The sequence below is a fragment of the Eubalaena glacialis genome, chromosome 17 (assembly GCF_028564815.1).
Source record: "Eubalaena glacialis isolate mEubGla1 chromosome 17, mEubGla1.1.hap2.+ XY, whole genome shotgun sequence".
Classification (NCBI taxonomy): domain Eukaryota; kingdom Metazoa; phylum Chordata; class Mammalia; order Artiodactyla; family Balaenidae; genus Eubalaena; species Eubalaena glacialis.
Genome location: NC_083732.1, coordinates 51,332,155 through 52,430,676, shown reverse-complemented (window position 1 = coordinate 52,430,676; position 1,098,522 = coordinate 51,332,155). Strand labels below are relative to the sequence as shown.

The following is a 1,098,522-nucleotide window of genomic DNA, read 5'->3' as shown; positions in this document are numbered from 1 at the left end:
GGCCAGGAATCAAAAAGCCTGTGTTGGTATCCTGAACTACTTACTAGCTGTGCCCTTATGCAAGTCACTTATTGATTCTGAGTATATTTCTTTAACTATAAATAAGGGAAGTTAAAAGAAATGATGTATTGTGAAATTACCCTGTTAACACCAATCAGTGTTACTACACGTTTGGCTGTATGTGAATACAATAAAGTGAAATAACATTTGTGGGGATAGAGCATATGATCTTGATATCATTAACACTATGCTGAATGAAACTGTAAAGTCAACCTCTAACCTGCTTGTGAAAAATGACTGGTTGGAAAGAAAATTCAACAAACAATTAATTGAGCATTTGCTATGTCCAGTCACTGTTCTAAGTCCTTTACATGAGTTAACTCATTTATTCCTCAAAGCGATTCTATAATGCAGTTATTATCATTCATTTTTTTATATCAGGAAACCAAGAATCAGGTTAAATAATCTAAAATCACACAGATAGCAAGTGTGGGGAGCCCGGATTCTAGCAGAGGTAGTCTGCCACTTGTATGTGACAAAACTCTTTGCAGAACCCTTGTTGATAAATTCAAGATGCATATAATTATCATGTCTTTAATGGAAGATTGTTTTGCCATTTAAGAAAAATCTTTTGGTATACCAGGAAAAAAAATTCTAAGTTAGAACAATTCTGCCTGAATCGAGTAGTTCCTTATCTCATGAGTGGCTTAAACAACTGTCTCATTTGATAAACTAAATGAATTGCATGAATACAATTATCTTGAGAACTCAGTTCCAGAGGAAGGCCACAGCTTCCATCCCAAGGTCTGTGTAATCTAAAGATACAAGGCATGAAGACAAGAATAAGTATTACCACATTCCAGTAATGACTACATTCTTATAGGTTCTGATTATTGAGTGAGAGTAAGTAATAAGAAGAAACTCACCGATCATTTCTTGATGGGACTACTCAGTTCCCAAGAAGATTCCAAAACAAGAGGGATGATTAAATTTGGCACTTTATTCTTCTGTTTCACTTCTTAATGAAGACATTAGGAAAAGAATTAGTATTAATTCTGGGGAAAACCAATAAATTCTCTACCTTCTACTGATTTAGGATAACAATCTCTCTGTCGTTTCCCCCTACTGTGTGCCCCCCTTGCAGCCTTGCTAGCAAGTGGGCAAGAATATTCTTTCTATTTGACTTCTACTTGATTCCAGGAATGACGGATATTTTTTTATTTTGACCCCCTAGTTTGGAAAAAAATGATGATAAACTTGTGATAAGTCATATAAAGTGAAACAACACTTTAAGAGCTATCTGATCATTTTATTATAGCATTTCTATGGGCGAAAATAATAGATTTTAAAATCTATTCCAGCTATTTAAAAGGCTTAATAAGGTCTTACGGAATTCTTAGCAATAATTTAATGGTAGAAGTACCACTGAGAAAACATTTTTGATACTTATGTAGCACTGCGTAAAGCTAAGTTTTTTGATTACCTTTCCTTAATTTACAACACAAAGCAAAACCGCCAAAAATTTATGACTCAAAAAATTACTGAACATTTCTACATTTGATCTCTTATGTTCCCGGTTTGCATTAAGTTACTTATATGGATTTATTTTAAATTGTGTCTCTTAAAAATAGTATAATATATTAAAAGATGGAAATACCCATTATTGTTTCTGTGTGGAGGAGGGTAAATATTTCAAAGCGCACACTAAACATTCCACAAGGGGGCACCAAAGACTCATTTATGGTGATTTTGGCTACCCTTCAAAAAAAGTAAATTTAGCTTTTATATATTTGATATTGATGTGGTGTGACATTGCCAGATAGGGGAATTGTTCCTTGACTTAATTTTTAAAGGGTATATAGAATAAATTTTGGTAATAGTTATTACTAAGAGTTGGTAATTAAAATACGTTAGCTGACTTGCAAGAGTGTACTGTTTTCCGGGGTGACTTTAGCAGAACACCTTGTTGGCGGCTGGGTCTGTAACTTGGCCATCTATGTTCCCTTGCCCAATGGCTCTGCCATGCTGGCTCCTTCATCACAGACTGTGGAGCCAGAGGAGTGGAAGGAGCAGTAGAAACATGGAGGTGAGTGCTGATCATGACTGGTGATGGCATGCTACCAATTTTTTCTCTCTGGAATTCTCATTTCTGCAGAAAGATGGTGCTGGTTCAGGTCCCAATCACATCCTGCCTAGATTCTGCTCAATGCCTCCTAACAGGTCTTTTTGCTTCTACTTTCTCCCCATCTGACTCTGTCCTAAGTGTCCATTGCCAGGTTATTTGTACTAAAACATGGCTCCAATTATGTTGCTTCCTATTAAAGATGTGGCAGAATTTAGGATCTCCTAATGGTCCTAACCTTCTAGCAATCTCTCCCACTGTTCCACTGTACATTTTGTTCCAGCCAAACCAGACTCCTTACTGTTTTCTAAACTTCCCCTGTGTTTTCTCCTGCTTCCTCTCTCTCTTGCCACTGTAAATCCCATCAAATCCAGGTAATCCTTAGTTTCTTTCCATGAATCATTTTCTTTTTTTTTTTTAACATCTTGTATAATTGGTTTACAGTGGTGTGTTAGTTTCTGCTTTCTAACAAAGTGAATCAGCTATACATATACATATATCCCCATATCTCTTAAACCAAACAAATAAGAAACCCACTCATTGTGGGTGGTGGCATTGGTCTGCACCTTGCTTTTTCCTTATCTCTTTTCCTTATCTATCGCTGATACAGAGCTGCCTCATTCTTTTCACTAGCTGCCTGTGGTTGTACCATAATAGAACCCAAACCCCTCCTGATGGACAAACAGGTTGTTACTGAGCTTTTAGTCTTTGTTTTCTTTTTTTTTTTAATTTTTAAATTTAATTTAATTTAATTTTTTATACAGCAGGTTCTTATTAGTCATCCATTTTATACACATCAGTGTATACATGTCAGTCCCAATCGCCCAATTCAGCACACCACCACCCCCACCCCCCACTACTTTCCCCCCTTGGTGTCCATACGTTTGTTCTCTACATCTGTGTCTCAATTTCTGCCCTGCAAACTGGTTCATCTGTACCATTTCTCTAGGTTCCACATACATGCGTTAATATACGATATTTGTTTTTCTCTTTCTGACTTACTTCACTCTGTATGACAGTCTCTAGATCCATCCACGTCTCAACAAATGACCCAATTTCGTTCCTTTTTATGGCTGAGTAATATTCCATTGTATATATGTACCACATCTTCTTTATCCAGTCGTCTGTTGATGGGCATTTAGGTTGCTTCCATGACCTGGCTATTGTAAATAGCGCTGCAATGAACATTGAGGTGTATGTGTCTTTTTGAATTACGGTTTTCTCTGGGTATATGCCCAATAGTGGGATTGCTGGATCATATGGTAATTCTATTTTTAGTTTTTTTGGGTTTTTTTTAAATTAATTAATTAATTAATTTATTTTTGGCTGTGTTGGGTCTTCGTTTCTGTGCGAGGGCTTTCTCTAGTTGCGGCAAGCGGGGGCCAGTCTTCATCACGGTGTGCGGGCCTCTCACTATCGCGGCCTCTCGTTGCGGAGCACAGGCTCCAGACACGCAGGCTCATTAGTTGTGGCTCACGGGCCTAGTTGCTCCACAGCATGTGGGATCTTCCCAGACCAGGGCTCGAACCCGTGTCCCTTGCATTGGCAGGCAGATTCTCAACCACTGCGCCACCAGGGAAGCCCCCTAGTTTTTTAAGGAACCTCCATACTGTTCTCCATAGTGGCTGTATCAATTTACATTCCCACCAACAGTGCAAGAGGGTTCCCTTTTCTCCACACCCTCTCCAGCATTTGTTGTTTGTAGATTTTTTGATGATGCCCATTCTAACTGGTGTGAGGTGATACCTCATTGCAGTTTTGATTTGCATTTCTCTAATAATTAGTGATCTTGAGCAGCTTTGCATGTGCTTCTTGGCCATCTGTATGTCTTCTTTGGAGAAATGTCTATTTAGGTCTTCTGCCCATTTTTGGATTGGTTTGTTTTTTAATATTGAGCTGCATGAGCTATTTATATATTTTGGAGATTAATCCTTTTTCTGTTGATTCGTTTGCAAATATTTTCTCCCATTCTGAGGGTTGTCTTTTCATCTTGTTTATGGTTTCCTTTGCTGTGCAAAATCTTTGAAGTTTCATTAGGTCCCATTTGTTTATCTTTGTTTTTATTTCCATTACTCTAGGAGGTGGGTCAAAAAGGATCTTGGTGTGATTTATGTCATAGAGTGTTCTGCCTATGTTTTCCTCTAAGAGTTTTATAGTGTCTGGCCTTACATTTAGGTCTTTAATCCATTTTGAGTTTATTTTTGTGTATGGTGTTAGGGAGTGTTCTAATTTCATTCTTTTACATGTAGCTGTCCAGTTTTCCCAGCACCACTTATTGAAGAGACTGTCTTTACTCCATTACTGTCTGCCTCCTTTGTGATAGATTAGTTGACCATAGGTGCGTGGGTTTACCTCTGGGCTTTCTATCTTGTTCCATTGATCTATGTTTCTGTTTTTGTGCCAGTACCATATTGTCTTGATTACTGTAGCTTTATAGTGTAGTCTGAAGTCAGGGAGTCTGATTCCTCCTGCTCCGTTTTTTTCCCTCAAGACTGCTTTGGCTATTCGGGGTCTTTTGGGTCTCCATACAAATTTTAAGATTTTTTGTTCTAGTTCTGTAAGAAATGCCATTGGTAATTTGATAGGGATTGCATTGAATCTGTAGATTACTTTGGGTAGTAGAGTCATTTTCACAATATTGATTCTTCCAATCAATATTGGAAGAACATGGTATATCTCTCCATCTGTTGGTATCATCTTTAATTTCTTTCATCAGTGTCTTATAGTTTTGTGCATACACGTCTTTGGTCTCCCTAGGTAGGTTTATTCCTAGGTATTTTATTCTTTTTGTTGCAGTGGTAAATGGGAGTGTTTCCTTAACTTCTCTTTCAGATTTTGCATCATTAGTGTATAGGAATGCAAGAGATTTCTGTGCATTAATTTTGTCTCCTGCAACTTTACCAAGTTCATTGATTAGTTCTAGTAGTTTCCTGGTGGCATCTTTAGGATTCTCTATGTATAGTATCACGTCATCTGCAAACAGTGACAGTTTTACTTCTTCTTTTCCAATTTGTATTCCTTTTATTTCATTTTGTTCTCTGATTGCCGTGGCTAGGACTTCCAAAACTACGTTGAATAATAGTGGTGAGAGTGGACATCCTTGTCTTGTTCCTTATCTTAGAGGAAATGCTTTCAGTTTTCACCATAGAGAACGATGTTTGCTGTGGGTTTGTCATATATGGCCTTTATTATGTTGAGGTAGGTTCCCTCTATGCCCACTTTCTGGAGAGTTTTTATCATAAATGGGTGTTGAATTTTGTCAAAAGCTTTTTCTGCATCTATTGAGATGATCATATGGTTTTTCTTCTTCAATTTGTTAATATGGTGTATCACATTGATTGATTTGCATATATTGAAGAATCCTTGCATCCCTGGTTTAAATCCCACTTAATCATGGTGTATGATCCTTTTAATGTGTTGTTGGATTCTGTTTGCTAGTATTTTGTTGAGGATTTTTGCATCTATATTCATCAGTGATATTGGTCTGTAATTTTCTTTTTTTGTAGTATCTTTGTCTGGTTTTGGTATCAGGGTGATGGTGGCCTCATAGAATGAGTTTGGGAGTGTTCTTTCCTCTGCAATTTTTTGGAAGAGTTTGAGAAGGATGGGTGTTAGCTCTTCTCTAAATGTTTGATAGAATTCACCTATGAAGCCATCTGGTCCTGGACTTTTGTTTGTTGGAAGATTTTTAATCACAGTTTCAACTTCATTCCTTGTGATTGGTCTGTTCATATTTTCTATTTCTTCCTGGTTCAGTCTTGGAAGGTTATACCTTTCTAAGAATCTGTCCATTTCTTCCAGGTTGTCCATTTTATTGGCATAGAGTTGCTTGTAGTAGTCTCTTAGGATGCTTTGTATTTCTGAAGTGTCTGTTGTAACTTCTCCTTTTTCATTTCTAATTTTATTGATTTGAGTCCTCTCCCTCTTTTTCTTGATGAGTCTGGCTAATGGTTTATCAATTTTGTTTATCTTCTCAAAGAACCAGCTTTTAGTTTTATTGATCTTTGCTATTGTTCTCTTTGTTTCTATTTCATTTATTTCTGCTCTGATCTTTATGATTTCTTTCCTTCTGCTAACTTTGGGTTTTGTTTGTTCTTCTTTCTCTAGTTCCTTTAGGTGTAAAGTTAGATTGTTTATCTGAGATTTTTCTTGTTTCTTGAGGTAGGCTTGTATAGCTATAAACTTCCCTCTTAGAACTGCTTTTGCTGCATCCCATAGGTTTTGGATCGTCGTGTTTTCATTCTCATTTGTCTCCAGGTATTTTTTGATTTTCTCTTTGATTTCTTCAGTGATCTCTTGGTTATTTAATAATGTATTATTTAGCCTGCATGTGTTTGTGTTTTTTACGTTTTTTCCCTGTAATTGATTTCTAATCTCATAGCATTGTGGTCAGAAAAGATGCTTGATATGATTTCAATTTTCTTAAATTTACTGAGGCTTGATTTGTGACCCAAGACGTGATCTATCCTGGAGAATGTTCCGTGCACACTTGAGAAGAAAGTGTAATTGGCTGTTTTTGGATGGAATGTCCTATAAATATCAGTTAAATCTATCTGGTCTATTGTGTCATTTAAAGCTTCTGTTTCCTTATTTTCATTTTGGATGATCTGTCCATTGTTGTAAGTGAGGTGTTAAAGTCCCTCACTATTATTGTGTTACTGTCAATTTCCTCTTTTATAGCTGTTAGCAGTTGCCTTATGTATTGAGTTGCTCCTATGTTGGGTGCATATATATTTATAGTTGTTATATCTTCTTCTTGGATTGATCCCTTGATCATTATGTAGTGTCCTTCCTTGTCTCTTGTAACATTCTTTATTTTAAAGTCTATTTTATCTGATATGAGTATTGCTACTCCAGCTTTCTTTTGATTTCCATTTGCATGGAATATCTTTTTCCATCCCCTCACTTTCAGTCTGTATGTGTCCCTAGGTCTGAAGTGGGTCTCTTTTATTAGACAGCCTATATATGGACCTTGTTTTTGTATCCATTCAGCAAGTCTGTGTCTTTTGGTTGGAGCATTTAATCCATTCACGTTTAAGGTAATTATCGATATGTATGTTCCTATGACCATTTTCTTAATTGTTTTGGGTTTGTTTTTGTAGGTCCTTTTCTTCTCTTGTGTTTCCCACTTAGAGAAGTTCCTTTAGCATTTTTTGTAGAGCTGGTTTCATGGTGCTGAATTCTCTTAGCTTTTGCTTTTCTGTAAAGCTTTTGATTTCTCCATTGAATCTGAATGAGATCCTTGCTGGGTAGAGTAATCTTGGTTGTAGGTTCTTCCCTTTCATCACTTTAAGTATATCATGCCACTCCCTTCTGGCTTGTAGAGTTTCTGCTGAGAAATCAGCTGTTAACCTTATGGGAGTTCCCTTGTACATTATTTGTCATTTTTCCTTCGCTGCTTTCAATAATTTTTCTTTGTCTTTAATTTTTTCCAATTTGATTACTATGTGTCTCGGCGTGTTTCTCCTTGGGTTTATCCTGTATGGGACTCGCTGCACTTCCTGGACTTGGGTGGCTATTTCCTTTCCCATGTTAGGGAAGTTTTCGACTATAATCTTTTCAAATATTTTCTCTGGTCCTTTCTGTCTCTCTTCTCCTTCTGGGACCCCTATAATGCGAATGTTGTTGCGTTTAATGTTGTCCCAGAAGTCTCTTAGGGTCTCTTCATTTCTTTTCATTCTTTTTTCTTTATTCTGTTCTGCAGCAGTGAATTCCACCATTCTCTCTTCCAGGTCACTTATCCGTTCTTCTGCCTCAGTTATTCTGCTCTTGATTCCTTCTAGTGTAGTTTTCATTTCAGTTATTGTACTGTTCATCTCTGTTTGTTTGTTCCTTAATTCTTCTAGGTCTTTTTTAAGCATCTCTTTCATCTTCTCGATCTTTGCCTCCATTGTTTTTCCGAGGTCCTGGATCATCTTCACTATCATTATTCTGAATTCTTTTTCTGGAAGGTTGCCTATCTCCACTTCATTTAGTTGTTTTTCTGGGGTTTTATCTTGTTCCTTCTTCTGGTACATAGCCCTCTGCCTTTTCATCCTTTCTATCTTTCTGTGAATGTGGTATTTGTTCCACAGGCTGCAGGATTGTAGTTCTTGCTTCTGCTGTCTGCCCTCTGGTGGATGAGGCTATGTAAGGGGCTTGTGCAAGTTTCCTGATGGGAGGGACTGGTGGTGGGTAGAGCTGACTGTTGCTCTGGTGGGCAGAGCTCAGTAAAACTTTAATCCGCTTGACTGCTGATGGGTGGGGCTGGGTTCCCTGCCTGTTGGTTGTTTGGCCTGAGGCAACCCAACACTGGAGCCTACCTGGGCTCTTTGGTGGGGCTAATGGCAGACTCTGGGAGGGCTTACACCAAGGAGTACTTCCCAGAACTTCTGCTGCCAGTGTCCTTGTCCCCACGGTGAGCCACAGTCACCCCCCGCCTCTGCAGGAGACCCTCCAACACTAGCAGGTTGGTATGGTTCAGTCTCCCCTGGGGTCACTGCTCCTTCCCCTGAGTCCCGATGCACACACTACTTTGTGTGTGCCCTCCAAGAGTGGAGTCTTTGTTTCCCCCAGTCCTGTCAAAGTCCTGCAATCAAATCCCACTAGCCTTCAAAGTCTGATTCTCTAGGAATTCCTCCTCCCGTTGCCAGACCCCCAGGTTGGGAAGCCTGATGTGGGGCTCAGAACCTTCACTCCAGTGGGTGGACTTCTGTGGTATAAGTGTTCTCCAGTCTGTGAGTCACCCACCCAGCAGTTATGGGATTTGATTTTACTGTGATTGCCCCCCTCCTACCGTCTCATTGTGGCTTCTCCTTTGTCTTTGGATGTGGGGTATCTTTTTTGGTGAGTTCCAGTGTCTTCCTGTCGATGATTGTCCAGCAGCTAGTTGTGATTCTGGTATTCTTGCAAGAGGGAGTGAGAGCACGTACTTCTACTCTGCCATCTTGGTTCAGGGCTCCCATGAATCATTTTCTGATCTCTCCAACAAGACAAAATTCTTACCTTCTTTGAATCTAGTGTTTATTCATACCTTTCTTATGGTATTTATGGCATGTTTTATTTGTATTAAATTCTTGTTTTCCACCATTAGCAAGTTCCTTAAGAGCAGAATTGTTTTATTCACCTCTCTGCCTCTTTTAGCAGAATGTCTTGTGCATGATAGATGTTGCAAGTATTAATTGAATTGCTGAATTAATAATGATTATCACATGATATGATAATGAATCATATGATAATGATATATAATATAATAGTTATGATGAATGAGAATTAAGATATGCACGCATGTATGTGTATATACATACACATATGTTAGGTGTTTAAGGGCAGAGGATTTTGGCCTTTAGAGTTGAAATATGCATCACTTTATGATTAAGTGGTATATTACTACATGCAGAAAGTAAACAATACATTCCAATTTTTATGTGCTAGGGTGGCAAAGATATTTAATTTTTGTGTGTGTTGGTATTCAAGAGAGGGAAATATATGTTCAAAATATAGTACTTTAAAAAAATTATTTATTTATTTTTGGCTGCATTGGGTCTTCGTTGCTGCACGCAGGCTTTCTTTACTTTTTATTTTTCATTATTTTTTTTCAGGCTTTCTTTAGTTGCAACGAGTGGGGGCTACTCTTCGTTGTGGTGCGTGGGCTTCTCATTGCAGTGGCTTCTCTTGTTGCGGAGCATGGGCTCTAGGCACACGGGCTTCAGTAGTTGTGGCACGTGGGCTCAGTAGTTGTGGCTCATGGGGCCTAGAGTGCAGGCTCAGTAGTTGTGGCGCATGGGCTTAGTTGCTCCGTGGCATGTGGGATCTCCCCAGACCAGGGCTCGAACCCGTGTCCCCTGCATTGTCAGGTGGGTTCTTTTTTTTTTAAAGTAACACTTTTCTTTTTTTTTTTTAATTAATTAATTTATTTATCTATGGCTGTGTTGGGTCTTCGTTTCTGTGTGAGGGCTTTCTCTAGTTGTGGCAAGCGGGGGCCACTCTTCATCGCAGTGTGCGGGCCTCTCACTATCATGGCCTCTCTTGTTGCGGAGCACAGGCTCCAGACACGCAGGCTCAGTAATCGTGGCTCACGGGCCCAGTTGCTCCGCGGCACGTGGGATCTTCCCAGACCAGGGCTCGAACCCGTGTCCCCTGCATTGGCAGGCAGATTCTCAACCACTGCGCCACCAGGGAAGCCCGTCAGGTGGGTTCTTAACCACTGCGCCACCAGGGAAGCCCTATAGTACTTATTTTAAAGGAAAAAATATTTTATTTCTTTTTTTGCTCCAGCTTTATTGGGATAGAATTGACATATAACATCATGTAAGTTTAAGTTGTACAACAGGTTATTTTGATACACTTATATATTGCAAAATGATTACCACCGTACTCTTAGCTAACATTTCCATCCCATCACATAATTACTATTTCTTTTTTTGTTGGTGAGAACATTTAAGATTTACTCTCTTAGCAACTTTCTTTTTTTTTAAAATTAATTAATTAATGTTTTATTTTTGGCTGTGTTGGGTCTTCGTTGCTGCACACAGGCTTTCTCTAGTTGCGGTGAGCGGGGGCTACTCTTTGTTGCCGTGCGTGGGCTTCTCATTTCGGTGGCTTCTCTTGTTGTGGAGCACGGACTCTCGGCGCATGGGCTTCAGTAGTTGTGGCACGCAGGCTCGGTAGTTGTGGCTCATGAGATCTAGAGCGCAGGCTCAGTAGTTGTGGCGCACGGGCTTAGTTGCTCCGCGGCATGTGGGATCTTCCCGGACCAGGGCTTGAACCCGTGTCCCCTGCATTGGCAGGTGGATTTTTAACCACTGAGCCACCAGGGAAGTCCCTCTTAGCAACTTTCAAGTATATAATACAGTATTATTAGCTATAATCACCATGCTGTACATTAGATCCCCGGAACTTGTTAATCTTAGATTAACTGAATGTAATTTTATTTCTTGAATGTTTTCATGTGTTTTTGTAAATATTAATGACTTGAAGCTTATTTGGGTATCACCTGAGAAGAGCTGAATGATCTTAAATGTTTAAAATAAATATTTTAATAATAATAATGTCATGGGTTAAGAACAAAACAATTATGATCTGGGTGATCTTATTGAAGTACACATCTTGAGTGTGTCTCTCATTTGTTTAAAATCTTAATTGAATTGATGAATTAATAATAATTGGTTACCATATAAGATAAATTTTATCCAAATCTGTTTTCTTTTTCAGCTGATATCAAATAAATTTATCGAAATCTCAGTTTACTCTTTAAGCTGATATGCTAGAGTACTTCGAATATAGTTGTTTGCTTTTGAGAGGGTTAAAACTGAGCCACTGCCCCTTTCATACTCTCTTTGCTCCAGCCCTCTAACCAGTATCCCTCTCCCATGGCAATGCTGCTTTCTCCTTTGGATTGTCATTCTCTCTCTTCCCCTCTGCCTCACTCCTGTTTGCCTTTTAAAACTCTGCTCAGTGGACACCAAGGCTGATCACCTTCCCCCCACTCCCTGGCTGGTTATGTCACTCTCCGGAGACCCTTTGTATCTGTGTTCTCACAGCATTTATCAGAACTTTTATGCTTTCTTTGTTAGCCAGTGAAGTCCTCTGACCTGTGTCTGAGTCCCCAGTACTTAGTCTAGTCCCTAAGCACTGAATAGAAGTTCACTGTTTGCCAAAAGTCTTCCCTGCCACCTCCCCCATGCCTAGCCTGGGTTAGGTATACATGGGGTGCCCTGGGGCGCAGAGAGCGGGAGCTCTGTGTCATTGTTGAAAATGAGGGGTTGTCAAGACTGCTGTCATGAAAGGCCTCTTTTTCCCTTATTCTCTGCTGCCAGGGAAATGTACACTGCTGCCTCTCTCCTTTTGTACTGATACAGAGGATAATCTGCACTCATTTTCAAGTTAATTTGTAAGTGCTTTTGAATTGTTTCATGAGGAGTGTAAATGTGCCAAGGGCAGGGGCTGTTCTTTCTTACCCCTCTCTAGTGCTCTAGAGTCTACTAGTATAATCAGAGACACAGTAAATGTTGACTAAATGGGCTGTGGAATCCTGAGACAGTGACCTCAGTTTAAAATATTTATAGATCTTTATTGTTGGTGGCTAATTTTTAATTTGGCCAGGAAGTGAACGATGTATATTACAGACACTATCTCATTATATTAAGAGCAATGCTATGAGAGTGGTACCATTATTTGCTTTTTCTTCCCCCTTTCAGATAAGGCTTAGAAGAGTTTAAAATTGTGTTCATCCCCACTAGTGAATTTAGGGCTGAGGTTAAAATGATGGCTGTTTGACTCCAGATATTTAGACTTGGCTTTCTGCCTGCTCATACTAACCTGAGGAGTATCCCTCTCCTATGGCAGCAAACCTTTGGTTCTCCTGCTCCCTGATTATTAGAGAATCACTTGCTGTTGGTTTGGCTTCAGGTAAGGAGATAGGAAATTCAAGCTAATGGACATTTTATTTTTCCTGATCACTGATGCCTGACTGGCAGATCAAAAATTAAGATCGTCCAGCAATCCCACTCCTGGGCATATATCCAGAAACGATGAAAGCTCTAGTTTGAAAAGATAATGCACCCCAATGTTCATAGTGGCACTATTTACAATAGCCAAAACATGGAAGCAACCTAAGTATCCATCAACAGATGAATGTATAAAGAATATGTGGTATACACACAGACACAAAGACACACACACACACACACACACACACACACACACACACACACACACAATGGAATATTACTCAGCCATTAAAAAGAATGAAATAATGCCATTTGCAGCAACATGGATGGACCTAGAGATGATCATACTAAGTGAAGTAAGTCAGACAAAGACAAGTATTATATGATATGTGGAATCTAAAAAATAGTACAAATGAACTCATTTATGAAACAGAAACAGACTCACAGACATAGAAAACAAACTTTTGGTTACCAAAGGGGAAGGGGGGGAGGGATAAATTGGGAGTATGGGATGCACACTACCATATATAAAATAGATAAACAACAAGGATTTACTGTATAGCACAGGGAGCTATATTCAGTGTCTTGTAATAAACTATAATGGAAAAGAATAAAAAATATATATATACACATAAATGTATAACTGAATCACTTTGCTGTACACCTGAAACTAATACAATACTGTAAATTAACTATACTTCAATTTTTAAAAATTAAGAGATCTTTTATTTTGACCAATCTACTAATGTTCTTTATAACTTTTTTTAAAAGACTTTTTTAGAGCAGTTTTAGGTTCACAGCAAAATTAAGAGGAAGTTACAGAGATTTCCCATAGACTCCCTGTCCCCACACTTGCATAGCCACCCCATTATCAACATCCCCACCAGAGCGGTACATTTGCCGTAACTGATGAATCTACATATACCATTATAATCACCCAAAGTCCATAGTTTACCTTAGGTAGGGTTCACTCTTGGTGGTGTACATTCTATGGGTTTGGACAAATGTATAATGACTTGTATCCACCATTATAATATCATACAGAGTAGAGCCACTGCTCTAAAATCCTCGGTGCTCTGCCCATTCACCTCTCTCTCCACTAACCTCTGGCAACCACCGATCTTTTTACTGTCTCCATAGTTTTCCCTTTTCCAGAATGTCATGTAGTTGGAATCATACGGTATGTAACCTTTTTCAGGTTGGCTTTTTACTTAGTAATATGCATTTAAGGTACTTCCATGTTTTTTTGTGGCTTGATAGCTCATTTCTTTTTAGTACTGAGTAATATTCCATTGTCTGCATGTACCAGAGTTTATCTGTCTACCGAAGGGCATCTTAGTTGCTTCCAAGTTTTGCCAATTATGAATAAAGCTGCTATAAACATCCATGTGAAGGTTCTTGTGTGGACATAAGTTTTCAACTCCTTCGGGTAAATACCAAGGAGCACAATTGTTGGATCATATGGTAAGAGTATGTTTAGTTTTATAAGAAACCACCAAACTGTCTTCCAAAGTGGCTATAATATTTTGCCATCTCACCAGCAATGTTGTGGTTAGTTCCTGTTGGTCCACATCCTCACCAGCATTTGGTGTTGTCAGTGTTTGGATTTTGACCTTTTGAAAAGGTTTGCAGTGGTATCTTATTGTTGTTTTATTTTATAACTTCCAATAATAAAATCTTTATTTCTTCATTAAATATAATTCACTAATTTAACATGCATTTATGGAGCATTTACTATATCATGGCAGGTTTTGTTCTAGGTGCTGGGCCTGCAGGAGAGACCCACACAGGTCAAAAAATCCCTTAGAGCTCAAATTCATTTTTAAAAAAAAGTAGAGGAGGGGAGAAAAAAAAGGAGGAGAAAAAGAAAAAATAATGTATTCTCTATTTGTAAAAATTACAAAACCCTAGAGCAATATTAGAGTTTTAAAACTTTAGGGAAGCGTTAAAAAATTGAATTATCTCATCAGTTTGTGAAAGAAACAAAGTAATGTAATGGAATATATTGATAATTAGAATAAATCTAAACCAGCATGTCCAGAGGGTAGTTATCTTGAATAAGTTAAGAAATTGCCTAATGAATGTATTAAACTAATTATGTTCCTTCTTCAAAAAATTATGAACTGTTAAGTGAAAAAATTTAAAAAAGAATGCTGTTTTCTAGTTAAGTGTGATACGGAGTGTATGTAGTTGTTATCCAGTATTGATATGTAATTTCACAAAAAGGAAAGAATCAGTGATTATCAAAAAGAAAATGTAAAGAAACAATATATAAATGTTATAACTGCCACAACTGCAGTTATTTTAGGGATTGGAATGGGGGATGGTATTGTATATCATCAGATGTTGAGTTGCCATCCAGCTCCTAGGAAAAACATTCTACTGCATTATCCTGTCATTTTGATTCATTTATTCATGAATAAAAATGATTCATGTAAAAATTAAGGATATAGTTTAGCTATGCGGAAATAAGTGAAAACAACCCAAATGAGAACAAGCAAAGGCTATTTATTCAGAGCCTGTTTTAGCAAAGGAGTCAGCCACCATCATTTGCATGTGGCAGTGGCTCAATGGCAGGCAAGAGAGTGGGAAAGCTGTATAGTGAAAAAAGGGGTGAACTTCAGGTGTGCTCTGTTTGGAGTTTGTTAGCAGGGGAAGCTGGAAGTGGGCTATCTAGAATCCTATGTTACTAGTTAGGGAAGCATATTTGGTTTTCTCTGGTTGGTCCTGAGTTGGAAGTGAGAGCAAAAATGAGAGAAACTGGCAGTTATTGATGAAGTCCTGACCATTTGGGGCTTATTGCTGCAGAAGTTGTGGCTTGGCTTCCCAGGCTGGTTGCTACAGAGGTTATTAAAGTTCTCTTGTCATATATGGTCTTGCCATTGTCCATTTGTACAGTCAGACTTTCTACTAAATATCCCATTACTATCAAAAATTAAAATCACAATGGTAATATGAATTTCATCCCGTTGATGCTTCCTGTTCACATTTAGAAAGGTTTGGAACTAGGCTTAAGTTTGACCCTACCACACCAAACCCAAGGAACGACCAATAAGTTTAAATCACTAAACAGGTAGGATGCCTGAAAAATCTGCTCTTGACTGTCAAGGAGATATATACACATACACTCCGGTCTCTCCAGCAGTACCTGTGAGAATCGTTGGATAAATCCCTGTAGCTTCTCACCCTGAGCAGGCTACAAAGAGTAGCCCTAATGCAAATTAATCCTTGCAATTCAGATCAGCCCTTGTGACTTTTGGTTTAGGATTCATATTTGGAGACCTGATCATTTTTCTTTGTCTACAGCACCTTTACATGATATCACTTCTGTCCTGTTCCGCAGTTTCATCACAGTTTTAGCTATTTTGCAGGGAGACTGTCTGAGATGCTCTCCAAGATTCCCCCCAATTGACTTTAGGTGTACTACAAAGTCTATGTTTTAGTAAGTCTATCCCAAATACATCCTTCAAATTCTCTAATAATATGTCCAGAATCAGAAGAGAATAAACAAAAACTTAATTCCATTTACGTAGATATAGGTCTTATTACAAACTTGTGGTTTTGAACTGCCTAGGTTTTCAACAATGGTATAGACTAGTAGTAAAAAAAAAAAAAGGCCTTTTTGGAAATACTAGCTAGTTTGGGGCGCAGAAGCATAATAAAATGTGTTAAAAGTAAGTAAAGTACAGTCATCAGGGAAATACAAATCAAAACCACAAAGAGATACCACTTCACACCCAGTAGGATGGCTAGAATCAAAAAGACAGATGATAACAAGTGTGAGTGAAGCTGTGGTAAAATCAGAACCCTCATCCACTGCTGGTGGCAATATAAGATGGTACAGCCAATTTGGAAAATAGTCTTGTAGTTCCTTAAAAATTAAACAGGGCTGCCAAACAAACATAGAATTACCACATTACCTAGCAATTCCACTCCTAGGTATATATCCAAGAGAAATGAAAACATGTCCACACAAAAACCTGTACACAAATGCTCATAGCAGCATTATTCATAATAGCTAAAAAGTAGAAACAATCCAAATGACTATCAACTGATGAATGGACAAATTGTGGCATAGCCATACAATTGAATATTATTCAGCAACAAAAAAGAATGAAGAACTGATTCATGCCACAACATGGATGAATCTTAAAAACATTATGCTAAGTGAAAGAAACCAGTCACAAAAGACCAACATGTGGTGTGATTCCATTTATATGAAATGTCCAGAATAGGCAAATATATAGAGACAGAAGGTAGATTAGTGGGTGCATAGGGTTTGGGTGGGGACGGGATAATAGGGGTGACAGCTAAGAGTATGAGCTTTCTTTGAGGTGATGAAAATGTTCCAAAACTGATTGTGGTGATGGTTGCACAACTCTGAATATACTAAAACCCACTTAATCATACAGTTTAAGTAGGTGAATTTTATGATATGTGAATTCCATCTCAATAAAACTGTTACCAAAAAAAAATCATCAAAACATTAGAATAGCTTCTTATCTAAGCATTTGGGTTCAAGTAACTGCCTTTATGATTCTTATGCTGTTTTTTTAAATCTCTAATGAGATTATTTTTAGCAAGAAAAGCTGCCTAGCCTGGTTGTTAGAGAAAAGGCTTTGGATGAGACAGGCCTGGATGAGTTGGTGGTTTCAACACTTTCAGGCTTTGCTTGTCTTTGAGCAAATTTTATAAGTCCAAGTCTCAGTTTCTTAAATTGTTGAGGATAATATCAATCTCCCATGGTTATGGTTATTGTTAGAGGCCCACAGCATGTGCAATAAGTGTTAGCCACACTTAATGTGAAAACAAATTATTGTCTTCTCATCAGTATGGCTACCTAAAACAGGAATTAACATATCTTGTCTGTGAGCAGGGCAGAATGACTGCAATGGAGAGAAGATGTTTCAACAAATATGTACTGAGCAGTGGCACTCAGTAGTGGGTGCTGGGTGGGGGGTTGTTAAAAGAACATGAATCTCCTTCACCCCCAGGAGTTTACTGTCTGGTGAGTGGCACTGAGAGTAGAGGGTATCCCTTTAAGACATGAGTTTGTACTAACTACATAGGAGCAAGAGGAGAGCTCAATGAAAGGAGCTCACGTGAAGGTATTCTGGAGATGACACCCAAGCTGAGTATTGAAGAATGAGAAAATTTAGCCTGATAAAGAAAGGCCAGAAGGGCTTCCCTGGTGACAGAAAAACGGTGCAAGCAAATGCCTGAAAAGCCCGTTTGTCGACTCTCAAATTTATATCTCCCAAATTCCAGGCTTCTATATCAACTGCAAACTCAAAATCTTTGCTTTGCATGGCTAATAGGCTTCTTAACCTCTCTCCTACCTGTGTTCCTCTCACAGCTTTCTCCATCTCCAATGATTGCAACTCCATCCTCCTGGCTGCTCATGGCAAAAACCTTGGAATTATTCTCAACTACTTTCATTCCAACATCCACTTTGTCAGGGAATCATCTTGGCCCTACCTTTAAATATATGCGGGATTTGAGTCCATCTCAAACCTGTTACTCAAACCTGCTACTACCCTGCTCTGAGCCACCCGCTCTTGCCTGCTACGACCTGGCCCATCTGCATTCGCTATACAGCACCCAGAGTGATCATTTTCAAATAAAAGTAAAATCGTGGTACTTCTTTGTTCAAACTCCTATAGTTCGTGTTTCACTCAAAATGAAAGCCAGAGTCCTTATGAGGGCCGACAAAGCCATTGTTGATTTGTTCCCTCACGCATCCCCTTCCTGTTCTCCTCACTAGTCTCCCTTGACTTCATTTGGCCCGCTGATTCTGTTTGGCCAAGGTGGTGGTTTATTGCTTTATTTTTTTGTCTTTGCCTATGTACTGCTGAAGAGGAAATAAATATAACTAAGCAGGTGTTAGGGTTTCTTGCAGTACCAGCACCCCTTGTCTTACTCCTTGTTTGCTTAAGCACTCACACACCTGCAGGCCCTAGGAGGCAAATGTGGAGCCACTGAGGGTTTCAAGTAGGTCACATTTGCATTTGGATAATTTTGCTTTCAGCATAGAGAGTGGACTTAAGGGGAACTCCACTGGAAGCAACGACCGAGGGACAAGTTAGGAAGTTTTTTACAACAGTCCAAATGGCAGCCTGTGCTAGGACTCTGGTTGTTAGTGGGAAAGGAGAGAAGGTTCCAGAAATACTTCAAGGTAGAATTGGCAGGACTTAGTGCTTGAGTGAATATGGTGTTTCTGGCTTGAGTCACTTGGTGGAAGAAGGTATCGCTTACTGAATATGGGATTTATGTAAGAAGATGAAATTTGAAAATAAGAAATGGGGAAAAAATGTGAATTTCCCTTTGGACATTTTGATTTGGAAGCATCCAGGAAGAGCTACCACGGGTAGAAATTGGATTTAGGGTTCTCAGGTTCAGGGGGAGAGGTCTGGGCTGGAACTTTGAGTTAGCCACGACGTTGCTAGAAACGCTCACTTTTTCCTAATTAGAGGTATTGTTTTTCTTTTTTCAAATTTCACTCTTCACTTAAACTCCTCTATCATAACTTTTCCGGGAACATACACTATGGGCAACCTCAGTATATTGTCCCCTCTTCATGATTCCTTCGGTAATTTTAAAATCTTATCTATCTTGAGAATTTGGCTGCCCTAACCGATTGGAGGAAAAGTGTGAGGAAGATCTGGTTCCTAAAGCACGTGACTATTTAACTTTTTATACAGGCATTCATATAACTGAACGCGCTCAAGAGCTGTGTGTGGCGAGTACTCGCCCTCCTTCGGTATCTAGAAAACTCTTCCCTTCCTTCTTCGTCTTCTCAGGACGAGCCAGAGAGGCCTCCATCCCGGCACCCGCTCGGAGCCGGTCTTTTCGTACTGTGGACGGTGTGGGCGGAGCTTGTGCGGGAGCTTGTGCGGGGAGAACAGGCCTGAGCCGCAGTCACCACAGTAATGAGACCCCAGCTAGTTCGGGCTCTAAGGGCGATGCGTCTCCAGGGCTCTAGCGGTGGCAGCGCCGGGGTCTGGGCGTGCGTCGTCCCACAGCCGTTGGCGGCGGCGGCGGCGGCGGCGGCGGCGGCGGCGGCGGCGGCGGCGGCGGCGGCGGCGGCGGCGGCGGCGGCGGCGGCGGCGGCGGGGCCGGCCCCGGGCCCGAAGGGGGACGGGCTGGGGCAGACGGTGTACCTTCCTCGGCCCGGGGGGCCCGAAAGGCGCGTGACTGCTCGCTGCTCGGCGCCCGCATTGTCTCAGTTCCATAGCAACTCGGGCCGGGCGGGGCCACAGCGGCCGGCGCAGTCCGGGGCCGCGCGCCGCTCCGCGTCGGCATCCGTTCCCGGGGCCTGACGGCCCGCACGGGTGCCGGGGGCGCGGGCAGCGGCGGCGGCATGCCCGAGAGGCGGCTCACCGCCGGTAGGTGGGGCGGCCGGGGTCGGTGTCGGGGCCGGGGCGCGCGGGCCGCTGCTCTCGCCCGCGGGGCGGCCGCACTGCGCACCGCCTCTGGGTTTCTTTCTCTGCCCGCGCGTCCCGTAGCACTGGCTCCAGAGTTCTCTCACCGCATTTTGTAAGGAATTTAACCCCTCACCCCTTTCCCAGTGCTTCGTTGGCCCCGTCCTATTTTATCTTGCTTAGTTCTCCGTTTTGCAGCGGGAGTAATGGAGGCCTCCGTCTATTAAGGTTAACGCCGGGGTCACAGTCAATTAGTGACCAAGCTGAATTCCAGAGGCCTTTCCTCCCCACTTCCACCTTGAATTCCAACTTAAAATTCAGTCCATGTGCAGAGAATGAACAGAGGGCCAAGAGTTTTACTGAGCTTGCCCACGTATAAAGCAGGGCTAAGTGCTGTCTCAAATTATTTCATTTACTTTAAAAGGAAATAAGATTTGAGTGAGATAATGTAATATTTTATCTTGTTTCAGAGCCACCAACTATTACAGAAGAAGGATTTGTAAGTACAATTTAGAGGGCTACTTTTTTTTTTCTTGGCTTTTTTTAAAAATAGCAAATCATAGATCATTTATAAAAAAAGCTGTTTCTTTTCTTCTTTTTGCCAAATGAGTATAATAGAGGCTTCCGTTTCATAACAAGGGTGCTGAGTACAAGAATTGCTTATTTTTTAACAGGTACATTTTTAAGAAGGGGCCAACTGATTTTTATGGTGGATGCTATTCATTGTTAAAGTTCTTTTACATAAATGGCCTCATTTAATTTTGCTGAACTTGTTAATGACTCCATGAGAGGTAGACTTCATCTCCATGGTTTTATTGTGATGGGGCTGTGCAGTTCCTGGTTACAGTAAACATTAGTAGGTGGCATTGATTGATAATAAGTGGTCTATTTACGGTTATAATTCCTTTAAAAATGTGCTAAATATGTTCTCAGGTCAGACTTCTGGAGAGTTGAGTAATAATAAGTACTTGGCCAAGTACATTGTAATTGTTGTCATTTAGGTGAGTGCTATATCTAGGGTGGTGGGCTCTGCTGTGGTTTCCACAGTGTATTTAAGGAACTTGCCCAAGGTTATACATTAGCTAGGAGGCTGTAGAGCCTCATTCCTACTAAGGTTTGATTCCAGCAGTTCTAACCACTTCTCTAGATTATTTGCTTATGTCCTACAGCACTTATTTCTCTTGTTGGTCAATTATCTTATTTGCTTTTGACTTTTTATTCAACAAACGTGGGTGCCTCTACATTCACAGTGCAGTGCTGGATGCTGAGGATAAGTCTCCAAAAGTTCACAGTCTAGTAGGGGCTATGAGAATGGAGGCTCTCTGCTAGCTTCATTTGCTAGTACTTTCAACTTTCACCCTTCCAGACCTTTGGTCCACCACTGAGAGAGGGAGACCAAAATAGAGGCACAAAGAGTGTGTCAGAAACTCCAACCATCTTCCTGTTGCCTTGGCATCACTCTGTGTAGTGGCAAATTTCTTTAATCTGCTTCCTGAACTGTTTTTCACATCAGCAGGAGGTAGGTAAGCATTTCTGGAGATAACCCTTTCCCATACAACTCCAGCACAAACTCTCTGACAAGCACCCAGCGACATCACCCTTTGAGCTGTCTGCTAACCTCTCCAGGTCTTTTCCCAACTTATGGGAACTCATAACATCTTGAAGATTCTACTAGCCACTACACTTTCTCTTGGTCTCTTTGTACCACTGTCTCCCAGTTATCCCGTCTCTCATTTTTATGTCCCCCTTTCTGGCTTCTATTTTTTTCCTTACCCATGAAAGTGTTGACCTTCTTCAGGATTCTCTGGGAGGACTCTTCTTCTCCTCCTATGGCTTCAGCTACTCTTATTTCACAGGACTCCCAAATCTACACAGCTCCAGCCCACACACCTCTTATGATGCTAGAACTCTGTATCTATTGGGTTATTGGACACTTACATCATCTGGATGTCCCTGCATCACTTCAATAGTCTAAACTGAATTAATCACCCCACCCCATTCTATCTTTCTTCCTCTTTTTCTTATTTTGGTTAATGGTGCCACTGGCCATTCAGTCACCCACATCAGAACGTTTCTTCCCTTTTCTTCACCTCCCACCTGCGGTCATTTAGCAGGTTCCTTTCATAGCCAGATCTTTTTCTCCATCCTCAGTGCTGTCTTATTCAGGCCCTCATCCCTGAGCATGGACTTTGGCAGTAGTCCTCCCTGATATCACTGCCTCCAATATTCCCTCTGCCAACTTCAATTTTCCTTTGCCTAAGGCTTAAAGAGCAGACTCCTGCGTGTCAGCTATGCTGGATTACTTGCTATGGCTTTGCTCTGCCTTTATATTTTTCCTTCTCCCATCAGTCCTACCTTGGCTATCAGATTGCTGTTAACTCTTTAAAAAATTACCATGTTACTCAATTACTCAGAGCTTTATTAATCCTACTGTTTACTGAATGCTGGCTGCATGTTAATATTTAACCTCAAAACAACTCTATTAAGTGGTTATTAACACTCACATTTCACAGATGGGGAAGTCAGTGTTCACAGAGGCTAACTAACTTGGCTTGGGGCCACACATCTAGTAACTGGCAGAGCCACAATGTCAAAAGCCTCCCTTTAGCATTCAAAATCTTTTCTAGAACGTTTCAGCCTTCTTTAAACCTTACTTTCCAATACTTCCTATGTGATAAAGACAATGTTCATACCATTTTAGGTTTATAAAGTACTTCCACATGCCCTCTGCTCCAGCCAAACTGCCCTGCTTGCTTCCTTGCCTTTGCTGTTGAGTTTTGTCTCAGTTGCCCTTCCCCATCCATTTCACAGTCTTGCACATGCTTCAAGGTTCAGCTCATCTCCTCCGTGAAACCTTTCCAACCTAAAATCATCCAGATTGCCTTTGAGCCCTGTGCAGCTTTCAGTTGTGACCAGTTTGTGACCAGATCCTCAGATTCATTTGCTCACCAAGCATTATCTATAGGTTAATTAATTCATATGTCTTGCACATAATATTTATCTCTGTTTTTCAAAAGTATAAAAGTATTTTTTTCTCATTAATATTTTTAGAAGAAATTGTGTGACAGAGATCTCTGGTTTCCCAAAATCCATTCTACCATTTTCCATAATACATGCCAGACATATTACTCTCCAAAATAATTACAACATTTTCTAGCCTCCCTTGCAGCTAAATGTAACCAAATTCTGCTTACAATGGAATGTAAGCAGAAGTGTTGTGTCATACTTCTGAAAAGCTGATGTTTACAGAGATTAAATAACTCACCCCTGGGTCACACAGCTAGTAACTGGTCAGGCCACAATTAGAACCTGTGTCATTCTAACTGTAATACTCAGATAAATGTAAAGGGAGAGAACATGCCCTTCGTCTTGTTTCCTGCTGGCTGAAGTGAGGATGTGATCCTGGAGCTGAGGCAGCCATCTTGGATTCTGAGATAGAAGTGGCATCTTGAGGATGGCAGAGTCACAAGATCAAAGGAGCCTGGGTTCCTGATATGTTGGGAAGCCAGTATGCCAGTTCTGAACTGCTTATAATTACATGAGAGAAATAAGCTTTTGTGTTATTTAAATAGTGTTATCTTGGTTTTCCATTACTGGCAGCAGAGTCCTCTTCTAATATAAAGTGCTTCCATAGTCATAGGAACTTTTTGCTTATTGCATTTTCTCAACCAGTGATCTAAAAACTACAGTGCTATTAAGTATGTCTGCAAAATATTTTAACCCTACGTCTTCAAATGAGAGAATAACATTTAGAATAAATCATTTGTTGTCAGGGACACATTGCCTTGTATATATTTTAACTTTTTGTTTGTAAATTTTGCAATTTCTTAACAAAATTGTGAACTCCTGGAGGGCTAGTGTTGTGACTCAGTACACCTTAATATTCCCTATAGTTAATAGCACAATTCCCAGAATATGTTATTAGATGATTAATAAATTAGTGTATTTGCTTCACTTATCAATTTTTTGCAAAGCTTCATTTGATATATATTCTATATTTTCTACTTTAGCATTTTTAAGTAGCATTATTTCTACTTTAGTGTCTTTATTAACTTTGGTCTTTGATAATTTTCTCAGGGAAAATATATACAAAAAACTTACATATTCAGTTTTCTCATTAGTTCCTTTGGGGGTATATTTTTAATTATATAAGCAATGTATAAATACATTCCTGTAAATAATTCAAATAATAAAAGTGGTAAAGTGAATGCTTCTCTTCATTACTTCCCTCAATCCCATACTCTTTTTCATATTCCATAAAAATTGAAGTATAAATCTGTCATAGCAAGAATAGTAGAGTTCAGACCGCTTTATGATACATTGAGATTTGATTATGTGTTAGGTATACATTGAGAAAAGTTTAAGTTTTAGAGTGACCCCTAAAATTGTTTTTGACTTTAAAATAGAAAATAAATTAGTATTAAAGACTTAAGTACTTGACTCTTTAAATTCAAAATAATATTTTTTTATTGTGCCTTAAAAATTGAAACTATGCAGATAGATATGTCATGCTTCAAAAATAGTCTTTGTAGAGTAAAAGTTTTGTAGTATAATGATCTATTTTGTTGAAGGATTTCTGATATATAAAACTCACAGCTTCAACTTTAAAAGCAGATGCCATTTAAAAAAGAAAAGAGCTTTTTTAAAAAAGCAGATGCTCTTTATTTATACCATAAAATTGAGACTGTAGTTTCAAGTAGTATTTTCTGTATTTTACTTGTTAAAAATGGTATTTATTTTTAGTTAATCTTTAGTCTGTTTAAATTCATATTCTGTTATTTGTATAGGGTGAATGAATTTATTATAAACACAGAGCATTTCCCAAGCATGAGGATATTCTCATTATTCTAATGTAATATGCAAAAAAATCCATATGTTCCAGTCCTCATGAACAAGACTGTCTAATTATATGAACATTAATGACCAATTGGTATTTGTCTTTTCAGATTGTAAATACGGCTGACTGCACATCAGTTGGTTGAATGAACTGTGAGAGCACACTCGGTTGACACGCTAGGTGGCGTTATGTGGAAGTGGTGGAGGGCAGGGGCAGATGGATGGAGGTACCATCCTGCTTCCCTGCTCACGTTCTTTTAAGAGGGTGCAGAGCGAGGTTCGAGAAGTGTTTCCAACAAGTCATTTGGAAACTGAGACTGGTCCTAGAGGTCCTTTGGAAAGTGTAGGCTGTTTGGAATCCTTCCATCTCTGTGGAGTCCAGTTCTCTGGTTGGAATCAAATTCTCTAATGCTTTTTGGAACTGCAGAAAGTGCATTAGAAGTTCCATCAATATGATAGTCAACAAGTATATTATTAAGCAACAACTTGCACTTCTCATTGTATTAGGCACTACTGGGGACACACACTGTCCGTCACTATTCCCAAAAGTTGTATACCTTCTGATTGGCAAGGTGGCCTTTAATATGAAACAATGAGGACACACATTTTATATTTAAGTGTGAATTTTGAGGTTTGAACCAAAAGCACATTTAGAGAAGCTTTCTATCCGTAGGTAAGGTGTGGCATGGGAGAAAAGGTGGTAAAGAGTGTGAGATACTCTCTTTTAAATTAGGATATCAGATTGTAAGAACTTGTGTACAGGGAGAAAGCCTTAGGGTATTTCACCAAATGAATTGACTGAAGCCAAGTAGGTATAATTAAACAGTGTGATTGGATAAAAAGGGAATTGAGAGCTTCCTTTACCTTCTCCAGGCCTTTGAGAATTTCCTCCAGGAGAGAGCGTGAGAACAGAAACCAAATGGAAAAGTACCGCTGGGTAGATGCCGATTGTAATATGTGATGATAACCCTTGGTATAAAAGGAGATCCATACTTTTGTTCTTCATTGCTTGAGCCACTCTTATTTTCTCCTTCCTTCATAAACTATATTCATAATACAATATACAATTTTGCGATCCCGTGAGGATCTGATAAATGGGCTTTTGGCTCTTAAGTTTCCAAAGTGCCTTGGATCTATGCAAGATATACTTTCAACAAACCACTTTGTGAAGTTTGTTTCCCCTTATGTTCTCTTTTTGTTTTTCTTTTTTGGCAACATCTCTGCTTTTTATTTTATTGATGTTGCTTTATTAGAGTCTTTCTTAGGTTATCAGTCTCTTCTCTTTAGGTTTCATGTCCTCAGTATAATCATTCAAGCATTCACTCAACAAAAGTGTAAGCATCTATTATCTGAAGCATTGGGATTTTTTTTTATTGAAGTATAGTTTATTTACAATGATATGTCAGTTTCAGGAGTACAGCAAATTGATTCAGTTATACATATATATTCTTTTTCAGATTCTTTTAGCATTGGGAATTTTCAAAGTGAGTAAGAAACAGTCTTTTTCCTCCAGAAATTCACAGTCCAGAGAGTGAGATATCTAAACAGACAATTATAGTCTGAAGTATTAAAAGTTATGATAGGGTAAACATATCATAGCGGAAACATCACATTTCTTCTCTTCTTTTGGAGAAGAAAAAAGGATAGATGGGTAAATAAGAGGAGAAAAGACTTTCCAAGTAGAATAATCAGCATGCGCCAAGGTGCAGAACTATTAAAAAAATTGCTATGACTGGAACATGGTAGTATGAGATGAGACTAGACAGCTGGGCAGCAACTAAAGTGCATTCATCATAAGCCATTTTTTGTGTGTTAGAAAAGGATGGGGGATTGGGAGACAGGTGGAACTCTTGTATTGATTGTGGTGTTGTTAGGAAGATTGATCTATACTGTAATGGTGATGAGAGGTAGGAAGATGAGGTTTGGCATGTTATGGGCAGAAGGGTGAAGCAGAGGTCCCAGGGGTCTGACCATTAGTGCATGGAATCACAGGGTAGTCAGAAGATTGTCAGATAACCAGGGACTGATTCTAGATGTGATGATAATGATTTGGGATCTGTCATTTAGTACACAGGAGGCTAAGAAGGCTGTCCCTAGGTGCAGAGAAACATGATACTGTTTCCTTGTACATAAGTCCCCCCATCCCAACATTTTTTTTAATGAAAAAATTTAAACATATAAGAGAGTTAAAAGAACTGTATGGTGAATACCTATATACCCATCACCAAGGTTTCACAGTTATTAGCATTTTGCTACATTTGCTTTTTCATGTTTCTGTCCTTCTGTCCATCACACCATTTGTCCATCAATCCATTTTATTTTTTTATGCATTTCAGAGTATAAGCTGCAGACATTGATATGATACAGATCACCCTAAACATTTCAGCATTTTATATCATAAACTAGTGTTCAATATTAGTTTATGGTTCTTATGTTGAGGTAAAATTTATGCACAGTGAAATGGAAAACTTTTGAGTCCCATTTGACAAATTTTGACAAATGTATACACCTGTGTAATCCAAACCTCCATCAAATATAGAACATTTCCATAATCTTAGAAAGTCCTTTCACGCCTCCTTCCAGTTGATTCTTCCTCCATTCCCCAAAGACCACTGTCCTATTTTTTCACCATTGGATTATAGATTCAAATTCATATAAATGGAATCATACCGTTAGTTTTCTTTGCGTAAAATTACTTTTGCTCAGCATAATGTTTTTGAGATTCTCCATGTTGCATGATTCTGGCGTGTACATAATTTTTTATTGTGGTAAAATATACATAAAATTAAACTTAACATTTTAACCATTTTTAAGTGTATGATTTCAATGGCATTAAGCACATTCACATTGTGCAACCATCACCACTATCCATCTCTAGAACTTTTTCATCATCCCAAACTGAAACTCTGTACCCTTTAAACAATAACTTCCCATTATCCCTCCTCTAGCTTCCAGTTACCATTATTCTACTTTCTGTCTTTATGGATTTGCCTAGTCTAGGTAACTCATATAAGTGGAATAATATAATATTTGTCCTTCTGTGTACAGCTTACGTCATTTAGCCTGACATTTTCAAGGATCATCCATGTCATTGCATGTATCAGAATTTCATTCCTTTTTAAGGCTGAATAATATTCCATTATATATATATACCATATTTTGTTTATCCTTTCACACATCAGTGGACATTTGGGTTATTTCCACCTTTTGGTTGTTGTGAATAATGGTGCTAGGAACACAGGTGTACAGATATCTGTATGAGACCCTGCTTTCAGTATACCCAGAAGTAGATTGCTGGATTATATGGTAATTATATGTTTAACTTTTTGAGGAATGGTGGCTGTACCATTTCACATTCCTGTCAGCAATGCACAAGAGTTCCAATTTCTCCACATTCTCACCAGCACTTGTTATTTTCATTTTTTTAAAAAAAATCGTTAACCATCCTAGTAGATGTGAAGTGATATCTTATTGTGGTTTTGATTTGCATTCTCTTGTTGCTATTGTTGTTGAGTATCTTTTCATGTGCTTATTGACCATTTGTATATCTTCTTTGGAGAAATGTCTATTCAAGTCCTTTTCCCGTTAAAAAATTTGGGGTTTTTTATCTTTTTCTAGTTTAGTTCTTTATATATTCTGGATATTAAACCCTTATCAGCTATATGATTTGCAAATATTTTCTCACATTCTGTAGTTTGTCTTTTTACTTTCCTAGTAGAGTCCTTTGATTCAAAAGTTTTAAATTTTCATGAAGTCCCATTTATTTATTTATTTTTTGCTCATGCTTTAGATGTCATATTTAAGAATCCATTGCCAAATCCAAGGTCATGAAGGTTTATCCTTATGTTTTCTTCTAAATATTTTATAGTTTTAGCCCTTATGTTTAGGTTTTTGATCCATTTTGTGTTAATTTTTGTGTATGGTATAAGGGAAAGGTCCAACTTCATTCTTTGGCATGTGGCTATCCAGTTTTCCTAGCACCATTTGTTGAAAAGAATGTCCTTTCTCCACTGAATTGTCACGGCACCCTTGTTGAAAATTATTTGACCATATATGAGAGGATTTATTTCTGGACTCTTTTCTATTCCAATGGTCTGTATGTCTGTCTTTATGCCAGTACCACTTTATTTTGATAACTGTGGTTTTGTAGTAAGTATTGAAATCAGGATATATGAATCCTTCAGTTTTTGTTCTTTTTCAATATTATTTTGGATGTTTGCAGTCCCTTGAAATTCATTGTGAATTTTAGGATGGGTTTTTCATTTCTGCAAAAAAAAAAAAAAAAAAAGGCATTGGGATTTTGATGGACAGTGCATTAAATCTGTAGATTGCTTTGGGTAGTATTGTCAACTTAGCAATATGGTCTTTCAGTCCATGAACATGGCATGTCTTTCCATTGATTTATATCTTCTCTAATTTCTTTCAGCAATTTTTTAGTTCAGTGTACAAGTCTTTGCCTCCTTGGTTGTTATTCTTTTCTCTGCTACTGAAATGAATTATTTTCTTAATTTCCTTTTTTGATGCACATAACTTTTTTTAAAAAAATTTATTTATTTATTTATTTATTTTTGGCTGCATCAGGTCTTAGTTGCGGCACGTGGGATCATTTCGTTTTGGCACATGGGCTCTTCGTTGTGGCGCACAGGCTCTTCGTTGTGGTGCACGGGGTCTTTGTTGCAGCGCACAGGCCTCTCTCTAGTTGTGGTGCATGGGCTTCTCTCTAGTTGTGGCATGTGGGCTCCAGACTGCTTGGGCTCTGTCGTTGTGGTACGTGGGGCTCTCTAGTTGTGGCGCACGGGCTTAGTTGCCCCTCAGCATGTGGGATCTTAATTCCCTGACCAGGGCTCAAACCCACGTCCCCTGCATTGGAAGGCAGATTCTTAACCACTGGACCACCAGGGCAGTCCCCTGAGGTGCATAACTTTTTAATATTAGGTTTTATGCTTGAGATGACTGTATGTAATTTCTTATCAAGACTTTCAGTGGTGATCTTTTAATATTCTTGTATAGTCTCTCTTGGTGAGAAACTGTATCTCCTAATAGGTATTAACATTTTTTAGACTTTTTTACAACCATTCAAAACTGCAGGAGTTGAAATTAAATTTTAAATTTAACAGTACTCCCTCTTTTCATGACAAATATAATGTTAAAAATTCTTAGGAAAAACAAATTTAGAAGTCAATAAAATGTTTCAGTTATTTCAAAATAATGATGGAACTCTATACTGCAGTATATGCATATATTTTTCAAGTGATTGCCTTGTATCTAGCTGGTATACTACTACAAGCATCCATCAGTTGCCAGCAGACAGAAATATCTGTTGTATGTGAAGGCCAGATTTGGGGCCATCATCCTTCCAGGGTCTCCCCTCCCCCTTTCCTTCAAGCTGTTAGCACCTTTTGGCTGTGAACCGTCTTGTTGGACATCTCAAACAGAAACTTCTCCAGCAGCTTCATAGTGCAGTGGTATGCTCTGCAGCTAGCTAATAAATCCATGTCCAGGGGCTTGAGCAGCTCTTTGGCTATGCTCAGTGTCTGGGTGTGGGATGTGTCTGATAAATCACTGACTCCAGGGAAAGGAGTTGGATCTGAGGAGTCCCAAACAAGTTTGCTCACAACCAGAGGTCACCATCCTGGGAGCACCAGCCATCCCTGACTGTGCCTGGTAGCCTTGAGGTCTGAAGAGGTCCACTTTCACTTGACCCATTGAATTCCATTGTCTGCACACCACCACGTGTCATGGCCATACCGGGTGGGAGGCTCTGGTCTAGTGACTGGCCTGTTTAGAAAGGAGAAAAGAAAGAATTTATATGTACTTTAGGAAGAAGAAGTAAAAATAGGTCCATCCTGATAGGCTTAGACCTTATTTCCAAAATTATACCTATCTCCTGATCGATGATAGCATTCCCAGTCTAAAGTGTGTCAGTTTAAGATTCTGCATTGGAAATTAGATGAATGGCTTTGGCTAATGTGTGAATGGCTTAAAAGGAAGTTGGAAACTTGGATTATTTTTCTAGTTGTGCCATTAGCTAACTGATTACCTTTACTATGTTTTGCTTTCCAACCTCTCTTTCCTCATGCATTTCTCTCTTTACTCTGCATTATTGCCTCTCATGTGTATACTTCTAAATATAGAATTTGAAGTTATTTGAAATACAATTCAAATGCCATTTTCCCCACTTGATTCTTTTCTGATTCCCCTTACCAAATAATATCTTTCCCTCCTTTGGGAGGAAACGTTTTATGTTGTAATTTTCTCATGGCATGTATTGTATTCTTTCTTGGACTATGGTTTTTGTCTGTATTTATCTCATTTCCTCTTCCTTGTTTAGAAGGTCTCTGTATATCTTGCATCTTTTAGAGTTGTGAAGAAGTTGTAGTTTATCTCATTTGAGAGTCCAGCAAAATGATTTTTTAAGCAATAAAAATTCTTACCTATTAGAATTAGCAAGCACATATAAACTATTTTGTTTAACCCTCTGTCAGGAAGAAATTTGAGAAGTTTGGACTAAAAATGGAAAAACTGACTTCACTTTCACAGATGGCACACCTGTAATACATGAAAAAACAGGTTTCAAGAGTGCATTCAATTCTGAAAAAATGTTCCTGCCTTCCATTGCATCATTCTGCAGAGAATCTGTGTTGCAAATTTTGCAGCCAGGTTCATGGAATGATGTAATGGAGGAATTGATTGTAACTCAATTTTCTTCTTGATTGTACCACTAACCATCACCAGTTTATTGGTTATTTGGAAGATATTAAACCTGAATATGGAGACTTAGTTCATTTTACTACAGCCAAGTGACTGGATTGTGGAAATTTATTGAGAGTAACTGAGCTGCTTCTCCAGATCAAGGCCTTAAAAAAAATTTTTTTTAAACTAAAGGGTTTGGAGAATAAAGGGTTTATCAGATTCTCACAGGTTCACAAGACTTTGTTACTGATGTGACAAGATATCAGAACACAGTGAACTAGAAACTGCAGTGGGAAGATATGCTCAATTATTTAGAGAGGTGCAGGACTTCCCATTAACGTGTGACAAGAGGACTGAGCAGATGGCACTTGAAGGCTACACTTATTTCCATTGGGGAACTAACTGCCCTGATATCAGCAGAAACACTTATGTTTAATATTGGTAGAAATTAAGATACAGTTTCAGAAAAGAAATACAGATTTTGATGTATTTGAATAATAAAGTCCATGGTTTTAAGTGCAAACTGAGAATGTGACTGAACACCCAGGGAATGCCCTCTCGTGTGGTGCCTCAGGGGGACCTGAGGGAGCTGAGAGCACATTGCTTACCAAGGGTCAGGGCAGTGCTGCTGGAGTCAGGTGTGTGGGCTGGTACCGCCTGAGAACTCCTGTCCATCTATCCGGAGATGAGTTCAGAAATTGAGAGTAAATGTTTAGAAACCTTACAGTAATTTGTCTGACAGAGTATGGAATTTAATAATAAAAATGTTGGGCTTGTATTATGTATATTTTTATTTCGCTTTCTAATAATTCATTCTTATTGTATTTTACAAAAGTTATCTGTCTGAAATCGATTAGGGAGAAAGCAAAACAAAACAGGTACTTCATCACAGGTGGCTTGGAAAGCATTGATTAGAGTCTCTTAGAAGTGTGAGGCATCTGGAAATGAATATATGAATCTGAGGATTCTGTAGAAATTTCTGGCAATGTGACTGACCAAATTCTAGGTGACATTTAGGTCTATGAGGATTTATGAAATACGCATTTTGTTTTATTGCTAAAAATTAAAAACGAAATGGCTCTTTTAGAAAAACTAACAGGGACTGTACTCCATTACAGTTACTAATTTAAAATACTCAACTTTCCCATCTGTGGATTTTTGATCATGAGCCCAGTAGTGTAAAATTTGGCCACCCTTATTGTAGTACAATGCCTTTACCTAGGAAATTTACCCAGGAAATCCTAAAAATATTTATTGAATTATTTATTAGTTTGCTAAATGAAAATTAAAGTAACTCTGAAAGGTGAAATTCGAAAGATGATTAGACTTTTAGCCTCCACCAAATGTTATCTGCCTTGTTCTGCTGTATTTGACCTTTGCCAATCAGAATTTTTTTGAGCATGTATTACTAAAGTACCACTATGAGGGTAGTATGTTTGTGAGATCCTGAGTTTGATATTGTTGTTGTTTTAATCAGCTGAGATTTTTAGTAAACTAAATCCTTAGTTGTTCTAACCAGTTCATATTTTTACTAAGTTCTTTGATATAAATCCTATAAGTGATTGTTCATAACTCTATTCTGATACTGCAATTACTTAAAGAAATTACCCTGAAAATCTGTTTTCCAAAGTAGATGTTAATATACTATAATATCTTCCTTATACTTTCACACTATACTTCAACAAATTTTTAAAAGTTGGCCCGTATAAGAAGAAAATAATCAGCCATATGGAAATAATAGCATTGTGTCGTATTGTCAACTTTCATGTTAGATTTGTGAAACTGAAATATAATTATGAATAACAAAATAAACACACGTACTATACAACAGGGTATGTGATGATGTGCTTTTGACACAATGGAAACAATTACTAATAAAATAAGGTGTTTTATTTGGAAGAGAGACTTTGTTATTGGCAGTGGCTTTCCAATTTGCGAACTTTAAACGTGACTATGTTGGTGGATGAGATAGTTATGGAAAAAAAATGTATACAATCCTTATTCTTAGAACACATGCATTGTCAAAGTTTCTTCATGCAAAAGTTACGCAGGACCCAGATTACTAAAACTGTCTCATTCTAAGGGGGAGGCAGTGGAATATTTTCTTCACTTAGTTTATCACTTCTTTTAGGCAATTCATGAAATTCTTCATTCTGAATTTCATCTTAACCCCAAACACTGGTTCTGTCTTTATTGACTCTGCCTTTATTTTTATGAAATAAATATATTTAATAAGTCCATGGGAAATTTACTGTGTGTAGTATTTTGTACTTGTTGACGTTTCTTTGAGCATCGTGCTATATTTCTCATGTGCTCTGTTTTCCAGCTAAGTACAGTGGCAAGGCCTTTTAAGAGGATGCTCCATTCTATTTTCTTATTTCTTCCTTCCAGAGATTGTAACACTGTGTTCTATTTATAGTGAGGGTTCACTCTTGACTGACTGAAAATGATTTGAAGATCTACATTATAATCTGTTGGTATCAGAATTAGAGAATAATATTGGCATGTTTTAAGACATTTTAGTGTAAGCATAATATTGTTTCTGTATTTTTGCAGGAAGATTCTTTGGCAACAGATGATTTCCTTGTGGACTACTTTAATGAATTCCTAAGCCTTCCAGTGAGTGTATTATTATGTTCTGTGGAATATATTATCAAAGCAAAATATTGTAAACACTGGATTATCTTGTGAGACAAATTTATCAGGGATAATATTTTTTTAAATACTAATTAAAGCATTTAGATAAAGTTTTGCCTTTTTATGGAGTTAATCATTTGGGTTTGAATCATATTTAGGAATTATTCTTATTGAAGAAGCTGGGTCAGTTATACTACAATAAAAGTAAATAAATAAAAAAAAGAAAAAAAAAGAAACTTGGAATTTTTCGAACAATCAAAAGCATTCTGTACAGAATCGGATACAGTTGTATTTGGGTATCATTTTACACTTTAAACTGAGGTGATGAGGAGATAATATTAAAAAATTTAAGAAACTAAATTTCTTGCCTCTAGGCAATTATTGTCATCCTCTTGGACAGATATTAAAGTGGAATTTGTGTTTAAGGAAACTAGCGTTTTATATCGATAGTAAATAAGATTCGAGACACTGTTGTTGGTGTAACATAGGTAGATGCCAAATAAGAGATTTTTGGTCTTAGACAGCAGTGACTGGTAGAGTAAGTACTGAGGGATTTAGAAAAAGTGAAATGGGGATGCATTAAAAACACTTATACTGTTGTATAGAAATAAAGTTCATCAGGAATGTCAGATGAAAGAAAGTTAGATAAGAAATGGTTTTTATTAATGTTATGGAAACTTTTTTCATTCAAATACTTATTAGGCAAAATTTGAAATATAAAAAGTCACAAATAATTTTAAAGTGACTGGACCCTAAAATGAGTAATCTCTTAAATCCCAACCACTGAAAATGATTTTTGAAGGGAACATATTAGATGTATTTTTTTGCCTAGATTAGCTTTTGTGTATATGTATGTATCTATGCATGCAAGTTTGTTTTGTTTCCTTTTTTCCAAAAAGAATTTGCGATTTCTCCTCCACCTGGCATGCTAGGTGTTTGGAACCATTATGGGGGTCAGGTTGAGACACGAAGCCACGCTCTCGCCTTCCAGCATCAGGCTTGAGCCACATTACAGGACACCCCTGGAGATTCTTTTGTGGTCTGACTCTTCAACTTTCTTTGTCTAATTGTATATTATAAAAAACCCAGCAGAGTCACAAAGTTGTCGGAATTTTGCTCTTCTGGATTATGTAGTCTTTCCTCTAGGCTTTGCATTCTCCATTCTTCCTCCAAAAAAAGTACATTTTTGTGAAGTTTTAAAAAGAAGAATCCTCATATTGGGTCTAATTTCAGTTTCTCAATATTTACATTTCATTGTCTCAAGATTTATGATTATCTTGACTTTTACTTGCTTTAGAAAATAAATCCCCCTGCCTAACTTTCTTTTTAAAAATATTTTTTAATTCTAGAAGAAATATAACAATAGTATAGAAAATTAACTTCAAACGTAAGAAAAACTTGGCTGAAGTCCTGCCATGCCGTTAGAATAGACGTGACCTTTTTTTGTACATTTGCTTCAAGGCTTTAGTTGAATTGACTGAGTGTGGTTTCTGTTGAACTCTGTCTCTGCAATAATGTTTTTCATCCCTCCCCAGCAGTTTCACCCCTTCATATGTCCCATGCAGCCCACCTGGGCCACTTCTCTCTCTTTTCTGTCTCTCCAAATTCTTCTGCTTTTACATTATCTGTCTCTCTGTCTCTCTCTCTTTCTGTCTCTCTCTGTCTCTGTTTCTCTTCCTCTCATTCCTTTGCATTTACATTTGGTACCACACAATCTAATTATTAACTACCCATGCTTCATGCCATAAGATGGGAGGAGGGGAAATGTCACAGGTTTTCAAAAAGAATTTGGGGGCAGGGAGGAGAAGGAATAATGGATTCTCAAACCAAGTTCCTAGCAAGATTCTAGAACAGATTAGTAATGTTTGGTTTATGAGCACTTAGCTAAGAATTAGAAGCTCTTTTTTTTGGATAGTTATGAACTGGCACTTTAGGGAACAATAAATTTAATGTATTAGGACTTCAGTAAATAATAATAATGATAATAAATTGAACCATGTTACTTCCTACTCAGAACTTTGTCTAGTGGCTTCTCATTACACTAAGAATAAAATCGAAAATTCTCTATGACCTGGCTCTTGCCATCTCTTGGTCTTTATTTCCTAAGCCTCTTCCCCTTGTTAATTCTTTTCCAGCCTAACTGGAAAACTTGGCCTTCTTTATGTTTCTCAAACATGAATATGCCAAAGGTACTCAGGGCCTTTCAGCCTGGAGGGCTCTTCCCTGAGATATCTGTATCACTTTCTCTCTGATTTATATCACTTGTGTTCAGGAAGCCTTCCCTCCCAACCTTGTCTAAAACCATACACGAAACACATGCTCCACTTATGCTGCCGTATTTGTCTGCAAAGCCCTATCATGATCTGTGAAATTTGTTCTCAAATATTTGAAAGAGTTCACTAATCACAGCTAGAAGGGGTTGACTCTTAACAGATGACAGATTGAAATCCAAATTCCTTAATATGGACTCTTTGCAACATGGCCTCAGTAGAGCCTTTCTAGTTTTGTCTCTAGCTTCGTACTTCTTATGTCACCCTGTGCGCTCTTTCCTGCTTCCCCCAATCACCCTCCCTCACCTTAACCACACGTGCTCTTCCTGTGCTCATCTCCCAGTGCAGTGGCTAGGAAGGGGGGGCAGGCAGAACTGTTTGCGCTCAGCCCCTCCACTCATTACTCATGTGATCTTAGACACGTTCCTTAATTACCTAATTCTTCGATTCCTTTCTCTACCAAAACAATACAACTATCTTACAAGATTGTTATGAAACGAGGTAACGTACATTAAGTGCCTGGCACAGAATTAGTGCTTCTCTTTCCTTTCCCTTCACTAACTAGCCCATCTTGTCATCCATTCCTGAAACATGAGGAGTGGTCACTCTTTAATTGGATTGATGGATCATTGTCATTCTAGAGAATAGTCTGTCCCATGCAAATCTGTCATTGGCTTTGACGTTTAAAAATTATTTTTTATCGGAGACTTGGATGAAACATTGCAAGTGAACCAGTGTTTTTCCAGCTTAAGGTCACTCAGCTAGTAAGTGACAGGGTCCACTCAGGTCCACATGACTCAAAAACTTGTCTTACTGCACTGTAGTGACTATAGACATGGCAGCAGAGGGATAAACTAATAGTTTGGATAACAGAATCTGGTCTCATTTTTGTCATGGTAGTCTGAAATGGGCTAAAACAAACAAAGCTAATGTGTTTTTAGGGTGCATTAATAGAAATGTAGTTAAGATCAAGAAAAATATTAGTCTGAAGCATAGCAGGTGCTCAGTAAATGGTTTTTTGAATCGGATTGAATTGTCAGACCGCATTTGGAATATTGTGTTGCATTCTTGGTGCTATATGTTAAGAGTTGCTCTGCCAAACCAGACTCAGGAAGACTCAGTTAATGGATGCTCTGGAAACCATGTCAGATGAGTGAGGGTTGAAAGACGAGTCGGTGTTGAACCTGGCTTGGGAATGGGTAGAAGTGTTGTAATGAAGAGCTCTTTCCAAGTATTTGAAGATCCGATTGAGGAAGAAGGGTTAACATATTCTGTGAAGCTAGAGGGCAGAACCAGGGCCAGCATTTATGAGGAAATTGATTTTCACTCACTAGAAGAAAAATGTTTAAAGATTGTTTTCTAACAATAGAATGGCTGCCTTGTGCAGAACTAAACTCCCTGTGATTGAAGATATTCAGGTATAGGTAATCATTTGGGGCAATATTTTATAGGGGATATATGTACTGGGTGGGAGATTAGACTTTTTCAGCCAAAGAAAATTTGATTAATTTCTTCTCCTCTAACCGTGTATTTCTTAATCTCAGGAGTTACACCGTAAATTTCCTGGGGCCAGGATAGGTCCCTTTCTTCTGTGTCTCCCTAAACTTCTTGAGGACGATTTTCTTTTTATTTTTACGTCTTACACGTAAGATCCTTGAAATAAATAAATAAGCCTTCTAATCCGCCTCCGCTTCTCTACCACCTGCACCCTCCAAAAAAAAAGGCCCAACAACCTAAACCCAAGAGTGTAGATACATGTTATCACATTTTCTCTCTAAAAGAGCTCTTAAGTCATCTAGATTTCTGAGATTTCCTTCACATATGTATTGCAATGCCCAAGGTCCCATAACTGGATTGTGGCACAAATGGGCCTAGGAATCAGGCTTTCTGTCTCCTACATCATTTCTTTCCATTACACCATTACACCCTTGGGACACATTGTAAGATCCAGAAATTGATGGCTGGTAGCCTGCCTCCATGTTATTTTTTGATGAGGGGAATCCAGGACAGTTGCTGCTATTATAAATGATTATGGCACTTTCCAAATCCTAGCTTTCATAACTTCATTCCGTTTGTTCTGGTGCCAGGTTCACTTTTAGATATTGTTTTCATTTGGTGTCTGGGAGGTTTTTTTTTTGCTGTCAACTCTTTATGGACAAGTGTTTGCTTATTAAATTTTCTTCTGTGCTATAGTGTGAAAACACTTTTTTTCCCTTTTGGTTTTGCTTTGTGTGTATTATGCTCAGTGACTGTTGTGGGATTGAGTAGATGAGCCCACATACAGATTTAGGTTGGTCCTCTGTGGGTGGTTTAGAATGTTTGTGACATTTATGGTTTGCAGAAGCTGAAGGGGTGGCCTATTCTCTACCCTCCTTGCAAGGATAGGTATGTCATGTGTTTGCCAGACCATGCTTAGCTATGTGCCTTTGGAATTTTACCATAACTTCTCTTTCTGGAATGATTCTCCACACTTTTTTAAAATCTGTAAACTATTATAATTTCTTGCAGCTTTATGAAGGAGTTATATGTTAGATTGTTGGGTAAGGGGAGAGCGAGAGAGAAAGAGAGAGAGAGAGTATGGATTTGGGGAATGGGTGGGATGAAGTGGGGATGAAGGACTTGGGTCTTCCCCTGCCAAGATTTAAATACTCAGAGACTGATTTTTAAAGGTGTTGTTGGAGCCCTAGGTAGTACTGCTTAGTTCAGCATTTGTTCCTATGGGTGTTTTGATAAGCCTTGTAGCTCAAACATAAAGCACTCAAATTACCTAATGTAACTCATTTTATTAACTAATGATATTTTCTCTGCATTTTATGTGGCACATTATTCCTTCCATCCCACTGGTGAATATGTCCAGTAAATAGTTTATGGTTAAGCATCTAAAATGACAATAAAGCTTAGATTAAAAGAAGTTGTTATTGGTAACTGACTTGTTATATTCAAGTTGTCAGATGTTTCTCATTCACTGACTAAGATGCATGTTTAAAATATAGCTTTGGAACTCAATTAGTAGAGACAGAGTTGGAGCAGAGATGAACATGTATTAAATTAACCTAGGCATTAGTTTTTAATTTAAATACTGTTCAGCTAAATAATTTGGCACCCGGTAAGTTTCAGTGGTGCTGGGCTGGCAGTTAAAGCACATCACTAATTATTCACAGGTTTTTTTTTTCCTCCTCTTTTCAAAGAAATGTGGAACCAGCAATTTATTGTGGTAAAAATATTTTCATGCACTTGCTTTTTCTGTGAAAATATTTTTCGCACATGGATGACTGGTACTACAAAGTTAGCTTTCACCACCTTCAGGTCAATTCGTTTTAGAACATTTGGAAAATGATACCCTTGAAATAAGAAAATTAAGTAAGGGAAAGAGCAGTCTGTAACAGCTTGCAGAGGATTGGGTTTGAGGCTCAAACTGAAGATTTTTCCTATCATATGATTAAAAGCTGAGTGTTCTCTAAATCAGCCTACTCAGCTTTCTGAGGGAAAGTCTTCCTCCATCGTTCATTTCTGTCTACCCCACTTTACGTGTCTTTTATTGTCACGTACTAAACTAATTTGAGGAATTTTGTAGATGAGCTTAGAAACGGTAAAAACAAGAGGACATGACGTGTGAGAGAGATTCTTCTTAAGCAGACAACAGGACTTGGGAGAATAAAGCCCAGGGTTCTTTCTCCTATAGACCATAGATGATATAGACCATAGATGGCCAGCCCCTCCATGTATGTGAACACGCATGAAAGTCAGCATGAAGTAGGAAACAGAATGTGGGCTTTGAAGTTTGCTTAACCTGGATTCTGTCTCCCCCCAGCGAAAAACTCTGCAGTGGCTCCCCATCATTCTAAAGCAATGATTCTCAAACTTGAGCATGCATCAGAATCACCTGAGGGCTTGTTCACAGACTACTGGAACCCACCCTCAGAGTTTCTGATTATGGGGTGAGGCCCAAGAATCTGCATTTCTAACAGGTTCCTAGGTGATGCTGATGCAGCTGGTCCAGGGACACCCTCTGAGAGTCGCTGATTTGAGAGAGTAAGTTGAGAGTTATGGCATAAATAGAAAGTCCTTGGTGAACTTGTCCTCTGCCTTTCTCTCCAGGCTTCCATCATGTTATTCTCCCCTCGAATATTAAGCGTCAGCAACGTCAAACTGCTTCCAGGTCCTCTAAAGCGCCCTGTTGTCTGGTGCTCCTTGTCTATTGTTGGTGCATGTATCTCGATACACTTGCTATTTCTTTTGCTGAATTCCCTTCTCTCCCTCATCTGGCTGTTGAGACTGCCTGTTTATTCTTCCAGACTCAGCTTTCTCTATACAACTTCCTTGATTTCCTAAAGATAGTTAACAAATCCTTCTGTGCCATCACTCTAGTTTGTATATACTTCTATTGTAGTTACTGTGGGTTAAAGTGGACTTGCCTTATACACGGGTTATTACTCAAAATGAATTATTCGTGCTCTGCAGAGTGGGCGAGGGTGATTTAAAGAGTGAGGGTGACTGTTTACCAGTCCACAAACACACATAGACCAGTCTGTGAACGTCCTAGAGAGCGTGTGAGATGGAAGATGAGAATCTGCCACTCCCTCAGTGGCTCTTCTCCCTCTTGCCTCTTAGTGTAGTCATCTTCTCATGCTGAAGGGGATTCTCGTGGTAAACATACATATTTTTGTATAACATGAGCTTTAAACACAAGCCCACCACTTTATCTGGTCCCTAAATAAAGAAGTAGTGACACATTTCAATGTCAGAGGAAAAATTGACTGTGATAAACTTCTTGAAAGATAGAACAACACGATACTAAGTGTTTTCAAGGATTTCAAGGGATAGTTTTGACTAAATATGATTTCACCTTATGTGCTGACTGTAGGACCCCTTTCCCTTGTCTCACATCTCAGTTCATGTCTTGGGATGTGAGCCCTGTTGATTTTCAAAATCAGGGGCTCGTCTCTCACGCGCAGGTCTTTAAAGTTGGGATGCCTGATGTGGGGTTCGAACCCTTTGCTACTCATGGAGAAGCTCTGGGTTTCGAGTTGCCTCGCAGGGTCACTGCACCAGGGGTGGGGTTTATGACGAGGTTGTATCCCAGCTTCTCCTACCTGTTTGATGTGGTTTGCATCTTGTTTGCCCAGTGTGTAGTCATCACTCAGCCAGCCTTTTGGCTTCTTTATGAGGAAATTGTTCCATATGTAGCTGTGGACTCAGTGTGTCCATTGGAGGAGGCATATTCAGGATCTTCCTAAGACGCCATCTTACTGTAGGATGAGTCTTTATTAAAAAATATATGTGTGTGTATATATATATATATATACCCACATATACACACACAAACACATAATAGGTATTTATACATATACACATATATTTCTAACTCCAATTTTGTAACATCCTGCCATTTATTAAATTTTAACTATAGTATATCTAGCATATCTAGCAATCTGTTAGTAAAACTTGGAAGAATTGATGCTCTCGCTAGTACACTTACTGATCCAAGGGGAAGGGCTTAATGTCTTCTACTACCTGGCTAAATATATATAAATTAATCCACATGAGTATGCAGTTTGCTGAAGGAATCCTAAAATAAATTAATATTCTGGAAAAGGGACCTGATTCTGAATTTGGAGGGCAAAATGGGAAAAGACACAGCCAATCCACCATATACTTGCTATGGAGATAGAGGCCCCAAACATGTTAGTGATTTACCCAAAGTCACAGAGCTACTTACTGGCAAGCTGGTATTCAAACTCAAGACTCCTGACTGTTGTATATTAACTGACTGACTTTAAATAAAAGTTGGCAGCATTTAGTAATTACTGAGAAAAGCTCAGAAATATTGTCTTTCACTCTCTCTCCTTTTTTTGGTCACAGTGAATGGAACGGTGTTGAAATAGTCTTAAATGAAGAACACATTGTACTTAATTTTCTCCTTTTGGGCAAGGGAGACTTAGCTTTCATGGCTCCTGGGGATGAAAGAGACAACAGGAGTGTTATTTCTTCTTACTTTACTCATTCTTCCCTAGTAATCCACCCCCTTCTAAGAGAATAACATTGCTTCATAGAGACCAGGTGTGTATTTCTTTCCAGTTCCAAAGAAGCACAGAGATAAGAGGTTTATGCAAAAGGAATTTCTGCCATAATATATCCTGACACTTATCTCATGGCTTAAGTACATTTGGAAAAGAAGGATTCAGTGGGTTCCCTTACCTGTAGTCAAGAGATTTCTAAGCTTCTAAAAGGAAAGAGGTAATGATTAAGAATACAAAACTTTGTGTAAGTATATATGCATACATGTAAGTATCAAGTCTTCTTGGAGACAGTGAGTTTCTGGTTTTTAAAATTGTAAGACGTATTTCCACACATTTATTTTGCAGACCTTTTCAGAGGCAATTAGATTTAATGTGGACTATGGAGTTTTTGAAGTAGTTAACAATGCTCCACAACTTCTGGAAAAGCAACTGAAAAAAATTCTCTTAAACCAGCAACCTCGAAATCCCATCTATGATGTTGTAAGAAAAGGAAAGAGTGATGTTAAACCTGTTCAAGTGAATGCCCCTTATGAAGATGAGACCATTAATGTCAACTACAATATCATGGTAAGAAAGTATATTTGAGTTTATATCTTGCTAGATAGATAAAGCATTAAGTGAGATTAACATCAGGTTCCTTGGGCTTCCCTTTCTGAAGTGTAACTGTATCTATTAAATTTTATTGTACTTGCACAAAGTATTTGTTAGTTACTGTATCATCTTATTCATATCAAATGGCCAGTTTAGTCTAGCAGTTTGTTGATATTTGATTATCAATATGAGAAGGTTCATGTAATTTACTTTGAATATTTAGAAAATAAGTTTAATTTGGGGCAGTATAAATATATGTATGCTTTACAGTTTGGATGCATTCTAGAAAGTGTGGGTATACAGGCATACCGTGGAGATATTGCACGTTTGGCTCCAGACCACCACAACAAAGTGAATATCATGATAAAGCAAGTCATACAATTATTTTGGTTTCCCAGTGCATATAAAAATTATGTTTACACTACATTGTAGTCTATTAAGTGTACCATAGCATTGTGTCTTAAAAAACAATGTACATACCTTAATTTAAAAAATAACTTTCTCGCTAAAAAACACTAACCATCATCTGAGCCTTCAGCGAGTCATAGTAGTAACATCAAAGATAACTGATCACAGATCACCATAACAAATGTAATAATAATGAAAATGTTTGAAATATTGCAAGAATTACCAAAATGTGACACAGAGACCTGAAGTGAGCAAATACTGTGGGAAGAATGGTGCTGATAGACTCGCCTGCCACAGGGATGCCACTAACCTTCAGTTTGTAAAAAACACAGTATCCGTGAGGCACAATAAAGGAAAGCACAATAAAACAAGTTATGCCTGTGCAGTGAATTTATTTCATTTGAGTTCTATCCTATCAAGCATTTGGGAATTGAGATTTCTGTCTTTTAATTATTATATTAGTTTCAGGTGTACAACACAGTGTTTTGATATTTTTATACATTGTGAAATGAAAACCACAATAAGTCTAGTTACCATCTGTCACTATACAAAGTTATTACAATATTATTAAGTATGTTCCCTATGCTATACTTTGCATCCCTGAGACTTATTTTATAATTGGAAGTTTGTGCTGCTTAATTCCCTTTACCTATTTTGCCCATTCCCCCGCCCCTAGAGGTGGAATTGCTGGATCATATGGTAGTTCTGGTTTTAATTCTTTGAGGAAACTCCATCCTGTTTTCCATAGTGGTTGTACCAATTTACAGTGCACGAGAGTTCCTTTTTCTCCACATCCTCGCCAACACTTTATTTGTTGTCTTTTTTGATAATAGCTGTTCTGACAGGTGTGGGGTGATATCCAATTGTGGTTTTGATTTGCATTTCCCATCCAGTTAGTGATCTTGAGCATCTTTTCATGTGCCTGTTGGACATCTGTATGTCTTCTCTGGAAAAATGTCTATTAAGGTCCTTAGCCAATTTTTTCAATTGGATTTTTTTTGTTGTTGTTGTTGAGTTGTATGAGTTCTTCATATAATTTGGATATTAATCCATTATCAGATGTATCATTTGCAGATATCTTCTCTCATTCAGTAAGTTGCCTTTTTGCTTTGTTGATGGTTTCTTTTGCTGTGCAAAACTTTTCAGTTTGATGTAGTCCCATTTGTTTACTTTTGCTTTTGCTGCCCTTGCCTGAGGTGACAGATCCAAAAAATATATATATTGCTAAGACCAGTTTCAGAGATCATATTGCCTATGTTTTCTTTTATGAGTTTTATGCTTTCGGGTGTTACATTTAAGTCCTTAATCCATTTTGAGTTTATTTTTGTATATGGTGTAAGAAAGTGGTCTAGTTTCATTCTTTTGCATGTAGTTGTCCAGTTTTCTCAACACCATTTATTGAAGAGACTGTCTTTTCCCCATGGTATAGTCTTGCCTCCTTTGTCATGGATTAATTGACCACATAAGTATGGGTTTATTTCTGGGCTCCCTATTCTGTTCCATTGATCTATATGTTTGTTTTTGTGACAATACCATCCTGTTTGGATTACTGTAGCTTTGTAGTATAGTTTGAAATCAGGGAACGTAATACCTCCTGCTTTGTTCTTTTTTTTTTTTAATTTATTTATTTTATTATTTTATTTTATTTATTTATTTTTTCTGGTTGCATTGGGTGTTCGTTGCTGCGTCCGGGTTTTTCTCTGGTTGTGTCGAGTGGGGGCTACTCTTTGTTGCGGTTTGCGGGCTTTTCATTCTGGTGGCTTCTCTTGTTGCGGAGCATGAGCTCTAGGCACACGGCCTTCAGTAGTTGTGGCACGTGGGCTCAGTAGTTGTGGCTCGCGGGCTCTAGAGCGCAGACTCAGTAGTTGTGGCACACAGGCTTAGTTGTTCCACGGCATGCGGGGTCTTCCCGGACCAGGGATCGAACCCATGTCCCCTGCACTGACAGGCGGATTCTCAACCACTGCACCACCAGGGAAGCCCTGTTCTTCTTTCTTAAGATTGCTTTTGATATTTGGGGTCTTTTGTGGTTTCATACAAATTATAGGATTATTCTAGTTCTGGGGAAAGTGCCATGAGTGTTTTGCTAGGGATTACTTTGAATCTATAGAATGCTTTGGGTAGTATGTACATGTTAACAATATTAATTCTTCCCATCCACAAGCATGGTATATCTTTCCATTTATTTGTTCATCTTTAATTTCTTTCATCAGTATCTTATAGTTTTCAGAGTACAGGTCTTTCACCTCCTTAGTTAAATTTATTCCTATGTATTTTATTCTTTTTGATGCAGTTATAAATGTGATTGTTTACTTAATTTTTCTTTCTGGTAGTTCATTATTAGAGTATAGAAATGCAACATATTTCTGTATATTAATTTTTTACCCTGCAACTTTACTGAATTTATTTGTTCTAATAATTTTTGGCAGAGTCTTTAGGGTCTTCTATATATAGTATCATGTCATCTGCAAACAGTGACCGTTTTACTTCTTTTTTTCCAGTTTGGATGTCTTTTATTTCTTTTTCTTGTCTGGTTGCTGTGGCTAGGAGTTCCAATATTATGTTGAATAAAAGTGGCAAGAGTGGGTATCCTTGTCTTGTTCCTGATCTTAGAGGAAAAATTTCACCATTGAGTATGATGTTAGCTGTGGGTTTGTCATATGGCCTTTATTATGTTAAGGTATGTTTCTTCTGTGCCCACTTTGTTGAGAGTTTTTTTTTTTTTTATCATAAATGGATGTTGAATTTTGTCAAATGCTTTTTCTGCATCTATTGAGATGATCATATGATTTTTATTCATTTGTTAATATGGTATATCACATTTATTTGTTGATATTGAACCATCCTTGCATCCCTGGGATAAATCCCACTTCATCTGATTTATGATTCTTTTAATGTGTTATTGAATTTACCCTCTATGTTTTATTGGGGATTTTTGCATCTTTGTTCATCAGCTATATTGGCCTGTAATTTTCTTTTCCTTTTTTTTTTTTTTTTGTAATGTCTTTGATTTTGGTATCAGGGTAATGCTGGCCTTGTTGGATGAGTTTGGAAGTGTTCCTTCCTCTTCAATTTTTTGGAGTAGTTTGAGAAGGATAGGTGTTAACTCTTTTTAAAATGTTTGGTAGAATTCCCCTGTGAAGCCTTCTGGTGTTGGACTTTTGTTTGTTAGGAGGTGTTTTTTTTTTTATTACTAATTCAATTTCATTATTGGTAATTTGTCTGTTAAGATTTTCTATTTCTTCATGATGGAGTCTTAGAAGATTGTATGTTTTTAGGAATTTATCCATCTCTTCTAGGTTGTCCAGTTTATTGACAAATAATTGTTTGTACTAGTCTCTTATGATTCTTTGTATTTCTGTGATATTTGTTGTAACTTCTCTTTCATTTCTGATTTTATTTATTTGGGATCTCTCATTTCTTGATGAGTCTGGGTAAAGGTTTATCAATTTTGTTTATCTTTTCAAAGAACTAGCTCTTCATTGATCTTTTCTTTTTTTTAAGTCTCTATTTCATGTATTCCTGCTCTGATATTTATTATTTTCTTCCTTGTACTAACTTTGGGCATCATTTTTCTTCTTTTTCTAGTTTCTTTAGCTGTAAAGATACATTGCTTATTTGAGATTTTTCTTATTTCTTGAGGAAGGCCTGTATCACCATGAACTTCCCTCTTAGAACTGCTTTTACTATGTCCCATAGAGTTTGGAAAGCTGTGTTTTCATTTTCATTTGTTTCAGGGTATTTTTTATTTCCTCTTTGATTTCTTCACTGATCCATTGGTGGTTTAGTAGCATGTTATTTGGTCTCTCCATGTTTGTGTCTTTTCCAGTTTTCTTCTTGTACTTGATGTCTAGTTTCATACCATTGTGGTCAGAAAAGATGATTGATGTGATTTCAGTCTTCTTAAATTTATTGAGACTTGTTTTGTGGCTTAACATGTGAGCTATCCTGAGTAATGTTCCATGTGTACTTGAAAAAAAATGTGTATTATGAAATTTTTGGGTGGAATGTTCTGTATCTGTCTATTAGGTGTATCAGGTCTACTGTGTCATTTAAAGCCAATGTTTTCTTACTGATTTTCTGTCTGGATGATCTGTCTGTTGATGTATGTTGGTCACTAAAGTCCCCTACTATTATTGTGTTACTGTCTGTTTCTCCCTTTGTGTGTGTTAATATTTGCTTTATATACTTAGATGCTCCTATGTTGGTGCTTAAATATTTATGAATGTTATATCCTTTTCTTGGATTGACCTTTTTATCATTATGTAATGCCTTCCTTTGTCTTTTGTTGCATTGTTTGTTTTAAAGTCTATTTTAGGCATGCGCAGTCAGTAAGAGGTGGGCGGAGGATGCGGGAGATGTGTGTGGCTGTGTTTCGCCGGCCCAGTAGGGGAACTGCATGCTTGAGGTGACCAGGGACTGAGCATTTCAGATCTGCTTGGTAAACCTGGTGCACCACCATGCTGGCCACAAGACTTGTGTGTCTCCAGTAACTACCTTCCAGGGTTTTCCACCAAGGTTTCACCAAGGCCTCCCCTATTGTGAAGAATTCCATCACAAAGAATCAGTGGCTCTTAACACCCAGCAGGGAATACGCCACCAAGACAAGGATTGGAATTCGGCGTGGGAAAACTAGCCAAGAACTCAAGGAGACAGCTTTGGAACAATCATTGGAAAAAATATTTTAAATTGATCAGATGGAAAGATGGTTTATTGCTGCAGTTGGTCTTGGAGCTTTGGCAATGGGAATGCCATTGTCTAATGAGATTGGAGCTATTGAAAAAGCTGTAATTTGGCCTCAGTATGTGCAGGATAGGATTCATTCCACCTATATGTACTTAGCAGGAAGTATTGGCATAACAGCTTTGTCTGCCCTGGCAGTGAGCAGAACTCCTGCTCTCATGAACTTCATGATGAGAGGCTGTTGGGTGACAACTGGTGCAACCTTTGCACGCATGATTGAAGCTGGAATGCTGGTACGGAGCCCAGGCCCAAAGCGTCTTGCTTGGTTACTACATTCTGGTGTGATGGGTGCAGTGGTGGCTCTTCTGATGATATTAGGGGGGCCTCTTCTTGTCAGATCTGTATGGTACACAGCTGGCATTGTGGGAGGCCTCTCCACCATGGCCATGTGTGTGCCCAATGAGAAGTTTTTGAACATGGCAGCACCCCTGGGTGTGGGCCTGGGTGTTGTCTTTGTGTCCTCACTAGGATCTTTGTTTCTTCCACCTACCACTGTGGCTGGTGCCACTCTGTACTCAGTGGCAATTTATGGTGGATTAGTTCTTTTCAGCACGTTTCTCCTGTATGATACACAGAAAGTAATCAAGCATGCAGAAGTAGTACCAGTGTATGGAGTTAAAAAATATGATCCCATCAGTTCGATGCTGGGAATCTACATGGACATTTTAAACATATTTATGCAAGTTGCCAGTATTCTAGCAACTGGGGGCAACAGAAAGAAGTGAAGTGACTCAGCTTCTGACTTCCTTAATACATCAGATATCTGGCTTGTCTAATAGGGGCAGATATTCTTTAAATAGTTTGTGCAAGCAGCTTTCATGGAAATTTAGAAGATAAGAACTTGTCAACATGTTTCAAGTGTTCCAGTAACGTGATGCTTCAGGTCTGCTTTTTCTTTTGGAGAATAAATTCAGTAGTTCTCTTCCAAATAGCACACACATTTTCAATTCTCATGTTTGAGTAATTCTAAAATGTTCTAATGAATGTGAAAACCAAGTTTTGTGTTGCAGGAATTTAAGTATTTTATCTATTATTAAATTTATTTGGTTAAGTGAAATTTAGCAAACTTGTGTACCTGCATTTTTCATTTGGAATGTGGAATATTAACAAGTAATGTCATAAGCGATGTAGGGGTTTGGTAAAGGGACCAGAGAGAAGTAAAGGGACACCTGCAGTCTTTCTTTGAATACTTAGAACTTAACAGTCGTGTAATTGCGGTGAGCCAGTGAAGGGGTCTGGATGTTTGGAAACAAGTCATGGCTGTACATCTGCTGAACTTGTCAGAAGTGTTGAGCAGAAAACAAAGACATAGGTGATTCTCCAGGCTCTCCTTACAGTATAGATGTGATCATATTTGGCTTTTCATTGTTTGACACTGTTAGGAGAGTCCACAGTGCTAATCATATGGAGAATTCCTGTTATATACATTATGTGTGTGTGTAAGCCTTACTTTTGAATCATCTAGTACAAAATATCCTTAAAACACTCAGGAAAAAATATTCAAAGCATGAAAATTGTTGCATTTTTAAGTATACAAACAACATGTGCATAGTTGCTGAATGTTTTTACAAATTTATTGAAATGTTTAAAAGAATACATGCTTGCCTTTCTCATCTCTTCAGGCTTTAAAGCTTTTATCAGAGAAGGCTGTTTGTGGTGTACACTTGAGATTATGAAAACAGTTTTTCCCCTCAGATTTGGTTTCTTGCATTCCTTCTCAGAGGAATCACTAAAAAAAGGAAGGCAAAGTGAGGCTTCTTTCATGAACTATATCAATCAAAAATGTAATGGAGAAAATGCTTCATTAGAGTTTCCCCTAGGAGAATTTTTCTTCTCTCCTCCACAGACCATTATTTAACTCTCTTGTGCCATTTGTAAATTTTTTGATACGGAAGAGTTAGTTTTGGAAGTTCTTATGAATGAAATATGTGTATGATTATTGAGATAGTTGGTGTTTTGACAAATATTTATTACAGTAATCCATAAATAACTATTCTAACCACTTCAAGTTACATAGGATGCTTATTTCTGAAATAATAAAGGTTCTGGCCAGATTAAAAAAAATAAAGTCTATTTTATCTGATATGAGTATTGTTATCCCAGCTTTCTTTTGGTTTCCATTTGTATGGAATATCTTTTCCATCCTTTAACTTTCCGTCTGTGTGTGTCTTTAGATCTGAAGTGAATCTCTTGTAGGCAGCACATAGATGGGTCTTGTTTTTTAATCCATTCAGCCACCCCATGTCTTTTGATTGGAGCATGTAGTCTATTTACATTTAAAGTCATTATTGATAGGTATGTACTTATTAATTTTTTTCTGGTTCTTTTTGTAGTTCTTCTTTGTTCCTTTCTTCTCTCTTGCTCTCTTCCTTTGTGACTTGATGGCTTTCTTTGGTGTTATGCTTGGGTCCTTTTATCTTTATTTTTTGTGTATTTATCATAGTTTTTTGTTTGTGATTCCCATGAGGTTCATGAATATAACCTATATATACATGGCAGTTTATTTTAAGTTGATAGTTGCTTAAGTTCAAATGCATTCTAAAAGCATCACATCGTTACTACTCCCCCATGTTTTATGTTTTTGACATCATATTTTACACCTTTTTATTTTATTGTAGTTATAGTTGATTTTACTACTTTTGTCTTTTAGGCATCATACTAGCTTTTTAAGTAGCTGATATTGCCTTTACTATATATAATTTTTGCCTTTACCAGTGTAATTTTTTTCTTTCAAGTATTTTCTTATTTCTATTTATGGCCTTTTCTTTTCCACTTAAAGAAGATCCTTTAACATTTCTCGTAAGGGTGGTTTAGAAATGATGAACTCCTTTATCTTTTGCTTCTCTTAGAAACTCTTTATCTCTCCTTTAATTCTGAACGATAATCTTGCCAAGTAGAGCATTCGTGGTTGTAAGTTTTTATTTTTCAGCCCTTTAATATTATTATGCCACTCTCTTCTGTCCTGTAAAGAAGCTTGTAGTCTTATGGAAGTTCCCTTGTATGTGACTAGTTATTTTTCTCTTGCTGCCTTTAAAATTCTTCCTTTATCTTTAATTTTGCCATTTTAATTATAATATGTTTTGGTGTGAATCTCTTTGGGTTCTTCTTCTTTGGGACTCTCTGTGCTTCCTGGTTCTGGATATCTATGTCCTTCTCCAGGTTAGGGAAGATTTCAGCCATTATTTCTTCAAATAAGTTTTTGCCCCTTTCTCTCTCTCTCTCTATTCTGAGACATCTACAAATTTTAGTATGCCTGATGTTGTCTCAGAGGTCCCATAAACTATCCTCATTTTAAAAAAAACACTTTTTTTCTCTTCTGATTGGGTGATATCCACTATTCTGTCTTCCAGATCGCTGCTCTCTTCTTCCATATCATCTATTTTGCTATCAATCCCCTCTAGTGTATTTTTCATTTCAGTTATTGTATACTTCAGCTCTGATTGGTTCTTTCTTATATTTTCTAACTCTGTTGAAGTTCTCACTGTATTTCTCCGTTCTTCTTACAAGTTTAGCGAGCACCTTTATTATTATTACTTTGAACTATTTATCAGGTACCTTTCTTATCTCCATTTCGTTAAGCTTTTTTTTTTTTCCTGGAGTTTTAGCTTGTTCCCTTTTTGGAACATATTCCTCTGTCTCCTCTGTTTGACTTTCTGTATTTTTTTTAAAATTTTATTTAATTTTTTTTTTATACAGCAGTTTCTTACTAGTCATCAGTTTTATACACATCAGTGTATACATGTCAATCCCAATCGCCCAATTCATCACACCACCACCACCACCCCGCCGCTTTCCCCCCTTGGTTTCCATACGTTTGTTCTCTACATCTGTGTCTCAGTTTCTGCCCTGCAACTGGTCCATCTGTACCATTTTTCTAGGTTCCACATATATGTGTTAATATACAATATTTCGTTTTCTCTTTCTGACTTACTTCACTCTATATGACAGTCTCTAGATCCATCCACGTCTCAACAAATGACCCAATTTCGTTCCTTTTTATGGCTGAGTAATATTCCATTGTATATATATACCACATCTTCTTTATCCATTCGTCTGTCGATGGGCATTTAGGTTGCTTCCATGACCTGCCTATTGTAAAGAGTGCTGCAATGAACATTGGGGTACATGTGTATTTTCTGAATTATGGTTTTCTCTGGGTATATGCCCAGTAGTGGGATTGCTGGATCATATGGTAATTCTATTTTTAGTTTTTTAAGGAACCTCCATACTGTTCTCCATAGTGGCTGTATCAATTTACATTCCCAACAACAGTGCAAGACGGTTCCCTTTTCTCCACAGCCTATCCAGCATATGTTGTTTGTAGATTTTCTGAAGATGCCCATTCTAATTGGTGTGAGGTGATACCTCATTGTAGTTTTGATTTGCATTTCTCTAATAATTAGTGATCTTGAGCAGCTTTACATGTGCTTCTTGGCCATCTGTATGTCTTCTTAGGAGAAATGTCTATTTAGGTCTTCTGCCCATTTTTGGATTGGGTTGTTTGTTTTTTTAATATTGAGCTGCATGAGCTGTTTATATATTTTGGAGATTAATCCTTTTTCTGTTGATTCGTTTGCAAATATTTTCTCCCATTCTGAGGGTTATCTTTTCGTCTTGTTTATGGTTTCCTTTGCTGTGCAAAAGCTTTTAAGTTTCATTAGGTCCCATTTGTTTATCTTTGTTTTTATTTCCATTACTTTAGGAGGTGGATCTAAAAAGATCTTGCTGTGATGTATGTCAAAGAGTGTTTTTCCTATGTTTTCCTCTAAGAGTTTTGTAGTGTCTGGTTTTACATTTAGGTCACTAATCCATTTTGAGTTTATTTTTGTGTATGGTGTTAGGGAGTGTTCTAATTTCATTCTTTTACATGTAGCTGTCCAGTTTTCCCAGCACCACTTATTGAAGAGACTGTCTTTTCTCCATTGTATATCCTTGCCTCCTTTGTCATAGACTAGTTGACCATAGGTGCGTGAGTTTATCTGTGGGCTTTCTATCTTGTTCCATTGATCTATGTTTCTGTTTTTGTGCCAGTACCATATTGTCTTGATTACTGTAGCATTGTAGTATAGTCTAAAGTCAGGGACTCTGATTCCTCCAGCTTCGTTTTTTCCCCTCAAGACTGCTTTGGCTATTCGGGGTCTTTTGTGTCTCCATACAAATTTTAAGATATTTTTGTGCTAGTTCTGTAAAAAATGCCATTGGTAATTTGATAGGGATTGCATTGAATCTCTAGATTGCTTTGGGTAGTATAGTCATTTTCACAATATTGACTCTTCCAATCCAAGAACATGGTATATCTCTCCATCTGTTGGTATCATCTTTAATTTCTTTCATCAGTGTCTTATAGTTTCCTGCATACAGTTCTTTTGTCTCCCTAGGTAGGTTTATTCCTAGGTATTTTATTCTTTTTGTTGCAGTGGTAAATGGGAGTGTTTCCTTAATTTCTCTTTCAGATTATTCTTCATTAGTGTAAAGGAATGCAAGAGATTTCTGTGCATTAATTTTGTCTCCTGCAACTTTACCAAATTCATTGATTAGCTCTAGTAGTTTTCTGGTGGCATCTTTAGGATTCTCTATGTATAGTATCACATCATCTGCAAACAGTGACAGTTTTACTGGTTCTTTTCCAATTTGTATTCCTTTTATTTCTTTTTCTTCTCTGATTGCTGTGGCTAGGACTTCCAAAACTATGTTGAATAATAGTGGTGAGAGTGGACATCCTTGTCTCGTTCCTGATCTTAGAGGAAATGCTTTCAGTTTTTCACCATTGAGAACGATGTTTGCTGTGGGTTTGTCATATATGGCCTTTATTATGTTGAGGTAGGTTCCCTCTATGCCCACTTTCTGGAGAGTTTTTATCATAAATGGGTGTTGAATTTTGTCAAGGTTTTTCTGCATCTATTGAGATGATCATATGGTTTTTATTCTTCAATTTGTTAATATGGTGTATCCCATTGATTGATTTGCATATATTGAAGAATGCTTGCATCCCTGGGGTAAATCCCACTTGATCATGGTGTATGATCCTTTTAATGTGCTGTTGGATTCTGTTTGCTAGTATTTTGTTGAGGATTTTTGCATCTACATTCATCAGTGATATTGGTCTGTAATTTTCTTTTTTTGTAGTATCTTTGTCTGGTTTTGGTATCAGGGTGATGGTGGCCTCATAAAATGAGTTTGGGAGTGTTCCTTCCTCTGCAATTTTTTGGAAGAGTTTGAGAAGGATGGGTGTTAGCTCTTCTCTAAATGTTTGATAGAATTCACCTATGAAGCCATCTGGTCCTGGACTTTTGTTTGTTGGAAGATTTTTAATCACAGTTTCAAATTCATTACTTGTGTTTTGTCTGTCCATATTTTGTATTTCTTCCTGGTTCAGTCTTGGAAGGTTATACCTTTCTAAGAATTTGTCCATTTCTTCCAGGTTGTCCATTTTATTGGCATAGAGTTGCTTGTAGTAGTCTCTTAGGATGCTTTGTATTTCTGCAGTGTCTGTTGTAACTTCTCCTTTTTCATTTCTAATTTTATTGATTTGAGTCCTCTCCCTCTTTTTCTTGATGAGTCTGGCTAATGGTTTATCAATTTTGTTTATCTTCTCAAAGAACCAGCTTTTAGTTTTATTAATCTTTGCTATATTGTTTTCTTTGTTTCTATTTCATTTATTTCTGCTGTGATCTTTTTGATTTCTTTCCTTCTGCTAACTTTGGATTTTGTTGTTCTTCCTTCTCTGGTTCCTTTAGATGTAAGGTTAGATTGTTTATTTGAGATTTTTCTTCTTTCTTCAGGTAGGCTTGTATAGCTATAAACTTCCCTCTTAGAACTGCCTTTGCTGCATCCCATAGGTTTTGGATCGTTGTGTTTTCATTGTCACTTGTCTCTAGGTATTTTTTGATTTCCTCTTTGATTTCTTCAGTGATCTCTTGGTTATTTAGTAACGTATTGTTTAGCCTCCATGTGTTTTGTTTTTTACGTTTTTTTCCCTGTAATTCATTTCTAATTTCATAGTGTTGTTTGTGGTCAGAAAAGATGCTTGATATGATTTCAGTTTTCTTAAATTTACTGAAGCTTGATTTGTGAGCCAAGATATGATCTATCCTGGAGAATGTTCCGTGCGCACTTGAGAAGAAAGTGTAATCTCTTTTTGAATGGAATGTCCTATAAATATCAATTAAGTCTATCTGGTCTCTTGTGTCATTTAAAGCTTCTGTTTCCTTATTTATCTTCATTTTGGATGATCTGTCCATTGTTGTAAGTGAGGTGTTAAAGTCCCCCACTATTATTGTGTTACTGTTGATTTCCTCTTTTATAGCTGTTAACAGTTGCCTTATGTATTGAGGTGCTCCTATGTTGGATGCATATATATTTATAATTGTTATATCTTCTTCTTGGATCGATCCCTTGATCATTATGTAGTGTCCTTCCTTGTCTCTTGTAACATTCTTTATTTTAAAGTCTATTTTATCTGATATGAGAATTGCTACTCCAGCTGTCTTTTGATTTCCATTTGCATGGAATATTTTTTTCCATCCCCTCACTTTCAGTCTGTATGTGTCCCTAGGTCTGAAGTGGGTCTCTTGTAGACAGCATATATATGGGTCTTGTTTTTGTATCCATTCAGCAAGCCTGTGTCTTTTGGTTGGAGCACTTAATCCATTCACATTTAAGGTAATTATCGATATGTATGTTCCTATGACCATTTTCTTAATTTTTTGGGGTTTGTTTTTGTAGGTCCTTTTCTTCTCTTGCGTTTCCCACTTAGAGAAGTTCCTTTAGCATTTGTTGTAAAGCTGATTTGATGGTGCTGAATTCTGTTAGCTATTGCTTGTCTGTAAAGCTTTTGATTTCTCCATCCGATCTGAATGAGATCCTTGCCGGGTAGAGTAATCTTGATTGTAGGTTCTTCCCTTTCATCACTTTAAGTATCTCATGCCACTCCCTTCTGGCTTGTAGAGTTTCTGCTGAGAAATCAGCTGTTTACCTTATGGGAGTTCCCTTGTATGTTATTTGTCTTTTTTCCCTCGCTGCTTTCAATAATTTTTCTTTGTTTTTAATTTTTGCCATTTTGATTACTATGTGTCTCGGCGTGTTTCTCCTTGGGTTTATCCTGTATGGGACTCGCTGTGCTTCCTGGACTTGGGTGGCTATTTCCTTTCCCATGTTAGTGAAGTTTTCGACTATAATCTCTTCAAATATTTTCTCTGGTCCTTTCTCTCTCTCTTCTCCTTCTGGGACCCCTATAATGTGAATGTTGTTGCATTTAATGTTGTCCCAGAGGTCTCTTAGGCTGTCTTCATTTCTTTTCATTCTTTTTTCTTTATTCTGTTCCACAGCAGTGAATTCCACCATTCTGTCTTCCAGGTCACTTATCCGTTCTTCTGCCTGTGTTATTCTGCTATTGATTCCTTCTAGTGTAGTTTTCATTTCAGTTATTGTATTGTTCATCTCTGTTTGTTTGTTCTTTAATTCTTCTAGGTCTTTGTTAAACATTTTTTGCATCTTCTCGATCTTTGCCTCCATTCTTATTCCGAGGTCCTGGATCATCTTCATTATCATTATTCTGAATTCTTTTTCTGGAAGGTTGCCTATCTCCACTTCATTCAGTTGTTTTTCTGGAGTTTTATCTTGTTCCTTCATCTGGTACATAGCCCTCTGCCTTTTCATCCTTCTATGTTTCTGTGAATGTGGTTTTTGTTCCACAGGCTGCAGGATTGTAGTTCTTCTTGCTTCTGCTGTCTGCCCTCTGGTGGATGAGGCTATCTAAGAGGCTTGTGCAAGTTTCCTGATGGGGGAGGACTGTTGGTGGGTAGAGCTGGGTGTTGCTCTGGTGGGCAGAGCTCAGTAAAACTTTAATCTGCTTGACTGCTGATGGGTGGGGCTGCATTCCCTGCCTGTTGGTTGTTTGGCCTGAGGCAACCCAACACTGGAACCTACCTGCGCTCTTTGGTGGGGCTAATGGCAGACTCTGGGAGAGCTCACGCCAAGGAGTACTTCCCAGAACTTCTGCTGCCAGTTTCCTTGTCCTCTCGGTGAGCCACAGCCGCCCCCCACCTCTGCAGGAAACCCTCCAACACTAGCAGGTCGGTCTGGTTCAGTCTCCCCTGGGGTCACTGCTCCTTCCCCTGTGTCCCGATGCGCACACTACTTTGTGTGCGCCCTCCAAGAGTGGAGTCTCTGTTTCCCCCAGTCCTGTCGAAGTCCTGTAATCAAATCCCGCTAGCCTTCAAAGTCTGATTCTCTAGGAATTCCTCCTCCTGTTGCCAGACCCCCAGGTTCAGAAGCCTGACGTGAGGCTCAGAACCTTCACTCCAGTGGGTGGACTTCTGTGGGATTAGTGTTCTCCAGTCTGTGTGTCACCCACCCAGCAGTTATGAGATTTGATTTTACTGTGATTGCTCCCTTCCTACCATCTCGTTGTGGCTTCTCCTTTGTCTTTGGACGTGGGGTATCTTTTTTGGTGAGTTCCAGTGTCTTCCTGTCGATGATTGTTCAGCAGTTAGTTGTGATTCTGTGTTCTCGCAAGAGGGAGTGAGTGCACGTCCTTCTACTCCGCCATCTTGGTTCAGTGACTTTCTGTATTTGATTCTGTGTATTAGGCAAAACAGCTACCTCTCCTGATTTTGAAGATGTGGCCTTGTGTAGGAGTATTCCTTGTGTAAAGTGCTTGTGCCAGGCAGCTTTGGAATGCCAGCTGGAGCTGGAGAGGATGTGGACTGGGATGGGGGAGGTCCCCAGGGCATACAGCATCGGGGCTGCCTTGGTAGGATGGTTGGAGTTGGAGTAGACCCATTCCAGGGTTTCCCCAGGCATGCCTTGCCAGGGCTGCTCTGGCAAGATAACTGTAGCTGGAGTGGGTGCAGGTTGAGTATTCCCAGGTTGCACTGCACGGGGTTGAGTTTTCTGATCTTGAAATTACATTGTGTGGCTCTGACTCCCTGGCGTTAAATTCTCTCAGCTTCTGAATTTTGTCTCCCTAGCATGATGTAAAAAGACTTGGGTTCTAATATTGGCTCTTCACCTTACTAGCACTGTGCTTTTATACAAGTCATTTTGATGAGCCTCATTTTCCTCATCTCTCAAATGATGCCTTCAATACCTACTACTTAGGTTTGTTGTGTGAATCAAATGAAAATAATAATGTTTAACAATACTGTTTTCTCTTGATTTAAAATGTCTGATGGACATTTTAAGCTAACATATATCTAATACTTAAAACATAGCTCTTCTCCAGCCTGGAAGGTCTTCAATTCTTCTTTTACTGAATTCAGATATATTTCTGTCTTTCTTGTTTATTTTTATCAAATTAAATGTATTAATAATAACAGTATTTATAAATAATGTTTATAAATACAAAAGTAAAAATAGTAATAACAACTATGTTACAGCATTGTTTTGAATTTAAAACAAGGAAATCTGTTATGGACAGTATAGCACTGTATAAACATTTAGTTAAAAACTTTTTTCCCTAGTTGGGACAGTGATATTTATTGGTTTATTCACTTTCTTCAGTGAACAGAAATTTTTTATTTCATGGAAGTCTTTATAACCTACTTCTTTATTGTTAAAAACTGTTTATTAGGAGCTTCTTATTTTTTTATTGAGGTACAGTTGACATATAACATTATATTAGTTTCAGGTGTACAACATAATGATTCGATATCTGTGTACAAGGAGCTTCTTGAGTTATGTATTTTGACACAGTCTGTCAAAAAGATCTAAAAGGTGATCTTACTCGATATATTTGAGGTAGACTGTGATTCATTAAATGTACATATTGTAAACAATGGGACAACAATTTTAAAATATTTTAAAGAGGTATAAATCATATAATAATAGTGGAGACAAAAAGGAATAAAAAAATACTCAAACCAAAAACAGGCAGAAAATGAGGAAAAAAGAAATAAAGGATATACGGAACAAGCAGAAAACAAGATGGTAGATTTTGAGCAAACCACATCAGTAATTAGCAGCAGCTTAATAATATACATGAATAATTACATTAAATTTAAATGACTTACACACCCCAGTTAAAAGTCAGAGTCAGATGGGTTAAAAAAAAGACCCACCACTATTTTCTGTCTTTAAGAACATCACCTTAAATATAATACAAAATTTTGTTGAAAGTAAAAGAATGGAAAAAGCTATACCATACAATTACTAATTTAAAGAAAGCTGGAGTGACTGTATTAATATCAAAGTAGACTTCAGAACAAGGCATGTTGCTATGGATATAAAGAGACATCACATAGTGATAAAGGGATCAATTCACCAAGAAAGCAGAACAACCCATAATTATGCACCTTACAAAAGAGCTTCAGAATACATGAAATAACAGCTGATAGCACTGAAAAGAGAAATAGACAATCCATAGTTATAGTTAAAGACTTAAACACTGTTCTCCCAGTAATCCAATAAAAAAAAGACAGAAGATCAGTAAGGATATAGGAAATCTGAACAACACTAGGAATCCAGTCAATCTAATTGATGTTTCTAGAATAATTCACCTCACAACTGCAGAGTACACAGTCTTTTTCAAGTACACTTGGAATATTTACCAAAGTAGACCAATTCTGGGCTGTAATACAAATTTCAACAAATTTGAAAGATTTGAAACCATGCAAAATTACTTCTCTGACCATAACAAAATTAAACTATAAGTCAGTAACAGAAAGACACCTGGAAAATCCCCAAATACGTAATTAAACAACAGACTTTTAAATAGCCCATAGCTCAAAGAGTAAGTCCCAAGGGAATTTAGAAATTATGGGGAATTGAATAAAAATTAAAATGCAACATAAAATTTGTGGGATGCAACTAAATAATTCTTTAGAGATAAATTTATAGCATTAAGTGCTTATGTTAGAAAAGACTAAAGATCACAAATCAATGATCTAAGCTTCTACCTTAGGAAACTAGAAATAGAAAATTAAGCCCAAATTAAATAAGTAAATGACATAATCAGTTAAATGGAAAACAGAAAGACAAGAGAGAAAATCAATGAAAATAAAGGTGAGTTCTTTGAAAAAAAATCAGTGAAATTGATAAACTTTTAGCCAGAATGATGAGGAAAAAATATGAGAAGAAATAACTGATCAGTATCACAAATGAAAGAGGGGACAGCAGTATGGATACTACAGACATTCAAAGGAAGATAAGGGAATACAAACAGCTTTATGTCCATAAACTCAGTAATTAAATGAAATAGACATATTCCTTGAAAGATACAAATTACCAGTGCTAACTCAAAAGGATATATGTAATCTGAATAGTTCTAAATCTATTAAAGAAATTGGATTCATAGTTTAAAATCTTCCTACATCATACTTAATGGTGAGAAACTCAAGTTTTCTCACTAAAATCAGGCACAAGGCAAGGATGTCTCCTCCCACCAATCCTTTTCAACATTGTAATGGAAGTCCTTGCTAATGCAGTAAGGCAAGAAAAGGAAATACAAGTTATACAGATTGAGAAGAAAGACATAAAACTGTCTTTGTTCACAGATGACATGATCATCTATGTAGAAAATCTGAAAGAATAAACAAAAAAAACTCCTGGAACTAATAAGCAATTATAGCAACATTGCAGGATACAAGGTTAACATACAAATGACAATTGCTTTCCTATATACTAACAATGAACAAGTGGAATTTTAAAATAAAACCATAATACCATTTATCATAATAATACCATTTACCATAATAATAAACATAATACCACTAGCATCCCCCAAAATGAAATACTTAGGTATAAATCTAACAAAATATGTACAAGATCTATATGAGGAAAACTATAAAACTCTGATGAATGAAATTAAGGAACCAAATAGAGATATTCCATGTTCATGGATTGAAAGACTTGATATTGTCAAGATACCAGTTTTTCCCAACTTGATTTATAGATTCAATGCAATCTCAATTAAAATCCCAGCAAATTTTTTTTTTCCAGCAAATTTTTTAATGGATATTAACAAACTGTTTCTAAATTTTTTGTAGGGAGCCAAAAGAGTTGGAGGACTGATGCTAACCCTACTTCAAGACTTACTGTAAAGTTACACTAACCTATACAGTGTGGTATCAGTGAAAGAAAACACAAATAGATCAATGGAACAGAATAGAGAGCCCCAAAATAGACTCCCATAAATATAGTCAACTGACCTTTGACAAAGGAGCAAAGTTAATACAGTGGGGCAAAACAGTCTTTTTATTTTTAAGTGAAAGCAGGTTTATTTCAAAAAGCACTCCTTTCAACAAATGGTGCAGCAACAACTGGACATCCAATGCAAAAGAAATGAATCTAGACACAGACTTGACGCCCTTCACAGAAATTAACTCAAAGTAGATCATAGTCCTAAATGCAAAACACAAAACTATAAAACTGCTAGATGATAATACAGCAGAAAACCTAGATAACCTTTGGTAAGGTGACTTTTTAGATACAATATCAGAGACATGATCCATGAAAGAAATCATTGTTAAGCTGAATTGCATTAAATTTAAAAATTTCTGCTCTGCATAAGACATTATCAAGAAAATTAAAAAACTAGCCAAAGACTTGAAGAAAATATTAGCAAAAGACACATCTGATAGAGGACTGTTATCCAAACTAACAATAAGAAAACAAACAACCTGATTTTATAATGGGCCAAAGAAGATATAGAAATGGCAAGTAAGTATATAAAAGATGGTCCACATTCTATGTCATCAGGAAAATGCAAATTAAAACAACAGTAAGATACTAGTACACACCTATTAGAATGGCCAAAATCCAGAACACTGAGAACACCAAATGTTAATGAAGATGTGGAGCAACAGGAAATCACATACATTGCTGGTGGAAATGCAAAAGTGGTACAGCCACTTTGGAGCACATTTTGATGGTTTCTTACAAAACTAACATACTCTTAGCATACATTTCAGCAATCATACTCCCTGGTTATTTACCCAAAAGAGTTGAAAATATATGCCCACACAGAAACCTGCATATGGATGTTTATAGTAGCTTTATTCATAATTGTCAAAACTTGGAAGCAACTAAGATGCCCTTCATTAGATGAGTGGATAACTAAACTGTGTACATCCAGACAATGGGATATTATAGAGTGGTAAGAAGAAATGAGCTTTCAATCCACAAAAAATACATGGAGGGACCTTAAATACATATTTCTAAGTGAAAGAAGCCAATTTGAAAAAGGCTACATACTGTATGATTCCAACTATATAATATTCTGGAAAAGGCACATCTATGTAGACAATGAAAAGATTAGTGGTTTTGTATAAAATGGATAACTAATAAGAACCTGCTGTATAAAAAAATAAAATAAAATTCAAAAAAAATACAGAATAAAATCAAGCACGTCAAAATATTAAAAAAAAAAAAAATGATTAGTGATTACTAGGGGTTCCAGGGGCCAGAGATGAATAGGCAGAGCATAGAGGATTTTTAGGGTAGTGAAAATACTCTGTATGATATTACACTGATGGATATATGTCATTATACATGTGTCCAAACCCATAGAATGTACAACACCAAGAGTGAACCCTAAGGTAAACAATGGATTTTGGGTGATTATGATGTGTCAATGTAGGGTCATTCTTGGTAAAAAATGTACCATTCTGTGAGTGATGTTCATAAAGGGGGAGGCTATGCATGTGTAGATGCAGGAGATATATAGGAAATCTTTCTCTTCTCAATTTTGTTGTAAACCTAAAACTGCTCCAAAAAAATAAGTCTTGGGGGAAGATTCCCACGAAGAAAACTCTAGGTCCAGATGACTTCACTGGTGAATTCTGTCAAACCTTTAGAAATGAAGTAATACTAAACTTATGAAAACTCTTCCAAAAAAAACAAAAGAAGAGGGATCAATTTCCAACTCATTTTATGATGCCAGCATTATCCTTATACCAACACTAGATAAAGAAATTTCAAAGAAAAGAAGAGCTTACAAACTAATACCCCTCATGAACATAGACACAAAAAAGTTCAAAAAAAGCAAACTGAATCTAGCAATGCAAAAAATACTAATAATGAAGCATATTTTAGAAGAAAACACAAATGTAAATCTTCATGATTACATGTGTCTTCATGATCAATAGGCATTGATATTTTAGATATCACACCAAAAGCATAAACAATAAAAGAAAAAATAGATAAATAAAAATTTAAAACTTTTATCGTCTAAAGAAAGTGAAAAGACAACCCATGGAATGGGAGAAAATATTTGCCAGTCATATATCTGATAAGGACTGTGTATCTAGACTGTGTAAAGAGCTCTTACAACTCAACAATAAAGAGACAACCCAATTTAAAAATGGACAAAGGATCTGAATAGATATTTCTCCAAAGAAGATGTGAAAATGACCAATACACATATGAAAAGATGCTCAACATCTTCAGTCATAAGAGAAGTGCATTCAACATTGGGAGGTGAGGTGGAGGAGTTGGAATGAATGGAGAGTGATTGCTAATGGGTATGGGTTTTTTGGAGAGGATGATGAAAATGTTCTAAATTTGTGGTGATGGTTTCTGAATATACTAAAATCATTGGCTTATACTTTAAATGGATGAGTTGTGTGAAACGTAAGCTATATCTCAAAGCTGTTATTAAAAAAAAGTGTTCGCACATACACACATCACAATGAACTATTTCTACACACCTATTATGATGTACAAAATAAACAACAAATAAATATTGACAATACAAAATGCTAGCCAGGATGCAGAGCATCTAGAATTCTTACATTGTTGATGCAAATTACATTTTGGAAAACAGTTTGGCAATTCTTCCTAAGTTAAACATATACCATACTACCTATCTATCTTATTTCTATATATTAACCCAAGAGAAATAGACAGTTAATGTTCACATAAAAACCTGTATGTGAATGTCTCTAGTTGTTTTATTATAATCACCAAAAGCTAGAAACAACCCAAATTTCCTTGCTGGGAATGGATAAATAAAATGTGGTTCATCAGTACAGTGGAGTACTACTCAGCAATGAAGAGGAATGGACTAGTGATCCATGGAAGAACATAGATCAATCTCAAATGCATTATGCTAAATGAAAGAAGCCAGAGTCAAAGGCTACATACTATATTGATTCCATTTATATGACATTCTGGGAAAGGCAAAACTATATAGAGAACCTGTCAGTGGTTGCCAGGGCCTGGGGTTAGAGGGAGTCATTGACTGCAAAGTGTCATGAGGAAGTTTGGAGCTGTTGGAACTATTCTACATCTTGACTGTAGTCATGGTTACATGACTGTATGTAATTGTCAAAACTTGTAGCACTGTGTACTAAAAAGGATGGATTTTACTCTATGTCATTTATACCTCAATAAATGACTAGACAGAAAATCTAGTCCATTGGCAGATAGCCATGCTTTATTTAGTTGCTCGTACATCTAAATATAATTTTTATTAATCTAATCCTGGTGACAGTTTAAAGAGCTTGTGTATGGCTAATTGGAAATAGTTCTAGAATGATTTACCGACAGCCAGTTTCCCCTAACCTTTTGGTTATCTGTTTTTCTTTCTTAACATGTTTTTTAGTTTTAAGGATTAAATAATTTTATTTTAGGTAAATTATTTTTGCATTTCTTATAGTATTTATTAATTTATCCTTCTATGGTTGGCAGGGTTGTTTTGTATCTCTTTGGTCTTTATATTTTAGTTACTTAAAAACACCTTGAAAGGATTTTTTAGCAGTTTGACTAAAGACTTTTCTTCAATTTTGATTTTATTTTTTTATACTTTTCACTTAATTTTTAGATCAAATAGATGCAAAACATACAAAAGGGGAAGAGTTATAGGTGAACTGTTCATTAGGTAAATATTATGCAAACTGATTTTGTATGAACTGACTAGTTCCACAGCCTTGTAGAATTCCTCAAGTGTTTATGTCGATTTTTATGTGCGGTCTGGTGTCTTTCTGTGATACATTGAATGCATTGCTCATGAGAATTCAAGACTCCTGTGTGGTTGGTTGTCAGTGTGTAGCATATGTGGAATCCTTCTCACTCAAGATCCAAATGTCCTTCAGATCTCACTGATAAGCAGTGAGACAGTCAACAAGATGCTACTGTTCAGGTGCTAGCTGTTTCCAAAGTTTCTTCTATTCTTTCAGTACCCAGAAGATAGTCTTTGGTGAAGGCAAGTGGGTGTTTTTGGCTAAACAGGAGGAAACCATTGTTTGCTCAGTTTTCCAGTCCTGGGGAGCCTAATGACTTGGTGCCACATGTCAGCATTGCTGAGCACAGGTGCACCCTCAAGAACATTAGCTTCTCAGATGGTGGCAGCACTGCTGTGTGAGCCTGCGATTTCCTCAAAGGAGATAGCAGTGGTCTGCGTTGACTCTGACGTTAATATCACAGCAAAATTTTTGCTTTAGCAGACAGTCAATGGAAGCCACATAGTGCAGACACATTTGCCTCACTGAAATGTGTACTTTATTGGTTGTTTTACTTACTTTAGCATTTGTTTAGTGTCCAAGGTACTGGCATTGATTAGAATTCTGGGGAAAGTGAATATAAGACAAAATAGAAACAATAGTGTATAAATGTCTTAGGATGAATAGCAACTTAGTAACTCTTCTGTAAATTCATATGGCCCTCACAACCTCAAGGTAAAATCTAAACTCCATAACGTTATTTAAAAGACTACTCATAATCAGGGCCCTGCCTACTTCTCCAGCCTTCCTCCCTCCATCTCTCAAATCTTACCCTGTGATCTATTAAACTAAACTTATCTTTATTTCTTTCCTGCTTCCCTCTTCAACCTAGCTAATCATGCTTCCAGTCAATTATAATTTTTAAAAATTTTTATTGGAGTATAGTTGATTAACAATGTTGTGTTAGTTTCAGGTGTACAACAAAGTAATTCAGTTATACATATACAAGTATTCTTTTTCAAATTCTTTTCCCATATAGGTCATTACAGAGTATTGAGTAGAGTTCCCTGTGCTATGCAGTAGGTCCTTATTAGTTATCTATTTTATATATAATAGTAGTGTGTATATGTCAATCCCAATCTCTCAGTTTATCCTTTCCCCCTTCCCCCCATAACCCTAAGACTGTTTCTACGTCTATGACTCTATTTCTGTTTTGTAAATAAGTTCGTTTGTACCATTTTTTTAGATTCCACATATAAGTGATATCATATGATGTTTGTCCTTCTCTGTCTGACTTACTTCACTCAGTATGACAATCTAGGTCCATACATGTGGCTGCAAATGGCATTGTTTCATTCTTTTTTAATGGCTGAGTAATATTCCATTGCATATATGTACCACATCTTCTTTATCTCTTCTTCAGTCAATGGGCATTTAGGTTGCTTCCAGTCCTGGATATTGTAAATGATGCTGCAGTGAACATTGGGATGCATGTATCTTTTTGAATTATGGTCGTCTCAGGGTTTATGCCCAGGAGTGGGATTGCTGGATGGTATGGTAGCTCTAATTTTACTTTGTTAAGGAAACTCCATACTGTTCTCCATAGTAGCTGTACCAATTTTCATTCCCACCAACACTGTAGAAGGGTTCCCTTTTCTCCACACCCTCCCCAGCATTTACTGTTTGTAGATGTTTTGTTGATGGCTATTCTGACCAGTGTGAAGTGATACCTCACTGTAGTTTTGATTTGCATTTCTCTGATAATTAGTGATGTTCAGCATCTTTTCATGTGCTTTTTTGGCCATCTGTATGTCTTCTTTGGAGAAATTTCTATTTACAGGTCCTCCCCATTTTTTGACTGGGATGTTTGTTTTTTGTTATTGAGCTGCGTGAGCTGTTTGTATATTCTGGAGGTGAATGCCGTGTCGGTCACTTAGGTTTGCAAATATTTTCTCCCACTCTGTTGGTTGTCTTTTCATCTCATTTATGGTTTTCTTTGCTGTGCAAATGCTTTTAAGTTTAATTACGTCCATTTGTTTATTTTTGTTTTTATTTTCATTACTCTAGGAGGTGGATCCAAAAAGATATTTCTGCAATTTATGTCAGAGAGTGTTCTATGTTTTCCTCTAAGAGTTTTATAGTATCCAGCCTTACATTTAGGTCTTTAATCCATTTTGAGTTTATTTTTGTGTATGGTGTTAGGGAGTGTTCTAATTTCATTCTTTTACATGTGACTGTCCAGTATTCCCAGCATCACTTATTGAAGAGACTGTCTTTTCTCCCTTGTGTATTCTTGCCTCCTTTGTCATAGATTGGTTGACCATAGGTGTGTGGTTTATCTCTGGACTTTCTATCCTGTTCCATTGATCTATATTTCAGTTTTTGTGCCAGTACCATACTGTTTTGATTACTGTAGCTTTATAGTATAGTCTCAAGTCAGGGAAACTGAGTTCTCCAGCTCCTTTTTTCTTTCTCAAGATTGCTTTGGCTCTTTGGGGTCTTTTGGGTTTCCATACAAATTTAAAAATTTTTTGTTCTAGTTCTGTGAAAAATGCCATTGGTAGTTTGATAGGGATTGCATTGAATCTGTAGATTGCTTTGGGTAGTATAGTCATTTTGATAATATTGATTCTTCCAATCCAAGAACATGGTATATCTCTCCATCTGTTTGTGTCATCTTTGATTTCTTTCATCAGTGTCTTATAGTCTTCTGAGTCTTTTACCTCCTTAGGTAGGTTTATTCCTAGGTATTTTATTCTTTTTGTTGCAGTGGTGAATGGGATTGTTTGCTTAATTTCTCTTTCTGATCTTTCGTTGTTAGTGTACAGGAATGCAAGCGGTTTCTGCACATTAATTTTGTATCCTGAAACTTTACCAAATTCATTGATGAGCTCTAGCTGTTTTCTGGTAGCATCTTTAGGATTTTCTATGTATAGCATCATGTCATCTGCAAACAGTGACGGTTTTACTTCTTTTCGAATTTGGATTCCTTTAATTTCTTTTTCTTCCCTGATTGCCATGGCCAGGACTTCCAAAACTATGTTGAATAAAAGTGGTGAGAGTGGACATCCTTGTCTTGTTTCTGATCTTAGAGGAGATGCTTTCAGTTTTTCACCATTGAGAATGATGTTTGCTGTGGGTTTGTTGTATATGGCCCTTATTATGTTGAGGTAGGTTCTTTCTATGCCCATTTTCTGGAGAGTTTTTGTCATAAATGGGTGTTGAATTTTGTCAAAAGCTTTTTCTGAATCTATTGAGATGCTCATATGGTTTTTATTCTTCAGTTTGTTAATGTGGTATATCACATTGATTGATTTGCATATATTGAAGAATCCTTGCATCCCTGGGATAAATTCCACTTGATCATGGTGTATGATCCTTTTAATGTGTTGTTGGATTTGGTTTGCTAGTATTTTGTTGAGGATTTTTGTGTCAATGTTCATCAGTGATATTGGCGTGTAATCTTCTCTTATTGTTGTATCTTTGTCTGGTTTTGGTATCAGGGTGATGGTGGCCTCATAGATGACCTTGGGAGTGTTCCTTCATCTGCAATTTTTTGGAAGAGTTTCAGAAGGATAGGTGTTAACTCTTCTCTAAATGTTTGATAGAATTACCCTGTGAAGACATCTAGTCCTGGACCTCTGTGTGTTGGAAGTTTTTAAATTACAGTTTCAATTTCAGTACTTGCAATTGGTCTGTTCATATTTTCTATTTCCTCCTGGTTCAGTCTTGGAGGGTTGTACCTTTCTAAGAATTTGTCCATTTCTTCTAGGCTGTCCATTTTATTGACATATAGTTGCTTGTAGTAGACTCTTATGATCCTTTGTATTTCTGTGATGTCAGTTATAGCGTCTCCTTGTTCATTTCTAATTTTATTGATTTGAGCCATCTTCCTTTTTTTTCTTGATGAGTTTGGCTAAAGGTTTATCAATTTGTTTATCTTTTCAAAGAACCAGCTTGTAGTTTCATTGATCTTATCTATTGTTTTCTTTGTCTCTATTTCATTTATTTCTGCTCTGATCTTTATGATTTCTTTCCTTCTGCTAACTTTGGGTTTTGTTTGTTCTCTTTCTCTAGTTGCTTTAGGTGTAAGGTTAGGCTTTTTTTTTTTAGGTTTTTCTTGTTTCTTGAGGTAGGCTTGTATAGCTATACACTTCCCTCTTAGAACTGCTTTTGCTGCATCCCATAGGTTTTGGATCATTGTGTTTTCATTGTCATTTGTCTCTAGGTATTTTTAATTTTTTTGGTGATCCATTGGTTGTTTAGTAACATATTATTTAGTCTCTACATGTTTGTGTTTTTTACAGTTTTTTTTTCCTGTAATTGATTTATCCCATAGTGTTCAGTTTCCATTTGCATGGGATACCTTTTTCTATCCCCTCACTTTCCGTCTGTTTGTGTCCCTAGATCTGAAATGGGTTTCTTGTAGACAGCATGTATATGGGTCTTGTTTTTGTATCCATTCAGCCAGTCTGTATCTTTTGTTTGGAGCATTTACTCCATTTACATTTAAGATAATTATTGATATGTATGTTCCTATTGACATTTTCTTAATTGTTTTGGATTTGTTTTTGTAGGTCTTTTTTCTTCCCTTCCTCTTTTGTTCTCTTCTCTTGTGATTTGATGACTATCTTTGGTATTGTGTTTGGGTTGCCTTTTCTTTTTTGTTTGTGTATCTATTGCAGTTTTGGGGTTTGCTGTTCCCATGAGGTTTTGATACAGCAGTCTGTATAGGTACAAGGTTGTTTTAAGTTGCTGGTCTCTTTCCCACCTAGAGAAGTTCCTTTAGCATTTGTTGTAAAGCTTGTTTGGTGGTGCTGAATTCTCTTAGCTTTTGCTTGTCTGTAAAGCTTTTGTTTTTTTTTTTTTGTTGAATCTGAAAGAGAACCTTGCTGGGTAGAGTATTCTTTGTTGTAGGTTTTTCCCTTTCATCACTTGAAATATATTGTGCCACTCCCTTCTGGCCTGCAGAGTTTCTGGCTTAAAAATCAGCTGATAACCTCATGGAGATTCCCTTGTATGTTATTTGTTGCTTTTTCCTTGTTGCTCTTAATATTTTTTCTTTGTCTTTAATTTTTGTCAGTTTCATTAATATGTGTCTCGGCATTTTCCTCCTTGGGTTCATCCTGTATGGGACTCTCTGCGCTTTCTGGACTTGAGTGTTTCCTTTCTCATGTTAGGGAAACTTTTGGCTATAATATCTTCAAAAATTTCCTCAGGTCCTTTCTCTCTCTCTTCTCCTTCTGGTACCCTATAAAATGAATGTCGGTGCATTTAATGTTGTCCCAGAGGTCTCTGAGACTGTCCTCATTTCTTTTCATTCTTTTTTCATTTCATTTTTTCATTCTTTTTTCTTTATTCTGTTCTGTGGCAGTGATTTCCACCTCGCTGTGTTCCAGCTCACTTATTCATTCATTTGCCTCAGTTACTCTGCTACTGATTCCTTCTAGTGTGCTTTGTCATTTTAGTTATTGTATTGTTCATCTGTTTGTTTGTTCTTTATAAACAAACAGGGCTGGGCTTCTTCCACGAACATTCCCAATCGTGGAGCTCCTTACTCCCGTCCCTTCAGGCTGTCCCTTCACAGCCAACAGCTGTCCCCTCCCTGAGTCCACTCTCCAGGCCCCATGTTCCAGCATGCAGCCCCGCTCCGCCCCAGCAGACACAGGACTCGGTCTGGGGAGCTCAGGGCTGCGGCATGGACCATCTGGACCATCCGTGTAGGTCTTACTCTGTCCTGTCTGCCACAGACTGGTTGCTGCCCTCTCCTCCGAGCCCCTGAAGCTCCCTCTCTGTCCCAGCTGGTCTCCCCACCGGTGAGAGGGCTTCCCTGAGTGCGGGAACCTCTCCTCTCCTTCAGCTCCCCTGCAGGGGTGCAGGTCCCGTCCTGTTTCCTCTTCTTTTTTTCTTTCTTAAGTCCTACCCGGTTGCGTGAGGATTTTTCTTGCCCTTTTAGGTGTCCAAGGTCCTCTGCTAGTGTTCAGCAGGTGCTCTGTGAGAATTGTTCCATTTGTAGATGTATTCTTGATGTACTTGTGGGGAGAGGCGAACTCCACATCCTCCTATTCCTCCATGTTGACTCTGTCCCCCCGCCCCCCCAGTCATGTTCTGTGGGAAACCTTTGCTGGTTTTCGTGCCCATGTGGCCTCCCACAGAATCCTGAACTTCTGGTGCTTACAGCACTCTGTTATTATTGCTTATTGAATTATCTGCAAACTCCTTAAAGGAAAGGCCTTCTCTTTCTTGTTAACCTTGGTATCCTCAATGATCATGCCTGGTGATGTTAAATATTTAACATAATTTCCTAAAATTGGAAGGACAAAGGGCTTGCAGTTACTCTAGCAGTCTTACCAAGTTTTCTGGTTAGTTCTTTTTCTGTTTGTGATTATTTTTAACCCATTTTATGACTGTGAAAATACTGAGACTGAATTTTTTGTCACTCTTTCAGTAAGTTACTTAAGTTTTCTGGATTCAGCTTGTTAATCCATAAAACGTAGATAATAGTTGATATAGGGTTGTTGAGAGAATTGAAGAAGTGCTTGTGACTCAGGGTTCTTACTCTCTCCTGTCCAAATAGAAGGTACAGGCAGGCCTCCCTGTAAGAGCTAGAGGTAATATTGCTCTAGTGATTAGGCCATCATTGTCCTGAATGGTGAATTTCTTTGACACACTTTTTCTTTTTCACTTGTCCTCTAATAGTGTCTCAATCGTGAACAAGGTATTCACTGGGTCAAAAAAGAAAGACTTCCAGCATTTCTGGAAAGTGATTGCTACTTTGAATACAGGTATTGTAATCCCATCAATATACATATTTTTAAATGATTTTTTTCACCAAAAATAATTTTTCTGTACTTTCTTAGTAAAATTGTATACCTTTAAACTCATTTGAGTTTATATTCCACTTGCTATATAGTATAAGATAGAACATTGGTAAAAATCACTTAACTTTTGCAAAGAGATTTTATAGAAACAGTACCTAATAAATGTATTTCAATTCTGCTTCTTTGATCATTATATTTAAAATTTTTTTCTACTTCTGTAAAGGTATTTATGTTCAGGGTGTTAAAAAATGAATATGAGTATCATAAAAAAGACAGAATGTTGTAGTGCAGGGCCATGTTTTTCTTTTATGCTCCCTGACTTCTAAAGTTTAAGTACCTAAACATTCTGAAGTTTTACTAAAATTTGACTTTTGCTTAGAACAACTGTTTTTTTACATAAAAATAAAATAAAGTAAAACAGAATAATTATTAATTAGTAATTCTATGAATAAGCCATTAATTTTAGCAGATCCTAAGAGAATCATCCTGCAGAGTTAGGACGGGAGATTGATTTGAATACATAAAACAAAATTTTAGGTTTTTTTTTTCCTGAATTCTACCATATTTGAAACTTATTTCTAGTTTGTATGATTTCTGAAATGCAGGTTAGCCAGATTGGTTTCACAAGTAAGATGGAGTGAATCAGGCATGAATATCACGTTAGGTGCAGATTTTTCTCCCTGGGTCCTGAAAAAGCCAACCACTCCACCACCTCCTCCTGTTGAAGAAGATGATGCTGTAATTATGAAAAAGTTCTACGTTTCTCTTGGCGAGGTAAAAGTGTGAGTGTTTCTTTGTGTCTTGGCACTTCAGTGAAACTTCTCATTTTAGGGATATGAATTTCATTTGTACCACTTGAATAGGAAAATGATTTCAAATACTTGTAAAGTAGATTGAGCAAATATTCTTTTGGATTTATGCTGACTTATTTGCCCTACACTCTTTCACCTGAAATGTAATTAGAATTATTATCCTCATGTGTACAAAGGAAAAATGCAAAATGGAAGAACATCCCCAATGTCACCTGGGAAGCAAGGGTTTCATTGTTCATTCCAAATTTTGTATTATTTGGAATCTGTAATTTTTGTACAAAACAACAATAAATTGGGCCTTCTCTTCCCTATTGTCAAGATTATTCTTCAGTAATAAAATGCATAACTGTTTAGCTGTTATCAGATAAATTTGCCCTTCACAATTGGAGAATGTTGGGTGGTATGGGTACGTTTGAAGAGCTCTAACCTAGAATCAAATGTCCTTTTGGGGAATCACAGTTTAGTGAAAACTGTTGTTTGATCTTTGCCTTTGCCAGGGCGGAAAAATTTTCCTTCTACCCTTCTAGGTTCTTTGGCTGGTCTATTAAAAAAAAAAAAAAAAATGACATAAGACAGGGTAACAGGAAAAAAACAAATGCAATTTAGTATGTACGGGAGCCCTATAAGAATATAAGACCCAAGAGCAAGTTGGGCAGTTGAGGCATATGTGCCATCCTGAGCTAAGGAATGGGGTAGGGGCCTGGGGCTTCAAAGTGGAGGAGGGTAATTCACAGGACTATAAGAAGACCAGATGTTCGGTAATTAGATGTTTATCTGCCATATAGATAGGTCGGTCATTCAGATAAAAGTTATCTCTGGTACTGGCCGTCTCTGAGCCAGGCCGCCTATGTAAATTCTTTTAGGTAGTTAAAAGAGAGGTAAGTGTTTTTCTTGAGTCTGCTGGGTCGTGATCTCCTTCAGCTCACAATAATCCACAATGCCGTGGCATGTTTTGGGGTCACGTATTCGGCTTCTCTTCAGCCTCTAATTATCAGATCTTCTCTCTGGGAAGACATTTCTAATACACAGTTCTTTACAAAACCAGGAATTGCAAATATGTTACCCATGTGTTGCTATTCTCCTAGTTTGCATTCATGACAGAGATTGCTAATCAATTATGGCATTTTCCTGCTGAGCTAGGACTTGGCTCCAAATTCTTTTTCAACACAGCATTCTAGGCAGGCACTTCCAAGTGATCAAAGATGTCATACAAGAGGAAGACTATTTGCCATCTCTGTTGGAATGGATATCCTTATCCTATCTTATTTGAACATTTTTTTCATGTGTAAGCTCCTATTTAATTTTGTAGTTTGACAGTTCTATCAGCAATATTTGGCAAAAATGTTAAAAAATTATGCCAGTTCCATTATTTCCTCTGAATAATGCTCAGAGATATACTGAAGGCACATTTTTCTTTTCTCTTATATTTATTTTTAGGTATTTATTTTTTATCTTAACCCATATGTTATAATAATGTTAGGGATGTCAAAAAATATACCGATAGTAGGGGTCAATAAACATACCAAGGAAAGAATCAGTCTAGGGGAATAAGTTCTGATTCCTTACAGGTAAATTTAATCAAATATAAGAGAATAAAAATCCAAGCTAGTTTACTTTTACTATTTTCTGTGATGGAAAAAGCTCATTTCTGTCAACTTGAGTAATACTTGAACTATATATTTTTTTAATAGCCTTTAAACTTTGAGGATTCAGGTTTTTTGGGGCCCTTAAATCACTAAACCATGACTATAGATAGGGATTAATCCATATGATAATTGGTAATATTTCTTTGAGTTTTCAGTTATACCATCTAAATGCAAACAATTGACCCATCTTTTAAGAGTACAAAGTAGAATAGTTAACTGCTTTTATGTCTGGCTAACCACTTCTTTCTCCCCTATCTTCTACTCTCTCATCTTTTTTGTGCAGTTGAAATAGCAAGGGCTCTTGTATGTTGGTCTTTCTCTATTCCTTGAAAGTTCCTTAATTATTTTGGTCTCCTCTCAGTGCTTAGGATACTACTTGTAATAGAGTAGTCATTCAATAAATATGTTGAATGAACATGTAATTAGTAATAAATGACTTGGTTTTAGAGGAAGGAAAAGAGGAAACAAAAGGCAATTAGATTCAAAGCTTTTATCTACCAAGGAAACCTTACTTCTAAGAGGGGCAGTGAGTACACCGATGGCACCTGATATTTCTTTCTCTTGCTTTTGGTCTTATTGTGTGGCCTGACTTACCCTGCTAATTCTGCATAATAGTCAGGGAACAATTCTATTCCATTTGAGCCTTGCCTCCTCTGTGAGTGTTCCTTAGGCTAAGGGCCAACCAGGTTGGAGAAAGGAGAAATGAGAGTAATGCTGGACCCTCCCTTTTTTGCTTCTGTTGAACAAGCTGGATTATCCTAGAAGAGTAGGTGAGGACATGACTAAGAGAAGCAGGAAGAAGACTCTTCCCAGGAAATCTGAGATGGAGTTTCTTAGGACTGGGGTTCTAGAAGCTGTGTGTCAGGTTGAGAATTGGGTCAGCTGGCTCAGGAGTACACAAAAGAAAGGAAACATTGAAGGCTCCATCCAGGGGCAGGTGAGTCAGGAATCAGCCTTCAGGAAGCATCCAATCCAAGCAAAGTTGTGAAAACTGAATCTAAGGTAAAGGGGAAGTTGAGCATGGAGAAGTTTCCAGTGCTACTGAGAGTTAAGTTTTTGTCATATTAGGGAGGAGTTGTTAAAAACACTGAGCCAGCCCAGACAGAACTGGGGGCATGAAATAATTGGGAAAGTTGTGAATGGGAGTAGCTGGCAAAAGATGCATCCAAAGACTGATGAGCCGTGGTGACTGCCAAGTTAAAGTTAGATGGTGTGAATTTGTAGTGAATCCAGGAAGTAGGATTGCATGCTTCTGGTGGAAGAGTGAAGAATTTGATGGGTAGTGAGCTCATTTTTTTCCTTTGATCTTCTAATATGAAAATAATCTGAATTGAAATTTCCTTACCATTATTCTCAGCTAATGAGTTTTTCTGTGTACAACATTCTTTTCTTTCACGGCATAATTTTTCCTTTACATATTGCACTATGCAAATGAATATTATCATAATGACTTGTCCAGACTGGAAGAATACTGCTAATCTTATGTTAAACAAATGTGCTCCTTTCTTCCTAGGCCTCCTATACTCAAACAAAAGATTGGTTTGCATTAGCAAAACAAAGTCAGCAAACAGTATCAACCTTTTCATTACCTTCTTGTGTATTCCACAACAAAATTGGATCACCAGTTATTTCATCTGTTTCTGGTAAGCAGAAAAGGACAAGAATGACCTCAGAACTCCTTTTTACATCTTTTGTTGTTATTCTAAACTTACAGTACAACACTTAGTGGGTGGGGAGAAAAAATTATCTCCCCTGCAACACCACTTTCTACTGTTTTTCAAGAGACAACCTGATATAGTGAAAAGAGGATGGGTTTAGAACCCAACTCTGATACTTATTAGTTTGTGACTTCTGCAAATTATTCCACTTCTGGGAGCTTTGCTTTTGTCATCTGTAAGATTAAACTAATGATGCATACATACTGAATGTATAGAAAATGCTTAGTGCTTCGTACCTAATGGACAGTCAATAAATATTTGTCTTGTCATTATTTCCTGTCACAGTTTACAAATTCTTATTATTAAGCCTTTGAAATGAAGTGGGTGCAACCTTTCTCTTCTCCCCAAAGTAAATAGTGATTTATGGAACTTGAGTTTTCCTTCTGTTTTTAAGTTCAGACTGTTTCTCACCTTGAAAAGCAGATAAATTTCTACTGTGGGGAACTTTTGTGGGTGATACAAACTTTTCATAAATAAAGGGAACCTTCCAGAAATGGGAGTAATTAAATATGATATTGCTAGAGGGAAAAAAATCTTGCAGTGTGATTCAGGAGGGGAACTCAGCAATTCACTAACAATTCTTACATAATTCCTTTGAAAAGTATAAGCAACCTCTGGAGGTGATAAGTCTGGATTCTCTAGGATTGAACCCAAATCTAGGTAAAGGGGGAAATCATCTTCCTAATTGGAAATTGCTGAATTTATAGATTTCTTACTATTTTCCCCAAATAGTAAAGTAGAAAATTGGAGAGTGACGTTAGTAAGCAGGAAGAGAAAGGATAGCAGGAAGGCAGTGAGCAGAAATGCCAGGCTTGCACTTTACCTCCAAGTCTGTGGGGTTGAGTGTATACCCAGTATCCTTTCACAGGTTTACAAAAGTCTAATCTCAATTTTGGGGAAGTTTAGTATATTTATTTTCAATTAAAATTGTAATGAAACATTTCCAGTTCATTGAGACTTGAAATCTATTACTGAGAAAACTGAGAGTGGGACACATGGATCAGGGTTTTCCTGAACCACGGCTTTGCAAGGGGTAGATTTGCCATGTGAAATAAAGCACTGATATCAGATATTTCACTGATTTCTGAAAGACAGAAGAATAGGGGCTAGACTATATCTTTAGAAAAAGTGTAAAAGCAATCCATTTGTATTTGTAAGTCTTCACAAGGGCCTTACGCAATTTTGTAATTTTAATGATAGGTTGTAAGTATAGTAGTAATTGAATCTTTCTGATAAAATAGTGAATTTTTTTAATTGCTAGTATGACTCCAGTTCTGGTCTGTTGATCTATCATCTCATCACCTATGGCAGCTAATTTTATTTTACCATACAACATGAAATATTAAAGTACATACAGTTGTTTGATGTACACATTCTAATTCTTTAATAGATTTGGCCTTTGTATGTTGACATTTTCAGCCTGGAATATTACATTTTAAAAGTGTATAATGTCTTTTTGAAGATCCTCTTTATTAAGGATATCAAATATTTAATTCATCTGCCACCAATATCCCCTTTCATGTCCAGGGAAGTCATGGCTAATCCCTGTTGGCAGTTTTTTTCTCTACTGATCCCAAATGTAGCCTTAGACTCCTCATGACACTGGTCCCTGCAGTCACTACCGATGATAAACCCATTTGCCATCCTAGCTCTATAACATCTAGTTAATAATTAAAAGAAAACTTTTACATTCGTATCTGATCTAATAGCCTTTTATGATTTAATACAGAGAGTTTTATCTTTGATGATGGAGTTCACCCCAGGACGAAAAAGGGCCCATCTACAACCACTAGGTTAATTTCCGAATTTGAAGAAGATGGGCCTGTATCTCTACAAGACACTCCTTCTCAAGCTCTTCTGAGGACATACCTTGAAAAGCAACAGGATGTTGATGAAAGCCTGACATTGCATTTCTCAACATGTGAAGAATTTTTAAGATCTTATATAAACTTTATTTTGAGAGTGGCAATTCATCAAATTCTTGGAGCACCACTTAGAGAAAGCCCAGATTATATAAATTTCAGAAATGTAACAGAAGTGGTATTTGATGAGTGTTTGGGGACTACCTCTGGCAAGAATGTTTTGCTGAGTGAAACGCTAAAGGAAAAGTCGGAAGACATGTTAGCACAAGCAGTTTCAAAAACTGAGAGCGTTGGACTAGAAAGCAGGGCTAATTGGTGTATTTCTCACAAAACTTATGACATTGGCAATAGAAAGGAGTTCGAAAGATTTAAGAAATTTATAAAAGGTACATTAGGGGAGAGATATTGGTGGCTCTGGATGGATATTGAGAGGTTAAAAGTTCTTAAGGATCCTGGAAGACATCAAAGGTATTTCTACTTTTTTATTTTTCAACAGTTTTAAAACCAAATTATAGAATATTAGTTTGGGTCATCTAAGCACCGGCAGAAAGCCTGAAATAAATATTTAAATGTAATTTATACTTTTAGAGGAATGAATAATAATAAGATTTATTTTATTATAATAATATTGATTTACGTAAAAGATACCTTATGCCAGCGTAAGGGGCTGGCTGTTCCTAGCAGCCTGCTCAGTTAACAAATTCTATGGTCTTTAGTCAGATGCCACTTAGACATTCATATCTGAATGCGATACCTGCTGGATATGATGTGGGATATCCTCTAGAGAGCCTCTTAAAAGTCTGATGGGGCACAGGTCTTTGGCCACTCCATATGTTTTAGGTCACTGTAAGTCTTAAGAACCTTAAGAGGACCCTGCTTTAGGAAAGTCCTTATCTTGTGTTTTCCTGATCTGCTCTGAACTCTGAAGCAGATCAAGTATAGTAGACTGCAGTTCCCATTAAAGGTTTGACTGAGTAAGTACTAGTGACTGGATTATTCCAGTTATCTCAGTGGCATTCAGATCATAATGCCACTGTTGTTGATCATAATGATCATAACGTCATTGTTGTACACAGTTATAAGAGCAGGGATTACCAAATGGTTGATTATGAAGCATGACCTGATTGATCCCAGGGTAGAAGGACACTACCACTTGCCAAGACATGTTAGGGAAGGGATATGCAAGCAACCTACAGAGATTCTTCAGAGTTAATACTGTATTAGTTCCTATTGTTGCTGTAATAAATTACCACAAACTAAGTGGCTTAAATCAACACGAATTAATTCTCTTACAGTTAAAAGGTTAGAAATCTAAAATGGGTATGCAGGGCTGCATTCCTTCTGAGCACTCTAGGGGAAAATCCATTTCCTTGCCTTTTCCAGCTTCTGAGGCCACCTACTTTCCTGGGCTTATGCCCCCTTCCTCCATCTCCAAAGCCGGCAGCATGACATCTTTTCTCCTCTCTGACCGCTGCTTCTATCCTCACTTCTTTTCTCTATGACTATTACCCTCCTGCCTCCATCTTAGAAGGACTGTTAAGATTACATTAGCACCAACTAGATAAGCCAGGATGATCTCCTCAAAATCCTAATCACATCTGCAGAGTCTCTTCTGTCATGTAAGGTAACATTCTTAGGTTCTGGAGATGAGAATGTGGACATCTTTGTAAGGCCATTGTTTGGCCTACCGAAAATACCCTTCCCATTCCCATATCTGTGAGAAATATTTTTATCTCCCTGTAACTCACTTTTGGTTTTAAGATAGTTCATTACTTGCCTGAAACATTTTGGAAGTGAAAATATTTGGCTAGTTGAATATTGTGTCAATGTGTGTGTATGTTTGTGTATGTGTTTTATTTCAGACATATTGAGAAGATGAAAAAATGCTATCTAGTGAGCAGTGGAGACTGCTACCTTTCTGCAGAAATCTTATCAAAATTTAAACTGCTAGATGGATCTCAGTGGAATGAAGAACACTTAAAAAATATTCAGACTGAGGTTGTAAAACCCTTACTTCTTTATTGGTAAGAAAAAATAATATGAATCAAAGTTATTTGCTTTCACTTTTCTTAAGCTAGTTACAAGTTATACTTTTTTGTCTTAAGGCTGTAACATTTATGGAAATTTTAAATGACAAGATTATTTTATCTTTGGCCTTCTCTAAAGTACCTATCCTTTAGATAATTTTGATATTTGAGGGACTTTAAATCCGTAATAAGACTAGACAGTACTTAAGCTCCGTTTGAACTTTGTGAGCATATCCTTCTATCCCTGACCTTTTTACGCTCAGGACCTCATCAAATTGATGTGTGTGTGCGTGTGTGCATGTGTGCGCATGTGTACATGTAGCTTGAGTTAGATTTGTCTCAATAAACATTCCATGAGCACTTTCTATGGGCCAAGTGTTGTGCTAAGGATACAAGGGTAAAACACAGTCAAGTCTAGTGATCCTAGTCTAGTGGGAGGAACATACATATAAAATGAGTGTAATAAAAGAAAGTGTGGTGAATGCACAGGATACAGAGAAGAGGTAATATTTCACCTGGGACTCAAGGGACTCTAAACAAGAGAAAGAGAATGGACCTAGTGGAGAAAATGTGTGCCTTCTGAGCATCAGTGAGCTGTCCAGTGTGGCTGTGATGGATCTGATCATGTTACTTTTCTGCTTTAAGTCTTTAACTAGTTACCCCAAAGCTTTCAGTGTAAGGTTCAAATTCCTTAAGTTAACAAATAAGATAATCATGATTTTTTTTTTCAGTGATATGTGTTTATTTAATTAGCTCAATCACATCCCCCCTTTTTTTTTTAACATCTTTATTGGAGTATAATTGCTTTACAATGGTATGTTAGTTTCTGCTTTATAACAAAGTGAATCAGTTATGCATATACTTATATCCCCATATCTCTTCCCTCTTGCGTCTCCCTCCCTCCCACCCTCCCTATCCCACCCCTTCAGGTGGTCACAAAACACCGAGCTGATCTCTCTGTGCTATGCGGCTGCTTCTCACTAGGTATCGGTTTTACATTTGGTAGTGTATATATGTCCATGCCACTCTCTCACTTTGTCCCAGCTTACCCTTCCCCCTCCTCATGTCCTCAAGTCCATTCTCTAGTAGATCTGCATCTTTATTCCCGTCTTGCCCTTAGGTTCTTCATGACCTTTTTTTTTTTTAGATTCCATATATATGTGTTAGCATACGGTATTTGTTTTTCTCTTTCTGACTTACTTCACTCTGTATGACAGACTCTAGGTCTATCCACCTCGCTACAGATAACGCAATTTCGTTTCTTTTTATGGCTGAGTAATATTCCATTGTATATATATGTGCCACATCTTCTTTATCCATTCATCTGTCGATGGACACTTAGGTTGCTTCCAAGTCCTGGCTATTGTAAATAGAGCTGCAATGAACATTGTGGTACATGACTCTTTTTGAAGGAATAAACCTACCTAAGGAGACAAAAGACCTGTATGCAGAAAATTATAAGACACTGATGAAAGAAATTAAAGATGATACAAATAGATGGAGAAATATACCATGTTCTTGGATTGGAAGAATCAACATTGTGAAAATGACTATAATACCCAAAGCAATCTACAGATTCAGTGCAATCCCTATCAAACTACCAGTGGCATTTTTCACAGAACTGGAACAAAAAATTTCACAGTTTGTATGGAAACACAAAAGACCCCAAATAGCCATAGCAATCTTGAGAAAGAAAAACGGAACTAGAGGAATCAGGCTCCCTGACTTCAGACTATACTACAAAGCTACAGTAATCAAGACAGTATGGTACTGGCACAAAAACAGAAATATAGATCAATGGAACAGGATAGAAAGCCCAGAGATAAACCCATGCACATATGGTCACCTTATCTTTGATAAAGGAGGCAAGAATATACAATGGAGAAAAGACAGCCTCTTCAATAAGTGGTGCTGGGAAAACTGGACAGCTACATGTAAAAGAATGAAATTAGAACACTCCCTAACACCATACACAAAAATAAACTCAAAATGGATTAAAGACCTAAATGTAAGACCAGACACTATCAAACTCTTAGAGGAAAACATAGGCAGAACACTCTATATGACATAAATCACAGCAAGATCCTTTTTGACCCACCTCCTAGAGAAATGGAAATAAAAATAAACAAATGGGACCTAATGAAACTTAAAAGCTTTTGCACAGCAAAGGAAACCATAAACAAGATGAAAAGGCAACCCTCAGAATGGGAGAAAATATTTACAAATGAAGCAACTGACAAAGAATTAGCCTCCAAAATTTACAAGCAGCTCATGCAGCTCAATATCAAAAAAACAAACAATCCAATCCAAAAATGGGCAGAAGACCTAAATAGATATTTCTCCAAAGAAGATATACAGATTGCCAACAAACAGATGAAAGAATGCTCAATATCATTAATCATTAGAGAAATGCAAAGCAAAACTACAATGAGATATCATCTCACTCTGGTCAGAATGGCCATCATCAAAAGATCTACAAACAATAAATGCTGGAGAGGGTGTGGAGAAAGGGGAACCCTCTTGCACTGTTGGTGGGAATGTAAATTGATACAGCCACTATGGAGAACAGTATGAGGTTCCTTAAAAAACTAAAAATAGAACTACCGTACGACCCAGCAATCCCACTACTGGGCATATACCCTGAGATTATCATGATTTGTCCCTGCCTGTCTCTGGCATTATCTCCCATCTAGGTATTCCAGATTACTTGTAAACTTTTTATTTTTCCATATATAGAGAGAATGTTGTTTTTCTCTTTCTCTATAAACTTCTATTCTTTTTTTTTTTTTTAAACATCTTTATTGAAGTATAATTGCTTTACAATGGTGTGTTAGCTTCTGCTTTATAACAAAGTGAATCAGTTATACATATACATATGTTCCCATATCTCTTCCCTCTTGCATCTCCCTCCCTCCCACCCTCCCTATCCCACCCCTCTAGGTGGTCACAAAGCACCGAGCTGATCTCCCTGTGCTATGCGGCTGCTTCCCACTAGCTATCTATTGTACATTTGGTAGTGTATATATGTCCATGACACTCTCTCACCCTGTCACATCTCACCCCTCCCCCTCCCCATATCCTCAAGTCCATTCTCTAGTAGGTCTGTGTCTTTATTCCCATCTTGCCACTAGGTTCTTCATGACCTTTTTTTTTTCTCCTTAGATTCCATATATATGTGTCAGCATACTGTATTTGTTTTTCTCTTTCTGACTTACTTCACTCTGTATGACAGACTCTAACTCCATCCACCTCATTACAAACACCTCCATTTCATTTCTTTTTATGGCTGAGTAATATTCCATTGTATATATGTGCCACATCTTCTTTATCCATTCATCCGATGATGGACACCTAGGTTGCTTCCATGTCCTGGCTATTGTAAACAGAGCTGCAATGAATATTTTGGTACATGACTCTTTCTGAATTATGGTTTTCTCAGGGTATATGCCCAGTAGTGGGATTGCTGGGTCATATGGTAGTTCTATTTTTAGTTTTTTAAGGAACCTCCATACTGTTCTCCATAGTGGCTGTATCAATTTACATTCCCACCAACAGTGCAAGAGTGTTCCCTTTTCTCCACACCCTCTCCAGCATTTATTGTTTCTAGATTTTTTGATGATGGCCATTCTGACCGGTGTGAGATGATACCTCATTGTAGTTTTGATTTGCATTTCTCTAATGATTAATGATGTTGAGCATTCTTTCATGTGTCTGTTGGCAATCTGTATCTCTTCTTTGGAGAAATGTCTATTTAGGTCTTCTGCCCATTTTTGGATTGGGTTGTTTGTTTTTTTGTTATTGAGCTGCATGAGCTGCTTGTAAATCTTGGAGATTAATCCTTTGTCCGTTGCTTCATTTGCAAATATTTTCTGCCATTCTGAGGGTTGTCTTTTGGTCTTGTTTATGGTTTTCTTTGCTGTGCAAAAGCTTTTAAGTTTCATTAGGTCCCATTTGTTTATTTGTGTTTTTATTTCCATTTCTCTAGGACCTGGGTCAAAAAGGATCTTGCTGTGACTTATGTCATACAGTGTTCTGCCTATGTTTTCCTCTAAGAGTTTGATAGTGTCTGGCCTTACACTTAGGTCTTTAATCCATTTTGAGTTTATTTTTGTGTATGGTGTCAGGGAGTGTTCTAATTTCATACTTTTACATGTACCTGTCCAATTTTCCCAGCACCACTTATTGAAGAGGCTGTCTTTTCTCCACTGTATATGCTTGCCTCCTTTATCAAAGATAAGGTGACCATATGTGCGTGGGCTTATCTCTGGGCTTTCTATCCTGTTCCATTGATCTATATTTCTGTTTTTGTGCCAGTACCAAACTGTCTTGATTACTGTAGCTTTGTAATATAGTCTGAAGTCAGGGAGCCTGATTCCTCCAGCTCCATTTTTCGTTCTCAAGATTGCTTTGGCTATTCGGGGTCTTTTGTGTTTCCATACAAATTGTGAAATTTTTTGTTCTAGTTCTGTGAAAAATGCCAGTGGTAGTTTGATAGGGATTGCATTGAATCTGTAGATTGCTTTGGGTAGCAGAGTCATTTTCACAATGTTTATTCTTCCAATCCAAGAACATGGTATATCTCTCCATCTATTTGTATCATCTTTAATTTCTTTCATCAGTGTCCTATAATTTTCTGCATACAGGTCTTTTGTCTCCTTAGGTAGGTTTATTCCTAGGTATTTTATTCTTTTTGTTGCAATGGTAAACGGGAGTGTTTTCTTAATTTCACTTTCAGATTTTTCATCATTAGTATACAGGAATGCAAGAGATTTCTGTGCATTAATTTTGTATCCTGCTACTTTACCAAATTCATTGATTAGCTCTAGTAGTTTTCTGGTAGCATCTTTTGGATTCTCTATGTATAGTATCATGTCATCTGCAAACAGTGACAGCTTTACTTCTTCTTTTCCGATTTGGATTCCTTTTATTTCTTTTTCGTCTCTGATTGCTGTGGCTAACACTTCCAAAACTATGTTGAATAATAGTGGTGAGAGTGGGCAACCTTGTCTTGTTCCTGATCTTAGTGGAAATGGTTTCAGTTTTTCACCATTGAGGACAATGTTGGCTGTGGGTTTGTCATATACGGCCTTTATTATGTTGAGGAAAGTTCCCTCTATGCCTACTTTCTGCAGGACTTTTATCATAAATGGGTGTTGAATTTTGTCGAAAGCTTTCTCTGCATCTATTGAGATGATCATATGGTTTTTCTCCTTCAATTTGTTAATATGATGTATCACGTTGATTGATTTGCGTATATTGAAGAATCCTTGCATTCCTGGAATAAACCCCACTTGATCATGGTGTATGATCCTTTTAATGTGCTGTTGGATTCTGTTTGCTAGTATTTTGTTGAGGATTTTTGCATCTATGTTCATCAGTGATATTGGCCTGTAGTTTTCTTTCTTTGTGACATCTTTGCCTGGTTTTGGTATCAGGGTGATGGTGGCCTCGTAGAATGAGTTGGGGAGTGTTCCTCCCTCTGCAATATTTTGGAAGAGTTTGAGAAGGATAGGTGTTAGCTCTTCTCTAAATGTTTGATAGAATTCGCCTGTGAAGCCATCTGGTCCTGGGCTTTTGTGTGTTGGAAGATTTTTAATCACAGTTTCAATTTCAGTGCTTGTGATTGGTCTGTTCATATTTTCTATTTCTTCCTGGTTCAGTCTCGGCAGGTTGTGCATTTCTAAGAATCTGTCCATTTCTTCCAGGTTGTCCATTTTATTAGCATAGAGTTGCTTGTAGTAATCTCTTATGATCGTTTGTATTTCTGCAGTGTCAGTGGTTACTTCTCCTTTTTCATTTCTAACTCTATTAATTTGAGTCTTCTCCTTTTTTCTCTTGATGAGTCTGGCTAATGGTTTATCAATTTTGTTTATCTTCTCAAAGAACCAGCTTTTAGTTTCATTGATTTTTGCTATTGTTTCCTTCATTTCTTTTTCATTTATTTCTGATCTGATCTTTATGATTTCTTTCCTTCTGCTAGCTTTGGGGTTTTTTTGTTCTTCTTTCTCTAATTGCTTTAGGTGCAAGGTTAGGTTGTTTATTCGAGATGTTTCCTGTTTCTTGATGTAGGCTTGTATTGCTATAAACTTCCCTCTTAGAACTGCTTTTGCTGCATCCCATAGGTTTTGGATCGTCGTGTCTCCATTGTCATTTGTTTCTAGGTATTTTTTGATTTCCCCTTTGATTTCTTCAGTGATCACTTCGTTATTAAGTAGTGTATTGTGTAGCCTCCATGTGTTTGTATTTTTTACAGATCTTTTCCTGTAATTGATATCTAGTCTCATAGCGTTGTGGTCGGAAAAGATACTTGATACGATTTCAATTTTTTTAAATTTACCAAGGCTTGATTTGTGACCCAAGATATGATCTATCCTGGAGAATGTTCCATGAGCACTTGAGAAAAATGTGTATTCTGTTGTTTTTGGGTGGAATGTCCTATAAATATCAATTAAGTCCATCTTGTTTAATGTATCATTTAAAGCTTGTGTTTCCTTATTTATTTTCATTTTGGATGATCTGTCCATTGGTGAAAGTGGGGTGTTAAAGTCCCCTACTATGATTGTGTTGCTGTCGATTTCCTCTTTTATGGCTGTTAGTATTTGCCTTATGTATTGAGGTGCTCCTATGTTGGGTGCATAAATATTTACAATTGTTATACCTTCCTCTTGGATCGATCCCTTGATCATTATATAGTGTCCGTCTTTGTCTCTTGTAATAGTCTTTATTTTAAAGTCTATTTTGTCTGATATGAGAATTGCTACTCCAGCTTTCTTTTGATTTCCATTTGCATGGAATATCTTTTTCCATCCCCTCACTTTCAGTCTGTATGTGTCTCTAGGTCTGAAGTGGGTCTCTTGTAGACAGCATATATATGGGTCTTGTTTTTGTATCCATTCAGCCAGTCTGTGTCTTTTGGTGGGAGCATTTAATCCATTTACATTTAAGGTAATTATCGATATGTATGTTCCTATTCCCATTTTCTTAAATGTTTTGGGTTTGTTATTGTCGGTGTTTTCCTTCTCTTGTGTTTCTTGCCTAGAGAAGTTCCTTTAGCATTTGTTGTAAAGCTGGTTTGGTGGTGCTGAACTCTCTCAGCTTTTGCTTGTCTGTAAAGGTTTTAATTTCTCCATCAAATCTGAATGAGATCCTTGCTGGGTAGAGTAATCTTGGTTGTAGGTTTTTCTCCTTCATCACTTTAAGTATATCCTGCCACTCCCTTCTGGCTTGCAGAGTTTCTGCTGAAAGATCAGCTGTTAACCTTATGGGGATGCCCTTGTGTGTGATTTGTTGTTTTTCCCTTGCTGCTTTTAATATGTTTTCTTTATATTTAATTTTTGATAGTTTGATTAATATGTGTCTTGGTGTGTTTCTCTTTGGATTTATCCTGTATGGGACTCTCTGTGCTTCCAGGACTTGATTAACTATTTCCTTTCCCATATTAGGGAAGTTTTCAACTATAATCTCTTCAAATATTTTCTCAGTCCCTTTCTTTTTCTCTTCTTCTTCTGGGACCCCTATAATTCGAATGTTGGTGCGCTTAATGTTGTCCCAGAGGTCTCTGAGACTGTCCTCAGTTCTTTTCATTCTTTTTTCTTTATTCTGCTCTGCAGTAGTTATTTCCACCATTTTATCTTCCAGGTCACTTATCCGTTCTTCTGCCTCAGTTATTCTGCTATTGATCCCATCTAGAGTATTTTTAATTTCATTTATTGTGCTTTTCATCGTTGCTTGGTTCCTCTTTAGTTCTTCTACGTCCTTGTTAAATGTTTCTTGCATTTTGTCTATTCTATTTCCAAGATTTTGGATCATCCTTACTATCATTATTCTGAATTCTTTTTCAGGTAGACTGCCTATTTCCTCTTCATTTGTTAGGTCTGGTGTGTTTTGACCCTGCTCCTTCATCTGCTGTGTGTTTTTCTGTCTTCTCATTTTGCTTATCTTACTGTGTTTGGGGTCTCCTTTTCACAGGCTGCAGGTTCGTAGTTCCCGTTGTTTTTGGTATCTGTCCCCAGTGGCTAAGGTTGGTTCAGTGGGTTGTGTAGGTTTCCTGGTGGAGGGAACTAGTGCCTGTGTTCTGGTGGATGAGGCTGGATGTTGTCTTTCTGGTGGGCTCGTCCACGTCTGGTGGTGTGTTTTGGGGTGTCTGTGGCCTTATTATGATTTTAGGCAGCCTCTCTGTTAATGGATGGGGCTGTGTTCCTGTCTTGCTAGTTGTTTGGCATAGGGTGTCCAGCACTGTAGCTTGCTGGTCGTTGAGTGAAGCTGGGTCTTGATGGTGAGATGGAGATCTCTGAGAGATTTTCGCCGTTTGGTATTACGTGGAGCTGGGAGGTCTCTTGTGGACCAGTGTCCTGAAGTTGGCTCTCCCACCTCAGAGGCACAGCCCTGATGCCTGGCTGGAGCACCAAGAGCCTTTCATCCACACGGCTCAGAATAAAAGGGAGAAAAAATGGAAAGAAAGAAAGAAAGAGGATAAAATAAAATAAAATAAAGCAATTATAATAAAAATAAGAAAAAAAAATTATTAAGAATAAATTTATTAAGAAAAAAATTTTTTTTAATTTTTTAAAATAAAAAATATGAAAAAACCTATTAAAAAAATTTTTTTAATTTTTTAAAAATAGAAAATAAGGAAAAAATTATTAAGAAAACATTTATTAGGGAAAAAAATTTTTTTAAGTAAAAAAAAAAAAAAAAAAAAACGGACGGACCTAACCCTAGGACTAACGGTGAGAGCAAAGCTATACAGACAAAATCTCACCCAGAAGCATACACATATACACTCACAAAAAAAGTAAAAGGGGAAAAGTTAATATATCCTGCTCCCAAAGTCCACCTCCTAAATTTGGGATGATTCGTTGTCTATTCAGGTATTCAACAGATGCAGGCACATCAAGTTGTTTGTGGAGCTTTAATCCGCTGCTCCTGAGGCTGCTGGGAGAGATTTCCCTTTCTCTTCTTTGTTCTCACAGCTCCCGGGTTCAGCTTTGGATTTGGACCCGCCTCTGCATGTAGGTCGCCTGAGGGCGTCTGTTCCCCGCCCAGACAGGACGGGGTTAAAGGAGCAGCGGATTCGGGGGCTCTGGCTCACTTGGGCGGGGGGGAGGGAGCGGTACGGAGGAGGCGGGGCGAGCCTGCGGCGGCAGAGGCGTCGTGACGTTGCACCAGCCCGAGGCGCGCCGTGTGTCCTCCCGGGGAAGTTGTCCCCGGATCACGGGAGCCTGGCCGTGGCGGGCTGCACTGGCTCCCGGGAGGGGCGGTGTGGAGAGTGACCTGTGCTCGCACACAGGCTTCTTGGTGGCGGCAGCAGCAGCCTTAGCGTCTCATGCCCGCCTCTGGGGTCCGCGCTGATCGCCGCGGCTCGCGCCCGTCTCTGGAGCTCGTTTAGGCGGCGCTCTGAATCCCCTCTCCTTGCGCGCCGCGAAACAAAGAGGCAAGAAAAAGTCTCTTGCCTCTTCGGCAGCTGCAGTCTTTTTCCCGGACTCCCTCCCAGCTAGCACCGAAGCCCGAGCCCCAGCTCCCAGCCCACGCCCGCCCCGTCGGCTGAGCAGACAAGTCTCTCGGGCTGGTGAGTGCTGGTCGGCACCACTCCTCTGTGCGGGAATCTCTCCACTTTGCCCTCCGCACCCCTGTGGCTGCGCTCTCCTCCGTGGCTCCGAAGCCTCCCCCCTCTGCTACCCGCAGTCTCTGCCCGCGAAGGGGCTTCCTAGTGTGTGGACACCTTTCCTCCTTCGCAGGTCCCGTCCCTATTCTTTTGTCTCTGTTATTTCTTTTTTCTTTTGCCCTACCCAAGTACGTGGGGATTTTCTTGCCTTTTGGGAGGTCTGACGTCTTCTGCCAGCGTTCAGTGGGTGTTCTGTAGGAGCAGTTCCACGTGTAGATGTATTTCTCATGTATCTGTGGGGAGGAAGGTGATCTCCGCGTCTTACTCTTCCGCCATCTTGCCCCTCCCCGCCTATAAACTTCTATTCTTAAATATTTAAGAAATGCAGAAAGGTGTAAATTATACTATAATAGGCACCTGTGTACACACCACCCAACTTAAAAAATCATTACTAATACAGTAGAAGCTTTCCTTTTTTAAATTTAACTTTTTGTTTTGAGATAACTGTAGATTCATATGCAGCTGTAAGAAATAATACAGAGATTCTGTATACCTTTCACCCAGTTTCTTCCAATGGTGACATCTTGCATAACTGCAGTGCAATGTTGCAATGAGGAAATTGATATTGATATAACTCTCCAATCTTTTTTCATATTTTGCCAGCTTTACAAGCATTTATTTCTCTGTGTATAGTTAGTTCTATATAGTTTTATCACATGCATTTGCTGTTACAGTCAAGATACAGTGCAGTTACATTACCACATGCCTCCCTTTGTACTGCTCTCTTATAACCATACCTACCTCTTTCCTTCCCTCTTTCTCATAATTCCTAGAAACTACTAATCTATTATATAAATGAAATAATACAATATGTAATCTTCGGGGATTGGTTTTTTCATTCAGCATAATTCCTTTGATATCCATCCAAGTTGCTTTGTTCTTTTTCATTGCTGAGTAGTATTCTGTTGTACGGATGTTATACATTCATTCACTAATTGAAGAATATTAAGGTTGTTTCCAGTGTTTTGATATTACTAAGAAAGCTGCTATGAACATTGATGTACAGGTTTCTGCATGAACATAAGTCTTCCTTTCTCTGGGATAAATGTCCTAGAGTGAGATTAGTGGGTCATATAGTCTGTTTTTAGTTTCAATAGAAACTGCCAAACTATTTTCCAGGGTTGATGTACCCTTTTACATTCCCACCAGCAGTGTATGAATGATCCAGTTTTTCTGCATCCTTGCAATTGTTTGATGTTGTCACAGTTTTCTATTTTAGCCAGTAGATACTTATTTACTTATTTTTATAAGTGTGTAGTGATATCTCATTGTAGTTTTACTTGGAAACTCTCCCGTTGTTAATGATGCTGAACGTCTTTTATATGCTTATTTGTCATTTGCATATACACTTCAGTGACATATCTGTGTGTTTTGTACATTTTCTGATTGTGTTCTTTCTTATTATTGAGTTTTAGAGTTATTTTTATATTCTACATAGTAGCCATTAGTCAGATATATAGTTTGCAAATATTTTCTTCCAGTCTTTAGCTTGTCTTCTTAAAGACAAGCTTTCTGAAGTCTTCTTAAAAAGGTCTTTCATACCTTCTGGATGGGTGAACATGTAGAGGTGCACCCACATCCCTTGCCCTATGCTTCTCTTCCATCTGGCTGTTTCTGAGTTATATCCTTTTATAGTAAGCCAGTCATCTAGATTAAGCAAACAAGTAAAAATATTGTGGATAATGGGAACCAGAATTCTCATCAATGTGGAAGAGAGTTACAAATATAGAAGAGAACAGAGTGAATCCTGTGGTGATGAACTGGAATTAGAGGTGCAAATGGAAAATGCAGCTTTCACAAACTCATGTTACCATACTAATTATGAAGACTAATTCACTGAAAAAAAACAAGACAAATCAAACAACAGAAGACCATGCAGACAAGAAAGAAAACAACTTGCAAGAGAAAATCTGAAATTAAACATGTGTGGGATTTTCCCTGGGAGGGGGAGGGGAATATATTGGAGGACTCTCTAAATGAAGGGTTCCACATAATTTTTACTACAAATGTTTCATTAGAGTAGAGGCAGTTATCCTCTTGAGCCAAGTTTATTCAACTAATGCAAACTTTCCTATGTCAAATACACCTACTATTAAGAATAAATATAACCGTATCTGAAAAACCAAAAAAAGTGAGTCTTTTATAGAGCAAAATTTTTGAATTCTGATGAGGCCTTCCTTTTGTGGATTATACCTGTGGTGTCAAACCTGAGAACTCTTTGCCTAGTGCTATATTCTGAAGATTTTCTCCTATGTTTTTCCTAAAAACCTTATAATTTTATGTTTTACATTTAAGTCCATGGCCCATTTTGAGTTATTTTTTACATATAGTGTGAGGTTTAGGTCAAGGTTCAGTTTGGGTTTTTTTTTTTCTTGCTTATGGATATCCAGTTGCTCATCCTCATTTATTGAAAAGGCTGCTTTTCTCTTTCCTTCTTTTCTATGTTTTCCATTAACATACAGTGAAAGCAAACTGTATAGATTCATATAACCACCATGACAATCAGTGTACAAACAATTCTATCATCTTAAGAAACTCACACCACCCTTTTGTCATTAGACTCTTCCTCCACTCCCAACCCCTGGCAGCCACTGATCTGTTCTTTGTCACTATAGTTTTGTCTTTTTAGAATGTCATGTAATTATACAGTATTAACTTCTGTTGGTCAGCATAATGCCACTGAAGCATAATGCATCCCAATTGTTGCATGTACCGTAGTTCATACATTTTGTTATTTGGGCTTTCCAGTTGTTCTTTGTTGGTAAGTAGAAATGTGATTGAATTTGTGTGTACTCACTCAGTGTTGGAGAGGGCAAAAGCCCTTCCAGGCTCAATTGCTAACCTCAAACAGGCCTGCTGTGCTTTTCTGGCTCTTTTGGTGCTCTTCCGTTCTCAGGTCCATCAGGCACTTCCTTCTTCTTCTCACCTACACACCAATGTCTTGCAGGTATTATGGCTGATCTTTTGTACCCACCTGCTTGTGTGTTGGGGTTTGTGGGGATACCGTGTCACATTAACATTTTGTTCTAAATGTCGTCCGTGAGTTTTTGGTTTTGCCATCTAGCTGTGCTGTCTGTTTTTATGAAGGGATTCTGAGAGGTAGAAAAACAGTATTGCTGACTTTGCCATTTTCCCAGTATTCTTTCTTAACCTTTTTTCTTGATCTAGCTAAATCCTGTATATTCTTTAAAATTCAAACCTAAACACAAACATTCATGTCACCACCATGTTGCTTGGGAAATAAAGCATTACCGAGACCCCTGAAGTTGCCTTCCTGATCACGCCATCCTTACTCCCACTTGGGGGTAACCAGTATCTTGACTTTTGTGATTATCGCCTTGCTTTTCTTTGTAGTTTTACCAACCATGTATGCAAATAAATCCCTAAGCATGTATTTTTATCTGCCTGTTCTACAACTTTATAAAAATGGAATCATGTTGTATGCCTTCTTTGCGTCTTCTATCAACAATATATTTGTAAGATTTGACTGTAACTGTATTTAAGAGTTTTATTAATTTTCACTGTTGTATATGGTATTCCAGTGCATGAATATACCATAATTTATTTATTGTTTTAAAAAATTTGTGTCATTTTCTCTTTTCACAATTACAAGCAATGCTGTACACATATCCATTTTTCCAAAGTAGTTGTACCAATTTGCATTCCCACCAACAGAATATGAGAGTATCCATTGCTGCAAATCCATGGTAACATTTAATATTGTCAGATTTTTAAATTTTTGCCTATATATTTGGTATGTCATTGGTGTTTTGTGCTTTTTCACTTGCATTTCCCTGATTATTGGTGAGGTTGATAACCTTTTCAATATTGAGTGGTCATTTGGATTTCAACTTTCATGAATTGCCTGTTTATCTTCCTTGCCCATTTTTCTATTGCGAGATACATAGATAGATGGATAGATAAATAGATATAGATAGATATACACACATTCACATACACACACATGTATGTACATATATATACGTGTTTACACACACATATATTGGATGCAGTTCCTTTGGTGGACTGCATGGCAAATACCTTCTCCCGCTCTCTAGAGCTTCAGATTACGAGGTGTACAATCAATATACATGAGAACCTGTATGATGGAAGCGTGAAAAAGAATACAATACCTGTTTAGGATTGACTGTGAAATGTAGTCCACAATATTTGATGAATTCACGTAGTGGCTAATAAAAACTTAATGCAATGAATTAAATAAGAATGCAAGATTAAAATGGGGTCATGTGAATATACTGTAATGATGGGAATTAGAAAATTGATATACCCAGATTTCCTGTCCAGCACATGTATGATTTATTTGATAAGGTTCTTGTAAATATGCCCACTTACTAATTGGCATGAAAATAAGAGGTAATTTTAGATATTTCCAAGTCTGCAAGTAAAGGTTTTGAAATATGGTGTAAAATGACCACCCAGATCTTTACAGGGTGCTTTCTGATCCTAAACTAATTATGGACTTTGGGTTCTCTTCCACTCCTAACCTGTGTTTACATCAGGGAAGTATCTACCATCTTCCTGTTTTTAAAGGGAGGCAATTTTCTACCAGGACCTGAAATATGAAGTGGGAATTAGTCTTTGGGCTGTGGCACCAGGGGGAAAACCTAGTCCAAGAAGTAATTAACAACAGGCCCTGACTGCTGGAGTTAACCCCATAGGCAATATAGAGTTAGCCCACAGACTGAGTATGGGAATATCCATCCAGTTAAGTGGGGCCTTGATATTGTGCCAAATATTCTTTTTCCTAAATTTCTGGCAGTAGTGTAGGTCTTTCATTTATTATCTAAATTGTTATAAAATTAATTCTTACCTTTAAATTTAAGGCTTGAAAATAGATCATATGATTCATAATCCACTTTAGTAGTATACTTAAGCATTATAAAAATGTTTATATATTTTTAAATGTTAATTTCATCCTCTAGTTTTTATTTGGTATTATAGATAAATTGTAAACTGCTTTAAAACAGATCACAGGTGCATTTTATTTTTGTTTTACTAGAAACTGTAAATTATTTTTAAAAATTCCTTCATCGAATAGATATATAGGTTTCTTTTTCTTATCAAGCAGATAATAATTTGAATGCAATTTTATTATTTTTTCTTCGTGTATATTGCCTCTTTATATTGTATAAGTGAATGTGATTTCAGGCAGTTGATATATCATAGAATAACATTGGAGGGAGGAGCTAGGCAGCAGAAAAAGAAGAAATTATTAGAAAAGGGATGTGGCAAGACTGATAATTGTGAGCACAGATATTATACATTTAGTAGCCTTTTGATTTTTGAGGCTTATTGTCTAGTTTAATCTTAAATTTGTTTTTCCTCCAACTAGGGCACCAAGATTCTGTGTTACTCATTCACCCTCAACAAAACATGCTAGTGCTGAACTGAAATTCTGGCACCTTCGTCAAGAGAAACCAAGGAAGGATGTCGACCCTTTTCCACAAATGGCAACCCTCTTGCCATTAAGACCTAAATCTTGCATTCCACAGATACCTGAGATGCAGGTAGGATGTACATCGATACTTTGATCTCTTAAGTTTGTAATGAAATATCCATGCTTGGGTTTTGTACACTAGTACTTAAGTTTCATCATAAACCTTTTGTTGTTGTTGTTGGTTGTTGTTAATGTACATGCTGCAACAATTAGGAAATAAGAAAACCTATGGTTTGTTCTCCACCAATCAGCCAATGTGATCTTTTAAAAATGCATGATCATGTACTCACTTGCTCAAAACTCTCTAGTGGCCTCCTCTCTCACTCAGAATACAAGCCAAAGTCTTTACACAGCTGTTCACACCCCTGCTAACTTCCTGACCTTATTTCCTAGCATTCTTCTCTAGCTTACACCACTCCACACTGGCCTCTTTGCTGTTCTTGGAACACACCAAGCAAAAACCTGGGAGGGTTGCACTTGCTGTTCCCTTCACTTGCAGCACTCTTCCTCCGGATATGTTGCCCCTCACTCACTTTGGTGTCTGCTCAGATATCCCTTAATCAGAGAGGCTATCCTTGACTCTTCCATGTAAGCACACTTGTGTAGGACAGCACAGATACCCTCCCTCACTATCGGAGCCCTCTGCTCTGCTTTATTTTGCTTTATTGTACTTAAGACCATGTGATTTATGTTTATTGTCTTTCAGCTCCTACTAGAATATAAGGGATTTTTCTTTGTTAACTGCTTTTCCTCAGTGCCTAGAACAGTGCCTGGCACTTAATAAATATAAACTGAACAAATGAGTGAAAAGTAACAACAGCAAAATTAGAAATAGCATTTTTTCACAATGGGGAAGAATAAGATAGTACAAAAAATAGGGGGGAAAAGTCCACAAAGAGAAGAAAAGTTAACCAACTTTACAGAGAAGAAGTAAATAATCCTATATGCTTTGGCATAGAGATATAATAAATGTAGCTAACACCTGCATTTCAGAAGTAAGGAGCCTTATTAATCTTTCTAGCTTTAAAGGTGTCACAGAATGTTAAGTGTTATTGGCCATAGTCACACACAAACCCTTCAAAAAAAAGATTACTTTATGATCAGGATATCTTATTTTTAAAAGTCAGGAAGATGTATAATTACAGTTTTTAAAATTCTGCTTCTACAAGTAGTGCTTTAGAGCTGGAAATACCTTACAATTTTTTTGTTAGTGGTTTCTTAATCCTGTATACATACTAGAATCACATAGAGAGCTTTTAAACATACTGGTGCCTGGGTCCCACCTTCAGAGAGTCTGATTTAATTGATATAGACTGGGTGAGAGTCACTGTAAAATCAGGAGGTTGGCTTAGAATTGAAGTTCTCATCCTGCCTGAACATTAGAATCACATTTTAGAACCTACATTTTAATAAGATTCCTAGGTGATGCGTAGGCAAAGTATTGCTACAGGCTGGTGGTTCTCAAGCTTCAGCATGCGTGAGTCACCTGAGTCAGAATAGAGACTTCAGGGCTGCACCTAAAGATCAATATTCAGTTGGTCTGGGATGGGGCCCAAGGATTTGCATATCTAACAAGCTCCCTCCCACGTGATGTTTTTGCTGCTGGTCTGGGGACCACACTTTGAGTTAGTGTCACTGTAGTGAACTAATGGTTTCTTATCCATTGTTTAGACATTTTTCTGACCTCCTTTGCACTTGTGGCCTTTTTATATGCCACTCTACTGATAAATCTGAGCTTCCTTGTTAGCCCATGTGACTTTGTGACCCAGTCACCAAGTTAATACAAATCTTAGAGGTGTGGTGTAGGGAGCACATCATCTGATAACATTTGATTTCTGAGTACCATCACCGTATGTGGTCATCGGTGTTTTCTAGTTGGATAACTAATTCTGATCTCTTTCTGTTTCCCCCGCAGAAAACAGTGTAAGGAATGGAACTCGATTCTATTTTCTTTATTTTTCCTGTTTTAAAAGTTGAGATATCATTTATGTAGAGTAAAATTCACCCTTTTTAGTGTACTGTTCTGTAATTTTTGACAAATATATACATTGTGTAGCTGCCATCACAATCATGATATAGAGCAGCTCCTTAACCCACCCCCCAATTCTACTGTGCCCTTTTGTCAGTTTTTTCTCTATCAGTTTCTTTCTGCCTACTTTTCTTGCTTTCTCCCAAGCCAGAAAGCTCAAAAATTCTAATTTAGGCCATCCTCTCATTTTAAGTATAATACACTTAAAAAATTTTTTTATATTAAGAAGACTTTTTTATTGTGGTAAAAAGCACATAACAAAATTTACTGTCTTAACCATTTTCAGGTGTACACTGAGGTAGTAAGTATATTTGCATTGCTGTGAAACAGATCTTCAGAACTATTTTATCTTGCAAATTTGAAACTATATACCCATTAACCAACCCCTCCTGCATCCCCTGGTAACCACCATTCTACTTCGTGTCTATGAATTTGCCACTTCTGTATGATACACTTTTCATAAGCCCAGTCCCCTGTGGTCCCACTCATTTAGTGAGTATTGGTTAATGTCATGCTTTGTTCCAAATTACTAAAACAGATGTGAGCCCTGATACTTAGAATGTTATAAGTAAAACATACTTAAGTAATTAATTTTGTTTAGAGAATTCTTAAAAAAATATTAGTAGCTGTTAGGCACCTAGAGTGTATATAAGATTTTATTGTTTGTTCTGGATAATAAAGCATCACAAGTAAATTTCTTGCTCTCCAGCAGCACATATTACATTCTAATTGAAGTTGACATATAAGAAAAGTTTGTTTCTTTTTCAAATTATAAAAATAATAAAACTACTGTAAATTTGGAAACTGAAGAGACAAATCACTCTGATCTCACCGACTTCTAGACAACTATTAACCTATTTTCTCTTAGGCTTTTTGTGAATTTTTAATTGTAATATACTTATATTTTTCGATTCTGGTAATTTCTTTTAACATCTTCATCAGTATTTTTCCATAATTTTCATAATCCTTACTTTTAAGTATTATATAATGTTACATTTATATATAATATATATATAAATACATGTATAAGTATATATAATTGTTTCTTTCTCCTCTCTTTGGACATTTAGGTGTTTGTATTTTTTTGATTCGTGTATGTAGCATCTCATGTTCTAGATTTAAATAATTAACTTTTACCATAAAGAACATTTAAGAATGAGAAGAATACCCATGAAAATAAAATGTCCAAAAATGGAAGGAATTAGTTCTGTTAAGATATAAGTCTCTTATGGACCAATGGTGTCCACACATCTTTTCCCGCCCTGCTACCTGCATTCCCTACCCCACCACACACACATACACATACACACACAGAGCACTAAAACTTATTCAGTTACAGAATAAAGTTTTTACAAAGTTCTTCCTCCAGGAAAGAGTCTTTTTTCATAATAATGTAAAGCCTTTGGCCTTGTTTTTTTAATACTCTAAATAGGTATAGGGATTTCAGCCTGCTGGTTGCATGAAAGTCGGAGTTTGAGAAGGAGAATAAAAAATATTCTCCTTCTCAAACATAGCATAGTAAGTGGTATAGTGAGGAAAGAAATCCTCTAATGATCAAAACAATTTTGAGGTATTTTTGGAGAGCTATGCTTTATTCTCTGTCCTTTTTTCCCCATTTTGCCCATTTTTCACTTTGTTCATTATCTTACTGCTTTTTAGAAAGAAGAATCCAGATTATCACAACTTTCTAAATCTCCCAAGAAACCACCTAGAGTAAAAACAGCAATTCAAAAACCTTGGAAGAGTGAGTCTTTGAATCCAGTTTCTTCTAAGGATGATGTGATTAAGAAAGGGTAGGTGCAGCTTTTTGTGTCCCAAGTGCTTTTCTGCAATGGTAAGATTTTTTTTTTTTTTTAAACTTTTTTATTTTTGGCTGCGTTGGGTCTTTGTTGCTGCGCGCGGGCTTTCCTCTAGTTGCGGCGAGCGGGGGCTACTCTTCATTGCGGTGCGCGGGCTTCTCATTGCGGTGGCTCCTCTTGTTGCAGAGCACGGGCTCTAGGCGCGCAGGCTTCAGTAGTTGTGGCGCGCGGGCTCAGTAGTTGTGGCTCCCGGGCTCCAGAGCTCAGGCTCAGTAGTTGTGGCGCACGGGCTTAGTTGCTCCGCGGCATGTGGGATCTTCCCGGATCAGGGCTGGAACTGCAATGGTAAGATTTTTGAAGAATTTAAAAATTAAATAGAAATTGAAAACTAATACTTTTATTTTTTTACATGAGTTCTTATATTTCCGGGATAGATATTAGAGGGTTGTATTTCCCATGCATACTCTAATTAATCGTAGAACGCCTAAGATTGGTAATTTTAAAGAGGTGGTAGTTATGATCTCTAGCTTCTCATGAGCTGTACAATCAAAAGACGTCTCTGAGAAGATTGCCCTTCAATTCTTTTCCCTGCTCAGTAATATTTCTCCAGCTTGAGAACTCAAAATACCCTCAATAATATTGTACTTATTTAATACAGTATATTTTAAAAATTCGTTTAGATTTGCCCACCTGTTTACCCTTTTCATTGTTCTTTATTTCAAACGGAGTTATTTTCCTTCAGCCTGAAGAAATACCCTTTGGTGTTAACTTTGGTGTGGAGTCTGCTGGTGGATAATTATTTGTTTAAGGATTTATTACTTCACTTTTATTCTTCTTTATTGAGATAAAATTTACCTATCATAAAATTCACTATTTTAATCATGTTCAGGTATACAATTCAGTGACTTTTAGTATATTCACAAAGTTGTAAAACCATCACCACTATATAATTCCAAAACAACTTATCACCCAAAAAAGAAGCTCCATCTCATTAACAATCACTCCTCACTCTTCCCTCCCCCAACCCCCGGGAACCACCCATCTGCTCTCTGTACCTTTCCCTTCAAAGGAGAGGAGAGGAAAGGGTTCAGTAACCAGGGCAATGAGGCTACCTTGGACAGGAAATAGGACACTTCTTCCTGAGACAGGATGGAAGGACGTAAGGATGGGTGTAGGTAAATATATTTGTTGATAGATAAATTTGAAATGCTTTCAGCTGCAAATAACAGAAAAGTTGACTAACAATGGCCTAGACAAATGGAATTATTTTTTTCACAGAACAAGAAATCTGAGTGTAGGCAACTGCCAGTATTGGTTCACCAGATCAGGAGTATTGAGGCCTAAGTCTTTGTAATGCTCTTGGCCATTCCTTTATAGTCAGTGGTGTTACAGCTCCTGACATCAGGCTTTCAAATCATAAAGAAGGAGGAGGGGCAATATCCATTAATTCTCTCCCTGTAGTCAGGAAAGCAGGCTTTCATAGAAGCTCCCCAGCAGACTTCATTTTATATCTCAATCATAACTGTGTTACATGACAACCCCTCCCTACCTGGAGTCTTGATAAGTGAATATTCAGCTTTTTTAGTATTTTAGTGATGCTGGTGATAGAATCATGTTGTCAGAAATGGGTGTTGAGTTAGCCAGGCAATTAATAGTGTCTGCTACATGGTGCAGGGGAAACTGAAACATGTTGTACCTACATTTTGTCTGAGAAGAACCTGCAGAGTAATCTGCTGGTGGATTGGAGTGGAGGAAGGCTGGTGAGTTGGAACAGGCGTGTGTTATGGAGCTGGAAAATGAAGTTTGGAATAATTGCAGTGGGCTATGGGAGAGGGAGCTGGATGAGAAAATATAGAAAGATAATGTCGAAAGTTATTGGTCTAACTCCAGAGTCTTCCATCACCTCATCTCAAACTACCACATATAAACCCTTGTGAATCCCACCTGTTGTGAGGATTAAATATGATCATATGAATTATATTTGGCACAATGTTTGGTATGTAGTTTAGCTGTTAGTGTTCTCTTGACCTAAGAAAATTGGTTAACTTGCTGCGTTTTAAACAAGACTTTGCCTACTTACCTTCATACATTGTTCACTCTTCTCCCCATCTGAAGAACCCCTCTAAACACACCCCCCCCACACACACACACACAAAGAATTTATCTTCCACCCATTATTCAGGAAAAAGCTCATTTCTTTAATTACTAATATAGCTCCAAGGGACTTCTCATTCTTACATGCCCATAGTTTTATTATCCGTCCCAGACATTTGGCATCTGTGATATGTTCACGAATTCATTCAACCAGCAGTTATTTTATTGAGAGTTGTCTTTATGTATGACTGTACCTCATTTCCTCAACTGCCTCTTGAGGGCTGGACTTGATGCTGATACTTTTTTTTCTAATTCTCTCACAATGCTTAGGAGCACGCCTAAGATTCGGTGAATGTATACCAAAGGTGCTCAAAATATTTGTTGATCAATTAGTTCTCATCCGTATAATTTAGGTCAAGGCACATGTCAGAAAGCAGCAAAGTTATTCGTTTAACATCTTTTACTGACATTTCTGAATGTCTGAAGCCCCAGCTGGGTAGAAGATATACTTATACAGAAGAACCTGTGGTAAGTATTTTGAGAACTGACTAATTTGATTCCTCATTTAACCTATTCAATGTCCCCTGAATTTAGAGAATTTTTATTGATTTACCATAATGACTTTTTTCTTTACTGAACAAAAAAATTATTTTTTCCTTGCAAAAGGATTTTTATGCAAAAACTTTCTATTTCCTTTTGTAGTACCATGTTGCTGTATACTCTGTTGATTACTGTTTTCAAAAACAGCTATGTTCTCGTTTTGGTATGATCACACCTCAGACACAAAATAAAACCCTCTAGGATTTTTATTAAATTTTTAACATTTTATAAAACATAATATTCGATGTTATGTTTTGGAAATATGTTTAGAACTTTTATAAAGCAGAGTATTTCCAGTGTGTGGTTACCTTGATAATGTGGATTTAATACACCAGTTCTAAATGAAAATTTCACATTCTTTAGCAATTATACTTTAGGTAGAAACCTTCGTAGTTCTAGTATGGGCTGAACATTTACATATAATTTTGGACTATTTATTTTATTCTAAGCAAACAGTTCTCCTTTTCTTCTATTTAGTATTATTTCCTACCCAAATAATGATTTTTTAGCTTTGGAATGCTAATGGTTAAATATCATAAAAACATTAAATTTTTACCTCAGAATTTGTTTAGTAGGGGGATAAAGGGAGAGGCAGAGAGACACTATAACAGAGATAGCAAGAACCTGACTTAAACCCTAAATCGTCCATTCCACAGTTATCTTAAGATTACAAAGAAGAAGTCTGAGTTCCACACAACAAATAGCAAAGAGCTCATGTGAATAGTGGACGCCCTTTCTTATTCTAGAGTTACTCTTGTGCTTGGAGAAATAGCCAACTTTCTGTGTTTCAAAAACGGTGTTAGGCTTGCCAGCACTGTTGGCAGAGAAGCCCATAAATAGCAAAGTTTTATGAGAACTTATACTGCCATTTACACTCTGAAGGCCGTGACCTGTATGGAGTGAGACTGTCCAAAGAGGGACCCCGTAAGGACAGTTAATGAGCATCACTGAGAGGCCTTGAAAATATTTCTTTTTATAACTCTTGTAGCTATTATAGCAGCAGTTCAAGGCTAAAATAACAGTAAATACGTAGGAAAGAGGCCACCAACAGAGATTTGGAAGACTCCTAAAATGGTGTCACGGTGCCTGAAATGTGAAAATAGTTGAGGTTGGGAAGTCAGTTTAATATTAAGTTTGAAATCAGATTGGTTTATAATAGAATGAACTCTGCTGCTATAGTTGGCTCCATAAATGAATCTTGTGCGACAGGCAGATGCAAACATACTGCATTAATTACATATATGGTACAAAAATAAAATAAAATAGTCCAGTGGGGAAATGACAGCTTGGTAGAATTTATGAAACCCTGTTGTTGTACAATGCCATAAAAAAATAACAATGTTTCTGGGTGGATAATGTACTTCTGTTTTGTTATCTAGATTAAAACCATGGCAGATGGTGCCTTGGGAGGATTTCACATGGAAAATTTGTTGCAATCTTTGTATGTAGAAAATAGAGCTGGATTCTTCTTTACTAAATTCTGTGAGAACTCAGGGAACAAGGTAGAAGATAATTATGTTAAATCTAATTTTATACTTTTATTTCATTTAAAATGAGAGATTGAAATAATTTAATGCTCAAGTAGTCATATTTGATGTTAAAATTCCCATCTCCTCTGGTAAGAAATCTCATGCTAAATATTTAGTAAAATTTTAAATATCTTAATTATAATTCTCTTTGGTTCATTTTCCTACTAAAATTACAAAGAAAAGTAAAATACAGATAGACAAGAATTGACTTGCATTATTAACAATAGATTACTTTCATATAACTTTGTTTCAGTGTAACGTATATTAACTTCAGTGCTGATTTCTATCAATCCTTTACTTTTTATTTTTAATAAGTCTAACAATGACAGTTGCAATGAATAGTGACAAACTTATTTCTAGGTTTTTTGTTTGCTTGTTTTTTAGTTGTCACAAACAGTCTTTATTTTGCTCAAATGAAAAGTATTTCACTAGCTCAATTATTAGAGTAGTGTTTGCTTCTGGTATAATACACATTTGCCCATATATATCCAAATACCTTCAGATTTTGGTTTCATGCCAGAGATAGCGTGATTACTTTTTAATTATTAACTAGAACACTTACTATTTTAATGACCAATTATGTGAGAAACATATATGCAAAAATATAATGATCCAGTGACAATACCAATAAATAATTTGTATGTTGCCAGTTTGTGATACAAGATAAAACCACCTTAAATTGAACCTGATTTATAGTAACACCGAGGAGCTAAACAATTATTTTTATTTGAAATTAGAGCTTTGTAGAGCTTTAATAATTGGGTGGTAGTAATTTATGTACTTTTTCCATCTGCAGTTGTGGAAGAACAGTGTGTACTTTTGGTTTGACCTACAAGCTTATCATCAGCTTTTCTACCAAGAAACAATTCACCCTTTTAAAGTATGCAAGCAAGCTCAAGTAAGTAGTAAATAATGTTGGTTCAATGTGAAGCACTAAGTACACAGAAATGAAAAGTTGTGTCCAGCCTCAAACAAGAGAAATCTGGGAGTGTGGGCAAAAAGGCAGCAGGTAAATTGTTGCCATTGAATTACTTTATTTAAATGTCAGCAGAATATTGTTTTATAATCTGATTTGTGGGTTCTCAGTTTTATCTATTTTATTTGGTATGCCTTATTTTCTCTTTGCTGCAGATTAATTGTTTTTCCAACAAAGGACATCTTATCTTTTTTTCTAATTTATGCCTTTTTAGTTTTTTGGTTGTGAGTAATTTAAAAGAGAACCCTGAGAGAGGACTTGTAATGAATCATTGAAGCAATTGGGAGCAGGGGCATTGACCAAAGATGTTCTCTGAGCTTCCTGCAGCAATCAGCTGTTGGAGATACTTAGGCTGTTGGCCTGTCTAAAGATGGGGAAAGAATGTTGACTGATTCCGTGTGGCATAGGCCCTGTGTCATCACCTGACCTTCTGTGCTACATGCTATGCAAGACAGATACTCAGAGTTGGAGGAAAGAACATCTTAAGACCTCTCCAAAGCAAAATAGAGGACGAAGAACAGAGGATTCTCTGCAAAGAGAAAGAGAGAGTAGCCATTTTTTGAGGGGAGAAGGAAAGGGAATAGAATTATGACTCAAGCTAACTTATCTTTTCAGTTTTTATTCTTAGGCTCTCCTAATCTTTCATGGAGAGAGGTCATCAAGCCTAGAAAACTGCTAATCACTTCTATATCTGTTGACCACTTAAGTGGTTCTTATAATCTGAAATAACCCCATTCCAGGGGACCTTTCCTTGAGCAATGCTGAGGAGATTAGCTTCGTCATATTGTTTATTATCGTATTATAATCTTATTCAGGACATCAGAGAGTACTGCCGGGTGTTTGCTGTTACCTCCACCACCCTGACTTTGGCATTAATAACTATGTTTTGTAAATCAGCTGACAGAGCTTTGTACTTTTTACCATGAGAATTAGGGCTTCGGTTCCTACAGAACCCAGATCTGGCTCCATGAAATCATGAAACTGTATCTCTAATTTGCCAGTACCATTTTCTGAGACCACACAGTTGGCTCTTCTGCTTGTTAATCCTTTACCTGTAATTCTCTACTTATCCTTCTTTCCCTAACCTATTGCCTCTGACTGCTAAAGTGCCACCATTATTTTTATTATGTTTTCACCACTACAAGACTTACTCCTCTAAAAATCTTTAGCAGCTCACTCAGTTAAGTAGGTTTTTTTGTTGCTGTTGTAATCACAATACTTCCATACACTTGTAAAAGTGGAAATTCTGTTTGAGCTTGGTAGATGTTAATTCTTTGTAATGGTATTCAACTAGCTATAAATGATTGTGAAACAGGATACACTCACATTTTGGTTATTCTGAGATATTCTGTTTTGGGGTTATCGAGGCCTATAAGCTTTTTATCCTTCCCTAGCTTCTCTTTTGAAGAGTCAAAACAGTATGGGGGGAGGGGAGTGATGGAGACATTGGTTTTAGTTTAACTGGGGGAAGTAAAAGGAGCAAATCATGTTATCTTTTTGACTTGCTTGCTTTTTGCATCCGTGGTTATTTTATTTTTTGGTTAGTGGAGCAATTGTCTAAATTGGTTTAGGTTTTAATTATCCAAGATTTCTGCCTCCAGATATAAGAATTGCTTCTAATACCATGATCCTATAGATTTGTTTCACAATATGAAATGCCATTGGTTTCTTTATAATAGAAATGCTGTATAACTTCCTTCAAGGGTACATGTACAATACAGATCTTTGGATTGATCAAGCCAATGGCAGAATATAATCAGCTGGCACTGTGTTAAAGTTGCCATTAACTTGATTTTTATTTTGTTTTTATACATCTGATGAGCTGCGTGGTAGGAGACCAAGAGTTGATTACAAAAGACCTACATGCTTTTCTGTATGCTGATCGACACATTACATACCTTGAAGTTTTACTGCCTCAAGAAGTATTGCAGAAATATCTGTAGGCAGACTAGATGGGAGGTCAGTGATAGTGATTTAGCATGACTAACTGTGGTCCAAGAGTTTGAACGACAGTCTTGGGCACATCCTGAAGGTTTCATTGCACAGCTTCCAGATAGAATCGTTCAGTTAGAAACCAAATGAAATGGTCTTGGCAAGGAGGAAGAGAAACACCACCAGAGTGCAGAGATACAGTCTTTGATCCTAGCAATAACTTGCCAGTGGACCATCTATCACTGCCAAGATTTGGAACCAAGATTTCTGCCGATAGTCCTACTGTTTTTTTAACATTACATACTTGCTTCAGTGATAGACCATTACAATAGAATGAAGTGGATCTGGGTATCACAGTCTTTTGTAAGTTCTTCCATCTTTGTAGAAATCTTTCAAACTGTATCCCAACAAAAACTACACATTTAGAATTTACCACTCTCCAAAGCATATACATTGAGATTTTTTTAAATTAGTAAATGTATTATACATGCATAAGTATTATACATGTTTACACATATGTATACACAAACATGTTCAAAATAAAAAATCAGTGGGAAGGAGGAAGAGAGAAAAAAAGAGTAAAAATTAGAGCCTAGGAGAAAAATTATGTGGAGAATGTAGGAATTAATGAGTAGAGAGGGTAGATAAGAATGAAATGGAAGTGAGGAATAAGAGGATTACTAGGTAAATCCACAGCACTTTTACCACAGAGTGCTATTTAATATAAAGATATTCTTGCAGCAGTGTGAGATTTTTGCCTTATTGAATTGAACATCAGGGTAACACATTTTTTAATTGACGTATAGTTTATTTACAATGTTTCGGGTGTACAGCAAAGTGATTCAGAATATATATATATTAATTTTGTTTTATACCCAGTAAGTAGTCTTAACTATTTTTTTTATTACCATCAATGCTGTGTAGATTTATTTATTTATTTATTTAACATCTTTATTGGAGTATAACTGCTTTACAATGGTGTGTTAGTTTCTGCTTTATAACAAAGTGAATCAGCTGTACATATCACACACAAATTTCTTGCTTACCATTGGTTTTTGCATCACATTCCTTCCTTTGGGTTTGATTTCTGAAGAATAGCTTTTAGTAGGTTTTTCATTAGGATTTACTAGTGGTAAAAATCAGATTTTTTTTGTCTGAAAATGTGTATTTTATTCTCTCATTGATCATTCAGTTGAATATAGAATTCTAGGTGGACAATTTTCTCTCAGCACTTTGCAGATATTATTCTACTGTCTTCTGGTTTCCATTGCTATTGTTGAAGAGTCTGCTGTTGCTCCCTTGAGGGAGGATGTTTTTTCTCATTCCTTTTACAATCTTCCCTTTGACTTCGGGGTTCTGTATGTCACCTCAATGTGTTTACTACAATTATCTTTCTTGGGTCTAAATTGCTTCTAGAATCTGAGGAGTCATGTCTTTCATCAATTCTGGAAAATTCTCGGCTATTATTTCTTTCAGTCTTTCTACTTCTCTTTTCTGGATTCTCTGGTCAATGTTGGTGCTTTTCAGTCTATCCCATATCTCTCTTAATCTCTCAAGTTTCTCCATCTTGTAATATCTGTGTTATATGTTTTAAAACTGAACAAGATCAATTTGTTTGATCTGTTTTCCAGTTCATATTTTATTTCTTCAGCAGATCTCAATCTGCTGTTTAACACATCCATTGAGTTAAATCATTTAAGGAATTACTTTTTTTTATTATTAGACATTCTACTTGTGTTTTTTAAATCTTCTTGGTGATTTATCTTTTTGTCTTATTTTTCTTCATGTTTTTAGTTCTCCTTTTATGTCTCTAAGCATTTTAAACATATTTTATAATCTGTAGCTGTGTTAGGTATCTATTCCTACATAAGGGTATTATCATAACTTTGTGGCTTAAACAACACACCTTTATGACCTCACAGTTTATACGGATAAGGAGTCTGGGCACAGCTTTGCTGGGTCCTCCACAAGGCTGTAAATCAGGATATTGACCAGGGCTGGTTTCTCATCTGGGTCTCACCTGGAAACAGTCTGCTTCAGTGCTCACATGGTTGTTAGCAGCATTCAGTTCCTTGCAGGCCACCAGAATAAGAACTCATTTTTTGTTAGCTGTCAGCTAGCAGCCACTTCAGCTCTGTGCCATGTGGCCCTCTCCACATGGTAGCTCACAACATGGCAGCTTGCTTCTCCAAAACCAGCAAGGGAGGGAGTTTCTTAGTAAGACTGGCATTACCATCTTATGTAACATAATCATTTACACATAATCACATAAATCTCATCACTGTTGCTGTAGTCTGTTGGTTAGAAGCAAGCCATACGTTATGCCCACACTTAGAGGGAGAGGGTTATGAAAGGGAATGAACACTAGGAGACACTGTTCATGGGTGCCACCCTAGAGTCTGGCTGCTACAATATCCAATAATTCCATGATTTGTAGTTCTTGGGAGAACTAATTCTGCTATTTATTATTTCTGCTGACATGGTGGATTCTTTCCTTGTGTGCTTTGTAATTTTGAATTATGAGCTCTTATAGTGAAGTTTTTATCTGTGGTGCTTCTGCTAGGCACATTTTTAATGCTAATTTGTCATCTTGGGGTTTCCTCATTTGCCAAGTGTAATCTTGAAAAACACACCCAAATGATGGTAAACTCATGATAGTGCATCCTCAGGAGATACTTTTCTTTTACATAGAGTATAAGCCAAGACAAGCAAGCTTCTTTTTTGTTTCCTAGGTTTGGTAGGTGTATATATGTACATTTTTTCCCACTCTATGTTTCACTTTGTGTGTACCCCTTCAAGGACCATGGTGTACATATGGGTCTCAGTGTTACATTTTCACTTTGTAAGGGTCCAAGGCCTTATCTCCTGTACCCTGTGGCTCTTATAACCCACATCCTTGATTCACCCCATGGTAGTGTCATCATCAGCTCATGCTTAGCACCCTGGTTTTCAGTACACTCCTTAATTTTGACCCATGGTAATTTTCCTTACTACCACAGCTATGCATTTAAAAGGATATTAGTTATACTTTATCCAGTACTTCTAGGCAGTTTATAGAGAAAAAGGTTCAAGTAATCTAGCCTGCCAACGTACCAAAAAAGAGTGTCTCTGCAAGAAGCAGTCATGTATTTTCTAATTTAATACCCATAGTAAGAATGGGAGGTATTTTTATCCTATTTTTTATAGATAAAAAAGAATCTAGATCTCTGAAATGTTAACTTTGCCAAGGTTTCATAGCTGGGAACAAACTTAAGCTCAAACTTGAGGTGCAAAACCTACTTCAGTGCTGTACTTTGCCTTCTCTGCTCTACGTATAAAAGTTCATCACGTCTACCTCAGAGGACTTTGTAAAGTCTGCATAAGATAATGTAGGTGGAAATATTTTGTAGTTTAATGTAGGGCACTCTATGAAATAAGTAGGTATTATTATTATTAGAGTCAATACTTAAGGTTCTATCAATTGCCTGGTTAATGGAGAAGGAAGATAGGAAATTGAAGAAAATAGGATAGAAGAACAGCAGCTCCTAAACCAACAGCTATTCATTCAACCAATACTATAACTTATTCTGAGATTAAAAATACCACTTAAATCAAAATATGCTTCATATAATTACAACCTTTTAAGCTATATTTTATAATATTTTGTTACTCACTTCTAAATTAACATTCACAGAGAGCCTGGTATGTGCCAAGTAATGTTCTGTGAATGCAAAGATAATTAGGACAAAGTTCCTGGCTTAAAGAGCTCACTCTCTAGTGGGGGAGAGAGAGAATTATGGAGGTACTTCAGTCACATTTAAAATAAAACCAGATAATAGCATCTTAACTGGAAATTAAATAAGTTCTTCCTTTACTGGCAGATAAAAGTTGGTTATCGTTTTTTTTTTTTAAAATCAACTCTTTTCAAATACCTGTAGAAGGGAGAGATCTATTTCCTTTTTTTTTTTTTTTTTCCATTTTTTGAGCCAAAAACTTTTATCCTTTGGTCTTATTCCTGCTCTGTGAAGCAATACAAAATAAATCTCTGTCTTTTGGGTGACAACTCTTCAAACAAAAATATTATACCGTCCTGTTTTATTCATCTCAACAACTTTAGACTAAATCTCAAATCTTTACATTTGAGATTTAGGTCTTTAAGCTTAGCTAGATGAAATCTTGACATTTGGAAGTCTCATTCCTGACATCTCCACCCAGTAATTTGACAGCTTGTAAATATTCTGACCTAATGCTCTAGTGAGCGACTCCTGTGCCTCTATATCCCTACAAAGAAATCAGTTGATGGGTCCCATGGCAAATAAGTCAGTGTAAGTGATTACCCCTATTTGCCCAGGATCTCTAAGGGTTTACTCTATTTTTTTTTTTGGAATTTTATTTTATTTTATTTTATTTATACAGCAGGTTCTTATTACTTATCTATTTTATACATATTAGTGTATATACGTCAGTCCCAATCTCCCAATTCATCCCACCACCAACTGCCCCCCCCGCCCTGCTTTCCCCGCTTGGTGTCCATACGTTTGTTCTCTACATCAGTGTCTCTATTTCTGCCTTGCAAACGGGTTCATCTGTACCGTTTTTCTAGATTCCACAAATATGTGTTAATATACGATATCTGTTTTTCTCTTTCGGATTTACTTCACTCTGTATGACAGTCTATGTCCATCCATGTCTCTACAAATGACCCAATTTCATTCCTTTTTATGGCTGAGTGATGTTCCATTGTATATATATATATACCACATCTTCTTTATCCATTCGTCTTTCGGTGGGTATTTAGGTTGCTTCCATGACCTGGCTATTGTAAATAGTGCTGCAATGAACATTGTGGTACATGTGTCTTTTTGAATTATGATTTTCTCTGGGTATATGTCCAGTAGTGGGATTGCTGGGTCATATGGTAATTCTATTTTTAGTTTTTTAAGGAACCTCCATACTGTTCTCCATAGTGGCTGTATCAATTTACATTCCCACCAACAGTGCAAGAGGGTTCCCTTTTCTCCACACCCTCTCCAGCATTTGTTGTTTGTAGATTTTCTGATGATGCCCATTCTAACTGGTGTGAGGTGATACCTCATTGTAGTTTTGATTTACATTTCTCTAATAATTAGTGATGTTGAGCAGCTTTTCATGTGCCTCATGGTCATCTGTATGTCTTCTTTGGAGAGATGACTATTTAGGTCTTCTGCCCATTTTTTGACTGTGTTGTTTGCTTTTTAATATTGAGCTGCATGAGCTGTTTATATATATCAGGCATTAATCCTTTGTCTGTTGATTCGTTTGGAAATATTTTCTCCCATTCTGAGGGTTGTCTTTTTGTCTTGTTTAGAGTTTCCTTTGCTGTGCAAAAGCTTTTAAGTTTCATTAGGTCCCATTTGTTTATTTTTGTTTTTATTTCCATTACTCTGGGAGGTGGGTCAAAAAAGATCTTGCTGTGATTTATGTCAAAGAGTGTTTTCCTCTAAGAGTTTTATAGTGTCTGGTCTTACATTTAGGTCTTTAATCCACTTTGAGTTTATTTTTGTGTATGGTGTTGGGGAGTGTTCTAATTTCATTCTTTTACATGTAGCTATCCAGTTTTCCCAGCACCACTTATTGAAGAGACTGTCTTTTCTCCCTTGTATATTCTTGCCTCCTTTGTCATAGATTAGTTGACCATAGGTGCGTGAGTTTATCTCTGGGCTTTCTATCCTGTTCCATTGATCTATGTTTCTGTTTTAGTGCCAGTACCATATTGTCTTGATTACTGTAGCTTTGTAGTATAGTCTGAAGTCAGGGAGTCTGACTCCTCCAGCTCCGTTTTTCTCCCTCAAGATTGCTTTGGCTCTTCGGGGTCATTTGTGTCTCCATACAAATTTTAAGATTTTTTGTTCTAGTTCTATAAAACATGCCATTGGTAATTTCATAGGAATTGCATTGAATCTGTAGATTGCTTTGGGTAGTATAGTCATTTTCACAATATTGATTCTTCCAATCCAAGAACATGGTATATCTCTCCATCTGTTTGTGTCATCTTTGATTTCTTTCATCAGTATCTTATAGTCTTCTGAGTCTTTTACCTCCTTAGTTAGGCTTATTCCTACGTATTTTATTCTTTTTGTTGCAATGGTGGATGGGATTGTTTCCTTAATTTCTCTTTCTGTTAGTGTATAGGAATGCAAGAGATTTCTGTGCATTAATTTTGTATCCTGCAACTTTACCAAATTCATCGATTAGCTCTAGTAGTTTTCTGGTGGCATCTTTAGGATTCTCTATGTGTAGTACCATGTCATCTGCAAACAGTGACAGTTTTACTTCTTCTTTTCCAATTTGTATTCCTTTTATTTCTTTTTCCTTTCTGATTGCTGTGGCTAGGACTTCCACATCCTTGTCTTGTTCCTGATCTTAGAGGAAATGCTTTCAGTTTTTCACCACTGAGAATGGTGTTTGCTGTGGGTTTGTTGTATATGGCCTTTATCATGTTGAGGTAGGTTCCCTCTATGCCCACTTTCTGGAGAGTTTTTATCTTAAATTGGTGTTGAATTTTGTCAAAAGCTTTTTCTGCTTCTATTGAGATGATCATATGGTTTTTATTCTTCAATTTGTTAATATAAGGTATCACATGGATTGCATTGCGTATATTGAAGAATCCTTGGATTCCTGGGATAAACCCCACTTGATCATGGTGTATGATCCTTTTAATGTGTTGTTGGATTCTGTTTGCTAGTATTTTGTTGAGGATTTTTGCATCTACATTCATCAGTGATATTGGTCTGTAATTTTCTTTCTTTGTATTATCTTTGTCTGGTTTTGGTATCAGGGTGATGGTGGCCTCATAGAATGAGTTTGGGAGTGTTCCTTCCTCTGCGATTTTTTGGAGGAGTTTGAGAAGGATGGGTGTTAGCTCTTCTCTAAATGTTTGATAGAATTCACCTATGAAGCCATCTGGTCCAGGACTTTTGTTTGTTGGAAGATTTTTAGTCACAGTTTCAACGTCATTACTTGTGATTGGTCTGTTCATATTTTCTATTTCTTCCTGGTTCAGTCTTGGAAGGTTATACCTTTCTAAGAATCTGTCCATTTCTTCCAGGTTGTCCATTTTATTGGCATACAGTTGCTTGTAGTAGTCTCTTAGGATGCTTTGTATTTCTGCAGTGTCTGTTGTAACTTCTCCTTTTTCATTTCTAATTTTATTGATTTGAGTCCTCTCCCTCTTTTTCTTGATGAGTCTGGCTAATGGTTTATCTATTTTGTTTATCTTCTCAAAGAACCAGCTTTTAGTTTTATTGATCTTTGCTATTGTTTTCTTTGTTTCTATTTCACTTATGTCTGCTCTGATCGTTATGATTTCTTTCCTTCTGCTAACTTTGGGTTTTGTTTGTTCTTCTTTCTCTAGTTCCTTTAGGTGTAAGGTTAGATTGTTTATCTGAGATTTTTCTTGTTTCTTGAGGTAGGCTTGTATAGCTATAAACTTCCCTCTTAGAACTGCTTTTGCTGCATCCCATAGGTTTTGGATCGTCGTGTTTTCACTGTCATTTGTCTCTAGGTATTTCTTGATTTCATCTTTGATTTCTTCAGTGATCTCTTGGTTATTTAGTAACGTATTGTTTAGGCTCCATGTGTTTGTGTTTTTTATGTTTTTTTCCCTGTAATTTATTTCTAATCTCTTAGCGTTATGTTCGGAATAGATGCTTGATATGATTTCAGTTTTCTTAAATTTAGTGAGGCTTGATAGGATTTATTCTTACATTTGCAAAATTTCACAAGAGAGAAAGGAAACTAAAAAACCAAGTCAATTAATGTCATCAGGCCTATACCATCTCTTGGTGTTTTTAGGAAGCTGTAAGTTGTGATATAATAATAATGCAGAATTCATTATTGTATTCATTCAACAATGTTTTATTGCTGTCCTTCTCAACCTCTCTGGCCCCAAATCATTTAAATTTTCCATTAGGTGATCTTAGGCACAGTGTGGATCCAAATGAAGTTCATTCCAAGTTGTGCCCTACCTCAGGGTTCTACAGTAATGTCCATGTATTTGGCCCCTTTGCTCCTGCTCCATTTTCTATTACTGTAGAAACAGGAAATAAACATAACCTGGGTAGCACTTAGACCAACAGTTACAAGCACATTTGCCCTTGCCTAAAAATGTTGCAGATATTTCCACAAACATTTATCAAACATCTAGTACATGAGGCTCTGATCTATGCTGGAAGCACTTTGAGGAACAAAGCACATACAGGTGCTACCACCTAAATACTATCAAAGTTCAAGAATATGCTCTTGGGCTTCCCTGGTGGCGCAGTGGTTGAGAATCTGCCTGCCAATGCAGGGGACACGGGTTCGAGCCCTGGTCTGGGAAGATCCCACATGCCGCGGAGCGACTAGGCCCGTGAGCCACAATTGCTGAGCCTGCGCATCTGGAGCCTGTGCTCCGCAACAAGAGAGGCTGCGATGGTGAAATGCGCACACATCGCGATGAAGAGTGGCCCCCACTTGCCGCAACTAGAGAAAGCCCTCACACAGAAACGAAGACCCAACACAGCCATAAATAAATAAATTAATTAAATTAAATTAAATAAAAAAAAGAATATGCTCTTTTTCTTGCCTCCTTTTCCAGAGAGTCCTAGAAAGATTGAGAAAGAAGAGACCGTGTAGCTCTTTCTCTATGAAATTTGCATTGTCCTGACAATGTTTTCCAATGAAATCTGAGCTAATTTTAGGTAACCAAAACGTTGGGTGTTAACCACGAATTCCTTTGAAAAAGTTTTATGGCATAAGAGGGGCAGTGTTGAAGATTTTTTTGATAATCAGCTTAGTTTTTTCTTGCTTGCTGTCATCCATTACCTTAATTGTTTAGCTCCTCTCTTTACTTGGCATTTACAGGACTTAAATACTTCAGGGTGGTCCTGACATTTTCATTAGTGTGTTATGAGCTAAATGCTCCTTCTCTAGGCTGATGGTGTATTTTCAGGTGCACTAACAGAGATCATTATTTCTTCATACAGCAGTAGTATTAAGAATCAAGCTGTGTTTCTTTTTTTTTTTTTTTTAAACATCTTTATTGAAGTATAATTGCTTTACAATGGTGTGTTAGTTTCTGCTTTATAACAAAGTGAATCAGTTATACATATACATATGTTCCCATATCTCTTCCCTCTTGCATCTCCCTCCCTCCCACCCTCCCCATCCCACCCCTCTAGGTGGTCATAAAGCACCGAGCTGATCTCCCTGTGCTATGCGGCTGCTTCCCACTAGCTATCTATTGTACATTTGGTAGTATATATATGTCCATGACACTCTCTCACCCTGTCACATCTCACCCCCCCCCCTCCCCATATCCTCAAGTCCATTCTCTAGTAGGTCTGTGTCTTTATTCCCGTCTTGCCACTAGGTTCTTCATGGCCTTTTTTTTTTCTTTCCTTAGATTCCATATATATGTGTTAGCATACTGTATTTGTTTTTCTCTTTCTGACTTACTTCACTCTGTATGACAGACTCTATCAAACTCTTAGAGGAAAACATAGGCAGAACACTCTATGACATAAATCACAGCAAGATTCTTTTTGACCCAGCTCCTAGAGAAATGGAAATAAAAACACAAATAAACAAATGGGACCTAATGAAACTTAAAAGCTTTTGCACAGCAAAGGAAACCATAAACAAGACCAAAAGACAACCCTCAAGCTGTGTTTCTTAAAAGATGAATGGGCATGGATGAGGGGTCAGGTTGGGGTGATGATTAAATGTGGAAAATCATGTACCTCTTTATAGCTTAATGGTAAATTTCAGAATCTTCATAATTAGGTTGTTTCTGAGTATCAGGCCTGTTATTATTCAGGCTTTGTTACATTATTTGTTTTTGTTACCAGAGAGATGGTGTCTCAAGTACCAGTCGGGCTTGGACTGTCGAGCACTGTTAATCACTGAGCACGGAATCCACAGGGTTCTTGTCCTGCATCCCATTTTGTGGCACTTGCTGGTGAACTGGACTAAGGAAGAACACATGTAGCAGCCAGCTCTCTGGCTTACAGTTATTCATTCGTTTCCCCTGTTCCTGATGTTCATACCAGCTACCCATGTTCAGTCCTAAGATTTTGAATATTATAGGATTCTGGACCAAAAGAGATCCTTTTTTAATCCTTTTGTTTCCAGAAAAATCAACACCTGAACTTCTCTAAACCATAATTATCATTATACCTGACCTTTATTTAATGTTTACTATCTGTCAGGTTCTATGGACATCACTTTACATGGATAATTTTATTTAATTCTTGACAATTCTAAGAGGTAGATATTGGTGTCCTCTCCATTTTACAGATTAGGAAACTGAGACTTAGAGAAGTTGAGTAATTACCTAAGGCAATACTTTCCATTTAGCAATTAGCGAGCTTGGAATTAGAACCAAGTATTTTGACTGCAGACTCTGTACTCTTAACTTCTAAGTCATTGCTTTCTGATTAATTGTCTCTAGAAAAAAAGGAGTATCTGTTTATCACCTTGTTTAATTTTTCACTTTGGTATCTTAAAATATCTTTATGAACATTGAATATCAAATTTCACCCTTAATAGTTTCCCCCACTGGACTATAAGTTCCAAGAAGACAGTCTGCTTTGTTTACCTCATATATGCAGAACTGGAGCTGGCACATAAAAGGTGGTGTAATATTTTTTGAATGACTGAATGAACTCATTGGCATGCTTATATTCTTAGCAACATATTGTAAGCCTAATTATAGATAATAATTGATTATTTATAAATGACTGCCAGCTGGGTGCTTTTAATTGTTAAAAAAATTTTAAATAAAATAACTTCATGAGCCCCCATATACCGTCACCCAGCTTCAACAATGATCAAAATTCTGTCTTTCCAGACATACTGTGTTTATAGTCCAAGATTGCTCTTAGTAAGGAGCCCTTTACAAGCTTCACTGGAGCAACAGTGAAATCTCCCTGTCTCCTCCCACCTCACTCAAGGAACTTAAAAATAAGGTTGCTTTCTGAAACTTAAACTATGAAATCAGTGTGTAATAATTCAGAATGGATATGAGCAGTTGTCTAGAAACAGAATGGCTTCACAGGCCTCAAGACTTCTAATGAACATGCCAGTACATCTAAAAAAAAGAGTGTTCCGGGCAAGAAGAGGCATTGATCAGCAGCAGCATCCAGAAAGAGAGGTGTTACAGAGGCAGTCCTTGACCATGCCCTTGGAGCGCTATGCTCAGCCAGCTGCTCCTGTGAGCAGCTGGGCAGCCTGATAGATCCGGAAGGAAAGAACATTCATAGGATCATAGTTAACTTCCGTAATTTTGACTCCAAGCAACCTGCTACATTTGAGCTTGCTTTCCAAGGTGCCATGCTGGTGAATGTAAATATCCCATCTGTTTGGTGGTTGATTTTCTCATTGTAAAGTAATTCTTCAACGCCCTGGTTTTAGTATCAGTTTCTTGTGCTTTGTTGGCCTGGGTTAGCTTCTCTGTGAGGCAGGTTTTTTAGGCCCAAAATGTTAATATAGTCATGCTTTTCTTACTGAATTATTCTTTGTTCACTGATTTTCAAGGAATTATTTTTATTAGAGGTTAAATAATTCCATTAGTTTAAATATATATTTTGCTTTTGTCTGTTAAAATGTTTTTTAAATTGAATCCAAAAATTATAAAAATAAAATCCTTGTTTTTTGCTTAGGTTGCCTAAACTGCTTAATAATAACTCTTTTTTTTTTTTTGAATTTTATTCCATCATATACTGAGTCGATTTTGCTTAAAATACCTTAAGCAATGGCCCGAGTCAGTCTTAAGCCTAGTCTGTTTTGTCCCTTCAGTTTGTGGTTTGTTTTTGGCTTTACTTAACATGTTGTTTTCCCTTTTGATTTTTCATTCTGTCCAAAATGATTCAAGTTTGTTTTACTCTTTTATCCTATTGGCATTTTCTTAGGTTCTCTTTTGCACTGAATTCTGCTTAGTAGAGTCTGAGTAATTGCCAGAAATTCTCTGTTTGATTGTCATCACATTATCTTTTTTGTGCAACTCCATCTTGTGTTGATCTCTGCAGTAGTTTGCCTCTCAGTATCAGGATGTTGCAATCTCTAGATCCCATCTTTAAGATTCCTACTTGAAAAACCCCAAGGTCCTTCACATGAAAATCCATTTGTGGAAAGCTCCATCTGTAATTTATTCCCTCTCGGCATAGCTCCTCAGTAAAGTTTTTGAGTTCCTTGTGGGGTATGAGAGGTCGTTAAAAATCATCATTTTTTCCTCCTTTTGCAGAAAAAAACAACAACATTGGATTGCTTGAACTTGCTCATTATTTTTCTTCTTCCTCATATGAACTCAGATAATGATGTTCTATGTCTGCTAGAGCTGTGAAGTTATGAAAACAGACTTCTCTTTTTGCTGAAGTAAATATTTTGTGATTTCTGAAAGTGTCCCATATCAGGGCATTTACATTCCTTTTGTAAACTCCTCTAGGGACTCTTTGCCTTAGCTTTTTGGAGCACAGTTTCATTTCATTTTTTTATATGAACTCCAAGGATGGAATTACTGAGCTCAGTTGAGAAGATCCCACGTTACTTGCTATTTGCCTTCAAGTACAGTAATATGTTTTTGTTGTTGTTGTTACAGCGTAGTGGACATCTGTTCTGTTGTGTTCAAGATTATCTGTGAAGTGATTTTGGTCTCTTTGGGGTCCAGACACTGCATCAAGATCCATTAGTACCAGTTAGTTTTATTTCTCATGATGCTTTAATGTTTCTCCTTCATAGCTTCTCCTTATACTTTCTCATGAGAACAAGTTAACAAGCTTTTCCCAACTAAACTCGTACCTCTTCTGGTTTCCTAATCCGACTGAAGTTAAATTTAACATTTGAAGTTTAACTTTGCCCTTTTCCAAATAAAGACTATTCAGGATGTAAACAAACAATTTTAAAGAAAAACTTACTTGCCCTGCTCCTGTAGTTTGACTTTAATTTAACTATTAAAAAGAACTTTACTGTAGCCGTATTTTTAAAAATGGATGCCAGTTAAACAGTATTGAAGTAAACTGTGTTATAAACTGGCATATTCTGGCCCGAATTAGTTTATTCTGGTATGTGGCTTTGCCTCCAGTGAGTATATGAATTAGTTGGTGTCATTTGCTTTTTTCCTACTTTATTTCTCTTTCTTTGGTAATCATGATAGGAAAAGAGAATTATCTTTGCCTTATACTCAGTGGTATGGTGATAAATGTTTAATAACCACCTCTCTGGGCGGTGGATAAACAGCCCTGATTTGTAGCTTTTGCTGATCTCTGGGTGTAAATACTCTCACCGTGGACGATTACAAGCTGCCAACATGGCGTTACTGAGCACAGAGTTAGGAGGAGAGGCGCAGCAGCCCACCATTATATTTCCACCAGACAGATAGAATAGAGGTAAATAACCTCAAGAGCATGGACAGTCGTAAAACAGTAAAATCATTAGGATGTAATCAGTTATGAGTGTTCATCATCTTTGTTTTTAATATAATTTGCTTAATTGTAAGTTTATATAATTTTTGATAGTGACTGAATTTAACAACCCACTCACCAAGTTCCTGAAAATTCGTGAATTAGCTCTTGTAAGCTGGCTTCAGTTTACAATGGAGGAAGAGATAATGACAAGCGTAAAGGATCACTCTGATCCTCTCAATCTTATATTTCTCTAATGTTATCGCTGGAGATCCTGACCCTCCACCTTCACATTTTTCCTCTACCCTTTAGAGACTGCCAATGAACTCCTCGCTTGTACCTACCAAAGAAAGCATATTATCTTTGCTCCAGAATCTCCAGAGCCTGCACAGTTTGTTTAGTATGAACTGAAAATAAAAGGAGTTTAAGAAAAATCTTTGTATATTTCAGTAGCAAAAGTTGTTTTCGTCTTTTATCTTTCGAGTGTATGGAATAGTGTCATGGGTTTTATGGGATATTTCTTCTTCTCAGGGGCCAGCGAGGTCTTTGTTGATACTACCCTGTCAGTCCATCTGGCAGGACCCTAATGCTACCTCCCAATAAGTAGAAGGAAATAGCAACAGCAGACAGCTTTATATTTCCTCTCCTCTCTTGGTGGGCATGTTGGACAGTTACTAGAAGATGGTGAAAGATACATATCTTTGTGTAGCCTTACATGATTAGAATTACTTCTTTTACTATTGCAGTGGAGTAATGGGTCTAAGAAAAAAGGATTTGCTAAAGACACCAAATGCTGAAGCATGAATGTTTTCTCCTAATCTCTGGAATACTTTAATAAGTTATTTTGAAAATCTTCTTTTTAAATGTCCCCAGTTTTATTAACCTGGTGATATGCTCTGCTAGTTGTCCTGTAATCCGGTAGATCTCCTGTAAGATCTCACAGCATATAGGTTTTTACACATCTCGTACCTAGTTTACTGAGGGACTCATTTTACGTCATACAGTTCTGCAGTTGGCCTGGAGGTGACAGCAGAACATCATGCAATCAGTGTTACCAGGCAATCATAGAAAGATACATACACATGATCATTAAAATAAATACATCAAGACAAATTATGTGAAACTGTTCCATTAACATAACTAACAGCTGAAATGTAACATAGCAGATCAACACATGTGCTACAGCATTTGGTGTTATTCTTGACTTTGCCTTTTAAGGCTACACAGAAATTGTTCTTATTTTCGTTGGAACACAGATGAGTATCAAGCTGCAGCTCATCAAATAGCCCCTACTTATGGAAAAGATGCTTTCCCAAAGACTGTGCTCACCTTTGGCACAGCGAAAGTACTTCGTTGGGTGCTTCTACAGCATGATAATTGGAATCTAACCCCATAGCTGGCATCATTTAGTCTGTGGTACAAAGAGAAACCCAAATAGCACAGAAAGTTTTAGAGGCTATTTCATTATTTTTTTGCTTTTTACACTGTTAAAAACAAGAATAAACTCAATAAACCCCAAATTCTCCTTCCTCAGGTATGTTCATCTAGACTTTATGATGCAGTAAGAAAACATCAATACATTTCAGGGTCTATGAAAATCAATAAAATGTCGGAAAGCCAAGCCTGGAATGCATTATGATATATTTGAAAGGAGATTGGGATCCACTTTCATCCAAGAATATGCTCATCACATACACTTTCAAAGTGATTTTGAAAGCTGTTAAGTGGCAATGCTGAAACCTTGCATGGAAAGTATCTTAGCATTGGAAAAAATATAAATTGCAATGGGAAGTATCATATTTTAATTTGAGCTGTCTCCTGTGTAGTGCAATACAGTTGTTGTGTTCAGGATATTAGCTCTAAGTAATGAAGCATCTGAGATTTCCTTGAAAGGCAAGCAGAAACATTTTTGTATTTTTTCCTATAATTCCAACAAGGTCATGTGTATTAAAAATAATTTAAATTAAATATTGTTTGTCATCTTACTGTCCTTTAGAAGGCAAATGTTTATCAAAATCTCTCTCTCTCTCTGTCTTCATTTCTCCCAGTTTGTTTCTCCATTCCACTTTCCAGTTCCATTCTTCCTCCTGTCTCCAAGGTATCTATCCTACACCTTTTTTTCTTCATAGTCTTGAGAGTTTAGCTAAACAAGAAAATTAACTCCCAGCATTTCAAGACTGTAAGAGATGTTTCAGGGGGAGGCATGGCTTTTTTTTTGCACATCTGATACAGATGCCAAGATAGTGAGTCACAGACACAGGTATAGAGCAGGGCCAGGCAAGCCGCCCATCGTGCATTTCCTGCTTACATAACCTTTGAGTGTCTCCAGGAGAGAGGGGGTTTAGAGAGAGCCATGCTGAGTGCAGTGCCAGGCAGTCTGATCACAGACAGGCTTGTATCCCTTCTCAGAAACTTCCCTGCTGGGTTGTTAAAGAATCATAGGTTAATGTTTAAACTGGAATCATGTCGGCCACAGCTGTTTGTGAGTGAATCTCCACTTTAATGTGAATCTGAGTAGCTGACTAGGATATGAAGGGAGCATTGTCCCCTCCAACATTAGCTACATTGTTATTTAGTCAGTGGCTGAAAAGGAAGAACTGGGTGGCCAATAAGAAAGCAAATGATGCAGGATACTTAAACGATGTTTCTAACCTGTGATTAGACTATCTTACTTAGCTATAATAAAGCATAATCTTTATGTTTCATTATAAAGTCAATTTACATCAACGTACAAATGATTTTCACCATCTTTATATAGATCTTAAATGTGTTGTTTAGCTTTTTAATTTTGTTTCATATATATGATTACATCCCTTATGTTTGTTATATATAGTCAGTTGGTCAGTTATCCACTTAAAGATGATCTCTGGATTATTAGAAACACATATTAGAAAGACATTCTCAGATGTAATGGCAAAATTAAGTTGAATGTACTATAATTTTACTGTGTGGCCTAATTAAGGATTGATAAATCAGTTTTCTCCTCCTTACCCCTGTAACCACCTTTGTCCCCACCCTCCTCGAGAGGGGAGGAAGAGGGAGAGACCAGAGACCAAGCCTCAAAGGAAGCCAATAAACGCGCACAATGTGGGCTTTCAAGACCCTTTCTAATGCTTCCAGTTCTGTGATTTTATAATAAAACTGGTCAAGAGTCAAGAAGGTGAGGGGAGTATATTACTCTTAAGGATTATGCTAGTTATCATAGCGGGGGTTGATACTTGAACAAAGAGAAGTTACTTAGGTGATAACGAACAATGTTCTGATAAACTGGCTTCGAGAAAGCAAAAAAAAAAAAAAGTCGGAGGGCGAACAAATACCTACATTTAGGTACAATCAGAGAGAGGAAATATTTTAAAATTTCTTTTAAGATTTTGATTTAGAACATTTATTCTTAACAGGGAAGTCTGTGAAACTTCAATCCAAGTTCTAAGTAAAATATTCCTGCTTTGGGATTTTTGGCTTTTGATATCAGCTATTCAATTCATATGATTTCAAATTAGACAAATGTGTGTTCCTTAGAAAGGAGTTCCTCTGCCTTTCTTTGCTTTATTTTTAGCTTTAAATATGTGTCGAGCACTTCCAGGAGTCTTGTTTTAGAGAAACTTTCATTTTGTCTAACTGGTGGCAGTTAAAAATAGAGAGACCATATAATTTATCATCTAAACCAGGATTCTTTCGAAAATAAAGGGGGAAATATTAATAATTATGCCAGGATGGTAGGCTTAAACCAGAATGAAGCCACATGGCTACCCTAATTGTAGCTCCTTGAGGTTATGGGATATGCAGTTAAATCATTTGTGGAAAAAAACAGACTCAGAGAAAAAGAGATCAGATTTGTGGTCACCAGAGGTGGGCGGTGTGGGGAGGGAAAAATGGATGAAGGTGGTCAAAAAGTACAAACTTCCAGTTATGAGGTAAATAAGTACGAGGGATGTAATGTACAACACGATGACTATAGTTAGCATTGCTATATGGTATATATGAAAGTTGAGAGTAGATCCTAATAGCTCTCATCACAAGGAAAAAATTCTTTGTCTTTTCTTTTTGTTTCTATATGAGATGACGGATGTTAACTTATTGTGGTAATTATTTCATGATGTATGTAAGTCAAATCATTATGCTGTACACCTTAAACTTTTACAGTGCTATATGTCAATTATATCTCAATAAAACTGGAACAACAACAAAAAAAACTGGAACAAAATAGTCGAACAACAACAAAAAGTGTACATGGAGCCCTGTGGCTTTATAGAGCACAGTAAGAGTGTGAGGTCAGGAAGTAGGGAGTAGCCTGGAAAGGGTCTGATCTAGCTTGGACAGAAGACTGTGTTTTATTATGGTTTTTGTTGGGATGGAACTGCTGCCCCTTATTTCCTCCTCATATTTTTATATTTGTCAGTTTTTTCTTGTTTTATTGTAGAGAGTTAAATTCATAGGACTTGCATTTGAGGAAGAAGGAAAGTGAGGAAGAGTCAAAGACTGTGCGGTGAATCGTATGAAAACTGGAAAAGGAAAAGATAATGTGTTATATTACTGAGTCATTGAGTTGGAGGGTCCATAGGCTATCCATGTAGCTATAATAAGTAGGCAGCTAGAAGCAAAGGTTTTCAGTTCAGGAAGGAAATCAGGTCTAAAGCTGTGTATATTTGTGTTTCTTCCACATATAGTTGATTGTTAAGTCTCTGAGAATGGATGACGTCTTTAATTCATTCGTTCATCCATTCATTCATTCTAAATTTATCATTATGCTAGATGCTAGGGATACAGTAATAAACAAAGTAGACCAAATCTGTCTTCATAGAGTTTATAGTCCAGTGGGAGAAACATACAAATACAGGGTCCTATGGGCACACATAAGAAAGATACCTAAGCCAGACTTCAGGAGTCAAGGAAGACTCAGTCCTTTAGGATGAATAGAAGCCCAGCAAAGGGGAAAAGAGGAGGAGGGTGGAGTATAGAGAGGGCATAGAGCACATACTGTGAAAGTCCTGTGAGAGAGTGCCTGGCATGTGTGAGAAACCGAAAGAGTATGAATTAAGAAGAAAATATAGTTGAACATAGAACTTTAATGAATGCCTTCCTTTAAGAGGAGGATATGGAGGAAGAGGAATCAACAAAGGAGCCTAAGAATGGAAATAGGCAGCGAATCAGGAGAAAGTGTTGAAGGCAGAAGAGAGAGTCAACAGTGTTAAAGCTGCGTAAGGGGACTTCCCTGGTGGTGCAGTGGTTAAGAATCCGCCTGCCAATGTAGGGGACATGAGTTCGAGCCCTGGTCCGGGAAGATCCCACGTGCCGTGGAGCAACTAAGCCCATGCGCCACAACTACCGAGCCTGCGCTCTAGAGCCCGTGAGCCACAACTACTGAGCCCACGTGCCACAACTACTGAAACCCGCACGCTCTAGGGCCCGTGTACCACAACTACTGAGCCCACGTACTGCAACTGCTGAAGCCCCATGCCTAGAGCCCGTGCTCCACAACAAGAGAAGCCACCGCAATGAGAAGCCCGTGCACCTCAACAAAGAGTAGCCCCTGCTCACCACAACTAGAGAAGGCCTGCACGCAGCAACGAAGACCCAACGCAGCCAAGAATTAAAAACAAAACAAAACAAAAAAAGCTGCGTAAGGAATCAAGTAGGATGAAGATTAAGGAGAGAAACCATTGAATTGGCAATTACGTGGTTCTTAGTAATCTGCGACATCAGCTTCTTTGGCATGAGAACCAGATTGCAATAGATTGAGGAATGATAGAAAAGTGAGTATGAAGATTTGTTGGGAAGGGAAAGAGAGAAAGGGTGATAGTTTGTGGACAAAATGGTGACAATTAGAATAGGAGAGATGCTTTGTTAGAACACCTTTGAAGCATTAGAAAGGAGATGAAATCAAAGGAAAGGTGGATTAAGGGTGTAATTGGTGTTGCACGTTTCTGGGGAAATGGAGTCAACAGCATGCATGAATCATTTAGCCTTGGGAAGGAGAATTTTGAAACATCAGAGAAAGAGAAAGATTTAGAAGAAAGCTCTTGAGGGGACAGTTGAGGGCAACCATACCAGTGGTTTCTCCCAGTTGAGTGGAAGATAAAGTCCACTGAATGTGGAGAAGCATAAGGGTACAGTTGGGAGCTCTAAGGAGCATGGCAAAGTTTAGAAATAAGCAAAATCTTGCCAAGTTTTGTGATCACAGCTGAGGTGGGGTTTTTTTTGTTTTTTCTTTTTTCTTTTTTTTTTTTGTCATTGTTGTTTGTTTGTATTTTAAAGAGTATTTATAATTGAACCAACTATCATAGCTTTTATTGGGAGCTTGAGTATAGAATTGGAAAAATGAACGAATGATTAAGGTGACCCAGAATTTGGCCTCAACAAGGTAGCAGATTGAGGTGGGAGGAATTAAGGATGTTTTAAGAGTGTAGTTGACATGATGGGCAGTTTTCAGTCCAAATTGTGTAAGAAAGTAAGACAAAGTAGGTGGTGCATGATTTATTTAGAGGACAGGAAGAAACCGCAGATTGTGCTGAAAGTAAAGCAAAGCTTGGTGAGAGGTACAAAAAGATGAAGAATAATGGTCAGAACGAGAAAGCTGTGCTATTAATATAGTAAATGGTAAAGTGAAGTGAAGGTCATTCTGAAGAAAATCATAAAGCAAAATTCCAGAAGGTATGATGGAGTATATAAATGGCATCTAGGGTCTCATAAGACTGTGGGTAGCAGTAGATTTTAAAAGACATGAGGAGTGAAGGCAAGACTGGGAGTCGAAAGGAAAGGAATAGATTTGGGTGTCCACCAGAAGCTGACAGTCACTTCTATCACTGTTATTCTAGTCACCATTTCAGCTTCTTTTGTACTTTACCCTCTTCACTGTTATGCTTTTAAATCAAAGGAATCACCTTGATGTCTATACAAAGAGTTTGGTATGTGGCACACCAAGTCTTCTTAAACTACAGTTTTGAATGTAGCTGACTCAGTGATAAAACAGTTGCTTTATTTTGCCATTAGAGGATATTCCTGCCCCAATAAAACCTGAATACTGATTTTTTTTTTCTTTTCTTTTCTTTTTTGCTAAATAGGAACTGATTTTAACTTAAGTGATTTGGGGGGTCAAGTTTACTTTCCTTTGGGGTAAATTTGAAATTACTGAAACAAATTCTAGAGACATTTTTTAATGTTGTTAATTTGATCATGTTAGTTTTTAGTTTCTTAAGAAACTAAATAAATAGACATTATTTTAATTAGTGCACTTTTTAAAACTTCCAGTTTAGAAAATGTTTAAGAGTAGATTTTAATCTGATTCAATCTTAGCTTGTTAAACAGGTTAGATTTAGGTCATTCTTCTAAATAACTCCCAAGGTTAGGAAAAATTGCCATGTGTGTCTGGAGCAAATTTCATTTAAAATATTTTAGAATCATTTGGTAAGAGTATGGTTCACTTTGGACTATTAAATCCAGCAGGCTATGTACCTATATTTTAGGGAAGGGACTTTCCAGACTGCAGATTATCTAATTAAATAGAACATCTAGAATGGCTTTTAAATATGCCCCTTCTCCCGTATTTCACAACCCTTAGGAAGAAAGAGAAGTTCTTTGCTGCTGTTCAGGACTCATCTTTCAATAGCTTCAGAAACGCTGGAGTCTGCTCCATCTGCCCATTTCCCCCCTCCTTAACCTCATTAATGTTATCTAAAGACCTTTTCAGTTCTCTTTATCTTCCGAAAAGATTTCAATACATGACTCATGAAATTTCTCCCTACGTTTTCTTTTTTATCACCTTGAAGCTTTTTCAATACCCAGACTAATAATCCTTATAACATATGTGCTAGAGTGTTTCTTAATTTACCCAATTCCAATGTCTTTTATCTCCATTTCTCCTAAGTTAACTATAGGGATGGCCGTATATCAGAATTCATCATAATTTGGAACTACTCCAGCTTAAAATTTTTGAACTCTGAAATTTCCCTTCCAGATCATAATTTCAGATTAGGCCACTATCTTCCATTCATTCATTTAGCAAATATTTATTGAGTGCCTATTATACACTGAACTTTATAGTCCTTCCTTTTAACTATGCTACATGGGCTTCTCCTTTATCTTCACTTCTACTTCTTTGCTACTCTGCCCTGCTTGTTATTGTGTTACTACCCTGACTCTAACCTCATGTGCTTTTCTACCTATAATGGGCCTCATGGTTGGTCATTTCAACTGCACTTTAAATCTGAACCTTCAATTCTGACTTCTTTTTCTTAGGCTCTTTTACGATTTCCTCTGACCTTATTCATTGTTATTATATTTTACAATCAATATGTATTGATATTTCCCTACATATTTATGCTTTATATTGTTCTATATTCCATCCTGCTTTTGTCTAGGGCTTCCCTTTAATTAATTAATTAATTTAGTGTAGGTCTGCTGGTGATGAATTCTGGTTTTGTTTATTGACTTATGACATCTTTATTTCCTTTTTATTTTAGAAGAGTATTTTTTTTACCAGATATAGAATTATAGGTTAGCAGTTATTTTCTTTTGGCCCTTTAAAGACTCAAGGCAAGAGTCTGTATCAGGTCCACCCTTGCTCTTAGAGTGTTTTGAGAGCCTGGGGTTTTTATAGGGGCTTCCCTGCTGGCAGGTGCTGAACTATAATCCTTGTCCTCTCAGCGCTGAGAAACGTCCAAATACTCCAATTATAGGTAATTATAAGGACTTTGGCTATTATTCTGTGTGAGATGGGAAGTCACTGGAGAGTTTGAATGGAGGAGTAATACACAAAAGCATTTCTCTGTTTGCTGTGGTTTAAAAAAAAAGACAAAGAAGAACCTGAGAAGACCAGTTAGGAGGCTATTGCAAAAAAGCAAACAAGAGATGAGGGTGGCCTGTAATTTTTTGTCTGGCTATTAAAATAACTTCCAAACTGCCTCAAATCTTGATCTACTCAAACCATTTCTTCCATATGATGCCACAGTGATTTATTTCTAAAATTCATATCTAAAGATGTCACTCCTCAGAGATTCCCCATTTTATATCTTTAGGTAAAAATTCAGATTCCTTACCAAAGGAAAACAGATCATATCCATGCTCTGGAGCCTTCCTCCCTTTATATCCTCCTTTCTTATTCTACCTCTTTCCTCTAGCCAGTGTTATCTACTTGGAACCTAGACTCTCTCTATAGGTTATAAAACCCCCTTAGGCCTCCATGCCTTGGGCCATGTTTTCCTTCTTCTTGTACTATCCTTCTCATCAACTCCCCTCTCTTGTCTGACTTACTCCAACTCATCTTTAAAGATTCAGATTAAAGACTAAGGAAGAAGCTTATCTTTCTCTTGGAAGAGTTTCTGAACCTTTTCCTTCCCCATTCCAAGACAAAAATGAGTCTTTTCTGTGGATTCAGTACAAATCAATAAACATTTATAACATCTACTCTCTACCAAAACGGTTTTTAGGAGTTGGAGAATCAGAGAGGACTAAGCTGCAGTATTTGCCCTCAAGATCCTTGTTCTAGAAGAGAAGACACATAAATACATGATTGCATTATAGTGTGATAAGTGTAGTAGTAAAAAGCATGATCTTGGGAGGAGGGTATGAGTGAAGGGCTCCTAGAAGAGGAGAAATCCATATCGGTTTTTAAGAATAAATCAGAGTTTATCAGGCAGACAAGGTGCATGGGGTAGGGCATATATACAAGATTGAAGGAACAATGTGTGCAATGGTATAGAATGGCAAAACATCAAGGTTTAGGGAATTACAGAAAAATACGTATCTGAGTGTAAAGTTTAAAAGGTGATTAATGGAGGTGAACTTAAAAAGAAAGGCAATTGTTGAAGATCTTATTTTCAATGCATACCTTTATTGTAATACTTATCATACTTTGTTGTAACCAGTGATTTTCATCTCTATATCACACCAAATGGCTCCTTCAGGGCAGGCATTCATTAATCTTTACATACGTAGCACCTATCCAAGTGTCTAAGATGTAGTGGATACACAGTAAATGCTTATGTTATTAATGTGAACCCTTTAAAACTTTTAAAAGATTATTTTACATAAGACTATTATTCGGTATTTGGTACAAATATCTATCTATCCGTCTACCTATCTATCTTATCGCCTGGGTCGAATCTAGGCATTATCAGTTCCAAAGTCTAAGTATAAAAATAAAATTGAAATAAAATGCTATTAATTAGAGATTCTTTTTTTTTAGATAACTATTTATTTTGATATAGTGATGTAAATAGAACAGAATGAAGAAAAAATTATGACAGAAATCAGATAATCTTTAAAACGGAGGAGTGTGTCGCTTTTGGGAGAAATCACCAATAGTCTTTCTTTTTTTTATTTTTATTTTTAACAGCTTTATTGAGGTTTAATTTATATGCCATAAAATTCATTAATTTTAAGTATGAAACAATAACAAAAACTTCAGTTAAATGTGATGTGCAGGGCATGACATATCCAGTATGTAACATTTTAAAAATTAAATGTTATTAAATTGCTTCTCAGATTTAAATGGCTGTTATTGAGAGACAAGACAAATGAGTAGAATGGAAGAGACATTTATGCAGCTTTGTCTAGGAAGCTAGAAGTTCCATGTACATCTTTCCATCCACTCTTATTTCCTTCTTGTATCTCTTCCACAGCATTGGACACCAGATGGAGACATTTAAGAACTCTGGAACTCAGTTGGGTACGGGAGGTAGTCTGTTGGGTCTCTAGATTGATAGTCAGTTTTCAGCCCTGGTGAATTCTTGCCTCTTTTTCCCAAAAGGGCATTTCAGACCACTTTGGAAAGTAACACAAATGTGTTAGAAATGTCATGAACATAAGGAAAAGAGACGTATAACCTGGAATCAATCATAATAATACATAGTAGTAATCTGAGAAAAAATGGAATACCCAAATCACGTACACTTATACAAGATCCAGTGACTAGTTGACTAATAACCAACAAAGAAATAGGAAAAGAAAATGAAAAGCAAAGGTTTTGAATAAACACATTGCTTTGTCTTAAGTAGTTTTACACATCTTTTCAAGAAAAAAAATCACTTGAGCTTGTTTGCCTTCTCTTAACTTTTTAAAAATGGCTTTGCTGAGGAATCTACTAACCATTATGGTTTCTTCCAATATCCTCTCCTTTCTCCCCCTTCTCCCTTAGCATCTTTTTGCCACATACATTGCTCCTTCAGCCACTCTTGACATTGGACTCCAACAGGAAAAAAAGAAAGAAATTTATATGAAAATACAGCCGCCATTTGAAGACCTTTTCGACACAGCAGAAGAATATATCCTTCTCCTCCTTCTTGAGCCTTGGACAAAGATGGCAAAATCAGACCAAGTTGCTTACAGAAAGGTATTGTGGCACTGATGAATTGTGTGTGAACAATTCAGGTTTACTCCAAAACTGATGATGGGCAACACTGTTAACTCGCAAGAGAGAAAAGCTGGAAAAGATTTCATGTGGGCCAGGGACTCAGAGTTAAGATTTGGGCAGACACAAAATTGGGGCAGGGAAAGTATTTATTAACTTAGTTTTTGCCAGTTTCCCTGTTGTGTCCTAACAAAAGGCTAAAATTGATGTCATTTTTAAGTCTGTCTACAAATATGTCAGCAGAGAAAAATCTGAGTTTTGGTTTCCTGTGAACCAATAAAATATGCCATGATAATATACTGGCTTTGTCACTTCTTGCCATTTCTCAGCAGTGACTTTAATTTTGATTAATGGAAGGAGGCTGTTTATTTTTATTCTGGATGAATTACAGTAAATATTACACCCATGGAAAATATAAACGTTTCATATATACTGTGGAAAGCACATTCTCTGACTTAAAGCACCCTCAGATGTTCATCAGGTCAGACTGCTTGATTTGATAAAAGTGTCAACACATCTTTTTTCTTTCCAAAAGAGGTCATTTTAAGTCTCAGTGCTTGAATATTTTCACTATTCTTATTGATGGGTGGAGGAAATTTCTTTAAATGTTTATTTTGAATCACAAATTAAAACCATTTGTGGGTATTATTAATATTAAGTTAATGCATGTACCCTGTACATGAGGTCATTTCAGGTGGATCCCTGCTGTCTCTGTATTGCTCTTCTTCATTCAGATCTCCTGAACAACTTCTTGGTCATGTCTTCTCCCAGAAAGGATGGGTGAGGTAATTAAGATGAAATTAATACCAAGCACCTTGGATAGAGTCACCTTATTCGATAGTGACCAACACAGCTCTACGGCTCACTAAATTCATTGACCAAACTAATGAATTTTTCAGTCCTGATTTCGTTTTGTCCTGAAAAATTAGCATTTGTATCCTTTCTACTACAAAAATACATATTTTACACTAGGAAAATTGGGATATTATATGAAATTTAAAAAATATTCTCTCCAGGGACTTCCCTGGTGGTCCAGTGGTTAAGACACCGTGCTCCCAATGCAGGGGGCCCAGGTTCCATCCCGTCAGGGAACTAGATCCCGCATGCCGCAATGAAGATCCCACATGTGGCAGCAGATATCCTGCGTGCCGCAACTAAGACCTGATGCAGCCAAATAAATAAATAAATAATTTTTTTTTTTAAGAAAAGAAAAATTCTCTCCAGTCATGATTTTATTATTTTTTAAACTAAGTAAATTTTTTTTGGCCACGCCTCGCAGCTTGCGGGATCTTAGTTACCCAACCAGGGATCGAACTCATGCCCTCCGCAGTGAAAGCGCAGAGTACCAAGCACTGGACAGCTAGGGAAGTCCCCAGTCATGATTTTAAATACAGTATATGGTATAGAGGAAAATGGATATAAGATATGGTCCTAGGATGACAAAACAGATTCAGAATTATAACTGACTTCCCTAAACCAAGAAGTTTTAGCATTAGCAGTGATTCTTATGAAATGCCTGGGACAAATTATACACTCTTTTTAATAAGAGGAAAAATAAATTTCTCTTAATTCTATAAACTTCTTAAGTTCAGCCCAGAGGACTTCTCTAAAAATCCAGCTGACTGGATTATGTAGACTCTTTCCCAAAAAGGATAAACAAGAAGATTTAACCAAAATTAATTATTAAATACAGGAGTTCTCAGTCGGCCAAACTGATTTTTCTCAATAGAGAAATGGAAAATGATCTTTTTCTCCTGACTGTATGAAGCAGTGCAATACACACTCTGAAGGCTAAGTCCTACTGTGAGGTTTACTTTGATGATTGACTCTCCCCTCTCTTGCTATAGCAATAAAACCTTTCCTCACAGACTGATAACAATAGAGTCCAGTCATTTTTTTGTTCTACTGTGGATTATTTGGTCCCTAAAGCTAACAGTGCCTATCTTCATGACTATTATCCTGTTATAAAGAATAGAAGATGGAAAAGTGATCCACCCAACATGTTTGCATTGTCTGCTGGTTCACATGGGGTATCCAGAAAGGAGGAATGATCTTTGGTGGCATTATATCATTACATAGAAATGTATACATTTTTTATCATTTGAAGCCTGACTTTGCTGTAGCTAATGTTTTTTACTATGTGGGTCTTCCTGCTTCTGCCTCCAAACTAACTTACTTTATTGGCAAGTATATTTGTTTTTTAGCCCACTGTTATTCGCAAATGGTGCATTCTTTCCCCACTTTTTCATAATGCACATTCTTTTGATGTTACAAATTTTATTATTGTGTTATTATAGGTGGAGCTGGTGGAGGAAACTCGACAGCTAGATTCCACGTACTTCAGAAAGCTACAGGCTTTGCATAAAGAGACAGTTTCCAAGAAAGCTGAGGTAAGAAACTCTCTACTTAGAAAAACAAAGATTTTAACCTAGGAAGGATTATCACTGCATACATTGGAGGGGAGCGGGGGAGGGAGTAGGGATCATATATTGAGGAAATCATGTATTAATAAAGTAGGGGACAGGCAGTTTCATTTTCTGCTGCTTCTTTGCCCAACATGCTGCATTTGACAGGTATCACATTTTATTGACACATTTAACAACAAAGCCAGAAAAATAAAGCAGATGAAGTAGCATAGGGAGCCAAGATAACACGTTTGCCTTAGCTAAGAGCCTTCAAGCCACATTATATTCTTTTGAATGTTACTGGTTATTTTCTGTATGGCAGCAGCGCTATTTGTTGTCAAGTCACAAAAGAATTAATTTGAGTTTTCCAAACAGAAAAGGAAGTGTTGTGTGACAGCAATAAGCAAAATAATAAAGAAAAAATATGGAAAGACTTTAACAGAGTCAATAAAAAGATCATAGGATTGACTAGGATATTAAAGTGTTATTTTGATTTATAAATTTGCAAATTTGTGATTGGCTAAGTAAACCATGATAGATCCATAAGGCCATAAGATTAAATGTGTGTATCTACATAAAAATGACAGTTTAGATTCATATTTATTGACATGGAAAATGCCCCCGGCATATTATTATATAAAAATGTGGGGAACAAAAACACTGGTATCGTGTAATCCTATTCACCTAAAATTATACATGCATTCCTAGGTGTATACATGTATGCAAAGAGGGCTATCTGGAAAAATGTTCATCAAAATATTAAAAATAGCTCTGAGTGGTAAGGTTTCAGGTGATTTTTAAATTTTCTACTTTGTACCTATCTGAAATCTTCATTCCTTTGCAATAAAGTTTTACACAAACAGTAAAGCTATTTTTTAAATGTAACCTTCATGTTATTGCCTTATAAACACAGAAATTCTTTATTTGAAATTCTATTAATTAATATCTGGAAAGGATACATAAAAATTCGTAAAGTTGTATCTTTAAAATTTTTTAAAATTATAATACTATTCATAATGCTTATACCTATCAAAAATTGATTTTTTAAATACAGGTAGTTTATCTCATGGTCTGATGCTTTTCAAAAACAAATAGAGAGGTGAATTAATTATATAGGGAGTTACATAGGAAGGATTTCTGAAGAATAAGCCTCTCTAGCTCTTTGCCCTGAAGGACTTGTAAACTGTTCGCAAAACATCAGAGGTGTTAAAAATACCTAACAATTAACTGTTATTTGAAGGAGATTACATCTAAAGTATCTTGTACTACTCTATAACATAAAAAACTTTTATAGACAAACTAATGTTTTATGTTCATGATATATCGTTAAGAAAAAGGATCAAGTTACAAAACCAAACATAGTTGTATAGTCCTATTTCCATTTGTAATAAACCACATGTGTGTACAAAAAAGACTAAAAGGATACACATAAAAATGTTTGTGGTGGTTATCTCTGAATGGTAGTACAATGTATGCTTTTTGTTTTCTTTTTATTACAAAAGACATATTACTTCTGTACCAACAAAAATAATAAAATTAATATTTTATGAGCAAGTGTATAGTAAATATTTACTAATGTTCCTGAAAAGAAGGGAATGGAATGGAAAGGAACACAACAGAATTTGATGTGAGTTAGAACCAGATTCTAGATTCTTTACCCAGTTCTACCATTGGACTGATAAATGCCATTGCCTAATAGTTAATTTTTATTTCAGTTTCTCTTTAAATTTGGAAAATAATTGGTTGTATTTAAGAGATTTTTATGAAAAGTATTATTTCACTAGGACACTACTTGTGAAATTGGATCTGGTATTTCACCACTTCCTCATGTCTCTAAACAAACAGAATACTGGAATAATGTTCCTGCAGAATATAGGCATTTTAATTTTAATGATCTGCTTAACAACAAACTGGAGTTTGAACATTTCCATCAGTTTCTTGAGGCTCATTCTTCAAGGTAAGGAACATAACCATTTTAAAATTTATTTCTCTCTTAAAATATTTTTCTAAACTGCTATTTCTTTAAGATACTTGTTTTGATTCAACATATGATAAAAATGGTTTGGTGCTAGATTTTACCCATTTCAGTAAAAATTAATGAAACCTGTATGGATAACTTTTTGTTGGGAATTGCATTTTGATAATAGCAGCCTCCAAAATGTTATTTTAAGTGGTCAACAATATTTGTTGATACTTTTACCATTGGCTAAATTAAAACACCAGTACGTTTTATTTTTGCCTATTCTGATGTTTCTTTCTTTTGCATTTTTCTAAACAGGTGCTCTAATGACTCTTTCTGAGAAGTGTCTCTTTTATATTTCACTAAGCTATTGAAATTACTGTACTATTTTGTGATTTTCATTAGTTAATACATAAATGAAACTATAGTTTTGCATAGAATCTTGGTACCTTATGACACATTTATCTAATATAAATTGAAGTATTAATCATATTTTTTCCAATAATTTTCTCCCAAGTTAACAAAAACTGGTTAGACCTGGGAGCCAAATTTCACATATATAGTTTCCCTTCTTTGTGATGATAATTATTCTAAATTTAGCAGGTTGCCAAATAGACATGCAATAGGTGGAAATTTTTCCATATTTGAAATTGATAATACTAGTTCATCATTAATGGAAGAACTCTGAGACCCTACCAATGTGGTGGTAGATTCTTCTCTGATCCCAGCACTCCTTGTATTCATTCATATATTTAGCCAGGGTAAGACAATATTAATAATAATATTAATAATATTGTACTCATTAGTTCCCTGGTCTAATCGGTTGTGCTAACTATTCAATACAGCACTTTCTAAATTCTGTCAAAACAACAACTTGTTTGGTGTTTAATAGAATTGAAAGAAATAAATAAGAAGGGCTGTACTTTTTCATTTTAGCATGGACCTTATTTGCTGGACAGACATTGAACAGTTCCGAAGAATAACTTACAGAGATCGAAAGCAAAGAGAGGCAAAATCTATGTACATTAAAAACAAGTACCTTAATAAAAAATATTTCTTTGGACCCAACAGTCCAGCTTCTCTATATCAACAGGACCAGGTATCAACATGGAGACATATTTTCTACATTTAAGTATGAAAGCTAGTAATTTATTTCTTTTTGCCAACAATCTGAACGTCTTCTTTTTTTCTTTTGCTTTTATGACTTATATGTTAGACACTTTTGATATCTTTTTTTTTAGGTATTCATAATTATCTACAAATGTCTTTTTTTTTAATAAAGGCTGCCTTCCTTTATTTACTTATTTTTTTCCATAATTTAAAATATTTATTTATTTATTTATTTGGCTGCACCAGGTCTCAGTTGCGGCATGCAGGGTCTTTAGTTGCGGCATGTGGGATCTTTAGTTGAGCCATGCAAACTCCTAGTTGCAGCATGTGGGCTGTAGTTCCCTGACCAGGGGTCGAACCCTGGCCCCCTGCATTGGGAGCATGGAGTTTTAACCACTGGACTACAAGGGAAGTCCCTCTGCAGATGCCTTAAAATTCACTCAAGTATTATATATTATTAAAACTGTGTTATTTTTAAAGTAATTTATGGAATAAAAATAACTTTCATTCATCCACTCACCCATTCATTCAGCAAATATGGGTGCCTGTGATATGCCAGACGCTGTTCTAGGTGCTCAGGATAAGTGGTAAACAAGGAGGACAAAGTCCTTGCACCTTTCAACAGCAGAAAACAGCCATTATCAGCCATTAAGCCCCATCTCTACCTCTTTTCTGTTCTTCTCTTACCTGAAATTACTCCAAACATAACTGATCTTTGAAAAATCCTGTTTGCCATTGTACTGTCTCCCAAAACAATTTTTATTGACCAGGAACATAGATTTTCCATTTTGTTGAGCCAAGATCATATGGCTTTAATCACAACTTACTAATAACTAGACGGTGTCATTATTTACAGCAAAAATGTCAGACTGGGATTCAACGGTGGTTTTGAGTGTTCATGTAATTGATCACATGAGATATGGCTCAATTTTAATGCCTTTGAAATATAAAATTAAGTGTTATAATTTATTTAACCTGAAGTTTGCTAATACTAGAAGTTTGCTAGATCAAATGTGTAGCATTTGATTTCTTTATTTTTGTAGTTTAAAAGGATGTGTACCCTAATGGCATACATTTGTAAAATACAAATCTCAGATTAATTCAGCAAATTAAAGAAAAATTCAGAGCTATTCACAAGTAGGGCATACCAAATTAAAAATCTAGATCTTTGGGGGGAAAATAAACAAAAGTCCTTGGGAGTAAGAGGGAGAAGAAATTCTAGAATTAAGCAACCTTAACAAAAATGTCTTGCCATTAGTTCCCTGAGATACAAATCTGGGATGTATTAGCAAAAGTGGCTGGGAGTATCTCAATAAGCATAAGTATGAAATAAACACATGGAAAGCATTTGTTTTCTATTTGGCTTGTGCTACATTGTGTGAGGTTTCATGGTATCTGATGCTACTGTGTGAACCTTCCATAGTAAAACTTGCTGAGAATTAAAAATTCAGTGGAAAAAGCCACCCATTGCTGTCATAGCAAATGATTGTGCTTACTACAGAGGAGTTTTCCAAATGACCCTTCTTCCTCATCTTTGTCTTTACTTTTATTTTTTTTTTATTTTTTACTTTTTATTAATTTATTTATTTTTTTATTTTTTGGCTGTGTTGGGTCTTCGTTTCTGTGCGAGGGCTTTCTCTAGTTGCGGCAAGCGGGGGCCACTCTTCATCGCGGTGCACGGGCCTCTTACTGTCGCGGCCTCTCTTGTTGCGGAGCACAGACTCCAGACGTGCAGGCTCAGTAGTTGTGGCTCACGGGCCTAGTTGTTCCGCGGCATGTGAGATCTTTCCAGACCAGGGCTCGAACCCGTGTCCCCTGCATTGGCAGGCAGATTCTCAACCACTGCGCCACTAGGGAAGCCGCCTTTTATTTTTATTTACCTATTTTATACTTAAGGATTTCTGCATCGCCTTATGTTTTATATAGACCATGCTAGTTCTAATCCTAGTTATGTGGCCAACTTGCAGTTTGATTAGCAAAGTAGTCTTTTCTCTTATTCTCTTTTCTTCTTATTTTTATATAGAAACCATATTATTGTTAATATTATTTGATTAATATTATTAAAGGATGGCTAAGAGAGTTTCTCTTTTTTATATAAAACAATATTATTATTAGGATTAAGTTAATCTTATTAATCAAAGGAGAGCTAAGACTCCAATGAGGAGTCCAATTTTTTTCTGTGTACAAAAAACTCGCCAATTTTGAGTGGTATATACACAGAAACAGGATGATTTATAGTAGGAATTGGCCATTAGTATTGTTTATTAATTAATTAATTTTTATGGCCATTAGTATCGTGGAAGCCAGTAATTATACAGAAGGAAGATTTTGGCCACAGAGAAATTGTCTTATAAAAGGGCTACCTGTGCAAGTCAGAGACTATTGTCTGTATAACCTGGCCTTTTTCTACTTCCTGCTATCTCTGTTTTCTTCTTTGAAGTTGTTGGAACAGCCCTACATTGCTACCACCACCATCATTCCACCATCTCCAACCCAATGTTTATTGGTAATATGCATATTTATAATGTCTGAGTCAAGGTTGTTTCTTAACTAATTAATGCCTTATTTTTCTCAGACACAAAAGAAAATGCCTTCTCAAACAGGTCCATTTGAGTAGAATCAGAGATTCCTAGAATATTAGACCTAGAAGAGAACTTAGAAAACTAAAAGTCTAATGCCCTTATTTTACAGTCAAAGAAACTGAAGCCATGGAGAAAAAAATGGCATTGCAGTTGTCACACAGGATAGAAATCCCTGTGTTCTTTGAAATATATTATCATAAGCAAAATCATACATCTAAAACAACCATCACATAAACCACAATTCTCTGTTTGATGTTAGGGGAGTTATCTGTCTTTACTATACACAGTAAAGCCAGGAGCTATTTTACAGAAAATGAAAACTCTGGCACCTATCAGGTGCTTAGCAAATAGTCTTGGGGTAAATGAATAAATTAATGACTATTAGCATTTGTTTACCTAAACAGAAGTTTGTTGTCTCTGTTTCATTTTTATTTTCTTAGATAATGCATTTAAGTGGTGGCTGGGGAAAGATTCTCCATGAGCAGCTTGATGCAGCTGTTCTAATTGAAATTCAGAAGCATGTCCTAAATAGGCTAGAAAATGTGTGGTTGCCATTGTTTCTTGCAAGTGAACAGTTTGCAGCACGTCAAAAGGTAAAGGTATGTAAATTAGTATAATCTTGGGATAGCAACTGACAGCACCTCTCAAAGCCTCAAATGTGAAAGCCTGTTGACTCAGCCATTGTACTTCTATGGCATAGTGGTTAAGAGCAGGAAGTCAGACTTCCCAAGTTTTAATCTCAACACTGCCACATATTAATTGTACAACACTAAGTTTTATAACCTTAGTTTTCTCATTTGGAAAAGAAATGGAGTTAATAAGAGTAATAACTTCCTAAGATTGTTATGAAGAGGAAATGAAATGATATATGTGAAGTTTCTTAGCGTGGTGCCTGGTGCACAGCAAATACATACTGTCTATTAATATAGTTATTATTTTTTACATTATTATTATTGAGTCATCATATAAATGGGCAAGGATGTACAAAGGGGAATAGTTAAATGAATTATAAGAATTCCATACTATGGAAAACTATGCAGTTTTTCATATAAAATGAGATTATAAAAATGAGATTTCCACATATACTGATAATTAAAGATGTTATTTATTGAGTTAAACAAGCAGGATGCAGAACAATACATAGAAGATAATCCCGTTATATGTACTTATATCTCTATATCTGTCTATTTATGCATTTCTCTTTCTCCTCTCTGTCTGTCTATGTTTATGAACAAAGATCAAAGAAAAGATCTGCCTCCTGGGAATCGGTATGGGGAGTGTGAAGGATTTTTACTTTGTAAAGTAGGGTTTTTGTTGTTGTTGTTTTGCTTTGTTTAGTTTTTATTTTATAAGAAGCATGTATTGCTTCAATAATTTTAAATGTTATTATCACACCTAAAAACAGGCAAACCTGATCTTTACAAAAAGAACACAAGGAGTAGAGAGCATGTAATTTTGGACTTTAGTGTGCAAAGCACATGCGATTAGTATTGATCAGGAAGAATGTAAAAAAGCTGCCCTCCATATTTAATTTATCAAACACTTTGAATCTTACTTATCTGGAAATATCCTTAGTCTTCTTAGCACCTTAAATTATGGAAAACACAGTACAGCTGGGAACATAGAACTTATAGTATGGGGAAGAAGACCTGACTTGTTTTAGGCAAAAAGTTCCTGGAAGTAAGCTTTGGGACAACTCAGATTTCCTCATTTCCTTTCTTCAGGCTAACTCTAATTGTCTATCCAAAGCGAAGTAAAAAGATATTTGGCTCATTAATATTGTTTACCGTGTTTTCTCACTATGTTTACCACAATAATTTTATTGTAATTTACAGCTCCTTCCTAACTTAGCAATTCTTTGGGTGGCCAACAACAGTCACTGATTCTGGCAACCTTAAGCCGAAGACAAAAGGGAAGGAAGATCAAGAATTTTTAATAAAATGATGCTGGAGCATCTCACGCATTTAGGGGAAGAGTTGACACCCAAGCTTTACAAAGGCCAGAGGCCAGGACAGCCCTGGGAACCCAGCAAGAAGAATTCTCAGATCTTTTCTCCAGGCTGTGGCTACCAAAAGACTCAGCAGCAGTGATTCTAGTCCCTGTCTGTCTGGGTCAGCTCCTGGATCTACCTGCTATAGACAGGGAGGTAGAGTCACATAGCACAGACTTGGCAGGAGTGGTTCCCAAAAAAGGGAAAATATTGTGAATAGGCAATAACCTCAAGAAATATCTACTGTATTACCTCCCTGTGTTGAGTAACTTTTGTACTCTTCTCAAATTAGTTGTGGCTGGAGAATACACAAAAATTTGGGTAGTCCTAATTATCCTTCCAGCTTCAGTTTCTATAGGGCCCAAGTGAAACTGTTGTCTACCTTTGGGGCAATACACTCAGGTACTATTATCTCCATTTTGCAGATGAGGAGACTGCTAAGAGAATTTGAGTGACTTGCCTGGGGACCTGGACAGGGCTTCCATTTCTAAGTCTTATCCTCTTTCTCCTGTTCTTTCTCTTCGTCACACTGACCTTTACCTCATTTTTTAAAGCTGTTAAATCAGTAAATGATTTCAATACTGTAGACATTCTGAATAACTCGGATAAAATCATTGGTTTGCTTCTAGGTACAGATGAAAGACATAGCTGAAGAGCTTTTACTACAGAAGCGTGAAAGGAAAATTGGAGTCTGGAAGGCAAGTAATATTTGTTGTGTTCTTCCTCTTGTAAGTTCCACTGTCAAAGTATTGTTTTTCTTCCTCTTCTTGTACAGAGACCCTCATTGTAGATAATGCTTTCTAAGCCACCAGATGCTGACACTGTTCTTAATTGGCTGATGGAATCGGCAGGAAAGTGTGATTCTACTAGAGCCCTCTTCTTAAAGAGTTCCTTGACCTGCTCAACCCTAGAAGTGTGTGATTGGACTTTAAATGTGTATTTTTAGTTGTTTTGCTTGTGATGAATTTATTGAGACAGGCTGATCATTCCAGCATATGGTAGTTTATTTATTATTGGGAGTGTATTACACAAAAAGAATGAGGAGTATGCAGCAGAATCAGCAACTTAAATTATCTTATATGATCCTCTTTATTTAGAATTACATTTTAACTTTAAAAGAATTAAGATAGCTATCATTTTGGTGATTATTTAAACCACTACAATATGATACCTTCCTAGAAATTGCCTATTTTGCTTCTTAACAAGCATGATAAACACAGTCTTCTTTTTGAGCCTACAAATGTATGTGTATTCGTCCTTCTATAGGTCTTGATAAAATGTCAAACTAGACCCAGGTGACCCCCTACAACCTAACAAAGATAAAAATCTATTCGACTTTTAGAGGAGTGTATGTATCTGTTAGGATGCTTTTTTCCTGTATTTTCCTCTTGAAAGGAAACAAACTGTTCTTATATTTGTCCTTTGCTATGTATTTTTTAAAAATACTAAATAGAATGGGCTTATATGTCATATTATCGTACATTATATATTATGTTATTTTCTGTTTAGTTAAATTATGGGTTTTAGTTAAATTACTAAGTTTTAGTATCTTAAGAAGCAGGTCTTAAAACATTATTTGTTGAGTGGGTTTTAAATAAACATCCCAGTCTAATACATAGTTGTTCCTATTTATAGGGCTATAATTTTAATATGGACCATCTGGTGATGGTCTTAACTTTTTGTCCTTGGAACACCACATGTGCCTCACTAAAATAGTGGTAGACATCTATTCACTTTATCTGGGGTAAAGGCACCACCATTCATCTAGACTGCCTGGAGTTGCCTTCGCTTTTCAGTTTCCAACTCAGATGTCATCCTCAAAGCCCTTCTCTGTAAAGCTCTTACTCCTCCAGGCAGAATTAGTTACTCCTTCCTTTGCATTCCCATAGACTTTTTTACGTAGCTCTCTTAAAACACTTTTATTGTTGGTCACATATGATTTGTTTCAAGAAACTTATTTTATGCATTGTCAGTAATGGATATTTATCATGTGCAATGGATATTTGTCATTGATTGTTACTGTAATTCCTAAGTTCATCTAAAATATTGCCTTTAAAGTGATGCTTCCTTGCATGGTTGTAGGCTAAACTCAGATTTGGGGCACTTCAATAAATTTATCAAATGAAAAAAAATCTATTCAGTAAATTCAATAAAATCTATTATTTTTTTTAATCTGAGAGTCTAAAGGAGGATGAATATGTGATCTAAACTGGTCAAGGTAAAAAAAGTAGACATATACTTCAGAATTGTGAAGATAAAATAAGTAATACCTTTAAGCATTAGTAAAACAACATGGCTTTTTTGTTGTGTAAAGTGAATCCTGGGTCAGAGAAAGTTTATTATTAAAAATATACACTGATAATTATTTCCTCTGGTTATTAATTATTAATAGTAATTTATTATTAAAATAATATAAAGATGTCTCGCCTAAAAACATGATCTTTCGGGAATTCCGTGGCGGTCCAGTGGTTAGGACTCAGCACTTTCACTGCTGTGGCCCAGGTTCGATCCCTGGTTAGGAAACTAAAATCCCACAAGCGGCACAGTGTGACCAAAAAAAAAAAAAAACATGATCTTTCTAGGATAGAATTATAGTGAAGCGCCACAGTAAATTTCCTATTTAAATTAATAAGATTAATTGGTAATTTTTTCTAAAATTTTTGAAAAATATCTTAAATGTTCAACTGTTTTTACTTTTTAAAAGGCAGGAAAGTTATATATTAGTATATAACATATAATATATATAATTATAACATTATGATTACTTTGTTCTGTTTAAGCACAGAACTCATACACCAAAGTGTACACCAAAGTGTAGTTTTTCACCATAGTCCCAAACTGTAATGATTGTTAACATTCTTAATGTAGTCATATGTTCTAAGTCATCCAATCATTTCTTTTTCTCTCCACCTCTTAAGAAACTGATGCCATAAAAATACAAAAGAGAGAAAAGGGAGAACAGAGGGGGAAAGCTGCCAAATTCTATTTATCCATGCCATAAATTTCAACAGACAAAAATAAAGGAGATAGAAGTTGGTAATTTTTAGCCTAATAAATGACTTTATTATTAACTTCTGGAACACAGCTAATTTTCTGTATTCTCTGATTTGGACAGCCTGTGGAGAGTAAGTGGATATCGTCATCTCGTGAAATCATTGCTTTCCGTAAAGCATTATTGAATCCAGTTACCGCAAGGCAGTTTCAACAGTTTGTGGCTCTAAAAGGAGATTTATTGGAAAATGGGGTGCTCTTTTGGCAAGAAGTACAAAAATATAAGGTATTGTATTAGAAGCTGGAGAAAAGCACCTCTTTTTAAGGAGGAGATGCATTAACATATCAGTTTCCTAACTTTTTGGGCAAGATTTATATAACATAGGGCTTCCCTGGTGGCGCAGTGGTTGAGAGTCTGCCTGCCAATGCAGGGGACACGGGCTCGAGCCCTGGTCTGGGAAGATCCCACATGCCGCGGAGCAACTGGGCCCGTGAGCCACAATTGCTGAGCCTGCGCGTCTGGAGCCTGTGCTCCGCAACAAGAGAGGCCGCGACAGTGAGAGGCCCGCGCACCGCGATGAAGAGTGGCCCCCACTTGCCGCAACTAGAGAGGGCCCTCCCACAGAAACGAAGACCCAACACAGCCATAAATAAATAAATAAATAAAAAGAAGAGTGACTGGTCTTGCCCCTCCCTTTAAAAAAAAAAAAAAAAAAGATTTATATAAGATATCCCAACTTCGATGTTTTCATACCAATGTGTAAATATTGAGGTATCTATCGTTCTGTGTTAGATACATTTATTATTATACAGTGAAAAGTAAGAGTTAACCCTGAAATGATAGTATTAGGTTTTTCAAGGTTTCACGTATATTATGATCTAACAAGAATCTTCCTGAAAAGTTTTAACTATATTTTTGCATATTGCTTATCTGTAAATGTACTATACACATTTTTGCTCAAGATATTCATATTCAGTACTTTAACCAAGACCTGTTTACAAGAATTCCTCCTAACCATATTTGCAGCAATAGTAATAAGAGATAGTGGATTCCAGATAAATAAACCAACAGAGATGAGAGAGGCTTTACTATTAGAATGGCCAAATTCTTAACAAAATAAATAAGTGAAAGAACAAGTTATTAGGTGCAAAAGCAGTTTATTGTCAGGTTTAAGTGTTTGATGGAATCATATAGAATCTCTGCATTGAAGAGGAGGAAAGGACTTCCTAGGTTATGTAATCTAGAGTTGAATACAGGAATGTTGTCTAGAAATACCTAAGAGTAGGCATCCCTGCTCCCAGGGTTAGCAGGCTCATTTCCTTGCAAGCAGCCTATTTAATCCCATTATAAAAATAGGGAGTAAAAATAAAGCTGGAATTTAAGAGGATAATGCTTTCAATTGGCCTATAATCTACGTATGTATAATATTATGCAGTACTAATACTCTGCAGCATATTTATTCTATATAGTTAGTAGTTGCTCAATACAATCTTATTTCCAGACTTTCTCCAGCATTCCATGAAACTGTTTTCTACCCTTTTCTGTTATCACCAGTTTTTGTACCTTTGTTAACATAGAAATTTCCTCAGGAAAAAAAAAAAAAAGTATTTTGAGATAAGTTTTTTAAAAATCTATCACAAGATAAGTAATATTAAGATAATTTTTTTGAAAATTAAAAAGGAGGTAGAGTCTGTTTTCCATAACAGGAAATTATTATGAGTGAGCAGAACAGTCTTTAAGCTAAAATGAACATGAGTAAGTCCAACCCTGCTAGGATAAGAGGTAATGAGATAAACTGTGCAAAATAAGCATTTAAGAAAACATAGACTCATACATAGTCAACCCTTAACTTTGTGACTGTTTCTCCTTCAAGGCTTCCCTTGGTCTTCATTTAAGTATCTTTTCTGTGGTATAGAACAGAGGACATACAATACTAGGTAGTTATTAAAAATCATGCTTTAAGGGTGAATTTGTTTATTCAATAAGCATTTACTAAATCACTAATGTGCCAACTATTATGCTAGATTGTAGGAATAAAAAAAATGGATAAACTACACTGCCCTCCTTCAAGGAGGGAATCATCCATGAAAACAAAATATCATGAAATAACATTGATTATGATCCCTGTTCTAACTAGTTATAATTTGGGCACAGAGGGGAAAATGATTCAGGGAGGGTGGTAGCTCAGGGAGATCTCAACAGAAGTGACGATACTTATAGGGAACTCTACTCAATACTCTGTAATGACCTATATGGGAAAAGAATCTGAAAAAGAGTGGTTATGTGTATATGCATAACTGATTCACTTCGCTGTACAGCAGAAACTAACACAACATTGTAAATCAACTATACTCCAACAAAAATTTAATAAAAAAGAAGTGGGACTTCCCTGGTGGCGCAGTGGTTAAGAATCCGCCTGCCAGTGCAGGGGAGACGGGCCTGAGCCCTGGTCCGGGAAGATCCCACATGCCGCGGAGCAACTAAGCCCGTGCACCACAACTACTGAGCCTGCACTCTAGAGCCCGTGAGCCACAACTACTGAGCCCATGTGCCACAACTACTAAAGCCCACGTGCCTAGAGCCCGTGCTCCGCAACAAGAGAAGCCCCTGCTCGCTGCAACTAGAGAAAGCCCACGCGCAGCAACGAAGACCCAAACAGCCAAAAATAAATAAATTAATTAATTAATTAATTAAAAATAAATAAATAAATAAGAAGTGATGATACTTGAATTGGGTCTTGAAGTTTGCCAGGAGGAAAGCATTCCACCTAGCAAGTCTTAGTGTGCTCACTTTTATATGGCTTACTCATATTAAGTGTTTACATCTTTCAGATATTACCTTAATGCTCTTCATGTAATAACGACTTTATTCTTTATAAGAATCCTAGGTCAAAGCTGTTAATTCTCACCATTTTACAGATGAAGAAGCTAAGGCACAGAAAAGTTAAGAAACTTCTGACATCATACAGCTAATTAAGTAGTAGAGCTGGAATTTGAACCAAGACATTCTATTGCTAAAATTTGTGCCCTTAATCACTAAGTTATGCTCCCTCCCAGTGATGACTGTAGTAATATGTAAAGAGATGGCTACAGTGATCTTAGTCAAACATTATTCTGAATTGTGAAAAATTGGAAAGAACCCTGATGTACAACAACAGGACATGGGTTATTTTAATTATGATACATCTATACAGTAGAATACTCTGCAGCCATTAAAAATTATGCTCTAGGAGATTAATCAATGAGAAAAGATAATCATCTTACTGATTTTTTTAAAACCTAGCTACTAGAAAGCGGTGTGATTTAATATAAAGTGTGTGTGTGTGTGTGTCCATCCCCATAGAGAAAAGACCTGAAGGAAATATACATCCAAGAAATACTTTTTCAGCACCTATCAAGGGCCAGGCTAAATCCTGAGGATACAACTGTGATCAAAACAGTCTTTCCTGTCAGGGCTTACAGTGTTAGGGGAGGGACAGACAAGTGATAGATAAGATGATTATAAGAGTGTGATTAGTGTAGTGGTGGGAGAAGCACAGGGTAAAATGGAAGTACCTAGGATGTCCATCTCCTGGACTGGGGGAGACACAGAAAGTTTACTAGAGGACAGTACAGTTGACCCTTGAACAACACAGGTTTGAACTGCAAGGTCCGCTTATACCTGAATTTTTTTCAATAAATTCAGACTACAGTACTTCACAATCCACTGTTGGTTGAATCCAAGGATGTGGAACTACAGATGCAGACAGCCAACTGTAAAGTTATACGTGGATTTCCAACTGCGAGGCAGGGTTGGTGCCCCTAACCCCCACGTTGTTCAAGGGTCAACTATGTGCTTAACACATAGGCCTTAACGATAGGTAAAAGTGAACTCGGCTAAAGGTATAATAGGGCAGGAGAACTAGAAAAAATACCAATCCTGATTCTATCTAAATTCTATCTCTATACTCTCAAAGTTAAAACCGTATAATTTCACAAATTTGTTTTTATTTCATAATCCTTATATTCCATAATAATAAGCCAGGCTTACCAAATATATGATCATTTCCCTAGTAATGGCAAAAAATTTAGTTTTTGGTAACATACCAAACATATGTGTTATAAATAGGCATTTTCAGAGGGAATACTAAATTGAGTAAAAAATGCTGTTATCTCAGTGTAACATTTATATCAAGATTTTTCACATATAACTTAATGCCAGGGGCTTCCCTGGTGGCGCAGTGGTTGAGAATCCGCCTGCCAATGCAGGGGACACGGGTTCGAGCCCTGGTCTGGGAAGATCCCACATGCCGCGGAGCAACTGGGCCCGTGAGCCACAACTACTGAGCCTGCGCGTCTGGAGCCTGTGCTCCGCAACAAGAGAGGCCGCGACAGTGAGAGGCCCGCGCACCGCGATGAAGAATGGCCCCCGCTTGCCACAACTAGAGAAAGCCCTTGCACAGAAACGAAGACCCAACACAGCCAAAAATAAAAATAAATTAAAAAAAAAAAAAAAAAAAAAACAATGCCAAATTTATATATGTAAAGTTTTATATGGCAAGCACTAGAAATTTTCTTTAATATTGTCTGTAAGATAGTTATTACAATGCCTGTCATACAGTAACTACTTAATAAATGTTGGCTTATTTCTGGCCTAGAATTACAAGTTTCCAAATTTGTGTGCTTTCTAGTGATTTAGAGAACAATGTCTTTGATAAAAAATGTCTTAATTCAAGCTAAGCTACCTCTTTATTTTAAAAAGTGATAGCCTTACATCTGTGACATAAAACTGGGTCTTTTTAATGTACAATTACTATTTTTAAATTCTTTAGCTATAAAGATGATAATGTAATAGGTTATCTGAAAAAATATAGATCCTAAGAGATGCATAATAATACACCTGTAACCACCAGCATTCCCGCTTGTGTTGCTAGCCTTTTTGAGCCTAAATCACCTTGCTGTAGAAGCAGTTATGTAGAAAAAGCTTTTGCATCCACCTGTAAGTTGAGTAAGGTGCCTATTCTCAGTGCTCTCCTAGGGCCCTGTTTATACCTTTATCATGCCACTTATTAACTATCTCAGATTGGAAAAACGTTTTTCATGCTTCACTTCCAGTAGATATTTTTCTGAACATCCTTATTGGAGTATAATTGCTTTACAATGGTACGTTAGTTTCTGCTGTATAACAAAGTGAATCAGCTATATGTATACATATATCCCCATATGCCCTCCCTCTTGAGTCTCCCTCCCACCCTCCCTATCCCACACCTCTAGGTGGTCACAAAACACCGAGCTGATCTCGCTGTGCGATGCAGCTTCTTCCCACTAGCCATCCATTTTACATTTGGTCATGTATATATGTCATTGCTACTCTCTCACTTCATCCCAGCTTACCAATCCCCCTCCCCATGTCCTCAAGTCCATTCTCTACGTCTGCGTCTTTATTCCTGTCCTGCCCCTAGGTTTGTCAGAACCACTTTTTTTTTACATTCCATATATATGTGTTAGCATACAGTATTTGTTTTTCTCTTTCTAACTTACTTCACTCTGTATGACAGACTCTAGGTCCATCCGCCTCACTACACATAACTCAATTTCGTTTCTTTTTATGGCTGAGTAATATTCCATTGTATATATGTGTCACATCTTCTTTAACCATTCATCTGTCGATGGACACTTAGGTTGCTTCCATGTCCTGGCTGTTGTAAATAGAGCTGCAGTGAACATTGTGGTACATGACTCTTTTTGAATTATGGTTTTCTCAGGGTATATGCCCAGTAGTGGGATTGCTGTGTCGTATGGTAGTTCTATTTTTAGTTTTTTAAGGAACCTCCATACTGTTCTTCATAGTGGCTGTATCAATTTACATTCCCACCAACAGTGCAAGAGGGTTCCCTGTTCTCCACACCCTCTCCAGCTTTTATTGTTTGTAGATTTTTTGACGATGGCCATTCTGACCGGTGTGAGGTGATACCTCATTGTAGTTTTGATTTGCATTTCTCTAATGATTAGTGATGTTGAACATCCTTTCATGTGTTTGTTGGCAATTTGTATATCTTCTTTGGAGAAATGTCTATTTAGGTCTTCTGCCCATTTTTGGATTGGGTTGTTTGTTTTTTTGATATTGAGCTGCATGAGCTGTTTATATATTTTGGAGACTAATCCTTTGTCAATTGCTTCATTTGCAAATATTTTCTCCCATTCTGAGGGTTGTCTTTTCATCTTGTTCATGGTTTCCTTTGCTGTGCAAAAGCTTTTAAGTTTCATTAGGTCCCACTTGTTTATTTTTGGTTTTATTTCTATTTCTCTAGGAGGTGGGTCAAAAAGGATCTTGGTGTGATTTATGTCATAGAGTGTTCTGCCTATGTTTTCCTCTAAGAGTTTTATAGTGTCTGGCCTTACATTTAGGTCTTCAATCCATTTTGAGTTTATTTTTGTGTATGGTGTTAGGGAGTGTTCTAATATTCTTTTACACTTAGCTGTCCAGTTTTCCCAGTACCACTTACTGAAGAAGCTGTCTTTTCTCCATTGTATATTCTTGCTTCCTTCATCAAAGATAAGGTGACCATATGTGCTTGGGTTTATCTCTGGGCTTTCCATCCTGTTCCATTGATCTATATTTCTGTCTTTGTGCCAGTACCATAGTGTCTTGATTACTGTAGCTTTGTAGTAAAGTCTGAAGTCAAGGAGCCTGATTCCTCCAGCTCCGTTTTTCTTTCTCAAGATTGCTTTGGCTATTCGGGGTCTTTTGTGTTTCCATACAAATTGTGAAATTTTTTGTTCTAGTTCTTTGAAAAATGCCATTGGTAGTTTGATAGGGATTTTTTGGAATCTGTAGATTGCTTTGGGTAGTGTAGTCATTTTCACAATGTTGATTCTTCCAATCCGAGAACATGGTATATCTCTCCATCTGTTTGTATCGTCTTTAATTTCTTTCATCAGTGTCTTATAGTTTTGTGCATGCAGGTCTTTTGTCTCCTTAGGTAGGTTTATTCCAGCTATTTTATTCTTTTTGTTGTAATGGTAATTGGGAGTGTTTCCTTAATTTCTCTTTCAGATTTTTCATCATTAGTGTATAGGAATGCAAGAGATTTCTGTGCATTAATTTTGTATCCTGCTACTTTACCAAATTCATTGAGTAGCTCTAGTAGCTTTCTGGTAGCATCTTTAGGATTCTCTATATATAGTGTCATGTCATCTGCAAACAGTGACAGCTTTACTTCTTCTTTTCTGATTTGGATTCCTTTTATTTCTTTTTCTTCTCTGATTGCTGTGGCTAAAACTTCCAAAACTGTGTTGAATAATAGTGGTGAGAGTGGGCAACCTTGTCTTGTTCCTGATCTTAGAGGAAATGGTTTCAGTTTTTCACCATTGAGAACAATGTTGGCTGTGGGTTTGTCATATATGGCCTTTATTATGTTGAGGTGGGTTCCCTCTATGCCTACTTTCTGGAGAGTTTTTATCATAAATGGGTGTTGAATTTTGTCAAAAGCTTTTTCTGCATCTATTGAGATTGTCATATGGTTTTTATCCTTCAATTTGTTGATATGGTGTATCACATTGATTGATTTGTGTATATTGAAGAATCCTTGCATTCCTGGGATAAACCCCACTTGACCATAGTGTATGATCCTTTTAATGTACTGTTGGGTTCTGTTTGCTGGTATTTTGTTGAGGATTTTTGCATCTATGTTCATCAGTGATATTGGCCTGTAGTTTTCTTTTTTTGTGACATCTTTTGTCTAGTTTTGGTATCAGGGTGATAGGGGCCTCCTAGAATGAGCTTGGGAGTGTTCCTCCCTCTGCTATATTTTGGAAGAGTTTGAGAAGGATAGGTGTTAGCTCTTCTCTAAATGTGTGATAGAATTCGCCTGTGAAGCCATCTGGTCCTGGGCTTTTGTTTGTTGGAAGATTTTTAATCACAGTTTCAATTTCAGTGCTTGTGATTGGTCTGTTCATATTTTCTATTTCTTCCTGGTTCAGTCTCGGAAGGTTGTGCTTTTCTAAGAATTTGTCCATTTCTTCCAGGTTGTCCATTTTATTGGCATAGAGTTGCTTGTAGCAATCTCTCATGATCCTTTGTATTTCTGCAGTGTCAGTGGTTACTTCTCCTTTTTCATTTCTAATTCTATTGATTTGAGTCTTCTCCCTTTTTTCTTAATGAGTCTGGCTAATGGTTTATCAATTTTGTTTATCTTCTCAAAGAACCAGCTTTTAGTTTTATTGATCTTTGCTATTGTTCTCTTCATTTCTTTTTCATTAATTTCTGATCTGATCTTTATGATGCCAGTAGATATTGAGGCTTTAAAGGACAGGTGCTGTGTCTTGGGGCTCAGCTCAGTGTCTGACATGTAGCAGGAACTTAATATGAATTTGTTAAATGAGTCAAAGTAGACACTAAAGCTGCTCCTTTTCCAGGAGAAGAAAGAATCAGGATTAAATGAAACCCGTATTTACGTAAACTATGTGCATCAAAGTCTTAGGTTCCTTTAAAAGGCAGAGATTGACAGAATGGGTGGGAAAAACATGGAACTAGATGCTATCCATGAGACACACATAGAAATGAAGACACAGGCTAGGAGCAAAAAAGAATAAAATTTCTTAGGTTCTTCAAACCCAAGAGAAATAAAAGCTATGATTTTTTAAGATAGTCTTGACATGTCCCAGTAACCTCTTGATCTGAAATTAAAATATATATATATTAACTGACAGACATATTTACACATTCTATAAAGTATTCTGTTAATGCATTAATCATATATTGTTTTATCTTTCCTCCTTGTTTAGGACTTGTGCCATTCTCATTGTGATGAGTCCCTCATCCACAAGAAGATCATGACTATTATCAACTGCTTTATTAATTCCAGTATTCCACCAGCTTTACAAATTGACATTCCATTAGAGCAAGCCCAGAAGATTATTGAACACAGAAAGGAGTTGGGACCATATGTATTTAGAGAGGCACAGGTAAGAAATCAGGGCATGTAGTAAGCATACTTTAAAATAGATTAACAATCTAGATATTCTTTAGAAGTTTTTGCATTAGTCATATTTGGCAAAGCTCTAATCCTCCTAATCCTGGGATTTATTCTGTTTAATTTAAAAAATGTTGCGTATGCCACAGAACATAGAAACTAGTAACTTACTATTTTGTTGATGATAATATACAGCAAATACAATTATTTAAATTCTGTACTTTGACTTTGCATGGTTATCATTTTATTTCTAACTTATAAAACTCCAGCTAATTCCTCCTTCCTTTCCCACCATTCATATTTCCTTTTAAAATATCTGCTACCACAAAAATGTGTAAAATATGTGTGTCCCAAGATTTGTGTATTTTTAAAGGTTGGAATATTCACATAGCTCATAAAATAAGTGAGAGGAGATTTAAGTACCCAACCAACATAAAGTACACAAGCTCATGAAAGGAAAATCATGGCTGTTAACCTGCTCAAGTTACTTCTTTTTAAGACAAATAATAGAGAACAGTGAGTTGCTGAACATAATTTATTTGCATTTTGAAAAGCCTTTTAGTGATGTTCCTGAAAAATGATTAAGAAAAATAAATTATAATAGGGGTAATAGGGAAGGCCATGTCACGATTTAAGTGATATGAAACAGAGATTTAGGGTATGATTGCCCTTGAGCATGGAAAAAGACCATTATTCCTTAATATTCATTTGCAAGCCAGCTGTGTTCTAAGTCCTAAAAGGAACTGAAAGTAGACTCACCATCCAATTATGCATTGAAATAGGTAAAAATAAAGAAGAATGATTGAGGATGTGCTAGAGAGAAATAGAAAAAACATGGTGTCAGAATTGTAGCATCTGTTAATGAAAAGATCACTTAGCCTAGCCTAGGTCTCCTGATAGCCAGGAGACCATCTAGCCTCAAGTCTGATGGTGAATGTCTGGAGCTGCTTACGTAGGTTGGTTCCACCGCACTGTCCAGGGATTACAGCCCGTGAACTTTATTGGAGTCCTCTAGTTTATGCCTCCTACCTGATTTCCCAAATCAAAGTCCCAAACATATCTTAAATATGGACTTTGGAGTATCAGAACACAAGAGAATATTTAGGGGCCTCACCTCACCAAATCTATTGTTTCTGTTTTCTGTAAGGAAGCTCAGAGAATGGCATATCTCCTACCCAGGTATACAAGCCAGAGATCTGGTTGCCATCTTCATGTCTTCCCTATCCTTCATTCCTTACCTTTGGGGATCTTCAGTCACTTATATGTATCCATTTGTCTCCTTCTTATCTCTTATTCTATCTACTTTTCTCCAACTCCATGCCGCTACCTCAGTTCACATCTGCAATGTCTCACATTGATTACCAGAATTCCCTGCCTCTAGGCTCTCTCAAAACCATTTAACTCACTGCAGACAGATCCATCTTTTCAAAATGTATATTTGATCATGTCACTTCTTTGCTTTCAATTTCAATTACTTCCCATTGTCTTCAGAATGAAGACCAAGCTCCTTACTACATATTTCTCTAACCACATGTCTTCCCACTCCCTGCCATCTGTCTCCCAGTCTTACTGAAATATTTGTACTTCCATAAAGAGGGCTTACTTTCTTGCTTCCAGAGCTTTTAACAGTATCATCTTCTCTCTCTTATGCTTCTATGATATCTTGTATTTGTCCCTGTCAGAACACTTATCACACAGAATTGAAAATGGCTATTCTCATGCCTCAATTTCCCATCGGACTGTAAGGTCTTTGAGCGTAGGGAATGTTTCTTATTTGCCTTTGTGGCCTGAGTGCCTGGCATAGAATAGACACTCAGTAACATTTTTGAACATATGAATGAATGATGTGAGAATAGATGGATCATGACAGGAATAGATCAAATTGGACATGAGAGCAAAGTTGAGCAAAAGGGCTGAATAGTAAATATAAAAATTGCCTGTTTTAGTATTGTTTTCACTATAGCAGCGGTCCCCAACCTTTTTGGCACCAGGGACCGGCTTTGTGGAAGACGGTTTTTCCACGGACTGTGGGCGGGAGTGTGGGTGGATGGTTTTGGGATGATTCAAGTGCATTACATTTATTGTGCAATTTATTTCTATTATTATTACATTGTAATATATAATGAAATAATTATACAACTCACTATAATGCAGAATCAGTGGGAGCCCTGAGCTTGTTTTCACTTGCCGCTCACTGATAGGGTTTCGATATGAATCTGCAAGCAATTGATTTATTATGGTCTCTGTGCAGTCAAACCTCTCTGCTAATGATAATCTGTATTTGCAGCCACTCCCCGGTGCTAGCATCACCGCCTAAGCTTCACCTCAGATCATCAGGCATTAGATTCTCATAAAGAGCACGCAACCTAGATCCCTCACATGTGCAGTTCACAGTAAGGTTCACGCTCCTTTGAGAATCTAATGACGCAGCTGATCTGACAGTAGGCGGAGCTCAAGCAGTACTGTGAATGATGGGGAGCGTCTGTAAATACAGATGAAGCTTTGCTGGCTCACCCACCACTCACCTCCTGCTGTGCAGTCCTGTCCGTGGCCTGGGGATTGGGGACCCCTGCAGTATAGCGTCTGCCTGTCCCCCACCTGCATTCCTAATAGCTTGAAAGTTTTCATCACCCAGCCATATTTTCACTGGCCCTTCTCACTCATACTAGAGCATTGCCCATCTGCTGGCAGTGAGCAAAGTAGCTCTGTATTTATTAAAACATTTACTTACCCACAGTTTGGTTATCTTTTAAGGTTTTGGAGGTATAGGACAATTTTCATGAATAACATGTATGTTATTAACCTTAATTGCAACTTCTAGAAATAGAGCAATTTTATGTCTACCTTGAAAAATTGTGTCCTAATAGGGTGACTTTTACTGGAAAGCCTTCTACATGAAAATAAATATATTTGAGAGCTGGGAATGACTTAGGTTTTGGAGGGGTAACTGAGAAGTAGGGTCAATAGTTGGTAAATAGAGGTGGAGGAGGAGTACTTAAGTTTAAAAAGTGCATATAAAAACTACCATGATCGTTTAACTTTGGAGAAGGGGATTACTTAATTAAATGCATGACAGATAAATGTAAATGAAAATTTTTTAAAAGCCTGCACTTCAGCAAATAAAGTATGTTTAGCTTTTGTGTTCACAATCCCAAGAGGCTATAGCATTCAATGACAAGATAGTATTGTAAAGGGAGTAAATAGTTTTACTAATGATACTCATGTACAGAAACGAGGAGTCATGAAATATATCAATTCAGGACGCTGTTGATCACTGCAGCATTTACTTTTTAAAAATTCCACTTTCCCCCTGAAGAGTTGGCTTAGAGCCTAATGGGATAGTTCATTTTTCTCCAGGGCATTAGGTATAGGCCATTCCCAGCAACAAAATGTTGGACTTGATCTGATGTGGCAAGTCCTACCTTCTTGGAAGTAATGTATGCCTCTGGAACTAATGGAAAAACTTGGCATGGGAATTTGAGCAACAATTCTTATCTCTATAAATATCACAATTAATCACTTAATGTAGAGTGTCCTAAGAAAGCATTTGTGCAGGATACCACTCTGCTTTTTAAATGTTACTTTTCTTGCTCTCACATAAAAGAGAGATTATATCATTTAAAAGTTACTCAAGATTTATTCTTAGATCTGCAGCTTTGTTTAAGAGCTTTTCCAGAGGCAAAATGGTATTTCCTTTCTCTAAAAGAAAGGAAAGGGGACCGGAGAGGAGTTCCCCTTGATGAACTGAATATTTGGAATACTTGCATAAAACAGCAGAGTGTATGGCAGATCAACTGGTATATGTTTTCAAAGAAAACATAAATTTCTTATTTTAAAAGACCTAATGGATTCTTTATTAATACAATCAACTGGATAGGGAAACATAAAGCATAAATTGACTTTTAACTGTATTTAAGAGTATGTTTTTTTTAAAAGAAAGACTTCTCATTGGTAGTAAAAAAACATTGATGATAAGCATGTGCTGAACTAAACTATACCAAGATGTCTGGAGACAATAAGTTGGAGGAAACATGCTGTATATTAAAGAATAGAATAGTTAATCCATTATTATGGTGAATTAGAGTTTAAATTGGTACATTTGTATAAAACTGTAATCTGAGACATACTTTGTTTTATATACAGATGACAATTTTTGGAGTTCTGTTTAAATTTTGGCCTCAGTTTTGTGAGTTTAGGAAGAACTTAACTGATGAAAAAATTATGAGTGTTTTGGAGAGAAGACAAGAATATAGTAAGCAGAAAAAAAAATTGGTAGTCACAGAAGACGAAAAATTTGCAAAGGTGAGACAAGAATCATTTTGGGTTTAATCAGACTTTTAAAAGTTATGTGATACATGTAGAAGAATTTGGGCTGAGCAAAAATCCAGAGAAGTTATAGAATACAGATTTTAGTGGTTTTTAAAGCCTTCATTCAGAGGTTTCAGACTTGTTTTTGAATTTTAAAAAATTTATCTCACATGTCTTCTTTTCTATGTACCTCTCTTGGAGAACACTTTATATTGTCTTGTGAATAAGTTTTTGCATCAGTCTTTCTCACTGGACTGAGATCCTCAATTATACCATCTGTCTTATTAAACACTTCTACCACTATCCAGCACATGCTCAATTATAAATTATTGTTTACCAAATAAATATGGGAATGAATGAATGAATGAAAAAATATTATGTACTGGGAGCAGCATTTTCAATATTAAAATTAGAGAATGATATATTGACTGTGAAATTTACAAATATAAGTCATAAATTGTCCAGCCTGCCTATTTGTCTTTTAGTCTGTCCATTCATTTATCAATTCCTCTATCTTTATATTTACCTATTTTCCTTTACTTGAAAAGGGATAACAAGTAATGTATTTCATCTTATTTGTAAGTTTATCCCTATTCTGTTTTTTAAACGAAATTTAAAAGATAATCTAAAGATATAAAAGTAATATAATTATAACACCCATATTTGCACAGGTCAAAATAAACAGTTAACATTTTCCTCATTTGCTTTTCATTTTTCCTTAAGAAGTGAAATACTGCAGAACAGTAAACTCTCTTAACTCCAGCCCTGAGTTCTATTACCCTCCCCATCTCCAAGAGCAACCATTAAGTTTGGGGTATGTTCTCCCAGCTCCTTTTTAAGATAGTGTTTTATATGGGTATATGGATTCATAAACAATCCAGAGGACTATTTTGTATGTATTTTAACTTACGTAATGGTACCATATTTTATTAGTCTTCTCAGGCTACCATAGCAAAATATCAGAGACTGGATGGCTTAAACAACAGAAATTAATTTCCTCATAGTTCTGGAGACTAGAAGTCCCAGATCAAGGTGCCAGCTAATACGATTCTTGGTGAGACCTCTCCTCCTGGCTTGAAAATGGCCACCTTCTTGTTGTGTCCTCACAGTTGGGGAGAAAAAGAGTTCTCTCTCTCTTCCTCTTCTTATAAAGCCACAATTTCTTTGGATTAGGACCCTACCCTTATGACCTCATTTAACCTTAAGAACCTCTTAAAGACCCTATCTCATGATACAGACACAGTGGAAGTTAGGACATCAACATATGAATTTGGGGAGACACAATTCATTCCATAGCACATATTGTGCTTTCTACATCTTGCTTTTTTTTTTTTCAAGAAATTCTTTCATAATTGAGATTTTATTGGTTGTTTTGAGGATCAGTACACAGACATTTCAATTTGTACACAATTCTCAACATACGTACCAAAAACCTAAAAAATCATGTAGTTGTGATTCTTTTCTGAACAGTTATTCCAGTGACTTTCCAGCTTAAAATTTGGGGGCAAATTTTCCTTCGCAGGATATCAAGTACCAATATCTTCAAATATTGATATGCTGTTACATCGTAAGTCCCACTAATTCACAATTTAATATCATATACACTACATACTCAAATTGTCAATCGTTCACAGCACATTAACAGTTACTAGAAGAACTGGACTACCACGACCAAAGTTGTTACAGAGTGCACAAAATTCTGCCCAGGAGAGCCAAGATCAAGGGGTGAGTGGTTTGCTTTAGGAAACAATTCTACCAAAAACAACGTGGGAAAAGAAGTAATTTAAAGTGTTTAAGACATTAAATGCACAACTGACTCCAAACTGCCATTTAGTATGCTTTGTATTATAGGATAGAAAAGCTACTACCCCCCCATCTGTGGAATGTTCAGCTGACACCCAAGACAATCAAAGCCTCCCATATTCAATATCCCACTATTTTCTGGTTGTACCAAAAAATAAACAACCAGCAAATGATTTCACCTCTTAAAAAAAAGCATTTACACTTAAAAAATGGGATGAGGTGGGATTCCTTCCTTTTTAAAAATGTTTCTAGAGCTACTAAAAAACTTGCATTTACAAAACAGTTGATAAAAATATTCCTCTGGATTGTACAAGAAGGGAAACAGGGACCACTGATAGGACCAGGTGTGTGATATTAATCAGACTTGGCTTCTTTCTCCCCTGCTTCATCAGAAGCTGGGCTCTCCTCATTTTTAGTTTCTCCATTTTCTGCAGGTAAGTCTTCTTTAGTCTCTTGGTTAGCCACTTCAGCCTGTTTTCCCTTTGCTCCCCTTTTCCCTTTTGTTTGCACTTTTTTGTCGGAAGATTTATCCTTTCCTGCCGCCTTTTTTGGCTTCGTTTCCACTTTTGCAGGAGCTGGTTTAGCTGACAACCTCGCCGATCTCCTCTTGGGCTCCTCCTTCGCCGCCCCCTCGGCGGAGCTGACCTTCCTCTTGGGCATCGTGGCGGCGGGGCGGGCGCGTGCCGGGTGCCTGCAGGCCGCGGCGCGCCGAGAGCCTTCGCGAAGCTAGGCTGCCTGGCCGCTGCAGCTCCTCCCGCCGCCCGAGCTGCTGGGACCCGCGGCGGGGGCGGTGGGAGAACCGGATGGAACCGGATTGGGAGCCCGCCCCCTCCTCCCCCCCATCTTGCATTTTAAATTCAATTTTGTCTTTTAATTCTACCCACACTGCTTTACTTAGATCTCATTTAATCAGTTTAATTGCTGCATTTCCATCATATGAATAAATATACTATTTTTATTTAACTATTTCTTTTTTTTTTTTTTAAGTTTTGGCTGCATTGGGTCTTCATTGCTGCATACGGCCTTTCTCTAGTTGTGGTGAGTGGGGGCTACTCTTCCTTGCTGTGCGCGGGCTTCTCATTGCGGTGGCTTCTCTTGTTGCCGAGCACGGGCTCTAGGCGCGAGGACTTCAGTAGTTGTGGCTCGCGGGCTCTAGAGCACAGGCTCAGTAGTTGTGGCGCACAGACTTAGTTGCTCCGCGGCATGTGGGATCTTACCGGACCAGGGATCGAACCCGTGTCCCCGGCATTGGCAGGAGGATTCTTAACCACTGCACCACCAGGGAAGTCCCTAACTATTTCTTTATTGTTGGATTTTTTTCAATATTTACCATTACAAACAGCACTGCAGACAACATTCCTGTAAACGTCTTCATATTCACATGTATAAGAGTGTTTTTGGAATGGCTGAGTAAGAGAGTATGAGCGTGTGTCAATCTATATTCCTACTTCTCCCCATTTGGTTTGTTCAGACTTTGAAATTTTTGTCAGTCTGTTGATGACAAGTGGTATGTCATCATGCTGATGCATTTATTTACGTTCACCTAATTATTAGTAAGGTGGAACAACTTTTCACATGTTAACTATTCGGATATTTTGATCAGGATTGTAATGAACCTATAGGTCAGTTTGAGAATTGATGTCATAACAATACTGTGTCTTCTACTCCATGAACCCAGTTTATCTCTGTTTAGTTATTCTTTCATTTCTCTCATCGATGATTTGTCATTTTCAATGACAGGTCTTGAGTATATTTTGTGAAATTTATTCCAAAGTATTTCATGTTCAAAATAATGCTATTGCTATTATATTTTTAAATTTCAAATTCCAAATTATTTTTTAGAAAAATTTTTATTTTGAAATAATTAACGTTCACAGGAAGTTGCAAAGATAGTAGCGAAGTCCCATGTACCCATCACCCAGTTTTCCCCAGTGGCTACACCTTACATTAACTATATACAATAGTAAAATCAGGAAATTGATATTGATACAAGGTGTGTGTATAGTTCTATGCCATTTTGTCACATGTGTAGATTCAAGTAACCAACACTATATTCAAGAGGCACCACAAAGATGTCCCTCATGACTATAAGTCATATCCATCCAATTACCCATTATAATGTCTGTTAGCCATGAATCTGTTCCCCATTTAGAAAATTTTGTCGTTTTGAGAATGTTATATAAATAGAATCATACAATATGTGACTCTTTGAGACTGGCAGTTTTCACTCTACATAAATACCCTTGAGATCCATCCACGTTGTTGTGTATATCCATAGTTCATCCTCTTTAATTGCTGAGTAGTGCTCTGTGGTACATTGTACCACATTTTAACCATTCACTCATTAGAGGACATTTGAGTTGGTTCCTGTTTTGGGCTATTACAATAAAATGCTAATGTAGTCACTCTTGCCTTCTCCTCCTCCTCCTCCTCCTTCTTCTTCTTCTTTTATTTGAGTGCTTTTATTTAGTGATAGCTTTATTGACATTTAATTCACATACCATAAAATTCACACTGTTAAAGTGTACAATTTTGTGGTTTTAGTATATTTACAGAGTTGTGCAACCATCACTACTACTTAATCTTAGAATATTTTCATCACCTCAAAAAGAAACTCTGTACCCATTAGCAGTCACTCCCCTTTACTCCTTCCCTCTCAGCCTCTGGAAGCCACTAATCTACTTTCTATATCTGGACATTTCATGTAAATTAAATCATACAGCATGTGGTCTTTTATGGCTGGCTTCTTTCACTTAGCATGATATTTTCAAGGTTCATCCATTTTGTAGCATGTTTCACTACTTTATTCTTCTTATGGCCGACTAATATTACACTATATGGCTGTACTACAGCTTGCTTATCCATTCATCAGTTAATGTACTTTTTGGCTATTATTAATAATGCTGCTGTGAACATTCTGTACAACCTTAAGTATAGACATGTTTTAATTTTTCTTGGGACCTAGAAATTGAATTGATGGCTCCTTTTGAGGAACTGCCAAACTTCTCCCAAGCTACAGAACCATCTTGCTCTCTTGATTTTCACATGGTATATTTTTCCATTCCTTTACTTTACTGCCTACATCATTATATTTTAATTAAGTTTCCTGTAAACAGCATATAGTTGGGTCGTGGTGGTGGTTGATTTTTGTTTTTAGTCTACTCTACGAATCTCTGTTTATTAATTGGTGTATTTAGTCTGTGTATCTTTAATGTAATTATTGATATGTTAGTTCTTAAGTCTGCCATTTTATTTTTTGTTTTATTTGTTCCCTGTTTCTTTTTTTCTGTTTCCTTTGTCTCGCATTCCTGTGGATTTACTTGAACATTTCTTAGAATTTCATTTTGCTGTATCTCTGTTTGGATGTTTCAGTGGTTGCTTTAGATATCACATTATACATGCATAACTTATCGCAGTCTATTGGTGTTGACATTTTACCAGTTTGAGTCTAGAAACTACCTCCCTTTAAGTCTCTTTCCCCTCACCTGTTTATAATTATCCTAAATATTTCTCAACATATATTGAGAACCACATCAGACAATTGTATAATTTTTGCTTCAACCATCAAACATAAATCAGGAAACTCAAGGTGAAAAGTCTACTGTATTTACCCTTACTTTTGCTCTTGCTATTTTTCTTCCTTTTTGATGTTCCAAGATTTATTATTTTCTTCTTTCTTTTTTCCCTGTAAGTAAGGTATTGTTTCTCACTTACTGCTTTCAAGATTCTTTTCTTTGTCTTTAGTTTTCAGAATTTTGATTATGATGTGTCTTGTGCAGATTTCTTGGGGTTGATTCTGTTTGAGCGTTACTCAAGTTCTTGAGTCTGTATGTTTATATCTTTTGCCAACTTTGGAAGAGGTGAATTTATATTCATATTATATATATGTGTGTATATATGTATATATACACTTTCTTTATGATCGATATTCGTGAACCCTTGGGTACCTTATAACTTCATTTCTGAGAGATTTTTATTTTTTTCAGTCTTTTTTTAAGCTCAGTAAACTGTCATTTTACACTGCCTTTTAAATTTTTTTTATGTTTCTCTTCTGAGTTTCTTTTTTTTTAACATCTTTATTGGAGTATACTTGCTTTACAATGGTGTGTTAATTTCTGCTTTATAACAAAGCGAATCAGCTATACATAAACATATATCCCCATATCTCCTCCCTCTTGTGTCTCCCTCCCACCCTCCCTATCCCACCCCTCTAGGTGGTCACAAAGCACCGAGCTGATCTCCCTGTGCTATGTGGCTGCTTCCCACTAGCTATCTATTTTACATTTGGTAGTGTATATATGTCAATGCCACTCTCTTACTTCATCCCAGCTTACCCTTCCCCCTCCCAGTGTCCTCAAGTCCATTCTCTACTTCTGCATCTTTATTCCTGTCCTGCCCCTAGGTCCTTCAGAACCCTTTTTTTTTTCTTTAATTAGATTCCATATATATGTTTAGCATATGGTATTTGTTTTTCTCTTTCTGACTTACTTCACTCTGTATGACAGACTCTAGGTCCAGCCACCTAACTACAAGTAACTCAATTTCGTTTCTTTTTATGGCTGAGTAATATTCCATTGTATATATGTGCCACATCTTCTTTATCCATTCATCTGTCGATGGACACTTAGGTTGCTTCCATGTCCTGGCTATTGTAAATAGAGCTGCAATGAACACTGTGGTACATGACTCTTTGAATTATGGTTTTCTCAGGGTATATGCCCAGTAGTGGGATTGCTGCGTCGTATGGTAGTTCTATTTTTAGTTTTCTAAGGAACCTCCATACTGTTCTCCATAGTGGCTGTATCAATTTACATTCCCACCAACAGTGCAAGAGGATTCCCTTTTCTCCACACCCTCTCCAGCATTTATTGTTTCTAGATTTTTTGATGATGGCCATTCTGACCCGTGTGAGGTGATACCTCATTGTAGTTTTGATTTGCATTTCTCTAATGATTAGTGATGTTGAACATCCTTTCATGTGTTTGTTGGCAATCTGTATTATCTTCTTTGGAGAAATGTCTATTTAGGTCTTCTGCCCATTTTTGGATTGGGTTGTTTGGTTTTTTTGATATTGAGCTGCATAAGCTGCTTGTAAATTTTGGAGATTAATCCTTTGTCAGTTGCTTCATTTGCAAATATTTTCTCCCATTCTGAGGGTTGTCTTTTCATCCTGTTTATGGTTTCCTTTGCTGTGCAAAAGCTTTTAAGTTTCATTAGGTCCCATTTGTTTATTTTTGGTTTTATTTCCATTTCTCTAGGAGGTGGGTCAAAAAGGATCTTGCTCTGATTTATGTCATAGAATGTACTGCCTATGTTTTCCTCTAAGAGTTTTATAGTGTCTGGCCTTACATTTAGGTCTTTCATCCATTTTGAGTTTATTTTTGTGTGTGGTGTTAGAGAGTGTTCTAATTTCATTCTTTCACATGAAGCTGTCCAGTTTTCCCAGCACCACTTATTGAAGAGGCTGTCTTTTCTCCATTGTATATTCTTGCCTCCTTTATCAAAAATAAGGTGACCATATGTGCATGGGTTTATCTCTGGGCTTTCTATCCTGTTCTGTTGATCTGTATTTCTGTTTTTGTGCCAGTACCATACTGTCTTGATTACTGTAGCTTTGTAGTATAGCCTGAAGTTAGGGATCCTGATTCCTCCAGCTCCATTCTTCTTTCTCAAGATTGCTTTGGGGGCTTCCCTGCTGGCGCGGTGGTTAAGAATCCACCTGCCAATACAGGGGACACGGGTTTGAGCTCTGGTCCGGGAAGATCCCACATGCCACGGAGCAGCTAAGCCTGTGTGCCACAACTACTGAGCCTGCACTCTAGAGCCCACGAGCCACAACTACTGAAGCCCACGAGCCACAACTACTGAAAGCCCACACGCCTAGAGCCTGTGCTCTGCAACAAGAGAAGCCACTGCCATGAGAAGCCCATGCACTGCAACGAAGAGTAGCCACCACTCGCTGCAAGTAGAGAAAGCCTGCGCACAGCAATGAAGACCCAACTCAGCCAAAAATAATAAATATATTAAAAATAAATAAAGTAAAAAAAAAAAGATTGCTTTGGCTATTCGGTGTTCTGAGTTTCTGCATTTATGATTTGGAGTATTTCACATATGAAAATGTTTGTGTAGGGATATTTTATCCACTTTGGGCTCCTATGTTAGAGTTTTCCTGATTCATGATTAGATTTCTTGGAGAGTAGTGTCATCAGCTAAAATATTGGAGTTCTCATTTTCTGTTTTATTCTTGTAATGGTTTTATATGCATATAACCTGCCATTTTCTGCTCATTTTGAAATGTCTTTTATTTTTATCAACCACCAATAATAGGGAGCAGTCAGAACTCTTATACACTGTGGATGGGAGTGTACATTGATAGTCACTTTAGAAAACAATTTGACTTTATCCAGTAAATTAAAAGATGCACTTAGCCTTCAACTTATCAAATCTACTTGAATAATTCATGGACACAAATATCAGGAGATATATCCTAGAATAATTCATGGACACAAATATCAGGAGACATGCGCATGGTTTATAGCACCCATGCTTTCTATAGCAAAAAATCAGAAGCTATTCAAATGTCTATTAACAGGAGATTGGAAAAACAAATTCATGTAGTAGAATACTGTGCTGTGATGGAAAACAAATTAACTATAACCACAATAATAAACATAGATATATAGCAGGAGTATAATGTTGAGTGAAAAAGTTGCAAATGAATAGAACCAGTCAATTCTGCTTATATAAAGTTAAAATTCGTATAAAACTACCAATACAAATGTGGGAAACTATAAATAAGAAAAAGGGGGCTTCCCTGGTGGCACAGTGGTTGAGAATCTTCCTGCCAATGCAGGGGACACGGGTTCGAGCCCTGGTCTGGGAAGATCCCACATACCGCGGAGCAACTAGGCCTGTGAGCCACAGTTACTGAGCCTGCACGTCTGGAGCCTGTGCTCCGCAACAAGAGAGGCCGCGATAATGAGAGGCCCACGCACCACAATGAAGAGTGGCCCCCACTTGCCACAACTAGAGAAAGCCCTCGTACAGAAACAAAGACCCAACACAGCCATAAATAAATAAATAAATAAATAAACAAACCCAAAGTTTAAAGAAAAGAAAAAGGAATGATAAACATACAAAATTCAGTATAGCGGTTACCTTCATGGGTTGGGTGGAGATAGATGATGGGTTTGGAGAGTGACACAAAGGGGAACAGAGGTACTGGTGATACTGCATTTCTTAAGTTTTGGTGGTATTGTTGTTATTCATATCTTATGTGAGTGTTATAAATGTTTTTATAAGTATTTAATATATAATAACATTTTCATATGAATGATGCTACAAAAAATTATCACATTTTCAGAAGCTTATCTTTGGTTGATGTATTCTATCATCTAGAGGTTGAGGGTATTTCCAGTACCCTCAGGGAATGAGAATCAGGGAAGACATAAGAGCGAGAAAATAGGAAGAGGTGTCTGCAAAATCTTGCTTCTACTGAATCAGTTCTTCACAATGTGGCTTCACATATTTTTGTTGATGTATTGTGAGTTATTTAACCATGGAGCCAATATATACACATATATATCCCATGTATGGAAATGAAATGTTATTAAACTTAAATATAATTATTTTTGGATTATTTATTTTAACAATTTCTGCAATTATTTCCCTTCCAGTGGTTTAGGTGATAAATGATAGATCAAATAATACAAAAGCTGATTTCCCCCTCAAACCAACTATGCATCTGGCCCAATCTATGTAATCTGACTAAAAACAGAGTTCACTAAATAAAAATCCTCGCATTTACCTTCTCCAGTCCCTTGAGGCAAGTCCATGTCTGACTGAGCTGCATGAATGTGATCCTAAGTTGGTAGGCTCAGGAAGGAAATATATTTGAAGGGTTGATGTAGGGAGAAAAAATAGAATGTTGTCTAACATGTATGCTTGGAGCTCTTTTCTGATTCCACCTGTGGCACATGAATAACTTCACCAATCAGATGAGTCTCACGTGAGTCTGCTGCATTTTCTACTAATGTGGCCTAAATAGTCTCTCAAAAGAGCCTCCCCTCCTCATCCTTTTCTTCTTTCACCAGACTTTTACTGATCATCTACTACATAGAGTTTTATTGATCATCTATTCATATTGATCCCTACTACATATGCTAGGGATATGAATATAATTTACATATAGTGTAAGGATAGATAGATACACACATACACTTAACTGAAAAGAATATAAACAAAAACTGAAATCCCAGAAAATGAGGAATTAATTATTTGTGGTGGAAAGGTAAAGGATCTCAAAGAAAATGTAAATTTGAGTTAGTCTTAAATAGTAGGATTTTAACAAATGGTTCTAAATATATACTTATTGAATAAAGAATATAGAAGTAAGGAGGATATAAAGATCTCTTACTGTATCCTAAACACTTATGAAGAACTTCACAGCTCTCTAAGTGTCATCCCAGGTATTTTCAGTTTGCTTAGATATATGGTAAACATATTGTCTGAAACAAAAGTTGAAACATACACTGTGATGAGGGTAGAGAAAATCTGCAATTGCTGCTTCTCCAGAAAATCCAGAATGTATGTTTATATCGTCCATATTATACTTCAGTTATGGAAATGCAAATGTCCTTAAGTGATCTTCTGATCTGTCAACTGGTAACTGCTAACAGGGTTAGGTACAAATATTGACATTCGTTTTGTAGGGTGAATAATCCTAAAGAAAACATAGGAATTCTACTTTTGAATATTCTTATTTTACACAATAAACATATTGCCATCACTTATTAGTAACTACAAATTTCGCACATGCACTTATTTTAACACAGAAAGTGTAAGCTAAGGAAGACCAGTAGAGTCGACATTTGTTCCAGGATTTCATTGTCAATGAAGACGTATGAGGAAATGTTGGAAAAAGTGAATATGGGAAACTCATAAATTTTTTTTGTAATGTAAAAATGTATCCTCTGGGCTTCCCTGGTGGCTCAGTGGTTGAGAATCTGCCTGCCAATGCAGGGGACACGGGTTTGAGCCCTGGTCTGGGAGGATCCCACATGCCGCGGAGCAACTAAAGCCCGTGAGCCACAACTACTGAGCCTGCGCGTCTGGAGCCTGTGCTCCGCAACAAGAGAGGCTGCGATAGTGAGAGGCCCGCGCACCGCGATGAACAGTGGCCCCCGCTTGCCGCAACTAGAGAAAGCCCTCGCACAGAATCGAAGACCCAACACAGCCCCAAAAATTAATTAATTAATTAATTTTTAAAAAATGTATCCTCTGAAAAAAATCACTCACTATGAGAAACATTGGATTTCCCTAGGTAACCATGGGCATGACTCATAACCCTCTTAACCTCAAATTCATCTATCAACTAATGGTGATAATATTAATCTCATATGATTTGAGAGGGATTCATTGAAATGATATGAATAAAAGGACATGTAAGGTATTCCACTATACAATTGTAAGGTATCATTTGATCTGAGACAATATAGTATAGTGGTTAGGAGTGCAGTTTCTAGAGTCAGACTGCCTGGTTTTGAATCCTAGCCTTATCATTGATCAGTTCTAATATCTCAGGGAAACCACTTCACTTCCCAAAACCTCATTTTTTTTTTTCAGGAAAATGGAAATAGTAATAGAACTTACATCACAGGGTAGAATTAAATATAGTATGTGAAGAATAATACATGTCATACAGTAAATGTTAGTTATTATCTTTTTAATATTGTAGCAGTAATTGGCCTTCTTTATAATAAAAATACTAATATCAATTATATCCTTCATTTCTCATTCTTATAAAGGAATCAAATGAAACTAGATAATCTGAAGAAAGTTATGACAGGAGAAACAATCTCATGGAAAACTTTCATGTAGTTTAATATCAAGTACTTAAAATGAACGGTGGCAAATTCATTAACAAAGGATCAATAAAAATTTTTAAATTTTAAATGGCAAAAAACAAGGTTAAAAGACAAATTGGGAAAACATAAAGTGGATGATATGTTATAAAAATAAATCATAAATACTCTTAACAAAAAAATAGGGCAAAGGGCATCAACAGGCAATTCTCAAAAGAAATACAAATGATTAAAAGCATTAAAAGGTGTTCAACCTCACTAGTAACCAAAGACATGCAGACTGGCAAAGAAGAAAATATCCAGTGTTGGTTGAGGGTATGAGGAAGAGGCCTGCAAATTCATGCATTATTGGAGAAAGTGTAAAATGGTGCTTTGTTTCTGAAGGGCAGTTTGACAACTTTTATTGTTTAAAATGTTCATTCTTTTTAATCCGGCAGATAGACTTCTAAACATTTATTCTAAAGGAGAGAATTTTTAAAAAGCAGAAAGATGTTTGTATACAGCATTGTTTATAATAGTAAAAATTTTAAATGACTTAAATTTCTAATAGCAGGTATTGGTTAAATCATCTATGGTACATTCCTTTACTAGAATATTATTCACCTGTTGAACTGATAATGTAGTTTATTCTTTAGTCATTCAACAAATATTTGAGTGTATAAGACCATTCAGGGCTTCTCTGGTGGCACAGTGCTTAAGAATCCGCCTGCCAATGCAGGGGACACTGGTTCAAGCCCTGGTCCGGGAAGATCCCACATGCTGCGGAGCAACTAAGCCCGTGTGTCACAACTACTGAGCCTGCGCTCTAGAGCCCGAGAGCCACAACTACTGAGCCCACGTGCCACAACTACTGAGCCCACGTGCCACAACTATTGAAGCTCACGTACCTAGAGCCCGTGCTCTGCAACAAGAGAAGCCACTGCAATGAAAAGCCCGCGCACAGCAAGGAAGAGTAGCCCCCGCTTGCTGCAACTGGAGAAAGCCCGTGCGCAGCAATGAAGACCCAACACAGCCAAAAATAAATAAAATTAAATAAAATTTTTTAAAAAGACCATTCATCCAGTGAAAATGATGATGTAATTTATGCATTCCATCATCCAACAAATATTTAAGTATATACTCTGTGTTCTGCAGTAGGCATACTTGGTGAATGATACAAAGACCCTGCCCTTATATTCCTGTTCTTTCTTTATTCACAGAGAAATGTTTTCATGATATTTTTCATGAAAAAGCAGATTTTAAAAGAGCTTGTATAGTGTGATTCCATTTATATGAAATTTAGGTAATAAAGTATCAATATTCAAGTTATAGATTATATCTAAGCATTTGTCTAGTGAGAAGTTTGGAGGGATGTTCATGAAAATGTTTGTAGTGGTTTTTCTTGGAAGCTAGAATTTGGGGGTGATGATTACATTCTACTTTGTAATTTCTCTCATTTATTTTTTAATATTTTTATATTAGTATGAAAGAAATTAAAGATCATAACAGTAGAATATGTCATATTCATGACATTGACTTGATGAAACCTTGTGGTGTGGTGCTTACCACAAAATATTTTTTCATATAATGTTATGACTTCTGAACTGTAAGTTTATGTTAATATAGTGTTACCCCTTTTTTGGAATAATTTAATTTAATATAATTACAGGATGGAATCAAACAATATCCAAGTACTTCAGGATCTGCTATCAAAACAGCCACTTTAATCAGTGACCCAGGTTTAGGCCTGCAAGCATACGGCCGACAGGTAAGCAGGAAAGATATCACTTCTTCTGTAGAGCATTGGCTAGCAGAATGCAATAACTGAGTCATTTTATAGTAGTAAAGTTGTGTTTGTTTGAAAATGAGGCTAAAATTGTATCACTAAGAGAGATTGGAAGAGAATTTTCTTGAGCCTTCAGAGAACATTAAAATTTCAGCTGATCCTGGACAACATAATCAGGGGAAATGATTTCTTGATACATATGAAGAAGATTTTAGTGGCATAAGTTGAAATAACTATCTTATTGGAAAAGAGATAATGATATAGAATAAGAGAATATATATAGGTTGATATCTTCTTGGGTCAAGAAAAGAAAGAATGTCACATTCTACTTTCAGTTTTTTAAATCTTTAAAGTGGTCGTAAAATTGACTAATACATCATCATCAACTAATACATGTAGAGTTTTGTTTTTTTTGTTTTTTTTTTTTATGGCTGTGTTGGGTCTTCGTTTCTGTGCGAGGGCTTTCTCTAGTTGTGGCAAGCGGGGGCCACTCCTCATCGCAGTGCGCGGGCCTCTCACTATCGCGGCCTCTCTTGTTGCGGAGCACAGGCTCCAGACGCGCAGGCTCAGTAATTGTGGCTCACGGGCCCAGTTGCTCCGTGGCATGTGGGATCTTCCCAGACCAGGGCTCGAACCCGTGTCCCCTGCATTGGCAGGCAGATTCTCAACCACTGCACCACCAGGGAAGCCCACATGTAGAGTTTTTATGTTTATACTTACATGTATAACATACATTAATATCATGTCCCAGAAATTTCATAAGTTTATGTCCATTTTTAAAGACTGGTATTGAAATTGTTTGTATCATAGGATAATACTAGCTTAAGAAACAATCTTTTTGATACTTGAGAATGTCAAATGTGTTCAGCTACCCAGCTAAGATAACCAATAGACTACAAAGCTATTATTAAGAGAAGAGAAATGTCCAATTTTGTGGAGCTGTATATTGAAAAAGACTGTCTAAAAGTGTGTGATACCTAATAATGCCATTTGGAAGTACATTTATTAGCAAACGACTAGCATTAAGTTTCAGAAACACTGTGTAAAAATAAAGGGAGGAGATGTGGAATTAGAGATACTAGGCTTCTAATTTTTACTCTGTCACTTACAAGTCAGTATTACTTTGAAGCCTAAAAAAAAAAATCACTTCTCCTTTGAGCCTGTTTCCTTATCTGTTAAAGAGAAAGAGAGAGAAAGGAATGATGATGATGATGATGATGGTGATATCCTGTCATATATCTCAAGACTTTTGTAAGAAACTAAAAAGCTTTTGGAAACCAAAAGCATTTTATAAATATAAATTATTATTATTATTATTGCTATTAAGGTACACATGTTGAATTACTCTAGTAATTGGTAAAATAATAATACACTATGATTTTGCAAGTGTGGCTGCTCTGTATATGCATCTGTTTCAGGTAGATTTTGCACACTGAAGAATGGTAATTGATCCAAAAGCATAACTACCCTACCCCCAAAAAACTTGGATCTTTCCTAAGCACCTAAATTCATAGTCAAATTGAATGTATAAATGTGACTGAATAGCTGTCAAGAAATCTATAAAACTTTTTCAACATTGATTCACTGAGAAATAGTACACCAAAACACTCACATCCCTGCCCCACCAAACTAGGACCAGGGAGTTTAAAAATTTACATCAAGGGCCTAGATAGCCCCAAGACCACAGCAGCCCCACAGCCAGCTGTAAGACCTAACCCACCAACTGGTAGACCAGCACCATCCTGGGATGCCCTGGGCCATAGCCCCACCAATCAGCAAGCCTACATTAGCTCCAAAACCAGTCTCATGAACCAGTCCTGCCAACTGGTGGACCAAGACCAGGACTTCCCTGACCTTGCAGCCAGCTGTGCCAGGACCTAGCCCCCCTACCAGTGGCTGACAGCCCCTACACAAGGCAGGTCCTGGCAACCAACCAGACGGGGCCAGCCACGCCTACCAGCACACTTGTAGCAGTCAGCCTGCCACAACAGAAGGACCCAGGCAGTCCACAGAGAGAGCATCCCTAAATCATATAGGTCTGGTGACCAGAGAGGAGTGCACTTCTGACCCCATAGTATGTTTCCTACATAAGACCACTTCTCTAATATCAGGAAACATAACCAACCTACAAAATGCATAGAAATAAAACTGAATAGGCAAAATGAGGTGACAAAGAAATATGTTCCAAACAGAGGAATAAGATAAAACTCCAGAAGAAGAACTAGTGGAGATAAGCAATCTACTCAATAAAGAGTTTAAGATAATGATCATGAAGATGCTCAAAGAACTTGGGAAAATAATGGATGAACAGAGTTAGAAGTTTTTAACAGAGTTAGAAAATATAAAGATGAACCAAACAGAGCTGAAGAATGCAATAACTGAAATTAAAAATACTCTAGAAGAAATCAACAAAATGATACAGAGGAACAGATCAGTGAACTGAAAGACAGAATAGTGGAAATCACTGAAGTGGAACAGAAAAAAGAAAAAAAATGTTTTAATGAGGACAGTTTAAGAAACTTCTGGGACAACATCAACCACACTAACATTCACATTATAGGGGTCCCAGAAGGAGAAGAAAGAGAGAGAAAGGGGTGGAGAACTTATTTGAACACATAATAGCTGAAAATTTCCCTAACCTCGGAAAGGAAACAGACATCCAGGTCTGGGAAGCACAGAGAGTCCCAAACAGGATCAAACCAAAGAGGACTGTAACAAGACACATTCTATTTAAAATGGCAAAAATTAGGCCTTTCCCACCTTCTGAGATGGCTTGCGCTCTGTCTGTGGAATGTGTTTCTCCCAAGGCCACTCTCACCTTCTGAGATGGCCCACATTCTGTCTGTGGAGTGTGTTTCTCTCTAAATAAACCCACTTCTTACCTAAAATAAAATAAAATAAAATAAAATGGCAAAAATTAAACATAAAAAGAGACTATTAAAAGCATCAAGGAAAAAGCAACAAGTTATGTACAAGTGAACTCGCATTAGGCTATCAGCTGACTTTTCAGCAGCAACTCTACAGGCCAGATGGGAATGGCATGATATATTTAAAGTGATGAAAGGGAAAACCTACAACCTACCCAACAAGGCTTTCATTCAGATTTGAAGGAGATATCAAAAGTTTTACAGAAAAGCAAAAGTTAAAAGAGTTTAGCACCACGAAACCAACCTTACGAGAAATGTTAAAGGGACTCCTCTACATGCAAAAGAAAAGGCCACAGCTAGAAATGTGAAAATTACAAAAGGAAAAATACCATTGTTAAAGGCAAATATATAGTAAAGGTAGTGTATTAACCACTTATAAAGCTAGTAGGAAAGTTAAAAAATAAAAGTCATAAAATCATCTATAGCCATAATATGTAGTTAAGGGATACAAAAAACAAAATGATGTAAAATATGGAGTCATAACTAGTAAATTTGGAGGGAGCAGTAAAAAATGCAGGGTCGTTAAAATGCATTTGATCTTAAGAGATCAGCAACATAAGATAAACATATATAGAGAGAGATTGCTATATATAAACTTCATGGTAACCACAAACCAAAAATCTATAACAGGTACACACTCAAAGAGAAAAAGGAATACAAACATAACATTAAGGTAGTCATCAAATAAAAAGGGAAGAGAACAAAAGAAGAAGAAAGGAAAGAAAACGAACTACAAAACAACCCCAAAACAAATAATAAAATGGCAATAAAAACATACCAATCAAAAATTACTTTTGATTGGGAGATCAAGATGGCAGAGTAGGAGGATGCTGAACTCAGGTCCCCCATGAACACATCAAAAATACATCTACTTGTGAGAACAAACTAGATTTGCAGAAAGACAGTTCTACAACCAAGGCTGTAAGAAAAGATCTACAGAGTCAGGAAGTGAGCGGAAGCAATCAGGTCAGGACCTGCACCCCTAGAAGGAGACACAGAAGAGGAGGGGGATATCATGGGCTCAGAGATCCTCCCTGGGGAGTAAGGGGTTCAACGTACGTATTGGGAACCCCAGCTCTGAGACCCAACATCAGGAAGACAAGTCCCCTTAGCTGGTTTGAAAACCAGCAGGACTTACTGGAGGGCTGTAAGAAACCTAGACTCCACTCATGCTTGCTTACTCACAAAACAAGGTGGAGGAAGCAGATTGAAACTACCCAGGGCTCTGGCCAGTTTCCCATGGCCATCCCAGCACATGCCCCAGCCTGCACTAGGAACCTGCTCTGGCCCCTCTTTGTTTGGTGCTCTTTCCCTCTAAGGTGAAGGTGCCATTGTCAGGAGGGAGGAGAGTGCACACTTAGAGGGAAAGGAACCAGCTCAGACCTGATCCTCAGTGCTTCTGCTCCAGCAACTTTGGACCCACCCCCACCCCTGATAGGGTGGTGATGGACACTGAGCATAGGAGAGGCCCTTGCTTATACCTGGTGCTGGCTGCAGTCCACAAAGGTGATAGCTGCCACAGCAGCCTGGGGGAAGATGTGACCTGTGCTCACTTCATATCCAGCTCTCCCACCAAACCACTGGGCACATGATGACTGCATAGGGACACTCCCATAAAAGGACACCCCTTCAAGACCAGGATAGGTAAACTGTTTCACCTAATTTCATAGAGATATAAAAAGTTAAAATGAGAAGACAGAGGAATTTGTCTCAAATGAAAGAACAAGAAAAAACTCTGGAAAAAAAATGAAACAGATAAATAATTTACCACATAGAGAGTTTATAGCATTAGTAATAAGAATGTTCACTGAACTTGTGAAAATAATGGAAAACACAGTGAACATTTTAACAAGGGACTAGAAAATGTAAAAAGGGACCAGTCAGAGCTGAAGAATACAATGCCTAAAATTAAAAACACACTAGAAGTGATTAACAGGAGACTATGTGATACAAAAGAATGCATAAGTGACCTGGAAGAGAGAAAAATGAAAATCACCCAATAAGAACAAGAAAAAGAAAACCACAATTTTTAAATGAGGACAGTTTAAGGGACCTCTAAGACAACATCAAGCGTACTAACATTCGCATTATATGGGTCCCAAAACGAGAAGAGAGAAAGGGATTGAAAATGTGTTTCATGAAATTATGGCTCAAAATTTCCCAAACCTGAAGAATGAAATAGATATACAGATATAGGAAAAACAGAGGGTCCCAAACAAGATGAACCCAAAGAGACCCACACCAAGACATCATAATAAAATTGGCAAAAGTTAACGATAAGGAGAAAATTTTAAAGGCAGCAAGAGAAAAAAAAGTCACATACAACCCCATAAGGCAATCAACTAATTTTTCTGCAGGAAGTTTGCTGGCCAAAAGGGAATGACATGATATATTTAAAGTGCTGAAAGGGAAACACCTACAACCTGGGATAATCTGCCCGGAAATTTTATCATTCAGAACTGAAGGAGAGATAAAGAACTTATCAGACAAACAAAAACTGAAAGAGTTTCTCAATACGAAACTGGCCCTAAAAGGAGTGTTTAAGGGTCTTCTCTAAGAGGAAATAAAAGGCTACAACAAGAAGAGTTTATAGAAAAGGAAAAATCCCACTAATAAAGTCAAATATATAGTAATGGCTGTGGATCAACCACCTAAATAACCTAGTATGAAGATTAAAAGACAAAACTTGTAAAATCAACTATAACTAAATAAACAGGGGATAATCATGAAGATGTTAAATATGAAATCAAAAACACAAAACGTGGGGGAGGGGAGTAAAAAATGTAGAGCTTTTAGAATATGTTTGAACTTAAATGACTATCAGTTTAAAACAAATAGATATAGTTTTACATCAACATATATGAACCCCATTAAAACCACAAATCAAAAACCCACAATTGATACACAGAAATTGGAGAGAAAGGAACACAAGCATACCACTAAAGAAAATCATGAAACCACAAGAGAATAAACTAAAAGAAGAAGAAATGAAAAGATAAGAACTACAGAAACAATCAGAAAACAAGTAACAAAATAAGTACATACTTATCAATAATCACTTTAAATGTCAATGGACTAGATACTCCAATGAAAAGTCATAGGGTGGCTGATTGGATTAAAAAAAAATCCAGCTACATGTTGCTTACAAGAGATTCATATCAGAGCTCAAGACACACAGATTGAAAGTGAGGGTATGGAAAAAGAAATTTCATGCAAATGGAAATGACAAATTTCCAGTAGCAATACTCAGACAAAATAAACTTTAAAATAAAGACTATAACAAAAGATAAAGAAGAGCATTATATAATGATAAAAGGATCAATACAAGAAGAGAACAGTATACGCGTTAACATATATGCACCCAATACAGGAGCACCTAAATATATAAAGCAAATATTAACAGACCTAAAGGGAGAAATTGACAATAATATAATAATAGTAGGAGTAGTCTACTTACATCAATGGACGGATCATCCAGAAAGAAAATCAATATGGCATAAGTGGTCTTAAATAACACAATAGACCAGTTGGACTTAATAGATATCTACAGGACATTACATCCTAAAACAGCAGAATACACATTCTTTTTGAGCGCACATGGAACATTCTCAAGGATAGATCACATGTTAGGCCACAAAACAAGTATCAACAAATTTAAGAAGATAGAAATTATATCAAGCATTTTCTCCAACAAATATTATGAAACGAGACTAAACAACAATCTACTAAACAACAATCTACTAAAAAACCAATGGGTCAATGAAGAAATCAAAGAGGAAACTAGAAAATACCTCCAGATAAATGAAAATGGAAATGCAACACTCAAAACTGTATGGGATGCAAAGACACATTAATCAAAACAGCGTGGTATTGGCACAAAAACAGACATATGGATGGATGGAACAGAATAGAGAGCTCAGAAATAAACCCACACACCTATGGTCAATTAATCTTTGACAAAGGAGGCAAGAATACACAATGGGAAGAAGACAGTCTCTTCAGCAGGTGCTGTTGGGAAAGTTGGACAGTCACATGTGAACCAATGAAGTTAGAACACACCGTCACACCATACACAAAAATAAACTCAAAATGGCTTAAAGACTTAAACATAAGACACCATAAATCTAGAAGAGATCATAGGCAAAACATTCTCTGACATAAATCATAGCAATGTTTTCTTAGGTCAGTCTCCCAAGACAATAGAAATAAAAGCGAAAATAAACAAATTGGAGTGAATCAAACTGACAAGCTTTTGTATGGCAAAGGAAACCACAAACAAAAGGAAAAGACAACCTATGGAATGGGAGAAAATATTTGCAAATGATGCAACCAACAAAGGCTTAACTTCTAAAATATACAAACAGCTCATACAACTCAACAACAAAAAAACAAACAACCCAATTGAAAAATGGGCAGAAAACCTAAACAGACATTTCTCCAAAGAAGACATACAGATGGCCAAAAGGCACATGAAAAGATGCTCAACATCTCTAATTATTAGAGAGATGCAAATCAAAACTGCAATGAGGTACCACCTCGCACCAGTCAGAATGGCCATCATTTAAAAACATCTACAAATAACAAATGCTGGAGAGAGTGTGGAGAAAAGGGAACCCTCCTACACTGTTGGTGGGAATGTAAATTGGTACAACCACTATGGAAAACAGTATGGGGTTTCCTCAAAAAACTAAAAATAGAGTTGCCATGTGATCCAGCAATGACACCTCTGGGCATATATGCAGACAATAATTCAAAAAGATACATGCACCTCTATGTTCATAGCAGTACTATTTACAATAGCCAATACCTGGAAACAACCTAAGTGTCCATCAACAGATGAGTAAAGAAGATGTGGTACATATATACAATGTAATACTACTCAGCCATAAAAAAGAATGAAATAATGCTATTTGCAGCAACATGGATAGACCTAGAGATTATGATACTAAGTGAAGTAAGTCAGAAGAAGAAAGACAAATACCATATGATATCACTTATGTGTGGAATCTAAAATATGACACAAATGAACTTATCTACAAAAGAGAAACAGACTCACAGACATAGAGAACAGACTTGTGGTTGCCAAGGAAGGGGGGGTGGGGGAGGAATGGAGTGGAAGTTTGGGGCTAGCAAATGCAAACTAGTATATATAGAATGGATAAGCAATAAGGTCCTACTGTATAGCACAGGGAACTATGTTCAATATCTTGTAATAAGCCATAATGGAAAACAATATTTAAAAGATTGTATGTATGTGTGTATATGTATAATATATATATAACTGAATCACTTTGCTGTACAGCAGAAATTAACACAGCATTGTAAATCAGCTATACTTCAATTTTTTAAAACTATATGGAATGCAGCAAAAGCAATTCTAAGAGGGAAGTTTATAGCCATATAGGCCTTCCTCAAGAAAGAAGAAAAATCTCGAATAAACAACCTAACCTACCATCTAACAGAATTAGATAAAGAAGAACAAATGAAGCCCAAAGTCACAGAAGGAAGGAAATAATAAAGATCAGAGAGGAAATAAATAAGATAGAGACCAAAAAAGTAAATAAAAGATCAATGAGACCAAATGCTGGTTTTTGAAAAGATAAACAAAATTGATAAACCTTTAGCAAGACTCACCAAGAAAAAATGAGAAAGGGCTCGAATCAATAAAATCAGAAATGAAAAAGAAGTTACATTGGCACCATAGAAATACAAAGGAGTATAAGAGATTACTACAAACAATTATATGTCATTAAAATGGACAACCCAGATGAAATGGACAAATTCCTAGAAATGTACAATCTCTCAAGACCGAATCAGAAAGAAATAGGAAATATGAACAGGCCAATTAACAGTAAAGAAGTTGATTCAGTAATCAAAAAGTTCCAGGACCAAATGGGACCTAATGAAACTTAAAAGCTTTTGCACAGCAAAGGAAACCATAAACAAGACCAAAAGACGACCCTCAGAATGGGAGAAAATATTTGCAAATGAAGCAACTGACAAAGGATTAATCTCCAAGATTTACAAGCAGCTCATGCAGCTCAATAACAAAAAAACAAACAACCCAGTCCAAAAATGGGCAGAAGACCTAAATAGACATTTCTCCAAAGAAGATATACAGATTGCCAACAAACACATGAAAGAATGCTCAACATCATTAATCATTAGAGAAATGCAAATCAAAACTACAATGAGATAACATCTCACACCGGTCAGAATGGCCATCATCAAAAAATCTAGAAACAATAAATGCTGGAGAGGGTGTGGAGAAAAGGGAACCCTCTTGCACTGTTGGTGGGAATGTAAATTGATACAGCCACTATGGAGAACAGTATGGAGGTTCCTTAAAAAACTAAAAATAGAACTACCATACGACCCAGCAATCCCACTACTGGGCATATACCCTGAGAAAACCATAATTCAAAAAGAGTCATGTGGGCTTCCCTGGTGGCGCAGTGGTTGAGAATCTGCCTGCCAATGTAGGGGACACGTGTTCGAGCCCTGGTCTGGGAGGATCCCACATGCCGCGGAGCAACTGGGCCCGTGAGCCACAATTACTGAGCCTGCGCGTCTGGAGCCTGTGCTCCGAAACAAGAGAGGCCGCGATAGTGAGAGGCCCGCGCACCGCGATGAAGAGCGGCCCCCACTTGCCACAACTAGAGAAAGCCCTCGCACAGAAACGAAGACCCAACACAGCCATAAATAAATAAAATTAAAAAAAAAAAAAAAGAGTCATGTACCAAAATGTTCATTGCAGCTCTATTTACAATAGCCAGGACATGGAAGCAACCTAAGTGTCCATCATCGGATGAATGGATAAAGAAGATGTGGCACATATATACAATGGAATATTACTCAGCCATAAAAAGAAAGGAAATGGAGTTATTTGTAGGGAGGTGGATGCACCTAGAGTCTGCCATACAGAGTGAAGTAAGTCAGAAAGAGAAAAACAAATACAGTATGCTAACACATATATATGGAATCTAAGGGGAAAAAAAAAGATCATGAAGAACCTAGTGGCAAGATGGGAATAAAGACACAGACCTACTAGAGAATGGACTTGAGGATATGGGGAGGGGGAAGGGTAAGATGTGACAAAGAGAGAGAGTGGCATGGACATATATACACTACCAAACATAAAATAGATAGCTAGTGGGAAGCAACCGCATAGCACAGGGAGATCAGCTCGGTGCTTTGTGACCACCTAGAGGTATGGGATAGGGAGGGCGGGAGGGAGGGAGATGCAAGAGGGAAGAGATATGGGAACATATGTATATGTATAACTGATTCACTTTGTTATAAAGCAGAAAGTAACACACCATTGTAAAGCAATTATACTCCAATAAAGATGTTAAAAAAAAAAAAAGTTCCAGGACCAGATGGTTTCACATTTAAATTCTATCAAACATTTAGAGAACAGTTAACACCTATCCTTCTCAAACTATTTCAAAAAATTGCAGAGGAAGGAATGCTTCCCAACTCAATCTATGAGGCCAGCATCACCCTGATACCAAAACTGGACAAAGATATCACACATGAAAATATTACAGGCCAATATTACTGATGAGCATAGCTGCGAAAATCCTCAACAAAATATTAGGAAACCAAATTCAACAATACATTAAAAGGATCTTACACCATGATCATGTGGCATTTATCCCACTGATACAAGGATGGTTCAGTATTTGCAAATCAATCAATGTGATACACCACATTAACAAACTGAAGAATAAAAATCATATAATCATCTCAATAGATGAAGAAAAAGCTTTTAGCAAAATTCACATTTATGATAAAGATACTCAACAAAGTGGGTATAAAGGAACATATCTCAACCTAATAAGGCTATATATAACAGGTGCACAGCTAACATCATACTCAGTGTTGGAAAGCTAAAAGCATTTCCTCTGAGATCAGGACAAAGACAAATATACCCACTCTGGTCACTTTTATTCAATATAGTATTGGAAGTCCTAGCCACAGCAATTAGGCAAGAAAAAGAAATAAATAGAATCCAAATTGGGAAGGAAGAAGTAAAACTGTCACTGTTTATAGATGGCATGATACTATATGTAGAAAATCCTATAAACACCACCAAATAACTACTAGAACTCATCAGTGAATTCAGTAAAGTTGCAGGATACAAAATTAATCTACAGAAATCTGTTGCATTTCTGCACAATAACAACAAACTACCAGAAAGAGAAATGAAAACCTATTCACAGTCACATTCAAAAGAATAAAATATCTCGGAATAAATCTAACAAAGGAGATAAAAGATCAGTACTCAGAAAACTACAAGGTACCTGTGAAAGTAATTGAAGATGACACAAACAGATGGAAAGATATACTGTGCTCATGGATTGAAAGAATTAATATTGTTAAAATGACCACATACCCAGGCAATCTACAGATTCAGTGCAATGCTTATCAAAATACCAATGGCATTCATCACAGAAATAGAACAAATAATTCTAAAATTTGTGAGAAACACAGAAGACCTCGAATAGCCAAAACACTTTTAAGAAAGAACAAAAACAGGAGATATCACACATCCCTCATTTCAAACTATACTACAAAGCTACAGTTTTCAAAACAGTATGGTACTGGCACAAAATCAGACACATATATTAATGGAACCAAATAAAGAGCCCAGAAATGATTCCACACTGATATGGGCAATTAATCTATAACAAAGGAGGCAAAAATATGTAATGTGGAAAAGACAGCCTCTTCAGCAAATGGTGCTAGGACTTCCCTGGTGGTCCAGTGGGTAAGACTCTGTGCTCCCAATGCAGGGGACCCACGTTCAATCCCTCATTGGGGAACTAGATCCTTCATGCATGGCACAACTAAGAGTTCGCATGCCACAACTAAGAGTTTGCATGCTGCAACTAAGACCCGGTGCAGCCTAAATCAATAAATAAATTAACATTTTTTTTAATGTTGTTGGGAAAACTGAACAGCTACATGCAAAAGAATCAAACTGGACCACTTTCTCACACCATATACATAAATAATCTCAAAATAGATTAAAGGCTTAAATATAAGACCTGAAACCATAAAACTTCTAGAAGAAAACATAAGCAGTACATTCTTTGACATCTTAGTAAAATTTTTGCAGTCAAATGCTCTACCACTGAGCTCTACCCCCTGTCTTAGTAAAATTTTTGGATATGTCTCCTTAGACAAAGGAAACAAAAGCAAAAGTAAACAAATGGCAGTACATCAAACTAAAAGCTTTTCCACAGTGAGGGAAACTATCAACAAAACAAAAAAGTCACCTACTGAATTGGAGAAGATATGTGCAAACAATATATCCAAAGGGTTAATATCCAAACTATACAAAGAACTCATACAACTCTATATTGAAAAAGCAAACAACCCAAGTAAAACACGGGACAGAGGTCCTGAATAGACATTTTTTCAAAGAACACATACAGGTGGCCAACAGGCACATGAAAAGATGCTCAGCATCACTAACCATTGGAAAATGCAAATCTAAGTCACAGTGAGGGACCTTCAAGATGGCAGAGGAGTTAGACGTGGAGATCACCTTCCTTCGCACAAATACATCAAAAATACATTTACATGTGGAACAACTCCTACATAACACCTACTGAAGGCTGGCAGAAGACCGCAGACTTCCCAAAAGGCAAGAAACTCCCCAGGTACCTGGGTAGGGCACAAGAGAAAAGGAAAAACACAGACAAAAGAATAGGGACAGGACCTGCTCCTCTGGGAGGGAGCTGTGAAGGAGGAAAAGTTTCCACACACTAGGAAGCCCCTTCACTGGCAGAGACAGGGGATGGGTGGAGGGAAAGCTTCAGAGCCACGAGAAGAGTGCAACAACAGGGGTGCGGAGGGCAAAGCGGAGAGATTCCCTCACAGAGGATTGGTGCCAATCAGCACTCACCAGCCTGAGAGGCTTGTCTGCTCATTTGCCGGGGCGCGTGGGGGCTGGGAGCTGAGGCTCGGGCTTCAGAGGTCAGACCCCAGAGAGAGGACTGGGGTTCGCTGTGTGAACACTGCCTGAAGGGAGCTAGTGCACCACAGCTAGCCGGGAGAGAGTCCAGGAAAAAGGCTGGAACTGCCTCAGGGGCAAGGGACCATTGTTTCGGAGTGCGTGAAGAGAGGGGATTCAGAGCACTGCCTAAACGAGCTCTAGAGACGGGCACGAGCCACGGCTATCAGCACAGACACGAGAGACAGGCATGAAACACTAAGGCTGCTACTGCAGCCACCAAGAAGCCTGTGTGCAAGCACAGGTCACTATCCACACCACCCCTCCCAGGAACCTGTGGAGCCCGCCACTGCCAGTGTCCCGTGATCCAGGGACAACTTCCCTGGGAGAACACATGGCACGCCTCAGGCTGTTGCAGCATCACACCGGCCTCTGCCACCACAGGCTCGCCCCACATTCCGTACCTTCCCTCCCCCCGGCCTGAGTGAGCCAGAGCCCCCTAATCAGCCACTCCTTTAACCCTGTCCTGTCTGGGTGGGGAATAGACACCCTCAGGCGACCAACACACAGAGCCGGGGCCAACTCCAAAGCTGAACCCCAGGAGCTGTGCGAACAAAGAAGAGAAAGGGAAATCTCTCGCAGCAGCCTCAGGAGCAGCGGATTAAATCTCCACAATCAACTTGATGTACCCTGCATCTGTGGAATACCTGAATGGACAACGAATCATCCCAAAATTGAGGCGGTTGACTTTGGGAGCAACTGTAGACTTGGGGTTTGCTTTCTGCATCTAATTTGTTTCTGGTTTTATGTTTACTTTAGTTTAGTATTTAGAGCTTATTATCATTGGTAGATGTGTTTATTGATTTGGTTGCTCTCTTCCTTTTTTATTTTTATATATATATTTTTTCCTTTTTCTCTTTTTGCAAGTATGTATGTGCATGTTTCTTTGTGTGATTTTGTCTATATAGGTTTGCTTTTACCATTTGTCTTACAGGTCTGTCTGTCTGTCCTTTTTTTTTTTTTTTGGTATAGTTTTTAGTGCTTGTTATCATTGGTGGATTTGTTTTTTGGTTTGGTTGTTCTCTTCCTGCATTTTCTTAATTACTTTTTAATTTTTAATAATTTTTAAAATTTTTTTATTTTAATAACATTATTTTATTTTATTATATTTTTTCCTTTCTTTCTTTCGTTTTTTTTCTCCCTTTACTTCTGAGCCGAGTGGCTGACAGGGTATTTGTTCTCCAGCCAGGTGTCAGGCCTGAGCCTCTGAAGTGGGAGAGCCGAGTTCAGGACATTGGTCCACCAGAGACCTCCCAGCCCCACATAATATCAAACGGCGAAAGCTTTCACAGAGATCTCCATCTCAACGCTAAGACCCAGCTCTACTCAACAACTAGCAAGCTATAGTGCTGGACACCCTATGCCAAACAACTAGCAAGACAGGAACACAACCCCACCCATTAGCAGAGAGGCTGCCTAAAATCATAATGAGTTCACAGACACCCCAAAACACACCACCGGATGCAGTCCTGCCCACAAGAAAGACAAGATCCAGCCTCATCCACCAGAACACAGACACCAGTCCCCTCCACCAGGAAGCCTACAGAGCCCACTGAACCGACCTTACCCCTGGGGGCAGACACCAAAAATAATGGGAACTACGAACCTGCAGCCTGCGAAAAGGAGACACCAAACACAGTAAGTTAAGCAAAATGAAAAGACAAAGAAATACACAGCAGACAAAGGAGCAGGGTAAAAAACCACCAGACCAAACAAATGAAGAGGATATAGGCAGCCCACCTGAAAAAGAATTCAGAGTAATGATAGTAAAGATGATCCAAAATCTTGGAAATAGAGTGGAGAAAATACAAGAAACATTTAACAAAGACCTAGAAGAACTAAAGAGCAAACAAACAATGATGAACAACACAATAAATGAAATTAAAAATTCTCTAGAAGGAATCAATAGCAGAATAACTGAGACAGAAGAATGAATAAATGACCTGGAAGATAAAATAGTGGTAATAACTACCGCAGACAGAATAAAGAAAAAAGAATGAAAAGAATTGAGGACAGCCTCAGAGACCTCTGGGACAACATTAAAGGCACCAACATTCTAATTATAGGGGTCCCAGAAGAAGAAAAAAAAAAGGGACTGAGAAAATATTCGAAGAGATTATAGATGAAAACTTTCCTAATATGGAATAGGAAATAGTCAATCAACTCCAGGAAGCACAAAGAATCCCATACAGGATAAATCCAAGGAGAAACAAGCCAAAACACATATTAATCAAACTATCAAAAATTATATACAAAGAAAAAATATTAAAAGGAGCAAGGAAAAAGCAACAAATAGCATACAAGGGAATCCCCATAAGGTTAACAGCTGATCTTTCAGCAGAAACTCTGCAAGTCGGAAGGGAATGGCAGGACATATTTAAAGTGATGAAGGGGAAAAACCTACAACCAAGGTTACTCTACCCACCAAGAATCTCATTCAGATTTGACAGAAAACCAAAACCTTTACAGACAAGGAAAAGCTAAGAGAATTCAGCACCACCAAACCACCTTTACAACAAATGCTAAAGGAACTTCTCTAGGCAGGAAGCACAAGAAAAGGATAAGACCTACAATAACAAACCCAAAACAATTTAGAAAATGGTAATAGGAACATACATATCGATAACTACCTTAAATGTAAATGGATTAAATGCTCCAACCAAAAGACATAGACTGCCTGAATGGATACAAAAACAAGACCCGTATATATGCTGTCTACAAGAGACCCACCTCAGACCTTGGGACACATACAGACTGAAAGTGAGGGGATGGAGAAAGATATCCCATGCAAATGGAAATCAAAAGAAAGCAGAGTTGCAATACTCATATCAGACAAAATCGACTTTAAAATAAAGATTATTATAAGAGAAAAGAAGGACAAGAAGAAGATATAACAATTGTAAATATTTATGCACCCAACATAGGAGCACCTCAATACATAAGACAAATGCTAACAGCCATAAAAGGGGAAATCGACAGTAACACAATCATAGTAGAGGACTTTAACACCCCACTTTCACCAATGGACAGATCATCCAAAATGAAAATAAATAAGGAAACACAAACTTTAAATGATACATTAAACAAGAGGGGCTTAACTGATATTCATAGGACATTCCATCCAAAAACAACAGAATACACTGTTTTTCCCAAGTGCTCATGGGACATTCTCCAGGATAGATATCTTGGGTCACAAATCAAGCCTTGGTAAATTTAAGAAAATTGAAATCATATCAAGTATCTTTTCCGACCACAAAGCTATGAGACTAGATATCAATTACAGGAAAAAATCTGTAAAAAAATACAAACACATGGAGGCTAAACTATACACTACTAAATAACCAAGAGATCACTGAAGAAATCAAAGAGGAAATCAAAAAATACCTAGAAACAAATGACAATGAAACCACAACGACCCAAAACCTATGGGATGCAGCAAAAGCAGTTCTAAGAGGGAAGTTTATAGCTATACAATCCTACCTTAAGAAACAAGAAACATCTCAAATAAACAACCTAACCTTACACCTAAAGTGATTAGAGAAAGAAGAACAAAACCCCCCAAAGTTTGCAGAAGGAAAGAAATCATAAAGATCGTATCAGAAATAAATGAAAAATGAAGGAAAAAATAGCAAAGATCAATAAAACTAAAAGCTGGTTCTTTGAGAAGATAAACAAAATTGATAAACCATTAGCCAGACTCATCAAGAAAAAAAGGGAGAAGACTCAAATCAATAGAATTAGAAATGAAAAAGGAGAAGTAACAACTGACACTGCAGAAATACAAAGGATCATGAGAGATTACTACAAGCAACTATATGCCAATAAAATGGACAACCTGGAAGAAATGGACAAATTCTTAGAAAAGCACAACCTTCTGAGACTGAACCAGGAAGAAATAGAAAATATAAACAGACCAATCACAAGCACTGAAATTGAAACTGATTTAAAATCTTCCAACAAACAAAAACCCAGGACCAGATGGCTTCACAGGCGAATTCTATCAAACATTTAGAGAAGCGCTAACACCTCTCCTTCTCAAACTCTTTCAAAATATAGCAGAGGGAGGAATACTCTGAAACTCATTCTATTAGGTCACCATCACCCTGATACCAAAACCAGACAAAGATTTCACAAAAAAAGAAAACTACGGGCCAATATCACTGATGAACATAGATGCAAAAATCCTCAACAAAATACTAGCAAAGAGAATCCAACAGCACATTAAAGGGATCATACACCATGATCGAGCGGGGTTTATCCCAGAAATGCAAGGATTCATCAATATACACAAATCAATCAATGTGATACACCATATTAGCAAACTGAAGGATGAAAACCATATGATCATCTCAATAGATGCAGAAAAAGCTTTAGAGAAAATTCAGCACCCATTTATGATAAAAAAACCATCCAGAAAGTAGGCATAGAGGGAACTTACCTCAACATAATAAAGGCCATATATGACAAACCAAGAGCCAGCATCGTTCCCAATGGTGAAAAATTGAAACTATTTCAACTGAGATCAGGAACAAGATAAGGTTGCCCACTCTCGCCACTATTATTCAACATAGTTTTGGAAGTTTTAGCCACAGCAATCAGAGAAGAAAAAGAAATAAAAGGAATACAAATTAGAAAAGAAGAAGTAAAACTGACACTTGTTTGCAGATGACATGATACTATACATAGAGAATCCTAAAGATGCCACCAGAAAACTACTAGAGCTAATCAATGAATTTGGTAAAGTAGCAGGATACAAAGTTAATGCACAGAAATCTCTTGAATTCCTATACACTAATGATGAAAAATCTGAAAGAGAAATTAAGTAAACACTCCCATTTACCATTGCAACAAAAAGAATAAAATACCTAGGAGTAATCCTACGTAAGGAGACAAAGACCTGTATGCAGAAAACTATAAGACACTTTTGAAAGAAATTAAAGATGATAGAAACAGATGGAGAGATATACCATGTTCTTGGATTGGAAGAATCAACATTGTGAAAATGACTACACTACCCAAAGCAATCTACAGATTCCATGAAATCCCTATCAAACTACCAATGGCATTTTTCACAGAACTAGAACAAAAAATTTCACAATTTGTATGGAAACACAAAAGTCCCTGAACAGCCAAAGCAATCTTGAGAAAGAAAAACGCAGCTGGAGGAATCAGGCTCCCTGACTTGAGAGTATACTCCAAAGCTACAGTAATCAGGACAGTACGGTACTGGCACAAAAACAGAAATATAGATTGATGGAACAGGATAGAAAGCCCAGAGATAAACCCACGCACATATGGTCACCTTGTCTTTGATAAACGAGGCAAGAATATACAATGGAGAAAAGACAGCCTCTTCAATAAGTGGTGCTGGGAAAACTGGACAGCTACATGTAAAAGAATGAAATTAGAACACTCCCTAACACCATACACAGAAATAAACTCAAAATGGATGAAAGACCTAAATGTAAGGCCAGACACTATCAAACTCTTAGAGGAAAACATAGGCAGAACACTCTATGACATAAATCACAGTAAGATCCTTTTTGACCCACCTCCTAGAGAAATGGAAATCAAAACAAAAATAAACAAATGGGACCTAATGAAACTTAAAAGCTTTTGCACAGCAAAGGAAACTATAAACAAGATGAAAAGACAACACTCAGAATGGGAGAAAACATTTGCAAACCAAGCAACTGACAAAGGATTAACCTCCAAACTATACAAGCAGCTCATGCAGCTCAATATCAAAAAAACAAACAACCCAATCCAAAAATGGGCAGAAGACCTAAATCAACATTTCTCCAAAGAAGATATACAGATTGCCAACAAACACATGACAGGATGCTCAACATCACTAATCATTAGAGAAATGCAAATCAGAACTACAATGAGATATCACCTCACATCAGGCAGAATGGCCATCATCAAAAAATCTACAAACAATAAATGCTGGAGAAGGTGTGGAGAAAAGGGAACCCTCTTATACTGTTGGTGGGAATGTAAATTGATACGGTCACTATGGAGAACAGTATGGAGGTTCCTTAAAAAACTAAAAATAGAACTGCCATACGACCCAGCAATCCCACTACTGGGCATATACCCTGCGAAAACCATAATCCAGAAAGAGTCATGTACCACAATGTTCATTGCAACACTATTTACAATAGGCAGCACATGGAAACAACCTAAGTGTACATCAACAGATCAATGGATAAAGAAGATGTGGCACATATATACAATGGAATATTGCTCAGCCATAAAAAGAAACGAAATTGAGTTATTTGCAGTGAGTTGGATGGACCGAGAGACTGTCATACAGAGGGAAGTAAGTCAGAATGAGAAATACAAATACCATATGTTAACACATATATATGGATTCTACAAAAAAAAAGAAAAGAAAAAAATGGTTCTGAATAACCTAGGGTCAGGACAGGAATAAAGACGCAGAAATAGAGAATGGACTTGAGGACATGGAGAGGGGGAAGGGTAAGCTGGGACGAAGTGAGAGAGTGGCATGGACATATATACACTACCAAATGTAAAATAGCTAGTGGGAAGCAGCTGCATAGCACAAGGATATTAGCTAGGTGCTTTGTGTCCCCCTAGAGGGGTGGGATAGGGAGGGTGGGAGGGAGACGCAAGTGGGAGGAGATATGGGGATATATGTATACATCTAGCTGATTCACTTTGTTATACAGCAGAAACTAACACACCATTGTAAAGCAATTATACTCCAATAAAGATGTTAAAAAATAAGTAAATAAAAATAAAACAAAACAAGAAACAACAAATAACAAGTTTTGGCAAGGATGTGGAGAAAATGTAACACTTGTACACTGTTGGTGGGAATGTAAATTGGTGTAACCACTATGGAAAACAGTACAGAGAGTCCTCAAAAACTTAAAACTAGAACTACCATAAGATCCAGCAGTTCCACTACTGAGTATTTGTGAAGAAAACAAAAACACTGATTCTAAAAGATACATTCACCCCTATGTTCATTGCAAGACTATTTACAGTAGCCAAGATATGGAAGCAACCTAAGTGCCGATCAATATATGAATGGATAAAGAAGAAGTGGTACACACACACACACACACACACACACACACACACCGGAATATTACTCAGCCATAAAAAAGAATGAAATCCTGCCATTTGTGATAACATGATGGACCTATAGGGTATTATGCTAAGTGAAATAAGTCAGAGATAGACAAATGAACAAACGGAACCAAACAGAAACCGAGTCTTAGACACAGATAACAAACAGGTGCCAGAGGGGAGGGTATTGGTAGGAGGAGAGAAATACGTAAGTGGTAGTGAGAGCTACAAACTTACAGTTACAAAATAAATGAGTCACAGGTATGAAATGTATAGTGTGGGAATATAGTCAATAATTATGTAATATCTTTATTGTGACAGATGACAACTAGACTTATCATGGTGATCATTTTTAACGTATAGAAATATCGAATCACTGTGTTGTGCACCAGGAACTAGCGTGGTGTTGTAGGTCAATTATACTTCCAAAATAAACAAACTCATAGAAAAAGAGATCAGATTTGTGGCTACCAGAGGTGGAGAGTGGAGGGAGGGTGAATTAGATGAATGTAATCTAAAGTACAAATTTTCAGTTATAAGATAAATAAGTACTAAGTAGGTAATGTACAACATGATAAAAATAATGAACACTGCTGTATGTTACAAATGAAAGCTGTTAAGAGAGTAAATCCTAAGACTTCTCATCATAAGGAAAAAATTCTTTTTTCTATTTCTTTAATGTTATGTCTATGTGAGATGATAGGTGTTTTCCAAACCTCTTGTGATCATTTCATGATGTGTGTAAGTCAAATCATTATTGTTGTACACCTTTAACTTAAACAGTGCTATATGTCAATTACATCTCAATAAAACTAGAAGAAAAATTAAATTATTAAAAATTTAGATCAAGGCTATAGAAAAATCCCTTTACTTCATCATAAATATATCTACATATATGTAGATCCATAATAATTTTTGGTACCCAGTTAAAAGTTTAAATCAGTAAGTTCTGTTTGTGAAAATTCATATAAATTTTTGAAATGTGCATGTTACTTTATATGTGTTCTTCTAGAGTAAACGGTTTAAATGAGGGAGCTGATACTATCTTACCTTCAGTTTATTTCCTGGGGCAAATATTTCCAAAATTAATTTTGAAAATTGTTTTTTTAGCCAACCTGGTGCTACTCAAAGTACATAGAAGCCTTAGAACAGGAAAGGATTCTTCTTAAAATTCAAGAAGAACTAGAAACAAAGTTGTTTGCAGGTAATTTTTGCTTTTTGCTTACAGGGTTGCTTTTTATCTTCTATTACAGATTAATATTAACGGACTTTGTTAATGATTACTTCACTGTTTCCCTTATTTCTCTTATTTTTGTGCAGCCACACCATCTTTTACAAATTTCAAGTCTACTGCTTCCGCTATGTCTTTGAAAAAGACCATATCTTCCTACAACATCCAGAGTGAGTTTCATGTGATAGTCTGTCTTCAGTTCTTTCTTCCTTATTGTTAGAACTCTACCTCTCACCTGGCCATCTGGAGAGGGTAGGAAGGGATGAGGACTGATTCCTTCCCAACTGCTCTGACCCCCAAGTTAGGAGAATTTCAGAGTGTGTGTGTGTGTTCCGTCTGTCTCTGTTTTTTCCTCCTCTGCTGAGGAGGAAAGACTATGACATATACCCAACACTACATTATATTTCCAGAGTGACAGCACTCATGGAAGTGTATACGCTGCTGCTGATAGGTACAAGATAAGTCATAGACTGAATTGATCAGTCCCATCCATGTCCCTCTGACTCACACACTAATGCACATGCATACCTGCACAGTGCACACACAAAACACACACACATACACTTACACTGTCCAGTAGCAAATTGATGGCTAGGAGCACCTTGCCTCCCTTCTGAATGGCACAGTCTCCTGAATAGGAAGGCCCCTGGGGAATGATAATTTATTCCTTCTGTCTACTCCTTATCTAGTCTTCTCTTCCACAAAGAACATTTATGGAAGAGTGGGCTCAGTTTCCCAAGGTTTCCCAAGCTGAATTTTTCTAAGTTCCACTTTCCCAAGATGGGAATATAAGAAGGAACTGAAAATAAAGAACTGAAAATCAAGCTGGGGTCCTTCTCTCATACAGATACTGATGTGATTATACAGTTTTGATACTAGCGTTAGAGTTTAACAATGCCCTTACAAAGTAGTGTACTAGTATAATGTAATGTGTGTAACCCATTGACCTAATACTTAAAGAACCCAGTAAAAGCCCCTTTTCTCTTATCTTCCACCTTGTAGCTTAGATTTTTGTTTCTGAAAATCCTTAGTTTTCTGGTTCTTGGGAGGGTTTGACGAGCAGGCCTTTATGCTCTTAGCCTGCTCATCTCTTTTCTCTTCTGATTTATCCTACCCACTGTGCCCTCTGTCAGTTCCCCCACCCCTTAGACCAACCTCACAGTCCCTCCAACATTTAGGGTGTGCTGACACATTTGTTAACTTTTTTGATCCTTCTTACAACTCTGTGTACGTTTCTGTTTTTGTTGGTTGGGATTTAAATTTTCTCTAGCAGCTTATGTTTCAATCATTTCTTCTTCTTCTTCTTTTTTTTTTTTTTTTTTTGTTTTTGCAGGAATTCTTTAAACCAAATTTAACTAACATGGAAGCTCAAGTGAGTTTTTGACGGTCTGCTTTAGAGCAAGCCTATCATCTAAATAAAGTTTATCTTGTTTTACTTCCACAGTTTGAAAACGAAGTCTCTTCTGTACACACGACATACAAGACTATAAAAAAAATTTTAACTTATTTAGGATAAAATGACTTCTATCTAGGTTAGAAGAATCAAAATGTTTTGCTTATCGCCCACGTTAAGGAACTATGTTTTGCTCCTCAAGTCTTTCAACAAATATTCCTTGAGCACTCACTATACGGTTGACCCTTGCACGACACAGGTTTGAACTGCACAGGTCCACTTATACGCAGATATTTTTCAGTAGTAAACATTACATTACTACAAGATCTGTGGTTGGTTGAATCCACAGATGCAGAACTGCACATACAGAGGAACCGTGGATACAGGGGCCTACTGTAAGTTATACACAGATTTTCAACTTTGTGAAGGGTTCAGTACCCCTACCCTCTGTGTTGTTCAAGGGTTAGCTGTACTTGGTTAGCAGATATATTCAGCAAGTGGTTAGGGGACTAATATTCCTAGCAATAAATTGACCCAAAACATAGAGGGAAGAGCCTTCCCCACCTTATCCCTATCCCTATCCCACTCTATAGAAACCGTGTATTAAAGCAGTGGTTCTCAGACTTTAGTGTGCATAAGACTCACCGTAACGTTTGCTAGCAATACCGATTCCTGGGCTCACTCTCTGAGAGTCTGATTCAGTAGTTCTTGAGCAGAACCCAGGAATCTCCCTCTTTAATGGACATCCTAGTTGTCTGTGTGATACGGGCATTCCACAGACCACTCTTTGAGATAAACTGTTAAGGTAGCAAGAGAAGACCTTTAAAAGGCAAAAGCCCTCTTATTAACTGGAGTTACACTTATAGCAGAGAGAACCCAGACATACATCCTCCTATCCTCTTTCCTGGAGGGAAAGGAGAATCTGAAATAAATGATCTGGGAGGATGAACCTTCACCATCTGTTGGCCTCAGGACTCAGAAGCTCCAAGGACTGTGACCTGGCTTAGCAGGTTGGAAGCCTTAGACTTTCACCTTATTATGATCCCAGAAAGTATATTCAAAATAGGAACTACCATTCCTAATTCTCTAAAGAGTTAGACATTGTAAAGGGGGGAAGCATCAGGAGGCACACTTCAAAGATCATTTTTCGTCTAAAGCAGTGGTTTTTTGGACACTTTTTTTAAAGCATTGGAACCCTGTAGTTTCCTCTGCTTCCATACTCCTCTATACCCCATATTGGCCAAGAAGTTTGTATCTCTTTTCCATTCATTGCCCTTGTTTTTTTTTTTTTTAATTCCATTCCTTTTCTGCCTTCTTTTGATTTTAACTGAGCATTTTATGTGATTCCATTTTCTCTCTTAGCGTAGCAATTATACTTCTTTTTAAAATTTTCTTGTTGGTTGCCCTAGAGTTTGCAATATACATTTACAGCTAATAAAAATCCACTTTCAAATAATACTCTGCTGCTTCATGGGTAATGCAAGTACGTTTTAACAGAATTTTCCAGTTTCTCCCTCCTGTCCCTTATCATGTTGCTGTCAATGAATTCACTTATCCATAAGCTATAATCACTGAATGCATTATTGCTGTTATTATTTTGAGCAAACTGTTTTCTCCTAGGTCAATAAAGAATAAGAAAAATAAAAGGTATTATTTTACCTTCATTTATTCCTTCTCTAATGGTCTTTCCTTCTTTGTGTAGATCTGAGTTTCTAACATACCATTTTCCTTCTCTCTGAAGAACTTCTTTTAAAATTTCTTTCAAGGAAGGTCTGTTGCTTGCCTTAGAACATCTTTATTTCTCCTTTACTTTTGAAGGATAATTTCACCAGGTAAAGAATTCTAAGTTAGTGGGTTTTTTTCTTTCAACCCTCCAAATACTTCACTCTCTTCTTGCTTGCATGGTTTCTGAAGAGAAGGCAAATGCAATTCTTTTCTTGTCCCTCGGCTTCTTTCAAGATTTTCTCTTCATCTTTGATTTTCCACAATTCAAATGCGATATGTCTAGGTGTAGATTTTTTAGTGTATGTTCTGCTTGTGATCTCTGAGCTTTCTGGATCAGTAGTTTCATGTCTATCATAAATTTTGGAAAATTCTGTCATTATTACTTCAAATATTTCCTCTGTTCCTTTCTTTTTTTTCTTCCGCTATTTCTATTACATATATGTTGCACCTTTTGTAATTGTCCCATAGTTCTTGGATATTCTATTCTGTCTTTTTCATTGCTTTTTTCCTCTTTGCATTTCAGTTTTGGAATTTTCTACTGACCTCTTTTCAGGCTCACTGATTCTTCCCACAGCTGTATCTAGTCTATTGATGAACCCATCCAAGGCATTCTTCATTTCTCTTTCAGTGTTTTCAATTACTAGCATTTCCTTTTGATTCTCTGTTTGAATTTCCATCTCTCTGCTTACATTACTCAGATGTTCTTACATATTGTTCACTTTTTTATTAGATCTGTTAGCATATTAATCATAGTCATTATAAATTTCTGGTCTGATAATTCCAAAATGTCTGCCATATCTGAGTCTGATTCTGATGCTTACTTTTTGTCTCTTCAGACTGTGTTTTTTTGCCTTTTAGCATGCTTTGTAACATTTTGTTGAAAGTAACATATGATGCATCAGGTAAAAGGAGCTGAGGCATATGGGCACTTAGTGTGAGAGCTTTTATGTTTACCTGGCTAGGAGTTAGGCTGTATTTAATGTTTGCTATAGCTGTGGTGTTAATGGCTGAAATTTCTTCTATGTCCTTATTTTTTATCTCCTCTGTTGTTTTGGGTTTTCCTAGAGATTCCTTCGTAGGGTCTGAGGCTTGCAGTTCTTTTATCTGTAATCCCTGTTATTATACAGGAGCACTATTAATGTGGTAATAGAATGTGAGAGAAAAAGTGTTTTATAGTCCCCTGAGTAGATCTCAGTCCATTAGTGAGCCTGAGTTGGGTATTTCCCTTCTCCCATGTCAGTTAGGCTATGGAAAAACCACAGTCTGTTAGGCTGTGGCAGAATAGTTTCCCTTGAGGGCTGGCCTTGTTAGGAAGACCAGAGAACTCTGGGTGTATTCCAGTATGGTTCCTCCATCCTTCCCCGTACCAGAAGCAGGAGGGGATTTTTCTCTGATCTTTACAATGAGAACCTGGTGGAGCTCCTGGAAGTAAAATTCAAGAATGTGGTGGAGGGGCAGGGAGGAGGGTATGGAAGCTAAGGGCCCCCTTGGATTTCTAACTCTCAAGCTATTCTACACTGAGCCTTGAGAAATTCATCAATTACCATTTAAAGTTTTCCTACTGAGGAGATTGGTTCAAGATGGCGGAGTAGAAGGACGTGCTCTCACTCCCTCTTGCGAGAACACCAGAATCACAACTAACTGCTGAACAATCATCAACAGGAAGACACTGGAACTCACCAAAAAACATACCCCACATGCAAAGACAAAGGAGAAGCCACAATGAGATGTTAGGAGGGGTGCAATCACAATAAAATCAAATCCCATAACTGCTGGGTGGGTGACTTACAAACTGGAGAACACTTATACCACAGAAGTCCACCCACTGAAGTGAAGGTTCTGAGCCCCACCTCAGGCTTCTGAACCTGGGGGTCCAGCAATGGGAGGAGGAATTCCTAGAGAATCAGACTTTGAAGGCTAGTGGGATCTGATTGCAGGACTTCAACAGGACTGGGGGAAACAGAGACTCCACTCTTGGAGGACGCACACAAAGTAGTGTGCACATTGGGATGCAGGGGAAGGAGCAGTGACCCCAGGAGAGACTGAACCAGACCTACCTGCTAGTGTTGGAGGGTCTCCTGCAGAGGCGGGGGGTGGCTGTGCCTCACTGTGATGACAAGGACACTGGCAACAGAAGCTCTGGGAAGTACTCCTTGGCACGAGCCCTCCCAGAGTCCGCCATTAGCCCCACCAAAGAGCCCAGGTAGGCTCGTGGTGGGTCGCCTCAGGCCAAACAACCAACAGGGAGGGAACACATTCCCACCCATCAGCAGACAAGCAGATTAAAGTTTTACTGAGCTCTGCCCACCAGAGCAACAGCCAGCTCTACCCACCACCAGTCCCTCCCATCAGGAAAATTGCATAAGCCCCTTAGATAGCCTCATCCACCAGAGGACAGACAGCAGAAGCAAGAAGAACAACAATCCTGCAGCCTGTGGAACAAAAACCACATTCACAGAAAGATAGACAAGATGAAAAGGCAAAGGGCTATGTACCAGATGAAGGAAAAAGATAAAACCCCAGAAAAACAATGAAATGAAATGGAGATAGGCAACCTTCCAGAAAAAGAATTCAGAATAATGATAGTGAAGATGATCCAGGACCTCGGAAAAACAATGCAGGCAAAGATCGAGAAGATGAAAGAAATGCTTTAAAAAGACCTAGAAGAATTAAGGAACAAACAAACAGAGATGAACAGTACAATAACTGAAATGAAAACTACACTAGAAGGAATCAAGAGTAGAATAACTGAGGCAGAAGAACGGATAAGTGACCTGGAAGAGAGAATGGTGGAATTCACTGCTGCGGAACAGAATAAAGAAAAAAGAATGAAAAGAAATGAAGACAGCCTAAGAGACCTCTGGGACAACATTAAACGCAACAACATTCGCATTATAGGGGTCCCAGAAGGAGAAGAGAGACAGAAAGGACCAGAGAAAATATTTGAAGAGATTATAATTTAAAACTTCCCTAACATGGGAAAGGAAATAGCCACCCAAGTCCAGGAAGTGCAGGGAGTCCCATACAGGATAAACCCAAGGAGAAACACGCTGACACACATAGTAATCAAATTGGTAAAAATTAAAGAAAAAGAAAAATTATTGAAAGCAGCAAGGGAAAAACGACAAATAACATACAAGGGTGGCTTCCCTGGTGGCGCAGTGGTTGAGAATCTGCCTGCTAATGCAGGGGACACGGGTTCGAGCCCTGGTCTGGGAGGATCCCACATGCCGCGGAGCAACTAGGCCCGTGAGCCACAACTATTGAGCCTGCGCGTCTGGAGCCTGTGCTCCGCAACAAGAGAGGCCGTGATACAGAAGAGGCCCGCGCACCGTGATGAAGAGTGGCCCCCGCTTGCCGCAACTGGAGAAAGCCCTCGCACAGAAGCGAAGACCCAACACAGCCAAAAATAAATATAAAAATAAATAAATTTTTTTAAAAAAGATTACTATAAAACATACAAGGGAACTCCCATAAGGTTAACAGCTGATTTCTCAGCAGAAACTCTACAAGCCAGAAGGGAGTGGCATGATATACTTAAAGTGATGAAAGGGAAGAACCTACAACCAAGATTACTGTACCTGGCAAGGATCTCGTTCAGATTCGATGGAGAAATCAAAAGCTTTACAGACAAGCAAAAGCTAAGAGAATTCAGCACCACCAAACCAGCTCTACAACAAATGCTAAAGGAACTTCTCTAAGTGGGAAACACAAGAGAAGAAAAGCACCTAAAAAACCAAACCCAGAACAATTAAGAAAAAGGTCATAGGAACATAGATATCAATAATTACCTTAAACGTGAATGGATAAAATGCTCCAACCAAAAGACAAAGGCTTGCTGAATGGATACAAAAACAAGACCCATATATATGCTGTCTACAAGAGACCCACTTCAGACCTAGGGACACATACAGGCTGAAAGTGAGGGGATGGAAAAAGATATTCCATGCAAATGGAAATCAAAAGAAAGCTGGAGTAGCAATAGTCATATCAGAAAAAATAGACTTTAAAATAAAGAATGTTACAAGAGACAAAGAAGGACACTACATAATGATCAAGGGATCAATCCAAGAAGATATAACAATTATAAATATATATGCACCCAACATAGGAGCACCTCAATACATAAGGCAACTGCTAACAGCTATAAAAGAGGAAATCGACAGTAACACAATAATAGTGGGGGACTTGAACACCTCACTTACACCAATGGACAGATCATCCAAACAGAAAATTGATGAGGAAACATAAGCTTTAAATGACACAAAAAACCAGATAGGTTTAATTGATATTTATAGGACATTCCATCGAAAAACAGCAGATTACACTTTCTTCTTTTTTTTTTAGTTATTTCTGAGATATACATTTTAAAGTAGTAACTAGAATTATGACTTATAACATTATACCAGAACATATAACATTTTTAGAAATTTCATGTAATGTCTGAAACATTTATATTAACATATTTCCATACAAATAACCCAAAGAAAGTTTAGTACTAGTTGTTTTTTTGTTTGTATGTTTTTTTATACTGCCGGTTCTTATTAGTCATCAGTTTTATACACATCAGTGTATACATGTCATTCCCAATCGCCCAATTCAGCACACAACCATCCCCACCCCACCACGGTTTTCCCCCATTGGTGTCCATACGTTTATTCTCTACATCTGTGTCTCAACTTCTGCCCTGCAAACTGGTTCATCTGTACGATTTTTCTAGGTTCCACATACATGTGTTAATATACGATATTTGTTTTTCTCTTTCTGACTTACTTCACTCTGTATGACAGTCTCTAGATCCATCCACGTCTCAACAAATGACTCAATTTCGTTCCTTTTTATGGCTGAGTAATATTTCATTGTATATATGTACCACAACTTCTTTATCCATTCGTCTGTCAATGGGCATTTAGGTTGCTTCCATGACCTGGCTATTGTAAATAGTGCTGCAATGAACATTGGGGTGCATGTGTCCTTTTGAATTACAGTTTTCTCTGGGTATATGCCCAGTAGTGGGATTGCTGGATCATATGGTAATTCTATTTTTAGTTTTTTAAGGAACCTCCATACTGTTCTCCATAGTGACTGTATCAATTTATATTCCCACCAACAGTGCAAGAGGGCTCCCTTATCTCCACACCCTCTCCAGCATTTGTTGTTTGTAGATTTTCTGATGATGCCCATTCTAACTGGTGTGAGGTGATTTCTCGTTGTAGTTTTGATTTGCATTTCTCTAATAATTAGTGATCTTCAGCAGCTTTTCATGTGCTTCTTGGCCATCTCTACGTCTTCTTTGGAGAAATGTCTATTTAGGTCTTCTGCCCATTTTTGGATTGGGTTGTTTGTTTCTTTAATATTGAGCTGCATGAGCTGTTTATATATTTTGGAGATTAATCCTTTGTCCGATGATTCATTTGCAAATATTTTCTCCCATTCTGATGGTTGTCTTTTTGTCTTGTTTATGGTTTCCTTTGCTGTGCAAAAGCTTTCAAGTTTCATTTGGTCCCATTTGTTTATTTTTGTTTTTATTTCCATTACTCTAGGAGATGGATCAAAAAATACATTGCTGTGATTTATGTCAAAGAGTGTTCTTCCTATGTTTTCCTCTAACAGTTTTATAGTGTCTGGTCTTACATTTAGGTCTAATACATTTTGAGTTTATTTTTGTGTATGGTGTTAGGGAGTGTTCTAATTTCATTCGTTTACATGTAGCTGTCCAGTTTTCCCAGCACCACTTACTGAAGAGACTGTCTTTTCTCCATTGTATATCTTGGGCTCCTTTGTCATAGATTAGTTGACCATAGGTGCGTGGGTTTATCTCTGGGCTTTCTATCTTATTCCATTGATCTATGTTTCTGTTTTTGTGCCAGTACCACATTGTCTTGATTACTGTAGCTTTGTAGTATACTCTGAAGTCAGGGAGTCTGATTCCTCCAGCTCCGTTTTTTTCCTTCAAGACTGCTTTGGCTATTCGGGGTCTTTTGTATCTCCATACAAATTTTAAGATGATTTGTTCTCGTTCCGTAAAAAATGCCATTGGCAATTTGATAGGGATTGCATTGAATCTGTAGATTGCTTTCGATAGTATAGTCATTTTCACAATACTGATTCTTCCAATCCAAGAACATGGTATATCTCTCCATCTGTTGGTATCATCTTTAATTTCTTTCATCAGTTTCTTATACTTGTCTGCATACAGGTCTTTTGTCTCCCTACGTAGGTTTATTCCTAGGTATTTTATTCTTTTTGTTGCAATGGTAAATGGGAGTGTTTACTTAATTTCTCTTTCAGATTTTTCATCTTCAGTGTATAGGAATGCAAGAGATTTCTGTGCATTAATTTTGTATCCTGCAACATTACCAAATTCATTGATTAGCTCTAGTAGTTTTCTGGTGGCATTTTTAGGATTCTCCATGTATAGTATCATGTCATCTGCAAACAGTGACAGTTTTACGTCTTCTTTTCCAATTTGTATTCCTTTTATTTCTTTTTCTTCTCTGATTGCTGTGGCTAGGACTTCCAAAACTATGTTGAATAATAGTGGTAAGAGTGGACATCCTTGTCTTGTTCCTGATCTTAGAGGATATGCTTTCAGTTTTTCACCATTGAGAATGATGTTTGCTGTGGGTTTGTCGTATATGGCCTTTATTATGTTGAGGTAGGTTCCCTCTATGCCCACTTTCTGGAGAGTTTTTATCGTAAATCAGTGTTGAATTTTGTCAAAAGCTTTTTCTGCATCTATTGAGATGATCATATAGTTTTTCTTTTTCAATTTGTTAATATGGTGTATCACATTGATTGATTTGCGTATATTGAAGAATCCTTGCATCCCTGGGATAAATCCCACTTGATCATGGTGTATGATCCTTTAAATGTGTTGTTAGATTCTGTTTGCTAGTACTGTGTTGAGGATTTTTGCATCTATATTCACCAGTGATATTGGTCTGTAATTTTCTTTTCCTGTAGTATCTTTGTCTGGTTTTGCTATCAGGGTGATGGTGGCCTCATAGAATGAGTTTGAGAGTCTTCCTTCCTCTGCAATATTATGGACGAGTTTGAGAAGCATGGGTGTTAGCTCTTCTGTAAATGTTTGATAGAATTCACCTGTGAAGCCATCTGGTCCTGGACTTTTGTTTGTTGGAAGATGTTTAATCACAGTTTCACTTTCATTACTTGTGACTGGTCTGTTCATATTTTCTATTTCTTCCTGGTTCAGTCTTGGAAGGTTATACCTTTCTAAGAATTTGTCCATTTCTTCCAGGTTGTCCATTTTATTGGCATACAGTTGCTTGTAGTGGTCTCTTAGGATGCTTTGTATTTCTGCAGTGTCTGTTGTAACTTCTACTTTTTCATTTCTAAGTTTAATGTGAGTTCTCGCCCTCTTTTTCTTGATGAGTCTGGCTAATGGTTTATCAATTTTGTTTGTCTTCTCAAAGAACCAGCTTTTAGTTTTATTGATCTTTGCTATTGTTTTTTTGTTTCTATTTCATTTATTTCTGCTCTGATCTTTATGATTTCTTTTCTTCTGCTAACTTTGGGCTTTGTTTCTTCTTCCTTCTCTAGTTCCTTTAGGTGTAAGGTTAGATTTTTTATTTGAGATTTTCCTTGTTTCTTGTGGTAGGCTTGTATAGTTATAAACTTCCCTCTTAGAACTGCTTTTGCTGCATCCCATAGGTTTTGGTTCGTCGTGTTTTCACTGTCATTTGTCTCTAAGTATTTTTTGATTTCCTCTTTGATTTCTTCAGTGATCTCTTGGTTATTTAGTAATGTATTGTTTAGCCTCCCTGTGTTTGTGTTTTTTACGTTTTTTCCCTTGTAAATCGTTTCTAACCTCATAGCGTTGTGGTCAGAAAAGATGCCTGATATGATTTCAGTTTTCTTAAACTTACTGAGGCTTGATTTGTGAGCCAAGATGTGCTCTATCCTGGAGAATGTTCCTTGCGCACTTGAGAAGAAAATGTAATCTGTTGTTTTTGGATGGAATATCTTATAAGTATCAGTTAAATCTATCTGGTCTATTGTGTCATTTAAAGCTTCTGTTTCCTTATTTATTTTCATTTTGGTTGATCTGTCCATTGGTGTAAGTGAGGTGTTAAAGTCCCCCACTATTATTATGTTACTGTTGATTTCCTCTTTTAAAGCTGTTAGCAGTTGCCTTATGTATTGAGGTGCTCCAATGTTGGGTGCATATATATTTATAATTGTTTTATCTTCTTCTTGGATCGATCCCTTGATCATTATGTAGTGTCCTTCCTTGTCTCTTGTAACATTCTTTATTTTAAAGTCTATTTTATCTGAGATGAGTATTGCTACTCCAGCTTTCTTTTGATTTTCATTTGCATGGAATATCTTTTTCCATCCCCTCACTTTCAGCCTGTATGTGTCCCTAGGTCTGTAGTGGGTCTCTTGTAGACAGCATATATATGGGTCTTGTTTTTGTATCCATTCAGCAAGCCTGTGTCTTTTGGTTGGAGCATTTAATCCATTCACGTTTAAGGTAATTATTGATATGTATGTCCCTATAACCATTTTCTTAATTGTTTTGCTTTTTTTTTTTAGGTGCTTTTCTTCTCTTGTGTTTCCCACTTAGAGAAGTTCCTTTAGCATTTGTTGTAGAGCTGGTTTGGTGGTGCTGAATTCTCTTAGCTTTTGCTTGTCTGTAAAAGTTTAGATTTCTCCATCGAATCTGAATGAGATCCTTGCCGGGTAGAGTAATCTTGGTTGTAGGTTCTTCCCTTTCATCACTTTAAGTATATGCTGCCACTCCCTTCTGGCTTGTAGAGTTTCTCCTGAGAAATCAGCTGTTAACCTTATGGGAGTTCCCTTGTATGTTATTTGTCGTTTTTCCCTCACTGCTTTCAATAATTTTTCTTTGTCTTTAATTTTTGCCAATTTGATTACTATGTGTCTTGGAGTGTTTCTCCTTGGGTTTATCCTGTGTGGGACTCTCTGCACTTCCTGGACTTGGCTGGCTATTTCCTTTCCCATGTTAGGGAAGTTTTTTACTATAATCTCTTCAAATATTTTCTCTGGTCCTTTCTGTCTCTCTTCTCCTTCTGGGACCCGTATAATGCGAATGTTGTTGCGTTTCATGTTGTCCCAGAGGTCTCTTAGGCTGTCTTCATTTCTTTTCATTCTTTTCTCTTTATTCTGTTCCGCAGCAGTGAATTCCACCATTCTGTCTTCTAGGTCACTTATCCGTTCTTCTGCCTGATTTATTCTGCTATTGATGCCTTCTAGTGTATTTTTCATTTCAGTTATTGTATTGTTCATCTCTGTTTGTTTGTTCTTTAATTCTTCTAGGTCTTTGTTAAACATTTCTTGCATCTTCTCAATCTTTGCCTCCATTGTTTTTCCGATGTCATGGATTATCTTCACTATCATTATTCTGAATTCTTTTTCTGGAAGTTTGCCTATCTCCACTTCATTTAGTTGTTTTTCTGGGGGTTTTTCTTGTTCCTTCATCTGGTATGTAGCCCTCTGCCTTTTCATCTTGTCTATCTTTCTGTGAATGTGGTGTTTGTACCACAGGCTGCAGGATGGTAGTTCTTCTTGCCTCTGCTGTCCGATTGCACTTTCTTCTCAAGTGTGTACGGAACATTCTCCAGGATAGATCACATCTTGTGTTACAAATCAAGCACCAGTAAATTTAAGAAAATTGGAATCATATCAAGCATCTTTTCTGACCACAAACAACACTTTGAGATTAGAAATCAATTAGAGGGGAAAAAACGTAAAAAACGTAAAAAACGTAAAAAACACATACACATGGAGGATAAACAATACGTTACTAAATAACCAAGAGATCACTGAAGAAATCAAAGAGGAAATCAAAAAATACCTAGAGCCAAATGACAATGAAAACACGATGATCCAAAACCTATGGGATGCAGCAAAAGCAGTTCTAAGAGGGAAGTTTATAGCTATACAAGCCTAACTCAAGAAACAAGAAAAATCTCAAGTAAACAATCTAACCTTACACCTAAAGGAACTAGAGAAAGAAGAACAAACAAAGCCCAAAGTTAGCAGAAGGAAAGAAATCATAAAGATCAGAGCAGAAATAAATGAAATAGGAACAAAAAAACAATAGCAAAGACCAATAAACCAAAAGCTGATTCCTTGAGAAGACAAACAAAATTGATAAACCATTAGCCAGACTCATCAAGAGAAAGAGGGAGAGGACTCAAGTAGAAGTTACAACAGACACTGCAGAAATACAAAACATCCTAAGAGACCACTACAAGCAACTGTATGCCAATAAAATGGACAACCTGGAAGAAATGGACAAATTCTTAGAAAGGTATAACCTTCCAAGACTGAACCAGGAAGAAATAGAAAATATGAACAGACCAGTCACAAGTAATGAAAGTGAAACTGTGATTAAACATCTTCCAACAAACAAAAGTCCAGGACCAGATGGCTTCACAGGTGAATTCTATCAAACATTTACAGAAGAGCTAACACCCATGCTTCTCAAACTCGTCCATAATATTGCAGAGGAAGGAAGACTCTCAAACTCATTCTATGAGGCCACCATCACCCTGATAGCAAAACCAGACAAAGATACTACAGGAAAAGAAAATTACAGACCAATATCACTGGTGAATATAGATGCAAAAATCCTCAACAAAGTACTAGCAAACAGAATCCAACAACACATTAAAAGGACCATACACCACGATCAAGTGGGATTTATCCCAGGGATGCAAGGTTTCTTCAATATACGTAAATCAATCAATGTGATACACCATATTAACAAATTGAAGAATAAAAACCATATGATCATCTGAATAGATGCAGAAAAAGCTTTTGACAAAATTCAGCACCCGTTTATGATAAAAACTCTCCAGAAAGTGGGCATAGAGGGAACCTACCTCAACATAATAAAGGCCATATACGACAAACCCACAGCAAACATCATTCTCAATGGTGAAAAACTGAAAGCATATCCTCTAAGATCAGGAACAAGACAAGGATGTCCACTCTTACCACTATTATTCAACATAGTTTTGGAAGTCCTAGCCACAGCAATCAGAGAAGAAAAAGAAATAAAAGGAATACAAATTGGAAAAGAAGATGTAAAACTGTCACTGTTTGCAGATGACATGATACTATGCATAGAGAATCCTAAAAATGCCATCAGAAAACTACTAGAGCTAATCAATGAATTTGGTAATGTTGCAGGATACAAAATTAATGCACAGAAATCTCTTGCATTCCTATACACTAATGAAAAATCTGAAAGAGAAATTAAGGAAACACTCCCATTTACCACTGCATCAAAAAGAATAAAATACCTAGGAATGAACCTACCAGGGAGACAAAACCCCTGTATGCAGAAAACTATAAGACACTGATGAAAGAAATTAAAGATGATACCAACAGATGGAGATATATACCATGTTCTTGGATTGGAAGAATCAATATTGTGAAAATGACTATACTACCCAAAGCAATCTACAGATTCAATGCAATCCCTATCAAATTACCAATGGCATTTTTTATGGAACTACAACGAAAAATCTTAAAATTTGTATGGAGGCATAAAAGACCCTGAATAGCCAAAGCAGTCTTGAGGGAAAAAAACGGAGCTGGAGGATTCAGACTCCGTGACTTCAGACTATACTACAAAGCTTCAGTAATCAAGACAATATGGTACTTGCACGAAAACAGAAACATAGATCAATGGAACAAGATAGAAATCCCAGAGGTAAACCCACGTACCTCTGGTCAACTAATGTATGACAAAGGAGGCAAGGATATACAATGGAGTAAAGACAGTCTCTTCAATAAGTGGTGCTAGGAAAACTGGACAGCTACATGTAAAAGAATGAAATTAGAACACTCCCTAACACCATACACAAAAATGAACTCAAAGTGGATTTGAGACCTAAATGTAAGACCAGACACTGTAAAATCTTAGAGGAAAACATAGGAAGAACACTCTGACATAAATCACAGCAAGATATTTTTTGATCCATCTCCTAGAGTAATGGATATAAAAACAAAAATAAACAAATGGGACCTAATGAAACTTAAAAGCTTTTGCACAGCAAAGGAAACCATAAACAAGACGAAAAGATAACCCTCAGAATGGGAGAAAATATTTGCAAACAAATCAACGGACAAAGGATTAATCTCCAAAATATATGAACAGCTCATGCAGCTCAATAGTAGAAAAACAAACAACCCAATCCAAAAATGGGCAGAAGACCTAAATAGACATTTCTTCAAAGAAGACATACAGATGTCTAAGAAGCACATGAGAAGCTGCTCAACATCACTAATTATTAGAGAAATGCGAATCACAACTACAATGAGGTATCACCTCACACCAGTTAGATGGGCTTCATCAGAAAATCTACAAACAACAAATTCTGGAGTGGGGGTGGATTAATGGGAACCCTCTTGCAGTGTTGGTGGGAGTGTAAACTGATACAGCCTCTGTAGAGAACAGTATGGAGGTTCCTTAAAAAACTAAGAATAGAATTACCATATGATCCAGCAATCCCACTACTGGGCATATACCCAGAGAAAGCTATAATTCAAAAAGACACATGCCCTCCAATGTTCATTGCAGCACTATTTACAATAGCCAGGTCATGGAAGCAACCTAAATGCCCATTGACAGACGAATGAATAAAGAACACATGGTACGTATATACAATGGAATATTACTCAGCCTTAAAAAGGAATGAAATTGGGTCATTTGTTGAGACGTGGATGGATCTAGAGACTGTCATACAGAGTGAAGTAAGTCAGAAAGAGAAAAACAAATATCGTATGTTAACGCATATATGTGGAACCTAGAAAAATGGTACAGATGAACCAGTTTGCAGGGCAGAAGTTGAGACACAGATGTAGAGAACAAACGTATGGACACCAAGGGGGGAAAGCTGTGGGCGGGTGGGGGTGGGGGTGTGATGAATTGGGAGATTGGGTTTGACATGTATACACTGATGTGTATAAAATTGATGACTAATAAGGACCTGCTGTATTAAAAAAAAAAAAAGGAGAAGAAGAAAGAAAAAAAAAAAGAAAGAATGGCCAAAAAAATCCCCCAGTTAATAGAAAACATTAATCTACACATCTAAGAAGCTCAAAAACAAATTGGATACAAGATTTGTTTAAAATCCAAAATCATTTACTGTACTAATAAAGGACAAAAACCACATGATCAATAGACAAAAAACATTTGGGATAATCCTACGTCCATTCTAAAAAACTCTCAACAAATTAGGAATAAAAGGGAACTTCTTCAAAGTAATAAAGAACATCTACTAAAGAAATACAGCTAGTATTATACTTAATGGGGAAAGACTAAAATCTTTCCCCCTGTGATTGGAACCATGACAAAAGTTTCCACTCTTTCCACTTCTCTTTATCATTGTGCTAGAGATTCTAGCCAGTACAATCAGGCAAGAAAAAGAAGATACATTCAGATTGGAAAGGAAGAAGTAAAATTGTCTTTATTTGTAGATGGCATCATTCTGTGTGTAGAAAATTCTAAGGAATCCACAAAAACTATAGCTAATACATGAGTTCAGCAAGGTTGCAAAATTCATGATCATTGTACAAAACCAGTTGTATTTCCCTATACTAGCAATAAAGAAACCAAAAGCGATCACAATGAACACATTCTATTCACAATAGCACCAAAACAAATCAAATACTTAAATGTTCCATTTATCAAAGGAAGTGCAAGACTTGTACATTGAAAACTGCAAAACATTGCTAATAAAAATTAAAAGTCTAAATAAATGGAGATGCATTATATTTTCATGGAATGGAACATTCAATATTTCTAAGATGCCAATTTTCCTGAAATTATGAATGGATTCAACAAAATCCCTAACAAAATTCTCCAGACTTTTTTGTAGAAATTGACAAGCTGATTTAAAATTTATATGTAAATACAAAGGATCCATTCCAAATTAAATTTGATAAGAACAAAGTTGGAGGACTTACAGTTTCTAATTTCAAAATGTACTCCAAAGCTACAGAAATCAAGACAGTGTGATAGGACTTCCCTGGTGGCACAGTGGTTAAGAATCTGCCTGCCAATGCAGGGGATACGGGTTTGAGCCCTGGTCCAGGAAGATCCCACATGCCACAGAGCAATTAAGCCCGTGTGCCACAACTACTGAGCCTGCACCCTAGAGCCCACAAGCCACAAATACTGAAGCCCGCGTGCCTAGAGCCTGTGCTCTGCAATGAGAGGCCCCCACAATGAGACGCCCGCGCACCGCAACGAAGAGTAGTCCCCACTCTCCGCAACTAGAGAAAGCCCGCACGCAGCAACGAAGACCCAATGCAGCCAAAAATCAATCAATCAATCAATAAATTTATTTTTTAAAAAGACAGTGTGATATTGGCATCAGGATAGACATACAGATCAATGTGATGGAATTTAGAAACCAGAAATAAATCCATATATTTATCATCAGTTGATTTTCAATGAAGGTGCCAATGCAATTCAGTGAGAAACTATCTCACACCATATGCAAAATCTTCCTCGAAATTGATAATAGACCTGTATTAAGCAATAAAACAGAAACTCTTGAAAGAAGACAGGAGAAATATCTTCATGACCTTGGGTTAGTCAAAAATATCCCCTATATGAAATCAACTACATAATAGATCCATAAAAGAAATAAAAATGGATAAATGGCACTTTATAAAATTTAAAAACTTTTGTGCTTCATAAGATCCCATTAAAAAAAACAAAAACAAAAACAGGGACTTCCCTGGTGGTCCAGTGGTTAAGACTCCATGCTTCCACTGCATGGGGCAAGGGTTCAATCCCTGGTCAGGGAACTAAGACCTGCATGCACTGCAGTGGGGCCAAAAAACAAACAGGTCAAACAAACAAACAAAAATGAAAGACAAACCGAGGACTGGAAAAAAAATTTTCAAATTATATATGTATATATTTGCATGTTATAAATCCTGCCAAAGGATTTATATTTAGAGTACATAAAGAACTCCTAAGATTCAATAATAAGAAGACAACCGGGGACTTCCCTGTCAGTTCAGTGGTTAAGACTCCATGCTTCCACTGAAGGGGCCATGGGTTCTATCCCGGGTCAGGGAACTAAGATCCCACATGCCACGCGGCCAAAAGAAAGGCAACCCAATTTTAAAATGAGCAAAATATTTGAATAAACATTTCACCAAAGAAAAATATATTGATGGCTAATAAGCACATGGAAAGCTGTTTAACATCATTAGTTGTTAGGGAAATACAAATGAAAACCACAATGAGATACCAACTCACACTCAATAGAATGGCTATCATCAAAAATACAGAAAATAGGGGCTTCCCTGGTGGCGCAGTGGTTGAGAATCTGCCTGCCAATGCAGGGGACACGGGTTCGAGCCCTGGTCTGGGAAGATCCCACATGCCGTGGAGCAACTAAGCCCGTGTGCCACAACTACTGAGCCTGCGCGTCTGGAGCCTGTGCTCCGCAACAAGAGAGGCCGCGATAGTGAGAGGCCCACGCACCGCGATGAGGAGTGGCCCCCGCTTGCCGCAACTGGAGGAAGCCCTCGCACAGAAACGAAGACCCAACACAGCCAATAAATAAATAAATGGATAAAATTAAAAAAAAAAAAGAGGAGTCTCTTTAAAAAAAAAAAATACAGAAAATAACAAGTGTTTACAAGGATGTGAGAAACTGGAACCCTATACATTGATGGTGGGAAAGTAACTGGCACTTGGTAGAAATTTGGCAGTTCCTTAAAAAGTTATGGTTACTATACTACTTAGCAATTACACTCCTAGGAAACTACCCAAGAGAAATCAGAACACTTCCACACAAAAATGTGTATGCTAACATTCATAGCAGCATTGTTCATAATAGCCAGAATGTGAATACTGTACAAATATCAATCGACTGGTGAGTGGATAAACAAAATGTTGAACTTGCATACAATGGAATATACTGTCTGTTGTTTTCCTTGAAGTAACAGTCTCACTTTGTACATTTTTGAATAAACATCTGCCAAATACCCAAGTCTGAATAACTATAATTTGTATGCCAGTCCTTTCAAGTGAAAATGGTGTTCCATGAAAAGAGTGGCTAGGTCAGCTGGCAACTCAAACAATTACACAAGTGCTTTTTCTGGAGATAACCATTATACTTTGGTATGTGACAGGCATGCTTTCTGTTTACTTCCCCTTTCATCAATTAGAATATTATAAAGGTGTGTACTCAACAGTCAACATTAATAAAGTTAATAATTTTAGACATTCTTAAGTGAAACTGTTTCTTTTTTCCTTTAAAAGAATACAATCATTCTGGTCCACTGCCTTGATACATATAAAGGGGCCAGCAGTTTTACCCACTATCACATTAGCATCATCAGTGCAAATATCAACACAGTGAAAAAGGCACATAGCATCTTAGTATTATTATGAAAATAGTTTTGACCTCATGGACCTCCTGAAAGAGGAGTCTACATTCCACATTTTGAGAACCACTGAACAAATTACTTCCACTCACAAATAGGTTGTGGCAGTTTCATACCTGTCCCCTCTGCATGGAAATCCCTTCCCTCTTCTACCCACAGAGCTCCTGTCCATTTTTCACAGGCCCAATTCAAACATTCTCTCCTTAAAGCTTTCCCTGACTCTTTTCTCCCCCAGATGAGTTGATCTTTTTCTCTTTTGTCTTGCCATGGTACCTTGCACATATCTTGCTATAGTACTTATCAATTGTGTTGCATTTTTACATGTTTTATTCACATCCTTATTAGATATTCAGTGATTTAATGAGGCTGAAATTTTGTAATTTCCTACCAGAAAATCATGACAATGGCTTTTTCTTCTTACACTTGTGGGCTATTTTCTACTTTCTAAATGTAATAGTGCTGCCATTGCATCACTCTGCACTGTATATGTGGCACAGCCTATTCCTATATAATTGCAGTTATTCATTGGAATTCTACATACTTTTGCTGTAAGCATCTTTGCCATCAACATCTTTGCCACAAGCATTTCACCACAAACATTTTCGCCACATAACTAATTGTCCTTAAGGCAATTTTTCCATAAAGGATAAAATAACTGGTTGACAGTTTGGTGTGGTAGTTTGGTCAATGGTCTCCATTGATGCAGTACTCCCATTTTTATATTACATAAATCTTAGCCCTGGTAATGGTCTATACAATGATGAGTAGATGTGGTGTTCTTAAAATAGTGAATGATAACAACTACATTTATCAACTTAATAGAAAACATGGTGATAAAACCTCCTGGAAGTGTGAAATAAGACAGTGTAAACCCAGATTACCTCTATACTAGAAAATGATGACATTAATTTGAAAATCCTTCAGTGATTTGAAGGCACAGAGTTGAACCCACATTTCTCATAGAGCTTTGGAAGTTCTATCAACAGACATGTGACAATATGCCAAGCACAAATAATAGTGTAGAGGGCTTTCACAACACAATACAAAGCTCAGTTACAAATTTGCATCCTAGGATTTGGAAACTGATACCTCTCTTAATAAAAGAAGAAAATTTAGCAAAAAAGAAAAAGTGTGATGCCCAAAGAGGAGACAAATCAACAAACAAACAAAAAAATGTATAATACTTTGAATGAAAGACTTGGAAGACAAGTGCTGAGGTACAGCTCACAAAGTAAAATCAGTTATTTGAGCAGTATTGCCATGAATCTATACACATTTTAAAGGTATTCAAATATTTTGTATTTCACAATAAAGTCTTTTAAATTTTGTTATTCATTTCTCATGTTTCAATGTGTCCTTTTTAATGTTCCTCTTTTATTTTTCATTATTTTATCTTTCACAGCAAAATTGCCCAGTTAGATATGTGGTGAAAATGTTTGCAGTCAAAATCCTTGAGGCAAAAATGTCTATGGCAAAATGTTTATGATAAAATTCTATGAAGCCATCATCACCCTGCTGCCAAAACAAGACAAAGATACCACCAAGAAAGAAAATTAGAGGCCGATATCTCTGATGAGTATCGCAAAAATTGTCAACAAAATACTAGCAAACTGAATCCAGCAACACATAAAAAAGATCATACACCATGACAAAGTAGAATTCATCCCAAGTTCACAAGGATGGTTCAATATACACAATCAATCAATGTGATATACCACATCAACAAAAGAAAAGACAAAAACCACATGATCATCTCAATAGATGCAGAAAAGGCATCTGACGAAATTCAACATCCATTCATGATTAAAAATTGGTATAGAGAGAACATATCTCAACATAATAAAAGCTATTTATGACAAACCCACAGCCAATATAATACTCAATGGTGAAAAGCTGAAATCCTTCCCACTAAAATTTGGAACAAGACAAGGATGCCCACTCTCACCACTTCTATTCAACATAGTATTGGAAGTCCAAGCCACAGCAATCAGAAAAGAAAAAGAAATATTGTGTTGGCCAAAATGTTCATTTGGGTCTTTATATAAGATGTTATGGAAAAACCCAAGCGAACTTTTTGGCCAACCCAATAAAAGGTACACAAATTGGAAGGGAAGAGGTAAAATGGTCATCATATGTGATGACATGATACTATATATAAAAAACCCTAAAGACTCCACACAAAAACTACTATACCAGGCTTTCCTGGTGGTGCAGTCATTGGGAGTCCACCTGCCAATGCAGGGGACATGGGTTCAAGCCCTGGTCTGGGAGGATCCCACGTGCCGCAGAGCTGCTGGGCCTGTGCACCACAACTACTGAGCCTGCACTCTAGAGCCCACGAACCACAACTACTGAAGCCCGCGTGCCTAGAGTCCATGCTGTGCAGCAGGAGAGGCCACTGCAGTGGGAGGCCCACCCACCGCAATGGGGAGTAGCCCCCACTTTCTGCAACTAGAGAGGGCCTGCGCGCAGCAACAAAGACCCAATGCAGCCAAAAATAAATAACTAAAAAATTTTTTTAAAAAACTACTATACCTGATAAATGAATTCAGCAAGGTAGCAGGATACAAGATTAACGTACAGAAATCAGTTGCGTTTCTTTACACTAACAATGAAATATCAGGGAATGAAAAAAAAATACCTTTTAAAATCAAACCAAAAAAATAAAATAAAATACTTAGGAATAAACCTGACCAATTAGGTGAAAGACTTATAGGCTGGGAACGATAAAACATTAATAAAGGAAATTGAAGATGATTCAAAGAAATGGAAAGATATGCCATGCTCTTGGATTGGAAGAATTAATATTGTTAAAATGGCCATACTACTCAAAGCAATCTACAGATTTAATGCAATCCCTATCAAATTATGCATAACATTTTTCACAGAACTAGAACAAATAATCCTAAAATTAATATGGAACAATAAAAAGAACCCCAGAATTTCCAGTGTTTTGAAGATGGCAGAGCGGTAGGAGGATGTGGAGTTCATCTCTCTCCACGGATGCATCAGGAATACATCTACAGATGCAACAATTCGTACAGAACACTGGCTAAACACTAGCAGAAGACCTTGGACACCAGAAAGGACCAGAGAGATCCCTGCATAACTGGGTAGGATGAAAGAAAGAAAGGAGAAGGAGGAGGAGAGGAAGTGGACAGGACCTGCACCCTGGTGGGGGGGGGGAGGGAACTGAAGCAGGGGAGAGATTCCCACATCCAGGGAAGCCCCCTCACTGATGGGGAAATCGGTTGGGACAGAAGGAAAGCATTTGAGGCTGTCGGAGGAGAGTGAAGTGACCAATCTGTGGCAGACAGGACAGAGTGAAAACGACACAGATGGTCCATACTGCAGGCCTACGTGCCCCATGGGAACGTGGGTGCACCAGTGCACACAGGGGCTGGGAGCTGGAGCATGGGGATTAGAGAGCAAACCTGGGGCGAGGACTGCTGTTGGCTGTGGGAATACGGCCTGAGGGACCGGGAGGGAGGAAATCTGCCACAGGGAATGCCTATGCAGGAAAACCAGACTGCCGTGGGAGCAGGGCACTACTGCTGAGTCACATGCAGGGGGTGGAGCCACCATTGTATCCTCTCTCTCCCCACACGATTGCACCTGCCAGTTGCTAGAAAAAACCCTGCCAGGGCTGGCCCTCATGCACCTGCTGCTGAGCACTAGAAAAGCCTCCCACTAGGGCCATATCTCTTGCACCTGTGGCCGCCGGCTTCCCTGTGCACCTGGAGCTGCTGGGGCTCCCACAATCCAAGCAGCCATGCCACCTCTGCACCCTGTCCTCACCGAGGCAGACCCACGTGCTCCAGGGCAGCCTCAGGAGCAGCCTCCTGTGGGTGGCCCACATGCAGAGGTGGGGATAAAACCACAGCTGACCCCCAGGGGCAGGGTGACTAAGGAAGAGGATTGAAAATCTTCCCATCAGTTGCACAACCTGCAGATTAAATCCCTGCAATCAGCTAGGTAGACCCTGCATCTATGGAATATCTGAATGGACAATGAGTGTTCCCACAAAAGAAAATGGTCTAGCTCTGGCAGCTGTGGACTTTGGGGGCAGCACACGTGGGAGTGGGGCCAGATCAGAGTCTGAGCTGTCCCCACAGGGCCCACAGCAGGTCCAGACACCAGCCTAGAGGCATTGGAGGGCCTCCTGGGGAGGCAGGGGTGAGATGTGGCTCATGATAGGGGCAAGGACACTGACAGCTGAGACCCCAGGAAAACATTATTATTCCTATTATTTTGATTATATTTTGATTCCTTCTGTTGTTGGTTCTTTTTATTTTCATTTTTTGCTGTTGTTTTTTTATTTTTATTTAGTCTTGGGATTTTTTTAACATATTTTTTATCTTTTTATATTTCTATTTTTACTTTGGTTTTCTGTTCTGTGGTTTTTTTCTGTTTTTAATATATTTTTCATTTTTTTATATTTCTATTTTTACTTTGCTCTTCTGATGTTCTGTGTTTTTTTCCTTTTCTTTTATCATTGTTGTCTGTTTTCTTTGCTTTATTCTTCAGTTGGCACTGTGCTTTGGTTTTGTTTTTTGTTTGTGTTTTTGTTAGTTTTGTTTTTAATTGTTTGATTTCATTTTGGGGTTCTTTTGTTTGGTCTCTTGTTTTTTGTTTTCTTTGGTTCTGTTTTTGTTTCTTTTGTGTGTTGTTGTGTGTGTTTGTTTTTGTTCTTGTTTGTTTGATTTTGCTTTTACCATTTGTCTGGGTTTTAGTTTGTCTTTCTTTTTTTTTTTTCTTTAATCTGGTTTATTGCCATGATGAGTGGCTTGTGGGGTCTTGGCTCCCTGACTGGAAGTCGGGCCTGAGCCTCTAGGTGGGAGCACTGAGTCTGGGACGCTGGACTGCCAGAGAATTCCCAGCTCCAGGGAATATTAATCAGTGAGAGCTCTCACGGAGGCCTGTATCCGAATTCAAGACCCAGCTCCACCCAATTACCTGCAGCCCCCAGTGCTATATGCCTCACACCAAACAACAAGGAAGACAGGAACACAAATCCACCCATCAGCAGACAGGCTGCATAAAGTCATACTAAGCTCACAGACACCCCAAAACACACCACCTGACATGGCCCTACCCATAAGAGGGAAAAGACTCAGCTCCACCCACCAGAACACAGGCATGTGGAAGCCTACACAAGCCACTGGACCAACCTCAGCCACTGGGGGCAGAGACCAGAAGCAAGAGGAAGTATGAACCTGCAGCCTGGGGAAAGGAGACCTCAAACACAGTAAGTTAGACAAAATGAGAAGACAGAGAAATATCTTGCAGATTTTAGGAGCAAGGTAAAAACCCACAAGGCCAAATAAATGAAGAGGAAATAGGCAACCTACCTGAAAAAGTATTCAGAGTAATGATAGTAAAGATGATCCAAAATCTTGGAAATAGAATGGAGGCACAGATCAAGAAGATGCAAGAAATGTTTAACAAAGACCTAGAAAAACTAAAGGACAAACAGTCAGTGATGAACAACCCAATAACTGAAATGAAAAATACACTAGAAGGAATGAATAGCAGAATAACTGAGGCAGAAGAACGGATAAGTGAGCTGGAGGATAGAATGGTGGAAATAACTGCCACAGAGCAGAATAAAGAAAAAAGAATGCAAAGGACTGAGGACAGTCTCAGAGACCTCTGGAACAACATTAAGCATACCAACATTCGAATTTTAGGGGTTCCAGAAGCAGAGAAAGAGAAAGGGTCTGAGAAAATATTTGAAGAGATTATAATCGAAAACTTCCCTAACATGGGAAAGGAAATAGTCAATCAAGTCCAGGAAGTGCAGAGAGTTCCATACAGCATAAACCCAAGGAGAAACACACCAAAACACATATTAATCAAGCTAATAAAAATTAAACACAAAATAAAAATATTAAAAGCAGCAATGGAAAAATGACAAATAACATACAAGGGAATCCCCATAAGGTTATTGGCTGATCTTTCAGCAGAAACTCTGCAGGCCAGAAGGGAGTGGCAGGATATATTTAAAGTGATGAAAGGGAAAAACATACAACCAAGTTTACTCTACCCAACAAGGATCTTATTCAGATTCGATGGAGAAATCAAAAGTTTTACAAACAAGCAAAAGTTAAGAGAATTCAGCACCACCAAACCAGCTTTACAACAGATGCTAAAGGAACTTCTCTAGGCAGGAAACACAAGAGAAGGAAAAGACCTACAATAACAAACCCAAAACAGTTAAGAAAATGGTAATAGGAACATACATATCAATAATTACCTTAAGTGTAAATGGATTAAAAGCTCCAACCAAAAGACACAGATAGGCTGAGTGGATAAAAAAACAAGACCCATATATATGCTGTCTACAAGAGACCCGCTTCAGATCTAGGGACACATACAGACTGAAAGTGAGGGGATGGAAAAATATCTTCCATGCAAATGGAAATCAAAAGAAAGCTGGAGTAGCAATACTCATATCAGACAAAATAGACTTTAAAATAAAGACTATTACAAGAGACAAGGAAGGACACTACATAATGATTAAGGGATCAATCCAAGAGGAAGACATAACAATTGTAAATATTTATGTACCCAACATAGGAACACCTCAATACATAAGGCAGATGCTAACAGCCATAAAAGGGGAAATCAACAGCAACACAGTAATAGTGGGCGACTTTAACACCCCACTTGTACCAATGGACAGATCATCCAGACAGAAAAATAATAAGGAAACACAAGCCTAAAATGACACATTAAACCAGGTGGAATTAATAAATATCTTCAGGACATTCCATCCAAATGCAGCAGAATACACTTTCATCTCAAGTGCACAGGGAACATTCTCCAGGATAGATCACATCCTGGGTCACAAATCAAGCCTTGGTAAATCTAAGAAAACTGAAATAGTATCAAGCATCTTTTCTGACCACAACCCTATGAGAATAGATATCAATTACAGGAAAAATTACTGTTAAAAAAAAAAGGAAACAAAACAGAATTTCCAAAGCAATCCTGAAGAAAAAGAACGAGGTAAGAGGCATAACCCTCCCAGACTTCAGACAATGCTACAAAGCTATACTAATCAAAATGGCATGGTATAGAGAGCCCAGAAATAAACCCACACACCTAGGGACAATTAATCTGTGACAAAGGAGGCAAGAATATACAATGGGAAGAAGACAGTCTCTTCAGCAAGTGGTGTTGGGAAAGTTGGACATTCGCATGTAAACCAGTGAAGTTAGAACATACCCTCACACCATACACAAAAATTAACTCAAAATGGTTTAAAGACTTAAACATAAGACAAGACACCATAAAGCTCCCTAGAAGAGATCATAGGCAAAACATTCTCTGATATAAATTGTACCAATGTTTTCTTAGGTCAGTCTCCCAAGGCAATAGAAATAAAAACAAAAATAAACAAATGGGACCTAATCAAACTGACAAGCTTTTGTATGGCAAAGGAAACCATAAACAAAACAAAAAGACAACCTATGGAATGGGAGAAAATATTTGCAAACGATGCAACCAACAAGGGCTTAATTTCCAAAATATACAAACAGCTCCTACAACTCAACAACAACAAAACAAACAACCCAATCAAAAAAATGGGCAGAAGACCTAAATAGACATTTGTCCAAAGAAGAAATACAGATAGCCAATATTCACATGAAAAGGTGCTCAACATTGCTAATTATTAGAGAAATGCAAATCAAAACTACAATGAGGTTGCTTCCATGTCTTAGCTATTGTAAATAGTGCTGCAGTTAACATTGGGGTGCATGTGTCTTTTTGAATTATGGTTTTCTCTGGGTATATGCCCAGTAGTGAGATTGCTGGGTCACATGGTAGTTCTATATTTAGTTTTTTAAGGAACCTCCATAGTTCTCCATAGTGGCTGTATCAATTTACATTCCCACCAGCAGTGTAGGAGGGTTCCCTTTTCTCCACACTGTCTCCAGCATTTATTGTTTGTAGATTCTATGATGTACATCAACAGAGGAATGGATAAAGAAGATGTGGTACATATGTACAATAGAATATTACTCAGCCATAAAAAGGAACGAAATTGGGTCATTTGTAGAGATGTGGATGGACCTAGAGTCTGTCATACAGAGTGAAGTAAGTCAGAAAAACAAATATCATACATTAACACATATATGTGGAATCTGAAAAAATTGGTATAGACGATCTTATTTGCAAAGCAGAAATAGAGACACAGACGTAGAGAACAAACATATGGATACCAAGGGGGAAGGGGGTGGTGGGATGAATTGGGAGATTGGGATTGACATATATACACTACTGATACTGTGTATAAAGTAGATAACGAATGAGAACCTACTGTATAGCACAGGGAATTCTACTCAATGCTCTGTGGTGACCTAAATGGGAAGGAAATCCAAAAAACAGGGGATATATGTATATGTATAGCTGATTCACTTTGCTGTATACAGTAGAAACTAACACAACATTGTAAAGCAACTATACTCCAATAAAAATTTTAGAAGAACAAACAAAAAATCTATAATGAAGTATCACCTCACACTGGTCTGAATGGCCATGATTAAAAAGTCTACAGATAACAAGTGCTGGAGAGGATGTGGAGAAAAGGGAATCCTCCTACACTGTTTGTGGGAATGTAAATTGGTGCAGCCATTATGGAAAACAGTATGGAGGTTCCTCAAAAAGATAAAAATAGAATTACCATATGATCCAGCAATCCCACTCCTGGACAAAAATCCAAACAAAACTAAAATTCAAAAAGATACATGCATCCTATGTGCATAGCAGCACTATTCACAATAGCCAAGACATGGAAACAACCTAAATGTCCATCAACAGATGAATGGATAAAGAAGCTGTGGTATATATATGCAATGGAATACTACTCAGCATAAAAAGAACCCAATAGTGCCATTTGCAGCAACATGGATGGAACTAGAGATGACCATACTAAGTGAAGTAAGTCAGAAAGAGAAAGATAAATACCATATGAAATCACTTATATGTAGAATCTAAAATATGACGCAAATGAAGCTATCTACAAAACAAAAACAGACTTGCAGACATAGAGAACAGATTTGTGGTTGCCAAGGGGAAAGGGGTGGAGGAGGGATGGAGCAGGAGTTTGGGGTTAGCAGATGTAAGCTAATATATATAGAATGAATAAATAACAAGATCCTACTATATAGCACAGAGAACTATATTCAGTATCCTATGATGAACCATAATGGAAAAGAATATTTTAAAAAGGATATATATGTATAATTGAATCACTTTGCTGTATAACAGAAATTAACACAACATTGTAAATCTACTATAGTTCAATTAAAAATAATTAATTAAATATGTATGGTCAAAATACTGAACATGCTTAGTTGGGAGCCATTCTTAATTATTCATATATAGATTCTACAAATAAATATAAACCCACCTATACAGTTTCCATCATAAGAGTACTGAAATTGGCTCCTTCCACTACATGAGGACAAAGCAAGAAGTGAGTTCTTACCAGACACTGAATCTGTCTTGATTTTGGACTTCCCAGCCTCCAGAATTGTGCCTTGCGATACTCTGAGGAGAGAACCTAGCCAGGCCATGCTGTATTTCTGACCTACAGAACTTAGCTCTAAAGAAGTCTCAGAGAAGGAGACCTTCAAGATGGCAGAGGAGTAAGACGTGGCAATCACCTTCCTCCCCACAAATACAGCAGAAATACATCTACATGTGGAACAACCCCTACAGAACACCTACTGAATGCTGGCAGACAACCTCAGACTTCCCCAAAGCTGTGTGGCTGACAGGGTCTTCGTGCTCTGGCCAGGTGTCAGGCCAGTGACTCTGAGGTGGGAGAGCTGAGTTCAGGACATTGGTCCACCAGAGACCTCCCAGCTCCACGTAATATCAAATGGCAAAAGCTATCCCAGAGATCTCCATCTCAACACTAAGACCCAGCTCCACTCAACGAGCAGCAAGCTACAGTGCTAGACACCCTATGCCAAACAACTAGCAAGACAGGAACACAACCCCACCCATTAGCAGAGAGGCTGCCTAACATCATAATAAGGTCACAGACACCCCAAAACACAAAACCAGACGTGGTCCTGCCCAGCAGAAAGACAAGATCCAGTCTCATGCACCAGAACACAGGCACCAGTCCCCTCCACCAGGAAGCCTACACAACCCACTGAACCAACCTTACCCACTGGGGCCAGACACCAAAAACAACAGGAACTATGAACCTGCAGCCTGTGAAAAGGAGACCCCAAACACAGTAAGTAAGCAAAATGAGAAGACAGAGAAACACACAGCAGATGAAAGAGAGAGGTAAAAACCCACCAGACCAAACAAATGAAGAGAAAATAGGCAGTCTACCTGAAAAAGAATTCAGAGTAATGACACTAAAGATGATGCAAAATCTTGGAAATAGCATGGAGAAGATACAAGAAACGTTTAACAAGGACCTAGAAGAACAAAGAGCAAACAAACAATGATGAACGCCACACTAAATGAAATTTAAAATTCTCTAGAAGGAATCAATAGCAGAATAGCTGAGGCAGAAGAACAGATAAGTGACCTGGAAGATAAAATAGTGGAAATAACTACTGCAGAGCAGAATACAGAAAAAAGAATGAAAAGAATTGAGGAGAGTCTCAGAGACCTCTGGGACAACATTAAACGCACCAACATTCGAATTATAGGGGTCCCAGAAGGAGAAGAGAAAAAGAAAGGGACTGAGAAAATATTTGAAGAGATTATAGTAGAAAACTTCCCTAATATGGGAAAGGAAATAGTCAATCAAGTCCAGGAAGCACAGAGAGTCCCATACAGGATAAATCCAAGGAGAAACAAGCAAAGACACATACTAATCAAACTATCAAAAATTAAATACAAAGAAAAAATATTAAAAGCAGCAAGGGAAAAACAACAAGTAACATACAAGGGAATCCCCATAAGGTTAACAGCTGATCTTTCAGCAGAACCTCTGCAAGCCAGAAGGGAGAGGCAGGACATATTTAAAGTGATGAAAGGGAAGAACCTACAACCAAGATTACTCTACCCAGCAAGGATTTCATTCACATTCGACGGAGAAATCAAAACCTTTACAGACAAGCAAAAGCTAAGAGAATTCAGCACCATCAAACCAGCTTTACAGCAAATGCTAAAGGAACTTCTCTAGGCAGGAAACACAAGAGAAGGAAAAGACCTACAATAACAAACCCAAAACAATTAAGAAAATGGTAATAGGAACATACATATCAATAATTACCTTAAATGTAAATGGATTAAAAGCTCCCACCAAAAGACACAGACTGGCTGAATGGATACAAAAACAAGACCCATATATATGCTGTCTACAAGAGACCCACTTCAGACCTAGGGACACATACAGACTGCAAGTGAGGGGATGGAAAAAGATATTCCATGCAAATGGAAATCAAAAGAAAGCTGGAGTAGCAATTCTCGTATCAGAAAAAATAGACTTTAAAATAAAGACTATTACAAGAGACAAAGAAGGACACTACATAATGATCAAAGGCTCAATCCAAGAAGAAGATATAACAATTGTAAATATTTATACACCCAATATAGGAGCACCTCAATACATAGGCAAATGCTAATAGCCATAAAGGGGAAGTCGACAGTAACACCATCATAGTAGGGGACTTTAACACCCCACTTTCACCAATGGACAGATCATCCAAAATGAAAATAAATAAGGAAACACAAGCTTTAAATGACACATTAAACAAGATGGGCTTAACTGATATTTATAGGGTATTCCATCCAAAAATAACAGAATACACTTTCTTCTCAAGTGCTCATGGAACATTCTCCAGGATAGATCATATCTTGGGTCACAAATCAAGCCTTGGTAAATTTAAGAATATTGAAATCATATCAAGTATATTTTCTGAAAGCAATGCTCAATTACAGGAAAAATCTGTAAAAAATACAAACACATGGAGGCTAAACAATACACTACTTAATAACCAAGAGATCACTGAAGAAATCAAAGAGGAAATCAAAAAATACCTAGAAACAAATGACAATGAAAACACGACTACCCAAAATCTATGGGATGCAGCAAAAGCAATTCTAAGAGGGAAGTTAATAGCAACACAATCCTACCTCAAGAAATAAGAAACATCTCAAATAAACAACCTAACTTTACCCCTAAAGCTACTAGAGAAAGAAGAACAAAAAAACCCCAAGTTAGCAGAAGGAAAGAAATCATAAAGGTCAGATCAGAAATAAATGAAAAAAAATTAAGGAAACAATAGCAAAGACCAATAAAGCTAAAAGCTGGTTCTTTGAGAGGATAAACAAAATTGATAAACCATTAGCTAGACTCATCAAGAAAAAAAAAGAAGACTCAAATCAATAGAATTAGAAATGAAAAAGGAGACGTAACCACTGACACTGCAGAAATACAAAAGATCATGAGAGATTACTACAAGCAACTCTATTCCAATAAAATGGACAACCTGGAAGAAATGGACAAATTCTTAGAAAAGCACAACCTTCTGAGAGTGCACCAGGCAGAAATAGAAAATATAAACAGACCAATCACAAGCACTGAAATTGAAACTCTGACTAAAAATCTTCCAACAGGGGCTTCCCTGGTGGCGCAGTGGTTGAGAATCTGCCTGCCAATGCAGGGGACACAGGTTCGAGCCCTGGTCTGGGAAGATCCCACATGCCGCGGAGCAACTGGGCCCGTGAGCCACAACTACTGAGCCTGCGCGTCTGGAGCTTGTGCTCCGCAACAAGAGAGGCCGCGACAGTGAGAGGCCCATGCACCGCGATGAAGAGTGGCCCCCGCTTGCCACAACTAGAGAAAGCACTTGCACAGAAACGAAGACCCAACACAGCCAAAAATAAAAATAAAAAAAAAAAAAGAAAAATCTTCCAACAAACAAAAGCCCAGGACCAGATGGCTCCACAGGCGAATTCCATCAAACATTCAGAGAAGAGCTAACACCTATCCTTCTCAAACTCTTCCAAAATATAGCAGAGGGAGGAACACTCCTCAACTCATTCTACAAGGCCACCATCACCCTGATACCAAAACCAGACAAAGATGTCACAAAAAAGAAAACTACAGGCCAATATCACTGATGAACAAAGATGCAAAAATCCTCAACAAAATACAAGACACAGAATCCAACAGCATATTAAAAAGATCCTACAACATGATCAAGTGGAATTTATCCCAGGAATGCAAGGATTCTTCAATATATGCAAATTAATCAATGTGATACACCATATTAACTAACTGAAGGATAAAAACCATATGATCATCTCAGTAGATGCAGAAAAAGCTTTCAACAAAATTCAACACCCATTTATGATAAAAACCCTGCAGAAAGTAGGCATAGAAGGAACTTACCTCAACATAATAAAGGCCATATATGACAAACCCACAGCCAACATTGTTCTCAATGGTGAAAAACTGAAACCTTTCTCACCGCTATTATTCAACATAGTTTTGGAAGTTTTAGCCACAGCAATCAGAGAAGAAAAAGAAATAAAAGGAATCCAAACTGGAAAAGAAGAAGTCAATCTGTCACTGTTTGCAGGTGACATGTTACTATACATAGAGAATCCTAAAGATGCTACCAGAAAGCTACTAGAGCTAATCAATGAATTTGGTAAAGTAGCAGGATACAAAATTAATGCACAGAAATCTCTTGCATTCCTATACACTAATGATGAAAAATCTGAAAGAGAAATTATGGAAACACTCCTATTTACCATGGCAACAAAAAGAATAAAATACCTAGGAATAAACCTACCTAAGGAGACAAAAGACCTGTATGCAGAAAACTATAAGACACTGATGAAAGAAATTAAATATGATACAAACAGATGGAGAGATATACCATGCTCTCAGATTGGAAGAATCAACATTGTGAAAATGACTACACTACCCAAAGCAATCTACAGATTCCATGAAATCCCTATCAAACTACCAATGGCATTTTTCACAGAACTAGAACAAAAAATTTCACAATTTGTAGGGAAACACAATAGACCCCAAATAGCCAAAGCAATCTTGAGAAAGAAAAATGGAACTGGAGGAATCAGGCTCCTTGACTTCAGACTATATTACAAAGCTACAGTAATCAAGACAGTATGGTACTGGCACAAAAACAGAAATATAGATCAATGGAACAGGACAGAAAGCCCAGAGATAAACCCACACACATATGGTCACCTTATTTTTGATAAAGGAGGCAAGAATATACAATGGAGAAAAGACAGCCTCTTCAATAAGTGGTGCTGGGAAAACTGGACAGCTACATGTAAAAGAATGAATTTAGAACACTCCCTAATACCATACACAAAGATAAACTCAAAATGGATTAAAGACCTAAATGTAAGGCCAGACACTATAAAACTCTTAGAGGAAAACATAGGCAGAACACTCTATGACATAAATCACAGCAAGAACCTTTTTGACCCACCTCCTAGAGAAATGGAAATAAACCCAAAAATAAACAAATGGGACCTAATGAAACTTAAAAGCTTTTGCACAGCAAAGGAAACCATAAACAAGATGAAAAGACAACCCTCAGAATGGGAGAAAATATGTGCAAATGAAGCAAATGACAAAGGATTAATCTCCAAAATTTACAAGCAGCTCATGCAGCTCAGTATGAAAAAAACAAACAACCCAATTCAAAAATGGGCAGAAGACCTAAACAGGCATTTCTCCAAAGAAGATATACAGATTGCCAACAAACACATGAAAGGATGCTCAACATCACTAATCATCAGAGAAATGCAAATCAAAACTACAATGAGGTATCACCTCACACCAGTCAGAATGGCCATCATCAAAATTCTACAAACAATAAATGCTGGAGAGGGTGTGGAGAAAAGGGAACCCTCTTGCACTGTTGGTGGGAATGTAAATTGATACAGCCACTATGCAGAATAATATGGAAGTTCCTTACAAAACTAAAAATAGAACTACCATATTCCCAGCAATCCCACTACTGGGCATATACCCTGAGAAAACCATAATTCAAAGAGTCATGTACCACAATGTTCATTGCAGCTCTATATAGGATAACCAGGACATGGAAGCCATCTAAGTGTCCATCGACAAATAAATGGATAAAGAAGATGTGGCACATATATACAATGGAATATTACTCAGCCATAATAAGAAACGAAATTGAGTCATTTGTAGTGAGGTGGATGGACCTAGAGTCTGTCCTACAGAGTGAAGTAAGTCAGAAAGAGAAAAACAAATACCCTATGCTAACACATATATATGAAATCTAAAAAAAAAAAAAGGTTATGAAGAACCTAGTGGCAGGACAGTAATAATGACGCAGATGTAGAGAATGGACTTGAGGACACGGGGAGGGGAAAGGATAAGCTGGAACGAAGTGAGAGAGTGGCATGGACATATATACACTACCAAATGGAAAATAGATAGCTAGTGGGAAGCAGCCGCGTAGCACAGGGAGATCAGCTCGGTGCTTTGTGACCACCTAGAGGGGTGAGATAGGGAGTGTGGGAGGGAGATGCAAGAGGGAGGAGAGGGAGGAGATATCGGGATATATGTATATACATGTATATGTATAGCTGATTCACTTTGTTATAAAACACACCATTGTAAAGCAACTATACTCCAATAAAGATGTTTTTTTAAAATGTACTGAAATTATGTATATAAAGGAGTTTTTATCAAAAGACCCTTCTTTTTAAGTTAAAGTAATGTTTACGTAGTAAACTTTTCCACTTATCATCAAAAGAAAATAACTTTCATTTCTTTCAAAGAATAATTAATTTGGCTCATATGAAAAACACTTTACAACATATTGATAACACTTACTCCATCTGAGGATTTTAAGTGGATTGTTAAAAAAAAATCATTTTCCTTTTTTTGTGTGTGTGTACTATTCATTTTTAAGGCTGTTAGCAGACAAGAAAAATGCACTTAATCCAATTTTGCTTCTACTTGAAGAATTTTTTTGTCCACTAAGACTATTATGGACATGGTCTTTTTATGCCATATGTGCTTGAAGTTCCCATCTTGCCAGAAATACAGTTTTTTTAAATCCAGAGAATTCTCTCTTCTCAGAAAAATATTGTTGCATGCAGAAAAGCAATCATGTCATTAACTAGAATGTGAAATGAGACAAACGACAGGACAAACAAGGCACAAACACATTGTCATACAGGAAGAATGTGCTAGCGTGTAAGAGCTTATGCATTACTGTTGTTAAGACAAATAATGTGATATATCAACAAAATGTAATATACTATGTAAAAAATTTTATAAGCATGGGGGGTGTATTGTTTGCAGGATGGCTATTCTTGTTGATAATATTCATTATTATATTTCAGCCTAAGGAGAATGACGGTTTTAATTCAGATGTAATTCAGCAAAGACCACCGTGTAATCATTATAGCCATCAACAAACTGATTCATGTGCAGTTGGTCCAAAAGTTACAAAAGCTGTTTCTGAGTTCTTGTTTGTACCCACCATTTTAAGATTACATCAGAATTAAAGCATGCAGGACTTGAACTGACTTCAAAGACTAAACTTAGACTTCTAGCTAGTTTAGCTTTTTTCTTTTATTGGTTCATGTTTTCCATTTGGCTTCCATATCCTGTTTTAGCTTGATGCCCCTTCTAGAATTTCATTTACAAATCTTACAGCCTTAGTTGGTGAAACACACTAATTAATGTTGTGGTAGAGGCTGAGGATTTTAGCAATCTCATGCTTCCTGCTTGGAAAAATATCTGCTGTTTTTCCACCCCATGTCTAGCACCATACTGAACATGGCAAAATGCATCTTAAGTGGAACTCTAAATGCATTTAATCAAAATGCATTTAAGGAGGACTGTTTACACTATCTGCTGCCAATACTATTAATCGTGAAGCTCAAACCTTTCAGTGCAACAGAAATATGAGATCTACTTTCTCCTACTTAGATTTTTTCAAGAAAAAACAATAAAGTAAAAACAGGTTATTTTATGATTTTTTTTTAAGTCCCAAATAATGCTTAAGCCAACAGCATTCCAGCTTTATAAAATGGACAATTCCATGGGCTTTGTAAATCTCTTATGAATGCATTAAGAATGACCAATTTAAGGGACAAATTCCAGTTCCATAGGTCTTTGGCCTGTCTGAGAATCCTGTATAGGCAACCAAGCTCTGATTTGCAGCTTAATGCTTGAAGAAGGTTTTTTGGTGACCATCTTCTCGAAAAATCTTGGTTAGTGCTATGGTATATCCATCATATTTTAGTTGGAATTGAATAAAGTTTAAAATACTTGTGTTAATATGCCTACTATGCTTTTAACAGATCCAGAAGGTGCCATATATTTTTGATTGAGTCTAATTAGGGTCACTTTATCTGCATGCCATCTTGTGACAGTGCCGGTACAAATCCATTCAGTGTTTTTTTGAGCAGCATGTAGGGTCCAGGCTTTTAGTAGGTTTAAAACCTTTGAAGAAATAGTTGGATGGTTTTATAAGCACCACACTTTGTATCTCCTGAAGTTATAGTTAAATTTTTGATTCTTGGTAAAAGACAATGTGACCTTAAAAAAAATAAATAAAAACTTTCAATTTTTGGATTTCTCCAACTCTAGCTAACTGATAAAGAGGAAAAACAAGCGACTCTTGAAACTCTGAATTCAGTGTGCCTGGAATATAACACCCTTGTTTAGTGAGCTGACTTGGCCACGTTAGTTGGTCATCAACCAAGGGAGATGGAAAGGATACTTTGTGAATCTGTGCTGTAGATGTAGCAACCTACACTGCCAAGTTCAAGCTCTGTTTGCCAAGTTACCTTATCCAAATCCTCACGTATTTGAAAGCTTTATGTGTCCCTTGAGACATTTTGATGAATGTGATTCCACCATACTTCCAAGAACCTGGGGATCCAAGATTAAATAATGAAAAGTTAATTTATAATACATTTACCTTGAGCTCTGATGGCAGTGTTTGTGTTAACATAGCCCCTGTGTTCCGTCTAATGTGTGTGTGTGCAAACACAAAGGAACCACAAGGTGGTTCCAAAACAAGATTAAAAATGTATGAGGGAAAAAAAAAACAGTTTAAAAATGTATGTGGCTTGCTTAAGGCTGTTTTCCTAACAATTTAAAACTTTCTCTTCCAAGATGGCATGTTCTGATTTTTTCTAATATTTAACTGAAAGCTTCTTTTGAAATATAGAGAAACCTGGTTCAGAAATGTATTCCTTGACTTCTACTTTTTAACATTTTTTATTTATTTATCTATCTATTTATTTATTGGCTGCGTTGGTTCTTCATTGCGGTGTGTGGGCTCCTCATTGCAGTGGCTTCTCTTGTTGTGGAGCACGGGCTCTAGGCACATGGGCTTCAGTAGTTGCAGCATGCGGGCTCAGTAGTTGCAGCATGCGGGCCCTAGAGCGTGCGGACTTCAGTAGCTGTGGTGCATGGGCTCAGTAGCTGTGGTGCATGGGCTCAGTAGCTGTGGCTCGAGGGCTCTAGAGAGCAGGCTCAGTAGTTGTGGCGCACAGGCTTAGTTGCTCCGTGGCATGTGGGATCATCCTGGACCAGGGATCGAATCCGTGTCCCCTGCATTAGCAGGCAGATTCTTTTTATTTTTTTAACATCTTTATTGGAGTATAATTGCTTTACAATGGTGTGTTAGTTTCTGCTTTAAAACAAAGTGAATCAGCTATTCATAGACATATATCCACATATCTCCTCCCTCTTGCGTCTCCCTCCCACCCTCCCTATCCCATCCCTCTAGGTGGTCACAAAGCACTGAGCTGATCTCCCTGTGCTATGCGGCTGCTTCCCACTAGCTATCTATTTTACGTTTGGTAGTGTATATATGTCCATGCCACTCTCTCACTTCGTCCCAGCTTACCTTTCCCCCTCCCTGTGTCCTCAAGTCCATTCTCTATGTCTGTGTTTTTATTCCTGTCCTAGCAGGCAGATTCTTAACCACTGCACCACCAGGGAAGTCCCGACTTCTACTTTTAAAACATTTACCACAATTCTCAGTATGCCACGTATAGCAATACTCCTACTTTACTAAAGGAGGTAAAAAGAAAGGGCCAAAATGATAAAACCTATTGCTTACATTCTTATTCACGTTCTTGTACAAAGTGAATGACAAAGTTGTGGTCAGCACTAATAATATCTGAATTTCCTTGCTATAGTGATGATGATAGTGATCATGATGATGTTTGCTAACATTTATTAAATGGTTATTAATTACCAGCTTGTTCTACATTCCTTACAAGAACCAGAACCATCAATAAAAGTTATTATTTTACCGATGAGACAACTGGAGCACAAAGAGGTTAGTTTATCCATGGTTACACTGCTAACAGCTTATATCATGAAACCATGATGACTTCCAGCATTAATTCCCTTTTGAGCCTATCCAAGTATCATTATGACACCTAGTCTCAGTGTCAAGGGAGAATTAAAGTCCAAGCCTCACATGAAGCAAATTAGTCTTCTCATTTGATATTAATAATAACGTTGCTTATTTCCTAGAAATGGAATAGATGATTAAGAAGTAAATGCAGATCTCATCCCTCTGTGGCAGATAGGTAGAATAATCTCTCTAGAAGTATTCGATTTTTCTAAAATGTGATGCTTGGCTTTGGTTTTAGACTCTAATACTTGGCCTAAAGATACTGACATTGATACAATATATTTTGATAATACAATGCTTAGATTATACTTTTGTATTTTTGGTCATGTAAGAATTGATTAGCCACTTGAACTCTCAACCAATGAAGTGAGAAAGTCTTTTTTTTTTAATGTGGAAGTTATTTTTTGAATGATCTCTGAGATGTACTTTATGGCATGGCAAGTTAAATGTTCATGTATATGTGTGTGTGCATGGGTATAAGTTTTCATCTAAATACTAATACATATGCTCATGATACTGTTGTTCATGGGTGATAACAATATGGATGCTGTATAGCTTCCTTTTTACTTGTCAAAAATAGTTTTATGGTATTCTTTGATTGGAACATTGGTCAAGCTAGGCCAGGCCATACTATTATAACAAACCCTGAAATCTAAGTGGCTTAAAATAAAAAACTGAATGGTACTTGGGTATGACTTAGGTGGATTCTTGAAGTTTTAGCTCTGTTTTTATGAATTTACAGATCATCCTTTCTGTATCCTCAGTGCAAGTTGAGATTACTAAAGTTACAGGAAGCATGCAGACAGGGATCGCACATGTTTCCTGTCCTGTACAGAACTAAACTGGAAATCACACGGTATAGGTTTGCTTACCTTTAATTTTTTACTGTATAAATATAAGATTGAGCTATAAGAACCTAAGAAATATGTGTGGACTTCTGGCACTGGACATGATGAAGTAACTAGTATCAGACCTCCTCTTCTGCCATAAACAACTATTAATCTTTTGACCTAAAGCAAATAGACTGCCAGTTATTTCTCCAGCAAAAAGAAAGGGGGTGGTTTTCAGCATCAGCAGAGAATTACAATTTAGGGTCTGCAATCATGGCTAGCCATGTGCAAGTCCCCGCACAGTAAGGGAAGGAGAACTCCTTTATAGAGGGGAAAAGGAGGTTGGAAGGGCTATAGTAAACAAAGACCCTATAGCTTTTCATTAGCTGAGTTATTGTCAGGAAGGAAGAGGAGTCTTTCTTCTTCCTGTTGGGCTCTGCTATTATCACAGGGTGTGAGAACTTCCCCTTCAGCCCTCCTGGCTCTATTTAATTGAGGTTTCTGTTTATTAATTTTTTACATTTCCCCCTTTTAATCAAGATCTTTCTCTGAAAGCATCACTGATCAGGAGTCAGGTTTTCAGTTTCAGTGGCTTTTTGTCCCTCAGTGCCAAGAAAGATCTTTCCTGGGTGTAGTGTCTCACGTCAGAGGGAAAGTACACAGACTGGAAACCTATTGAGATCACATTTGAGTAGCAAGAAGAGGTGGGAGGGAGGACTCTCAGGCACTTTTTATCTAAAGTCCTGTTAACAGATCATAGACGCTGGAGATCTGAAGTGTTATGTCATTATCAAAAGTTTGGTGGCAAGCTTCCAAGAGGCCTGGTCAGAAATCTTGGGAAAGCTGTCTCATCAGGTGTCATCTGCTTCAATTCTGGGAAATCTTTACTTTCAGCTCACCAGATTATGTGCAGGTCCAGTCAAGATTTGGTGCTTTCTTTAGGTGTGTCATGTGAATCCAAGAGTCTATTCCCCAAACTTTGGTGGCATCATATGGTAATTCTATGTTTAATTTTTTTTTTGAGGAAATACCATACCGTTTTCCATAGTGACTACAACATTTTATATTCTTACCAACAGGACATAAGAGTTCCAATTTTTCCACATCCTTCCCAACACTGGTTATTTTCTATTTAAAAAATAATAATATCCATCATGATGGGTATGAAATGGTATCTCATTGTGGTTTTGACTTGAATTTCCCAAATGATTAGTGATGTTGAGCATCTAATTGGTCATTTGGACATCTTCTTGGAGAAATGTCTATTCAAGTTCTGTGCCCATTTTTGAATTTGTTTGTTTGTTTTTGTTGTTGTTGAATTGTAGGAGTTCTTCATGTATTCTGAATACTAACAGCTTATCAGACATAGGATTTGCAAATATTTTCTATTATTCTGTAGGTTGCCTTATACTCTGTTGATTGAATCTTTTGATGCCCAAAATTTTAAATTTTGATATAGTCTGCTTTATCTAATTTTTCTTTTGTTGCTTGTGCTTTTGATGTCATATCGAAGAAATCATTGCAAAATCCAATGTCATGAAGTTTCTCTTGTATTTTCTTCTGAGTTTTATAGTTTTAGCTCTTACCTTTAGGTCTTTGATTCAATTTGAGTTAATTTTTGTGTAAGATAAGGAAAGGGTCCAAATTCATTTTTTTTTTTTTTGCATGTTTCCCAACACCATTTGTTGAAAAGACTGTCCTTTCAAAATTGAATGGTCTTGGCACCCTTATGGAAAGTCATTTCACTGTATATGTGAGGGGTTTTGGAGGGGAGTGGTGCTCTAGTCTATTGCATTGGTCTATATGTCTGTCTTTATGCAAGTACCACATATTTTTGTAATTGGGAAGTGTGCGTCCTCCAACTTTGTCCTTCTTTTTCAACTTTGTTTGACTATTTATGGACATACACCACCTTAACCAAGTAGTAAGAGTTAACATTACAAGAAATGAGGACAGCTGACATTGTGCCCCTCCTGAAAGGATGCACTGAGAAGGACATAGCATCACTTCTGTGTTATTCCTGCCAAACGAACAAACAAAAAACCTCTCCTGAAAAATGAGAATATATCAAACAAACTCAAACTGAGTGATATTCTGCAAAACAACGGTCATGTACTTTTCAAAAAAAAAATGTCAAGAGCGGGCATCCCTGGTGGTGCAGTGGTTAAGAATCCGCCTGCCAATGGGCTTCCCTGGTGGCGCAGTGGTTGAGAGTCTGCCTGCCAATGCAGGGGACACGGGTTCGAGCCCTGGTCTGGGAGGATCCCACATGCCACAGAGCAGCTAGGCCTGTGAGCAACAATTGCTGAGCCTGCGCATCTGGAGCCTGTGCTCTGCAACAAGAGAGGCCGCGACAGTGAGAGGCCTGTGCACTGCGATGAAGAGTGGCCCCCCGCTTGCCGCAACTGGAGAAAGCCCTCGCACAGAAACGAAGACCCAACACAGCCATAAATTAATTAATTAATTAATTAATTAAAAAAAAAAAGAATCCACCTGCCAATGCAGGGGACAGGGGTTCGAGCCCTGGTCCGGGAAGATCCCACATGCCGCGGAGCAACTAAGCCCGTGTGCCACAACTACTGAGCCTGCGCTCTAGAGCCCGCAAGCCACAACTACTGAAGCCAGCGCACCTAGAGCCAGTGCTCCACAGCAAGAGATGCCACCACAATGAGAAGCCCGTGCACCACAATAAGAATAGCCCCCACTCACCACAACTAGAGAAAGCCCGTGGGCAGCAATGCAGACTCAATGCAGACAAAAATAAATAAATAAATAGGTAAGTAAGTAAGTAAATAAATAAATAAATAAAAATGTCAAGGGCATGAAAGACAAAGACAGAGGCCATCTTCCAGTTTGAAGGAAATTAAAGGGACATGATAACTAAATGCGATATGTGATCCTGGATTGGATTGTAGACTTGTAAAGAACATTGTCAGGACAATCAGTGAAACTTGAGCAGGATCTGTGGATTAGACGGTAATATTGTTTCAGTGTTAATTCCCTGAACCTGGGTCATTATATCTACAGCTTACTTTCAAATTGTTAAAAACTTATATTATACAAAATTACATATAATATCAAAAGTTATGTATAATATATATACATATACAGAGACAAAGGAACAGAGGGAGATTAGAAAGATAGAATAACTAAGCAAATGTGGCAAAAGGTTAAAAATTAAATGTTACCAGTTAAGAAGAGTACTTGGGAGTTCTTTGTACTATTCTTCCAATTTTCTGTAAGCTTAAAATTAATTCAAAGTAAAATTTTAAAAATAGAAGAATGATGGATAAATATAGATATTTTCAGAAAAACAAAAGCTAAGGAAATTTGTTGGCACTAGACCTGCAGTGCAGGAAATACTTAGGAAGTTCCCAGGGCTGGATAGAAATGATCCCAGATGGGAGCCTGCATCTGCAGGAAAGAAGAAAAGCACTGGAAATGGTAAGATTTCTAAACAACACTTTCAGACTTGTAATTCTATATGGTGGATTAAGCACATGTGTTTAGCTCCTCTTTCTCCAAACTCCTAAAAACTACTGTAAAGGATAAAGTTATAAACCCACAAAAATAAATAGAGGGCATCAGTTGACCAGAGGTTTCAACAAATTTCTTAAGACTGAAGGTGGGGAGCTCTGACCACCACAGCAACAGTCAGCTCTACCCACCACCAGAGCCTCCCATCAAGCCTCTTAGATAGCCTCAACCACCAGAGGACAGACAGCAGAAGCAACAGAAACTATAATCCTGCAGCCTGTGGAACAAAAACCACATTCACAGAAAGATAGACAAGATGAAAAGGCAGAGGGCTATATACCAGATGAAGGAACAAGATAAAACCCCAGAAAAACAACTAAATGAATTGGAGATAGGCAACCTTCCAGAAAAAGAATTCAGAATAATGATAGTGAAGATGATCCATGACATCGGAAAAACAATGGAGGCAAAGATCGAGAAGATGCAAGAACTGTTTAACAAAGACCTAGAAGAAATGAAAAACAAACAAACAGAGATGAACAATACAATAACTGAAATGAAAACTACACTAGAAGGAATCAATAGCAGAATAACAGAGGCAGAAGAACGGATAAGTGACCTGGACGACAGAATGGTGGAATTCACTGCTGCGGAACAGATAAAGAAAAAAGAATGAAAAGAAATGAAGACAGCCTAAGAGACCTCTGGGACAACATTAAACGCAACAACATTCGCATTATAGGGGTCCCAGAAGGAGAAGAGAGAGAGAAAGGACCAGAGAAAATATTTGAAGAGATCATAGTCGAAAACTTCCCTAACATGGGAAAGGAAATAGCCACCCAAGTCCAGGAAGCGCAGAGAGTCCCATACAGGATAAACCCAAGGAGAAACATGCCAAGACACATAGTAATCAAATTGGTAAAAATTAAAGACAAAGAAAAATTATTGAAAGCAGCAAGGGAAAAACGACAAATAACATACAAGGGAACTCCCATAAGGTTAACAGCTGATTTCTCAGGAGAAACTCTACAAGCCAGAAGGGAGTGGCATGATATACTTAAAGCAATGAAAGGGAAGAACCTACAACCAAGATTACTCTACCCGGCATCTAAAAGGATCTCATTTAGATTTGATGGAGAAATCAAAAGCTTTACAGACAAGCAAAAGCTAAGAGAATTCAGCACCACCAAACCAGCTCTACAACAAATGCTAAAGGAACTTCTCTAAGTAGGAAACACAAGAGAAGAAAAGGACCTACAAAAACATACCCAAAACAATTAAGAAAATGGTCATGGGAACGTACATATCGATAATTACCTTAAACGTGAATGGATTAAATGCTCCAACCAAAAGACACAGGCTTGCTGAATGGATACAAAAACAAGACCCATATATATGCTGTCTACAAGAGACCCACTTCAGACCTAGGGACACATACAGACTGAAAGTGAGGGGATGGAAAAAGATATTCCATGCAAATGGAAATCAAAAGAAAGCTGGAGTAGCTATACTCATCTCAGATAAAATAGACTTTAAAATAAAGAATGTTACAAGAAACAAGGAAGGACACTACATAATGTTCAAGGGATCAATCCAAGAAGAAGATATAACAATTATAAATATATATGCACCCAACATAGGAGCACCTCAATACATAAGGCAACTGCTAACAGCTATAAAAGAGGAAATCGACAGTAACACAGTAATAGTGGGGGACTTTAACACCTCACTTACACCAATGGACAGATCATCCAAAATGAAAATAAATAAGGAAACAGAAGCTTAAAATGACACAATAGACCAGATAGATTTAATTGATATTTATAGGACATTCCATCCAAAAACAGCAGTTTACATTTTCATCTCAAGTGCGCACGGAACATTCTGCAGAATAGATCACATCTTGGGTCACAAATCAAGCCTCAGTAAATTTAAGAAAATTGAAATCATATCAAGCATCTTTTCTGAACACAATGCTATGAGATTAGAAATGAATTACAGGGGGAAAAACGTAAAAAACACAAACACATGCAGGCTAAACAATACGTTACTAAATAACCAAGAGATCACTGAAGAAATCAAAGAGGAAGTCAAAAAATACCTGGAGACAAATGACAATGAAAACATGATGATCCAAAACCTATGGGATGCAGCAAAAGCAGTTCTAAGAGGGAAGTTTATAGCTATACAAGCCTACCTAAAGAAACAAGAAAAATCTCAAGTGAACAATCTAACCTTACACCTAAAGGAACTAGAGACAGAAGAACAAACAAAACCCAAAGTTAGAAGAAGGAAAGAAATCATAAAGATCAGAGCGGAAATAAATGAAATAGAAACAAAGAAAACAATAGCAAAGATCAATAAAACTGAAAGCTCGTTCTTTGAGAAGATAAACAAAATTGATAAGCCATTAGCCAGACTCATCAAGAAAAAGAGGGAGAGGACTCAAATCAATAAAATTAGAAATGAAAAAGGAGAAGTTACAACAGACACTGCAGAAATACAAAGCATCCTAAGAGACTACTACAAGCAACTGTATGCCAATAAAATGGACAACCTGGAAGAAATGGAAAAATTCTCAGAAAGGTATAACCTTCCAAGACTGAACCAGGAAGAAGCAGAAAATATGAACAGACCAATCACAAATAATGAAATTGAAACTGTGATTAAAAATCTTCCAACAAACAAAAGTCCAGGACCAGATGGCTTCACAGGTGAATTCTATGAAACATTTAGAGAAGACCTAACACCCATCCTTCTCAAACTCTTACAAAAAATTGCAGAGGAAGGAACACTCGCAAACTCATTCTACGAGGCCACCATCACCCTGATACCAAAACCAGACAAAGATACTACAAAAAAAGAAAATTACAGACCAATATCACTGATGAATATGGATGCAAAAATCCTCAACAAAATACGAGCAAACAGAATCCAACAACACATTAAAAGGATCATACACCACGATCAAGTGGGATTTATCCCAGGGATGCAAGGTTTCTTCAATATACGCAAATCAATCAATGTGATACACCATATTAACAAATTGAAGAATAAAAACCATATGATCATCTCAATAGATGCAGAAAAATCTTTTGACAAAATTCAACACCCATTTATGATAAAAACTCTCCAGAAAGTGGGCATAGAGGGAACCTACCTCAACATAATAAAGGCCATATATGACAAACCCACAGCAAACATCATTTTCAATCATGAAAAACTGAAAGCATTTCCTCTAAGATCAGGAACAAGACAAGGATGTCCACTCTCACCACTATTATTCAACTTAATTTTAGAAGTCCTAGCCATGGCACTCAGAGAAGAAAAAGAAATAAAAGGAATACCAATTGGAAAAGAACCAGTAAAACTGTCACTGTTTGCAGATGACATGATACTATACATAGAGAATCCTAAAGATGCCACCAGAAAACTACTGGAGCTAATCAATGAATTTGGTAAAGTTGCAGGATACAAAATTAATGCACAGAAATCTCTTGCATTCCTATACACTAATGATGAAAAATCTGAAAGAGAAATTAAGGAAACACTCTCATTTACCATTACAACAAAACGTATAAAATACCTAGGAATAAACCTACCTAGGGAGACAAAAGACCTGTATGTAGAAAAGTATAAGACACTGATGAAAGCAATTAAAGATGATACCAACAGATGGAGAGATATACCATTTTCTTGGATTGGAAGAATCAATATTTTGAAAATGACTATACTACCCAAAGCAATCTACAGATTCAATGCAATCCCTATCAGATTACCAATGGCATTTTTTACAGAACTAGAACAAATAGTCTTAAAATTTGTATGGAGACACAAAAGACCCCGAATAGCCAAAGCAGTCTTGAGGGAAAAAAACGGAGCTGGAGGAATCAGACTCCCTGACTTCAGAGTATAATACAAAGCTACAGTAATCAAGACAATATGGTACTGGCCCCAAAACAGAGACATAGATCAATGGAACAAGATAGAAAGCCCAGGGATCAACCCACGCACCTATGGTCAACTAATCTATGACAAAGCAGGCAAGAATATACAATGGAGAAAAGACAGTCTCTTCAATAACTGGTGCCGGGAAAACTGGTCAGCTACATGTAAAAGAATGAAATTAGAACACTCCCTAACACCATACACAAAAATAAACTCAAAATGGATTCGAGACCTAAATGTAAGATCGGACACTATAAAACTCTTAGAGGAAAACATAGGCAGAACATTCTATGCCATAAATCACAGCAAGATCTTTTTTGATCCATCTCCTAGAGTAATGGAAATAAAAACAAAAATAAACAAATGGGACCTAATGAAACTTGAAAGCTTTTGCACAGCAAAGGAAACCATTAACAAGACGAAAAGACAACCCTCAGAATGGGAGAAAATATTTGCAAATGAATCAACGGACAAAGGATTAATCCCCAAAATATATAAACAGCTCATGCATCTCAATATTAAAAAAACAAACAACCCAATCCAAAAATGGGCAGAAGACCTAAATAGACATTTCTCCAAAGAAGACATACAGATGTCCAAGAAGCACATGAGAAGCTGCTCAACATCACTAATTATTAGAGAAATGCAAATCAAAACTACAATGTGGTATCACCCCACACAGTTAGAATGGGCATCATCAGAAAATCTACAAACAATAAATGCTGGAGAGGGTGTGGAGAAAAGGGGACCCTCTTGCACTGTTGGTGGGAATGTAAATTGATACAGCCAGTATGGAGAACAGTATGGAGGTTCCTTAAAAAACTAAAAATAGAATTACCATATGATCCAGCAATCCCACTACTGGGCATATACCCAGAGAAAACCATAATTGAAAAAGACACATGCACCCCAATGTTCATTGCAGCACTATTTACAATAGCCAGGTCATGGAAGCAACCTAAATGCCCATTGACAGACGAATGGATAAAGAAGTTGTGGTACATATATACAATGGAATATTACTCAGCCATAGAAAGGAACGAAATTGGTTCATTTTTTGAGACGTGGATGGATCTAGAGACTGTCATACAGAGTGAAGTAAGTCAGAAAGAGAAAAAGAAATGTCATATATTAACACATATATGTGGAACCTAGAAAAATGGTACAGATGAACCAGTTTGCAGGGCAGAAGTTGAGACACAGGTGTAGAGAACAAACATATGGACACCAAGCAGGGAAAGCGGTGGGGTTGTAGGGGTTGGGGTGTGATGAATTGGGCCATTGGGATTGACATGTATACACTGATGTGTATAAAATTGATGACTAATAAGAACTTGCTATATAAAAAAATAAATTAAATAAAATTCAAAAATTAAAAAAAATTCAAGTCAGACTCAGGGCCTTCAATTAGACATTAATATGATGTCTTGGTCCTCAAGTGATCCTGGCTTATGTTCTGTAGTGATATAAAATTTACACAGAATTTGCTTTTAAAAATTATTAAAAATTATATAAATTATATATTATATATAATTTATAATATATATTATAAAGTTGTTAAGTAAAAATTTTAACAGGTATGAATTTTAGATACTGTGTTCCCATATGCAAGAATTGTCATTTTATTTCTTTATGACGGAACTCAGGTAAGCTCTTGTTCCCTATTTTTTTCTCTGGAACAGAAAGTGTGACTCAATTCAATCATCCCCGATTTAAAATTCAGTCGTTTCAGGGTCCATTCAGAATTCTCCTTAGAATTATGCCCTCCCCTCCTTCCCTTCTCTCTGGAGTGACTTTTATTCTGGCCTCAAGGAGGAGCTGGGTGCCTGGTCTACCCTGTTCCTTCACTGGGTACAGTACAGTCTTCCTGAGTCTTGACACTGTGCCCCAGCACTGGCTCCTGAAGTTTAATTTTTGTCCTCCTCACCCATCTTCTGGATCTTTGGGGCCCATAGCTCAGTCTCAGAACAGATCCCCCCCATGAGTCCATGGGAATCCTTAAGACATTCTACAGCCTTGCTAATCAGCATAGAGTCTGTGGATCAACAACACCAGCATCTCCTGGGAGCCTTTCAGACACACAGAATCTCCAGCCCCACCCCAGACCCACTGAGTCTGAATCTGCACACGCATTAAAATATAAGGAGCTCTGCTCTACAGCACCTGCTAGAACTGGCCCGAACCCCCTCTCTGCCACCCATGAAGCAACCAAGCTCCAGTTACCTCTTCCCTGATTCTCCTCCTCCCATCTCATTTAATTTCCCTTGGAGTAGGAAATTGTGAATATTTTGGGCTTATTGCTTATAATCCACTTTCTTTATACCCCTGCTTCCTGATAGAATTAGCTGTTGATTCTCGAAAACTTTCTTTTTCCTTAGAGAGCTCACACCAATCAAAAGCTGTGGCTTTTAAGACCATTTGCCCGCTGGGAGGTTTAAAATCACTTCAACAAGCTGACTACACTGAAGACCGTGTGTATAGAATGTTATTCCACCCAGGTGAACGGTGGCAGTATGGAAAATGAGAAAGCCCATGTTAGCATCTCCAAATATTAATGGCTACATTGATTTAAAATGAGTCAATTTAAAGAAGAAGGTTAATAAGTAATAGCATAGGGGTGTGCAGATAAAGCTTGGAAACTTTGGGTTAGGCTGCATGCACACTAAGACCCTCTTTCCTGGGGCTGCACACATCTTTGCTTGTCCTGAGTCACTCTCTCTCTCTAGAAGGCAGAAAGAAAAGCACAGAAAATTGATACACTAAGCTTAATTCTATCAATAATGAGAATAGCTGGTGATATTAAAGAGATGGGAAGCTTAGAAGGCAGTGTCCTGAAGTTTAGAATGAGAATGTAGGGGTCTACAGGACTCTGGGAGCTCCCCAAAGTTTGGGACTGAATCATGTTCATCTTTGCTTCCACAAAAACTGTCACAAAGTATGGCCCAGAGTAACCTCAGTAAATATTTGTAAAATAAGCACCTTAGACTGAGAGAAAGCAGAGTTTTTATATTTCTTAACTTACTTAGGGAAATGCTAGGTGTGGTCTGATTCCACTTCAAATGGTATGGCTTAAGAGGAATGAGAGGACCAGAAAGTGAAAATTAAATTAAATTAAAAAATAAAAATATAGTTATGGATAATCTCAACATGGCAGAAAATAGGGGCCAAACCAAAAAAAATTTTTTTGGTAAAATAATACCTTTATTACCTATGATTGGCAGATATTTTATAAATAAAATATACTTATTCTCTCCATGTTTAAAAAGAATTTCAAAATAACAAAATAATTTTATATGCCGTACAATTCAGGGTAGGGTTGAGCTCAGGGGACCGCTTCAGTGTTCACAGGGTGGACAGAAACTTCTGTCTCCAAACATTTTTTGAGCTAGTTTGACTTTCAGCTCTGAGTCCTGGTCCCAGTCTTGAAACTACAGAAGGTGGTTTCAAGGGCCTGGCGTGAGGGGAGGGTGAGGGCCTCTCCCAATCCAGCATTTCCCTGTGCTTACTGTGGGTTTCCACTCAATAGACCAGGGGCTGCCTTAGAGCAGCAGAAGCTGTAAATCTGATGGAAGAACATTCTTCTAGTAGCTTCCAGGATCTGAAGACAGGGCCCAGTAGGACCCTCGATGGGCCCCAGCAGATCCCAGGATGCCAGGATCTATAAGCCCTTGATTAATGAGATGGCCCAGCTAATGGTCCCAGCTCCTGGAAAGCATGGTCAGGTTGTTTTACAAGGACAGTCCTTCGCTAGAACAGATGTACCTGTGGAATCACACTGGCATTGGGCAGATAGATTCCATATTGAGGCCAAACCAAAATTAATGTAGTTGTTCAGGGGCCTCTCAGGTGAGTTTGGAGTTTAAAAGCCTTTATCCAAAAGGGGAAATGAAAGGTATGTCATCCAAGTCAGGTATGAGGAATAGTCACCTGCAAGAATAACACCAAGAAGGCTGAAGAGTGGTCTGAGGCTTGTAAATAATGCTAAAGACATTCATTTGTTGTAAACATTTTATTGAGGAAAACATCAAACATATGCAAAAGTAGACAGAATAGTATGGTGAACTCCTATGTAACCATGATCCAGCTACAATAATGCCCATTTGACCAGGGGTCGGCAAGTTATGGCCTAAGGGCCAAGTCCAGCCCACTACTTTTTTTTTTTTAAATATAAATTTATTTATTTTTGGTTGTGTTGGGTCTTTGTTGCTATGCGCAGGCTTTCTCTAGTTGCGGCGAGCGGGGGCTACTCCGTTGCCGCGCACCGGCTTCTTATTGCAGTGGCTTCTCTTGTTGCGGAGCACGGGCTCTAGGCACACGGGCTTCAGTAGTTGTGGCACGTGGGCTCAGTAGTTGTGGTTTGAGGGCTCTAGAGTGCAGGCTCAGTAGTTGTGGTGCACGGGCTTAGTTGCTCCGCAGCATGTGGGATCTTCCCGGACCAGGGCTCGAACCCATGTCCCCTGCATGGCAGGCGGATTCTTAACCACTGTGCCACCAGGGAAGCCCCCAGTACTTGTTTTTATAAATAAAGTTTTATTGGAACACAGTCATCTCATTTCTTTATAGTTTGCCTGTGGTTGATTTCACATTGCAACAAGATAGTTGGGTACTGTCAACAAAGACCTTGCCCCACAGCCACTACCTGACTCTTTATAGAAACAGTTTGCTGACCCCTGATTATTTCTCCCCTAATCAATACCCCCCACTCCTATCTACCTACCTGCCAACCCCATTTGTATTATATGGAAGGAAATAATAATCATCATATCATTTGATTGGGAAATATTTCAGGATGTATTTCTAAACCATAAGGGCATTACCACTCTTAAAAAAAGAGATTTCACAATAATTTCTTAAATTCATAAATAGCCAATTTGTGTTCAAATTTCTAGTTACCTCCAGGTCATAAATCTGTTTAGATTTTTTTTTGCCTTTCTTCTTTGCAGTCTGTTTGAATCAGGACCCAAATAAGTTCCACGTGTTGTGATTGGTTGACAATTCTCACTCTTTTTTTGTTCCTTGCAATTTATTATTATTATTTTTTAAGAAACCAGGTTGTCCTGTAGAGATTCCCATAGTCTGGATTCTGCTAACTACATCCCTGTGGTGGTGTTTAACATGTTCCTCTGTCCCTTGTATTTCCTCTAAATTGGTAATTCAGTGTAGAGGCTCTCAAAGGGACTTTACAGCTCTTCAAAGAAGCAAGACCATTGACACTGCTTACAGAAGGTGGTGAAGATAGGATTATTCACTCCCATTTTGCTCCCTTTATTATCATCAATCTAAGAAGGGTTAAAAAAATGTATATACAAGCAATTAAAACCCAAAATATTTGATAAGGGAGTAACTGATAGATTGTGTTATAGGAAGTGTTAACTTGAGTCCGCAGATGTCAGCCCTACAGATGTAGGAAATGTTACTCTAATTCTCTTCTCTAAGTCCTCATGCCACCAGGTGGTGGAAATTCAGCCAATCATCTGGAATGCTCTCCCCATCTACTCAGCTGGACAAGCTAATCTCATTTTAAATCTCACCTCCTGAGTGAACTCTCATGCTTACTTAGTTCCTGTCTCCTTAGCCTTTTGCTCTTTTAGAACACATACCTCACATACCCTCACTTGCTGCTCTCTTTGCAGAGAACACTCTTCTGCCAGATCTTCACAGGGCTCACTTCTTCATGCAAGTAGAGACTCTGTTCAAAGCTCACCCTTTTGGAGAGGGCATTTCTGACCCCCATCTTAAAGGGCACCCCCCCAGCACTCTGTTTCATTTCTTCACAGCATTTACCACTATCAGAAGTTATAGCACACATTCATTTTTTTACGTGTGTGCTGTGTTCCATGTCACATATAGACTTGTTATAATTTGAATATTGAATATATTTTAAATCCAGGCTCTTTGTAATCCAGAGAAGGCTAAAGGTAAATGTGAGGGGAAGTGTACAAAAGGGGCCAGGTCTGCCCATTTTTCAGGTAGTGATAGGTGAGGTGGTCCTTTCTGAAATGATTGCTTGGGGCCCCAGATTTTAAACCTGGCCCATGTCAGGGTGACCATGCAGCCCTCAGATAGCTGTGTGCTGCTAGCCAGCCAGACAGGTGACTGTCTACCCAGAGGAACATCTGGATGATAAAGACATCCATGTTTATTGGATTTGATTAGTTCACCACAGCCACAAATTGAAATTAACACAAGTTCAAAGTGGGATCCCAAAGTAATTACTAAGAGATCCTCTTTTTAAAATTAAGGAATTGTTATCGTGTCCTCCCTCAGAATATATTTTAGCTTTGTTGTGTCCTCTTAGAAGTTAAAATATGGTATTTCCCCTTCTCTTGATTTTTTCTATTTAGTAAATTTTTTGCTCTTTCTATATTCAAATAGGATATTTTAAACAGCTGAGTTTAATATGACTTTCATTTAAAAGATTCATTTCATAAAGGCTTTTATCAGGCTAGGAAATTTCTGTGTATACCTTCTGTGATTGATGCCAGCTTGATTGTGGGAAGCTTTTTCTTTAATCTCTTTTTTTCCATTTTTATTTATTTATTTATTTAACATCCTTATGGAGTATAATTGCTTTACATTGTTGTGTTAGTTGCTGCTGTATAACAAAGTGAATCAGCTATACATATACATATATCTCCATATCCCCTCCCTCTTGGGTCTCCCTCCCACTCTCCCTATCCCTCCACTCTAGGTAGTCACAAAGCATCGAGCTGATCTCCCTGTGCTATGTGGCTGCTTCCCACTAGCTATCTATTTTACATTTGGTAGTGTATATATGTCCATGTCACTCTCTCACATCGTCTCAGCTTACCCTTCCTGCTCCCTGTGTCCTCAAGTCCATTCTCTACGTCTTCAGATGACACTGCAGATGTAGTGACCTTTTTTTTTTTTTTTAAGATTCCACATAAATGTGTTAGCATACAGTATTTGTTTTTCTCTTTCTGATTTACTTTACCCTTTATGACAGACTCTAGGTCCATCCACCTCACCACAAAAAACTCAATTTTGTTTATTTTTATGGCTGACTAATGTTCCATTTATATATGTGCCACATATCTTTATCCATTCATCTGTTGATGGACACAGGTTGCTTCCATGTCCTGGCTATTGTAAATAGTGCTGGAATGAACACTGTAGTATATGACTTTTTTTGAATTATGGTTTTCTCAGGGTATATGCCCAGTAGTGGGATTGCTTGGTCATATGGTAGTTCTATTTTTAGTTTTTTAAGGAACCTCCATATTGTTCTCCATAGTGGCTGTATCAATTTACATTCTCACCAACAGTGCAGGAGGGTTCCCTTTTCTCCACACCCTCTCCCGCATTTATTGTTTGTAGATTTTTTGATGATGGCCATTCTGACCGGTGTGAGGTGATACCTCATTGTAGTTTTGATTTGCATTTCTCTAATGATTAGTGATGTTGAGCATCCTGTCATGTGTTTGTTGGCAATCTGTATCTCTTCTTTGGAGAAATGTCTATTTAAGTCTTCTGCCCATTTTTGGATTGGGTTGTTTGTTTTTTTGATATTGAGCTGCATGAGCTGCTTGTATAGTTTGGAGATTAATCCTTTGTCAGTTGCTTCATTTTCAAATATTTTCTCCCATTCTGAGCGTTGTCTTTCCATTTTGTTTATGGTTTCCTTTGCTGTGCAAAAGCTTTTAAGTTTTAAAATATTTGTTTATTTTTGTTTTTATTTCAATTTCTCTAGGAGGTGGGTCAAAAAGGATCTTGCTGTGATTTACATCATACAGTGTTCTTCCTATGTTTTCCTCTGAGTTTTATAGTGTCTGTCCTTACATTTAGGTCTTTCATCCATTTTGAGTTTATTTTTGTGTATGGTGTTAGGGAGTGTTCTAATTTCATTCTTTTACATGTAGCTGTCCAGTTTTCCCAGCACCACTTATTGAAGAGGCTGTCTTTTCTCCATTGTATATTCTTGCCTCCTTTATCAAAAATAAGGTGACCATATGTGCGTGGGTTTATCTCTGGGCTTTCTATCCTGTTCCATTGATCTATATTTCTGTTTTTGTGCCAGTACCATACTGTCTTGATTACTGTAGCTTTGTAGTATAGTGTGAAGTCAGGGAGCCTGATTCCTCCAGCTGCGTTTTTCTTTCTCAAGATTGCTTTGGCTATTTGGGGTCTTTTGTGTTTCCATACAAATTGTGAAATTTTTTGTTCTAGTTCTGTGAAAAATTCCATTGGTAGTTTGATAGGGATTGCATGGAATTTGTAGATTGCTTTGGGTAGTATAGTCATTTTCACAATGTTGATTCTTCCAATCCAAGAACATGGTATATCTCTCCATTTTTTGTATCATTTTTAATTTCTTTCATCAGTGTCTTATAGTTTTCTGCATACAGGTCTTTTGTCTCCTTAGGTAGGTTTATTCTTAGGTATTTTATTCTTTTTGTTGCCATGGTAAATGGGAGTGTTTCCTTAATTTCTCTTTCAGATTTTTCATCATTAGTGTATAGGAATGCAAGAGATTTCTGTGCCTTAATTTTGTATCCTGCTACATCCCCAAATTCATTGATTAGCTCTAGTAGTTTTCTGGTAGCATCTTTAGGATTCTCTATGTATAGTATCATGTCATCTGCAAACAGTGACAGTTTTACTTCTTCTTTTCCAATTGGTATTCCTTTAATTTCTTTTTCTTCTCTGATTGCTGTGGCTAAAACTTCCAAAACTATGTTGAATAATAGTGGTGAGAGTGGGCAACCTTATCTTGTTCCTGATCTTAGTGGAAATGGTTTCAGTTTTTCACCATTGAGAACGATGTTGGCTGTGGGTTTGTCATATATGGCCTTTATTATGTTGAGGTAAGTTCCCTCTATGCCTACTTTCTGGAGCGTTTTTATCATAAATGGGTGTTGAATTTTGCCTAAAGCTTTTTCTGCATCTATTGAGATGATCATATGGTTTTTATCCTTCAATTTGTTAATATGGTGTATCACATTGATTGATTTGCATATATGGAAGAATCCTTGCATCATGGTTTATGAACCTTTCACTGTGCTGTTGGATTCTGTTTGCTAGTATTTTGTTGAGGATTTTTGCATCTATGTGCATCAGTGATATTGGCCTGTAGTTTTCTTTTTTTGTAACATATTTGTCTGGTTTTGGTACCAGGGTGAAGGTGGCCCTGAAGAATGAGTTTGGGAGTGTTCCTCCCTCTGCTATATTTTGGAAGAGGTTAAGAAGGATGGGTGTTAGCTCTTCTCTTAATGTTTGATAGAATTCTCCTGTGAAGCCGTCTGGTCCTGGGCTTTTGTTTGTTGGAAGACTTTTAATCACAGTTCCAATTTCAGTGCTTGTGATTGGTCTGTTTATATTTTCTATTTCTCCCTGGTTCAGTCTTGGAAGGTTGTGCTTTTCTAAGAATTTGTCCATTTCTTGAAGTGAGAGAGTGGCATTGACGTATATACACTACCAAATGTAGAATAGGTAGCTAGTGGGAAGCAGCTGCAGAGCACAGGGAGATCAGCTCCGTGCTTTGTGACCACCTAGAGGGGTGGGATAGGGAGGGTGGGAGGGAGACGCATGAGAAAGGGGATGTAGGGATATGTGTGTGCGTATGGCTGATTCACTTTGTTGTGCAGTGGAAACTGGTGTGACAGTGTGAAGCAATTGTACTTCAATAAAGATGTTAAAAAAAAAAAGAATTTGTCCATTTCTTCCAGATTGTCCATTTTATTGGCATATAGTTGCTTGTAATAATCTCTCATGATCCTTTGTATTTCTGCAGTGTCAGTTGTTACTTCTCCTTTTTCATTTCTAATTCTATTGATTTGAGTCTTCTCCCTTTTTTTCTTGATGAGTCTGGCTAATGGTTTATCAATTTTGTTTATCGTCTCAAAGAAACAGCTTTTAGTTTTATTGATCTTTGCTATTGTTTCCTTCATTTGTTTTTCATTTATTTCTGATCTGATCTTTATGATTTCTTTCCTTCTGCTAAATTTAGGGGTTTTTTGTTCTTCTTTCTCAATTGCTTTAGGTGTAAGGTTAGTTTGTTTATTTGAGGTGTTTCTTGTTTCTTGAGGTAGGATTGTATTGCTATAAACTTCCCTCTTTAAACTGCTTTTGCTGTATCCCATAGGTTTTGGGCTGTCTTGTTTTCATTGTCATTTGTTTCTAGGTATTTTTTGATTTCCTCTTGGATTTCTTCAGTGATCTCTTGGTTATTTAGTAGCGTATTGTTTAGCCTCCTTGTGTTTGTACTTTATACAGTATTTTTCCTGTAATTAATATCTAGTCTCATAGCGTTGTGCTCAGAAATGATAATTGATATGATTTCAATTTTCTTAAATTTACCAGGGCTTGATTTGTGACCCAATATATGATCTCTCCTGGAGAATGAGCACTTGAGAAGAAAGTGTATTCTCTTGTTTTTGGATGGAATGTCCTGTAAATATCAATTAAGTCCATCTTGGTTAATGTATCATTTAAAGGTTGTGTTTCCTTATTTATTTTCATTTTGGATGATCTGCCATTGGTGAAAGTGGGGTGTTATAGTCCCCTACTATTATTGTGTTACTGTCAATTTCCCCTTTTATGGCTGTTAGCATTTGCCTTATGTATTGAGGTGCTCCTATGCTGGGTGCATAAATATATACAATTGTTATATCTTCTTCTTGGATTGATCCTGGGGTCATTATGTAGTGTCCTTCTTTGTCTCTTGTAATAGTCTTTATTTTAAAGTCTATTTTGTCTGATATGAGAATTGCTATTCCAGCTTTCTTTTGATTTCCGTTTGCATGGAATGTCTTTTTCCATCCCCTCACTTTCAGTCTGTATGTGTCCCTAGGTCTGAAGTGGGTCTCTTGTAGACAGCATATATATGGGTCTTGTTTTTGTATCCATTCAGCCAGTCTGTCTTTTGGTTGGAGCATTTAATCCATTTACATTTAAGGTAATTATCGATATGTATGTTCCTATTACCATTTTGTTAATTGTTTGGGTTTGTTATTGTAGGTCTTTTCCTTCTCTTCTGTTTCCTGCCTAGAGAGGTTCCTTTAGCATTTGTTTTAAAGCTGGTTTGGTGGTGCTGAATTCTCCTGGCTTTTGCTTGTCTGTAAAGGTTTTAATTTCTCTGTCGAATCTGAATGAGATCCTTGCTGGGTAGAGTAATCTTGGTTGTAGGTTTTTCCCTTTCATCACTTTAAATAAGTCCTGCCAGTCCCTTGTGGCTTTCAGAGTTTCTGCTGAAAGATCAGTTTTTAACCTTATGGGGATTCCCTTGTAGGTTATTTGTTGTTTTTCCCTTTCTGCTTTTAATATTTTTTCTTTGTATTTAATTTTTGATAGTTTGATTAATATGTGTGTTGGCATGTTTCTCCTTGGATTTACCCTGTATGGGACTCTCTGCACTTCCTGGACTTGATTGACTATTTCTTTTCCCGTATTAGGAAGTTTTCAACTATAATCTCTTCAAATATTTTCTCAGTCCCTTTCTTTTTCTCTTATTCTTCTGGGACCCCTATAATTCGAAAGTTGGTGCATTTAATGTTGTCCCAGAGGCCCCTGAGACTGTCCTCAATTCTTTTCATTCTTTTTTCTTTATTCTGCTCTCTGGCAGTTATTTCCACCATTTTATTTTCCAGCTCACTTATCCATTTTTCTGCCTCAGTTATTCTGCTATTGATTCCTTCTAGAGAATTTTTTTTTAATCGGTCATCAATTTTATACACATCAGTGTATACATATCAATCCCAATCACCCAATTCAGCACACCACCATCCCCACCCCACCGCGGTTTTCCCCCCTTGGTGTCCATACATTTGTTCTCTACATCTGTGTCTCAAATTCTGCCCTGCAAACCGGTTCATCTGTACCATTTTTCTAGGTTCCACATACGTGCGTTAATATACGATATTTGTTTTTCTCTTTCTGACTTACTTCACTCTGTATGACAGTCTCTAGATCCATCCACGTCTCAAAAAATGAACCAATTTCGTTCTTTTTTATGGCTGCGTAATATTCCATTGTATATATGTACCACAACTTCTTTATCCATTCGTCTGTCGATGGGCATTTAGGTTGCTTCCATGACCTGGCTATTGTAAATAGTGTTGCAATGAACATTGGGGTGCATGTGTCTTTTTGAATTACGGTTTTCTCTGGGCATATGCCCAGTAGTGGGATTGCTGGATCATATAGTAATTCTATTTTTAGTTTTTTAAGGAACCTCCATATTGTTCTCCATAGTGGCTGTATCAATTTACATTCCCACCAACAGTGCAAGAGGGTTCCCTTTTCTCCACACCCTCTCCAGCATTTGTTGTTTGTAGATTTTCTGATGATGCCTATTCTAACTGGTGTGAGGTGATATCTCATTGTAGTTTTGATTTGCATTTCCCTTCTAGACAATTTTTAATTTCATTTATTGTGTTGTTCATCATTGTTTGCTCTTTAGTTCTTCTAGGTCCTTGTTAAACGTTTCTTGTATTTTCTTCATTCTATTTCTAAGATTTTGGATCATCTTTACTATCATTACTCTGAGTTCTTTTTCAGGTAGACTGCCTATTTCCTCTTCATTTGTTTGGTCTGGTGGGTTTTACCTTGCTCCTTCATCTGCTGCATATTTCTGTCTTCTCATTTTGCTTACTTACTGTGTTTGGGGTCTCCTTTTCGCAGCCTGCAGGTTTGTAGTTCCCATTGTTTTTGGTGTCTGCCCCCAGTGGGTAAGGTTGGTTCAGTGGGTTGTGTAGGCTTCCTTGTGGAGGGGACTGGTGCCTGTGTTCTGGTGGATGAGGCTGTATTTTGTCTCTCTGGTGGGCAGGACTGCATCCAGTGGTGTGTTTTGGGGTGTCTGTGAACTTACTATTATTTTAGGCAGCTTCTCTGCTAATGGGTGGGGTTGTGTTCCTGTCTTGCTAGTTGTTTCTCATGGGGTGTCCAGCACTGTAGCTTGCTGGTCATTGAGTGGAGCTGGGTCTTAGTGTTGAGATGGAGATCTCTGTGAGAGCTCTTGCTGATTGATATTACGTGGGGCCAGGAGGTCTCTGGTGGTCCAATGTCCTGAACTCGGCTCTCCCACCTCAGAGACACAGGCCTGACACTCGGCTGGAGCACCAAGACCCTGTCAGCTACATGGCTCAGAAGAAAAGGAAGAAGAAAAAAGAAAGAGGGACTTCCCTGGTGGCGTAGTGGTTAAGAATCTGCCTACCAATGCAGGGGACACAGGTTCGAGCCCTGATCCGGGAAGATCCCACATGCCACGGAGCAACTAAGCCCGTGTGCCACAACTACTGAGCCTGCGCTCTAGAGCCCGTGAGCCACAACTACTGAAGCCCACGCGCCACAACTACTGAAGCCTGCCTGCCTAGAGCCCATGATCCACAACAAGAGAAGCCAGTGCAATGAGAAGCCTGTGCACCGCAACGAAGAGTAGCCCCCGCTCGCCGCAACTAGAGAAAGCCTGCGTGCAGCAACGAAGACCCAATGCAGCCAAAAGTAAATAAATAAAATAAACAAATGTATTAAAAAAGAAAGGAAAATAAATAAAATAAAATAAAGTTATTAAAATAAAAAATTAAAAAATTATTATTAAAATAAAAAAATTTTAAAAATAATAAAAAAAAGAGAGCAACCAAACCAATAAACAAATCCACCAATGATAAGAAGCGCTAAAAACTATACTAAGATAAACATATAAATCAGAAACTAGTTAGTTGCATACAGCAATCCCCAAGTCTACAGTTTCTCCCAAAGTCCACCACCTCAATTTGGGATGATTCATTGTCTATTCAGGTATTCAACAGATGCAGGATACATCAAGTTGATTGTGAAGATTTAATCCGCTGCTCCTGAGGCTGCTGGAGAAATTTCCCTTTCTCTTCTTTGTTTGCACAGCTCCTGGGGTTCAGCTTTGGATTTGGCCCCGCCTCTGCATGTAGGTCGCCCTCAGGTGTCTGTTCTTCACCCAGACAAAGGTGGTTAAAGGAGTGGCTAATTAGTGGACTCTGGCTCACTCAGGCTGGGGGGGAGGGAGGGGTACGGAATGCGGGGTGAGCCTGTGGCGGCAGAGGCCAGCGTGACGTTGCAACAGCCTGAGGTGCACCGTGTGTTCTCCCGGGGAAGTTGTCCCTGGATCACGGGACCCTGGCAGTGGTGGGCTGCACAGACTCCTGGGAGGAGAGGTGTGGATACTGACCTATGCTTGCACATAGGCTTCGTGGTGGCTGCAGCAGCAGCCTTAGTGTTTCATGCCCGTCTCTGGTGTCTGTGCTGATAGCCGTGGCTCGTGCCCATCTCTGGAGCTCATTTAGGCAGTGCTCTGAATCCCCTCTTTTCGCACACCCTGAAACAATGGTCTCTTGACTCTTAGGCAGTTCCAGACTTTTTCCCGGATTCCCTCCCAGTTAGCTGTGGTGCACTAGCCCCCTTCAGGCTGTGTTCACACAGCCATCCCCAGTTCTCTCCCTGGGTTCTGACCTCCAACGCCTGAGTCTCAGCTCCCAGACCCCATCCGAGAAGACAAACCTCTCAGGCTGCTGAGTGCTGGTTGGCACCAATCCTCTGTGCGGGAATCTCTCCACTTTGCCACCTGCACCCCTGTTGCTGTGCTCTCCTCCGTGGCTCTGAAGCTCCCCACTGGTGCCCATCCCCTGTCTCTGCCAGTGAAGGGGTTCCTAGTGTGTGGAAACTTTTCCTCCTTCACAGCTCCCTCCCAGAGGTGCAGGTCCCATCCCTATTCTTTTGTCTCTGTTTTCCTTTTCTCTTTTGCCCTACTCTGGTATCTGGGGAGTCTCTTGCCTTTTGGGAAGTCTGAGGTCTTCTGCCAGCATTCAGTAGGTGTTCTGTAGGAGTTGTTCCACATGTAGATGTATTTCTAATGTATTTGTGGGGAGGAAGGTGATCTCCACATCTTAGTCCTCCGCCATCTTGAAGGTCCTCTCTGTTTTCTTTTTAAACAAACAATTTATTTTTTAAATTCTTTTTTAAAAATGTATTTATTTATTTGTTTATTATCTTTGGCTGTGTTGGGTCTTTGTTGCTGTGCACAGGCTTTCTCTAGTTGCGGTGAGTGGGGGCTACTCTTTGTTGCGGTGCTCTACCTCTAAGAAGTCTTGGGGGAGCTGACGCCCCAGGCACACACCTTCTGAGGGGCCCAAACACCCAGAGTTACCTTCGGTCAGCAGCTGGAGGACTCTTAAGCAGCAGACAGATTCTATCATAAACTCAGGGCTTTGCTGAGAACATCACAGATTCTGGGGGGGTCAGCATTGGGCTCAGGGATGCCCCTAACCTGGAAGGGCTGTTTTGTTTTTAACTTAGGAGAAATTGTGGTGATCAAAATAGCTCATTTCCAGTGCCACCTTAATGTCTCCATTTCTTTTTCACAATCTCACTGTCTCTATTACTCATTTTATCTTTCTTAGCATTTACATACACATGTTTAACTAAAACAGATACTTTTTTTTTTTAACCTCCTGTACCAGTCAGGACAAGCTAAGTTTGTCTTTAGAATGAAAAAAATCCCTGAATCTCAGTAGAATAACATGCTACCAGACTGCTTATTTTTCTTTCACTGAACCTGGCCAGTACAGGATAGTAGGAGGTCTCTGCTTAGCTCTGTCTTTCACGGACCCAGGAGACATAGGTGACTTCTCAACCAATACTTCCATTATAACAAAGGCAAGGCGAAGAGAACATGGCAAACCACATGCTGGGGTGTGAAGCATCGACCCAGAAGTGACACATGTCATTTTCACTCATATTGCTTTGGCCAAAGTAAGTCATATGGCTGTTCCTAATTTTAAAGGGATCTTCCCTGTTGCATTGGCTTTGCCTATGATGGAGCATTGGTTGGGATTTTCCCTTTTGGACTAAGGCTTGGCTCTTTGGTCCCATCCTTGGTGGGGCATTGGTTGAGAATTTCCCTTTCTGTGGCTAGGGAAACTGCACCAACTCCCAGAGACTGTTCTGCATTGCACTGGTTTGCTGTTTGCTTGATATTTGACAACACCAGCTGTGAATAATTAAGTATAGGTGATCAGAATTCTGTTCCATCTTGTAGCTCCCTGTGGTGTGTTTTACAAAACTGGGAGATCTTCAGCTATGCTCCCATGAATGAAAGAAAATGGTATTTTATTGTAACCCTGCTTGGCCTCAGTACTCCTTGGGATCTGGAGAACAATGGCCCCTATGGTGCTTTAAATTATAACACCATCTTTCAACTAGAACTGTTTTGTAGAAGGAAGGAAAATGGGATGAGATTCCTTATGTATAGGCTTTTATGCTATTGTATCAAAGTGAGCCTTTTGGAATTGGTTTGGCTTTTATCTTAGGTGTGTGCTTCAGTGTCTTCGTACATGAGTACTAATCTGAATCCTGTTCTCTCTTCCTGGTTTTGACCTTCATTAGGGGGTCCTAGTAACTTGAATGCTGATTTAATTTCATCTGGAAGTGAGACATGTGAATGTGAGTGAGTGACATGTATGGTTGTAGATGATCTACCTGGGTTCTCAGGAACTTTAATCATCTGTAATCCCTGAGACTGAAGAAAAAAAAAAGAGGCCTTTTAAACTCAAGCAAGAGAACTGTGAGACCTCTGTCTGTGTCTATACAGATGTATGTATATGTGTACATTATAAATATGATGTGTCTCTGCCTCGAAATGGCATTGCCAAGATAGGTTTGTGGATGAATTCATTTAATTGGCTTAAAAGGATTAAGCACTTATAAAAATTCTCATAAATATAAAAGAAACTGACCAGAATAAATTTCAGGTTCACATGATCTGGGAAATATTCAATATTAAATTAATATATGGTATTAAAGCTAACTTAAGCTTGTTGGTTTGATTAATATAGACATGTCTTTAGAGTCATCAGTATTAAGAATAATACTTTTACTATACTTATGTTTACTGGAAGTCAAATATATCTGTTGCAATTTGTCAGCAAGGAAAGTAACTTGATATTGTGGACAAAGAATGTCACCTACCCTACCAGTAAACAAAGGATGTTGTGGCCATCAAGCCATCAGCCACACCCCTCCCCCACCAAGGTGTACCCTGAGGGGATTCAGAATGGAGGAAAACAGGATACAGGCCCTAGATAGTTAAGGTGCATATCAAAGGAACAATTTCATTAAGCCCAGACTCTTGAATCTTCCCATACATAGGAAAGCTCTAAATTCATTAACTTGAGATGTCTGGTTTTTCTTTAATTAGCAGTAATCTTTTGATGTTCGACTACCTGTTTTTTCTTTTGTTTTGTTTTTGTTTTTTGCAAAACTCCTATATATGCTGGCTCCTCTTTTGCCTCTTTGGAACAGTCCCTCAGAGCAATCTGAGAGGCTTTCCCAGGCTGAAGACTTCAAATAGTCTCCCCTGATTTTGGTAACTTGAAACTTTAGTTTTGTTAAATTAAATTAAATGATAGGAATTTATGGAAAATCTAGGTCATTTCAAATAAGATAAAATACTGGAACATTAATTGCTAAACAGGTCTGAGTTTACCTATCTTTGCCTTCTTACAAGAGGAAAACTAAAACATAAGTTCCAATCAGGAAATGCTGGTATGACAAACAGTTCACAATTACTTGATTCTTGGTTTTTGCTAGCGATTAAGGTTTTTAAGGGTTAAAATTATAATATGAAGCTACTAAAATAATAAGGGAAACATTTCAGTATTCCAGGAAAGTACGATATGTGTTTTCAGTAAAAGAATGTATGAGGAATGGAAATGCATTTTGTTAAAGGAAAAAAACAGTAGTTTTGTCCTAGAGCTGGTTGTTTCTGAATGGAAAAGAAAATAAAATCCAAAATAATATGGATAAAAAAAGTTGTAGAAGGTTTGTGAAAAGGAACACTGAGAAAAAAGTTTTGTACTTGGTCAGGATTGGCTCAGATTGGATTAAATTTAATTAGGTAAATGGATTTTGTTATTAAGAGTAGGCTGGTGCAAGACTGGATTTGGTTTCTCTCTGTTAAGAGAACAAAGTTTTCTTAGAATGGTGCTTTTGATAACAGATTTTTTCTTTGCCTTTAAGTGACCTGTATTTGTTTTTAAAATCTTTTATTGTCACTTTGATTATGTGAATAAGTATTCACAGTGACCTGTGGTACTATTTGACCAAGTGTTTTGATATTTTTGACAAACTTTCCAAATATCAAATTCTTAATGAGGTTCTCTTGACCTCCAGCTAACTCTGGGATACTTCAGAGGAACCCTGAGGCATCTCAGCATCTCAGAGAGATTAAATTAACTAGGATTATTTGGTATGTTAAATTACATGGGAAGCATTGTCAAATGAGTGATAAGCCTTCTTAGGTTATACTGTATGGGTAAATATCATTAATATAGACATTTTAGAAATTACATGAAATTTCTAAAATTTGGATATGTCCTGATATATAGTGTTATTGTTACCCCCAAACTGGGTTTGCCTCTTGGTGGGTGTCAAACCAAAAGACACAACCAAGCCAAACATAGGGAGAAGGATGGCTTTACCACTTGCAGCAAGTAAGGAGAACACTGGGGTCTTTCCCAAAGCAGTGTCTCCCCAGAAGCAAAATTGGGGCAGTTTTAAGCTAAGGGTACATGCATATTCATGAAGGGGCTTGAGCAGAGTAGAGTTCAGCATTGAATTGGGGCCAAGTTCAACCAAGTCCAAGCTTTAGTTGACTGAACTCACAAGGGTCAGAAAAAGTCATCATCATCCCTTAGGTTCCAGTTGATCCTGTGACTGAGTGCCCAAGGGGGGTTTAAATTCTGCAAAACAGCTCAAGAAAGTGCTTCAGGCTAGCCTTTACCATGGAAACAAAACTGGGAGTCTTTACATCTGATTTATCTTTGTTATTATTACTTCTCTTGCCTGATAACAGTTCTTTTGTTCCCTTAAGATCACTATTACTGAGACCTGTTCAAGAGCAAGCATTGTTGCCAGGTTTAGATCACAAAATGGCTTAGGCCTAAAACGGCTTCTCTTATGTCAAAAAGCTATAACTGATTCTTTTTTCTCCAGGGACCCCCTAACCTATCTGCTAACATTATCAGTCATTATTCTAGTTATTATTTTAAAATGTTGTGTGTCACAGCAGTAACAAAGTTTCTTTGTCAATTACATCATAATCAAGTGTTTAACTGCCTTTTAAAGTCTTTTGTCACGTATAGACAGTTATTATTGTACCCTGATGCTTTTGCAAAAGTGCTTCATCTTCTAGAAGATTCATAGGAAGGACTTTTGGACAAGCACAGTTTCTGGTAAATTTCAGATCATACTGCTGAACTGGGTAAGAAATTAAAGAATCCTAATGGAAAATCTGATGGCTTCATAAAACTACTAACAAAAGAATTGCTTACTCAGTGAACTGATGAATATGGTTATAATTTTCATGGTTTTTATCTGGAATATTATTGGTTTTGATCTGTGTTTTCCAGATATAAGGAAACCCTTCCCCTCATGGTAATTATGACTTAAAGCAATTTGGTAAATTACCCCTCTGTAAGTAGAACTAAAACATTTATCTTTTCTCTCCACCTGATCCATCCAGAAATCGGAAACTCTTAGGTTCTGAACAGACTAATCAGGTGAACAAGAAAGGCTGCCTCCTGGCAGGTACAGGAATCCTGATATTTTGGGGAACTCTAGAGGAGAGAAGTTCACCCAGGCAGAATCTAATGGCAAGTCCTTGGCATGACTTTCCTGGCCTTGAGAGGCCTATTAAAAGTTGTCTGAACAAACATATGGACACCAAGGGGGGAAAGTGGTGTGGCGGGTGGTGGTGGTGTGATGAACTGGGAGATTGGGATTGACATATATACACTAATATGTATAAAATAGATAACTAATAAGAACCTGCTGTATAAAAAAATAAATAAAATAAAATTCAAAAATTCAAAAAAAAAAAAGTTGTCTGAGACTCCTTATGAAAAGTTCCAGTACAGCCAGTGTAAAAAACCCTATGTGACCAATTAACCAGACTTATTTGGTAAACAAGTTAGTCTTAATTCAGCTATATTTGGTAAAAGTGAGGGTAATTTTAGAAAGAAAAAGATTATGTTTCAATGGATGTTAAATTCTGGTTCTGTTACTTGAGGTCTGTATTTACTCTCTAAGACTCGCCTCCCAGATAACTCACCTCACAGATATATAACAATATGTCTTTGAGTTCTTCGGTAGGAACTAAGGCCCCCACCCAGTTCCTGGAGGAACGTAACTTCAGGCTGAGCACAAGATTCCCGGAACACCACCTTGTTTCTTCACCACCAGCCAATCACAGGGCTGCATACTCTGCAGCCCTCACCCCAAATTTTGTCCTTAAAAACTCTTCCTCCCAAACCATTGAAGAATTCGGTTTTTTTGAGCACGGGCTGCCTGTTCTCCTTGCTTGGCCCTTGCAATAAACCTTTCTCTGCTCTAAACTCCGACATCTCAGTTTGTTTGGCCTCACCATTTTTCAGGCACACGAACTTGTCTTCGACAACAATAAGAAGTCTGAAAAAAAATGTTGTTGAGGTACAAGTCCACTTTGACCTTCAATTAGCACCATTTCTGTGTGGCTGAAAGGTTTCACTCCCCAGAACCATCTGTTAACAAGTTGAGGACAAAGACTCCATGACCTCCTTGATGATCTGCCCTGCTAATAGCAGAGCCTGGTACCTAGTAATTGCTCAATCTATATATGTTGAATCAATATCATGTATCCTATGAATCTTTCACAGTACTTGCTGAGTTGAATAATGCAGTACAAATCCAGGTTATTTCAATAAAAACCAAGTCTGACAACCCTAAGGCACAAGAGCCTTACTTTACACACTTCTTTCCATAAACTGCCAGATGCCTTGCTTTAAAACACTTGTCTTTTACTAAAAGCCCACACAAATACTTCCATCCAAACTTGCTCAGCTTTTCCAAGCAGGTAATTGCTTCTGCAGCACCAGGGTCACGTGTCTATGGTAGCGCCTACTGCTCGGGATTGATGTTACGCAGTTTATGTCTGTCTCATCTGCTGGGCTGTGAGTTCCTGGAACTTGGCTGTTTTATTCACTCTTTACCCAAACAAGTGGCTAGATGCATAAGGATAGTCATAATGAAAATGTTGGTTTGTGCACACAGTTGGAGCAATCCATGCCCAGGATGATTTGTGCTGTATTTGTAGGGTACATTTAAAAAAAAAAATTCACATATTAAAAATCTTTGAATTCCCCAATAAGTTCATATCAACTCTGTGTATGAGTAAGATCAATATCTCGACTTGACTAAGGAAACTGACTCACAAGTTCAAACCCTGAATCCAAGGTTACACAGAGAAGAGGCTAAATACGCAGGTTAACTTCAGCTCTGAACGGCGGGACGTGCGCCGGAGGCCTTTTGTACTCTTTGGGCCACCGTAGCCGGATCCTCTCTCCGTTCCCTCTATTTATGCGCCTGCGCACTGCTAGAACGCTGTCCATTTCTCCAAGGACGTCGTTGTTGAGGTGAGTCTTGCGCGTTTTGCGTTCCTCATTCGGATTCCCGTACCTGCCGCCTCCCGCTGCCTGCTGTCGGTCTACATTGGAGCTAAATCGTTACTCTGCATCTCTGGGGCGGAAAACCTCGGACCTCTCGCCCTCGTCGACCCCAGCAAGTCCTCGTTGCGGCCTTTTAGGGGAGGCGGGCCGGCGGCGCGGGTCCCACGGGGGCCGGGTTTGCTGAGGGGGCCTCGAGGGACCGCCGGGCTTTTGAGACAGCCGGCCCGGGCCCGGTGGCCGCTGCTTTTTTACCGCCTTCAGCGTGACCTTCGTTGCGTCTTTTGACCTGTCTGGTCCCAGTGTCTTCACCTACAAAAAGGGAAAGTGGTTTCTTCCTCATCCGTTCCAGAGGCTTAAGGAGCACCGTCGGCCCTTAGTGGGCGTCAGCTTTGTGGTAGCGTTTGTGATTGGAGTTGGGAAGCTGCAGGAGGGTCACCGGGCCTGTGGTAGGAGTGCAGGGGTGGGCTCTCGGCAGCCCCCTGCGCGCGCCCACGACCTTTCCGCCCTTGCCCGGGCCGCGCTCGCCGAAGGTCGGGAGGCCGGCCCGCGCGCCGCGGCCTTAAGGGCCGGGTCACAAAGTGGGCCCTGCGGGACCTGCTGGGGTCCCGCCCGAGTGTTAGTTCTTGACTGCGTGACCTTGAAATAGTCCCGTAACCTTCCTGCATCCCGGTTTTCTCAATAAAATGGGAAAACAGCTGTCTCACAGGCTGAAATGAGTTGGTAGTAAGCTTGTAGAGTTAATGCTAGGAACGTTTGCACTTGTGATTCCCCATCCAGAGCCGCTGCTAATCTTCCCTGTAGTTGGGTGAGGTTTTTGTCGTTCTTGTTCCCTGGTTACTACTATTGGGCTGCGATCATCTTGCTTATTTAGGGTGGTCGTTCACCGTGTGAGAAGATGAAACCGCTAAGCCAGTAAAGACCTTAGGCTTCGGGGGAGGAGTCGGTCCACTGTCCTGCCTGTGCCTCTCTGGGTACTAAAATGCATTATGCAGAAGAGTTCTTTAGGTATCTTATGTTCTAAGAGTTGTCTTTTATTATTTTAGCTGTCAAGGAGAAAAACTACCATGGCTTCCAGTTCTTTGACAAAACCTCAGATGCGTGGCCTTCTGGCCAAGCGTCTGCGATTTCATATTGTTGGAGCATTCGTTGTCTCCTTGGGAGTTGCAGCTTTCTATAAGGTATGTATGTTTTATTTTTACTTTGTGCTCATGGTCCAAAAATGTGTTTTAAATTTGAAAATGGATTTTATTTTCATAGATAGCATATAGAGTCTTTTATTTTTAAGATTTTTTTTTGACGTGGGCCATTTTAAAATTCTTTATTCAACGTGTTACAATACCGCTTCTGTTTTATGTTTTGGTTTTTTGGCCACGAGGCACGTGGGATCTTAGCTCCCCAACCGGGGATCGAACCCGCACCCCCTGCATTGGAAGGCAAAGTCTTAACCACTGGACCGCCAGGGAAGTCCCTAGAGTCTTTTAAAGAAATTCCCTCTTTAATGTGCTCCTTTCCTCTTACCCTTTCTCCACCCACCTCAGTGTGATGGGAAAGTATCTTATTCCCCAGGTAGCTTGTCCTCCATCTTTAAATGAAGCTGTCTTAGTTTGCTAGGGCTGCCATAACAAAATACCACAAACTGGGTGGCTTCCACAATAGAAATTTTTTTTTTTGAGGCTGAAAATCCAAGATCAAGATAGCTGTGGGGGACTTCCCCGGCAGTCCAGTGGTTGAGACTCCGTGCTTCCACTGCAGGAGGCACTGGTTCTATCCCTGGTTGGGGAAATAAGATCCTGCATGCCCTGCGCCGCGGCCAAAAAAATAGTTGGCTGTGGGGTTGATTTCTGAGGCCTCTCTCCTTGGCTTTGTATTCCTGTCTTCTCCCTCTCATCACATGGTCCTCTGTGTGTTAGCATTGTTTCTGTCTGAATTTTCTCCTCCTCTAAGGATGCTAGTCATGTTGGGTTAGGACCCACCCTAAAGACTTCATTTTAACTTAATTACCTCTTTAGGGCCTTAATAATAGGATTCAAGATAAGTAGGATTCAAGGTGAACAAAAACTTGGTGATTTATGTTGTCTTTAGATATTGTTTCTAATAATTTAAAAAAATTAGTCCTAAATGTGATATGTTACTTTTTAGTTTGCTGTGGCTGAACCAAGAAAGAAGGCATATGCAGATTTCTACAGAAATTATGATTCCATAAAAGATTTTGAGGAGATGAGGAAGGCTGGTATCTTTCAGAGTGCAAAGTGATTTTGGAATATAAAGGTAATATGGTTATTTGAAATTACTGTTTAAAATCTTTTAACTGTGGCAATATATATAAAATATACAGTCCTAACTATTTTTAAGTGTACAGGTCAGTATTGTCAAGTACATTTACATTGTTGTACAACCAGTCTTCAGAACTCTTTTCATCTAAGTAGTCAATTTTATCTATATACCACATTTTGTTTAATCATCTGTTAATGGACGCTTGGATTGCTTTTGGCTACTGTGAATAATGCTGCTGCTTTGTGTGCAGATATCTCTTTGATACCCTGCTTTAATACTTTTTTGAGTATATACTCAGAAGTGGAGTTGCTGAATCATATGGTAGTTCTGTTTTTAATTTTTTAAGGAACCGCCATACTATCTTACATAGTGGCTGCACCATTTTTCACTTCACCAACTTCTGTTCACAAGGGTCGCAATTACTCCACATCCTTGTGAACACTTGTTTTCTGGTTTTTTGATAGTAGACATCCAAATGGGTGTGAGGTGTTGTTTTATTTTGGTCTTCGTTTGCATTTCCCTAATGGTTAATGATGTTGAGCATCTTTTCCCATGCTTTTTGGCCATTTGGACATTTCTCTGGAGAAATGTCTATTCAAGTCCTTTGCCCACTTTTAATTGGATTGTTTTTGTTGAGTTATAGGAGTTATTTAAAACTCCCTATCAGATATGATTTAGATATTTTCTCCCATTCTATGGATTGCCTTTTCAGTCTGTTAATTGTGTCCTTTGATGCACAGACATTTGAAATTTTGGTGGAGTCTAATTTATGTAATTTTTCTTTTGTTGCCTGTGCTTTTGGTGTCATGTTTAAGAAATCATTGACAAATCCAGTGTTGTAAAGTATTATATTTTCTGCAAAAGTTGTATAGTTTTATTAGCTCTTACCTTTAGGTCTTTGATCCATTTTGTTAATTTTTGGATATGATGTTAAGGGAACATGAACACAGGATGTCTTTCCATTTTTGTCTTTAATTTCAGCAGTGTTTTGTATCTTTCAGTATACAAGTCTTTTGCCTCCTTGGTGAAGCTTATTCCTAAGAATTGTATTTTTTTTTTAATGCTAATGTAATTGGGATTGTTTCCTTAATTTGCTTTTCTGATTATTCATTGTTAGTGTCTAGAAACACAGCTGATTTCGTGCGTTGATTTAGTATCCTGCAGCTTTGCTGAGTTTATTCTAACAGTTTTTTGTGTGCGTGTGAAATCTTTTTGGGATTTCTGCATATAAGATCAGGTCATCTGCAGAGGTAGTTTTACTTCTTCCTTTCCAATTTAGATGTCTTTTATTTCTTTTTCTTCCCTAATTGCCCTGACTAGGACTTCCAGTACTATGTTGAATAGAAGGGTTAAGAATGGGCATCCTTTTTTTTTTTTTCTGACCTTGGAGAAGCTTTTAAGTCTTTCACTATTGAGTATATTAGCTGTGGGTTTCTCATGTTATCACCTTTATTATGTTGAGGTAGTTTCTTTCTGTTCTTTATTTGAATTTTTTTTAATCATGAAAAGTTATTGAATTTTTCAAATGCGTTTTCTGAATTAGTTGAGATGATCATGTGGCTTTTTTGTACTTCTGTGGTATATTTTCATATGTTGAATCATCCTTGGTCATGGTATGTAATCCTTTTAATGAGCTGTTGAATTGTTTGCTAGTATTTTTTGAAGGATTTTTGCATCTGTATTTGGGATATTACTCTGTAGTTTCTTGTGTTATATTTGTCTGACTTTGATATCAGGGTAATGCTGGTCTTATAGAATGTTTTATATTCTTAAATGAGATGGTGAGTCAGATGTGGCCACAAGAGACATGTGAGAGGTTCAGGAAAACATGGTGGGGGGCAGTCTCTCCGCCATACAGAAATGTTTAAGATGTCTTAATATAAATATATAGAAAACAAAAAATACATAGAGTGAATTTGGAAGTGTTCCCCCCCCCGCCCCCCTTCAGTTTTTTGGAAGAGATTGAGGAGGATTGGTGTTAACTCTTTTTTAAGTGTTTGGTAGAATTTCCCTGTGAAGCCATCTGATCCTGGGCTTTTCTTTGTTGGGAGGTTATTGATTGCTGATTTAATCTCCTTACTTAGTTATAAGTCTGTTAATCTGTTTCTTATTTCTTGGTAGGTTGTGTGTTTATAGGAATTATTCCATTTCATGTGGGTGATCTAATTTGGTGACATAATGTCCCTTCTTTAATTTCTGTTTTTAGTTGAGTCTTCTTTTTTCTTAGTCTGACTAAAGGTTTGTTATATTGGTTGATCTTTGCAGATAACCAGCTCTTTTGATTTTGTTGATGTATCTCTAGTGTTTTTCTGTTCACTATTTTGTTTAATCTTTATTTCCTGCTAGCTTTTGTTCAGCTTGCTTTTCTTTTTCTACCTTTTTAAGGTGTAAACTTAGGTTGTTGACTTGATCTTCTTTTTAAATTTTTTTCTTTATTTTTTGGCTGCATTGGGTCTTCTTTGCTGCGCGTGGGCTTTCTCTATTTGTGGCGAGTGGGGGCTACTCTTCGTTGCGGTGCGCGGGCTTCTCATTGCGGTGGCTTCTCGTTGCAGAGCACGGGCTCTAAGCGCGTGGGCTTCAGTAGTTGCAGCATGCAGGCTCAGTAGTTGTGGCTCACGGGCTCTAGAGCACGGGCTCAGTAGTTGTGGTGCATGGGCTTAGTTGCTCCGCGGCATGTGGGATCTTCCCGGACCAGGGATCAAACCTGCATCCCCTGCATTGGCAGGTGGATTCTTAACCACTGCACCACCAGGGAAGTCCTAAATTTCTTTTCTGATATCTACTTTGACCCCCTGGTTGTTGGAGAGTATGTTTAATTTCAACATATTTGTGGATTTTTCTGTTTTCCTTCTGGTATAAATTTCTAGTTTCATCTCTTGTGACCAGAAAAGATACTTTATGTGACTTCAGTATTTTAAAATCTATTGTCTGGTTTTGTGGCCTAACATGGAAATTAATCCATATGCACTTGAGAAAAAAAAATGTGTATTCTCATGTTAGGTAAAATGTTCTGTATTTGTCTCTTAGATCTGATTGGTCTGTAGTGTTCAAGTCCACTTATTTTCTTAATGATCTTCTGTCTGGTTCTTATAGCCATTATTGAAAGTATTTTAAGTCACCCACTATTACTGTAGAGCTGTCTATTTCTCCCTTCAATTCTGTTAGTATTTGCTTCATATTTGCTTCATATATTTCAAAGCTCTGATGTTTGGTGCATATATATTGATATTTATAATCTGTCTTCTTGGTGAATTGACCCTTCTATCGTTATATAATGTCCTTTGTCTTTGTAACATTTTTTGACTTAAAGTCTGTTTTGTCTGCTAATGGTATAGCTACTCTTGCTCTCTTGATTGCTGTTTGTATGGAATCTTTTTCCATCCTTAGCTTTTAAACTATGTGTGTCCTTGGATCTAAAGTGAATCTCTTGTAGACAGCTCATAGTTGGACCTTGTTTTGTATCCATTCCTCAGATCTATGACTTTTGGGGAGTTTAAACCAACCTATTGTTATAACCTATTTTGAATTGGTAACAACTTATTTCAATCACATAAAAAATTCTCTTTTACAACTCTGCTCCCCTACTTTGTTACTAAAGCCACAAATTGTATTTTTAGATATTGTGTACCCATTAACATAGATTTCTTTTTCTTTAGAGCTTTTGTCTCTAAATCCTACAAAATTAAAAGTGGGGATATGAAACAGTTACAACACTGGCTTTTATATTTATTCATATATTTGCCTTTGCCAGTGAACTTTATATTTCCACATGGCTTTTGAGTTACTGCCTAGTGTAATTTTTTTATTAATTTATTTATTGTTTATTTTTGGCTGTGTTGGGTCTTTGTTGCTGCGCATGTGCTTTCTCTAGTGGCGGTGAGCGGGGGCTACTCTTCGTGTTGCGGTGTGTGGGCTTCTCATTGCAGTGGCTTCTCTTGTTGCGGAGCGTGGGCTCTAGGCGCACGGGCTTGTGGCTCGAGGGCTCTAGAGCGCAGGCTCAGTAGTTGTGGTGCACGGGCTTAGTTGCTCCGCAGCATGTGGGATCTTCCCGGACCAGGGATCCAACTCGTGTCCCCTGCGTTGGCAGGCGGATTCTTAACCACTGCGCCACCAGGGAAGTCCCTGTCTAGTGTAATTTTGTTTCAACTTGAAGAACTCTCATTGCAGATCTAGTAGTAATGAATTCCTTATCTTTTAGTTTTTTTTTAAATCTAGGAATGTCTTAATTTTCTTCCTGATTTTTGAAGGACATTTTTGCTGGTTATAGTATTCTTGGTTGGTAATTTGTGTGTGTGTGTGTGAGCACTTTGTATTTACCATCTGACATCCTTGTGACCTGCAGGGTTTCTCCTGAGAAATCCACTGATAATCTTACAGAGGCTCCCTTGTAGGCGATGAATCATTTTTTTCTTGGTGCTTCCAAGATCCATTGTCTTTGGTTTTTGACAGTTGGATTATAATGTGTCTTGGTGTTGGGTCTCTTTGGGTTCATCTTACTTCCAGTAACATCTTGTATTTATATATCCATTTCTTTCCTCAAATTTGGGAAGGTTTTGGCTGTTATTTCTTCAAATAAACTCTCTACCCCTTCTCGCACTTCCAGAATACATACGTTGGTCTTTTTGGTGGTGTCTCATAAGTCACTTAAACTCCACCATTCTCATCAGTGCTCTGAGATAAAGATAGAAGCAGTCCCTTGGGAAGCCCTCAAATAAGCCAGAACATTGCATGCAGGGTCTTCTCTTTTCCTTCTGCCCTGAAGGAGGAGTCAGGAATTGGTCACTTTCCTCCTGACCACACTGCTGCATTGAGGAGGGGGTGGGGCAAGGGTGAGAAAAAAGTGCACGACATTTCCTGCCATTTTGAGTGCAGCTTTTTCATATTTAGGTGTTTGCTTGGTTGTTGCAGCTTAATTGATTTCTGCAGTTCTCACAAACACACTTTGGTCCATGTGTCATTGCTTTTTCTCTTCGAGAGTAGGGGTATGGAGCTTTGTTATTGCACCATCTTATTGACATGAAGTTGATTTTATGTTCAGAATCATTTTGCATGTTGTGCTATTACTGCTAGATTGGCATCAGGAAAATCACATTTTTAGAAGTGCTTTAAAAAATAAGTTTTTGACACCTTTTATAGTTTGTTATTTGGATGTCCATAGGTGACTTGGTGGCTTTCCAGAGATTCTGGTTTGGGTGGTTAAGGTCTACTGCCTTATGGACAGTGTGATTAAGGTTCTGTGTCTAGAAGAGGACTGGCTTGTGTGCTGATGAAAGGTCATCTGTTAAATTGATTTGAAAGCATGTGTCCAGTACCTGATGAAACTATTTGTACTGTGGAATCTTGTAATTCATGTGTTTAACTTCATTCAAGCTCAACAAAATAGTAAGGTAGAACAATTCAAGTAGAGTTAAAGATCCTGTCTACCACCCCAGTGTGAGTTTGCTGTGACAAGGGGAATGTGAATGTGCTATTTTTTTTTCAGGCAGACTGTTCCTGAAGGAGCATTCCAACTGCCATATGTATGTATGTGTGAGAGTGTGTGTGTGTGTGATCTTTCCCAAGATCTGGGGTGTGGGGGAGACCTGCTGTATTGGACTCGGGTCAGTTTTCTAAAAGATTCAAGGATAATTTTGACTATGAATAACTTTTGCTTAATATAAGATTCAATTCTATTACATTCCATTTCTATAGTTGTTTATATTAAGGCGGTATCTGAGTCACAGATAGATACATGCCACAGTTTAATATATATAATATATAATAGTAGAAAAACAACTTTATTCCCAGTGGTTGGAAAATTGATAAGGAATTTATGACATTCATATCATGGACTATTATAGTCCCTTAGAATTGGTAATCACAAAGTAACAAATTAGTAGAATAGAAAACTAAGAATGTATTTTGTAAAGGGTGATCTATCTTAAAGAGTGCACAGAAAAAAAGGCTGAAGGTAAAAAGATCAAGAAAATATTAGTGGTTGTGTGTGGAATCTTAACATTGCTGTTTTCTTGTACCTTTGAAATTTTCAAAACTTCCACAGTGGGTATGCATTTCATAATCAGATGTTAACAGGCTGATTTTTTTTAATATATGTTTTTTACCTTTTACTTACAAGAAGTTGATTGTTTAAAAAACAATAAGAAAAAGAGGAACAGATTTGGAGATAGGAATAGAAATGTTGTTTAGAACAGATGGGCTACTGGTTTTTAAGAACAGTATGGGTATGAGAAGGGAACAGAGCGGGGTGGACTTGAAGAAAAAAAGCAGAATTTGGTAAATGAAAGCAAAAAACCCCAAAGTAAGGTGTGAATGTCCCAAATGGAAAAGAGGCTGGTCAGGGAGGTTAGGGAGCATGGGGGAGAATGGACCTGGAGCCCAGGCAGCCTGAACAGGGCTGCTCCTGGGCTAAGGGTGAGTGATCAAAGTGTGGCTTCCACTGGTAGCAGTAGACCTCAGGGGATCTCCAGGGTGGTGAGGTATTAAGAGAATGATTGTCATTAACTTGGCCACTCTGTTTTTCTCCACAGAATTTCTTTGGGTTGAGTTCCATGGAAGTTTGTCACTTACCTGTGTTCCTGAACTATGAACTACTAATATCTGGGCTAAGGAATAGTTTCTCATGATAAATAAACGATTAACAAATACTGTGGACACTAAATTTTTGTGCAGTTACTCTTGCTGATACATACAGTTCAGGGTACTTGCATTAGAATTGGTCATATCATTAGAATTAAATTAGAACTTAACTTATTGAAATCAAGTTATCGTCGTAAGATTCATAATTTTTTAAAATTTTCATTGTTTTAGGACATTTCTGATTCCTCTCACATTTTGTCCATTTCACTGAGGTAACTGCCTGGGCCATGGGTTTAAGGGGTCTGCATGAGCCTACATGACTACTATACTGTGGGCTCTTAAAAGGAACAGAGACTTGCCTTTCCAATAAAACGTCTTTGGACTTCATTGTCACTGGATTGCCCTACTGGATCCAACCACTGGACAGATGTAATAGTAGGTAATTAAAATTTAAGGTTCTTTACTCAGTATTACTTTATTGAAGACCTAACTGTACAATATGGAATATACATCTAGTCTAGAAAAAGTTGTGTTATTTAATTGGAATTGCGATTGAGTAATGTCTGCTAATTTAGAGTGTGGTAATATTTTTTCAGGGAGGTCTTAGGACCTTTCTCCCCTTTAATAATTGTGGTTTTGTTGTGATCAAAGTGATACTACAGAGAGCTTTAAGAATTAAGTGTATTTTAGCCACAGCTAATTTAATCACCAGTTCTTTTATTATGTTAACAAAAATATTCCTGAGTTCCAATGATGTAAACTGTAATAAACCCAAGTATCAGTGAAAAGCTGCATTTTAAGAACCCACATTTATGTGTTATCAGTAATTCATGGATTCCTTTTATTTTAAACAATTTCATATAACAATTCTTAAAGTAGTATGCAAAATTACCATATGACTTAATACATATTTACAATCTTAAAAATAGTTACTCTTGAGGTTGACAAAACTTTCCTAAATGAGTATGATTACAGCAAAGTAATGGTGGAACCATTTTTTCCATATTCAGCCTGAATTTCCATTAACAGCAAACAACTATGCAGTGACCTCTTATGCCCAATAACATGTGAGGCTTAAGTTTAAAGAAAGTTAAAGTGGGCATTTGAAATTGAATTTTCTTAGTATCTCACAATTGTAGGTATCAGGTTGTAGGCCCAAGTTTGGATGTAATGAGTAAAAATGTGTTTTAATTGGAGTATCAAGTTTTTACTGAATATTAAAGGTGGTACCTGGTGACCCAGGATCTTAAGCCAAATCCATCTTTAAATACAAAAGAATGTCAGATACTGGGAATATCTTTATGCTTGATCAAGCCAAGTCAGCAAAATAAACTATTGTTCAGGTTAATGTTCGGGTTCTTGAGTCTGCCAATGCATCAGGGTGAGTCCTTCCACAAGAAAATCCAGTAGTGGGAGTTCCCCAGTAGTGTTTTGCTTATGGAACTAAAGAAACTCACCTGAGCACCTGGGGTCTGTTTTTATCAGTAGATAAAAGATTCTCTAAGCTTGCCTAGTAAAACAAACTAGAAAAACATTTTTTCCAAAAATGTACCTGGACAGTCATCAGAATGTTTTGTAAATTTCCATAAAGGTTTAGGAATGTACATGGCAGCTTTCACTTAAAGAAACAGCATCACATTTAAGTAACAAATTTATTAACAAGTTAAACAGTAAGCTCCTAACCATTTAATTTCATATAAAGAATCATCTGAACCTCTGCAGACGACGGTATTTATTAGGTAGTTGTCTCAGCCTAAAAACAGATGCAACTGGGGATGAAGTTTTAATCTGTTTCCAAGGCCTGACCATGTTTTGTGTTAGAGTTAACAGAGCCTAATAATTATAGTCGAAATTTTAGCAAACAGCAAAAAGGAATGTATTTTCTGCAAGTGATAAGATTAATAATAGGATTCTGTTCATTCTCCCCAAATGGGAAAGGAATAGGTTTTTTTTAATCAATCAATCAGTCACTCAAATTTTGAAGTATCTATCTTAGTTTTGGGAAAAAGGAAGAACCTGAATTAGTTTTGGAAGAGGCTAGAAAATTACTATAACAATTATAGAACAGTGGGTTTTGTCCACATTAGATGTTGTTACAGATCATTAGGTTTCTTTTTCAGAAGTAAATTGCACAAGCAGGAATCAACACCTCAGAGGGGACTCAAGGGAACCCTTTCCTCAGGGCTTTATTTTTCACCATGGTGAATTTACTGATGAAGACTTGGGCAAAGTGTGGATCAACCATATAATGGTATGTTTTCACAGTGGAAGGGAGAGGTTCCACAGTCACCACAGGGCATAGTGTCTGCATGGAAGAGCAGCTGGGGGCCAGGTGACAAGATGTCTTTGTGATATAGTCCACAAGTCTGTTATACTGTTGCTCTGACAGTCTCTCTCGAACTCCATCCACCTGGGATCCAAAAAAAGATTTTTTAAGTTGCCAAATGCTCATAAGGAGACTTCCATAACAAAATCATTCCTTCTCTTGCCTTGATACATTGGATGTTGTGCCTTTTAGGTTATCTAATAAAGCCACCGAATAAGCATTTGGTGTTGTGTAAAACTCCCATGTTTGAAGTTGACGATTTCAGAATATTTTACTCATTAACTAACTAACTCTCAAAACATCTGTCACTGGCTCTTTACTAGCCTAGTCTAGTCCAGGAACAAAGGAGGAAAGTGTCTTTCCTCTGCTTGAATCTAATCAACGTTAAACCCTGAGATAAAAGCTCTGTTTGCTTGTCTCCGCAAACCTCTCCAGACAGAACCTCTTTACCTCTTTCAAACCCAGTGGCTTTGGACAGAGCATTAGAAAAACAAATACCTTTTGAACTGTAACATTTTCTGCTTTTATAAATACTAGGATTTAAAGCCAGAGAAAATAAAAAAACTGGGCAGAGGAAGGGGAAATTTTTATGGAAAAGAGGGAGGATGCAAAGTACATTTATGGTTCATAAAAGTCTGGCTCATCTTCAGTGGAACTCAAATAGGAGAACTGAGATATACTACCTACGTTCTTAAGAGAGATTCTCTGAGAAAGTACCCATCAAAGGCAAGTGGAGCTATAAATTCCTCCCATCCTGAAATTCTGTATCTACTGTGTAAATCAAGTGGAGTGGGAAGTCTCCTGTGTAAGCCACTGACCTTTCAGTGGTCTTTTTACCTACCAAATGTTGGGAAGACCACTCTGGAAGAATTATAAACATTTTAATGAGGGCTTTTTAGGTTTTGAAATAATAGTAGTAAAGAACATATATTTCTGTGTAGGGCACAGAGGCGATGCAGCCAGGGGTGTCTTAAAAGCTGCAGAAAGCCAGTGGGATGGTAAAGAGGGAGGTCTGCCTGCCAGAGAAATAAGGAATAAGTAGGGTATCCATTAGAGTTCAGTCTCATATTTTTAAGTTTGGGAAAGAAAATAAAGGCCCCCAAAGATTCACTGACAGATGAAAGCTGTGCACCACCAGGCAAAAGCCAGAGCTCTGATGATATCATTTGATGGGGGTCAGGATTCAGCTGGAAAGCTCTGAATACACAAGTCTTAATTGCTCCTCCTGAACAGCAGCACAGGAAAACCCGTGTTGTGAAAGGAACATGGCCAAGGAATAAATTGACCTTCTGACTCATTGTGAGCCTCTCATAAGGGATTTCAGTAATGTGCCAGGCATATTAAGCAATTATTACCCTAAAAATGGCTGCATTTAACTAAGAAAAGCAAATGCTGGTTTTTAAAAAAATCCTGCCATATTTGAATATACTGAATGATGTCATCTACAAATTAATTCCTTCCAAAATTCAAAGGAGCTGTGTTTCCTAGCATCTAGAGCAAAAATCCCAGAAAAGCCATTTCATGTAAAGATTTTAAAATACTGTTCTTTAGTTTTCACTGGAAGATAATGGGTAGGCTTCCCAGCCCAGCTTCACATCTGTGGATTAGGTTAGGCATGGCCACTGAGGAAAATGCATGGTCAGGCAGCACTGCTGAGTGACTCCCCTACTCCCATTTTGAAAATACACTGGATTATAGTGCTATTAAGGAAGGGTCTACTATCTCTCAAAAAAAAAAAAAAAAAAAACACCATTTTGTTCTGCAGCTTGGGTCTCCATCGGGGTGAGGGAGGAGGTTAGGGTGTGGACACAGGATTAATCGGGTAGTTACTTTTTGTTAATAAGGAGTTGGGGTTTAGAGGTAAAGGAAACAGATAGTGAGAAAGTGCAGTTTGGAGGCTGAAAGCGTGCTTGGTATCTGCCGGTTTGCCCAGGTTTGCCCAGTGCCGGGTGCTGCTGTGTAAGCTCAGTAGCTTCCCTGCAGTATTCCTGCCCTCAGTCATCTCTTCCTGCCTCTGTTTCAGCCACCCCTTCACCCCGACCCTGTTATCACTGAACACCAATGGAAAACGAGTGGTGAGCATGGCGTCCAGAGTGTTAGTGCTTCTGCCTCTAACTCACTGATCCCATGGTCTCAATTAGCCTTGGCAACTTCTGGCGGGGGGCGGGGGGAAGGGATGACTCCACCTGTCATCTCAGTAACCCCCGGAGAAACTGAGGTCTGTTCCCCTCCAGCTGTAATTCCCCACAGTACCCCCTCCTCAAGCAGAAAAGCCAAAGAGAAGGATCACAGTTGAAGACAGTTTAACAGCTAAAGATGATTCTCTAGTCTCAATAGTTTAAGAAAGATCTGAAATATTTCCCAAGCAACTAAGGAATAACAATGGTCACAGATATTCCTCAGGGCTTTGGGAGCTTCTCGTTAAGGACCAAGGACTTGAAGATAATGATACTATCCCCTGCCAAGGCCTGTAGCCAGATCACTGCTGCTTTATTGTCATCTGGATCAGAAGATTTTGGCAGATCTAATAAAGTCAGGCTGGACATCTGACCTCTGTTTATTCCCAGAAAGTCATCAACTCGAACCAGCAATGTAGTCTTAGTGCCAAGCCCCAGCTTAAAGCCTGACTGATTACGATCCAAGAAACTAGAGAAATCTCAGAGTTGTTGTGGTTGGCTGCCTTCCATCTTCTCAAATAATTTTATGCAAACAGTGGTGTGAGGGAGACGCAGGCTCCCATACCAGGAAGAAAATAATGAAAGAAGGAATCAGGCAGGACCTGCTGGAGGCAGGTTTGCTGTCCTTTTCCTGGGGCTACTCAGACCCTAAGTTAGGACCAGCAGGCTACACCTTGCCTCTGATCCATCCCCATCAAGCTGTGTGGGAAAAGATGTCTGCCTCTGAGGTCAACTCTCAGGGCCCCATGGATCAGGCAGTCAGCAGGGAGGGCAGGGGCAGAGCAGTTTTGCAGTGGGTGCACCTGCTCACCCTGGGCTGCACTGCTGCTCACCTCTGACCCCTGACACCCAGAATGCCCCACCTGAACATCCATTCTACATCAACTTATGTGGAGCCGGGAGCCAGCAGCCAGCACATCTCAGGAGCTGTGTGGCCAGGGAGCTGCCCCAAGAGCCTGAGCAGCATCCCCAGGAGGTACCCTGTGGTACTTAGGGGATGGGAAACCGTCCTATTGGAAAGGGAACACAGAGCCACACAAAATACAGGGCAGGGGATGGGAGAGAGCTGACAAAATTTTGACCCTGAACTCTCAGGAGTTGGGAATGAGGGAGGGGAGTGAGTCAGGCCTCCTGGTTTGTGAGCTTGCAAAGGTCAGGCCTACTGCTTGTGCCTTGTTTCACTCATGACACCCCTCACTTCTATGGTGGTCCTCTCCTGTCCCTGCTAAAGTGACCTGCTGCAGTCACTCCCAGGCCACGTGCAGACTTGGGCCTGCTCTGTGGAGTTCAGACCAGGAGGCCTGCTTCGTGGAGTATTTGCATGGAATTGCTGTCTTGGTCCTGGCCCTTCTTGTTCAGACCTGCTTGTTTTGGAGCTCCAGCACCCCAGCTCCATGACAACCAACCTTCAATTCCTATGGTGGCTTAGCCCCAGCTCTGAGTCCATCGGCCACCTTGCTGCCCACACCCCTTCCCCTGGCAGCCCTCCTGGTCTCCAGCACCCACTCCAGACGCTGCTGGCCCATAAATGCCTGGTACCTGCGGTCACCCTGTGTCTCAACTTTGCCGGCAGCTGACCCTGGTCACCCTGTTTTCCGAAACGTACCTCTACGTCACAGGCCACTCTTGGCTGCTGAAGCTGCACGATGAGCAGGTTGCTTTGCTTGCTGTCCTGCGCACAGTCGATCTCCGTGACAGGGAAGGCCTGCTGCTGGGTGTCCTCGCTGACACTCACCACGAAGAGCACTTCTGACGTCAGCAGCAAGCACCCTTCGTGCTCCTGGCCCGAGCCCCTCACCAGAACCACATCCAGGGCCATGTGGACTTCTGGTCTGCCCAGAGACTGAAGCATTTTCCTGTTTCAGAGGAGAAAAATGAGGCCAAAGCCAGCTTAGAAAAGACAGTCACTTATCAGGGCTCACTGTACCAAGGCAGAGGCCCTCACCAATCTGATTATTTCAGTTTGAAATGTAATTGTCACTTTAATTCTGATTCTGGTCAACAGAACCCAGCTCCTCCTGGAGACAAAGATATCCCTTGGCTTTGGTAATTCCTTTTCTCCCCATTAGAAATGTCACCCCTAATTAGAACACTGGCTCCATAGAGAATCTCAGGCCCTCTTGCAGGCCCGGGCACCTCTGCCAGTGTGCATCCTCCCCTGAGTGGGACGTGTGTGGGGGGCAGGGGCGTCCTGCTGCCAGCCCAGATCTGTGGATGGCAGCCTTTCCCCGAAAACAGCTGCTCCTCTTGGGCTCCCCTGGAAGTGTGGCCCGTTAGCTTGAGAGCAAGCCAGGCCCTGTTAACATACAGCGCACGTGTACAGTTGAACAAGTGTCTAGATAATTTTACCAGACGTATTTGACGTGGCTATTTGGAGCCTGGTCAGCATGCAGATCACTTGGCTGATAGCGCTGTTTGGGAAGCTGAGAAAGTCCAGCTCCGTGTAAAATACCTGTGGTAAGAGAAGTAAGGGAGTTTTACTAGCTGTTTTCTGGAAAGCAGTTTCATGCTACAGTGATGTCATCTGCTTAAAGCCATCCATAAAATGCTACAGATCCAAAATGATATCACATCTTTGGAAGCAAGTATATAGATAATCATTAAACATTGCAATGCTCTTAACCCTGGTGATCTTATATTAGCTGCAAACTGAAATATGAATGAGCTACAGTCCAAGCATAGACTGGCAATTAGAGGACGCATAATGCTCCTGGGAGTAATCAGTCTGGAGCAATAGCTTACACATCATTTACAATTTATGTGATAACAAAAGTCAAGATTGTTAGTTGACTTCCTTGCTTAATATTACAATACTTCTGTATCTGTGCGGTGGCTGGTGAAATAGAAAACACAACACACACAGAGATGCACACAAAGGCACACGGTTTGCCTAGATGCAGTATTTAAGTGACTTAATCCAGCTGTTAAACATGAATCCATATACATTTATGAGTGCTCTTGGGGCCTCTGGTTTACTACACGCTCTCCCTGTGCCAGCACCAGACGAGGGCACCCAGCAGCAGTCATGCAGCCCTCCAGAGAGACGCTTCGGAACCAAAGATGGTACAGCATGTGTGCCTTCCGAGGGCTTGTAAATGTTTATAAACGAGGCACAGTCATTAGACTAAGAGTTAGTGGTTTGTAAAACCTTCAGTGCAGTAATAAAAGTTTTACAGGAATGATGGAAACCAGCAAGGCCCACGTGAGGCTCTGTTCTGAGGTGCTCTTACATAAGGGAGAGTTCCTCAGCCTTGGGAAACACACAGTGAGGGACAATGGCACTTTCAAGACCAGAGGAATTTATGAAGTATAAGTTGACTTTACCTCACTGCAGTCTATAGCAAAAAGGAATACTGTTTTTATTAACGTGTTAAGTATTTGATAAGGGAGCATTTAACTTTGTCCAGTTATAAGTTGCAGCAGTTCTTTTTGTCAGTTTCCCTGCGAGTGAAAATGTCATCCACAGAAGGAGTGAGAGACAGAACTTGAGGGGGAGGAGGTGAGGGGAAGAGCGGAGAGGAACACATGTTCCTGTCTGTGTGGTCTCTTAAAGGAGCCTCTCCGGATGGTTGCCTGAGTGTGGGCACTCGTCTCCCGCTCTCTTCCTTTCAGACACGGGTTTTATGCCCTAATCTGGGCTGCCTCTTGTCAGACCTAGTGAGGCGCAGGAGGCCGCAGTCAAATGCACCCTGCAGACTTTATGGCCAGATGCAGATACAGATGCAAAGCTCCTGCCCGTAGTTTGTGGTTCCAGCCAGCCAGCCACTTCATGACCAAAATGATGACACCGATTTTAGGTAAAAAGGTTAACAATTCCAGGGTCCCTGGCGGTCCAGTGGTTAGGACTCTGCACTTTCACTGCCAAGGGCCGAGTGTTCGGTGCCTGGTCGGGGAACTAAGATTCTGCAAGCCGCGAGGTCCGGGCAAAAAAAAAAAAAAGTAACAATTCCAGTTGCCTAGTTCTGTAAAGTCACTTTAATGTGCTCTGCCAAGAATGCAGAAAATTAGCACAGGAGGCGGCGCTTCCTTTCCCACGCACCCACTGCTCCTGCGCGCACGTGTGTGCGTGGAGAGGCCTGGCACCAGCCTAATGTGGTAGTTCCATGAGCCCAAGTTCTCCGCACCTGTCTGCTCAGGGAAGGGTTTTCAGTGGCAGATCATGCACCTTTGCTGACACCGGCCAGGAGACTGGGCCTGGCTGCAAGGGCAGCACAGTTGCTGGCGAGAAACCCATGCCTGACGCCAAGCTGCACGGGCAAGTGTGCACGCACCCACCGCCACACGCATGCTCCTCTCTCTCTCATTCTCCACATACATACGCATTGTCTTTTAAAGATATCTTCCTGCTTTATAACTTATTTTTTTCTTTCAAATTGCTCACCAGAAAAAGTAAGTCTACTTTCTGCTTCAATATATTGGATTTATTGCCCTCAACCTCTAACTGGTTACTTTGCATTAAAGTCGATTTTATTAAATGACTGTAAAAAGATTCTGTGACCTGTATATACTGAAATTATTGATTTCCTGGCTTTATAATTTTATTATCGTAATTTATTAGTCATAGTCCAATTCAACTCTTTGTGTAAATAAGCATAAAGAAGTAAGAAAAAGGACTATTTATTTATAGATTTATCTATTTTATTTTTCACTCCTCTGTCATGTGAGGGGCTAGATTATCTTAGGGAAACCTTGGTATAATAACGCAAATTTATCGGTGATGTCTGAGTTGGCTGGTTCTCCAGGACTCACCGTAGCCAGTCTGTGACACGAGCTCAGCAGCCCCTCCAATGGGCTTCGTGAACACCCCCATGATTCCCTTCCCCACGCCGGAGATAACACCCTTGGCCTTGTGTCCTGTTGAACCATGAGCCTCCGATGTTTTCTGGAAGTTCTGCATTGGCTGATCGACTATACCAGCAATTGCACCTGAAAAACAAAAAAAGCCCCGGGTGAGGACTGATGCATAAAATCCTGAGAAAGTGAAAACCTTCAATCTGGAACACAGTTTTGTTTGGATTGAAAATGAAACCCCACCCTCATTATAAAGCTCTTTACTATGCATTTGTTTACCATTTATCTAAGTACATTGAGGATGTGTTAGACATTATTATCTTCATCAAAACACAATGTTCCGACTGGGTTTGGCCCAACACAGGATCTGTGAAGTTCAGTTTCGAATTTAATAAACATGCCAGACTATTCCCAAGTGACACCCACACATCCTTTTCCAGAAATCAGGCAACACAGTTTAGGGACAAGAGCTAACAATTCCTTAGGAGGAGAGTGAGCCTAATACATTTTCACTGAATCAAGAGGATGAAAAAACTGAAAAGGGCCAGCCCCTTTCCTTGTTCTCTCTTTTAGTAAGAATAAGAGCAATTATTTAATAGTAATGTAATGTTAATATGTTAATAATTATATAATAAGAGTAATTGTTGATATAGTAATTATTACTGCTATTATAGCAAATCTGTTTTGAGTGCTTACTGTGTGCTAAGAGCTTACTTGTAGGAGATCGTTAATTCTCACAACCCTAGGGAGTCAGGCATGGCTCTTACCCTCAGTTCCTAGACAAGGCCACCGAGGCACAGGGAGGTTAAGGAGTTTTTCCCAAGGTCACACAGCTGCCCTGCGCTTGAGCCAGGATTGGAGTCCAGGGAGTCGGAGTCACAGCCTCGCTCTTAACCACCAAGCTATTCACTGATCCTGTTTATAAAACAAGCTCTTTCCTTTGCCAGTCTTGGAAAAATTTCCTTTTCTCTCACTTCAGCTGAGGTTTGGCCACTTACCGTTCACTTGAGAACAGCTACAAACCCTGCGCTCACGGCTCTTTGCTCTAACAGCTTTCCCACGGGGCAGCCAGGCCATGCTCGGAGCTGGAGGGCGAATCCCTCAGCCTCTGTGGGTCCCCTCCTTGCTCCTCTTACCTTGAGGGACCAGGGATGAGTTCGACTAAAGGCCACAACAGTCCAGATTTTTTGCCGTGTCAGAGTGAAGGGTTCCCTAACCCAGTAAGAGGTAGAAATTTCATTACAATTCTTGACAGAATTCTCTGTTTTCAGCTCAAACCTGCTAGGATTAATGAAAATGCACAGTCCCCTGGTAGAAATTGTAGTACATGTCAAATCCCATTATTCCAAATGCCACTAATTCAGTCTCCTGGGTAAAGGGAGATTTCCAGTTCTCAGTTAATGACCTGCTAATTTCAAGTAATATTCCATTGAACGAAATCCAGTAAAATGAAAGGCCAGTTCCTTTGGGTCAGTTGTAAAGGCAATGTTCTTCATGGATTCCACTCCTCTAAATTTTGACAGAGCCATTTAAGTTTATGTACTGACAGATTAAGAATGACCTGAGGTGACAGGTCTGTTTCCCAGCCTAGACCACCGCTTCCCAAACCTCTTAAAGAAATGATGAGGGAAGTGGAAGAAGCTGCTCACAGCTGGCCTGGGCCACCTTGGCTATCAGGGGCCAAGGGATGGCAGTCTCAGCACCCCCCAAGACACCCAGTCTTGGTGCTTGGGCTGGGAGCTCGCCTCCTGTTTTCAGTCTGAGGAATCTGATGTTCTGCTCTCCATCTACGAGGTCAGAAGTCAGGGCAGCTGGGAAGTATTAATGGAACCGGCTGCACTGGGAGAGGCAAGAACCCTGGGGTCTTCTCTTCAAATCATTTCATAGCAGACAGCTCACAGTGAATAGCATCAAATCAAAGAACACAGACTTTGCGATTTCACTTTCTGATTTCTTTGAAAGATCTCCATGCTTAAGAGTAGAAAAGGTGGGGTAAATAATTACAAATTCACCAATAAGTTATTGCCTGTATTTCTGGTAGAAATGTCTTCTCTGAAGGGCAGATTGCCGTTAACACTATTAAAACAGAGTTGGGGGGCAGGTGAAAATCTCCCATTTTCCTTTAATGTGTCAGGCCTGACCAGCACAAGGAGCATAGAGCCGTGATTATCCACACAAGGCTCTGACTTGGATCTGCCTAAGTGCAAACCCGTATCACAGTGAAACTCCCCTTTGATCTTCCACTTTCTCCAGCCACCGGCCACGGTGAAGGCTCTGATAGATAAACTTTGATAGATAAATTCTTCAGGCAGCCCCCAAAGTGGAAAGCCTGAACCCCGTGACAAGGTGTTAGATGCTAAGAGGTAGAGAAGGAGCTGCAGGAGCGCAAGCCCTGGGACAGTGCCAGGCCCCAGGCGGGAGGCCGGCCTGTCACACACACCGACACCTCACTGGGCTCCAGGTGCGTGAGAGACCAGCAGCCCGGCCCGCGTCTGCAGCTGAGCCTGAGAGGCAGCTCTTCCAGGGCTTCAGAGGGTCTCTCAGGCAGTGTAATCCCGCTAAATCCCACAACTGGTAAATTATTTACTGCCATACACTCCAACTCTGCTCTGAGGCTTTAGTTAGCGGCGACTGATCCCCAAACTTGTCCGCTGGCATCAGGCCCACGGGGAGGGCAGCCACATGGAGCCGGCTGTGATGTGATGAAGTGAGGCAGGGAGGGAAGGGGCGCTTCCCCGGACCCCCCTCGTGTGCTGGGCAGGGCAGAAGCCGGATGTGCTTCCTTTCCTCTTTTTTTTTGGTCACACTGCGCGGCATGCGGGATCTTAGTTCTCTGACCGGGGATTGAACCCGTGCCCCCTGCAGGGGAAGCATGGAGTCCTAACCACTGGACCGCCAGGGGAGTCCTAGACGTGCTTCCTTTCCTACCCTTTGCTGGAAGAGGAGGGCTTGCTCTGTGAAGCAAGGGAACTAAAAGACCCTCCCTCACCTCTTCTGTGACTTGCTCCCCAGCCTTAGGCAAAACTCACCAGATCACTATCTATGAATGTTCTGCCTGTGTGGCTATTTTGGTGCTGCCTTATCACATGTTGTAATTTTATTCTGAACATTTTTTTTTAAAATCACAATAGCGGAGGCACAGGCCTGGGCTGGGACACCGCTCCACAGCTCACGTTCCAGGGACAAACGAACCCCACAGAGTGTATTAGGCATCCCGGCTTGAGGCTTGCTTGTTTTGACCACGACAGATGAGCAAACTGAGAAGGAAGCACGTCTGTTATTCCCAAATTCCCTTCTAACTGCAAAGCAGGGTGCTGATGGCTGAGGGCAGCATCAGCCGGACTGTGTGTTAAGCGCCTTCTCGGTGCCGAGCTCTTCACTCGCTCGCTCGCGAAACCGTCCCGACTCACCTGGTGGAGGCCTACGTGGTCGGGATTCCGAATGGCGTCCCGAGAGCGGCCGTCAAGACAGGTGTGGCTGCTGGGAAAGCCAGCAGTGCTTCATCCAGCTCAGGCACGGGCCAGGGAAGCGAGTTCTGACATCCTGCCTTAGGTATTCACCAGGGAGAAGTCCCACCTGGGAGGGGACATGCCGTGCAGCTGCGACACGGAGCTCACATCCTCTCTCAGCAGGCTCCAGGGGGTAGTAGAAAGTGGGGGCATCCGGGGAACGGATCTGGTAAATGCGGGCAAGCCTGATGCCAACTCTGCAGGCTAAACAGAGTTTTTCCAAAAGCCACTGCTTTCTGAAAACGGTTGTGGATTTCCTGCAGGAGCCTCAGCGGCATCTCTCTGCAGCCCAACACTTCCTCACTATCCCGGGGCGATGGGGCTGGGCAGGAGAGCTAAAGACGTCCTTTGATTTTTCAAGTGCCTCATAACGCTCCACCGTGTCCCCATGAGGGCCAAGCCGAGTCAAGAAGGCCCATCAAACCCATAAACATTTGGGGGAAATGTATTTTTCCTACCCTGGAACTGTCAATTGTTCAGTCTCCCCACATCCTGATTGTTTCCAGGCTTGGAGCCCTCCAGGGTGGGTGACATGTGGGAAGACCCAGGTTCTTGTCCTGCCTGGAGGTTTGACCTGGGCAAGTCACTTAACCTCATTCATGCCTAGGTTTGAAGATCAAATAAGATGACCCATGTGAAAGTACTTTGACAACCCAGAAGTGTTATTTAAATATATTTTTTACTGACCAGGTCATTTATGTTTATGTCTTATAAAGGAAGAAACTGAGGAACTAGCATTTTGATTTCACCAAGCATGGCTTTCAAACTATTATATGATAATAGCTCTAACTTCAATCGGGCATTTACTGGCATTTGGCAGTTTTATACACCATTTCTGGGGATGGATTAAATGGTGACAAATCTATACTTTCCCAGGTGAGGGGACTTGGTTGGTCCTACTCTCCCCTTTCTTCCTGCCACACATCAAGGACCAGATGTTTTGAAATGACCCAGTGATTATGTGGGATACAGAGAGTTCTTGAACTCTTCCAGGAAAGGAAGCTGGTTGGGCCAACCTTAGCCTGAGAAGCACGGAAATGGACACGCTGCTCCACATGTGCTGCTGGGAGTGGAGCTCTTAGGGGCCCACAGACTCCACGAGCCTACTGTAGTTTCCACAGACAGGCTAAGTGGTTCCTTGCATGGATGAGTGAGTACAAAACATGATGGCTATAGCAAAGTTCAAAGGTTTAGGATTTTCTACCCTGGTTAATAACAGGAGCCATGCTGGAAAGGGTGACATCACAAAGGCAGAACCATGGCTCCCCACGTAACTGATTTCTACCATCAGGCACAGTTTTACACTGTGGAAAATGGGTGGTGGATGTGGCTTCTCTGGGTGGGGAGAGAACAGATTAGTCAGGATGGGGACAGCCACGTGCCAGCCGGCTCAGGTCTCCTCTGCTGAGCGCCTCCATCCAAGAAGAGCTTGGACAGCGAGAAGGAAGCTCTCCTGCCCAGAGCAGAGGGCATGTAAAGCCACGATTCTTAGCAGAAAGAGGGCCCACAGTTCCCAAATGATGGCTTGAGGGCTCCAAGATAACCTCATTGACACTTCCTGTGGTTACAGCAACTGAACCCACTGGACTAAAACTAAAGCAGAAATGCTCCTGCCACTGCTCAGATGTCTCTCTCTGCTGGGACACTCTCTGAAACCAGGCAACTCTTATAGTTCCTTTGCTACCAGAATATAATGAAGGTGCTGTTTACCAAACATGGACCCTTTGCCTGGCACACAACCGACCAGCATTACTTCCAATAACGGCAGAGTAATTTTCAGCCCCAATTTACAAAACAGAAGCTCTGAGGTCACAGAGAAAGGGCCTGGACACCTGAGCCTGGGGTCCGCTGGCTCCCGAGGACCGGCGCCCCCCCCCCCAGCCCGCCCTTCCCCAGAGCAGCCACTCTGCCTGCGGGGTCACTCCTTGACCAGCTGCTCCAACCCAGGTCCCCGTTCCCACACATCATCACAGGACCGTGCCCCACACCACTGCAGGTGAGGGCTTAAACACTTTCTAGTAACTTCACCTGAAGTTGTAACATCTTACGACTTCCTCTCGGGGCCTCAGCTGGCCACGCTGCGAGTCGGGGGGGGGGGGTTATGTACAGAACTGCAGCCTGGAGAGAGGACAAATCCTTTCAAGCTCATCTTTTCTGACCTTTGCTCTCCCTGCTTTGGGCCACTTTGATCTCTGCAAGATGCACACTCCTTCAGATGCTCGGCAGGCAGGCTGCCAAGCAATACAGTTTTAAATTCCTTTGCAAACAAATAAACAAAAGATACCCTTGAAAATCCTGCTCTGTAAAATTTCAGCTCTGAAGCTTCCTTTTCATAGATTTTCCGAAGCAACTTGTTTTTCAAACATTTGTAATATTTGGAAATACCCCTAGCAATCTTCATCTCTAGCTATACCATCTGGCTGCTTGACAAATGGCAATTACTCGGAGTCAGGCAGATCTGGCATTCTTAAAAAAATAAAAGGGAAAAGTGGGCTCCTCACTGAAGTTTACATGACATTTGCACATTGCTCAAGTGCTTCCCAAACAAAAGCAGGCGTTTGCAGTATCTGTGGCAGAGAGGCAGCAAGCTCTTCAGGAGGTTTGCCCGTTGCTCCCTTCAGCAAGCATGCAGCTGTAGGCTGCCGTCCTTGTGTTGACACCCCGCGCGCGGGGCCCTACGGAGTGAATGATGTCTTACGGAAGCCACGAGGACGCAGAGAGGCATCTCCCACCAGAGGCGAGGGAAGGCTGGAACGCGACCAGCGGGGAGCGGGGAGCGGCCAGGTCCCAGGATGGCCCTGCGCAGCCGCACGAGGGCTCTGGAGAGGGTGCCGGTTCCAGAGCCCCGCTGGCCAGGGTAGGAACCAGAATGCGTGCCTTGGCCTCTCTGAGCCTCAGCATCTCTGCAGAAAGATGGACAGTCCACAACCAGCCCGTGGGAAGTCCTGGGCCCCGGTCCCTGGTGGCCCCTTACCGAGCAGGCTGATGCCCAGCCGGGACAGGCCCTGCCGGAGACCCTCGCCTAGGCTCTCCGGGAGCTGCCGCCGCCACTCCTCCTGCCGGTTGTAATGCTCCTCATCCAGCGAGAGCCGGTCCATGTTCCGGGCCAGGCTCGTGGCCAGGTTGGTGATAGAGGTGAGGGTACCTGAGGGCACAAGAGCACGTGGGTTGGTCTCCTGGTCACATAGACAGTGGCCCCTAGGGGAGTGGTCCCTGGAGCGCTGTGGGGGAGGGGAGAGGGAGGTGGAAGCACATCCGCCTTCTGGACTCGCCCATGGAGAGTGAGGGTGGCTTCCCCTCGGTCAGTTTGAAGAAGCAGCCTTAAGACAATGAGGTGAAGATGAACACTTGCTGACAAGGGTGATGGCACTCCTCACAGCGGGTAGAATTAGAACCTCTGTTACCAGAAAAATGCCCACGGCCTCATAGGAGGCTATCATGCACTTTCATTTGACTGTTAGGGCTTGGCTAAAATAGTTAGTTTTGAAGTCCTCACTGAGGCCCAGTTTTGAAGGTTGCAATTTGCCTGCTCTGATTTGAAAGGGTAAGGTTATGTTGCTGAATTTTAAACAGATTGTAAAGGAATGTTTCTACTTTTATCATTTGACAGTCAGGAAATAATTATTATGCCACAGAGAATATGTGTGATTTTGATATTCAGGGTGTTAGCTGAAAAACAGTGAGGACAACAAAGGGAGTAAAGCATGTGAAAGCCACGATTCTGTCTGGTTTTCCCAAGAAAGGCTATTTCTGCATCTTGCTCAAGACAGTCATAATCCCCTCTAGCAAGTCTGCATAGACCCCAGTGAGCAAAACTGAAAGACATCAACGGACATATCCTGAAGCTAATGAATTAGTTCATCTGTTATTGGATGTCTAGTTTTCAGAAGAAATGGAAGATGTTGTTTTTGCAGCTGCATCTTAACCAGTCATCTGAAAAGAAAAAATCCACGTACACACACACAGACAAACCAAACAGATTTTCCTAAGAGAAGGAGAGAACAAGTGTAAAAAACATTGTGAGTCACTATGCTAAAATTACTGCCGGAGTGCAATTTAGCAAGTGTTGGTTGTCTTATTTTAAAATAAAAACAACAGAACCACAAAGATTCAAGTGTCAAGAGTGAGAAATCCACCAGTGACTCATCTGTGAGTTCCTGCAGCTTGGCTCACAGGCCTCCCGGATGACCGGGGCCCCGAGGGAGTGGTCCCGTGATTGTCCATGGAATTTGGTTTATTGCTCTTGCTGTTCTCTTGCCAGTCCCCCTCTATGGATCATGGGTTCTCATATTTCGAGCTCAAGTCTTGTTTGAGGCCTTCTAGAGACTTCTGTAACCTGCCCACTCATAACAGAGTTGCAGTACTGTTGACAGTAAAAAGCCTTTTATGGGGAAGGAGGCCTTTGCCCTGTTTCCCCTGCCTCCTGCTGAGAAGAAACGGGGACTCAGATGGCCCTTGTTAGTTCCCGAGTCACTGCCAACCTGACCAAAATATGGGCAAACAAACACACGGATGAAAGGAAAGCACGCTCTCCTTCTTGTGGGCGGCAGTTTGGCTTCTGCGCCTGATGACCCGTCTGGGCCACAAGGTGGCACTGTTTACGTGGCGTGCTAGGGAAAAGCTGGCTCTTTCACCTCCCAATCGGCTTCCACGTCAAAATGTATCCATAGCCTTACAAAAGTTATGACAACTGTATCTACATTTAAAAAAATATGATGAGGCAACACAGTGTAGGATTTCTGATGTTTAGCAGAAGTCTTGAACACCTTTAATATTTCTGTATTTATCACATGGAATAACAGTTGAGCCAATCCTTGTTTTCCCATTGGGAGGTTTCAAATTCTGAAGTTTCTGAAACATTTTCACACACTACAGGCAAGCAGTGATCTGTTTAAAATATAAGACATTATATATGAGCTTTGTTACAAATCCAACACTTCACTGCCAGCTAACAAGCCAAACAAAGTTAGAGGCAAACTTAATTCACTGAAAACTTTTAACACGTTCTTTAAAAATAAAAAATAAGAGAGGGAAGGAATGAAAATAAGGCCTCATTACAAGGAACCCGAATAGCTACCTTTGGAAATGTGCTTCACAAATGATGTCGTCCCTCTGGAAACTCCACTCACAAAGGCTCCCGGGCCTCGGGTCAGCCCCTCGTACGGAAGCCTGAAGAAGTCGGCGATCCCATTCCCGATGCTTCGCACCAAACTTGCCGGGCTGCCAAGGATTTCCAGGGATCCAACCACCCAGCCTGTGAGGGACCAAAGGGAAGGGGTTACTGAAATCTTAAACACAGCACTTTCAACATATGGGACAAGTGACCCATTTTCCCTGCAATTCATTTTTCACACTAGAATGGAGAATGTAATAAGCTCCTTTGGAGCAAAATATGGGAAATAACTCATTCACTGTGAATTCATAAATGGCAAACTTTCATACTTTATAAATCAAAGTGATCCTTTTGGCGGCCTCACAAATAGCTTTAATATGACTTCCCTGCCCGAGCCTCCCGTATTCCTGCTAAAAGTGACCCGTGTGCAGGGGACGATGCTCCCGCCCCCGAGGAAAGGCAGTCCCTGGGGCTGCAGGTGTTCACAGGCTGGGAAGTTATCCTTAAAACCTCCTTGGGCAGCAGAGGCACCAGGATGAGGAGGAGATGCCTGGTCAGGGGAGGAGGCCAGATGCTAAATGGGGTGTTGCAAAGGGGATGCACAGTTCTGACAAGGATGGAGCAGTTATTTTTAATCTTTCCCAATCCTACCAAGCTGAGCGCTTCCCTTTGGAGTGGAGCTGGAGCCAGAGAAATGTTTCCCCTTCAAGCCCAGCTTCAGTTGTGTAAACTCTAGTGACAGGGACATGCTGATTAGGTTAGCGAGAGGGGCGTGTTCCCCGCGAATGTCCCAGGAGGGGAGCTTTGGATCTGGTTTCCTACTTGAGCTGGGGCTCGCCAGGAGCCGGCCCGCTCAGCGGCGGCCCGACTGCCGAGCGCTCGGCCCCGTGGGAACGGGGCTGTGGTGTGGAGGCTGGAGCGGCTCCCCTTCGCCTTCCTCCCCGGGTGGGGGGCTCGGGGCTCTCGCCCGGAGGACGGGAGGTGCAGGCAAGGGCCGGGGGCTCAAGAAAGGAGGATGCCGAACAGACAGCTCTCCCCGGGGACACCATGGCCTCTCCAGCCCAGGGCGGCGAGCGCTTTAACGGGGAGGCCGCGGGGACAGGACCCGTGTGGGAGCCGATCCTGCCCCCCCAGCAGGGTTTTGGAGGCCAGGCCTGTGACAGAGACCCCCAGTCAAGTCATCAGTCCCAGAGGGTAGGGAAGGTGTGGGTGCAAGAGCCAAGCCAGAGCCCTGAAGGGTTTCCAGGCCCAGCCCCTGTAGAGAGGAACGTTCTTAAATTTTGAGCCCACCTCTCTTCTCTGGAACATTAGAAGACAACACTAGGGTTTAGGTTAAAAGAGGGAATAACTTCCAGAAGATGCAGATTATAAATGGAAGTGCCTATGGGCGCCAGGCATTCAACTCCCTCAATTCTCACAGCAACTCTTCAAGTCCTAGCACCTGCCTCCGTGTAAATTCAGATTAGCCAAGGACCGAGCCTCTCCCTGGGTTCAGGGACTGTTCCAGGTGCAGGGGACAGAGCCTACACCGACACGGTGTTACCCCGTCTCCACCATCTCAAGGGCAGGCAGGAGAAGGAGGAAACTGCGGCTCAGAGGTTGAGTCAGTTCACAGTCTCCCCGCCGTTTAGACACGTGCGAGGGTTCCAAGCCGGGTTTAGCTGGTTCCAGAGCCCACCCTCCCTCTTCCTGGGAGCCCAGGCTGCGCTGAGTAGGCAGGGTACCGTGGAAGGCTGTGGAATAGTCTCCCTTGGAGGGCCTTCTCTGGAGGTGAAGAAACAACAAATTTCCTTTAGCTTGACATAGTTGTAAGGTTCGCCTGGAGGCAGAAGACTGGACTAGAAACATCTTAATTCCCCTTCTCTCCTAAAGTTCCATATAGAGATAAAGAAAGGTGCGTAGCTACTGCCAAGCAAAGACCACTCACTCTACAATGGGCCCATTCAGGCCAGGGCAGCGGGGCACAGGGTGTGTGGAAAGCACCCAGCCTCACCTTCTAGCCCTCACCCCGGCTACAGGACGGTGAGGGAGACTCTCCTGGGTTAGGTTCACTGCTGATGGGAAGGCTATGTGTGGACCAGTGCTACTTTTCAGTGGCATCTGAGATGGCCAGAAAAGGACTAAAGCATCTGAGGGCATTCCTTCTTTAATTATTTCCCTCCAAAAGCACATGTATCTTTTTTTTACTTGTTTCCAGACTTTTGTTGAAAACAAGTGCCTGTCTGGCTTCCCATCAAACTGAGCCTTGGAGGTAGAGGGGGACCCCAGGAAATTACAGAGCCCACATTCTTTTCTTCAAATAGGGTCAGTTATTACTCATTTCTAACTACTTTACTGTTAAAACCTCTACAAGTACCTCCCTAGAAATGAGGTCAGGGTATTTCAGTCATCCCAATGAGGAACCTTTTAATCAAGTCCAGTGGGTGAATGCTGACCCATGTGAGATGCAGAGGCAACTTGCCCACTCCCAGGCCAGCCCTTTCCTTTCCTCTACTAGAATGCCAGTACATTCTCTTTAAGATGCTTCTACCCAGGGGTAACCTCCTACCATCTTCCCATTTCCAACTCTTTCAAAAATCACTGCTTTCCTCCAGATAATCTTCAGATTGTCTGCAGGCCTTTAGTGACAGAATTCCCAGCAGGCCTAAAAACTTGGCCCTCTATTTCAGAATTTCTTGTCTCAGCATATAATGAGATTGGGACAACAGCTTAGAGAACTTTTAGGTGGATTACAAAAAATCCAAACAGAATGTTCTTGTGAAAGCTCATGAAAAACAAAACAAAGAGAGATCATTTTTAGCACATAGGCTGCAGGGACGTGGTTCCTTGGTGGTCACAGTTGGAGTTTCTCTGCCAGCTCATTACTCTGATGGGTGCTCCCCACACCTCAGCCTAATGTGACGACCAGACGGACGGGAAGCTTATTCCTTCCCAGGCTCCAGAGCAGAGCTCAGTAACCTACAGGCATGCTTCTCAGGTTAAAAACAAAAACTGCCTGAAAGAGTAGGTTTTTAATATACCCGTCTATTAAATTTGAAATCGTAGCTGCTTGTTTTTAAATAATATCCTAGCAAGAGGGAAATATTTTCTTCATTGTTGTACAAGCTATCAAAACAACAGTTCCCGGGCAGGGCCCTCCCCTGATCTTGCCCTTTTCAGTTGAGAGTTCTGGGTAGCGCTCTAACTCTATGAATTCCTTTATGGAGAAAATGTAATCTTACCAGTAGGGCAACTACATGGGTCAGTCACTGCTACAATGTTACCTTATATGGGAATGCACCCACCAAGTACAACATTACCAAGGTCTCTTGTTTGTTACTTTCAGAAAGGAAGACCTCCATGCTCTTTACCAGAAGGGGCTGCAAGACCCACTCTGGTTGTTTGGTGTCAGGTGCTTGAATGTATGGGAACGCGAGGAGCCAGATTATCAGACTGAAACCACTTTAGAGTGAATTTAGGTCAAGAAGGCGTGTTCCGAAGCCAGTCACCATAGGGTATCAGGAGACAACTTGGTCTCCAAAGCAACCTTCAGTGCACAGCGCTCCCCATACAACATTTTGTACACATGTTCAAAGCACCCCCTGCGGACTCCTCCCGCCCCGGGCTCAGGCCTGTGGAGAGGATGAGATGCCTACAGCCTTCTCTTTGCCATCTGTCTAGACAGGCAGGGCTGCGCTGGGTAGGTAGAAGGCTCTTTATGCCTCTGACGAGCACACAAATCCTCTGAATTTCTCACCTGGAGCTATTCATGGACTGTAATGAAGAAAGCTAACAACCCAGAACTGGATTTCTTTTAGGCCCAGGACCTGAGGGCCTGGGCTGGTTTTTCTGGCCGCACTAGTGCCCTAACATAGAGCCTTGTGCCTGCAAGGAGCTGAAAAAGCGTTTGCTAAATGGGATTAAAATTCTGTTATATAACAGCAAATATAACAGCTACTATTGCCTGAGTGTTCATCAAGTGCCAACCAAAATTCAGGGTACTTTACATACTTTCACTTTTTCCTGTCAAAAATCTTAAAACCCATTTTATGGATGAGGAAACTGAGACATGGGAGGTTCAATAACTTGCCCAAGGCCTCACAGCCGGCAGTGGCAGAGTCTGGATTCAAATCCATTACTGTCTAACTGCAAAGGCTGTGCTCTTCACCTCCCACCAAGCTGCTTCCCTATGTCTTGAAGTCAGTAAGCCCACCCCAAAGCCTTTCCTTTCTGCTCAGGCTCCGGCTCATCGTGGCCCCTTGGCTGTGTCCTCACCTGCTCTGAAGAGAGCCCCCGCGGCATAGTGCATGGCCAGGGCGTGGACGAGCTGCCTGGCCGTGGTGAAGATGGGGCCTCTTTCAAACACTGAGAAGGAGAGCGGGGTGTGGTCGGAGGCTATGTACAGCTTGAGGGAAGCGTGGATGCTGACGAGGAGATTCACCGGCTGTATCACCAGCTTCCGTAACTTCACAGGATGCACCAGGGCCCTGGCGTGCTGCCTGACCTGCAGGGGCAACACCTGTTTCCCACCTGCAAAGGCCGCGGGGCGACCGGCCGGGTTGCTGCTAGGAAGGTAGGTCTCAAACAAAGTTTTGATGTAGTAGACAAATGTATCTTCCACATATAAGCGGGCAGGTTTCAGTTCAAAACTGAACTCGTTAATATCAAATAAGAAGCTCTTGCCATCAGTTAAGGTGAGGCAGAGTTTGATGAAACAGTTTTTCTTGTATTCTTCCAAATCTTTGTTGGACGTAAGGAGACTCTGCATCTTGGAACACTGAAAAGATTCTGTTTTCTCCCCCTGGCAGACCAAGACAGCGAAGTGGAAATTGGACTTGTCATATAGCTGGTTGTCCAACTGCAGGTCCCTACAGCAGACCTCCACACAGTAAAGGTGAAAGAGGGCGGTGGCCGTCTCTTCCCCAGGGACGTGACCAGCCACCGGGGCTATTTGGAGAAAAACGCTGTCCAGTGTGAGTCTCAGGAGCTCAGACGATACTCTGTGGTGGGTGAGGTCATCAAACACCGCCAGGCTCAACTGAGTGATGAACATTTTAAATGTCACAATCTTCTCCAGAGTTCTACGGGAGAAAGGGAAAAGAACAATGAGTCTCCCCTGCTTTTCTTTTCCTCCCTCCCTTTCTTCCTTAATGTCTTAGTTTTTAATGATAGTGCCTTATTAAACACCTCCTGACATCCCATCAGATTCTCGTAAGAAACAAATAAGAACTCAACTTTCAGTACATTGTGTCTGGACAGAGCCGGTCATACTCTAACAGTATTGGGAAATGTTCCCAAAGGGACTATTACAAGTTCTTGTCGTGTTGCTGTATCCCTTATCAACACCAGATTTTTTATTCTCAAATCCCTCTAGTTCTTTGTGCACTAATTCTCTGTGATGATCATCACAAAGCAGAAAGTCATAATAAAATAACCAAGATGCCTTACGCTGGAAAAGTACAGCAAGCAGAAGAAAACTCACCACGAGCCCACACCACAACAGCCCAGCTACCAGCGTGTCAGGCCATGTGCTCTGCTCCCCCCGCCACGTTTAGAGCTGAGCTGCCCATCGCGAGCCCCTCTGACGTGCGCTAAACCACTGGGCTCTCACTCCCGTCAAGGTCATCTTTCCAGAAATTCACCCCTTTCCTGTATCGTTTTTTCTTCACTACTAGCAGCTTATAAACATGCTCTTACTTCTCTTGTCTTAAAAAATCCCTCTCATAACTCTATCTCCCCCTCTAGCAACTCTACCTCCCCCTCTAGCTATCACTCATTTTCCTGATCCTCTTTACATAAAAACTCCAAAGCATATACACCTTGTCTGCTATTCCTCACTTTCCATTTTCTCTTAACCGTGCTCCAGGCAGGCCTTTGTCCCCACTAGTCTACCAAAGCAAGTCTCGTCAAGGCCCCCAAGGGACTTCCATGTGGCTAAATCAAATGATGGGCATTTAGTTTGTGACGCATTCACTCTACAATGGCATTTGACAGGGTCGATACCTTCCTCCTTCTGGAAAAACTTTCTTTGCATGTCTGCTCTCAGCTCTTGTACGTCTGGTCACTCAGCACCTATGGGACACCCTCCTCTTAAAGTTAAGGTGCCCAAGGTTGAGCCCTTGGTCCTCTTCTCTTCCCATCTCCACTCACTCCCCTTGGAGATCTTCATCCAGGCCTATGATTTGACGTGCATCTATATACTGATGACTTCCAAAGTCACATATTCGGCCTAGAACTCCCTGTGAACTCTGATCTTGTATTTCTAACTGCCCATCCACATAGTAGTGACTTACACATCTCAAAAGACATCTCAAGCGGTCATGTCTGTAGTCAAACTCTTGATCTCACCCCCAATCCCACATACAGTCGTTCTCATCTTAGTTCATGACAACCACATCCTACCAGGGGCTCAGACCAAAAATTTTGGAGTCCTCCTTGATGCCTCTATTTTCTTTTTTTTTTTTTTTTTTTTTTTTTCAGTTTTTTTTTTTTAATTAAAGTATAGTTGATTTACAATGTTGTGATAGTTTCTGGGGTACAGCAAAGTAATTCAGTTATACACACACACACATATATATCCTTTTTCAGATTCTTTTCCATTATAGATTATTACAAGATATTGAATATAGTTCCCTGTGCTATACAGTAGGTCCTTATTAGTTATTGATTTTAAATATGTATATATGTGAATCCCAATCTCCCAATTTATCCCTCTCCCTCACCTTTCCCCTTTGGTAACTGTAAGTTTCTTTTCTGTGTCTGTGAGTCTGGTTTTGTTTTGTAAATAAGTACATTTATATCATTTTTTAGATTCCACATAGAAGAGATAGCATATAATATTTGTCTTTCTCTGACTTACTTCACTCAGTATGATAATATCTAGGTCCACTCATATTGCTGCAAATGGCATTATTTCATTCTTTTTCATGGCTGAGTAGTATTCCATTGTATATATGTACCACATCTTCTTTAACCATTATCGGTCAATGGACATTTAGGGTGCTTCCATGTCTTGGCTATTGTAAATACTGCTGCTATGAACATTGGGGTGCATGTATCTTTTCGAATTAGAGTTTTCTCTGGATACATGTCCAGGAGTGGGATTGCTGGATCACATGGTAGCTCTGTGTTTAGTTTATTAAGGAACCTCCATACTGTTCTCCACAGTGGCCGCACCAATCCACACTCCCACCAACAGTGCAAGAGGGTTCCCCTTTCTCCACACCCTCTCCAGCATTTATTGTTTGTAGACTTTTTGATGATGGCTGTTCTGACTGGATATCCTGTAGTTTTGATTTGCATTTATCCAATAATTAGCAATGTCGAGTATCTCTTCAGGTGCCCGTTGGCCATCTGTATGTCTTCTTTGGAGAAATGTCCATTCAAGTCCTCTGCCCATTCTTTGATTGGGTTCTTTATTTTTTTGATATTGAGCTGTATGAGCTGTTTGTATGTTCTGGAAATTAAGCCCTTGTTGGTCGCATCGTTTGCAAATATTTTCTCCCATTCCGTTTTGTTTATGGTTTCCTTTTTTGTGCAAAAGCCCATAAGTTTGATTAGGTCTCATTTGTTTACTTTTCATTGCAGAATTTTTAAAAAAGAAGGCCAATGCTGCCCAGCTGGGAATTTAGTTAGTTTCTGATGCATTTCTGTGTGGTATTCCAAATTCATGGATGCCTCTATTTTCAACCCTTATCCAATGTGCCAGGGAAATCCCATTGGCTTTTCCTTAAAATACATCCCAAATCTGACCATTTCTTACCACTTCCCCTGACAGTGTAGCCTAAGCCATCACCACCTCTAGTGTGAATAACTGTAATAGTCTCCTGACCAGTCTCCCTGCTTCCTCCTGTGCTTCTCTATAGTCTACTGCAAAAGCGCAGGGAACTATATTCAATATTCTGTGACAAACCATAATGCAAAAGACTATGAAAAAGAATATATATGTGTATAACTGAGTCACTTTGCTGTACAGAAGAAATTAACATTGTAACACTGTAACACTGTAAATCAACTACACTTCAATAAACTTAAAAAAATAAAGCTGCCAATGGTCTTCTAAAAATTTAGGTCACATCACGTAACTTCTCTGCTCAAAAAGCTCCAATGACTTCCTGGTTTCACTCAGAAGTAAAACGAAGCCCTACACGACGTGTCCCCTCCTTCTAGCCCTTCCCTCCCTGACCCCAGGCACTAGTGCCTTCCTTTTCACACTCTACACTTGGCCTGCACTGGCCTGTTCCCTGCTCCTCCAATACGCCAGGCACACTGCTTCCGACCTTTGAACTGGCTGTGCCCTTTGTCTGGAAAGCTCACCCCAGATGACCACATTACTAACGCCCTCGCTGCTTTCAAGTTGCTCAGATGTCAACTTCTTGGTGAGGCTTACCTACACCAGTTTTACAAAACTACACTCTCTCTGTCCCTGTGCCCAGGTACTACTAGTCCTTCCCAGGCTCTGTTTTTATCCCTGCAGAACTCCCAACTTTCTACTGAACCATAAAATTTCCTTTTTTATTTTGTTTATTCTCTGTCCTCCCTTTCCCCACCTATGAGAATGTGATCTCCTCGGAAGCAGGGATTTTGGGCTTTTTGGTCACTGGTGTATCCTCATCCCTACAATAGCACCGGCATCCAGTAAGCACTTGAAAAATATTTGCTGAACAAATGAATTAAGGAAATAGAAGCAAATACTTGTTCCTTTCCTATTTCTACCACTGAATGTATGGATTGTTGCTACTGTCATAACAATGCCCTACTAATGCCCTAGATAAAACGTTCCTGAAATTGTCGTGTGGGCTTGAAATTTTGGGTTATGCAAGTCAAAATTTAGTCTCCGGTTTTGTTACACTATTAATTTTTTTTTACAAACACTTCTGGGCAAAGGAAATAGTCTACCCAACCTGTTTGAAATATTATAAATTCAAATTAATGATAATTTGGCAAGGTCCAAATTAATGAGTTCTTAACCATATATGAAAAGCAAGGAAATTTAAAAAAAGGAGCTTAAACAAATGTATAAAAGTTGATATTACTATTTCATATTTTAAATAAAAATTTAAAAAATTAAAATTTTTCTGATTATAAAGTACATTCTTCTTGTGGAAAATTAAAATACAGAAAATTATTAAATAATCACTTATAACCGCACATCTATTAACAATTTTGATTCTTTTCTTTTCAGTGTTATTTCTAGGAATGTTTTCTTTGTGTATGTGTGAGAATGTGTGTGCATATATGTACTTGTATGTGCACATAACTAGGATATTTATATGTTCAATTTTATATTCTGTTTGCTTTATTTAAGAGTCATCATATGTATTTTTCTATTCCACTAAAATCCTATAAGTCTTTTTTCTGTGGATATACCATTTATGGTACATTCATGTATCATCTATTCCCCTGCTGATGGGGTTTGTACTCTGAATATTTTGCCATTATAATTAGCAATGTGATAAAATCTCTCTGCATACCTTTGCCTACTTCTCTAATTATTGCTTTAACTCTCAAGCTCTTAAAACTGTTAAAAGTGGAATTTCCAAGCCAGAGGGATTTTAAAGCTCTTGATACATGTTGCTAAAGTGCTTTCCAGAAAATAGTAACAATTTACACTTTTACTAGGACTGTATACGATGGAACATCATTGTTAATTCAGTAAGTAATAGCCTATTTAAATTTGCATTTCTTTGATTACTTGTGTTTCCTCTTCCTAGAATTTTCTGTTGGTGTCTTTTGCCCTTGTTTAATTTTTGGAAGGAGGGACTATCTTCATATTATTCCTACTGAATTATGTGAGTTCCTTTAAATTAAGGATAATAACTCTGGTTCGTATTTGTAAAACCTGATGGCAACACTCAGGTCGAACGGGGGAAAATGTGGCTCTTAGAGGTGACTTTATTTTTGCTGTAGCTAAGTCTAATTACTAATTACTAGGTGGTTGTGTGGATAGAGAAGTATTAATTTGCATTTCATGCTAATGATAATGTATAATTCTAAGATGCATGTCTTAGTTTGTAAATCAGCTTGTTAAACTCACCACAGAAGAACTGGAAGGGGAACCCATGGAAGATGATATATTGCTTCTTATTATGGGTGTAATTTAATGCTAATAACCATACCCTTATGGATTATACAATAATTAACCAAAAGCTTTAATGTATATATTTGGATGACAAAGAATGGCAAATAGTAGGTTTACAACTTTATAACGGGAAACATACCCTGCTGATACTGGGATACTAATTAAGCCTACCTGTTGGTATTAGTTAAAATAGGTCCAGCTTTTCCTTCTGGGGCCACAGTGATGAAGACTGTGCCACACTGATGGACAGTGTCCACATACACACAGCCAAAGCCAGTCAGGAACACAACCTGCAAAAAGAATACTCAAAATCAGATTGAAAAGCAATAAGAAACACTATTGAAATGGCTTCAATTGTCCTTTTTTTTTTTTTTTTAAATTTTTATTATAGTTGCTTTACAACGTTGTGTTAGTTTCTACTGTACGGCAAAGTGAATCAGCTATATGTATACATATATCCCCTCTTTTTTGGATTTCCTTCCCATTTAAGTCACCTCAGAGCATTGACTAGAGTTCCCTGTGCTATATATAGTACGTTCTCATTAGTTATCCATTTTATACATAGTATCAATAGTATACATATGTCAATCCCCATCTCCCAATTCATCCCACCCCCCTCTTTCCCCCCATGGTGTCCATACATTTGTTTTCTGTCTGTGTCTCTGTTTCTGCTTTGCCAATAAGATCATTTATACCATTTTTCTAGATTCCACATATATGCGTTAATATACGATATTTGTTTTTCTCTTTCTGACTTACTTCACTCTGTATGACAGTCTCTAGATCCAGCCACGTCTCTACAAATGACCCAGTTTTGTTCCTTTTTATGGCCGAGTAATATTCCATTGTATATATGTACCACATCTTCTTTATCCATTCCTCTGTTGATGGACATTTAGGTTGCTTCCACGTCCTGGCTACTGTAAATAGTGCTGCAATGAACACTGGGGTGCATGTGTTTTTTTAAATTATGGTTTTCTCTGGGTATATGCCCAGTAGTGGGATTGCTGGGTCATTTGGTAGTTCTAGTTTTAGTTTCTTAAGGAACCTCCATACTGTTCACCACAGTGGTTGTATCAATCTACATTCCCACCAACAGTGCAAGAGGGTTCCCTTTTCTCCACACCCTCTCCAGCATTTACTGTTTGTATATTTTTTGATGATGGTCATTTTGACTGGTGTGAGGTGACACCTCATTGTAGTTTTGATTTGCATTTCTCTAATAATTAGTGATGTTGCACATCTTTTCATGTGCTTCTTGGCCATCTGTATGTCCTCTTTGGAGAAGTCTATTTAGGTTTTCTGCCCATTTTTTGATTGGGTTGTTTGTTTTTTTGATATTGAGCTGCACAAGCTGTTTGTATATTTTGGAGATTAATCCTTTGCCAGTTGCTTTGTTTGCAAATATTTTCTCCCATTCTGAGGGTTGTCTTTTCATCTTGTTTATGGTTTCCTTTGCTGTGCAAAAGCTTTTAAGTTTCATTAGGTCCCATTTGCTTATTTTTGTTTTAATTTTCATTACTCTAGGAGGTGGGTCAAAAAAGATCTTGCTGCGATTTATGTCAAAGAGTGTTCTGCCTATGTTTATGCAATCCCTATCAAATTACCAATGGCATTTTTTCACAGAACCAGAACAAAAAATTTTACAATTTGTATGGAAACACAAAAGACCCCGAATAGCCAAAGCAATCTTGAGAAAGAAAAACGGAGCTGGAGGAATCAGGCTCCCTGGCTTCAGACTATACTACAAATCTACAGTAATCAAGTCAGTATGGTACTGGCACAAAAACAGAAATATAGATCAATGGAACAGGATAGAAAGCCCAGAGATAAACCCACGCACCTATGGTCACCTAATCTATGACAACGGAGGCAAGAATATACAATGGAGAAAAGACAGCCTCTTCAATAAGTGGTGCTGGGAAAACTGGACAGCTACATGTAAAAGAATGAAATTAGAACACTCCCTAACACCATACACAAAAATAAACTCAAAATGGATGAAAGACCTAAATGTAAGGCCAGACACTATAAAACTCTTAGAGGCTTCAAATGTCTTAAGTTCTGATTTAATACCACAAACACTTCCTGGTTATATTTCTTTATATCCATGTGTAGAGGCTATTCAGCTGACTTGAAATGAATAAAAAAAGAATCAAATCCAGATTTTTCAATATCCAGCTGTAAGGTTCATAGAAAAAAAAAAAAAAGATGGATGACAGGGCATGAGTGTCTTCATTCTCTGCTTCTCCGGAATTGACAAATAACTCTGTATGGGCTGGAGCCCAGCCATGGGCCAGCTTTATGTGTGCGTATGAATCTCTGTGGGAAAAAAAACCCCTAAAACACAGGAATTGAAATGCAATGTGCAAAAACCTTTCAGGCTCTTGAGTTTTGACTTACTACCATAATGATGCCCTTTTACGCTGGGGACAAGAAAACATACCTGAAAACCCACCAACAAGACATGCTATAGTTCCCTCAAGGTCCCTCACATAACTTGTAACAAGAAGGTCAGATAACTTGATTTGCTTGGAGTAAAAATTAATTTTTCTTCCATGAGAAGGTGGACTAAGACTTAAAAAAAAGTTCTATCCCCCCCCTGCAAAAAAGTTCTATCTCAGAAGCCCGGTGCCAGGCCAGCAGAACAATGTCCTTTCAGAATTAAATACCAACGTTGCTTAAATGGATAAATATTTGAAATCAGAACTATCTGAAAAACGACTCCGAGAACATCATGTTCACTGCCAGCATTACCTGAGGGTAAGGGCAAGAACCTCCTTGTGTTTGGGGATGTTGATGCTGATGATTTGCAATATCAATTCAGTCCAAGTCTGGGCCCTTTATTATTGTTAGAACCGCAAATAAAAGAAGAAAGACTGAAAATTTCTGGATGAAGGAACAAAGCTAGGTGTCTGCCTGGCATGTAATGAATGTGCTCTAATTTTGACCAAATGAAGAGGTACCAGAAAGAGTGTACACAGAACCACAGGAGTCTGTGATTCTCACCCTTGGAAGTGACTTCAAGGTTACTGGGCTTTCTCTTGTACAACGGCTCCTCCTTCAGAAATCCTGAGCGTCCTCAGCATCCAGGGCACCTGGAGGTCACCTCTGCCTCCTTCCTACTTTCATCTCCTGCTCTGCCGACTCCTGCCCTAGCCTTCTTTTTCATCCTATGGCCACTGCTCTAGCTTAGTTAGGTCCCTGAATGCCCCTCAGCACCCTCTGTGCGGACAACGCGCTGTCCCCCCATGCAAATCCTTTCCAAATTCTATGCATCTTTGCACATATAGGGTAAGGACACCTTATTCCAGGAAGGTATTCTCTAATTTTTCCATTCCTTTCCTCAGATTGATACCTACTCCTACATCCCTAAAACACTTTAACCATACTTCTGTTTGATCACAAATCTTATTGCTTGTATTACAGTCACTGGTTTATATCATAGACTCAATCACTAGATTCGCAACTTCTTGAGGGCAGGAGTGGAGTCAGTTTGTATTCTCTATGGATATATTTCCCAAATGGACTGTTTTGCAAAAATATCTGTTTCAAAAGACTCTGTATCCTGAATTTGCCCTTTTTTGTTCCAAGATAAAAACTGAACTTGACTATGATAAAATGTGGAATGCAGCCAACCTAAAAAAGGGCTCAGCTCACGAATCTAAAACAAACAGATATTCTTTGAGAGACAGTCACATTTATAAAAGCTATTATTTTGTATGATATGTAAAGTAAGTCAACTGCTTTCTTCCAGGCTTACAGACATGGGATTATTCGTTTGACACAAACCTTTTAAAGGTCCTGTGCTCCTATGTATATTCCTTCTTCTCAAGGACTGTCCATAACTTCAGGGCATACCCCAGGGTTTTAGCAGAGAGTGTTAGAAACCAGAACTACTACCCCTCAAAGGAGGGAAGGAGGGGGTCAGAAGAGGAAAATACTTATTGTTCTGCTCATTCTCAAAGCAATCGGCAGGCGCTTTGAAGTGAGGATACATGTACTTCCTAAGATAGTAAGGATAAGGCAAGCTGATGGTTTCTGTTAACTGCCCAGGGAACTCTGAAAGTAAGCAAATTAACCTAAACCTTTAAGGTACGTCTTCCAGCCAAAAACCTGGACCCTGGAGAGAAATAGTGCTGGGTGTCCCTTTTACTCATCACTAGAACGGAAGAAACGCAGACTTGAATTCTTGTAGCCTACTCTTGTCTCCTTTCACATGTAGAGAAATAACCTGCAACACCAAGCATTTTGTACAATGTGAGCTCTAGGGATTAGAGAGTTGGGAACCCAAGTGCCAGAGGAATTAGTGCCAGGTCCCCCAGAAATTAAAATAAATTCTTGTTTTGGTCTAATGGTTTGATCATTTAATCATTCAATCAATTATTGGACATTTAAGGTGAGCCTACAAGGAGCTCCTCACTGCAGTAGGCACTGAGAAGAAATCATGCCCTCAAGTTGCTCCCAGCTTGGGTGGTGAAAGAGCCAAGTACACAAATAATGAGATAAGAGCTACAAGTTCCAAGGCAGAGATGTATAAAATGTTTCTCCCTCTCAGGGTGTTAACCATCATGGTCTCTGTATAAGTTCATGAGGGCAACAGTTTTGTGTCCATTTTCTTCAAGAAGAAGCATGATAAAGCTTGCTTTTGGGGGTTTGCCCTCTTGCCAACCATGTGAGACAGCCTGGTTTAGCCTCCCTATGGAGGAAAGACCACGTGGTAAGAGAGCTGCCCAGACTTCCCAGCTGAACTCATCCGTAGTCAACCCTCTACCTGAATGCAGCTGCATGAGTGATCCCAGGCTCACGCAGAAAAATCACCCAACCAAACCCTCTGAATCACCGTTGTTGCAAGCCTCTAGGTTTGCGGGTGGTTTGCTACAATGAGCCAGACAGAAGATGATGGGGCTTCTGTCAACCTGGGTCCCTGAGTGACCATGTAGAACAGAGCCCCTGATGACAAACCCTGGGATGTAGCATGAGCAAGAAGTAAACAGAACCGTGATAGGCAGCATAATGTAGCCGATACTAATGGATAGAGATATTGGTAATAGAAATAGGGTTCCAGCAAAAACCTAAAATCTGAGTCCTTGGCTTAATGGTAGGCAGTAGAAATTGATATTGAAAGCTACAAGAATGGGAATTCATGTTACAAAGTGGCAAGACACTTAGTAAAACTTGTCTGAGATTACTTGGGAGGTAGATTATAAACCTAATAGATTTGTAGCTCTAGAAGATGAGGTTTGAAGACAAAACATAAGTAGTGAGTGTTGGCTGCTGCTGGCTGTGTCTGGCAATGTGTTTCACTATGAAGAAGCGATGAGCTCAGGAAAGAACTGGCCAGTTTGCAAATAGAAATTCAAGAGAATAAAGAGATTCCAGAAATTCAGGGCTTTGCAAAGTCAGTAATGCTTTTAACCCCAAACAGTAAGAGATAAAACTTAATCTTTGAACATGAAGGCAGATTAATACTCAGACTTAGGGCTATGTATAGCCATCAGAACTCACTGTTAAAACTTCTTAATTGTTAAAGTGACTCAGAAAAAAATTTTAGATGAATAGTTTAACTTTGCCACAGAAGCTCTCCTAAATCCAAAGAGAGGTAAGGAAGCAAGATAGTACAGAAATATGTCTTTAAAAGGACCAAGGATGTGGTTATTAGCACATGGAGTTCTCTGGAATCAAACAGATAAGCAGTCTAGTGAGTTTCTGAGAAATTACTACTGCCTAATAAACTCATGAACCTAGACTAAAAGAGTCTGTGATTGATTATTCGAGACTCAATACAACTTCAGATGTTGGCCAAGGAGGATATCTGAGGGTAGATCCAGGGACCGGAAGAACAATGGTAAAAGAGCTCTTCCATGAGCAGAGACAGGGCTTGAAGACTATTCCTTGTTTCCAAGGTATAAAACCCCACGCAACATGTGCTCAGAAAAATTTCAGAATTGTTATGGGTGAGAGGCTGTGTATGTGTCTCATTCTCCCTCTTTCCAGTTTGGAGGAGTTATTACCATTATCCTGCCCTGTGTTTTGGCGGGGAGAGGGGAACCGATGAGTTCATACATCTCCAGATGAAAAGGAGCCACATCCAGGCTAAGAGGGCATCACTCAGAAGTACTGAATTCCAGTGGGATGTGTTGGCTGGTTAGAATCTTGGGGAGGAGAGCTGCTCTGGGGTGGGGAGGGGAAGAATGAATTAAGAGACTGATATTTTTATAAAAAGCCAAGGGGATTTTTCTTTCTTTTTTTTTTTTTGAGTTGTTTATTATTGCAGAATAAGCTAGTCAGTTCTGATCGATGCTGTCATTTCGTTATTTTTTACTTTCTTCACTTCACGTTGGTAGTATGGGTATGTGTGTGGAAGGCTATAGGCAACATACAGTAAGAGACTTGCTGCTTTAACCACAAAACATTTGGGGAACACTCCGTGTTCTGTCATTTGTGTCTGTGTTAGAGCACTTAGATCAGTAAGACTTTCTCTTACACATTGTGGCTATAAGAAAACCACTGAGGCCTAGGTCCTGCCTCCCAGTTAGTACATTATCTTTTACTACAATTACAAATAAGGAACAGTGTAACGTAACTTGTGCTTTTCTATATATTCAGTTATCTTTATTAAAATGATTATTTACTATATTTTTATCCAACAAACAATATTTTAAAAAATTACACCAGTTTAATTTTACTGAGTAATTAAGTTACAAGGAGACGCCTAGGAAATAACTGAAAGTATTCTTGGAAGTCTATCTCTCTTCCTTTCTCTCCCATTCTTTCTCTCTTTTTTATCCTGATAGACTATATGGAATAATCCAGGGATAATCAAGAGGCAGTTACAAAGCATCCCAGCACCGCAGCTCAGTTACGTAACGGGTATCCCTGTTATTAAAAGTCCTTAAGCCACCCCCTCCTCCAATTTGTACTAATTCTCTCCATAACTGGGCTCAATTCCCATCATAGTACACTTGCTGGACTTCATCCCTCTTCAATTCTCTTTCTTTTACCTGATTCATTTTGCTCCCACCTCACATTTGCACTTCCTTTCTGATAGTTAATTTTGTGTCAACTTGACTCTGGCCATCGGGTGCCCAGATTAAAACATGATTTCTGGATGTGTTGGTGAGAGCGTTTCCAGAGGAGATTAGCATTTGAATCAGTGGAGTCAGCAGACTGCCCTCCCCAGTGTGGGTGAGCATCATCCAATCCACTGAGGGCCTGAATAGAACAAAATGTGGAGGAAGAAAGAATTTGCCCCTTTTTTCCTGCCTCACTGTTTGAGCTGGAACATTTCATTTCATCTTCTCCTGCCCTTGGACTGGAATTTACACCATGGCTTTCCTGGGTCTCCAGCTTGTCTATGACAGATTGTGGGATGTCTCAGCCTCCACAAATTGATCTGAAGATATGGTAATCAGGCTTTGCATTTGTTCTGCTGACTTTTGGCAAAAATCTGTAAAACATTTCACCCTCTATTTTGGGAAGGAAAAAATATAAAATATACTTCTATCCCCAGATCAAATAGTTTGTAAAAGAATATCTTAGGAAGGAAAATCATAGTATGGAAGACTTCAAGATTTAGACTTTGAAGGGAAGAAGAGATTTCCCCATATGCTACAGGATTGAACGCTAACCTGCAGAGGGAATAAGGCAGTAAGATGTAGCCTGCTTGGTTGCAGGTAGTGGTTTGTCTTAAGCAGTCTAATGAAGAGGCTTTTCTGCACTGGACTCTGTGTTTTAGTAATCACTCTGGTGGTAGCTGTGGAGACAGATTTGTGGGTAGGAAGGCTGACAACAGAGAGACCCTTTAAGGGGCTATTGTTAAAATCTGGGAGAGAGATGATGAATAAAAGGCCTGAAGTAGACCCTGGTCACATAGAGAAGGGGCAGATACAGAGACACTTCTGCGGAATTTCTGCCAGAACTTCGTGACTTACTGGAAGAATAGGGGAAGAGAGGGAAAGGAAGGTACTGGGATGCTGCAGAAAAAGACAGGCTTGGAAGCTAGACAGTCCTGGGATTGCATCCCAGGTCCACTTGCCCTGTGCAAGTTAACCTCTCTGAGCTTCAGGTGCCTTCTACCTGTAAGAGATGCAATGCAGACTAATGACAATGTTTGTGTAAAGTGCTTGACATAAAGCAGGCATTCAATACAACTTTATATCAATATTATTTAAGGTTTTTATACTGGAAAAATGGTGGTGATATTAACTGAAGCAGAGACTCTAGGAGAAGCTGGCTTGGGGGATGGAAAATGATCCCTTTGGTTTCAGATGATGACGCTGGTTTGAGGTGACTGCAGGTCTTTCAGGCAGAGATGTCTGGTGGGTGGCCAGAAACACAGAGCTGGAGCTCGGGAGGGATGTGGGGGCCTGAGACAGGTACCTGGGAGTGACTGGGTGACACAGATGGTAGCTGAAGCTCGGAGATGAATTAGATCTCCCAGAGAGGAAAAGAAGGGGGGAAAATTTCTAAGGTAGGAACGACTGGATAAGGATGAGAAGAAAATAACAGATATTCTGGGTGTAATTCTTCCTTCTGTATACTTACTGAAAAATATTTTAGGGAAATCCCTACTCCTGAGTATCTTGGGAAGCAATGGTGACTCAACCAGAACAAACTGTAAACACATAGGAGACTCTCAACCAAGATACTTGGCAGATGTTACAATTGGGTGTCAACTTGCTGATATCTCTTCTGGCCCTGATATGGGGGGGTGAGGGAGGCGACTGAAGTAAGCAAGAAGCCAAAACATCTGCACTACACATTTTATAAGGCAGATTCTCACTTGGATCGACAACTGCTTCTCTATGTAAACATTTTGGGATGGATGCTAATGATATCTCTGAAAATGACTACATGCTCTTTAAGCATTAGTGCTCAGGGTTACCCCTGTCTGATCTGCACCAAATGGACGGATTACACATTTGAGTTCTGGCTCATCAAGGCATTTACCAAAGTGTCTCACGATATTCTTGCAAGCAAGATAAGAAATATCTTATACAGTATAGTTTAAAAGTGCTTTTAGACACATTTTCTTATTTAAGAAATGTGGGCTAGATGACAGTACAGTTTGGTGTGTTAGTGGCTGATTGAACCCATGCATTAGGGAAGTGTCTGGTGATTCACTGCAGCATGTTGACCTTGGACTTGTCCTGTTCAACATATTTATTAATGACTTGGATGAACATGTAGAATGCATGCTCACCACATCTATAGATGACATAAAGCTACTAGGGATACTTAAATATGTTGGATGACAGCATCACAATTTTTTTAAAAGTGATTTCAACAAGTGGATTAGGCCAATGGCAACAAGATTTAATTTACCGGGGGTAAATGTTAAGTCCGGTCATTGGGTTAAAAAAGTCAACTGTACAGCAAGTCATATGATAAAGACCTGGGGGATGTGGCTGACCACGAGTTCAATAATAACAAACAGTCTGAACTCGTTAATAAAAAGCTAACTCAATCTTCTAATTTATTAATGGAAGCATAGGGAGGCAATAGCTGGTTAGACCACATTTGGAATAGTATGTGTAATTCTGGCTGCCAGATTTTTAAAAGGGAACATAACACACTAGTGTGTTCAGGCTAGGGTAACTGTGGTGATGGGTCTGTAAATCACACTTGCTGAAGGAATGATTCAAGGAACCAGAAACCTTTGGCCTGGATAAGGGAACAGTTAGAGAAGATGCTGAATCTGCCTTCAAATGATTGTAGTGTTGCTCTATTAAAGGGGAAGTAAACCCTCTGTGATGCCTCAGCAGGTTAAACAAGGATGGATGAATGGATCCTACAGAGGGATAGTTTTCAGCTTGATATAAGCAGAAACTTTCTCATAGTCACTGCTGGAATAAGCCATGACTATGACACTGGGAGTCTTCTAGGGTGGGATGTCATGGAAGGGACTCTTGCTCTAGGTAAAAGGGGAAATTAGAAAACGTCTTCTAACCTGTGCTTTCATCGACTTTCAGGTGGAAATGTTTGTAGCCAGGGCAGGACTCCAAAGGACAGACAGTGCTTTTAGCTTGGTATAGGAAAAACGAGACTGGGCCACAAGTGAGCAGACCCAGGTTTCAGCCTGATGCTGCTTAATTATAAACCACCTAGTGGATTACTTTTTAAGCCTCAATCCTCTCATCAGTAACATAAACATCAAAATTACTGCCCCGACTATCTTAGAGTTTTTGCAGTGATCAAAGCCTCTATCTTAGGGCTTACTACACTTGACTGCATTTATTTAGCTATGCAGGTACCTTGAAGGTGGGAATTATACATTATTCAGGGCAAAGGGTTTGGCCCTTGATAGGTCCTCAATAAAAGTTGGTTGAATAAATGAATGAAAGAACAGAGACTGGATGTGAAAGCACTTTGTAAATGGTACAGAGCTTATAGGAGAAGAAAACAGCAATGATGCTGACCCCACTAAACTTCCCTGGTGGTGCAGTGGTTAAGAATCCGCCTGCCAATGCAGGGGTCACGGGTTCGAGCCCTGGTCTGGGAAGATCCCACATGCCGAGGAGCAACTAAGCCCGTGTGCCACAACTACTGAGCCTGCGCTCTACAGCCCGTGAGCCACAACTACTGAGCCCGTGTGCCACAACTACTGAAGCCCATGCGCCTAGAGTTCGTGCTCTGCAACAAGAGAAGCCACCACAATGAGAAGCCCGCACACCGCAACGAAGAGTAGCCCCCGCTCGCCGCAACTAGAGAAAGCCCGCGCGCAGCAACGAGGACCCAACACAGCCAAAAATAAAATAAATTAAAAAAAAAAAAAAAAAAAGAGTCAAAGATCATGAGAATTTACTGGATCTTTGTAGAAGAGAATTTACCTGCAAAGAGATCATTTTAATCTGCCTTTTGGGGTTCAAACTGCTCGTTCTTCTTTGGCTCAGAAATTGCTTTTCATAAACAATTCAATCACTTCCCGTGGCTTTTAAGATAAAAACCCAAATCCGTGATTGGAGCTACAGCATCTTGCCAGGTTTGGCCTTGAATTGCCTCACTAGCCTCCCCTCTCTTACCCCCTTTTCCTTCATCTGGCACTAGGGCCACACTGGCATTTAGATCCCGGAAAGGCCAATGCTCCCTCTCTGAGCACCAAAGCTTTGAACACATTGTTCTTTCTGCCAAGAAAAATCTCCCATTCTCTCGTCTACTTAATGCCTGTTCCTCCTTTAAGGCATAGATGCCAGGTCTCTTACCCATTGACACACTCCTTGGCCTCTCAAATTAGTCTGCCGTATAACAGCACACCAGTACCCGCCTCTCCTGCAGAGCTGTTACCAGAGTTCACAACAGCACAACGACCCATGGGATTACTTGCTTATCATCTATCTCCTCCACTCATGATCTCCTTGAGGGAAAGGGCTGTGTTCCATTTTTGTTCACTGTATTTTATGTAGTCCCAGCACCAGGTTATAATGTCTGGCGCATATTTAATCTCAAGAAGTCCTGTGGATTGAATGATTGAAGCAATGTTTCTCAATGTCTATATTAGTAAAAAGGTAACTACTATGTTTTCTGTGTACCTTTTTTTGTTTTCAATTTTTCCAAAGAAGTTTGCCTAACTTTGACGAGAATAAGGTTTTGAACTGTCAGCAATTGAAATCCCATACACTGTGACAGGATTCTAAAGTATTTCCCTGATAGGATCAAAATTATGACTTAAAATGATCAACATAAGCTTATTTTTCATGCTTTCTTACTTATTGAGAATCTAAAGATTTTTCCTCCCTGAAGTCAGGCTCCCACCCACTGTCATTAGGGATAAGAGCACCAGCTGCCACCGCGGGGCCTCTGGCTGAGATGTCTTCTAACCAGGTGTGAGCCAGAGACACAGCCCCAGAAAACCCACCCCAATCAGAATTCTGTGGCCGACACGCTCTCAGGTCTTCTAGTTAACTCTTGATCCAAAGAATACTTCTTTGTGTAACCATAAAGTTACTGTCTGCATATTCCTTCTCATATTCCACGTCAAAATTAAACAACATGACACGGTCTTATTTACATGACCAAGGCAGGGGCATCTCTATGACTGACAAAAGCTAAAGGAGTTTTCTTCCTTGGGGCATAATGGAGATTTTATGGTGTTTTAATTCTGCTTTTTTTAGGTCAGCTTTGAAATTCACATCACGTGCCTGTGATCCAGGGCTGAGGAAAAGCTCCTGGAAGACAAGCTCCCTCCTACAGAAGGGCTGTTTCCTTTCATCAGAGGACGCAGCTCCCCAAGCTCCCCAGTGATTTATATGCCCTGGTGTGTTACTGAGGAGATGTCAGCGAGGGCCTGAAACAAATCTTCCTCCAGAATAGGAAGTAAACCGTGGTCTGCGGGACATATGGCACACAGCTCCTCAAAGATAAATGGGAACATGAGACTTTGCTGGGTCCTTGGACCAGGGATGATAAGGGTGTTGGAAACAGTACCTCCTCTCAGCTTTGAAGTGTCCCTGACTACAAAGGTTTGAGGAAATTTAGAGTGAACAGGAATCCCCAAAATAAGGTTTGGCAGGCAGAATGCCTATTGTAAAGAATTCCCTAGACATGTATAAGCAAGGTTTCAAACATCTTCAAACCGATGCAGGGGAGTTCAGGGACCCTTGAGAAGCTGGTGATACTTATTTGGTAAATTACTGAGACGGGGACCGTCTTCTGAGGCTGCACAGACCCGGCAGATTTTCACTGTTCATCACATGAGCACTGCGGATGGAGATCACACCCCTCAGTAGTTTGGGGCACCACAAATGCAGGTCTCCCAGGTGAGCGGGGCCCCTCTTGCACCTGTCCCTGGCCATGTCCTTCACCTGTTTCCACAGCTACACTCTCCCCAGGCCCCCACCCCTTTCCCTCTGTCTCTCAGCAGATGTTTCATTCCACACTTCATAATAAACTTAAGGCCAGTGGGTATCACTTCACTCCATTTCCCAGCCCATCCCTCCTGAGATCTCTACCTACACCTGTGCCCATCCCCAACTCTTTTCTGCCATCAGAGAAGAGGGCGTGGCCCTTCTGTTCAAGTAGAATTACACTCCCCGTGCTTTGGACTTGTCTCTCTGGCAATTCCTCGCTCCTGTTTTCATGTCTCCTCGACTGACTCCTTTCCTGCAGCATACAAAGGGCTTCCTCCCCACTGATCTCATCTGCTTCATGGCCACGCTTCTTGCAAGAACACTTCTCACCCGTCCTTGCACTCCCTCACTTCCACTCCCTCTGAACCTGTAACTTCCAATGGATACCTTGCTTGCCCTCTTCCCACCATCTTCCACCCTGCAAACGTTCTCTTTCAGGGCCTTCCTGCTTCTGCGCTGCCCGCTTCTCCTCCGGCCGCTCTCCTGCTCCTTCTCAGTCTGTTGCTGCGTGACACTCACATGTTGGAGGTTCCCAAGGTTAGGCCTGGGACCCTCTTCTCCTCCTTTATAAGACCTCTCTTGGTAACCTCATCTTCTCTTTCATTCATTCAGTCATTCATTTATTCATTTGATATGTATTCAGATCTCATTGTGTTGGCAGGCATTCTGCTGTAGGCTGTGGATGAATAAGGCGGGTGTCTGACTGCCAGGAATCTTGACTTGGTAGGAAATCATTTACAGAAGTGAATGCAATTAAATGTTACAAATGTTGTATGAGTATGTAGAGGGTCCCAGGGGGGTGGGCAGGAGACTTCATGGGGGTGTAGGGAGAGAATCTCTTGAGAGATGAGAAAGAATGTGCCAGCAGGACTGGGGAAGAGGGCAGTTAAGGAATTCCAGGTCAGGAAGTAGCATTCATAGCACATGCTATGGAGTCAGCCAGGTCTGGATAAAATCCCAGTCCCATCCCTTGTAACACATGGGAATTCGGCCATGTTCCTTCTGGAGATCTCAGTTTTCACTTCTGTAACGTGGAGGTGACAGTCCCTATCTTGTATGGCTGCTGCAAAGGTTAAGTAAGAATGAATGCAAAGTGCTTAGCACAATGCCTAGCATACAGTAAGCACTTATTAAATGATAACCGTTGTTATCACTGTAAGTACATTTATAACTTTAATATGTGTTTTGTAACCATTACAATAGGACCTACTTCATAAGCTTGTTGTGAAGATCAAATGGACTAATATATGTGAAAGGACTTTTAAAAAGTTCAGCACAATATTATTCAGCCATAAAAAGGGATGAAGTTCTGACACATGCTACAACATGCATGAACCTTGAAAACATTATGCTAAGTGAAATAAGCCAGACACAAAAGGACAAATGTTGTATGATGCCACTTACATGAGATGCCTGGAGATTCAGAGACAGAAAGTACAATAGAGGTTACCAGGAGTTGGGGAGAGGGGAGAATGGGGAGTTATGGGTTTAGAGTATCTGTTCAGGATGATGAAACATTTCTGGAAATAGATAGCGGTTATGGTTTTACAACATTGTGAATGCATTTAATGCCACTGGATTGTACTGAAAAATGGCAAATTTTAAGTAGAGCAGAAAGGAAATGCTAGGTTCCTGTGCCATTTTCAACAAAAATATTATCACTAACATCCAGAGTGAGACAGAGACAAATCAGGACATCTGATCTGTTCAGGTTTTTAAAACTGTGCTTATATTTGCAAAGTTTCACGTACTACTAGGATTAATATGTATATTTTACACTTAGCAAATTTTCAAAAGAGGTGATTAATCTAGGGTTGACAATATGATTGTCCTAAGATCTGGTCAGTTAGATTACCTTCCATATAAAGAAGATTAACAATTTTATTTCCTTTTTGGACCTGGATTTAGACCCAGGATGGGCTTGCTTAACTGGTGCTCCCCTCTCATAAACAGTTGCAAAGTACGCTTTGAGATACATACTTGTGTTTGAGAATTTATAGCCCATTGAAGATGTGAAAGTGGATACACATGTGCCCTCACACAGAGACAAGACATTCAGCATTTAGAAAACTATGTTTAGAAACAGGCAATTACCAGAACCTTAGAAAAGGGACTGTTTCTTTGGGCTTTGGCAGGAACCCTCGCGGCTCACTGACCTGTGTTCCCTGGTTGTTGATGTCGACGGCGTCGCTCCACTCACTCGTCATTTCCTCCAGCAATTCTACTCTCAAAAGGAGGCTGGGGAGTAAGTCTCTGGTCCTGCAGTCTGGATAACTGGAAAACTGATGATACAGCTCATGATGAATTGAGCACTCAGGAGGAATTCTTCTGCAATAAACCTCACACTTTGGAATATCTAAAATTGAAAAAAAGAAAGGCATATGCAGACTTAGGCCTTGAAGAAAAAGACTTGGGGATATTAAACGTAATGGGGCAAGAGAAACTTCTCAAAGAAGCTCACTTTTATTTAAGGATCACAGGTAACTACGAAGTCAAAAACCTCCAGAAAGAATACAGGTTTTGTATTATTTAAATTCAATACTATAACATATACCTTTAGTATTTTCCTTTATAAGTACTGTTACTGGACATCTGTTGTGGAAAATGATTCGAGGACTAGGGTCTTCTGAGAGGGTTAAATAAGTCACTCCAAAGTGCTCTTGATATGTCAGTGCTATAGCCCTAGAACAGAATCAGATCAAAGGATAGAAATGGTTTAGAAAAAAATGCATGCTTTCTCTCCTGATACATGTTTATTTGGATTTGCAATATTCAGAACCTCTATAACACCTTCTCTCTTATACATCAGAAGAAATGTTTTCCAGAGAATGGATGGTCATCCACTCATCTATTACCTGCCAAACACTAATGATAGGTTTACTAAGTTTTTCTGACAGTAGTAAACATTTTTATCATAAAATATTCAAAAAAATGTGAAAAATCATATACACACTACTATACTTAAAACAGATAACCAACAAAGACCTACTGTATAGCACAGGGAACTCTGCTCAATCCCGTAACAACCTAAATGGGAAAAGAATTTGAAAAAGAATATGTATAACTGAATCACTTTGCTGTACACTTGAAACTAACACAACATTGTTAATCAACTATACTCCAATATAAAATAAAAATTAAAAAAAAAATTAAGTTAAAAATATAAATAAAATAAAACCCCCATAACTCCTACCACTCGGAGAGAATTACAGATGTCCTTGTGCTAGCTTTTCCTGCCGCTCTTTTTTCCTCTGTGCATATGTGCCTTAATCTCTTCAGATGGGGTGACTTCCTCCTCAAAAGTGCTGGTAAATTTTGGCAAAGGAGGAGTTGATGTGCTTCTAGAAGGACGACTAGAGAATCTGGGTACTTGCTCTTTTTTAATTCTAAAGGTAGGTATGCTCAATATGTTTGCTGTCAATTTTTGCCACTCATCATGCTTTACAGGATCTCCATTTTGACTACGAAGAGCAAAGCTGTATTTATGATTTGGCCTCAGAGAAACTGCTGTGTGGCCATAGGCTGACCTCTACAATGGACAGAGAGAAAGGCTCCAATTTAGACCTAGAGACTACCAAAAAGTATTTCATATCAAAGCAGGAAAAGAATTCTCTCTGAAGTTTAAATTCTGTGGACCGATTGTTGAAATTAATCAAAGAAATCAGATATTTGCCAAATGTGGCCCTCAGTTTACACTTATTATAAGGAGTCAATGACACACTAAAGAATTTCCCATTCATTACCTATTCTGTTCGCCAGTGTGAGTTCTTCCCAAAGACTGTATTTGTCTGAAATGTCAAGGTGAACTGTCGATTAGTATTTTGGGAAATCATATCACTGACTAACACCATGACATGTGCACTGTTGGACTGGGGGGAGGAGAGAGGAGAGGAGATGGAACACTCTCCGAGTATCAGTCTTTGGATTAACACCGAAGTTCTTCTCCCAGCCTAACTGTGGAAGAGCCAGGCAAGCCAACCACAGAGAATGCTCTACCGATAGCCGAGAGAGCTGGGGTCAAGACTAAAATATGGCACTTCCAATTTAATATTTAGCTTAATATTTATAGATAAAGATTTAAATTATATTAATAAAATCTTAGAATTTTAAACTTAATTTCTAAGTGTTTTATTTTACATTTTGTCTCTCAGTTTTAAAAATAAGTTTTGTTTTCTATACATAGGTTCACATTGCTTTCAAAAATACTTCCTTAAACTTACCACACTTAATTGATGGAAATGTTCTATATGTTGATTGTATCAATGCCAGTATCCCAGTTGTGATATTATAGTTTAGCTTTGCAAGATGGGGGAACTGGGTAAGGGATACATGGGACCTCTCTGTATTATTTCCTATGACTGTATGTGAATCTACGATTATCTCAAAATAACACTTACTAGAGAATGGACTTGAGGATATGGGGAGGGGGAAGGGGAAGCTGTGACAAAGTGAGAGAGTGGCATGGACATACATACACTACCAAATGTAAAACAGATGGCTAGTGGGAAGCAGCCGCATAGCACAGGGAGATCAGCTCAGTGCTTTGTGACCACCTAGAGGAGTGGGATAGGGAGGGTGGGAGGGAGGGAGACGCAAGAGGGAAGAGATATGGGAACATATATATATGTATAACTGATTCACTTTGTTATAAAGCAGAAACTAACACACCATTGTAAAGCAATTATACTCCAATAAAGATGTTAAAAAAAATTTTTTTTATTGAAGTATGGTTGATTTACAATATTGTGTAAGTTTCAGGTGTACAGCACAGCGATTCAGTTATATACATATATTCTTTTTCAGATTCTTTTCCCTTATAGGTTATTACATAACGGTGAGTATAGTTCCCTGTGCTATACAGTAGGTTCTTGTTGGTTATCTATTTTATACAGAGTAGTGTGCATATGTTAATTCCCAGCCTCCTAATTTATCCCTTCCCCGACCCCCCTTCGGAAACAATAAGTTTTTTTAAAAAATAAATTTATTTATTTATTATTTATTTCTGGCTGCATTGGGTCTTTGTTGCTGCGCACGGGCTTTCTCTAGTTGCAGCAAGCGGGGGCTACTCTTCGTTGCGGAGCGTGGGCTTCTCATTGTGGTGGCTTCCCTTGTTGCGGAGCACGGGCTCTAGGCACGTGGGCTTCAGTAGCTGTGGCACGTGGGTCAGTAGTTGTGGCTTGTGAGCTCTAGAGCGCAGGCTCAGTAGTTGTGGCACACGGGCTCAGTAGTTGTGGCTCACGGGCTCTAGAGCGCAGGCTCAGTAGTTGTGGCGCATGGGCTTAGTTGCTCCACAGCATGTGGGATCTTTCCGGACCAGGGCTCGAACCCGCGTCCCCTGCATTGGCACGCAGATTCTTAAGCACTGCACCGAAGTCCCAAGTTTGTTTTAATTAAAAAAAAAAAAAAAAAACTCACCACACTTAACTTCTCCAACCAGAACATAAGGACAAAACATTCCTCTCGAGTTAGGGGTGAAAAGTGTTTATAAAATCATGGATGTTTGTGAGTGTTGTGAAAGAAGAAGGGATGTGTGTAGGGAACGGAGCCTTACTATTAAGGATAACTCGAGTTAGGAAGTTATCTTTTAAAATATTACTACTAGAAATCTCTATATACATCAAAGTTAAGATGGCTAAAATCTCAAATAAAGTCTATAAATTCATAATCACGAAAAAAGGTACCTCTCATAAGGTTACAATATGTTTTCTTTTGTACTTTTTATATATACCATAAATAAGTTATTCCTGACAGCTACAGAAAGGACATATTGCATGCAAAACGACCGCAAAATAAAAGTCCGGTATGAACAAACCATTACATGTCTCTGGCTTGATTCTGTGGTTGCTATTTGCATAATTGGTAATTGGTAATTGGAGTAACTTGCGTGCAGGAACAACCACAGAACAGTCTTCTGTGACTTGTGTTTATCTAAGTTATCTCTCTTAATGACTTGAGAAAAATTCCATTTTGAAGTAAAAGTAAAATATGGGAAAAGAAAAGGTTTTCCAACTTGACTCTCTCATATTTTAACCCTTATTTCTTATCACTTGACAGAGGCCAAGAAGCCATAAAAGAAGGCGATCTTTTCATTATGATAGATTTCTGCTATTCTATGGTATAAACATCACATTTCCCCTAGTAGAAGCTGCATAAGGGAAAAATCTCATCAGTAGTACACTGGGACAACCCATGTGTGATCATAACATTTGCCCAGTTGTATACAAAATCTAGAAGCCATGAAAAATAAAAGCAAAACCTAATTTTACGTGTGGTGAGCACTGCAACTATTCTCCTATTTCTCCCGGCACCTGGATGAAGCAAAGAAGGACATTCACATAAATGTAAAATACCTGGTACAGAATCCATTTTCCCTACAGTTCCCGAAGGGCACTGCCACACTCTGTCTGGGAAACTCTTGTCTAACTATAGCTGGCAGGCTCCAGCACTGGGAGCTGTCGGCAACTGCGGCAGGAGAGAAGGCCAGCAAGATCTGTTTCTGAAGCAGGGATGCATCCAGCGCTGACTGACTGATATCAGGCGTTAAGTCCCAGCAAGGAAGGGAGCTGGATTTCACAGCAGGCTGCTCGCCACCTGGGCAAATGCTGAAAGTAGCGCTGTCTGGAACACGAAAATACTGAAGACAGAAAAGACAGTGCAGAGAGAGCACAGTTACTACAGTCCTACAGAGAAGCTAAACTTTTTAAAGCACAGCTTCTGAGAAACCATAACATATATTCTCAGGAGGTGGCCAGGTGGGGGACATGGGAATATTAGAAATCCTGTTCCCATGAGAAAGCTCTAATGAGACAATTACAAGGAGCAAGAAGAACAGGGTCGGCTTTTCTAGGCATAATGAAACATGATAAAACTGGTGTGATTTCAAAGGCGAGGCAAAGTTCTCAATACCCCCAGGTATTGCAAAGAAAAGGCCATGCCATGTGGTAGAAATGTTGTTTGTTGGGAGGGAGTCCTCCTAGAGAGGTGTGGCTGGCCTGAAAGGGTGGCACCCCGGGGGACCTTGGGCAGAAGAGATCTGAATGAGATACAGAAGGGTAAACTGGGGGCTCAGAAGACAAATTTTTTTGAAGGCTCATCCTGAGGGAGCAGGAAACTCTGATCTCCAACCCTCTGTTGGAATTCCACATGGTTTCTGGCACATTAGAGAGTCTCAGGATTGTAGACATAAAAAGGACCTTTAGAGATAATTTATTTGGCCCTCCTCTTTCACAGCTGAGGAAGCTGCTTCCCAGAATGCAGATGATTTGTCCAGCATCGCAAAGCCAGTGTGTGGCAAAGCCTAGCCAGAAGCCAGGCTTCCTCCTTCGCTCTTGGCTGTTTCTCCCACTGTCCCAGACAGTCTCCCTGAGAGGGCAGGGATTACCATGTCTTTAAACAATTCCCACACCTGCCCGAAGCAGGGTCAGGGTTGAAAAAGGGGGCCCCCTCAGCTGCAGAAAGAATGGGGGCCTTCCCCTTCTCTCAAAGAGCCCCTTGTGATGCTGGTGTTCAGGGGGCTGCTGGCAATGCTCCTTTCCTGAGTGCCCAGCCTTTTTACTCATATTACCTCATTTAACCTTCACCCCAAACCTGCAACGAATGCAAAATTATGCCCCTCTTCAGATGAGGAAGTGTCAGTGTCAAAAACCCTGACACAATGCCTCAGGAAGCCCTAAGGTGGGGAGAAGCAGGAAAATTATCAGGGCTCATGCTGGTTCTTTCCTCAAATCCTCGCCTACAATGCAATTACTGTTGACCTCTACTACCCACCAGGGTACTTCTGGTCGCCTATTTATTTTATCAATACTTCAACGAACCAAGATGAAATTCTATTATTCTGACATTTTTATAAATACTATAATGCACTGTAGGCTTAGAAGAATAAGACTTTCATCCTAGTGTATTGCTCTAATGTAATTTTTAGGAGCTGAAAGTAAGGGCTAACAATAAATTCAGATGAAAGTAAAGAAAAATAATACTTTTCTATATGATGGTTTCAATAGCGTAAAACAATAGCATACCACTTAGCATATTCTGTTTTCAAATCCTTTTAAAATATCTCCTTACTCTCTTAAAACAAAACTGTTCATCTGAACTGTATAAAGAATTGAATAAAAAAATCCTTCTTGGATTCATTTTCCGCGTATTCTGCCATAGAGACGTTAACATAAATGAGCTGGTACATTTTCACATTTCCTCTCCTCGTGGACACAGAGCTCAGTGCTCCCAGATCTGGGGCTCCGTTGGGGCTGAGCCTTCACACACGGCTCCTCCAGGCACGGTGGCCTGCGAGGCAGATGTTCTTTTCCAGGAGCCTCGGAGCCAGGCCTCAGGCCCGCTTCCCGCCGGTGGGGCCTTGTGTTAGCGAGCGCTGGCAGAGAGCGCTGCAGCCTCGGGGCAGACGGGGCCGGCAGCACCCAGCTGCCAGTGGGTCCGGATCTCCTGCTTGGTAGGACGTCTCCTCATTAATTACCTTGGAAGTGCTCACCATGGCATCCATGGTTTTAATGAAAGCAAAAATAAATGAATCTTTACCTATATTCAGTGTTAGCTTTTGATTTGTTCCAGTTTAAAAAAAAGTTCATACTAATTATTATTGATTTATGAAAACTTAGACAAAACAATCATCTTTGAATTGCTTACCTCCTTTCCAGAGTGGGGTCTGGCGATAGATAACTGTGGTTTATAAAATATCTGATACGGTGTATTGTTGATTATTGTAGTCTGGTCTTCAACCTGAATAATTTGTATGCCTTGCTGTACCATGGAGGAAATGCAGAACTGGCATAACTGCAGGACAATTGAGGAAAGAGTAATTTTTAAAATATTATATGGGTGTTGTATGAAAGGAGAGAAGGTTAGCACTCCCCTTGACAAGGATGGAAGAGGCACATACAGTTAAGGCATTGCCACCTACTCGTGGCATCTAACCACTGTTTTTTTGTTTATTCTGCCCAATCTTTAGAGTATTTTGACTCACCAATCATGTATTTCATCAATTAATTAATGAAAATATTAACAACTTCTAAACAACAGAACATAATACATAAATTCAAATTAAATCTGATACTTAAGTGGGTGCTTCCAAAGGGAGAAAAATATATTATATGGCATATAAAAACCTCTTGATTATTTTTAAAAGTCATTTTATCCATTGGTTTGCCCAGGACAGTATCAATTTTATCTTCCGTTCCAGAGGATTTAGTAGAGTTCCCTTTCAGTCTCAAAACTGTCTTGGTTCCTAAAAAGGGTCACTATTTACTCTTCAACAGGGTGCTTTAGCAAACCAGTTACTTTTCCTGCTATTGTATAGTGACAGAGACTTGTTTTCAAGTTATTAAACCAATTCCCTCACAAAATATTTATTTATAAAGCACTTATACATAAACAGATGCCACTTATCCTTTTCAACATAAAGAACTCAATCCGGCATTCTCCTTCTCCTCCTCATGCTCATCCTAGCAGCTATCTCACTGAATGTGTACCTGGACCAAGGGGAGTTCTGAGAACTTAAATAATGATGACAATGATGAAGAAAATAGTAACAGCTGACCCTCATATATTGCTTTCTTGTGTTCCACCTGTTGAAAGTACTTTATGCATATTAATTCACAGAATGCTCACTGCAGCCACATGGGGTAGCTACTATATTATCCCCATTTTACAGAAGAGAAAAAACAAGGCACAAAGAGGTAAGCAACTTGCCCAAGGTCACAAAGATAAAGAGGGTCTAAGGGCTGGAATTAGAAACCATGCAGACTGGCTCCCTGGTGCTGCTCTTAACCACGGAGTGTATCATCTCATCGTCCTATCACGTTGTATGAGGAACTGATGCTCAGAGAAGATATTACTCGCCTAAAGATATCCATCTAGCAAGTGGTAACGTCAAGACAGAAGTTCTCAGAGTGTGGTCTGGGAACCCTTGGAGGAGATGGTCTTTGAGATTCTTTCAGGGGGGCTCAAGGTCAAAACTAATTTTAAAATAATAATAAGGTGCTATTTGTCTTTTTCACTCTAATTTTCACAGGAGCGTACAGTGGAGTTTTCCAGAGGCTATATGACATATGATGTCATCATGCTCATGGCTAATGAAATGTACGTTTGTGAATTCTTTTTTTTTTTTTTTTTTATAAATTTATTTATTTATTTATATTTATTTTTGGCTGTGTTGGGTCTTCGCTTCTGTGCGAGGGCTTTCTCCAGTTGCGGCAAGCGGGGGCCACTCTTCATCGCGGGGCGCGGGCCTCTCACCGTCGCGGCCTCTCCCGTTGCGGAGCACAGGCTCCAGACGCGCAGGCTCAGTAGTTGTGGCTCACGGGCTTAGTCGCTCCGTGGCATATGGGATCTTCCCAGACCAGGGCTCGAACCCGTGTCCCCTGCATTGGCAGGCAGATTCTTAACCACTGCGCCACCAGGGAAGCCCCCTGTGAATTCTTGTGTTTAAAATTTTCTGTTTTAATTTCTAATTTGATAAATATCAAATAGATATAATCCACATAAACAAAAGGTTTTTGGAAGTCCTCGGTATTTTTTAAGAGTGTAATGGGGTCCAAAGACTAAAAAGTTTGAGAATCACTACTAGAGAATAATGAGATATAAATATAATAATATTATATTTTCCAACAGTTCATTCATTCCTTCACTAACATTTATTCGCACTTGCTGTGGCCACTTTGCGAGGTGCTGGAGGTCCTGGGTGTTTGACTGCATATCATAACTTTTTTTCCAGGTTTTGATGGTAGTTCTCAACTTACAACTATTCAACTTTGGGTGATTCATGCTTACAGCTCTTTGCCATTTACACCCGTGTTACAGTATTTTGGCCGGCAGAGCATAAACATGTGTTGCCCAGACAACTTTGAAGAAATGGATACCAGCCTTGAATACTGAAGACCTACTACTTTGTATCAGAGAAATTTATTTTTAAAAAGTCACCAAATGACCCTAACTTTTCTCAAGAGGCTCTTTGAAGATGCCTGTCAAAATCTAGCTTCTCCCCAGAGAAAGGTCTTTCTGAATTATACTACTCTGATGAAGCATCCCTTCTTTTTCAGATTTGGGACAGCTAAAATAACGAAGATATCATTAAGTACAGCATGAGATTTCTACATGGTACACTATGATACTTACTTCATACATACAGTTTAATGTGATTTGTTACTATATTATTCAGCTTAACTGGTTTTCATATACTACTTTAGAAAAGATTCATGTTGAAAAGCACATACCACTTATATTTAGTTAAATAACTTTTTTTTTTCTTTTTTTGCATTCATCTTCATAAACATGGGTACCAGTCCGCTGTTCAATAATACAACTCCACATCATTTTGCTCAGGATGCCCTTTCCAGAACTATAACCTTTGATGCAGGAGCCTTTGTCCTTTCACTCAATACTCAGAATGTTAGCAGCTCTACCTCCTGCCCTAAAACGAGGAGGCCAAGTACAACTTGTGGATATTTTGTAATAAGTTCACTTTTTCCCCCTACATACAATAAATCAAGTGACAGCTGAGTGTTCTGAAATAGAGCGGTTATTGGATAAACTATGTGACACAGCTTTTATCACTAGTAAAGGAAAAAAAAAACGACTGTAAAACAGAGAGGTCTAAGAAATCACGTTACACTGTTAAAAATTGTTTGGAACAAGTAATACTAAAAAGGGATTAAAAAAGAAAAGGGTAGACTCATTTTAAACAGGTTGAGGGGATGGCATGCTATCCCCCGAGCCACACAGACTTTTATCGACTTTGATCCTACCTTCTGATGTCCTGGAAAAGCACCAAGTCTTATTTCGGCAGCAACAAACCCTTCTTCGTCCAATGACACAACTTCACCATTACCTCCATCTTTCCACTTTGGAGATGTCAGGTTATGGACCAGTTTAATTGCTACTGACTTGTGCACAGTGTTTGTATTTGCCCAGTATATTCCAATTTGAAAAGCTTCCTGGAAAAGTAATGCCTCAATTATAAAGTATTTTTCTTAAGTTTGATATTTTTACCTCAATTCGTAGGAATTTTTTATATTATGTAATAGGTCTACTTAGGCAACCAAATCCCTTTTTTTGGTAATGGCAACATACATTTTATTTTAGTTCCCAGTGCTTTCTCTGAATCACAATGGAATTCATATTTATGGAAGGAGGGAAAAAAACATCAATCTAAACTGTGACTACCCTATATACCAAAGGCTTAAAAACTGAAGGTTTCATTTCATTTGACAAAAGAATAATATGCAACACTACGTACATGTAGGTCAACATTCCAATTCCTTAAGGTAACATCACATGATTATTTAAAAAAAAAAAAAGGAAAAATGCAATTGAGTAAAGATGTTTATAAACCGGAGTTCAAAAAAAAAAAGAAAAAAAAAGGACTCTCAAATTATTCCCTATCAGGAAAACATTTTATTTAGAAATTCCTTGTACTCTATTTTCTTACAGATTTATGTGCCTTCTTGAACTGGGCTAGCCTTATCAAGAAAGTTCTCCTGTAATGGAATATAAAATCTTCCTATGAAATTCTGTTTTACAATTAAGTTTTTCTTCCCTTGTTATTAATGATTCTATGCTGTTATCACTAATGGGGGGCATCCATGATTATGGACAGGCAAGTCCACTTATAAAGGAAAAGGGGCCTTGACAAAAATAGCTGTTCAGAAATCTTTAATTCTTATCCATCTTGCACATCTCTGAGAGTTTCTGTAAGAACCACAAAAATATCTAGGGGGTGGGTTAGCAGAGAATATGGCTCTATGTTCTTAACATATCCTGAGTAGGCAAATCCTAATACTTGTCAAACATCCTATACACAATGGAAATGAGAATGTAACTAGTACAAGTTATCAAATTTAATGATAACTCAAGCATGAATACTGCTGATGGGGAAAAAAAAAAAAGACATCTGAGATGTCTTTGAATATCAAAGAACATTCCATACCCCTTACATATGCATCTAGGAGGACAGTTTTCCACAACTGATTGATTCTGTTAAGAACATAAATGCAACCTCAGAATAAAAGCTGGTTGTTGAAAGGAAAGAATTCCTATTAGTTTAAAGAAAAAAGTTATAGTACCTGAAAATTAGGAGGGATAATAATTTTGCCAGCAGGAACCTGTAGAACAATCTTCTCTCCCTCAAACAGCCAGAGGTCCCACTTGGACTGATTGATGAGCAGGGCCCAGGGTACCAGCTCTATCAACAAGGTCCTCACATATGGCTTCCAGGCTGACAGCTTCACTCGCATTGGGCTGTCCCACTGGCTCAGCTGCTCATTCCTGTGCCAAATACCACATCCAAGAGACTCAATGAAACATGATGACTTCAGGATTCATGAAATGTGTTTAAGGATTCCAGACACACAACGCTCCTGTATGACACCTCTTCACACCAGAGTCATGCAATGCTAAATTTGCATCCAGGAGGAAGAAACTTTTCATGCAATTATGTTCGAGATTAAGAATGAAGCAATCTACAGAATACATCTACTAGGTGATAAAAGGTCAGAATCTGACAGATACGTGCAAACATCTTCTGTTTTAAAATGTTTTTATGGTGTCTAAGATTTTTGTGAATGGTCATTTATTTCTTAATATTGAGACGTGTTTGTAGAAAAAGACTGCTAGAGAACATTACCTGTCAGAGTCCTTTTTATTATAGGGCCATGTGGGTTGAAGGGACTTTTCTGGCCCGTAGAATTCGTCAAGGGTCTGCGTAACTGTGCCTCCGGGGTGTATCTTCGTGGCTATTTGCTTAATGAGGGATGTTGAGATGGGAACAGCACAATGTGAAGGATCATCTTCTTCTCTAGGAAATGGAAAGAAAACACAAGAATGATTATCAGATGTATTATAAACCAATATTTTTTTTGGTGAGAGTGAGTCAATTTTTTGGTGCTTTAGGGATGATGACACAGTTTGGGAATTATCTGGGCCGTGGCCTCTCCTCCCCAGTGCTTGGGTGGAGATCTCTTGTTCCTCTACAGAAATTATGTGTCAGTTAAATTTTCTGATTATCCCTCTTATTTATATCTAAAGGGGCTGAATTTTATCTTAAACTGTAGAAGAGAATAAGAGAATACTAGGCAGGGCAATTTAAAAATAACATTCTCATAAGATAAGAAATCATACAAAAAACTCTATCCTCCCTTACCCCCTCAGTAGGACAAAGTTGCTTTTCTACTGAATCTCTCTTAAGAAAATGTAAGGACTTTCCCAGTACCTTGCTTGAAATGTTAGGTGATGTACAAGGTCAGGTTCTATGTTTTGCAGTGGTTTTTCCTGTCCTTTTCCTGGAATAATTTGTGTTTCACTCAATCCCAGACTTCTTTTCTCCAAATGTATGATAATGGGGTCTGGAAGATGACTCCTCATGATAAAAAGAGGGCTGAACACAATCTATAAAAATAAAAGGACAGAACAACTTTCATATTTGCTTTGTTGCAGTATTCCAGCTGTTTGACACTGAAACAAACTTGTAATAAATCTCTTCCCTGGGTCACTCTGACCCTAATTTATTTCAGAACAGGAAAGGTCAAAGTCATATGCCATATTTTAGGATTAGAAAGCACTTACCATTCGTTGTTGCACTTGAGAGCTGGGTTCTAAAGTCAAAACTGTGCACCAGACATAAATAATAGAACTGTTTGAAGATGGCACCTGCACATGAGATAGAAAACGGTTCTATTAAATACTAAACAGTTTACTAATTAATCAAAATAAGGCACAGATACAATATCCATTTGGAGGATACAAAAAGTTTAAAGTTACAGAAAAAAGCCGTTTAAAAAAAAAGAATAAGCAAAAACAGACTTCATTATGGCATAGAGTGAATGTGCAGTGAGTCAATGGGGCCAATTCTTTCCATAAAGATGAAGGGATTTGTATGTGGAGAGACTGATATAAGAGCGAGTGGGAGAACAAAAGAGAGGATTTGTCCTTTATGGGAATGAAAGTGATGATGGTGGAGATTGAGAAAGAGATAAAAAAGTAGCAGATCATCATAAAGCTTCTCAAGTGGGGAGGACACCCTTTATTCCCTCCCATCCCTCCAAAGCCCTTGTGCATCAGAATCTTTTTCAAGATATAAATCATCTCCATCTGGGAGGGGTAGAGTCTTGGCTATGAGAACTACTGGAACTGATACAAACGTGTTGTCGTGGGATGGGGACGAAAAAGTTTGAGAAATAATATTCAAAGCCTTTTTATATTATTTCAGGCCTCCCCTCTTCTGTATATATCATTTATTAATAAATTAAGTGCTGTACTGAATAAAGAACATAACGAGAAATTTCAAATTTTAAAGCTGCTCTATTCTGGATTGTACTACTTCTCATACCTGAATGACAACACTATACTCAGGGGTCTTGGATTCCAGACACACGTCTCTTGACCAATCTTCATCTCCTTTGGCCTTCACACACAACTCGGTCAGTTCGCTGTCTTCTAGTATGTACGAAGGCAATTTCCGTTTGGCTGTGAGGCAGTCAAAATGTTCTCGAACCACAGCTTGTCCATCTTGACCAATGTAATGCTGAACGACTTTTAGTTCTATGCTTTGAGACAAGTAACTACAGATAATCTGTCTTCCACAGATGATAATCTGAAAGACAATCAATCAATCCATCAATCAATAAGACTTCATCAATTGGAAATACAGGGAAACCTTGGAGATACTGCAGGTTTGGTTCCAGATCAACACAATATAGCAAATATTGCAACAAAGGGAGCCAGATGAATTTTTTGGTTTCCCAGTGCATATGAAGGTTATGTTTACACTATACTATAATCTATTAAGTATTCAAAGCATTATGTCTAAAAACATTTAAATATCTTAATTAAAAAAATTTGTTTTGCTAAAAAATGCTAACCATCATCTGAGTCTTCGGCGAGTTGTAATCTTTTTGCAATAGTAACTTCAAAGGTCACTGATCACAGATCACCGTAACAAAGATAATAATAAATGAAAACGTTTGAAATATTGCGAGAACTAGCAAAATGTGACACAGAGACACGAAGCAAGCCAATGCTGTTGGACTGCTTGATGCAGGGTTGCCACAAACTTTCAACTGATGAAAATGTAGTATCTGCAAAACTCAATAGAGCAAAGCACAATAAAACAAGGTATGCCTTGTTCAGACAGAGTAAACTATGCTGATTTTAATGGAAAGAAAATGAAATTGTTAGCTTATTTAGAGAGTACAAGAAGAAGAAGAGGCTTCCAAGAAGAGAAGGGACTTTGCTTTGGTCATGTTGAGTTTGCAGTATTCAAAGGACAGACATGTAGGCAGGATCCATGCCCAGCTACAAATGCTGGTCATGTGCTTGAGAGTGAAGGTGGGACTGGAGATGGAAGACTTGTGAAATTAAAGCCTCACAAATGTGTGCGGACAGGAAGACAGTTTACCTGGAAAAGAGGGTGGAGGCTCAAACCCAGTAACGGACCAAGACTTTAGGTACAGACTCAGGGTGAGAGGCCAGAGAAGGGATGGAGGAGTGTCAGGAGAAAGCAGGGTTGCTGAAGCCACGAGAGAAGAGACTGACTGGAAGGTGGTGGTCGATGGTATTGAACAATGTAGCAGTCAAAAAGGAAGGGGATTGGAAACAAGACTTCAGCTCTCATAGCTGAGATGACAATTGTGATCAATTTATTCCCTGAGGCTGATTTCCAAGGGTTTATTGCACTCTTATGCAATACGAAATCTCTGTATAAATTGATAATACAAACAACTTTTAACTCAGAAGCCTAATTATATTTTATCTTATTCGGGTTTTTCTTACAGCGTAGAAGCATTATCTTTATAAAACACACAGAATTATCCATTAAACCCATGTATTATTTAACTTTTCATCCAGCTAAGAGTATAGTTCAGAGCAGGCATTAAGAAATGTCTCTTAAATTGGTGGAAATTGAAAAGATAACACAAAATTTACTCCTATGCAGTGAATACTTTTAGAAAGCAAATCCTGTGTAATATGAATTTTCACCATGATTGAGGAAGACAGGACTGTCACATACTGTTTTCCTTATTCGTAATATTTTTCCAGGTTATAAAATATATACTAAGTAATACATGTATAGCATGTATGTCTAAGGATATGATGGTTAATTTTATGTGTCAACTTGAATGGGCCATGGGGTGCACAGATATTTTACTCAAACATTACTCTGGGTGTGTCTGTGAAGGTGTTTCTAGATGAGACTAACATTTGAATTGGTAGACTGACTAAAGCAGCCTGCTCTTCTGAACGTGGGTGGGCCTTATCATATCAACTGAAGACCTGAAAGAACAAAGAGCCTGAGTAAGAGGGAACTCCTCCTGCCTCACTGCTTGAGCTGGACACTGGTCTTTTCCAGCCTTTGGACTGGAACTACACGTCAGCTCTTCTGGTGTTCCAACTTGCAGATGGCAGATCTTAGGACTTCTCAGCCTCCATAATCGTGTGAGCCAATTTATAATAAATCTCTCCCTCCTTTTCTCTACGTACATATATATACCTATATATGTATATGTGTGTGTGTACACACATGCACCCTACTGGTTCTGTTTTTTTTTTTTGGAGAACCGCGACTAATACAAAGTATTTTCACAGATTATCTCTTTTATTCTCACAGCAACTGTTCCTGGTGAATTTAAGGTTCCTGCTTTGTCGCAGAAGAATTTGGAGATGAAGTGATAGGTAAGAAGTGGACTTATTTAGAGAGAAACACACTCACAGACAGAGCGTGGGCCATCTCTGAAGGCGAGAGAGCTTCAAAACGTGGCGTGGTTAGTTTTTATAGGCTGGGTAATTTCACAGGCTAATGAGTGGGAGGATTATTCCAACTGTTTTGGGGAAGGGGTGGGGATTTCCAGGAATTGGGCCATCGCCCACTTTTTGACCTTTTATGGTTGGCCTCAGAACTGTCATGGTGCTGGTAGGTGTGTCATTTAGCATGCTAACGTATCACAATGAGTTGTATAATGAGGCTCAAGGTCTACTAGAAGTCGAATCTTCTGCCATCTTGGACCCAGTTGGTTCTAACCAGTCTTTGTCATGTCCTATGGCTATGTCATTCTTTTAAAGGTTGTGCCCTGCCCCCTTCCCTCCTGTTTCACAACCACATAAAACAGGCGCTACAATGACTCCTCATCTTAACAAGGAAAAAAAGAGAAGCACAGAGATGTTGAATAACTTTCCTGATGTTACCCAGATGGTCTGGCCCAGAGTCTGTGTTGATCACCATCCTGACTGTATCTCATAAAATTAATACCTACTAATTAAGAAAACAGAAACAACATAAAGAGAATAAAGGTTGCCCATCACAAGGTAAATGTGGCAGAAACCAGTGGTTCCATTCCAAATAGCTGGTCCCTCCTTTTCCTTTGCTGTTAAAATCACTGATTTGGTCTAGGTCTCAAAAAGCAGCACAGTACTCAGGGAAGGTGGACACCTCCCATGACCCCCACTGGCTGTATCACACTTGGTACAAGCTAATCGTGGTAATTCCATTACCTCTTTGCTAATGATTAGTTTAGGGGTGAACATGGAGCTCTGTTTTGGCGAATAATATAAAAAGGGAAGGCTGCTAAAAGGTTCTGGGAAAGATTTTACTCTTTGATAATAAGGGAGACAATTTGAGAAGGGAAAACGCTCCTTTTTTTTTCTGCCATGGAAGATGTTAGGAGAGGATATAACTTTTGCAGCCATCTTGAGGTCAGGAAGGCAAATTCAAGAGGACGGCAGAGAAGCAGATAACAGTACTGAGTTGTTTAATTAACTAACCGACATCGAGTCTGCCTTCTTCCTTTTTGTTATGTGAGATAATAAACATAAAATAGGAACAATAATAGTATCTGCCTCATTAGCTTGTTATGAAGATTAAAAACCCTATTTTGTAACTTCAAGCTGAAAGCATCCTAATTGATACATTTTCCTATGTCATTAGGAGTACTTTGTAACTATCATTTTAAACAAAACTATTATTTACACAAAAAAATGTGAACAACTATGAACTATTATTTACCCCAAGCAAATCTGCTAGATCGACAGACCAAAAATTAAAGTCACTGTTGTTTCAACGTGCATTTTATTCGAATAGTGAGGTTTAGCATTTTCTTAAACATTTATTTTCCAACTATCTACTCCTTTGAATTTTCTTTAGAAGGAACACATCTGTAAAAACCAAGCTATGCTTAACTGTTACATTTCCCCTAGATACTCTGGACATTATAATCTTTTAAAACAATATTTTCAAAATAACAAACATGGAAGTCCACTGAACTATGAGTTCTAAATTAGCACACAAGATTTTCTCTAGCATATGTAGGCTAGACACTCATGATAAGCCTTATGACGCCATAGCATTGCCCAACTTTGAATAAACAATAGAAAGCTCTGAGGCAGTATTTAACTCTGTTCTTATTCCGATGTGTCCAGGCCTGGCAATGTGTGCTCACTGCTCTTGTTTCAGAACCTTTGGGCCCCATGAGATTTAGGAGAGAATTTGGCTGTCTCTCACAGAAACCACAGAATCTCCGCAACCATCTGGGACTCACTTTGTTTAAAGACAAAGATCCTCTTGGTGGGTTTTTATAGTTTCATTTTGAACCAAAAAGCCTGTTAAATAGGCTTTCAAATTTGATAAAAAGAAAACCCTTAAAAGTGGCCAGGGAGGGAAGGCTACTTAGATGAAGGAAAATCCAAAATGGCTGCTGCTTGGAGTGGTGCGCTCTCACGGCTGCTCCCTCGCAAGGTTAAGTGAGAGCCGTGCCTGCTTTTCTTCAAAGTGGCAACACTTACAATGCCGTTATTTTGAAAATTATGGTTAGAATTTCAAGATTAATTTATCAGTTGAAGACAGCTACTTAATTTTTTTTAATGTAGGGTTTCTCTTTAATACACATTTCCAGGTTTCACACTAATTCCCCTCTTTCCCCAAAGCCACAAAGATGTGTATTGAAGATTTCCACATATGATTTTACTTAGCAGGTTTCAGAACTCTTATTAGATCAGTGCCAAGAAGAATAGCGATATTAAAGAATAACTCCAGAGCACCAGATGCACTGGAAAATGATATCTTAACCACGATTAAAAGTGTATGTATAAAGATACAAATACATATACATACATTCATATGTACATTTAGGTTTTTAGAGTGGTAAAGCTTTCCTCAATGAAGGGATGGAAAACACGGAAGCGAATACATGTGCGTGAGTAGTTGTATAATGTACAAAGTGCATGAGTAGTTGTATAATGTACAAAGTCCCTGAGAAATTTTATGTGTGGTCAGTTTTCACTGAATTGGGGAAATGAGAGGGGTACAGGAAAGGCAGGTACAGGTAACCAAACGTCATTGTTCAGGCAAGCTTTAGCCAATTCTCCATTGTCCAGTGGTGTATTAATGCAGTTAAGGTACATCAGGGAGCTGCACACACTCTCCTCCCCAAATGGGGCTTCATAATTAGGCAGCTGCGGTTTACTGCAAATTTCCAGGCCCAGGTGGGGTAGAAGGAAAGAAGCGAAGATGTGAGGGAGGCAGGAATCCACGAAGCTCTTCTGGAAGCTTGGTTCCTATCTTCCTAACCTGGCCAACTGAGGAAATTCTGTCTCTGACGTACTTTAACTAGCGCTAATCTGAATGTTAGTTAATCTACCCTGACCATAAAAAAAAATCCAATTTAAAAAGAAATAATACATTTTTGTGTGTGTGTGTGTGTGTGTGTGAGAGAGAGAGAGAGAGACAGAGAAAGAGAGACAGACAGACAGAGAGGGGGAGAGAGAGAGAGGGAGAGAGAGGGAGGGAGAGAGGGGAAAGGCAGAAAAACACTGACTAGAAAGGTTTTTTACAATGTTGATACATGCAACAGTTGGTTTGAGGTTGGCATGGTGGTCTGCTGAACCTCGTATTACCTGGGTTCAGTATAACCCACTTTCCATTTGCTTCATTCTAGGTTAAACGAATTGCTGTTTCTGTGTTCTAATTTTCCCTGCTCTGCTAAGTTTTTTAAAAAATTTTATTTATTTTATACGGCGGGTTCTTATTAGTTATCTTTTTATACATATTAGTGTACACATGTCAATCCCAATCTCCCAATTCATCCCACCACTGCCCCCTCCCCCCGCCCCGCCGCTGCTTTCCCCCCTTGGTGTCCATACTCTGCTAAGTTTTTTTAATGGCCCCAATATAGAGCTCAATCTCATTTGATGATGACAAGAAATGCTACAACTCAAAATATAAGTTATATGTGTATGTACCTTCCATGATAGTGGGAATGTAAAATGGACTTTCCCAGTTCCTGTGGGAGAAGAAGACACTTCCTCTCAAAAAGGTAAATGTGATGCAAGGGCTGGTTATGCTTCCATTATCGCTCTCCAAAGAATCCTTTCCTGTTTGGCTAGATTTGACTTTTTTTTAAAAGAGTATTTATTATAAATGAGGTAGAAGCAGAGAAAAGTGTGAGAGGCATTCCCCACAGAAAAGGATTATTAACATTTACCAGTACAAATAACATTTGGAAAAGTTCTGAAATGTGACTTGGCACCAGATGCCTTAAAATCTGTATATTTGACATTAACAGAGAGAGTGATTAAAAGAACTCCTTAAACTTTCAATGTATGGAATTTTTTTTAGTTCTGATTTGAACCCCTCATAAATATTTAAGATTTAAAAAATGCTAATGGTTTGAAAAACTCAGGAAATCAGCAGAAGTTTTAGAACAAATATATATTTAATTATTTAAAAGATTAGTGTAGCCCCAACAAGGCTCTGGTAAGACAAAACGATGAATTTTGTCTAAGGAATAAAGTACATCTTTTTAATTTGGGAATGTGCATCAAGCACCACAAAAACATTCATATCCTTTGTGCAGGTAATTAAATTTTATAGCAATTTATTTTAAGGACAGACTCAGAAATTTGGACATATATTTATACACAAAGATATTTATTTAAGGATCTATTATAGTAACCAATTGGAAATTAACTAAATGTCCAACAACAAGGAAATGTCTACATGGGGTTTGATATACCATATGGTAAATCACCATGCAACCATTAAAAGGATAACTTCAGGAATTTTAAATAACATGAGAAAATAAGCATTATATAATGTTAAGGGAAAAAACACAAGTTGAAAAACTGTAATTACAATCAGAGTTCAAGTTGGTTAAAAAATATCTGCATAGAAAAAAAGAGTAGAAAAAATACACCAAACTAATAATAGAGTATATTTTTTGGTCGGTAGATTTATGGGTAATTTTAGATTTCTTCATTAGGCTTTTCTGTGTTTCCAGATATACTTTATAATAGTTAACATAAAAATAACACTGTGAACTAGTATTTATTGGGTGCTTTCTTTTACAAAAGGAATATGAAGCATAGAAAGGTTAAGAAATGTGCCTAAGGTCATATAGGTGATAAGTACTAGGACTGAGAAATCTTTTCCAATCAGAAAAAAAGTAGGTAAAGTTTTGTGAGAATTAAAAAAAAAATGTGTTTTTCATGACCAACTTTTTGGGCTTATGATATACTGTTGCAATAGTATCTGCTCAGGTACATTGTATGTATTAATTTATCCCTGAAATTTAATATCATTTCATGAAAGTAGATAAATCTATGGCAAGAATGAAGCGTTAACATAGCAACACAAAAAAGTCCAACCAGCATTACTCATGCCTGGGAATATTTCATTATTGTAAATGTAACTAAAATTTATTGGATTATGACAATGGGCCAGGCACTGTTGTAAGCACTGTACATATAGAAACTCATTTAATTCTCATACTTAGTTCATGAGGGAAGGCACTATTATTACTATTCCCATTTTAGAAAAGCGATTCACAAAGGTTAGATAACTTGCTGATGATCACGCAGCTAGCAAGGTTGCCTGTGATCTTAACCACCAAGGACATTCCTTGAAAAGATTTCTCCACGGAAGGACCCTGCCTTTCCACTGACTGGTAAATGTTCTAGCATCCACATGCCAAAGACTTGAATGAACTGGGAAACTTCAGACCAGAGCTATGGTGGTCAAAGCACCTGAGAACTTGTTAGAAATACAAATTATCATGCTATACCCAAGACCTGTTGAATCTGGAACTCTGGGGGTGGGACCCAGCAATCTGTGTTTTAAGAAGCCCTCCAGGGGATTCTGATGTATACCCAAGTTTGAAAACCACTAGCCTAGAGGGAAAGAAACTAAGGGGAAATATTCTACCTCATCTCATGTTTTTGGAGGGCTGTAACATAGAGGAGAGGTAACAAGTTGTGTGCTTTTTGCGTATGCCTCACAAGTTCTGAGGAATGGTAAAAACTGGCTGAATGGTGACAGATTTTGGCTCAAAATTAGGAAAGAATTTGATTAACTGCTGGAAGTAACCAACAATGGGAAGGGCTGATGTGTGAGAGAATAAGACTCTCATCGTTTGGAGTATTCAAACAGATGCTGTATGACCTTTTCTCAGGCATGCTGGTGAATGGGAAGGTAGACAAGGCATTCTTGAGACCATGAGTGACAGAATCAGAAAACCAGTGTGTATTGGGCAGATATTTGTTGAGAGCATATCCATGTAAGAGAGCTCTAAGGGCAGATAGGAGAGACACTTCTGGTTCTTATGACTTTCCAGCTCAAAGCCCACACTAGCCACACTGGTCTCCTCATGAGTCCTTGGGTAAGACACATTTGTCCCATATTTGTATCTTTATTTATCCTATACTGCTGACTTGGAATGCCCTCTCTTAATCTAAATTTGACATGTTTTGTAAAGCCCAGCTCAAGTCAAATCTTCTTAGTGAAACCTCTAAATTCCTTTCACACTTACTGTCAGTCGTACACATTGTTGGGTTTACATAAATTTACATTTTAAGAGTAAAGATTGTGTTACATACTTAGTGTCTTTCATTTTTCTCTGTTCTACAGGGGGCAATCAACAAATACTTGGAGGAATGGTCAGTTGACTGGGAAGACTCTTCCATGCTTCTCGTCTGAGACTCCTCTACTATAGGTTTCTTTTCACTTCTGTTGCCCACCATAATGAGAACATGAAGTCCAGCTCCCTGATTAGGTGCAGGCCAAGAATGTATATGGTATAGGTCCTACTGTTCACCTCACCAGTTGCTTCCTGCCTGCCCCTGGCACACAGCAATGGAGTAGCCCCAGGTGCTCAATATGGAAAGCTCCCTTTTTCCTTTTCTAGGGACTGAGTGCTGTCTCTATCACGTCCTCAGTTCACATAAGCTCTGGGTAGACTGTTACAATCCAGATGCAGATGTATATGTTAAAACTCTTATGACAAATCCAGTTATTATGTGTGCAGTGAAGCCAGTTTTCAGATTTTAATACTTCCTTTTTTGCTTTCTACTCTTGTCATATGCTCCATGCTTGAAAAACATCTTTTAAAAACCACATTTTCACATCTTAAGAACACAAAAAAGTGTCAGATACTTTTTTTCCCCCTTTGCAGTCTTAGAACTTCAAAAACAGCCAAAAGGAAGTTTTATAAAATATATAAAAATATGTGCTGAGAGCTGAAGTTTTATATGCCAAGAGTTAGACTGCAGTGAATTTTTACTGCAGTTAATATTAACTCCTAGGAAGAGAAAGCTTGCTGGAGACCCAGGCCCACTCTGTCATGGGAGAGAATCACGACACTTTCACACAGGTTATTCTTACATGTATGAGAATCAACTCCTGGTTATCCACTGTTGGATTATCCAGAGTCCACACCATCCTTGACTTCTTTTCCTTCTCAGTAAAGACGCTTTGGCCATTTCACAGCTCATTAGCACCTCCACCAGAAGGTAGGTGGTGGCAGGGAGAAGAGGTGAAATGAAAATCAGTAAAGTTTACTGCTCGTTAGCAGCTCTTGTAAAAGACGTGGGACAAGGGGTATGAAGCCATCATCATCATCAGGAACATCAACAAGCACTTATTAAGTGCTCGTGTGCATGGTAGGAGTAGGCATAACTGGGCATGGCAGTGTGATTTTTTTTTTATTGATATTTTCATTTCTTTAAGTTTCCCTTCCATTAATTACATCAAATGATTAAGAGTTGTCTGGGCCATGAACACAAAGAAACTTACCTGTTTTTGTACTCCACTGAGTTGCTGAACCTTGATGATCAGTGAAGCAGTTCGACCCTTGTACTGAATAGTTCTAATAAAAGTCCCAGCATGGTCCACACTGAAGGGCTCTGACCAACGCCAATTGCCCCAGCCTTCAATACAGATGTGTAACAGCTGGAGAGAAAAACAACACTCGTCATAATGCCAAAAGTGCCAACAAAAACTAGCCCTAAAATGAAAGTCTCATTGCTGGAAAACCTTCCTATCTGTAATATTTAGCATCTGTTTTCTTTCTAACCTGCATTATTCATCCACTTCCAGCTTATTCAACCAGGCTAAGAATAGCAAATATGCCACATAGAGTCAATGTGGTTTTCCAGATCACATTTTAAACCTTCTTAAAAATAACTGTCCTATCAAATGGTAAAAGGCCTGTTGAACATTTGAGGAAAGACCATTTCATTCATCTGGAGGACAAGAAGGCTGAAATGTGAGATCAAAGAATCGTGGTCTTGGCTGATAGTTTATTCCTTCTTCTGGCTAGACAGTAATTAAAGCTAAATTTGGTTTGTAGCATTATTTTTGACCCTAAATTGCCATTCCTTATTTTTTCTTTTGATTAAGAACAAAACAGCAATTTGAAGATGCAGTTCATTTAATACAGTCTACTTATGAGATCACATATATCAAATTAGAAATACCTTTAACATTTTGAATGTGTGAGAAAATGTCTCTGTTCTACTTTTTTCTCGCATGTATTTATTGTTAACTTTTACCAGTTGAGTCTCTTGATCCACATTCATATTTATTCATGTAGCACTGCCACTTTTGGTAATATTTAGATTTCTTTCATGGTCATCAAATATTTTCTATCTCTACTCCTACCCACTAACTGCAATTAAGTATTCCAAACTTAATTCCACTAACTGAACAAGTATTCTAAAACAACAATAATGACTGCTTCTTTAGGATACATATTTAAATGAAAATAAACAATGTTCTTTCTATACGATTACTAAGTATAAGGAAATAAAACTGACATTTTAGGAAAAAGATTCAGATGATACACAAACTTAATATTTTCCTTCCTATAATATATCATTTTTTAAAAGAGCTAACCAAAGGCTAATCACATGAAACATTTTCCAAATTAACAGAATGAATAAAACTTTGAAAATATTATGTAAGAGCTATCATAATAGGCTCTTAAAATAAATACATTAAGGACTTACATGGGAATTGCCATAACAATAAAAGTTTTTTGATGGAAACATTATTTTTTATTTTTCGCTTTGGGAGGAACCCTTATAACGTGCTTAAATTTGAAAATTTCCCAAGGTCACTGGTCATCACAATGTGATTTTTTTGGTGGAAAACTGAGAGGGTTTTTTTGTTTTTAAATATCTTAAAATATTAAAAAAAACTCTCCTATCTCATCTCCCTGCTTTTAATATGGCCCCACTCCAGTTCGTCCTCCATACCATCGCCAGTGATCTTGTGAAATCAAAAGGCTACCATTCAGATGACTTCTAAAAAAGAAGTCTAGCAACTTAAAAAAAAAAAAAAATTCCTGGACAGCAAATAAAATACCTTTAGGGAAAATGTGATTTTATATACATTCTTCAACATAAAAGTACCAGAGTATCTTTGATGTTTAAATATTAGTTACAGAAAAAAAAAAAAAGAAAAACAATAGTGGTGTTTCGAACCATTTCAGTTTTTTGTAGCAGCAATTGGGAATAAAGCTCAGGGCACACACAAAATTAAAGAAACAAAGAAAGTTGTTTTCTTTGGAGAGACTAGTAGCTGGAAATGACAAAAAAATAATGAGGTAAGGTACTTAAGGTCAAGCTCAGCTGTATTTTTCTTGAAAATACCACAGCCTCTAAAGAAAGTTTTAATATACACAATGTAATTTTAATTGAGGAGTGTTCACATTTGCATCTGAGCTCAGTTTTAGGTAGCTCACTCTGTGTACACAGCTTTTAATGACTGAATGTCACCAAGGAGTATGCTGGCAGCTTTCGCTTGGCAGCTATTTGTTCTCAAAATGTTGGCACATATATTTTCTTTGAATTATGAAAATTCAGATACATTTGGAATTAGTTCACACAGAAAAGTTAAGTGGGAGAAAAACATGACACGTCTCCCCACACGCATGACCAATAGAATATTTGTAATGTTTGGCTTACAGTTAAAAAGCATCTAAATATCACTGGCAATTATATATATATAATTTAATAGGAAAGGAATGACATTCCTTGGAGAGAAAATCTACAAAAAGGAATTCAGGAGGCCTAGTGGTACTTTAGTCCTCCTTCCCATGGTGTAAGTGATTTGGGCACTAGATAGGGGTGCTCAGATACGCCTGGACATCAAGTGAGGGTGGGAAGTTCTGTTCCTGTTGGACCAACTCGCTCAATTTCACTGCTATGGGTGCTGAAAAGTCTCCATTTAATAACAAATACTCATATGCCTGTTTTTATTTCTATACCGAAGAAACTATAAAATCAGGCATAAAAATGTGAAATTTGTGTTAGACTGCCTAATCCTAATGAGACTTCTTTCTATTATTCATCCAATACAGTTTTATTATTCAGATACTATAAGGAAGGCAATATGCTAAGAACTATAGAGGAAATAAAGAGAAGAGCTTTGGTCTTTGTCCCACAAGGAGCTTAAGATTTTACAGGGAAAATAAGGCATGCATAACTAACCAACAAGAGGCATTATGAGAGAAGTCTAGAGAAGAGAGGGCTTGTTTAGGCTGCTGTGACTGGGAGAGCTTCCTGAAGCATTTGGGTCTCAGAGTTTGGGTAGGATTTCAACTAGTAAGGATGACAGTCATTTCTGGGCCAAGGGGACAATCTGAGAGGTGAAGCCAGAAGGTTTGCTTGGGGCAAAGTTAATAGTCTCAACTGGTTGGAGAAAAGGGAACATGTAAAGAAGAGTTAGGGATAAGGTCAGAGAAGTAGATCTAGATTGTGGCCAACACTGATGATTTACTAAGCTAAGGAATTTGTGCTTTATTCAGGAATTAGCCTTCTGTATAGATGAGCAATGTGTTGAAAGGATGGTGAGAGCAGAGTGTGGAGGTCAGGACAACTGCAACAGAATGAGAAACAGGAGAAAGGAAGCAACGGGCTTAGCAAAATATTACTATCCATTCTGCCTGGAGTCCAAGACATCTTTAATGTTCTCTTATCAATTTGGAAATTTTCTTTTCCCTTTTTTCTATTAAGTTTCCCTTACGGACTCACTTCCTTCACCACCTTTTCCATTCAGGCTTTTCACTCTCTGTGGCCTACTTAGCTAGCGTCTAATATTTTCCATTGTGGGGGAAAAAGAGAGTCAAATATGAACCACTCTTGTTTGAACTTTTCAATGGGAACTGAAACTAAGTATAAGGCAGGTTGTACAGTAGCCACACTCAATGGAAGGTCTCAAGGGGCCACATTTATTTTTTTCTAGCAGACCCTCCCACTCCAGGGCTGCAACACTGGCAGCAAGATTAAATTCCACTGAAGACTCTATGCTCTATGGGAGCACAGAACTTTCCACTCATTTTTTTGAATAAAAAATAAAACTTAAACTGAATTACTGATCAGGGGCTTGGGGATCAGCTCTCAGGACCACCCACAGGTACATCCAAGGGAGAATTCCTGAATCGACAGATTACAGAGGAGAGAAAAACAAGACGAAATCTAGGATAATAGGGTACACCAAGGAAGAGAAACAGAGAGGGGATGGTTAAGAACAATTTTTAAATTGTATCTTAAATATAAATGAAGGTACTAGATACTTTTCTGTGAACTTTACTTCACTATTCATTTTAAAATTGTTATCAAGATGATTTCTACTTAATCAGAAATTGAAAGTTTGTCTTCAGAGTCACTTGTATATTTTTTGCATTTTACAGTAACTTACTGTACAGTAATATGTAATGTTCTAAAAAGAAACTGAAAATTACGTAACTTCAAAATATTTCTCCAGGGACTTCCCTGGTGGTGCAGTGGTTAAGACTCCGTGCTCCCAATGCAGGGGGCCCGGGTTCAATCCCTGGTCAGGGAAGTAGATCCCACATGCATGCCACAACTAAGAGTTCACACGCCACAACTAAGGAGCCCGCGTGTCACACTAAGGAGCCGGCGAGCCACAACTAAGGAGCCCGCCTGCCGCAACTAAGGAGCCCACCTGCTGCAACTAAGGAGCCCGCCTGCCGCAACTAAGGAGTCAGTGAGCCGCAACTAAGAAGCCCACCTGCCACAACTAAGACCCAGTGCAACCAAATAAATAAATAAATATTAAAAAAAAAATTTCCCCAATCCATTGTATTCTTTGTAGAAATTTTAGGAGTTCTAAAAACTTAAAGTGAAATGCAAGTGAAATAAGCTACTGAATATATATATATATAAAATAAACATATAGTATATAATGTATATTTATATACATATTAAAGCTTAAGCATCATATTTGTTTTTTAAACTTCTAAACTTATATCTATATCCCAAGAGCCTAGTGCATTGTAGGCATTCAATAAAATATTTGTTGAAGAAATGAATCAGGATTATTGAAAAATAACCCAAAGTAGATATTCAAAACTTTTAGTGGCAATATTTGTGCATAAAATAATATCATAAAATGAGAATCAAATCAAAATATTCAGAAACAGTTCCTATTTTGAATGACCTTTGTATACAGGAGGTTTGCTTTATGTGGATAACAATAGTAGATTAAACTATAAATCAATGCAATCCCTCAGATCTATAATTCAGACATTGCAATACTGATATTAAAGCATAAAGCAGAGCCCAAATGATACACTAGATGAGCATCACAAGGGAAAATTAAGTTAAAATATTAAAACATTCTTGTCTATCTAAAATAATATCTGAAAAGCTACAGATCAAATTAAACAGATCAATGTTAAACTGCTTGTTTGGAATGCATAAGTGGAACTGATAGTACATTTCACACCAATAAACTAACATGAAAACAAAATAAAATATGTTGCTCATTATTGCTTTTTTTAAGGCAGTTGAATTTCAGGATGTTCAGAGTATCTGAAATAATGCTGAAAACCAGGTAGAAAAATGTCTAGATAATTGCTAATGCTTGGTGTCACTCTGATTCAATATTGGAACTCTTAGGACCCTATATATCCTTTTACTTTTATAGAGCACAACCTAAAGGAATGATAAAGTAGAAATAAGTCAAATTGAATTATTTTCTAGTGGACAGCTTGGACTCTTTGATGCAGTGTATTTTGGAGGAAAGAGGAGAAAGAAAAAGAAAGCTTTCCAAATCAACCTTTCAGGAGGTGATATAAGTCACTGTTATCCCACAAGTATCATGACACAAAATATGAGGGCTTGTAGGTTTTCTCTCAAGATTGTTTGAATTAAATGAAGGCTACAGATCAGCATAAAACAACCTCTTACAAAAGAAGGGAAACCTGGCACACTCACAAAATGTTGGTCAGAATGAAAATTGTAGCTGGAGGGTAATCCTTGTATCAAAAATCTAAGTTTCAGATACTCACTGGGCTCATCAATTCTAAACAGGAATTTATCCTGATATAATAATTATACATATGTGCAAAGATTTACCTAGATGTAGGTTTATTCCAGAATTGTTTTAATAATGAAAATTTGGCATTACTAGGAAATTAGTCAAATGAAATATAGTAAAAACAATAATAGCTATCAGTTGTTAGACACATACTATGTGTCAAGCAGTGGGCTGCTTTTTATATATTTTCTTATTAATTCCTTAAAACAATCTTATGTGGCAGTTGATTTTGTTTTATTTTATGGATGAAAAAGCAAGCTGAGTTACAGAGAGGCTGTGTGACCTCCCCAGGGCCACAGTGCTGAAGAGGGCCAGGGATAAGATTTGAACTGAGGTGCGCTTACTCAGAGCCTCTCTTATACTTAGGATCCTTTCAAGCCATTGAGAAAAACTCGCAGAATGAAAAAACGTGAACAATATTACTTAGCCAAAGATTAACCAGAAAAGGAGCACATTACAAAAAGATATGTGCAGTATACATCCCATTTTTGTAAAACGAACAAAAAGTATATATTCCTATTCCTAAGGGAGAAAATGGCTAGAAATATACCAGAATGCTAATAGTGGTTATCTTGGGGTTGTGGGGTTATGGGTTTTAAGTTTCTTTTTTGTGTGTGTTTTTGTGTGCTTTTACGTAATTTCCAAATTTCATACTATAAATATGTATTACTTTGCAATCAGATAAAAATTAATGTTATTAAAATGAAAAAAAAAGTCTAATAGAAAGCATACAGAGCCTGCATTCCAAGTAAAAAGAAATTAGACATTTTTATTTTAAAAATTCAAATTCAGCTTCCTGCATGAAGTTTCCCCATTTGTCCTAGTCAGCTTTGCCATTTGCTCTGTTGGCACTTTGCTAAAAGGGTGACATGGGCCTCAGTTCATCTCTGAGGCCTCCACCACTGGCTCCTCACACAGGGTCTGGCTTGCTGTATACTTACTCACTTGATTCTTGGAGCAGTTTAATGTAATAATTTGAGGGTCTTTCCCCCTAGGGCAATAGTTTTTTTCTTCTTTCCAATTTAGCAAATATTCTTAGGATCTACATCTATTAAATGTTCACCATAAGCCAACTAACTATACTATACATGGTGGAGATAAAGACAAATGAGGCACACACACCGAAAATTCTCACAATATAGTGGGAGAGATATTTCACCAGAAAAAGTATAGTGCAAAAATTCATGAGAGGAAGGAAAAAATTGTTGTAGGACTCCAGAGGTATATGCTTAGGGAAATTAAAAGATTGACCAGAGATTGACATATTTCACTTACCCAAAGAAATAACATGAAAAAAAGACATATTGAAATAGAATAAAAGATATACAGGACTGTTACTTCTGATAAACAAAAGCAGGTGACAACCTATCTTGGAGTGGTTCTTTCTGTACAAAATTGATGTCTGAAAACCACACTGATTGCATTACAACCAAGACAAGTCATAAAAGTAGCAAACTATGGCTTGAAACCTTTGTGCAAACAACTTGTCAATGTAATTTGGAAAATTAACTTTATATTATGAACTCATCAGCTTACATTCCTCTAACAGCTTTGACCATAACCCAAATGGAACCACTGAATTTTGATCCTGGAAAAGAAAGAGGCATACTTGAACAAAAAATCATTGTTTCAGGAGGTCAGATCTTGCTCTCAGGCAGCCAAGAGGCATGTGTGCAGATTCTTGGGGATGGAGGAGAGTTGAGAGTTAGGGAGAGGACCTGCCTGAGGCAGTGAACTCTTAGGTCAGGAACTGCCACTTACCCTCAGAGCATCCGTCATCAATAAACACCAGGGACTGAAGCATTAAAGGCAATGAAACACAGTAACTGATAGTTGTTGGGCTGTTTGAAATAATGCTATTAACTATTTCCCTGGTCTTTCTATATCTAGTCTTAAATAGTAAATTATTTATTTATTTATTTATTTTACCACTGTGTTTTATGAATGGTCATCACAAGACAAACACAGATGAAGAAAGAGTCAGGAAAAAAATAAACAAAAAAACTAGTTGTGAATGAGGGAAACTAGCTTTTTATGACTTTTGACAATTCAGGATAACAGAGAAGCATGGGAGGATGTAGAAGCTTTCACCTCTGTATAGTTGAGAATATTAGGAAATGCCAGCTGGAAAATGGGAAGTGGAATAGGAACTGACTTTATTATCTGGCCCTGTAGCTGGAGACATGAGAATAAAAATCCCATCATTCCTCAAATGATAATATAGTATAACCAAGGGCAATTCATATGATACAAACATTAATAAATAGCAAAAGTGACATGAAAACAAGCCATGAGAGCTATGAAAAGATACTGCGAAACAAAGGGAAAAGCATATCATCTTAGAAAATAAGGGGAAGAGACTAGTTAATATAAATACCCAGTTGCAGAATTCAGGGGAAAGAAATCAGGAAAGGTTTTGGTTTTCTCTAAAGTATGCAAAAATACATGATTTCTATAAAACTGCAGAAAAATACTGAGAGGAAAGAAGAGTCTAGTATAAATAGAAAATAGCCTGAAGTTAAAAAAACTAGATGATATGAAAAGGAAATTAGATAAGAAATAAATGCAAGGAAACAAAGAATGCATTTGCAGAATAACAATCTACACTGATGCAAGTAGAGCAAGTATGAATAATTAATATGGAAGGAAAACTTGAAAATCTTTATAATTGTGCAGAGCAAAAAGACAAACAGATGAAGAAATATGAGAGAAAATGTCATAGGTATGAAAGAAAAATGACGTATATAATTATTATAAAGAAAGAAATAATGCTATTCATATATCTATTCATCTTCATGGTTTTAAAACAGTATGTGTCACTTCATCATACAGTTTATGATAAATCATTTGAATTTCCATGAGTAAATAGGATGTCAAATGGCCCACATCTAGCAAACATTAAGGCTTAATCAATGTTTCAGTGTATCTATAATCAAGTCATAGAAACTTTTTAAAAATTAAAAGAGATTTCTCATAAATAACTACAATCTGTATTCCAGAATTTATTTATGGTTTTTCATTGTTCAGACATTAGTCTCTGTTCAATCTATTACGAACATTTACATACTTAAGAGAAAAATAAGTTAAAAAAAGAAGAAAAAGTAGGGTGAAGAGTATGGCACTTTTAATTTATACATTATCTACAAGACAATAGGATGCTTAATGGGTATTCTTTGCTATAAAGTTACCTAAATTGAAATTATCTAAATTAGGGAAAAATAATTTACCTCACAACTTCACAATTTTTTTTTTGCAAAAAGATTTAATAAGCAAATTCTCTCATATGTTAAAATATAATTTTATGCATAACTTTTTGGGAACATATTAATCATGAAATCAGATATAAATGCACACAGTAAAAAAAAAAAAAGGTCATTTCAACATTACACATATCTATTGTTTTCATGTTTCTAAAGGGTATGGGCTTCCCTATATTTAAATGATATATGACTGATAAAACATGAGCTGTGACACTAATAGCTGCCTTAAGTCCAAAACTGTGTGATAATCTTTGAGGCTGTTCATCCTTAATGCTACCATAAGGGGTTGAAAAGTAAAAATTCAGAGAAATTTGATATGTATGCTTATGAGTGTGTACAGAAGAGGATAGTCTGTCTATAAAATATGAAATAATTCACATTTTCTTTTTAAATAATTAGATAAAATAAATATAAACATTAACTGCTTAATTGAGTGGCACTAACAGCCAGGAGATTTGGGTGCTGTGTAGACACTCTCTCTTGACAGAATGATAGTATGCTCTTGGTTAGACCCAACTCTTCAGTGGAAGAGATAAGGGTATGTTGGATGGAAATAATAAAGGATACTGTAGGTAAGCTGAGAAATGGAAGCCAATAAGATAAGAAACTGGAGATATTGTTTGATGGTCATTCAGACCTGGATAAATGTTCTGAGTCTGTGAGCCAAATTGTCAGCTTTTGTTTGTTTGAAAATCAATTTTGACTAAATACAAATATAAACCATAAAGAAACCTAACCAAAGTTTGAATAAAAATTTTCTTTTAAATTGTTCTTTTAAATTTTCTTTTAAAATGTTCATTCATCATTTAGCAAAATTTAGTTTAATGTAAAATAGAAGACATTGCCAATATGTGTCCTAAGAGAAGATCAAGTAGTTCTATGCAATCTGTAATTTATTTTTAGTCATCATGGCCATTTAGACAATTATAATTGTTATCCCTAATTTTTCATTAGAAAAAAAAAGTCAACAGATGGATATAAAAGAAATCCAAAATTTTTACAGTTATTTATTTTCATTTAACTAAACTGCCTTGCCATACTAAGAAAACATTTTCATAAAGGTTAAATAAAGTATTTCATGGCAACCGCTGCTTCTTAGTGCCTGTATAACAAGAAACATGAGCCAGCCAAAGTTGTGCAAGTTGGTTTTCTTTCCCAGTAAGGGAATGTGGTATCTAAGACCTTGTCCTAACTCATTTTATCCCCAAGTGTAAGTCAAGCAAGTCAAATATGAACTAATGCCTGAAGGGAAGTCCCTGACTCCAAAAGTATGGATTATTTCACATTTATCTTAAAATCTGCTCTCAGAGTTCTTAAAATTCACTAACTTGGCAAGTCAGGAATTATCATGAGAAATGAAATAATTTCATAACTATGAAGTCATCCAACATTCCATGCATCTGACACTCATTGGGCTTGGCCATGTCTTGGGCATTATTCTGACCTTTAGATAATAAGCTCTTCAATATCCTGTTCAGCATGGAAAGAATTAAAAAGTGCCACAGTATAATAGGTATGCCATTGTCTTTAATAGAGTTAATGCTTTTGTTACACAGACTTGTGGTAACAGGTTATGATTAAACACAATCACATTCTGTACGCTGAAATCTTTATAACATTCTTAATCAGTATTTCCCATTACTTAAAAATGGCAAAATACCATGCTTTAATGGTCCAGCTGCACTCCCTTTCTCCAAGCACTCTGTATTAAAATTCACATTTAAAATTAGCTGTCAAGGACCTTTATGTTTAGACATCAAGAATTCACATTTGCAGAGCACTAGCTTGTGAAAAGCCTTTGAGTGTCTAGTAAAAAGCTTAAGGAATCCTCAGTTACATTTTTCTCCAAAGCTATGTTTCAATATCTAAAATTTATTGCCCGAGAAGGGACAGAGAGACCATTAGCAGCACCAGCAGTCATTCCTCTGGGTGCTTCACAGTTGAAATAATCCCCAGTTGTGCCCTTTCATGCAGGCTTGTAGAAAACTCCAGAAATCAGTCTTGGGACTGGATAAAGTGCCCTATCACAATCCTATCTTTGCCATTTCTTTACGACTTTAAAAGTCTTAACTAGGTCATACTGCAAACCATTTTTACAAAGAAACTTTGAAACATACAGGAAAAGGAAAACTCAATCCCAAACTTCTGCCTCTCATTTAAATGGAGTAAGTGTATTTCCCAACAGTAAATGAAGACATTCCAAATATCTCTATCCACTAGATACTTAATGACCAAAACTGTTAGGGCCCCATTTACTGGTGACTTCAACAAGGCACAATAACCTTCCTCAGAGAATGTAAGTGTCCTGGAATCTCTCAGGAAACTGAAAATATTTTATGAGAGAAAGGTGAAGAGACAGAGTCTACAGTCTACTATTTTGCTGTTTCAATGACTGCTTAGAACTAAAATAAAAATGCAGTTTATGGTGACTGGATAGTAGGCCTTGGGTACTCAAATGGAGTCAGTGTTTACAGAATATTTTGGATTAAAATCCTTGCCAGATGGTCCCAAGAAGTGTTTACCTCACTGTTGATTTTAGCTATCTTAATGTCAGCAACAATAAAAAGAAGCTTGTTACTGCCACTGGGGAGCAAAGGCATACAATCCTTCCTCCCTAAATGGAACTGCTAGTTGTGGACAGCTGTGCCCTACACAACAGTAAGGGTGTTACTGTAGTTTCTGGGAGTCTATTTCCATGATTAGAGAAAGAGACAATATAAGGCAAATTTAACTTGAAATAATGTCTACTTTAAATCAATAATATTTCGTAATTGTACGATGTACTTTTAGTTTATGATAAACAATAAAACTTCTTCAGAGTTAAACACAAGTAGGAAGAGTTGGACATGCATGTGGACCTGAAATTTGGTCTCCTTTGAAGTACACTGCTAGTCCCCTCCTGTAGCATTTTCCTATTTTATAATAGTTTTCATCAGAGGCCACTGGGAGGCCAAAGGGGTAGAGGTGGGGGAGACCAGGAGCTACTCCTAATTACAAGTCCAACTGCACTGACAGCATACAAAAGCATACATTTTGAGATCAGAGGATCCCTTTTTGTGTGTCTATATAATACACATAAAAGCATCCAATATGATGCAAAGAATGCTGTTTACAATGTTCATATTGTGAAAATAAGCTTTTAAATCTATGTTCTTGAGAATTGTCAGATGTTATGAGAAATCTCAACATTTATTTATTCAGTGAACACTTATCAAACGCCAGTTATGAGCAAGATACAGGATTAGATATTGTGGAAAATCACTTTTTTATTTTTGTATTTTTTTAACATCTTTATTGGAGTATAATTGCTTTACAATGGTGTGTTAGTTTCTGCTGTATAACAAAGTGAATCAGCTATATGTATACATATATCCCCATATCCCCTCCCTCTTGCACCTCCCTCCTACCCTCCCTATCCCACCCCTCTAAGTGGACACAGAGCGCCAAGCTGATCTCCCTGTGCTATGCGGTTGCCGGGTTCTCAAGTCCATTCTCTACATCTGTGTCTTTATTCCTGCCCTGCTCCTAGGTTCTTCAGAACCTTTTTTTTTTTTTAGATTCCATATATATGTGTTAGCATACGGTATTTGTTTTTCTCTTTCTGACTTACTTCACTCTGTATGACAGACTCTAGGTCCATCCACCTCACTACAAATAACTCAGTTTTGTTTCTTTTTATGGCTGAGTAATACGCCACTGTATATATGTGCCACATCTTCTTTATCCATTCATCTGTTGATGGACACTTAGGTTGCTTCCATGTCCTGGCTATTGTAAATAGAGCTGCAATGAACATTGTGGTACATGACTCTTTTTGAATTATGGTTTTCTCAGGGTATATGCCCAGTAGTGGGATTGCTGGGTATTATGGTAGCTCTATTTTTAGTTTTTTAAGGAACCTCCATACTGTTCTCCATAGTGGCTGTATCAATTTACATTCCCACCAACAGTGCAAGAGGGTTCCCTTTTCTCCATACCCTCTCCAGCATTTATTGTTTGTAGATTTTTTGATGATGGCCATTCTGACCGGTGTGAGGTGGTACCTCATTGTAGTTTTGATTTGCATTTCTCTAATGGAAAATCACTTTTTTAAAAGCCTCCTTTTTTTTTTTTTTTTTACACTGTTGGTTAGCAGAAAATTTTATTTTGTTTTACAAAACTAGCATAATCCTGAGACAAAAAAAGAACAAAAGATCCCCCAAACAGGCCAATGAACAAACAAAAAAACCCTATAGACTAATGAATGAATATGAATGCAAAAATATTAAGTGGAATACTTCTAAATAAAATCTAGGAGTATGTTTAAAGAATAAATGCTGTGTTCAGGTATTTATTCCAGGAATGCTGATACAGTTCAATATAAAGAGGTCTGTTAGTATATATTGCTCATTTCATCACACCTACAGGTCAAAGGCAGCAAAAGTGATCATTTCATAGTTCAAATATAATCGAGTTTTGCTCATGTTTAAAACACAGCCATAGCTTCCTAACATGTTTAATGTGGAGACGGAAACTCCTCAGTACACAAGGTCCTCTCCTCTCTCTACAGGTTCATCCCGCCCCGACCCCGCCCCTCCCTGGAGTGAAAAGCCTCCTACTTTTTTCCCTCTTTTCACTTTCAGCAAATACCCACTACAACCACATCTACATTCACACTCATCCTCACTCTCTCTCGTCTCAAAGCAGGAGGAGGCTTTTGTGGTAAGTTAAAAATGGCCACAAATTCTCTTGGCAACTCGCAAGAGGTTAAAATCTTTTTCCTTATCCTTTGCATCTGGCCTCACGTTGTGACGTGCGCCGCCTAGTAGAATGTGGCAGCAGATACTGTGAGAGTTCTGAGCTTAGGCTCAACAGGTTTTGCAGTCTTTGCTCTCGTTCTCCCAACTAGGCTAGCCTGCTGGAAGGATCACATGGAAGAGAACACTGGCCAGTGGTCTGCCAAGTACCAAATACGTAGGTGGGGCAGTCTTGGACCACCCAGCCCCAGCTGGCCTACCAGGTGACTGCAGCCTCATGAGTGAGCCCAGCTGAGATCAGCAGAAGAAGCTCTTAACTAAGTGCACCTAGATTTCTGACCAACACACTCATGAGCTAATAAATTTTTTAAGGCCACTAAAGTTTTACGGTGGTTTGTTAAGCAGCAATAGATATTTGGTATAAACCTCATTCCATCCAGGGTCAATCCTTCTACTTGTGACCTGGATGCCTTCTTCTTCTCCCCTTCTGGGACCTGATGCCGTTAATCATTCTTCCTCTCTTCTGCATCACCAACCTATCTGCTATTTATTTCTGCTCATATATGAACATGCCTAAGGTACTTTAATTTAAAATCCTTGCTTGACCCTGCAGCTTTCTCTAGCTAACACCCAATCAAGATAAAAAAAAAAAATTCATGCTCATTCTCCCTATTTCCTCACCTCCCATTCATTTTTCAACCCACTCAATCTGATTTCTATCCCTATCTTGCCACTGAAAATGCTTTCCTTGAGCTATCAGTGACCTCCCAATTGCCCAATACAATGGTCTCCCCAGTTCTTGCTTCACTCAATCTCCTTATGGCATATGACACTGATAATTCTATCTTTCTAGATAGTCTCCTTGGCTCTTAGAACACGATTATGTCCAGTTTTCCTGCCATGTCTTGGTTTTCTGTCTTCCCCTTATTCCTCTTCAATGGATCCCATTCCTCAGCCTAACCCCTAAATTCTATGGGGTTTAAATCCTTATGGCAGCTCAGCCCCAAGACAGCCCCAATGATCCATGTCTCCTTTTATTTGTGCCTTTGTGTAGTCCCCTCCCACAATGAATAGGGCTGATCTGGACAACCACTAGGATATTACAGAAATGATAATTAATGACTTCTGAGCCTAGGTCATAAAAGACACTGGCTTTTGTCTTGTTCTATCTTGGATAACTTGATCTGGGGGAAGCCAGCTGCTATGTCTTGAGAGTACTCAAGCAACTCTTTGGAGAGATCCTTGTAGCAAGGAGCTGAGGCCTCCTGCCAAGAGCCATATGAGGGAGCCACTTTGGAAATGGATCCTCCAGCCCAGTCAAGCCTTTAGATGATTGCAGTTCCAGCTAATGTCTTGACTACAGCCTTATCAGAGACTCTGAGCTAGAACCACTCAGGTAAACCACTCCCAAAGTTCTTGGCTAATGAAATCGAGATAATAAATGTTTGTTGTTTTATTTACTCAAGTTGTGGGGTAATTTGTTAAACAGCAATATGTAACTAATACAGAGTGTGGTACCTGCAAGTGGGGTGCTACTGTAACAAAAGCCTAAAATGGGGGGGACGGGGCATTGGAGCAGGGCTGTGCACAAAAACCAGAAAGACTTGAGAGTATTAGTGAATATCTAAGGTGCTTCAAAGATACTATTAATTGAAACTTGATGGCCTTAGAGGAGGCTGCCAGTGAGGAAGTGAGGAAAATGTTACTGGAAACTGGAGGAAAGGGGTTTCTTGTTATGCAGTGGCAGAGAGTTCAGCAACACCATAACCTGCAGTAACATGGAAAGCAGAAAATGTGCCTAATAAACCATGTGATCTAGCTAAGGAGATTTCCAGGCAGTGTTGAAGTGTCTCCTGGCTTTTATCTGCTGCTTATATTAAATAAAGTCCAAGAGGAACGATGCACGCATAAGGAAGAACTGTTAGATAAACAGGAGCCAGGACTTGCTAGTTTTGAAAATTTCTAGCCTTCCAGATGGAAATGTTAAAAATCAAGCAAGAGCTTCCAGGCAAAGATCAAATCCAGGACACAGCCAGGAAAACTGGGTCTAGGGAATGAAGCTAAGGATGTGGTTGTAAAATCCTCTGTTAAGATCTCAGAAAGATCTAAATTGGTGTCTCAATGAACTATTCAAACAGTAGGGCTTCTGAAACACTTAAGGGTGATGTCCCCCAGCAGTGTGGGCAGAATCCCAAAGCAGAGAAGGAACTGTCTTGAAGAGACGTGGGTGTGATTTTGTCCACAGTGCTGAACCACAGTAAGATTAACAAGAGACCTACAGTGTTCTTTAAAGAATTATACTGGCAGAAACACTGCCAACTTAGAATGAGAGAGACAAAGACAGCACAAAATGTAAAGGGGCCTTTAAACTTTCATAATTCAACTGGTAGAAAGCAGGCTGAGAAAACTATGAAGAGCAAACAAAGGATACTTTTCATGGAAAAGGATGGATGACATAGAGGCTTGAGCCAAAAGTCCAAAGCCAGGAGCCATGGAAAATTATTCCCAAGCAGCAGTATGAATGATTACTGATTAAGAAACTTCCAACATTTACCTGTTTGGATTTCAGAATTTCTATGGATCAGTAACTCCCATGTGTCTCCCATTTTCTCCTCCTATGAATGGGAGTATCTATAATAGTTATCCTACGCCTGTACCACCACTGTACATTTTTCTACAGCAAGAGCTAACTAATAACGTCCTCTGATCTTAGCACTCTTTCCTTGGGCATTCGTGTCTATTCCCACTGCTACCTAGGCATTGATGAGAGGCCAAATCTTTACCTCTAGCCCAGACTATTCTTCTGAGCTCCAGACCATTACATTCAATTTGCCTATTCAACATGGCCACTTGGAGGTCTGGTTAGAAAAGAGAAAGGAAAGGAAAGGCACCTTTGGATACACAGAGCTGAGTTCTTTAGTAGGCACCTTATAAATGTAATTTCATGGGATATTCACAATAACTTCTTAATTCTGCAGAAGAGGAAGCTGAAGCTCCAAGGAATTATGACACTGTCCAATTTTACACAGCTAAAAAACCTTAGGAGTGAAATCCAGGTATTTACAGCTTCAAATCTGTGCTGTTTCTAATATATCATCCTTCCTGCCTCCAAAGTAACCTAAAACTCAAATGTGTCCAAAATGGACTTTAGGGACACTGTGCTGTGCTCTCACATCTGCCCCATTCTCTGTATGGAAAACACTGTCCTCCTACTCAGTTCCCTGTTGTGGCCAAGTACAACACCACCAACCTGTCCCTTAAGTCTGAAACCTTGGAGTCGATCCAGGCCCTTCTCTTCCATGGTCAATTACCAAATCCTGGTGATTATAACCTCCAAAATATCTTCCAAATGGATCTCTCCCTAATAAACCTTCTCTTAGCATGTTAAAGATTTTGTTCCACTGTCTATTAGCCTCCACTATATATAAAGAAAAGTCAGTAGTTATTTGAATTGTTGTTTCCCCTATAGTTTAACTCTGGCTGCTTCAATGTTTTCTCTTTATCTTTGAGATAAACTATTTAGTAGTTTCATTATGATGTGCCTGGGTGTGAATTTCTTTGAAACACCTGTTTGGAGTTTTTCCTGAGCTTCTTGGGTCTGTAAATTTCTGTCTTTCACAAAGTTTGGGAAGTTTGTTGAGATTATTTCTTTAATTTTGGGAGCCCCATTCTCTCTCTCTCCTCTCAGTCTCTGATTACAATTACTCATATATTAGATCTTTTGAAATTGTCCCACAGGTCCCTGCAGTTCTATTCATTTTGTTTGAATCTGTTTTTTCCTCTCTTCTTCAGATTTGATGATTTCTACTGATCTATCTTCAAGTTTACTGACTTTTTTCTTGTGTCATGTTGTATTTTTATTGCCGAGTAAAAAATTACCACAAATTTGGCAGCTTAAAACAACTCACATTTATTATCTCAGTGTCTGTGGGTCAGGAGTCCAAGCATAGCCTAGCTGGGTTATCTGCTTATGGTCTCACAAGATTGCAACTGAGGTGTCAGCTGGGCTGCATTCTTATTTAGAGGTTTGACTTGGGAAGAATCCGCTTCCAAGCTCACTCAGGTTGTTGGCAGAATTTATTCCCCGGTGTCTATATGATGTGGGCTTTGACTTTTTAATGACCAGCACTGGTAGCCACCTGCAGGTGCTGGTGGCTTCCCACAGCTCCCTGCCCCATGGATCTCTTCATAGGCAGCTGCAACATGGTAATTTGCTCCTTCAAGGCCAGGAGGAATGTATGTATCTCTCTCTCTCCTCACAAAAGGGTCCAGTCTCTCTTTTAGTGCTTTTACCTGATTAAATTAGCCCACCTAGAATCATCACCTCTGTTTTGATTAACTAAAAGACAACTAACAGATATAGAGAAATAGTGATTACCAGTGGGAGAAGAGAAGGAGGAAGGGGCAAGATAGGGGTAGGGGATTAAGAAGTACAAACTACTATGTATAAAATAAATAAACAACAAGGATATATTGTACAACACAGGGAATATAGTTAATATTTTATAATAACTTTAAATGGAGTACAATCTATAAAAATTTTGAATCACTATGTTGTATACCTGAAACTTATATTATATTGTAAATCAACTATACTTCAATTGAAAAAATGTTTAAAAATCAACTAATTTAGGAATTAATTATACCTGTAAAATTCCTTTACTGTTGCCATAGTTGCTTTAAAGTACAATATATGCCTGATAATTCCAACCTCTGGGTCACCTTGGTGTTGGAATCTGTTAATTATCTTTCCCTTGAAATTGAGTAACTTTTTTTTTTTTTGAGATTCTTGAGATCTGTCAAGGATTTGGGGTCATATTGTGGACACTGTAAATGATGCTATGTTGTGGACACTCTAGATTCTCTTATAATTCCTCCAGAGTGTTAATATTTTTAACAGGTAATTAATTTGTTTAGAGTCAAACTAAAACTCTTACACCTGGGTGAGTGGCAGTGCAGATTAATTCAGTTCTTTCAGCCTTGGGTACAATCTGCTTTCAGTCTGCCCCATGCATGTGTGGTTCAGTAGTAAGCAGACAGGTGGGCCAAATTTCAACATATTGTTTTCCCATTCTCTGGCTTTCCATTTTCCAAGATTTTCTCCTCACTCTCTAGCAGCCTTGGTTGCCTGAGCTCTTTCACCTGGTATCTTGGGCCAGAAAGACAGTGGGCCACCCCTGCACTGCTACAACTGTGTTTGCCCTCAAAGCAAAGCCAACAAAAAATGGGTAAATCGTTCTGTGCAGATTACTTGCTCGAAGATTCTATTCACCTTCAAAATCTGCCTGCCTTTGTTCGTCTCCAGAGGTAGTTGTTTTGTGTTTTGCTCACAATTTATAGCTGTTATTCACAGAAAGATCAGTCTGTTAGGCATTTTCACCAATCTCTGACTTCTACTCTGTCTTGGCTCAGTTACTAAAATCTCTCTCACTCCTGGGCTACACAGTGCTGCCCATACAACCCTCTGCATGTATTCTCAGCCTCCTCTAGACTGTCTTCTCAACTACACGACGGCAATCTTTCCAAAATGCAACTGTGATCCTGTGATGACTCTACTTAAAATCCTTCAGTAGCCAAAAGCTGCCCATCACATTTAGGTATATCTCCTCAAAATGGACAGCCAGGCTCTTCAGAACATAACTCTTCCAAACAGTGATGTGTTGGAGCTGGCTCATACTTGTCTGTGAAAAAGTACTGCTAAATATTCAGGAATCTCGTGAGCTGGTTGTTAAATCATTGGTAGCTTGAAATCAGCTATGGTAGGAGTACTTACACCATGATAATCGGCCAACCCTGCAAATCAGGGTATTCCCATCACCACCAAAGAGTCAGTTTCCTAGCACACATCTCTTCAGCATGGCATGCAAATTTATGCCTGAGTTTATTCTGAACAAAACCTGAATTCCCTTGAACATGGCATGCTGCCTGCCTGTCTCCCTGGTTCTGCCTCATGTGCACAGCATACAAGGGCCCTCATGGCCTTCATCTACTTTACTGTCTTGCAATTCCACACATGTACTCTACACTGTAGCCAAATTAGTCAAGTCCTACCATGCCATGTTGTTTCATGCCTCTGTGGCCTTCACACATGTTGGTTCCTTTACCTGGAACCGCTTCCCCACTGCCTTTCCCTGACCTAACACTTATTTAAACATGAAAATTCAGTACAAACATGCCTTCCACTAGGAAGCCTTGGCAGATTCCCCTCCTCATGTTAGGAAACATTTTCTTTGAGTTCTCATTAAGATCTTGTCCATATCCAGATGCAGTTGATTGTACTTCCTGGTCCTCTTGCTCTTCTTCCCTATGGCTAGTGTTTTAATTCAGTTACCCATCATTTCTCCCTGTCTGGAACTACTACCACAATATCCTCATAGATATAGATCATGTTGATAATAATTTGTTTACTTTTCTGACTCCCTCATCAGACAGTAAGTTTCTTAGAAAAATGTACATATTTAATTACACACAATAGGTCACAAGAAATGATCATTTATTGATTAAAAATGAATGGGAGGGAAGGAGACCAAATAAGCAGCTAGACAGAAATAATGGCAGAGAGGAGGGCTTGTGAATAGACTGAGGCAGGCCTTGGATGCCAGATAATCTGGGTATATTTAATAGATGATGATGGAGGCTGTAAATACTTTTGGACAGGAAAGTATCAAAACATTTAGGAAAATGACTCGAGTTGTAGTCTGCAAGGTAGATTGAAGTGGGGCAAAGATGTAACTAAGAGAATAATTGAGAAAAACTATTGCAATAGTTCATAAGAGAAGCATTAAAAATAACCATTCTTGATATATTGGGTTGGCCAAAAAGTTCGTTCGGGTTTTTCCATAACATGCTACGAAAAACCCGAACGAACTTTTTGGCCAACAATGTTATTACACTTGCCAATGTTCTAATTAGCATTTGAAATTCCTGTCTTTTAGTCTATATATAAATATTTTCAGGGTTTTTACTTAACTTCTCTCTGATTTAATAATCTATATCCTTTATTTTAGAAAGTTGAGAAGTATATAAAAATGTAATACATTGGAAAAATACCACCTTAAAAAAATACACCATTCAGAGGCAACCACTGGTAACATTTTGACATATCTGCCAGTATTTTGACATATTTTCCAGTATTTTTCTATGCATTTGTTCTTATATTGTTAAGATCATATTGTATGTGTAGAATTTTACGTTCTGCTTTTCTGACTGATATGATATGGTAGCACTTCACCTTCCTATGTAAAAATTTAAAGGTCCCACAGAAGTTCATCTCACAGATACGCCAGATTTTACGTACCTATTTCTTTAAAAGTGAACATTTTGATTTTAGATTTTTGATGGTAAAAGTCAAATTAGAATAAACATTTTTATGTATAAACCTTTGCTTTAATTTGGATTGTTTCCTGAGAGTAGATTACTAGTAGGAGATTTACTGGGTCAAAGGTTATGACCATTTTAATAGCTATAATGCTTCTTATCAAATTGCTTTCTAGAAAGGAAGTATCAATTCCATCTGCACCTTCAGTGTGTAAGAGTGTCTTTTCATTTGCCCTTTCTAAGCAAACCCTGATATGCTGTGTGCCATATAATAGCAGAGGCGAACACTTGACAAATTTATCGGTTCGAACAGTTTTGCCAACACAGAATATTTACCTGCCTCCCTAAGTCTACTTTTAAATTTTTTAACTTGTGACTGTAGCAACAAGAAATGTGCTCATTCTCTAGGTATATGTGTGCACATGCACTATATAAATGGATATGGAAAGAGTGGTGACTGAGTGAGAAATGACAGTCTAGCTAATAAAATTGACAACTGGCTGGAATTTCCCTAACATAGGTAGATACTCAAAAAGCCATCACTTTTCCTTTAGGCAGGAGGAAAAATGATCAGATCTCACTTTTAAATATTTTTACATCCAAAAAAAGAGAACTGCGGAACTTCCTGTCTATATGGGCTGAGAACAAGAACGATACAAATATTTTACTGTTATGTGGTAAGCACAGGTTGATTTTATAAGTGTTAGATTTAAACTATTACCTGTCATTTCATAATTTCTGAAAAATGCTACCAAGTTTTCAAGTGATGGGAATCCCATTTAGATCAGAACAAAGACAATTTTATATCAAACCTTTAGTCTCCTGAATTTTGTCCACTGAGAGACCAGAGAGCAGGGGTTGGCAAATCAGGCATGGCTTGTGGGCCAAATGTGGTGCACCACCTATTTTTGTATAGCCTGTGAGCTAAGAGTGTTTTTTACATTTTCAGATGGTTGAAAAAAGTCAAAAGAAGCATACTAGTATGTGATGTGTGAAAATTACTGAACTTCAAATTTCATTGTCTATAAATAAAATTTTATTTAAAAAATTTAAAATTTATGTCACACTCATTTAAAATAAATTTAAAAATTTATTTTAAAATTTTATGGCACATAGTCACACTCATTTGTTATGGCTGCTTTTGTGCAGAGTTGAATAGCTCTGACAGAGGCTCTAAGGCCCTGAAAGCCTAAAATATTCACTGTCTGGCCCTACACAAAAAAGTTGGCCAATCTCTGCCTGATGAAACTAATGTCTGATTTACATTTTCTTCCCTAAATCTGATTACTTTGATGAGTATTTCCCAGATGCTCTGCTGCTCTTCCAAATTGATTCTTACCTTGTTGCATTTCGCATTTTTAAATATCTGCCATTTTCACAAGCTTATAAAACTTCCTACTATATCCATTTTGGAGCAATATTTTGTTACTTTCTATAGCTCTGTCTAGAGCTCATTTTCACCTTGACTGATGGTTTGATTACTAAAATTAAGTCACTCGTAGTAAGAATTCTAAAAAAAAAAAAATGCATAATCTATAAATTGGGCATGTTTTGAGGATAAAAGCAAATGTAATTCCTTACATACAAGATAGAGGCACTCCTATTTCAAGCAGTTTAATTACCTAACAGTGCTCTCTCTTAACCAGAAAAGGAAGTTAACTTGAACAGCCTACACACAAGTCCTACTATGATGGAAGCGCCACTACAGTCAGTTTGGCTAAATTAAACAAAGCTCCCCTTGACTCTGAGCTGCATATACTGCCCATATTCTGGGGAAAGAGTCCATAAACTCACATATCCAGTCCTCAGATTCAACTTCATATAATGTGAAGCACTTCTCTGAAGACCAGTCCTTCGCTGGTTACTGTTCTCGTCCAACCTGATCTGAAGTCTACTGAACTGGAATATTTAAGGGCCCATATATGACTGTGCAGCTGAACATGTTCAGTTATTCCCTAGGAAAAAGTTTTGTTCTTCCTTTGTTTGCTTAGGCAAGCAACTGTTGTGGGATATCCAGCATTTTAAGTGATTCTGCCTCAGAGCATGTGTTAGAAACTATAAGGAGAGTTTATAACTTTTCAATTCTAAAAGGTTTTTCAGCTTTGGATTTCTGGAATTGGTTGTGTCCGTATTTTTTTCCATCCTGTTGGGACTTACTGTTGATAGCAACCTCCTGTGTGGTTCTAAGACATGTTGACCTCTTTGAAACCTTTCCAGGTGTCATTGCCACTTTCTTGATCTCTGCAATATAAGCTACATTGTTTAGTGGAGTTAAGTTCTCTGAACTTTAGAAATCCTCCCTGAGACTATGAATTAACTAACACCCAAGGTAGCATAAACATGCAGACACAAATGTTCCTAAAACCAAGCCTGCTGGGCAGTGCAGGATATGACCTGGAGTCTGGAAAAAGGAACAGTTTGCTCACTTGTGAGTCTATGACTACCTCCAGGTGCAGTTTGAAGCTAAGTGGTTAGCTTTTCTGATCCTCAGATGTAACGTCTCATTAGAACACAGCAGAATTTGCAATTGTGGGTGTATGGAATTCCATGAAGACCCTCTGGGCCCATTAGACCTCTCTGGCTTCAGAGGGTCCTAAAACACACTTCTTTACGTAGCATAGGTAGCTGTAGTAAAGAGACACCTTTTACAAATACGATCTAAGTTTTAGTCCAAAGATTATAATGACTGTAGCTCACCTTAAAATTTGTATCCAGAAGATGCAGTTACAAATTAAAAGGAGGAAAAAAAAGTTTAATAGATACCTGTCTTATGTTTCCAGTTTGTCATTAAAAGGTTCTTATTGTTTTTGGTTCTTAAAGCTTTGCAAGGGTTCATACTTGTACCAAGAATCCCATATTAGTCTAGCTTTAAATGTGGAGTATTGTATCAGTGACTTCTCAGCTCTCCTCTCAAAACCTCACCATTTGGCTCTTCTAACAGACAAATCACGCTGCCAAAACCTAGGAGAGTTTGACAATGTTGTGGAAATAACACTATATTGAGAGTGAAAAGACATGGGATTCAGTCCCAACTCTACCACCATCTTAGCTTAACATTTCTGTCTCCTTATCTATAAAATATGTATAACAAAAAATACAAATCACACAGGGATATTATGAAAACAAGACTAGTAATAAATACAAAAAGACCCAAGTGCAGAAGAGTATAAATATGAAAGGTATAGTGTGGCAGTGGTTAGCCATTCTTTTTTCCTGTTTATGTCCTTCCCATCTAGAAACCGTACATCTGTAACATAAAGACTACTGTTCCTCCACACCCCTGAGCCTGCTGTTCTTACGATCACCCTTCCCATCCTGGCTCCAGTCTCCAGGGAATCTTGAGGGTCACTGAGGGCCATGGTAGTCTATGCAGCTTAAAATGACTTTGAAGGGAGTTAAGCTTCCTCTGCTTTGCCTTTTATTGGCTAAGGCCTGCAGCGTGTGTGTATGAATGGGTGAAGTGGCTACAGGTACAGTATACGATCACACATTACTGCACCTTCTCAGAGGTTTCTTTCCCATCACTACTAGTTCATTTCTGGGAATGCAATGATCATAGAAGCCTTTCGAAGCTCTAAAAGGCTGTACAACATGGATTGCCTCTGGGTGGTTGGAATTACAGGTGGTCTTTTTCTTTTTCCTTTTTCGGTTTATATATCTGCTCTATGTTCTAACTTTTGCAATTAATAAGAAAAAAATAATTACTTAATTTTGAAACGAACCAACCAACCAACCAATTGTCCTTTAATGATGTTACAAGGGGTAAACAACCAAACGACTTAAAAACTCACTTACACAGACATTTCTCAAAAGGAGAATTAGAAAATAAGGGCATAGGCTTTCCTGGTGGCGCAGTGGTTAAGAATCCGCCTGCCAATGCAGGGGACACGGGTTCGAGCCCTGGTCCGGGAAGATCCCACATGCCGTGGAGCAACTAAGCCTGTGCGTCACAACTACTGAGCCTGCACTCTAGAGCCCGCGAGCCGCAACTACTGAAGCCCACGTGCCTAGAGCCCGTGCTCCGCAACAAGAGAAGCCACAGCAGTGAGAAGCCCCTGCACCGCAATGAAGAGTAGCCACCGCTCGCCGCAACTAGAGAAAGCCCACGTGCAGCAAAGAAGACCCAATGCAGCCACAAATAAATAAATAAAATAAATTAAAAAAAAAAAGAAAATAAGGGAATGTCATTCATTCTAAAAATACAAGTGCAATATCATATCATACTCATATGTACTCATTTTTGTAAGAACTTTTATTAAAAAAGGAGATATGATGTCTTGATGTCCTGTTAGAATAACCAGAATTAAATAAATAGACTTAAGAAGAACTGCACTATATCTACTTTTCCAAATTTTATACTAATAGTGTGGCAATATGATGAAAAACCAAGTAAGAAATCAGAATTGAGCTACTGAAAAAAAAAAAAAAGCTGAGCGTGTAACATATTCTAAAGCTGGTCTACAGACGAGATGGGAAAACTCTCTAATCTAATGACTTTCTTTTAATCATAAGCAGACAGTAGTTTCCTTATTACCCAGAGTTTTAGAAATACATTATTCTTGAGAGTACTTCCTAGGATTTCTTTTACTCATTTAAGACAACATCTTTGTATTTAATTCATCCTCAGTTATCCCTGCAGGGCACATCCCTCTAATTATTCCCATCTAAAGTGACAGGAAAATGGAATTATACTACTTGGAAAACAGACATCCTTTGGTATGTCTTTTCTCAGTGCTCCCTTGGGCATAGTCTGTCATTGTGCTCATTTTGTCACAGACAGTGAGCTGTCATTGGAGGGCAAGGACTAAGACTTCTCTGCCTTTGAATTCACAGTGCCTAAGACATGACTGGCACGGACTATATACACAGTAAGAATCTGAATAAACAAATGAAAAATAATACCCAACATACAATGTTTACAGTATATCAAGCACGATTTTAGTGCCTTGTACATATTAACTTATTTAGTTCTCACGACCCTATGAAACAGGTACTATTATTATCCCCAATTTACATATGAGAAAACTGAAGCATGAAAGCAAAGCGAGGTAATTCAGAGCCAGGATCCAAGCTGATGTACTCTGGCTCTAGAGTTCAACCTCATAATCACCACACCAGGCTCCCTCAAGAGCACCTACGCTGAACAGGAGAACGTCCACTCCAAGAGGAGCATGGGTACACTGTGCTCCCTCCTCTAAACATTTCTGGGTTTCTGTCAGATGTAGCCATACTGTGCGACCCCGTGGGAGACTTAAAAAGGGAAATAACCAGACACAGGCACACAAATGCAGAAGAAATGAATCCGCAACCTTAACAACTGCTGTGTTTGTAAGGCTGTTTCTCAAATACCTGTGGGGATTTGTGAGAGCGCCAGCTGTACTGGTGACTATGGAGACTGGCCAGCAGAATATTTTCATCAGTATCCACCTGGCCAAACCGCAGTGTCTCCTGTGTGTCATTACAGATCACAAAATGGCTGAAGACCAACTCCTCTACCTCAGGGCATTTATTCTGAAAGAAGAAGAATAGGAAAGCCAATGTGCATCAGATTAATTGCAAGATGTTTGGCAGCTGTCTGCCCAGTGGCGATTGTTACAACACAGAAATACTAAAAGATCTGTTGTCATTAGCTCTGGTATACAAAGTATTCTATACTTCCAGGATAAGCACAAAAAATACCTTAAAGAGATCTTAAATGTTCCAAGAATATGTTTTGATTTATATTCCTGCAAAATAAATCATACACACAGAAGAGTAAAAGAACAATGAGATCCTTCAAACTTTTAACATTTTTAAATGAATTAACATGCTACAAAGAATGCTGTACTGGGTAGCGCACGTTTTTGAGCAGAGTACCACAGGCTAGAATTACCATGTTCCCGGCCTTCTAAACTTGACAATCAAGACCAATTACCAAAGCCACAGTTTGTACCCTACAGAAAGTAAGGATCATTTAGGTAATACATCCCCAGTTCCCTTGAGGGGGAGGGTGGATGTGTGTGTGTAAATCTGCTCAGGGAGAGATGTAAATAAAACCATAACTTTCCCGCTATTGTTAAGAGGCTGAACACACAAAACAGATCAACTTCAGAGTCAGTATAAGCCAAGCTGCAGTTTTCAAGACAAAAAATGTTAGTTGAAAAACAGTTGTTGGTGTCTGTTTCAGCTAATAATCAATCAGCAAATGTCTTCCATTAATCTACTAAGGTTCAGCAAATTAGTAATACGTTCCTGTGTTGGTACCTCCTTCTCAACTTAATGCTATCTCCATGGGTTGCTGTTATATCGAAGCACTGGCAATGTGACGGAGAATTTCTGTGCTTACTCTTTTATCACTTTGGTTAGCTTAAAAAATGATAAACATACCTTTGGTAAATGAAAAGAATAGCTAAATAAATGGTTAACTTGAGAATGCAAGAAAAATATCTTAACTAGCCAATGAACCTGCAGACAATGGGAGGTAATATGTAACTGATGCTTCTCCAGTTGGCTTCTATTTCCTGGTTGTGGATCTAAATAATGTCACAATGCCACACTCTGTCATTTGCCATTTTACTGAGGGAAGGGAGAGTAAAAAGGGGTATACCACTCATGAGCATAGAAATTTAAGTGATTACATGGCCTGAAGCCAAGGGGTCTATGGATGAACACACCTGGAATCCAGCCTGGACTAAGACCTGATCTAGAACCTCATGAGAACAGTTATCTTGGGAGGTACAATCCCTTCCTAATCATCCAGAAGGCCCCCAAAGTGGGCAGGCAGAGCTCTACAGCTGCAGTCGGTGAAGAGGCCCTGAAATACCTCATTCTTCTAGATACTCTTGAGGGTCTCCTAAAGTGTTCGCTCTATCATCCATCTATTCTCACCAAACCTCTCTATTCTCATGGAGTGGAACCTTGCCTGACAACCACACGAATCATAAAATGAGTCTCTGGCTAAGTGAGACTGAAGCAGTTATAACCAATAATTATCTGCTGCCTACCGTATTACTTTTTGCTGTGGCTTTTAATCATGAGCTATGATTTCAAAACTGGACTGCCTGCGGGTTTTAGGTGTCCTGCCTGATCTGGCCCCTGCTGCATCTTGAACCATTCTCCGTTTGCCTGCTAGACCCCAGCTCCACCAGCCCTTTTCAGTTGCTCCAACGCCACACTGGCCTCCTTTCAATTCATCCAACACGTCAAACTCCTTCCTGCCTCCGTGCCTTTCTTCTGCTTGGACCTCTTTTCCTTCTTGCTTGACTAATTTCTTCCAACTCAGCTTTCAGGTTCCTGTTTTCAGGTCATGCCCTCAGAGTAAAGTAGCCTCCTGAGATCCTCCCGGATCACCTTAGGTCCCTCTATTTTATGCTCACACAACACTATATATTTTGCCTTAAAAGCACTGATCCCTATTGGGACTGAGTAATTATTTGCATGATTATGGGTCACTGTTGTCTCCATCATTAGACTCTATGCTGCATAAGGGCAGGAACCAGGTCTCTGTTATTTACAACTTTTGCTCCTGTAGTCAGCATAATGCCTGACACATAAGTACTCAATAAACACTTATGAAACAAACATGAGTAAATTTAACTTTTAAAATTACAAATGTAATATATGTTCCCAGTATAAAAATTAGAAAATACAGAAAGTACTGATTTTTAAAAACAAAGTCTCTAATTTTATACTCAGGGATAACTGCTGTGAACATTTTGGAGAATTTTTTTTTCCAGCAATTTTTCACTTCTGAGTGTCCTGCCTGTTCCTATTCTAGTCTATCCTATCTAATCCTATCTTATATATCTTATATATTTAAAGGTTTGTAAACCTTTAATTAAACTGGAGTCACAGTGTATAATTAGTTTTGATGAGATTTTTCCATTTAGCGTTATATAATCAACATAAACTGCTCTCCTTGTAAACATTTTTCTCTCTGTTAGGTCCAACAGTACAAACATGAAGAAAGGGATATGATTCCAAACTCCCACTTAGATAGACATCCTGAGACTGAAATTCAATTTTCATAATGAATTGGGATCAATCCACTGGTTACACAGAGGTTAGGTTACCAGATGGGGCTTGGTTAGAAAAAAAATCATATTACTTTCCTCATCTCTAAAAACTGACCTTTAATAAATGATGAGGGTTTTAGGAAAAAATGTAAATGAAAGAACACAAGGGGGTTGTTTACATTTTTCTAAAGAATACTCAAAGTCCTCAGGGAACTGTTTCTCTACTGCTCCTTCATCTGTGGAGTTCATTATAACTGTAATAAGTTTAAGCGTTTCTTGGAATGTTTAAATTCTAGTATATTATAAAAAAATTTGTACATATTGTATATGACATCATATAAAAGCGAAACCTTAGAATGCTTTCGTAATTAAGAGGTGGCTTATTTACATTTAAGATTTGTGCTGGAGTGTTATACAGGCATTTGCAATTAAAGAGAGATATCATTATGGTGTAAGATAAGACACATGAGCATAACCTTGATTTTTAAATAAAAATCTCCTTTAAATCCTATTTGGTCCAAATGTGGGAATGTGACAAACAAATATAAAGCAAACTGCAAGTGGCATTTTGTGTCCTTAATCTGATTTCACAAAACATTAATCATTTACAAAAGAGAAAAAAAAAAACTACAGCCAGAGAAATCAGACACTGATGAAGGCTTCTGTTAATCTTGAACTTGTGACCTAAAGGTGAAAGGCCAAATTGTTTCATGCTTCAACTGTCTGGTCCATCCACACTGGATACAAATGACTTGTCTCGGATACGAATCCGATAAAAAGTATGTGGAAAACTCAAATTGCTTATCCAGCCTGTTAAATTCACGTTTGTCATTGGAAATAATTATACTGTATATGAGCATTATATACATAATAAAATCCAAGCTTGGGTAACTAAGCTTCCCCTCTAAAGGGGATAAACCACATTCAGAACATCTTAGAAACAATGAACTTAATAACCCCTCTATAAGCCCATTTCAATGTCAAATGTCCTGTAATTTCAAAGTAGTGCGTTTTTGTATTTACTTTAGAATACACAGGGTTAGAGATGCCTACCACATTAAAACTTGGTGGCAAGTATGCTTGACATGGGAGGAAACAAGAAAATTACAGCAACAATTACAGAAGTATATCCTCTTGTGGCTCATGTTAACATTGCCAAATCCCTGTATAAATCAGAACCAACTATTCACAGAATGTACCTGTCAGCGATATGCTACGTGACATATGGCTCTACTTAATCAAATATACAATTCCATTTTTAAAAAAACTCAGAATATTCCTTCAAGGCACTGTGTTAGCCAGTCAGTCATTCACACTCTGATGTGGTTTAAAACATTTAAATATTTATGCATCGTATCTTATTTATATGTATAGCTGTGTCTAAGAGAATATTTTTACTCTGGGAGGAAACTGATATTTCTGAGGGCCATTTTGCAGTAGTTGCTACACATGAGTCCTCTTACAATGGTCCTGATACCAAGACAAAAATATCCTGGGATTAAATGCTCTATCAATGACTCTTTTATATTTTCTAGGTTTGTTTTTTATTAAATGCATTGTTCAAAATATGACAAAAAACAGAAATTGGAGCCACGGAGGTTTTTTTCACATCGCTATTCGAACCAGCTGCAAAGATTTAGATCACACTAGCTCTTATTTTACGCATGTCCTCTGCAGCAAGAAAACCATGGAATGCCCTTAAAAAAGAATTTTAAAATATGAAACAGATGTGTTATCTTCTTTCCCTTTGCTATTGTAGTGCCATGTTAGGTAATTAATTCCTTAGTCTTGTATAGGTCTTCATGCATATAAGGAAAAGTGTTCATTCCCATAAAAATTCTAGAACTCAAGCCCCTCCCCCCCACCACTGCCCCATCCCCACATGAGGTCAGGGCGAAGTGAAGGACCATTTCTCTTGGGGAGTTAGTCTGCACAAATACCTGTAACATACAAAATGTGGGGAAATGTCTCAGCTTAAATAACAACACAAGCTTTATGGAAATGCAATATTATACTGAAAATCAGTAAGGGAAGCAGAGGTGATTTGTTATTAAATCACTGAGCATATTATCAATATTATCCAAATATTCTGTGAAATTATTTTCATGCTAGTGGATGTGGGCAGGTTCCCCATTTTAAATATGTCATTCAAAACAGACGTATATTCTATCTCTTTTTTGATATGGATAATTTCTGACAAAAGATAAAAGTAAAAAATTATTAATCAAGAGTCTTTAGCTGGTTACAAAATCTATTATCGAGTGCTTTTTTAGTGAATCAAAATGGCAGAATGATAATGGGGGAAAGACTAAGATTATACTGTGTTCACATAATTTCCTCTCACTGCCTTTTCTCTTTGAAAAGATGAACTGCTAATATCAGAAAGGCTCACAGAGGTTCTTCATTTCTGCAATGGCTGCTTCGACAATGTGATACATACCAAGTTGAGCTTTGGCAAACTAAAGCCATAATACTTGGAAAAAATTTCTGGGAATGTGTTACTTTCCACACAGATGTGGTACATTAGTCACAAAAATGTGGGCATCATCTCTGATGCATGTGTAGAGAACCCATGTTCTCCAAAGGTTTTAAAAATAACATGCATCACTTTCCCAAAACAGAGGAGGCCCCAAATATTATGGTGCCCATCAAATTCTTCATTCTCTCACATTTTTGTTTGTGCTTAATTTATTATTAGAAGTGATAACATAAAGTGCCTAGTAAAAGATCACACACGGACAAACTGTAAACTGTTCTAGAATATACATACCTGTTGCCAAGCTTGTATTGCAGTGTTTAGAGAATGAACTACATGTTGCCCAAAGTTTACAAATATTGAGTCAATGTTGATAGAGCAATCAATCAGCTTTTCTACTGCATTGCTGGAAACTGCAATCTGTCCAAAGATGCTGAAGGGTTTCACCATGCTTTGCATTGTAACATTTCTGCACTCTAGAAGTTTGCAGTCTGCTTGAGCTGAGAACTGCATCTCCTGACAGACAGAACTATTGTTCCATTGTCGAAGATACATGTGTGGTTCTTTGAAGGAAATAATCATGTATTCTAGTTCAGATGGCATATTTTTATCAGAAATAAATGGCTGTAGGTATTGCGGTGGAGCTGTTGAGAAAACAAACAAGAAAAACAGCAGTTGAGATGAGCCAACACTTTATGGAAATAAAGAGATGACATTTAAATTATTCACTTCTTGGTTACTGAATGCAATATTTGCTGGTTAATAAATTCAAACATTCTCTTGAAGATAATATAACATTTGAATTACCATTTGATATTTGCAAACAAAACTGTTTTGTTCAATCAGCAGGTCTCTTTCCAAAGGTTACATGCACAGATAAAAATTTGATCACAAAAGACAACAAATAAAATGAAGAGGAGGTAAATATTTAAGAAGCATTTCATAGAAGTGCTCTGTATCTACCCACCAAATCTCAAAACCAAAAACATGACCCAAACAGAGTTAGAAAATACAGGTTAAACTCCATTTTTGCTGAAAAGGCAAGATGCTTAACAGCAGCTGTGTTTAGTTTTAATCTGATGTTTTTCCTTTTTCCATTACATGTAGGTTGAAAACCTAATACCAGAATCAAAATGTATTAAGTAGAAAAGGTTTGGTACAGACTTTTAGGAATAATTATTCATGAACATGAGCAAACTTATAAAAGGCCACTTTTGGTGTGTGGAAAAACTTATTCTTCTACGTTATAAACTTGTAAAAATGCTAGTGTTTTAAATTATTGGAGAATTTGCCCATTTTTTGTAGAAGGTATTTGTACTTTCGAGATAAGGTAGTATCAAGTACTTTTGGAAACTATTTGCCATTCATGTAATGGCTCATAAGATAGGAAAAAAACAGATGTATTTCTTCCAAAAAGATCATAATTGGAGTAACAGTAAAACCTGCAATTTTTGTAACTTCCTTGAAAATTCTCATTAGGAAGTGTGCAAAATCATGGCAATTCAATATAACTGGTACCCTATATAAAACGTCCATAAGATGGTTCAAATGTAAGGGGGACACCTATTATACGAAATCAACTTCAGAATAACTTTGCTGGTGCTTACTGTTAGAGGAGGTGAATGCTGCTTCTAAAAGTTTCCTCCACCATGTGTGTGGTGGTCAGTAGGGAAGGAGTTTTGTGCAGGGATAAAACAATAAGTATTAAGTGAATGTTATTCCGATGCTAAAATAGAGTACCTGTGCCTAGTTGATCAAGGTGATGACAAAAATGGAACTCCAGGTGAGCAAACTGGAAGGAAACGCAAAGAGATGGGACAAACCATGGGGTAAAACAGGAGTCAACTCTGGTACAGGCAGCCAGGGCTGTTGGAGTTACAAGTTGGTCACAAGCGCTTTGAGAACCAGATTCACTTGCAGAGCTGTGGGAGATAATTAATAAAAGAAGTTCAATAACCTAAATTTCCCAACATCATATAAATGAAATGTCTTTCTATAGGGGTTTTTAAAGCTAGCTCCCATAATCCTATAGTCAATGTTCTCATCAAATCTTCCATATTTGCTCACATAAACAAGTTATTTTAAAAAATTAAGTTCTGGGGCTTCCCTGGTGGTGCAGTGGTTAAGAATCCGCCTGCCAATGCAGGTGACACGGGTTCGAGCCCTGGTCCGGGAAGATCCCACATGCCGCGGAGCAACTAAGCCCGTGTGCCACAACTACTGAGCCTGCACTCTAGAGCCCACGAGCCACAATTACTGAAGCCCACGTGCCTAGAGCCTGTGCTCCGCAACAAGAGAAGCCACCACAATGAGAAGCCCGCGCACCGCAACAAAGAGTAGCCCCCGCTCGCCACAACTAGAGAAAGCCCGTGCGCAGCAATGAAGACCCAACACAGCCAAAAATAAACAAATTAAATAAATAAATTAAAAAAAATTAAGTTCTCGTTGATTATTCTCTATGAGTTATTAGCAGAAAAATTTTGAAGGATTCCTGAAACCCCAGGCCATGTTGACCTCCAACCCAATTTTCTTCCATCCACATTTCACTTAAACTAATATGAGAACAAGTTGTCCGTAAGTTAAGACCAACACAATTCAGAGTATGACTCTGCTGTTCAAAAAACCCAATATTTTCAGTGTCACCATAAATCTTTCTTTTGTTTTACTTCTCCAGGTCATCCACATCCATATTCCCATATGAGTTAGCCAATACTCTTTATTGAATACCTACTGCATACTGTATTAGGTGCCATAAAAGTTATGACCATGTCCAGAAGAACCAAGGTTCCACGGACAATTACACCGCATGTGTCCTCTCTTTACTTGTCCATCCTCCCAACACCATTTTATACCAGTAAAAGTCGATTAAAATAAATAGTGAAGGCATCTGTAGGAGGGAAGAAATTTGTACATAGCGGCTGCTGGTGTGCATGGGAAACGTGCAGCCTCGCTGCCTCCCCTCAATGCTAGTAGAAGCATGAGACCTGGGGATTGGGAGGGGCCAAGGTGCATTCTGCTAATTGTGGATCACTAAATAGATGCTGCCCTATTCCCCCTTAGCGTCTTCCACCCTCTTCTTTCCAAATCTGAAATTTGCTCTACAGCTATGGTAGCCTGGCTCCCAAATCCATGAGGAGCCTAGAGAAGAAACACTGGTTTACAGTATCCTAGGGTGAACTATGACAAGAAAAACTAAAGAAATAAATCCTTGGTTTTCAAAGAATTCACAGTCTAACTGATGATATAAAATATGTAGACGTTTACAAACATTATAAAACAGAACAACCATCGAGGAATAGGAAAGTTGGAAGTGCTGCCAGAGTGGAAATACAAGAGGAAGTCAGAATGGCACAGGGTGAATCATGTGGGATTTGCAGAGTGTGAATCTTCAGCTGAGCTTTGAAAGAGGTTGTGAACAGGCTGGTGAAAATGAAAGCTAGGTTTACTGAGTATTTAACTTCAAGGTGTATATAGTCATGTGGTGGTATTTACTGCAATGTTAGAAAAACTCCATTGCATACAAAGAAAACACAACTCTGGGGCACTACGTTTCTGATGAAATGTTATGCATGAAAATGCAGCTAGGCATATTTTTAAAACTTCTATAAATGGGTATACTAACCCAAATAGCTTTCTAGGAATTTATCTGTGGAGTTACAAATAAAGATCTCATTTAAAGTAGATAAACAACAAGGTCCTACTGTATAGCACAGGGAGCTATATTCGATATCTTGTAATAACCTATACTGGAAAAGAATATGAAAACATGTGTGTATGTGTGTGTATATATATATATACATTTTATAACTGACTCACTTTGCTATACACCAGAAACTAACACAACATGGTAAATCAACTATACTTCAATTAAAAAAATTAAAGTTAAAAAGAGATCTCATTGGCAAGGTAAAATTAAAACTTGTATTTATTCAGAAAGACCAAACTGTATTAGTTGTACATGTGTTTTACACATATGAAATCTCTCCCTTATAATACTTTAAGAAGTTGTTAAAAATAGGGTATAGCGTTAGTCAAGATATTATTAAAAATCCAGGTGAGAGTACTTTGAGATCAGTTTTAAAACAGTAAGTACACAATTTGAGGTGTTTATCTGAAGAATTTCTCTTGCCAACTGCAATTTTTGACACTCTTGAGATTTTCCAAGATTTACTTTTCTCTCTCTTGAGAGTAGCAAATTCTGTAACATGTTGAAAAAGGTTGCTAAGACATCACAAATAAGTACGTGTCAAAATCTTTATTTATAACAAATTGATTGATTTTTCACTTTTCCTAAATTAAATGTACAAATCAATGGTTAAAAGATATTTTTAGGTCTATATAGTAACTCCTAACATATATATTCAAGTGGTCAGCACTCTTTCCATCTTGAAATCCTGACTAAAATGTTACTAGATTAATCTATATTTAAAAATTTAGAGTTTTATTTAAAAATTGGAGTTTATCAAAATTAAAATGTCTTAAACACAAAATTAATATGGTATATGCACATGAAATGCTTTATATTTTGAATCAGTAAATTTATAGTTTTTTGATATTCAACTTAATGTGATCATCACTATACACTATAAAAGTAGCATATGCATGTTTACCTTTTACATAAGGATTAAAAATATCTAACTATGATAGAGCTAAACAGTCATAAAGATGAGAACAATGACCCTGCTAGGGACACTTATAGCAACTACATTTATATCATTTCCTTAATTAAGTACAATGGACTTTGATCTGATCCAGATATCAAAAGGAAAAACGTAATTCATGAGATGTGTAATAATCAGAAATGGAAAAGTAAAGATGGCTCCAAGGGGCAAAACCTTTCAAATAGTAATACATAGAACTCAAGATTCAGTACTTAGTTCAAATATCAATAAGTTCCTAATGGAAATTCAAATTTTTAGAATAGAGGAAATATTCAAAAAGTAGAAAGTATGGCAGGAGTTTTACATATCCATACCTTCATTTTAGCCAAAGGGACTTATTAACTGTCCTGGGTGACCCATAGAAGGGTATCAATTCCTTTAAACAAGGAGTGTTTTAGTAAGTTTAGATTTGATTGATCCATAGGCACTGCAGGGACCCAGGCATAATCCTTAAAGATTCACCCCTGGATGTCACCCCTATAGCTCTGCAGGTATCCAACAATGATCTGACTTGATTGATAAAGCCTTGGGCTTTTCTCTGTATCCCTCTGTGGTAATAAGAGTTTTATAATATAGCATAGAGATTAAGCAGAGAATGATTGAGGTAAGAAAACCGAGATGAAAATGCTTGCACTGCTTCCACTTACACTGTAATCATGGGCAAATTATTTCATCTAGCTAAATCTGTTTTCTCATCTGTAAAGTAGGTATAGTAACTGGACTTACTTTTTGAGTATTAAAGGAGGTACTACATAGAAACTGCTTAGCATAATGTTTATCACTCCATAAGAGAAAAAAAATCTCATCCCTCTTTTCCTGGTTGGCAAACAGGGTACTGTACTGGTTACTTAGTTTAATGTTAGTTGCTGGTGATTACCTTTAGCTCCCAAGAGGGATCTGACAATATCACACTGTCATTCATCCCAGTGTGGCACTGTCTCTCAACATTGGTTCACCTAAACTCTCCCCTGCCTACTGCAAAAACACTGTCCTGTCCATCCTGGGAGAGCACCGCATGGAGGAGAGAAGACAAGGGTCGATGTGTGTGCCTGCTACACCATGTTCTCTCTACACCTTAGATCTGTCTTTTTTGGGGAATGTTTTAACTCTAACCCCAAATAAGAAATACACCTCTGTTGTAACCTAGTACACCTATAAAATGGCAGGGGGAGGTTACTGAAAATATTTTACAAATTGTGGTAAAATACACATAACTTAAAATTCACTATTTTAACCAGTTAAAAGTGTACAGTTCAGTGGCATTAAGTACATTCACATTGTTGTGCAACTAACATCATCATCCATCTTCAGAATTTTTTCATCTTCCGAAACTGAAAGTCCATACCCATTAAACAATTTTCCTCTCCCTCATCTCCTGGCAACCACCATTCTACTTTTGTCTTTATAAATTTGACTACTCTTGGTATCTCACATAAGTGGAATTATACAGTATTTGTCCTTTTCACACTGATAGTTTCTATTTTATTAAAAAAATTCCATCAACAGATGAATGGATAAAGAAGATGTAGTATATATACACAATGGGATATTACTCCGCCATAAAAATGAGTGAAATAATGCCATTTGCAGCAACATGGATGTAGCTAGAGATTTTCATATTAAGTGAAGTAAGTCAGCCAGACAAGGACAAATCATATATCACTTATATGTGGAATCTAAAAAAAAATAATATAAATGAACTTATTTACAAAACAGAAATAGAAAACAAACTTATGGTTACCAAGGGGGATAGTGGGGGATGGGTTGGGGAAGGGATAAATTAAGAGTTTGGGATTAGTAGATACAAACTACTACATATAAAATAGATAAGCGGGGCTTCCCTGGTGGCGCAGTGGTTAAGAATCAGCCTGCCAGTTCAGGGACATGGGTTCGAGCCCTGGTCCGGGAAGATCCCACATGCCAGAGCAACTAAGCCCGTGCGCCACAACTACTGAGCCTGCGCTCTAGAGCCCGTGAGCCACAACTACTGAGCCCATGTGCTGCAACTACTGAAGTCCACGCGCCTAGAGCCCGTGCTCCGCAACAAGAGAAGCCACTGCGATGAGAAGCCCATGTACCACAACGAAGAGTAGCCCCCACTCGCCACAACTAGAGAAAGCCCATGTGCAGCAACAAAGACCCAACACAGCCAAAAATAAACAAATAAATTAAAAAAAATTAAAATACATAAGCAACAAGGACCTACTCTACAGCACAGGGAACTACTGTCAATACCTTGTAACAAGGTGGCAAAGCAGTTCCAAACGTCAAGATTGTTGTCTGAATGGTTTATGAAAGTCAAAAGGTTAAAAAAAATGGTACCCGGCAAATTTAGGTACATCTAAAAGTACAGATCCAAGTAGCCAAATGGAGGCAAACAATATCTAGAGGCCACAGTGACCTTCTGGTAGGAGAAAGTTCAACCAGTGAGGAGAAAGGAAATGATCCAGGGACTTTACCATCACAATGCTCTCCCTCTGATTCCTGCACTGGCTATACACACAAGAATGAAGGTTTGGTAAATAAAAAGCATCTCTTCCTCACATACACAAAACGCTGTGGACCACTGTCTCAAAGATCACTAAATATGAGTGGACAGCGACTTACAGGATCTTTAGGGAGAAGGAGAAAATCTTATTTTTTTAAATTTTGCACTCTAAAAAACTCAACAGAGTTTCCATTTTTATCACATGAAGAAAGAGCCACACACTTCTTTTTCCAGGATGCCTTCTTCTATGAGCCAACGTTTTGGGGGTGGGGATAAAAAGTCCTTGTAAGCAACCTACTCTCACGTTTTAACGTTGTGAGAAAGTGACCATGTAATATGGACAAAACCACCAAAGACTCGGCACAGGTAAACAGTTTAGCATTATCATCAAACAATTTGTCATAAAGTTAACTGGACATATATATCAAGATCTTCACAGTTATTACTGTGTAACACAATAATTGCCTGTAACTTGTGACTTTAGATAGTCACATACTTCTGGAGTTAGCCATTTGGGGTGAGGGTAAGAGGGGGAAACAAAGTAGAAAGTTGTTCTGGTCCATCAGAAGACATCTGGTGATACCAAACTCAGGGAACCTAGTAGAGTGGCCCAAAGCCTGAGAGTTGGGCCCACCAGCCATTTCTCATCTTTCCACCTAGGTCCCATCACTAGGTAAGAAACTGTAAATTCCAAATACATCGTGTGCTTGCTGGCTATCTTGTTTGCTCTCTAAATCCACTTTCTACCCCTCCCCATCCTCTTCTCTGCCCCTGACTGTATCAACAAGCTGCTTTGTCCTCGGCTTGTCTTTTGGTTCGGCCAGTGGAAGGTGCCCAAGGGAGATCAGAAGGTGTGAAGAGAGTGGCGGGAGGACTCATATTCTCCTGGCTCCTTCTTAGCCACGTCTCTGCACATTGTTGGTCCCTCCACCAAAAACAGCTACAGCCACCCATTCTGGGTTAGTTTTGGTAATGGCTCTATTACCTGGCTCTTTCAGGAATAAGAGTGGGATGGTTCCCCATGGCTTCTAGCCTCAGGGTACTGTCCTATCCCTTCACCTTGCCAACACTTTTGTAAATAGTCTTTACAGTAAACTCTCCTCAGTTAACCAGTCTGAGTGTGTTGTCTGTTTCTTGTCAGGACCTACTGGGAAAAGGGGTTTATTTAGGCTTCAGCAGTGGGCAGTGGGGGTGGGCAAATACATACATGCTGAGATTAAAAATAAATAGCTGAAATGGATACCCTGATCAGGGCTTAAAGGTTGTATCTCTTGCTTCAGTCCAGTGCACCAACCACAAATAGAAAGAGAACTCTCCTAAAGGTCAATACTATTGTGGAAACTAAGCTTAAGTTACTCTCCTTCCAATGCTACCTTGAAAAAAACAACAGTTACCCATCATTCTTTTTTTTTTTTTTTTAACATCTTTATTGGGGTATAATTGCTTTACAATGGTGTGTTAGTTTCTGCTTTATAACAAAGTGAATCAGTTATATATATACATATGTTCCCATATCTCTTCCCTCTTGCATCTCCCTCCCTCCCACCCTCCTTATCCCACCCCTCTAGGTGGTCACAAAGCACAGAGCTGATCTCCCTGTGCTATGCGGCTGCTTCCCACTAGCTATCTATTTTACGTTTGGTAGTGTATATATGTCCATGCCACTCTCTCACTTTGTCATATCTTACCCTTCCCCCTCCCCATATCCTCAAGTCCATTCTCTAGTAGGTCTGTGTCTTTATTCCCGTCTTACCACTAGGTTCTTCATGACCTTTCTTATCCCTTAAGAGTCCATATATATGTGTTAGCATACTGTATTTGTTTTTCTCTTTCTGACTTACTTCACTCTGTATGACAGACTCTAACTCCATCCACCTCACTACAAACACCTCCATTTCGTTTCTTTTTATGGATGAGTAATATTCCATTGTATATATGTGCCACATCTTCTTTATCCATTCATCCGATGATGGACATTTAGGTTGCTTCCATATCCTGGCTATTGTAAATAGAGCTGCAATGAACATTTTGGTAAATGACTCTTTTGGAATTATGGTTTTCTCAGGGTATATGCCCAGTAGTGGGATTGCTGGGTCGTATGATAGTTCTATTTTTAGTTTTTTAAGGAACCTCCATACTGTTCTCCATAGTGGCTGTATCAATTTACATTCCCACCAACAGTGCAAGAGGGTTCCCTTTTCTCCACACCCTCTCCAGCATTTATTGTCTGTAGATTTTTTGATGATGGACATTCTGACCCGTGTGAGATGATATCTCATTGTAGTTTTGATTTGCATTTCTCTCATGATTAATGATGTTGAGCATTCTTTCATGTGTTTGTTGGCAATCTGTATATCTTCTTTGGAGAAATGTCTATTTAGGTCTTCTGCCCATTTATGGATTGGGTTGTTTGTTTTTTTGTTATTGAGCTGCATGAGCTGCTTGTAAATCTTGGAGATTAATCCTTTGTCAGTTGCTTCATTTGCAAATATTTTCTCCCACTCTGAGGGTTGTCTTTTGGTCTTGTTTATGGTTTCCTTTGCTGTGCAAAAGCTTTTAAGTTTCATTAGGTCCCATTTGTTTATTTTTGTTTTTATTCCCATTTCTCTAGGAGCTGGGTCAAAAAGGATCTTGCTGTGATTTATGTCATAGAGTGTTCTGCCTATGTTTCCCTCTAAGAGTTTAATAGTGTCTGGCCTTACATTTAGGTCTTTAATCCATTTTGAGTTTATTTTTGTGTATGGTGTTAGGGAGTGTTCTAATTTCATACTTTTACACGTACCTGTCCAGTTTTCCCAGCACCACTTATTGAAGAGGCTGTCTTTTCTCCACTGTATATGCTTGCCTCCTTTATCAAAGATAAGGTGACCATATGTGCGTGGGTTTATCTCTGGGCTTTCTATCCTGTTCCATTGATCTATGTTTCTGTTTTTGTGCCAGTACCATACTGTCTTGATTACTGTAGCTTTGTAGTATAGTCTGAAGTCAGGAAGCCTGATTCCTCCAGCTCCATTTTTCACATTAAAAGGATCATACACCATGATCAAGTGGGGTTTATTCCAGGAATGCAAGGATTCTTCAATATACGCAAATCAATCAACGTGATACACCATATTAACAAATTGAAGGAGAAAAACCATATGATCATCTCAATAGATGCAGAGAAAGCTTTCGACAAAATTCAACACCCATTTATGATAAAAGCCCTGCAGAAAGTAGGCATAGAGGGAACTTTCCTCAACATAATAAAGGCTATATATGACAAACCCACAGCCAACATTGTCCTCAATGGTGAAAAACTGAAACCATTTCCACTAAGATCAGGAACAAGACAAGGTTGCCCACTCTCACCACTATTATTCAACATAGTTTTGGAAGTTTTAGCCACAGCAATCAGAGAAGAAAAAGAAATAAAAGGAATCCAAATCAGAAAAGAAGAAGTAAAGCTGTCACCGTTTGCAGATGACATGATACTATACATAGAGAATCCTAAAGATGCTACTAGAAAACTACTAGAGCTAATCAATGAATTTGGTAAAGTAGCAGGATACAAAATTAATGCACAGAAATCTCTAGCATTCCTATACACTAATGATGAAAAATCTGAAAGTGAAATTAAGAAAACACTCCCATTTACCACTGCAACAAAAAGAATAAAATATCTAGGAATAAACCTACCTAAGGAGACAAAAGACCTGTATGCAGAAAATTATAAGACACTGATGAAAGAAATTAAAGATGATACAAATAGATGGAGAGATATACCATGTTCTTGGACTGGAAGAATCAACATTGTGAAAATGACTCTACTACCCAAAGCAATCTACAGATTCAATGCAATCCCTATCAAACTACCACTGGCATTTTTCACAGAACTAGAACATTCATTTTCGTATGATCAAGCAAACCATTAATTAAAGATAGTGGAAAATAATTATTACAAATACATGGGGATTGAATTAAAGATAATATGCCTGTATGGGATAAACAGACCAAGGTTTAAGAGAGTGAATCTTTGGTCTCCAGTCCTTTGTACCAAAGGCTACCTGCCACCCCTCAGACTGGTTAGCTCCTACCCATTCCTTAAGGCCTCAGCTTAGAAATCAGTTTCTCAGGGACAAACAGCTAGTTGGTGATGGAGCCAGGACTTAAACCCAGGTCTGCTAACTTCAAAATCTCTAATAAATAGTGCTTCTATTTACATACACACAGTGATGCCATTACCACTAAATATTCTATACTGTTGCACTTTTGAAAATTGTGGGCAAGATGCTTTTTTTTTTTTTTAGATTAAGCTTCATGGGACTTATTTTTACGAACTTTCTTCCAGTAATGTACAACAGTCTGATGCATATCCTTCTCAAACCATAAATATTATTTAAGAGAAGATAATCTCTAATCATAAAAGTGTCAGGTTTTTGTCCACTTTTAGATTTCTCATGACAGAATATACTGGATCTAACTGTAGCACTTTTATTTCTACGTGAAATGTCGACATATCATCAAAGCACTGATGTTTTCCTTCAAGAAACTGGATGAAATTTATTTACTGTCCTTTTTGAAAAATGTCTTAATAGTGTTTTATTATGTTGATTTTTAAACCAGCTCTTTAAATTTAATTTCACTAATATCAATTTCTACCTAAAAAATGCTTAATGTCAAACAATTTAAAGCAAGATCAATTGTGAAATATTAGGCAAGTTGAAAAATCCGAGGTGAGGACAAAAGATCTGTGATTACAATGTCGAAAGCTTGGTGAAAAACTGCCTAAATTTGACTGTCTGCAAAAATTTCCATTCCCTAAAGGTTCCACATTTCTGCAGTGCTAAGCTTACCACAAAGTGATTTTTATGAATGTTTCAGATTCAGAGGAATTAACCTTGTCCAAAATGCTTCTTTCAATGATGAAAATGCATTCTTTGATAATTAGAATCAAGAAATGATTTCTAACTTGATACTAATAATGAAACTCAGATTTAAAAAAATTCCATCACCCATAGCTCTGTTTTCTGAGATTTCCTGGTTTCTGACTAGGTAACCTATGCTTAGAATAGGCAATCTTTCTCTCCATCTGCTAACTCCTCCCAGGATGGGTGGTGTTCTTTTCACTGCTGCATTTCATATAGGTAAAATCAAGACCCCACTCCTTTAATATATTTTCACCAGTCGTACATTACTAGGTAATATGCTGGGAAGGCAATTATTTTTAAAGAGCCCAAATGACCTAGAAATAGAAACCATAAAGTAAAAAACATATTATTATTAAGCATACAAAGTAATCAACGAAAAAGACTGTGATGCTACAGACTAATGTGAACAGAGGTTATCTCGGTGTGATATGATGATGGGTGGTATTATTTTCTTTATTTCCCAGATATTCTTCAATGAACATATATTACTATTAATTACAAAGAGAAAGCATTCACAACTATCTATAATATAAAACAGGAATCAGAATACAAAATGGTGTGCTATGATTATAACCCTGTAAAGGCATACAATGATGGGCAAAAATAAAGGTAACAAAAAAGAGAAAACAATTCAATCGCAGGGTGTTGGAACGGTGGATGTTTTTTTCTTTTTGTTAGTGTCAAAATGTTGTTTGGGGGAAAAAAAGGGGGGTGGATTATATACAAAGAATAAGATAATGCTAGAGCAAACTCGTCAGGAGAATTAGAAGGTAGGACATTGAAAGTGATGGGCAGCAAGATAGGCACAGGCCCATAGTACACATGTTATATGACCCGAAAAACTGTTCCATTGATGGTGATTTACTTTCTTTTTCTTGTCATTTAGGGGAGCATGAACAGAAAGACATAATAAGGATATGTAAACTAGAAGGAGCACTTGAAGAATAAATTGCTGAAGCCATTTTTTCTCTACTCTAAGTTAGTGGATGTAGTAAGCAGGCAAACATTGGAATTAGGGACAATCTGGCCTTGTTTTGTCACTAACCAGATATCTTGTAGGCGGTGTGGAACAGGAAGTTCTGGGGACACGATTCAGAATACCTGAAGTCTATAGCTCTAGAGATACATTATAGTCAAATAGATTCAAGAGCTGAATAAAACTTTGGCTATCTGAAATCTTGAGTATAAATTATTTTGGTTAGTCAAGTTTTCCTAATGTCTGGAGGTCTGTCTTTTAAAGTTTTTTTAAAAACCCCTTAAGAAGGAAGTAGTTCCAAAAAGAAGGAGACAATTCAATTTACTTAACATTTCTTTTAATGCCCCAGGGTTAACATTTACACATATTGATGACTGTGTCATTAAGAGTCTATTGAAGTGTGTATGGCTCTTTTCCTCTATATTTTTTAGCTCAGGATAACTGGATTTTTTTTTTTTTGAAGTTTGTTTTTTCCTCTTTTCTCCTTTTATATTTAAGGAACAGGTTCTTAGAGAGAGCTCACAGTAAAACACAGGAATTTTAGTACACAGACTTTGAAACATCAGCTTCTATCTTACTTCCTGGTTCTCATCTGTAGTTCAGACAGATGCAGCTGCTAGACAGCTGCGATATAGCTAAGTGAGGGGCCACTAGATAAGATGACTTGACGATTGTTTCCTAGTATAATGCCACTATTTCATTTTTCACTTTGTTCACTGAGTTACCTTTGGTCATCAGCTCCATTTTGGCTGCTGTTCAAAACAATTCTCCAAAGATCCGAGGATACCAGTTTCTTCTGGTCATTCACAAGATTGATATCTGGCAACTGCAGCTCACAAACTTTGCTTTCAGACAGACTAAATTCTCGAAATGCAACGAAAACCTTCTGGAGTTCATCCCAGTATTCCAAACTACAAGGAATCTATATTAAAAGAAAGAAGATTTTAGAAGATGCAAGCAGAAATGATGCTTCTGTATTTGTTGACATGCAACTTGAATCTTCATAAAAGTTATAACATTAATGAGACTTTTAAAAGGGGATACAGTTGTAAAGGACAGTAGTTTAGGATTTCTTTTCATAGTTATATTCATCCTGTTTACCTACTTTATTTCAAAAGACTCATTCAAGAATAATATGTGGAAACAGTCAAGAAAGTTTTTAAATAAAGGAGAAAGAGTGGGGAACAAATTCTACCAGATGCTAAGTCTATTATAAAGCTATACTAATTAAAATTAAAAGATAAGGTTGGAGTAGTAACATACAAATAGATTAGAAGAAGAAAAAAATAATAATATGTAAGTACAGATAAATTTTAGTATGTGAGGAAGGTACCATTTCAAACAAGTAGGGGAAAGATGGGAAATGAGGTTGCAAGAACTGGTTAGCCATTTGGTAAAACCAAAGTGGGTCCCTACATCATTCCTATATGTAAGTAAATTCCAAAAGGATCAAAATATTAAAGGCTAAAAACTGAAAACATAAGAGAAAAAATCATTTAATATTTTTATCATAATAGGGTAGCCTTTTCTGTGTATGGAATGAAACCTGCAGATGGTAAAACAAACAGCAAAACAAACCTCACAACTGATAACATCAAAATTAATAAAAAGCAAGGTTAGGATAAAACAGGTAATAGTTAATGACAGATCTACAAATACTTGTTGCGATAGCAGAGAGCTCTTACAAATCAATGAGAAAATGATAAGTAAGCATATAGAAAAATAAGCAAAGAAAGTTGTTGGAAGAGGCCCTGAACGTCCCTGCATGTTCTTGCCAGGTATGCAAAGGATGCAAGGCCCTGAAAGCTGTTAACAGGGACCATTTCTCAGGTTCTGTTTGCAGAAAGTATCCTTGAGTGATGAGGTAAAGTTTCTTTCCAGGACAAAGAGCAGACTTGCTCTAAAAGAGGTTGATTTGACAAGCTCCATGCTCCATGCTGTGCCATTTATCTACTGCATGCAGAGCATCCCCCTGGGGGCCCTTCTGCATCGCCCTTGTGGGACTTGGGGGCAAGAGAAACCAATGCAAACATGATGCACACACTGTTTGCTGTGCCACGAGCAATAATATTCTTTGTTTCTGACCCAAAAGTCTAATATATTCTGTCAGCATCCATAAAACATTAACAGGCTAATTTATTAGCTTGCATAAGGTAAAATCCCAGATTCTGACAGCAATTAATTCACAGAAGAAAAGACATAACCAGCCAGTAAACATGCAAAGATACTCAACTTCACTAATACCTACATAAATTAAAATTAAAGCAATAATGTAGTATTTTTATTTATTAATCTGGAAGTTTGAAAAGACTGACATTTCCAATTTCTGTAGAGGTGTGGGAAAAAGCATTTCTACCCGTTATTTTTGAAGGATAATTTGGCAATATCTATTAAATGCTTGGAAGGATACGTCTAAGAATTTGTCTTACAGATATTCCAATACAAGTATGTGTGTGTGTGTGCATGTGTGTGTATTTACTTCAGTACTGTATTAGTAAGAAACTGGAAAAATACAAATATCCATCAATATGGAATTAAATATAACATGCAGATCTATAGACTGGAATCTGTACAACCGTTAAAATGAATAAGGAATACCTATATATACTAACACAAAAGACACTCAAGATATATTATTAACTTAAAAAAAATTAAGCTTCAAAATAGAACATGTGAGTTGATTCCATTTGTCTTAAAAAAAAAAAAAAAAGGACTGGGCTCAGATGTGTCTCCTCTTTTGGAAGCATTTCCTAATTATGACCATTCTCAGAACTGGTCACTGCCTCTCTTGTGTCACTTCCATATCCAACTCACTCCTCTATCATAGAAGTCATTACATTTTGCCATTCCTTATTTACATGTTTGTCTCCTTTAGTTGACTCTGTGATCCTTAAGGCAAAAATGGCATATTATTTTTAAAAATATTAAAATCAAACAGTTTTTGGAACATAATAGGATATTAATAAAAGCTTCCTGAATGAATAGATTTCTCCTTAACCTTCCTTTCCTAAATAAGTGATTCTAAATCTTTGAATGGGAATAAATTTTACCTCCACCTATAAGAGTTTCTTTTCCTTAAACAGGGACTTGAGCATCCATGTATGGCAACGTGCTAAATGGAAGAAAGGGGCACAAAATGGATACGCATAAGAGGCTAACAGTGTGATGAAACAGAGCATATGTTTTGGTTAGTGATAAGGACAAGTGACATATCCATAAATTCTACTTTTAGCCACCATTCCTTGAAATTCTCCCTCTTCTTGCTTTCCATGACATACATTTTTCTAACTTTCCCCTCTCTGGGTCTTTGTTCCTATACTGTCTCTCAGCCTCAAATACCCGTAGAATCCCTGGTTTCTCACTGTCTAATGTTTAAATCTTTCCCATCTATCAAGGTCCAAATGAAATACCACCTTTCTTTGAGCCTTTTCACCTCCCAGATGGAGAAATGCTTTCTCTTTTCTGAACTCCAATAGTTTTTAAAAATGGGAATCTGTTTCATAGCTCTTATCACTATACACCTCATGTTACAGTTATTTCTATACATGACATTTTCGCTGGTAGACACATTCCTTGAGGGAATGATTTCCATTTGGCTAAGCTTTGGATTTTCACAGAACCTGGCAAACTGTATACAGTGAATGTTCAAAAAATGTTGCTGAATGAATGAATGAATAATTCATGAATGAACGAATACACATATCCTGGGTGATTCAGTCCATCTATGGCACATTAAAAATTCTCCACAAAGAAGTATAGAAGATTAAAGCATACTTTGGAGTTATACCTAATGGGATTCAATTTCTAGTTCCATTAGCTATGAAATCTTGGGCAAATTAATTTTTCTAACATCAGTACTCATATCCCTAAAAAGGGGATAATAACAGAACTATCTCATGAATTGTTGTGAGGATTAAAAGAGACAAAGCCTTCCATTTAATAGCACATAATAAAAGCTTAAGAAATGTTAGTTACTAATTATTTATCCTTCTCATGCTCCAAGAACACTTCTGAAGCTTGGGTGTTGTTAAAAGAATCAGATAGGTTGTGAATAAGAGTCCTGCTTGTTAGATCTCTTAACAATGGGTTGGACCTGTGGGAAGAAAATAATAAACCTTGAGCCTGGATGTTCAGGAACCTTGTAATCATAGTTCAATATGGTTTTCTGCTGCATATCTATTAAAATATTTCCCTGTATGTTGCCTATTACTTGAGAGATAAAGGAACATCTCCTTGCCTAACTCCTTTCTAGACTGCCAGTAAGTCAGTCCTTTAGCTTAAGAAAGTCATAAGTAGAAATGGATAAGATGTGGGAAGTGGGGTGAGACACATAAGAATCTCATGCGAGAGGGCAAGTGAGTTTAGAAAAGCGTATTTAACATACCTATCTTTTTTTTTTATTAGTAACAAATTAACAGAATGTAAAGTTCAAAAATCATCTTCTTGGTAGAGAGGTTACACAGCAAATAGGGTGAAAAAAAGACTTGTTTCTGGTATTGTCTCCAGAAGTTCTCCATTAAAATTAATATACAATAGGGACTTCCACCTAATATACAATAGATGGCTCAGTGGTTAAGAATCCGCCTGCCAATGCAGGGGACACGGGTTCGAGCCCTGGTCCGGGAAGATCCCACATGCCGCGGAGCAACTAAGCCCGTGCACCACAACTACTGAGCCCGTGTGCCACAACTACTGAAGCCTGCGCGCCTAGAGCCTGTGCTCCACAACAAGAGGAGCCACCGCAATGAGAAGCCCGCGCACCGCAACGAAGAGTAGCCCCTGCTTGCTGCAACTAGAGAAAACCTGTGAGCAGCAACAAAGACCCAACGCAGGCAAAAATAAATAAATTAATTAGTTAAAAGAAAATCAATGTATAATAGCTTATGAAAATTGGCCGTCACACTGGAAAGCAGAGTGAGGCCTTAAGAAAAAAGTACTAGCAAGTTTTGACGTACAGGAGAGAGTTGGAATAAATCCATAATAAAAGGCAATGCAAGCTGGGAACCATTGTGGGAAGCCATTAGGTAGTTTAAGGGCAATGAAAGTAAACTGTACCAACACTGGGGCTTAGGCAAAGAGAAACTGTGAAAGTTCAAAAAGAGAGATTTGGAAGAAAGCCAAAGAAAAATTTTATTTAGTTCACAACTTTGTGTGAGGCTGGTTCTGAGGTTACATACTTCAATTGGAACATTCCAGGCTACTCTCAAAATTTAGGAAACAACAGAGAACTACTATAGAAATACATCATAAAATATGTGTTATGTGTTTGTCAGTATTTTCCTTTATACGCCCTATTTCCCTTGGTTAATAAAGGGGTATTAATAAATGAAACTTCTGTTTAAAAAGTTTAAGATTGTATGCCTATAAGTGCATTTGCAAAAGTCACATATTAATCCTTTCCCCCATGTTAAGAACATTTTTGTCCTCAAAACCTCAAAAGAAAAGCTGATAACAACACTCAGTACAATTAGTATTTTAAAGGTAATTTTAGTCAACTGTCCACTGAAATATATATTGAGCCACAGGTTTACAAATCATATAGATATAATCTTTATTTTTAAAATTTCTCCAACATAAGAAAAAACTCTTGTTGGTATTACATTCACTTAGGATAAAATCCTGGCCCTGACCCTTAATCACTGCTCTATGACCTTGAGCACCTTATTTAATGACCCTGGGCCTCAGTTCCCTCATTTGTGAAATGTAGATAATAAAAACTAAATTATTTTAGTCCACGATAAGGATTTTGGACTTTATCTTAATGTCAATGAGATCTCTTTGAAGGGTTTTAAGCAAAGAAGCAATGCTTAAAGTCAAATTTATGTTTTTAAAAGTTTCTGGATACTGTGTAGAGAATGTATTAAAAGAGAATGGGGCAAGCACGGATGTGAACAGGCAATTAGGAGGCTAGGGCAGTGATCTGTGCTAGAAATGTAGATGGCTTATGGTATGGTTGGTGGCAATGGAGTGGTATGTGGGAGATTCTTGAGAAATAAAAATCTGTTGACTGATTAGGTATAGGAGAGGGAGGTGTTAAGGATGACCCCCAGGTCTCTGGCCCAAGCAACTGTATGGGTGCTGATGTCATTTACTGGGATGGGTAAGATTGATTTGTCCCACTGGGGAGTAGGTTTGTGGCATCAGGTGGAAGAGGGGAGATCGTAAGTTCATTTTTAGACAAGCTGAGTTGGAGGCATCAATGAGCCATCCAAGTGGAAATCTTGAGTATGGAGTTGGCTATTCTCGAGAGTTGGAGAGGGAGTTAACTGTGTTGATACATACCTGTAGACTCAACCAGCCTTAGCCTTTCGTCAGGAGAGTGTAATGGAAAGAAAGAGAACAATGAAGTTTAGGGTACTTTTTGCAAGAAGGTGTTTTAAATGACGAATTAAGAACGTAAACTGGTTAAAAGGGGATGTGAAAACAGAGTAAGCTGACGGATCGGGAGAAAGCAGAGAACTATGGATCTCTATACGGTTTAATGAATGACTGTACTGGGGCTTGCCGAATGAGCGGGCTGGAGAGATGGAAAGACTGTGAGTAAGATTAGGATGCTGGAATGAAAGATTTAGGAGGTGGAGCAGTTTGGGATGCTGGCAAGTCCCAGGGCTTGTGTGTGGGAGTGAGTACTGAGACGGAGTGCAGGAGGAGGTCACTAGAGTGAGGAGCTGGGGTTCTGGCTGCCTCTTTCACACGGATGTCGACGGCAGTGAAGAAAAAGGCTGGAAGCCATGGGCTGAAGACTTCTGAGAATGAGGGCAAACGACCAAATAGCAGACGGCGACAACGAAGAGGGGTGAGGATGATATAATTGGACGGAAGGAGTCTCAAAAAAGCAGGAAGCCTTTACAGGAGGGGAGAAGAGTACAGGCAAGTGGCATAGGTGAGCAGCAGAGCACCTTATCTCCTGACCCGGAGGTAAAAACGATGTGGGAGAATAAACTGCTTCCACCTCAGGGCGGGTGACAGTGGTGTACAGAGTCCCAGGGGACAGCAGGATTTCATTTAAGGTGAAGAGGTAGAGGAAATTCTTGAAGAAGAGGCTGAGGTTTAGGGAAGTTCACTAGTCACAGAACAGGTGTTCCAGAGGGCTCAGTGGAAGGGTTTGGGAGGTAGAGGAGAAAGGAGTTTTGGTAAGAGAAGGAAAAGGGGATACAAATCAGTATCTAGGCAAGAGGGGCTAAATCGTACAGTTTGGGTAGTGACTAGGAAAGAGGGAAGCGAGGCATGTGTTGGAATTAAGACCTCATTTAGGAGGGTAGGGACAATGGTTGTGGTTCTAAAAGTAGCCTACTACTCCTTCCTGAGGCCTGGCTGCATTCCGTGTGTTCTCTGACAAGCATTCTTAACGAACTCCAGCTATTTCTCCAATAAACTCATAGCACAGAGTGAGGTACACGGTATATGCTCAATAAATAGTTTTAAAATTTATGAATGAAGATAGGTGCTGAAAAAATAATCTTTTTTACAGTCTTCTATTCTAAAAAGGTCTTGTTTTATATACTGAGCTCTCCTTTCAAATTATTTTGCAATCACACCCACTTTTAACAAACTTTTCATTAGCTCACTAATCTTCCTTTGCCTTTCAGTTAGAGGTAGACATTGCCCAGCTAATCTCTAGTCTAGTAGTAACAGAATTAAACTAAAAATCTAACACAGTCACATTGTGATTCATATGGCAGCAATTAATTATTCTCAGGAATAAATCTGGGCTCTATTTTGTGTGATCTATTTAAAATAACTTTATTTTGTGCTTTTAGGTTTGAAGGAGATGATGTGAATGATTTTTAGTTACATATCTATAACTGAGGATTTATTATTAATGCTTGCACTGAATAACTTGAAGGAAAGATGACTATTCCAAGAAAGTCTGGTTGCCAAAAATAGTTTAGAAAGCCTAAATATCTAGTACTGAGTCATGGGAAGTGGGAACAAGTAAATTGGTTTCACTGGAAAACATTCCACATGTAACACATGGTACATTTCAAATGACTGTCAAGATTATATATATTTTTATTACATTTTGTTTTCCTATCCATTATTTGACAGGACCTAAAAAATTAGCCAGCCATATATAATAAACTGTACTCTAAGCATATGTGGTCTCTGCATATGAATATATTTTAGGTTGTATATCTGCCAGTTGGTAAAAGCACATGTATTTTTGCATTTAAAATATGATTCCAAGATTTGTTTCCATTTGATGGCTAATTTGGGAAGATTTGCATGTGTGTTGGCCATTTAAAAATATTTTTGGTACAAAGAATATTTTGGCACTTAATTTGTTTTTATTATTTAATAGTACTGCCAAGACTATTAGCAGGGTTGCAACTGCCCATCTGCTCATAGATAAACAGGTCTGAATTCTTTGTCCAGGGACTGCTAAAGCTGGGCCATTGCCCCTTTGCCCACTCAGTGCCACCAAGCAACCTAAGAAAAGGATACAGAGGAAGTGTGTTCCCTGTATTTACGTACATAATAAAGAGGTGGTAGTATTTAGCAAGTGACACATTCTATCAATCTGATTCAACTGTCCTTTCCTTTATATTATGACGAAATAGAGAGCCTAGCTGACTGTGTAGGGCTGGTTAGCACAAAGCTGGAACTTCCATTCAGTAGTAAGTTATTAAGGCTAGGTTACATCAGAGGATACCATCTTTATCACTCCTCCCACTACATTTCCAGATTTCTCAGGACACCAATTAACAGGTCAGTACAGTAGGGGTAAAACAGTTCACTTTTCCATCATCATCCGTGATTTTGGTAGTAGCAGTAATAAAAATACTGATGGAAGCTGTGGTAGAAGAACAGCCTTTTACAATTTACAAACTTTTTTTGTATATTATCTTAGTGAGGAATACATTATTCCCATTTTACAGATAAGTGAACTGTGGCTTAGAGAAGTTAGGTAATATGTTCAAGGTTACACATTTAGTAAGTGGCAGACCTTTTGGCTATAAATCCTTTGCTCTTTAATTACTTTTAGATTAAAGAAGAAAAATAGACTCCATAATGTATCATTTACAATTTCCAGTTTCAGTTTCTTTAAAGTGGATTCATAGAAAGAAATCTGAATGCAGAATACATTTCGACCCTTACCATTAATCCCAGTCATTTATAGTTACTTAATTTGGCAATTATTTTCTCTTTAGCTACCTTTTTCTTTCAGCACTTTGAATATGTTATCTCTCTGCCTCTGGTCTCCACGGTTGCTGATGAGAAATCAGCTGTTAATCTTACTGAGCATCCTTATATATGATGAATCACTTCTCTCTAGTTGCAGTCAGGGTGGTTTTTGGTTTTTGTTTTTTGGATAGGCTGATTGTTTGGTATGGAAATCTTTGAGTTTTTTCTACATGGAGTTCATTGAACTTCCTGGATGTGCAGACTAATGTTTTTAATTAAATTTGGGAAGTGTTCAGCCATTAGCTTTTCAAATAGTCTTTATTCTCCTTTCTCTCCTTTACTTCTAGGCCTCCCCTCACGCACATATTGGTACACTTGATGGTATTTCACAGTCTCTAAGGCTCTGGTCAGTTGTCTTTATTCTTTTATCTTTCTGTTTTCAACACTCAATAATCTCAATTGACCTATCTTTAAATTCACTGCTTCTTTCTTCTGCCTGCTCAGATCTGCTATTGAGCCCCTCTAGTAAATTTTTCATTTCACTTTTTATACTTTTCAACTCTGGGATTTCTTTTTTTTTTTTCTTTACAATTTCTATCTTTTTATTGATACTCTCTATTTGGTGAGACATCATTCTCATATTTCCCTTTAGTCCTTTAGACAAGGCTTTCTTTAGGTTTTTTTGAACATATTCAAAATAGACAGCTCAAGTCTGTCTAGTGAGGTCAACATCTGGGCATCCTAGGGACAGTTACTATTGATTACTTTTTTCCTCTGTATATGGGTCAGACTTTGTTTCTCTGCAGAGCACATACTTTTTTGTTGGAAACTGGACATTTTAAATTATATAAAATTTTATTATATTAATAAATATTAACTATATTACTATTATTATATTATTAATAAATAATGGCAACTGTGGAAATCAGACTCCCTGCCCCAGGGCTTCTTGTCATTGATATTTGTTCTCTTTTTGTTGTTGTTGTTGTTACTAACATTTATGAATTAATTCTAAAAACTCTGTTTTCTTTATATGTGGCCACTGAAGTCTCTACTTGGTGAGCTTAGTGGTCAGTTAATAATTAGACAGAGATTTCCTTAAAGGCCTGGAAACAACAAGTATACCCAGTCTCTGCTGAGGGGCTCTATGTGCCTATTAAGGCATGCCCTCAACTCTCCCCTGGCCTTCCCTTCCTGCTTGTGCAGAGCCTTAAGGTCAGCCTGAGGTGAGAGCACAGGGCCTTCTTAGGTCATTCTTAGCATGTGCAGAGCCTGGGGTAAGTGCACAGATTTATGCATGTACATATCCTCCTAGTTTCCCAGGAATCTGTTGGAACTTTTCAAAGTCTGTGTGGACATCTCATTCCCCAGATCTTCCTTTTGAGCCTTTTGTTTAGCTTTAAAGTTTTCTGTTATCCACTGCCTCAAGTATCGATTTCTTCGAATTCTTTCTGACCTACACCCCTAGGTGGGAAAAGGGTTTTTCACACTGGAACATTCCTAGTTGATAACTTTTGAAAGAGTTAATTGTTGTAAAACGCTTATTTTGTTAATAGAAAGTTATTTTATCTCATTAAGCAAGTAAAAGGATACACTACATTTATCACAATGTCAAAGTGGTGATAAGACCAAATATATTCCCTAGTGGGGAATGCACTAGAAAAATTAGAGGTAGATAAAGAGTTTTTAATTGATGACTAGACAGTAGGTAAGTGGAGAGTTAAAATATAGAATGTGAGGTCTGAGCATAAAATAGTGGATTGATGGGTGACTGAAAGAGACAATGTATATATACATTGTATCATTACATAAATTAGGATAATTTATTATATATTATTATAGCAATTAGGATAAATGGACATCTATATATTATTATAGAAATTAAGATATGTAAAGAGCAATATAAACATTAAAACCTAACAAGGTAAAAAACCAGCTTTGCCTCTATAAATACAGATGTGGTTTCTATTTATGATTATTACTGGACCTAAGTAACTGTCCTTTTAAACATGAAGAACATTTCTACAATCAATTACTTATAAGAGGAGAAACATATTCATCACACAAAACAAAAGCAACTGAGTAGAGATATTTTTCAATAGTTAATTAAAAATAAAATGAATTCTGATAGCAGCATGTCAGTTTTTTATGCTTCTACTTCAAAGTATAAACCCACCATTTAATAATGGCATAAAATACAAATATGTATATAATCTCAAATTTTTTAGCTTATAATACCAGTTTTTATATGTATCTGCTTTTTAGTTGATTTTGAAGAAGGAAAAGAAAAGCTTCTATACATCTTCAACTAATAGCAGTCATACAAAAAAAAAAAAAAACAACTTAAAATATTGGAACCAGTTGAGAAACCACAAGTATTCAAAATGCAGGAAATCATGATTTTATAACATTTTAATGTGATCTACTCTTGGGAAACAAAGTTAACCAAACCCTATTTCTGTACAGGAAATATTCCAGCGTACAGTTGTAATACATTGTGGTGAAGGGGTACAGCTGCATTTTTCACCTGTAATGCCCCACTGGTATTGTGGCTTACTGCATTGCATCAAGACTGCCTTCCTGTCCGGAAAACCTTCTAAGTACAAACAAGACTCTAAGTCCAGATTTTATTTTCCCTTGGTATCAGAATATGGTAATTTAAGAGTCCTGAGAAATGCTTTTTTAGTCTTTAAAAGGAAATGTGTAACATTCTTTTATTAGGATCTATGTTTGGGTTCGTTTTTCAAAAAACTTAACATATGACCCAGTTATCTTATCAATTTATCAAGCTACCAAGTTTCAAGCAAATGCAGGTGTGTAATATGACATCTTTCAAGATAATATTTTCCATAAAGACAAATAATAAAAATATATTAAGAACTTCTGAGTCAAAACTAACTTAGAGCAAGGGCAACTTTACTATTTTATGGTTTCTTTTAATGAGGCCACAAACCCTAAACTCACTACTGTGTTCTAGTCTCAGCTGTTAACTGTTCAGGTATTTTACTCATCTGTATGGAATAGTCAAATGTACATAGTATACTGTAAGGAACACTAATTGGGAATCAGGGGAACTTAATTCTAATTTAAATTTAATTGCAAACTAGTTTTGTCACCTTGACTTGAAGTCACATTACCAATATGAGCCTCAATACTCTTATCCATAAAAAATTCAGAGGACGGAATAAGACTACTCTAGCTCTTAAAACTCTAAAGTGATATATAAATATCACTTTAGGACTTGCTTTTTGACTTTATATTTTAGGAAGAAAGTTTATATTTTAAAGTGCATACTATGTGCTAAGATTTTCATTGTTTTATTCCATCTCAATGGTAATTCTTTAAGTTAGTAAGAGCATATCCATTTTACAGATGAGAAAAATAAAGAAGGGTTAAACAACTTGCTAAGGATCTCAATGGTAAGTTGCAGACCTGAGACTGTAGGATTCTAGAACCCAGGGAGCTCATTCACTTTATTATGATGACTCCCATATTTTAGTTACCTGATTGTGGCAGAGGTTCAAAAGCATGCAACCTGACAAATAAGCAATGTTCATAAACCAAATACTTGTATTGTGATAATCTGCTATAAGATTGTTTTCAAAACTAAAAAAGTTAAGAATACAGTAATCACTGATAATTGCTCTTAACAACCCTTTGTAATAAGAGAAAACTATAGTACAGACAGGGTAACCCTTAATAATTGGGAAGAAGTCAACTGGGATTACAGAATAACTTTAAAAAATCTGAAAATATTTTAGAACAAAAAAGCAAGCTTGGAATATTTTATGAAGGCTTGTCATAAAGTTAAATGTTTAGATTGAGCAGTCAACAAATTTTTTCTGTAAAGGACTAGATGATGGCAAACACCGGAGGCTTTGCGTGCTATATGCTCTCTGCTGCAACTACTTGACTTTGCCTACTGCAGCATGTAAGTAATATCTAAATGAGTATGTCTGTGTGCCAATAAAATTTTATTTACAAAAACAGGTGGTGGGCTGGATTTGGCTTGCAGGCTGTAATTCGCTGATTCCTTGATTAGATGAAAAGTGTTGCCCTCACAGAGGTCCTTTAGAGTATATGTCTGTTGGGAGATACTTTTCCACAGGTCTATCACATTTCCACATATCTTAGAAAAAGACATTGTCTTTGCTCCAGATGATCTTCTCAAGTTCATTTCTATAGCAAACAGCTATGGAAGACAGAGACAGTGTCTCTCTGTCTCTGAACAGGGCAGGCATGCTTACTTCCCATTTCAAAAATTTCAGATTCCCTGAGTTTGGGGTTCCTCTCTTTTAATGTAACTCACTGTGTGTTTAAGCATCACCTGGCTCTCTTCATGTCACCCTAAGGGAACTGAGGCTTGGGGAACTGGCACATATGCAGACACACTGTTGTAGGTAATAAACTATCCTTCACCTCTGATCCAGCGCTCCCATATTTTCTTCAGCATCCATGAAACTCTGGCAGGCTAAGTTGTTAACTTGCAAATGGGGTAAAGCTCAAACCCTTCACAATTTTTGACTATATCTATACTCTATTTAGTATATAGTTTTATATGTACCACATATATCACACACATATATAAATGTATGTGTAAAAGTGAGATTAATTAGCCTATCAAGTATTTTTAATTTATTTACCAAATATTTATTGTTTCTATGTCAAGGGTAAGCTGGGGATACAATGGCCAGCAAGGGAGACAGACATGGTTCGTGACTTCATGGAACTTGCCAACAAGTAATACATAAATAGTTAAGTACCTGATATTGCCAGAAATGATTTAAAGTGTGTTTAAGAAAAATTTGTTTTCACACAATTACTCCATACTTTTCTGGTAAATTTGAACCTGTCTTTACAGTCCAAATTAATGTGGTTTAACTGTTTATCAGTGGGAGAGTTTCTTTTCATACTGTCTTTTCACCAGGTCTTATACAGAACTGCTAATAAGTAGGCAATAGTGACTCGTGATTTTAACTCTGATGGAGGTACTATGGGAAGAAGAATTATTTGTAGGCAGAAAACAGGAAGGAAAAAGAAGAAAAAGTATGAAAAATTTAAAAAACTAAGCCTGCATAATCAACCCCTGAGTAAAGGGCAGACTGTACAGTATAGTTTTCAAAATAGTAACCTCGGCTGACTTCTGGTATTCTGGATTAAGTGTGCTAGGGGAATAAATCTCAATGTGGTAAAAATGAAACCGTGCAAATTCCATTATCATTCCTAGGGAATTATGCCCAAATTCTGGTCCTTTCCTGCCTCCCCAAACTAACCTCCTACTTTTATACTACATATGCCTTTAGCTGCCATCAGTTTGTCTCCATCTATGCTTCTTGAAATCTCATCCATCTTTCAAACCTATTCTCTTCATCTCCTTCTAGAAAAATAAACAAATCAAAAAGTCTTCTCTAATAATCAAAATTAGAAGTGATTTCTCTTCTGAACTCCCCAAACGCATATAGCTTAAACTCTTCTTACTGGCACTTAGTAATACAATCTTATCTCATAGTTATCTGTGTATATCTGTGCGTATGGAACTCCAGCTTGTGTACCTTTGTAACTCCCTGACTCTCCTGTGCTGAATGAGCTATAATCCTAGCTGCTATTCTCTTTGTTTAATCCTCTTACCAGAAATATTACAAGGGTCTCCTTGTCTTCAGCCTGTTCATTCAGGAGGCTTCACAGATCCACCAAACTGATCAAGACAATAGTATGTAAAGCCCAGAGGAAGACGAATATGCAGGCAGGGCCTCTTACTTTGGCAATTACCTTTAGGAGACAGTCTCAATGCATTAAGCTAATCTTATTCTATTTCATTTTAAGCTTTCACTCAGTCACAGTCAACACCCACTAAGTACTATGTTAGGCACTGGAGAGCAAAGATAAACATCTTATAAACTCTGCCCTCAAGAAGCCCAAAGTGAAGGAAGGAATCAGTAATATAAATAGGCCCAGGGTGTCCTAAAGAAGGGCAACTTTCCCAGCTTGGGTGGAGATGGAGGATATCAGGGAAGGCCCCCTGGAGGTCAAGAAATGAACAATATATAAAAGGTCAAGAAATAAACACTATATAAATATAAAAATAACATAAATTCACACATGTACAAGATGTGTTTCATCTTTTCAGGATTCAACTCAAAGTCTTCCCTACCTTGGAAATACTATGACTGAATACAAAACACATATCATTAAACAAAATGTGAACTGTCATATTTCAAATATACATAAAATCCAACTGACAAGAAATGACAGGTAATTGGCACAAATTACCCGCCAGCTTTTTAAAAAATGGATAAAATTTGACTATAAACTTGAAAATCAGCAAGCATTAATTTTTTGTCATCAGTTATATAACTAAATTTTGTTCACAACACACAAAACTCTTTGGAATTTCAAATATATGTTCAAATCTGATAAAGCAAACATGAGTAAACTGTATAGTTTCCTAGGACAATCATACTCGCAAATGGCCACCTCAACACTGTAGTCCCAAAGTGAAATGCAAAAGAAAAGCAGTCAGGCACACTGATGATTTATACTCTTGCAAGGAAACATGAATGCCTTTGACACTGATTGTGATTCTTTTCCTATTATATGTCATGTCAAATTTGCCTGAAATAATGACTTACAGTAGTTTAGTGCCAATCACTCTTAACCTTATACTTTCCTGATTTACCATTAAGAACAGCCACAGGGTGTTAGAAAATATGTCTATTTACATACCAACTGAACATATCAAACCACAGCTCTGTTCAGTTGGTTTGTTTTCAGGTTTCAGGTGGCTGAGGGAACAAAGAAGGCTCTCACAGATATCTATAATTTTCTAAGTCTTGCAAAATCATCTCAGAAAATCTACAGAGAGGCAAATTTCCTGGGTTGGAATGACTGGCTCTTTCTTCATAAATCTGCAGATAGAATTTCTGGCTGTACTGACCACCATTATTTGGTGGTGACCTATGTCCTGTTAAGCGAATCATCATGTAGAAAGAATGTAATGTGGAAAAGATGAGCTTTGGGAATGCTTTTTAGACAATTTAGTTACATTCATAACATATCACAGACTAGAATAAAAGCCACAGACACCTAATTTGCTGTTTTAGGGGTACATCACAGACCTTATGGGACAAATTTTTCTCTCGAGATGCACGCAAAACAAAAAAATGTAAAACAGAAAACTAATAAATAGTATGCACAGGATTGAAAAAAAAAAACAACCCAACAACAAGCTGAGCCCATAGATCAGTTTTTATATTCACACAGAATGACAGGCACCTTCATGGGTGTTCCCTACTTGATCCTCTTCCTCTGACCCTGCTGCCCAAGGGAAAAAAGTATTCTTGGAACATGTCACTTTTAAAAAAGTAAAAAACCCACAAAGAACAAATTCTTTTATATTCTCCAATACAACCACTTCTTAAAAATTTAGTAAGCAATTAAAATAAATGGTACTAATTTTAGAGATGTTTCCATAAAAAAAAAGAATGGCTTACTTTCAGGGTTAAAAAGTAAAAACATTTCTGTCATATCTTACATAATTAAACAATATTTTAAAGGTTTTGATTTTCATTTGTAATTCTTGATATGCAAATACTGACAATTCCAAAGAGCATCAGAATGATTTTACTCCTGAATGAAAAATATAGGATTATTGATTCTCTAAAACACATAATCTGGCACAGGTCTGAGGAACTGAGAGCTGGTCTGCATTTCCTTGAATGTAATGAACTATAATTTTTTTTTCCAACTACATATCCTCAACCCCAAGACTTTATTGTACCTCAACTGAATATTATGGCTTAAAAGTTAGATCTAAGTATTAAAAAAAAATTCTTTTGGCTAAAGGCCAAGTTCAAAACTTTTTTTTTTGGTACAACAACATATCTATTTCTAACTCCTGGCCTGCTTCTTTCTCCCTTTGGACCTCATCCCTGACAGACATCTGTATTTTGTAACTTTTCCTACATTCTGGCTCTGAAGATACTCCGAGTTTTGGCCCAATAATCCTTTTCTGTTTAAATTCATTAGTGTGAGAATCACAGGACTAGAAAGGACTTTGGGAGGTCATATAGACATCAACTTGCTCTGGACAAGACTAATTCCAAACCATGAAGACAAATGATGTTTAAAGACTTGAAGAAGAAATTTCAAGATTTCTCTCATCAACACTGCATTGTTTAGCATGCCTCACTATTAGAAAATGCTTTATGATATAGTTTTCATTTTATAAAAATGTTACTTGGCAGACATCATGGCTTTCTGTAAAATGAACTACCATATAGCTTACATTTTTAGTTCATTAAAGGGATATTTAAGACTGAAATAAATTATTTGCTGGACTCCAATGGTCCGTAATTGGGGCAAGGGAGGTACCTAGCTTATATGACACTGACATCACTTTATTGATAGTAATACAAATGCTTTAGATGTTTTCATTCTCATTCAGTTTGGTCTTTATATTTAAACTATCTTATCTACTTCTTCATATAAATAAGAATTAATATTTTCTAGGTTAATTTTCCATAAAAACAACTCCTAAAACCAGCATAACTGGGTCACCTACTAGCTATATGACCTCTCTATTTGCAGTTTCTTTACCTATTAAACTACAATGATGATACAGAATGCACAAGATTTTGGGAAGGGCAAATGAAAGGATGCAGGTAAACTGCCAAGCAAAATTTCTGGGACATAGAAATTGCTCAATAAATGCAAGTTGCCTCTTCCCTCTTAGTGAAGAATGAATCATTGGATTTAATTTCTGTGGGTTGAGGAAATTGCTGACCAACTGTGGTACATATCAATGGATGCTAAAACCAATGTGCAAAAGGTTGATGGTGAACTTGATGATGATGGATGATGACCCGATCAATTTTAACATTGCTGAAAGTGTAATAAGCAGATGTCACGTGCTTCCCATTGTGATGCCATAGGAAGAATACTGTGTCACTTGGGAAGCATTATTTACAAGAAAAAAAAATGCCAATAAAATCTAATCAAGCTTCCATAACAACTACTTACTAGACTACAGAAAATATGGGGGATAGAGGAAAATGTTAAACAATATTATAAGGATAAAGTGAGCCAGAATATAGGAAATTCTAGAGGTCAAATGATCCAATTTCTTCATCAAATAAATGACACAGGGGAGAAAAAAGAGAGGGGGAACTATTATAGATTAAAAGAGAGATAAGAACCATATCAATCAAATGCAATGTATGGACCTCATTGGGCTCCTGATTCAAACAAACCAACTCAAAAAAAATAGTTTTGAGACAATCGGAAGAATTAAATATGGACTATTATATGTTACTGAGGAATTATTGTTCATTTTGTTGGCTGTGATAAAGATATTGAAGTTATGTTTAAAAATATTTACCTGTTAGCAATGCTTACTGAACTATTAATGGGTAAAATAATATGATGTCCGGGACTTCCTTTAAAATACTCCAGGAAAAACAATAACAGGATCAACAAAAAGTGGTGAGAGGAATAGATGTAACAAGGACAACAGGACATTGATAATTACTAATGGTGTGTGAGAGACACACAGAGTTTATTATACTAAACTCTTCACTTTCGTATATGTAAATTTTTCATGACAGAAACTTAGAATTTTTTTCAAAGGGAATCATCAGATTTTTTTCCTCAACTAAAATAGATGTGATGATAGAAGTCTTTGTTAGGAATAATATAATAAGCATATCAATCAAGGAAAAATTTAAAAATTGCTTGAAACTTCCTTCAAAACTGATTTAAGAATCATTTTAGAAGGCGGAGCTCGTATAACAAATAATTGTCATGAAACCATGCACATATCTCAGAAAAGGCCACATTTGCACTGAATCAAAAAAAGGAAAATAAAAAGGAAAAGGGGGGAAAAAAGAGAGCTAAAAAAAGTGCCATCATCAGAGAAAATATTTGCCAATCATATATCTGGTAAGAGGTTAATACCCAAAACAGATAAAGAACTCATACAACTCAATAGCAAAAAAAAAAATCTGATTAAAAAATGGGCAGAAGATCTAAGTAGACATTTTTTCCAAAAAAGGCACACAGATGGCCAACAGGTACATAAAAAGATGCTCAACATCACTAATTATCAGGGAAATGCAAATCAGGACCACAATGAGATATCACCTCACACCTCTGTTAGATTGGCGATTATAAAAAAGATAAGAAATAACAAGTGTTGGTGAGAAAAGAGAACCCCTGTGCACTGCTGGTGGTAATGTAAACTGGTTCAGCCACTATGGAAAATTGTATGGAGGGTCCTCAAAAAATTAAAAATAGAACCAGTATATGATCCAGCAATTCCACTTCTGAGTATTTTACCTGAAGAAAATGAAAAGACTAACTCAAAAAGATATATGCACCCCCAGGTTCATTGCAACATTATTTACAATAGCCAAGAAATGGAAACAACCTAAGTGTCCACCAATAGATGAACAGATAAAGAAAATGTGGTACATACACACAATTAAATATTATTCAGCCATACAAAAGAATGAACCTTGCCATTTGTCACAACATGGATGTACCTGGTGGGCATTATACTAAGTGAAATAAATCAGACAGAGAAATATAAATACTGTATAATCTCACTCATATGTGGAATCTAAAAAAACCAAAATCCAAAAAACAAAACTGAGTTCATAGATACAGAGAACAGACTGGTGGCTGCCAGAGGCAGGGAGTGGGGAGGGCAAAATGGGTGAAGGGGTCAAAAGGTACAAACTTCCAGTTATAAAAGAAATCAGCCACATGGATGTAACATACAGCATAGCAACTATAGTTAACATCATACTGTAAGTTTGAAAATTGCTAAGAGAGCAGACCTTAAAAGTTCTCAGCACAAGAAAAAAAAATGTTTATAACTATGTATGGTGACGGATGTTGACCAGACGTTTGCAATATATATAAATATTGAATCATTATGTTGTATACCTGAAACTAATATAATATTATCTGTCAATTATACCTTAATTTAAAAAAATGCCATCACCAATAGATACTATCAAATGGTAAATTTTAGCGTACGCAATACATACTTGAAAAATTGCCCAATAAACTAAGGTTCTTTACCCTACCACTAGATGACAACATCGACTTTAGTGATGTGGTTATTTTATTGGTCTATGTTGGCTATATTAATAAGATGGTATTTATGAAGGTCTACTTTATACTTGATGATAAAGTATCAAGTGGAGGTTTCCAACATAGTATATAAATTTTAAAGAGATCAAGGTATTGCTTGGGAAAAAAATGTAGGGTTGTGTATCTATTGTAGATGGAGCCAAACCTACAATAGAATAAACTGTGGGAAAGTTAATTCTTCAAGACCATTTAAAAATTCTTAATATGCTAAAATACACTACAATAATCACTAAGATTACCCTACATCAAAGTTAAGCTTTGAATTTTCTTAATGTGCTCAATAGGGTATTTTTAAAAAGATAAAAAAATTCAATAATTAGAGTACTCATTTTTTAAGATAAATTTTTAATGAAATAGGAAGCAAATTTGAAAGCTTACTATTTTACACAGATGGACCATGACGTAGCTAAAGAGAAAAAGGTACTGGTCACAATAGGGAGTAAAAATACAGGTAAAATTAATGAAATCATTGTTTATTTTTAAAGAATGGTTCAAAGTTGGCTTATATAGCAAACATTTTTCTAAGGCTAAATACTTTCCAATCAACAACTGTAAGATAAAACTGTGAATGTACTTTATACGTATTTCAAGATCACTGCAGTAAAATGAAGTTTGAGAGCTGTGTTAAGAAAGCTGGTTGCAATCAAAATGAGTCCTTTCAGAATTCTGGTTCAGTTTATATATAGCAAGACTCACAAAAGTAAAGAACAACCATTATCAGTCATCTCTTCGTTGACAATGCCCTTGTATGAGTATTATTTCCTTGATAGTGAAAAGAGGTTGTCTCCTATACTGCACATTGGAGAAGCAACCATTCCAGTCCAATATATGATACAAGAACTGTTATCAAGAAAAACCACTTATCAAAATTCCATCTAAGAGTAGCCTAAAACCAACATATTATTTAGCTGCTTTGGCAGCATTCTGAGCATCCTTACTCAGTGATTCACTATTATGTGGCTGATAAATCAGTGAAAAAAGAATTGCCATCTGCAGTGACTTATTTATGTAAGTCTAGGCTTTTAAAACATTGTGACATCAAGATAGAGAAAACTGTCTGACATACTTTGGTTTCAATCAGTTTTATAACATAATTATAGGTAATGAGATGGAATACTCTTTTATAACAGTAAAACTAATAAAAATGCACTATAGAGTAGAACATAGAATTTGGTTGGAAAACAAGAGTTCATTTCAAAAAAGAGTCTGTGCTTGAAGGAGGCTGCTTTGGACCACCCCATGCATGCCAAAATTTAAGAAACACGGATCCCATGTAAAAGTGTGTTTCATGAAGGGCATCTTCAGTAGGTTACTTAACCTCTCTGAGCTGTAGCTTCCTTAGTAAAACGTGAATAACAGTTTTTGTAGCATTTTAAGAATTAAGTTAGGTAATCATATAATGCTCTTAGCAATGGCTGGCACTAAATAAGAAGACAATAAATAAACAACAAACGAGAGGCAAAAAAAGCAAAAAACTGTCTCTTCCAATCTTGAAAACTTAGGGTCTTTTGCCACGTTTGTTTTTAGTCCTTGGCATACTACCATTTATCAAGGTTTGTTGGATAGTACACAAAAGCATATAGATATAGACCAAACCTTCATTTAGGCCTTGTCATTGTCATCTTACAACTATTAAAAATTGACATCTTGCCTCTAATTTCTTCTGTCTCCAAGGAATGAAATTTATCACTCAACTCTCTACTTCTAAGCCCTCCGACCAATAACTTCCTCCACAGAATTGTGTAAACCAAGTTAATAACTTCTAATTCCTAACTTCTTCTCTCCATCCTTTAAGTCCTTCCACAAATACTTACTAAGCAACTACTATGTTCTGGTCTCTGGGAGACATAGCAGTTGGTGACAGGGAGATATTGATGAATAAAGAATAGAACCTTATTCTCATGGGACTTACAGTCTAGTGAGAATGTCAAACAACTAAGCCCAATGTGACCCAAGCACAGTATCCAAGAAGGAGATGGGCTATTATAGGGGAATGGCTCTGCCACGGTGCCCTGGTGACTAAAACTTCTCTCCAAGTCAACAGTGATCTCCAAGTTGTCAAATTCACAGCTTTTTTCCCAGTCCACAGTACTCTGTCTGTTTGGAGTCATGATTCTGCTGAGCTCTCCAAGCTTCCTAAAGTTTTCACTATGCCTGTATTTGCTGTCACTGTAGTCTCCTAGGTCTTCCTCTCTGACCACTCCTTTGTTGATTCCTCTATTAGTTTCTGAGGGCTTCCATACCAAATTACCACTAACTTGGTGGCTTAAAACAACAGAAATTTGTTTTCTCACAGTTCTGGAAGCTAGAAGTCTGAAATCAAGGTGTTAGCAGGGCCATGCTCCTCTGAAGGCTCTAGGGAAGAATCCTTCTTTACCTCTTCCCAGCTTCTGGTGGCTCCTGGCAATCCTTGGCTTTCCTAGGTGTGTAGCTGTGTCATTTCAATCTCTGTTTCTGCCTTCACATGGCCTTTTCCCCATGTGTACTTGTCTCTATCCAAATTTCCCTCTTCTTGTAAGGATACTAGTCATTGGATTATGGCCCACCCTAATCTAGTATGACCTCATCGTAACTTAATTACAGCTGCAAAGACCCTATTTCCAAATAAAGTCATATTCTGAGGTTCTGGGTAGAAATGAATTTTGGGGGGATACTATTCAACCCACCACAATTCCAAATCTACTATTTATTTATTTATAGTGAGATTTCTCATGGTTCTATTCTTAGTTCTCATATCTTTGAATGCTTCATTCTCTCTAAGTGCGACTTCCCTCTATTTTACTTTCGTGGCTTTGATTTTTACTTCTATGAGGATGACTCCCCAAACCCTTTCTTAAATAATCTGACCCTTTTCTGAATTGTCAGCATACATTTCCAAACTTGTGGTAGGCATTTCATTCATGATCATTCATCTATAAAACCTTGAATTGTAAGTGTTCAATGTAGAACTTGGTATCGCTTCCACAAATCTGACTACCTCATTTCTTCTGTGACATTTCCAGTTCCCATGAATGATGTTCAATCCATCCAGTCACCTAGGCTAGACCCACAGGGTTTAGTTTCCCCCCCCTATTATCATCTGTATCTAGGCATTGAAATCTAATATTAATTCTACCTCCAGATGTCTATCTCTTACATTCATTTTCTCCTTCCCATTCCAGCTGTCATTCTCATTACTCCTGAGTAATTGTGCTCTGAATAGGTCTCTATGCAGTCGACCTATACAGGCATACCTTGGAGCTATTGTGAGTTCAGTCCAGACCGCCACAATAAAGTGAATATCACATTAAAGTCACACAAATTTTTTTTGTTTCCCAGGGCATATAAAAGTTACGTTTACACAATATTGTAGTCTATGAAGTGTGCAACAGCATTATGCCTTAAAAAACACATACATTCCTTAATTTAAAAAAATACTTTATTGCTAAAAATTGTTAACCATTGGGCTTCCCTGGTGACTCAGTGGTTAAGAATCCGCCTGCCAATGCAGGGGACACAGGTTTGAGCCCTGGTCCAGGAAGATCCCACATGCCGCAGAGCAACTAAGCCCGTGCGCCACAACTACTGAGCCTGTACTCTAGAGCCCGCGAGCCACAACTATTGAGCCTGTGCACCTAGAGCCCATGCTCCGCAACAAAAGAAGCCACCGCAATGAGAAGCCCGCGCACTGCAATGAATAGTCCCTGCTCGCCGCAACTAGAGAAAGCCTGCGCGCAGCAACGAAGACCCAATAAAGCCAGAAAAAAAAAAAAAAATCCTATGTGTATATTAAAAAAAAAAATTACTAACCATCATCTGAGCCTTTAGCAAGTTGTAATCTTTTTGCAATAGTGACATCAAAGACCACAGATGACCATAACAAATATAATAATAATGAAAAAGTCTGAAATATTGTGAGAATTACCAAAATGTGACACAGAGACAAAAAGTGAGCAAATGCTGTTGGAAAAATGGTGCTGACAGACTTGCTTGATGCAGGGTTGCCACAGACCTTAAATTTATAAAAACTACAAATCTGTGACGTGCAATAAAGTGAACACAATAAAAACAAAGTATATTTGTAGTATCCTCTAATTCACCCTTCGCTCTGTAATCAGCCACGCTTGTTGCTCAGCTTGATAACCTTAATGACTACCCTCACAGAACAATGTGTTTGTGGAATAAGCCCAAATGTCTCAGCATAACATTTAAAATCCTCCACTATCTGGATTTAAGCCTACTTTTGAAGCTCATCAACTTTTATATGAACTTCCTTCCCAGTACTTCCATGAACACTTATTATATAACACTGGGTGATAATTGCCCAGGTATTTGTTTCACGAAGCTTGGATTGTAAGCTCTTAGAGATAATGCTTATAAGAACACCTTGTAAATATTATTAATCATCATCATCACCTTTTGGTCCTTCCCCTCAAGTCTGCAGGACAGAGCAGAGACCAAGTGGATAAGAATTCAAAAAGTGCCAACACCCAACTTTTATCACAATATAAATTACTGAGGAGACCCTATGTTGTGGCCCCTGTTCTTGGGACGCTTGCCCCATGCCTGCCCGTCCCCTCCTGGCCACACCTAATTTATTGCTGTACATCTCTGCTGTGATCCTTTTGTACCTTTGCAATAAAGAGTTTTCTGGTTTCAAAAAAAAAAAAAAAAAGTGCTAACATCCAAATGTCTAACAACTAACTGATGAATGGTAAGTAAGTAAAATGTGGTAAATCCATACAATGTATTATTATTTGGTAACAAAAAGTAATGAAACACTGATTCACGATTCAACGTGGGCGGACTATGAAAAACATTATGCTAAATGATAGAAATCAGTCACCAAAAATCAGAAATTATATGATTCCATTCACATGAAATGTCCAGAACAGGTAAATATATAGAGACAGAAAGTAAATTAGTGGTTGCTAAAGGCTGGGGGAGGGGGAGACTGGAGAGTGATAGCTGAAGGGCACTAGATTTCTTTTTTGAGACGATGAAAATGTTCCGAAATTGACTGTGGGGATAATTGTACAACTCCATGAATATACTAAGAACTACTGAATTGTACCCTTTAAATGCATGAATTGTATGGTATGTGAATTGTATCTCAAAAAAGCTGCTAAAAAAGTGTTAATAGTATAAGAGAATCAAGATTCTTAACTTTGATATAGCATTTAAAATATTGCTACAAAATAAGGTAAGGTTCTCAAGTTTGATTTTTTTTTTTCCTAACTAGGAGTCGAATAAGAAAATTGGAAGGCCATACATGCTTGAAAATATATGAAAGAAATGAATTTTTCAGACCAATGTCTTTATGAAAAGAATGGGTAAAAGGATAAAGAATTTTTAGTTTGTAATCAAAACTCAGTTTTTCCCCTACATTCAAAATCTAGGACAGAATAAGAGACAAATTGGCACCTGGAGACAGTAAGCCCTTAGAGGAAAGTAATACTTGCTAACATTTATAAAGCATTAACTATGTGCAGGACAATGTTCTAAGTGCTTTTCACATCTAGCAATCATTTATTCCTCCCAACAACTCAAATTACTATGCTTAATTTACAGATAAGGAAGCTAAAGTACAGAGAACTTAAGTATTTTGCCCAAGATCACCCAGTGGACCCTGGATCTGGACCCAGACACTTTAGTTCCAGAATCTTTGCTCTTTTTTTTTTGGCCACTCAGCTTATGGGATCTTAGTTCCCCAATGACCAGTGGACCACTGGACCATCAGGGAATTCCCAGAATCTTTGCTCTTAACAACTAGGCTATACTGCCTCTCTGTACTTCACTTTTCTCTTTCTGTTTGTTACTTTCTCAACAAGGTATTGTAGCTTTCAGGAAACGAGTCCTACTTTTTAAATAATGGTTTTTACTGTGACTCTCATTGGGGGAAATACTTCTATTTGGGGAGAATAATTCATAAAAAGATGATCATAGGCCATCAGTTCATATTTACTGTCCTTTCTTTTTTTTTATTTTTATAGCGTGAACATTTTTTAATATTGAGCAATAAACATCAAACATGCTGATTGCTAGGCATAGTTCTTCGTTTCCAGGAAAAAAAAAAAAGCTTCCCCTCCCTCCTTTCTAAATATAAGAGTATTTAATAGGAAAAGAGAAATAGTGACACGACAAAAGTGACTTCAGTATTCTTCCAATTTGCAAATGTTTTCCATTTACTTTAAAAGCACGTCTTATTGACAGATTCCTTCTCCACCTCTTACTTTTTTGAAGCCCAAGGAATGCTAGCATTTCAAACTATTTATTTATTTTTATTTCAAAAATCTCATTTGCTTTTTAAGTTTTCTCCACAAATTCTGCTTCAGCAGACTATTCACTAATGAAGTAGAAAGTGAGTTCTCTTACTGCACCATAGACTAAGTGATGAATCAATTTCACAAGCAGGCCAGAAGCAGAAGCAGGTCACAGGGCTGGCTAGCACAGCAGACAGTGTGCACCTGGATCCCCAAGAGTTACAGCTGTGATGCCAGCAGGGACTTTCGGTTGTCTCCCGAGACCTCACCTTCCCTTCTTCCTTAGCAAATGAGTCCCAATTTCCCCTTTAACTAGGAGTAGCCACGTGATACAATTCTGGACTCTGGGATGTTGGCAGCACAGTGTGCAGGGTGTGGGTTCCAAGAAACATCTTTTTCTGCTCTTTTTTGGTTCCTTCCTCTTCCTCCGGCTGGACTGGGGACGAGATGCTTGAAGCATGTGCAGCCATCTTGGACCATGAAGGAAAAGCAAGTGCTGGGAACAGCAGAGCAGCAGGAAGCAAGAAGACACCTGGGCCCTCATGACTTCGTAGAGACACATACAACCCTAGACCACCTACCTTCAGATTATTCTCATGTATGATAGAAAAAGAAGCTTGTTTTGCCTAAGCTGCTGTTATTTTGTATTTTCTATCACTCACATCTGAACCTAATCCTAATGGACACAGAGCTCCAGTAGCTCTGGCAGTATTTCTTGTTGGGATTCTTCATCAAAGATTCATATACAGCTTACAGGCGTCTATAAACTTCTTGAAATTGTATGTTAAATCTTGTGTGCATTCATGCACTTCTCAGGGAGAAGAGGCCCACGGAAACTCATTTAACTTTTCAGACCCTCAGCTTTCTTACCTGTAGTTAGGGGAGAACACACTCACTTCTGTAGTTGACTTCAGTAGGAGATATAATCTGCACAGTTAGGAGCAGGGTGATAGAGCCCAGCATGAGAGGCGCCCCTCTTATTTCCAAAATTTTGTAAATAGTCTTACCATATTTCCTATGGAGCTTAAATCTAGCTGTCATCTATGATTTCTCTTACTCCCTCTCATTAAATTACCATATTAGTTGTCAAGAACATAGATTATTTCTCTACAATGTCTCCTGCATTCATTTATTTTTCTCCACACCAGTTACTACCTCCCCTCTCCTCACCTACCCCACCCCCGCCCCCAGTTTACAGCCTTTGTCATCTCTTCTCTGAGACCCCTGACAGGTCTTCTCATTTTTAAAAAAAAACTAATTTATTATTTTTTTTGGCCATACCATGCGTCTTGTGGGATCTTAGTTCCCCGACCAGGGATTGAACCTGGGCCCTGGCATTGAAAGCACTAAGTCCTAACCACTGGACTGACAGGGAATTCCCAGGTCTTCTCAATTTTGGTCTCTTCTTACTCCATTCCACCCTCTACCAGACTATCAGATTAATTTACCTCAAGTCCTGGACTGCCAATGGTTCTCTAATGCCCATCAAATGAAATACAAACTCCATACTCTAAAAAGTAGTCAAGGTAGTACAACACAGAAGAAAAACTTGTGGATTCATAAAAACCTAGACTTGAGTCTCGGTTTTACCTCCTTACTTGCTTTACGATCTTGGAAAGATTATGTAACTTCTCAGAACCTAAGTAACCTTAGCTCTAAAGTAGAGATAACAGTACCAAGTGCACAGGGTTACAGAGAAGATAGAAGAGACATGACATGTAAAAGGACAAGTTTGGAATGTGTTACCTTCTTTCCCTCCATGGAATGGTCATACTAAAAACCCAGGTCTGCAGCTTATCACTTATCCACTAACCCCTTACTTGTATAATCTGTGCTGGTCAAACCAGATTATTTGCCACCTCCCAAGCATAAGTTCTGTCTTCTCTTATTCAATTCTGAAATTTTGTTCAGACTGATTTTTTCATCATATGCCCTTTCCCCTCATTTTGTATGTTGAAGTCCTATTCGGCCTTCAAGGATCCTCTCAATTGCCATCTCCTCCATGAAGCCTTTTCCTAATGTTGTCAGTCAGATGTAAACTCTCCTTGATTAAAAGGCATGTTCGTTATGTGTCTCCTATATCACCTCGCAGTTCTGCCTTGCCTTATTTTGTGTAATTGTTATTCCTCCTAAAAGACTATAGGTGCCTCCATATATACAATAGAATATTACTCAGCCCTAAAAAGAAGCGAAATTGAGTTATTTGTAGTGAGGTGGATGGACCTAGAGTCTGTCATACAGAGTGAAGTAAGTCAGAAAGAGAAAAACAAATACCGTATGCTAACACATATATATGGAATCTAAAAAAAAAAAAAAAAAGGGTTCTGAAGAACCTAGGGGCAGGACAGGAATAAAGACGCAGACATAGAGAATGGACTTGAGAACATGGGGAGGGGAAAGGGTAAGCTGGGACGAAGTGAGAGAGTGGCATGGACATATATACACTACCAAACGTAAAATAGATAGCTAGTGGGAAGCAGCCACATAGCACAGGGAGATGAGCTTCGTGCTTTGTGACCACCTAGAGGGGTGGAATAGGGAGGGTGGGAGGGAGACGTAAGAGGGAGGGGATATGGGGATATAAATATATGTATAGCTGATTCACTTTGTTATACATCAGCAACTAACACACCATTGTAAAGCAATTATACTCCAATAAAGATGTTAAAAAAAAAAAGACTATAGGTGCCTTGAGAGCAGAACTAGAGCCCTCTCCTCCTCTGTATGTCTTATGGCCCTAGCGCAGGTCCTTTTATCAGTATTTACTGAATTAACCTCAAAATTCTCAGGCGGAGCTCTTTTTAATATATTCCTAGATCCTTTTTAAAAAATACTTTTACAACACTATGAAGACAGAATAATTAAAAGTGTATCCAGGGAATACTCTATTTTAGGTTCCCCTTCATTGTCCAAAAAAGGAGGCAATGGCATCTGGATGCAAAACACTTAGTAGTCAATCCAGCACTGTTACCCATCATTCAAAACCATTTATTATTGTGTCCAGTGGGTACACAGGACTTTTTCTTTCCTTTATTTCCTAAGAGTCGGGCTCTGCCTCTTACTTCCTCAAAGCCTGCAAGGCTTCTTATTCTTTTCTGCATTTCAGCAACAATGAATTTCATATCTGGCTTTAAGCACCACTCCTAAAGATGATGGATAGGAGCAAAGCCTTCTGGGACACATTAGTACAGCTGCCAGTGGGCAGGAGGTGCTTATAAAATAAAAAGGCTCAGGATTCTGGGAACATATGTGCAGCTATAAGTGAACCGCCCAACACAGCTGAAAAGAAACACCCAAGAACTCTTCCTTTTATTCTTTTTAAGTTGTGCATGGAAGAGGCAAATCATATGCGATTGCAAGTAATTCTCCGAAGGTTTCTTTTTCTGTAGTGTCACCATGTACTAATATCATAACCTTTACCTATCAGGTCCATGTGCTTTAGAATCACAGGAAGCTTGTAATGTCAAGTTTAAAGCAGCAAAAGTCTAGTTTTTAATTTATTGGGTAATACTGAGTATTACTCTCTGACTTGGAACATTTTTGCACATAATTACGAAAAAAGAATGAAATCCACACAACTATAAGGTTTAATGAAGCTTCAGTTCAGTCTGTGGATAAGTATGTAAGATAAAATATTATTAGAATACCAAACAATTAAATCACTAAGTTACGGACATTAGGCATCACACTGTAAACTCAGTTTCAAAAACAGAAAATTATTTTATGTATAAAGCTCTCATATATCATTAGAACCAAGAGAGTATTTATAGAATCTGTGGAGTTGCTAATGTGTTACACAGTCACTGCATTAAAAAGGAAGCACTGACCAAGAAAGATACTTGGGGAAAAGAAAATATCTCATATGTATCTGTAAGACATTGAAACTTGCCTAATCTGTATTTTGAGAAGATGCCTGAGGAGGACAATGAGAAGATTTTAAAAACTGATGTGAGGTTTATCTCTAGATGCAGACAACCTGTGATGTGCAGAGAGAAACAGCTTTGACAGATATTTGCAAAAGAGAAAGCTGGAAAAACCACAGCAAAAAAGGAGTAAATTTCTTTTAGTGAGGCAGTCTTTTAAGAGACCCTCCTGTCAGTGGCGACTCTTCTCTGAAACCACAGACCATATATAAAAGGCTTCCCTCTTGGAAGGGTAGAATACACTGTGAAGATCTTCAGAGTTGGTCAGACAGGAAAGAAGCAGCTGACTGCATGAGGCCAGTACTGACCATGAGTTTGGCCAGATTAGCCAGGGTGGCAAACAAGAGCGCTAAGAGACATGATATAGGATGAATCCCTTCGCGGGTATCTGCAAAGCTCACAAATGACCCCTAATTCACAGTCATGCTGGTGAATGTGATTCCACCCCATGGCCTTAGCTAAATGGGCCAAGAGCACCTGACACCAAACTAGGTCAGTCAGGAATGTGGAACGGGACCAGAGGTTGGACTTGTAAATGTGACTCTGGGAGCTCTGGGAGTTGTTGGGGACTACCAGTGGTCTGAGAAGCAGGGGAAAAAAGAAGCTAGTCTGTTGAAAAGGAAGAATAAGGCAAATATGGGGAAAGACGCAGAGAAAAGTAAGAGTGGGTAAATACTCCCCTGGATTCCTGTCTTCCACTCCTGGCCCTATCCTTTACTAAAGGCCCAGCTGCATTTTGCCCTTGGCCTCTAGGACTCACCACTGTATCTTTTTTTTTTTTCCCTCACATCTTTATTGGAGTATAAATGCTTTACAATGTCGTGTTAGTTTCTGCTTTACAACCAAGTGAATCAGCTATACATATACATATATGCCCATATCTCCTCCCTCTTGAGTCTCCCTCCCACCCTCCCTATGCCACCACTCTAGGTCATCACAAAGCACCGAGCTGATCTCCCTGTGCTATGCAGCAGCTTCCCACTAGCCATCCATTTTACATTTGGTAGTGTATATATGTCCATGCCACTCTCTCACTTCACCCCAAGTTCCCCTTCCCCTCCGGGCCCTCAAGTCCATTCTCTACGTCTGCGTCTTTTTTCCTGCCCTGCCATTAGCTTCATCAGTACTCCTTTTTTAAATTCCATATATATCTGTGAGCATATGGTATTTGTTTTCCCCACTGTATCTTGATACTAGCTTTCTCCTCTATTCTTCGCTACGCCAGCTTCAGTGGGGTTTCTGCTACCTGCAACCTAGAGGACTGTAGCTGACATACTACCTCGGAGGCACTGACCATGACCATGTGGGAAGGTGGTGTCTCGTCTAGCAGCCATTCACATCAGTGAAAGCATTCCATTAATCACATGCAGAGCCGTCATTCTCAACAATTATTATGACATTAACAGGCTACAAACACAAAAAGTGTCTTTCTAAGAAAACAGGGCTTTCTTGGTCTAACACAGTGGGATCGAGGTTCTTTGATCAATTGAGAGGATGACGATGAGGATGATGATATGATGATAATGACAGCAGTTACAGAGCGCTGTAATAATAATTTACTGAGCCTTTAACTATGCATGACACTATGCCAGATGCTTTATATACATTATCTTTACTCCTCCCAACTCTTCAAGGTAGTAAGAGTGGGATTTTGTTTGGAAAGGTTTGTGACATACTGCACAATAGAGCCATCATTTGGGAGAGGTCAGCATGCTGGGAAGGCAGGTAGCCGCAAGAGGGTACTTAGCATGATGGATTCACCATGATTTAAGATCTGGCCATTGGTCTTGCAGTCTCAAGAAATTTCCATGGTGTCCTAGCACTGGCTAGATTTAGGAATGCTGAGTCATGTAACAAAGTTCACTAGAGACTGATATATAAACCAGATGCCAAGTTATTAATTTACCGTAAGATGTATCACTGCCAAGCAGCCTGGATACTGATGCTGGCCTGAGAAGTGTATGAAACTCTCTGTAGACAGATTGTATCAGGAGTGAAACTATTAGAAGGTTGTTTGGGGGGTTAGATGACTTGAATGTTAGACACAGAGATTTGACAGCTGCTACATTCATCTTCATAAAGGGGATTTAGCTACCAGGTGAACCAGACATTTAGGCACCGTTTCTTTGAATGCTGCCAGGAGGGCTTCTTCCAACAAATGCTTCCATGACCATCCTAGGCCTCTAGAGCCGACCAGTTCTCCTTCTGAAGGAAACATTCTTTTTTTAGATATCTTTATACCCAAACCATCTTGTTTCTGGGGGTCCTTTTATTTATTTAAGGTTATTTTGCATATCTTTGGTCTGATTCATTATTTCATGATTTAACAGTTTGAAGCAAAGGAATTTTATTTTCCTTCTTTCCACATTTCTCAACAGAGTCCCTCACTGTCACTTAAATGTGACAATACATCTACAAATGTATTGTAGATGTGTCCCATTTGTAGACGTGTCAAAACAATTCCATTGTTTTACAAATAAGGTAAAGAACGTAAGTTTTGGAGTCAGAAAGACCTGAGATGAAATTCTGGCTCTCCCACTTCTTATGCTTCAAGAACAGTTAATTTCTCTTTATAAGTTTCCCCACTTATAAAATGGGGATAATGCCCACCCCTCAGAATAAAAGGAGATTTAATGAGGTTATGTACGCAAAGCACTTAGCACAGTGTTGGGTGTCAAACACAAAGATGATCATAACACTTTGGAGCAAAAATAACACAGATCTCAACCATTTAGATTCTCCTTGGCTTCCAAGTATATGTTTTTTTCTGTTGTCTTCCAATGTGGTTTCACTTTGATTTTTATAGTCATATTAGTGTTACTTTAAAAACTAATTTCCATGACTTTTAAACTGGATAAACAAAAATGAATTGGGCACGAGTGCATTGATTTCTTTGGCTTACCATTCTCTTTCTCCACCAGAAATAAACAAATGACACAGCTTGCTTTTGTCTTTTTCTTCCTGTTATCCTTGAGAAGATATCTTTTAAGGACTCTAGTCATATAAGAGTTCTGCACCTAATTCTGAAGCTTGAAAATGCCTTTTTAACTGAGAAAGTGCTATGAAATTACAGAGCTTTAGTAACAAATTTATTCTTTTTTTGCCAATTAATTCAATTTACTCTTCAGATGTCAGAATTCCCCAAATTACATGATTCCTTCTATATAATGGGTCTATCCTAATATATATTCAGCTATTCTATCTTCTGAGTTTACATATGCAATTATGTCCTCTCTTTTCAATTAGATTATAAACCTTACAAGAGTAGGGACAGATCTTCTATCTCTTTATATCTTCACTGTCTATACATTGTAGTATCCTATATTGATATTGGGAAGATATTCAACAATTATTTGTTGATGATAAATGCTATGAAGTGGAAATAAAAATAACAGATATATGTTTATCTTCTCATTTGTTAACTATATTCACATTTTCTGAAGGTGTAGATCTGAATTTAAATATCCTGTTTAATTTTTCTAACATGCGTTAATTTTTCCCTAAATTACTTAAACATTCTCTTTCCCTTTTATTTGACTTTAACACCAGTAATCTTACGTACACCCTAGATATTTCTTGCATTAGAGAAATTCCTGACTTTAGCTCCTGTATCTTTCCTTTTAATCCATACAGTATGTTATCCTTCATTTCACTCCTTTAACTTTACTTCACATCTGTTTAAATTGCTTCAGTGATCCCAACCCAACATTTAGTGTTTATCTTGAATTGTAATGTTCAAGATTTACACTCTTGAGATCCTTGGGGAAAGATGCTATTTAGTATGGGCTACTGTCACATACCTAACGAAGATATCTAAAAATTTAGTACAATACATAAATGAAAATAAATATAAAAACAAGAATAATACAGTATTGAGAGAACAAGAACAAGCACCAACCGTGACAGATCTGTGTAAGAATTAAAATCTCCATCACCAATTCCACTACAAAGAATGAATTAAAAATTTACAATCTGAGAACACGGGTATTTCCAAAATGGAATCCTCAGTAGGCAATGTACACAACAGGATGAGGAGAGAGGAAAACTTACAGTATGTGCCAGACACAGTGCCAGAAATTTCTTACATTTCAGCTCATTTAAATAGCACAACATTCCTTCCAGGTTGATGGTATTACTCTACCTTACAGATCCTAATTTTATTGACATCTAAATATACTATTAACACTTAAAATTTAATGTGATAAAACTGACCACAAAATAAGCTCCTTTGGTTTTCTGTGAACATTAATTTCAGGGTCTTTATTCTGATCCTATGGCTAGTTTAATAGTATAGACATGTTTTCCATATTTTTCAGTACAATCGCAAAATAAATTCCATAAAGTCCATAAAGTCATTTGTGGAGCCTGTTTATAAATCCCAATATTAATTATGGAAAGAGATACAAACAGATATATTTAAGGGTTCTATACAAGTGAACTCTATAAGGTCAGTTTCTTATGAACTAAAGGGTCCTGAAGGAAAAAATTAATCCAAGCTTGATTCTGTTTTTAGGACTAAAACCAAGGAGATGAACTTGTTTTTGTATTTAAGGACAAGCCTCTGCCTAGGGGGCAGTGGCCTTGGCAGAAGAGTCAATGATCTCACCAAGAGCCTGTGTAACGTAATGACATTAGACTGTGTGTTTATAGTAGGTAATGCCACTGAAGCATAACACAGTGCATCCTGCCATAATTCAGTTTGTAAAACCAAATGCAGTCAATAGCGCCATAAAATAATGACAAACAATGTAATGCTTTTGAATTATACAGAATAGGAACACAGACATCCATGTACTCATTGATCCATTCAATATACTGAGCATCTCCACTGCAGTGGATACTATACGGAACATAATGAAAGTTAGATGTCATCATTTCCTTTGGAAACCTACAGTCTAGGAGGGAGACAAGATATGGATAATTAAAATATGAGGAATAGGTGAGAAATAGCATAAAAGTGGTGCCAAGAAGTGTTACAGAACTTCAGAGAAAGGCAGTATCATGTTTGGAGATGGTGTCCAGGAAAGGCTTCATGGAATAGATGGCACTGGAGCTGTTTGGATGTGTGGATAGGATTTCAGCAGAAAAGGGAGAGACTCAAATGAAGAGGGAGTGGTACGGATGTGGGAGACCACAGGCTGGTTCGGGAATGCTGAATAGGCCAGTTTGATTACAGCATAGATCATGCGGAAGAGAAGGAAAGGCAAAGCTGGGTCGGGAGGTTCTGCAGGGCCCTCAAGGTCAGTCTAGCAGTGATAGGACCACTGAAGGTTTTTCTCAGGGAATGACACAATCCACCTGTTCCTTTAAGAACTTAGTAGGATAGGTTGGAAGGAGAAGAGATTGAAGGCTAGAATTTCACTTAGGAGGCTTTTTAGTGGTCCAGGCATTTGCTTGTGAAGGAGAAGTGGAGGGAAGGAAATTAACATTTATTAAGAGCTCACTATGTGTAAGGCACTTATTTGTTTTAGCGATAATATTTCACTTAAATCTCCTGACAACTCTGCAAGGTAAATACCATTAACTCCGGTGTTCAGTTGAGGAAATTAAGGCTCCAAGAGATCAGCAGTTTGCCTAAGGTCACTGAGTTAGTAAAATACAAAGGGGGAGGGGAACAGGAGTCAGCAGTTGAGACTTTAATGTCTACATTATCTACACTATACCATGTTGATGAAGGGCTTTCTTTTCATAAGTTCCTTGCTATTCAGGATTGGTAGTTCAATATTTTAGCGGTGCCTCCGGTACAGACTTAGAGATAATCACATAGAGCAGGAAAATGATTCTGACAACAGAAAGGTTTAATGCTGAATGTTTGAATGCTTGAATGCTGAAAATAGGGAAATTCTTCTACCCCAAACAACCAGAGAAACTTGCCTGCTAGACAGAGAGCTTCTGATGAGTGGACAGTGTCTTATCTGTCTCTGAGTCCCCAGGAGTATGCTCAGGGTCAGGCACTGCAAGCACTCAAGGAAAAAGCTGTCATATTTCTACAGATGCGGTCACCCCAACCCCTGGGCCAAATTCTGCTTCTAGCCGGGGGAATATAAGGTTAGGCTGGGAGCTCAGTAGCATGGCAACTTTCTGCCAGTCCTGCTCTGTTCTTCCATCCCAGCTGTCAATTCTGGGTGTTCTTTCTTACCATTGGGATCAAGGTTTCCCCTTCAGCTTACAGTAGATACAACCCTGTCTTGCTTCTTAGGCCAGCATCCTCGTCTTTGAACTCTGCCATGTATCAGCTCCTCTCTCTCCAACAAGATATGAAATGTAGCAGGACCTCTCTGATACCAGCTCTTTGCTTGTTGAAACCTGCCAGGCTTCCTTCACGCAGTGCTTATGTGCCAAGTCTACTGTATAGGCTCCTCGGACTATCCCAGATCTCTCGGACTACTCCAGCTGGTCTGTAGAGTCATTAGACCCCAGCTCTCTCTGATCTAGCCTGTGCTTCTGCTTGATGCAAACACTTTTTTTTTTTTTCCCAAAGGATTTTTTTTTTCTTTAATTAATTTATTTATTTTTAGCTGCGTTGGGTCTTCGTTTCTGTGCGAGGGCTTTCTCCAGTCACGGCAAGCGGGGGCCACTCTTCATCGCGGTGCGCGGGCCTCTCACTATCGCGGCCTCTCTTGTTGCGGAGCACGGGCTCCAGAAGCGCAGGCTCAGTAGTTGTGGCTCATGGGCCCAGCCGCTCCGCGGCATGTGGGATCCTCCCAGACCAGGGCTCGAACCCGTGTCCCCTGCATCGGCAGGCATATTCTCAACCACTGCACCACCAGGGAAGCCCAATGCAAAGACTTTTGACGATAATCACTGTAATAGTACTGGTAGTACTCATAGTTACATAGCACTTACCATGTGCCAGGCATTGTTCCATGTGTCTTATAAATATTAATTCCTATAAGCATTACATTATTACTGGCCTCATTTTACTGATGAAAGAAAATCAAAACAGAAAACCTGAGGCTGAGATTAAGTTAGTTATCTATGGTGACTCAGTCTGCAAATGGCAGAGCCAGAATTTGAACCCAGGCATTCTGGCTATAGTTCATTCTCTTCACCACTAAGCTCTCCTGCCTCTCCAGTGTCAGTGAGAAGATGAAGAACATGTCACTAGTGAATGTACTTACTACCTTAAATGCTCTGTTTAATACAACTGGCATAATACTACCAACCAATAGTTATCAGGCTTATGTTAATTAACATTTAACTATAAATCTGAATCCCAAAATCAGTTATAAAGAAGCCCTTACATGATGCTGAAACTTTGATATATGAGTTTTGACTGAAAATACTACAGATGTTCTACATTTAGGCAAGTCTAACAAGACAGTAGAATTCAAAGACAATGTCATTTTATTTAGCAAAAATAATCCAAGAATACTGGGAGAGAAGATAATCATGAATATGACCTTGACAGAAGGGGAAGCAAATGTGAGGATTTAAGAATCAAAGCAGAGTTGCTAAGAGGGTAGATCTTAAAAGTTCTTAAAAGATCTTAAAAGAAAAAAAAAAAAAAAAGAAAGTAGATACTGTTGACATCTTGGCAAACTGGATAGTTCTGCATACTCTAGTTCACTTGACAAAATGATGACACATTTCAATGTTATCAATTCAGAAGGTGAACATCTGACTATATTATAACCAGGAATTTAAACAAGAATTAAATAATCATATAATAATACCAATGTTAATATGTACTGTGGTCTCCTCTGATTTGTATTATTATTCTGAGTTGTTAAGTATAGAGCAGTCATTAAAAAAACTGGCTCATATTTCTATACCAGGGGCTGGAGATAAGTGATCAAGACATACAAGAGAGGTAGGCAGTGCAGAGATCAGAGGTCCTTACAGGCCATAGTAAGATACAGAATTCTGTTAGTTTTAAAGGGAGCCACCATCAGGTTTTAAGTTAGGGGAGTGATGTAACCTAACCTACATTTTCAAAAGATCACTCTAGCTGTTGTTTGGAAAATGCATTACAAGGAGTCAAGGATGGAATCATAGAGACCAATTAGGAAGCTACTGTAGTAGGGAACAGAAGATGGTAGCTTGAACTCAAGTTGTACCAGTAGAAACAGAAAGAAGTAGATGGAATAGGGACATGTTTGGAGGTAGAGCTGACACGACTTGTTGATGAATTAGATGTGAGCAGTCAGGGAAAAAGAGCAATCAGGAATGACTTCGAGTGGATGGTTATGTGATCTAGTAATAGGTGGACAACTAAGAGAAAAACAAATTTTAGGAGAAATTCAGATCCGTAGAATATTAATAAGTAGAATAATAATATAGTGATATCCACACTCAGGGAAATAACAAGCAACAAACTTTCCACAAAATCATACAGAATATGATCACTGGTTAGATGGTTTTCCTATCAGCCTACCACAAGGCCCAAGACCATTTTCAGCTCGGGAAATGAAATGAAAATTAAGTCATCCTTTCTGGCCTTATGGGGACATATCTCATTTCATAGAACAGTTCTAAAAATTCTGAAGAGTGTGAGCACATGGTAGGCCCTCAGAAAATGTGTGGTGAGCTCAATGACACCTGTTTGTCCCATTACTAGATGGAGACTATGTAAGCTACCTATAACAGATTGAAGAGTAGAATTAAGAACTCTCAGGATTGCCATGTACCATGAATCTGAATGACATTATTCTCTTATTATACAATTTCTAGTATATGTGTGTCTTGTGTGTGTGTGTGTGTGTGTGTGTGTACATAAGTATGTGTTTGTATATGCACATACATGTGTATTTCTCTCTGATACAACTGACGGAAAAGAGAGGTACGCTCCCAACATTTTTCCTATGATCAAATCAGCACTTTCCCACACTGTTTTTCATTTTGAAATGAAGAGTCATTCCATACCTGTAGCATATCACCAAGGTCTGCTGTGCTAATATCTGGATCCTCTGTGGTGTTGAAGGGCACAGGAGTTATGCGTACAAGGGTGAGCACTCTAGGTTCTGGATATCTCCATAACATCATCCCTGGGTTATCTTCGGTTTCATTGTAAAACAAGACTTCATAGACACCAGGCATTTTCAAAGGTTCTGTTAAACGAAAGTATAATTAATTGTATGCTTTCGAAGGGGAACATGTTGGTTTATTACACAAGAAAAAATTATGAGTATAAAAGAAAAGAATATAAAGAAGCTGGTTGATCATGTTTACATGGTTTAAGACAGGAACAAATCAAGAATTTTCCCTTAAGAGAGACTGAATGGCAATGTACTATTTTTGTACTGCAGGTATTGACTTACTTTTCAAGTGATCTTGATGTGTTATCATTTACTGAATGTGCAGGTAAAATAAACAAACACACACACAATCACACTGAAGCTATCGCTACTTACCAGCATCCCGTATATATTGAAACAGACCTGTCCGTAGGTCATCTGAACTTTGTTCACTTTTAAATATCTGATTTTTTTCCACAGGAGATGGAATCTGCGGCACTGTTTCAGAAACTTGCACTTCAAAATTTCCCTCCTCTTTAAGGTATCCATTGAGTAATTCATGTAGAAGAACTAAGCAATTCAAATGTTCTTGACCCCAGAAAACCTTTAAAATCATATGAAAAATTTTACTGGCTTTAACACAAACACTTCATGAGGATAATTAGGTACAATCATATTTGAATTAGTTCAAGACTGTAATTACACTTAATTTAACTATTGATAATAATTAAACTATAATTTTTAAGAAGCAATTGACCTATGGGATGAAATTCTATTCTTGGGTAAATACATAAAAACAAGAAAAATCAAGTATATCATATATTGTGTGGATAGCAATCAATTTTAAATGCTGAATTGATAATGAAATTATGTTGATGTGAGGTAATGTTTATGAATTAACTTAGCTAAGAGGGAAAAGAACATCCATTACAGTCTGAGAGAAGGCAATGAAGATCCTTCTAGGCCAAAATGTTAATAATATTGTAGAACAGCTTCTACATTTTGTCATGAGATTACATGAACACATTTTGATTATAGGGTTCCTTTCTTTGCACTTTCACTCTTCAGAAAAAAAAAGAAGGAAGATGCTCAATGAACCTGAACTTAAAAGGCTCCCAACTTTAGTGTTTAGTGAGAAAGTGCCAACAAACAGTATTCCACAGCCCTTGAGAACCAACTGTACAGGAGCTATGGTACAGTTTCGGAACAAACTCTTGGTGTTACATCTAACAGAGAGGATCAAGTTCCCTTTTTCTGCATGTGAAGAGTATTAGTCTATAATGGAAGTATGACCAGTGGGTAATAATGATTAATGTCAGAGGACATAAATTTTCAATAATATTAAATTTCTCTGAATATACTGGATAAAGGCAATACAACCATAATTTCTAAGAGAACCAGCTAATATGGAAAAGAAGAAAAGAATATACAGAGGTAGAAAAGAATAAGCCTATGCTTTGTGGGTAAGTTTTAAACCCTCAGTTTAAGTCCTACTCTCTGGAATTAAGGCATCTCAGAAATAAAGGTAAGAGGTATGATACTAAGTCTATTTTTTTCTCATCAATCCTATTTTTATTGAATCCTGAAAAACAGAGATAGGTGAAAAGTCAAGTTGGGGAGTCAAACACTGCTCCAGGTTTTAAAATGTCAAGAGAGTTTATAATGTAGAGATGATATACTTTGTTTTTGCTCTTATTGTTGTTTTTAATGTGGAGTTACTTTGCTGTCTTGGAAAAATGGTAATACAATTACTATTCTTGATAAAACAACACAAAATCACATGCTGAGTAAATCTATGAAAATTTATAACAGATACTGAAAATCTCCAAACCAATCAATGTAAAGCAATAAGTTACTGGGCTCCCCACATCTACCTCTGTGTCACTAAGAAAACTGGTGAAAAAGGTGAGGCAAGACAACTTTTAGATGAAGACAAGAAATTCATATTTAATATGCCTCCACTATTAACAAATTAGTAATTTCCATTTTCTATAACTCTGAATTCCTCAAGCTTTTTAGATTTGTGTCAAATTTGGGGAACACCAAATCATATAAAGAACACATTCAGGATAGCTTCAAGATGGCAGAAGAGTAAGACGTGGAGATCACATTCCTCCCCACAAATACATCAGAAATACATGTACATGTGGAACAACTCCTACAGAACACCTCCTGAACACTGGCAGAAGAACTCAGACTTCCCACAAGGCAAGAAACTCCCCACGTACCTGGGTAGGGCAAAAAAAAAAAGAAAAAAACAGAGACAAAAGAATAGGGACGGGACCTGCACCTCTGGAAGGGAGCTGTGAAGGAGGAAAAGTTTCCACACACTAGGAGGCCTCTTCACTGGCGGAGATGGGGGGTGGTGGGGGGAAGCTTCGGAGCCATGGAGGAAAGCGCAGCAACAGGGGTGCAGAGGGCAAAGCGGAGAGATTCCCGCACAGAGGATCGGTGCCGAGCAGCACTCACCAGCCCGAGAGGCTTGTCTGCTCACCCGCCAGGGCGGGTGGGGGCTGGGAGCTGAGGCTCGGGCTTCGGAGGTCGGATCCCTGGGAGAGGACTGGGGTCGGCTGCGTGAACACAGCCTGAAGGGGCCTAGCGCGCCATGGTTAGCCGGGAGGGAGTACGGGAAAAGGTCTGGAGCTGCCGAAGAGGCAAGAGACCAATGTTTCGGGGTGCGCGAGGAGAGGGGATTCAGAGCACCGCCTAAACGAGCTCCAGAGACGGGCGCGAGCCACGGCTATCAGCGCGAACACCAGAGACGGGCATGAGATGCTAAGGCTGCTGCTGCCGCCACCAAAAAGCCTGTGTGCAAGCACAGGTCACTATCCACACCTCCCCTCCCTGGAGGCTGTGCAGCCCGCCACTGCCAGGGTCCCGTGATCCAGGAACAACTTCCCCAGGAGAACACAAGGCGTGCCTCAGGCTGCTGCAACGTCACGCCAGCCTGTGCCGCCACAGGCTCCCCACGCATTCCGTACTCCTCCCTCACCCCGGCCTGAGTGAGCCAGAGCCCCCTAATCAGCTGCTGCTGTCCTGTCTGGGTGGGGAACAGACACCCTCAGGCGACCTACACGCAGAGGCGGGGCCCAATCCAAAGCTGAACCCCAGGAGCTGTGCGAACAAAGAAGAGAAAGGGAAATTTCTCCCAGCAGCCTCAGGAGCGGCGGATTAAATCTCCACAATCAACTTGATGTACCCTGCATCTATGGAATACCTGAATAGACAACGAATCATCCCAAAATTGAGGTGGTGGACTTTGGGATCAACTGTAGACTTGGGGTTTGTTTTCTGCATCTGTTTCTGGTTTTATGTTTATCTTAGTTTGGTATTTACAGCTTATTACCATTGGTAGATCTGTTTATCGATTTGGTTGCTCTCTTCCTTTTTTAAATTTTTTTATGTATATATATATTTTTCCTTTTTCTCCTTTTGTGAGTGTGTATGTGTATGCTTCTTTGTGTGACTCTGTCTGTATAGCTTTGCTTTTACCATTTGTCTTAGGGTTCTGTCTGTCCATTTTTTTTTTTTTTTTGTATAGTTTTTAGAACTTGTTATCATTGGTGGATCTGTTTTCTCGTTTGGTTGCTCTCTCTTTCTTTCTTTTTTTTTTTTTACTACTTTAAAATATTTTTCTATTCAATAATATATTATTTTTTATTTTAATAACTTTAATTTATTTACCTATTTTTCTTTCTTTCTTTCTTTCTTTCTTCTCCCTTTTCTTCTGAGCGGGGTGGCTGACAGAGTCTTGGTGCTCCAGCTGGGTGTGAGGCCTGAGCCTCTGAGGTGAGAGAGCCAAGTTCAGGACATTGGTCCACCAGAGACCTCCTGGCCCCATGTAATATCAAACAGCGAAAGCTCTCTCAGAGATCTCCATCTCAACGCTAAGACCCAGCTCCACTCAACGACCAGCAAGCTAGAGTGCTGGACACCCTATGCCAAACAACTAGCAAGACAGGAAAACAACCCTACCCATTAGCAGAGAAGTTGCCTAAAATCATAGCAACTTCAGAGACACTCCAAAACACACCACCGGACACAGTCCTCCCCACCAGAAAGACAAGATCCAGCCTCATCCACCAGAACACAGGCACCAGTCCCCTCCACCAGGAAGCCTACACAAACCACTGAACCAACCTTAGCCACTGGGGACGGACACCAAAAACAACAGGAACTACGAACCTGCAGCCTGCAGAAAGGAGACCCCAAACACAGTAAGTTAAGCAAAATGAGAAGACAGAGAAATACACAGCAGATGAAGGAGCAAGGTAAAAACACACCAGACCAAACAAATGAAGAGGAAATAGGCAGCCTATCTGAAAAAGAATTCAGAGTAATGATAGTAAAGATGATCCAAAATCTTGGAAATAGAATGAAGAAAATACAAGAAACGTTTAACAAGGACCTAGAAGAACTAAAGAGCAAACAAACAATGATGAACAGCACAATAAATGAAATTAAAAATTCTCTAGAAGGAATCAATAGCAGAATAACTGAGGCAGAAGAACGGATAAGTGACCTGGAAGATAAAGGACGGGAAATAACTACCGCAGAGCAGAATAAAGAAAAAAGAATGAAAAGAATTGAGGACAGTCTCAGAGACCTCTGGGACAACATTAAACACACCAACATTCGAATTATAGGGGTCCCAGGAGAAGAAGAGAAAAAGAAAGGGACTGAGAAACTATTTGAACAGATTATAGTTGAAAACTTCCCTAATATGGGAAAGGAAATAGTCAATCAAGTCGAGGAAGAACAGAGAGTCCCATACAGGATAAATCCAAGGAGAAACACGCCAAGACACATATTAAGCAAACTATCAAAAATTAAATACAAAGAAAAAATATTAAAAGCAGCAAGGGAAAAGCAACAAATAACATACAAGGGAATCCCCATAAGGTTAACAGCTGATCTTTGAGCAGAAACTCTGCAAGCCAGAAGGGAATGGCAGGACACATTTAAAGTAATGAAAGAGAAAAACCTACAAACAAGATTACTCTACCCAGCAAGGGTCTCATTCAGATTCGATGGAGACATTAAAAGCTTTACAGACAAGCAAAAGCTAAGAGAATTCAGCACTACCAAACCAGCTTTACAACAAATCCTAAAGGAACTTCTCTAGGCAGGAAACACAAGAGAAGGAAAAGACCTACGATAACAAACTCAAAACAATTAAGAAAATTAATAGGAACACACATATTGATAACTACCTAAAATGTAAATAGATTAAATGCTCCCACCAAAAGACACAGACTGGCTGAATGGATACAAAAACAAGACCCATATATATGCTGTCCAAAAGAGACCCACTTCAGACCTAGGGACACATATAGACTGAAAGTGAGGGGATGGAAAAAGACAGTCTATGCAAATGGAAATCAAAGGAAAGCTGGAGTAGCAATTCTCATACCAGACAAAATAGACTTTAAAATAAAGACTATTACAAGAGACAAAGAAGGACACTATATAATGACCCCGGGATCAATCCAAGAAGAAAACATAACAATTGTAAATATTTATTCAAACAACATAGGAGCACCTCAATACTTAAGGCAAATGCTAACAGCGATAAAAGGGGAAATCGACAGTAACACAATCATAGTAGGGGACTTTAACACCCCACTTTCACCAATGGACAGATCATCCAAAAAGAAAATAAATAAAGAAACACAAGCTTTGAATGATACATTAAACAAGATGGACTTAATTGATATTTTTAGGACATTCCATCCAAAAACAACAGAATACACTTTCTTCTCAAGTGCTCATGGAACATTCTCCAGGATAGATCCTATCTTGGGTCACGTATCAAGCCTTGGTAAATTTAAGAAAACTGAAAGCATATCAAGTATGTTTTCAGACCACAACGCTATGAGACTAGATGTCAAGTACAGGAAAAATCTGTAAAAAATATAAATACATGGAGGTTAAACAATACACTACTAAGTAACCAAGAGACCACTGAAGAAAATTTACTGAGGCTTGATTTGTGACCCAAGGTGTGATCTATCCTGGAGATACATACAGAATCCTAAAGATGCTACCAGAAAACTACTAGAGCTAATCAATGAATTTGGTAAAGTAGCAGGATACAAAATTAATGCACAGAAATCTCTTGCATTCCTATACACTAATGATGAAAAGTCTCAAAGAGAAATTAAGGAAACACTCTCATTTACCATTGCAACAAAAAGAATAAAATATCTGGGGATAAACCTACATGAGGAGACAAAAGACTTGTATGCAGAAAACTATAAGACACTGATGAAAGAAATTAAAGATGATACAAACAGATGGAGAGATATACCGTGTCTTGAATTGGAAGAATCAACATTGTGAAAATGACTATACTACACAAAGCAACCTACAGATTCAATGGAATCCCTATCAAACTACCAATGGCAAGCCCTGAACCAAGATGGCATTGTAGAAGGACGTGCTCTCACTCCCTCTTGTGAGAACACCAGAATCACAAATAGCTGCTGGACAATCATCGACAGGAAGACACTGGAACTCAACAAAAAAGATACCTTACATCCAAAGACAAAGGAGAAGCCACAACGAGATGGTAGGAGGGGCGCAATAACAGCAAAATGAAATCCCATAACTCCTGGGTGGGTGACTCACAGACTGGAGAATACTTATACCACAAAAGTCCACCCACTGGAGTGAAGGTTCTGAGCCCCACGTCAGGCTTCCCAACCTGGGGGTCCGGCAATGGGAAGAGGAATTCATAGAGAATCAGACTTTGAAGGCTAGTGGGATTTGATTGCAGGACTTTGACAGGATTGGGGGAAAACAGAGACTCCACGCTTGGAGCGCACACACAAAGTAGTGTGCGCATCGGGACCCAGAGGAAGGAGCAGTGACCCCAGGGGAGACTGAACCAGACCTACCTGCTAGTGTTGGAGGGTCTCCTGCTCTAAGTGGGAAACACAAAGAAGAAAAGGACCTACAAAAACAAACCCAAAACAATTAAGAAAATGGTCATAGGAACATACATATCGATAATTACCTTAAACGTGAATGGATTAAATGCTCCAACCAAAAGACACAGGCTTGCTGAATGGATACAAAAACAAGACCCATATATAGGCTGTCTACAAGAGACCCACTTCAGACCTAGGGACACATACAGACTGAAAGTGAGGGGGTGGAGAAAGATATTCCATGCAAATGGAAATCAAAAGAAAGCTGGAGTAGCAATACTCATATCAGATAAAATAGACTTTAAAATAAAGAATGTTACAAGAGACAAAGAAGGACACTACGTAATGATCAAGGGATCAGTCCAAGAAGAAGATATAACAATTATAAATATATATGCACCCAACATAGGAGCACCTGAATACATAAGGCCACTGCTAACAGCTATAAAAGAGGAAATCGACAGTGACACAATAATAATGGGGGACTTTAACACCTCACTTACACCAATGGACAGATCATCCAAAATGAAAATAAATAAGGAAACAGAAGCTTTAAATGACACAATAGACCAGATAGATTTAGTTGATATTTATAGGACATTCCATCCAAAAACAGCAGATTACACTTTCTTCTCAAGTGCACACAGAACATTCTCCAGGATAGATCACATCTTGGGTCACAAATCAAGCCTCAGTAAACTGAAGAAAATTGAAATCATATCAAGCATCTTTTCTGACCACAATGCAATGAGACTAGAAATGAATTACAGGGAAAAAAAGTAAAAAACAGAAACACATGCAGGCTAATAATACGTTACTAAATAACCAAGCGATCACTAAAGAAATCAAAGAGGAAATCAAAAAATACCTAGAGACAAATGACAATGGAAACACGACGATCCAAAACCTATGGGATGCAGCAAAAGCAGTTCTAAGAGGGAAGTTTATAGCTATACAAGCCTACCTCAAGAAACAAGAAAAATCTCAAATAAACAATCTAACCTTACACCTAAAGGACTAGAGAAAGAAGAACAAACAAAACCCAGAGTTAGCAGAAGGAAAGAAATCATAAAGATCAGAGCAGAAATAATGAAATAGAAACAAATAAAAAAATAGCAAAGATCAGTAAAACTAAAAGCTGGTTCTTTGAGGAGATAAACCATTAGCCAGACTCATCAAGAAAAGGAGGGAGAGGACTCAAATCAATAAAATTAGAAACGAAAAAGAGAAGTTACAACAGACACTGCAGAAATACAAAGCATCCTAAGAGACTACTACAAGCAACTCTATGCCAATAAAATGGAGAACCTGGAAGAAATGGACAAATTCTTAGAAAGGTATAACCTTCCAAGACTGAACCAGGAAGAAACAGAAAATATGAACAGACCAATCACAAGTAATGAAATTGAAACTGTGATTAAAAATCTTCCAACAAACAAAAGTCCAGGACCAGATGGCTTCACAAGTGGATTGTGTCAAACATTTAGAGAAGAGCTAACACCCATCCTTCTCAAACTCTTCCAAAAAATTGCGGAGGAAGGAACACTCCCAAACTCATTTTATGAGGCCACCATCACTCTGATACCAAAACCAGAGAAAGATACTACAAAAAAAGAAAATTACAGACCAATATCACGGATGAACGTAGATGCAAATATCCTCAACAAAATACTAGCAAACAGAATTCAACAACACATTAAAAGGATCATACACCATGATCAAGTGGGATTTATCCCAGGGATGCAAGGATTCTTCAATATAAGCAAATCAATCAATGTGATACACCATATTAACAAATTGATTAACAATGTGACACATCATATTAACAAACTGAAAAACCATATGATCATCTCAATAGATGCAGAAAAAGCTTTTGACAAAATTCAACACCCATGTATGATAAAAACTCTCCAGAAAGTGGGCATAGAGGGAACCTACCTCAACATAATAAAGGTCATATACGACAAACCCACAGCAAACATCATTCTCAATGGTGAAAAACTGAAAGCATTTCCTCTAAGATAAGGAATGAGACAAGGATGTCCACTCTCACCACTATTATTCAACATAGTTTTGGAAGTCCTAGCCATGGCAATCAGAGAAGAAAAAGAAAAAAGGGAATACAAATGGGAAAAGAAGAAGTAAAACTGTCACTGTTTGCAGATGACATGATACTATACATAGAGAATCCTAAAGATGCCACCAGAAAACTACTAGAGCTAATCAATGAATCTGGTAAAGTTGCAGGATACAAAATTAATGCACAGAAATCTCTTGCATTCCTATACACTAATGATGAAAAATCTGAAAGAGAAATTAAGGAAACACTCCCATTTACCACTGCAACAAAAAGAATAAAATACCTAGGAATAAACTTACCTAGGGAGACAAAAGACCTGTATGCAGAAAACTATAAGACACTGATGAAAGAAATTAAAGATGATACCAACAGATGGAGAGATATACCATGTTCTTGGATCGGAAGAATCAATATTGTGAAAATGACTATACTACCCAAAGCAATCTACAGATTCAATGCAATCCCTATCAAATTACCAATGGCATTTTTTATGGAACTAGAACAAAAAATCTTAAAATTTGTATGGAGACACCAAAGACCCCGAATAGCAAAAGCAGTCGTGAGGGGAAAAAACGGAGCTGGCGGAATCAGACCCCCTGACTTCAGACTATACTACAAAGCTACAGTAATCAAGACAATATGGTACTGGCACAAAAACAGAAACACAGATCAATGGAACAAGATAGAAAGCCCAGAGGTAAACCCACGCACCTATGGTCAACTAATCTATGACAAAGGAGGCAAGGATATACAATGGAGAAAAGACAGTCTCTTCAATAAGTGGTGCCGGGAAAACTGGTCAGCTACAGGTAAAAGAATGAAATTAGAACACTCCCTAACACTATACACAAAAATAAACTCAAAATATATTAGAGACCTAAATGTAAGACCGGACACTAGAAAACTCTTAGAGGAAAACATAGGAAGAACATTCTTTGACATAAATCACAGCAAGATCTTTTTTGATCCACCTCCTAGAGTAATGGAAATAAAAACAAAAATAAACAATGGGACCTAATGAAACTTCAAAGCTTTTGCACAGCAAAGGAAACCATAAACAAGACGAAAAGAAAACCTTCAAAATAGGAGAAAATATTTGCAAACAAATCAACGGACAAAGGATTAATCTCCAAAATATATGAACAGCTCATGCAGCTCGATATTAAAAAAACAAACAACCCAATCCAAAAATGGGCAGAAGACCTAAATAGACATTTCTCCAAAGAGGACATATAGATGGCCAAGAAGCACATGAAAAGCTGCTCAACATCACTAATTATTAGAGAAATGCAAACCAAAACTACAGTGAGGTATCACGTCACACCAGTTGGAATGGGCATCATCAGAAAATCTAGAAACAACAAATGCTGGAGAGGGTGTGGAGAAAAGGGAACCCTCTTGCACTGTTGGTGGGAATGTAAATTGATACAGCCACTCTGGAGAACAGTATGGAGGTTCCTTAAAAAACTAAAAATAGAATTACCATATGATCCAGCAATCCCACTACTGGGCATATGCCCAGAGAAAACCATAATTCAAAAAGACACATGTACCCCAATGTTCATTGCAGCACTATTTCCAATAACCAGGTCATGGAAGCAACCTAAATGTCCATCGATAGACGAATGGATAAAGAAGATGTGGTACATATATACAATGGAATACTACTCAGCCTTAAAAAGGAATGAAATTCGGTCATTTGTTGAGACGTGGATGGATCTAGAGAGTGTCATACAGAGTGAAGTAAGTCAGAAAGCGAAAAACAAATATCATATATTAACACATATATGTGGAACTTAGAAAAATGGTACAGATGAACTGGTTTGCAGGGCAGAAATTGAGACACAGAGGTAGAGAACACACATATGGACACCAAGGGGGGAAAGCTGCGGGGGGGTGGGGGGGTGGTGTGATGAATTGGGCAATTGGGATTGACATGTATACACTGATGTGTATAAAATTGATGACTAATAAGAACTTGCTGTATAAAAAAATAAAATAAAATTCAAAATTTAAAAAAAAAAAAAAAGAAAGAAAAGAAAAGTGAGGAATTCACCTAGATCTGTTAGGCAAAATGTGTGATAAGCCCTTGGTATGACTTTCCCAGTCCTGAGAGATCTTTTAAAAGTTCAGTATGAGACTCCTTATAAAAATTTCACACACACACACAAAAAGTCTATATCATCATAGTTATATAAATCATCAGGCCAAGTTTATTGAGACCGGACTTATTATGCAAACAAACTACTCTTAATTTGGTTATATTTGGTAAAAATGAGGGTAATTTTAGAGAGAAAAATATTATGTTTCAGTGAATATTAAATTCCGGTTTTGTTAATGGGGGGTCTATATTTATTAAGACTTATCTCCCAGGTAGTTCCTTGCTGTCATGCTATACTAATGTAAAGTTTAATTGAAGGACACTCTAAGTTTGTTTCTGAAGTTTATCTCAGTAATCTATCTTTGAATGAAGATCAGATGCCCCAGGACCTGGAACCAGGAGATTATGCATGCTGGAACAGACATAATTTAAAGACTATCTCCAACCTGGATGGAAGGACACTTATCAGGTACTCTTAACTAGCTCATGCACAGTGAAACTGAAGGGAATGACTCCTGGATTAATTTCCACTCACAAAGGGCCCTTGCAGTGGACTGGCCTATGGAGAGTGTGGCTGACCTTAAAATCACCTTAAAACAATGCTCAAACAAAAGAGAAACTACACTCATACCAGGATGAGAAGAAGACGACATCAGAAGTAGACAGCTTGCCCAAGATCCTGGACCTGACTCATATGATCATTTATAATGTTTTCTTGACTTCTTGGACCCTTGCATATGAATCAAATGTTTTCCTATCATGGGCACGATCCTATGCTAGTTTTAAAAATCAATCCAGTTGTTGGGTTTGTGGCCAGTTACCTGTGTCTAGTACTTCTGGGTTACCTTGGTAACTACCACTAGGCTCAAACTGGTTGGCTCTTAGGAAATTTATTCTACAAGAGAGAAATTATAGTCCTATTTAGGCCACTATTAATATTACTAGGTGGGATCCCCTCACCTAGCCAATTAATGATCCTACTCTGACTCTGGCCATAAATTTTTCTTTACTACTCAGGCTCAATCATAGCAACAAGCAAAATTTCAGTCAAGGAATAAGACCTCCCACAATTATGGGATGGATTTATGTAGTTAACACCAGGCCATGGTAATTTAAGTTTAAAGGCTCCTCTATGTTGGGAACAATTAAATCAGAGTAAGGATAATCAGTCTAGTAACACTAGGAAACTGGGTGGGGTGCCTTATGGACAGTGCCAATATATAATTTACCTTAAAGATAAGGACTGGTACAGAACAGACTAAGTCAGACAACCTGGGATATACTGGGCCACACCTAATGGAAGCTCGCTTAATTCTTACTTATGACTTCTCTAATACTGCTAGCTATGTTATTTGTATTTCACCTGTTTTACAAAATTGTTGTTTCCTACATTACCAAATGTGTGACTGAGCCTGTCATAAAATGATGATATATGGTTCCATGTAAGATCAATGATGGTAACAGTGTAACTCTAGATATGGGAAGAAGCAACAAGGGAATATTTTCCTGGACTGTAACAGACTAGTAAGACAGGTGGTCCAGAGACTTTTTGGCTACTCCTAAGGCCTAGTCCAGTAAAAGCACATTGAGTAGCCTATCAGAAAACTCTTTGCCAGGCCTGGGAATGACCATTCCTAGCACCATGGAATGAAATGGTCATGAAATGCCCCCCAAACCATGGTCAAATTTATGACCATGAAGGGGCCCTGCTGACTGGAAATTGGCACTTGCCTTTGGCACTTGCTGTCTGCCTCTACAAAGATTAAATCATGAGCCACTGCAGCTGCTGACCTTCAACACCCCCTGAAAGGAGTTCAGAGTGGAGGTCAGGAATGAGGCAGTCTCTGCTCTGGGAAAAACTGGCAGAACAGGCCTTCAGATAGTTAGATATTTTCAGGAGAAGATTTTTTGAGCCGAAATTCTTGCATCTTCTCATATCTAGAGAAACACTAACATCATTAATGGTGACATCTGCTTTGGCTATTAAGGAGAATATTACAATTAAAAGTCAAAATGGAAAAAAAAAAACCAACAAAAAACAAACTACCAATGGCATTTTTCACAGAACTAGAACAAAAAATTTCACAATTTGTATGGCAACACAAAAGACCCCGAATAGCCAAAGCAGTCTTGAGAAAGAAAAACAGAGCTGGAGGAATCAGGCTCCTGGACTTCAGACTATACTACAAAGCTATAGTAATCAAGACAGTATGGTACTGGCACAAAAAGAGAAATATAGATCAATGGAACAGGATAGAAAGCCCAGAGGTAAACCCACACACACATGGTCACCTTATTTTTGATAAAGGAGGCAATAATATACAATGGAAAAAAGACAGCCTCTTCAATAAGTGGTGCTGGGAAAACTGGACAGCTACACGTAAAAGAATGAAATTAGAACACTCCCTAACACCATACACAAAAATAAACTCAAAATGGATTAAAGACCTAAATGTAAGGCCAGACACTATCAAACTCTTAGAGGAAAACATAGGCAGAACACCCTGACATAAATCACAGCAAGATCCTTTTTGACCCACTTCCTAGAGAAATGGAAATAAAAACAAAAGTAAACAAATGGGACCTAATGAAACTTAAAGCTTTTGCACAGCAATGAAAACCATAAACAAGACGAAATGACAACCCTCAGAATGGGAGAAAATATTTGCAAACGAAGTAACTGACAAAGGATTAACCTCCAAATATACAGGCAGCTCATGCAGCTCAATATCAAAAAAACAAACCCAATCCAAAAATGGGCAGAAGACCTAAATAGACATTTCTCCAAAGAAGATATACAGATTGCCAACAAACACATGAAAAGATGCTCAACATCACTAATCATTAGAGAAATGCAAATCAAAACTACAATGAGGTATTACCTCACACAGGTCAGAATGGCCATCATCAAAAAATCTACAAATAATAAATGCTGGAGAGCGTGTGGAGAAAAGGGAACCCTCTTGCACTGTTGGTGGGAATGTAAATTGATACAGCCACTATGGAGAACAGTATGGAGGTTCCTTAAAAAACTAAAAATGGAACTACCATACGACCCAGCAATCCCACTACTGGGCATATACCCTGAGAAAACCATAATTCAAAAAGGGTCATGTACCACAATGTTCACTGCAGCTCTATTTACAATAGCCAGGACATGGAAGCAACCTAAGTGTCCATCGACAGATGAATGGATAAAGAAGATGTGGCACATATATACAATGGAATATTACTCAGCCATAAAAAGGAACGAAATTGAGTTATTTGTAGTGAGGTGGATGGACCTAGAGTGTGTCATACAAAGTGAAGTAAGTCAGAAAGAGAAACACAAATACCGTACGTTAACACATATATATGGAATCTAAAAAAAAAAATGGTTTTGACAAACCTAGGGGCAGGACCGGAATAAAGACGCAGATGTAGAGAATGGACTTGAGGACACGGGGAGGGGGAAGGGTAAGCTGCGACGAAGTGAGAGAGTGGCATGGACATATATATATATATACTACCAAATGTAAAATAGCTAGCTAGTGGGAAGCAGCTGCATAGCACAGGGAGATCAGCTCAGTGCTTTGTGCCCACCTAGAGGGGTAGGTTTGGGAGGTTGGGAGGGAGATGCAAGAGGGAGGTGATATGGGGATATATGTTTATGTATAGGTGATTCACTTTGTTATACAGCAGAAATTAACACACCATTGTAAAGCAATTATACTCCAATAAAGATGTTAAAAAAAAAAGAACACATTCAAATTCTATCCAAATAGAAAATATCAAGAAATATTGGATTGGATACCCTCACACATTCAATACTTGGCTGCAAATCAAATGCATAAAAGGTTGCAATGTAAGGTTATATACCATGTTAGCAATCAGACATCATAATAGCTAACGACCTGTCATTAGGAAATGGTTCTTATATTACTGCTGATGACACTGCTTGAGACAGGCTGACTACTTTGTAATTAGAAAAGTCTACACATAGAAAAAAGTTTATTGACTCAGCAATTCCAAACATGTCCACACAAAACTTGTACACAAATGTTCATAGCAGCATTATTCATAATAGCTAAAAGTGGAAAGACTCTAAACATCCATCAATTGCTGAATGGATAAATAAAATGAGGTATATCCATACAATGGAGTATTATTTGGTCATAAAAAGGAATAAAGCAGGGGCACCTGCAAAAACATGAATGAACCTTGAAAACATGATGCTAAGTGAAAGAAGCCATTCACAAAAGGCCACATTTCATATGATTCCATTTACATGAAATGTCCAGAAGAGTCAAATATGTAGAGACAGAAAATAGTTAGTGGTTGCCTAGTTCTGGAGAGGGAATTGGAGGATAATGGGGAGTGAATGCTAATGGATAAAGGGTTTTGGAGGTGGGTGTGTGAAAATGTTTTAAAATGGATTGTTGTGATGACCACACGACTCTGTGAATATAGTAAAAAACCACTGAATCGTATTCCTTAATTAGGTGAACTGTATGGTTTGTGAATTATATCTCAATAAAGCTGTTAAAAAAGTTTAGTAAAACAGCAATCTGACAATACCCTTTTCTCACCACACCAAGATTTAAAATTTAATGAAACAGTTCAAACAATGAACAAAGGCTAGTTTAAAACTTATGGGAAAAATGGGGCCAATCCCAACAGACCTGCAGCAGACCTCCTCTTAAATCAATGGATATTTTTGGTATGGACTGTTCTGGGCCTGGATTGCCACTGTGTTTACACCATTTAGCTTCCAGATTGGCAGTAGCACAACATGGTCCTATCAGAATCCGACTTCTTTCTTTGAGGCTTGTTTTAAGGAGAAAATCATTTACGCTGAGTAGAAATGATGATGCAAGAATTACACCTGGGGGGGAAAAAAAAAAAAGAAGGGATGGAGAGGGGTATATGTTATAATTCTTCCTTGTCAAAGAAAAAGTATGTTTGGGCAAGAACTATCTGCATTTTTTAAGAATATTAACTCATCCTTTGTCAGAGTTTTCTTTTCAGTTGGCTTTTCCCCACAGTTTCATGCCATTTATATAGAATTCTAGTTATGAAGCAGGTATACCTCACTCACATTCCTAACAAAGCAATATTTGCCAAAACGTTATGACTTTTTCCATGTGTGAGCATTTTAAGTTTTATGAGTAGAGACATTTTCATTAAATTGTGCAAGTTTTTCAAACACTACATTTAAGAATGAGAACAGCTGCTTCATTTGTCTATTGTTAACATGATGGGAGAGGGCAATTTTCTGTGATTTCTTGTAGTAACAGAGTACAGTATATTACTTTGTGAGACACTCAAGTTTTTGACTGGCCCATGTTAAAATTCAAAACAATCAAAATATACAACATGTGTTTTCTAAAAATTTTAGTTTAATCCAAACTTCACACATCATAACCACTTGAAGTTTACAAAGTCTTAAAAACAGATAGTGGCAGGTTAGATTTATGAGAAAAACTATATGCTGTAGTTCAAAGTAAATATACCCAGAAAAGGAATACACTTTAAAATGTAGCTTTTCTTTTGAACTTAAACTCGAAGTGTAGATCAAAACCTTTTCATAAAACCAATGGCACACTTTAAGATATTTCAATGCAAAGTTAGAGTGGTGGGTTAACTTTCCCCTAAGGAGCTCATATTCTGAATTGTCATTGTGAATATTGAATTTCACCAGACCACGTATGTAATGCCCATGGCTTATTTTTCTAATGATATTTGATCCTTAAAAGAGATGAAAGAGGGAGTCAAGATGCCGTAGTAGGAGGACGCGGAATTCCTGTCTCCTCACAACTAGGGCACCTACCAGGTACTGGTGGGGGATCACGGACACCTAAGGGGACGGGAGGAACCCCCAGCGACTGGGTAGTACATGGGGTGCGGGGGGAGTGAAGGGGGAGGAGAAGTGGAGGCGGGGTGGGACTGGCGCCCCTGAGGGGCTGCTGGGGGAGGGGAAGGGATCCCACACCGGAAGTGGGAAATTGGGGAACCATTGGGAGGGCAGAGGATCAAAAGGCAGCATGGCCAGGTTTCCCCTGCCTACTTGGACCCCTAGGAACTGCTGAGATCCCGGGGCCTGATCCTCTGCTGACAGAGGCCCCCTCCAGCCACGAGGGTCCTGAGGGAGTGAGAGGGAGGGAAGGGGGAGCAAAAGTAAAGGCCAGACTTCCGGGACCTGCACCCCTGAGAGGTAGCAGGGGGAGGGGAGGAGTTCCTACATCCAGAGGGACGCACCCACAGTTAGGTGTCCAGTGGCCACGGGGGAGACGGTGGGGGGGTGGGGGGGCGTGAAGGAATGGAAGGGAACGGGGCCAGTGCCTTCCCTGTCCACTTAGGCACCGGGAAGCCTCTTGGGCTCCTGGGCCTAATCCTCTGCCCTCGGAGCCTTCCTCTTGCCGCGCAGAGCCCAAGCCCCGCCCCTACACCCCACCCAGGGCCCTACCTCTACATTTGGAGACCCCCTCTAACGAGCTGGGTCTAAACCCCACCCACACACCCTCACTCAGGGCCCTACCTCCTAACTCCGGAACCCCACACTCCAGAGCCCCTCCTTTCCACGTGCTGCCTCCCCCCTTCCACGCACGTCCTAAGCAGAGGCCCCGCCCCACGCTTGAACATCGCCCCCGCAACCCGCCTAGGTCCCGCCCCACCCAAAGCCCCACCCCTGTCTAAGTTCCACCCCCCACCTAAACTCTGCCCCCATAGCCAAGGCTTTTTTTTTTTAACATCTTTATTGGAGTACAATTGCTTTACAATGGTTTGTTAGTTTCTGCTTTATAACAAAGTGAATCAGCTATACATATACATATACCCCCATATCTCCTCCCTCTTGCATCAAAAAATTTCACAATTAGTATGGAAACACAAAAGGCCCCGAATAGCCAAAGCAATCTTGAGGAAGAAAAATGGAGCTGGAGGAATCAGGCTCACTGACTTCACACTATACTACAAAGCTACAGTAATCAAGACAGTATGGTACTGGCACAAAAACAGAAATACAGATCAATGGAACAGGATAGAAAGCCCAGAGATAAACCCACGCACATATGGTCACTTTATCTTTGATAAAAGAGGCAAGACTATACAATGGAGGAAAGACTGCCTCTTCAATAAGTGGTGCTGGGAAAACTGGAGAGCTACATGTAAAAGAATGAAATTAGAACACTTCCTAACACCATACACCAAAATAAACTCAAAATGGATTAAAGACCTAAATGTAAGGCCAGACACTATAAAACTCTTAGAGGAAAACATAGGCAGAACACTCTATGACATAAATCACGGCAAGATCCTTTTTGACCCACCTCCTAGAGAAATGGAAATAAAAACAAAAATAAACAAATGGGATCTAATGAAACTTAAAAGCTTTTGCACAGCAAAGGAAACCATAAACAAGACGAAAAGAGAACCTTCAAAATAGGAGAAAATATTTGCAAACGAAACAACTGACAAAGGATTAATCTCCAAAATATACAAGCAGCTCATGCAGCTCAATATTAGAAAAACAACCCAGTCCAAAAATGGGCAGAAGACCTAAACAGACATTTCTCCAAAGAAGATATACAGATTGCCAACAAACACATGAAAAGATGCTCAACATCACTAATCATTAGAGAAATGCAAATCAAAACTACAATGAGGTATCACCTCACACCAGTCAAAATGGCCATCATCAAAAAATCTACAAACAATAAATGCTGGAGAGGGTGTGGAGAAAAGGGAACCCTCTTGCACTGTTGGTGGGAATGTAAATTGATACAGCCACTCTGGAGAACAGTATGGAGGTTCCTTAAAAAACTACAAATAGAACTACCATATGACCCAGCAATCCCACTACTGGGCATATACCCTGAGAAAACTGTAATTCAAAAAGAGACATGTACCACAATGTTCACTGTAGCACTATTTACAATAGCCAGGACATGGAAGCAACCTAAGTGTCCATCAACAGATGAATGGATAAAGAAGATGTGGCACATATATACAATGGAATATTAGTCAGCCATAAAAAGAAACGAAATTGAGTTATTTGTAGTGAGGTGGATGGACCTAGAGTCTGTCATACAGAGTGAAGTAAGTCAGAAAGAGAAAAACAAATACCGTATGCTAACCCATATATATGGAATCTAAAAAAAAAAAAAAAAGGTTCTGATGAACCTGGGGCAGGACAGGAATAAAGACAAAGATGCAGAGAATGAACTTGAGGACACGGGGAGGGGGAAGGGTAAGCTGGGGTGAAGTGAGAGAGTGGCATGGACAAATATACACTACCAAATGTAAAATGGATAGCTAGTGGGAAGCAGCTGCATATCACAGGGAGATCAGCTCGGTGCTTTGAGACCACCTAGAGGGGTGGGATAAGGAGGGTGGGAGGGAGATGCAAGAGGGAGGGGATATGGGGATATACGTATGCATATAGCTGATTTACTTTCTTATACAGCAGAAACTAACACAACATTGTAAAGCAATTATACTCCAATAAAGATGTTAAAGGGAAAAAAAAAAAAGAGATGAAAGATTAAAAAACACCTTAGGCCCACAGCATACACGCTTCAAAGTAGAGTACCCATGTTGGCTTTTCAACTCTGTGGAGACTTGAAAACTGCATATATGTTGTATATTCCTACTGTAGAAATAAGATACACAACTTCTAATCTTCCATAGAGGACAATCACACTCACAAAAGCATTAGGGTTAAGACTCTTGTTAAAAATTATGATGGTGAAAATCAATTTCTTAAATTTGTTCATCAAATATATAGTGGCACTAAGACTTCCACTTCATTTACACAATTTTATTGATTCAGAGTTACACTTTACTTAAAGAAAAAATAGAACAGTAAATTAAAAAATTGAAACAGGCCCTCAAATACCCAAGAATCAACAATTATTTTTATTAATGGAGCTTAGAACTTAAGTCACAATTTCTGACTTAACTGCATTACATTTCCTAAAATATTTACTTCTCAACAGTAAGTACTTGCTAAATGAAACACACCAATTCATTATTCAAAAATTTGTCATAATGGGAGTATACAAGTATAGGCTTAATTCAGTACAGTCATCTAGCAAATGAGCATTAAGGGAATGTCAGAATTACGATACCCTTTATTCTCAAATACATGCATCTTCGTACTACCCTGCAATGAAATACCCAATTATCTGATGGTAATCTTAATGTGAATGTTCTATTGGTCCCTCACACGAGAAGTGTTTAATATCAAAGCTCTCCTAGGGTTTTTTTAAAATCTTATTTATCATTCTCATCAGGCACCCAGATTGGATAATTTTGGAACCCACTTTGAGTGTTCACTCTTAGATAGGTTTCCAAGACTTACCAATTTCTATATCATTCTACCCAACTCTATTATTTTAAAACATCAAGGAAGAGAGACCTTAGTAATCTAAGTGACTGAAAAGGAAGGCCACACCACCTTCACAAGTAGATTGTGACCATCCCGGAGGCAAGGACCATCTTATGCAGTATAGGACTAGTCAAAACAATAGTTATTCAGGACATATCCTACTGTACTAAATGACAGTTTAGAATCTGATCCTATTTTCAGCTGTCACAATATATTTCTTAATTGACAGGCAGGAAAGAAAAGTGCTTAAATCTTTGCCATTCTTCATTTTGCATCATTGTATCACAGAATAGTAATGCTGGATGGAAGAGACCTTAGAAGCCATCTTTCCAAGTCCCTTCCTCTAAAAAAAAAAAAAAAGAAAAAAAAACTAAACCCTTTTTGTTTTGAAATAATGTTAGACCTACCTAAAAGTTGCAAAAATATACAGAGTTCTCATGTATCTTTCACCCAGCTATGTAACTATAGTACAAACACTGAAATCAGGAAATTCACTTTGGCATAACACTACTAAGTAATCTACAGATTTTATTTAAATTTTGCCATTTCCCTCACTAATGTCCTTCTTCTGGTCCAGGATGCAATCTAGGATCCTTAGTCTCCTTTAATCAGTGACAGATCCTCTAGCTTTTTTTTGGTCTTTCATGACCTTGAGTCTCTTCAATAGTCCAGGCCAATTATTTTGCAGAATATCTCTCAATTTGGGTTTATCTGATGTTTTCTCATTAGAATGAGGTTATGCATTTTTGGCCAGAATACCAGAGAAGTGATTGATACCCTTCTCAGTGCATCATACTGGGGAAAGTGATATTGATGTTTTACTACTTGCTGGTAATACTAATGTTCATCACATAGCTAAAGTGGTGTCTGCCAGATTTCGCCACTGTGAAGTGGTTATTTTTCCATTTGTAAACAGTAAGTATCCTGTGGAGAGATATCTGCAGATTATGCAAATATCCTCTATTACATCAAACTTTTACCCATTAATGTTAGCATCCATTAATGCTTCTTGCCTGCAACAATTATTACTGTGGTGTGTGGTAATGTTGATTTCCTATTTCTCTTACTCTTCTACAATTATTAACTAGTATTCTATAGTAAAAAGAGCCGTCCCTTCTACTCTATTTATTAGTTCAATTATTTATTTATACCAGTATGGACTCATGGATATTTATTTTATGGGTCCTAATCTAATACTATCTTTATTTTACTTTGTTGCTTAAATTGAACCAGCTTTGGCCATTGGGAACCCCTTCAAGTTGGTTCCTGTGTCACTGTGATATACCCCCATACTTTTTGAGAACTTCTTTACTTTCTGGCCACAAGGTGTTTCAGGCTCAGTTGTATTTTTCCCATCCCATCTCTCGCATCAGTCATTTCTCCAGAGCTTTGGTTTCTTTTGCTGAAGAATGGCATCTAGAAACCAAAATCTGGGTGGTAGGTATGCTCATTGCTGCTAGGGTATCACTGTTTCTAGGGCCTCTCAGTAGAGAGGGCTAAGAAGTATATGTGTGTCTACTGCCCATGTATACACACACATGTATATTTCTGTATCTATCAGTAAATATATTAAAAATCATGAATTCATACTGATACCTCTGGTTCTAATCCAAAACCACAGGATTTGGTTTCTCGCCTATTCCCTTTTCTTATTTGTAATCTCTTCCTACAACAGTGAGAAACCTGCAGAGTACTCCTTCTGATGTGTTGATGTCTGGTCATCCCTAAAACATCACTTTGGAGAGAGTGGTCAAAATTAAAGCAAAAGAACTAAGACAGAAACAAAGGACAACTTTATTAAAGCAAAGGTAATTATCTATCAAAGAAAAGACTATCAAACGCAAGGGCTGATATTTATCCCTAGAAGTCTCATTAAGAATGGGCTTGACAGCATTTTTTCTGGAGCATACAGAAGAACAAGATTACCTTTCTCACTCTATAGCACTTTTCATTTATACAAAGATATTTGTAAGCATATGATAAAATCTTCTTTGTAGAAGTAACTTAATACATACAGAATTTGAACCTTACGGGATATTTCTACTGTGCAGCAATGGCCTCAAAATACTGATATTGTACTGTCTAAGTTTCTGAGGTTTTGCCTTAAAACTAGAACTGGAATGACAAAATTTGCATCGTGATTCCTTACCGTATATTCCTCAGAAAGTGCTTATCCCTTCTCAAAGAAGAACGTGAGTAGGGTTGGTGGAAGGTTCTTCTTAACTCCCCAAAGTTACACAACTAGAAGTATTGATATTTATTAGCTAGGGTGAGGAGGGATATAATAAAAAATTCTAGACTTGCATTTTTACATTAAAAAAATCAAAATGTTGACAGCTTTTGTGTTACTGTGTACACTGTTAAACACATGAACATTTTCCTACTGTCATACAAATTCTATTCTTTCTTGCTCGGGTAGAGAAAACGAGATGCCTAGAATTCTCAGGGGAGTAAAGGTAAAGGTAGGGACTGAGACCTTGGGAAAATGGCCTAGAAATAGGAAGCCAATGGTCGGGCAAACATTTGGGAGCCTGAAACAAGAAAGAAGGTGGGTCAGACTCAGGTGAGCACTGAGGAGGGCAGGAGGAGACACAATGTGCCTGAAATACAAGAGACCTTACAGTTGAGGCAGGCACTGACCCAGCTACAGCTATATTCCAGCAATAGCAGAATTTAATGACTGGTTTTCTAGAACGTAGACTAGTAGGCCTAGGAACCTGCTGAAATTTCTAGATTTTCAGGTTTGATACCCTCTGGAGTTTGATCTGGTTCAAGGATGAACATGAGGCTTAATGAAAACCAATGAGGTACAATAATACTTTGGGGAGAGTAACCTTTCCTCTTGCTTTCCGGTTTTGAAGGCAAGAAAATGAAGGTGTTAGAGCTGCTGGCTGCCACCATGTGCCAGCTATTTCAGTGAACTTCTTTACTATAATGGCTTTAAGGATAATTTCTTATGATGGTATCCATAACCATGCCTAATTTCTTAAATAAGTGCTACTCCCATGCTTCTGTCTATAAGGAATTTGGATATACTGGATCACCTCCAACTTGATATTTATGCATGCATGCATTACTCATTCAACCAACGTTTACTGGTTATCTACCATATATTGGGTATATACAAAGATAAAGCGAATAATTTGCAATTTTCTTTCACATTACAAGATTTTTCCTTTTTTAGCCTCAAGTTCTGAGATCTCAGTAAGCATCAGAGGGAAAAAAAGACAACCAACAACATTTATAATTTTGACTCTGTTCAGCAAGTGAACTGTTGAAAAACACAAATACTTCCCTATTATCATACAATTTTAGTTTTTGCTTTTTATTCACTTTATGTGCTGTCAATTCTTTCACTCTAATCAAATACTTAATTGAATACCTATGTGTTGAGTCGCTGTTCTTTTCTTTACCCCTTCATTTCCCCAATAGCCTACCCCTCACTCTATTCTTACTTTTTCTAATCCTTTATAGTTTGTACTTGCCTATTTCTCAGGTCTACCAGCATTGATCATGGGCTCGTATGAACACCAAGAGGGCACTGAGAATTTAAGATGCTAATGTTGGCAGTGAGGATACAGGAACAGGCACTGTCTAAAGGCATTACGGAAACACATGACCTACAGATATAAACGTGCCCTGCCTGGTCCCTTCTGTCTCCTTTCTTTTCTTTCATGTCATACACCTACATGGAAATTAGGAAATTAGGCGTGGTTTGCTTTTGAGACACGTAAGTAGTTTAACTCATCCCCATGTGCCCACCTGCCCACTGCACTTGCTACACACACCAGCCTGCTGTGGCTTTGCTCCTCAACGAGGGGATCCAGTTACTTGCGGCACCACAGAAAGGTTCACCCACAAGTACCAGTTTTTAAGTTTAATAGAGTCTCTGTTTCCTTTTGAATATTTCCTGCTACATTTTAAAAAAGGTACAACAAAATAATAGAGAAACATGTTAGTTCAAGTGGTTTTAATCTTGGTGTAAATGACCAGTAATAAGAGATTATGGTGATCACTTAATAATAAAGAGTGGTGATAAATTACACAAAGGGTCATTTGTGAATGGTAAAGCAAAGTTCACACTTTTACCATAATCTATGAAAATAATCCTGGGACTCGTGACAGAGTTATTAATTCTCCTTTCCCCATTCTTTTACTCTGTGAGAAGCTGGCCTATGGGACATCATCCCTTCCTTTTTGTTTTTTTCAATCAGGAAACATACTAAATATCTTCCTTGGGATAAAATGAATCCTATTTTATATATCACCACACATATAAACCCAGGGCCACAGAGAATATTCAGAGTTCATGTAAGATGGATACTTATACATTCAAAATCTGGAATAAATGGCAACAGAAAGTGAGTTAAAGGCCTGTGTTATTCTTCTTCTTAATGGACTAATAATGCAAGGTGGGACAAAATGACTATAAGTAAAAATTATAAAAAACTAACTTCTTAGCATTGAAACATTGGAAAAGGCTGAATAATTTTGTGAAGTTTTACCACTCCTCTACCCCTGTGTGTGTGTGTGTGTTTACATATAAGCAAACATGACAAGATGATTATATTTGTTCTAGCTCATGAGTATATAGGCATTTGATGTATTATCCTTTACATTTTCTGTACTTTTAATTTTTCCCTTAAATTTCCAAAAATGATGAGAGAAGAAAAGAAAGAAAAAAATTAAAGAAATATGCTACAAAAGTGTAAGATTTAGAATGGTCACAAACTTTAAAAGCATGAATATTATTCAAGCTATTTATGCAATCACTGATCAGGTCATTTTTTAAAATTTAATTTTGAAATAATTTCAGGCTTTCAGCAAAGTTAGTATCTTTCATGCAGCTTCCCTTAATGTTAACAACTTACATCAACTATAGAATGAGTCTCGAAAGCCAGAAAATTGACATCGATATAACGCTACTAACTAAACCATAGACCTTGTTTGAATTTCACCAGTTTCTCCCTTCATGTCCTTTTCTTGTTGCAGGATCCAACCCAGGATCCTACTTTGCTTTTCGTGACTGTGGGATAAGGTCATTTTTGACTAAGTACATTACCTCTTCTACCTCCTTCCATTCAATAGAATGCTTTTCTGCCTGATTCTTCCACTGGCTTCTTTCAAAAATCTGTGTTTATATATATTTAATTTCAGCTCTAGCAAACTAATGGCAGGTACTTAATTAAACTAAATGAGGTGTATCAACATTGAGAAGTAATTTCAGAAACAACTTGTGTGATAAATAGAAATAATCTTAGTTTGTTTGCATACTGACATACTTTTCATTGAGTGTAAAAGTTTAGTTCAAGGAACAAACAGTTTCCTGACCTTTAAAATACTCCTTCAGAAGACTAATAAATGGAAACCACTTGCTTTGGAGAATGTTTACAAAATGCTGCCAGCCCTACATTGTCGGTCTCTACTAGACCTTTACTAGGGCTCCTACTCTCTACATGCTGACTGTGCAAAGTGCAATCTACAGCAAGCTTCTGTATGTCATTAGAAAGGGTACTCAATGATGACGTGCTAGCAAAGCATATCCAGGTATTTTTATCCAGCTGGAAATAATCTAAGGCTACTAGGAAATCAGCAAGCATGTGTTAGATACATCCAGAAGTCGATTTGCATAACAGTGAAGCATGAGGATGACTCAAAAAGTGAGGAAGAAAAATTTTTGTAAGTATGATCCATAAAAAGATGACCATAAATGACTAGATGACTAGAAAAAAAATTCTGTAAGTCTGGTCCACTAAAGAGATGATTAGAAATCTTTTCATTTCTAGTTTCTTCAACTAATTACGTTGAAGCACATAAAAATGGCACTTGGGTATTTTTATTTTATTTTTTTGGCTGTGCCATGTGGCATACAGGATCTTAGTTCCCCAACCAGGGATCGAACCCATGTGCACTGCAGTGGAAGCACGGAGTCTTAACCACTGGACAGCCAGGGAAGTCCCTGCACTTGGGTAGTTTAACCATGAAAATAGCTTGTTTTCCCCCTCTTGATCAGAATATGTAAGTGTTTCAGATCCTATTTAATTACATTCTACTTTGTAATAAGCCTATATCTGCATCTGTTATTATAGTAAGTTGTAATACAGGATAAGATGAATAAATGAAACAAAATACAACAAAACTGTCAGAGAACTACATGGACACAGATGTTTAAGCTGAAAGGGGTGCTGGTGCTCCCCAACAAAGTTACTAACAAGTCCAGTCCTCAAAACGAGAGTCCAACTGGGTGGTCGACCTGCTAACATGTATCCCTTCTCTAAAGCACTTGAGATTTCTCATGGGTGGGATTTCCAGTCCTCAGGGACTCTCATCTAGTCCTTATCAGTGAGTAAAAGCTGGGACTTCTAGTCTAATCCAAACCTCTTCTTTTGGACATAAGAAAATGACAAGTAGCAGGAATAGGATTTTATTTTTCTTTCATATGAAGAAAGGGAGAATTACTCATGGAAGACAAAAATGTCTATTGAGTTGGCTATTTATACTTGGCCCTTGTCTGGGAAAGGTATTTTTTTGAGAAATGTTTTAAAACTCTCAGATCCTAGAAAAACTGAACTGAAAATACCAAAGGGTGACGGTGGATACGCTTTGCCTCTTTCTTCCCCTCCAATGCTTACTGCCACCATGTTTACTGTTTTCACAGTTGTGTCAGTTTATTAGGAAAATAAAACTTGATTGGATCATGTGGCTATGTTAAAAAAAAAAAAGGCCTACTAACAAATCTGACCGTGCATATTGGAAAGTGTAGAGCAACCTTCTCATAGAGGAAAGAATACAGTAGCTGGTTAATTTAATGAGGAAACTGCTGGTGAATCAATATTTTTTTTTAAAGTAAGTCACATGAATGGAAGAATGGGTATCAACTCAAACAATGTTGAAAGCAAAATGACTTCCTAAGTGATTTACTGCAACGGCTTAGAAACTGGTATTAATCTACATGATCCAGGGTTTTAAAGACTGGTTTAATAGAAAGTCCAGAAGGCAGGAGACGTGTGTTACAGTCCCCACTGCACCCCAGAGTATCCCTGGACAAATCACTTAATCTCGGCACCCCTAAGTGAGGGAGTTAGGCCTAGCTCAGTAGGCCTCAACCTAGGGTTCTCTGACACTTAGGGAGTCCCACATAGTAATGGCGGTCCATGAGGTATTTTAAGTATTTCAAAGATCCTGAAAGAAATCATGAATTTGTTGGAGACAGGGCCGAAGTGTACTAAGTTTTTTGGTTACAGTAGTATCTGGTTGGTATAGTCATGCTAGCTATCTTATCCTAAATACAGTGTGTTTGGATGATGGAGAGAAAAAGGATAAAAAGTGTTCTTGATAAAGAGGATGATCTCTGAGATAATTTTCAGCTCTAAAATTTAATGCTCTATGATCTCAGCATTCATGTGGTATGACTGAGTTGGGAGAGGGAGGGAGGGAGAGGAAGATACAAAAACACTAATATTTATTGAGGAATTTAATAAATGTGTGCTAAGGAATGTGTAGGGTACTCTGTGTACGATATTTCACTTAATCCACTCAACAGCCCCATGAATTAAGTATTTTTGTCTTTATTTTGGAAATGAGCTGTGTTGTAACTTTTACCACAATCAACTGCCAGCAAGTAGCAGGCCTGGGATTGTCTGCCTCCTTCCAGCACCATGTTGCTTTATAAAAACTACTGCTATTAGTTAGCTCTTAGTAATTTCATTTTTCCAATTGGTAACAGGGTTGTGAATAAATGCCTTTTTCCTGTCCCCGGCTGTCTTGCTTGGCCTCAGTATATTATGCCAACATAGCCTACAGGGCCAGAGCCCCAGCCAGAGAGCAAAAGAACATCTAAGATGTGTCTTCAGTCACTTATCACTGACAGGGTTGCTTTGCCAGAAACTTTCCTAGCAAATAGCCTTCTGGCTTATGTGGATGAAAGGGCAATTTGCTGTGACCGCAGCAAAACTAAACACTGTCACAAATTCAGTGGAGTGGGGGATATTTACTTCTAACCCTCTCTTTTTCCACAGTCCCAGTTCTAGGAGCTACAATAATTCTTATCCATTTCACCTAATACTAACTTATAAAGTGCCATCATTAGGATGCAAAGCAGACACTATTAAGAAAAAGATCTCTAGGGACTTCCTTGGTGGTGCAGTGGTTAGGAATCCGCCTGCCAATGCAGGGGACGTGGATTCAAGCCCTGGCTCAGGAAGATCCCACATGCTGCGGAGCAACTAAGCCCATGCGCCACAACTACTGAGCCTGCGCTCTAGACCCCGCGAGTCACAACTACTGAGCCCGTGTGCCACAACTACTGAAGCCCGTGCGCCTAGAGCCCGTGCTCCACAACAAGAGAAGCCAGCACAGTGAGAAGCCTGCGCAGTGCAACAAAGAGTAGCCCCTGCTCACCGCAACTAGAGAAAGCCCGAGCGCAGCAAAGAAGACCCAACACAGACAAAAATAAATAAATAAATAAATAAAATTTAAAAAAGAAAAAAAAAAAAGAAAAAGATCTCTAGTATTTAATTGCTAGGACTGGAAACTTTCTTCTCCAATAGCATTTTGCACAGTGAGATATTTTCATGTTAATTGATAGCATTTTTGTTGTCTCAAATGCCCTTTTTTCTCCTGTCCAAGGAATACTGTTTTAATATGCGTATATGGGACATTTTTACCAGTTGTCTCTTTTTTTCACCTCAAATGTATCTAAATCTAGAAAAATGGTTCTTTCCCATATCTTTGTTAAAGGTAGGAGAAGAAATAAAAAGCATTGATTTTTTTTTTCTATAGTACATAAGCACACAGAGTCTAGTGCAATGGAACACAATTCTAAAATACATAACCTGGACTTCCCTGGTGGCGCAGGAATCCGCCTGCCAATGCAGGGGACACAGGTTCGAGCCCTGGTCCGGGAAGATCCCACATGCCACAGAGCAACTAAGCCCGTGCACCACAACTACTGAGCCTGCGCTCTACAGCCTGCAAGCCACAACTAGTGAGCCCACGCGCCGCAACTACTGAAGCCCGTGCGCCTATAGCCCGCACTCTGCAACAAGAGAAGCCACCGCAATGAGAAGCCCGCGCACTGCAATGAAGAGTAGCCCCTGCTCGCCACAACTAGAGAAAGCCCGCAAGCAGCAACGAAGACCCAACGCAGCCAAAATAAATAAATTAATAAATTTATTAAAAAAATACATAACCAGAGGCCAACAGTTTTCTAGCAGTCTAGATTAAATTTGGAATTGGTAACTAAAAACAATAGGGGGAAAGACTAATCTAGCTGGAGGCAAGATTTGAAGGTGGGTATACTTGGGAGAGTGTAATAACTGTACTGGATTTCTCATTAGAAGGGAGCAGAGTCTTAGGAAGACTTCACATTCCCCAAGAGAACCATATTTACACAATTAACAATTCTTTTGTTGAAAAAAAAAAGCTTTCATTATTGCATGTGGACACGTGTGGGCTGTGTAAAAATATAAGAGATGTGTAACCCATGGTAAACACAAAGTAATGATCTTAAACAGGCCAAATCCTTGAACTCGTCATTAATAAATGTCTCTCCTGCATTCAGCTACCCAGGCTGCTGGGAGCCTGTTTTCTTCAAGTACTTCAAACACTGAAATCCAGGAACATTTATTATTTTAATCCATTACAGGCAGTGCTTGATTTAACTTTATTGGTTGCGGTGGTGGTAGTGGTTATAAGTGGGGGGTACAGCAATGTTCTTTTACACATCATTTCAAAAGGGCTTAATTATATTTTATAGTTTGGGCCAGGAATTCTGCTTGTTTTTGGTCTAACAAGGTTCAAATGGAGTTCAGGTCGGTGATTAATCAGAAGAAAAAGTCAGAGATGGTTATCTCTCTGAGATGAGCTCATCTCCCTCTACGAAAGGCTGGGCAGGTACATCATGTTTACCGCGCCACAGCACACGAGAGTGCTCTGACATCCGAACATGGCTGCTTATTGGATGATTTTTACTTTTCAGGCAGCCTGGAAATTAACACATCAGAAATTTCACCCAGTGGTTACCTTCTAAATTTCTGAAGTTACTATCCTATGTATTTAAAGGCTTCTCATTAAAATCCAAAACAGCTATAGTAACCTCACAGCACAGAAAAAAGGTACACGAAGAACAAAAATCACGTAACAGACATTAAAAAAACCCCACAGACCCTTTAGCACAGAAAAATTTAAATATTCCAAATGAAAGATGTAAAGACTGAATTAATATAATTTGGTTAAACAAAACACGAAAAAATAAGTGACCATATAAATATGCCTGAACAGCATATATCTACTAATGAGTTTTTAAAAAATATCAAACATTCTTAATTTTTTTACCTCTCTTTTTGAGGGGGTGAAAAAAGATAATTTCTAAGATAGTAGTATTAACATTGCTTATTATTGACCAAAATTCTATCTAAACGTATATTACTGATAACAATTACAGCCGGGAGAATAAAACTTGTATGTTGGGATTTCTTCTCCATTGCATACGATTTCTAAGAGAGAGGACAAGAAAATTACTTTCCAAGAGAATGTCTTGTACATTTATGGTTTTTATTTCCCACTGTACTAGAGAATAAATATGGAACATTACTTTGAAAAAAAGTTATGAGAATTTTACTTTTTCCACTTATTTCCCATTCAATTTTTAGAACTTCCTATTTTACCTTTTTTGAATGTCTCAATAGTCCACCATTATGCACAGAAAAATATCCCTTTTGAAAAAAAATCAGTAATCCACAGGTAATTTAAGAGTAAAAAAAGGACAGGCCAGTTCATCAGTAGCAACTTTGAACCTTGTTATAAAGTAATAGGAGGGAATCTGACCAGGATTAATAGTGGTCCTCAGTTCTGGGATGAGGGGTGTCAGGTTACACGGACTCTGGGCCATCTGTTCTGCCTGCCTACATTTTACTTCTGCAAAACTATAAACGCACCTCTACCTCAGGGACTATAGAAAGGCATTAGAATTCTTCTGCTTTTCATTATCACAAGATTCAGTAACTCACTTCATTGTCAAGATAATCCCCTTTTACTCTTTCTTTTGCGCTTGCGGGGTATGGCCAAAATGACAAATAAAACCCCAGATGTTAACAGACCCAATGAGGTCTCCACCTTTCCTTGAGTGTTGGGTTTAAGCTACTTGAGACACAGTGTCAAAAATGACAGGACACTGATGCCCACACCCAATATTCATTAAGGTTTGTTAGTGATTTGTATAGCTGTCTACAAACTGTACCTCCACTTCAATCCTCAGTGGCTGTTTAAAAGTTAAGTTTGTCCTCTGGCTTTAACTGTCAAAGAATTCATTTCTTATTGTTCAGGCATTGGAAAAAGATGCTATTTCTTTCTAAAAGTAACAAAAGTCTTTGGGGTGTTGTAAATGGCTTGTTATTGCAATATATTATTTTAGGTAGTCATATATAATTTAATGTTTTATTTCCCCTCAGGCTTACTTGCATTTCTGCAGCATCCAATGGCTATGACAACGCCTTAAGGAGATTTTCCTCAGGAGATCCAGTTGACTCTGGAATGAAAAGCTGGAGCTCCACTTTGTATCAATTAATAACCTGCTTTCACTTTTCAGTACATGAAAAGGAACTCTAGGTTCTTTACATTTTTACTGGTCCTGAATTCAGTGAACATGAAAAGAGGCATTTGTATACATGAAAAATAATGTGGTTATGCTTTCTTTCTTCCTACTTTTGTTTATACACAAAGATAAGTACATCTGGATGACAGAGGCTGGGGTAGTGAAAGTTATTTAAACCACAGCTCTTTGACTAGGAATTCAACTCATTGCTTTCTGCATGGATGAAAAGTCTCCTAAGTCCCTATGGAAAGGGGATTCTTGCAACTTTTCCCTAATTCTGACTAAAATGCCAGCCAAGATGGCCTCACTTAGGCTCTTCCCCCAACCCTTTGTGCCACCTAACTTGTTCATATCCTATTTCCCTTTCCCTTATCTACATGAAGTTTGCTAATCGACATGCCCCCAAGAAAGAGCAAGGCAGCCTAAAGCACAGCTATTTCACAGCCTGAATTGTGTACCCTTGTTTGCCGAAATCTAAGAAGCGCCGCCCTAATAGAGCCATAATTTACTCTGACAAGGAGAGCTAAAGTCTGCAGCTCACTCCCCACCCTGCCTGTGCAAAGTGCTACACTGCTGGTTCAGAATTTATAGCTACATACTTAAGGTTTCTCCAAAACACTATACTTCAAACAGCAAAAAAGACTGTGTGTGTGTGTGCAGGGGGGGTGGGAGGGCTACTTTTAAAAAAGAACATACTACAGAACGGGACAGATTTAATGGCTTGCAAAAGAAATATCTGCCTTAAAATGTTTCAGAAAATAAGATATGATTTTGAAACAAGATTAATTTCGTTATCAATAACATAATCATAGAAAATTTGGCAATATTATACATAATCATAGAGATTTTTGCAATTACACACCAATTTAAAAAAATACAAGCATTACATCTTGTATGTAAAGTTTTAAAATTTAGGGCCATTTTACCACAGACACATGGGAGAACATAAGTATTCTAGGAGAAATAAGAGTTAGTTTATTAAAAGTCACTGTTACACCAGCATCTGCAGAGTGGAATCAAAAAAAAAACCCACGTTCCTTGAAACTCGGATAGTTTAGGGCCACAGAATAGTACAGGAGGCTAAGGAGAACTCAAGGATTTTTTTTAAGTGGAAAATATTTAACCATTTTGTTTTGTTTCAAATGATGAAAACATTTCGGTGAATAATCTGTACATATTTTGTTGTAAAAACCAGTAAATGAACATAAAAGCATTTCAGATTTAAATGTATTGACAATGTCTTGGGGAGAATATTAACTTTCCTCTTTCATTCTTTTATTATTCCCTTTCCACATACACTTCCCATAAGCTTATGTCGGTTTAGATGATAAAAAATATAATCATTAGGCAAACTCAAATATTTTTTGTACTTCTCACAAGTGAAGAAGCATGCCTACGACACATTCCCAATTGTGTTTCTCTAAATATTACTTAGAACATAAGATTCCTCTAGCATTACAAATCTATTTCAGCTCCTAAATTAAAACTCATCTGGAAAGGACCGCTTTACCCTGTTTATATAACATTGTCATATAAAGAGTGTTAAAAAAAATATTTCACTAAAAATAGCTTGCGTAAGTTAGGGATTAGAGTAGTTTCTGCTGCTATAATTGTTCCTTTGTAGTTTTTTCCATGATGTTTTTTGCACAATGTTTTTGACTGTGTTTATTAAAGTCAGCACATCAAAAAGGATCAAAGAGAAAGTGAGTGAGAACCAAAGAAACCCCAAGTGTGTTGTCTCATTGGGGAGTTATGCAGATTCGCATAAACAAGTGCAAATTGTTGAGGTTTTAATGAAAATTTTCTACAATTATTTTATCTTAAGTCATTCTATACAATAACATCTGTATAGCAGATGGCTATGCTGTACCAAGGCAATGCTCCTTTTTCTTTCTCTGTTTAATAGTACATCTGAGATGACTACTTTTGTCACTGTGCTCAATTTGGTTCAGCAAATAATTTGAAAAGTGCAGCTGCTGCAGATGGTCACAATAGTTACATAAACTGTAAAATCAAAGACACAGTTCAGTATAACTGTATTAGAGTCAAACTATAAAAACCTGACATTAACTCCACTGAACTCAAAGATACACTAGAAAAATTTTTGGTTGAATACAGAACGATGTCACTTGAAAAACACAAAAAGAAATATGACTACTGGTAGGAGGGTTATTTTATTTTTTTGCTGGGAAATATTTTTTACCACTTACCAAAAATATACATTAAGTATACATTTGCATATATTCCATCCAAGTGGCAAAGCATGAATTTTTAAGATATGCAAATATACAATGAAATTAATGTTCAAAGCTTAAATTTTATTTTACTTTTAAAAAGTTTTCCTTTGTTAAAAATCAATTTCTGAAAAATATGTAGTAATCTCTTAATTATAATTTCCTAGAAATCACTCTACAGCAATAACTAGAACTTACAATCTTACTTCACTTAATTATAATTTATTATTATTTTGCTGACTTTGTCATCTTTTAAACATTTGAGCATGCCATCACATCAAGCAGAAATGTAGAGTAAACAGATTTGGTGTTTGTTATACTCTCATAATAAAACTGTTTCTATTAATTAAATGGCTAAATTCAATTTGATCTGATTTGTTGATGCAAATAACTACTTTAGAACATTTGCAGGACACTACATATTAGAGTTATACCAAGTATGTCTTAGTCAAAGCTATAGTTTCTACTTCTGCATTTAACTAGATTTAAGAGTATAACTGTAAAAGGAGTAGGGGTACTAGCATAAAGGGAAAAAACAAGTTACAAAACCAGAATGAATCTACTACCTTGTAAAGCTCAGTGAGAGGATTTTAATTATATTTTAGAGATATTTACTGAGAATAGACACTATTAAAATTGGATAAAATATGAGTAGCAAATGAATGAAACAAGAAACGAGGATGAATAAAGAAAAGGACCTAAAATTGAGTACAGTACATGTTAAATGCTTTCATTCTGTTTGAGTCCTAACCTTTCCTTGCTATGATTAAGGTAAAACTGAAAAGGCCTGGGAATGGCCTCAGTGTTGTCTGGGTTGTAATTTATTTGTGGATAAATCAGACATTGTAGCCTCCAGTGCTTCATAGTCTTTCATGTCCCATGGACCTTACAGTTTTCATTTCCAACTTTTAAGACAATAAAAGAAATACAGTGCTTTTAGCTGACTTGGTCACAAATATTTCTGATGAGAAAGAAATCAATCATTTATTTTTTGGCCTAAAATTCATACTTCTCAACTACAAAACTCCTTCTTTATCTCTTCAACTACTGTGCCCAAACTGGCTACACAGTTAGTCTCCAGCTGCCACTTAATTACTTTTTGGTAAGCAACTAAGTTGCATACAGTTTCAGGATTTACTTTATCCAGGGCACTATCCCTCTAGTCCCACTTCTTTCCTGCAAATTAAAGTGGAAAAAAATGTTTTCCTTTTGCTACTTTTACTTTCAAAGTAAAATTTCTGGCATCATGCCCTGAACTTTAACAGGAGCAGTTTCTGTGATTGAAAATGGTTATTCCCCACCTGTACCTTGTCTTTTCTCTTCCCCTCACATTCCTTCTGCTTACCCTTTTTGATTCAGTGTGAAAAAGCACATAACAGTTGAGGAAAATGTAGATGTCACTGCCTGTTAATTTCTCACCTCTCCACCCATCAAGGACATTCAGTTGCCACGTCCACGGCTCCCTTGCTCAGCCAGGCACTGAAGCATGGCCTTTCCTTGCAGGTGTTGCTGCCTGATAGTCCTCAATGGCATTGTCTTTTCAAAGTTGAACCTTGGCTTCTATTACATTTTGTGTGGCATTCTTGCCACCAGAGCAATTTTTCCTTTTTAAATAAATTGTTACCAGTAACTTAATGTAGCACATCGGAATCACCTGTAGGGTTTGTTGGAACACACTTTTCTGGGCCCCATGCCCAGACTTTCTGATTCAGGAGGTCAGGGGTAGAGTCTGAGAATTTGCATTTCTAACAAGTTCCCAGATGATGCTGATGCTGCTGCTTCTGAGACCACACTTTAAAAGCTACTATTCTAATGGCGCACAAAACTTGATACATACTCTGTTCTTCCACTACAGCTATTTTAGGTAAAAAGAATTTTAGAAATGAACAGTTATAAAGACATCTGTAAGAACATGACTGAAGAGGTAGATAGGAACGGTTTAGTTTACGGCATTAACATAATTAGGCTTAAATGATTTGTTATAACATTTTCTTTAAAATAAGGCAACAAACCAGAAATGTTCCCAATCTCTAATGGCTCTTGAAACTTTTAAACTCTACTTAATATAAACCTTCAACATTATGCAGTTTTAGGTGTTAACAAGTCATTGTCATCTCCCTCTCCCCTTTTCTGTGACTTACCAGGCACTTTTTGCGCTGCTTTGATATTAAGGCTTCCGTTGAGGGTTGATAAAGATGCTAACAGGCACGGTTTATTAGGATGGGGGACAGTTTCCATGGAGACCACAATCTGAGTAGTATGAACAGAAATTTTTTGAAAGCAGGAAACCGTTCTCCACATGTTTTCTTGAAATGGAATCTTTTGTGCTCCATCACCATGAACTTTAAGCTTAGACAACTTTCCACGGTAACATTTGGAGGCTGGAAGCTCATCCTTATTCAGCATGGTGTCTGACAGGGCTGAGGTCTCTTTGCTGTGTGCACTTTTTATCTTCTTTAAAAAATGGTTTATCTGATCCAGCTTGGTAAAACTCAGGTTTGCTTTCAAAGGCTTTGATATATCCAAGTTGATGTCTGCTATAGAATTGAAAAGGATAAGAAAATTACTGAAGCTCTCCTGTTGAAAATAAGCCTTTACTTCCCTGTCAAGCTCCTATTTCAGTTTCCCAACGCCTGTACTGTGGACTCATTAGGATGTCAGATGTTATAATTCTTTTACTTACCACCTAACCTTTCCATGTAGTTACTTGAAGGAACAGTTTCCCTGGACTACTTACATGCCTACATTCCTGTCTCAATCCATGTGACTGTCTGTCTGTTCCTGACAGAGCAAAGGCCACACACGGACATCTACCTCTGCCCTCCCACTCTGAGGTAAAATTAAGCAGCCTTTCCAGTTTGTTACTGAACTGACATTCTTTCTTCCGAGGTTAAAAGGGCTTCCTTTAGTACCCAGCACAATGTTTGACACAAATACTGGTATTAATAAATATTTGTCCAACTGATTAACTCAAGTAGCCTCCCCTACCACTCTCTGATAAAGTATATGCACAAAACATTTGTTTCCCCTCTGTGACCCACTAAAACCCAGAAGAGTCCCTACATCTTTCCTTGGACTCTGCATTGATAAAGTTTCAAATACCTCATCTAATGTAAGACTGAGATTTCTTAAAATCCATTTTACATGTATCATCCACCAGATGTTGTCCTTATTTGCCACTTACTCACTTAGTCACCTGACATTAAAACTAACTAGGCCCTATCACTTCTGTTTTTGCCTTCTCACTTCTGTTTTTATTATCAATAAGACATAAGACTGTAAGGGTTGTCAAGGCAGAGCATGCCACTCATGTTTATACCCAGTGCCTGGCACAGTGTGTTTCTCATATGTATGTGTTCAATAAATGGTTGAGTTTAACTGAACCTAACAAGTATTCTTTTCACTGGAGCCTGATGTAATACAAGACATAATCACAGATGAAGCTAGGAATAGCAAAGTTATCAAGCAGATGAAGTTAACATTCTGTCTGTTTTCAATAGGAGGACCTCTTCTCATCTTCCTCAGACGTCAGCACCTTAGACTTTCCTCCTGTCTACCCAGGCTCGCTCAGGGTACCATCCCTTTTAAGTGTGCCTTTCCTGGTGTTTCTTTAATCAGGCTAAGCAAAACTCTGGGAGTCCTGCTTCTTGCCAGTTGTCCACTGGAAAGGGTCAGACATCTAAGTCACCCTTCTGCAATACTAAAATGTTCCCTGCTCCCTACATTCATTTAAACAGGAAAACAACACCCTAATTTAAAGGAATTATGTTTTTTAACATCTTTATTGACATATTAACTCATATCATACAATTTACCTATTTAAAGTATACAATTCAGTGGTTCTTAGTATACTCACAAGATTGTGTAATCATCACCACTATCTAATTCCAGAACATTATTATCACCACCAGGGAAAAAAAAAATTCCCATGCCACTTAGTGGTCCCTACCCATTCCCCACTTCCAGCACTCGGGCAACCAATAAGCTAATTTCTGTCTCTATAGATTTGCCTACTCTGGGCATTTCATATAAATGCAATCACACAAAATCTGGCTTTTTGTGTCTGGTTTCTTTCAGTTAACACAGTAAAAGTTTTTAAGGTTCATTTGTGTTGAATCATGTATCACCAGTATGTCATTCCTTTTTATGGCTGAATAATACTCCATCATATGGATATACTACATTTTGTTTATCCATTATCAGTTTATGGACATTTGGGTTGTTTCCACTTTTTGGCTATTATGAATAATACTGCTATGAACATTCATGTGCAAATTTTTTTGTGAACACGTTTTCAATTCTTTTAGGTATCTACCTAGAAGTGGAATTGCTGGGTCATATTTGATTACAGCAATCCTAGTGGGTATGAAGTGGTAACCCACTGTGATTTTGATGTGTTTATTTCCCTAACGATTAATGATGTTGAGCATTTCTTCATTTCTTCAGTCGTAGTGGGTATGAAGTGGTATCCCATTGTGATTTTGATGTGTATTTCCCTAATGATTAATGACGTTGAGCATTAATGTTATTGGCTATGTGTATATATTCTTGGGAGACATGTCTATTCACACCCTTTGCTCATTTTTAAATTGGGTTATTTGTCTTTTTATTAAATAGTATGAGTCTTTTATATTGATATATTCTGGATACATGTCCCTATGAGATATAGGATTTGCAAATATTTTCTCCCATTCTGTGGACTGTCTTTTCAGTTTTTTGGATGGTATGATTTGCAGCACGAAAGTTTTTAAGTTTTGTGAAGTCCAACAGATCTATTATTATGCTTGTGCTTTTGGTGTCATATCCAAAAACCATTGCTTAGGGGGCTTCACTGGTGGCGCAGTGGTTAAGAATCTGCCTGCCAATCCAGGGGACACGGGTTCGAGCCCTGGTCCAGGAAGATCCCACATGCCGCGAAGCAACTAAGCCCTTGCGCCACAACTACTCAGCTTGTGCTCTAGAGCCCGTGAGCCACAACTACTGAAGCCTGTGCGCCTAGAGCCCGTGCTCCGCAACAAGAGAAGCCACCGCCACGAGAAGCCCGCGCACCACAACGAAGAGTAGCCCCCGCTCACCACAACTAGAGAAAGCCCGTGCACAGCAATGAAGACCCAACGCAGCCAAAAATAAACAAATAAAATAAATTTATAAAACAAAGCAAAACAAAAAAAAAAACACTGCTTAACCCAAGGTCACAAAGATTTACAGTTATGCTTTCTTTCACAAGTTTTATAGTTTTACCTCTTACATTTAGGCCTATGATTGCTCTTGAATTAACTTTTGTGCTTTGTGTGGTAGGGGTTCAACTTAATTTTTTTTTGCATGCAGAAATCCAGTTATACCAGCACCATTTTTGAAAGGAATTAGTTTTGACTTGTAGAATTTGGGGTACTCAAAGAGGCTGGTGGGCAAATATTTTAGGGAAATTGGATGATTCAAATGATTCATACACTGTCTGGCTCTGCCTGCAAATTCTTTTATGAGGGCTTCGAAATTCTGTGGCCTCACAGAAAATAATACCACCTTTTACCACAGTGAAAAAAACAAACAATCTTAACAGATGATAGCAACAACAGGAAAACAAAACAAAGCTAAAGCAGAAAGGAGACTCAGATATTGGGGCCAGAAGCTACCTGCTTTTGCCTGGATTCATAACATGAGATTTAAACTAAGCGTCAGAAGTAGCCATAGAAACAGTTTACTGACCTACTCAGGAAGTTGCCCAAATATCCACCTATACTAACTACTGAGCCTAAGGGATCCCTTTTCCCTCACTGTAAACTGGCAAAACATCCACGGAATGGTAATATATGAGAGTTGTTGACTACTATCTCAATATGGATCCTTGTATCTCAGGTATGGTAGTCCCAGTGACACAGGAAACAAACAAACAAAAAAACAAAAGAACTATACCTCTGCTTATTTGTCTAACTTGTCCTTTGAGACTCAGTCCTTGAGTCTCAAAGACTCCAGGAAGTCTTTCTTGACCCCTGAGGCCGAGTGAGGTGCCTCTCATCCATTGCTTTCAGAATGTCCTGTGTATTGTATCATCATCAGGTACCTATTCATATTACTTTTATAGTTACTGCTTAGGTATCTGTCATAGTCCAGCTAACTGTGAACTCCTGAACAATAAGGACTGTTCTACATCTTAATATTCTGAGTGCCTAAACTACTGTTTGGTCCATAGGAAGTACAAAATGAACATTTTATGATGTAGTGAAGGGAAAAAAAAATGAATGAATTTTTCCTTCCTACTGAACTCCCACAGGCTCATCAAATCACTTCATCCAGAACAATCCATTACCTCCTCTCACACATGCTATATTCCCTGTCTCAGTTAATGACTCTAATCTACCAACTGGCTCAAATAAAAAATCTGACTTTTTGACTCATTTCATTCCCTCTTTTCCTGGTCCAAACCCACTCATGATTAAGTTCTGTCAATTTTACTTCCAAAATATTGCTTGAATCCAATCTCCTTCTCTCTAGCATTCCAGCCACTCCCCATGTTTTCCCTCCATGCCTTTGATATTGCTCAGCTAATATAAAGCCTCCTAAAAGGATTCTCTGTCTAGACCGATTACTGTTAATCCAGTCTCCAGAGTAATTTCCAAATGATTTGTTTCTACTGTGATCCTGATTGGCTCACTATTGCTTAAAACTCTTTAATGGCTCTTCTTTACCTATGGGATAAAAGATGAAGCTCCTTAGAATGGGAAAAAAGGTCTTGCCTTTCCTTATCTGCAGCCATTGCCCACCTCAAATATTAAAGCTCCAGAAATATCAAAGAGTTTATAGAGCCCACTCCCCCCAGCCCATGCTATGTCATACCACAAGACCTTTGATCATGTTGCTCCTTTGTCTACTATACTCTTTCTTTGCCTAATGCATAATCTTCAGGATACTGCTCAGCACGTTCTCCAAGAAGTAGTTCCACAAAGCTGGCCCTGCATAAGTATCTTTTTATGAGATTATGTCTCTCACTAATAGAGAAGATCCTTGAGTGTACATTTTTCACCTTTAATACTTAGCATTGGGCCTCAAACTCAGCATGAAGTACATGTTTGGTCAGTTCATGTTGGAGCACCCTGAAACTTTCTAATCTGGTTCTGTGGTAGGCAGAATTCTGAAGATGACCCCCTTCTCCCAAGATTCCTCTCCCCTGGTTATTGAATCAAACACTAATCTAGGTACTGCTATGCTGAAAGGGATTTTATAGGTGTGATAAAAATCCCAGGTAAATTGAATTTAACACAGAGATTATCTGGTGGGCCTGATCTATTATACAGGCCCTTTAAAAAGTACATGAAGGAGGCAGAAGGGGAAGTCGGAGAGATTTGAAACGTGAGAAGGGGTCTATGATATGTCATTGCTGCTTTGAGGATGGTAGGGGTCATGTGAGAAGGAATGGGCACCCTAAAGCTGAGGGAAGGAAGCACTGGCCAGCTGCTAACAAGGAATTAGGGACGTGAGTCCTATGACCACAGGAACTGGATTATGCAAACAAATGGAATGAGTTTGTAAGTGGATTCTTCCCTGGAGCCTCTAGATTAGAGCCCAGCCCAAATGACACCTTGATTTTGGCCTTGTAAGATTCTGAGCAGAGAATACAGCTAAACCCAACTGGACTTCTGACCTGCAGGACTGAGATAATAAATTTGTATTGCTATAAGCCACTACATTTGTGGTAATTTGTTATGCATCAATAAAAAACTAATACAAACTCCATATGCATATTTACCCACATATTATTTCCTGTTTCTAATGTGATCATAAATGAAGTTTCAAGGCCTAGGAATGTTTGCCCTAGCTTCTTTCACCTTTTCCCCCTAGAGCAAAAATATCTAACATACTTTGCTCTTCTCTTTGTTAGTTGCCATTTCCCGCTCTTTAAAAATTACTTCAGCGTTCCAGGAAAGATGGAGCCCTGTCTCTCCCACTTTATACAGCTATAATATCTGGAGAGATTACAGCTAAAAAACCTATACAGAGGGCTTCCGTGGTGGCGCAGTGGTTAAGAATCCGTCTGCCAATACAGGGGACATGGGTTCGAGCCCTGGCCCAGGAAGATATCACATGTCACAGAGCAACTAAGCCCATGCGCCACAACTACTGAGCCTGCACTGTAGAGCCCGTGCTCTGCAACAAGAGAAGCCACCACAGTGAGAAGCCCGCACACTGCAACAAAGAGCAGCCCCTGCTCGCCACAGCTAGAGAAAGCCCACATGCAGCAACGAAGACCCAATGCAGCCAAAAATAATAAATATATAAAATAAATAAATTAAAAAAAATAAGTGCAAAGCTTAATTAAAAAACAAACAAACAAACAAAAAAAACTCAAAAGCAAACAACAAAAAAAAACCTACACAGAGCAGCTATTTGAGGATTTTGAAAAGTAAATGGTAACAGGTAGACTGGGGAAGATGACTAGATTTCAAAATACCACCAAAAGGTAGTGAGTTTCTCATTTTTCTTCTGATATTCCACAGCCTGGGGCAGCCCAAAACCTGGAGGTGGGCATCAGGTGTGGATAGAGGGCGTAGTAGGGGAAACCCTCTATTTCTGGCTTCAGTAATGGGAAGGGAATTCCTAATGCCCACAGGGACTAAGAAAAATGCCTCATTTTTTCCTTCTTTTTCTTGTACCACAGAAAATAGGAGACAATACTCCTAAATTCATTTTATGAAACCATCATTACTGATACCAAAACTAGACAAAGACAGTAATAAAAACTACATACCAATATCCCTAAAAACCAGAGACATAAAAATCCTCCAAATAAATTTAAAAAAAAATCAAGTAACATAAGAAACGAATAATACACCACAACCAAGAGGGGTTTAGCCTTGGACTACAAGGTTGGTTCAATATTAGAAAATCAATCAAAGTAATGGTATTACCAGTTTACAAAACAAAAAAACATGATCATATCAATTGCTGCAGAAAAAGCTTTTGAAAAACCAATATCCATTTATGATAAGAACTCTTAGCAAACTGTCAATAGATGGAAACTTCCTTAACCTGATAAAGTTCATGGATGAAAAACCTATAGTTAATGTCATACTTAATCATGAAGGATTGAATGCTTTTCCCCTAAGATCAGAAACAAGGCAATGATATTCATTCTCACTACTCATACTCTACATTTAATACTAGAGATCCCAACCAGCGCAATAAGGCAAGAAAAAGAAATAAAAGGCATGAAGATTGGAAAGAAAGAAATAAAATGATGTCTATTTGCAGATGACATGATTGTCCATGTAGAAAACTCCATGAAATCTTCAGAAAAGCTCCTAGAATTACTAAGTGAACTTGACAAGATTTTAGAATACAAGACCACTACACAAAAATCAGCTGAGTTTCTACAAACCAGCAATATGCAGTTGGAGTAAAATTTAAACAAAAAATAACATTTATAAAAGCTCCAAATAAAATAAATACTTAGGTATAAATCTGATAAAACTCGTACAGAATCTGTATGTTGGAAAATCATTAAGGACTTAAGTAAATGGAGCGATATACTGTACACATAACATATTCACGGATTGGAAGACTCAAAATAGTAAAGATATAAAATCTCTCCCAACTGATCTATAGATTTAACACAATTCCAATAAAAATTCCAGCAGTATTTATTGTAGATATAGAAAAGTTGATTCTAAAATGTATACAGGAAAGCAAAGGAACTAGAATAGCTAAAACACTTTTGAAATAGAAGAATGACATTGGAGGGCTTATACTACCTAATTTTAAGACTTGCTATGAAGCTACTATGATCAATACAGTATAATTCTGGAGAAGTTATATACATGTATATCAGTGGAACAGAACAGAGAATCCAGATTATAGAGGCCAACCAAATATTGTGAAATGATTTTTTTTTTAAACTGCAAAGGCAGTTCAATGAAGAGAGTTTTATCAGCAAATGGTGTCATACATCCTCATGCCCCACCCCCCGCAAAAAGAAAGAAAAAAGTTGAACTCAACTTTATACTTTATCCAAAATTAACTAAAAATGAATCATAGATCTGAATATAAAATGTAAAATATAAAACATTTTAAGATGAAAACATAGGAGAAAATCTATGAGTACTGAAGTTAGGCAGAATTCTTATATACGGTACCAAAAAAAGCATGATTCATTTGAAAAAACTTCACACTAAAAACTTTTGCTCTGTAAAAAGTAGTGTTAAGAAAATGAAAAGACAAGCTATGCACTGGGAGAGAATATTTGCAAGTCACATATCTGACAAAAGACTTGTATCCGGAATATACAAAAAACTTTCAAATTCAACAATAAGCAAACAGGCTAATTTTAAAATAAGCAAAAGACTTGAATAGACACTTTACCAAAAGGATATATGAATGGCAGATAAGCACATATAAAGACATATGACATCACTAGTAATTAGAAAAGTGCAAATAAAAATGACAATGAACCAACTATTAGAATGGCTAAAATAAAAAATACTGATAACACAAACTGCCAGAGATGATATGGAACTAGTGGGATTCTCATACATTGCTGTGGGAATGTCAAATGATACAGGCTATTTGGAAACATTTTAGTAATTTCTTATGACTTATACGACCCACCAATCCCACACCTAGGTATTTATCATAGAGGAATGAAACTTACAATCACACAACAACTTATACACAAATGTTTAAAGTGGCTCTATTCATAATCACCAAAATTGGAAACAACTTATATGTCCTTCAATGGATGAATTCTTAAACTATGGTACATCTACATAATGGAATACTACTCAGCAATAAAAAGGAATGTATTGATACTACTGATAGATACAACAACTTGACTGAATCTCAAGGGCAGTATGTGAGTGAAAGAAGCCAGTCTGAAAAGGTTACCTGCTGTATGATTACATTTGTATGACATTCTCAAAAAGGTAAAACAAATAAACAAAAACCCTAAAGTGATGGAGAGCAGTAATTATCATAGAGTAGGATTTAGGGGGAGGTGTGATTACAAAGGAATACCATGAGAGTTTTTTAAGGTGGTAGAACAGTTCTGTATCTTGACTGTGGTAGTGGTTACATGAATCTATTCATCTATTAGAATTCATAGAACTGTGCACCAATGAAGGACAATTTTACTGCACATTAATTTAAAAAATAAAAAAGAAACAAAATTATTTCAACGACTTTGTCATATGCATGACAGGACAGTTTTTTCCACTCCATTTATTTTTTACCCTCACATGTGTTTCTCAAAAGGCTAAAGGGTTGGAATGTGTCCTTATGTGTAGGGGAAGCCCACTTTAGGCTTAAGTGTTAACCAACTCTGTACTGGGTAAGTTTTTCAGGTTTCCTTTCCATTCTCCATGGCCCCTCCAACAAGGAAGTAGAACACTTATGCTAATACCTTTAACTGTGAGATCAGGATGGCCTTTCTGCAAAAGGTGAAAAAGATGGAATGCTACTGCTAAAGGTTATGGAAGCCATAGGACAATTCCTAATCTTACTAATACAAAACAGTGTGGCACATGAAAATTGGAGGCTTTAATTTAACAGCTGGCTAGAGTCAGTTAAACCAGTAAAACTCAAAAGCACAGGTCAGTTTGGCACCTTCCAAAGTAGTTTATTGATGTACTCTGCATCTGTGGAATACCTGAATAAACAACGAATCATCCCAAATTGAGGAGGTGGACTTTGGGAGCAATGATATACATATTTTTCCCCCTATTTCTCTTTTTGTGAGTGTGTATGTGTATGCTTCTGTGTGTGATTTTGTCTGTATAGCTTTGCTTTTACCATTTGTCCTAGGGTTCTGTCTGTCCGTTTTTGTTTTTGTTTTTGTTTTTTTTAGTATAGTTTTTAGCACTTGTTATCATTGGTGGATTTGTTTTTTGGTTTGGTTGCTCGCTTCTTTCTTTCTTTTTTTATTACATTAAAAAAATTATTTTTTTTTTGGCTTCCTTGGTGGCGCAGTGCTTGAGAATCTGCCTGCCAATGAAGGGGACACAGGCTTGAGCCCCGGTCTGGGAAGATCCCACATGCCGCGGAGCAACTGGGTCCGTGAGCCACAACTACTGAGCCTGCACGTCTGGAGCCTGTGCTCTGCAACAAGAGAGGCCGCGATAGTGAGAGGCCCGCGCACCGCGATGAAGAGTGGCCCCCGCTCGCCGCAACTAGAGAAAGCCCTCGCACAGAAACGAAGACCCAACACAGCCAAAAATAAATAAATAAATTTATTAAAAAATATATATATATATTTTTAATAATTATTGTTTATTTTAACAACTTTATTTTATTTTATTTTATCTTCTTCTTTCTTTCTTTTTTTTCTCCCTTTTATTCTGAGCAGTGTGGATGACAGGCTCTTGGTGCTCCAGCCAGTGTCAGGGCTGTGCCTCTGAGGTGGGAGAGCCAAGTTCAGGACACTGGTCCACAAGAGAACTCCCAGCTCCATGTAATATCAAATGGCAAAAATCTCCCAGAGATCTCCATCTCAATGCCAAGACCCAGCTCCACTCAATGACCAGCAAGCTCCAGTGCTGGACACCCTATGCCAAACAACGAGCAAGACAGGAACACAACACTATCCATTAGCAGAGAGGCTGCCTAAAATCATAAAAAGGCCACAGACACTGCAAAACACACCACCAGAGGTGGACCTGCCCACCAGAAAGACAAGATCCAGCCTCAACCACCAGAACACAGGCACTAGTCTCCTCCACCAGGAAGCCTACACAACCCACTGAATTAAACTTAGCAACTGGGGGCAGACACCAAAAACAACGAGAACTATGAACCTGCAGCCTGTGAAAAGGAGACCCCCAAACACAGTAAGATAAGCAAAATGAGAAGACAGAGAAACACACAGCAGGTGAAGGAGCAAGGTAAAAACCCACCAGACCTAACAAATGAAGAGGAAATAGGCAGTCTACATGAAAAAGAATTCAGAATAATGATAGTAAAGATGATCCAAAATCTTGGAAATAGAATGGAGAAAATACAAGAAATGTTTAACATGGAACTAGAAGAACTAAAGAGCAAACAAACAGTGATGAACAACACAATAAATGAAATTAAAAATTCTCTAGAAGGGATCAATAGCAGAATAACGGAGGCAGAAGAACGGATAAGTGACCTGGAAGATAAAATAGTGGAAATAACTACTGTAGAGCAGAATAAAGAAAAAAAAAAAATGAAAAGAACTCAGGACAGGAAAAAAAAAAAAAAGGTCATGAAAAACCTAGTGGCAAGACGGGAATAAAGACACAGACCTACTAGAGAATGGACCTGAGGATATGCGGAGGGGGAAGGGTAAGCTGAGACAAAGTGAGAGAGTGGCATGGACATATATACACTACCAAATGTAAAATAGATAGCTAGTGGGAAGTAACCGCATAGCACAGGGAGATCAGCTCGGTGCTTTGTGACCACCTAGAAGGGTGGGATAGGGAGGGTGGGAGGGAGGGAGATGCAAGAGGGAAGAGATACGGGAACATATGTATATGTATAACTGATTCACTTTGTTATAAGGCAGAAACTAACACACTATTAAAAAAAAAAAAAGAATTTAGGACAGTCTGAGAGACCTCTGCGACAACATTAAACGCACCAACATTCGAATTATAGGGGTCCCAGAAGAAGAAGAGAAAAAGAAAGGGACTGAGAAAATATTTGAAGAGATTATAGTTGAAAACTTCCCTAATATGGGAAAGGAAATAGTTAATCAAGTCCAGGAGGCACAGAGAGTCCCATACAGGATAAATCCAAGGAGAAACACGCCAAGACACATATTAATTAAACTATCAAAAATTAAACACAAAGACAAAATATTATAAGCAGCAAGGGAAAAAAACAAATAACATACAAAGGAATCCCCATAAGGTTAACAGCTGATCATTCAGCAGAAACTCTGCAAGCCAGAAGGGAGTGGCAGGACATAATTAAAGTGATTACGGGGAAAAACCTACAACCAAGATTACTCTACCCAGCAAGGATCTCATTCAGATTCGACGGAGAAGTTAAAAGCTTTACAGACAAGCAAAAGCTAAGAGAATTCAGCACCACCAAACCAGCTTTACAACAAATTCTAAAGGAACTTCTCTAGGCAGGAAACACAAGAGAAGGAAAAGATCTGTGATAACAAACCCAAAACAATTAAGAAAATGGTAATAGGAACATACATATCAATAATTACCTTAAATGTAAATGGATTAAATGCTCCAACCAAAAGACATAGACTGGCTGAATGGATACAAAAACAAGACCTGTATATATGCTGTCTACAAGAGACCCACTTCAGACCTAGGGACACATACAGACTGAAAGTGAGGGGATGGAAAAAGATATTCCATGCAAATGGAAATCAAAAGAAATCTGGAGTAGCAGTTCTCATAACAGACAAAATAGACTTTAAAACAAAGACTATTACAAGAGACAAAGAACGACACTACATAATGATCAAGGGATCAATCCAAGAAGAAGATATAACAATTGTAAACATTTAGGTACCCAACATAGGAGCACCTCAATACATAAGGCAAATACTAACAGCCATAAAAGGGGAAATTGACAGTAACACAATCATAGTACGGGACTGTAACACCCCACTTTCACCAATGGACAGATCATCCAAAATGAAAATAAATAAGGAAACCCAAGCTTTAAATGATACATTAAACAAGATGGACTTAAATGATATTTATAGGACATTCCATCCAAAATCAACAGAATACACTTTCTTCTCAAGTACTCATGGAACATTCTCCAGGATAGACCATATCTTGGGTCACAAATCAAGCCTTGGTAAATTTAAGAAAATTGAAATTGTATCAAGTATCTTTTCCAACCACAATGTTATGAGACTAGATATCAATTAGAGGAAAAAATTTGTAAAAAATACAAAGACATGGAGGCTAAACAATACACTACTTAATAAAAAAGAGATCACTGAAGAAATCAAAGAGGAAATAAAAAAATACCTAGAAACAAATGACAATGAAAACACGATGACCCAAACATATGGGATGCAGCAAAAGCAGTTCTAAGAGGGAAGTTTATAGCAATACAGTCCTACCTTAAGAAACAAGAAACATTTCAAATAAACCAACTAACCCTACACCTAAAGCAATTAGAAAGAACAAAAAACTCCCAATGTTAGCAGAAGGAAAGAAATCATAAAGGTCAGATCAGAAGAAAATGAAAAAGAAATGAAGGAAACTATAGCAAAGATCAATAAAACTAAAAGCTGGTTCTTTGAGAAGATAAACAAAATTGATAAACCATTAGCCAGACTCATCAAGAAAAAAACGGAAGAGACTCAAATCAATAGAATTAGAAATGAAAAAGGAGAAGTAACAACTGACACTGCAGAAATACAAACGATCATGAGAGATTACTACAAGCAACTCTATGCCAATAAAATGGACAACCTGGAAGAAATGGACAATTTCTTAGAAAAGCACAACCTTCCGAGACTGAACCAGGAAGAAATAGAAAATATGAACAGACCAATCACAAGCACTGAAATTGAAACTGTGATTAAAAATCTTCCAAGAAACAAAAGGCCAGGACCAGATGGCTTCACAGGCGAATTCTATCAAACATTTAAAGAAGAGCAAACACCTATCCTTCTCAAACTCTTCCAAAATATTGCAGAGGGAGGAAAACTCCCAAACTCATTCTACGAGGCCACCATCACCCTGATACCAAAATCAGGCAACGATGTCACAAAGAAAGAAAACTACAGGCCAATATCACTGATGAACATAGATGCAAAAATCCTCAACAAAATACCAGCAAACCGAATCCAACAGCACATTAAAAGGATCATACACCATGATCAAGTGGGGCTTATCCCAGGAATGCAAGGATTCTTCAATATACGCAAATCAATCAATGTGATACACCATATTAGCAAACTGAAGGAGAAAAACCATATGATCATCTCAATAGATGCGGAGAAAGCTTTCGACAAAATTCAACACCCATTTATGATAAAAACCCTCCAGAAAGTAGGCATAGAGGGAACTTACCTCAACATAATAAAGGCCATATATGACAAACCCACAGCCAACATTGTCCTCAATGGTGAAAAACTGAAATCATTTCCACTGAGATCAGGAACAAGACAAGTTTGCCCACTGTCACCACTAGTATTCAACATAGTTTTGGAAGTGTTAGCCACAGCAATCAGAGAAGAAAAAGAAATAAAAGGAATCCAAATAGGAAAAGAAGAAGTAAAGCTGTCACTGTTTGCAGATGACATGATACTATACATAGAGAATCCTAAAGATGCTACCAGAAAACTATTAGAGCTGATCACTGAATTTGGTAAAGTAGCAGGATACAAAATTAATGCACAGAAATCTCTTGCATTCCTATACACTAATGATGAAAAATCTGAAAGTGAAATTAAGAAAACACTCCCAGTTACCACTGCAACAAAAAGAATAAAATATTTAGGAATAAACCTACCTAAGGAGACAAAAGACTTGTATGCAGAAAATATAAGACAGTGATGAAAGAAATTAAAGATGATACAAATAGATGGAGAGATATACCATGTTCTTGGATTGGAAGAATCAACATTGTGAAAATGAGTATACTACCCAAAGCAATCTACAGATTCAGTGCAATCCCTACCAAACTACCACTGGCATTTTTCACAGAACTAGAACAAAAAATGTCACAATTTGTATGGAAACACAAAAGACCCCGAGGAGCCAAAGCAATCTTGAGAAAGAAAAATGGAGCTGGAGGAATCAGGCTCCCTGACTACAGTAATCAAGACAGTACAGCACTGGCACAAAAACAGAAATAAAGATCAATGGAACAGGATAGAAAGCTGAGAGATAAACCCACGCACATATGGTCACCTTATCTTTGATAAAGGAGGTAAGAATATACAGTGGAGAAAAGACAGCCTCTTCAATAAGTGGTGCTGGGAAAACTGGACAGCTTCATGTAAAAGAATGAAATTAGAACACTCCTTAACACCATACACAAAAAATAAACTCAAAATGGATTAAAGACCTAAACGTAAGGCCAGCCACTATAAAACTCTTAGAGGCACACATAGGCAGAACACTCTATGACATAAATCACAGCAAGATCCTTTTTGACCCACCTCCTAGAGAAATTGAAATAAAAACAAAAATAAACAAATGGGACCCAATGAAACTTAAAAGCTTTTGCACAGCAAAGGAAACCATAAACAAGACGAAAAGACAACCCTCAGAATGGGAGAAAGTATTTGCAAATGAAGCAATTGACAAAGGATTAATCTCCAAAATTTACAAGCAGCTCATGCAGCTCAATATCAAAAAAACAAACAACCCAATCCAAAAATGGGCACAAGACCTAAATAGACATTTCTCCAAAGAAGATATACAGATTGCCAACAAACACATGAAAGAATCCTCAACTTCATTAATTTTTAGACGAATGCAAATCTAAACTACAATGAGGTATCACCTCACACCGGTCAGAATGGCCATCACCAAAAAATCTACAAACAATAAATGCTGGAGAGGGTGTGGAGAAAAGGGAACCCTCTTGCACTGTTGGTGGGAATGTAAATTGATACAGCCACTATGGAGAACAGTATGGAGGTTCCTTAAAAAACTAAAAATAGAACTATCATGCGACCCAGCAATCCCACTACTGGGCATATACCCTGAGAAAACCATAATTCAAGAAGAGTCATGTACACAATGTTCACTGCAGCTCTATTTACAATAGCCAGGACATGGAAGCAACCTAAGTGTCCATCAACAGATGAATGGATAAAGAAGATGTGGTACATATTTACAATGGAATAAAACTCAGCCATAAAAGGACACGAAATTGAGTTATTTGTAATGAGGTGGATGGACCTAGAGTCTGTCATACAGAGTGAAGTACGTCAGAAAGAGAAAAACAAATACCGTATGCTAACACATATATATGGAATCTTAAAAAAAAAAAAAAAAGGTCCTGAAGAACCTAGAGGCAAGACGGGAATAAAGATGCAGACCTACTAGAGAATGGACTTGAGGATATGGGGAGGGTGAAGGGTAAGCTGGGAGAAAGTGAGAGAGTGGTACAGACATATATACACTACCAAATGTAAAATAGATAGGTAGTGGGAAGCAGCCGCATAGCACAGGGAGATCAGCTCGGTGCTTTGTGACCACCTAGAGGGGTGCGATAGGGAGGGTGGGAGGGAGGGAGATGCAAGAGGGAAGAGATATGGGGATATATGTATATGCATAACTGATTCACTTTGTTATAAAGCAGAAACTAACACACCATTGTAAAGCAAATATACTCCAATGAAGATGTTAAAAAAATAATAAAGTAGTTTAATTAGGAGAGAGAATATATTCTTTCATGTGACTTGGCTCTACAAAATAAATTTTAAAAGAAGGTTCTTTTTTATCAGTAGAAGTCAAATGCTGATAATTCAGAGAAAGAAATGTGTACTAAAATCTAATCATATTTGTGAATTTCAACTATGAATCTATTTGAGCTATATTATCTACCTTATTCTACCAAATATAACTTCTTTGAAAAGTCTGAAATCAGAAAGATCAATTTCCCAAAGCAACATCAAGAACAGCCCACAATATTTATTCAGTATGAGTTTAATAGCTCAAAATGGAGATGACAAATATATAACTACTTAAAATTGCCTGTCTTGTTCTATCTTTTAAGTCATGAATCTCTATTAGGTCACTAGTTTATATATAACAATTAACCAGGACTCAACAAATTTTAGGAATAAGAAAATCTGAAGCAGTATCTTGTATCTCCGTCTCTCATGTAGTTCATTCCAAAAGTGTCAGTGTGATTTTAAACTTTAATAACTTCAGAAGAATAAATGCTACAGGATAATTTTAAAAAATCATTTTAAAGTTTAATTATTTACATTTCTTATATATTTCTTTTGCTTAGTGAATTTGAAATGTAAATTTTTAATGTTAACTTTTTGTGGGCTGGTTTCTGAACGACTCTTTCCTAAAATAGTGGATTGATAAAGGAGGGCTTCTTATTTGGACACTTTGATCACTTGATCTATCTTTCCTGTGTGGTTAGGTCAAACTGTTATGTGTGCATGAAAACTTCATTCTTTGAGTGATCTTAAACCTAGGAGTAGAAATGCAATCTCTCAGTCACTGAACAGCAGCAGCAGATAAAAGTTTTTAGAAAGTTCAAAAATCTACTAGAGCTATATATATAGCACAATACAGGTGTTATGTTAACTTTCTACAAGAAATAAGTTGATATTTAAAACATTTAAATAATTTACCTTTTAAATGGTTTCTGTATGTTTGTTTGCATACAGTGCAACCTCTGTGCATGGTGCCCTCCACTAGGCCACAAGTCCCCCACTCCCACCCCCTGAGAGCTTGAGTGTTGAGCTACATTCCTTGCAAAACACAGCCTATGTTTACACAGAGAGACTGGGGCAGTCCTGTTTGGGCAAGTCAGGTCAAGAGCCCAAAAAGCAGAGCTAAAATGAGGTTATACTGTAATATTAGGTATTCCTTTCAAAGTACCAGGTCCATGAAGAGATATGCAGCATGCAACAGAATGAGAAACACCACAAAAGCAACAGCACCCTTTATTGCTGTGTAAAGTCCATCAGCATGTGTGAATCCTTCAATTAAAATCATGAAGTCACTGTTACATCTGATGATTCAACAAATTTGTATTGTTACTTTTATTCCCCAGTGTCTCTAGACTTTTACATCCTTGAACTAGTCAGGTACTCTTTGGGGTAGAAAATTACTGCCTTTATTGTAAATATTTGTAGTTTCAAAATGATAGGAAAATTATTTTCACAATTATTTTTACAAATGGGAAAATTATGCAAACAAGTTTGGCATTTATAAACATAAAAAAAAATAAAAATTGAGTATTTTCTGGTCTTCTTTCATACTTTTAAAAACTGATGAAAAACATTAACCTCATTATTAAGATGAAAACATTAAAGGAATGGACTACAAAAGTTTTATTCAACAGAAACAGTGGGAGCTATATAAAATGATGTTTTACAAGAATTGGAAATAGAACTGGATAAAGAACCAGGCATAGATGGTTCATGTGGATTTTATTCCAATTACTATCAGAGTCTTGTTTTAAAGGGTTTAGAATTTTTTTCATAATCCTCAATGAACTTTAATAAATGGATTACTTTCAATGTTTAGATTTTAAGAATGTGTAGTAATAGAGACTCTCCCAGCTGAGTCATCTATTTCTCTGCCAAATCTAATTTCTCACCATCCCCAGAACACATTCTATATCTTTAAGTTACCAAGTAAACTCATGCCTGTCAATTATTAGACTCTAATTACCCTTCAAAACTTTCTGAACAGCTACCAGGAAACAGAATGATGGAATGATTATTGAGTTAAAAGGAGATTAGACAAATACAAATAAATTACACTTATTTTATGCTCCCATCACCCTAAGAGATGACTTAATAGTGAAAGGAAAAGAATCATATTGTAATAATGAAATCAGAGAGGGAATTCAAGCCCCAGAGGTGATTCCCCTAAGTTTATGTTAATGCACACCTTGTGGGGGACCAAACATCAACTGGAAAAGTTTCCTGAAAACTGTTCCAGCTATTTTCTCATTTAAAATGTTCCAACTTTACTTGACCCATTAGTCATCATATTATTTACATTTATGAAGTATTTTGAAATCTATTACCAAAAACCCAATGGATTCAATATGGCTTGTTATACCCAAATCATAACATTTGTGAAAGAAAAATTCTTTGTTAAGTGCTTCTTCCTTTGGAATTTTATTTGTAGAAGACAATTTTTCTTTTTTTAAGATAAGCAAGGCTTGCTAGGAAAACAATCAGTGGCCATGGTGCCTATGTACAGACACAGGAATGATGGTGTTCCCCCCCACCCCACCGTAGAAGGGTAAATGCAAATCAAAGAACAAATTTATAATCAAACTTGACTTTATGTGTTACAGTAACTCTAATAAAAATATTTTTTATTATTAGGTCATAGTACATTTTTTTCTCTTATTCAGCAATTTAAATTCAGATTTTTGTTACAGTGTCAAAGTAAAGGTATTCATGATGACAATGGACAGTGGAGACTGAGTATTCACAGGTGTGAGAGTTAGAAAACTTGGAAGGCTGCCCTTGACAATGAGATCAACAGGTTTTCGTTGAAGGTGTGAAGTGTAAAGACCTCAGTGGCGGCAGACATAACTGTGTCAATTAACAAAGGTACACCAAATGGAACTGGCTGTAGGCTGTCCCATGCACTGCTAAGGAGGCTCAGAGACATGGACTGACACATGCCCTTGACTTGGTCAGCCAGCAGCAGTTCATGGTGCTTAACACTTGGAATTGGGCGTAATTACTCATGTACATATTCTTATAATCAAGCATTGACTTTTTTTGACTACACTGTCCTACCAAAATAAATCACAACGTAAAAGTTCTGATTATAGGGTAATTGAATTGGTTTTCTAAAATGAATGCATTGAACTGAACTCATCTAAATGAGCTTCTCTCCCTCTAAGCAGTTATCACAGAAGACTAAGTACATTCCATTGCTCCAAATTGTGGCAGCGTTTTTGGTGCCCATTTCCTTTTTTTTTCCTTCCTATTCTCAATGATGGCATATACTCATCCTTGGAGACAGCATATCTGATTTTTGGGAACAGCTGAATGTTTTGAGACAAGGGAGCAAGGATTTCAGACTAAGGGAAGATTAAAAGCATAGAGAAGCCAATTTATAGAGACTACCACTGGCAATGAGGAGACAATTTGAGCATCACTAAAAATAATGAATTCAGAATAATAGCAAAAAACAACTAAATGGCCACCACTGGAATACTAAGAAAAGTAACTCACTTTTCCCCAGTTTTACTGAGGTATGATTGACAAATAAAATTGTAAGATATTTAAAGTGTACATTGTGATGATTTGATATACATATACATTATGAAAAAATTCCTCCCATCTAGAAAACTAACTTATTTTTTTAAAGGGTAAATAAAGGGAAAGCATTTATCTTACCTTTCTTAGGTGAACAATACTACTAAGTAACCAAATATTAGATGAGGAAATGTTTCTCTTTATAGAAATATTCCAGCTACTGTGTGAAAAAAGAATGCTAGAATTAAAATATTACTGTTTGCAACCTCCAATGAATTTAGGCATTAAGCATCAATGGCTATTAACATCACAAAAAGAAACCTTCAGACACTATATGCCTCCTGATGGAACAATATAAAACCTTTTACAAAACAGTCTTGCTAAAAAATAAATAAATAAAATAAACAAACTTGAATCAGATTAAGCCAACTACTAGTTTATATGTAGGAAATATAGAGAACAAGGGCAGACAAAATCCAAATTGTGGTAAACTCTACATGATAAATGATCTGGTTTCTTCAATATATATGAATCATGCTCCCTGACTTCAGACTATACTACAAAATGACAGTAATCAAAACAGTATGGTACTGACACAAAAACAGACACATAGATCAATGGAACAGGATAGAAAGCCCAGAAATAAACCCATGCACTTATGGTCAATCTATAACACAGGAGGCATGAATATACAATGGAGAAAAGACAGTCTGTTTAATAAGTGGTACTGGGAAAACTGGACAGCTATGTAGAAGAATGAAATTAGAACATTCTCTAACACCATATACAAAAATAAACTCAAAATGGATTACAGATCTAAATGTAAGACTGGATACTATAAAACTCTTAGAGGAAAACATAGGCAGAACACTCTTTTACATAAATCACAGCAATGTTTTTTGGATCCATCTCCTAGAGTAATGGAAACAAAAGCAAAAATAAACAAATGGGACCTAATTAAACGTAAAAGCTTTTGCACAGCAAAGGAAACCATAAACAAAATGAAAAAACAACCCATGGAATGGGAGAAAATATTTGCAGACAATGTGACCAATAAGGGCTTAACTTCCAAAATATACAAACAGCTCATACAGCTCAGTATCAAAAAAAAAAAAAAAAAAAACAACAAACAAACCCAATCAAAAAATAGGCAGAAGACCTAAATAGACATTTCTCCAAAGAAGGCATACAGATGGCTGACAAGCACATGAAAAGATGCTCAATACTGCTAATTATTAGAGAAATGCAAATCAAAACTACAATGAGGTACCACCTCACACCGCTCAGTATAGCCATCATCAAAAAGTCTACAAATAATAAACGCTGGAGAGGGTGTGAAGAAAAGGTGACCCTCCTACATTGCTGGTGGGAATGTAAATTGGTGCAGCCACTATGGAGAACAGGATGGAGGTTCCTAAAAACCTAAAAATAGTTACCATATGATCCAGCATTCCCACTCCTGAGCATATATCCAGAAAAGATGAAAACTCTAATTCAAAAAGATACATGCATCCCAATGTTCATAGCAGTATTTACAATAGCCAAGACATGGAGGCAACCTAAATGTCCATGGACAGATAAATGGATAAAGAAGATGTGGTATATAAATATATACTATATACACAATGGAATATTACTCAGCCATAAAAATCAGTGAAACAATGCCATTCGCAGCAACATGGATGGAGCTAGAGATGATCATATTAAGTGAAGTAAGTCAGACAGACAAAGACAAATATCATATGATATTACTTATATGTGGAATCTAAAAAGAATTATATAAATGAACTTATTTACAAAACAGAAATAGACTCACAGACCTAGAAAACAAACTTATGGCTATCAAAGGGGAAAGTAGTGGGGGGATAAATTGGGAATTTGGATTAACTGATACACACTACTATAAACAAAATAGATAAACAATGAGGACCTACTGTATAGCACAGGGAACTATTGATATATTCAGTATCTTGTAATAACCTATAATGGAAAAGAATCTGAAAAAAGAATATATTAAAATATATATATATATAACTGAATCACTTTGCTGTATATCTGAAACACTGAAAATCAACTATACCTCAAAAAAAAAAAATAAATAAATTGCAAGAGATGAAAAAAAGAGAGGAGGAAACCTAGTGATTAAAAGAAATTTGAAAGACATAACCAAGAGCCATGCATAGACCTTATCTGGCTCTAGGTTTAAACAAACACAAACAAAAACCATACATGCACACAAACACCCACATGCACTATGATATTCATGAGATAATTAGAAATTTGATGATACTGAAGAATTATTCTCTTTAGGTTTGATAAGCATCGCAGTTATGTTTTTAAAAGTTCTTATCTTTATAGATACAAACAGAAATATTACAGGTGATATAATATGATGCATGGGATTTGCTTCAAAATAACACAGAAGGTGAGGAAGTAGATAGGGGTATATAAGAAACAATATATTGGCCATAAGTTGACAATTGTTTAAGCAGGAGGTTCTATATACTATTCAGTCTACTTTTGTATATATTTAAAATTTTCCATAATAAAAAGTTTTAAAAAGGCATAGAGATGAGAATGACTATAGCATATGAAGACATGATATTGGAGGATGATTTCAAACCATTGAAATCATCTCTCTTCTCTCTCTCTTCTCTTCAACTTCAACAGATGACTTTGCTTCTAGCTTCAAGGAGAAAGTTAAAGCCATTAAATTTCCTTCAATTTCCTGCTACCAAACTGAAAAACTACCTGCATATGGCATTTTCCTTTCCTTCCTTAATTTGTTAGGTAACACCAGTTCTTTCACATGTATATTGGATTCTTCTCCTTCATTCTTTCTAAGGAACCCACCTTTATCTTTTTTCTTTTTAGTTTATCCAATTCTTCTCTCAACTGGATTCTTCTGGCTGATATTTAAACATGAGAAAATTCAAGTCTCTTTCACCATAAAAATAAAACCCAAAACCATGATACAAAATGCCCCTTTATTTATAAAAACTATAAATGGAGTATAACCTTTAAAAATTGTGAATCACCATATTGTACACCTGTAACTTATATAATATTGTACATCAACTATACTTCAATTTTTTTTGGATAAATTTATTTATTTATTTATTTATTTTTGGCTGTGTTGGGTCTTCGTTGCTGCGCGCGGGCTTTCTCTAGTTGCGGCGAGCGGGGGCTACTCTGTTGCGGTGCACGGACTTCTCATTGCGGTAGCTTCTCTTTTTGCGAAGCATGGGCTCTAGGCACATGGGCTTCAGTAGTTGCAGTGCATGGGCTCAGTAGTTGTGGGTTGCAGGCTCTAAAGCACAGGCTCAGTAGTTGGTGGCACACGGGCTTAGTTGCTCTGCGGGATGTGGGATATTCCTGGACCAGGGCTTGAACCCGTGTCCTCTGCATTGGCAGGTGGATTCTTAACCACTGTGCCACCAGGGAAGTCCCGTTTGGACAATTTTTTAAAAAGGAAAAAACAAAACGAAACAAAATGCCCCTTCATATTCTATCCTTATTATTCTTCTTCACAACCAAACTTCTTGGAAGAGTTATACTCTCTGTTTCCACTCCTCAATGCATTCTAGACTAGGGTCCATCCAAATTAATCCAATGGGGTGAAGGGATAATATTTGTAGTCACAATGTCTATAAATCCATTAGCTATTTTCAATTTCTCATCTTTCTGTATCTTGTATCACTACTTGACATGTCTAGTACTTCTACACTCTTTTCCCTTGGCTTCTTTGATGTAACACTCTCCAAATTTTCCTCTTAGCCCTCAGTTTCCTTTCAAGGCTCCTCCTTTTCCTCTTAGACAGTGAATACTGATTGGACTTTTTCAATATGAAGTCTTAGGCTCTTTTCTCTACTTCCTCTCTACTTTTTCCCTGAGTATTTTCATCCAGGCCTGTGGCTTGAATTAGCACCTCTATCCCCCAAACTCCAAAATATCCAATCCTTTATCACTAGTCTTAGTCTTTCTTGTGAGCTCCAGATATGTAAGTACAATTACCACAAACTCAGCATATCAAGGCAAAACTCATGATCTCCCCCTACTCTCATACACATAACAAACAAACAAAATATAGCTCTTTTCAAGCATTTTCTATATCAGTAAATAGGATTACCACCAGCTTGGGATGCCATACCAAAATACCACAAACTGCGAGACTTAAACAACAGAAATTTATTTTCTCACAGTTTAGAGCTGGAATTCTGAGATCGGGGAATGAGCTGAGGTTGGTTTCTGCTGAAGACTGTCTTCCTGGATTGCATGGCTGCTTTATCACTGTGTCCTCACATGGCAGAGAGAGAGAGAGAGAAAGACAGCAAGCTCTCTGGTGCACTAATCCCACCATGAGGGTCCGACCCTCATGACCTCATCTAAATCTAATTATCTCCCAAAGGCCCCATCACAGTGGGGACTAGAGCTTCAACATATGAATTTTGTGGGGACACAATTCAGTCCACAGCACCATATTCATTCACTTAGATCAGCCAGGAACCCATAAGTCATGCTCAATCTCTCTTACCCTCCATCCCCTCTATTCCATTACCAGTCTATGGATTTTCCCTCCCTAATATCTACCAAATCTTTCACTTTTCTCCATGTCTATTACCATTCCTTGATCCAACTTACCATTATCTCTCACTAGTACTACTGCAATATTCTCCTAACTGGTTGCCTGCCCCTACTCTAGCTCTTCTTATCTATTCTCCATTGTGCAACTAGAATCATCTTTTCAAAATGCAAATATAACCATATCAATAAACACACATACCTCCTCCCTCCCGCATCACATACATGTCCAGGTTAAAGTTCTTCAATGGTTTCCCAGTGCTCTAAAGATAAAACCCCCCAAATCCTTTATTATGGTCAACAAGGCCTGGCCTCTGTCTCTCTCTACAGCCTCATTTCCTCCTACTGTTCCCTCCCTCTGCCCTTTTTTCATTTCCTTCAGTGTGCCATGATTCCCTTCCCCACAGGGTCTTCTGCATACATTCTGTCAGAAAGATGCCCTCCCCTCCATGTCTTTGGTTAACTCCTTTTCATTCAAGTGTCTGAACTCAGCTCAGCGAAGCTTCCCTAAATCTCCACTCGTTTATAAATCCATAGAAGTTCATGACACTTATATTAGGTTGTAATTATATATTACTCAGTGTGACTACTTGGTAATCAAAGCCTGTCTTTTCTACTACATGGTGTGCATTTCTTGAGAGAAGCGATTGTGTATCTTTTGCTTACCACCGTATTTCCAATGTTTAGAACAACACTTGAAATATCATAATTGCTCATAAACGCTTGTTGTGAAAAATAAATGAAGAGTTCCACTGGGGATTACAGCCATCATTTTAGAATTTGGAGGAATCTTAGGACAACTCTCTTACGTTACAGAAGAAAATACTGAGGTTCAAAGAAGTAAAACAATCTCACTCAGAATTACCTTCTTAGTGACAGTAAGCCTGGATTGTTGAGATGACACCAGATAACAGAGTCTTGAGCTCTGAGAAGAGTTATGATTTGATCAACTGAGGGAGGTGGGTGGTCAAGATTCATATGAGTTTGCAGAGCAGGCTAATCTAGCAAGAGCAGAGGGGAGAAAATTATTGAGTAAAAGGAGAATCTGAAATGAGGGCTGCCAGTAAACAGACTGAAGAAGTAGTGAGGGCCCAGACCCACTAGGGAGGTAGCAGGCATTATGGAGGACCATTTCAAAAGAAAAAGTAAAAAGACTTGGAATAAAAAAAAAAGATGAATTGAAGGTGACAGTAAAATTGTGAGAAGACATGAGTGGAAGAATGTTGCCATCACTAGCAAATGTAAAGAAATTTGAAGACCATACTAAGAGAAGGAGTGAAAAAGAAGAGGAAAGAAAAATGGTTTGACTTAATGTGAACATGTTAAATTTTAAATAACTAAACACATTTCATAGTCAGATGAAGAAATAGTCCTGGAGTTGCATAATAAATCAAAACTAGAACTAGGCATTTGGAAATTGTAAGCATAAAAGAGATAGCTGACATTATTGTCTATACAAAGAATAGAAGGCTCAAGACAAAATTCAACATCCATTCATGATGAAAACTCTCATCAAAGTGGGTACAGAGGGAACACATCTCAACATAATAAATGCCGTTTATGACAAACCCACAGCCAACGTAATACTCAATGGTGGAAAATTGAAAGATTTCTTGCTAAATTCTGGAACAAGACAAGGATACCCACTCTCACTGCTTCTATTTAACATAGTATTGGAAGTCCTAGCCACGGCAATAAGAAAAAAAAAAAAAAAGAGGTATCCAAATTGGAAGGGAGGAGGTAAAACTGTCACTATTTGCAGATGACATGGTGCTCTATACAGAGAACCTTAAAGTCTCCACCCAAAAACTATTATAACTAATAAATGAATTCATCAAGGTTGCAGAATACAAGATTAATATACAAAAATCTGTTCCGTTTCTATACACTAGTAATGAAGTATCAGAAAGAGAAAGTAAAAAAAAAAAAATCTATTTAAAACTGCATCCAAAAAAAAAAAAAAACCCTAGGAATAAGCTTAACCAAGGAGGTGAAAGACCTATACACTGAAAACTATAAAACACTGATGAAGGAAACTGAAGATGATTCAGCGAAATGGAAAGATATCCCGTGCTCTTGGATTGGAAGAATTAATATTGTTAAAATGGCCATACTACCCAAAGGAATCTACAGACTTACTGCAATCCCTATCAAATCACCCATGACATTTTTTCACAGAACTAGAATAAATGATCCTAAAATTTACATGGAACCACAAAAGACCCAGAATTGCCAAAACAATTCTGAGAAAAAAGAACAGAGCTGGAGGTGTAACTCTTCCAGACTTCAGACTATACTACAAATCTACAGTAATCAAAACAGCATGGTATTGGCACAAAAACAGACACATAGATCAATGGAATGGAACAGAGAGCCCAGAAATAAACCCATAAATCTACAGTCAATTAATTTATGACAAAGGAGGCAAGAATATACAATGGAGAAAAGACAGTCTCTTCAACAAGTGGTGCTGGGAAAGGTGGACAGCTTCATGTAAAACAATGAAATTAGAACATTCCCTAACACCATATACAAAAATAAACTCAAAATGGTTTAAAGACCTGAATGTAAGACATGACACCATAAAACTCCTAGAAGAGGACATAGGTGAAACATTTTCTGACCATAAATCGTAGCAATAATTTCTTAGATCAGCCTCCCAAGGCAAAAGAAATAAAAGCAAAAATAAACAAATGGGATCTAATTAAACTTAAAAGCTTTTTCACAGCAAAGGAACCATCAACAAAATGAAAAGACAACCTACGTAATGGAAGAAAATATTTGCAAATGATGCAACTGACAAGGGGTTAATATCTAAAATATACAAACAACTCATACAACTCAATATCAAGTTGTTGTACTCAACAACTCATACAACCCAATCAAAAAATGGGCAAAAGACCTGAGTAGGCATTTTTCCAAAGAAGACATACAGATGGCTAACAGGCACATGAAAAGATGCTCAACATCACTAATTATTAGATGAATGCAAATCAAAATCACAATGAGGTATCACATCACACTGGTCAGACTGGCTATCATCAAAAAGGCTATATATGACAAATGCTGGAGAGGATGTGGAGAAAAGGGAACCCTCATACATGGTTGATGGGAATGTAAATTGGTGCAGCCACTATGGAAAACAGTATGGAAGTTCCTCAAAAAACTAAAAATAGAACTATCATATGATCCAGCAATTCTACTCTTGGGTATATATCCAGAAAAAATGAAAACTCTAATTCAAAAAGATACATGCACCTCAATGTTCATAGCAGCACTATTTACAGTAGCCAAGACATGGAAGCAACCCAAGTGCTCATCAACAGACAATTGGCTTAAGATGATGTGGTATATATATATATACAATGGAATACTATTTAGCCATAAAAAAGAATGAAATATTGCCATTTGCAGCAACGTGGATAGACCTAGACAATATTATGCTCAGTGAAATAAGTCAGAGAAAGATAAATACTGAATGATATCACTTACATGTGGAATCTAAAAAAATAATACAAATGAATGTATATACAAAACAGAAACAGACTCACAGACATAGAAAACAAACTTATGGTTACCAAAGGGGAGACGGAGAGGGCGAGGGACAAATTAGGAGTATGGGACTAACCGATACAAACTACTATACATAAAATACATAAGCAACAAGGATTTAGTGTATAGCACAGGGAAATATACCCAATATCTTGTAATAACCTAAAATGGAATACAATCTGCAAAAAAACTGAATCACTATGCCGTTCACCTGAAATTAACACAATATTGTAAATCAACTCTACTTCAATTTTTAAAAATTAAATAATAAAATAAAATTATTGGTCCACTCTCTATTTGACATCCTGACTTCAAGTTTACTGTTTCATTTTGATAAATCATGGGGAAAATAAAGTATGATAACGCAATGCTGACACTGCAAATTGGAACCCATAAAACTCAGGAAATGCAAAAGTCAAGGTTCTTACAGTTTTATTAACTAGTTTACATTTCTTAAGTGTAGAAGATAGCCTGCTAGTATGGCTGTAAAACTGAATTAAGATAGAGATAGGACTCCAGTCATTAGGGTATGGACCTTGGCCCTATTTCTGGAAAGAGAAAAGAGGCAAAGAGTTAACTATCAGGGTTACATTAAGAGGAATAAATTAATTAAAATTAGCTTTTAAGATGCTTCCTTTCACCTTGAATCTTCTTGTATTTAAAAATCATATTACTTATTCTTCATTTTCTACTCCAGAAAATGTCAGGGGGCTATTTGTGTCTTTTTCAGGTATCTTAAGTCCCCTGAATCGGTCATCTTCCGATGACATCTACATAATGTCTGGATGACAATGAGTAATGAGTAATGAATTCAGTAATAACAGAACATAAAAGCAGATTTCATCAAGAAAAGTAAAAACGTTTCAAAAATACACAAAATAGGGGGTAAACAACTTAAAATTTCTACTTTATATTCATATAAACAAACCTATTTGAATGGTGTGTTACTGAGAAGTTTTTCAAGTAATATTTCACATTATTTAAGTATATGTTTTCATTCAAATCAAAGAGGCTTGTGGAAATGGGATATTCTAGGATGTTTAGGAATTTTTTTAAAGAAAAAATTACAATCATTGCAACCTATAAAACACTTAGTTAATTCACAAAATATAAGAAGAAAACTATACTCAAAATGGGTTACAATCAGTTAAAAGTCAAATAAAATTTTAAAACAAAAATTAAATAAAACCAATCCAAAGCTAGAATGAAATCAGAAAAACTGAAAACTACATAGGTAAATTACTGAACAGGTTAAACAAGAAGAGACTAAACAAATGATTTTATTAAGAGAAAAACTATCAGTGGCTAGGTGTTTCAACTAGAGACACCAGGTATACTAAAATAAAAGAAATAGGAAATTACAGTCATAACTTTGTGTTTGATATAATTAAACTTATACGAAGATTGTAGTATGCTAATTAATTTACAATAAAACATAAATGACGTGGGAATGTTCTCCTAATTTGGCATATTTTTTCTTTGTTGTCCTTTAAATGTCATTTCATGGCTACAGTGACAGTGTTCAAAAATATGTCTGCAAAGAAACAATGAAAAAAATACCAGGGAGCTCAAATATTTTTGTAAATGACCCTGAGTTAATTAGAAAAATCTGCACCCTTCCCAGTTCTTCTTCTCATGTGTCAGCTCTCATTAAATTAAAAAAAAAAAATTCATTTCAAAGTTAAGAAGTCCTATAGTTAACAAAACTGGGATCAAGTGGGCACATTCCTAAGTTTCTGTATGATGTCATACTAAGCAGTTCACAGCTGAATTTGAATTTGCAAGAAGTATGAATGAGTTTTCAATAGAAGACATATCTGATCTAATGGTGATTTTTTTCTCTATCGGCTAACTGTGCTGGGAACAGGTGGCCCTGCTTTCAATTATGGAGGGCTAACATGCCAGTGTGAGGCCTGGATTAGTTCACCTTCTCACGGGGAATTTTCCTCGGTTGGGAATGGATTTATTATGGCTTCACACATGGAATAGAGCTCATGTCAGCTGAGGGCAGTGACACATCATATGATTCAAATTAACCTGCTGTGGACTGTTCCGCGGGGCTTAGATTGTGTATTAAAATGACGGCATTTAAAAAACAGCTTGAAAGAAACCAGGATTGCTGCACTGCAATGGTTCCAATTTGTTCCAACTAATCTATCACCTGCTGGAGATATTGTTCTGCTGGGTTTCTGGTAGCTGCTGTTTTCCAGGTTTCTCCAAGCCACTGACCTTGCTAATGGGTAGTACAGTTGTTGCCTCTGAAGGAAGGAGGTTGGGGTTGGGAGAGCTTTGAAGGGGTTTTTGATGTAGAAGTTGGGACCTACCATTTGCTCTAAGGTACTATTAAGTGAACAGAGGAAATCAGGGAATACTCAAGAACACTGAAGTATTTTTTCCAAAAACAGATGCTAAAGAGCAGCATATGCATTACCTTGTTTAGATAAAATAATCCCTGGAAAAAACATCCGACAGGCTGAATTCAAAAGCTGTTAAGTTTGCACCTTTATGAAGAAAATTTAAGGTTGGGTAGTTATAATCAGTATTTCCTCTACTCTTCAGGGTCATAACTTTTATTGTTACTGAAACCTTAGTTCAAGAGCAAGAAAAGAAGAAATGAAAATATACTATTTTAGAGGTGTAGCATTGTGGCATAAAGCATTCTTTGGGAATGATACTTAAATAAGATGTGCATATAGATTAAACTAAACAATAAAACAAATTAAACAATTAAAACAAACAATCTTTTGGTATCAAAAGATTCTTAACGATAATACTGCATAAAACTTAGAAGCATTATTTTCAATACTAAAAAAAAGGCCTTTTTATTTTTTAAGGGAAGAGAATAGTATTGGGGAATATTATAAAGCTGAAGTTTGTTCCCCCGGTCTTAGCATAAATAATATTGCTCTTAATATACTATTACATAAAATCTGGAAAAATATATTTTTCTTGAGTTGCCAAAAATCTATAAAATAATACATTCCTACAGCAAGAAATGCTTTATTATGTCCTGTTATTCCTATGATCTCTCAATTAATACAGTGTAGCTGTACAGTGAGAGAATACAATTATATTATGTAATAACATCTACTTACATACTTTATATGACAAATTGTTCAAGGAATTTTTTGTCTAAGATAGTAAATTCTGGAGTAGTTCAAGGCTGTTAGGTTAATGTTCTAGTGGAATCCCACAGAACTGACATATCATTCAAAGTAATCTTCCCTCAAATAATTTATGAAAGAAAAGTGCTCTTGGTTAAAATGTTTTAAGACTTTGAAGAGCTTAAACCATTTATTGGACATTGTATTTGATTTTTCATTATAAAAGTACCATTTAAAAAACCATTCATCATTGTTTGTATCATCCCCCTCTCCTGTGCCCCAAAATATCTGCAGTTTGAGTCTCAGTAATTGTTATTGATGGTATTAAGAAAATCATATATATATATATGTATGTTTTATTAATATATGAGTCAAATAAAATCTTGGTACAAAATGTGTTATCCCCAGATCAACAGTATCCATTTCACCTGGGAGCTTGTTAGAAATGTAGAATTTCATCCCTATTAAGTCACATTTGCATTTAACCAGCTCCCCAGAGATGCTCAAATGCACACTCCAGTTTGAGAAGCACGGCTGTAAAATAACTATTTCAATTCATTAATTTAAAAGTTTGAATCTCCAGATATATTATCACTATTATTGAATGGGCATAAAATTAGAAATGGCATATATGTAGTTTCCAGTTTTAAGAAGTATAAGAAATACAAAAGTACAACTGTTGTAAAAATCGCACTCCTGCTACAGTCACATTGAATGACAGAATGATAAACATATAATTTTTCATTTGTTCATTGACATTTCTCTTAAAGTTCAATTTATTTGGTAGCCATGAAAATATGGTACACAATTTACCACTGACTTGAAGATCCCATCCCTTTTACAAACAAATCAATCAAATGTAAACTAGAAGGGAACTTTCTAGCCAAAAGGTGAAGACTGTGCCTGAAAGTGAAAGAAATCTGACACTAAAAGAGAGAAAAAAAAGTAAATGCAAGTTCCCTGTCACTTGTCCATGAATTACCCTTATGTTCTTACCCTATTTTGTTCATTCTAGCATGTTCAGTCTTTTGCCCTGCAACTGATGCAGTATCTTTTGCCCTGCAACTGATGCAGTAAGAAAGCACTGTATCATAGCTTAAATAGCAGATATTTTTTCTTTTTCCTTAGTGGTACGCAAAATGTTTTTTCCTACAATTGATGGTTGCTTGAATTCAATGAAATATGGTACTTCACACTCACTAACCAAGTATGAAGGCTCACACTCCTCTCAATCATCCAACTCACCCCAAAGGATTCTTCCAACTTTAATGACTCCCTTAGCCTTATCATCAGCTTGTTCACTTCCTTTGAGTCTTTAAAACCACAGCTAGATACTAATGATTAGAACTAGTTCTTCATATTCCTCCTATACCTTTTAAATTCCAGCATTGGAGAAACATGCTTAAGAAGAACTGAGCCAGGACCAGATGGCTTCACAGGCGAATTCTATCAAACATTTAGAGAAGAGCTAACACCTATCCTTCTCAAACTCTTCCAAAATATACCAGAGGGAGGAACACTCCCAAACTCATTCTACGAGGCCACCATCACCCTGATACCAAAACCAGACAAAGATGTCACAAAAAAAGAAAACTACACGCCAATATCACTGATGAACATAGATGCAAAAATCCTCAACAAAATACTAGCAAACAGAATCCAACAGCACATTAAAAGGATCATACACCATGATCAAGTGGGGTTTATCCCAGGAATGCAAGGATTCTTCAATATACGCAAATCAATCAACGTGATACACCATATTAACAAATTGAAGGAGAAAAACCGTATGATCATCTCAATAGATGCAGAGAAAGCTTTCGACAAAATTCAACACCCATTTATGATAAAAGCCCTGCAGAAAGTAGGCATAGAGGGAACTTTCCTCAACATAATAAAGGCCATATATGACAAACCCACAGCCAATATTGTCCTCAATGGTGAAAAACTGAAACCATTTCCACTAAGATCAGGAACAAGACAAGGTTGCCCACTCTCACCACTATTATTCAACATAGTTTTGGAAGTGTTAGCCACAGCAATCAGAGAAGAAAAAGAAATAAAAGGAATCCAAATAGGAAAAGAAGAAGTAAAGCTGTCACTGTTTGCAGATGACATGATACTATACATAGAGAATCCTAAAGATGCTACCAGAAAACTACTAGAGGTAATCAATGAATTTGGTAAAGTAGCAGGATACAAAATTAATGCACAGAAATCTCTTGCATTTCTATACACTAATGACGAAAAATCTGAAAGTGAAATTAAGAAAACACTCCCATTTACCATTGCAACAAAAAGAATAAAATATCTAGGAATAAACCTATCTAAGGAGACAAAAGACCTGTATGCAGAAAATTATAAGACACTGATGAAAGAAATTAAAGATGATATAAATAGATGGAGAGATATACCATGTTCTTGGATTGGAAGAATCAACATTGTGAAAATAACTCTACTACCCAAAGCAATCTACAGATTCAATGCAATCCCTATCAAACTACCACTGGCATTTTTCACAGAACTAGAACAAAAAATTTCACAATTTGTATGGAAACACAAAAGACCCCGAATAGCCAAAGCAATCTTGAGAACGAAAAATGGAGCTGGAGGAATCAGGCTCCCTGACTTCAGACTATATTACAAAGCTACAGTAATCAAGACAGTTTGGTACTGGCACAAAAACAGAAATATAGATCAATGGAACAGGATAGAAAGCCCAGAGATAAACCCACGCACATACGGTCACCTTATCTTTGATAAAGGAGGCAAGCATATACAGTGGAGAAAAGACAGCCTCTTCAATAAGTGGTGCTGGGAAAATTGGACAGGTACATGTAAAAGTATGAAATTAGAACACTCCCTGACACCATACACAAAAATAAACTCAAAATGGATTAAAGACCTAAGTGTAAGGCCAGACACTATCAAACTCTTAGAGGAAAACATAGGCAGAACACTCTATGACATAAATCACAGCAAGATCCTTTTTGACCCAGCTCCTAGAGAAATGGAAATAAAAACACAAATAAACAAATGGGACCTAATGAAACTTAAAAGCTTTTGCACAGCAAAGGAAACCATAAACAAGACCAAAAGACAACCCTCAGAATGGCAGAAAATATTTGCAAATGAAGCAACTGACAAAGGATTAATCTCCAAGATTTACAAGCAGCTCATGCAGCTCAATAACAAAAAAACGAACAACCCAATCCAAAAATGGGCACAAGACCTAAATAGACATTTCACCAAAGAAGATATACAGATTGCCAACAGACACATGAAAGAATGCTCAACATCATTAATCAATCATTAGAGAAATGCAAATCAAAACTACAATGAGATATCATCTCACACTGGTCAGATTGGCCATCATCAAAAAATCTAGAAACAATAAATGCTGGAGAGGGTGTGGAGGAAAGGGAACACTCTTGCACTGTTGGTGGGAATGTAAATTGATACAGCCACTATGGAGAACAGTATGGAGGTTCCTTAAAAAACTACAAATAGAACTACCATACGACCCAGCCATCCCACTACTGGGCATATACCCTGAGAAAACCATAGTTCAAAAAGAGTCATGTACCAAAATGTTCATTGCAGCTCTATTTACAATAGCCAGGACATGGAAGCAACCTAAGTGTCCATCATCGGATGAATGGATAAAGAAGATGTGGCACATATATACAATGGAATATTACTCAGCCATAAAAAGAAATGAAATGGAGGTATTTGTAATGAGGTGGATGGAGTCAGAGTCTGTCATACAGAGTGAAGTAAGTCAGAAAGAGAAAAAGAAATACAGTATGCTAACACATATATATGGAATCTAAGGAAAAAAAAAAAAAAAAGGCCATGAAGAACCTAGTGGCAAGACGGGAATAAAGACACAGACCTACTAGAGAATGGACTTGAGGATATGGGGAGGGGGAAGGGTGAGATGTGACAGGGCGAGAGAGTGTCATGGACATATATACACTACCAAATGTACAATAGATAGCTAGTGGGAAGCAGCCGCATAGCACAGGGAGATCAGCTCGGTGCTTTGTGACCACCTAGAGGGGTGGGATGGGGAGGGTGGGAGGGAGGGAGATGCAAGAGGGAAGAGATATGGGAACATATGTATATGTATAACTGATTCACTTTGTTATAAAGCAGAAACTAACAGACCATTGTAAAGCAATTATACTTCAATAAAGATGTTTAAAAAAAAAAAAAGATCCATTTCCTAAGAAATAAGTTCTAAAACTGTAAAAAAAAAAAAAAAAGAAGAACTGAGCCAGAGTGAAAGGGCCAACTGAGGTGGTTTCAGGCTCTTTCTATTCCAGATGTGATGATGGGCCACCTTCTCTATCTGTAGTCATAGATCGTAAGTGCACCAGCATGCACACAAACTGAATCAGGTCCACAGAGGGATAGTTTTCAATCATCAAAATTCATGCCTTGCAGAGTACTGCTAGAGATCTTAAGACAGTGTAACACCATTGTTTTAAATTTGTAATGAAGAAACTAGTATTCTTTTAATGACTAACAGGTTCTGCAGCACTGTAAATATAAGATAACAAAAGGGAAACTGAATGTAGTAATTTCTGTTAAATAAATAGCTAAGATCTCACGGAGGTAAGGGAAGAGTAACAAAGAAAAGAGAAGGAGGAACATGAGAAGGAAGAAGAAATAGAGCAGGAAAAAGAAAGTGGAGGAGGAGGAGATGGAGAAGAAAGAAAAAATCTTTAGTTATGCTAAAATTAGTGCAGTATGAAAGTGATCTAGGTCTTTGGAGTCATAAAGACCGGAGTTTGAATGGCTCCTCTGCTATTATGATCTTGGGCAATTTACTTCATTTTTCTAAGTCTTAGCTTCCTTATTCATAAAATAGGGATAATTATAGGGCCTACTTCTTGGGTTTATACAAGTATGTAAAGCACTTAGTACCTGGGACATAATAAGCACTCAATACCTTTTGATATCTATATCTACCTATTTAAAATTGAGTGTTAATATGTCCCAAGCACTTTGCTAAGCATTTGAAATAAGTGTATTTATCTACCTAATCCAATCTACTTATGTATATTATCTTACGTATGTATGTCATGTATCCTATCCACCTATCCATCCATCCACCCACCCACCCATCTATCCACCCATCACCTATTTTATTCTCTTCATTTACAGGTAAGGAAACTGAGGCACAGGAGATTAGATAACTGCCTAAGGTCCCACGATTAGTAGAAAAGGTAGAAATAAAATCTTGAGTCTTTGGCTTCCAGTCAATTATTTTTTAATTGATAACTACTTTTTGCCAGACTAAAGGTAATTTTTAATGTATATTAATATTTGCCTTTTGATCTCTAGAATGGGCAGCCTGAGAAGAGTACACGTCTGGAAGACAAATGAATTACTCATTTTTGGCAAGGAATGTCAAGATTGTTAACAGACCCAATGTACACGTTAATAGACTCATATGAAAAAAAGTTTGAATTACGATTTTCTTACCTGGTCCATTAAGAAAATCTTTAATTTGTAGCATTACAAGTGAAGGTGGAATACCACTTTTGCTGTCTATTTCTCCAGGTACTGTCTGCAACCAAACTGTGCAGTAATCAAGGGCTTCAGGCAAAGTCTTCCCAGGATCTGAAGAGACAAAATTAAAATTAAAAATGTCAATTACAACACAAACATCAATTTTGGTGTAAGAGTTTGAGCGGATAAGCAAAGAAAAAAATGGTTAAAATATTGTATGCAACCTTCATTAATGTATTTGTTTGTATACATACAGTGCACAAATACTTGTATGAAGAAAGAGACGCTCTCTCTCTACAGGTAGAATGACAAAACCATGTTTTCCAGAACCAGGCCAAAGAGGAAAAGATATTTCAAATCTTAACTCATATCATCTTTGAGTGAAGGTAAAGTTTCTGTACTCTGAGCTGCTGACTGTTAACAGTTGAATAGATTCTTTTTTTTTTTTTTAATGGGATGTTGGAAACAAGTTAAAGAAAAAAGGGGCAACCTTTTCAGCTTAAAAAGAGGCATATACATGTTCAAAGATGCAGTGGATTAGTACTACTTAGGGGTTATTTGATCTGTTTCAGAGTTTTACTGACATTACAATCACTTTTACTGCTAGGCTTTTGAAGTTAACTTCAGTAGCTTTCCCATAACCTTCTTAAATGATAAAATTGGTCAATCTTTTAATAGTTCCAATTATGACTAAAAGTTGACTTTTTTCAGTTTTGACTTTTTCTATTAAATACTGTGTATTTTAAACTTTTTTTAAGGTTAATATTGTATATATTTTTTAAGGTTTCATTCAGCTATTGGTGATGGCAAATGGAATTAGCTTTTTAATGCTTGGCAATCCACAGTTTTTATTGAAATAGCTCTTTAAATAAAAACAACTGCTGTGTCTTGGCATACAATGTAGTAGGCTTTTAAAAATCTTCTAAATATTCACAGTTTTTCTTTAGTTTCAGGATTGTTTTACTCTCTGGGTTTTAATGGCCTCTGAATGTCAATTTTATAGGGATGTTCTTGCCATAGAGTCCATCTATTCCATTTTCAGTTGATGTGAAATGTGTTATTAAAGTGTTATTTATTTTAGTTTTTATTGATTGGATTGCTTTCAAGAATAGCATTTACATACTGTGTATTATATTCAACATATGGTTACATAGTATTACTGTCATATGTGAACCGGGCATATAAATTCTGCCTTGGAATTCGTATTTCTTGACCTTATCATGTGATCCTTATGAAATTTGGCACATATGAACCTTTATGTGATTTCAAAGAAAATACTGAAAGCAATTGATCGTGACGTTAGATCTTTGTGGTAAAGATCAAACACTAAGGTAGTGCATTCTTCTCTTTTTATATGATCAGTGAATTTAAAGCAGTGAGAATATGTATAGTAGATCCATTACATAGTAACACCATACTATTCTGTCTTTCAAATATAATGGTCAAGTCTGGTGAAAGGATGGCAAAAAGTCTGTTGCTGGTAGGATCTATAATCAGTTTGTAGGTACTATGTAACCTGCCAGGACCTGAGGATCTATTTCTAGGTTTCAGCTATGTAGCCATCATCAGGAAGAAGCCATTATTATCAAATAAATAATACTGTGCCAGACCTATATGAGGAGACATAATTCTTCATTTTGAAGATGATACAATCTAGAGATAGAACAATGATCTAATGGAGAAAACAGATATAAGTGATGTAGCTAAATAAATAATGAACAGACATGAATTAAATTGATATAGAAATATTAATATGATGTGTAAAAAAACTGGCAAGTAAAACTTAGGATGAGAAGTAAAACAATTTATAAAAATCACATATTCAAACTTGTATGGCAGAAAAGGATATCATGAATATATAAAGAGTTCGTATAATCAATATAGATACTAATGGAAAAATGGGTTGAGGATAGAATAAGCACCTATTTAATGAAGAAAATACATAATAAGTAAAGAAAAACAAATGGCATAAAAACAGTTAAAAATATAAACATTAAGAGGTAGTACATCTTAGCAATAATCAAAGGAAAAAATCTTTAAAAATAAGTAGGATTTTCTACCTATCAGGCCAAGACTAAAAAAATTGATAAAGCCTGTGTAACACACACACACAGCCACACACAAATTCATTGTAGAACTGTTTATCATAGCAAAAAGTAGAACACACCTTAGATGTCCATCAACAGATTAACGTTTAAATAAAAAATGATAATCCATACAGTGTTTAAAAGAATCAAAAACATTTATATGTAATTGACATAGTAAGACAGCCATTTTATATTGTTAATAGTAAATAACAAAGCAGGTTGAGTATTTTTTCATTTATTGGCCATTTAGGATTCTTCTTCTAAAAATAAGTATTCATTTTTCTATTGGGCGCTTTTTCTTACTAATTTGTAGGAGCTCCTTATATATTTATTACAGGTGTTAATGATTTGTTTGCAATGTGTAGCAAATGTTTTCTCTTGGTATGTTAGTTGCCTTTTAACTATATCCTGATGCTTTTTGCATGCATACTTTTTTCTTAATAATGGATTTATCCCTAGGTTGATTATATATTTTCCTATAGTTTCTTGAAGCATTTTTAGAATTTTATTTTTACCTTTAGCTATTTAATCCTTCTGGAGAACACTGTTTTATGAAAAACAGGAAAAAACTGCTCAGTCTCACTGTTAATTAAGCATACCCAAATTAAAGCAAGAAATACATTTTTTCACTCAACAGATTAGCATAAATTTAAAAGACTGGTAATATCTTGTGTGTGGGAGGAGGAAAAATCAATCCTACCATGTATGGTGGATAAGAGTGTAAAGAGGGTTGAAACGAGTGTCTACCAAAATCCTAAATATCCATGCCCTTGTAATCAGAAAGGCCACTGTAGGAATCGATCTTAAAGAAATAATTAAGAATACATAGAAAATGTCCAAAAGAGTTGACTACAGTATCATGTGAAATATTAAAAATCTGGAACAAAATAAAATTAAATATCTATCTATAGAGAAATGGTAAAATAAATTACAACTACATTGTGAATACTGCATAGAATACTATGCTGCTGATAAAAAGAAGGGAGTGAATCTGATGTACTGATATAGAAAAGCTTTAAACTGTCTTGTTAAGTGAATAAAACAAAGAAACTGACAACCAGCTTTAGTAAATTCAAAAGTAAAAGGCATATCTGCGTACATACATACATACATACGTACACACATATCTACATATACCTTTTATTCTACTGGAAGACAATCATCTTTAGGATGATCCTAAGCACAAACTGATATATGGAACTATAATTTATGGAGAGCTGAAGAAAAATAGGACTACATACCAAACATTTACAAAAATTAAAGTAAGAAAAAAACACTTCAAAGGATATTTGATTCCTACCTTCATCAAGGTATAGACTGGGGGAGCAGCAAATTCTGATGATGTGAATGAGAGTTTTCCAAGTAGGGGAGATGGGTTTTACACAGGTTGCTGTGTAAAGTTAAAGGGCCTTGCCATCTGGCACCCAGCACAGGAGTCTGCACTGGGGCAATTAAAGAGGAATGGGACTTAACAGAGTCAGAATAAACAATCTGGCAATAGTAGGAAGCAGAATAGGAATTACGAATTAAAGAAAATGTAAAAGTCTAGGAAAGGTATCCAAGGAAGTAAAAATTTCAATGACTATTTCCCAACAAAGTTTTACTGGTCTAATGATATTATTGGTTTAATATTATTACACCCCTGGTTTAAAAAGTACAGCTGCATTTAGAGGGCTGCTAGAAGAAGAGAATAACTGAAATTAAGAACATTGAGGAAAATACAGGTTCATGGTTGATGAATACTGAATGTATGACAGGGCTGGTGGCTACTCTCCTAGTTTTGGCTAAAATCTCTACTCTGGATATGCCTGTAGTCACTGTGGTGAGATGAAGCAGCAGTAGTAGCAGAAACATATGTCAGAATCCCAGAGAATAGCTCAGGTTTGTAAGTCACTATTTAGTCCCTCTTGCTCTAATGGCTAGATGATGTGGGGCATGACTTCTAGACTTCCTGAACTGTCTTCAATTTAGCTTCTCCTGAATTCCATCATCAGACCTAGAAAATAGGGCTCATATTACACATTCCTTGAGGTCAATATAGTTGGAAAAGCACCAGATAAACCAAGATTAAAGGAGCCTGTGAATATAATACAAATGGAGTGACAAATAGGGATGACTTTTTCATACTGGAGGCTCCTTTAGACTGCCAGTTTTCTTCTTCATACTCAGCGAACACCTATTTATTTAAGTACAGGAAGCTCTCAAAAGAATAAGATCCTGCTGATGTTGATGAGCACGATTACATTTACACTCTTGTCCCTAAGCCTAAGATATAGGAGAAAGCCATATCTTATCAGGAGTAACAGAATGTGGGAAATGGGTCAGAACAAATGACAAACTGCTCACAGCCATAAATCCTGTTCAAAGTCAGTTAGAACTCACTTCAAGGAGACATTGGTATTGACAAAGTTATTTGTTTTTCTTCTGGGTTGACCTGGACTCCAGAATAAAATACTTCATCATATCATGTCACAAAGAACACTCAAACGGAAGATTCAGAGTCTCAAGTCCACTCCCAGATGGATTAAGGTACTCCTGGCTTTCATAGAGACTTGATTCAGATTATATTCTTTGTGCTGGTAGATTACTTTGCTCTTCTTCACAAAACTTTCGTTTCACTTAACTGCTTGGGAGGTCTTCCTCTGACTCTGATAATGTGAGTTTTGTAGTGCTGCTCATTATTGTTATTTTTTAACCCTTAGCAGATAGTCACAGAGTTAAGTATGTCTTTGCTTAACATCTGAATTATATAAAATATAACATGACTCATGTGGCCAACTCAAAATGAAACTTTAAAAATGAACTTGTTTATTTTCTTTGCAATCTTCTACTTACAAAAAATTTATTTTCCAAGCTCATATAGAACAGCTGAGTGCTGAAGATTTTGTAAGCTCCCTGATTACTCTGCTTTGTTCTACTACGTGGCAGGATATTTCTTTTTCATAACTGAATTCATAAGCTGAATTTTTGGTAAGGTCCCAATGAGGAGACATTTTCCCACAGATTTCAGTGAGAATTTCCTCATTTTAAGATTGACATAATACTGAACATATAATGAAGTCCAGTTACACCAGATATCTGGTATCTTTTATACCAGATACTTCTGTCTAGTTAATTTTATACAAGATACTTCTTTTTCTTTGCCATATGAGTAAAAACTTTGAATTTTAAAAAGGCTTGTGTCATAAGAATCTCTTTATTTGAAAGTTAAATATCTGTTATAAAGAGAACTAGAGTGAGACTCCAAACCAACATCATTTTCTTCCTCATTTTCCCCTCCCTTCTGTGACAGTTATTTTTACCAACCACAGGTTTACAATGGAGTTGATAATGCATACCTGTTACTCCTTTCTCTTGGCTACTTTTGTGCTCAAGAACACCTCTAACAAGTGAATTGGTTAGAGAAGGGCAGCAGGAGAAATTAGCCCAACAGTTATTTTCCCTGAAAGTTCCAAGCAATGTTTTCACGGAGGAAGGTGCAAGTAACTATAGTCATAATAATGTTTTTGACTCTTCGATTCAATTTTCTCATGATACCCTTGGTCTTTTACATTCTATGGAAGATGAGTGCTAACTTAAAAATGGAGCAATGTCAAGGGAACAAAATTTTCCCATGATGGAGAGTTCTTGTAAATTTGTGTTACCAGAAAAAAATATTATTAGTTGAAATTTGGGGGACAAATCCTGAAAAATAAACTTTTGATTAATTGGGTTTTGGTGTACCTCACTTTAAGCATGTTTTCTTCAGTAAGCAAATAATTTGTCATCTTATTCCTGGTATTAGCTTCTTGCTGTATTAATGTAATCCTGGCTAACAAAATGTTTCTCGATATTATCAACAACTTTTGAAATTATATCATGCTTTTTCAATCCTACGGATGCTAATATTAGCATTACTGATGATATATAATTAAAATTAATGTGTTCCCTAAACTATTACTGTAGATTTAATTTCAGCAACTTTTGGCTTTGATGCCATATTGCATTGAGTTTTCTTTCTCCCCCCCACTCCCCGCCTCCCCCAGCACTGAGTTTCCTTTCTCGAGATTTACTTGTCTCCATTTTACCAATTCCAGAAAGTCCGGAAGGATCTACTGTTTGTTTTTTTTAAAAGAAAAACAGACTATATATTTTATCCACCTTTAAAAAAGTTTTCAATGACCTGTTATTATTAGTCACAAGCATACTGAAGTCTGTCATAGGTAATGAGCCCAGGCCTATCCCAGGCTGCCACAGAACCAAAGCGGCATCCATGGCTGCTTAGGGAGATTGGTTCTCTTTGGCCTGAGGTATCCAGAGCTGTCATGTTTATGAAAGAGCATTTAAGTGACTTTTGATGAACTCTTGAGGGACAACTGACAGGTGATAAGATACTGTCACATGCAAGAGGTTTGTGAAACAGTTTATCACTGGCCCAGGACTTACTGAACAAAGACTTTCTTTCATGGAGCTTTCTAACATTTTGTTCTATAGATGAGTTTATATCACTTTATAACACAGGAAAAAATGTAGGGTAATGAAAGAACATGAACTCTGGAGGTACACAAATCTGGGTATAAATCCTGACTACTTAAACTGGGTAAATTTAATTTTAACTTCCTTGAGTCCCAGTTTGTTTCCAAAATGGGGATAATAAATTGTGGGGATGTTGAGAATATTATATTAGATAATATATGTAAGTGGTTTGTATGGGACATGTCATGGTAGGAGTTCAATAAACAGTTACTATTTTGTTTCTTAAGCACAAACTCTAAACAAAATAGGAGTATGTGTGTGGTATATCTTTCAAGTGTCTATTCTTCTTACTTTCTTGTTTTTGTTTTTTTTAATTTTGAAAAATCTTTATCACTTGTCTAAAATCAGAGGAATATAACATAAAAGGTAAAAAATAAAAAGCTTTGTTTATTAGTGGAAATTACACTCAATTTTGATCTTAGAAGCCAGTAAACTTCTTTATATTTAACTTTTAAAATAATAATTATTGAGGTTTGAAATACTAGTCAACCTATTTTACTTCCCTATCAAACACTTTTGGCTAAGGAGAAATTATACACCTGACAACTTCTCTGCATTTTGGTTCTGATAATTATCAGAATTATATTCTCACCTTCTTTCTCATCCTTTAGAAATACTTGGCCTACATATGAGTCAAGGATGTAAATAATCTGCAAGCCAAAGGTGACTCCTTTCCATTTTTTAAACTAGAAGTTAGAGACTCCTTTTACAAAGGTATCTGAGTATATCAACCTTCATACAAAGAAGAGATTGAAATGACACTTTAAAATAATTTATAAGTAAACATGGTGAGTCCACCAGGATTTCAATTTCACAGGGCTTTCTTTTTTAAGGAAGATCAAGAAGAGTTCATAACTAGCCACAGTAGGGAGGGAGAAAATACCTAAAGAGGAATTAGGGTAATAGGTAAAGGCTTAGAGATTCCCTACTTTCCCTTCTGCTCTCTGACTTCATTGACAAGATGTTCCTAGATGATTCTTTAGCTGAATCCTTTTATAACCAGTCAAGAATACACAAAGGTTTTCCTTAACAGAAACTGAATAAAATTTAAAGGAAAGCATTTTGGGAGGGTCTATTGTACTAAATCAATTTGCCTCTATCTATAAAATTGATACGGTTACAGCTCCCAAGGGCCTCTTTCAGAAGCCATGGTTGTACTTGGTTTTGGTATGCTCAAAAACGGTTGGAAGAATAACTCCCTGCAATGAGTGGTTACTTTCAGAATAGTCACCTTCCAACCACTGGACATGTAAAAGGCAAAGCTTCAGGTTTGCTGAGTTTCTTATGTTTTTCTGTATTTTATGATCCTAAGTTTAATGGCTATCTTATTATTATTAGTTTTTTAATGTAGCCACAGAAGCAGATATAGTCCATGAGGGACTTCCCTGGTGGTGCAGTGGTTAAGGAATCCACCTGCAAATGCAGGGGACACAGGTTTGATCCCTGGTCCAGGAAGATCCCACATGCCGCAGAGCAACTAAGCCCGTGCACCACAACTACTGAGCCTGTGCACCTAGAGCCCGTGCTCTGCAACAAGAGAAGCCACTGCAATGAGAAGCCTGCGCACCGCAATGAAGAGTAGCCCCGCGCACAGCAATGAAGACCCAATGCAGCCAAAAATAAATAAATAAATAAAGTTTTTTAAAAAAATGTAGTCCATGAAGCCTCTACAATACCTGAAAATTAAATCATGGAGGAACCTAGATCCATAAAACACAGTAACAATGCAATGTTAATAACAGCAAAATCAACCAAGAAACCAGTTCTAAATTGCTATGGATGCAAGGTCAGTGCCACCGTCTCCTTGTCGATATCTAGGCATTTGACTAACTCCATAAGTGTTTTTTCACCTCATAAGATGTGACAGGAAGGGGAAGAGATTTCCTGGTTTGCAATCCCAAGCCTGGAGCCCACAGGAAGAGAAAGAGGAAAAGATTAAAATGGCTGCTGGCATGTGTCATCATCAGTGTCCATTGGTTCTTATTTTTAGAACCAAATCTCCCATATCTTGCTAGAAGAAAGTGCATTCTTTCTACTTAATGATGCTAATCAGCAGATAATATGTGAAATATCATTTCAATGAATTCCTTTTATGTTCTAGGCTGTTCTGTGTTGTTCCTGATCTCTTTCCTATTTTGTTACTTTCATGTTAAATTCTAATGTGGGCTTCAGATATTTTATATGACATCTGATTAAAATTCAGACCAAGGAAAGAAAGGGTGCTGTCCAGTCAAAAAAATGTAGTCAAATAAATTCAAGGACAATCAACTTAATCCCAACTGTAAGTCTCTGCTCTAAGTCTGGGTTCTGTAACATTGAAAGCCAATCCAGTGGCTATAAATGATTCCTCCCATTTTTTCCTTCACTTTGAGTAAATGTTGATGACTAAAATCGGTGTTAAAAAGGGCCAGGACACTAATTTTTTTATCATGTCCAAAAAGGAAAGTCTATTAAACTCTCTCTTCTACTGCTAATAACTATTGAAGTCCCAACTTATAGCTGAATATTTCATAGTTCCAAGGTATTTCATAAATATTATCTCATTTGGAGCTCAGACTAAACCATTAAACTACAAAGACCAGATATTATTATAAAGGTATACCTTGTTTTATTGCACTTTGCTTTATTGTGCTTTGCAGATATTGAATCTTTTACAGATTGAAGGTTTGTGGCAACTCTGTGTTGAGCAATTGATTGGTGCCATTTTTCCAAAAGCATTTGCTCACTTTGTGTCATCACATTTTGGTAAGTTCCCAATATTTCAAATTTTTTTATTATTATATTTGTTACGGTGATCTGTGATCAGTGATCTTTGATGTTACTATCGTAATTGTTTTAGAGCACCACAAACCATGCCCATATAAGATAATGAACTTAATCCAAAAGTGTTGTATGTGCTCTGACTGCTCCACTGACTGGCCATTCCCCTGTCTCTCTCCCTCTCCTCAGGCCCCCCTATTCCCTGAGATACAACAATGTCGAAATTAGGCCAATTAATAACCCTACAGTGGTCTCTGAGTATTCAAGTGAAAGGAAGTGTTGCACATCTCTCACTTTAAATCAAAAGCTAGAGATGAGTAATATTCCATTGTATATATGTGCCACATCTTCTTTATCCATTCATCCGATGATGGACACCTAGGTTGCTTCCATGTCCTGGCAATTGTAAACTCAGCCATAAAAAGAAATGAAATGGAGGTGTTTGTAATGAGGTGGATGGAGTTAGAGTCTGTCATACAGAGTGAAGTAAGTCAGAAAGAGAAAAACAAATACAGTATGCTAACACATATATATGGAATCTAAGGGAAAAAAAAAAAAAAAGAGGTCATGAAGAACCTAGTGGCAAGATGGGAATAAAGACACAGACCTACTAGAGAATGGACTTGAGGATATGGGGAGGGGGAGGGGTGAGATGTGACAGGGTGAGAGAGTGTCATGGACATATATACACTACCAAATGTAAAATAGATAACTAGTGGGAAGCAGCCGCATAGCACAGGGAGATCAGCTCGGTGCTTTGTGACCACCTAGAGGGGTGGGATAGGGAGGGTGGGAGGGAGGGAGATGCAAGAGGGAAGAGATATGGCAACATATGTATATGTGTAACTGATTCACTTTGTTGTAAAGCAGAAGCTAGCACACCATTGTATAGCAATTATACTTCAATAAAGATGTTTAAAAAAAAAAAAAAAAACACGAATAAAAAAAAAAAAAAAAAAAAAAAAAAAAAGCTAGAGATGATTAAACTTAGCGAGGAAGGCACATTAAAAGCCCAGACAGGCTGAAAGCTAGGCCTCTTGCACCAGTTAGCCAAGTTGTAAGTGCAAAGGAAAAGTTCTTGAAGGAAACTGAAAGTGCTACTTCAGTGAACACATAAATGATAAGAAAGTGAAACAGCCTTATTGCTGATATGGAGAAAGTTTTAGTGGTCTGGATAGATGATCAAACCAGCCACAACACTTCCTTAAGCCAAAGCCAAATCCAGAGCAAGGCCCTAATTCTCTTCAGTTATATATAAAGGCTGAAAGAGGTGAGGAAACTGCAGAAGAAAAGTCTGAAGCTAGCAGAGGTTGGTTCATGAGGTTTAAGAGACCATCTCTGTAACATAACAAGGTGAAGCAACAAGTGCTAATGTAGAAGCTGTAGTAAGTCATCCAGAAGATCTAGCTAAAATAAGTAATGAAGGTAGCTACACTAAACAACAGATTTTCAATGCAGACGAAACAGCCTTATATTGGAAGAAAATGCCGTCTAGGACTTTCATAGCTAAAGAGGAGAAGTCAATGCCTGACTTCAAAGCTTCAAAGGACAGGCTGATTCTCTTATTAGGGGCCAATGCAGCTGGTGACTTGAAGTTGAAGCCAATGCTCATTTACCACTCCGAAAATCCTAAGGCCCTTGAGAATTATGCTAAATCTACTCTGCCTGTGCTCTATAAATGGAACAAAGCCTGGATGACAGCACATCTGTTTACAACATGGTTTACTGAATATTTTAAGCCCACTGTTGAGACCTATTGCTTAGAAAAAAAGATTCCTTTCAAAACATTACTGCTCACTGACAATGCACCTGGTTACCCAGGAGTTCTGCTGGAGATGTACAATGAGATCAATGTTGTTTTCATGCCTGCTAACACAACATCCATTCTGTAGACCATGGATCAAGGAATAATTTCAACTTTCAAGTTTTATTATTTAAGAAACACATTTTGTAAGGCTATAACTGCCATAGATAGTGATTCCTCTGATGGATCTGGGCAAAGTAAATTAAAACCTTCTGGAAAGGATACACCATTCTAGATGCCATTAAGAACATTTGTGATTCATGGGAAGAGGCCAAAATATCAACATTAACAGGAGTTGGGAAGAAGTTGATTCCAATCCTCATGGATGACTCTGAGGGGTTCAAGACTTCAGTGGAGGAATTGCAGATGTGGTGGAAATAGCAAGAGAACTAGAATTAGAAGTGGAGCCTGAAGATGTGACTAAATTGCTGCAATCTCATGATAAAGCTTTAACGGATGGGGAGTTTCTTCTTATGGATGAGCAAAAAAGTGGTTACTTGATATGGAATCTACTCCTGGTGAAGACGCCATGAAGACTGTTGAAATGACAACACGGGGCTTAGAATATTACACAAACTTAGTTGATAAGGCAGCAGCAGGGTTTGAGATGATTGACTCCTATTTTGAAAGAAGATCTACCATGGGTAAAATGCTATCAAGCAGCATTGCATGCTACAGAGAAATTGTGAAAGGAAGAGCCAATCAACGTGGCAAACTTCATCGTTACCTTATGTAAAGATACTGCCACAGCCACCCAAATCTTCAGCAATCGCTATCCTGATCAACACAGGGGCAAGACCCTACACCAGCAAAAAGATTAGAACTTGCTAAAGGCTCAGATGATGGTTAGCATTTTTAGCAATAAAGTATTTTTCAAGTAAGGCATGTACACTGTGTTTTAGATATAATGCTATTGCATACTTAACAGACTACACTATAGTGTGAACATAACTTTTATATGCACTGGGAAACCAAAAAATTCTTGTGATTTGTTTTACAGCAATATTTGCTTTATTGTGGTGGTTCTAGAACTGAACTCACAATATCTCTGAGGTATGCCTGTACCTATTTTAGAGATAAGCACTAAGAAATTTAGTTATTTGCATGAAAGAGCCTTGGCATTAGAGCCACGACTAAAAGTCGAAATTTCTGATTTCCACTCCCAAACCCTTCCCCATACATAAATCTCCCCCACTGGCTGGGTCACTTCTTATTTAACTTTCTCACCACAACTCTCCCTGGGTGATGTACTAGAGTGCCTCCCATTTAAAAGACCTACTTACTCGCTGAGTCCTGTCAAAGCAATAATTTCATTTCACATTACTACTGGCCAGCAAGAAACGTTCCTAGCAGCTAAATTTTCAGATAAATGTTCAAGTTGTGATCATTATGACATTAAAGTCACAGGTTAATTCTAAGCCTTTCCAGGGACATTAGCAAAACTGTTAATTCTAAAGAGACATGTAATTCAATCCTTCTCTTAAAGTCACAAGAACTAAATGAAATCAAGATATGATTTATGAGGTGTTAGAAGCCAGTTTATGATTTTCTAACTGTTGGTTTACTTAAACGTCTTCGGCACATTTTCTGCAGACCTATTCATGAAAGAGTAAAGAAGCCAATTATTACAACTGAAAATTTTCAAACTACACAATATCTATAATGGCACTGAAATGACGTGAAATTTTTTTTTTTTTGGCCGATTACAACCCCTATTTTAAATTCAGCTTAAACATATTAACAATGATGAAAAAAGCAACAACAACCATAACATTAACAATTCATTGAGCTCTATGCTGCACACTTAGCTAAGAGCTTCATATACATCGTTTAATCCTCGCAGCAACCCCAGGAGGTTGCTACCAGTATATCCCCATATTAAAGATAAGGAACTGAGGCTTAGAGAGGTTAAATAACTTGTCCAAGGTCACACAGCTGTATGTAGCAGAGCAGGGATAAGAACTCACAACTAACTCTAAATCTTGACCTCTAAATGAACTCTATTCCATGGTTGCCTCTTAATTGAACCTGAAGCCGTATCTGTAACATTTATAAAACTATAAAATGAAGAAAGTGTCCCATACTAGAGGTATCATGGCATGGATGTTTCTGACGTACACAGAAGTTGTGTCATAACCTGCTTTTTTAGGAAGATAAGTTCTAATCAACCGTAATTTCTGTATTTTAGTTTAGTTGATGTTTGAAAAATTACAATAAGATAAAAAGGTTGCAAGAGGGCAGAAGCAATTGTTTTCAAATTAGTTTGTTAGTCCCTAACACCCATTAATGAGTAATAAGATGACTGTGTACTGAGGGAGCAGGGGGTGGGGGTAGTGAAATCGCTCAGAATGGTTCAACTCCTTCACAATTGACCAGATGGCACAGTCATTTCTTCAAAAACAAACAAAAAGCCCCAAACAAACAAGAAGAAAAATGACTTTTTGAGGCTGCCTTGGGCTGCATAGTCAAGATATGAGGCAATTTCATATCTGGACTCCATTACCTTAAACAAAACAAATACCAATTTTTAAATATTTATAAACACAACTAATACGATTATGTTAAAACAACTACATACATCTTTATTTAAATGAGAATTGCCAATAATACAGCTGCTACATGTAAAGGTGCTGGCAGAAGATATCATTTCTGTTAGAGGTTGCTCCAAGTTAGAAGGGCATGGAAAAAGGCCATTATTTTAATATTTTAAAAAGAAACCTGTTAACTCACAGATATACTATCTACTTGGACTAGATGGAAAATCATTTATAGGTTATTAGTATTAATAGTCATAAAAGAAATTGAAGTTGATAATTTATACTTCAAATAATTTGCCATTTTTTTAATTATGGAGAGTAACATGAAACACTTTCAAGTATAGCTGGTATAATTTAAGATCACTAAATTATGCAGATTGGGGACTATACTTTATTAATGACACTTTCAAAATCATAAGCAATTCTCATCATTCTTATTTCACTTCAGGTTTCTAAAATAGATGTAGATATAGGTATACATAAAGATTCCATTTTATTCTGGGTAGCATCCCATGTAGAATTAGGTTTTTTAATATATATGTGTATAAATGGTCTTATATGATACACACATATGTATATATATAGTCACATGTGCTGAGAAGGCAGATTGACATGAGGAACAATGAGTTTCACAGCATTTCCTCTTCTAACTTGATTTTATAATATATGAAAGAATATCCCTAAGGAACACATTGAGAGAACACTATTACCACCCTTTGAGTATTTGGGTATGTTCTTTGCTTAATGGTGACATGGGCAGAATCAAGTTAATGCTGACAACTCCCTGGGAGCAGTAATTATTCATTACAATATATTTAACTGATCTGTGCTTATAGATGTAAAGATATTAAAGTATCACTTTTGGAGGAAATCCTGTATTAAGTTTCTCAGAAAACCATGCCTCCACTAATGGACCAGAAAATATTTTTATTATCTTAAAATTGCAGGATTTCTGGTGCCAGCCAAAATTGGAATAAGCTCAGTACAGCCCATCTCCCATGCTGCTTAAATTAAAAACTCAAGAAAAAAGACAAAACACAAATACCTGACGACTCTCAAAAGTAAACAAGAGCAATGCAGACTGTGGAGGGGAGTTAAACTTGCAGATATGACCCCATAGTGGTGAATTTTCCATTTTGTTTTGCTTTGGTTTTCCTCTTTTTCCTTATAACTTTGACTTGAGAGTGAGTCCTAAATTGTGGTGCACAGTGATGGCAGGAACAGCCGAAAGTCCAACAGAAACCCTGTCTGGAAGATAAGACCCCTGTGGTTTTCAATACTGTCGGGGAAACCAGCTGCTTTTTATTTTTCTTTTTTCTCTCCTACTTTTGCCCCAAGGGTGGGCTCTGTGTGTGTGTGTGTGTGTGTGTGTGTGTGTGAAGCTGTACAATGCAGTGGCTGTGCTGTGGTGGCAGTGACACAAGCATTTAAGATATTATGTAAGTATTACAACTGTGTTTCATGAGGTAAAGGTAAACCTGCTTGAAATAAATGGAAATATAGAAGTTCTCAGAAGAGAAATAGAAACTACAAAAAAATAACCAAATGGAAATATTAAAACAGAAAAATCCAATAGAAATTATCCAATATGAAGAACAGAGAGGAAAAAAGAAAGAACAGTGAATGGGGTCTCGGGGATCTGAAGAGCAATGTAAAAAAGCTTAACTTTGGAGTCCCAAAAGGAGAGTAGGAAGATTGGTAGAGAAAAATATCTAAAGAAAGAATAGCCAAAAAGTTCCTAAATTTAGTTAAAAAAATATTTACAGAGTCAAGAAACTCGGAGAACCTCCAACAGGATAAATTTAAAGAAATCAAGCCCAGACACATCATATAATAAATCTCAGGAAACCAAAGATAAAGAAAAAAATCTTGAAAGCAACTAGAGGAAAACAACACATTACATATATGGAAACAATGATTGGAATTACCATGAATTTCTCATCGGAAACCACAGAGGATAGAAGAGAGTGGAACAATATCACTGAAGTGCTGAAAGAAATGTCAACCTAGAATTCTATATCCAGCAAAAATATCCTTCAGGAATGAGAGACAGAGAAAATAATACTCCCAGATAATGGAAAACTAAGAGAATTTGTTGCTACAGGCCTGCTCTAAAAGAAATGGTAAACAAGTTCTTAATGCTGAAGGAAAATATACCAGAGGAAAACCCGGAACTTTAGGAATGAAGGAGGAGCTCTGGACATGGTAAATTCCTGGGAGAAATATAAAACATACTAGTTTTTTCCTCTTTAGTTCTTTAAAATATGTAAGATTATTGAAACAAAGGTCAAAATCTTATCTGGTAGGATTTTCAGTATGTGTAGATGTAATATATATGATAATTATAACATAAATGGGGAAGGGTAAAGAGACCTTTATGATTGTAAGGCTTTTACATTTTCTTGGAGTGTTAAAATATTACCACTAACTAGACTGACTGTGAAAGATTAAGCATATATATTGGAAACCTCAGAGCAACCACTAAAATACATTACAAAGACACACAGCCAAAAAGCAAATAGATAAATTAAACAGAATACTAAAAATTATTCTGAATTGTAGCTAGGGAAAAATCTACTACTACTAAAAAAATAAAAAATAAAAAATAAAATGAAGAGTAGTCCTATTTCATTCCTCAAAATCCTAGCAGTTTTCCTTAAATCATCCCGTACAAATGATACTAAGCTTTTCTAAATTTTCTCCGGAAGTAGAAGTTACAGTTCTTATTTAACTCTTACTTAACTTCAAGCATTTCACAAGCTCTCCATGTCATGAAGATCCATATCCTGTTAAACTTTCATCATTAGCTATAATAAGTATAATAACTAAATGATGAGAGATGTCTGAAGGCCGAAACTGGGTCTTACTACTGGTTCCTCAGCATCTTGAATATGTCTGATAAATAGCCAGTGTTCAAATAGAAAAAATGAATGACTACTCCCAAAGATTGCCTGAGTGTAGAAATGAAGGCACAATAGGGATCAGAAGTTCATACTAAAATAATGTCAAGTTGATTGTCTAAAAGAGGAGGGTGTGATCTTAAAAACCATGCTGATTAATTTAAAATAGTTACCTTGAGCTATAACACTATATTCCAACAATGTTCAAAGGATTTTTAGTATTTGCTTTCAGGGTCTTCACTGCAATCTCTTGAATATGTCAAATAAAAATCACATCTTCATAATTTAATGTTAAAAGTACTTCCATCTTTTTAGAATTACCCCGAGCCATGCTTAAACAATGAATAAAGTCAGTGATCAAATGGCTCTTACCATTTCTATGATACTAATGAATTAGAAAATCAAAACCTCTGAGAAGACCAGGGCCTTAGAGGTCTCCTGTGTATGAATTCTTTTGTAACATTCTTATTGGTTCCCTCATTAATTAATGAGTTAAGTAAAATCTTTGACATGTTCATTTTGTATTTATATAAGAATTATGATTTTTTGGAAAATTATCTTCTGAACATGATAAGTGTTTTGAAGGAGTGACACAAAATTCTTTGTTTACTTTTTGTTCCATATGATTTCCATACAAAGTAACATTAGCACATATAATAATAGTTTATGACTTTCACATAAAACAGTAAACAATTACAAGCTGTTGTGCTAAAAGTTTTTTTACAATCAAATGTTTCTGTCCTCTTAAAAAAGAAAATCCATTATCTCCATAACAACCTCTGGCGCATCTGAAATGCTGAAATTGGGCGATCACTGAACTGCACATATATGCTAAAACTGCTACTGGTTGGCTGCCACTTGAGTTACCTTACAAAAAAGGATTAATTTTAGAATCAAGAGAGAAAGTATGAACACTACAGAAAGACATAACATGTTTCTTCTTTCATTTTTAACTTGTGATGCCTTTAACCTTTCCTTGACCTTTCTTAGAAAGTTAGCTGCCTGGTGATACCCCTTTTTGTCCCTCCAATTAAGACATTGCCAATAGTCCTTCACTTCAGAATCCAGAAATGCAACTGGCCACTTCCACCTTACTCCTTCTCTTCCCCATGAATGTTAGTGTTACGGTTATTCATATTTTTCTCTTTTTTCTTACCCACACGGTTACTATTTCAAAGCTTCAAAAGAATCCTGGACATGGAACACTGCTTTCTTCAGGATTAAAAGCGCTACATGAAGCGTTTCTGGACGACTAAACTGGTAATGGAACTTGGATAGTTCATTCAAGTGGACCAATTTAAAATAGAAATTCCTCAAATCAGTTTTTGAAAAATAACTTCATGAATATTTAATAAAATTTATGTATTTAAGCATTGAATAAACTAATTAGTGTTCCACTAGAATATCAAAAGAAAACTTGCATCTTTAAAACAAGTCAAAATAAATTGTAATCTGATAGGGTAGTGGCTTACAGATGTCAACTTCCTGAGGCCAAAGCTAGTTTAAATATTTTTAGAAAGGTAAGTATGGGGAGACGAATTCCAAATTACAGAATGATAAAACTTTAGACCTGGAATGAGCCTTGTTGGTATCTTTTATAATCATCACATTTTACGCATAAGGAAACAGAAACCCAAAGAAGTGAACGGCCGGGCTAAGATCACTCTGCTAATTAATAGGAACAATTAAATCCCAGGCTTTCTGCTTCCTAATTTAGTAATCTTTCTACTATATATTGATATTAATAACTAAAGCAGTAGCAGCAAACATTTATGAGGGCCTACTACTTGCTAGACCCAATGCTAAGTACTTTCATTAATTATCTCTTTTCGATTTCATAATCTCCCTATGACATAGATAGGTACACGTCTCCTAAGTGACAAGAGTTAGAATTTCAACTCAGTTTTGTCATTTACCAAGAGAGGCTGTACTGTGTAGTCACATCATGGACACATATATACAAACTCACCAGTTAAAACAAAGAAAGGGAACTGTTTGCATGGTCTGGAGAGGGACAATGGAGGTTGACTGACAACTGCGATTCACATCTTTCTCTCCATTTCATGGATCCATACAGGTTGAGAGACTCAGAAGTCCAAAAAATCTTGGTTTTGTATTTTAGCTCTGTTTATTGCTAAGTCTGTAATCTTGGACAAGTTCCTTCTCCAAACTTTAGTTTCTTTTTATGTAAGATGGGAACATATTTCCCACAGAGTTGTTATGAGGATTAAGTGAGATAATGCATTTAAAGCAGTTAGTACAATGCCTGGCACAGACTGAATACTCAATAATTGCTAGTTGTACTTTTTTTTTTAGCCATTGTTATTTTAACTACTTGTTTTCTGACAAATTTCTCCAAATCACTAAATTCATTTTTAAGAAACATGCTAACTTATATTGATGACTCTATCAGCATAGTGTAAATGTCCAAGAAGATGCTTTTTGTGTAAGGAAAGGCATCCACAAGAATATTATGCAAAGGATGCTCCTTAGGAGGTATGTAAGACTTTTTCCTCCCACAGGTAAGTCCCCTATACTCACTCTGGCCCATAACCTTCATCCTAAGCTTCATCTACTGAAATTGGGTGCCACATTGGTCTACGCACAAGGATGTTTTCTTAAACAAAAAATACTTTATTTTTTCAACCTAGGAACCAGTTATAATTCAAATGTACACCTTTGCTATGAGCCCTGATAACTTTGCTGAACTTAGTATCTTTTAGTAGAAGCTGCTAAAGCCACCCACCCATAAAGCAACTGCAGCTGAAAGCACTTAAGGAGGGGCTTGAAATTAACTTTTATTCTCCCAATCCTACACCTACCTTTTGCCAATGCTAAGCGGACACCCAAACAGGTATCAGGTCTACAGGCATGAGTCCTTGAATCATATAACATCAACTACTTCAGCACTTCTCCCATCTCCAGTGACCTGAAGTACCCATTATATTATAGGCACTCAGTAAATGAGAACATGTTTGAAGAAGGGAGGCAGTGGTGGCTGGTAAATGTTTAACATCTGGCTCTCAGAGTAGGACAGCTGACTGACAGCATTTGCCAATATCTGTGGTGTAAATATTCTCACTATGGTGATTTAAACTGCCAGTGGTTTAACAACCGTCTTTCAAAGTTCCTAAAAATTTAACAATCAGCTCTTCTGAGCCAGTATGAGCCAGCACCAGCACATCAATAGAGAGAGGGCCAGCAGGCAGCCTAGGCGGTAACCCTACGATATTCCTCCTTAGCAACTGGCCAGTTACCACTTTCTAAAGTAGAGGACTTGAACTATACCTCAGCAAGAGCCAAGGGCTCCTTTGAACCTACTTCCTTGGGCTGAATCCTGACCCTCACACCTGCTATCTACTCTCCAGGAGCCTGCTGTGTAAAATGATTCTCCTTAATGCCAAGAATGAACCAGCCTGACTTCCAGATTGGACAAATTCTCCAGATACCTCACTGCTGGCGTCCATCTGCTACATGGGAACCACCTGAGAACAATAAAATGCCTGAATTATACCCAAGCTTGCTAGGGCCCTCTTCCAATACTGGATCTTAAGACGATCCAGCTATCCTCTCTGGTAGTCTTTCCCGCCAAATCTCTAGTTCTACATTAACTCAGGGAAAAGGTCTCTGTATCTTCTTTGGCCCTGTTTTCATTAGCTCTTGTTACTTAACAGCCCATACGTCTTAAATCTGAACCCCTGATCACTTTCCTAGTCTCAACAGGCAACAAGCTTCAGAAGTTCAATATAATTATTATAATATATGACACTCTCTGGTTATAAGGAAGGTTTGGATGGGGCAAGAAGAGCCAGCTGGCCAACACCACTAATAAATGTGCTTGTTGTAGATGTATAAAATCTTTTTTTTTTTAAAAGGAAGTAGCATTTAAAAAAATTTTATTTATTTATTTATGGCTGCGTTGGGTCTTTGTTGCTGTGCGCGGGCTTTCATTGCGGCAGCTTCTCTTGCCACAGACCACAGGCCCTAGGCGCGTGGGCTTCAGTAGTTGTGGCTCACGGGCTCTAGAGCACAGGCTCAGTAGTTGTGGCGCACAGGCTTAGTTGCTCCGCGGCATGTGGGATCTTCCCGGACCAGGGCTTGAACCCGTGTCCCCTGCATTGGCAGGCGGATTCTTAACCACTGCGCCACCAGGGAAGCCCAGATGTATAAAATCTTTAGGTCATCTTACTTTACTAATAAACCTTCTCAAATACACTTAATATTATGCTGTTACAGCAAGATGATTAGGGCAAAAGAATACCAAAACAATAAACTTCATTTTCTAAGGTTTTTCTTTTTTTACCTGAACAGCTGCATTGACATGGAAAGCATACCTATGGGCTATTAATATGAAAAAAACACTTTGCTTCCTAATCACTGGAAATTGTTAAGCATTTCAATAGCCCAGAAAGAGCCCCTGTTTTATTCAGTTCCTGAAAAAAAATTCAGAGGCACAGTAAGAACACCAAGGCTAAAAACCCTGTTACATTTCAAACATTTACTTAAACATGATTCAGCTGTGGGACGTGAACTTTACATATTTACATATTCTGTAGGGAAAAGAAGTCTTGTCTGGTCTGCCAGCTGTTTTCTGCTTGATCAATATTCAAAGTTTGGGACTAAAACTTAGTAAGTAGTAGTAGTGATTAGCACCCCAGTAAATCTGAAGGCTCTTACCTGTACATTTGTAATCAGAGGCCACCCCTTTAAGCACAGCATCGAAAATGGATATTTCCACTCGCTGCTTTCTGTGGTGACAACTCAGAAGCAAAGAAGGCTGGGACACAATAAAGTACAAAAAAGGTTCTAGCTGCAGGTCACCAGTTCCTCTTCGTCCAGGTTGCCGAACGATAGTTATGCCAAGCGCTTGTCTAGCAGATGACCTTGTGGATGCATGCAGACTTTCCAGAGAGATGACCCCTATTTTTTTCCCTGAAGGAAAAGATATGTTGCTGCTTAAGAGATCTTCTGCTGTAACCATGGAAATACATGCCTGGCTGGGCTTAGCGATGTCTGAATCAACTTCTGGGAGATTTAATGAACTCTTGCCTGTTTTTTCATTATCCTTTTGTTCTTGCGATTTTGATTTGGGCAAGGCCATACAAGAATAGGTCATTAGCGAGATTCTACTTGCAGTAATAAATATGTCAAAAGGAATAAAATTTAGATTTTTTACAATTGATGACTGGCGTGAGGGACGGGCAATGCGATGCTGACTGGTACCACTGTGCTGCTCTATTTGTACGATTCTGATTTTAACACTGTCACTGCCAATTCCACTATCCTGAGCACCACTGTACCGAGATGAGGTATCAGCCATGGTTCCATCATATGTATCCATTTTTTTCTGTTCTTGCTTAGAGATCTGTAAGGAAAAATAATAAAATATTTTAAACTAGTTATATTCCAAGTGTTACTACATAAATGTTATAGAAACATGTTAAAAATGGGTCTAGTATAACTGAGAGTAATCATAAAAACAAACTAGGCGCTCTTTCAAAAAATGATTCATATTAAAATGCCAAGACAATACTTAGGATAAACATCAAATGTGCATTTCTATCATTAAAATATATTTTTCAGAGGAACTCCCTGGCGGTCCAGTGGTTAGGGCTCTGCGCTTTCACTGCACAGGGCGTGGATTCAATCCCTGGTCGGGGAACTAAGATCCCCACAAGCTAAAAGAAAAAAATAAATAAATAAATAAAATGTACCTTTTGGTGTCAGACTTTACTTTCTTTGCCTTTTAAAGAGTTACATTAGTTAGTATTCTTTACCGTGATCTTCCAAGTAGTATAATAAACTGTTTCCAAATCATGATTACTATTGGTTGAAATTATATTTTAGGCAGGAGTAGTTTATATTGTTTACCCTGTCGTTATAAAACTGATTTATAGGATTTTGGATAGTAAAAGAGGGAAAAGTCAGTAGTCCTAAATTATGAAGGACAAAGAAAACTAAATGTGTGCCATTCAAAATGATGTTTATTTTCCTTTACTACAACAGGACTTGAAACAAGGGTAAGTGTAAGCGATCAAGCAAAATGTAAGTAATTAAAACCCCTGAAGGTGGATTTTCCCTTTGTGCACTGAATGTATCCATGATTTCTCAAAATTTTCCACCAATTGCCTACATAGAGAACAAAGAACAACTTGGTGGTAGCAGCAGTTATGACTACTTTGGCAGCACAACAGCAAGACCTCCAGTTTGATTCTTTGGTTCCCTTTTTTTAGTCTCCCAACCATTAGTTTGTGATACGCTATTTGAGACCTAGATATTTCACTTGCTTTTTCACTGAAGTCATTCAGATTCATTAAAGAAATCATGGAACATCTGAGAGAAAAACAAAATCCTCCCAACCCCCATTTTATTACCAAACATAGCCAATGGCAATCTTTCAGTGTATTTCCTTTCGTCTTTTTTCCTACCTGTGCATAGGTTCCCCCCACCCCCACCCCTTTATGGTTATAATAATACTGTAGAGACAAATTTGCAACCCTTTTTTTTTTTTTTTTTCTCTGCGTTGGGTCTTCGTTGCTGCATGCGGGCTTTCTCTAGTTGGGGCGAGCAGGGCTATTCTTCGTTGTGGTGCATGGATTTCTCATTGCGGTGGCTTCTCTTGTTGCAGAGCACGGGCTCCAAGCACGCGGGCTTCAGTAGTTGTGGCGCGTGGGCTCAGCAGTTGTGGCTCACGGGCTCTAGAGCGCAGGCTCAGTAGTTGTGGCACATGGGCTTAGCTGCTCCGCAGCATGTGGGATCTTCCTGGACCAGGGATCAAACCTGTGTCCCCTGCATTGGCAGGTGGATTCTTAAACACTGGGCCACAAGGGAAGTCCTTGCAACCCAATTTTTTTACATGCTAATATACTCTTCATAAATGCCATTTTAAAAAGCTGCATAATATTTCATTTAGCGTTAGGAATAATTTGTTCAACTATTCCCATATAATTGGAGTTTCAGGTATTCAACTTTTGCCAACAAACATCTATGACAAACATCTAATAAGATTTTCTTAAGAGGATCCTAGAAGTGGAATTACTAGGTAAATGGTATGAAAAAGTTTAAGGTTGTCAAATATTGCCAGCACCTTTCCAAAAAGGGTGCACTAAACTATATTACGATCAGCAGTGGGAAAATATTCCCAAAGTACTGGGTATTGCTTCTCATTTTTTAGGCTATTCCTTAATTTGGTAAATATAGTATCATTTTTCCACCTGCTACAAATTATTATAAGTTGCTTGTGAAAATGTTAAAGGACAGTTAAATAATTCAAGACAATGATGTTATAGTCATTAACATTTTTCAAATAATATTTTTTGTTAATTTATTTTAAAGTTGTTGAGGAAGGCACATTGTTGTTAGAAAAATCCAGCCTCAGGTATTTGAAACAAAAACAGCTAATCCCCGTTCTCTGAAGACACCACATTCTTTTAAACCATTCTAGGTATACCATGCTGTTTCCCTTCCTGGAGCCCCCTTCTGAGCTCGCTGTAGCTGGCAAACATTTAGCTATCCATGAAGACTCAGAACAATGACACCTGTCTGAGAGTTTTGCTTTCAACTCTTTTCCTGCTTGGTGATCCTAATAGTTAACTCATACTTCTATTTTAGGATTTATTATTTTCTACTAAAATGTTCTGTGGCGGCAGTATCAGATAGTATTAAAACAATCTAAAGACTTTGGAGTCAGAGACAAGTAGGGTCAAGTGTGACACCTGCTAAGTGTACGTTATTGGACAAATTACAATCCACTCTAAGGCTACATAATCTCATCTGTAAAATGGCGATAATAAATCCGACCTCAAGGGGTTAGTACGAGGATTCAATGAGCTAATGTACCTAAAGAGGTCAGCACACTGCCTGGCATATAGTAAATGCCTGATAATGGGCAGCTGTTGTGTGTCTGTCTCTTTTACCAGGTGAAGGACTGCTGGAGGGATTGGGCCATATCATTTTGCTTCTGTCTGTCACCAAGGAATAGTGCAGTGCCTAGCACACTGAAGAGAGGATCCATAAATGTTTGATGAGATGTTAGTTTCTGATACAATATTAAATGAAAAAATTGCTCTGCAGACTAGAAATACATAATTGTTAATATGTAAATATATGTGTATACTGTACTCTTTAAGGTCTGTCTAGACATATTCATGAGCTCTTTCCTTATCTGCATCCTCCACGTTTTGCGCTGATCACACTTGAAGAAATCCTCTGTCTCTGCTAGATGCTCATCCTCACACTGGGGACATTAATACTCAACCCACAAAATTGTTGCATCATTAAATGTGTTAATGTATTGACCACACGTAGTAGGCACTCAATAAAGGGTAAGTTAAAAAAAGAAGTCATCTTCTTCGTGAAGACTTTCTCAACCTTTCCACATGGTGCTAGTCTTTTCAGCTTTTATGCTTTTATAACAAACTAATGTTGTTATAGCACTTTTCAAACACTGGTCTGTCTCAAAGATTGTGAGCAATTGAAGATAAAAAATAAGATAACACTGAGTATGTTTATTATTTGCTAAACATTGTTAGCACATTACATACATTTTCTTTACTAAGTGTTACAACCCTTTAAAGGGGGTACTGTTATCCCCATTTTACAGCTGAGGAAACTGAGGCTTAAAGAGATTAATCCCAAGGTCAGGCTATGGGTAGGAGAGAATGCCATCAGTACTCATAGCACACACCACATTGCCTGTCACATAGTAAAGCTCAATAACTGTGTGCTGGCCAAACAAATGAACGTATTTAATTTTAAAATTCAGTAAAATAAAAATAAGGCAATTATCAAAAGGACAATTTAATTGGAAAAGTTTTAGTTATCTATTATAAAAATTTCAAATATACCTCCAAATCCACTACCAGCTAGGAATTCTCAAATAATATGTGAAAAGATAATAAAATCAGGTACATAAGTAATCTAGGATTTACTGCCCACATTTTGAAGCATTACAAACCAAATATCTGTGTACAGCATAACTAAAAAAATCCTTTAGGTTGAGTTGCACAGAAACTCAAATCAGGAACTCAACTATCTTTATTCTCTCAATCAGGAAAGGCAACTACAATTAACTATATGAGACTATACCTTCTGTGCACAGAGCACTACATTGTCTTTTTCTGATTTACAGATTTGTATTTAAAAATCTAGCCTCTCTTTCTTTAAAGTGTTCCCCATCAGTGTTAATACGACAAAACAAACCACCTGTAGGTAAAGATAAAGAAATGCCACGTCCAGCACTATTACCTGTTGAGACTGTCACATTAGACTCCAGTGAATGTCAAGGAGCACGATCTTGCGATATAAATAACCAGCAGGGGCAGGATGGCAGCTATCAGCTCGGGTCACATGGGTTACTGAACAGAAGTCAGATGGTAACTAATTCTACTCACTACTGAGCAGAATGGAATTTGAACCAATGACCCAGAGATGAAAGACTCTAACTCTTATGGGGGGGGGGGGGGGGCAGAAAGTACAACTTTCCCAGTATTAGACGACTAAATTCTTAAAAATCGGTTAAAAGTCAAGACTTCCTCCAGTTTTCTAAGTTTCCGCACTATTTGTAGAACTGAAATAAATAATCTGGTGATTTTGAGACATATTTAAAAATCCATTGGCTTGTCACCAGTCCACTGCAGATTTATCTATTATATTGAAGAGTATCTGGCCTATCAAGAAGGTTTTATAACTAATTATGTGTGCTAAGCCCTAAACTTGGGCATCAATTTACTATTCCTTTGTGGAAAAAGAAAAGTTCACAGTGTAATAACTCTGAAAATAACTTTTCCTTTATTATTGTCCAAGGGGACTAATAATTTAAGTCGTCAAAAATAGCAATATCTGCTTGCTGTTAGTGAATGCAGCAGAAACATGTATCTCTGGGCAGTGCTATTACATCAGCTCTCCCACTCTTTACCTAACTCATTTAAAATGAACAATAAAAGTTTTCTTTAATTAGCTACTGGTGTGCATTAACATGATCATGATTAAACCATAAAAACCAACTGTACATTACTCTGGTCCCCTCTTCCATATGTTTTGAATTATTCTGTTTGAAAATGTACTTTGCGTCCCTTTTAAAAGTTCGACCTTCTGCTTTCAGAGAATTAAATGCATATTACTGCAGCGAAGAAGATAATGTTTCAGACCTCCAGGCATATATTAAACACACTGGCAGCACTTGAGACAAAATGCTTTACTTATTAGATACTTCCTATTCTAAACAGTGTCATCAAAGGCTAAAAACAAAATCCATATAAAAGCTGCACAATGCTTCCACACAGAACCTGTGCCAAAATCCCTGTACTTTCCAACTAATGAGGAAAGGATGTGTACTCTTAACATATGCATGTAAGATTTTCCAAGCATTCACTTTAGGAAACTGGGCTATTGATTCCATGTGGGTTATGTTAAATGAAACTGTATTGGTAAAATAACCTTTAAGATATCTGGCATGATAACTATAATTAAACAATATTCAAAAGACTAAAACAAAAGGGAATTTGGTTCCACAATGGCTAATTAAAATAAAATGAAAAAACACAGCATGCCATCTATCAAGATAAATTGTTATTGTTTAAGAACTATTTAAATACTGTTAAAATATACTTTCAGATAAAATCTGAAAAAGCTGGAAAAATATTTGTGGCTTAAAAATGGATAGTTTGGTGAAGAAAAAAATATAGGACTCTGAAATTTTATGCAGAGATAACAGCTTTAAAGCCTTGAGCACAACCAGATGGTACTTAAATCACAGGAATTCTACAGTTTCACTATCAATGGGTTTCAATACGAGAAGGTTTTCAATAGCTAGGAAAACATGTCAAGTTGATAGTTTACTTCTTAGATCATTTCAGCGCATTTCCCCATCCTTTCACAGTTATATGTGGTACAGATAGCCACCACGGAAAGGGTGCTGAAAGCTGGACCAGTAGCTAGGGAAGCTAATGCCTCCTTTTAATGCACTGAGACAGGTAAGTGTACTAGCTCACCCTGGAGTCTGGTAAGAGCCATAGTACCTCAGGAGTAGTGGCTAAAATCACACTTTATGTGACAATACCAAAGAATGCATTAAAATAATTTCAAATGACATTAATTAGATGTTCTGCAGTAGAACTCTGGAGTGGAGAAAGATAAGCTTGATTGATTGAAACTTCTTGTTTGGCCATATCAACATTTTTACGAGCACATTCAAAAGTTAGCCATATTAATAAATATGCTGCAAGTAAATGGATATTAAAAAATTTAAAGAAAAGTATGTGCAAACCAACCTCGAGAATTAACAAAGACTAAAACATATAATTTTTGCTTTGACGGCTGACAAAAATGGCAATTCAGCACCTATTCCAATATTTTAATTCACATTATTTCTTTTAACTTGTATTTTTAAGGAATCTTTATACACCAGACATAAACATATCTACATATTTTCCCACCTTCTCATCAAAATTATGGTTATATAACAGCAGCAGTTATACTTTAACCTTGATCAAAATATCTTTTGCCAGTCATGAGCTCACTTTTCACATCTTACAAATTATGAGAAAGTCAAGTGTGAAACCACAAAATCAAAGTGACAATCACATCTGTATATCACTGTGACATTTATTCTAATTTTGCTGCCCTTGCTAAAATGTAGTTGTATATTCAAAAAAGTAAACATGCTATCTTACAAAATCAAATATAAAAAAAAAAAAAGTTGGTTACAGTGTTTTAATGGTTTCACATACTGGAATTACAAAGGAGAATTTTTAAAAACTTTAAAAAATTATGTGCCTCATTGCCTAAATATTTTCAAATATACTCTTCTAGCTGTATCTTGAAAAAGTTTGGTTTTGGGGATAGGGTAGGGTGGTGCTCCTGGGAAAGGTTGTTGTATGCCTTTAACACAGAGATAGTCTACACTGGAAGCTTTAGATAAATAGCAAATTGTTGTACCAATCAGAGATACTTCATTTCACCTTGCTTAATTTAGCCAAGTGAACAATAAAAGTGTATTTTTAAGTCTCAAATTTTCAGTGATGTCAGCATTACACTTCATGAACTTTTATCATTTTATAGGCAAACTACCACTGCAACTCAGTGATGTGCTAGATAAAATTTATCTAAGCACATTAAATTAAAAAAACGTTATAAAGAATAAATTGACTTTGATATGAAATGCCTCCTTCAGTGTTACCAATCCATGTTATTTTTTTACTTAAAAAACAAACTTGAACAAGTACTGTATGTACTTGGGTACTACAGAGTGCTAGAAAACAAGGGCTTTTTATATTTTATTTCTCTGAGTCAAATGTTATACAAGAGCCCACATGATATAATTGTTCCCAGTTGGATGGCAGAAAGTTTTCACAATACTGCAGTAATTATGCAAAAGAGCAGAACTAATGATACCCATCACTGCTTAACAGATAGAATGGTAAAGAGTACTATAGTTTCAAGTTTTCCCTTTCATGAAGTTACTTTTCCGGCTCTTTGAAGTTACAGTATGAGGCCACTACTGCCTGTTAAGTATCAGTTGAAATATTCACATTTCAAGACCAGTGCTAACTGCAATAAAAGAAGCACGGAGATAGTTCAAGCAAGGTTGTGTTTTACTGTAGTTGTATTCGGTCTATTGTCTTAATTTAAGTTGTAAATTATGAAAAGGGACCAATTCTAGTGCTAAACTGACTATAATACCTAGATCTTTATCAGTGTCTGTTTCAATATGATAAACCAAACAACCAAAAAAAAAAAAAAGTATACACACCAACCTATCTATACAAATTCAAATCCTACTTATTGAGATTTTATCAGCAGAGCTGACCCTGAAGACTTTTGTACCTGTCTGTCCTGTCAAACATATATGATTTCACAGCATAAGCTTATTTTCAGGGGCTTTTAAATTCATGAAAAAAAAAAAAATTAGTTCCAGGCAAGACTTCACATACAAAGTCTTAACTCAGAAACACTTCTGATTCTCTCTCTCTCTTTCTCTATGTCTCTCACATACAAAATTGGAATAGGTTGGCCATTTGTGTTCAAGGAGACTAGATCTAACTGATTTATACTAACTCCGTAGTTTAAGTTTGACTTGTTTGCTTTTTATAATGAATTCAGTTTTTAAAAAATAAATATTGACACATTCTGGGAACCCGGATCTTAATCAAAGTAGTTGCCTGTACATCTTAGAAACAACAACCTGCTTTGAAATGGCCATGATGTTAATTCTTAAAAAGTGGCTACTATGTGTACAAGGTAACAGCTCTTCATACTGATGAAATCCAAGGTTCATTCCACTGATGTCAATGTGGAAACCATTTTGTCCCATGGCTGCTTAAAGATTTTCAATAGGATTAAATCAGCTGCAAGTCCTCATTATATCAGGGTTTACAATTGTGTCTGAGTTGGAGTCTGTTTCTCATAGAATTTTACTTACAGACTGACTTAGATTGGCTCCTTAGAGCTAGCCTGATTTTACTAGAAACAACTGTATCACATCAGCCACTCTCATAAACTTGCAGTAAGATTGAATCAGCCCTGACCCTGAAGCAGATGAAAGTTTACCCAGCCTATGCATTCTCTGTAAGAGTCACAGAAAAGTTTGCATTTAGTTTCTGCAGCACTGCAGAAGTAGAATATGCTTATTAACTATTCCAGTTGGCCTTTGCCTTGCAATTATGAACCTGATTTTTCTGATAAGAAAACTAGAGTTGAACTTGGAGAAATTTCTATCGATAAAAAACCGTATGAATCCTTGATTATTTTATCCCTCAAATCACATATGCTCTTTTAAAGAAACTATGCAGAGTTTATGGAAATGAAGCAAAAGCATACGTTAAAAAATTTCCCCTAATATTTAGTACAAGTTGAAAAATAATGAAAATGGTTTAAGTATATCCATAATTAACTTTAACCAGTAGCTGATTTTCACTGTCAAACAGAATATAGTTAACAAAAATATTAAGATGATTTTCATTATTATATATTCTATTTACTAAATCTAAACAAACCTGGTTCAGTTAACTGTAGATTTTCTTCAAAGTGAACCTGAATATCAGTATTCTTTACACTGTATCTGATTTTATTGAAGTACATCAAGACATTATAGAATACAGGGTCATTTACAAACTTTTATTGGCTCCCCTTTAACTTCATGATGGCAGATTAAATCCAAATTGAACTAAAGCTATATATTGATTCTCTGTGTCTCATATGTTATCAATACCTTAATGATGCAACAGACTTGAAATGCAAAATAGTCAAGATGTTAGAGAGAAACATTTGCTTATGCCCTGCAGCCATTTCTTCTTTTCTATTAGAACAACTTTGTTCTTCTCTGCTACTCCATAAAAATCATCACTAGGTCAAAATGGCCTTCCACACAAACTGCTTTGATCATATTAACCTCTCCCTTCAATCCTTAGAAATTTGAAGTATTCTCTAAATCAGATTAAGTATTCCTAACTTTAGCTCTGGTCAGCTAGCCCCACAACATTTGTAAATTTTCATATGTTGATATATCCCAAGTAATTCTTGCAGTTCTAAGAAAGAAACTTTCTGTACATTAATGAAGGTAATCCAACCTATACCTTAAGGATATTCCCAGTCATGTGGGACTACTTGAATAAAAGTTTAAAAGTTAGAAGGAAAATGTACATTACTCCCTCCCAAATATCAAGCATCATCTCTACAAACATTAAAGTAGTAACCAAGTCTGGGAAGAACTTACATCTCTCTAAACCAGTTAAGGAATAAAGTTTCTATTTTTTTAAAAAAAATATTATAGTTAACACTTGAACAAATTTAAACTGTGTGGGTCCTCCTATATGCGAATATTTTTCAATAGTAAATACTACAGTACTATGTGGTCTGTAGTTTGTTGAACCCACAGATGCAAAGGAACCTCGAATACAGAGGGCCAACTGTAAGTTATACACAGATTAACCCCTGCATTGTTCAAGGGTCAACAGTATTTTTAAGGTAACATTATTCAGTCAAGTATGGTTAATGTTTAGACTTTAGCTATAATAATTTTATTGGGATAAAATATTTCTTGAGTTTCTTAAACACGAGCCAATGTCAAAATTACTGATCAAGATGTGGAATAACAATTTTATTTCACATTATTCATTCACTTAACAAATTCTTATTGAACAACTCCTATGCTCTAGGCACTGGCTGGGGATATAGCAGAAACAAAGTCCTTACCTTCATGGAGTTTACATTCTAGTGGGGAAGTCAGGTAATAAAATTTTATATGATACACACACACACACACACACACACACACACACACACTCACAACCCATATTTGCTGACGAATTGGATGTTGGGTATTATGAGAGAAAGGCAGGAGTCCAAAATGATTTGAGTTTTTTGGCCAGATCAACTACAAGAATTCAGAAAGATGATTTTCCAGGCTATGCAGGCAGCTTCCCAATCAGTCTCTGTGTTATGATTTAACAATGATTTAACAATCTGCCTTTCCAACCTTAGCCTGTTTTCCCAAGAATCATAAATGACCACAGTGATTGTCACATAGGGAGATGATGACACACCACCATACCCCATTTTAAAAGACTCTCTGGTTCAATTACAATGTCTTCCTAGTTCCTCCAGCAAGCCAAATCCCCAATCAGCTAAGAGCCATTCAAGGAAGGGCTATCATTAGAGATGGTTTTTTGGAGTTGGGCTTAGGCCTCATTCTAGACAAATACTTGGAGAAGAGGGAAATGGGGCCAACGCATGGAGTCATATCACATCCTCAGAAAATCAAATGAATGAGACACAGAATATTTCTTGGGAGGATTTTGGCCCTGTAACAGCTGGGATTGAACGAATATTGTGAGCTGAGTTGCAGAAGGGGAAAAGGAGAGAGGACTGGGCTCTTACAAGACCCCTATATTTGTAGTTGCTACTGAGCATTTCTACTCAGATATCCCATTATTAATATCACACACCTGAAAGGTCACCATAACATTTAAAAACACCTTTTCCCCAAAAATATCATCTCTATACCTTAACTTTTTATTTGTTTGTTCCTTCTCAAGAGGCTCAAATATTGAGTACTCCTTCCTGGCCCCACCAAATACTGCTGGTCATTCCTTCATTTCATTAATTATCCTCGCTGTGCCCTTTGTATTTTCTATTTTCACTGACCCTTCCCATTCTACACTGGCTAATTACTAGAGTTCCTTAATTCATTTCTTGCACTGGTCTCTCCCTTTCCTAAAGTATTCCACATAGCCCTGACAGATAACAAAACACTTTCAATATATACTTAAGAACATTTGTCCCACTAGAATATAAGGTCCATGAAAACAGAGACTTTTTATGTGTTAATTTTACTACTTTATCACCAGTGCTTGATACATGGTAAGCACTCAATAAATGTCCATCAACAGAGGAATAGATAAAGATGTCATACATATATATATAATGGAATATTACTCAGCCATAAAAAAGAATAATGCCATTTGCAGCAACATGGATAGACCTAGAGACTGTCATACTGAGTGAAGTCAGAAACAGAAAGACAAATATCATCTGATATTGCTTATATGTGGAATCTAAAAAAAAAAAAGGGTATAAATGAACTTATTTACAAAACAGAAGTAGAGTCACGGATGTAGAAAACAAACTTAGAGTAACCAGGGGATAAGGGGGGAGAAGGATAAATTGGGAGATTGGGACTGACATATACACACTACTATATGTAAAATAGAAAACTAATAAGAACCTGCATAGGGAACTCTACTCAATACTCTGAATGGCCTATATGGGAAAAGAATCTAAAAAAAAAAAAAAACAGTGGCTATATGTATATGTGTAACTGATTCACTTTGCTGTACACCTGAAACTAACACAACACTGTAAATCAACTATACTCCAATAAAAAGTTTAAAAAATATTTTTACTGAATAAATTAAGGGAGGAACAAACGAACTGAATCATTTGCAAGGTGCTCATTTAGGTCCCTGCATGGGGGAGTAGATATAAAAATCAGTTAAACTTGGACCCTGCCTTCTAGGTTACAGATACTTAATAAAGATGCTGTTAGGACACATCTGAACCAAGACTGAAAGAAGCAAGACTTGTTGAAATGGCAGTAAGGACACTGAGGCTGAGGGAACCACATAAATGAAAAAGGGACAAAAGACAAAACAGGGCACGGATAAGTGTACAGAAAAGGAAATGTCCCATTTTGCTCAAACTGAAGATGTATTAATGAGAATAGTGAAAAATTAGGTTGGATAAAGCAAGATTCTAGGTGGCAGGTTAACAAACCTGGACTCTTAGTTTTATGCCAGTCTTCCTCAAAGCAGAGCCACTTGATCACCTGAGTCAGAATCACCTAGGGTTTTAACAGAGATTCTCAGGCCCCACGCCAGAAGTATCCTACCTGAAGGTGAGAGGTGACCTGCACTTTTAATAAAATCCCAGTAATTTTATGCACACTAACAACTGAGAAACTGCTGTAGATAATGCAAAATGAAGAACTTTCTAAGCAAATAAGTGACAAAAGGATGCTTGAGAAAAATTAATGTCATCAAAATGTGCAGTGGGAGTAGGAGACTGGAGAGCAGAGAGATTGCAGGTAGTACCACCAGTTAGAAAGCAATTGACCAGATGATGATGATGGGGATGCGAAAGAAAGTATAATGTATGAAGTAGTGGGCCTCAGGAGACCAGTGACAGAAATCTTATTTATCACTCCAGCTCAGAATCTGGTCATGGCAGACCACTGCATACTGAATAATTTAACCAACATTCTGAGACCTCCTCTCTAACCCACCGTCATTACTCCTCTATTCAAATTCTCCATTCTGGAACTTCACATTCACCCACCCCCTGCCTCCACATCTTCATTCATGCCAGCCTGGAATGCCCTCTTTCTTAAGGGTCCATTACTTCTATGAAGCCCTTTCCGTTATGAGCCCAGAATGACTACTCTCTCTCCTTCAATCCTGTAGGACATACTATCTTTATCACGTATCTGGTACTTAGCATATGCTGTTTTCTATTGCTATTTTCTCGTAATCCTTACGCTCTCTTTATTAGATTGTAGGATTCTTGAGTCCAGAAACACACCACATCCATTTTTGTAAATCCTGTGCACAGAGCATGTATATGTGGTGAGATAAGTATATGTGGATGACAGTGATGAAGGTGATTAATATAGCAATGATGATAACCTAACTAGTTGACGACCTGATATTTTCTAAAGCAACACCACCAACACACAGATAACACTTTCTGGATGCTTAGAATGTGTCAGGCACGTTTCTATGTGCACTTAGTATATGTTAGGCACTTTTCTATATCCACTCATTTAATCCTCAGAACTCTATGAAGTAGGTACTATTATTATTTCCATTTTAAGATAAACTGAGGCCCAGAAATCTTAACTAACTTGCTCAAAATCACATAGCTAGTAAATGGTGAAGTTGGGATTTGAACACTGGCAATATGGTTCCAGAGTTCCTTTTAAAATCACAACCTCCAGACTCTCTATCTCAGAACCTTATTTCTTTCTTTCATAGCCCTTACAATTTGAAATTTTAAAAACTTTTTGTTGTTTAAAACTTTTTGTTGTTAATATACGGCTCCCTCGTAGATGGCAAGATCCATAATTATAGGGATGAGTTAATTTTGTTCAGTGCTAAATACCTAATGCTGGGCACACAGTAGATGCTTCATAAATATACACTTTGTAAATAAATGAATGAATGAAAAAATAAGGAAGGAGGAGGAGAAAGGAATAGAGGAGTGAAGCAACAGACACCACTATGAATATATAAGGTCTACGGAAGTTTTTTACTGCTGCAGATTTCAGACAGATGGCTTCTCAGAGAAAGGCTTCATCAATATATAAATATATTTTGAAATGTTGAAAGAAAAAGTCCATTTTGCAAGGTGCTGGGACCAGGTGTCTCTATTTTAGCAAATCATTGTATTCAAGAACAGGAAGCAGAGCTTGGCGATACAGCACTACACTAGGGAATTGAAGACCTGGCTGAGTTCCACAGTTTCCACTAAGGCACACCTGTGTGCAGCTATGTTGGGGGGAAAAACTGTCTTTGTTCACAACTTTCCTTTTGTTGACATGGAGCTAGAATGGGGTAATCTAGGCCAAATTCAAATTCTCAGTTCAATGCATCAGAATAATGGCTTATTAGAGTTGGAATTGGTTCTGGAGCTCACTGTCTCCAGAGATTTTCAAACTGCTTTTAGCCACAGTACTCTTTCTTCAAAGAAAATCTTATGGAGTAATAGGGTAGTGGGGGAGGACGGACGCACAATATGTAAAACAGATAAAAGCAAAGCTGCCCAGGATGGTTGTGTCATGAATGTGTATGCCTGTGATTTGAGGGCCACAAAGTTCAAATCTGCTACAGGTCAACCACCACTTGACGTAATTTTTAAATAGATGCTTTATTGAGATAATAGTTCACATACCACATAATTCATCTGTGTAAAGTATACAAATCAATGTTTTTTGGTATATGTGCAGAGATGTGAAACCAACACCACCATCAGTATTAGAACATTTTTGTCACTCCCAAAAGAAACCCCATACCCATTAGTAGTCACTTTCCTTCACAATCTCACTTTCCTCCCTCCCCACCAGTCCTTGGCAACCGCTAATCTATTTTGTCTCTACAGATTTTCCTATTCTAAACATTTCATGTAAATGGAATCATGCAATATGTGTGTGGTCTTTTGTGACTGGTTTCTTTCACTTTGCACCATGTTTACAAGGTTCATCCCTGTTGTAGTATGTGTCAATACTGCTTTCCTTTATATGGCTAAGTAATATTCCATGGTATGGATATAGTACATTTTACTTATTCATTCATTAGTTGATGGACACGTGGGTTGCTTCTACTTTTTAGGTATTATGAATAAAGCTGATATAAATATTCAGGTACAAGTTTCTGTGTTGACATATGTTTTCATTTCTCTCAGTTATATGACTAGGAGTGGAACTGTTGGGTTATATAAACTCTATGTTTAATCTTTTGAGGAACTGCCAGACTGTCTTCCAAAACAGCTTCAACATTTTATATTCCCACCAAGTGTATGAAACTTCCAATTTCTCCACATCTTCAACAATACTTGTTATTATCTGTCTTTATCATCATAGCCATCCTAGTGGGTGCAAAGTGGTATCTCATGGTGGTACTGATGTGCATTGATGGCTGATGATATTGATAGTTTTATCATGTACTCATTGGCCAGTTGTATATCTTCTTTGGAGAAATGTCTACTCAGATCCTTTGCCCATTTTTAAATTGGCTGCCTTTTCATTATTGACACGTAAGGATTCTTTACAAGTCCCTTACCAGATACATGATTTGAAAATGTTTGCACCTATTCTGTGGGTTTTTTTCTTGTCTTTTTTTTTTTTACATCTTTATTGAATTTGTTACAATATTGCTTCTGTTTTATGTTTTGGTTTTTTGGCTGCGAGGCATGTGGGATCTTAGCTCCCTGACCAGGGATCAAACCCGCATTGGAAGGCGAAGTCTTAACCACTGGACCACCAGGGAAGTTCCAAGGTTATCTTTTCACCCTCTTAATTGTGATAAAATCTCATTAATTAATTAGGTTGCTTGTGCTTTTTGTGTTATATCTAAGAAATCATTGTCTAATCTAAGATCATAAAAATTTACTCCCATGTCTTCTTCTAAGAGTTTCTTAGTTTTAGCTCTTATGTCCAGGACTTGACCCATTTTGTATTAATTTTTGTATATGGTGATGATAGCATTTTCTTCTTTTTATTTCTATAAGCTCAGTATTAATTTCCCCCATTTTATTTCATATTTTGGAAATCTGAGTTGTCTTTTTCTTGGTCAGACTAGCTAAGGGTTTGTCAATTTTGCTGTTTTCAAAGAAGTTTTGGTTCTGTTGATTTTCTCTCATTGTTTTTCAATCTCCCCTTGTTATTTTACAGAAACCTTTAGAAAGGGAAGAGTTTGGGGCTGAAGCAACAGCAGCTTCCTACCCATTCCTTCATTCAAATTACCACACATCAAGGATGGCCAAAGCCAGTCCTATTTCACACCTATTATCTTCTTTATTAATAGTGTCCAGTGTTATTCTCAAAATTGTCCTGATCAGATGGTAAGTTTTATGGTCACTCTACAAAGAACCCTGGTCTGAAACTGTGGATTTCCTCTAGGTTCTATCTAGCTTCCTCCTCCCAGCCCCTTCCTGTGTGAGTGTTCCTTGTGGTCCTGGACTCACGCATAAAATAAAGTAGAAAATTAAAATAAGGACAATACAAATATCTGATCAAAGAGACACTTGCAGTCCGATCAGTTGGAATAAAAAAAAAAAGGCTTTTGAGAATGTTTGCCAACTAAGAAAAAAAAGTAAAAGAGTTAGTCTTCACTTGTCTCTCTCTCTCTTACTCTGTTCTTTTTATTCTTTTATATACAAGTATAAACTGTGGTTAAGGTCATAGAGAAATGTCCCCAAGAACTGCTGTGGATAAAGCAGCCTGACTTTCCCATGAAGCCGGGCTGTGCACTCCATTAGCCAGCTATGCCTGTGCACACACTCTTCCTTAATGAAGACGGCATGCCCTAGTACAATGACACCCTTTTGAAGGGGAAGTTATATCCCTTCCTTGAAAGACAGGATCCAGGTCTAAGGGCTTAAGAAAAAACAGGGATCACACTACTCCATCTTGCTACCCGCCTCCCATACCATAATCAGTATACCCAAATCTGTCAGATGCCAATAATTCACTTTCCATTCTGCCTGTCCATTCCCACTCTGTCCTGTACCCATACTCTCCAAGGAGCAGGTTTGTGATTCTATCTGCTTGAGCATCTCGGGTCTCCTAATAGGCTCTCTAACACAGCCAAAGGCATACATACAAAGACATTTTATCAGTTATTGAGGTCTAGTTCATTTACAACAGGCGTCAGGGAATTGTACATTCACTATTTCTAGAAGCATCCTGAACTAACCAAGGAGAATTAAACACTTTTTAATGTACTTTGTTTGAATCCTAAAATCTTCCGTTTGTACTTTATTAATCTAGACATCAGATCTGCTGTGTTGGCCTGACTATTGCACGTTACTCACAAGACTTCGTTTTATTTTAACCAAATGTGACTCCCCCACCCCATCCCCCAGTTATACTGGTCTTTAGACTTTATCTAAGAGAGGATATTTTAGGAATTGAAGTTTTAAAACATTTTACAAGAACTTGTTTGTTAATAAGAATTTGCTTGATATCAAAGTTAAATCACTATGAAAAATGTGGTATGTTCAGGTTTTTCACTGGAACAAAAATGCTCATTAAAAGTCAGAGAAAAATATTACTGCTGTTTTTGGCAATAAAACACAATGATCAAACAAAGCTTCCCTAACAATGTAAAGACAGTGGGACAGTGACTCAAAGCACTGGCAGATATGTTGATACTTAACGTAGTTCCCAGAATACCAGTTGACTTTATTCTTAGGAACATATTAAAAAAATGGCAGTGATGGATTTTCAGCCTGGTTACACCTACCAGGAAAATGACGCAACCATTATTCACCTCTTCCAGCAATGGTTTTTACTGGCATCTCCTATGAGTTACACTTTGGCACTCTTCTAAACATCATCAGGCCACAAGCTCAGTCTAAATCAAATATTTTCACAAACTAAACAATCCAGTGCTAAAAAACTACCCAAGTTACTAAGACCCAGTGCTGTTTCTGTCCCAAGGAATGGCCTATTTTATAGGGGAAAAGTGCTTACTACATGAAAAGGGAAATGGTACTTTAACCCAAAAGAACCAGGCTGGCCAGAACATTAGAAAAACACTGTTAGGATCAAACTTCCACTGGCCACCAACTGACAGACATACCCATCACTGACCTTTTTCATTCTGTATCTCATGAGACTACATAATAGATTGTCTAGGCAAGTTAGTTCATTTAGTATTGGGTCAGTTAAGTTAGATTCATACAGAAAAAAATTTTGTTTCATAGACACAGCCTATACTCCTAGTTCTGGCTAATACTCTTGCAAATGTGAGCCACTATTCACATTATTATAATAAAAGAACAATTCCAAGTCCAAGTGCATGTCCTACTGATGACAGGTAAGTAGCATTATCTCCTCATGTGCAGAGTATCTGGATTTTCAAAAAGCTGAGGGAATGCACACAAGCAATGCTGGCAAGCCAACCTAACAAACCAGTGAAATTTTCATTTTTCTACATTAAATATGGATATACTAACGCATACTCCTTGCAGTTGCTCCAAGTTTCAACTTGAAACTAGTTACATAGCGCCTGGCACATAATAGGTGTATTGAAAAACACTTGTCTGAATGAGTGAATACAGAGTATCTGGTTACCTTAAAGATCTGGAAAAGCCATACCATGTCAAGTGCTATATAAGTAATATTTAGGAAGCCACAGGCAATTCCATTATACATTCTCCTTTCCCTTTAAAGACAAAGAACACTACTCTTTACTAGAGGAGCTTTGTAACTGGACTAACTGCTCAACCCTACAGATCTCTCTCACTTCTGTTACCTCGATCAGTGGTCTTATCATGTAGGGCTTTATATAGGTCAACTGCTAATGGAACCACCATAGTACTACCTCCTCAATAACTGTAAATTCTTTGCTCAGAGGCATTAAATACAGCCATCATTTATTCATTTAACAAACCTGTATTGAGCTCCTACTGTGTGCCCAGTAATTTTAGGCACTGGGGCTATATCAGGGAACAAAAACTAAATCAAAACCCAAATCAGTCCCCAAATCTGTCCTTGTGGAGCCTATATTCTGAGAAGGGGGAGAATTAATAAATGTAACAAGTAAGTAAATTATATAGTATGTTAGTTAATTAAGTGTGGTATGAGAAAAATAAGAGCAGGGTAAAGGAGACCAGGAGTTCTGAGAAAGGACTGCAATTTTAAATAGCGTGGTCATGGTAGGCTTCATTAAAAAGGAGACATTTGAGTAAGGACTTGAGGAACTGCTGGGAGAGAACCCCTGCCAATGCCTTGGTGGCAGCAATCCCACTAGGTATGCTCAAGGAACAGCAAGGAGGCCAGTATGACTGGAGTGGAGTAAAAGAGGAGATCAGACAGTAACAAAGGGGCCAGAGCATAGAAGGCCTGGGAAGCCATCATTGTAAAGACTTTGGCTTTTCTCTGAAAGAAACAGGAGACAGTGAAGAAAGCTTCTGAGGGGACAGTAGAATCAATTAGCTTAGGTTTTAAAAGGTTCACTCTGGCTGGTGTGTTGAGAATATGAGGTAGGGAGGACAGGGTGTAAAAAGGAGATGAGTCAGGAGGCTACCTACTTAGTAATCTAGCTGAGAGATGACGGCCTGGACCAGGGCAAAACAGTGAAGGTGGTGAAAATGAATTGAATTCTTGATATATTTTGAAGGTAAAGCCGACAGCGCTTCCTGACAGATAAGATGTGATGTATAATAGAAAAAGAGGAGGTATGACTCCATAAATTTTGGCTTTAGCAACTGGAAAAATGGGAGTTGTCAATGGCTGATATGAAAAATGACTATGGGTGGGTATGTTTGGAGGAAGAGAAGCATCATGAATTCCATTTTCAACATGTTAACCTCATACAGTGAACTGCCATAATCCTCACTTTACAATCCCAGTTCATTCTCCCTAGCATACATTTATTTGTAGATTAAAAATAAATCTATGGCCTTTTATTTTTTAGGCACTCTAGCTAGAACTGTATTGAAAACCTTATACAAAAGAACTTTTATTCATTAAAGCCAACATTTCTCTCAGTGTAGTAACTGGAAATTCTAGCCTACCAATTTAAGAATTAAGAAACGTTCCTGATTGCCTTTCACTTACCAAAGCCAAATGTGTTTATAGCTTCTTGTCCCCTAGATTCAAGAACAATTTGGGCAGGATGAAATGGCTCTGGAATTAGACTAAGAAGACCTGTAGGTCAAATCTCGGCGCTTCCACTTACCTGTGATGGGACCTTAACATCTTTAGATCTTATTGGTGACGGTATAAAACGGAGAAAATACCTACTTTATAAGGATGGCGTGAGATTAAATGATGTAAGTGAAAAAGTTTCATGGATTGTAAAGAGTTATGTCAATGTTAGAAGCTATTAATATTATTGTCCATAGCTTTTTTATTGTTTTTGCTCATTCATTTATTCATTCATGCATCCCATCATCTTACAAAAAGGAATGAATGTAGATAAAGTTCTTTGAATTATCTCTTAACAAACTGGTGGAAGACTTCTGAGAAACTTTCTGGGGGTTTCTTCACCATTTTCATCTAATACCCTTCTAAGAGCTGCCTAGACAATGGTTACAAAAATGACTTGTCTTACACAGGTCTGATTCCATTATAATGAATTCTGCAACAAAACATTCACTAAGCAGAAAGGACAAAAAAGCCCCAGTAAAGTAATAGGAAGCAGCATGGTAAAGCAGAAACAGCAATGAAAAGTGGGCCATGTTATTATACATTATTGGAAGAGTCAACTGGACTGTTCGAAAGCGCTGGGGTAGGAACAGAGCAGACTCTTAAGACGTAACCTGTAGGAGATGAGAATGATGACATATGGCAGGAGAGGAAAAAGAGATGGCAGTGGGATTAATATCAAGGTCGTGACCCTAACTATTGTCACTTTAGTTTGCAAGAACTTTGGCCTGCCCTTGATTGCCCTCCATTCTTATTTATGAAGTGAGGGTATGCAGGTGGTCTTTCACAACTATATCACCATATGCAGAGAGCCTGGGAATTCTGTTTACAAAGGAAGGTAGGTGCCCAGTTTTTAGAGGTGGAGTCTAGGTTTCTTATGAATCTTAGTGAATTAGCATTAGAACAGGTAGGGTCCTGTGTTCTTAAAGAAACCAACGAATAAACAACAAAACCCTGTGGGAAATAATGTCAAGCTTTAACAGCTTTTCCCTAACTGACTGAAGGAGTCTGGAAGACCCAAGAGGATTCTTTAGTAACTCTTTCTCCACCACGCTCTCAGACCCAATTTTATTATGGCACTTCTTATTGGGTACCATAATATACTGATGGGGTATCTTCTGACACAAAGTATGAACTCCCTCAAGGTTGGGAAGGTATTTTACTCATCCTTGTAAAACAGGGCCTCTGGCACATTTGTAACAGAAGGTCAATAAAAGTCACTTTCCTGATTCCCTTTCTGCATACAGCTTTCCCTCCCAACCTTTTATTTCTGAATTGCTAATTCCAGAGCTCTTTCAGTGAGCTCTCATATATACTTCATTATCCTTTTGTGTCATAGACTGCTCACATAAAATGGGTAATGCCAAGCAATTTCAAGGTAGGAAACCCAGCATTTCAGACCATGCATTTTCTCACGAATGGAATGCTTGCAACGTAAGGGGACAGAATCATTCCAGCAATTCATCTGAATCGTCATTTAAGTTACACTACTGATGTCTTGAAAAGAGAAATTTCGGCTTCTAGTTCTTCTGAGTCACCTTCAGTGGTTTTTATTGCAACACCATCATTCTTGTAAACTCTCTTTTTTTTCTTTTTTCAACATGCCATCATGCAAATATTCAAACACACAAAAAGGTGAAAGAATTTTACAATAAGCATCTGTATACCTATCACCTAGATTCTCTAATGAACATTTTCTTGTTTACTTGTTTCAATAACTATCTAGGGATGAAATGGGTCGCATCAAGAAAAAAAGGCACTTTTATTTTACTTACTGTTTATGATTTAAGAAATCAACAAAAATGTTAATAACAACCATACTTATTTATGGAGTCTCTATGTGCTAAGTCTCTTACCTACACTACTTTTAATCCTTACAAAATTCCTACAGGGAAACTGAGGTTTAGAGGGTTAAGGAACTTGGCCAAGTCCCAGAGCAGGTCTCTGAAAGCTAGACTTACACCAAAACGCACACTCTTTACCATTCTATACTAACCCTAAAAGCCAAAGGAGGAAAAAAACCAAACCAAACAAAATGTAAGGAAAATGTAATAGCTAAAGGAGAACACAGCTGAAAGGATTTTATTTCACAGAGCTGTATGCAGGGTCCATTAAGCGAGGAGGCTGCAGTGAAGGGCAGGTATTCTGCGGAACTTCACTCCCAGGGTGGGTTTAGCAACAGCAGCAGCAGTTTTCTGAGGTTGTTCATGCACAAAACTTTTAGGCCTTCCTTGAAGGACAGTATTCATATTTCTATCAAAGATTATAAAGGAATGAATTCTAGTCAGGCTTTAAAAAGTCTAGATGCATTGCTGCCAGCAGTCCCCACATGCAGACAACCATACTGTCACTTAATCCCCAAACTCTTCCTTCTGCTTTTGGCCTGCAATAACTAGGCGTCTGCAGAGCTAGGTTCTAGTTCAGGATCTAGCAGATTACCCTTATCATTCACTTTCTAGGATTCAGTTTCCAAGTAGAAAAGCCCTGAGACTGCTCCCAGGAGCAACTGATAGACTATTTGTGAAATAGAAACATGAGGAATTATTATTAAGGAAACACAGTATGTTAGCTACTGCTCATTGGTATACGGCTTTTTATCAGTCACTATCAAATAAGAAATGATGCTAAGAAAATCGCCAAATTATTATGCAGAGGAAGGAGTAGATTACTTGCCCTTTTCCTCTTCTCCTCCCCAGCTGATTGATCAAAGTGTAGTTCACCAAGGAGCTATGTCATTAATGTCATTGTTAATATTTATTACATTGGAAAGCAAAGTGCAGGTTACCAAGATGGGGACATTTTGGGGAGGACAGAGTATCAGAAAATAACACGATGTAATAGCTGAGAGACCGTGAATCAGCTGCCAGTGCTGAGTATAAAGTTGGTAACCGACAAAAATGAGAGAGGAAAGGGAAAGGACAACACATCTCTTCTGCATAACAATTTTGCTGAGCTGGGACTAGCACAATTTATTCACTTTGCCTTCTTAAAACAACAAAGCCTAGCAGAAACGACAGTAGAAAGTTGTTTATAAATCTTTCAATGTGATGGATGTCTGAGTCCAGGCTCATATTGTCCTCTTGTTTCTTACAGGAGTCATACCCAACTCTATACAAAGCAGGTTACACGTTAAACAAAAAAAAATCTAGGTTTTACTATTCAAAATATTATTTGTAAATATCTGATAGCATCAACTTTCATTTTCAGTCTTAAAGTAGATCAAACAAATATGTAAAGAATTATTTTTGAGATATAGGACAGATGTGATTCTTAACTCCAAATTCATTTACGTATCCAAGTTAACAAATCTTATGACTAGTCGAATGCTGTTTGTGCATATCTGTGTTGAAATTACTTTTTAAAATTTAACTTATCATGACTTGCCTTCTACTTCGCATATAGTCTAAGAACCTTTTCACAGTTTACTCCAACTCCTCCTCTCTCAGCTTTTGTATCATTATTGTCATACATTACACTTCCACATAGTTATAACGCCGCAATTACCGTTATTATTTTAGCTTCAAACAGTCAGTAGTCCTGGAAGAGATTTAAAAGTGGGGGGTGGGGAGTCCTTTACAGTTACCCACATAATTATCATCCTCAGTGATTTCATTCTTTTGGTTAGACGCAGTATCATTTCCCATCTATCTAAAGAATTTCCCTTAATATTCTTTGTAGTGCAGGTCTACTGGTGATGCATTATTTCAGATTTTGTGTGTCTGAAAAAAAATCATTATTGTGCCTCAGTTCTTAATTTTTTAACTTATTTTTAAAAATTAATTAATTAATTAATTTGGTTGCGTCGGGTCTTAGTTGTGGCATGTGAACTCCCAGTTGCGACATGCATGTGGGATCCAGTTCCCTGACCAGAGATTGAACCTGGGCCCCCTGCATTGGGAACACAGAGTCCCATCCACTGCGCCACCAGGAAAGTCCCCTCAGTTTTTTTTTAACATCTTTATTGGAGTATACTTGCTTTACAATGGTGTAAAGCATTGTATAACAAAGTGCTTTATAACAAAGTGAATCAGTTGTACATATATATATGTTCCCATATCTCTTCCCTCTTGCGTCTCCCTCCCTCCCACCCTCCCTATCCCACCCCTCTAGGTGGTCACAAAGCACAGAGCTGATCTCCCTGTGCTATGCGGCTGCTTCCCACTAGCTATCTATTTTACGTTTGGTAGTGTATATATGTCCATGCCACTCTCTCACTTTGTCACATCTTACCCTTCCCCCTCCCCATATCCTCAAGTCCATTCTCTAGTAGGTCTGTGTCTTTATTCCTGTCTTGCCACTAGGTTCTTCATGACCTTTTTTTTCCCCCTTAGATTCCATATATATGTGTTAGCATACGGTATTTGTTTTTCTCTTTCTGACTTACTTCACTCTGTATGACAGACTCTAACTCCATCCACCTCATTACAAACACCTCCATTTCGTTTCTTTTTATGGCTGAGTAATATTCCATTGTATATATGTGCCACATCATCTTTATCCATTCATCCGATGATGGACACTTAGGTTGCTTCCATGTCCTGGTTATTGTAAATAGAGCTGCAATGAACATTGTGGTACATGACTCTTTCTGAATTATGGTTTTCTCAGGGTATATGCCCAGCAGTGGGATTGCTGGGTCGTATGGTAGTTCTATTTTTAGTTTTTTAAGGAACCTCCATACTGTTCTCCATAGTGGCTGTATCAATTTACATTCCCACCAACAGTGCAAGAGTGTTCCCTTTTCTCCACACCCCCCTCAGTTTTTTAAAAGCTATTTTGTTTGCATATAGAATTCTAGGTTGACATGTTCTGCTGTTCTGTACCTCAAAGATGCTGCTTCACTGTCTTTTGGCTTGCATTTCCAACAAGAAGTCAGCAGCAATTAATTTATCTTTGTGTCTTTTTTCCTCTGATTATTGTAAAGATTGTGTCTTTATCAGTGGATGTAAAAATTTGACATTGGGACAGTTTTTTTCCTGTGTCTGGTGCTTAGGGTTCTTCTTGGACCTCTTGGGTTTATCGTTTTCATCAAATAAGGAAAATATTCAGCCACCATTTCTTAAAAAAACTTTTCTGTCTCAGCCTGTCTCTCCTCTCCTTTAGGTACCACAATTACACATTCACTAGGCTGACTGAAGTTTCTCACAGCTTACTGATGCTCTGTGTTCCTTTTATTCCCCCCATCTTTTTTTCTGTATGTTTTATTTTGGATAGTTTCTATTGCTATGTCTTAAAGATCACTAATATTCCCTACAGTGTCAAATCTGCTGTGAATTCCATTCAGTTGTTTTTTAATCTCAGATATTGTACTTTTCATTTCTAGAAGTTCAATTTTCAAATATTTTTCATGTTTTTCCTCAACATGTTCATGCTTTTCCCTACCATCTTATACAGATGACATAATTTATAATAACTGTTTTAATTTCCTTGTCTAATAATTCTATCATCTTTGCCATTTCTGGGTCTGTTTGTACTGACTAATTTTTCTCCTTATCATGGGTCATATTTTCTTGCTTCTTTTCATGTCAGTTTTTACTGGATGCCAGACATTATGAATTTCACTTTGTTTGAATCAAGGTATTTCTATACACAATGTGTCAATGTCTTCACCTATAAAGAGAGCATCAAATTAAATAATATCTAAGGGCTCTTCCAGTTCTAAGATTCTAAGAGTTTAAGAATAACAGTAATTCTCAGGGTGGTTATACTACTTAAACTAGTCTAATGAACTTTTCCCTGAAACAGACTGTGATTGGTGGTGCAGCTGTGATTCTATGCAGCACTGAAAGATGCAGAACCAGACTCTAGGTGTTCTGAGTCCAACCAGCACTCACCGAAACACCTAACATTAGAAGAAAACCAGAAAACCATATTTATTCTATATATAAATAGGCAAACAATATGATAAAGGGTTAATAATACTCTTTATAGAGTTCTTATAATGATAAACATCTACTATGACCCCAATAGATAAAGAGGTAAAAGATATGCAAAAGCATATGCTTTGTTTATGAACTATCACTTTTGAACGACTGGAATGTGTTAAATGGTTTCCAATCACTCAAACTAAAAATCTTGGTAATCTTTTTTGATTCATCTCTGTCCATTAACCCTCATATATTTAATATATCACCAAGTCCTTGAAAATGTGTTCTATGTTATTCTCACTTCTCTTTTCTTGTTGCCTCTAGTCTAATCATGGCCCTTACAATCCTGAATAAACTACAGCAGCAGTAATAACGGCAGAAGCTAACAATGACTGAGTGCTTATTGTGGGGACCATTTCACGTGCTTTAAACATATTATCTTATCTCATCTTCACAACAACTCTAAGCAATAAGTAGCAGAATTATGTCCCAGTTTACAGATGAGAAAATTTAGAAGCCTGCTAGTAAGTGACAGAACCAGTATTCAAGGCAGTCTGACTCCAGTGGTTGGGCCTTTGATAATAACTAGTACTGCTTCCTAGTAGAAACTATAGTTGCCTTCTAACTGGGTCTTCCTGTTTGTAGTCACTCCCCAAATGTACTCTTTACACCTGGGCAGAGTGAACCTTAGAAAACACACATTCCTATGCACGTCTCCATTCCTTCCGTCACACTATCTCAGAATGAAGTCCAACCTTTAACATTATATTAACAGCCCTTTCTACTCTGAAGGCCACTTTTCCTGCAGCCTATTTCTCCTGACCCACATACCATATCGCTCAAAGTCGTCCAGCTATATCTGGCATTCTTATACTTTCTTGTTCACATTGTACCTCCTTCTTGTGATACCCTTCCCCACATTTTTTGCTGGGGAAATGCCCATTTATCTTTCACAGTCTGCCCTAAATGTTACCTCTTCTTACAAGTCTTGCCTGATATCTCCTCCATCCCTACAGGCAGAACTGATTACTTCTTCCTCTCTGCTCCACATCCCTTTATTCATACATCTGTTACTCACTGTGCTGTTACTTAAAAAAATTCCCCAACTAGCTCATAGACTCCTTTATTGTCTTCCATTGTAAATGTACATTAAACATCTATTGGATGAAGTAAATGTCCGCAGCATCCCAAAACATAGATTCTTCCTCTCCCCAGCAAAGAATAGCTTTTAGATATAATAAAAAGAACACGGCAGTTTCAACTTGATGATAAGAATCACCTGGGACACTTACTAAACTACTGATTCCTGGGGCCTTCTCCAGACCTACTGAATCAGAATCTCTGGAGATTTTTAACCAGTTTTCATGAGCATCCCTGGTGATTATCATCATCAAGTTTAGAAAACACCCACTTACACATATATGTATGTTATATTACATGTAATCAAATAAAAAGCAAGGACAATAAAAAAATGAAAAGCAGTCAGACCTTTAGAATGAAGCAGAATAATCCACAATCAATCACTGAATTCTAGAACTGAAAGGGAATGTAACTTATCACAACTCCCTTGCTCTAACTCTCCCATTGTACATAGGAGGAAACTAAAGCCCACAGTGGAAAAGTGACTTGACCAAGATTCTATCATTAGTGGTAAAGCAAATTTTATAGCAATTTCTCTGATGCCTAGTTCAGATTTATTCCCATAAATCACAGTGTGCAAGTTCCAGTTTAGTTTACATTTATGGAAAAATCCAAAGGAAATTTAGAAAATTATCCATTATAAACTGCCAAAATATATTTAAGCATTCAGTTTTCCTTATCTAAGGAATAAACTTTAATAAAGAAAACCTTGTAAATTAACATATGGTAGCAAATTCCAGCAGTGATAACTACTGTAATGTTTGATGGGTATATACTAAGAGCCAAGCGTAAGTGGTTTTTTTTTTTTTAAACGTAATTTCATCTAGGCCTCACAATAAGCTTATGAATTATGGAGCATAATCCCAAATTTACTGATGAGGAAACAGGCTCAGAAGTAAAAAGTCTGGCTGTCTTTCAGAGCCATGGTGTGGTTGTGCCAGGATTTGAGTCCAATTCTTCTGGCCATTCTGTACTCCTTGCTATGCTACAGCACTTCATTTAGAAAATCACTAATAGTGTAATTGCTGACACCATGCAGTAACTATTTATTGCATTGAAACAGAGGCAAATTTCAGTACATCTGAGAAATATCCTGATACTGATTTTGGCAAGCAAAAATTTTACAACGAAACTTGGTAAAGGCATCTGCCTTTTCTTCTAGATTGCCACTGTAGTATGAAACACAATAAAATAAATTTATATTTAAGACAAATAATGAAAACATAAAGTTATGTTTTAAATAATCAAGTTTTGTAGAGCTATTTTAAAATGATCTGGATCAAGTCCAAATCCCCATATGACACTCAGGTTAAAATTACCCTAGCCCACGAGACTTCCTTTTCATACTGAAACACTTTTAAAAGAATAATAAATTAAAATAAAAGATTTTTCTTGGAGTTATTTTTCTCTAGTGAAATCACATTAGCCTACACAGACTATAACTAATCTCTAAGTGTAAATCTATGTACTCCCCTGAATTTGTCATTTCATTTATTCTTGCTTATTTAATCAAGGAAGAGTGGAAATTAAGTTAAGTACTAAGAGGCCCCCATATACAGAGAGAAAAGGCCAATATTTTCTTGGGTCTTTTTTCTGGGATAAAAAATGGGCTGTTTGGAGTCTATACTTTTTTGATAGGATGCCAACATATTAAAATAAACTGTCCCTACCTAGCTTTACATTTATGTAACCTATCATTCAGGTCCTGAGATGCTTTGACATCTATAATATTTTACCACCAAACAAGAGGAAGGCATGAAAACATTTTCACCTTTAACTTATGCTCCAGGCTACTAACCAGTCCACACAATAAAACATATTAAGCACCTATCTTAAACATACGTTTGAAAAAAACATATTAAACACGTAAAAGGAATTCTGCTCTTTCCACTTGATACACAGAGTGAAGTAAAGATGCTGAACTCAGTATCAGGCTGAGTTCTTATTTAATTCATTAGGCAGAGGGAAAGCATTGAAGGTTTTTGAACAAAGGAATGATATGGCCCTAAATAAACTTAGGATAATTACTCTCTGGCTGCTGTGTATATTGGACTGGTTTAAAATGAGAAGATGAAGTCAGTTAGGAGGATATTGATGCACAGTGGTAAGGGCCACGTGGGTGGAAATGAGGCACTCAATAAGAGAAACTTTATTTCATTATTATCATTGCCATAGACATTATCATTTACTGAGCACTTCTGTGTACTAAGAATTGTGCTGAGCACTTTACTTTCTCATTTATCCTCACAAGTCTCAAAAAGCCCCCAAACTTTTTGTGACCCTAAAATAGTTATGAAAAGCTAAGAACTGCTACTCTTATTCCCATTTTATAGATGAGTAAATTGAAGTGTAAAGAAGAAATACACCCAAGGACACAATTAATAAGTGGTAAAGCCAGGATCGTGAATCCAGATTGCTAGCCTAATGCAAAGGCAGGATGTACTATAGACATACAGTCTGGGTTGGAATCTTGGCTTCATCACTTACCAATTGCATGATCCTGGGAAAATAACTTAAACAAAAAAACCCCTGTGCCTCAGTTTCCCCTTTTGAAAAATAGGAATAAGAATAGTATCTATATTTTATGGGGTTTAGAGAGAACTGAGATAATGCTCATATAGTACTCACCATACTTAGCTAATAATAAGTATACAATAAATGACTGTCATCGTCATCATCATCATTATCATTTTGAGTCCTGAGATATGGACTCCTGAAATTCTTACGCATCACCTGGTATCCTTCCTCCATCTGAATTTTTTATGGAAAAATTCAATCAAACCTATTCTATAAGAACATTATTTCTGGAAAGAATTCTTTTTTTAAGTTTATAGAAAGACTAGGAGACCTTCTAGTCCATTTTACTAGTGTTAAGATAGAAACTAAAGTCAGATTATGCTAAGAAACTGATGTAGAAAATAAAAAACAAAACATCCACCACAAAACAATTCCTGCTCTGAAACAGAAGACTGCTTAGAAAGTTGTTTTAGGGTAGTGAAATTATTCCTATAACAAATAAATACATGTCAGTGATAACTGGACCCAAAGCTTTGTTTTTGTTTGTTCTCTTGTCCATTAATTCTTAGTATATCAGTAACTTTCTAACATAGCTATTTGAGAATTAAATGAGATCATGCATGTAATAACACAATACAGTACCTGCTAAATGGTAAGCAGTTAATGAATATTATCTACTGCCATCATCAGCGGCGCTATTAACAACACCTGATTCTCGAGAATTTTAAGATAAATATTCAGTTTAAAAGTCTTCTCAATTCTATCATTTCTGCCAAAACTATATCACAAATAAAGTACTAACAAAAATCGATCAACCAGCTAATAAAATATACATAATTTATTTGATGTTTATTATATTTTACATAGAAAGTTAATTTGTATATTTTTATATAACTAATTCATTCAGCTTATTGCAAAAGTCTTATGTATATTTGCAGCAGTAAGAGGTTTTATAACTAAAGGTACACTGCATTCTTAAAATATTTCTTTAATCTGTTTAAATGAATTCATTTCCCATAGAGCACCGCGTAGGGGAATTCAGCTTGAGAGTGTTAAGTTAGAACGTCTGCATTCATATTCAGTTTCTAATCTAAGAGTAGTTTTTTCAGCTTTAAGAAGATATAATTGACATATAACATTGTGTAAGTTCAAGGTGTACAACGTGATGATTTGATATATGTATATACTGTGAAATAACAACCACCAATAAGATTAGTTACCACATCCATTCTCTCACATAGTTATCAGTTTTTGTGTCTGTAGTGAGAACATTTAAGATCTACTCTCCTGGCAACACTCAAGTATACAATACAGTGTTAACTACAGTCACCATGCTGTACATTAGATCTCCAGAACTTATTCACCTTATGACTAGAAGTTTGTACCCTTTGACTACCATCACCCATTCCCCCAACCCCTTTCTAAATGTATTTATATAATCGCTTTTGAAGCCTGAAAGATGATTATTTGAAAATTATTCAATGTGACAGACAAATTAAGCATACACTTTGGACTTTTTACTTTTAAGACATCTGTATGATATTTCGTACAGATTTTCTAGTGAAGTAGCCTATTAAAAAACTAAAGCACTGTAGTTAAGAATCAGAAGGCTTGGGTTTCAACTTAAAATGTACAGCAAGTTAATTAATCAACCTTAGACAAATAAAAACTGATTTCCATTTTTTTTTCATTTTAAAATGATGGTGGAGATTATTTGCTTTCTGAATATCTTTAGATTATGGAACTATTGAAAGTAGTGCAGATAGAAATAAGATTTTAAATAGTATATTCTAAAATAACAAAAATATATTTGTTTCTACAAAAATGACATATGGCTTTCCATTAATCTCAACATTTCTGGGAAATATCATTTTTTGAGCAGGAGAAACAAAGTGTAGTGTCTGAACAGCATTTCTCAAAGCGTAGTCCACGGACCCCCTGAGGTCTCAGAGACCCTATCAAGGACTCCTTAAGGTCAAAACTAATTTTGCGATAAAGCGAAGACATAATTTGTCTTTTTCACTATGTTGACAGTAGACGGATGGTGCAAAAGCAATGGGGGTATACCTTAGGATTAATACAGGCAGTAGTACCCAAAGGAGCTAGTTTTCCACCATACACTTACAGTACAAAATGAATCAAATAACAGTTTCATGTAAGAATGTTCTTGATGAAACAGCAAAAATTATTCATTTTATTAAATCCTGACCAATAAACCTATATCTTTTTAATATTCAATGTGATGAAATGGGAAGTATGCACAAAGCACCTGCACTGTATACCAAAGAATGATAGTTGTCTTGAGGGAAAGCAGATGTGCAGCTGAACTGCATGCTATACTAGCTGATTTATTTATAAAAAATTTTTTATTTGAAAGAGTGATTGAAAAAACTATGGTTATTCAGAACTGGGTATTTCACAAATATTTTCTCTAAAATAAACTGCTCCTTAAAGGGAAACAACAGACAGTATTAATTGTCAATAATGAAATTTAAACTTTTAAGAAAAACTAGCATTTTGAAAAACTTGTATCTGCTATCATGAACCTGATAGCTTCCCAATATTTAGACTTTTCTGAGATAAGTAGTAATATTAAAAAATATGCAGAGATAATGCGGCAAGATGGCGGAAGAGTAAGACGCGGAGATCACCTTCCTCCCCACAGATACATGAGAAATACATCTACACGTGGAACTGCTCCTACAGAACACCCACTGAACGCTGGCAGAAGACGTCAGACCTCCCAAAAGGCAAGAAAATCCCCACGTACTTGGGTAGGGCAAAAGAAAAAAGAAATAACAGAGACAAAAGAATAGGGACGGGACCTGCAGCAGTGGGAGGGAGCCGTGAAGGAGGAAAGGTTTCCACACACTAGGAAGCCCCTTCGTGGGCAGAGACTGCGGGTAGCAGAGGGGGGAAGCTTCAGAGCCACGGAGGAGAGCGCAGCCACAGGGGTGCGGAGGGCAAAGCGGAGAGATTCCCGCACAGAGGAGCGGTGCCGACCAGCACTCACCAGCCCGAGAGGCTTGTCTGCTCAGCTGCCGGGGCGGGCGGGGCCTGGGAGCTGGGGCTCGGGCTTCGGTGCTGGCCGGGAGGGAGTCCGGGAAAAAGACTGCAGCTGCCAAAGAGGCAAGAGAATTTTTCTTGCCTCTTTGTTTCGCGGCGCGCAAGGAGAGGGGATTCAGAGCGCCGCCTAAACGAGCTCCAGAGACGGGCGCGAGCCGCGGCTATCAGCGCGGATCCCACAGCAACAGGGACGCAGAGGGAAAAACGGAGAGATTCCCGCACAGAGGCTCGGCGCCGAGCAGCACTCACCAGCCCGAGAGGCTTGTCTGCTCACCCGCCGGGGCGGGCGGGGGCTGGGATCTGAGGCGCGGGCTTCGGTCGGATCCCAGGGAGAGGACTGGGGTTGGCTGCGTGAACACAGCCTGAAGGGTCTAGCGCACCACAACTAGCCGGGAGGGTGCACGAGAAAAAGTCTGCAGCTGCCGAAGAGGCAGGAGACTTTTTCTTGCCTCTTTGTTTCGCGGCGTGCAAGGAGAGGGGATTCAGAGCGCCACTTAAACGAACTCCAGAGACGGGCGCGAGCCGCGGCTATCAGCGCGGACCCCAGAGACGGGCATGAGACGCTAAGGCTGCTGCTGCCGCCACCAAACAGCCTGTGGGCGAGCACAGGTCATTCTCCACACCGCCCCTCCCGGGAGCCTGTGCAGCCCGCCACGGCCAGGCTCCCGTAATCCGGGGACAACTTCCCCGGGAGAGCGCACGGCGCGCCTCAGGCTGCTGCAACATCACGCCGGCTTCTGCCGCTGCAGGCTCGCCCCGCCTCCTCTGTACCGCTCCCTCCCCCCGGCCTGACTGAGCCGGAGCCCCCGAATCAGCTGCTCCTTTAACCCCGTTCTGTCTGGGCGGGGAACAGACGCCCTCAGGGGACCTACATGCAGAGGCGGGTCCAAATCCAAAGCTGAACCCCGGGAGCTGTACGAACAAAGAAGAGAAAGGGAAATCTCTCCCAGCAGCCTCAGAAGCAGCGGATTAAAGCTCCACAAACAACTTGATGTGCCTGCATCTGTTGAATACCTGAATAGACAACGAATCATCCCAAATTTAGGAGGTGGACTTTGGGAGCAGGATATATTAACTTTTCCCCTTTTCCTTTTTTTTGTGAGTGTAGATGTGTATGCTTCTGGGTGAGATTTTGTCTGTATAGCTTTGCTCTCACCGTTAGTCCTAGGGTTAGGTCCGTCCATTTTTTTTTTTTTTTGGCTTAAAAAAATTTTTTCCCCTAATAAATGTTTTCTTAATAATTTTTTCCTTATTTTCTATTTTTAAAAAAATTTTTTAATAAGTTTTTTCATATTTTTTATTTTAAAAAATTAAAAAATTTTTTTTCTTAATAAATTTTTTCTAAATAATTTTTTTCTTATTTTTAGTATAAAAAATTAATAAATCTATTTTTAAAAATTAAAAAAAATTTTTTTTCTTAATAAATTTACTCTTAATAATTTTTTTTCTTATTTTTTATTATAATTGCTTTATTTTATTTTATTTTATCCTCTTTTTTTCTTTCTTTCCATTTTTTCTCCCTTTTATTCTGAGCCGTGTGGATGAAAGGCTCTTGGTGCTCCAGCCAGGCATCAGGGCTGTGCCTCTGAGGTGGGAGAGCCAACTTCAGGACACTGGTCCACAAGAGACCTCCCAGCTCCACGTAATACCAAACGGCGAAAATCTCTCACAGATCTCCATCTCAACATCAAGACCCAGCTTCACTCAACGACCAGCAAGCTACAGTGCTGGACACCCTATGCCAAACAACTAGCAAGAGAGGAACACAGCCCCATCCATTAACAGAGAGGCTGCCTAAAATCATAATAAGGCCACAGACACCCCAAAACACACCACCAGACGTGGACGAACCCACCAGAAAGACAACATCCAGCCTCATCCACCAGAACACAGGCACTAGTTCCCTCCACCAGGAAACCTACACAACCCACTGAACCAACCTTAGCCACTGGGGACAGATACCAAAAACAACGGGAACTACGAACCTGCAGCCTGTGAAAAGGAGACCCCAAACACAGTAAGATAAGCAAAATGAGAAGACAGAAAAACACACAGCAGATGAAGGAGCAGGGTCAAAACACACCAGACCTAACAAATGAAGAGGAAATAGGTAGTCTACCTGAAAAACAATTCAGAATAATGATAGTAAGGATGATCCAAAGTCTTGGAAATAGAATAGACAAAATGCAAGAAACATTTAACAAGGACGTAGAAGAACTAAAGAGGAACCAAGCAACGATGAAAAGCACAATAAATGAAATTAAAAATACTCTAGATGGGATCAATAGCAGAATAACTGAGGCAGAAGAACGGATAAGTGACCTGGAAGATAAAATGGTGGAAATAACTACTGCAGACCAGAATAAAGAAAAAAGAATGAAAAGAACTGAGGACAGTCTCAGAGACCTCTGGGACAACATTAAACGCACCAACATTCGAATTATAGGGGTCCCAGAAGAAGAAGAGAAAAAGAAAGGGACTGAGAAAATATTTGAAGAGATTATAGTTGAAAACTTCCCTAATATGGGAAAGGAAATAGTTAATCAAGTCCTGGAAGCACAGAGAGTCCCATACAGGATAAATCCAAGGAGAAACACACCAAGACACATATTAATCAAACTATCAAAAATTAAATATAAAGAAAACATATTAAAAGCAGCAAGGGAAAAACAACAGATAACACACAAGGGCATCCCCATAAGGTTAACAGCTGATCTTTCAGCAGAAACGCTGCAAGCCAGAAGGGAGTGGCAGGATATACTTAAAGTGATGAAGGAGAAAAACCTACAACCAAGATTACTCTACCCAGCAAGGATCTCATTCAGATTTGATGGAGAAATTAAAACCTTTACAGACAAGCAAAAGCTGAGAGAGTTCAGCACCACCAAACCAGCTTTACAACAAATGCTAAAGGAACTTCTCTAGGCAAGAAACACAAGAGAAGGAAAACACCTACAATAACAAACCCAAAACATTTAAGAAAATGGGAATAGGAACATACATATCGATAATTACCTTAAATGTAAATGGATTAAATGCTCCCACCAAAAGACACAGACTGGCTGAATGGATACAAAAACAAGACCCATATATATGCTGTCTACAAGAGACCCACTTCAGACCTAGAGACACATACAGACTGAAAGTGAGGGGATGGAAAAAGATATTCCATGCAAATGGAAATCAAAAGAAAGCTGGAGTAGCAATTCTCATATCAGACAAAATAGACTTTAAAATAAAGACAATTACAAGAGACAAAGACGGACACTATATAATGATCAAGGGATCGATCCAAGAGGAAGGTATAACAATTGTAAATATTTATGCACCCAACATAGGAGCACCTCAATACATAAGGCAAATACTAACAGCCATAAAAGGGGAAATCGACAGTAACACAATCATAGTAGGGGACTTTAACACCCCACTTTCACCAATGGACAGATCATCCAAAATGAAAATAAATAAGGAAACACAAGCTTTAAATGATACATTAAACAAGATGGACTTAATTGATATTTATAGGACATTCCACCCAAAAACAACAGAATACACATTTTTCTCAAGTGCTCATGGAACATTCTCCAGGATAGATCATATCTTGGGTCACAAATCAAGCCTTGGTAAATTTAAAAAAATTGAAATCGTATCAAGTATCTTTTCCGACCACAACGCTATGAGACTAGATATCAATTACAGGAAAAGATCTGTAAAAAATACAAACACATGGAGGCTACACAATACACTACTTAATAACGAAGTGATCACTGAAGAAATCAAAGGGGAAATCAAAAAATACCTAGAAACAAATGACAATGGAGACACGACGATCCAAAACCTATGGGATGCAGCAAAAGCAGTTCTAAGAGGGAAGTTTATAGCAATACAAGCCTACATCAAGAAACAGGAAACATCTCGAATAAACAACCTAACCTTGCACCTAAAACAATTAGAGAAAGAAGAACAAAAAAACCCCAAAGCTAGCAGAAGGAAAGAAATCATAAAGATCAGATCAGAAATAAATGAAAAAGAAATGAAGGAAACAATAGCAAAAATCAATGAAACTAAAAGCTGGTTCTTTGAGAAGATAAACAAAATTGATAAACCATTAGCCAGACTCATCAAGAGAAAAAAGGAGAAGACTCAAATTAATAGAATTAGAAATGAAAAAGGAGAAGTAACCACTGACACTGCAGAAATACAAACGATCATAAGAGATTACTACAAGCAACTCTATGCTAATAAAATGGACAACCTGGAAGAAATGGACAGATTCTTAGAAATGCACAACCTGCCGAGACTGAACCAGGAAGAAATAGAAAATATGAACAGACCAATCACAAGCACTGAAATTGAAACTGTGATTAAAAATCTTCCAACACACAAAAGCCCAGGACCAGATGGCTTCACAGGCGAATTCTATCAAACATTTAGAGAAGAGCTAACACCTATCCTTCTCAAACTCTTCCAAAATATTGCAGAGGGAGGAACACTCCCCAACTCATTCTACGAGGCCACCATCACCCTGATACCAAAACCAGGCAAAGATGTCACAAAGAAAGAAAACTACAGGCCAATATCACTGATGAACATAGATGCAAAAATCCTCAACAAAATACTAGCAAACAGAATCCAACAGCACATTAAAAGGATCATACACCATGATCAAGTGGGGTTTATTCCAGGAATGCAAGGATTCTTCAATATACGCAAATCAATCAACGTGATACATCATATTAACAAATTGAAGGAGAAAAACCATATGATCATCTCAATAGATGCAGAGAAAGCTTTCGACAAAATTCAACACCCATTTATGATAAAAGTCCTGCAGAAAGCAGGCATAGAGGGAACTTTCCTCAACATAATAAAGGCCGTATATGACAAACCCACAGCCAACATTGTCCTCAATGGTGAAAAACTGAAACCATTTCCACTAAGATCAGGAACAAGACAAGGTTGCCCACTCTCACCACTATTATTCAACATAGTTTTGGAAGTGTTAGCCACAGCAATCAGAGACGAAAAAGAAATAAAAGGAATCCAAATCGGAAAAGAAGAAGTAAAGCTGTCACTGTTTGCAGATGACATGATACTATACATAGAGAATCCAAAAGATGCTACCAGAAAACTACTAGAGCTAATCAATGAATTGGTAAAGTAGCAGGATACAAAATTAATGCACAGAAATCTCTTGCATTCCTGTATACTAATGATGAAAAATCTGAAAGTGAAATTAAGAAAACACTCCCGTTTACCATTGCAACAAAAAGAATAAAATACCTAGGAATAAACCTACCTAAGGAGACAAAAGACCTGTATGCAGAAAATTATAGGACACTGATGAAAGAAATTAAAGATGATACAAATAGATGGAGAGATATACCATGTTCTTGGATTGGAAGAATCAACATTGTGAAAATGACTCTGCTACCCAAAGCAATCTACAGATTCAATGCAATCCCTATCAAACTACCACTGGCATTTTTCACAGAACTAGAACAAAAAATTTCACAATTTGTATGGAAACACAAAAGACCCCGAATAGCCAAAGCAATCTTGAGAACGAAAAATGGAGCTGGAGGAATCAGGCTCCCTGACTTCAGACTATATTACAAAGCTACAGTAATCAAGACAGTTTGGTACTGGCACAAAAACAGAAATATAGATCAATGGAACAGGATAGAAAGCCCAGAGATAAGCCCACGCACATATGGTCACCTTATCTTTGATAAAGGAGGCAAGCATATACAGTGGAGAAAAGACAGCCTCTTCAATAAGTGGTGCTGGGAAAATTGGACAGGTACATGTAAAAGTATGAAATTAGAACACTCCCTAACACCATACACAAAAATAAACTCAAAATGGATTAAAGACCTAAGTGTAAGGCCAGACACTATCAAACTCTTAGAGGAAAACATAGGCAGAACACTGTATGACATAAGTCACAGCAAGATCCTTTTTGACCCAGGTCCTAGAGAAATGGAAATAAAAACACAAATAAACAAATGGGACCTAATGAAACTTAAAAGCTTTTGCACAGCAAAGGAAACCATAAACAAGACCAAAAGACAACCCTCAGAATGGGAGAAAATATTTGCAAATGAAGCAACGGACAAAGGATTAATTTCCAAGATTTACAAGCAGCTCATGCAGCTCAATAACAAAAAAACAAACAACCCAATCCAAAAATGGGCAGAAGACCTAAATAGACATTTCTCCAAAGAAGAGATACAGATTGCCAACAGACACATGAAAGAATGCTCAACATCATTAATCATTAGAGAAATGCAAAGCAAAACTACAATGAGGTATCATCTCACACCGGTCAGAATGGCCATCATCAAAAAATCTAGAAACAATAAATGCTGGAGAGGGTGTGGAGAAAAGGGAACACTCTTGCACTGTTGGTGGGAATGTAAATTGATACAGCCACTATAGAGAACAGTATGGAGGTTCCTTAAAAAACTAAAAATAGAACTACCATATGACCCAGCAATCCCACTACTGGGCATATACCCTGAGAAAACCATAATTCAGAAAGAGTCGTGTACCAAAATATTCATTGCAGCTCTGTTTACAATAGCCAGGACATGGAAGCAACCTAGGTGTCCATCATCGGATGAATGGATAAAGAAGATGTGGCACATATATACAATGGAATATTACTCAGCCATAAAAAGAAATGAAATGGAGGTGTTTGTAATGAGGTGGATGGAGTTAGAGTCTGTCATACAGAGTGAAGTAAGTCAGAAAGAGAAAAACAAATACAGTATGCTAACACATATATATGGAATCTAAGGGAAAAAAAAAAAAAGAGGTCATGAAGAACCTAGTGGCAAGATGGGAATAAAGACACAGACCTACTAGAGAATGGACTTGAGGATATGGGGAGGGGGAGGGGGGAGATGTGACAGGGTGAGAGAGTGTCATGGACATATATACACTACCAAATGTAAAATAGATAACTAGTGGGAAGCAGCCGCATAGCACAGGGAGATCAGCTCGGTGCTTTGTGACCAGCTAGAGGGGTGGGATAGGGAGGGTGGGAGGGAGGGAGATGCAAGAGGGAAGAGATATGGCAACATATGTATATGTGTAACTGATTCACTTTGTTGTAAAGCAGAAGCTAGCACACCATTGTAAAGCAATTATACTTCAATAAAGATGTTTAAAAAAAAAAAATATGCATTTTGATGTTATGTAATAAAATGTGTCCACTTTTGGAAGATCTGCATAACTAAGTAAATAAATATTTTCCAAATGACCAATGCATGATGTTACAAAATCATGCATGGATAAAAGATTCACTAAAAGTTAAGACAAACTAATGAACTGTAACATAACAGAATAAGCAAAGTCCATTGTTATGGCTTCAAATTCCATATTGTAACTAACCTTTTAAGAAATTACAGCGGTTAAACATAGAGTTGACATATGATCCAGCAATCTCTCTCCTAGATATGTTCTCAAGACAAATGAAAACATATATCCACACAGATACATGCACATGAATGCTCATAGCAGCACTATTCATAATAGCCCCAAAGTGGGAAAAAACCAAAGGTCCATCAACTGAATAATGCATTAAAAATGTTACACATATATGTACACAACAGAATATTATTTAGCAATAAAAAGGAATGAAGAACTGATACAGGCTAAAACAGAGATGAATGATATAAACAGTATGCAAAAGGATACACTCATAAATGATTCTATTTATATGAAATGGCCAGAACTGACAAATCTGTAGAGAAACAAAGTAGATGAGTGGTTATCTGGGGCTGAAGGGGATAGGAGAACTGGGAGGTGATGGTTAAGGGGCAGGGGGTTTCTCTTTGGAGTGACGAAAATGTTCTAAAATTGATTATGGTGATGGTTGCACAATTCTGAACATACTAAGAGTCACAGAATTGCATATTTTAAATGGCTTAATTGTACGGTATGTGGATTATATCTGAAAAAAACTGTTAAAAATATAAAGTCAATAAAGTAGACAAAAAAGAAACTACCATATCTCAAGTTTTATTGTCTATCAAAGAAGAATACCCACAATTATCTTAAAGGTTATTAAAGTACTCCTTTTTCTGACTACATATCTTTGTGAGGCTGGATTTTTCTTCCTATACATCAACCAAAACAAATATTGCAACAGATTGAATACAGAGCAGATATGAGAATCTAGCTGTCTTCCCTTAAGCCATACATTACAGAGATTTACAAAAAATTATGACAATGCCAGTAATCATTTTTGTTTTCAAAAATATAATTACTTCATAAAAATTGTTATTTTAAGCCGGGGCAAATTGCTACAATAGTGTTAACACTAACCTTCAAATTTAAATTGGATACACAATAAGCAATCTCTAACACTTTCTCTGTACCATGTCTTCCCTCAAAAGATACACTTAGGATTTTTGATGCATTGTTTGACTCTGGAAAAGATGCCTAGGTTTGTCTGAGTTTGGTAGCTTGCTGCTGCCTCTTTGAGTCAGTAAGAATATGTCATTGGTCATTATCATCAAGTGGAAAGAAGACATAGAGACCATATTCCTATGTGGTTGTGTTAGGCAGAATAACGGCTCCCTGAAGATGTCCATGTCCTAATCCCCAGAATCTGTGAACTTGGACATGGCAAAAGGGATGTGGAGAAGTGATTCAGGTTACAGATCTTGAAATGGGTAGATTACACTGGGTTATTTGGGTGGGTCCAATCGAATCACATGAGTTCTTAAAAGCTGAGAATTATTCATTGCTGTGGCTAGAGAGATGCAATGACAGAAGAAAGGTTATAGAGATATGATTTAAGAAGGATTTGACTTGCCATTGTTGACATTGAAGATGGAGGGAGGAAAGCACGAGCCATGGAGAGTACGAGGCTTCCAGAAGCTAGAAAAGGCAAGGAAATGGAGTCTTCCCTAGGACCTGCAGAAACAACTAGAGCCCTGCTGACACCTTGATTTTAGTCCAGTGAGACACTTGTATCAGACCTCTGATAATAGAAGAGAAAGATAATACACTTGTGTTGTTCTAAGCTATTTAATGTGTGGTAATGTGTTACAGCAACAACAGAAAACTAATACGGTGGTAATGTCATTTTTCATCCAAAACTGGTTGAGGGATATTTAGCATAAAGTTAATAGGAAGTTTCAGCTTCAAATACTCTTGCTTGCATAGGACATTTTTCGAGACCCTGAACCTAATTTTATTGACTTATTTTTTTGAATTTTATTTTATTTTATTTTTATTATTATTTTTATACAGCGCCTGAACCTAATTTTATATTTGTAATTTGTTCTTTCTAAAAAGGACCAACCTCAGATTCCAGAAAACCTATATCCACCCCCTGGAAAATGCTAAAAACAATATTAGAGGAATTTCCCCCATAGAAATACACTCAAATTCCACAGGTTCACAAATATATTCTAAGATTATTTGGGGAAGGGGGAATCTAGAGTTCATGTGAATATGGTTCCATGAGGAGAGAGAAGCCTTGGGAAAAAAACGAGAAAGATGGGAAGTTAACTTCAGAAAATAGTTTAAGAGAACTAAAATTAATGACTGAAAAAAACTCTACTAAATTACTGAGAGGAAATCGCTTAAGCAGAAGCAACATTTTGAAGTGATTATACCCAGAATTAGAGTTACCTATACATTGACAAAGAGAGTTCAGACTCATTTCCTTCCAAATGGCTGAAATTTCAGAAGAACAGAAAAAGACATTTTTGGGGTCACTTTTAGACAGAAATTACTCTAGTCATATCATGGAGAAATTGATACTTGTAATCAACTACCAATAAATGAAGAATAAATTAGAAACTGCCTTGCTGTGAGTGTTGCTTTTTCTTAACTATCTGGTTGTTCCAACTCATCTCAACAAACAGGCATTTATTTCTAGGAGAGCAGCACGGATTACCACTGGAGGTCAGTCTTGGGCTTTCCCTCAGGTCATCAAAGACACCAATGAAAGATTAGAAAGGGAAGTGAAGGTCAACAGCATAGTCCAGAGCTCTCATTCTGCAGATGGAGATACTAAAGCTTTAAGAGATTAAAGACATGTTGGCATATAAGGGATTAACTACAGTTGCAATCTATACTATTAATTGATTTTTACAAATTTTTAGTGTTAAAGGCACATCTATTAATCATATATATCTGATATGAAGGAGAATAGACACATCTCCAGTACAGAAGAATTCCAAATGATTTATGTAGATATTCCCCCCCAACATCAGACAAATACAGATTAAAGGACATTACAAAAAATACCTGACTACCACTCCTCAACACACTTAAGGTCATCAAAAACAAGGAAAATATGAGAAACTGTCATAGTCTAAGGAGCCTGTGGATACATAACTAAATGTAATATGGTATCCTTGGATGGGATCCTGGAACAGAAACAGGACATTAGTAAAATGTTCTTAGTAAAAACTGAGGAAATCTGAATAAAGTATAGACTTTAGTTAATAATTATGTTGAAATATTGGTTCATAAGTTGTGACAAATGTCCATACTAGGGACATTTGTCATTGATAATAGGGAGGCTGGGTGCAGGGTATATGGGAAATCTCTACACTAGTTTTGCAACTTTTCTGTACCTCTAAAACTATTTTAAAATATAAAAATTATTTTTAAAGATCTATACATTTCAAAAATCAGTAAAACCTTGTAGTAATTTATTAGTATCTGAATCTCCCTTTTCTTTTGGCTGCCAGGAAGTTAAGAGCCAAATCTGAGGTACAGTCCTTGTGGCTCCAATTTATATCGTGTTTTTGTTTCTCTGGTCTTAGTTTTAGAAATCTTTATATTTTACTATTATTTGTATGCATTTTTGTACCTCCCAATTTATATTGACTAGGTAAAAAATTAAAGTTTCAATAGAATAAGTAGCTTCCTGCCCCCCATCTCAAATTTCTGAGCCCTGTACCATTCCTTAACAGATGTCCTTACATCCTATTTCATGGAGTAAAATATCAAATGAGCACCTCCTCAACTCCCAACTCTGTATTACTAAACTCTTAAATCTTCTTACATATGTGACCATCCTTTCTTTCTTCCCTTCTGTTACGTTAGAAGAGGTGTCAATCCCTCTACCCTTTATTCATGGGGTATTGTTTTCTCATTATTTTAGGAATGTTACACTATTGATTTTCCCTTCTCATCCCACACATTTCAACCTTTCTTCTGAGTCCTTCCCACTGACATTTAAACATACTTGACTCTTCCATACTTAAAAAAAAACCAATAAACAAATAAATAATAACCCTCTCCTGAACTTTTAAAAAGACAATACTTCAACATTTTTATTTGGGGGCATGTATGAAATACTCAGATGAGTATTCAAGAGTTCAAGAAGGTGCAAAGTGCAGGGAGATCCCAATCTGTGGCCTTTGAATTCAGGAAAAGCTGATGCCTATATGCAAACCTGTAGCAGAAGAGTCACTGCCTTTTGTCATGCAATTTTGAACAGCTGAGGAAAGAATAATCTAGAGCCCTATCTTTCCTTTAACACATGTGCTGAGATAAACCAGCTCATTTATCATAATTTTATTCCAAAAGAATAATAATGAATTAGCTACAACCTATTTCCCTAGGACTTTCCTCCTTCTATACATCCTTTCAAGCAAATGCAGAGTTAGCCCAGTACTGGCCTTCTTCCTCTTCCTTAAATCAGTGCTTCAGTTTGGACTCTCATCATCTGGATTACAGCTAGAGCTTCCAGTGGTCTCCCTACCTAACCCATCTGCCACTATTCCAAGTGTGAATCTGATGATGTCATGATCTTGTTTTAGATCCTTCAATGGCTCACTATTACAATACAATAAATAAATTTTATATAAGAACAAATAAGGCCTGTATAAACTAGTTTTTGCTTAATTCTCCCTGTTAAAACACTCACATCTGTACCAGTTAGGTCACTGAACTACCTCTGACAGTACTTTTAACCAGTACATTCTCAGGTGGGGTGAGGGAGGAATAGCCTGGTTTTGATACTTATTAGCTATGCAAACTTGTGCAAACTATAGGACAAACTGAGTTCTTGAGACTCAGTTTCCATTTCTGTACAATTTGAAAAACAGGCCCAAACTCAAAGGGTTATTGTAAGGAAAAAAGGAGTTAAGCTACATAAAACATTTAGACCACCTGGTACATAGTGAGCACCCAATAAGTGTTAGCTGGTGTTACAGATTCTGGGTAGCTACCTCCATAACAGACACTCTGACATTAATGTAAATCACTGTTGCCAGTGGATTTTTGTGTCTTCTAAATCTGTGTTACTAAGTGGCCAAACAATTTTAAGCCAAGTTTACTGGAATATAATTTGTAAGTAATAAAATTCACTCTTTAAAACATACAGTTAAGGGGCTTTGGCAAATGTATACAGTTGTATAACCATCACCACAAGCAAGATATAGAAAATTTCAACCTCCCCAGTGTACTTTCATGTCTTCCAATGGTGTATTACTGAATGGGCCAATTTTTAGAAAGAAAGGTGTAAAGGCACCTATGGCACATTTGGTGAAGTCCAGGAATCTTAAAAAAGGGTAGAAAGAAGATTACTTGATTTAGGTTTTGGTGTTTATTTTATATATCTCTATACTCTGTGAGAGGTTTTTTAGTCATTTGCTGCAGAAAACCTTTGATGAAGAGCCAAAGGTCTAGAAATAAGCAATTTAAAAATGTATGAAATCTTAGATGAGAATTATATACATTCCCATGGCTCTGATGTTAGTATTTTTTTAAGGTTGATTCTTTTATATAAAAGTAACTGAAAGCCCAAAAGTTTGCTTGTTAGAAAAGTACAAACTGTCAGATAGGAAACCAAGCAAATCATCGACCCTCAGTCATTTTGAACAGCTAGCTCATTTATATTTTGACTCAGAAGAGATAATAATGTATTAGTTATAACCTATTTTCCTAGTGCTTTCACCTTATAAATGAACATTTTGTAGGTCATGAGGAATACGGTATTAAAAGACAGCACTGGAAATTCGAGAAAAATATGTGAGAAAGGAGCAATTATCAAAGAGACAGAATTCAAAGTCAGAGAGAAGGCACATAACTTAGCACAGTCAAGAAGAAATATAAATATGGTACAGAGAGAGAAGACCTGGGGAGAAGCACAGATGAGAGGGGATAGCAGTCTTAAGAGGACAGGAGCTGATTAAAGATGGAGCTGGCGCTGGAGCTAAGGGACTTGTACCTTTTCTGACCAGCTTGACTATAACATTTTTTTTTTTTTTACTGTAACTTTATCATGCTTCATAGACAGTTGGATATAGTGCTTTTTGTAGTTCTTAATTCTTTAAATAGTTGTAGAGAACCCAAATACAATAAATAACAGCAAAATTCTGAGGGAACAGAAACATTATATTGGTGGAAATATCCATTATTTTAGAAATCTGAAGAAACATGGACTAAATACTGTATATTTTATGATCATTAAAGTATTTTTTGTGTAAATGAGATTTTCCTTAAAAAAACATAGTTTATGGCTATCAAAGAGAGTATAAGAACAGGTACCAAGCATCCATGGGACAGGTTACCAAGTGAGTCGTTACCAGAGACTGAAATGAAAGGAGAGCGAAGGAAGTGCCTAAAAGCAAGTGGTTAAGTGGAGGAGGAGGAGGAGGAAGGAGAGAAGGCAAAGGAAGAAATGCTCAATTAGTGTTATAAGTTGTCCACATTCCTCTCCAGGATCTGTAATGTGTGCATCAAAGAACCTCCACCTTCAGATCCCCAATGCTGTGGTTCTACTCTTTGCCCTAAAAATACGGTTTTTATTTTGCTACAAAAGTTTTATTTACTCTAAAACACTGATTTGAAAATGAGCATGTTACTCCTACATACACTACCTCTGTAAGTAGGCTTAATAAGATGATTACTTACTATTCAGGAATAACAGAGTAATTACTGCAGCCAAATGAACATAACTCAGGGCAATCTTAGCCCTCTCACCCTTCTATTTCGTCAGTTTAAAAAGTGTGTTCTCAATAAATGAAATTAAAAATTCTCTAGAAGGAATCAATAGCAGAATAACTGAGGCAGAAGAACGGATAAGTGACCTGAAAGATAAAACAGTGGAAATAACTACTGTAGAGCAGAATAAAGAAAAAAGAATGAAAAGAATTGAGACAGTCTCAGAGACCTCTGGGACAACACTAAACACACCAACATTCGAATTATAGGAGTCCCAAAAGAAGAAGAGAAAAAGAAAGGGACTGAGAAAATATTTGAAGAGATTATAGTTGAAAACTTCCCTAATATGGGAAAGGAAATAGTTAATCAAGTCCAGGAAGCTCAGAGAGTCCCATACAGGATAAATCCGAGGAGAAACATGCCAAGACACATATTAATCAAACTATCAAAAATTAAATACAAAGAAAAAATATTAAAAGCAGCAAGGGAAAAACAACAAATAACACACAAGGGAATCCCCATAAGGTTAACAGCTGATCTTTCAGCAGAAACTCTGCAAGCCAGAAGGGAGTGGCAGGACACATTTAAAGTGATGAAAGGGAAAAACCTACAACCAAGATTACTCTACCCAGCAAGGATCTCATTCAGATTCGACGGAGAAATTAAAACCTTTACAGACAAGCAAAAGCTAAGACAATCCAGCACCACCAAATCAGCTTTACAACAAATGCTAAAGGAACTTCTCTAGGCAGGAAACACAAGAGAAGGAAAAGACCTACAATAACAAACCCAAAATAATTAAGAACATGGTAAGAGGAACACACATATCGATAACTACCTTAAATGTAAATGGATTAAATGCTCCAACCAAAAGACATAGACTGGCTGAATGGATACAAAAACAAGACCCGTAAATATGCTGTCTACAAGAGACCCACTTCAGGCCTAGGGACACGTACAGACTGAAAGTGAGGGGATGGAAAAAGATATTCCATGAAAATGGAAATCAAAAGAAAGCTGGAGTAGCAATTCTCATATCAGACAAATAGACTTTAAAAGAAAGACTATTACAAGAGACAACGAAGGACACTACATAATGATCAAGGGATCGATCCAAGAAGAAGATATAACAATTGTAAATATTTATGCACCCAAAATAGGAGGACCTCAATACATAAGGCAAATGCTAACAGCCATAAAGGGGAAATCGACAGTAACACAATCATAGTAGGGGACTTTAACACCCCACTTTCACCAATGGACAGATCATCCAAAATGAAAATAAATAAGGAAATTCAAGCTTTAAATGAAACATTAAACAAGATGGACTTAATTCATATAATTTATAAGACATCCTATCCAAAAACAACAGAATACACTTTCTTCTCAAGTGCTCATGGAACATTCTCCAGGATAGATCATATCTGGGGTCACAAATCAAGCCTTGGTAAATTTAAGAAAATTGAAATCGTATCAAGTATCTTTTCCAACCGCAACACTGTGAGACTAGATATCAATTACAGGGAAAAATCTGTAAAAAATACAAACACATGGAGGCTAAACAATACACTACTTAATAACCAAGAGATCACTGAAGAAATCAAAGACAAAATCAAAAAATACTTAGAAACAAATGACAATGAAAACACGATGACCCAAACATATGGGATGCAGCAAAAGCAGTTCTAAGAGGGAAGTTTATAGCAATACAATCCTACCTTAAGAAACAAGAAACATCTCAAATAAACAACCTAACCTTACACCTAAAGCAATAAGAGAAAGAAGAACAAAAACACCCTAAAGTTAGCAGAAGGAAAGAAATCATAAAGATCAGATCAGAAATAAATGAAAAAGATATGAAGGAAACAATAGCAAAGATCAATAAAACTAAAAGCTGGTTCTTTGAGAAGATAAACAAAATTGATAAACCACTAGACAGACTCATCAAGAAAAAAAGGGAGAAGACTCAAATCAATAGAATGAGAAATGAAACAGAGAAGTAACAACTGACACTGCAGAAATACAAAGGATCATGAGAGATTACTGCAAGCAACTATATGCCAAAAAAAGGGACAACCTGGAAGAAATGGACAAATTCTTAGGAAAGCACAACCTCCCGAGACTGAACCAGGAAGAAATAAAAAATATAAACAGACCAATCACAAGCACTGAAATAGAAACTCTGATTAAAAATCTTCCAACAAACAAAAGCCCAGGACCAGATGGCTTCACAGGCGAATTCTATCAGACATTTAGAGAAGCGCTAACACCTATCCTTCTCAAACTCTTCCAAACTATAGCAGAGGGAGGAATACTACCAAACTCTTTCCACGAGGTCACCATCACCCTGATACCAAAACCAGACAAGATGTCACAAAGAAACAAAACTACAGGCCAATATCACTGATGAACATAGATCCAAAAATCCTCAACAAAATACTAGTAAACAGAATCCAACAGCACATTCAAAGGATCATACATCATGGTCAAGTGGAATTTATCCCAGGAATGCAAGGATTCTTCAATATATGCAAATCAATCAATGTGATACATCATATTAACAAACTGAAGAAGAAAAACCATATGATCATCTCAATAGATGCAGAAAAAGCTTTTGACAAAATCCAACACCTATTTATTATAAAAACCCTCCAGAAAGTAGGCACAGAGGGAACTTACCTCAACATAATAAAGGCCATATATGACAAACCCACAGCCAACATCGTCCTCAATGGTGAAAAACTGAAACCATTTCCGCTAAGATCAGGAACAAGACATGGTTGCCCACTCTCAGCACTATTATTCAACATTGCTTTGGATGTTTTAGCCACAGCAATCAGAGAAGAAAAAGAAATAAAAGGAATCTAAATCAGAAAAGAAGAAGTAAAACTGTCATGGTTTGCAGATGACATGATAATATACATAGAGAATACTAAAGATGTTACCAGAAAACTACTAGAGCTAATCAATGAATTTGGTAAAGTAGTAGGATACAAAATTAATGCGCAGAAATCTCTTGCATTCCTATACACTAATGATGAAAAATCTGAAAGTGAAATTAAGGAAACACTCTCATGTACCATTGCAACAAAAAGAATAAAATACCTAGGAATAAACCTACCCAAGGAGACAAAAGAACTGTATGCAGAAAAGTATAAGACACTGATGAAAGAAATTAAAGATGATACAAACAGATGGAGAGATATACCATGCTCTTGGATTGGAAGAATCAACATTGTGAAAATGACTATACTAGCCAAAGCAATCTACAGATTCAATGCAATCCCTATCAAACTATCAGTGGCATTTTTCACAGAACTACAACAAAAAATTTCACAGTTTGTATGGAAACACAAAAGACCCCGAATAGCCAAAGCAATCTTGAGAAAGAAAAACAGAGCTGGAGGAATCAGGCTCCCTGACTTGAGACTGTACTACAAAGCTACAGTAATCAAGACAGTATGGTACTGGTACAAAAACAGAAATACAGATCAATGGAACAGGATAGAAAGGCCAGAGATAAACCCACACACATATGGTTACCTTATTTTTGATAAAGGAGGCAAGCATATATAATGGAGAAAACACAGCCTCTTCAATAAGTGGTGCTGGGAAAACTGGACAGCTACATGTAAAAGAATGAAATTAGAACACTCCCTAACACCATACACAAAAATAAACTCAAAATGGATTAAAGACCTAAGTGTAAGGCCAGACACTATCAAACTCTTAGAGGAAAACATAGGCAGAACACTCTATGACATAAGTCACAGCAAGATCCTTTCTGACCCACCTCCTAGAGAAATGGCAATAAAAACAAAAATAAACAAATGGGACCTAATGAAACTCAAAAGCTTTTGCACAGCAAAGGAAACCATAAAGAGGACAAAAAGACAACCCTCAGAATGGGAGAAAATATTTGCAAATGAAGAAACTGAGAAAGGATTAATCTCCAAAATTTACAAGCAGCTCATGCAGCTCAATATCAAAAAGACAAACAACCCAACCCAAAATTGGGCGGAAGACCTAGATAGACATTTCTCCCAAGAAGATATACAGATTTCTAACAAAGACATGAAAGAATGCTCAACATCATTAATCATTAGAGAAATGCAAATCAAAACTACAATGAGGTATCACCTCACACCAGTCAGAATGGCCATCATCAAAAAATCTACATACAATAAGTGCTGGAGAGGGTGTGGAGAAAAGGGCACCCTCTTGCACTGTTGGTGGGAATTTAAGTTGATACAGCCACTATGGAGAACAGTATGGAGTTTCCTTAAAAAACTAAAAATAGAACGACCATATGACCCAGCAATCCCACTACTGGGCATCTACCCTGAGAAAACCATAATTCAAAAAGAGTCAGGTACCACAATGTTCATTGCAGCTCTATTTACAATAGCCAGGACATGGAAGTAACCTAAGTGTCCATCGACAGAGAATGGATAAAGAAGATGTGGCACATATATACAAGGGAATATTACTCAGCCATAAAAAGGAATGAAATTGAGTTATTTGTAGCGAGGTGGATGGACCTAGAGTCTGTCATACAGAGTGAAGTAAGTCAGAAAGAGAAAAACAAATACCGTATGCTAACACATATATATGGAATCTAAAAAAAAAAGAATGGTCCTGAAGAACCTAGGGGCAGGACGGGAATAAAGATGCAGACCTACAAGAGAATGGACTTGAGGACATGGGGAGGGGGAAGGGTAAGCTGGGACAAAGTGAGAGAGTGGCATGTACATATATACACTACCAAATGTAAAACCGATACCTAGTGGGAAGCAGCCGCATAGCACACGGAGATCAGCTCGGTGCTCTGTGACCACCTAGGGGTGGAGTAGGGAGGGTGGGAGGGAGGGAGACGCAAGAGGGAAGAGATATGGGGATATATGTATATGTATAGCTGATTCACTTTGTTATAAAGCAGAAACTAACACACCATTGTAAAGCAATTATACTCCAATAAAGATGTTTAAAAAAACCAAAACCAAACAAACAAACAAAAAAATGGCATTAGGGTAAAAACTAGGAAATCTGAATAAAGTATGGAGTTATGTTATAAAAAAATAAATAAATGAAAATAAAGAAATAAAAAGTGTGGTTTTTGGTTTTTTTTTTAAAGAATTGTAGCTTCTGGAAACAATAGGTGATATTATATGCTACAGCAATTTCAAATCCTAACTGAAATAAACTGATACTGTAAAAGAATATAACATATTCTATTATGTTAGAATAGAAGAAAATGTAACGATAAAATTTACGTCTGAAGATCACACACCAACTATCAGTGTGTTAATACAGTTGATTAGTTCAGTCTAAAATGGATCTGAACTTCAAAGCACACCTGTTGAAGTCATTCTCTAGCTCAACTAACTTCAACTACTCTCTACTGCCTACTACTTACTTAAAACATTTCAGCCTAGTATTCCAAGCCTTCCACAATATCTACCCAACCTGTGTCCATCAAACATATAGTTAATCATCAATTTCTTCCAGTTCTTTTGTTATATATGTGGCATACATCTTATATTTTTTATTTCTATGCACAGAAATAGGACTTCCTATGAATTAAGGAATTCATTTATTAATTCATACTGTGAGCATTTATTCAGCATCAAATTCTATTCTGTGCTCAGTACTTTCCCTGGGTTTTATCATCTCCACCTCAGAATACTGCAACACTGTCTGTATCAGTTAGGATTGTGTTTGACCTCATGTAACAGAACGCCAAGTATTAGTGGCTTAAGAACTTATGTTTATTTTCCTAAAGTCCAGGGCTGGTTGCAGTGGCTTCATGATATCACTCACATCTCAAATCACTTTATCTACCCACTTTGCTACTCCTAGTGCATGGCTTTTGTCCTCATGTTTGTCATCACATGGCAACAAGTGGCTAGTCACTTCCACTGTTGTTATTCCAAGAAGGAGGAAAAAGAACATAGAGACTTTCCTAGAAATCTGTAGAACATTTCTCTTTATATCTCATTGACTAGAACTGTGTCAAGGGAGTCAGATGATGTCAAAGACTTTCTCTTTCTTTCAGCTTTGCTTATTTCTGTGAGTTCAACTCCTCTTTTTTGACACAGATTTCCTTCATGAGATAGTAGTGAAAGAGAAGAGTGAGACAATGGTCAAAGATAGCTCCAATATGACTACATCTGAACTTAATGATCCCTAGCAGAGAGGGCTTATTCTTCCCAGTGTTTTCATATGAAACACTGCACTTGCCTGAGTAGTGTGCCCATATCTGGACCAACAACTGGGCAAAGGGGAGTGATACAATAATTAGTCAGGAGACTTCCCTGGTGGCGCAGGGGTTAAGAATCTGCCTGCTAATGCAGGAGACTCGGGTTCGAGCCTTTGTCCGGGAACGTCCCACATGCCATGGAGCAAGAGAGGCTGTGACCACAACTACTGAGCCTGCGCTCTAGAGCCTGTGATCCATAGCTACTGAGCCTGCGTGCCACAACTACTGAAGCCCACATGCCTAGAACCCGTGCTCCACAACAAGAGAAGCCACCGCAATGAGAAGCCCGCACACTGCAACGGAGAGTAGCCCCCGCTCACCGTAACTAGAGAAAGCCTGCGCGCAGCAAAGAAGACCCAACACAGCCAAAAATAAAAATTAACTAATTAATTAATTAAAAAAAAGTCAGACCTGTGTTTCATGTCTACCCTGTAATGGGAATCTTTATCAAAACCGCATAAAATAAGAGAATGTTGTTTAGCCAAAGGAAGGGGAGTTCTATCAGCAGACGAAAAGAGTAAGAAACCCTGGGCAAAGACAATATTTGTCCCTATATCAGCACTGAACAAGTTGCAAGATAACATTATTTCTGCCATGTTATATGGCATAGAACTTTAGGATGTGTTCAAAGTATTGAAGAGAGCCAAAGCTGCTTTCTAAGGAATATCCTATCTTTGACTACCAGGTGACCTTGAAGCCTCTGTTGCTGAGGCTGGCAATTGTACCCCAATATTCATTGTCCCCTTTTTTCATGGTAAGATAATTTTTAGCAGGGCATATGGCCTTGTATTAGAAAGACTACATTTCCAGCCTCCCTTAGAGCTAGGTGTAACCACATGAATAACTTTTGGCAAATAGAAAGTGCTGAATGCAACTAGTTATGTGCATGGATGTGTGTGTACATGTGTGTGTATGTATGTATATATATATGTATGTATATACATATATATAGTCATGTATTACTAGTTATATAGATATCAATATATACATTGATCTAGTTCTAATTATTTGTTTATTAGTGTCAATCTTCATATCACTGAATATATGAGCACTAGAATATGAAATCAGAAACTTCACCTCCTTTGTTTAATGCTGTCACCCCAGTATCCAGAGTAGTTTTTGACACATAGAAAGGGTTCAATATTTACTGAGTAAAGAAGCAGGTCACTGTTCTCTGCCTATTCAACCCCAATTTCTCCATGAAGCTAGATCTCTGACCACCTAGCCTAAAGTCTTCTCTTCTTATTCTGAATACTTGTTATAGCACTAATTTTCCATAGAGCTTATTTGACACTTTTTGTTTACTGCTCTGAGGTCTTAGTTATAAATCCATTTGTCTATGTTGTATTTTTCAACCATATGATAAAATCCTAGAGGGCAGGGACCACAGTATGTTTATTTTTCATACCTCTATCAGTCTGTAGCCAGTATATCTGGTACAGAGTAAGCCCTCATTGAATACTGCTGAAAAAGACTAGGACAGACAGTTTAATAGTGCCTTAGGAAAACTTACTGTATTCACTGGATTTCTGGTCAAGAAATCTATTGGGTTGGCCAAAAAGCTCATTCGGGCTTTTCCCTAAGATGTTACAGAAAAATCCAAACGAACTTTTTGGCCAACCCAACATATGGGATAAATATTAGTGTGGCTGGAAAATTAAAATATTTCTTGTTTTCTTGATGTTTAGCATCTACCTTGAAGTAACTATGGCATGTTTCTCTCTAAGCGTAAGCTTATCAGGAGAAAATTATACTGTTTTTAACATTTACAAGGCCTAACTAAAACTGAGACAGGTGTGATAGCTCAATGTACCTAAGAAGTCCTTCCCTTGGAGAGAATAGGTAGTAAAATACTTAATATCTTTTCCAGGTCTAGATTTTAAGAAATTCAAGGTATTTCCTCAGAGGCCCTCTTGTCCATTTAAGGCTCTGCTTGAATCCATATTTTATTGGAGCCTGGGTTTATTGCCTGGTTACAAGTAGTCGATCCAGGTGCCTCTGAAGGGAAGCAAATACTCAGCATAGTAACACTGATGGAAAGTCACCACATGCATGTTATCCAATATTCCTATCTCCTTTTCTAAAGGAGAAACGTTACAGAGGTTACAGAAATAGGTAACCTCTGAAATGGCCTCTCCCACTCATGTCCACATCAAGATAGAAAGCACTGAGATAGACCAGAACATCAACATCCTCTCCCAAACCAGTCTTATTTCCTGCTTTCAAACCCCACCTCCACTCACATGTGTTCTCAAGGTATATTAGCCTCTAGTTTGCTCATCTTGCCTAAAGTTCTACTCCAGAAAACATCTGCTTCTACACCACCACTCAAAGTCCCTTCCCCTCTTCTTTACTCTTTTTTAAAAAATATTTATTTATTTAGTTAGTTAGGCTGCGCCGGGTCTTAGTTGTGGCATGCGGGATCTTCGTTGCGGCATGCAGTCTCTTTAGTTGCGGCATGCAGCCTCTTTAGTTGCGGCATGCATGTGGGATCTAGTTCCCTGACCAGGGATTGAACCCAGGCCCCCTGCATTGGGAGCACGGAGTCTTAGCCACTGGACCACCAGGGAAGTCCCCCTTCTTCTTTACTCTTAAGTTCGTAGTTCCAACGACTCCTAGCAATCCTTAGGTTGGTCAAGTATGCCTTGTAAGAATTTTTCACCATTGACAAAAAAACAAGAATTTCCATTCTTAAAATGAAGCACAACTCCAAAGCAGATAATTTCCAAGCTAAGATAATAATACTACCAAAAAACAACCTTCGCCACCACTCCTAGGGCATATACTTAATCATAGCTCAAAAAAGTCCAACTTATATATTATATTCTATTTTATAGCAAATTGTAAAAACACCCACGTAAACTATATTAGGCATGTATAATAAGTTCTATTACAATATTTTTCTATACTATTATACTGTTTCTATATAGGAACTCAAAATACCTAACATTTTAGAATGGTGGGATAAAGATATTGGCGATTTTACTAATTTATATTCATAGGAAAAACATTACTTACTTGATACCCTATAATTTCCCAACACTCTACCATTAACCTCAAAAATCACAACCTTCTCTCATCTGGCTCAGTTGTGTCAAGTGTGTAGCAGGTCTAGAGAACTACTGGTCCAGAAAGGAGAAGGAAAAATGAAGACTTCACGAAAAATGGTTCCAAGGGTAAAAACAGAGTTGACATTATTTTGTAAGTTTCAAAGTGTGAAAAATTAAATTGCCAGGCATTATGTAGAGTCACTGGTGAGGGTTTGGGGTGGGGTGGAGAGAATGAGAGAAGAGGTAGAGATTTAAAAAAAAAACAAAAAAACTGAGCAAATAAAAAGAATGTGGCAATGATTAACTTTAAGAAAAACAGAAGACTATAAAGAGAGGAAATATAATCACATCATATTACTTCACTAAGCAATGAACAATATTTACATAGTCTTTATAATGAAAACAATTCATACTGACTTAAAAAACATGATATAAGAATACCGGGAAAATGTAAGAGTGGAAGAGAAGTGTAAAAGAGACGGAATCTTCATCTACAGTAAACAGCAAGTGAATAGGTAATACTAAAATGAGTAAATCAAGAGATGGTAGTCTAGTCATTTTATTCAGAAAGGTGGGATAAATACCAGAAGACAAGGCTTATAGAGTTAAAAATGGCTAAGCAGGATGAGGTGGGGATGTCAGTGTACTGACACTATTTTGATATATTTAGTTTAGCAACATTTGGTTGTTAAAATTCATGCACTACTTCGATAAAAGTAACATTGCATTATAAAAAAAATTAACCATTTCAAGTAAACAGGCTAGTTTTAGTATCTTATCTATACTGTTTATAATTTTATAGAGTTCAGATAGGTTACTCAGCTTTCATCTCAGTTTAAATCACTCTGATATAAATTATAATCACTCTATACAAATTATCTTTTTTTATGGTGTATTTTTGTTTTCGGGGTGACTGCAACTGGAATAAAATGTTAAAAAAGTAGAATTTTTTGTTTTATTTTTTAACAACTCCTTATAATGTCCTGCATGCCAATAGCTTTAGGAACACTTAAAATGATGTTTAGTTTCTTTTTGATATCATATAAAAATGGTCTGCATTATTAGCCCATAAACAGACTTGCACAAATTAAAATACTTTAACTCTTTGTTTAGTCATATTCTCTTTAAAAAGTTTCCTGACATTTACTGGTACATGTAACTGAACTATCTCCCTTGTTAATTCTTCTTGCATGAATGTTATGATTATATTACTAACAACCACTTTTATATAATTGGGCCTTTATGGGATCTAGACCACCTTATAAGAAGGTAAAGAATCTTCTAAAGAGTAAACCAATTTTGCCCTGCTAAACATTGGGAAAGAAACCAAGGATGAGTAGTAGAGCTCTATTTTTGGAGAAAAATTAGAATTGTACATTTAGATTTGACTGTGAAGTTATCTAGGAGGTTAACTCCCACCTCATGTAAATGGCAGGGAACTAGAATGCAAGAAACCCAAATAACATTCCTGTTGTACTAGTACTATAGAGACAGATGTTATCATAAAGACATGAACTATAGAATAAAATATAGAAGGTCGTGTACTTTGTAATATGGAATTAATTTTGGCTTTTTGAATACTAAATGTTTTTTCTCATGTACTTTCTCAGCCTATCATAATATGTATAGAGACAAAAAAAAGGTTAATTTAAAATGAAGAAATTGAATATTCTGGGAACCAGCAATCATGGAAGTCATAACACTTGAAGGAAACACTGAAAACCGAAGTGTACAAATACAGGCTGCTTGATCACTAAGCAATGAGTACATTTTTAGAGCAAAAATATTGGAAAAGTTTTAATCAACATGGGAGGCAATTTGCTTAAACCATCAGCTGGTCATTTTATTGCCAGAAGTGCTTCTCTTTTAGCTATATACTTGAAAGTTTTATTATGTGTTAGTTGTCTATATAATTAAAATTAACATTAAATATTGGTTCTAGTAATAATCCTTAGATTGTTCCACTGTTTTCACTTCAATTTCCAAATATCTGTCCATCTTTCTTCCCCTTTGTTAACAGTGTAGATATGCTTCCTCTACTAACAAAATCTCCTTTTCATGTTCTTGAATAATTTTCAGAATTAAAGTTTCAAAAGAAACCTTGTGAAAAACTGTTTGAAAATATTAACACCATCAAAAGTAAGCAGGAAAAAAGAAATAATTAGAGCAGAAATCAATGAAATTGAAAACAGAAAATCCAATAAAGCAAATAAAACCAAAAGTTGATTCCTTAAAAAGATCAATAATATTAATAAGCCTCTAGCCAGGCTAACCAAAAAACCAAAAACCAAAAACCAAAAAACAAGCAAACAAACAAAAAGCCAAAAGAGAGGAATCAAATTACTAACATCAGAAATGAAAGAGGGGACATAACTACAGATTCTATGGAAATTAAAAGAATAATAAAGGAATACTATGACCAAGCTCACAAATTTGATAACCATTTCAAGAAAATGAACCAATTCCTTGAAAGACAGAATCTAACAAAACTCACATAAGAAGAAATAAGAGGATCTGAATAGGCCTACATATATTAAAGAAATTGAATCAATAATTAATAATCTTCCAAAACAGAAAGCATCAGGCCTAGATGGGTCACTGGTGAATTCTATCAAATATTTAAGGAAGAAATTATACCAATTCTTACAATATCTTTATGTTCTTAGACTATCAGATATGAGTTGTGCTACTCATTTATGAATAGAAAAACATTCTTCTAGTTCATGGAAAGTCTTTTTTTTTAATATTGAAATTTCACAGACATATCCCACTGAGGCTGGGGATAGGACCAAATTGTCTTCAGAGAGTTTGTACTTTTTTTTTCAATTGTGGTAGAACACACATAAAATAAAATTTGCCATCTTAATCAATTTTCAGTGTATTGTCTCTACTGTATGTCAGTATATTGTCTGTACTTTTAGTATCATCTGCAAGAAGGAATAAGGACCACAGACACATTTTTAAAACAACAAAAACAATCCTAGCTCGTTTATGGAACTGTGAGGAATGACTTGACATTCAGGTAAGAGTTGTTAGAAATCTAACTCTGAGTGTGCCTTATTTACTCAAATCAGACCCTACTAAAAGGCGTTAGAAGCAGGTAGGTAAATAGTTAGCAATCAACTTGCTAAGTTCTATAAATTCCTAAAACACATCAGAAATCTGTGAGTTATACCAGTTAGAATGGCCATCATCAAAAAATCTACAAACAATAAATGCTGGAGAGGGTGTGGAGAAAAGGGAACCCTCTTGCACTGTTGATGGGAATGTAAATTGATACAGCCACTATGGAGAACAGTATGGAAGTTCCTTAAAAAACTAAAAATAGAACTACCATATGACCCAGCAATCCCACTACTGGGCGTACACCCTGAGAAAACCATAATTCAAAAAGAGTCATGTACCACAATGTTCATTGCAGCTCTATTTACAATAGCCAGGACATGGAAGCAACCTAAGTGCCCATCAACAGATGAACGGATAAAGAAGATGTGGCACATATATACAATGGAATATTACTCAGCCATAAAAAGAAACGAAATTGAATTATTTGTAGTGAGGTGGATGGACATAGAGTCTGTCATACAAGTAAAGTAAGTCAGAAAGAGAAAAACAAATACCATATGCTAACACATATATATGGAATCTAAAAAAAAAAAAAAAGAAAAAAAAACAGGTTCTGAAGAACCTAGGGGTAGCACAGGAATAAAGACGCAGATGTAGAAAATGGACTTGAGGACATGGGGAGGGGGGAAGGGTAAGCTGGACGAAGTGAGAGAGAGTGGCATGGACATATATACACTACCATATGTAAAATAGATAGCTAGTGGGAAGCAGTCGCATAGCACAGGGAGATCAGCTCGGTGCTTTGTGACAACCTAGAGGGGTGGGAGGGAGACGTGAGAGGGAGGAGATATGGGGATATATGTATATGTACAGCTGATTCACTTGGTTATAAAGCAGAAACTAACACACCATTGTAAAGCAATTATACTCCAATAAAGATGTTTTAAAAATAAAAATAAAAAAGAAATAAAAAAGAAATCCGTGAGTTAGATTTCACTAACATGATAGATTCATAAAATTGGCACAAATAATATAGGAATTTGTTTCTAACCCAACTTCCTTCAAGGACTTCATTGAAAATGCCATGGGGAAATATTTTTGCTCTGCTTATTTTCATATCATATATTTATATTCTTATGGATTGTCTAAAATACATTGGGGAAAAAGTCAATATTTTGAAGAGCATACAGCTTTATAGTCCTTTTAAAAAAGATACTGAGCAAACAAATCATGGGTGGTAAAAGATGATATAGTTAGAGAATCTTTCTTTATGAAAGTTAAAAGCTTTATCATTTTTAAATAATTAAAAAAATAAAGGTGATTCAGACTAATGTAATAGTTATAGTAGAGCAACCATGGCAGAATGAAAAAAGCACTGATTTGAAAGACTTGAATTAAAACCTCAGATCTACCATTTTTTAGTTATGTGTGTATGATCTCAGACAGGTCACTTATTACCTCTGAGTCACAATATCCTAATCTGTAAAATGGTGATAATGTTCACATGTACCTCACAGAGTGGTTGTAATAACATGCTTGAAGATATATGAGTTAACTTACATAAAAGTACCTGGCACGCTTGCTTAGCATCAAGTGGCTCTCAGTGAACACCTCCTCCTTCCCTTCCTCCTTAATAAATAGCACTTAGAGCCTTCTGCATAACTCATGACAAAAATATAAGCAATGCCTTTTTCAAAGATAAACAGTTTCTTCACTAGAGATTTTATAAAAGATTTATTCTAAGTACAGATATGATTATAGAAGTACGGAAACAAAAAGCAAAGAAAAAATATTTTGAGAAGCATCTAACAAGCAGCTTTCTTTGTTTCATGCTGACATGCTTTGTGGTTACAATGTAGGCTTCCAATGAACACTGGATCAAAATTAAAATTCTAGGCAGGCATTCAAGTTTTTTGATTGTGTCCATTCTTCACTGAGCATGGGAAACGAATGCTTTAGAAGTTATTTATTGAAGATATTCCCACAGTACTCTCACAAAGTTCACTTCCAAAAGAGGCCCTGTCCCTGTAATGTATCTGAGTAAGTGAAAGCTATATCAGGTTTTGTGCACTGCACTTTAAAAATTGCAGCAGGGCAATAAAATCATGTTTTTAACAGAGGCTTTTCTGGGGCTGGGCCACAGCAATTTTGCGAAGGTGCATGATAAATTACAGGAAAAGAGACCAAACAAATTTCAAAAATAAAGAACACCAATCCAAAATGATTTATGTCCATATTTTGAATAAAATTAAATATAGAATAATTAGCAGAAAGCATTTAATTTTTGTTTTCCTATTATCAATGTAAAGTTGGCACAAATGCAGTAAGCCTAATCAAAATCAGGTAATAGTTACCTCTGTGGCTTTGCTTGATGGTTCCACTCCAGTCATATTTGCTACTATTAACTGATGTAAGAGTTGAACTTGAGCCACACTTAGGAAGAAGTCCAGGTTTGTGGTTATATTCACTTCCAAGGAGTGGCCACACACTAAAATCTCCTGAAGGAAAAAAAGGTTGAATAGAGATAAAGAAACATGATAGCCATTAGATGATAATTTATCATTCTTACTTATTAGACCTTTACGATGTTGATGAATTCTCCTGGGACTTGAGTTCATCTGTTAATGAGAATAGCAGAAACGGTGAGCACGGCCACTCAACAGTTTAATGGATTAATTTAATAAACATTTATGAGGGCCTGTTGTGCACCAGGCCATGTGCTAGTCACAGGGAAACACACTAAGAATTTTTCACCATTTCATGTACGTTTGGCTTTTCATACGTCAAACTACTATCATTGTTTCAATATGTAGGCAATGATGTAATTCTTTACCATAATCTTGTTCACCCACTCAGACGGACCAATATTTAGTGAGCATCTCCCAAGTACCATGCAGCATACTAGAGTGCTAGGAATATCACAGAGAGTGAGGCTGGCCTTGAAGGGCAATCTGCTCTTGAGAAGGTTACAATCTAGGTGGGCAGACAGATGTAAACAGGCAACTATAGGCAGCAATTACAGTCACAAGTGGTATGGTCTGAGTATTCTCCAAAGGATACACTCCAAATGATTTATAACAAAATGGAGTGCTGAAGCCAAAGGTAGCTAGACTAATTAATTTCACTTCTTTAAACTGCTAAAATCTTGGCAGCATTAGGTAGCTGTCCACTACTTAACTGGTGTTGTTCTGCGTAACTGAGTCACTTGAACATTCATTGCTGGAAAACCATTCAGGGAAGGAAAACAGAAATGAAAAATCCAGAAGTTTCACTTAATAAGCAGAAGCCCTGCCTCTTGTCATGAAGTGCATGTGGACAATGTTCAAATGCTTGGAAATGTCCAACAAACCTTCTCCTTAATAGTGTCATCCAAGAGAATGGATTTAAGGAGACTTAATGATGGGTCCAAACACAAACTACACAGCTTAGAGCAGCTTTTAATAAAGCCATAAAGAAAAGCATGTCGGAAATGATCCCCTTTTTCTAGTTAAATAAACTTTCCCTCCAAAAAGTTTCCAAAATTTACTCATTATAGTTAGAATTCTTATTTTATTCCTCAAGTAATGATGAAGGGAATATATTTGTGTATTTTAAACCAATTGTGTTACTAAGTAACTGAAAGATATAAGTAGACTTACTTAATTTTTATATACCTTTTGTGGATATAAAGATATCCTGCCTAACCTAACTTTCCCTATAGGGCAATTACAAACATCAAATAAGATAACACATACAAAATATTTTTTTGTTTGTTTTTTATATAAATTTATTTATTTTTATTTTTGGCTGTATTGGGTCTTCGTTGCTGTGAGTGGGCTTTCTCTAGTTGCGGTGAGCGGGGGCTGCTCTTCATTGTGGTGGCTTCTCTTGTTGTGGAGCATGGGCTCTAGATGCACGGGCTGCAGTAGTTGTGGCACGCAGGCTCTAGAGCGTAGGCTCAGTAGTTGCGGCGCACGGGCTTAGTTGCTCCGCGGCATGTGGGATCTTCCCAGACCAGCGCTCGAACCCGGGCTCGAAACCATGTCCCCTGCATTGGCAGGCGGGTTCTTAACCACTGCACCACCAGGGAAGCCCCAAAATATTGTTTTTTAAAAACTCAAAGAATGATGTAAACTTTTATCACCTTAGATTAATAATATTTAATCTGTGCCTAATTTTTCTTAACTTTTTATAACAACTGCCTATAACTCTGTGAATGATCAAAAAGTTTATCAAGTTTTTAGCATAACAAACTTTTATGAAGAATATTTTTAAAGTTATGATGGATCACATTATTATTACATTTCTATTCTAGGCATGGAGGCAGTATACCATAGTGATTAGACTTCAAACCTGGATCCGTTAGTAATTGGCTAGTAAGATTGGTCAAGTTACTTAATTTCTTTTGATCTCAGTTTCCTCATCTATAAAATATGTATACTAATAATATCCACCTCATATGGATTCTGTGAAGAGTAAATAAGGTAATTCATGTAGAACTCTCTTTGTAAGGTAATCCATGTGAGAACCCTAAGTGATCTGTCAATATTATTGTTGCTTTCATTAGAAAGAGGCGGTAGAGGTCAGGAGTGTATGGCCAGGAGCCAGACCAGTTGGGTTCACACCATGTTCTGCTTCCTACTATTTGTGAATATTTAGACAAGCTAACTCTTTATGCTTCAGTTTCCTCATCTACAAAACGAGGACAGTAGGAGAAGTTAATAGGATTATTATAAGGATTAGATGAGTTATTACATGAAAAGCAATACCTAAATAGTACTATAAAGTACTTAATAATTATTAGCTACAATAATAACTTATTAATAATAAGCTAATTTGATATCCTATGCATGGAAACTATGAAAACTCCTAACACACAAGAAAAGCTGCTCCAATATTTAGACTAAAATAAAACCTAAATTAATTTCTAACCTCAGTGTGCATATTTTCTGGAGAAATTACTTTGGTGAAAATGATGGCAGGTGCTCCAGTTATTCGGACAGAAAAATCTGTTAAAATGGGAGTCAACATTGCTCTTCTTTCTTGATGCCGCCGTATGCTAAAAGATAAAGTAAAAATTATTAGCTTTTTCAAAAAAAAAATATATTAGCTTTTTCATTTTTAAGGATAATTTTCATTAAATTTGTACAAGTCTCTGTACTACAAACATGTATGACAAAATTACATAATTATTTTGAGTGTGTCTATCTGTACATTTTATAATCATAATTTTGTAACTTCAATTCTTAACTTCAGATTCATATAAAAAAAATCACTGAGAAATTCAGATGTAATTAATCAATTTCATATTAAGAGCATCCTAGGACCTTTCAATAAATTACTTTTTCTATTTTTAATTCCTTTTGTTTTTACAGTTTAGGATCTCTCTTGCTACCAAAAATAATCTTACTATTTTGTGATCATTTTTAATTTCCTAGTTTTAATATTTCTGACATTCTGCTTGACAACTGCCATCTTTCCAATCTCATTAGGTTCACAAGCATATCCTCTTAATCTTTGATTTTTTTTTTTTTAACTCTAAGAACTATCTGAGTTCATAGATTATGACTGCCTTTACAGTTTGTGAAATGGCTGTTGTGACTTTGATACTGAATTCTTCTTCACAGCAACCCTGTATGTGAAGTAAGGAACATTACTAGCCCCATATTATCTATGAGGAAATGAAGTTCAGGGACTGGGCTAAGGCCACCCAGTTGGAACAAAGGTTCCACAACTGGGCCCGCAGGGCAAGTTGATAACAGAGCAGCATTTGACCTCTATTTTAATTCTTCTTTATACATTCTCACCTTTTGATCAGTTATTTAGCACACTATTCCTACTCTACATTCAAAATTGCTAATTGCTAATAATTTCAAAGGAAGTATTGCGTTCATCGTAGAAGATAAAATTGGAAAATCTTATTGAGAAACCAAAGCTTGTGCTAGTGCAGATCTTCAAGTCTACTACCCATATTCTTAGTTTTCATTTCATGAAATAATACAGTTCTATGTTTTACTAGCAAGCCGTACCTCAAAGGTTCCTTGGAACCATTAATTTAATATTCCTTGTAAATATGTCCCTATTATTCTCTTTTATTATAAAATGACCAAGTTGAGATCAGAGAATTGGCATAAGTTATCTCATGAAAAAGCCCAGATAAAACTCAAGTCTGTCTACATCCTTCTCTACCAGAGTAGTCTAGAGAATACTAGTATCTTTTGTTGAAACTGTGCAATGGGCAGAGCTTTCTATGGTGTCTGCCAAAAAAGCAAATTGGATCATCTGGTTCTGTGACACATAAGTATTAGATTTCAAGAAAGTCAATTTTAAAGAATTAAGAGAGCTGGTGAATAGAAGAAGTATTAAAATCTGAATACAGAGGAAGGGCTGAGATCCTGAGAGACACCACAATTATAGCCTAATAGCTCAAATTCCATAAAATGACCAATGTGAGAAACATGTAACATCTGATGTGCTCTCATAGGGGAGTGCTAAAATATATGATGTATTAAAAATACCTTAAAATGGAAAACATGGCAGGGAACCAACTAAGAGCAAACCTTAGCTGAAGCACTGATGGGGAAAAAAAAGTACTTGTTTGTATCATAATTTTTTCCCACTATGTGAATTAAATCAGTAAGTAACACAACATATGGAAGACCTATGATGTTAGAAATTTTTTTTAAAAGTTTTTTAAGTCAATATTCTTATAAAACTAGAACTTCACTGGTACAGAGTGCTAACTTTTCTTTTGTATTATCTCTGGTAAGTATTTGCGTTAAGGATACATATTTTTTAAATCATAAAAACTTTTTTATAGATTCAAGTATTTTCAAGGCTGAATTCAAAAGAAAGTAAAAATAAACACTGAAGAAATAACTACAACAAGAATTAAATTCTGCTAATATTTTACTAGATAATAATCTAGTAAACTAACAAAAGAGGGAAGTAAAACTGAAAGTATTAACTGACATTGTTAATGACTTCAGGGTCCTAGCCACTCTCAGTAAACCAAGGGAATAGATTTTTAATGGCCATATTGAGACAACAGGCTAATCCTTACATCCCTGACAGGCAAGGAGTTTGAAACGAGCTGCCAACTTAGATCTGGGGCCATTAAAAGGTCAGAAAAACAACTTCCAATCAGAAATAGAAAAAAACAAGGAAGTTTGCCTGATTTGGCACGAGGGATTATTGAAAAAACAGAGATCTCCCTGCTTTTTCAACTTAAAAATTAAAATAAAAATAATGGGAATACCCCATGTGTGTTTGGAAGCTGTAACTTATATTACTTGTGTTGGTCCAGGAATACCCATATTGAGTTATTCACATAAAAGTGGCATCAGACCTTTGATAACCTCAGGGCATCAGTCAGAAATAGATGTAAAATCTCTTTGGAAAAATATGCGTTCAAGCCGACAAAAAGGATTCCCATGAACAAAGACCACTGAAGATAAACTCCTAATCACAGATTTTATATGCACTCCAAAATTTTTTGTTTTTAGCAATAGGAGAATTCAACCCCATTATCAAATTCATTATCAAGAACTTCTGATAATGGAATTTCCACATATGGACAATACAATAAATTTCTTTAAGATCATTAAAGACACATAGGATGGAATGAAAAACAGGAGGAAAAAACCAAAGTACTATCAAAAAAGGTAAAATGGATTTAAAAACAACCAAACAGAGTATCCAGAAATAAAAAATGTAGTTACTAAAGTTAAACATATAATAGATTGATAAACAGAATTTTAGATATAACTTAAGAAAAAATTAGTAAACTAGAAATACTACAGAGAAAGATAGACCAGAAGATACTTAAGACTTGTGATAATCAACTGAGATAATCCCTTAGAGTGGATATTCCTAAATGTAAAAAACAGTAATATTCACACACATTTATTATGAACAATAAATATATATAACATACTTTTTGGAAAATTATTGGTTATAATTTTATTAACTATACCTATTTTTACAGATTTCTCTTATTTTTAAATAGTCATAAGGATAAGTCATTTGATTTGTAAAGTAACTTTAAAAATCAAATATTTAGTTAAGAGTTGAAGACTATTTTAGTGTGTGTGTGTGTGTGTGTGTGTGTGTGTGGTTTTTTTCTTTTCCTTCCAAGAGGAACACTATCTGGTGACTTTCTAATGCAATTAAAATTTAATTTGCATTAAATTTAATGCAATTAAACTTTAATTTGCATTAACAAATTGAAAGAGAAAAACCATATGATTATCTCAATAGATGCAGAAAAAGCTTTCGACAAAATTCAAATCCCATTTATGATAAAAACTCTTCAGAAAGCAGGCATAGGGGGAACTTACCTCAACATAATAAAGGTCATATATGGCAAACCCACAGCCAACATCGTTCTCAATGGTGAAAAACTGAAACCATTTCCACTAAGATCAGGAACAAGACAAGGTTGCAGACTCTCACCACTATTATTCAATATAGTTTTGGAAGTTTTAGGCACAGCAATCAGAGAAGAAAAAGAAATAAAAGGAATCCAAATCGGAATAGAAGAAGTAAAACTGTCACTGTTTGCAGATGACATGATAATATACAGAGAGAATCCCAAAGATGCTACCAGAAAACTACTAGAGCTAATCAATGAATTTCGTAAAGTAGCTGGATATAAAATTAATGCACAGAAATCTCTTGCATTCCTATACACTAATGATGAAAAATCTGAAAGAGAAATTAAGGAAACACTCCCACTTACCATTACAACACAAAGAATAAAATGCCTAGGAATAAACCTACCTAAGGAGACCAAAGACCTGTATGCAGAAAACTGTAAGACACTGATGAAAGAAATTAAAGATGATACAAACAGATGGACAGATATACCATGTTCTTCGTTTGGAAGAATCAACATTGTGAAAATGACTCTACTACCCAAAGCAATCTACAGATTCAATGCAATCCCTATCAAGCTACCAATGGCATTTTTCACAGAACTAGAACAAAAAATTTCACAATTTGTATGGAAACACTAAAGACCCCAAATAGCCAAAGCAATCTTGAGAAAGAAAAACGGAGCTGGAGGAATCAGGCTCCCTGACTTCAGACTATACTGCAAAGCTACAGTAATCAAGACAGTATGGTACTGGCACAAAAACAGAAATATAGATCGATGGAACAGGATCGAAAGCCCAGAGATAAACCCACGCACATATGGTCACCTTGTCTTTGATAAACGAGGCAAGCATATACAATGGAGAAAAGACAGCCTCTTCAATAAGTGGTGCTGAGAAAACTGGACAGCTACATCTAAAACAATGAAATTAGAACACTCCCTAACACCACAGACAAAAATAAACTGAAAATGGATTAAAGACCTAACCGTAAGGCCAGCCACTATAAAACTCTTAGAGGAAAACATAGGCAGAACACTCTATGACATAAATCACAGCAAGATCCTTTTTGACCCACCTCCTAGAGAAATGGAAATAAAAACAAAAGTAAACAAATGGGACCTAATGAAACAGAAAAGCTTTTGCACAGCAAAGGAAACCATAAACAGGATGAAATGACAACCCTCAGAATAGGAGAAAATATTTGCAAATGAAGCAACTGACAAAGGATTAATCTCCAAAATTTACAAGCAGCTCATGCAGCTCAATATCAAAAAAACAAACAACCCAATCCAAAAATGGGCACAAGACCTAAACAGACATTTCTCCAAAGAAGATATACAGATTGCCAACAAACACGTGAAAGAATGCTCAACAGCGTTAATCATTAGAGAAATGCAAATCAAAACTACAATGAGGTATCACCTCACACCAGTCAGAATGGCCATCATCAAAAAATCTACAAACAATAAATGCTGGAGAGGGTGTGGAAAAAAAGGTAACCCTCTTGCACTGTTGGTGGGAATGTAAATTGATACAGCCACTATGGAGAACAGTATGGAGGTCCCTTAAAATACTAAAAATAGAACTACCATATGACCCAGCAATCCCACTACTGGGCATACACCTTGAGAAAACCATAATTCAAAAAGAGTCATGTACCACAATGTTCATTGCAGCTCTATTTACAATAGCCAGGAGGTGGAAGCAACCTAAGTGTCCATTGACAGATGAATGGATAAAGAAGATGTGGCACATATATACAATGGAATAAAACTCAGCCATAAAAGGAAACGAAATTGAGGTATTTGTAGTGAGGTGGATGGACCTAGAGTCTGTCATACAGAGTGAAGTAAGTCAGAAAGAGAAAAACAAATACCGTATGCTAACACATATATATGGAATCTAAAAAAAAAAGAATGGTCCTGAAGAACCTAGGGGTAGGACGGGAATAAAGATGCAGACCTCCTATAGAATGGACTTGAGGACACGGGGTGGGGGAAGGGTAAGCTGAGACAAAGTGAGAGAGTGGCATGTACATATATACACTACCAAATGTAAAATCGATAGCTAGTGAGAAGCAGACGCATAGCACAGGGAGATCAGCTCAGTGCTTTGTGACCACCTACAGGAGTGGGATAGGGAGGGTGGGAGGGAGGGAGATGCAAGAGGGAAGAGATATGGGGATATATGTATATGTGTAGCTGATTCACTTTGTTATAAAGCAGAAACTAACACACCATTGTAAAGCAATTATGCTCCAATAAAGATGTTAAAAAAAAAATCAGAAGCAAATACAAAAAAAAAACAAAGTAAAAATGTAAGAGATCAACAGTCAGATGGAATAGTCATGATCTCTCAGAATTAAGGCATTATTCATGCTTCAGGTACTTTAATAGCAACACAGTGCCATACTTCCACATAGTCAATGTTACTAACCCTGTGAAGCAAAGAACGGATAGATTTTACGATCGTGTCAAATTCAAATACAGCCTGCTAAGAAAACATAGTAATAACAATTTAAAAAAATCCTATCTGTGGGTCTTCCCTGGTGACGCAGTTGTTGAGAATCTGCCTGTCAGTGCAGGCAACGCAGGTTCAAGCCCTGGACTGGGAAAATCCCACATGGCGCGGAGCAACTAAGCCCGTGCGCCACAACTACTGAGCCTGAGCTCTAGAGCCTGCGAGCCACAACTACTGAGTCCGAGTGCCACAACTACTGAAGCCCTCACACCTAGAGCCCATGCTCCGCAACAAGAGAAGCCACTGCAATGAGAAGCCCACGCACCACAACGAAGAGTATCCCCCGCTCGCCACAACTAGAGAAAGCCCTTGCGCAGCAATGAAGACTCAACGCAGCCAAAAATAAAATTAATTAATTAATTAAAAAAAAAATCCTATGTGTGGTGAAAAAGGCCAAAGGGTAGTATATGTAATTTGGTCCATGTACATCAAAATACTCAAACAAATAAATATGTTCTATTTCTCTCAATAAAGTCAGAAAGATAATTTACCCAGGGAAGTCAAACACAGATAGTGAGAGGGCCAAACAAAAGCATTTGCTATAAAAACTAAATTATTTATTTAACTGCAGTTTTCAAGTCTATTCAAATTTTATCTTTAAATATTACAAACAAGAAAATCATATTAACTTGGAGAATTAAGGCTCATTGGCATTTTCAGGAAATTACAAGATAAACTTTCCACACCATCCCACACACCCCGAAAGCTCTAATCACCATGTCAAACAGCAACAGTGATTTTAATGTGTAACCTGCACATGGCAGACATCAGTACAGGTTATTTTAGTTCTCATCACTTCATTACCTCAGATTATAAAAGTAAGCCCAGATGTAGTAAAAATGGTTGCTAAAAGAAAAAAAAGTGATTAACTAACTATGAACTTAGCATAAGAGTAAGGCGTCAGAGTACTGAGTACAAGAAAAGTAGTTGACTAAGAGGAAGCAAACCGAGGTTCCACACTTAGCTGTATTTTTAAGTGACACTGGACAAGCAAGGGAATCTCCTCAAACTTAGTTTGCTGTAGTGGTTTTGTTCCATAACTTGCTAAGAATGGTTCAGAGTTTAGAGAGAAAATTGCAAGGGAGTTGGAATGTGGAAGAGAAATAACAGACAATATTCTCTGACAGTCATACTGTTTTAAATAGCAGTGAAATTACGATGCAGAGGTACCAGCAGATTCCAGCTTGTCCTCACTCTTCCCACCTTTGTGACTTTTTCCTGATTGTTGGCTCTGCTGGCCAATAGCAACTGCAGGCTCAACTCCAGAAGCAGAAGCAATAATCTCCCATGGACTTGCCTACCAGCCTTCGGTGCTCCCTCCAGCCACTGGACGTGCCTGGTTTCCCAGGTTCCCTGGGGTGCTACAAATTTTTACGCAGGTCACCCAGCTTCTTCCACAACTGGATAAGGTCTTATTCCTAAAATAAATCCCGTATGTTACAATACTTGTAGCGGTTGTCCTGCCCTGATTGAACCCTGATGTATTCCGTCAGCTGAAAAATTAAGGTTTTGGAAGCAAGAGATCTGCAAGTTTTAAAATTTGATGCTTCCTTATGCTTAACTTCCCTACTTCCTTCTCCCAATCATTCACACAGAAACACATTATGATTACAGACAAAATGTGAGTAATGTATCAGGAGGAATAAATGAAAACCATTATAAAGACTGCCATTTAATAATGGTTAGGGAAGGAAGTAAATTATTCTTCACTGTATATCTTTTGAGTTCTACCTGTAATACCTATTGAAAAACAAAAATCTAATGATATTATGGTTCTGTTTGTATTTCTGTCAAGATTAATCAGCAGAACTAAACAACATCAGATCTAAAATTTCTTGTCTTTATTTGAATCAGTATCTCTCAGGAACACTCACATTCAGTCACTTGATTTGTTAGCTTTCCTTAATCATCTAATCATTCGATCCCTCATTATTTCACTCAAATATTCACGAACTTCCTATTATGTGCCAAGCATGATACTATGTGGTTGGTATTTAGAAGTGAATAAAACATGCCAAGTTTTTATACTGCAGTAGCTTTCTTAGTTCAAAATGCCCCCTCCCCTCTCCTGCCACTCGTACTTTGTGGAAACAAATTCAAAAGCCATATATTCTGTGAAACCTTCCCTGAGAACCCACGCACAGAGTTAGTCATTCATTTCTTTCTTTTAATTCTCTATTTGTACCTACATTGATTTTATTTTAGTTTTATCTTTATTTTTTTAAGTTGTGAATATCCATTTAACGGAACATTTGGGGGCCAAGGATTTATAATAATAAGGAAAATTCCAACATTACAAGTGCAACATAATCAGCAGGCAAAATTACACATAGCATCATCTAGCGACGGTGCTAGAGAGCCACGTGGGGTTCCATTTTTTGGCACTTCCCCCTCCAATCTCCATCAGCCCCTTCTAAATCACTCCACATTTTTTTAAAAACATTTTTATTGGGGTATAATTGCTTTACAATGTTGCGTTAGTTTCTGCTGTATAACAAAGTGAATCAGCTATATGTATACATATATCCCCACATCCCCTCCCTCCTGCATCTCCCTCCCACCCTCCCTATCCCACCCCTCTAGGTGGTCACAAAGCACTGAGCTGATCTCCCTGTGCCATGCAGCTGCTTCCCACTAGCTATCTACTTTACATTTGGTAGTGTATATATGTCAATGCTACTCTCTCACTTTGTCCCAGCCTCCCCTCACCCTCCCCAGGTCCTCAAGTCCATTCTCTACGTATGTGTCTTTATTTCTGTGCTGCCCCTAGGTTCATCAGAACCTTTTTTTTTTTTTTAGTTTCCATATATACCTACATCAATTTTAGATTAATTTATTTTATTTTTCTGTTTATGTGTTATGTCACATCTATTAGCCTGCAATGTCTTATGTGCATGAAATGTGTTTATCTCAATTTTGATGTGGCTTTTCTATAATCCTAAGTATCTTTACTTATGTCTATCAGAGGACTTTCCACATTGTACTTGAATAGTTAATTAACCTGTCTGTTGTTTTGATTGGGTGATGAGCTCTGAAAGGGATAGACACATATTAGAAGTTATTTTATTTTGTATCTTTGGTGTAAAAGACATTCCATGGCATAAATTGGATGTTCAAAAGTCTGTAAAGTTTTGACAAGGTTGCTAAGACCATTCAATGGGAAAAGAACACTCTCTTCAGCAAATGGTGCTGGGACAACTGGATATCCAACATGCAAAAGAACGAGGTTGGGCTTTTATCACATACTGTATACAAAAATAAACAAACAAAAAACATTAAAATAAATCAACAACCTAATTATAAGCACTAAACCCATAAAACTCTTAGAATAATACAGGGATAAATCTTCATGACCTTGAATTTGGCCATGGATTCTTAGATATGACACCAAAAGCACAGGCAACAAGAGAAAAAAATAGATGAGACTTCATTGAAGTCAAAAACTTGTGCATCAAAGATCATTATCAAGAAAATGAAAAGATCATTTGTAAATCATATATATGGTAAGGGTATAGTGCTCATAATAAATAAAGAACTCCTGGCCCAGATCAAGATGGTGGAACAGAAGGATGTGGAGCTCACCTCCTTTCACAGATAAATCAAAAATACATCTGCATGTGGAACAATTCTCACAGAATTCCTACTGAATGCTGGCAGAAGATCTCATACAACCAAAGCTGCAAGAAATATCACCACATAACCGGGAAGGACCAAAGACAAAACCAAAAAGGAATCAGGACAGGACCTGTACTCCTGGGAGGGAGCTGTGAAAGAGGAAAGGTTTGCTCAACCTGGGAACCCCCTGCTTTGGCTGGGAGATCAGCTGGATAGATAGGGAGCTTCAGAGGCTCAGAGGAGAGTGCAGCAGCCAGAGTGCAGCAGGCAGAACAGAGAGAGACCAGCACAGATGGTCCTGGCCACCTCGATGCACTCCCAAACCCAAGACGTGTGCCTGCCGGTGTGTGCGGGGACTGGGGTGTTGAAACTCGAGCTTCAGCAGACAGACTGGGGAGAGGACTGGGGTTGGCTGGATGGAGACAGCCTGAAGGGACTGGAGTGTGGTCTGAGCCGCAACATCCTGGTCCGCTGTTGCTAATACACTCTCCGAAGGGAGGGGTGGGACCCCACCGTAGCATCCTCATTCTTGGAGTGCTCACAGCAGGAACAGCTACACATCTACAAGGCCTGGGAGCATGCAAGTGCCAGTGGTTGCCCAAACATGGAGGTGGGGCTGAAATCTGAGCTGATGCCCAGGGGCTGCACTACTTCAGGGGATTTACTTCACTGGTGGCTTTGGGAGTGCAGTGCCTGCAGGACATCCAAGTGGATTACTAGCACTCCTGTGCCTGGGGATAAAACCCAATCTAGTAGTAATGAATAGCAGACTAAATGACACAGAAGAATGAATACGTGATCTGGAAGAGACAGAATAATGGAAATTACCCAGTCAGAACTGCAGACAGAAAGACAAGTTTAAAAAAAAAAAAATGAAAGCAACATATGAGATCTATGAGATAATATAAAGTGTGCCAACCTACGCATAATAGGGGTTCCAAAAAGAGAAGGGAGAGAGAAGGGGATCAAACATGTATTTGAAGAAATTATGGGTGAAAAATTCCCAAACCTGGGGAAGTAAACATATTCAAGTAAAGGAAACACAGAGGGTCCCAAACAAGAGGAACCTAAACAGACCTACACAATGACATATCATAACGAAAATGGCAAAAGTTATAGAGAGGATTGTAAAGGCAACAAGAGAAAAACGAAGAGTTAGTTACAAGGGAACCCCCATAAGGCTATCAGCTGATTTCCTATAGAAACGTTGCAGGCCAGAAGGGACTGGCAAGATATATTCAAAGTCCTCAAAGGAAAAAACCAACAACCGAGGATACTCTACCCAGCAAGACTATCATTTAGAATAGAAGAGAGAAAGAATTTCTCAGACAAGCAAGAACTAAAAGAGTACAGCAATACTAAAGCTATCCTAAAAGAAATATTGAAAGGTCTTCTCTAAATACAAAAGAAACAAGAATCTATAGGAAAGAGAAAATCACAGTTGGAAAGTAAATCACTTAAATAAGCCAGTACATAGATTAAAAAAAAAAAAAAATTTTCTGTGAAAGTGATAACTACAATGAACATCAAAAGGATAAACATCAAAATTTGTAAAAGAGAACACCAAAATCATAAAATGTGGGAGAAGGGAGTAAGAAAATGTAGACTTTTTTTTTTCAGAATGTGTTTGAGCCTATATGACTGTCAGTCTAAAGCAAGCAGTTATAGTAATGATTTAACATAACTGAAAAACTGGTAACCACAAATCAAAAACATACAACAGATTCAATAGATTCGTTGTCATTTGCCTCAAGGTATTTATTTCCTCTTTGGTTTCATCATTGATCATTGGTGTTTTTAGTAGCATGTTGTTTAGTCCCCATGTAATCAAAAACATATAAAGTCATCCTATGAAGCCACCATCACCCTGATACCAAAACCAGACAAAGACACTACCAAAAAAGAAAATTACAAGTCAATATCTTTGATGAATATAGATGCAAAAATTCTCAACAAAATATTAGCAAACCAAATGTAACAACACATAAAAAAGATCATACACCATGATCAAGTTGGATTCATCACAGGGTCACAAGGATGGTTCAACATATGCAAATCAATCAACATAAGCAAATACACCACACATCAACAAAAGAAAAGACAAAAACCACATGATCATCTTAATAGATACACAAAAAGCATTTGACAAAATTCAACATCCACTCATGATAAAACCTCTTACCAAAGAGGGTACAGAGGGAACATATCTCAACATAATAAAAGCTAATTTATGACAAACCACAGCCAACATAATGCTCAATAGGTGAAAAGCTGAAAGCCTTCCTGCTAAAATCTGGAACAAAACAAGGATGCCCACTCTCACCACTTCTATTCAACACAGTATTGGAAGCCCTAGCCACAGCAATCAGACAGGAAAAAGAAATAAAAGGTATCCAAATTGGAAGGGAAGAGGTAAAACTGTCATTATATGCAGATGACCTGATACTGTATATAGAAAACCCTAAAGACTCCACACAAAAACTGCTAGTACTGATAAACAAATTCAGCAAGGTAGAAGGATACAAGATTAACATACAGAAATCAGTTTCATTTCTTTACACTAACAATGAAATATCAGAAAGGGAAAGTAGAAAACAATCTTTTAAAATTGCATCAAAAAAAAAAAAAAATCTAGAAATAAACCTCACCAAGGAGGTGAAAGACTTATATGCTGAGAACTATAAAACAATGATAAAGGAAACTGAAGATGATTCAGATAAATGGAAAGATAGCCCATGCTCTGGGACTGAAAGAATTAATAGTTAAAATGGCCATTCTACCCAAAGCAAACTACAGATTTAATGCGATCCCTTTCAAATTACTCATAACATTTTTCACAGAACTAGAACCAATATTTCAAAAATTTATATGGAACCACAAAAGTCCCAGAATTGCCAAAGCAATATTGAGGAAAAAGAACAAACCTAGAGGCAAAACCCTCCCAAACTTCAGACATTACTACAAAGCTACAGTAATCAAAACAGTGTGGTACTGGCACAAAAAACAGACATATGGATCAGTGGAGTGGAATAGAGAGCCCAGAAATAAACCCACATACCTATGGTCAATTAATCTTCGACAAAGGAGGCAAGAATGTACAATGGAGAAAAGAAGTATCTTTAGCAAGTGGTGTTGGGAAAGCTGGACAGCTGCATGTAAATCAATGAAGTAGAACACTCCCTCACACCCTACACAAAAATAAACTCAAAATGGTTTAAAGACTTAAATATAAGACATGACACCATAAAAATCTTAGAAGAGAACGTAGGCAAAACATTCTCTGACATAAATCATACCAATGTTTTCTTAGGTCAGTCTCCCAAGGCAAAAAATAAACAAATGGGACCTAATCAAACTTATAAGCTTTTGCACAGCAAAGGAAAGCATAAACAAAATGAAAAGACAACCTACAGATTGGGAGAAAATATTTGTAAATGATGTAACCGACAAGGGCTTAATTTCCAAAATATACAAACAGCTCATACAACTCAATAACAAAAACAAACAAACAACCCAATCGAAAAATGGGCAGAAGACCTAAATAGACATTTCTCCAAAGAAGACATACGGATGGCTAATAGGCACATGAAAAGATGCTCAACATCGTTAATTATTAGAGAAATGCAAATCAAAACTACAGTGAGGTATCACTTCACACCAGTCACAATGGACATCACTAAAAAGTCTACACAAAAAAGAGGTAAAGAAGATATCTCATCTTTCATGCATCTGTTTAAGGAGAAACGATGTTTTGCATCCTAAAGTTAGTTCAGAGAATCTGATTTGATAAAATATTGAGACCTTTCATAATATTTTTATTTTCTCGTGTCATAGGGAAACTTGTATGAATATTTACATCTATTGCTAACTTGTTATCTATGTAAGTAAATCTGTACTTGAAAATATGATTTGAAAAAAGAGTCTCACGGACTCTAAGACTTTACAAATTATTGCCATGTTCTGTGATTACAATTTTCAAAAGAAACCTGAAAATCTGATTGGTTACCTTACTAGTCATTTTTTTGTAATAGGAATAACAGTGTAACTGGAATCTCTATATTTCTAAACTGTACAAATTCTTGTAAATTTCTTCTGTCTGAACAGAATAAAATCATTGGCACTCCCTCCCCACACCAAAAAAACTTCTACACATAGTAAATGCTGGAGTGGGTGTGGAGAAAAGGGAACCCTCCTACACTGTTGGTGGAAATGTAAATTGGTGCGGCCTCTATGGAAAACAGTATGGAGCTTCCTTAAAAAACTAAAAAAAGAGTTGCCATATGATCCAACAATCCCACTCCTTGGCATATATCCAGACAAAACTCTAATTCAGAAAGATACATGTACCCCAATGTTCAGAGCAGCACTATTTACAATAGCTAGGACATGGAAGCAACCTAAATGTCCATCGACAGATGAATGGATAAAGAAGATGTGGTACATATATACAAAGGAATATTACTCAGCCATTAAGAAGAAAGAAATAATGCCATTTGTAGCAACACAGATGGACCTAGAGATTTTCATACTAAGTGAGGTAAGTCAGAGAAAGACAAATATCATATGATATCACTTACATGTAGAATCTAAAATATTGTACAAATGAACTTATTTACAAAACAGAAATAAACTCAGATATAGAAAACAAACTTATGGTTACCCAAGGGGGAAAGGGGGTAAGCGGAGGGATAAAGTAGGAGTTTGGGATTAGCAGATACAAACTACTATATATAAAACAAACAACAAGGTCCTACTGTATAGCACAGAGAACTATATTCAATATCTTGTAATAAACCCTAATGGAAAAGAATATAAAAAAGAATATATATGTATAACTGAGTCACTTTGCTGTACACCAGAAACTTAACACAACATTGTAAATCGATTTACTTCAATAAAAATTTAAAAAATTTAAAAGTTAAATAAAAAAAGAACTCCTACAAATCATCAACAAAAAGACAACTCAATTTAAAAATGGGCAAGGGACTTCCCTGGTGGCGCAGTGGCTAAGAATCCGCCTGCCAATGCAGGGGACGTGAGTTTGAGCCCTGGTCCGGGAAGATCCCACATGCCGCGGAGCAACTAAGCCCGTGCGCCACAACTACTGAGCCTGCACTCTAGAGCCCACGAGCCACAACTACTGAGCCCGTGTGCCACAACTACTGAAGCTCGTGCACCTACCCCGTGCTCCGCAACAAGAGAAGCCACTGCAATGAGAAGCCCGCGCACTGCAACGAAGAGTAGCCCCCACTCGCCACAACTAGAGAAAGCCTGCGCGCAGCAACAAAGACCCAACACAGCCAAAAATAAAAAATTTTTTTAAAAAAAGGGCAAAGACTTGAATAAACATTTTTTTCAAACAAGATCTACAAAGGCAACAAGCACAAGAACCTGATAAGGAAAGACTTTTAAAAAATCTGGCTTTGAATATACTGGATTTTAAGGGAAAATGTGAATGAATCCTTAGCCTGAAGTGGAACCTTTCATCAAATAACAAGCTTTAAAAAAAAAATTCTGACACGACCTTAAATTTGTAATAATGGCAGTGTAACAGTGGTAGGACTAGCAGGTTTCTAAGCAAAATCATCAGCTACAATTACAAAATATATTTAATGATCATCATGAAATGCAGAAACAATACCAAAACACTTAGGTTGGGCGTGCTAAAGACTGTATCATCAATTGCCCTTCTGTCAATGAAATATTAGAACGTGGAGAAAGCTTCTCAACCATTTCCCACCTGCTGGCCATATTCCACTCAAGGGCTGGATTCTGAGAATTTCTTTCAGTCTCTGTTAGCACGCCTCCTGTGCCACTTTCCTTCTCTGGTTTTAGTTGATCCCACTGCGCAGTACCAATATTGATGGACTGCAGATCTATTTGGTATTGTCTGTCTTCAATTTCTGATCCAGGGTCTCGAAGAATTCCTAAATTCAAGGCTCTCCTGTAAAGGCAGTGAAAAAAAGTGAATAGATAAAATAAGTATTCTATGTTTACTTTGCTCGCTAACATCATGTTATTACCTTTTTTTTCCTTTGGATTACTGGGTTAATCAAATCTATGAGGCAGGTATTAGAAAGTTACCACATACTAATGACTTGAAAACATACCCAAAACTTAGCACTTACAGTATCTACCCTATAATGATTTCTTACATTATTCCCAGCACTGTGCTATTTTTCTAAGTACTTTCACATTTATGATTTAAATCCTTGAGATGTTGTGAGGTCATATTATTATCTCCATTTTTACTAAAGAGAAAATAATGCAGAGAGGTTGAAAGACTTAGCCAAAGTTACTGAGCTACTATGTGGACAAAATTGCAACTTAAATCCAGGGTTCTGCCTCAAAACCCTGTCTTCTTTGCAATGCTAAACACCTACTTTCCCGTCCTCAGCACTCTGATGTCTTGTTAGGAAAGGTGATGAAGACTTGCTAATCTATTTAACTCCCCTACCTTTTGCCTTTGGTCCTTTATATAACCCATCATCCTATAGACTAAATTGTTGACAAGAGTACATTGCTTACGGATGTAGAAACACAGTAAGGATTACTGGTCCATATAGAGTTGGAACTTTGATCTTATTGGACCCAAGGCTAAGCAAATGAATAAAATTATCAGCAGCTTAAAGCTAGATTAGAGGAAGTAAATGGTTAAATGTTTCATGAAGGTTTTAGACTGAAAATAGCAAGGCAGTGTGGTAGGGTGGGAAGAAAAGTGTTCAGGATTCGGAAGCCAGATAAGACTAAGTTTGTGTGAGTTCGTAATTTTTTAGTTATGTTGGCTCACAGATGCTTTAAAGTGAGTAATCAAAAGGAAAGTAACATTTGTCCCCCATGAAAGTTTCAATCAACACAAAAGTGAAATTACATAGAGGATAAAAATAGTTTTACTAGTATAGATACAATTGCAGTGATTAGAAAAGAAATACAATTAATTATATCAATTGAATACTAATGAAACTAATTAGTGGAGGGAGAAGGGAGGGAAGCACTGAGTCCTAGTGTGAAAACTACAGAGAGACAGTGTGAATGTGATCAAGACTACCTCTTGTCTAAGTAAACAGTGTGGGTCAGACCATGCCCAGAAGCTGGTCAAATACTGATGGAAGGTGGATGACCACTGAGACTCAAGATGGCAGATGTCTGGGCCAGATGTGCAGGAATGGAGATGGCATGCATTAGGCCAGGCAAGGTGAGGGCTAAGGCAAATGAATTCAAGTGAAGAGAGGAGCAGGGAGAGGACTGCAAATGAATGAACAGGCAGCTCAGGCAGGGAAATACCACAAGGTGTTAATGATAAGAGAACAGGGAAACAAACAGGCATTGGTCAAGAAGTCATAGTGGGAACCAGAGAAACTGAATGAATGGACTCTCATTATTCCTAAGGTAAGAGCTGAACCTGGTTTTTGTTTTCTTCTTTCTAACTTAGAAAATTACAATCTAGGAATGGGCATGCAAGGAAAGGTGGCTTGAAGTTTTACATGAACCTAAGAATTGCATTAAAAATAGGGCCCATAAAATCAGCCATGAACACTTTCATTTTGCCTTAATGAAGGCAAAGAAAAAAGGAGTGAATGAGGGTGCAGGTGAGAGGGAGTAACATTGTGAGTACACCTATTTTGGTCAAATGCTCTCCCTTCATTTGAATATTGGTGTAAACCTGTTAATTCTAAAGGCACAGCTCAAACTTCACTTTCTATGAAGTCTTTCCTGACCACCATTTCTTCAAACTCCCTTCCTCCCAAATCTGTGCTCTTAGGGTCCTTCTGTACTTATAAGTACAAGAACATCACAAGGACCTGTCAGTCTTTCTCAATATAGCATACATTTCTTGAAGTCAGAAACTACATCTCCTAGTAAGCAATCAGTAAATGCTGTTTCAATTCACTGATTTGAACTGACACAAATCTTTACAAATCTCAAGTGGAGAATCCATCTGTCCACAGCAATAAGAACACACAGTCTTTAGACAGTAAACTGCTGCTGCAGGGCCACATAAACTCTGACATACAGCAAATATCTTTGGCAGTGGGTGGCCTAGCTTATTTCCCTAGATTATTATTCCCCATATAAAAGTTATATTTACTTATTTTAAACTAGCCAATGCTTTCTACATTTTACATAAATTCCCTAAGCCTACTTTTAAAGAAAACTAAAATACTTTTAAGAATCCCTTTGAAGGAAGAAAAAGTATGTTTGGAAATAAAATTAGTACTATATTAAAAGACAAACAAAGCAACCTAGCCCAACATTAACATCAGCCTTTCTATTTTTCTTGGCACTTGGAGAAACTGCAAAGTCATAAGATAAAAACCAGAGAAACACCAAATGTCATTAGTTTTCACCTACGCTTGAAATGCCTCATATTTACTCTTGGCCTTAAATCAAGCTATTTTCCTCCTATCATCTGTCTGTGGAAAACATGACTTTCCACAGGTTCTTCTTCTCATGTAAAAATGGGTTGTATATTGAGCAATAGCTTAATACTTCTACACATGCTAATTTCAAACTTTTAAGTTTTCTAAGAACCAGGGTTTGAGATTTTACACTTTTCTTTTTGTTTGCTTTTGAAATTGAAAAATATATTTGTCATTTTAACCTGATTTGAAAGTTCAGAGAAATGTACAGTATGTGGGTATATAAATCCAACTTAAAAGTTAATTGCAAAACCATTTAAATCTGAGTTGTAGAAAATAGGATAAGCAAAAGACTCATGTGAACTCTGGTCTCAGATTTTTCAATGATCCATGAGCTTGGAGAAATTATTTAACTTCTCTGTTTTAATTATTTCAATATTAAAACTATTATAGAAATAAATAAAATGTATGACTGAAAATTAAACTATTCATAAAGAGATCCATTATAAATTTTATGACCATTCCTGAAATACATTATCTTATATGGTTTTGAATGAATAATATATCTAATCATCAACTAATCATAGATGCACGGCACCATGATAAAACAAAGTCAACTTTTCTAATTATGAAAAAACTATTAATGAAAACTATAAAGATAAATGCTCTTTAATATTTCCATGGTTACCTGTTTCCAAAATATGGCATATTAGAAAATCAGAGTGAATCTTCTGATTGAAACAAATAAAATGCTTGCAGACAATTTAAAGCATCTTTTTAAACACATTTCAGAGCTGGCACTAGGGAATAGAAGGTGGAAAGCCACCCCAAAAAAGTGAAATTAGGAACACTAATAAATAAGCACCTGCCAAAGCCAGCCTTTGCTCTTAGGGTTTCTGCTGAATCCTGCAGAGAGTGATTTTCTGATAATCGCACAGGAGGAGATAAAGCTCAAGGCCCACCTAAGGAGATGGATGAATCTATTTATAGGAGACTGCATAAAAAGCGGGGGTCATGAAGGACTACATCAACCTTCAAAGGGTGAATTAAAAACAGCTCTCCTAGGAAGACTTGTGATAGAACAGTTCTGTGTCTTGACTGTGACGGTGGTTACATGAATGTACATATGTGGCAAAACTGCACTAAACTATACACACATATAGACATATAAATACAAATGATTAAAAATAAAACTGGTGAGGGAAGTCCCTGGTGGTCCAGTGGTTAGGGCTCCATGCTTCCACGGCAGGGGGCACGGGTTCGATCCCTGGTCAGGGAACTAAGATCCTGCATGCCACATGGCATGGCCAAAAAACAAAACAAAACAACAACAAAAAAAACCTTGTGAAATCTGAATGCAATTGTGGATTGTACTGATGTCAATTTCCTGGTTTAGATATTGTACTATAGTTATGCAAGAAGTTATGCAAGATCTGAAACCATAAAACTCCTAGAAGAAAACACAGGGGTGTCTGCTCTATGACACTGCTCTTGGCAATGATTTTTTGGATTTGACACCAAAAGCAAAGGTAACAAAAGCAAAAATAAACAAGTGTGACTACATCAAACTAAAAATCTTCTACTCAGCAAAGGAAACTGCCAACAAAATGAAAAGGCAACCTCTAGAATAAAAATATTTCAAGTATATGTCTGATAAGGGGTTATACTCAAAATATAAGAGGAACTCATATAACTCAATAGCAAAAAACAACCCAATTAAGAAAACCAGCAAAGGATCTGAATAGACATTTTTCCAAAGACATGTAATTGGCCAAAAGGTATTGATACATGAAAAGGTGCTCACTAATCATCAGGAAAATGCAAATCAAAACCATAATGAGATATCACCTCATACCTGTTAGGATATCTATTAGCAATAAGACAAGGGATAATAAATGCAGGGAGGATATGGAAAAAAGGGAAACCTTGTACACTGTTGGTGGGAATGTAAACTCATACAGTCACTATGTAAAACAGTATGGAGGTTCCTCAAGGAATTAAAAATAGAACCAGCATATGACCCAGCAATCCCACTTCTGGGTATATATCCAAAAGAAATGAAATCACTAATCGCAAAGAGATATCTGTACTCCATGTTCATGGCAGCATTGTTCACAAAAGGCTTTTCCATACCGTGTATGGAAACAACCTAAGTGTCCATCAATGAATAAATGGATCAAGAAAATATGGCATCTGCAGTTGACCCTTGAACAATTTGGGGCTTAGGGGCACCAACCCTCCAAGCAGTTATGAATCCATGTATAAGTTATGGTCAGCCCTCCATATCCACAGTTCCTCCTCCACAGTTCAGTGGTTCTACATTCACAGTACATACTATTAAAAAAAAAAAGTGTATGAGTGGACCCGTGTTGCGGTGTTCAAGGGTCAACTGTATATACAATGAAATATCATTCAGCCTTAAAAAGGGAAAATCCTGTCATTTATGACAACACAGATAAACCCGGAGTGCTTAATTATATTACACTGAGTGAAATAAGCCAGAGAAAGACAAATATTGCATAATATCACTTATATGTGGAATTAAAAAAAATGTCAAATTCATAGAAGCAGAGAATAGAAAAGTGGTTGCCGTGGGCTATGCAGTTGGGGAAATAGGAAGAGGTTGGCTAAAAGGCACAAACTCTCTGTTATAAAATGAATAAGGTCTGAGGATATAATGTATAACATCATGGTGAATATAGTTGATAACATTGCATTGTATAATTGAAATTTACTAAGAATTTGCTAAGAGAGTAGAATTTACATGTTCTCACACACACACAAAAGGTGGTGGATGTGTTAACTCAATGGCGGAATCCTTTCACAATGTATACATATATCAAATCATAAAGTTGTACACTTTGAATATCTTACAATTTTATTTGTCAATTATACCTCAATAAAGCTGGTGAAAGGTTACGCTGAAGGGAACTGGGTAAAGGGCACACAGGAGATGTATTTGCAACTTCATGTGAATCTACAAGTATTTCAAACTTAAAAAAGTTTAAAAAATGGAAAAAAGCCCTCCTAATGCCCATGCTGAAAGAGACAAGGTAACTTACCAACTTACTCATCTTGACCTTAGCCTTAGCAACAGGTAAACAGGGGGAAAAAAAATCCCTCTAAGACTTTGCCATCGTAAGACAGCATTTGGGGGTTTGAGTTTCCAATGTGGCATGAAAAAATTTTAATTTGGAGAGGCTTGCGCCAGGTAGACAGTGCTACCAGATTACAGGTAAAAGCAAATTCTCTTGAGCTGAACTCAATCTGAACTCAAAGAATTTCTGCAGATTTGGTTCCAAGTGAAATGAGAGACTAACAGACACAATGGGCAGAAGAAACAGACCCTCAAAGACTTCACAAACTGGATTAGTACACATGAAATATAAAATAATTGTTTAAAAAGAAGAAAAAGGGTTTTTAAAATATGAGCAGGATCAAGAAGATATACAAAAGATGCTCCACATCATATGTCAACAGGGAAAAGCAAATTAAAACAAAAAGATACCATTACACACCTATTAGAATGGCCAAAATCCAGAAGACTAACAATACCAAATGCTAGCAAGGATGTGGGGCAACAGGAACTCTCATACACTGCTGGTAGGCATGCAAAATGGTATACCCACTTTGGAAGACAGTTTGGCGGTTTCTTACAAAACTAAACATACTCTCACCATATGATCCAACAACTGCACTCTTCGGTATTTACCCAAAGGAGCTGAAAACATGTCCACACAAACACCTGCACCTGAATGTTTATAGCAGCTTTATTCATAATTGTCAAAATTGGAATCAACCAAGACGTCCTTTAGTAGATGGATGGATAAATAAACTGTGGTACATCCTATTATTCAGCACAAAAAGGAAATGAGCTATCAAGCCAAGAAAAAAAATAAGGAACTTTACAGACAAATTACTAAGTGAAAGAAGCTAATCTGAAAAGGCTACATACTGTATAATTTCAACTATATGTCATTTTGGAAAAAGTAAAACTATGGAGATAATAAAAAGATCAATGGTTGAGACAGGTTGGTCAGGGGCAGGAATGAATAGGCAATGCTCAGAGGACTTTCAGGGCAGTGAAAATATTCTATATGATACTATAATGATAAATACATGTCTTATCATAAATCTGTCCAAACCCATATAATATCCAACACCGAGTAAATCCTAATGTAAACTATGGACTTTGGGTGATTAGGATGTATCAATGTAGACTCATCAATTGTTACAATGTACTATTCCTCAACTTGAAATATTCACTAATCTTTATTCTTTAAAGTATAAGATATACCCATTTTGTTTTATGCATACTTAAAACCAATTCCAGTTATTATAAAATAGAATACTCAGAGTACTTTGCTTTGTTTTTCAGTACTAAATTAAGAAAACATATTCAAAATATTTTCATTCAAATACCATACATTAACTTTTATTAAGCAGTATTAGAACAAGATATCTTGTGAAAGGTACATTTTGCATCTCATGGTACACTAGATATTTTTTTAAGGTATAAAAATATAAACAGTTACAGACATAAGATTTGAAATAACTTACTTTTTTTCAAAGGCTGGAAATCATTGTACAACTTTTAAAATGCTGTTTTCCCTAAGTGAGAATTTTATAACTAAAAATAGCCTAAAAGTGAAAAACAATCTGATTGCAAAGCCAAAAATTAAAGTATATTTTATTCAAGAGAGCTTTGATTTAGTGCACTACATTTTCATAGCACAAGAAATAGTTGCAAAATTATTAAAGAATTCTAATAGAATGATACTTTACCAGGGAGCTAATCATAGGAAAAGAACTTTATGGCTTCAGTGAGGACCAGAATGCCTAATATTAACAATATGTGCTTTAAGAAAATACAAGTACAATATCTTAATAAGAAAGGCTTCATATTATTTCCTAACTAAATTTCTAATAGAAATGCTTGACATCATAAATAGGAATCAAATTTTCTTGTCTCAACTTCACATCCCTCTAAAGGCTCTGTGAACTTTGCTCTCCCTCCTTATTGCAGTTTTTAAAATCTTTTAGCAATTCAAATCAGGAAAGGGAGTGAGTCAAGATGCCCATAACTCCCTTACCCTTAACACAAAAAGCTGCTTTATTAGCTAAAATGTAGGAGTTATAACTGTAATTGCTTTGCCCTTCCGAAATTCATCTCCCATACCATTTGAACCATTTCAGCAGGTGGTGTAGGAGGATAAACTAAAGTCTGAAATAGTTGGTCAATGGTATAATCATAAGGAACCAAAGAAGACTTTAAGTATATAACAGGAAACATAGCTTTAATGTTTTCCTTTTTAAATTGATTTAGTCTGGGTCAGGCCTTTTGTATGTTTACATAAGAAACAGCTCATGTTGAATCATTTACCGCCCATTGCTGAATAGGCATATCTTGGGAACTCACTGTAAAGAAGTAAAATTCATTACTTACAGCTCAATTGAGATCTACAAAATGTTAAACAAGCCAGAAAACAGGAATGTAAAAAGAAGTAAAATTTATATGTCTTGATTAAATTAAATGTCTACATCTTTGTCACCAAGTCTCCATAAGTGACAGTAATCTTGAGAGTGTATAGGGCAGGGGATGTAAATGGTTGACCATCAGGCTGAGACCAACTGCCGATTTCCATGACCAATGACTTAAGGCAGGGGTTCTCCTCTTCAGAGTGCAGAAGAACCACCCGGAGCTTGTTACAAATGTTAAGTTCTTAAACTTATAGAAATTCTGATTCAGCAGGTCTGGACTAGGGCCGAGGAATATGCCCGCTCCCTTGTTTTGTTTTTTTTAAACAGCCTAAACTAGCATCCTTATTGATTCTAAACACCACATTCTGATACTTAGAGCATCACATCCCTTTGACTTGGAACATCCTATCTCTGCCATCTGAACTGAAGGGAGCATGGACAAGAACCAGTAAATCTGAGGCTATTTCACTTATAAAACAGATAAACTCATACTTGTCCTGCCTCTTTCACCGAATTGTTTAGAAGAAGCATCTCTTCTCTTCAAGGCCAAGATATCTCTGTTAATTCACTTCACTCTTGAAGGCTAGGTCAGTGTCTGTTTTCTCACCAGCTTGTACTTAGACACATTACTTGGCACATGGTAGGCTTTTAATATATGAAAGTTGAATAAATAACAAATATTCTTCTTTATTCCCTTCACTTCCCTTGGGGACTTTACGCTCATTTTTTTCTTTTTCTCTCCCGCAACTTTACCATTCAAGTTCAATTACTTGAACTAAAATATGTTCAAGTAATTCTCCGTGTAAAAGAGAGAAACTCTCTCCCTAAGGCCCTGTATACCCCTCTAGCTACCACCCTGTCACATTCCCTTATTTTCCTCTCAGCATTTCTATTTCTTCACTATTTATTTTCTCCTCTAACCAAGAGCTATCAGGTGTCATCCTTATCCTTCCTTTGAAATTTTACTGGAAAACATCCTCAAATGATTTTCTAATTACCAGATCCAATGGATGACTTTCAGTCATTAACTCACCTAAACTTTCTGGGCATTTGACAATTCAAAATGGCAGTACAGCATGCTGGTGAAAAGTACAGACTGCACAATTAGCCTGCCTGGATCCATAATTCTAGCTCTGCCACCTACCACTGGGTGTCTTTGGGCAAATTAAAGTTTCAGTGCTTCATTTTATTCATCTGAAAAATGAAGTCACTGAGGGGAGTCAAATGAGTTAATGCATGCAAAGTAACAGCTGACACAAATAAATAACTAGTATATATAAAGCTATTCTTGCCATCTTGCTTATTCTTGAAATTTTCCTTCATGAGCTTGCATGGCTCCACGCTCCCTCAATCTCCTTTACAAGATTCTTCTGTTTGCCCCTTCAATTATTAGTGATGTCCAGGGTTCTATCTTCAGTTTTATTTTACGCTTTATATGCATTCAGCAGCACAACTGATTCACAAATGCCAGTATATGTACTTCTCAATTATATCTCCAATGAAGGAGATAGGTTTCTTAGGATACCCTTACATTTTCTGGCCCAGTCCATTCTATGATGACTGGCACACTTCTACAAGACAGTTGGTTACCATTAGGGTACATGGTTGAGGAAAATGCAGTATAATAACACTGCATTAAAAGCATGAATTTTAATGTCACAATTACATTCAAATTCTGGTTCTACCACTTAGAAGCTATACATATATCCTTGGAGAAGTCAACTAACTCAGTGAATATCAGATTCCTCTGTAAGAAGATAATGGTACCTAGCTACATAAGCTTCCTTTGGGAGTAAATGCGTAATTTTAACATGTTTAGTATGTTATAAATGACACCTGGTTGTTTTTATTACTACAGTAGATGAGAAAGAAGCCGGCTGGCCTGATTTCAGACTGAATCCATTGGTCTCACTTACTCTGTATTATAAAATCCAAAAGTACACTGAGGATGCAGAGACTTCAATTTAAGCAAATGGGCCCTATAATAATTCCTTGAGTTGAAACAGAATATTAGGCAAGAAAATGGTTTCCCTACATTTCTAGTCCAAGTGATAAATTAATCATGTATTTCACATTCTAAAAAGAAAGAAGGGGGTTATAAAAATAAAGGAGCAAAAACAGAGTAATCCAGTTATTAAATCATTTTCTAAGAATTTCATACATTTCAGAAACTAAAATTAATTTTCAAGCAATATAAACTTTTAAATAAATAAGCGATTTCACGTTAATAATGGTTTTATGATGGGGGAGTAACAAAACTCACCTTTTTCAGTTATACAAATTTTAAATGATTTATGTGTATAAAGTAAAAATGACATGACAGCAGTATTTACCAGTTATTTTCCTTTTGATGGCTAAATTATAGGCAACTTCATTAGAATATAAAACATTTAGCTCTTTCTACTTGAAGAGTCTCAAAATACTCTCATTGCTTAAGCAAATAAGAAAGCAGACTTTCACTGTCTATCTTCAGGCAAACATGAGCTTTGAAGTTTTTTTTCAGTCACAGATTTGTGCTGATAAGTCCTCACTTGCTCACTCGTGTTATAAATGGGGTATATTTACAAGATGATTTTAAAAGTTACAAGGTATACTATGTATGATCGATGTTAAAAGTATATCAAACTATAACAAACAATTCTCATCCCATTAGAAACATGTGTTAAAGAAATGCACTAACTGAACATGCACTGCATTGAAAAATTTGTTGGTGTGATCAAAGAAACCACTGTGTGATCTCAGAGAAATTACTGAGAAAGAGACGTACTAGAATATAAAGAAATGGAAATGGTACTTCAATTTTGTAAAAAATTTAATTACGACGTTGATCTTCAACAAAATTGATTTTTCATCATCAGAAGGGTTTTGATGAAACCCTTCATCAAAATAGAAATAGAAAGAAATAGAAAGAATAGAAAGTGGTATATATTAGGAGTTATATGAATTAACTAAGAATAGAGACTTCCCTGGTGGCAGAGTCGTTAAGAATCCGCCTGCTGGGCTTCCCTGGTGGCGCAGTGGTTGAGAGTCTGCCTGCCAATGCGGGGGACGCAGGTTCGAGCCCTGGTCTGGGAAGATCCCACATGCCGCGGAGCAACTCGGCCCGTGAGCCACAATTACTGAGCCTGCGCGTCTGGAGCCTGTGCTCCACAAGAGAAGAGGCCGCGATAGTGAGAAGCCCGCGCACCGCGATGAAGAGTGGCCCCCGCTTGCCACAACTAGAGAAAGCCCTCGCACAGAAACGAAGACCCAACACAGCCATACATACATACATACATACATAAAAAGAATGTAAGCAGACAAGAATAGCATTAAAAATAATAATAATGATAAAAAAAAATTAAAAAAAAAAAAAAAAGAATCCGCCTGCCAATGCAGGGTACATGAGTTCGAGCCCTGGTCCAGGAAGATCCCACATGCCACAGAGCAACTAAGCCCGTGCGCCACAACTACTGAGCCTGCGCTCTAGAGCCTGCGAGCCACAACTACTGAGCCCGCGTGCCACAACTACTGAAGCCCGCGCGCCTAGAGCCCGTGCTCCGCAACAAGAGAAGCCACTGCAATGAGAAGCCTGCGCACTGCAAAGAAGAGTAGCCCCTGCTCACCGCAATGAGAGAAAGACCGCGTGCAGCAACAAAGACCCAACACAGCCAAAACATCAAGCCAAACCAAACCTATTTCTTTTCTGGTTGTATCATGGTAACATGATAAATGAGAAATCAGCATCAATATTATGGAACTTGATATTATGAAGATGTGAAACTAAGTTATTTTTTTAATATAATAAAGAAATATGGCCTTGATGAAAACATAGTAAAATGGACTTAGAGCTGGTTTAATACCCAATCCAAATAATAATATCTATATGGAGTCAGGTCTCTAGTAACATGCCAGAGGATTTGGCTCAATTCAATAATTTTTTTATCATTCATTAATTTTAATGAATTCATATAACTCTGTCTTATCAAATTTTCTGATGACAAAGTTGGGAAGTACAGCTAATATAGTGAATGAGAGAACCAGGATTCTAGAATATCACAAAATACTGGAACAGAGTCAAACTAATAAGATGAAATTTAACGGGAACAAATGCAAAATTCCACACATAGGTTCAAATAGCAAATTCTGTAAGTACAAGATGTGAAAGGCTTGAGAACACTTCGGAAAAAAAAGGACAACAACAAAAGAAAGCTTAGAAAAGTTAGGCTGGCTTATGGGAAAGAAAAAAAATATCAAAAGCATTGTCAAATGTCATTCTAGCCTTTTAATTTTTAAATAGCCTAACATACACCAGACACATACTATAAAATTTCACAAGATTAGGCAATCTCTTCCTTCTTATACTAATAAAATAGTGCAATTTTTAATACTATTTTTTCGTTAATATTCAAACATTAAATTTTTAGAATGAGTGTATTTTATTTCCATAGCTTCAACTCAAATAATAATACATAATTCATTGATAACATGAGATCAGAGAGTTTTTTCCAGAATGTTATAATAATATATTACAGGTGCGTTTATGTAAAACCTTCATGGACTTCTAAAACGTGCAAGGACGTGGCATAAAAGTTAACTTTTTTAATGTATTAGAGCCCAGAATGGTCTTACTTAGCAGTGAAGTCTACTGCAATTCCCACATAGGTGACTTTGAAAGGCTAACTGTAAATTTAGTAAAACACCTGCATTCTTCAGGTTTCTTTAGATTTCATTTCTTTAGGTTTCTAAAGATGGTAATAAAATAGGTCAAATTTATAATGTGTCCTTATTAAAAGATAGTCAGACCTCCTACTTGCTTCTAATGTTTCTGCAACACATATTTGGCAACACTCCTGATTTAGGATTCTTCTATAAAATCTTCTATGGCTGCAAGTCAACTCCTATTATAATAAATCATGAACCACCCAGACTTTATCCAACTGTGCTAGCACTCTTTCTCATTCAGATATTTTCTTCATATCTTTATTCCATTTTTTCATTTCATTTACTAAAACAATTGGTTTTGGTAGTTAACAGGCTCCCTATTTATTTCCAAATCCAATTTGAAAATCCTATTTGAAAATTTCCATGAAATTCTCATGTGTAACATTCCCTCTTTCTCTACTAATCAATCATTACCCATCATCTCCTACTCCTAAAATTATGTTTACAAAGAAGACTTCCTTTCAAAAACCATCATTAAATCAGGATTCAGAATTGGCTCTCCTTTATTCAAAATCTCAGCTAAAGATTGTCAGCAATAATAATGCTATTTAAACACACTGGTGAGTAATTAAAAATGAGGTTTTGAAAGACTGTTCACACAGAAAGAGAAATGTTCATATGCATTATTAAATAGGACAGACAGGTTCTTTAAATTTTCTAAATACCTTCTATAATAAGAAAAAATCCTATAACCCTATACAAGTATTTATGTAAAGCAAATTGTAGCTGAAATAGTTGGACTAAATGCAAATTTCCTAATTCTAAATTGCTTGGGAAATCTTTAAGAAAAATATTCTCAAAGATATCTCTCTTTATCTCTTACCAAATTCATTTTTATTAGTATGCTTCTAATTCTATCATTTAAACCTTTTTCTCTTTAATTACATTCTTATTACTCCACATTATTCCCATCCTCTTACCTAACTATAAAGTGGTTCATAATGCAAAATACATAAATATACACATGATAGTAATAATATTAATAATACCACTCTAAAATTTATATACAGTTAAATGGTTTGCAGATACTTTTCAATATCATCTCAGGTAAATCACCAACCACAGGGTGTGACAGGTAGACTCCATTTTATAGAGGCTGATGATTTAGGTAAGGAGACTGGACAGCAAAGTCTAAACTGGAAACCACACCTTCTGACTACAAATTCAGTCCTCTCTCTTACCTCTTTTCTATACTTAATATAAGAACTGGTTTTCAAAATAAAATATAAGATTATACTTTATTAAAATGTATATGTGTGATATAGTTGGGTAAATAATTGAGATGTCAAATTAAACTTAATAAAGATAATATTTCTAAGACAACAGACTAGAGTAGATAGAAAGAATTTTGGGGGTGGAGGTAGATGAGGAACCTTTAAATTTGGTATATAACAAAGAAACTCCTTTTTAAAAAATAATATTGCCACATTATTTTATATAGTTTATAATGCATTGAGTTGCTTCAGACCCACAAATGTTACAAAATTGGTCAAAGAAAAATAGGGACCAGAACTCAAGATTCTCAAATTTACATACAATGATCATAAAGCAACTCTGTTATTTGTAAAGGAAAATTAGTAGTTTTTAAAAACGCAGCAATAGTTCAGGAAATCTAATACGTGATGTTAAAATATGAATATCTCAAGATGCAAAATAATCAGAATAAAGGTGGTTTAACGAAAGGTACCAATCAAGAATCTTCTAGTCAGCAACAAGTACACAGTCTCATATTTAATTTAAAAATCTGGTATATTTTCCCTGTTGTATGGTAGGTAATGCCCTTCTATCACCATACATTAGAGGAGACACATCTATGTATCTAATCATATTAGGACATCACAGCATTGCCTCCAGTTGTAGACAGCAAATATTCTTCCCTAAGGGTCTTCCACTTACAACCAGTCCTAAGACAATCTTGTCTGTAGTGTCTAGTATAACAGTATTAATGCCAAGTGTTTGCCAGAATGTAGAGCAATGGCAACTCTCACACTCAGCCACTGGGAATGTAAATCTGATACAATCACTTTGGAAAACGATTTGGTGATGTCCAGCAGCACTGAAGCTGTGCATAACCTATGACATGATTTCGCTCCTATCTATATAACCTAGAGCCATGCTGTCCAGTACAACAGCCCTAGCTGCATGTGTCTACTGAAATTTAGGTTAATTAAAATTCAATACAATTTAAAAAATTTAGTTCCTTAGTCACAGTAATCACAGTTTAGGGGCTCAACAGCCACATCTGTCCAGTGGCTACTGTACTGGACAGGGCAGATATAGAACACTTCCACCACTGAAGAAAGGTCTTTTATAAGGCACTGCTCTGGAGAAACTACTATATGTGTACACGGAGAATGCTGAAGAATATTCATTTTAATACTATATGTGATAGAGAAAGATAAAAAATGTAAATGTCCATTAGTAGAAGGAAAGATAAACAACCTGGCACATCCATGCAACGGACTATGAATGAGATTATGAACATCCAAGTGATGAGTCTAATATGTATAAGGTAGAGTTAAAAAAGCAAGTTGTAGAACAGAAGTGGTGGGTGTAGAATATGTTTTCTTATTCTCTATATTGTTCTGATGTAGCTATTTCAATAAAAAGGCCAAGAAGAATTACAATGTAGTGGAGTTAAGAGCTCAAGCTAGCCGTGTGAACTTGGGCAACACTGAGCTTCGTTTTTCTCCACTGCAAAACGTGATTAACAGCGCTAAGAAGTGCCCTGGGCTGCAATGAAAATTAAACAAGGTAAAATATGTGAAAGTACTCTTTAAACTATAAAATGCTATGAAAATAATAGCTAATATTAAGTAGGGCATAAAACTACAAACTGAAAATTATCTGGGAATTTTACACTGACAAAAACTCCTCCTTGGGTAGGTAGGATTAGGTGGGATGTGTTTTTATGTGGCACACAAAAAATTACAGTTTCTTAGTTTGTCAGTGATACTCATTTAATCTTGCATAAGCAAGGACTAGAGGTGGAATCCTTTCCGCAATGTAATCAAAACAGTACAGACAGATTAAGTAATTACTTCAAAAATACTCATCAATTATAAAAATTTTGACAGCAAATACAAATAAGTATTCAGTAAATATTTCTGAATACTTACTATATGCCAGTCAAATTCTAAATGTTTTGCATGCATTAATTTATATAATCCTCAGAACAACCTAAGAGGTAAGTAGTAGTATTCCTACATTACAGAAAGGAAATTGAGGCAGTTAAGTACCTTATGTTGGTCAAGGACAGTTGGCTAGTGAGTGGAAAAGCTGAGACTTGAATCCAGAGTACCTTATGTTGGTCAAGGACAGTTGGCTAGTGAGTGGAAAAGCTGAGACTTGAATCCAGGCAGTCAGGTACCAGCATTTGTGCTCTTTAAGTATCTATTATGTCCTTGGCACTGTGTTTAATCGTCCAAATACAGTACAAACCTGATCAAAAATACTCAGGACCTCCCCAATTCACCAGGGCAATGAAGCACAAATCTTTAACCAGAAATTCAAAGCTTCCACAGTCTGACCTCAATTACTTTTCCCCACCTCTCTCTCATTATGCCCCTGAAACCAATCCTCTGATACAGAAAGAAGCCTGCTCAGGTCTCTAAATGTACCTGTTTCTCTTCTTTGACCCCTTATTTCCTTCTACCTGGCATATTTGCTATAATTCAACATATCCCTCAAGGGTCTCACCTATTTCTAACTCTTCCATGGAGATTCCCTCTGGTTATCATAGCACCAAAAGATTTCTCTATGAGAAAATCTCCCTAACTTACCATGTATAATCAAAATGTGATTAATTACACAAATATAATTAGGACACTACATGATCGTAAAACAGCAATGCTACAACAAGAAAATTCTGAGGACATCTCTGTTAAATAAATGTACATACTGTCAAGGCATGTGCTAGCTGCTTTCCAAGGTTTGGGATTAGAATTTTCTTTTCAAAAATTTTCCCTTACAGAAACTTAATCTCATGAGATGAGATTCCAGAAAGATCTCCATTAACTCTAGGATTGAACACTATCTAGATTTAATTTAAACAGAAATAATTTAAAAATTTAAAACATTATATATTACTAGAATTCCACATATAGTATTTTATCCCTGCATTCAGCATAATGAATCTGAAAATAAATCACTACCTATTTCACTCAGGAAGGGAAACACTATCATGCCATTCCTAATATGAAGATTTTTTTTCTTCAGGAAAATAAGAACATAAAAATATTTTGCCCTATCTTATTCTCTAAAGTATAGAGATATTTTTATTTACTTTGAGCATCAATTTCTTAACATGGCAAGAAATACAAAAACTGATTGATTTTGGTTGATTAAGTATCATGTCATAATAACACAGTGTTGACTTTAGTCAGCAAAATATGAACTATCTGACCAAAGTATTTAAGAATATATTTTATATAAGCTTGAATTGATACCAGAGAGCAATTTTCTTTTATAATCTTAAAATATGATAAATAATATTACTCTACAGTATAGTTTCTAAATACATTACCCTTGGACATTTTCTAAGCTATAATTAATTCAGAAAAGGAAAAGGGAGAATTAAGGCAACATATGAACAATCTAACAATGCACATTTGACAGTTTTTATAAACAGAATAATAACCACAAAAAAATTTAACCTTTAGTATCTATGCCTCTATACCATGACATTTTAAGAAAATAACCTTGTAATTAAAAAGAAAATGTTGAGCAACAGCAAAGACAAACATATAAAACTGTATGAAAGTACAGTTACTCAAAATAGGGACTCAAGACCACAGTAAAAATTCAGAGAACAATTATGTAGCTTTTAGATTTTGGTTACAAAATAAATATAAAAAAAAGTTTGGTATCTTTCAAAGGGAATACAAAAGAAACTGATTTAGATAAGATGAAATTTCATTTTACCTATGAATTCTTCAAATTCAAAATTTTAGTTCTGAAAAAGACACGGTCAGAAGTGGGGTAAGAGCTAGGAAATATTTTACCAATAAAACTGAGACATGAAAGTGGTGGAAAAAAAGGATATTTTTCACACCTTAGCATGTGTGTTGAAGCACAAGCATTCAAAATAAAATTTAGGAACTGAGAAATAATGAGGTTAAACAGCTCTTAAAGAGATGCTACAAAAATGACTCCCAACCTAGCTGGTGATGAATTTTAAATCTCTTTTCTTAATGTGAACACCGTAAAGTATTCCTTTAATATATAACTGTTTATATATAACTGTTTATAGAGAAATGTGTTTTCTCCTTTAGAGTACCAAAAAGAAGAAATAGAATATACCTTCACTAAGAGTAGCTGCTTCCAAAAAGAGGAGGCATTATACTTACTTCTAAGCATCTTTTCTATCAATAATTTATCTAACAATTGCCTACTACATTCATTATGTCAGTTTTATTTTATTATGTATAAATACTCCCTTTCCCAAATACTCACATAATCTGCTATTCATATTTTGTATGAATTAATAAACTCACATTGATATTAAAATACAGAATTCTCCTTCAACATTAACATGTTTTTGAATTATACATGATGTATATCATTATCTTAACATACTGCAAAAAATACAGAAGAATGTGCACAAAACTACTGCATCTTTTTTTAAAAGGCCAGCTGAGTAATTATTTACAAATTATTGGTGAAAGGTCTTATTTAAATTTTTTTTATTTTGTACACTATTATGCTTAAAATTTAATCAGGATTATTTTGATCTTGAATATTAACATCATAAGCCAGGGCCTGAAAATGACTAAGTCACAATGACAATAACTTTAACTTACAAAACTAGTGAAACATTTCTTACAAGATAAATACAGATATACTGTATTTAATATACTAAGAATATTAAAATTTAAGTGAGTTCTGCCTTTATATTTTAAATGTACCATATATTTCTCTATCAAGAGAAAAAGGTGTTTGAAAAAAATCAATCAATTGATATACTTTAAGCATAAAGATGATTAAACTATGTTCCAAGAAGGTTCCATGAAGGTAAAGGCTGTGGATATTTTATTACATTTTTTGTATATAGTGTAGCCCAACATCTAGCAAATAGCTAGTAAATGGAAAGCATTCACAAAGATTTTTGAGAAAATAAATAAATGACATAATAAAACTGATTTATTATGTAAAGAAGAAGAACATCTTTATTATTTCTATATTATAGAAATACCTGGTTGGCACCTAGTACATGCCTGTACTCTTAGTCAAATTAGTGTACTAATGATATATCCAGCACCAGCACTGAGAGAGAAAAGACAAATACTGAAAATATTTGGATGCTCATATGAAAGGAAAAGATTAAACTGGTTCCTCAGATAAATAAACAAAATAACCCTCAACACACACACACACCAGAATAGAGCACGTATTTCTTTAGAATTACCACTGTTGAGTGCTAAATGATGAATGGGTGAGCTAATGATATCATACTAAAAATAAAGTTTAAAATATCCAAAAAGCAAATATAAAGGTTATAGAGAGGATGAATATGAAAGAATAAAATACTGGGTTGGCCAAATCCCGAACGAACTTTTTGGCTAATCTAATACCTATTTTCATATATTTTATACTGAGTGAACAGAAAAAGCCCTAAAAATATAAAACGATATCTTAAGATTTAAAGATATAATGGATATAAAACTGCCATTTTTTTCCTACTTTTTAAAACTGCAATTACAGTGTAAATTAGTCTAAAAACATCTGGAAAATATCCATAAATAAGAACAAGAAAAACAATTTCTCATATACCAATAATCACAGGTAACTACCTTTGACAATTTGGTGTGTAACCATCCAGGCTATTTTCCGTTCACATGTAAACATGTATATAGATAAGATCATACTACACATGCAGTTTTTAAAACAGTTTTGTTCACTTAACAAATATGTAAACTACATTTCATGTTAATAAATAGGCAACCATACCATCCTTTGTGATGGTTACTTATAATTTCACTGCGTGGATATATCATTATTCTATTAACCACTCCTCTACAGTTGAGCATTTAGATTGTTATCAAATCTTTGCCATTATACTATATTAATTAGCCCCTGTTGCTCATTTATGTTTAAAACACAGCCTAAATCTACAGCCGATTAGCACTCAACTGCTTTTGAATATGTGATCTTAGAAAGGTAAAGAACATGTGTAATCATCAACTTTGTTTCATTAGAGGTATGTAATATTACTGATAGCTATTTTGTCAATACTTATTTTTACTGCCTGTAAGACTCACACACCCAGGAAAACTACACTATAAAACTAGATATAATGTTCAACATGGTTACTATAGTGAACACTGCTGTATGTTACATATGAAAGTTGTTGAGAGAGTAAATCCTGAGAGTTCTCACCACAAGGAAAAAAATTTTTTTTTCTTTTATTTTGTATCTATATGAAATTATGTATGGTCACTACATTTATTGTGTAATCACTTCATGATGTGTGTACGTCAAATCATTATGCTGTATACCTTAAACTTACATAGTGCTGTACGTCAAATTATGTCTCAATAAAACTGGAAGAAAAAAAGAATTTTTAAAATTAAAAAAAAAAGCTAGTTTCCATCTTGAACTTTATATGCTCATAAGAAACTACGGGAAGAAAATGCTCTAACACTGAATCATCTCTTTCATGAAAATCAGTCTCTAGGAGGATTATCCAATTATGAAAAATAAATATTTTAATGAAAATGAGAGGTGGTTATTCAAAAGAAAACAGCATGCTTAATTATAATAATGCTGCTAGGTATAGTTAATGACCCTATACACTAAGGAAGGTCGAACTTTAATGACCTGGACCACACCAAGGTCACAATTGGTAGCAGAACATTGATCAACATATAAAAGCCACCGAACACACGAAAGGAATTACAGTACATAACACATCAAACATTTTGGCCTGGTGCTTCCTTCCTCTAATCCTACTGGCAGGAAATGCTCTACATATCCTTTAAGGTGACCATACACATTTAAAAGTAGTCCCTTGTTAAAAAAGCTCTTGGATACTGCAATTTTCTCCAAAAGAGAAGAGCAACTTCTGCTCAGCACTGTTGCACTACATTTCTATTTGCAGCACAGAAATGGAGCTCCACTGATGAGGTACTGTAACTGCATAATGTAATTTCTTCTCTGACGGGTTAAAAGCATAGAAAATAAACCTGGAAAAATAGGTTTTCACATTTTATATGATATAATATCAGGCAAGTTGACTCATAAATGTTACAGATTTGACTATTTTATTATAGATATATGTAAATATAGTTAAATATTATATAAGTAAACATGTTTTGACTTATATCACCTTATAAGTTAGATTTTCACCAGAATATATTTATGACACTAAGAATAAATTTTAAAAGAATATCTTTTTAATATGCCTACACTTAATTGGAAAATGTACAAATGATTCAGTTACACTATTCAAAATGAAGACTATGAAGTTGGAAAAAATTAGTGACCAACTCAGACTGAAGGATAACTTTCCCAGCAGGATATCTGTTGTGGTATGATCTAGGATAGAAAAAAAGCATTTGATTTTATTGTTTTATTCTACATCATGAATATGTTTACAGCATAACGTAATGCTGTTTACCAGAATGACAGGATATTAGTAATTACTGCATATTTCATTAATATCCATTCCGTCACCAAACTGAACCAATGACATTGTAATTCTGTAACTATGCATATTATTCTTTTCCCTAGTTTTTGGATAATTCTTAAAGTTTAGTGGGACTATACCTCAGTTTTATCAGTTGTTATTTAAAATCACCTGGAAATACTGAGGTTGTGCTTCACTGAACATGAGCTTCGTGACTTCTATTCAGAACTTAACTGGAAATGCCAAGGACATGCTGTCCACAGTGTGTTTGATAAGCTGACATGGGACAGGGATTCTTTTCACTGTTGTGTCAGTTTATCAAACCCATACCTGGACGACAGTCAATTCAGTTAGAGAACAACAGAGTCCTGGAATACAAATAATTACTTCCTTTTGAAAAGCAATATACTATATAATGTACAAATGCCACAGACATATGCATATGACAATTTGCACTAAATAACTGTTGTAATAAATAAAACTCATAGCAATTGGTTCAAAAGCTCAATTATAACCAGAGTTATTAAGGTATATCCTTCATCAGAATTTGATGAATAGAGATGTTTATTAATAAAAAATTTAATATTCATTCATGGCACCTTTATTTTTTCCTTATATTCATTAGTGATTTACATGGAAAATATCATAGTGGATGAATATACAATTTGATATTAAGGTATGACTAACTGAAGTTAAAAATTGCTTTTTAATTTTGATCAAAATCATTTATATCTTGAATTGTATGATTTGACATTGACTTGACTATGTCAGGTAGACTTATAGATGATAAATTATGTTGAGAAAAAAGTTGTCACAACTTAAAAATTCATTTTAACATTTACTTATGTCAAAACTAATCTATGGCTATAGAGGTAAGAATAGTGGTTATCTCTGGAGCTCAGGGTACTGGATGGGGCGGGAATGAGGAAAGTTTCTGGGGTGTTGGGTGGTTGTAACATGGCTACATATATATATATATACAAGTTCATCGTGCTTTATACAAATAATTAATGCACTTTCCTGAATGTTAGTTATAACTCAATAAAAAATGGATATGAAAAAAAAGTTCAGACCAGTAAAAAATTAGCTTTGTGCTGATTTTTTTTTATCTATTTTTGCAATCACATTTGTATTTTTCATTACCTTTGTCAATGTGGAATGATTTTCAGGCAAGTTTTTGTTCACAGATCAATGCTAGAAACGACGGGCAAGAAAAGTATTTCAGATTGAGGAAATACCTTTCTTCAGAACAGAGGATGCACAGATTCCAAATAGCCAATAAGTATTTCTACTATATAAAACAGTTAGAATTGTAGTTTATTTCAGGGCAGTGACCTAGTGGACACATAATAAAATAATAAGTAAAGATAAGTATATTTATTAATAGCTATTGTTTAAATTGGTACTTTAGAAAATAATAATTTCCTTTATCTCCTATAAAAATTACAAGGATTTTGGTGTAGTAGCATCTCATTAGTGGTTAGCAAGTGCTCTTACACAATGTGTAGAGGTACTTTATTATTAGTCTTACATATTAAATGAATGCATAGATGCTTGCTTCCTACCTTGCTTTCTAATTAGCTTCTATATTTGTGGAGGGGATAAGAAGGGCTTGGCTGAAAACAGCCACTAATTAACAAGGGTAAAATGGGTCTTCCTCAAATTGCAGTTACAAAGCGAACACTGCAACTCACATTTACAAGTTTCTTAAACTCAAAGCTGGTCAAAGATTTTTTTATCAATCAATCATCTATCTCTCCTGTTTAATCCTTTTAGAATGTTGAGCATGGTACATTATATGAATAACTATAAGAATAAACATGCAGGCTACTCTTTATTTACAAGATTCAATCTTTGTTATTAATGAGGAAAAAATGTAATTCTTACTTTACATCAGACACTTAGTAGCACAATGTTTTACTTTTTTTTTAAAGAGCTGTCTTGTATGTCAGTGGTTCTGGTGAACAGTCATCATATTCCAGAAACTCTGAAGATGTATCTGGAAGGTACACAATGCTTTCTCTCAGGTGAATTTAAGCCCAGAAGTGTTTAGGTAATAATTTCACATGATGTTAGTGCCTCATTGAGAACACACAATCAGGAATGCATATAATAAGATATTACATATCCAGCATACTTTATATAACCAGAATGTATTTAAAATAAGTATAAGATAGATTTTCCAAGTTCACGATAAAAAATTGTTAGGATGTAAATCCAAACAAATTCTATTATTCTGTAGCTTTTTTCCAACAAGAATTTCTAGAGGAAAGCATCAAAAATATCAATAAAAGAGTTAATACATTTAATATAACATTCTAAAATTTATGACAGTAGAACTTATAGTCATTTTCAACACCGATATTGAGGTAGCTTTTGGCGGCAAATAGAAACACATTCATAGAAACCTACATCCTGCTACAGGAAGCCACAAAAGACGCAGTTACTTTGGTGAAGGCCAAACATAAATCCAAAGCCTTCACACTAGATCAACTGAAGAACACAACAGGGACTAAAAGTCTGCCAACAGTATTTTCAAACAAAGCTTTTAGGCAAGTTACTCTAAATACCTACTATCCCAATCTCTTTGATTTGCTAAAAGGGAGTTATTTGAAACCAACACTACGCATTACAGGATTAGGGACATAACGTCACGAGATATGAAACATGCCTTGCCAAAAACCAACACAATGGTTATTTTGAGAACATTTATATAGAAAGAAAATTAGGAAGAAATTAATGGTTGGGAGGGAGAGGGCGTAGTTTTGTAGAGATTTGTAGAATTTAATCTTTACAATGTATCTGGGAACTACAACTCAGTGTTAAAGCAGATGATAAGCTAGGTTTTATGAGAAAATGTAAAGACACATAGAGGAGCAATACCATATCTTGAGCTGCACATTCATCAGGAATAAAGAAAGGTCATATTACTATTTCCAGAAAAGAATAATTTTCCTGTTTTGAAATAAAAATAATTTTTCAAAGCATACTGCACAACTGTTAATGATGTTAAGCTCATCTAAAGGATGTTAGTCTCATCTATGAATTTCTGTAGGTCATATGCTTCAATTGTCAATTGTTTGGGCCTACGTAAATTGTTGAAGTACACATGTAAAATAAAATTTAAAAATTAAGTTAATCTCAACCATGAATTTCCTGGTCACATCAATTTAATGTTAGTTCATATTGGGAATATTAACCCTTTGAGAAGTCAGGACAACCATAAGAAGGTTAAAAATTACAAAATGATATTGTTAATGTTTTAATGTATGAAAGAATTGTGTTGCCATCTTGGATTGCATCAAGGTCTATTTATTTAAAACCTTTAACGAGGTACTTGATTCTTGATTTTTAGTAAACTGATTAAAAAAAATCTTAGCACAGTGATTATACATCAAAGTCAATAAAAAATTAAAAGACATTTTATAGTAGTTAAAAAAAAAATTCTGCTTAGTTTAACAAGCTTCCAGTAAAGCTTCCATTTAGGAAACGTGCATTTTTTTGTGTTGAACATTTATGCTTCTGAAATATTACTCATGAAGTTAATTTTTATAATGAAAGTTAAAATTTCTCATCAACTAGATAAGAACAAAGCATGATTTTCCATTCTTCCTGTGTTGGTGGTGTCACATCAGGTTCACAGTGAGAAACTGAGAGGAACCACTGTTGCAAAAGTTGCCCATAAAAAAGCAATAAAGAGACAGAGAACAAATTGTGTATATACTGCTGGAAGAACTCTACTAATGCAAGTCTTATAAGAGTAAAAATGAATCAGCTCCCCTAACTTTTATATTTCTTTAAAGGTAAAATTCCATGAATTAAACTCCTACAGATAGGGTACACCTGTCAGAAGCCTCATTTATAAAAGATGTCTAAAAAGTTTGCCAAAGTTACCATGGAATTTTCATATAATGCTTGTGGACAATTTTTAAGAGAATGAAATTCTCTATGGAGAAAAGCTGAAACCCAATACTAGATTCAAATCTATTAAGTACTGAAAGCACTAAAAAGGATTAGCAAATGTCTACAAAAAAGAAATGGCTAAAAATTCAACAACTGACAAAGTTTTTAAAGAGCTATGGGATAAATTAGTCACAGATAAAATCCCATAAGGGACATCAGAAGACCCACAAATATTTAAGGCATGAACCAAAAGCTATAGGCAGAAGTTCACAAACGTCCAATTAAAAGAAGGATATAGTTCCCTCAAGTAAAAGATGAAAGTTAAGAAACTTTGTAATTAAAAATACTACAAAAGCAAAAAGTTCTGTTTTTAACATTTTAAAATTCTTTTAACAAACATAATATTTTGGAAAGAAGTATAAACTAAATTTTATTGTTACAATCACTAGTTTATTTTTTAAATCTTTTAGTATAGGTATTAAAAGACTGTGAATTTTTAGACCATGTGAAAGAGCAATGATATAGGGAGACAACATGTAATCTTAAATGGCTTCCAAATTTGTGCATCTAATTCTGTAAGCCCTATTTTCAGATACGTAGCTTAAATACAGTATTTCTCAATTGCATAGGATTAGAGAGAAAAAGCCCAAGTTACTAGAAACCTTCATAACATACATATTCAACTTGATATAATTTTGGTGTAGAAAAATACATGTGAACAGATAGTACGCAGTTGTTTTTAAAAACTAAAATCAGTATTTTCTTCAACACAATTTAGAGAAAAATTATATGTAAGAATACTCTGGGAAGAAGAGAGAATTATAACAAAGAAAAGAGAATTTTAACTTATCTCTTTTTCCTTCATAACTCTGAGATAGAACTAGAGTAATAACTAAATTATACTGAGGTAAAAAGAGAAAGATGTCTCTTATGAAATAAAAATCATAAAAGTATATTGAGTTCATTAATCAGCAAACCTATGTTAATATTTATATCTGGTCATGACCCACTTCAGACCTTATAACAGATGTGAGAAAAAGCTTGATGATGATCAAAATCATTAGCTAGGTATGCAAATGGGGAGCTATTTTCTGTAGATCTAATGCAGTATTAAGTACAACCTAATGAAAATTCTTTTAATTTTCAAGTATCCTCAAGGACTGAAGACCTCAAACACTAGGGTTATAAGAGTTTTTACCATAAATTATGGCTATAATATCTATAATATTAAGTCCATCTTAGCTTAGAATATTTTCCAGAACCTAAGGAAAATGCATTAAAAATGTACTAAACTTGGTACCTAATAGTTTTTTTCAGTTTACTGTTAACAAGAAAGTTGTTAGAAAAAAACTATAGCATCTAAACAGTAATAAAATTTAATGGAGTATGAATGTGAAATTTCAAAAAAATTAAGTTTCAAACTCATACTGGTTAACTAGAGTTAGTTAAATTAAAGCCAGTCTGTCTTAAATTCAGTTACAGGCAGCATGTAGTGGTAAAGAGCATGGGCAATGGGAACTGGTTCTGTTCCTTATTTTATGTGTGACCCATGAGAAATTATTTAATGTCTACAGATTCAGTTTTTTGTCTTTAAAATACAGATAATCCTAATACCTGACTCTTAAAGTTATTGCGATTCATAGGCATTGCATTGAAAGCATCAAGCAGAATCCCTGACACAAAGAAAACACACAATAGATGTTAGCTATTACTGCTGCTACCACTACTACTTCTGCTGCTGCTACTATTATATTACAATTATAGAAATGTAGGTCAGACACTAGTATAGAAGGCCAAAGAAATGAGACATTACTTCTAAGTGAACTGATTATGAAACGTTTCAAAAAGAGAGCATGATTTAAGTGACACATTAAAAGACAGGTGTGATTCTTAAAAAAAATTTAACTAACAATGCTGAACACCAAAGGAAAAGATTTTTAAAGAATCCATAACTGCACCAATGTAAAGATTTTATAACAAAAACTCTTTGAAAGGCTAAGCTGGAAGAAAGCTTTATTTCAAGAAAGTTGAAAATTCATACATAAACAAGGGCCATAGAAAAGGACTTACTAAGCATTACTGGGGTAAATAAAATACTTAACTTGAACAAGTGTCTTATGTAAGAAAACAATTAGTGGTAAGATTTGAAATCTAGCTTGAGGTCAGATCATGGAGGAAGATGCACGTTGGGTTATAAGACAGGGATTCTGCCATGTTAAAAATTGAGCACTATGACAGATGTTAAACAGAGCTGCCGTCATCAAATATGTGGTATGTTAAAGCCAAAAAAGCCTACAACATTTTAATTCATACAGCAGTGTTGAACTGTGAATCACTTGGCCTTTGCAATTCAAATGGTAACAGACAACACTTGAGCTATAATAATTTCAGTTTCCTATTGTTACTGATCTATTTGTTCCCACCCTAGTAGCTATTTCACTGAAGGAAACTCCTTTCACATTTTCTCAGGTATAATAATGTTCTGAAGTCTTGGTCACAATATGTTCTACAAAAGTTAAGTTTTCACGAAGCTTTTTAATAATGGAGAATATTCTGTTGGTTAGAGACAAAAAAGTAGTCTTTAAAGAGTCTTCTGATCTATGCCGTCTTAAACAGTTAGTTCAAAAACAGGCAAATATTTCTGAATATGACGACACTGAAGGATGTCCACAACATATTACTGAGTTTAAAACAAATCCAAGTTGCAGAGCAATATGTCGAGTACAATCCCATTATTTAAGACAGAGACAGTCACACACACAACACACATACACACACACACACAAATGGTCTAAAAGAGTGTCAACCTAACTATTAACAATGGCAATAAAGTAAGGGAGCAATCAGCACTCAGAGTAAGCCTTGGAATTCCATTTTCTATGCACACACACTTTGTATTATTTATTTTTTTAAAATAAACACTATATTACACTTTTATTTAAAAAATTTTAATAATACTGGTTTATTAATAGATTAAAGGTAGATCTGATATTTAAAAAGTCATTCTACCAATTGACTCGTAAATTATTTTTTATTCGTATTTTAACTTTTCATATTTTAATTTGATAACAAGATGACTGAATAATGATAAACTAAACTGTAAACAATATTTTTTTAAAACTTGGAATATAAAAAAATTTTTTTAAAGGTACTTAAAATGTACTGAAAAAGTGATGTATTTTACTTATATAGCCTCATGAATAATTAATGTTAACATTTCTATTCCCTTGGCTACTTTTAAAACGAAAAAAATTTGAACAGAATTAAAGAACGCTTTTCTCTATTCCTTCCTGTGAAAACTACAAAACTAGATGGAACTTCTGGAATCATTCTTTCCTCGCATAATAATTTTCAAAAGATGCAGGACAGAATGCTATAAGGACACTTACAATAAAAATGGGACCATGAAAAAAAGTTTAGGGCACAAGTTCATAACTTCTGATTTTGCTTATTTCATCAATCTAGGCATTGTGGGAGGTGTTATAGACAAAGTAAAATTATTAAATTATTAATGTTATCAAATCTAGCAGAGCTTCACAATGTAATTTCACTGACTCAAATGATGTGGTTGAGGTTTTAAGTTCCATGGAGGGAGGTACCATGAGTTCTAGTCAAAAATATCTATCGTTGGCTTCAAATACATTGTCGGCGCTCAATAAATATCTGTTAAATAACTGAAATAATTAATCAATGTATATTTAATAAATAAATGAATTAAAGTAATGAATGAATTAATGCATGCAGACATGTAATGGAATGGCATAAATGGCTCAAAGATACCTACTGTTCTAATGACTGATATAGGGCTATTTATTCTATTTCTCATACGGAAAGCTATTTTTGAAAAATTATTTAAAACAAAAACCAAGTCAACTACTTACAGATAGAATTCAGGATCAGTCAAAGAAATTTTTAGAAAAGGCTTAGGAAGAGAAATAATATAAATCCAATGTAATTTTTCTTATAGCAGTTATCCTATAAAATGGTTAAGATCCTGACTGAGACCTATTTCCATTTTTTAATAAACAATCATAAACACTATAATTAATGAGCTGCAGATGATGTACCAGAATTTGTAGAACATAAAGTTTCTAAACAATATATAATCCATTTATATAAGAAAAGAGTAAGCAAATTTATTAAATTTTTATATGTTTAAGTTACAAACACATTTAAACATTTTAATTATACTTCTTTATAATCCCTATATTATTGTAATTTCCTTAAATCAGTCTAGCATAGGTAACTTTTTAAAAAGTCTGCCTTTATAATCGTTTATCCTTAACTGTTTTTCTGCTTCTCTTTTAGCTTGAGACAAGAACCTGAATCATCTCTCAGGAAAAGAGGTTTTGCAAGATAAAGGAAAAATCTTAATATTAGGCCAGACTGTCTGTGCTTCAGAACTTCGGTATAAGTTAGGGAAATGGTTGAACACATCATAGAATAGGAACATCTCAGATTGAGTTGAAAGTCAACTGGGAGATTGTCTTGTCCAGGAACAAGCAGATGTAAGATAGTTAAATCAGTAGGCAAGGAGGAAGCAGGTAAAGAGCATAGATAGTTAAGAAAGGAGCTCATGACTATATACAGCTGGGCATGAACACTGAATAAATACGTTATATATGTTCTGTTGTTTTCTAGTGGATCAGATTTTTTTTAGAAGAAGAATAAAGTATGAATTCATATAAGGTGTTAGTAACTTAATAAAAGTTTTATTATTTTACATTTCCTGAGTCAAAGATTCTAAAAGTAACAACTATCAACTGAAAGTTTGTAAAAATTATGAAGTTAAAAAAAGACTCCACTGAGTGATTTTGTTACGGAGTGGGTGGGACAGCATGGGAGTGAAGGATACTCACTTTTTGCGGTAGAGCCTTTCATAATGCTTGAGTTTTTAGCATTAAAATTATTAACATTTATTAAAAATGTATTTTTTAAAAAATCCTCTTTGTTCAAAACTTGTAAACCATTGATCTAATTATGCTACACAAGGTGTGGTCCTTGAAGCAGCACATCAGTATGATCCAGTATCAGTGTCATACCCAATCACTCTTGGTAGAAATGTGGAATTTCAGGCCTCATTCCATACCTCCCAAGTCAAAACCTGCATTTTAAAAAGATCTCCAGGTGATCTATATGCACATTAAATTTAAGAAGCACTAGTCTAATTCAACATAAATCATAACCCTCTCTAAGCCTTCCATGTAGTTGATCAGCCTTTGCTACATCAGCAATGGGTAGCTCAGTACCCCCGAGACAGTCAACATTTTCAAAAATAAACTCCTGAACTCCGCCTGCCCATCCCCCAAACTAAATCCCCCCACAGTCTTTCCTTCCCTCGGTAATGTCATCCTTCTAGTTGCTTATGCCACACAACTGAATAATCCTTATCTCCCTCGTCTCAAACCCCATGTGCAATCCATCTGCAAATTCTCTTGGCTCTACCTCTAAAACATCTCCAAAATCTGACCACTTCTCACCACCTCCACAGCCACAACCGTGGGCCAAACCACCATCATCTCCTGCCAAGAGTATTGCAGTAGTCACAAGCCCTTGCCCTTCCCTGCCTACAGTCTATTCTTCACATATTGGCCTGAATTATGTGTTTAAATATAAATTGAATCATGCCACTTCTCTGCTCAAACCCTCTTAGAGTTTCTCATTTGATGAAGAAATCAACCCCTTAATAATCAAAAAAACTTCATATCACACATTCAGTTGACACAAATAATAGAAATAATCCTTAACCTTTAGAGATCAATATCAAACTCCCATTGGCTCTTTTGAACTGTGACTTCCTTTGTTTTTAAATATATATTTCACCCCTTTTCTATCTTTGTCTATCTTTAGTCCCTGCTGGTGAGCCCTTCACTTCCTTCTGTAGATAGATATTTAGTAAACAACAGAAGCAGTATTTCAAAACTGGGCATGTGTAAATTATTTTCCCCACAACTACATCTCACTCAAAATAACAGCCAAAGTCCTCACAATGGTCTATGAGGTTCCTCCATAGTGTCTCTCACCTCACAGCCTACTACTTTCCCTGGGCACACACTGTTTCAGCTGCCATTGGCTTCTTGGGCGCACTCCTGCTTCAGGATCCTGTGCTCTCTTGGTGAGATGTCCTCTGATTAGGGCCATGCTGTCCACCTCTAGCTTCCCATTTCCTATCTTCCTCCCTGCTGTACTGCCTCCACAGCATTTCTTATAGTCTAATAGACCAGATTCTTTATTTATTTATTTATAAATAACTGTCTCTCTCCTCCATTAAATTTAAGACCAGGGATTTTTCTTTGTCTTGTTCATTGATCTATACTCAATATCTAGAATAGTGCCTGATGCACAGTAGGCTCCCAATAAACATTCGTCAAATAATGACTAATGAACAAATAGTCCCATTTATGATTAGACTTTTATAATCTGAAAGACGTTTATTTCACTGAGCTGCAATTAATGTCATTATAATATCCACAAATTTAATGGTCCTAGGTCTATTCTTAGCTTCAGAAGGAATGACACATGATAAGCCAAGTATTTGAAGAATGGCCGCACATCAACTAGGAGTTTTCTCATCTTCAAATTTAAGGTCTTCAGTTATTTTGGTCTTCCTGTTTTCCTTCAAAGGTAATATGTCTTTTTTTTTTTTTAAACTGGCTGCATTTAAGATTTTTCTCAAACTTCAGGAAAGACAAAAGCATCTCATCTCTCCTGAGATCTGTCTTAGGCCTTGAAACCTGTGTTGGGGGATGCAGATCCTGTTGCATTCTCTCTCTCTCTTTGCTCAACATCCTGCCTCAGCCCGTCAGGGAGGAGTCTCTTTATCTTCTGTCTTTGATTTTCAATCATTTGAACATGTACCTAGGTGTAGTTTTCTTTGCACTTATCTTGCTTGTATTGAGGATAGGCTTCTTGAGTCTGCTAGTTAATGACTCGATAAATTTAGGAAAGTCTCAAGGTCTAGCTCTTTAATTACTCGTTTTATTCCATTCAATCTTTCTTCTACTTCTTGTACTCTCATTACACGTTAGACCATTTGACAGTGCCCCACATGTTTTCCATTTGTTCTCTTTCTTGCTCCTTTTTCCTTTTCTCATCTTTTTCTTCCCTCTCTGTGCTTCAGTTTGGATAATTTCTCTGAAGCTATCTCTAAGTTCACTAATCCTATCTTTTGCTTTGTCCATCTGCAGTTATGGTTATCCAATGAGTCCTTCATTTCAGATACTGTATTATTCAGTTTTAGGATCTAATTTAAATAGAGCTCATTTCTATGAAATCTTCCATTTCTTCAACATTTTTCTTTACAGTATTAATAACAATTATTTCAAACTCCTGTCTACTAATTTCAAATCTCAGTCATCTGCGGGTCTTTTCTACTAGCTAAATTTTCTCCTGATAATGGGTCAAATCTTCCTGCTTTTTGGATATCTTTTTTCTTTTTTATCATTTATCAGACACCATGTATAAAAAGGCTACAGAAACAGAAGTCAATGTTATTTTCTCCCAGAGAAGGCACATCTATTCTCACCAGGCAGCACGGATAAGGGGTGGATCATTTCCACCCAGTCGTGAACTGAGCTAGGTTGGGGTTGGCTTGCAACTCTAACTAAACCCAATTCACCTTTGGATCCAAATGTCTCAAGGGTGAGATGTCCTGTGTTTGTTGCAGGCTTTTCCCTACAATGTTGTACTGTTCAATAGAAATATAATGCAAACCACAATTGGGAGCCACCTATGTAAATGAAAATTTGCTGGCAGTTACACTGATAAAAGGATTAAAAAAAACAGTGGAAAACAGTTGTAATAATATATTTAACTCAATATATCTAAAATATGGTCACTGCAATATATAATCGATATAAAGATTATTAATGAGATATTTTATTTTCTTCTTAATTCTTCAAAATCTTCAGTATCTTTTATACTTACAGAATATCTCAATTTGGATTACCACATATCAAAAGCAGAACAGTCACATGTAGTCAGTGTCTACTGTATGGAACAGTGCACCTCTAGCATGGCTTTGTCTTTTAAGGAATGTGAAACTTTGAGAAACTCAATTTCTTCTTGCCAGCTCCCCTTCCACACTTGACACACAGAAAAAAGCACTGCAGAGGACTGACTGTATGTTTGAGGCTTCTCCAGATTCCAATATGTCACTCTAGCCTACGTGACTGATAAATGTCCCTTGATTTCTACTTCCCACAACAAAATCTCTCTGCTTATAGCCAGACGAGGCAAATAATTCCAGAGCTGAAAAGAGTACCCAGTGTCAAATGTAAAACAGATAGCTAGTGGGAAGCAGCCGCATAGCACAGGGAGATCAGCTCGGTGCTTTGTGACCACCTAGAGGGGTGGGATAGGGAGGGTGGGAGGGAGATGCAAGAGGGAGGAGATATGGGGATACATATATACATATAGCTGATTCACTCTGTTATACAGCAGAAACTCAATTATACTCCAATAAAGATGTAAAAAAAAAAAGAGTACCCAGTGTCCACTTACCTAGAAAGGGTGTTTTTCTCTCTCTGAAATTTAGTTCCTCTGGACCTTTTTGTGACATCAAGCAATATTTTTTTTCTTAAATCAGTTTTGTTGAGATATAACTGACATCCCATAAAGTTTATCCTTTTGAGGTGTACAATTCAGTGTTTTATTTTGTATACTCTCATTTTACTCATTATATATCACTCATTGTACCTCACTACTATCTGATACTAGAACATTTTTATCACCCCCAAAAGAAATCCTATACCCATTAGCAGTCATTCTTTTTTCCCCTCCTAGCTAACACTATTCTACTTTCTGTCTCTATGTATTTGTCTACTCTGGAAATTTCATATAGATGGAATCATATAATATGTGGCTCTTTGTGTTTGGCTTCTTTCACTTTGCATTTTTCCAACATCGATCCATATTATAGCATATACTTCATCCCTTTCTATGGCAGAATAATTTTCTATTTTATGGGCATAACACGCTATGCTTAACCATTCATCAGTTGATAAACCTTTGTGTAGTTTTGACTTTTTGGCTATTATGAATAGTGCTGCTATGAACATTGGTGTGCATGCTTTTGTATGGATATATGTTTCAATTCTCTTGTGTACATTACTAGGAGTTAAATTCCTGCATCATACGGTAACTCTATGTTTCACCTTTTGAGAAATTGCCAGTTTTCCACAGTAGATGCACCATTTTACATTCCCACTAGAAATGTGTGAGGGTTCCAATTTCTCCACATCTGTTGCCTTTTATATTATAACCATGCTAGTGGGTGTCATTTTGACTTGTATTTCCCTAATGACTAATTGGGTTGAACAGCTTTACATGCGCTTATTAGCCATTTTTATATCTTCTTTGCATATATATTCAAATCCTTTGCACATTTTTTAACTGGTTGTCCATCAATTATTGAGTTGTAAGAGTTTTTTACCTATTCTGGATATAAATCTCTTATCAGATAGGTGATTTGTAAATATTTTCTCCCATTCTGTGGATTGTCACTTTCTTGATAGAGTCCTTTGCAGCACAAAAGTTTATAATATTGATACAGTTCATTTTATCTATTTTTTCTTTTGTCCCCCATGCCTTTGGTGTCATTTCTAAGAAACCATTATCTAATCGGAGGTCACAAAGATTTACTCCTATGCTTCCTTCTATAAGTTTCAGAATTTTAGCTCTTAATTGTACGTCTCTGATCCATTTGACTTAATTTTTGTATATAATGTCAGGTAAGGGTCCAATTTCATGTGGATATCCAGATTTCTGAGTACCATTTGTTGAAAAACTATTCTTTACCACTGAATTGTCTTGGCTCCTTTATTAAAAACCAATTGATAGTAAATGTGATGGTTTATTTCTGGACTCTCAATTCTATTATTGATCTGTATGTTTACCTTCATATCAGTACTCCACTAGCTTGATTATTGTTGTTTTGTCATAAATTTTGAAATCTGGAAGTGTAAATCCTCCAACTTTGTTCTTTTCCAAGATTGTTTTGGCTATTCTGGGTCCCTTGAAATTCCATATGAATAATTTTCCATATAGAAACTTTGCCAATTTCTACAAAGAAGCCAGCTGGAATTTTGATGTGGATTATGTTGAATCTGCAGATCATTTTGAGGAGTACTGACATCTAACAATACTAAGTCTTCTGATCTATGTAATTGGGATATAATTCTGTGTATTTAGATCTTCTTTAATTTCTTTCAACAATGTTTTGTAGTTTTTACAGTGTAAGTTGTATATTTATTTTGGTAAATTTATTTGTAAGTATTTAATGCTCTTTGATGCTATTATAAATGGAATTGTTTTCTTAATTTCACTTTTAAAGAGTTCACTGCTTATTGTTATTGTGAACTGATATTTACACAGTCGTTCCTTGGTATCTGTGGGGGAATGGTTCCAGGACCCACCGGGAATACCAAAATCCATAGATACTCAAGTCCCTTAGAGTCAGCCCTCAATATCCATGGTTCTGTATCCACGGATTCAACCAACCATGGGCTGTGTAGTATTTACTATTGAAAAAAATCCACATATAAGTGGACCCATGCAGTTCAAACCCGTGTTGCTCAAGGGTTAACTATATATTGATTTTTTATCCTGCAACCTTGCTGAACTAGTTTATTGGCCCAAAAGTTTTCCAGAGGCTACCTTAGGATTTTCTATATACAAGGTCATGTCATCTGCAAAAAGACACAGTTTTAATTCTTCCTTACCATCTGGGTACCTTTTATTTCATTTTCTTGCCCAACTGCCCTGGTTAGAACCTCTAATACAATGCTAAATAGAAGTGGTGAGAGCAGATATCTTGTCTTGCTCCTGATCTTAAGGGGAAAGCACCCAGTCTCTGACTATGAACTATATTAGCTGTGGGTTTTTTATAGATGCCATTTATCACACTGAGGAAGTTAGAAAAAACAAGACAGAAAGAAGAAACACAAAAGGCAGATTAAAAGAAAGAGGAAGTAAAAACATATGGAAAGGGAGCAGGAGAATGAAATTACTAAATCACATAATCAGGGGGAGGGACTAAATGATAGAAATATGAATTTAAAAATAACTGAAGAGAATTCTAAAGAAATAGATTCTGAAATGCTCTGCCATTAGATAAGTATATGCTTTTGGAAAAAAACACATAAAAATTCTGTGTGCCTCAGTTTTGTCAATTAGAAAAAGAAAGTAAGGGCATTTATTCTGTAAACATAAAATAGCTATTATGTACTTTTTGTGTACATATTTATATGTATTTTGTGTGAGGCAGGATGTAAGGCACTGAAGATCTAAAGAGATAATGTACATTTTTAGACTTTATTTTTCGGCATTATATTTCTATATTCTATAAAATAAGTCAAACTATTAAAATAGTGAAATGGAATGAAATGAGATACAGGGAAAGAAGGTAGAAAGTAAAGAAAGAAAAAATATGAAAAGGGAAAAGGTAAACAATGAAGAAAGATACAGAAAGGGAAGGAAAAATAAGGTCTGAAAAGATATAGAGAAGTGAATAAGAAGAGAGACTGAGGGAAAAAAAGTTCAAGAAGGACAAAGGGGAGGAAGCAATGAAGGGGGCATAGGAGAGCCACATCTCCACAAATGACTGCTGAAGAGCCAGAAAGGGGAAAGGGTAGAGGAGGAGAGGAAGTATCTTAGTGGTTCACTTTATTGATGGTGATAGGGTCTTTTAATATGAAACATATTTCTTTCACCAAAAGGAAATTAGGAAACTCTTTGAGGACTACTTAGCTCTGAAGTGGAAAAGAAAAGATAAATATACCTAAAAGAATTTCCAAATGTTAGAAAATTAAATTGTTTTCACCCAGAAAGGATTCTGCAGTAATCCTTTCTCTAGATACTGAGGAAGTCAAAATATGAGTTGTGATCTTGGCTCTGTCATTACTTGACTAGAGACAATTATCCTTTTGACTCCTCAGTTTCCTAATCTATAAAATAAGGAAGTTGGATTAGATGATTCCTAAGGCCTACGTCAGTTTTGACATCCTTAAATTTTACATAAGTTAGCAAAATAAAAACTTATTTAAGGGATGAATACTATAAGCTACCAGAAAAAGTAATACAAGAAAGAAAGCAAGATATACAATTCAAAGGCAAAAAATGTCAACACAAATAACAGAAAAAATTGAGAAAACAAAATACCTAGGTCCACTTAAAGTAAAAATAGCTGTCATCCTCTAGGTGGTAAATGCATTACAAAAATCAGAATCTTTCTCAGCAGTAACATTTATTGGAGAACAGTAGAAATTTATTTCTGATAAGAGTGAGAGACTACAACATCTGAAAAACAGACCAGCAGGAAAAATAAGACACTTGTTCATCTGTATTTCTGTGACTTTTCTCACTTGGCATTATTTGCAACTGTACTTTTATGTCTGGCAGCAGTGCCAACTTCAGTACGAATGATATATTATTTTTATCATGTTGATTACATGTGTTCACCAGTTTAGTTGTCCATATATGCTTGGTGTGGTTTGCAAATAGTCAGTGACAAAATCCAGAGCATGGCATTTTCACAGAAAGTGTTTACTGTGAAATTTCTCCTTAGAAGTTTGCTTTTCTTTACAGCTTTGATCCATATGACACGCACAGTCCTACATTTCAAATAATGGCTTATAGTTAAGAAAATGCTTCATTTTGATACAATATGACTATATTAGGATGTGGTAGTTCTAGAGAGGACCTAATTTTCTCATGTAATTAGAAATTTGGTCAAATTTAAAGTCTGCTAAAATTTTCCAAACTGCGCTTCTTCAGTTTTATGGTGACTTGGTACTTACATTCTGTTATTCATCAACACTTCACAGAAATACTTGATTTGTCTGAATGAATTTAAAAACCCACAACTGAAGAAAATCAGAAAAACCTGGTTTTAAATATCAAAAGATCCCGAATGAAAAGTATTTCTACAGACCACACTGAGCAAGTTTTATTGATCAGTGTACTTCTCTGCAGGATGAAATTGTTGCAAGATTGAACATAAGAAAATAAACTTACTGGTAAATATCTTTCCTGAGGACAGATCTGCCAAGGGGATTGTCAGCCTGGGGAGCCATAGCAACAGAGCCAATCTTCAGAACCATGGTGTCTTCTTTTGCTGCCTGATTAACTGTAAAAGAAATAGATTCATGAGGTATACAGTAGATCTGTATGCAACTTCAGCTTTAAGGAAAAATTTTCTTAACTATTTCCTTTATATCCCAATAAGTAGTTCTCTGTATAGACAATTAAAATGGCAATGAAAAAAAACTCCACTCAACATGAAAACATGTGATATTAATTATATATAAGTAATATTGAAGCAGTATGTTTATCTAATTTCATGATCTGATACTACTACATCTTTCTCCCAAGTGATTTTCAGCCCTGGGGTTTCAACACTGCATTGTTGTTTACAAATATATTGAAGGATATCAGAAAGGCAGTAACAAATTCTCAAAGTTACTTGAATTTACACAATTAGTAATAATTAAATACAACACACACACACACACACACACATACAAACACACAATAGCACTTTAGGCTGTAACATGTCAGCTTAATGGCTGCAATGGTGAAGAAAATAATGGCTGCAATGATAAAGAAAGAAAAACCCCAGTAACTGATTAATACGTAAGGACACTTCAACTTTCTATTCTCGGCACTTTTTAATTTTAATAATTTCTATAGTGGAATTACTTGAGAAATAGTAATTTCACACTTGTGTAAAACTTCTACTTCCTAATGGAATCTAAAGCTAAGTATTCTCAGAAAACAATAAAAGGTAAAAAGGTATATTAATTCTGATTCTTTTCTCTATACTGAATAAAAAAATTTTATCACATGCTCTCATGATATAAAGCTAAACAATTTTTCTATAAGTCACTGGCTAATTTAATGTCTTTTTCTAAAAATTATTTGGAATGAAAAGGTGTTCTTGATGGCCCCATTAATTTATATTAAATTTTACTCCCTCTTCCCCCACAGATGAGTCTACTGTAGTAGCTGTTTAAAATTGTTAACAATATACAACCTTTTGGGTTGTGAAGAAAACATATACTAAAATTCATAATTTCTCTCAAAGAACAATCATCTGCCACAAATGGAACAGAAAAGGACTGGCTGCAAGACCTCAGGAATATCCTGAACAGAACATGCCTACAAAGGCATACAATCCATATTTCCCAAACTGTGGTGGCCAAAGAATGCAAAAGCTAAGAGATTATTTCCAGCTGCTTCAGCAGAACACTCAGTAGGGTCTGACTTAGATTAGTCTAAAAAAGAAAGTCAGAATTAAGAAAATCAAGAAAAGTAAGAAGAAAGATATTCAGCGAGGAAAAGAAAGAACCAGAATAAGATGTACATAAAGGGAGAAGCAAAATGGCAGGGGAAGGGGAAGGACAGCAAAAGGGGAAGAAAGAGACAAGCTATCATAATCAATATTAGCATGTGGATGCTACAATAAAGATGGTATTTTTAAATGTCCATAGCAAAAAAGATCAAATAGAAAACTACTTCTCATGCAGTTGTACTATTTTCAAATGACTAGAGGTCTGGCTTGATTATAGGTCCTTATACTATGAACACTGTTTACATTTCATATATCTTGCATTTTATGCCACGCTTATCAAATAGTTCCATGTGGATAAAAACCTCTGATTAAGCAGAAGGTCTCAATTAAATCAATAAATAGTAAGCCTGGAGAACAGAGCATACCACAAAAGTGCAATTAGTGTACTTGCTAACTGTTCTTCTAGGCTACAGATACTACCGACCATATGAAAGTCTGAAATGTAATAGAAACACTGCAGTAAATGAAGTACATATGGAAGAAAAATGACGTACTTGGTGTTACATACAAAGCCAGATCCAAGAACAGAATTCTGTTTCTGTTAGAGCCAAAACTATTCTCACTATATTAAACTGACTATGAAGTTATAATAATAATGATAAAAAGCACTTAATGCAGATCATCCACAAACTAAATTAAAGCAATCAATTTTATTATAGAAAGTATTCAGCTTATCAAAATGTACCTTTGAGATATACAAAAAAATAATAAAAATAGATATTTATGCAAGAAAGTGCCTTAAATCATTTCTTTAGTTACATTATAGTTGGAAAAAAAACAAGCTTCCCTTTTTTTTTTTTTTTTAATTTTGGTATTCTTTTTTTTTTTCTTTAATAAAAACATAAAAACATTAAAACATTTGAAGTTTGCAAATTTCACACCAATACAAGCAAACAGTACCATTAACAGAAACAGCTGAAGATTAGGGGAAAGATGATGATTCCATATAGGTTAATACGTATTTCGTATAAACAGCTGAACTGTGGTGGGAGTGGTAGTAGCTGTAAGCAGTGGTTGAAGGTGTATGCGGGCAAGACTTCTGGGTCCTTGCTCTGGCAAGGATCAGACAAGAGATGTGGTCCACCTCGTCAGAGCTCGCAGCTAAGACTGCAGTCAAAGGCAAGACTCCTGAGCCAACATCATGGAAAACAGCACCACAGATCTTTTCTATTTCTGTCCATCCAGAACTGGAGGGAATAACTCTCCCTGACAAAGCCTATTCATGCTATCTATGAGATGGCCTAATAATTAACTCTGGGCCTTCCAACCTAATATGAATGTTGGTAGGTAACGCAACATCTTACTGGTGAATTAGTCTTTATGAATTTATCTATCCCCACCTTGAACTTAACTATATATATATTTTTTATATATATATATTTAATAGAACTTTATTGGAATATAATTGCTTCACAATACCGTGTTAGTTTCTGTTGCACAACAAAGTGAATCAGCCATATGCATACACATGTCCCCATATCCCCTCCCTCTTGAGCCTCCCTCCCATCCTCCCTATCCCACCCCTCTAGGTCATCCCAAAGCACCGAGCTGATCTCCCTGTGCTTTGCTGCTGCTTCCCACCAGCCAACTATTTTACATTCGGTAGTGTATATATGTTGAAGCTACTCTCACTTCGCCCCAGCTTCACCCTCCCACCCCGTGTCATCAAGTCCATTCTCTATATGTCTACCTCTTTATTCCTATCCTGCAACTAGGTTCATCACCACCACTTTTTTTTAGATTATATATGTATGTGGTAGCATACAGTATTTGTTTTTCTCTTTCTGATTTACTTCACTCTGTATGACAGACTCTAGGTCTATCCACCTCACTACAAATAACTCAATTTCATTTCTTTTTATGGCTAATATTCCACTGTATATACGTGCCACATCTTCTTTATCCATTCATCTGTCGATGGACATTTAGGTTGCTTCCATGTCCTGGTTATTGTAAATAGTGCTGCAATGAACATTGGGGTGCATGTCTCTTTTTGAATTATGGTTTTCTCAGGGTATATGCCTAGTGGGATTGCTGGGTCATATGGTAGTTCTATTTTTAGTTTTTTAAGGAACCTCCATACTGTTTTCCATAGTGGTTGTATCAATTTACATTCCCACCAACAGTGCAAGAGGGTTCCCTTTCCTCCAAACCCTCTCCAGCATTTGTTCTTTGTTGATTTTTTGATGATGGCCATTCTGCCCAGTGTGACCAACTACTCACTGTAGTTTTGTGTTTCTCTAATGATTAGTGATGTTGAGCATCCTTTCATGTGTTTATTGGCAATCTGTATATCTTCTTTGGAAAAATGTCTATTTAGAGCTTCTGCCCATTTTTGGATTGGGTTTTTTGTTTTATTGATATTGAGCAGCCTGAGCTGCTTGTATATTTTGGAGATTAATCCTTTGTCAGTTGCTTCCTCTGCAAACATTTTCTCCCATTGTGAAGGTTGTCTTTTGGTCTTGTTTATGGTTTCCTTTGCTGTGCAAAAGCTTTTCAGTTTCATTAGGTGCCATTTGTTTATTTTTATTTCCATTTCTCTAGGAGGTGGGTCAAAAAAGGATCTTGCTGTGATTTATGTCATAAAAGTGTTCTGCCTATGTTTTCCTCTAAGAGTTTTAGAGTGTCTGGTCTTACATTTAGGTCTTTAATCCATTTTGAGTTTATTTTTGTGTTTGGTGTTATGGAGTGTTCTAATTTCATTTTTTATATGTAGCTGTCCAGTTTTCCCAGCACCACTTATCGAAGAGGCTGTCTTTTCTCCATTGTATGTTCTTGCCTCCTTTGTTGTAAATTAGGTGCCCATATGTGCGTGGGTTTATCTCTGGGCATTCTATCCTGTACCATTGATCTATATTTCTGTTTTTGTACCAGTACCATACTGTCTTGATTACTGTAGATTTGTGGTATAGTTTGAAGTCAGGGAGCATGATTCCTCCAACTCCATTTTTCTTTCTCAAGATTGCTTTGGCGGACTTGAGGACACGGGGAGGGGGAAGGGTAAGCTGGGACAAAGTGAGAAAGTGGCATGGACATATATACACTACCAAATGTAAAATCGATAGCTAGTGGGAAGCAGCCACATAGCACAGGAAGATCAGCTTGGTGCTTTGTGACCACCTAGAGGGGTGGGATAGGGAGGATGGGAGGGACGGAGACGCAAGAGGGAAGAGATATGGGGATATTTGTATATGTATAGCTGATTCACTTTGTTATAAAGCAGAAACTAACACACCATTGTAAAGCAATTAGACTCCAATGAAGATGTTAAAAAAAAAAAAAAAGATTGCTTTGGCTATTTGGGGTCTTTTGTGTTTCCATACGAATTGTAAGATTTTTTGTTCTAATTCTGTGAAGAATGCCACTGGTAGTTTGATAGGGATTGCACTGAATTTGTAGATTGCTTTGGGGAGTAGAGTCAGTTTCACAATGTTGATTCTTCCAATCCAAGAACATGGTATATTTCTCTGTTTATGTCATCATTGATTTCCTTCATCAGTTTTCTATAGTTTTCTGAGTACAAGTCTTTCACCTCCTTAGACAGGTTTATTCCTAGCTATTTTATTCTTTTTGTTGCAATGGTAAATGGGAGTGTTTCCTTAATTTCTTCTTCTGATTTTTCGTTGTTGGTGTATAGGAATGCCAGAGATTTCTGTGCATTAATTTTGTATCCTGCAACCTTACCAAATGCATTGATTAGTTCTAGTAGTTTTCTGGTGGCAACTTTAGGATTTTCTATGTATAGTATCACGTCTTTGGCAAACAGTGACAGTTTTACTTCTTCTTTTCCAATTTGGATTCCTTTTATTTCTTTTTCTTCTCTGACTGCCATGGCTAAGACTTCCAAAACTATGTTGAATAAGAGTGGTGAGAGTGGACAACCTTGTCTTCTTCCTGATCTTAGTAGAAATGCTTTCAGTTTTTCACCATTGAGTATGATGCTTGCTGTGGGTTTGTCACATACGGCCTTTATTAAGTTGAGGCAGGTACCCTCTATGCCCATTTTCTGGAGAGTTTTTATCATAAATGGGTGTTGAATTTTGCCAAAAGCTTTTTCTGCATCTATTGAGATGATATGGTTTTTTTTCCTTAATCTGTTAATATAGTGTATCACATTGAGTGATTTGCATATATTGAAGAATCCTTGCTTCCCTGGGATAAATCCCACTTGATCATGCTGTATGATCCTTTTAATGTGCTGTTGGATTGTTTGCTAGTATTTTGTTGAGGATTTTTGCATCTACGTTCATCAGTGATATTGGTCTACAATTTTCTTTTTTGTGTGATATCTTTTTCTAGTTTTGGTATCAGGGTAATGGTGGCTTTGTAGAATGAATTTGGGAGTGCTTCTCCCTCTGCAACTTTTTGGAAGAGTTTGAGAAGGATCAGTGTTAGCTCTTCTTTAAATGTTTGATAGAATTCACCTATGAAGCCATCTGGTCCTGGACTTTTGTTTGTTGGAAGATTGTTAATTATGGTTTCAATTTCATTACTTGTGATTAGTCTGTTTATATTTTCTAATTCTTCCTGGTTCAGTCTTGGAAAATTGTACCTTTCCAAGAATTTGTCCATTTCTTTGTGGTTGTCCATTTTATTGGCATATACTTGTTTGTAGTACTCTCCTGTAATCCTTTGTATTTCTGCAGCGTCAGTTGTGATTTTTCCTTTTTCATTTCTAATTTTATTGATTTGTGTCCTCTCCCTTTTTTTCTTGATGAGTCTGGCTAACGGCTTATCAATTTTGTTTATCTTCTCAAAGAACCAGCTTTTAGTTTTACTGATCTTTGCTACTGTTTTCTTCATTTCGATTTCATTTATTTCTGCTCTGATCTTTATGATTTCTTTCCTTCTACTGACTTTGGGTTTTCTTTGTTCTTCTTTCTCTAGTTAAGTGTAGTGTAGATTGTTTATTTGAGATTTTTCTTGTTTCTTGGGGTGAGACTGAATTGCTATAAACTTCCCTCTTAGAACTGCTTTTGCTGCGTCCCATAGGTTTTGGGTCATCATGTTTTCATTGTCATTTGTTTCTAAGTATTTTTTAATTTCTTCTTTGATTTCTTCAGTGATCTCTTGGTTATTGAGTAGTGCACTGTTTAGCTTCCAGGTATTTGTATCTTTTACAGTGTTTTTCCTGTAACTGATTTCCAATCTCATAGCGTTGTGGTCGGAAAAGATGTTTGATATGATTTCAATTCTCTTAAAGTTTCTGAGGCTTGATTTGTGACCCAAGATTTGATCTATCCAGGAGAATGTTCCATGTGCACTTGAGAAGAAAGTGTATTCTGCCACTTTTGGGTGGAATGTTCTATAAATATCAATTAGATCTATCTGGCCTATTGTGTCATTTAAAGCTTGTGTTTCCTTATTTATTTTCGGTTTGGATGATTTGTCCATTGGCGTAAGTGGGGTGTATAAGTCCCCTACTATTATTGTGTTACTATCGATTTCTCCTTTCATGGTTGTTGGCATTTGCCTTATGTACTGAGGTGCTCCTATGTTGGGTGCATAAACATTTATAATTGTTATATCTTCTTCTTGGATTGATCCTTTGGTCATTATGTAGAGCCCCTCCTTATCTCTTGTAACAGTCTTTAAAATCTATTTTATCTGATACGTGTATTGCTACTCCAGCTTTCTTCTGATTTCCATTTGCATGGAATATCTTTTTCCATCCCTTTACTTTCAATGTATCTCTAGGTCTGAAGTGGGTCTCTTGTAGACAGCATATATATGGGTCTTGTTTTTGTTTCCATTCAGCCAGTCTGTGTCTTTTGGTTGGGGCATTTAATCCATTTACATTCAAGGTTATTATCTATATGTATGTTTCTATTACCATTTTCGTAATTGTTTTGGGTTCGTTTTGTGGGTATTTTTCTTCTCTTGTGTTTCCTGGTTAGAGAAGTTTCTTTAGCATTTGTTGTAAAGCTGGTTTGGTGGTGCCAAATTCTCTTAGCTTTTGCTTGTCTGAAAAGCTTTTGACTTCTCCATCAAATCTGAATGATCCTTGCTGGGTAGAGTAATCTTGGTTGTAGGTTTTTCTCTTTCATCACTTTAAGTATATCCTGCCACTCCCTTCTGGCCTGCAGAGTTTCCACTGAAAAATCAGCTGATAACCTTATGCAGATTCCTTTGTATGTTATTTTTTGTTTTTCCCTTGATGCTTTTAATATTTCTTCTTTGAATTTAATTTTTGTTAGTTTGATTAATATGTGTCTTTTTGTTTTTTTCCTCAGGTTTATCCTGTATGGGACTCGTTTTGCTTCCTGGATTGGGTGACTATTTCCTTTCCCATGTAAGAGAAGTTTTCCACTATAATCTCTTCAAATATTTTCTCAGACCCTTTCTTTTTCTCTTCTTCTTCTGGGACCCCTACAATTCGAATGTTGGTGCGTTTAGTGTTGTCCCAGAGGTCTCTGAGATTGTCTTCAATTCTTTTCATTCTTTTTTCTTTATTCTGCTCCTTGGCAGTTATTTCCACCATTTTGTCTTCCAGCTCATTTATTCGTTCTTCTCAGTTATTTTGTTATTGATTCCTTCTAGTGTATTTTTCATTTCAGTTATTGTGTTGTTCATCTATCTTTGTTTGTTCTTTAGTTCTTCTAGATCTTTGTTAAACATTTCTTGTATTCTCTCAATCTATACTTCCATTCTATTTCCGAGATTCTGTATCATCTTTCTCATTACTCTGAATTCTTTTCCAGGTAGATTGCCTATTTCCTCTTCATTTATTTGGTCTTGCAGGTTTTTACCTTGCTCCTTTATCTGTGACATATTTTTTGCCGTCTCATTTTTTTTTTTTTTTTTAATGAGTGGGATTGTGTTTCTGTTTTACTGGTTGTTTGGCATGAGGCTTCCAACACTGGAGTTTGTAGGCTATTGGGTAGAGCTGGGTCTTGGTGCTGAGATGAGGATCTCTGTGAGACCTCACTCTAATGAATATTCCCTGGGGTCTGAGGTTCTCTGTTAGCCCAGTGGTTTGGACCTGGAGCTCCCACCACAGGAGCTTCTGCCTGACCCCAGGCTCATGAACCAAGATCCTGCAAGCCACATGGGGTGGCCAAAAAAAAAAAAAAAAAAAAAAAAGAGAATAACAAGGTAAAAAATAAATTTAGACTAGGAAACTAACAGATATGTTAGAAAGTATATAAAAATAAAAATATATATGAATCAACAACCGGAAGGTACATCAGTACCACAATAGGAAGAAAGAGGAGGAGGGGGAAAAAAAAAGTGTGTGTGGGGGGGAAGGCCTTGGCTGTGGAGGGCGGGGCCTAAGCCAGGGCGAGGTTTGGGCAGTGGGCGGGGCCAATGCTCAGGACCACAGGGCTGGAAAAGGCCATGGGGGCTGTGGGGTGTGGGGCTTAGGCTCAAGAAACAGAAGGGGCCCAGGCGTGCCCTCCACCCCTGGTCTCAGAGGGCAGCGGACCTCACCTGGGAGCCCAGCAGGTTTCCTGAGCTCCAGTGGGCAGGGCAAACACTCTCCTCTCCTCTCCTGCTCCTCTGGTCTGGGGTCTGGGGTCTGGGGTCTGGGGTCTGGGGTCTGGGAGGGCCCCTCCCGCCTGCCTCTCCTGATCTCCCCGGCCTCCCTCCTATGCCCCCAAGGACCCACGCAGCCTGGAAGGGGCTTGGAGGGCAGGGTATCGGCCTGGGAGCTCAGCAGACTCCCCTGGCCTGAGTGGGTGGGGCAAATGCCCTCTGCTCCTCTCCTGTTCCTCCCACAGGGCCCCTCCCGCCTGCCTCTCCTCATCTCCCCAGCCTCCTTCCTATGCCCCCAGGACCCACATGGCCTGGATGGGGCTTTGGAGTGGGGGGGACCGGCTTGGGGCTCAGCAGGCTCCCCGGCCCAAGTGGGCCAGGCGATCGCCCTCCACTCCTCTCCTGCTCTTCCTGGAGAGTCCCTCCCACCCAGCCTCAGGGGTGCCGATCCTTTCTGGCTTCCACTTCTCCTCCCCCCTCAGTCTCCCTACGTGCTACCGGTTCAATCTGGGGTTCCTCCCATCTCCTTGGGCATCAAAGTCCCCCACCGGCGGCTGGCAGGCGCCCTAGTTGTGGGAAGACGCTAACTCCGCGTCTTCCCACACAGCCATCTTGACTCCACCTCAAAGCTTCTCTTTTTTGGTTTATTTCACCTGCATTTAATAGTTGGACCAAATGAGGAAATGTTCCCTCTAGAAGCATTTTCAACACGAAAATGAATGCCTTCCTTCTTTGCTTTAACTGTATTTTTAAAAATTAAGCCTCATGAGGAACTAGAAGACTAGAAGACTCATACTAGATCCAAAAACCAGTCCTCTGTTATGAAATAAGTAGCTCTAGCTGGAAGCCAAACACCTGTAGATTCAGAATCTTGATAATAATTGCACATAAAGCAAGCAATATTCAAGTCGAAAACCAGACTTTCAATATCACTTCTTTAAATAAAATATTAGAATGTTAAATATATTTTTCTTATTATTAAATTTTAAGATGAACTATTATAAACTTTTACATTTACTGTAAAATGAAACGTGAGTCTGAAAGATTTCATCTTTTCTTGAGGCGAGAGTATGTATTGAAAATGAAAAGGCTATGAACAACTCTGAAATTATGAGTTTGTATAAGTAACCAAAAGCTTAAATAAAGAGCAGAATTTTCATGTAATTGTCAGACAAAGTCAGACTGTTGTTCATAACTCAGTTTTCTTAAATTCAACATAAAATAAAAGCATTTTAGAGACTTCAACTTTTCCTTTAAGATTCTCAATATAAACTCTACATAATAAAACATCTAAAGTCTCAAGTTTTATAAAGCCACAACTATACTGACAACCCTACACAAAGCCATCAACAAAAGGTTTTATTAGTTATTGCCATACTTGCAGTTGAAGACAGAAAGAAGGTTCAATAAATGTGTAACCTAACGATTATGTATATTAATGGGAAATGTAGTTGCATCTAGTTTACCAATCATCTCTGATCGACAGGCACAAATTGCTTGGAGATAGTTTTATAAAATAGTTCCTGCTGAGAAGTATGATATAGCAGCATTTCAGTATGCTATCACACTCAGTAAGACAATTTACATTCGGTTTAATTAATCTGATAAAAATATTATGACCATTTGAATTAAGAGTAGCAATGCCAAAAGATAACGTGTTAAAAAAATCTAACATAATACAATATGTCAAAACCTTTGAATTTTTGGCATGCATTTTTATATATTATTTTGTGGATAGGCACATAGTTTGGCAATTCATAACATCTCAGGTAGATACAGATATGAGAACAGGTATAAGTAAAGATATGTACATGTAGATATAAATATAGATGTACACATAGAGACACACACACACACACACACACACACACACACACACACACACAGAGGGCAAAAACACCCCCGAAATGAAAAGACATATGCAATACAATGTAGGTTAAACAAAAGGCTTAACACAAAGAGCTCTTAATAAATGATGAAGATGAGCAACTCCTTAGAAAAAAAGTGTACTTTTCATTAATGAGACTGAGAAAAGACCAAAAAGTTTCATAAAACTCTGTTAGAATGACAGTGTGGAAACAGTATACACTGGTACAGCCATTTAGGTTTTATAAACCTCTGTTAGAATGACAGTGTGGAAACAGTATACACTGGTATAGCCATTTAGGTTTCATAAACCTCTGTTAGACTGACAGTGTGGAAACAGTATACACTGGTACAGCCATTTAGGGGGGCATTTTGACATCCCTTAATATTTTGAAGATATTTATACCCTTTGATCTAGCAATCCTTTTGCTAGGAATTTATTCTCTCTCTCTATATATATATACTTACCCAAGTCATGAAAAATGCCACTAAAAAGGTGTTTATTACAAAAAGTATTCACACAAGCAAAGGATTAAAATTAACCAAAGGCCACAGAGAAATGTGGCAGACCATATTTTCCAAAGATGGCTATAACAAGATCCCACCTGCAGCCTCACCCCATACTCTTATTCAAGGTTACCTGCTTAGCAGGTGCTTAGGAATCAGAATTTTGAACTTATACCTTAAAAATCCCACCACAAGCACCACCCAAAAAAGAAAAAAGCAGCTTTAAAAATAAAATAGCAGGAGTTTAGAAATTTTCTTGCAATTACAATCAATTGGAGATTTTCCTAGTTATAGCAACCAAATGGGAAATTTAAACCAACATCAACAAAACTGTGTGATATATAGTATTAGTCATGAAACATAACTAATTGGTCATAAAACAATAAGCCAACAAATGACAAACAAACAAAACAAATGCAAACACAAAGGAAATAAAGCTGTTCCTTTCCCACTCTTTTCTCAAATAGCCAGATTTGTATTCCTTCAGACATCTACACAAATCAATGAAACACAGAACCTGTTTCAATAAACCACCACTGAGTATGACAGAAAAATGAAGCTAGAGTTAACCAGTGAAACTGCTGACCGGCGTCTCATTGAGAAGGTGCTCAGCACACAAGTACTACCACCCCTACTAAGAGGGCGCTCCCATTGCTCTTCCTGTTGACTCAACTATGCCTGCACATTAGTATTGTTCAGAAAATACCATAAATCCTGTCCTAGTCAAAAGGGCTTCCAAGCAGATTGATGGTTACTCAAAAACACAGAATTCTAAACAAAGAACTACATATAAGCCAGCAATTTCACTCCTAGGTATATACCCAAAAGAATTAAAAATGGGCTCGAACAGACGGTTGTATATAGTAGCATTATTCACAATAGCCAACCCAACAGTGGAAACAACCCAAGTATCTGATAGATGACTGGATAAACAAAATGGGGTGTATCCACACAATAGGTATTATTCGGCCATAAAAAGAAATGAAATTGTGATACATGCTACAACACGAATGGACCCGGAAAACATTATGCTAAGTGAAATAAGCCAGACACAAAAGGACAAATATTCTGTGATTCAACTTTTATGAAATATCTAGAAGAGGAAAATTCAGAGAGACAGAAAGTAAATTAGAGGTTACCATGGGGGAGTTACTGCTTAATATATAAGGTATAGAGTTACTGTTTGGGGTGATGAAAACATTTTGGAAATAGTGGTGAAGGCTGCACAAGATTGTCAATATAATTTATGCCATTAATGCAGTGTGTGGTGTGTTTGCTAATTTTTTAAAGCAATTTTTAGTTATCTTAGGTATATAGAACACAACATTTGAGTTTAACAAAACAACTGAAAGTATAAGCTTTACTAGCAAAAGACCTAAAGAAAAAAAATCTCATATTTCTGACTCTAGTAATTAGTAGAGTCAGATACATACCCAATATTTTGATATAACTCCTAAAGATTTAGTTGTAAAGTGACTATAACATATTTACTCTTTTTAAAATACACCAAACTGCAACCTACAACCAGCTACCATATTACAAAAAGAAAAACTAAAGTCCTTAGATGAAGGTTATTGAAAATCAGAGCAAAAAAAAAAAAAAATTCTGAAGACATACCTTCAATACTTGGCTGCATTTCTTCTGTTTTTGGAACAAAAATTCTGATTACACTTGTGTTGATATAAATCAAAGGTAAATTGCGTGAAGTCAGCGTATGGGTCCTCATGGGCTGACCAGGAGATTTTCTTTTCTCTTTTTGGGTCCTTGGTAGTTTTGCTTGAAATATACTTGCAATGGCATTAAGTAAAGGAAAACAAAGGACAATATCAAAGGCTTGTGCTGAAAGAAGTATTTCATGAAGAAAATGAGGGGAACCATCTGTTAAACCTTCAGGTAACTTATGAAAACTTCTTCGCTCATTTCTTGTTGTTAACTTGTGGCGAACATTTTTTGTTACAGCTTTTGTATATGTCAAAGAGAGAAATCCATGCTGCTGATGAGAGCCATCTAGAAGTTTTGCAGTTGTCTGTTCCAGAAAAAGGAAATCACAATACATGTTTTATTAAACAAAGGAAAAAAAAACCAAAACAAACTATTTGAAAGCAGAAAACAATCTCGGTTGATACTTTAATCTTTTATCACGTCCACACTTTTTTTTTTCATGACTGGTCAGCTGTTTATTACAAATAAAAAAATAAAAGCACACTTCTTAATGAGCACATTACTGATCAATTCCATAGACAGGGCAAAAGCCTCTAAGACAGAATGACTGAACTTGAAGTTAGGAATCCTGGGTTGTAGTTCTAGATCTTGAGTGAGGTAATTAACCTCTTTGTGCCTGTTTCTATAATTTCTACTTTTTCTGTAACATTCAGAATTTAGAACAGATCATATCTAGATTTATCTTTTCATTCTTGATAATTTTTCATTAAGAGTAGCAATATGCTGTCATAATTTGGGTCAGAGAGGGGGTTTCTATGCACGCGAAATTGAAATACCATGTTATGTATTTCCATTTGTGAAATGGAACCAATAGTTTTCCTGAACCAATTAATGTACATAAAATTCTATTTTGCATATTACTCAAAATAAAATTAGAGTTAAGTCGTTATATTCCACATTCCCAACCCCTCTTCCCAAGGCCTGATGAAGATTTTTAGTTATTAGAGTCCAAAGAGTGATGTTAAGAGAGGAAGTGAACCGAGGAAGAAGAACAAGAAGGAAATACATTCACATAAAAAAGAAAAAAGTTAGAAGTAGCAAAGCAGCAATGTGTTTGAGCCTGTTATCCCATCACTAGTAAACCTCTTCTACTTCCATTTTCTTCCTCTCATTTTGTTGCCTATCACCTAATGAAAAGAAAATAGTATGAAATTCAGTTTTCACTGTTAATTTTGTTTTTAATCTGGACTTTATAATGAAGAAAGGTGAGATAAAATTTACCTTTGCATATGTTTTTTTCTCAAAGTTAATTTTCTCACCATTAAAAAAAACTTGGCAAGTAGGCATTACATGAATATGCAATATAATCACTTTTCATATAATTGTCCTGCCCTCAAAGCATTTTTTACTATTTCCAACTTTCTCACTGCCCCTTATCTAACTTCCCTTTCTTTTTGCTTTCTACACTCAAAACAAAAGGAAATACAGTAAAACAAGAAAAAGTGATCCCAGTCTTATCGCTATGATGCTAGATTGCAGGCAACAGTGGATGGAGAAGGGTGCTGTGGTATGGCCCCAATGGAAGAGGCCACAGCAACAGTGTCTCTAGGTGTCTCAACCAGGAATTAGGGTGGGGAGGGGTAGAATCAACCACTAATCTAAATAACCCACCTCAAATCTTAATTAATGGCAACATTTGAATCCTGGAAATAGTATAAAAGGTGTTTCAATGTATAAATGTTTTGATTTGGGAAAGATATTTTTAAACATGTTGAACGTAGGTACTCTTGAAAGGTCAACACCCATGAGAGAAAGTGTGTTGAACTGCTCTGTCCCTAACTCCCCTAATAAAAGGCGGGAAAAATTAAAGAATGAATGAATACTAACTGGAGTTGAGATAATATAAATATTACTTTTCATATAGTAATAATCAATATTTTATAGTATTTAAAGTGAAAAGTTAGAAAGCAATGATGATTACTGAAATGTTAAGAAAATTTTAAAATTTAGAAAAATTGATAAAATTTTAAAGGGCATTAACATGGTGTCCTAAATGGGAGGGAAATCCAAAAGGGAGGGGATATATGTATATGTATGGCTGATTCATTTTGCTGTGCAGTAGAATGTAACACTGTAAAGCAACTACACTCCAAAAAAAATTAATTTTAAAAAACTCAAAAAAAAGGGCATTAACAATAATTTTGGTTTTCTTTCATGAATACATGTTAAAATTAAGAAAGTTCCTCATGGACGCTAATGAACATTTAAAGAGAAGAAAATAAATCTAAACAGAGCTTCCACTGACATAAAAAATTTTCCAGACTAGACTAGAAAAAATTCAAAATCAGAAACTAGTATTTGCTATGCAAGTACAATGTTAAACACTAAATCTAAGAACACAATTATTTAAAATATTTGGCTAATTTTTACGCTCTTTTTAAAGATGTATGTCTTAAATTCCTTTTGAGCTACAGAAAAGGGGAAAGAAAGAAATACTAGTTTACACATGCTAAGAAAATGTCTAATAATGTTTGCACTGATTTAATAGTTTCTTAAGAAAACTGCTATTACCATGGTGATAATCTGCTCTTAACATTTAAAAATTACATGTATTTTTATTGACTTTAAAAATGTCACTTAAAAGAACTTGCTTAATAACATATTCAGATATTTTGTACAACTAGGGAAAAAAAGGTTCTGAACTTCTAAAACCCACTGGTATACAGTCTACCGTTCATCTTCCGTCCAGTAAATGACAGACGTACAGCCTTGTCCAGATATAACAGGCACCAAATAAGGTACTTGGAGTTAGTTCTGAGAAGGAAATGGTATAATAATAGGGAAAAAAAAGCAATGTAAGGAAGAATCATAAAAGGAATGACAAAAGCAGTATGGTCAACTCTTGATCATTCAATACATGTATAATTTAACAAGCATATTCAACATCCTACTTTGATTTTCTAATGCTGATGGTAAAATTAGTTTATATTCACAAAACCAGAATGACAAATAGCATACTCAAGTAACCCATAAACAAATTATAGTGAAAACCAGTCTATGATTTAAGAATACATTATAGTTCATTTACAAAGTGAATGATACAGAGGAAGATGAAAATCAAGAGTTGACTCTATGGATAGTTCAATTCCTTCTCTGGGGTCCTGTTAATGGGAGTTCTGTAGCATAATTTAAAAATGATTTCTTACAGAAGGAAAGAAGCCAGAGCAATTACTGAAAGGGTCCTGCTTGCTGATGGGTCGAACCAACAAGGTGCGTCTGTTCAGCTTGTCAGTACAGGAAAGGAAGACACCTCCACATTGCCCCAGAGACCAACACTCTTCCCCAAGGCTTGAGGTGATGGACAGGAGCAAAGAAGGTGAAAAGACAAAAAGCAATAAAAGCCATAAGCAAAAAAATCTGGATAGTTTTAATTCTGCTCAAGTTTGCATAGGTTTAGGTTTGAGCCACTGCTAGGTATGGCCTCTGCATGGACCATCTTCTGCAAAAGCATTGTTAATGGAAGTAAACAAAAAATAGTTGCTTTTATTGTAAATGACTACTTTCAATTTATAATAAAGAACAATCCAACATGAACTCACTTATGATTAGGAAAAACTTCTAAAAGGTCAACATAATAATACATTAATGGTAAAGTATATTAATAAAAGCAATCCTACCTTTGCATTATTGAAAAATTTACTTAATTGCTCTAACAGGAAAATGGTTACAAAACATAAGCAGCTTAAAGGAAGTAATAGCTTTATTTTATAATGTAATATTGGAAGAAAAGGTCAAAAAGAATTTACTGAGCTCTAATTCTTGTAACCATTAGTCCCATTGCATGAAAGAACAAAGAAAAACAGTTTATAATATATTTTTTAAAAATCATAATTACTAAATGAGTCTCACCACAGGTTTTTCTTTGCACTGTAGAAATACTCCTTCAAAATGTCCTGACTGCCAACCTTCCCCTGGCCTGGAAAACATAAGTTCACCTTATCTGTTCTCTTCAATTTTTCTGAGTTAAAAAAATTGAGCATATATAACTATTTCAAGTAGTTCTGATGTAAACAACACTACACTGAACTAAAACGTGGATCTGACAATGCAATCAATAGAACAATTTACATTAGCACCACACCCTGGTAGTTCTGCAGAGAAGCATTTGTCTTAATGGTAAATTCTATATTTACCAAGGTTATTTTTCTTTCTCACCCATGAGACTCTAAGGTCCATAAGGGCATGGTTTATGTCTATTTTTTTTAAACACTATATCCCTAGTGCTTAGCATAGTGCTTGGGACATAATATACGTTCAATAAATATTTTGATTAAATGAATGAATAAATAAATTATCTAAATATTTAAAGCTTACATAAATTTAACAGTAAAATCATTGATAATCTAGAATATAAATTGTAATATTCACATAATCAAGAAATTATTTCAGCAATAAAATAAAATTCATGTATCACTTGCTAGGATCATTTTGATATAGAGACATAGCATTCAAAAGAAACTGAAGAGCTAACCATTCCATTATCAAAAATCAATTAATGATTCACTGTTACTACAACAAAAACAATTATCATACACTTGGTAAAATAATACTATTATAACAGGTCTTAATATAAACCCAGCAAAATATTTTGACCATCACTGTTATGACACAATTTTTTGGCTGTGACAGAGTTGAGAGTTATTTTCATAAACAATATGATATGTATAATAAAGAATGAAAGTTCGAATGTTTTTAATGTAGAATTAGAAACCCGTTTAATAAAAAGACTTCGGCTTTTAGAGTATATAATGCATCAATAAAGGTACAGAAACATGTGTACTTGTGGAGACACTTAATTGCTGAATGAATAAATATTATGAATCCAGGAAAAAAAGGACTGTAAGGTTGTTTCTTTGCCAAAATACTATGAAGTAGAAAATATGATGCTGTTTAAAAAATAATTTTAAAAAAGCACGTGTGAGTTTTATGGTATGTGAATTATATTGCAGTTAAAAAAACTCAATTCCAGGGTAGTGTTATAAAGCAAAAAAAACTCCCAAAAGCATTCGTATTTTTATTTGGGAAAAATTAATAATAAAATTGCTATGTATCTTTATGAAAATATCTAAAACGTTACTTTTTTACTACCATTACTTATTATTATAAACAAATCATATTTACTTATAATCTACTTTTGGTAGAAATTTATTAGGAAGGAAAAATATGGTTCTAGGAACATCCACCACATGTTCATTAATCATCTGTGAGATAAGAAAAGTACTCAAAGTTGTAAGGAACATGAGATGCTGCTCCATTTCAATCTATGGTATAGGGAGTGGATGAGGAGTATTCAGCAAAAACCAGAGCCATTAACTGTGTCCCAGGCATCTTGGCAAATACACAACATGCATAACAAATTGTGAGGTGATTAGTAAAAGCAGCTTATTTCATTTAATATGGCAGTGTGGATATTTATGAACAGATTTGCCTTCTTAGAAAGCAAAACTTTATTATATTCCATATATGAATGAATACCAAGTAAAATTAACCAATATATCTGTTAAGAACCATCTTTGGGAATATGTACAGTATTTTTTTTAAAATTAAGGAATCAAATTAAAATATAAAAATTCTTTTATAGACTTTGTTCAAGGAAAATACAGCTTTTCCCATATTCATTGTTCATTAATTACCTGCTTCTATAGTGATCAATATTGAAACTTTCTATTTTACATTTCACTTTGGTGTACACATCCTGGACATCTATGGAAGCACTGAGATCTTCTAGTTCACTGACCATACAAAGTTCTGCAATAAGAAGCAAATATTAATATCAGTATAGGGTTCACAATCAATATTAAAACTTTCTATTTACATTTAATGTTAGCATGTATATCCTTGACATCTACAGAGGGACTAAGACTTTCTGTTCATTAACCACATAAGATTCTACAATAATAAGGAAAATTAATATCAGTATAGGCCTCAAAATTAAGATACGATGCTTATTTCAAAACAGGGGAAATCCCAGTTAATGTATGAAGCGCTACATCTAATATCAGTCAACAGTCTTTGCAATACATTTAGTGATATGACCAATGAAGAAATTACTTCATGGCTTTTGAAGTGAATTTTAATACAAATAAGACAAAATTTAGGTATTATAGGCAACATGTTAGTATTACTAATAGAAATCACTTGAGTTAGACTTAATGATTGATTTAAATGCCAATGATAGATAAAACTAAATCACCAATTTCTTCTAAAAATAGTGTTTAATATTTTATCTTTTCAGTAGAAAAGTAATCCTGTACCTGTGCCTTTATTTTCAGGATCTGGAGCAAAGAGCTTTATAGTAATTTTGGGGAGCACCCACTGCATCCACAGACTAACACGACCACTGGATCCACCAATGTTACTTGTAGTTTGTTCCAAGGTAACAGAATCCGAGAATGGTGAATCATCAACTGCTTGTACAGAATCTCCCTGGGATGAGGAATAACAACAATACTTTGTAACATAAATAAAAATAACTAAAAATTTATAATTTAAAATCTGCAATTACTGCTTTAACTTATATATGCTAACGCAAATCATATGAATGCTTATACATAATGCCAGTAATATAAACATACACTAATCATATGGTTTTCATAGTTACAGTGTACATGCATGCCATTCCAGTTCCTCTAAACGAGTTAGGATCATACCAATGAGTATTTCCTTATAGAGTAGCTATAGCCAAGTGCCAAATCGGGCTCTATTTTTGGAAATAAAGTCTTACTACCTTCACAGCCACATCCACTCATTTATCTATTGCCTATGACTACTGATTAGCAGAGTTAAGTAGCTGCTTTAGAGCTGCTATGATCCACAAAGCCTACAATATTCACTATCTTGTCATTTATGGAAAAAGTTTGTCTACCCCTGCTATGGTGTATTTATGTATGAATATATAATAACCATAGTAAAACACAGCATAATCACCATGATTTAAGAAACAGCAAAACATTCATCATGCCTCACATATTTTAATATTAAGGAGACATTTAAAAGGTAGCAAATTCGACAACAGATTTTTTAAATGATTTATATGGTTAAAAGTCTCTTAATTAGAGGTAAAGAGCATGAGCGTGTGTGTGTGTGTGTGTGTGTGTGTGTTATGGTTATCTTTACAGAAATATATTCTGCAAATTATACATATCCTACAGAAGGGTACAATAAAAATGATAACAATGAAACAAAATGTAAGTAAAATGAGCAGGCTTTTGATAAATACCTCTTAGCTCAAGAAATTTTCCCAGGTTAATATTCAATGTTTTGCACATTTGGGATGGTATTATTTTGTAATTTGATGTACTTCAGAGTGTGTCTCCAGCCCAATAAGAGGCAGTTGAAGCCCAAGAATATAACCCTTGGATCACAGACCTCAGCCCAGAAGAAGGGAATCTTGCAGCTTCAGGGAACCTGCCATACATGCTGGCCCCAAACCTTCATCAGAACATAAGCTTATTCAGTTCAACAAATACATACTGAATTCTGGATACATATAAGGTCCTAAATTTGGTACTAATAAACTTTCTGTAAAAGGTCTGTTGGGTTGTTTATCTTTTCAGCAGCTGAAAATAAATCCTGGTTTGAAGATGAACAGCTTCAGTCTCAAAGGCAGGAAGAGATGGTGCCAGAGATAGTGATCACTCACTCATGTATTCTGTTCTTTTAGGATTAGCTACCAAGTATTTGGGTTTTTTAAATCCCAACTTTGCTGTCCATCTAAAACCTTCAAAAAAACTCCAGAACCTAAACTCATTCTCTGTGAACTGATCAAATACACCAGAGCATGCTTACTTTTTAAAACGTGTATATATATTTAAATATTAGTTATATGTACTTAAGCTTAGTTTGGTAGGCAGCATGATGTATTGAAGACAGTATAGCCATTCTTTGTTCCAATTACACCAAGCAAAGCAGAAAGCTCACTGCTCGTGATGTTTTCATCTAAATGCTTTTCCAAAACTAAGTGGTCCTAAATCTGCTAAAATTGAAATTCCTAGAATTTGAGAAGCTATGTAAAAATTCAGGTTTTTGGTTAGCTGTCTAAAGTAACACAACATCTAATGAAAAGCACAAACTAATCCCAGAAAAAGATACATTTTACAAAAATTCAATAAAAGACAGCATAATGTAGTCAGTATGCCTTTCTCTATGGATTGGGTCTTAGAGCAGAAGAATTCATAAATTAAATTCTCCCTCCAACACTTAGAGGAACATTATAATCCCAAGAATGGAAATTGTAGGGAAAAGACCATCTCAAATCAATGAAACCTTGATTGTTAACACTATTAAGTATACCTAGTAGGAATGCTAAGAAAACTGTGGCTTCAAATTTAATAAGCAAGCACTCCTGAGAAAAAGTTTTGCTCTACTTCTTCATGCAGTTTCAATTTTCATTTTGGATTTACAACATTTGGTATGGTATTGTTAAATATGTTTGTGCATCAATTTTCTGCTCTATTTCTAAATCTATAGCAAAAATTGAGCCAGAATTGGAGACGCTGAACTATTTTCCCACACCTCTTTAGCCAGGGTCTAAAATATACAGCTCAATTCTTTCACCATTTTGTCGCAAATTGACCAAAATACTGAGTTTATTATGCTAGCTGAATTTATCTTTGTTCATCTGGAAGAGCAAACACTTCAGCCCTTCATCCTTGGCCTGCTTCAGAGCTCAGGGATGATCATACTTTTGGCCACACTGCTACTCTCCCTTATCAAAATAACTCCAGCATTCTTTTTCAATCACAAAACTTCCCAAAGGTCTAAACACTTCCACTGCTGTTTGTACTTAAGTCAACGATAACAAGTGGACTGCTGTGGTTTCCACTACCTTTGCTCTCACCATTTCAATGTGAAGGGTGGGAAAAATGAATAACTGTTTTTAAGCTTACTACTTAAGCCTGCCACTCATATTTCCCCTTCTACCACCACTGAGATCGATATTCAGGAAGCTAGAGCTATATCCACTGAAAAGTATACTGCTCCTTATCAACATGTCAACATAAAAAGAATTACTCATAGTTTAAAGTATAAGTCATCCAAGGATCATATAAGCAAATACTTCTACTTAACACAAGCAACTGTTAAGAGTGTGCTTTTTTAAACTAGATTCATTTATAGTGAATTCTTTATTGTCGAAATAATTTAAAAATAATAGTTCTTACCCAACTCAGCAACAAATACCTTAAATAGTGTTTTTAAATTTTATGGACTTTTGGAATGCAAATATTAATTAGAAATTTAAACATACAGACACATAATATAAATAAGCACAACAAATGTAAGGTGACCTCAGATAAATAGGTTATATTTATGTAATAAAATTTTTACATAAAAAAATAAGTCAATAATTGAGAAACTAGAGACATCTTCCAGCATGATTATTTTGAAATATGAAAAGCATGACAACAAAATATTGTGTTGATTCATATGTGAAGGCTAAACAATAACCTGCTTTGATATATGTATTATCTTGGTTCTTTCAACAGCTACTCAATTAATTAGATGATAATCTAAATGCTAAGATTTCTACATTTTGAATAAAAGTTTCTCCCTAAATGTTGAAGATAAAATCATTTAAAGATAAATATTTAATGAAATAAGTCTATTTTGAGGAAGAGATTTAGAACTATTATGAGACATCCTTAAAATATCAACTGAGTAAAAAAGTTCAAACTAAACTTACTTTCTAAAAGGTTGTCTAGAATAATAATTTGAGGTAGATTACTGCTTAGGTTAACTGCACTTAAATCACTGAAAAACTGACAATAGTTTTGCTATAGCAGTTGATGCCAACTTTTTTTTTTTTTTTTTGGAGATACAATTGACATATAATATTATAATAGTTTCAGGTATAAAACATAATGATTCAATATTTATATATATTGTGAAATGATCACAGTAAGTCTAGTTAACATCCATTGTCACACAGTCATAAATTGTTTTTTCTTGTGATGAGAAATTTTAAGATCTACTCTCTTAGCAACTTTCAAATACACAATACAGTATTATTAACTACAGTCACCATGGAGTACATTACATCACTAGGGCTTATTTATTTTATAACTGGAAATTTGTACCTTTTGACCACCTTCATTCATTTCTCCCCCCAAATTTTCACTTTGGATTTAACTGAAAATAAATGCATTTTAAATAATTACTGGGGACTAAGAAATGAACCACTTCATGCTGGATTGTTTTCTGGAAATATATATATTTATAATTGAAGTATAGTTGATTTACAATACTATATTAATTTCAGGTGTACAATAGAGTGATTCAATATTTTATAGATTATACTGTATTTAAAGTTACTATAAAATATTGACAATATTCCATGCTATACAATATAGCTCATGCTGGATTTTTTTGAGAACTAGGCTGCTGAAGTAATTTAAATTCCAGAATCAATAAAATATGCAATTCGAATTTTGCCATGACCCTAACCTCCCAACATTGTTGGTTAATTTGTCAATTTTTACCTTAGGTTGAGTTATAAATCAATATTCTAGCATTCATTCAGCATTTTAGATTTTTCTAAAGCTTTAAAATTATTTCTTTAAAATGCTGTGAATAAGGATGACATTATCAAAGACATTATACACATATACAAGAAGCTAAAATGAAAAAATGCTTAATGGTTTGCCTAAAATCACAACTTAATTGGAGGGATTTAATTTCATCAACACAACATAGCTATCCGTAATAACTGTCCTTCCTATATCACCTTTATGGAAAGTACTGAAAATCCAGAAGTTCAAAATAACATTTTATATAATTAGAACAGCTTCCAAAAGACTTAACAGTTTATGTACTTACCCTATAAGGGAAATATGTGAATGTGTATGTATTTGTGTATTGTGTATCTATTTGCTTTGTTTACTTGTTATTAAAACAAATCATCAAAATGTTAGCACTTTCAAAGGCAGTTTTTATTGTTGAGCTATCTTGTAAGCAAAATGGCATAAATATTTCAATGAACATGATTATATAGTGTTTCACTTTCCTGAACATCTACCTGAATACAAATTTCTGACAACCTTAACTAGCTGAAATACAGTGAAATATGTTCTTCAAGTGTACAGGTAAAGCCTTACTTTGGGTCCATGATAAGAATTAGCGTGCCAGAGACATCTTGTTTTATAGCAAAATTTTTGCTCACCCTTCTATGTAATACAGAATTTTCTCTGGGAAGCAGCAATGCAGTGATGGGCTAAATTTCCCAGTGCACCTATATATTAGGTGTATATACATATTCATCCCCGAAGTTAAATATTATAAATTCTGCTAAAGATAAAGGACTGAGTCTTAAATGCTTAATTTTTTTTAAAAGCTGAATATTATTAAGCTAAGTATCCAATTTAAGAAATTAGAAAAACAACAGAATAAACCCAAGAAAAAAGCAATATCTATCTTAGCCTAGGTAGTGGAAAAAAGTTACCCTTGAGACTTTTAAAACACAACTCTGGGTTACATGTAGGTTTGAGGGCTTGATTTCATACTACCGAAATGTTTCAAAAAACATCTAGCTACGAAATTAACAGTAAAGGGATCCCAGGCTAGTGATGGCCCTTGGAGTCCCTCAGAGAAGGAAACACAGAAAATTCCTATTGGGGAACAGGCCCTCATATGCTATGTAAGAGTCTCATAAAGTCGCACTAGTGAAGAACTCCCAATAGAAGAGCACATAACACATAAGGAAACAGTCTACTAAGAGCAAGGGTTAAGAATACAACAGTAGGATTAGACTCTCAAGAAATTCAGATAACAGATCTGATAAATAATAGAAAAGAATTATGTTTAAAACAACAAAAGACATAAAAACAAACAAAAAATAAACTCAATAAATGCTTTTATGAATTCATATCAAAATGTATTTGTAGTGACAATGAATATATACATCTCTATGCCCCGTACTATAATAAATCAGATTTAATTTAGTCAAAATGAGTTGACTTCCCAAATCGTTTAACATCCATATGTTAAAGAACAATGTGTTTAAAACCTACTCCGTGCCAAGCACTACTGCTTGGTACAGAGTAGGTACTGGTTGCTCAAATTAGGGTTATCCTATGATGATAAAGATAATAGGTGACGGGTGATAATAGAAAGTTTATAGTTCACATCCAGTATGGCACTGAAACAGTATAATCATTATTTAACACTGTTACTTCTGAACCAATGTAAGCCTCTCAGTGTAAATCATTTTACCTCCAACCCATAATGTTTGACTTAACACTTATTTCAGATGAAAAAAATAGTATAAAAAGTACAACTAATATGGGAACAGAAAAAGCAACAGTGTCAAATTTTCAATACGTCTTTTGCTATTTGAACAAAATTTGTTAGTGCTGAAACATGCTAGAAGGTTTCCTTCACAGAAAATTATTATCAAAAGAGAAAATTATGTTCAACTTGAAAATATTGCCTAATATTTAAAAAGTTAAGTGAAATATTTATTCAACATATTACTGGAAGTCTTAGCCAGAGCAATTAGGCAAGAAAAAGAAGTAAAAAGCAACAAAATTGGAAAGGGAAAAAAGCAAAATGATCTCTGTTTGCAGACAACATGACCTTATATGTAGAAAATCCTAAAGATTCAACAACAAAAAATTTTAGAATAAACAAATTCAGCAAGATACAAACCCACATCTGTGTTTTTGCTCAATAACAGTGAACAATCAGAAAGGGAAATTAAAAAACAATTCTGTTTATAATAGCATCAAAAAGAATAAAATACTTAGGAATAAACTTAACCAAGGAAGTGAAAGACTAAAAAATATTGCTAATAGAAATAAAAGAAGACACAAACAAATGGAGAAATGTCCCATGTTCATGGATCGGAAAACTTAATGTTAAAATGGGAAGTTACTGTTTAACAGGTACCACATTTCAGCTGGGAAAAATAAAAAAAGTTTTGCAGATGGTTGATGGTGATGGTTGCACAACAATGTGAATGTACTTAATGTCACAGAAGGGTACTTTTAAAAATGGTTTAAAAAGGTAATTTTATGTTGTGTATATTTTACCAGAATAAAAAATTTGACATAAAAACATTAACTGGGACATAAAGTCATAATTGCACAGTATCAAAAGACAGTGTATTTGTTTAGCATCTATAAAAACTATGTTCATTAGTTTCATTTTATACAGCCTGGGCTACCAGAACGCCATAAAACATCTTTATTTTACCATTAAGTATTACTTTATCAATAATGAGTAGTATAAAATTCATTTTCTAGGAATACAGCAATAGCATTGTTGGAGTTGGGAACCTGGAACAAGATGCATGCCTATATTCCCTTTATGACGATGACATTAGTGTATTTTGTCTATCCAGTCCTTACCTCTTTTCTAATAATCTTCTAAGTTAAAACTTCTTCTATATGCAAAGAATGCCTAAACTAAGACCCAGTTTGGATGAGGTATGTGTTATACACAAGTGCCTTTTCAATTAGGATTACCTTGTTGATTATCATGGGAATATACAGTGACTGTGAGAATTTCCACACAAAACATATTTTTCTAGATAATAAAACAAGGGGGAACACTTCCCATATCATTTTGTGAAGACAGTGCAATCATGATACCAAAATACAACAAAGATATTATGTAAAAGAAAAGTTAAAGGCCAGTATCACTCATGACTATGAAACCAAAACCCTAAATAAAATATTAGCAAACACAATCCAGCAAGATATGAAAAGGAAAATATATTACATCTAAGTTGGGTTTGTTCCAGAAACGCAAGATCAGCTTAATATTTGAAAATCAACCAAAGTTACTAGTCACCTTAAAGGAATAAAGAAGAAGAAACAAGTACTGAATATATAATCGTATCAACTGAATAAAAGTGCCAAGTACTGAAGTGTACTCCTATAACAAAATGGTCAAGACTTCTAAAAAGAAAACTAAAATCTTACTGAAATTAAAGAAAACACAAATAGAGGAATGTGCCACATTCATAGAGTATACGGACAAACTATACATACTCAGTTAATATTTGTACTAACATATTGAGATGAATATTAACATTATCCCCACTTTTAGAGATGATGAAACTAAAGCACAGAGGTTAAATAATGTGATCATAAACTGCAGAAATTAAAAACTCAAGTTGTCTGATTCCAAAGTGACTTCTATAGATTCCATTAACTTAGAATCACACTCAGATGAGCTGGCCCAGTCCCTACTTTGTGTGACACTAACTTCAATTCACTGCATTTCAATTTTCTAGTAAATGATCTTCCAACAATCCCTCTCAATAGTATAGCTGTAAATTGATGGAATTAAGAGAAACATCCTTCTCACTTGTCAAGCTCTGCAAAATTATTATACCAAAGTCAGAGGAAGGCAATTCTTAAAGCTGACAAAGTAGAGAGTCTATGACAAAAAGTGGGAGGTAGCACACAGAATTTAGCTAGTTTTCCCCAGGAGAAAAAAAAAATACACCTTAGAGAAAATAAATTACCAGCATTCTATTTTTCTGTTTGCAAGGTTACTAGGGAAACTAAATAAACGACTTCTAATTTTCACTTTTTTCCCTTTAGTACCACATTTTTTGGCAAAACTTTGAAATATGCTTGAATACATTTAGGGATAATATTAAATGCCATTTTAATTCTATACCATTCATGCTGGTACTAAGCAAATCTCATTAAAATGACAGCAATGTGCTCTTCTGAGTAAGAAAATCAGTACTAAATAAAGTATATTTAATGATTCTGCATTCACTTTCCTCTACCCCCTAATTTCTATACCAAATAACTCAGTTATCAACATATAGGCCTGGCCAAAAAGTTTTTTCGGGTTTTTTATAACATCTTATGGAAAAACCCAAACGAACTTTTTGGCCAACCCAATATTTCAACAGGTAAAGAAAAATTAAAATAGCATTTCTGGTATTAGTCTCGAAATGGTTTGTCAGGCACCGGTCATATAAAATGCATATAATATCTTCAGGGCAAAATTACTTCATTAAGAGTTAATCAACCTTTATTCACCAATGTTCATAGTAGCGTTATTCATAATAGCCAAAAGGAGCAAATAACCCAGACGTCCATCAACAGATCAATGGATAAAAAAAAGTATGCTATATACACAAATGGAGTAACACTCAGCCATAGAAGACAATGAAATTCTTATACATGGATGAATGTATAAAACATTCCTCTTACCACCTGGATGAATCTCTAAAACATTATACTAAATGAAATAAGCTTAACAAATACTTATGATTCCTCTTATATGAGGTACCCAGAATAGGCAAATTCACAGAGACAGAAAGTACAGTAGAGGTTACCAGGGATGGGGTTGGGAGGATGGGGAGTCACTGTTTCATGGGAAAAGAGTTTTTGTTTGAAATGATAAAATCGTTTTGGAAATGGATAGTTGTTATGGCTGTGCAACACTGTGATTACTTATTTAATGCCACGAAATTGTACACATAAAAATGGTTAAAATGATAAATTTTATGTTACTTATATTTTACCACAATAAAAAAAAATTCAGCAAAAAAAAGTTACCAATGATATTGAGAATCTAATATAATATGTACAAGGCAGAATGAGAAAAACAAAGATTCCAAAGACCAGTTCTTAGAACTCAATGATGTTAAAGAAATTTAAATTCAAGTAACATGGCAGACTAAGTTGAAATGAATGTTTTCCTTTTCTACTACAAAAGCACTGAAATTCTAGATAAAACACAAGAATTTGTTTTAATACATTAAAGTGCTGTATATCTTTTCTTTGGTCTTGTAGACCTACTCTTCAATCATTAATACCCTCTCTACCTGGGAGGCTAACCTGTGCGAACAATATGTACAAATATTCTTGTCCTCTGGTTTCTGGTCGTTTTCAGCTAATGAGGAACATGGCAGGAGATAGAAAGGAGGGAGGAGAATGAAGTCAGTATTATTCCCTGTTCTCCCTGCCCGTAAGCCTATTTATGGCAAAAACATTCCAGCGTTACTAGCTCCAGGTACTGTACTATCTCCTGTGGTTTCCCTTCCCAGTCAACACCTTTGTCCTTATGAAAATGCCATCTTTTTCTAACTAATATAATAGTCAAACTTGAAATAAATAAAGGGAAATCTCAAGATGTCAGAAATGAAGAGGAAACACAAAGTCAGGGTAATGACTGGGAACTGAGTCATTACAGACTCAGTTTTCCATTATAGATTATTACAAGATATTGAGTATAGTTCCCTGTGCTATACAGTAGGTCCCTGTTGTTTACTATTTTATATATAGTAGTGTGTAGATGTTAATCCCAAACTCCTAATTTATCTTCCCTCCCCACCCACTATCCCCTTTAGTAACCATAAGTTTGTTTTCTATCTCTGAGTCTATTTCTGTTTTATAAATAAGTTCATTTCTATCATTTTTTTTAGATTCCACATGTAAGTGATGTCATATGATATTTGTCTTTCTCTGTCTGACTTACTTCACTTAATATGGTAATCTCTAGGTCTCACTGCAATCCCACTCCTGGGCATTTCTCTGGAGAAAACTCTAATTTGAAAAGATACATGCATCCCAATGTTCATAGCAGCATTATTTATAATAGCCAAGACATGAAAGAAACCTAAATCAACAGATGAATAGATAAAGAAGATGTAGTATATATACACAGTGGAATATTACTCAGCCATAAAAAAAAATGAAATAATGCCATTTGCAGCAACATGGATGGACCTAGAGATTATCATATACCATATATTTAAATTTGTATGCAGACAGTTCTGTTGCTTACATGATAGTGTTGTCCACAGAATGTCTTCTTATAATCAAAAGATTATTAGTCAATGATTAGCAAGAGCAAAGGGATGCTAGAGCTTCCTGGGAATGCCAGGTCAAATAGGCATAAAGGCCTATTATGGATTACAACAAAATATATGCATAACCTCTCCACACTGTTCTCCCTAGCCCCATTCATGAAGTAGTTTCTCCAGTGAGAGGACACGGCTTTATCTCCATTCAGTCAGTAACACATTTAAATATACAGGAAACTTCATGAAAATTAGAAAAACATTTTTAAAATGGAATTCAAAGGATCACAGTAACACATCTACCATGTTGGAACTCAAAACAAAAGGAATAAAAATTACAAAGGTCATTACACACAATTTTAGCAGCACTATAAACAAAAGGAAATGAGAAATGAAAGCTTGGGCACAAATTCTGACTTCTGGATGAATTAAACGACCACAGATTTAATCATAGATGAAGCATTCATACAAAAAGGAGAAAACAATGACTATATTTTCTGATGTCATCATTTACTGGCTAATTCTCAAAGAGGTAAATTTAAACTCAGATGCAAACATAGTTAATCTTGATCTCCACATAAATATTTTCTTGAGAGCAAGAAGAGAAATTAAACATGAAATGTTCAATACACGAACACCTTCTAATTTGTAAAGTTAAATCAAAGTCTTAACATTGATCACCATATCAAAATTGTCTACACAAAAATCTTCCTGCCCTTTATGGAAAACAAACCAGCTAAATTATTTTAAGATATTTCTCAGGGAACAAGCTTCTCAAGTGAGTGTGGGTTTCAAATCCATACTGGACTGCCAGTAATCACTCACCTCTTTCTTTTCTTAACCACACTACATAAACAAAAGGAGGTACATTTTGAAAATATTTACCACATTTTCCCCCATAACTCTGTTACCTTAGGTAAGCTGCTTTATATGGTCTTTCTGGAATATTAATGTGAATCTTTTACATTAAGATTCTTTCACTTTCAGATCTTTTTCACACAGATCAGATTAAATCCACACCTAATACAAAACTAACAAATCCACTAGAAGCATTTTCATTATTTATCTTTATAACCCAATCAGAAAAAAATCCTCAACATTCTAAGTTTAAATTAATTGCAGTCATGCAAGGAACTTATTTTTTAAATCAGAATTAATTTTTTTAAGTGACTGAGGAAATCTCTCCCTTTGTTAATCTCTCCCTTTCTTAACTTCCTCACCATTCTTCTAGTCTATCACATTTATTATACACCTACTAAAACAAAATTGATACTAATGTCTTTTTCACTTTTGAAGATCCATCTCATATGTTACTGCCTTTGTAAAATACCTACAGAGCCCATAGAATGAATTTGTTAATAATTTCTCTATAATTGCAGGGCATGCTCGTCTCTATTATCTTATAATCAGGGTCACCATGTCCTTCTGTATAGGTTGGACACTACACAATTCTAGAAAGTACCATTCAATCTGTACTTTGTGTGAATGGCAGGCTCTAGATGTATGACCAACAGGTGTGACCATTCCACATGAGCCCTGTCTTTTCTGGGCTTGCAATGTTTTCTTAAATATTTCTTTCTAAAAGACTACTCCCAAGATAGGTACTCATTTTCATCTTGACATTCCAATGAATACAGTACTTAGCGAACAACTGTTTAATGGAACACTCTCCTTTCTGCCAAATGTCCAGAATATTTAACTTCATTTATCAATTTCACTTGTACTAGCTTTGTCTAGCAATGTATCACCCCAAGCTTTGATTACTCTACCAAAGTATTTCACAAAGTGTATTTTGTGCAATGTTAACATGTAGGCTATGATAAAGGGGTCTTTGGTTAAATGAGTTTGGAGAGTACTGCGGTGAAGAAAGTCAAAGTTTTCTTTACTGCAAGAGCTTTTGTATTCTAACAATATTAAGAATCTCCAAGAAAGGATTCACTGTTTTTACCCTAAAAGGATATGTCCCATTGACTCCATAAGGGCACATTTCTAGATTTTCATTTGGGGGGAAAAAAAGTAATCCTATCACTTAGGTCATTGTGTTTCTTAAGATTTGGAATGAGCAGGGATAAAGAAGTTGCTTATGCAGGGGTCAAATAGATCTACTCCAGCATGTGTTTACGCAAAAACAAAAACATAACTTCTACCTCTATTATATTACAGTAGTTCTCAGTGGTAAAAATTCAGGCCTCTATGGGGTGTTTCAGAACTGTATTAGGGTATTTTTGGTTGACTCAATGATTGGGTGTCACCACTGGAATTTAAGGGTTAGCAGTTAGGGTATCAAGAGGTCCTATGATATATAGGACTGTCCTGAAAAATGAACACTATATTACAGACACTGAAGTAGGTAAAAATCCTGTTTATAAGTCAACATTTGAGCATAAAACTGAATTCTGTTTTAAATCTAAACACAATATTTTTGCATTTATGCATGATTTTATTATATATTAAGAGTTCCAGAAATGCAACTACTGAAATGAAAAGAATAAAAACTTTTGTTTGAAACTTTATCAAGTTTGCCATTACCTCAGGAAATCACAGCAACAACAACAGTACCAACTTGTGGTATTTAACATAGACCTGCACAAGTCTATTTGTGGCAGACACACTCACAGTAATTCTATGTACCTGGCTACTTCATTACAACTTCTAATGTAACCATGCCTGAGCATTTATATATTAAAATAATAATTATTATACCTTAAATTACCTTCCTTTAATCCTTTATATTTTATTCAGGATACTAGATATTTTTGAAATTATATGTAGCTTATATTATGTTTATTTTCATTTCAGGATAGTAAAGGGGGCTTTATAAAACATTTGTTATTAAAAGGGGCACTGGCATATTGGGTGAGGTTATGGTGTTAAAAATGAAAAGAAAGGCTTCTATGATCAGAAGGAAGAAGGAGAGAACTTTGGTTCAGACAAGACTGAAAAATCACTAACCTAAAGATAACAAAGGCACTCTGGTTCTGAGCCTCTTTTGTATCAGCTTCTACGTTTCCATACTTCTGAGGAACCATACATTTACTGTCTCAGTTTTTGCCATTTCACAGAACCCCTACTGTCCTGAACTACCCCACTAACTACTGAAAGTGATTAAAATACTTGGACCTAAAAGAAACAGTAATACACAGCCACTGCTACCATAGCTCCTCACGAACCTTCTAAACTCACCAGCTTCCACAGAGGTGAAGTCATCTTCATTCTCAATCCTGATACAGAACTCTGTGGTATATATACCACCCTTCATTTAGTAACAGAATTTTTCAGAAACACTTACCTCAGTAGTAGTTCCAATGTCAGCAGATGGGCTACATGTGCTGGTATCTGGAGGAGCTGTGCCTATACTGCTTCTAACTGGAGAACTAGGGACAGGCCCCACCATGGACTCCGGATAAGCTGAAAAAGAACTGAGATTGCCTCTCTTCTGAATCTTATTCCAGACTTCATTCATGACATCAGTTAGCTCATATAAGAGCTGCACCTAAGCAGAAGGGAAAAAATAAAAAGGAAAAACAAATCTTTCAACTTCTGGTCACAACTGACTGAAATATTAAATGTGAGAAAATGAAAACAAGTCCAGGGAAATAAGAATATATGAAACAAAAATCTATCAGTGTATCACTGATCATGGTATTATATCATGACCTATAATCTGTGATATATAATTATTATATATTATATATACTGTAATTATTATATATATGATCATGACTATTTTGTCATGATACCACAATTCTGAGGAGATATAGAGAAAAATAATTCATATAAAAATATACAATATTAAACATTTTATCATGAATTGAATTTGAGAAATATAATGAATTTATTCACACTTGTAATTTGCCACATAGTCACATTTTGATATTTTATAAGCAATTTAGCATTTCTGTGGGAAAATAATGCTAATAAAATAATGTTAATAAAAAAGTTTATTATGGGACAGTAGATTTCTTTTAATATATGACTAATAGAACAACCACAAAGAAATGCCTCTTAAACAGAGGTCAGGATCAAAATTAGAAGTCAAATATATCCTAGTAAACATGATTATTTAGTTATACATGAAATAATTACCATTCTTATTTCTGAATTATTTACACATTTAAACTTTCTCTATTTTCTGAAGAATAAATCTGAAACTGGATTTCTTGCCCAGCAAAATAAAGTAAAAAGGAAAGATATAACACAGAATAGTAAAAGGAAAATGTTACATATGAGACTTTTCTATAGATAAAGAACATAAACTATCCAACCTACTATTCCCCTCAGATTTGTCATTCCAATATTCAGAAAAAAAAATTGTTTAACTTGCACGTTGTTTGACTAAGTTCTAAGATATTTACATAAGATTTCATAAATAAGCATTAATCATGGAATCTGTATGACAACATATTGCCATATACTGTATAAAACAAGCCTAGGGGGAAAAATGCAAACACAATGTATAAGCAAATCCACAGCTGGATACCATATTCTGCTTGCCATTAAAAAAAAGAAAGAAAGAAAGAAAGAAATTCTCATATTTATAAGAAGTTTCAGCCCCAGGACACATCCAGATGATAAAGCTGGCTTCTTATGTGGGCAGAACAGATGCCTAAAAACAGTGTTGTCAATCCTTATTTGATATAAAACAGTATATGGGTTACAGTTTTCTCCTGCTTTTTGTGCGATGAAGTTTCAAATCTCAGGTTATAGCTCTTTTTGTTTAAAAAAAAATCTAATGGCTAGAGATCCTACAAAAAAGCTCTTAGAAAAATTTTAGTTCAAATTCTTTTGTCTTTCATAATCATGAGTGTTTTCTAAAAAGAAACCATTTTGTTCCAAACCAAATTTTTTAAAAAGATTATTTTACTTTTTCTTAAACAATTAGAACTGACAAATAAGGAAAGCATAAACAGTTTCTAAATACTTTCAAAGGCATAAGGTTTATTTACCTAAGAGAATTGATGCCGTTTTTATTGTCGCTACTTCTGGTTTCCTTTAACCGTTACCGTTAAATAATTGTATATGAATGTCACCAAGTACACTGTGTATTCAGCATGCCAAGCAAACACTGACATAAACTTTAAACGTATTATTATTTTCAAAGAAGAAAGTTGCTATCACAGAATCCAGACTTCACAAATTCAGAGGTTTTAAAAAATGGGGCAAAAATGCTGAAGATAAATGTTCAACTCTTATCCTTCAAGCTGTACTGAAAACCATGCCAACTAAAGCCACAATGAGCTACCACTACCTACTTATTAAGACGTCTGAAATTAAAAAGCATAATCAGACCAAGTATCAGTAAAGATGTAGAGCAGCTAAAACTCTCATTTACTCTGATGGAATGCAAAATTTAGAATACTGTTTGGCCATTTCTGAAAAAAACATATACCTACCATGTGAATGAGCCATTTCCTAAGTGTTTCCCCAAGAAAAATTAAAGTCTATGTCCACACAAAGACCTATATAAAAATGTTCATAGAAGCTTTATTTGTAATAGTCTAAAACTGGAAAAAATCTCAAATGTTAACCAATAAGTTAACCAACAATACAACAGAATACTTAGCAATAAAACGAAATAAATTATAGATTCATGCAAAACCAAGAACTAATCTCAAAATTATTATGCTGAATCAAGGAAGCTAGGCGAGAGAGAGAGAGAGAGAGAGAGAACACAAACTGTATGATTCCATTTATACAGAATACTAGCAAATGAAAATTAATCAATAATGACAGTATCAGTGATTGCCTGGGATTGGGGGAGGAGTAAAAGGGAGGATTACAAAGAGGCACAAAGAAACTTTTGAGGATGATGGATTAATGCATTATCTTGATTGTGAAGATGATTTCATGGGTATACATAGTCAAACCTTATCAAATTAGATAATCTAAACATGTGCAGTTTATTGTATTTATGTCAACACCAATAAAACTTTTTTAAAAGATCTCCAAAAAATGAGCATCATGTGAGGCAGCTTTATATGGGTTATGTATGAAGGTGATTGAATATCAATAATATTTTGCATATCAACTACTGATGTGATATGCAAGATATTAAATATAAAAAAAGTAACATTTTATTGTTGAAAAAGTAACTGCACATACATTTTCTCATTTAATCTTATAACCAATCAGAAAGAAGACTTAATTGGAGTGGAGAGGCTGAGACAAACCTCAAGGAAATACATTCTTGAAGGATAGATAGGATTTAAGTGGGTGCAAAAAGCCATTCCAGTCATAAGAATACCAAGAGCAATAGCCAAGTGGAGGAAATGAACAAGACATGGCATAGGGGCCATGACAAGTTTTGCAGTATTAGGAGAGTCAGATAGAAGAATAAATAGAAAGGTAGACATGAAGAAGAAAAACCATGGATATACAATGTCAATGGAAACCAAGCAGGAATGGAACTTCAACAAGCAATTACTGATCCATGTTGAACAAAAAAGAGCTCTAAGTGAATATGAATTTAGAAAGGCTATTTCATTTGGCACGCAGGTTGTTACTAATCATTAAAATTCAGTTTCAAAAGAAAGAGTTTTTGCCAAAAACAAAAACATCCTTTTCATACAGAGCATTACACTTAGTCTACTTTTGTTTAAAAGATAAAAATAAAAATCAGGAGCACAGAGAAATTAAAAATGGGTGATTTGTGTAAGAATACAAATCCAGTTTTGTCCGAACTGAATGCTTGTGTTCTTAGACAGTGATGCCAAATTCCATTAGCTTGGTGAAAACTGAACTTACAGCAATAAAAACTATGACAAAATGGATAGGAAAGGAGCATAAAACCCATTATTTCTCTAGTTTTACAACTTAAAACCAAAAAATGCAAAGATAGTTTTATGTTTCTCGGAATGCCTTATAGGTGGACAAAATGTATCAATTTATTGGTAGAGGGAAAATTGAAATTTTATTATATTAAAGAAGATTCTATATTAAAGAGGATTCATTTAGTTTTGGAATGAACACAATTTTTAAGGTCTGAGAGACTAGTGCCTAAAGACATTAAAGGGAATTGGGTAACTTTAGTAAAACACTTAAGATAAAAGGCAAGGTTGGTGGAAATCACTCCTAGGAACAAATTCTCTGAATATTCAACCAGGTTAAATATTTACAGTGTCTAAGGCTTTTAATGGCAGTGAGTTCCAGGAACTGACACAGCAATTTAGGTCTCTGTAGTTGATACAGAGATCTACAACAATGTCAGACATGACAATAAATTTGGTCTAAGCCTGCCCTACATATAGAGCTTGCACTATATTTTAGAGTATATAAACTACTTGAAGGCTCTGCGCAATAATGAACCAAATTAATTAATGTACAAGCGCAAACACTTCTGACGTCACTCTAACGAACAAACAAAAGAATGGTACTGAAGTAGGAATTACTTGAATGGAATCAAGAAGCTTATACACTGGCTATAATCCAAAGTTCATAAAGCTTCTGACAGTGTATGTGAAATTTAGTGGGCATATACATTGTTCTGGGGGAAAGGCTTTTATAACATTCTCAAAGAAGTCCATGGCACAAAAAAGGATAAGAAGTACTTCACAAAAAACACAAATAAGAAACAAAAAAAACCCCCAGATTAATCAGTGAGAAACCACTCACAAGAAAGAGGTTTATTTTGGGTCATTAATCTTAAAAGGAAAAATAAAAATAGTAAAAGAAATTTTAGGATCTTATATGCATATGGATATTTGGAATTTAGGGCCCACAATACACTTTATATAAGGCAGGACACCCAGAAAATAAGAAGAGACATATAGATATATTTCACTAAGAAAGATTAAACGCTTTTGGCCAAAGATGCCATAAAGTTTAAAGGCAAATAACTGCATTACAGATACAGGGTTTGTATTTATAGAATATAAGGGAGGCTCTTCAAATTGCTAAGAAATTTAATAGAAAAATTAAGTAAATGATATGAAATATCAACCATAAAAGAGCAAATTCACTGGCCAATAAACATTGAAAAACCTGTTCATCCTTATTAATAATCAGGAAAATACAAATTAATGTAAACAACATGAACTGTCAATTCACAAAAGAGCAAACTCAACGGCCAATAAACATTTGAAAAGTTGCTCAAACACCTGGTTTCATTTCCCTTCAGCATGAAGGATTTCCTTTAGGATTTCTTGTAGTGCAGTCCAACTGGTGATAGATTCTTTCATATGAAAAATGTCTTTATTTTGTCTTCATTCATAAATGTTATATATTTTTTTACTTAGAATTTTGGGTTGAGAGGCTTTTATTTTTCTTAATTTTCACGATTTAAAGATGTTCTTTTGATCACTACAGTTTCTTATGAGAAGTAAGCTAACAAAATCTTGGTTCTCTTGCATGTGTCATTTTTTTCTCATGATACCTTCAAGATATGCTCTTTATCTGTGGCTTTCAACAGTTGGATTATGATGTGTGTAGGCATGGCCTTCTTCATGTATTTATCTTATTAATCTTTCTCCCCTCATTTCTGGCCTACATGTAGCACTCAATAAATATCTGCTGAATTCACTTAGAAAAAAAAAAAAAATCAAGTCATCCTTTGTAATTTTGACAGAATCCAGAGGGAGTCTGGAAGCACAGGCTAAAGCAACCACTCACAAAAAAGAGGTTTATTTGGAGTCTCATGTTTTACCATTAAAATTTAGGTTAATCTGGCACACAAGGATATAAAAGAGTACTTACTCCTTACTTTTTTCTTTGAGTACATGTTGATTCTTCAGAGTGCTATATTGTTTTGTGACTTCCTGTCCCTTCAGGAATACCGCTACAGTCCACCAGGGATATTCATACCAATTTACACAGAGGATCTCACATTTTACATCAGAGTCAATCTAAACTAACAAAATGACATTCATATACCATTTGAGAGTTTGCAAAGTATTTTCATAACTATCTCACTTAAACTTCCCAACAACCTGGTGATCAACTTTGGATATAGCAGTTGCTAACAATTTTACAGAAGTTGGTTTATCAGGACTTATCAAGAAGATAAAGTAGAATTAAGTGCATAAATAAAATTCATTACACTTTGGGTGCAAAGGGATTCTCAGGGCATGAGGTTCATTCAGTCTTGGTTTAATTCTCAGGAAAGAAAAAAAAAAGGCCTTTGGTATTTGGGGAGCAGCAGCAAGGAGCCCATGGGAGTCAAGTGATCAAGGAAAGGACAAAAGGAAGGAGCAGACATAAGAAGGTAATGCCAGGCCAAACATAAGTTCTATTTATGTGATGACTTGGCTTAGAACTGGTTTATATTTAAACAACAACAACAAAACCTGAGCTTAGTTCTAAATAAGGTGAATATCTAAAGAAGATATCCCAGAGCTCTAGTTTTGAGCCACAGTCCTACATTTAGTAAGACTCCACAGAAATCACCATACTATTGAGTATCTCAAAGTAAAAGAAAAAAATTTTTTTAAAGATTAATAATAGTGGAGTCCCAGGCTAAAACCATAATGGGAACAGAATTTATTCTCAGCTGGGATAGCTATGGATAACCAGAACACGTGGAGTAGGACAATCCTCCCAAGGCTATAATGACTCCTAAAATAAGTCTCTAAAATATAAGGTCTCTGGTAGATAACTCCAAGTAGTAGTTAGCTGTCTATTTTATAGGGACTGAGCTACTACTAAATATAAACTATGAGTAAAAAATTTTTTCTTATTATCCTCAGAAGTTTCTTCATATCCCTTTGTAGTCTATCCTTCCTAGCACCCCCTTCTCCTTCCCTCTCCCTGCCCTGCCTCCAGGCAACCAGGAACCTACTTTCTGTCACAATGTAGTAGTTTACACATTATAACATTTTATATAAATGTAATTATACAGTAAGTACTCTTTTTTGGTCTGGCTTCCTTCGCTCAGTGTAATGACTGCAATATTTTTTCATGATCTTGCATTTTATCAATAACTCAGTCTTTTTTATGGCTGAGTAGTATTACATTGTATGGATAAGCCATAATTTGTTTAATTTGTTAAATTCACTTACTGATGAACATTTGGGTTACGTTTAGTCTTTGGCTATACAAATAAAGCTGTTAAATACATCCATGTAAAAGTCTCTGAGTGGATATACATTTTTGTTTCTCTGAAGAAATACTTAGGGAAGAATGGCTGGGTCGTATGTTTTTTGTTTTTTTCTTCCCCTCCAGGAACTTCAAAGTTGTTTCCAAAGTTGTTATGTAATTTTTACATTCCCATCAGTAGTATACAGAGTTCTAGTTGGTTCATAATACTCCATCTTTTAAATTACAGCCAATCTAATAGGTATGTAGTGGTATGTCTTCATGTTTTATTTTGTTTTTTCCTGATGAATAATGATGTTGAGTATCTTTTCATGTGTTTACTGACCAGTCACACATCTTGTGTGGTTCTAATCTTTTCCCATTATTTGTATTCATGTTATTTTATTTATTGTTCTTTGTCTTCATGTTACCAAGTAGAAAGGATAACAAATATTCGGTAACAGTTTGATAAATGTGTTGTTAATACTTTTTCCAAGTGTCTGGCTTTCTGCTATCTTAATGTGTCTTTCAAGGAGAAAATGTTTTTAAACTTGATTATGCCCAATATCTAGATCAATTTGGGGACAGCTGCCATCTTAACAATATCAAATCTTCTAATCTATGAACAGGTATCTCGCTCCAGTTAGATGTTCAAGTTCTCTCAGCAATGTTTTGTGGCTTTCAGGGTAGAGGTCTTGGACATCTTTTGTTAGATGCATTTGTGTATGTTTGTTGGCACCAATATAAATGGAACTGATTCATTCCATTTTCCAATTGTTAGCTGCTAGTACAGAAAAATACAATTGGTTTTTATATATTTATCTTGTCTCCTACAACCATAATAAGTTTATTAGTTCTAGTAATAGTTTCTTAATTCCTCCAGGATCTTCTATAAAATATTAGATCATATGAAAATAGGGAGAGTTTTACTTCTTTTCTTATCTTTGTGTCTTTTATTTCTTTTGCTTGGTTAATTGCAATGGCTAAGATGGCCAGTATGACAAAGAACAGGTGATAGAAGGAGGCATTCTGGGCTTTTTCTTGATCTTAGTGGGAAACAGTTCAATATTTTACAATTAAGTGTGATATCTGCTTTCTCAGATATGAGTTATTATTTAATGTCCAGATATTTACAGTTTTCCTAGTTAATTTATTATTGATTTCTAATATAATTTGACTATGGTTAGATAATATACTTTACTGATTTTAATTCTCTTAATATAATGAGACCATGTACACCTGAAAAAAATGTGCATTCCATGGTTGTTGAATATAGTGTTCTATAAATGTCAACTAGGTCAAGGTGAGTTCACAGTATTTTTCATATCTTCTATATCTCCAATTATTTATTTTTCATCTAGTTGTTTTACAACCACTGAGAGAGATGGTATAAAAATTTCCTAATATGATTGAATAGAATTACCTATTTTTTCCTTTAATTCTGTCCATTTTTCTTTCATGTCCTTCTTTATCTCTGGTAATACTCTTTTTCTTTTTGTCTATTTTATTTGATATTAAAATAAATAAGTCCATCCTTCTTATGCTGTTTGTATGGTGTATTTTTTCCTATGCATTTATTTATATTGTTTCTTTATATTTTAAGTGTTTCTCTTTTAGGCAATGTATGTAGAGTCTTGCTTTATTCCTACCCTAATAGGAGCAGTTGGACCAGGGGTCAGCAAACTTTCCGTAAATGGTCAGATAGTAAATATTCTAGACTTTGTGAGCTACATAGTGTTCTCCCTTGCTGCTACTTGATTCTGTGGTTGTAGCATGATGGCAACCTTACACAGTATGTGAAAAAAAGAGTGTGGCCAAATTTATCTGCAGGCCTTAGTTTGCTGAATCCTGGTCTAAACACTCCCAGTTAGGATCATAACATTTAATGTAATTCTTGCTAAGGCAGGATCAGCCCTACAATTTTATTTTTTGTTTTCTGTTTCCATCCTGTTTTATGTAACTCTGTTACCACTTCTTCACTTCTTTAGATTATTTGAATACTTCTTAGTATTTCATTTTAATTCATCTATTGGCATTTTGGTTATATCTCTTTGTATTTTTGCTTTTTTTTTTTTTTTTTTAGTAGTTATTCTAGGAAATTTTAATATATGTAGAAAAACTTTCACAGCCTACTTTGAAATTTATACTGTACCACTTCATGAGATATTTAGAAATCTGACAACCACTAGGTCCCCTTAGCCCATCCCCCACTAACCTTGATGATGAAGTTGTCTTTTTTTTTGGCTGTGTTGGGTCTTCGTTGCTGCTCGCGGGCTTTCTCTAGTTGCGGTGAGCTACTCCTCCTTGTGGTGCGTGGGCTTCTTATTGCGGTGGCGTCTCTTGTTGTGGAGCACCGGCTCTAGGTGCATGGGCTTTAACAGTTGTGGCACGTGGGCTCAGTAGTTGTGGCTTGCAGGCTACAGAGCACAGGCTCAGTAGTTGCGGCACATGGGCTTAGTTGCTCCACAGCATGTGGGATCTTCCTGGACCAGGGCTTGAACCCATGTCCCCTGCATTGGCAGGCGGATTCTTAACCACTGCACCACCAGGGAAGTCCCAAGTTGTCTTGTATATTAAATCCACATACATTGATTGAAAGCTCTAGCAGACAGTGTTACGCATTTTGCTTTCCACAGTCATACATATATTTTTTTTAATTATATGGTTAGTCTTTAATGGAAACTTTTGCTTCCCAGATTCTTTTTTTTTTTTTTTAATTAATTAATTAATTTTTGGCTGTGTTGGGTCTTCGTTGTGGTGCGCGGGCTTCTCATTGCGGTGGCTTCTCTTGTTGCAGAGCACAGGCTCTAGGCGCGCGGGCTTCAGCAGTTGTGGCTCGCGGGCCCTAGAGCTCAGGCTCAGTAGTTGTGGCACATGGGCTTAGTTGCTCTGCGGCATGTGGGATCTTCCGGGACCAGGGCTCAAACCCCGTGTCCCCTGTATTGGCAGATGGATTCTTAACCACTGCGCCACCAGGGAAGTCCCATATTTTTTTTAAATAGTTAAAAAAAAAAGATTTATCAAGCTATTTATCATTTCTGTTGGTTTTCCTTTATTTCTGAAGATCCAGGTTTTCATTTGGTACCACTCCCTTTTAACCTGTAGAACTTCCTTCAGTATTTCTTGTAAAGTAGAGGTGCTGGTGACAATTTTCCTAGTTTTCCTTCATCTACAATGTCTTTATTTCACTTTAATTTCTGTGAGACATGCACACTGGCTTGACAGTGTTTTTCTGTTAGCATTTTAAAGATATTGTTCTAATGTCTTCTGTCTTCTGTGGGGTTTTTTGTTTGTTTTTTTAATATTTATTTATTTGGCTGCGCTGGGCCTTAGTTGCAGCAAGCGGAATCTTCGTTGCCACGTGCGGGATCTTCGTTCTCACATGCGGGATCTTTAGTTGCAGCATGCAGGATCTAGTTACCTGACCAGGGATTGAACCTGGGCCCCCTGCATTGGGAGCGCAGAGACTTAACCGCTGGATCACCAGGGAAGTCCCATGTCCTCTATGGTTTTTAATGAGAAATCGGCACTCATTCAAATTAAGCCATATATAATGTATCTTCTTGCAGCTGCTTTCAAGATTTAAAAAAAATTTATCTTTGGTTTTTAGTATTTTAATCACAATGTGTCCAAGATAAACATGCTTGGGACTAGGTAAACTTCATGAATATGTAAAAGCCTATCTCTTTCTGCAAATTTGGGAATTTTGTACAATTATTTGTTAATATTTTTCTGGCCCCAGCTTTTTCTCCTTACCTTCTGGAATTCCAATTACACATATATTTGAACATTCTGTCCCACAACCACTGAAGATTTGATCCTATTTTTAATATCTTTTCTGTTTTCCAAATTCAATAATTTCTATGCACAATGTTCAAGTTCAATGACTCTTCTGTCACATGCAGGCCACCTCTAAGCCCATACAGTATGGTTTTTTCTTTCAGGTATTGTATTTCCAATTCTCAAATTCCATTTGATTATTTTTATACTTTTATACTTTTATACTTTATTTTATACTTTTTATACTTTACTTCTCCATTGAGAATTCTTACATTTTTCATTCAGTGTTGCTTTCCTTTACACCTCATAAAAAAAAATTATAATAGCTGTTTTAAAGTCTTTTTTGCAATTCAATTATTTAAAAAACAAATTGGAAACATTCATTTATGTTGTTAGTTTTTGCTTTCTTTTCCCCCAGAGTATATAGCAATAATCAGTGGGACTGATGGGCTGAGATGGGCTTCTGCTGCTATGATAGAACTAAATCTATTTTTTCCCTTTTAACAGCTTCTGTGATAAAGGAGCTAAAGAAGGTGAATCTGTTTCTCTATAATCTGTTTGCTAGAGCTGCCATATAAAAGTGCCATAAACTGGGTGGCTTAAAACAACAGAAACTTATAGTTTCATGGTTCTGGAGATTAGAGAGTCCCTACTCAAGGTAATAGCAGGGCCATGCTCTGGGACTCAGGAGAATCCTTCGTTGCCTCTGGTTCTTCTTCTGGTAGTAGCCAGCAATCCTTGTGTTCTTTGGCTTGAAGCTGGATCAGTCCAATCTCTGTCTCCATTCACATGGCACTCTCCCTGTGTATCTTCACATCAACTTCCCTCTGTGACTGTCTACTTCCAAATTTCCCTTTTTATAAGGATATCAGTCACACTGGATGAGGGCTCACCCTAATGAATTCATTTTAACTTGATTACCTCTGTAATGATCCTATTAACAGATAAGGTCACATGATGAGATACTACAAGTTAGGAATTCAACATATCTTTTGTCGGAGACACAATTCAACCAATAGCAGTTTTCCTTCCTCTAGGAAATGCATTTCAACAACCATCAGCAGTAGCATTCAAAGAATAATCTAAGAGGAGGTAAGTCATTTCATAATTATTCTCTTCTATACTACTATGGGTCATAATAGAATGGCAAATGGCCATTAATCTGGAACATTTACTATTGTTCAAAAGAATTTACTACTGATTATAAAAGAAATTACTTTTATAATGGTGGATAAGCTATTAGTTTAGTATAACTGCCTCATCATAATTCTAACTGTATGTATTTTTTTAAAAAGGCCATCACCAAGATTAAATTAGCAGGTCCGATCTTTTCAAAATGCACAAATATATATGAAAGTTAAACGAAACTGTAGAGTATACAGTAGGTGGAGCAAGGCAGAGAGAAGAGGGGAAAGAAGGAGGATGGTTTCATTAAGGAGGCTCTATAACATATGGAATAATATTTGAACCCACTTAAAAAAACTTTAAAAACTAGCTTGTCACCACTAATGCTGGAATAAACAAAGATTTATTGATATTGACCTAACAGATCCAATAAAACTCTAAATAGTATTGTTTTAAAAATATAATTTCAAATACTATTCAACATTGATAATCTGCGTAGAAAATATACAAGAGTCTGCTTGAGGTCAAAGAAACAAGTATTAAATTATATGTAATTAATAATTTGTACAAACCCAGGAGATCTGAATTCATACTAAATTATAAAACTGTAGAATATAACATGTTTCGCCTATACCAACTGGAATGTTAAAGGATTAACAAAATGCCTTTTTTAAAGAGTAAACAGTGCTTTTTTTTTTTTTTAAATACTACACGTTGAGCAAAAGAAGTTTTGAGTGAGAATCTGATTGGAAATTACATTTGATCACTTCAATAGACTCTTCCAGTCTGAGAGTAAAGGAGTTCTTCACCGTTTAAAAAACTTTACATCTGCAACTGATTTCATTCCATCAGCCAAAAGATGCATTTATGCTGCCACCATTACATTTTCAGAAGAGTTTGAATTACAAAACTTGAGAGAACTTCAAAGCAATACTTAATCTAACCATTCTGATCTTGATGGCCCTGTTAAAAATAATTTAAGACACTTAATAGAAGAGAAACCCTTCAACAAAATGAGTAACAATTGTTCTTAAATCACATTATTTTAAATTTCCTTTCATAAACCAAATGTACCAACCTGGGAGTTCGAGCATTTTATCTCAAGTGACTCTAGGTCAACATGCAGACAGACAACAAATGAATGCCTCGTATCAGGTCCTGTAGCGAGTAGTTTTTGAGATGTAACAGCTAGAGTAGAGGTACAACCCATAGGTTCCACTAGGCAAAGTGTCACTTGTTTTCCAAAAAGGGTGTATATGCTGAAATGATGCAAGCTGATTGTCCAAGGAAAGGCATCACCTGATAATGGGGACAAAAGGGGGTAGGGAGGCACACAAACAAAAATATAGTTAATTGTCACTTGATAGTAAGGTATCTACTGTTAATATTTGAAATATAAAACAGTTAATATGGCATCATAAATAGCGTATGCTGTATCCCAGAGACCAACAGGTTAAATAGTTTACATGTTATATAAGGGTTACCTTTTAAAAATGTTTATATTTGTATTCATTATAACATACTACTATATCAATAATTATGTACATTATAAAACATACAAGTAGAAATTAAGGAAATGAGATAAAAATATAAATACAAGTTCTAACTTTTTCCTCCCTCACCCTTGTACTAGTGGGTTGTACAGTGCAACTGCTGGGATGTATGCATTATACCTTGGAGACCACAGAGAATGTGTTAAATTAGGAAAATTAGGAAAATGAACTAAAGGTGACCACAGATCTGACTGCAGAATAAAAAAAGAATAAACAATTTACTATGGTCTGTTGGACCATCTGCATCAGAGTCATATGGGTGCTGATATAAAATACAGATTCCTGGTTTCTGCTTCAGACCTACTTAATCAGAAATCTCTGATAGTTAAGACCCAGGACGCACATACATATCTTCAGTTGGTGATTCTTATATATGTTATTTTTAAATCAAGTATATTTTATTTAAAAATAAAAGTACTCATACATTTCAGAATTAAAAGCAAAATTTCTTTCATTGTTTTAACATTTTTTCTTTTATTAATTTACCAGAGAAAAAAATTGTTAATATAAATTTATGAGACAAAACTATCTTTTTTTTTAATTGTGGCTATAGATAAAATACTTTGTGAAATAGCATTTAAAAGTGTACTCAGTATTAAAACATTCATAAATATTCATTACTGGGATGCCAATTTGATGGAAAATATGTTCCTATGACTTGTATTTTTGACTTCGCAATTCTACTAGCACTTGATAGTATAGATAGTATAATACAGACTTCTTTTTAAGTATCTAGATTATCTTAAAACAAATTGAAAATATTTATCGTCTAATTAGAGAGGTACTAGTGTCTCACTGAAAATATAATATATAGAAGATATAATATATAAAGAAAAATATCAAAACCAGTCATAATTCACCTTCCATCTTGCTACTCCCAGGACTATGCACTATTAACATTGTTATTTTTTTCCTTCAAGTCTTTTTTTTTTCCCCCTGTAGTGTTGGACCTGCTCACACAGAGCTGGAACCAGATCACATCGTACTATTAGGTTCATATTATTTTTTAGTAAGAAAAAAAATACCAAGTGAATAACTAAGTAGATCATGCTATAAACATATATACTAAAGGAATATAAATAAGCATTTGAATTGTGAATGGTGATACTCAGGGGATGCTACAAGATAGATTCTCATATGTTTGAACATTCAAAATGTCTTGATCAAGTAGTTAATAAAATTAAAATTAGAAACTTTGAAATTGAGACCTGGATAATAAAATAAATCTAGCTACATAGCAGTCCACAACAACTTGACTGGAAACAATGGAAACTGCATAATAATATGTGGTCAGCACCGTGGTACTCTGCCTGTCTTAAGACTTAAAATATTTTGCCCCCAGGAAAGAATGACAAACTTTAAATCATCTGTAACTAATTCTGAAATTATTTTAAAACCTACACAAAGTTCCATGCTATTTACAAAATAAAGGCTTTGCCAAATTTGTCTTAAAATACTTTGGAATGATTTCAGGTTACATATTTTAAAATCTGTAGCGAGCTATACATAGTCCTTCAAATTTTATGTTATCCAAGAAATGTTAAATGGTGATTATGTTGGGTAAAAAGCACCACATTTAAATTCATGAAATAGAAAAAAAGAATTCCAAATGACATGGGTACTATCTCAGATATGTGTCTCTGCTTCTTCTTTGGAATCAGACCATTAGCTGAAATTGGGTATACCATATTCTAAGTCTTAAACAGAACCTTTTAAGGTAATATTTTACGTCCATTTATTTAACAAGCAGATCATCTATTTTAAAAAGTACACTCTATCTAGAAGAGCTTAACATGTAATGACAAACATTCCCACAATTAATCACTGTGAAAAAATTATCAAAACGTAACACATCATTACCTGCACACCTATTCCTTTTACACACACACACACACACCAAAACAAAAAGCACCTCATCTATTTACAACACTGGCAATATACTGTTCTGAGGACTCCGTAAAATATGCTCAGATATCCATGACGGACCAGGATCATGTACTATTCTGAGACCTTCAAGACTAGTATTTTAACTTTAATTAGAAAGTGTTAAGGCTATAAAATGAGTCTTTCATTTTAGAAAAATTATTTATTGCTGGCAGAATTCAGAAATAGTCAAATTGTCTAAAGAACAAGAAAAAAATAAAAACAAAGCAAGAAGATTGAAAATTCCATTTCTGTGTGAATTTGTGAAACCTCTACACTATCAACAGAGAAAAGAATACCAATAAATTAATTCTCAAAAAATGATAACCAAACACTAATGAACTTCAGATGAATTAATGTAAAAGAAAGTGAATATGGCAAAGCTTTGAGACAAAATGAATAAATAAAATTCAGTGTGAGACTATGTGATACATGTGTCAACAGTGGGGGAGAGGGACCCTGATCATATACATCTAATTTACAGTCTTCAATACTGGTGGGCAGGGATCAATATTCTGCAAAGAGAATTGGTGTTTCCCTTTCTAAAGATGTTGTGCTTTATTATAGGAAAAAGTATATATACTTTGCACCAAGGTAAATCACCTTACAAAGATCAATACAGAAAATGAAGAAAGAAAACTGTTCAATATTAGAGATACTCCCCCTCAGTTTTCTTTCTTTCATAACCTTAGTCATTACGTGTCTTTCGAAACAAACAAAAAGGTGTCTTTCCTCTTCTCCTTAACTCTTTTCCCTATGTCCCACAATCCAGTATGTCTCAGGCAGGCTTTTACTTCAAATATGAAATAGTGTAACCAGGAATATTTTACTGCTAATTGTGGGGGTTAACAATTTGGAAACAGATGCAGTGTATTCTACAAACATAAATGAGCCAAAAGTGCTGACACTGTTTCCCCAAACCACTTAGCACTAAACTGATTTACAGACAGTTGAGATAAAGGGTTTCTTTAATTCTACATGATATTAATTTAAGCAGTGGGAATGTTCAAGGAATGAAGGCATTAAAAAAGATATAAAGCATAATCAATTCTCCTGGAAGTGGAGAACTGCTGAAATGCCTGGAAGAGAAGGAAATGAAAATGAGCAACATATAGTTTTATTTGCTCTGTAACCAAATTTCTACTTTGGAAGAAAATACTGCTTTGTATTAGGAAATGTAAAATGTATTGCATGTATAAAATAATATAAATTAAAAATACATAAAATTTATATAAATATATAAAATTTATATTGAAAAATATCACGATTATTAAATCATGATAAAATAGATAATTCATTTCAAATTTGTGAAATATTTTCTTCATATCTAGAAACCCAAGCATTCAGTGCTTGATTCACTTTTTTAATCCTTCCATAGGCCTTTGTACATATATAAATGTTTATAAACTCAGCATGTATTAAAAAAAAAGGGGCGGGGGGTTCCCTGGTGGCGCAGTGGTTAAGAATCCGCCTTCCAATGCAGGGGACACGGGTTCGAGCCCTGGTCCGGAAAGATCCAACATGCCGTGGAGCAACTAAGCCCGTGCGCCACAACTACTGAGCCTGTGCTCTACAGCCCGCGAGCCACAACTACTGAAGCCCGCGCACCTACAGCCTGTGCTCCGCAACAAGAGAAGCCTCCGTGATGAGAAGCCCGCGCACCGCAACGAAGAGTAGCCCCTGCTCGCGGCAACTAGAGAAAGCCCGCGTGCAGCAACGAAGACCCAACGCAGCCAAAAATAAATAAATAAAATAAATAAATTTATTTTTAAAAAAAAGCATTCAGTGCTAACTAGTATTCACGTCTGAAAGTTATTACTGGTTTAATCATAACTTAATCATCAAATTTTCATTACTATATAAAGAAATATAATACTGTTTTTTAAGATTCCTTAAAACTTATGATTGCAGATATAAACAATGCAAAACCAGAATAATTATTGCTTTTAAAACTAAAAGTAACCTCAAAGACTAGTGCTGTCTTTCAAGCAATTAATATATCAGTAATTACTTTACAGTTTTAAAAGAGGTGTCGAAATTATAGCAATGCAGAATTTATTTAAGGTCATATGGTCAGCTAACAAGACATACCCTCAGTTGCTACAGCTTGTCAAGATATGTTACAATTAAACATTTTCTAAAGTGACTTACCACTAACTAATGGCACTTCTTACCTCACTTAAATTATTACATAGACACCTACATAATTAAGGAAACATTACCATAAAATATTTCTTGGGTCTCATGACTCAGTGATATGATATATGGATTATAACTTAAAAAATAGAGTATTTTAAATATCCTTATTTTTAAATGCTATTTTTTGCTTCCTGATTGTTTTCTACTTTAGCTTTTTCTTAAATAACTGAATAGCCGATTATCCCTTATTAAGCTTTTTTAATTGAATATGTATTTTACAAACACCATGTTCTCAAAACTTTAACAACATAAGAAACATGATTAAGACATGATTCCCTTTCCAAAACATTTTCAACTATATACATTATATTTACAAAAATAATAAAAATACTTATAAACATTTACAACACAAACATCCTAGATAATAAATTCATTTATCATTTCCCTTAACATAACACATAGTACATGTAGACATTTTAGTCAATTTGAGTTAAATCTATTACCTTCCCAAGACTTCTGCAAAAGAATTGTTTACTGCTATTAGATGAAAGTCAAGACTGACTAATGCATAAAAGCTTTGCCATGTTAACCTTCCTAATAAATGAGTATTTGTTAGGAATAAAAGATACACATTTGTGTATTCATTTTATATTACTGACAGAGTATATCAATTTACTTAAGTTGATAAACTGGTTTACTGAGTGCATTAGAACACTATGACACTGCCTCTACAGCATGAGCCTGGATTTTGCACCAGGGAGACTTAGGTAAATATCCTAGCTCTAACTATCCCTTAGTATTAGAGGAGAAATGCTAATTCCTAATTCCTCTGCTTTTTCCACATGAAGTGCTAAGCCATTTCATGCCTTTTCCTTCACAAGAATTGAGTGGACTATTTCATTACAGTAAAAGAACCAACTTAGTGAAAAGACAAAAGAAAGAACCAACAAAAGAAAAGACATAAGAATAAAGAGAAAAGAAAAAGGAAAAAAGTTTAAAAAAAAAAAGGTAAAAAGTAAAGTCCTGATTAATTTCACTTCTTTCATTATTTGGTATTATTATTTAAAGAATTTTTTTGGAAGATAGGAAGTTCACGGATGACCCAAGGACTCTTCCAGTTCAAGAAACTATTCCAAATACTAAATTAAAGAGTTTGGGGACTTCCCTGGTGGTCCACTGGTTAAGACTTCACCTTCCAATGCAGGGGGTGCGGGTTTGATCCCTGGTGGTCGGGTAGCTAAGATCTCCCACACGCCTCACAGCCAAAAAAAAAAAAAAAAAAAAAAAAAAAACCCATAAAACAGAAGCAATACTGTAACAAATTCAATAAAGACTTTTAAAAAAAGTGTGATAAATGAAAGAGTCTGAATCAATGAATTGTATTTCATGAAAACCTCATACAGAAGGGAATTATATGGAAGAAAACCTGAGTCGTGGAGATCACGTTTATCCATAACTTGGCACCTCAAGTACGGTTTCATTCTCTGGGGCTCAGGTGAACCACTTTAAAAACATGCTAAAGCTGACAGGTATGACCAGCGACTAGCTGTGAAATTAGGAATAGAGCAATTTTGGTATTGAAAATAACTGTTACTCTGTAGCACAAGATTCTATCATGTTATCAGTGCCAACTGATGGACAATCTAGGTCAAACAGATACCTAAGGATATAAAAAAGGAACAAAGAAGTCAGGTATGTGACAATCTTATAGATTTGTAAACCGTCAGAGAAAAGGTGACAGGTTAAGTATAGGTATAGATGAGAATACCTAGTAAAGCTATAAATATGAAGAACACCTATCTTTAAAGAAAGTGTAGAGGAAAGGAGCCCATGAATGATATTCAAAAGAAGTAGCCACTAGCCACAGAAAACAAATCAAGGAAAGTGGTTATCCAGAAGTTAAGAAAGAATTTCAAAAAAGAATCAATGAACATCAAGGATTAAAAGGTTTCCACTGGATTTGCAAATAAGAGGTTTGTTCTGTTAACTGAGTATGCTGAAAGAAATTTTAGCATTTTTATATGACAACAAGGATTAAATAAGGAGGTTATAATTGATGAAGCAAGTTCCGTAAAAACGTAGTGCATAGCATATAGTATGCACTCAATAAATATTTGCTTTATGAAGGAAGGAAGGAAGGAAAGGAGAAAGGGAGGGAGGGATGGACTGAGATGGATAAATGAATAAAAATGGCTTGGTCCTAAGCAATGTCAGCAGACGAAAGACTTATTCTAGGTAAGGTAGATTCATTTGTTAAACAAGTATTTACTGAATTAAATATATGCCAGATATTATTCTAGGATCTAGGGAGAGAGCAGTGAACAATATAACCTCACTGTTCTCATGGATCTTGCCTTCTAGTTGTGGAAAGAAGGATAATAAACTAATAATTAAATGACATATAGTATGTTGATGGTCCTAGATGTTCTGAAGAGCACTTAAGCAGGGTAACAGAACAGGGTGCTGCCACTTTAAGATAGGATAGTCCAGAAAAGCCACTCTGATAAAATGACATTCCATAGAGACATAAGGCATGCGGCTACTTAGGAAAAAAGTGTTCTGTAAGGTGAATAGTAAGTGTAAAGGTCCTGTATCAGGACCCTGTTTGGATGGGAAGTTGTCAATGCTTTCATTAAGGTAATAAGGAGGTTGTATGCTGGGTAGGGGAAATAATCAGATAACCTTGAGGAAAGTGGTGAAAATTTATAATAGCTTTTATAGGGAGTGCAAAGGTATTAAAGGAAGTATAAAAAGTTTACAAAATTATCAATGAGGGCTAGAAGTCATTTTTTCCCAAAAAACTGTCAAGAACTTCAGAAAGGAAGCTCAAATGTCAAATAGTTGGAACGATCCCAGGCTACACTTCCTTCCAAGAAACTGAGAATCCACAATATCCAAAATATATAAAGAACTCATGCAACTCAATATCATAAAAACAACCTGATTAAAAAATGGGCAGAGGATCTGAATAGACATTTTTCCAAAGAAGACATACAGATGGCCAACAGACACAGGAAAAGATGCTCAACAAAACTAATCATTAGGGAAATGCAAATCGAAACCACAATGAGATAACATCTCACACCTGTCAGAATGGCTATTACCAAAAAAGACGATAAATAACAAGTGTTGGCGAGGATACAGAGAAAAGGGAACCCTTTCTGCACTGTTGATGAGAATGTAAATTGGTACAACCACTATGGAAAACAGGATGAAAGTTCCTTAAAAAATTACAAACAGAACCACCATATGATTTAGCAATTCCACTTCAGGGTATTCATCCAATGAAAACAAAAACACTACTAGAAAAAGATATGTGCACCCCAATGTTCAGAGAAGCATTATTCACAATATCTGAGATATAGAAGCAACCTAAGTGTCTATCAACAGATGAATAAAGAAAATGTGATGTAGGAGGAAGATATCAAGCTGGCAGAGTAGGAGGACACCGAACTCATCTCCCACAATGAACATATCAAAAAAATACATCTACATGTGGAGCATCTCTCACTGAAAACAAACTGGAGACTGGCAGAAAGGCTACTCTATAACCAAGGCTGTAAAGAAAGATCCACAGGGAGTCGGGCAGGAGGGAGGAGAAGCAACAATTGGGGGAACCTGTACTCCTAACAGGGGACACAGAAGAGGAGGGTAATATCAAGGGCTCAAAGATCCTCCCTGGGGAGTAAGTGGTTTGTACCACATTTTGGACACCTCAGTCCTAGAATCCAAAACCAGGAAGACAAGTCCCCTTAGTTGGTTGGAAAGCAATGGGACTTAACAGAAGAAATCAAGACTCTACTCCTGAAGAATGCATGTGCAAACTTGCCAACTCCTCGAAAAAAGGCAGAGGAAGCAGACTGAAACTGCCCAGGGCTCCGGCGGGTTTCCTACGACAAAGGTCACAGCACGTGCTCCTGCCTGCAGCAGGTGCCTGCTCCTGCCCCTCTTACTCTGTCTGGCTCAGCTCCCTCCAGGGCAATAGCTGACACTGCCAAGGAAAGTACACACCTGGGGATGGAACCAGTCAGACCCAGCACTGCATCTGAACAGGGCGAGAGCAGACATTACTGGCACTGACAGAGAGTGGTGGATTACGAGCCATCTGGAGCTCTGATTGCTGTGTCAGGAACGTTCCAGCTCGAATGGCACTCGACACTGGGTAAACTCTCCAGGCCCTCTTGCTCCAGCGATACTCCCCTCTGGGGCAAAGGTGTCATTGCCAGGAGGGAGTATAGTACAAACTTAGAGGGAATGGAACCAGCTCAGACTGACCTTCAGGGCTTCTTGTCCAGCATCTGGGAATCCAACCCTACCCACCCACATATGGATGATGACCACTGAGCACAGGAGAAGCTTCAAGCTCACATCTGGCTCTAGCGCTAACAGCAAAAAGAAAAGCAAATTTAAAAATGAGGACAGTTTAAGGGACCTCTGGACATCAGCATACTAACATTCATGTCATAGGGGTCCCAAAAGGAAAAGAAAGAAAGGGGTCAAAAATGTATTTGATGAAATTATGGCAGAAAACTTGAACCTGAAGAAAGAAACAGGTAACCAGGTAGAGGAAGCACAGAGAGTCCCAAACAAGATGAACCCACAGAGACTCACAGTAAGACACATCATAATTAAAACAGCAAAAGTTAAAGAAAGAATTCTAAAGGCAACAAGAGAAAAAGAATCACATAGAAGGGAACCCCCATAAGGCAATCAGCTGGTTTTTCTGTGGAAAGTTTGTAGGCCAGAAGGGAGTGGCAGATATATTGAAAGTGCTAAAAGGGAAAAATCTACAACCTAGGTTATTCTACCCAGTGAGGTTATCGTTCAGAATTGAAGGAGAAATAAAAAAACTTCTCAGACAAGCAAAAACTAAAACAGTTCATCAGTAATATGTGATATGTTAAAGGGTCTTTGCTAAGTGGAAAACAAAAGGTTACAAAAAGAAGAATCTATAGGAAAGGAAAAATCCCACTAGTAAAAGCAAACATATACTAAAGGCTGTGGATCAACCAGTTAAATAAGCTAGTACAAATATTAAAAGACAAAAATTGTAGGGACTTCCCCGGTGGTCCAGTGGGTAAAATTCCACACTCCCAAGGCAGGGGGCCCAGGTTCGATCCCTGGTCGGGGAACTAGATCCCACATACATGCCGCGACTAAGAGTTCGCATGCTGCAACTAAGGAGTCTGCATGCCGCAACAAACGTGCCACAACGAAGATCCCACGTGCTACAACTAAGACCTGGTACAGCCTAAATAAATAAATAAATAAATAAATAAATAAATAAATAAAAATAAAGACAAAAATTGTAAAATCAACTTTAGCTACAATAAAGAGTTAAGGGATAACATGAAAATGTAAAATATGACTTCAACAACAAAACATGGGGGATGGGAGTAAAAGATGTAGATCTTTTAGAATGTGCTTAAGTTTAAATGACTACCAGTTTAAAACAAATAGATATAGGTCAACATATATGAACCCAAAGGTAACCACAAATCAAAATTCTACAACAGATACACAAAAACTAGAGAGAAAAGAACATAAGAATACCACTAAAAAAAAAAAAAACCAAAGAAAATCATCAAATCACAAAGGAACAAACTAAAGGAAGAAAAGAACAAAGAAGAACTACAAAAACAACCCAAAAAACTAAGTAACAAAATGGCAATAAGTACATACTTATCAATAATCACTTTAAACGTCAATGAACTAAATGCTCCAAAAGACACCGGGTGGCCTATTGGATAAAAAAAAACAAGACCCATCTATATGCTGCTTATAAGAGACTCACTTCAGAGCTAAAGATACACACAGACTGAAAGTGAGGGGAGGTAAAAAGATATTTCATGCAAATGGAAATGATAAAGTAGGGATAGCAATACACATATCAGACAAAGCGGACTTTAAAACAAAGTCTATAACAAAAGACAAAGAAGGGCATTACATAATGATATAGGGAACAATACAAGAAGAGCCTATAACATTTGTTAATATATATGTCCCTAATATAGGAGCACCTAAAGACGTAAAGCAAATACTAATAGACATAAAGGAAGAAATTGATAATAATATCGATACAATAATAGTAGAGGACTTTAACACTCCACTTACATCAATGGACAGATCATCCAGAAAGAAAATCAATAAGAAAACAGTGGTCTTAAATGATACATTAGACCAGTTAGACTTAATAAATATCTAGAGGATATTCCATTCAAAAATAGAATACACATTCTTTTCAAGTGCACATGGAACATTCTACAAGATAAATCACACGCTAGGTCACAAAACAAGTCTAAACAAATTTAAGAGGACAGAAATTACAGCAAGCATTTTTTTTCTGACCCCAACAGTATCAAACTAGACATGAATTACAGAAAGACAAATGGGAAAGACACAAACCCACAGATGTTAAACAACATGCCCCTAAAAAACCAATGGGTCAATGAAGAAATCAAAGAGGAAATCAGATAATACCATGAAACAAATGAAAATAAAAACACAGCTTTCCAAAATCTATGGGAGGCTGCAAAAGCAGTTCTAAGAAGGAAGTTTATAGCAATAAAGGCCTATATCAAGAAACAAGAGAATTCTAAAATAAAAAACTAACCTGCCATCTAAAGGAATTAGGAAAAGAAGAACAAATGATACCTAAAGTCAAAAGAAGGAAATAATAAACATCTGAGCAGAAATAAATGAAATAGAGATAAAAGAAACAACAGAAAAGATCAATGAAATCAAGAGCTTTTTTCTTGAAAAAATAAACAAAATTGATAAGCCTTTATTTAGCCAGGCTCATTAAAGAAAAAAAAAAAAAAACGAGAGAGAGAGAGAGAAGACCCAAATAAACAAAATGAGAAATGAAAGAGGAGAAATTAAAACCTATATCACAGAGATTAAAAAATCATAATAGAACACTACGAACAATTATATGCCAACAAATTGTACAAGCTAGAAGAAACAGATAAATTTCTAGGAACATACAATCTTCCAAGACAGAATCAGAAAGAAATAGACAATCTGAACAAACTGATCACTAGTATGAAATTGAATCAGTAATCAAAAAACTCCCAGCAAACAAAAGCCCAGGAGGTTCTGCCAGTGCAAGGCAGGCCACAAAAACTAGAGGCACTGCTGCCATGGTCAAAAAGAGGTCACCTGATCTGGAGTAGTGAACAACAACCACACCCAGAAGTCTTGTCGTTGAAATGATGATCTCAGTAATGGTTGAACAGGGAGGGCCAACAGCTCTACTAGCCTGAGATTGTGAATGTGATTGGAGAAAGCATATTCCTGACTGACGTGGCACACAACCACAGTGGATGCAGAAGAATTGAGTTATCTGGACACTCCTAAACAACCTTGAGACTACACATATGTATAGAGGACATGTGGAAGGGCTCAGAGGAAAGTAAAAGTTTGGCAAGTATGAGAATGGCCAGAACACTGAATACACAATCCTAACACATATAGAGATCTATCTATTAGTAGAGGACAAAAGCCTTATTTGAGAACTACCTCTGTTCAATTTTGGCTGACCACTAAGATAAGAAGACATAAGGGTGATACCTAAAAAGCCAGGGTTAAAAATAAAACCAAGAATAATAAGAACAGAACAAAACTTAGCTGAGACATCAGTGGTCACACAGTCAGGAAGAAACAGATGTAGCCCAAGGAAGTTACTTTACAAAGAAGGAAACTAGCATAAAAGAACAACAACTTTCCAGGGAAAAAGAAGAATACATAAGCACACACCTAAAATTCTCAATATTTTAAAAATTTTAGGCAAACACAGAAATAGGAAAGTGTACCCTATCTCAGGAAAAAAACCGCAGTCAATAAAAACTGTCTCTATGTGCCAACAGATGTTGCATGAAGCATAACAAAAGACAACAATGTGGCTATTATAAATGTGTTCAAAGAACTAGAGAAAAAGATTTTTTAAAATTCAAGGAAAGTATCAAAACAATGAATCAATAATCTCATAAGGAGAAAGAAAATACAAAAAAGAACCAAATCAAAATTTTATTTTATTTATTTATTTTTATACAGCACTTATTAGTTATCTATTTTATACAAATTAGTGTATATATGTCAATCCCAATCCAAATCAAAATTTAAAGTAGAAAAGTACAATGACTGAAATGAATAATTTAGTAGAGAAGCTCAATAGCAGGTTCACGCTGGCAGAAGAAAAAAACAATCAATGAACCTAAATACAGATCAATAGAAATTATCCAATCTGACTAAGGAAGAAAACCAAAAGGAGACCAGGAAAAACAGATAATCCCCAAATGACTGCCTCTGGGAGGGAGAAGAATGTCCATGCTAAAGAAATGTACTTGGGGATCGTGTTCAAGTCTATTCAAGTAAGCATTCAACATCTCCCATTATATACAAATACATAAGGACAGCCAATGTTATCAGGATCTTCAGGATCTAGAAAAACAGGCAGGGCACTTGGGGTCATTGAGGTAGCCAGGGAGATCAGTCAGACCAAGAGCTGTCCAGAGTCCAGAGACAGTGGTCTCCCCAGGATGCAGGCACCACTCTCACTCAGTCTGCCATGTAAAGGTCTGTACCATGAGCCCTTCCTTGTTGGCCTAACAGAGGAGCAGCATCAGCCATCCAACAAATCCAAGACATGACCCTACTGGCAAGGAGAGCATCTAGGAAGGCAAAGCCATCATGTCTTTGAATCAAAGCCTAAATAAACTCTTAGGATTTGGCTTAAGTCGCAGCTTTCCTTAGAAGCTAGAGGTGTGATATAATTGCTACAGACATTGTTCTCTTCTCAGTAGCTCACATTCATCCTGCTCAATCATTTGTTTACCTCTGGGTTCTATGACTTTTAAAGGCTGGACAAGGAACCTTACTTTATTTATTTCCCCACCAACCCCACTTCCGGCATGGTGTAGATACACTTTCTGTACCTGTGCATTCCGCTGCCAGGTGAGTAAAACTCCAAGATTGGAACAATAAGCGTGTTAATGCCACATACTGTCCTTAGAAGTCTTGTGGCATTAATGGAAGGGACAGGCACAATGGTGGACATGAGATTACCCCTCCCAGAACCTCCTCCACATTGGCCTGTATGGGAACCAGCCCAGCATATCTGTATTCCACAGAATGCCCCAGAGGGGGTCTACCTTTGCATCTCTCTCCTGCCTGCATAGCACACTGATCTTTAACATTTTCAGTAACTCAGAGACATCTCTGGGACTTTCACATAGCTCCTGTCAACATGTCGGGCCATTAACTATAAACTTGATTTTGATGCCTTGCTTTTCAAGAATAATTACCCTGTACCTGGAATGTTAGCCTATTTACTGCTTGTGCAAAAACACAACAATAAAATCAATGTTCTACAATTCCTGAAAGTAAAAAAAAAAAAAAAAAGTATCCATCCTGAAAAACAAGAAAAATATATTGAAGAAAAAATTAACAGAGCCTCAGAGAGCTGAAGCGTACTAACCTAAAATGGAAGGCCCAGAGGAGAGAAGAAAGAAAAGAGCACAAAAATATTTGAAGAAATAATGGCTGAAAAATCTCCAAATTGATGAATAACATTAGTGCATACATCCAAGCAGCTCAACCAAGCTCAAACAGGGTGAATACTGAAACATAAATACCTATAGATATTATAGTCCAATTGTTGAAAACTACAGAACAAGAGAAATTCTTAAAAGGAGCAAAAGAAAAATAACATCACATATAGCCACAACTACTGAAACCCGTGTGCCTAGAGCCCACGCTCCACAACAAGAGAAGCCACCACAATGAGAAGCCTGCGCGCCACAACGAGTAGACGCCGCTCGCCACAACTAGAGAAAGCCCGTGCACAGCAACAAAGACCCAACACAGCCAAAAATAAATAAATAAATAAATTTAAAAAATAATAATAATCACTTCTTTATTTTAAAAAAAGTGGTCATCATCAAGTGATTTTTTATTTTCTCCTGTATATGTTACTTTCTTTCCAAATTTCCTTTAATGAGGGCATTATGCTAAGTTAGATAAATCAGACAGAGAAAGACAACCACTGTATATCACTTGTATATGAAATCTAAAAAAGCTGAACTCAGACAAATAAAAGAATGGCGGTTACCAGGGGCTGGAGGGTAAGGATATTGGAGAGATACTGCTAAAGAGTGCAAACTTGCAACTATAAGATTTGAAGATCTAATGCACAGCATAGTGATTTTCAGTCAACAATACTATATTACACACTTCAAAGTTCCTAAGAGACTAGATCTTAAATGTTCTCACCACAAAAAAGAAACGATAATTATGTGACCTGATAGAAATGTTAGCTAACACCACAGTGGTAATCATATTGCAATATATGTGTATCAAATCAGCATGCTGTACACCTTAAACTTACAAAATTTTATATGTCAACTGTATCTGAATTTTAAAATTCCCATTAATTAGAATGCTACCTTGGTATCATTTAAAAACCATATTTTTAAGATCTTAAGGCAATGTAAATTATATAGTTTATTTTTAAAAGGTGAGCAGGATATTAGATCTGCCATATTGGTTTTTGTTTTTAAAATAAGTGTTTGTGTGGGAGGGTGGAAAATGCAAAATTGATTAACAGGAAATAAAGTAAGGTTCCTTGTCCAGCCTTTAAAAGTCATAGAACCCAGAGGTAAACAAATGATTGAGCAGGATGAATGTGAGCTACTGAGAAGAGAACAATGTCTGTAGCAATTATATTAAATATGTTTAGGCAGTTCAACAGCTTAACTTCATTTGTTATACATGTATGATGGCTTCCAAGAAATTTATTTAAAAACAACACCGTCAAGAACAAATCTAAAGCTCTTTTCTGAGCTTCCTCTTTTACCCAGGCAATCTCATTTACATACGGTTTAAGAATTAAAGTCAAAGACACTGAGTAAAGCTGGGGAAAAAAACTACTGCAATAGTACATCATCATCTTTCAGAACAAGTGGAAATTATGATTATCAAACTATGATGTTTTAAAAATATCTATACTGTAACAATACATATGAACAACTAAGGTGACCAGAATTACACGGAAAAAATAGCCCTCATGTTTTTCATAGATGCTCAACAATTTTCACATCAGTTTCTATTGAAACTCACTAAATCCAACAATAGCAGAGTTTTAATTTATAAATGATTTTTATATTCCAACTCTGTCAAAATATTTTATTAAAGTCACAGGCAACTCTTTCAAAAAAGGAAAAACAAACCTCGGCTAGGCACAGGGTAGAAACCCATCTGCTCAGAGGTGCGAGCTAGATGTAGCAAATTACATCTGCAAGCCTCACTGCAAATACTCTCTAATGAAATTCAAGATGTTGATTTTGACCCACACACCCTACACAGATTGGATCTGGCCATATTAGCGATCATCTTTCCCTTCCCATGGCAACTGAAATCAGATGACACATTTCAACAAACAGTTCCTCATTTTGAACTTTGAAGTGCAAGTTCAGTATAGAAGAAGGCTCAAATCTATGAGAACCCTTTTGTTCATCCTATTGATCATCTTTGTAATGCTAAAGGGTTTTTTTCATTTTGTTCATACCATAATGACTAGATCACTGTATTTTGAATCTAAACAACTAGATTCAAAAATTAAGGTTTTAATAGAAATTCAGAACTCCAGAATGATAACCAAACAACACCAAAGACAAAGAGCAAGAGAAAAATAACTTCACAGGAGTTATGAATCCAAGCTAAAAATAAAAGAGAAAGAAAGTTTTAACTGAAAACACGGTCTTCATAACCACCAAAGTCAAATGGTGAAATATCAAAATTTTAACTAAAAATTCAAAGTTGTTTCCTACAGTAGAATACAGACAATGAATCATTAAGTTCCATTTTTGCTTAAATTATCCTGACTTGGTTTCTGTTGTGTACAACCAAAGGGTATCAAGGTATATATACATCTAAATACCATCTCTCTTTTCCGTCTTTCTCAAATATGTTTTTAAAGACACTGGAAATTTGTTATATCAATTTTTCACTTTCAGTTTAGTCCTTAAGGCACCATCATCTGACCTGCATTAACACTATTCCTCTGAAAGTATTGTGATAAGAGAAACCAATCACCCAAAATCGTCAAATCCCTTTCACACCTTTTAGTCCTCATCTTATTGGGCATCTTTGCTACATTTAAATGACTAGATCGTGTGTCTTCCATGATACTACTGCCTCATGGGTTTTTCCGTACTTCCCTTATTCACAGTTTTCAACATAGCTTATTTTTTTTCCTTTTCAGCCAGTGAACATTAGTGTTTCCCCCTTTTTCTATCTGGATTATACTTATTTGTCTCTACGTAAGTGATTTCAGGTGATCACATCTTTTTTCATGGTTTTCCCTGCTATCACATTGTGTATCTCTAACAGTGATTCCTCTTTTGAGCTCTAGACCCATATATGCAACAGCTTATTAGATATATTTACCTGAATGTCCCACAAACACTCTACAGTATGTGCCAACCTAAATTCATCCTTCCTATCTTCCACACCCAAAACTAAACCTCTTTCTTTATTTGTAATCATAATATTAACCATATAAACGTCTACACAGACATCCAAGCCAGGAACCATGGAGTTATTCTACACATTTACTTCTCTTTCACTATCTATAACTAATCCAGTCACAAAGTTGTGCCAGTTTTTTTGTTAAATATTTCTCTATTCTTTCCCATTTTCTCCATCCCTATCACCACCATTCTGGTTCTGACAGTCATGTTTCCAGACAACTATATAGCTAGATGCAATATCTAACCTCCTTGCCTCCAATTTTCCTATCTTCCCCTGAGCCCATGCCCTCTCAGACCCTCACCAAATCCATCATCTACAATTATCAGAAAACATTTACTGAACAAAAATGAGTTGAACACAAAACAATAATAGTATTGGAGAAGCAGACTAGAAAGAAGCACAATCGGAAGGTGGTATAGATTTAGATACATTGCATATCTGGTTGATCATGAATGATTAAAAATATTTATCTATATTCTGAAACCGGCAAAATGACATTGAGAGAGAAAAAAAGCATTATAAATCAAAATGAGGATGAGAACAAGAGAGGACAAAACAGCAGATAAGTAATATCACGAAATTTTGAAACATATAAATATAATAGATAAATAGCAAGTGACTGAGGCCCAGAGAGATAAACCATAAAGGATCAATCTGATTCATGACAACCATCCTTCAACAGGTTCCAATACTCAAATATGTTTGAAAAAGAGAATGCGGAATGACACTGAAACCAGGAGGACTAGTTGAAAACTGAAAGTGAACAGACCTCCAGATTCTTTCTCAATCTATGCACAGGTATAAAGACAAAGAGTAAACTACTTTTTACATGTATGCATCAAAGGGTTATACTCAAATATTTTTACAAATAACATTTAAAATGAAGAAAAAATATATACTTATGGTCTTTCACAAGTTAATATCTACGGTTTTTTTAATGCCTGAAGAAGTTTTAAATATCTTGAAATAATCTCCTTTCCTTAAAGTAGGTTTGGCCAATGAGAATAACCAGGTGGTTAAAAGACTGAAACCTAAAGTAAAATTTAGGTTTCAATGTTGATTATATAGTCACTCTATAGTCTCCTAGGGAGTATGAAAAATAGACTTTAGAAGTTTCTATTTGATTCTAGTCCTCTCCATCTGGTATATGATATTTTTAAAAGTTGAAAATAAACTAAGATTCTAACTCAGTTCTAGAAAAAAAATCAGAGAATATAATAACATCTTATGATTTAAAGTTGGAGACTTCTGTAGTTCTTAAGACATTCATAATATATTGGAAAAACAAGATAAGAATAAAACAATTTATCAAATGAAAAGGACAAACAGTTGAAGTTGGCAGGAGCGCTGCAGGAGTAAGAGGGATTTGAAATGAGTATTGACGAGATAACAAATAGTACGGTAGTACACATCAGCCCTTTCATAAAATCCATTAAGGGGGTGCTATAATATTGTCATAACATCTTTAACCTCACTGGGGGATTCTATTTCCAGAAACAATGGTAGATTTCATTCCCTGAATGACCCTTACACTAAAAACAAATGAAAATGATGAATGTATTTATAAAATGTTTATATGTAACACATACTAAGATTAAAACTTATATTTGTTTACACACACAAACACGCACATGCACACACACAATATCTCCTTAAAATCATTAATGAGTTTCTCCAAAAAGTAAAGATTATTAACGCCAGGGAATGAGAGAAGCCAGAAACTCAGAGGTAAACAAAACAAATCGCTTGAGGCATTTCAAAACGTGAAATTGAACATCCTTGTTCACAAGTAAGGCTGATTAAAGACAAAGCCTTAGGCCAATTTGTACTGTAGAACTTAACAGGACACAAGGTTTGTATGCAAATGGCTACGATACTAATGTTAGGGTAAACTAGAAATAAAACTGCCCCATTTTTCTGCTCTCTACATGACCCAACTAAAACTCTACCAGAAAACTGAACTTTGAACAGAGTAAGAAAAATACTGATAACCACAGCCAATCCTGTAAGTTCTAACTCAAATTTTTAGTATATGAGTGGCATAAAAACCTCTAACAAGGAATTTAGTTTCAAGTGTTCCTGAACTGGTAATACTCCCAATGTATCAGAAGTAAATTCAAGTATGTATAGGAGGAATCTTTCGGCTACTCTTCAAAAAATTTCTATAGACAAATTTCCAAAGAAAATAAATAACCTCTCTCCCTATAAAAAAGAACAAAGAATGCACAAGGAATACTAGGCCTAGTAGGGAAGAGTCGGCAGGAATTAGACAATAATATAAAATAAATGATTCATGTATCAAGAAACACAAGGAAGCCTTGAAAATTATGAATAAAAAGGAGTTTTAAAAATCAATCAAAATGAAAAGAATATCATAAGTAAAAATTTAAATTTAATAAAGTGCTATAAAGTTCAGAAGCAGGTAAATTAATTTATGGTTTTAGATGTCAAGATGCAGTTTGAATCTGAAGAAAGAGAGGCTCGCAAGGAACTAGAGAAGATCTCCTGGGTGCTGGTAATATTTTTGATCTTGATTCAGATGTAGGCAACAGGGGTAGGTTTATTATAAAACGTATCAAGCTGTGAACTAAGAGTTGTGCAGTTTTCTATATGATATATTTGAATTCTATAAAAGTTTATTCAAAAAATTCAATGAATAACTGTTTAACAGCATATTAGACCCAGCTTTAAAAAATTAATGAAATGGAGGATCAGATTAAAGAAATTACTGAGAATGCAGGTCAGCAAGTCAAAGAGAAAAAATATAAAAGTACAAAGAAGAGACAAGAATAATACAGTAAAAATGTGAAAAATTCTAAAATATGTGTAAGAAAGAATGAGGCACAGGCAGTATCTGAAGAGATTATGCCAGAAAACTTGCAGAACTCATAAAAGACACCAACACTAAAACTTTAAAACACAAAAGATTTTAAAAATTCTGAAAGCTGCCAGAGAGGAAGGACAAAATACCTTCAAAGAAACACAAACTGCAAGTGGACATTGCAGATAAATATTTTCATTGTCAATAGGACAATGAAAAGCAAGAGTCAGCCCAACGGAATTTTTAATGGGTCAGACAAAAATAACTACCAACAAAGAAATTATATATCCAGCAATATATCTTTCAAAAAGGAGGGCAAAATAAAGACATTTTCAAACAAACAAAATTAAGTTTGCTAACAACATATCATCACAAAAAGGCAAAAGGAAAATGATCGGAGATAGAATAAAGGACTGAATTGTAAGAAGGAATGTCTAGTAAGGCACTAGTATAGGAGTCCACAAACATGGCCCATGACCAAATCTGACTATCAGATTTTGTAAATAAAGTTTCATAGAAACACAGTCATGTCAGTTCATTGACATATTGCCTACGGCTGCTTCTGCACTCCAAAGCAGAGTTGAGTAGTTGCAACAAGACCACATAACTGGTAAAACTGAAAACGTTTACCATCTGGCTCCTTACTAAATAAATTTTCCAAACCCTGCCCTGATTATATATATGCAATAAATATAAGCAATTTTTTTTTAAGTGATAACCCATTAATCCGGAGAGGATGATTGAATTAAAGTATTTTAAGACCTGTGTGTTGTTCAGGAGCAGAGTAAATAACTTGATTTAATGCATAATTTAATAAATTAAATATGCAGCTTAATATTTCTAGGACCAGAGTTGACTTTGAGGAAAGGGTGTTAATTTCTAAGATTGGAAGAAAAAATAGTTAAGGAATAATTTCCAATCTAGTAGGAGAAAAAAGGAATTAAAATAACGTATATTACAGTATAAAGGAAAAAAACTGTTATTTAAACAACTAAATAAATTCAAACAAGATAGTGAACAGATAACAGGAGAAATGGAGGATGGGAGAAATGGGAGAAAATATTTGCAAATCACATATCTAATAAGGGTCTAATATCAGAATATACAAAGAACTCTTACAACTCAACAATAAAGAGACAAATAACCCAACTAAAAAGTGGGCAAAGGATTTGAAAAGGGACTTCCCTGGTGGTCCAGTGGGTAAGACTCCGTGCTCCCAAGGCAGGGGGCCCGGGTTTGATCCCTGGTCGGAGAACTAGATCCTGCATACATGCTGCAACTAAGGAGTCCACATGCCACAACTAAGAGTTCGCATGCTGCCACTAAAGAGTCTGCATGCCGCAAGTAAGAAGCCTGCATGCCACAATGAAAACCTCGCATGCCACAACGAAGATCCCACGTGCCGCAACTAAGACCCAGTGCAGCCAAAATAAATTTAAAAATATTTTTTAAAAAAAGAAAGGATTTGAATAGAAGAAAATACAGAACAAGATCTACAAATGGCCACTGAGCACATGAAAAGATGCTCAACATCATTAGACATTATGGAAATGAAAATCAAAACCACTAGATACCACTTCCCACCCACTGAGAAGGCTAGAATCAATAAGACAACAATAATAAGTGGTGACACAGATATGGATAAATTAATATTGTAAATCAACTATACTTCCACATAAAAATATGTGAATAAATTAGAACCTTCATTCATTGATGTGGGATCGTAAAATGGCACAGATATTTTGAAAAACAGTCTGTCAATTCCTCAAAAGCTAAGCACAGTTACCAAATGACCCAACAATTCTACTATATATATCTAATAGAAATTAAAACATATGTCCATGCAAAACAGTGTACAAGAATGATTATAGCAGCATTATTCATAATAGCCAAAAAGTGGAAACAACACAAATGTCCAGCAAGTAATCAATGAATAAATAAAATGTGGTATATCCATAAAATGAATTATTCAGCCATAAAAAGGAATGAAGACATACATGCTATAACAATGGTTCTATGAAAGAAGTGAAAGATGGCTTCTTTCACGTACCACTTATAATGGTACGTGAAAGAAGCCAGTCACAAAAGACCACAAATTTTGTTATTTCATTCATATGAAATGTCTAGAAGAAGCAAATTCATAGGGATAGAAAGACAAGTGGTTCATAGGGTCTGGGGGGAAGGGAGAAAGAGGAGTAAGTGCTAATGATATACCAATTCTTTTTAGGGTGATAAAACTATTCTAAAATTTTATGGTGATGGTTGCATAAAAATTGTAAATACACTAAAAATCATCTAACTGTATACTTTAAAAGGAAGAATTTTACAATATGTGAATTTTATCAATGAGTTTTAACAAAAAGTCAAGGTACAAATCATTTTAATCTTACAAAAATTATTCCAGAGTTAAAATTTTTTAAAAAAGGAGGAAGCACTCCCAGCTCACTTTATGAGCTTTATGAGCTCACTTCGCTCTAGCATATCTTTGATATGACATGTAATAGCTATTGTGATAATAAGGAATTCCCTATAACCAAAAACAAATAACAAAGAACGGCTATGTCCAATATGCTAGAGAAATTATCAAGACAAAGAGCACTTAAGAAGAACTCTAAAGAAGTTTCTTCTAACTCTCACAATTCTATGATTTTATGATAATGGTATTCATATCATTAAGTACCAACATTAATTTCTGCCAGTAAAATCATGCTTACTTTTGATAAACCTACGAAAACTAGATTTCAATGGAAATTTCAATAGAGAAAAGGAGAGAGAAATCGACATTAAGTCAAAATCAAAAATTGCAGACTGTACCTGCTTTTCAATAACAGTACTGTGGTAATCTGAACGATATCAGGATTCAGACACTTACATCCTAATAATATGAACAAGGTGTTGACCTATTTAGCACTGTCAAAAAATTTGAGGCTTGTTATTAAAATATAGATTCACATTATTTACTTTGTGACTCAAAACTTTTCCAGGTTCACACAGTTTGAAATGAATACATCAAAGTTCAAAAGGGTATGAACCTGCAACTGAAAACACTGCAACATCAGAAATCAAGTATTTACTGAAGAAAGATCCATGGCTCCAATCATCACACAATTATCTACTTTATTTAAATAAATGAGTAATCTAGAAATATATCATGCTTGTTGTAAATAATGTATTCATTTGATTATGTATTTATGATACATCCATTCGTAAGTCAAGTGGCTTAAATTAAAATCAACCTACTTATAATTCTTAGTTCAGCCTAATGCAAACATCTGAAACCAACTTTCTTCTCAAGTTAATTTTATCTATGTTTAGCATTTCAGTGATTATACTGTATTCTATATGATCTTTTGTAGATAGTCTCCATATATATATATATATATATATATATATATATATATATATAGAGTCTCCATATATATAAAAGGTGTGGCTATCAATAAACATCATCACTTAGTTCATTCACTTTGTATATCTCTCTTTGTAGATCCACTTTGTAGATCACTTAGTTCATTTCCATGCAGTTCTTTCAATGAGAAGACTGATTCAGAAATGCACTGGCATTAAAAAAAAAAAAAAAGCAGTAAAACTAAAAATATCAGTATAAAATATAATAACCATAGGATAATAAGCATAGGAAGACTTTTTAAAAAAAGTACCTTCTTCAAGGATGGGTCGTGGGATGACAAAAGGAATCTCCTGCAGAGGTTCCATATACTTGTGGCCAGCACTAACAATCTTTATTTGAGGCAGACAGAGAACAAGTGTTCCTGGCATGCTGGTTTGTCCATGGTACCAACTTCTTACTGTTCCAGGAATGTCACCAGATACAATTGTACTTGGGGAAGGCAAGCTATCACTTGGGACGAACACACAACAAGACTGTACTTCAAGCTAGAAAAGAAAAGCAGAATCAAAATATTTGGATCAGACTAAATTTGAGAGTAAATGTATCCTCAAACATCTAATATCTTTACCAGAATACACAGGCAAGCCAAAAAAAAGAAAATGCCCCATACTTATGTCTTTATGAGTTACTTTCACTAAAGAATACAACAAACACTTGAAAAGGTATTGTTTCTTGCTATAAATTTGATCAAAAGAGCACAATGACATGAAATGAAAACATATCTGCCTTTCCACAGTTCTTTCCAAGAAACATGATTGAGTTAGAAAATGTGCTGGCAAAAAAAGGTGAGAAAATCCTCCTTTTTTTGCAGTTCATTACATTTTGTTAACACCAGTTAAGGCCTTAGAACAGACTAGCATTTTATTACTCTTACTTTAAAAAATAAAAAACCACAAACAGCTATTTCTATGTGAATTTCTCCCTTACTTCACATACTGAAATTTAAGAAAAGAATATTTTAAATGTTCAGATTACATCTCTAGACAAACATTAAAGGAGAACATGTTTATATAAACATTAAAAATCAGAGTGTTATTCCCTACTTTTATCATACTTCGACTTACTACCTAAATTATGATTTCATGTGAAATTTTTATGTTCCCCTATCCCCAGTGTAGTTACTTAGGTTGCCAGACCCTAACAGAGTTAAAGTAAGACTAAGCAAGACCAAATAAAAAATTGAATACATCATGAGTTTTTAATTCAAAAGCAATGTAAGTTAAAGCCTATTAGTCTTAGGTGACTCTCTTACAAGGTAATATTCTGTACCTGGTTAGTAAACTGCCCAAACAGCCTACCATACTTAAATTATTTTTAAGAAAATACAAAATATAACCTTTAATTTTCTATAAAATATTTGGCTTACAAAGGTATTATCTAATAAAAACTAAAATTTGTTTGCTTGAAAAATGTTTGGATAGTCTAGCAACTTAAAATAACAAAGAGATCATATTTTATAAAACATAACTAAGAATAAAGTAATATACCTTCTCTTGGGGTTAATATATTCCTTAGTGAGAGCATGATATGTAACAGCTCTGGAATTCCTTGATATGATAAATAATTTGCCAGTCTTACAAATTAAGTACACTTACTCATCTTCCCTTCAATATTTCTGTGCATGGACAAACTGATGAACTCAGTGAAGAAAAATATAAGTAAGATTTTGCAAAAAAAAAAGTACGTTGGTTCATGAAGTATGAGATTTTTTTAATTTTAGAATTTTATCTTGTAGCTTAGATAATTTAAGCATGTATATGGTTAAGTAGTTCATTGTCGATTTAAGAGCACAACATTTTTAACTTCTGAAATAGAAGTGTATATTGTCTCAGATGTATTACATTTATGTTTTAAAATATATAACAATGCATTAGTGATGTTAAAGTGCACAAGTTAAAGTGGCACACTGACAGCATATTCTCCTATATTAATTATGGTTTTAAGGTCAAACAATGAAGGGTCAGTGTTTAACACTTTATGTTAGATTTTTTAAAATATTTATTTATTTATTTAGTTTATTTGGCTGTGCCGGGTCTTAGTTGCGGCACGCGGGATCGTCATTGTGGCACGCGGGATCTTCATTGCAGCATGTGATATCTTTTAGCTGCGGCATACGAACTCTTAGTTGCGGCACATGGGATCTAGTTCCCTGACCAGCAATCAAACCTGGGCCCCTTGCTTTGGGAGTACGGAGGCTTAGCCACTGGACCACCAGGGAAGTCCCTGTGTTAGATATTGATGCTATGTTGAAAAATGCTTCCAACAATGTGAGATAATTAGTTTAATATGCCGCCGTACACAGATTTATACATAGATGTCCTGAGAAACAAATTTAAATTGTGCCAAAATCACAATATATTCCAAATTTCCACTAATTTGGAAATAAATTATTTAATCAAATTAAAACAACCTGACCAATGCATACAGAATCAACAGTATGTTAGCCTGACATACATAACAACTGTAAAAAATAAACTTTCTAAAAAATGGTGTATATTGTGGGGATTCTTTTAATGATAAGAACTAAAACATATACATAATCCAAATTGTTCAAACTTATTATAATGTTACATCTATTATGTATACTAAAGCTATCACATAAATCTTTTTATACTTTTAAAATAACTGTTAAACTGTATGTCTAAAATTGTGGTTTTAATGTAAAATGTTGAGTGATTTATATAAGTGAATACAAATCTGCAGCAGTAAATTTTGTATTAATGTAAGGATCTGACAATCCAAGGGAAAGAAAATGAAGTAATCTGCCAGTAAGAAGTCCTCAAACCGGGGGTCAGATCATGTTCATGGAAACCATCTGGTTGGGACCCTCTGAGCCACACCAAACACAAATGATCTTTTAAAAAAATATCCTATTCATTAATGCATCACAGCTGCACTGAGTGTTACTTCATTTTTCCATGGCAACATCCTTTCTGTTTCAAGGATCTTATTTCAGTTTTGGTAGCAACATGTTCTTTTGCCAATATTGAACACATTCATGTGTTAAAGTGAAGGGATTATTACAAATTCTTGAAGTAGAACCACCTCTATTTTGATTCCTATTAGGTCAAGGGCTACATATCTAAGTATCATATGCCGAGGATAAACCAATAAAGTAGAAATTATTCGGTATTATTTTAATAAATGAAATGATTGTCATGCATTTTTTCTTAAGTTCCAAGTTCCGTTTTTTCTGAAATTTCAAGTGCTGTTTCAAAAGATATATGCGATTTGTACCCCCATCCTCCACAAGTAAGATTTGGTAAACTTAGATTTTTCTAATTTGTGTGCTCTATAACTGTGACCATAACTCAGTTAAAAAGAAGAGACTAAGACAGGTTTCATTTATACATTAACCTAATATAAGCATTTTAATTAGCCCACTGTCCATTATATGAATAACTTTGTATAAATGTTTTAAAATGTCACACCATATTTTCTGCCCTTTTAAACAATGCTCCTATTTCCCAAATAACATGTTTTCCTTTCTTCAAAACTTGAAACTTGGACTTCCCTCGTGGCACAGTGGTTAAGAATCCGCCTGCCAATGCAGGGGACATAGGTTCGATTTCTGGTCCGGGAAGATACCACATGCTGCGGAGCAACTAAGCCCGTGCGCCACAACTACTGAGCCTGCACTCTAGAGCCCGTGAGCCACAACTACTGAGCCCGCATGCCACAACTACTGAAGCCCACACACCTAGAGCCAATGCTCCACAACAAGAGAAGCCACCGCAATGAGAAGTCCGCACACCGCAACAAAGAGTAGCCCCCGCTCACCACAAGTAGAGAAAGCCCATGCACAGCAACGAAGACCCAACGCAGCCAAAAATAAATAAATAAATAAATTTATTAAAAAAAAAAAAACCCTTGAAACTTTAGTGATAATTATCGTTAGAAAATTTCTACAGAATGAAATGTTCTCTGCATGAATGTATTTTACTCCTCAGGAAACAGTTTCAAATAAAAAATAAAAGTGAAGAAACATTGCAAGTTGTATTTTCATTCACTTTTTCTTTCTTTTATTCATGCATTCTTTAACATCCACCATTAACTGAGCTGGAAGTCAGGAAAACAGAGCCAAAAGACATAGTCCCAGCATTTATGAAACTTGAAACAAGAGGATTTTAAAATACTAATAGCCTTACATAATTTTCAGTAGAGCATAATAAAGTCTATAATGTCAGACACTGTGCTTATTTTGTTCATGCTACAGTCTCAGTTCATAGTACAGCGCCTAGCATATACTAGGTATTAAATAATTGTTAAATAAGTGAACACAATTATTTTTATTAGCACCAGATATTGATGTTAATTAAAATAATTGTTTAATGCATGTTGTTCATCATTTCATTTCACAGAGACACCTAGTAATTAATAAAATTGACTTGTCAGCCAGATGGGTTCATCTCCAGCTGTGGAACCTTTGACAAGTTATTTAGTCTTTCCATGACTTCAGTTTCTTCATCTGTAAAGGGGGGAAATCAGCTTTGATATAAAGATGTAACATATTAACTGCCACCTAAATGTTCGCTAAATTAACAAAGCCAATGAACATACACTAAACATCTACTATACACTAGATCCATATATTAGTTCTCATGGATTTATAAAAGATGTTCACAATCCTTTTATTTTAAAATGCTGTTGCTTATGGTTTAGCTATCTATGCATACAGAGGCCAACAAAGTAAGTAGTATTATATTTGCACTATGAAACATAAATAAGCTACAGCCCAAATTGTTTTCTTATTCTATAAATTCTCAATACATTATGAAAATATTTGGGATATCTTCCCATTTCGTGGAAATCTAAGTATACACAATTTAGGGCATTAGTTAAAAACCTCAAAAGTGCACCTTGTCTTCTTTTCCACAGTGAGTGTTACAAATCTCTACACTTTTCCCATATATACTTGTCAAGGGAAGACATGAAAAAAATTCCTAGATTTGTATTCCAGACTTCCTCTTTCTAACAAACTACCATGCAACTGCTGTCACTTTCTCAATGCCTATAAATAAAAATATAGCCCTGTGTGCAAATTTTAAGTATTAAATGTAAATAATTACTTTCATAATTAATGTGATTGACAACTGATATGTCTAGCCTAAAATGTCTTATCTCATCCTGGAGATAAGCCAGGAAGTTCACTGGACTTGAGAACATTAAGTGTACCGTGCAATATGATTACTGCATCACTGGTCATACGCTATATATAACTTTCTGGGAGAAAAACTTCAATTGCTCTAGCTTAACTGGCTTATGGTGCTTGAGAAACTTTGACATTCTCACCAAAATCTCACAGAATGTGGAAAGTCATTCCCTAAAAGGAATAAAAGATTATTAGCAAAAAGAAGGAGATCAGGATGCTTTGTATGGAAAATAAAGTGTCCATTACACTATACTGTCCACAGTCAGAAGACTTCAGAAACTTAAAAAAAACACCCAGGAAATGCCATAGGACAGCAACACGATCTTCAATGTAAAAGACAAAAAGACTTGAGTTTGGCAAAAACCAGGGTAATGTTCTCCTTTATTAGTGAATTCTAGGCCAGAGTACTTCTATTTTGTCAACCGCTTGCCATTGCCAATTATGTGGTTCTGGAATAAAAAATGTAATAGACAGGAGCTTTGCTGATGAGCAGACGTAGAAAAATTGCAAAAAAAAATGAGCTTATGCTAATCTGTGGTGAAAAGGACCCCCCCAAACCAAATTCATATTAAAAAATTGTTCAGCACTACATTTAGCACTATAAAACAATCCAATAACAATTAAGTGTGCAAGTTCTTTTTCCCACTGAAAAACAAATAGGTTATCACAAATATTGTTGATGTCTTAATGCAATGTACGTCTCTCTAAAATAAGTAAAAAAGTTCATGGGCTTAGCAAATATCAACTTTGGCTCCAAAATCAACTTTCCAGAAACTCTGATTCCAAGCACATTTACTTGCTCAAACTTTCATTAAAAGAATAATCCTTCGATGGCTTTAAGTTATGATGTTTTGTTTAATCTGATGACAACTTCAGGGTTTTCTTTTTTATATTTTGGCTAATAAAACGTCTTGGACAATGGACACAACTTTTTAAAAAACTCAGTTTTAGGGCCTAGATTTTGATCACTGAATCAGAATCTAGTTTTATTTTTGAACTTTTTCAGAATATATTAACATTCGGAAATGTATAATACAGGCCTGGGACTAGGAGTGAGGCAAGCAAGGTGCCTTGATCATTTTCAAAATAATCTATACAAATATATATCATTTAGTACTCCCATAATTAAATGTTAATTTATACACAATAAGCTTAGTCAACTGAGGAACATCAGACTAAACTGTACACTTAAAAAAATGGTTAAGGTAAATGTTACATGTGTATTTAGCCAAAATAAAAAAAAAAAAGAAAGAAGGAAAAAAAAGAGCAACATCAGTATCTTAACTTATAACTAATCCATGATGACATAAAAGATTAAGTTCATTGTTCGTGATAAAGCTAATGAAGGCACTGCATCATTACAAAACAAGCAAAAGAACCAAAAGAATTACATAAGAACGTTAGAATTGGAAATATCTTAAACATTACTTAATCTAGCCATTTCATATTACAGATAAGCAAAGTTAAGCCCAGAGTTAACATCCAGAATCTGATAGTGCTGAACAATGGCTCCTTGAAATTCTATACATCCTTGGCTTCCTTGAACTCTCTGACCTTTCCTTCTACATTTCTGATGATTCCTTTAGGGTTTGCTTCAAGGATACTTTCTCTTATACTGACTACTTTGGAAATGGTATCTGCTTGGCCCACTGCTCTTTCAACTTAACATACTTTTCTGAATTCTCCTGGTTATAACCATCTGTAGATGATTTCCAAAATTATATTTCTTCCTTAAACTCCAGATATGAATATTCAGTCTAAGAGATACCTGGATATCTCACAGGCATTTCAAATACATGTGTAAATTCAAACTCCCAATTTGCTGCTAACCTTGAAAAGCTGCTTCTCCTATCATGTAATGGCATCACTATCTACCCAGATCAGAACCTGGAATGCCAATTAAGACTCCCTCCTTTCTCTTATTCTCCAAATCCATAAGTCACTAGGTTCTGGTGACTTTACCTTAAGTCTCTCAGGGTTTGCTCTCTAACTTTCCCTATCATCTAGCGTTTTGAAACCACTGTTTAATATACTTTATCCATTTTTTGGTTGTTTCAGGCAGCAAGATAAATCTGGTCCCTGTTACTTCATCCTGGGCAGAGGAGGATGTTCGCCAGAATATCTTATGTTGTGGAATATTCATGTGTTTACTTATTGGCTTACAAATATCATAACAATCTCATATCGCTTGGAATCTTAAATTGGAAGATTTTCCTAGAGCCGTCAAATTATCAGGTAACCTAATACTAGCTTTCTTAGTCCCTGTTACAACGACTTCTCAAAACGATATCAAAAATGGGTAATTACACTAAATTAGTCCATTTTTTAAAATGGAATGGGTAAAGGGAATGAGGTTATTTTGGATACAATTACTTATATCATCATGAAATAATATTTAGAACCAAAGTAAACTTCAAACAGCTATATATTCTTTATAGCTATTATATTCTGGAGAATGCTATAAAGTCATCTAATTCTATAAATCAATAAATACTAATCTGAGAGAGTATCCAAATTCACCATGAACCTGGCAGAGCATGCCCTAGGTATCCTTTCAGTAAATGACATTTACCTTGACATCTCCATTTTTCTTTTGGATCATAAGAGTTTTCTAAGGGATCTAAGAGACACTCCCCACAAAATACTTCATAGAATGGTTCTTTGCCTTTATACTGCTAGACCAACAGAACTGTTACATTTCTTTTGTCTCCTCAGCATCTAGCATGATCTATAACAAATATTAAGTGCTGAATGTGAGAATGAATGAAAGAATAATAAATGGAGGGAAAGAGCATTCTATAATGTATTACTAGGCAACTAGCTGTTTTAAAAAATAAACAAGTTTATACTAGGGTACTAAAAGGCTAACATGCTTATGATCGTTAAGTAAATACTTATATTCCAACAGAAATTTTTGGGAAATACAATGTTTAACAGAAAGGATGTAAGAAATTTCATAAAGTGAAGTAGGACATATTAAAGAGCAATAGGGCCTTGGAGCCAATCCTCAAATTATATTCCACCTCTTCATCAACTCCAGAGCTACATTTCTGAGGAAAGTACAAGATAATTAATATTAAAAAGACACATAAAGTCCAAGAGATCTGTTACAGTCCCACTATAGTATAACATCTATTTCTATATATATATTGCATATACATATTTCATACATATGAAATGAATACTATATAAGCTTATTTTGGTATCAAAGCACTTTCACTAGAATAGAGGAGGAAAACTGAGCAAAAAAAGAAAGGAGCTGTGTTGCCAGGAAAAGAAAGCTGTAGATGAGAGTCAAAAGAAAGCAAATTTTTGTAGTAGGATAGACATCAAAATTTAAGAAATATGTCCATGAAAATCTATTACACACTAAATAAGTCTCAGAAAAGACACAAAGAAAACATACCTTTCCTACCACAGTTTTTGGTCCCAGTTTAATGAAATCAAAATACAACTAACTTCTGAATACAACTGGCTTAAAGTACAGTGCTAACGAAAAAAATGACATGTAAGGTAAAGTGCTAGAAAGAGATCTAATAATATTTGGATTATTCCTTTCTTCCATGAAATATTATTTGTGTCAAACTATAATTTAGAACCTCAGATGAGTTCACTGTTATTTATTTATATAATAATTATAGTAGAAATATGTGCTCAAAGTAGTTACTCGTCTTCTTAACTTACTAATCACTTTAGCATTTACATTTATTGACTACTAAACACACCATAGATTACTCTCTCTAGAAGATTACAAAATAATACATAACAAGAGGATGGGTATTACTCATCAGGGAAAAAACATTTATTTTATTGGTGATTTAAATAGTAGAAACAGAATGTGTTAAAACAGTGAAATTAGAGGACCACATAAAGGTCAGTAAGGCATTATGTAGAAACACAAGAAATAAGAAAGACTTCTTAAGTTTATTTTTTTATGACCACAGACTAGAGTAAGCTAAGAATGCAGATTGAGGTTGACCAAATTGAGAAAAAGAACAAAACTGAGATACAGTTGCCCATGTACCATCCTCATTCCCATCAGTAATATATGTCCCTTGAGATTAAAGATCTTATCATAAGAGAAGCTACATATAATTAAGTGAATAAATATAAATAGTTACCAGGAGCAAAACCACAGGTGGTCTAGTTAGCTCTATCATGTGGCATGGGTAAATGTTTATACAAGGACTTAGTGATATACAATGAAAGAGATCATAAGGAGATAGTCTTTATTATAGATTAAAGAAAGTAACATTGAATATAAATGTTCAGCAATATCTTAAGAGCACTGTCTGTTTTCTGCTTCTACAATCAATCTCAAACAATGTAAAGGCACTAAATGTTTCCTGCATTCATGTTGTCTCACCTTCCTATCTCACGCCACCAATGCATCAAAGGAACCTCTAGAGGAGGAACACAGGTAAGTCAACACGAGGAGTTATTAGGATAATATTAACAGCAAAGGCCTCATGCTGGCAGAGATTGGTAAGACATAGCTGATGTCTGTGAAAAAGTCATGTTTCCTGCGAGTTAAGAGTTAAAACAACAACAAAAGAATGACAAAAACACTTTCTCTCTCCCCCCTCTTCTCTTAATTTTATATAAGCAGCATGCTCAGAAAAGAGAGGCTGTAAAAGATTGCCAAAACCCAGGTTACTGGCTCTTGTATTAAATAGTATTTCAAATACAGATGACCCTTGAACAAAACAAGGATTAGGGTCACTGAACCCTCGCAGCAGAAAATCCAGATATACCTTTACAGTCCACCCTTTGTATTCACTGTTCTGAATCCACGGGTTCAACCAACCACGGACCATGTAGTACTGAAGTATTGAAAAAAATCCACATATAAGTGGACCTGCACTGTTCAAACCCATGTTGTTCAAGGAACAACTGTAATCATATTTACATGATGATATTAGGGAACTGGAGATGTTTTTAGATATATTTCTAAAAAGTGATTTAATAAGGTTTTGTTATAGTAATCAGACTACATTATAGCTATGCATAGGTGTTTGTATCACTTTTCTATACTGCATAACAAATTACCACAAATGTAGCAGCTAAAAACAGCACATATTTATTATCTTGCAATTTAGGTGGGTGAAGCATCCTGGTTTAATTTTAGAGATCATCTACCTTGTTCTTTCTTGTTCATAAGGTGGGAGCAACATTCTTTTGCAATTTTCTACATCTTAAAAAGAAATGAAAGGCCCCAGTACTTAGATATTACTGTCTGGTACACATAAAATTCTATAAAGATGCCTCTGTTATCAGTCTTTCATATCTTATTTCAAAGAGGAAAAAAATCTATACAAAAACTGAAAAACTGTTGAGTTACCCTTACCTAATTCCTACGAAATGAGATAAGCATTTAATTGTGTATTTTCATCACTTAAAACATGATCTGGAAGAAGTGTAATTCAGTAAGATTAAATTATGTGTACTTAAAAGTGAAAATAAGTGAGAAGAAAATTTAATAACAATAAAATAGATAGTTACAATTATCATTTTCATATTTGGTTTGTAATTAGGTAGGAAAAATAATTAGATAACCCTTTCATTTTAATTCCAACTAAGTTTTTTATTTCAGTACTGAGATAAGAATGTTATTGGTATATTGACCATTTAAAATATTTCAAATAATGCTTAAAAGAAACAAAAAGTAAAATGAATTATTTTTTTTAATTCAAATAACATTTCAAAATTTGTGTAATTTTATAACTTTATCAGAAAGAGCATGTGTTTCATATCATTTTATTAATAATATGCAAAGTGCACCAATAGTTTTCATTTAAATTATGAAAATGAGATGGTATACATGAGTGTCACCAGTGAGAAAATTTTTACCAATATTAAAGGTACTAAAAATTAAAAAGAATCATAAAAATTAAAACCATGATATTCTAACTTTCATTTTACCTGCAGTGTGAGACCCTTTACTGCATTCCATACTACTCCAATAAACTCTTTCATTCTTTCTTCAGGACTTCTACAGCCTTCAGCTATATTCAGCATGGCTTTCACAGGAACTGACAATGGTCTGGATTCTAAGAATAAGAATAGCTAGAGTTATTTAACATAAATGTACCTTATAGTTTCACATAAACATACAGAAAATACTTCCAATATTATTTCTTTCCTTGTTTAAAATTAAAACTTCTATATGAGATTATAAAATATCATATTAGATCATTTTATCTTAAAGAATTACTGATTTTTACAATTATTCAAAACCAAGCAAACCTAATCTGCTAAAACTCAAGAGAGTGTTGATGACTCTTGTCAGGGATTGATGATTGGGAGGTAGGTTTGTGGAGCAATGGTAATGTTCTATTTTTTTAATACATGGATGTGTTTACATTGTGAAAATTTATTAAACTGTAACCTAACAATCTGTTCGTTTCTCAGCATGAAGTTAATACATCAATAAAAATCTTACTTGATGAAAAAGAAAATTCAACTACAAAGCACTTGCTTCATCCAAAATTGATACAAAATGTATCTTCCCATGTGTGAATTTTCCTGATAACAAAAGCTTGCTCATAGTATCTCTCAATTTTTTTTCTTTTTTTCTTTTTTTTTTGATGGTAACCAAAAGAAGCATTGATCACATAAAAGGCAGTTATATGTTATGAAAAATTTTGTTCATCTAAAATAAAGAACTTAGAGAACTTCGACAATTTTTATAATGTAAATTTCAGAAATTAAATAATTATTTATAACAATATATTATATCTGGACAGATCCATATGCATTTATATATTTTAAGTTAATGCAAACATATAATTTATAGGTGCTATTTTAAATACCAGAAAATAAATAAATCAGATCTTGCTTTTCAAGACTTTTACTAAGTTAAGTTTGATGATCATAGGACGGTCTCCAAAGTAACTGCTACCATATCACCACTATGAGAATGACAATTGCTGTATCTAGGCATACTTTCCCTCTCCTCTCAATTTGGGTCACATATTTGCAGATTTACAATATCTTAACGGCATGGAGCATAAACCTTTTATTCTCATAATCCCACAGTCTACCACATTACACATATTAGAAATTTAAAAAACGTTTGTTTAAAAGAAACAAAAACAGCTTGAGAGAGACCCATGGAGCTGGAAGCAGAGCATCCTAGGCAGATGGAACAACAATGCGAAGGCCCAGGATGGGAGTGTACTTAGGATTTTCAAGCAACAGTATAAAAGCAAGGATGGCTAGAACAGAGTAAGAGAGAAGTGGGAGACAAGGTCAGAGCTATCAACAGAGACCAAACCATACAGGGCTTACATAGGCCATGGTAAGGAGGCTGGGTTTTACTTCGAGGGAGCCAGGATATGAAGATGGATTCTAAATACATTCATGAAATTAATGGACATATTTTGAGAGAATTTCTCTAGCTACTGTGCAGAAAACTGTCTACATAGATCAAGTGTTAAAACAGGAAGACAAGTTGTGAGAGATGGTAGTAGCAATGGAGGTAGGAAGAAACAGTGAATTCCTGTATCCATTTCCAAGATACAGCCAACACGATTTACTGATGGACTAGAAGTTCAGTAAGAGAGAAAAGCAAACCAAGGACGCCGCCAAGGCTGTACATCTGATCAAACGGAAGAATGGAGCTGCACGGGAGGAGAATCAAGAGGAAAAGAAATTTAGTTTTAGAACGGTCAGGTTGAGGTTTTCATTACATGTTCAGATGAAGATATCCAAGTAGCATGTGGATAAACAACAACAAAAAATGGAAAAGAATATGAACAGATAATTCATAGAAAAATATAATTTGGCCAATAAACTTATTAAGAGAAGCTCAACTTTGCTAACAATGAAAAATTAAGGCAACAATCAGATATCCTTTTCAACTGTCATTTGCAAACATTTTAAAGAGTTAATTCGTATTTTTAAAAATCTGACATTATCGAAGCTCCTTGTTAGAATGTTTCGTATACAGGGAATATAAATAAGTATAGTCCACAGAGTGGAATTACAAGACAGGACATTTTGTATTTATCAAAATTTAAACATGCAAGTTTTTATAAAAAATAATCTCATTTCTAAGACCCTATGCTACAGAAACACTAAAACATATGAGACATGCATACCAACAATTTATAAAAATGTTTAGTATCAGCAGTATTATTTGAAATAGTGAAACAGAGGGAGGGAGGGAGGGGTAAGGGGAGAAAGAAAGTGCTAAGCAACTTATCTGTCCATCAAAAAAGAAATGGTTAAATTAACTTTGAAATACCTGTCATAAGGATGGTAATTCAATCATTTAAAAATGAGGAACAGTTAAACATATGACAGAAATCATATTTTTGATATCTTATGAAGTGGAAAAAAATATATATATATGTGTGTAGTATAATCCAAATATGTTTTTAAAACAGTATGTGAGTTTGAGCATGTATTTGTCTATCTCATACATAGAAAGAGTTATAGAAGGGTAAAATACAAACCCTTGACAGAGGTTACCTCTGAGGACAGTATAAAATGGAATTGATGAGGGGTAAGGGGGAGGAGGTGTTTAACTTTTTACTGTATATTTCAGAATTAATGTTTTACAACAATGAATTACCTATTATAATTTTTTAAATAAAACACACCTTAATTTACTTTCCATTTACTTGGACTTCATTGTTATTCTTTTATATTTTAGCAGTTATGAGAAGAAAATGGCTACATAAACTTATTACAGAACTCTGCCAATTTAAATAACTAATTTAAATGTAGATCAACCACATAAAAGCCTTCACACAGCTGTTTAGAGAAGCTTTATTCATAATCGCCAAAACTTGGAAGCAACCAAGATGTCCTTCAGTAGGTGAACTGCTAGAAAAAATGTGGTACATCTAGAAAATGGAGTATTACACATCACTTAATAGAAATGAGCCATAAAAACACATGGAGGAAAGTTAAATGCAGATTACTAAGTGAAAGAAGCCCATCTGAAAAGGCTGCATACTGTATGATTCCAAATATATGACATTCTGGAAAAGGCAAAACTATGGAGACAATAGTTAGGAAGGACAGAGGAGCAATAGGCAGAGCACAGAGAATTTTTAGGGCAGTGAAACTACTCTGTATGTCACTATGACGGAGGGTACATGTTATTATACATTTGTTCAAACTGAAGGAACGTATAACACCATGAGTGAACCCTAATGAAAACTATGGACTTTGGGTGATAATGATGGATCAATATAAATTCATCAATTATAACAATGTACCACCTTGGTGGGGGATTTTGATAATGAGGGTGACTATGCATGTGTAGGGGCAGGGGATATGTGAGAAATCTCTGAACCTTCCCCTCAATTTAAATGTGAGCCTAAAACTGCTCTAGAAAATAAATTCTATAAATATATATTTTTTAAATGCAGACAAATTTTTTTGTTTATTATTGGTTGCGTCGGGTCTTCATTGCAGCATGCGGGGTCTTCATTGCGGCATGAGGGCTTCTCTCTAGTTGTGGTATCAGGGTTTTCTCTCTCTAGTTGTGGCGCGTGGGGTCCAGACAGTGTGGGCTCTGTAGTTTTCGGCACGTGGGATCTTCGCTGAGGCGCACGAGCTCAGTAGCTGCGGGATGCGGGCTTAGTTGCCCCGCGGCATGTGGGATCTTAGTTCTCTGACCAGGGATCGAACCCACATCCCCTATATTGGAAGGTGGATTCTTTACCACTGGACCACCAGGGGAGTCCCAAGACCAAATTTTAAAACTCTTTGAAACCATGGATCCCAAAGGTTTCCACAAAAGTTGCTTATGGTCAAATTTTAAAATCTACTGATACAGCATATTAGTGTTGTATAAATAATGTTATCACAGTCTGAAAATAAATCCATCTAATAAATGATAATATTATCAAGCAGATGGGGCACCATTACCTGATTGCTAAGTAATATTTCAAGTCACTATTAACCAAAAAAGCCACACGTTTATTGTAAATGCTGAATTTGCTGATAGAATGATTTAAGAAGTTACAGGAGGTGCTGAAATCTATATGTGGCTTCAAAGTGCTTTCCAAAAAGCTATGAAAAACACAGTCAGTTTAAAATTCTCATTAAATAGCATGATCTGGCTATTAGAAGTGTAAAAGCACACTATTTTGGATATACTAATTTTCTTTTTTTTAAACATCTTTATTGGAGTATAATTGCTTTACAATGGTGTTTTAGTTTCTGCTTTATAACAAAGTGAATCAGTTATGCATATACATATATCCCCATATCTCTTCCCTCTTGCGTCTCCCTCCTACCCTCCCTATCCCACCCCTCTAGGTGGTCACAAAGCACCGAGCTGATCTCCCTGTGCTGATCTCCCTGTGCTATGCGGCTATAGCTCCCACTAGCTATCTATTTTACATTTGGTAGTGTATATATGTCCATGTCACTCTCTCACTTCGTCCCAGCTTACCCTTCCCCCTCCCCGTGTCCTCAAGCCCATTCTCTGCGTCTGCATCTTTATTCCTGTCCTGCCCCTAGGTTCTTGAGAACCATTTTTTTTTTCCTTAGATTCCTGGATATACTAATTTCCAATCCAAGGAAGACAAGTTTGTTTTTTAAAAAGAGAAAAATTTTTTTTCTGTAATCATGTATATTTTACAGGTAGCACATGTATACTCTATAAAACTGCCAATCTTGAGCCATACTTTATTTAACCGAAACTTCTGTAACATCTACTACATGCCAGGGACTGCTATAAGCGCTTTACAAATATTCACCAATTTAAACCTCATAACAACTCCATGAGGAAGACACTATTATTTACTCTTTTTTTTTTTTTTCACACACACTGTATTTTATTTTTACAAGAGATAAATAGACTGACACCAAGCATTGTACATGGATGACCACAACAAAAGCAACAATGATTGCAATTACCAAACATGAAACACACTCATACTATGTCATAATATTGACATTCAGTCCAGTAATCCTCCACTGTAACAGCTCCTTTACTTTGCAGTGAAAATTGATTTGTATATTCTTTGCCTCTGAGTTCTTGTGGGATTTTTTCTTTTTTTAAATTCAACCAGAAAGTCACAAAAATTATACTCATCCTCATCAGTTCACTCAGTCCCATGTAATTAATTTTTTTTTTTTCATCTTGATCTTTTGTTAGCACTTTTATGAGCTCCTCAGTTTTTCATTAGAGTTCTGAAAATGCTTATTCATTCAGTTCAGCAGTACAGTCAGGTACCAGAAACCTGTACTTGTCAGAGTCTTTTCCATGAATTTCCTGAAGATGAAACCCTTTTATAGGAACATATTTACAAAAGCATCAGAGTACACCCAGAACTGTCTGTAAATGGCAAAAGACTTAAAAATGACCACGGTTAAAGATTTGATGAAAGTTCATAATAATGCAGTTGACAAGAAAATTAGTTATTTCTGAGATATACATTTTAAAGTAATAACTAGGGTTATGACTTATAACATTATACCAGAACATATAAGATTTTTAGAAATTTCATGTAATGTCTGAAACATTTATATTAACATATTTCCATACAAATAACCGAATGAAAGTTTAGTATTAGTTGTTTTGTTTGTTTGTTTATACTGCAGGTTCTTATTAGTCATCCATTTTATACACATCAGTGTATACATGTCAATCCCAATCGCCCAATTCAGCACACCACTATCCCCGCCCCACCGCAGTTTTCCCCCCTTGGTGTCCATATGTCTGTTCTCTACATCTGTGTCTCATCTTCTGCCCTGCAAACCGGCTCATCTGTACCATTTTTCTAGGTTCCACATACATGCGTTAATATACGATATTTGTTTTTCTCTTTCTGACTGACTTCACTCTGTATGACAGTCTCTAGATCCATCCACGTCTCAACAAATGACTCAATTTCGTTCCTTTTTATGGCTGAGTAATATTCCATTCTATATATGTACTACAACTTCTTTATCCATTCGTCTGTTGACGGGCATTTAGATTGCTTCCATGACCTGGCTATTGTAAATAGTGCTGCAATGAACATTCGGGTGCATGTGTCTTTTTGAATTACGGTTTTCTCTGGGTATATGCCCAGTAGTGGGATTGCTGGGTCATATGGTAATTCTATTTTTAGTTTTTTAAGGAACCTCCATATTGTTCTCCATAGTGGCTGTATCAATTTACATTCCCACCAACAGTGCAAGAGGGTTCCCTTTTCTCCACACCCTCTCCAGCATTTGTTGTTTGTAGATTTTCTGATGATGCCCATTCTAACTGGTGTGAGGTGATACCTCATTGTAGTTTTGATTTGCATTTCTCTAATAATTAGTGATGTTGAGCATCTTTTCATGTGCTTCGTGGCCGTCTGTATGTCTTCTTTGGAGAAATGTCTATTTAGGTCTTCTGCTCATTTTTGGATTGGGGTGTTTGTTTCTTTAATATTGAGCTGAATGAGCTGTTTATATATTTTGGAGATTAATCCTTTGTCCGTTGATTCGTTTGCAAATATTTTCTCCCATTCTGAGGGTTGTCTTTTCGTCTTGTTTATGGTTTCCTTTGCTGTGCAAAAGCTTTGAAGTTTCATTAGGTCCCATTTGTTTATTTTTGTTTTTCTTTCCATTACTCTAGGAGGTGGATCAAAAAAGATCTTGCTGTGATTTATGTCAAAGAGTGTTCTTCCTATGTTTTCCTCTAAGAGTTTTATAGTGTCCAGTCTTACATTTAGGTCTGTAATCCATTTTGAGTTTATTTTTGTGTATGGTGTTAGGGAGTATTCTAATTTCATTCTTTTACATGTAGCTGTCCAGTTTTCCCAGCACCACTTATTGAAGAGACTGTCTTTTCTCCATCGTATATCTTTGCCTCCTTTGTCATAGATTAGTTGACCATAGGTGCGTGGGTTTATCTCTGGGCTTTCTATCTTGTTCCATTGATCTATGTTTCTGTTTTTGTGCCAGTACCATATTGTCTTGATTACTGTAGCTTTGTAGTATAGTCTGAAGTCAGGGAGTCTGATTCCTCCAGCTCCGTTTTTTTCCCTCAAGACTGCTTTGGCTATTCGGGGTCTTTTGTGTCTCCATACAAATTTTAAGATGATTTTTTCTAGCTCCGTAAAAAATGCCATTGGTAATTTCATAGGGATTGCATTGAATCTGTAGATTGCTTTGGGTAGTATAGTCATTTTCACAATGTTGATTCTTCCAATCCAAGAACATGGTATATCTCTCCATCTGTTGGTATCATCTTTAATTTCTTTCATCAGTGTCTTATAGTTTTCTGCATACAGGTCTTTTGTCTCCCTAGGTAGGTTTATTCCTAGGTATTTTATTCTTTTTGTTGCAATGGTAAATGGGAGTGTTTCCATAATTTCTCTTTCAGATTTTTCACCATTAGTGTATAGGAATGCAAGAGATTTCTGTGCATTAATTTTGTATCCTGCAACTTTACCATATTCATTAATTAGCTCTAGCAGTTTTCTGGTGGCAGTTTTAGGAATCTCTATGTATAGTATCATGTCATCTGCAAACAGTGACAGTTTTACTTCTTCTTTTCCAATTTGTATTCCTTTTATTTCTTTTTCTTCTCTGATTGCCGTGGCTAGGACTTCCAGAACTATGTTGAATAATAGTGGTGAGAGTGGACATCCTTGTCTCGTTCCTGATCTTAGAGGAAATGCTTTCAGTTTTTCACCGTTGAGAATGATGTTTGCTGTGGGTTTGTCATATATGGCCTTTATTATGTTGAGGTAGGTTCCCTCTATGCCCACTTTCTGGAGAGTTTTTATCATAAATGGGTGTTGAATTTTGTCAAAAGCTTTTTCTGCATCTATTGAGATGATCATATGGTTTTTATTCTTCAATTTGTTAATATGGTGTATCACATTGATTGATTTGCGTATATTGAAGAATCCTTGCATCCCTGGGATAAATCCCACTTGATCGTGGTGTATGATCCTTTTAATGTGTTGTTGGATTCTGTTTGCTAGTATTTTGTTGAGGATTTTTGCATCTATATTCATCAGTGATATCGGTCTGTAATTTTCTTTTTTTGTAGTGTCTTTGTCTGGTTTTGGTATCAGGGTGATGGTGGCCTCATAGAATGAGTTTGGGAGTGTTCCTTCCTCTGCAATTTTTTGGAAGAGTTTGAGAAGGATAGGTGTTAGCTCTTCTCTAAATGTTTGATAGAATTCACCTGTGAAGCCATCTGGTCCTGGACTTTTGTTTGTTGGAAGATTTTTAATCACAGTTTCAATTTCATTACTTGTGATTGGTCTGTTCATATTTTCTGCTTCTTCCTGGTTCAGTCTTGGAAGGTTATACCTTTCTAAGAATTTGTCCATTTCTTCCAGGTTGTCCATTTTATTGGCATACAGTTGCTTGTAGTAGTCTCTTAGGATGCTTTGTATTTCTGCAGTGTCTGTTGTAACTTCTCCTTTTTCATTTCTGATTTTATTGATTTGAGTCCTCTCCCTCTTTTTCTTGATGAGTCTGGCTAATGGCTTATCAATTTTGTTTATCTTCTCAAAGAACCAGCTTTTAGTTTTATTGATCTTTGCTATTGTTTTCTTTGTTTCTATTTCATTTATTTCCGCTCTGATCTTTATGATTTCTTTCCTTCTGCTAACTTTGGGTTTTGTTTGTTCTTCTTTCTCTAGTTTCTTTAGGTGTAAGGTTAGATTGTTTACTTGAGATTTTTCTTGTTTCTTTAGATAGGCTTGTATAGCTATAAACTTCCCTCTTAGAACTGCTTTTGCAGCATCCCATAGGTTTTGGGTTGTCGTGTTTTCATTGTCATTTGTCTCTAGGTATTTTTTGATTTCCTCTTTGATTTCTTCAGTAATCTCTTGGTTATTTAGTAACGTATTGTTTAGCCTCCATGTGTTTGTGTTTTTTACGCTTTTTCCCTTGTAATTCATTTCTAATCTCATAGCGTTGTGGTCAGAAAAGATGCTTGATATGATTTCAATTTTCTTGAATTTACTGAGGCTTGATTTGTGACCCAAGATGTGATCTATCCTGGAGAATGTTCCGTGCGCACTTGAGAAGAACGTGTAATCTGCTGTTTTTGGATGGAATGTCCTATAAATATCAATTAAATCTATCTGGTCTATTGTGTCATTTAAAGCTTCTGTTTCCTTATTTATTTTCATTTTGGATGATCTGTCCATTGGTGTAAGTGAGGTGTTAAAGTCCCCCACTATTATTGTGTTACTATCAATTTCCTCTTTTATAGCTGTTAGCAATTGCCTTATGTAATGAGGTGCTCCTATGTTGGGTGCATATATATTTATAATTGTTATATCTTCTTCTTGGATTGATCCCTTGATCATTATGTAGTGTCCTTCCTTGTCTCTTGTAGCATTCTTTATTTTAAAGTCTATTTTATCTGATATGAGTATAGCTACTCCAGCTTTCTTTTGATTTCCATTTGCATGGAATATCTTTTTCCATCCCCTCACTTTCAGTCGTATGTGTCCCTAGGTCTAAAGTGGGTCTCTTGTAGACAGCATATATATGGGTCTTGTTTTTGTATCCATTCAGCAAGACTGTGTCTTTTGGCTGGAGCATTTAATCCATTCACATTTAAGGTAATTATCGATATGTATGTTCCTATGACCATTTTCTTAATTGTTTTGGGTTTGTTTTTGTAGGTCCTTTTCTTCTCTTGTGTTCCCCACTTAGAGAAGTTCCTTTAACATTTGTTGTAGAGCTGGTTTGGTGGTGCTGAATTCTCTTAGCTTTTGCTTGTCTGTAAAGCTTTTGATTTCTCCATCAAATCTAAATGAGATCCTTGCCGGGTAGAGTAATCTTGGTTGTAGGTTCTTCCCTTTCATCACTTTAAGTATATCATGCCACTCCCTTCTGGCTTGTAGAGTTTCTGCTGAGAAATCAGCTGTTAACCTTATGGGAGTTCCCTTGTATGTTATTTGTCGTTTTTCCCTTGCTGCTTTCAATAATTTTTCTTTGTCTTTAATTTTTGCCACTTTGATTACTATGTGTCTCGGCGTGCTTCTCCTTGGGTTTATCCTGTATGGGACTCTCTGCGCTTCCTGGACTTGGGTGGCTATTTCCTTTCCCATGTTAGGGAAGTTTTCGACTACAATCTCTTCAAATATTTTCTCTGGTCCTTTCTCTCTCTCTTCTCCTTCTGGGACCCCTATAATACGAATGTTGTTGCGTTTAGTGTTGTCCCAGAGGTCTCTTAGGCTGTCTTCATTTCTTTTCATTCTTTTTTCTTTAGTCTGTTCTGCAGCAGTGAATTCCACCATTCTGTCTTCCAGGTCACTTATCCGTTCTTCTGCCTCAGTTATTCTACTATTGATTCCTTCTAGTGTAGTTTTCATTTCAGTTATTGTATTGGTCATCTCTGTTTGTTTGTTCTTTAATTCTGCTAGGTCTTTGTTAATCATTTCTTGCATCTTCTCAATCTTTGCCTCCATTCTTATTCCAAGGTCCTGGATCATCTTCACTATCATTATTCTGAATTCTTTTTCTGGAAGGTTGCCTATCTCCACTTCATTTAGTTGTTTTTCTGGGGTTTTTTCTTGTTCCTTCATCTGGTATATAGCCCTCTGCCTTTTCATCTTGTCTATCTTTCTGTAAATTTGGTTTCTGTTCCACAGGCTGCAGGACTGTAGTTTTCCTTGCTTCTGCTGTCTGCCCTCTGGTGGTTGAGGCTATCTAAGAGGCTTGATGGGAGGCTCTGGAGGTGGGTAGAGCTGACTGTTGCTGTGGTGGTCAGAGCTCTGTAAAACTTTAATCCACTTGACTGTTGATGGGTGGGGCTGGGTTCCCTCCCTGTTGGTTGTTTTGCCTGAGGCAACCCAACACTGGAGCCTACCCGGGCTCTTTGGTGGGGTTAATGGCAGACTCTGGGAGGGCTCACGCCAAGGAGTACTTCCCAGAACCTCCGCTGCCAGTGTCCTTGTCCCCACGGTGAAACAGAGCCAGCCCCCGCCTCTGTAGGAGACCCCCCAACACCAGCAGTTATGTCTGGTTCAGTCTCCCCCAGGGTCACTGCTCCTTCCCCTGGGTCCCGATGCACACACTATTTTGTGTACGCCCTCCAAGAGTGGGTTCTCTGTTTCCCCCAGTCCTGTCGAAGTCCTGCAATCAATTCCCACTAGGCTTCAAAGTCTGACTCTCTATGAATTCCTCCTCCCGTTGCCGGACCCCCAGGTTGGGAAGCCTGACGTGGGGCTCAGAACTTTCACTCCAGTGGGTGGACTTCTGTGGTATAAGTGCTCGCCAGTCTGTGAGTCACCCACCCAGCAGTTATGGGATTTGATTTTACTCTGATTGCGCCCCTCCTACCGTCTCACTGTGGCTTCTCCTCTGTCCTTGGACGTGGGGTATCCTCCTTGGTGAAGTCCAGTGTCCTCCTGTCGATGATTGTCCAGCAGCCAGTTGTGATTCTGGTGTTCTCGCAAGAGGGAGTGAGAGCACGTCCTTCTACTCCGCCATCTTGGTTAATCCTCTCTCAATTTTTCTTTTGAAGATTTTCATGTTAGAAAAATACAGATGGATCAAGAAGTTCAATCCCCGGGTCTCTCCACTAAATGTTAGAAACTCCCCACCGTCACTCTTCCTCAGCTGGAGTTCCTTCTTCAAGGCAGCCTGCTGTCGTCCTTCGGGCCTATTTACTCTTATTATCACCGTTTGCAGATAAGGAAACTGATCACAGAGAGGTTAAGTAACCTATCCTAAGTCACCCAGCTGATAAGCGGCAAAATAGTAATAAGAAACTAAGCAGTCTAACTCCAAAGTCCAGGCTTTTTAACTACTATGCTATGATACCACTTCTGTTTTTTCATACCTTGTGCAATGGCTTCCATTTCTACCAAATACAAAATAAATGTATATTTCTACTAAGGATCTTGGTACTGTAAATAGTTCAGAAAATATATTTGTTCATTCTCACTGGAGCTATATAAACCCTACATTTAAGATTGTACTCTGATATCCATTACACTTCTTGTTTTCAACAATAAATAAGGTAATTTTGAGACCCAGACTTTACTGGTTAAAATAATCACTTCTTAGGCATGTATCATCCAACTTGGTACAATATTATTCCTTCATTTCTATGCCATGCAAAAAGTACCACACTTAAAGTCAACTTATGGTTTCAGCTGTGCCAGTTGCCATATGGCTTTGGGAAAGCAATTTAATCTAAGTGTCAGAAGTTAATAATAATTATGTCCAATGTCAAGAATACTGTTCACGTTAAATGTTGTAATGTATATTAAAAAGTTCATTAAAGTACTTTAAATACAGAGAATAATGATGATTAAAAATTAATTGATTATAAGATATAGAAAAGAACTTGAAGGTTACCAGATCTGAAACAAAATGACTTCTTTTCTATCACAGTCAACCTATTGTTTTAGTTCTACCTTAAATGCCATTTCCTGAGAAATGGTCACTGAATTCCCCAAATTAGATTTGGCCCTTCCTCTATAATCTCATAATTTCCCAAAGTACTTAGCACAGAGCTAAGAACACTGAAAGAACTCAAAGTTATACTTACTGATTATCTGACTAAAGATAAAAATTTACCTCAATATCTCAGGTTGTACCTGGACTATTATCATAGTTAAACATTTTTAAATATACGTAAATTTCTGATGTAGCAGGAATACCCTGAAAGACTATGTGTACCAATCTGAAGTGTACCACAAGCTGCTACCTTCTCCCAAATATTCAATAAATATCCCTGGGAAATCTGGGAACAGATTTGAAAAGTTACAGGACATGAATTTAAATCAATTAAAGGACAGAAGGTAAATAATGTTAAGGAACATGATTATTAAGCCCCTAAATAAAAATAACAAAAGAAAAACAATTTATTCATTCATGCAACAATTATTTACTGTTTGCTCAGTGCCAGAAAGAGCTGTTAGATTCTGGGAATACAAAAGTATATTAGTCAAATACAGCCCTTGACATACACTCTGGATGAAGAGACAGAAAAAAAAAGAAGGGAAAACTATGATAAACATTATGAGGACAGAAAAGAGGTGCTACAGTAGGGTATCTTTGAGGAGTGGCACAGACCTATTTTAGAAAGACTGAAAAGGAAAGCTTCCTTTACTGAGAGGATAACATTTAAATAAAAACTCAGAGTATGCAAAGTACATAGTTATGAAAAGAGCAATGGAAACAGAAACAGAATATGCAAAAGATCCCAGGCAAGAAAAAGCATGCAGTGTTTGAAGGAATGAAAGAGGATCAATGTAACAAAAAATGACAAAAGATGGAATGGAAGAACCCAACAGAGACTAGGTCAGGTCAAACTATGTAAGCCTTGGTAAGGAGTTTGGATTTTATCTTAAGTGCAATAGGAAGTCATAAAAGCATTTCAAATAGGGAATAAAATGATCCAATTTAGATTTTTAATAACATGACTCTTGCTGTCATCTAGACAATTGATGATGAGATGATCTGGAAACAACACCAGTGAGACTAATTAGGACACCCTCACTTTATTGTGTATAAGTAATTATACGATTCTGACTAGGGAAGCAACATACAAACAGATTGAAACAAAAAGACTCAAGATATAACTCGGAGGCAGAAGGGACAGGAGGAGGAGACACTAAGGATGAGTCCTGGGTTTCGGCCTTGAGCAACATGGTCAATAGTGGTAGGGGAAGGTACAGAGTTGTACAGATTTGACACATGTTAGGCTTTAGGGGCCTGTAAGATACACACAGATGTCTAAGCAACTGAATGTGAGACACCATTAAAAAAAGAAGAAGAAAAGAAGAAAAAAAAAAATAAAAGACTGGTATAATAAAGCAAGCCAGTTAAAACAGATGTAAAATAGAAAGATCATCAGTGTGAAATACATGTTATTATGTAGGCATGAATGGAAATACTGGGTTTTAAGGCAGCTTTAGGATGATTAAGATCAAATAAAGAAAAGAAAAAATAAAATTACACTGCGGTGTCAAAAACTAATAGATAAAATAAGCTTCACCTTGCTTGAACCCTATAGCTTTCCTTTTAAAATGCAAACATAAAAAAATGTCATCTTTACTTTTTACCTGAATTGTATTTTACTTTATAGAACTTTCACATATCTTACTTTATTTAAGTCTTATAACAAGACTTAAATCTGTGAGATAGTTGGGTATACTTATTACTATTTTATAAATGAATAAAAAATGCGGCTGTCTGAGGTTAGCTAGAAAAGGGAGAGGAACTGGGTCAAAAACTGGTTTTTTTGGTCACTAATCTACTGGTTTTTCTACTATACCTTCCTAATTCTCAATCTATATTTTACACTGATCATGATTTTTGGCAACTCTATTTGGCAATATAAAATTAAATAACGTGAAGAAAAAGTGACCTTTACATAGTAATTCTATTTTTAAATTTGTGGAGTTTGGATAATATATAAACCTTTAAGCAACTTGCCATAGAAACTGCAATAATGCCCCGAGACTTTTCATCAAAATACAAACTACATTTGATACTATCACTCCTGAAAGCCCCTTGGGAAATAATGGCTTTTGGATTCTGCAAGTCAGCGTGACATGGCATGCAAAATTGCATCTCATGCCGAGCCAACCAGGAAAATATATGTCATCACTATGTGACATTCAGAATTTCATCTGGAAACTATAATCTTGTTCTGACTGCAAAAAGGGAGGCGCGGGGAGAAGACTGCATACAAAACAATTTGGTTGAACTTTTGCTGAATTCTTGCCAGTTTGTGTAAAAACTAGAATAACTTACTTATTTCCAAAGAAGAACTTTATATTTGAAAACCTTTCTATGCACTTATTAACATCACAATATGTTCTCAAAGAAAATTAAAATTAACTGACAGGTTTTAGATTGTGTTATGATAACTAATGATCTGTTAAAAAATTGTTTATAATGAAACAAAGTTGCAAAATTAATAAATTGTACAAAGCAGAACTGTATTTTCAAAACTGTATATAACAAAACACCTCCTAATTCCCTTTCCCCAATTGAATAAACTCTAGGTTGAGAAACAAAACAAATGAAAACCTGTCATAAAGTCTGCGATCTTACGCATTCCATGTCTTTCTCTTCTAAATTCTTTTTCACCCTGCCCTCCATTCATGTGTGCAACACCTTCATAACCCATTTACCTTATTCCTATCGAAACAGAAATGCGTGAAGGTGAGTTAGTCTAAGTGTTATATAATCAACATTTTGTGTTTTAAAGCTGCTGTGACTAACTATAAAATGAAAAATTAGTAGACATGAATTGGGATAGCTGACTGACTCTCAAAAATTATCCCCAGGAACCATGTTTCTGCTATCCCTACATATTCTGGTATCATATCTCATGCCCCTGAACACAGAGGTGGACACATGGCCCAACCTGGCTGCCACTGGGCAAATCATAATGCCTAACCTCCTTGGCCACAGTGATTGTCCAAGATGTATGCACATGAGCCATGACAGGCCAAACAAAAACCACTTCAAGTATTTTTTCAACAAATACTGGACCAGATCACTATCTATCTGATCAGAGAGAGTTAAGTACATGAGTCCAGAGGTACCACAGCCACGTACACTGCTAGGTCAAAGAAAAAATATGTTCAGTAAGAGAAAGAGAAGCCAACATGAAAAGACAAGAGTTCTCATGGTGTGGAGTCTGATTCTAAGTCATTCCAAAGAAAAGATTTATACTGTATTTGCCTTTCTTACCATTTTGGTTATCAGAATCAATAAATATCCCCCCCTTTTTTTTTTTTACTTAAAATCTTTTGAATACAGTTTTTGTCTCTTGCTATCACAGAGCCCTTTCTAATTTAGAAATGTGTCTTCTCTTGTAAAGGAATCACCTATTAGGAGAAAACCAGGCAATGTTAGTAGTTGCACCTGCCCAGCCCTTGTAGTATCATTACACAGCCTGCATAGGCTCCAAAGTGCCACAAAATGCTTTAAGAGTATCATGGGGCTTACTTCCTCAAGAACTATTCACCTTCATGCTCTGCCTAGCTCACCTGGTTCTCACTTCTTCCATTACCACATTTACTGGTCATTATCCCAGTGCCTTTCTGCCTAAGCCTGCATATTGGGAGATGCTAATGATGTTTTTACTCCTCTAATCTATTCTCCACCCCAGAAGATTTCCTGAACTACATTAGCCAATACTTTACACTAGCCAATACTTTTCTCAGTTCAACTTGGCTCCCTGGGACCCTCCCACCTGGGCCCCATATGACAGACTTTCTCTAGGTTATGCTAAACTTCCAGATAATAGGATCCCAATATAGTAGTGTCCTCCAAAAATGTGGTGCACAAAACTATGAGACCATCCATTTAGCTGTAGGGGACAAATATGAGAATATTTATTCATATTTACTTTTATCTAAAAATGAGAAAGACATACAGTTAATATTTAGTAAAGTAGAATAACACTGAGGCTCTTCCCCATGTCAGAAGGAAACACATAATACTACATTAAATATACTGAAGGAAGAGTAGATGTTCAATAACAGGAAAGAACTGGCAGGGGCCCTTCTCTCTTTGTTTTCAGTTAACTGTGGCATATTACAATTTACATATATACAGTTAATCAAATTTATAAATTTTGTTATCTACATTTAACTAAATTATATTATGTACCTTTAACTAAATTAATCCTCATAATTTGGATATATACTTTTAAAAGATTCCTGTAAAACACACATGGCCAAACATACAAATTAAAAATACCACTAAATAAAAAATAATAATACATAAAGATGCCACTAACTTATTTAAAAGAAAAAGGCAACATCTTTCCATTAAAGATGGAAAGAATACCTTATTTATATAAGAAAGATGGAAACGCACTAGACAGTTTCAAAATGGATGAGAATGAAAAATAAGTGTCCTGAGTGCATCAATGATGCCATTTCCCCTCTCGGATCAATGAATCTCAGTGAGGTGGCTTTTCAATTATGACAGCCATTAAAATTAACTATTGAAATAAACTGAATTAAGAATTAAATCTTTAAGTTGTTATTATAACAGAGTATTAAACTAAATTAAAGTTTAATACTCTGTTATAATTAAAGTATTAAACTTTTTAGGGCTTCCCTGGTGGTGCAGTGGTTGAGAATCTGCCTGCCAATGCACGGGACACGGGTTCGAGCCCTGGTCTGGGAAGATCCCACATGCCGCGGAGCAACTGGGCCTGTGAGCCACAATTACTGACCCTGCGTGTCTGGAGCCTGTGCTCTGCAACAAGAGAGGCCGCGATAGTGAGAGGCCCGCACACCGCGATGAAGAGTGGCCCCCGCTCGCCTCAACTAGAGAAAGCCCTTGCACAGAAACGAAGACCCAACACAGCCAAAAATAAATAAATAAATTTATATATTAAAAAAAAAAGTATTAAACTTTTTAAATGAAGCACAATAATATTACTCTCACTACAATATTATTGATGTATTAAAATTCTATCAGAATAATAAGACTTAAACTTTAAAATTAAAATTTTCTTACATGCTCTATATTAATATAGTGATACACACATTTAGTGTATAAATCAATAAATGATATACTACGGATGCTTACTTGAAATTTTTTACCTATAGGAAAGTACTGAGAAAAAAAGTTTGAAGACTAATACTCTAAAGATAAACTACTTTCAAATAGTCCGTGTTCTCTGTACTTGTTTTAATTCATTCTCTTACTATTGTAATGCTTTTAACAAAATGTGAGCCTGTCTCAGCTGTGTTCAAGGAAACCAAAAAGAGTAGTTTTGTTCGTTTTTTCTACTTTGTTTTGTTTTGATCCAGGCTTGGGCTAGGACATTTAAAAAGGAAAGAAGTAAGGCAGTGAGGACAGTAATCACAGTAAAATAACTCCAACATGATGTAGAATTTAAAAGTAACTTCTCAACATTAAAATAATTTACCTTCTAAAGCTATTGCCTCTGACAAAATTCAGTGGAGTCTATATTCTACTTTCAAGGTAACAATGAGAATAAAACTTGAACATATTAAAAGAAACCATACATAAATAAATCTCCTGTTTTACTGTCCTAGATAAATAAAAAAGGAACCAAGGAGGTAAGGGAACAAGTATTTTTTAAAATTAAATATGAAATAATCATTGGTCTAATTCTCGACAATTGAGGTTTCAAGAAGATAAGACGTTATGCGTATGCTATACAAACTGTAGTACACTTAAATATAAAAATTAATAAACCTAGTTTGCTTAACAAACTGAACACATTCTTGGAATAAACCAGCAAACACTATAAGCATTCTGCTGCACACAGTAGGAGGCACATTAAAAAAAGTATAAGTTACATTTCTTTCTGAGCTGATGATTTACTTGAGGACTCATATGAACACTACCAATGCAACAAGTTCAGGTATGTAGTAGGGCCAAGTGAGTGGTGCAATTATCAGATATGTCCATAAAAGATGATCATCAAGTGCTCAAGGGATGTTTCGTGAAACATCAAAAAATCAAGTGTTAAGAAACTCTAGTCTATGGTTACAACCAAAAATATCAAATGATCACCCAGCATCTATTGGAATCCTTTAGGAGAGTAAGCTTAGAAATCATATCAGATTATAAACTCTGTGTATACCCCAGAATAGCGCAGAAACAACTTACAAAATAATTTGAAAATTACATAGAATGTTAAAATCTGCAGACTGCTAAAACTTTTTCCCATAAATTTTAGGTTTAGAAATAAAAATAAATTTTCTTACAAAGTAAAAAAGGGAAAATAGCAATTTAATAAACCTATATTTTCATTAAGTTCTCTGATTACTTTCTGAATAATATTTTTATTTATTTATTTATTTTTACATCTTTATTAGAGTATAATTGCTTTACAATGGCGTATTAGTTTCTGCTTTATATCAAAGTGAATCAGTTATACATATACATATATCCCCATATCTCCTCCTTCTTCGTGTCCCTCCCACCCTCCTTATCCCACCCCTCTAGGTGGTCACAAAGCATGGAGCTGATCTCCCTGTGCTATGCGGCTGCTTCCCACTAGCTCTCTATTTTACATTTGGTAGTGTTTAAATGTCCATGCCACTCTCTCACTTCGTCCCAGCTTACCCTTCCCCCTCGCCGTGTCCTCAAGTCCATCCTCTACGTCTGCGTCTTTATTCCTGTCCTGCCCGTAGGTTCTTCAGAACCATTTTGTTTTTTCTTTTTTAGATTCCATATATATGTGTTAGCACATGCTGTTGGTTTTACTCTTTCTGAATTACTTCACTCTGTATGACAGACTCTAGGTCCATCCACCTCACTACAAATAACTCAATTTCGTTTCTTTTTATGGCTGAGTAATATTACATTGTATATATGTGCCACATCCTCTTTAACCATTCAACTGTCGATGGACACTTAGGTTGCTTCCACGTCCTAGCTATTGTAAATAGTGCTGCAATGAAACTGTGGTACGTGACTCTTTCTGAATTATGGTTTTCTCAGGGTATATGCTCAGTACTGGGATTGCTGGGTCATATGGTAGTTCTATTTTTACTTTTTTAGTAACCTCCATACTGTTCTCCACTGTGGATGTTTCAATTTACATTCCCACCAACAGTGCAAGAGGGTTCCCTTTTCTCTACACCCTCTCCAGCATTTATTGTTTGTAGATTTTTTGATGATAGCCATGCTAACTGCTGTGAGGTGATACCTCATGGGAGTTTTGATTTGCACTTCTCTAATGATTAGTGATGTTGAGCATCCTTTCATGTGTTTGTTGGCAATCTGTATATCTTCTTCGGAGAAATGTCTATTTAGGTCGTCTGCCCATTTTCGGATTGGGTTGTCTGTTTTTTTGATATTGAGCTGCATGAGCTGCTTGTAAATTTTGGAGATTAATCGTTTGTCAGTTGCTTCATTTGCAAATATTTTCTCCCATTCTGAGGGTTGTCTTTTCATCTTGTTTATGGTTTCCTTTGCTATGCAAAAGCTTTTAAGTTTCATTAGGTCCCATTTGTTTATTTTTATTTTTATTGCCATTTCTCGAAGAGGTGGGTCAAAAAGGATCTTGCTGTGATTTATGTCATAGAGTGTTCTAAGTTTTCCTCTAAGAGTTTTACAGTGTCTGGCCTAATATTTAGGACTTTAATCCATTTTGAGTTTATTTTTTGTGTATGGTGTTAGGGAGTGCTGTAATTTCATTGTTTAACATGTAGCTGTCCAGTTTTCCCAGCACCAATTAGTGAAGAGGCTGTCTTTTCTCCACCGTATATTCTTGCCTCTTTTATCAAAGATAAGGTGACCATATATGCATGGGTTTATCCCTGGGGTTTCTATCCTGTTCCATTAATTTATATTTTGTTTTTGTGCCAGTACCATACTGTCTTGATTACTGTAGCTTTGTAGTATAGTCTGAAGTCAGGAAGCCTGATTGCTCCAGCTCCATTTTTCTTTCTCAAGATTGCTTTGGCTATTCGGGGTCTTTTGTGTTTCCATACAAATTGTGAAATTTTTTGTTCTAGTTCTTTGAAAAATGCCATTGGTAGTTTGATAGGGATTGCACTGAATCTGTAGATTGCTTTGGGTAGTATAGTCATTTTCACAATGTTGATTCTTCCAATAGAAGAACATGGTATATCTCTCCACCTGTTTGTATCATCTTTAATTTCGTTCAGCAGTGTCTTACAGTTTTCTGCATACAGGTCTTTTGTCTGCTTAAGTAGGTTTCATCCTAGGAACTTGATTCTCTATGTTGCAATGGTGAATGGGTGTGTTTCCTTAATTTCTCTTTCATATTTTTCATCATTAATGTATAGGAATGCAAGAGATTTCTGTGCATTAATTTTATATCCTGCTACTTTACCAAATTCATTGATTAGCTCTAGTAGTTTTCTGGTAGCATCTTTAGGATTCCCTATGTATAGTATCATGTTACCTGCAAACAGTGACAGTCTTACCTCTTCTTTTCCGACTTGGATTCCTTTTATTTCTTTTTCTTCTCTGATCACTGTGGCTAAAACTTCCAAAACTATGTTGAATAATAGTGGTGAGAGTGGGCAACCTTGTCTTGTTCCTGATCTTAGTGGAAATGGTATCAGTTTTTCACCACTGAGAACAATGTTGGCTGTGGGTTTGTCATATATGGCCTTTATTATGTTGAGGTAAGTTCCCTCTATGTCTACTTTCTGGAGGGTTTTTATCATGAATGGGTGTTGAATTTTGTCAAAAGCTTTTTCTGCATCTATTGAGATTATCATATGGCTTTTTTCCTTCAATCTGTTAATATGGTTTATCACATTGATTTGCATATAGTGAAGAATCCTTGCCTTCCTAGGATAAACCCCACTTCATCATGGTGTATGATCCTTTTAATGTGCTGTTGGATTCTGTTTGCTAGTATTTTGTTGAGGATTTTTGCATCTATGTTCATCAGTGATATTGGCCTGTAGTTTTCTTTCTTTGTGACATCTTTGTCTGGTTTTGGTATCAGGGTGATGGTGGCCTCATAGAATGAGTTTGGGAGTGTTCCTCCCTCTGCTATATTTTGGAAGAGTTTGAAAAGGAAGGTGTTAGCTCTTATCTAAATGTTTGATAGAATTTGCCTGTGAAGGCATCTGGTCCTGGGCTTTTGTTTGTTGGAAGATTTTTAATCACAGTCTCTATTCCAGTGCTTGTGTTTGGTCTGTTTATATTTTCTATTTCTTCCTGGTTCAGTCTACGAAGGTTGTGCTTTTCTAAGAATTTCTCCATTTCTTCCAACTTGTCCATTTTATTGGCATATAGCTGCTTGTACTAATCTCTCATGATCCTTTGTATTTCTGCAGTGTCAGTAATTACTTCTCCTTATTCTTTTCTAATTCTACTGATTTGAGTCTTCTCCCTTTTTTTCTCAATGAGTCTGGCTAATGGTTTATTAATTTTGTTTATCTTCTCAAAGAACCAGCTTTTAGTTTTATTGATCTGTGCTATCGTTTCCTTCATTTCTTTTTCATTTATTTCTGATCTGATCTTTATGATTTCTTTCCTTTTGCTAACTTTGGGGATTTTTTGTTCTTCCTTCTCTGTTTCCTTCTCTGACTGCTTTTGTTCTTGCTTCTCTAACTGCTGCTTTAGGTGTAAGATTAGGCTGTTTATTAGAGATTTTTCTTGTTTCTTGAGGTAGGATTTTATTGCTATAAACTTCCCTCTTAGAACTGATTTTGCTGCATCCCATAGGTTTTGAGTCATTGTATTTTCATTTTCATTTGTTTCTAGGTATTTTTTGATTTCCTCTTGATTTCTTCAGTGATCTCTTGGTTATTTAGTAGTGTATTGTTTGGTTTCCATGTGTTTGTAATTTTATAGATTTTTTCCTGTAATTGATATCTAGTCTCATACTGTTGTGGTCGGAAAAGATACTTGACACGATTTCAATTTTCTTAATTTTACCAAGGCTTGATTTGTGACCCAAGATATGATCTATCCTGGAGAATGTTCCATGAGCAATTGAGTATTCTGTTGTTTTTGGATGGAATGGCCTATAAATATCAATTAAGTCCAGCTTGTTTAATGTATCATTTAAAGCTTGTGTTTCCTTATTTATTTTCAATTTGGATGATGTTTCCATTGGTGAAAATGGGGTGTTAAAGTCCCCTACTATTATTCTGTTACTGCCGATTTCCCCTGTTAGCATTTGCCTTATGTATTGACGTCATGCTCCTATGTTGGGTGCATAAATATTTACAATTGTTATATCTTCTTCTGGGATTCATCTGTTGATCATTATGTAGTGTCCTTCTTTGTCTCTTGTAATAGTCTTTGTTTTAAAATCTATTTTGTCTGATGAGAATTGCTACACCAGCTTTCTTTTGATTTCCATTTGCATGGAATATCTTTTTCCATCCCCTCACTTTCAGTCTGTATGTGTCCCTAGGCATGAAGTGGGTCTCTTGTAGACAACATATATCCAGGTCTTGTTTTTGTATCCATTCAGCCAGTCTATGTCTTTTGGTTGGAGCACTTAATCCATTTACATTTAAGGTAATTATCGATATGTATGTTCCTATTACCATTTTCTTAATTGCTTGGGATTTGTTATTGTAGGTCTCTTCCTTCTCTTGTGTTTCCTACCTAGAGAAATTCCTTTAGCATTTTTTATAAAGCTGATTTGGTGGTGCTGAATTCTCTTAGATTTGCTTGTCTGTAAAGGTTTTAATTTCTCCGTCGAATCTGAATGAGATCCTTGCTGGGTAGTGTAATCTTGGCTGTAGGTTTTTCCCTTTCATCACTTTAAATATGTCCTGCCACTCCCTTCTGGCTTGAAGAGTTTCTGCTGAAAGATCAGCTGTTAACTTTATGGGGATTCCCTTGTATGTTATTTGTTGCTTTTCCCTTGCTGCTTTTAATATTTATTCTTTGTATTTAATTTTTGATAGTTTGATTAATATGTGTCTTGGCATGTTTCTCCTTGGATTTATCCTGTATGGGACTCTGTGCACTTCCTGGACTTGATTGACTATTTCCTTTCCCATATTAGGGAAGTTGTCAACTATAATCTCTTCAAATATTTTCTCAGTCCCTTTCTTTTTCTCTTCTTCTTCTGGGACCCCTATAATTCGAATGTTGGTGCACTTAATGTTGTCCCAGAGGTCTCTGAGACGGTCCTGTATTGTTTTCATTCTTTTTTCTTTATTCTGCTCTGCATTACTTATTTCCACTATTTTATCTTCCAGGTCACTTATCTGTTCTTCCGCTTCAGTTATTCTGCTATTGATTCCTTCCAGAGAATTTTTAATTTCATTTCTTGTATTGTTCATCATTGTCTGTTTGCTCTTTAGTTCTTCTAGGTCCTTGTTAAACGTTTCTTGTATTTTCTCCATTCTATTTCCAAGATTTTGGATCATCTTTACTATCATTATTTTGAATCCTTTTTCAGGTGGACTGCCTATTTCCTCTTCATTTGTTTGATCTGGTGGGTTTTTTACCTTGCTCCTTCATCTGCTGTGTGTTTCTGTGTGTTGTCATTTTGCTTAAGTTACTGTGTTTGGGGTCTCCTTTTCACAGGCTGCAGGTTCGTAGTTCCTGCTGTTTTTGGTGTCCGCCCCCAGTGGGTAAGGTTGGTTCAGTGGGTTGTGTGGGCTTCCTGGTGGAGGGGACTGGTACCTGTGTTCTGGTGGATGAGGCTGGATCTTGTATTTCTGGTGGGCAGGACCACGTCCAGTGGTGTGTTTTGGGGTGTCTGTGAACTCAGTATGATTTTAGGCAGCCTCTCTTCTAATAGGTGGGTTTGTGTTCCTGTCTTGCTAATTGTTTGGCATAGGGTGTCCAGCACTGTAGCTTGTTGGTTGCTGAGTGGAGCTGGGTCTTAGCGTTGAGATGGAGAGCTCTGGTAGAGCTTCTGCCATTTGATATTACGTGGAGGAGGGAGGTCTCTGGTGGACCGGTGTCCTGAACTCGGCTCTCCCACCTTAGAGGCTCAGGCCTGACACCCGGCCAGAACACCAAGACCCTGTCAGCCACACAGCTCAGAAGGAAAGGGGGGAAAAAAAAAGATAGAAAGGAAATAAAATTAAGTTATTAAAATTTAAAATAAAAAATAAATATTATTAAAAATAAAAAAAGAAAGAAAGAAGGAATAACACAACCAAACTGAAGAAACAAATCCACCAATGATAACAAGCGCTAAAAAGTATACTTAAAAAAAAAAAAAACACGACTGACAGAACCCTAGGACAAATGGTAAAAGCAAAGCTATACAGACAAAATCACACAAAGGAAGAAAACAACCAAATCAATAAACAAATCTACCAATGATAATAAGATCTAAATACTAAATTAAGATAAGCATAAAACCAGAAACCCATTAGATGCAGAAAGCAAACCCCAAGTCTACAGTTGCTCCAAAGTCCACTGCCTCAATTTTGGGATGATTCGTTGTCTATTCAGGTATTCCACAGATGCAGGTACCTCAAGTTGATTGTGGAGATTTAATCCGCTGCTCCTGAGGCTGCTGGGAGAAATTTCCCTTTCTCTTCTTTGTTTACACAGTTCCTGGGGTTCACCTTTGGATTTGGTCCTGCCTCTGTGTGTAGGTAGTCCTCTGGCATCTGTTCTTCGCCCAGACAGGAGGGGGTTAAAGGAGCGACTGATTAGGGTGCTCTGAGTAACTCAGTCTGGGGGGGAGGGAGGGGTACGGAATGCGGGGCGAGCCTGCGGAGGCAGAGGTCGGCATGATGTTGCAACAGGCTGAGGCACACCATGTGTTCTCCCGGGGAAGTTGTCCTTGTATCGCGGGACCCTAGCAGTGGCGGGCTGCACAGGCTCCCGGGCGGGGAGGTGTGGACAGTGACCGTGCTTGCACACAGACTTCTTGGTGGCGGCAGCAGCAGCCTTAGCGTCTCATGTCTGTCTCTGTTGTCCATGCTGATAGCTGCGGCTCACGCTGTCTCTGGAGCTTGTTTAGGCGGTGCTCTGAATCCCCTCTCCTCGCGCACCCCGAAACGATGGTCTCTTGCCTCTTAGGCAGGTCCAGACTTATTCCCAGACTCCCTCCCAGCTAGCTGTGGGGCACTAGCCCCCTTCAGGCTGTGTTCACGCAGCCAACCCCAGTCCTCTCCCTGAGATCTGACCTCCGAAGCCCGAGCCTCAGCTCCCAGCCCCTGCCCGCCGCGGTGGGTGAGCAGACAACCCTCTCGGGCTGGTGAGTGCTGGTCGGCTCCGATCCCCTGTGTGGGAATCTCTCCGCTTTGCCCTCTGCACCCCTGTTGCTGAGCTCTCCTCCGTGGCTCCAAAGCTTCCCTCCCTCCCACCTCCCCATCTCCACCAGTGAAGGGGCCTCCTAGTGTGTGGAAACTTTTCCTCCTTCACAGCTCCCTCTCAGAGGTGCATGTCTCATCCCTATTCTTTTGTCTCTGTTCTTTCTTTTATCTTTTGCACCTAAGCAGGTACGTGGGGAGTTTCTTGCCTTTTGGGAAGTCTGAGATCTTCTGCCAGCGTTCAGTAGGTGTTCTGTAGGAGTTGTTTTCCATGTAGATGTATTTCTGATGTAGTTGTGGGGAGGAAGGTGATCTCCACATCTTACTCCTCTGCCATCATGAAGGTCCCCTTCAATGCATTTTAAACCTTTCTCTATTCCATAAGGGGAAAATGTTTTTTAAACCATATTTTACTCCTGAGAGAATAAAATCAATTACATATTATGCATTAGTGTGTACTCTCATGCTTTAATATTTTCCAATGAAACTAAATATCTAATTAATCACAAAGGAATGGAATTTTATGCTAAGCTACATGATTAAAGTGAGCAACTTCTAATATACATAAATCCACAAAAGTGTATTTCTTGTACAGTAATACTATTTCCACACTATAATTAGGAACATACCTGCTCAACATTCAAGCTTAATCAAATTAAGGATTGCTTAAACATTTTTAGATGGATAACTATATTGGTATGACCCATTTTACTTATAATCCACAATTATTAAAAAGTTAGAATCCAAAATACATCAGTGCCTTCAGGAGCAAATATTACTAGCAAAAATTGTAAATCTCCCTCCTTAAAACCATCCTACAAGTTATACTGCCTTGGATAGAATGATTTTTTTTTTAAGATGAAGAAATTTCAAACTTGGAGTAATATATTAAACTGATTAAAAAAAAACTGAAGGTAAAGTGTAATGTCATGTCCTGTTTTCGTATAAAGAACATATTCGTTGTATGTGAAAAACAAGGAGCTTGACTTGAAAAAATTATACATTTCCTAATCTCTTACATTCTCTGCAATAGTGCAAAGATAACAATACTTATCCTGCATAAATACTTGTTTGTGGAGAGAAAATTAACTAAACTGACATATAATGGTATATACTTTATCTTCTTACCTCTCTCTCAGAGGAAGTGGCAATTATCTGTTAAATCTATCTGTTTATAAGATCTTACATTCTACCTGAACTGTGATCTCACTATATAAATTATTCCAAACTTTACTGTTGCTCTAATTTTTTCTTCTCTCCTGTTTGCTTCACTGTAACTACTGACATACCCAAGTTTCTGCACAGTCCAACTTCCTGAAAGAGTGGTATACAGAGGCTATCCCTACATGCTCAACTCCCATTCATCCCCTAACAACCAAAGCTCCTCTGGACAACTGACTTTGGCCAATTAAAGTTTTTCAGCCTCATTGTTCTTGATGACTTTACAGCATATCATGCAGTTAGACACCCTCTTTTTGAAACTTTTCATTTGTGTCATATATATATATCATACGTTCCTTTGTTGCCTACTTCTCAGAGTGAAGCTTCTCAATCTTCTCCATTGGCTCCTACTCCTTACTCTTTAATGAAAAGTTGCTCAGAATTTAATTTTGGGCTTTCTTCTCATCTTGCTGTGCATGGTCTCCCTGAGAGATTATGCACTCTGTGGCTTTGACTACAATTCATACGGTGATGACTCCCAAACCTGTTATCTCTCATTGAGAAAAACCTAAACCACACCTCAGACATGAAAATACTTTTACCAGCTATGTCTTCTGACATCCCCACTAAAAGAAAAATGTTTATTTCCTATTTCTCTTCTAAAACTCAGCTTGTAACATTCTATTTTAAGTTATTGTGGCAAAGACAGCTAAATAACCTCTAATATCTATTCTCCCCTTTTTTCTTAGTTAAAAGCCACACGTTTTGGCCAGGTGTGTGGCCTTCAAGAATAGAGACTACCATCCTGAGACCCCTGCATAGCTACATATGATCATGTGATGAGTTTCTGGCCAAAAGAAGTGAAGCAAAAGTGAAGGGTGCAACTTCTGTACAATATTTAAAGAAATAAAAGAGTCCTCTTTACTCATTTCCCACTCATCAAAATGCAGATATGATAAATGGCTGAAGCATCCATTGTGGACCATAAGGCAGGCCTGGCAACACAGGCCACCCATGGGGAATAAGAAAGTACCTGATCTTAGAGAACCTTAACACCTCTGGGTGCCTACTCAAAGCTTTCACATGAGAGACATAAAATTCAATCTTGGTTTTTTTTTGGTTTTTTTTTTTAAAAAGCCGCTACGAACATTTAAGTATGAGTCTTTGTATGGACACATGCTTTCATTTCTCTTAGGTAAATACTGAAAGGATATCATAAGTAGATATATGTTTAATTTTCTGAGAGACTACCAAACTGTTTTTCTAAGTGACTTTGTTATGCTACAGTTCTACCAGCTGTATATGACACTTCTAGGTGCTGTATATCCTCACCAGTGTTGGGTATGGTCAGTCTTCTTAAATTTGTCTGTTCTGGAGGGTGTGTAGTGGTATCTCATTGTGCTTTTGATTTGCATTTCCCTGGTGACTACTGATGTTGAGCATCTTTTTCTGTGCTTATTTACCATACATATAACTTTACTGGTATAGTGCTGGTTCAAAAATTTTGTTAAATTTTTTAATGGGTTGTCTGTTTTCTAATTATTGAATTTTGAGAGTCCCGTATATATTTTGGATACAAGTCCTTGATAAATTATATTATTTCCATATATTTTCAAAAAAAAATTCAATCTTGTTTAAATCACTGTTATTGAGGGTTTTCTGATATCTTCAGCCAAACTTAATACAATCTTAAAAATTACAGTTAAATTATTGACTTCTTGCTTAGTTTAAAAATACTATATTTTGAAATCAGGTCAGGAAAAAAACATAATTAGAAATATTCTACATAATAGTCCAAGTTCATTGTCAAAAGAAAGATTCTTTAAAAAAAAGGAAGTCTGAAAACTTTCACTATCTGTAACATAAACAAAGTAACAAAGTGCTTTTTAAAATTTCAGGATTTTTCATATTTAAGTTTCTTTGAGAACTAAATAAAATAGAATTTCCATATGCTGGACAAAAATTTTAAATATCTGAAACATCATAAATATTTAATTTAATTTTGTTGGAAGCATGAATGACTCCAGGATATATTTAAGGACATATCAGGGAAGAAAAAACATGTCAGGAGTAGTGTTTCACTTTGGAGTTTATGCCAGGAACTGCACCATTGAAGTGACACCCGATTAAAGCCAGGCAGAACCTCCATGCTCATCACAGAGGGGAGTTGTTTTCCGGTATATCCAGTTGGTAGCTCTGACACAAAATTCTTAACTAGCTTAGTCCAATGGAACTGGGCTGAAAATTTAGAACAATTCCTTTGACAAAAAAAAAAAAAAGGCACTCTGAAGTTGGCTGGTTATATATTAGGTTTTAGAGAGGAATTTTTACATAGACCTCATTTTAGGGCTGGCTATGCCATTAAGGAATGAAAGAGGCAGCTAATAATCACAAAATGACTACTATAACCTGGAACTTTCATTTTTAAAAAGTACCATTAAATATTTTCTAACCTTGGGTAAGTTGCTTGACCTCTTAAAGACTCAATCTCCTTAATTATTAAGTGAAGGGGTATGTGGGATTATATGTATGTCTAATTTCCTAGACATACATATAATCCCACATGATTTTTCTACAGATATCCACATGCCTCACTCCCTCACCTGCTTCAAGTATCTAGTCAAATATGAACTTTTAGTGAGATCTACTGTGACTACCTTAATTATCATCTGACAGTTCACTAAAGCTCTGTACATTTTTCCCCTTTATTCTTTTTGTGCTTCAATTTGGCAAGTTTCTATTGCTATGTCTTCAAGTTTATTATTTCTTCTTCTGCAATGTCTACTTTCCTGCTAATTCCACCCAGTGAGTTTCTGATATCAGATATTATATTTTTCATCTCTAGAGTTGGGCATGGTTCCTTTTTATATCTTCTATTTCTCTCCAAATTGTATTCATCTTTCCTCAAACATCTGAACAGTTATAGTACCTGTTTTAATGTACAAGTATTTAATATACCTGCTAATGTTATCATCTGTCATTTCTCAGTTTATTTCTATTGCTAGTTTTCCTCCTTGTCAAAGTTGCCTGCTTCTTTGCATCTCTAATAGTTTTGGGTTGGATGCTTGACACTGTGACTTTTAAGTTGTTACATATCTGGATCTTGTTGTATTCCTCTTAATAGCACTGGGCTTCATTTGGCCAGCAGTAAACTCACTCACTGTTTTGGTTTCTTCAGAGGCTTTTTTAAAGTGTGTTTAAGGTGAGTGTAGGTAGGCTTTACTCTATGGAAAGTTTAGCTCCAATATTGAGGTGTCATCTTTTTGGGGTCTTTACTGAATGTCCCGAACGGTCAGTTGGAATTGTAAACTAAGCACAGCAGGAACCTGAATGCCTTTTAGCCATGTGTGAGCTCTGGGAATCATTCAGACCATAGGTCCTTGGTCATCCTTTACCCAACTTTGTGGAGTCTCATCCTATTCAGGCACAGCTTACTATTCAGCAAATACTCAAGGAGAAATCTATCGCTGATCTCTGAAGCTCTTTTGCTGCATAGCTTTCTCTCACTGAAACTCTGCCCCATAATTTCCAGTCATCTCTGCCTCCTTATACGTCAATCCCTTTGCTTCCCTAAACCTCAATTCAGCAAGACAGCTGAGTTCAGCTTGATACATCCCACCCTGCTCTGTGGTCTGGAATGTGCCTTCAGCCAAAAAGCCAGGATAATCCTAGGGCTCAACTCATTTGTTTCCCTTCTATGAGGGATCACAGTACTGCACTGCCTACTGTCCAATGTCTAGAAACTTTTTTTGTTCTCCCATATATTTTGACCAGTTTATTAGTTATTTACAACAGGAATATAAATCTAGTCCCTGTTCCTCCATCACAGTCAGAAGCTAAAGTTCTATACGTTTAATTTGTGGCATTATCTACTAAAATTTACATCATCAATTATCAGGTCTTCATTTACTATTATCTTGGTATTATTTAAGGAGTCAAATTAAAAGGCCTTCTATTATTTTAACTGTGTACTTACAGTGCTTTAGACTTAAGAGGTAATATATAAACATGTAAGATAAAAATGGCTAGTATTTTTTAAAGAGATATCATTTATGAAGGATCCTGCTTTTTAAAGTTTTCATCTCCATTACAGACATTTTCATCAAGAGTTCCAATTTAATGTTCATAACATTTCCAAAACATAGGGTAAACAGATGTCATAGTTTTTAGTGGTTTCCTTGTTTTGAAGGATATACAGATTCTCTAGAAGATCATTTAGAATTTTGTGATAATACATTATCTTCATGTGGAACATGCTTTTATTCTGGCTTGGCCTGCCCTACGTGCCTATATCACTGAAATAGTGCTGTTCTGCTGTCAACACATTTCCAGCCATCAAGCACATGTTCCCCCTGCAGCCAGCTACTTAAGATTGGTTAATTGAGATTGGAAGAGGATGTCTGCTTCTTGATGAATAATTAAAAAGCAAAATCAAGCCCAGTGCAATATCACCAAGCCTCAGTCTTCATGTGTCAGTACTACTTACATAACTTGGCGATGAATTTAAGACTAACTTTGGACCTTGAGAATATAAAAACTAAAAATTATTTTAATAAGAATTCAAGCATAAATTAACACATTTCTCCACTTGTAAAATTCAGTTAAAAAATTAAAACGTGCATTTCACAACAATGTGAATACACATCCTCCTCAACTTACAATGGGTTATGTCCTGATAAACCCATCATAAAGTGAAAATATCTTAAGTTGAAAATGCATTTAATACACCTAACCTACTGAACTTCAGAGCTTAGCCTAACCTACCTTAAATGTGCTCAGAACACTTACATTAGCCTACAGTTGGGCAAAATAATCAAACACAAAGCCTATTTTATACTACATAGTTGAATAACTCATGTAACTTACTGAATACTGTACTGAGAGTAAAAAACAAAATGGTCATATGGTTGTGAGTGTTTTGGTTGTTTACCCTCGTGGTTGCATGGTTGACTGAAAGCTGTGGCTCACTGCCCCTGCCCAGCATCACCAGAGAATCCCACCTCATATCGCTAGCCTGGGAAAAGATCAAAATTCAAATTCGAAGTATGGCTTCTACTGAATGCATATTGCTTTCACACCATCATAAAGTCGAAAATCTGTAAGTCAAACCATGATGAGTTGGGGACCATCTGTATACTTAACACAATTGAACTGTACACTTAAAAAGGTTAAGATGGTAAAAGTAAAACAAAAACAACAAGAAAAAAGGTTTGTAAAAGGCTATGAATACCAAATTCATTATAGCTTATGATACAATGTAAGTAATAATTAAAATAGTGATAACCACATTTAGAAGTAGATACAAATTCAGAGGACTCATAAAGCATTTTTAAATTAAAACCAAAACAGGAACTGTATACTCTAATTAAAAATAAAACAGAAAATTTTGAAACATAATTCTAAATAAAGAAAATGATTAGTACAGAGCATTCTTAAGAAAAGAGAGAACAATACCAACAAGCTTTCCAAAGAAGTGAAAATGGTGGCATCCAAGGGGCAAGATACATTGGTCATAAAGAAGAAATGTTATACCCAGGGATTTTTACTTTCTACAAATGCCCACAGTCCAAAAACAAGCAAGCACAGGCATCAGTTTGATAACTGTTCATTGTTATGCTAGCTTGAGTAAATATCTGGTGATACATAGACATCCTCACCTATAAGGAAAATACCTACAGGATATATAACCTAAGGGTTCTAGAGATGGGGAAACACTAAAGACAGAAAAAGCAAATATCCACAACTCAAATGCAAAGAACTACAGTTCACATTTGTAATTTGAAATAAAGAATAATGTGTTGTTTGCTGGATCATATGTTAGTTCTATTTTTAGTTTTTTAAGGAACCTCCATACTGTTCTCCATAGTGGCTGTACCAATTTACATTCCCACCAACAGTGTAGCAGCGTTTGCCTTTCTCCACACCCTCTCCAGCATTTATTGTTTGTAGACTTTTTCATGGTGGCCATTCTGACCAGTGTGAGGTGATACCATATGATCCAGAAATCTCATTCCTGGGCATGTATCCACAGAAAACCATAATTCGAAAAGATACATGCACCCCAATGTTCACTGCAGCACTATTTACAATAGCAAAGACATGAAAACAACCTAAATGTCCATCAATAGAGGAATGGATAAAGATGTGGTACATATTTAAAATGGAATATTAGCCATAAAAAAGAACAAAATAATGCCATTTGCAGCAACATGGATGGACCTGGAGATTATCATACTGAGTGAAGGAAGTCAGACAGACAAAGACAAATATCATATGATATCACTCATATGTGGAATCTAATTTTGAAAAATGATATAAATGAACTTATTTACAAAACAGAAACAGACTCAGATTTCAAAAACAAACTTATGATTACCAAAGGGGAAATGTGGGGGGGAGGGATAAATTAGGAGCTTGGGATTAACACACACACACACACACACACACACACACACACTACTATATATAAAATAGATAACCAACAAGGACCTACTGTATGGCGCAGGGAACTGTACTCAACATTCTGTAATAACCTATATGGGAAAAGAATCTAAAAAAGAATGAATATATGTATATGTATAACTGAATCACTATGCTGTACACCTGAAAATAATATAACATTTTAAATCAACTATACTCCAATAAAATTTAAAAACTAAATAAATAAAATTTTAAAAAAAGAATAATGTGTTTATGTTTTTAGATTATCTATAAAGTAATAATTACTGATGAGAAATTATGTTTGGGGTTTTTCTTAATTTCTTCAAAATAAAATATTAATTCCTTATAATTAAGTGGGAAAGTATATGAAAGCAAAATAAATCTCAGATATTAACCGATATCATTCATGAACTGACAGGTAACCGATATGAGATGTGAATTTATCTATAAAACTTCTCCATGCATAGCAAATGCATTCTAAAATCTATGATATTTTCTACATAGTTCTGTCATGTAATTTCATTTAAATAAGTATTTTCTGTCATCTTTACTCATCCTTAACAATTACTTTACATCAATTATCAAGTGTGATTTAAAAAACTGGACTAAATAGTAAAGCAGGAGGTCAGAATATGTGGTTAATATCATATAAAATTAAACTTATTTTTATCAATTGATACTTAGTGGACATTTATTTTATCTTATTAAGAGGTGATATTTATAAACCATTATGTAACCTACCAGTTCAAGAGATCTAAAGTCTGAAACTTAGCATGGTATCTAAAGGAAATATCTAATTTTATATTAAAAAATCAATACAAGTTACAGATCATCTTCCTATGATACAAAAAATAAGCAAAAGCATTTTTATCAATTGGTAAAGAAAATCTCAACATATCAAAAGGCTTGTGGATACTGACAGGTGGAAGTCTAATGATTCCACAAAATAAACATAACATCCTATTTTAAGGAAAGTAATAGAACACAGAATAATAGTTATGTATAAAACTCCACAAAAATGTATGTTAGCATTTTTACTGCGGTTGTTTTTAAATATGATAAGGAAACTAACTTTTCCTCTAAACCACAAATGTTAGCTTTAACTTCCTTGTGTATATGATCATATTTTAAATTCCTTAAGGGCAGGGATCATGTCTTATTAATATTCCTACCCTCAAAATTACTTACAACAGAGTCTTGCCCATTATAGATATTCAATAAGTGTTTTCGAGTTACTGAAAAAATAAAATCTTTTTTAATATGGTTGGGGATATATGAGTTATATGGAATAAAGCTGAATATCTAAGGGAAAACATTAGAAATGTAAAACACTACTTAAGATGAAATCATAAAGTGGGTTTTTTACTTCTTCTTTTCCGATTTGGATTCCTTTTATATCTTCTTCTTCTTCTCTGACTGCTGTGGCTAAAACGTCCAAAACTATGTTGAATAATAGTGGTGAGAGTGGGCAGCCTTGTCTTGTTCCTGATCTTAGTCCATCAACAGATGAATGGATAAAGAAGATGTGGCACATATATACAATGGAATATTACTCAGCCATAAAAAGAAATGAAATCGAGTTATTTGTAGTGAGGTGGATGGACCTAGAGTCTGTCATACAGAGTGAAGTAAGTCAGAAAGAGAAAAACAAATACCGTATGCTAACACATATATATGGAATCTAAAAAAAAAAAAATGGTCATGAAGAACCTAGGGGCAAGACGGGAATAAAGACACAGACCTACTAGAGAATGGACTTGAGGATATGGGGAGGGAGAAGGGTAAGCTGGGACAAAGTGAGAGTGGCATGGACATATATACACTACCAAACGTAAAACAGATAGCTAGTGGGAAGCAGCCGCATAGCACAGGGAGATCAGCTTGGTGCTTTATGACCACCTAGAGGGGTGGGATAGGGAGGGCAGGAGGGAGGGAGATGCAAGAGGGAAGAGATATGGGGACATATGCATATGTATAACTGATTCACTTTGTTATAAAGCAGAAACTAACACACCATTGTAAAGCAATTATACTCCAATAAAGATGTTAAAAAAATTTTTTTTAAATAAATAAAACAATTTTTAAAAAGTGGGTTTTTAAATTATACAAAAGGAAATAAAAGAAATTGTTTTATGGAAGAATATTTATGTTTTATATTTGCATAGGTGATATAGCTAACAAAGAGAAGGGGGAGGAAAGAAGATTGAGATGCAGGGTGGATTGCAAGAATTCACTTTAAGCAGGAACATAATGATATTATTGGGAGATGATTCTCTATGGGTCTCTTGTGTTTTTGCCTGTCTTACAAGTAGAGGCAGTCAATGCCTTTGTTCCCAATGTTATTTTCAAGGATATCTGTACAGTGTACAGCCTCAGAAGACAAAGATATTGTCTTCCTTCTGAACAAAGAGCAGGTTTGCTTACAATCTTGTAAGGTACATATACGGCCTCCCACTGGAGAAAATGGCAGGCATAATTTCTACCCATTATAAAGGTTCAGGTTCTTCTCCTGTAATATAATCCACTGTATACAGGTATCACTTGGCCCTCTTTGTGCCACCCTGTAGGAATTAGGCTTAGAGCAGGGACACAAAAAAATGCTAATACTTCGGTAACTGCTAATGCTATAGATTATATAAAGTCCTTTGTCTCCATTCCAGGATTCTTGTGTCTCTGGGCAGCATTCATGAAATTATGGCCTGGATAACTGCTTAGCTTAGAGGTAGGGTGAAATCGCAGACCCTTTAGAATTCTTGACACATACCTGTTATTGTTTTTGTTTTTATAGGGCTGCTGGCATATTCAGAGGCCTGATATGATTGTTGCTTTGCCAAGGGCGCACTTCCAACAGACACCTCATCCTCCTTCCTTCTGCTAATTGGCATAACAAGAGGAACAGCTATCACAGGCTGCTGGAGAGAGTCAAATGAAAAACTGAATTATTTACTATTTCTTAAGCAGAGAAGGTTAAACATAGCATCATTGAAGAAAGTCCATCACATGTTGTGGTTGAGGCTTTATTGTTTTTTAGTTAATAATCACCCATAATCCCCATCCACCCAAAGATAACCATCATTAGCATTTTGATACATTTTCCCCCAGTGTCTACATATTTTGTTTTCAATTGAGGTATAATTGAGGTACATCTTTATGTTAGTTCCACGTGCATGACACAGTGATTTGAGATCTCTGTACATTATAAAATGATCACCATGATATGTCTAGTTATCATCTGTCACCATACAAAGATATTATAATTGACTACATACCCCATGCTATACATGGGGCTTTATTATTTTAAATCAATCAATCAATCAATCTCTCTTGCCCTCCCTCTTGGTCACTGTCTCTCACACACACTCACACAGGAACATTTAACAATTTCAATTTTAAATTAGAATTCTGTGCGAAAACCAAGAGAGCTTGGAAATAATTAAAATTTAACATAAATTTTAGTAAGAAGTATAAAGGTAACATGTTAGAGGCAAATCAAAACTAAAATTAACTTTGAAAATTATGATCACTAGTAAATGAAAAGTTATCCTTATAAAATGATATTTTAGGGAAGTACTTCTATAAACTGATTAGGTACATGTTAATAGGGACAATCCAATTTTTTTTGAGAATTGCTGAAAATCTCTATATTGTGTCTGACAAAGTGATATCCACAGCATATTTAGAAAGCACAGAAAAATATCTATAGTTAGAGAAAGCTGGAAAACATTACGATCCTATATTGAATGCATGAGTGCTGAGCTGGACAATAAAGCAGCTGTTTCATCTTTATTCACTGAAATAAAGTCTGATGTTACTGCTGATGACGCCCAATACAATCTTGTCAGATTTTTGGCCAAAAAAAAAAAAGTTATTTTTAAGTTTGCTTCAGGATCAAAGATCAATGTTGAACTGAGTGGAAAACAATCATCAAATGTTGGGTTTTAGCCACAAATTGAGGAGGAAATTGCAGCTTGGGAAACAACAGATGATAACTGTGATACAGCTGCATCAGATGGTGAATCTGGAGGGGGTTGGTTAGGCTGGAGTGTGGTCTACAACATCCACACTTTTATAGATCTAACTTTAAGTTTCACCCAACTTATGATAACTATTTAATATTATTTAAGTTATGAATAAATATTTCAATGAGAACATAGGTACATTATATAACCACATAATATAATGGAAAAAAAGCCAAATTATTTTACAAGTTGTTCCCTATGGTGAGTAAAAGGACAAGAAAACTGATAATGAGAAAATGAAGGATTAAATATATTGTGGGAAACACCACAACGTAGAATATCTGCTTTCATGTTAAGTATTTAGTCAAACTGATAATATTTTTACAAATCTAAATAGGAAATAATATTTAAGAGCTAGATAAGAAATGCTGAGTCTAATTTAAACTTGCTCATCTATAAAACAAGGGGGTGGAGATGTCTACTAGAAAATCCCTTTATGCTCTAACACTTAGTGATTCCATAATCCCTTGAATTTCCTGGACATCACTTATAAACCTGGAATTAATGAAGCACTCAAAGAAGTTAGGACCAAGTTTAGAATCAAAATTAATATATAATATGTAATTACAGAAAAATTCCGTGCTGTATAGTGTGATATTTAATTCATGCACAATAGGTGAAAGATGAGATTGATGGAAGATATGATATTGGAAATACCCAACAACAAACAAACAAAAAAATCTTTCTTTTGGTGGTTGAGACTCTGAGTGCATTTTCACATCAGTAAAAATACAGTAAAAGGCCAAATAAAAATCCTTTCTAACAAGAGAGCAAGGCTCTTACATGTCTCTACACAGCTGTATCCAAAATACCTTTAACAGTGAGCAATAGAGACCCTTCATAAATATTTGCTGAATGATTGCTAATATAGTTCCTATATGTCAGGCATGAAGAGATACTGGAAAAAGAGTAAAAGATGAGTGATTCCCACCGCTTTTTTCGGAAATATGACTACCCCAGTCAAAAATATCAGAAGAAGGAGCATTTATTTTTAGCAACCACCTGTTGCTCTGCTTACATTCTTCTGCCTTCTGGTACGGGATATTCCCCCAAATTTCCATTGTACCCTAGTCCCATATCTGTCCTATTGTTGCCCCATCAATATCCCGTGGTCCCAAAATACCTAAAAAGCCTTTTGTCCCTCTTCCTATAAAATTTTCCTTTATTATTAATTTAATAAATGTAAAAATATAGGAAATTATGAAGAATAAAAGAACATCCATATTTTCATTATAACCAATAATTACTGGCAATTAACAATTTATCATATTTGCTCTTTTTAAGGAGAAAAGTAAAATATTACAGATAAAGCTAAAATCCCCTCTGACTGCTAACTGCCCATTCCTCCCAGAGTCAATCACTATTATGATATTGATACAATCCTTTAATTTTTTACACCCATATTTACTTACACATATGCCATATATATAGTTTATATATAATATATACTATATATAATATGTGATATGTGATAATATATAATATGTAATATATGCAGGGTGGTTTGGGAAAAATATAATAAGTACTCTCATATTGCATATGTCCTTGGGAAATTGATTTTTGCATTAAATAGAATTTTGAGACTTCCATACTAAAACCTATTGAATAACTTTTAACAAAAAAATAATACATCATGTTAACGTGCCATGCTTTATTTATCTACTTTGTTAGAGACAGTCATTTAGGTTGTCTCCAATTTTACACCATTGCAAAGAATTCTGCAGGGACAGGCTTATACATGACTCCTTAGGCTCATATGAATGTCACTGTAAGAACACAGCTCTATCCAAAAGTGGAATTTTGGGGTCATAGGCTAGAGTCATGTGTAATTTTATTAGACACTGACAAATTTATTAATTTTCACTCACAACAGTAGTATATGAGTTCATCCATTTTCTACATTTTCACCACTACTGAATACTAGCCTTTTTTCACACAACAGATTTTAAAAGTGAAGATGATTAGTTATGGGTTGACAGGTATTGAAACTGGGCAATAAGGTCATAGGGTTCAACTATACTCTCAATTTTCCATGTTGGAGAAAATGTAGAACTGAAATAGTAGATTAAAGGCATTTTCAAAGCATATTTTTGAGATATGCTGAACTGTAGCAAAATAGTAATACTATAAAGTGCTGACGAAAATATAAACTGTACACCAATTCTGGAATCAAACTGGCAATATTACAAAGGCCTTAAAATATGCTAAACCACATGCCTAAAGTTACTAGTTACACTTCTAAAAATATATTCTAAGTGAATAATTAAAGAAAAGTGCAAATATGAAGATATTTATCCCAATATTATTTGTAACTCTGAATGATTAGGATTATGGGTATTTGTTAGTTTATCTTTTAAATGAAACTACTAGTTTTGAACTTAGACAAATATATATATTTATATTTAACTTAAAAATACTTATGAACCAATATAATAAAAATAAAATAAAAAATCAAAATCTTTGAAGGTACTTGGTATCAATCAAACAAATGTATAATTTACTTAAGCTGCTAGAACGCTACCTGACATTCAGGGATATCTATGGTGTACTGGAGATAACTGCATCACTTATAAAATAACCAATGAAAAATTTATAATACAATGAAATATCATTCAGCCCTAAAAAATAAGAAAATCTTGCTATTTGTGACAACATGGATGGACCTTGAGGCCATTCTGCTATGTCAGACAAAGAAAGACAAATACCACATTTATATGTGGAATCTAAACAAAACAAAACCCAAAAAACCCAAAACATCAAACTCTACATACAGAAAAGAGAGGGTGTTTGCCAGAGACAGGGGGATTGGGGGAGGGGGGTGTGTAATGGGTAAAGGCAAAGTACTAACTTCCAGTTATAAAATGTAGCGTACGATATGATGACTATTGTTAATAATATGTATTGTATATTTGCAAGTCACTAGGAGAGTAAATCTTTTCTCATCACAAGAGAAAAAATTATTTAACTATGCGTGGTGATGGATGTTAACTAGACTTACAGTGGTGATTTTGCAATATATACAAATATTGGATTGTTATGTTGCTACCTGAAATTAATATACTGTTATATGTCAATTATATCTCAGTAAGAAAAAAAATTTACAACTAAATTTTTCTCAAATTGTCCCTGCCATTAGTCCTAACTTCTCCATTACTCATACTCCATATTGTGTTAAACTTTCTAAAATCCAAGTCTATTTATATTAGTTTCCTATACTTCCTCTGTACCCTTTGGGATAAAGTCTCAAACACTTACCATTACAAATAAAATCTTTTATGAATTGGCTTTCAATTTCTACCAGTCTCTATAAGAACACTTGGCTCTAGCCTGGAAACACTGAAGGTCCCTTTCTTGCCAAGTTACTCCATCGTCTTTGCCTCTGCTCACAGTTTAGTCTAAAACAACCTTCCTTGTCTGGCTTACTTTTATGATGCTCAGCTCAATTGTCAATTCCTCCTTCTAACACCCATCCTCACCTGGTCATGAGAATGTTTCCTTTTATGTTTTCATATACTCCTGTAAATACATCTAACATAGCAATTACATTCAGCCCTCTGTTGATCTGGAACCCAAGGATACAGAGGGCCAACTGTACTACACCAAGGGACCTAAGCATCGTGGATTTTGGTATCCACAGGGGAGGGAGGACTGGAACCAATCCCCTATGGATACCAAGGGAGGTACCAAGAATGGCATTACTACTATATTCCTTCACATTCTCAAATACACTAAATACCTCTAGAGGAAGGGATATTCTCAACCACGATTTCTGTTTCTATAGCTCCAGTACCTAGCATACTGCACTGTATTCTGTAAGTATTTGATAAAAGGAAGCATGAAATGGAGAAGGGATGGCAGAAGTTTCAAATGAAATTAGGACAAAATGAAGAAAAACTTTTAAAAAGATGCTCCTTGAGACACGGGTTGCACTTTTTTAGTTAATTTTTATATTCTTATGTAAATATAAAATTATACACTTTTCTCCTATAAATTAGCTTTAAGTTACCTCAGAAAAAAAATACAAAGCTATTCCAAGTAGAATGTTACAAAATTACAATTAAGTCAATGGGAAAATGCAATTCAATATCACATAAATTTGGCCTCAAAAATTCTTAGTTCTGAGATATACTAGATGTGTGAAAATAGGTAAGTTAATCTCAATAAGCATCAGTTTCTTCATCTTTAAAATGGGAATAATAAAACCCATCTGTCAGAATTACATTTAAGTATCATGACCTACATAGAGAATTACACGTAAGTATTCAGGAGACTATAATTAGCTCCTTTTGCTTTGTAATTTAGACCCCTTTAAACACACACATATCCCAAGTATTTTGCACCAACCATCCCAATACCAGAGTTAGGCACACTCAATGCATGTTTGTTGAATAAACCTACAGATGAAGAAGAAATGTAGAGATAATGAAAATGAAAGCTAACATTTCCTAAGCAATTATTATGTATTGGACACTCTGAGAACAAACATGTAGGCACTATGAGGGAAAATAAGCCAGTAAAATAGGACTACCTAACCTAGTCTCTCTAAAGTATTTGCTTTACAAGCAATTGTAGACCAAGTCCCTTTAACAATCAATGCAACTCTACTTTGAACTGTAATTTCTTGTACAGAAATTAAAGAGTAGAATTGCTTGAAAGGGGTAGAAGAATTCTGGTTCCTCCATAAACAAAATCAACAGAAGAAATATATAACTCTAACAAATAAGAAAAAAAATTATTTAGAGAATTATAAAAATTTCTCACCTGCTGCATATGTTTACTGGTTCGCTTCTGAGGTTGATAAATGAGCCAGGTGTATAAGATAGGGTCAATATTAACTGCTAGTCCTTGTACATTACAAAGAAGTACGGCACCTAAAAAACAAGATTTTTAAATTGTTACATTCCTCCTAAAAATAATAAGCTTGATGTCACTTTACACCAATTAGTAGGAGAGCCATAATAAAAAAGATGAACAACAGTAAGTGTTGCCAATGATGTAGAGGAATTCAAACCTTCATACATTGCTGGTGGGAACATAAAATAGTGCAAATAATTTGGAAAACAGTCTGGCATTTCCTCAGAAAGCAAAATATACAGTTACAATATGACCCAACAATTCTATTCCTAGGTATATACCAAGAGAACTGTAATCAAATATCCACGCAAAAACTTGTACACAAATTTTCATAGCAGCATTATTCACAATAGCCGAACAGTGGGAAAACATGAATGTCCATGAATTGCTGAATGGATTAGCAAAATGTAGTAGAATCACACAATGGAAAACTATTTATCCATGAAAAGGAATGCAGTACTGATACATGCTATAACATGGATAAGCCTTGAAAACATGCTAAGTGAAACAAGCCAGTTACAGAAAACCACGTATTATACAATTCCGCTTACATGAAATGGCCAGAACAGGCAAAACCATGAAGAAAAAAGTAGATCAGTGGATGCTGGGGCCTGGGGGGAGGAAAGAATGGGAAATAACTGCTAGTAGATATATGGTTCTTTTGGGAGTGATGAAAATGTTCTGTAATTAGAAAATGGTGATTGTTGTACAACCTTGCAAATATACTAAAAACCACTAAATTATGCACTTTAAAATAATGTACTTTACGGAATTTGAATTATATCTCATTAAATGTGCATTTGCCTTTAAAAAATAATAATTAACTTTATTTTTTAGGCAAATAGCAATTTCTATATTGGCCATGAGAAGGGAATATTATCTCCCTTTTTTGTTTATATTACAGAACTAACTCATGATATGAAAGGAAGCATTATTATAACCACTTAATAAATCACTGTAAATTACAGCTTTAAATGTTCAGAAGCAAAGAGAGAGAGCTGCCTAGATGAAATGCAGGCTAACATTCTGACATGAAACACAAAGACTGAAGTGTAACAAGTTGCAATTCATCCTACTAACTAAAACATTTTTGTCCCTCTCTAATAAAAAGTAGCTCACATAAACTTAACTAAAGCAGAATATCCCATTCTTAATTTATGTGGGGCAGGTCATGTATATCCATAAATAAGATTTTGCATTTCTACATATATTTTTTGATAAAAATAGTATTAGCTCCACTAGGATGTATAGAATATGAAGGAAGGGATATTAGTCAGTTTTGCTCTCAACTGTATCTCCAGCATCTGAAAAAGTACCTTCCACGTGGTAGGAGCTGAAAAAAGAATCACAATAAATGGTAGACAGATTCTCAGGTTAGTTGAAAAAAGCCCATTTGTTCTATAATATTGCAGATAATTAAAACAGCTAGTACAATTAGTATAATTAGTATTAATACCAAGTCCTATGAAAAGTGAACCACAAAGAGATTGAGATACAAGGATGGAGGAGAGGAAGCAAGCAAAAGAGAAATTTCCTCCTTTTTCAAAGCTTTGCACAGAATTTTCAAACGAAATTTGCCATGTGTACTCCTGTTCTACTTTACATTGCTACTTCTCCCAGGAACCCAAAATCGGTATAGATTCCTAGGCAACATGCTGAGACAACATAAGCAATCCCTCCTTCCATGTAACAAAGCATGTGCTAGTGAGCAATGATTCACTCAAATACACATATCAGAAAGGAATGATGGGGAGAAGCTAAATACAAGATGACTGCAAAACAGGTGGGTCATAACTGAAGTCAATTGGAAAATACAATATATATTTTTTCCTGTAATAGAATGCAGATTCCTCATAAGAACCTAAATTCTCCTATTTCTCAAATACCACTAGTATACCGAATAAAGGCTTAATATGCTATATTATATTAAGGAAAATAAAATAAGACTTTCCCAAAATTATATCCAGTTTTCAAATAATTCTAACAGCTCTACTATGCCAGAGACTATCAACTCCACAAACTAACAAAAATATAGTATCTAGACACATGAGTATATATAGCAAGAGCTAATTTGAATAGTGTTCTTGTTTTATAACAACTCATTCTATCAAAATATGTTACTAGGTGAGAAACAGAATTTGGCCTGAAATATGAAAGACTATTAATCAAATCCTTTTTATTTTAAAGAAATGTGTTGAACACATTTAAATAGAGTTCAAAAATTCATTTAAATTCAAGAATACATAATTCAATCATAAAAGTTAAAAGACTTTTCTAAAATCCATATACAGAAATAAAATTACAATTAGATTTAAATTACTATGAACTGCTTGCTGTCACATGAGCCCACAATAATATATTTTATAATTAATATCACATAAATATTAAAGACACCAAAATAATACATGCTTAACAATAAAGAATGTATTTTGTCAAAAGAAGGAATTACCACAAGAAAAAAACTTTGGGATCCAGAAGACAAAGGATCCAACACGGGAAAAAAGTGACCCAGGATGACAATAGTGAATTAGTGACAAGTACATGGAAAACTTAGAAACAACAAACAATTATTAAATACAGGAAAAACAAATGTTATAAAGGAAAGGATAACTAACTATAGGATAAACATGACCGTGTCATGAATAATATCTACAGACAGAACTATGTAAATTCTGAAAAAAAATGAATTCATTGATTAATCAAATGTATAATACAACAGTATCATACATTTGATTACTGGGAGTATGGGTACATCAGAGGAATGTGTGATGGGAGCTGAAGAGGGTAAAAGTTAGCCAATTATCATTTTCCACAGTTAGACAGCAATGAATAATGCTGTAAAAGGAACAATCAAGAAAGAGCAAGGAAAGCCAAGTTATTTAAAAACATGGACGTAAACACCAAAATAATTACTAAAAAGACTTTTGAAAAGGGAACATTAAAAAACAGGTGCAGGTGACATGAGGGAGAATATAACTGGGATTCTCAAAACGGGGACAACAGAAAAGAGAGGTAGATGAGCTTTAGATTGTCTTGCTGAGGAATATCCTTATAGCCACTAGCAAAATGCAGAATAAATTTTTCTCTTTGAAAAAAGTCTCCAATTCATTGTAACATAACAGCTACAAATTAAGATCTGTGAATGAGTCCCATAACAAAAAATATCAGCAAGCACTGCAGAAGGCAAGTGAGCAAGAGCCAGAAAAAAGAACTAACAAATTTAGACTTTCAAGCACTGAAGGTATTTGAATACAGAAAAACAGCTATGGGGACTTTGCTGGTGGCGCAGTGGTTAAGACTCCACGCTCCCAAGGCAGGGGGCCTGGGTTCGATCCCTGGTGCAGAAACTAGATCCCACACACATGTGGCAACTAAGAGTTCGCACTCCACAACTAAGGAGCCGGCGAGCCGCAACTAAGGAGCTGGCGAGCCGCAACTAAGGAGCCCACCTGCCGCAACTAAGACCCAATGCAACCAAATAAATATTGTTTTAAAAAACAGCTATGTAGAAAACGTTTAAGGTACAAAAGTATGCAATCATGAAGGGGAACAAACAATGAGAAAGTATCAGTGAAGAACACATTTTAAAGAAAAATGGAAACTACAGAAATGACAGATTTAGTTTTTGAAGTAAAAAACTCATTGGACAGGTTAAATAGCAGATTAGATATAGTTGAAGAGAAAATTAATAAAATAGAAGAAACACAATAAGATAATTTAGAATGTATCTGAGATAGAAAAATGAAAGAAAAAAGTTAAAATGATGTTAAGAGATATGAGGACTGAGTAAGAAGAACAAACATATATCTAATTAGATTCCAGAGGGAGTTACTAAGCAATGAGAAGAGGTAATATTGTTAAAAAATAATGGCTGAGGGACTTCCCTGGTGGTCCAGTGGTAAAGTATCCGTCCTCCAATGCAGTGGATGCAGGTTCGAAACCTGATCAGGGAAATAAGATCCCACATGCCGCGGGGCAACTAAGGTCGTGTGCGACAACTACTGAGCTCGCATGCCTCAACAAGAGAGCCCACGCACCACAACTACAGAGCCCACACGCCGTGGAGCCCACGCGCCACAGCTACAGAGTGAAAAACCCATGTGCCACAACTAGAGAGAAGCCCACGCACTACAACGAAGAACCCGCATGATGCAACTAAGACCAGATACAGCCAAAAAAAAAAAGAAACAAAGGAAAAAAATGGCTGAGAATTTTACAGAATTGCCAAAAGATATTAAGCTTCACACCTAAGAAGCCCAATGAATCCAAACTGGATAATTAAAAATAAACCTATATTAAACAAACAAACAAACAAACAAAGAAGAAACAAAACACTGAAGAGAAAAAGAACAGAAAAGAACCCTAAATAAAAAGAAAGATCTCCTGAGGTATAGAAAAGCAAATAAATTGACAATCAACTTCTTAGTAAATAGTCAATGGTATTCATTACGTGATTTTTCTTCAAAACTTACATATATTCTTTTGTATGCACCAAGTGTTACCATTAAAAGATGATAAAAGAAGAAAACGAATAAATTAAATTGATTTTTAAAAGTAAATATATCAGGATAAGTTTTGTCTTAATATTATACATCTCAAGTACAAGCCACATAGAAACTATTTTTTAAATTATGATGAAAATATGCAAAAAAGAACCTATATAAACAAAGCAGTTATAAATTTAAAAGAATACAAACTGCAAAAGACAAAAGTAAATTAAGGAATTACGGACTTCTCCATATGAGACAAGTTATTTTAATAGTCTTTTCATATGTGCCAAAAACTAAGCATGTTGAGTAAATTTTTTAAAACTTTCTCAGTAAGTTATTAGCACGCCTTTAAAATTGGGATGGTAGAGAAAGGGAAAGGAAAACAAATGTAAATAGGTAAATATTTTCACATGGACAACTAATTCTGAAAGTCTTATTTTATTATAATGAAAAAGTTAAATACTTCAACAAATATTCATTTAAGTCACATAATTGCATTATACCAAAAATGACTAAATGACTTATAGCCAGGCTTGAACTTTATGAATGTTAAACAGGTAATAAAAGAGAATAATCTATTAATCTAACAACTTAGCTAAAATTATAATTTAGAGATAATGTTCTTCTAAATTTAAAGGGATATTTTTATATTATATTCAATTTATGAGACACAGCCTTTAAAAATAACATACAAGTTTTGACATGTAAGTGTGCAGACAATTAGGGTGATAGTTGACTCAGAACAGATCCTCCATAAATCACTAAAATTTGGCAATATATTATTCTGTTTAATTTTAGCCTGGGAGACAACTAATGAGAAAAGTGTGCTTTACTCCTCTGTTCACTGCCAAAATGGTTCACTTATCCACATTCCATTCAGGCTTTACCAATTAGTTAAACCAAGGCACCACTGTCATTTTCAGTTACATCCTAAGCTGAAGAATGAGAACTGAAGTAAGGGTTAGAGACCAAAGTTGCAGAGCATTAAAATTAAACATACATCCTTCTTATCAGCTACAGAAACCTTGTCAACCAATGAGACTGTCCTGTAAAATATCAAGTTATTAATAGGAAAAAGTACCCTGCATTTATCTTAAACCAATGAATGAGACAAAAAACACAGACATATTAATCTTCATCTAAGTTTAAGTGGCTAAAACTCACTATTTTTCTATTATGCAACTATAGTAAAGTAAGAACTTTTTAGATGCATAGTGCTCTTAAGAAATTGTTACTTTTAATTTTAAGAATAATTTCAAAACGTTTGGCTACATAGTTAAATAAACAAAAAAGGAAGAATCAATACTTCAAAAACAAGGGTGGGGAATAAAGGCAAGATAGAGTAATCAGACACTAAAAAAATGACAGAGCAAGGATGAGCTGCCAACTACTGGCAACCTTATCCAAGGTAATTGTCAAATTTAGTATAAATGAATCATAAGGTTTTTAGGTATGTGTGTATTGTAGCTCATGTTACTTAATTAATAATTATTTCCCCTTCTCTGAGGATACAGAAAATCACAAGAGAACTCTATCCCATTGTAACAATAAGAACAAGCCATGTAACCTATCAAAGCTTTTCAACATTCATCAGTCAGATTTTTTATCAACAAAAATCATAAAAGTGAAAGGCCCCTCATAGGGCAGAAGGAATGAACAGTGGCTTTTATTCTTGGCACAGCAGTAGGAGGAAGAGAAAGTGGATAAGAAGAAAACAACTGACCTTTTAACAAATGTTTAGAGCTAGTTAGGGGCAGACATGACAGTTTAGAATCTCTGCAAACCGTAGACCAAGGGGAATCTACCCACCTGCCATCCCTTTTCAACAAGCCTCCACCAAATGCTCATAAGAATAACAGGGGACAGATGAGAAAGATCCCACTGAGATGCAGGTACATGGAGCCTGATAAGTCTGAGTGCAAAGAAGGAGAACTGAGAGAAATCTCACAGCCACTCTGAACATTTCAGTGAGCACCAAGCAGGGCAATCTGTGCTAGGAGAAGAAAAGAGGAACTAAGAGAGATAGATCCCTCCATAAGGACAGATGAAAACGGCATGCTGAAGTCTGAGGGTAGGTCAGGAGAACTGAGTGAAAGTCACAAACCATACTAAAAGAAAAATTCTGATCCTGCTCTCAAAAATATCTGAAGTCTGGGGTGACTTAATATAAGTAAAGCAGGATCAGAACAAGCTCAACCACAGAATAGAAAGCAAAGACCAAACCCAACTCAACTACACCAAAAACATGACAAAATAAGAGGCATGCCCTTTTGTGGGCATAAGCATTATTTACCATAGGTTCTATTCTTTTTTACATACAATGTTTGGCATTCAATTTAAAAAAAAAAAGATTATGAAACACACAGTACAACAAAAAGAAATGACTCACTATCAAAAGAGAAAACAGTCAATAGCATCAGTCCCAAAGGTGGCAGATACGAGAATTATCAAACAGGGACTTTAAAAGAACTCTAATACATATGCTAAAGAATGTAGTGAAAAAGGTAGACAAGCATGAACTGAAGGGGAATTGAAACAGAGAGACAGAAACTATTAAAAAGAGCCAAACAGAAATCCTAGAATTTGAAAAATACAGTATCAGAGGTAAAGGATTCTTTAAAACTTTCTTTCTAAAACTTACGAATGATATCAACTGACAGATTCAGCAAACCCCAAGAAAAATAAAGGAAAAGAAAACCAGATCTACACACATCATGACCAAAATGCAGAAAACCAAAGATAGAAAAAAATGTTGAAATCATACAGAGCAAAAAAAGGCACAATAGACATAAGGGAACCATGATAAGGACAATTTCTCATCCGAAACAACGGTGGCCAGAAGACAGTGGAATGATACCTTTAAAGTGCTAAAAGAAAAGACAGCCTAGGGCTTCCCTGGTGGCGCAGTGGTTGAGAATCTGCCTGCCAATGCAGGGGACACGGGTTCAAGCCCTGGTCTGGGAAGATCCCACATGCCGCGGAGCAACTGGACCCGTGAGCCACAATTACTGAGCCTGCGCGTCTGGAACCTGTGCTCCGCAACAGGAGAGGCCGCGATAGTGAGAGGCCCGCGCACCACGATGAAGAGTGGCCCCCGCTTGCCACAACTAGAGAAAGCCCTCGCACAGAAACGAAGACCCAACACAGCCATAAATAAATAAATAAATAAATAAATAAAAAGACCACTTAAATTGTTCTTGCTCAATTCATAGTATTTAAATTAGAGGAAAATTAATGATAACCTAAATGTCCAAAAGAAGGGAACAATTAGATAATTATGATATATTCATCCTATGTAATGTTTATAAAAAAAAAAAAAGAAAAGACAGCCTAGATTTGTATATCCATTGACAATATCCTTTTAAAATGAAAACAAAACAACAAAAACAATTTGTCACCCGAAGTCTTGCCCTACTAAAAATTATTAGAGAAGTGCTTTAGTCCAAAAGAAAATTATGCCAGATAGAAACTCAATTCTAGAAGAGGAATGAAGGGCACCAGAAAGAATAAAATATGTTGGTTAATAAAGCAGACCTCTTTAAAACATTCTATTTTAGTTACATGTATATACACACACACATACACACACACGTACATCAATGTTACTGTCAAACCCAATTTAGATTAAATAAAAAATATACATTGAACACATTTGTGTACACATGTACTTTTTTATTTCCATCTATCCAAATTCTGCACATCCTTTCTTTCAAATTAGCTTCCACCATTAACACTTCTTACCAGCACTGCCCTTTCCATTCTCTGGCCAGCTGCAATACTGAGTATTATAGAGCTCATTTTAGCCACTGACTCAATTCCATTTTCTCAGTATATAAGAATGTCATAAGTTAAGAATAAGGATGGCAGAAGAGGTTATGAGTGCTTTAGGAAATTGCAGAATGTGTGAAATAGTGACACATTCAGAGAGACCCATCTGTGTTCCCTGGTCATGAATTCAAAGTGAGTGAACTCATCCTGGTTGCATGTTTTTCTCCAGTCCAGTTGAGGTCCACAGAAGGAAGACAAATTGGATTTCAAAAAGACTCTGTTTGCTATTTTATATTTCTTACTGGTGTTCTTTTTTCTCCCCAGATCAAATAGTTACTTAAACAGTTTTATCAGGTATTAAGTTAATAACTGGTTTCCTTCTCACTCTTATGTCTTATTTCTCAATTGGAACAGAATTCACAAATGAGATTTAATGGTAACCTCAAACCGTAAGTGTCAGTAATTAATACTTTGTGGTGTTTCAAACTTTTTACCTCTGACTTTATATTTATGGCATAAAACCCTAAAACCATAAAGGTATTTACAAACAGCTTTGAGAGGAAAAAGCTTAGAATTTCTAAAAGATAAGAGATACCAGAGACAAAAGTAAAGGCAAAAATCAGACTAGAACAAAATATTAGGAAAAAACATAACAAAGACAATATTCATGACATAGGAAGACCTAAAAATTACTAAGCAAAAAAGATATAAAACCAAACAGGACAAGGGCGGGGGTGGGAGGGGAGGGAAGTTGGGACGAGGTAAGAGAGTAGCACTGACATATATACACTACCAACTGTAAAATAGATAGCTAGTGGGAAGCTGCTGCATAGCACAGGGAGATCAGCTCGGTGCTTTGTGATGACCTAGAGGAGTGGGATAGGGAGGGTGGGACGGAGGCTCAAGAGGGAGGGAATATGGGGATATATATATGCGTATAGCTGATTCACTTTGTTGTATAGCAGAAACTAACACAACATTGTACAGAATTATACTCCAATACAGATGTAAAAAAAACAACCAAACAGGAAAATGGGCAAAGAATATAAACAGACAACTCACAAAATAAATACAACTGGCCTTCACTAATGCTCAACATTACTAACAGCTAAAGAAATTAATGATAAAACAATAAGATAATTTTTCAATGATGGATTAACAGAAGCTTAAATGAATTAAAGTCTATTACTGATAAAGCTGTGACGAATAAAGCACTCCCATGCTCTGCTGAAAGAAATGGAAACTAGTAGTCTTTTTGAAGGCTATTTTGGAATCACCTATTAAAATTTTAAACGTACAATTCACTGATCCAGCAATTTTAGTTCTTGGAATCCTACATTAATACTTGTAGATGCTCTTAAAATATATGCACAAAGATGTTCACTTGTAGTATTATTTACAGTAATGAAAATATGTAAAAAAAAAATCAATGTCTACAGTCAAATTATAATCATTTAATGTTACACCACTCAGCTATTAGACGATGAAGTAGAGAGTATGTCATGACACAAAAATAAGTGCAGCATAGTATATAACATAATAATAGTTAACAGTGTAAGCATAAAACATGCTTATATATAATATATACTTAAAGATAAAATAGTGTTATCTCTAGGTGTATGTAGGTGAATATACCAGTGATATACTATATAAAAAAAAGATCTGCAAGTATATGAACCAAGCTGTATATAAACCAGGGTAGAACAAACATATCACTTCATGATATAAAGATAATATATTACTATATTACTTATATTCTAAAACCATGAAACTACATCCACATTTTTCCTGATCAAAATTTTGAATTTCAGTGAAAAATTTGGTTCATGTAAGAAACAAAAGCAAAAACTTGATTCATCACAAGTAAAAACCATTTAGAAAATTACCAGATCTCATAAAAGTCTCTCTTTTATTTATCTTCAGTGTGTCATTGTTCTTTACTCCGGATTTTCATTATTCAGAATCCCCATCCCGTATCCTGCACCAAATCAATGTAAACAAATATGGTATCCTATAACTAGAAAATAATTTTTAAAAGCAATTCTTCACTTTAAACTGGATTTTGTAGAATTACCATATGATCCAGCAATCCCACTCCTGGGCATTTATCAGAACAAAACTATAATTCAAAAAGATACATGCACCCCTACGTTCACAGCAGCACTATTTACAATAGCCAAGACACGGAAGCAACCTAAACATCCATCGACAGATGAATGGATAAAGAAGGTGTGGTATATATACACAATGGAATACTGCCAACCATATAAAAGAACTAAATAATGCCATTTGCAGCAACATGGATACAACTAGAGAGGATCATACGAAGTAAAGTAAGTCAGAAAGAGAAAGACAAATACCATATGATATCACATATGTGGAACCTAAAATATGACACAAATGAACCTATATATGAAACAGAAACAGAATCATGGACATAGAGAACAGACTGGTGGTTGCCAAGGGGGATTGGGAGAGGAATGGAGTGGGAGGTTGGGGTGAGCAGATGTAAGCTTTTATACATAGAATGGATAAACAACAAGGTCCCACTGTATAGCACAGAGACTATATTCAGTATCCTATGATAAACTATAATGGAAAAGAATATATTAAAAATGTATATATACGTACAACTGAATCACTTTTGCTGTACAGCAGTAATTAACACAACATTGTAAGTCAACTATACTTCAATAATAAATAAATAAATAAATAAATTTTGTTTATTTTGTTTTACTGGAAAATATAATCAAAATATAGATTATAAATCAACACATAATTACAAATTTATTATCATTGACTCACATACCTCAGTAAAATCTTTTCTATTACTAATATGACAGTTTGATTCATTTCAAATATTTCTGCATCTCTTTTATCTATAGGCCCAAAAATCCAACATACATCTTAATTATATTAGCATATATTAAATAACCTAAGGCTATGAGCACTGCAAAGATACTGCAAACAATATGATAGAATTACCTTCTGAATTAATGATGCATAAAAAATGAATTAATGTACAACTTGGAATAAAGCAGTATTTAGCTTGGTTTAAGTATTTTAAAGCCAATACTGATCATCTCTGATCATGCTTAATTCTAAATAATTAATAATGTACTGATTTAGCATTTTAATCTTGCTGACTCTATGAAGTTAACATCTGACTTAAATTTTAAGCATACAGAATTGAGGATCAAATGCATGTATCTCTTTTTATAGATAATAGCAGGAAACTTAATAAATGTTTTTTATTATAATGATTCTTAAAATCAACTGAAAGAAGAATCTTCAAAGTCATCCACACTAAATGGGGTCTATAGTTTTTAAATTCCATGTACCAGCAGTGGTTAGAAAGGACTCTTTCAAAATTATGATAATATTCAACAAACTAACTAGGAGACAGAATATACATTTTGATTTAATTATGAAATCTTTGAATTACTAAATTTTTTATTAATAATGATAAATCTTAACTTGGAAATTAAAAGCAATGCTTTTTTAACCAAAACCCGACAAGCATGTATTTTCTGATACTTAATATCATTACTTCTCATTTCATTTAAAATCTCATGGCATAAATCATAGGATAGATTTCTAGCATTCTTTTAATCCCAGGACACTGCCCTCCATGCCATTAGTCATCCTTCTCCAGCCAACTTATTTCTTTCACTTTTTCAGAAAGTAAGGCTGCTTTTTATTTTTTATTTATTTTTTTATTTTTTTAACATCTTTATTGGAGTATAATTGCTTTACAATGGTGTGTTAGTTTCTGCTTTACAACAAAGTGAATCAGTTATACATATACATATGTTGCCATATCTCTTCCCTCTTGCGTCTCCCTCCCTCCCACCCTCCCTATCCCACCCCTCTAGGTGGTCACAAAGCACTGAGCTGATCTCCCTGTGCTATGCGGCTGCTTCCCACTAGCTATCTATTTTACGTTTGGTAGTGTATATATGTCCATGCCACTCTCTCACTTTGTCATAGCTTACCCTTCCCCCTCCCCATGTCCTCAAGTCCATTCTCTAGCAGGTCTGTGTCATTATTCCCATCTTACCCCTAGGTTCTTCATGACCTTTTTTTTTTTTTTCTTAGATTCCATATATATGTGTTAGCATACTGTATTTGTTTTTCTCTTTCTGACTTACTTCACACAAGAACCCTAGGATCACCATGTTTCAAACATAAACAAAATTTTTTTTTTTAGAAAATTGCTTACGCGCATGTATCAAAACAAACAAATCCCCAATATTTATGTTTTTCACAAAGTAACCTAAAACTAAAATGATTTTTCCCCCAACTTGAGTTGCCTTTGGGGGAAAAAAACCAATGGCTGAGGCAAGAAAATAAATTTGCATGTTTAATTTACCCTACTCACTATTTTCCAAAAATACTTACTAGAGCACTTGATGGTTATCTGGAATCTTATTCTATTTATACCATATAGACCACCATAAATAACAGCAGGTCTCTGAAATATGCCAATGTTTTATTCTACCTTGCTATGGTTCCAGTTTTGACATCTTTCCTCTGTAACTCAGACATAAAACACTACAAGATACACATAAATTTGAAGAGCAGGTAACTTTAGTCTTATATAGAGTTCTCAAGGTTACAAAGCTTACGTGGGTGTGAAGATTAGTTGACAAAATCAGAAGCTTTAAAATTCAAAGACTTCTGGATTCTGCATAGGATTCCAGTATTAATTCAAATTCATGGTTGCCAACCGTTAAAAGAATTAAGAAGTCATTAATATTCCTGGAGTTCAAATTGGATTAGAATCTTCTGTAACATCAAAGATTAATGTGGAGCAAGTATATAAAATACAGAACACAAGGAATAGCTATAGCTATTAAAACCAACCACAATTATAAAGTATATTAATTTCATACTACCTCATTACTTTAAAAAAACCATTGAAGCTTTGAGTGACGTGATTTAAAACTATTTTAAATAAGTTTGTCAAATTTAATTCCAAAACTCCTAGACATACAATTTTCAAAGTTTAAATCAAAATACTAGCAAGGATATGGTAAAACTGATAGTGTAACACAGGCTTCAGTCTATAGACTATGAGATATTTTAGTAAAATTATTTTAATAAATATAAAGTAGTTTGGAACACAGCCATGCCCATTTGTTTACATGTTGTCTATGGCCGCTTTTGTACTAAAACAGCAAAACTGAGCAGCTGCTAGAGAGATTATATGGCCCACAAGCCTAAAATATGTATAGTATACGGCCCCTTAAGAAAAAATTTGCTGACCCCTGTTAACACATTGCTGGTAGGAGTTTACTATAACAATTTTGCATATGAATTTGGTAATAAAAAGTCAATACCTTTTAACTAATTAATTTCATTTCCAGAAATCTATGCTAAACAAATATAGGAATTGTTTAATATTAACAATTTCACATACAGTTATTTATAATAGAAAATATTCGAAATGATCTAAATCTCCAAAAATGAGGACTGGTTATGCAAACTGATGTATTCAAGTGACAAGCCAGTACACGATCATTAAAATGATGGTTATGAAGACTATGTAATAATGAGAAAATTCTTAGGACATAAACAGAAATTTTAAATATAGTCTAATGCAAAGTAAATAAATAGCAAGGGAAAAACCAGAAGAACATATGTAAAAGAAATTTCAGTGGTTTGTGATTGGTTGATGGGTTAATTTTTTTTTCTGCTTTCTAGATTTTCTAACTTTCCAAATTCTACTTACTAAAGATATAATTACTTTTATAATAAAAACTTAAAACAATATATGTAAACATCTAAAGATTTCATATGTTTAGGTGACTCTGTTATTCCTCTGCTTAAACACTGTCTTCCCAATCTCCTTTGCATTAAATGTAAACTTCTCATCATAGCCTACAAAGTCATGCAAGATCTGACTCACCTCTCTCTGAAATCTCATCTCTGACACTCTTCAATGGTGACTATATTCCATCTACCCTTGAACACGCCAAATTCTTTGCTATTCCTTCAGTCACCTCTCTAATCCTTCACAGAGGCCTGTCTCTGACCACTCTATTAAGTTTTCATCAAGTATCTTTGTTTAATATTTATGATTATATAATTTTCTGTTTACGCATTATCTACCTCCTCAGAGACAATATAAGCTCATGAGATCAGGGACTATCTTCACTGTTCATATATGACTGATGCAAAGCACAGGGTTTGGCACATAGAAAACACTAAATTTAATGGATGAATATATGAATAAAGTTTTACATTTACCTTTAATCTTTCAAGCACTTATTATTAAGTGTTGCTTCATTTCATCCAGAAGTAATTATTTTAAAATATTTTCAAATCAAAGAATACTCCAAATATTACTCAATATAAGACACACTTTGATTACTGATAACAAACAGATCTCTCTCCAGCCTGTTTTCCGATATTCCAATGTGACACTATTTCATGTACGTTGTATTAAGACTTTAAACTGATTATATAAATTATATAGGCTATGTGGAGATATGTTATGGTCCACAAAAACTAGGAAGAAAATGCTGTTAATCAATATTAACATTTGGCTGTAGATTAGACTCCTAATATTTGAGGACTTAAACCCCAGCTGTTTCAACATCTATGTCTACACTGTAGCCACATGAAGCTGGTATCCGGAAACAAATATAGTTCTTAAAGATATAATCGGCATCACATACATTTTTTCTTTAATGTTTTATGATGAACATTTTCCTGTGTTGTTATTGTTTTTTACTCTCTAGCATTCCTTCCCCCCGTCTCAGATACCTCTAATTCCCCCCTTGAGCCTAAATCATTCCAGCAGTTGCAGTGGTGACCAGCACTACCTGGCTTCCTAAACAACTCCATACAGGGCAAAGTGACAGAGCCTAGACCTGTGCCTATCCAACATGTCTCTTGCCTCTGGATCCAGGGCTCGCAGATGACTCCGGAGATATGGAGCAGTACAGTTCCTCACTCAGCGCCCGTAACTACATGCAGAAGCTGGAGGAGCAGCAAAGTTCATGTCCTGAGGAACAGAACCTTGACCAATGGAGTCTGTGAGCACGTGGGAAAAAAATCTCTCCCAGAAAGAACTGTCCTGGGAAACAGTGGTGTATAACTAGATTATACATCCCCATATTGTTCTCCCTCCTTTGCTGACTCATAACCTTAATCCTTCAACTATAATCGCTAGTAATAGTAGTACATAAGCCTTTCTCTTAGGCTTTGCTTTCTGAGGAACCCCCCAAAACCTTCTTTTGTTTCTTCTGGTAAAAGCACTAAAGTTCCCTTTGGGGAATTATCACACCGCCTCTCCTGAAATCATATATAGTTTAGTGGGATTATCAATCGAGGTGTTCTATACTGCCCTGCCCAAAGAATATGCATGTGACTGAAACCAAGTGTCTTAAATTGATCTTAAATTACCTATTTAAACCTATGTCTATTTCATTTTACCTCATTCATATAATTTGGTCAGCCCTCTCTCCTTCTCTCCCTCCCTTTCTTCCATTCTTTAGCTATCATTTATAGATCTAATACATATAAAATATTGTGCTAGGTATTCAAGGTACAATGATAAATGATTTCTGACTGGATTCTAAAGAAGGAGTAGGATTCTGCCAACTTGACAAGAAGCAGGAAAGGACATTCCAGGAACAAAGACCAGCTTGTGCAAAAACATGGATAAAGGAGAGGACAGTATCTTTAGGAACATACAAGTAATCTTAAAAGGCTAGAGCTGAAAATATGAATATGAGCATATGACTAGACCATGAATGCCTATTCCAAGGAGTAGTATTTTATTCTGAGGGTGTTAAATACCACTGAAGATTTTCAGGCTGGAGAAAATGATATCTCAAATGTGCATTTCGGAAAGATCAAAATGAATGGAGCATGGACTACGGACTGAGGGGTTAGAGGCAAAATAGGTAATATTTGATACTTTTACAATTAATCAGGCATTCAGGACATAAACCACAAGGGCACAGCCTGAGAAGTAAAAGTCAGAAATATTTTATTTGAGGGGTAGAAATAACATTTCATAACTAAATTAGATGTAAGATATAGGAAAGAATGGCTCAAGTCAGAAGATACAGTGATATAATTATTGATGAAATGGACTAAAATAAGAAATGGGTTTGAAGAGAAAGGTGAAGACAGCAATTTGGGAAATGGGGAATTTGGGGTGTATAGGGGACACCAAGGTAAACATATTTATTAGTAGTCATAATATATAGGCCAACATTATTTGTGGAAACATTATTCCTGGGAGTAGAAGTGTAAATGAACTATGTGGAAGGAAGGAGTTATAGTTATCAAATTACAACCATAAGGTAAAATAAAAATAGACACAAATTTAAATATGATACAACATAATAAACAACGAAAGTAATGCATATATATAAATATTATAGTTATTATATAAAAAATATATTATATATAAATATTATCAGTGTAAATAAATACAGCTAAAACCATAGTAGTCAAAGGAAAAAAAAAAAAACCTCAAGACTATGTTCATCAAGGAAATGAAATGTTTATGGACAGATGGTTATGGACCTAAAGAAAAGAGAAATTTGAAAAGGAAATTAAAGAATGGTTAAAGGACAGAATCAGAATACAAAAAAATCAAGCTACATCCTATCTCTCTTTCTTCAGTATTTCCAAGGGAATGATCCAAAGCACCAAATGCTAATCAAATCAAGCTTTAAAAAAAAAAATTTTTTTTGATTTTATATATGTAACAACAGTCTTACTGAAGTTTGTTGGTTCTCTTTCCTCTAAATTGGTTTCACTGTTCTCAGGTAAACTTATAAATAATGGCAAGTGACTACAGTTAGGCTCCAGATTATAACCTACTCACTTGGAAACACAAAGGTAGTTTCTCTTTCCCAATAATTTCAACAGAAGTCTTGGAAATAAATCTCCCTGCATTGGCTTGGTTCATATGATCATCCCTGAAACAATCACTTCAAAAAAGGAACGAAACTGGATTTCTAGGCATGGGTCACATGTTCAATCCTGGAACTACACTGTGAAATCAATCCCACTTGAACTATATAGCTTGTAACTACTATCAGATAAGGAGGAAATGAATGCTGAAAAGGCAAAAACAAAAGAAATGTCACATTTCACACCTAGGAGTTAGTACAGTAACTGATCATAATATTGTAATTTTTAAAGAATTTGATTACTTTAATATAATTCCAAATTTCAATGCTACAAGAATAGTACAAGGAGCACCAAAATACCTTCCAACCAAATCCCCCAATTGTCTAAATCTGGACCCAACTGCTTTACACATACCAACACACATCTGCATATGTGTGTATCCGTGTGTACATGTATAAAATCCTTTACTGATCCATTTGAGAGTATACTGGATACGTGGTGCTCATTTATTTCTAAATATGTCAGTGTGCATTTACTAAGAACAAGGACATGTTCTTACAGAAATGTTGTGTTTTTGAACAGATGTTGTGAAAATTTAAAAATCCTTCCTAATACTGAAAGCTCCTTAATTTAACAACAACAACAAAAAAGGTCTGTGTCACAAAGTCTCTTAATATTCCTGGAAATAAAAGATATTTCCATTACAAATAAAGAGAAAATGCAACATCACTAAAACAAAGTAAGTATTCCTTGGTCTATTTCTTTTAAAACATGTGATTTTCATTATTGGGAATTTTTCAGTTCTTGCCAGTAGTCATAGAAAAGATTCCGATTTCATTTAGAAAGTTCTCCACTCCCAGGTGGATAATAATCAATGTTTACACCACCTGACAAAGGAAACCAATTGATTATACACTGCACCCCCACAGAAGTGTGCCAAGTCCAGCCAGTAGAGTGCCAAAGCACAAATGTTTGACATCCAAGACAGTGAGGGTACATGGAAAGATGTAATGAATTCTTCACAGAACTCTCAGCAGAGTTCATCTGAATTTGGCATACTCTGAGCCTTATTTTCTGAGGTTATTTTAAAGATGAAAGGGTTCTGCACCAGGCCAAGTAACAGGACCAGATTTACCCTCTCATGTGAAACAACCAAAATACTGGGAGAAAATATATGAAAAAAAGGTATGCAAGACACAGGAAATCAGGCAACAAAGGACTGTGGACCCTGACATACAAAAAACAAATAAGGTGAGCCCTGCAAATTGCCCCAGCTTACTGCCTTGAGAGAACTTCCAGGATATGGTGCAGAGAGAGGAACCAAGCAAAGCTCGGCACTCTCTCCAAGTAGAGGAGACATAGCTGAGAATACACAGAGATCAGAGTGGCTGGAGTTCTCAGGAAAGAGTACCAAAGAGGAGAGAGAGCTGCACAGAGAGAGAATTCCATAGACCTTCAAAGGGTCTTCTCAAGAATTCAACAGAAAGAAGAAAGAGGAATGGATATACAAATAGTCAATAATAGATTAAAAGCTGTTCAACAACATTAACCCACTAGGAAGGCAATACCAAAAAAATTGAAAATAACAAATATTGACAAGGATGTGGAAAAATAGGAACCATTTAGTACACTGCTAGTGGAAATACAAAATGGTTCAGCTGCACTGGCAACAGTTTGGAGGTTCCTCAATAAGTTAAACATAGACAATTCAACTCCTAGGTATATTCACAAAAGAATTGAAAGCAAGTACTCAAACCAATATATGTAATCATATATTCATATGTACACATGTTCATAGCAGCACTATTCATAATTGCCAAAAGGTGGAAACAATTCAAATGTCTATAAAGGATGAATCAATAAACAAATAGTAGCACATACATACAATGGAATATTATTTGACCACAAAAAAAGGAAAAAAGAACTGACATATGCTGCAATGTGGATGAACCTTGAAAATATTATGCTAAGTGGAAGAAGCCAGATGAAATAGGTCACATATTTCCAGTGGGAAATGAAGAGGAACCAGACAATAAGAATAAGAAACACTCAGAGAAAAAGAAGAGAAACCAAGAGAAGAAGCAAATGGAAGAAAGTATTTCAAGGAAAAGAGAGTGAGTGATTTTGTTAAATACTGCTGCCAAGTTAGAGAAAATGAGGACTGTGATCTGCCAGCTGAATATAACAATATTTAGGTTACTAGTAATTTGGACAAGAGCAGTTTTAATAGAGTGGGGAGGACCAAAAGACTGAATGGAATGAATTCAGAAACAGGTAGAGAAGAAATGGAGATGGTAGTTATAACACAATTCTTTTGAGAAGTTTTACTGCAGAGGGCAAGTAAATGCAGTGGTAGCTGGTGAGGAGAAAGTGGGATCCAGCAGAGAGGGAAAAGTGAATGATATAAGTGAATGAGTACAGATTTACTGCAGTGATGTCCTTGAATAGGGAGAAGAGATGGGATCTAGTGAATCAGCTTTAGATAACAGCATGGCTATTTCATCTATAGTAACAGGAAGGCAGAGTACTGGTGTAGATACTGAAAGGTAAGTTAAGATGGTTGTGCATGTGAGTGTATGAGAGTTTCTTCTTATACTTTCACTTTTTTTCAGAGAAGTAGGTAGCAAAGTCATCATCCATAAAATGGGTTTGAAGGAGCTGAGAGTCAGGTATGGGGGAGGGTTTAAGGAGCAGATAAAATGAGAAACAGTGGTTTAAGGACAGTGCTTCTCAAACTTGAATGTGCTTAAGAAACACAAATGACCCCGAATAGCCAAAGCAATCTTGAGAAAGAAAAATGGAGCTGGAAGAATCAGGCTCTCTGACTTCAGACTATACTACAAAGCTACAGTAATCAAAACAGTATGGTACTGGCACAAAAATAGAAATATAGATGAATGGAACAGGATAGAAATGCACGCACATATGGTCACCTTATTTTTGATAAAGGAGGCAAAAATATACAATGGAGAAAAGACAGCCTCTTCAATAAGTGGTGCTGGGAAAACTGGACAGCTACATGTAAAAGAATGAAATTAGAACACTCCCTACAACCATACACAGGAATAGACTCAAAATGGATTAAAGACCTAAATGTAAGGCCAGACACTATCAAACTCTTAGAGGAAAACATAGGCAGAACACTCTGACATAAATCACAGCAAGATCCTTTTTGACCCAGCTCCTACAGAAATGGAAATAAAAACAAAAATAAACAAATGGGACCTAATGAAACTTAAAAGCTTTTGCACAGCAAAGGAAACCACAAACAAGACGAAAAGACAACCCTCAGAACGGGAGAAAATATTTGCAAATGAAGCAACTGACAAAGGATTAATCTCCAAAATTTACAAGCAGCTCATGCAGCTCAATATCAAAAAAACAAACAACCCAATCCGAAAATGGGCAGAAGACCTAAACAGACATTTCTCCAAAGAAGATATACAGATTGCCAACAAACACATGAAAGGATGCTCAACATCACTAATCATTAGAGAAATGCAAATCAAAACTGCAATGAGGTATCTCACCTCACACCAGTCAGAATGGCCATCATCAAAAAAATCTACAAACAATATGTGCTGGAGAGGGTGTGGAGAAAAAGGACCCTTCTTGCACTATTGGTGGGAATGTAAATTGATATAGCCACTATGGAGAACAGTATGAAGGTTCCTTAAAAAACTAAAAATAGAACTACCATGCGACCCAGCAATCCCACTACTGGGCATATACCCTGAGAAAACCATAATTCAAAAGGAGTCATGTACCACAATGTCCATTCCTCTATTTACAATAGCCAGGACATGGAAGCAACCTAAGTGTCCATCGACAGATGAATGGATAAAGAAGATGTGGCACGAATATACAATAGAATATTACTCAGCCATAAAAAGAAATGAAACTGAGTTATTTGTAGTGAGGTGGATGGACCTAGAGTCTGTCATACAGAGTGAAGTAAGTCAGAAAGAGAAAAACGAATACCGTATGACAACACATATATATGGAATCACATATATGGAATTCCATATATATGGAATCTAAAAAAAAAAAAGGTTCTGAAGAGCCTAGGGGCAGGACAGGAATAAAGATACAGACGTAGAGAATGGCCTTGAGGACACAGGGAGGGGGAAGGGTAAGCTGGGACAAAGTGAGAGACTGGCATGGACATATATACACTACCAAATGTAAAACAGATAGCTAGTGGGAAGCAGCCACATAGCACAGGGAGATCAGCTCAGTGCTTTGTGACCACCTAGAGGGGTGGGATAGGGAGTAAGGGAGGGAGACGCAAGAGGGAGGAGATATGGGGATATATGTATATGTATAGCTGATTCACTTTGTTATAAAGCAGAAACTAACACACCATTGTGAAGCAATTATACTCCGATAAAGATGTTAAAAAAAAGAATCACCTGGGGAATTTTATTAAAATGCAGATTGTGATTCTATGGATCTAGTGTGTAGCTTGAGATGGTGCAATTCTACCAAGCTCCCATATGATGCTAACGTTCTGCTCCAAAGTGACTACGGGTAGTAGTAGTCACTTTGGAGTAGAACATAGCAAGGACAGGAGAGCGCAGGATAAACAGACTGGGGGGGACGGGGGGGGGAGGGTGGAGAATGATTGCAAAGAAGCAGTAAGATCCTGCTTTTAGGATAGTGGTCATGAAATTACAGTGAGATCAGTCAGCATGACTATGTATTTTCCTCATCTCAAAGAGTTGTTATCTGGGACAATAAAGATCTCACCTTAAATTGTTATCTTCATTACACCTAAATGCAAAAAAGGGTAACTGAGTTGTGGTTCTTATTATCTTTCAGGTTGCAAAATATAAATAATAGCACTTTTCATGTGCTAGGCACTACTCTAAAAACTTTTTTTTTTTAATAAACTTATTTATTTTATTTATTTTTGGCTGCGTTGGGTCTTCGTTGCTGTGCACGGACTTCGTCTAGTTGCGGCGAGCGGGGGCTACTCTTCGTTGCGGTGTGTAGACTTCTCATTGCAGTGGCTTCTCTTGTTGTGGAGCACGGGCTCTAGGCACGCGGGCTTCAGGAGTTGTGGCACACGGGCTCAGTAATTGTGGCTTGCGGGCTCTAGAGCACAGGCTCAGTAATTGTGGTGCACAGGCTTTGCTGCTCCGCGGCATGTGGGATCTTCCCGGACCAGGGCTCGAACCCATGTCCCCTGCATCGGCAGACGGATTCTTAACCACTGCACCACCAGGGAAGTCCTCTAAAAACTTTTAAGGCCTTATCTCATTAATTTTAACAACAACCCAAGGAAATAGGTTATACACTAAACTCATTTTATAGATGTTAAAATTGAGCCCTAGAAAAATGAAGTAACACGTCCAAGATCATAAAAGCAATTAAGCTCAGAAGACAGGATTCAAAACCAGGTCTGTTTGACTACGAAGTCTCACACTTATAACCTCTGTTCTATAATAGTTCTCAAAGAGGTTATCTCTCTTTGAAGTATCCACTAATGGCTTTTTATAAAATATGTAATTCAAGTAAATATCCTATTCTCCCCACACCCCTTAAATTTTAGGTCTTATTATTTCTTCCATGTACACTTAAATTTTACTGGAACTTCTAGTTTCTGTGTTGTTTTTTTTTTTTAATTTATTTTTGGCTGCATTGGTCTTCGTTGCTGCGCGCGGGCTTTCTCTAGTTGCAGTGAGCGGGGGCTATTCTTCATTGTGCTGCATGGGCTTCCCATTGCGGTGGCTTGTCTTGTTGCGGAGCACCGGCTCTAGGCGCACGGGCTTCGGTAGTTGTGGCTCATGGGCTCTGGAGCACAGGCTCAGTAGTTGTGGCGCACGGGCTTAGTTGCTCCGTGGCATGTGGGATCTTCCTGGACCAGGGCTTGAACCTGTGTCCCCTGCATTGGTAGGCGGATTCTTAACCACTGCGCCACCAGGGAAGCCCCCTGTGTCTTTTTAAACTGTATGTCTATTCACATTATTTTCCATTATTCAGTGCTATGCAGTAGGCTGTGACTAGATTTTTACTAATTATAATAAAGATTTTTAAAAAACAGTGAAAGGACTTATCCTATTTTGGAATCAGAATAAAGTGTAAGTCAGTATCTATTTATTTTGAGCTAAAAGCCTATATTGAAACAGTTTGTTATACTCTAATTTATGTTTCTTTACAGCAAATTAGCTAAATTGTGATTGGTAAATAGGGCAATGATATCAGCATATATAACCAAAAGGTTGTACTGATTCATATGCAGCTTTTCTCAGCACGTTTTGAAGCAATCGGCTTTCTTACAATGAAAGAGAAAGTTTTTGCGACATATGATGTGAAAAGGCTGATAATCCCATCGACGAGCTTTTCTTTCACACAAGCAGTGACTGATTCTGAGGCTGCATGAATCACTAGACCTTCGATATGTTAAGCTATCTGAAGAGGATGGGAGTGCAGATGAAGAAGAGGCTAAGACATGTACCCTAAGTATAAAAAAATTTTGATATATAAGTCTATATACTGATTCACAGTTTTTCATTTTGATGAAAGTGGTCACTCTTAAAAAGCAAATTTCCTCAAAGATCTACATCTCAAACAAATCATGAGACCCAAGATTTAAGGCTATCCTGACAATGATAGCCTGATTACCATTGCCAGAGGAGACTTAACTGCGGTAGTATTTTCACCAAAACTGTTACTGTTTTTTTTTTTTAGTACTCCGGTTATAAAGTTCTGTATGTTTTGACGGCTAACTGCTTCTAACCCAACTTTCCCTAAAAACTCTGTTAATTGTATGTGCCAAATGCAAGATTTTTCAGGAGTTAACGTATGGTGTTATGGGAGAAATGCCTGTCCTGTAGAATGCCTTTACAATCACACACATATATGCGTGTGTGTGAGTGATACTATTCACAGGATCTTTTCATAAAGTTTTAATGAATTTCCCATTTCAATAATCACAAACTATTAACTCTGAATTACTTGTAATCTTAAATATATATACGTACGTGAATACATATATATGCATATGTGTATGTACATGTATATACATAAATACGGAGAGTGAAAGAGAGAAAGAAATGGGGAGGCAAGAGGGAGAGAGAGAGAGAGAAGACACTTATTATGTATCTGGCACTATTCTAGGCCTGACCATGACTTACCTACTTAAAAAGGATATGATAAAAAAAAAATCACCTGAAGTGATAACTTTATATATCTAATGATTTGATAATAGAGACAGCCTCAACAGACAATAACCATATATAATGCCACTAGAACCCTTGAATGGTTCTCAGGAAAGACTCACTTTACACTGAATGACCTCTTTACTCATACTACACTACTAATAGGGACTTCCTAATTTACATGAGACCATTCGTCCCCTATTTCACCATTATATTGAATCCGTCCTCAGTTATTCAATCATTAATTCAATCAACATTCATTAGGCACCTACTATAATAGGAACCAAAGGTACAATGACAAATTTAAAACAGAATCACTGTCCTCATCAATATTTATTTAGTAGAGACACTGAAGTAAACAAATAAGAAGAGCGATGCCCTAGACATGTACAAAGTTTAATGGAAACACAGAGGTGCAGAAGGCTTTGAAGTCAAAGGTATAGGTCTGAATCTGGCACTGACGCCGACTGTGTAAGTCCCTGACCGTATCATTTCACTGCATGTTTCTTTAATGTAAAACGAGACTAACGCCGCACAATTTATAGGGCTGTTATGAAGACTGCATGAGAAAATGTTTATAAAATGCCTGTTACACAGAAATTTAAAAAGTGATAGTTGCTGCAATCATCATTATCATCACCATCATCATTATATCTTTGGGATGAAATTAGATGAAGAACTAAAAATCGTTCTGTCTTTAGATTTCATAGAACTAGACATGTTATTTGCCAGCACCAAAAGCTTGTTGAATTATCTGGCTAAGGTAACCAATCCTACAAAACAGTAGTCTTCCAAGAGACAGACGTAAGGGAAGAAAAACTCAGCATCCTATAGGGGAGGGGATGCAGTGCTCTCTGACAGGTACATTAAAGAAATGAAAATCTAGTAGAGTCAAAATTGTAGACAAATAGTGAGGTGTACCTTAAACCAGCCTTCGTAGGAGGTCCTAGAGGACACTAACATGTATATATGCCTAAAGGGAGCCATACCAAATAGCACACGTTTTCGTCCATTTGTATATGTCTTCATGACAGCTGACAGAGAATTACTCTGTCCCTAACTGCTAATATCTGAGTAGGATAATTCTGCACATTAGGAACCCGGTGGGCAAAAACCTCATTTATCTAATAACACAAGGATGCAAAAGACTGACAATCCTGGATGATATTATTCACCAAAAGTTATCTTAATTAGGATCAGAGTGCTTTACAGTTGCACCAGAAGTATAACTGATATTCCTCATTTATGGGAGATGATTCTCTGATATCCTGCTTTAGAGACTACCTGCTATCCTGCCCCCATGTGTTTCTACTCTAAGGAAGGGTCAGCAAATACAGCCTGCAAGCCAAAATCAGCCTACCTGCTTTTGTACAGATTATAAACTAAGAAAGGTTTTTACACTTTTTAAAAGTTGAAAAAGTTCAAAAGAATAATATTGTATAAAAATTATATTAAATTCATATTTGTGTCTATAAATAAAGTTTGATTGGAACACAGCCACATTCATTTACATATTGTCTCCAGCTGCTTTCCTACTACAACAGCAAAATCGAGTAACTGAAACAGAGACCTATGGTCTGCAAAGTCTAAAATGTTTATTATGTGGTCTTTTATAAAAAGTTTGCCAACCCTTGATATGAGACAAGGTATGAGAGGTATGGCTCCGAGCCTCAATACTGAGAGGCACTGAACGCCTATCCGTTCCTTATAACACCGTGAGTGTCAAATGGATTTCCCAGTAAGACTCTGGTAAGATCACCCTGAAGTCCACCTCTGATAATAATACCAGGTAATAGCCATCGTTTGCCAAGCACTTACTACTATATGCCAGGTATTATCATCTTCATTATATGGATGAGGAAACTGATGATCAATGAGTGGTGGTAACTTGTTCAAGTTTACTATAGATAGTAAATCAATCCCAGTACTATCTCCCCCAAAGCCTGTGGGCATAAACAACTGCCTGAAATAAGAGTACAGAGAGTAAAAGAATTGGAAATAATGATCTACCTCAAAAGAAAATAATTTTCCACAGTGATGTGGATAATGATGAAGTAATGAATACTCTATAGAAACCAAAACCAATGTCCCTGGGAGGAAGGGACAATAGCCAAGGAAACCTTTTGAAAGTGGCTAAGAACTAAACAAACAAAATTGGCTCCCACTGTTAGTTTCCTTGTTTCTGTCAATGGTACCACAATTATCTCAATTTTCCAACTTATATAATAGACTTATTTATACCACCTTTTGATCTTGCCATTAGATCATACCCAAGTAGGCATAAATCCAGGAGAAAAGGATAATTAGAAAACAATACATATCTTTATTCTCAAATTATACCTTTCCTATTCTTAAAATGTTAACATTTTAGCATTTTGTTTTCTGAATGAAGGTGATTCTAAACAGTAACTTAAAAATTTTTTTCCTTATTTGAAAAAGTAAAGTTGGTATTCAAAAAAAAAGAAAATAATATAAAGTTATATTAAGAAGTCATCCTTGTCTTAGTTATAATATCTTCAAGTCTACAACATAATATTTTGAAAGAATAAAACAGTGGTTTTCCCTTGTAATCAAGTAACACTAACGCGTGACTCTGATTGCACACTGATTCATAACCTAGCAGCCCTACTTTTCAGTTGGAATGAGCACACTGCTTACTGCATAACTGCTAAGTGGTTAACCCATGTATTAAACTAGATACTTTCTATTTAAGTCTACACTTAAACTGTTCTTTACTTTTATTACAAATATTCAAGGTTGAGCAATACAGTCAACTTTGGAAATTTACATTTCTTAAAAAAAGTGTATATTTTAAAATTATCCGGAGGACTCAGTATATGTAGTATATGTTCCTTTACTGTTTAAAACACAAAATGTCTTCATTATGATACCCACATTACTGTGCTTCCTATCCTTTATATTTGTCCATCATCCTTAGCATTGTTTTTTTTTTTTAGGAATTACACTGAATATAACTGATATATTTTGCTTTCCAGACAAATTAGAAAAACCTAAAAATATTTTAACAGAGAATAACATCAGGGATCCAATTGTTCAAAATAAAAAAGTACAAAATAAATCCTTGGGAGAAAATATTCTAACTGTTATGAAAATGTTGCTTTTAAAAATCAATGTTATTTCATGACTATAAAATTTTATTCAAGAAATTGTAAAAATATATTTTAATTTGCAAAGAACTATATTTTTAAAGTCAGTTTATATACTATATGTTACAACAGCAATCAAGACAAAATTCAACAAATACACCATACTTAAATACTTATTCCTAAAATAAAGATCAGAGTAATCTTAAATATTACTCTTACACACTTTAAAAGCTATCTTGTTACATATGCCTAAGAATTTGAAGCACTTAAATCAATTATTACCACAATCGGCAAGATCTCAAATTAAAAATCTTATGGGGGTGTTAAAGGTTCGATAGTTAAGTATCCAGTGATGAGAACGTGTATTTGCTTTGGAAAGATAACTGCCAAACTGATGTCCTCCTTACTTATCCTTTCCTGATTATCAAGACCTGTGTAATGACAGGGCACCAAAAGTAAATGGCACGGTATAGCAAGCACCACAAGGTGGTGCTAATATCCTCTCGTAACTGGCTGGATAGACCACTGTGGCTAGTCCAGATGTGGCCTAAGGTGATGCTCTTGCAACCCACAAGGTGGATGCCCAACTACAACATTCTCTGGTCTAAGAGAAAAGCAAACCATCAACAATTTAGAAGCTTTTTACTGTTCATCGTAGAAAAAAAATTTTGAATTTATAATCCTCTAGAGTTAACATTTGGTTTGCATTAACATTCTTCTCATTTAGTTACAATATTTTACATGAAAAGAAGGTAACCCTCTAAGCAACTAACTACCTTTACACTACTGTCAGATGAAATTAGTACTTTACACTCAATAAATAAACTACTGTCATGCACAAGTCAACATTTCTTTATCAGTAGGGTTCTTATGTGGGACACTGGTACAAGTGATAATAAAACAGCCCAGTATTTTGAAACCCATATTCATACGGCCAAAATCTGTTTCCCAAATTAATACTTTCACTCATTTCTGTATACTTACTCATCTTCTTAATGTAATGGACTCCTAGAAAAACATGTGATGGCTTCCCACAATTCAGGTTCTAAAAACACTAAACCAACTGCTAGAGTCATCCTTCCTTGAGTTGCTTTTAGTCAGACAAACACACAGCTGGATGGAAAGATGGAAGGGAGGATGGAAGGATGAAAGGAAGGGTGGAAGGGAGGGAGGGAGGGAAAAGGGGCAGAAGGGTGGGAGAGAGGGAGGATATAGCTTGGCTCCAGAAATACAATTGCAATTCAGAATGGAGAAAAAGGGAGTTGCTAGAGAGAGTTACTATAACATAAATATATATGCACTGGGCACATATATGAAGTGAATATATATATATACACACACACATATAAAACAAATAAATAATGCCCACTGCCCAAACTGCGTTTTTGGGAGGTAAAGAAAGTTGCCCAAGGTCATAAAAGGACTATCAGACTTCAAAGCCTCTTTTTCATTATTCCATAAAAGAATCATGCTAATATCGATGAGGACAGCTAGTGTGCGCTAAGTGGCAACTATGTGCCAAGCAATGTGTTAAGCATTTTACATTTATTTTCTCAGTTAAGCCACACAACAATCCTAAAAGGTATTCTTATTTTCTTCATTACAGATTAGAAAGCTGCAGCACAGAGGGGTTGAGTGACCTTCCCAAGGTCCTACAACTATTAAGTGGTAAAGCTGGGATTAGAATCTAAGCAATGTGGCTACAATAAATCTGCCACTTAACCACTTCACAATATTGCCACTCATAAAATACAAAACTATTTCCTTTGGGAATAAAATAAATGGCTGTTTAATGAAGAGTAAAAACAAAAACAAAAAACTTTTATTAAGCACATAAAATGAAAAAAAAAAAAATGCTACAGCAGACCCTATGGAAAGGAACCTCAAAGAACTTCAAATCTCAATAGGAAAACAAATGACACTTAAAAAACACAAAATAAGAGAGTAAAAAGGTAATGTGGTTAATTACCAATGACTAAAGAAAACAAAATAAGATATCAGAAAGGGTAAAATATGATTAATTACAAACAATAGCCGACATAAGGTTTTTAAAAAATAGCAATCACTTCAGATAGAGCAGATTGGGAATGTCACTAGAGAAGACGTAGATTTTAACTGATTATTTATGGAGAGAGAGGTTTGGACAGGTGAGAAGGAGGAAGAGAGGACATCCTGAGCAGTTTAATATATGAGTGAAAGTATCAATGCAGAAAAGTGCAAATTGTGCTCAGAAGTTGATCAAGGTAGTGTTTTTGCATAGAAAACGTTAACAGAGAAAAGCTGAATGGGCTTTATTCTTCCCCAAATAGTCCTCAAGGCCTGGAGATGAATAAACAAATCCATGTTTCTAGCTAGTTAATGACATATTCTATAATAAATATTTCAGAAAGCATAAAGAAACCGGATTTCAAATTATATGAAGAACCAATCAAAAGGAAATTGGCTGATTGCGACAGAAAGGAAAGGAAGAGAGACAGGAATGAAAGAACTAATGGGGAAAACATCAAAGAAATTATTAAGTCACCAGTTTGCAATTCATAAAATATTCAAAAGCAATATTAGAGATTCTCTAAGCTATTTAAGTCATATCTTTACACAGTACATGTAGTAAAATTGTAATATAAAACTAAAGCTCATTTTAAAATTACTTTATCATTAAAAGTAGGTAAAGTTATTTGATTTCTTTGTGGGGGAGGGGGGAATAAGGGAGAATTTAAAATAATCTGTGTAGTGCTTCATAAAAAACTCCTAAATATACTGTTTCATTTAAACCTCAGAACAACCCTATGAGAAGTTACATTATAGGAGAAGGAACACAGTCACAGAAGTATAGTGACTACACCTAATTTATATTAAACCTGAAAGTGCTAAGATTCAAAGCCAGTTTTCCAGACATCAACCTGAAAATTCTTTTTCACTGTTACTATTTGGTTTCTATTTTCATTACAGTAAAACTTACACTGCAAGCAAGTAAAGGTCCTGAAAATTATGGACAGTATTACTTGGACGAGACACACGGATATTATATGGATAGTATATCCAGTCCCAGAGCAATGATTCATACATTCCTCCACCCAACAAATACTTATTAGGCACCAACTATATGCCAAGCACCATTCTAGACACTAAAGACGCAGTAGTTAACAGAGAAGTAAACAAAAGGCAAGAACACAAGAGAACATGAAATAGTGATAAGTATAATTCAGAGAATTATAATACAGTAATAGGGAAAAAAATGAATGGGTGACTCCTTAATATTGGGTGGTCATGAATACCTCTCTATGAAACTGACCTGTAAGCTGACACAGAGCCAGCCAAATACAAAGCAGTAAGACCACAATTCCAAACAGAAGGCACAGCTAGAACAGCCCTAAACAGAAACATAAAGGCAGTGTAGCCAAAACATAGTGAAAAAGGAACAGAGACAGATTAGGTCAGAGAGGTAGATAGTGGATGTTTAAGTTAGAATAAGCAGCTGGAATTTTCTGTTCTCAATGTGATAAAAGGGGGTGGGGAGGGACTTCCCTGGTGGCGCAGTGGTTAAGAGTCTGCTTGCCAATGCAGGGAACACAGGTTCAATCCCTGGTCCAGGAAGATCCCACATGTCGCGGAGCAGCTGAGCCCGTGCGCCACAACTACTGAGCCTGCACTCTAAAGCTCACGAGCCACAACTACTGAGCCCGCCCACATGCTGAAACTACTGAAGCCCACGCGCCTAGAGCCCGTGCTCCGCAGCAAGAGAAGCCATCGAAATGAGAAGTCGTGCACCACAAAGAAGGGTGGCCACCGCTTGCCACAACTAGAGAAAGCCTGCGCAGCAACAAAGACCCAACGCAGGCAAAAAAAAAAAAAAAAAAAAGAGGGTAGGGAATAACATAAATTTATGTATATTAAAGGGGAAAAAAATCAATCGGTGTGATGTAAAGAATATAGAAGAGCAAGCTTGGAAGCAGAGACACCAATTAGAGCTAAAGTAGTCGAGCAGCTCTTAACCTTTTCTCCACCCCAACTACCTGAAGGAAATTACACTCTCCAACGAATAACAGCAATGGAGAGGAAATTCTGATAAAACTCCTTGCTCTCTTTCAGAGGCTCTACTCTAGAAGAACTAGGTAGCATTCTCCACTGTTCAATCTCAACTTCCCTTCTCCCATGATTGGTCATTTTTTCCTTTCTTTGTTCTGTTCTTTTCCCTCTGCCTAGCCTAAAAGTCCACTTTGGATACTACTCAATCAGAACTGGATGCATATCTCAAAAGACCACTGATATTGCCTGAATTCAACGTTCTTGATATTAATACATTAAAAAGTTTTGATTCTGGACAGAGGCAACTAAAAAGACATCTCCACAAATAAACAGATTTATGATTTGTCCTATATAAGAAAACTCTAAAGATAACAGACTATAATAGGCAATTTTCATTTAAAAATCCAATTTTGACATGCTTTCTGGACGCACGCAAATTTTTATGCAGTTTGAAATAAATATTTAAAGATATTCAAATTCCTAGCATGTGAACACACTAAAAACGTCTATGAAAATTAAAACCACTCTATGGAATCTGACGAAATACCCAATTTTAGTTTAAGTTTCATTTCTTTGTATCCTGGGATATTTCTTCTCTATTGTTTAGAAAGCACAGACTTTGAAATATAAAATGAAAAGAAGGCCTGGAGTAACAAGCTCACAATAATGATTTTACCCCTAAGTTGTAAGTTCTCAATTATTAATAGTAAAAATTAAAACTCATTTTTCAACTTAACCAAATGTTTCCTAACACTATCTAAGTCTCAGAAAGCAATGTGTTGCTATATTTAGTCCTCTAAACAAAAATTCTTCATTGTTATGGCATGTTCATTAGAAAATAAAACTAAGTTGAAATGACTTAAATCTCATTTTCTCATACAAACAAGGGTAATAGAGCAGGTTATTTTCTTAATCATGAATCTGATAATTTTGGAAATCGATATAATCATATTTAATCAATTATAAGTGACAGACCTATATGCTATAAAAGTTTTTTTCAATAGAATGAAAAAAACAGTCACATAAAATCAAAGATAATATTATATGATAACACAGTGTACATTTCAAAGATCTTTTCTTGTTTTTCATAATTGTTTTAACTGCCACAAATTATTAAGGAGCCTTCCTCAAGGATATGGAATCCAGGACTTATTTGGAAATATGTTCAATCACTTTCAGAAAAGTGATTTTCCATAGAACTAGAGCAAAATATTTCACAATTTGTATGGAAACACAAAAGATCCCAAATAGCCAAAGCAATATTGACAAAGAAAAACAGAGTTGGAGGAATCAGGCTCCCAGACTTCTAACTATACTACAAAGCTACAGTAATCAAGACAGTATGCTACTGGCACAAAACAGAAAGACAGATCAATGGAACAGGATAGAAAGCCCAGAGATAAACCCACGCACATATGGTCACCTTATTTTTCATAAAGGAGGCAAGAATATACAATGGAGGAAAGACAGCCTCTTCAAAAAGTGGTGCTGGGAAAACTGGACAGCTACATATAAAAGAATGAAATTAGAACACTTCCTAACACCATACACAAAAATAAACTCAAAATGGATTAAAGACCTAAATGTAAGGCCAGACACTATCAAACTCTTAGAGGAAAACATAGGCAGAACACTCTATGACGTAAATCACAGCAAGATCCTTTTTGACCCACCTCCTAGAGAAATGGAAATAAAAACAAAAATAAACAAATGGGACCTAATGAAACTTAAAAGCTTTTGCACAGCAAAGGAAACCACAAACAAGACAAAAAGACAACCCTCAGAATGGGAGAAAATATTTGCAAATGAAGCAACTGACAAAGGATTAATCTCCAAAATTTACAAGCAGCTCAGGCTGCTCAATATCAATAAAACAAAAAACCCAATCCAAAAATGGGCAGAAGCTCTAAATAGACATTTCTCCAAAGAAGATATACAGATTGCCAACAAACACATGAAAGGATGTTCAACATCACTAATCAATAGAGAAATGCAAATCAAAACTGCCATGAGGTATCACCTCACACCAGTCAGAATGGCCATCATCAAAAAATCTACAAACTATTAATGCTGGAGAGGGTCTGTAGAAAAAGGAACCCTCTTGCACTGTTGGTGGGAATGTAAATTGATACAGCCACTATGGAGAACAGTATGGAGGTTCCTTAAAAAACTAAAAATAGAACTACAATACGACCCAGCAATCTCACTACTGGGCATATACCCTGCGAAAACCATAATTCAAAAAGAGTCATGTACCACAATGTTCATTGCAGCACTATTTACAACAGCCAGGACATGGAAGCAACCTAAGTGTCCATCAACAGATGAACGGATAAAGAAGATGTGGCACATATATACAATGGAATATTACTCAGCCATAAAAAGAAATGAAATTGAGTTATTTGCAGTGAGGTGGATGGACATAGAGTCTGTCATACAGAGTAAAGTAAGTCAGAAAGAGAAAAACAAATACCATATGCTAACACATATATACGGAATCTAAGAAAAAAAAGAAAAAAAAAAGGTTCTGAAGAACCTAGGCGTAGCACAGGAATAAAGACGCAGACTTAGAGAATGGACTTGAGGACATGGGGAGGGGGAAGGGTAAGCTGGACGAAGTGAGAGAGAGTGGCATGGACATATATACATTACCAAATGTAGAACAGATAGCTAGTGGGAAGCAGCTGCATAGCACAGGGAGATCAGCTCAGTGCTTTGTGACCACCTAGAGGGATGGGATAGGGAGGATGGGAGGGAGACGCAAGAGGGAGGAGATATGAGGATATATGTATATGTATAGCTGACTCACTTTGTTATAAAGCAGAAACTAACACACCATTGTAAAGCAATAATACTCCAATAAAGATGTTTAAAAAAAATCCTAAAAGATAATATTCTTATTATTAACAAATTTGAAAGATATATGAGCAATAATATATATGGGTATATATTCAACTATGTATGCATATGGGGATACATATGTACATATGTTTTATATGGATACTTTTTTATACATATAATCTTTAATTTTGGAAAATATAAAATTGCACGATCTGGACTGAAATGATAAAGTACCTGTATAGTTTGAAACAGGACTACACTAAAGCTCATATAAGCTGTCCTCCCAGATTTGACATTCTGAATAAAGAATGAGAGTAGTCTTTAAAAAAACAAAAAAGAAAGAAACAAAAAACAGAAAATCTAGTCTCTTCACCTAGTTAATGCCTACACTCTTTCACAGCTAAATTCAAACTTCACTTCAAGAAAGTTTTCACTTATTTTCCAAACCAAGTCAATTTTCCTACTGTATAATCTCATAACGTTAATAATTCTTTCTTCTGTGAGACTACTGCAATTTCAATTTTATATTTATTTGTGTGATTACTTGTCCCTCCAACTTATAAGCTCTATGAGGGTAAGTATCAACTGTTTTTTTGCAATCCACTGTATCTTTACAACTTCAATCAAAATTCGTTAAACAAGTATTAAAAAATACATGTATGCTGCAATGTATTAAAGCAATACAGAGTATAAAGAGAGAATTCAAAATCTTCCCTCCTCCCCTCCAGTCACCAGAAATAACATCCATTACTATTCTGTTATGTATTCTTCAAGACTCTTTTCTAGAATTATAGTAAAGTATGTATCTACAATTACACTTTTTATAAAAACTGTATCATATTTAGGGCGGCCAGATTTAGCAAATAAAAATACAGGCTACCTAGCTAAATTTAAATTTCAAATGAACAATGAATTTCTTTTCATATAAGTATGTACCAAACATTATCTGCTGTTTACCTGAAGTTCAAATTTAACTTGACATCCTATATTTTATCTGGCAACTTTAATCATGTAATACATATTGTTCTGGATTTGGCTTTCTCCACTATAGATTTTAGATTTGTGCTAGATATATTTATAAGAGCTACTGAGTTATACCTCCAACAAGGAACTATTAGACTAAGTAGTAAGAGGAAGAAATTTAAAAAACATGCTATTTTCAAATATGAAAAGCATCCCACATCCCTTAAAAATAAACTTCTATTTTCCTTTTCATGAGGCAGAAAATAGTCTATTTTAGGTATGAAAAACTGGAAACCTTCTGAGAGTTGCAAATTTTCTCAAAGTAACACTCAAAGATGGGCATTTGGCAGAAAGTTTTCATGCTGTGAAAAAACTCCTCTAATTCAACTTTGTCTGCATTTCAAATATATAAACTATGTATTAACATTTTATCACTAAATTTATAGGATAAATAAAAATAATTTACACTTAAAAACAAAACATTCAAATCATTCTGTGAATAACTGAAAAATAAATACTTTTAAAGGTGCTTCCTCACTACAAGTAATGGATCATGATGACTGCACTTTATTATTCTATGAAGATAAAATGATATGACCATTCTACATCATTTAAACCAAATTTTAAAATGTTAATGCCAAGCCTAGTTCTCTGATCAAAATCACCATATTTGACTTTTAGAATAGAGAGCTGTTTTAAATGGTTCCACAGGGGAAATAGCATCATCTAATTTATGTCCATGGTGTTTAGCATTGCAGAGGTAAAACAAATAACTTTTGCATGTCATCTGAAAAAGTTTATTTCCATGATCGCTTTATTTAGCAGTCTTGATTTCATCTATAATCAGAAATGTGATGTGCTAAACATGGGCTAGAAACAGAGTTTATTTTGTTAGCAACTTAAAAATATAAGACCATTTATTTGTTAATTATATAAAGCTGAGGAAAAAAAACCACATAGGCCATAAAATTAATCTTAGTACCACATGGAGAAATCTTGTGACATGCACTTCAGAGGTATTATGGTTCAAGTTGGACCATAGTCAGCCAGCAGATTATAAAGATAAAATGACAATTATCTGGTATAGGCAATAACATCAGTTCAGTCAATCCAAACTTACTGAAATGAACAGGGGCAAGTCATATCATGATCTGAACAATATTTCCTAACTTATAAACTGAGGGTTTGTTTTAAAAATTAGACCTAAAACTTAAAAGATTATTGAAATTATTATTGCACATGTAAACAAGGAGACATGCACAAGAATATTCAGGAGAGCATTATTTGTAATAATTTTTTAAATGCCAACAAATAATTACTAAAAAAATGAAAACACTGTGGTACATTCATATAATGTAATAATATAAGCAGAGAAAAATGAATGAACTACAGTTACACAGCTGTGATACATGCATCATAAGTTGAGTAATAAAATGAAGCTGGAGAAAGAATACAAATGGAATGATACCTGTGGCAGCTAACTTTTGCGAGGTAACACACCACCCCAAAACAACTAACATTTATTTGGCTTCTTATTCTGCAGGTCACCCACTTGGGGTGGCCCTAGCTGGAAGGTCCTCCTGGTAGCCTTGATTGATCTCAGTTGAGGCTGACTCTGACATCCGCAGTCAGTTGCCAGGTCAGAAAGAGGCTGATTGCCTGCAGGGTACAGCACCTTGGCTCTCCTCAACATGGTATCTCATATTCTTGATCAAACTTGTTCATATGGTGGTCTCAGGGTTCCAAATGTAGCAGGAAAGCAAGTTTCAAAATGCAAATGTTTTTCAAATCTCTTCGTCATGTTTGCTAATGTCCTTTTGGCCATAGCAAATCACATGCACCAGCTAAATCAGAGATGGACCGACTACAGTGTGACAACTTGCAAGAGTCACAGGGAGGGCTTCCCTGGTGGCACAGTGGTTAAGAATCTGCCTGCCAATGCAGGGGACACGGGTTCAATCCCTGGTCCGGGAAGATCCCACATGCCGCGGAGCAACTAAGCCCGTGTGCCACAACTACTGAGCCTGTGCTCTAGAGCCTGCAAGCCACAACTACTGAGCCCACGTGCCACAACTACTGAAGCCTACGCACCTAGAGCCTGTGCTCCGCAACAAGAGAACCCACCGCAATGAGAAGCCCACGCACCGCAACGAAGAGTAGCCCCCGCCCGCCGCAACCAGAGAAAAGCCCGCGTGCAGCAACAAAGACCCAAACAGCCAAAAGTAAAAATAAATAAATAAATTTATAAAAAAAAAAAAAGAGTCACAGGGAGAAGAGAAATTTATATCAATTTTTATAATCTACCACAATACCACTTATATAATGCTAATATTATGCAAAAGAATACTATATGTATTGTTGAATGAAATATGCATACATACAAACATACCAAAAGTATGAATATATGCACAGTAACAATAAATGCCAGGTTCAAGATAGTGACCGACTCTTGGTTTGGAGAAGGGAAATGAGAAAAAGGAAAAATATAGAGGGAGCTTTTAACTACATTATCAGTTGAAAGAAGGGTTTATGGATGTTCTTGTGAAATAAACTGTTACACCTTTTAGCATGTCTAAATATATAGGAAAAAATAATAAGGGGAATTATAAGGGAATTCCTATAAACTAAGGGTATTATAAAGGTCCTTCAACACATATTACTAAACATACACTGCAAAATAAAATCTGGCATAATTTTTTAAAAGCCCAGTGAATTAGAGGATCAATTTTACATTATCTGCATAACCAGAAAAAGCACAAAGACATTAAAATAAAAACGAATTGGATTGGCAAAATCTGGTAAGAAATAAACAAACACTGTTAAAAGACATACATGCTCAACACAGGTTACAAAATACTCACTTAGATAATGCACTATCAAACATGGGCTAATAATTCAAAATTACAAAAATGAGAAAATAAGCTATCATGATCTAGGATCAAAAGAAAACAGCAGAAACAGACCTGAAAAAATTTTACATAACAGCATTATTAAATGTAGATTACAGTATAATAATGTTTGAATTAATTAAAGAACAAAAGATGGAATGCAAAATTTAAGAACCAATTACAATAAAAAAGACTAGAGAGCTGAAAGAAGTTCAAAATGAATTTTTAAAAAACTGTATTCACTGAAATTGTAAACACAGTTGGTAAGTTAAATAGCAGATTATACATATAAAAAAAGAATTGGTGAACCTGAAAAGATACCAAAAGAAATTACTCAGAATGTAACACAAATTAAAAAAGAGACTAAAAATTTGAAAGAGGGGTATAGAGACAAGAATGATAGAATAATAATATCCAGCATATGTTATTTTTTTATCATATGTTTTATCAAAGTTTCAGAAAGCAAGAAGAGGGAGAGAGCAATATTCAAGGAAATAACAGTGGAAAATTTTCCAGGTTGCTGAAAGACACAAAATTTCAGATTCAGGAAGCAAAATGATTCCCCAGTAAGATAAAATGAAAACCACAGCTAATGAATTGGGCTTAAATTACATAAAGTAACTGTAACCAAAAGATACAAAAGAAAGTAGAAAGAATAGACATATTACCTAAAATGGAGTAACAATTAGATTAACAGCAAACTTCTGAAATGAAAAAAGAAAGTATCAAGGCAAAATTTTATACCCATATAAACCATCATTCAAGTTTGAAATAATGATAAGTTAAATAGGGCAAAACTTTCTAGGTGGCCTCCTAGAAAAAACAAACTTATCAAAACTAACTCAACAGGAAGTAGGAAATATGAATATCCTAAAACTACTAGAGGAACTGAAACAGTAGTTTAAAATTATTTTTAAAAGAACAAAGAGGAGGAGGAAAAAGGAGGAAGGAAAGGAGGAAAGGAGGCTACAATGGTAGAAAGGAAAAAGCACAAAGAAAAGAAGACAAAAAATAAAGGAAGGAGGGAGGGAAGGTAAGATGGGTGGGAAGAAAAGAGGGAGGGAGGGGCAGGACCGAAAAGTTCTAAGGAAAATTCCACAAAACTTTTAAAGATCATTCCAATCTTTTACAAAATCTTCCAGAAAAAAATTTTTTTAAGTTGCTATCAATTTATTTTATACACACACACAAACACACTCTTCATGACCGCTTGTATAATTATTTGGGAGTATAAATTAAATTTCTAAGCACTGCTTTAGCTACCTCTCACAAAATTTGAAATACACTATAATTTAGTAAAAATTTTTAAAAATTCATGACTAAGATGGGTTTGTTGTAGGGCTGCACATATAGTTTAATAGAAATTTCTCAATCTATTAAGATATCTGCAAGATATATATTTAGCATCGCATCATACTTAATATAGTCATATATCACACTTATTGGGGAAACATTAGGATTTTTTTAAAAAATCATGAAACAGAAGATGCTGACCCACCACTTCCAATGCTGAAAGTCCTAGCCAGTGAATTAAAATACAAACAAGATATAAAATATATTAAAATTATATGCATAGGGTATGATAAAAAAGACGACCAAACACTCACTCACATAAACATAAGATAAAATACAGACAAGTTCAATAAAGTTTCAAATAAAGTCCAAATACAGATTTTCCTGGAACTTGAAAACTTAAATTTTTTAAAAATCTTTTTGTAAGATATGACCTCATCTCTTGTCATTCCACAAAATAATGCCTATTGGTGACCCAGGTGCAGAAAGCCCGAGGGTATGCAGTTGTTGCCATGTGGCATCAGCCAATAGGCTAAGGGGGACATGAGCCAATTTGAGACCAGTGAATACATCCACTCTGACCTCCTAGAGAAAAACATTAACATCGTTTACAAATGACTGAACCAGCCCCTGATCCTCTCAAGAAGATTGTGTATGGAAATCTGAGATCAGTCAACCAGGAGATTGAGCTGGGCAAGATATATCTACGGCTGCAGCCCAACTGCACAGCCAGGCAGAATGTCATGGCCCATATGGTTCATCAGCAGTGGGGTGCCAAAAAGTACCATACCATCCACCATTCACTGTGACCACCTAATCAAGGCCCAGCTGAAGAGAGACAAAGATCTACACCAGTCCAAGGACATAAACCAAAAACTGTATGAATTCCTGGCAACCACAGCTTCCAAGTATATACAGGATGGGCTTCTGGAGGCCTGGATCTGGAATTATTCACTGTCTCACTTTGGAAAATCGCATACCCTGGGATTCTTCTGATTGGCACTTACTCTCACATGCCCTAGTGGTGACCTGTGGGGCATGTGCACTGGATTTGGAGGTGCTGAAGCTGTGGATGGCATGTTTGGGACTCCACTGAAGTTGAAGTTCCCCAAGGTGATTGGTGTGAAACTGATGGGCACGCTCTCCAGCTACACCCATATAACTACTAGTGTCATGTACGCTAATGAGAACATAGTCTATTAAAACAGAGAAGTTCCTCATAAAAGAGTCTTAGCTGCCCTAAAGCTATAAACTGCAAGATTCAAATAATGTTGCTACATAGTCTGACAGTTTTATTGTTATTTAGCTCTCACTGTAGTAGCTACTACGGTAAATGACTAGCTTGCAATGCATAAAATCAACAAAGTTGATTACGACAACAGGTTCAGCTAAAATCCTATTGTGGTAATCATTTCACAACACATGCTAAATCATGCTGTACTCCTTAAACTTATACAGTGATGTATGTCAAATATTTCTCAATAAAACAGGGGAAAAAAATGAACAAAGTTGATCCCCAAAGTAAGGTTTTCTAAGCACTTTACAGGACCAATCCATGGTCCTGTAAACAAACAAACAAACAAAAACAGCTAAGTAAATTGTCAGCACTTTTCACTTAAGTTAATTTTTCTTCTCTAGGCCTTATTATCGTCTGTCCCAAACTAGGCAAATAAGAGTTTAATGGTACCATCTATCTTTATTCTGAAAAGGATACAAAAATTAGAGGAAGTTCAATGGATGTGCAATAAAATTATCTATGACTAAAGAAACTGAAGGAAAGCATTTTTAATGCTTTAAGCTGAAAAGTGAAGGAACAACCCTTACCATGAATAATATGAATTTTCTTTAAGAGATTGAACTCCATCTAATACTATAATTCAATAAAGGACTAAACTAGTCCTAAACTGCTTCTTAAGACAAGGGGAAAAAAAGAAATTTCTGACTAGTGGCTTTTAGTCAATTACCATGGGAACCTGGCGATTCTTTTTTTTTTTTTTTAATCCTTTTATTATTCTTTTTTAACAAAGGGCTCCAGGGATAGGGGTCCAAGGGAGGGGGGGAAGAGGGGAAGGGAGGCCACAGCCCCACAACCCTTTCTCTTTTTTTTAAGATTCTCTTAAAAGCCATTAAAAGACAAGATATTGATGGTTTCCATTCTGTTTAAAGACAATGACTAGGATCATTAACGTAAGGTAGAACCTTGTATCACTATGATTTCCTTCTAATGCCTTCACTTTTCAACCCAGCACTCCATTTTCCCACAGCTTAAAAGGTAGGAGACAATCAAAAATTAAAATACAGGTGCTAATACTTGGATATTAAAAATGAAGGGATAAAGGAGGGAACACTTAGGAGATACAATGAATTCAGACTGAGGGTAGGAGTAAGGGAAGAAAGAGGAAATGACCAAAGGAGAACTAATGCAGGAGCTTGTGTCCAGGGGTAAGAAACAAGTATCTTAAGTGATGTTAAGAAAGATAAATCCTGTTCTCTGATTCTGTTTACTCAGTACTTGATTAAATTCCCAAGATTTAATTCTCCTTTCTCTTCCCAAGCCCCATCCTTCAAATAAAAAATTGATTAAACATACACAAACTCCATCACTGGCCCCTGACTAGTACTGTATGTTCTCTATGAATGGCCATAATATTATAACAATGAAGACAATACTATCATTGTTTAATACTATATGTGTGATCAAAAGGTTTTGATATGGGGTACTTTAACCTTTATACAACAATTCCAGCACAGTTACATTCTGAAATAGTAGCCCCAAGATAACTACTCCAAATAATATGTTCATATTTTAAACTCCTTTCTAAAATCCTAGGTAAACACTTTTAAACAGGCATCTCTAATGAGTTAATATAAATTACAGAATAAAACACAGATGCTGAAAAAAGTTGAGAAAATATTTTTAGTTGTCACAATTTGGAAGGTATGATTGGTACCTAGCTGGCAGAGATTAGGGATGCTGCAAAACATCCTAAAATGCACAAGGCAGTTCCCAGCAATAAAGAAATACCTGGTCCAATATGTCCAAAGAGCCACTGTCAAAAAAAAAAAAAATTGCTCTAAAGGAACACTGAAGGTTAGTAAATTATTTACTGATAGAATTTCTGTGTTGCAGTACATTATTAGATCAGTCACAATGATAAGAAAGACATTATTTAGGGAAATTCCCACGGAAATATTGTCATAGCACAGAATAGGAAGGTAAAGATCACTGAGAAAACTTAGTGGTTAAATTTAATATAATCCACCATAGCTGATGGCTCAAAAAGAAATAAGCTGCTTCAAAACCAAATTTGGCAGTAACACTGCAAAAAGATCAATTTTATTTATAATCTGGAACTAACAGGGTTTTTCCCCTTAATGTAGATGAATTTTCTTGAACCACTAACAACATACACTGGATGTCAAGGCAAAAAATGTAGACATAAAATTTTGATCAGCATTCCTTAAGGTGATTTTGTCAAACAAGATACATAGGTTACACTGTCCCTCCAGAATCCCTTAAAAATGTATCTTTTCAAAATTAGTCATTCATTTTACTAATAGTATAGAATCTAATAGTGTAGAATCTAATTACAGTAGCTGCTTAAGTAGTATTTATTGAAATGAATGATGTTTAAAACAATATGCCCCAAACTAAAATATAGGGTTTAGAACGCTCAAAAAATGCCAAAAGATTGAAAATTTCACTCAATATGTTTCACATAAAAACTGGTAAGATCATACTTCACAAGCAGAAAAGTCCTATAAACCAAAGAACAGCCAAACTGAATGAAAACTTAGAAATCATCCTGAGCTAAACTTCTCAAAGGAGGGTATTTACTCCTAGGCATATACAATGGTGAGCCATTTCTTAAAATTCTCTTCTCTAGATAGCTCAAAGTTAACGTTGGCTACAAAAGATATTTTCAGCGAGATGTGAAAAGTGGAAGTGAAGTGGCAGCCATGTATGTTTCACACTCACGGGGTGATACTGCTGTCCATGCATGTCTCTGCTTATCTGCTGGCTCGCCTATTTGGCACAGGTAGCAGCCGGCCTCATAAGCAGCGCCAACTTTTGCCAAAACTTCTCCTTCAACTTCTCTGACTTACTCCTGGGCCAGAAGCATTATTCGTGGTGAGCTACGTGATGAAGGATATAATAGTCTCTCACAAGATACCTATACCATACCTATATCATCAAAGTAGGAAACAGTGAGAGGTCACAGTTTCCACTAATCCTCACAGGTTCCCATTTGTCCTGGCTTCCCTTTACTTCATGTCAACCTTCCCTTCTTGACTTTCCCCCTTGATGACTTTGGGTAACAGCACCAAACATAGAAGAAACAACTTCCACAGACTGTTTAAACAACTCCCACAACTGAGTATGGAGAATGCTTTGTAATAAATCTCTCAAATGTGTATCTCCTAGTGGTCTGCTTCTCTGATTAAACCCTGACTGATAAAGAATTTCTGCAAGGTGCACTTTATGTATTGCTTGAGAATATTCAATTACAGTGTAAGTCTAGAAAAACAAGATGTATAAAACTCGTAAGAAATGTTAACCACAGACAGTAAATTTTAAAATACCTTATGAGATATAAGTAGAACTCTTATATCTGTGTGTGAGGAAGCAAGAAGCTTATGAAACATAGAATTCGTAAGACATGTTAAATATAGATAGTAAATTATCAATCTGTTAGGGTGCAGGAGAGAAAAAAACATATAAACATTGCATGCCACAGGATACAGGATGCAGGCAGTGTGGTCTGTCCCGCTTACATCCTATCCTATGTGTCCTGACCGCCTTATCTCTATCTAGCATCTTGCTTCTCGTTTGTGTTCTAATTAATCTTGACTGTGCTCCGATGCAATTTTTTGCCTTTATTTGACTTGTACCCTGCTTTATAGAGTTAGTGATTTATTGAATATTTAGAACAAAGTCTATGACAGACATTTTTAAGATGAAATTGCTGTGCAAGGATTTTGTTAACCTGACATTTTAAGAAAAATTAAGTATACACTGTAAGACACTACTTAAAACAGTCTAAGCACCAAGTTTTTTAAGAAGCTCAATATGGCTCTTTCATATTAAGTTGAGAAAATCTGAAAGGATCTATTGCTATTAGAGATGATATAAATTTATCAGCTTATCTTTAAAACATATTTATATCAACTCCCTTTTAATTTATAATATGTGAAGCTCAACATTTATTAGGATCAACAAAATCAAAGTAGAAAGGTTCAGTACTGATATTGTACCATAGCAGGAGACACACACCAAAAGTCCATACCAATTAAGAGCTTTTAGTATCATCTGGAGGATGGTAATTTCTTCAAAGACATTTAAGGGAGTGAAACAAAGGATTTATATAAGTAATAAAGTCCTAAAGAGGATGCTGTTGGTTCCTCTCCAGCAGTCACCCTCCTCTTCTTCCTTCTGAATAGAATCCCAAACTTTATGCAAGAACCTGGAATTGAGTGCTACCTCCACTCTAGGTTCAAGCTTGTCACGGCAATCTCATCCCCCTTGATGGGTTTTTAAGAACCTGAACTGGGACTTCCCTGGTGGCCCAGTGGTTAAGAATCGGTCTTGCAAGGCAGGGGACGCCGGTTCGATCTCTCGTCCAGGAACTAAGATCCCACATGCCATGGGATAACTAAGCCCACATGCCGCAACTACTGAGCCCACACGCTCTGGAGCCCATGCATCACAACTAGAGAGAAGCCTGTGCACCGCAACGAAGAGCCCGCACACCACAACGAAAGATCCCACGTGCTGCAACTAAGACCCGACACGGCCATAAATTAATAAATAAAGCCTGAACTAAAGCTGACCAACACGTGGCATTCCATGGCAATTATTACTGGTTCAAAGGTAGGCATGTGGCCTAAGCTGACCCAATCACACTGAGTGAAAGAAGAAGTTTTAATTCCAAGGCGGGGGTTGGGGGGAGAAAAGAATCTGTTTGCCTATCTAGCACAGACATAATGTTAATTTAAATTAGCAGAAGTTTCTCGTTTTCAAGGTAATGGTTCCTAGAATTTAAAAAAAAATTAAGACTGTAAAAAAAAAAAAAGTATTAAAACTACTAAAGAGAAACCTGTCTGCAAAGTATGAGCTATTTCAAATTTTTGAGAAAATATTACTTTTTGCAGCTATGGATATAGTTAATACATTAAGGCTAAATACTCCACTAGTTCAATTTTTCATCTTGAAAGAGAAATCCCGAATAAAAATCACTATTCTTTAATAATATTTTTATTTTTAGTCATTAATAAACTTCAAAATTCAAATTGAATTGGGCTGACTCAATTTCACACTGCTACCATTTTTACCCAATTATGTTGATTATAATGCTGTATTTCTTCTTATCAAAGACACCACCAATTATGACACACTATTATTTCATATGTGCGTAGAGCTGGAACACCCCAGGGGTACACCTTTGTGTAAGATTTAAGAGAAATAAATCCTCCTACTTTATAGGAAAAGCAACAAAACTCATGAAATAGCCTTTACCCTGGGTGAAGGGTGGGGGACAAAATCTCCCCAGAAAATTAAAACAACACGATACTCACAAAATCAAGGCATTCTGAGTTCATACTAACAGTGAAGTCCAAACAGCATCTAAGAGATAACTTAATGTAAAGTGGTCTCAGGTTGATGGTGTCTGAGATGACTGGAAGAAGCAAACACAAACTCCCTCTATATAAGAACTAGACTTCAACTGAGGACAAGAGTAATAATAAAAGGCCACTTATTTTAAGAAATGTTAAAATCTGGGGGGGGAAAAATGGACCTCGGAATTGATGAAATATGGTATAAATTAAGTGTGATAAATGATACATTTATAAGAGACAATACATGAAATTTAATTACAAATATGGGAGGAGCCCATGAAAATACTTAATTACTGCATCATATAGTTTTAAATCTGGGTGCTCATGAAATCAGTCTCTCCATCTATTTTCACCAAAACAACCCTTTTGAAATAGATGAATTTCTAACATGCATCCATCTGAGTCTTCTTTTTAAGCATCTTAAACTAACACATGGCTAAAAGCAGCTTAGTTTTATCCTACTTGTTCTTCTCTTTGTAACTATAAGATTCTGGCCAAAAAAGAGAGTGAAACCTTAGGTGTTTATCTGTATACAATTTAACTGTATTTTATTTTCTAGATGTCCACTAATAAGAATTTATTTCATATTAGAAAATTTTAATTTCTCAAGTTCCTTTTCAACTCTTACAAGTAATACCTTGGTTGTCAAACTGTCAACTTCCATTTTGAGCAAAATTACTTTCACAGACTAATTTACTTTTAACCAATTGGGTAGAAAGAAATTCTGCCTTATTCCAAGTCACTTAAGTTTTTCACAAACTATTTATTTACTCGACAACTGGAAATATTCACATACAAGAGAATACATAGTCTTTGCTCTCATGAAATTTAGAAGCTAGCTGGAAACAAGATATACATTTCAAACATTAAATGTGAATGACACTAGTTTATTCACTCAGTATATATACTGAGTACTTGTTGTATATGCCAGAACACGTAAGTCTTTTCAACCTCGGTTCCTCATCTGAACCATAAAAGACAGAAAATTATTTGAGTCATTATCTTCTCAATTCTTCCAGGTATGATACACACAGATGCATAGAAGGGAATCCAGTAGAGAATAGATGAGAAGGAAAAGTGATGATTAAGATTTTTTTTTCAATAAAATTAGTGGCAAAGATAAGTAAACCAATCATTAAAGTACAACTATGGGAACATGGAAGAACAGTCCCCAAAAGCCATTGCATATGGGCAACAAATAAACAATTTAATGAGGGAAAAAAATCCAAAGAAAGAAAATGTTATTTTCTTTGAAATAGTAAAACCTTGAAAAGAATGCGTAATTTAACTATTTGGAAGGTAGATACAGAGGGATAACATAAAAAGTATCATAAGAATTGAAAGGCACTTGTATAAAGACCACCCCAGAAAAACTGGCTGATACTTGAAAGTTGATACACCTGTGTCCTACCAAAAGTGATCTTTTCTCTACAAGGAACTAGCATCTTGCTTAGTGTCCTTGCCAGTCATGTAATATAATGCTCTTAAGAGAACTCAATCATAACTTTCCCCTGAGATACCAGATATATGTTGATTGAGATTTTAACCTAAGCCATAAATATACACAGATTAGAATTACTCTGCTAAGGTTGTTCTTAGTAATAAATTTTACAAAACTGCCTTTGAGAAGTAGACTGAAGTGTCAATACCTTTTATCCTAGAGAGTAATATTTTGAGGAACAAATGAGGCATAAAATTAAACTGGTTTGTTTTACTACGTTAGATAATACATGAGCAGTTGCAAAGGTTGAAACACTGGATTTCACCTGATAGAATCACAATAGGGAATCACTGTGGGGTTTCACACTTGGAAAACCCAATTGACAATAAATAAAATCAATTGACAATTTATATAGAATGAATGAAAGAAGCAAAATTAGAAAGAGAACAAACTATCCAAACTATTCTGTGATTAATGCTGCCAATCTAGTTTTAAAGTATGGGAAGTAAGAATAAAAAGGGATAAATCTGAAAGAATCTTAAAGGAAAAAACCTTAAGACCTGTTGACTAACTGAATAAACAGTAAAGAAGAGCATAGATTAAAATATGTCATTAGGCTTTTGAGAATAACAATACCAGTTTACATGTTCAGGACCTAAATGAAAATGAGGATGGTCACTAAAACCTCAGATTTTATGTAAAAGGTGTCTTAATAGCTTATCCAGTGGAGGAAAAAGCCCTTTAAATTAAAAGTATCAAAATATTAAAAAAACAATTATTTTAAAAACCATTTATAATCTCTGCAACTAAAGATAATCTTACCAAACTGATTATATTAAAGTAACAAGTCTCAAAAATTCCCCTCAACCTATAAACAATCATTTATCTTCTTTAGAATAAAGGATTCAAGGTAATCTACGTATAACTTGTGCTCTATCCCTTGAAGTTCAATCACAAAAACTTTGAAAATATATTTTAAGACATGAGACTTTAAAACTTTCTTAGCAGCAGAATCCTTTACTCAAACAAAATCTTACATAGTAGTCCAACAAATTAATCAGAAAAAAGCAGTTGCTTTTATGGAATCTAGAAATAAAGGTCCAGAGCCTCACCCAATGGCAACTCTAAGAAATCTTGGGCTCTGCAGAGCACACGTTTTAAAATAAAATTAAATGGATAAGAAAACATTATATATCACTTTGTCCAGTGGAATAAAATCTGCACAACACTAAAATTAAATTAGTTACCTTATTGACAGATTGAGATATACAAGTGAAATAGGCAGTACTTGAAAGCTGAATGGAATAAAAAGGCTAATATTTGGTTAGAGGAAATAGGTACTCAATAATTATTTACTTCAATAGTTTGAGAAAGTGAAAATTATCATGAGAGATTGCACTTGCTTAACTTTAATTACTTTCCCATGTTCATTCCACTGCTTGGCTTCTAAGCCTAAATTTCAGAAGGAGTCTGATCAACTGCTGAGTTAAAAAGATCTCCTACCGTTTTTATCTTTTAGTAAAGCTACCGTCTGCAAAGACCTCCCCCAAGAATCATGGAGTATGAACTATAGGATTGCTCATGCCTAGTTGCTGGTATCCCAGCCTGCATTCATTACTTCACCCCATTAACATTCCATGCTGGGAGTCCTTTTCCAGTTTTATGAGGCGAAACCACAAAATGTCAGGTTAACAAAATCCTCACGCAGCAATTTCACCTTAAAATACTGCCTGTCAAGGACTTGCTTCCAAGATATTCAATAAATCACTAACTCTATAAAGCAGGTTGCAAGTCAAATAAAGGCAAAATTTGCATCAGAGTACAATAAAGGTTAATCGGAACACAAGCTGATTATTTAGAACTACAACCTTTGGGGAAAAGAGAGTAGAGCAGTATGATTCAAGTGTACCTAGTAACCTATCTCAGTTTTTAATTGTGCTTATAGTTATACAGATATACGTAACTATTACAACCATTTCCAATCATTCAGATACCTGATTTGAGACAGTTTCATAGACAGTAGAGAGCTTTGGAGATATGAACACACTGGTTCAATTCCTGGTTCTGCCACTTATTAACTATGTGTCTTTGTCTCCCTAAACCTTGTTTTTTCCATGTAAAAATGAAGCAAATAATTCTTTCTTCATTGGGCTATTTTGACTTTAAAAAGACGTCAGACAAAAGCACCAAGCATAGTGCATAATAGTCATAATAACAAATGTTCAGTAATGGTAATAATAATAATAAACGTTCAATAGTTGTTAGTTTCCTTCCCTCTATCCTTTGTAGAGATGAAAATTGCCAACTTAAGAGCTACTGCTCAAACTCTCTACAGTCCCTGAGGATACCATAACTAAGAGATCTCATCTCTGTATGTACAGTGATGGAGTCAAGAAAGTCATGATAAGTAATGAATGGGAAAAAGAAAGTGAAAGGGACAGTTTTTGGCGTACACCCATTAAACACATCCACCTACACTCCTTTCTCCTTCACTCAACAGGAATGAAGCCAAGCCTGTGCACTCACCCTCCACGTTGGTGATCCCTGTCATTGCTAGTATTTGGCTCTCAAGACAATAATTAAACCATGTTGGATGCTGATCTTCAAAACAAGTATTTTTAAGTCGAATAGCCTGGGCTTGAATAAATCTTTACACTCTCTTGTTGACCATGCTACAGACTCTTCCCAGTGGACTTTAACTAGTCTGAGACTGCCAAAATGGACAGAAATTAATCCCAGTGAAACCTGAAACGTACATTCTATTCTGTATTGAAGTTAGTTGCCTAAGAGCTCCCTCATTAAATATTTCTTAGACAACTATTAAGTACCAGGCATTATAGCTTTCTCAGAACTGTCATCAGGACCTGGAGAGAACGACCACTTTTTCAGGTCTGAAACTGTCTCTACCAGGAAAATGAGTAGGAAAGGAGAGGGACCAAATCAAATAATGCATACCTGTGTAGTCTAGGGAACTGACATGAAAGCAGGTCAAATTCACACTGTCCAACACTAATTTCCCAAAGGACCGTAATTCACACTCTGATTCTGTTCTATAATTTTCTGATAAAAAATTATTTGTATGGTCATGCTAATGACCTTTATGAGTAAGTATAAGGTGCAGAGGATAACATACATCAGTGTGAACTATCAATGAATTAAGGCAAAAATATTTAAGAACCATTGCTGTACGATTCCCACATGTTCTCACTACTATCTTAATAATAATAATTATTCCTTTTCTTTGAATCCATTCCAATTTCTTCAACTCCCTTTGTAAATGCAGATAACAAAAGAGAACAGGAACCAACACAGGACTCTTGCAATAACGAAGCCCTTGCATAAGGCTTCCCACTTCCAGTAAAAACACACAAATCTTTGCCACTGACATGTGGATTGCATTCATATTAAATTCCCGATTCAACAGTTAAATGGGCATGCTCATGCTCTCAATCTCATAAGCAAAATAAATCTAAAAGAAAATTGGTTAATACTAATAATTCAGTTTAAACACTGCAATCACTGTTCACATTAGACTGATATGACCAAAAACCATGACCAATCATGAAATTTAAAATTTACTTCTATTTTCCTCTAATGTTCTCTTAAGATTTAGACTTTTTTAATATGCAAATTTACATTTATACATCCTGTACAACATAAAGAACATCAGCATAGTCTTGGGTCTCCCAAATCTCAGAAAACAATAGTGATCTAGTGAAACCCTAAATCTAACAATTCAATTTGATCTTACTAATAACTGAATACATTTTAATAGAGTACCTATATGTTTTAGTGATGTAGAGATCTCAAGTATCTCACAAAAAGAAGATGGCTATTTTGCTCCACACTATTAGCAAAGAGCAGTCAATAACAAAGAGCTCTAAACAAAGAACAGAGTCATACAGATAAAGACAAAAGCAAGGAAACCAAAAATTAGGGCTCTCATCAAAATGATACAGCTAAAGGAGCACACAGTCTTTGGACACAGACAAACAGGCCGTGATATTATTGTGCTCTCTAACACTTGAGAAAAGCCTGTTTGGCTTCCAACAATAATTGCATCTCAGAAGACAAAAAAGGCCTTCCTAGGAATTTACACTTTGATCAGCAATGCTGAAAACACAAAAGTCTCACCTTCTTTCCTGCATATACAAAAGAGGTCTGTAAAGTCTAGAAACCCCTTGTGTTGCAAAGAGATAGAAATGAGATCGAATAAAATTAATTATTTATTATGACTAAGTTTTAATCCTTTGGATATCTCATATCACATTTCTTGTATGGTAGGAGTTAAATAAATGGTCCATAAGCTTACTAAGCAAAAAAATGTTATTTGGAAGTAAAGTGAAAGTATAAATGCTATTCAAATGCAAATTTAAAATTCTCCAACTCGGCACAGGAAATGAATAAAAAGCTCATCTGATATAAGTGTAATAACAGAACAGATTAAACATTTTTTTAACTTTTTACAGGAAAAAGAAATGGTCATTACCCACTATAGTTATATCTCTTATTTAAGCAGATTCATAAAATTGCGCATAAAAGAATCTTCAGATTTTAAAATAACCTAAAACCAACTGAACCAATCTGAATTATAATCAGATAGGTTTTCAATAATTTATAGCATGCTCCAGAATTAGACTTTGGTAACACAGTCTGGAACTAACAATAGTTACTCGTCTTGTGGAAGTAACTGAATGTTTAAAGACAACAATTGGTTAAAACTGATGAATGCTAAACATTTGTTTAAAGATTTCAGCACTCACTGGCTCAGAACCAAAATTAAACTGAGTAACTAAAGGTCAAGGGTAAGCATGTTTGCAAAATCAGCAATGCCTGACCCAAAGGTGACCTGGAGGAATAAAACGAAGAGAAAACAGAAATTTTTAGTTTTTTCACAGTGTAAATATCAGAGCAAGGTGACTGCTTTAAAAACTCATGTTCATAATGATCATCATATATTTGGGTGAGTTAAAATTTTAATAAACATTTGAGGGGAACCTCAATACTTATAAGGTTCACTGTTCTATAAAGTGTAGAGCAGTATTTACAAATTAAATGCTTCCTCTTTTTAATAAATTGGATGGCAATTTAAAAAGGAAGACAGAGTCCCTTCCAACATGTTCAGTGTAATTAGTCTCATTAGAATTGCCAGAAGTAGCTATTCCATGGTAGTCTATTAGTAAATCGTTTGAATTGACTAAGATGAAAGTTAAACAAGTCAAATAACAGGAAAAAGATAGCAAATATTTACTGAGAAAATACAATGTGCAAACTTCAGATGGTCATTAATGACAGGAGGAAGAAAAAAAAGAGTTGAAAAAGAAAGAAATTATTGATGCTGTATTTTTAAAATCTGTGTCATAAAGATCAGGATTACAAGGAACTCAAAGTCCTTGGCCTTTTACCACATCCCCCACTAACACCTTGATATTAGCAAAACAACATAAATAATAAAAACGTTAGTATTCTGGAAAATTAACGTGCTTACTGAGATTAGACCCTTACCCTATAGGTCTCCTTCAACCAGAAAGGAAACAACTGTATTTCTAAATTAATACCCTCTTAGAAACTTGAGGCCATAAGCCAAAGAGCCAGCGTTCTCAGGTAATATTCACAAGTTCCAAAACATAACAGTAGAGACACAGATGATAGTCCCAGCGCCTATTATAAGCAATCACTCCCTCACATGCTTTTAATATTGGAACAGAGTGTGACACATAAGAGTTAAATAATAAGAGTAAGCAAATATTTATTAAATGCCTACTAGTATTAGAAAATAAAGTGGTGAATAATAGAGAGGCAGTCCCATCCCACATGAAGCACATGTCAGGTACCTAAAATATATTATTTTATCCATTTAACAACTCTGTAAGATATTATCTTTCCAGTTTTCCAGAAAGAAAACTGACACTATGAGAGGTTAACTAACTTGCCCAAATCACAAAGTCAATCAGAAGCCTGGAAGAAGGACAACAGAATCAAATCCAAGACTATGACGCTTGCCTGTACGCCCGTGCTCTTTGTTCCACATCCAGTAGGTTCTATAATATATGAGGGTTGTACCATCCTCTAGGGGCATTTTTGGAAATTAGTGCTTCTGGTTGTCACAATGATTAGGAGACACTACCTGACATTAGGTGTCAACCAAGACATCAAAGTTGTTCAATGCTCAAAACAGTCCCTTGCACAACAAAGAATGGTCCCTCATCCCACACAATTTTCAAATATCCTGACATTCATGGGAGTGAAAAATCTATTCATAATTATTTGAACCTAGAATCTAACTCCATTTTACATTTAAACACATAGTAGTTTTCACACCTACTTTAATGAACCTGAAAGTTCCAGAAATTTAACTATCAGGAATACAGGAGAAAAATTATGAATCATTAAGAATTTGACCAAGAGGTGTTTACCATTTCAGAAAGTCACTTCACTCATGGCTATTCCATTTTAGTATTTGCACCGCCAATTTATCAACATGTAGGCAAGCAAAATTTAAAACTGTGCTGATATAACACATGTGGCAGGCTAAGTGTCTTAACCTGAGCACTTCATCATGTCTTCTAGTCTAGTTACACTCTAAATACTGGATAAATTACTTTCCTCTTATTTTTCCCTTCCTACAACTATGGCATTATATTGATTTCTTTGTAAGTTATCAGTTTAAAAACGTACCTTAACTATGAATTATACATCAAGATAGTAAAGAGGCATCAGAAAATACATGCTATCAAAAGGAGCATTAGATTTTACAGCATTGAGAACCACAACACTACATCATTGTTCCCCTAATTGTGATACTAACTAGGCCATATGCTTGGCCTTAAAATAACACAATTGGAACCATCTCAATTATAAGAGTCACCTCTACTCATGAAGACTTTCACCCAAGTTACTCTCAATGGCAGGACATTTCCTTGTATTGAACTAAAGTTCCTTATTCTATAATTTAAATATGTTTATTCTTTTCTCTGTCCTAAAATAAGATCTGTGCAGGACAAGAATAGCTCAATACAAGTACCATATAGAGGCTATATTTTATCAGTGGAATTTTGTTTATCAATCTCCTTCTTTTATTTACCATATTTCCCAGTAAGTGTTCAATGAATGTCTGTTCATAGAATGATAATCCCACAGTATTCCTGTTCAATATCGTATGTTCATGAACTGAATAATCTAATATATTAACTACTATATAAATGCTTTCTATATACAATAAATTTTTATTGAGTATACCGGCTCAAATATTACTCCCTTCCAATATGAAAATTCACAAAAAGAATGTTCAATTTGCAGAGGTAGTAAATTAGAGGAGGCATACAATGGAACTGGCTTACTATCTGAGTTTGAAAACTAAAGTCAAGGTTTAAAATGTTAACTGTGAATTAAAGTTTTCCAGGGATCCCCTAATTTTCTAAGACAAAATACAATAGTTGTTTGGAAATATATATTGATATTAATCTATAGGAAACAGGTATCCTCTACTAGTTATGGACTTTAGAGTACTTTGGTGCATACACCTAAATTCATGACAAAACTTTAAAAGAATGAGTTGAATAATTCTTGCCCTATTGCAAATCCTTATTAATAGTGAACAAATCCTCAAATACCTCTTACCTCAAAAATAAGAATAAGATGCCACTGGTTATATAATAATTGAATGGTTCAGCTTCTCTAGACCTTTTACTACATTTCAGGTCAAGGGCTACTAAATGATCGTGCAAGGTATAGCACTATGTTGGATTGTCAGACCTGGGACAATGTTCAAAGAGATCTCTCTTATAAATATGGCAAGCAATACAGCAGATGAATTCACTTTTAGCCACAAAAAAAGACCCTAGAAAGTCCATTCCATGCCACCTTTGAAGTAGCTCCAAGGGTAGGTACCATTTCCTGTTGCCTACATGCAGTTGTTTATTGGTTCATCATGGCCCCTACATATCATTATAGCTAAGATATTATTAATTATAAAGACTCAGCATTATTTAATGTATCACTAAAAAAGAAAAAAAATTTCAAAAAGGAAGTCTAATAGGAAAGTCCTGCATAAAGTTGACACATCAAAGCTGCCAGTGTAAGAGGAAGTAAGAAATAAAGCCATCAAACAGAAAGGTAACTTGTTTGACTTAAGCTTCACATTGGGTGGAGAGACAAATACAAATCTTAGGGAATGTGAACCATGAACTGATACTCACGTAGATTTGCAGTATGAATTCACACTATCAATGAAGTCCAAAAATTCCTCCAGCAGATAATTTAACTTGTGGTAGTCTCAAGTTGCAGTGCCACCAGATGGGCAGCAGAGGCAAAGAGATAATCTCTCTGACAAACCTTAACCTCAACTCAGGCCATGAGCGATTGTGAGATATCACTGACTATACAAGGACTCCTGATTTCAGAGATGTTAAAATATGAAAAATTACAAAACTAATCATCAATGAGATAGCACAGAGATGCTTTCAGAATTAACAAAAACAAATAAAATTATTCTTTGGGGGGCTTCCCTGGTGGTGCAGTGGTTGAGAATCTGCCTGTGAATGCAGGGGACACGGGTTCGAGCCCTGGTCTGGGAAGATCCCACATGCCGCGGAGCAACTAGGCCCGTGAGCCACAACTACTGAGCCTGCGCGTCTGGAGCCTGTGCTCCGCAACAAGAGAGGCCGCGATAGTGAGAGGCCCGCGCACCGCGATGAAGAGTGGCCCCCGCTTGCCGCAACTGGAGAAAGCCCTCGCACAGAAACAAAGACCCAACACAGCCAAAAATAATAAATAAAATAAATAAATAGTCACTCACCAATTTAAATAAATAAATAAATAAATAAATAAATAAAAATAAATTTTAAAAAAATTATTCTTTGGGAACAGAACAAAAGGGACTAAGTATCCCATTATCTCTGAAGTTAAAAAAATATATACAACATATATAGGCACATATATATAAAGATACCAAAGACATACATGAAACCTTGAATTATTGCCGTTCTTTATCAAAGAAGATTAAAGATGACAGGTGAATTTTTGTGTGCCCTTTAACACTAACCAGATTTAGAGTCACAATTTTATCAGTACTGAACCCATTATTACCAATTTGACAGATCCATAAGAGAGTGTACTTTTACCCATGTACTAATAGTTGTTTGAGTTAATTAATCACAGCCTAACTAAAATATCTCAAACAGACCTCACATAGCATTCAAAGTATAGCTTGAAATCTAACCCACCCTCCCTTTTCTTTAAACTGGCCCGGGGGATGAAGTCAATAAATTGTCAATTAATAACATACTTGCTTTGATGATTCTTCAGTAATTTACTGTCATCCCACTTCATAAATTTTTTAGTAAAAGATGTGGGATTTCAAGAAAGATACCTCTTCCATGGGAAAACTCAGTTTAAGAGTTTTCTGCTGCCACAAAACCAATAAGACAAACTAGCTGATAATCCTCCCACACTACACCATGTAGGTATAAGCACTGAACCAGTGAAAGTTTAATTTGTTCCGCCAATGGCACAGAAAACTACTCAGATTTATTCACTAAATAGATCTGAACATTAGTCTCTAGCTTTTGGTTAAGGCCAGGTTGAACTAGGTTATTCATAGGCAAAAATATATAGTCTTGAACCTAGTAGTGTCAGTACAATAAACATAACTAGTGTCCCACTACCAGAGCCAAGGTGCTCCACTATTCATATGCTCTATCAACTTCTAATGGGAATTCACTGCTACCCACAGCCAGTTTCCCCCAAACAGCATTCTCTTTGCACTTAGAAGCCAGATACCCCTAAATAATAATTAAGACATATAAACCCCTACCATGTTGGCCTTTCTGGCACTCTAGATATCACTTTTACCTTCTGTCCACATAGTCCTGACCTCCGTATGTTCACATTCTTAGCCTCTTAACCACTCTCCGGGAAAACTCCCTAACTGACATATATTTACCCTGGCCACACGGTTCTCTGACCTCTTATCCTGTGAATGACAGATCTGTGTTTCATGCCCTCCAAGGGCTAGTCCTCCTAACCAATTTGTCAGATTCCCTTAAATCAGCTCAATGAACCCACTTCACATTTATTAACAATAAATATGCAAAATAAGGGGGAAATATGTATTTCTAGTCATCTGATAAACAAAAACAATAAACAGCATTAACACAATTAAAAGTTACGAATTAAAGAGTGATTCTGTAAATAGATGAGAGGCACTTTTTGACAGAGTAACTAGTACTAACAAGAAAAAAAAAGACAAGACCAAATAGTTATCGCTAAAGTGGTAAATAAATAAGAGGAAGAAACTAACAGAATGACTAACGTCAAAAGGGCAAAAGCTTGGATTTCAGTCCATTTCCTTATTTTTGCCTCTTGAGAATAATTATTAGCAATTAATTCTCATTATCTTCCATTAAAGACAAGTTTACCATGTAACTGTTACCAAAGATTTTGTTCTCATTCAAAACCACTTATAAATTCAACAAACTTTTATTGAACACCAACCATTTGCCTAAAACTAAACATTAAGCATTCATAGATAAATAAGAAATAGTCCCTGTATTTCAGCTATCATAATTTAGTAGAAAACACTGACAAAAATTAGTCATCATAATTTTTGATAAATGGTTTAACAAAATATTCGTAAGAGGTTACAGAATGCAGAGGGGTAGCAAACATGAGGGGCACCTAACTTGTCTTGGGGGGGAAGTCTGCAAATGTATTTTTAATGGAAGTAATGCTTCAAATGAATAGAGTGGAGAGGAGCAAAGCAGGGAGCTTCCTATGCACTGAAAATTATATACACAAATGAAAACAGTAAGGGAGAATGTCATGTTCATGTAATTGAAAATGGTTCCACATATTGTAGTGAAAACATTACATGATATAAGGATAGAGTTGTATATCTGGCTAAGAAGTCTGTCCTTTATCCAGAAAGAAATAGAAAGCCATTGAAGAGTATTTTTAAAGGAAGTGAAAGGATCAGATTTGTCTTACAGAAAAGTTTTATAGAAAAATCTGAGAATCTGATTACTGCCCAAACAGGAAAGATGGAAAATGAAGGAAGGGAAAAGTTTAGGACAATCCCTAGGTTTCTGACTGAACTGGTAATACTACCATTCCCTGGTTAAGGTGAAGGTCTGGAGTAAAATGGTGAATTTAACTTGGAAGTGCTGAGTCTAATGTGCTTGTGAATCATTCAAGAGAAAATGTTTCATAGATAACCAAAAACTCATCTGCTGATCAGGGAAAACACTGGCACTCCAAATAGTAGGGGACAGCACAAATTTAACAGTTATCTTTACAGAACCAATTGGAATTATCCAATGCTGGACATATACTATCAATTCATTTTACCCACTGGATACAATGTTTTATTCCATGAAAAAAAATTATTTTTTAAAAGCAAATTTGGGGACTTCCCTGGCGGTCCAGCGGTTAAGACTTCGCCTTCCAAAGCAGGGGGTGCAGGTTTCAATCTCTGGTCGGGGAGCTAAGATCGCACATGCCTAACCGCCAAAAAGCCAAAACATAAAGCAGAAGCAATATAGTAACAAATTCAACAAAGACTTTAAAAAAATGGTCCACATCAAAAAAAATCTTTAAAAAAAACAAAAGCAAATTTGAACTTAATTAAAATTTTCCTTCTTTTCTTATACCTGAATATCCTTTTACAGGAAAGTGATTTCTGATAAACTAGAAAATAAAGACTACTTTATTTCTGTTTGGGGAGTTCTCGTCACAAACGTTTACCATGACAGTGGTAACTACTGATATTTGTATATGCCAAATCTTACTCTAAATGCTTTCCTCACATGAATTCACTTAATCTTCGGGACAACCCTATGACATAGATACTATTATTATTCCCATCTTACCAATGAGAAAACAAAGTTACTGAAGAGTCAAGAAACTTGCCCATTATCACAGAGATGGTACATAATGGGATCAGGAATCAGCCTGATTTCAAAGCCCTGCTTTTAACTACTATACTATGCTATCTGTCATAAATGATATTACTCTAATATATTAGGATTATGGAAACATCAAAAAATATTCAGAAGCTATGGAGAATTACACATAGAAGCAAATAAATGGATTTCAGTATAAATGGAAAAGCAGCTCTCCTTAGTGAGACATCTGTAGTATAGATTTCTTTTCAGGCAGTGAGCCACACCTAGCACTAAAGTAGTCACACAAAAGAAACAAGCACTCTAAAGCTCCATGGCACGGGGAGCTATGCAAAGAAATTCTGCAGCTGCTTCAAAAATCTTATTTCTACTGGAATTTCGCTTTTGGATTCACTGATCCTGGAATGCACTGGCCTTTAAAAACACTTGAAACATTCTTCATTCTTAATGCCACCTCAATTCCTTCAGTGGTGGTATCGCTATAGAGAAAATACATGTAGTTATAAAGTTAAAGCACAGTATGAATTATGGGGAAATCTGCACCTTGTAAGAAATATGTGCCCATTGTCTCTAGCATCAATTTTGCAAAATAATGATGCTTTTATGTCTTTTCTTTCTCAACTGGTTTCAAACAACAAAGACCTTTTCATCATGTTACTTAGCATAATTTTTACTGGTATTCAGCATCAAAATACTGATGTGCTAATCTGAAGCACTAAGGATTACTAGAGATTACTAGGCATTGCACTAGTAATCTGGCTATAGAGTATAAAGTGATGGCCAAATGAGTCTAGTAATAGGTGAAAATTCATTATCCTCAAACCCCTAGATGATGACTTAATAGCAGTCTTGGTGCAGCAGAAAATCTAGAAGGCCCTGCTTTCTTAGACTGAGTCCCCTTAGAGATAGTTGAGGAAAGGAGCTAAAGAGAGACAGAACTACAAGAGAAGCCTCTTATTTGACACTGAGCACTGGTTCAGTGATGGAGAAAAATAATCAGTAAAGTGAGAAATCCTAAGAAAGAATACATCTATACCCCCAATATTTTATTTAAACATAAAACACAAATGTTTATTCATTCACTAATATTCTGATGTAGACAGAACCAAGGACGTCAGATACGGGTTCTGCCTCATCTTACACAAACACCTTTAACGGATCATCTACAATTATTACTTTCAACTTTTTAAAAGAATACAGTTCCTGTTCCATACAGTTATTGTGAGGATAAAATGAGGTAGTACTCTTAAAATAGTGCCTGACACTAATAAGCACCAGCAAAAGCTAGTATTTTCATTATGTGCACAGAATTTAGTTTATGAAAAAAATCACACCTATATTAATTCATCTAAGCTTTTCAATAACCCTATGAGGTAGGCTAGTATTTATTAATATTACCATTTCCCAGATGAGAATACTTGAGGTACACACTACATATGTGACACCCAGTAAAGGATACAGCTGAGACTTGAACCCAGCTCTAGAGTAATACAGGCAATCTCTCTTGAATAGGTAAGCGAAGTAAAAGAAGTACAAGTAACAGAATACAGGAAGACCCATAATATCTCCCAGTAAATGCCCTTTCATAACTAACGCCAAGGCTGAAAGAAACAAAGCAATAATGATCTGGAAACCTATACTGTACTCTTAACCAAACAAGTATTACAGTTGGTCACAGACTGATCTGGGGGTGTAGCAACAAGTTTAAGCTACGACTCATTGAGTTGAAAAAGGTCTAAATAGATTTCAAAGAGTGGTTTTTTTAGGATACAGAAGACACTCCACACAGCAACCTTACCATGCTACAGTTGCATACTATTTCAGTACTTACTCTACAACCAACAATTTGTTTAGAAGTTTTTTTTAACTGACAAGTTATTTTTCTAAAGTTGACATAAAATTATTTAGAATTTGACAGTGACCTACTGTTTATCAAAGAACAAATTAATGCTGCATGTGTTATTCGCTTAGGTATAACCAAAGATAAAGCCCATGAAGTATTTTGGAACTGGAGATAAAATAAGGGCATAATGAAACAAACAAGGGTATATGAACTGATATCATGCTGGGGATGAGCCCTGCTGGAGCCCTGCAAAACTGCTCACCCTTGGGACTTCCCTGGTGATCTAGTGGTTAAGATTCCACACTTCCAGTGCAGGGGGAACGGGTTTGATCCCTCATCAGGGAACTAAGATCCCGCATGCCACTGCTGCGTGGCCCAAAAAAAACAAAACAAAACAAAACTGCTCGCCCTTGGCTACACACACACACACACACACACACACACACACACACACAGAGGTTTGCTTAAAGGGGTCTAAATAAAGCAGCTGTAGGGAAGGATATCAAAAGATATGATTAAAAAGAAGATGCAAAGATTCAGAAACACATGCAAGTCTGATTTTGTAAATAAAACTTTTCTTTATGGCGCATGCTCCTTCTAGATGAGCAGCCTGCAGTTACACAATCATGTATCAAAACAAAGCAAACTACTTAGCTCATTTTAACTATAGATTGATTTCTCAAACATAAGGATAGTTATTATGAATATCCATAAAATTTTCTAATATGTCACCAGCATAATACCTCTAAATATATGATCATCAATTGTTTGTCAATGAGGATATCTTATACTTTTTAATACTGAGAAATATTTTTAACACACCAACTTAAAAAAAGAAACTGGTTAAACATGACACATCAATATTGCCTATAGCTTATTAACCAGCCACATGGTACCTTCTTCAATTTCACTTCCATCTCTTCAATACTGCCATAACATACTAAGGTTGTAAGAATAATTTTACTGTCCTCTGCCTGAAAATCCTGCAATTAGTAATAAAAATAATATTAATTAGCAAATTCACTTGGTTTATGACATGAATGATGACCTCTTTAAAGGGATGTCTTTATACAATGGACAATCCACAGAAAAGTATTCACTGCCTGGTGTTGCAATCAGGTAATAGATTAGGAAACAAAGTGAGATCAAGTGATTTATACAAAGATTAGGTTCCATAGTTAGAATTCAAGTAACAGCCTCGAAGTTATGATACATTTCTTCCTTCATATAACATGAATCTTTTCTTAGCCTATGCTTTATGATTCCATATTTTCTAAAATTCTTCTTTAGACTAGACATCAGATGGTAGTAAAAAGATGATAAATAAGAAGCACAAATAATTAGTTGCTTTGTTTATAAGTAGCTGTGATTCAAAATAGAACCACAGCCTGTATGTCAGGAAAAATATAAAAATTTTGCACATGAACGGAACGAATACATAAAATTTACCCAGAACAATATGTCGAGCATATTTTGTGAACCTTTGAGACAAACACATTTTAGACTTCAGTTAAACAACTAATTTCTATCATTATATCTAAAATATTTAATATATTTAGTAATCTGAGTATACGTGATAAACTTGAGCAAAGTAAAATAATCTATGTGTTAGATTTTTTTAAATTTTAAATATGCTATATTTAAACATGATCTTTTAAGCTACAAACTTCAGAGGCTGACATCAGAGGCCATAATCATTAAAAGTAATGAATAAAGCTGGTCAGTAATTAAACTGATCACATCTCCCTGAAGACCAAAAACCTAGGAGATGACAACAGACCTCAACATTTTCCAGCTGCTGAGGAGTAAAGGCTTTCAACATTTGGATATATGCAGGCATCTTATTTTCTCAGGATTTCAAAGTCCACATGCAGGCTGCTGTTCAGCTATTATAAATGAGTAATTCAAGTAGGGCATGACTGCTTCTTGTACTAACTTGATAAAGATGTTTCACTCCAAATGCATCAACAGTGTGTTAAGTCATCCCTTTCACAGGCTGACTGAGGCTTACTTATGTTATGGTTTGTTAACAATGAATCCAAAAAAAAAAAAAAGATTTATTAACCTGTGCATTTGTTTTTCTAAAGCTAAAAGTCAAGTTCTACTGAATAATTAACTTCAAGCTAAACCATAGTTTATCAGTACAATCTAATGATAGCAATATTTAATTTAAAAAATTTGTTTTAGAAAACAAAAGCAGTAACAGCAAGTATTAAAAATATTTCATATTTTACAATCACACTGTAAAATTTAAAATACAATTTTCTGATTATAGCTATCTGAATATACTGAAATACTTTAGAAGGAAAACTACATAACCATAAATATGTACCATGCACTTGTTAACAATTAAACATTTTATACTTTTACAAAAATACGGACTTGCACTCATAATATTGGGTTGGCCAAAAAGTTCGTACAGAAAAACCTGAACATTTTGGCCAACCCAATAATTACCAAACATTTAAAATAAAACAATATAAGCCAATTGAAAGTATTTGCAATGTTTAAACAATAAGAATTTTCAACTCGTATGTAATCTTTTATCATTCCAGGCTTCAAAATCTATCCTTATTTGAGAAACCTTTCCTAATATCATTCAATTCTCCCTTCCCATTCAAATTAATCTCCCCCATCTATTTTCAGATAGAAGTACTTTTCTCCCAATCATTTACAGTATTTGTTAAAGTTAAGCTTGTTTTTTTAGAATTAGCTGTATGTGTATACTACTTGATGGGGACCTGTACTGAATACATTTTTATACCAGCCTTTAGCAGTTTTATGTATGCAGCTAGCAGCCAATAAATGAAATTAAGCAGAATTAAATGAACTGACTAATCAATTTTGGGGGGTCTGAATTCCTCCACAGTCTTTGCTCTTTGGTGTAATGGGTAAATGTATGAGTTCTAGAGTCAAACTGCTTCGGTTCTACTTAAAATGCTTAGCATAATACCTGGGGCATAGGAAGCACCAGAAAAATATTACTATTATACCAAATGTCTCTACCACCCTAAATAAGACTTGCTTCTCGTTCCTCTTGTACCTCATCTCAGCGAACGGCACTGTACTACATACCCAGCTCTCCAGCTCGCCAAACCAGACACTGCATGCTTGCCTACTGTGTCCTTTCCCTTAGCCATCATATTCAATGAACCATCAACTCCTGCTGACTCCAACACATTACAGTCCCACAAATTTGTGTAGTTCTATTGACAGCATCATTTTTTTCATTGCAACATTCTCTTAATGTCCCTGCCTCCTGTCTTTTACCCTCATCCATACACTGGTTTCTAAACCAGCCTACACTGGTTTCTAAAGCAGAAATATGACGATAAAAACTTTCAATTGCTCCCTTTGGAGCTCAGTCCAAAATCTTTACAATGACTTTCAAGGCTTTTCATAACCTGAGGGAGCTTGCTGATCTCATCAGGCATTAACTCTTATCATGTTCCCCTTCCATTCCAAGCTGGCACACAACTTATCTGCAGTTTCCCCAAACCTGACCCATTTTTCCTCCTCTAGCTCATAATTAATGTCTCACCTTGGACATGACTGATTCCAGGAATCCTTTCCGAAGCCCCAAGTGTGGGTAAACAGTTTCCCTGGATATGATCACATACTACCTTCTTTTATGGCAATATTTTAACTGCCTTTTAATTATCTGCTTATCTGTAAGTCTCCCTCAATGAACTATAAGCTCATTAATAAGAAGTAAAAGGGTTTTTTCAACTTTATATCCCAAGCTTCTTGCACAAAGTAAATATGTACCTGATTACTTGAATTACATAATAAAAAGAACACCAGACAAGAAGAGTCAGTTTTAACCTCTTCCACTCCCTAGCTGTTTGACTCTGATGACATCTGATCCCAGCTGTAACATGCTTGCTTTATTCCTTTCTTCTGGACTAGAAATTATCTTGAAAATCTCTCCCTTATAAAATATATGAATTATTCTACCTGGGATTACTAATTATAACAAAATCTTAGTTTAAGGATAACTGACAATTAATCATTTAAGAATATATATAAAATTAATTTTTTTAAAGTCTTACCCAATAACTGCTAGTTTAATGTTGTCTACTCTTCCTTCCCTCTTACCTCTCCATTCAGTGACTGCTCATCACCCTATCAGAGAGTTTTAGGCCCATCAATTCCTTTCTTCCCCCAAAGATTATTCACTAAGCTCTGCCTGCCTTTCATCAGTTGTAACTCATAACTTCAGAAAATTTCATACTCACATATAGAAATAAATCCTCTTTAAATTCTTGAGTTTTCCTCTTCCTGTCCCTCTGTCAACTCTAATCCAATCACGCCAAGAAAACGTTCTATTTTTCTACAAGAAGTCCAGAAGTAACCCTAATCATAGCTAATAATCATAAATAATGCTTCAATGAAGAAAAAAGGAAACTATTTGGAAATGAGGGTAAATCAACAAAAAGCAACACTGTTATTAACCTCTAATGTTCTTGAAATGCCAATAAATATCTTTGAGTGTCTCCCTAAAAGTATCTTTTTACTATTCCATTCTCCTAAGTCTACTTTTACCTGAAATAGAACAATTATAGATATTAAAGTTTTTTATTTATTCTTCCATTAAAGCAGGGCTCCCCAACCCTCAGGCTGCTGACTGCTACCGGTCCGCAGCCTATTAGGAACCGGGCCACACAGTAGGAGGTGAGCAGCAGCAGCGAGCAAGCAAGCAGAGCTTCATCTGCCGCTCCCCATCGCTCCCCATCACTCCCCATCGCTCCCCATCACTCCCATTACCGCCTGAACCATCCCCCCCCACCCCCCGTCCGTGGAAAAATTGTCATCCACGAAACCCATCCCTGGTGCCAAAAAGGTTGGGGACCGCTGCATTAAAGTACTATTTTTAGAGTATTGACTCCTACTAGTTTTCACTAAAAATTTAGAGTATTTCAACTTCATTGTGAGTTTAACCAAAAGGAAGAATTTTATTGAGTTGGCCTTGAATTTTAACTATGACAATTCTTTGTTCCTATGTATTCAAATATTCACATGTGTATTCAAATATCCTAAGCATTCAAACATTCAAAGAGCTAACTTGTAAGTGGACATTTAAATCAAAACTCACTGAAGCTTTTCTGTTTGCAACTATCCCAGACAGTCGACTCAGAATAAAATAAAATTTCAACTATATTTTGAATGGGAAGACATTTTAATTATAAATAGAAAACAAATTAAAGGAAAAATAAAGTCATTTTAAACATTTTAATCACTAGACTGAAACTAAGGAGAAATACAGAATATGCTGTCTTAAAATCTGATATCTTATTCAGCTATATACTAAAACCCTCAAAAAGCATCTATAAAAACTAAGCTGTAAACTCTGGCTTTCAGGACACACATGTGTTTTCAAAGTGAAATTTATTTAAATATTAAAGGTTATATAAGAATTAATGTGCAACAATGCTTATTTGTGAGCAAAATAACCATAATAACCATAAATTAGTTGAAAATAAGTATTTTGAAAAAGAAATATTTAAAAATAATGTTTGTTTTCAGAAAATACCAAATACTCTTCCTATGAGTATAAATATGAATGAGAAATGACTCATAATCTCATCAAGCATTAATAATCACTATTAAAAAGTAACTTTTCTAAGAATATATATGTAAACATATATTTATATACATATGTTGAGAGAAATTTTTAAAAACCAGAATCTTATTATATGTAGGTTTATACATTTTTTTGACACAAGCTTTTATTATGAACATTTTCCTATGATATATATTTTCTATTGCCTAATTTCAAAGATGCTCTTCTTTAGATATATCTTAATTTATTTTATAATTTGCCTACTATTGGACAACAAGGAAGATTTGTGATTATAAATAAGCTGACATGACTACCCTTACATTTTAAACACAAGTCTTTAAATGCATCTGGGATTACTCCTTTAAGGATATAGTCTTGAAAGTAGGATTACGAATGATGACCACTTTTAAAGTCCTTAATAAGTTTTGCTAAATTGATTTCTGGAGAGTTTGCACAAATTAATAGTCCCACCAGACTTTCATTTAAGTGCTCATTTCATAAATTTCTCAGCTTTCAGTTTTATAATTTATGAAGTATCAGTTTCACAGGTAAAAATTGTTCCTTACTATTGTTTTAATAGCCATTTCTTTGGCTACTTATTAATTTGATTATTTTCATGTGTTTTTTATCATTTGTATTTCTTACTTTTGCGTCCTTCAGCCATCTTCCTGTGACGTATTTTTAATTTTCTTTATTGTTATTTACCTGTAACTGAGTTCTGCACAACTCTGTCTACTATATTCTTGCAAATACTTTCACAGTATTTCAGAAATCCATCTCTCCAGCGGAAAATATCAGATAAGATGTAATTTTTACATTTGAAGAAAGGCTTCTTATAATTTAGATAACACTATATAAAGCATTTAATTCTCATAAGAAAAAATACAATATAACTATTCACTAAAATAAAAATGTCATACTCAAGAGACTGTTACTTCTGTGAGGTTCAGGAGCTCCTCTTTCCTGTGTATATGTGTGTACACACACACACACACTCTCTCTCTCTCTCTCTCTCCTTCTTTCTCTGATATAGAGTAGGTATTCAAATTTTTGTTGTATAAATACTTTCACCAGGAAAGCTTTTTAATAAGTTAGAACACATTATTTACTTTAAAACCAGGTTAGAACATCTTATTTATTACCTTAACAACATAAATAAATAAATAAAACATAAGGCCTTTTTCTGGAAAGTTGCAGATATTGACAAAGCACCTGGCTGAAGGGAACTTAATATGACAAGATTTCAAAAGTTAAATTCAAATTAAGGTCTACAGAAGTAGCCCAGAATTCTTCAACAATCAATACATCCTTTGGACAAGAGGAAACTGTTAACTTCATCACTGCCCTCTGCCGGTGGTATTATTTTCCTTTGATTTTCCCTCCATATACCGAATATTTGCCTCACAAAATTACTCCTGACCTGCCTGTGTATTTAAACTACCACAGCTAAAAATAGCCTAGCCATGTGGAATTTAGTAAGGCTTGTAGGAAAAAAATTGTGCTTCAATGAAGAGCTTTGCATTGTTCAGAGTACACCTTCCCAGGTTATCTAAGTGTGATTTTACGGGGACTCCACACCTTTCATTGCCGTTGAACTATCTTACAAATCTCTAAATTGTAGATAACTGATAGTAATGCAAAAGAATTATTCACTATAGATGCAAATAAATTCTGTCAGGTAGAAATTCGACTGACCTCCCTTCCCCACTGCTGAAGGAGCCTGTTTTGTGTCCATTTCCAAATTTATTACAGTATTACTGAGCTATAAATGACGGTTTTTTTTTTTAACTCTCCTTTGATCTGGTTGTAACACCTGCCTGGTTCTCTCATTGCTAATAATGTTAATAAGCTTTAATGTTTGTCCATTTTATATCTATACGAGAGTCAAGATTTCACTTTTTCTTTTTAATTATTCTTTAACAGGCTGAAGCCAGACTACATTTTCCCCTCACAGATCAACTTAGAAATAAAATGATTTGGGCCTGTAGACAATAGGGTTATACCCAAATGGCAAAAATCATTTCATTAGGACCAGCCTGTACTTACCAAATACTTATCATGTACTTGTCATGACCCTGACCAGTTTCATGGGGAAAGAATCCTATAAACAGTTATGACTGTTTGCCCTGTGATATGGTCAAAGTGCCATGGTGCTGCTTGGAAGGGGGTAATTAATTAGGAAGGGAGGAGAGAGAAGAGGGAGGAAGAGGAGGAGGAGTAAGGACAGAAGTCAGAGGAAGGTGAAACTAAAACAAACAAAACGTTCTCAGAAAAGTTCTTAAATTCTTACACATTAATGGACAACTGACTTTCATCATTTATTTACAAAACAAAGTAACTGCACAAGGATGATTCCTGTGAATACTATACTGACTAGAAAGGATGCAAAAGCTATCTGTGGAATCAAGTTTCTTCTAGAAGGGATGAAACAATTAGGGAGGAGGCAGGTAGCAAAGACTGATGTGAATTTCACTCCTGTTTTGTAAATCAACTCCTAGTGGTTCACTAAGGCTTCTACTTCTCATTTGACCAATATGACAGCTACTATACAGCCAACTTCAAAATCTAAACAGAAAATGCAAAAATAAAAACGTACTTTGAAGACATCATTATCTAAAATATAAAAATAAACTGAAGTAATAATGGTAGCTTTTTGATCCATATGAAAACACACAAAACATTATACATTTTATGTTGAAGTTCACTTGAAGCCCATTACCACCTGAAATACTTCTTATATAATAATTTACTATTTACAAAGGAAGATACCACTTACTCAGTTTGAATACCAGTTTCCTTTTACTATACAAGCAGTAAAAAATGCAAAATTTTTTACCTTGTGCTATAAATAAGGAAAACAACTGGTCACCCATAAGGCTCAAGAGATTTCTCTCACTGGCTTCCTTCCAGAATCTGGGACCTTTTAAAGAAGCAAGCAAAGCAATTTCCCGTTGCTATTGAAACTGTTTCTGACTCCTAGCATCATGCCATCCAGGAGACAGACATTTCAATCTGGAAGTAGGATCCTGCGACTAGGCAAAGGATTTACTCCTAGCTTCAGACCCGCACACCCACAAGTTTATAGGGTTAACTTGAAGGAAAATTTAAAGTGGATAGGGATCAGCTGACGTGTAGAGAACACGGTAGGAAAGAAAAGGACTCAAGAGAAAAACCATAAGCCTTTAATGAAAAAAATGATTAACATAGGGTACTATTTTGGACAGAATAATTAATACTTAAAGTTTGCATTACGTTTCACAATTACAATGGACTTGAAGGTAGAGTGTTTAACCTACACAACAATCCTAACAATCAGGTAAGAATATACTCATTTTACAGATGAGAAACCAATACTCAGAGGTTAACTTGTTCAAAATAATATAGTTTACAATGGATAAAGTTGCAGTCAAAATATAAGCTTTTTTTAATAATTCATTCATTCATTTATTCATTCATTCAGTCTTGGCGTTTCTATGCCTATCTCCTCAATATATTATAAATTTCTTTACAGTAGAGACTTTGATGCATCATTTTATTTACATAGACAGAAAACTTGCAAAAAATACTTGTTGAATGAATGAATAAATGAATAATTTTACTAAAAAAATAGAGCAATAAAAATATGAGAATGGCAAAGAAATACGGGAGAGTTTTTCTTTACTTAAGTAAAGATAAATTTGAGAATCAACCATAAGACAAACTTCATGATTTGAAAAAGAAAACATGTTTTAAATATGTATCTGCTTTAATACATTTAAACATATATGTTTTATATGTGTGTAAATTCCCTTAATTACTGTGCTAGATAGAAATTTATATTTTTTATACTTAAAAACATCAGGCTGCATTAATACAAGACATTTATGATTTAAACTTTTGCCCAAAAAGTTATAATCAAAATGCATTTGGCAAATATTTTACCAAACCTTTCACTGTGTATGTGTGTGTATCTGTCTAAACGGAAAAAAAAAAATTTTAGTAGGATAAAAAATTCTCTGTGCTACAAATGCAGCATTCTCAAAAGGCTATGTTCTGGTAACTATCATAATCCTTCAGAAATTGTTTATATTATGATTAAAAATCACTGTGCTCCTATATTCCCACAAATAGTTCATATGGCAAAGAAATCAGTAAACTTACTTTTATGCGTAACATCTTTAACATTTGCTCCCCTTTCTGTGCTTGTGATTAAATGTAACATTTTGAAATCCCAAAGTTCTGAGAAAAACATAAATCCTTGTCTCACAGCTGCTGTTTGACTCTGGAAACACATGCATTTTCTTTTCAAGCATCTACCATCAAAACTCCCAAAGGGGTTGGACTGGAGAACACCTGCATCTCTTCATTTAGTTCCAATAACAGAGCCTAAACTCCAAAATTACAAAAATAGAAGCTCTGTTCAGCTGTAGTTACATTTTGCCCCTAATTCCCGTGAACAAAAATGCTAGGAGCATGAAATCATTCAGGCAAGCTCTGTCATCAAGAGGATAAGATTTTTTGCACCAGAAGCCCAGTGGGAACATGATAGAAAACTGGCAACAATTACAGATAAACTACATAGTAAAGTCCTCAGGGAAGAGAGAGGAAATGTAATAAGATAGATGGGTATAATTTTTACACATTTATGCCCAAACCACAAATGTGAATTGTCTTTAATTGCTACAATATATAAGCATTCTTACTCATGTGCCCTGTCAAAAATACTAAAAACATAACTTCAAGGCAATTCACTTAATTCTACATTATGAGGAGAATTTTCTGGAACAAAAAACCATTCCCCATAAATTAAAATTTACAATCTAAAATACCGTCTCCATTTTTAAAACTCCTTAACAATTCATATCCTAACCAACCAACTACGAATGGTCAAATAAGAGTGTGTGTGTTTGCTGATGTATTTTAATCCAGAAAGAAAATTACCTCCCCAATTTAAACATGAGTTTCCAGAGAACAGAATTATAATTGTGACTTTCCTTCCCAATAACAATGATCAAAAGTTGTACATACTTGATGGGTAAAATATAAAATAACTTTTAATATATGGCAATCCAGTAAAGTTAAAACCTTATATTTATTTCTGCAACTGATTATACCAGGGAATAGAAAGATCAGCTTAAACTGTATTATATTTAAATGACATTTTAAGAGGAATAGTTGTTTTAAATTATTTTTAAATATCCTCATAATCATTTAATTCTATTTTTCTAGTGTTAGGAAGAAATAGTTGTTTTGAGTTTTATATGTCAAAAACAAATACAGCATGATCATCTTACTTACACAAGTGACTACAGCCAGATACTTTAAGAGATTATCATCTTTAATAATGGTGAACCAAAATCAATTAGATGAAATTTCATAGAAGTGTGACATTCTTCATGTAAATTCATACATTTATTTAGATTATAAAATACAGAAAACTATCTTAACAGTAGTTTATGTGAAAAAGAACTTTAATTTCCAGTAGCACATAAGCTTAAGACAAATAGTAACCAAATAGAAGTTCATTATATATACCTGGGAAATACACTCTCTACTTTGTGCTATGTGGAGGATTGTGTTAAATTTTATTTATTTTTTAATTTATTATTTATTTATTTTTGGCTGCCTCGGGTCTTCGTTGCCGTGCGCAGGCTTTCTCTAGTTGCAGTGAGCAGGGGCTAGCTATTCTTCAATGCGGTGCGCAGGCTTCTCATTGCGGTGGCTTCTCTTGTTGCGGAGCAATGGGCGCTAGGCACGGGGGCTTCAGTAGTTGTGGCACACAGACTCAGTAGTTGTGGCTCGCGGGCTCTAGAGTGCAGGCTCAGTAGTTGTGGCACACAGGCTTAGTTGCTCTGCGGCATGTGGGATCTTCCGGGACCAGGGCTCGAACCCGTGTCCCGTGCATTGTTAGGCAGATTCTTAACCACTGCGCCACCAGGGAAGCCCTCGTGTTAAATTTTAAAAGAGACATTTTCAAACATGTAGTGGAAGTACGGCAACGACTCTGAAGGCAAATCATACGGGAAGCAACTAAAATAAATTTATTATGTTTAGCCTGGACTATTCAGGTTTTTTCCAAAAAAAAAAAGCTTTTGTGGAACATTTACCATATGCAGAGGAGAAAGAAGGAGCAATTAAGCTAGTGCTAGAATTTGCAGCATTAAGAGGCAAGTAGTGCCATTAACTGAAATTGAATGATGGAGTATAAAATGGGGTGGGGGAGATTACACTGAGTTTCGTTTTAAACATGTTAGGCCACAGTAAAATATCCACAGGGCAATGGTCAAGAGGTGGCTAAAATTTGGAGTTTGGATCTCAAAAGCAAATAAATGGACAAAGAGATATACTCATATGGTTGGTTGCTAAACACACACACACACACACACACACACACACACACACACACACACACGGTGTTGATGAAATCATCCAAATAGAAGAGGGCTGGTGACATAATATCAGGAACAACCTATATTTAAGGCACAAAGGAAAGAAATGTATTTGAGGGGGGAAATGAATATGGTTCAGCAAGGAGAACCAAGAAACTACACTGTTGTAGTGTCAAGGATTGTGATCCTAAGCTTTTACCCTATAATGAATGATGTAGAACAAGGGTCCCCAACCCCTGGGCCATGGACTGGTACCGGTCCGTGGCGTGTTAGGAACCGAGCCACACAGCAGGAGGTGAGTGGCAGGTGAGCCAGCAAAGCTTCATCTGTATTTACAGCCGCTCCCCATTGTTCACAGTACTGCCTGAGTTCCACCTCCTGTCAGATCAGCGGTGGCATTAGATTCTCATAGGAGTGCAAACCTTACTGTGAACTGCGCATGTGAGGAATCTAGGTTGAGCGCTGCTTGTGAGAATCTAATGCCTAATGATCTGAAGTGGAGCTGAGGCGGTGATGCTAGCGCTCGGGAGTGACTGCAAATACAGATTATCATTAGCAGAGAGGTTTGACTGCACAGAGACCATAATAAATCAATTGCTTGCAGACTCATATCAAAACCCTATCAGTGAGTGGCAAGTGAAAACAAGTTCAGGGTTCCCACTGATTCTGCAATATGGTGAGTTGTATAATTATTTCATTATATATTACAATGTAATAATAACAGAAATAAAGTGCACAATAAATGTAATGCGCTTGAATCATCCCAAAACCATCGCCCGCCCCACCCCCCCACCCGGCACTGGAAAAACTGTCTTCCATGAAACCGGTCCCTGGTGCTAAAAAGATTGGGGACCGCTGATGTAGAAGACAGGAGACTCCTGAGTCAGACAAAGGACTTTATTACTCATGGCACAGCAAGCAGCATGAGTATCAACATATGTATTTGTATCAGTTCCCTTTGTCCCCAAGTTCCACAGAGGTAACAACAAAGACATATCCAGATGGATGCCTGCACATGCAGTGGAATGCATTATAAGAAATGAATCCTGCACCTGAAACTAACCCAACATTGTAAATCAACTATACTTCAATTTAAAAAAAAAGAAGAAATGAACCCTGAGTTGAGGAACCAAATCTTTTATAATGGGAGTTTGCATGCCTTCCATTGGCTCCAGAGGGACACTAGATCCATCTCCCAAATACTGTTCACTATACAAATATCCTTTAAAAGATAGTCTAGAATAAAGAGCAGTTGGTGTCTCCATTCACAAGATATACAAAAACGCAAAAGACATCAGATGTTATCTTTTAATACCTGAAGGCCAAGAAAGACTAAGGTTTCAACAGAAAAGATACAGTCATACACAAATGCCAATGAAACATAAGATAATAAGTTTTGTCAGGTATATTTAGGGCTGATATATTATTTCATGTCACTTATGGGACTAAGAAATGGAAGTTACAGTTCAACAGAGGACCTAATAGTAATTGGACCTAACAAAGAAAGATACTGTTAGATATTCTCTCCAATGGTAGATACATATATAAGGGGAAGGAAGAGGAGGAAGAAACATAGGGAGAGAAGAGGGAAGACGGTTAACATGTATTAAGGACTTACTATTTATCTGTCAAATACATTCATATCCTTCACTATCTGTCATAAATGTCCATTTATTCACTCATTCAACAAATGATTTCTCAAGCGTTCCATATGTGTCAGGAAATTTTAGGCGCTGGAGATAAAATGATAAGCAACCAGTGACAAACTCTGTCCTCACAGAACTCACTGTCAAATGGTGAAGACAGACAGCATTCAAATCACACAACTACATAAATATATACTGTCATTAAGTGCTATGAAAGAAACATAGAGTGAACTATGAAAATGAATGTAACAGAGATACTTAATCAAATTGGGTGGTGGGGGGTAGGGGAAAGGCAGCATCAGGGCTTTCTTGAAGATACAGTAGTTGAGCTAAGATCTCAACACTAAGCTGAAGTCAACAGGTATAAGGTGAAGGGGTAAGGATAGTTTTAAGAATCCCAGACAGAAAAAAAAAGGCATATGCAAAAGCATAATCACAACTGAGAAACTGAAAGAGGGCCAAGAGATCTGAAACACATAGAAAGAGGGGGGCATATCAAAAGGACTCCTAACACTGACTTAGAAATTGAAATGGATGGCCTGTAAGTTCCTTTGTTCTAAGTTGATAGTATTTTGTGATCATTTTATATTCGTAAATAGCAGACACCCTAAAATTTATTTATACATTAATAACAGGGTTAACAAATACTAAGAACTTTTTAACAAGCAGAACCTGCTATAAATCATAGGCAAAATATAGCATATGAAAAACAGCTAAAGTTTATATTTAAAAGAGAAGGGAAGAAAAATGTTTAGAACCTATTTTAAAATATTTTACATACATCAATTATAGTCACCAAGTGCTTCTACCTCTGAAGGAGCCAAAGAAGTACCTAGTTTCTCTATTTATCTATATAAACATAAGAAACAGAAGTGTCACTAAACGGTTCCTGTGAATAGTAACCATGAATGCAGAATGTGGGCTGGCACACTGGACTCCCATAGGAGCCTTCAGCTCCTTCACTGTAATCAGAGCCAGTCAAGCAGAGAAAGTGATCAAGGGGGAGGAGGGAAATGTGCAAAGGGAGTTGCTAAGACTTCAAAGACAAAACAACGCTGTGACATCATGGAAGTGTGGCTCTTTTGACAGTGCTTAATGCGAAGTAAAGAAAGAGATCCTCAAAGTTAAGAATGTGCAAGGCTGGGTGGTACAATGTTTAGCAATATGGATCCTAAGAATAAAAGACAAAATGATAAATAGCCTAAGACAGTGGGAAAATGTTATATAGTTAGAAGCCCCAGATTCAAGTTCAAAGTCTGACTTGTTCTGAGCCTCTATTTCCTCCTCTGTAAGACAAAATAACATTTGCTGTGCTGAACAGTCTTGTTTTATAAACAAATAAAACAATTTATATGAAAGTGTTTTTAAATTGTAAAACACTGTTTTTATAACAAGTTTTACTAATACTGCTAATATTTCTTTCAGTCAATTAATACTTAATTCCCATTTATAAAGCTGTCCATTCCCTCACATTCTGAAGTCAGAGTCAGAAAACTCTGCCTCTTTATCCTAATTGAGCTTCTCTCAAAACTCACTTCCTAATATAATATCCGCAACATTTTCAGGTCCCCACTTTAATATCCCCCTTCAATTTGGGAGCATATGCACAAAGACAGTTGTCTTCCACACATCATGCCATGATAATCAGAAGCCAATTATAATGATCACCAAACTCCTCTAAAATACACAATTTGCCTCAAATCAGTTAGCCAATCACTTACTACTCCACATTCCAAAACCTCTCATTCAAGTTCTATAAACAAATGGGAAAAGCTCATTAACAACCTCATCTGGATGGTCTGTCTCTAAAAAAGACAGCAGGGATTAATTGTGCTTTCCTTTCGTTGTTCATCTAGAAGAGTTCAACTACCCAGCATCTTTTTTTTTTTTAAAAGCAAACGTCAATAAAGACTCATGGTGGATATATTTTTGGAGGAGGGGCAAGATGGCGGAAGAGTAAGACGCGGAGATCACCTTCCTTCCCACAGATACATTAGAAATACATCTACACGTGGAACTGCTCCTACAGAACACCCACTGAACGCTGGCAGAAGACGTCAGACCTCCCAAAAGGCAAGAAAATCCCCACGTACTTGGGTAGGGCAAAAGAAAAAAGAAATAACAGAGACAAAAGAATAGGGACGAGACCTGCACCAGTGGGAGGGAGCTGTGAAGGAGGAAAGGTTTCCACACACTAGGAAGCCCCTTCGTGGGCAGAGACTGCGGGTAGCAGAGGGGGGAAGCTTCAGAGCCACGGAGGAGAGCGCAGCCACAGGGGTGCGGAGGGCAAAGCGGAGAGATTCCCGCACAGAGGAGCGGTGCCGACCAGCACTCACCAGCCCGAGAGGCTTGTCTGCTCAGCCGCTGGGGCGGGCGGGGGCTGGGAGCTGGGGCTCGGGCTTCGGTGCTGGCCGGGAGGGAGTCCGGGAAAAAGACTGCAGCTGCCGAAGAGGCAAGAGACTTTTTCTTGCCTCTTTGTTTCGCGGCGCGCAAGGAGAGGGGATTCAGAGCGCCGCCTAAACGAGCTCCAGAGACGGGCGCGAGCCGCGGCTATCAGCGCGGATCCCACAGCAACAGGGACAGAGAGGGAAAAACGGAGAGATTCCCGCACAGAGGCTCGGCGCCGAGCAGCACTCACCAGCCCGAGAGGCTTGTCTGCTCACCCGCCGGGGCGGGCGGGGGCTGGGAGCTGAGGCGCGGGCTTCGGTCGGATCCCAGGGAGAGGACTGGGGTTGGCTGCGTGAACACAGCCTGAAGGGGCTGGCGCACCACAGCTAGCCGGGAGGGAGCCCGAGAAAAAGTCTGCAGCTGCCGAAGAGGCAGGAGACTTTTTCTTGCCTCTTTGTTTCGCGGCGTGCAAGGAGAGGGGATTCAGAGCGCCACTTAAATGAACTCCAGAGACGGGCGCGAGCCGCGGCTATCAGCGCGGACCCCAGAGACAGGCATGAGACGCTGAGGCTGCTGCTGCCGCCACCAAACAGCCTGTGGGCGAGCACAGGTCATTCTCCACACCGCCCCTCCCGGGAGCCTGTGCAGCCCGCCACGGCCAGGCTCCCGTAATCCGGGGACAACTTCCCCGGGAGAGCGCACGGCGCGCCTCAGGCTGCTGCAACGTCACGCTGGCTTCTGCCGCCGCAGGCTCGCCCCGCCTCCTCCGTACCGCTCCCTCCCCCCGGCCTGAGTGAGCCAGAGCCCCGGAAGCAGCTGCTCCTTTAACCCCGTTCTGTCTGGGCGGGGAACAGACGCCCTCAGGCGACCTACATGCAGAGGCGGGTCCAAATCCAAAGCTGAACCCCGGGAGCTGTGCGAACAAAGAAGAGAAAGGGAAATCTCTCCCAGCAGCCTCAGAAGCAGCGGATTAAAGCTCCACAAACAACTTGATGTGCCTGCATCTGTTGAATATTTGAATAGACAACGAATCATCCCAAATTTAGGAGGTGGACTTTGGGAGCAGGATATATTAACTTTTCCCCTTTTCCTTTTTTTGTGAGTGTATATGTGTATGCTTCTGGTTGAGATTTTGTCTGTATAGCTTCGCTCTCACCGTTAGTCCTAGGGTTAGGTCCGTGCGTTTTTTTTTTTTTTTTTACTTAAAAAAAATTTTTTCCCCTAATAAATGTTTTCTTAATAATTTTTTCCTTATTTTCTATTTTTAAAAAATTAAAGAAAAAATTTTTTAATAAGTTTTTTCATATTTTTTATTTTAAAAAAATTAAAAAAATTTTTTCTTAATAAATTTTTTCTTATTTTTAGTATAAAAAATTAATAAATCTATTTTTAAAAATTAAAAAAAATTTTTCTTAATAAATTTATTCTTAATAATTTTTTTCTTATTTTTTTATTATAATTGCTTTATTTTATTTTCTTTTATCCTTTTTCTTTCTTTCTTTACATTTTTTCTCCCTTTTATTCTGAGCCGTGTGGATGAAAGGCTCTTGGTGCTCCAGCCAGGCATCAGGGCTGTGCCTCTGAGGTGGGAGAGCCAACTTCAGGACACTGGTCCACAAGAGACCTCCCAGCTCCACGTAATACCAAACGGCAAAAATCTCTCAGAGATCTCCATCTCAACATCAAGACCCAGCTTCACTCAACGACCAGCAAGCTACAGTGCGGGACACCCTATGCCAAACAACTAGCAAGACAGGAACACAGCCCCATCCATTAACAGAGAGACTGCCTAAAATCATAATAAGGCCACAGACACCCCAAAACACACCACCAGACGTGGACGAGCCCACCAGAAAGACAACATCCAGCCTCATCCACCAGAACACAGGCACTAGTTCCCTCCACCAGGAAACCTACACAACCCACTGAACCAACCTTAGCCACTGGGGACAGATACCAAAAACAACGGGAACCACGAACCTGCAGCCTGTGAAAAGGAGACCCCAAACACAGCAAGATAAGCAAAATGAGAAGACAGAAAAACACACAGCAGATGAAGGAGCAGGGTCAAAACACACCAGACCTAACAAATGAAGAGGAAATAGGTAGTCTACCTGAAAAAGAATTCAGAATAATGATAGTAAGGATGATCCAAAATCTTGGAAATAGAATAGACAAAATGCAAGAAACATTTAACAAGGACGTAGAAGAACTAAAGAGGAACCAAGCAACGATGAAAAGCACAATAAATGAAATTAAAAATACTCTAGATGCGATCAATAGCAGAATAACTGAGGCAGAAGAACGGATAAGTGACCTGGAAGATAAAATGGTGGAAATAACTACTGCAGAGCAGAATAAAGAAAAAAGAATGAAAAGAACTGAGGACAGTCTCAGAGACCTCTGGGACAACATTAAACGCACCAACATTCGAATTATAGGGGTCCCAGAAGAAGAAGAGAAAAAGAAAGGGACTGAGAAAATATTTGAAGAGATTATAGTTGAAAACTTCCCTAATATGGGAAAGGAAATAGTTAATCAAGTCCTGGAAGCACAGAGAGTCCCATACAGGATAAATCCAAGGAGAAACACACCAAGACACATATTAATCAAACTATCAAAAATTAAATATAAAGAAAACATATTAAAAGCAGCAAGGGAAAAACAACAAATAACACACAAGGGCATCCCCATAAGGTTAACAGCTGATCTTTCAGCAGAAACTCTGCAAGCCAGAAGGGAGTGGCAGGATATACTTAAAGTGATGAAGGAGAAAAACCTACAACCAAGATTACTCTACCCAGCAAGGATCTCATTCAGATTTGATGGAGAAATTAAAACGTTTACAGACAAGCAAAAGCTGAGAGAGTTCAGCACCACCAAACCAGCTTTACAACAAATGCTAAAGGAACTTCTCTAGGCAAGAAACACAAGAGAAGGAAAACACCTACAATAACAAACCCAAAACATTTAAGAAAATGGGAACAGGAACATACATATCGATAATTACCTTAAATGTAAATGGATTAAATGCTCCCACCAAAAGACACAGACTGGCTGAATGGATACAAAAACAAGACCCATATATATGCTGTCTACAAGAGACCCACTTCAGACCTAGGGACACATACAGACTGAAAGTGAGGGGATGGAAAAAGATATTCCATGCAAATGGAAATCAAAAGAAAGCTGGAGTAGCAATTCTCATATCAGACAAAATAGACTTTAAAATAAAGACTATTACAAGAGACAAAGAAGGACACTATATAATGATCAAGGGATCGATCCAAGAGGAAGGTATAACAATTGTAAATATTTATGCACCCAACATAGGAGCACCACAATACATAAGGCAAATGCTAACAGCCATAAAAGGGGAAATCGACAGCAACACAATCATAGTAGGGGACTTTAACACCCCACTTTCACCAATGGACAGATCATCCAAAATGAAAATAAATAAGGAAACACAAGCCTTAAATGATACGTTAAACAAGATGGACTTAATTGATATTTATAGGATATTCCACCCAAAAACAACAGAATACACATTTTTCTCAAGTGCTCATGGAACATTCTCCAGGATAGATCATATCTTGGGTCACAAATCAAGCCTTGGTAAATTTAAGAAAATTGAAATCGTATCAAGTATCTTTTCCGACCACAACGCTATGAGACTAGATATCAATTACAGGAAAAGATCTGTAAAAAATACAAACACATGGAGGCTACACAATACACTACTTAATAACGAAGTGATCACTGAAGAAATCAAAGGGGAAATCAAAAAATACCTAGAAACAAATGACAATGGAGACACGACGATCCAAAACCTATGGGACGCAGCAAAAGCAGTGCTAAGAGGGAAGTTTATAGCAATACAAGCCTACATCAAGAAACAGGAAACATCTCGAATAAACAACCTAACCTTGCACCTAAAGCAATTAGAGAAAGAAGAACAAAATAACCCCAAAGCTAGCAGAAGGAAAGAAATCATAAATATCAGATCAGAAATAAATGAAAAAGAAATGAAGGAAACAATAGCAAAAATCAATGAAACTAAAAGCTGGTTCTTTGAGAAGATAAACAAAATTGATAAACCATTAGCCAGACTCATCAAAAGAAAAAGGGAGAAGACTCAAATTAATAGAATTAGAAATGAAAAAGGAGAAGTAACGACTGACACTGCAGAAATACAAACGATCATGAGAGATTACTACAAGCAACTCTATGCCAATAAAATGGACAACCTGGAAGAAATGGACAGATTCTTAGAAATGCACAACCTGCCAAGACTGAACCAGGAAGAAATAGAAAATATGAACAGACCAATCACAAGCACTGAAATTGAAACTGTGATTAAAAATCTTCCAACACACAAAAGCCCAGGACCAGATGGCTTCACAGGCGAATTCTATCAAACATTTAGAGAAGAGCTAACACCTATCCTTCTCAAACTCTTCCAAAATATTGCAGAGGGAGGAACACTCCCCAACTCATTCTACGAGGCCACCATCACCCTGATACCAAAACCAGACAAAGATGTCACAAAGAAAGAAAACTACAGGCCAATATCACTGATGAACATAGATGCAAAAATCCTCAACAAAATACTAGCAAACAGAATCCAACAGCACATTAAAAGGATTATACACCATGATCAAGTGGGGTTTATTCCAGGAATGCAAGGATTCTTCAATATACGCAAATCAATCAACGTGATACATCATATTAACAAATTGAAGGAGAAAAACCATATGATCATCTCAATAGATGCAGAGAAAGCTTTCGACAAAATTCAACACCCATTTATGATAAAAGTCCTGCAGAAAGTAGGCATAGAGGGAACTTTCCTCAACATAATAAAGGCCGTATATGACAAACCCACAGCCAACATTGTCCTCAATGGTGAAAAACTGAAACCATTTCCACTAAGATCAGGAACAAGACAAGGTTGCCCACTCTCACCACTATTATTCAACATAGTTTTGGAAGTGTTAGCCACAGCAATCAGAGAAGAAAAAGAAATAAAAGGAATCCAAATCGGAAAAGAAGAAGTAAAGCTGTCACTGTTTGCAGATGACATGATACTATACATAGAGAATCCAAAAGATGCTACCAGAAAACTACTAGAGCTAATCAATGAATTTGGTAAAGTAGCAGGATACAAAATTAATGCACAGAAATCTCTTGCATTCCTGTATACTAATGATGAAAAATCTGAAAGTGAAATTAAGAAAACACTCCCGTTTACCATTGCAACAAAAAGAATAAAATATCTAGGAATAAACCTACCTAAGGAGACAAAAGACCTGTATGCAGAAAATTATAGGACACTGATGAAAGAAATTAAAGATGATACAAATAGATGGAGAGATATACCATGTTCTTGGATTGGAAGAATCAACATTGTGAAAATGACTCTGCTACCCAAAGCAATCTACAGATTCAATGCAATCCCTATCAAACTACCACTGGCATTTTTCACAGAACTAGAACAAAAAATTTCACAATTTGTATGGAAACACAAAAGACCCCGAATAGCCAAAGCAATCTTGAGAATGAAAAATGGAGCCGGAGGAATCAGGCTCCCTGACTTCAGACTATATTACAAAGCTACAGTAATCAAGACAGTTTGGTACTGGCACAAAAACAGAAATATAGATCAATGGAACAGGATAGAAAGCCCAGAGATAAGCCCACGCACATATGGTCACCTTATCTTTGATAAAGGAGGCAAGCATATACAGTGGAGAAAAGACAGCCTCTTCAATAAGTGGTGCTGGGAAAATTGGACAGGTACATGTAAAAGTATGAAATTAGAACACTCCCTGACACCATACACAAAAATAAACTCAAAATGGATTAAAGACCTAAGTGTAAGGCCAGACACTATCAAACTCTTAGAGGAAAACATAGGCAGAACACTCTATGACATAAATCACAGCAAGATCCTTTTTGACCCAGGTCCTAGAGAAATGGAAATAAAAACACAAATAAACAAATGGGACCTAATGAAACTTAAAAGCTTTTGCACAGCAAAGGAAACCATAAACAAGACCAAAAGACAACCCTCAGAATGGGAGAAAATATTTGCAAATGAAGCAACTGACAAAGGATTAATCTCCAAGATTTACAAGCAGCTCATGAAGCTCAATAACAAAAAAACAAACAACCCAATCCAAAAATGGGCAGAAGACCTAAACAGACATTTCTCCAAAGAAGATATACAGATTGCCAACAGACACATGAAAGAATGCTCAACATCATTAATCATTAGAGAAATGCAAATCAAAACTACAATGAGGTATCATCTCACACCGGTCAGAATGGCCATCATCAAAAAATCTAGAAACAATAAATGCTGGAGAGGGTGTGGAGAAAAGGGAACACTCTTGCACTGTTGGTGGGAATGTAAATTGATACAGCCACTATGGAGAACAGTATGGAGGTTCCTTAAAAAACTAAAAATAGAACTACCATACGACCCAGTAATCCCACTACTGGGCATATACCCTGAGAAAACCATAATTCAGAAAGAGTCATGTACCAAAATATTCATTGCAGCTCTGTTTACAATAGCCAGGACATGGAAGCAACCTAGGTGTCCATCATCGGATGAATGGATAAAGAAGATGTGGCACATATATACAATGGAATATTACTCAGCCATAAAAAGAAATGAAATGGAGGTATTTGTAATGAGGTGGATGGAGTTAGAGTCTGTCATACAGAGTGAAGTAAGTCAGAAAGAGAAAAAGAAATACAGTATGCTAACACATATATATGGAATCTAAGGGAAAAAAAAATTTTTAAAAAAAAGGTCATGAAGAACCTAGTGGCAAGATGGGAATAAAGACACAGACCTACTAGAGAATGGACTTGAGGATATGGGGAGGGGGAGGGGTGAGATGTGACAGGGTGAGAGAGTGTCATGGACATATATACACTACCAAATGTGAAATAGATAGCTAGTGGGAAGCAGCCGCATAGCACAGGGAGATCAGCTCGGTGCTTTGTGACCACCTAGAGGGGTGGGATAGGGAGGGTGGGAGGGAGGGAGATGCAAGAGGGATGAGATATGGGAACATATGTATATGTATAACTGATTCACTTTGTTGTAGAGCGGAAGCTAACACACCATTGTAAAGCAATTATACTTCAATAAAGATGTTTAAAAAAATAAAAAATAAAAAAAAAATAAAGACTCATGTTCTATGCCATTTCCCTTAGGTGCTCCAGCCTCAAAATCCAAAGAAAAGCAAATGTAATCATCACTTACTTGCTCATACATTCACTAAATATTTGTTGACATCCTACTATATGTGGGATATTGTTCTAGATACTAGGAACACAGCAATGACCAAAAAAGACAAAAATTCCAGCCATAATGAAGCATTAAATTCTAATAGCAGGGAAAAATAAAACCCAACAAATCAGTAACATATATAGTATGGCAGAGTGTGATAAGTACTAAGAAAAACTTTAGAATAGTGGGTAAATAAAATGTGTCTCTGTGTGTGTGTGTGTGTGTGTGTGTATGTGTGTGTATGCACATATATGCAAACAAGAGAGAAAAAATCTTTTATATACAGTGACCAGGAAACAACTTGCTGAATGCGTGATATTTCAGTAAAAACTTAAAGGATTGTTAATAAATTATTTCTTCATTTAAAATTTGTTTATAATTTGTTCATACCATCAGTCATATATAGACACACAGACACACACACATCTCCAATTTTAAATCTTATTACAGGAACATAAGATTAGTCAATATTACTTTAAAACTGGCTTTGAAAAATAATACTTATGCACGCTCTCATAACCATATCATAAATACCTAAGCCATGAATGTGGGTGGCAATTCCCAAGATGGATGGAAAATTTAAATTTAAAAATACCCTAAATAAAGTATGTGAATGTAGTTTAAGTAAAAACACATTACATTTTAGGATTAAAACACACCCAAAGGAATATTTTCAAAGCACCAAATGCATGATCACATTAAAATTTTACATGCAAATCCATAAGCATATCACTAAACGTAACACTAAAGTTGAAGAATAGGTGTATTTCCTTAACAGTAAGAAAAAAACTTTTTCCTAGAAATATCGTAGGTATAATTTTTTTTATAGTAGTTTACTTTTAGACCCATACTATAAAGGTTCAAAATGCAAATATATATTTGAGACCCTAGATATACATTTAAATTACAAAGAATAATACGAATATTGTTATGAGAAAGATCAGATTATTATTTAAACATGCTTGACTCAGTTCATTCTAATTGTGTATATGACAAAACAAAAAATGAAGAATCCCTGTCCAATTTAAGAATGTGCAGTAGATTCTAATAAGCTTAGTCCCTTCTTAGGTATCAAAATTCTAACCAGATGGTCTGGTCATTCTAATAACATTTTAATGATCTTATGATTTGAAAACAAAACCTACTGAAAACTACTATTTGGATAATTATATAACGGAGTTTCTCAAACAGCATATTTAAAGAATATAATTAAATAGGCATTAAAAAAAGCATGATGTTGGGACTTCCCTGGTGGTCCAGTGGTAAAGAATCCGCCTTCCAATGCAGGTGAGGCAGGTTCGATACCTGGTCAAGGAACTAAGATCCCACATGCTACGGGGCAAGTAAGCCCACGCACCACAACAGCTGAGCTCGCGCATCTCAACGAGTGAGAGAGCCCACGTGCCCTGGAGCCAGCACACCACAACTAGAAGAAGCCCCCCCGCGCCGCCAACTAGAGAGAAGTCCACGTGCCACAACTATAACCCGACTCAGTCAAAAAAAAAAAAGAAGAGAAAGAAAATAAATAAATTAGGGGAGAAAATCAAAAAGCATGATGTTTATTTAACCACCAATCCCTTCTCCCTAAAACCGGGGAAGACAAACCACATAGGCTAAATCTCGCCCACCTCCTGCTTTGTGAATAAAGTTTTACTGGAACACAGTCACACTCATTCATTTACATATTGGGTATGACTATTTTTGTGTGCTCTAATAGCAGAACTGAACAGCTGAGACAGAGCCCATATGGCCCACAAAGCCTAAAAGGTTAGTTATCTGGCCTTTAGTAAAATGTTTACCAACCCCTACTTTAAAGGACTGGTAAAATCTTCTACCCATAGGCACAGTCTTACTTGGGTATTGGCCTCATCCTCACAATTTTTTCCTTAGGAAACCACACCCATCCTCATCAAGTTGAAAATGTCTTTTTGAGGAGTATTGTCTTTAAAGGCAAGCTGACTCAGGGGTTCTCAGACTCACCTTTCAAATACTAATTTCTAGTTTCTAGTGTGGATGCCATTCAGCTGCAAATGCTACTATAACAAATTCTGCTTTCAAATGGTTTTGCATCCCTGCATATGTGCACTGCTTCGAATAGTCACCTCCATATAGTCTCTGTGTAGTTAGTTAATTACAAATCTTTTCATGGTTTCTACTTTGAACTTAGTGCAGTCATGCTTAACATATTTTCTACAAGCTACAGTTCTTGTTATATAATGTTAATTGAGCTCTACTCTTAGGCAGCTATTATTATTTCTAGCATCATTGTCTTGGCTTTACCAACTACATACTGACTAACTGAACTCATGGCTGACATCAGGCTCTACTTACTATACCTTTTTATCCCCAGTCTTCATTGATAGTTCCAGTATCTCCTCTCAACATGAGAGGTGTGGCTCTGCTATTATGGTGTGAATAAAATGAAATAGATTCTAGGCAAAGTGCTTCTAGAAAAAAATTTAACTCTAAGAAATAAGAGCTTGACTTCTGAGTTTTTTCCTTTATTACAACATCAATATCTTTTCCTTTTCGTACAAGCACAGAAGGCCCAAACACCTAACTTTAACATGGCAAACTATGGGTCACAAAGTGCTACTATCCCAAGAAAAATATTTTCTCTTTGCAATGTTTTAAATTTCTTTTACTCCTTTCTATGTATTACATGATATATTTTAAAACTCAGTTGGGTTTAGTAGTAGTAGTAGTTGAATCTGAGATTAACTGTTATACATACAACTGAATTATCTCAATAAAATAGAATAAAATCATTATTGTTTGTAAACACGTCATTTATCAAAAATGATACAAAATACTTCATTTGAATTTTCAAAGAGCGTAACTGCAGAGTGTATCCCAATGGACACAAATGAAAAAGAGAGGAAGAAAGAAATGGAGGGAGGGAGGGAAGGAGGGAGGGAGGAAGTTAAGGAAAGGAGAGAAGGAAAGAAAAAAAGTCCAATTTTAAAAGTCTTGCTGGAAAGGAAAATGCAAATAAGTGAATAATGATGTACTTACCGGAACTGTGGCAGTAGTCCATATACTGTGGAACTAGGACTGTGAAGGCTATTAAATCTGGAGCTAAGAGAGATTCTGGCTTTCTACTCTCATTGAGCCACTTGCTGCTATGAAGGTCTTTAGTGTCAGAAGGACCCTGAAGCAATGGAATTAACTTCTCTTTTCCACTCTCACCTGAACAGAAATATTTATGAAAAAGAAACTCTTATCAAATAAAACATAGGAGTACCCTGAAGATGTTTGATCTTAAAGTATACTAACATCATAATATAGAATTTCAGTTTATACTTGGTAATTCTAGCAGAACATTTAGTTATACTCTAAAAAGTATGACTGATAAAATTAAAAGCACTTTTAACTCTTAAAAGGTTGTTTTAATATTTAGCTAATGAATGTAGAACATGTTCAGAAAAGCTTATAAAATAAAACAACATGAACACACTGTATTCTAAATATTCAATGGAATCTGTACCTATTTAATCTTATCTAGACATTTAATCCACACTGGAAAAAGTTAAATAACAGACAGTTTAAGGAAAATATTATGAAATAAAATATTGGAAGGAAGGCGAAATCAATTACAACATTCAGTTGAAAAACAGCTGGGTTTTCTGTTTAATTTCATTATACTAACAACATTTTAATTTAATTTTTAAGTGTCATATACATCTATACCTCCTATTCCCCCCCAAAAGTGTAAGAATAAACTTTCCTTTAATTTTTCCTCCCTCATAACCATTCTTAAAACTATGCAAAGATTTTTTTCCTTAAATAAAAATTAACCTATTAACGTCAAGAAGTATCATCCTGGCACAATTAACAACTTTTTTCAAGTAAAAATAAAAAAATTTAAAACCTCTGATTCATAGGAACAATGAGTAAATTCTTGTTTCAGTAACGCTCCTTGTAAAACGCACGGCCAATTCTCCTACACAGGCAATAAAGTTTTACACGGTCCAGCTGCACATACCTGGGGCTTTGGCACAAATTTTTATTGATCCCATGGTCCCAGAGGCACATTTGACCAATGATGTGCTGCAGTACTTCAATTCAACATTCTGGATTGAGCCCTCAAGAGTTGGCAGGGGATTCTTAGATTTCACACCTAATAAAAGAAAACTGCAAATGTACTAGCCGATTGAATTTAAATAATTTTTATACTCCTTCACCAAGGCATTTAGACTTAATTACACTTTAATTATCTACCTCAGATGTTCTTACAGTATTTGTGTTAGGCTTCACAGTTTAGTGTTTAGGAGTTAAAAAGATGCAATTTTAAAATAAATGGGCTGAACTCGCATAACTATACTTATGCAAATTTGAAACAAATATTTGTTTAAAAATCAGGAGACTAAAAAATCATATTTGGTTTTAGAATATGGAGTAAGATTTTCAATTTGATACAAATTTAACTTATAAATTGAGTTTCATTTAGGCAGAGACATGTAATTTAAGCACGGAACTTCTTGAGTAAACAGCCTCCTCAAAATATCTTGGTCAGGTGGGGTGAAGAGAGAGAAACAAGATAGCTCAGAACAGCTCCTAAGTTAAAATACAATAGCTTATAAGCAAAATTGACATCCCATGTGTAGCTAAAAGAAACCAAAGGGATTCTACATCAATTAACAAAAAAAGTGGATATTAACATCTCTACTATATGCTACTTGCTGAAGAACATAAAAGCACAGCAGGGAACAATTACCATGACATAAATGGTAGGGAAAACTTAATTCAAAAAGGAGAGACTCATTTTGGCTCTGAAGGGTAGGTGAGAAAAAGGCAGAGAAACCTTAAGAACATTACACTAACATTATTGCAAACCACTAAAATAATGATAATGATGATGAACTCTAATCAACTAACATTTACTGGAGGACTTACTATGTGTTATACACACATCTCATTCAATCCTCACAACAGGGCTGTGATAAAGATGTTATTGTTATCCTCATTTTTACAAACTGGGCTATAACGGCTTAGAGGAGTTAAGTAATTTTTGCTCAGTCCTACAGCAGAGAGAAAGAGCTGAGGTGTTTAACACAATTTGATCCTATCACAGAAAACTTCACCACTCATTTCACCTATATTCATGAAGAGTGGCCTTCTTTTCCCCATTCCACATTCCAATCAAATATATATTATCCTTCATATTTGAAACTCCTTTAAGGAGAACTAAGTATGAATGATTAAGAAAATCATGAACTTTTTATGACAGATATATTAAACATTACTCTAAAATCTTTGATCTCAAACTCTGGTGCATTCAAGAAGCCCCATAGTCCTCCAAGAGTCTTCCTGAGATGTGGCCCAGGAACCTGCAGTTTAACTAACACACTACATGGTTTGCCAGTGGTTAAAGGATATCATCTTGAGAAATACCTTCTCACATAGTAATCTTTACTTCAGAAGGACCTATAAATTTACTAATTCCTATTTGACTGTTATATAAACATGTATCAATTGGTTGCTCTTCCCCAATATTCACCACCTGTGTTATTTCCATTTGCAGTGGGTACCTATTATCCTCAAAGCAGGAGTCTAAATGCTGTGTATTTATACATTTTTCTATGATTTTATCAGTTTTTATCAAATTCTCAAAATCTATGACTCAAAAAACTTAAGAAGCAGTATTTCAGAAAGTTAAATGATGCCAACAATACGAAATAAACATAGCAGTAGTAGTAATAACAGTAGTAGCAGTACTACTAGTTATAGCACCTAACACTCAATGACTAAGTGCCATGCACTATGCCCAGTTTGTTATTTTTATTCATCTCAAAAGAAAAAAAAAAAAAGGTAGCTATTACTATTCCACTTTACATTCAGGAAAACCATGGTTTAGAGAAATAAGGATTTTGCCCAGGCTCAAGTCAGAAAGTGGGCAGGCGTGGTTCACTTTTCTCTTCATAAGAAGCTGAGCTACCCTGCATATTTAACATCTACTGTGGATGCAGAAGTTATAATCAGTGGATAATTTACGCTGCTCCAATCATTATGTTAAGTGATGAGAGGGATACAAAATGGAATAACACCCTCCTCTAACTCTCAAGCCCCCAGAGTCAGACTCTCATTCTATGCCAATTTTTTGAAAAAACTTAAAGAATCTAGATAGTGATGAGCAGACAAGAGCTAATCAAAGATTCTCTCAAGGGTTACTGATGGTGTTAGGAACCAAAAGATTGAATTAGTTCTGGTAGATGCAAAAATAAAAAAATATGAATAGACAAAAATGGCTTTTTAAAAAATTATTTTATAAGCTGCTTCTTTTACAGTTTACACCAAGTTTAGGACTCTACCTTGAATCTCAAATGATACGTCTTTGTTAATATCTAATGCATGCCGTATATAAGACTCTTATCAGAAGAAGTTGCCGGAAACCTCTTCTGATAAGAATCACTTATACATATATAAAGCATCTTAGTTTAGACTAATACTATCAAGAAATTATTTCACTTTTTATGATCATTACATTTCTCAGATTTTTTAAAAAATATTTATTTGTTTATTTGGCTGCGTCGGGTCTTAGTTGTGGCATGCAGGATCTAGTTCCCTGACTAGGGATCAAACTCGGGCCCCCTGCATTGGGAGTGAGGAGTCTTAGCCACTAGACTGCCAGGGAAGTCCCTCTCAGATATGTTTAAACTTGTTTTAGTAACTAAAACATCCTGCATACTTTCTCCTTAAGAAAACTTTTTCAAAAAGCAATTTGTCTTTAATGGCTCAAGCTCAGATTTTTTAAAAGATAATTATAGTCATCTTTTGATAGACTTCAACAATGGAGAAAAACTGCTAGTAAAAAATAACCTCAGTAATGTAAATTATGGACTTTGGGTGATTATGATGTGTCAATGTAGGTCCATCAATCGTTAACAAATGTGCCACTCTGGTAGGGGATGTCGATACTGGGAGAGGCTGTGCAGACCAAGAAGGAGGCATAAAGTACATGGAAAACCTCATACCTTCCTCTCAGTTTTGCTGTGAACCTAAAATTACTCTAAAGAAGAAAAAGTATTAATAAAAAATAATTTTAAAATAAACTTGGTTTCTTTCCACTCTACCATCAAACCAAAATTTGTAAAACACCCCAAACATAAGCACTAGGGAGGTAGAAAGGAGCAGAGTCTTGGCATTGCACAACTCAGGGCACCATTCACATTTTTTTCTGTCTACATGAATGCAGCTTCCTGAAACTGTGAAAGGAAATCTCCTGTTAGGAATGCAATATGGTGAAACAAAAAGACCAAAAGCTCTGAAACTGAAAAAGCAAGCCTTCAGATATAGGTAGCATTACATATCTAGTAGTTATGTGGCTTAAGGCAAGACACTATTATTGTTCCATGTGGAGGCCAAAATACTGCAGTTATTGTTCAAGGTATTTAACTCTGAGAAATCTGCTGAACTTTATACAGAATTTAATTTAGGGAAGAGGTGCAAAATTTTGATAAGATGTACAGTCAGCTGACATGAGTCAATAGGAAAATCACAAAGACAGTGACAATACCTTACATTTGAAATAATGACTTTACAAAGCATTACAAAGCACTCTCATGTGGATTTACTCAAATATTGCTGTCATATTCTACTAGAGGAAGGGAAGAGGGACTCCCGAAGGCACTGCAATTGAAATACAACTTTACATGGTATACACTTTCAATGGAATAATCTAAAAATAATAGTGAATTTTTGTAATACAATTTAATATAAAATAATGCACTGTTACTTTTTCTCCTTAGAGTATTTTTCTGAAAAATATTAACTCTGAACACACATTCTTAGTCCTGTGGTGCACCCTTAGCTCAGATTCTTTTTACACCGCCTTTCTTGCCGAACATAATTCTCCTGGCCTCACAGACACGTTAACCGCCCCGTGTTCAGTAATCAACTTACGATCACTCTTATAATTACCATCTATAAATCAGAAGATGAAATAATGAGAATGACCTGTATACCTGTGTGGAAGTAAAAGATTAAGGAGTCAAGCCATATGTAAGTTTACCTCTGTTTCCTCCTTAATTTTTACGGGCCTAAACCAACACAGAAATGAAAATGAAAAGATAAGCGCTATATGTGCAACTCTCAAAGAGGCAAGAACTGTCATCAAAATTTCAGAAGATGGATGCTGATGAACAAGTAACAACAAGATGGCTTAGAGAAAAGTGCCCGTGGGTTATTAAACTAAGAAGCAAGTTGATCTGCAATAAGCCCTGGAAAGATAAGAATTAAAGAAGCCAGGCAGTTCAGAGGGCAGGAATGCAGATAAGGCTAAAAAGATGAGCAGTGACTGAAAGTCTATCTAATAACCACACATCCTTTGTTTTAATTGGTGAAGCCACACAACTACGCCACACTCATCCTGGCAAAAGACTGAAGGGTTCATGCTGGAGAGGTTGAACCAGAAGGACTTTGAACTAAGGAATAATACCAAGGAAAAGGCTGCATGCTAAAAACGGGAGATTGTCTAAAAATCTATATAAAATAGATGTACTAAATAATGAAATCTCCTTTTCTTTTACTCTCTAAGGACACTGAATGCCAGAGTTACAACCTGCAGGAAAGAAATGGAAGGTTTTCTATCTGTGAAAACTGGCCAGTCCAAGAAAAAGGAACCAGAGATACTGATAACTGATTATCCCCAAACAACAACAACAAAAATGAGTAAGTGTGCAATTCCCCTACAATAACACCAGCCATTCAATAAGCTCCAACCTCACACACAAGTTCCCAATTAGTTATTTAGTATTTTATTCTACAATATGAGGGCTCATCAGAAACTAGGTATAACTCACTAACATGAAAAGTAGAGATAAACAACAAACACAGAAAAGGAACTTGGGGTAAAAAGACAATGCTGGGAACAGAAAACTTAGGTAATAATAATTATATTATTGTATTATACTTACTACTACTACTACTACTACTGCTGCTGCTGCTGCTGCTATCCTTGGAGGGAGTACAGAAGACACTAGAACAAGAACAGCATGTTTAGCTGAACTTTTCAAAGAACAAAAAATAGCCATTAGAAATTAAAAACATGATGTTAATTCTCCTTAAATTAATATAATAAGAAAATAAAGGTGGGGAAATCTACCACATAAATTAAAACAAAAAATCCAAAGAGATTGAAAATGGACCAAATGACCAATAAATGAAAGGATCAGCATATACAATCAAATATCTGAAAACCAAAAGTTCTAGGAAGAACTATTAAAACAAAACGGAGAAAATAATCAAAGAAATAATTCAACAAGGTCTCCCCAAATGAAGTACATGAGTTTCAAATTAACAGGTTGCACCACGTATCCAGTGCAACAAATGAAAAAACAAATATCAGGGGTAAAGAGAGAAGCTCCTAAAAGTTTCTGAGATAGAAAAGAAACAGATGCATAAAAACAGAAAAATGTTAATACATAAACATACAACATACAATTAGAATGGCATCAAACTTCTCAACAGCAACACTGGAAACAAGAAGACAACAAAGCAATGCTTTTTAAAGTCTGTAGAAAAATCATTCCCAACCTACAAATCTACATATACACCCAAACTACCTTCACATATGAAGGCAGAATAAAGATTCACTCAAACATGCCATATCTGAAAGAAGTTTACTTCCTTTGCTAGAAAGACAGCTACAGAACTGTGCTCTACCAAAAAGAGGAATAAATCAGGAAAGAATAATATATGTGATCCAAGAAACAGGGGATCCAATATAAGAGAAAGGGGAATTTCCAGGACAAGGATAAAAGGAAACTTCAAGACATCTGTAGCAGGTTCAGAAGGAAATAGAGATGGAAACAGGAGGAAAGTACACTAAAAGAATAATGACTACAAAAATTAAAACTAGGGACTTCCCTGGTGGTCCAGTGGGTAAGACTCCACGCTCCCAAGGCAGAGGCCTGGGTTCGATCCCTACTCGGGGAGCTAGATCCCACATGCATGCTGCAACTAAGAGTCCACATGCCGCAACTAAAGATCCCGCATGCTGCAACTAAGACCCGGCACTGCCTAAATAAATAAATAAATAAGGTATAAAATACTTTAAAAATTAAAACTAATTATCTAATGCATCTGAACATACTGAGAGAAGACATGCTTCTCTAAGAATTTGGGGGAATTCATATTAAGTACATGGAACACTAATGAAACAAAAAAAGGCAGTTATTAACTCCAAGGATAAAAGCTGCATAAGAAAAAACATTTAAAGGTAGTATACTATAATTCATACATACATGGTCATAATATATTAATACTGAATATATATTTAAGCAAAAGCTGTGATATAATTAGATGACTTAGGAGAAAAGAAGAACAGAGATACAGACAGCGAGTATTGGCCATAAAAGCTAAATCCTCTTAGTAGGCGAAATAATGCCATCCCGCCTTCACTCAAGATGCCCATATCCTAATCCCAGAACCTGGGAATATGTTCTTAACATGGCAAAGGAATATTAAGGCGCAAACAGAATTAAGGTTGCTAATAAGCTAATTTGAAATGCGAAGATTATCCCATACTACCCAGGTAGAACCAATGTAATCATCAGGGTTCTTAAAAATGAAAGAGGAAGGCAGAAGAAGAGAGTCAGAGAAAGACATGTCATGACAGAAGCACTACCACAGAAATCTTCTGGCTTTGAAGATGAGGGATGAGGGCCACAGACCAAGGAATGCTGGTGGCCTATAGAAGGTGGAAAAAGCAAGGAAACGGATTCTCTCCTAGAGGCTTCAAGAGGAACACAGCCCTGCTGACACCTTGATTTTAGTGAGACTCATTTTAGACTTTAAACTACAGAACTGTAATAAAATGAACTTATGTTGTTTTAAGGCATTAAGGTTGTTGTAGTAGAAAGTATGTTTACAATATCTAAACATGAAAAATAAGAAAATTTCAATATAAGCATTTTATTTAGAAATTTAGAGGTAAATATCTAAGAATGAGCCAAAAATGACTGCCCCTAAAAAACCAGTGACGATTATAAGGGCCCACAGAACTGCCCTTTTTGTTACAAGCCTTACAAAACAATAATTTAATAAAATAAAACAAAAGGTCATTCAGGACATTCAAGCAGCCAGGACGCATTCTAGATACACAAAAATAATAAAATCATAGGATAGTGAACCAATAGTAAAGGTTTCCGTAGAGGGAAGAGGTAAATTCCTTTAAAATACGCATTGAAGGAGTAGAGTTATTAGGGAACGTTATACAAAATAGCAATAGCAAAGAGCTTCTAAATGGTTGATATTGTAGTAAAAACGAAGCATTATCATTTCAGGGGAAGAATAAAAGGAGAAAGCAAAAGGAGAGGAAGATTTATCACATGAGAAGAAGGTGGAAGTCTTAACAAGAGCGGCTGGGCAGGCAAGAACAAATAGGTGGACCAAGAAAGCTGGTTAGTTCCGAGGCTCAATAGGTGACAAAGACTGCAAATGACCTCCTGTCATAAGACATGTAAACAGGAGACAGCAAACTTTAAAAGGTAGTGGTTGTTTTGTTATTGTTGTTGATGATAATGATTTTATTGGTTTTAACATGGAAAAGCAGATGAAGTGACAGCCTAGGGCTAAACCAAAATATTTGGGTAAAAATCACTTAATATTTTGAACAGAATATAAAATATAACCATTGAACTATAACCAATTAAATGACAGAAAACAAAAAGTAATCTCAAAAGTATAGCTCACAGTGATAATTAGGTGATAGAATTGAACTATCACAAGGAACATATTCACAAGGAACAAAACACAAAGTCTTCTATAGCAAGATCTTACTTTTCGTTGTCCCACCCTCACCGCAATCCCTGTCCATTCTGCTGTAGTTTCCAGCAAAAAGAGAGTCAACAGGCATTTACTAAGTATCTACAAATCTGGTTCTCTCAGTCTTTTTTTAACATCAACAATGGCAAATAAACATTTGACAAGTAAAGACTCAGCTTCATACTGACAGAATGATGAAAAAGGTGCCCTAACTTAAAACAATATATTCTGCCACCTAGTTTATGATATAACTCTTAACGTAAATATTAACAAAATAAAGTCTGCTTCTAACTCTAAAATTCCATGAATCAGAATCTCGATCCTACATGTCGTTGTCATACTAGCCACGTACATTCCTCGAAAACTAACTTGCAGTATCAATAAGAATTAACCTGCTCTTCTTCAAGATTACTTAACTTTGTGCTACGATTACAGGTGAGGGAATTTAGACATTTCTGGCTATAAGGAACTAGAAAAATAAATCTTTTCATGTGGAAGGGGGCAGAGCCTGGTTAGAATACTGAAGAACTTACAACTTCTGGACACAGTCTAACAAGAAGACTTCAGTAACTCATTTAGACTTCATGGGCTTAAAAGAAGAGAATTCCAGATAGCTTACCAAAGTACCTCAATTATAACAGATGTTCAAGAACAAACAATTTTCTTTATCCTTGACGTCTTCACTGCCAAGTGTGGAAACTAAAAAACTAACATTAATGTTGGCAGATCATATCATTAATTTCTTTTCCCTTAGGCTGCTTTTAAAGATTTATGCTTGTCTTTAGCACACTGGGGTTTCACCACAACGTATCTACTTAGAAATTTAGGTTCATTTTTCCTGTTCGGGATTTATGATTCTTAAATCTGAAGATTCACATCTTGCATCAATTTTGTGGGGTAAAAAAGAAGTCTCTAAATAGTGCCTCTCTCCTAGTTTCTCTTTCTGAGAGTCTTATTAGACCTATACAGAATCCTCTCATTCTAGTGACCAGATCTATTGACTGGTATTTCACATTTTCATCTCTATTTTCAGTGCTGTATTCTGGATAATTTCTTTATATCCACCTTTAAGTTCACAACTAGTGTCTGTAGCTATGTCTAATCTACATCATTCATTCAGTGACCTCTGACCTTCCTTTTTTTTAATTCTCTAGTCCTTATTGACAATATCTATGCCTCCCTCCTATTTTCAACTCTATCTTTTACTTCTTTAATAATTTTAAACTTAGTAATTTTATACTCTTTTTCCAGTTATTATATTACTGAAATTCTAGGAGTCTATATTGGCCATTGGAGGTCTGTGCTCTTGGGGGATTATTTTCAAGTCGTTAGTAACTTGGGATTCTGGGCTTACATTTCAAAAGGCTTTCTTTTTTAAACACACTGCCAGAATTAAGGGTATTTGCCAAAGCAAATATTTGTGTTTACTATTAGATACCCAGAGATGTAACCAGTCCACCCAGGATCACATTTTAAGTTAACTTATTGGTTTGATGGTTCCTAGACCATGAAGAAATTAAAATCTGAGTGCTGACAGGACTGTGGTTACAAATTCTCAGGGAAAGCACCCTCCATCTTCCCCATCAAGGCCAAAACAAAGAAGCTTCTTTGTTAAAACGAGAGTGGGGCAGATTTTTAAAACAGTCCATCTTTCCACTAGTCCTTAGAAGTTATGAGCTTAGGGAAATGGAAATCACGTCCCAATTCCTCCTTTCTTGTCCCCACCCCGTTCTGGTGATTAAAAGCCAAACCCACTGGTAACTGAGGTTGCCACAGCCCATTAGGACAGTCAAAGCATGAATACCTGCTTCCTACTCTGGTTTTTCGTTTCCTCCTTGTTTGGGAACTTTTTTTTTTTCTTTCTTGCATGTTCAGCAGTTCACTTAGAATTATATGTGTTATACATTATCCAGCATGGGTGTTCGTAAAGGAAAGGATTTCAGGTTAATTAGCACACCATGCTACCAGGCACAGAAGTCACATCACGCTATGCTATACGTTTCTTAAGTAAACATACCTGGTAATTGAATTTTTTCTCCCTAGGATTTCATCCATGATAGATGAGGAAGCAACAAGTATTTTTTGAGGTTAAACACTGCAGGTTATGCAGAGACATTAAACACATTACAAATCCCAAAATGTACTAGTTTAACTACTTTGTTTCCATAACTGTAAAGTGGGTATAATTCACCAGCTACCTTACAGAATAATCCTAAGCCCCGAAATGATAAGTGGATGGTGGTTACCAGAGCATCTGGCATGTAAGTATTCAATAAATGTTAGCTAGTATATTCTCACTGTTACTATTACTACAAACAACACAAGCTTATCGGGGAAGTTCAGTTTATATACATTAAGGAGTAATAAGGCAGTTTACTAAATGATACACTAATCACTACACTTTTATTCTAGTATAAACTCTGCCACCAAATAACTGTGTAATCTTGGATTTTAAATCTCTGTGGCTCAGTTTCTTCATCTGAAGAAAACAAAAAAGAGTGGTAGTATTTGATTACAACTAAGATTTCTTTAAGCTTTAAAAACCAATGATCAGGGGCTTCCCTGGTGGCGCAGTGGTTGAGAGTCTGCCTGCCAATGCAGGGGACACGGGTTCGAGCCCTGGTCTGGGAAGATCCCGCGTGCCGCGGAGCAACTGGGCCCGTGAGCCATAATTACTGAGCCTGCGCGTCTGGAGCCTGTGCTCCGCAACGGGAGAGGCCGCGATAGTGAGAGGCCCGCGCACTGCGATGAGGAGTGGCCCCCGCTTGCCGCAACTAGAGAAAGCCCACGCACAGAAACAAAGACCCAACACAGCCAAAAATAAATAAATTAAAAAAAAAAAAAAAAAACCAATGATCAGCTGCAGTGTAGGAGATTAAAGACTGTATAATGGGATATGGAAAGGAAAAGTGGCCTTTCAAGGGAGCAATATTGTCACATACCATCAGTATTTTTTTAAAGGCAAAGAAAAATTACAGTAATTAAATGAAGCAGTCATTATGTTTCTGTACCTATGATAGAAAAAATATGGACTAGGTAAAGTCAGTTAGTGACTTTAGTGAAAGATGAGAAAAATTAATTTATATTTAATTAAATTTTATTTACAAATTGATACTGCAAGAATAACTTTTGAAACCTTTTATATCTCCCCCTAGCCTCTAGAGCTATAATGTCTGATAATGAATAAATAATTACTACTTTATGATACAAATAATAAAGTCATGCATTATTAGATTGGGTTTTTCTATACATAAAAGTTCTTAGTTGAAATGATAAATAACACCCAATTACTAGTTATGATCATTCAGTATTGTACCCATACATGAACTTAAAAAGAAAATAACACTTAGGATAATAGAGTAAAATGCTTAAAAGAAAAATACCTGCTTCTTGGATTAGGTATTTCATAACACATATGAGAAGGAAATACATAAAAATAAATTCTCATTAATATTAAAAATCCGCCTGCCAATGCAGGGAACACTGGTTCAAGCCCCGGTCCAGGAAGATCCCACATGCCACGAAGCAACTAAGCCCGTGCGCCACAACTACTGAGCCTGCGCTCTAGAGCCTGTGAGCCACAACTACTGAAGCCCACATGCCTAGAGCCCATGCTCCGCAACAAGAGAAGCCGCCACAATGAGAAGCCTGTGCACCGGAACGAAGAGTAGCCCCCTCTCACCGCAACTAGAGAAAGCTCGTGCACAGCAACAAAGACCCAACGCAGCCAAAAATAAATAAATTAAAAAAAAAAATTCTCATTAATAACCACTGGTGGAAATATCTAAAGAAGGGCTACTATGTAAAAGTCATATTAAACTCCATATTCTGACAGTCAAAGTGAGTAAAGGGGAGAGGAAGCCATCACTCTTGGGCATTAAATTAAGAAAAAAACAAACTATGTAGGCATGAGGGCAAAAATGAAATGAGATCATTTAAAAATATCACACAGGAAGACTAGAAACTATTTTTAAAAGCTTATTGTAAACATAAGAGGGAAACTGTGTCAAAGATTTTTTAATAAAAAATTTAAACGTGAATAAGGATGCTAAATGATTAGCTAGCAAAGTAAAAAAGACATCACAGTAAGGGCAAAACTATCTTTTAAATTAAGGAAACTCGAGTGTGTGTGTGTGTGTGTGTGTGTGTGTGTGTGTGTGTGTGTGTGTGTAGAGGGAGTTGGTAAAGGGAACACCAGAATAAAAATAAATATAACATTCACTCCCTCTGCATAGGACAAGATCATTCTTCTTTCCTTAGTTTAATTCCGCCCTAAGGCATTCTCAATTCTACCACAAAGTAAAATCTAACCACTATGAAACCTTGACCCTTGACAAGCATTCTTTTACTATAAGAACTGTGACTGCATGCAACCAGGATTCATTCTTGCTACTTCAATCACTGACCTCCAAGGACAAAATCAAAGGCCTACCACATATAACTCTGGACTGTCTCTCACTGAGAAGGGCAATCACCCTGGCTTGAGGATGCAAGTTTTTGTCTGCATCACCTAAGGATGATCATCTACTAATGGTTCCTTATGTATACACTAAATTTTGACTCCCATGTCTCATTCATTCACTCACTGATTCATTATGTTTTTACTATACACTACTATATACCAAGCACAGTCTAGGGTTATAGGGGTAAACAAGACCAATTCAAGCTCTTCTCTCATGAAATCCACAATCTAGTTGAATGAATAAATAAATCCATGAATCAGTAAATGGTAAAGGATACAAAAGAAAATTCACCTAAGAGGAGATACAAATAATAAAAAGATGTATGACAAAAGATCAATTTTGCTATAACTAAACAAAAGTGAGTTAAAGGAAAACTGGAAATTTAAGCAACAAACAACATTCAAAGTTGTTGAGGTTTTATTAAAATAACCATTTTCCTTCATTACCAGTTGCATTGAATATTCATGGAATGATGTGAGAGAACAATACGTCTATACATTATTTTTTTTAAGTTTATAATCCATAACCAAGTAACTCAGTCCTGGGAATTTATCTCAAAGAAATAACTAAAAAGAAGGAAAAATGCTTTACAGCAATATTAATTAGCAGCAAAAATCAGAAAATACTTTAAATGTCAGAAGAGGAGAATGGTTAAGTGCATTATAAAATATCAATACCTCATTATTAATAAAAACCTATGTTACTTGATGTTTATGTAAAAGTATACAAAATGTATCTATAAGAAATGTTAAATCAAACAACAATAGAACATCAGATGGTACATGCAGTATGGTTACAACGATGAAAACTACACATGGAAAAATAATAGAAATTATATAGAAATTGGCATTAATGTAGAAATTGGAAATTTTATAAAACTTCATATATAATCTAAATATTGACTTACTAATAAGTCTGCAAGCTTTAATACCATCATATAATAAGGTTTCACATTAAAGACTACAAACAAATTATACTCTATAACAATCGTAGGTAGACCCCGAAGGCAACAACAAAATCCCCCTATTTCTGGCATATATATCCAAACTTATAAGTGAAAGGAAAGAAGATAAATATGGTTAATATATAAATTTACAAATAACACTAAGCTTTCCAATAAATAACCCAAATACTATACAAATTAAATGGTAGAAGATCTCAGGAGTCTAAGAAATATATTTTTTTAAAATGTGCAAGGAGAAAAAAAGAAATGATAATCCAATCTATACATAAATTGAGCTCTAAATTATTCACGAATCAGTGCAGGTCACATTCCTACAGGACAAACATTACTACTGCCAAATTCAGAGTAAAATATCCTATCAGGTAGCTTAGGTATGGTTAAGCTAAGAAATAATAGCATCAACTCAAGGTCACATTCACCCTTATTCTAACCAAAAAAGAAATGTAATTAAGATTTTTAAAGACACTTTTTCTTTGTTCATTACAGAAATAAACAAGTTCCACTTCCAGAAAGGCATGGTAGATTTTTCCCTATTTCTCATGCTAAGTACAACTAAAACCCCAATATTATATACAAAACAAAAATAAGAAGACTCTGAAAGGTGGAAAGAAGAAGGCAGACCAGTTAGGGACCTCAGGAGCCAAAGAAAGACACGGTGGTAACGTGCATAGGCTTTGTTTTTGCCTCACATATTCCAGACTTGAAGCTGAAGAAGCCAGCAACCCAGAAAGGGCAACAGGTACAGACATAAAAAGTCCTAACAAAAGCCTATTCTCCCTAGCCAAAGGACCTGAATAAAAAGCATCCCAACAGCAAAACAAAAAACTCTTAGACAATAACTGCTCTACTCCAGGCAAATGCCACAGAAAAAACTGTGGTCCCAACTCCCACCAACATTAGTGAAGGTCAACTAGACTTCTACTTTCAACATGTTCTAACAAGGAAACCCAGTGCCCTAACTTGGGTAGTGTAAAAGAAGGCTTAATAGGGAACCTGGACTTCCAACCCAACCCAACCCAACCCAGCATTAAGAAGGCACCCCTCAACCTGCCAGAGTAGTGTCAAAGAAGGCCTAGTAGAGAGTCAGGATCTTCACCAACCTTCAGCAATAATGAGCCACCCTACCATCACCACCATGGTGTCAGTGGAGACCTCATGGTGAGCAGTAATGAGGCCTGGTAATCCAACCACTCCAAGCCAGGGAGTTACCACTGGAGGTCTAAATGAGAGCTAGAATTCCCACCTTGGGCCAGAAGTTACAGGGCCCCCCACCACCACCACCCTTAGATACCAATGGAAGCCAAATGGAAAACCTGGACTTCTACCTCCACCGGGCAGTAGCAAGGGAGCATGTCCCCTTCCACAGCTGGAGCATTATCAGATGAAGCCAGACAAAATAGACAGTTTAAATAAGATCTAGAGTCTCAGAAAACAATATCCAAATTTTCAGGTTCCAGTCGAAAATCAATTGTCATACCAAAAACCAAGATCCCAAAGTGAATGAAAAAGACAATTAATATATGCCACTGAGATGACAGAGATGTTAGAACTACCTGACAAAGACTTTTAAAACGCCATCATAAAAGTGTTTCTACGAGCAATTATAAGCATGCCTGAAACAAATGAAAATAATAATTTAGCAAAGGAAGGAAGGAAGGAAGGCAGGCAGGCAGGCAGGCAGGAATGATGACAAAAAAGGATTCAAATAGAAATTTTAGAATTGGGAAAATGCAATAACAGAAATAAGAACTCAATGAATGGGTTCAACATCTGAACAGAGAAGATAAAAAAAGAATCAGTAAACTGGAAGACAGCACAATAGAAATTATCCAATCTGAACTATACAGAAAATAGAAAGAAAAAAAAAAAAAAAAAAGAACAGAATCTCAAGTACCTGTAGGACCGTAACAAAAGATCTAACATTCAAGTCATCAGAGTCCCAGAAGGAAAGGAGAAAGGTGGGGCTGAAAAAAGTACATGAAGAAATAACTGCAAAAAACTTCTTGAATTCGGCAAAAGATATAAACCTGAAAATTCAGAAGTTGAGCTAACCCCAGATTAATCAAAGAAATCAAAACACATCATAGATAAACTTCTAAAAACTAAAGACAGAGAAAAAATCTTAAAGCAGTAGAGGAGAAATGACACCTTACTCACAGAGGAAAAACAATTCAAATGACAGCAGATCTTTTAAATTTGAAACCATAAAGTCTAGTAGGAAGTGGCACAACATTTTTCAACTGCTGAAAATATCCTTCAGGATTGAAGGGGAAAACCAGACATTATCAAATGAAGGGAAACTAAGAAAATTTGTAACTAGTAGACCTTCCCTAAAAGAATAAAGTAAGTTCTCCAAACAAAAAGAATTAAAATAAGGAACTGTGGAATATTAGGAAAAAAGAAAGAATACAATAAGCAAAAATAGGATATACATAATAGACTTTTATTCTTTTATTGAGTTTTCTAAAGTATGTTTCATGTTGAAGCAAAATTCATACCTGATGTGGTTCTCTAAATAGTAAATGTTGTGTATGAATTAATGTGTGTGAATTTAATCTCAATGTTTTAAAAAAAAAAAGCAGGAATGCTTACATTAACCTCAGATAAAGTAGACTTAAGAGAGAGAGAAAAAAAAAATTACCAGAGTAGATACTCCAAAAAGACACAGCAGTGCTAAGTGTAAATGAAACTAACATAGCTGCAAAAACTGTAGGACATAACTGATAAAAAGAGAAATAAACAAATCCACAATTTTAATTGGAGACTTCAACACCTCTCATAACAACTGACAGAATAACTAGAAGAATATCAACAAAGATATAGAAAATGGCAAAAACACTACCAATCAATAAGCTCTTCATGATATGACAGAACAACAAAAGAAAAAACATTCTTTTCAAGTGCCTACAGTAAGATAGACCATGATATTCTGAGCCATAAATGCATCTCAACAAATTAAAAGAATTGAAGTCAACAGTTTCTTCTCTGACCACAACTGATTCAAATTAGAAATCAATAAGAAAAGAATAATAGGGAAATCTCCAATTACTTGGAAATTAAGCAGATCTAAATATTCCACAAGTCAAAGAGGAACACTCAAGAAAAATTAAAAACATACACTGAACTGTATGAAAATACAACATCAAAATTTGTGAAACACAACTAAAGCAGTACAGAGAGGAAATTTTATAGCACTAAACGTACACACTGGAAAAAGTAAAAGTCTGAAGTCAATAATCCAGGTTCTCACCTCAGAAACAGATAAGAAGAGAAAGATAAACCCAAAGCAATCAGAGGAAGGATATAATAAAGATAGCAGAAATCAATGAAGTTTATTCAATCTGGTTTTTTTTAAATAATTTAAATTGAAAAACTTCAGCAAGGCTAACAAAGGAAAAAACAAAAAAGAGAGAGAGGGACCATAAATTGCCAAATCAGGAATGAAACGGGATATCACTACAGACTGCAAACATCAAAAGGTTAATGAGAAAATAATACAAACAATTCTGCACACAGAATGTGACAACTTTGATGATATGTATCAATAAGTCAAGAAAACAACAAAAACATTCCCAGAAGGTAAATCCAGGGACAGATAGAAAGTTGCATCAAATCTTTGAAGAGGAATTAATATCCCTTCTAAACAATCTCTTCCAAAACTAAGAATGAGAGGAAACACTTCCCATTTCATTGTATGAAGCTAGAATTACCCTGATTCCAAAACAAAGACATTGCAAAAAAAGGAAAACTATACACAAATATTCCTCATTAATATACATGTGAAAATACTCAACAAAACATTAGACATGGAATTCAGCAATGAGTTTGTGGGTGTATAAATATAAATTACAAATAAATAATCATGACCAAGTGGGATTTATTCCAGGAATAGATGTTTAGTTCAGTATTGGAAGATCAATGTAATCCACCATATTAACAGGCTAAAGAAGAAAAATCATAACAATATCTATTGATACAGAAAATGCATTTGACAAAATTCAACACCCACTCATGGTAAACACTTTCAGGGAAATAGGAAGAGAGAAGAACTTCCTTAACATGAGAAAGAGGATCTACGAAATACCTAAAGCTAGTTAATGGTGCAAAACTGAATGCTTTCACGCAAAGATTGGTACAAAGCCGAGGATGTCAGCTTTCTTCGCTGTCATTCAACATAATGCTGGAAGTTCTACCTAGAGCAATAAGACAAGAAAGAGAAATAAGAGGTACAGATGAGAAAGGAAAAAAGCTGGGAACAACCCACATGTCCTTCAACAGATAAATGGTTAAACAAACTGTGATAAATCCATACCATGGAATACGATGCATCAATAAAACTGAACTATTTATACACACAACAACTTAAACATCACATATTATATGATTCCTTTTACATGGTATGTCCAGAATAGGCAAATTCATAGAAACAGAAAGCAGATTAGAGGTTATCAGGGAATGAGGCAGAGGAGAGACTGGGGAGTGACTACTTAAAGGGTATAAGGTGTTTTCAGGGAGTGAAAGGTTCACCACATTGTAAATACACTAAATACCACTGAATTGTACACTTTAAAATTGTTAATCGTATGTTATGTGAATTTTACCTCAATAATACAGAGAAAGAGAGGAGAGAAAAATCAATCCATCCACCTAGGGAGGGTTTAACAAGAAAACCCACTGGCTCACATATTTAAAACCTAAAAGAAATTTGAAAAACACCTATTTATTACCCTTTCTACCTCCCTTTTACTTCATGTTTATGAAAATTCATTTATGGAAGAATGTTCAGTGTTTAAACTATTAACAGGTGCTTCTTCTAAGAGCTGAAGGGAAGAGAAATACAGGCATTTGTATGTGTAGGTGGAATCACTATAAATCTTTATGGACTAATTAATATACTTTCTAATCGTTCATGATGTTCATCAATTTGTTGTAGAGCTATCCTAAAAAGAGTTATTTTACATTCCAAAGGTTTATCAAATTTTAGTGCCTATAAAATACTCTATAGTTCTTGAAGAACAAATACTAAAAACTACAATGAAATATTACTTTAAGAAGTTCTTTGAAAATACTTTTAAATACACACATGTATCTTTAAAAATCAGTTTGGTAAGTGGCATTTCTTTATCATTAACTAGATAAAAAGAAAAACTAGAAAATTATTCCTGTGTCCCTGAAAGTAATTTTTCATAAGCAAGTCAGAGACAAATTTCATATACTATGTAATAGTTATACTGACAGGTTATTACACCAAGAGAATATTAACCTTCAATCCCTGACTCATTCAAGAAATGTTTGCAGGAATACTTTTAGCCTCTTTATCTGGTCAAAGCACTAGAAGCTAAGTGGTGTCTGTACAAACCAATCATTTCACCAGCAGTTTTATATTTCTTTAAAGCCTCATATAAAAAGCACCTGCCTAAAGTGAGTAATGGAGTTTTACATTCATTGCACTTAGGAACAGCGTATGTAACCTATTCCGTTTTCCTCCCTTGTGGAATATATTTCAGCTTATATTGCACAACACGTTACCAATGCATATAAAGACTCTCTGATCAGCCATTTGGACTGCAGTCAGCAACCTGCCTGAGTGCTTTATTTTTTTTTCCCTGCCCTAAATAACATACTCACTTAATTCAACAACTCAAATGAAAAAATCTTTTTAAGATGGTGAACTTTCTTAATAAATACATAACACATGTATGTGAACTAACTGTATTTGGAATACAAATGGTGAGACACAATCCTTGAACAAGGTTTGCGCAGTAATAGTTGAAAACTAGTTGAATACATCAATCCAGGGGAATAAAACAGAAGGCTATATGGCATGTCTTCATGTCTGTTTTTTCTCCTGAGCAACGTACAATTAAAAAATTTCTGTAACCACACTAAAAAGCTAACTTAATTTTGACACATTAAAGGCCTGGAAGTAAGGCTAAACAATTATTATAATTGAATCACCCGCATATCTGCCAGACCCCAAAATATTTTCAAGACATACATATCCCAGTCATTGCCAAAATTTGCTGAATATGAATGAAGGCAAATTTTTAAAACAGTAACAATGATGAAACTGTCATATGCTATTTTATAGCTGAGATAGATCTAAAATTCAAGTACAACTGATAAAAAGAGTAATGAAGATTGAAGGGAATTACAGAAATGAAAAAAATAGAGGAGATTTGCCATAATTGTAAGATTATGACTTGGTAATATTGTAAACTACTATATCTATTTTAACATATTGTAATATTACAGATGAATAAGTAAAAAATAAAGAAAGAATTGAAAGTGTGCAAGGCAAAAGCTCCTCGCTGCCCCTTGCTGGTACCCTCATGCAAAAACCTAAGGCCAATAGCTAGCATCAATTAATGAACATTTACTTAGACCCAACTATGCAAAATTACCCATATAAAGCCTATAAAATATGGTGCCTGCACTCCAATAGCTCACAATCCACTAGGCAAGAAATGAAAAGATGCCCCAAAATTTGGCTAATTCAACAATTACCTCAAGTATTAACATGAAGTCTAGGAAATTGGCAAAGCTGTGATAATCAGGCTCAAATCTGAAGCAAGCTTTGGCAAACTTTTTCTATAAAGGGCCAGATAGTAAGTATTTTAGGCTTTGTGAACAATAAGGTCTCTGTTGTACTTATTCAACTCTGTTATTGTGGTACAATAGAGCCATAGACAATAACTAAACAAATAACTAAATAACCACTGTGTACCTGTGAAAAACAGGCAGTGGGCTGGATTTGGCTTGTGGGCTGTACTTTGCCAATCTCTGTTCTAGAGCAGTTGTTCTCAACCCTGAATCCACATTAGATTGACACAAGAAGTTTTTTTTTAATGACCAAGATCCAAGCCCCACCCTCAGAGACCTCCAAAGTAAGAGGTCTGGTTTGGCCTGGAAAACAGTATATTTCAGAAGCTCTCGCTAGTGCTCTAGAGGCAAAGAAGTTTTGATATGAGAAACCTGCAAGACCTAAAGTTAAGATTTGTGTTCTTGCACCCATCAATTTTTGGCCTAAGAACCGAGAGGAACATTGATGGGTCACAGCCTAAGACCACAAGGCTTATACTCACAAAATAATCTGGCATTAAAAATCAACATATTTGAATCAAAGAGATCTCTGCATTCCCATGTTCACTGAAGCATTATTCACAATAGTCAAGACATGGAAACAACCTAAGTGTCCATCAACTGATGAATGGATAAAGAGATGTGGTGTGTGTGTGTATATATACACACATACACATATATATAATGAAATTATTATTCAGCCATGAGAAAGGAGGAAATCCTGATGTTTGCAACAACATGAATGGACCTTGAAGGAATTATATTCAGTGAAATAAGCCAGACAGAGAAATACTACATAGTATCACTTATATGTAGAATCTTAAAAAAAAAAAAAAAGTCAGACGCATAGATACAGATTAAAAAGTGGCTGCCAGGGGCTGAAGGGTGGGAGAAATAGGTAGAAGTTCATAAAAGGGTACAAACTTTCAGCTATAAGATGAATAAAATCTGAGGATCTAATGTATAATACGGTAACTACAGTTGATAACACTATACTGAATAACTGAAATTTGCTAAAAGGGTAGAATTTAAATGTCCTCATCAAATGTGTGTGTAAACATGTGTGATGGATGTGTTTCATCCTTTTACAAGGTATATGTATATCAAATCATCACAACTGTCAAATATACAACACACCAAATCTTTCAATTTTGTCAATTATACCACGATAAAGCTGAAAAAACTTCAATGACATTTGAAAAATAACCACAATCAAGTTATTATGTATAAAATAAGCTATAAGGATATACTGACAACACAAGGGCTATAGCCAAAATTTTATAATAACTATAAATGAAGTATAACCTTTTAAAATTGTGAATCACTATATTGAACACCCGTAACGTATAATACTTCACGTCAATTATGCTTCAATAAAAATTAAAAAAAAGTTATTAGAGTTAGGTAAACTGAAATAAGAAAAACTAAAATACACATATCCCTTCATTTTGTCTATACTCAAAAAACAAATCAGAATTGTTCTAATTTCTAAAGTCAAGGTACTTGGCAAGGAAGGACTGTTATCACTAAACAAAATCAGCAAAGTAGACTCTGAAATTTACAGAACCAATAATAAATTCATTCTGATTAGTTACTGAGTTCTTAGTGTTCAAGGCAAGGTGGCAAATGCTTAGGAAGCAGCTAAGAGCAAGACAAACACACTCCCTCTCCCCAAGATGTTTAAATTGTAGCAGAAAATAGCTAAGGTTTATTGAACCTTTAAAAATGTGCAAGACACCATGCACAATGCTTTATTTTTTCTGAAATATCACAAAAAGAACATGAGTTAGACAAATAGTACTATCATCACTGAAAAACTGAGAATTGAAGAGGTTAAGTAACTAGTCCAAGGTCACACAATATGACCAAACTGGGACTTGCATCCAGTTTGACACTGAAGATTATATTCCTAAACACTATGTTACAAATGTTCATTATCCATTAAAAACAATTACAACACTAAAGTGATTGTGAAAGGAGAAAACACACCAGAACAGAGAAGGGAGAACAGATCAGTCATACTCATTTATAGTTATTCTGTATATCACAGACATGAACTCTGGTACCTAATAACAAAGAAGGACTAATTTTTACTTCTTACGTGCTACACACAATGCAGGGCGGGCACGCACCATGGCACACATGTATACTTTAAATATATAAAGATGCCTGTGTGATAGTATATTCAGCAGTTTTCCATGATGAACTACTCATTAAACTAATGTAGTATAGTCCTTCTTCTTGTTTAGTGAGTGAGCACTCATAGGAACTAACACTGATGAGTGATATGCTCCTCCTGATTTAGGATCTTACAACATAGTTTACCAATTTTGAGATATATGGACAAAATGATGAATACTCTTTAATACTACTATGGAACAATCTTCTAAAATGTAGCTATCTTACAGATAGATTCAGATCTTTCACAGTCATGTTCCAGTAACTCCCAGGAAAATAAAATGTGAGGATAACTTTTTTAAATGCTTAAGTCCTTAATTTTTTTTTTCTCTATGAGAATTTTGTTCTGTAACCATAATAGATCCTTATGTGCTGAAAAGTGTGATACATCTGGAATATGCTACTTTAAAAATCTACGTTAAGAAAGTTTCAAGGGAAACACTAAATAATATTTTCAAAGAGCAAATTCTAACATTCACAAATTAACAATTAACTCTAGAAACCAAAACATTTATTATAAAAGCTGTACTGGTTCAGATTTCATTGTTTTTTAATATCAGTAATTCTTAATGCTACTTGAAAAATTTATAATCTTGTAAGTTTCAAAGAATTATTTTATAACATGGCTTAGTTTGTGAGAAGATAGCGTATATGAATGCGAGTTGTATTTCTTTGGAAAGACAAATGTAAACCTATTTAGTGATCTGATTTTCCCTTTCATCTTGTCTCCAGTTTCTGTGTAGATTTATAATGTTCATTGTTTCCAATTTTAACAAATCACCTAATGGCAGAAAGGAAAATATGTTAACCTTGGAATTATTTGCAGTTGGAGAATTCCCTTTTGTCTGGCCCATACAGGGCCTGCAATCTGTTTTAAACACAGATTGTCTGTCTTTCGTCTGACAGCCACCAAGCTGCACAAATTACTTTCTGCCTGTTCACCTGTTTGCAGCTGCGTCTGTAAGCTAAAGATTCTGCAGTTTGACTTGAGCAACCACTTCAGGATTGATGACATGTGCTGCTGATAAAGTGAGCAATTTGAAGAAATTACTGGCTATAGTTATTGAAAGACATCTGGGCATGAGCTGAGAACTAGAAGCCTTCAATCATGTGCTTGCAACCTGCAGTGGCGGCAGCAGTGTTTGAAGTGATACCCTACTAAAAGAAGCTGGCCCTGGCACTAAATAACCAAGCCATGTATGGAATATAATCTCTTAAATGAGTAATAAAAGGTTCTGTCTTTTAGCTGTACAAATTTAAGCTCTCGTCCTTTCTTTAAAATATTAAGAAAAAATATATGGCAACAATTAATCCTTCCTGTTTCTATCCTTTTCTGAGTTAATTTTACATAAATCTCTTGTTTCCTATGTAATTAAATTATTTCAAACTGCTACTACTGCTATTTTAAAAATAGTGAACATTTATTGAATACCTCCTACATGCTCCACACCCTAAGCCTAGGAAGAGATTTACGTCTATTACCTTGTTAATACTCACATCAACTTTATTAAAGGAAATTACTATACCCTTTCTCTGATGGAAAAACTAAAGTTCCACGAAACTAGCCTCATGTCACACAACTGTGAGTAACAAGGCTAGGGACTATCTCCTGATCAACAGCTTATTCAACTATTCTATACTGCCTTTCTGTTTTGTCTTTGAATTTCTTGGTCTCTTGATATACTTCTGAGGTGTGATTAATTGCACATTTTATCAGAACCATTCTATCCCTCAGGTTAGCCATTAGGAGATGGCGATTTCTATTTCACCTTTCTGTCTCGTAACATAAAACTTTTTCAAAATCATGTTGTCTTCATGAATTCAGAAGCCTGATTCAATCAAAATTCATGATTTTAAGGGTGAGGGATAATGCAAAAAGCTCAGACCCTTGTCATATTTCCTGAAATCCAAAGTTCAAGTAAAATTATGCTAGAAATAATAGCAAATGCATGTCCTTTTATGACAAAATGCCTACTACTGAAGAAAAAGAAATCATGCCTCCTAAGGCGCTACTTAAATAAAAATAAAGGCATTATTTAAAATTTTTATGAGTTTAACGATATGAATAACAGTGAATAATGGATAATTAGAAAGGCATACAAAACATGAGCAAAAATATTGGGTTGACCAAAAAGTTCGTTCGGGTTTTTCCGCAAGATGGTACAGAAAACCCGAACGAACTTTTTGGCCAACCCAATACAATCAAATATGTAACTATGATAAGGCAGTTCTACAAACACAAAGTCAGAACAAATATAAATTATATCAGTGCATGAAGAATCAATTAATATAGTTTGATGTACATATGTAAAACACATTTAGTATGTTTCAAATGCAAAATTGGTTGGAAGAATATGGGCTAACATTTTTATAGCATCATCACATTTGTCTAATTAAAAGTAATATGATTTTGGATAAGCACTTAAACTCCTCTCCACTTACAAATAGTTATAAGCCAGTACAGGTCATATATGAGATAAAAACTCTTCAGAAATAATAGGCAAAGCAAAAACAAATATAACCATTCAGATAACCAGTTTTTGTTCAATGCCTAAAAATTCTTAATTTGTAGACATACTTCAAATATAGTAAAAATCAATACTTTTGAAAATGGTTCAATGAAAAAAAAGTCCATTAATACTAGAAACTATACATTGAAAAAATTCATTAGCTGGTAAGCTATGAGAGTTCTTAAGACAGAATGACTCTAGCAAACACTAGTCAAAAGAATTCCAACTCTATGGGGATATATGTATACATATAGCTGATTCATTTTGTTATACAGCAGAAACTAACACAACACTGTAAAGCAATTATACTCCAATAAAGGTGTTTTTAAAAAAAAGAAAGAATTCCAACTCTAAAATAACTCTGCAGTTAAATAACAGATATGAGAAGGTTAATTTGCAAATATTAATTTGAAGATCAATTTTCCAACTATTAAATCATTATTCTTGTTTAGGGTGGACATAGTAAATAAAACTGATTTCTTCATTTGGTTAGAGGGGGCATGTTAAAAAAAAAAAAGCCTTTCAAAGATTTTTTTGAATAAATGGCTTTTCCACTATTTTTATATTGGTGTTTAAATTTCCATAGAGTTGGAAAATATTATCCCTGTTAATTCTGGTATTTCTTTCAGAAGAAAATGTAAATACATTGGTAAAAATGTCACCCAAAATACACAATCATTTCAACTTGTTAAAATTAAGGATACTGAAAAAACAGAAAGGTCAAAGACGTCAAGTAACCATATAAATTTGGCTTTCACATTTCAGTATTCATAAATTGCATTAAACACAGACCTGACTGGCTCTAGCCACAAAAGAGGATATATACCAATTATTATAATAAATCAAGCCTTATTTATGTATATAATGATATAGCAATAGTAACATTCTTCCACACAAAGATAAACCATCTACGTCACTATCCTCTTTCCTAATCATGTCATGAGTTCATATTTTTAATAGCACTTTTTATTTTAAAAGACCTAAGTTGTGAGAAAATTCTTATGTACCACTTCATAACTTTGACACAAAGTACGTACAAAAAGATTAAACTTTATTTGGTATAAAATCAGTTGGCAGTTTTACATCTGTGCACGCAACATAAATACACCAGCTGGCATCTCAAGCGCGCACACACATATGGACTTCAAAACAGAAACTTCCTTATTTGCAGCACTGCCAGGGTAATTTTGTATCCTCTGCATACTACAGCTATTTGTCAGGCCCCTGCAGGTGTGCACTGCACATAAACACACAGCTGTAGTCCAGCAAGCCAAGTGTTCCATCAAACACATAAAGGGAAACCTCAGCAGTTGGATTAGTCATCCTTACAACAGGTCCAGGGAGAACAATATGGGTTAGTATTTTTGGAAAAAGCATGGATAGGAAATTTATGATTATGCTAGTCTTACCACATAACTGGTGGATTGTGTCATTTTTAAAGGTGTGCCTACTTGTTAAGTTTTTGTTAGAAAGGGTGCAGAAAAGTGGAATTTGTTTTTTAGTTTTAAACATAAGCAATAATCTATAAATGAGTTTATTAAGTGCAAAATGTTAAAAGGTTTTCAAATTCCTTTCGGTTTCTGGAAGTTACTGCAACTGCATGCCTTGGCTATAATATTTACAAACCATAATAAGTATATCTTAAAACACTTATCAGTTCTATATTACATTTTATTATATTTATAATTCTACTTCTCAATTCATATGCATTTAAGATGAACTTGCCAATGCATATTATGTGTCCAAAATTACATGACATTTAACTATCAAAAGTTACATGCTATATTAATATTAGACTGTAAACAAACAGTTACTTCTCAAATATGATACGAAAGTACATCAACCTACAATGGCAGGGGAAATAAATGAAAATATAAAACATGATCATTTTGCAATCATGTGAAAGCTCCCAACAAAACTAAATGTGACCTTATTAATATTCTTTAAAATACCAAGTAAGCACTTCAAGCAGTTGATAATCATGACTACTTTAACCACATTTCCCCCAAAATGCTCAAAGTCCACCTGGCAGTTGACAAAACATGAAAGATAACTTAGAAAATGAGCTTGAATGCATTATGCCTAATATACTAATCTTCAGTGAACTTGAGGTCAGAGAGTTAGTAATCAAGGAACACTAGCAGTCTCTGACATGAGGGGATTCATGCTTTCTTATATCTGGAAGGTATAAAGGTACTTAACAACTATGTTAGTCTGATACAAATCCCACCCTTCAACATGAAACCTAACTTTATGAAGTATTATCCTAGTTTAGTTAAGCCACAGAAATAGGATCTAATGAAGGAAAAGAGGTAAGAGTTCTCATCACAATGAAGAATTTTTTTTTCTTTTTCTTTTATCTTGTATCTATATGAGATGATGGATGTTCACTAAACTTATTGTGATAATCATTTCATGATGTATGTAAGTCAAATCATTATGCTGTACACCTTAAACACACTGTGCTATATGTCAATTATACCTCAATAAAACTGGAAGGAAAAACAACAGCAGCAGCAGCAAAAGCTTGAAAACTGCCCTAGTTTTATAGGTCAGGCTGGCTGGAGGCTGACAGGTATTTCTGTATACACATAAAACACTGGGCATGATGGAAATAAGATCTACTCTCTTAGCAAGTTCGATGTTTATAATACAATATTGCTGTCTACAACCACTATACTGTACATTGGATCTCCAGGACTTACCTGTCTGATAGTTTCAAGTTTGTACCCTTAAACAGCAACTCTCCCATTCCCCTATTCCCAGCCCCTGGTAACCACCATTTTACTGTCTGTTTTTATTAGTTCCAGTAATAGAGGTACTAGCTAACACCACAATGGCAATCATATTGCAATATATAAATGTATCAATTCAATATGTTGTATATATTAAACTTATACATTGTGTCAAATATATTTCAATAAAAAGTAATAATTTTTTAAAAAATGAATGAAGTAGGAAAAGAGAAAGTAAATGAGGGGAAGGAGTGAAAGGCTTATAATTATTTAATTAGATTGCTTTAAAGTAAATTATCTCATGTCTTATTCTTTTCTGAAACTATAAATAGGAAATACTTGGAATTCAACCTGGAGCCCAATATTACTGATGGGTCCCTGAGGTGTGATTCATAGCTCTTTAAAGCTTCCTAGTAGCCCTAAACGCTCCAGGCTACATCCAGCGGAGTTTTGGTTCTGAACCTCACAATAATTCTTTTTCGGCAATTCTGTCTCAAATATTTACATCAGTACCTTTTGGCCCAAAATACTGTCATCAAGAAAAGTGTCATATAATGAGGGTGAGTAAAATATCTTGGCCCTTAATGTCCACAATAAAATACATTTAAAACAAATTTTAGTTAACAATGTCTGTTCCAGTTATTTATTGCTGTGGAACTATTCCAAAACTTAGCGGTGTAAAACAGTAATCTATTTTTATCTCTTACAGTTCTGTGGATTTTCTGGACTCAACTGGGTGGCACTCGCCTGAGTCTCTCTCATGCAGCTGAAGTCAGATGGTAGCTGGGGCTGGAATCACCTGAAGTCTCTACTGAGCTAGTGATCCAGATGGTTTTATCACTCACATGTCAGATCCCTCAATCGAAACAACTGAAACAGTTGGGGGCCAGGCAGGCATCTCTTTCTCTTTCCCTACATTAGCAACTCTAGTTGGCTAGCTTGTGCTTCCTCACAACATGACAGGCTCAGGGACACAGGACTTTTTACGTGATAGCTGACTTCGCCCAGAGCAGATATTCTAAGTGACCTAGGCATACGCTGCAGAGCTTATCACCTAGCCTCAGCTGTCTACAGTATCACTTTTGCCACAACCTATTGGTCAAAGGCTAGTTATCACAGGGCTAGCTTGAACTCAAGGGGATGAACCTACAGAATGATACTGAGAAAGATAGCTCATAGCCATCTTTGGAGACTGGCTACCTCGGCATAGTAATAAAATCACTTTAAAAGAATCTGGAAAAGAATGAATATATATATATGTATAATTGAATCACTTTGCTGTACACCTAAAACTAACACAACATTGTAAATCAACTATACTCCAATATAAAATAAAAATTAAATTAAAAAAAAATTTTTAATTCCTCTTTTGCTAGCAATCTGTTAAAGGGTTACTATTTTATTTTATAATTATTTTGTTATTTACTAATGATATTAATATGTGTGGATTTGATTATAAACTAGAGTGACTAAGAGATAGCAAGGTAAGATACACATTTCATTTATTTCAAGCTGGTTTCACTGACTCCTTAGAGGTTACATCTATACCCAAAACTAATTCTACTTCCGTTTATATTTTTAAACACCCAAATATAAACATGGAAAGTTTACCTCAGTCACCAAAAATGATCAATCTTTAAGAGTTTAATATTGAAAAGTTTGTCATTTACTTAAATGAATCATATCTCACTTGTTTAAAAGTACTATACTTAGTAAATAATTACTAGAACTTTTAAGAGATCTCTTAAAGGAATCAGGGGAAGCAGGGTTAATTATACTAGACCAATAGCCAGTTATCTACACATGTACACACACGTAGACAACACACAAGAAAACCCATAAAGGGCATAATAGTCTTGTTTATGGGAGTTTAAGAGCAATTCTTATACCTCTAAGAGCTAAATTAAATGAAACGTTACCCACTAAAATTAGAATTTTCAGGAGATAAGTAGAATGAAATAAGGAGGAGAACAGGGAAAAATGGGAATATTTCAAATTTTTATTTAATTGGTAGGGTGATGTTTTACCCTCTCCCCATTTAAAAAATACTTTAAAAAAAAAAAAAACATGAAAAGGCAAAACTCTCCCATAGTTACATAGCTTTTTTAAGTTTATAAAGAAGTGGGCCTAACATACTCCATCCTCCATCTCACCCATGCTCTACACTTTCCCAAGAGGTAACAACTGGCACTTGTTTTATATGTACAAAACCTTTTCCACACAAAACTTTCAACCAGCCTACCTACCTATCTGACCTATTAATTATCCATCCATCAGTAATACACACATATGCACCCTTGCATGCACACACACACAAAAATACACACACCAATTTCTTAAAAATAAAGGTGGCGTGGTGCTATACATATTGGTCTGCAAATTACTTTTTACTTAGAACCAATCAACCTATCCTACCTATTTTAATACATGACTAATATTTAAAAGCACTGCATAATATTACATAGCATAGCTATATAGTATACTGCTACAGCATGGATGAATTACAAACATGCCGTTGAGAGAAAGAAATCAGATACAAAAGGATATATACTATATGATTCCATTTACATGAACTTCAAAAACAGGCAAAACAAAATCGATGGTAACAAATCAGAATAAGAACTAACTATAGAGGTGATCAGGAATGACTTGCAGGGGAGCATAAAGAAGCTCCTTATTACTGAGTCTGAAAACTCTGAAATTATTTCTGGTTCTAAGACATAGAGTAAGACCATTTATCAACAAATCACTTGATATCTTTGCTTCTTTTTCTTCACTTGCAAGTAAGTAACCCTCTCAAAATGCTAAGTCATTATTTTCAACACTTGGAAACAGTGGAAGAAACTGAGGTTCTAAGAGGTCAAGTAACTTAACCAAAATTCCATGACTAATCAGGTAGAAGCCACATCCAGAACTCAAGCGTTCTGTCTTAATTCAGAGCTATTTTTCCTTTCTCTTTACTATTGTAATTTCTAGATTGTATTATGAATTTTATTCGAAGTTTTCAGCTGTTCTAAGTAAAAGTAGCAGGAAAAACAAAAACAAGTCTACACTTAAAACAGAAGGGCTTTTAAAAAAAAAAATTACCTATAAATTAGGAACTTGAAATAACTGCAAAATCTTCCTCATGAGGTAAAAATAAACTTTAGCTGCTTATACCACAATTGATGTAATGAACTGGAAAAAGCAGATAATGAGAAAAAATAATTGGAAAATTATGCTGTGATTTATCACATTGATTACATTTTGGTCACAGATTTATGGATGACTTTTATTTCATTCCATGTTTTATAGTAATTCCCATATTCTACAACCTATTTTTATAATAAAAAGGTAAGTAAACTGTTATATTTCTTCAAAAGAAAATTCATTAAGCTGAAATTCACATTCTCTTTGACTTACAATCTCACATTTTAGATCCATCTCATAGAAAGAAAATCAAAACTGTAGAGATTTTATATGCAAAGTTATAAGTAGTGGCACAAGTAGTGGCAAAAAGGAGGAAAACCTATATGCTCATCAAGAGGGCAATGAGTGAATAAATAATAGTACTCCTACATTATAAAGTAGCATGCAGATATTTAATAAAAGTTATATTAATACTACAATGCTGAAAAAATAACCATAACATGGTATTAAGTGAAAAGGGCAGGTTCCAGAATATGCATATGATCTCACTGAAATACACACACATACCCAATGCAAACCTACAAATGTGGAGTGTTTTTTTCTCCATGCTGCTAATTTATCCCTCCTTCCCTCTCCCCTTTGGTAACCGTAAGTTTGTTTTCTGTCTGTGACTCTATTTCTGTTTTGTATATATATTCGTTTGCATTACTTTCTAGATTCTTCATATTAATGTTATCATACAGTATTTGTCTTTCTATGTCTGACTTACTTTACTAAGTATACTATTCTCCAGGTCCACCCATGTTGCTGCAAATGGCAATATTTCATTATTTTTATGGTTGAGTAACATTTTATTGTGAGTGTGTGTGTGTATCATCTTCTTAAGCCAATCATCTGTTGATGGGCATTTGTGTTGTTTTCATGTCTTGGATGTTATAAATCATGCTGCTATGAACACTGGAGTGCATGTATCTTTTTTAATTAGTTTTTGTTTTTTTCTGGAAATATACCCAGGAGTGGGATTACTGGACCATACGGGTAGCTCTATTTTTACTTTTTTAAGAAACCTCCATACTGTTTTCCATAGTTGCTGCACCAACTTACACTCCAACCAACAGCGTAGGAGGGTTCCCTTTTGTCCACACCCACTCCAGTATTTAGTATTCGTAGACTTCTTGATGATGGCCATTCTGACCTGTGCGAGGTGATACCTCACTGTGGATTTGATTTGCATTTCTCTAATATTTAGTGATTTTGAGCATCTTTTCTTATGCCTGTTGGCTATTTGTATGTCTTCTTTTGCAGAAAAGTCTATTTAGGTCCTCTGTCAATTTTTTAATTGGGTTGTTTTTTTTTTGATACTGAGCTGTATGAGTTGTTTATATATTTTGGGTAATAAACTGCTGTCAGAATCACCATTTGCAAATATTTTCTCCCATTCCATAGGTTGTCTTCTTGTTTTGTTTACGGTTTCTTTTCCCGTGCAAAAGCATTTGAGTTTAATTAGGTCCCATCTGTTTATTTTTGGTTTTATTTCTTTTGCCTTGGGAGACTGATTTAAGAGAATACTGCTACAATTTAGTCAAAGAATATTTCACCATTGTTCTCCTATGGTGTCATGTCTTCTATTTAGGTCTTTAAACCATTTTCAGTTTACATTTGTATGTGGTGTGAGGGACTGTTCTAATTTCACTGATTTACATGTAGCTGTCCAGCTTTCCCAGCACCACTTGTTTAAGAAACCGTATTTTCTCCATTGTATATTCCTGCTCCCTTTGTCATAGATAAATTGACCAAAGGTACATGAGTTTATTCTGGGCTCTCTATTCTGTTCCATTGATCTGTATCTCTGTTATTGTGGCTATACCATGCTGTTTTGATTACTGTAGCTTTGTAGTACAGTATGAAATCTGGAAGGGTTATGCCTCTAGCTTTGTTCTTTTTCCTCAGGATTGCTTTGGCAACTCTGTGTCTCCTGTGGTTCCATATATATTTTAGGATTATTCGTTCTAGCACTGTGAAAAATACCATGGGTATTTTGATAGCGATTGCATTAGATCTGTAGATTGTTTTGGATACTACGGCCATTTTAACAATATTAATTCTTCCAATCCAAGAGCAGGGGTATCTTTCCATTGCTTTGAATCATCTTCAGTTTCCTTTATCAATGTTTCATGGTCTTCAGCATACAGGTCTTTCACCTCCCTGGTTAAGTTTATTGCTAAGAATTTAACTTTTTGAATGTGATTTTAAACAGGTTTTTTTTAACTTTCTATGTCTGATATTTTGCTATTAGTGTAAAGAAATGCAACAGATTTCTGACTATGAATCTTATATCCTGCTACCTTGCTGAATTCATTTATTAGTTCTAATTATTTTGGGGTAGAGACTTTAGAGTTCTCTGTATAGACAATCATGGTGTCTGCAAATAGTGATAGTTTTATCTCTTCCTTTCCAATTTGGATACATTTTGTTTCTTTTTCTTGTCTGAGTGTTGTGGCTAAGACTTCCAATACTATGTTGAAGAGAAGTGGTGAGACTGAGCATCCTTGCCTTATTCCTGAATTTAGAAGGAAGGCTTTCAGCTTTTCACCACTGAGTATTATATTGGCTGTGGGTTTGTCATAAACGGCTTTTATTATATTGAGATATGTTCCCTCTATACCCACTTTTATGAGACTTTTTATCATGAATGGATGTTGAATTTTGTCAAATGCTTTTTCTGTGTCTCTTGAGATGACCACGTGGTTTCGTCTTTCCTTTTGTTAATATAGTGTCTCACAAAGATCAACTTGCATATGTTGAACCATCCTTGCATCCCTGGAATGAATCCAACTTAATCATGGCGTATGATCCTTTCTACGCATTGCTGGATTCGGTTTACTCATATTTTGTTAAGGATTTCTGCATCTATATTCATCAAAGAATTGGCCTGGTATTAATTTTAACTTTATAAAAAAATTTAATGGTAAAAAACAAAATAAATGCCTAAGCTTTGTATCTTTTATGAGCAACATATAAGCAAGGAATAACCAAGATTAAAAACAAAGTTATTCTCTTACAAAGTCAGTTAGAAAAATACGGTGATTATAGCTAATAATAATGTATTATATACTTGAATGTTGCTGAGAGTAAATCTTTATAATGTTCTCACCACAAAAAAGAAATGGTAATTGTGTGCCTGGATGGAGGTGTTAACTAATGTTGTGGTAGTAATCACTTTGCAATGTATAAATGAATCAAATTAACACCTTGTACACCTTAAACATATACAATATTCTATGTCAATTATATCTCAATAAAGCTTGGGAAAAGGTTAAAAAAAAAAAAGAAAAGAAAAATATACTGCCATATTACATTTTTTTAACTGACTATCCTTTAAAAACCAAATTGACAGTTTACCAGAGATTATTAAGCTGTACTTACTATCAGGATATGGCATTGGTGGAATGCCAGAAATACCAAAGTAAACTGTACAAGATAAATAAAGATAAATTATTATTTAGACTATCAAACACTGCAGCCCTTTATAGTAATACTGTTCATTTTTATTTTTCCACAGACTATAATAAACAAAAAGGCTTATAATACAATTTATTCTGGAAAGGTGGGTACCCATTGGATAAGTATAAAGTACTTTGACTGATTTTATCAATCCATATACAAAGCTTCACGCATTCAAAGTAACATCCCATTCAATGGCCTTAAGAATATTCAAAACTCATGAAAGCATGGATAGTACTGTTCAAAAGAACTTCAGGATTATGCAGAATGCATCAGTCCTGCCACTAACTGGTCAGGAGAGTAAGCGTCAATAACTAGTATCATAATCGCTTGGATACTCATTAAAAGTCAGATGCAAGGGCATTCTTACAAATGGGCCTGAGAATCTGCATTTAGAATCCAAGTGATTCTTATGCAGATGGAAGTTTGAGGTATTTTCTCATGTTATTTGGCTAAGTCTTTCAACCTGAGTTGAATTTTTTGAGGAGCGGAGAGAGGTTTTATGAAATCCTAAAAGATATATCTAAAACATACTATTATCATTCATTATACTAAATAAATCATTATAGAACAGGAAAATGTCACCATTAGGTGTATTATGTGTTTTGAACATAACGCTATTTATTTTTCAATACCCGGTTAATCTCTTAGTGCTTATAATTATTTTTTTTTAACTCTTTTCATTTTAACATGAACTGAAATAAGATAAACTGGCCAATAACTGTCAGTATTAACGTGAAGCATCTGCACATTTTGGACTGTCTTTTTTATATTTTTCATATGAAATTAATTTCTTATAAAATTTTTACTTTGTCCAATATAAATATGAATTTTATTATAGGCTAGCATCCCTTGACTTCTTTTTTATTCTAATAAAATCCTTCCAGAATAAATAGAAAAAAAATTCATAACAAAATTTAATCTATTTTTACCAGCTACCAGATCCAGATTCACTCATCTTTCAAAACTCAATACAGGCATCATTTTCCCACCTAACCCTGCCTCATGGCCACTAGTTCTCTCCCATTCCCACCAGGCAGGACTAAGAGGTAATATTTAAGAACTTAATAAATCTTTCCTAAATTTAAAAACTGGTAAATACTAGAATCAGAATACATTCATTCAAAACATTTATTTTGTGCTTGCTAACCACAGACATTGTCATTTCCCACAAAAACTGTCTAAAACTCATTTAGAGAAATAAATAATTAAATCAGGAATTACAATGAAATGTGATAAGTAGTATGATGGGAGAAATATAGGGTACCTTAATTCTTTTATTGAAGTATAGTTGGTGTATAATATTATTTAAATTACAGGTGTATAATATGGTGATTCAAAATTTTTAAAGGTTACACTCCGTTTATAGTTATTTTAAAATGCTGGCTAAATTCCCTGTGTTATGCGATATATCCTTGTAGCTTATTTTATACATAATAATTTGTAGCTCTTAATCCCCTGCCCTCTTCCCTCTACTCACTGGTAACCACTAGTTTGTTCTCTAAATCTGTGAGTCTGTTTCTTTTTTTGTTATATTCACTAGCTGGTTGTATTTTTTAGATTTCACATATAAGTGATAATCATACAGTACTTGTCTTTCTCTGTCTGACTTATTTCATTTAACATAATACCCTCCAAGTCCACCCATGTTGTTGCAAATGGCAAAATTTTATTCGTTTTTACCACTGAGTAGTATTCTATTGTGTGTGTGTGTGTGTGTGTGTGTGTGTGTGTGTGTGTATATACCACATCATCTTCATCCATTCATCTGTTTATGGATATTTTGGTTGCTTCCATATCTTGGTAACTGTAAATAATGCTGCTATGAACACTGGGATGCATGTATCTTTTCAAATTAGTGCCCACTCACAGCACTTTCATTCAACATAGTACTGAAAGTCCTGGGGCTTTCCTGGTGGTGCAGTGGTTAAGAATCTGCCTGCCAATGCTGGGGACATGGGTTCGAGCCCTGGGCCAGGAAGATCCCACATGCCGCGGAGCAACTAAGCCTGTGCACCACAACTACTGAGCCTGCGCTCTAGAGCCTGCAACCACAACTACTGAAGCCCACGTGCCTAGAGCCCGTGCTCTGCAGCAAGAGAAGCCACCACAATGAGAAGCCTGGGCACTGCAGTGAAGAGTAGCTGCCGCTTGCCGCAACTAGAGAAAGCCCGCGCGCAGCAACAAAAACCCAGTGAAGCCAAAAATAAATTAATTAATTTTAAAAAAAGGAAAGTCTTAGCCACAGCAGTCAGACAAGAAAAAGAAATAAAAGGAATCCAAATTGGAAAGGAAGAAGTAAAACTGTCACTGTTTGCAGATGACATGATGCTATACATAGAAAATCCTAAAGATGTCACCAGGAAACTACTAGAGCTCATCAATGAATTCAATAAAGTTTCAGGATACAAAATTAATATACAGAAATCTGTTGCATTTCTATACACTACAAACGAACTAACAGAAAGAGAAATTAAGGAAACAATCCCATTTACCACTGCAATCAAAAAGAATAAAATACCTAGGAATAAACCTACCTAAGTACGTAAAAGACCTGTACTCAGAAAACTACAAGATACTGATGAAAGAAGTTAAAGATGACACAAACAAATGGAAAGATATACTGTGTTCTTGCATTGGAAGAATTAATATTATTAAAATGACCATACTATCCAAGGTAATCTACAGAGTCAATGTAATGCCTATCAAAACACCAATAGAATTTTTCACAGAACTAGAAGAAATAATTTTAAAATTTGTATGGAAACAAAAAAGACCTCAAAATAGCTGAAACAATCTTGAGAAAAAAGAACAGAGCTAGAGGAATCATGCTCCCTGTTTTCAGACTATACTACAAAGCTACAGTAATCAAAACAGTATGGTACTGGCACAAAAAGACACATAGATCAATGGAACAAAATACAGAGGTAGAAATAATTCCATGCATTTATGGTCAATTAATTGATGACAAAGGAGGGAAGCATACACAAGGGAGAAAAGACAGTCTCTTCAATAAGTGATGTTGGGAAAACTAGTCAGCTACATGTAAAAGAATAAAATTAGACCATTTTCTAAAATCATATACAAAAATAAACTCAAAATTAATTAAAGACCTAAATGTAAGACCAGAAGCCATAACTCCTAGAGGAAAAATAAGCAGAACACTCTTTGACATAAATCGTAGCAATATTTTTTTGAATCTGTCTCCTAAAGCAAAGGAAATAAAAGCAAAAATAAACATATGGGACCTAATTAAACTTAAAAGCTTTTGCACAGCAATGGAAAGCACTGACAAAATGAAAAGACAACCTTCCGAATGGGAGAAAATATTTGCAAATGATATGACCTATAAAGAGTTCATATCCAAAATATATAACCAGCTAATACAACTCAAAATCAAAAAAACAAAAAAACAAACAAAAACTCAATTTAAAAATGTGCAAAAGACCTGAACAGACATTTTTCCAAAGGAAATGCACATGGCCAATAGGCATATGAAAAGATGCTCAACATCGCTAATCATGAGGGAAATGCAAATCAAGTCCACAATGAAATATCACCTCACACCTGTCAGAATGACTATCATCAAAAAGAACTCAAATAACAAATGTTGGTTGGCATGTGGAGAAAAGGGAACCCTCATATACCATTGATGGGGATGTATATAGCTGCAGCCACTGTGGAAAACAGTATGGAGGTTTCGCAAAAAGCTAAAAACAGAACTATCATATGACCCAGTAATTCCACTCCTGGGTATATATTTATACAAAAACAAAAATACTAATTTGAAAAGTATATGGTACTTCTAAATTATATAGAAAGGGACCCTTAACCCGATCTAGAGAAGTGAGACTAAAGGATAAAGACAAGTAAATCAGAAAAAGGAGTGAGGGTAGAGTGAATTGGAGCACTCCAGGCAATGGAAAAGCATTAGCCAGGAACCTGAGGAAACAGCTAGAGCTGTTATAGAAGCTCAGTGGAAATAGAACTTATTGGAGGTTGGGGTGAGAGTGATATGAGATGAAGCTAGAGAGTTTTGTAAGGAATCTGACTATTCCTAAGTTAAAAAAAAAAAAAAAATCACCCCAAACTGCATTACTGTAGTAGTCAAGTAACAGAAATGCTTCCTAAATTAATTACATATCACTACAGTGTGCCTATTGTCCAAAGACATCCATGACACTTTTTCTGTCTTAATCATGACTTTTTATTAATATTTATTCATTTCTTACTGACAATATATTTTCATGACCTGTTTTCCTGTTAACTAAAATAAACCTATTATTCTGGTCACTAGCCCCCACCATTTTCATGTAAGACCTTAATTGTTACCCTTGCATTGACAACATATTGAAAGATAATTGTGATAGAATTTTAGAGTTATAATCTTCTAATTTCATAGCAATTTTTAAAGTTCTTATCAAGTAATCCAAAAGGTATCTGAAATAGCAAAACTAAACATTTGTAGATTATATATATATATATATAAATATATATATATATATATAAATATATATATATATATATAAATATATATATATATATATAAATATATATATATATATATATATATAAAATCAGGTATCTCGTTTACTCCGTAAGTTAAAATGATCATAGAACTGGATTTTTTTATAAATGCTTTATGCATAAGACAGTTGACACAGACTATGAAATGGTAAGAGTTTCCAGAATACTCTACACATAAAAAATACAATCCTTTTTTCTCCATTGTCCACTTGCCTCCTTTTAGCAATACAGGTTATTTTATAGGGTGAATGTAATAGGTCATGATGATCACTACTGACTGAGCTAGAACCGAATTCTAATTCGTCTGTTCTCTGCTTCAGCAAACATGATAAAATCATCAGTTTCACACTTAAAAGTCATTAAGAACAGATTTTAGAAATTCCGCTAAGTTGATATCAATAAATGAATTATAGATTAGACTTACCATTAAAACAAAATCCATGGGCTTCCCTGCTGGTGCAGTGGTTAAGAATCCACCCGCCAATGCAGGGGACACAGGTTCGAGCCCTGGGCCGGGAAGATCCCACATGCCGCGGAGCAACTAAGTACATGCTCCACAACTACTAAGCCTGCACTCTAGAGCCCATGCGCCACAACTACTGAGCCTGCGCACCACAACTACAGGAGCCATGCGTCCAGAGCCCGTGATCCCCAACAAGAGAAGCCACTGCAATGAGAAGCCCGCACACTGCAACAAAGAGTAGCCCCCGCTTGCCACAACTAGAGAAAGCCCGCACGCAGCAACGAAGCCCCAACACAGCCAAAAGTAAAATAAATCTATAAAAAAAAAAAATCCATGCGAACTGTTTTCCAGACCTTAGATAATGCCTCTATGATACATTTGGCCAATAAAAGTGGATGAAAACAGTAGTGCTTTGAAGCATCAGCCAGTAAATGCCACTGTGGTTTACCACAAGTAGGATGCACACCATATTAGACCTCAGTTAATTAAATTAAACCAGTTCGTGTATTGTTAAAATATGTCCTGTATTACTTATTTGGATACTACACAATTGCCTTTAAACTTTAAGAGCTCCATCCCCCACCTATTCTGTTTCATCTATTGGTAATGGAATCAATAGACCATAGTGTTCCACTGCAGGAAAAACAAAAAAGCAAAATTTTATTTTATTTATGTATCACCCTCTATTTCACAGTTAGTGGTTTAATAACTATCTTACAAAAGAACTGGGAGTAAATATTGTAAGTATTGACCTAAGGGGAAAATGAAATAATGCACAGAAAATGTTTTCATGGTAGTATTCTTTGTATGTAAATTATGTTAGAAGGAACTTCAGTTTCTTTTTTTCAATGTGGATTCAAGGTAATAAAATAAGCAAGAAGAAAAATATTTGGCAATCGTTCTGATTGAACATGTATAATATACAATCTACTAAATTATTAATTAAAATAGAAACTGGCCTCTGAAAATTTGTAGAATGAAAATGCAAGATTTTGATGTTAAAAATTTTTCTAAAATTACCCAACATTCTATATACCTTCGGTAAATTGATAAATGTTTTAGGCACATAGAAGGAAAAAAAGAAAAAGTTTACTACTTTCCTATATTATTAAAAAAAAAAAACAGCATACTGCTCAGCTCTAGCCAAAGCCATATATCATCATAACAGAATGAATTTCTGAAATATGAGTAAATATTCCAGTAAAAAATTATCATTATAATTTTTTATTAAGCATTTTAAGAGCTGACTTTTGACGGTATAGTATACGATTTCTCATCTGCTGTCAGCTGCTAGGTTATTTCTGTAGTCGTTAGTCTACACATACTCAATACTAAATAAATGCTCAATTCCCACTGAAGTAGATGGGGGAACAAGGCTTTTTTTTGGCTAACACTTCTAATGCTGATGTTTCCACCAAGTTATTAAGCTTTCTTACCTCTATAAAATAATTAGTTTAAACTTCCATAGGAATGGCTATAAAGTATTCTCATAAAAGTTTTTAATTTTGATTGGGAAAAACAGAATGTGTTCTAGACATCTTACTTTTCTCTAACACTTTCTTCTTTTCATACTCATTATATTTTTTCACTATTATATTTTAATCAAAGATTATTTTCTTAGATATTAATGAACATCATTTTGAGCTATCCCTCCTCAAACATTCTGATTTCTGTGTTTAATTAACCTTATAAGATGTGAATTCCCAAATAGGATATTATCTTGAGAGACTTGTTGCTAATTTTAAACTAGAAAATGAAGACAATTTTAAAGTTTTATTAATGCTAGCACATTAAAAAATTCTGTAGATTCTACAAAGAGTGAGACTATAATCCAACCTCTATTAATCTATTTTTATTAAATGTTTAAGGGCATTTTTAACTTAGAAAAATTATAAAGACCTTCATAAAGTTACCTAAATAAGGTATGCTATTAATATTTACGTTAACTATCAATCTCTACACCTAATCGTTGAACTTACAAAACAATAATTACTGTTGCACATAAAATTAACACTGTTTAAAACCATTGGTACTTATAGTATTTTACTCTTATAATAAATATTTACACTTCAACTCACTGACAGAATTTCCACACATAAAACCAATGAGGAAATGCTCATTCTCGGTTACATAGAGAATGCTTACGTGTAATTGAAAGTGAAAATTGAGACATTAATAATAAATCCAAGTGGCATGACTCATCTATTAAACTGATGCTGTTAGGCTGTAAGCATTTTTACACACCAATTCAAGAACGCCAAAAATGACACTGAAGTGGCTATTCTACTATTCAATCTTTCAAAGACTGAGGCCAGAACTAAAGCCAAAGAGCAGATTTTAGATGAATACCCAAACTGAATCTGTACTTCCATACAACCCTAATAAAGTAAAAACTACAATTAAAGGAAGAGTGAAAACAGTAACAATTTTCATTTATAGAACAGTCGTGGTACGCCAGACATTTTGTATTACTTCACTTACTTTTCATGATAGGCCTATAAAAACAGGTCCTACTGGTCTTCCCCATTCTACAGAGAAGGAAACTGAGTCTTAAAGAGGTAAGGAGAGTTACCTAAGTCACATGGTTAATAAATAGTGGGGCCAAGGTTCAAACTTTAACACTGAGAAAACGCTTCTCAGAAAACTGAAACTTACAGTTTCAGCAAAAAATACAAGCCTTAAATAAGAATCATAGATAACTAAAATCATTCTCAATTAGGCAAGTCAATAATTTGGGTGGAGATAGAGTCCTAAAAATTCCTATGGGAGGACGGCAAACTTCTGATCCCAAGAAAAATAAGAGCAGCTCTGGCAGCCAGCAATGTGCAGGTCTCTGCTATACGCAAGAAACCTGGCATCTTTAAATTTTGTCCTGCACTACACCAGAGAGCTGTATGGATTCAGTAAGGGACTAGTTAAACTTTAAAGACTCACAACACATTCTCATGAAGAGTTTCAAATGCCTAAATAAAATTCCAACAAAGAAGTTTACTTACTTTTTTCAGAGCTAAGAATAGGCAAAAAAAAAAGTCTATACATAGTCAGCTAAAAACTATAACTAAAATGACTTGTAATTGAGTATCAAACAGTCACTTAAAAACAAAAGAACTGATTAATGAGTTACTATAGAAATAAGGGAAATGGGTAAAAACAAACTCTGATAAAGGAATTAACATGTGTATACGTGGGTGTGGTGTGTATGTGTGCATTTTTCTGCAGATATTATACCATTGCCAGCAATGTAAAAGAATTCTCCAAGTGACTACATGGTGTATCATTAAGTCAAAAGTCAAGACATATTTGCACCATGACTATTAAATGTGGAAGCTGGTAAACAGAAGTAAACTTTTAAATCATAAGTCAAATTGTGTCATTCCTCTGGTTAAAACCTTCCAATGACCTCCCATTGCAATTAGAATAAAATCCAAAGTCCTTACTGTGGCTTGCAAGGGTTTACTGGCTCCCTCCAACTCTCTGACTTCATTTCCCTTCTCCCTTTCTCTCTCTCTTTATTTTTCAGAACTCTCCAGCCAAAGTGGCCTTCTTTCTTTCTCTCCTTTGTGCCAAGCTGTTGCCCATAACAGGGGCTTTATACCCAATGTTCCTTTTGCTTGAAATATTCTTCTTCCAGAACTTTGCCCTACATGAGAACAGCAATGTATCTGCTTTGCTCACAAGACTCATGCCCAGCACTATTCTTAGCACATGTCCAATGATAGTTAATGAATGAATGATTAATATCATCCCAAGGCCCACCCCACGCTTGTGGCAGACACATAGATCACCTTCGATTACCCTTCAACAAAAGACACACTGCCCAGCTGCAAGGAGTGTTATTAGCGGACAGCCTCCAGCTGTTAGCTTGCTTAGAGTTTGCTTCAGCTCTCCAGTCAAGGACACACAATCTTCCCTGGGTATCAGTGGGACATTGGTTCCAAGACCCCTGTTCCCACACCCCCGATGTATACAAAAATCTGCGGACATTCAAGTCCCTTACAGTCGACCCTCCCTCTCCACGGGTTCCACATCTACAGATTCAACCACCCATGGATCGAGTAGTATTTTCCACCCGATGCAGGACTCCTCCAACAACTTTGTTCCAGAGGTCCCTGATTGGGTCGGCAGAGACTTTGTCAAGTCAGCTTCACAATGTGAGGAGTGCTCCTGACCAATCCTGCTCCCATTCTTTTCTTTACACAGGTGCTACTCTCTAGTAAACAATTTGCAGTCCAAACTTCATCTCAGTGTTTGCTTCCTGGAAAACCCCACAAGCACTGTTTCCAACTCAAAAAATCACTCTTAATGCCTACAAATTAAAATGGCCATTTTTAACAGTGCACAGAACATTCATTTAATTTCAAGCATCTGATGAAATAACTACCACCACCCTCATTCCCCACTAATGTTCATACACACAAACACACAGACACACCCATACACTCCCCCAAACTTGTAACCACATGGCACTTAGCAGATTCTTAGTTTATTTACATGTAAGTCTTAATTCAAATGTTACTTCCTCCATGAAGCCTTCAAAAACAATTAACTGATCTTCTTTTGTGCCTCTCCTTTGAACATCTAGCAGTACCTACCATACTATATTATAATTAACTGCTTATTTATATATCTATTTCCCTATTAAAGATGGGGCTCTTTTAATCTGTTCCTGCCTCATAGTAATAACCCCAGTGCCTTACAATGCACCTGGTTCAACTACGATGTTCTATAAATTTCTTGATGAAGAAAGGAAATGAACTAAATGAACTAAAATAAGGGTAATTTTAAAAGATAAACCTTTAAAAGCATATGATTTTTACATAAATTTAATCTGTAAGCTTAATATGGTCAGCATATTCAAGCCCCAAACATTAACATGTTCTAAAAATAAAATAACTTTATTCTTCTTAGTGAATAAACTTCATTTTGTTTTCGAGAGGGAGTTATTGTTAAAATTGAAAGCTACTAGGCAATTTAGAGGCCTATTCATTTTGAACTTTTTAGGACACTTCCTTACAGATAACATATTAGTTACCAAGGAAAAATGAAGCACTGATTTTTACAACTCATTAAATTTCTTTTCAACTTCATATAACCTGTCAGTTCTCAATTACGCCCTCCTGGGACAAAATCAGGCCAAACATCCCTAGCGTATAAGCATAAAACAAAACTAAACCATGAAACACACACACATACACAAAAGAATAAAGTGTCTACTAGAAAAGCATTTTATAAATCCGAAAATTTTAATTTTGAGAATTGTTTAACACCAATGGTTAAGCCATACTAATTTTCTTTTTAAATTCAGTGAGCTAAAATGGGCAAGTAGCATTACTCCTCCACCCAGTAATCAGAGAATAGGTGAACGATTTAAAAATCCTAGTATTTTAAAGGAAGGCTAAGTCTCCCAAAGGAAATAAAAGTGGAAAGGAGTCCAAGGGAGAAAATGGCTTGGTTCCACACCCTTAAAATTGCCTACAGCAATGCATCAAAAAATAAAATAAAATAAGCCCCGAGAGTCTGGGTCAGCAGCATAGTGTTACAGCTTAAGCACTGGGTCATCAGTGGCAATGGTAGGCTGATTAAGGGCTGAGGTAATGTATTTACTTACTATAGTAAGGAACTGTGTAACAGTGACGCCAACAGTACAAAGAGTTCTTGTGTGGATATCATGTACAAAGAAATACTATAACCATCTGCTTATATTTTAATATTGAAATATGTAACATACCAGAACAGTTTAGGTAAAGAAATAAACACAGGTAAACTATATTATAAATACTATTAGTTCAAGTTGTTAAAAAAAATAAAACTTCATTCAGCAATCTATTATATTTTCCAACAAAAAAAAAACATTTCATTTTTATTACTCATTAAAAACTGATCCTAACTGAAACAACCTTCCTCTAACATAAGGGATAAAAGCAAAAATACTATGTTAATACAGAAAAAGGCAATTTTACATGTAATGAAGCCACTCTCAAATATAAACAACAAAAAATTTGTTAAACTTCTATGGCATTAATAGGTTAACTTTAACATTGATTTGTCTTCCTATTTAACAGACAGGCTCCAATTAGTGGAATAAACATGTATGAATTATATCATATGTATTATGTACAAAGCTCTTGGGAAACCTATTTTGCAATTAACCAAGAAAAGAATTAGGGCGGAATCTTACTATATTTGTGTTCCCAGTGACTGGCGCAAAGAGTGACATACAACGGTGCCCACGTATGTTTACTAAATGCAAAAATTAATGAATATACCGAGGTCAGTTTTTTCGTAAGGCTAAAAAAAAAAGTCTTTAAACCGAGATAATGTTACCAGTAACAATATTCTTGATTTTGAAGATCACTATACCTATTCTCTAACATCTATTTTGGTCAAGATTGATATTAAAAATCATTACCCAAAGGATGATGTCCAAGAGCCATAAAGTGTCCTTACCTTTAATTCAATATTTCTTGGAACAGTTTTGCAGGAAAATAACTTTAAAAAATATTAACATGTGTGAAGATGCAAAATGCTTTATCCAATAAATTAATCACCTAAGTTCCAAGTGTTAATGGATTCCCAAAACATTAACTCAGAGGAATAATATTTAATAATTCAATTTAAAAACATTTTTGAGGCATATACTATATATCTGGCATCATGTTAGACAGCATACTCTGGGAATATAAAAGAAGTACACCTAACTCAGACTGAAGGCTATGAAACTTCAGTTAAGTCTGAAATGAAAAGTAGTAGTTAAGCAGATAAGAGGAAGAAATGCTTATGAGGCTAAGAAAGGTGTTCCAGGCAGATGCAATACCACGTGCAACAGCAAGGATGTTTGGGAGACGTGTGTTTGGGCACCTAGTAGCTCAAAATGGCTAAACGAAGGGACTTGAAGAAAGTTTCTAGAGATGAGTCTGAGAGATCATGAAATGACCTTGGACTGACACGCAAAGAAGTTCCAATTATATCATGAAGACAAATGGAAAGTCACCAAAGGACATAATCAGAATTGAATTCTATTTTATAAAGATCACTGAGACTGCAATAGAGAGAAAGAATTGGAAAAGAACAAGAGAGGACTGAGCGATCACTTGATAAGATACTACAATAATCCCCGTTGGAAATAAAGACAGGGTAATACAAAGCAGCAGCCAGAAGTCAAAAGATTTAAGAGGAAGAACTGACAGAACATGATGACTCCTAGGTGTTTTGCGTTAGACAATGGGTAAATAGTGATACCATTAGCTATGATTAGAGAAAAGAGTTAAGTTTCATTTTGAATACAGTCAGTATTAGACACCATGGCACATCCAAATGAATTTATCAGTTTCTGGATAAGTTCTGGGCTAAAGAATTAAATAAAGCACTTGTCAGTGTATGGGTGGTAGCTGATATCACACAGGAAGAGATTACTCCAAGTACTCCCTCAAGGTCAAGGATGAAAGACAAAGGAGAAAAGCCCACAAATCAGAAAGTGTTCTATGTGTCAAATATGTAGTCAAGGAAGATAAAAACTGCAAAACGTACACTGGATTCAGCATCAAAGCTAAGTGGAATGGCAACAAGTTTATCATTCTAAGTTATTTCTCTGTGAAGGGAAAGAGGAAGATAAAATGAGAAGTTGAGAGGGATTCAGAATCCAAGGAAATTTTCTTTGTATGCTTTCACAATGGGAAAAACAAAAGTATGTGAGCACCAAAAGGAAAAAAATTTTAATATAATGTTATAAAAGAAAAGCATAACATAAAATGGTATATACATAATAAATAGAACCATGTAAAACTTTATATATAGGGACATGGGTTAGAAGGGAAAATGGAAAATTAAAAAGTCATGTTTTACTTGTGGTATTTTTCCCTTTTATGATTTCCTTTAATGTCCTACGCTGTTACAATTTTTAAATGAGCAAAAAGAGAATAACACCCTATACATCTCCTCACCAAATCCCATCATGTTAAAATAATTAATTAGAGATGGATAGTCTTATGATTAATCATTTAATGAAAAATATATCCATGATTCAATCCTAGTTTTCTAATAATCATCTAATCTAATTCTAAAATGTACATTCCTAAAAGTGATCTGGTTGTTTCAAAACATCCCAGTTCTATAAGACTTCTATGTCTCACTAAACTTGGAAAATATGAGGCAAATGACATATAAACTTAAACAATCATAAAAATGCTTAGAAAGTAAAAGCCTCATTTAATGAAAAAAACTTAGAAATGTTTCCATATGTTTTTATGAAGTATTCTTTCCCCACTAAATGAACACATTCAAGATTTTGTTTCTGGCTTTGTTTCAGAAAAAAACCATCTGCATAGTACGGCACTTACAAGTACATCTCAGTCATGCAATAGTTATGTCACAGCTCATATATCAAATAAAAATCACATTCAAGCCCACACAACCTCACAGACCTAAAGTCTTCCTTTCTATTAAGAGTATTCCTGAGAGAGCTTTCACTGCACCTCGCTGCTGATGTCACATGACTTTCGTTAGGAAGTTAAATCCTAAAACTAAAATATCAAACAGTTTGGAATACAGTTGTGAATGACGTCAAAAAATTTTCTCTAGTTATAAAGTATGAATATCTCCTTTTCACAGAAACAGGTGCAGAAGTGGTGAAAAAACTGTTACTATACCTCACAACACTGTGATTTCTTTTAATACAGCATTATTTCATTATATTAAAGGCATGATAAAGTGATAATGGTTCATTTAATACTTAGAATAACCTTGGTAGATATTTTGAAAGCATCTCTATTTGATTCCACATATGTATATATGGAAATATATTCATTAGATATTAGAAATATTATATTATCTAGAGCAATTTTCACAAACTTCATGTATTTGTGTACTAATGATATTACTGCTACCCTATCCATGTATCATTTGTACTATTATTTACTTAATAAAGTAAAGAAGCAGCAATATTGCACAGTGGCTAAGAGCTTGAAAACTGTCAGAGCACATGGATTGATGTTCTAGCTCTGCCACTCACTTGATCTATAACCAAGGGCAAGACAATCTCTCTAAGCCGCAGTGTCTCATTTGTATAATGGGGATAATAACAGAACCTTCCTCTCAAAATTGTTTTGAAGATTAAATGACTCAATAGATACTAGGCACTTAGAAGAGAGCCTGGCACACAGTAAGCACTAAATAAGTAATTAGCTAATACTATTAATATTTTTCTTTAAATTTGCCCACAGTTTTTTACTTTTACTTCATGATAAATTCATTTCATAAGCAAACTCTTTTTCCACTATTATCTTAAGCAATAATATCTGAAATCATGGGTATAACATAGGGGAAAAATTTTTTCCAATATGCAGTAAAAAAATAATTTTTATAATTAAAAATTAAGTTTCCAACATACTACTTAAAATCATCTCCAATACCGACAGTGATATTGTTTATCACTCAGATAAGCTCAGAGCAATAACAAACCCTTAATAATTACATAAGGGCCATCTTTTGTAGTACGCATTAAAAACTATGTGTCTCGGGGAAAAAAATACATTCAAAGGAAATGGAGATATTTAAATAACATCCTATGATCAGTATATTGATAGCTATTACAAGAAAAATACACAATGATTTCTGTAAGAAAGGAGTATTAGAAAACAAGTAAATAATGCAACACCATTCAATGAAGAACTGTCATCCTGTTCTTTTCCAGTTTCAGAGATTTAAAAACCCCACTGGTTCTTCTTTCCATAAAACTAAATTCCTCCTAGTTTTAGCTCATTATTTTCCTTTTCAGAATTAGAAAACCCTGTACCTTTCATAAAATCATGAAATAATCCAAGACATATTTTATTATTTCTATCAATATAATTAATAACAGTAGCTACCAATTATTACACCAGACACTGTGATAAATGCAATTTATCACAGCAAAACCATGAAAAATGTATTATTATCCATATTTTACAATGAAAAAACTAAAACTTCAAGAATCTAAGCAACATGTCTAAGATCCCACAACTAGTAAGTGGAATTGGGTAAGAGGGGGCTCCACGGGAGTAGAATTTAAACCATAGGTCCTGACTATGCTATAGTGAATTAGCAGACAGCCAAGAACTGTCCTTCAAAGTAGTCAGAAACTAACTACATCAATGTTTCATTGATCAAGACATTTTTGGTACTCCTTATTTACAACTACATTTATGGCCTATAAGTCATTCTTCTGAATTGTCCCAATGATGACAAATCTTGATTATTTGAGGGGTGAGTCTGAATATTTGAAAGAAATAAATACAATTCAGAGTGAAGAACAGTGAGTAAGGTGACACCGAATTGCAACAACTCTTTATATTCTAACACAAGGCATGGTTCTAGATACATATTCAAGATTACATTTTGTTTCTCTGACACTGCCTTTAAAAGAAAAGGAAGTGTGTATTTAAAGCTAAGGTACTAATTTCCTCATATGTCTTCTAAATTGGCTAAAAAAACAAATTCAAAGAGATTTTTAAAATCTGTGAACATGACAGTGCCTATGGATTGGAAACTATAGACCAAAAGAATCACTTAGAAAAGCAACAGTCATTAGGATATATAAGTTTTGTTTTCACTGTAACAGAATAAGCTTCAAAGACTTATTCTTTAGAGAACACTCATTAAAACCCCTCTCTGGTTTTAAAAACCTGAAACATTAGTCTCATTTTATAATTGCCTTCATTTTTCCTCCTCTTCAAATAGCTTATCTAAACCTGTTCAGTATTTTTTTAAAATATTTTCTAATGTGTGATCAGCAATACTGATCAAAATTCTGATCACTAAAGAATAAAATTAAGAAGAGTTTCTCAGTTCTTCCTGGTGAATCTTTTGATTTGGAATCAGTCCAAAATCAGGTTGTCTCTTTCACCATGGAACTGACTCAAGTTCAAGCTACAGCTTCATATTCCCTTAGGTGTCCAGTATAGCGCATAAATTTTCTTGTTTGTTCCAATCAAATCTTTGCTTTCTAATTTTATTTTTTTGTTTTATTTTTGATTTTTATTTTAAAAAGCTTTATATTTTAGAACAGTTTTAGATTTACAGAAAAACTGTGAAGAGAGTACAAACAGTTCCCATATACCCTATACCCAGTTTCCTCTGTTAACATCTTACATTAGTATGGCACATTTGTCACAATTAGTACTAATTTTATTACTTTTAATCCAAAGTACATTTTAACCTTTTATACTTCTTCCTGGTCTTAGAGATTCACTTTATATGAATAACAACTCTGACCAATTTAGAAATAATACCTAGTTTAATGTGCATATATTTTTGATTCCTTCCTCCATGACATCAATATAAATAAATAGAAATGGGTCTAGGTGAAATACCAATTAATATATCTCTGATAAAGATGCCAAACCATCAATAATTATACTTTGCATTAGACAATGATAGGTATTTGTTAGGACTCACATTGATCAGAAACAGAAATCCAACTTAAACTAGCTTAACCCAAAAGCTGAGATTAATTGGTTTATAGAATATGGAGAAGGGTTGAAAACCCAGTGATGATAAGGAAAAGACAGGGCCCCAGAAAAAACCGGTACCAGAGTCTCAAATGACTCCAGAACTCTTGTCTCCTGGGTCTCTTTAGATCACTTTACTTTTCTGGAGTTGTGTTTTCTTGCCATGGTAGGAAACAAAAACAATAATAACTCCCAATTCCTACATTTTATGTCTTCTACCACTAGAAAAAACTAACCTCATTTTCTCTGGTTCCAAGTTCAAAACTCCCAAAAAAAAGATTCTGACTGGCACAATTTGGGACTTGTGGACTTTTAACAAGTAGGCACCCTAACCGACTCAGTAAGGTGCCCCACCCCTAGGCCAAATGGAAATAGCAAATCAAAAAGCATTTTTAAAATGATATAAATGAACTTATTTACAAAACAGAAACAAACTCACAGATTTCGAAAACAAACTTATGGTTACCAAAGGGGAAACATGGGGGAGGGGATAAATTAGGAGACTGGGATTAATATACACACACAACTATATATAAAATAGATAACCAACAAGGACCTACTGTATAGCACAGGGAACTATAGAAAAAAGAAACTATAGGGGGAAAAAAAAAAACCTATAGAAGAAAAATCGCAGGTGATCAAATCATCTGGGTTACTCAAGCTGATGCCCACAGCAGGGACCCTTTCACTGATGAGACCAACTGGAATAAACATGCACCACCCAGACTGCCACCACTGCTGCCTGAATCCATCACTGTATCAGACATGGCAAAACATCCACAATCATGGATCGGGCAAAAAGTAAAGGACTCTTCCTGATGCAGAGGTCACCGCAGTATGATCCACTCATGACCCAAAGTCAAGCAGTTTATAATGTGGTGATGAAGGCCACACTGCCCTAGGTGTTGCCACCCCATCCCTGCCCAGCCTATTCCTGCCAAATTCACTATATCAGACTTTTTTACCCCTAACTCTCAGTCTGATCAGCAAATTCTGGCCATACCAATGTGGCCAACAAAATTAAGCTGTTACATGTTCAAGGCCATTTACCAGCTAACAATGGTGTGCCTTCTATTAGAAAGGGCACACAACATGTCAAAAGGTGGAATATCTGATGAACATTCCATGCTCCCTACCTAATCCAAGGCATCTAATATTATTGAGCACTGGAATGGCCTCCTCATAACTCAACTAAGAAAGATTTCTGACTCTACCTCTTTCACCTTCTTTAGGTCCACATAATTCAGTAAAGTAATATGGTCAATAAATGTACCTGTCCTAACAAAGGGTTCATCTCCTCTTGACCACCTCCCAGGGTAATAATCAGGAAAAAAGTAGTGGGAATTATAAAGACAACAGGGGTCAGAAAACATTCCCTGTAAAGGGCCAGAAAATATTTTAGGCTTTGTGGACAACATACGATCTCTGTCACATTACTCTTTTTTTTCCCCCCAACCCTTTAGAATTGTAAAAAAAAACACTGTTAGCTTATAGCCCTTCTTTATAGAAGGGCACAAGCTAGATTTGGCCTAGGAGATTTAGTTTGCCAACCTCTGGTATGTACTTATTTTGAAACTTCGGCTTTCTACCCTGAACACTCCTAAGCAGGATGCACCTTACGTTCCTACGACAGTGGTCCCAAGCAAGCCTAACTGGTATACCTTTCAGGTAGCAGCCCTGACAAAGGAAATCTAGTATTCAAACTTAATTGTGGTCCAGCCACCTGGATTCTCTTATTGGACTGATATGGTCCTATATTAGGCAAGCATTTTATGAAAAGGGCCAGATAGTATTTTAAGTTTTATGAATCATAGGATCTCTATTGCAACTACTCAAATCCAGCACTAGAGTGCAAAAGCAGCCACAGACAATAGGTAAACAAATGGGTACAACCAGATTTGGCTCAAAGCAAGCCAAGCTGCTAGTGGTTTTCTTTTTCTATATGGCAGGGGGAGGGGGAAGCCTAATAACAGCTCTATTTCTATCCTGGAAGGATTTGCATAGAAAAGGAGTCAACTCATATGTCTTTTATAATAGTAAGGATTATAAGCTTCATATTTATGTTCTTTTGTTTTCTGAGATTCTACACTATATTACTAAGAATAAAGGACACAAAAACACCCATATATACTATAGCTGAAAAGTATGAACGAAAAACTATGCATTCTTAATTTGATTCAAATCGAAAATACTGAATGCTTGGTATGTGATAAATCACATTCCCAGAGATCCAAAGTTATATTACCCCATTTAATCATGCAAATCACCTTCTGAGGTACTATCATTACGAGACATGACTGCATCCTTGAACATGTTATGTAATGTCTGTGCTCCAATTTCCTCATCTGGAAAAAGGGAATAATTGTATATCTAAGAAAAGAGCTTCTAAGTATTAAATGCGTTAATACATATAAAGCACTTAGAAAAGTGGACATGCTAACCACTCACATGTTAACAATTATTATTACTATTATAATTTATTATTCGAAGGGGTATACAAGGACTACTACATTTTAATAAACCTGCCAAGTGATCTCTTATAACTGTTTTGATCATTTACTTAAATGATATTTAAAAAGTAAACAGCAAATTTTGTGTCACTTTTACACCCAAACTACTTCCAATACAATATAAAAGAAGCACTTATGCGCTGTTTTTCTCGATCAATATATAATTTAAAATTTGTAGTAACTACATTAAAAAGTAAAAATAGATGAAATTTTAATAACATTTTTATATATCTAAGATATTATCATTTAATATTTAATCAATGCAAAAAATTGATATTTTACATACTTTTGGTTTATAAAAAGTGTTTGAACCCAGTTAAGTATTTTACACTTACAGCCATCTCAATTCAGACTAGCCACATGTGGGTAACAGCTACCATACTGGATATCACAATTCTGAGTTATTAAATACATAATTCTCAAAAATGTTACACAAATTTAAATCTTTCTTCCTCCTCTTCTTCCAGCACTCCCCTTTCCTTCTCCACCCAAATTTTAAACTCATTCATTCATTCATTCATGTGATATGTTAGGATGAGAATATACTCCTCTGGAAATGGAGAAAGACAAGCAAACAATCTTAATACAGTTGGAAAGTGATCTGGGAGCTCCCTTTAAGAGATTTGGGGGAGAGGGTAGAGAGATACAGATAGATACAGTCTAAATTGAAACACCAAGATAAGTGGGGATAAGCCAAGCAAAAAAGAGAAGGACATGGCAAAGAAAACAGCATGGAAAAAGTCCTTAAGCAGAAGAGAGTTTAGAGTACACGTGTGAAGAACAGAATGAAGATCAATGTAGCTTAAGCAGAGCAAACAAGAATAAGTGTTGCACATGATTTGCCCCATCAGGCATTCAAATTTTCCCTATAGGAAACATGAAAAAAAGTCTTAGAATAAAGTGACTGATAGTTGTCTACTTAAAACTCATTCTCCAACTTTGTTCAGGGTAGGAATGTATCTAGCTAAAGATACTCACCTCCCTAAGTAGAATAAAAAGCAGATGCTGTCAGGTAATATAAACACTGTTTTAAGAACTGTGCAGGGACTTCCCTGGGGGTGCAGTGGTTAAGAATTCACCTGCCAGTGCAGGGGACACGGGTTTGAGCCCTGGTCCGGGAATATCCCACATGCCTCTGAGCAACTGAGCCCATGTGCCACAACTACTGAGCCTGCGCTCTAGAGCCCACAAGCCACAACTACTGAGCCCACGTGCCACAATTAACAGTAGCAAGCTTAAGGCTGCTACCCTTAGAAAGGCCTACCTGGGAAGTTGGCCCTTGACTGACAGCATCTGGGAACCTGACTTGCCTTCATTCTTAACTGATAAGAGTGGTCTGCTCTCCTTAGACTTTTATACAAAAAATATAGTTTATACTAAACACCTGCTTTCCTTCTGGGAGTCTGGAATTTTGGAATGTGCTAGATAGAGGTTGCCTGCATGAGGAGCCCCCAGTAAAAATCTGGGGTACTGAATCACTAACAGGCTTCCCTGGGCAGAAACAGTGCACATGTTACTGTATATTTTGTTGGTAGAGAAAAGCAGTTCAAGTGTACCTTCTTCACAGGAGGGAGAGGGCAGAAGGAAGGTTGTGTATAGATTTCTCCAAACTACCTGTCTTTTTCTCTTATGATCAGACAGGTATCCCTACTATCTTGCTACAATAAATCGTAGCCGTAAGTATAACTGTATGCCAAGTCTACTGAGTTCTTCTAGAGAATCTCCAAATGCAGGGGTCCTGAGAACCCCAGATATAAGAACCCATATAGCGATTCTATTTTAATCATTTTTCACAGTTAACTTAAATCACAGTATTCTCTTACTAACAATTATCTCCCAAATTTAATTATATTCTTTAAGTGGCTGACTTTGCTCATTCACTAGCAAAGAGAGACCTCCTAGCTCCTATCTACTGTACTACAGATAATGTTGGGGGTTGCGGGGCGGGGCGGGGTGGGGGGGGTAGGGAAGAGAGATGATCTTAAAAATTGGTAGAATTTACTGACTATTCACATTCTGAATGCTCACTCAAAAAAGCAGATGAGGAAACACCATCTTTAGACACTCTCAATAGTAATTAGTACCTGCTGGAGATACAGCAAGACAAACTGAAACATGGTACCTGGTCTCATGGAACCTATTTTCTACTTCAAGAATCTTCTGAAGAACTGACATTTGAGCTGGGCTCTGAAGGATAAGTTGATATAAATAGGTGAAACAGAGGGAGAAGAGCATTGCAGAAGGATGGAAAAGCTTGAGAAAAGCCCTAAGACAAAAAGAAGCACAGCTCTTTTGAGAAACTGAAAGGTTAATAAAGTATAGAGCCAGATTTGAGTCTTCATCCTACAGTTAATAGGAAATCATTGCAGGCTGAGTGCTACAATCACACCTGAATTCTTCAAAGCTTACTCGGGCACATGGTAGACAATGGATTGGAAGGGGAAAAAGAAATGATGGAGTTGCCCTAGTGTGAAAGAAGTAAAAATGGAGAGAAATAGGTATTTCTCTCCATTTTTTTTTCCAAGTATTGTAAAAGTACTTAGAAAATAAATTTGATAATACTTGGTGATTGATTTACTGTGGGTAGATGATTAAACAGAGGTAAAAAGTATCAATTATCATAATCACTTAATTCTATCTATTTTGGTTTTTTTTTATTGCGTCGGGTCTTAGTTGTGGCACGTGGGATCTTCTGTTGTGGTGCGTGGGCTCTTCGCCGTGGCACGCGGGCCCTCTAGCTGTGGCGCACAAGCTTAGTTCCTCCAGCATGGGGATCCTGGTTACCCGACCAGGGATCAAACCCACGTCACCTGCATTGGAAGGCAGATTCTTAACCACTGGGCCACCAGGGAAGTCCCAATTCTATCTATTTTGGATGAAACACTTTAACAAAATGTTGGTTAAAAAATGAAAAAAGTTAACTGAAGATTATCTAAAGTCTAGGACATCTTCTGCCTAATATTTGAGTAAGTGAATTTAAAGATTACATGGAAGTCACAAGAATAAATATGCTAATTTTCTCATAAAATTTCTACAAAATAAAAGTACAGTGTTTTAAATAGGCATCAAATGAAGAGTACAAAGTTATAACCTATACCAATGGTCAGCAAAATGTTTCTGGTAAAGGGCCAGACAGTAAAAGTGTTTGGATTGTGAGCCATATGATCTCTGTTGCAACTAGTCAACACTGATATTGTAGGACAAAAGATGCCATAGACAATATCTAAAGGAACAAGTTAGTTATGTTCCAATAAAATTTTATTTACAAAAACAAGCAGTGAGCTAGAGTTGCCAACCGTGATCTAGAGAATGCAGAAAAAATGCAAAAGTTGAAAGCCACGTAGTCAGATCACATACCTGTCCAATGAGAAACAACGCAGTAAGTATTCCAGCAGACAAATGTAATATAATCAATAATTACCTTTTTAAAAAAAAGGTAAAATTGGCAGTGAGTAGGTAGATCCTTCAAAAATGGTCTGGTAACATTTAGTGGGGAGTACCACATCCACAAGGCTGAAATTAGGAAAAAGCCTCCAGAATCTATGGCAGTCTGGAAAAGGAAATTCATGTCCTTAGTCTTTGATGAGACAGGGAATGGCCCAGCAGAACAAACAGACATCTAGGAACTGAAATGGCAGTTTAACATGGAAGCTTGGACAACTCGAGTAGAAGTTCAATCAACAGAGCTAAGGCACAAGGTCAAAGCAGGATTAACTGCAAAGTTGAGTAGATGCTCCTGAGTCAACCTGGATGTGTATTCCTTATATCATTCCCAGATTAATGACAGAATCAAACCCAGACATGAGGCAGGAATGAAAAACCAAGCAGATATCAAGTGGTTTTAGCTACTGAGAAGAGAAAGGTGGTGCAGAGTATAAGCAGGCTCTTAGAAAAATAAGGAATTACAAAAAAGTAACTATTTCTTATGGAGAAAGATCTACAAAAACAAGTCAAGTCAGATAATGGAAAAAATTATTAGCTATTTTACTGATGAGTTCTGCTTTCCAATTTACAAATATTAAGCTAAAATCACATGAAATTTTCTAATGCTTTCTTCTCATAATCAATTGAATTTCAATAAAACAGAAAAAAGCTGTTCCTACTTACTTACTAATAAAAATTTTTGTAAGAGAACCATCTGTTATTTACTTTTGACAATAAAATCTCGAGTAAATGTTGTTATATTTGATACGTAAAACCAACGACTTATTGAATTTACTTTAATTGAATATTGGCAATAAATTTTAATCCAGTTATTATGATTAAGTAATAACTGAAAGATACTTCATATGAGTGTCTAAACAATATGATCTATTACAGCATATTAGATTTTGTCAGAAAACCTCAGTACAGAAATAGCAACAGTACAGAATAATGCGTGTAATCAAAGATCAAATATTATATTTCCCAGGTAGACTGAGAGATCTTTGAAAACAGGGTCCAAGCCTAGCAGTTACTAGGTACTAAACATCTGTTGAAATGAGCTGATATATTAACCACAATGATACCACAAAGGAAAAAATAATTAACTCTGTTTGGGTGAATGAGAGAAGTATTTGCAGAGGAAATACCAATGCTAATACTAAATATTAATATTAATGTTACATTTCAAGTAGAAAAGAGGTAATAAATCAGCACTTCTTTTATTGGGGGGGGGCGGGGGGGCGGTGGGCATGAAGGCAAGGAAACTTGAAGAGCAAGGTATACAGGATTTGATTCAACCAGAGATGAGGTATGAGGCTAGGGAGAACCCAGGTCCTAAAAGGCCAAGCCAAAAGTCTTTTGAGTTTAGCCTGAGGGCAACGGACAGCCACTGATAATTCTTGAGAAGTGGAATGATGAGGTAATCCTTGCTTTCCTGATGCAGAGTTTAGGAAGGGTGAGCCCAGAGGTACTTGAGTAGCCAGATAAGGGTAGATGTAGGCTAAATCTGGTCTTGGCAGGGCTATGATCCAAAAGATGAAAGGCTTCAGGGAAAGGGAGAGAAAAGAGCATGAAGCCACTCTGCCAGGAGTCTTCCAATCCTAATCCACTGACATGGCTCCAGCCCCAAACCTATTATCAGGGTCTGCTATGGTCTTCTTAAGGGGCCCCAGTAGACACAATGCTGGTTAAACAATTTGCTCAGTGTTTAATTTATCCAAAGCCCTAACAGATGACTCATCAGGAAGCACAGCCCTGCCCACATCCTGAGATTCAGAATCCACAGGTGGTGCTGTACTTGGTGTTGCTGCTTCCTTGACATCTCCTCTTGAATACATCCAAACCTTAAAATGTAAAGATTTTGTCCAAAAAGACACACATATACTTTTGCCACAGGCTATCATGCTCACTGAAATGTTTCCACTCAGCAGTTTGTATGCACATGTGGTAAGGTGTTGTGCATCCATGGTTATCCATTCATCCATCACTCATCTATTTGACTGTCCATCTGTGACAAGACAGCAAGTTCTGACCAGTCAGGCCCCAGGGTTGACAGCCAGGCTCTCAAACTCTTCCAAAAAATGAAAAAGGAACACTCCCAAACTCATTTTATGAGGCCAGCATCACCCTGATACTAAAGCCAGATAAGGACACTATAAGAAAACTATCGGCCAATATTCCAGAGGAATATAGATGCAAATATTCTCAACAAAATAACAGCAAAACAAAATCAGCAGCACATTAAAAGGATCACTTACCACAATCAAGTGGAATTTACCCTGTGATGCAAGGATGGTTCAAAATATGCAAATCAATAAATGTGACACAATCACATAAATAAAAAAAATATATATATGATCATCTCAATAGTCACAGAAAAAACATTTGACAAAATTCAAATTCCATTCATGATAAACACCCTCAACAAATCAGGTATGGAAGGAACATATCTCAAAATAATAAAGGCCATACATGACAAGCCAACAGCTAACATCATACTCAATGGTGGAAGGTTGAAAGCTTTTCCTCTAAGATCAGAAACAAAAGGCCACCCACTCTTACCATTCCTATTCAACATAATACTGGAAGGCCCAGCCAGAGCAATCAGGCAAGAAAAAGAAACATAAGGCATCACATTTGGAAAGGAAGAAATAAAATCGTCTCTATTTGCAGATGACATGATTTTATGTAGACAAAATCCTAAAGACTCCACCAAAGAACTGTTAATCAAATGAACAAAGTCAGTAAAGTTGCAGGAAACAAAATTAACATATAAAAAAGCAGCAGCATTTCTATACACTAATGACAACTTATCTGGAAAAAATAAAGAAAATGATTCCATTTATACTAGCATCAGAAACAATGAAACATTTACAAACAAATTTAATCAAGGAGGTGAAAGATCTTTACACCGAAAATAACAAGACATTAATAATGAAAGAAATCAAGGAAGATGCAAATAAATGAAAAGATACCCCATGTTCATGGATTGGAGGAATTAATACTGTTAAAATGTCCATACTACACAAAGACATCTATAGATTCAATGCAATTCCTATCAAGCTTCCAATAGCAGTTTTTCTTTATACATACATACAAAAAACAATCCTAAAATTTACAAGAAACCACAAAAAAACCCCAAATAGCTAAAGCAATTTTGAGAAAGAACAACAAAGCTGGAGGCATCACATGTTCTGCTTTCAAACAATATTATAAAGCTATAGTAATCCAAAAAGTATGGTACTGGCATAAAAACAGACAAATAGACCAATGGAACAGAATCAAGAACACAGAAATGAACCCACGCACACTAATAATTGATAAGGAGGTCAAGAATACTGAATGAAAAAAAAGACAATCTCTTCAATAAATGATTCTGGGAAAATTGGATATTCACATGTTAAAAAAATGAAACTAGACCCCTATATCTCACACCACTCACAAAAATTAACTCAAAACGAATTAAAGACTTAAACATAAGACCTATAAATTCCTAGGGAGCTTCTTGACAAAGGTCTTAGCAGCCATTTATTGGATACAAAACTAAAACACAAGCAACAAAAGCAAAAATAAATAACTGAGAGCACATCAAAAATAAAAAACCTCTGCACAGCAAAAGAAACAATCAACAAAATGAAAAGGAAACCTAGGGAATGGGAGAAAATAATTCAAAATCACCTATCTGATAAGGGATTAATATCCAGTATATATAAAGAATTCATATAACTCAATGACAGGAAAAACAAAAAATACAATTTAAAAATGGGTAAAGGACCTGAATAGACATTTTTCTAAAGAAGATATACAGATAGCCAACAGATACATGAAAATGTCCTCAGCATCACTAATCATTAGGGAAATGCAAAACAAAAACCACAAGGAGGTATCACCTCATACCTGTTAGAATGTCTATCATCAAAAAGACAAGAGAGGAGAGGAACCAAGATGGCGGAGTAGAAGGACATGCTCTCACTCCGTCTTGCGAGAACACCAGAATCACAACTAGCTGCTGGACAATCATCGACAGCAAGACACTGGAACTCACCCAAAAAGATACCCCAGATCCAAAGACAAAGGAGAAGCCACAATGAGACAGTAGGAGGGGCGCAATCACAGTAAAATCAAATCCCATAACTGGTGGGTGGGTGACTCACAGACTGGAGAACACTTATACCACAGAAGTCCAACCACTGGAGTGACGGTACTGAGCCCCACATCAGGCTTCCCAACCTGGGGGTCTGGCAACGGGAGGAGGAATTCCTAGAGAATAAGGTTTTGAAGCCTAGTGGGAATTGATTGCAGGACTTCAACAGGACTGGGGGAAACAGAGACTCCATTCTTGGAGGGCACACACAAAGTAGTGTGCGCATCAGGACCCAGGGGAAGGAGCAGTGACCCCAGGGGAGACTGAACCAGACCTACCCGCTCCTGTTGGAAGGTCTCCTGCAGAGGCTGGGGGTGGCTCTGTTTCACCGTGGGGACAAGGACATTGGCAGCAGAAGTTCTGGGAAGTACTCCTTGGCGTGAGCCCTCCCAGAGTCTGTCATTAGCCCCACCAAAGAGCCCAGGTAGGCTCCAGTGTTGGGTTGCCTCAGGCAAAACAACCAACAGGGAGGGAACCCAGCCCCACCCATCAACAGTCAAGTGGATTAAAGTTTTACTGAGCTCTGCCCACCAGAGCAACACTCAGCTCTACCCACCACCAGTCCCTCCCGTCAAGCCTCTTAGACAGCCTCATCCACCAGAGGGCAGACAGCAGAAGCAAGAAGAACTAAAATCCTGCAGCCTGTGGAACAAAAACCACATTCACAGAAACACAGACAAGATGAAAAGGCAGAGGGTTATGTACCAGATAAAACTCCAGAACCACAACTGAATGAAGTGGAGATAGGCAACCTTCCAGAAAAAGAATTCAAATTAATGTTAGGGAAGATGATCCAGGACCTCAGAAAAAGAATGGAGGCAACGATGGAGAAGATGCAAGAAATGTTTAACAAAGACCTAGAAGAATTAAGGAACAAACAAACAGAGATGAACAATACAATAACTGAAATGAAAACTATACTAGAAGGAAACAATAGCAGAAAAACTGAGGCAGAAGAACGGATAAGTAACCTGGAAGAGAGAATGGTGGAATTCACTGCTGCGGAACAGAATAAAGAAAAAAGAATGAAAAGAAATGAAGACAGCTTAAGAGACCTCTGGGACAACATTAAATGCAACAACATTCACATTATAGGGGTCTCAGAAGGAGAAGAGAGAGAGAAAGGACCAGAGAAAATATTTGAAGAGATTATAGTCAAAACCTTCCCTAACATGGGAAAGGAAATAGCCACCCAAGTCCAGGAAGCGCAGAGAGTGCCATACAGGATAAACCCAAGGAGAAACATGCCAACACACATAGTAATCAAATTGGAAAAAATTAAAGATAAAGAAAAATTACTGAAAGCAGCGAGGGAAAAACAACAAATAACATACAAGGGAACTCCCGTAAGGTTAACAGCTGATTTCTCAGCAGAAATTCTACAAGCCAGAAGGGAGTGGCATGATATACTTACAGTGATGAAAGGGCAGAACCTACAACCAAGAGTACTCTATCCGGCAAGGATCTCACTCAGATTCGATGGAGAAATCAAAAGCTTTACAGACAAGCAAAAGCTAAGAGAATTCAGCACCACCAAACCAGCTCTAAAACAAATGCTAAAGGAACTTTTCTAAGTGGGAAACACAAGAGAAGAAAAGGACCTACAAAAACAAACCCAAAACAATTAAGAAAATAGTCATAGGAACATACGTATCGATAATTACCTTAAACGTGAATGGATTAAATGCTCCAACCAAAAGACACAGGCTTGCTGAATGGATACAAAAACAAGACCCATACATATGCTGTCTACAAGAGACCCACTTCAGACCTAGTGAAACATACAGACTAAAAGTGAGGGGATGGAAAAAGATATTCCATTCAAATGGAAATCAAAAGAAAGCTGGAGTAGCTATACTCATATCAGATAAAATAGACTTTAAAATAAAGAATGTTACAAGAGACAAAAAAGAACACTACATAATGATCAAGGGATCAATCCAAGAAGAAGACATAACAATTAAAAATATATATGCACCCAACATAGGAGCACCTCAATACATAAGGCCACTGCTAACAGCTATAAAAGAGGAAATCGACAGTAACACAATAATAGTGGGGGACTTTAACACCTCAATTACACCAATGGACAGATCATCCAAAATGAAAATAAATAAGGAAACAGAAACTTTAAATGACACAATAGACCAGATAGATTTAATTGATATTTATAGGACATACCATCCAAAAACAGCAGATTACACTTTCTTCTCAAGTGCGCACGGAACATTCTCCAGGATAGAGCACATCTTGGGTCACAAATCAAGCCTCAGTAAATTGAAGAAAATTGAAATCACATCAAGCATCTTTTCTGACCACAACGCTATGAGATTAGAAATGAATTACAGGGGAAAAAACCTAAAAAACACAAACACATGGAGGCTAAACAATACGTTACTAAGTAACCAAGAGATCACTGAAGAAATCAAAGAGGAAATCAAAAAATACCTAGAGACAAATGACAATGAAAACACGACGATCCAAAACCTATGGGATGCAGAAAAAGCAGTTCTAAGAGGGAAGTTTACAGCTATACAAGCTTACCTCAAGAAACAAGAAAAATCTCAAATAAACAATCTAACCTTACACCTAAAGGACCTAGAAAAAGAAGAACAAACAAAACCCAAAGTTAGCAGAAGGAAAGAAATAAAGATCAGAGCAGAAATAAATGAAATAGAAACAAAGAAAACAATATAGCAAAGGTCAATAAAACTAAAAGCTGGTTCTTTGAGAAGATAAACAAAATTGATAAACCATTAGCCAGACTCATCAAGAAAAAGAGGGAAAGGACTCAAATCAATAAAATCAGAAATGAAAAAGGAGAAATTAAAACAGACACTGCAGAAATACAAAGCATCCTAAGAGACTACTACAAGCAACTTTATGCCAATAAAATGGACAACCTGGAAGAAATGGACAAATTCTTAGAAAGGTATAACCTTCCAAGACTGAACCAGGAAGAAGCAGAAAATATGAACAGACCAATCACAAGTAATGAAATTGAAACTATGATTAAAAATCTTCCAACAAACAAAAGTCCAGGACCAGATGGCTTCACAGGTGAATTCTATCAAACATTTAGAGAAGAGCTAACACCCATCCTTCTCAAACTCTTCCAAAAAATTGCAGAGGTAGGAACACTCCCAAACTCATTCTACAAAGCCACCATCACCCTGATACCAAAACCAGACAAAGATACTACAAAAAAAGAAAATTATAGACCAATATCACTGATGAATATACATGCAAAAATCCTCAACAAAATACTAGCAAAGAGAATCCAACAGCACATTAAAAGGATCATACACCATCATCAAGTGGGGTTTATCCCAGGGATGCAAGCATTCTTCAATATACGGAAATCAATCAATGTGATACACCATATTAACAAATTGAACAATAAAAACCATATGATCATCTCAATAGATGCAGAAAAAGCTTTTGACAAAATTCAACACCCATTTGTGATAAAAACTCTCCAGAAAGTGGACATAGAGGGAACATACCTGAACATAATAAAGGCCATATACGACAAATCCACAGCAAACATCATTCTCAATGTTGAAAAACTGAAAGCATTTCCTCTAAGATCAGGAACGAGACAAGGATGTCCACTCTCACCACGATTATTCAACATAGTTTTGGAAGTCCTAGCCACGGCAATCAGACAAGCAGAAGAAATAAAAGGAATACAAATTGGAAAAGAAGAAGTAAAACTGTCATTGTTTGCTGATGACATAATACTATACATAGAGAATCCTTAAAAAGCCACCAGAAAACTACTAGATCTAATCAATGAATTTGCTAAAGTTGCAAGATACAAAATTAATGCACAGAAATCTCTTGCATTCCTATACACTAATGATGAAAAATCTGAAAGAGAAATTATGGAAACACTCCCATTTACCATTGCAATAAAAAGAATAAAATACCTAGGAATAAACCTACCTAGGGAGTCAAAAGACCTGTATGGAGAAAACTATAAGACACTGATGAAAGCAATTAAAGATGATACCAACAGACAGAGAGATATACCATGTTATTGGATCGGAAGAATCAATATTGTGAAAATGACTATACTACCCAAAGCAATCTACAGATTCAATGCAATCCCTATCAAATTACCAATGGCATTTTTTATGGAGTTAGAACAAATCATCTTAAAACTTGTATGGAGACACAAAAGACCCTGAATACCCAAAGCAGTCTTGAGGGAAAAAAACGGAGCTGAAGGAATCACACTCCCTGTCTTCAGACTATACTACAAAGCTACAGTAATCAAGACAATATGGTACTGGCACAAAAACAGAAACATAGATCAATGGAACAAGATAGAAAGCCCAGAGATAAACCCACGCACCTATGGTCAACTAATCTATGACAAAGGAGAAAAAGATATACAATGGAGAAAAGACAGTCTCTTCAATAAGTGGTGCTGGGAAAACTGGACAGCTACATGTAAAAGAATGAAATTAGAATACTCCCTAACACCATACACAAAAATAAACTCAAAATGGATTAGAGACCTAAATGTAAGACTGGACACTATAAAACTCTTAGAGGAAAACATAGGAAGAACACTCTTTGACATAAATCACAGCAAGATCTTTTTTGATCCACCTCCTAGAGTAATGGAAAGAAAAACAAAAATAAACAAATGGGACCTAATGAAACTTCAAAGCTTTTGCACAGCAAAGGAAACCATAAACAAGACGAAAAGACAACCCTCAGAATGGGAGAAAGTATTTGCAAACGAATCAACGGACAAAGGATTAATCTCCAAAATATATAAACAGCTCATTCAGCTCAACATTAAAGAAACAAACACCCCAATCCAAAAATGGGCGGAAGACCTAAACAGACATTTCTCCAAAGAAGACATACAGATGGCCACAAAGCACATGAAAAGATGCTCAACATCACTAATTATTAGAGAAATGCAAATCAAAACTACAATGAGGTATCACCTCACACCAGTTAGAATGGGCATCATCAGAAAATCTACAAACAACAAATGCTGGAGAGGGTGTGGAGAAAAGGGAACACTCTTGCACTGTTGGTGGGAATGTAAATTGATACAGCCACTATGGAGAACAATATGGAGGTTCCTTAAAAAACTAAAAATAGAATTACCATATGACCCAGCAATCCCACTACTGGGCATATACCCAGAGAAAACCGTAATTCAAAAAGACACATGCACCCGAATGTTCACTGCAGCACTATTTACAATAGTCAGGTCATGGAAGCAACCTAAATGCCCATCGACAGACGAATGGATAGAGAAGTTGTGGTACATATATACAATGGAATATTACTCAGCCATAAAAAGGAACGAAATTGAGTCATTTGTTGAGACGTGGATGGATCTAGAGACTGTTATACAGAGTGAAGTCAGTCAGAAAGAGAAAAACAAATATCGTATATTAACGCATGTATGTGGAACCTAGAAAAATGGTACAGATGAGCCAGTTTGCAGGGCAGAAGTTGAGACACAGATGTAGAGAACAGACATATGGACACCAAGGGGGGAAAACTGCGGTGGGGTGGGGATGGTGGTGTGCTGAATTGGGCGATCGGGATTGACATGTATACACTGATGTGTATAAAATGGATGCCTAATAAGAACCTGCAGTATAAAAAAACAAACAAAAAAACAACTAATACTAAACTTTCTTTGGGTTATTTGTATGGAAATATGTTAATATAAATGTTTCAGACATTACATGAAATTTCTAAAAATCTTATATGTTCTGGTATAATGTCATAAGTCATAATTCTAGTTATTACTTTAAAATGTATATCTCAGAAATAACTAAATTTCCTTGGCAATTGCATTATTATGAACTTTCATCAAATCTTTAACCATGGTCATTTTTAAGTCTTTTGTCATTTACAGACAGTTCTGGGTGTACTCTGATGCTTTTGCAAAAATGTTCCTTAAAAGGGTTTCATCTTCAAGGAATTTATGGAAAAGACTCTCTTAAGTACAGGTTTCTGGTAACTGACTATACTGCTGAACTGAATGAATAAGCATTTTCAGAACTCTAATGGAAAACTGATGAATTCATAAAAGTGCTAACAAAAGATCAAGATGAAAAAAAAAAATTAATTACATGGGACTGAGTGAACTGATGAGGATAATTATAATTTTTGTGACTTTCTGTTTGAATTAAAAAAAATAAAATAAAATAAAAATAAAAGAATAAAGTAAAGACAAAGTCAAATTCTAATTTATAAATATCAATACTGTTGTTGGTTGTCCAACAACTGTTTTATGTGTAAAAGAGAGAGCTATAAAAAAAAAAAAAAAGACAAGAGATAACAAATGCTGGCAAGAATGTGGAGGAAAGGGAACCCTTGGGCACTGTTGGTGGGATTGTAAGTTGGTGCAACCACTATGGAAAACAGTGTGGAGATTCCTCAAAAAATTAAAAATAGCACTACCATATGACCCACAAATTCGCTTCTGGGTCTATATCCAAAGGAAATAAATCACTATGTCCAAGAGATATCTGCATTCCCGTGTTCACTGCAGCATTATTTACAATAGCAAGATATGAGAACAACCTAAGTGTCCATCAACAGATGAGTGGATAAAGAAAATATGGTGTAAATACACAATGGAATACTATTCAGTCACAAAAAAACAAAGGAAATCCTGGCATTTTCGATACAAAACAAAACAAAACATGAGCCTTCAGGGGATCATCCTAAGTGAAATAAGTCAAGAAAGACAAATACTGTTTGATCTGACTTACATGTAGAAGAGGGGAGGAAAACCTCACAGAAAAAGATATAAGATTTGTGGTTACAAGAGGGAGGGGATGGAGGGTAGGGAAATTGGATAAAGGTGGTCAAAAGGTACATACTTCCACTTATAAAATAAATAAGTACTGCAGATGTAATGTACAACATGATGACTATAGTTAATAATGCTGTATGGTATATTTGAGAGTTACTAGAAGAGGAAATCCTGAAAGTTCTCATCACAAGGGGGGAAAAAATATTTTTTCTTTTTTATTCTATCTATACAAGGCACTGGATGTTCACTAAACTTACTGTGGTAAATCACTTCCCAACAAATGTAAGGCAAGTCATTATGCTGCATGAACATTATAACAATAGTGATCTCTCCAATTCATGAGCATGAATATCTTTTCCATTTTTGTCTTCTTCAATATATTTTATTAAATTTTTATTCCAATTTAAACATCAAAAAGTCTTATTGGTAGTTCTTAAGGCAAATCTAACTCAAGTCATTTTATTTTTAGGCAAGGATAACTTTATAACCAATACTTCTATCTGGAAAGAAAATTTTATAACAGCTCAAAAATATATATTTTAGGGCTTCCCTGGTGGCGCAGTAGTTAAGAATCCGCCTGCCAATACGGGGAACACAGGTTCGAGTCCTGGGCCGGGAAGATCCCACATGCTGTGGAGCAACTAAGCCCGTGCGCCACAACTACTGAGCCTGCGCTCTAGAGCCTGCGAGCCACAACTACTGAAGCCCGCGTGCCTAGAGCCCAGGCTCCACAACAAGAGAAGCCACCGGAATGAGAAGCCTGCGCACCACAATGAAGAGTAGCCCCCACTCACCGCAACTACAGAAAGCCCACGCACAGTAGCGAAGACCCAGTGCAGCCAAAAATAAATAAATAAATTTATTTCAAATATATATATATATATTTTAGAACACACTGGAGGTGTGGGGGGAAAAAGTAGTTTGAGGAATAGAAAAAGCATATTGCTATGCCTCAATCTTTTTCCTAAATGGTTAAAGAACTGTTCAACAACCCCAAAACCCTTTTTATATGCACACCTGGGAAGAATACCAAACGCGTAACTTTGCTCAGAGTTACACTGATGTGGTTTTAGACCAGATGTTTAAATGTTACAGTATGTACATTTTCTTCCCCTCTTCTAAGACAGAAGTAAAGTAAGAGGAATATTTGACTTCACTCCACAAGAGACCTATTTAATAGTTTGGCGGTTATGTAAGTAAAGGTAGCTTGGCTAAGTCAATGTTGACGACATACAGAACGACATGATCCTAATGAGTTGGAAAATATTGGCTCTCATGAGAATAGACCAGATGCTACTGAGCTGAGAAAGCTACTGTATTATTGAATTTCATTTTTATGAGGTAAAATTTATTATTCAACCATTAAGATATCCCACATGAAATCTTGCATAAAATACTTTTACAGTTACATTCTGGAAAGTAGATTTTTATTTTAACATTAAGACATCACTTAAATAATGGATTCAAATGTCCATGTGATCACCTTCAGCACAGATTTTAAAGTCTGTAAGTAATTTCCCTGCAAATACCAGATTAATGGAACTAGACTGTCAACAAAACAATGAACTACCTGAATAAGGACAAAGTGGTAACAAGTCTTTGTTTCCCAAGCAAACAAAAGCCATGTGTGACTTTGTATTTTATCATCTAGCAAAAGGACAAAGGTTATAATTTCTATGATTTGAGTACCATCAGAAACATGAACAATAAAAATGTGTAATTCAAGAATCTCAAATACAAATATATTAAATCCAAACTTTAACATCTGTTTTATTCTTTATAATTTCTTTATTTTTTAATTAAATTCCCAATATTTGCTATTCTTTCATTACATAATTTCCAGTACAATAGCAAACTTTAATTATTTTACTTTATTTCCAGTCTATTACCAGAGAGGTTGTTTGGTGTAGCACAAGTAATAGTAACAGAAAGGTCCAAAAGCCTGGCTTCAAAAACTAGTTTACTCTGTAGGATGATACTTAAGAAAAACACTAAATTGTTCTAAGCATAAATTTTCACACATGTAACCCAGGAAACATAACCTGCCAACATCAATATTACTGGGAAGATACAAGAGAAATTAATGCATGAGAAACATCAACCTAAAGAAGGTGAGCCAATTCAGACTATTCAAGTAACTTTTATGGTAGCCAGTCCCTACAACATGCAGCTCAGTAGAGGAAAAATGCTTGGTAGACAGCTGTACAGTACATGAAAAGGCAGATTAAAAAACAGGGTTTCATATATTTCTAGTTTCCCAGTGCAAATATTTCTAGTATCCCACTATTGTTCCATGCCTCTTTGGAATCCCCAGCAGAAGAGAGAATATATGGTTCATCCTAGGTGACTGTGAGCCTGTTGTAGCCTCTTGTAAACAGTTACGTTAAAGTGGCACAATACACAGTCTCTTCAATAAGTCCAAACAACGAGAGCTAACTAACATCTTGAATTTTATTCTTCTCTTATCAAGTTCACTACTTCGTTATCCTATTTACTTTCTTGCCTTACTTTGTATTTACCTTTGCCCTATATCTTCTTAGCTGAAACAATGGATCCTGAGGCTCCAACTCTGACGTTGGGTATCTCAGTCTCCAAGAACCTCCAACCTACAACCACCTCCATAGGTAATAACCCCATTTGTGTGATTACAGCAGGAATCTATAGCCAGGACAAGAATAACAAATCAACTGCACAAATAATACTATATTTTGCACTCACAAGTACTCTGTGAGTATATCTAAAGATATCATCACAGCCGCTGGCCCACAGGGCGAGGCAGGGATTCTGGTGCCGGGAGCCCAGTTAGAAGAAGTGATACATTTCCTCACTGCCCTCCTGTTCTCTTTGTGAACAACAACATGCGTTTTCCAAGAAGTTAAGTGAAACTAAGGATCCAATTGGTGGCCACTGAACAGAGTGACCTGTGTGGCTGACAGCGTCCTGGTGCTCCACCCTGGTGTCAGGCCTCAGCCTCTGAGGTGGGAGAGCCAAGTTCAAGACAAGGACCACCAGAGACCTCCCAGCCCCATGTAATATCAATCAGCGAGAGCTCTCCCAGAGATCTCCATCTCAACGCTAAGACCCAGCTCCACCCAACGGCCAGCAAGTTCCAGTATGGGACGCGCCATGCCAAACAACTAACAAGACAGGAACACAACCCCACCCATTAGCAGATAGGCTGCCTAAAATCATACTAAGTTCACAGACGCCCAAAAACACACCGCCGGGCGCGGCCCTGCCCGCCAGAAAGGCAAGATCCAGCCCCACCCACCAGAACACAGGGACCAATCCCCTCCACCAGGAAGCCTACACAAGCCACTGAACCAACCTCACCCACTGGGGGCAGACACCAAAAACAACGAGAACTACGAACCTGCAGCCTGCAAAAAGGAGAACCCCAACGCAGTAAGTTAAACAAAATGAGAAGACAGAGAAACACACAGCAGATGAAGGAGCAAGGTAAAAACCCACCAGACCAAACAATGAAGAGGAAATAGGCAGTCTACCTGAAAAAGAATTCAAAGTAATGATAGTAAACATGATCCAATATCATGGAAATAGAATGGAGAAAATACAAGAAACATTTAACAAGGACCCAGAAGAACTAAAGAGCAAACAAACAATGATAAACAACACAATAAATGAAATTAAAAATTCTCTAGAAGGAATCAATAGAATAACTTAGGCAGAAGAACAGATAAGTGACCTGGAAGGTAAACTAGTGGAAATAACTACCACAGAGCAAAATAAAGAAAAAACAATGAAAAGAATTGAGGACAGTCTCCGAGACTGCGGGGACAACATTAAATGCACCAACATTTGAATTATATGGGTCCCAGAAGAAGAAGAGAAAAAGAAAGGGACTTAGAAAATATTTCAAGAGATTATAGTTGAAAACTTCCCTAATATGGGAAAGGAAATAGTCACTTAAGTTGAGGAAGTGCAGAGAGTCCCATACAGGATAAATCCAAGGAAAAACACCCCAAGACACATATTAATGAAACTATCAAAAATTAAATACAAAGAAAACATATTAAAAGCAACAAGAAAAGCAACAAAAAACATACAAGGGAATGCCCATGAGGTTAACAGCTGATCTTTCAGGAGAAACTTTGCAAGCCAGAAGGGAGTGGCAAGACATATTTAAACTGATAAACAGGAAAAACTACAACCAAGATTACTCTACCAAGCAAGGATCTCACTCAGATTTGACAGAGAAATAAAAACCTTCACAGACAAGCAAAACTTAAGAATATTCAGCACCACCAAACCAGCTTTACAACAAATGCTAAAGGAACTTCTCTAGGAGTAAAAACAAGAGAAGGAAAAGATCTACAAAAACACACCCAAAATAATTAAGAACATGGTAAGAGGAACACACATATCGATAACTACCTTAAATGTAAATGGATTAAATGCTCCAACCAAAAGACACAGACTGGCTGAATGGATACAAAAACAAGATCCGTAAATATGCTGTCTACAAGAGACCCACTTCAGGCCTAGGGACACATATAGACTGAAAGTGAGGGGATAGAAAAAGATATTCTATGCAAATGGAAATCAAAGGAAAGCTGGAGTAGCAATTCTCATATCAGACAAAATAGACTTTAAAATAAAGACTATTACAAGAGACAAAGAAGGACACTATATAATGATCAAGGGATCAATCCAAGAAGAAGATATAACAATTGTAAATATTTATGCACCCAACATAGGAGCACTTCAATACATAAGGCAAATGCTAACATCCATAAAAGAGGAAGTCAACAGTAACACAATCATAGTAGGGGACTTTAACACCCCACTTTCACCAATGAACAGATCATCCAAAATGAAATTAAACAAACACAAGCTTTAAATGACACATTAAACAAGATGGACCTAATTGATATTTATAGGACATTCCATCCAAAAACAACACAATAAACTTTATTCCCAAGTGCTCATGGAACATTCTCCAGGATAGAGCATATCTTGGGTCACAAATGAAGCCTTGGTAAATTTATGAAAACTGAAATCATATCAAGTATCTCTTCTGACCACAACACTATGAGACTAGATATCAATTACGGAAAGAAAACGGTAAAAATTACAAACACATAGAGGCTAAACAATACGCTACTAAATAACCAAGAGATTACTGAAGAAATCAAAGAGGAAATCAAAAAATACCTAAAAACAAATGACAATGAAAACAAGACAGTCCAAAACCTATGGGATGCAGAAAAAACATTTCTAAGAGGGAAGTTTATAGCAATACAATCCTACCTCAAAAACAAGAAAAATCTCTAATAAACAACCTAAACTTACACCTAAAGCAATTAGAGAAAGAAGAACAAAAAAACCCCAAAAGTGGCAGAAGGAAAGAAATCATAATGATCAGATCAGAAATAAATGAAAAAGAAACGAAGGAAACAATAGCAAAGATCAATAAAACTAAAAGCTGGTTCTTTGAGAAGATAAACAAAATTGATTAACCTTTACCAGACTCATCAAGAAAAAACAGGGAGAGAACTCAAATCAATAAAATTAGAAATGAAACAGGAGAAGTTACAATGGACACCACAGAAATACAAAGCGTCATAAGAGACTACTACAAGCAACTCTATGCCAATAAAATGGACAACCTGGAAGAAAAGGACAAATTCTTAGAAAGGTATAACCTTCCAAGACTGAACCAGGAAGAAATAGAAAATATGAACAGACCAATCACAAGGAATGAAATTGAAACTGTGATTAAAGATCTTTCAACAAACAAAAGTCCAGGACCAGATGGCTTCACAGGAGAATTCTATCAAACGTTTAGTGAAGAGCTAACACCCATCTTTCTCAAACTCTTCCATAAAACTGCAGAGGTAGGAACACTCCCAAACTCACTCTACAAAGCCACCATCACCCTGATACCAAAACCAGACAAAGATACTACAAAAAGAGAAAATTACAGACCAATATCACTGATGAATATACATGCAAAAATCCTCAATACTAGCAAACAGAATCCAACACCACATTAAAAGGATCATACACCATGATCAAGTGGGGTTTATCCCAGGAATGCAAGGATTCTTCAATATACGCAAATCAATCAATGTGATACACCATATTAACAAATTGAAGGATAAAAACCATATGATCATCTCAATAGATGCAGAAAAAGATTTCGACAAAATTCAACACCCATTTACGATAAAAATTCTCCAGAAAGTAGGCAAAGAGGGAACCTACCTCAACATAATAAAGGCCATATATGACAAAAGCATCGCCAACATTGTTCTCCATGGTGAAAAACTGAAACCATTTCCACTAAGATCAGGAACAAGACAAGGTTGCCCACTCTCACCACTATTATTCAACATAGTTTTGGAATTCCTAGCCACGGCAATCAGAAGAGAGAAAGAAATAAACGTAATCCAAATCGGAAAAGAAGAAGAAAAACTGTCACTGTTTGCAGATGACATGATACTATACATAGAGAATCCTAAAGATGCTACCAGAAAACTACTAGAGCTAATCAATGAATTTGGTAAAATTGCAGGATACAAAATTAATGCACAGAAATCTCTTGCATTCCTATACACTAACGATGAAAAATCTGAAAGAGAAATTAAGGAAACACTCCCATTCACCATTGCAACAAAAATAACTAAAATACCTAGGGATAAACCTACCTAAGGAGACAGAAGACCTGCATGCAGAAAACTATAAGACACTGATGAAAGAAATTAAAGATGATACAAACAGATGGAGAGGTATACCATGTTCTTGGATTGGAAGAATCAACATTGTGGAAATGACTATACTACACAAAGCAATCTACAGATTCAATGCAATCCCTATCAAACTACCAATGGCATTTTTCACAGAACTATAACAAAAAATTTCACAATTTGTATGGAAACACAAAAGACCCCAAAGAGCCAAAGCAATCTTGAGAAAGAAAAACAGAGCTGGAGGAATCAAGCTCCTGACTTCAGACAATACTACAAACCTACAGTAATCAAGACAGTATGGTACTGCCACAAAAACAGATAGATCAATGGAACAGGACAGAAAGCCCAGAGATAAACCCACGCACATATGGTCACCTCATCTTTGATAAAGGAGGCAAGATTATACAACAGAGCAAAGACAGCCTCTTCAATAAGTGGTGCTGGGAAAACTGGACAGCTACATGTAAAACAATGATATCAGAACACTTCCTAACACCATACACAAAAATAAACTCAAAATGGATTAAAGATCTAAATGTAAGGCCAGACACTATCAAACTCTTAGAGGAAAACACAGGCAGAACACTCTATGACATAAATCACCACAAGATCCTTTTTGACCCACCTGCTAGAGAAATGAAAATAAAAACAAAAATAAACAAATGGGACCTAATGAAACTTAAAAGCTTTTGCACAGCAAAGGAAACCATAAACAAGACGAAAAGACAACCCTCAGAATGGGTGAAAATATTTGCAAATGAAGCAACTGACAAAGGATTAATCTCCAAAATATACAAGCAGTTCATGCAGCCCAATATCAAAAAAACAAACAACCCAATCCAAAAATGGGCACAAGACCTAAATAGACATTTCTCCAAAGAAGATACACAGATTGCCAACAAACACATGAAAGGATGCTCAACATCACTAATCATCAGAGAAATGCAAATCAAAACTACAATGAGGTATCGGCTCACACCAGTCAGAATGGCCATCATCAAAAAATCTACAAACAATAAATGCTGGAGGGTGTGGAGCAAAGGGAATCTTCTGGCACTGCTGGTGGGAATGTAAATTGATACAGCCACTATGGCTGAGAACAGTATGGAGGTTCCTTAAAAAACTAAAAATAGAACTACCATATGACGCAGCAATCCCACTACTGGGCGTATACCCTGAGAAAACCATAATTCAAAAAGAGACATGTACCACAACGTTCACTGCAGCTCTATTTACAATAGCCAGGACATGGAAGCAACCTAAGTGTCCATCGACAGATGAATGGATAAAGAAGATGTGGTACATATATACAATGGAATATTACTCAGCCATAATAAGAAACGAAATTGAGTTTATTTGTAGTGAGGTGGATGGCCCTAAAGTCTGTCATACAGAGTGAAGTAAGTCAGAAAGAGAAAAACAAATACCATATGCTAATACATATATATGGAATCTAAAAAAAAAAAAACAAAAGGTTCTGCTGAACCTAGGGGCAGGACAGGAATAAAGACGCAGACGTAGAGAATGGACTTGAGGACGCGGGGAGGGGGAAGGGTAAGCTAGGACGAAGTGAGAAAGTAGCATTGACATATATACACTACCAAATGTAAAACAGATAGCTAGTGGGAAGCAGCCACATAGCACAAGGAGATCAGCTTGCTCCACATGTCCGTTCTTTACATCTACATCTCTATTCCTGCCCTATAAATAGGTTCATCTGTACCATTTTTCTAGATTCCACATATATGTGTTAATATATGATGTTTTTCTCTTTCTGGCTTATTTCACTCTGTATGACTCTAGGTCCATCCACGTCTCTACAAATGACCCAATTTCGTCCTTTTATGGCTGAGTAATATTCCATTGTATATATGTACCACATCTTCTTTATCCATTCATCTATTGTTGGACATTTAGGTTGTTTCCATATGCTGTCTATTGTAAATAGTGCTACAATGACCATTGGGGTACATGTGTCCTTTTGAATTATGGTATATGCCCAAGGTATACGCCCAGTAGTGGGATTGCTGGGTTATATGGATGTTCTATTTTTAGTTTTTTAAGAAACCTCCATATGGTTCTCCATAGTGGCTGTATCAATTTACATTCCCACCAACAGTGCAAAAGCATTCCCTTTTCTCCATACCTTCAGAATTTATCTTAAACTTTTCATAATAAGTATCAAGAGTTTTCATAATAAGTATCAAGAGTTGCATCAAAATAAGCTGGCATGAATTATATAGACTCCAGTTTGTATTTCCAGCTTCTAACATTGTTTCTGCTACTAATGGGTAAGATGCATGTCCAGTGAAAACTTTTCTCTAACGTGGTTAAAGCTGAAAGACAACCAGAGGTAACCTGCCTTTTGCATTGACCTTTTCCAGATGCAATGTAACTAGCACCTTCTTTTTTGTTGTTTAATTTGTATTGGAGTACAGTTGATTTAAAATGTTGTGTTACAATGGAATATTACTCAGCCATAAAAAGAAATGAAATTGAGTTATTTGCAGTGAGGTGGATGGACCTAGAGACTGTCATACAGAGTAAAGTAAGTCAGAAAGAGAAAAACAAATACTGTATGCTAACACATATATATGGAATCTAAAAAAAAAATGGTTCTGAAGAACCTAGGGGCAGGACAGGAATAAAGACACAGATGTAGAAAATGGACTTGAGGATGCAGACAGGGGGAAGGGTAAGCTGGGACGAAGTGAGAAAGTAGCATTGACATATATACACTACGAAATGTAAAATAGATAGCTAGTGGGAAGCCGCTGCATGGCACAGGGAGATCAGCTCGGTGCTTTGTGACCACCTAGAGGGGTGGAATAGGGAGGGTGGGAGAGAGACGCAAGAGGGAGGGGATATGGGGATACATGTATGCATATAGCTGATTCACTTTGTTATACAGCAGAAACTAACACAACATTGTAAAGCAATTTACTCCAAAAAAGATGTTATAAAAAATAAAATTAAAAACAATAAAGATATTAACACCATTTTATAGATAAGAAACTTAACTGAAACTCAATGAAACAAACTGTACTTCCTTTAGACATATAAACAGATTTCCACACTACAATTCAGTAATTTTAATAGTTGAAAAGTAAAAATATTCTTTTACCTGAGAGAGATAGTAAGACATTCACTACACCAGTATCTACGTAACGTACAGATTAATAAAATTCAGTGCACAAAATTAAATCTCTAAGAAGCATTAGCGTAGAACTTTTTTACTATTTATTTTAGTATCTTTTAATTTTATTCTCTTTTTAGAAGAGCTGAGGAAGAAAAATTCATCAGTGTAGGTTTAAAGAACATGTAGTATAATTCAATATTCACATAGATATTCTCTTAAAGCCTCTTAAACTCATCCACAAAATAGATATTAAAATACTTGACTGTAGAAAAATTATCTCACTTTTGTGACATATTATAATACAGAGTCTATCAAAGAAAACATCTTTTCTTCCTTAAAGGCATTTGTAGTTTTGATGCTTGAAACGAAATTTGGTATCTCAGCTGTGAAGCACAATTATTACTCCAACATTTTAGAAGACTGGTGCACAAGGTTGTTGCATATTCTACGACCCAATGAAATCCAACAACCTAACGTTACTTGATTTTACATACACAGACCTATTTAACAGTTTTGGTTATTAAAAGAAAAAAATTAAATTAAATAGGTATTTTTTTAAAAAACTAATCAGGTTAGTAAAATAGTGAAATAATCCTGTACCTATAAACCAAGAATAAAAGATTTTTTTTGTGCTTAGTTTTCTTTATATAAAAATGCTACATAAATAGGACACATATACAACTTCACTATCAAACTACTTACTTCCTCTGAGTGATAAAATTATATTATTTCACAACTTGATATCGTTCACTCTTCACTGAGAATCGATTGTTATTATAATCAGGAAATCAATAACCATTTTATTTTGGCTCTCAAGACTGCATAATGAATATTTTTCACATTTTAAATTTTCCAGGAGTGTCCTATGCTTTACATATACATGTGTTTTGTCAGTGACCCTGTGCATTCCCCTGCCACATCATCTAAAATATTATAAAAATCAATAAAGCATTTTCTAGCTAAGGAATTTTAAGATTTCAAATGCATGTCATTAATTATTTATTATCAAATTCTTTTAGTTCTCTCTCTTTGGGAAAATACTAGATTTTTTTCCTTTTGTTATTCAGGACATCTCCCATGTCCTCTCAGTTTCCAAAACTCAAACATTCAAGAAGCAATTGCATAGAATTTTAATTCCTAGTCTCACCAAGAAGAAAATTAAAGCATAATTGTATTTACTAAAAACGTACACCTTTCATGTTTATGGATATAACAAACATAATCCTTTTTCTTACTATTGGGTTGGCCAATAAGTTCGTTCAGGTTTTTTGTAACATCTTACGGAAAAACCTGAAGGAACTTCTTGGCCAACCCAATATACTGCATGCATTCTACTTCATTCTATTTTATTCTTTTCAAACTCTTATTGGTTACCAAAGACATTGATTTCAAAGGCAACTAATAAGTTACAATCTGCACTTAATGAAATGGTAAGATAGGAACTCAATTATAAATGTATTTTTCTTAAAAATCCTCAAAATCAGTAACAGTTCAGTTCAGAGAGCACAGTGTTGTTTTGGTGATTGAAGAGGTAGGACACACAGAAGTTTCTTATTTGCAAGCAGAACATGTTGCAGAAGAGGCACAGAGAAACCAAAGATGAAAAGAGAAAGGAAGAAATGAATCTAGAAGGGTAGCATCACTGAAATTGCCGACCTCAGGAATCAAGCTGAGTAACAAAAGCAGCGAGGATTCTGTGATATTAAAAAGGCTGAAAGAAATAAAAGGGCTAAAAGTAATGATGAAGATCAAGAAGCAGGATCAGGAACAAAGAAGAAACAAAGCATTTCTATTGATAAACGATAACAAGGTCCAATGTAAAGATGTACTTGAGGCTACAGTCAAAAAAGTTAGACGATCACCATCAGGAAAGTAAAAGGACAACCCATAGAACTGCAGAAAACATTCGCAAACCATGTATCTGATAAGGAACTTGTATCTAGAGTATATAAAGAATTCTCAAAACAAAAAGATAAAAGAACCAATTAAAAAATGAACAAAGGACTTGAATAGACATTTCTCCACAAAGATATACAAAGAGCCAACACCATTAGACATGAGCGAAATGCAAATCAAAATCACAATGAGACACTACTTCACAGCCCCTAGGACAGCCAGAACCAAAAGGACAGGTAATAACATTATGGTGAAAATGTGGGAAAAAATGGAATCCTCATATACTACAGGTGGGAATATACAATGGTACAGCTGCCTTGGAAAACACCCTGGCAATTCCTCAAAAGGTTAGAGTTAACATATGACCTAGCATTTCTACTCCTAGAAATACACCCAAGAGAAATAAAAGCATATGTCCACACAAAAACTTGTACATGGATGTTCATCGCATTATCATGCATAAATATCAAAAGTAGAAACCACCCAAATGTCCATCAACTGACAAATAGATGAACAAAATGGTATATACATACAGTGGAATACTGCTTGACAATAAAAAGAAATTCATATATGCTATAATATGGATGAACTTCTAAAAAGTACCCTAAGTGAAAGAAATCAGTCACAAAAGACTGTATTTTACATGATCTATTTACATGTAACGTCCAGAATAGGCAAATCCATATAGACAAAAAGCAGATTAGTGTTTGCTTCTGGCTTGGGGAGATGGGAGGCTTGGGGAGTGATGGCTAAAGAATGTGGGACTTCTTTTGGGGGCAAAAGAAAATGTTGTAAAATTGATTGTAGTGATGAATACAGAACTCTGAATATAGTACAAGCCAAATACTGCATACCAAAAAGAAGTGAATCATATGGTAGGTGAATTATATCTCAATAAAGCTGTTTTGAAAAAAAGACTGAACAGAAGGAATGGGAAGGAGAAGAGAAACCAAGTTAAAGCATTTCTGGCATACGACGGAGGGGTAAACCTGGGCAAAGGCATGAATGTGGAAAAGAATGTAATTTTTTAAGGAACACACAGACTATACCACAGTGTTTAATCCAAAGGAAAAAACTGTGCTGACTTGTGTTAAAGAAACAGCTATTAAAGAAAAAAGGATAATACAGGAGAATTCTATCAAATGAGAATTATGCTCAATAGAGACAGAGGGAAAAGCCACTAGAATGATGGACAGGAGAAAACCGGATGCTATGCGTTAGTAACTATCAATAATAACATAGCAAGAAGTAGGAAGGTAGGCTAGGGGCAAAAGATTATGATGGAAGGTGAGGCAGAAACGTTGAAGACAAGTGCTTAGCTTAGAGTCAACTGCAAAATGGAAGAATGTTTCTTCTTCCAAACATTATCAGAATATAAGTCTGAGAAGTCTAAGAACATACATAGCCTGCATAATCACTCCATTAATATATTAAACGAGAACTAGTTGCAATGTAAAGCAAAGGATCACTGGTTAAACCAAACACATTAAACAAAGCTTAACACTGCTGAGTATTGTCTATTGACTGCCCACAGATGTAAGATAATAAAATGCTAACAACTTTATACCTTAAATATATATTTCCTGGATCTTAAGACAGAAAATTTAGAGGACAATATTATAAGCAAGCACTGTACTAAGACTAAAATAAACAGAATAAGATTTGGGGTGGGGGGGGGCAAAAACGACATAAGAAAACTAGACACTTGGGAACCTAGCTTTTTAAAAATATTTTAGCTGATTCTTGTAATTCATCTATGATAAATTTTATAGCTGCTTCATTTGATAAAAATAAGATTCCTTGGCAAAGAGATGAACCTTCCTAACATTGTTCCACTTTCCTCAACTCCCTTAATCTCCATAAAATTAGTTCTAATAATTTTAGATTTCTCAATGTCAGAACATCAGGTTATGAATCACTTAATCTGTGATAACTTGTCTGTTCCTTTTTTTAAGACCTACGCCAGCATTCTATTAGGACAGAATATTTTCAGAGTAAGAAATTTTAAATAAAATGTTTTTGCATAGCACAGTCCATTTGATAAATTCAAAAAAGGAAATATGGAATTAGTTTGTCAGAATAAAAATTATAAACTAAGCACCATCAAAACTTAATATGAATTTTTAGGCTATCTAAGCCAGTTGACAAAAAACAAAAATTTTAAATAAATAAAGGAAGAGTAATACTGTGAGACAGTAAACCAAAAAAAAAAAGACAAAAAACAAAGAACAAAGAAACAAAAACTCTGGAGAGAATATCACAGAAAACAGAAATCTGACAAACAAAAACATGAATTAGATAATTTCCAACAGTGATAAAGGCTACTGCCAATGAAGGCTTCACTATAGGCCTTATGGGTGAGGATCTGAAAGAAAAGATTTTGTACAGTAACTCCACATAAAATCATGGCCATAACAATGGCAATAACATAATGCTTTAGCCTATTAGGGCTGCTATAACTAAATGCCACAGACAGAGTAGCATATAAACAACAGAACTTTATTTCTCTCAGTTCTGGAGGCTGAAAGTCCAAAATCAGGTGCCAGCATGGTCAGGTTCTGGTGAGAACCTCCTCCTGCTGCAGACTACTAAATTCTCATTGTGTCCTCAGATGGCGGAAGGATCAAGGGAGCTCTTCTGTGGCCTCTTTTAATAAGGACATTAATCTCATGTGTGAGGACTCCACCCTCATGATCTAATCAACTCCCAAAGGCCCCCCCACTTCCTAACACCATCACATTGGGCATTAGAATTTCAACATATGAATTTTGGCAGGACACATTCAGACCACAACACATAATTTAGTCCAATTAAATACTCATCAATTTAAAACATTTTTTTGAATTAGATAAAATTCATATAAAATAAAATTCACCCTTATAAAGTGTACAATTAAGCAGACTTTAGCATATTCACAAGTGTGAAAACGTCACTACTATCTAATTCGAGAACATTTTCATCAATCCGAAAGAAACTTATGCAGTCATTCCCCATTCCTCCTTTTCCCCAGACTCTGGGAAACACTAATCTACTTTCTGTATCTGTGGATTTGCATATTCTAAGCATTTCATAAAACTAGAATCAAAATATGAGACTTACTGCATCTGGCTTCTTCTACTTAGCATAATGTTCTCTAGGTTCATCCACAGCATGGATCAGTACCTCATTCCTCTTTATGTCTGAATAATATTCCATTGTAAAGATATAACACATTTTGTCTATCCATTCATTGGTTAAAGACACTTGTGTTGTATCCACCTCTTGGCTATTCAGAATAATGCTATGTGATCCCCTTTATAGGTGGGATCTAAAAAGTCAAATTCATAGAAGCAGAGGGCAGAATACTGTTTACCAGGGCCAGGAAGTGGGAGAAATGAGAAATGTTGGTCAAAGGGTACTAAGTTGCAGTTATGTAGGATAAGTTCTAGAAATCTGATGTACAGCACAATGATTTTAGTTAATAATACCGTACTGCACACTGGAAATTTGTTAAGAGTAAACTTTCAGGTGCTCTCACCACAGAAAAACAATGTAACTATGTGCGGAGATATATATGTTAATTAGCTTGACCCTGGTAATCATTTCACCATGTATATCAAAACATCCTTAAATTGTTCCATACCTTAAATATATAAAATTATTATTAAAACTATATACTTTTGGGACTTCGTTAGTGGTCCAGTGCTTCCAATGCAGGGGGCGTGGGTTTGATCCCTGGTCGGGGAACAAAGAATCCCACATGCCATGTAGCATAAACGAAAATTAAAATAATTTTTTTAAATAAAACTAAAAATAAATAAATAAATAAATAAATACTTTTGCATGCAAAAAGGAAAAAAATAATGCTACGAATTCATGTACAAGATCTTAAGTAGATATATGTTTTCAATTCCTGGGTGTATTTATAGGAGTAAAATTGCTGGGTTATATAATAACTCTAGATTTAACTTTTTGAAGAACTAACAAATTATATTCCAAAGCAGCATCAGTTATTTTTTAAGTTAAAAATTCAACAGGGATAGCCTCATCCACCAGACGGTAGACAGCAGAAGCAAGAAGAACTAAAATCCTGCAGCCTGTGGAACAAAAACCACATTCACTGAAAGATAGACAAGATGAAAAGGCAGAGGGCTATGTACCAGATGAAGGAACGAGATAAAACCCCAGAAAAACAACTAAATGAAGTGGAGATAGGCAAACTTCCAGAAAAAGAATTCAGAATAATGATAGTGAAGATGAACCAGGACCTCAGAAAAAGAATGGAGGCAAAGATCGAGAAGATACAAGAAATGTTTAACAAAGACCTAGAAGAATTAAGGAACAAACAAACAGAGATGAACAATACAATAACTGAAATGAAAACTATACTACAAGGAATCAATAGCAGAATAACTGAGGCAGAAGAACGGATAAATGACCTGGAAGACAGAATGGTGGAATTCACTGCTGCGGAACAGAATAAAGAAAAAAGAATGAAAAGAAATGGAGACAGCCTAAGAGACCTCTGGGACAACATTAAACGCAACAACATTCGCATTTTAGGGGTCCCAGAAGGAGAAGAGAGAGAGAAAGGACCCGAGAAAATATTTGAAGAGATTATAGTTGAAAAATTCCCTAACGTGGTAAAGTAAATAGCCATCTAAGTCCAGGAAGCGCAGAGTGTCCCATATAGGATAAACCCAAGGAGAAACACGTTGAGACACATAGTAATCAAATTGGCAAAAATTAAAGACAAAGAAACATTACTGAAAGCAGCAAGGGAAAAAGGACAAATAACATACAAGGGAACTCCCATAAGGTTAACAGCTGATTTCTCAACAGAAACTCTACAAGCCAGAAGGGAGTGGCATGATATGCTTAAAGTTATGAAAGGGAAGAACCTACAACCAAGATTACTCTACCCGGCAAGGATTTCATTCAGATTTCGATGGAGAAATCAAAAGCTTTACAGACAAGCAAAAGCTAAGAGAATTCAGCACCACCAAACCAGCTCTACAACAAATGCTAAAGGACCTTCTCTAAGTGGGAAACACAAGAGAAGAAAAGGACCTGCAAAAACAAACCCCCCAAAATTAAGAAAGTGGTAATAGGAACATACATATCGATAATTACCTTAAATGTGAATGGATTAAATGCTCCAACCAAAAGACACAGGCTTGCTGAATGGATACAAAAACGAGACCCATATATAGGCTGTCTACAAGAGACCCACTTCAGACCTAGGGACACAACAGACTGAAAGTGAGGGGATGGAAAAAGATATTCCATGCAAATGGAAATCAAAAGAAAGCTGGAGTAGCAATACTCATATCAGATAAAATAGACTTTAAAATAAAGAATGTTACCAGAGACAAGGAAGAACACTACATAATGATCAAGGGATTGATCCAAGAGGAAGATATAACAATTATAAATGTATATACACCCAACACAGGAGCACCTCAATACATAAGGCAACTGCTAACAGCTATAAAAGAGGAAATCGACAGTAACACAATAATAGTGGGGAACGTTAACACCTCACTTACACCAATGGACAGATCATCCAAAATGAAAATAAATAAGGAAACAGAAGCTTTAAATGACACAATAGACCAGATAGATTTAATTGATATTTATAGGACTTCCCATCCAAACACAGCAGATTACACGTTCTTCTCAAGTGCGCATGGAACATTCTCCAGGATAGATCACATCTTGGGTCACAAATCAAGCCTCAGTAAATTTAAGAAAAGTGAAATCATATCAAGCATCTTTTCTGACCACAACGTTATGAGATTAGAAATGAATTACAGGGGAAAAAACGTAAAAAACACAAACACATGGAGGCTAAACAATACGTTACTAAATAACCAAGAGATCACTGAAGAAATCAAAGAGGAAATCAAAAAATATCTAGAGACAAATGACAATGGAAACACGATGACCCAAAACCTATGGGATGCCGCAAAAGCAGTTCTAAGAGGGAAGTTTACAGCTATACAAGCCTACCTCAAGAAACAAGAAGAATCTCAAATAAACAATCTAACCTTACACCTAAAGGAACTAGAGAAAGAAGAACAAATAAAACCCAAAGTTAGCAGAAGAAAGAAATCATAAAGATCAGAGCAAGAAATAAATGAAATACAAACAAAGAAAACAATAGCAAAGATGAATAAAACTAAAAGCTGGTTCTTTGAGAAGATAAACAAAATTGATAAACCATTAGCCAGACTCATCAAGAAAAAGAGGGAGAGGACTCAAATCAATAAAATCAGAAATGAAAAAGGAGAAGTTACAACAGACAGCGCAGAAATACAAAGCACCCTAAGAAACTACTACAAGCAACTTTATGCCAATAAAATGGACAACCTGGAAAAAATGGACAAATTCTTAGAAAGGTATAAGCTTCGAAGACTGAACCAGGAAGAAACAGAAAATATGAACAGACCAATCACAAGTAATGAAATTGAAACTATGATTAAAAATCTTCCAACAAACAAAAGTCCAGGACCAGATGGCTTCACAGGTGAATTCTATCGAACATTTAGAGAAGAGCTAACACCCATCCTTCTCAAACTCTTCCAAAAAATTGCAGAGGAAGGAACACTCCCAAACTCATTCTATGAGGCCACCATCACCCTGATACCAAAACCAGACAAAGACACTACAAAAAAAGAAAATTACAGACCAATATCACTGATGAATATAGATGCAAAAATCCTCAACAAAATACTAGCAAACAGAATCCAACAACACATTAAAAGGATCATACACCACGATCAAGTGGGATTTATGCCAGGGATGCAAGGATTCTTCAATATACGCAAATCAATCAGTGTGATACACCATATTAACAAATTGAAGAATAAAAACCATATGATCATCTCAATAGATGCAGAAAAAGCTTTTGACAAAATTCAACACCCATTTATGATAAAAACTCTCCAGAAAGTGGGCATAGAGGGAACCTACCTCAACATAATAAAGGCCATATATGACAAACCCACAGCAAACATCATTCTCAACGGTGAAAAACTGAAAGCATTTCCTCTAAGATCAGGAACAAGACAAGGATGTCCACTCTCACCACTATTATTCAACATAGTTCTGGAAGTCTTAGCCATGGCAATCACAGAAGAAAAAGAAATAAAAGGAATACAAATTGGAAAAGAAGAAGTAAAACTGTCACTCTTTGCAGATGACATGATACTCTACATGGAGAATCCTAAAACTGCCACCAGAAAACTGCTAGAGCTAATTAATGAATATGGTAAAGTTGCAGGATACAAAATTAATGCACAGAAATCTCTTGCATTTCTATACACTAATGATGAAAAATCTGAAAGAGAAATTATGGAAACACTCCCATTTACCATTGCAACAAAAAGAATAAAATACCTAGGAATAAACCTACCTAGGGAGACAAAAGACCTGTATGCAGAAAACTATAAGACACTGATGAACGAAATTAAAGATGATACCAACAGATGGAGAGATATACCATGTTCTTGGATTGGAAGAATCAACATTGTGAAAATGACTATACTACCCAAAGCAATCTACAGATTCAATGCAAGCCCTATCAAATTACTAATGGCATTTTTTATGGAGTTAGAACAAATCATCTTAAAATTTGTATGGAGACACAAAAGACCCCGAATAGCCAAAGCAGTCTTGAGGGAAAAAAACGGAGCTGGAGGGATCAGACTCCCTGACTTCAGACTATATTACAAAGCTACAGTAATCAAGACGATATGGTACTGGCACAAAAACAGAAACATAGATCAAGGAACAAGATAGAAAGCCCAGAGATAAACCCACGCACCTATGGTCAACTAATCTATGACAAAGGAGAAAAAGATATACAATGGAGAAAAGACAGTCTCTTCAATAAGTGGTGCTGGGAAAACTGGACAGCTACATGTAAAAGAATGAAATTAGAATACTCCCTAACACCATACACAAAAATAAACTCAAAATGGATTAGAGACCTAAATGTAAGACTGGACACTATAAAACTCTTAGAGGAAAACATAGGAAGAACACCCTTTGACATAAATCACAGCAAGATCTTTTTTGATCCACCTCCTAGAGTAATGGAAAGAAAAACAAAAATAAACAAATGGGACCTAATGAAACTTCAAAGCTTTTGCACAGCAAAGGAAACCATAAACAAGACGAAAAGACAACCCTCAGAATGGGAGAAAATATTTGCAAACGAATCAACGGACAAAGGATTAATCTCCAAAATATATAAACAGCTCATTCAGCTCAATATTAAAGAAACAAACACCCCAATCCAAAAATGGGCGGAAGACCTAAATAGACATTTCTCCAAAGAAGACATACAGACGGCCACAAAGCACATGAAAAGATGCTCAACATCACTAATTATTAGAGAAATGCAAATCAAAACTACAATGAGGTATCACCTCACACCAGTTAGAATGGGCATCATCAGAAAATCTACAAACAACAAATGCTGGAGAGGGTGTGGAGAAAAGGGCACCCTCTTGCACTGTTGGTGGGAATGTAAATTGATACAGCCACTATGGAGAACAATATGGAGGTTCCTTAAAAAACTAAAAACAGAATTACCATATGACCCAGCAATCCCACTACTGGGCATATACCCAGAGAAAACCGTAATTCAAAAAGACACATGCACCCGAATGTTCATTGCAGCACTATTTACAATAGTCAGGTCATGGAAGCAACCTAAATGCCCATCGACAGATGAATGGATAAAGAAGTTGTGGTACATATATACAATGGAATATTACTCAGCCATAAAAAGGAACGAAATTGAGTCATTTGTTGAGACGTGGATGGATCTAGAGACTGTCATACAGAGTGAAGTAAGTCAGAAAGAGAAAAACAAATATCGTATATTAACGCATGTATGTGGAACCTAGAAAAATGGTACAGATGAGCCAGTTTGCAGGGCAGAAGTTGAGACACAGATGTAGAGAACAGACATATGGACACCAAGGGGGGAAAACTGCGGTGGGGTGGGGATGGTGGTGTGCTGAATTGGGCGATCGGGATTGACATGTATACACTGATGTGTATAAAATTGATGCCTAATAAGAACCTGCAGTATAAAAAAACAAACAAACAAAACAACTAAAACTAAACTTTCATTGGGTTATTTGTATGGAAATATGTTAATATAAATGTTTCAGACATTACATGAAATTTCTAAAAATCTTATATGTTCTGGTATAATGTTATAAGTCATAATCCTAGTTATTACTTTAAAATGTATATCTCAGAAATAACTAATTTTCTTGTCAACTGCATTATTATGAACTTTCATCAAATCTTTAACCGTGGTCATTTTTAAGTCTTTTGTCATTTACAGACAGTTCTGGGTGTACTCTGATGCTTTTGCAAATATGTTCCTATAAAAGGGTTTCATCTTTAAGAAATTCATGGAAAAGACTCTGACAAGTACAGGTTTCTGGTAACTGACTGTACTGCTGAACTGAATGAATAAGCATTTTCAGAACTCTAATGAAAAACTGATGAACTCATAAAAGTGCTAACAAAAGATCAAGATAAAAAAAAAATTAATTACATGGGACTGAGTGAACTGATGAGGATGAGTATAATTTTTGTGACTTTGTTTGAATTAAAAAAAAGAAAAAATCCCACAAGGACTCAGAGGCAAAGAATATACAAATCCATTTTCACTGCAAAGTAAAGGAGCTGTTACAGTGGAGGATTACTGGACCGAATGTCAATATTATGACATAGTATGAGTGTGTTTCATGTTTGGTAATCGCAATCATTGTTGCTTTTGTTGTGGTCATCCATGTACAATGCTTGGTGTCAGTCTATTTATCTCTTGTAAAAATAAAATACAGTGTGTGGAAAAAAAAAAAAAAAGACACATGCACCCCAATGTTCATTGCAGCACTATTTACAACAGCCAGGTCATGGGAGCAACCTAAATGCCCATCAAAAGATGAATGGATAAAGAAGATGTCATACATGTATACAATGGAATATTACTCAGCCATAAAATGGAACGAAATTGGGTCATTTGTTGAGACGTGGATGGATCTAGAGACTGTCATACAGAGTGAAGTAAGTCAGAAAGAGAAAAACAAATATTGTATATTAACGCATATATGTGGAACCTAGAAAAATGGTACAGATGAACTGGTTTGCAGGGCAGAAGTTGAGACACAGATGTAGAGAACACACGTATGGACACCAAGGGGGGAAAGCTGTGGGCGGTGGTGGGGGTGGTGGTGTGATGAATTGGGCGATTGGGATTGACATGTATACACTGATGTGTATAAAATGGATGACTAATAAGAACCTGCTGTATAAAAAAAATAAATAAAATAAAATTCAAAAATTAAAAAAATAATAATAATTCAATAGGAGTATAGAAATTCCAAACAAGTGTAAAGAGGATATTAAATAAGAAATAATAGCAATTTTTTAAAAAGTAGTGTAGCTAAATCAGTATAAAAGAAAACAAAACAGTAAGATGATAGAAACAAAGACAAAAAACCTATAGTCACAAGTATAAATGGATTGAATTTACTAGCTAAAAGGCAGATTATAAAACTTGATCTATAATATCTAGTTATAGGTTATTTCCAGGACATATACCTAAAGATAAAAACAGATAGGTTTTAAGTAAAGCATGCAAAAGGAATTATAGCAAATACCAACCAAATGAAAGCTAATTGTAACTATGTTAATATAAGAAAAAATAGATACGTCAAAAGACTCTCTAAGGAATAGACTCACTACATTTAATAAAAGAATCAATTCAAAAAGAGAACATAAATATGTGTGTCCTTAGGGGTATATGTTTATACACACATAAGATCTGCATACTATTTCAGGGTATTCACAGAATTCGAAGCCCTTTCATAAGCCCCAAGTTAAGAACTTCTAAACAAATGAAACATTTGTCCCATAATTTTTTTATAGAATCCTAAAAACCTGTTCCAAAACAACTGTAAAATTTTACATTAGGCAATGGCTATATCAAATAAAAAGGCTCTAATTAAAATGCATTTTTTAAGAATTTATAAGATATTCCCCATAGTAAGGTCTAAACTTAAAACCTTCAAAAGCATCGTATAACAACAAAACCAGTTTTATTTTAATAAACAAATGAGGTATAAGATAAAAATAACATTATCATTTTAAGCATGATTGCACTTAATAAAAAAATATCCTTTTTGTGCCACTGACGAAACAGTATTTTGAGCTGAAACAACTAAAAGAAGCAAGCCTTCTGCAAGTTTTCTTGTTTATCTACAAAGTGAGTGATAAGATGAAGATAATATACTGGCATCAAAGCAGATTTTTAATTTTCCGTAGTTAATTCATTCATTCAGGGTGTAAGACTAATGTTTTCCACATTAAAAAAATTAACTTGCTTATGAATTGCTAAAGTACTATAATTAAGAATTTTATTCCACTCTACCAGCATAATCAAACATATTGTATTTATACTTGACTTGGTTATCATTTCAAACATACACACTGATCCCCTCAAAAGTTATCCAAGTAAGGCCAAAGAATGAATTGTACAAGGAGTTGGTGAAAAATAGTCTCTTGCAACTACAAAATATATCCACAAGTTGGTGGCAGAGAACAAAATTGAATGGCTTAACTCATATCTTGGATTTTACACAGGAGCTATAAAAATCTGCTTTCACAGAAATACACTACAATTTAAGTTGATCATGCTATACACATAAATTTGAATGATAAAATATTAGTCACCTCTAACAAGAGTTTTCCATACACCTGTCAAGAAGACTGTGTTCTTACCTATAGTTTGGAAAACTTCATTCATCAAAGCTTCATTCACTGCTGAAGAGCTGACATTTCCAGTATGAGACCAACTTTGATAAATTGCTTGCAGCAGAAGTGTCTGTGCTCTTGTAGCTTGAACTGTGAGATTTGGAAGTTCAAATATACATTCAGTTACAGCAATCTGAGATCTTTTGGTCCTGCATAAGAAAATAGAAAGCATAACAAACAATATATTAAATAACATTTATAAACAACGCCATATAAAATAAATTAGGATGCAAGGGAAGAAAAGGTATACACAGAAATTATTTTAATTAGAATTAAATCAAAGAGATACACAATTCTACTAACTTTAAATACGTTTCACTATTTCAGAACCTCTAACAATAATAAAAAATAAAAATACAAACTAGAATAATGTCCACACACACATTCATACACATATATTCAGCTCAAGCATTATACTTTTTAAATCAAGTCAATCATCAAAAATAACAGTGAAAATAATACTAATTAACACTTAAAATAGGATTTACTAGCAGATCTGCCTTATTCCTTTTTAAATTTATTTTTTATAGAATTTTGAAAGGTTAAATTCCAGTTACAGTTATTACAAAATATTGGCTATATTCCCCATGCTGTACAATACATCCTTGAACCTATTTTACATCCAATAGTTTCTACCTCCCCCTCTCCCCACTGGTGACCACTAGTTTGTTCTCTATATCCGTGAGTCTGCTTCTTTTGTTATATTCACTAGTTTGTTGTATTTTTTAGATTCCACATATAAATGATATCATACAGTATTTGTCTTTGTCTGACTTATTTCACTTAGCATAATGCCCTCCAAGTCGATCCATGTTGCTGCAAATGGCAAAATTTCATTCTTTTTTACAGCTGAGTAGTATTCCAGTGTGTGTGTGTGTGTGTGTGTGTGTGTGTGTGCGCACACCACATTTTCTTTATCCATTCCTCTGTAGATGGACACTTATATTGTTTCCACATCTTGGTGACTGTAAATAATGCTGCTTATGAACACTGGGGTGCACATATCTTTTCATATTAGTGTTTTTATTTTTTTGGATATATACCCAGGAGTGGAACTGCTGGGTCATATGGTAGTTCTAGTTTTAACCTTTTGAGAAATCTCCACACTGTTTTCCACAGTGGCTGCACCAATTTACATTTACAAAAACAAGTTTCAATAAAATTAAAAGGACTGAAATCAGAGTATATGTGCTGATCACAATGGAATTAAACTATAAACTAATAAAAGAACGGTATCTGCAAAATCCTCAAATATTTAGAAATTAAAAACATAAAATACAATTAAGAACATAGTAGATAAAATTCAGAAAGTCACATAAGATAGAACTTTTGAAAAAGTATAAAATGATTTTAGAAAAGGACACTGATATGGATGACATAAAAGGACAATATACATAATCAGTGTTCGTGGAGAAAAGAGCAGATAATGAAAAAAATTCTATGGGCATTCATTCCAATAAATGTAACATGGAGGTACCAGTCCTTCTCCAGAATTTCCCTTGTTTTCTACTATCCGTCCACCTGTCCACTACAGACTAGTAAAAACAATCAGCGTATGTGCACTATTTAACCGTAAGAAGAATATAAAGGGATTTCAAGCAATAGTCCTATACAGTTGAGATACTGACAGAGTCTCATGTCAATTGGTTACCTTTGTATTTTCCAGGTATACTTTTAATTTCAGTCATCTTTCAAGTCAATGGGCTCCTTTTCTAGCCATTGCTACTGCAGCTGAGAACCACCTTGCTAATAAACCTAATATCCTTCAAAGTCAAGACTGGATTTTTACTTTGCAGTTCCTAGGTCTATAAAAAAAATGAGCTATAATGTTGCTGTGACTTTGACTGTTTAGGTCTCAGATTAGGCCTAGCTGGTCTTCAAGCTTCATTTTAAAGCTGTTCTCTAGAAAGTCTATAAAATCAGCATATATTTATTAATTGCCTATTCTGTAGCAGTCATGCACTAGCTACCTAGGAAGTATCTTAGCCACTTTAAAACATCAATGAACAAAACAGAAAATTAAAATCCCAGTGTCCTCACAGTTTATATTCTAATGGGGACAGGAAACAAATTTAAAAATTGATCAATATAAGTAAACAAATGATATAAGGAAGTTAGAAGAGAAATGCTCTTGGAAACAAAAAGTAGAGCATGGAATAGGAACTACTGAAGAGGGAGCAATTTCATATATGGTGGGTATATCGTATTAAAAGGATAGATTTAATTCCAAGCAAGACATGAGCAGACTTGAAGGAGGTAAGTGACAGTTGTGCGGGTATCTCTGGAGAGTGATTCAGGCAGGTGAAAAGGTCCTGAGGTAGGACTGAACCTGGCAAGTCCAAGCAATGGCAAGGAAGGCAGTGTGGTTGCAGCAGTTTGATAATAACCTAATTCACTAATTAAGTTTGTTTTCCATGGTTTTTATCCATAAGAAATACCTGAATAGGCTTTACACAGCCATTCATCTGAGACTGCATCGAAGTCTGACTCCATAGGGTTCACTTTCCTTGAATTTACTTTTATTTTTAAATCTCTTTAGCCTTATTTTCAAAGTTTTTCATTTAAGGTACTAGAAGTAGGACATGAAATTTTTAAAATATCAATTCCAATTCTGGCTAAATCACTTATTTGTTTCATGTTTTTAGGAAAAAGATATATATAACTTCTCTGAGCTTCACTTCCCTCTTTAAAAGCCAAGTATAATTATCCCTGCCCAATCTACCACAGATGACTATAGTGAAAATCAATTACATTTAATATTTAAAGCTTAACAGATACAAGGTTTTTTGCTAGGAACTGAAGATACAGGCACTATCTTTACACTCAAAGAATTCAGAATCTAGTTGTGAGACAAGTAAACCAGTAATTATAATTTAACATAATGAGTGCTATAACAATGTTATGTACAGGTTCCTGTGAGATACACTGAAATGGTTGAGGAAAAAATGCAGGTGTTATATTTAGAAATGACCCATAAACATGAAAAGACTCTTAAGCCTCACCAGTAAAAAGGGAAATTCAAACTAAAACAATGTATGACTCTTTTAACCTCTCAGATTAGCAAGACCTCTCAGACTCTAACTCATCTTCTAGGAATCTATCTGAAAAGAATTTTCACACGAGCCTGCAAGAATACTTACACAAAGACAGTGTTTGCAGCATTATTTAAAATAGCCTAAACCTGAGAAAATCTCATAGTTGAATAAATTCTGACACATTGATTTGATGCAAAACTACTCAGATATTAAAAAGAATGAAGTTAGACGAACCTACTGATATGAAAGGATATGCTGAAATATGGTAAAAATGTATGTAGTTGCATTATAATATGGTTCCATGTAATGGCAGGAAGTGGTGGGTTACCCACACATAAAAGTATGTCTGCATGTGTTTGTATGTTGAGATAAAAAATTCTGGAAAGAATTATTGATAATATTCATTGCTGGAAGATGATAACAGAGGATGACTTTATGTGATCTTTTCCCTTTTTCCCCTATATAAATGTCTGTATTGTTTTGCTTGGTCCTTTGAGAAATATGTATCATTATTTTTTCAAAAAAATTTAAGAAACTGCAATACTTCAAGAATGGACTATGGAAATCACATACTATGTCAAAATGAATTAATTTCATAAAACATTTTTAAAATGTGAAGGTAAGATATGAGCATTATCAATGTATCAAACTACCTCCACTCCCTGCTCCGACATTGAATTATCAAATGATTTCTTACCTTCTCATAGACATAAACTTCACTTTTAAGTCAGACAAAGAAAGACAAATACCATATGATATCATTTACATATGGAATCTAAAAAAATGATACAACTGAACTTATTTACAAGACAGAAATAGACTCACAGAGATAGAAAACAAGCTTATGGTTGCCAAAGGGGAAAGGGGGGGATAAATTAGGAATTTAGGATTAACAGATACACACTACTATATATAAAATAAACAACAGGGACCTATTGTATAGCACAGGGAACTATATTCAACATCATGTAATAACCTATAATGGAAAAGAATTTGAAAAAGAATATATATATATATACACACACATATATACAACTGAAACACTGTGCTGTACACCTGAACCACTGTAAATCAACTATACTTCAATTAAAAACATTTTTTAATTAAAACAAAAAGAAATAAACTTCACTGAAAACCTCCAAAAGAGGAATTGTATCAACGAAGATGGTAGAGTAAGGTATGCCAAAAGTCTGTCCCTCCATAAAAGCAACACAAAAGCTGGCAAAAACTGTCAAAAGTCAACTTTTTCAGAACTCTAGAAACTAACCAAAAGCCTGCAACAAACATGGGAACACGTAATAAAAATAAAGTAAAATTAAAAAAAAATTTTTAAACAGCTCAATATCAGTAGGAACAGTGAACTTTGTGGTATTTTTATTTACCCGTGTTACATCCCCTGGCCCCCAGGCTCAGCAGTGGTACCAAATAGCCCTTATCCCCAGTAAGAGGTAACAGAGAAAGCAAAAAAGACCTTATTCAAAAGAAATTGTGGTTGTTTGTTCTGACCTGTCTGGTGGCTACCTAGAGGACCAACTCAAAGAGCCTGCTTTCTCTCTCTTAATTCAGAACTCTCCCAATACTAAAACAACTACCCAGGAGCATTTGTAGAAAACATTTACAGGCAAATGTACTGCAATAGTCCTTGCTGCCTGGAATAATAGATAGACAAGACAAGGGGCAAAAAAAGAGACTAACCAAAATCTTAGAAAGGCTGGGAAATGATACTTTCAGGAATAAAAACGCTGAAAAGCTCAGACACCTTCCTGGGAATACGGAAGGCCACACACATGCTAATCGCTGCACACTTGCAGAGAAGACAAGAGAAAGGCCTTAAGCTCTCACTTCTGGCTGACTTTAAGAGTATGCACAACAAGAAAAGGTGGCAGAGTTGAAAACTGCCTGGTTGAGCTTTGAAGGCATTCCTCAGAAGAAACCATGGAGGCCACATGGCACTGGGTTGAAATATTCAAAGTGTTCAAAGAAAGAACTGTCAATTAATAATTGTAATTCCGGGGCTTCCCTGGTGGCACAGTGGTTAAGAATCCGCCTGCCAATGCAGGAGACACAGGTTCGAGCCCTGGTCCGGGAAGATCCCACATGCCGTGCAGCAACTAAGCCCGTGCGTCACAACTACTGAGCCTGCACTCTAGAGCCCACGAACCACAACTACTGAAGCCCATGTGCCACAACTACTGAAGCCCGTGCACCTAGAGCCCGTGCTCTGCAGCAAGAGAAGCCACCGCAACAAGAAGCCGGTGCACCACAACGAAGTGTAGCCCCGGCTCGCCACAGCTAGAGAAAGCCCGCGCACAGCAACAAAGACCCAATGCAGCCAAATATAAATAAATAAATAAATAAATAAATAAATAAATAAATTTATTTTAAAAAATAATAATAATTATAATTCCAACTTAACTATTCTTCAAAAATAAAGTAGAAATCTCCCAAGAAAGGAAAGTCCAGGATCAAAAGGCTTCACTTGTGAATTCTACCAACATTTAAAGAAGAAAAAAATACCAATACTCTTCAACTTTTTGCAAAAAAAAAGAACAGAAGGGAATCCTTCCCAATTTCTTCTGTAACATCAGTATTACCCAGGTACCAAAGCCAGACAAAAACAACACAAGAAAACTACACACCGATATCCCTTGTGAACATAAATGCAAAATCCTCAGTAAAATACCAGTAAATGAAATTTGGAAGAATATTAAAAGCATTATACACCATAACAACTGAAATTTATCCCAGAAATAAAAGAATGGCTCAAGAACTCAATGCAATACATCATACTTATAGAAAGAAGAGGGGAGAAAACATGTCCATATCAACTGACACAGAAAAAGCACTTGACAAAATCCAATACTCTTTCATAATATAAAACACTCAACACACTAAAGAGAACTTCCTCAATATGATATAGGACATTTATGAAAAACACACAACTAACATCATACTTAGTGGTGAAAGGCTGAAAGCTTTCTCTCCAAGATCAGGAAGAAGTCAAGTATTTTTCTCTTGCCATTCTATTCAACATTGCAGTAAAGGTTCCAGTCACGAAACCAGGCAAAAAAAATTTTTAAGGCATTCAGATTGTAAAAAAAGAAGTAAAACTATCACTACTCACAGATGACATGATCTCATACCTTGAAAACTATAAACACACACACACACACACACCAATGAATGGAGCTAAAAACAAGTTCAACTAAGTTCCAAGATACAAGGTAACTACATGGAAATCAGTTTTATACCCATATACACTTAAAATGAACAATCTGACAAGGAAATTAAGAAAACAATTCCATTTATAATAGCAACAAAAAGAATAAAATACTTAGGAATAAGTATTTCACCAAAGAAGTGTAAGACTTTTACACTGAAAACTACAAAGCATTGTTGAAGGAAATTAAAGAAGGGATTAAATAAATGGAAAGACATCCTATGTTTATTGATTGGAAAATTTAATACTGTTAAGATGACAGTACTCTCCAAATTAAGCTATAGGTTCAATACAGTCCCTATCAAAATCCCATCTATTTTGAATAAATGATTAAACTAATCCTAAACGAATTAAATTCATATGGATTTACAAGGAATCTTGAATAGCCAAAACAATCCTGAAAAAGAAAAACAAAGTTGGAAGACTCATGCTTCCCAATTTCAAAACTTACTACAAAGGTACAGCAATCAAATACACATATAAATATAAATCAGTGCACCAGAGCTGAGAGTCTAGAGATAAACCCATACATCTATGATCAATGGACTTCTGACAAATGGTCAAGGTCAATAAGTGGGGAATGAACAGTCTTTTTAACAAATGGTCTTAGAACAACTGAATATCGAAATACAAAAGAATGAACTTAGACCCTTACCTCACACCATATACCAAAATTAACTCAAAATTGATCAAAAAGCTAAAACCATAAAATCTTAGCAGGAAACATAAGTGTAAATCTTCACAATCTTGGATTAAAGAACAATTTCTTAAATATGATACCAAAAACAAAAGGAAAAACAGATAAATGGGACTTCATCAAAATTTAAAACTTTTGTGTATCAAAGGAAACTATCCAGAAAGTGAAAACACAACACACAAAATGGGGGGGAAAATCTGCAAATCATATATCTACGAAGGGTCTAGTGCCTGGAATATGCAAAGAATTCCCACAACTCAACAGCAAAAAGATATACAGCCCAATTTAAAAATGCACATAAACAGTCATTCCTCCAAAGAAGTTACACAAATGGCCAATAAGCACTTAAAAAAATGCTCAACATCATTAGGGAAATGAAAAGCAATACCACAAAGAGATACCACTTCACACCCACTAAGACAGACATAAAAGGAGAAGAAAGAAAAAAAAAAGCAGAAAATAACGAGTCTTGGCAAGGATGGGGAGGAATTGGAACCTTCATACATTGGAGGTAGACGTATACAATAGTACGACCACTGTGTGTAACAATTTGGCAGTTCATCAAAAAGGTAAATATAGCAATTATATTGTTAGGTATATACCCAAGAGAACTGAAAATGTTGTTCATATTGGAGCTCATATATGCATGTTCATAGCAGCATTATTCTTATTAGCCAAAAAGTAGAAACAACCCAAACTTGCAACTGATAAATGGATAAACAGAATGTGGTATATCACTATAAAGTAGTTATTATTTGGCCATAAAAAGTAATGAAGTACTGATACATGCCACAACATGGAGAAACCTTGAAAACACGCTAAGTAAAAGAAGCTAGACAGAAAATGCCACATATTGTATGTGGCATTCTCTATCCAGAATCACAGATAGAGTCAGGGTTTATTTTTTGGAGTTTTGAAAATGCTCTGGAGTTGGATGGTGATGATGACTGCACAACAATGTGAATAGGTGATGATGACTGCACAACAATGTGAATATACTAAAAACCAATGAATCGTACAGTTTAAAATAATTATAATAGTAAATTTATGCTATGTGGATTTTATCTCAATTAAAATTCAAAACCTCCCTAAAGTATTCAGAACTCTGTTCCTAGGAACACTGGTCCAATCAACTAACGACTGCCCTTTCTTACTCGAAAATAACAAAATAAAAACAAAACCCTGGGATCACCTGTCTCTCTTAATTAGCATGCCTCATAATTTAAATATACAGTTGCACATTAACACATCTACCACCCTGTCCATACAACTCTCAAATATTTAATAGCAATGTGTGGCTCTACCTAGATTTACCGTTCAATCCACAAGCCTGGTCACATCTTGCCACAAAATCAAAGGAATGTAATAAATAGATAAGGAAATAAATATGCACTGAAGGGACTTCCCTGGCGGTCCAGTGGTTAAGACTCCATGCTTCCACTCACGGGGCGTGGGTTTGATCCCTGGTCGGGGAACTAAGATCCTACAAGCTACGCAGTGGGGCCAAAAATCTTTTTTTAAATCTTTTTAAACAAATTTTTTAAATGCACTGAATAGAAGATTCCTTAAACCAAGCAGGTAAGATAATAGAGATCAAATGAGGCAGGAGAAAAAACAATAGAATCTAATTCATAAATTTATATTTCATTATCATTACTGGTTCATTTTGCTTTTCTAACATTGTGGCCATTCTTTAAGTCACTTTCTTGTCTTTTATTACAGGTTTAAAAATTGAGTGGTGGTTCTCTTTCTACTATGTTCTCAAATTTCTGTTCAAAATTCTTGACCAAAACAAAAACAAAAACAAAAGCACAACAGTTTACCAGTAGTGATACTAAGTAAACAGAACAGACATTTGGAAACCTACAGTATAAAAATGTATAATTAATCTAGCCACTCTATCTTTAGCCAGATATTCCATGGTGTTTAGGAAGTCCTATGGTGTAGCAAGAGCCATGTTCTTATAACTAAAGCAATAATTATTTATAAGGCAAAATTACAGTCAGGATTCTTTTTACAAGTGGGTCTTTACTTATTTCATAAAAACTTCAGCTACTGTATACGGTACTCTTTCAAGCCATGAAATGTCACATAAAATGATTCCCAAATGGATAACACAGACTTGAATAAAAACTTAAACATATGCAAATTCAAAAAGATTAATTTATTCTACATTTTAATACTGCCCAAGGGTAGAGGGCAGTTCTGTCCTTCAGGTTCAATTTAATTTAACATCAAAGGAAATAACTCACTTTACAAAAGCCAGAATTCAACAATAAACAAGTAAGTTATAGCATACACGTATGGCATGTTTTTGTGGTTTGTTTTATTTTCCAGCTATAACTGACTGCAAATAAAAGTACATTTTATTATACTTCTGTTTAATATTCCAGTAGCATTTGAACTAAAATAAACCATTTATAAATGATTTGGCAATAGACGGTAGATTATAGAATGTACCTGCTAGTAAAACAATATCAACGAAGAGGGGTTTTTTCCTCTTCTGTTTTTGTCAATTCTGAGATATTTCCAACAGGTTAACTAGTATAGAAAATAATAAACACCTACGTATCCATTTCATCAAACCATACCATCATACTGTATTTGCCTCAGAAATTTTGAAACAGATGAATAGCTTTTACAACTTTAAGCTATTTGGGGGGCTCATTAAAAAGCCAGTGAAAATAAACAATAAAAGTATAATTTTCCTTGTGATTTATACCACTACAAATTTATTTAAACTCGGCTTAAAATAAAACAGCTCAATAAAATTCATACTAAAATTATCTAACAACTTCTGGACTTACCTTATGTTTTTGAAATATCACTAAACCTACATTTTAACAGTTAAGTTGGTGAAAATAAAATAACTTATTTAACAAATGCCTATTTCACATATCCAGAAGTCCTAGTCTGAACATATGTTCATATTACAGAATAGGTTTAAAAAACTATCAATTCAAACATTACTCTCTAGGGAAAAATAAATCCTAATGTAACTAGCAGGATAAACAACTCATTAAAACTCAACTTGGACAAACTCCAGGATAAATTTAAGGAAATAGAAACAAGTAGGTCTTGACTGTGTAGTAACAGAGACTGAAAATGAATATGCCCTAATTAACAAACACTTTAAAAGACTCTGTTCCATTTGCTGACAAATTACAATACAGAGCTGACAAAATTTTTGGACCAATCTGGCATTGCTATAAAAAAATTCTTCTTTCGAAATTTTAAATAAAAAACATGGAAGTGATTCTTATTACTCGATGCAAAGGAATTAACTTAAACAATCCATTCACACTCACAGCAGTACTATAAAATTTTTGCCATACATACACTTCAGGAACAACCATCCATTCTTTTAAAATCAACACACCTCACAGCAACTGAAAGAATATCCTCAGCAACAGCTGGATCTAAAGATTTATACAGAGTCCCCAAATGCAAGGTCTGAATGTACAAATTGGTTCCAAAAATGTATTTTTGTTATTACTCATATCCTGTACAGTAAAATAAGATTAGATCACTTTTTCCAAAATAAAATGAGTACAAAACTCACTAACTCAACTGAGAAATGAAAGCAGTTTAAAAAACTAAGAAATGTGTATTTAGTTCTGCACACAACGACTCTTCAACTTACACAATATATCAATACTCATGGAAAGGAAAAAAAATTTTTGACCTAAACTGTAGGTAAAATGAAAGGTTAAAGTTCCTCTTTCTTCCTCCTGATTCCACTCCACTCCCCACAGATAACCACTTTTTATGAATTCAGCATACATACCTACAGACCTCTATTGATTTTATGCATTCATAGATACATTTATAATTTTAATGGAGATATATATATATATATTTAAAAGTCTACAGCCTGCTTTTTATGACTAAACAATATGTCCTAGTGATCAAGATCTTTGTACATCAGTACATATTCTTCCACATTGGTCTCTTCAAAGCATGCTTCACATTTTGCTGTCTGAATCAAGATTTACGTTCATAGGCAGTGTATCAGTATCGCTTTCTCAACACCCCTACAAGTATTAACTGTTATATTTATTTAATTACAATAATTTTAGCATTTGCAAATAGCTGTAAAATACAAATTATATCCTGCTGTGTTGAGACTTGAAAGTATTTTATCATTTTTCAAATTTCTGAAGTAAATATTTGAACTTAAATATTAGATAACAAATGGACAGAAAAAATGAGAAGTAAAATTTGTCTATCACTAAAATAAAAATATAATGAATGCCTTGATTATTATAATGTATAAAGTTCAAAATCTTACAATGAACTACAGGTGGTACCAAACAAACTAAATACAAAAGGAGGAAAATGTTGTCTCTTCATTAATCTCATCATCTCCCAGACAAGTTATTCAATATAGACAGTTCGTCTACTTAAGTAAAAATGTTTACTCAAGAAAAGAGAGAGAGAGGAAATGTGTTCATGCAATATATCTTATATATGTAATTAAAAACATTCAAATATTATCTTGAGAATTCTGATTAGAGAAATCACTAAAATTTTAGTTCAATTGCAGTAATTAGTTAAAGTCATTGGTTTTTGCTTTGGCCAAGGGCACATTTTACATACATTATGTAAGTAAAAAGAAGACAAACTTGGTTGTCAAAAGAGCATACAATCTAAAATCTAATCAGACAACCAAAAAGCACTAAAATGGCTGAAAAAATTACCAACTTCATGTCAATAAGTATTTACTTGTGCTTTCCACAGTTTCAAGGTTTTGAAGATAAATGTCCTCCATAGAAAAAGAGATGGTCCTTATTGAACTTAATGTAAAAAGAATGGAAAAAGCTATTAAATAATCACAAAAAAACAGTGTAAAAATCACTTCTATGAAAACTACAGTGAAAAATAGGAAAAATATCCCATTAAAGAAAATATTAGGGGGGCTTTCCTGGTGGCGCAGTGGTTAAGAATCCGTCTGCCAATGCAGGGGACATGGGTTCGAGCCCTGGTCCGGGAAGTTCCCACATGCCGCAGAGCAACTAAGCCCGTGTGCCACAACTACTGAGCCTGCCCTCTAGAGCCTACGAGCCACAACTACTGAGCCCACGTGCCACAAATATTGAAGCCTGCGTGCCTAGAGCCCGTGCTCTGCAACAAGAGAAGCCACCCGCAATGAGAAGCCCATGCATCGCAACCAAGAGTAGCCCCCGCTCGCCGCAACTAGAGAGAGCCCGCGCGCAGCAACGAACACACAACACAGCCACAAATAAAAATAAATAAAATAAATAATTTTTTTTTAAAAAGAAGAAGATATTAGGAAGATGTGATCTAGTCAGAGAAAATATCAATTGGGCCAATATCTGAGGAGTAAGTAAAAATTATTTAGGCTATTGATTATTGAGACAATATGGTGAAAGACTTGGCTGAAAAAGAAACAATGAAAAAGGCAAGAAGGTGGGAGGGGATAGAGAGGAAGATACTCAGATGAATCTAGACAGCCAAGGGGCTAGACCATGGAGGACATCACTGAAAGTTTTAAAGATCTTAATCTTTACCACAAAAGCTATGAGAAGCAAAGTATTTTAGGCAGGAGAAGGACATAATTAGGGAAAGCAAAGACCATACCTTACTCATAATGGGACTCCAAGGCCTATGACACAACAGTTCTCACATGATAGTTACCAAAAAATTATTTTTAAAACAAACAAATGAGTAATTAACCAGTTGAAACTTAAAAAGTGCTAAGTATGAACAAATTCATCTAGGAAACTGGAAATATTTTTTCAAGTTATAAATCATAATGAAGAATACAATCAAACCTATTATCAAGAACTCGCTAATAGCTACCAACATGCTATTAATGGCTCCAACACCCAACACTAAACTAGACCTCTGGAACAACTAAAACAAGTGATTTCATCTTTCTCGATCCACAGTATCATCTTCCCTAATCCTCCATTTCCATATCTATAAAAGAGATAATAATACCTGACTTGTTTATTCCAAAGGTTGGTTGTGAGGTTCAAATAAATCACTGTACGTAGTGGAATAAGTACAAAATGCTACACAAGAGTATTACAATGCTGTTCTTCGAGATTTTCTTCTGCCACTAACTATGCACTGTATGATCTTTTGAGCACAGGGACCTCCAATGATTATTTGTTCCTATATTTCAAGTTAGTATATTAAAAGAGATTAAATTATCAAACACAAGAAAGAAATTTAGAGGCAATTATTTAAAAAAAAAACAACCCTTAGACTAAATTTAGTGATTTCTAACCAAGACATTTCTCTTTTAATAAATACACTGTATACTAACAACTTAGAATTCTTTTGAATATACTCAAGTTTCAGTTCCAAGAAAATAACGAAACACAGATGTATTTAAAAGATATTGTCACTAATATAAGATGTTGTCATAATATATACTGACATCGAGACAGTGCAAAATGTCTCCCACTGCTGTACGCAGGTAAAACCAAATACTGAGAAAAGGCTAGTATTAATATTATTCTTCTCATAGAAAGAGAGGTTAAGTCTTATAGTAATATTCTACAGTGCCGAAAGATCAAATTTAAAGGCAATAATCTAAGAAGGAATTATAAATGTTCATTTGGCTACCACTAAACAATTTTACTAAGTTTAAAACTTTTAACAAGGGAAATAGATGGATCATAATTACCTATACAACTTTACACCCAACTGATCATAAAATTGCATGTTGAAAATACCAAATTTTCCAAAAGCAAAATCGAAGAAAACCTGTTCTCATTGGACCAACCCTTCCAGTTGTTAACGTATGTTGCATGCTCTTTCTGCCCTTGCTAAAAGAATCAAAGGGAAAAACCTAACTAGTACAAAGATAAGTGCTATTTACTTGTAGTTGTGTTCTTCATGTCTTTTTTTTTTTTTTTTTTTTTTTAATCTCTGAATGTAATTTCAACACTGTGTAGCAGGGAGCAATCCCTGTGAAATAACTTAGGCAAGAGTATCAGTAAACAATCGTCAGGCTGTTAGCAGACAAGATACACACAAGATTGTCTTAAAGGCCCAATCCTACTTCCTAACCAACTCCCCAGACTAGAGGCAGATTTGGGGCTCCTGGGCACTGGCCCAGATCAAGTGCTGGCACTTGACCGTGGAGGTGAGGGCCCTTCCCCCTGGCTCCCTCTCGGCACTGTCCCCACATTCCTTTCTATGCCAATCAAACCCCTGCATTCTTCCTTAAGACCAGAAAACAGAAACCCTTTGTCCTTAAGCTGAACAAACATTTTGATAGGAAGCCCTTAATTATTCATAAAGTCTTGGCATTTAGCCTTGCACTGACCTAGACATCAGAAGACCACCAGTGCCCTCTACTCACGCAGAAAATAAGACTTAGATGAGTCTCACAGAGCAACGACAGGCTCTCCACTCAGAAACCTTAGTTTGAATTTTTAAAGCTAGGAATTCATAGTTTAGTTCTTCGCGTCTGCATAACCTTGCATGTTTAGTGCTGGTTTGTTCACAGCTTGTTGGCAGGTGTCGCTTTTCTACATTAAAAATGTTGCTCATCAAGTCATTTACCATTTTAAAGGAAAGCGTAGAAGAACCTTCTGGTACTGCCATCAGAAACTCTCTGTTGGGCTTCCCTGGTGGCGCAGTGGTTGAGAATCTGCCTGCCAATGCAGGGGACACGGTTTCGAGCCCTGGTCTGGGAGGATCCCGCGTGCCGCGGAGCGGCTAGGCCCGTGAGCCACGACTACTGAGCCTGCGCGTTTGGAGCCTGTGCTCCGCAACAAGAGAGGCCGCGATGGTGGGAGGCCCGCGCACCGCGATGAGGGGTGGCCCCCACTTGCCGCAACTGGAGAAAGCCCTTGCACAGAAACGAAGACCCAACACAGCCAAAAATAAATAAATAAATAAATAAATAAATAATAAAAATAAAGGAATTCCTTTAAAAAAAAAAAAAAAAAGAAAAGAAACTCTCTGTTGAAGTTGCTCCTGGTTGAAATATTTTTTTAAAACCTGTGACCTCCCACAGTCGACTCTCTCCTCATAGGCGACTCCACCCTCAGCTCCCGGCTTCTACTGCAAAAAGACGCTCTACTGAGTTGACGTCCACCATCCATTTAGGCCTTGCATGTGGGGTTCCTGTTAAGAGGACTCGGCTCTAGCTCAGTTCTGCAGGGGCCACGACTGACTCTTGAAAAACAAGCACCTCTGGTCGCCCGTGGTAGATGAGTGACTCGTTCCTACTGCAGACTTCTGCAGACTTCGTGTTTCTCTTTTTACACAAGCAGCTCCAGTCAGACTTTGACTTTCAGAAGTTGTTTACATATGAGACATACATAGTTGTTGTGGCCACCCAACTTCAAGGGACACATGTCAAGTTCTCCAAGGGGTTTGTTTTTTTTTTTTTGAGAAATTTTTATGGCAGCCGTGGCAAGAAGTCTCCGTGCTCTCCATTGGCTGCTTGAGTCCCACAGCTCAGATGCCAGGTGCCAGAGTGCTGCAATGCACCGCACAGACAGGCTACTTCGGCTTCAAACATTCCTGCAGGAATGCAGGGCAAAAGATGCGTCCGCAGGGCAACTGCTAGCTAACAAGCTGCCAGCCAATCATGCCCTGGTCAGCCTACAACAAGGGAATCGAGATAGGCCATTACCTTTACCATAAGCCAACTGCCCTCACCAAAAGCTGATAAACTCCAGGGGGAGGAAAAGGAACTGAATGCAAGAGAGAAATTTTGGGGGTGACAGAAATGTTCCATATCTTGATTTTGATGGTGGCTACATGACTACATACATCTGTCAAAAATCACTGAATTGTTGTCACATAAAATTGTTGAACTTTGTTGTGTTTAAATTATAGTCTAATTTTAAAATGAAAATAATGTTACTGAAAACACTGGTATAATTCATATTATAAACCATGAAAGAGAACTTTCTAAACCACATTCTACACAGCTCTAAAGTACTATGAAAGCTTGCTACAGTTATATAGTATTTTCAGGTGTAACCAGACCCCTAAGTATTTTTGTAATTTTTAAAACTACTCACAGGGAGTTTATGAGAATAAAATAAGAATACTTTGAGAAATAAATTAAGTATTAAAAATTAAGTATTCACCTTCAAATATTATTCCTCCCAAAAAATAGTTAAAAGAACATAGTGAAACTAAAAAAAAACTAACATCTAGAAATAGAAACTCCAAGAGCACTCATATATCTGAATGTTTGCATTTATCAGAGAGAATAAAAACTGAAGATATTCAAGAATGGTACATTTAACTTATATTTCTCTTTAGATGCTAGGATCTAAAAGAATAGTTGCTTTAGAATATTAGAGCTTTGCTTATTTTAAAAAAATTAAAGATGAACAAAAAAAGGAAACTGAGTTTGGGTAGTTTGCCTACCTTTTCTTCCTTAAACATTAATATGATTGAATACACCTGTTCTTTTTTGCTGTCCTCTTCAAAAGATAAGTTAACAGATTTTAAAATATTTATAAAAGTAATTAAATTCTAGTTTGGTTCATTTTAATTAACATTTATTGAAAATCAACTATATGCTAGGTCCTGGGGCATAAATGCAGATGTGAAAAATAAAGCTAGTCAAGATGCAAAAATCATAAAGTGCTATAATGACAAGACTAGGCATTTTCAAAGTGAGTTAATTTACCAAAGATTAAAAAAAAAAAAAAAGGACCTACTACCAGCCATTCATCTCCCTGAGAAAGACAGACAAGTCTGATACAGATTAAATTCTATATTTATGAGTTTTAATACCAATAATCACAGAGTAAGAAGGAGTCCAAACACCAGCCCCATCTCTATAATTTCTCAAAAATTATGGCAAAAGTTTATGTCTATTTGAGATTGAAGAAGGGGCTAATGACACAAAAGGATATTCTTAGAACACCACAGTTAACAGCAGCAACTGTAACAAGGTTTTAAAACCCCTCATCCAACTCTGGAATTTAAATATCTCTGGATAACAGTAAGGACAGTTATTTGTAAGCCTCAATACATTCTACCCGGGTAAAGAAAGCAACATAGAGATGTAGAATAAAAGACAAGTTAGTTGCTGACACATGCTGTGTCAAGAATGATCTTCCAAAACATTATGGTAAGTGAAAGAAGCCAGAAACAGGATACCACATTTTGTATGATTCTATTTACATGACAGAAGAGATAAATATATGGAGAAAGAAAGTAGATTAGTGATGACCTAGGGCTGGAGATGGGGATTAAACGTAAATGGGTTAAGAGGGATCTTATTGGAGGGATGAAAATGTTCTAAAACTGATTTATGTTAACAGTTGCACCACTTGGTAAAGTCACTAGAAATCACTGAACTGTACACGTGAAAAGGGTGAATTTTATATTATATAAAGTATGCCTCAACAAAACTATAACATAAATACAAGTTAGCAAAGCTATTCCTATAAAAGGATGTCTAAGGATGCGATCTAAATGCCAACTTGCAATACACTCTCTCACCAATGGTGGAAGGAACTGCTAATCTTGGGTCTGGATTCAAATAAACCTAAAATTGAATTCTAGCTTCACTATTTATAGATGTATTAGCATTAAGAAGCTAAGACAAAGATATGCATAAAATGTATATATAGTATGTCTCTCATAACGTTACTATGAAGATTAAAGAGATAATGCATATAAGACTCTTAGCACTGCTCCTGGCACACATATGCTATTATTATTAATATTAAATCTATACTATTAAAATTCTCACAAATTTCTCACATAGACACATAAGTTGAAAAATAACTCTGTTCATGAGTTTTTCAAATATAAATTATATGCAAATTAGAAATACAAGTATTTCTCAATGAATATAGAAAGTAACTATCAGCATGAGCTGTGATGATGAAGTAATGATATTCTGAAAGTCCTGCCAGAAAAATTAATCTCAGTAATTTGTAGTCAAAGAATATATCTTCACATGAACATATTTATCTTAATACAATAAAAAAATCTTTAAATTAGAAGGACTTTACGGATTTTTGAGGTGTATTCACACTAAACATTATAATGTAGAAAAGTGGATGTTAAGAGTATAAAGCAAGGATACAATTAAAAAATATGTATATTTTATAAATAGGTCTTAAAGGCCTTAATATAAGTTAACCTCCATAAATACTGGAGATTGTGTACATGTTAAAATAACTGCTGAGAAATCAAATTTTTAGAAAAGCTTATATAAAGCTGGAAAATAAAAAAACAATATGTTTAATTTATTAATTCAATTAGTTTTCACTTATCTGTAGGAACCTATATTTCAGTTCCAATCACTGTTTGCTTTAATACTAATTAGATGGTTTTCACTTCAAACATAAATCATTAATAAAAATTAAACAGAAAAATATTGAATAATGTTAAAATATTATGCAATTAAAAACTATGTAAGCATCTCCTTCCAAGGCCCAAAACAGCAAAAAGGACAATTTTATAATTAGATTTTTAAAAGACAATATACACTGCTTCTTAAAGCAGTTTTTCTCTCCTTAAAATTCCTTTAATTTATTGTGTATTCTCTGCTGACATGAGGGCAGGTATCTTGCCTATTTTGTTTATTGGTGCATCTCTAGCCAAGCCCTGCAGAGTGTATGGCATGCAGTGGGCATTCATCACCTATCTGTGGAATAGACCTGAATGAATAATAAAGAACAAGCTCAAGTATGAAAAAAGGCAGACAAACATAGTGGAAAAACTCCTTGGAGTTTCAAAAAAAAACTGTAACAGATTGGGGAACTTGTTCAAAAATTGAAGAAAATATGCATCCTGTCTATTCTGGTCAGACTTCCCTGCTTTAGTCAACAGGATAAAGACACAAAAGAAGAATTAAGCATTTTTAAAAAGGCAGTAGAAGACAAAAACAGTATGAGCAAAACAAAAAAAGATTCTAAGAAATATGCAAAGAAATGCTTGATTTATAATGAAAAGATGGTTACATTAACAAAATAGGGCAAGTCACACAACACAGAATCCCATAAGATGGAAGATTAAGTTACATTAAGTACAGAGCATCCAGCATGAGTCCACTGTTGTATGCCTGACCTGAGATTACAGTTCATATAAAAATACAGCACCTTAGTACACAATACAAGTAAGACCTAACCATTTGCTACAAAGGGAGCTACTACAATAAAAAAGAAAAAAAAAATTCAGCAAGTTATCCAAATCAAAAAAGAAAACTGTAATGAGAACAGTTTGCACTATGAACTTTCCAAATCAAATTTACCACATGATGTCATGGAGAAATTGATCAGATGGGCTATTTTCATTGTGATCATGTTTAACCATCTCTAACGTGTAGGCTAATGAGATAAAATAAAGCACACATATTTTGTTTCCTTTAAGACTGTAAAATTTGGACTTACCCCACACTTAGGGTCTCACAAGATAGGACATTCTTGTGCGCTCAATCTAAAATTTCAGATGGACCAAAAAATGTATTTTCTAAGGAAATTCAAAGTTGACATACAAAATGAATGCATGAATTGAGCCAAAGACAAATGAAGATGGCTGTATGTCTCACTTTCAAACTTCCCTAAGCTTCTTTAAAAGATCTGTAAATTTTTAAGAACTGTACAGCTATTTGATTGGAATAGATGCCATTCACATATTTCGATAAGTTTGAATCTTACTTTGATGAAGAAATCTTTGATTCGCCTATCTTTCATTCATTTGATTCACCTATCTTTGAAGCAGAAACCGGTATCTGCAATGTATGTCCATTTCAAGAGGATGTGACAGAGCGAAAAAGCAAACAATGCTGGATTTTTCAGAGACTAACATATGAATCCCAGTCTATTCTGAAATGTTTAGCTATGTGACCATACACAGACAAGTGTTCATATCTGCTTGTATTTGTTAAAACATATTCTCTGTCATCAGATTTTTAAACTCAACATTAATATCTATCACTAGAGAAATAATTTGTAATCAGAGTATGTGCCTTGGCTGAACTGATTTACCATTTGATAATACTTCAAAGAGCTATATTTCAATATTCTCTTCGATTTCAAATTGAATAGCAATGAGCACTAGGCCTATGATAGTATTTTTTTAATAAATAATACTCACGAAAATTATTTTGGATTCCTTTAGCATTACCTATTTTTTTAAAAAGTTTCCATAATTAATGTCTTATTGCTAATAAAAAAGGTGATGAAGCAAATATGCATATGGATTTCAAAACATGACAAATATATATGTCCACCCAGAATGGGAACCATGAGGTGTTTATAAATTCATGTTAAAAATAGGTACTAAGAACCCAACCTTCTTACTATTTCTAAAACCTTCTATGTCCTCCTAACCTATTCCGAATAAAGGAAAGTAACGAGCTGAATGGTCATTTGATTTAACTGTTCATTTGTTTTAATTTTTATTTTATTTTGCAGTACTGAACTTGTCTATAACCTAAAGACTTATAAATTCCATATGTCAAGCACTATATCTACCTTTTGCAGAGCTTAACAGATATATAACTTTAAAACATGAGAAGAAAATTAAGCAGAAAAAGATCTCCCTATACCACAAAAAGTTACAAAATCATTTTGCAGAAAACCAATCTATTATAAGTAAGCCATCTCACAAACAGTAAGAGCAAAAAATACTGTGAAGATAAACTTGTAAACAACCCAAAGAATTCTAACAAATTCATCTCTTTCTTCTCTTCCCCAAATTAAGTAGACCTATTCCAAATAAACACATTACCGCTTTTTACTTGCTTAAGCTATACCAATTCTTAAGAAAAACTGTGTCAAATCTAAAAGTTAACATTTCAAACAAAAAGTAAATGATATAAAGGAGATAAACTCAGCTTCTGGCTTTGGAGTTAAAGTAGACAGACTTAACATTGAAAAGCAATACAGTCCCACAGAATTGGATGAAAAATTTACAAAATCACATATATATAATAGGGGATTAATATACAGAATATATAAGGAACACCTTCAAATCAACAATAAAAACAATCCAATTTAAACATGGGCAAAGGACTTAAATATATGTTTCTCCAAAGATGATTATAAATGGCCAATAAGCACTTGAAAAGATGGAGGAAGTAGGGGGTTGGGTGAAACAGGTAAAAGGGATTGAGAGGTACAAGCTTCCAGTTATAAAATAAATAAGTCATGGGGATATATATACAGTATAAGGTATATAATCAATAATAATGTAAAAACTTTGTATGGTAACATGGTCACTAGACTTACCATGATCATTTCATAATTTATTTAAATGCTGAATCACTATGTTGTGCATCTGAAACTAACATACTTTTGTATGCAAACTATACTTCAAAAAAAACCACTAATCATTAGAGAAATGCAAATCAAAACCACAATGAGATATAATTCCATATTCAATAGGATGGCTATCAACAAAAAATGGAAAATAACAAGAGTTGGTAAGGAAGTGGAGAAACTGGAACCCTTGTGCACTGTTGATGGGAATGATGGTGCAGTCGCTGTGAAAAACAGAATAGCAATTTCTCAAAAAATTAAACATAGAATTATCATATGATTCAGCAATTCTACTTCTAGGTATATACCCAAAAGAACTGAAAGAAGGGACTCGAACAGATTATTTGTACACGCATGTTCACAGCAGCATTATTCACAATAGCTAAAAGGTAGCAATAACCCAAATGTCCACTGATGCATGAATAGATAAACAAAATGTGGTATTTACATACAATGAAATATTACTCAAACTTAAAAAGGGATGAAAGGAAGGAAAGGAGGGGGGGAATGGGGGAGGGGAAGACATTCTGATATATTCTATAGCATGGATGAATCTTGAAACTTTACACTAAATGAAATACGCCAAATACAAAAGAACAAATATTCAATGATTCCATTTACATGTGGTATCTAAAATAGTCAAATTCATAGGGACAGAAAGTAAAATAGTAGTTACCAGGAGCTGAAGGAAGGGAGTAATGGGAGTTATTGTTTTAATGGGTACAGAATATAAAATTTCTGGAAAGTGGTAATATGAATAGTGGTAACAGCAGCACAACAACGTGAGTGTACTTAATGCCACAGAGCTTACACTTAAAAATGGTTAAAATGGTAAATTTTATGTTAGCTATATTTTACCATGATAAAAATTAAAATAATAATAATTTTTAAAGCGGTGTGATACAGTTGAAGGAGCCCTGAATCAAGAAAATGAAAATCAAATCGAGGCACTGATACTGTGTGCTCTTAACTAAGTAACTTGACCTCTCTGGGATTCACTTTTTTCATCTTTGAAATGAAAAGATTGTAATAGATGATGTAGGTGTCTCTTTTCAGTTCAAAACATTCCATGAAATCATATTCCAGATGCCAGAAGAACCAAAGCTGAAAATCAGGCTGCTGCCACTCAAGTGGAGATAAGAGAATTAACATCTCAGTTAAATCTTACCAGTTTTAAGACATTCTGCTACAGAGAATGTGAATCACAAAAGCAGACAGATGAAAATAAACACAGCTTTGGAAACAAGGGAATTAAAAAGATCTATCTCCAGGAACATTAAAAACACCCAACTCTATGTTCCTAAGGCCTCAAACTGGGCAGTTAAGCAAACACCATTTTCAGTCCTGTGGGGTGGGTTACTCATTCTCTGTTTGCTAATAAATATTATGGGCATTTTTGTTACACTTGAAGGGCCCAGCTTCCATTAAAGCTAAAAGCATTTACTCTGGTGTTACAGCAGAAAAATGGCTGCTTCAGTTTCCATTTCAGGGAGGCAAAAGGATCAGTATCTGCCTCACCTCTCCCCATCAATACCATGAACCTACTAGCACCAAATCCTGTATTTCCTATTTAACACTGAACTCAAACGCAGATTCCACAGAAGCATCTTCCTCCCACAAATAAACTGTTCAATAACTTCACTAGTCAAAACCAAGCTATCTGGCACTGGACTAAGTAAGGAATGGATACTTAGATGGATCCCTTAATCTTGTAAAGAAATACATGTTTTCCCACATTCCTATGAGTATGAAAATGGCTCATGACATAAATAAGCAATAATTATGAAAAGGAAGAAACATGAAACAGATTTTGATTCAATATGAGAAAGAGCTTTAGAGCTGCCCAACAATGAATCTGGTTGCCTCAGAAAGTAGCTAACTCCCTTTGAATAAAATGTTCAAGCCTTGGATAGATGACCATAAATCAAAGCTATGTCATAAAGACTCAGAAATTGAGATAATACCTAAGATTCCACCTAACTCTAATGAACTTCAATTCTACAAGATCAGCAGCACAGTAGTATCTATGTACTATTAATTGCTACTAGGAGAATTCAGACTTATTAGCTGTACTATCATAACTAGCCTCTCTACACATGGAAATTCATATTTACTATAAGGCAAGAAAGTATATTGAGCTTTTCAAAGATGATTAACAAAAGATAATTTATATCTTCACTCCTTTCGGGTAAGGAAGGGATCAAGGACTTTGGAATCAAATAACCCTCCATGAGAATCCTTGTCCAGCCACTATGTGACTTTGGACAAGTTATGTAACCTGAGTTTTTTAGTTTTATAAGAGGGAATATCACCTAACCTCACAGGGTTGTTATGAAAACTTTGTTAAACTAAGTGCCTAACACTGTATAAAAAAGTATAGTATTCTCTTTCAAATCCTACCCATTCTTTAATAACCTGCTTGAAAGTTACCTTCTCCATTTTCTCCATGACTTTCTAAGCCAAAGTAATTTTTCTCTGAACTTCCAAAATTTATTTATAAATAAGATCACATTTTTGAACCCTCAATTATAGGAGAATGTGAACTTGAAACTATATTATGGTTGTAGTTTAACAGCCTGATCAGAAAGTAATGGGACTAACGAATATCTGATTAACTGGTTTAACTATTTTTAAGTGTTCATATTAAAAAGTGTAGACATCCTTATTTGTGTACAAGTCCAGGCCCAAAGTAGTCTTCCAAATTCCTCTCCCACTGTATCCCTTCACAGATCTAAATGGACTAACCCTGACTTTGTCCAGACAATATTGCCACCTAGAAACCTCTACACCCTAACCAGCCTCTGAATACCTGGATATCTAACTGATTCAGCCATTAAAGCCCAATCCCAATGCCACTTCTCTGAAGCCATTCCGGAGGTCCTAGAGAAATTCTCTAATTTTTTTAAACTAACAAGAAAGACATTCTGCTTAAGCCTCAATTTTGCAATTTAATGACAACTGTTTTCATATGTGTCTGTGTCCTCCCCTACTAGACTGTAAGTCTTCCTGGTGAGGGGATATCTTTTACCCTCACTGCATTCTACTTTATTCTTTCCCCAATCCCAACACTTAGCACAATGCCCATCAAGACACAGAAAAATGAAAAATATTTAATGACATCTAATGTCCCCTAATACAACTGAAGCATCTTAAGGGAAAGAAAAAATGGCAAAGGAATAAAAAAAGAAATTGACACAAAGTTCAGGCACCTATTTTTAAATTAAAACTGCAGATCAAGAATGTGTAAATCGTCAATGTTCATATAATATAACATTGTATAGTGACAAAGGCAAACTATCTAAAAACTACATTACACAGAATAGATGAATCTCACAAATTATTTTAAGTGACAGAACCAGTCAAAAAAGGAATATATGTTGTATGATTCCATTTATATTAAATCCAAGAATATATGCTATTAGATACCAGGATAATGGTTAACACTAGAGGAGGATGAAAGAGAGAGGCTTTTGGGATGCTGATAATATTCTGTTTCTTGATCTTTCAGCTGGTTACCAAGCATTCAGTTCAGTTATGAAACACCGTAATATATGCACTTTTCTATAAGACATTAATATTTAAATCAGAAATTTTGAAAGAGTTGAAATGTTTATCATTTCTCTGTTTTGAAAAAAATGTTAAGGCCAAGAATATATCTAAAAGCCTAAAAGCATTATCACTGTAGAAATCTTTAAAATAACTATGGACAGTAGACCAATGCTTAATTCTGCTAGCAAAAACAATGCTATGATACTTTATTGCCCCTTAACCAACCATTTACTGCCCTTTTATAAACATGTCGTATCAAAAAAAGAGTCAAGTTAAAATTTAAATTAATTGCTCAAGATTTATGTCATTAATTATTATTGGTCACTGCTTTTCTCACCACACCCTACACATTTCAGTCCTGTTCAAAGGAACTAAAAGAGCTAAAGTTAACCTGATATACAAAAATGAAAAAAAATTTTTTGAAAAGTTTATTTTTGTATGTTTGAAAACTATGTAATATAGAATGAAAGATACAATGTAACCAAAATATTTTGAAAAAAATAAAATCTAAGAAACTGGAGTTTGGTAATAGCTTGCTCATTCAGGTTAAAATATATTAACATGAACATTTAAATGGGAGAGAAATAACTTTTTTTAAATGTTACTTAAGCCACATATTTTAAAAATTACCAAACCTGATTAAATTAAATATTATTTGTTTGCAGCTTCATATATAATTAATATCTCAATTTAGAAATATTTTAAAACAAAGAGTATACACTATTTTGCTGATTTAAGTAAAATCTAGATTTTCCATACTAACTCAAACATACCAACTAAAAAATTTTCAATGTGCTATAAAATGCCTTTGTTTCAAATGCTGTGGCCTGTAGTAAATATGCTCTTCTCATTACTGCATGAAATATAAACACAGCTTCATAAATGTGCTTTAAGAAGCTCTGAAATGTGAATTTTAAAAGTCCAAATGAAACAGCTTGTATAATTTGAGGAAGGGAGAGACCATGAATGGGGACAGAGCTGACATAATCCTCACTCACTGCAACAGTTAAATAGAATTCTCAGTTCTCATATGATTTCTATTTATTTCAAGTATTATATGATGTATTTTATCTGGTATTTTATTCATTTCATTTAACTAAGATACATCTCAATTTATTGAGTTTTGTACTAATTACTTTCAATTTAGAGTTGCTAAGAATAATTATAGCTTACTTTGTATTTGCTAAGGAAAACAATTTAAAGAAACTATTTCAAAACAACATACTTCTGTAAAGCATAGCAAAAATACCACTGAAATAATGTAGAAGTGGTCTTAACTACAAAAAAAGCAAATCACATCCAAATAAATATTAGCATTCTGTGATCTCATGCTTTTAGTATTTAATTGGAATATTTTCATTTAGATGTCAGCAGATATATTTTAAACCAAATTTGGCAATATTTAGAGCAAGCCTTACACATCCTTGACATAAGCCTTACCTATTTAAATATTCAACTTTTTTCATATAAAGGCTATAATTCACTTTGGAAATTTTGGCTGTTTTATTTTTAAAAAGAACTTAAGTATTTCCCACGGTGAACTGCATTGTATCTAATAAAATTTTAGGGTCTTGAGTGATAAATAAATCAGCAGATACAAATATCTATTAAAGTTGATATTGACTTATCAACTGAGACATATCCCATGGTATTTTGTAATAGACCAGAATATAATACTTGGCTCAAATGCAACATGTAAACAACAATAAAAAGTTGAAAAGTGAATCTCTACACAGCATAATAAGTGCCATATGAGGACTATGGATGACTAAGGACAAAATTAAACTTATCAAGAGAAATTAAGAATAAAATAATTTAACAGTGATTTCACTTTATAGAAGAACTGGTTCCAATATGAATTAACTTCAAGTTCTGTATTTTTTTTAATTTTCTGAATCAACAGGCAAATTTCTTTGAAAATGTTAGCATTTACTTTACAAATTTCATTTTAAAAGTTATATATTATTAAAGGAACTATATTGTTAACAAATGAAGTACTTTAGATAAAGAAGTCAAATCTATTTTCTGAAAGTTTTGTTGCTTTTCATAAATAACTAATGAAAATACATCCTACAAAAATAAGCTTAATACTAATTAGGAGGAAAAAGCAAAGATGTATTCCCAATAATTGAAATGATCCAAATTTTAAAATACAGAAATATTTCACCAGAATATAATTTCATTTATCTAAATCTTATTTCATACACTTAAACAATTATTTCTTTAATATTAAAAACACTGCTTTCAACTAAAAGAAAAAGGTATGATTAGTAACTATTGACTCTCTTTCTATAAATCTCTTTTAATTCAGGAAGAATGACCTCCAAATAAAGGAATCCAATACTAAATGAAAGTAAGGGCTAAAATCAGTTTCTGCCCAAATGCAGAGTGACTGTAAACAGACATGTCAAATATACTAAATCTATGTCATGGGTATACTTTTCTCAGTGGTTAGGAATACACATGAAATTGTTACTTAGTTGAAAAATACTTTGGCCTTGATATTAATTTGCAACTTATTAAAAAATCTTTGTAACCTCTCAAAAAAGAAGAAAAAAAAAAAGTACTTGCCCTGCAGTTCCTATACAATGTGAAAAAGCAACATTTTACTATAGCTGCGATATGGATTGATAGTTATTACCCCAACAACAGTTATCACCACCACAAATACTATAACCTAATAGATTTCAGACATTTAAAAGAGATTTTTAACATCTCAGTAAATAAAAGATACATGAAGTATTAACTTCACATATTTTTCTAAGGTTTTATATAAAACTAACACACTGGCATAAGACAGATACGATTGGGTTTTTTCCCCTCCTAAGATAATAAGTGAAAATTACCATAAACCACACTTTAACACAATACTTACCAGCATGTGGACAGTTTCAGAAGTTTACCATAAAGAGCAGTGCTGAAAGAGGGAATAATCGGTACAGGTACGCAGTAAGATCCCCTACAATCCAAAGAGGTCAGTCCTGCCTGGAAACCAAATATCTGCAACAAAAAGAAAAGATCCAAATGTTCACAGAGACAAAGTTTTAGTAAGCACAGGATGAAATACGTCAGTTTCAATCTGGTCTACAACAGCTGCACACTAAATATGTTCTGATGTCTTTTTCCACTTCCCAAACATCAACATTTTCTTCTATTAAATAGGACATTAAGTCAGAATTAAGAAATTTAAATGCACAATATTTCTTTCATATCCCTGCAAGATGACGCTTCTTTTGACCAATTTTAGGTTTCACATTTTATTTCTATACATAATTCTCATTTCGCATTTTACTGTCTGCTAAAATGCACATATTCTCTGTTAAACTGACTACATTGTGCACATCACAGATATTGTTAATAAATCACTGTTATATCATTTTATTCCTAAAAGAACATTAACTACAACAAAAACAATCTTAAAAAGTATTTTGCCTTCAACTTACGGTATGCACACACAAAAAGGATATCCAAACATATCCTAAATAATGTTACATCTTTTCCCTTTCTTTTGTAAAAATAATGGTAGGGCTGAGGTTTTTCACCTCAAGAAATTTGGTACATGGCATAAATTACTCTTTATAAGTTTATACTTAAAACTAGCAGATCACATTCAAAAATTTTATAAGCATTCCCTGAAATTCCTGAAAACTACATTTGCCTTCATAGGAAGAATCAATGTAACATCACATTTTACATGAAACGTTGCAGAGAACTGAATATGATATTTCTTCTTCCATTATTTTCAATAAAGTAAATGTTTCAAACAGGAAACACTGACACACAGAGATACAAAACAAAGAGTTACTGTTTTCCAACAACATGCAAAAGCAGTTTAACCCCAACATTTATGTTTCATTATTATTTTTTATTCCTTGGGTTTATAAAGCACTAACTTTCTTATCTCTAGGATTAATATTAGCTGCTAAATTCTACAGTGAAACATGTTTAAAATACCCCAGTAACTAATTTCCAATACAAAATACTTTCATTTAATGAACATAAACTAATGATCAATTTCTTAGAAAGTAATATTAAACTGCTTCCAAACGGTTTCAAAAAGCTATTCTGCTCCTACCATTCATCAAACTGACAATGTCAAATCTTTTCCTGTAAAGTCAGTTTTCAGTGAACGAAGTAACATTTTGGAAAATAGACATTAGTTAGAATTTTGTACGTTCAAAGAAAAACTGCATTTCAAACGGCCTACCTACTTAATTACTATCAAGAAAAATGAAAGTGACATACCTACTGATTCCTATAAATCCCACTATTAACCAAGATGCAAGAAATAAAGAATTGAGAAGAAAAAGAAAAAAGTATGTTTCTAATACTTAATTGATCAGCCTTAAAAATTAAGTTATTCCACATATATATTCTTTGAAGACTTACTCTAAGCAACACTATATGCAAAGAACTTCTGGGCACTGTACAATTTCAGCATTTCATATTTCCTCTCAAAGGGCCAGTATTTAAAAGTTTCTGAAATTTGCAATTATTAATACCACTTAATACAAAGCATGATTATTCAAACGATGCCCAACCTCCAAATATTTCTAGAGTATGAATCAGGGTAATACTTTATCAAACTAGATTATCTAGTTTCAACTAAGAACGCTCTCAAGCCACCTTCTAATATTCTATAAATGTCCCAACAGTATAATCACAGACACTATCATTAATGTACTCAGATGGAAACTGGGTGTTGAGGAGATCCCCTGCTGGTTGTCTGCAGAACTGCAAAGGACTTTGGGGAAGGTCCTGCATATTATTCTGTAATTTTTTTAAGCTTTTACTAAATGTACATGTTGTCCAGAGATGACTCCGGAGAACATTCAAGCAAGTATAAATTACAGTGAAATCAAAAATAATTATTTCAAAAGAACCATCAAAAATAATTATTTCTTTTTTGTTCGTTTGTTTAGTTTTGCGTTTGCTCTTCAAAATAACCAATTTCAACTCTCTCTTTTAAATCACAGCAGTAAGACACACAGATTTACAATACCTATATAACCGAATAACTTGTCAACAACCCTTGACCAAGATTACAAATACTTTATCTAGAAAAAGGAAAACCAGCACAGTATGAATTGAGGTTGTTTTCACCAGGACTGTTCATATATTCAGAAATAGAATAAAAATACTTATTAATAACACTGCAAACCAACAGTCTGAGGCATCAAGAATGTATGAAGCAGTAAGTGCAACTACTAATAGAAGTTTTAGCTGAAGGAAATGCCAACTTGACTAAGATGACTTACATATGACATAAAATGAAAAGTTAAATATGCAGTGCCACCTTTTAAAAAATCCAATTAGAAAACAATTTAACTAAATCACCTCATTTTACATATAGGAAAAATGAAGTCTAAAAAGGATAAAGGACTTCTTCATAATTACCTATTGCTGGAACAGCAATATGATGTTTCATTTGATTTAGCTCATCTACTAGCTCACAATTTCACTCTGCCTTGCTTCCTCCCTCTATTCCCTGCTTCCCCTCTCCAAAAATATATGGCTGATTCACCACTTACTCTTAAAGAAAAAACAATCTTTCTCATCACTACCTCTCCCCTCCAACCATCAGTAAAATTCCATTTCTCATCTGTCATCAGCAAAAATCTTGAAAAAGTAGGCTGGAAAATGCCACCTTTTTTTTTTCATTGCCTACTCATTCCTTAAACCCTCTAAATCTAGTTTCTATTCATGTATCCATTGAAACAAAAAGAAACTCTGGACTGAAACTGATACTTATATTCTTTTCTTATGGAGAGAAATTAAGTATTTTCTTCTAATTTTTTTCCACCAACAATTTAAGTGAGGAAACAATAAATAATAAGTAATTTTTTTCATCACCCAGAATTTTTTAAATGAATGTCATGTTGTCACCTGTACTTTTAATGAAATAAAATCCTTCAGAATACATAAGGAACACGTACAACTCAACAATAAAAAAACAAAATAACTTCATTTTAAAATGGGCAAAAGATTTGAATAGATATTCTCCAAAGAAGGTATACAAATGGCCAAGAAGCAGATGAAAAAAAATGCTCAACATCATTAGTCACTAGGGAAACATATATCAAAACCATAAGGAGATACCTCTTCACAACCACTAAGATGATTAAAATCAAAAAGACAGTAGTAACAAGTGTCAGTGAGGATATGCAGAAATAAGAACCCTAATTCACTACTAGTGGGACAGTAAAACAATGCAAGAATCCCTTTGGAAAAAAAAGTTTGGCAGTTCCTAAAAATGTTAAAGACAGAGTTACCATAGAACAGGCAGCTCCACACCTAGGTATATACCCAAGGGAAATGAAACCTGTGTTTATACAAAAACCTATACAGAATGTTCATAGCTATATTATTCGTAATAACCAAGGATTGGAATCAACACAAATGTCCACCAACTAGATAAATGGATAAACAAAATATAGTATATATCTATACAATGTATTATTCAGTCATAAAAAGGTAATAAAGTACTGATACATGTTACAGAATAGATGAACCTTGAAAAACATTATGCTAAGCGAAAGAAGCCAGCCACAAAAAACCATATGTTGTACGATTCCATTTATATGAAATATCCAGAATAGGCAAATACAGAGACAGAAAGAGATTAGTGTTTACAGGGGGTAGGAGGAGTCAATGGAGAGTAAATACTAATGGTTTCTTTTTGGGGTGATGAAAATGTTCTGGAATTAGAGAGTGGTGATGGTTGCTTTAACTCTGTGAAAATACTAAAAATCACTAATTTCTATTCTTTAAAAAAGGTGAATTTATGGTATGTAAATTATTTCAATAAAATTATTTAAAAATTAAAAACCTTACAACATAACTAAAGTTTACCTGATCCATGACCCTCACGCTAGTCTCACTGGCCCCCCACCAAGCCCAGATGCCCAGATCGCCCAAATCTACTTTCAGGAGTTCAGAACGTATCCTGCCCTTTTGTTGTACCTTTATAAACCCTTTTATATCTGTGAACAATCTTTAGCACTATTTTGTATTCTTAATTTACATAAATGGTATCGTACTATATATACCATTACGCTTCCTGACATTCCCACCAAAAATTATGCCTCAGAGAGCTATCCCTGTGGGTATTTATAGACCTATAGCTGTACATATCTGTATATGCAAAAATTTCTCTGGGACAAGGGTCAACAAACTACAGTATACAGGTCAAATTCTAACCACTGTCTGTTTTTGTACTACCTACAAGCTAAGAATAATTTTTACACATGTACATTTATAACTGATCTGATGACAGGGAACACTAAGTTGAAACCCCAATTAGGTGAAATGTTACCCCAAGAAAAAGAATTCCTTCTTCTCATTAGTAAAACTGTATTACAAAAAAAGAGTCCTATCTTACATTTTGAATTTTGTCAACTTAAGATTCATGGAAATTTGTTCTATTATTTAAGTACCTACACAATATCCTAAATTTTGCCTCTTGGCCCACAAAGCCTAAAATACTTACTATCTGAATTTTCAGAGAAAAGTCTGCTGGCCCCTGCTATAGTATATATATTGAAAATTGGAATGGATGGGTATAAGATAGATGAGTTTTCAAATTTATTAGATTCTGCGAAAGCACTCTCCAAAATGATACCAATTATATATCTACCAGCCATGTGTGAAAGCACAATTCCTTGAAATCCCCAGGGAAAACAATTTACTGGAGGTCAAAAACTCCCAAATCCAAAAAATTCAAAGGGTTTTGATTCTACTATAACCTTCCTGATCTCTCTGAAGCATCTGCCATAGTTGATCCTTATAAGTAAAACGCCTTAAATTTATACATTTTTCTATAGTTTACATAATGCTTTCACTAACTTCTTTTTTACGTATGTTTCAAACTTTAGGTGCCTTTCAATGTCTTAGCTACTTGATGCCACACTTATTCAAAAATGGGTTTAGCATTTAAATACAGAGGACTTGGTAAGACATATGAAAGTTTCACCTGCATGTTTTCTTCCATGCCAACTCTCTCAATTAATAAACTTCATTACATGAAGTGGGAACTGTATACTATTTCGTCAAATAGTCAATACAGTCACATTTACGTACACAAACTTAAAACTTAAGCATTTATTTGAGTATTTAATTGAAAATTACTTGAGTCTAAAATGCCAAAGACACATGAAGTAGACATTTAAATCTTCCACTGTAATATTTCAACACTGTAATAATGAAAATTAAACTTTGAAAACTTCCTCAAAGGTTACAGTAATCATCCCAAGTAACATGAACTGCTATAAACTTTAAAACAAATTGGTATTTTCAGTCAGTTCCAAACAGTCACAAAACTAAAACTCTCTACCAAGTCCTTAAAGTTTTTTTAAAATGTACTAGGCCACTGACGAAGCATCAGAAATGCAATGAAATTTTTTTTAATGTAATCAAATGGTCAAGACTAAAGACTTTATTTTTTAGAGTATTCAATATTCTTAATACCAATGAAAAGTTTTTCCACATATATTATACTATGCCCAACACCTGACTTCCTGGGACATTTAACTTATCCATTATAGCTGTAGTCAAACTAACCAAAACTTTATCTGGACTACACTGTAACTTTTACATTTCCCTGGAAATTCAAGTGAGCATTTAACATATTAACAAATAGTAGTGGTAAACAACTATTCCAATAACTTTTATGTCAGTATGAATGACAACCATATTGGTGACCAATAGCTTTGGTGACCATTTTCCTTGAGGATAGGGCATGCCTGTTTCATCTTCAATGCTGAGTGTCTGCAGTATGGAAAGAACTCAGTATTTACCAAATGAATGAATCCCACGTAAGTAGAATACCTTGGAAAGAACTGCCTAAAATTAGACTTGCTTTGATAAAACAAGGCAAATACTCTTAACAATATAACCTGATATTCAAGTTGTGCCAATATTAAAAAAAAAGTCATACACCTCAGTGTATTAATTGTGGGAGTGAATAAAAAAGCACAAGTGTGTATCTAACTTTCAAAAATACCTTCTGCTACTCTCCGCATGACATAAAACACTTGTTACAGATCATTATAATAATGATCCCCAAAGAATCATACTTTCCTGTGTCCACACCCCTTCGTAACATAATACTGTCAACTCCTCCATCAAGGAAGTAGAATTTCCTTCTCCATCATCTTAAAAATGGGCTTTGCATGGACATCTAGAAAAAGATGAGTTTTTCCACTCTACATGGTTTGAAAACAATCAAATTTTAACATCTTAAATTTAAATATGCCTGGAGGTGATCTAAAACTAATATCTTTAAATTGCTTTCTTTTTACTCTACAAAGACACAAATATTTAAGAACTTCAAAACATCAAACTATAAAGCATGAAACAATAAAGCCAGGAGTCTATTTTTGGAGTTCTCTAATTTTCAGTACTTTACATAAAATTTAGTGCATTTTTAGTACTTTTTTTTTTTTTTTACATCTTTATTAGAGTATAATTGCTTTACAATGGTGTGTCAGTTTCTGCTTTATAACAAAGTGAATCAGTTATACATATACATATGTCCCCATATCTCTTCCCTCTTGCATCTCCTCCCTCCCTCCCACCCTCCCTACCCACCCCTCAAAGCACCGAGCTGATCTCCCTGTGCTATGTGGCTGCTTCCCACTAGCTATCTATTTTACGTTTGGTAGTGTATACATGTCCATGCCACTCTCTCACTTTTAGTACTTATTCTTGATTTCAACTTGACATAGCTTCCTTTAGTCCATAAAACAGAATTTAATTAGGTACATGCTATCTCTACTAAGATTATACATGTGTATTTGCTTAGCAAAAACACTTATTACTCAACATCTGAGTTTATCTATTTGTAAGTACCTATAGTGGGATGTATCACATATTTATTAAAAAAAAAGAGATGGAAGAGCTGAGCAAAGTCTCCAATAATTAACTTTACATAACTTGATTTAAAGTAATAAAGTTTTCCTTGGCATTAAGAAATTAACATGAATTCAATAAGAGGAAAATGACTAAAAAAATAATGTGTTAAACTCGCTTTATAAAACATTGTCTCTCACAAATATTCCCCTCAAAGAAATCATGAATCTTTTAAAACATCCTTAGTGCTCTTTCACATTGCTTATAATCAATGATATATACAATCTTCAAAAATTATAATTACTATTATCTTACAAATATCAAGCTATTAACACCAAATAATTGAAGAAATCTTTAAAATAGGTACACTTTTATTTTTATATTAATTATGCTGAATAATGAATATACCTATCATATCTTACTTAAATCTCATCTTACGGGGTACTAATTCTGTAAAATTACAACTCCAAGAAAAAAAAGATTTATTTAATTATCCCGAAGCCAACCAAATACTAATACACAAGAAAATTCACTTTTCATACCTTAAGGTAGCAGTGTGCATAGCAATAATGAAGCAGATTATCAGAAGGCTGAGTAAGGCTGCTGACCACATGCACCAAATGTTCAGCATACATCGGCACAGAATGTTCCAGATTAATTTTATCGACCAGTATCTGAATGGATGGCAAAGGCCGAAGAGACTGGAAGTTTGTAGTATTCATGAAATTACTTGAGTTCTAGAAAATAATAGTGTTCACTTTATATTTCAGGAGAAAGTGACTGATGTGCAATGCCCACTATACAAGCTTCAGAGTGACACATTATGCAGTGATATCAAATCATCCTAGAAATGATGCCTTTCTATGGGACTCTCTTACCGTAACCAAATAGAAACACCTTCTACATATTTTTAGGTATATCCCAGATTTCAAAGAATGCCTATTTACTGTGAAATTATCAATGCCCTTTTAGCTAAAGCTTTTTATTTTTTCAGTCAACTAGAATATTGTCACAACGTGCCTCAGTACACTGAAGGTATTTTCTTAAGCTCAATAATTCACAAAAAAAAAAATCCTAGATATTCCAGAGCCTTTTATCTTCTTTCCTTTTATTCACATTTAGATGACTAAACGACTAAGTGCACTACTCAAGACAGTCTGAAAGATACTCACAATAAGCAAAGTTTGCAGGACAGAAAAATTTCCGATCCACATCGTATCTACTAATATTAAACATGCTAAAGGCTCATAAAGTCCTAAGAATCTCGAGGTAGGCTTGGTATTTTCAGCGTTACAGAATCTTTCTAAGCTTCCAAGTAAATGCAGATAAATTTCAACATGTCCAGGGTATGAACCCAATTAGCAAGCCACCCCTTCCAGCCCTTGAACTTATTCCCATACCTGTAGCTCTCAACGAGGAACAGTATGACCCTCCATCCAGAGGTGTGGGAAGAACAGTTTAATTGTTTTGTCTGTCTTTCATTATCATAATAATAGGGGAACAGTACTGGCATTTAGCAGGCATTGGCTAAAGATGGTAAAACTACATAATACTTCTCTAGTCCAAAAAGCCAATAGTACCATTATTGAGAAACACTGTGCCTAAAAATAAGTTGAAGATACAGTTCTTCCTTTTTGACTCATTAATAATTTTTAAACCATCACGTATTGAGCAATTACTTTACTAAGGGACTTTATTTTGGATTACTGAGATATAATATACAGTAAAGCACAAAATCTTAAACATAGAGTTCAACAAATTTTTATGTATGTAACCACCACACATTTCAAGCACCCTAGAAGGGTCTCCTATATCCCTTCTCAGGTAACATCAAATCCCCACCAGGGGTGGCCACTATTCTCACTTTTGTCTGTTCTTTGACTTCATTTAAACAGAATCACACAGTACATACTCATGTCTGCCTTCTTTCATTCAACATATCTCTGAGAATTATCTACTGTTCACCCTTTGAGTCAACACTTATCATTATGGAATGACTCTCTTTACTTCTATCAATACCTCTTGTCTTAAGCTCTACATTTTCTGATATTAAAATAGCCACTCTATCTTTCCTTTGATTAGCACTTAAATGGTGTATCTTTTTCCATCCTTTTATTTCTAGTTTGTGTTATAGTTTTCAGCTACAGAATTTCATTTCGTTCTTTTTTTAATGGATTGAGGTCTTTTGAAATCCTCCACTTTTTTGTCTCTTTCTTGAACTTATTAACCATAGTTACTTTAAAGTTCATGCCTATACTGTCATATTTTAATTCTTCTCCACTAAAATTTTCCCCAGATGATCTCTTTACCCAGCAATACAATGAACAATTATGAGTGGTTGAGAGAGAGCAAATATACAAAATGAAGCTGATATATCTTAATTCTCTGCCATACTTCCATAAGTTCTTTTTATTTAAAGTTAGGACTATTTTTACTTCTATAATCATCATCATGTCACCATTAAAAGAAATATAACCCCCCAAATAATAAATTAAAGATAACAGATAATACCTTATATGTATATGGCAGACTCAGAAAGCAATACATTGTATATGGACCTAAAATATTAAGCATCTAATAAGTCCTCATTAAGAAACACAGTAATAATCACTGGGTTCCTAATATGTGCAAAATGGTTTACATGCATTATTTCACTGAATATTCAAAATCATTCTAGGAGCTAGGTACTTTGGGGGAACTGCTCTATGCCAGCACCCAGACAATCTTAAAATCCATGTAGCCCACAAGGCAAGGCTAAAACACACAAGACCTAAGCCTTGGTGGAGCACCCTATGATATTATCAGAACAGGGGAAAATAGGTGGTCTTGTGCAGAACTGCTAAAAGACCATTTCTCAGTCGACTTCTCATCTTGAGAAACGCTGCTATGGGGAAATTTTCTCATCAGCATCCCTCATTCACGGGGCTTTCCATCTACTCTCTCAGAGTACAGCTGTAGGCTATATAACTGCTTAGCTGCAGTGTGGAACTGAGTCCTTGTCAACAAGGTATCCTACCATGTGTGCTGCAGGTCATTTGGCGCTCTAGATTCAGGATTGTCCTGAAAGGGACAAGGCAAGCCAACACCATTACTGATTTGCTTTTGCTGTCTATGTAAGTAATAAACTATCTGAATCTATCTGGGCTTGTTGCTTCTTTACTGGCTGACTCTGTCAGCCTACATGAAAAATATAATTTTCTTTTGTTTTTCAGAAAAGGAAAACAAGGCTTAGAGATATAAAGCAGTGTCCTAAGGTGTCAGAGCTTGTACACGGTCTGACATCGAGGCAAATGCTCTTCAACATTTCTTTATAGAGCCTTAGCTTGAGGTTATTTTTTTAATCTATTTATTTATTTATATAATATATATAAATTATTTTCTAAGAATAATCGTAGCTACATTGCTTTAACTTCATCATGGATAACTATTATATATAGACAGATATTCTATTACTTAATCAACTTCCTCTTACAATATCACAGGACCAATAAATATACATGTATGAGAAAACAAGTAGTGAATGACAAAATATACCTTTTCTCCCATAATGACAGGTAGCAAATGATCCAGCAAGTTGAATTCAGCCATGAAAATTGTGAAGGTACATTTGAGGAGAGTAACACTTGTATGTCGAGTAGGAATATATTCCTCCAAAGATGCTACTTCTTCAGGATTCAGCACTGTTTCACTTTCACCCTTAATATCTAAAATGAAATAATAAAAATTCAATGAAAATTTATTTTTAAATAATTTTCTTAATTAACTAAAAAATTAATTAGTTCTCCAAATTTTAAGGTCAAATTCTTTTTTTCAACAATGAAGCAGCTGTAAAAGTGTTGCCTTTAACAAGAATAAATTACTCTAGAAAGTTATGTCTTTGCTATGTAAAAATTTGTTTTATATTTTAAAATATTTCTTAAATATTTTAAAGAAATTTTTAATCTCTGTCATTAAAAGAATAACAGCTTCCTTTCATAAAAACACCACTGAGATACTGTAAATTCAAGCCACAGACTAGGAGAAAATATTTGCCATAGACAGACACATAGATAGACATAGGTATATGCACAAAGGACTTGTACCCACAGCATATTAAAATTTTTAAACTACCTAAAAATCAAAAATAAATAATTCAATGGAAAAATGGGCAAAAAAGCCTTGAACAAGCAAAAGATAATATATCCAAATGGTCAAAAGTTATTTCAAGAGCAAGTTAACATCGTTAGGTATCAGATAACTGCAAATAATGTCACAATGTGGTAGCACTACACATCCACTGGAAAAGCTAAAATGAAAAAGACTAAGAATACTAAAAGTTGGCAAATATGTATCAGCAAACTTTTTCTATAAAGAGACATATAGAAAATACTTTAGGGGGGACTTCCCTGGTGGCACAGTGGTTAAGAATCCACCTGCCAATGCAGGGGACACAGGTTCGAGCCCTGATCCGGGAAGATCCCACATGCCGTGGAGCAGCTAAGCCCATGGGCCACAACTACTGAGCCTGCACTCTAGAGCCCGCAAGCCACAACTACTGAAGCCCACGAGCTTAGAGCCCATGCTCTACAAGAAAAGTCACCGCAATGAGAAGCCCATGCACCACAACGAACAGTAGCCCCCGCTCGCCACAACTAGAGAAAGCCCACGCACAGCAACGAAGACCCAATGCAGCCAAAAATTAATTAATTAATTTAAAAAAAAATACTTTAGGCTTTGTGGGTCATACAGTTTGTCCCAATTACTCAATTCTGCAACTGTAGTACAAAAGCAGTCACAGACAAAACATAACTGAATGAGCAAGACTATATGTTCCAATAAAACTTTACCTATAAAAACTGAAAATTAATTTTCACATAGTTTTCATATGTCACAAAATATCAATCTTTTTTGTATTTTTTCCAACTATTTAAAATGCAAAACCCATTATCAACTCATAAGCTGTACAAAAAGAGGCAATAAGTCATAATTTGCCAACCCCCTGATCAAGGGCAACTAAAACTCTCCTACACTGCTGGTAGGCATGTAAAGTGATTCAACCAAATTGAAAACAGTTTGGAGATATTTACTAAAGGTGAACATATATGATCGTTTTACCTAAGTGATTCCACCCTTAAATTCCCAACAGAAATGAGTATATATGTTAATCAAAAGGTATGTACTAGAATGTTGGTAGCATCACTACCATAATAACCAAAAACTAGAAACTAACCAAATACTCATCAACAGTAAAATGGATAAATAAGTTATGGTATATTCACAAAATGGGATACTAAAAAGAAATGAGACTGAATCCCACAAACATAATGTAAGCTAAAGCCACAGGCAAAAGAGTATATACTGTGTGATTACATTTACATGAATTCTAAAATATGCCAAACTAAATCTAGGATGTTAGAAGTAAGGAGAGTGGCTACCCTTGGGGTTCAGAGTAATAACCAAAAGAGGGCAAGAAGGAGAATACTGGAGTGCTGGTAAGGTTCCATTTCCTGAACAGTTAGTCACATAGATGTGGTGAAGTTTACAAAATTCACAAAGCCATACCCTTAGTTTTGTGTGCTTTGCAGTATGTATCTTACACTTCAATAACGAAGTAAAAAAAAAAAAAGTGGAGGGGAACTGCTAACTACTCAGAGAACTGCCTGTACAAAGTCAGTTAGCAGCAGTTTCTTTATAGAGATCATAAATATTTCTGAAATGATAAACTGCTTCAAATAAAAATTCATTTTATATAAACGTGAGTGTGTGTGTGTGTGTGTGTGTGTGTGGCGTAATTCCACTGTGGAAGAGATTGCTAATTGCAGTCTTTTCTTCTTCCTTTTAGCAATAAAACTCTCTGAATTTTAAGTGAGGTATATGGACTCCGTCTAGAGAATACATTTTCCAGCCTCCCTGGCTGCTGGGTGCAGGGACATGTTACTAAGTTTGGGTCAATAAGATGACAGAGCCATGTCATTAAGTGAAACTACATGCCTACCATTTTCTCTTGTTCCCCCTTCCTGTTGCTTAAAATTAGACACTGTAATGGTAAGCCAACATTGACCATGTAGATGAAGTATACCTCAGAGGATGGTGGAAAAACAAGATAAAAGGAATTCTGGGTCTAAGACCACATCATGAAACAGAGTCACCCTAGTCCCCTGGAGTACCTACCAGCTTGGGTTTTAAGGTGAGAAAAATTAATTATATACTGTTTTTTGTGTGAACATTAGTTCTCATTTCTCTGGGATAAATGCCCAGGAATGCAGTTGCTGGGCTATATGGCAGCTGCATGTTAAGTTTTTTAAAAAACTGCCAAAATGTTTTTAGGAGTGGCTGTACCATTTTTTATTCCCACCAGCAATGAATCAGTGATCCAGTTTCTTCACGTCCTCCCCAGCATTTGGTGTTGTCACAGTTTTCTGTTCTAGCCATTCTGTACATGCTATCCTAGCACTTATCAGAGTATCTAGCAATGGAGCAGGCATTCAAGCAAGGTGTAAGAAATGAATGCATGAACATATCAAGCACTTATGGCACTATGTTACGTGATTTTACATGCATTAGTCTTTGGAAGTAGGTCCTATAAGCGTATCATTTAGGACAACAGTAAATTTGCTGTGACAAAAGAAAATTACAGAAGTGTCAACAAAAACAATGCTTATTTCTCTTTCACTCAACAATCTGAGTCTAGAGGATCCATGGTGCCACCACACTACTGAAGACTTGGGCTCTCTCTCTATCTTATTGTTCTGTCATCCTCAGCATGCAGTTTTCATCTCAGAGTTGAAGCTAGCAGGTCCAGCCCTGCCATTATAATTGCTTTCCAGCAAGAAGGAAGGGAAAAAGAAAAAAAGGAAGGCACACTCTTTTCCTTTTAAAGTCCTGTCGCAAAAATTCACATGAAGTTTTGCTCCCATCCAGTAACCAGAATGTAGTCATATGACTGCATTTGGGAAGTGAAGTCTTTATTTCTATCATGAAAATTTCTACCACAGAAATTTCTATTACTATAAGAGGAGAATGGATACTGGGGAGACAATTTAACCAACTCTATCTCAATAATTAAACTCATACAGATAGAGAAATGGAAAAATCAGTGATGTTGATTACTTCCTAAGGTCAGTAAGAAGTGGGGGTCAGAACTCAGCCTGATGCCACAGGTTGAGGTCTTTATTATTCTATACTCCCTCATTATACTCTTATGTCCTGCTCTAGAGTGCTTCATTGCATGAAAAGGAAATTTGTATTTTATGAAACTGTGATAACCATATCTTTATACCATGCAGAAAATATCAGTCACACAGAAAATTTTTTTTACCAGTAGGACCTAAGTTTTCTTGAATGTTAAATTCGTATGCTTAAAACCCATCTTCTTCATGTCTCCTCCTTAGAATCCACTAAAGTGGAAAAATGGTCATATTTCAGGAGTATACAAGGGAAAGAGTATCAAAAAGGTGACAATAAAATACTGACAAATGCTGGCAAAAAAAGCACATACTTATGCAAATAATTTTCGAATACCAACCTCTCCCATAACTTCCACATGTAAGTTTACTCTTTAAATTAACAAGTAAATATATGAAAATCAGATAGGCAAAACATACTAAAAACGTTAAGTTAGCAAAATACAACAAATTGGATTATACAGTCATTCAAATCAACTGGCAAGAGATTCAAAATTAAGCCAAAAACAAACCTGGTTTTAGTCTACTATATGGTTCATATTCATGTTCCAAGGCACAAACAATCATTTTTAAAATTCTATGTACTGCACTGCTATCCAAGCGAAAATCAAGAGGACCTATAACAAGGCTTTTGGTAGACTTTTCCTGAAGTGTTCTCAAATCTTCACTTTTCCCTGAAGAAAAGTCTTGTTGATTTGCAGAACCTACAAGAAGCCAAAATTATATTAATAGGTAAGCATCAATCAGATACACCAAATATATATTTTAATATTTCTCTTATCTTTTTAGCTTAGAGCTTAATGCCTTAAAACCAATTCTACATCAACTGGATACACAGAACCCTGCTGATCTATATTTTTCTTCATGTAGATGAGAAGATATTATCAACAAAAAACAGTTGATTTAAAAAACAATTATTCCTGTTATCTATTTAATGTTATAAGATGTGCTATAAAATTGAAATGGTCATTCTTAAAAAATTATTCTCTAAAATCTAATTGGCCTATACCCAATAATTCTATACACAATACTATTAGGTTGACTGGGAAAGGAGACTCTCGAAGAAGTTGCATTTTACTACTATTTTATCTTAGAAGTTACACGGAAAAATTGATTGCTTAAAACTACATGTTCAAAGGTGCCTCGAGAGTTTTCTAATGACCATGGAAGTAAACAATAGGTATTACCCGCTTTGAACTTTTTCCAGAATAAAATCATTATGACCATGCTCCACAGAGTGGAATCCAATTTCCCCAATCCCTTATCTGCCCATATGTCGAAGAGGAACCAAGGCTGTCTTCTAAAGAAAATCTTAGCTCTACCTACAGGTATTTCTCCTTATCTAACCTGTCCACACCTTAGAGATTTGGTTTTAATATATAAATTCACTATTTTAAGTGATAACATACAGTAAATTTTACTTCTTAAGTCTTATGTTTATTCAAACAAAAATAGGGAAGTAAAACTTTCCAGCATTTACTACCTTTAGAATCTAGGAAGGCCCAGTTAAACACAAAAATTCTATATCTATACCTTTTAGTAACTTTTTCAAAAATACATTTCCTTCATTTCAAACAAAGGAGTTCAGTTCAATCTCTAGTCCCAGTACCAGAGACAAAAAAATAATTAAATTTATTATTCATATATTCTTTTTTTTAAAAAAACTTTTTTTTAATTAATTTATTTATTTTTGGCTGCGTTGGGTCTTCTCTGCTGCGCGCAGGCTTTCTCTAGTTGCGGTGAGCGGGGGCTACTCCTCGTTGCGGTGCGCGGGCTTCTCATTGCGGTTGCTTCTCTTGTTGTGGAACACGGATTCTAGGCGCGCAGGCTTCAGTAGTTGTGGCACATGGGCTCAGCAGTTGTGGCTCGCGGGCTCTAGAGCACAGGCTCAGTTGTGGCGCACGGGCTTAGCTGCTCTGTGGCATGTGGGATCTTCCCAGACCAGGGCTCGAACCTGTGTCCCCTGCATTGACAGGCAGATTCTTAACCACTGAGCCACCAGGGAAGTCCTCATATATTCTTAACAAGATGACTACACACAGACTTAAATGTCACAAATAAAACATACAAAGTTAATCTTAAACATATTTTATGATACACATAAATAAGAGTCACGTTATAAATTAGGTATAAATAACATACCATTAACATAAAAAAATACTACTTTCCATAGCTAAACCAGACATTTCTAGAGTTACCTGTTAGGATGAGGTAGCTTGAAGATAACCAGAAGGACTCTGGTTGCAAATCAAAATATTCAAAAACAAGGAAAATATCCTGCTTCGAGTCCTGTAGAGGCTATTAGGCTTCTTTAAAATATGTCAATTTACAAGAAGACCCTTCTTTTAGACATCAGATTGTCTCTAAAACAATAGAAGTCTAGAGGCTTCTATTCTTTTTTTCAGATAATGCAACTTGATTATAATGCCAGTAGCTTATCTAAAATGTAGAACTGTGACTGGCTTTTAGCTACATCTTTTCAGCAAGGTATTTACTTGTGCCCACCCTCAATATGTTTGGTCACTCAAGCCGCCTGAACGTTTGGCTATTCTTATTAAGAGTCAAGACAATATCAAGTTAGCCTAATTAAAATGAAGGACTTGCTAGTCTCTCCAGGACAGCCAGAGGCAAAAGAACCTGTACTGCCTACATCTGCCCATACCTTTATACCTATTAATAAAAGATTATTCTTCTCCCTATGTGAAGAGGAATCTGCAAGCTACCAAAACAACTCCACAAACCATCTGTGCTGTCAGTGCACAAGGAACTCTACTTTCATTCGTGAGAACTATATATCCCTACGTGTCTTCTTTTACTAGAAATTCACCTGCTTTCTTTCCCCACTGGTTCTCATTAAAGTTTGCTTGTATTTAACTTATACCTTATGAGTCTGAGTCTCTGTATAAAACCCATCCTTTAAAGAAAAAAAGTAGCTCTAACCCAGGAACTAGAAAATTAATCCTTAAATAGAGTAATTCAGGAAACACAAATGCTTCTACTCCAACATTCCCCTAAATTAACACCAACACTCTCCCAAGACATCCGGATTCAAAAGGGCAACGAACCATGATGCCTCTCTCTCATCCTTTTCCTCAATCCAATAACTAAGTAGTTTCAATTTTATCTCTATGTCTCTAAAATATTCCTGTTGTAGATTAAATTTTCAGCTATCTACTTTAAGTCCATAAAAACATTTGCAATAACTTCTTAAATAAAAAAAGACTAAAAGTTACAACAATAATATTTAAAGTTATATTAATAAGAAATAATTTAGTTTCTAAAACAGTGAGTGCTTTCAAGTAGCATAACAAAAATGAAATAATTATCAGAATGCTTATTAATATCAAGCAGCAGCACAAGAAACTTATTAACTGAATTTTTCTTTTTATGTCATTTTATAATGTGGGTAAAGTACTACTACATCATTTATCACAACAAAAATAAATAATACAAGTTCTTTTTCTTACTGCATTTACTAGTTTTTTACATTAAGTAAATACTATCATGAACTTACTTAAAGCACACCAATCAAATCTGCTTTCAAAATTTCAGAATCCACTACAAACTTTGTAAAATTATTAGTTTAATATGTATTTAGATACCTAAGATAAAATTTAGGGCACTTTTTGATAATTTGGACTACAGAAACAAATAAATGTCATCACAACAAACGAAGAATTTTAGATAAAATATTTCTTTGAAGAATTCAAAATTAACCTCTTTTGAGAATTCAAAATACTTTTCTTAGGTTTATAAATACTGAAAATTCCACAAATTTCTTGTTTCAAGTAATCCAAGAAAGAAGAAAATCTGAACACGGTAGTTACGAATGCAAGCTGTAGAGTTTAAACTAGCTGGGTTCAAATCCCACATAATAGGTGTGTGATCTTGGCCAAGTTACAAAACCTGTATAGGACTGGCTGTCTCCTCATAAGGAAAATGGGGATATTGTTATCTACTTATAGGGTTATTATGAAGATTAAATTAGCTACTACATGTAAAACACTCAGAAGAGCGCCTTCCATTTAAAACCATTCAATAAATATTAGCCATTATCACCATCACTATATTATCAGTGAATATAGATTCACAATGAGAAACACACATATGAAAGCAGCTACCAAAAAGCAGGCAAAGAACAAGTGAACAGATTATTGGGTGAATGAATGAACACATTTTTAATGTACATGTGACATTCACAAGTTAAATTAACAGTGGAATCTTATTATTTACTCAAAAAAATTATCTGCTTGCACAGCTGAGAAAGTATCTGTGTAAGCAGTAAACCAAAAGCAAGAAAATGATTACCACAAACCTAAGAAGAGCAGTTTCTTCCAGTGAAGGAGGGAGAAGACTGTGATGGAAAAGGAACACACAGGAGGCCAGCAATGTTGACACTGTCCTGTTTCTTGGCTTGTGTGGGGAATACACAGGTGTTTCTATTTCTTTGCTATTCTGTACGTAAATGTATAGAACTTTTCTGTTTGTATGTTATGATCTAACATTTTGTTTTAAAAAAGTTAAAGACTAAGATATCTATACAACAATGCACACTATTCACAGGAATGGAATATGTGAAAAATTCAAAAAGTAGCAAACTACCAGCTTCTCAGGCAGAAAATATATAAGCACCCTAGCAAATATAAATCATGTTTCAATCTTTTAAAAACTTTAGAAACAAATATATACAAATAAAATTTTCAGTGAGAGGTTTCCTTTACTTGATAGGCAGACTACTTCATACTCCACCTCACAAAATACCAAATTCACAGCACATGTGTAAGACATCATACTAAACAAGAGGAAACCTACCAGCTTACATTTGGCAACTACAACACAATAAAAATTTGCAAAGTTCTTAGAACAGAGACTTCTGAATTGTACTTTCATATACAGGTATCCCTTGCTTTTCGAAAGTTAGCTTTAGGCCATTTCACTTTTACAAAAGATCTGTTTCCCTAACCAAAATAAATCTGAAGAGAATTTTCACTTTTACAAAAAAAGGTGAAAATAGCACTCACCACTTGTTTTGCAGCGAAGCATTATAGAGGCAGCACAAACCCCCAGCGTCTAGAGTGGCACCAGCAAACTCCTTCCCCAGGAACTATACTCAGAATCTCAGTATCAAGCCACCACAGCTTTGAACTGTGTCTTTGAGCATACGCGCTTTTCTCAATTTATTTTGCACATCCGTTAACAAGATCTGTCCTAAGGTAACTGCTTCTTCACTTTACACCATTTCGGATTACCAAAGGTTTCATACGAATGCTGTAGTGGAGGAAACCTAACACATATAATTGACTCCTGAGCATCTCTACCCATGTCCACGGGTACCTCAAAACACATCTTTTCCTCCAAAAATCTTCCTTTTGTGTCTCTATGTTCCTTGGTAGTTATCATTATCCACCAAATAACTGAACAGCAAAATCTGATCAACTATTTGAATTTTATTTTTAAATAAAGCAATGCGAAGGCAGTGAAGATTTTAAGCACAGAATTAAACCAGTCTGATTGCAGTATAGATTACAGGAGGGCAAGAGTGGAAGGAGATAGCCAGTAAAAAAGCTATTAGAATCTAGAGATGATAACAGATTGGATGAGAGCATTAACGGTGAAGCTTAAGAAAAGACAGATTCTAGATAGATTCTAGAGATAAAATTTGACAAAATGTGCTGATGGGTTGGATGCTAGGAGAGAAGTGTGTCACGATTCCCAGATTTCCGGCTTGTGCAACTAGAAGACAGTAGAAAATTCTTCCAGTAAGAGAACACTGAAAATAGGGGAGAAGTAGTAGGTGGTCATGAGGGTTTTAATAATTCAATTTCAACATATTCAATTTTTAGATATTTGTGAGACACAGAAGTAAAAATGTCAAGTGTGCACTGGATATATTTAATTCTAGATCTGAAAGAATAAGTTTGGACTAAAAATACAAATATGGACATCAACAACATATAGAAGGTACTCAAATCCATGAAAACAAATAAGATTACTTCAGGAAGAGTTTAGGGGAAGAAGTGAATCCAGGTTTGACCAATGAGAACACCAACATTTAGAAATCCATTATGAAAGGAGGAAGCAGAAAATTACAGTTCTTTCCTTCTGTTTTCATCTAACAAAACTTAACGATCCTTCAAAATCAACTCCTCTGTGAAGCCTTCAACCCCACAGACAAAGGTAGTCCCCTTCTCACCTGGACCTCTTTTAGCTGTCTGTTCACATTACTGTCCTTAACATGCTATATTAGAAACACTTATTTAAGTGCATAAACACTACCTATTGGTTTCTTGAGAAATGCTTTGGTCTTCTTTGCATTCACAATATCTAACTCATCCCCTGAAACAAAGAAATAATTTATCGAAATATGAAAAATTAACAAAAAATGCTGACCCTATTTTGACTAAGTTTTCAATATGAAAAAGGCTGGAATAATAAGCACAACACAGTATAGTTAAATTTCTCAAATCGTTTGATTACTAAAATGAAACACATAATAAAATAATAAAAGACTGTGTCCATAGTTTCTAGAAGAATATATTTCTACTTTTCTGTTTGAAACAACAAACTCTTTTTTTAATAAAAAGATCTATATAACCTTCAAAATGTATTTAATACAGAAAAGGAAATGTTTATGCTCTTTGACAACTTAATATGAAATTTGATGTATCAAAATTTTTAATATTTGGTACATATTAGAACTAATTCTAGTTGATTATACAAAAATCTTTTCAAACAGCTGCACAAAGAAAGGACTAAAAATGTTAAGAATCTAAGAAAATTCTAACATGACATTAAAATTAAACCATTCCGCAAAGTAACAGAAGGTAACTCTGATGTAACAGAGTACAATCAGTCAAGGACCAATTGATTCTGAAGAAGTCTTTGTTTCTGTTGTTCAAGGAAAAGCAAAATAAAGGAAAGAAACCAGTACCTTTGCCACTGGTATTCTCCATTGTATACAGGTAATCCATGTAAAAAGCCCCGAACCTTTGCATTCCAGCTATCTCAGTGTATGTCTCCTACCAACAAAGCAAACAGAACATACATTGTATAGAACAGACTTTTGAGTTTAAAACCTGATAGATCAAGAATCAGACACATATCCTTATGGAGAATGTGTACCAAATCAAAGGATTAGCAAAACAGAAAGAAGAACAGAGGTTACACAAAGAATTGGCTTCTAAAAAACGTAGTGTTACCTCTACTATGGACCATACAAAAGGACATCTATAATTCTAATAGACAATTTGACCACTTTGTCAATAATGTCTGGTTAATGAATACCTACAGTGGAGTAGGGCAGTACGGTCCTGACCTTTATCACCATCACAAAATGGTCTAATATATACTCTCAAATAGAGTTAATCCTTAATATTTCAGTACACTTATATGAAACAGTTCAAACACTAAAAATATACTAAAATATTTTTAAATGTATGTTAATTATGCAGGTAAAAATTAAATTCTTTACTTTCAACTATAAAAGTAAGTCTGTAGAATCAATGTAAATCATTGATTCTATTATACTAATCTTCAGGAACTTTTTTTGAGTTTTTAAATTTATTCCATAAAAAGTACATTAATATAATCTTACATGAAAAATTCAAACACTACATATAGTAAAATGTGAAATTCTTCACTTCTTTTCATTAATCCCACACTTCAAAAGTAACTGAAATTAAAATAAATAATTCTACATGTTTCCTCCATGACTATTTTAACAGTAGGGAATGGATAAACTAACTGTGGCTGCATGCTATATAAAAGTAGAGATCTTCGTGCACTCCTCAAACCTCTCTAGATATAGAAGGTGGACAAAAATATGCTAGATGTTTCAATAAACAACTAGCATTCAGAATATATTCCTGGAGAAGAAACATCAATCACAAGTATTCACACAAAGTGTCCACCCCAGCACAACCTAGAATTTGGCTCAAATATATATTCTCTGACCTTATGATTAGCTGCATCCAAGATAAATTCTGCATGAGTACCATTATTTTCTGGGCTTCGGTAATCAAACAATGAATTTGTGAGGTATGTCAAACCTTTCATATTCAAATTTTCACCACAAATGAAAAAACAGGCTTCCTGAAAATAAATGCAAAATTTTTAAACAGGAGAAAAAATCATTAGACAGTTAAAGAAAATAAAACCTTGGTTTTATAACACCAATTCAGTAGTCAACAGAAATCACACTACAACTTGAGGTCCTGTAAAAAGACAAGGCATGCTGCCTCCATTTTCACTGCCTATTTTGGCAAAGAACATTTTAACAAACCAAAGAGGAACTCCAAGTAGCTGCCATAAACAAGAAAGAAGAAACATTTATGAATTGGAAAGTATTTGGAACTACTGTCGGTGTTAAGTACTACCAACTTTCTAAATTCCCCTGAGCTCTATAATTTCTTACAGGGGAAAACAGTAAAGTTCCCCTCTCAAGCCAAAGATATATGTAGTCTAACAGATTTTTTGGTATGGTTAAACACTTCAATAAGCACCTCATTATCCCTGCATTCTATCCAAAAAAAAAAAAAAAATGGAGGAAAGGGGAGATTTTGACTTACGGTTTCACTTCTATTCATACTCTCTTCAAAATCTTTAACACCCATAATTCCTTTAAGGCACATGGCTCTGCAACCTACAAAACCAATCTGGCAATCAAAGAAAGGCTCTCCCATCATAAGGGCCTATAAGAGGAAAGGAAGTGTTATGAACCTGAATTTCAATAAAAATGTTACAAGCTTTCCTTGTAGAATTTCTAAATTAGTTGAAACATCTTTAGGATTATGACCTTTCCAAATTTATTCTCCTCAGATCACACATCCTATTAAAATAAGAAACATCTTACTTGTCTCTGTATCCTCAAACCTTTGTATCCTCAATGACTGGCACTTCAAGAACATTAATCCACACATACATATGAGCACACACAAGTCAAATGACAAAATGAAAGAATAAATTAATGTTGCATATTATGGTAAAATCTTTGTTAAAGAATAATTATTTCAATTAATACTACTGATCACTAAAATAGAAATATAAAGCTATAAATACATTTTTAAATATATTATTTATGATTTTGAAAACCTGTATTTATTAAATATTAACCTTAAGGACCATTACAAAGATTTTTAAAAGTATATTCAATGTTGATGGATTACCTCAACTGTAGTTCCTTCTTGTTCCCAACACAATACTTCTTTAGATTTTACTTTTTGAGGGCTGTAATAACTACTCTCCGCTTGCATTTCAGTGAGCTATGAAACAATATATGAATATTAAGTAAGTCAAATTAGTATTAAATGGCAATCAACTGTCATTACTATGATGAATTGGTGGAAACAAGGCCAATTTTAAGATTCGGGAAATTAAATTATGAAGCAGGAAAACAGGTGCAACAAAAACAGCTGTAACAGATTATCCATGGTATAAAGGTTGAATATGCTAGTCTAATAAGTTCATATAGAGAATATAAATACTCCTTTTTGTTAATAATATTGCTTAAAATGGTGAAAGCTATGTAGCTATCACAGTCCCCTAGTCATAAAATGACTCATATATTCTGCCAAAAATTTACATATATTTTAACATCAGTTCATTTTACATTCACTAATATATTCAATCAGGTTTAGTTCAATCATTTATAAGATTTCTACCTATTTGTAATCAAAAAGAAAGCTGTGAAGAAACACAGAGATTCAACAAAACTTTTTTAGTTCTATGAGGGAGGCAGATTCAAGGGCTTTGCTTTCAAAGTACGTAATCTCACAGCATGTGTCACAGACTCATTCAATCGTGCAAATACTCACTGAGTGCCTGCTAGATAACAAGTACTGATATAGATGCTGACAAAAAATATATATATATACTCTTGCTCCCCTGAAACTTACAGCATATTATTTCTACGTATCCAAAAATTAGATAATTTGATTTATTTTTAAAAGCTCCTTTTCTAAATGCAATGTGGTATCCTAGTTTGGATCATGTTACAGAAAAAGGTCATTATGAAATTAAAGTCTGGAATTTAACAATAATGCACCAATGTTGGCTTCCTAGTTTTGACAAAAGAACTGTGATAGCGTAAGATGTTAATAAGAGGGAAAACTGGGTAAGGAGTATATGTGAATTCTCTGTACCATCTCTGCAACTTTCCTGTAAATCTAAAACTATTCCAAAATAAAGATGTAACTTTAAAAAAAAAAAAAAAAGTATTCTGCTCATGTTTGCTAAAAACAACTCTTCAGTGAGCCTTATTCAGTGAGCCTTATTCGTGTGAAATGGATATATTCTTCAAACTTAAATGCAAAGTCAAAGATCACATTTTTAAAAAAAAACCAATATTTAACTTAGGTCATACAGAACTTATTGAACTGAAAAGCTATAATTCTAAGCATGATAACCTCTTTATACTGGGAATCAACTAATTATTCTCATTTTTTATACCAACGAGTTTTATATAATATAAGCCTTTATTTCTTGGATGCTTCTAGAACTGGTATACACAATGTTATTTCAAAGTACAGTTCTATAATCTAAAATGCTTAAGTAAAATTGAATATTTTAAACTTGATTGCCCTTCAGCTGTCTACAATTATTGTAGAAAAAAAGCAATTAATTGATTAAAAGGACTCAAACATTACAAGAACAATTTTCAACATTATTTTTTAAATGCTACATTTAATTTGGCATGATTTTTGTTGGATTGATATCAACTGTTCAGAATGCTAATGTAGAAACATGACCTTATTTTCTGACCAAAATATGAACCACAAATTAATTCCAAACATTCTTTAAACCCAAGCTGAACAGTAATTCTAATGTTTTCGTCCAAAATATCAACATATTTCCCTTAGAGAAACCTTAGAGAGACATAAATGTTTCAAATTTTTTTAAAGATATATTGACTAATGACAAATACTACCCCAAAAGTCTATAAAAGTTTTGTATATAAATGCCTGTTTTGACGGACTCAGTTTAATTACAATTCTTCTCATCAGTGAAGTTAACAGAAATGTACCAGAATAATTTCCAATTTAAAAGTAAACATGTACAAGTCACCAGAAAAGACAGTACTTTACTAGCAATCCCTGACTTCCCTCACAAACTTAAATTTAAAATAATTTCACTTGGATCATCTAAAACTGGCAAAACATCTAACAATAGTTGGCAACAGTTGGCTCTTTATTATACATTTAAAGGGTTTATTGTTTTATCATTTTTATTTTGCAGATTGACCCATATCCCTTTAATTTAAACAAAGCTAAATCAGTGAATTTCAGTTGCAAAATTTTTAATAAAATAAAATAATAATTTGTTTCATAAAATTCAGAAATAATAAACAATGGTGTCAAAATAGTAGAGGTAATGTTTACATTTTTTTATCATTTCTGCCCCAAACTATTACCAAAAGAAAAAATCTTTTAAGCTAATCAAGCCATGACTAAACTTTTGTTGAAACTTATTGTCTACATTTTTTAGCTTTTGTCAGATTAGAAAATATGGAATAATTTTAATTAGAAAAATCTTTAAAGACTATTTTTAAATAGTTTTAATCTACCATCTGCTACAGTTATAAATTATATAGCTTTACTACTGATTGAAAAAGTTTATTTCAAGCAGTTAAACAATCTAAGCTAAAGTAAAAACACCAGAGCAGAAACTTGATTTTTCTTTGCTACGTTTCCAGTATGTAACAGTTGCCTGGAATAGTACCTGTAATACTACTTCACAGGTTGGACACATGAGTTTATCTTTTTCAGAAAAACGCCTCCATAAAAAAATAAACCCACAAAGACAAATAAAATCAAAGAAAAAATAATCTAAAAGAGGGTCCAAAAATTTTTAAAAACGGTAAGCAGATAAGGAGATGGGTAGATGGATAGATGATGGATTTCTTCAACAAACATTTATTTGTTGAATATGTACCAGACAATTTCCAAGAGCTGGAGACACAACTGGTCTTTTTTAAAGTTACCACTTACTGAGTTTGGAGTACTATCAAAAAAGAAGAGCCACTATCTTCTGAAAAGGTTATTATTCCTTCATCTGTCTGATGGACATCTAAGTTGTTTCAACTTTTTGGCCATTGTAAATAGTGCTTTTATGAAGACTCAGGTACATCTATTTCCTTCAGTTCAGTCTTCAATTCTTTTTAGTATATACCTAGGAGTGTGATTGTTTGGTCATATGATAATTCTATGTTTAACTTTTTGAGGAACTGCCAGTTTTCCACAGACTACACCATTTTACATTCCCACCAGTCTTCCCATTTGTTTTTAACCAACTCCAACTACAATTCCACCAGTCTCAAATCTCTGTTCCGGTCAAAATCACCAGTAATTTCCACATTGACAAATCCAATGAATCCATTCTCACAAATGACCTACTCCCTCCACTATAAAACATTTATGGCACTTAGCTTCCAGACAGGCACTCTATTGGTTTGCCACCTACATCACTAGTCACTTATTTTCAGTTTCCCTCACTGACTTGTCCAAAACCAAACTCCTGAAATTTATCTCAAACCTAATCCTCTCATAGTACTGCTCATCTCAGAAAATCAGAACTCAACCCTTCCAGTTGCTCAGGAGCCTTCCATGGATCTTCTTTATTTCATTTATGTCAATCAATAAAATCTACCAGGAAGTCCTATACTCTTGACCTTCAAAATACATCCAAAATCCAATTACTTTTTACCACCTCCACTTGCTAACACCCTAGTCCAAGCCATCATCATCTCTTGCTTGAAAATTGCAATCCTCGCTGATCTCTTTACTTCTGCTTTTGTCCCTTTATAATCTATTCTCAACAGAGCAGAGTTGATGCAACTTAAAACATAATTCGGATCCTCCTATAACTACTATGCTTAAAATTGTCCAAAACCTTCCTATCTCATCCAAGATTAATGATAAAGTCTCTAAAATGACCTACATGGTTTCACAATTTATGGACCTCTCCCAACCCCATAACCTCTCTGACCTGATTTTGTACTACTTCCACATTAGCTCACTTTTCTCTAGACCCACCGGCCTCCTTGCTGTTACTTGAACTTTGGGGGCCTCTACATTTGCTATTCCTAGAATGTTCATTCCCACGTATCTGCAAAGCTTCCTCTTTTGCAAGTCTTTACTGAAATATCCACTTCCCATTAAGGCCTTCCCTGATCACCCTCTTTTATTTATTTATTTTTTTAATTGGAGTATAGTTGATTTACATTTTTGTGTTAGTTTCTGCTGTACAGCAAAGTGAGTCAGTTATACATATATATATCTCCACTCTTTTTTAGATTCTATTCCCATATAGGTCATTACAGAGTATTGAATAGAGTTCCTTGTGCTATACGGTGGGTTATTAGTTATCTATTTTATATATAGTAGTGTGTATATATCAATCCCAATCTCCCAATTTATCCCTCCCCTGCTCTTTCCTCCTTGGTAACCATAAGTTTGTTTTGTACATCTGTGACTCTTTCTGTTTTGTAAATAGGTTCATTTTGCAAATAGGTTCATTTATACCATTGCAAATAGGTTCATGTATACCATTTTTTTAGATTCCACATATAAGTGATGTCATATGATATTTGTCTTTCTCTGTCTGACTTATTTCACTCAGTATGACACCTGATCACTCTCTCTTTTTTTTTTTGTATATATACACACACACATACTGTTTATTACATATATACATATGGTTTACTACAGGGTATTGAATATAGTTTCCTGTGCTGTACAGTAAGACCTTGTTGTTTATCCATCCTATATATAATAGTTTGCATCTGCTAATCCCAAACTCCCAATCCATCCCTCCCCCGTCTTCCCCTTGGCAACCTGATTGCCCTCTTTTAAACTGCAAAACTCCCATTTAGTGGAAGCATTCGTTATTCCTCTTTCCTTTTCTTTTTTCTACATAACCTTTATCATCAGCGGGTATATTATATATCTTATTTGTTTATAATAACAATTTACATTTTAAGAGGCAGGGATTTATATCTCACCTGTTCACTGTGAACTCCAGAGACAAAACAATGCCTGGTACATAGATGGCACTAATATGTATTTGCTGAATGAATTAGATACTGTTCAGGAATATTAAATGTGTGATAATACTACTATAAAAAGTCAAGAAATAACCTAAAATTAAGTATGGGTTATAGCTGAGGGACAGAGAAGACAATATATGATCAAAGAAGAACATATACTTTTTAAAACAAAAGGATGTTCACCTTATTACTGTTTAACCTGAAAACACCTATTATATAATCTCTTTTGAGAATGTATTTTACATGCATTTGTTAGTGGAGGAAGTACTCAAAGTATTTTAAACAATGCTGAAAAACAGAGTTAGATCAAGATCTAGATAATTAAAAAAACTGGACTATCTTAAAGACAGGTGAGGAAAGAGAGAAAATGTATATAAACAACACTTTAAAGGAATTTTGCAATGAAAAGACAACACAGAGATGAAACAGTAGCTAGAGGGGTACATGAAGTCATGGGACATTTTTTAATGTGCATTTCTTTTTCAATGGAAATACTAAGGCATCTCTGTATGCCAATTAAAAGATTCAGTAGGGAGAGAAAAACTTCCCATGAAGCTATTAAAAAAGGAAAGTGCAGAAGGCCTTAAGAAGACAAAAAGAGACCAAAATTCAGAGATTTCAGATGAAGGGACATATAATTTTATGAAGTAAAGATTGTTAGACTCTTGTCTCACATCTAATAAGTGTAAAATAAACTAAGCCACATTCTTACTAGAAGTCAAAATTTAAGCATTAAAGTTGAGAGATAAACAGCAAAAAAAAAAGGAAACCTACTTTGAAAGTCACAGTTGCTTTTGTACAATAAAATCCTATAGAAACAATAGGATCCTTCAAAGTCTGTGCTTTTTGTTGATGTGTGGTTGATGTAGGATCATTCCCAAGGTAGTCTTCCTCACCATCATCATAACTCACAATTGCAGGCACAAATGACCAGGCCCATGATACCCATCCCTGTGGCTGCTCATCCTCTTGCTGTGAATACAGCTCTTGGCCTTTGTACTGAGCAGGATACTGCATATCTACTCGTGTTTCATCTTCAGCACCTATCAATCAAAATAAAGTCATTTTAAATAAAGGAAATTAAAGCAAGAGGACAATTAGGAATTTAAATTATATAAAAGTTTCTCCCACATGATTCTTTCTACATATAACATATGAACAAGTCATACATTGGTTATTATTATTTGAAACCAATAATTTAGCATTACCATTTTCAAGTTTCTATATATTGTACTGTATAAATCTCCTTTCATAGTCCACAATGTTATATGGGGAGTAGTTTATTACATACTTTTAAATGTGTTTGATAAATACAAAGAATAAATTCATTCTTTAGGAATTCACTCATTAATTTAAACAACAACAACAACATATAACCTACCTTCCAAAAATAAGGCTAAGGGGCTGAAAAAATGACTTTTCTCAGAAACGTAGTATCAGAAAAATCCAAGAAAAGTTCTTGATTTCCTGATGCACCCAACAGAGGAAGAGAATGGCAAATATTCCTAGGCAGAATGTGCCCCCACCAAGAAAAGAATTATCCCAAAGAATGAAAGTAAATGTTATAAGGAAACTATTCTCATATGTAGTTAAGAAAAATAATAGTGACTTTCTTATTAGTGAATAACATCTTTCCTATTCTATAGATGAAAAATTATAGCAAAGAACTTTTATGTGGTTACAAATTAGCAGACTAAGGATTTAAATTCCAACCACTATAACTTATTCCACCTTTGTAAGACAAAATCCATCAAGGTCCCTTAATGTTATTCTAACAATACAAACAAAAGAGGCAGATCATCATGGAATTTAGGGAAGAAATTAGTTTTTTAAAAATTCATGGTATAAGCAGCCTCCAGCAGATTCAAACATATCTACTCTTCACTGATAAATCAATAAATACACACACTCCATTAAATATCATCCTCATTCAGATTCACTTCCAGGTTTTCTGGCGAGAAAAACTTTGTAACTTTTTTAATTCTCATGACAGGAGACTCTTGGAACATCGTACACTTTTAGGTCATGACACGTGGCTATTGACCTCTTTCATCTGGGACAAAAAAGACTTGATAAATAGTAACTAGAGTACCTAAAATACAGTACCAAGAGACCTTAGCCATTTTACTTCAAAATAAATTATAAAACTTACAAATCCAGAAAACGTTTTACTTGATCTTCATATCTTGCTATTAACCATAAATATCATATAAGTTTCTACTGGAGAATAAATAAAGCCTGTTATTAACTGTCCCTTGTAAGATCTCAAATTGGACATCATCACTGAATATCATCTTGGTTAAAAAACAAAAAGTCAGGTTAGCTCAACCCAGGACCAGGCTGGGTCCAAAGAGATGGACTCTGGACCTCTCTTGTCAAAACCAATAAACAGGAGGAGTATCCCACTGCTTGATCTTTTGAAACAAAAGAAAGAAACATCACTAAGAGAAGTCTAAGAAATCAGTCACTATAATTTATACTTAATATTAATTAAAAATTAAGAGGGATTTTTGAGGAAAGATGGTTTTGAAGTTCTAAATCTTTGCCTACTGCCTTGTAAAAAGAATGAATTGTGACCTGGAAAAGAAAAAAGCATCTCTTTGATCTCTGGTCAGAATTCTTAAAATACTCTTTGCCCTTGGAATGGTGTATCCTAACATCCTTAGATGAGAAAACAGAGTATTGAGTCCAGGCAGACTGAGGTGGCTAGAGTTTGTAGGGCAGAGTACCAAACAAGAAAGACCTGTTCAGGGTGAGAGCTCCTGAGACCTGGAGAGGGTCCCACTCCAGTCTTCACCTAAGTATTAATCAGTTTCATGTAAGGAAACTACTGAGGCCATGAAAAGAACCACCAGAAAGGGGCAAAGAAAAACAACCCCAAGACATAAACAGAATTGGGGAAGGACACCAAGGCATATTAAAATCAAGGCGCTTAAAACTTTCCAAGAAAAGGTTCACTGGCTTCACCAGAGTGTCAAAGGAGTCCGTAGCACACACAATAAAAGGTTAAGGATCTCTGCTTTAGACAGATGAAAAAACTAATTCAGATTCATTTGGAAGCAAGCAACCCTCTTTTTAACATCCATAAACAAACAAACAAACAAACACCTACTCACCTTCTTAGATCACAGAAAGGAATAGTTACAAAGGAAAATTTTGAAAAATACATTTGATCAAAATTTAAAACTCTGCTCAAGAGACACGTATTTAAAAATGAATTAGGCAACTCAGACCGGCAAAAAATACTCCCCAAGTGTATTTGACATGTATATGACAAAAGACTTGAATTCAGAATATATAAAGAACCACGTGTATGTATAACTGACTCACTTTGCTGTATAGCAGAAACTAACACAACATTGTAAATCAACTATACTCCAATTAAAAAAAAATTAAGATTAAAAAAAAAAAAGAACCACCAATCAGTAATGAAACCCAAAAAAGTTTTAAAAATAGGCAAATACTTAACATAAACTTCACAAAGGTAGATATATTAATTGTCAATAATCACATGAAAAAAGTTCAAAATAATTGATCAGGGAAGTGCAAGTTAAAACCACGATAAGCTACCACAACATATCCATCCGAATAGCTAAAAGTAAAAAGGACTGACAACAACAAATGTTGGCAAGTATGTGAAGCAATTGGAACTCTCATACATTGTTGATAGGAATGTAAAACGGCACAACCACTTTGAGAAAACAACCTGGTAGTTTCTTTTAAAAAAAATATATATATATATATTACTTAACAAATTCCACTCTTAGGCATTTACCCAAGAGAAAGAATAGCACATGTCTATAAGAGACTTCCAGAAGAATGTCCGGGGCATCTTTATTTATAATAACCAAAACTGGAAATAGTTCAAGCATCCATCAACAGGGGAATGGCTAAATAAACTATGTTATATTCATATGGTATAGTCATACAATGTACCTAGCAATAAAAAGGAAAGAAATACTGATATATACAACAACATAGATGAATCCCCAAAATATGACGCTTTTAGGGCAGTGAAAATACTCTGTATGATACCATAATGATGGATACATTTGTCCAAACCCATAGAATGTACAACAGCAAGAGTGAACTTTAACTAAACTATGGACTCTGGGTGATAATGATGTAGGTTCATCAATTGTGACAAATGTATCGCTCTGGAGGAGATGCTGATAATGGGGGAGGCTATGCAAGTATGACAGCAGGGGTATATGGGAAATCTCTGTACCTACCCTTCAATTTTGCTGCAAATCTGAAACTGCTCTAAAAATTGTCTTAATAAAAAGTTTTTTAAAATTAAAAGTAAAAAACAATATTATGCTTAAAGAAAGAATCCTTTCACAAGAGAATTCATACTATATGATTCTATTTATATGAAATTCCAGAATCAGCAAAAACCAATCCACGATTTTTTAAAGATTCAGAACAGGGTTTTCTTGAGTGGAGTTGGGGTGGGCAGGCAGCTGGAGTGGGGGATGACTGGAAAGAGGCATGAGATAACCTGGTGAGATGTTAATGACCCATATCTTGATGGGTGTTCTGCATCACACAGGCATACTCATTTCTCAAAACTTCTTAAATAGTATACTTAAGATTTATGCATTTCACCTTGTGAATTTAATCTTCAAAAAAAGAAAAAGAACCATCAATAAATATAAACTCTAGTTAATGATATGCTGCTGAAGTCTAGGGGTGCGGTATACTGATGTCCATAACTTACCTTGAAAGGCATCAGAAACTGGTTGAATTGATGGAGAGAAAATGGTGTTAGATGAACAGATATATGATACAGCAAATGTGACAAAATATTAATTGTAGAATTTAGATGATGAGTATGTGGGTGCCCACTGTATAATATTCTTTCAACTTTTCTATATACTTGAAATTTATCATAATAGCATGGTGAAAAAAATGAATTGAGCAGCTTCTATATGCTAGGTTTTGTTCTAGGTGTTAGGTAATGAATTGCTAGGACAGGAACAATGTCTAACAGGAATTCGCTGCCTAGTGTGAAATGAAGTAAAATGTTTTATACCTACATATGCTTATTAATGTTCCCTAAGCTTTTTTTAAGGTGATAAAATTTTTTTATTAAGCTATAATTTAAATACTATAAAATCTGGCCTTTAAAAGTATACCATTCAGTGGTTTTTAGTGTAGTCACAAAGTTGTACAACCATCATCATTATCTAATATTAGAATATTTTCATGTTCTAAGAAACATGAAACTCCAAAAAGAAAACCTCTACCCATTAGGAGTCACTCTCCATTCCCTCCTCCCCACAAGTCCAGGTTACTAATCTCCTTTCTGCTTCTACAGAACTGGCTATCATAGACATATCATATCAATGAAATCATACAACATGTTCCTTTTTGACTGGCTGCTTTCACTTAATGTTTTCAAAGTTTAGCATGTATCAGTATTTCATTTCTTTATATGGCTGAATAATATTCCAGTGTACAGATACACCACAACTGTTTATCTACTCATCAGCTGATGGACATTTAGGTTATCAAACTTTTTGGTTATTAAGAATAACGCTGCCGAGCTTATCACTAACTCAGGGCATGATGTGGAAGGCAGAAGGCCTCATGACAGCATCTAAAGTGATTGTCACCCCCTGCAGCTGGAAGGGAGGATTAACCAAGATGGCGGAGTAGAAGGACGTGCTCTCACTCCCTCTTGCGAGAGCACCAGAATCACAACTGGCTGCTGGACAATCATCGACAGGAAGACACTGGACTTCACCAAGGAGGATACCCCACGTCCAAGGACAGAGGAGAAGCCACAGTGAGACGGTAGGAGGGGCGCAATCAGAGTAAAATCAAATCCCATAACTGCTGGGTGGGTGACTCACAGACTGGCGAGCACTTATACCACAGAAGTCCACCCACTGGAGTGAACGTTCTGAGCCCCACGTCAGGCTTCCCAACCTGGGGGTCCGGCAACGGGAGGAGGAATTCATAGAGAATCAGACTTTGAAGCCTAGTGGGAATTGATTACAGGACTTCGACAGGACTGGGGGAAACAGAGAACCCACTCTTGGAGGGCGCACACAAAATAGTGTGTGCATCGGGACCCAGGGGAAGGAGCAGTGACCCTGGGGGAGACTGAACCAGACATACCTGCTGGTGTTGGGGGGTCTCCTGCAGAGGTGGGGGCTGGCTCTGTTTCACCGTGGGGACAAGGACACTGGCAGCGGAGGTTCTGGGAAGTACTCCTTGGCGTGAGCCCTCCCAGAGTCTGCCATTAGCCCCACCACAGAGGCCGGGCAGGCTCCAGTGTTGGGTTGCCTCAGGCAAAGCAACCAACAGGGAGGGAACCCAGCCCCACCCATCAACAGTCAAGTGGATTAAAGTTTTACTGAGCTCTGACCGACACAGCAACAGTCAGCTCTACCCACCTCCAGAGCCTCCCATCAAGCCTCTTAGATAGCCTCAACCACCAGAGGGCAGACAGCAGAAGCAAGAAAAACTACAGTCCTGCAGCCTGTGGAACAGAAAGCACATTCACAGAAAGATAGACAAGATGAAAAGGCAGAGGGCTATATACCAGATGAAGGAACAAGAAAAAACCCCAGAAAAACAACTAAATGAAGTGGAGATAGGCAACCTTCCAGAAAAAGAATTCAGAATAATGATAGTGAAGATGATCCAGGACCTTGGAATAAGAATGGAGGCAAAGATTGAGAAGATGCAAGAAGTGATTAACAAAGACCTAGAAGAATTAAAGAACAAACAAACAGAGATGACCAATACAATAACTGAAATGAAAACTACACTAGAAGGAATCAATAGTAGAATAACTGAGGAAGAACGGATAAGTGACCTGGAAGACAGAATGGTGGAATTCACTGCTGCGGAACAGACTAAAGAAAAAAGAATGAAAAGAAATGAAGACAGCCTAAGAGACCTCTGGGACAACATGAAACGCAACAACATTCGCATTATAGGGGTCCCAGAAGGAGAAGAGAGAGAGAAAGGACCAGAGAAAATATTTGAAGAGATTATAGTCGAAAACTTCCCTAACATGGGAAAGGAAATAGCCACCCAAGTCCAGGAAGTGCAGAGAGTCCCATACAGGATAAACCCAAGGAGAAGCACGCCGAGACACATAGTAATCAAAGTGGCAAGAATTAAAGACAAAGAAAAATTATTGAAAGCAGCAAGGGAAAAACGACAAATAACATACAAGGGAACTCCCATAAGGTTAACAGCTGACTTCTCAGCAGAAACTCTACAAGCCAGAAGGGAGTGGCATGATATACTTCAAGTGATGAAAGGGAAGAACCTACAACCAAGATTACTCTACCAGGAAGGGATCTCATTTAGATTTGATGGAGAAATCAAAAGCTTTACAGACAAGCAAAAGCTAAGAGAATTCAGCACCACCAGACCAGCTCTACAACAAATGTTAAAGGAACTTCTCTAAGTGGGAAACACAAGAGAAGAAAAGGACCTACAAAAACAAACCCAAAACAATTAAGAAAATGGTCAGAGGAACATACATATCGATAATTACCTTAAATGTGAATGGATTAAATGCTCCAGCCAAAAGACACAGGCTTGCTGAATGGATACAAAAACAAGACCCATATATAGGCTGTCTACAAGAGACCCACTTTAGACCTAGGGACACATACAGACTGAAAGTGAGGGGATGGAAAAAGATATTCCATGCAAATGGAAATCAAAAGAAAGCTGGAGTAGCTATATTCATATCAGATAAAATAGACTTTAAAATAAAGAATGTTACAAGATACAAGGAAGGACACTACATAATGATCAAGGGATCAATCCAAGAAGAAGATATAACAATTATAAATACATATGCACCCAACACAGGAGCACCTCAATACATGAGGCAATTGCTAACAGCTATAAAAGAGGAAATTGACAGTAACACAGTAATACTGGGGGACTTTAACACCTCACTTACACCAATGGACAGATCATCCAAAATGAAAATAAATAAGGAAACAGAAGCTTTAAATGACACAATAGACCAGATAGATTTAATTGATATTTATAGGACATTCCATCCAAAAACAGCAGATTACACGTTCTTCTCAAGTGCGCACGGAACATTCTCCAGGATAGATCACATCTTGGGTCACAAATCAAGCCTCAGTAACTTTAAGAAAATTGAAATCATATCAAGCATCTTTTCTGACCACAACGCTATGAGATTAGAAATGAATTACAGGGAAAAAAACGTAAAAAACACAAACACATGGAGGCTAAACAATACGTTACTAAATAACCAAGAGATCACTGAAGAAATCAAAGAGGAAATCAAAAAATACCTAGAGACAAATGACAATGAAAACACGACGACCCAAAACCTATGGGATGCAGCAAAAGCAGTTCTAAGAGGGAAGTTTATAGCTATACAAGCCTACCTAAAGAAAGAAGAAAAATCTCAAGTAAACAATCTAACCTTACACCTAAAGAAACTAGAGAAAGAAGAACAAACAAAACCCAAAGTTAGCAGAAGGAAAGAAATCATAAAGATCAGACCAGAAATAAATGAAATAGAAACAAAGAAAACAATAGCAAAGATCAATAAAATTAAAAGCTGGTTCTCTGAGAAGATAAACAAAATTGATAAGCCATTAGCCAGACTCATCAAAAAAAAGAGGGAGAGGACTCAAATCAATAAAATCAGAAATGAAAAAGGAGAAGTTACAACAGACACCGCAGAAATACAAAGCATCCTAAGAGACTACTACAGGCAACTTTATGCCAATAAAATGGACAACCTGGAAGAAATGGAAAAATTCTCAGAAAGGTATAACCTTCCAAGACTGAACCAGGAAGAAGCAGAAAATATGAACAGACCAATCACAAGGAATGAAATTGAAACTGTGATTAAAAATCTTCCAACAAACAAAAGTCCAGGACCAGATGGCTTCACAGGTGAATTCTATCAAACATTTAGAGAAGAGCTAACACCCATCCTTCTCAAACTCTTCCAAAAAATTGCAGAGGAAGGAACACTCCCAAACTCATTCTATGAGGCCACCATCACCCTGATACCAAAACCAGACAAAGACACTACAAAAAAAGAAAATTACAGACCAATATCACTGATGAATATAGATGCAAAAATCCTCAACCAAATACTAGCAAACAGAATCCAACAACACATTAAAAGGATCATACACCACGATCAAGTGGGATTTATCCCAGGGATGCAAGAATTCTTCAATATACGCAAATCAATCAATGTGATACACCATATTAACAAATTGAAGAATAAAAACCATATGATCATCTCAATAGATGCAGAAAAAGCTTTTGACAAAATTCAACACCCATTTATGATAAAAACTCTCCAGAAAGTGGGCATAGAGGGAACCTACCTCAACATAATAAAGGCTATATACGAGAAACCCACAGCAAACATCATTCTCAGGTGAAAAACTGAAAGCATTTCCTCTAAGATCAGGAACGAGACAAGGATGTCCACTCTCACCACTATTATTCAACATAGTTCTGGAAGTCTTAGCCACGGCAATCAGAGAAGAAAAAGAAATAAAAGGAATACAAATTGGAAAAGAAGAAGTAAAACTGTCACTGTTTGCAGATGACATGATACTATACATAGAGAATCCTAAAACTGCCACCAGAAAACTGCTAGAGCTAATTAATGAATATGGTAAAGTTGCAGGATACAAGATTAATGCACAGAAATCTCTTGCATTCCTATACACTAATGATGAAAAATCTGAAAGAGAAATTATGGAAACACTCCCATTTACCATTGCAACAAAAAGAATAAAATACCTAGGAATGAACCTACCTAGGGAGACAAAAGACCTGTATGCAGAAAACTATAAGACACTGATGAAAGAAATGAAAGATGATACCAACAGATGGAGAGATATACCATGTTCTTGGATTGGAAGAATCAACATTGTGAAAATGACTATACTGCCCAAAGCAATCTACAGATTCAATGCAATCCCTATCAAATTACCAATGGCATTTTTTACGGAGCTAGAACAAATCATCTTAAAATTTGTATGGAGACACAAAAGACCCCGAATAGCCAAAGCAGTCTTGAGGGAAAAAAACGGAGCTGGAGGAATCAAGACTCCCTGACTTCAGACTATATTACAAAGCTACAGTAATCAAGACAATATGCTACTGGCACAAAAACAGAAACATAGATCAATGGAACAAGATAGAAAGCCCAGAGATAAACCCACGCACCTATGGTCAACTAATCTATGACAAAGGAGGCAAAGATATACAATGGAGACAAGACAGTCTCTTCAATAAGTGGTGCTGGGAAAACTGGACAGCTACATGTAAAAGAATGAAATTAGAATACTCCCTAACACCATACACAAAAATCAACTCAAAATGGATTAGAGACCTAAATGTAGGACTGGACACTATAAAACTCTTAGAGGAAAACATAGGAAGAACACTCTTTGACATAAATCACAGCAAGATCTTTTTTGATCCACCTCCTAGAGTAATGGAAAGAAAAACAAAAATAAACAAATGGGACCTAATGAAACTTCAAAGCTTTTGCACAGCAAAGGAAACCATAAACAAGACGAAAAGACAACCCTCAGAATGGGAGAAAATATTTGCAAACGAATCAACAGACAAAGGATTAATCTCCAAAATATATAAACAGCTCATTCAGCTCAATATTAAAGAAACAAACACCCCAATCCAAAAATGGGCAGAAGACCTAAATAGACATTTCTCCAAAGAAGACATACAGATGGCCACGAAGCACATGAAAAGATGCTCAACATCACTAATTATTAGAGAAATGCAAATCAAAACTACAATGAGGTATCACCTCACACCAGTTAGAATGGGCATCATCAGAAAATCTACAAACAACAAATGCTGGAGAGGGTGTGGAGAAAAGGGCACCCTCTTGCACTGTTGGTGGGAATGTAAATTGATACAGCCACTATGGAGAACAATATGGAAGTTCCTTAAAAAACTAAAAATAGAATTACCATATGACCCAGCAATCCCACTACTGGGCATTTACCCAGAGAAAACCGTAATTCAAAAAGACACATGCACCCGAATGTTCATTGCAGCACTATTTACAATAGCCAGGTCATGGAAGCAACCTAAATGCCCATCAACAGACGAATGGATAAAGAAGATGTGGTACATATATACAATGGAATATTACTCAGCCATAAAAAGGAACGAAATTGAGTCATTTGTTGAGACGTGGATGGATCTAGAGACTGTCATACAGAGTGAAGTCAGTCAGAAAGAGAAAAACAAATATCGTATATTAACGCATGTATGTGGAACCTAGAAAAATTGTACAGATGAGCCGGTTTGCAGGGCAGAAGTTGAGACACAGATGTAGAGAACAGACATATGGGCACCAAGGGGGGAAAACTGCGGTGGGGTGGGGATGGTGGTGTGCTGAATTCGGCGATTGGGATTGACATGTATACATTGATGTGTATAAAATTGATGACTAATAAGAACCTGCAGTATAAACAAACAAACAAAACAACTAATACTAAACTTTCATTGGGTTATTTGTATGGAAATATGTTAATATAAATGTTTCAGACATTACATGAAATTTCTAAAAATCTTATATGTTCTGGTATAATGTTATAAGTCATAATCCTAGTTATTACTTTAAAAGGTATATCTCAGAAATAACTAATTTTCTTGTCAACTGCATTATTATGAACTATCATCAAATCTTTAACCGTGGTCATTTTTAAGTCTTTTGTCATTTACAGACAGTTCTGGGTGTACTCTGATGCTTTTGTAAATATGTTCCTATAAAAGGGTTTCATCTTCAGGAAATTCATGGAAAAGACTCTGACAAGTACAGGTTTCTGGTACCTGACTGTACTGCTGAACTGAATGAATAAGCATTTTCAGAACTCTAATGAAAAACTGATGCGCTCATAAAAGTGCTAACAAAAGATCAAGATGAAAAAAAATTAATTACATGGGACTGAGTGAACTGATGAGGATGAGTATAATTTTTGTGACTTTCTGTTTGAATTTAAAAAAAGAAAAAATCCCACAAGGACTCAGAGGCAAAGAATATACAAATCAATTTTCACTGCAAAGTAAAGGAGCTGTTACAGTGGAGGATTACTGGACTGAATGTCAATATTATGACATAGTATGAGTGTGTTTCATGTTTGGTAATTGCAATCATTGTTGCTTTTGTTGTGGTCATCCACGTACAATGCTTGGTGTCAGTCTATTTATCTCTTGTAAAAATAAAATACAGTGTGTGTGTGTGTGTGTGTGTGTGGGAAAAAATGATAATATATTGGATATATGCACAAATAAAATATTAAATTTAAAAAAATAAAAAAAATAAAAAAAAAAAAGAATAACGCTGCCATGAACATTCACATACAAGTTTTTACGTTAGACATATGTTATCAACTCTCTGTCATATAACCCTAGGAATAGAACCCTACCTAGGCTCATATGGTAACTCTATGTTCAACTTTTTGACAAACCAGATTGTTTTCCATTCCCACCAGCTATACATAAGAGTTCCAATTTTCCCACATCCTTGCCAACACTTATTATGTGTCTTTTTATTATAACTACACTGGTTAGTGGCTGTAAAGCAGTATCTCACTGTGGCTTTGATTTGCATTACCCCTCATGACTAATGATATTGAGCATATTTTCATGTGCTTGTTGGCCACCTGTACATGTTTTCTGGATACATGTTTATTCAGGTCTTTTGCCCATTTTTTAATAAGATTATTTGTTCCTAAGTTTTTTTTTGTTTGTTTTGTTTTGTTTTTTTATAGATTAAGGGGTTTTGTTTTTGTTTTTGTTTTAATTAAGTATTTTTTGGCTGTGTTGTGTCTTAGTTGCAGCATGTGGGATCTTTGTTGAGGCGTGCAGGATCTTTTGTTGCGGCGCAAAGGCTCTTCATTGCAGTGCGCGGGCTTCTCTCTAGTTGTGGTGTGCCGGTTTTCTCTTCTCTAGTTGCAGCACGCAGGCTCCAGAGCATGTGGGCTCTGTAGTTTGCAGCCCATGGGCTCTCTAGTTGAGGTGCCCGGGCTCAGTAATTGTGGCACACAGGCTTAGTTGCTCCACAGCATGTGGGATCTTTGTTCCCAGACCAGGGATTGAACCCGTGTCCCCTGCATTGGAAGGCGGATTCTTTACCACTGGACCACCAGGGAAGTCCCTGTTCCTAAGTTTTAAATGCCCTTTTCTAAAGGTTCGAACTATGGAAGTTAATCATCATCTTCTCCAAATTTTTCCTGAGTCTCAGACCCAACACAAGTCAAAGCCAATCATCCCGTGCACCATTTTTCTACTTCAGATCATTCGTACCTTTATTAAATCAAACATCTTATCATTCTACCATACATCATGCTTAACTAACTGTTCACATGTCTGTCCACTCCACTGTATATTAAGATTTTAAGGGAAGAGAATTTGTCTCTGTATTCTCCCACATTTCTTTATCTCTACATTCTACCACATTCCCAGCAATAATGTCTTACACACAGTAGGCTTTAGTAAAAGTATAATGAATTGAATAACAAATTAACCCACTAAGTATCTTTCAATGAAGTATATACTTCTTTAAGTAATGCTCCAATTAAGTAGGTATCCTTCAATGAAGCATATAATTAGGTATAATTATAGTCAATTATAATTACATATAATAATTAAGTATAAATAACTTAATAAGTTATAATAACTCTTGCTGAGACTTTGCAGAAAAATTATCAATATAGTTGTTTCTTGAACAACAAGGCAGTTAGGGGTGCAAGTTGAAAATCCAGATATAACTTTACAGTCAACCCTCCATCATATTCACAGTTCTGCATCTAAGGATTCAACCAACCATGGATCATGTAGTACTGTAGTACGTATTTACTGAAAAAAATTTGTGTACAAGTGGACCTTGCGCAGTTCAAACCCATGTTGTTCAAGGGTCAACTGTACTATAATTTACTAGGAAATCTTGAGGTTGGACTGCCTTAACTTTTATGTAATGTATATTCCAAACACTTATACCTATTAGAAATATTCAAGTTATTTTTAACATGTAGAAAAAAGAAAGTCAGAATAGTATGCAAAATGTAGGAAAGAAAAAAATTAGTGTCAAACAAGCAAAATAAAATCATCCCATCATATTAGAACACTGCAAAACATAATCTAATGTTGTAGTTTTCGAAGTTTCACAATAGTGAAAACACTTTGTAAAAACAATAGTTATAAAATAAAAGTTTTTGTTATATTTACCTGCAATGTTTCCTAACATATCTTTATTGTGACAGGTAGAATCTTCTGTTTCTCCATCTTTAAAATTTCCTATTTCTCCATAGTAAAGAGCAATCCCAAGTTGCATTATACGGATAAACATAGGCAATTGTTGATCAGTGATAGAAAGTTTCAAACTCTCTACTAAGGTATGAATCTGTATTTTGAAAAAAACAAAAACATCAACAAAAGCATATTCAAAGGGAGTACCATTTAACATAAGTAGAGAAATGTTAAGTCTTAAAATGGAATACCATAGGAGAAACAGTAATGTCCCAACATTTCTAATATTTAAGCCAAAATAATAGCTTAAAATCTTAGGAATTTAAACAGATTTTTCTATGATGATCAATACACTTTAGATAGAAACTATATTAATCCAAACTATTTAAGTGGAAATAGAAATGATAATGAGAAGATACAGTCACACTGGATTTCCAGATAACTTTTCCCAAAACTTTTTGTTACCAAAATACCCACCTTATAATGTTAAGAGTACGACAGTACTCCAACAAAAACCATAAAGATCTCTGTCACAACTAAGCATAAAAGTTTCATGTCATTTTAGTAAGACTTTAATCACCCTTTTCAGCTTTATGAACCAAAAAGAATACACACACATCCTAAAAACATATGTTAACTGAGTCAATTACTAACATTATAACTACGTAAGTATGCACATGATAAAATGATTATTGTCAATATGGAAAACCAAGTGAAAATATGATCAAGAAAATTTCTCAAACAAACTTTAAATAAAAGATTTAAACATAGTATAAAATTTATAACATGAATCAATTATAAGAAATAAGATTAATTATTATCAACAGGGCACAAAGCAGTCCAATCTAAGTTCTCCTTATAGAATGAGACATCAATAGAATATAAAGACAGCCTCAGTGTAATGATTTCCTGCTGTTACATAAACATGGAATAAAACCAATTAAGCCATAAAGTCAAGTCTCTTGGAAGGTTTATTTTAACTAACTGGTATTTGAGTGTCTATGCAACATGAAAAAGAAGTAATGGTAATCATCATATTTTTAGGGCTAAAGGCACAAAATATTGTACTTGAAGGGGAAGACAGTTGTGTGGGGAGGTGTAAAATACCATATTCAAATATGAGTACAGGTTTCTTAAAACTGACTTAAAAATCATACACTGAATAGACCCTGAAATGAGGGACAGGTTGAGGGGGCGGGCACCGCAGGCCTGCCAAGCTCTTCTTCAATCTGAGATTTCTCTGCCACACCCTTTAAATACCATACAGCACCAACAGCACCAGTGATAACCTGTCTTAGCAAAACCGGTGTCAACTCTGTGTGTATGTATGTATGTACGTGCTTAAAATACTATACACACCAACATATAAATCTTTAACATATATAAGATATTTTACACACTATATATATATATATATATATACATGTAAATATCTTTAAAATCAATAAAGTTAACCCACAATAGAAAAACTGACAAAGAACCTGAATGAATTTTTCAAAGAGAAAATAATGGCCAGTGAACATATTTTCAAACATCTAAGTTTGATAATAATCAAATAAATATTAATTTGTATTATTTTTGCTGAACAGGTTGGCTTTTTTAAAACATGATCATATTTAAGGATAGCAGGAGTGTAATATAGGCACTCCCCTAATGTTCATGAGCATATACACTGGTTAAACCTTTCTGGAAACAATTTTGCAGTACAGATTACAGGCCTTAAAAAAGTTTAAACCCATTAATAAGATATTTGCAATTACAGAAATCTCTCCTAAGGAATTAATCAGAGATGTGGTCAAAGATTTATGTGTAGACTTTCATTCCTCTGAAAAACTGTTAAGAACAAGTAAATTTTCAAAAACAGGGGAAATGTTAAATAGATTACAAACCCTAAGCTCTACATCTCATAGATGATACAATCTCTTAAGACATATTTATTACTCACAGAAGATAGAAAATTACAAAAAGCCCACCCAAAATACAAATAAACTCAAAAGCCACTTAAACATATGAGGGAGTCTTAGACAAATAATTAGGGTGTCTGGAACATTCTGGGAAATTCCCTGTCTTTGAGATGATCAATGAGGTTAACCATGTCCATTTAATACTTATTTCCAAGCACTAAGAGTTGGAAGAATGATGGGTCTAATTCAAAACAGTAAATCTTACATCACAGTAGTATTAAAAAAAAAAACCTCAAAATTTAATTTCAGTTAAGCATAATGGTACCTCACACTCAGTGATTACCAAAGTCAAAAACCACCTGTCAACAAGCTTATTTATATTAAGGTACTTTTTACAATAAAATGTCATGGCTAGTCAGTTTTGAGAAAAACTTATATGCCAACACTAAGTTTTCCTCAAGTTTACTTATTTTTACTTTCCTCTAAGTTAGCCACATCCTAGAATGGACAATTAAATCTGTACTAATGATCAATAAGATTTTTTTATACAGTAAGGCTTCCCTATATCCATTACTTGCTTTCAAAATATATCTTGAATTCACCCTTAACATTCCCCAACTTTACTAGCAGATTCAAGTTCAAAGAAGGAAAGTAAGTTCATTGTCCTGAGACAGCGGCATAATTACTTTTGAATTAATACTTTTCCATGCTTATCTTTGCCTAAGAAGCTAATTCAAAAATAGAAGGAAAAAGTAACAGAATTTAAACAATGTGCACTGTATGATGCATAAGGAAAAAAAAAATACATACTCATGACTGAGCACTACCAAAGAAAAATGGGTGGATTTCACATATAAATACAAATTTAAGTACAATAAAGCTACATAAAATAGCAAGTGTTTTATGTTTTAAAAAATGTAATGTAAAAGTAATAAATAATTTATATAGCCATGCCCAAACAGGCACAGTAGTCAACACCAGTGTTCAGACTTAGAGCCGGCTTTTCCATTATAGTACAAAAGCCTGTAATTCAATAATAAAAATTCATTCCACATTAAAACTTAGTTATTAAAAGATCACAAGTCACTGTGTGAATTCTTCCTCAAAGACAGCTAAATAGGTAGACAGACAGACAAGAGGTACAGAAAACTGTTATGCAATAAAAGAACACAAGATTTACACTTAGAGAACAACTATATACATTAAAAATATTTACCAGTACCCTGGAGAAGAAAATGAAGCAACTGACAAAGGATTAATCTCCAAAATTTACAAGCAGCTCATGCAGCTCAATATCAAAAAAACAACAACCCAATCCAAAAATGGGCAGAAGACCTAAATAGACATTTCTCCAAAGAAGATATACAGATTGCCAACAAACACATGAAAGAATGTTCAACATCATTAATCATTAGAGAAATGCAAATCAAAACTACAATGCGATATCATCTCACACCGGTCAGAATGGCCATCATCAAAAAATCTACAAACAATAAATGCTGGAGAGGGTGTGGAGAAAAGGGAACCCTCATACACTGTTGGTGGGAAGGTAAATTGATACAGCCACTATGGAGGACAGTATGGAGGTTCCTTCAAAAACTAAAAATAGAACTACCATACGACCCAGCAATCCCACTACTGGGAATATACCATCAGAAAACCATAATTCAAAAAGAGTCATGTACCACAATGTTCACTGCAGCTCTATTTACAATAGTCAGGACATGGAAGCAACCTACGTGTCCACTGACAGATGAATGGATAAAGAAGATGTGGCACATATATACAATGTAATATTACTCAGCCATAAAAAGAAACGAAATTGAGTTATTTGTACTAAGGTGGATGGACCTAGAGTCTGTCATACAGAGTGAAGTAAGTAAGAGAAAAACAAATGCCGTATGCTAACACATACATATGGAAACTAAAAAAAAACAAAATGGTCATGAAGAACCTAGGGGCAAGACGGGAATAAAGACGCAGACCTACTAGAGAATGGACTTGAGGATACGGGGAGGGGGAAGGGTAAGTTGGGACAAAGTGAGAGAGTGGTAGTGTACATATGGACATATATACACTACCAAATGTAAAATAGATAGCTAGTGGGAAGCAGCTGCATAGCACAGGGAGATCAGCTCGGTGCTTTGTGACCACCTAGAGGGGTGGGATAGGGAGGGTGGGAGGGAGGGAGATGCAAGAGGGAAGAGATATGGGGATACATGTATATGTATAACTGATTCACTTTGTTATAAAGCAGAAACTAATACACCATTGGAAAGCAATTATATGCCAATAAAAATGGTAAATAAATAAATAAAAGCTCGTCTAAAAAAAAAAAAGACATTACTGAAAAATTCCCATTGACTTAAAATTGTAATTACATTTTGATACCACAGGTAAAAAGCTAAAATTTCCTAAACCAATAAACTAAGATATTAGGTAAGCAAATTTAAGTCTTGTAAAGTTACCTAAGAAAGATAAGGGTCAGTAACTATTGCTATCACATAAACAATTTATAAGGATTGAAATAAAGATTGATCCTCAGTCCACCATGGCTATAAACACACTTTTTGATATGATCTCCTCTATCTACTTGAAGAGAAAAACACTAATCAGGTGGACAAACTAAAAAAGAAACTACAGTCACAAAAAAAAAGTTGTCCTCAAAATAACTCTATTAGAACACACAATACCAAAAGTTATAATATGTAACAAATAACATAAAAGTTATAAATAAAACATTTTTACAAAAAATAATGGTTTATATATTTATGAGGTTAATTTCTTCTTCGCTTTTTAATAATAATTAGCATGCATGAAAGTCAATAAGGTAGAAACATGCAACTCAACTATTAGAAAAAGAAACACCTACTTTAATAACAGATGGCATCTTGGAATTTAGGTTATCATATGTAAAATGCAGACGTGTTCTGAAGGAACATTTGTACAATAAAGGATCCTGGTAAAATTCTATTTTACCACTAGCATTTCGTTTATCAAGACAAACTGTACAGTCAGAAAAACTGATAACCTTTCTCAGCACCAGATCAGTTGCTAAAAAGGAAAGAAAAACATTTTAAGTAAAAAGGAAAGTTAGAGGAAAAAAAGTCAATTATTTATTAGTATAACAGTAATAAAAATAATAGCAGAAATAAGATTAATAGCGCATTTAATACATGATGTCAGAATCTATAAAAGAACTTCTCATTTATTATATCATTTAAATCTTCCAACAACCTTAGGCACAATAATCCCCATTTTATATACAAAGAATCAAATAGAGCCTAAAGAAATGAAGCAGCTTGCCCCCAATTTGCTTGACACCTAACTACAAATTTAAGACAAAGTTTATGAAAAATTTTGCTACATTTCACTATCTGCAATGGAATATTAAATAACAATAAAATAAAATTCCTGAAAAACCATATTAAAAAAATATTTTGAGTAACAGTCGCTCATTTAACATTTATTTTACACTGAAAAACTTACTGCTACTCTCAAAAACTGCACTCTTCATTATGGTAGCCACCATCTATATGGTGTTATTTAAATTCACCTATGAATTAACTAAAATTATATAAAACTAAAATTTCAGGTCCTTGGTTACATTAGCCACATTTCATGTACTCAAAAGCCACATATAGTTAGTGGCTAGGGTATTAGACAATAAAAAATAAAACATTTCCATCATCACAGAATATTCTAGTGGTCAGCACGCCTCTAAATAATAACTAATGAAGAAATTACAAAATTACCAGTAATGGTATAAAGTTTGTTTTCAAGGGAATAAAAATGGAAACAATTGCTGGTAAAGTATCAAACTAGAAAATAAAACCTTTAGCAAATTTATTCCTAACTAATAAGCAATTCCTAGGTAAACATTAGGCCCAAATCTACTTGGTCAGTGACTTTCAGCTAGCAACTATCCACATGCTATGGCCATGGGAATCTTCAAAAGAATAAACTACACTTTCTATTTCTGAGTATATCCTGGCAACCTCTAATTAATTCAACATTTAATTTTCTTTCATTTTTTTGGATTTAAGTTTTTAGGAAGTATAAAGAGTATGCACATGTATGAAAACAGTAAAGTTTTATTAAGCAAATAAATTTCAAATTTGTCAGTTAGCTGAAAAGAACACAAACCTACCATATAATTTCATTTTACATAGTATATAAATGATTTAGTTACTGTTATTATATACATGTACATAAATTAAAGAAATTATCATAATAGGACAAGAAATGAAAGAAACCGGCTAGATGCTTCCTTCCCTCTCTTTATAATAATTATAATTCACTGAGTATTTGCTATTAGACACTACAGTAAATCTTTTACATCCATTATCTCTTATAATATTTATATGGCTCTGTTTAAAAGCTGTGGAACAAAGGCACAGTAAGGGTAAATAATCTGTAATGTTAGACAGTTTATAAAGAGCAGAGGTGTAATTCAAACTCTGACAACCTTACTCCAGAGCATATGTTCTTATCCATTATGCTATAAGAATATAAAGTGATCACATTTCAAGGATATCCTAGAAAATTTTTCAGTGAGAGAGGAAATTATTAAGCTTTGAAAAATATTTTTCTTAAACACGAATATAACAGGAACTATCTTAAAAAAATACAAAATGAATTCTGGTTCTGGTACTTACTTTACATAATGTACTACAATTTAATCTATAAAATGAGGATAATAACTATGTCTATCTAACAAGCACTGTGGAAAATGATTCTGCATTATTTTGAAAATGTGAATATTTGCATATCCTCCCATCTAACTAACCCACTCCTAAGTACTACATATGTCCTAAAGAAATGCTTACATGTATGCATAATGTTTTCAAGATTCATCCATGTTTTAGCATGTATCAGGACTTCATTCCTTTTTACAGCACTTTTTTAAAGCAATTAAATGATAAAATTTAATACAGCAGTTAACTCTAGGAGGAAGCAAGGGAACAGGACAGGAAAAAGTACATTGGAAGGGGCAAACTGTTAATGTTCTAGTTACTTAAAGGGTAAGCGTTCATTATATTGTGTTATAACAAGTGTATGTTACATAAATCCTTTTAAGTACCAAATGTTGCATTAAAAATTAATAAAAGGGGAAACAGTATCTACCTCAGAAGCTAAAGGATTCAAACAAGATAATTAACTAAAAATAACAACAAAAACAAAAAACAGCACCAGGCACAGCAGTTAACAAGCACTCAATAAATGGAAAATACTCTTTGCTGTCTTTACCACCACCATCATCATGAACTTTCATGTGGTATCATACTTGACTCTCATAAATACACTGGTAGGTTGGCAGTAATGATAATTCACATTTACAAATGACTTACCCAAGGTTGCACTAGGTTAGTGTTGGAGGGAAGACTTGAACCAAGATCTCCTAACTCCCAATCCAAGACTCTTTCTAATTCATTATAAATAACTTCCCAGAGTAATATTTGCTTTACTTCTATGTAAAAACTATAAATGACATTTCTTCCCCTAAAATGTCAACTCATTTATTCAATCCTGCATCATCCAGTTCTGTTTGTTTTCTATTTTTCATAACTTTTTATTTTGGCATTTTAACCAAATATTTCTTTCCACAGAGGATAAGAAGGAGGCATTGAAAATGTCTCAGAAGCAAAGTTTGGGCCCTTGCATATATGCTCTTATTTATGCCTCACAACGGAGCTGCAAGATCAGGATTATTCTTCATTATTAAAATGTGAAGGCCAAACCTTAAAGAACACACAAAAACAAAACTATATTCCAATTCTTCTAGTTCCTATTTGTACACCCTAACAAGGCAAGTTAAGTAACCTTGAGACTCAATTTCACTTTGCTTTCTTGTAACTAGGACTTAAAATAAGTAAATGAATATATGACTAAACGAATGAGAAAGGATATCACTTTATGGAATTGTAATGAGAATCTGAGAAAATGAATTTAAATAATAATAATAGCAGCTCATTTTCTGAGTGCTGACTATGTATAAGACACTTTTATGCTATGGTATGTATTTGAGGAAACTAAGCAACAGTGAAGTGAAGTAACTCACCCAAGGTCATACATCTCTATGAAGTTGGGAGAGCCAGGATTCAAACTCAGGTAGTCAACTTTAGTGCCATCACCTTTAACAATTATGTACAATGGCGAGTCACAAATAAAAGGTGTTCACAATAGTCTCCTTAATATGTTTTCCAAAAATACCCACTGCTTACCCTATCAGAACAGGTATCAACAAGTGTTGTGCCTTATTTAACTATTACGTCTTCTGACAAAACTAAGAAGCAGCACTATTTTTTTCAGAGCTCTTATTTCAAGGCTTGACACAGTGCCTACCTTCCATGTAGAACATAATAAATAAAATAATAATAAATATTTGGTAGTTATTAAATTATATTATTACTTAATAGTTCTTTTAATATAAGCAGAAGGAGAATGCAGCACATAATAAAGGAGGCTTTGGGATTATCCAAAAATCCCAAATATGCTCTGTAGTACACAAACCTAAAACATAAATCAGTAAGATACACTGTTTTGCCATTACTGAACTATGCAAAAGCAACATGTCCCCTTTTCCTCTTTCACAAACATTCAAAATTTTAACTAAGTATTATTTAATTTTTATTCCTTCAACCCATAGCATTGTAAAATACTATATATAATATTTGAAGCAAGAATGTGACTGGTAAGAAAGAATAAAAATTAATATAATTGTATGCTAAATTTTACATATGTGCATTTTTCCAGGCTGAAGGCATAAAGCTTTCATTAGACTTATCCAGGAGCCTCGCAGCCCAAAAAAAGGTTTAGAATCCAAGACAACTGTTTCAACAATAGAAAAGGCTATACTCTTCTTGACGTTTACTCACCAGAAATATCCATGAATGCACGATCCCACAATTCACCCACTGTATAGCATTCTGCAGAAGTGATGTTGACTGAAAGGACAATATCATCTTCAACATATTTTAGTATAAGATTATTTATAACAATATTTACGTTATTTACAACTCGTCTAATCAGACTCTGCACATAACCTATAAAATAGGGGAAAAAAGAATCCAATTAGAAGTTAAATCAATAAATAATTATTCTTAAAATGTTACTAAACTTAATGTATGTGAAAGATGGGTATCATTTATCATATTTTGCAAAGATGAAACTAACATTCAGATAAGTAAACAGGCTTGGCAAAGAGACACAGCTAATAAGTAGCAGATCCACCCCAACAAAAACAATTACAAAGAAGTTCTATATCATGAAGTTTCACATACTAAGAGAAACCATAGAAGCCATACCTTTTAACAACATAAGTCTAGATCCCATTCAAAGATTATCCTAATCTACAAGTACTTTGTCTGATTTCTGCCTATTTTATAAACGTTTTCCCAAATGAAACAATGTTACTATATACTGATTATACAATACATAAGAGGAAGAAGAGCTTCTTTAAGGTTATTTTTTCAGCTACCATTTTCTCTTCCTACTTTAAATACCCATAAAGACATTCAAAAACGAGGCCTGGAGGAAGAAAGATAGAAGAAACAAGACCATCATAATGGATTCAATGATCGCCACTTACTAATGTATAATACTGAAACACGGAAGGGGGGAGAATATGACTGAGGAAGAAAACATAGAAAGTATTAAAGAAAGAGGGGAAAAAGAACACAATGAGGAAGACAAAAGAGAAAAGTAGGGAAAGAAAGAAAACAGATAAAGCATAATGAGAATTCATAATCTCAAAAGTTTCTCACACACTAAATGTGTATGTAGATATATTATTGAGGAATATAATTGAAAATATAAGTGAAACTAAACCTAAACAGCATTTAAAAAGACAAAGGAGAAAAAGATTAAAAACTTTATTCAAATGCATTTTCCACTATAAAACCTATGTAAAAACTAATTAAAATTTTAGCTATTTCATGAAATAACTATCTGCTTGTATTCTTTAAACCAGAACTTTACTGACAAAATAGAATCAACTTCTGTCAGCAATTGACATTGTTAACACCTACACTGAAGCCTGCTAGAAGAAAGCTTACTTAAATTTATTCAACTGCAAATGCTTGCAAAAACCAACTCCTTCATTCATTACCAATGGATACAAATAGAAAAGAAATGTAGAATGACTAAGTTCAAGTTTTTCTCATATTAGCAGCTTTTAGAGTGCCAATTATCATATGCTATAAAATTAACATACAAAATATCAATAAATTTAGGGAACAAATATTTTACGAGAGTAGATGCTAAAATGATGCTTAACAAATTACGCTTCCAAAAGAAATTTTAAGTATCAAAATGTTCAACCTTAAAATGCATATTCCCCCCATGCTATCACTACTCAAGAGAGATGTTAAAAATGAACAGTTTCTGAGAAGTCAAGAAGCATGACTAACATTGGTTTTCCTATTTCTGAAAAACCTGTCATCAATAGAGAATTCATAAAATCCTCTTAAGAGTTTATGAGTTTTTATTGTCTCCCCTGCCCCAGAAGAAAAAAAAAAACTCTCAGAGACAGAACCAGAGAAAACATATAATGCAAAGTAACGAAAGAAACATAATACTGTAAATGTATTGTAACTGACAGAAAACCTACTGATGGATTTTTCATCTACTTTTTAATATCTTCTTTCAGTTTCTCATTATGCAAGCTGAGGTGAATAAGCCAAATCACCAAAGTAAAAGAATCAAGTATCTAAAAAGAACTACTTCTACAGAAGACTATTTATGTTTTTCTATTAAAACACGCAATGCCAAAGTAACAGCAACTAACCAACAGAATAAATGATACATTATCTCCTTAATCCCTCATAATAACTTAGTTCAAAGTTTGCTACAGAAAAATGTCAAAGAGCAGATCTAAGAGCTCTCATCACTCCATATTTAGAGACTCCCTAGGAATATATCTATTCAAGTGAAATAACAGTAATTCAGGTCTATTCCACAAGCATCTGAAAACGCAAGGTCACTCGGGATGAGAACCTCTAAGACGTCGTATAAGATGGCTCTAAAACAACAGCCTCCTACTAATCAACCTTTCCAGAAATTCTTATTATTATCCAACTCTCTCCCACCCACAAACCCCATTCCTCCAAACACATACATCTAATGCCCACAGGGCCAGAAAAAACACTATGAATTTTCATTGACTTTGCTCATGATCTTCCCTCTGTGTAGAACACTTTGTCCATTCTCCCATCTTGTTCAGGCCCAGTATGAATGTCCTCTGCCCCATATCCTCTTCTCCAATGTCCCTCACCCTACACATCAACATTAAGAAGACTGTATCACTTTTCTTGGGCTTATGTTACCTCATAAGCCTGTCATTTGTATATGTTTATGTATAATTACCTTCTCTGTTAAACTATGAAATCCTAGAGAGCAAAGATTATATCTTATTTATTTATCTGATATGATTAAATTAAATAGTGTATGGCAAATACTTGGGTTACAAACAGACAGTACTTGCAATCAGTTTATCCTAACATGATCACTAGGAAGCCAAGTTGCTCAAAAACAGAGATTCCATGGTTGATGACTTGGTTACAGCACCTAAAAACTCCCTCATCAAATTTTTGCTGTAAAATATTTTGGGGGGTTATGCATCATAATACAGGCAACTTATAGTTAAAGGAAAAGTTAGTTCTCTCTAATGTTCTTGCCTTTTTTGTAAGGTTGAAATTATTTCAAAACAAAACTTATTTAGAAGGTTAAGAATAAGGATTCCTTATTGATAATGCAGTAGAGAGGTTCTATAATACAAGAATTTTTTTTTTTTTAAATCCATCAGCTTTGGTAACTAAAAGATAACTTAGGGCAGTTACTGTAGGAGCTAAGGAAAATAGCTGTGAGTTGAAGATACTTATTACCAGCATTATTATTTAAGACAGTCAGAGAAGTTCTAAACAACTAAGGAAGGGTAAAAAAGAGAAATAAGTCTAAGTACTGACAAGAAGAACACAAAATCACCATTACATGAAGATGACTGTTTTTTATATAGAAAATCCAAAAGATATAACTGAAAAATACTGAATATCGATCAGCTAACAAAATATAAAAATCTGCTATTCTTCATAATGAAATGAAAAGATAATAAAATGGTTTAAAAAAATGATAATTCCAGCTAGCAATAAAAGATATGATAGTATTTTCCATCTATAAAAGTTTCAAAGAAATATTTTTTGATAATAAAAAACAGCATTGGAACAAAAATGTGCTTGTTAGAAAATACTGTTAACAAATTTTTCACAGGGAATAATTTGGTTACACATGCCAAAACCTTAAAATTACTCACAAATTTTGATTTTATAGTTGATAAGAATTTCTCCTAAGGAAATAAACAGAGGTGTGTGCAAACATACCTACCAGTATGTTTGTTAAAGCATTTTACAAAACAGAAAATGAAAAATAACCTAAATAACAAACAAAAAGGGACTGATTAAACAAACTATGGAACAGTTACACAATGTAATACATGCCAATGATTAAAATAACATTGTGAAAAAATTAATGTCCTTGAAACATGTTCCTAACATTAAAAAACACAAATTACAAAAAAAAATGTATATGTGTATGTGCACACACACACACAAAGAAACAAAAGTCTCTAAAAGGTTGTACATCAAAATGTTAACAGGTTCCAGGTTCTGGGTAAGATGAAGTAAGCACATTCCACTCTTTCTCACTGAAGGTAGCCAGAAAACCTGGAAACAAAGTATGGAGCAGCTATTTCAGGACACTGAAAAGTAAACAGTAAGCACGAGAGGGGAAATAGAAGAATGAAAATCAGAGCTTACAAAGACAAAACAAATAATAAAATGGTAGAAGTAAATTCAAACATATGGGTAATTATTCTAATTTAATTGTATTCTGGCCAGAGAGGATGGTCTTTATGATAATGATTCTTTGAAATTTGTCAAGAATTCCTTTTTGACCAAGTCTTTTTCAATGTCTATACATATCCAATGTGTGCATCAAAAGAATGTACACTGTCTTATCTGCTGGGTGCAGAGTTTTACATGTATCTATAAAACAATCTTGTTAATTGTGCTATTCAAAGACCCAGTTTGGGTTTGTCTGCTTGATCGATCACATTTCAAAGATAGGCTGTTAGGTACATACAAAGCCATCATATATTTTTTGGAGAACAGTAGCTTTTACTATAATTCAGCATCTATTATATACATCCATCAATGCTTTTGCCTTAAGTTTTATTTTGCCTGATCTTTATGTTATTTTTGGATAGTGCTTGTCTACTATACCATTTTCCATCTTTTCATTTTCAATTTTTCTTACCTCTCCATTTTACCTCTGTGTTTTAGAAGCCACACACACCTGGATAACCACTCCTTCCTTTTAGTATCCCAAAAATATTAATTGTGCTTCCTTAGAGCTCCTCTTCGCTTTGGTTTTGCACTGTAGTTAGTAGTTTACAAAATCTCCTATACTAAGCCATTAATTCTCTAAGGGCAAAAATAGCCTTCAACTAGCTGCTCCAGCATACAGCAATAAAGATTTGGGGAACTGAACAGCCTGCCTCCACTAAGCAATGTTTTGAAACTCAATCTAATTAGAATGAAATAAAAGCTCTCCAGTTATCACTTTTTCTGTTATAAACAAAATATACACGTTAGGTATCTTGAAGGTTATTGACAAAAGCATAACATACTTTTAAAATGATCAATATATTAATGAGAAAGAACACCTGTATGGCAGAAATGGCTAGCTATCCATCAATATTTTGTGCTTCCCCTTCCAGAATGTACAATTGTTTCTGAGATATGACTTCTAAGATATACATAACATCCATGAAGATAGTTTTCCTCAATGAAATTTGAGAAGGATATATATCACCTCCAACCTGGGGGTAGTAAGAAGTAGATAGGTCTTCTCCAGATTCTCCTCTTAAAAAGGCTGAAAGCAGGTCTGCAGACCTACTAGAGAATGGACTTGAGGATATGGGGAGGGGGAAGGGTAAGCTGGGACAAAGTGAGAGAGTGGCATGGACATATATACACTACCAAACGTAAAACAGATAGCTAGTGGGAAGCAGCTGCATAGCACAGGGAGATCAGCTCGGTGCTTTGTGACCACCTAGAGGGGTGGGATAGGGAGGGTGGGAGGGAGGGAGACGCAAGAGGGAAGAGATATGGGGACATATGTATATGTATAACTGATTCACTTTGTTATAAAGCAGAAACTGACACACCATTGTAAAGCAATTATACTCTAATAAAGATGTTTAAAAAAAAGGAAAAAAAAAAAAAAAGGCTGAAAGCAGTATAATTCAAAGCCTGAGTAGGGCATAGCAGAGCCTCAAGATGAAAGGAGCCTGGGCTTCTGACAGAACACTGCCTTGACTGGTACATAAAGAAAATAAACACTTTTGTCCTGCTAATCCCCTGAAATTTAGACGTTAAGGTGTCCACCACTTAACTTACACATCTGGTCATTGTTTTTTGTTGTTTTTTTTTTTTAAGTTTTTCCTGAAACTGTTAATAGAAAATGTTAAAAACAGTAAAAGCATAAAAATAGAAGAGGTAAAATAAGCTCTGAATTTCTTTTTCATTTACAACAAGGTTCTCTCTATTCTTAGATGTTCCAGAAAGGAACAGTGATTAGATAGCTTAAATTGCTGAGCTTCCCCACAGGCAAGTAGACAAGAAATGATTGTGCTATCTTCTATAAAAATACACTGCCATTTTTGGCTCAGGCTCTTGAACAGCTGATATATTACAAATATTCTTAAATTATCTGATAACCTCTCCAACTATTATTAAACTCCCTTCAAGAGTTTTTTTTCAGAAAACCAAGCCCTAACAGCCTAAGGTGGCAAGCATTAAGCAAACACACACACACACACACACACCCCTTCCATTTCATATTCAATATTTTCTGCAGAAAACAAAATCTTGAATAAATGACTACTAATTTAATAATATATACCTCATGTATACCACAGGTATTGTAAAGTATATAAGGTATTCCTCATCTACACCAAAATATCTAAGTTTCCAATTTCTCATCCACAAAACGTAAGCTAGATCAGAGGCTTAGCTGGGGCCTATAGATAGACTTCAGTGAGTATGTGAATACCCCAAAGTCACATGCAAATTTTAAATGTGCCTATGTGGGTCTATAACTTTGTCAACAGATTTTCAAGCGTCCATATCCCAAAAAAGATAGACTGCTAGACCAGAAAAATCAGAAGTAGCTTCTTATTCTACATTTCAATGACTCTATGATTCTGATTATCGATCTCCGAAAACCCTGTGTGATTTTATGCAGTTCAGTTTTTATGCAGTGCAGTAAATACATAAATGGCTATTATGAACCAGACATTGTATCAGATCGCAACTGGCCAAATGAGGCTGTGCCATCTGTTGTTATAAATAAAGTTTTATTGGAACACAGTCACAAACATTAGTTTATTTACGGTTTATGGCTGATTTCACAGTACATCAAAAAAGTGGAATAGCTGTAACAGAAAATATATGGCTTGCAAAGCCTAAAATATTTAATAACTGGCCCTTTACAGAAAATATTTCCTGACCTCCATGCTAGATGATGAAGATCAAAGATGTCTAGGTCACAACTTCAGACCCAGTGGGCGACATAATTTTTAATTTATCTATACCCTAAATATTTCCATTACACCCTGTGTGTTTGTACATACATATATTGGGTTGGCCAAAAACTTTAACTGGCTTTTCCGTAAGATGACTCTAGTAGTGCTTAGTTGTCTTTAACTTCATTTGAAACAATTTTGTTAGACTGTATTGTGACAGCTATCATATCGGCGTGCATTTAAAAAAAATTATCAAAATTGGTGAATTTTTGTGTAGCCATTTTAATACTGAAGATGGAAGGAAAAGAGCAACATTTTCGGCATATTATGCTCTATTATTTCAAGAAAGGTAAAAACACAACTGAAACGCAAAAAAAGATTTCTGCGATGTATGGAGAAGGTGCTGTGACTGATAGCACGTGTCAAAAGTGGTTTACAAAGTTTTGTGCTGGAGATTTCTCGCTGGACCATGCTCGACGGTCGGATAGACCAGTTGAAGCTGATAACGATCAAATCGAGACATTAATTGAGAAAACTCAATGTTATACTATGTGGGCGATAGCCAACATACTCAAAATACCCAAATCAAACACTTAAAATCATTTGCACCAGCTTGGTTATGTAAATTGATCTGATGTTTGGGTTCCAGTGGGTAAGTTAAGCGAAAAAAAAACTTTTTTTTTTCTTTTTTAAATTTTTGAACTTATTTTTATTATACAGCAGGTTATTAGTCATCCATTTTATACACATCAGTGTATACATGTCAATCCCAATCGCCCAATTCATCACCTACCACCACCACGCCCTCCCAGCAGCTTTCCCCCCTTGGTGTCCATACGTGTGTTCTGTACATCTGTGTCTCAACTTCTGCCCTGGAAACCAGTTCATCTGTACCATTTTTCTAGGTTCCACATATATGCGTTGATATACGATATTTGTTTTTCCCTTTCTGACTTACTTCACTCTGTATGACAGTCTCTAGATCCATCCACGTCTCAACAAATGACCCAATTTCGTTCCTTTTTATGGCTGAGTAATATTCCACTGTATATATGTACCACACCTTCTTTATCCATTCATCTGTCGACGGGCTCTTAGGTTGTTTCCAAGACTTGACTATTGTAAATAGTGCTGCAATGAACACTGGGGTGCATGTCGTTTGGAATTATGGTTTTCACTAGGTATATGCCCAGTAGTGGGATTGCTGGATCATATGGTAATTCTATTTTTAGTTTTTTAAGGAACCTCCATACTGTTCTCCATAGTGGCTGTATCAATCTACATTCCCACCAAGAGTGCAAGAGGGTTCTCTTTTCTCCACACCCTCTCCAACATTTGTTGTTTGTAGATTTTCTGATGACGCGCATCCTAAGTGGTGTGAGGTGATACCTCATTGTAGTTTTGATTTGCATTTCTCTAATAATTAGTGATGGTGAGAAGCTTTTCATGTGCTTCTTGGCCATCTGTATGTCTTCTTTGGAGAAATGTCTATTTAGGTCTTCTGCCCATTTTTGGATTGGGTTGTTTGTTTTTTCAATATTGAGCTGCATGAGCTGTTTATATATTTTGGAGATTAATACTCTGTCCGTTGATTCATTTGCAAATATTTTCTCCCATTCTGAGGGTTGTCTTTTTGTCTTGTTTATGGTTTCCTTTGCTGTGCAAAAGCTTTGAAGTTTCATTAGGTCCCATTGTTTATTTTTGTTTTCATTTTCATTACTCCAGGTGGTGGATCAAAAAAGATCTTGCTGTGATTTATGTCAAAGAGTTTTCTTCCTATGTTTTCCTCTAAGAGTTTTATAGTGTCCAGTCTTATATTTAGGTCTCTAATCCATGTTGAGTTTATTTTTGTGTATGGTGTTAGGGAGTGTTCTAATTTCATTCTTTTACATGTAGCTGTCCAGTTTTCCCAGCACCACTTATTGAAGAGACTGTCTTTTCTCCATTGTATATCCTTGCCTCCTTTCTCATAGATTAGTTGACCATAGGTGCGTGGGTTTATCTCTGGGCTTTCTATCTTGTTCCATTGATCTATGTTTCTGTTTTTGTGCCAGTAGCATATTGTCTTGATTACTGTAGCTTTGTAGTATAGTCTGAAGTCAGGGAGTCTGATTCCACCAGCTCTGATTTTTTCCCTCAAGACTGCTTTGGCTATTCAGGGTCTTTTGTGTCGCCACACAAATTTTAAGATTTTTTATTCTAGTTCCATAAAAAATGCCATTGGCAATTTGATAAGGATCGCATTGAATCTGTAGATTGCTTTGGATAGTATAGTCATTTTCACAGTATTGATTCTTCCAATCCAATATCTCTCCATCTGTTGGTATCATCTTTCATTTCTTTCATCAGTGTCTTATAGTTTTCTGCATACAGGTCTTCTGTCTCCCTAGGTAGGTGTATTCCTAGGTATTTTATTCTTTTTGTTGCCATGGTAAATAGGAGTGTTTCCTTAATTTCTCTTTCAGATTTTTCATCATTACTGTATAGGAATGCAAGAGATTTCTGTGCATTAATTTTGTATCCTGAAACTTTACCAAATTCATTGATTAGCTCTAGTAGTTTTCTGGTGGCATCTTTAGGATTCTCTATGTATAGTATCATGTCATCTGCAAACAGTGACAGTTTTACTTCTTCTTTTCCAATTTGTATTCCTTTTGTTTCTTTTTCTGCTCTGATTGCCGTGGCTAGGACTTCCAAAACTATGTTGAATAATAGTGGTGAGAGTGGACATCCTTTTCTTGTTCCTGATCTTAGAGGAAATGCTTTCAGTTTTTCACCATTGAGAATGATGTTTGCTGTGGGTCTGTGGTATATTGCCTTTATTAGGGCGAGGTAGGTTCCCTCTACGTCCACTTTCTGGAGAGTTTTTATCATAAATGGGTGTTGAATTTTGTCAAAAGCTTTTTCTGCATCTACTGAGATGATCATATGGTTTTTCTTCTTCAATTTGTTAATATGGTGTATCACACTGACTGATTTACGTACATTGAAGAATCCTTGCACCACTGGGATAAATCCCACTTGATCACTGTGTATGATCCTTTTAATGTAGTGTTGGATTCTGTTTGCCAGTATTCTGTTGAGGATTTTTGCATCTATATTCATCAGTGATATTGGTCTGTAATTTTCTTTTCTTGTAGTATCTTTGTCTGGCTTTGGTATCAGGGTGATGGTGGCCTCATAGAATGAGTTTGGGAGTGTTCCTTCCTCTGCAATTTTTTGGAAGAGTTTGAGAAGGATGGGTGTTAGCTCTTCTCTAAATGTTTCATAGAATTCACTTGTGAAGCCATCTGGTCCTGGACTTTTGTTTGTTGGAAGATTTTTAATCACAGTTTCAATTTCATTCCTTGTGATTGGTCTGTTCATATTTTCTATTTCTTCCTGGTTCAGTCTTGGAAGGTTATACCTTTCTAAGAATTTGTCCATTTCTTCCAGGTTGTCCATTTTATTGGCACAGAGTTGCCTGTAGTAGTCTCTTAGGATGCTTTGTATTTCTGCGGTGTCTGTTGTAACTTCTCCTTTTTTATTTCTAATTTTATTGATTTGAGTCCTCTCCCTCTTTTTCTTGATGAGTCTGGCTAATGGTTTATCAGTTTTGTTTATCTTCTCAAAGAACCAGCTTTTAGTTTTATTCATCTTTGCTATTGTTTTCTTTGTTTCTGTTTCATTTGTTTCTGCTCTGATCTTTATGATTTCCTTCCTTCTACTAACTTTGGGTTTTGTATGTTCTTTCTCTGGTTCCGTTAGGTGTAAGGTTAGGTTGTTTATTTGAGATTTTCTTGTTTCTTGAGGTAGGATTGTATTGCTATAAACTTCCCTCTTAGAACTGCTTTTGCTGCATCCCATAGGTTTTGGATCGTCGTGTTTTCATTGTCATTTGTCTCTAGGTATTTTTTGATTTCCTCTTTGATTTCTTCAGTGATCTCTTGGTTATTTAGTAACGTATTGTTTAGCCTCCATGTGTTTGTGTTGTTTACGTTTATTTTTCTGTAATTCATTTCTAGTCTCATAGCATTGTGGTCAGAAAAGATGCTTGATATGATTTCACTTTTCTTAAATTTACTGAAGCTTGATTTGTGACCCAAGATGTGATCTATCCTGGAGAATGTTCCGTGCACACTTGAGAAGAAAGTGTAATCTGCTGTTTTTGCATGGAATGTCCTACAAATATCAATTAAATCTATCTGGTCTATTGTGTCATTTAAAGCTTCTGTTTCCTTATTTATTTTCATTTTGGATGATCTGTCCATTGGTGTAAGTGAGGTGTTAAAGTCCCCCACTATTATTGTGTTACTGTCGATTTCCTCTTTTATAGCTGTTAGCAGTGGCCTTATGTATTTAGGTGCTCCTATGTTCGGTGCATATATATTTATAATTGTTATATCTTCTTCTTGGATTGATCCCTTGATCATTATGTAGTGTTCTTCCTTGTCTCTTGTAACATTCTTTATTTTAAAGTCTATTTTATCTGATATGAGTATTGCTATTCCAGCTTTCTTTTGATTTCCATTTGCATGGAATATCTTTTTCCATCCCCTCACTTTCAGTCTGTAGGTGTCCCTAGGTCTGAAGTGGGTCTCTTGTAGACAGCCTATATATGGGTCTCGTTTTTGTATCCATTCAGCAAGCCTGTGTCTTTTGGTTGGAGCATTTAATCCATTCACGTTTAAGGTAATTATCGATATGTATGTTCCTATTACCACTTTCTTAATTTTGGGGGGTTTGTTTTTGTAGGTCCTTTTCTTCTCTTGTGTTTCCCACTTAGAGAAGGTCCTTTAGCATTTGTTGTAGAGCTGGTTTTGTGGTGCTGAATTCTCTTAGCTTTTGCTTGTCTGTAAAGCTTTTGATTTCTCCATCGAAATCTAAATGAGATCCTTGCCGGGTAGAGTAATCTTGGTTGTAGGTTCTTCCCTTTCATCACTTTAAGTATATCATGCCACTCCCTTCTGGCTTGTAGAGTTTCTGCTGAGAAATCAGCTGTTAACCTTATGGGAGTTCCCTTGTATGTTATTTGTCGTTTTTCCCTTGCTGCTTTCAGTAATGTTTGTCTTTAATTTTTGCCAATTTGATTACTCTGTGTCTCGACGTGTTTCTCCTTTGGTTTATCCTGTATGGGACTCTCTGTGCTTCCTGGACTTGGGTGGCTATTTCCTTTCCCATGTTAGGGAAGTTTTTGACTATAATCTCTTCAAATATTTTCTCGGGTCCTTTCTCTCTTCTCCTTCTGGGACCCCTATTATGCGAATGTTGTTGCATATAATGTTGTCCCAGAGGTCTCTTAGGCTGTCTTCATTTCTTTTCATTCTTTTTACTTTATTCTGTTCCACAGCAGTGAATTCCACCGTTCTCTCTCCCAGGTCACTTATCTGTTCTTCTGCCTCAGTTATTCTGCTATTGATTCCTTCTAGTGTAGTTTTCATTTCAGTTATTGTATTGTTCATCTCTGTTTGTTTGTTCTTTAATTCTTCTAGGTCTTTGTTAAATATTTCTTGCATCGTCTCGATCTTTGCCTCCATTCTTTTTCTGAGGTCCTGGATCATCTTCACTATCATTATTCTGAATTCTTTTTCTGGAAGGTTGCCTATCTCCACTTCATTTAGTAGTTTTTCTGGGGTTTTATCTTGTTCCTTCATCTGGTACATAGCCGTCTGCCTTTTCATCTTGTCTATCTTTTTGTGAATGTGGTTTTTGTTCCACAGGCTGCAGGACTGTAGTTCTTCTTGCTTCTGCTCTCTGCCCTCTGGTGGATGCAGCAATCTAAGAAGCTTGTGCAAGTTTCCTGATGGGAGGGATTGGTGGTGGGTAGAGCTGACTGTTGCTCTGGTGGGCAGAGCTCTGTAAAACTTTAATCCACTTGACTGCTGATGGGTGGGGCTGGGTTCCCTCCCTGTTGGTTGTTTGGCCCGAGGCAACCCAACACTGGAGGCTACCTGGGCTCTTTGGTGGGGCTAATGGCAGACTCTGGGAGGGCTCACGCCAAGGAGTACTTCCCGGTACTTCTGCTGCCAGTGTCCTTGTCCCCACGGTGAGCCACAGCCACCACCCGCCTCTGCAGGAGACCCTCCAACACTAGCAGGTAGGTCTGGTTCAGTCTCCCCTGGGGTCACTGCTCCTTCCCCTGGGTCCCGATGTGCACACTACTTTGTGTGTGCCCTCTAAGAGTGGAGTCTCTGTTTCCCCCAGTCCTGTCAAAGTCCTGCAATCAAATCCCACTAGGCTTCAAAGTCTGATTCTCTAGGAATTCCTCCTCCCGTTGCCAGACCCCCAGGTTGGGAAGCCTGACATGGGGCTCAGAACCTTCATTCCAGTGGGTGGACTTCTGTGGTATAAGTGTTCTCCAGTCTGTGAGTCACCCACCCAGCAGTTATGGGCTTTGATTTTACTGTGATTGCACCCCTCCTACCGTCTCACCGTGGCTTCTCCTTTGTCTTTGGATGTGGGGTATCTTTTTTGGTGAGCTCCAGTGTCTTCCTATTGATGACTGTCCAGCAGCTAGTTGTGATTCTGGTGTTCTCGCAAGAGGGAGTGAGAGCATGAAAAAAACCTTCTTGACCATATTTCCACATGTGATTCTCTACTGAAACGTAACGAAAACGTTCCGTTTTTAAAACAAATTGTGACGATCAATGAAAAGTGAATACTGTACAATAATGTGGAACGGAAGAGATCATGGGGCAAGAAAAATGAACCACCACCAACCACACCAAAGGCCAGTCTTCATCCAAAGAAGGTGATGCTATGTATATGGTGGGATTGGAAGCTCCTCTATTATGAGCTCCTTCCGGAAAACCAAACAGTTAATTCCAAGTACTGGTCCCAGTTAGACCAACTGAAAGCAGCACTCGATGAAAAGCATCCGGAATTAGTCAACAGAAAACGCATAATCTTCCATTAGGATAACGCAAGACCGCGTGTTTCTTTGATGACCAGACTAAAACTGTTACAGCTTGGCTGGGAAGTTCTGATTCATCCACCATATTCACCAGACATTGCACCTTCGGATTTCCATTCATTTCGGGCTTTATAAAATTCTCTTAATGGAAAAAATGTCAATTCCCTAGAAGACTGTTCTTTGCACAAAAAGATAAAAAGTTTTGGGAAGATGGAAACATGAAGTGGCCTGGAAAATGGCAGAACGTAGTGGAACAAAACTGTGAATATGTTGGTCAATAAAGTACTTGGTGAAAATGAAAAATGTGTCATTTATTTTTGCTTAAAAACCGAAGGAACTTTTTGGCCAACCCAATACCTATATTCTGAGTAAAAGGGTAAGGAGAAAAAAAGGGAAGAGACAATTACATGACAAAATCAAGAAAGAGGAAGCTATGCATTAGAAAACAAAATTTATCTGAGCTTCCTAGCAAATAAGTAGAAAAAAACTTTAATGAAAAAATATTTAACAAGAAAAAACATATCCGTTAATTAAGAGGTCCTGAATAAATTAAAGGACAATACCCTTAAAGCCATTTTAGAGAAAATGCAGAAGCAGCCCACAAAAGGCTGGCTTCTTACAATGACCTTCAACAAAACCAAAGGTTGTACACTTCAGAGAGCATAGGACTAAATAATCCAGGTATGTAGCTTAGACGTAATCTCACTTCTAAGCTAGATAAAGTACAGAGAATATTGAGGAAAGCATGAATGAAGAAAGAAATAAATGAAACATCCTTAAACTTTCTCTCTAAACAGGAATTGTCAACATATCTTACTGAGTATCCTAGGCCCACAATTCAAAACTGTTATTAAAAGTAATTGAAGGTTCTGGCCTATATATCATTAACTGAAAGAAAATGTGTATGGTTCAAATCAGTCAGATTCAAACTCTTTTGACCTCTCTCCCAGTAAGAAATATTACATCATAACCCAGCAAAGCACACATATACGCATAAGTTTCTTGAAATATGATTAACCTTTGCTACATGCCCCACACTATGCGGTTTTCTATTCTATGTTACATATTTTTTAAATGCTTGCCATGACCCACTAAATTGCTTCCACAATGCACTCAGTGGTCAGGATGCATAATCTAAAAAAGACTGTTCCAGATAACAAGACCAGAAATTGCAAAGAAAATATGAGATATCGACTTGTGTTTCTTTCCTATTAGGGGGGTGCCCATCCTTCAAGATATAGAACAAACAACTATTCGCAACACCAAAACTTTTCTCAAAAAGCATCTCTGAATCTATGTAAATGTTTGAACTCCAAAATTATAACCACAGATGCTGGAAGAGATAACTTTGCCCTAGAAAATTTTGAGAACGGGAATTCATCTCTACCATGAAAGAACCTTAATACAGGTTCTTTCCAGGTAAGATAACATTGCCAGAAATGAGTCCTCAAATAACCATGAGTTAATCTTGAAATAAAATGATTTACCATTATCCAACTGGACTATCAAATTATCCCTTTTTTTTCCTTTGGCAATATTAAGTTTAGCTGCTCTGCCTTCCGGTAATTGTCCATCAAGTTCAGTTACTTCCTAAAGCAACTCCTTTAACTGTGATTTTTGTCACAGCATAAAAGAGGATATGAGTCCTGTTAGGTAAGGCAGAAAAGCACCTGTTAATCCAAAAGCTACCTCAAGTAGTTCAGTAGAACACAGCTCTGTTTTATGCCACTAAAAATAGGATGTTTTATGTTACGTTTATTTTTATGTTTTATGCTCCTAAAAATAGGTCAGTTCTCCCAATCCTGAATATCAGTATAAATTCCAATACAGTCTCTAAAGAATCATTAAAAGTCTGGGACCTGTTCTGAGTACATGCAAGTTAGCCCACAGAAGATTTTTAATCTGTGAAATCAACAACTGACAAAAGCTTAAATTTTTCTTAAACAAGTTCTTTCTTAAAAGAAAAAAAAAATGTAATAAGACTCAACAGTTAAACCTAAAACTGATTATTCTTTGCCAGGATACTGATGGAGAGAGTTGTATACAATGAGCTGGCTTAGGAAGTTTTAAGGGGATATGTAGTCAGAAATTTGGAGGGTAAAGGGGTTGCCCATTTCATAAATAAGAATAAGCTATAGTTTAATTTACAGTTTAATTATATTCACCAGGGATTTCTCCCAAGGAGTTAATAATTATGAAAAGAATTTAGAAAGCTCTTTAACCATCATAACTACTCTAAGTAGAATTAGAAACATTCAGAAGTAAAATAACTTCTTCTGGCACCTTCTCCAGCCATAGCAATTAATCTATTTATTCTAAGGACAGAGAGAATACTGAGATCTGTTAGGTAAAGTTCCTAAGAACACAAAGCATCAGCATTAACATCAGTATAACACCAGTTAAATATGTTCAATTCAAATGTAATTTAGAACCTATATTTGAGGGAGGAGGGCTATGAAATGATGTACCTAATGGCAACCTCTTACAAGTAAAGTAGATGGTGCCAGAAGACTATCAAAAATTAACAGGTTTGAAATTGAGTTGAACTTAGGTTGAAACCAGCTTACAAACCTTTGGGGCAGAAAACAAGTGTATACCAATGTCAGCTATACCTCAAAAAAAAGAAGTAACTGATAAATAAAATCGAAAGAGAAGTGACTGATAACTACTAACTGTAAAAAGGCAGCAATGCACTTTGGCCACAGAGCTGACATGTAACAATTATTGGTTTTTTTCCTTCATTAAACATTTATCAAGGAACTGTTATTTGTAAGCCACTACTCCTCCAGATAAATAAAAATTTCAGTTTCCTTTGTTTATCAAGAAGCAAGAGGAACAAAGAGACTATAAGTAGAGTCAGAGGCAAGTCTTTGCTTGGAGAGCATGTAAGAAAGCAACTATACTCCAATAAAAATTTTTTTTAAAAATCCCAGTTATCATCTTAAAATGTAAAAAAAGATTTGGGTCTCCTTAGGTGTTGATTTTGCATCAGATAAATTAGCCTATTTTCAGAGTTCTCTGTGAGTGAAAACAGGATTGGGATCCACCTTTTAGGTACTGGAACTATTATAACTAAGGAAGAAAGTCCTGAGTCCCCAAGAAGAGCTGACTTCCATCCCTCTTCTCTGCTTCCCTGATGACAACAAATAACTATAAGATTGTGAGTGTAATGAAGAAACAAACAGAAACAGAAAAAGAATGAAATACTTGCACTGACACTTCGCTCTGCAAAATCGCCACATGGAAAAGACTGTAACTATTATACAAACATTTCAAGCAATACAGAGCTAACTTAAATTTCTGGGAATTTTTTTTTTTTTTAACATCTTTATTGGAGTATAATTGCTTTACAATGGTGTGTTAGTTTCTGCTTTATAACAAAGTGACTCAGTTATACATATACTATGTTCCCATATCTCTTCCCTCTTGCGTCTCCCTCCCTCCCACCCTCCCTATCCCACCCCTCTAGGTGGTCACAAAGCACCGAGCTGATCTCCCTGTGCTATCTGGGAACTTTTTATACAATGATAAGACTATTGTTTAACTTAATGATGTAATGAGTGCTTATCTTACCCAGAACAATATGTCTCCTTTTTATTTAATGTGAAACACTGTTAAAAGCATCAGATGTGCACTAGTGTTCCATGAAGATGTATTTGATTCCTGACCTTTAATCTAGGAAAAATTTAAGGGAAGGGGTCTTGATATATGATCACGTGCATAGGGACAAACAGCAGCAAAGTAAGAACAATGTATTAATTATTGGGATTTGTCCTTTAATTATCCTCAAGAGATTATTAGAATCTATGAGAAAAGAAATGAAAGGAATTATATATATAATTGAAGTGATGAAGCTTTTAATCTGGAGATTGGAAGCTGTCTGAAATGATCTGTGTTATTTTGTTGTTTAGATCAGTGATTCCTATACTTACAGATGAGTAAATTTTAAGACAAAAATATATTCAAGTAACTGTCATTCAGTCACCCACCTTTTAATCTTAAATAAAGGAGTAAATAGAAAAAACAAAGAAAGAAAGAAACTTAAGGAATAAACCTAGGGCAAAAGAGCATTAAAATTTGAATGAGTCCAGAGCCCTCACAAATGTCTTTCAATCTGTTCTGATGTCATGCAGCAAATGTACATATATTTTAAATACTTTATGACACTAAAAAATATGGAAAATATATATTCTACAAAGGGCTACAACAATGATTAATAACAATCAAAATTTTGGTTTTATCAATGCCCTTAGAAGTTACCTGGTGGCGGGACTTCCCTTGTGGTGCAGTGGTTAAGAATCCGCCTGCCAATGCAGGGGACACGGGTTCGAGCCCTGGTCCAGGAAGATCCCACATGCCATGGAGCAACTAAGCCTGTGCGTCACAACTACTGAAGCCTGCGTGACGCAACTACTGAGCCCACGTGCTGCAACTACTGAAACCCGTGCGCCTAGAGCCCATGCTCCACAACAAGAGAAGCCACGGCAATGAGAAGCGCACGCACAGCAACGAAGACCCAACGCAGCCAAAAATAATCCAAAATTAAAAATAAAAAAGAAGTTACCTGGTGGCAAATCAGGATCTGTGGGAGCAGCCTGCTGAATTCTTCGGGGTTTTACTGATGATTTTGTGTTCTCAGTAGTACTACGGTTGGTAGAATTAGAACCACAGCTTTCATGGTCATCCTATTTTTATTTTGAAGAAAGAAAATTATCAGTCACCATTCAAGAATTTTAAAAAGTTTTGTTGAATGTATGCAGGTTACTAAAATGTGATAAGATAGACTCTTCAGGTTTTTTTTTTTAGCTCTAAAAATCTATGTAACCAAAATTTTTCATAATTTGCATTCTTAAACACCATTTTAAAAATAAGTAGTAGTTTAAAATCATAAATTGTCTATTTCTTTAGTTGGTATCAAAAGAAACCACTTGATAATGTCAAAAAAAATTCTTATATATGGTTATAGCAAAAGAAGACAATTCAATGGAAGCTTTTAAACATTTTCCATTTGAAAATGCAAAATAAATGGAAAGGGTCTTAATATTCCCCTATTTGTTTATATGTTAAGACCCTTACTATTTTGTGAGTTAAATTAAGAATCCAAGCTGTCTTTTTAATCACCTTTAATGATTAATCTTAATCATCCTCAGAATTCTTGGCATCCTATTTAACACTGTTCACTGAATTGAATATTGTTCAGATTAGATATAAGGTTTAACTGGGTTTTGATATGGATAACACAAAAACTTCAAAAAACTCATACATATTTTTGAAATTTATACAATGCAAATGAGTACTCTTTTCTTGACTTGATTCAACAAACATTTATATAATGTTTTTATGTGTTAATTGCTGGATTTACAAAAGCAAATTAGATATAATATCTGTTCTCAAAGATTTCAGGATCTATTTAAAACATATATAACCAGTCTACAAGAGTACTTTTTTGTTTGTTTTCAAGTAATAGGAACACAAAGAGTCATTCTATTTGGAAGAACTAGAGAGATGAGGCCGTTAAAACTGAGTGTAGGAATGTTTTAGGTTAAGATTGGAGGCTAAATAGGGGGAAAACTGTAAACAGCACATGCAAGAATAATGATTAGTCAAAAAAAAGCCACAGTATACAATGTTTAAGATGGGAGAACAATACCAGAAGCTAAAGGCATAGACCAGTTCAATAAAAATGAGGTCACATTAAGAACCACAGAGATGTTAACACTTAAAATTTGGTAATTAGGAGGGGGGGTGCCAATAACCCAAGGAAAAAAAAAAAAGGACATTTAGTAATTGCAGTAGAGGGACAGGAGTGGAAGAAGTAAAAGAGTAGTTCAAAGGGTGAATAACAAGTTAAGATGGAAAAAATAAACATAGATTGCTCTTTCAAGAAGACGGATATTACAAGGAGGAAATAGATGAGGCAGTAAAACGAGGTAAAAGCATCTGACATCATCTTATTCCTTTTGGGGGGATAAAAGACCACATTCTGTTTGAATGAGAGATGCATATGAGGAGGCAGAGATCAAACATCTCTCCAACACAAAGGGAAACAGATGGTGTACTGTGCACCATCAATTCATTAATCAACAATAAAACTATTTCATAATGCTTAAAAGAATCGTGATAAATTTAGTTTTTCTCTTTTATATATTTGAAGAGAAAATTTCAAGAACAAAAAGAAGGATACCCACTAAATTTACCATTCTAATAGGGTACTAGAGGCAAATAAGAACAATGATAGGACCTCCTTTAGGACACAAAAATTCTTATTCACTACCACACTAAGAGGATTATACAATAATAAAAGATGAATCTTTTACAATATAGCATGGCTTCAGATGCTGGTGTGATATATTAGCAAAAGAAAAAATTTCTGTTTGAAACTTCATTACAACAAAAAGTTAAAAATTTACTATAACAAACAATAAAGGAAATTTTTACATGAACTTATGTTTAAGTTAATAAAAAACAAACTTCACAGCATTTCATTCCACAAAACAGCTTCACTATTCAATCTTTATAATGACATCTTCTGTTATTTGGGGGGATGTTATAGTCTCCAAATACTAAAAGACTACTACTGTGAATAAGACCTTACTGTAATTACTTTTAGTTCAACTTAGATCCTTAAAAATGTCTGTAGTCATACACTTCTGCACAATGTTAACATTAAAAGCACACTATTAATTTTTGAAACATATGGTTGTCTCAAAAGCCCAGAAGTAAAACATATTCATTAAAGAGATGTGAAAAAGTTCCAAGTGAACTGCCAAAACTAGCATAATTATGAAAATATTTAACACTGAAACCATCTGAAATCACATACTGTATATAGATTATAGTGATGTCATAATAAACATTCCAGCCAAAATGCACTAAAACTACTGCAGTCCAATAAATCTGGCATACACGAGATGACAAACATTTTAAAGCAAAAGAAAGAACAAGTTATTTTATTTTTAAAAAGTTATTAGCAGCAAAAAAGGGTAAAGTGCATAGACTAAATATGAGTTTTCAAACAGTTTAAAAAAAAGAACTGAATAAAGTTCCCTACAAACTACACATTTTTATCATTTAAAAGAAAAACTAAATAACTTTATTTGCTTAAACAAAAATTTTAATAAACTTGAAATTTCAGTGAGCCTTAAAAATGGGCATTAATCATGGTACCCATAGGAATATGTACTATGAAACAAACATTACCAAATGTGCAAACATTTCTTTCTTAATTCTGGTTAGGAAATTATGGTTGCATATGTATTATAATTAGAAAATAATCCTTTTGATAATTTTGACTTGTTTTCATTTCAATTACATTTTAATTGCATCAATTAAGTGAGCTTCCATTCAAATCCTGCCCCAACTAAATTAAATTTAAAAAAATAAAGCAAAACAACAGTTATAATATTTACTATTAAAACGGGAATTATTTCCACCATTAGTTTGAGTTCATCATCTGCTTTTAACCAGTATGCATCACTTTGGACTATTACACATTTTAATTCATTGAAAGCCTCTAATTTCTAATAAAAGAAACTCTGTTCTCAAAAATACCAGCTAAAATGTTTTGAGATAATTTTTAACCCCAAACACATTACAGTTATATCTTTCTGATTTAGGATGCAATTTTTCCAAAATGTCTGGTAAGTAGATTTCATGGCAAAAGAATGTTGTCTCTTGGGGACCACATAGCTATTTCTGAAAATACTGCCCTTTGCTCCTCATGAAACAAGCAAGAATGTCATTTCCTTACAAAAGTTCCTAACAGAGGGAAAACGTGGCAAACACTGTATGTAAACAGACCCATTACTTTCATAATGACTGATCATGGGATCATGTTACATACTTTTCACCTGAGCCCTCACAGGGCTAGTCAACTAAAACTGGAAAACCATCAGCTCCGAGATTCACAATAGTATGAATAAGGTTGAGGACAAAACTTAAAACAGGTGACTGAATTGTTCAAAGTCCTTGTTTAAAAACAAAGGTTAAAAGTAAGAAAGAGTTGAAGAAGGAGAAAACGAAAGACAGAAGAAGCGATGTCCTTATGCTCTTCAGCCTTGTGGCACCAAACTTGGCAAGCAGAGAAGGACTAAGGTTCACCTGGAAGCTCTGGTCACCAAAAGCTGCTGAACAGAGTGTGAGGGCCTTGGAAATGAACCGCTACAAAGCCCTTGGAGACATTCACCTCTATTCCCTCCAGAAGCAGGTATAACGGCAATAGATGCAATAAAGAATCTCTAAAGGTAACTCTACTTCGGAGAGTCAGAGAGCCAAGTCAAGTCAGCAACGCAGAGGTACAATTGGAGAGTGAGCCAGAAAAAACAAAACACTACCTTTTGTGGTAAAAATGGGAATCTCTGGAACCCCTCTACCCTGACAGCAATATTAATAAACTTAATTTTAGCCATAAAAAAAAAAAATGCCAAGCCACTCCAGTAAAGGAGTGTATGCCCCCAACCTCTTCACACATCAGCTTAAGCCCACAGAGGAGGCTGCTTCCATCTTCTCTCCCATCAAGGGTGAGGATAAGGGACTATGATAGGCTGGGGAAGAAGAAAAGAGAGCTTATGCTCCCTTGCATTCTTTTACTTGAACCTCCCAAATGCAGGAATAGTTAACCTGACAGGCCAAAGCTTAACATACACTAAGATGTATTAGGCTACATTTTAATAATGAAAGAGATCACTGTACTAACTGTAAACACCTGTGTGATGGAGCCACTCTTCTATCCCTGAGATCCATGTTACTCAGTAACAGGACCAGAGCCATGTTCCCCACATGATGCAATCACTAGCCATCTCTCCTCTGCCTTCTTTTCACACCCACAGCTAGCCACCTAACCCAGGATACTGCCCAGCCAGAGAACAATCAAACTATGCTGGTTAATAGCACCATATGTTAGAAAAAATTTGTTCTTCATTATTGCCTATGACACCCCTTTCCTTCGTATCAGTAGGTATATATCATATTGCCAACCTCTCCTTCCCTGTTTTTAAACCACTGGATTGAAGTGGTTAGACCCACCCTTAGATTTGGAAGGTGAAATGGGCAGAAATTAAGGAAGGAGAGAACAAAAGTATATACAGAGGCATTCTGGCCTAAGCCACATTCTACCATCTAATATTTACCAAAATTCACTGCGGGGGGACTGGGTGTGTGAACCGATTAATAAAACTGCACTTTGTTTTCTTATATGTGTAACTTCCCTCAAGGAACACCTGATTTTTTTTTTTTTTAAAAAGTATGTGTCAGGCATTTTGAGAGAAAATAGGGAGTACAAATAGATGGTACCCTTATTCTGGCAGCTTTACTTTACCTACTTGAGGAACAATACTTATATGCATAAAAAGGTTAAGAGCAATTCAAGTTAGTCAGCTATTACATATGTCACACACACACCAAAAAAACAGTGAAATTTATTGAGCATTTATATGTGCCAGAACTTTAAGGAGGAGGAGGAAATTAGGGCTTAAGAGGTTCTAAGGTCAAAAAGACAAGAAGTAAAAGAGCTGGGATGAATGCCCAGATACATCTGATAGAAAAGCCCCTCGCATTATTACTGATGAAAGGAAAGCAGAGAGAAAGGGAAGAAAGAAGAATGGCAGGCAGAGAGGAAAAGAGACACACAGAAAAAAAAAATTTTTTTATGGCACTTCCAATGGGTCATGTACTACTGACATTACATTCACATCTCTTAATTCTCTGAACAACTCTATGAAGTAGACACTATTCCCCATAAGAGAAGATCCCCATTTAAAGATGAGGACACGAGGCATAAAGAGATTAAATGGGTCAAAATCACACTGCTACTAAATGGCACAATCCTACCTACATTGCTCTATTGCCTCCAGGTGAGAGAAGGCCAACTAAACATAGAGTACTAAGCGCCATATATTCTGAGAAGGGAGAGATCACAGTGAGCTACAGTAGTCAGGAAAACATCACAAAGGACATGGTTTGAAAAGACTGGGCCCTGCAAAAAAAAAAAAAGAGGGAGGTTGAACAAAAAAAAAGAGGAAAGAAGAAAGCACACGTGTCACTGAAAAGAGAATAAGTAGTCCAATTTAGGTAAAATAGAGAGAAATGAAATATTAGGCTGTAAAAAGAAGCTAGAGCAAATGGTCTCTAACATGAGTATCAGTCCAAAAAATTTAAGCTTTATTCTACATACTGACAAGCCAATGAAACTTATGAGTAAGAGATTAACAAGATAAAGTACTTCAGGAAGAAGAATCTTCTGGTAATATGATGAAAAGCAAAAGAAGAGATACTAACTATTAATAGATTATAAAAGTTTAGAAATTAAATGATACAGGAAGTAGAAATGAGAATTTTTTTAAATGCTAGCACCTCAAACTCAGTGTTAAAACAAAACTCATAAACTCCACAACAGACTCTGTTCCTTTCCCCTAACCCCCATTCCTGAAAAAACAAAAAATAAAAAAACCCTGTCCTTTACATCCTAATTCAGTCAATGTAGCCACCATTTTCTCAGTCTCCTAAGACTCTTTATATCTGCTCTAATTTTGCAAAATGACGCTATAATGAGCTTTTAAAACTTCAGGGTAGAAAGAGAGATGCTTGACCTTGAATTGTACTGGACAGACTCTAAGCTCCAGACTACCCAAAAATAACCAATTGACTTTTTTAATCTAATTTTTAAAGTAAAATAGCAGATTCAATTTTAGATATGTGGCATCTCCAGTGAAGGCACTTCACACCTATATATATGTCCACAAGGGAACCAAACATCTACTAGTAAAGATCAAAATAGTAATCAGTTAGACAAAGATTTGGGACGCATTCAAATACAAGTGATATTTGAAGTTACCATATTTCCAATAAAAAAGAAAGGTAAGGATTTATGCTTCTGAAAATATGGAATACTAGATAACAGGAAACACTGGATGGGGGGTAATGCTAACAATAAAGTAAAAAAAGAAAATTTTAGCTTGGCTCAAGGTGCAAAAACTGGCAAAGGCAGGTGGACAATAAAGAGGACTGAAACTGGTCTATGTAAGGCAGGAGACCATTACCAGGCTCAGCACCTGAAATCAGTAATGTAGTGAAACGGCCAACTCTTCAAGGAGGCTGAAAAGAGCTACTGCCAACTACTGCCCAGAACTTCATATGAAGCTGCACTGCAAGGGAGTCAGAAGGATAAAACCTTGCAAATGAGAACTGAGACAAGTAACTCTACATCACCCCATATCAACACTGCAGGAGCCCTGAACTGCCAAGATGAGAACTGGCTCTAGACTAGAGACCAGAGGAAGTAAATGGTCTACTAGACTAGAAGGGATGAGCAAAAAAAAGGAAGGGTTGAGAAAGAAAAGATGGTAAAATAAAGACATAGTGATCTCCTATTCAAAATTACCTTACAAACCACTATGCTTTGCCAACATAGCTAAAGAAATCAATGAAATTCAGTCACAATAAAATTAATCTTCTGAAACATGCTTAAAAGATTTTAAAATAGATTTATTAAGATCCTCACAGAGAGATATGAATGAATAAATACCAAAATACACACACACACACACACAACACATAAAGACAGCGGGGAGACTGCCCCTCCTTCAGCATGATTTATTATAGAATTATAAAAATTTAATCAACAACAAAAAAAAAAAAGAGAAGGAAGAGAGTCCAGAAACAGATCCAGATAGATATGAGTACTTGAAATACCATAGATGTGGCATTATAAATCAGTGGAAAAGAGACACCACTCAAATGGTACAGGGAGAACTGGTTAGCCACATTCCCACCTCACACTACACATGAAAACAAACACACAAATACACACACACACACATATTCTAATAATTTAATTTCTAATCATTCATTATTAACTTTTTTTTTTCAGGAAGACTCCATTTATTTAAGTGCTCAAATTATTTGGTTATTACTTAAAGTATCTGGTAATTTAACACTAAATAAAGATCAACCTTTCTAAATCATAATTTTCAACATAAAGATAATATAAATATACACCATAACTATACTGTCCACATTGAAAATGTCAACTCCTTCCTTAACATATATGTCTGTGGGCTCTCTAAATTTAGTAACCACCAACATACAAATTCCTATCATAATAATCAATCTAGAAAAGGCGATTTTTATTTTCTGCTTTTAATTTTAATGAAATTAAATGTCAATTTTAAAATGATCATATACTCTAAAACAGGGTAGGCAACCTTTTTCTGTAAAAAGCCAGATATATTTTAGGCTTCAAAGCCATATAGACTCTGACCCAGCTACTCAATTCTGTCACTGCCCACTGAAACATGAAAACAGCCATAGACAGGGATTGCACTGAATCTGTAAATTGCCTTGGTTAGTATGGTCATTTTAACAATATTAATTCTTCCAAACCATGAGGACAGTATATCTTGCCATTTGTGTCATCTTTAATTTCTTTCATCAATGCCATATAGCTTTCAGAGTATAACTCTTTTACCTCCTTGGTTAGATTTATTCCTAGGTATTTTATTCCTTTTGACACGATTGTAAGTGGGTTTCTTTTCTTCATTTCTATGATAGTTCATTATTAGTCTACAGAAACAAACAGGTTTGTATATTAAGTTTGTAACCTGCAACTTTACTGAATTCATTTATTAGTTCTAATAACCGTTTGGTGGAGTCTTTAGAATTCTTTACCTATAATATCATGTCACCTGCAAACAGTGACAGGTTTATTTCTTCCTTTCCAATTCTGATTCCGTTTATTTCTTCTTCTTGTCTGATTGCTATGGCTTGAACTTCCAATATTATGTTGAATAAAAGTGATGAGAGTGGGCATCTTTGTCTTGTTCCTGATCTTAGAGGAAATGATTTCCGCTTTTCACCACTGAGTATGGTATTGGCTGTGGGTATGTCATATATGGCCTTTATTATGTTGAGGTACACTCCCTCTATACCCATTCTGTTGAGCGCTTTTATCATTAATGAATGTTGAATTTTGTCAAAAGTTTTTTCTGTATCTATTGAGATGATCATATGGTCTTTATTCTTCAGTTTGTTAATGTGATGTGTCACACTGATGGACTTGTGGATATCAAACCATCCTTGCATCCCTGAGATAAATCCAACTTGATCATGTTGTGTGATCCTTTTAATGTATTGTTGAATTTGGTTGGCTAATATTTTGTTGGGGATTTTGCATCCACGTTCATCAGTGATACTGGGACAAAAGTTTTTTTCTGTGTGTCTTTCGGTGCAATCTCTATCAAATTACCAATAGCATTTTTCACAGAACTAGAATAAATAAATCTAAAATTTGTATGGAAACACAAAAAAACCTCGACTAGCCAAAACAGTCTTGAGAGGGAAGAACAAAGCTGGAGGTATCATACTCCCCGGTTTCAAACTATACTGCAAAGCTTCAGTAATCCAAACAGTGTGGTGCTGGCACAGAAAACAGACACTTAGGTCAATGGAATAGAGAGCACAAAAATAAACCCACATTTATATGGTCAATTAATCTACGACACAGGAGGCAAGACTATAAAATCGGGAAAAGCAGCCTCTTCATCAACATCAGTAATCATCAGGGAAATGCAAATCAAAACTACAATGAGATAGCACCTCACACCTGTCAAAATGACTATCATCAAAAAGACAACAAGTAACAAGTGTTGGTGAGGATGTGGAGAAAAGGGAGTCCTTGTGCACTGCTGATGGGATTGTAAATTGGTGCAGTCACAATGTAAAACAGTACGGAGGTTCCTCAAAAAATCAAAAATAAAACTACCATATAATCTAGCAATTTCAATACTGAGTATTTGCCTGAAGCAAACAAAAATACTAATTTGAAAAGATATATGCACCCCAATATTAACTGGAGCATTATTCACAATAGCCAAGATATGGAAGCAACCTAAATGTCTATCGATAGATGAATGGATAAAGAAGATGTGGTGTGTGTGTGTGTGTGTATACACACACACACACACACACACACAGTGGAATATTACTCAGCCATAAAAAAAAATGAAATCTTGCCACTTGCAATAACATGGATAGATCTAGAGTGTATGACACAAGTGAAATAAGTCAGACAAAGAAAACAAATACCACATGATCTCACTTAATCTAAAAAACAAAACAAAACCTAAACAGACTCATAGATACTGAGAACAAATGGGTGGTTGCCAAAGGGGAGGAAGGTGAGGGGTCAGGCAAAATAGGTGAAGGGGATTAAGAGGTACAAACCCCCAGTTATAAAATAAATAAGCCATGGGGATGTAATATGCAGCATAAAGAATATGGTCGATAGTTCTGTAATAACTTTGTATGGGGACAGATCAACACTAAACTTATAGTGATGATCATTTCCTAATGTATACAATTATCAAATCACTGAGTAGTACACCTGAAACTAACATAATGTTGTATGTCAACTATATTTCGATAAAAAATAAATAAAATAAAATAAAACAGCCATAGACAATACTTAGCTGTGTTTCAAAAAACCCTTACTTATAAAAACAGGCAGTAGGCCCATGGGCCATAGTTTCACGACTCCCGCTTTAAAACATTTGCCTTAATAAAAACGTACAGGATAAACAATTATTCAACTTGAAATTGCTTTGCAACCCAGTGTTTTCATTGTTTTATAAGGCAAAAAACATCAGACCACAAATATATCTAAATTACGAGGGAATCTTATAAAATAGCCCAGGGGGAAAAGCATAAAATTTTTGCTTGGCTATAGTACTGCCAAGAAGACAAGGCATTTCTACTGTTATCCCTTTAACTAATTTCTAATGAAACAATAAAGCTTTAATAAGAGAAAGGAAAGTAATTTTCAGTAAGAAAATAGGCTGAAGAAGATTCTACAGACCCAAGGAAAAGAAAAATATAACATTTCCGAAAAAAAATATATATCAAAACAGCACATTCTAAACATATGCAAAAGTAAAAGTTAAAATTTGGTCAACATGATAAAGAAAATAAGATCTAAAACTAACTTGGGGAAAAAGATACATAAGTGTGGGGAAAAAACTAGAAACATCTTCTAATCATATATAAATCCAAAAAAAGAGAAACCCAGGAGCATTCAGTACATAAGAAGAAAAGAATACATTTCAAGACAAATTTTCAGTAAAACACAGTAGAATTTTCTCAATAGTACTATGAATACGTCTCAATAATACTAATGGAGCCAATTGAGATTTTAAATAATTGAAGTAAAGGTTAAAAGAATTAAATTATACACTATAACAATAGTAAGAATTTTAAAATTTTATACTAGCTAAGTATTCAGATTATAATGATTCATTTCACTTTTGCTATGAAGGGGACTTTGGCCGTAGAGCTATAGTATGAATGTGCTGTTTTAAAAAAAAAAAAAGGAAAAAAACCTGAAGAGCCATGATGTTTACCATGTCTCTGTTTAAATAAGAAACACTTGTTTATTTTGTAGTTGAAATCCCCTAACATCTACTCTATACTTGAATGTCCATCCATATTCACAGATACTTTAAACAATAGTTAAGAAAAGATCTAAATACTTTAACTGTTATAAGACAACAATATATTCTTATCTATTAAGAAATTAAAATTTATATATAAAATAAACTTATTTTTCAGAAAACATACTCTAACAGTTTAAGGTTTGTCTCATTCAAAAATAAGAAAAGAATACTAATATTTTGTTTCCTAAAGGTATATCCAATCTCTTATTGGCTTTTCTTTGATGCATTGGAAAATCCTCTGTTAATCTGAACTACTTAATAGGACCCTAAATAACATTTTCCCCCTTTTTCTTGGCATTGCATTTGCATTGTAAATATTAGAAACATTTTATTTACAGTCAACAATGATAATTCCTATCTTCCCTATAAAACAAATGCAATTCAGAGGTAAATAATGGTTCTACTAAATAAGATAACTAAAGCTGAGAATGAGCTCTAACTTGGAGGGAAGTTTATATTTAGACAAGTTGAGGCAAACAGTAAAACATGCCTGAGCTAAACAGTGCAACAATGTTGGAGGTGTGAGCCTAGCCTTCGGGAATAGTTCAACAACTAAGGAGTGCTGATCATCATCAGTACCTCTGTGTATGCAGATGTACAAAATAACCATCAACACCAAACAAGATTCACTCCTTAAAATTATTCCACTTTTGGACAATGTGGGCAAATTTAATTCTTCACCAATAAGATGGCAAATCTGAATATTACAGTATTTACAATCATCTTAAACTGGAAAACCAAAAATTAAGATTTACTAGGACTACTAACAAATAGATGACTACAGAACTTTGAAAGAATAGTTCAATTAGAGTGGTGAGGGAAGAAGCCATATTACAGTGAGTTAATGAATAAGTGGATGTTGAGTAACATGAGACAGGAAAAGACTCCATTAGGTCTAGACATGAAAAAAAAGAGCCTGGAAATAATAAAGTAGAACGAAGGTGGTAAAGGGTCAAAAGAAAGAAAGCACCTGCTATATTCAGGATACCCTGCACAGTGCACAGGAGATAAAAGTTGTTAACAGTGGGAAAAGAAAGATTCCTTGACTTCAGAATATTTATTATCTATAAAGGAGTATTTTTAAAAGCAAACAAGACGTAAGCTGTAAAATAATATTGAGAGTAACTAATTATTATGGGTACAGCAAGGCAAGAGCTTTATAGTCATTGTTCATAATCATCACAAACATCCTATAAGATACTCTTATTCTCATTTAACAAATTAGAAAAATAAAGTTCAAAATTTTTTGACAAATAATATTAGAGAGTTTGTTAACAAAGTGTTTAAAGAGTTCATAGAAGGAAGCAATTACTTTAAGCTATTTATATTGCTCTTATTAAGATCTTTTCATCTTCTAACTGTTGGCCATCTTTCTCTCATTCCAACTCTTGCTATTATTCTCTTTTGAAAACAAAGTAGACACAGCTGCTATTAGAAAAGCCCAACCATAAGCAGATAAGCAGAAATAACCCCAAAGTTAAATCCAGAAGTCAGAGTTTTGTTTTTTTTTTTTTTTGAAGTCAGAGTTTTTAAGCAAAGAAAGTAGCAAAGACTTTTTCAAACAAACAAAAGCTGAAAGAATTTGTAGATATGAAATGCACTACAAAAACTATTTCTAGAAGTTCTTTAAGCTGAAGTAAAATGCTGCTAGATTAAAACCTTTGATCTACATACAGGAATGAAGAGTCCGGAAATAACTATGTGGGTAAATGCAACAGACACTTTTTGTTTTTTAATTTCTTAAAAATCAATTAATTGTTCAAAGCAATCATAACTATGATGATGATGAAGACAATGATGATGATGATGTAGTCCTGGGGTCCGTAACATATATATAAGAGTTATAACAACACTGGCACAAATGATGACAGGGTATAAAGAGAATCATACTGTTGTAAGCATACTAAAGGAGAATACTTACATTATCCATTTAGTATATTATTATTCAAAAGTAGACAATGATAAGTTAAGCATGCATACTGTCAACCCTAGAACAACCACGAAATAAGAAAATGAAGAGTTATAGCAAAAAGCCAATAATGAAAATAAAATGGAATGCTAAAATATACTCAACTAATCAAAAAAAAAAGGCAGGAAAAAAGAAAAAAGGAAGAAAAATTAAATGGAACAAATAGTAAACAAATAAAAAATTAGACTTAAACCTGAACATACAGAAAATTACATAAAATGTGAATAATCTAAAACACTACAATTAATAGGCAGAAATTGTTATTCAGACTAGTAGAACCCAATTATAATCTGACTATAGAAAACTAAGAAGAGATATAGGCTCAGTACAGTTTCTAAAGATAAGATACCTTAAGTTTCAAAAAGAAAATCAAGGCAAAAATGAACCAATTCAAGAAAAAAAAAAATTAGCAGCATCTAATAATCAAAACAAAAATCAGAGAACCATTGCATTTTATGGATTAAAAGGGAACCTATAGACCTTGTGAACCAAACAGAAATAAAAAACTAGAAGCTGCAGTCTGTGCTCTTCATTATCTTTACTTCCAGATAACACACTGAGATGGCTTAATGCTAACAGGAGGAAAAAGAACTTGCAACTACCAGCAAGTTGCAAAGTCTCAAACCAGCTTTTTTCCCCCACCCCCCAGCATTCAGACATATAAATTATAGTGTCCACAGCATTGAACACTATAATTAAGGTTGTACTGGCACTTCTATTACAACCCCATATTTTCATTCATTCACAACATTCTTAGAAAGTCCTTCATGAAACTAAAAGCCTTCCTTTCTTATCTCAATCCCAATTTTTCTTCTTCCTAAGTTAGAAGACCTATGAGAGAATAAAAATACCTCTTACAGCTGAAAAAAGAAAATAAAAGTCTTCCCAAGGATAAAACAAATACAACAGAACCCCCCAAAAACATTCAGAATGGCAAACAAGAATTAAAACTTCCTTACTGTTAAAAAAAAAATTATTAAACCAAAAAAATCCACCTTACGCCAAGTTTGGTTTTCACGTGGCACAAATTTCAAGCTTATACATGACATGATAAAAGATTCTACAGTTTAAATATATATATATTTTAAGAACTCGATCTTTATAACACATAGCTATTTTCCCAAACAGCTTAACTAAAAAGAGTGTTCTTTCTACTACTTCTGATTAGGAGGCTTTAGACAAAGGTAGAAGTTCAAGAAACCATGATTTCTTCTGTTCCTGAATTTTTAAGGCATAGAATACAGTTTGAAACACATTTATCTTCATCTTCATTCATCCACAAGTTATTTGTGGATGTTCCTGGTTTTTGGTTTTTTATTTCCTTTTCAATAATGTTTTTAAATTACTCAAGTTATTTCAGCTCAAAAACAAACCTAAATCTAAAGCAAAGTATTTTACCATCTGGTGGTTCTAAGATTACAGACAACATTCCTATGCTAAAATTAAAATCATAAGCTACTCATGATATAACATTTTTTCCTTAAAACATTCAAGAGGAAGAGAAAGGTTTTGTCCTCCCATTAACCACTATATCTTCATTATTTAGTACAGTACTATGGCACTTGGTAACAATTTGCTGAATGAACTTTTCAACGTTTCCTTCAAATAAAGGAAAATATACTAAAATGATAATTTTGTATGTGACTTACCCACAATGAATAATGTCTCCTTCATATATTAATCTTTGGTGAGATTTAATTACTAATTATGTTAGTATATGATGAGCTTGACAGACAGGTCTTTAATTTGTAAAAAGAATCTAAGTTAACACAACAATCCATCCCAATCATCCTAAACCAAAATTTCAGAAGTCATTCTAGAACTTCCTCTCTGCGTTTTCCTCCAGAATCTGTCCCCAGCTCTGTACGCCCACAGCCAATGACTTAGTTCCATCTAGGCCCCATCACTTTTCCCCTAGAATATGGCAAAATGAGCTTAACTAATTATCTGAAATCACCTCCTCCAATCTATTCCTCAACTTTGAAAAGCCTGTCAACTTCCTGTATTACAAATTCAATCAAGTTGCTTACTAGCTTAAAATAATTCAGTGGCTCCCTACTCTCAACTCTCTACACAAGGGTCCTCAAAGTTTCTGATTTCAGGACATTTCACCCTCTTAAAAATTACTGAGAGCACCAATGACCTTTTGTATAAATGGGTTACATCTACCCATATTTACCATAGGAGAAATAAAAAAGGAGAAAAAAGTTTAAATATATGCTTTTAAAAATAAGAAAACCATCACATTAACATAATTATAAACAAATTATAAAACTTTAAGTTTTTGCTTTTTATGAAAAATAGCTATATTTTCCAAAACAAGAAGAAAACTGGTAAAAAGAATGGAATTATTTTATTTTACATTTTAAAAAATCTGGCCTAATAGAAAACAGTTGGATTCTCATATTTGCTTCTGCCTTCAATCTACCACAGTGTCATACATCAGGTAGCCTCTGGAAAATTCCACTCTATACTCATAAGAGAATGATGATGAAAAAAGTAAATCATGACCTAGTGGTCTTCAGATCACACTTTGAGAACCACTGGACTACAGTAAACTTCAAACCCTCTTATGAATTGCACGTAAGTTTATGATCTGAGAGACTCAGATTTGAGTCTCACTACCCACAGTGCAGCATAGAGAGACAACAAGATAAATATGAAAGATTAGGGATACAAAGGATAGACTGAGAAGTTGTAATGTGTGTAAAACAAGTTTCAGAAGGCAAAAATAGAAAGAATAAAACAGAATTAATATTCAAAGAGATAAAGATTTTTCAGAAGTTATCAAAAACATAAATCCATAGATATAGGAAACACAATAAATCTTAAAAAGGATAACAAAAAAGAAATTCACTCCTAGAGGCATGATCATGAAACTGAAGAACAGGAGACATTTGATAAAGAAGATCTTAACTACAACTAAGGAAAAAAAAAGACACGTTTTACAATAAAATGGTAAGACCACTAATATATAAAAATCTCAACAGCAAAAACAGAACCAATTCGAAAGTGGAGTTAATATTTTCAAAGCACTGAGAGAAAATATCCACCAACCTGATGCAACCAAATAGACTATCAATGAGAGCGACTACAATAAAGATTTTTTAGACGATGAAAATTTAATGTTTACCACTAAGAGAATCTTTTGTAATATTTTTTAAAGTACTTCATAAAGGTGGAAATTAAACCCAGAAAGAAGTGAGATGCTAAAAACAGCAAACCAAGAAAACTGATAAACAGGCAAATAAGACCAAATAAGTATTCATTACACAAAGAATAATAACAACAGCAATTAATTTGGGAGGTATAAAAGTAAAATGAAACTAAAATTCTGGATAATAACAGCATATAAGACGGAAAGAAGATAATAAGTTAAAGCCTTCTGAGATCCTCAAAACCGATTAATAGGAAGGAGTAAAGTTAGTATAACAACAATTTAAAGTTTAGGTATACATAGTAAAAATTTCACAGTAATCACTACTAAAAGGACAAAAACAGAAGTATAACTTTAAAACCAATGGAATACACAAAACTGAATCTAAAAAGCACAATCAATCCAAATAATATAGAAAAAAGGAAAATTGCATTAAAAAGGAGAGAAATATAGAAAACATAAAATAAGACAGTGAAAGCAGTCCAACTATTTAAAAGCAATGGAAAAAAATCAGAGTGAAAAGAAAACAAATGTGTCAATCTAAAAATGTTCATATATGTTGAAAGTAAAAAAAGAAAGCCAGATGTAAAAAACAAATGGGGAAAATCATAAATAAATCCTCAAAAAAGAGCTAATACTAAAAGAGGTGAAAAAAATTAAGAAAATCACCAACACCTTAATGAGAAAACAATAAGGGACACAAAACAGCTCACAAAAAAGGGAAATAACTAAAATACACAGGCAAAGTTCAACTTCCATAGTAATGAGACAAATAAAAATTAAAACAACAAACCAACACTGTTCACATCATCAAATCTCAAAAATGCTTTTTTCCTTTAATATGATACACATTGTTCATAAAGATTTGGTAAAATGTACACTTCCAATCAGCCGATGGAAGAGCTAACTAATAAAACCCTTTGTAAAGCAATTTGGCAATATCTGTTCCAAAAACAAGCTTTTAAATAATCATATCCTTTGACTCAGGAATTCTACTTCTGGAGATTTACCCTAAAGACAAAATCTTGAAAATTGAAAAAGCACTGTGCGCCAGTTACTACAATCAAATTTCTACTACTAAAAACTTCATATTTCTAATACTGAAAAATTATATACCCTGATATAGTCGTTCCTCAATATCCATGGCGGATTGGTTCTAGGACCCCTGTGGATAACAAACTACGTAGATATTCAAGTCCCTTATATAAAATGGTGTAGTATTTGCATATAACCTACTCACACATCCTCCCATACACTTCAAACCATCTAGATTACTTATAATACCTAATATAATGTAAATGCTATGTAAACAAATAGTTGTTGGTGCAGGGCAAATTCAAGACTTGCTTTTTGGAACTTTCTGGAATTTTTTTCCTGAGAAATGCAATAGAAAACTGAAAGTATTTGTATTTAATTTCTGATTACCTTAATTGAATTTTTTTGGTAGATTTGCCTCTATCAACAAATTTGTTTATGTGAATATTAAACTTATTCGAAGTTCTCTAGAGAGTATGGGAAAGCCAGAGGCAACATATAAATTTTGTGCAATTCATCTAAGTGGATAACTATATAAATAATGAAGAATTGAATTTTCCTATGGATTTTTATAAGGACAAAATACATTTTAAAAAATTGCTTATACTAAGCTTGAAGTAAAGGATATTCTAGTTTACCAATATATTAATGGAAGTTGAGCATCTAGACTTTATTGATAAGATAATGAAAATGGTGCTCAGAAAAATCATTCTCATCTATTACCCATGTCCATGAATGAACTGCTTACTATATTTATATAGACGCTACAGTAATCAAGACAGTGTGATTCTGAGGAACTACAAATGATTCAGGGTAGCTGAAATATGAGAGAAAAGAAAGTGATTCCAGAGGCCAGGCTGAAAAAATTGAGAAGAACTGTGAAAGCAAAAGGACGGTAGCCATTAAGAAATTTTAAACACGGTAGTACCAATCCAGTTTACATTTTAGAAATATCATGCCCAGAGGCAGTGTAAAAAAAAAGGTTTGGAGAGAAGTACCAATGAAGACTGAAAACAAATATTCAAGAGATAATGTAACAGTAGAATCCAGAGTTGGATGAAAGTTAAGCATGTTTTCAGGGTTTCTAGTTTGGATTAAAGGTAAAAAGTGGAATTTTTCACTGAAATAGGAAATATATAAGGAGGAACAGATTTGAGGTCTAAGGTAAATTCAGTTTGGAACATTCTATGGGACATATAAGTGAAGGTCCATTTTGCTCTTGGTGTTGGAGCTCAGGGGCAAAAAAAAGAGACTGGACCCTAAAATAGCATTTTATGAATAAATAGCATATAGTGATAGCTAAATCCACTAGGAATAAAATTACCCAAGGAGAGACAAGGACTAAAATAATGAAAGCCTGGGAAACTCCAATTAAAAATCTGGGATGGGTAGCAGAAATGAAGTCACAAGAGGAGCCAGAGAAAGGGTGCCAGAGACACAGGAAAAGAATCACAGGAGCCGCAAAAGTGAAGTTTTCAGAAAGAGACCAAAAGCATCAAATATAACAACTGAGTGAGGATTAAAAAAGATAAATGAAAAGTGTCCACCGGATTTTGCAACAATGATGTTCCTAATGACCTCTGCCAAAGTGTTTACAATGGCATCATGGAGCCAGATTCAGTGAAGAGGTATAAATATTAACTTGTAAATTTAAAAGGGATGGAAGAGCATATAGATTGGAAACAAACAAAACTCTCTCTACCTGTAGATGACATGATTATCTAGATAAGAAATCCCAAGAAATCTACTAAAAAAACCTCCTGTAATTAACAAATGAAGCAAAGTTGCAGAACACAAGATCAATACACAAAAATCAATTGCATAACAATGAACAACTGGAAACCAAAATCAAAACCACAATAACATTTATAAATGCTCCAAAGAAAATACAATATTTAGGTATAAATCTAATAAAACATATATAGTATCTACATGCTGGAAAAACATAATGCTGATGAAAGACAGCAAAGAAAATCTAAATAATTGGAGAGACACACTGTGCTCATGGATTGGAAGACAATATGGTGTCATAAGATGTCAACTGACAAAAGATGTCAATTCTCCCCAAACTGACCTATACATTTAAGACAATTTCTGCCAAATCCTAGCAAGGTTTTTCTAAACAAGCTTATTCTAAAATTTATCTGGAAAGAAGACTATTTCAAATAGCCAGAAACAATTTTGAAGAAGAATAAAGTAGGAGGACTCATTCTTCCCAATGCTAAGCCTTACTATATAGCTACAGTAATCAAGACAGTGTGATATTGACACAAGGATAGATATATCAATCAAAGGAACAGAATAGGGAACCTAGAAACAGACTCATATAAACATGCCCAACTGATTTTTGACAAAATGGCAAAAGCAATTCAATGGAGGAGGTGCAATCTTTTCAACAAATGGTACTGAAACAAGTGAACATCCACAGGCAAAAAGATGAATTTCAAACTAAACCTCATACCTTATATTAAAATTAACTCAAAATGGATCACAGATTTAAATGTAAAACTATAAAACTTTTAGGAAAAAATACATAAGAACTTTATGATCTTCGGCTAGGCAAAGAATTCTCAGATCTGACATTGAAACCACAATGCATAAAAGGAAAAATTAATAAACTGGACCTAATCAAAACAGAAACCTTTCACTTTGTAAAAGGCCTTGGTAAGAGCATGAAAAGACAAATTACAAATTGAAGCTATTTGCGAACCACATAACTGACAGACAGATCTTAGGTCTAGAATATATAAAGTACTCTCAAAATCAGAAAATGAGCATAAGACAAGAACAGATATTTCACTAATACATGTGGCAAATAAGCATATGAAAAGATGTTCAACATCATTATCCATATGGAAAATGCCAATTAAAACCACAATGAGACATCACTACATACTTATCAGAATGGTTAAAATTAAAAATAATGACAATACCAAATGCTAGTGAGGATACAAAAAAAACTAGATCACTCATACACTGCTCATAGGAATGAATAGTGGGTATAGCCACTCTGGAAATTAGTTTAGCAATCATTTTTAAAAATAAAAATGAAATTACCTTGTAAAATTCCTTCTACAAGGCATAGAAATCTGTACATAAATGTTCACAGTAGCTTTATTTGTAATACCAAAAACTAGAAACTACCAAAAGGTTGTTCAATGGGTGAATAGTTTAACAATCCATGGTATAAATATATCCATACAGTAGAATACTACTCAGTAATAAAAAGGAACAAACCGGGCTTCCCTGGTGGCGCAGTGGTTGAGAATCTGCCTGCCAATGCAGGGGACACGGGTTCGAGCCCTGGTCTGGGAAGATCCCACATGCCGCGAAGCGACTGGGCCCGTGAGCCACAATTACTGAGCCTGCGCGTCTGGAGGCTGTGCTTCGCAATAGGAGAGGCCGTGGTAGTGAGAGGCCCGCGCACCGCGATGAAGAGTGGCCCCCACTTGCCGCAACTGGAGAAAGCCCTCGCACAGAAACGAAGACCCGACCCAACACAGCCATAAATAAATTAATAAATAAAATTTAAAAAAAAAAAAAAAAAGGAACAAACCATTGATACACACATGAACTTGGTTGAACCTCAAGGGATTTATATTAAGTGAAAAAATCTATGCTCAAAATATTACATACTGTATGATTCCATTTATATTTGTTATTTTTGAAATAAAATTATATAAAATGAGGACAGGTTAGTGGTTGCCAGGGTTCAGGAGGTAGGGAAAGTGATAGTACAGTTAAAAGGAGTAGCACAAGGAAGCCTTGTTATGGTGATATACTTTTATATCTCAATCATGGTGGCGGTGGTTTCACAAAACTACACGTGATGAAACGCAAAAAACAAAACAAAAAGGCAGCCAAACAACTGTATTTGCAAACAATATATCCGATAACGGGTTAATACCCAAAATATACAAAGAATTTATGTAATGCAACATCAAAAACAACGAACAACCCAATTAAAAAAATAGGCAGAGGACCTGAACAGACATTTTTCCAAAGAATATATAAAGATTGCCAACAGACACATGAAGGAATGCTCAACATCATTAATCATCAGGGGAATGAAATTATCAAAACCACAATGAGATATCACCTCACACCTGTCAGAACGGCTATTGTCAAAAAGACAACAAATAACAAGAGTTGGTAAGGATGTGGAGAAAAGGGAACCCTCATGTACAGTTGTTGGGAATGTTAGTTGGTACAGCCACCATGGAAAACAATAAGGAAGTTCCTCAAAAAATTAAACTACCATATGATCCAGGAATCCCACTTTTCCAAAGAAAACAAAACACTAATTTGAAAGGATATATGCACCCCTATGTTCATTGCAGCATTATTTACAACAGCCAAAATATGGAAGCAACCTAAGTGTCCATCAATAAATGAATGGAGAAAATGTAGTACATACACACATACACAAAATGAAGTATTACTCAGCCATAAAAAAGAATGAAATCCTGCCACATGCAACACCATGGGTGGACCTAGAGGGCATTATGCTAAATGAATAAATCAGAGAAAGACAAATACCATATGATTTCACTTATATGTGGAATTCAAAAACAAAACGAGTTAACAAATATAACAAAATTGAAACAGACGCATAGATACAGAGAACAAACAGGTGACTGCCAGAGGGGAAGGGTATGGGAGAAAGAATGAAGAAGGTGAGGCAGATTAAGAAGTACAAATTTCCAGTTATAAAATAAATCAATCAAGGGGATATAATGTACAGCCTAGGGAACATAGGCAGTAATACTGTAACAATTTGTATGGTGACAGTAACTAGACTCACCCTGTGATCGTTTTATAATATACAAAAATATAGAATCACTATGTTGCCCACCTGAAACTAATATAAGTTAATTATACTTCAATTAAAAATAATTAAATTTTAAAAAGAAAAACACATATGAAAGTAAATATCAATCTCACTGGTAAAGGTAAATATACAGTAAATGCAGTGGATTAATTACTTATAAAGCTATGATGTGTGAAGGTTAAAAGACAAAAGTAGTAAAAATAACTATAACTACAATAATTAGTTGAGGGATACACAAGATAAAAAGACGTAAAATGTGACATCAAAAACATAACACATTGTGGGGGATAAAAATGTAGAGCTTTAGAATGCATTCAAACACATGTTGTTATCAACTTAAAATAGGCTGTTATAAACATATGCTGTTATATATAAGCCTCATGGTAACCACAAAGCAAAAACCTACAGCAGATATGCAAAAGATAAAGGAAGGATTCTAAGCTTACCACTAAGACAGTCATCAAATCACAAATGAAGAGAGAAAGAAGAAAGGAACTACAAAACAGGCAGAAAACAATTAACAAAATGGCATTAAGTACCTACCTATCAATAAATACTTCAAATGTAAATGGACTACATTCTCCAATCACAAGAAATAGAGTGGTGAAAGGATAAAAAGCAAGACCTAACTATATGTTGCCTACCAGAGACTCACTTCAGATACAAGGACACAGACCGAAAGTGAAAGGATGGAAAAAGATATTCCATTCAAATAGAAACATTTAAAAGAAAGCTGGGGTAGCTATACTTATATCAGACAAAATAGACTTTGAAACAAAGATGGTAGTAAGAGAAAAAGAAGGGCATTACATAATGATAAAGGGGTCAATCCAACAAGAGGATGTAATATTTGTAAATATTTATGCACCCAATATAAAGCGATTCCCTAGGCGAAGTAAAGACGCTACTCATAATTTATAGGGAACTCTAAGTCTCATTTTTCATAGAAGGAATCTACAGACAGAATCTAGACTACGCTATCTGCTAGTATCATCACCACCATCACTAACCTGTAGTAGTGCAAGTGAGGGAGTCAATAATAGTACAATAAATTCCACAACCTAAGTCAGCAATTCTGAGCCCTTACTCAATGTGTGAAAAGGTAGTTGTTTTAGTCCATTTGGGCTGCTATAACAAAACACCACAGACTGGGTAGCTAATAAACAACAGAAATTTATTTCTCATAGTTCTGGAGGCTAGGAAGTCCAAGGTCAAGGTGCCAACCTGGTCTGGCGAGGGCCCTTTTTCTGGTTCACAGCCAGTGCCTTTTCATTGTATCCTCACGTGGCAGAAGTGGTTAGGGATCTCTCTGGAGCCTCTTTTAAAAGGCACTAATGGGGGCTTCCCTGGTGGCACAGTGGTTAAGAATCCGCCTGCCAATGCAGGGCACACGGGTTCGAGCCCTGGTCCGGGAAGATCCCACATGCCGTGGAGCAACTAAGCCCGTGCACCATAACTACTGAGCCTGCGCTCTAGAGCCCGCAAGCCACAACTACTGAGCCCATGTGCCATAACTACTGAAGCCCGAGCGCCTAGAGCCCGTGCTCCACAACAAGAGAAGCCACCGCAATGAGAAGCCCGCGCACCGCAACAAAGACTAGCCCCCGCTCTCCACAACTAGAGAAAGCCCGCGTGCAGCAACGAAGACCCAACACAGCCAAAAATAAATAAATAAATTTATTAAAAAATTTTAAAATTTCAAAAATAAATAAAAGGCACTAATCTCATTCATGAGGTCTCCACTCTCATGACAAGCATCTTCCCAAGGCCCCACTTCCTAATACCATCATCTCTGGGGGTTAGGACGTCAACATATGAATTTTGGGGGGACATATTCAAACCACAGCAGCAGTCAACCAGATTAATCCAGCCTCAGATAAGAGAATTAAAGTGTTAAGAAAATAAATAAATAAAAGGCCATGTAAATATTGTTAATAGCCTTAGCAAAACTTCCAATAACCAATTTCCACCGCATCAAAACATGCAAGGAAAGAGGACAGGCAAGATTGCTCTGTAACTCCAAGCACTAACCAGGATTTAAAAGCACATATTGTGTTGGCCAAAGAGTTTGTTCAGTTAATGAATACGTTGTTCAATAAAGTTCCGGGTGAAAATGAAAAATGTTTTTACTTAAAACCAAATGAACTTTTTGGCCAACCCAATACATTAACAAAAAGCTTAGTTTTTTTATCTCAAGTTTTGAATGGTACTTATAGTTTTGGTTTAGGTTCAAAAGATTTTTTAAAGTTTTTTTGTTTGTTTTTATGAATAACAAGTATCACTTCTATAAAGAGCCTTACAAGTGGTTACATTTATTAGGTCAAAAGATTTTGAAAGTTTACTTTCTAGGTGGCACAAAGGCCAGAATAAATTAGTACTTTAAAAATAAATTTACTACTCTCTTTAGGTTGAAGAAGCTTTTTGCAAGACTTATTATTAACACAATGAGCAGAGAAAGCATACACAATCAAAGAATAAAAGAACTATATAGCAAGTCTTGCCCTAGTTTACAGGTGAGGCCCACAGAGGATAAATAAAATTATGCAAAAGGAGAGGAGCACATAGTTAAATGTAAGTTACTGGTAAGGTTTTCATTCTTGAGCCATATGTTGGGTCCACAAGTATTTATTAGATTAGACTAGAGTGGACAAAACTAGCTAAATAAACAAGTCAGACCTGGACCACTAGTGATAATGTGTCATCAATCAAATTCTGTGTCTCAAGTCCAAAAAAGAAAAAGAAAACAGTTCAAATCTACAGGATCTAAAGGTGGGTATGACTGACACAGATATGTCTCTCAGAGTAAATAGCATATTTACTAAGTGAAATATCAATATATTAAACTAATTCAGACTGGACATCAAGGTGACTTTATCTTACCTAACACAACAACTTGGTCACCTGCGCATCAAAAAAACTCTATAATTAAAAATGATCACAAAGACATGTTAAGGAAGTATACTATAACTATTAGCAAAAGAGTCATAATCATTATAAATCTCTTTTTCTAAGGAGCTTTTGTGGAAATTATATAAATATCTTGCAATGCTTTTCAGTGCATTGACGAGTAAAATAAAAATCAACAAATGTTAGAATTTAATTGAACTTTACAAACTACACATGCCTTCTTATCAAGAAATTCAGCAATACTGTTTTTTTATAATGATGTTTTCTGAATAAACCTCAGATTTCTAACTTTTAAATTTCATTTTATTACATTCTCATACAATATTATTTTTAACAGATTCATACCTATAACTCTAAAAGGCCACTTCATTTAACCTACCATCCCACACTAATTTTATTTAGAAAATAAGTCTTTTCTTCATTGTGCATCTATAATAATTTGAAATAATATAAATCAAATATGGGCTTACTCAATTTTACTAACACATACATAGTTTTTTAATTTAATTTCCTATTATACTAATCAAAGCTTAAAATAGGAAAATAAACTATTTTAAAATGTGTTTCATCTATAATGTTTTTACTAAGAAATTAATTCCAATCACTAGCATAAACTCAAGTATAACTCTCCAGGGGTGTACAATGCTGAATAATTTGTCCAAATGTCAACTGCAATTTTCAAAAATCCTTTCTACCTCAAAATTTTAAACATCTGTAAAAAATACTTGTTTTGAGAGTGGTTTACATTCATGACACTTGACCTTTTGCTGTACACACCACAAAATTCAAGTCTCAAATACCATATAAGCAGGAAATCTGATCATTCCTGCAGTAGCCATCTGCATGGTCCAATATCAAATATTAGTTCTGGGTTACACTAAGTCATGTGTTACAAATCTTTTTCTGCAGCCTCTATAATTAGTTGTAATTTGCCTCTTTTAAAATGTGTTTCTTATGGGACATCTGGCCTTGAAACTTCCACCTTCCCATTGAAAAAACACTTAGTGTCTGGATTTTTTTTTTTTTTTTTCACTTAATATGGAGCACTGCATGGGTGGTATAACCAAGTCCAGACTTCTTAAAAAAAAATTAAATTCCAGGAACAGATGATGATTAAGAACCATTTAAGTATTACCAAATATAAATGTAAAATAAAACTTTGTTGCACATAACTATCTACAGATTTCTAAATCAATCTCCCAGATATTTAAAGTTCCCAAAATAAATTTTAATGAGAGTATAGCATTGGTCTACTCACTTCCAGGAACTACATTAGTTAAGTTAAATTGGATAATAAAGGTTTGGAATTAGAGATTTCACAGAAAGAAAAACAGTTGTGAGCCCAGTAGGTTCATATGACACTCAAAGTATCTACTGCAAATAGGAAATGATTTTAGCAATTTATAAATAACCTTTACTCATTTCACAGAGATTGAAAGTTAATAATACTCATCAATTCACTTGGTTCTAGAAAGGCTTCCTTAAAACTGAAAATTAAATACGGGCTAAGGAAAAAGTAATAAAAATGAAAGAGACACTACTTTTATACAGGATAAAAGTGGAAAAATTCATCACAATATGCTGCTGTCCAGACCTGTTTGCTTCCTAGATTAGAAAATTTTTGGTAGAAACTCCTTAAAATCACTATTATACCTCAACAAAAACACTGAAAAGAAATGTAACATGGGTCAGAGAAGAAAGAAGTCAGAAAAAAATCAGTTTCTGATGACAAAACTTCAAAGACACAACGAAATTAGGTATGAAGGGAAATTCAATATATTTTCCTCTTCTCAAAAAATAACCTGAGAAATTTCCATCTCGTTTAGAAATGTCACTTTGCAAAAATTTAAAAACCTTCACCTAAAAATTGGACACAATCAGGTCCCATTTCTAGCAGATATAGGTAATAAGCAATATGCATAATCCCTATTAAGGCTATGATCAGATTAAGTAAAATGAGTATGAAAATAACCATTAGGATGTTTTATCCAAATTTAAGAAAACCCTTTTGCAATTAATTATGTTACTTTAATAGGTATATAAAAAAAAATTAAGTGTATGCGCTAAGATTTATGTAAAACCTGACACATTCCAAAAGTTAAAAAAATATCAAATACTAATAACTATTAAAATTGGTTAACATAAACAACTAGGTTCAATAATTTCTTACCTGTATTCCATCTTTAAGTTTCAAAATACATTCCATTGTATTGATGGTAATTACCACTGGTTCTGAACCCAGTTTTGTCCATGGTACATGGATCCTCAGTTCGTGAATATGTCCACTTAAAAAAGTGAATGGTAATTTCAATTCCTTAAAACACAAAATATTAAATAAAATTTAGGAAGTGCTTAATATTTTTTTCATTCTAATATCCAAAATACTTTCTGAAAAGAAAAACAAAATTTCCAACACAAAAATATTCTGGAAATTACTTTTCATCAAAAAGCAGCATCGAGATACGTTCGGTAGATTACTTCTTTCTGCCCGTGGACACCGCCAAGTAAGCATCGTTGACGTCTCCCTCCTCCACTGCCGTCACGTCTAAGTCAGAGTCTCCCAAAGAGCCCGAACAGCTGAGGAAGCTCTTCATCGGAGGTTTGAGCTTTGAAACAACCAATGAGTGTCTGAGGAGCCATTTTAAGCAATGGGGAACACTCACAGATTGTGTGGTAATGAGGGATTCAAACACCAAGCACTCTAGAGGCTTCTGGTTTGTCACATATGCCACTGTGGAGAAGGTGGATGCAGCCATGAATGCAAGGCCACGTGAGGTGGATGGAAGAATTGGGGAACCAAAGAGGGCCGTCTCAAGAGAAGATTCTCAAAGACCTGGTGCCCACTTAACTGTGAAAAAGATTTTTGTTGGTGGCATTAAAGAAGACACTGAAGAACATCACCTAAGAGATTATTTTGAACAGTATGGGAAAACTGAAGTGACTGAAATCATGACTGACCGAGGCAGTGGCAAAAAGAGAGGCTTTGCTTTCGTAACCTTTGATGACCATGACTCTGTAGACAAGATTGTCATTCAGAAATACCACACTGTGAATGGCCGCAACTGTGAAGTAAGGAAAGCCCTATCTAAGCTAGAGATGGCTAGTGCTTCATCCAGCCAAAGAGGTTGAAGTGGTTCTGGAAACTTTGGTGGTGGTCGTGGAGGTGGTTTTGGTGGGAATGACAACTTTGGTCGTGGAGGAAACTTCAGTGGTCGAGGTGGCTTTGGTGGCAGTCGAGGTGGCTTTGGTGGCAGCCATGGTGGTGGTGGATATGGTGGCAGTGGGGATGGCTATAATGGATTTGGTAATGATGGAAGCAATTTTGGAGGTGGTGGAAGCTACAATGATTTTGGCAATTACAAAAACCAATCTTCAAATTTTGGACCCATGAAAGGAGGAAACTTTGGAGGCAGAAGTTCTGGCCCCTGTGGTGGTGGAGGCCAATACTGTGCTGAACCACAAAACCAAGGTGGCTATGGCGGTTCCAGCAGCAGCAGGAGCTATGGCAGTGGCAGAAGGTTTTAATTACTGCCAGGAAACAAAGCTTAGCAGGAGAGGAGAGCCAGAGAAGTGACAGGGAAGCTACAGGTTACAAAAGATTTGTGAACTCAGCTAAGCACAGTGGTGGCAGGGCCTAGCTGCTACAAAGAACACATGTTTTAGACAATACTCATGTGTATGGGCAAAAAAACTCAAGGACTGTAACTGTGACTAATTGTATAACAGGTTATTTTAGTTTCTGTTCTGTGGAAAGTATAAAGCATTCCAACAAAGGGTTTTAATGTAGTTTTTTTTTTTTTTTGCACCCATGCTGTTGATTGCATGATCATGACGCTGAATAAATGTGTCTTTAAAAAAAAAAAAGGCAGCATCAATGGACTTCCCTGGTGGCACAGTGGTTGAGAATCCACCTGCCAATGCAGGGGACACGAGTTCGATCCCTGATCCAGGAAGATCCCACATGCCTCAGAGCAACTAAGCCCATGCGCCACAACTACTGAGCCTGTGCTCTAGAGCCCACGAGCCACAACTACTGAAGCCCACGCGCCTAGAGCCCGTGCTCCGCAACAAGAGAAGCCACCGCAATGAGAAGCCCGCGCACAGCAACGAACAGTAGCCCCCACTCTCGCAGCTGGAGAAAGCTCACGTGCAGAACAAAGACCCAGCACAGCCAAATATAAATAAATTTATTTTTTTTAAAAAGCAGCATCAAATAACTTGTTAAACTATAGTTAATGATAAACTACAAAAACTTATTGTGCAAGTTACATTTAATAAGCTACTTAACCTGTGTAGGCCTCTACTTCTTATTTTGCTAAATGGAAATAATAACAGAATATGATTGTAAGGCAAGTTTAAAGAGGAGAACGGAATTAAAGATAGGAGAATGACCTGACAAAATAAAAACGGACCAACTTTGAAAAAAAATTTATCGAGCTTTACCTAATTAAAGATTGTACCTGGATACTATTTGGTAATAAATTCTAAGTGTTTTCTGACTGGTTTCCATTATTATTAAAAAGGTTAGACGTATGCTAACGCATGTATATGGAATCTAAAAAAACCGTACTGATGAACCTAGTGGCAGGGCAGAAATAAAGACACAGACGTAGAGAATGGACTTGAGGACACAGCAGGGGAAGGGGAAGCTGGGACAAAGTGAGAGTAGCACTGACATATACACACTACCAAATGTAAAATGGATGGCTAGTGGGAAGCTGCTACATAGCACAGGGAGATTAGCTCAATGCTCTGTGACAACCTAGGAGGGTGGGATAGAGAGGGTGGGAGGGAGGCTCAAGAGGGAGGGGATATGGGGATATATGTATACATATAGCTCTGATTCACTTTGTTGTACAGCAGAAACTAACACAACATTGTTAAGCAATTATACTCCAGTAAAGGTGAAAAAAAAAAATGGCACTTCCTCTCAAAAAAAAAAAGGTTAGAAATGAAAACATAAATGTTACCACAATCATTTTATACTAAACTGTTTCACCTTCAGATAAAATATGTTACAAACCAACAAAAGAAAAAAACAAATTGTATTTGGACTATATCTCAATCACATTATTGTAACTCTGTGAAAGTTAAGATAAATATTAAGCTATTCATTCATCTAAGAATTGTCCACCTACTTGGTTTAGCAATATAGTAGCAATATAGCTAAATATATACAGACAGTACAGCAAAGTGGTTAAGACCAGTAACTCTAGAGCCAGCACAAGTGGATTTAATCCTACCTCTGCTACTTACTAGCACAATGACAATAGGCAAGTTGTATTAACGTTATCTGTGTCTCAGTTTCTTTATCTGTAAAACTGGATAATAGTAGTGTTTGAGGATTAAATGAATTAATTTATATAAAGCACTTAGGACACTGTCTTCCTCAAAGAGCAATCAATATAAAGATGCTAACTATTTATTATTACAAATGTATAAGCCTCCTTTGTCTTCACAAGTTTTTTTAAAGGGCAGAATACTAAAAATCTATTTCTACTATTCTAATGGAATGTCACAATTTTTAAACAGTTCTCATTATTTCATTAATTTTAAAGATGCAGTAATTTCTCCCAGCATTAATCAATGGGACAGACTATATTTTGATCAGTGTCTATAACGAAGACAATGTTTACTGAGCACTTACTGTGTACCACACACTGCTTTAAGCACTTTACCTGCATGCAAAATTTAATCTTTGTAAGTACCCCAAAAAGTAAATACTATTATACCCACTTTACAGATAAAAAATCTGAGGCATGGAAAGGTCAACTAACTTTCAAAAATGACTCATCTAGGAGCGCCATGACTCGAAACCGGAAACTATGATGCCAGAGCCCTTGCTCTTATCAACAACTATACTGCATCTAACTTTCATTATAAGCACTGAATACATTTCCATTGGTTATACATCCATTTGGATAATGTTCCAATGACATCTCCATCTCTACCCTTGACTTGTGTAACAATGATACGTTTGTGAAATGGCTACCAAAACCGTAGTCTATGGGCACAAATTGGCTTTTCTTAGGGAGAATTTAAAAGACACCTGAACCAAACTCAAGACCTTGGTATCACCAGAATGCTATTAATCATCTGAATAACTAACAAAACACTAACACAAGAGGCAGCATTCTACATTAAAACATGGAATTTTGAACCATATGGCCCATGCTGGAGATCCAACTGAAGTTCAACACTTATTAATTATCTGACTATAAGCAAGATCATTTCCATTTCCTCATCACAGAGTTGTTGTGATAAACAAATAAGAACACATTTATGCCTTGTAAAAGGCAAAAGAAAATGCTGACTGTTATAATAAATGGATCATCCTGAGGTAACCACAAAGAAATGATTTTCTTTTCATTCCTTTTCCTTCTCAAAATATACTGTACAACTTAAAAATATTCTATTTACTTGTAACTACTCAGAAATACATTGTGAAAAATACATCCCTGAAACCAGAATATCTATGGCTGCACAAAGGATATAGTAATGAAAAATTTAAGAAGAGGATTGACTAGCTCTCATAAATATAATTCTAGGTAAGCAATTAAAAAATATTCTCACACAGAAAAAAGGGATACTTGAAAAATGAATATAGCAGGCCACAAAAGCAAAAATAGATGAAAAGGACTATATCAAACCTAAAAACCTCCACAAAGCAAAGAAAACACTCAGCAAAGTGGAAAGGCAACCCACATGAGAGAAACTATTTGTAAACCATATTATCTGATAAGGGGTTAAAATCTAGAATATATAAAGAACAACAACAACTCAACAACAAAAAAACAAATAATCTAATTTTAAAAATGGGGAAATGACTCGAATAGACATTTTCAAAAAATATATACAAATGGCCAACAAATAGAGGAAAACACGCTCACCATCACTGTCAGAGAAATGCAAATCAAAACCACAATGACATATCATCTCACACCTGTTATAATGGCACCTATCCAAAAAAAAACCCACCACAGGAAGTGATAAGTGTGGTGAGTATATGAAGAACGTAGAACCCTTGTGCACTGCTGATGAAAATGTAAAATGGTGCAGCCACTATAGAAAACAGTATGGAGATTCTTCAAACAATTAAAAACAGAATTACCATATGATCCAGCGATCTCAGTTCTGAGCACAAACTAAAAAGAACTGAAACCAGGATCTTGAAAACATATTTGTACAACCATATTTTTTGCAGCATTATTCACAATAGTCAAGAGGTGAATACAACCTAATGTCCATTGAAAGATAAATGCATAAAGAAAATGTGGTATATACACATGATGAAATATTATTCAGTCTTTAAAAAAGAAATTCTGTCATATGCTACAACATATAATGAACCTCAAGGACACTGTACTAAATGAAATAAGCCAGTCACACAAAGACAAATATTGTCTGATTCCACTTCTGTAAGGTACCTAAATTAGTCAAATTCTTAGACACATAAGTAGAACAGTGGTTGCCAGGGGCTGGGGGAAGAGAGAAAAGGGAAGTAGTTTTTCAACGGGTACAGAACTTAAGTTTTGGAAGATGAAAAGTTCTAGAGATCTGTTGAACAACAATGTATTGGGTTGGCCAAAAAGTGCATTCAGGTTTTTCTGTAATACATTATGGAAAAATCCAAAGAAACTTTTTGGCCACCCCAATATATATAATTAACACAACTATCCACTTAAAAATGGTTAAGATGATAAATTTTATGCTGTATGCTTTTTACCACAAAATAAAAATGAATGTAAGACAGGACTTAAAGAATTCTAAGTTAGAAGGTTGGCAAATTCTCTCCCCAGAAAGCAGTGACAAAACTGGACGAAGTTATTAAAAACAACAGAAATCTCAGTGGCAATAAGGGAAGGCTACCCTGAGGTCACAACAGCAGTTGGTGCAAGAAACTAAACAGAAGACCAGCCAGAAAATTAACAGAGAAATCCAGAGAACAAGATAGCCAAAGATGGCCTTGCTATGACCTCAGTATCCCTGGTAACCTGGAAAGCTATACGTATGTGCCAGGCTGTGCTCACTCAGACGACACTAGAGAGACCCCTAACAATCTACTCATCCTTGGTTGACCAAGAAGTCTTGTAAACAGAGTAAGTAAAAACATGGATCAGATTTGTAAACTCCTTGAACTTTGAAAGCATTATCCAGTACATGTATATGTCCCATGCCAAAGAGTAGAAGCCATATTAGTTCAAAAGTTTAAACAACCTCTAGCCAATCACTGGCTGATGACTCAATTATAGTGACCCAGGGACAATCTCTAGAAAGCCAAGCCTAAAAACAGAAAGAATTGGGGGAGAAAAAAAAAAAAAACTGAGCACAGTCACCAGAGGCCACACATTGCAGAGGAAACAGACACCACAAATTTAGCCCAGGCAAGTCACTAAACAAATACATAAACCAATAGCAACAACAAATATCCCCAGAGGGAAGAAATCAGAATGCAGAGTTGCTAAAACATATTATCCAAAACGTCCAGTTTTCAACTAAAAATTGTGAAACATGAAAAGCATGCAAAGTAGTCAATAGAAACTATCTCTGAGGATGCTCAAATGTAGGACTAACTACACAAGATCTTCAAAACATCTATTATAAATATGTTCAAAGAAATAAAGAAAGCTATATTTAAATAATTAAAGGAATATATGACCACAAGATTCATCAAGTAGAGAATACCAAGAATGAGATAGAAATATAAAAAAAAAAATAGAAATTTTTGAGTTTAAAAATACAATAAATGAAATTAAAAATTCACTGAAAGAGCTCAACATCAGATTTGAGCTGGCAGAAGAAAGAATCAGCAAATCCACACCCAGACATATCAAAGCAAAAACTTTGAAAGCCTAGGACAAGAAGAAAATCTTGAAAGCAGAAACAGAAAATCAACTTGTCACATACAAGAAAACTCTTAGTAGATTAAAAGCTAACTTGTCATTACAAACAATAAGGGCAAAAAGGCAGTGAGATGATATATTTAAATAACAAAAGAAAATAACCATCAACCAAAAATCCTATATCCAGCAAAAGTATACTTCAAAAATGAAGGTGAAATAAAGGCATACCGAAATAAAGTCTCAGGTAATTCTTTGTAACAGAATACTAAAAGAAGTTCTTTGGACCGAAAGGAAGCAATACCAGATTGTAACTCAAAGCCACACAAACAGCACTAATAAAAGTATATATGTAGATAATTATTAAAAGACAGTATAAATGTTTTCTTCTTTTTTCTTCTGATTCAAAAGGCAATCACAAAAAACAATTATAACGTTAATATACTAGGTTTATAACAAAGAAATGCAATATATTTGAAAACAATACCACAAAGGACGGAGAAGAAATGAAGCTATAGTGGAGAAAGTTTCTGTACTTTAATGGAATAAAGTTAGCATTAATCTCAAATAGACTGTGATAAATTAGATGCATATTGTAATCCTCTAAGCAACCACTAAGAAAATAACTCAAAATAAATTAAAAAATCAAAGGAATTAAAATGCAATACTAAAAAATATCTACTTTGGGGCTTCCCTGGTGGCACAGTGGTTGAGAATCTGCCTGCCAATGCAGGGGACACGGGTTCGAGCCCTGGTCTGGGAAGATCCCACATGCCACGGAGCAACTGGGCCCGTGAGCCACATCTACTGAGCCTGAGGGTCTGGAGCCTCTGCTCCGCAACAAGAGAGGCCGCGATAGTGAGAGGCCCACGCGCTGCGATGAAGAGTGGCCCCCACTTGCCGCAACTGGAGAAAGCCCTCACACAGAAACGAAGACCCAACACAGCCAAAAAAAATAAAAAATAATAAATAAATAATAAATAAAAATATCTACTTAATAATAAAGAAAGTCGCAAAGGATTATGAGAGAAACAAAAAAGACATGAGACACTTAGAAAATAGCAAAATGGTAGACAGAAATCCAACCATATGAATAAAAACATAATGTGAATGGATTAAATATTCCAATCAAAAGGCAAAGACTGCTTCCATATCATGGCTATTGTAAATAGTGCTGCAATGAACACTGGGGTGCATGTGTCTTTCTGAATTACGGTTTTCTCTGGGTATACTGCCAGTAGTGGGATTGCTGGGTCATATGGCAGTTCTATTTTTAGTTTTTTAAGGAACCTCCATACTGTTCTCCAAAGTGGCTGTATCAATTTACATTCCCACCAACAGTGTAAGAGGGTTCCCTTTTCTCCACACCCTCTCCAGCATTTGTTGTTTGTAGATTTTTTGATGATGACCATTCTGACTGGTGTGAGGTGATACCTCACTGTAGTTTTGATTTGCACTTCTCTAATAATTAGTGATGTTGAGCAACTTTTCATGTGTTTGTTGGCCGTCTGTATGTCTTCTTTGGAGAAATGTCTACTTAGGTCTTCCACCCATTTTTTGATTGGGTTTTTTTTTTTTTTTTTTGACATTAAGCTAAATGAGCTTTTTGTATATTTTGGAGACTAATCTTTTGTCAGTTGCTTCGTTTGCAAATATTTTCTCCCACTCTGAGGGCTGTCTTTTCATCAACAGAGGAATGGATAAAGAAGATGTGGTACATATATACAGTGGAATATTACTCAGCCATAAAAAAGTAATGAAATTGGGTCATTTGCAGAGATGTGGATGGACCTATAGACTGTCACAGAGAGTGAAGTAAGTCAGAAAGAGAAAAACAAATATCGTATATTAACACATATATGTGGAATCTAGAAAAATGGTATAGATGATCTTCTTTGCAAACCAGAAATAGAGACACAGACACAGAGAACAAACGATGCCAAGGGTGAAGGGTGGCAGGGTGGAATGAATTGGGAGATTGGGATAGTGATACTATGTATAAAATAGATAACTAACGAGAACATACTATATAGCACAGGGAACTCTACTCAATGCTCTGTGGTGACCTAAACGGGAAGGAAATCCAAAAAAGAGGGGATACATGTATATGTATAGCTGATTCATTTTGCTATACAGCAGAAACTAACACAACATTGTAAAGCAACTATACTCCAATAAAAATTAATTTTAAAAAAATGGCAAAGATTGTCAGACTGGATTTTAAAAACTAGTAAGATCCAACTATATGCTCTCCGCAAGAGACATACTTTAGATTCAAAAACACAAATAGGTTGAAAATAAGAAAAAGGTTTTTTTTTTTTCATTTTAATGTATCATTTTTCTGTATAGATACAGATAACAGATTGGTGGTTGCCAGAGGCAATGGGGTGGAAAGTGAATGAAATGGGAAAAGGTGGTCGAAAGATACAAGCTTCTAGTTATAAAATTAAAAAAGTCCTGGGATATAATGTACAGCATGGTGAGTACAGTTAATAATACTGTATTCCATATTTGAAAGGTGCTAAGAGAGTAAATCTTGAAAGTTCTCATCACAAGAAACAAAACTTTTTTAACTATGTATGGTGACAGATGTTAACTGGGCTTACTTTGGTGATCATTTTGCGATATATACAAATACCAAATCATTACATTGTACACCTGAAACTAATATAACACTATATGTCTTTTACACCATAATAAAAAAATTAATAAACAAGATCCCAGGAAGTCATGTGATCCAGTTTCTTGCCTTGAATACATCAAATCACCATATTTTCTTGCTATTTAGGGAAATGGTATGGTATTCTATTTTAGGCATACAAAGAATTTTAATTTCTATGATCTTAATTCCAGCAGTATTTTCCCCTGGTTTTCATATGAGTGTTCTCCAATGCAAATAAGTAACAATTAAAAACAGTTTATCCCAGTCAGAGGTTAAAAATACAGCAGATGAAATTTTAAAGAATTGTTGAAGCCAAATAACATGTCTGTAAAACTTTCAAACAGTGTGGTACCAGGCTTGAAGAAACACAACACAAGGCAAAAGTGGTAAGATAGTTTAAAATGCAGTGTACTGAGGGGAAAAAGAAAAGAACATGTATCATGCAACCAGTAACCATAAGAGAGGTAATTACCCTATTATCAGATAAAATAGACTTTAAGAAAAAAAACTGTTACTAAAGATAACATGGAACACTTTATAATGATAGATGGGTAAATTCAAGAAGAAAATATATACAAATGAACTTATTTACAAAACAGAAACAGACTCAGAGATTTCGAAAACAAACCTATGGTTACCAAAGGGGAAACGTGGTGGGGAGAGATAAATTAGGAGTTTGGGATTAACATACACACACTACCATATATAAAATAGATAACCAACAAGGACCTACTGTATGGCACAGGGAACTCTACTCAATATTCTGTAATAACCTACATGGGTAAAGAATCTGAAAAAGAATGAGCATATGTATAACTGAATCACTTTGCTGTACACCTGAAACTAACACAACATTGTAAATCAACTATACTCCAATAAAAATTTTCTTAAAAAGAATATAAAACATATAAGAGCATAGCAACAGAGCCCCAAAATACATAAATCAAAAACTGACAAAAGTGAGAAAATAAATAATTCAATAACTTACAATAATAAACAGAACAGACAGAAAATCAACAAAGATATAGAAGACCTGAAAAACACTATCAACCAATTTAGACCTTACATCTATAAACCATTCCATCCAACATCTGCAAAAATACACTGCTATCTCAAGGAAAATCAGAAAACGTTTGAACTGAATGAAAATAAAAACACAACATACCAAAATTCATAGGATGCAGCGAAGAAACGTAGAGCTATAAATGTCTATAGCAGAAAAAGAGAACTATCTCAAATCAATAACCTAGGCTGCTACCTGCAGGCAGCAGAAAAACAAACTAAACCAAACTAAACAAGCTAACCCAAACTGAACAAACAAAAACAAGGACCACAATACCAAAAAAGGCAGGAGAGGAAGAGGGCAAATGCAGTTAAACTATTAAGATTATTCAGGAAATGGTAAGAATGCTAATTTAAGGTAGATGCCAATAAGTCAAATATCCATTTTGTTATCTTTAGAGAAGCAACTGAAATGATTTTTAAAAGAGTATAATTAAAAAGACTTTAAGGCAAAAAGAATTACTAGAGTGAATGAAAGAGGGACACATTTCAGAATGATTTTTTTTAAGTATATTCAACAATAAGGTATCACAGTACTGAATCTGTATGCACTTAACAATGTAACTTCAAGGTATATAAAGTGAAGGTTGGCAAAACTATAAAAGGGAAGTAGACAAATCCACAATCATAGTTGGAGATGTTAACCATTAACATACCTCTCTTAGTAATTGACAGAACAAGCAGACAATGAAAATCCATATGGATTTATAAGATTTGAAGAACTCTAATAACCAATTTGAAGCAACTGACATTTATGGAAGAATAAGGCAACAACTGTAGGATACACATTTCTCATCAATTACACATGGAATACTTACAAAAATAAAATTTTGACCATACACTAAGTCATAAATTATAATGGATCAAAATCATACAGAGAATGTGCTGACCACAATGGAGTTAAATTAGAAATCAATAACAGAAAGATAATTATTCCCTAAATGTTTGGAAATTAAGCACCACACTTCTAAATAACCCATGGATTAAAGAAGTCAAAATGGAATTTTAAATTTTTTAAGCTGAATAATAATGAAAAGACAAGACAACATATAAAATTGTGGTGATAAAGCTAAATAGATGGTTAAACAAAAATGTACAGTATTCAATGCACATATTAGAGTAGAAAAGGGTTGAAGAAAATCAATAACCTAAGCTTCCACCTCAAGAAGTTAGAGAAAACAATGGCAAATCAAATCCAAAGAAACAGGAAAAAAAAGAAATGATTAAAAAAAATTAGAGCAGAAATACATTACAGGGACTTCCCTGGTGGCACAGTGGTTGAGACTCCACCTGCTAATGCAGGGGACATGGGTTCAAGCCCTGGTCCAGGAAGATCGCACAAGCCATGGAGCAACAAAGCCTGTGTGCCACAACTACTGAGCCTGTGCTCTAGAGCCCATGAGGCACAACTACTGAGCCCTCGTGCCACACTTACTGAAGCCCGCGTGCCTAGAGCCCGTGCTCCGCAACAAGAGAAGCCACCAGAATGAGAAGCCTGCGCACCACAACAAAGAGTAGCCCCTGCTCGCCGCAACTAAAGAAAGCCCGCGCACAGCAACGGAGACCCAACACAGCCAAAAATAAGTAAATAAATAAATAAATAATTTTTAAAAAAAGAAATACATTACGAAGAAAGCAGGAATACAATAGAAAAAAAAATCAATAAAGTTGGGTTTTGACTAATATTAATAAAGCCCTAGCAATACTAATGAAAATACAAATTACTAATATAAGCATTGAAAAGAGAATATCATAACAGTTCCTAGATTTTTTTAAGGCAACTTTAAAATGAAAAACAAACAAAAAAAACCAACTTTATGGCTTAAATATGACAACTTAGAGCAGAGGCAAGCAAACTTTTTCAGTAAGGTGCAGATAGTAAATATTTCAGGCTTTTGCAAGCCATGCAGACTCTGTTCCAGCCACTTAACCCTGTCGTTTTAGCTTGCAAAAGCAGCCACAGACAACATGTAAACGAATGAGAATAGCTGGGCTCCAATAAAATTTTATTTACAAAGTTAGGCCCACACCATTGTTTGCTGATCCCTGATTTTGAGGAAATGGAGAAATTCCTTGAAAAGCATAACTAACCAAAACTAACAAAAGGAGAAACAGAAATCTAAATAGTCCTATATCTGTTAAAGAAATTAAATCAGGAATTAAAAACTTTCTAACTAAGAAAACTCCTAACTAGCATGACTTCATGATTAATTTTTCCTAACATTTAATAAACTGGTAAGGGGCAGCGGAGGGATAAACTGGGAGACTGGGATTGACATATACACACTACTATATGTAAAACAGATAACTAATAAGGGCCTACTGTGTAGCACAGGGAACTCTACTCAGTACTCTGTAATGACCTATATGGGGGAAGAATCTAAAAAAAGAGTGGATATATGTATATGTATAACTGATTCACTTTGCTGTACAGCATAACTAACACAACACTGTAAATCAACTAGACTCCGATAAAAAATTTTTTTAATTAAATTTAAAATATTTTAAAACTAATAAAGGAAAAAAGTTGGAGATTTCACATTTCTTGATTTCAAAACTTACTACAAAGTCATGGTAATCAAAACAATGGGATACTGACATAAAGACAGACATACAGACCAATGGAATCGTATGGAGGGCCCAGAAATAAACCCTCCTATCAATGACCATTTGATTTTCAAGAAAGGTGCCAAGATCACTCAGTAGGGAAAGGACAGTCTTCGACAAATGATGTTGGGAAAACTGAATAACCATATGCAAAAAAATATGAAGTTGGATCCTTGTACCATATACAAAAATTAACTCAAAAGGGATCAAATACCTAAATGTGAGAGCTAAAACTATAAAACTCTTAGAAGAAAACATAGGGGAAAAGCTTCATGACACTGGATTTGGCAATGATTTCTTGGATATAACACCAAAAGCCCAGGCATCAAAAGAAAAAGTTGTAAGTTGGACTTCATCAAAATTTAAAACTTTGGTTCTTCAAAGGACACTATCAACAGAGTCAAGAGGCAACCCACAATGGGAGATGATACTTGCACATCATATCTGATAAGGGATTGATATCCAGAATATATAAATAATTCCTACAACTCAGTAACAACAAAAAAACTTTCTAAAATGGGTAAAGGACTTGAACAGACATTTCTCCAAAGAAGATATACAAACAGCCAATAGCACAGGGAAAGGCTAAAAATAACAAACTTACCGAGTAACAGCAAAAATGTGAAGTAACTGGAACTCCCACACATTATTGGTGAGAATGTAAATTGGTACAACCACTCCGGAAAACTATCAGTATCCATTAAAGCTAAATATATGCCTGCCTCCTAGGTATGCATCTAAAGGAAATCAACACCTCTGTCCAATACAAGAATGTTCATAAGAGCTTTCTTCATAATTGTCAAAAGTAGAAAAAATCCAAATGTACCTCAAAAGGAAAATAAACATATAAACTGTGAATCTTTATACAATGGAATACCACAAGGCAATACAAAGAATAAACTGTCATTCATTCAAGAACCTGGGTTAATCTTGGCCATAATGTTGAACAAAAGAATTCAAACACAAGTGATTCTCATTTATTTAAGTTTCAAGAACAGGTTCAAGAAACTTATCTGTGTTGATAGAAGTCAGAATAGCAGTCACTTGTTTCAGGGGTGGGATACTAATTACAAAAAGGCAAGGAGAGCGTTTTGGGGTGCAGGAAATATTTTATTTCTTTATCTGGATAGTGGTTACACAGGTGTATACATATGCAAAATTTGAGCTGTATACTTAGGATTTGTGCTCATTAAAAAACAATGAAAATATTAAGATAATCAACCTTGGAGAGAGGAAGGGGAAGAAACCAAGAATATTATTTCTCAGTGTTAACTCCAGGTTATTCCATACTACAGAAAGCAGTGGAATATAACTAAAAGTTACTAATAACATCACCATCAGATTGTCTTCCCTTATCTCCTAAAAAGCAGTTGGTCTCTGACTCCTGAGTTTCCAGAGATAATTTTTGTATTCTCAAGCCTAAAAGAATTGCCTGGCATATGTTAATAATAAGTGCACTAAGTGAATTAATAAATATATGAACTTTGAAGTTACAGTTCATTTACATCAGACCATTCCCACGTTAAAAAAAAAAAAAGAAACTAAAAAAGTGATTAAGAAAGAAGTTTTCAACTATGCTGGCATTCTCAATCTGTCTGTCTACTCAATATTCTGAGGATGTCATGGGTAATGTCATTTTTCCCACTAAGAGAACCTTCCTCAAGATGTAACCTTGCTGTCTTTCGCACCCCTTCGTTCCCCAAAAAGGAAAAAGGGAATATTTTCCAGCGTCATACAGAATCCTAGCAATGTAAATTAGCATATTCGGTAAAGCTTAAGAACTGAGTAACAGGGTGAACAATTCTGACAAGAACAATGAAATTTTTTTTCTATCTGTTGCGGCAATTTGGGGGATTATGATTCTAATAACCCACCACTAGTAACAAACCGTAAAAAAAAAAAATTCTGTAAAGTAAGGTCTCTAGTTCAAGATAGCCCAAAATACATTCGCAGAAAAACTAAGCTTTTAAAGCATAAAGTCAGAGTGTAGGAAAGCACACATTACTTCTGAGCAGGCTGAAAATGTTTCCAGTGACAGCTACACCGCTTACCTGCTCCAGCACATCCAATTTTAACTCCAGCTTGCTGAGAACCACGTCTCCACCCCATAGTGAAAGCTGCAGATCTGACGGCTTTAAGTTCTTGATGTAGCGATTCACATAGCTCATTAAAATTGGAGTCACATATGACTCCAGCATTCTTTAAGGTACAGAGGAGTCAAAGTCAGAAGCTGAAAGGGGTAAAGACAGAAACATTAGAGGTAACTGAGTCTGTGGTGCATTTCTTAACGAAAAGGCATTTCTCAGGAAGGGTTGAAGAGGCCGAAAAGCAACAGTCCCCACCAAAGCGGCCGCTCGCCTTCTCCCAGAAGCAGAGAAAACTCAAATGGACTCTCTGCTCCAGCCGCGACTTCCTCACTAATACAACTCCCCTCAACTCGCCTGGCGAGGAGTGGGAAGAAGAGGTGGTGACCTAAAGAAAGCGGGTCCCCTGGAGTGGGAAAATGAAGAGAAGCAGGCTCGCCTTTGGCCGCCGCACCCCTCCCTTAGCCAGCCCAGCCGCCCCAGGAGGCCCTCGCCCCTCGGAACCCGGCCGGATCTACCACCGTAGAAACAGAGCCAGAAGCAGGCCGTACGCCTCTCGCCGTATTCCACCCTCGGGTGACACTCACGCCGAAGAGTACCGTGGCGTCTCCTCCACCTCCCGGTACCTGGCACCCGCCTCCGGAGGCGGCGCAGCTCCCGTACCGCGCCACTTCCGGGTGTGCCCCGCTCGGTGCTCGAAACAAACTAACCCTCCACCGCCACCACTCGACTCCGCAGCAGGGCCGGAGTTCTCAGGCTGGAGAAGCCATTCAGTGCGTCTTCTAGAAGGAGACCGCTGGCGCTCGGCCAGCCTGCGTCTCCACTCCGACCCCGCCAGTGGTTCGCACAAAGCTCTAGGAAGTGCGCGGGGCAGGTGGGCGGACCGGTAAAGCGGAGACACCGGAGATCCGGAAGTGGTGCTCCGGCAAGAGAGCAACTGAGGTGGAGATCGAGTCCGAGTGAGGAAGCACGGAGGGCCATAGGTCCCATGAGGAGGAAGAAAGCGGGTCCTAGTGTTTAAAGCCCTGAAAACCAAGTGGTTTTTGTTTTTCTTAGGAGATGGAAGGCCTGGAAAGAACTTGGGTTCACTGTGCAGAGCAATAGCAATAAGGCTGCAGGTGGGGTGGGGGGTAAATTTAGATCGAGAGCTTCATTTGCGGGAGGAAAGGAGAAATTGAAGGGATCAGGATGTGTGATGTAGGAGAACGCGTTTTGACCACACGTGTAAACGAGCTCTCGCGTTCTTCTACTTTGGCGAAGGAGTGGTTTAGTATGTTTACATTTGTGCGGGGAAGGAATAAAGAGAAAATCGTGGAGGTCCATTGGATTGCAGGCCGATATATGGAACTTGAGAAAAGCGGTAGGAATAGCAGAAGGAAATGAGACTCTTAGAGAAAGTGAAAAGAAATAGCTGATAGGGAATGAATTCAAAGTTTTTTAAGAGTCAGTATTGGTTTTATTAGGCTGAAATGAATGTATAAAATACTACCTTTCCTTCTAGTACTTTGCAAGCTTACGAAGTCAAGAAACTCAAACACCCAACTCCGGATAAACACCTATATACTGGGCTTAAAGGGATAGCATAGGGCATGCTGCCTAATTTTTGACCAGTATTTACTATTTTTGGTAACCTCTGAAGAAGACACCTACCACTGCATTTTGAAAATAGACTTTCCTTACAAAGTTATTAAAATATCCACCCATGTTGTCGTTGCATTTAATTGAAAACACTTCCTAAGTAAATTCCTAAAACTCTTTATTGGAATTCAATTTAAGATTTCTTTTTATTTATTATTTTATACAGCAGGTTCTTATTAGTTATCCATTTTATACATATTAGTGTATATATGTCAATCCCAGTCTCCCAATTCACTGGTGGTAGGATGAAGTTAAGGTTTCTTGAAGGAGTTTTAGAAACTGCCATAGGAAAGAGGCATAAGTGAGGATGCCAAGGTGTTTAGATCTGTTTTGTTAATGAAAATAAGGAACTACGTTTCTAAAAGAAAGAAGGTGGGGGGGGTTGGAGAAAGAGGAAGGAAGGAAGGAAAAAAAAAAAAGAAGGAAAGAAAGAGAAGCAGCTAATGGCTAATTCAGAGCAACTGTCCTCTCACCAAAAGCCTTGATGAATAACCCAAGTAATCTGGGTCTTATTAAAGCCTACTAAATCAGCCAACTAAATTATCCAAGTAATTAGTTATCTGCTTCACTTGAAAAGTGAAGAAGTTGAAGCCATGGCTCAGAAGTTTTAATATAAATGGTTCCACTAATTGTTTGAAAGCCCTAGGTGGTCTAGAGCAGGAGCTCCAAGTCCTGTTATTCTGCTAGGGAAGAAAAAGGGCCTAGTCTTATTTGTGTGGTAATTTAATAAATGAGACCAATATATTAAGATAAATTAGCCAGATTTTTTTTTTTTTTTTGAGATGTGAAGTCTTTAATCAGATGTTCCACGCAGGTCAGAGACCTTTTGGTTGTATTGATAAAATTTCTGCAAATTCTTTTATTTTTATTTTAACATCATTATTGGAGTATAATTGCTTTACAATGGTGTGTTAGTTTCTGCTTTATAACAAAGTGAATCAGTTATACATATACATATGTTCCCATATCTCTTCCCTCTTGCATCTCCCTCCCTCCCACCCTCCCTATCCCACACCTCTAGGTGGTCACAAAGCACAGAGCTGATCTCCCTGTGCTATGCAGCTGCTTCCCACTAGCTATCTATTTTACATTTGGTAGTGTATATATGTCCATGCCACTCTCTCACTTTGTCACATCTTACCCTTCCCCCTCCCCATATCCTCAAGTCCATTCTCTAGTAGGTCTGTGTCTTTATTCCCATCTTGCCCCTAGGTTCTTCATGACCCTTTTTTTTCCCCCTTAGATTCCATATATATGTGTTAGCACACTGTATTTGTTTTTCTCTTTCTGACTTACTTCACTCTGTATGACAGACTCTAACTCCATCCACCTCACTACAAATAACTCCATTTCGTTTCTTTTTATGGCTGAGTAATATTTCATTGTATATATGTGCCACATCTTCTTTATCCATTAGCCAGATATTTTTTTTTAACTTTATTGGACTATAACTGTTTACAATACTGTGTTAGTTTCTGCTTTATAACAAACTGAAACAGCTATACGTATACATATATCCCCATATCCCCTCTCTCTTGCAACTCCCTCCCACCCTCCCTATCCCACCCCTCTAGATGGTCACAAAGCACTGAGCTGATCTCCCTGTGCTATGCTGCTTCCCACTAGCTATTTTACATTTGGTAGTTTATAGAAGTCCATGCCAGTCTCTCACTTCGCCCCAGCTTATCCTTCATCCTCCCCGTGTCCTCAAGTCCATTCTCAACGTCTGCGTCTTTATTCCTGTCCTGCCCCTAGGTTCTTCATAGCCATTTTTTTTTAGATTCCATATATATGTGTTAGCATACGGATTTGTTTTTCTCTTTCTGACTTACTTCACTCTGTATAACAGACTCTAGCCCCACCCACCTCACTACAAATAACTCAATTTCATTGCTTTTTATGGCTGAGTAATATTCCATTGTATATATATATTCCACATCTTCTTTATCCATTCATCTGTCGATGTACACTTAGGTTGCTTCCATGTCCTGGCTATTGTAAATAGAGCTGCAATGAACACTTTGGTACATGAATGTGTTTTTTTTTTAACATCTTTACTGGAGTATAATTGCTTTACAATGGTGTGTTAGTTTCTGCTTTATAACAAAGTGTATCACTTATACATATACATATGTTCCCATATCTCTTCCCTCTTGCACCTCCCTCCCTCCCACCCTCCCTATCCCACCCCTCTAGGTGGTCACAAAGCACCGAGCTGATCTCCCTGTGCTATGCAGCTGCTTCCCACTAGCTATCTATTTTACATTTGGTAGTGTATATATGTCCATGCCACTCTCTCACTTTGTCACATCTTACCCTTCCCCCTCCCCATATCCTCAAGTCCATTCTCTAGTAGGTCTGTGTCTTTATTCCCGTCTTGCCCCTAGGTTCTTCATGACCTTTTTTTTTTTTCTTAGATTCCATATATATGTGTTAGCATATGGTATTTGTTTTTCTCTTTCTGACTTACTTCACTCTGTATGACAGACTCTAGGTCCATCCACCTCACTACAAATAACTCAATATTGTTTCCTTTTATGGCTGAGTAATATTCCATTGTATATATGTGCCACATCTTCTTTATCCATTCATCTGTCGATGGACACTTAGGTTGCTTCCATGTCCTGGCTATTGTAAATAGAGCAGCAATGAACATTTTGATACATGACTCTTTTTGAATTATGGTTTTCTCAGGATATATGCCCAGTAGTGGGATTGCTGGGTCGTATGGCAGTTCTATTTTTAGTTTTTTAAGGAACCTCCATACTGTTCTCCATAGTGGCCGTATCAATTTACATTCCCACTAACAGTGCAAGAGGGTGCCCTTTTCTCCACACCCCCTCCAGCATTTATTCTTTGTAGATTTTTTGATGATGGCCATTCTGACCGGTATGAGATGATATATCATTGTAGTTTTGATTTGCATTTCTCTAATGATTAATGATGTTGAGCATTCTTTCATGTGTTTGTTGGCAAACTGTATATCTTCTTTGGAGAAATGTCTATTTAGGTCTTCTGCTCATTTTTGTATTGGGTTGTTTCTTTTTTTGATACTGAGCTGCATGAGCTGCTTGTAAATTTTGGAGATTAATCCTTTGTCAGTTGCTTCATTTTCAAATCTTTTCTCCCATTCTGAGAGTTGTCTTTTGGTCTGTTTATGGTTTCCTTTGCTGTGCAAAAGCTTTTAAGTTTCATTGGGTCCCATTTGTTTATTTTTGTTTTTATTTCCATTTCTTTAGGAGGTGGGTCAAAAAGGATCTTGCTATGATTTATGTCATAGAGTGTTCTGCCTATGTTTTCCTCTAAGTTTTATAGTGGTTGGCCTTACGCTTAGGTCTTTAATCCATTTTGAGTTTATTTTTATGTATGGTGTTAGGGAGTGTTCTAATTTCATACGTTTACATGTATCTGTCCAGTTTTCCCACCACCACTTATTGAAGAGGCTGTCTTTTCTCCACTGTATATTCTTGCCTCCTTTATCAAAGATAAGGTGACCATATGTGCGTGGGTTTATCTCTGTGCTTTCTATCCTGTTCCATTGATCTATATTTCTGTTTTTCTGCCAGTACCATACTGTCTTGACTACTGTAGCTTTGTAGTATAGTCTGAAGTCAGGGAGCCTGATTCCTCCAGCTCCGTTTTTCGTTCTCAAGATTGCTTTGGCTATTTGGGGTCGTTTGTGTTTCCATACAAATTGTGAAATTTTTTGTTCTAGTTCTGTGAAAAATGCCAGTGGTAGTTTGATAGGGATTGCATTGAATCTGTAGATTGCTTTGGGTAGTAGAGTCATTTTCACAATGTTGATTCTTCCAATCCAAGAACGCGGTATATCTCTCCATCTATTTGTATCATCTTTAATTTCTTTAATCAGTGTCTTATAATTTTCTGCATGCAGGTTTTTTGTCTCCTTAGGTAGGTTTATTCCTAGCTATTTTATTCTTTTTGTTGCAATGGTAAATGGGAGTGTTTTTTTAATTTCACTTTCAGATTTTTCATCATTAGTATATAGGAATGCTAGAGATTTCTGTGCATTAATTTTGTATCCTGCTACTTTACCAAATTCATTGATTAGCTCTAATAGTTTTCTGGTAGCATCTTTAGGATTCTCTATGTATAGTATCATGTCATCTGCAAACAGTGACAGCTTTACTTCTTCTTTTCCGATTTGGATTCCTTTTATTTCTTTTTCTTCTCTGATTGCTGTGGCTAACACTTCCAAAACTATGTTGAATAATGGTGAGAGTGGACATCCTTGTCTCATTCCTGATCTTAGAGGAAATGCTTCCAGTTTTTCACCACTGAGGACGATGTTGGCTGTGGGTTTGTCATATATGGCCTTTATTATGTTGAGGAAAGTTCCCTCTATGCCTACTTTCTGGAGGGTTTTTATCATAAATGGGTGTTGAATTTTGTTGAAAGCTTTCTCTGCATCTATTGAGATGATCATATGGTCTTTCTCCTTTAATTTGTTAATATGGTGTATCACATTGATTGATTTGCATATATTGAAGAATCCTTGCATTACTGGGATAAACCCCACTTGATCATGGTGTATGATCCTTTTAATGTGCTGTTGGATTCTGTTTGCTAGTATTTTGTTGAGGATTTTTGCATCTATGTTCATCAGTGATATTGGCCTGTAGTTTTCTTTCTTTGTGACATCTTTGTCTGGTTTTGGTATCAGGGTGATGGTGGCCTTGTAGAATGAGATGGGGAGTGTTCCTCTGTCTGCAATATTTTGGAAGAGTTTGAGAAGGATAGGTGTTAGCTCTTCTCTAAATGTTTGATAGAATTCGCCTGTGAAGCCATCTGGTCTTGGACTTTTGTTTGTTGGAAGATTTTTAATCACACTTTCAATTTCAGTGCTTGTGACTGGTCTGTTCATATTTTCTATTTCTTCCTGGTTCAGTCTCAGAAGGTTGCGCATTTCTAAGAATTTGTCCATTTCTTCCAGGTTGTCCATTTTATTGGCATAGAGTTGCTTGTAGTAATCTCTCATGATCCTTTGTATTTCTGCAGTGTCAGTTGTTACTTCTCCTTTTTCATTTCTAATTCTATTGATTTGAGTCTTCTCTCTTTTTTGCTTGATGAGTCTGGCTAATGGTTTATAAATTTTGTTTATCTTCTCAAAGAACCAGCTTTTAGTTTTATTGATCTTTGCTATTGTTTCCTTCATTTCTTTTTCATTTATTTCTGATCTGATCTTTATGATTTCTTTCCTTCTGCTAACTTTGTGGGGTTTTTGTTCTTCTTTCTCTAATTGCTTTAGGTGTAAGGTTAGATTTTTTATTTGAGATGTTCCTTGTTTCTTAAGGTAGGATTGTACTGCTGTAAACTTCCCTCTTAGAACTGCTTTTGCTGCATCCCACAGGTTTTGGGGCGTTGTGTTTTCATTGTCATTTGTTTCTAGGTATTTTTTGATTTCCTCTTTGATTTCTTCAGTGATCTCTTGGTTTTAAGTAGTGTATTGTTTAGCCTCCATGTGTTTGTATATTTTACAGATTTTTTCCTGTAATTGATATCTAGTCTCATAGCGTTGTGGTTGGAAAAGATACTTGATACGATTTCAATTTTCATAAATTTACTGAGGCTTGATTTGTGACCCATGGTATTGTCTATCCTGGAGAATGTTCCATGAGCACTTGAGAAGAATGTGTATTCTGTTGTTTTTTGATGGAATGCCCTATAGATATTAATTAAGTCCATCTTGTTTAATGTATCATTAAAAGCTTGTGTTTCCTTATTTATTTTCATTTTGGATGATCTGTCCACTGGTGAAAGTGGGGTGTTAAAGTCCCCTACTATGATTGTGTTACTGTCGATTTCCCCTTTTATGGCTGTTAGCATTTGCCTTATGTATTGAGGTGCTCCTATGTTGGGTGCTTAAATATTTACAATTGTTATATCTTCTTCTTGGATCAATCCCTTCATCATTATGTAGTGTTCTTCTTTGTCTCTTGTAATAGTCTTTATTTTAAAGTCTATTTTGTCTGATATGAGAATTGCTACTCCAGCTTTCTTTTGATTTCCATTTGCATGGAATATCTTTTTCCATCCCCTCACTTTCAGTCTGTATGTGTCTCTAGGTCTGAAGTGGGTCTCTTGTAGACAGCATATATATGGGTCTTGTTTTTGGATCCATTCAGCCAGTCTATGTCTTTTGGTTGGAGCATTTAATCCATTTACATTTAAGGTAATTATCGATATGTTTGTTCCTATTACCATTTTCTTAATTGTTTGGGGTTTGTTATAGTAGGTCTTTTCCTTCTCTTGTTTTTCCTGCCTAGAGAAGTTCCTTTAGCATTTGTCGTAAAGCTGGTGTGGTGGTGCTGAATTCTCTTAGCTTTTGCTTGTCTGTAAAGGTTTTTTTTGGTTTTTTTTTTAATAAATTTATTTATTTATTTATTTATTTATTTTTGGCTGTGTTGGGTCTTCGTTTCTGTGCGAGGGCTTTCTCCAGTTGTGGCAAGCGGGGGCCACTCTTCATCGCGGTGCGCGGGCCTCTCACTGTCGCGGCCTCTCTTGTTGTGGAGGACAGGCTCCAGACGTGCAGGCTCAGTAGTTGGGGCACACGGGCCCAGTTGCTCCGCGGCATGTGGGATCTTCCCAGACCAGGGCTCGAACCCGTGTCCCCTGCATCAGCAGGCAGACTTTCAACCACTGCGCCACCAGGGAAGCCCCTGTAAAGGTTTTAATTTCTCCATCAAATCTGAATGAGATCCTTGCTGGTTAGAGTAATCTTGGTTGTAGGTTTTTCTCCTTCATCACTTTAAGTATGTCCTGCCACTCCCGTCTGGCTTGCAGAGTTTCTGCTGAAAGACCAGCTTTTAACCTTATGGGGATTCCCTTGTGTGTTGTATGTTGTTTCTCCCTTGCTGCTTTTAATGTTTTTCCTTTGTATTTAATTTTTGATAGTTTGATTAATATGTGTCTTGGCATGTTTCTCCTTGGATTTATCCTGTTTGGGACTCTCTGTGCTTCCTGGATTTGATTAACTATTTCCTTTCCCATATTAGGGAAGTTTTCAACTATAATCTCTTCAAATATTTTCTCAGTCCCTTTCTTTTTCTCTTCTTCTTCTGGGACACCTATAATTCGAATGTTGGTGCATTTAATATTGTCCCAGAGGTCTCTGAGACTGTTCTCAATTCTTTTCATTCTTTTTTCTTTATTCTGCTCTGCAGCACTTATTTCCAATATTTTATCTTCCTGGTCACTTATCCGTTCTTCTGCCTCAGTTATTCTGCTATTGATCCCTGCTAGAGAATTTTAAATTTCATTTATTGTGTTGTTCATCACTGTTTGTTTGCTCTTTAGTTCTTCTAGGTCCTTGTTAAACGTTTCTTGTATTTTCTCCATTGTATTTCCAAGATTTTGGATCATCTTTACTATCATTACCCTGAATTTTTTTTCAGGTAGACTGCCTATTTCCTGCTCATTTGTTTGGTCTGTTGGGTTTTTACCTTGCTCCTTCATCTGCTGTGTGTTTGTCTTCTCATTTTGCTTGATTACTGTGTTTGGTGTCTCCTTTTCGCAGGCTGCAGGTTTGTAGTTCCCGTTGTTTTTGGTGTCTGCCCCTAGTGGTAAGGTTGGTTCAGTGGGTTGTGTAGGCTTCCTGGTGGAGGGGACTGGTGCCTGTGTTCTAGTGGATGAGGCTGGATCTTGTCTTTCTGGTGGGCAGGACCGCATCCGGTGGTGTGTTTTGGGGTGTCTGTGACCTTATTATGATTTTAGGCAGCCTCTCTGCTAATGGGTGGTGTTGTGTTCCTGTCTTGCTAGTTGTTTGGCATGGGGTGTCCAGCACTGTAGTTTGCTGGTCGTTGAGTGGAGCTGTGTCTTAGCGTTGAGATGGAGATCTCTGGGAGAGCTTTCGCCACTTGATATTTCATGGAGCTGGGAGGTCTCTGGAGGACCAATGTCCTGAACTTGGCTCTCCCACCTCAGAGGCACAGGCCTGACACCCGGCCAGAGCACCAAGACCCTGTCAGCCACACGGCCAGGTACGTGGGGAGTCTCTTGCCTTTTGGGAAGTCTGAGGTCTTCTGCCAGCATCCAATAGGTGTTCTGTTGTAGTTGTTCCACATGTAGATGTATTTCTGATGTGTTTGTAGGGAGGACGTTGATCTCCATGTCTTACTGTTCCACCATCTTGAGTGTCTCCTAGCCAGATATTTAAAATAGATTTTTTACTATGATGTATAAACAAAATAATAACTAACCATGGAATGCTAAACATTTTTTGTGCTATTATGGCATTTTTTCTCTTGGAGCCAAGAAAAAAATTCCCAAATTCCTGCCTTGGAAAAATTATCTGGGCACTGACTTTTATTCTTTGGTTTTAAGAATCAAAAAGTAGTGGTTTTCAACCTGTGTTCTGTTGTGCTCTGTTCCATAAGTAGTCAAGATACATTTCATTCCTTTTCACTCATATGTTTCCTTCATTGCTCATGCTTTTTTTTAATGTCAAATAAGTAGCCCTTCCCAAATCTCCTACTATTATATTTTTTTATTGAGATATTCCCCCCACAAAAAAAAATATTTTTTAAGTCTCAATAAGCCTTTAAACCATGTTGGTTATATAGGCAATAGTTCTCCAGAGTCAGGTGAAGTTTTTTGCTTTTCTTAATTAATAAACCTTATATTTTTTAGAGCAGTTGTAGGTTCACGGAAAAATTGAACTGAAAGTACAGGGAGTTCCCATATAATCTCTGTCCCCACACACATAAAACCTTCTCCGCTATTGACATTCCCCACCACAGTGACATTTATTAAAATTGATGAACCCACGTTGATGCATCATTATTACCCAAAGTCTATAGTTTACATTAGGGTTCACTCTTGATGTTGTAAATACGTTCTATGGATGTTGTACACTGCTAATGAAAACTCCACAGCGAAGAGGAATTTAGAAATATCCAGCAGAGTTGAACATGCATATACTGTAGCACTTCCACTTGTAAATAATTAGAGAAAGTCTTACATATGTGAACAAAGAGTCTTGTTTAACAGTATTTTGCAGCATTATTTGTAGTAGTAAAATAGTGCAAACAATTGAATATCAACAAGAAAAATGTGGTACATTCATATAATGAAATTTATAGTAATGAAAATAAATGAGTTAGAGCTATGACTTTCAAATGTTTTACCTACAGTTAGAAATACAGTTTACACCATGACTCAATTTATATGTAAAAAGAGAGAGAAAGAGAGAGAACTTTCACAAAACTATACTTAAATTGAGTGCATGTGGTGCATTCTATTTTCTCTGTTATTCTATTTCTTTTTTTCTAAAGTAGTTCATGACCTACTAAATTGATTGAGCTACTAATGGTTTGCAACTCAGTCTACAAAAAAAAACACTGAACAAAATTATATATTTAACAACATTACTAAATCTGAAAAATATAACATTGAGAAAAAATAACAATAAGTATAGCATATCATATTTATAATATATATAGACATATATATGGCATTCAAAGAAATATATGGCTCTATATTATGATAGCTACATATTTATAAATAGTATAAATATTTTCATGACAAAGAAAAACACCAAATTCAGGATAGTAATTACCTGTAAAGAAGAAGAGATGGAAGAATAAAACAAGGGAAGGGAATACAGAGTACTTCAACTGTATCTATAATGTTTTTTAAAATAATGCAAAATATTAATATTTGAGAGTTAGGTGGTAAGTACATAGGTGTTTTTGTGTGTCTATATATGTACAAAATACTTGATAACAAAAGATTAATCAATTAGACCAACATTTCTCAAGTTTATATCGCATCTTCAAAAAACCATAAATCCCACCTTTTCTAAGGAATTATATATTTTCAGGCATTTGATTATATTAATAATTTAGAGTAAATTTTATAGAAACAAAAGTTTTAGTCATATTTTAGGGACTATCTTAAGGATATCCTATTTTGCCAGGCTAATTAATAGTGATAATAAGGGTAGTGGGCTGAATGGCGGCCCCACAAAAGATATGACCACATCCTAATTCTCAGAACCTGTGAATATTACCTTGGTAATATGGTAAAAGATTGAATATTACCTTATATAGCAAAATATGTGATTAAGAATTTGGAGAAGAGGAGCTTCTAGATTTTACCGTGAGCCCTAAATCCAGTAACAAGTGTCCTTATAAGAATGAGACAAAGGAAGATAACAGACAGAAAAGGAGGAGGCAATGTGACCACAGAGTCTGGAGTGATGCAGCTCTGAGCCGAGGAATGCCAAGAGCCATCAGAAGCTAAAAGAAGTAGAAATAGAAGAGGAAGAAGAATCTTCTTCCCCCACAGCCTCCAGAGGGAGTGCAGCCCTGCTGACACCTTGATTTTGGACTTCTGGCCTCTGGAACTACAAGAGAATAAATTGTGCTGTTTTAGGCCACCCAGTTTGCAGTAATTCGTTACAGCAGCTGCAGGAAACTAATATACTAGGTCAGATTGACAGGGGAGATAGTCTTCATATAATATGAAGATATTAACCCTGAGCTAGCAGAAGAACATAAATTAAGATTCTTATCTTGAATGGCCAAAAGACTTCAGACAGAAACTCAATGGGGACCCTTTTACAGGGAAAGACTGGATATCTCTCCATGAGGTCAGGGTTTTATGATAATTAAATAATTGAAACATTTCTTTACCTGAGGTGGACCCAATATTTTAGGAAGCAAACTTAAAGGGAAATATATTTGGTGTGGTGATTTTATAGGAAATCTATATCCAGAAACTTGATTACGGAGATGAGGGCTGAACACTTTTCTTTCCTAAGTCAACATCAGAAACATCCTTAAAATCTTTTTGTGCACAAATTTCCTTTTTGGTTGCATTGGTTTTTTTAAATATGTCCACAAATTCTTTAATAATAACCCTTTTAAAAAGTGGAGCCTAATTCCCCTTCCTTTGAGTATGGGTTGTATTTAGTGACTCACTTTTAAGGAATTCAAGGAGGCAGAAGTGACAGTATGTGATTTCTGAAAGTAGGACATAAAAGGCATTGTGACTTCTTCCTTGCTCTTTGTATTATTTGCTCTAGGAGAAGCCAGCTGCCATGACATGAGAATGCTCAAGCTTCACTAGGGGAAAGTTAACATGGCAAGAACCTGAGGCCTCCTGCCAAGGGGCAAGGATGAAACTGGGGTTTTCTGTCAACAGTCAGCCTTAAGATGATCACAGCCCTTGATGACATCTTAACTGCAACTTCATGAGAGACCCTGAGCCAGAAGTACCCAGCTAGGCTGCTCCTGAATTCCTAAATCCTGAATTCCTAAACCACCGCACAAATTGTGAGATAATAAGTGTTTATTGTTTTAATCTGCTAGATGTGGGGGCGATTTCTTACACAACAATAGGTAACTAAAACACTGACAGACCTTCCAAATAAAGTGCCAATTTTGTTCAGAATAAATTAATAAAATGAATATCCCAATTATCCTATGATTTTCCAGAAGTAGTTATGTAATAAATAGTTCATAACAACACTATTGTCACATAGTAAGCTTAAGAATAATATTATTTGTTGAGTATTTAATATGTACTATGAATTTTACCAGTGAAGAAACCTAGCCTTTGAGTACTATGCCTAATCTATTAAGAGTAACTAGATTTTGAATTCATGTCCCTCTAACTACACATCCCACACACTTAACTATTCTCTTACTCTGCAGGACCTTCAAATTTTTGAAAACTTTGTCTCTGTTTACTTCTTTTATTTCTAGACTATCTCAAGTTCCTTTGATCTTTTCTCTTTCAGTCTTCTTACTATCCTAATCTACTTCCTCTGAATGCACTTAAGTTTGACGATGTTCCATTTAACATTTAGTCCCCAGAATTGAAAATAATAATGTGATATGATCAGTACAAAGTATCATAAGATTATTACTTCTCATTATTTACAAAATGTACTCATAGATAAAGCCTGAGTTCACTAGCTACATCACACCCTAAACTTGTATTAAGACCATGATCAATTAAAACTTGCAAGTCGAGGAGGAACCAAGATGGCGGAGTAGAAGGACGTGCTCTCACTCCCTCTTGCGAGAGCACCAGAATTACAACTAGCTGCTGGACAATCATCGACAGGAAGACACTGGAACTCAACAAAAAAGATACCCCACATCGAAAGACAAAGGAGAAGCCACAATGAGACGGTAGGAGGGGCGCAATCAGAGTAAAATCAAATCCCATAACTGGTGGGTGGGTGACTCACAGACTGGCGAACACATATACCACAGAAGTCCACCCACTGGAGTGAAGGTTCTGAGCCCCACGTCAGGCTTCCCAACCTGGGGGTCCGGCAACGGGAGGAGGAATTCATAGAGAATCAGACTTTGAAGCCTAGTGGGAATTGATTACAGGACTTCGACAGGACTGGGGGAAACAGAGACCCCACTCTTGGAGGGCGCACACAAAATAGTGTGCGCATCGGGATCCAGGGGAAGGAGCAGTGACCCCAGGGGAGACTGAACCAGACCTACCTGCTAGCGTTGGAGGGTCTCCTGCAGAGGCGGGTGGTGGCTGTGGCTCACCGTGGGGACAAGGACACTGGCAGCAGAAGTTCCGGGAAGTACTCCTTGGCGTGAGCCCTCCCAGAGTCTGTCATTAGCCCCACCAAAGAGCCCAGGTAGGCTCCAGTGTTGGGTTGCCTCAGGCAAAACAACCAACATGGAGGGAACCCAGCCCCACCCATCAACAGTCAAGTGGATTAAAGTTTTACTGAGCTCTGACCACCACAGCAACAGTCAGCTCTACCCACCACCAGAGCCTCCCATCAAGCCTCTTAGATAGCCTCAACCACCAGAGGGCAGACAGCAGAAGCAAGAAAAACTATAATCCTGCAGCTTGTGGAACAAAAACCACATTCACAGAAAGAGAGACAAGATGAAAAGGCAGAGGGCTATATACCAGATGAAGGAACAAGATAAAACCACAGAAAAACAACTAAATGAAGTGGAGATAGGCAATCTTCCAGAAAAAGAATTCAGAATAATGATAGTGAAGGTGATCCAGGACCTCGGAATAAGAATGGAGGCAAAGATCGAGAAGATGCAAGAAATGTTTAACAAAGACTTAGAAGAATTAAAGAAGAAACAAACAGAGATGAACAATACAATAACCGAAATGAAAACTATACTAGAAGGAATCAATAGCAGAATAACTGAGGCAGAAGAACGGATAAGTGACCTGGAAGACAGAATGGTAGAATTCACTGCTGCGGAACAGACTAAAGAAAAAAGAATGAAAAGAAATGGAGACAGCCTAAGAGACCTCTGGGACAACATTAAATGCAACAACATTCGCATTATAGGGGTCCCAGAAGGAGAAGAGAGAGAGAAAGGGCCCGAGAAAATATTTGAAGAGATTATACTTGAAAAATTCCCTAACGTGGGAAAGGAAATAGCCATCCAAGTCCAGGAAGCGCAGAGAGTCCCATACATGATAAACCCAAGGAGAAACACGTTGAGACACATAGTAATCAAATTGGCAAAAATTAAAGACAAAGAAACATTACTGAAAGCAGCAAGGGAAAAATGACAAATAACATACAAGGGAACTCCCATAAGGTTAACAGCTGATTTCTCAGCAGAAACTCTACAAGCCAGAAGGGACTGGCATGATATGCTTAAAGTGATGAAAGGGAAGAACCTACAACCAAGATTACTCTACCCGGCAAGGATCTCATTCAGATTCGATGGAGAAATCAAAAGCTTTACATACAAGCAAAAGCTAAGAGAATTCAGCACCACCAAACCAGCTCTACAACAAATGCTAAAGGAACTTCTCTAAGTGGGAAACACAAGGGGAAAAAAGGACCTATAAAAAAAAAACCCAAAACAATTAAGAAAATGGTCATAGCAATATACATATCGATAATTACCTTAAACGTGAATGGATTAAATGCTCCAGCCAAAAAACACAGGCTTGCTGAATGGATACAAAAATGAGACCCATATATAGGCTGTCTACAAGAGACCCACTTCAGACCTAGGGACACATACAGACTGAAAGTGAGGGGATGGAAAAAGATATTCCATGCAAATGGAAATCAAAAGAAAGCTGGAGTAGCTATACTCATATCAGATAAAATAGACTTTAAAATAAAGAATGTTACAAGAGACAAGGAAGAACACTACATAATGATCAAGGGATCAATCCAAGAAGAAGATATAACAATTATAAATATATATGCACCCAACATAGGAGCACCTCAATACATGAGGCAACTGCTAACAGCTATAAAAGAGGAAATTGACAGTAACACAATAATAGTGGGGGACTTTAACACCTCACTTACACCAATGGACAGATCATCCAAAATGAAAATAAATAAGGAAACAGAAGCTTTAAATGACACAATAGACCAGATAGACTTAATTGATATTTATAGGACATTCCATCCAAAAACAGCAGATTACACTTTCTTCTCAAGTGCGCATGGAACATTCTCCAGGATAGATCACGTCTTGGGTCACAAATCAAGCCTCAGTAAATTTAAGAAAACTGAAATCATATCAAGCATCTTTTCTGACCACAACGCTATGAGATTAGAAATGAATTACAGGGGAAAAAACGTAAAAAACACAAACACATGGAGGCTACAAAATACATTACTAAATAACCAAGAGATCACTGAAGAAATCAAAGAGGAAATCAAAAAATACCTAGAGACAACTGACACTGAAAACACGACGATCCAAAACCTATGGGATGCAGCAAAAGCAGTTCTAAGAGGGAAGTTTATAGCTATACAAGCCTACCTCAAGAAACAAGAAAAATCTCAAGTAAAAAATCTAACCTTACACCTAAAGGAACTAGAGAAAGAAGAACAAACAAAACTCAAAGTTAGCAGAAGGAAAGAAATCATAAAGATCAGCGTGGAAAAAAATGAAATAGAAACAAAGAAAACAATAACAAAGATCAATAAAACTAAAAGCTGGTTCTTTGAGAAGATAAACAAAATTGATAAGCCATTAGCCAGATTCATTAAGAAAAAGAGGGAGAGGACTCAAATCAATAAAATTAAAAATGGAAAAGGAGAAGTTACAACAGACACCGCAGAAATACAAAACATCCTAAGAGACTACTACAAGCAACTCTATGCCAACAAAATGGACAACCTGGAAGAAATGGACAAATTCTTAGAAAGGTATAACCTTCCAAGACTGAACCAGGAAGAAACAGAAAATATGAACAGACCAATCACAAGTAATGAAATTGAAACTGTGATTAAAAATCTTCCAACAAACAAAAGTCCAGGACCAGATGGCTTCACAGGTGAATCCTATCAAACATTTAGAGAAGAGCTAACACCCATCCTTCTCAAACACTTCCAAAAAATTGCAGAGGAAGGAACACTCCCAAACTCATTCTATGAGGCCACCATCTCCCTGATACCAAAACCAGACAAAGATACTACAAAAAAAGAAAATTACAGACCAATATCACTGATGAATATAGATGCAAAAATCCTCAACAAAATACTGGCAAACAGAATCCAACAACACATTAAAAGGATCATACACCACGATCAAGTGGGATTTATCCCAGGGATGCAAGGATTCTTCAATATACGCAAATCAATCAATGTGATACACCATATTAACAAATTGAAGAATAAAAACCATATGATCATCTCAATAGATGCAGAAAAAGCTTTTGACAAAATTCAACACCCATTTATGATAAAAACTCTCCGGAAAGTGGGCATGGAGGGAACCTACCTCAACATAATAAAGGCCATATACGACAAACCCACAGCAAACATCATTCTCAATGGTGAAAAACTGGAAGCATTTCCTCTAAGATCAGGAATGAGACAAGGATGTCCACTCTCACCACTATTATTCAACATAGTTTTGGAAGTCCTAGCCACGGCAATCAGAGAAGAAAAAGAAATAAAAGGAATACAGATTGGAAAAGAAGAAGTAAAACTGTCACTGTTTGCAGATGACATGATACTATACATAGAGAATCCTAAAAATGCCACCAGAAAACTACTAGAGCTAATCAATGAATTTGGTAAAGTTGCAGGATACAAAATTAATGCACAGAAATCTCTTGCATTCCTATACACCAATGATGAAAAATCTGAAAGAGAAATTATGGAAACACTCCCATTTACCACTGCAACAAAAAGAATAAAATACCTAGGAATAGACCTACCTAGGGAGACAAAAGACCTGTATGCAGAAAACTATAAGACACTGATGAAAGAAATTAAAAATGATACCAACAGGTGGAGAGATATACCATGTTCTTGGATTGGAAGAATCAATATTGTGAAAATGACTCTACTACCGAAAGCAATCTACAGATTCAATGCAATCCCTATCAAATTACTAATGGAATTTTTTATGGAACTAGAACAAATCATCTTAAAATTTGTATGGAGACACAAAAGACCCCGAATAGCCAAAGCAGTCTTGAGGGAAAAAAATGGAGCTGGAGGAATCAGACTCCCTGACTTCAGACTATACTACAAAGCTACAGTAATCAAGACAATATGGTACTGGCACAAAAACAGAAACATAGATCAATGGAACAAGATAGAAAGCCCAGAGATAAACCCACGCACCTATGGTCAACTAATCTATGACAAAGGAGGCAAAGATATACAATGGAGAAAAGACAGTCTCTTCAATAAGTGGTGCTGGGGAAACTGGACAGCTACATGTAAAAGAATGAAATTAGAACACTCCCTAACACCATACACAAAAATAAACTCAAAATGGACTCGAGACCTAAATGTAAGACCGGACACTATAAAACTCTTAGAGGAAAACACAGGAAGAACACTCTTTGACATAAATCACAGCAAGATCTTTTTGATCCACCTCCTAGAGAAATGGAAATAAAAACAAAAATAAACAAATGGGACCTAATGAAACTTCAAAGCTTTTGCACAGCAAAGGAAACCATAAACAAGATGAAAAGACAACCCTCAGAATGGGAGAAAATATTTGCAAACGAATCAACGGACAAAGGATTAATCTCCAAAATATATAAACAGCTCATTCAGCTCAATATTAAAGAAAGAAACAACCCAATCCAAAAATGGGCAGAAGACCTAAATAGGCATTTCTCCAAAGAAGACATACAGATGGCCACGAAGCACATGAAAAGATGCTCAACACCACTAATTATTAGAGAAATGCAAATCAAAACTACAATGCGGTATCACCTGACACCAGTTAGAATGGGCATCATCAGAAAATCTACAAACAACAAATGCTGGAGAGGGTGTGGAGAAAAGGGCACCCTCTTGCACTGTTGGTGGGAATGTAAATTGATACAGCCACTATGGAGAACAGTATGGCGGTTCCTTAAAAAACTAAAAATAGATTTACCATATGATCCAGCAATCCCACTACTGGGCATATACCCAGAGAAAACCATAATTCAAAAAGACACATGCACCCCAATGTTCATTGCAGCACTATTTACAATAGCCACGTCATGGAAGCAACCTAAATGCCCATTGACAGATGAATGGATAAAGAAATTGTGGTACATATATACAATGGAATATTACTGAGCCATAAAAAGGAATGAAACTGAGTTATTTGTAGTGAGGTGGATGGATCTAGAGACTGTCATACAGAGTGAAGTAAGTCAGAAAGAGAAAAACAAATATCGTATATTAACGCATGTATGTGGAACCTAGAAAAATGGTACAGATGAGCCAGTTTGCAGGGCAGAAGTTGAGACACAGATGTAGAGAACAGACATATGGGCACCAAGGGGGGAAAACTGCGGTGGGGTGGGGATGGTGGTGTGGTGAATTGGGCGATTGGGATTGACATGTATACACTGATGTGTATAAAATTGATCACTAATAAGAACCTGCAGTATAAAAACAAACAAACAAACAAAACAACTAATACTATACTTTCATTGGGTTATTTGTATGGAAATATGTTAATATAAATGTTTCAGACATTACATGGAATTTCTAAAAATCTTATATGTTCTGGTATAATGTTATAAGTCATAATTCTAGTTATTACTTTAAAATGTATATCTCAGAAATAACTAAATTTCCTTGTCAATTGCATTATTATGAACTTTCATCAAATCTTTAACCATGGTCATTTTTAAGTCTTTTGTCATTTACAGACAGTTCTGGGTGTACTGTGTTGCTTTTGCAAATATGTTCCTATAAAAGGGTTTCATCTTCAAGGAATTCATGGAAAAGACTGACAAGTTCAGGTTTTTGGTAACTGACTGTACTGCTGAACTGAATGAATAAGCATTTTCAGAACTCTAATGAAAAACGGATAAACTCATAAAAGTGCTAACAAAAGATCAAGATGAAAAAAAAATTAATTACATGGGACTGAGTGAACTGATGAGGATGATTATAATTTTTGTGACTTTCTGTTTGAATTAAAAAAAAAAAATCCCACAAGGACTCAGAGGCAAAGAATATACAAATCAATTTACACTGCAAAGTAAAGGAGCTGTTACAGTGGAGGATTACTGGACTGAATGTCAATATTATGACATAGCATGAGTGTGTTTCGTGTTTGGTAATTGCAATCATTGTTGCTTTTGTTGTGGTCATCCATTTACAATGCTTGGTGTCAGTCTGTTTATCTCTTGTAATAATAAAATACAGTGTGTGTGTGTGTGTGTGTGTGTGTGTGTGTGTGTGTGTGTGAAAAATAAATAAATAAATAAATAAATAATGAATATTATTCTTAAAAAAAAAAAAAAAAAAAACTTGCAAGTCTTCCACATGAACTGTGGCCATATGAAGTTTTCCTTCTTTATCTACATGCTGGCCTTTAATTCAATAGAGATACTGCCAAGAAAATAAAAAGGCAAGCCACAGACTGAAATATTTTTAAAACACATATCCATCAAAGGAGTTTTATCCAGAATATGCTAAGAACTCCTATCCCTCAATCTCAGTAATAATGAAAAGCAAAAACCAATTTAAAATGGGCAAAATATTTGAACATGCACTTCTCCATAGAAGAAAAATGGATGGCAAACTGGTATACATAAAAAGATGCTCAACATCATTAGTCATTAGTAAAATGTAATATAAAACTACAATTAAATACCACTACACACATACTAAAATGGCTGAAATTTAAAAGGCTGACCATACCAAGTGTTGGTGAGGATATAGAGCAACTGGAATGCTCATACACTGCTGTTAAGAATGTAAAATGATACAACTGTTGGCTGTTGTCCGAATGACCATTGTTTTTCATTGTTGGAAACAGTTTGGCATTTTCTTAAAAAGTTAAATATTCACCTACCATACAACCCAGCTATTCTACTTCTAGGTAGTTACCAAAGAGAAATGAAAGAATTAGTTCACAAAAAGATTTGTACAAAAATGCTTAAACAGGATCATTTGTAATATCTCAGATCATTTGAAAGATCATTTGTAATTGTAATGGATAAGCAAGTTGTGATATAATGGAATACCATTCAGCAATAAATTAAGTAACTATTGATACATGCAACAGCACGGGAAAAAATCAAAATAATTATGCCAAGTGAAACAAACTAGACAAAAAGTGCAATATTGTACTATTCCACTAACATAAAATTCTAGAAAATGCAAACTAATGTTTCATGACAGAAATTAGATCAGTGGGTGCAGTCAGATAGGGCTGTAGAGTTGCATAGGACTACAAAGTGGCATGTGGAAACTTTTGAAATGAAAGCAATGAAAATGTTTGTTTTCTTCATTATGGTGATGAATTCACTGACTTATACATCATCAGATTATGAGTTTTAAATATATGCAGTGCAATGTATATCAATTATATCTAATAAATAAGTCTGTTTTTAAAATATAAATGAGTTAGATCTACCTATACTAGCCTAGAAAGAGTCCACAATGTCAGGGCAGTATTATTCATAACAGCCAAAAAGTGGAAACAATCCAGATGTCCATCAATTGATGGATAAATAAATAAAATATGATATATCCATATACTGGAGTATTATTTAGCAACAAAAGTTATACTATTTAGCAATAAAAGAAGTACTGATACTTTTTTTATGCAACATGCATGCCTAGAGCTCAATGCATGCTCAGAAAAAGACCTGAGTGGACCCTAAGCTTGCACCTCTAAGGCTGACCTTTAGGGTCTGCACAAGCAGGAAGTAAAAAGCTAAGACAGAATTAGGTGGCCTGTCCAAGCACTGAAGGACTGCCTCTCCTCAGAGCCAATCTGAGAAAATAAGGAGAGTGTGGTGGTTTTTTTTTTCTTTTTGGCTCCAGGCACTTAGGGAAATCTCTGTCAGGTCACTAACTGACCACTGATATAATGCAACAGAGATTCAGTAACCACACACAAATAAGAAATACAGTCTTTTCAAAAAGAGTATGGGAATGTCATTAGAGAAATGGACGACTGTAGTCATCAACAAGCCACAACAGCAAACTCTGGGGAGGGAGGAGAATCTGCTTTCCAGAGTTATAATATCAAAATGTTCAGTTTTTGACCAAAAAAAAAATCACAAGGTATACAAAGAAACAGTAAAGTATGGCCCATTCAAAGGAAAAAGGTAACAGAAACATTCCCTGAGGCAGCCCAGGCATACTAGGCAGAGACTTTAAGTCAGCTGTCTTAAATATACTCAAAAGCTAAAGGAAACCATGGGCAAAGAACTAAAAAAAAAGCAGAAGAACAATATATGGATAGAGAATATCAATAAGGAGACAGAAATTATAAAAAGGAACCAAATAGAAACTCTGGAGCTAAAAAGTACAATAGCTAAAATGAAATTCATTAGAAGGGTTAAGAGCAGACTTGAATAGGCAGAATAAAGATCAGCAAACTTGAAGACAGGACAACGGAAATTATCCAGTCTGTGGAGCAGAAAGAAAAAGAATGAAAAAAAAAAAATTAACAGAGCCAAAGGGACTGTGGGACACCATTAAATATCTCATAACGTGAGAGTCCCAGAAGAGAAAAAGGGACAGAAAGAATATTTGAAGAAATAATGGCCAAAGACTGCCCAAATTTAATGAAAGACATGAATCTATACATCCAAGAAGCTCAACAAACTACAAGTAGGATAAAGTCAAAGAGATTAACACCAGGACACATTATAATAAAACTGTCAAGAACTTGCTGAGAGATTCAGCAAGCAGCAAGAGAAAAGTGACTTGACATGTTCAAGGGCTTCTTAAAAAGATTAACAGCCTATTTCTCATCAGAAATCATGGTAGCCAGAAGGCAGTGGAATAACATATTTTAAATGTTCAAAGGGAAAAAAAACTGTCACCCCAAAATTCTATACCTGGCAAAAATATTCTTCAAAAATTAAGGAGGAATTAAGACATTCTAGATAAAAAAAAGCTGAGAGAGTTCATTGCTAGCAAACTAGCCCTTTAAGAAATGCTAAAGGGGGCTTCCCTGGTGGCACAGTGGTTAAGAATCCACCTTCCAATGCAGGAGATGGGGGTTCGAGCCCTGGTCCAGGAAGATCCCACATACCACAGAGCAACTAAGCCCATACGCCACAACCACCAGGCCTGTGCTCTAGAGCCTGCATGCCACAAGTATTGAAGCCCGCGTGCCTAGAGCCCATGCTCCGCGACAAGAGAAGCCACCGCAATGAGAAGCCTGCACACCACAACGAAGAGTAGCCCCCACTCACCACAACTAGAGAAAAGCCTGTGCGCAGCAACAAAGACCCAATGTACCCAAAAGTAAATAAATAAATAAATTTATTTTAAGAAAAAAGAAAAAGAAATGCTAAAGGTACTCCTTCGAGTGAGAGAGTGGCATGAACATATATACACTACCAAATGTCAAATAGATAGCTAGTGGGAAGCAGCCGCATAGGACAGGGGGATCAGCTCAGTGCTTTGTGTCCACCTAGAGGGGTGGAATAGGGACAGTGGGAGGGAGACGCAAGAAAGAGGAGATATGGGGATATATGTATATGTATAGCTGATTCACTTTGTTATACAGCAGAAACTAACACACCATTGTAAAGCAATTATACTCCAATAAAGATGTTAAACAAATTTTTAAATAAAGGGACTCCTTCAGGGAAATGAAAGGACACTAGACAATAACTGAAAGCCATACAAAGAAAGCAAGAATGCCAGTAGAGGTAACTACATAAGTAAGTGTAGAAGTCAGTATTATGATATTTTTGGTTTGTTACTCTTCTTTTGTTTCTTATATGATTTAAAATACAAATACATAAAATTATTTATTTATATACTATTTATAAATATATGTTAATAGGCAATAATGTATAATGACGTAATTTGTGACAATAACAAAATAAAATGGGGAGACAAAGCTGTTCAGTAACAGAGTTTTTGTATGCTGTTGAAGCTAAGTGGGTATAAATTCAAACTAGATTGTTAAAACTTTTAGATGTTAATTGGAAGCTCCAAGATAACTACTATGAAAATAACCAAAAAATATACTGAAAAAAAAAAGAAGGGCGTGAAAAGATACAATAGAAAAAATTCACTTAGACACAAATGAGGGCAGTATTTGTGTTTTGAGGAACAAAAAAATATATAAAACATAAAGGAAACAAATAGCAAAATGACAGAAGTAAATCCATCTTTATCAGTATTACCTTAAATGTAAATGGATTAAATTCACAAATTAAAAGACAGAGATTGGCAGAATGCGTTTCAAAAAGAAAAGTGTGATCCAACCATTTGTTGTCTACAAGAAACTCACCTTAGATCCACAGACACAAATAGATTGAAAAATGAAAAGGTGGAAAAAAATATTATATGCAAATGGTAACTAAAAGAGAGCTTGGATGGCTAGATTAACATCAGACAAAATAGACTTTAAGTCAAAAATTGTTATGGGACAAAGATGAACAGTATATATTGATACAAGGGTCAATTGATCAAGAAGATAGAATAATTACATCCTGTAAGAAAGCAAAAGCAGGTGTTCATGAATGGAAAGACTTAATATTGTTAATTTATTAATATTAAGATGATAATACCATCCAAAGCTATATACAGATTCAATGTAATACCTATCAAAATTCCAATGGCATTTTTGCAGAAATGAAAAACCCATCCTAAAATTCAAAAGAAATTTCAAGTTACCCCAAACGGCCAAAGCAATCTTGAAAAAAATAGTTGGAGGTCTCTCACTTGCTGATTTCAAAGCTACAAGTAATCAAAACAGTGTGGTACTGGCATCAGGACAGACACATAGACCAGAGAGCCTAGAAATAAACTCTAACATCTGTGGTTAATTGATTTTTGACAAGCATGTCAAGACCACTCAATGGAGAAAGAATAATCTCTTCAACAAATGATGCTGGGAAAACGCAATATCCACATGCAAATGAATGGCTTTAGCCCCTTATCTCACACAACAAACATTAGCTCAAAATGGATCAAAGATTTAAATTTAAGAGCTAAACTATAAAACTCATAGAGGAAAACACAGAGGCAAATCTACATGGCCTTGGAATTGACAAGGGTTTCTTAAATGACACCAAAAGCACAGGCAAAAAAAAAAAAAAATATGTAAATGGAAGTTCATTAAAATTTAAAACTTTTGTGCAGAAAAGAACACTATAAAGAGAGTCAAAAGGCAACCTATAGACTAGGTGAACATATTTGCAAATAATATATCTGACAGGATTTAATATCCAGGATGTATAAAGAACTCTTACAACATAACAAAAAGACCAACAACTCAATTTGTAAATGTGCAAAGAAACTGAAAAGACATTTCTCCAAAGAAGACATACAAATGGCCGATAAGCACATGAAAAGATGTTCAATATCATTAGTCATTAGGGAAATATAAATCAAAAACATAATCAGATGCCACTTCACACCAATTAGGATAGCTATAATTTTAAAAAGGGAAAATAAGTATTGATGAGGATATGGAGAAATTGGAACCCTCACACATTGCTGGTGGTAATGTAAAATGGTGCAGCTGCTGTGGAAAAGAGTATGGTAACTTTTTCAAAAAATTAAACATAGAATTACCATATGATTCATTAATTCCACCTCTAGGTAGATACCCCCAAAGAATTTAAAACAGAGATTCAAACAGAAACTATATTCTGCTACTATGATATATCACAGCAGTATTATTCACAATAGCCAAAAGATGGAAGCAACCCAAATGCCCATCAACGTATGAATGAATTAACAAAATGTGGTATATACATACAATGAAATATTATTCAGTCATAAGAAAGAATGATGTTCTGATACATGCTACAACATGGATGGACCTCAAAAACATTATGCTAAGTGAAAGAACACAAAAGGTCACATATTATATGGTTTGGTTTATAATAAATATTCAGAATAGGTATATCCGTAGAGACAGAAAGCAGATTAGTGGTTGACAGGGGCTGAGAGAGAGAGGAATGAGAAGGGACTGCTCAATGAGTACGAGGTTTTCCTTCAGAATGATGAAAAAGTTGCTGAACTGAATAGAGGTGGTGGTTGCATGACTGTGTCACTAAACTGTACACTTTAAAATGGTTAATTTTATGCTATGTACATTTCACCTCAAAAAAGAATATACTTTACATTTATAATATAAAACTAATAAAAGACCTTTTAAAAATATATACTGAATTAAAGACATCAATGTGTACCCATGTTTAGCTTAATATAGATGCAGTTGGTTACACAAATAAGTATTTATAGATATGTGTATGTATGTGTACAATTATTTCCTTGCTTTGCCAGTTGAGAGGATATAGATGCAAAGACACACCAGTAGCAATGATCACACCTAGTGCCTACCTCTTATTCTCTAACACCATTCTCCGATAAAAGGACCCAGAGCTCCTTGGAGACCTGGCTAATTTTAGGACTCTGGCAGGGAATATACAAGATGAGCCTGGAGCATCCTGTAGTGCCAGATATTAAGGAAGTGACACACACACACACACACACACACACACACACAGTAATACAGGTATGTCAAAAGGACATAGGCGCCAACTGCAAGAGCTCTCAATGGCCAAATCTGGAAAATTTGAGCAAAAATCTAAATAAAGTAGTATGGAATTATAAACTAAAGCATAAAATAAATATCCTATACAACGTACTGACTTTAATAAATAATTGAATGAATGAGTAAATTAATGAGGGAGAAAAGACAAATCTCACTTGCAGAAGAATTCCAAACAATTTATGCATATACCCAAGGAGATGGAGCATAACTTCTTACTCCTTAAGTGAGGGCTGAACATAGTGAATTCTTTCAAAGAGTACAGTATGAAAAGGTGAAAAAGGGTGGGGGAGAGTAACTTCACGGTGGAAAAACCTGAAAGCCACTACCAGCTGATTAAGGTCAACACCAACAGTGATAGGTCATGTTGATAGTATGTACCCTTGATAAGACTGATGAAAATGGCACTTTACCTCTGTAGTCTTTCTTCCAAAAACCCATAACCAATGTAATCATGAGAAAACATCAGACAAATCCCAACTGAGGGGCATTCTACAAAATACCTGACAAT

The 1,098,522-nt window shown here is 36.4% G+C and overlaps 4 protein-coding genes and 3 pseudogenes across 13 annotated transcripts; 5 read left to right on the top strand and 2 right to left on the bottom strand.

Annotated features, from left to right (window-relative positions):
* Window positions 1-19,861: 19,861 nt before the first annotated feature.
* On the top strand, window positions 19,862-193,166 carry RGS22 (regulator of G protein signaling 22). Its single transcript, XM_061171399.1, has 27 exons — window positions 19,862-19,937; window positions 20,444-20,472; window positions 34,059-34,121; window positions 42,775-42,996; window positions 71,751-71,836; window positions 72,478-72,646; window positions 75,844-75,973; window positions 77,778-78,378; window positions 79,773-79,934; window positions 94,955-95,129; window positions 98,748-98,881; window positions 101,395-101,509; window positions 102,961-103,083; window positions 103,907-104,008; window positions 130,550-130,744; window positions 133,060-133,152; window positions 134,952-135,124; window positions 136,064-136,226; window positions 139,260-139,418; window positions 141,439-141,507; window positions 143,925-144,086; window positions 152,567-152,746; window positions 156,898-157,056; window positions 170,377-170,475; window positions 191,659-191,752; window positions 191,869-191,949; window positions 193,113-193,166. Exons 1-27 carry the CDS (start codon window positions 19,913-19,915, stop codon window positions 193,121-193,123), a joined length of 3,774 nt encoding a protein of 1,257 aa, XP_061027382.1. The 5' UTR covers window positions 19,862-19,912; the 3' UTR covers window positions 193,124-193,166.
* On the top strand, window positions 47,889-48,896 carry LOC133077264 (growth hormone-inducible transmembrane protein-like; annotated as a pseudogene).
* On the bottom strand, window positions 159,139-159,525 carry LOC133077134 (non-histone chromosomal protein HMG-14). The gene has a single exon (XM_061171816.1). The coding sequence runs from the start codon at window positions 159,523-159,525 to the stop codon at window positions 159,220-159,222; it is 306 nt and encodes a 101-aa protein (XP_061027799.1). The 3' UTR covers window positions 159,139-159,219.
* Window positions 193,167-260,319: 67,153 nt separating the features above from the next.
* On the top strand, window positions 260,320-269,361 carry LOC133077324 (cytochrome c oxidase subunit 6C). 5 transcript variants are annotated; one of them, XM_061172067.1, is made up of 5 exons: window positions 260,320-260,396; window positions 261,473-261,607; window positions 262,569-262,697; window positions 268,186-268,222; window positions 269,231-269,361. In XM_061172067.1, exons 2-3 carry the CDS (start codon window positions 261,494-261,496, stop codon window positions 262,680-262,682), a joined length of 228 nt encoding a protein of 75 aa, XP_061028050.1. In that variant the 5' UTR covers window positions 260,320-260,396; window positions 261,473-261,493; the 3' UTR covers window positions 262,683-262,697; window positions 268,186-268,222; window positions 269,231-269,361. The 5 variants fall into 5 exon arrangements, with proteins under 5 accessions (XP_061028050.1, XP_061028051.1, XP_061028052.1 ...); XM_061172069.1 differs by lacking the exon at window positions 260,320-260,396 and adding an exon at window positions 260,403-260,541; XM_061172070.1 differs by lacking the exon at window positions 260,320-260,396 and adding an exon at window positions 260,551-260,823.
* An 862-nt stretch (window positions 269,362-270,223) lies between these two features.
* Window positions 270,224-1,072,239, bottom strand: VPS13B (vacuolar protein sorting 13 homolog B). 6 transcript variants are annotated; one of them, XM_061172062.1, is made up of 62 exons: window positions 1,071,993-1,072,239; window positions 1,071,373-1,071,551; window positions 1,056,321-1,056,464; window positions 1,029,334-1,029,454; window positions 1,011,174-1,011,341; window positions 1,007,168-1,007,349; window positions 1,002,371-1,002,545; window positions 988,889-989,157; window positions 983,238-983,333; window positions 982,641-982,763; window positions 982,027-982,164; window positions 981,005-981,092; window positions 974,586-974,777; window positions 970,445-970,614; window positions 967,453-967,647; window positions 959,937-960,061; window positions 932,297-932,478; window positions 841,558-841,692; window positions 840,588-840,761; window positions 752,985-753,094; window positions 746,969-747,116; window positions 710,912-711,039; window positions 700,088-700,322; window positions 676,540-676,760; window positions 663,838-664,041; window positions 650,035-650,206; window positions 649,414-649,528; window positions 647,630-647,696; window positions 643,676-644,084; window positions 630,874-630,985; window positions 592,526-592,729; window positions 577,205-577,331; window positions 574,648-574,791; window positions 513,155-513,842; window positions 491,848-491,985; window positions 455,385-455,780; window positions 434,711-434,913; window positions 419,333-419,540; window positions 418,845-419,029; window positions 380,260-380,456; window positions 368,240-368,421; window positions 366,794-367,143; window positions 361,379-361,540; window positions 335,164-335,319; window positions 325,438-325,701; window positions 324,675-324,758; window positions 324,322-324,497; window positions 323,737-323,907; window positions 323,177-323,378; window positions 321,860-322,048; window positions 318,744-318,890; window positions 316,454-316,737; window positions 312,658-312,785; window positions 312,260-312,459; window positions 297,427-297,545; window positions 291,450-292,255; window positions 287,160-287,336; window positions 285,057-285,227; window positions 278,532-278,708; window positions 276,132-276,234; window positions 275,389-275,638; window positions 270,224-271,689 (listed from the first exon to the last, which is right to left on the bottom strand). In XM_061172062.1, exons 2-62 carry the CDS (start codon window positions 1,071,517-1,071,519, stop codon window positions 271,441-271,443), a joined length of 11,982 nt encoding a protein of 3,993 aa, XP_061028045.1. In that variant the 5' UTR covers window positions 1,071,520-1,071,551; window positions 1,071,993-1,072,239; the 3' UTR covers window positions 270,224-271,440. The 6 variants fall into 6 exon arrangements, with proteins under 6 accessions (XP_061028045.1, XP_061028044.1, XP_061028046.1 ...); XM_061172061.1 differs by lacking the exon at window positions 647,630-647,696 and adding an exon at window positions 646,927-647,068; XM_061172063.1 differs by lacking the exons at window positions 270,224-271,689; window positions 275,389-275,638; window positions 276,132-276,234; ... (29 more) ...; window positions 630,874-630,985; window positions 643,676-644,084 and adding an exon at window positions 646,941-647,068.
* On the top strand, window positions 318,936-319,042 carry LOC133077509 (U6atac minor spliceosomal RNA; annotated as a pseudogene).
* LOC133077089 (heterogeneous nuclear ribonucleoprotein A1-like 3) lies at window positions 1,056,812-1,057,747 on the top strand (annotated as a pseudogene).
* Window positions 1,072,240-1,098,522: the final 26,283 nt, after the last annotated feature.

Bases quoted from the DNA above. Each gene is read 5' to 3' on its own strand.
- RGS22 (XM_061171399.1), top strand. From the start codon at position 19,913: ATGCCCGAGAGGCGGCTCACCGCCG. The intron at 78,379-79,772 runs GTATTTCTACTT...GTTTTATTTCAG, and splicing joins GATCCTGGAAGACATCAAAG to ACATATTGAGAAGATGAAAA. The intron at 135,125-136,063 runs GTAAGGAACATA...TTTTCATTTTAG, and splicing joins CTTGAGGCTCATTCTTCAAG to CATGGACCTTATTTGCTGGA.
- LOC133077134 (XM_061171816.1), bottom strand. From the start codon at position 159,525: ATGCCCAAGAGGAAGGTCAGCTCCGCCGAGGGGGCGGCGAAGGAGGAG.
- LOC133077324 (XM_061172068.1), top strand. From the start codon at position 261,494: ATGGCTTCCAGTTCTTTGACAAAACCTCAGATGCGTGGCCTTCTGGCC. The intron at 261,608-262,568 runs GTATGTATGTTT...GTTACTTTTTAG, and splicing joins GAGTTGCAGCTTTCTATAAG to TTTGCTGTGGCTGAACCAAG.
- VPS13B (XM_061172061.1), bottom strand. From the start codon at position 1,071,519: ATGCTGGAGTCATATGTGACTCCAATTTTAATGAGCTATGTGAATCGC. The intron at 700,323-710,911 runs GTAAAATGAAAG...TTTCTTTTCTAG, and splicing joins TAAAGGGTCTCACACTGCAG to CTTGAAGTACAGTCTTGTTG. The intron at 316,738-318,743 runs GTAAGCAATTCA...TTCTGTCTTCAG, and splicing joins GACCCCACTCTGGAAAGGAG to TATTTTCGTGTTCCAGACAG.